The 1153433-nt window shown below is 40.6% G+C and overlaps 2 protein-coding genes across 2 annotated transcripts; one reads left to right on the plus strand and one right to left on the minus strand.

Moving 5' to 3' along the window:
* The first annotated feature begins 69159 nt into the window (after positions 1-69159).
* NR0B1 (nuclear receptor subfamily 0 group B member 1) lies at positions 69160-72060 on the plus strand. Its single transcript, XM_065423749.1, has 2 exons — positions 69160-69721; positions 71795-72060. Exons 1-2 carry the CDS (start codon positions 69160-69162, stop codon positions 72037-72039), a joined length of 807 nt encoding a protein of 268 aa, XP_065279821.1. The 3' UTR covers positions 72040-72060.
* A 197334-nt stretch (positions 72061-269394) lies between these two features.
* On the minus strand, positions 269395-812405 carry IL1RAPL1 (interleukin 1 receptor accessory protein like 1; the record flags this gene model as incomplete). Its single annotated transcript, XM_065423246.1, is given in 11 exon segments — positions 269395-270113; positions 271495-271665; positions 295748-295891; positions 312302-312447; positions 315218-315350; positions 535106-535180; positions 710914-711067; positions 713383-713569; positions 806998-807277; positions 811400-811425; positions 812383-812405. Coding segments are annotated over 11 exon segments (2058 nt in total), but the record flags the coding sequence as incomplete, so codon positions are not given.
* Positions 812406-1153433: the final 341028 nt, after the last annotated feature.

A 1153433-nucleotide genomic window follows, 5' to 3' on the forward strand; every position in this document is an offset into this window, starting at 1 on the left:
AGTGGCATGCCCGGACCTGTGCTGCCAGCGTGCCCCTTCCCCTTGGGGGCAGGCCCACGCCACACCACACAGCCCCCCTGCCCAACCTCCCACTCCGACTCCTTATGGCCAGAGCCCTCCCGGACTCACTATGCCCAGTGCCCTCTCCCAGAACCCCCCTACAAATGCACAGTGCCTTGCACACCACCCCTGCCCAGTGCCCCCCTACCCACAGCCCCACCATAACTGCCCAGCACCCCCCACAGAAGCCCCACTCCCTAGTGCCCCGACACCCAGAGATCTTCCCCGCCCCCTCACAGCCCAGCACTCCTCCAGACTCCTCCAGAGACCCACTCTCCCATGCCCTGTCTCTTGGCCACACTCACCGGCCCTGCTGGGAGGCGACTGTGTCTGCCAGGCTCAGCTGGCAGTGCAGCCAAGGCGGGGCTGATGCCAGGGCCGGGAATCGCTCTGTTCCTTCAGGAGTGGTGCGATCAGGCAGGCCAGGGCCTGCCCTGGCCGGGCTCCCTCAAGACGCACTTGCCTGGAGGCGCCCAGCCAAACCCCCCACCACCACCTGGCTGAGACTGGCTAGGTTTCTGCACCAGTCCCAGGTGGCTCAGCTGTGGGGAGACAGGTGGGGCCCCACAGGTGGCAGGAAGCAGAGACTTCCCAGAGCCGGAGGTGCACTGGGGTCTGGCCGGGGGCTGAGAGGAGCAGGAGGTGGGGCCACGGGACAGAGAGGAGCCCTTGGCCGGTGGGCAGGCCGAGAGGAGCAAGTGGTGGGCGGGGGGAGCCAGCAGGGTCTCGGGGCACAGTGCAAGCGGAGCAAGCTGGGGCCCCTTCTGAGCATGGGCCTGGCTCCATGGCGCCACTGAAAACCCGGCACTGCTTATCATATGTGTGGAAAACAGAGAAAGACTGATTCTAAGGTCAGTAACTGACAATCCCTGCTTTTACTGCTTATACATGTAGAAAGAGACTGATTTTGAGGTCACTAACAGCAGACAAACCCTGATGTAACAGCCATACTAATTTACTATCAGACTGGGAGCGTGAGCTTTGTGTGACCTTGGCAACCACTACACCATATAGTGTTTATTGACATTATATATGTGAGTAACAGGGGTAGGGACAGGTGACTCCTGCTTGCAGTGATATTTTATCTAACAATTCATGTGCAGCTCATTGAAAGATAAGTATAGGCAGCCTCTGTCATGGCAAAATAAAAGAGCTGTTTTTGATTAGGAAACAGACAAGGTAAAACTACTTCATTATTTACTCATTGAAAGAAAATCAATTGCTGGAACATAATCCTATTGACAAAACCTGCACAGCCCCTTGACCTATCAGCAGCATAAACAATTACAACACTAAAATAAATAACCATTCAGACCTTGAAAAGACACACTCAGTGGCCATTTTCCTCTTAGCATTAAAGTGTCACATTGCTATTCAAAATAATCACACAGTTAATGAGTATTGTTTTTGAGTAGTTCACCAAAATAGGACATAGAATTCCAATGTTCTGCCTTTATAAAATTCTCCAGACTAAGGCCATAAAAACTACACACTAGTTTCCATCTCCAATTAATACTATGATAAATACCTGTGCTCGAGTCTAGAGCATACATGGTGTTGACACTTTAGGTGCAACACAGAAGCCTTCCCTTAATACATTGTATTCAGTGTCTAGTTTGTATGAGCCCCAACAAGATGGTGTTGCCCACTTTTCTCAGTTGCCAGGGAGAAAAAGGGCCACAACTCTGTGTCGTTCATTATGGCACAATAACTTTGGTTATTATCCTGTCAGTGGACTGCATCCTTGCAAAACAGGGCTGTGTGAAATATTTGATGCTAAACTATCAACACTGCCTGCTTTTTTTAATCTATATGGAGCTTCCACAAACATGTAATATTTAAATACGTTTGGGATCCATTGTATTACATGAATGATTTATGTATGCAGTGGTGTTGTAGCTGTGTTGGTCCCAGGATATTAGAGAGACAAGATGGGTGAGGTAATGTCTCTTATTGGACCAACTTCTTTTAAGAAGAAGCCAAGGGGTTTGGAGTGTGGGAGGGGGCTCTGGGCTGAGGCAGGGGGTTGGAGTATGGGAGGGGAAACCACCTCTGGGCTGGGGCTGTATGTTTCCAGGGTGCGGCCATAGATGAGGGGTTCAGTGTGTGGGAGGGGGCTCTGGGCTGGGGCAGAGGTGCAGGAGGGGGTTCAGGGTTCAAGTCCCGGGAGGAAGCTTGGGTGCGGCAGTGGCGTATTATCGCCTAGGCCAACAAGGCCTAGGCCTAGGGCAGCAAATTTGTGGGGGCGGCAAATTTGCTCGCTCCCTCCCTGGCCCCGCCCCAACTCCGCCCCTTCCCCAAATCCCCGGCCCGCCTCCTCCCCCGGGCGCGCCGCGCTTCCCTCCTTCCACCTCCCTCCCAGGTTTGCTGCGCGAAAGTGCTGGGAGGGAGGGAGGAGAAGCGAGTAGCGGTGCGCTCAGAGGCGGAGTGGAGGTGAGCTGGGGCCGGCAGGCATGGGGAGTAACCCTTGGGGGGGTGGAGGGGCTCCCCGCCCCAGCTCACCTCCGCTCCACCGCCGCCATCCCCTGAGCACGCCGCAACTCCCCTTCTCCCCCCTCTCTCCCAGGCTTGCCGCGGGGGAGCGGAGGTGAGCTGGCGCAGGGGGGGGTGGCAATTTTTTCAGGGCCTAGGGGCGGCAAATTTGTTAATCCGCCACTGGGGTGCGGGAGGGGGTTCTGGGCTGGGGCAGAGGGTTGGAGTGTGGGAGAGGGTGTGGGGAGCGGGCTCCAGGTGGCGCTTATCTCAGGGGCTCCACAGAAGCGGTGACATGTCCCTCAGCTCCTAGGCATAGGGGCAGCCAGGCGACTTTGCATGGTGCGTGCTGCCTTCGCCTGCAGGCACTGCCCCTGCAGCTTCCATTGGCTACAGTTCCTGGCCAATGGGAGCTGCGGAAATGGCATTTGGGGAAGGGGCAGCGCGTGCAGCCCCCCTGGCTGCCCCTGCACCTAGGAGCCAGAGGGACATGTTACTGCTTCCAGGGAGCTGCTTGGAGCTGGGTAGGCAGCCTGCCAGCCCCGCCAACCGGACTTTTAATGGCCCAGTCAGCAGTGCTGACTGGAGCCGCCAGGGTCCAACTTCTGGCAATTACAGCTGTTCATAGCTGTTGAAGAGAAAACAAAGCTCAGATGTTGGCCTGTTTAGGCAGTCTGACTTGCAGGGAACAGTGTAGGCAGGGAACTGTGCAGCCCGGTCAAGAGGTGCAGAGAGACATGGATCTCCACCCAGGAGAGGTGACAGCTAAGGAGTGCTGAGCTTAGAGTTGGTGCCTTTGTTGGACCATGGAGGAGGAATACAGGTGCAGTTCCCTGAAGTGTGACAGATGAGAAGGAGGAAGCTTCAAGAGATTTAGATCTTAACTTTAGCTCCTTAAATTGTATTGATTTATTTAAAACACACAAAAATAAAAATTCCCGCCTAACATTCATCTTGTTAGTTCTGTTTCTCTGCTCCTTGGGGTCCAGGGTCTATAACACCACTGCCCTTACTAGTGCCCACTGCTGGCTCCCGAATGCCCATTGTACACACTTGCATCTTATTTTACTGGTGCCCACAACACAATTGTGCTTTGCTTAACATCTCCTCCTCCTCTTGCTTTGTCGATGGGTGTCCCTGATAATCACTCCTTTGGTATGCTTCTAAAGACAGGCACTTAAGATACTGTTCTGGCATCAATTCTTCATATAAACATACTTGTTTTATTTAGGAAACTTTTCTAAAACAACAAATGGGAAACTTTATCCATAACTTCTATTCTTGATTTGTGGGTAAGGTTACTATTACCAGTTCAGATGATAAAAAAAATCTTCCCAGTACCCCCCTTTAGGAACCACCCCATGCATACACTCCATCCATCTACATAGTAGTTTCTATCCTGAAACAAGAGCCAGACCAGACATGAGAGAAATTCTGAAAAGTCTGTATAGAATTGTTCTGAGAGGGACACACACTAATTTGTTCTCCGCTTCCCCAAACTGAAGAGGAACCAGGGCAGTTGTATTTGCTCACACAAGTCCTTCCAATTCCTTTCCCCACCAATAATTTAAGAGCAAGATTTATTCTGAGAGAAGCATACACTGAACAAAACTAATGTAGTGGGAGAATACCCAAGTGCTATTTTCCCATTATTTAAAAAAAACAAAAACAAATTTAAGGAGGTAAAAAGGTGTGTTTTCTTATACAACTCCTCCCAGGGCCCTCCCCACCCCCAATGGTACCTAATGCACTAATCCCCCTCACCAGTGTCCTCCTCACCAACCATGGTCTCAGGGTCTTTCACCAGGCTGCAGCTGGTTTCCTTTGTGAGACTCAGGGTAGGTTCCTGGGTAAACCAGTGTCTGTTGGATGAATGAAAACCTTTTCACATTCTCTGTGGAGAGATGTGTGCCTGTTGGAGACTATAGCACCTGCTGTACTAAAGAGACTCTCCAAGTACATGCTTGATGGTGGACAAGATGAGTGAATGACAGTCAGTTGATACAATGCTGGCCACATATCCTTCCTCAGTTGCCAATAATGAAGATGGTCTGATTCATTGGGCACTAGCAGCATATCTTGTAAATATCCCTTCATCCGCTCTGTTGCAGTAGCAGCACACTCCTCTTCCTCAAGGTGGGAAGAGGCAATGTGGACCAGGTTGCTTCAAAATGACCTTTTGCTCTCTCCCTCAGCACCCATGGTGCGACTCCCCTTCTGCTGCACCCTCCTCTACTGTTGTGTTGCCTCCTGGTAGTAAGTAAGCTGCTGCCCATGTTCTGGAGGGCCAGACTTCAATGGCCATGTTGCTCAGTCTTTTTTTTTTTTTTTTAAGGGATATGCTTCCCTGGGCGTCCCTCTTGCCTGAGAGAAAGGAAGTCAAGATGCTTTTAAATCTGGGGTCTACGTGTGACACCATCAAGTAGTGCTCCTTGTCCCTGATGGCTTGGACATGGGGATTTCCCTGAAGGAAGGCTCTTCATGTGTGTCAGTTCTCTCTCCAGCAGACACTGCAAGGGAATTATTTGGCTGATCCTTGAATCATCCATGCTGACCACTATGGGGCCTCATCAGAATGCTATAGGATGTCGATTAGCTTCTTCATCATCAGCCACTGGGAAGATGACAAGTGGAGGCTGGCATTTGTCTGTCCTGCATCTGTGGGCCCATGGAAGATTGCTTACACTGTGTCTCTCTGCTCATACAGATGTTCCAGCATGTAAAAGGTGGAGTTCCATACATGGCTCTAGGCTCATTGCAATCGTATTTTTACCCCCTTTGAATACACTTCGCTATGGTCTGTTGAAAATCGCTGTTGGACTTAGCTGATGATATCATTGAAAGCATTGGTGGCATCAGCCTCGCCTCAATAGTAGACCCAGTAGCTGTTTGCTTTTCTCCTAAGCTGACCTGTTGTGACACATGCACTCTGTGATCATGTTCCCTGTGTTTCAGCATCCCTGATGTCCACACCCTTCTGGAGCCATGGCCCAGCCATGGTCCAGCGGAAATGGAGGCAGTGACATTTTCCCCCACCGGGGAGCTATGACTAACAACCAAATCCTTTCCAGGATTGAGGTAGCCCTGAGGAAAGGAACATTTTCTGCTCTAGAGGAGCTGCCTGCCTTGGAAAAAGTGGATTCTGCTGACTGCTCCTCCTCATGAGAATGTGGCTTCCTTCCCTTCCAGTGGTTCATGGTGTAGAGCTTCCACCATAGCTTTGCCACTGAACCATCCCAAACCTCGAGAGCTTTTCCCACCACAACTTGCTCCGTAGAAGAATGCTGCTTCTGAGCAGCCTCATGCTGGGGTGTGCCAGTTCCGCTAACACAGCTCTCCAACAGGGGCTGTCAGAGGAATGACGCAGCAATGATGCTTGCAGTGGGAGCAGCATCAGGAAAAAAAACTCTTTTTTTTTTTTTTGGTTTGGGAACCAGACAACTGCTGCTGCCTGCAAGTCTGACCAGAAGTCCTCCTTCCACTTCCACGCTTTCTCTTCACCTTTCAGAACAGGGGGTGGGGCAGACTTTGTAACAGGGAGGTGCTGAGGTAATATCTTTAACACTCCCCCTTTTCCTGCAGCTCACTTTAACTCTTTGCTGAAGCTCAGGCCAGAGGTCTGTCTTTTAAGGACATTTCTGAAAGCATTACACAGAGATAAACCTCAGGACTATTGTATGTAAAAACCCTGTATGTAATAACAGTTCCCAGTCAGCTTCAAAAAATGTATCATACAGTTTCTCAGCAAACAAACATTCAGAATGAACAAAAACATTGTAAATAGTATTTGGAATATTTATAAATAACTTCTTAAACAAAAGCTATTAGGTAATAAATCTACTGGTGGTTTTTATACTGACTTTCCCATTTTGTTGCTGTTACCTATATTTAAATGGAAGGTTTCAGTATAACATCTACACCTCTGTATTTTAGCACACACACAAACACATTCCCTGATTATCTTCTTTCACAGATGATCTCGCAGTCTCCATAATGTAACATAATATGTAGGGTGGATTTTTCGGAGCTTGACAAGAATGGCAAGATCTCAGTTCTTTTGCAAAGACTTCAGACTCCTGTCAGCAAACAAACAGTCTAAGGATCTCCACAGCTAGCTGTATTCCAGTCCTTGGGTTAATAGTTGACTGGTTTTACTCAGTTCTTGAAACAGAAGTCTGTAGCCTTTATCCAAAGTGGTACAGGTACTGGGATCAGCATACAAAATATTCATTCCTGCATTTCTATAAGGCTGTCACTCTATAGGGCATTATCTCCCCACAAGCCCATCTAAATCAGGCAGGAATGTACAAATCTTCACTTCACTGAGCCTACTCCATTCTCTCTAACTGAGATGGAATCCGAGTTTAAAGCTGTTATCCTATAGCTAAAGTAAGTTCCATAGGCTCTGTAGCCTCTAAAAGTAACTACAGAGTATGTCTCCCCTAGTTCATCCTCTTCGTCCATAAAATACACCACGGTAGACCAAGTATTATCCTAATGGAGGGCATCCTAATGGAGGGCGTAAGTAAATTGGAATAACACTGACAAGTATCTGAAGTGGTACAGGTATTGGGACCAGACCACACAGCAGACACATCTCTTGGTCCTTCATATATCAGCCACTGAATCTACAGGGCTACCTTCCCCCATTGCTCTCTGATTGGCTCAGCTCTTAGACGGTGATTGGTTGTGACCTGCCAGGTGGATTACCCATAATGAAGCCTTCCTGAACAGCTTCAGAAACAGCTGCTGAGCATGTTCCAGTAACTGCCATACTTTACTTCTGGATGTGTCTGGGCCTTTCCGGCTGAGTCACCCTCTCTCACCTCCTGCATGTCTGTGGAGACACAGAGTGCTCCAAACTAACATCCATGTGTCATCCCCCATTGCGTCTCTCCCTTTTTTTTGGGTTTAAAAAATCAAAGGCTGCAGCACAAAGCACATTGGTTACCCAGGAGCTATGGTGATCAGAGATAGATGCACAGAGTACCTGCTACTGGGAATCTCTGTTCCATTACAGCAAAATTCACCATCATTCAACCTTGATTTCAGTGATTGAGCCCAGCTACCAATAGAGATCCACTGCTCGCACCATTATGTCATGTGGATAAACTGAACAAGTGCCCTTTCAACCAATGAAAGAACACAGGGCAACGCGTGGACAAGGCAATCACACTACATTACATTGAAATGGAATTTTCCCCACATCTAGTCATAACGAAATGAGAAAGTCAACATGAAGTGAAATGATAAAGTCGAAATGAAACATGCAGGAATTTTTTCTGTCAAAATTTCATCAGAACGATATGTTCCTGCAAAACAATTCAATTTTGACAAAACAGTGTATTCTGGTAGAAAGCTATTCCATCAAAAATATTTTGACCAGCTCTACTGACTAGTTAGTTTGTAGGCTTGTACTCTTTACTACCTGGAAAGAGTTTGCTGCAGAAGGATTTTGCACAGGGAAGGAGCTACAGAGGAAGAGTGACAAGAATTTTAGATCTGCATATTCTTATTTTGTAGGGAAAAACACAAAAGGAGCAAAAATGGATTAAAACGCTTCTAGTGGGCCAGCAAATTTGGCAAACAAGGGCTGAGGAATGGGCTTCTCCTGTGTCTGTTGTAACAGTTGCAAAAGCTGCAGCAAGGGAGGTGAATTATCAAACTGCAAAATTTCAAATCATGTGTAAGTCACTAGCGCTTCCAAGTCTAGGACACAGAGGCTCCTTCTGTTGATTTTCCTTCCCTTCCTTAATCCTAGAATTTCCATAGAAAACCTATGGTAAGAGAACATTATGGTTTCACGGCTTAAGCATTTAGAAGTTAGAAATGACAACGTTAAGGCTGCACCTGCACCTTTAGCTCTTTGTGAGTATGAATAAATGGGAGTTGGGGCCATTCAATTGCTTTGGTGATGTGCTATAGAATTCACAGGATTAGGCTCAAGGGGCAGATATTGGATAAATGACAGAATTAGATTCAGACTTGCATCACCACTACTGATTTCACACGTGAACTTCCCAAATAGATGGAAGATCTAAAATGGCAACAGACTCCAATATGTGAAGATAAGGACAAGTTGCCCTTATGGATGCATAAGAAGAAACCTCTCAGGCATATAGTGTAGTGTGTTCCAGTGAGTTGAACTTGCTGCTTGAGAAAACTGTAGCCAGATCAAATTTTTCCTGGCCTTGACAGAATGTACCAATTAACTAGGTGTTTATCTGTTTCCACAACCAAATTAGGGTTGTAAGGGCATACTATCATCTCTGCTGCTGTTCTCTGCAGCGTCCTTGTCTGGCAACACATTGTGGTGGTTCTGGCTGCACTCCCTCTCCTAGTGGAAAATATTAAATATTAGGGAATCATTCATGTATTTGAACAATCCCGGCTTTTCCATGATGAAAATGGGGTGTATTTATTCACACCTTCACAGCCAAAACTCGATTATCTGAAAATCACATTTGTCCAAAGGTGGTCATATTCCCCTCATGTATGTTAATTTGCTTTGTAAATCCCCTCAGTGGTCTAAGCTGTCATTTATCGAGTGTCCCTGTTCCATTTAGATAATTGAGTTTTGACTGTTCTTAATTAAACTAATCAACATACGATATAGAAAACAAGATCCAACAATCTGCAAGAGATTGGCTCACCTTTTTACTACACCTCAAATAACTAACAAGTAGTTGACCACAGCAGTTTCTACACATTTCTAGTAGAGATGGGCCCAAATCAAGATCCTGAATCTGTTCACCCCTAAACTTTGAGGATGAAAGAGTCAAAGAATCCTAACTCATATACAGATCAAAATTTCACACATAGACCCTGCCTCTGTAATGGGCAGCACCACAGCCCAGGTCCAAACAGCCTCAAACCTCGAGTAGTTACAAATCCAGATCTCAACTCAAGTGACTCAGGCCATGCTTAAATTCTACAATTTTATCTCTTTTTTTGCCCACTCCCCTTCTGCCCTTGCACTTTGCCCAAGCCTGACTCACTCCTTTGTACTTTTATTCTTTCAGTCATCTCTGGGCCTTCTTTCATGAGAGTTCCCCACAAACACAATCTAGATCTGGGAGACCAGCATGGTTATTTTCTTCACCACCATCACCAGTCACAAAAGGTTCTGCAGACCAAATTCTGCCTTCAGTGACAACTATGCTTTCAGTGGGGTCAAAAAAGTATTAATTATGGGCCTCTGAACTGGGGTTTAGTGAATAATCCCCTTAGGATCTGTACTGGGACTTGCACTGTTCAATATATTCATAAATGATGGAAAATGGCATACACAGTGAGGTGGCAAAGTTTGCAGAGGATACAAAATTACTCAAGATAGTTAAGTCCAAAGCTGACTGTGAAGAGTTACCAAGGGAATCTCACAAAACTGGGTGACTGGGCAATACAATGGCAGATGAAATTCAGTGTTGGTAAGTGCAAAATAATGCACATTGGGAAAAATAATCCCAACAATACATACACAATGATGGGTTCAAAATTATCTGTTATCACTCAAGAAAGAGATCTTGGAGTCATTGTTCTCTGAAAATACCTGCTCACTGTGCAGTAGCAATCAAAAAAGCTAACAGAATGTTAGGAACTATTAGAAAAGGGACAGAAAATATCATAATGCCTCTATATAAATCCAGGTCCACATCTTGAATACTGAATGCAGTTCTGGTGGCCCCACCTCAGACAGGATACAGTGGAACAGGTTCAGAGAAGGGCAACAAAGATGACCAAGGGTATGGAACAGATTCCATACAAGGAGAGATTTAAAAAAATGGACTATTCAGTTTAGAAAAGAGATGACTAAAGGGGGGATATGATAGAGGTCTGTACAATCATGAATGGTGTGGAGAAAGCGAATAGGGAATTGTTATTTTCCACTTCACATAACACAAGAACCAGGGGTCACCCATTAAAATTACTAGGCAGCAGGTTTAAAACAAACATAAGTAAGTACTTTTTCAAACAATGAACTGTTAACCTGTGGAACTCATTGCCAGGGATGCTATGAAGGCCAAAATTATTAGTGGGTTCAAAAAAGAATTAGCTAAGTTCATGGAGGATAGGTCCATCAATGACTATTAGCCAAGATGGTCAGGGATGCACTCCGATGCTCTGGGTGTCCCTAAACCCCTAACTGCCAGAAGCTGGGACTGGACGACAGGGGACAGATCACTCAAAAAATGCCCTGTTCTTTTCATTCCCTCTGAAGTATCTGGAACCAGCCACTGTCGGAAGAAAAGATACGGGACTTGATGGACCATTTGTGTCACTCAGTATGGCCATTCTTATGGACTTATGCTGATGGTATAAAAGAAATAATAGAATCTAGCTCCTACTGTTTTTCAGGTATGCTGATTCTGTAATGCTAACACAAGCCAAAAATCATACAAACGTACTGTTGTCACTAAGGTAAGCAGATATGACTGAATACACATGGAGCAGAACTGTTGAGTAAAATGGTGACTTTTTCATGTACAGTACGCTCGAGAATGGAGGTTGTTTTAACTCTGAACAAAATGTTCTTTCTAAAATTTACAATTGAATATTAACTTAATACAGCTTTGAAACTTTACTATGCAGAAAAAAATGCTGCTTTTATCATCTTAATTTAAATGAAACAAGCACAGAAACAGTTTCCTTTCCTTGTCAAATTTTTTTAAACTTTCCCTTTATTTATTTTTTTTACATTTAACACAGTACTGTCCTGTATTTGCTTTTCTTAGTGTTTCTCCTGCTGCCTGATTGGGTACTATCAGTTCCAAATGAGGTGTGTGGTTGACTGGTCAGTTTGTAACTCTGGTGTTCATAATTCTGAGGTTCTACTATAGTCATTTTTTCAAAGCAAATTGCACCTTGAATCACACTTCTTCCAAAAAGGCCTATAAACTAGTTCTATCCCTAAAAAAAAAAAAAAAAATTCTTAAGGGAAAATGTTCATACTTTGATCACCCACTGTGTTTTCTTTAGTTTGTAGCTCTTTGAAGGAAGGATACTTGTCTCTTCTATTCTGTACAGCACCAAACATACTCTTGGCATTCTAACATTAAATAATAGTAAGAGCTCCTACAAAGCAATTTGCAAATACACCTCTACCTCGATATAACGCTGTCCTCGGGAGCCAAAAAATCTTACCGTGTTATAGGTGAAACCGCGTTATATTGAACTTGCTTTGATCCACCAGAGTGCGCAGCCCCGCCCCCCCAGAGCACTGCTTTACCACGTTATAGCCGAATTTGTGTTATATCCGGTCGCGTTATATCGGGGTAGAGGTGTATTTCAATCCAATATATCCCTATCATGTATCTGGAAAACATTAGCAATGCCAGTGATGACATATCAGAGGGACCAATAACATCGTTTGTCTAACTTAAAGGTAAAAGAAAATCTAACGAGGTATATAGCAGCAAATTTAATAACATGTACATATATATTATATATAACATTAATCTATTATGAGATAGGAGTAGGTCCCTAGTTTTTATCTTGAATGTTAAAATGAGAAAGTTAATTAAACCAAAAAGGCATTCTAAGATCAACAACTCAGTCCTTCATAATTAATGTATCTTTTTCTTAATAAATTAAAGTTACATGATTCAGTATCAAAGTTCCACTTAGGAACTCACCACAGAATCTGTTAATTTTGAACTCTAGGCACATTTTCATTCCATTTGCTTAATGTTAAAGTTTTAGAGAAGTGACTGTACTTACAAATGGTATTCATGGGCAAAATCATTAAAGTGGACAAAACAAAACACCACTGAACCCTAAATGCGCAGTCTTCTCCCATCACCTCTCTTTTTGTTGCCTTTCATTATACGTTATTGATAGTTTTTGCCCCAAATCAACAGCTCATCAGCAGTTATTTCAACTCCATCCACTGTATGTCAAAGCTACAAGACATGATGCTCTAGTACACCTCAGGTGTGGAGATAAAGCAAGCTCAAAATGCTGAGGTTTACACTTTCTGTATGGAGTAGGGATCTGCCAAGACGTTTGGGTTTTATCCCAAACGGAAAATACTTTTGCATTTTTAAGTCTACATATCTCCTTAACTGCTATCATGAGGGACTGCTCAGAGTTGATGGCCATATTTAGATCCTTCAGAGCTATGAAACTCCTTCACCAGCATGGTTTTATTATGGTGACCATACTGTTAACACAGTCTGAAGGCATCTGAGTCAGCTCAGTAACATCTAATTCTGCTGTCTGATCAAATTGAGCTTTTACTTTTTCACTCATTGCTAATCAGTCTTTATGTGATGCACATATTTTGGGTGGCACACAGATAACTCTATCAATATGTTATATACACCTTTAATGCATCCCAGTCACTCAAACATCACTACAGATTGCACTCACGATGTTACAGAAGTAACATCAAGTCACTGCCAATTAAAAACATGAGGAGAAATAAACAGAAGCTGCAGGTGTTGGATCCACCTTAGCAGCCAAACAACAGAAGGAACTATTTTGAGAACAAAGAGTGGCCGTAAGTTAAGAAAGGCACTGAGGTTTAGTGATAGGAGTTGTTGGCAGGTGTCCAATAAGAGGCAGAATATACCTCATTGCACTTGATAGGTTCAGATCATTTACTCTAACCTCCTCCCCCGATTCTGGGTGTGTTTTACTAATTGGGTGTATGAGTGTATGGTTTCAAGTATCGGGGGGTAGCCGTGTTAGTCTGTATCTACAAGAACAACAAGGAGTCTGGTGGCACCTTAAAGACTAACAGATTTATTTGGGCATAAGCTTTCGTGGGTAAAAACCTCACTTCTTCAGATGCATCTGAAGAAGTGAGGTTTTTACCCACGAGAGTGTATGGTTGTTGCTTTTAGTTGGAATTTTTGAAAAGCAAATCAAACAAAACTTAAACATAGGGAAGATGTAACAGTAGCCACTGCAGTTAGAGGATACCAAGCCCTGCCATGTGGTAGGACTATAGTTTACTTAAAAAAAACAACAACATACCAAAAGCCGGTGTTTGTTTTATCTTCCTCTGTAGCAATGAGGTTGTTTTGCAAGCCTTAGTAATAAGGAGTTAAAATGGTTGAAACTAAAGATTTGGGTAAGTAGCAGTTATTTTAAAAGCAGCCTGCACGAGTGATATTTTACAATAAAAAGAACATAGGGTTTCACACAATAACTTTTTAAATAATTAAGAGAAAACTGGATCAATGTCCAGGATTAAATGGTACAACAGTACAAAGTTAATATTTAATTCTCCATGAAGATAATCTGTTTTTTATTCAGATCTGTACATCTAAGAGATAAGTACTAAAGACAACGTGCAAATACAATGATGTTTTACTTCTTTTTCATTGCTAAAGATGTTATTGTGTGCAGATGTTTCCATAAACATAAATAGTGCTTAATGCATTTAATACCCCAAGAAACAATGCTTTGTATTACAGGAGTGTATCTGATAACCATTTTGTAGCAGCATTCTCAGTATGCCTAATAAAACATTGGAATGGTTCTAAAATTTGGGAGACATTTGAGGCACTACGATTCCCCTTCATTAACACACGATTAATTGACAGACCAAAATCTATAATATGTAATGGCAAATCTACACCACTAATCCTCAGCTGAATAGCCTAAGCAATTGTGTGGACCTTGATAACCAAGGTAACATTTTAACACTTTTCCATTTTGTACATCTATGATTTTCTCCCTTTCTTTGTTTGTACTCATTACACTTTTTCTGATACAAAGAAAACCTGGTCTCTAGCCTTATGTTCGAAGATATAGAAAACACTTCAACATTTATTTAAATGTTGGTTATCTTTATAGAGATTAGATAGATGAAAGAGGTGGTAAATGGAAATACAGGCGTCATCATTAGGAACACACAATAGGGCACATTTAATTCACAAGTGTGAATTATTGTAATTTTCACAGGTATCTTTCAGTGAGGCACCACCATTTTTGATAAACAATGCCATTTTTTGGGCAGAGGAACATAATATTTCTACTGTCCTGGGTTTCCCTTCAGATTTTGTTATTGTGAAGTCATTTCAGTGAAGAGCGTTTTTAGTGAAAAGATCACTTGACTGTTCAGTTTCTAATGTTTCCTGTATCCATGAAACATAAAGGGCAAATTTTGTCTAATTAATTATTTGCTCTGAATAGTATTTCCCAAGTTCTATTAAGTGCCCTCATGTTCCTCCTCCAAATCTTTTCTTATAACTCATTTCTTTTGAGTTAATTTCTAATCTCCTTTCTGGCTCTAACTCTTCCTGCTCTTAAAGCTTAACATGACCCAAAACAAACCCAACAAAGTTGGAAATAAGATATATATGAAACAAACTGAACAAATCACATGTCTTTTCTGTTGAATCCCTTTCTTTGCTGGCATGTGTTACATTACAATATAGGTAATTAGGGCTGTAAGAACATCACAACTGACAGGGATCAGACCAATGGACCCCATCATACATCATCCTTGGTCAGAGTGGCCATTGACAGCTGCTTCAGAGGAAGATGCTAGAAACCCCAAAGTATGCAGTTGTAGACTCCTTAGGGCAGTGACCTGTCTTTTTATATTTTGGTAAGGGTCATACACACATACGGTGCCATATAAATAATCAATCAGCAACAATTTACTTATTTTAAAATATAAAGCATCTTCACTTTGAACAACTGTTCTAGTGTAAAAACCATAGCAGAACTGCTTATATATTAAATTTCTGGACCTTTGCCCCTCTCTCATCACATCATATAGTATGACAACTGCGCAAGACATAAGCAGGGTCTGTATGGTACATTTGAAACAGTTGCACTGATGATTAAGTATCGTATACTGCAGTCCAGACATATTGCTGAAACACTGTCTGGTTGTGGTAATTAAGAGCTGCAACATATTTCTTCTCATCTTACATGCCCCAGTCATCCCCCTACTATTCTTAGTGTAAGCAGTGACATGTCCAACGACTCTTACAAAAGTTGGCACAAGAGGATGAACTTTGAGGAAAATAGAAATAAAAAGCTCTCTCAAAGTATCTCGTTAGAGCAACAACTGGAGCAGTCAAGCAGAACTTTACAAGCCTCAGCCAGGAGATGCACAAACTAATTAGAACAAAAATGAGTGTATTTTATGCGTGGCCCACTGCATGTGCATGGACATAAAACTTAATGGTGACTTATACGTAATAAGCATTTATTTGCCACGTTCCTATTATTGGAGTGTAAATTTCTTGGCTGGTGAGTGGATTTTATTTTAATGCTATTCTACTGCAGATGAAGATTAAAGAAACAGCTACCATTTTCTAAATGCAGTGAGAGCATAACACCTTACATAACCAGGCTCTAGCACACTCAAGGCTTTGGAGATGAAGATTTGAAATTAATCGAGTTCATGGGAGGCAGCATGGTCTAATGGCTAGGACACTGGACTAGGAGTCAAGCAACCTGGGCTGTAATTCCTGGCTATGTTGGTGACCTTGGGCAGGTGGCTTCTCATTTCTGTGCCTCTGTTCCTCCTCCCACATTTTATCATGTCTATTTAGATGTAAACTCTTCAGGGCAGGGTTGGATCTCCCCATGTTTTAGCATAGTGACCAGCATAACTGGGCTCCAATCTCAGTTGAGGCCTATAAGTGCTAGCAATAAAATGAAAAAAATAACATGAATAATAATAATAGACAGTTAAGACTACGGCTCATCAATGTACTATGATCTTTGATGCACATTTAGGAGGTATGCTGCTTGGTGATGAACCAGCTTCAGCTTTCATGTGGCTTTTTTCCTTCAGTATGTTTACAAATTCTTCTCTAGAGAAGTAGATGGCAGGAATAGGGGAAAGGGTACGCCCCAGAGCAAGGTTCCAGAACTAGAACACCAGAGCTTACATGTCTTCCATGGCTGCCTATCTGGACGTGCGAGGGAGTTTGTTGAACCACTGCAGTTTCTGCATTTACACATGTGGAATTTGCCCGCCATTTACTGATGCTATAAAAACAGGCTGGTTTGGAAGCAAAGAAGAGAAACTAGAGCAGTTTTACAATTGACTGTGGATAAGAGTGTCTAAACAATTCTATCTATTTGAAAATGTCCTTGGTGTTTTTCCTTAAGGTTCTCTGGGGGAAAGAAAAGGAAAATCCTAATAGATCATTCTTTTAGTAATAGAGATAGCAATATTACTGAAATCAGACAGCTGTTGTAAATCAAGTAAAATCTGCCTTCTGTTTATTGTACAAAAAACCCCAGAGGATAACCCCCATTTTCATGTTCTCACACATTTTCTGGGAAAAGGGCTTCTTATGCCTGTTCTTTAAGAAATGAACAAAAATAAGGTTAGTAGAAAATAGTCAGTTTACTGTTAGGTTTTGTTGAAACAGTATGGAGATTTTCTTGCTTTTTTCAACCTATGATACCATCAAGTGCCACAGGCGATATGTAAAACACACACACTATGGTCCTTGTGTGTCACTGGCCACATCACTCAACTTCTGCACCTAATATTTCCCCAGCAATTAAATGGGTGTAATACAGTGGTTCTCAACCTGCAGACAGCTTGTGGCCTAATCAGCATACAGCTGCGGACCATGTGACATCTTCAGGGCCATACAGATAGCATATATATATTGTGTGGATGCAGCCCTCATAACACATAGAGAGCTGCATATGTGGCCCACAATGGTAAATAGGTTGAGAACCGCTGGCCTGTAATTTCTTCAAGCAGAAGAGTAGCAAGACAATTAGTTTACCTCAGGGATCGGCAACCTTTGGCACGTGGCCGTCCCAGGCCAATGGGGGTTGCGGGAAGCGTCGTGGGCCGAAGGATGTGCTGGCTGCTGCTTCCCACTGCCCCCATTGGCCTGGAATGGCGAACCATGGCCAGTGGGAGCTGTGATTGGCCGAACCTGCGGACGCGGCAGGTAAACAAACCGGCCCGGCCCGCCAGGGGGCTTACTCTGGCGGGCCACGTGCCAAAGGTTGCCAATCCCTGGTTTACCTGTAGAGGACTGAATTCCTTGAATGAAAGATACATGCCATGGGGTGGCCAAACACCACATTGTAGCAAGGTCTGTACTGAGGACAGGAGCTGAAGCTGGCCCTGCCTGTGCAACATCAGCCAGCAAACCAAGCCTGGAGAGAGGGTGCTGTGGGAGAGGGGATAAGGAAGGGAGCAGGCTTCAGGGCTGACAGAGAGATTTTGCATCTGATGTTGAGAGGACCTAAGGGATGAGCTGAGCTAAGCAAAGCAACCCTGAAGTCAGGGCTGGCTCCAGCTTTTCTGCCGCCCCAAGCGGCAAAAAAAAAAAAAAAAAAAGACGAGCAGGAATGAGGGACTCGCCGCCGAATTGCCGCCAAAGACCCAGATGTGCCGCCCCGATACCGGACGGAGTGCCGCCCCTTTGAATTGGCCGCCCCAAGCACCTGCTTCCTACGCTAGTGCCTGGAGCCGGCCTTGCCTGAAGTAGGGTCTCTAGGACCAGCCAACGCTGGGGAGATGTGTAGCACTGTTGTCTAGCTATTCACTGTCAATGAAGAAAAATTTCAGAAAGGAGGTGAATTTTGACTCAACAAAGGGGATGTGGGTTACTCACAGTATTATAGATTTGTTGAATATTATAACATTTGTTACAGAGTCTCATACCATTTTTGTTGGGTTTATTTTGTAAAAGTGAAAAATATTAATAATCCCAATACACAGATTTCCCAGCATCAAACTATCAGAGTGGAAAGTGTTCTTTTTTTCATTTTAGAAGACACATTAACAGATGGAGAAAGCAACTGTCTGGAAAACTGAGCAGTCACAGGAGATAAGAAATTAGCTAATATAGAATTTGAAAGACATATACCACAGAGGTCACCAAGAGAATCCATCAGAGAGTGGGTCAGTAGCACAACAGTCCATGCTGGGAGTGGGGTGGAGATGGAGCACCAGAAGGAGGGCTCTGGGGCAGAGTCACAATCCTTTCTTGAGCTCCATGGTACATGGAGGAAGTACACCAAGTTACATCATTCAGTGTAGCCTGGTCACCTCCATGTTACTGGCCACAGACTTTCTTTTATTAAGCCCACTCTGGTGTAATTTCTACCTCCCAAGAGCAGGGAAGGGATGCTATTTTGTCTTCTCTTTTTGTGGAAGACACAATGAGAGAAGACTCCTTGTACCCTTCCCCAATGCCCTAATCCTAGGGCCAGCCATAGTCTGGCTCTTACTGAATACACATTTCATGGGGAAGTTCTGAGTCACTCTATTTATAACAAGAATCTCTGGACTTTCTTTTAGAGAAATGGCTGAAGTGAAAGAAAATTCTTCCCAACTATCAAAGAAAGAGGAGGAAGGTAAAAGACTAAAGCTGTAACTTAGCTAAGGGGTGGGCATGTGTGGGGACAGCTTGGGCATGGGCTGAGAGAAGAAAACAAAGTCCGGTATAAGATGCATGAGCTGGACACAAATACTATGAAATTCTGTATAACCAAATAAACAATTCAAGGGCCAGATTCTGCCTCCCTGAGCTGTTATTCAGTGTGAGTCACTCCACGGATTTCAGAAGGACAATTTGCAGAGTAGGCAACTAATCATGAAAGAGGTGGCAAACTGTAGCATTGAGAAGAGAAGGGTGTGACAGCCTGTACCCCAGGTGACACCCTACCCCATGTTCACCACTTTTATATGGTTATGATCTATTTTGTACAAAGCATGCCTTGTGAGGTATCATGTGAAAACTCAATCTACTGAACATTGTTGTCCTGTCAAAATGAGTGTAATAACATTGTATATGGAGCTATGAGATTTTACTATGATTGTTGCTGAAATATGCTGTAGTTTTTGGTGATGCCCTGAGCCCATTTTCTCAAAGACAAAGGCACACTGGCATACCAGCTAGGTGCTAAAAGGCCATTATTTGTTTAATTGGAGATTCATCAGCAGGGAAGTTGTAAACAAGACATTTACAGTTCACCTGAAGGACAGTTGGCAGCTCATGTACACCATGGGACTTATACTCTGACCCCATGACTCAGCAAAGACTTTTCTAGAACAAAAGGTCAGATATAAGAAGGGAAAAATGCCTCTAGACACCTCTCCTCCCCCATCTCTACTCAGCACAGGAAGACCACTTGAAAGACCTCATTTAACTATGGTGAAGAGGTCTTGATCTGGAGGTTTTTCCAGCCAGTGCAGACTGTTGAGAAAACCCTTTTTGCTTTTAAACTTATTAGCCTTAGTAAAGTTTAGGAATTAGTTTGTGTGTTTATCTTTTTATTTCTTTTGTAATCAACTCTGACTTTTATGCCTTATCACTTGTAGATCACTTAAAATCTATCTTTCTCTAGTTAATAAACTTGTTTTACTGTTTTATCTAAACCAGTGTATTTGGATTGAAGTGTTTGGGAAGCCTTCACTTGAGACAACAAGGCTGGTGCATATTAATTACACTTTGTTGGCATGACAGACTAATTTATAGGCTTTTACCATCCAGTGGACTACTGAACAGTACAAGATGCACATTTCTGGAGGGGCAAAGTTGGGACTGAGGGATATGTGGGTGTTGCCCTGTATCTGTTTATGGAAGGCTGGGCATAGCATTCATGTACTCCGTTGGGAGTCACTTTGCATGCTGGTCCTATTGGGAACCAGGAAGTGGGCGGGCAGAGCCTGCCCACTGCTTAAGGACCCCCCCCCCAAGCCTAAGGGGAGGATCCACAGGGCCTGGAAACCAAATAATTCTGGAGGACAACTAATGAGATAACAGGGACGGGAGTGAGGTTAAAGGGTCAAACAAAGGGAACCTGACAGGGACACCGAGCAGAGAACCCTGGACAGCGCCCACTGCTCCTCAAAGGCATCAAGGGAGCCAGCGGACGCCGCCCAGAGGAACTCTGCCCGGATGCATGAGCGGATGGAGGATCGGAAATAGGCCCCACAGTCACAGGAGACCTCATTGGCCAACCTCCTCTCCCTGGTTTTATAGATGGCCGTTTTAGCCAGGGCCAGGAGGAGGTTGACCAGGAGGTCCCGTGGCTTTGTGGGGCCACTGATGGGGAGTTCATATATAAGGAGGTGAGGAAAAAAGTGCAGCCAGAAGCATAACAAAATATTTGTGAGGAGCCGGAATAGGGGCTGCAACCTGGTGCACTCCAAGTAAACGTGCGCCAGGGTCTCCCTCATGCCGCAGAAGGGGCAGGTGTCCGTGAGGGAAGTGACCGCGCCAAGTACACGCCAGTGCTCACGGCCCCATGAAGGAGCCACCAACTAATATCCCTGGCGGGCCTCGGGACCAGGGTGGAGTAGAGGCTGGCCCACCGGGGCTTCTCACCCTCTAGGAGTGGCAGGAGGTCCTGCCACTTTGTGTCTGGGTGGGACGCGAGGATGAGGAAGTGAAGGGTGTAGAGCACGAGCATGTATAGATGTTTCCTTGGCGCGGTCTGGAAACGAACCGTCTGCAAGTTGTGCAGCCGGCTCACGGTGAAGGGGTGGGGGGGCCGGTTCGGTCTGCGGGGCAGGGGCCTGATGAAAAGGTCAGGAGGGCCTGGGCTGGAGGATGGGCGGGGCGTGCCCTCTCACAGGACCTGGTCGAGGTAGGCCTGAGCAGCAGGCGGCAAAGTGGCCCTCACCTCCTGAAGTACGTGCCGGGGAGTACGAGGTCTGGAGAGCCCCATGCGCTGAGCAAGCGTCAGGGGATCCAGACAGTCTCCCTGGTCATAGTCCAGGAGGTCTCCGACTCTGGTGACTTCTGCCAGGACCAACCTCTGGCACACCGCGGGGGACTCCGCCACCTGCACACGGAGCTGGGGGTTGTGTAGCAGGGGTTCCGCGAGGAGATCTGCTCCCTCGGTGGCTGCCACGGACCTGGTCACTGAGAACAGCTTCCAGGTCCAGAGGAGGTCCTCGTAAAAGACCGGCAGCCCGGAGAGGTCCCGTGGAAGACCTCTCGGATGGAGATAAAGGAGCTGCCGGTCGTATCTGAGCCCTCAGAAGTGGCACAGGAAGGCATGTGCCAGTACTATCCACGCCAGACTACCTGCACCATAAAGGTGCCTCTGCAGGGCCTGGAGGTGGAAGACATGGACCCGAGTGTGTAGACACTTCAGGCCCTGCCCTCCCTCCTCCAGGGGAAGGTGGAGGACCCCTGCAGAGACCCAGTGCAGTCCTGGCCAAAAGAACTCCAGAATCACCGTCCGGAGGTGGTCCAAGAAGCCCGGGGCCGGGACCAGGGTGTTGAGTCGGTACCAGAGCATGGACAGGACTAGTTGACTGAGCACCAGTGCCCTCCCTCGGAGGGAGAGGCACCGGAGTAGTCCTATCCATTTCCCGAGCTGCTCCGTCACCCTGCCCGTTAAACCGTACCAGTTTTCCGGTGGAGACGGATGCGTGGCAGAAAGGTAAACACCGAGATAGAGCAGCGGACCTGCACTCCACCAGATGGCCTGAAACGCGGGTGGGAGGGAGCTCGCCTGCCACCCGTCCCCAACCACCAGGCCAGAGCTCTTAACTCAGTTGACCCGGGCAGAGGAGGCTGTCGAGTAGACGGCCTGGCAAGCCTCCACCCGCGCCAAGTTGCCCAGGTCCTGGACCATGAGGAGCACATCGTCGGCATATGCCAAAAGGACCAGCCGCAGCTCCGGCTCTTGCAGCACCAACCCCGTCAACCTCCTGCGGAGGAGACAGAGGAAGGGCTCAATCACCAGAGTGTACAGCTGGCCCGAGAGGGGGCACCCCTGCCGTACTCCTCGCCCGAAGCTGTTCGGTTCGGTCAGGGTCCAGTTGAGCCTGACCAGACACTCTGCGGAAGCATACAGCACCTGGAGAAAACCCACAAACTGGGGTCCGAAGCCAAATGCTCGCAGAGTGCTCAGGAGATACCCTGTCGATCCAGGGACAGGAGGGCGAATGACAGACCATCCCTACACCCGAGCTCCAAGAGGTCCCGGACCAGATACAGATTGTCGAATATGGTGCGGCCTGGGATGGTGTAGGTCTGGTCTGAGTGGACCACATCTGCCAGCACGGACCCTAGCCGCAGCGAGATGGCCTTGGCTATGATTTTGTAGTCCGTGCTGAGGAGCGAGACAGGACGCCAATTCCGTAAGTCGCGGAGGTCCCCCTTCTTCGGCAATAAGGTGAGCACGGCTTGCCTGCACGAAAGAGGGAGGACCCCGCTCTGCAAGGACTCGGCCCAGACGGTGACTAGGTCTGGGCCGAGGACGTCCCAGAACACGCAGTAGAACTCCACGGTCAGCCCGTCCATGCCCGGAGATTTATTGGTGGTCATGTGGCGGAGGGCTTCCGAGAACTCAGCCAGAGTGAGAGGCAGTTCTAGACGATCTCGGTCGCCCGCGCTGACCGTCGGGAGTCCGTCCCAGAGAACTCTGCAAGCGTTAGGATCAGTCGGATCCGGGGAGAAAAGGTCTGCGTAGAAGGCCCTGGCCCTCCCGCACATCGCCGCCGCTATGTCTCCTTAGCTCGCCAGCCTCAAATGCCTTTTACACTGCTTTGCTAGTGAACAGCAAACCTCTCCAGGCTCAGATCACTCACAGCCAACAGCATGCAGATCTGAGCCTGGAGAGTTTTGCTGTTCACTAGCAAAGCAGTGTAAAAGGCTGGTGAGCTCAGGGCCGCCCAGAGGTTCAGGGGGCCTGGGGTCTTCAGCGGTGGGGGGCCCCCGCCGCCGAATTGCCACCAAAGACCCGGAGCGGAAGAAGCTCCGAGAGTTTTCCGGGGCCCCCAGAGCAAGTGAAGGACCCCGCTCCAGGGGCCCCGAAAAACTCTCGTGGGGGCCCCTGCGGGGCCAGGGGCCTGGGGCAAATTGCCCCACTTGCCCCCCCCCTCTGGGCAGCCCTGGGCAAGCTAAGGGGACATAGCAGTTCAGGTTGCACCCTGGGGAATGTCACAAAGGGAAATACGGCGATTTCAGAGAGGGAGAATCCTGAAGGCTGATGAATAGTTAGGTGGAAAGTAACATGATTGCAAACTGAAAACCAAGCTCAAGGCAAAGATCTTAAAAGAATAACAGAGAGCTTGGATGAGGTAGGCAGAGTACAGGAGCAGCAGGAACAAGCTCCGGTCTTTGAGGTTATGAAGGAACTAGAGAAGAGAATTATTTTGACTTGACTGTAATGCCTGGTAAGCTCTAGTACTGAAACATTGCAAGATTAGTTGCAGAGAAAACTTTAGGGTTCTCAGAAGCATCTCTGCTCTGCTCCCACTCAGAATCCCAAGTGGCATACAGAGAACCACACCGGTTTGTGTTCAGAACCCTCTGTAGCTGCAAAAGTAGTGGGGGCAGGCCTTGCCCTTATGTGGATAAGCCTTTGTGAGTAGCGAAAATGCACTGTCCATGAATCATATTTAATACAACAGCCCTGCAAAAGAACTGGAACCGGTCAGATACAGAAATGTATCTATCACCAGCTACAAATCAATACTGCTAAGTACCAAGGAGAAGAGGATCCAATGAAAAGGAGTGAGAATGAACAAGGAACAATGCTATTCTATTAAGTTAAATCCCCTTACTTTAAAACCAGAGATAATACCATGATTAGAGATAAGGATGAACATGGAATATTCACTATTTATGGTCTACAGACCGCAGAACAATAGAACCATAGGAACAAGAGATGGAAATAACTGTTAGGTTATCTAGTCTATCCCTTGGCAATACAGGATCATTTGCTATGCTACATTTTCTAGTGCTTGGTCCAACCTACTTTTAAATGTCTGAAAGTAATGGGTAACAGTGGGCCCAATCCTGCAAACAAAAGCCCCATTGTAGCCTTTTGCTTTATGATTTTCTTGCTATGCCCACATGGCCCCACTAATATAAGCCAGATGAGGGAGAGGCAAGCGGCCCTTCCCTGTCCATGGGCTGAGCCCACAAAAAAAGGCTGAAAGAAGAGGTGAAGCCAGGGAGCAGGATATGAGCTGAGGGTATGTCTACACTGCAATCAGAGGTATAACTGCAGCAATTGTTCTTGCATAAAATGGTCTCAGCCTTGCCCTTAAATGTGAAGTAGGCCCTGTTACACACCACCAAGCTGTTCTCCTCCCATATAATATTTTCCATAGTTTTATAAATCTGTGCAAAATATAAGTGCAGTCCAATACTGAGATGGAATCCAGTCAGGTATCCAGGTGTTCTGGGTTCTATTCTGAATGCTTATGGATCAATGTCCTAACAGATAAAGCACAAGATGGGGTATTAGTTGGTACCTGCTACAGACCATCAAATCACACTTGGGAACAGGTTGACTGGCTTTTTATGCTCCTATCTATAATGTGTAGAGGAAAAAAAGCTACATGATCATGGGGACTGCAGCTTGAGTGACATATGCTGGAGGTCTCATGCTGCCAGTACTAAAATATCCTTGGAATTTCTAATTATTATAGATGACAATTTCATAACTCAGAAAGTGTTGCATCAAACACTGGGCAATTCCACTTTAGACTTAGTCTTGCAGATAAAGAGAAATGATCACAGAACTAAAAATTAATGGTAGCTGAGGTACAGGTGGTCATGGCTGGATCGTGTTCATAATATGCAAACAGAATAAGGTCCAAACCAGTAATATATATACTTGGTGCTTTAAAAAGGCCAGTTTCACACAGCTGAAAACATTTGAGCCAAATCAGATGGGAGGAAGAATTTAACCAGAAAAATGCAAATGATAATTGGGAACTGTTTAAGTAAACTTTAGATGCCCAAAAAGCCAAAATCCCACAACTGAGGAAGAAGGCTCCATTGGTTAGAAAACTGACTTAGGCCTGGTCTACACTAGGCTTTTATGTCGAATTTAGCGCCGTTACATCGAATTAACCCTGCACCCATCCACACCACGAAGCTATTTAGTTCGACATAGAGCTCTCTTAAATTCGACTTCTGTACTCCTCCCAAACGAGAGGAGTAGCGCTAAATTCGAAATGGCCATATCGAATTAGGCTAGGTGTGGATGGAAATCGACGGTAATAGCTCCAGGAGCTATCCCACAGTGCACCACTCTGTTGACGCTCTGGACAGCAGTCCGAGCTCGGATGCTCTGATCAGCCACACAGGAAAAGCCCCGGGAAAATTTGAATTCCTTTTCCTGTCTGGGCAGTTTGAATCTCATTCCCAGTTTGGACAGCGTGGCGAGCTCAGCAGCACTGGCAACGATGCAGAGCTCTCCAGCAGAGATGGCCGTGCAATCCCAGAATAGAAAGAGGGCCCCAGCATGGACTGATCGGGAAGTCTTGGATCTCATCGCTGTGTGGGGCGATGAGTCCGTGCTTTCAGAGCTGCGCTCCAAAAGAAGGAATGCAAAGATCTACGAGAAGATCTCTAAAGCCATGGCAGAGAGAGGATACAGCCGGGATGCAACGCAGTGCCGCGTGAAAATCAAGGAGCTGAGACAAGGCTACCAAAAAACCAAAGAGGCAAACGGACGCTCCGGATCCCATCCCCACACATCCCGTTTCTACGAGGCACTGCATTCCATCCTAGGTGCGGCCGCCACCACTACCCCACCACTGACCGTGGACTCTGAGGATGGGATATTGTCCGCGGCAGGTTCCTCGTCGGACATGTTAGCGGACGGGGAAGATGAAGAAGGAGATGAGGAGGACGAGGCAGTTGACAGCGCTGGCACCGCTGATTTCCCCGTCAGCCAGGAGCTCTTCATCACCCTTACCGAGATCCCCTACCAACCGTCCCCATCCCTTACCCCGGAGACAGAATCAGGGGAAGGATCAAGCAGTAAGTGCTTTAAATATCTAAACATTTATTTTTACAAGAACTGAAATATTTATAATATTAACAATGGCTGTTTCCTAAAGTGCTTAAACATGTAAACAATTATCTGCAAAAAAACTGGAATATTTACAATAGTAACAAAGGGTTTTTCATGATTTGTCTGCCTTAGGCTCTTCACAATTTAGTCCCAAGTATTTAAATTTTTTTTTACAATGTCCGGTAAGTCATGATTATGCTGCCCAAGACGCTCCACTCTTTAGTCCCAGTGCACCAACGCGAAAATCCAGTCAATATGGCCGGGGATGGAGGCGAAATCCTCATAGGAGAACTCCTCGTAGGTCTCATGAAGGTACATTTCCAGCCTGTTCATCAGGTTCCTGGGTAGGGCGATCTTATTGGGCCCTCCGTGGTAGGACACGTTACCGCGCCACGACACCATCAGATACTCTGGTATCATTGCCCTGCAGAGCATGGCGGCAAACGGCCCTGGTTTCTGAAGGCTTTCTCGAAGCATCCTTTCCCTCTGGGACTCCGAGATCCTCAGCAGGGTGATGTCGCTCATGACGCCCTGCTTTGAATTAGGGAGGGGAATGTTAGTATTGGGACTGCTTTACAGCCACGCGGTGGAGGGAGAGGGGCAGCATACAGGGATCTTTCCCTGGGACAGCCGCGAGGGGGTGGGACAGGGGCATAGTTCATGCTGTCCTGATTGCTGGCAGCAGAGACTGGCATTGCTTTCAATGTGAAAGGAGGCCAGTGCTACTAGTACAGTTTTAAGCAGCCAGAAGTCTACGGCTTACCATGATTGCACGCTACAGAAGTTCAGGTGTCCTGCCACGCTTCTCAGATAACTGCAAGACCACTGCAGGACCCCAGGCACTGAAGGCGAGGGCCGAAAATTCGACCTTGTCCTGAGTGCGCATGTGAGAGGTGCAGTGCATGGTCTTGTTCACAGAGAAAGACTAGGTTCTTTGTACACAACTTCATTTATCTGTCTCAGGAATTCACTCCATTTTTCCCATTCACACAGACACATCTGCGACTGTCTCCCAACCCAGCCTGTCAGCACACTCCCAGAGGCTAGCGCAGATTAGGAGGAGGAAGAAGAAGACGCGGGAGGACATGTTCTCAGAACTAATGAGCTGCTCCCGAGCCCAGGCAGCCCAGCAGACACAGTGGAGGGAGAACTTGTCACAAATGCACCGAGCAGTCATGGAACGGGAGGAGAGGTGGCGTCAGGAGGACCAGCAGGCTACTGAAAAGCTGCTTGGACTAATGAGGGAGCAAACGGACACGCTCCGGCGCCTTGTGGATGTTCTGCAAGACCGGAGGCAGGAGGACAGAGCCCCGCTGCAGTCTATCTCTAACCGCCCTCCCCCGCCACCAAGTCCCACACCCCCCTCACCCAAAGTACAAAGAAGGAGGGGCGGCAAGGGCCGTTAAAACTTTCAGTCAACCCCTGAAGACTGCTCTAGCACTAGAAGGCTCTCATTCCCCAAAATTTTAAAAGTCCTTTCCTACACACCTCACAGAAGCCCCCGTGCAAGTTTCAACCCCCACGTTTCATGTCTGGTTCATAATAAAATATTCGTTTCTGTTAATTACTGTTTCCATGATTTTATTTTGGAGGAGAGTCTGTCTGAACGAGGGGAAGGGGCATGGTAATTGGACAGGACAGTCACCTTTACCAGGGTACAGAGGCGGGGTCAGGTCCAGCATCAGGACACATACCCAGTGCTATGACTAGTGACCCTGGTCAACCTGGGAGGTGGTTTTCATGTTCTGGGGGGGGGGTTGCTCTGTGACTTTGTGGCGGCGGAGGGCAGTTACAGATCTAATGCATCACAGAGCCGCGCAGCAGGGGAGCTGTAACCCTCCTCCCCCTGCCAGACAGTCACATAGCCGACACATACACGCTGTCCCGCCCAGGAGGGCTGGCAGGCTCTGTTGAAACAACCAGTCCACCACTGCGGAACCTGTCATTCCTGGAGTTTAGAAGCATCATTTGCATCACAACACTAAACCGCACCCCGCCACAGTCTGCGTCCCAGGTTTAAAACATTCCCGCGAAAACAGTAATAAAGACAACGGTGTTCATTAACAAAACAAAACAGATTTTATTTTTTGGGAAGGGGGTGAAGGGGGTATGTAACTGGAGAGGATAGTCAACGGTAACTGGGTAAAGAAACGGTGGCAAGTTCAGGTTCTGAGTCCACAAACTTAAAATTCACTGGTGACCCTGCTCAGTCTGGAAACTGTCTTTCAAAGCCTCCCGGATGCACAGTGCGTCCCGCTGGGTTCTTCTAATCTCCCGGCTGTCTGGCTGGGAGTAATCAGCAGCCAGGCGATTTGCCTCAACCTCCCACCCCGCCATAAAGGTCTCCCCCTTGCTCTCACAGAGATTGTGGAGCACACAGCAAGCTGCAATAACAATGGGGATATTGGTTTCGCTGAGATCACAGCGAGTCAGTAAGCTTCTCCATCTCCCCTTGAGACGGCCAAAAGCACACTCCACCACCATTCTGCACTTGCTGAGCCGGTAGTTGAAGAGTTCTTTTTCTGTGTCCAGGGCGCCAGTATAGGGCTTCATGAGCCAGGGCATTAGCGGGTATGCTGGGTCCCCGAGGATCACTGTAGGCATCTCCACATCCCCAAGAGTTATTTTGTGGTCCGGGAAGTAAATACCTTCCTGCAGCCGTCTAAACAGACCAGAGTTCCTGAACACGCGAGCGTCATGAACCTTGCCCGGCCATCCAACGTTGATGTTAGTAAAATGTCCCTTATGGTCCACCAGTGCTTGCAGCACCATTGAAAAGTAGCCCTTTCGGTTGATGTACTGGCTGGCCTGGTGGTCCGGTCCCAGGATAGGGATGTGAGTCCCATCTATAGCCCCACCGCAGTTTGGGAATCCCATCGCGGCGAAGCCATCTATGATGGCCTGCGCGTTTCCCAGGGTCACTACCTTTGACAGCAGTACCTTCACGATTGCCTTGGCTACTTGCATGACAACAACCCCAACGGTAGATTTGCCCACGCCAAACTGGTTCGCGACTGACCGGTAGCTGTCCGGCGTTGCAAGCTTCCAGAGGGCTATGGCCACTCGCTTCTGGACAGTCAGGGCTGCTCGCATCCGGGTGTCCTTGCGCTTCAGGGCAGGGGACAGCAACTCACAAAGTTCGAGGAAAGTCCCCTTCCGCATGCGAAAGTTTCGCAGCCACTGGGATTCATCCCAGACCTGAAGCACTATGCGGTCCCACCAGTCCGTGCTTGTTTCACGGGCCCAGAATCGCCGTTCCACAGTATCCACAAGACCCATTGCCACCATGATGTCCTCGGCACTGGGTGTCGTGGTTTCAGACAGGCGTGTGCTACTCTCGGAGTTCAGGTCCTCACCGCGGTGCCGTAGCCTCCTCGCCTGATTTCTCTCTATCTGCCTCAGTGAAAGGTCGATGATGAGCTGCGATGCGTTGACGACGGCCACAACTGCAGCGATGGTCGCAGCGGGATCCATGCTCGCAGTGCTGTGGCGTCCGCGCTGTCACTGACCAGAAAAGTGCGCAAACTGATTTCCCGCCGGCGCTTTCAGGGAGGGAGGGAGGGCTGTAGTGACGGACGGATGAGGACAGTTACCCAAAAGCACCCTCGACAAATTTTTTTACCCAGAAGGCAATGGCGGCTCGACCCAGAATTCCAATGGGCAGCGGGGACTGCGGGAACTGTGGGATAGCTGCCCACAGTGCACTGCTTCCAATGTTGACGCTTGCCCTGTTAGTGTGGACTGACAAAGTCGAATTACTGTCCTTAGTGTGGACACACACGTTCGACTTTGTAATATCGATTCCACATATTCGATTTAACTAAAATCGAACTACTCTCATAGTGTAGACATACCCTTAGAGACAAAGTGAAGGCAGCGATAAAAAATAAAATAATTATATATAACAAATGGAAGAAAGGGGAAGTTTATAGTAATTAATGTAAACTAGAAGATAGAAATTGTAGAAAATTTATACGGGAAGCAAAGGGACAGAAGGATAATTCTATGACAAGTAGTGTTAAGCACAATAAATAGGAGTTTAATTATATTAGGAACTAAAAGAATCCTAACCATAGTACTGATCCATTACTAGATGGAAATGGTAGAATTATAAATAATAAATAACATATAGAAGTGTTCAATAAATATTTCTGTTCTATATTTGGGATAAAAACAGATGATGTATTCATATCATGGTGATGATGATGATGATGAAATACTTTCCACTCCAACAGTAACCAAGGATGATGTTAAACAGCAGGTACTAAGTTAGACATTTATGAATCAGCAGGTCAAAATAACTTGCACCCAACGGTTTTAACAGATCTGGTTGAGGAGCTCACTGGACCATTAATGTTGACTTTCACTAAGTCTTGGAACTCTGGGGAAGTTCTAGAAGACTGGAAGAAATCTAATGTTGTGCCAATATTTAAAGGGGATAAATGGAATGACCTGGGAAATTATAGGCCTGCCAGTCTGATGTTGATTCCAAGATAAATAATAGAGCTGCTATTATGGGTCTTGATTAATAAGGAATTAAAGGAGAGTAATATAATTAATGCCAATTAACATGGGCTTATGGAAACTAGATCCTATCAGAATAACTTGATATCTTTTTTTGATGAGATTACAAGTTTGGTTGATAGTACTGTTGATGTAATATAGCTAGACTTCTATAAGGCATTTGACTTGGTATCATGAGACATTTTGATTAAAAACTAGAATGACATAAAATTAATATGACAGATTAAATGGATTAAAAACTGGCTAACAGGTCTCAATATGTAATTGTAAACAGGAATCATCACTGAGTGGGTGTGGGGTCCTGGAGGGATCAGTTCTTGGCCCTATGCTATTTAACATTTTTATCAATGATCTGGAAGAAAACAAAATCACCACTGATAAAGTTTGAAGATGACACAAAAATTGGGGAAGTGGTAAATAATGAAGAGGACGGGTCACTGATACAGAGTGATCTGGATTGCTTGGTAAATTCGGTGCAAGCAAACAATGTGTATTTTAATATGGCTAAATGTAAATGTACATGTCTAGGAACAGAGACTGTAGGCCATACTACATTATAACAGGATAGTGGACTCTATCCTGGGAAGCAGTGACTCAGAAAAAATTTTCAGGCATCACAGAATCATAGAAACGTAGGAATGGAAGGGACTTCGAGAGGTCAAGCCCAGCCACTTGTGCTGAGGCAGGCCCAAGTAAACCTAGACCATCCCAGAGAGGTATTTGTCCAACCTGTTCTTAAAAAGCTCCAATGATGGGGATTCCACAACCTCCCTTGGAAGTCTATTCCAGACCTTAACTACCCTTATAGTTAGAAAGGTTTTCCTAATATTGATTATTCCTTAATCTCTCTTGCTGCAGATTAAGCCCATTACTTTTTGTCCTACTTTCAGTGGACATGGAGAACAACTGTTCACAGTCCTCTTTATAATAGCCCTTAACATATCTGAAGACTGTTATCAGGTCCCCCCTCAGTCTTCTTTCCTCATAGCTGAACATACCCCATTTTGTTTAACCTTTCCTCAAAGGTCATGTTTTCTAAACCTGTTATCATTTTTGTTGCACTCCTCTGAACTCTCTCCAATTTCTCCACATTTTTCCTCAAGTGTGCTACCCAGAATTGGACACGATACTCCAGCTGAGGCTTCACCAGCACCAAGGAGAGTGTAACACTAACCTCCCTTGTCTTACATACCAAACTTCTGTTAATACAACCCAGAATATTAGCTTTTTTTTTTTGCAACTGCATCACGTTGTTGATTTATGTTCAATTTGTGAACCACTGTAACCTCCGGATCCTTTTCAGCAGTACTTCCACCTAGCCAGTTATTTCCCATTTTGTAGTTGTGCCTTTCCTTATTAAGTACCTTGTGCAAGTACATTGCACTTGTCTCTATTGCATTTCACCTTATTGATTTCAGACTTTCTTGGTTTCCTCCTCTGTAAATGGGCACAACACTTACCTACCTCATGAAAGAATTGGAAGTTTTAATTTATAAATATACATAAAGTGTTTTCAAATGCTTAGATGGAAAGGCACTATGTGACTGCAAGGTATTTATGATTATTGTGTCCTTCTGCAGAATTTGAAGCCAATGGAGCTATGCCTATTTACATCAGTTGAAAAACTGGCTCAATGTTTCTAAAAATTATGTTTAAATCTATTTAATCCACAACGATTAATGAGTAGAACCAAAAGCAAATACCATTTTCTGGTACCAAGGTGATGGGGCAATATGGTTAGATTGAAAAAAAATGCAGGCTTTCTGCTTTTCAGAACTGTGAATTTTTTCAGTAAATAGAGGGAGAAACACCCTCTTTACTTTTATTTATTCTCTCTGAACCCAAACAAAATGAGCTAGACAGAAAATTCAGTTGATCATAGCTTCTTAAAACAGCTCAGTGATACCACAACTTGTCTGGAGCACCCTGCAGGTTATGAATCTATTTCCCATCACTCTTGCTGCCCTCATGTCTTTATCGTTCCTAAAAATGACTCACATTCTGCCTTTTTTCCTGCTCAATTTCTGATTCAGTGAATTGATTCGCAGCTCTCATTTTTGAATGAAAGGATTTAAGACCATCCCCAGACTAGTAATTTGAACATCAGTGTACAGGTGAAAGCCACCTACCAGTTCAGTTTTTTAAAATGCTACTCCCATAACCACTGGGAACTGGAATTGTATTTTGATGAAACAAATGTAGAATGCATTGCACAAAGACAATTCCTGCAGCGAGAGCTTTGAGAAGATCTGTGGACTCCAGAGCAAATCAAGTGAATGGGAGTGACTATGTTGCCCACTGAAGCATGAGATCTTTTCAGAAAACAGGCACCTTTTTCAGCAGTCACCATGTCATGAACTTTTCAGACCATTAGCCATGCTATGAACATGCAAGAGCTACTTCAGAAGTACTTGCATTGTTCCAGCAATATACTGACTCACTACTTGGCAAAAGGTAGGAGTCAGAGGAATCTATATTGCAAGATGCAAGGGAAATAATTATGAGACACTGTATAAATATTATGTCACTCCCCAACAAGTGTCTATGAAATACTAGGGAATAGCTACAATGCAAACAAAAATTAAAGGTTAGCTTGCTTGTTGAGTCACACCATTTAAAGCTGGAACAATTTCAAAAGTCCCCAGTGCTCTCAGTAATAACTCTTAATTCTCATCACCAGGAGAAAGAGAACAAGATGCTAAGGTCATCTGGCAACACAGGTAATAAATCTCATAAAATTGGAACATGCCTCTACCAGTTTACTGAATAAGCCAACAAAACAGGTTATTATAGGGACTCCCATTTAAGGCTGAATTATGAGCAGACAATTGACTATAAATTAAATATATTGCATACAATTTTGTGAATAAATTGAGTGTGTGTGCTCCTTTCCGTGTGTAGCATAAAAAAATCGTCTCTTTTGCACAATTCAGGGAGAAAGAAAAAAACACAACCCCCCTCTCCTCCACACGACTTCTATATTCAAAGCAATTGTATGTACTAGGGAAAAGTGGACATATTTCTAGGTTTGGGCCATACAGATTCCCCCCTTCTAAGGGTAATGAATCCCAGCAGTAGGGCTATGCACCATCATGAAAGAACCTGAGTGGCTACCACACATTAAGTCTTCCGCTCAGGCTAGCAGGGACTTCATGCTGTAGTAAGAGCATGGTTATCCCCAGTGGGGAGAGGAGAGGGAAGACTTTGTGTCACTCTGGAGTCAGTTAAGGGCTAGCATAACCACTCCACAGGAATAACATCCAGCCCTTCTTAGTCAGGACACAGGGCCTTAATGTTTGGGTAGGAGAAAGCATAAGGGGGTAAAAAAAGGGCACATCTTTAGTGCAGATAGCGGGACTCGTTGGGAGGAAAAAATGTGTGTTAAAATATGTTTCAGTTGGAGACTAGATGAATCAGGTGATTGCTACCGGGATAGAGACTTGGAGCAGAAAACAGGAAAATCTGGACCAGCTCCAAAGTGCACAATAGTCCATTACAAGGATATAATTTTGTCACGGAGGTCACGGATTCCATGACTTTAATGGACCTTCATGAGTTCTTCAGCTTCAACCTTGGCTACAAGAGCAGCCCCCACTGCAGGAGCAGCAGCCAGGGCTGGGTCAGTCCCTGGGCCAGGGCAGCTGCCGGTGGCTGGAGTGGCGGCTGGAGCAGCCACTGGCGGTCAGCCCTCAGCAGCGGGACTCTCAGATTGTTAGTCCCACTCCCCCTCGGGTATTTTTAGTAAAAGTCAGGGATAAGTCACAGGCTTCCGTGAATTTTTGTTGGTTGCCTACAACCTGTCAATCACTTTTACTAAAAATACCCATGACAAAATCTTAACCTTAGTCATTTCCATCCAGAGGCCATTTGGTAAAATATTTCACTGTGAGAAATAACAGTGATTGGGACTTTAGTGAGTGATCCATGGAATAGATAATATAGCCTAGGATAATAGGCAACCCCCCCCCCCCATTTCCATCTTCTTCTCTCCCTCTCAGCCTGCCCTGTTTTTATCCCTCCCCCAGCATACACACCAGGGTCTGTGCAGAGAGAGCTCTGCCACGTTGGCATAGTAGTGACATGGGTGCTGCAGAGGGTTTTTCCATGCACAGATCAAGGGGGAAATGATGTAGCCCACTCTGATTGTTTTTTAAACTCATCTTACATGTTCCTCCTAGACCTGTTAAATTGGATTGTTTCATTGAGCAACATTGCTTGACTGAACAGTCTTATGGCTCCCTGGAGGTTGATATGCCACATCCCTGACATTCACGTTCAGCCTTACTTTGGGGAAATAAACAGCCGTGCTCCTTCTTCATTAGCTTTTTTCCTGACTAAGTTAAACATGGACATTTTCTTCTGATTTTCCAAAAGGACACATACAGTATGACGTGTGCTTCAAACCATGTTTCAAACTTTCATCTTTTAGGATCTCTGAATGTTAGTTTCCATCCTGTCACATGGTGTCCTTGATCCTTTTCTTATTTCTAGAATAGTCCCAGGTTTCTTCATAAGAGAGCGTTCAGAGGTACATTTATACCTTTCATTGCCTTTGTCCTTGTGTATTTCTGTCTCCAGGTAACTGGCTGTAATTATGCCACAGAGAACTATGGGTATGTCTACACAGCAAAGAAATATCTGTGGCTGGCCTGTGCCACCCGACTTGGGCTTGTGGGGCTCGGGCTGCGGGGCTGTTTCACTGCTGTGTAGCTTTCTGGGCTCATATTGGAGCCCAAGCTTTGGGATCCTCCCACCTCACAAGGTCTGAGATCCCAGACTCCACCCTGAGCCTGGAAGTCTACACAGCAATGAAACAGTCCTGGCAGCCTGAGCCCAAGTCAGCTGGCATGGGCCAGCCACTGGTTTTAATTTGCTATACAGACAGATCCTATAAGGCCAGAGCACTTTGGACTGGGATGCATATGTGGATCTCCCTTTCCCCATGCATAAAATCAGCCCATCCCCATCTTTCCTGTCCCCTACCCCACAGGCAACCCTCTATGGCTTAAGAGAGCTACATGTGAGGAAGAAAATAGGATGATGATGTGTATGAAATTCATCATTTCTAACAGCACTGAAAAATTAATGGAGCCTGAAGGGAGGGTCGGGCAGCCAGGGTGGATGGACCTGGCTGTAGGGGGCAAATGCAGATTCTGGGGCCCAAAGCCCCTAGTGGCTTCGCAAGAGGGAAGAGGGCACACCCTGTTTTTTTGATGGAACAATGGGTGAAAATTCATATGTGGATCTCTACATGGAAGTTTTACTGTAAGGAGATCAGGCACGCCATCAGCAATGCAGCACAGTAAACCAAATGCCATTCTGTTAAGACAGTATAAATGCAGAGCAATTCCCCTGAAGTTAATTTGAACCATTTGAGTTGAGAGTGGCAGTTGGACCTATAAATTAGCCAACATGACTTATGCCTTTGTAATTATTCAGTATTATCAAGAAACTCAAGTTTCTCAATGCTCTGTTGATGGTGAAATTGCTCTAGTGTCTATTTCTTTTGATTCTAGAAAGACAAGTTCTCAGTTTGCCCTCGGTTGTTCAGAGAAGTCAACACATGCTCAATATGACTTAAGATGTTTTACAATCAAGCTGTAACTTACTGCCACTGTGGTCCAGTGGATAAAGTATTGGACTGGCAGTCAGGAGACCAGGGATGAAAACCTGGCTCTATTGAGGTCCAGGAGAGTTTTGCATTGACTTCAAGGGGGCCAGAATTTCACCCTTGGTTTCTATTTCCAATTCTGCAACAGTTTGGCTGTGTGACATTGAGCAAGTGACTTCACTTCTGTTCCCCCTCCATGCCTTTGTCTCTCTTTTGTCAATTTAGATTGTAAGCAATTCAGTGCAGGAACTGTCTCTTACTCTTGGCTGTAGAGTACCTAAGCACAATGGAACCCCAATCTTAGTTGAAGTCTTAGTTGCCATCATCGTACCAATAATAAAAAGTGGACAGTGTCATTGATGTAATCCATGAGCAGTCTATATTCTCATTGGGCCCAATTGTGCAATCCTTGTGCACAGCGATGAATACTTACTCACACAAGAAGTCTTACTAAAGAGAATCTTCTTGACAGCTGTAGACAACAGTATACATTTAATATAGAAAACTGCAGTATACAGAGACAGTATTACACTGAAAACCACAGTGTATTGAAACAGAGTACCTGTAAATCAGACAAAGCAAAATAATTTAGAATGAGTTCTCCATTCTCTCTCTCGATATTATAGCACAAATATCAGGATTATCCACTGTTCTATTTCTGTACTAGAAACCTAGTAAGTTACGACCCCTAGGCACAACAGCGTGATTCAGGAAGACAAACGCTCAGAAAACTCTGGCTTTTTAGTTCTCAATTCTCAAACTTTAAAAATGATCTCAAACACAATTTTGTCACATTTAAGCTCTTGTTTTATGATGGTGTAATTATTTCAGTCATTATCAGTGACATTGTAATGGCTGTCAATAGAAACATAAGAGAGAATAACATAATGAACACTCATGGATGTATATACATTACTTGAAATACTTTAAATATTCAGGTAGCATTTGCATTGACCCTGCAATGATTTTATTGAAGCTGTTACAATGCCAGCTGTATCAACCATGCAAATGTGAAGTCTTGACTATATTAGAGCAACAGCACTGGAGATTCTAAACATTATGAAAAATAGCCAGGGACAATATTCTTATAGTTCTGTAACATACTTTCCACATTAGGGTCCAGGAGTGTTTTATATAAACACTATATACTGGGATCACATTTTCATCAGGGAAGCGTAGCCAACCATGGCATCAAACCATTTAACACCCAGATAATTTGAGAACGGGTTTCTTTTCACCTTTGCATTCCACCAATTCTATGCCAGTTATGCCAGTGCAATTCTATTAGTACTGACATAGTTACACTGCCTTAACATGGTGGGGAATCGGACCCTACATTCCTTTTGACAATCAAACAGTCAAAACCAAAAAACTCAGCCTGAATCCTCACTAAAATTAGCTTTTTATCTTTTTTTCTTTCTCATTCTCTCTTGAATTTTGTGCTTCTCTTTTTCCTCCTTCAATCATTCCACCAGTTTATTCTGCTAGTTTTTCCTTCTCTCACACAGCACTCTTGTTTCTGAACTTCTCTCTCTGTCTTGTACTCCAGTAGCTGCCCATTTTGTGAGTGGTGGTGGTTTTCTAGTAACCTCCATTTTCCCCTTCTTCAAAGGGCATTATATGGCCACAGAACCTGTCTGTTGCTCCCTCAAGATCTCATTAACTCTGTTCTTTCATTCACCTAGAGAAAGTTGCTAGACAATGCCCCAAGGACAGACAGGGTTTATCTACACTGCAGTAAAAGCACTGCATGGCATGGCTTGGGTCAGCTGACTTGGGCTCATGGGGCTTGGGCTGTGGGGCTATAAATTGCCATGTACATATTTGGGCTTGGGGTGAAACCCAGGCTTTGGGACCCCACAAGGGGAGAAGGTCCCAGAGCCCAGGGTCCAGCGAGAGCCTGATAATCTACACTGCATTTTTACAGCCCCACAGCCTGAACCTGAGTCAGCTGACACAGGCCATCTGTGGGTGTTCTTATTGCAGTGTAGACATACCCACAGAGTGCTCTATATCTGTACATCTAGCTCCTACTTCTCCCCAGGTGTGAGAGACCAGCCTTAGTTTGGAATTCTGATACCACTAGACCATCACGCTAATTCCTTCTTCTTTTTGTGTGTCTTTCCACTGTGCATCTTTCCTTGCTTCTTGTTCCCAACCCTGTGGAAGCCCTTCTGTGGGAACTCCACAAGGATCTGCCTCCACTGGTGGAACTGGGACACGAGGACAGATGCTGTCAATAGTACCACAACTCTCCAGTCCTATAGGGAATCCCAATGTAAGTTAAAGCTGACTGAGACCACCTTTAACTTCCATTTCAACCCACTGCAACGTGAATTCCTCTTCCCCCACGAGGAGAGATTTACAAGGCAGCAACATTCAGTAAGGCCATAATAGCAAAGCTCTTTCAAGAGCTGGGTTGCTATGGGAGTCGGGGGGAAGACTATCCAGAGGACAAGATCTCCGGAGATTCTCTGGAATCCATAGGTGTAAGTGTCAGAACCCTTTTCAGATTCTGCAGAAGACAAAGGGAAAAACTACACCCCACTAATGGAAGAAGTCACAGAAAACGCTGTTATTTTAGACTCAGTTTCCCACCCTCAACAGAGGAATTACCAGTGTAAAGGACGACTCATCCCTAGCAAAATTATTGTTAATAATAATACCTGAAATTAATTCAAAGCAAACAGCCATGTATACTCCTGGAACATCTCTCACGTGATTGCTAGATGCTTTAGGTATTGTGGACTACAAGCAGCTAAGTGCTCACTTCTCAGAGTTTTCACCAGAGTGCGTTTTTGAAGCACTACAGTTCTGAGATTAAAAGTTCAAGGAAATGATATGATCTGCAGTATTAAAAGTGTAGAAAGAAGAGTTGTCCTTCAGAAGAATAAAAGATTTGAACTCAAAGACCTTTTGTATGGAAGAAATAGACACTGGAGTGGTCACTCAATAATGACCTTTTAGGGTTTATTTTTCCTCTCAGAATAAATGTTATTTTGCAATTGGTATATGTAATATACATTAAGCACAAGTGGATGGTGCACAAAATAAATGGTGAGGACCATTATTTATTTGATTTATTTCCTCGGAGGAGAACTCTCTCCCTTCGTTCTTGAAAGATAACCATGTTTTCAAAGCAAAAACCTGGAATTACCTATCAAGATGGTGACAGGATGTGGGGGAAAATTTTACTGTAATCAGGGAGATGCATGCAGGATGGTTTGGACAGCTGGGGAAGGGAGAGAAAAAATGCCTTCTGCTCCCTCTTCCCACTGCAACCCAGCTGATCCCTCCCTTTCCTGCGCTTTTCACAAATTCATAGATTCATAGATTCTAGGACTGGAAGGGACCTCGAGAGGTCATCGAGTCCAGTCCCCTGCCCGCATGGCAGGACCAAATACTGTCTAGACCATCCCTGATAGACATTTATCTAATCTACTCTTAAATATCTCCAGAGATGGAGATTCCACAACCTCCCTAGGCAATTTATTCCAGTGTTTAACCACCCTGACAGTTAGGAACTTCTTCCTAATGTCCAACATAGATCTCCCTTGCTGCAGTTTAAGCCCATTGCTTCTTGTTCTATCCTTAGAGGCTAAGGTGAACAAGTTTTCTCCCTCCTCCTTATGACACCCTTTTAGATACCTGAAAACTGCTATCATGTCCTCTCTCAGTCTTCTCTTTTCCAAACTAAACAAACCCAATTCTTTCAGCCTTCCTTCATAGGTCATGTTCTCAAGACCTTTAATCATTCTTGTTGCTCTTCTCTGGACCCTTTCCAATTTCTCCACATCTGTCTTGAAATGCGGTGCCCAGAACTGGACACAATACTCCAGCTAAGGCCTAACCAGAGCAGAGTAGAGCGGAAGAATGACTTCTCGTGTCTTGCTCACAACACACCTGTTAATACATCCCAGAATCATGTTTGCTTTTTTTGCAACAGCATCACACTGTTGACTCATATTTAGCTTGTGGTCCACTATAACCCCTAGATCCCTTTCTGGCGTACTCCTTCCTAGACAGTCTCTTCCCATTCTGTATGTGTGAAACTGATTTTTTCTTCCCAAGTGGAGCACTTTGCATTTGTCTTTGTTAAACTTCATCCTGTTTAACTCAGACCAATTCTCCAATTTGTCCAGATCATTTTGAATTATGACCCTGTCCTCCAAAGCAGTTGCAATCCCTCCCAGTTTGGTATCATCCGCAAACTTAATAAGCGTACTTTCTATGCCAATATCTAAGTCGTTAATGAAGATATTGAACAGAGCCGGTCCCAAAACAGACCCCTGCGGAACCCCACTCGTTATGCCTTTCCAGCAGGATTGGGAACCATTAATAACAACTCTCTGAGTACGGTTATCCAGCCAGTTATGCACCCACCTTATAGTAGCCCCATTTAAATTGTATTTGCCTAGTTTATCGATAAGAATATCATGTGAGACCGTATCAAATGCCTTACTAAAGTCTAGGTATACCACATCCACAGCTTCTCCCTTATCCACAAGACTCGTTATCCTATCAAAGAAAGCTATCAGATTGGTTTGACATGATTTGTTCTTTACAAATCCATGCTGGCTGTTCCCTATCACCTTACCACCTTCCAAGTGTTTGCAGATGATTTCCTTAATTACTTGCTCCATTATCTTCCCTGGCACAGAAGTTAAACTAACTGGTCTGTAGTTTCCTGGGTTGTTTTTATTTCCCTTTTTATAGATGGGCACTATATTTGCCCCTTTCCAGTCTTCTGGAATCTCTCCCGTCTCCCATGATTTTCCAAAGATAATAGCTAGAGGCTCAGATACCTCCTCTATTAGCTCCTTGAGTATTCTAGGATGCATTTAATCAGAAAGTAACATTAGAACACACTACAGAAAAGGGAGTTTGGAGGGAAAAATATTTATGACTGCGCACTGTTCTGCTTTCTCTGGACCCCATCCATTCACTCTATTTTCTGCCCCACTTTTTTTCTTAATAAGGACTCTCTCATGCTCCAAGCCCTACTATATTTCTTGCTTTTTTCTTTCTGCTTCTTTATTCTCTTCTCATCGTCTTGGTGTTCTACTTTACTCAGCTTTCTGTATTTATCTTTTCTCAATCTCTCTCATTACGATTCCTCATTTTTTACTTTACTTGTTCCTCTTATTTATTCTTGGGGGCGTTGTGCATCACTACATGTGCGCAGAATTCATGGCCCCCACAGATTTATTTGCTTTCCCGCAGAAAAATGACTTCTGACAGGGAAGCAAAGGGAAGCCACAAGAGCAATCATACACCCCTCCCCGCCAGTGCAGGCAGGTCAGTTTGGACACCTGGAGCATATGACTGCATATATTTGTTGACTAATAACCAGAAGTAAGGGTCAATACTAGCTACATTATTATTAGACAGAGGGGGTTTGGGGATTTCCTCCAGTGATCCCCACTCCCATTCTTTATCCATTGTATTGTAGTTTAAATAAATTACCAAAATAATTGAAACCAGTGTGATAATATTGCATTATTTTAACAAATAAAATATGCAGAATTTTGCAGTATTTTAAAATATTGTGCGCAGAATTTTTAATTTTTTGGTGCAGAATTCCCCCACGAGTATCTCATACACATGCTTTCACCTTAAATCTACAGGCACTTTCTTCCACGTTCTCACTGTCCTATATCTTCTAATCCTCACTATCCATATTCCTTTCTTCTTATCCACCTTCTCACAGCTACCTGTAACTCTCTCATCCTCCCTCTTTGATGCAACACCCCCCCAGCAGGAGCTCATATACTGTGGTAAAGGATGCAGTAAAGAGAGATAACTCCTACTTACCTCAACCCCCGATACCTATGTTTCTTCACGTAGCTATTATAGCGGAACCAACGAATCCTTAATATTAACCAAATGTAAAGGGGATAGATATCAAGACAGCCCATAATACTAGTGGAGAGTTATATACAGCAACAGAAGAGAAAAAATTAGTTTGCTTTAGCTCAGTATATTAAATGAAACAAGACAAAAGAATATAGACATTAAAAGATGTAGTATATTTGCCATCTTTTAATTATAAATAAAACATGATTTAAAATATTATGGCTTTCTCTCATGGAAGCTCTCTAATTTCTAAAATAAATTGCTTTATTGCTGTTCATGTAAGAACACAATTAGCCTCTTTCTGTCTAATCAGGGTTAAATCAATAGCCTCTGGCACCCATATTGATTAGCTGAACATGAAATCGAACATGATTCTTGGTTTTTTAAAGGGAGATTTATAGTATTGTTTTGAGAGCTAATGTACTCATATTTGTAGTGATTAAAGTATATTCTGTAAAGTGTGTGACAGATTGTCCAAGATATTACAGGATATTGTCCAACTCTATGGAATTAAGATAAACTTTATTGAATTACGTTTAATACCTTTGGGATCCATTGTATTAAAAATGCAATTGTTTACATTTTATTGTAGAATGGTATATAACTTTTCTAGAGTCTTGACTAATATAAATGTTAAGAACTTCAAAGGACTTTTTGGGACAATGCATGTAAAGTGGATTTCTTCAGAAATACCTCCTGGTGAGGGGAATGAAAATGACCCACTTGGACTCCATCCATTTGAAGCTATGCCCAGAGGAGAGGAACTAATTATCTGCTAATTACCTGCTCTTTTTGTGGGGTTTTGAAGAAATGATTGAGTGAGAGCCCATGTTAGGGGTGGGGTGATCTCGGATAAGCTTATTGGCATGCATGTAAAGGTTCTTTTATTGTCTTTAATATATTTTCTCTGTAGTGCTTTTACTTTGTGCAAGCCTATTTTATTCTTAGACATGCTGTGATAATTTATAACTGGTGGCAGTCACTCTGTTATTAATCTCTGAAGAGATGTTAAGAGAAGCTTGCTTAGGCAGCCTGTCTTCAGCAGGGAACTGTTCAGCCTGGAGATACCTCTGTCAGTAGGTGGAGAGATGCGTGTCTACACTCAAGAGAGGTGACCACTAGGGGAGACGGAAGCCTGAGAGTGGGTGCCCTTGCTGTACCATAGAGCAGGAGTACAGGCCCAGTAGCCCTGATCAAAGTGAACCAAGAAAAATCAGGCCTAGCAGTTCAATTTTATACACGTGAAACAATAGCAGAGTTGGGCTTTGTCAAGTTATTTTTGCCTATTAATAAATATGGGTATATTACCAAAACAACGTAGTTGTTCATGCCATTTCAGTCACAAAGAGCTTAAATATATTTCTTTTCTTTTCTTCTTTCCTGTACATGAATTAAACACACACACACACACACACACACCAGGTCTGACATAAATTTTTTTCTAGCATACCTATGTCAGTTAGGAGGATGAAAAAAATCACACCCCTAATCAACATAGCTATGCTGGCAAAAGACAAAGTATAGATGCAGTTTTATCGGTATTGCTTATTGTTTTTGGGGAACTAGGGTAAGCTATATTGGCAAAAGAATGGTATAAGCTGTCTTCCCACTGGAACTTTGGCTGGCATAGCTATGTTGGGTAGGGATGTGATCTTTTTCACAGTCCTAATGGATATAGCTATAACAGCAAAACTTCTAAGTGTAGATCATGCCTCAGTATGTGCATGTCTTTTCTAGTGCAGACAGGGCTGAATGAGAGGTACAGTAAGATTAGATACCCCATACACATGTTCTTCGAAAAGATAGATAACTAATATCTAGGGGGGAGGGATAGCTCAGTGGTTTGAGCATTGGCCTGCTAAACCCAGGGTTGTGAGTTTAATCCTTGAGGGGGCCATTTAGGGAACTGGGGTAAAAATCTGTCTGGGGATTGGTCCTGCTTTGAGCAGGGGGTTGGACTAGATGACCTCCTGAGGTCCCTTCCAACCCTGATATTCTATGATTCTAATACAAGATTTTCTAACAAAAAATGTGACAATGAATCGACTGACCCTTTCACACAAAAGAAAGAAAGCAACATTATAGAAATGCAGTGGTTTACTGAATTGTACTGTAGAACTATACATTTAATGCTACTGGAGCTCTGGTTTCACCTTTATCAACTCTCTGCTAGATACATAATATAATAACTCTTTATGTGTGTTCACAGATACTGCTCAGTTAAACTAGTTGCACACCACTTATTGTGTGGGGAAAGAGAGAACATTTGACTAGGCAGAGATAGACACAGACAGACACAGACACTACTCTCTAGGGCTCTGTCCATGTTAAAGAAATTTGCACTTGTATAAGTACATTAATATAGCGACACCACTGCAAACCCCAAATAGAAGCAACTTGCTTGTAGCAGAGTAGCAGAGTCCACTAACCGTGGACTCTGGCAAGCCCTGTTTTACATGTCTACGGTAGGAGTTTGCACTGGTGTAGCTACATCAGTTTAGTTTCACTGTTGCAAATTTCTCTACTCTAACAGTATAGCCAACCTCAGGCATTCCAAAGTCATGAGGCCTGTGCCAAAATATCATGAGCAAGCAACTGCTTCTGCATGGATCTGGATAGAAATATTAAATAGGCAGCTAAACTGTGAAACAATCAGCCTTTGGGAGGTTCACAGAATGAAGATTACTAATGCATTTATTTTATTTTTCTAAGTCCAATGGTAGGACTCTCACTGCTCCTCACATTGCTTAACACATGCTAAACAGTGGGAGGCACTAAGCAAATAAATTGAAGCTGCTGGGGCCTCTCAGTTACTCCTGGCACATTTTAGCAGCTGGGGGTAATAGAAAGGAGAGGAAAGAGAGGAGATATCACTTCAAATAGCAGACTTATGATAATCTGTTGTTGTATTGTACTGCTAATACATGTGGTGATGATATCTCATGATGATGCAATAACATGGAGTAAACATTGCAATGCAATGTCTGGGTTAAATTCAGAGCAGGCAGTGCATGGAGCATCCCCAAATATTTTGGAGGATACATGTGCTAATCAGGGTCCAGACACCCCTGGGGGAGAACACAGCATCAGAACCCCAAAGAATAAGCAATTGAATCACTGATTGTATACAGTATTACTGTACTATAAAAGTGTATCGAGTAAGATCTTTTATGAAAGCTGGTGATACTTTGGTCATTAATATCACTGTGTGATGTATTTACGAGTGGTGTACAAGGAGTTATGTATGTACGCTGGAAATACGTTCTTAAAATATATTGTGGAGAGAACTAGTAAATAAGTTTGTACTAGACAAAGGAATATGAATTTCCTAATCTGCCTGGGTTATGCTTTGTAAACCAGAGACAATGTCTGAGGTAAACACCAGGTATCAGGAGGATGAGAAGACAGCATGATATCAGCTTCCTGGAGCACAAGCAGCAGGGGAGAAAAACTTTATCTGGGGATACACTTCAAAATAATATATTCCAGAGATTTACTGGACTATAAAAAGAAGGGGAGAGAACCCCTTAGTTACCCATCTCATTGGGAACAAAGGGGACAGCAACCTCTGAGACTATGAAAGTTGGATCCTCCTATCAGGAAGGGCTGAAGATGCTGTTAGTTTGATGTAAGTGAGAAAGTTGTTGAGGCAACGACATAGCTTGCTAGAATTAAGTTTTTAGGCACCAAAAAGCATTATGACTTAAATCTCTGTTCTTTATTGATAAATGTATTTCTGGTTTTTGCTGTTATAGTGAATTAAAGTGTCAGTCCTCAGCGAAATCAAGTGTGCACTATATCTTTGAAGGCAGTGAACTTAATAATTTCTGTGATTGTCTAGTGAGAGGGACTGGGCACTGCAGAGTGATGTCTCTGGGAACTCAGGTTCACTGGTTGTTACCTGCAAGGCAAGGTTAAGACTGTCAGAGTCTTGAGGAGTTTGTTGGTGAGGTGGACAGACTGGTGTGGCCAGGGAGCTGACACAGTTTAAGTTCCAGCAAAGCTCTCTCTTGCTGAGGCAGAGGGGTAACTCAGGCCTGGTCTACACTAGGAGGTTATGTCGAATTTAGCAGCGTTAAATCGAATTAACCGTTCACCCGTCCACACAACGAAGCTATTTAGTTCGACATAGAGGTCTCTTTAAATCGATTTCTGTACTCCTCCCTGACGAGGGGAGTAGCACTAAATTCGACATGGCCATGTCGAATTAGGGTAGGTGTGGATGGAATTCGACGCTAATAGCTCCGGGAGCTATCCCACAGTGCACCACTCTGTTGACGCTCTGGATAGCAGTCTGAGCTCGGATGCTCTGACCAGCCACACAGGAAATGCCCCGGGAAAATTTGAATTCCTTTTCCTGTCTGGCCAGTTTGAATCTCATTTCCTGTTTGGACATCGTGGCGAGCTCAGCAGCACTGGCAACGATGCAGAGCTCTCCAGCAAAGGTGACCATGCAATCGCAGAATAGAAAGAGGGCCCCAGCATGGACTGATCGGGAAGTCTTGGATCTGATCGCTGTGTGGGGCGATGAGTCCGTGCTTTCGGAGCTGCGCTCCAAGAAACGGAATGCGAAGATCTACGAGAAGATCTCAAAAGCCATGACGGAGAGAGGATACAGCCGGGATGCAACGCAGGGCCGCGTGAAAATCAAGGACCTGAGACAAGGCTACCAGAAGACCAAAGCGGCAAACGGATGCTCCAGATCCCAGCCCCAGACATGCCGTTTCTACGAGGCACTGCATTCCATCCTACGTGCGGCCGCCACCACTACCCCACCACTGACCGTGGACTCTGAGGATGGGATATTGTCGACGGCCGCTTCCTCGGAGATGTTCGCGGACGGGGAAGATGAGGAAGAAGATAAGGAGGATGAGGCAGTCGACAGCGCATACAACGCTGATTTCCCCGACAGCCAGGATCTCTTCATCACCCTCACAGAGATCCCTTACCAACCCTCCCAAGGCGTTAACCCTGACCCTGAATCAGGGGAAGGATCAGTCGGTAAGTGTTTTAAACATGTAAACATTTATTTTGATCAGAACAGGAATGGAATATTAACAATGGGTTTTTCATGATTACTTTGCCCTAGGCACTCTACTTTTTAGTCCTTGCCAGTGCAGCTACTGGAAAATTCTGTCAATATGTCCAGGGATAGAGCAGAAATCCTCCTGGGACATCTCCACGAAGCTCTCCTGGAGGTAATTTGAAAGCCTTTGCATTAGGTTCCTGGGGAGAGCGGCCTTATTGCGTCCTCCATGGTAGGAAACTTTTCCGCGCCAGGCTAGCAGCAACAACTCCGGGATCAGTGCCTCGCACAGCATGGCCGCATACGGCCCTGGTTTTTGCTGGCATTCACGCAGCATGCGGTCTTTCTCTGTGTCCGAAATCCTCATCAGAGTGATATCACTCATGGTGACCTGCTTTAAATTAGGGGAATGTTAGTATTGGGACTGATTGCCTGTTCCTTTACATAACTGTAACCGGCAGTTTACAGCCACGTGGTGGAGGCGGGACAGGAGCAGCATACAGGGATCTTTCCCGGGGACAGCCGCGAGGGGGGTGGGACAGGGGCAGAGTTCATGCTGGCCGGATTGCCGGCAGCAGGAACTGGCCAACGCTAGGGGCATTGCTTTGAACGTGAAAGGAGGGCACTGCTATAAATTAAGCTTTCAGCAGCCAAAAGTCTACGGCTTACCATGTCTGCCTGCTACCCGAATTCCGCTGTCCTGCCCCGCTTGTGTAATCTGTACTCCAAGACCCCAGGCACTGAATGGGAAGGCCGAAAATTCGACCTTGTCCTGAGTGCGCATGTGATAGGTGCTGTGCATGGTCTTGTTCACAGAGAAAGACTATGTTCATTGTTCACAAAAATGTATCTTTGTGAGGAATTCACTCCCTTTTTCCCATCCCACAGCGGCGAGTGTCTCCCGACCTACCCCGGCATCCCCCTCCCAGAGGCTGGCGCAGATTAGGCGCCGAAAGAGAAGGACACGGGACGAGATGTTCTCCGAACTTAAGGGCTGCTCCCGAGCCGAGGCGGCACAGCAGACCCAGTGGAGGGACAACAAGTCGCAATACCAGCGATCACACAACGAACGGGAGGACAGGTGGCGGCAGGAAGACCAGCAGGTGACTCAAACGCTGCTTGGACTAATGAGGGAGCAAACGGACACGCTCCGGCGCCTTGTAGATGTTCTGCAGGACCGGAGGCAGGAGGACAGAGCCCCGCTGCAGTCTATCTCTAACCGCCCTCCCCCGCCACAAAGTCCCATCCCTCCCTCACCCAAAGTCCCAAGAAGGAGGGGCGGCAGGGGCTGTGAAAACAGTCACTCCACCCCTGCAGACTGCTCAAGTACCAGACGGCTCTCACTCCCAAAGTTTTCATAAGTCCTTTTCTTCACTCCAAAAGCACCTCACCCAAGCCCCCGTCCCAGTGTCATCCCCTAACTGTGTAGTTGTTAATAAAAAATACGTTTCTGTTAATTACTGTTTCCGTCAGGTTCTTTTAGAGGAGAGTGTGTTTGAAGGGGGGAAAGGGGGTTGGTAATTGGAGAGGACAGTCACCTTTACCAGGGTACAGACACGGGGGCAGGTTCAGCAGCAGGTCACACACACATTGCAGTCACTAGGCACCCTGGTCAGTCTGGGAGGTGGTTTTCATGTTCTGTGTGGGGGGGCTATGTGAGTTTGTGGCGGGGGAGGGCGGTTACAGATCTTATGCAGCGGTCCTTAGCCTGGATGACAGAGCCACGCAGCAGGGGATCTGTAACCGTCCTCCCCCGCCACAAAGTCACATAGCCCCCACACACAGAGTCACGAAAAGGAGGGGTGGCAGGCTCCGTTGAAACAACCAGTCCACCACTGCGGACCGCTCTAGGAGCAGGAGCCTGTCATTCCTCGAGTTTAGAAGCGTCCTTTCCATCACTACACCCACTCCCCACCACAGTCTGCGTCCCAGTTTCAACCCTTTACCACGAAACCCTTAATAAAGAAAACGGTGTTAATGAACAAAGTTCCATTTATTTTATTTTTAAAGGTGTGTTGGAAGGGGGGCAACGGGGTGAACGGGGTATGTAACTGGAGAGGATAGTCAACATTAAGTGGGTAAAGAAACGGGGGCAGGTTCAGCTTCTCTTTAAACAAACTTAATAGTCACAGGTTACCCTGCTCACTGTGGAACCTAGCTTTCAAAGCCTCCCGGATGCACAGCGCGTCCCGCTGGGCTCTTCTAATCGCCCGGCTGTCTGGCTGGGCGTAATCAGCAGCCAGGCGATGTGCCTCAACCTCCCACCCCGCCATAATGGTCTCCCCCTTGCTCTCACAGAGACTGTGGAGCACACAGCAAGCTGCAATAACAATGGGGATATTGGTTTCGCTGAGATCAGAGCGAGTCAGTAAGCTTCTCCATCTCCCCTTGAGACGTCCAAAAGCACACTCCACCACCATTCTGCACTTACTCAGCCGGTAGTTGACAAGTTCTTTTTCACTGTCCAGGGCGCCTGTATAGGGCTTCATGAGCCAGGGCATTAGTGGGTAGGCTGGGTCCCCGAGGATCACTATAGGCATCTCCACATCCCCAACAGTTATTTTGTGGTCCGGGAAGTAAATACCTTTCTGCAGCCGTCTAAACAGACCAGAGTTCCTGAAAACACGAGCGTCATGAACCTTGCCCGGCCATCCGACGTTGATGTTGGTAAAACGTCCCCTATGGTCCACCAGTGCTTGCAGCACCATTGAAAAGTAGCCCTTTCTGTTAATGTACTGGCTGGCCTGGTGCTCCGGTCCCAGGATAGGGATCCGAGTTCCATCTATAGCCCCACCGCAGTTTGGGAATCCCATCGCGGCGAAGCCATCTATGATGACCTGCACATTTCCCAAGGTCACTACCTTTGAGAGCAGTAGCTCAACGATTGCGTTGGCTACTTGCATCACAGCAACCCCCACGGTAGTTTTGCCCACGCCAAAGTGGTTCGCGACTGACCGGTAGCTGTCTGGCGTTGCAAGCTTCCAGAGGGCTATGGCCACTCGCTTCAGGACAGTCAGGGCTGCTCGCATCCGGGTGTCCTTGCGCTTCAGGACAGGGGACAGCAACTCACAAATTTCCAGGAAAGTCCCCTTACGCATGCGAAAATTTTGCAGCCACTGTGATTCATCCCAGACCTGCAGCACTATGCGGTCCCACCAGTCCGTGCTTGTTTCCCGGGCCCAGAATCGCCGTTCCACAGCATCAACATGACCCATTGCCACCATGATGTCCACGGCACGGGGTCCCGTGCTTTGCGAGAGGTCTGTGCCACTCTCAGACTTAATGTCCTGGCCGCGCTGCCGTAGCCTCCTCGCCCGATTTCTCAGCATCTTCCTCTGAAAAAGGTGGATGATAAGGTGCGAGGTGTTGACAACGGCCATAACTGCAGCGATGATCGCAGCGGGCTCCATGCTCGCGGTGCTGTGGCGTCCGCGCTGTCACTCACCAGAAAAGTGCGCGAACTGATTCCCCGCCGGCGCTTTCAGGGAGGGAGGGCGGGAGTGACAGTTGAATGATGACAGTTACCCAAAACCACCCTCGACACATTTTTTCCCCCAGCAGGCATTGGGGGCTCGACCCAGAATTCCAGTGGGCAGCGGGGACTGCGGGGACTGTAGGATAGCTGCCCACAGTGCACCGCTTCCAATGTCGACGCTTGCCCCGTTAGTGTGGACTCACAAAGTCAAATTACTGTTCTTAGTGTGGATACACACATTTGACTTTGTAATATCGGTTCCACTAATTCGATTTAAGTAAAATCGAACTACTCTCGTAGTGTAGACATACCCATAGTGGCTTACAGTTCTGAGTGTCCTGAGGAGGGGAATCACAGTGCAAAAAATGGCTTAACAACTGGTGAGGCGTAAGAGGAATTATGCTAAAAATGGTGTAAGGGACTAGCAGAGAGGCAGAGGAAGGCATTTGAGAAAAGGAGCATTGCTAACTCAGGCACATCCAGAGCTGGTACCAGAAGGTGTTACCAAGTGAAGAGGTGATGCAACTAGAATGAGACAGAGATTGGCAATTAAATGATCTGAGGCATAGAAAGTCTCCCATATGAACAGAGACTGAAAACAAGATTAGGATTATTAAACGTGGAGAGAAGATGAATTAGAGAGGATATGATAGAGCAGGGATTGGCAACCTTTGGCACGCGGCTCACCAGGGTAAGCACCCTGGCAGGCCAGGCTGGTTTGTTTACCTGCCGCGTCCCCAGGTTCGGTCGATCGCGGCTCCCACTGGCTGTGGTTCGCCGCTCCAGGCCAATGGGTGCGGTGGGAAGCAGCGGCCAGCACATCCCTCGGCCTGCGCCGCTTCCCGCCGCCCTCATTGGCCTGGAGCGGCAAACTGCGGCCAGTGGGAGCCGTGATCAGCCGAACCTGCGGACGCGGCAGATAAACAAACCGGCCTGGCCTGCCAGGGGGCTTACCCTGGCAAGCCGCGTACCAAAGGTTGCTGATCCCTGTGATAGAGGTATATATAATAGTGAAAGATAAAGAAAAGGTCAGTCATATGCTCTATTTACACCTTCTCATAATACAAAAGTAAGGGGACACTGGGACAGTCAGTGAAAATGAAATGTATCAAATTTAAAACTGTTAAAAGAACTCCCTGCCACATACACACTGTATAATTAATCCCTAGAACTCACTGACAAAAGATAACATTTAGGCCAAGAAGACTAGCCAGTATAGAGTTGATGAGAATATCCACACTAACCCTGGAAAGGAAAAATATAGGATATAAAGCATCATCCAATAATTATAATACCAAGCTCTTACATAGCGCTTTTCATCAATAGATCTTAAAGCACTTTACAAAAGGAGGTCAGTATCATTATCCCCTTTTTACAAATGGGGAAGGCACAGAGAGGTGACGTGACTTGATAAAGGTCACTAGTAAGAGCCAGGAATACAACCCAGGTCTCCTAAATCATAGTCCAGTGTGAATCTATACATCATTTATGAATTTGTCAAACTCATTTACAGAGAAAGATAAATATTTCACCTGCTTTTTACCTATCTCAAACATATATATGTGAAGTAATGAGAAACGTAATCAGTTACTTTAGTAGAAGGACAGCACTTTTAAATATTGAAGTGCAGTGAAATAAGCCTGAATTCATAAGTGTTGAGGGATTTGGGCATTTCTAAAGCCCATATATAGACTTACATATAAAATACATATGAACTCCCAACTCCAGTTGACTGTAAATGGCCTATTTGTACTTTATTCCAGGATATTATTCACAAATACAAAAAATGTAAACAACACGTCAGTCTCTAATGATTAGCTAGAATTATACCTGTGTCTTGATAGAGAAATTTGATCTTAAGAGTCCATATACTGAATACAGTGTCGCATTGACATTAGAAAGTGGTCTATTTATTGTGACATTCTCTTTGTCACAACCTTGAGCTATAAAGTGAAAAGGCTTAACTTACCTTGTTTTTTGTCTACCATTCATCTGTTTTTCAGTATCCACAATGTTCTCATCATATCAAATAAATGTAATAAGTTCAGAAACTGAACGGAACAAATTAAATGAATAAGTTTAGAAAATGAAAGTTATTTTACACTCATATTTTATAAATGTAAGCCTTCTATCAAGTGTCATTAATAGTGGTAAGGACCAACCTCAAATGATGTTAAAATAATTGCAATGATTGGCTCAAGATCCAACTTATCAACCTTGTCAACTCCCAGGTTTTAGGGTTTATATTCTAAATCTCTTGGTTACCTTTACAAGCATTTCCTACCCACTGGTGAGCACTCAGGAGTCCTTGAATATGAAACCACAAATATTTTTTATTTGGGAGCACAAGATAAACATATATTTAGGTTAAAAAAGTGAAATTTGCAAAACTCATACAGCATCTGAGGGGTATGGCCAACCTCACAATCTCAGTTAAATGCCCTGCTTTTGGGGACCCTGTGACGGCAGCTCCTCCAGTCCTGATCCTGCCAAGGTCTGGTTCCAAAAAATCAGCTCCACTGCAGAAACAACCTGCAGGTCTTTGGTCAGAGACTCCACCAGTGGATGAGACCCCAGCAGACCTAGCCAACGCCTGACATGCGTCCTTCCCCAACGACCCTGGGTTAGGAGGGCACATCAATTTGTGCCAAGGCTTGCTGGGGCTCAGCCCTGACACCACTTTTCATACTGGCTGCACCCCAGCACCTCTTCTGTCAGTGATGTGCAAGGTGCGACCTCGCATGTACTGTATGCTATTGCTTGAGCCACAGATGCCGACTTTCTGATTTCCCCTGGGGTGCTCAATCCCTGCTCTGCCCCAGGCCCCAATCTACCCCTTCCCCCCCCCACCACCCTCCCCCTGCCTCTTCTCACACCATTCCGCCCTCTCCCCCGAGTGTGCCCTGCCCTCGCTTCACCTCTTTCTGCCCCTTCTCCTCCCCCTCCCCTCAGCGCCTCCTGCCCGCCACTGAGCAGCTGGCAGCTGGGAGGGAAAGGAGCTGAGGGAGGCGCTGTGGGGGAGGGGGAGAAGCTAATTGTCAGGGCCTGCTGGTGGGTGCTGAGCACCCACTATTTTTTTTTCTGTGGGTGTGTGATGTTACTGACACAAACTGTGACTGTATAGACCATTGTTGCAACCAAGGTCATATAGTGGCACCAAATCTTGTACAGGGGAGGTCAAGTGAGGCGTCTATAAGGAGGTTATAATTGTGCTGTCTGTATGCATGTATCATTTTTGTGTTTAGAGTTATAAGTTATAAGAGTCTATACTGTCTGTATTTCAAACTTGTGCTATGCTTCTGGGTGACACCCCAGACAATGTGGCTTCAGCACTGCCTAGCCTGCTTGATGGCCCATTAAGGACCATCAGCTATACAACTGACCCATTGAGAGAAGGCAAATATACCTTGTGACTCAGGAAGGCATGCAGGGACATGCCTATGGACAAAACTCTAAGGTTCCATGCCATGTGCTGGGTGGCTTGTGGTTGGAACAAAGAAAGCACAAGCCACATGGCAAGAGACTATAAAAGGCAGCTGCATCTCCTCCATCTTGTCTTCAATCCTGCTTCTTGCCTCTGGAGGAACTTTGCTACAAACTGAAGCTCTGAATAAAGAACTGAATGACCCATCCAAGCTGTGGATGTACTCCAGAGACTTAATTTGAACATGCAGTTTATTCCATCACTACTACAAGCCTACAAGAACTTTGCCATTGCTGTATGTAATTGATTCCATTTAACTAATTCTAGCTCTCATCTATATATCTTTCTTTTTATGAATAAACCTTTAAATTCTAAAGGATTGGCAACAGCGTAATTTGTGGGTAAGATCTAACTTGTATATTGACCTGGGTCTGGGGCTTGGTCCTTTGGGATCGAGAGAACCTTTTTTCTTTTACTGGGGTATTGGTTTTCATAACCATTCATCCCCATAACGAGTGGCACTGGTGGTGATACTAGAAACTGGAGTGTCTAAGGGAATTGCTTGTATGACTTATGGTTAGCCCAGACGTGGGCAAACTACGGCCCGAGGGCCACAACCGGCCCGCAGGACCGTCCTGCCCAGCCCCTGAGCTACCGGCCGGGGAGCCTAGTCCCCGGCCCCTCCCCCGCTGTCCCCCTTCCCTGCAGCCACGCCACCGCATGGGTAGCACTCTGGCCAGCCGCTCCCGCTGGGCAGCGTGGGGAGTGCAGCTGGCTCTGGCCAAGTGCCGCGGCTGCGAGCTCCTGCTGCTTGTAAGGGGTCAGGGAGCAGGGGGGTCGGGTAAGGGAGCTAGGTTCCTGGGGAGCCTGTCAGGGGGCGGGGATGTGGATAGGGGTCGGGAGGGCAGTCAGGGGACAGGGAGCGGGGGGGGGGTTGGATAAGGGGGTGGGATCCCAGGGGGCAGTTAGTGGTGGGGGTCCCAGGAGGGGGTGGTCAGGGGATGAGGAGCAGAGGGTGGCTGGATAGGGGGTGGGAGTCCCGGGGAGGGCTGTCAGGGGGTAGGGGTGTGGATAGGGGTCGGGGCAGTCAGGGGACAAGGGGCGGGGGGGTTGGATGGGTTGGGGTTGTGAGGGGGGCCGTCAGGGGGCGGGAAGTGGGAGGGGGTGAATAGGGGGCAGGGCCAGGCTGTTTGGGGAGGCACAGCCTTCCCTACCCGGCCCTCCATACAGTTGTGCAACCCCGATGTGGCCCTCGGGCCAAAAAGTTTGCCCACCCCTGGGTTAGCCAGTGAGGTGAGACCGAAGTCCTCTCTCTTTGGCTGGTTTGGTGTGCCTTAGAGGTGGAGAACCACCAGCCTGGGGCTGTGACTGCCCTGCTCTAAGCAATTTGTCCTGAACTGATACTCTCAGTTGTGTCCCACCAGAGGCAGCACCGTTACAGGGTGCTCCAGCGCCTCTAAACTATGCACTGATCAGAAGGCAGATCAGGGGAGTGGCTGGAAAGTGCCACTGGTGAGTGCTCTTTTGAGGACTGTTCCAGCTGGCATAATTTATGGACCAGGGCAAAGAATCAGGAAGCTGTAACTGGTTCTCAGTTTCTCCTTTTTCTCTTTTCTGCTAGACTGCCCTGGGTTGGCTGTGCAGGGTCAAAGGATACATTCTACATTAGCCACTTCCTTAGGTCAGACAGAACCAGCCAAGCTCCTAATCTGCATTTCCTGAGCATCCCACAGCCGGGCAGGAAAATAGAGCAGCCAGAGTTACTCTCACCTCCCTCCGTAAACAGGTGGGCAGCAGAGTTGCTGCTAAGCCATTGCAGAAAGGAAGGGAGAGCAGTTGCTTAGTGCACCGCTGGCTCGTACCAGAGCTGCCTATGGGGCTGGGAGGCATGCAAAGGAAGATGGCACTTCCTACCTCCTTCCTATAGCAATGGGACTGACTCAAACATGCTTCAGTTTAAAAGTTGCAGGATGTGGCCCAAGAAACACACTTTCAGCTCATAATTAACTACAAATTTTCTTTTTAATATCCTTGAGGACCTGGGGCTGCAGGTTGGTGTCACGTGACCAGGACATGGGCAGTCTGCCTAGTGGCTAGTGTCAGTAGCCAGGAATCAGAGCCCAGAGTGAGAACTGAAGTCAGAGGCAGAATGCCAGAGCCGGAGGCTATGGTCAGAACTGGAGTCAGAGGACAGATACCAGAGCCAAGGATCAGAGCTGAAGAAGTCAGAAGTCAGGAATTGGAAGACTGGGTTACCTGGAATAAGGAGAGGCAGGGGCAAGGCTGGAGCTAAGCAGGTGCTATCACAGCCATACATGAATGCTTTGAGCAGCCGCTGAACTGTTCCTGCTGCTGGGCTTAAGAACCGGTGTGCTGACTCTTCCAAGCAGCCTACTACAAGCCAGCTGCACTTGTTGGGTTGCCTGGAGACCAGCTCTGCCACAAGCCCTGCTTCCAGCAGGGCCATGAAGGGCAATCAGGGTAGGGGAGTCACCAGGCATTAAAAATTTTATTACAATCGAAAGCAAAAGAAAATTGCACTCTCCATACACTGTTACCTTTCAAGGTCAAGTATTTTCTTTCAATCTCTCAAAATATACACACCAATAAATTAGATAGGCTTATTAATGCTGTTATTGATACATTTTTACTCTTACATTTCCTATAAAAGTAAGTGGATTGTGAAAATTTTTGACTTTGACTACAGGATTGCCAACGTGAAAAGGATGAGAAACACTCATATAGACACACACAACAGCCTTATGGGGTAAGACGGAAAGAGATCTGTGAGGAAAACAAATAGTCATGCAGCTAAATCCCTATTCACTGCTTTAACTGTTCATTCCTAGCAGTTCAGAAAAACACATGCACAGTCTTACAGATTATGACCTAATCCACTGAGAAAAGTAATGAGGGCCGAGGTACCAGGCTCAATGATTACTGTTAAGAAAGAGTCATGAGAATCTTTAACTTACACCTGGGCAACCAACCAGATTGGGCCTAAATTTAACATCTCATCTGAAGGATGAAAACTAGTGTATACTTCAGTGTTGCTCAGCACAGTATTTCTGTGGGCAGTGGCGGTGCGCAGCAGCTCTCAGGATCTGGCCCCTAACAGAGCAGTATTTCCCTGCTACTAGATATGCTGTGACAGCATTAAATATGAATGCCAGTCCTTTTCTGAAATGGAACTTTCTGCATTCTGGACAAGAAACAAGAGTGCTAGCCAATGAGCTGTATAGACACTGAAGAGTAACATGAAGACACTGAAGAGTAACATGAAAGCACAAGACTGCCAAGAATGCAGCATATCACCTTTATATTCAAGGCTGCTATAAGAGTTCAAACATTTTTAATGTGTTTGTATAAGTCTATTTATGTTTAGACAATATGGTATTCATTCACACGCAGGTAACATTAGATTTTTTTGGCAGAAACACTTATTCTAAAAGATAGGTGCTGAAATGTTCTGTAAAGGAAAAACCTGCATTGGCTTTGAAAACTTAGTATTAAAGACAAACGTATAATACAAAAGAAAGGCTGGATGAAGGTTGAAGAGTAAAGAATGTGTACATTTTATACTAAATATCAGTATGAGTTACTGATTAGATCTGTATAGTAACTCCTCACTTAAAGTCGTCCCGGTTAACGTTGTTTTGTTGTTACGTTGCTGACCAATTAGGGAACATGCTCGTTTAAAGTTGGGCGATGCTGCCTTATGATGTTGTTAGGCAGCCACCTGCTTTGTCTACTGCTTGCAGAAAGAGCAGCCTGTTGGAGCTAGCTGGTGGGGGCTTGGAACCAGGGTGGACCGGCAGCCCCCCTATCAGCTCCCCGTTCCCCTAAGTTCCCTGTGCAGCAGCCGCCCAGCAGGCTATCAATTGCCAGGCAATTCAGCTATCCCTCCCCCCACTGCCATGTGCTGCTCTTGCCCTCTGCCTTAGAGCTGCTCCCGGGAGTCTCCTGCTTGCTGTGCGGGGGTGGGGAGGGGTGCTAATGTCAGGGTGTCCTCCCCCCCGCACTCCTTTACCCCATCTACAGAGCAGGGAGGGGACACGACAGGGCTCAGTATGGAAGGAGCTTGAGGGCAGCAGCTGCAGTCTCAACTTGCTGATCTACTTAAAAATGCAATGTACTTAGAGTGCGGTCAGCGTTCTTAAAAAGGCAATGCGTGTCTTTCTCTCACACACAGGGTGTGTGTCTCTGTCTCTCTCTGCCATGCTGTCTCCCCTCCCTCCATTTATGCTGCCTTGTAGCATGTGAGGCTACATTAACAACGTGTTAACCCTTGAGGGCTCAGCCGAGTGCTAGTTCATCATTTAGCAGTAAGGCATTCCCTGGGAAATATTCCTCCCTCTTCCACCTCCGCCACCTCAACTAAGCTTCACAATCATCATTGCTGTGTACAGTATTAAATTGTTTAAAACTTATGCTGTGTGTGTGTATATATATATATATGTTGTTAGGCAGAACATATATAAAATATAGTCTTTTGTCTGGCGAAATTTTTTTCCCTGGAACCTAACCCCCGCTATTTACATTAATTCTTCTGGGGAAATTGGATTAGCTTAACATTGTTTCGCGTAAAGTAGCATTTTTCAGGAACATAACTACAACGTTAAGCGAGGAGTTACTGTACTACTAAATATTCCGTGCTCAGAAGCGTGCTAGATGCTTTACAGAGGAAACATAATATGAAGGTTTTAGGTAGCTTGCTATCTAGAATTAGACATATCATGATGAGTGGAGGGAAAATAAGGAGTGGATGAGAATTTAGCTCCTCAGCAGGTATGTGTAACTTAGTGTAGATTCCCTTAGACACTGGTAGAGGTTTAAGTATTCACAATGGGCTCTAAGTTCATGTCAAGGGCAGCTGGGGTCTAGGGTGAGTCTACATTTAAAAATGTTGCCAGTACATCTGTATTGGAAAACCCTTCCACTGTAGATGCAGCTTACACTGGCGAAAAAAGTGCTTTTGCTGGTATACTTTATACCAGTTCAGAGAGCGAAATAGGATACACCGGCAAACGCACTTTTATGCTAGTAAAACTGCATCTACACTCGGGCTTTTGCTGGCATAGAAATATTGCAACCAATATAGCTATACTGGCAAAATTTGCAAGTGTAGACCAGCATAATGTACACATCACCTCTGAATGTGGTCCTTTTAATCTGAAGCCTACCTTGTACCTTAAATGCACAGCCCTGAGCAAGGGATAATACGTAAGCTGCACTGCCTCGGGACAGGAAGGATGCTGCAGTGGTTAGGACTCTAGCCTAGGGTTTAGGGGACCAAATTCCTATTCTACCACAGACTTCCTGTGTCATCATGGGAAAGTCACTTAGCCTCTCTGTAACCTCAGTTGCCCAGCTGTAAAATGGGGATAAATAGCACTTCCCAACTTCACAGGGCTGTTGTGAAGATAAATTCATTAAAAATTGTGAGGCACTCGTGTACAGCAGTAATGGGGGGCATAAGTACCTGAAATGGAATAGAACAGAACTGTGCCTCAGAGACACCGCTCAGAGATAATTCTTTCCCTGCTGCCCCCTTGCTTCCGAGGATTGGGGAGAGAATTTGCTGCTGTGTTATACCTGCAGTCAAGGCTCAGCCAGCCCCATTCCTCATCCATCTCTTCTGAGGGACCAAACTCTATATAATCTTGCAGATTTTTAAGGGAGGCTCTTACTCTACCTTAAACCTCTGATTGTGCGTGTAGTCCAAATCACAATCTAGAACTAAATAAGTAAGATTATGGGAATCCAAGGACCTGGTCCTACAAATACTTACACATATACTTAACTGTAGTCACGTGAGGAGTCCCACTGAAACCAATGAAACTATTAATGTGAGTAAAGTTAAGCACATGTATAAGTACAGGATTGGGGGTCTAAATTAACAGAACTTAAAGAAATCAGAAGAAAATATAAGTTACACCAATTTAGATCCACCCCACTATTTTCTAAGACTTGATTAGATTCACCTCTGATTTTGGCTCAAAGAATCACAAATAGAAGAGGAGAAAAAAATATATGATAACTACATTGGAAAAAACTCTAGAGAATATATCTAAGGGCTTGTCTATACTTACCGCACTGGTTTGGCGGCAGGCAATCGAACTTCTGGGTTCGATTTATCGCATCTTGTCTAGACGCGATAATTCGAACCCAGAAGTGTTCGCCGTCGACTCCGGTAATCCTGCTCGGCGCGAGGAGTACGCGGAGTCGACGGGGGAGCCTGCCTGCCGCGTCTGGACCGCGGTAAGTTCGAACTAAGGTACGTCGACTTCAGCTACGTTATTCACGTAGCTGAAGTTGCGTACCTTAGTTCGAATTGGGGGGTTAGTGTAGACCAGGCCTTAGAGAACAATTGATTCTGGCAAAGGGAATGGACTAGCTCAGGGGCTCTCAAACTCGATTGCATCGTGACCCGCTTCTGACAACAAAAATTACTACATGACCCCAGGTGGTGGGACAAAAGCCTTAGCCCACCTGAGCCCCACCGATCCGGGTGTGGGGGCCAAAGCCTGAGCCCCACCACTTTCGGGCGGGGAGGGGGAGGGGGGCAAAAGGGGTCCTGTAACCTAAGCCCTGCCACCCAGGGCTGAAGCTCTCAGGCTTCGGCCCTGGGCGGTGGGGCTTGGGCTTCAGTCCTGGGCCCCAGCAAGTCTAAGCCAGCCTTGGCGACCCCATTAAAATGGGATCACAACCCACTTTGGGGTCCCAACCCACAGTTTAAGAACCGCTGGACTAGATAACCAGAGAGGCATTTTTCATATCTAACTTCTGTGATATGATAAAAATTAAGAAGGACAAAATTAATTACATTGTTACAAATTTGCCTTTTTTGGGTGCCTGTTGTAGAGGGTCAAATATGAAATTCTTATATCTAGTGAAGTTTTCCCTCATAGTCTTTCCACTGCAGTAAAACAACATGCCTGGCCATAAAGTGTGCAATCATTTATTCTCTGAGGCATGTAGTAATACATGGCCACTATTATAAGCAAATAAATAGGTCATGGACCAGGTCTTTGGAAAACTGGATAAGGACTCTTGAGTCAACAATGATCTGAAATGCTGGGCAGGTGCAAAATATATGATGTCTTGGGGATGTCAAAAATTTTAACAACTACAGAGTTACAGATCGATTCTATAGGGGCTTCTGGATAACCTAAATTTTGGATAATATGCATTTGGAAAATTGGTGTTTACTCATAATAAATAACTTGTCCTTATACAGTACTGCACGCAAAACATAGAACCTCTTAAGCCCAAGATATTTATAGACAAAGGGATGTTTGCCCACAACTATACCCATTAATGTCCATTAAGTTGAAGAAGAATCATGGGTGTAACTGAAGGCTGAGTCTTACCCAAGGCTTATATTTTGTTCAGAAACACAAAGCATGCACTTATATTTCCTTAACAATTTATTCCTTTTATTTGAAAACAGGAAGTATTTTCAAGAAGCTCATTCCCAGTTTAGACCGCTCTTTAGATCAAATCAGTTACTGAGACAACAGGTGGAGAGCACCGCTTACAACAAGCAACTCCCTTTCAATCCATTCCAAGGCTCTTCTAGTCAATAGAACAATAGCTCACAAAGTTTCCTTCTTGTGCAGCACAGATAATGAACTCTTTATTAAATGGATTACAATAGTCCCTATAGCACATAATTAATTGAAATTAGTCTGATTGAGAAAGCACAATTACTTATGGCTCATTCAGAAAGAGAAGAAAATCAGGTTTATACAGAATATTCATCTTCCCTAAGGTGCTCATTAGGTCTCCCCCCCGCCCCCCACAGATTTCTGTAATGATTATTTCCTCATTACACTGATCCCCATTGGAATCAAAAGCATTGATCTTTGGAAAGTGGGGGTTAAAGTGAATACTTGTGTTCACTGGTGATATAGTTCATACTATAATCTTAGAAATGTAGGACTGGAAAAGACCTTGATAAGTCATCTGCACTGAGGCAGGATTAATACATTACTAGACCATCTCTGACAGGTGTTTGTCTAACCTGTCCTTAAAAAACCTCTGATGACTGAGATTCCACAACTTCCCTAGGTAATTTGTCCCAGTGCTTAACCACCCTTACATTTAGGAAGTTTTTCCAAATGCCTAACCTAAATCTCCCTGGCTGCAATTTAAATCCAATACTTCTTGTCCATTACGTCTTCTCCAATTTGTCCACATCTTTCCCAAGTGTGATGCTCAGAACTTGACATAGTACTCCAGCTGAGGCCTTATCAGTGCTGAGTGGAAGAATTACTTCTCGTGTCTTGCTCACAAGTACTCCTTGTTGACAAATCCCAGAATGATGTTCACTTTTTTTTGCAACAGTGTTACAATGTTGACTCATATTTAGTTAGTGACCGTCTACTCTCCCCATCTGCAGTACTCTTTCCTAGGCAGTAATTTCTCATTTTGTATTTGTGCAATTGATTATTACATAAGAACGGTCCTACTGGGTCAGACCAAAGGTCCATCTAGCCCAGTATCCTGTCTTCGACAGTGGCCAGTGCCAGGTGCCCCAGAGGGAATGAACAGAACAGGTAATCATCAAGTGATCCATCCCCTATTGCTCATTCCCAGCTTCTGGCAAACAGAGCTAGGGACACAATTCCTGCCCAGCCTGGCTAATAGTCATTGATGGACCTATCCTTCATGAATTTATCTAGTTCTTTTTTGAACCCTATTATGGTCTTGGCCTTCACAACATCCTCTGGCAAGGAGTTCCACAGGTTGACTGTGCATTGTGTGAAGAAATACTTCCTTTTATTTGTTTTAAACTTGCTGCCTATTAATTTCATTTGGTGACCCCTAGTTCTTGTGTTATGAGAAGTAGTAAACAACACTTCCTTATCTACTTTCTCTACACCAGTCATTATTTTATAGACCTCAATCATATCTCCCTTTAGCAGTCTCTTTTCCAAGCCGAAAAGTCCCAGTCATATCAATCTCTCCTCAGACGGAAGCCGTTCCCTACCCCTAATCATTTTTGTTGCCCTTTTCTGATCCTTTTCCAATTCCAATATATCTTTTTTTGAGCTGGGGTGACCACATCTGCACACAGTATTCAAGATGTGGGTGTACCATGGATTTATATAGAGGCAACATATTTTCTTTCCTATTATCTAGCCCTTTCTTAATTATTCCCAGCATTCTGTTCGCTTTTTTGACTGCTGCTGCACATTGAGTGGATGTTTTCAGAGAACTATCCACAATGACTCCAAGATCTCTTTCTTAAGTGGTAACAGCTAATTTAGACCCCATCATTTTATATGTATAGTTGGGATTATGCTTTCCAATGTGCATTACTTTGCATTTATCAACACTAAATTTAATCTGCCATTTTGTTGCCCAGTCACCCAGTTTTGAGAGATCCTTTTGTAGCTCTTCGCAGTCTGCCTGGGTCTTAACTATCTTTAGTAATTTTGTATCATCTGCAAATTTTGCCACCTCACTGTTTACCCCTTTTTCCAGATAATTTATGAATATGTTGAATAGGACTGGTCCCAGAACAGACCCCTGGGGGACACCACCACGTATCTCTCTCCATTCTGAAAACTGACCATTTATACCCTTTGTTTCCTATCTTTTAACCAGTTACCAATCCATGAGAGCACCTTCCCTCTTTATCTCGTGGCATCTTATTTTGTGTAAGAGCGTTTGGTGAGTGACCTTGTCAAAGGCTTTCTGAAAATCTAAATACACTATATCCACTGGATCCCCTTGGTCCACATGCTTGTTGACCCCTTCAAAGAATTCTACTAGATTGGTGATGCATGATTTCCCTTTACTAAAACCATGTTGACTCTTCCTCAACAAATTATGTTCATCTATGTGTCTGACAATATTGTTCTTTATTATAGTTTCTACCAGTTTTCCTGATACTGAACTCAGGTTTACAGGCCTGTAATTGCCGGGATTACCTCTGGAGCCCTTTTAAAAATTGGCGTCACATTAGCTATCCTCCAGTCATCTGGTACAGAAGCTGATTTAAATGTTAGGTTACAGATTACAGTGAGTATTTCTGCAATTTTGCATTTGAGTTCCTTCAGAACTCTTGGGTGAATACAATCTGGTCCTGGTGACTTATTGCTGTTTAATTTATCAATTTGTTCCAAAACCTCCTCTAATGATACCTCAATCTGGGACAGTTCCTTAGATTTGTCACCTAAAAAGAATGGCTCGGGTTTGGGAATCTCCCTCACATCCTCAGCAATGAAGACTAATGCAAAGAATTCATTTAGTTTCTCTGCAATGGCCTTATCATCCTTCAGTGCTCCTTTAGCACCTCGATTGTCCAGTGGCCCCACTGGTTGTTTAGCAGGCTTCCTGCTTCTGATGTACTTAAAAAAAATTGCTATTACTTTTTGAGTCTTTGGCTAACTATTTTCAAATTCTTTTTTGGCCTTTCTAATTGTATTTTTACACTTTATTTGCCAGTGTTTTTGCTCCTTTCTATTTTCTAGGATTTAACTTCCACTTTTTAAAGGATGCTTTTTTGCCTCTGTCAGGGTATACACCCCCAAATCTGAACTCTGGGGAACGGATGTGGGGACCCGTATGAAAGACCCCCTAAACTTGTCTTTTACCAGCTTAGGTTAAAACTCTTCCAAGGAACAGTCTTCTGCCTTGGACAGATAGTGCTGCCACCACCAAGTGATTTTCACAAATATTCAGGGAAGGGTCACTTGGAATCCCTATCCCCCCCAAGCCTCTTCACCCCCTTTCCTGGGAAGGCTTGAGAATAAAATACCAACCAATTGCCTTATCAATGTGAGCACTGACCAACTCCTTGTCTAAGGACTTTGGAATCAAAGGATTCTTTTAAAAAAAAAGATAAATTTTATTAAAAAAGAAACAAACACATCTGAAAACTCAGGCTTTAGGGATTAAACACAAAAAATAACTTTATTGACGTTCAGTTTAAAGGTTACAATTAAAACAAAAGCACCTGGGGTTAGCACAGAGGAATCCACAAACCAAAACAACCAAAAAGGTTCCAAATCGCATCTGTCTTAACTTTTCCTGTGCTACTTACACATCTGGGGTTCCAAATGAAGAGTTTCTAGGTATGATGCTGATGATTTTCCATACCTGGCTTAAAGCTTACAGCTTGTTGCTGCCTTCCCCTCTCTCCAGCCCAAGAGACAAAGAAAAAAACCCCACACTCAGCAGTTTTTCCAATTTGAAAGGGTACAGCCACCCTATTGGTTCCCCTGGTCAGGTGCCAACTCAGGTTAAGTTTCTCTTTACCCTTTACAGGTAAGGCAACTAGGGTACAGCTGCTAAGGAGGATTCTATGGCTACTGACTGGCTGGGTGTCCATAAAAGGGAACTAACCCTCCCCCATTTATCACAGCCTCTCATTGCTTCTTTTACTTTGTTGTTTAGCCACGGTGGCTCTTTTTGGGTTCTCTATGTTTTTTAATTTGGGGTATATATTTAAGTTGAGCCTCTATTATGGTGTCTTTAAAAAGTTTCCACACAGCTTGCAGAGATTTCACTTTTGGCATTGTACCCTTTTAATTTGTTTAACTAACCTCCTCATTTTTGTGTAGTTCCCCTTTCTGAAATTAAATGTTACAGTGTTGGGCCGCTGTGATGTTTTTCCTGCCACAGGGATATTAAATTTAATTATATTATGGGCACTATTACCAAGCGTTTCAGCTATATTCACCTCTTGAACCAGATCCTGTGCTCCACTTAGGACTAAATCAAGAATTGCCTCTCCTATGGTGCATTCCAGGACCAGCTGCTCCAAGAAGCAGTCATTTAAGGTGTCAAGAAACTTTATCTCTGTATCCCAACCTGAGGTGATATGTACGCAGTCAATATGAGGATAAGTGAAATCCCCCATTATTATTATTGAGTTTTTTATTTTAATAGCCTCTCTAATCTCCCTGACCATTTCACAGTCACTATCACCAGCCTGGTCAGGTGGTTGGAAATATATCCCTACTGCCATATTCTTATTATTAGAGCATGGAATTTCTATCCATAGAGATTCTATGGTATAGTCTGATTCACTTATGATTTTTACTTCATTTGATTCTATGCTTTCTTTCACATATAGTACCACTCCCCCACCAGCACGACCTGTTCTGTCCTTCTGATATATTTTGTATCCTGGTATTACTGTATCCCATTGATTATCCTCATGCCACCAAGTTTCTGTGATGCCTATTATATCAATATCCTCATTTAATACGAGGCACTCTAGTTCACCCATCTTATTATTTAGACTTCTAGCATTGGTATATAAGCACTTTAAAAACTTGTCTTTTAGCTGTCTGCCGTTACACAATGTAATTGAATGAGAATCTTTTTTATTTGACTGTTTCTGATCAGATCCTGGCGTATTTTATCATTTTCCATTCTCTTGTTTTCACTAGGACATAGAGATTCTCTATTAATAGATCCTCCCCTAAGGGATGTCCGAACCATGTGCTCCTCCGCAACTGTCGGCTTTCCCCCAGCCCTTAGTTTAAAAACTGCTCTACAACCTTTTTAATTTTAAGTACCAGCAATCTGGTTCCATTTTGGTTTAGGTGGAGCCCATCTTTCCTGTATAGGCTCCCCCTTTCCCCAAAGTTTCCACAGTTCCTAATAAATCTAAACCCCTCCTCCCTACACTATCGTCTCAACCATGCATTGAGACTCCACAGTTCTGCCTAACTGGCCCTGTGCGTGGAACTGGGAGCATCCCAGAGAATCTCTTTCATAAGTGCAGTACTTTACATTTGTCTCTGTTGACTTTCATCCTATTTGTTTCAGACCATTTCTCCAGTTTGTCAAGATCATTGTGAATTCTATTCCTGTCCTCCAAAGTGCTTGCAACCCCTCTCAGCTTGGTACCGGCTGCAAACTTTACAAGTATACTTTCTAGGCCACTATCCAAATCATGTATGACAATAGTGAATAGAATCAGACTCAGGACAGATCCCTGTGGGAACCCACTCTATATGCCCTTCCAGCTTGATTGTAGTTGAGTAGGCTTTCCTGAGCAGTTGTTCACCCACCTTAAAGTAGGTTTGTCTAGGCTGTATTTCCCTAGTTTATCAGAAGGTCATCTGAGACTGCTAAGTCGAGATATATGCAGGGGTTCTCAAACTGGGGGTCGGGACCCCTCAGGGGGTCGCGAGGTTATTACATGAGGGGTCGTGAGCTGTCAGCCTCCACCCCAAACCCCGCTTTGCATCCAGCATTTATAATGGTGTTAAATATATTAAAAAGTGTTTTTAATTTATAAGGGGGGGTCACCAGTACAAAAGTTTAAGAACCACTGATCTACAGCTTCCCCACAATCCGCAAGGCTTGTTACCCTGTCAAACGAGGATATTAGGTTGGTTTGACATGATTGATTCTTGACAAATCCATGCTGACTGTTAGTTATAACCTTATTGTCTAGGCGCTTACAAATTGATTGATGATTTGCTCCATTATCATTCTGGGTACTGAAGTTAAGCTGAGTGGTCTACAGTTGGGGATCTCTCCTGTCCTCCACAAGTTCTCAAAAATAAGTGCTATTGGCTCAGAGATCTCTTCAGCCAGTATATCCTTTAAGTATTCTAGGATGTATTATGTCAGGCCCTGCTGACTTGAAGATATGTAAATTGTCTAAATAATTCTCAATTTGTGCTTTCGCTATTTTAGCCTCAGATCCTAGCCCATTTACACCGATGTTCATTATGTTAGTCGCCTGATCACTGCAAACCTTTCTGGTGAAAATTGAAACAAAAAAGGCATTGAACAGAGTTAATAATATGGCAGAAGGTGAGTTTGTGGAAGACATAATTGTTTAAGATGACAGGTGGTACGCAAACAACACAATAGGAAGATGAAATAGGTATATAAAATACATAAGTCCAGATTTACCCAAACCTGGTGAAAGGTAGTGAAAATTCAATTTCCTGTACCAAGCTGATCCACCTTTTTGTGATAGTGGGGGGACGCAACCCGCTACCCTTCCCTTCCTCAAGGTTTCTACTGGGGGATAGCATCTTTAGGAGCTCAGCTGGCAGAGACTACTGAGCCTATGCAGCCACTTCCCAGCCCTGTTGTCCTCTGTACCCCATAGTTGCACCTGTTTACCCCCTTCTTCAAGGAAGCCGGCCTAGAGCCGGAGGTTAATTTAGCACTGAGAATGTAAAAAATGACGACCGTCTGGCATAAACAGAGGCATTTCCATCATATAATTCCCAGTTGGTGCCAGTGTAACACCCTATATTTATGTGCCCCATGGCCCCCCTCCTTTGGGAATTCCCCCCAGCCTTGCCTTTCCCTTGGGGAATTCCCACCCCTGCCTGCCCCATACCATTCCCCCGGGGAAGAGCCCCGCGGGCCCCTCCTGCAGAGAGATTGGGGAAAACTCTGCGGGGACTCTCGGGTGCGAGACTGCCTGTCTGCCAACACGTGGCCGCAGGGCTCAGGTTCCGCGCGGCGCTGGAGTCAAAGGTCCCTTCCCCAAACTTGCGGATTTAACAAGCGCTCTGCGGGCAGAGGCAGGCGGCACCGTCCAGCGCTCCCGGGGAGAGGCTCGTGGCAGCTCAGCCCCCTCGCCCCACTTCAGAGAGCGCCGCCGGAAAGGGGAGGCGGGAGGAGCGGGTGTAAAATGTTGCGTCTCTCCCCCGCCACACACCTGAAAGCGATCCGCGAGTAGGGCCGGAGAATATAGCCCTGAAGCCAGGGGCGACCTGGAGCCGGCAGCTCGCAGGCTCCCTCTAGCCACCGCAGTTGCAGCAGAGGAGGCGAGCGAGAGCAGCAGCAGTAGCAGGAGGAGGATTTTCTCTCTCTCTCTCTCTCTCTCTCTCTTTCAGCTAGTAATGAGCGTCTGCCCCCTGGCACGGCTGAGCCACAGCGCGGCTGCACACACGCGCACACGGTATAAATAAGTTAAGGGACAAGCAGTGGGAGCTCCCCGTCTGGCTCAGCCCAGCAGGCAGGAGGGGAACCTCCCCCCCGGCGCCATGGCGTGCGTGGCCGGCTGCCGCTGCTGCACGGAGCGCCGGAGGCAGAGCAGCATCCTCTACAACATCCTGAAGAGCGAGGAGCAGAAGGAGGCAGCGCGGCAGCCGCCGCCGCCGCAGGAGCCTCCGGGGCCGGGCTGCTCGTGCGGCTCGAGGCGGCGCGTGGCCCTGCGCAGCCCGCAGGTGGCGGGCAAGGCGGCCTCGGCCGTGCTGGTGAAGACCCTGCGCTTCGTCAAGAGCGTGCCCTGCTTCCAGGAGCTGCCGCTGGACGAGCAGCTGGTGCTGGTGCGCAGCTGCTGGGCTCCCCTGCTGGTGCTGGGGCTGGCCCAGGAGCGGGTGCACTTCGAGACGGTGGAGACCGCGGAGCCCAGCATGCTGCAGCGGATATTAACCGACCGGCGGCAGGAGCAGCAAGGGCAGCAGCACCCCCAGAGCAGCAGCCCGCAGCTGCCCTCGGCCGGCGAGATCCAGGCCATCAAAGGCTTCCTGGCCAAGTGCTGGAGCCTGGACATCAGCACCAAGGAGTACGCCTACCTCAAGGGGACTGTGCTCTTCAACCCGGGTGAGTAACCAGGGGTGCCGCCGCCGCCTTGGGGAAGGGGATTCCCCTCCGCTGCAGCTCCTGCGCATCCCCCCATTTGATTCCTTGCCTAGTGGGGTAGAGAAGAGAGCGGGACTGGAGGGAGTTTGACTGAAGAAGCTGACAGGATTTTAGTCAAGAGGAAACTTTTGAAAGGTGGAGCTTTTTTTTCCCCCCCTTGTTGAAGGGGGCTTTGCATTACATGCATTCCGTGGAAGGAAAGGGAGGAGGGTAGACTTGCTGCCTGGCCAAGTTTGCCCAGGATTGGTTCTTTTTGAAGGAAGCTGTCCAGGGCTGTCCCATTTTATGGGCTCAGATCAGCCTGGGGTCCTGGTTTTTTCCCTACCTCAGAGGTGGCAATGCTAGAAGAGTGGCAGACTATCTTTTTCCCTTACTGGTCCAACCTCCCAACAATTAGAAAACTTAGGCCTGGGCTACACTAGAAAATTAGTTTGGTTTAACTACATCACTCTAGGGTGTGAGAAATCCACACCTCTGAGCAGCATAGACCATAAACCAACCTAAGTCCCTGTGATTCTTCTGTAGACCTAGCTATGGCATCTCAGGGAGGTGAATTAACTAGAGCAAGAGGGGAACCCCTCCTACGAGCAAAGGTAGTGTCTATATTGAAGCAGCTGTGCTGCTTTAGCATTTTAAGTGTAGACAAGCCCTTTGCATGCTTGGGGAGAGAGGGGAAGAATAGGTGGTGGGGGTGTGGGGTCCTGTTCAGGTAGAGAGCGTTTTGTCCAGTTTAATTAGAGTCTGAAAGCCACTGGTACTAAATGACCTGTCTCTTGAGGTGGGAAGTGTAAATTTATTTCTCTTTCATCCTAGTAGAAAATCTCTCCGCTTTCCTGTTCATCCAGGCATTTGATAGGGGTCTTTCCAGTTACAATTCAGAGTGCTTTTTATTTTGTGTTAAATAATTGCCTCTGAGGATTACACCATCTTCCCACTTTCTTTGTTACAAAAAATTAATCTATGGAGGTTGGTTAGTGATAGTAACAGACAATAGTCACTGTATTTTTCTTTCTGAACTTGCAACTTTGCAAATTCAACTGCTGCACCACAAGCCATGCAGTAAGCATTATGGTTTGGTTTCTTAAAATAACCGCAGTTATGAATTACCACCTGATTAAGAAATAATGGATCAAAGTGTGCTTGATTGGTAAGGTTTTCAAAGAATAAAAAATTAACAAATCTCAAGATTTAGAAACAGAATCTGGTTTGATTAAATGAGGAAAGCTTGTATATATGTATGCATAGTTTGTTTAAAAACTCAGTCAGATATGTTAGCAGTTGATTTTTAGTTTTAAAAACCTACCTGAAATATAATAGCTTGTTGTGCTTAGATAGTAGATAATGTTTTCACCCCTCAGCTCACAGAGAGCTGAGAAGCTTGTCAAACTTAGACCAAGAGGAAAGGTACTGAACTTGCAAACAACTCCACTCCCCTATTTTGTTTAGTTAGAAAGCAAACATCCTATCACATCTTGGAGTTAACTTGCTTATCTGCAATCTGACGCTTGTTCCAATGTAGCTGTCAGCAGGACACATTAATATGAATAGAGCATTTCCTAGTGGTCAACAAGTTATTAGCAAACTTGTTCCTTTTATTATCTTTACTATTTACATGGTATATTTAGCACCTTGAAGATCGTTACTGGTAACAGTCCATACTGGTTGTCCATATTTTATCACCTACAAATTTTACATTTTTAAAAAACATGAATATTGGAAAATATTGTTGCAATCTAAATTTGTTGTTGCATAACTAAGAGCAGCACTGCATGTCCAGAACAGCAACGTGGTGAGATTTTGGATTGCACTGTTAAAATCTGGGCCAATCTACGTGCATGTTGGATATAATATCTCTAGCTGAATCGTTTTCATGCAGAAAGGTAATTACATTTGGTTTGTTCCTCATCTAAGAAACTTAATATTGATGTTTGAGTTACCAATTAGCTGGCATGCTGCAGGATGGCCAACTTCCATGAGTTGTTTTATAGATAAAAACTTTGTAAATGGACATTTAGTTTCCTGTTTTTCTTTCAGATCTGCCAGGGCTGCAGTGTGTACAGTATATCCAGGGACTGCAGAGGGAAGCACAGCAAGCTCTAAATGAACACGTCAGACTGATTCATCGAGGGGACCAGGCCAGATTTGCCAAGCTGAATGTTGTTCTTTCCTTGCTGAGATCCATTAATGCTAACGTAATTGCTGAACTATTCTTTAGGCCCATCATTGGAACGGTGAACATGGATGACATGCTGCTGGAGATGCTTTGTGCAAAGTTATAAAGGCATGTATACAAATAAATCCATTACTAAGGAATTCCTAGAGCAGAATAGTGTAAAGTACTGTAAATAAACTAACTTATTCTTTTTACATAGATAGTATTTTTGTATTCAGTAATAAAATATTCAAGTTCTGACATTTCATTTTTATTAAACTTATTGTTTTCAGAATAGGATGTACAGCCATGAAAATAGATGCCTTTTAAACCATTAATGAAGAGGTTTTAGTTTCCAAAGTGAGATGAATATTCTGTCTTTGAATAAAGGTCACACTGATCTGTGTTATGTTTTCAAAATGAGCAAACCCCACTTTTCCCCAAAGCATTGTTTTACATTTTAACACATTTATTTGGAAAGCCAAAAATAGGATAAAAGAGCCAAATTACTTTGCACATTTCAGTCCATTAAATAAGATACCTTAGTCACAGCGATCTTTATCGTTGAACTATGGGACTTAGCCATAACCGCTGAAGTCAGTAAAGTCTTTCTGTTGACTCTATCAGGCTTTGGATCAGGTCTGTATTGAATAGTTAAGGGAACCATTTACCTACGGGCTTGTGTACATTGGGAAATTGACCAGAATAGCTATTGCATAATAAATTATTCTGCAATAGTTATTCTGGAATAGCTTTATTGTGTGGACACTATATTGTGAAATAAAGTCACTTTATTCTGGAATAATTAGTATGCTTCCAAAACAGAGTAATTATTCTGGAAAAAAATTCATTACCATAAAAATTACTCCACAATATCTATTCCAGTCAATTTTCCCGTATAGACAAGCCTTTAGATAATATGTTGCAAACATTTCAAAATTGATTAAGAGTAATTCAGATACTTCCAAAGCCTGTGGCAAAACATTTAAATTTAACATATGTTGGACTCTGGGAAAAAGAACTATGGCCTGGTCTACGCCGGTGGTGGGGGGGTTCCGATCTAAAAGTTACGCAACTTCAGCTACATGAATAACGTAGCTGAAGTAGACGTACTTAGATCTACTTACCATAGTGTCTTCACCGCGGTGAGTTGACTGCTTTCGCTCCCCCGTCGCCTCTCGCCAAGCTGGAGTACAGGAGTCGATGGGAGAGCGCTTGGGGATTGATTTATTGCGTCTAGACTAGATGCGATAAATTGATCCCCGCTGGATCGATCGCTGCCCGCCAATCCGGCTGGTAGTGAAGACAAACCCTCAGTCTTCTAAACACAGCAAACTCTTTACAAAGTCCCAAGAACTATTGGTAGACCACAGTTGATTTGTTTCCCCCCCTAGGCATTTGCTATAAAAACTAGAATTCAATGGGCCAAATTCTGACCTTGGTTCCACCTGTGGAAACATAAAATTACTCCACTGAAAGTATGGAGTTACTCTGGATTTACATCACTGTTACTGCAATCAGAATCTGGTCCACTTTGCTTAGTAACCTATACATGTCTCACTTAGGTTTTAAATTCATTTTCCTTATTTGTTTGTCTTAGCCTATTGACTGTGCCCTCAACATTCTTTTTGTTCCTTCTCTGCTAGTTTGTTTATATTATCAAGGACAAATCAAAGTCAGAAAATGAAAAAAAGACTTGTTAAATCATGTAGTCCACCTTTCTGCTAATGTGAATAGTTCCCTATAGCAAATCATTCCCGTTCTCTGATCTCACCCAGTCCCAGCGCTCTGCAGCAAAAGTTTAAAAGGCATATAACATTAAGGCCCCATTCCACACTAGGACAATAACCCACTGCTGCCAATGGCTGGCTGCAATAAGTTCTCCTAGCCATTGAAAATGGTTTAGTTTTAATGTAGATGAGGGAGTGAGGAAACAAAAGAAAAACATTTTCAACAGGGAAAGGATGATGATGATCAAAGACCATGTTGAAGGCAGTTTTGGCCAATCTATATTATTAGCTAGGCACTTCCAATTCCTGCCGAAGAGGAGAGCTGGCATGGGCGGAGGAAACATGTTGGTGACAGTCATTATTGGCAATGGATCATTTTCCTAGGTATAATGTTAGTTTTCTTACAGATTTTTTTTTTGCGCTAAATACCATTTTACCAGCAATATTTAATGACAAAGCTAACTATAATGAGGGGGTTACAATTTAAAAACTAATGCTCAAAATGTATTTCTTACAAAACTGAATTAAAAAGAGAGGAGGTGGGGGAGGTAATATCTTCATTTGGACCAACTTCTGTTAGTGAAAGCAAGCTTTCAAGCTATGCAGACCTGAAGAAACGTTCTGTGTAGCTCAAAAGCTTGTCTCTTTCACCAACAGAAGTTGGTCCAATAGAAGATATTACCTCACCCGCCTTGTTTCTCTAATATCCTGGGACCAACACAGCTAACAAAAAGGTAAATTAAAACATCTCATGAAATCCTTTTTTTTTTTTTTTCACCTTTAAGTGGTTTAGGTTGGGGCTGACATTGCTTCTGTTACTATGGGCTTTCTATTTATTAAAAGGAATTCTTTCAACAAAAATAATGGTCTTGTTGGTGATTAGCCCTTATACAGCCATTCAAGGAAGATCCCATCCTATACCCACTTAGAGCTGGCTATCTAAGGGGTGGCCGTTAGAGCTGGTTGTATTAAAAAGGGCCTTTCTGGATTGGTTTAAAATTTTCTGTTTTTCTAACAAAATTGGGAAAGAAAAACATTTGTTGTTTTTCCTTCTCCTCCCCTTGCCAATTCTCTCCTGCTTTTCCAGTAGCAAGTGGGGGGAAAAAAAGGAAAAAAATTGAGCTGAACTGCTTCAATCTAAACAAAGCCAATCACTGATGGAACTGAAACTTTATGTAATAACCTCTCCTAATGCCATGCGTTTTGTAAAACCTCTTAAAACATGATAAGGGTGTTCCTAGCTCTCATGAAAGTTATGTTGGGGGTGGGGGGCCAGCTCACAGAGTCTTCGTTAACCCCAACCTCGGTACACCCTATGCAAAGGCCAGGGATAATCACAGCCCCTGTGCCCAGGGAAAGGCAGGAACTTTTCTCTGCATTCCCCTACTTGGGCACAAATTGTCCCAAAGATGGTAGGGGGGAAAAGTGTAGTCAAGGCCCCATATCCCAACCAGTAGAGTTGGCCAGGAGGGGCAGTCTGCATCATAGGCGCTGACTCTGTGACTGGAGCACTCACCAGGAAAAACAAAAACAAACAAAAAAAAAGTGGGTGCTCAGCACTCACCCAGCCACAGCTGTTTTGCAGCTCAGGGAGGGGCTTATGAGAGGGCAGAGAGCAGTGGCCTCAGGGAGGGGGTGGAGCAGGAGTGGGAAGAGGCAGAGAGGGACTTTGGGGGAGGGGTGGAGTGGGGGCGGGGCCTTGTGCCAGAGCTTGGATGGAGCACCCCCCGGGGAAAAGTAAAACTCAACGCCTATGGTCTGCATCCAAATGGATTATTATTTGTAGTACTAGTATTACTGGAGTGCCAATGATCTCCAATCATGGACCAGGACCCCATTGTGCTAGGTGCTGTACAAACACAGAACAAAAAGTTCCTCCCTGAAAGAGTGAAAGCACAGCTTGCATGCTACATAGCTTTGGCAGGGACTGTGTCTCCTGAGAGACAATCTCCTCTGGAGCTTCCTCAGGAGAGAGGTCACTCTGCACCACTTAGTCCTGGCCTGTGTCTTAAAGGAACAGTCAGGTTCTTAAATTCGTAAGATAAACTGACAGCTATATATACCAACAACAAATCTGTAAAATAGTTTTATGAACTTAGAATAATTGGCTGAGTTTTCAAAGGCCTAATGCTCAAGTTGCTGGAATTTCTCGCTGTGTCTGTTTGTATGTTCCATGGTAACCTTTGAATGCTGTATCTGATCAATTCGAAAAAATATCAGGGAACATTCTAGGCATCAGTGGGAAGAACCCTATAAATTTTGGGGAGGAATCAGGAAATGAGAGGCACAGGTTGCCCTTTCCTCTGGTTAGCAGATCCACAGTTTGAAGTGCCTCTGCCATTGTCTATAGATCAAAGAACTGTCTGAAGGCAGCCATTAACACCTTTCAGCATAACAATACCCTTAGCTCATCTCTGCTCATCTTCTCAATAGAGTTTAACCTGTTGACACCCTGAATGACATCTTCCAGACAGAGAACAGTAAGGGTTGGGGGAAATGGGGAGTGCAAGCAGCCCCTAGCATGGGGGAATGGGGCACACAGAATCCCTGGCAGGAAGGCGATTGGGGGACCCTGGTAGAGCGATGGGGGAGATTGAGGACACACACAGCCTCCAGCTTGGGGGGCAAAAGGGAGAATAGAGGGCAGAGCCCCTGGGAGGGAGGGATGAGGGAATGGGGGTACACATAGAAACCTTGGTATGGGGGGAGGGGAGCACAGAATCCCTGGCAGAGGGAAGATTAGGGGACTCTGGTATGGAAGGCAATAGGGGTGCACACGGAGCCCCTGCCATAGTGAAGGGAGAAAGGGAGTCCCTGATATAGGGGAGGCAGAAATGAAAGGCACATAGAACTCCTGTTGGAAGGGGCAGATTGCGGGACCCTGGTATGGGGAGGAAGGAGGTGAGGGAGGAACACAGAGCCCCTGCCATGGGGGTAGAAAATGGGGAACCCTGGCATATGGTAGAGAGGGAAGGAAGGTGCACAGCCCCTGGAATGGGACGGAGTGGGGAAGGGGAGACACACAGCCACTAGCATGAGAGAGTGAGTGGGAGTTGTAGGCAGTCCCTGAATCAGAGGGGGATGGGAGAATGGCATACAGGGACTTTGGGAAGGTGGTGGGGAGGAAATGGAGGAATGCAAGGAGATCCTGGTGGGTGCAATGTGCTCTGTAGAAGCTGTGAAGTGTGCGACCCTTGAGTTGGTTTCCAAGGAAGCCCTATAATCCAACACCTTAGAAAATTGCATGAGAGATATGGCAATTTTTTTTCCTTCACAAATTCAGGTCTTTTTAAAAAATGCTCTATTAAATCACTTCGCTTCTTGCACAAAGAGCTTCTGTTTCCTCGCGAAGGACCAAGACCAGTCACTTAGACAGGTATCAAAGGAACAAATTCTGTCCCCAGTGCACAAGCCTATGGCAAGTAACCAGGCTGTGTGCTAAGGAAGAATTTTGACAGACCTGAACACTCTATGGACACTTCCGTGTAGTGTGCCCTCTTCACAGGGACAGTGGGGAGGGAACAGAGAAGCATGTGACTAGAGGCACCACATAGTAGCAAATCCATAAGACATGAGGCATGATGGTAGAACTGCTGACCAGCAGGTGGTGATTGAGTGGAAAAGCCCACCAGAATGCTTCCCATTTAAGGGCTATGGAACTTAAACATCCTGAGCTCAAAATCACTTCATTTTACAGAATACAGGGTGGGCATGAGCACAGCTGTTCACTCTTGAGAACAGGCATGCTAGCTATTATGTTCTGCTCTAGCTGCAAGTGGCAGAGACCACCTATTGGCAGCCTAGAGGGAATTAGAATAGCTGGGTCTCATGGTCACAGGGAAATGTTTCCTGTCACTTTTTGGGGTGGGGGAGGTGGAGGGGGGGAGAAGAGACATTTTTGTACCACATACTGACGTGACTTTCTGTAGAAAGGGCTGGGTCAGCAATCATACCAGGTTTCCTAACGCAGCACACTACTTCCGACTGAGCCTCTTCTGTGAGAATACAATGAATGAGCCGTCTCATAACAGCATCCTGCACTCATTAGACAGACATGTACCTTACAGTAAGAATGAAGCAACTCTGGTGCATCCAGAAGCAATATTATAGAAACACCTGTCCAGGGCAGAGTCTAAGCCAAGTAAAAGGGCTATACCGTTAGATGTGTTGGAGATGAGCCTACTAAACAACTTCACAAACTATATTTCAATGTCCACATAAGTGGAGCATAGTTAATGTATTGTGTTTTTTTTTTTTTTTTTTTTTTGACAAAAAAAATGGTCGGTGTTTTTTTGGGAGAAGCTAGGCTCCCAAAAGAACGGCCTTTTTTATTTATTTATTTATTTTAATTATTCATGTTGTCTTGTTGACTTCATTGGGGCTATATATGTCAGATCCACAGGATTGAGCTCACAACATGTATCTAAACAGTGTTCAGACATTTTGATAAAAACAGTTTCAATGCCAACACACCATTCTAGTGCTAAACAATGTGGCAAAACATTGTGGGATTTTGGGGGAAACATCATCTTCTGTGCATTACAAGGATACAGTCTTGTCCTTGGATATGCTTGTACTGCTCTGAAGAGCAGCTCTAGGGGAAAAAAACAAAAAAAACCCCCCCACAACAGGCTTAATTATCTGGAGTGTTAGAATAATTGGAGTCGGGATACCTTTTCTAGAATTCTCCCAAAGGAACCAATATAGAAGATATTAGTTAACATTCTAATATACATATTGACATTATTCCCAGGCACATTTAAATGAATCCATTATTCTCTCCCTAACATTGGTGCCCTGAGCACTGCTCTCCTCATAAGCACATTTTCCCAGAACGTACATATTTCACAGACATTTCAAACTGAAAGCAGCTTTTCCACAAATTTCATTTAGCAATCCTCATGGTGACAGTCCCTGCTAGATAAAGTCACAGCTGTGCATTTTGCCCAGTAATAGCTATTGCCACCTACATCAACCTAGACACCCAGCATTTCTAGCCAGGAGTGCAATGCTAGCAATAGTGAGTTTTTCATCACAAAGTGCCAGTCAGCAGGGGTTACTCGTGGGAGATACCCTTTCCTCTGAAGAGATTTGAGAAAGTAAAAAGAAAAAGAAACCTCATATTTTCAGTGAACCTGGTTAAGAATGTTTCTTAGAGATAAGAATTAAATGGTATTTATTCTTAATCCTCTGTTTTCTAGTTTAATGTATAACCTTTGTTCAGGTAATCTTTCTAATAGTTCATTTAAAACTTTTTTTTTGCATCAGTTTGCTCTTACAAATAAACTATGGACACACAACACCAACTGAGCAATATCTATTTTGCACCCGAAGAAGAGGCCATGCAAATAAAGTGTGTATTTTCTGAAATGAGTGTGTGTAGCGCATTGAATCTGTTATAAGTTCTCTTCATTTTTGTCTGTTTATAGACAGAAGTACTTCCTCCAGTGGACATTCTAGCATTATAGTAAACATTAAAAAACGTTCAGAAAGCCATTCAGTTATTTAGCAGTCTTTCACCAAGAAAAACAAAAATATAATAATTGAGAGATGCAAATAAATATTATAACAAGCCCTTTTAAAATTTGGAGAGGCATTGTTAGATCAGTGAAGTACATACTGCCTCCAACTTTGTTACATGATCAAAATCAAGCACTCTGCATTTATGATGCACACAAGATAGATTCAAAGAGTCAAAACCTCTAGAGCCACTCTAAATTGTAGATTAACTTTGACTTAAATGTCTTTAAACAAACTAGACTAATGTGGACATGAGGCTATAAGCTGGACCGTATGAACAAATACTTAACACCACAAAATAAGTAAAGGGCCAAATTTACTGCTGGTATAAGTGCATTTCTGTTAAAGTCAATAGAATTGTAGCTGCTTATGCCAGCAATGGATGTGATCCAGAATCTTTTATACATACACACCATGGTATAGACTTGTGTGTGTGTGTATACACACATGTGTGTGTGTGTGTGTACACACATACACACACACACACACACACACGTACACAAGATAAAACAGCAAATTATAACATAGCAGCATAATATAGATTTTTAACAAGTTAACCCTGGAATTAGTGTAATAGTAATAACAAAACCCAATAAGATTAGTTGTATGGTTTGTGAGGTTGGAGGCTCTCTGCTGGAGAAGGAAAACTACTCCAGAAAGAGAACAAGCTAGCCAACACAATGCTGAGTCCATTCAGGCCTGCAAAAGGCACAGGAGCCCAAGCAGCCACATGCCTTGCTGGTGACAGAGAGGAACCTAGACAATCAATTATATATGTACATAAACCCACAATGGAGGTTTTTAAGAACAGGTTGGACAAATGCCCATCAGGGATGCTCTTGATTTGCTTGGTCCTGCCTCAACACAAGGGGGATGGACTAGATGACCTCTTGTCCCTTCCAGCCCTAGATTTCTATGATTCAGTGATTACTAACAGGAGCAACAAGGAGTCTGGTGGCACCTTAAAGACTAACAGATTTATCTGGGCATAAGCTTTCGTGGGTAAAACCACGAAAGCTTATGCCCAAATAAATCTGTTAGTCTTTAAGGTGCCACCAGACTCCTTGTTGTTTTTGTAGATACAGACTAAAACGGCTACCCCCTGATACTTAACAGGAGCAGCCAGCTTATCTCAGTATACTAAACTAATACAGCTGACCTCATACCCTTTATTAGACATATATGCAATGGAAGCTGTTAAAAAGCAATAAAAGGCATCACTAAAATGAGATTCAGTGTTGCTAAACCACTCTGAGTAGAGACAGATATTCAGATGGGAAACTTTTACTCTTAGGGGAGACTGATGACAGCTTTCATCCCAGGATCAGGCCCACAATTCCATTTCTCCATTTAGCCTTAATGTTTTTCAGACCACAACTCTCACACAATTATCTTCAATAGGTTTATATATGTATAATTAAGTGGAACTTTGTTAACAATTTTGTTGATGATACATAAGGAGGAAGACTTCAACCTAGTCCACTCCCTCTTAGTTGTATTGGTTTTTCAGGATTATTAGGAGTAAAAACTTCTTTCTTTCTCAGAAAGCAGAATGAGCAATATGACTGAATACCCTTAGGGAGCAAATCTGTTCAGTAAGAAAATGCCATTTTTACCTTGAACAGAGCCCCACACTTTCATAACCAATCTTTGCAGAGTAGAACTGCACTTCCAAATTTAAAACACAACATTACAGGCCAGATCTTTATCAGAGATTAATGGTTACCATTGGTATCAATGGAGCTATGCCAACTTACAGCCTCTGGAGGTTTTGTCCTTTTTTTCTATCACTAGGATAAATTCAATTTTAATAATTTTGTTCCTCTATCACTTTCTCTAGCATCAACTACATCCAATTTTATCTTAAAAAAGAAAACAATGGAAAACAGAGTAAAAGTAGAGATGATGGGAGCTACAGTAATTCTGCCTCTGGAAAGGTACCCAAGCCTGAAATGAGAACGAGAACAAATTTGTGGAAGAATTCATTTTTCTCTTCTTGACAAGCTGGTAGTAGTTTTCTTGAAAAAGGGGAAGCCACTAAATAGTCTTATCTTGGCCACCATTTTTATTTCTTCAGAAGAACACCATTTGATATAGCCCAATTTTAAGACTGAAGTTTGATTGTAAAATATTTGCTGGGAAAAACTAACAAATAAGACATTTATGAGGAACAGAGCAGTGGTTAACAATATGCATATTAATGATCACTCTAAATGCATACCCAGAGCCACAGTGAAATGAATGCAGTGAAAGCTTTCAATGGAGTGGAATGGACGTTCCCAGCAGTGTTGTTCACAATATTTGTATTAAGCCTCAACTATGTTAGTTTAACCCGTTTTTTATACACACACCCATTGACCTAAAAACACTTGCCTACTTCAAATTACAAAGCAGTACACATGGAGTATGCTTCAGCTCTTCCTTGCATTATTTTTTTATATCTAGATCCCTTCACCCAGTGTAGAAAAGGTTCACAAATAAATGGCACTACATATTCTATTTCTCTAGAGGCTGATCATGCCATCCTCACACACAGAAAACGCTCACCGATTCTAGAAAAAGGTAATGATGTTTATCACTGTCCAAGTAGGGACTCATGCTGATTGGAAAATCTCAATCTATTCTATTGTCCCTGTTGGCCACCAAACCTCAATTAAATAAGGTAAAAATTAAGCACAGAAAAACCCAAATGACTTTGGATTTACCAGAGATAGCCCTGCCAGAGCAAGTGCACCACAACATGTAAAATACCTAGGAGTGACTGTACCTAGGAGCGACTGTACCTAGGAGCGACTGTACCTAGGAATTTGTACCTAGGAAATAAAACATATGGCTGTGATTATAAATACTTATGGCAAATAAACTTAGATTTGATGAGGTGGAATGGTATGACTGGGAAGAGCAAATGGTGAAATAATTAACATACTGTGTCACAGGCTGTTTCTTTTCCAAGCTTCTCCTTGCATTTTGTATCATCCTGTCTCAAGAAAAAAATAAATAAAGAAAGAAAGAAAAAACAGTCTCCAGGTGTTCCTTTAGTGTGTGATGATATGAGGGAAATTAATGCTTAAATAAACACAACTGTTGACATGACAATTTTTTTAAACATAGCTATTTAAAAATGAAGGTGAAAAATACAAAGAAATGAAGTAATGCTGCAGAGGTGTGAAAGTCTATTGTAGGTTATGAATTACAGTATGTGTACATACTGTTTTTTCGTTGATATAACTTTTATAATCCATGTATCCCATTGGATCCATTTTTTCCTTAAATAGCTCAAGTTTATCTTTTACAAGCAATAAGACAATTTCATTTCTCTTAATACTTTTATTCTGGTCAACTACATTCCTCTAGGCAGACGTTGCTTTTGCAGCCATAGTGCAATGAACTGTGCTTATTGACTGCAGTCACAAACATTCTAAACAGCTGTATTTGTTTAATTTGGCAAATCAGAACATTTCCCCTAATACCACTGTAGTAGAATTTGTTGGGAGGAGAAATCCTCAAAGGCATTTTTGACACTTGAAAAATATAAAAACCAGACCAGAAAAACAATTAAGAATACCGTTTAGGGAAGATGCGTGAACTATTGAGTGTGGGCAAGATGACTGAATAGGTATTTTCAATGTCTAATTGCTATGATTCTATGAAGTGTATTATGTAAGCAATTCATTACAATATCAGCAAGTACCATTGTCTCTTTATGTATGAACTTCTTTTAATGGCTGATTTTAATGTAGCTTTTACAACTCCTTTAAAAAAAGGAGAATGCCAAGCACCTTTCTACCATATCAGTTCAAGTGGAATTAGTATTCAGAGAAGAACATTAAAGCAGCTAGTCTCTTTTGTTTGCAACATGCACAACAAAGAATGCCTTACATCAGAAGTTAAACACTATCATTACTGCAGACCTTTTACTTCACAAATAGCATGATATTTTATATATTAGGAATATTGCAAGATTAAGCACAGCACCAAGAGAGATAAAAGCAGACAATGATGGATGTTTTAGAGGCTGGCAGAATCTGCAACACAGCAGGTCTCTTCTCCCCACATCTACCCTGCAATACTTTGTCAAAGGCAGCTCCCATATGTGGTGAAGAGACCCTGGGCGTTTCAAGTCTTGGAAACGCACAGTGATGCCATCACAAGTTCATCACACTCGCGTAATAAAAAGCATTCTGAACATTTTTTTGTCATGAGATCTCTGAAAAATAGAGATTGCTGCTTGTGTTTTTCCAGAGGCCCCCACAGCGCCTTCTTACAGGGATCCTGGGCCTTACTGTAATCTCAGCCCTGCCTCCAATAACAGACTGCCATTTCCTCTGCAGAATAATTAATATCATTAAGATACTTAAGTTGCAGAACCACTATCTGTGGTACATAACATACCGCTTAAATTAGCCTCTGTACTAGATGATTGGAAGGTAGATAACATAACGTCTATGTTTAAAAAAGCTTCAGAGTGATCCTAGCAATTACACGCTGGTAAGTCTAACTTCAGTACAAGGCAAACTGGTTGAAACTATAGTAAAGAACAGAATTCTCAGACACATATATGAATACAGTTTGTTGGGGAAGAGTCAACATACCTTTTGTAAAAGGAAATCCTGCCTCACCAATCTATTTGAATTCCTTGAGAGAGTCAACAAACATGTGGACAAGGTTGATCCAGTGTACTTGGACTTTCAGATAGCCTTTGACAAGGTCCCTCATCGAAAGCTCTTAAGCAAAGTAAGCAGTCATGGGATAAGAGGGAAGGTCCTCTCATGTATCAGTAACTGATTAAAAGACAGGAAACAAAGGATAGGAATAAAAGGTCAGTTTTCACAATGAAGAGAGGTAAATAGCGGGGTCCCCTAAGGATCTACATTGAGACCTGTGCTGTTCAATATATTCATAATTATCTGGAAAAGGGGGTGAACAGTGAGGTGGCAACATTTGCAGATGTGATACAAAATTACCCAAAAAAGTTAAAGTCCAAACCTGACTGCAAAGAGTTACAAAGTGGGTGACTGGGCATAAAAGTGGGTGACTGGGCAACAAAATGGTAGATGAACTTCAATGTTGATGAGTGCAAAGTAATGCACATGGGAAAAAATAATCCCAACTTGGATTTGTCAAGAACAAATCATGTCAAACCAACTGAATAGCTTTCTTTGACAGGTTAAGAAGCCTTGTGGATGGGGGGGAAGTAGTAGATGTAGTATATCTTGACATTAGTAAGGCTTTTGATACTATCTCTCATGACCTTCTCAAACAAACTAGGGAAATATAGCCTAGATAGAGCTACTATAAGGTGGGTGCATAACTGGTTGGAAAACCATTCCCAGAGAGTAGTTATCAATGGTTCACTGTCAAACTGGAAGGGCATAACGAGTGGGGTCCCTCAGGGATCGGTTCTGGGTCTGGTTCTGTTCAATATCTTCATCAATGAGTTAGATAATGGCATAGAGAGTACACTTAGAAACTTATAAAGTTTGCAGATCATAAAAACCTGGGAGGGATTGCAAGTGCTTTGGAGGATAGAATTAAAATTCAAAATGATCTGAACAAACTGGAGAAATGGTCTGAAGTAAATAGGATGAAATTCAATAAGGACAAATGCAAAGTACTCCACGTAGGAAGGAACAATAATTTGCACACATACAAAATGAGAAAGACTGCCTGGGAAGGAGTATAGCAGAAAGGGATCTGGGGGTTATAGTGGATCACAAGCTAAATATGAGTCAATGTTGTATTAGCAGAAGTGTTGTAAGCAAGACATGAGACGTAATTCTTCCACTCTACTCAGCTCAGGTTAGGCCTCAATTGGAGTATTGTGTCCAGTTCTGGGTGCCACATTTCAGGAAAGATGTGGACAAACTGGAGAAATTCCAGGGAAGAGCAACAAAAATGATTAAAGATCTAGAAAACATGTCCTATAAGGGAAGATTGAAAAAAAAATGGGTTTGTTTAGTCTGGAGAAGAGAAGACATGATAACAGTTTTCAAATACATACAAGGTTGTGGGATAAAATTGTTTTCCTTAACCTCTGAGGGTAAGATGAGAAGCAATGGGCTTAAATTGCAGCAAGGGAGGTTTAGGTTGGACATTAGGAAAAACTTCCTAACTGTCAGAGTGGTTAAGCACTGGAATAAACTGCCTAGGGAGGTTGTGGAATCTCCATCACTGGAGGGTTAGACAAACAACCTGTCAAGGATGGTCTAGATAATACTCAGTCCTGCATGAGCGCAGGGGACTGGACTAGATGACCTACTGAGGTCTCTTCCAGTCCTACAATTCTATGATTCTTTATATACAAAAGGAGCATTTCTAAATTAGCTGTTACACTCAAGAATGAGATCTTAGAGTCATTGTGGATAGTTCTCTGAATACATCTGCTCAGTATACAACAGCATTCAAAAAACTAACAATATTAGGAACCTTTAGGAAAAGGATAGATAATAAGACATACTCTGTTTAAAACTGTGGTATGCCCACACTTGAATACTGCGTGCAGCTCTGATCACCCCATCTCAAAAAAAGATATAATAGAATTGGAAAAGATGCAGAGAAAGGCAAAAAAGTGATTAGGTGTATGGAACAGCTTGCATACAATGAGAAATTAAAAGGACTGGGACTGTTCATCTTAGAAAAGAGACAACTAAAGGGGGATATGATAGAGGTATATAAAGTCATGAATGGTGTGGAAAAAGTGAATAGGGAAGTGCTATTTACCCCTTTACACAGCACAAGAACTAGGGGTCACCTGATGAAACTAATAGGCAGCAGGTTAAAAAAAATAAAAGGAAGTACTTCTTCACACAATCAACTTATGGAACTCATTGTCAGGGGATGTTGTGAAAGCCAAAAGTATAAGTGGGTTCAAAAAAGAATCAGATAAGTTCATGGAGGATAACTCTATCAATGGCTATTAGCCAAGATGGTCAGTGATGGAATCCCATGCTCCAGGTGTCCCTAAACCTCCAACTGCTAGAAGCATCTGCCATTGGCCACTGAGAAAGACAGACTATTGGGCTAGATGGACCATTGGTCTGATCCAGAATGGATGTTCTTATGCTTAAATTAAATTAATGGAGATATCCCATCTCCTAGAACTGGAAGGGACCTTGAAAGGTCATCGAGTCCAGCCCCCTGCCTTCACTAGCAGGACCAAGTACTGATTTTGCCCCAGTTCCCTAAGTGGCCCCCTCAAGGATTGAACTCACAACCCTGGGTTTAGCAGACCAATGCTCAAACCACTGAGCTATCCCTCCCCCCTAAAAATGAGAATTGCCAATATGGTCAGCTAACATAGAATCATAGAATACCAGGGTTGGAAGGGACCTCAGGAGGTCATCTAGTCTAACCCCCTGCTCAAAGCAGGACCAATCCCCAGACAGATTTTTGCCCCAGATCCTTAAATGGCCCCCTCAAGGATTGAACTCACAACCCTGGGTTTAGCTAAGTCAACATTAAAAATAAGGTCATTCTATGTCTGGGACAAAGGAAAGGTACTATGAAATACCATGAACTGATGAAAAATAAAGTTCTAGGGTCTGATTCTGATCACACTTACATAAGTGTAAACAAGGTGTTCTTCCCCTGCCCACAGCCATGCCCACTGATGTTAAGGGAGTTACACTAATCAACATGGCAATGAAAGAGGAATGGGAACCATGCCGATACTATCAGAAGCCCTCTTTTCAATGTATTTTTCAATAATGTGCTTATTTCTCTCTTGAGCATTAAACAGCCACTTTAGTTTTTAAAACACGTACAGATGCTTTAGGAATCTACACAGTGAACATTAAAATCTCTTAACTTCATAACACTGCTTTCTAGAATCAACAGTTTCATTAGCTGTTAGATTCTGTGCCATCTTTCAATTTTCATAGGCATTTTTCTGTTGAGCTCTCCTTAAGCCAGTTCTTTTCTGTTCAATGTAAAAACCAGCTCCCTCTAAAATATTTTGTGTATGAATATTGGTGTGATGCTATTTTGTATTTTCCCTGTGCAAAAAGCCCCCACTGTGTTACTTACATTATCTTTGTGCAATTGCAGCATATATATACAATTACTCTGATTGTGCATGCAAATCAGATAGTTTCAAAAGCAAATATTCGTTTATACACATAGCTGTCCATTTATACATGAAATTATAGTGACTGCATATACACTTCTGAAAGTCAGGAACAAAATCCATTTTTGTCTATGAATACTGTACTTGGGACAGTCTCCTCACATAGAAAACAAAGGTTTAGAATATCTTTCATGAGCTAACTAATATGTAAGTGCCAGGATAGGTTAAGATGGAACTAGTATTGTAATACAAATTTTCCTTACTGCATCCTAGAATCCCTCTCCACAATGATCATGATATCACATTGACTAATTGTTATGGATGATGTATAACGATCATATGAATAGTGACTCTGGTGGGCTGGCTCAGGATCTTATGATCATTATATTGACCAGTGGACTATTCTGGACAGACATCACTATCTTTGTTGTGAGGTCAGAGTATATTTCTCCCATCAGGACAAAGGACTACCCTCTGACCTAATGGAATGCTTAGCTTTCAAGAGGTTGAAGAAAGAATATTGCCTTGCCAACAGACATTTTATTGGTGATTTGGTACTTTATAATGATTTGTAGTCCTTGCCCAATGATACAAAAGCACCTATAATGCCCTCTACATCAAGGTTCATCTCCATGTGTCACCATGGTATTCATATGATCGGTGAGTGATGAATTATGAAGGAAGAGCAGCAGAGCATCAATGGTGGAAGTCTTGCTCTGAATTAGATTGACTACAGCATATGTCATGAAATCTTATGTCATGTCTGAATAGAAGGCAAAGAAAGATTTTGTGTGTTCATCATAGGGTTCATGCAATGCCAGAACAGAACAGTTCAAAAAGGCTAACAACTGGGTTCATTCAGTTTTAGTCTTGTCACAACGTAGAATGTTTCTTGTTCTGGAGTTTTCAAATTATTTTGCAGATAAGATATCTCAGATCTGAAGTGATGTCTGCTTCCAGGATAATGGGACAAATTCAGATTCTTTCTTGCCTGGGTTTCAGCTTGTGAAATGAGCGCACAAGCTATGCTCTGCAGGTCAGATCAATTTCCCTACTGCCTGTGGACAGCCAATGGGGAAGAACTGGAGCCATTATAGGAGATGATTGTTACCCTCTTGAAAGGAAGCAAGATGACAGTATCTTTTAAAGAAGCATTTGTTAGACCCTTGATTAAGGAGCCTCTCTCACCACAGATAATCTTTCCAATTATCACCCCATCTATACATTTTGGGGGTAGACTGGGACAACTCAAACAACATCTGCTTAAAAATTAATTGTGTGTGTTCATAAATCTCTGATACATAAAGCATGAGTCTTACCTCTTCCGTGCTATTTGGTATGGTTATTGTTAGCTATTGGGATTACATATTATGCAATTTGTCTTATCCGAATGCGGTGTCTAGTAGAAAATTAACTGTGGTTTAACTGCAATCATAACTGCATGACCACAATCTAATTCCAGAATGAAAAGGGTGGACCAGCAATACAGACTGACTACCAATATAGGGCTAGAGATTTAGCTGGTTTAAATCAGCACAGCTCCATTGATTTCAATAATTTTAAAAAGGCAGGAGAAAAATGGATTTCAATGGAGCTTTATCAGTTCTTTTTCATAGGTTCATAAATTCCAAGGCCAGAAGGAACCATTGTGATCACCTAGCCTGACCTCCTGTATAACACAGGCCATAGAATTTCCCCCAAATAATTCCTATAGCATGTGTTTTAGAAAAACATCCAATCTCGATTTACAAACTGTTAGTGATGGAGAATCCACCACATCCTCACCACGATCATCAAGCACGCACAGTCAACTGAGGACTATTGCACCAGTCAGAGGTGGCCACAGTTGTGGCATCACACCAGTCATTGTGTAGTGAAGTTCCCAAACCTGGCTCAATCCTGTGAATCCCTGAATCTCTGGGGCAGCCCCACAGGTTGCACCAGATCAGGTCAGCGTGTATACCTCTTCACTCGTCAATACAGAGTTTGAGAGCACAGTATACTGGAGTCTTTTTGTCCATCCTGGCAACATGGCCAAAGACCATGCAACGCCACTTTTGAATATAATGAGTGATTGAAGGAAGGCCAGGTCTCCGTGAGACTGACATTTTGCACAAAGTGAAACCACTTCATGCTCAGGAATTGGCGCTGACAGCAGATATGAATTGCCTCTAGCCATTCCAAGTCTGCCTGTACGAGAATTCACCATGACCCTTAGTAAATTGTTCCAAGAGTTAATTACACTGTTAAAAATGTACACCTTATTGTCAGTCTTCGTCAGGACCTCAGGATCTGACCCATAAATGTGACTGATAGATTTTTGTACAGGAGTCACAGCACATCAATAGCACTCCATTCTCCAGGACATTCCAGAGTACATTACATTCACTTTTCAGCTTTAGTGCAATGTTGCAGCATGACATCACTCAATAAAATTCTCCTTGATATCTGAAGAGCTTAACACAATCTCCCCAAAGTGGCAAATGTGTTACCAATGGATCTAATATTCCAGATTGCAAGGTAATGTTAAACCCAATTACCAAGGCATGCTGTTAGCACCTGAAAACAGGATTTTTTTTATTATGCCGCAGAGCAGCCCATCCTAATTCCCCTTCACATCGTTGTCTAGTGGGTTCCACAGCAGCTTCAGAGAATGGTGCAGTTTAGGTCACATTGTAATCTTTGGCATTCACCTTCACAGCATGCTGAAAATGGTTACAATTATCACGCAGCCCTGACTCTTTATAGCTGAGGTCATAGTCAGTTTAGAAATAAACTCTAAATAAACTCTGTTTTATCTGTAAATCTGGCTTGACCTGAATTTCAGTAGCCTGGACAATTTGTAGTTATCATACACACATACGTCACACCAATCTGAAAGCCACATCCTTTTAGATTACTCCTAGCAAATGTTTAATAAGGAAGCTCTGGCATTGTGCCATTACCGCTAACTTACAAATAGCAACAGCTATTCTATAGCAACAACATTAAGCAGTGCTAACTTATCCAACTGGAAAATTCCAGGGGAAAATCAAGCAGGAAGAATATATTATAATTGCTTGCACTGGAATCTAGTCAAAACATTAGGGCTACCACTCTTCCTACTAAAAATCATACCATGGAATTTTCAATTGGCAAAGAACTGGATTTCACCGCTCATCTTTAAGGTAAGCCCTCTAGCAGCACACAGTGTCCCCTACCACAGTGTAAGGGTATTCGTTCAGTAGTGGCCCAAAGGAAAGAGTGCTACCTCATGCGTCACACCAGCACCAAATGCTGGGATGACACCTGGACGTTTCTGAGGCCTTTCACCCAAGCAGCCCTATCCCTGTGCAGCTTGAAAGCTCTGCTGTGGTCACAGCTCAAGGCTGCCGGCCAGATCTGAAATGTGCAATATAGTTGACATTTTCTTTAATTCTACTATTACTTAAAACAGGCCAAGGGCAAGGGGCAAACCAGATAGCTTGTAATGAACTGTAGCTGAGTTAACCAGTTCAAGTGTGCGCCAATTCTTTAATGTTATGAAACGTATCTGTCATGCAAGGGGTCAATGAAAAGCTCATGACTTACTGGTTATTAATATCATTGTTAATGTAGGTGCAAACAACTGATGCAAAGTTAAGGACATAAACTGAAATTATAATTTTTAAAATGTGTTTGCCAGCCAGCCAGCCAACCAGAAGTTACTCCACCCTAGACAGAGGAATGTAGTTTTTCCCCCTGGGAGAAACTGACAAAGTACTTTGAAAGACAATGAGAATGTATTTACATATTGCATAAATAGACCCATCAAGCTAACAAGGGGTGGAGGCAAACCTTACACTATCACAGTGTGGTGGAGATTGACAATCACATATTTAATGTTCATGCAATTACACTGGAGGGGGCATGATCTAACTAATTTGCATTTTAGCAGACAACTCCAGCAAGAAACTTCCTTCATCAGGAGACTTCTTGTCACCTTTTTGACAGCTTGAATGAACTTTATCTAGGGGTAACCCTTAGAAGAACTCATTTCAAAGGGTCACTGGACTATAAAGGAGAAGGGCAAAGAAACCTCAAGTTATCTAACTTTCACCTAAGAGAACAAAGGGTCCGGCTCTTTGACTTTGAGGGATAGATCCTGATCCAAGAACTGGGACAGCCATCTTGATGGAAACATTACATGAGAATTTTACCTCTAGCTTGTTAAGTTTTTGTTACTAGGAACTGTTTTATTTCTTTTTCTCTTGTAACAATGTCTGACTTTAATCCTTATACTTGCACTCACTTAAAACTTCTCTCTTTGGAATGAAATATGCTTATTTTTATGTTTAATTTAGACCAATCCAGAGCTGTGTATGAACTGAACTGTTTAGTAACTCCAGTTAAAGTAACAAACTGTTTGATATTGACTCTTTAGAGGAGCAATGAACCTTAACATTTCTCTGATTGTTCAGAGACAGGACTGGACATTTCAGAACAAACATTTTTGGGAAATTTGGGGCTGGAGAGAGTGTGGCACCAGCTTACTAGTTGTTAAGCAAGGCTGGGGGAGACCAATGGAAGTCGGTGATATTGCAGGCAGGCTCCAAAGCACTGGACCAGGGATGCCCAATACATAGAGTGGGTGCTTGTTGCTGACTGTAGGAGTCCCACGCAGAGAACTACTGTAGCAAAGCTTTAGGGTGCTTAAGGGTTACAGGGTAAGAGGTGACTACTCTTCATCTGTCTGGATTGCACCCCAGAACTTAACACTTACAAACATATAGAACTGATGGAATTCTTTCAGTCACTTACTCTGGAGGTAACCATGTCCTGGTGAATTGTAGCTGACAGACTCATTGCTATAATGATTCTGGAAATATTACTGTGCTCTAAATGCATGAGTTCTTCACAAGAAGCACATTACAGTCAAAATTTCTTCACTTTTACACCTGCCATTATTTAAATGGCTGAATGCAATTCCATTGAACATGGCACATTATTACAACGGAATGTTTACCACAAAAAAAGCAAATAGAAGAGGACAAAAGAAAAACATAGGAAAATAAATTTATAGAGCGAGACACTCTGGAGTCTCTCTTCTAACATCATATTAACAATCTCTTTCTAGTCAGCAGAAAGAGATTGTATGTTATTAAGAAAGGCAGAATACATGGAGTTACTTTCTGTAATGCACAAGTAAATACCAATGGTTGCCACCAATGGTGGCCATGTAAAAGTCAATACCAGAACTCCCATTGAGCTCAGTATACCCAGGATATCACCCCAGCTGTTAAATGTTTGGTAAAGAATTCCAAGTAAGATACACAGAAATAACTCTAGCTGAAACAAGATCAACACCTTTCCTTGAGCAAGCTGAGATATGAGAAGCAATATATTGCAAGTCCAGCCACTAGATGCGGATGGAGTTCTGTTCAGGATGTCTCTAGGTTCTGCATGGTCCCATGTAAAGTAAACTATACAGGAGGTCTCCGTCCAACAACTGGGGGTGTAAGGTCTGTTCTGCAGCTACCTAGGTAATACTGGGCTCAGACTACACTGCCACAATTGTCTTCTCTAACGTCTGGCTACGAGTTGCCAAATATTCCTCTTTAGATAGAGCCAGTTGGAAAAATCTTTGATAAAATCATATTCTGTCAGAATAAGCAGTTCCATCATAATCAAAATGCTTCATGAAATCATCTTGCATTTGCCGGAATTCATTTTAGAAACAAACTGGAAAAAAATTGGCCAATGCTGAAACATCCATTTTCGGCTTTTTTGGAACAAGACACTTAGATTTTATTTTGAATTTTGTATTTTATTCTATAAATAATATAATACAAAATAAAAAAGTCAAAATAAAAAAAGTCTAAATGAAACATTTCAATTGACCTATAACTTTTTTTACCTTTCCTTTGAGAATTTCTAATTTTTTTTTTAGAGTTTGTTCAATGCAGAATAAAGCCAGTTTTTTAAAAATCTCAAAATCTTTTGCAAAACAGTTTTGTCCTCAGTGCAGTACTACCTTTAGACATTTTGCTCCACTGACAACAGATAAGGGTTCTTCTCTTCATATTTGGTAGGAGGGAAAACAGCAGAACAAAGATAATGGATTCCAAGAAGGCTGACTTTAGCAGACTCAGGGAGTTGGTAGGTAACATCCCATGGAAAGCAAGTCTCAGGGAAAACAATTTGAGAATGCTGGCAGTTCTTTAGAGACATTAGAAAGGACACAAGAGTAAACTATCCCACTGCTTAGGAAAGATAGGAAGTATGGAAAGAGACCACTCTGGCTTAACCAGGAGATCTTCAGTGATCTGAAACTCAAAAACGAGTCCTACAAAAAGTGGAAACTAGGTCAAATTAGGAAAGATGAATATAAAAAACAACACAAGCACGTAGGGAGAACATTAGAAAGGCCAAGGAACAAAATGAGATTAAAGTAGCTAGAGACAAAAAGGGTAACAAGAAAACTTTCTACAACTACATTAGACACAAGAGGAAGACTAAGGACAGGGTAGGCCCATTACTCAATGAGGGGGGAAAGACAACAGAAAATGTGGAAATGGCAGAAGTGCTGAATTACTTTTTTGTTTCAGTTTTCACCAAAAAGGTTAGTAGCGAGCAGACGTCTAACAGTGAATGTCAGTGAAAATGAGGTAGAATCAAAGGCTAAAATAGGGAAAGAACAAGTTAAAAATTACTTAGATAAGTTAGATGTCATCCAGTCAGCAGAGCCTGATGAAACACATCCTAGAATACTCAAGGAGCTGACTGAGGAGATATCTGAGCCATTAGCGATTATCTTCAAAAACTCATGGGAGATGGGAGAGATTCCAGAGGAGTGGAAAAGGGCAAATATAGTGCCAATCTATAAAAAGGGAAATAAGGACAACCTGGGGAATTACAGACAGACAGCTTACCTTCAGAACCCAGAAAGATAATGGAGCAAATAATCAAGCAATTAATTTGCAAACACCTAGAAAATAATAAGGTAATAAGTAATAGTCAGCATGGACTTGCCAAGAACAAATCATGTCAAACCAACCAAATAACCTTTTTTAACAGGGTAAGAAGCCTTGTGAATGGGAAGAAGAGATAGATGTGGTATATTTTGACTTTAGTAAGGCTTTTCATACTGCATGCAGGGCTGGCTTTAGGACCTGCAGGGCCCGGTTTGAATACCCAGCGGCGGTCCGGGTCTTCGGCGGCGGGGGGGTCCGCTCCGCGTCTTCTGCCGCACTGAAGGACCCCCTGCCGCCGAAATGCTGCCGAAGACCCGGAGCGGACCCCCAGCCGAAGACCCGGAGCGGACCGCCGCCAGGTGAGTAAAAAAAATTAAAAAGGCGCCTAAGGCGCAGGGCCCTCTTAGGCACGGGCGCGGGGCCCGATTCTGGGGAATCGGCCTAAAGCTGGCCCTGCTTGCATGACCTTCTCATAAACAAACTAGGAAATATAGCTTAGATAGAGCTAATATAAGGTGGGTGCATAACTGGTTGGAAAACCATTCCCAGAGAGTAGTTATCAGTAGTTCACAGTCAACCTGACAGGCATATTGAGTGGGGTCCCACAGTGATCAGTCCTTGGTCCAGTTCCATTCAGTATCTTCATACATGATTTAGATAATGGCATGGAAAGGGCACTTATAAAGTTTGCGGATGATACCAAGCTGGGAGGGATTGCAAGTGCTTTGGAGGATAGGATTAACATTCAAAATTACCTGGACAAACTGGAGGAATCATCTGAAGTAAATGGGATGTAATTCAATAAGGACAAATTCAAAGTACCCCACTTATGAAAAAACAAGCATTTGCACCCATACAAAATGGGAAACGACTGCCTAGGAAGGAGTACTGCAAAAAGGGACCTGGGGGTTATACTGGATCATAAGCTAAATATGAGACAACCGTGTAACACTGTTTTTAAAAAAAGTAAAGATCATTCTGGGATGTATTAACAGGAGTGTTGTAAGCAAGACATGAGAAGTAATTCTTCCGCTCTACACAGCTCTGATAAGGCCTCAACTAGAGTATTGTGTCCAGTTCTGAGTGCCACATTTCAGGAAAGATGTGGAAAAATTGGAGCAAGGCCAGAGAAGAGCAACAAAAATGATGAAAGGTCTAGAAAACATGACTTATGAGGGGAAAATTGAAAAAATTGGGCTTGTTTAGTCTGGAGAAGAGAAGACCAAGGAGGGACAATGATAACAGTTTTCAAGTACATAAAAGGTTGTTAAAAAGGAGGTAGATGAAAACTTGTCGTCCTCAACCTCTGAGGACAGGACAAGAAGCAATGGGCTTAAATTGCAGCAAGGGAGGTTTAGGTTGGACATTAGGAAAAACTTCCTAACTGTCAGGGTAGTTAAGCACTGGAAGAAAATGCCTAGGGAAGTTGTGGAATCTCTGTCATTGGAGGTTTTAAATAACAGGTTAGATGAACACCAGTCAGGAATGGTCTAGGTATTACTTAGTCCTGCCTGGAGTGCAGGGGACTGGACTAGATGACGTACTGAGGTCTGTTCTAGTCCTACACTTCTATGATTCTATGTTTGGACCAACCTTTCCCTTTGATATTATTTTCTAATTAATAAATCTTGAGTCAGCCAAGAAATTATGTTGGTCTCTTGGGCATTCAGATTCTTTTAAGAGGCTTCTCCCTCCCATATTGTACCCTTCTTCCTTACCACCACTGGATAGGGAAGTTATGTAATTTTAAACCTGGGACTAAAAAGCTTCCCATGGTACAGTACTAATATTTAAATAATAATAACAACTCTTGTACTATCCCTGCATACTGTAGCTCACCACAATGGCTTCTATTTAATTGCTCAGGGGATTTATACAATGCAATGTTAGTTAAATCACACTTTACCAAGTAGCTAACAGCAATACTTGCTGTCCAAAAATTATGTGGCTCTATAGTAAACTGCTACATACACCTTTTCCTATGTTTTGCTCGTCCTATGCTTTCAAATTAAGAAGGACCCCAATAATATGACTGTGTACAGTGTAAGAATCTAACCATTTCTTGAGATTTTGGTACTGCTACATTTCCATTTTCAGTATTTAAAGCCCTCTTAGGAAATTCTGGGACCAAGAAAAAGATTACTAGGATAGAAATCAGAAAAATCAAAGTGTATACATTTAGGAAAACATTGGCTGCTCTGGTCCAGACAATATCAAATGCAAACAACACAATGTGCCAAGCTCCATATTGTGATATACAGCATCTGGCACCAAGTTTCCTGTCAGATCCATGCTCTTCACGTGTAGTGAATTCTCTCAAAATTTTTTACTGCACTAAGTAGTGCTATAAGACTGATCTCTTCATTTTTAATTGATAAATAGCAAAATAAAGCTACTAATGCTGTATATATAGAAAATTACTTCACCATTGCTAATTAGTCAGTAGTCTTTTCCCAAAAGGGGATTAAAAATCTCACTTTTCAATTTTTTTGTACTGTAAGAATGTTCTCACTTGAAATGAACTCAAGATGACTACAAAGGGGCAGCTCAGTAAACATCTTGTTTTTGTATTATTCCTCCCACCCCCACAACTTACATTCCTGAAAATTGTTCCAGTGTTCAGAACAGTACTCTAATGTTCCTGAGTTATAAATACCTGCAATTTAACATTGAAAGACAACTTTACAATAGGCTAACTTCCGTCACTCAACAAAGCACTTTTAAGGAAGAATTTTCGCTTAGGAAGAAGTGAATAAGAGTAGGTGGAAGAATTTTAACAGAAAGCGTCATTATCAGTAGTATCAGGAATGTATGTGGCCTTTTCTGAGAATCTATAACAAACTGCACTAAACAACATGAAATGTAGACAGCACATTTTTCATATGTAGAAGGACATAGGTAAAAGCTTTGTGTTGTGGAGACACTTTCTCCTTGCACACTCAGATTTAATTCACAACATCTAGCATTCAGTTAAAATTGATCTGAAGGATCTGAAGTGTCCCCTAACACTTTATTCTTGGGATCCCATTTCCCCCCACCCCTCATTTCCTTTTTGGATGGTGACATGGTCCTGACTTATTCTCAGGGGAGGACAGACCTATCTGGATGCCGACACTTCTCTCTGATTGATCACCTGGGTGGATGCTTGTGCAATGAGCTTACTTCCAACCCCAGAGTTAACTAAGCTCCACACCACTCCAGAGGCCAAGCCTGTTAACTTTCATTTGCCTGAGTTCCCTTAAACTAGAAAGCCTGTTGCAAGTTGCCCCCACCCTCCCAAATCTGGGTCTCCGCGAGGCCATCAAGCCAGACAACTGTGGTGGAGAATTTTTAGGAGAAAATGGTGAAAACAAACAGCACAGAACACAGAAAGTGATTCATTTGAGATATATTTTAACCCAGAAAGGGATTTCTACAGCACTAAGACACTAGATGTCAGACCAGAAGGTATGCTAGCTTGTATCAAATATTTGATAGCTGAACTATTTAAGCTTTGCTGTGACAAAATGCTATATTATTACCTGAACAGATATATTTCATGCATTAGCAATAAAAAGCGCTATAACTGTAAGATCCACAAACTGCTAAACAGCTTTGTTTAAATTATGCATGCAAACTTTATGGAACAGCCTATCAACCGATCATCTGCCATTTGATGCATATTAATTTTATGCTCTACTGCTTCAGCTGCTATTTCATCAGGATGTTTACTGCTATTTAAGGCTTATTACTTCACAGGGAAAGAAATATTGTCATTATACACACGCATATATATTTATACAGGGCCCAGCACATGTATCAAGATTAAATACAATAAGATACTGACTACAGTGTAAAAACTTTGGGAATGTGAAGCTAACCTTACTGGTGCATTATTTTTCTCTTTGAGGTTTTTTAGTATTTTAAATAATAAAAATAGAGAAAGGCCAATATAACTTGGGATATTAATACTGATTTGTGTTTTTTTTTTTTTTAAATGAGGATGTAAATTGATTCTTAGGAAAACTAAGGATTCATAGCACTGACTTGAGCCAGGCAAACTGGTGACAGACACTAACTCTTACCACTCACAGGTCCAGGGATAGCCTTCTATAATTTGCTGGACCTCAACCAAGAAGTAAAGTTGGTTATGTGGAATTCATAATTATAGGCATCTGATAGAAATTATTAAAAACCCACACAGCTCTAACATGGTGTCCTCCATTCAGGGATCTGGAAATACTTTATAAACAGAATCTTTGTCCTGTAATCCAGGACTCTATCTAGGCTAAAATATTTATGGCCTTCTGAGCCATGGATACTGGCTCTGCAACAGGCCACCATGTTGAAGAAACAGGCCATCCAGCTGCATAAGTAATATGTACATACATATGCAGTTGCTTGGGGAAGGAGAGCTTACGTACATAAGCTCTATGCCTCCTGCACACCACAAGCTGTGTTCTGCCTCAGTTCTAACCCCATAAAGAAGAGCAGCATGCAGGAGTTATGCGAGTTCTAGGGATGCCTTACACCCAGATGACTGTAGAGACAGGAGACAATGTTGTAGGAAAAAACAAACAAAAAAAGATAGATGGCAGTGAGTGGAGGAGTACCTGATTGCTAGGAAGGAGTGGGGTTCTCTGTAATCACTGGAAAGAAGGATGCTCCTACTTTTCTTCCACCCCACTTTGCTTTTGGGACTATCCCAATTGAAAAGAGGAAAGAAACTCTCTGAACCTTTTTTAATATCCATTTTTGGGGATGAGGGAGGAACAGCTGAGAAACTCTTTGGCTCAATAGGTCCCCTCTGTTACCTTCCTCCCTGAGCTAGTTACACCATTTAAACCTCACCTCAAGAGAAGAACCCAATTAGCTGAGTACCGCTACAGCTTATGCAGTCTAAGGCTTGCAGAGCCACTGTGAGCCAAGAACACCACAGGCAAATTTGGTCTGAATGGCACAGCCATTGGGACCAATGGAAAATGATTATTTCAGTGCATGTCCAGGCTAGGGGTCCTTGAAAAAGTAGTAAGACAAATCCCTTCAAATTCTGTCTAGTTAAGATAATTCTGCAGAAGACATGCACATAGCACACACCTGTTCCACTTATCAGACATTCACTTAGAATATTAAGTATATTCTATGAAATAGGAGAAGATATGTTTACTGTTATCAAAAGCCATGGAGGAAATTAGTAACACCTCATTAAACATATCAACCAGCGCAGAATCATCACCCCAAGAGAAAGTTCTTGTCTAGTACCTTTGCTGGGATATTAATCCAATAAGAGTGTGGCACCTGCTCAAGCAGCATAATCAGTCACAAGGGAGCTTAACTTTTGATTTCATTTCCGTGTGTGGTATTTCATTACCACCTTTCTCTCCCACTTCATCAGAATACACAATTTCAATGGGAATACTTCTTTTTCCTTCCAGCTTTGCAAATATTAATCGATGTTCATCAGTGACAGTCTTAAAAGTAAGGGGGGGGGCGGCTTTGGGACAGAAGGAGAAAACAGAGATATGTTAAGCTTTTATTAAAACTTGTATTTTCTACTTTAGGAATGAAAAACAATTTAGTTTGTTAAAAAAAGGGATGTGAATTTTTTGAATTAGAAGAAAGAGGTAGCCTCTGTATGTGGAGAACTGCTCAGAAAAGGATTGTATTTTTTATGTAAACAATAAAAATACCATTGAGAAAGACAAGAGATGGAAAAGGCAACTCTAGTGGATTGGACAGGAGAATTGAATCAAGAGTGCCTCAGTTCCAGTCCCAGGTCTGACAGCAACTTGCTGTATAACTACAGGTCTGTCTCATCTTACGCGGGGGTTCCGTTCCGCGGTTAGCGCGTAAAGCGAAAACCGTGTATAGCCAAAATTCCATTGAGTTCAATGGCGGGCAAAATCCCCTGCGCTACAGGTATAGTATTAAAATTGTTATTTTTCTCTCTTTTTTTTGTTTTGTTTTGTTTTTGCCGACCGCGTAAAGTTGAAATTGCGCATGTTAAATGCGCATAAGATGCAACAGACCTGTATGGGAAAAGTAATCTAATCTCTCTGTCTGTTTCCTTCATCTATAAAACAGGAATAATATTTACTTACCTCATACATTCCTAACGTGCTCCATTTGCTACAATATGCTCTCTTATACAGCACTTTAAAAATCAGCACCTATATAATTCCCAAACACTAATTTCAAGACTGAACACTAGGAGCATTGCCTCTTTGCTATTTTTGTACAGTATCTGGCCCAGTGGGCTCCTGTGGTGGGGTGACTGCCCCACACAGAGAGAGGAAGGGGTTAAAAGCAGTACCAGGGAGGCTGCGCAGAACCCACTAATCAGGAAAGGGCGGACTGAGCCTACCAATAGGGGGAAGGCTTGCTGGAGCAGCCGATCAGGGCTGGTGAGGGCCATATTGTGATGCTCTGTACCTCGGGGAACACCCTGCACCCCCATGTTCATCCTTATAATGTGATTGTGTGGTATCCAATGCAAAGTTTGTCATGTCAGGTGTCTTCAAAGGGTCATGATGCACCGAGCATTGTTGTTATAGTAATGTTATAGGTTGTAATTTCATGTATATAGTTATGAGGCTGAAAATGTGTCCTTATGACTTAAAACAAGCCCAGGCAAAAACTCTCCAGGAGAAAAGAGGCAGTCCATACCTCATCAGGGCATGTATGGGACAAATCCAGCCCGGTCTCACAGGAACAAAAGATGCTGGCCTAGGCAGCAACAAAGGATCTGTTGGACTCTCGTGTGAGTCACCCCCCTTCCCTCGATCAGTTTGGGACTACGATGAGGTAATGCTCACCTGACTCTGAAGGGGGCGGGGCAAAGCCAAGAGGGAAGAAAGAACAAACATGATAAAAGGGAGAGACATTTGCCATGCTCTCTCTCTCCTCCACCTCCATCTACAGACACCACACCAAGCGACTGAAGTACTGATCAAAGGGGAGAGCCTGGCTGAAGAGCAACCAGCCAGCCTGTGGTGAGAAGCATCTAAGTTTGTAAGGGTACTGAAAGCTTAGAATGCATTTTGCTTTTATTTCATTTGACCAAATCTGACTTCTTGTGCTTTGACTTATAATCACATAAAATCCATCTTTTGTAGTTAATACATGTGTTTGTTTATTCTACGTGAAGCAGTGTGTTTGGTTTGGAGCATGTCAGAGACTCCCCTTGGGATAACAAGCCTGGTACATATCTTTCTTTGTTAAATTGACAAACTCTCATAAGCTTGCAGTGTCCAGCGGACATAACTGGACACTGCAAGACGGAGGTTCCTAGGGTTGTGTCTGGAACCAGAGATATTGGCTAGTGTAATTTGGTTGCACAATCCAAGCAGCACCTGGCCAAAAGTGGTCGCTCACGTAGCTGGGAGCAGCTTACATGCTAGAGGCTGTGCGTGAACAGCCCAGAAGTGGGGGTTCTCACAGCAGAGCAGGGTAAGGCTGGCTCCCAGAGTCAAGGATTGGAGTGACCTAGCAGATCACCGGTTCATATAACACCAGGGGAACATCACCCTAGACAAATTAGAGGATTGGGCCAAAAAAAACCTGATGAGGTTCAACAAGGATAAGTGCAGAGTCCTGCACTTAGGACGGAAGAATCCCATGCACTGCTACAGACTAGGGACCGAATGGCTAGGTAGCAGTTCTGCAGAAAAGGACCTAGGGGTCACAGTGGACGAGAAGCTGGATATGAGTCAACAGTGTGCTCTTGTTGCCAAGAAGGCTAACGGCATTTTGGGCTGTATAAGTAGGGGCATTGCCAGCAGATCGAGGAACGTGATTGTTCCCCTTTATTCGACATTGGTGAGGCCTCATCTGGAATACTGTGTCCAATTTTGGGCCCCACACTACAAGAAGGATGTGGAAAAATTGGAAAGAGTCCAGCGGAGGGCAACAAAAATGATTAGGGGTCTGGAGCACATGACTTATGAGGAGAGGCTGAGGGAACTGGGATTGTTTAGTCTCCAGAAGAGAAGAATGAGGGGGGATTTGATAGCAGCCTTCAACTACCTGAAGGGAGGTTCCAAAGAGGATGGAGTTCAGCTGTTCTCAGTGGTGGCAGATGACAGAACAAGGAGCAATGGTCTCAAGTTGCAGTGGGGGAGGTCCAGGTTGGATATTAGGAAACACTATTTCACTAGGAGGGTGGTGAAGCACTGGAATGCGTTACCTAGGGAGGTGGTGGAGTCTCCTTCCTTGGAGGTTTTTAAGGCCCGGCTTGACAAAGCCCTGGCTGGGATGATTTAGTTGGGAATTGGTCCTGCTTTGAGCAGGGGGTTGGACTAGATGACCTCTTGAGGTCCCTTCCAACCCTGATATTCTATGATTCTATGATCACACATATCTAAAGGGCTGCTCAGCAGCGCAAAGGGAAGTCTCTCCCTGAAAGGCAAGGGAGGAGGACTGACTGCCTGAAGAAGTGCCCTAGATAAAGCAGTGCTGGGCAGGGGCAGCACACTTGCTAATGAGGAGAGTGGCTGGTATCCAGACTGCAGTTTGCCCCTGAGGCGAGGGGCTGGACCTTGGACTGCAGTTGGCTGCTGAGGCAAGGCGGGACTAAGGACTGCTGATACTAGAATGGGGGCACAGCCGGAGGACCGTGACCAGAAGAGGATGCCGCAGTCTGGGGAGCGATGCAGGTCCCAGAGTGGTGGAGACAGCAAAGCGGGAGTGACACACCACCGGAGGAGGGCGCCCTGTCGAAGGACTTGAGCTATTTCCAGAACCACCAGCAGGAGGTGCTATGGTGATGAGTCTTGCACCGCTACAGCTCCTGAATCCCGATGGGGCCTACTTTAATATAGCTAATAATTAGCAGTAATAGTAAGGAGTGGGCGCACAAACTGAGACCATTGAGCTCTCTGTTGTAGTCTTCAAAGTGTTGCACAATTTGTCCCTTACCTCTTTTTCCTGCTAATTTCGTTTAGTTCCTCCCACCTCCCTGCTCAAGTTACGTGACTAAACATTCTTCTCTCACTCAACCCTGCATCTTTCTCCCTGTGTCCCTTACACCCTTCTTGTCCCAGTCTGCAAAACAGATGATGACTATTAAAACAACAGAACAAGCAAACACTGTTGAATCAGCAATGCAGAAGCTAAACATTATTACAAAATCACTTGCTTTCTGTTGCATACCATCCTTTGTAGTCCATTTAGAATGTAAGCTCTTTGGAGCAGGGACCATGTCATCATTTATCTGTGAAATTCCCTGCGCACATCTGACTTAATTATAAATAAAACAACATAAGGACTATGACAAAAATGAAAAGAAATACAGATAGCTGAGCAATGGACTCTTGGGACCAATAAGGAGATTGCATCATTTACATATTATGCTTACACTATATTTTATACATGACTGTTACAAACAATAGAAAGGCATGCAACACAGAAATAAAGAGCTAAGATCATGTACAGAGGCAGTAAAATTATCAGAAGTCATGGCAATCTAAATATAGTAATAGTGATGAAAACCTCATGAGGAGGCACCCAAGGGTTCTGAATTAACTCAAATATGAAATTGCAGAACTACTAACTGTAGAATGTAACCTATGCTGAAACAAGCCCGTGTACCAAATGACTGGAAAGTAACTATGTAAAGCTTTTTAAAAAAGGCTCCACAGGTGATCCTGGCAATTACAGTTTGGTGAGCCTAACTTCAACACAGGCAGATTAGTAGAAACTACAGTAAAGAACAAAATAATCACGCGCAGATTAACATGAGTTGTTGTTTCATAAACAGAACACCAATGGCTCAACAATCTATTAGAATTCTGTGAGGGAGTCAACAACCATGTGGACAAGGGTGATCCACTGGCTATAGTGTACTTGGACTTTCAGACAGTCTTTGACATGGTCCCTCACCAAAGGCTATTAAGGAAATTAAGTAGACATGGGAGAAAAGGGAAGGTCTGCTCACAGATCAGAAACAGGTTAAAAGATAGGAAACAAAGGGTAGGACTAAATGATCAATTTTCACAATGGAGAGACGTAAACAGTGGGGACCCCCAACAATCTGTGCCAGGACCTGTGTTGTTCAACATATTCATTAATAATCTGGAAAAGGGAATGAACAATGAGGTGGCAAAGTTTGCAGATGACACAAAATTATTCAAGATAGTTAAGGCCAAAGCTGACTGTGAAGATTTACAGGGGAATCTTACAAAACTGGGTGACTAAATGGAAGGTGAAATTCAATAGTGGTAAATGCAAAGTAATACACATTGGAAAAAAATAATCCCAACTATACATATACAATGTCAGGTTCCAAATTAGCTGTTACCCTCAAGAAAGCCATCTTGGAGTCATCATGGGTAGTTCTTTCAAAACTTCAGCTCAGTGGGCAGCAGCAGTCAAGAAGGGATTGATCCTTCAGTGTGCCCACATCTTGAATACTGTGTCCAGTTTTGGTCACCCATCTCAGAAAGGACATAGTGGAACTGGAAAAGCTACAGAAAAGGGCAACAAAGATGATGAAGGGTATGGAATGGCTTCCGTATGAGGAGAGACTAGAAAGATTAGGGCTGTTCATCCTAGAAAAGAGATGACTAAGGGGGGATATGACAGAGGTCTATAAAATCGTGACTTCTGTGACCCCTTTCCCACAATACAAAAACCAGGGGTCACCCCATAAAATTAATAGGCAGTGGATTTAATACAAATAAGAGGAAGTACATTTTCACACAATGCACAATTAACCTGTGGAACTCATTGCCATTGGATGTTGTGATGGCCAAACGCTAAACCAAGTTCAAAAAAGAACTAGATAAGTTCCTGGAGGATAGGTCCATCAATGCTTTTAGCCAAAATGGTCAGGGATGCAACCCCATGCTTGGGGCATCCCTGAATCCCCAGAAGCTGAGAGGGGAAACCCGGGGTGGATCACTTCAGCTATCCTGTTCTGTACTCTTCACCAGAAGCTCTCGTACTGGCCATTGTCAGAGACAGAATACTGGGCTAGATGAGCCATGGGTCTGACCCAGTTTGGCCATTCTTATGGAGTCTTTTCCCCCCCACAAAATCAGTAGAAGGTTTAGGCTTTTAATTTTATTTGCAATACTGGGTTATTTTTACCCTTTCTGTGCTCCCCATGCATAGCAAGCCTGACAGATTCTTATTATTTTATTCTGTGGAAGAGCAGAGCAGGAGAATGTTCCATAGCATAATAACTATGCCACTAAAATGAGAACAAAATCCTCCGCTCTGCTTCCTTTGGAAAACCACAGTCTCACATTTTATACTCACGTTGTTGAAATATGTAATGTGTTACATATAAAAAGAAATACCTTATACAGATGTGTGCCTATGAAACACAATACTATGCTGTTTAAGCTTACTAGTGCAGTGGAATAATAGAATTTTATATCACATTGAACTATATAATTCTAGTACATTTGCAAGGACATTTTTCAAGGGCCTCTCCCATTCTGGACACGCTGCTGAGGATTTGGGCATCCAAGCAGCAAAGGGAACAAAGTGGGGTTGTTTTTTGAAACAGTCATTTTGATACTATATCCCAAGCTGTCTGGGAGGTCACCTTGACACCTGGCTACTGGCGTTTTCAAAACCTCACTGCTATCTGATGGCATGCTCTCAAGGCACTGCTGAATGTCAGTTTCACCCCTCATCCAAAGTTACTCAAGACACAACCACAGTTCTCCCATCAGCCACCTGTCGCTTGCTGAAACAGTACACTGTCCTGAGTTGATAAAAAAAAAAAACAAACCCTCACATAAGTATGGATCAGGAGATGACTTGTTTTAAAGAATGATATTAAAACAAACAGTTTTTCCCTCATTTAGTGCTCAGATGTTGCAGAAGGTTGAACAAGAAGCTGGGAAGAAGCAGTTTTTATGTAACAGAGTCAGCATTTTCAAAAACTTGGGCCACTGAAACTGCCGTTGCAACCCCATCTAATGACTCAAGTGGGAGCTGGGATCCCAGATGATTTCCAAAGGCAATTTTTGGCCATGCTCAAACTGCCTGTGCATCCAATGGAATTTTGAGCATTGCCCATGGAATTTTCCTGGTGACTTAGGGTGAAGCAGAAATGCACCCTAGGTATACATTAGCATAACTTTTGCTTTGCCTATGCTATTCAGGCCTCAATGTCCAGTAATAAGCAGTCTATTTTTAGACACCACTGGAGACCCAGCCCCCTGATTCCCAATCTTCATCTTGCCCCTTCGAGGACTCAAGCCTGTGGGCTCTCAGATAACTTGGGCACAACCAAACACCAGCTTTGAAAAGCCCTTACATAGCCACTTCTTTTTGAGCCTCTATGTGGATGCTTGAATTGCTGTCTGTGCCTTCCCAAGCTTTTGAAAATCTTGGAGAATGTTACTTAGAAAAATACTAGAACAAAACAATACTCATCATACTAATATAATGCAATATTTGTTAAGCATCAGCAGAGTGCTTTTGACTCTATACAAGCACATATAAGTCCTTATGCTACAAGCTGTGAGTTCCTCCTGCGCAACTGTGTCTTAAGTTCCTGTGGCCTTGAGTCTAATGTTTTTTAAATGAAACTTGAACATGCACATATTCCAGTATCAGTACAGCTCTTCACACAGTGGTGTGCAATCTTGTCAAGAGTGAGGGGAAAAAAGATGAAAACATAATAAAAACTTTAAAAAACCAACAAAAACAACCAAACACACACTTACCAGCCAAAAGAAAAGAGAAGTGCAATTTGCAGCAATCACCTTCAAAATGGCTTCCTTATGGCTGCAGCCCCTTTTGTCTCCCAGATTTAAAGGGCCCCCAACCAGAAAAGCAAGCTGAGACAGACTCTATAAAAGGGTGAACACACATAGGAGAATTCAGTGGTAACCAGGTAGTGGTAAAGGAAGTCATTCTTAGCAAAAGGCTTGAATATCTTTCTAAGGATCATTTTCCAGATACAAATATTCTAAGATGTGATGAGTTGGAGCATTTTAGATAACTATGTAATTTGTTTCCCTTTTGTATTATGTTTCTATAATAAAAATCCAGATCCTTTTGAACAGCAGCTGCTGCTTGTATTTAGCATTTAATACCACTGCATCACGTCTTTCTCCAAGTGTATGGAACCCCATGTGCATAAATCTTTCTCCACCACCCAAAACATAGATTCTTCCTACTCTGTAATATAGAGCCATGATTTACCCCAGAACTGTTGAGATCTCCACACAAAATTTATAAATATTTCTAGTCTGAACATGACAAATGGCTCCATGACTCAAAAAACTGGTCTGAAGCTTTTGGAGGCAGGCTTTCACAGCTTGCCATTTATTGACTGTAGTGCAATACCACAGTTGGTAAAAGGATGTTCAGGTTATAGCCTCATGCACAGACCACTAATAGAGTCTGTGGTTTGACAGTCTTAATTAATGGTGAATGCACACTGCTGGACAACTCCAAATCTCATTGTCATAGTATGACCCTGGAAAGACCAGAAAACACTAACTAAGTGGATTCATGGTTAGAATTCAATGACTACCAATAGCTTATATTTTATATACCATAAAATAATAAAGGGAATTTGTCATATTGATTCTGCTAGAATCATAACACTCCTTTTTTTTTAAAATCTTGTATTATTTTACCACCTAAGGCTGTGATCATGGGGGCCTAAATAGGTGAGCCTCAGCATCTGAGTAGGTACTGAAGTAAACTGGTGATGAATAATAACCTCTATGCTTACTGATCTTGTCATATAGCAGGCTGATGTTTTTCACCAGTGATATTGGGCACAGTTATATTTTGCACATGAGAATAAGGACTGGAACCTATCTGCCACTATCTGAACTGTCAAAAGCCTCTTGTTTCTGAAAAACTGGATAACGTGTCACTCCTTACTCTTTTCTTGGCCTTGTTTCATTGTTATTGGACTATCAATAGGCACACAATTGCAGACTGCAGTGTAATAGTCTAGCCTTTCCCCACTGGTCTGCTGGAATGACTCCATACACTGGGTGATTTCCCATCATACTGGTAACAACAAAAAGTCCATTTTCCCAACAGGCTTTCAGTTTTGTAGGGTCATGAGAATTTGACAAATTCCTGACAGGTACCAATCCCCTGGAGAAAGCGCTGTACTACACACTTTGCAATGAAAGTAAGCTTTGTACCTGACAGCTGTGTGATGGGTTATGCCCCTCAGTAAGCCACCTGATGTGCTGAGATACCACTGAGTCTACCTGTTCTGCCAGCATGGGCCCCCTTTAACCTGTCTTGCTGAGCCAGGCTATTAAAGCCTCCTCTAACACACACACAGGGCTACACCCAGCTGCAGATCAGCTCTGGGAAGACTCATCTTAAGGGACTAACCCTTTCCCCTTCACTTCAGTTTTTGTTTCCAGGTCTTTTTCAGGGTTTCTTTGGGTGGGGAGGCAGAGGAGACCCCTGATGATGTCACTCCCCTGCCTTATATAGCTCTTGTGTAAGGCACGAACCCTTTGTCTTCTAGTGGAAAACCACTGGCATTCCAAAAGGGGAGGGGTATCCAGCACCAGGTGACTCGGACCCATGCCTCTGCACTGCTGTGGCAGCCATTGCTCATAGGCTGTCTCCAGCATCCACAGGAAGACTAAGCTCTTTCAAGGTCCATTGTTTCTGCTAATGGCCCATTAGCCCTGTCTGGCTCCCATTGTTGTACCTGAAGGGCTGGTTGGGGGTGACACCCAAAGTAACACATTTGGAATACAGATACATAGTTAATATTCCTAACTTCAGATACAGGTATACAAAGTGGATAATCACATTCAGTAAATCATAACTTTTCCAATGATATCTCACATGAGCCATCTTGCATAAAAACAACGAGGAGTCCGGTGTCACCTAACAAATTTATTTGGGCATAAGTTTGCATAAAGTACATCTGTTTATGTCATACTCATATCATAAGCATATTTTCATAAGGAATATGGACTATAATGTCACAAGCTGTTTTACCATTTTGGTGTAGTTGCGTTCTACTTTTGGCTTCACCCCCCACAAGACAAAAGAGGAAAATAGAGGCCAACGATATTAACAGTGCATATTTATTCTTGCCAAAAATCCATAATTCACAGCCTGGAAAGCCACCCCTAAAATCTGGAATGTAGTAATCTGAAAAAATAAAAAAAGATTGTGTTACATTTTTGTTGTCCCTTTGCTTGCTGCCCTCTCAGATCCCTTTCCGTATTCACTTTTTTCTTTTGTCTTTCACTTTCATTATTTTCTTTTGTGTCCTTTCCATTGTTTGTTTTCCCTCCTTTCTCTGTATTCTCTCCCCCCTTATCATAATTTTCTCTTCTCTGCTCTCTAACGCTTCTCTCCTCCCCAGGTGCTCCCCTATTTTTTCTCTCACCTCTCCATCCCCCTTACAAGCCACAGATCACCTATAGTGTATATAGTTATAGGGAGATGCTACTATTCTCTTTCCAAGTGCTCCACCTTTCCAAGTAAGGCTACTCCCTCATTGTCTGTTGGTGGCACTGCTGAGTCAGTACAGAGGCAGAACATTACAGCATCTCTATGCTCTTTCTGACGCATGAAGATTCTGTATTTGCTTTTTCTTTGTTTATCATGTCTCTTAATTTGAAATAAAAGCCACTAACAGTAAGCCTGTGTGTATGGAAAACATGGTGTTCCCTGCATCCTACTCTCCCTTGACTGACCTTCTCATTTGAATCACTCCAGGTGCCCTGAAGTGAAGCAGGGAATTGAGCCAGTGGGCTCATCTGCCAGGTGAATGCCCCAACCACTAGGCTATGGGGCATTGTAGGATGGGTCTTTCTCTCTCACTCTCTTTCCTGCTGGAACTGTTCCACTTGGTATAACTAATCAATATTAATTGGTTCAGAAAAAGAGTGAGAATAACAGCTCAGTAACTAGGGCATCTGCTAGAAAACCCATGTTCAAGTCCCTGCCCCACAATGCGGGGGAGGGAGGTAATTCAAACCCAGGTCTTCCACTGTCTGAGTGAAGGCTCTAATCTCTGGGGGTCAAGTTAATAAGAGGGACAACTTCTCTTTCTTTGGGAGAAAGGGCTTAGGTGCCTCGCTCCAGATGGTCACTTAGCTCACCTATGACTAAAGACCAGTCCAGGCATATTGAAGCTGGTTTTAAGGCTGCCAAATATGTCTTTTTGAAAAGCACCATAGTTATTTAATAAACTCTGTATATTTCATTGATGTCAGTACAGCAAGGGTGAAATGCTGGAGCCACTGAAGTCAGTGGGAAGTTTGCTATGGACTTCAACAGAGCGAGGATTTGACCTCAAATGAAGTCCCTCAGTGTTTCAGGAATACTTTTATATCATTTGCTTAATAAGTGCCTCTACCCATCTTGCCAAGATTTGAAGTCCCAAACTTCTGACTAATTTGGGGATTAAGGCCAGAAAGGGGGATACAAATAAAATAATAGTAAATGTAATGATGGGGTGAGAGTTATTTCTGGACAATAAGTAATGTTTTACAATGCGGGGTTTCTGCCATATAATATTGTAATAACACCAGGTATGTAGTGGATAAAGGTACATTTGGCTGTAAAGTGAGAGGCTAGTGAAGAGGTATGCAACAACCATATGTACCAAGGTTAAGCTTTTAAATGTTCAAATATGCATGAGAATAACTCAGCAGCAGCAGCATGGATGAATAGACAATATGTGAACAGAATATAGATTATATTCTTGCAAAGACAATCTTTGAGGAATGATCCTGATAAACACATGCAGATTAAAAGCAATGACAAAGTGAACAAAAAGAGAATACAGACTTAAAAAAAAAATTCACAGATGCAGTTTTTTCTGAAGATTTAACAAAACAGAAACCCATAATTTTTGCTATCTTGAAAGATGATGTAGAAATTACCAGCCCATAGATTCTGCTCCTTGTTCCCACAAAGCATCAGACCACACTGCTTCTTTGGGGCCAGCCCCACGCAAGTATGAGGGACAGGTTGTGTGCAACACAGCTCAAGGGGAGTGAGGGCAGAAGGTGTTTTTATGACATGTTTCAGCACTTTTATTCTTGACTGCTGCAGGAGCCAAAATGGCCCCTGGTATAAATCAGCCCCATAGGCTGCTCTAATTTATGCAGGGTTGCCTATGGGCCTCAGAGCAGCCTAGAATGCACTATGCTACCTCTGCCCTGCTCCCATCCTGGCCACCAGGAATCTGCTAATGGACATTGTGTGTGTGTGGGACAGAGGGTTTGGGGGGGCCCCCTCTTCTGTTGACTCTACACAGCTCCTGTACTAGAGGAATTCTCCTCCAGTGTCAGAAACTGTGATGGGGATGGTTAGGCCTAATGGTTGGAGCTGGAGCAGTCATGCCTAAGAGTTGGAGTCAGATTCAGTAGGCCAGAGCAGAGCTGGAGCAGGACTAGGAACAGGGCTGGAGCAGAACCAAAGCAAGCGCAAGGCTGGAGCTTGCTAAGGTTCATGGAGTCTGTTGCTACTGTCAGGCAGGAGCAAGTTCCAAGCCCTGCAATGACATCAAGCAGACTGAGCTGCTTTTTCTCCTGTGAGGCTTATATACCTGGTCTGGGAGTCACAAGACCAGTTTCTGCCTGGTGGATTGTCTGGAGCCTAGCACAGGAGTGACTCATCATCTTACACCCAGTCACTTGTGACCTCTAATTGCTGCTGAGGCTGGAACAGAAGCAGAATCAACCTCAACATTTCCATAGTTTCTTTAAGGCATATTCAACAGAAGCATCTTCCAGTCTGGCAGAAAGCATGAAAAAGTGTAACTGTGATTGGTGTTACCGTGACTGGAAAATGGAGCAGAGGGTAAGCAAACTGAACGTTTTCATGTTCTTCATGAATTCCATATAACTTTGATCTCTACTGCCTTAAGGCTCATTCATGCAGTCTTTACACACTCCCACATGCCCCTAAATGTAAGGGATAGTTTGCTTTTTAAAAGAGTCTAAGATTGGGCTAGTTAAGGGAAAGAAAAAAAAAATAGGCTGAGGCCTGTGTGTGCCAGGGGATTCACCTACAGGATTTTGTTCCTGTCCATGTGTGCTTTATGTTACTCTTAAATTTGATTTAAAAAAAATATTTTTACACCTGGCCACTTGATGCAGCATCTCACCTCATTTAGTAACGCCCATTAATTGGAGGTCGAGGGCTGTGTGTTCAGGAAGGGTGCTATCTCCTCTGTGAGAGCCAGGACTGTAAACCTACATTGAAGAGAAGGGTGGTGGTTAAATTGTTGAAAACCCTTTCTATAAAACAGCATGTATCGTCCCAGAGGCCCTTCAAATACTCTTATATACAGCACTGGAAATCTACTGATGCATCTGTCAACCTGAATGGAATGAGGGTCTATTCACTGATCCTATGTGGGTCTATGTTTGAGAAATTTGCACAAGTGTTACATTGGTACAAACTCCTTATGCAGACACGCTGAGCTAATGTAAAACTGAGTTTACACCAGTAATTTTCTGGATTTAGTAGTACTGGTTATAAACACATCTACATTAGGGATTTACATTTGTAGGTGCATTGATTTACTTGCATCAGTGCAAATTTTTCTAATGTAGACAGGGCCATTGAGTCCTCCTGGTTTAACAAATATGGTAGAGCTTGGGCACACTTGATCATGAACTCTTGGTGATGAGCTTTACCTCAATCAAGTACAGTAGACCATTAATTCCTTTCTTTGTCTTCCCACACATAAACCACCTAGTATTTCTTGGATTCTGGGTACATGTGTCTTTCAGATTTCATTCTCTATAATGAATACTCATGTCTGGGATGGTTATTATGATTTGTTTCATAACAACTGTAGATTACATGAAGAGGGTCAGAAGCAGCAGCAAGAACAGCAGAGATGCTCCCTATCAAAATTAATGCATAATGCATCCCTCAGAAAGCAGCAGTATTTTCAGTGTATTGTCTTCAGACTCGGGCATATGGACTTGTAAATCGAAGCAACGTGCTGCAAACAGTGAGGCATAGCTTCCTTATTAATTATCGCTTCCGAACCAGGTGGGTATCCTTCATAAATTCAGTGCAGGATTTGTTTGAGATTAGCGTGATCTTAAAATCACTAGCAGGAACAAAGCCATTAGGATGGCAGGGTTTATATACTATTGCACTTGTCTGTAGAAATAACGATTCTGTGCTAGGACTGTGTGATCTAATGATCATGTTGAGACAAACGTGAAAGTTATCAGTGGTGGTGATAATGAGAAGAAGGAGTACATGTTACAGACAGAGGAAGAGTTAAAATATTACTGTTGAGAAAGAACAGGCTTAGGCTAACCCTTGCTCTAGGGTGACAGTCTGTCCTGCTGATGACAAATTGGGGTGGGAAGGATATACATGGTACTTTAGATTGAGGGAAAGCAGGTTAACCTGGCAGGCCCTCCTGAAAATATCTAGGGAGGGGAACAGGAATGCATGACCTCAAGAAGGGATTAAGTAGCCCCCAAAAACATTAAGAGGACTTTTTCATACACCAGCTACTAGGTCCTTATCCTTCAGAAGACAGTGAAAGATAGAGACCTGGTTCATGGCTTCAGACTGGACCCATGAACATCCCATGCGTTTTCTACGAGAGTTCCATGCACTTTAGCTATTTTCACAATAACTTTTGCAGTTCATTCCACTCTGAAAGTCAAAAGTCAGATTTGATAGTTAAGAACCCATGTGATCGAAGTCAGAGAAAATATTCAAACAAGCCATTGTGAAATGAAATTACTGAGAGCCAATAACTCACAGACACTGGTGATGGACTGCACACCTGCTGTCTGGGCTGAATATTCAAAGATCCTGACTTTATAAGAGTAAATACATTTGTAAACAAAATGTGCTCCTGTGAGTAACAGATGTATTGTTAATAAGCAACTGACAACAGGAAGACTGATCATAGAGTCATCCCTAGCATTCACTCCACTTTCTATTAAGATTCCAAAGCTGATTATGCAATTCCCAACCCTCGTCATATTTGGGGGAAATATACACAACCAACTAGAGGGACTCTTTGATGAGCTTTGAAAATTGGGCCTTCAGAAATATAGGGAGATGGACTCAGATCCAGAATGTTCCTTCTCACTCTACAGCTGTGTGAAACTCAAAATCCACTCTCCCTTACTTTCTCGTATATTGATATGAGCAGGGATTGTGTCCTGCAAGGTATGTCCCCCACCTCTGATGTCACCCATCTGTCTGCTAGATGGTCTGCTCTCCCATCTTTTGTCTGTAGCGGTGTGGAATCTACCAAGGTGAACCTGTTCTCGCAGACCAAAGAATCCAGCTAAAGGAGAGCAGTCTCCCTGTCTGTCCTCCTATTCATTTTAGTGTTGGCCCTACCTATGCCAGCTGTACAGGCCTGTCTGTAATTCAGGGGCCTAGTGCATCAGAGAACGTACTGCAGCAGAGACTCTGCTAGTAAGCATTTCAAAGTAGCAGCCGTGTTAGTCTGTATCCGCAAAAAGAACAGGAGTACTTGTGGCACCTTAGAGATGACCCAACCATTCCCAGTGGGAGAACACTTCAACCTCTCTGATCGCTCAGTGACAGACTTGAAGGTGTCAGTTTTGCAACAAAAAAACTTCAAAAACAGACTCCAAAGAGAGACTGCTGAACTCGAATTAATATGCAAGTTAGACACAATTAACTTAGGCCTAAACAGAGACTGGGAATGGTTGGGTCATTACACTAATTGAATTTTTTCCCCCCATGTTAAGTTCTCCTCAACCTTCTATGGGTCATCTCGATTATCACTTCAAAGTTTTTTCTTCTGCTGCTACTGATAGCTCATCTCAATTGATTGGCCTCTTACAATTGGTATGCGTACTTCCACCTTTTCATGTTCTCTGTATGTATAAATATCTTCTGTCTGTGTGTTCCACTCGATGCATCTGAAGAAGTGAGCTGCAGCCCACGAAAACTTATGCTGAAATAAATTTGTTAGTCTCTAAGGTGCCACAAGTACTCCTGTTCTTTTTGCTAGTAAGCATGTAGGTTTTGTTTTGCATGTTTTATGCAAATGTTAATTTTCCTTTTACCTGTGACCCCTGTTTCTCTGGAAGCCCTGTACAGCCCTCAGAGATTTTTAGAATCACCCTGCAGACAAAATATTATTACTGCATCTTTAAAATAAACAACTCCGTCTCCCTACCCACACACAAGCACAGGATGTGGGGCACACTACAAAAAAGTGACCATGGCTAGAAGAAGCTCTGAATAGCACAGAATGTATTTGTAATGTCACCAAGAGATATTCGGAGCAATACTGCAGGATTCTTTTGTTTAGAGGAATGATTTAAGTTAAATAATAGTACAGTTACAGAAGATTATCCCCATATCTGATATTCTTCACTGATACAGTAATGTGTCCTGTAGATGGTGCTGTTCCCTCATTATTTTCACTTTCCACTGAGACATGACACTCACATGTGATGTTCCCAGAAAAAATAATCTCTGTAATATGTGTACTTTGTGCATCCTGAACTGCAAACAGAAAGAGGCGATCTCGTTCAATGTGAAATTAAAAGTGAAACTGTGTTAAACTTTTAAAAATGGGACCAGGGCTGTACCACATTGCTCATGCTGTTTTAATGGAGTATCTCATCTTGGTTGAGTGGAAAAAGAACCCAATGCCCCCAATTTGCAGTAGAATTCCTTTCCTTCTGAAAAAAACAAAACAAAACAAAAAAATAATTCACAGAAGCCCAGTTTTAAGACATCCATCCTTTTTTACTAAAGTATAATCCTGGCAGACACATAAGAGAATTTGAGTGTTAACTTTTTTTTTAAAAGGACATTAAAATAACATTTAAATGAGTGAGAGAATGGCTGAATTAATGAAGCAATAACTTAGCAAACAGACAAAGTAATGTAAACAGATGTGTCCTACTTCAAACAGCAGCTCATGTTTGATCAGCCTTTCACTGGAGATGTAGAGCTGGCAAGTACTCTGGGTATTGGACAAGGAGGATTTTTCCATCTGTGTTCTCTGCCATGTGACATCGCAGTGAATGAGGCCAGATAAAGTTTAGCACAAGATTAAAAGGAGAGGAGCCTGATACTGCAGTAGTATAGTGTTTGTTTGGCCTCATAATATTTCTTATAAACAGAGCTGGCAGTGACATTTATAGTTAAGATTGCCTACCATTTTCCATTATAAGCCCCTTTTTTCAGTTGCTTTTTCACTTTGCCAAACTTTAACTGTTCAGGTTGAAGTTTTCTATGCTTGCCCTGTGCCTCAGGCTGTTAAAGGTAAAGTTTTTTCCAAACCATTTTTGGACATCTCTAAAACCTTCATCCTTTGGAGAATGGACTTGCAGTCTGGCAGAGGGATAGTCCTGAGGTCACAGAGGTGTCCTTCACTTCGTTATGCATATTTACCCAGATTTGAACAAATTATATGCTTCTGAAAACTGCCTTTGCACATGTTCAGTAGGGTTTATTAGAGACTTGCAGTGAAACTCTACCAATATTCCATCTGCACTGAGCATGCCCCCAACCCTTCAGAGCTTCTTACAGGTCCACTGTATTAGCACAACCCTTAATGGTGCACATGCTAGGCAGCAGCTACAAAACAGGAGAAGGTGTGCTGGACAGGAGCCAGGTGGCAACCAGGAGGTCCATTCTCCACATTTCGAAGGACTGATGTTAATTTTGTGGATTTCAAAGTTTTATTATTGAGCAATGCCTCATACATTAAGAAGCTGGCAAGCATCATGGTCCCCATTTTACAAGTGAGATAACCAAGAAGGAGCACAAGATCACCTCTAGCAGAGTGAGTAATGTAATCCAAATCTTTCCTGTGTAGTTCCCAAGCCTCATCCCACTTTTCCACACAGCCTTTCAGAGTGAATGTGCCAGATCTATATGCTGTCTGACCTATACCACACTCCCAACCAGAACAAGAACTAGAATCCAATACTCCTAATTCACAACATTTCCCTGCTGTCTAGCAAATTGTTTTGTATGCCACTGGCAAACTGTGTCACAACCCCTCTAGTGACTGGACCACACAAAATATAAACAGCACCACTGCTATTACTTTCTCCTTTAGCTCAAGTGGTAACATTATGGACTAGGGTTGCAAAGATTAGGACTCAGACACTGCTGATTACACATATGAGGAATCAGTAAACATCCCCATCATGGAATATCTGCTTTTTAGTTTGCTTAAAAAAAAAAAGGAAAATTATTAAAAAAAAACAAAAACGGTGGTAAGTAAACATTTAAGGTTGAAAATTCAAGTGCTCAAAAGTTAGGAAATACCCATTCAAACTTAATTTGGCTGCTTATTTTATATGAATTATGATAGTCTTTAACAACAGGATCACATACCATTTGCTTTACAGATAAGGGGATCAACAGCAAGTGGGGTGGAGAATTTCAGAAAGGGAAATGATTTTCTTATGTATTTAAGGGTACATCTACACTGCAAAAAAACAAACAAACAAACAAACAAACAAACAAACAAACAAAAACCCTGTGGCAGCAAGTCTCAGAGCCCAGATCAATTGACTAAGGTTCATAGGACTTGCACTGCAGGGCCACAAATAAGAGTGTAGAGGGTCCTGTTTTGGTTTGAGCCCAGGCTCTGAGACCCACCCCCTTTGCTGTGTTTCAGACTCAGTGCTCCAGCCCAAGCAGGAACATCTACAATGCTATTTTTAGCCCCATACTGCAAGCCCCTCAAGGCTCTGAGTCTTGCTACTGTAGGCTTTTTTTTTTGGATTGTGGATGTACCCTAAATCACTGGATTGGGCCCCAGGATAGCTGAGTGCTATTCCAGACTCTGAGACAGACTTCCTATAAGATGCTGGGCAGGGCTTCAGCTTTATGCATATGTACAAAGTGGCCGAATTAAGGTTGAACACAGGCAACTTTAATGATGGTATTTCCTGATGTTTGAGTGCTTGATTTCGCAACCGTAACATTCCTTTAATGTAGCTTTTGGTATTAAGTTAATAATATGTTAACATTATTAATAACAATAGCCCCAAACTGCCTCTGAACTTCATAGGCATTATTCTCCAATCTTTTATGAGAGTTTTATGCTGGTATGACCCCATTTAATTGAATGGCACCCCACCAGCGTCAAGGAATGGAGGATCAAGCCCTGTATCTCTATAATGGGTGGCACCAGATCTGTCCAGAATCCCTACTCTAACATATTGTGGTGGTCAGCAAATATCTAGTTTTAGTGAGCTAGACAACAGACATAGCATCAGTTAGAGTCTGAGAACCTGATTCTGATCTCATGCGTAAGACAATACTACTTACCCTCCAGTTTTTACATAAAGACTATTATCCTACAGCTAGAGCATATATGTTCTGTGTGAAAAATAGGTGGAATTAATGTGAGCCCAAACAATTCACATTTTTCGTTTAGTCTAACCTAGCCTGTGTGTGTGTGTGTGTGTGTGTGTGTGTGTGTGTGTGTTGGGGGAAGGGGAGAGGGGGAATGGGAACGTCAGCTATGAAAAATATGAAACATGAAGTGAATTAACTTGGTGACACTTACCCATATATTTTCAAAATACTGTCAAGATTTTAGCTGCACAACTGGTATTTAAGACAATGGGAAAGATGCAGCTGAAATTGAATGTGCTTTGACAAATTTACCTTCTGGACGAAAGCACATATCTATAGTGTTGGTTGGAGGCAGGATGAGTGATTGTGATGAAAAAACTACACAAGTTTGCTTTTAGAGTTAGGCCTTGCTCCTCTGCCATTCTCACTGTTGCTTCCTCATCCTGAATAAAATCTATGATGGCTTCATACTCTTTTCCTGCTTCCTTTCCTAGCACAGAATTTCCAATTGCTTCCTAATCCAACTTCTCTGCCTTATGCACAGAATCCCAATGGCTTCCCCACTCCCTGATGTCCCCTAGTCTACACAGAGTACCTGAGGAGTGTCTTTCCTCTCTGCACCCTTTTGTTACTTTCTTCCCCTTCACACACCTTTGTTCTGCTTTTCCCACAGCTACTCCCTCCCCATTTTTCTTTCCCTCCCCTATACATGCTTCCTGATGTCTTTAGCATCTCCTCTTCCCACTTCTTCCCCTGAACAATATCACCATTGTCTCTGACATTTCTCCTTGCCTTCTCTATAAAGACTTACCAGGAAGAAAGAGGCGTTGTTTTGCAATCCAACGCAACTGTGAGCCTTGCTGATTTGAAGTAAAATAAACTAAAAGTGATTTTAAGTGACTCCTCTTTTGTTCTATTGTCTATACAGAGTTCATTGTTTTAAGAGTTACTTTTGAAAGAAAAATATTAATATTCTATACATGAAATGCTCAGAAAAAATGTGCCTCATGCATAGAACAGTGGCAGACTAATACAGATGAAATTATTTCTGTTATACATATTGAGGTATTCTGTATGGATTTTACAATGAAAATGTTCTTTTTTTCCCCTTTGCTCTCTTCTGGCTCATTCTAAACTCTCTGCTCTAAAGTTTTCTTGACCGCCCCCACCTACCTCTCTCTCTAATTCACTCAAACCTTACCCCTGCATGTGGTAGATGAGCACTTTTTTTTGTAATACTGACAGCTTTTTCTGCAACTAGCTCTGTGGTCTTCAGTAGCATTTACCCCTGGGCACACTGGCTTTTAACGGGCTTATTTGTTAAAAAGCCAAATGAAATGCTCTTTGATGCTCCCAACTGAGCTTTTTTAAAAAGAAGTGAAAGCCAAATGTCGGCATTGTCGAAAGGCAAGCACGATGGATAACCAAAACTGATAGAGAATAAGATTGTTAAACAAAGTAGGGGCTAGGATCTTCAGAACAACAATGGTATCAAATCTAGATCACTAGTAAAAATGAGATATACAGCATATTTTTTTAAGTAACACTTGTATGTATGGAATATTTTAAAGGCAAATAATAACAGACATAAATATTGTCTAAGCACATAAGTTTACTGTGTTTTATTATACACAAGAAAAACTGCATTCAAATATTATACAGAATTGTTTTAAATCAAATTACTGTCTGAAGGAATATAGGATTTGCCCTCCTGGATTGACCATTTATTTATCGATCCTTATATATGTGGCATTAGCTAATATCTGAATTCAGAGGAAAGCAAAACATTTCCATAATCCATCCAGTCAGCTATACAATGCCTAGAAGTAGTCATATTGTTATTTGTACTTTTATTTCTGTATTATCAACAAATTAGTTTCCTTGCTGTACCTTTGATAATATCAGTGCAAATAGTTGCACATACTGTTTCTCTGAGACAGCCTGAGCCTGAGAAGTACCTAAGGCATGATTAATTAGCCAAGTGAAAGAAACTACCCAGCTGACAAAAGTATTCATTGGACCAAATGACCTTTGATGTCTCAGTGCTTGAGGCCAGAGAATTTGGCATGAGATAATCTGGAATGCTAAGCGGGATCTACAACTACTAAAATATGAATATTTTGAAGAGAGGTTATGTCTTCACTGCAGGAAACAGTGTGCTTATACATCAGGGTAGCTAATTTCAAGATAGCTACCTTGATGTCAAATCCTAGATGAGACAAGCTGTAGATTTTACCTCAATAGCTCATCTAGAGAAACCTCAGATGGGGGCTTTAGTATTAACTCCTAGAATTTTACACTGAATTAGCTATGTCCTTGGGGGCGGGGGGGGGGAGGGGGGAGGGGGAAGAGAGGAAAGCCCTTTTGCAATGAAAACAAAGCCAGGGTCTCTTTGGTATGGTCACTATATCTCTCAGGACCTGGAAAAAGGTGTAATCCTGGTGATGGTCAATCTCAGCGTGTGGAGGTGGGCCGTGACAGTGATGCTGGTTGGTGATGCCCCCACTGAATCAAGCTGCCAAGTTCTGCCAGAAATAAAAAGGCAAAGAGGGGCAGTAGCTGTGTCACATCAAAAAGTGTCCTTTCAAAACAAAACCCAGTGCCAACAACCCAGACATGGACACTTCCCCTCATTTTAAAAAAGAGGCAGGTCTAAATTATTATTCATATTGTTATTATTTGTATTACCATAGCACCCAGGAGTGTGAGTCATGGCCCAGGACTCCATTGTGCTAGGTGTTGTACGAACACGGAACAAAACAGTCCCCTGTCCCTAAAGTTGCTCAAGAGCATTTCCTATGAATGCAATCACTAAAAATCAAAGAATTCCACCAATAGAAGGATTTAAATCCTGCTTTAAGGGAAGATTTAAATGCATAGCTGCTATTGAAACCCCCCATAATACTTAAGGTACGTCCACACTGCTCCACAGTTTAGAATGCGGATGTGTGCAGAGCAGTGCACACCAAAGTGCTGTGCTGTAACTCCCCTGTGTGGTTGCTGTGGATGTGAACTACAAGGTTCCCAGTTTGCATTAACACAGTCCTGTTTGAAGAGCACTACATTAATGGAAACGAGGAACCTTTTAGTTCATGCTCATAGAGTCCACATGGAGGAGCTACAGCGCAGCACTATCCTCACCCCTGTAACCCAAACTATGCGATAGCTGTAGCCCTCAGACTGTAGATTCTTTGAGGCAGGAATCATCTTTTTATGTGTGTACAGAGCCTAGCACGAAGGGGTCCTGATCCCTGAATGGAGTCGCTAGGTACTAACACAATGCAAATCAAATCAAATAATAACAATAATACATAAATATATGGTGTATGTAGTGACAGACAGTCTGACCTCGTGGATTGGATGCTCAGGAGATCTGGGTTCTATTTCTGGCACTGCTACTGTTATACTGGGTGACCTGTTCATGCCTCAGTTTCCCCATCTGTAAAATGAAGATAATGACACTGACCTCCTTGGTAAAGTGCTTGATCGACTGATTACATGTGCTGTATAAGAGCTAAGTATTATTATTAATGTGAGAATTACCTCATTTTGGACACTTTAAAAAAAAATGGATAGATTACAAAATGCCACAGGCCCAATTCTCCTCTGCCACCTGTGTAAATCAGAAGTAACTCCACTGAAGTTAAAATAGAGCCCAAAGCTCACTGAAAAAAGTTGGAGTCTTTCCATTTACTTCAATGGGTTTTGGATCAGGATCTAAGTGAGAAAAGAATCAGGACCTATTTTTTTTTCTTTAAAGACTATAACAAGTACCAGCCTTACATTGTGGTGGTGAGGGGTATATAATCATTATAATGTCTCTGCATGAGAGTCCCCTCCCACCATTAGACACGCAGGAGATAGACCTGCTTGGTCTTTATTTGTTTTACTTTCCTCAAGGTATGCATGAATGTAGAATTAAGGCCAGTAGCCTCTGAAGATGACTGCAAGCTCTGTAATTACAATTCAGGAAATTGAGCCTGTTAGCATGGAGCAAAGAGCAACAACTCCTAGCTTGCTTCTCCAAGAGACCCACAAATCTTTAAGACTGAAGATATAAATGTTGCGTAGGAGGTTTCCACATAAACAAAATATATATCGCCTCTAAAATCATAACTACCACTGCAGGCCTACCAATCAAATGACAGTGACTCTTCTGGGTTTTCCATAAATCATGGCTTGAGAGATTGTAACTTAGTTTAGTATTAGTAAATAGCATTTTAGTTAAAGGGATTTTCAAAAAGGGAAATAGAGCAATTAAAAATAGTTCACCTAACGCCGAAAGACACTAAACTCCCACCCCTTGCACATGCCCAGACACTCGAGAAACTAACCTTGTTTGAATGACATGTATATCTCTTTCCTGCTGGTAATGGCATAATGACTGTCCTGATGTTTTGAAAAAGGCAATAGATCTCAGTTTGTACGAAGGTGGGCTTCTCAAGATTACCACTGCTTCATCTGTGCTGTGAAAACTTGCATCACTGCTGAAATAGCAACAGTGTCAACTATAAAAAGCTATCTTCATTTTCCAAGCAATGCCTTCCCAAGGTCACAATGCTTTTACATTGTATAGTAGGCCCTGGTTTCTTAGAGTACCACTGACATTCTTTAAAACTGAGATTCAGTTTCACTCTCACCATTTCGCTTATTTTAATTATATCACTGAATCCCTATTAAAAAAACCCTATTGCTCGGATTCTTTTCTACATTTTATTTTAACCCTTGAAGAATTCTGTCACAAAGTTTGATGCTTTGTGAGTTAACAAGCATTACCTTGGACACTCTACCTAATAAATAGCTCAATTGCTACTTTGTGAGCAACTGAAAGAACAGATGGATATTTAGGATATGAAGAATTCCACTTTGCTAGTATTATTCCAGACAGACACATCTAATGAATGAGAACACAAAGGCATGCAGCAGCTGTCAGTTGAATACGTGCCATAGTGCAAAGCACTGCTATAAATGAATTTGAAAGATTTATGCACTTCTATTTCTATCTTGATATTCTCTGAGTGTATTTTATTTGGAGGATAATGTAGGGGGAGATGGAATACGGGCTGGAAGAAAATTAGATCCCAAATAACATCACAGATTAAAGTAAAACTGCTCATGAATTATCATCCTGCATAACTGAGCTACCATAAACTCCATACTGGACAATGGTCCATTATATTCTACTCCACTCTGATGGTGATGCCATATTAAAAAAAAGCAGGTGGGACTCTTTAGTTCATTGCAGCTGCACACATGTTCAGTAGTTAATGCATCTTTGAAAGTCCCCCTCAATCAGTTGTCATGCCTGAGAGGTTATTCAGTGACGGTCCACTGCTGCTTGTTTTGAAAGCCCATACTGGCATGTACATATATTCATTACACATACTATACATTGTGAGGTAGCAGGGCACATGCCCCTATATGAATCATGCATCAAGATTAAATAAATGGGCTTTGAATGGTGCACAGGACTATGATATAGTAAATTTATTTCACTTTGAATTCACAGTTGTCTGAGTGTGGCGGTCCCCAATGGTTGAGCCTCCACTGTTCAATTTCTATAATAAGCTTTGTTATTCAAGATGTCACTGCTAAGGCATACTTCGATGAAATTTAAGTCTACTTTGAATGACTCTTTACGTGGTGGTAAATCAGATAACTAATACACACATTTGGATCCCATTTTATTCCCAGACTCATTGATATAATAGCTTTAGAAAGGTTATCTACAGTTATCTTGTCTATCAGCTGGCAGGACCGGATTGCTCTCAACATCAAACCAATATATGTTTTATCTAGTCTATTCTCGAGCTCTTCTAGAGGTAGTAACTCAGTGACCTCTCTTGGCAAATCATTCTGTTGTCTAATTGACCCTGATTTTGGAATTTTTACCCCATATGTCTAATCTGAATGAAATTTCCTTCTTTAACTTTCAGGCCATTGCTCATTATATCATCCTTAACCACCTTAAATAATTCCTCCCCATCTTTTATGTTACTACTTCAAGTATTTAAACATGGTTATCATGTCTGCTCTTTGTCATCTTTTCTCTAAGCTGTACATATTCAGTTCCTTTAATCTCACTTCAGAGGTCATGCCCACTAATCCTTTTATCACTTTAGTCACCTTTATTTGTATTTTCTCTAATTTATCAATGTCTTTTTTTATAATTAGGAGGCCAAAATTGTACACGGTCACTCAAACACTGTTGGGGGGTGAAGGGTAGGGATGGGAGGACAATGTGGGTATGGCTTCACAGTTTATAGCTGCTATTCTATTTGATGAAAGTACTATAAAGACTTATCAGTCTACTCCTTAACTAATTAGTGACTTTAATGAGCACTGAACCTTCAAGTGCAATGCTAGGGATCAATTAAAACATCTGTGGCAACATAATTAACTCAAAATAATGAATCAGAGAAATTCCTTGAAAAATGACACCTTCTTAAAAAGGTACGGTAAGTATATCATTTAACATGAAACCTATGTTTAGTATTCTGGTAGAATCCTTATAAGCATGATTTTATCTAATATGACAAGGCTAAATTTGTAGATGTTCTGAGCAACACAAATGACTGTAGAAGGAGCAGAATGTTTCTGAATTAAGAAAGACCTCCATGACAGTCAGTACACAGAGGGCAGATTCACAGCTGGCATATGACCATACATAGAGGTCAATGAGGGAATGGCATTCATTTATGCCAACAGTGACTGAGGCTGTAAGGTCTTAAAATTGAAAAGGAGCTACTGACATTTAATTCTTATGTTAGGGAAGGTCTTAATTTAAAGAAAAATGGCCCCCCAAGGCAAAATTGTGCTAATTGCCTCTTGCTTATGACCTTGACATTGACCTCAGGTATACCATTCCTAAGTCCAATTTTTCATTGTAAAACTTGTATTTGTGGTTAAAAATGTCTCCAGACTTAAACATAAAAGGGCAGGATACTGTACTGTATTCAGCTTACTTTGGGCATAGCAGAGAGGGAGCTCTCAGGTAGTCAGTTATCCTCCTTCATTCTTTGTCCTTTTGCCTGAGCAGTGTAGAGTAGGCTGGAGGCTGCTTTTTAAAAAATATTATTTATATAGCATAGGAGCCTACTGGACCAGGGGGCTGTACAAACACATAACAAAAAGGAGAGTCCGTGCCCCCAAAAGGTTACAATCTAAGTACAAGACAAGAGACAACATATGGATACAGAGAGACAGACGGGGTAATGGAAATGGCATAGGGCTGCCACAGTGTCTTCTACACTACCCACCCTACTAGCCACCAGTACAGGGGCATGATGGGGAGAATGGGGGCAAGCCTGGGGCACCACAGAGTCCAGCTGCCAGACAGCCCTTGGGGGCCATTGTCTGCTTCTGTAAAATGGAACAGACTTCAGGCTGCTACTCTGTGTTATGCTGGGGTCTAATATCTAGTGGTCCTGGGACTAAGGGAGCACAAAGGTGACTGAACTCTGCCTTTGCCTCAAAGTGGTCCTGCAATGAGCTCAGCTCAGTCAGATGAGAGATTCTGGTCCATAGTTCAGAGCTCCCAAATGCTGTATTTACAGTAAACGTAAAGAGCATTGGCCAAATTCTTTTTGACTTCATAGGAGTTACAGCGATGGTTGTAAAGGAGGACTTGGGTCATTTGACTTTTAACGAAGGCTTTCTCTTTACAGTGTTTATAATGCAGGGATGACTGGAAACGTAAATACACACATAACCCAAGCACAGAAGTCCTTATTGCCAATACTACTTTATAGTCTCCAGCTTCTAGTCCAGGCTGGATGTGACACGAAAGACTCCTGTCTCTGACTCAGTACAACATTTAATTCTTTAGTATTGAAATACTTTCCACACTCCCCTTCACCTTTTCTTTTTGCTGAAGTCACAATACCTGTACTAAGTTTTTGACATCACATTAACTTCCATGGAAACAAACCAGCATTAGAGAAACACGGGAATATGACTTCATTGTAGGATTAAGCAAAAAAACACTCCCAAGAACCCCAAACCCCAAAACCTAGGGAAAAAGCTCTTATACAACCATAAAGAGGGTGTCTGAAATAATCATGGAGTTAATACAGAAAATAACTGGCAATTTAGTGTTTTTATAGTAAAAATGCTCTTTTTCCCCCCCAAGTTTGTTGAAGTATGAAAGTCCTTCTTTAAAAGAGAGTCTATATGCCCCATTAATGATAGCTTGGATTACGGCAGTGCATTTGGTTTGAGTTCATATTTAAAAGAAACCATTTGCTCCTACTGAAGCAAGGCCCTCAGCCGATGTGAACCTCCTATGCTGCTGAAGTTAGCTGGCTTGACCTGACATATTTTCAGAGAGTACTGAAAACAAGAGAGGAGCAGGTGAGATAGGAGAGTCGGATCAAGGATGATTGTGTTGAGGGTCTAGTAGAAAGGCAAAGGGGTTATTTCATGTAATTGAATAGCATTGTAACATACAGGCAGCTTACAATAGTCATAGAAAACATAGTTGTGGCAAATGACACAGCAACAAATATTACTCTCTATTTGAAAACAACCACAATTCAGGCTAGAGTCAGAGCTCAGTGAACAGTTTTCTAGAGTTTGGAATTCTTGTGAGAGCATCTGATAAGTCAGGACTTGTCTACATATGGAGTTTTCTGGAATAGCTATTGTGCCTCAAATTTGCAACCTACTTTTAATACAAAATAATTTTCGAGTGCAGACAAGAACTCACATGCACTAGGAGTCTGATTCTTCTCTCATATACATCAGTTTTACAATGAAGTATTTTCATGAAGTTCAGTGGAGATACTCCTGATTTAGACTCACATAACTTAGATCTGAATCATGCCCTAAGTCACAAACAATTTATCATTTGCCTAATAATCAAAGCGAGTGCTTCCAATTAGTCTTTATTTCAAAGAGTAAAACTTTTTAAAAAACCTAGAAAGCCCATCAAAATTCTGCAAAAATCCTGACTGGAATTTTCAACTGTTCTAAGGTCAAGTTCCAATATTGCTGCTGAAATGAAAGGTAATGTTTGGAACACGATCACTGTGTCATAATCTTGTTTCAAACACAATTTGTGTGTGTCAAGCCTGGGGCTGAACTGATATGCGTCATGGAGCAACGGAGAGGTGCATTAAGCACCAGAAATACTGAAAAGAGCCTTTCTCGTCATCTCCTCTGCTAAAATGTGGTGTACTCCGGACACTTTGATCATGCAGGCCATACACAAGAAAAGCTTCCTTTGATGGATTCTCTTTTCCACAAACACATGAAACCCCAATTCATGTAACTACAGTTATGCGTATATATCCAGGGAGAATAGAACTTAATTTATAAAAGAGAAGGAAAAGCCCAGTAGTTATTTCTTCCTCTGATTGATTCCTTTTTTTAATTGTGAACACTATGATAGCACTGTAGAGCTCCTGCTTTCACTTTTATTAAGGTCAGCTTGGCACACAAAGAACTTTTTTCAAACTTGAATTTGATCTTGCTCATGCCGAGCCAGTTTTCCAAAGATCTGCCATTTGTGCACTGAGGGTGGCATTCTCCCCTGTGCTGAGCGGCCAGTGCAAGGTTTATGAATTCTGTGAGCACCTTTGAAGGTTTGAGCTGGACGTAATGTAGGCTCGTTGTGGTAGGCCTGGCACCAAACAGCCCCTTTGTGGCGGGGGGGGGACACGGGGTGTCGGAACCTCGCCACTCTCAAGTTCATGTGCCGGTCTCTCTGTGGACGACCAGTTGCGGCCTAATGGCCTTCTTCCGCACAATCACCCCTTGGTCGGGGTAGTGGGCCTAGCGGCTAGAGTCCGGGTAACTCAGCCCAAACGTCTGGGCGGGGTGGCCCAATGGCCAGGGTCCATATAAATTGCTCCCTGCGTTGGAGCAGTGTGGCCTAATGGCCAGAGTCCATACAATCCCCGTGGTGTGGGGGGATAGTGGTAGGGGGACCCAGGCCCGCCCTCTCCACCAGGTCCTGACCCAGGGCCCTGGTAGTGGCAAGTTCCCCTTGCCACCAGCTCGGTGGGGATCCGTCCGCAACATGCCAAGCATCTGTGCAGCTCTAACGCCATTGGCCTCTAAAGTTCCCCTGGGTCACTTCCTACCATAAACGCCAGTTCTCTGCTTCGGGGGGTCCTCCAATCTGTTCCCCTCCTGTGACGTACTCCGTCTGGGCATCAGGGTGCGTCGCGGCTTGGCTGGCCTCCGGATCCTGATGCGCAGGCTGTCCCTCCTCGAGAGCTGGCAGCGTGCCTCCTTCCCCTCCGGTGGTCAGCCCAGACTGAGCAGCTCTGCAGGCTTTTATACCTGTTCTCCAGTTGGCGCATGCCAGCAGAGCTTCCAGGGCGTGGCTTCCTCTGCTAGGAAGGAAGGGTTAACCCCTGCGGTACCAGTGTGGGGCCACTCTACCCCGTCACACTCACCTATTGGAGGTACCTCTGAACCCTTTCAGAGGTATCCTGGTTAAACAGACCTCTGTGTTCTTTAAACTGCAAATCTCATGATACAATGGTGGGCGCTTGGTAGGATGGGACTGAGCTTCCGGGATAAGAGGCTGCTGCAAGGGGTCAGCAGCACCCATTTTATGGGCAGGAAGCTGGAACAGAGAGCTGCTGCTTCCCTTTGGGTCTGGGCCAAGGAGAAGCTGTGACACAGTCCTGTGGGTGAGTTGCTAGGATTGAAGACACACGACTAGGGTTAAGACTACACAACAGTTGCACACTTGTTGGTGCTGAGCCCTAGCACTCGGACTCCTCCACAGCGAGGCACGAGGGCGGAAGCTGGAGGCTGTCAGTTGGGCAGAAGATCTGAATTTGGCCTACAGACAATTAAGGAAAAGAGTGAGTTACCCCTCGGCTCTTGTTTTCCAATATAACAACTGTTACTGCCAGCTAGCACTGTGCACACTAAGCTGCTCACAGTACAAAATTGCCTCACTCCTTGTGTCACCTGGACTGCCTTTGGTGGACTTACAGAGTGCTGGCCTGAACTCCTGTTCACCCAGCACGCCAATGCAAAAGAGCGCCCAGGATTATAAGCTTAAGGGAGAGCGTGCACTCAGGGATGGGACGGACCTGTGTATAAAGTCAAGAGTGTCTGTTAGGTTTATATATTTCTTACTATATGTTCCATTCTATGCATCTGATGAAGTGGGCTGTAGCCCACGAAAGCTTATGCTCAAATAAATTTGTTAGTCTCTAAGGTGCCACAAGTACTCCTGTTCTTTTTGTTAGGTTTATGTTGCAACTTGCTATTCAAAGCGGCAGCCATTCCCTGAGCTATTGAAGCGCCCCCTACTGATGTGGTATAGATATAACAACTTAATCTATTTAATCTGTTACATTTTTTATTATATGTTGTTAGGATAACTTTTAAGTAAAATTGTATTGGTTTTATTTCGGGTGTTTATTGCCTGCATAAGATTCATTATTTACATCTTTGTTCCGGGAGGCGACTGAGGCACACCCACAAATGTATACAGTGCCTGTCTTGGTGGAGGCACCACCAACTATAAATATACATAGGAGTAAGATAACTACTGCAGGGGGTGACTAGAGGATTCCACCTAATTCCCCATCTCAGCTGGGCCCCCCATGATCTCTGTTATCCTTAATGATGCAAGATTCCCAGGCAACAGGGGAGAGTTGCCTGCTCCCGAGTAACCCAGAGGAAAGGTGGGTTACATTAATTATTGCCCAGGCTGTGTGCTGGCCCTCTGCACACAGAGGAATTTCATCCAGACTCAACAATCTCAGCCACCAAAAAACTTATCAGATAGTTATGGGTTTGGTCACTCTCAGAGAGGCCACATTGGAAGTGGCATCTTACAAACATTGATGCATGTATTTATTTATTTGTAATTGGATACAGTAAAAGTAAGTAGTCCTATTAAGTAACTAAATGACAATTTTTGAGGTTATAATAATCCTTGATGAAAGCCTTGGCACTCGGAATATCCTTATATATAAAGCAACTTGTTCAATTTAGCTTTTCATTACTTCTGATGCAGAAGGGCTCATAACACACTCGAACTGTGGTAATTCCAACAGAGCAAATGGAATTGGATGAAAACGGCGTGAAATTCCATTTAATTATATTTATGCCTGTTCTTCCTATGTTTGAGGAGTTTAGATGTTTGCCTTTTAAATTAGAACAGTGAGTTCTGTGGGAGATGATCAAATTTGGTAATATTTAATTTTAACTAAAGGAAGGTTTTCTAAGTCACTTAGTTATTGAGAATGATACAATACGAAAGATCACTCCATCTTGGGCTCCCCTCTCCACCTCACCTAAAAACAAAACACTGTGACAGCAGAACCAAATAGAACCACACTACAGCAGACAAGGATGTGTTGCTATTTCCATTCTAAATGTCTGCATTTTCATGACAATCTCCTGATCTAGCAGGACTCAAAAATCACAGTGCAAACTGAGGATCTCTTGTTTTCCTGAGTAGTCCATAGACTTAAAAACAGTAAGAAAATACTGTGATCATACATTTAATTATTGTGGTAGGTGCTGTACAAACATATAACAAGAGACAGTCCCTGTCCCAAGGAGCTTACAATCTAAATAGACAAGACAGACAAAGAGAACATTATTATCCCCATTTTACAGATTCAGAACTGAGGTGCAGAAAGGTGAAGTGCCTAGCTCCAGGGCACACGTGAACCTAGATCTCGCAGTCACAGGAACCTTTTGGTTCAAGCCTGCGGCATCCACAGGAAGAAGTTACAGTCCAGCACTTTGGTGCGCACTGCTATGCACACCCAGGGCCAGCCCCAAGCAAAAAAATTTTCCCGTGCCCCCTGGCCCCGCCCCAACTCCGCCCCTTCCCCACCCCATTCCAACCCCTTCCCCAAATCCCCGGCCCCGCCTCCTCCCCCGGGCATGCCGCATTTCCCCTCCTACTCCTCCCTTCCAGGCTTGTCTGGGAGGGAGGGGGGAGAAGCGGAGCGACGGTGCGCTCGTGGGAGGAGGCGAAGGTGAGCTGGGGGGAGCAGTTCCTCTGCCCCCCCCGGGTTACTTCCTGCGGCCCTCCCCGCGCCCCCCACCGCTGCAGCTCACCTCCGCTCCACCTGCTCCCCTGAGCGCGCCGCTGCCACAAAACAGCTGATTCGCGTGGCAAGCCTGGGAGGGAGGGAGGGGGGAGAAGCGAAGCGGAGCGGCGGCGGTGCGCTCAGGGGAGCAGGTGGAGCGGAGGGGAGCTGCGGCGGTAGGGGGCGGTTTCTCTGCTTCCTCCCTCAAGGGTTACTTCCTGCGGCCCTCCCCGCACCCCCCACCACCGCAGCTCACCTCCGCTCAGGGCCGGCTCCCGGCTTTTTGCCCCCCAAGCGGAGGAAAAAAAAAAAAAAAAGGAGCCGGAGTGCCGCCCCTTGGAAAGTGCCGCTCCAAGCTGGTGCCTAGAGCCGGCCCTGTGCACACCCCCAAATTGTGGGGCCTTGTAGCCATGTCCTTAGTTATGTTTGATCATTCTGATTCATATAAACTATGGGGAGTTGTTTAGGTTTTGTATTTTTCGGGGGTTGGTGGTGGGTATTTGTTGCATTCTTAGCCAACTGGATCTCACACTGTCTCCCTCTGTGCTCTTGGCAAGTTATCTTTGGACTTTTTAAAAATAAATATTTTGTGTTTTATTTTACTGCTTTTTAAAACTGCATCAGTTGGCATCTTTTATGAGGGTAGCTCCATTGGTTAACAGCCATTACTGCACAATTAGGTTTGATATCTTATCAGAGGTTGGGAACACAGTAACAGCAAACTTAAAAGGGCAGATTTGAAAACAATGAGCAAAATGGTTAACATGAGGCTGAAGGGCAAAGTAATAAAATTTTAAAACCATCAACTCAGCCTGGAGGCCATTTAAAATCATTGTAGTAGAGGCACAGATGGTGCGCTTACCTCTGAGCAAGGAAACAAAAAAAGGGGGAATGAAACTGGTATGGCCAAATGGAGGATTACATAACTTGATGAGTGCTTAAAATGCAACCTTTCAAAAGTGAAAACCCTGTGCTAACAGCATAAAGAGACTGGAACATGAATTATGACAGGTACAGTAATAATGTGCCAAAAGGGAAAGAAACATTCCAAACAACAAATAGCAAAATATACAAAGTAAGTGATGAAGGATGTAGAGGGAGATCTTCAAAGCATGGAGGGGAGGTAAGGTATATGTCCACACTACAAACACCCTGCCCCCTCAAACCTTCAGCAGTTAGTCTCAGAGCCTGGGTCAGCTGATTCGGACTCATGCGAGGGGGCTAAAATAGCAAGGTAGACATTCCTGCTTGGGCTGGAGCCCTGTCTCCGAGCCCAACCCTCTTGCCAGGTTTCAGAGCCCTGCAGTTTTTGCTTTTTCCTATGTTGTGTGAGCATCGGGATGAAACTAAAGTGTAATAAATTAAGATACGAAAGTTAATATTTCATTGGAGGAGGCCACTGAATCAACTGCTGTGTCTGGATTTTACTTTTAAAAGCAATGTAATTTCATGGTCACTAGCAATGTTGCTAGCTATAAAAGTTAAAACAAGATTAACTGGTTCAGAGTCACCTAGGGTTACCATATTTCCACAATCAAAAAAGAGGACACTGGGGGGGGGGGGAGCCCCGCTCTAGCCCCACCCCGCCCCCATCCACTCCCTCCCACTTCCCACCCCCTGACTGCCCCCCTCAGAACCCTCATCCCCCCCTGCTTCTTGTCCCCTGACTGCCCCCTCCTGAGAACCCCCCACCCTAACTGCCCCCCTAAGACCCTACCTGTCCCCTGACTGCCCCAACCCTTATGGGTGGCAGGTTTGTAGAAATTTTGGTGGTGCCCAGAACCCCGCCCCCCCCAACTCCACCCCCCCACCTGCCTAAGGCTCTGGGAGGGGGGTTGGGTGGGAGGAGGAGGTCTGGGGTGCAGGTCCTGGGCTGGGGATTAGGGTGCAGGAGCAGTGCAGGGTGCAGGCTCTGGGATGGAGTTTGGGTGCTGGGTGCAGGCTCCGGTCTGGGGCAGGGGGTGGGTGTGCAGGAGGGGGTGAGGGGTGCAGGCTCTGGGATGGAGTTTGGGGGTGGGAGGGGGTGCAGGCTTTGGGAGGGAGTTTGAGGGCAGGAGGGTGTGTGTGGGAAGGGGAGGGGGTTTGGGAGGGAGTTTGGGGATAGGAGGGGGTGCAGGGGTGAGGGCTGTGGGTCTGAGGATGAGGGGTTCATGATGCAGGAGGGGACTCAGGGATGGAGCAGAGGATTAGGGTGCGGGGGGCTGAGGGTTGGGGCTGAGGATGAAGGATAATATATCAGAGGGATAAATACCAGGGAGGGAGAGGAATTATTTCAGCTCAGTACTAATGTGGACACGAGAACAAATGGATATAAACTGGCCGTCGGGAAGTTTAGGCTTGAAATTAGACGACGGTTTCTAACCGTCAGAGGGATGAAGTTCTGGAACAGCCTTCCGAGGGAAACAGTGGGGGCGAAAGACCTCTCTGGCTTTAAGATTAAGCTTGATAAGTTTATGGAGGGGATGGTTTGATGGGATAACGTGATTTTAGTCAATAGGTCAATAACATGCCATCGCTGGTAATTAGTATCAATGGTCAATGTGGGTCTGGCTGGAGAATCTTGCCCGCATGCTCGGGGTTCTGCTGATCGCCATATTTGGGGTCGGGAAGGAATTTTCCTCCAGGGTAGATTGGCAGAGGCCCTGGAGGTTTTTCGCCTTCCTCCGCAGCATGGGGCAGGGGTCGCTTGCTGGAGGATTCTCTGCGACTTGAAGTCTTTAAATCATGATTTGGGGACTTCAACAGCTGAGTCAAGGGAGAGAATTATTCTAGGAGTGGGTGGGTCAGCTTTTGTGGCCTGCATCATGCGAGAGGTCAGACTAGATGATCATAATGGTCCCTTCTGACCTTAAAGTCTATGAGTCTATGAGTCTATGGGTTCATGATGCAGGAGCGGGCTCAGGGCTGGGGCAGAGGATTAGGGTGCGGGGGGATGACAGCTCTGGCTGAGGATGAGGGGTTTGGGGCGTTGGAGAGGCTCAGGGCTAGAGTGGAAGGGCAGGGTAAGGGCAGCCTGCCTTCCATGAGTGGGTGGGGGGCACTAGGACCCTGGGGCAGCAGACAGCAGTTGCTGCCGGGAGCAGGGCTCCGCATAGGAATGTGCTACTCTGGCAGCACAAGCAGGCATGGGAGAGGCGCGCACTGCTTTCTTTCGGGCAGGGACGGGGGGAACCCGCGGGGGGGGGGGGGGGGATGGATGCGTGGGGTGGCAGGTGGAGGCCAGGGCCAGCTCCAGGCAGGGCCAGGGGAGAGACCCAGCTCCAAATATTGCTGGAGCAGGGCCCCCCGGCCCTGGATATTGCTCGAGCTCGGGCACCACAAAAGAATATAACCCGCCGCCCCCCCACCCCATATTCACACCCCCACCCCCAGAACTCCCGACCCATCCAACCCTCCCCCTGCTCCCTGACTGCCCCCCGGGACTCCCCTCACCATGCCCATGCCGGTCAGATGCTGGCTCCTCCACGTGGAGGCAAAACATGCCTCCCCCACAGAGTGCTGAGGCAGCAGGGGGGGGAGCAGGGGAGGGGCTCTGACTGCTGGAGGCCAATGGGAGTGGCTCAATAAGGCCCAGCTGCCCAATCAGCTACGCCGCACTCTGCATGGAAGGGAGGGAGGGAGCGGAGGGGAGGGGGGAAAATCCCGGACCTTTTAACCTTGTTACCAATTCCTCCCGGACGGCTATTTAAAGACGAAAAAGCCAGACATGTCCGGGGAAATACGGACGGATGGTAACCCTAGAGTCACCCAGGTTTTATGCCACCAGAAAGTCCCCAACAGAGGATGAAGTTGTGTCAGCCATCACTTCCGTTCTTCCTGGTATGATCAACGCTGGGTGGGAATAGACTGCTCAAAATGTAGGTGGCACTGGCTGGACATGGGATGTGAACACAGAGTGTCACTTCCCCACACAGCAGCTTCTGGCAGCAGAGATTCAAAGGATTCCCTAACACCTCCAGTCAGAACTCCAAACCACCTTCTTGGGTTGAATCATATCCAGGGACTGGCAGTGGGAGGCCCATTTGACTGAATCTGGCCCATCAACTATTAAGCTAATGATTGTGGAAATGAAGAAAGAATTCCCCAACCCCGCCCTTTTGCACAACTGGATAGATGCATTATGGGTTGTGTTCCTTGCTTTCATCTGACACATCAAGGTTTGGCCTTTGCCAGTGGTCAGATACTCAGTCTATGGCAATTCCTAGTTTTCTTTTCCATTTCCCAGTTTAGTGCAACTCTAACTACCATTTTAACTTCTTTTTTTAAGTTCCCTCCTCACCAGTTTGGTACTTCCCTTCCCTGATCTCTGTTTGCAGACCCAATTTAGAAAATGTTAAACACCAGAAATCTCACACTTTCTGTCCTCCAGATGGCAGATTCAGTACTCTTTGACCTAAGAGTGATTTCTTAGTCACCTGGCACTGTAGATGAGCTCAGCATGAGGGAGCATCAGGTACTAGGGGAGAAGCAAAAAAAAGGTGAGATTAATTCTATTTCATGTTTTTCTAAATGTTATGCTGATAGTAACTGACCCATGTTCTTGTAGATTATACACTTTGGATCCACAACTGGATTATTACCTCATAAAAATTACCTCATTAGCCCTTAAATATCAAGTATTCTAAAAGTAATGGTCTAAATGTATGTACATGATAAACAGTACTGTTGGGCCAATACAAAAGGAACTGGTTTGGAGATGTCATGTTTTCTGGTAAACTTGCATATTTCCAGCAGATAATATTTTTCTATTTGATTTCTCATTTTTGCTATATTTTAAAATAATCTATCAATATTAGAAGAATGACTGAAGTGCCCATAAACAAGCATATTCATGTTAAAACTGAATCTTTACCCAAGAGTTATAACGTAAAAACGGCCATACTGGGTCAGACCAAAGGTCCATCAAGCCCAGTATCCTGTCCTCTGACAGTGGCCAATGGCAGGTGCCCCAAAGGGAATGAACAGACAGGTTATCATCAAGTGATCCATGCCCTGTCACCCAATCCCAGCTTCTGGCAAACAGAGGCTAGGGACACCATTCCTGCCCATCCTGGCTAATAGCCATTGATGGACCTATCTTCCATTAATCTATCTAGCTCTTTTTTGATCCCCGTTATAATATTGGCCTTCACAACACCCTCTGGCAAGGAGTTCCAGAGGTTGACAGTGCATTGCGTGGAAAAAATACTTTCTTGTGTTTGTTTTAAACCTGCTACCTTAATTTCGTTTGGTGGCCCCTTGTTCTTGTATTATGAGAAGGAGTAAATAACACTTCCTTATTTACTTTCTCTATACCACTCAAGATTTTATAGACCTCTATCATATCCCCCCTTAGTCGCCTCTTTTCCAAGCTGAAAAGTCCCAGTCTTATTAATCTCTCCTCATATGGAAGCCATTCTATACTCCTAATCATTTTTGTTGCCCTTTTCTGAACCTTTTCCAATTCCAATATATCTTTTTTGAGATGGGGCGACCACATCTGCAAGCAGTATTCAAAGTGTGGGCATACTGTGGATTTATATAGAGGCAATATGATATTTTCTTCTATCAACCACCTGCTTTCCCCATAAACTAAATGGGAGAAGGTCCTTACCAGATCCTGTCTAGATTAGAGAGGAGTCCCAGTATGGAAGAGGTTGAGAACCTAGGCAACTACTGGTAAAATTCCTGCTGTGGGGAAGCCCTACGAGGGTCTGTATGCTGTGTACCAGAATAAATAGCTTGTCTTCATATGGGGCCCAGTCATGGTTCCCAATCCATGAGTAGAGGATCTGTGTAAATCTCATGCCTCCCATATGATAAGGTGACATAGCCACCTCCACAGTGTCAGTTCCACTTTCACCCTGACTCTGTGGAGGGCTTGCTGCATGTCAGGGGAAAGATGTGGAACCCTTCTTCCATGTGTTGTCAGCAACAAGGGCCAGGTTCCAATAGATAGGGGCACCTCTTAAAACTAACACACACCAGCAGCTCAAGCCCCCACCCAGAACTTCAGGACTGCTAAATAACTTTCCTGCATACTCTTAATAGGCAATCCTTCCCCACTCACAAGCACTGAATCAATGTATGAAACAAGGAAAACTTTATCAGGGGAAAGGGAACACAACGCAAACTTGGGAAAACAAACTCACAATATATCTAAATGAATGATAAGTAAAACAGAGCTTTTGTCAGTAGACTTAACTCAGCTCCCCATTTGTTGGTGTGAATGTCCAATATGTCCCCCTGCTCCATCCTCATGGTCTACGTGTGAGTGGGTAGTGTAGTTCCAGAGAACTGAGATGTGTTCAGGCAGGCCTTCCTCACCAGAATTTGGCAAAAAGTTCTCTCTGCACTGCACCCTGTCAAAGACCCACTTCTTTGTCATCTGCTACAGAAGAGTCCTCCTAATAGATCAGGAAAGGAGAACTAGTAGTACATTAGAACCTTAAGCAGAGATCTTGCCACCAGGGGTACACTCCTTCCCACCCTTTTACTCTCTCTCAGCATCACTATCCAACCAATTCTGAGTTTGTGTTTGGCTATGGTGACTCCCAAAGTGTTGCTCAAGGAATTCTGGGTAGAGAGCTTATTGTAGTTCTTCCCTTTGTTCACCAACAGATGACAGCAGAGAGCTCTTTACCCTCTAAAATTTCAGTCTTCAGAGCTTACACATGCAAGATCAGGGGTGCTGGGCAAACAAGATTAAGAGTGTACAGGCTTGGGGTAGGAAGAGGGAGTCTCTAACAGAATGGGTCCAACAGAGAGCCCATGTGGGGTGAAAGCAAGAATAGCCCTATGTTCCCCCGGATCCATGAAGTCTGAGATTGGATCCAAATCTCATTCTGCAGTGGACGAACCCTGCCTCATGGTGGAATGCTGGGATACTCTGGGAAGAGAACCTCAGAAAGATTTCCTCCCCCTTACACGTGTTATTCTCAAGAAGGAGTGATCAAGCCCATATATTTGAAGGCAAATGATCATACAAACCACAAAAATATGTAAAGAAAGTAACAAATACTCTCATGCTGGGAAGCTTTTGGCTATTTAAAGTCAAGGAATGGTATTTTGGGGAGGAAGGAGAAGGTTTCACTGGCTCTCCTCTAAAAATCATTATCCACTATGCAGATTCCTGCAACAGCTGGATACAAAGAAGTAGCTTAGGTTCAGCATTTCCTTTCATTTGTGATTTACATGAGGGTTTTTTTAGCTGAAGTTTTAGGAGGGTTCTGCCACCTGCATGCCTCTGAATTTTTAAGGTGTTCTTTGCAGCTGAAGAGGTTTGTTTTCCATAATGTCACTAATTGCTTAACTGCTTCTCAAACATTTATGCAGTTCTATGGAAAAACATAATAGATCCCCATAGGTTTTCTGGGTTCACTTTGATCGTGCAATGTTGATTACTTGTTTTATTTTTAATAAAGCTGGCTAAACATTGATCCGCAGTCATTAGTACTGTTATCTAAACTGCTAAAACATAAATTCAATGCAACTACAATATCAGCTGCAAGATAATGTATCTTGTTACCTTATAGTAAGCAATGCGGATTAATTCAGACACCCATATTATAAATAAATCTAAATATTCAGGCTTGTCTTTTTTTAAAGGGGATTTCATGACCCAAATGAGGTTTGCATACTATAGATGTAATAGCATGACATATTACAGTGCAAGAGGCCATATTACAGACATATACAATATCTTTGAGACTATTGTATGAACTATATACATATTATCAGTAGTTGTATGAGCCAGGGATTGTATTCTTACTCCAGGGGGGAGAGTTGTCAAGCATCCTCCAGGAAGTAAAATCAGCAGGAAATGATTACTACAGACCTTGGGGCAGGTACACAACTCAAGAGCAGGAGGCGGGGTTTGCATATACTGGCTCAGACCAGGTTCCAGAGGCCCAGGAGACAAAGAAAGAGTGTGGTATAAAGGGTGAGCCAGTTCTGGCAGAGGGCTTCTCTTTCTAATTCAACAAACTGACATGAACTTTCAACCCAGGGCAAACCCTGCTGGAAGGGTTTGAAGGATGTGGAAATTTACCAGATTCCCCATGTGGAAGATGCAGGGCCGGCTCTAGGATTTTTGCCGCCCAAAGCGAAAACAATTTTGGACGCCCCCCGCCCCCCGTTTTTTAATTACCCCACCCCCAACCCCGCCTCAACTCCGCCCCTTCCCTACCTCCTCCCCCCAGGCTCTCAAGCCTAGGAGGGAGGGGGAGAAGCGGCGCCCGCGCCGCGGGCACTCGGAGTCTCCCCCTCCCTCCCAGGTTTGAGAGCCTGGGAGGTAGGGGGAGACTCCGAGTGGCAGCGGCGCGCAAAACGGCTGTTTTGCGCGCCGCGGCCGCTCGGGATCTCCCCCTCCCTCCCAGGTTTGAGAGCCTGCGAGGGAGGGGGAGACTCCGAGTGGCCGCGGCGCGGGCGCCGCTTCTCCCCCTCCCTTCCAGGCTCTCAAGCCTGTGAGGGAGGGGGAGCAGCGGCACGCGAAACGGCTGTTTTGCGCGCCGCGGCCGCTCGGGATCTCCTCCTCCCTCCCAGGTTTGAGAGCCTGGGAGGGAGGGCGAGTAGCGGCGCGTGAGCGGCAGCAGCAGCGGAGGTGAGCTAGGGCGGCCGGGGCACATTTTTAGGGGCGGCATTCTGGCGCCGGCCATGCCGCCCCTAAAAATGTGCCGCCCCAAGCACCAGCTTGTTTTGCTGGTGCCTAGAGCCGGCCCTGGGAAGATGCGTGACTCCTGGTAAGCTCAGCATGCGTTCAAGGTTTTGTTTTGTTTTATTCTATGTTTTCTCTTTAAAGCTTCTGTCCTTAAATAAATGTACTTTGCTCTGGGAAGGCTGGTCAACCATTGGTGTTCACTAGCCCCTTGAGAGAGAGCAAAACAAAACAAAACAACAGGTTCTGGTCCAAAGACAGACCGGCTGGGATAAACACAATGAAGCCCAGAAGGATTGTAAAACTAAATCCGCAGTCTAGAGTGAGAGGGAGGCCGATTCCCTCCTCATAGAGAAGTGATGGCTGGAAGCCTAAAACCTAATAGGACATGGACTGGGGCAGATTGTAACTTTTGTGAACTTTTAACAACAGTTAGGCAATTGATCTTGCAAAAAGGATCAGCTATGCAGGGACCCAGGAAGGCCAGATAATTTGTTTGTAGCGATGAATTTAAATAAAGGATATTGCCATGAAACAAAAGGGAAAATGACAAGCATGTGACTTTAGAATTTTGAGCCTTTCTCACATGTTAGGGGAAGGCTGGAGAAGGGAGGGCCGTGCAGCCCTGAAGCAAATCAGTTGACAACACAATAAATACATCCATTTTCTCTTCTCAAAATAAAATGTTAACATCCATTTCTGGTGTGAGTTCCTTGCAGAGTTTGATTCTTCTGAACAAGAATGATTTTAGGGTTTTCATGAAGCTGGGCTAAGTGTTTAAGAGAGACTAATGATTTTGAGTGATTCAGTTTTTTGGGTGACCAACCTGAGAGACCCTAAAGGGGCCTGCTTTTCACAAAGTGCTGAACCCTGCCTACTGAACATCAGATCCTGTTAAGGTGTCACTAGTGGGGCACCCAAAAATGGAGTCACCCCAAATCACTTGTCACTGCTGAAAATGTAGGCCATAAGTAAGGCTACGATTTAGTCATGGAGATGGTGGAAGTCACAGAATCCGTGACTTCAGCCTGCGGTGGTCGGGAGCTGCAGGGTCCCCTGCCACCCACGGGAGCAGGGAGCTATAGGGTACCCCCACCACCTCTGGTGGCCTAGGGAGCTCCAAGCCACTGCAGGCGGTGGAGGTACTCTTCCGCTACCTGCCACTGAGGGCAGTGGGAAACTGCTTCAGCTCCTGGCCCTGTGGGCAACGGAGGAACTCCACAGCTCCCGGCTGCCATGGGTGGCGGGGGAACCACCGAGCTCCCAGCTGCTGCGGGCCCCTGGAGCTGTGGACAGCGCAGCTCCCAGCTGCTGCGGGTGGCGGGGGCACCCCACAGGAGCCCCACAGTTCCCAGCCCTATGCAGCTGCCCCCTGGGTGGGGACCCTCTGATCCCCATTTTGTCAGTGATTTTTAGTAAAAGTCACCGACAGGTCATGGTTTCTGTGAATTTTTCTTTATTGCCCGTGACCTGTCGGTGACTTTTCCTAAAAATATCTGTGACAAAATCTTAGCCTTAGCCATAAGTGACAGCGGGAGAAAGTAAATATGGGTTCAAGAAGGTTATAAGCATCTCCTATCTTTACTATGTTCGTAAGTAAATCTAAAGAGGCACAAGCCTGGACATCTTCGTTCAAATTTCTTTACAGGACATATTCAGGGTATGTAACATATAGCATCAGAAATGCAAATAGACTTCTCAGTTTAAATTCTAAATGCGAGATAAACGCCCCCCTCCCTAGCCCACAGCCTCAGAGGTGGGAATGCTTTGTCTGGGCCAGCAGATAAAAGAAAACATTTGGCTTTAAGGATTGCACATACTCCCTCCTGGACTTGAGGTGAAGGTGACTCTGGGGCTGATAGATTGGACAGAAGGGGGCAGCATTAGCCCGCCTATTGGGTCCTTTATATGCCCTTTTCCCAGCTGGGAAAAAAGTCCCCCCATGATCAGAGCAGGATAGGTTTTGGGGCTTGCCTGTGGGCATCATATTAGCACCTTTTGGAGGCTGAGAAGGGATTTCCCCCCCTCACCACTAGACTGGCCAGGGTGGGTGTGACATTACCGAGGGTACAATCTGGACTGCTGAACAGCTGCCTGGGGTGCCTTTTACACTGCTTTCCTGTCAGAACATCCACTCCTGGCCTACTCACACAGCCTTCAGCAGGCAAATTCATTCCCAGCTGAACACATGAGCACTCTGACCAGTCACTCATGAATTACCTACAGGGCAACACCCACAAATTCTTAGTTCCAGCCTTGTTCCCCAGAAATGCGTGTCTTATACTAGCCTGCACACTAGTGAGCAATGCAAGCTCATAGAAAGTCTGTCATTTCATCAAAGGAAAATTATATATGCACCAGCCCTGTTATCCTAAATAGAGTTTTCCATACACTTAATCCAAACACACTGGTTAAGATAAAACAATAAGCTAAGCATATTAACTACAGAAAGATAGATTTTAAGTGATTACAAGTGACGATGCATAAAAGTCAAGATTGGTTACAAAAAGAAAATAAAGAGAGTAAAACATTAATACCTAACTTAACATACTAAGTGAAGTTAAAAGTAAAAGGTTTTGTTTCACCATATGCTTTGCTAAATTTCACAGACTGGGTCTCCTTTCAGCCTGGGACCCCTCCTCCTTAGTTCAGTTTTTTGAGAGCCATTGATGTCATGAGCATAGAGGGAGGAGGAGAAGAGGTGAAGTCAAGTGTTTTCCTCACTCTTTATAATTAAAGAAACATCCTTGCTGAGTCATGTTGACATGCAGTCCGTTGTGGATGTGAGGTTTGAATCGTCTCTGTGATTAAATGAAAATTTCTTGTTTACACCTTCCCCTCTGCGGGAGGACAGCCGGTTAAGTAGGTGATAGCCCTTTAACACCTGTCTGGGATGCTAGTGTGTCTTTGTCTCTGAAAAAGTAGTTTGTGGGTGTGACCCAGAAATTTTTACAACATAATTCAGTAACAATCATACAGTAGAATCTTATAACTTCGCATAGTGTCACTACACATATTTTAACAGGATAATGATATTCAGCAGATTATGACTTTCCAAATGATATCTCACAAGGCATACTTTGTACAAAATTTATCATTTTGTAAAAGTGGTGACCATAATAGTATAGACTGTCACAGGGGGTTGAGATTTTTCAACTTCCTCTCAGCAGTCCAGTGTGCCGGTGGGTAGATTAGGTTATAAAATTCAATGTGTCCCAAATTTGTAAATGTCTAGTCAGGGGTGCTGGAATAATTTTTATGGGGGGGGGGGCGGAGTGTTGATGATGTAAACCATGTATTTGGTGTTTGTTATTACTACTTCAAGCCAAGGGGTGCGGTAGCACCCCTAATTCCAGCACCACTGTGTGCAGTGCAGGTAACTGAAACCAGAACTGGAAGTGGACTAGGAGAAGGCCTCTCTTCAAGAAGGTGTGATTTTGGTTGGGGCTCCTAATGTCTGATACAGCAAGGAGACAACCCCATTTCCTCAGCCCCTTAACCCTAGTACAAAAAGGAGGGCAGTGGGGTGCCAGCAATGGTAATGGGATCATGTAAATGGGGTGAGGGGCTGATGGGAGCCCTCCACTAAATGGTACAGGTTACAAAGGAAGGATGATGTGAACTGCACAAGTAATTGCTCAATAGTTCCCAGATGTGTTACTTAATAATGTTGTGGCCTAGTTAGACTGCATCCCTGGTGTCTTGACTATCTTCCTGTGGCGTCTGGGACAATAGGGCTCTCAAGGCTCACCCTAGCCTTCCAACACAGAGCCTCCACAATGAGCGCCGCTTTGACAGTGGATAAATGGGTAGTGATCCTGCTTGGGAAGCATGCAACTCTGGACTGCACTCAGTCAATAAGCAATCAGCTCCGTGTTGGCAAATCTACAGTGCGGGTCACCATCATCCAGGTGTATGAGGCCATTCCGAGTATCCTACTGCACAGGACTGTGACTCTGGGCAGTGGGTAAGAAATAGATGGATTAATGGAAATGGGTTCCCGAACTGTGGTGGGTCAATAGACGGGAAAAATATCCTGATTCTGTGCCTGCCTCTGTCTTCCCCCTCCCCCAATTTGCTTCTGAGTACATAAACAGAAAGGGGTACTTTTCCAGGGGTAAGCAAGCATTAGTGGATCATTGTGGATGTTTCACTGATATTAGAGTTGGGTGGTTAGGGAAAGAGCATGAGGCTTGTATCTTTAGAGATACAGGACTTTTGGGAAAGTTGCAAGCCGAAGGAAAGATTTAATGATCATCTGATCATCAGGTGCAGGATGACTGCAAAGTGTGCATTTGGCAGATTTAAGGGCCACTGGAGCTATCTTCCGATGAGACTGACTGTTGACAAGTCAAATATCCCTATTGTTATTGCTGCATGAGGCCAAGGGGAAAATGTTACTGGGGGGGTGGAGGGGGCGGCATGCGGAGGCAGAGTGGAAAGACTGTCTGCTGATTTTGAGCAGCCTGACACAGCGATAATTACCAGAGGCAAACTGAGGTACTGTGCAGCTGAGGGAGACCTTAAGGCTATGAATTTTTTGACTCTATGAGCACTTATCGATCTGGTGTTTACATTTCTGTACCGCAAGACAAAGAAAATAAATCAGAGAACTTAAAAAACAGAACTGCATTGTGCGGTAATAAACAACGAACAAACTACTAAAAAAGAAAGTGCAAGATGCTGGCTGCTCTGGGCTGCCTCACAGGTCAGTGTACGCATACTCACAACATAGTCTACTTGTTGCACACGAGGGGTTGAGTGGAAAGGATACTGTTGCAGGAAATTCTGTTGTATATGGTCCTGGCCGTTGGCAGAACGAGCTGTCCATGCAGCATAATGGCTGCTGGGGTGTAGGCCTTTGGATGCTGTGTTCCACAGTACTTTGTTTATTTGTTTCCACAGTACATCTCAGTTTATTGTCTGAATTCCTGCATGGTGTCTTGGTGCACCTCCCAAAACACCTCTTGCTCTTTTTGCCTTTCCTCCAGCATGCATTCCTTCCATTCCCTGGTCTCACAGGCTCCGAACTGAGAACTCTTAAGACACTCAGAGAAAATGTCCTTCCTTGGCCATTTCTTTTTCGTCCTCCTCATGGTCAGTCTTTCAGCACTTGGGCAGGGTGTGGTTCTCAAGGATACCCCAGTCAAGGTCTGGTCATCAATAGCCAGCCAGCCAGCCATTGCTAGATTTATGAGGCTTGCAGACATGAAGAGATAAGTGGCACAACTCCTGAAAATGTTTTCCATAAAGTTATGCATCAAAATACAAACAGGGCCACACTTGCTACCACTTGCTTCAGGGCTGTGTAACAGTAGAGAGCATGGTTAATCTAGAAGGGTATTTTTCAAATCCTCTAGCTGTGTGTGTGTGTGTGGGGACTGAAGTTCGTGGGTGACTGATAAGTCTAGGACAGTGTAGTAAACACGGCTGAGGACAAACAGGATGAATGGGTCAAGACAAACTGGAAGCTCCAAGAGTAAAGAAGAGTGGTGGTCACTGGCTAGTTCCCTGAACCAGTCCAAGCCAAGCCCCCTGAGCCAGCAACTTACCATTTCTTCCTCTTCACTGACTCTAAGCATAGGTGCAAGTAACTTGTTCTGAATTTGGACTTTCGACCTACCTGGAAAAACAAAATATTGTGTTAGGGGTTAGAAGACTTGCATTCAGTAAGTTTACAATGATATTTCTGCAAAATCCTGCAGTATAAATGCCCAGTTATTGGATTGTTTGCAAGCAGTCTTTTGTATTTTTAATGTATTTAATTTGAATGCTCAGGTGTTGGCTGGCGTGTATTTCTTTTTTGGTTTTGAATATACAGGATTGTATTTGCATTGTTTTTATTGTGTTAGTTCCCATCCCCCTTTGAATGCATCAAAGGCTTCTGCTAAAGTATATATTCGGGAATGCTTTTTGGTTGGTTACAGTTTTCTTACTGTCACTTTTTGACCAATACTGCCAATGCATGCTCTTAAAATAAACCAGCCATTAAAATAATAATTCCTTTGTTCCCTGCCTGCCCAGGGTCTGCCATCATTTTGTACGGGGGTGGGGAGACAGAGAAGGAAAGGATGAAGTTTGAGGGGCTGTGAAGAAAGGAAAATGAAAGCTACGCATAAATGGGGGCTAGAAAGTAAACCTACCTGAGTCCCCATCCTCTCTTCAGTGATTCCCTCTGGAGCAGCTGGGGTGGGTTCAACTGGGTCTTGAAGAGCTCCTGGCTCTCCATAGGCTCTGCATCCTCCACGTCTCCTCCCTCAACAAGCTTGTTGTCTGTGTTCAGTTCTGGGGTGTCTTCCTTTGGATACTGTGACATGTCTGCTTTAATTCGCAGGTTGGTAGAAGGGTCCCTGCTTAGTCTGGCATCTAGTGCCACATACTTCTAGCAGCCGCTCTGGAGGACACCCCCAGATTGTTTGTTGGCCTCCTTTGCCCTGTGGTAAGACTACTGCAGTCCTTTCCCCTTTGCCCAGCACTGGAATGCCTCCCTGTCATACCCAGCTTCAGTATCACCTCTGCAATGTCCCTGTTGGAGAAAAACACAGTTCTCACTCTTTTGGTTGGGTACAGCAAAGTCAGATACTTTATTTTCTCAAGCAATTGCATAGAGGGAGAGAGTGCACTAGGACACAGGGTCTCCCCCTCCTAGGCAGGTCTCTCTACAGATAAACAATTACAGCAAGCATTTATACCTTTTGTTACAGACAATAATAAGCAACAGCTGCATTTTGTTTATACATAGGTCATCCTGATATCTTATTTTTCTCACTTATTTAGACTCTAGTCTACATTCCATATTATCTACACAAGGTCGCAACAACTTCTCACACAGTTCTTTCCCACTTGCCTCACACAATCCTCTCTTCTATAAATCTCGCGTTATTAGGGTTACAGTTAGCCTGACTCTTGCTAACAAAGACTGTTTGCATTTGAAATTCCCTTCCAATCCCTGTCAGGCCACATCCCTTTTAACCTTTTTATTCCTGTGAGACTTCTGCAGATGGGCTTGCGCTGCTCCTTCCCCCACATCCTGAGGAAATCCAGGACTTCTTTCCTGGACTGGGCACCAGTAGGCGATTTGCCTGAGGTTCTCATAGCTGCAGCTTTACCTGGAGCCATACCTATGTGTTCGCAAAGATGTGCTCCTAAAGGTAGGCTATCAGGAAGACAAGAGAGGCATTTTCAAAACACATTGAAGATTTTAAAGGTGGGGTGGGCATCCGGTCACTGTGACCCCTGGGTATCAGAGTTCAAAAATTCAACCATAGCAGTCACTGCCGTGGGGAGAGCAGCATTGTGGGATTGTTGCTGGGGGACTGATTGAACCAGTACAGGTAATTCAGCATCCACATAGGCAGAAGAGTGCTGGGAGAGGACTTAACGCCACTCAGGGAGCTGGTTTAACTTCACTGACAGGAGTTCAGGGTTTTGTACGTAGAAATCAAAATTGAGTGTGGACACATGCAAGGTTGTGCTGACAGAAGGCAAGTCATACTGGTAAAACTTTGTAGCATAGACCGGTCCTTACTGTTTACATTTTATTTTATTTATTTATTTTTGCAAGCTCAGGAATTCTTGGGATCCAGCCTGGTCTCAGTTTGCCTTCCAGATAGCATTCCCCAGTCTGCATTCCCCATGTCAGGGAAATTTGTCTCAAATCTCTACCCTCTATTGGTACCATGTCTCAATGCTTTTTTTGTTAGAAGACCATGGTGTGAAGTCTCCTTTTGCCACAGACTGGTTTCTCCCAGTCAGTGAGCCAGGCCATCTAAGGATATGTCTTCATTGCACAGTTGGCCCAGGCTCTTATCTGGGTTTTAACCCACCCACTCATCCACACAGAAAAAACCTTTGACCTGCTTTTGGGGGGTGTTTTAAGCCTGGCATGGCTAGGGAAGTGGGGGTTGGCATGTTGGAGCCTAAATTCTGCTTTAATTCAGGCTGGAACACATCCACTTTTCAATTAAAACACAAGCACTCATAGTCCTTCAACACCAGGGGAGGGAAAAATACATTTCTGTCCAGCCCGCTATGACTAACATTACTGTCTGGCCTCCTCTGCCCCCTCGCAATCTCCGAGTCTGGGCCGCTAAAAGTCCCACGGCACAGCGGGGCACTCAGGAAGGCTGCCTGCCTGCCGTGGCCTGACGCTGCTTCCGGAAGCGGACAGCTGCTGCTGGCATGTCTCTGAGTGCCCATGGCGGGGGGGGGGAGGTGGCTCCGCGCGCTGCCCCTGCCCCCAGCACTGTCCTCACAGCTCCCATTGGCCAGAAACCAGCCAATGGGAGCCGCGGGGGCAGTGCTTGCGGGCGTGAGCAGTGCACAGAGACCTGCTGCCCCCCTCCCCCGAAGAGGCACGCAGAGACATGCCAGCAGCAGCCGGCCACAGCCGCTTCCAGGAGCGGCGTGGGGCCACAGCATGCAGGCAGCCTGCCTCAGCCCTGCTGCGCCACCAGCTGGGAGCTACCTGTGGTAAGCACCTCCCAGCCAGAGCCTGCACCTCGCACCCCTTTCCGCACCTCAACCCCCTGCCCCAGGTCAGAACCCCCTCCTGCACCCAAACTCCCTCCCAGATCCCACTCCCTATACCCCCTCCTGCACCCCAACACTCTGCACCATCCCAGAGCTCACCTCCTGCACCCAAACTCCCTCCCAGACCCTGCACCCCCTCCATTAATATAGTAGAAATGTGTGGCCCGTAACAATTTACCAAAATTCGTGGAGTGGCCCCTCTGCAAAAATTATTGCCCACCCCTCTCCAACGCCCTTCTGACAATTCCCCCCGAAGGACAGAAATTTCTCCCATAACTGACTGGGAAGGAATCCTAGAACATCACAGCACAAAATACCATGGGACATGCCCACAACTACACACACAGACATGTGTAGAAACTGTGAGGACACAAGAATTCAGATACGGCTCTGTTGGGAGAATGCTTATGCCCAGGCTAGATTAAACCAGATGCAAATTACCTGGATTAACTGTGAAGTGAAAACATATCCTCGGAATAAGACCCTGGGATGGTTGTTCCATTGTCTGAAAGACAAGATGGGGGAGGTAATATCTTTTATTGGACCAACTTCTGTTAGTGTGAGAGGGAGTAGCTTTAGAGGCACACAGAGCTCTTCTTCAAGTCTGTATAAACTCAAAAGCTTGTCTCTTTCATCAACAGAAGTTGGTCCAATAAAGGACATTACCTCTCCCATCTCGGCTCTCTAATTTCCTGAGACCAACATGGGTACAACAATACTGCAAACTCCACTGTCTGTTAGTTAGACCCATTCAGCCTTAACATATTGCAATCACAAACCTTGTGTCTGTGGAGAGTGTGTTGAAACCGTGTTCTTGCTCTGACATTTCAACATACTGCCTCAGAAACCCTATACATAGAAAACATATTTTGGAGTCAGGACCACCATTCATCACCAAGCACCCACAAATATATGATAAAAACTAGGGCTGTCAAGCGATTAAAAAAATTAATCGTGATTAATCTTGCAATTAATCGCACTGTTAATAATAGAATACCATTTATTTAAATATTTTTGGATATTTTCTACATTTTCAAATACATTGATTTCAATTACAACACAGAATACAAAGTGTACAGTGCTCACTTTATATTTATTTTTATTACAAATATTTGCACTGTAAAAAAGAAAAAATAAATAGTATTTTTCAGTTCACCTAATACAAGTATTGTAGTGAAATCTCTTTTCATGAAAGTTGAACTTACAAATGTAGAATTATGTCCAAAAAATAACTGCATTCAAAAATAAAACAATGTAAAACTTTAGAGCCTACAAGTCCACTCAGTCCTACTTCAGCCAATCGCTCACACAACCAAGTTTGTTTACATTTGCAGGAGATAATGCTGCCCACAGGTAAAACAGAGCAGGAGACATACAATTCTCCCCCAAGAAGTTCAGTCATAAATTTAATTAATGCATTATTTTTTTAATGAGCGTGATCGGCATGGAAGCATGTTCTCATTTTCAGGTGATACTGTAAATAAGAAGCAGGCAGCATTATCTTTCGTATGTGTAAACAAACTTGTTTGTCTTTGTGATTGGCTGAAAAAAGAAGTAGGACTGAGTGGACTTGTGGGCTCTAAAGTTTTACACTGTTTTGTTTTTGAGTGCAGTTATGTAACAAAAAAAATCTACATTTGTAAGTTGCATTTTCACGATAGAGGTTGCATTTCAGTATTGTATGAAGTGAATTGAAAAATACTATTTCTTTTGTTTATCATTTTTACAGTGCAAATATTTGTAATAAAATAATAATATAAAGTGAGCACTATACACTTTGTATTCTGTGTTGTAAATTGAAATCAAATATTTGAAAATGTAGAAAAACATCCAAAATATTTAATCAATTTCAATTGGTAGTCTATTGTTTAACAGTGCGATTAAAACTGCAATTAATCACAGTTAATGTTTTAATTCACGATTAATTTTTGTGAGTTAATCGCATGATATAACTGAGATTAATTGACAGCCCTAATAAAAACAAAAGAGAGAAGGGGCTGGATTGAGGATTGCTAGAAAGTCAAACCCAAATATGTTCAAACCAAAATACAACATGCATATCAGATTATCCAAACAAAATGCAGCTTCCAAACTGTCTTCTTCATCTCCATATCAAATGAAATGAATTGAATCACTTCACAATAGCATGTAAATCAAAACCCAAATAAAATCTTGCAATTGCTGACCGTCTGATTGCAGACAACAATATATCTGACTGTGACAAACTATTTAATGCTGCTGTGACAAGCTATTTAATGATGCTGCCCATGCTAACAATGCACAAGAATTAGAGAAGTCATATGTAAGACAAGCATTTGCTGATATGTTTATAGCCCTAAATGCTCTTATTGTCATTTTCGGACTTGACACTGGAATCTATCCAAAGTAGACCTTGACTATTTCGGACACAAATTAAATCCAGCTAAGAACTAGACTCTATGAGCAGAGTGTCAAGCTTGATCAGACCACTGGTGTTTCGAGTGCAGTATCCTGCTTCTGGCAATGACTGCTGACTGATGCTTCAGGAGAACTCAAAATAAAAAATAAAAACCCATAATTCACTTGGTTATTTGTGCAGTGCTGTATATGGATTGAAAATTCCTGCCTGACCCCTGCAGGAACAACTGATGCCCGATACATTAGATCTGATTATCCAGGACGGTAATCATGCTTAACTACAAATGTTATTAGTCATAACATTTTTAAAACCAGCTATAGCACATGACACCTGGAGTTCTTCCAGCGGTGAATTCCACAAGCTCTGTGAAGAAATATTTACTTTAGTTCATCTTACGTTTATCTACCATTAATTTCATTGAGTGACTTGCATTATGGGCACAGAATAAAAGACATAACATCATGAACTGCTATATCATTGTCAAGCCATGCCATCAGCCTAGATGAACCCCTTTGGCTAGGGGATCTAACTCCTAGAGACAAGGCAGAATGTAGATTCAGTTTAAATGGTCTTCTGAATTTGTGGACAACGTATAGTCCTGAAACTGAAATTCCCTTGACTAGTCCCTAATCTACATGATGTTTGAATTTATGCCTCCAAAAAAACCCAGTTAACAGGTTTTACTAAAGAGCTGTAATTAAAGATGGGAACTAAACTAGGCTCAGATAAATTGAATTCTATAAAAGGGACCTGAAGCTGTCATCAAGGCACACAGTACTAGAATCCTACCTTTGTATTGTTACCTACCTGTGCAGGTTTGCACTGCAGCTATGCAAAACATTCACAATGAAACCCCAAACTGAGAAATTCACTTGCTTTTCAGAACTGATTAAAAATTCAAACATCAGAATAGGTAAGATTTGTTCGCATTCACAAACTTTTTAAATGAATATGGGTCCGTTCTCAAGCAGACCACGTCAGCTTATGGTTTTGTGTCAAAATCTTGGAATATTTGCCATTTCACATCATTTTGACCTGAAACTGGGTGAAATTTGGCTGCTGCTTGCTTTGCACTCCCTGAAAGTCAAGGTGAAACTCAGGAGATGTGAACCCAGGTGGAAAAAAATGTACATATGAGCCGTTAAGATGGAGTTTCACCCAACTTTAGTTTGTACCACACTTTTCTAAAATTAATTTGCTAGTTAGTAAAGGAAGAAAATAATCTCATTAGGAGGAAGTAACACATACACTGCCTTCCAGAGTATGAACAATCTCATTAGGGTTCAGTTTATACTGCATTATTCCAGTTTTACATCCAAGTAAATCTATTGGAATAAAGAGGGTTACACCAGATAGTATAGAGCTGGAATAATTCAATGGTGAATCAAGCCCAATGTCTCTTTCTTTTGACCCACATATAAAACTGACCATGAAAGGAGATGCAACCAATCTAGACTTTATGAAGCACCTCTAAAATACTCATTTCCCATCCTTAAAAAGAGATTGCAATTCTATTTCAAATCAGACTTGCTTGGGTTAGGAAAGCCTGACAGATATGTAATATTTTCCTATTAATAAGAACAAATTGCTACCAAAAAAGAAATAAATCAGATGGGTAATAAATTAAGGTGCTTTCTTAAGATAATGCAGAACAGGAAATGAACCTAAAGGTTGTTTAAAAAATATAAAAAAGTTCTCTCTGAATCTATTTACAAGAGAGGCTGTTTACTATTGCTTCTTAGGATGGTCAGTTCACACAGTGGAACTGGGCAAGTGGTTTCCAAGAAAATTGGGATGCAGAAAATGTTCCATCCCAGAAACAAAAAACATCTGAGCGCATCTATATGATCTGTGAGATGAAGGTTAAGAGGAACCTAGATCCCCAAGTGGCGCACACATCTCCAGATGGAAACTCTGTCAACTACCTGGAATAAGTCAGAGCTACAGTCCTGCATGGTACTGGAAGCCCCCAAATTCCATGTCCTCTGTGACCTCAGCCTTCACATAGACAATCTCATTGACAGAGTAGTACTTGATCTCAAGGCCTACATGGAAACCATGAGATTCTCCCAGGCAGTCTCTGGATCTACACATGCAGGCACATGTTAGATCCTAACTTCAGTTTAGAACTGGATATTAGAGAGGTCACAAACATATCACTCTCCTGGTCTGATCAACTCCTCATTCAAACAGAGATCAGAGATTTCCTTCCTTCCTTCCTTCCTTCCTTCCTTCCTTCCTTCCTTCCTTCCTTCCTTCCTTCCTTCCTTCCTTCCTTCCTTCTAAGATAGTGAGCAACCAAAGACATTTGAACTCCCTTGGTTTTCAACTTGTCTTAGAGTTTAGCACAACAGTATAATCACCTGTTGCCCCCTACCCTCTATTCCTGGGTCCCAGGCTGTGTACTCCACCCATGCCAACTGAGACAATCACCATAGTTAACACATCTGGCAGATGAAGAGCAGATGCAGAAAGTTAGAATGCAGGTGGTGCAAGAAACATCATGAATCCCTCTACTAGCAGCACAAACCACACTTGCAAGGACTACACTACTTCACCCTCCCTTTCCTGGAGAAAGTAGTAACCACCAAATTCCAACAAGTAACATCAGCCAACATCCTGGATGCCTTACAATCAGGATGAACTTCTGTTGGTGAGTGAGAGAGTAACTTTTGAGCCACACAGAGCTCTTCTTCAGGTCTGTGTAAGCTTGAAAGCTGCAGGCAAAACTTCCTCATGCCCATGGACACAGGTAAGGTCTCCAAGCTCATACTGCTGGACCTCTCTGCAGCCTTTGATACATTAGATAAAAAGTACTACTAATATGCCTACATGACATAGCAGAATTAGATTGCCCAGCATATAGTGGCTACAGTTGTACCTCGCTAACAAAACTCAGATAGTGGTGATGGGTAACTGTTCCTCCTCTCTGAAAGCCCTCACTCACAGGGATTCATGCTATTTCCACTTCAAAATCTACATGAGAGCACTGGGAGAGATGGCGAGATGCTATGGGCTCAACATAGGCGCCAACTTTCTCCGGCGCCAGTGGGTGCCCGCGCCCCCTGCCCCTGGCCCCGCCCTGACTCCACCCTTGCCCCGCCCCTGGCCCCGCCCCCATTCCAACCCCATCCCCAAAGTCCCCACCCTAACTCCGCCCCCTCCCTGTCCCTATCGGATCCCTTCCCCAAATACCTGCCCCGGCCCCGCCTCTTCCTCCAGCGCGCCGCGTTCCCCCTCCTCCCCTCTCCCTCCCTGCCCCGCGATTCAGCTGTTTCAGGGCGCAAGTGCTGGGAGGAAGGGGGGAGAAGCAGGACGCAGCGGTGCACTCATGGAGGAGGAGGAGGCGGAGGTAAGCTGGAGCAGGTGGGGCGGGGCGGGGAGCTGCCGGTGGGTGCTGAACACCCAACAATTTTTTTCTGTGGGTGCTCCAGCCCCGGAGCACCCACGGAGTCGGCGCCTATGGGCTCAGATGCTAACAGCATGCCAATTACACTCAACTCATGGCTGACTCATTCGCAACCACCACCATTACTAAAATGTCAGAATGCCTCCAAGAAATTAGCCCTTGGATGAAGGCTGCTGGCTCAATCTGAACCCAGGCAAGACCAAAGTGATGATGGTTACAAAAGGGAAACACTTCAAGGAACTGGCCAAGATGTTGTCTCCTCCTTCCATTGAAGGCATCAAGCCCCAATTCAAAGTTGTGCAAGGCCCCAGGTTCCTGTCGACTTCTCACTGAGCTTGAATGAACAGGTAAGGTCAGTTTCCAAACATGACTTCTTTCACCTATAGCTTGCTAGGAATATGGTTGCCACCTATCTGGGTTTTACCAAGACAGTTCGTTTTTTGGCTTCTGTGTCCAGGTGCCATTTAGTGTTTCCAGGTGTTCGACTTTTGACTGGAAAGTCTGGTTGAAAAGGGGACCTGGCAACCCTAAATGGCACCTGAATCAAACAACCAGTTACCCAGGATGGGGGGGAGGCTCCGGGTCATAAACCCACAACAGCCCCTGCTCAGCCAGAGCCACCTCCTACCTGTAGGCAAACTCTTTGAGATGATCCAGTGAGTGACAGGGTGATGGGAGGAGAGGAGCAAGCAATGTGGGCGGGACCTGGGGGGAAGAGACACAGAAGGGGGCAGGGCCTTGAGGGAAGAGGCGGAGCAGGGGTGAGGCCTCAGGGGAAGAGGCAGAGCAGGGTTGGGGCCTCAGGGGAAGAGGCAGAGCAGGGGGTGCCTGAGGATCCAGTTACCAGCAATTAGAAAGGTTGTAATCCTAGCTAGGAAACGTCATCCCTTTCCCCTGGCAATGGCCTGGCCACAGTAATCCATGCATATGTCACCTCCAGGCTGGATTACTGTGACTCACTGTACCTGAAGGTGAATGTGAAGATGCTGCACAGGCTCTAGCTGGCATAGAAAGCAACTGTCCACCTTTTCCATGGCCACTGTGAACACATCATGCTTATGCTCCAGTCTCTCAAATTCAGTCAACTTCTGAGCCCAGTTTAAGGCCTTGATCCTAATTTTCAAAGCAATTTAGAGATCAAGCCACAGCAAGATTAAAGACTGAATTTTGATCAATGAACCACAGCTGTGCTCCTCTGGGACAAGGCAGATCACACAAACTCCAGGATGAAGCATGCGAGAGATGGGGACAAAGCTTTCTCTTTCAAGGGGCTCTGGCTATGGAACACTCTTCCAGAGAAGAAAAGGCAAATCCAGAGTCTGATCATCTTTAGTTCATAGTTCAACACCTTCCTCTTTGAGACAGACTTACCACCACCAGCGACTCTCAATTAAAACACCCCCTTCTATTCCGAAACCCCTGCCAACTCACATATGGCAGTTTGTCTGGGGCTGAGGAAAGCCTTTGGGATGATGCCAGAAGTTACGCTGTAGCTTGCTTCTGAAGTTAAAAATGCAGCAGGAGTAGATGACGGGAAGAGAGGGAGATCTGGCTCAGAACAGAAAACAAAGAATACTTATAAAGAGCAACGGCAGTATGTCACCGTTAAGAAAAGTGCTTATGTGTTCTTAATTAGATAATTACAGGAAGGATTTAGAGCAGGTGAAGAGACCCACTGTAGAACTGTAAATTCACTGATAATCACATGATCTAGGACGTAGCCACGGTATAAGTTGTGTTATTAGAATAACATATGGCAAATGAAATATGCAAAAGCAATGAAGACTACATGTCTATTCTAAAAAGAAAGGTGCAAAGGGTAAGGAAGAAGAAGAAGCATGAACTAGAGTGGGAATGTTTCAGACATGATCTACTGCATAAGAGTGTCCAGGGAAAGTTAATTAGGGGATTATGCTGATGCTTCCATTACTTTACATACATATCCGTATTCCTGATGATTGCCTGCCTTTCCATATCCTGTTTCACTGCCTCCATCGAGCACAATACCTAGAGTCAGAGGGGTGCAAATGGCTGTAGCACAGCACACTGTGTCACAATGTAGATGTCAAGTGTAATATCATCCTGTCATTTAAAGACAAATGGCACTAATTTCAGATGGGCTTCGCTGGGCATCTGCTGTTATATGATCTTCAGTTCTTGTGACAGATGAAAGGAGGAGAGTACTTTAGGTACTGCAGGTGCCTCTGGCTGGAGTTTGCCATCAGCCTAAATTATAAATTTCAGTTCCTCTCTCACAGAAGCGACCTGTTAGAAATGTTGCTTTATGCACCCTCTGTGCTACTTTAAGTTTAGTATCCTGCATGCCTTTGATGTGCTGAATCAAAGAAAAAAGGCAAATAGGTTATAGAGACCATAGTGCAATAACTTTAAGAGCACTCATCAGCTAGGGGAAGACAGACAAGCACAGGGGAGTGGGCGGAAATGATACAAAGCTGACTTTGAACTTGGGTGTCCCTCCCAGCCCCCACTGCAGTCAAATGCACTCTCAGCCAGATAGCGAGCAAGGAACTGGATTCTGATGATGATTCAACAGCACAATTATTATACCTGTAAAAACATTTACCAGTAGGTTTAGACATAGTTAAGCATCTCTGTCTAGATGCCCCTGCTGTACGTTACAGATGGGCCATGAGGTGGCTAGGCAAACCCACCACAAACAAACGTGAGAGAATTATAGTAGCCTTGTGCATTCCTTTGGATCTGAGTCACTCTTGACCTTGCTTGGTATTGAGCCAGCCCCAAACTATGCATTAGATAGTCACAACACTTACTTGGCTACACAAGGGAATAAGACTTCCCTATGTCTCTGCTTGGACCTGCTCCAGTTACAGTGGAGAGAGCAGAAGTGACTAGCCTGACCCTCCCTACTATGAACAAAAAGGTAGAGAATGGAAGGAGCCCAGCACCCTACTTTTCCAACTCCTCCACTCACCACCTAGAGTAGCTGGTCATCTGCACAGTGGGAGTAAGTTGTGCTACAAAAGTGGGTGAAGTAGTTTACTTCTCCCCACCCAGAGCAAAGATGAGCAGGGAAGGAATTGTAATGATGCTACTCCAGAGGCAGTGCAGCTCTGGGGGTTCACTAAGGACAGATGATACAGTTACAGTCTAGTCCCACTATGACTTTTTGCAGCTGGACTCAGATGTTCCATTTGCTGGCACACCTGGAAGTGCCCACAGAATTAACTATAGGGTTCTACGGACAATTTTAAATAAATAGCAGACTGGGAACAGAAGCACTGTGGAGATTACCCTTTTGCAGCTCTGTCCCTGTCCATTTGATACAAAATGTCTCTTTGTAAAGCAGCAACTCCTTTGCAAAGTGAATGGCAGGGCTTTCCACCCCCATTGCTCAGGTGTAAATGACTGCACAGGTGCCAGGCAGAGGAGAAGCAGTTCCCACCTGTGCATTATTCCAATACAGCAAAGCCCACTCCCATGGCAATATTGGCCTGTGTAGCTCCTTTAGCTATCCAAGTGAAATGCATGCCTGTGCAGAGGGCTAACACAAGGCCAATGCACCACTTCAGCCCTATTTTGGTGGGAGAGGAGTTCATTTCCTTCAAAATTGACCTTTTTCTAATCTTCACAATGGCTTGATCAGCTTTATTTTAACAAGTCATTTTACCTGTCCCTACTTAGTTCTTTATTTGTTTTTTAAAAGAGGTTTAATCCTCTTTATAAATAATAATAAATAAATTATAATGCAACCAATGAAAATTAGTCAAGCCTAAGGGTTGAACAATCACACACATAAAGGTCAGAAAATTACAATAGTTCATGTTGCTTTCCCGATATTAACTCAGCCACGTTGCTCATCCCAGACTTTTTTACAGTCAAATTTCAGAGAACAAATTCTTATTTGGATCAGAATTTTGGCAATTCGGTATTTGGAAAAGAACTGGCTAGTCTGAAAAACAGTGACTTATCTTATTGTTTATCTCGTATTACTGAGTCATTCGATTATAGACTGAAGTCAGTGGAAAAACACCACTGTAAAACCAGAGAACGGCCCTAGCCTGATTACATGAAGCAGATGTGTAGTTTAGCTCATGTTAGTAGGCCTCACAGAGATCACTCAGAACATTTACTTAAGCATTTGTAGAATCATAACTTAACTGAGGTATCTGATTTAGTTGGTGTTGGTCCTGCTTTGAGCAGGGGATTGGACTAGATGACCTCCTGAGGTCTCTTACAATCGTAATCTTCTATGATTCTATGATCTGGGGCAGAGAGCATCTTTTTGTTCTGTGCTTGTACAGCAGCTAGTGCAATGGTGGCCTGGTCTCTGACTGGGGTACTTGGTACTAACACAATACAAATGAATAATAATTGCTCTGGTGCCTGTTCCTCCTCTGCTTTGCTCAGTTTTCCCACTAAACAGTTTGGGGGCAGGTCAGGAACATACAGGGAAGGTGAAATTCACCCCATGCAAAGGGTGAGAACAAAGCCAATGACCATTTAAGTCTCCATGGGTACATCTACCCAGACCGGGGCAATGAGTCTCCCAGCCTGGGTTGACAGACGCAGATTTGTGGGGCTCACGCTAGTGCTCTAAAAAAAGCTGTGTACACAGCGCTCTGAAGTTGCGGCTTTGGCTCTGACCTGAGTGGGGAGGGAGGGCTTCAGAGCCTGAGCTGCAGCCCACACTGCAGCTTCAAAGCATTGTCTACACGGCTATTTTTAGAGCACGAGCATGAGTCCTGCATGCCCACATCTGTTGACCCAGCCTGGGATGCTGGCAGCTGTGGGCTGTGTAGATGTACCAAATCAGTCCAGAGAATAAAGGTTTGGGTCAATTTCTATTCAAATCAAACCAGGTCACCCATCCCTATTGCCTCTCAAGAGATGAGAGGCTCTTCAGATATGAAATCTTAACTCCCCAGTATGTTTGCATGTCACTGTCTCTATCATGCAGAATATTTTGGTTTTGCAATTGCTGTTACCAGCAGAGATGTAAGTGATCAATAGATTTAGAGGAGGTGCTTGCCAGGGCTTAGATACTCACGGCTCTTGTCATACTAAGACCTTCCTGCCTCATGAAAGTGTTATTATTAGCGCTGCTAACACTGGCAGAGCACTCAAAGACTATTTTAGCCTCTCAAATGGGAAAAAAGGTATTATATCTTGACTGAACAATATGTGTGATCTGATTTATAATGATTCTTTATTCTTTCTTTGCTTTGTGCATTTCTTTAATGAAAGCTAAAATCAAGACAATGAAAGATGTTAGGAAAGATGTTTGGGCTTTTATTTTTTAGTGTCTTTTGAATGCACAGCACACAGCTATCCACTAACCACCTGTGACATTCAGAACGGCAAGAGAAAAATATGATATAAATGCCAGGGGCTTGATCCTGCCCTTAGATAGTGCAGGAGAACATCACTCCTTGTTCTTTAAAATCAGCTTCTAAAGGGACCTGCCCTCAAACTGGGAAAACTAATATCTAGACCCTGTGGCAGCACACATTGCTGCACTACAGGAGGTGTCACTGCACCAGTGAATTGATGCAGGAAATTTTACCTCTACCTGTTATGCTATAAATCGGGTGTTTAGTTTTAGTTTAAACTGATAGAACATGACAATATCCCACTACAGGAGAAATTTAAGAACAGGCTTAACCTGCACCCCCACCATCACCATACTGCAAATATACTAATTAGTGACTGAGCTCAGAAGCTCTTTCACTAGAGGTCATCCCTGGCAGAACTGGGCATCGGGGGGGGGGGGACACATGTTTTATGTTTTTCAAGGAAAACAATTTAAAGCAGAGTGTAAACAGTTTTTATTCCTAAAAATGAACAATAATTTGCATGCCCTCCTCCCCCGAAACTAGAAAGAGAAACATTAAAATCTGCACTCTAACCTAGGTGTAATACACTGTTTAGGGAAATGTCAGAATGCCCTGTTTGCTATTGTTATATAATAATCATTTAGGGAAAGACTGTACACTCTTTGGGGGAGGGAACATCTTTTTGTTCTGTTTGCACAACACCTAGCACAACAGGGTCCTGGTCCGTGACTGTGGCTCCTAAGTGCTATGGTAATACAGATAACAATGATTCCGTCTCACTAATACACGGATGTGCAGTGGGGGAGGTGGCATAAAGGTTAATGGAACAGTCTAGCCCATAACAAAACCACTTCAGAACGAGTGTGGGAAATGAAGGTCACTACTGTCTTGCCCTGTCTGGTGGGGAAGGTTAAAATGACTGTGACTCACCCAATGCTAATTGTCTCCTCTGACACAGTGTGATTCCACTGGAGATTCATTTGGTTTTATTTGTTCAGTTTTCTGAGCTGGAGATTCCAGAATACAGGCCCAATCTTGAGCTGCATTAGAGAAGCTTTGGACTGCTCTGTTGGGGGCAAAACAGCCTCTTCCCAGCTGCTAGAGGGTTCCTTCTGTGTACAGGGACCTTTGGGTGGACAGAGCCAAAGGAGCAGCTCCCATATGCCAGAGGAGATATGGCTGGGACTCCCTTACACACTGACCACCCGTGGCTGCTGTATTTGAGAGATGGAAATAGGGAAGCAGAGAGAAAGAGAGAGAATGAATTAACAGGGCCATGAGAAGGGATAAGTAAAGAGAGACAACACATATTAAAATGCTGAAAGTCAACACAGAGAAGTGGAACACAGGAAAACCAAATAGGAAGGGGACACAGGCTCAGCTGAGAGGTCAGAAGTTTGACAAAGGGATAAATAAAATCAAGTCAAAGTAAGGACTCTGTCAATTTGTTATAAGAATTTTCATTCAAAATCCAGGAGTTAAATGTTTATTTTTTTCCCTCCCCTCTTAAGAGAACAAGGTAGATTTCTGGGATGCTAGAAAGAAAGTTGATTTCAATAATTAAAGAAAAAAAAGTCAGGTTGGAACAAGAGTTTTGGCAGTGTGGATGGAGAAGAATGAGGGATTTTGGAGATATTGATAGCAGTAAGTGGAAGGATTTAGTGACAGTGCTAATAGGAGAGGATTGTGATGTTGTGAAGCTGCGAGGATGGGAGAGTTGCCAACGGTGATGAAGAAGGAGAAAGTTTATGTGTAAGACATATGAATGAACTGATGGCAAAAATATAAAGTGTCAGCAAGGTCTATGGAAGCAGGGGTCTCTAGTGCATGATTTAACTTGCTGAGAGTTGTCTAAATGTTGTGGTAATTAAAGTCTAAAGTGCTGAGTTTTGGTAACATTTTACAGAGCCAATATTCTTGCTGTAATCCCTGGTTAACAAATAAAATTGTGATTTATCTAATAATATCTAGGATTTGGGTGATTAGTAAACAGAGGAGACGGTCATAAATACAATACACTTGAACCTCAGAAAGTTCAGCTTTTATAGTGAAAGCAGCCACTTTACAGTAATCCCAGTAGTACTCAGTACACATTTCATCTAATTCCCCCTCTACCTGGTAACTAATTTTTGTTAGTCCTTAGGTAACTCTTGTTGGTTTCCAACTGTCCGATGTCCTTATCTGGAAGGCTGTCCTGGTGCTGGTCTAGAAAGCCATTCTCTATGTTTGCCATAATAAAATATTTGCTTCTTTTGCCTTTCTTCTAGTTGTAATTGTGACTCTGATTCCCTCCCACCCCCCCAGGTTTGAGTAACTGAGATCTTGTGTTAAGTAAAACTACTGGGTGAGATCATTAACCTGCTCTGGCCACTACCTTATAAAAGAGCTGGAACAGTGCAGAGCAGTGGTTTTCAAAAATGTTAAGCTGAGTACCCCTTTCCAAATAATGTAGTCTACTGCATATCTCTGTCTGATAATATATCTATGAAAATAGGGGGAAAACAAGTCTGTAAGGGATAACACGATATGTTGTCCACTATTACGGGATTGTTCTCATGTACCCCCTGACAAGAACTTCCATACCCTTTGGGGAACATGTATTGCAGTGTGAAAACCACTGTAGAGGGACCCTAAAAGCCTTCATCTGTCTGGAAAGTAGTGCTGGGCAAGTTATTTAAGATCTCTGCCTTGGTTTTCCATTTGAAAACATCTGGATGATAATGTGATGCTGGTAAGCCAAGTGCCAGCTCTGGGCAAGGACTAGGTGTCAGCTGCGAACTGACAAACTCACAGCCAGAAGCCAGATCAGCTCATTTGTGTGTTAGTATAGTTCAAAGTAGATGTTAGAATGTATAAGAATGTGTTTAATGTTTAAACTTTATGAAAAACTGGTAGGCTGTCACATGCACTGTTTTAACCCTGTTATGCCATAACAGCAAACATTTGCATTGTATATACCCCTATAACTAAGTAATCCATCAAAGGAGAAAGAAGTCTTATATAATGCCACTGAATAACTTTAACAGGAAATTGCTAATTCGGACACATGGAAAGCAAATGGTCATTGTGTGTGAGATCAAAGATTTTGTTAAGCGCATTCCTCCCCCAGCTCCATGAAGAACGGACCTGTGTGGCAACAGATGCTGCCAGCTTGGTTTATGTGAGAAGCTATAAATATGGAAACAAGGAAAATTTCTTTGTGGACTGTTTGGGGTCTAACAGGGCAGAATAACCGACAGAGAAGATGGAGATCTCCAGAGTTACTCTGGGTAACCCTAAAAGTCTTTTGGAAAACTGTCAGATTCCTACAGCTCCGCTACCTTTTGAAATTATAGACTGTGACTCAGCTGTACATATATTTTATCTGCTTTAACCTCTCAATAGCTCACTTTTCCTTTTTTCTTAGCTAATAAACCTATAGTTTGCTAAGTATAGGTTTATTAGTTACTGTAGAACTGGCTACCAGCATTGTCTTTGGTGTGAGTTTTAGGATGCAAATTGACCTGGGCAATTGACTGGTCTCTTGGGACTGGGTGTAGTCTGAATATTTTGTGTTTATTGGTATAAATGATCATTTATCACGTAGTCCAGCTTGCCTTGGTTGCAAGGCAGACTGGAGTGTGTAAGGGGACTGTCTGTGACTCTATTATAAGACTATCGTAGTACTTTTGGAGTTCACATTTGGTACTGGGTTGGTGAAATCTCGTTATGGAACATACCATTGGTTTGGGGTGTCTGCTTTGCTTTTGACAGTCTGCCCTGAGGTAGGCACTCACAGTTGTGAGCCACCTTAGACAGCGTGACAGAGAATATTTAGTTGCTTTCCTCAGAGAGGTATTTTGGGAGATGAGTTATTTAATATTTGGCAAAGCATTTTGCTATGTAATTGCTAAGTATGATTATTTAGCTAAAATAAGAATGCTGGTGATCATTTGTAACCATGGGTTTGACTCTGTTTAACACTAGTTTTAATAAATTCACATTGACGATATTTACACCACCATTGGCAGTTTTCAAGTGGTACCAGTGAACATTCTCCAGCATATGCTTGCAGCTCAGTCAGAGAGTCTTCTCATCTCCTAGACCAGGGGTCTCAAACTCAAATGACCACAAGGGCCACATGAGGACTAGTGCATTGGCCCGAGGGCCGCAGCACTGACACCCACCCCTTGCTGCCCCGGCTCCACCCCTTCCATGAGGTCCCGCCCCTGCCCCATCTCTTCTCCCCCTCCCCCGAGCGTGCTCCTCCCCCTCCCTCCTGGAAAGTGCTAAGCATTATACAGAGCATACAGATCACTGCTGCTCCTACAACAAGTCATTTCCAAGCGGCTTTAATAAAATATATACACTCAGTAATGCACCTCACTCAAAGGACAAAACATGCACTTAGTTAGATTTACTTCTGTTAAAGCCCCCTCACTGCACTGGGCTGCACCACCACTCCACCACTGCTCTGCCTCTTCCAGGGGTGGCAGGTTTGTAGAAATTTTGGTGGTGCCCAGAACCTGCCCCCCCAAACTCCACCCCCACCTGCCTAAGGCTCTGGGAGGGAGTTTGGGTGGGGGTGGGGGTCTGGGGTGCAGGCTCTGGGATGGAGTTTGGGTGCTGGGTGCAGGCTCCGGGCTGGGGCAGGGGGTGGGGGTGCAGGCTCTGGGATGGAGTTTGGAGTTAGGAGGGGGTGCAGAGGTGAGGCCGGGGGACACTTGGGGGAGGTGCGTGGGGGCAGCAGGCGGGGCCGGGGGAGAGACCCGGCCCCAAACATTGGGGAGCAGCGAGCAGGGAACTTAGCTGCCACATAAAATAACTCGGGGGGGTGGTGGTGAGGGGAGTTTGGCTGTGACCGGAAGTAACTGGGGGGGGGCACGGGGAGCTTGGCGGGCCGCAGGGAAGAGCTCCGCGGGCCGCATGCGGCCCCCGGGCTGTGTGTTTGAGACCCCTGTCCTAGACTGTCAGACTTCATCTGTCAGCGGCAAAGTAAGGACTCATAATTCTTCCCTGGCAGTAGCAATGTTGGAAGTTATAGCACAGAGAGGATGCAGGCATTTTTACCACCATGTAATGTAACTTCACTGCTCATTTTAGTAAAAACAATTCTCTTAAAGCATCCATATGACATAATTTATAAAGTGAGAAATAAAACCATAATGGCGCTGAGCCACTGCAGGCAATGAGAGCCTTCCCATTGATTTCAATGGACGTTGGATCAGGTCTTCTGAGCATATTGTCCTCAGACCAGATCTTTGTCCCAAAACTGCTGTGGACATCAGTGCAGCTCGACTGTATATGAATAACAAAATCTGGTTCTGTATTGTTTTGCTAGAGATTATTGTGAATAGCAGAATTTGGCTCTGTGCCGAGCTCCAGATTCTGAGCAACCACACAGTTCAAAACTTAGGAATGAAGTCCAAGCCCATCTCAAGTTTAGCACTATTTCTTATTACTAGTACAGGGAAAGGGAAAGGCCTTGTTTTGGCAGTAGTAATACATTACAGTATGCTGACAAAATAGTAGAACTTTAATAACCAAAGATGGGCCGTAGACATCCAGGCTGTCTTGAAATCCAGACCCAGACTTTTCAAAAGTCTGGGTGTTTGAATCCTGTTTTTGTGTGTGTGGCCCATTAGAAAGACATAGGGACCAGTGGCAACATTCAGATCAACTTCAAAGTCCAGGGGTATTCAAATCTTTTCTTCAAATGGAGGCTCATATCTACTGTATGCAAAATGTATCAGCCTGTTATGGTACATTAAATCATTATGATGACCTGACATTGCTATCCGTGAAACTATCTGGTCGAACTCAAGGACCTGATCAAGAATGAGAAAGCAGAGAAGTGTTGATTTTTCAAATGAAAACGTTTTGTTTTAATAATCTTGCTTCTTCCATGTCTCCTTCCCTATTTCTAACTATAAATTCTACAGTATGATGTGACCTGACTTTCCAGCTGTTACATTCATGATACTTTCATAGATTCATAGATTCTAGGACTGGAAGGGACCTCAAGAGGTCATAGAGTCCAGTCCCCTGCCCTCATGGCAGGACCAAATACTGTCTAGACCATCCCTGACAGACATTTATCTAACCTATTCTTAAATATCTCCAGAGATGGAGATTCCACAACTTCCCTAGGCAGTTTATTCCAGTGTTTAACCACCCTGACAGTTAGGAACTTTTTCCTAATGTCCAACCTAAACCTCCCTTGCTGCAGTTTAAGCCCATTGCTCCTTGTTCTATCCTTAGAGGCTAAGGTGAACAAGTTTTCTCCCTTCTCCTGATGACACCCTTTTAGATACCTGAAAACTGCTATCATGTCCCCTCTCAGTCTTCTCTTTTCCAAACTAAACAAACCCAATTCTTTCAGCCTTCCTTCATAGGTCATGTTCTCAAGACTTTTAATCATTCTTGTTGCTCTTCTCTGGACCCTCTCCAATTTCTCCACATCTTTCTTGAAATGCGGTGCCCAGAACTGGACACAATGCTCCAGTTGAGCCATAACCAGCGCAGAGTAGAGCGGAAGAATGACTTCTCGTGTCTTGCTCACAACACATCTGTTAATGCATCCCAGAATCATGTTTACTTTTTTTGCAACAGCATCACACTGTTGACTCATATTTAGCTTATGGTCCACTATAACCCCTAGATCCCTTTCTGCCGTACTCCTTCCTAGACAGTCTCTTCCCATTCTGTATGTGTGAAACTGATTGTTCCTTCCTAAGTGGAGCACTTTGCATTTATCTTTGTTAAACTTCATCCTGTTTACCTCAGACCATTTCTCCAATTTGTCCAGATCATTTTGAATTATGACCCTATCCTCCAAAGGAGTTGTAATCCCTCCCAGTTTGGTATCATCTGCAAACTTAATAAGTGTACTTTCTATGCCAATATCTAAGTCGTTGATGAAGATATTGAACAGAGCAGGTCCCAAAACCGACCCCTGCGGAACCCCACTTGTTATACCTTTCCAGCAGAATTGGGAACCATTAATAACTACTCTCTGAGTACGGTTATCCAGCCAGTTATGCACCCACCTTATAGTAGCCCCATCTATGTTGTATTTGCCTAGTTTATTGATAAGAATATAATGTGAGACCGTATCAAATGCCTTACTAAAGTCTAGGTATACCACATCCACCGCTTCTCCCTTATCCACAAGACTCGTTATCCTATCAAAGAAAGCTAACAGATTGGTTTGACATGATTTGTTCTTTACAAATCCATGCTGGCTATTCCCTATCACCTTACTACCTTCCAAGTGTTTGCGGATGATTTCCTTAATTACATGCTCCATTATCTTCCCTGGCACAGAAGTTAAACTAACTGGTCTGTAGTTTCCTGGGTTGTTTTTATTTCCCTATTTATAGATGGGCACTATGTTTGCCCTTTTCCAGTCTTCTGGAATCTCTCCCGTCTCCCATGATTTTCCAAAGATAAAAGCTAGAGGCTCAGATATCTCCTCTATTAGCTCCTTGAGTATTCTAGGATGCATTTCATCAGGCCCTGGTGACTTGCAGGCATCTAACTTTTCTAAGTGATTTTTTCTTGTTCTTTTTTTATTTTATCTTCTAAACCTACCCCCATCCCATTAGCATTCACTATGTTAGGCATTCCTTCAGACTTCTTGGTGAAGACCGAAACAAAGAAGTCATTAAGCATCTCTGCCATTTCCAAGTTTCCTGTTACTGTTTCTCCCTCATCACTGAGCAGTGGGCCTACCCTGTCCTTGGTCTTCCTCTTGCTTCTAATGTATTGATAAAAAGTCTTCTTGTTGTCCTTCATTCCTGTAGCTAGTCTGAGCTCATTTTTTGCCTTTGCCTTTCTAATCTTGCCCCTGCATTCCTGTGTTGTTTGCCAATATTCATCCTTTGTAATCTGTCCTAGTTTCCATTTTTTGTATGACTCCTTTTTATTTTTTAGATCATGCAAGATCTCGTGATTAAGCCAAGGTGGTCTTTTGCCACATTTTCTATCTTTCCTACCCAGCGGAATAGCTTGCTTTTGGGCCCTTAATAGTGTCCCTTTGAAAAACTGCCAACTCTCCTCAGTTGTTTTTCCCCCTCAGTCTTGATTCCCATGGGACCTTACCTATCAGCTCTCTGAGCTTACCAAAATCCGCCTTCCTGAAATCCATTGTCTCTATTTTGCTGTACTTCCTTCTACCCTTCCTTAGAATTGCAAACTCTATGATTTCATGATCACTTTCACCCAAGCTGCCTTCTACTTTCAAATCCTCAATGAGTTCCTCTCTATTTGTTAAAATCAAATCTAGAACAGCTTCCCCCCTCGTAGCTTTTTCAACCTTCTGAAATAAAAAGTTGTCTGAAATGCAGTCCAAGAACTTATTGGATAGTCTGTGCCGCACTGTGTTATTTTCCCAACAGATATCTGGATAGTTGAAGTCCCCCCATCACCACCAGATCTTGGGCTTTGGATGATTTTGTTAGTTGTTTAAAAAAAGCCTCATCCACCTCTTCCACCTGTTTAGGTGGCCTGTAGTAGACTCCTAGCATGACATCACCCTTGTTTTTTACCCCTTTTAGCCTAACCCAGAGAGACTCAACACTTCCGTCTCCTATGTCCATCTCCACCTCAGTCCAAATGTGTACATTTTTAATATATAAGGCAACACCTCCTCCCTTTTTCCCCTGTCTATCCTTCCTGAGCAAGCTGTACCCATCCACACCAACATTCCAATCATGTGTATTATCCCACCAAGTTTCGGTGATGCCAACAATGTCATAGTTGTATTTATTTATTAGCACTTCCAGTTCTTCCTGCTTATTACCCATACTTTTCGCATTTGTATATAGGCATCTAAGATACTGATTTGATCTTGCCTCCCAGTTTTGCCTTGACCCTCCTTTCTCTCTGCCATTATAGCCCACGCTCCCTCCTATTTCCGACCCATCTCCCAGGTCTCCATGTTCCCCACTTACTTGTGGACTTTGCACACCGGTCCCCATCGAACCTAGTTTAAAGCCCTCCTCACTAGGTTAGCCAGTCTGTGTCCAAATAGGGTCTTTCCCCTCCTCGAAAGGTGAACGCCATCTCTGCCTAGCAGTCCTTCCTCGAATAGCATCCCGTGGTCGAGGAAGCCAAAGCCCTCCTGGTGACACCATCTTCGCAGCCAGGCATTCACCTCCACGATGCACCTGTCTCTGCCCAGGCCCCTACCTTTGACAGGAAGAATTGAAGAGAATACCACCTGCACTCCAAACTCCTTCACCCGTACTCCCAGAGCCCTGTAGTCACTCTTGATCCGCTCAGTGTCACACCTCGCAGTATCATTTGTGCCCACATGGATGAGTAGCATGGGGTAGTAGTCAGAGGGCTGGATAATCCTCGACAATGCCTCCGTAATGTCTCGGATACGGCCCCCGGCAGGCAGCATACCTCCCGAGATGAAATGTCCGGGCGACAGATGGGCGCCTCCGTCCCCCTCAGAAGAGAGTCTCCGACCACCACTACCCTACATTTCCTATTCGCAGTGGTGGCAACAAACCTCCGAGCCTTAGGGGTACAAGGGTTCTCCTCCTTTACTGTAGGGGGTGATTCCTTCTCTTCTGTATCAAGAAGAGAATAACGGTTACCTATTACCATGGCGGGGGGGTTCGGAGCAGGGGTGGTGCACTGCCTGCTGCCAGAAGTAACCAGCTGCCAGTGTCCACCCTGAGCCATCTCCTCCTCCACCAGTGGTGTGTCAGCAGTCCTGTGTACTGGGACAGCTACCTCAGCTGTCTCCACATGGACACTGTCCAGGAATTGCTCGTGGATTCGGATGCTCGTCCACCTAACCACCTCCTCCTGTAGCTCCCCCAGCTGCTGCCTGAGAGATTCCACCAGCAGGCACCTTTCACATTGGATGGTCACCCCCAGCCTGGATATCAGTAAGTAAATTTGCAGAGACTGGATATTGCAAATCACAGTCTCTGCAAAACCACACCAGGATCTGGGTAGAAGCATCCATGCTCAGGCGCTCTGTCTGGCTACAGGCGCAGGTGGAGGAGACAGAAGCAGTGCTGGCACAGGTGTTGCGGGTCTTCCTAACCATCGTAGGCCTCCCTCTGTCAAACTCCCTCTCAAACTCCCCTGTCTGCAGCCCCATGTCCCTTTCGCTCCCCTGGTCGCTCTGCCTTATAATACTTGTCTTATATTTACTTCAGAAGATAAGGAAAATAGCTTTCTACATTGCTTCCTAAGGAATATGAAAAAAAAAAAAAAAAAAAAAAACCCTGAAAAAGGCAGGAGGGTGTATTTATACTTCCATTACACCAGTATAAATCAGGAGTAACTCAAATTAAATCAATGGAACTACACTGGTGTGAAACTAGTGTGAACGAGCTCAGAATCTGGCCCAGAACGATTAATTAACCACACTCCATTTCCAGCCTGTGGCTCAGCTGCACCTCACAAACAGCTCTGCAATGCTGCTGCTGCTGCTGCTGCTCTTGTAGTTTATGCTGTCAGCAGAACTCTCAAGAGTGAAACACAGCCCAGTGATTACACTCATTATATCTATTATCCTAGATCCAACCAGCTCAACACAGGAAAGGAAAAAAGAAAGGATGCTAATTACTCCCTGGTTATGGCTGTTGTGGGGTAACACATTCTCTCTTATGTAAGAACCCTATTAGCAAAACCAACAGAAATTTAAAAAAATAAATTGCTGACCTTTCTCCTCCCAGAAAAATGTGTCGCTTTCAGCATTTTTAAGATCAAAAATAGCAAAAGCAGAGTTTCTCCTTTGTATATCTCTGCTTGCCAGCTCCATTTGTTCACTTATGTGCTTGAATAGTGACTAATGTTGCTTCCAAAAAACCATTTATGGCTTGATCAGCCTCACAGGTCACAGCCCGTTTAGTACTTTTCCAATGGCCCATCATTATTAGTAAGCATGGGTCTGATCTGCAAACCCTTGAAATTACAGGCAATCCTTAGATGAACAGACCTATTGCAGTCAATCAGTTCTCAGAAACAGGCTATTGTCCTCTCCCTCCTCCCCTTTTTGATTCCATTACACTAATCTAACAAAGGAGATTACAGTTGAAGGCCTTGTCCACACACAAAAGTTGTAATACTTTAACTTTCCTGATACAGTAGAGCCTCAGGGCTTTAGCTAGGAGGGGAGCACCGGTTTCAGCCACAGCGCAACACTATGCCTTAAATGGCTTTTTGTGTGTCCATCTCTGTCCTTACATACCAGTCCTGCTCAAGCATATCAGTCAGTGCCAGTGCAGAATTCTCCCAGTCAGCTGGGTGTTTCATGGACCCACGGACTGGCTAGAGCATGAGTGCCCCAGTTACTTGCTGAATGAACTGAACATTCATTGCCAGATTCCTGAATGAGGGGAAATGATTCAACTTTGGAATTTATTCCATCTCTCTCCTTGTGTGCACTCAAGTGGGCATGGGGAGGGCAGATCAGGTGCTGAGATGAGCAGAGCCACCCCTGGGATGAAGTCCTACTCACCCCAAACAGTCCATGCTTGTGAAAGGTGCACATTGTGTTCTGAACAGAGGCTTGGCTGTCTCCTTTGTCCTCCTGGACAGGAACTGGAAGGCACTTAACTCCATTCTTGTTGGAATGATATAAGGGCAGGATATCAGGGCTTAGTCTCTCTCTTGTCTCACCACGGCTTTGTGGAAGAGAGAGATTTCCTTTGCTAGCATAGGGCACAGCAGCCCTTCACAGGAAAGGAGAGGAGTGGCTCCACCTGCATGGAATCCTTACTGTGACTAAGGCTCTCAAAGCACTCTCTTCCCTCTAGAGATGTTTAACAATGAACACTGCCAAACAGAAACGTGCATGCAATATTCATTTCGCAGCCAGGCATGTACCTGGGCTTAACATAGCCAAAGCGCTCTCGATTGCAGGTCACCAGATTCAAAGCACCAGAGGCCAAGGAAGGGCCAGAACAGTTGCTGGCAGCCCTATGGAATCTTGGTAGCTAGAAGCAATATCTGTGGTGAAGGGAGCACCTGTACCACGCATCCTTTTAGCTTACACAGTGGCAGTTGAAGAGCTTGGGGTGGGGGACTGAGGGTTTATCCAGGGCCTGGCCTACACCAGAACCCGAAATTTAGCTGTTCATGGTCTTGCGATAGCTAACAAGTTATCTAGGGTGGCCTTTTACTGAAGGTCTGCGGGTCATCTGGATCCCTATCAGGGATTCATGATCCACAGGATGAGGGATGGTTTGGGCCTGAGCTGCTGGGATACAGAGAGATATTAGGAAGCCAGTGATCTTGCAGGTCCTTCAACAATTAGTTGAGGTTCTTCCTGGGGTCTACCATTTGGGGGTGTAGGGAGGGGGTGAAGGTGGACACTTCAAGGCAGCCTTTCTGTCAGTTTTCTTCAGGGCCTTTCGGCTCAGTGAGGTGTTCCCAACAGCCAAGGGAGACTCTTTGGGGTGGGCTCGCAAACTATAAGACATGCAGTGGAAAGGGACTGTCTACAGGTCAAGATCTGTAATCAAAAACCAATCAAATTGGGGTTGGTGAGGCTGGTGTTCTGGTGCACAGTTCCTGCCAGATGTGGCTCAATGGTCACCAGGTGAGAGTCCCCGGGTCTTGCAGGGTTCCTTCCTCATTGAATTCCGGTTTGTGGGCATGTTTAAGAAGAGGCTGTCATTCTTGGACCCGCCACTGTGAGAATCTGGCTCCACTCATTCTGTATAGGGGCCACAACAGCAGCAGTCTAGTTGGCTCTGGGGTCCATCAGCAGTCCAGGCTATAGGGCGTGGGTGATCCGATCCAGGGTCTATAAGACTTATATGTGATTGCCTGAGGGAAGACCAAGGCAGGTGGTGGGCTGTAAGCACCACAGCTTTTAACCATGTGTGCTTCCTTCGCCATGTCTGTCGCACAGAATGTATCGGAACACAGCTATAACTAGGGATATGGGATTTGAGGGCACAGCATTGTGCACTGGGCTTACAGGAGAGCATGTAGCTCAGGAAGGGGCATGCAGTCGGGCCTCAAGCTGGATGCGATTTTGTCTTTGCACAGCTGATGATACATGTGCTGGGACGAACTCATTCCTCCTTTGCAGGGCTGGTGCCCCATTATCTACCTAGGGGAGAATGACCTGGGAACGCGCTCTGGGCTCCAGCTGATTTGGAAGGCCAAGTGGGATAATGGACTGCTAGTGGACATGTTTGCCAGTGTGGGGATAGTATGGTTGGAGAAACTAGCCCACAGGCTATGGCAGACTGACCTCTGCCTATGAAAAAGGCAGATAGGGCCCACAAGAAGGCCAACTGGAAAGTAACAGCATGGCTGGAGTCCCAAGGTGGCTCAGTTATAAGCCCAGAGTGCAGCTGAGCTTTATCAAGAGGATGGAGTGCATCTCTCTGATATAAGCACCAATCTGTTCCTGGATAATCTCGGTATTGGGTTGGCTGAACTTCTAGATAGCCCATGCAAGATGGGGTGGAGAGAGCCAAGCTGATGCTGGCTCCTCCTTGTGCCAGCTACCCAGCAGGAACTCACTGATTTCAGCTCCAGATCAAAAAGGTAACATAATGGGAATCCTGAGGTGATCCCGTTACAAGATGGAACCATTGTGTCTAACCCCCTGGGACAAATGCGAACCAGGGGCTGGGGTACTGCTCAGGTGGACCGCTGTATCAATACACTTGATGGTGGTGCTGGCTGGGGATCAAGATGCCTTCTCACCTCAAGTCCCAAAAGACGGATGGATGCTAGGTGGTGAATGGAGGAGCCCAGAGACCTTTCTAGTGGGATAATTGGCTCCCACTGTAGTGGGAGCCCCAAGAGTTGGCAAAGGACCAGTGGGGTGTGTGTGGGTGTGCTGGGCTGTCCCTTGACAGGACCCTTGGATCTAATTTGACTAATAAAGTTGTGTCCTGGCTAAAATCCATACTGTGTGCTTGCCTTCTTTTGTATGAAGCACCTTTGTACTTAATTTAATTGTGTCCACCATAAGGGGATTGTACCTGTTAAAGCAGTGCAACTTTTTAGTGTAAAGAAGGCCAAAAATTTATACCTACATGGAAAGGGGAATACACTATACTAGTAAAAGTCATCTTTATACCAAAATAACTATGTCTGCAGTAGGGGTTATACTGATATTACTATATTGGTTTTAAATAGCCACACCCAAAACTGACAGTTACAGCTGTGCAAACAATGTTTAGATCAAGCTGACTATATTCTATATTGTCGCCTCTTTTTTGTTGAGTGATATGTATATCAAAAGAAAAAAAAAATACAGTTTTTGCCTTCTAGTAGCCCTGTGATCAGAGGAGCAAAAAATCTGAGATACATTTTTGTATCCCATTGCCTTCCCAACACTTGCTGCATGTAGTTTTCACATGTGGAGGAAACATTTTTTTTGGAGACTGATCTAAAGAGTAATTTACTAAAAATTGATTTAAAAATCAATCCACATTCTGCTACACTAAATAAATAAGAAACAATTAATGAAACAGTCATTGCTCCTCATTGAAAAGCAAATAAGTAAAAAACCATTTAATTTATTGTTTGAAGAGTGACTAATGAGCCGGTTCCTTTCACATTATTCAAAGTACAAACAAACCAGTTTTCATTATATGATTCAAGTAACAGCAAATGAACTACAGACTAATTTCAGCTCCCCAAATAGTTTAGTTGTATGTATAATATATGTAACAGTGGGCTGATCAAAGGTGCCAAGCACTCATAAATCCCAATAAATCAATGGTAGCTGCAGGCGCTTACCACCTTTCACAATCAGTTTTTCTTAAACCTTTCAAAGGTGGGTCAGGTGGGATGAAGTGGTTAAAAGTCAGGCAGTCAATACTAAACTATTATAAGAGTCTTGCTAGTGAAGGCAGGGGGTTGGACTCAATGACCTTTCAAGGTTCCTTCCAGTTCTATGAGATAGGTATATCTCCATATATTATAAGAGCAAATATACCTTGCCATAAATGTATACTGTCTCACCCCTGCAATCGTGCATTTCTGACACTTGGCAAGAGAATTAACTTACAAAACACTACCCATAGTTCTCTTTACCTTTAATTAAAAAATTAGGTTATGTCTACAAGTGCCAAGCACCACAAGCGTCAGCACTGCAGCTATGCCACTGTAGCACCATAGCATAAACACTTGCTGCAGCAACGGAAGGGGTTTTCCATTGCTGTAGTAAATCCACCCTTCAAGCACTGGTAGCTAGGTAGATGGAAAAATTCTTCTGTCCACTTAGTGACATCTAGACCAGGGCTTAAGTCGGCTTACCTGTGTGTCTCAGGGGAGTACATTTTTCACACCCCTGAGCAACATAGCTAGGTCAACTTAAGTTTTAGGCCTCAGCATCAACTTCAGCTTTTACATGTATATAATTTTCCATAGTGCTTACAGGTAATAGTTTAACTGAAGTGGAACACTATCCTCAGTCCTCCACTGCCCATTCTAAGACCTGGTCTACATGACAACATTAGGTCAACATAAGTTGCCTTGCATCAACCTAAATGTGCACGTATCTACATTTAAATTCATCTTCCATCGATGTAAGTTCCCCGCTCTGGCGATACAGTAACACCACCTCCATGAGCTGCTTTGAGCCATGGTCGATGTACTGAGGTTAATGCAAGGCGAGTTTAGGCATTGCCTTACCTATGTCAACACTAACAGTCCTCCAGCAGCTGTCCCACAGTGCCCGATATTGACTACTCTGATCACAATTGTGAACTCCATTGCTCAGGGGTCACAGAAACCAGAAGTCACTCTTTCCCCACCCCTTTAAAACCCTGCAAATTTTTGAAATGCCTTTTCCTGATTTTCTAGCTTAGCGAGCACCCCTAGCAGCTCTCCATTATTGTGTGCAACTGCCCAGCTGACCATGCCAGGTACACGCTCCGGCCTGGAGTAGACCAGAGATATTGGATTTCCTGGGGCTGCGGGGAGAAGAGGATATGCAGGTACAAATACAGACTATCCATAGAAATGTGCATATCTATGAGCAGATTGCACAGAGGAAGCAGGAGAAGGGGTACAACATGGACCAGCAGCAGTGCCAGGTGAAAGAAAAGCAACTATGGCAGGCATACCAGAAGGCCAGGGAGGCCAACAGTTGATCCAATAGTGAGCCACAAACCTGCTACTTGCCTGCTACTTGTACAAAGAGCTCCATGCCATCATTGGCAGGGACCCCACCAACACCCCACAGTGGATACCTCAGAGGAACTCAAATCTCAGATCTCTGGTGTCAACAGCAGTGCTGAAGAGGAGGAGAATGGGTGACATGCAAGGAGGGGGTGTTCTAGATATGCCATGAGCCAAATCTGTTTGAGACTCCACCTCAGTCCCAGAAGTCGAGTACGGGTGAGCCCGATGCAAGGAAAACATGTACAAGTATTTCCTATTACAATCATTAGCTGGACACAGTTATCAACTTTTCATTAATTTACTCATACTAGAAGAGAGAGCTGTACAACAAAGAGAGGTAGAATTATCTACTTTTCATTCTCATTTCCTTGTCGAGTTAGGCCCGGGTTGAGGGGGGCATAGGGAGCAGTTTGTCCCTTGAATCCTCCTGAGAGATCTCAAGGAAACTTTCATGGAGGTACTCTGCAGTCTTTTCCCAAAGAGTTCTAAAGATGGCAGCCTTATTTCTTCCTCCATGCTAGGATGCTTTCCCACCCCAGTCAGTGATAACATTGGCAGGCACCATTGAAGTAAACGGGCTAGCGGCATGCAGGCCCAGGTGGCTTTGGGACGCCAGCAGCAGCTGTGCGCTCTGTGCCATTGTTACCCTCAGGAGTGAGATATCAGCTAAAAATCACCACCGCCTGGGGAAAATGGTGCCCGCATTCAGAGCTCTTGCTGTGTACTCAGCTTCATGAAACCAAGCAATTCCCTCCTCATTTCCCTCACCCCGGCAGGCCATACTCACCGGGGCTGGTGCTGAGTGGTGCCATGCACAAGCACCGAGAAGAAGAAGTGTCAATAAGCATGTGTGACACTGATCCAGAAAGGGTTAAGCAACCAGCAGGCTAAATGACCCAAATTCAAAATTTAAAGACATATTAAGAAAGTATATAAATGGTAATTAGGGCTATTCCTTATAATTAGCTAACATAGTCATGTTAGATAGACTAGAGCTTTGAAATGTAGACTTGTATTGTTAGAGAATTAGAAAAAGATAGTGCTTGTATTTGTCTGTGTTTACCTATATCTTGTTAGAGGTTAACAATATAATCAGATGATTCCTGTCTGTTACTATATTCTATTGATTCAGAGATCAAAAAGGAATTGTGTAATAATATAATTGTCTTTATTTCTCTTTGAAGTTTGTAGTAAACTACCTATGAAATACTTAAATGGATAATTACCTTATGCTAATCCTTGCAACTAATTACCTGTGTATACATAGGAAATAGAATTTACTTCAAAGCCACAGTGTATATTACCCATTCTGCATCCAATGAATGCCTGCTGTGTTGACTATTGTCAAAAGGCTATCACAGCTTGCCGGAGATCTATAAAAGAACTCTCGGGCCCCATTCCTGTATCTCAGATCTGCTTAAGCTTGGTTAGGGGAATCTTGAGTCACAAGACTGGGTTCTCCAGCTCCAGTCTGGATTACCCTGCTACTTCTCATGGAAGAATTTGTGCAGATTCTGCACATGGACAGTCTACTGGATTATAACCTATGGAACTGATTCTGAAAGAACTTTATGCAACTCACCATCTCTACTATGAAACTGACCTAAAAACTTTATTCATGTCGGTATGTTTAATCACAATCCTCTCTCTTTTCTTTTTAAAAATCTCTTAGTTGAGTTAATAAGAATTGGCTGTAAGCATGTATTTGGATAAGATCTGAAATATTCATTGACCTGGTGGGTAATGTGTCTGATCCCTTGGGATTGGTAGAACTTTATATATGGTAAATAAGATTTTAAATAACCATCATCGTATTTGACTTGGCTGTCTGGGTGGGAGCCAAAGGCTGGGTTGCTTTACAGGAGCTGTGTTTTTGGTTTCTGGGTAACCAGTAAGGAATTGTAGAAGCTGTTTTGTTGCTGTCTCTGTGAATCTAACCATTATAATAACCACCACTTTTGGGGATCGCCTGCCCTATTCTTTGCAGTTTGCCCTGATTGAGCAATCTCAGTGTGGCTCCTCCAAGCGCACAAGTCACAGCGTGCCTTGTTTAAAACTTCAGGGGAGCAAGGGAAAGACATTCTGAACCTTGACTTTCACTTTCCGTTGTTAGTATGCTGACAATGATAGCTTTGTGTGTTTTATCTGGAGCCCGTGCCTTGAGGGGTTCCCCTCCACACACACAGAACTCCTGAGCCAGATGAGAAGAAAGAAGAGGCAGACCATGAGCAGAGGGCCTAGAGGGTGCATATTCCATACTGCATGATGAAGGAAAGAGCAGAAATGAGAGAGGCCCAGAGGCCCAGCAGGAAGAGGAGAGGGAGATGCACCAGGACATAATGTCTCAGGCAGCAAACACAGATGCTGCAGACTGTTGTGGACTTCCACGTTCAATAGTCATGGGCTTGTCTCCCTTTTCCAGATTTGTAGATGTACACAAAGCACCACACACTTCCTAAAAGGCCACAAAACTTCAGAGCCAGGAGAGCAATGATATAGCTAATGATGGTGCCACTGAAATTTATTTAGTTAGATGAGGGAGCGTCTCACACCTCCAAGACATGTATGCAGCATAAAACAACACTGCATGGGTTAGATTTGAAAGGTTTTTCTTTGCAACCATAAGTAGTAGAAACTTAAAACCAAACAGCAGCAGCAAACACCTTAGTTTCTGGAACATGGTTCTGTGCCAGTGAGTGGGGTTCTGGAGCAAATTCCACAGTTGCAGACAGGACTGTCCCTACCCATACGCAAAATACGTAGCTGCATAGGGCACCAGGAAATTTGGGGCACAAAATTTCCTGGTGCCCTGCGCAGCTGCGTGCTGCTCCAGCCCCTGCCCCGCTTCTTCCCCATGGCCCCTGCCCCTGCTCCGCCCCAGCCCTGCCTCTTACCACCCCTGCTCCGCCCCAGACCCGCCCCCACTCCACCCTTTTCCCAAAGCCCCCGCCCTGCTCCGCCTCACCCCAGCCCCGCCTCTTCCCACTCCTGCTCTGCCCCAGCCCCACCCCCACTCGCCTGAGGACTGCAGCAGGGCCGGGCCTTCATGCACCGGCGGTGGGAAGTGCAGCAACCCAGCCCCAACCAAGCTACTTGTTAGTGCTGGGGGGGCGGTTCCCTCCTGCCCTCCAAGGCAGCCCCGCCACCCCCGCGGAGGCCTGGGCCCCCCTCCCCATGGGGGGGGGCTGTGTAGGGCCCCAGAATAGCTAGGGACAGCCCTGGTTGCAGAGTCACTCAGTCCTGATCTCATAGTTATGCACAATTCACAGAATTTGACTTACCATACACACAGCCGTAGTTCTTTAGAGTCACTCAGGAATACCTCTCTTATTTCTCTTTTCTTGACTTCAGTAGGAATCTTGTCTGAATAAGATGTAAACAAGAATTTCAGGATCAGGATTGACAAAAATAAGACAAAAATATAACAACCATAAATAATAATTTATAATGTGAAAGTTCATAGTACATTGAAATGTAGTGTTGCAGATTTGGGGTTTAAGTATGGAAGTCTATACAGTGAGAAAGGTATCGGGAAGTAAACGGTAAATATAATTACTGCCTAAAAATAAAAGATATTAATAGAGCATATAAATGATTGCTGTCATTCCTTTTGTCTCTCAGCTTTCCCCATGCTCCTTATTCACTGCAGCCACTGTTTGTGAGGTTTGGCATCTTTTTGCTCTGTGCTTTAGCTCAAGTATCTTTTCCCCTTTGGCCTCTCACCAGTAGTCAGAAGTTTTACTTGCCTTCTAAGAAAGGACCATAGTGAATCTCCTAGGAAGAGCCAGAAGCTCTTCAGGGAAGTTTGTGTTTTTCTATGGGTGAGATTGTGCAACCTTCCATCACATGGCGTAGTACCTTAGGTCAGGAATAGTCCTACTGAAATCAGTGAGCCTGGAGTACTACACAAAGGGGAGTAAAGATGGCTGAATGTGGCCCTATCTGTTTGTACAGCTTGACCAGATGTCCCGATTTTATAGGGACAGTCCCAATTTTGGGGACTTTTTCTTATATAGGCTCCTATTACCCCCTACCCCGATTTTTCACATTTGCTGTCTGGTCACCCTAGTACAGCTCCAACACAATGGGGCCATAACCATGGGCACTACTGTAGTATAAACAGTAAATAATAAGGATGGCAGAAGCAGGTTAAAGAAAGAATGTTTATTAGACAATTGAGGAAAAAGCAGGAATCATGAGGCACTTGGATAAGTTAGATTTCTGTTTCTCTGTAGTTCTTCTACACCTTGTTTTCGATCTGAACCCTTTGAGGAAACCTTGGGAAGCTTGATAACACCAAAGATAAGGTTTATTCCCCCTTAATTTTTCCAGAGCTCAGATTCTTCCTTTCATTCTCTCCTCTTCCTCCTCTCTCCCCTCCCTGGCGCATCCTCGGAATTATAGTTCCTGGATTCAAAACTACAGGACCACCTAGGAATTAACTTCCAAATACAAAATGGGATAGTCATCTGCACCTAGCTAGATACACCAACACCATGCTAAGTAGCATAAAATATATTTAGGTCTAAGACTGCACCCAGCCTCAACTAAGTAGGTCAATATGTTATGGTTTCAGTTCAGTGAACAAAACACTTACATCCTTAGACTTCTGTCTCTCTCCTGCAGGCAGTCAAATCTCTCTCAGTTTGTCAATGCCCTAGCTTCTCAGACACCCACCTTTGTTGTACTCTCAGTTACCTTTGAAGATCAGGTGTCAATCCCTGCATTGCCATTTTAGCCTTGAAGTCCTCTTTTTATATTACTTCCCAGACAATATCATTTCCTCAATTTCAATATCTCCATGGGAGCTTATCACTCTATTTCCTTTTCTACACATCCTACTTTTGTACATAATTTGAGTGAGCGCCACCATGTCTAGATAAGCTGTTATCTAGTATTTCAAAGGAACTCTGTTTGCATTTGAGAGATGCAGGCCATATCAGTTATTTAATGCTATCAGAAAGTGCACATACAATGGACTACCTTCCCCAAACACTGGTTTATCCCCTGCTGATGAAGGCCTCTTGACATTTATATGGCTGCCCTTGTCCCACAATGACATTCATATTCCTTGTCCAGACTCAGGGAGAATTCTCCCACTCTTCAGGGCATACACGCCCTAAATGAATTGTTAGTGGAATCAAAGAGTCATTCCTACAAATCCTAGTCTCTATTGACTGTCAATTCACTTCATCATGCTAGTCTTGCGTGTCCTGGTGGGAAGAACTTGGTCACAGTGAAGGAGGGACAAAGGGAGTCAGAGTTCAGGTCAGAAGAAGTGGCGAACAAAAACTGAGGTGAGGCCAGTGATTTAGGGCTTGTCTACCCATGGAGTTATCCCAGATTAACCCCATGTGTGAACAATCATATTCTGGCTTCACAGAGTTAATGAGGGATAATTAACTCCAAGTTTAGAAAATAGCATTGCTGCCTGGCTAGATTTTGTACTGCTTTGCCAGACTCAGACTATGACTAGACTGGAATCATAGACTATCGGGGTTGGAAGGGACCTCAGGAGATTATCTAGTCCAACCCCCTGCTCAAAGCAGGGCCAATCCCCAGGTGCCATTCCCTCCTCCCATTTGGGACACATTAGAGTGAGCTACAGTTCATAACCTCATAGTCCGTGCTGCAGCGCCATTTAAGAATAAGGTAAGGAAAATGACAAAACACCATAAAATACATGTATTGTGTGGGTGGGTCTAAAACACGTTAGTAATAATTAGCTATAGTCAGCACTAAGACCCATTTGTTGTGGAGGATGTGTGTGGCCAGTGGCTGTTTTTTGCTGGTGGGGGTCTGGCAGTGACTGGCTTGTCTGCGTCTTGGCAGTGGCAACACTATTGGACAAGCCCTTATTGTTCAGGCTTGGGGGCAGTTTCCATGTTTCCTCTTACTTCTATCCTAGTAGCTTTCCTTCCTGAGTAACCAATCATCCAGCCATACGAATGGAATTGTCTCCCAAGACATGCAATATTTAGCCTATAAACACATTTGTCTTTGATCCTCATGCAAAATATATCCAGATACTATACTAAAGAATTACAAATAAAGGCTATTAATAGCAATTACGTTAAATTTATTATTGGAGATATCCTATTTCCTAGAACAGGAAGGGACCTTGAAAGGTCATCCAATCCAATCCAATCCAATCCAATCCAATCCCCTGCCTTCACTAGCAGGACCAAGAACTGATTTTGCCCCAGATCCCTAAGTGGCCCCCTCAAGGACTGAATTCACAACCCTGGGTTTAGCAGGCCAATGCTCAAACCACTGAGCTATCTCTCCCCCCAATTTTCTTTTGTACAATAACTTAGACTCTCCAAGTAACTGCAAAATAGCTCTATTTAATTAAATGGTAAGAAGAACAAGAAATCCATTTGTAATAGAGAGCTTTAAATACTGTTCCATAAGTGTTGTTCTTAATCACATTGGATTGTATCTTACTCTATGAATAATCCCACTGAAAATACTACACATGTATTAAGTTACTACTCATTATATGTATGGATGGAAGAATAGGCCCTGGACAGTGAAATGAATGTTTTAGTGTAAATGTATAACCACACTCTGTTATACCACTGAGGATCTAATTGTTGGAAGGGCTTGTTTGAGCCTTCAGCCTCAACCCTGAGCAATGGGTGATGTAATTATCTGCCAAAGAAAGGGATGCATATTCAGAGAGTCACAATTCCTTTCCTGCTTCCATCCTGCTCTAAGGGAGTTATGTCAACCCTTCGAAGGGTTCAGTTTACTCTCTCCCTGCACCTTGCCACTACTCTGGTTAATGAGTAGGGGGGAAAGGAGGAAGACTGCTCCCTTCCCATCCCTCTGTAGTGCTTCAGTGTAGATACTAGCTATGCCAACAGTGTGGGTTCCTCTGTTGGCATAGGGAATCCAATTTCCTGAGAGATGGCAGCTAGGTCGATGGAAGAATTATTTTATCAACCTAACACTATCTACACCCAGGTTTAGGGTGGATTTTTCACACTCCGAGAGATGTAGCTATGCTGATGTAAATTCACAGTGTATACCAGATCTCACACCCAAATGCCACAGAGGCCAAGCAAGGCAAATGGAGGGAAAATACTCCTATGCTTGTCTTTCACAAGATGAGGATCGTAAAAAAATATCACCACATTGATATAATCTGGGCGGCCCATTAACATGGCCAACAATATCAGTTCTGTGATTGTTAAAGATTGGTCAGAAAATGGATACAGCTTTTGTTAACTGAGAAATAGTACTTTTCATCTGACCCAACAAAATAATAGATAAAGGTTAACTTGCTAATCGAGAGAAGGCATCTTACTTATTGGACTTCTTAAATTAGGTAGGTATTCTGTCCTACTCTTCTTCCAGTAACTGTGATAAATCTGTGATTGATCCATACTTGCAAGTGCCAGAGTTCAGTGAGATAATGGATACCGAAGAGGGAAAATCATTTCAGGCATATGATTTAAAAGTAATTACAGGACTGAATCAAGGAGGGATTGTTAGTGAACAAGATCCTTCACAAGAAGTAGTAATTTTAGTTCAAACAACAATCCCCATAATTGTGAAATTATATTACTTCAAAGATTGAAAGAGTTTCTACCGTTATAAAATCAGGTTTTAAAATTATGGGACTTGATTCCAAAACAGTGAAGTCTGAGGAAACTTGCCTAGAAGAATATGAAAAATTTCACCAAGCTCTGTTTGTCTAAGGAGAGTTTAGCTGAAATGAGTATATAAAGTGAACAACCACCCGAGATTAAAAATAAAAGCTATACCACAAACAAAATAAAAGGACAAAAAAAAGAGAAATAGTTAGAAATAAGGCTAATAGATTTTGTAGAAAGATTGGCAAATGCACATATAAGAACATGTGTTAAGTACTGGAATGTGAGTAGCCTTCCTAATGACCAGAGTGGGAGTCTGGCTTAGTGATTGGAGCAGAGGTGACCAGGCCTAACAGCCAGAGCCTGAATCAGGAGCCAAGTTACCAAGTCCAGAGAGTGAGCTGGAGCGAAGAGCCAGAGTATCAGCCGGAGCAGGGGCAGAAACCAGGAGCCAAGGTGAGGAAACCAAGAAAAGGATCCAGGAGCAGGAGCAAGCAAGAAACAGACCCAGAAAAACAGCTACAAGTGTGGTATGCTATTGAGGAGCCATTAACCCAGCCCTGCTGCAAGGTTTAAGAATGTACCTGCTGGAGTCTTCAGCCAATCAGGAGGTCAATTTCATTAGCAGAATCTGCTGAAGGCAATGGGGTTCAGCTGTGGGTCCCTGACACCTTGGTAGATGCATTTAGATATTTGGCACAGTGAAACAAGCACTGTTGCATTTATTTCAACATGCGTTGATTTGACTATTTAATCCCATATGAGCACTCTTTGGTGCAGCTATGGATCTATTTAGATTTTGCATGCAAGTAACCAGCCTATCTGAATGTGAAATTGTTAGACTGCATATTCAAATATACTCATATCTGTTTCTCCCATGGAAGAGCTGGAATCTCTAGCACTTGAGTCATTTACAACTTGAGTTGGTAAAGTACTGGAATATATTAGAATATAGGGAGCAATCCTGCACTAGCCAGGGAATGAACTAGTTGACTGAACAGGTTGTTTCCATCACACATTTTTAGGAATCTGTCTGTTAAAAACCTAACAATGGCTACATGACCCTCAATGGGGTTGCTACCAAAAATGCAATTATTAAAGAAGTTTCAGTAAAGAAAAATGTAATAAAGTTGTTTAAGTACTATTTATCATCTTGGTCTGTTTAGCCAGAGGACGAAAATTTAATATAACAAATGAAAGACTTCCATCAGACAAGAGGTACCTCTGAGATGCATGTCTTGGAAAAAAGGTAATTTCCAATTTTATCTTTGGTTTGAGATCTAATGTGGGTTGCATCTAATGATTATTGAAGGCTACAGAAATGGCTTTATTGCACAGAATTTTAATTTATAAACAGGATACTGTAAAGGGTGCCCTGAAGCCTTTTAAAATGAGAATAAACCTGTTTGTTGAAGTTTCATTATTTTATGATTACAGTTGTATATTTGTCACATGACTTCAAAGACTTTTAGGGGTTTTTCTTCTCAACATCCCAGCTAGCCTGAATGAGGCCTAATCTCACAAGCCGGGCCTTAAAAACCTCTAAAGATGGAGATTCCACTACCTCTCTAGGTAACCCATTCCAGTGCTTCACCACCCTCCTAGTGAAATAGTGTTTCCTAATATCCAACCTAGACCTCCCCCACTGCAACTTGAGACCATTGCTCCTTGGTCTGTCATTTGCCACCACTGAGAAATGCCTAGCTCCATCCTCTTTGGAACCCCCCTTCAGATAGTTGAAGGCTGCTATCAAATCCCCCCTCACTCTTCTCTTCTGCAAACTAAACAAGCCCAGTTCCCTCAGCCTCTCCTTGTAGGTCATGTGCCCCAGCCCCCTGATCATTCTCATTGCCCTCCGCTGGACTCTCTCCAATTTGTCTACATCCTTTCTATTGTGGGGGGCCCAAAACTGGATGCAATACTCCAGATGTGGCCTCACCAGTGCCGAATAGAGGGGAATAATCACTTCCCTCATTCTGCTGGCAATGCTCCAACTAATGCAGCCCTTAGCCTTCTGGGCAACAAGGGCACACTGCTGACTCATATCCAGCTTCTCATCCACTGTAATCCCCAGGTCCTTTTCTGCAGAACTGCTGCTTAGCCAGTCGGCCCTTAGCCTGTAGCGGTGCATGGGATTCTTCCGTCCTAAGTGCAGGACTCTGCACTTGTCTTTGTTGAACCTCATCAGATTTTTTTTGGCCTAATCCTCCAATTTGTCTAGGTCACTCAGGACCCTATCCCTACCCTCCAGTGTATCTACCTCTCCCCCCAACTTAGTGTCATCTGCAAACTTGCCGAGAGTGCAATCCATCCCATCACCCAGATCATTAATAAAGATGTTGAACAAAACAGGCCCCAGGACCGACCCCTGGGGCACTCCGCTTGATACCGGCTGCTAACTAGACATTGAGCCGTTGATCACTACCAGTTGAGCCTGACAATCTAGCCAGCTTTCTATCCACCTTATAGTCCATTCATCCAATCCATACATTTTTAACTTGCTGGCACGAATACTGTGGGAGACCATATCAAAAGCTTTGCTAAAGTCAAGAGATATCACATCCACTGCTTTCCCCATATCCATGGAGCCAGTTATCTCATCATAGAAGGCAATCAGGTTGGTCAGGCATGACTTGCCCTTGGTGAATCCATGTTGACTGTTCCTGATCACCTTCCTCTCCTCCAAGTGCTTCAGAATGGTTTCCTTGAGGACCTGCTCCATGATTTTCCCAGGGACTGAGGTGAGGCTGACTGATCTGTAGTTCCCCGGGTTCTCCTTCTTACACATTTATAACTTGACTCATGTGAGTCAAATCATTGAGCTTAATGGAATTACTCACAGAAGCAGAATTACTCACATGCAGAAGTATTTGCAGGGGTAGGTTCTAATATAACTTGTCCATAATTGTTTACTTATGGAAGAAACTTTGCTCAGAGGAGAAGATTCTTCCCAATCCACATCAGTTAGCATTTTGCTTATATTAGAAGCATAAGGGTACGGTATATATTGCTTATACAAGTTTTTATCCTTTCTAACTTAACTGAAAAAGGGAGGAGGCAAGTAAGTGTGTGTGTGTGTGTGTGTGTGTGTGTGTGTCGGGGGAGAAGGATAGAAAGAGGGGGAAAAAACCTGAAAAAAATTAATATTGATTTGAATCAAATTGAATTGAAACAACATTTTTCATTTGAAATCAAAACATCTTTTCATTTCGCTCTGATGGGGAAAAAATCAAATTTGAAAGAATACACCAATTTTCATAAGGTTTGAAAAATGATTTATTCCAACCAAAAAAATGTTTGATCAAAACATTTTGACCAGTTCCAGCTCTAGTTGTTTATATAAAATATCTAATCCTTTAAAGAATCCTGCTAAACCCATGGTTTCAGTCACCACATGACTTTCACAGATTAATGTTGTGTTTAACATAATATTTTCTTTTATCAGTTTTGAATGTCACTTTACAATTTTTTAAGTCAGGGTGAATAAAAGTTCCCGTCTTTACACCATTAATTATTTTGTACATTTTGATCATGTCCTCTCTTATCCAACTCCTCTCCAAGATAAAGAGGCCCAATTTTTTAAATCTGTCTTTGTGAGTTTTTCTATGCCTGTAATCATTCATTCATTCATTCATTCATTCACTGAACCCCCTCTATTTCTGCCATATTATTTCTGTGATGGGATGACCAGAAGTGGAAGCAATATGCCATATGAGGAGATACTATGAATTTATATAATGGCATAATATTTTCATCCCACCCATTATTAATGTATCCAAATGTTTTCTTTGCTTTTTTTTTTTGGTCACCACTGTGAACTGAACAGAGATTTTCACTGAGCTGGCCACAAAGATTCCAAGTCTTTTTGCTGAGTGATTACATAATTTAAAATCCACCAATGTGTATGAGTAATTCAAATTATTCCCTTTAATGTGCACTATCTTGCATTTATCAACACTGAATTTTTCATCTGCCACCATAATGCCCATTTATGTAGATTTGTGAGAGTCATCTCTAGTTCCTTGCAGTCTCCTTTAACCCCCAAATACCTAAACAATGTTTCATCTGCGAATTTTGCCTCCTCACTGTTTGTTCCATTTTCCAGATCATTAACATTATATGTATAACACTGATACTTATATGTATCCTTGAAGCACCCACTGATAATCTTTTGCCATGTAGAAAACTAGCCATTTATTTCTAGTTTGTTTTCTGTCTCTAGTAGTCCATGATAGTAATCAAACTCCCTTAACAGTTTCTCATGAGGGACTTTTTCAAAAGGCTTTTGAATAATTCCTAATGATTCTAAGATGTATGCTGTATTGAACAGAAGTTAAAAAAAATCAGAAGCTAAAAGTAATTTTGAATTAGGTCAGCAAATTCTAAACTAACTAGGTAGCTAGAATAACTCACCAAAGACAACTCCTTTACAAGGTACAGAAGAGCCATGGCTGCTGGAACATAAAAGAGTTTAAGTATTTGAAGCACATATTGACATTGGCATAGGTGCTGAAAATCTTTGACCCATTAATAAAAAACACCAAGCTCTCAGCAGATGTTTTCAAAATGAGGGTTAGGTCGGTATTGTTATAGACATGATTCTAAAAGGCTGCCGATAAGGTGCTCTGTGAGAATCATGACAGCAACAGAGAAAATCAATCTGGAAATTGAAAAAAGACGCTAGGCTTTCTCTGACTGTTCAAAGTTTAAACACCAAACTGACCAGAAACCACTAATTTCAATACATGAGGGGAACTGGAGAGAATCACTGAGAATACAGTGATTATTTCTTCTGACGGTATATAAATAGAGTGACCAGACATCCTGTTTTTAAAGGGACAGTCCCGTTTTTTGGGACTTTTTCTTATATAGGCGCCTATTACCCCCCCACCCCCTGTCCCGTTTTTTCACAGTTGCTATCTGGTAACCCTATATATAAATATGATTTGACCTGTGACAGATCAAACTCCCTGTCCGGATCTTGAGAGACACTGGAGCCACCTGAAAAGAGTCAGCCTCAAACCCATCATTTCTTCTATGCTTCTTGAAAGGATTCAGGAACCAGGCAGGAAGATGGTAAGAACCTGGGAGATCAAGGCAACTGGAGTAGAGTATCCTATATACCTGAACCGCCCAGGGTGTATATATCATACACGGGCTGTCAGAGTCTCCCATGTCTACACTGCTATTTTTAAGCAGTAGTAATATCCCGCTACCTCACCCCTGCTGGACCCTTTCCCCACTGCCTCCCTCCCCTCCGCCAGAGTCTCTTTCTAGAGTCTCTCTCTGCAGTGCATAGCTGCTTGCCACAGTGACAAATGTCTGCCTTTCACTACAGCAAATAGCTACAAGTGTCGTTGTGGCTGTACTCTATGCTGGCATAAAGTGTAGACCTAGCCAAACAGATTGAACAATGTGATGGCAGCAACAGGCATGTTAGTTCCATTTTTGGAGAGGAGATGGGTAAGGAGGGTTAATTAGGAGGGAGATCAGCTAAAGGGAGAGAAAAATGAAGGGAGAGGAGGGGGGACACGTAAGGGGAGAAAAGAATAAGAGAGGGAATTGTGGAATGAGGCTGAGGTGATGAAATAAGGGGGAGGGGGGGAAAGGATTGGAGCAGACAGGCAATCAGCTCAGGGCAGAGGAAGTCCAGTCAAACAACTGTACAAAGTTCTCAGACTGTCTGAAGTTCTCTGCTTTGGCTGCTGCTGCTGCTCCTGCCACCTGGAGTCTCTGGCTGGTTCCTCTCTGCAGTTCCCCCCCCCCCCCACCCGCAGGGTCAAATGGCAGGAGGAGAGGAAGCACCACTTGGATCCCAGTTTCCTCAAGGTGTGTGTGTGTGGGGGGGGGGGGGGGTCTCTCAGGGAGAATACTGGGGGGTACCCCTAGCTGGGCCCCATATTATTCCTCCCCCCATGTGCAGCAGTGGCTGCCTCTGCAGTTCCTGGCTGGAATCCCTAGACTTGCAATTCCGTGGGACAAGAAATACCTTGTTGATGGAACTGGTCAAAAAAAGGGGAAGGTTTTTTCTGTGTGAAAAATGCATCCTTTTTTCAATAAAACATTATAAAAAAGGAAAGTTTTATGATCATCCCTATAGTAGTAGTAGTACCATCCATATTTTCATGTCTGAATATTGATGATGTTATAGTAGAATGTTTGGAAGCCTTCTCCATCAATTGCTAGTTTTAAGCACTCAACAGTTGACTTCCCAGTGATCTGCCACACACCATCTATCCATCTCCTCACTGGTCATCCTCTACTACGATGACCCACCACCATTCCTTCCATGATAATTTTCTCAATGTTATTTCCTCCTTCGTGACCTTCTTAAGGGTATCCCATTTAGATCTCAAGCCTCTAGTTATCACCTTTCTCAGGGCAGAAACCTATATTTCTCCCCCTCCAGACTGGGGATTTAGGCTGCAATTCCTCCTGCAATTCACTGTGATCAACTCAGTAAGTCTGAATTTAGTTCAGCACCTGCCATAAGTCCTGTTCTCTCCCAGACACAATGATAGGGTTGACCAGTGACCAACCAGCCTTTATAAAGCAAAGTATTTATTCATTCATAATGAAAGCATTACAGAGAAAACCTATCTTGAAAACAACAAACAACTTCTATGCATACTTACCACGTAATACCTATCTACTACATAAGAACGGCCATACTGGGTCAGACCAATGGTCCATCTGGCCTAGTATCCTGTTTTCTGACAGTTGCCAATTCCAGATGCTTCAGAGGCAGTGAACAGAACAGGGCAATTATTGAGTGGTCCAGGCCCAGCTTCTAGCAGTCAGAGGTTTAGAGACACTCAAACAAGGGGTTGTGTCCCAGACCATCTTGGCTAACAGCCATTGATGGACCTATCCTCCATGAATTTATCTAATTATTTTTTGAACCCAGTTGTACTTTTGGCTTTACAACATCTCCTGGCAATGAGTTCCACAGGTTGACTGTGAATTATATGAAGAAGTACTTTCTTATGTTTGTCTTAAACCTGCTGCCTATTAATTTCATGCGGGGGAGAGAGCTGGTTCTTGTGTTGTGTGACGGGGAAAATAATACTTTCTTATTTACTTTCTGCACACCATTCATGATTTTATAAACCTTTATCATAATCCCCATTAGTCGTCTTTTCTCTCTCTCCTTGTATGGAAACTGTTCCATACCCCTAAACATTTTTGTTGCCCTTCTCTGAACCTTTTTCAGTTCCACTATATCCTTTCTGAGATAGGGCCACCAGCACTGCACACAATAGTCAAGGTTTGGGCCTGGATTTATATAGTGGCATTGGGATATTTTCTGTCTTATTATCTACCCCTTTCCTAATAGTTTCTAACATTGTTAGCTTTTTTGATTGCCATTGTATATTGAGCAGATGTTTTCAGAGAACTATCCACGACTTGATCTTTCTTGACTGGTAACAGCTAATTTAGACCTCATCATTTTGTATGTTTAGTTGGGATTATGTTTTCCAATGTGCATTACTTTGCATTTATCAACATTGAATTTCATCTTCCCTTTTGTTGTCCAACCATCCAGTTTTGTGAGATCCCTTGGTAACTCTTTGTAGTCAGCTTTGGACTTACCTATCAGTAATTTTGTATCCTCTGCAAACTTTGCCACCTCACTCTTCACCCCCTTTTCCATATAATTTATGAATATATTGAACAGCACTCTTCTCAGTACAGATCCTTGGGGTATTATTCACTAAACCCCAGTTCAGAGAGGTCCATAATGTATACCCTTTGACCCCATTGATGGACAGTTGTCACTGAGGGCAAAAGTTGACCTGCAGAACCTTTTGCAGCTGGCGATGATGTTGAAGAAAATAACCATGCTGGTCTCCCAGATCCAGATTGTGTCTACAGGGAAATCTCATGAAAGAAGGCCCAGAGATGACTGAGAGAAGGAAAGTATAAAGGGAAGGGTTAGGTTTTGAGATGGGAAATGCTGCACATTGACCAAAGGTTTCAAAGTCCTTCACCCTTTCAGCAAGGTCTGTCCCTCTTGGCTACAGTGACATGTCCCTTATTGGATCTGGTGAGAGTACCCCCCCCCCCCGCCCAATATCAGGCTGCACACTTTATACCATTCTCAGTTCTTAGTTTGGTAGTCTTCTTTAACAAGTTTAAAACAAGATATGCAGTTTCCCCTGAGAGAAGGGTGTGTGTGAAGGGGAAGTGAGGCTTCCCCAGACTTATTTACCTATGTAGGGATTTGCATTAAATTATCCCCAGTGATTTTAGTTCCTGACTGGGCATTCATGTTTATGTGACTCCCCCATCACCTCCACTGTGTTGTTTGCCTTGTTTTAGGGGAAAAAATAACCCCTTGACACCTGGTGGGTAACAATACAAGGGGAGAAGGGAAGCCGAGTCACTTTTTTCAGCAAAATAAATCTGATGTTTTCCAGTTCTTCACAATCACATAGGAAAATTTTATCACAGTTGAACATACCACAACTTCAACTGTGATCAAGCACAATAAATTCAAATGTACAAGTCATGGAGTTCCTAGGATTGTAATAATAGGTAACTGACCACAGTTCAAGAATATAAAATTCCTGGATTCTCCTAAAACTTTCAACATAAGACATCTGAACCTAAATATATACAATCAAACAGATGAGCAGGATGTATTAATCCATACGAGGCATAGTTCATAGTGATGAAACTGCTCCAAAAGTCAGTGGGTGCCAGTGACTATCCATATTTAGGACTACTCAGCTACACAGCTGCAATGTGGAAAGTTACCAGCTAAGCTTCTGCATAGTAGACATACTGAATTATCTGACAGAGGCATAATGAAAGGATGAATAATGACTCTGTGATCTTGGCAAAGAGCTTAAACCAATCAAACCAGATAAAAAATTAAGGCAGATGCCCATGACCTTCATCACAATTCAAACAAAAAGACACTGAATTTGGAAAGATGGTCACTGGCCAGAACAAGCTACGGTGCGTAAAGAAATGTTACCTTGTGCATATTCAGTGAGCACATAAAGATCTGCTAAATGAAGCTGAGAACAGGAATGAGGAAGAAAATGGGTAGCTATAGGTGATAAGAATGATGTGAGAGCACATACTCCAGCTCAAAAAGCTTAATAGATTGATCTGATTTTGTACAATATGTGAGAGACTGAATAGATTATATATATATAAAAAATGCCTAAATGCACTTTGATTTACATTAGATCCAGAAAACCATTAAAGCATCCAAAAAAACGGAGACCAGCTGATAAATGTAACAACGTGGAAGATGTTATTAATTTCTGTGGTCATTTGTTGGAATATAGAAAGTACACACGCTAAAAAGGCAAGATGTGCTATATAGTATTGAAGTTAAGCAGGATTTTAACATTTATATAGGATTCTATGCAGTGACTTCCTGTTGATTCATCCAGATTCTCTCACACAAATCCAGACAGGCTTTGTTAAAGTGTAAACACATCAGTGCTACTACAATTTGCTGTTTCTAGTTTTTTTTAACATTTGTATCGCAGCAGTACCTAAAGTCCAATTAGGACAAGGTTGTCTAGTGCTAGCTGCTATACAAACAGAGAAAATGATGATGCCTGGCTCAGAGAGCATACAAGCTAAAAGTGATCTTGAAACCTGCCTGAGTCATTAAAGAAATAGAATATGAAAAACTGTGTCACTTTTTCCAACAGCATTAAGAAAGATCTTCTCCTGCCACTGTCTTCAACAGCATTTGCATAAAAACTCTTCACGCTTGTGAGTATATGCTTAAAATTCTTCTTCCTCCTCATTAAACTGAAAACCTCATGTATTTTCATAAGAGGCCTTTTCACCTGTATTATTTTTCTTCTTTTTAAATGAGGAAATCTCAGCATTGCTTCATTACTTTCTCTAAGCTTTGTTAATTTAAATTCCTACATGTGTCACAAGTTTCTTCTGTTTTCCCCATACAAAGAAAGAACAGGGTACTTTCAAACTAAGACCTTGTCTTCCCACAATTTGGAAGGGTGCAAAGGAATTTCTGTAGGTGTGGCTCGCTGAGTTTCTGCTGTAAGAATTGCTTTAACACTGCTGGGATTTTGCTGCATTAATGATGATGTGCTAGAGTGCTAGAACCTAGGGCTAGGTCTACACTAGGATGGCGGGGTCGATCTAAGATACGCAACTTCAGCTACACGAATAGCGTAGCTGAAGTTGGCGTATCTTAGGTCGATTTACCTGGCCGTGAAGACGGCGGTGAGTCAACAGCTGCCACTCTCCCATCGACTCCGCTACCGCCTCTCGCCGCGGTGGAGTTCCGGAGTCGACGGCAGAGCTATTGGGGATCGATTTTTATCGCATCTACATTAAACGCGATAAATCGATTCCCGATAGATTGATCACTACCTGCCGATCTGGCGGGTAGTGTAGACGTACCTTAGGATAGGCATCTTTCTATTTTTTTAAATCTAATTCAGCTGGAACCCAGTTTTAAAAACTAATTTAGTTAAATGGGTGTAAAACCCTGCCTGGGCACTCTGAATTCAATATAAACCTAGTTTATATCAATTTAGATTCATTTGACTCCTTATCAAGGAATTGACTTGGGGTATGTCTACACTGCAAGTGAAGGTATGTGTGTAGTGTGGATAGGCATACAAACACTAACTTTAATCCAGTTATGTGGATAACACTAGTAGTGTAGATGTGGCTGCATAGGCTTCAGTACAGACTAGCAACTGGAGGACAGGCCCACTGGAGAATCTAGGTACCAACTATGCCTGTGCCATTACTGTTGTTACCCTTGTTAACCATCACACCGGCATTTGCAGTGTAGATATACCCTTCGTTTAACTTGATCATATCAAGTTAGCTTAATATCAGAATAAGCCAGGTTTAAATCCCCTTCCATTGCAACTTTGAATATGATAAAGTCTTACAGATTTACTTCAGTTTGAAGACAGCAGACAAAAAAGAGCAAATATGAAGTGTGAAATCCTGGTCTTGTTGAAGCCCAGGACCCATGAGATGACATTTATTGCACCAAATTACTTTCCCTCTTTGATTTATTGGCTGTCCTGGGGCCTGTCCCAGCAATTGTACAGACATTATCCAGAGCTGTTCCTAAAGAGATAATTTAGCCCTTTGCAAAGAGATTCTAACTGCAGCCTCCTTTAAACTTCTTTGCTTGCTCTTACCTTTTCTTTTTGCCTCTCCAATCTATCTGACTGCTTTAGCATCTGAGATAGTTTGTGAGAGACATAGACCACTCCTTTGCATATTCCATTTTGACTAATCGCTCAACATTAGGATCGCACACACAGTTCCAAAGGTAACCGCATTTGTAACTAAATCTATCAAACCCCTCACAGAAAATCATTAATTTTATTCCATTTCCCTTGCCAGGAATTCATCTTGCACACTTGATGTACAGAATCCCCATTTTGGTACACTAAATAAGATCAAAGGTTACACAGTGTATTCCAGATTCATTTGAAAAAACTAATCAGATCATTATGCTTTAGATGGCTTATCTTCTGGGAGACTTTTCTTTAGTGAACCATTATTTTACACAGTTAAAGATCCATTCAGCTAAAATACAATCAAACTCTTTGGAATTTTACAGCTGGTCCAATTAAAGAGACACACCACCCGAGCAAGTTAGGGCCAACATTTAGATTTTGTAAAAACAAACCTTTACAAAACAGAAAGCCAAAAATATTTTTTCTAAAAAATATGGATTTTTTACATGACAATGAAAGTGGTTATTTTTTAAAAGGAATAACATTTCCCAGTGTTTTAAATCCAGACATTATTGCATCCTGCTAGTGTATGAGAACTAAAAAGGGGAACCAAATTAGAAGCTCATTGTATATATATAAGTGCATTTTACTTCAATGTCTTAGCTGAGTGAAATGCAAGAAAAAACAGAATGTGGGGCCTGATCCAGCTTCCAGATGGAGTCTTTCACTGGAAGCTGAATAAGATCCCTGGTGAAGAGTAAATTGGATTTTTAAAGCTATTTTACTTTTAACAATTGAAGCTGTTAAAGACATTTTTTAAAAAAAGAATCTTAACTTAAGAATGTGTCTAGCCCTTCCAAATCTATCAGATGTAGCTATTGAAAATTTCTGATTACTGTTATAAAAAGCTTCATAAGAACAGAGGAAAAAAGAATACATTCTCAATAAGACAAGCTCATACCATTATTTTATCTCCTTTAAGGAAATAAGTGAGTAAGTTTTCATGTTTATTCATAGCTGCTGCTTTCATTATTTCTTGCTTTATTATGTGTCATGTTCATGCATTATCTAGAAGTGAGAATAAAGCTTTTTTAAAAAGTTCCAATGAAAAACATGGCTACAGAACAAGTGTCAAAGCTTCACCAACCAATAACACTGCTCTACAGCCAAAATGCTTCTGAAATAAACGTAGTCAAACTTTACTAATTCTGGGTCACTGAGAATGAAAATGATGCTTAAAATTGTTGATTGGCTCTAGTTTTCAAGATATGCTATTGGGTCAGTATATACGACCCTTGACTTGGGAATGGCGGAGGATAAGTGAGTTATAAAGGGAAGGGATCTCAATTTAAACCAGAAATGACTAAAATACATCTTTGACTGGATCTATGAATAAATCTATGACTGGGTTTGGACAGTACTTGCTTTTTAGGCAAAACAATGAATGATGCAATCTGAAGCTGGTATTGCGTCATACATGATATGAATTGCATCATGTTATTCCTAGAAGTCATGGATGATGCAATCATAACGAAGCTTACATCACTCTGCTGAACAAATTGCCCTATATCAGCTCTAGAAATCATACAGTGTCATGCTCTCTTATTTGTCAGTGTTTGATTTTGCAAAGGGACACATTTCTGATTAGCCAAAGTGAGCAGAGATGCCTCGTACTTGTGTGAACAGTGCAGATAACTTCTGCTATGTTTGTGGTGAAGTGACTTTTGCATCCCAAAAGCGCAGTATAACCACTATGGTTAAGAAAGCCTATCACCTTTCTTTTGGCTGCAAAATTGGAGATCAGGACAAGAGGTGGGCCCCACACATATGCTGCAACACTTGTGCAACAAATCTTCGCCAGTGGTTGAACAGGAAAAGGAAATCTATGCCTTTTGCAGTGCCAATGATTTGGAGAGAGCCAACAGATCATACCAGCAATTGTTACTTCTGCATGGTGCCTCCAGTTGGGAAAGGTGTGTCAAAGAAGAAAAAGTGGACTGTGCATTATCCAAACATTCCATCAGCTATACGCCCAGTACCCCACGGAGAAGGACTGCCGGTTCCTGATGCACCAGAGTCATTCTCACTTGAGTCAGACGAGGAAGAGGAAGAGGATGAAACTTCTGGTCCTGAACCATCAATGTCACAGGACCCACATTTTCTCCCATCCTCCTCCTCTGAACCACACCTCATAACACAAGGTGAACTGAATGACCTTGTCAGGGATTTGGAACTACCCAAGAGTAAGGCAGAGCTGTTGGGCTCCAGACTACAGCAGTGGAATCTCCTGGCAGGTGATGTTAGGGTTTCCATGTTCCGTGACCGTCAAAAGGATCTTGTCCCATTCTTCTTCATGGAAGGTGATCTTGTAGCCTGCAACAACATCGATGGTGTGATGGCACCCCTCAACATCCTTCACCATCCAGATGAGTGGAGACTGTTCATTGATTCATCGAAGACGAGTCTTAAAGCTGTTTTACTGCGTAATGGCAATGGTTTGCCATCAATTCCAGTTGGTCATGCAGTCCAACCAACTTTTGAGGTGCATAAACTATGACCAACATCAGTGGCAGCTTTGTGGCGATCTGAAGGTTGTTGCTCTCTTGCTTGGTCTGCAGACTGGATACACAAAGTACTGCTGTTTTCTCTGCGAATGGGATAGTCGTGCAAGAGATTCCCACTACATCAAGAAAGATTGGCCACTCCGACAGTCATCGGAGCCTGGGAGGAAAAGTGTTCAGCATCCACCACTTGTTGAATCAAGGAAGATTTTGTTACCACCCTTACACATCAAGCTGGGTCTGATGAAGAACTTTGTCAAGGCCATTGACAAAACACAAGCAGCTTTCAAGTACCTCCGTGGAAAATTTCCAAGGTTAAGTGAAGCTAAGATAAAGGAAGGTGTCTTTGTTGGTGCTCAGATTCGTGAACTTCTTCGAGATGATGCATTTGACCACGCACTGCGTGGCAAGGAAAAGACGGCATGGAAAGCCTTCCAGTTAGTGGCAATAAATTTTCTCGGAAACAACAAGGCAGACAACTACAGGTTGTTGGTGGAAAACCTCCTCAAGGCATACAAAAGCCTTGGTTGCAACATGTCACTAAAGATACATTTTTTGCACTCTCATCTAGATTTTTTTCCACCGAACTGTGGAGCAGTGAGCGACGAGCACGGCGAGCGATTTCACCAGGACATTGCAACAATGGAGAAATGCTATCAGGGCAAATGGAGCCCATCAATGCTTGCAGACTATTGCTGGACAGTGACAAGAGATGCTCCATTTAATGAATACAAGAGATAAGCCAAGAAGCGCCGAGTAGACCCTGAATAGGACTAAACTATGTACAGAATAGTTTTTTGCCTTTTGTTTCATAATAAATTTTATTTATATAACCCTTTTGCTGATTTTTAAAGTGTTACATAAACAGGACAGGTGAAATATTATCATGTAAAGCAACCATAAACACATGAAAAGACCTAGGTTTACAATTGATGATTAAAACTCTACTATCTACACAATATACATAGACATAAAATGTAAAAACTTAAATATCTTAGAAACAGTAGCCAATCAGTTGTTTTAATTGTCATATTTGAATTCAGCACATCAAAATACATAATAAATAGCACATTTTATCTCTGAAGCAGACGACTTCTCAAAAATTGTAGACCAGTGTAATTTGACCGTTCTCCTTCTTCGGTAAATTGTGAACTCTACCTCAATATACTCTATGGACAAAGGTCCTGGTTTGAGGGCTTTTTTTTTGGTTGGCTTTTTGTGTATGTGATTTATATTTTGCAGACTTCAAACATATGTAAGAAAAAATAATGGGTACATTTCAAATTACATTACAGCAGTCTGGTGATTTTTGGAGTAAGAGCTAATACAGCAAGAGAAATGTTACATGTTCCAGGTTCATTAACATCATTGATGATTAGAACAGAGCCTGTAAATGTTTCACTTCACCCCCTCTTAACAGTTATCGGATACATCTTTGTACATTTTCTATAAGACAAAGAAGTTAGGCAATTTAACGAAGCACTTAAGCACATCCTTAACTCTAAGGATGTCACTAATTTTATCCTCATTCAGCAAAGAACTTAAACATGTACTTATCTTTATGCCTATGAGTAATGCTTTGTCAAATCAGGGTTTAATTGAGTTGCCTGTGAGCTTGACTCAGGTTATGATTTTTACAGAGTTAACAGGGTGCACTCTGATGTTATTTTTATTATGCCCACCAAGAGTAATTCCTTTGTAAACTAAATTGTATATAATATGGGAGGTTTGCTGGGGTGACAGGGTGCAGAGGGGCCAGAAATGTAGGCAGCCATGTTTAGTGCAGGCAAGCTGATTGGTTATTACTTACAGAACTTCCTATGAGAGCAAGCACTTGCATTTGCACTTTATGCTGAAATAAAGTACCTGATTATGCAAACTTCTGACTCTGATTGGATCATATTAGTCTTCAGAGTAAGTGAATTTGCATGGTGTATAGTTATTGAGAAATAACCATACAGTGATTATACAATCATAACCACCTCTTCTTTTGCCAGTGAGTCAGAATGCAGGGAATTGTCTTAACCTAGAAATAAATGTACACTTGTCGGGTCAGCTTTGACTAACTAAGAATTTCATTTCAGGGTAATGCAATTTAAATGTAGGAACTTTCTGATCTACACAATTTTTTAAAAAACCTTGGTTTACTTATCTGAAGAGCAAGAGATACATATAGTAGTATCAGATTATTTCATTTAAATAACTGTGGAGAATAAAGGAGAAATCTGTATTATTTTGCATGATTATGGGTAGCTTAGTTTATCTGCTTGATATTATTCTGACTGTACAGAATTAAATCAAAGGAGGTTATTAGGGAGAGCAAACAAGAAACAAAAAGATGATCAGAAAAGACATCATAAGGTAAACAACTTCAAGGGAGTTAAAGGAACAATAGAAGGATCACTATTTGGGAAGATACCTTTCCAGGCAAAAAAACCACATCTGTTTTGGCAAGGCGATAAATCTAGAGATCAAAAGGACCATAAACAGATTAAAGTACACCCTGGAGAAAGAAAGTGGGTGGGAATTAAGTGGGCAACAACTGCTTGAGAAGAGAGACTGACAGATAGAAACTGCAACAGGTCTTGTCTGTCTGTCCCTCCCAGCCCAGAAGAAGGGGTACCTGGGGCTGAGTGGAATTTACTAATACTTGCAAGCAAAAGGATATGGTGTGGGTAAGACCCAGTTTTTTAGGCCTTTTGTTCTTTTAACCCTTTTCTTTGCTTATGTACTGTAGTGTGAACAAACAATATGTTAGTTTTGAAAAAAAGCTGTTTGGAGTCACTTGAATCAGCTGCCATTCACTTCCAGGAATTCTCCTGCAGGGGCCAAGTCCTATTGGATCAGCTAGAGGAGCCCAGTTGGTAACCAAAGATGCTGTGACAGAGATCCAGTCTAGGAATTGTTGAACTGCAGGGTTCCACCCTTCAGAAAGGGGAAGGATGCTGAGCCTAACCTGAGTGGTGCTCGTGACAGGAACTGCAAAGGGGTCTAAAACACTCTAACCATGACATTAATAAAGAGATATTGAATCCAGACAATGCATGATATAGGATACTTTTGTATTTAATTTAGAGGACATACTCATGAAATATAACATCTAAATAACCTGGCTTCGACTCATCTACTACCACTGCCTTCTTGATAATTCTAAAATTATTGGATTAAATTTGATATATAGAATTATCAGCCCTAGGCAATAAACTCTCTCTTTGGATTACTACCACCCAGTGTAGCATAACCACACTTACATCACCCTTTACCTTCTAAGGGGATTCGAGAAGAGGATTTTGTTTTTAATAAATGTTTTATACTTTAATTTTTTCCCCTCCAATCTTTCCTTTCCTCACCTTGTAGGCAGCTAAAGACCAAATTCACTTGCGGATTTGTAGGTTTTCATAATCTGGTCAGGCTCATGTATCACAAGCACTGTATAGGGAAAATAATGTTGTTCTTTTAACTCCCCTTCTAAAACTTTTCCTTTAGCAGGGGAAGCTATGTAAGGCATTTAGGAAATAACACCTTCATTACAAGTGTTAATGTGACATCTTATTAATCCAGAGTTATCATTAGAAATACAAAACCCTTGTTCTAAGATAGTAGTGGTTTTTTTCTCTTTTGATTCAGTTATATTATTATTGTTTCTCTTTTTTTGTAAGGTATAAATTGTGATTGCAATTATTTGGCTTCTCCACAGGTTTTTATGCTTTTGTAAGATTATATTTGTCTCAATAATTAGGTTACTAGCAGAAAGTATATTCTCTTTATTATCAGCAAATACATTTCTGCTGAGTCTTGGGGAGTTTGTTTCCTGCTTACAGATTTTTATTTTTTTACTTCTAAACTTTAACCCAGATCAGAGAGTGATTTAATGACTCAAAAAGGTTAAAAAGTTTGTCGTCGTCTGCTATGTGGAAACCCATTTGAGGTGGTCAAGATGCAATCCTGGGGGTTTCCACAGCCTTGAATGTAGATTCTGTAATACACAAGGTCACCATAATGCTTCTTTTGGGGGATGCTGTAAAATTTTAGTACATGGTCATTAACATAGACTAGCTTTACTGAGAACATTAAAATGATAAGGCCTGTACTTGTACATGTACCATCACTTGTATCACTACTGCATGCCCAGCACTAATATCCCTGCATATGCATGTTAATGTTTGTAAAGCACATGCTCACACAAAGAAGTTGGTCTGAAGCCCCAATGAAAGACAGACTCCACAGTGTCATATATGCATGTATATGAACCCCCTATTTGTATTTTGAAAGCTAAACCTCACTGCGGAAGTATTACTAACTGTGCTGTCACTTGAGAAGTGCAGCAGACAAGTTGCAGGCCTCATGAGACCTTGAATTTTGCTGCGTGGAATTAACAGTTTTCAAGATTTATTTATTTAAATTATCATCACATTGAAATGAAAGACAGGCTAAGTATTATAACCAGTGGAGCTCTGAGTTACATTATTTTTAACTTGTTATTTACCCTCCCTTTAATGGTTCTATAGTCAATGTGGCATTCTTGAAAAATGTCAAATTGACAGCTTGGAGACTGAAGCCCTCTATTTATCCACAGTACAAGCATAGCATGGGCACCAACAGTGCAAATCTCTCTCTATTGCCCCACAGATTATGTGTCAGCCCATTTCTAAAGCTTTTTGAGCAAGAGGGTAGTGAAATCTCCATGCCTATCTGCTTCTTGGAATCTTTTTTTCTAAAAAATGCCAATGAGGGTGCCAATTAGCACCAGTTGTGCTGACTGTTAGATATGCTTTATGGATTCCTGTCCACAGAAACTGCACTGAGGTTTAGGTTTTTTATGTGAATTTTATCCCTGTGAAAGACTCAGTGGTTTATCAGTAGTGAGGATGCAAAGGAAAATGTCCTCCCTCTAAGCTGTCTGTTCTCTGGCTCTGTGTAGTGGCCTCTCCCTAAAAATGTATTGACATTTGCTAGTACACTTCACCTCCTTTGTGCTATCCTGGAAAGGCTGAGGAACCAGTATTTATTGGTGAATCTACTCCATAGAATGTATCTTATATATTTCTGTTGCTTGCTGTGACACTTCCCAGGGACACCTCATGATCACTTGCTCTTAGCTTGAGGAAGTTTTGTCTGTGGCTCAGCTCCCTGACTCCACTAGGCCCTGGCAACACAAGCACCACAGTCCAGATCTCTGCAGGCCTCTCTTGCTCAGGTTAGCAATAAGCATGCACCAACTTCGAATCCTCCAATTGGTCGCTCTGGAGTGCCCAGTCCCTGTTCCACTGAACACTCTCAGAACTCTCAGCTTTGCTACTCCCAACTCCAGATCTCCGCTCTTAACACAGTATTTAGATAAATTTATTCTTCTGTCCACTATAAATGTATCAAAGAATAGAGTGATAGAAAGTAAGAAAATTGGAAACAAATAGTTACATATAAAAAAAATGAGAACATTCTTTTTAGAATTAAACTTAACTCACAAGGCATTCCCCGATGTCCTACAAGGTAGCTTACCAAGTCCTTTCCCCAGTGTCTTCAAATAGGTTGGTGGGGGTCCTGTTTCCTAAGATCAAGCCCGCTGATGGCTTGTCCTCCCACATTGAAGGATGCCAGGGTTTCTCTATACACTCTCAGCTGTATTACACCAGATCTTTGATGCTCACCTGAAAATAGGATTTCCCCAACCCCTGCTGCTTACCTGTCCGTTAATTTATTTTTGAAGTCACCACAAGCTCTTCATTAGCATTTGACTTAGAGTTTGCCTTCTGTTGTATCACATAGAACAAATGAAAGTCCACCAGGGCGATAGGTGTCTCGCACCTTCTGTCTGGAAAAGTTTGTGTCAAGATATGCTACCTTTGAGTGACCTGATTTTAACTACAAGGCCTAGACAACATATATTTCAGCATATATACATAACTCCACTACTATTTTCCATATGTAGATCTCACAATGGATATGATGACCTGTGTGATACAGGCTTTAATTAGAGACCGTACATGACAGAGACCGTATGTGACATTCTTTTGGTGAACCCACGGGATCGCTGTACCCCTATGTACCACTGTACCCTCTGCCAGTTGGCGTCAAGAGATCCTGGCTTCAGATTTGCCATATAATTGTGCTAATGGGAGCTGCGGGAAGTGGCATGGGCTCCCATTGTCCGGGAACGGCGAACTGCGGTCACTGGGAGCTGCGGGCGGCCGTGCAAATGTAAACAAACTGTCTGGCAGACCACCACCGGATGGGCTGCGTGCCACCCGCGGGCCGCAGTTTGCCCACAACTGGTTTATACCATGAGTATTGAGGATTTGTTTGTCTTATTTTTTTCCTGTCTGGCAGAAAGTGGATGTTCTCATTACCTCTAAAAATGCTTAATTTTTTTGTGAATCTTTCTAAGTTATTTATCTCAATGATATCTTGTGACAGTGAGTTCCACAGGCTGACTAAAAAAAACCCCACAGCATACACAATGGATTTATTGTCTTTCATTTCTTTGGTTGTCCTCTTATTCTGGTATTTTAAGAAAAAGAAAATAGTTGAGCTTGAATGCTCAATATATTGTTTCTATGTCTCATGTGTCCTATATCATCTATCTCCTCTACAAAATAAACAGTCTCACTCTTTTCACTCCTTGTGCAGAAGTAATTCCATTCTTTTAGTCATTTTCATTGCTCATCTCTATCCATCCTAACTTCTGCTCTGTATCTTGAGATGGGATGACCAGAACTGAACACTGAAAGTTAAGGGTGTACCAAAAATTGACATAATCTAGGCCAGTGGTTCCCAAACTTGTTCCGCCGCTTGTGCAGGGAAAGCCCCTGGCGGGCCAGGCCGGTTTGTGTACCTGCCGCGCCCGCAGGTTTGGCCGATCGCTGCGATTTTTATTCCCTTCTTTTTATTCCCTTAAATTAGAAACCAGCAAGTAGAGCATTATATAAAATAGTAAGACTCCCCTATTCTAAGCCATTTTTATATGCCCACTTACCATCACATCCTTCAAAATGGGACTTTATACAGTACCATATCTGCCTGCTCTGGTGGTAATCTTACTGATATCTTCATAAAACAACACTGGAATAGTTTGATATATACCTAAGTGAAACTATGTACATATCTAAATCAACATGGATTACTGGAAATCCAGCACCTTCCTATCTGAGGAACCTTTTTTGTTAATGAAAATGTTGACTAGATAATATCACCATCTTAGGATGGAAGTTTTAAAAAGCCTCATTGTTGACCTTACTCTGCTCCCACTGACGTCAACGGCAAAACTCTCATTGACATCTGAAAAAATGCCACCCTTAAGTCTTCAACAATAGTTGAGGGATCTATGGAGCAGGGGTTCTCAACCTGTTTCTTTCTGAGCCCCCCCCCCCATGTTATAAAACTCCACAGCACATCTGTGCCACAACTTTTTTTTTTGCATATCCAGTAGATTAAAAGCTGTATTAAATTGTTAGTTATACATTTACACACACACACATAATATAAAAGAAGGATAATATAGGTAAAAAATATGTTTGCTTTACCTACTCAGTGTGAAACTTGTTGCTCTGTGACGATGTGGGGGTATCTTCAACAAGCACACATTCATGTCATGGTCAATGTTCATCCTGGCTTGGTAGTTTGTTTTCATTGATGTCATGGCTGACCTGCACAGCCCCAGCCCCTACCCCTCCATGGACTGGTTGAACTGCACAGCCCCAGCCCTTCCACCAGCGTTGCAGGGCTCGGGCTTCAGCTTTCTATCCTGGGCCGCAGTGAGTCTAATGCCAGCTCTGCTTGGGGGAACTCCCTGAAACCTGCTCGTGGCTTCCCACGGACCCACAGACCCCCACTTGAGAACCGCTGCTATGGAGGAGAGTGAACCCTGGTATTTTTGCCCCATCTTTGCTGTTCTGTAGAGGATCATATTTTGTTGAAAATGTTTCCACTGTCTTGATCTTTGCTGACAGAATTTCTATCCCTATCCCAGCCCTTTTAGGGGGAAAAGTAAAAGGGAGTCTTTTGTTAAAATTTCAGCTTGCTATTCAGGCACTTGTAGTTGATGTATTCTTCTCCTCTAGAACTAAATAATGCTTTGAATCTGAGCTGGTTGGTTCTTTTCTTTTCCCTTCTTGTTTCAACTTTGTAATTTCCTCTGCCCTTACTTCTTTTAGGAGATTTAAAAGAAGACTTTGAAAACAAATTGAATAAGTACTTTGAAGATGAAACGTGCCATGGAACTGTTAAATTTTATTATGATTAAATTGTGTAACTACAGTGCCTATAACAACATTGTTGCACTGAAGAGTGGTTTATTTTACACAACCAAATGCAATTTATATGTTTTTTGGAGTTAACTCATCTGTGTAGTACAATGGTGTGTCAATTTTTAAGAAGGATTTGCTGAATTCTTATAGGAAAATTGTATTCTCACTGAGCAGATAAAAGCAGGAACTAGCCCTAAGTTCTTTAGTCTTTTATTAAGCCCTTCTAGTGCAGAGTAGCGAATACAATTAGATAAATTTAGCTTTGAAACACTTCCTTGTAGTATAGAGTACTATAGGCTAGAGGGATTCTTTTAAACCTATGCTTTAGTTTCTCCTCTAGATTATTTTTTCCTATAATCAAACCTAAATTCACAGCTGAATTAATAATGATTGCAACTACTTATGCCATGCAAAAAGCTTCTATAGTCAGAGTGGGTTAGTGACTGAGGGTATGTCTACACTACGAAATTAGGTCGAATTTATAGAAGCCGGTTTTATAGAAATCGGTTGTATACAGCCGATTGTGTGTGTCCCCACATAAAATGCTCTGAGTGCATTAAGTCGGCGGACCGCGTCCACAGTACCGAGGCTAGCGTCGACTTCCGGAGCGTTGCACTATGGGTAGCTATCCCACAGTTCCCGCAGTCTCCGCCGCCTATTGGAATTCTGGGTTGAGATCCCAATGCCTGAATGATGCAAAACAGTGTCGCGGGGGGTTCTGGGTACATGTCGTCAGGCCCCTCCCCCTCCATCAGAGCAACAGCAGACAATTGATTCGCGCCTTTTTACCTGGGTTACCTGTGCAGACAACATACCACGGCAAGCATGGAGCCCGCTCAGCTCAGCTCACCGTCACCATATGTCATCTGGGTGCCGGCAGATGTGGTACTGCATTGCTACACAGCAGCAGCTAACTAATTGCCTTTTGGCAGGTGCAGTATGACTGGTAGCCTTCATCAGCGATCTGGGTGCTGGCAGACGTTGGGCTGGCAGACGTGGGGCTGCATTGCTACACAGCAGCAGCCCCTTGCCTTTTGGCAGTAGATGGTGTATTAAGACTGATATCCATCGTCGTCATATTGCAGTTCAATCAGAGGCACCTGGGCAGACATGCTCAGTCCTATTGAACCGTCTTGATGATGATGGCTATCAGTCTTAGTACACTATTTTCTGCCAAGCACCCAGAAGATGCCGAGGGCTATCAGTCATGCTGCACCGTCGGCTGCCAGCTTAAGATGTAAAAAATAGATGGACCAGATTTGTTCTGTATTCATTTGCTTCCCCCTCTCTCCGTGAAATCAATGGCCTGCTAAACCCAGGGTTTTGAGTTCAATCTTTGGGGGGGCCATTCTGTGTGACAGTTGTTTGTGTTTCTCCCTGATGCACAGCCACCTTTGTTGATTTTAATTCCCTGTACCTGTACGCCATGTCGTCACTCGCCCCTCCATCAGATACTAGTTTCGCGCCTTTTTTCAGCCCAGACGCCATAGCACTGGGATCATGGAGCCCGCTCAGATCACCGCGGCAATTATGAGCACTATGAACACCACGCACATTGTCCTGGAGTATATGCAGAGCCAGGACATGCCAAAGCAAAACCAGGACCAGCCGAGGAGGCGATTGCAGCGCGGCGACGAGATTGATGAGGAAATTGACATGGACATAAACCTCTCACAAAGTACAGGCCCCAGCAATGTGCAAATCATGGTGTTACTGGGGCAGGTTCATGCCGTGGAACGCCGATTCTGGGCCCGGGAAACAAGCACAGACTGGTGGGACCGCATTGTGCTGCAGGTGTGGGACGATTCCCAGTGGCTGCGAAACTTTCGCATGCGTAAGGGCACTTTCATGGAACTTTGTGACTTGCTTTCCCCTGCCCTGAAGTGCCAGAATACCAGGATGAGAGCAGCCCTCACAGTTGAGAAGCGAGTGGCGATAGCCCTGTGGAAGCTTGCAACGCCAGACAGCTACCGGTCAGTCAGGAATCAATTTGGAGTGGGCAAATCTACTGTGGGGGCTGCTGTGATCCAAGTTGCCAGGGCAATCAAAGACCTGGTAATATCAAGGGTAGTGACTCTGGGAAACGTGCAGGCCATAGTGGATGGCTTTGCTGCAATGGGATTCCCAAACTGTGGTGGGGCGATAGACGGAACCCATATCCCTATCTTGTCACCGGAGCACCAAGCCACCGAGTACATAAACCGCAAGGGGTACTTTTCAATGCTGCTTCAAGCCCTGGTGGATCACAAGGGACGTTTCACCAACATCAACGTGGGATGGCCGGGAAAGGTACATGATGCTCGCGTATTCAGGCACTCTGGTCTGTTTCGAAAGCTGGAGGAAGGGACTTTCTTCCCGGACCAGAAAATAACCTTTGGGGATGTTGAAATGCCTATCGCGTTCCTTGGGGACCCAGCCTACCCCTTAATGCCATGGCTCATGAAGCCGTACACAGGCAGCCTGGACAGTAGTCAGGACCTGTTCAACTATAGGCTGAGCAAGTGCCAAATGGTGGTGGAATGTGCATTTGGACATTTAAAAGCGCGCTGGTGCAGCTTACTGACTCGCTCAGACCTCAGCGAAAAGAATATCCCCATTGTTATTGCTGCTTGCTGTGCGCTCCACAATATCTGTGAGAGTAAGGGGGAGACATTTATGGTGGGGTGGGAGGTTGAGGCAAATCGTCTGGACGCTGATTACGCGCAGCCAGACACCAGGGCGGTTAGAACTGTGCAGCAGGGCGCGATGCGCATCAGAGAAGCTTTGAAAATGAGTTTTGTGACTGACCAGGCTATGGTGTGAAACTTCTGTTTGTTTCTCCTTGATGAACCCTCCTCCCCCCCCCCACCTGGTTCATTCAACTTCCCTGTAAACCAACCACCCCACCCCACCCTCCCCTCCCCCCTTCGAGCACCGTTTGCAGAGGCAATAAAGTCATTGCTACTTCTCATTCATGCAATCTTTATTAATTCAGCACACAACTAGGGGGATAATTGCCAAGATAGCCCAGGAGGGGTGGGGGAGGAGGGAAGGAAAAGGACACACTGCAGTTTACAACTTTAGCACTTATTGAAGGCCAGCCTTCCCATGCTCAGGCAATCATCTGGGGTGGAGTGACTGGGTGGCTGGAGTCCCCCCCACCGTGTTCTTGGGCGTCTAGGTGAGGAGGCAATGAGACTTGGGGAGGAGGGCTGTTGGTTACACAGGGGCTGTAGCGGCGGTCTCTGCTCCTGCTGCCTTTCCTGCAGCTCAACCATACGCTGGAGCATATCAGTTTGATGCTCCAGCAGCCGGAGCATCGACTCTTGCATTCTGTCTACAAGCTGATGCCACCTATCATTTTGAGCCCGCGATTCAGCCCGCCACCTCTCCTCTCGTTCATATTGTGCTTTTCTGTAGTCAGTCATTGACTGCGTCCACGCATTCTGCTGTGCTCTTTCCGCGTGGGAGGACATCTGGAGCTCCGAGAACATATCATCCCGAGTCCGCCGTTTTCTCCTTCTAATCTTCGCTAGCCTCTGCGAAGGAGAAACATTTGCAACTGGTGGAGGAGAAGGGAGAGGTGGTTAAGAAAAAACACATTTTAGAGAACAATGGGTACACTCTTTCACATTAAATTTTGCTGTTCACATTACACAGCACATGTGCTTTCGTTACAAGGTCGCATTTTCCCTCTTATATTGAGGGCCTGCCGGTTTGGTGTGAGAGATCACTCATGCAGTGCCAGGCAACAGATTTCGGCTTGCAGGCAGCCATGGTAAGGCACACTCTTTTGGCTTTTTTAACCTTCTTAACATGTGGGAATGGTTTCAAACAGTAGCGCCCTCATTTCCCATACCAAGCACCCGTTGGGTTGGCCATTTAAAATGGGTTTGCAATGTAAAAGGAGGGGTTAACATGCAGCACAAACCCAACTAACCCCCCTCCCCTCCACACCCAATTCTCGGGGATGATCACTTCACCCCTCCCCCCCACCGCGTGGCTAACAGCGGGGAACATTTCTGTTCAGCAGAGCAGGAACGGGCACCTCTGAATGTCCCCTTAATAAAATCGCCCCATTTCAACCAGGTGATCGTGAATGATGTCACTCTCCTGAGGAAAACAAAGAGCGATAAGGAATGGATGTTGTCTGCATGCCAGCAAACACCGGGACCATACGCTGCCATGCTTTTTTATGCAATGATTCCAGACTTCGTGCTACTGGCCTGGCATGGTAAAGTGTCCTACCATGGCGGACGGGATAAGGCAGCCCTCCCCAGAAACCTTTTGCAAAGGCTTTGGGAGTACATGAAGGAGAGCTTTCTGGAGATGTCCCTGGAGGATTTCCGCTCCATCCCCATACATGTTAACAGACTTTTCCAGTAGCTGTACTGGCCGCGATTGGCAGGGCAAATTAATCATTAAACATGCTTGCTTTTAAACCATGTGTAATATTTACAAAGGTACACTCACCAGAGGTCCCTTGTGTGCCCTCAGGGTCTGGGAGCACGCCTTGGGTGAGTTCGGGGGTTACTGGTTCCAGGTCCAGGGTGATAAACATATCCTGCCTGTTGGGGAAACCGGTTTCTCCGCTTCCTTGCTGTGAGCTATCTACATTATCTTCATCTTCCTCGTACCCCGAACCCGCTTCCCTGTTGCGTGATTCTCCATTGATGGAGTCAAAGCACACGGTTGGGGTAGTGGTGGCTGCACCCCCTAGCATCGCATGCAGCTCCGTGTAGGAGCGGCATGTTTGCGGCTCTGCCCCGGACCTTCCGTTTGCCTCTCTGGCTTTGTGGTATGCTTGCCTTAGCGCCTTAATTTTCACGCGGCACTGCTGTGCGTCCCTGTTATGGCCTCTGTCCTTCATGGCCTTGGAGACCTTTTCTAATATTTTGCCATTTCGTTTACTGCTACGGAGTTCAGCTAGCACTGATTCATCTCCCCATATGGCGAGCAGATCCCGTACCTCCCGTTCGGTCCATGATGGAGCTCTTTTGCGATCCTGGGACTCCATCACGGTTACCTGTGCTGATGAGCTCTGCGTGGTCACCTGTGCTCTCCACGCTGGGCAAACAGGAAATGAAATTCAAAAGTTCGCGGGGCTTTTCCTGTCTACCTGGCCAGTGCATCTGAGTTGAGAGTGCTGTCCAGAGCGGTCACAATGAAGCACTTTGGGATAGCTCCCGGAGGCCAATAACGTCGAATTCCGTTCACACTACCCCAATTCCGACTCGCTAAGGCCAATTTTATCGCTAATCCCCTCGTCGGAGGTGGAGTAAAGAAACCGGTTTAAAGGGCCCTTTAAGTCGAAAAAAGGGACTTAGCCGTGTGAACGTGTCCAGGCTTAATTCGATTTAACGCTGCTAAATTCGACCTAAACTCGTAGTGTAGACCAGGCCTGAGTGACACCTCCCACCAAGTCAGGTAGTCAGAGTGGTGAATCAACAGTCTCCCATTCATTGACTTCAGTGACCATTGGATCAGGCACCAAGGGTATGTCTGTACTGCAATAACGGGGTATGATTGCAGCTTGGGTAGGTGTCCCAAAGCTAGCTTTAATCTATGTAGCTAGCTAGGATCCTGGAGGAGTGAAGCTGTGACAGTGCATGTTTCGGTGTGGGCTGCACAGCTCTGCCTAGAAGGCTGGTAATTACTGACAGGTCTAGTCCACACTGAAGCTTGCAGTATTGCAGCTTCAGTACTCTCAAGTACCCAAGCTAGCTTAGATATATCTAACCATTGACTTCAGTAGAGACAGGATTTCACCCAATACCTGGAAGAAAAGACTTTTTGACAGCCAGACTGATTGGGCTGCAATATAGTTACCCAAAGAAAAAGTGCTGAAAGCCCCATTAGAACAATTCTGCACAGAGATTAACATGATCACTTAGCAAGTATTTTCGATGTATAACTTCTGAATATACCAGTGTTCATTTTCCCCAGAGGTAACACAATTCATTTATCTGTCTACATGTTAAAGTTGGAGTTAAGTTCTGACACATTCAGCCTCTGAAGATAGTTTAACAAGACATGAATAATCTGAAATGACATGCAGGGAAATTTTGTTTAAACACGGAGGAATCAATAATAGCAGAGATAAATTTAAAGAAGTACTGAGAGCCTGAAGTGTGTTGTATTTGTTTTCAGAGGAGACAAAAGTTACCCTCATGATTATGAAGAATACTTCATAAAAATGTGGCTATTTCATTCCTCTAAAATGTTATTGGCAATAAAATGATCTTGGAAAGTTTTTGTTTTGCCACAAATAGAAACAGCCAGAACTGTTTATTTCTAGATAGTGTATTCTCTAGGGAGTTTTGGATATTAGCCTATGACACTCCAGGAGCAGTAACTGACATGAAGTCCTTGGTCTGGGGACTTGTTCAAATACACTGTTTGTTGTAAAGTAAACTATGTCTGACACTTCTAGGGCCATTATTATTTTTCCTTGCCATATTTCTTAGCTATTAGGTACTGAAACTGAAAAGAGAAATATTTCCTTCATGACATTTTGTGCAGTCATGTGACTGAGCATGGAGAATGTGCTCTAAAACCTTCATCATTCATGAAGGAGTACAGCTATGAAATTATGTGTGTAATTCTATTATTCATCTTAAGTGATATCAGTGATTGCTTTTTGGCTGTCAAAAGTATTCCTCCTGCAATGGTGGTTATCATGAGTGTATGGGACATATGCACCATAATCCCTAATGTGGTAGCTAGGGAGCCCCTAGGATTTCCCAGCAAGCATATGGTTGGGAAAAGAAACACTGATATATAATGTGTGATTGCCAGGATAATGGAGGATCAACCCTAGGATATAACCTAGTGAGGAGGGCTTTAAACTAGGTTCGACGGGGACAGGTGAGCAAAGCCCGCAGGTAAGTGGGGAACATGGAGACCTGGGAGATGGGTCGGAAACGAGAGGGAGTGTGGGCTATATTGGCAGAGAGAAAGGAGGGTCAGGACAAAACTGGGAGGAAAGATCAAACCAGTATCTTAGATGCCTATATACAAATGCAAGAAGTATGGGTAATAAGCAGGAAGAACTGGAAGTGCTAATAAATAAATACAACTATGACATTGTTGGCATCACTGAAACTTGGTGGGATAATACACATGATTGGAATGTTGGTGTGGATGGATACAGCTTGCTCAGGAAGGATAGCCAGGGGAAAAAGGGAGGAGGTGTTGCCTTATATATTAAAAATGTACACACTTGGACTGAGGTAGAGATGGACATAGGAGATGGAAGTGTTGAGAGTCTCTGGGTTAGGCTAAAAGGGGTAAAAAACAAGGGTGATGTCATGCTAGGAGTCTACTACAGGCCACCTAATCAGGTGGGAAGAAGTGGATGAGGCTTTTTTTAAACAACTAACAAAATCATCCAAAGCCCAAGATTTGGTGGTGATGGGGGACTTCAACTATCCGGACATATGTTGGGAAAATAACACAGTGGGGCACAGACTATCCAACAAATTCTTGGACTGCATTGCAGACAACTTTTTATTTCAGAAGGTTGAAAAAGCTACTAGGGGGGAAGCTGTTCTAGACTTGATTTTAACAAATAGGGAGGAACTCGTTGAGAATTTGAAAGTAGAAGGCAGCTTGGGTGAAAGTGATCATAAAATCATAGAGTTTGCAATTCTAAGGTAGGGTAGAAGGGAGAACAGCAAAATAGAGACAATGGATTTCAGGAAGGCAGATTTTGGTAAGCTCAGAGAGCTGATAGGTAAGGTCCCATGGGAATCAAGACTGAGGGGAAAAACAACTGAGGAGAGTTGGCAGTTTTTCAAAGGGACACTATTAAGGGCCCAAAAACAAGCTATTCCGCTGGTTAGGAAAGATAGAAAATGTGGCAAAAGACCACCTTGGCTTAACCACGAGATCTTGCATGATCTAAAAAATAAAAAGGAGTCATATAAAAAATGGAAACTAGGACAGATTACAACGGATGAATACAGGCAAACAACACAGGAATGCAGGGGCAAGATTAGAAAGGCAAAGGCACAAAATGAGCTCAAACTAGCTACGGGAATAAAGGGAAACAAGAAGACTTTTTATCAATACATTAGAAGCAAGAGGAAGACCAAAGACAGGGTAGGCCCACTGCTTAGTGAAGAGGGAGAAACAGTAACAGGAAACTTGGAAATGGCAGAGATGCTTAATGACTTCTTTGTTTCGGTCTTCACCGAGAAGTCTGAAGGAATGCCTAACATAGTGAATGCTAATGGGAAGGGGGTAGGTTTAGCAGATAAAATAAAAAAAGAACAAGTTAAAAATCACTTAGAAAAGTTAGATGCCTGCAAGTCACCAGGGCCTGATGAAATGCATCCTAGAATACTCAAGGAGCTAATAGAGGAGGTATCGGAGCTAATAGAGGAGCTATCTGAGCCTCTAGCTATTATCTTTGGAAAATCATGGGAGACGGGAGAGATTCCAGAAGACTGGAAAAGGGCAAATATAGTGCCCATCTATAAAAAGGGAAATAAAAACAACCCAGGAAACTACAGACCAGTTAGTTTAACTTCTGTGCCAGGGAAGATAATGGAGCAAGTAATTAAGGAAATCATCTGCAAACACTTGGAAGGTGGTAAGGTGATAGGGAACAGCCAGCATGGATTTGTAAAGAACAAATCATGTCAAACCAATCTGATAGCTTTCTTCGATAGGATAACGAGTCTTGTGGATAAGGGAGAAGCTGTGGATGTGGTATACCTAGACTTTAGTAAGGCATTTGATACAGTCTCGCATGATATTGTTATCGATAAACTAGGCAAATACAATTTAGATGGGGCTACTATAAGGTGGGTGCATAACTGGCTGGATAACCGTACTCAGAGAGTTGTTATTAATGGTTCCCAATCCTGCTGGAAAGGCATAACGAGTGGGGTTCCGCAGGGGTCTGTTTTGGGACCGGCTCTGTTCAATATCTTCATTAACGACTTAGATATTGGCATAGAAAGTACGCTTATTAAGTTTGCGGATGATACCAAACTGGGAGGGATTGCAACTGCTTTGGAGGACAGGGTCATAATTCAAAATGATCTGGACAAATTGGAGAAATGGTCTGAGTTAAACAGGATGAAGTTTAACAAAGACAAATGCAAAGTGCTCCACTTAGGAAGAAAAAATCAGTTTCACACATACAGAATGGGAAGAGACTGTCTAGGAAGGAGTACGGCAGAAAGGGATCTAGGGGTTATAGTGGACCACAAGCTAAATATGAGTCAACAGTGTGATGCTGTTGCAAAAAAAGCAAACATGATACTGGGATGTATTAACAGGTGTGTTGTGAGCAAGACACGAGAAGTCATTCTTCGGCTCTACTCTGCTCTGGTTAGGCCTCAGCTGGAGTATTGTGTCCAGTTCTGGGCACCGCATTTCAAGAAAGATGTGGAGAAATTGGAGAGGGTCCAGAGAAGAGCAACAAGAATGATTAAAGGTCTTGAGAACATGACCTATGAAGGAAGGCTGAAAGAATTGGGTTTGTTTAGTTTGGAAAAGAGAAGACTGAGAGGGGACATGATAGCAGTTTTCAGGTATCTAAAAGGGTGTCATAAGGAGGAGGGAGAAAACTTGTTCACCTTAGCCTCTAAGGATAGAACAAGGAGCAATGGGCTTAAACTGCAGCAAGGGAGGTCTAGGTTGGACATTAGGAAAAAGTTCCTAACTGTCAGGGTGGTTAAACACTGGAATAAATTGCCTAGGGAGGTTGTGGAATCTCCATCTCTGGAGATATTTAAGAGTAGGTTAGATAAATGTCTGTCAGGGATGGTCTAGACAGTATTTGGTCCTGCTATGCGGGCAGGGGACTGGACTCGATGACCTCTCGAGGTCCCTTCCAGTCCTAGAATCTATCTATATAAGGGATCTTGGCTATCTATAGGACTTGTATTATGGTCCTCCAGTCCTTGCAGGATGACATATTGAAAAGAGTGCATGAGGGATACCAAGATCTCAGAATGCTGGCAGTGAAGTTGAATGCCAGTGCGGTAACCCAGTATAGGCTAAAAATCTAAACCACAAGGTGAAATCATGTCAGTCTTGCAGAATGACCAGACAGACCCAGAGAACTTCTCATACAAAATTATCCAGCTGGCCTTGGGAAATATTAATTTTAGACCTGGGTAAATAAAAAGAGATCTATTTGGTAGCCCTTAAATATATCTTTTTGGCGCTGTAGACAAGTCAATAGGTCACAAGAAAGGTTAAGCATGAGCCAGATTCTCAGTTTGTACAAATCAGTGTAGCTGTATTGAAGTCACTGATGCTACACTGAGACAGACTAATTGAGAACCTGCCCCCATCTGTTTCATTTTGATATTCTAGAAGAAATGGTCATTGATGACAAGCCCCAGTTTGCCAGTTCTGAATTCCAAGCTTTTGGGATACAGTTTATCACCCACAAAGAAATGGCTAGGTTGAGAGATGCCGTTAAGACAATTGTACAGTTTGAAGATCCAGTATTTGTTCTGGACAAAACCCCATTCAAAGCCAAAACATAACCAGATCTAGACGAATGGTTAAACCTGCATCTATAAAATTCATCTTGATCTATAATTTATCACCAAATATTGTAACTTGTTAAAGCTTATTTATATAGGAACAACAAAGGAAAAGATGTGAGCATTTACCATTTCTTGAAATATAATAGGTAGCAAGCAGGAAGAGGTAAGGGAAGATCTTAGGCTGAAGATCTACAGTCAGAGACACAGAGTAGATTTAGAAGAAAGTGTTTTCTTTACTCTAATAACATTCTTTTTTCAGTGTTAGAAGAAAGTGACTATTTCTTTATCATTGTCCCAGGATGCTAACTTCACATCTCAAAGGCTACTTGCTGTACTTGTTATATGGATGAGAAGGGCTGGTCAAATTTTTCTTCAAAACTGTATTGACAGAAAAGTGGGGTTTTGATTATTATTTTTTTTTTTTTGCACAAAGCCTTTCATCAAAAATGAAACACCTAAACACTGAAAACTTTTGGTTCAGAAATGCTACCACAGTACATAATGGGACCTGTAGTTCAGGTGCCTCGTACCACCATTCTTCTGCACGAACCAGCTGCCCTGGTTGAATTACATCTCCCATGATGCACTGTAGCGGCTCAGCAACAGAGGAGACTGTGAGGCACCAGAGGAGACATAATTAGGGCCCTACCAAATTCATGGTCCATTCTGGTCAATTTCACGGCCAGAGGGTTTAAAAATTGGTCAATTTCACGATTGCAGATGTTTACAACTGAAATTTCATGGTGTTGTAACTGTGAGGGCCCCGACCCAAAATGGGATTATGGTAGAGGGGTGAATTGCAAAGTTGTTGTAGGGGGGTCCCAAGATTTCCACCCTCACTTCTGTGCTGCCTTCCTCCCAGCTTCCTACAGTTAGAAGAGATTCCCGGAGGTGGAGGTGGGTAGGATCTCCTCCATGATGCTGGGAGCACCCCAGCTGGGGGGCTCCTAGCTGCTAGTCCATGCCAGGGACAGATTAAGGCAGGGCTCCCAGCCAATTTGGGGGCCCCTCAGGAAAAATGGGTGCCCTATCCCAGAAAGAAGCTCCAGGGCAGAAGCACCTACCAGGTTACCCCAAGCCCCAGCAGGAGCCGCAGGGGAAGAAGCCCCGAGCCCTGGTGCCCCAGCTGCGCGGGGAGTGGAAGCCCTGAGCCTGGGCTGCCCCAGCTGGAGCAGCAGAGGAAGCTCCCGGCCGGGGCTGCAACGAGCCCTGGCTGCAGCCGTGAAGGGGAAGCCCCCAGGGGAGGAAGCCCTGGGCTCAGCGCCTGGTGCTACGGCAGAAGCCATGGGAGGATGTGGGGGACAGAAATCCGGAGCCCAGTTCCTGGGCTGCTGCAGCGCAGAAGTGAGGCTGTAACACCATAATTTCTGTGCTGCCTCTGGTGGTGGGTCTGATCTCCCCACCAAGAGTGGCTGTGCAGAGGAAGGACAACTCCTGTTCCTCCCCAGCACGGCCAGACTAGCAGCTAGGAGTCCTGGGCTCCCAGCAGCAAGGGAGATCAGATTTCATGGGGGAGGGCTGATTTCACCACATTTTTCACAGCTGTGAAATTGGTAGGGCCCTAGACATAATCCAGCCAAAGAACCCTCTGTGTAGGAAGTTGGGGGCATGACACACCTGAACTATGAATCTTATGAGGCACTGTGGTGGTATTTCCAAACAGAAAAAAAAACTTTCAGGTTTTGATTTTTTTTTTGAACACAGAAAGTCAAGATTTTCTAGGGGGAAAAAAGAAATCCCTCATTTTCTGACTGGCTCTATTACAGAGAACTTCAATTATTAGGGCTATCAGCCTGACATCTGTCTCCAGCCTTGAATTTACATATATAAAATTGATCATAGCAGTAATTTCCGTGATGCTTTTATTCCAATATAAAAAGCAAGGAAAAAAACCCAGTCAGTGTAGTAATTATCCTAAAAAACTATTCTCCTAACTTTTTATAATTGTTTTTATATTATTACAAAGATGAATTCATTTGTTGATTGTCTTACTCCTCTCTGGTCCCCAATCAAAAAACCAAAACAAAACTGTAAAATTATCATCTAATTTCTTTAAAACTTCTCTCTCTGCTGTTTTATATTTTTAAATGTTAAAGAACAGAGAACAATGAAATCAATGAACTAATTATACTAAATACTCTTCCTTTTTGTACAGGATGTGTCAGAACAACCAACATCTTCATCAAATCAATGAACTGATTAGTGTAAAAAGTAAAGACTTCCTTAAAGAGTCTTCTCTCCCTATCACTTTAGCTATCTGAAAGGAAGATATGATTCTTGTGAGATGATCTGACACCTACTTTATATTCCCAGATAAAAACTGCACTAATCTAAAGTTATGGTTGAGAGCATGTATACAAGTCACTTAGGGGTAAATCACATTACACATATTGTAACTGTCCCAAAATCAAGTATTACATCAGATTTAAAGTTAAATTTAAATAAAAGCTAATCTAGGGTGTAGAAATGCACAATTAAGGTGCTCAAACTCTGTCTTGTAGGCATCCCTAATATGAAAGAGGACAACTTTGCTTACCAGTGTAAGCGGGGGAATGGTCCCGCTATTGTGGGGAACTTTCCTGGCTTCTGCACTACCCCGGTGAAGTGGGCTAGCGACAGGATCCGAGTCCTCGCTCCCACTTCCTTTACCCAGAGGCCTCCCTGCCCTTGAGGACTCCCCTTCCACTCTCCTGTCTGGCAGAGTCCTCGTAAACCCCGACAAGGCTGGGCCCAGGATTCCTGGGGGGCTTGACCCCCAACCCTGCTGTGGTCACCTAGGACAGGGGCTAGGGTGTCCCCACTCCGGGGTACTCTCTCTGCACTGGGCACCTCCCTGACCCACTGATCATTTCATACAATTTAAAGCAAATACAAGTTGTTTAATTAACAATTACTTTTAAAAAAGAATAAGGAAAAATGGGAAAGGTTAAAGGAAAACCCATCACCCTGCTCTGTGGCAGGGAACATCACAAGCAGTGTCTCTGGAATGTCAGGGCAGTTCACAGTCTGTTCCTTGTAGGTCCCAGGCCTCCTTCTCAGGCCCTGGCTGTGCTGCAGGGACGCTGTGGGTTGGACACTTGCTCTGGCGGTGGCCACACGCTCTCAGGCTCTAGGTGGCAGGACCCTTCTTCCCAGCGTCGCCCCCGCCCGGTCGGGGTTATGATCCCCCTCCAAGTCTGGCCTGCAAGGCCTCTTGGCTGAGGTATCTCCCTGTGCTGGGCCCACTGCCAGGGTCCCCCTCACTCTCCCCAGCTGCTCACCGCACCCGGCTCCGGACTGCTCCAGCCCCAGCTCCACTCTGCCTCAGCACGGCGGCTGCTGCTGCTCTGCCTCCAGCTCCCTGGGCTGCTTCTCTGGCCTCTCTGGTTCTGGTTGCTACAGCTCTGCCCCCAGGACAGGTCTGCTCTGCAGGCTGCTTCTGTGACTCTGCTCCCAGCTCTGACCTGCTTCCTGGCTGCTTGTCTGGCCCCTCTGGCTCTGGTTGCTACAGCTCTCCTCCCAGGGCAGGTCTGCTCTCTCTGGGCTGTGCTCTGGCTTTGGGGCTGCAGCTCTGCTTCCAGCAACTTAGCTCGGGCCCCTGCTCTCTCCTTAGCTCGGCCCCACTCTGTCTGACCCAGCCAATTCCAGTTCACACGGAGGACGGGACTCCCCTGGCCTCCTGACTCTCTGATTAGCCTGCCCGCCCTGTCAATCAGGCTGATCTGGAGCATTGGCCTCTCCCCATTGTTCCTGGGGACTGTCAGTCTCAGGCTCCTGATTTGCCATCGACCCTTCCCCTTTTAGTGCTGGGAGCTAGCCAGCCAAAACACCCCCACTGAATGTTAGTAAGGGGGCAACAGTCCCCTTACACCAGCATCACTTAGGCCTGGTCCACACTACCCCCCCACTTCGGACTAAGGTACGCAAATTCAGCTACGTTAATAACGTAGCTGAATTCGAAGTACCTTAGTCCGAACTTACCGCGGGTCCAGACGCTGCAGGCAGGCTCCCCCGTCGATGTCGCGTACTCCTCTCGCTGAGCTGGAGTACCGGCGTCGACGGCGAGCACTTCCGGGATCGATCCCAGAAGATCGATCGCTTACATCCGGACCAGGAAGTAAGTATAGACGTACCCTTAGATTCACTCCCATTGAGAAGAGTAAGAGATGACAGCCATTTTGGATGAGGGTTGTGGAATTCTCTGTAGTAAACTACTATTCTCAGCCTTTGCTGAAGAACAACAGCAAATATGACCATTAATCCTGAAAGAAGTTCTCAAAATGTAGCCTATGTTTGATAATTCAATTAGTTTTAATTATATGGGAAGGTGAAAAAGTGCATTAGTCCATTAAGATCATTCAGGAGGGAAAAATGGTCTGACACAGGGTGCTACATTTCTTAAAGGATCTACTTAAAAAGTTAATTAGTTTGAATTAAAAATAACCAATTTGCATGTAAATTCTCAGAAAATTAATTCTGTGTTCCAAGAGTAAGTGCTGTAATTTTGGCATGGAAATACTTTTTTCCATACATAAAGTAGTTGAATCCTTGCTTTAAGTGCAAAATTCAACTCAGTTTTGCATCAGCTTCTACAATGAGTAAAAATGCACTTCTTCAGCTAGAGAGGTTGAGATCCCATTAATTCCTAAAGATAATTAGCAGAGGAAATCACCTATTGTTTTGACAGCCACAAACAAGTATCTAATGATGCTCTAACAGAGGAGTTGGCAACCTCTGGCACGCGGCTCGCCAGGGTAAGCACTACTTCCATGTTTGTACATTGCCTAGAACAATGGCAGTGGTGTAGTCCTGAATGGGTATCTACACTGCCAGTGTGAGCTAACATGCACTGTGTGTGCGCTAGGTCATGCTGTGCAGAGGACACCATTTTGCTCTAAAATGGCATTCTCCATGATGTGCAAATTCATACATGGCGCTACGTGAAGGATGCCATTTTGTTCTCTTTTGTGATCTGGCTCCACTACACCAGTGACCAATGGTTAAGGCCTTTACGTGGCTTCCCAGCACAAATATACATACATAATAATAGTAACAGGAATCTTACTTTAAAACTTAAGATTTTCATTGAAACAAAGGGTACAAACTATGTCCTTTGTACCACACTTCAAAACTCTTTGCCACTATTGTCACAGTTATTACACTTCTATACAAGTGCACTCAAAACCTCTCAAGAGCTTTAAATAGGGATTGATAGAGATCTGTTCTGTCCATACACCCATTTTATTTGACATTTTTATATAAATTGCACAAAGTGGCACCACATGGCTCTCAAATTCTGTGGAGTCAGTATATTGTGCATACTATCTTTTTTTCCTCAAATGTGAAGTTATTTCCTATATAGAAACAATTATAAAATGGTACTGACTGGGGAATATCGCACATAGAAGCTACTAACACCTGCTATTCTCAGCAGGAAGTTTATTCCTGTAATCTGTTACATTGTAAGGAGCAGGGTAGATATAAATGGTCAATTTTCAGAATTGAGAGAAGTAAATAGTGGTGTCCCCCAGGGGTCTGTTCTGGGACCAGTCCTATTCAACATATTCATAAATTATCTGGAAAAAGGGGTAAACAGAGAGGTGGCAAAGTTTGCAGATGATACAAAATTACTAAAGATAGTTAAGACCCAGGCAGACTGCGAAGAGCTACAAAAGGATCTCTCAAAACGGGATGACAGGGCAACAAAATGGCATATGAAATGTAATGTTGATAAATGCAAAGTAATGCACATTGGAAAGCATAATCCCAACTATACATATAAAATGATGGGGTCTAAATTAGCTGTTACCACTCAAGAACGAGATCTTGGAGTCATTGTGGATAGTTCTCTGAAAACATCCACTCAATGTGCAGTGGCAGTCAAAAAAGTGAACAGAATGCTAGGAATAATTAAGATAGGGCTAGATAATAGGACAGAAAATATCATGTTGCCTCTATATGAATCCATGGTATGCCCACATCTTGAATACTGTGTGCAGATGTGGTCGCCCCATCTCAAAAAATATATATTGGAATTGGAAAAGGTTCAGAAAAGGGCAACAAAAATGATTAGGGGTATAGAATGGCTTCCATATGAGGAGAGATTAATAAGACTTGGACTTTTCATCTTGGAAAAGAGATGGCTAAGGGGAGATATGATTGAGGTCTATAAAAGCATGACTGGTGTAGAGAAAGTACATAAGGAAGTGTTGTTTACTACTTCTCATAACACAAGAACTAGGGGTCACCAAATGAAATGAATAGGCAGCAGGTTTAAAACAAATAAAAGGAAGTATTTCTTCACACAATGCACAGTCAGCCTGTGGAACTCCTTGCCAGAGGATGTTATGAAGGCCAAGACCATAACAAGGTTCAAAAATTCATGGAGGATAGGTCCATCAATGGCTATTAACCAGGATGGGTAGGAATGGTGTCCCTAGTCTCTGTTTGTCAGAAGCTGGGAATGAGCAACAGGGGATGGATCACTTGATGATCACCTGTTCTGTTCATTCCCTCTGGGGAACCTCGCACTGGCCACTGTCAGAAGACAGGATACTGGGCTAGATGGACCTTTGGTCTGATCCAGTAGGGCCATTCTTATGTTCTTAAGTAATGCATGGAGATATCAACTTTAATCCTAATCTTTTTAAAAGCACCCATCTGGCACTAGCACAATGTCCAATCACTCTAATTTCATGAGTATACTTTTTTTATTTCATTGCAATCACATTAGCATAAACAGAGCGTGATTGACATTGATGTTTGCCAGCAGTTCATTTTAGAGGAGAGCATTTTCATGTCTGTTTCATAATATCTTTTATTTGGTAAGCACAAGGAGTGGAGTTGTAAGAGAAGATGTGCAGGAAAATGTTAATGAGAATAAGATGAATATTGTATCCAGCTTTTGTTATGTAGACAGGAGAGCCAATTTACCTCTATGTGATCTTCACACCCTGGCAGCGCTAAGAAGTAAGATGAAACAAAACTATTTCCTTCCTGTTTAACTAAAAGAACGTGTCACATTAATCACTAAACATGGGTCTTTCTAAAGGGTACCAGAGTTGTCACAGATAGCTTAGCACTCTAGAATACGGCATTTCCACCCCCTCCCCCATAATACAAAATTATGTCCAGACATTAAAGTACAATCCTAATTAGGTAGTTGATCACATAAATGTACACCTTCTTACTGAAGATTTCTTAACCTTGTCTGTCTTCACTATTATCTTCATACTTTACTGAGTGGGTAGTTTAGAGCTGCACTCTATTCTACAGCAAAGCCTCCAGTGATTTCTGTTAAGTGTTTTTTCTATTTTGAGTCCTGCAGAGCTTATACAGCCATGGGAGAGCAAACTGGACTCTATTCTACCTCCTGCTTCATTGACAAAATTGTCAGCCAGGTACTGATTGCGGAGTTTTTATGACTGATGATGAGGTAAGAAGCTGAAAGATCATAATTTGAGTTGCAGATCCCAGGCTGAGTTTGCAGAGCCAGTACGTAGGAGGAAAAAAAGTCTGATTTAAAGTCCGGGGGGAGAAAAGATACAGAAATCATTGAAATAGCAAATATGAAGCCCAAAAGAGTCACTTTTCTGATTACAACAGCATTTTAATTGAGTTTCCAAATACTTCACACAAACAAAATGCAAAGGAAGGTTTCTAGTTTATTTATGTTTTCCTGAATGTCCTAGAATTCATTGGTGACAGTATATAGAAATGAAATAGAAATTTTTTTCACAGCATGAAAACTGCAGATGTGGAAGGCAAGAAACTTAGTACTAATATAGTATCATTACATTTTCTTGACCCATAAAATCTCTACAATAAATTATTTAGATCTGAAAACTCAGAGATTTTGAAATTGACATCATCCAACAGGCACAATATACTATGAATGAGAGTTTAAATATTCTTATTTAATTAGTAGTGGTTTATTAGGCTGTAGATTTAATTGGCAAATGTTAGTGATTAATCTGAAGAACTGATTGCATAAAATGAACAATAGAGACATTAATACACATCTTAATAAATATGTTCTTTGAGTGAACCTTAAAGTAAAGAGTCTGTTGCATAAAACTGTATCTGGAAATAAAATAGCAAAATGTTCAGAGTGAGTGATAGGTTGTTGTTGAAAAAAACAAAAAAACACAAAATGGAGTCAAAGAAGTGTCAAGTAAGTTTGTGTTGCCTAAACCTGTTGATTAGGGATGAAGTAAAAAAAAAAAAAAAGTTGTCACCACCATTTTTCAAATGAAGTATCCATACATGAACCATTAGACAGTTATGGACATTTATTTTATAGGATAGCATTTGGCAGAAGTGTGGTGCAAGGCTTTCCTGCCATGCTTAATTTGAAATATTCTAAATATTACTAGCTAGGATTAGGATTACCCCACTACCAAATGCTATGAGCCAGTGATTTACCATCGCACCCCTGGGCCTTCTTTTGCCTACTCCAGAAAGAGATTCTGAAAAGACCTCACCTACAAATAAAGAACCAAGTGTTATCACTATCTTCATGGCTGTATCCTGAGAAATTCCTAAAACATGCATTTAATATACCTGCTATTCCATCCCTAGTGCATCAAAATCCATCCCCACCGCCTTTTTATCTTTTGTTTAACAGCCTTACAGTATAAGTCTAACTTTTCAACACTTTGCTCTGACCATTTTGGCAAGCTATAAAACAAACAACCTCAGCACACATGAACGCTCTGTGCTGAGAGGGCCACCTTTGGTTTAAAACAAAACACAGAATTGTCTTCCACAGATGGGCCAGAAAATAAAATGAAGGCAATATAGCCAAATGTTTTCCCAAGTCAAGAGAGGAAAGCTGTGGTGCTGGAATGGGGTAGCTGGTCTTCTGATATTTGCTGTGCCTGTGGTTTCCCAGCAACTAAAATGCTGCCTGTGTTTTCCTGCCTTTTGCTATTCTTGTTTCTCTCCCCTTTGTGTCTGTTTGCCTTAGAATCAAATGTAACAACAAAAGCTGAAGAAATAAAAGCTACCGCCTAAATTAACTCTTTCTCCAGCAAAGACATCTAATATCATCTAAAAACTATCACACAAGGATAATTTTCCTTTAAGAGGCTCTGTACAAATAATGTTGTCTATGTGCTTAGTGGCAGCAGATATCTTGCCCTTCCAGGTTAGCTTCCTGCTGGAGGAAAATTCAATGACAGAGTCTAGTACAGGGGTCGGCAACGTTCGGCACGCGGCTCACCAGGGTAAGCACCCTAGCGGTCCGGGCCAGTTTATTTACCTGCTGACGCATCAGGTTCGGCCGATCGCGGCCTCCACTCGCCGTGGTTCGCCGTCCCGGGCCAATGGGGGCGGCGGGAAAGCGGCTTCCTAATCTTTGCAAGTGCTATCTGAGAAGAGTGTCAATGGGGAGCGGGCTTTGTTGCAGCTTTTGAAGATAGCATCATAGGACTGGAAGGGTCCTGGAGAGGTCATCTAGTCCAGTCCCCTGCACTCATGGCAGGACTAAAGTATTATCTAGACCATCTCTGACAGGTGTTTGTCTAACCTGCTCTTAAAAATCTCCAATGATGGAGATTCCACAGTCTCCCAAGGCAATTTATTCCAGTGCTTAACCACCTTGACAGTTAGGAAGTTTTTCCTAATGTCTAACCTAAATTGCCCTTGCTGCAATTTAAGCCCATTGCTTCTTGTCCTATCCTCAGACGTTAAGGAGAACAATTTTTCTCCCTCCTCCTTGTAACAACCTTTTAAGTTCTTAAAAACTGTTATGTCCCCTGTCAGTCTTCTCTTCTCCAGAAGAAACAAACCCATTTTTTCAATCTTCCCTCATAGGTCATGTTTTCTAGACCTTTAATCATTTTTGTTGCTCTTCTCTGGACTTTCTCCAATTTGTCCACATCTTTCTTGAAATGTGGCATCCAGAACTGGACACAATACGAGCACAGTGTAGAGTAGAAGAATTACTTCTCATGTATTGCTTACAACACTCCTGCTAATACATCCCAGAATGATGTTTGCTTTTTTTGAAATAGCATTACACAGTTGACTCATATTTAGCTTGTGATCCACTATGACCCCCAGATCCCTTTCTGCAGTACTCCTTCCTAGGCAGTCATTTCCCATTTTGTATGTGTGCAACTGATTGTTTCTTCCTAAGTGGAGCACTTTGCATTTGTCCTTATTGAATTTCATCCTATTTACTTCAGGTCATTTGTCCAGATCATTTTGAATTTTAATCCTATTCTCCAAAGCACTTGCAACCCCTCACAGCTTGGTATCATCTGCAAACCTTATAAGTGTACTCTCTATGCTATTATCTAAATCATTGATGAAGATATTGAACAGAACCGGACCCAGACTTGATCCCTTTGGGATCTCATTCAATATGCCCTTCCAGCTTGTCTGTGAACCATTGATAACTACTCTCTGGGGATGGTTTTCCAACCAGTTATGCACCCACCTTATAGTAGCTCCAGCTAAGTTATATTTCTCTACTTTGTTTATGAAAAGATAATGAGAAACAATATCAAAAGCCTTACTAAAGTCAAGATATACCACATCTACTGCTTCCCCCCATCCACAAGGCTTATTACCCTGTCAAAGAAAGCTATTAGGTTGGTTTGACATGATCTGTTCTTGACAAATCCATGCTGAATGTTACTTATCACATTATTATCTTCTAGGTGTTTGCAAATTGATTGGTTAATAATTTGCTCCATTATTTTTATGAGCACTGAAGTAAGTTGATTGGTCTGTAATTCCCCAGGTTGGCCTTACTTCTCTTTTTATTGATTGGCACGATATTTGCCCTTTCCCAGTCCTTTCAAATCTCTCCTGTCTTCCATGATTTTTCAAATATAATTGCTAATGGTTCAGATGTCTCAGTCAGATCCTTGGGTACTCTTGGATGTGCCTGTAATTGCTGAGCCAGGGCACTGATACTGTGCTTTGTGGATGTGGCGGGGAGACAACTCACCGGTGTGGCGCTTCCTGCTGGTCGTCTCAAAAATTAGCTCTTTCCAGCCCAGAGCGCCCTCTGCAGGCCAGTGTCTTGCCTGCTGCTGGCCCCATGTCCCTCCCGGACCTGGGGCCCTTTGCCTTGGAGTTTTGCCCCAGCAGTAACCCCCAATCTGGGTCTCCCCTCCCTGGGGAACCCCCAACCCTCTAAACCCACCTTGCCTCAGTGGCTACTGCCAGTCACCATTTAGCCCCCGCTCCCTGGGGCAGACCGCAGTCTGTAGACCACTCATCATTGGCAAGGGGGGTTGGACCAGCTGCCTCTGCCTATTCCTGGACTGCCCCTCTGCAGCCCTAATACCCTTTTGTGGGCCCTTAACTTGGCCTGCAGCCTGGGGCTTTACTAGGCTGGAGCTCCCCAGCTCCCTCTGCCCTTCCCCAGCACTACTCCACCTCAGGTACCCTTCTCAGCTCCCAGGCAACCCAGTCTTTCTCCCTCTAGGGAGCTAGCAAGAGAGTGTGTCTCTTTCCTTCTGGCCCACTGCCCTCTTATGAGGGCCAGCTGGGCCCCAATTGCACTGGCTACAGCTGTGGCTGCTTTCCCAATCAGCCTAGCTTCTCTCCGCCACAGCCCTCTCCAGGACTGCTTTAACCTCTTCTGGGCCGGAGCGGGGTGACCACCCCGCTACAGTGGACAATAAACCTGGCTGAACCTTTGCCACCAAACTGAGACTGGTCTGCTGGTGCAGCTAACACCAGGGCTCCACAAACAGTGTAGGAGAAATGCACAGACCCACACACAGCATTAACAACACTGATAATAAACCACTGGCATATGTGGTGACATTGGCAAAACTAAATGCGTCTAGTCACAGATGAGTTTTGGAGCTTTCAGATTTCAACTTCACTATAAAATACCATCCTGGGAAAGTGAATATCGATGCAGACTATTTATCCAGGGAACCTTTAAATATGGAAGCATACATCAGAGAATGCCCACGGGAATATGATCCTGAGAGCAATTCAGCAATGGTTCAAGCTGTGAGAGACCAAAATGAGGGTCATGTGGAGTGGATTTCAGTAATTATAGCAAATCTATCTACTCTGCAAGCAAATGAATACAACATATTGATCCTGATAGGAGAAAAAATAATTCCCCATGAGCTAAAAATCAGCTCAAGCAAGTAATCCTGCAAATGGAAGAATTATAGAGCTAAAGAAAAGCAACCACAAACTGAGTCTAGAGGAAAGAAAAAGGGGATCGTACGAAGTTTTATAGTTTCTATATGAGAGAATCCGACTGCATACTGATTCCAATACTATTTTGAGATGCAGATAGCCTACTTGTATTCCTAGGCAGTATAGGAATTGTATATAAAAAATTGCATGGAGAAATGGCTTACTTGGGAACAGAACAAGTAGTAAACCTATCAAGAGACAACTTTTGATCTAAGTTGCAATAGGACAGGGATCGGCAACCTTTGGCCCGCAGCCCACCAGTGTAAGCTCCCTGGCGGGCCAGGCCGGTTTGTTTACTTGCCGGTCCGCAGGTCTGGCCTCAGTCCAAATATTAAGTCAATAGGTATCTTTGGATGTCTCCCATACAAAAGGAAAGAAGCGTAAGAAAATTATCAAGTCACTGACTGTGCAATTTTGGTATACACCACTATGAGATACTCCCTCCAGTTCAATTTCTTGTAGTTTTCTAGAGTTCTGAACATGGAGAGTAAATTTTGGCCAATGGGGGCTACGGGAAGTGGCAGCCAGCACATCCCTCGGCCCCCATTGGCTTGGGACGGCGAACCACGGCCAGTGAGAGCCGCGATCGGCCGAACCAGCGGACATGGCAGGTAAACAAACCTGCCTGGCCCGCCAGGGGGCTTACCCTGGCGGGCCGCATGCCGAAGATTGCCAATCCCTGGAATAGGACATAGCACATCATATTGCAAAATCTGTGCATGCATGAAGCAAAAAAATGCCTATGAACCTGTCATCTCTACAGCACCCCTTGCTATATATTTGCAGTGATTACCTTTAGTTGGAGAGGAGTAAAGGAGGGTCTGAAGACATCTTGTTAATTGTGGATAATTTCACAATTTTTGCCTAAAGCATACCCAAAATAAGTCTGGTAAATCTGATACTGAGAAAATCTGCAGTGATTTTGCAATAAAAATGTAGATTCCCTTCAAAGATGCACCATAACCAAGAAAAGGAATTTGAGAACCAGTTGTTTAAAACACCACCACCACACAAACACAACTGCAGGAATACAACAGTTTAAAACAACTCCTTATCACCCTCAAGTCAATCCAGCAGAACATTTTAACCAAAATTTACTCTCCATGTTCAGAACTCTAGAAAACTACAAGAAATTGAACTGGAGGGAGTATCTCATAGTGGTGTATACCAAAATTGCACAGTCAGTGACTTGATAATTTTCTTACCCTTCTTTCCTTTTGTATGGGAGACACCCAAAGATACCTATTGACTTAATATTTGGACTGAGGCCAGATCAAGACTTACCATGAACATGTTGAGTGCTGGAACATAACAGGCTTCTTTCATCTGCCTACCAGATTGCACAGAAAAAATATATATTTTCCTCTAGTAACTACTATGGACAAGAAAGTCAGAGGACTTGAGTTTCAGCCTGGCAACCGCATATTGGTGAGGAATCTGTTAGAGAGGGGAAGGTCAGGAAATTTTTAAGTATTTTGAAAGGATCAATGTCATATACTCATTAAGAGAAAAGGAGGAGAAGATAGCCACTGTAGGAGGTTAAACCAAAAGATGGAGCAGGATCACTCATGAAGCCTGCTAAAGCCCTGGGACTGCATTATTTCTGAAAAGCAAAGTCAAGAGTCAATGGGAATGATGTTTCCAAAGCAGAGGAAGTGTATTTGCAGAAAAACCTGAAGGAAATGGAGATTGTTTTGGAGGACTCTGAAAGCTCAGGAAGGATGGATTTTGGAATTAGACCACTTTCATCAGTTGACCAGCTGCCCATCCTGTTGGTACAAGACAAGATATTTTACACTGAGAAACAAGGACACCATTGAATCCTGATGTAACACTGACAGACCCCGGTTTGAACCTGGGATCTCTTGAGCTAAATGCATAAGCCTCTACTGCATGAGCTAAAAGCCCTATGGCCCTTTGCTAAGGCTGTAGAGCAGACTCCTTAATCTCTCTCTAAGTGGTCTTGGTGCTGCTAGATGGGACAGAACACCACACCCAGAAGGTGTGTGGGTTACACTGACACACGAGTACAAGTGGGTTACACTGACACAAGCTCCAGTCACACACTGCCATCTCCAGAGAGATTGAGGCCTACTGATCTTGAACTGCATGCTGATGACACTGTTTCAAAACATTTGGAAGCAGACTGAGCTAAGCCAGAGTAATCAGGAGATGAGACTATCTGTAGGAAAGCCTCAAAGATAATCAGTTAGAATGCAATGACCAACGGAGATACTGTCATATGATCGATTGGGGCAGCCAACTTTTACAAGTCTACAGTTTGGTGGACATGGCCAACCACCTGGCTAAGTTGCATTTTAAACAGAAATAGCAATATATGTAATGTAGTAGTAGTTTAATGTTGTTCCAACATTTATTTAACTGGAGAGAGTATGAAGTCGTTAGAATAGATGTTTTAGAAATAGATTCATTGTTTCTATTTAATGATTTTGAACATTTAATATTATATAATATTAAATATTCTCTCTCTCTCTCTCTCTCTCTCTCTCTATATATATATATTTAAAGTTACATAATTTAGAGAAATGTGAGCTGCCCCTTTGAGAATAGGGTGGGCACACAGTGAGTGAGCTACTGCAAAAACTGTTTTCAGAGGGTGTACTGCTGCAAGAGGGAGCTGGCCTGTAGCAGGCACTGAGGAAGTCTCTGTCTGCAAGAAACTCTTAAAAGAAAAGGTTAGAATTCCCAGGATAGATGTTCTCTTTGAAAAACTGAGTCATGTGTTTAAGGGTGTAACACTTGTACAGGCAACCTCAATTTCGGCATTTCCTAACTCTTGAGTGTTGGCTTTGCAATCTTAATAAATATTCTTTTAACATGGTTTGTATGTGTGATCGAAGAATAGCATTTATTGATGCAGAATATTGCAAAGTAAATATTTTTTTGCCAGCTCTGGAAGGGGTCCTCTGTTTACAGACCCTAGTTAGTGTCACAGCAATATTGACAGGAACACTGGGCTAGATTCTGTCCTGCCTAGCTCCCCGTGTGCTCATTTACACCTGGGTAAAGTGAGTGTAAAACTATCATTCTGTCAGGCAGCATTTCATTGTGTAGAGACTTGATCTTACAAGATGCTGAGTATGCTGGACCTGAGCCTGCAAAACCCTTCAGCATGTGCTTAACTTTAGAACATAAGAACATAAGAAAGGCCGTACTGGGTCAGACCAAAGGTCCATCTAGCCCAGTATCTGTCTACTGACAGTGGCCAATGCCAGGTGCCCCAGAGGGAGTGAACCTAACAGGCAATGATCAAGTGATCTCTCTCCTGCCATCCATCTCCATCCTCTGATGAACAGAGGCTAGGGACACCATTCTTACCCATCCTGGCTAATAGCCATTTATGGACTTAGCCACCATGAATTTATCCAGTCCCCTTTTAAACATTGTTATAGTCCTAGCCTTCACAACCTCCTCAGGTAAGGAGTTCCACAAGTTGACTGTGCGCTGCGTGAAGAAGAACTTCCTTTTATTTGTTTTAAACCTGCTGCCTATTAATTTCATTTGGTGACCCCTAGTTCTTGTATTATGGGAATAAGTAAATAACTTTTCCTTATCCACTTTCTCAACATCACTCATGATTTTATATACCTCTATCATGTCCCCCCTTAGTCTTCTCTTTTCCAAACTGAAGAGTCCTAGCCTCTTTAATCTTTCCTCATATGGGACCCTCTCTAAACCCTTAATCATTTTAGTTGCTCTTTTCTGAACCTTTTCTAGTGCTAGAATATCTTTTTTGAGGTGAGGAGACCACATCTGTACACAGTATTCGAGATGTGGGCGTACCATGGATTTATATAAGGGCAATAATATATTCTCAGTCTTATTCTCTATCCCCTTTTTAATGATTCCTAACATCCTGTTTGCTTTTTTGACCGCCTCTGCACACTGCGTGGACATCTTTAGAGAACTATCCACGATGACGCCAAGATCTTTTTCCTGACTCGTTGTAGCTAAATTAGCCCCCATCATGTTGTATGTATAGTTGGGGTTATTTTTTCCAATGTGCATTACTTTACATTTATCCACATTAAATTTCATTTGCCATTTTGCTGCCTAATCACTTAGTTTTGTGAGATCTTTTTGAAGTTCTTCACAATCTGCTTTGGTCTTAACTATCTTGAGTAGTTTAGTATCATCTGCAAACTTTGCCACCTCACTGTTTACCCCTTTCTCCAGATCATTTATGAATAAATTGAATAGGATTGGTCCTAGGACTGACCCTTGGGGAACACCACTAGTTACCCCTCTCCATTCTGAGAATTTACCATTAATTCCTACCCTTTGTTCCCTGTCCTTTAACCAGTTCTCAATCCATGAAAGGACCTTCCCTTTTATCCCATGACAGCTTAATTTACGTAAGAGCCTTTGGTGAGGGACCTTGTCAAAGGCTTTCTGGAAATCTAAGTACACTATGTCCACCGGATCCCCCTTGTCCACATGTTTGTTGACCCCTTCAAAGAACTCTAATAGATTAGTAAGACACGATTTCCCTTTACAGAAACCATGTTGCCTATTGCTCAAGAGTTTATGTTTTTCTATGTGTCTGACAATTTTGTTCTTTACTATTGTTTCAACTAATTTGCCCGGTATCGACGTTAGACTTACCGGTCTGTAATTGCCGGGATCACCTCTAGAGCCCTTTTTAAATATTGGCGTTACATTAGCTAACTTCCAGTCATTGGGTACCGAAGCCGATTTAAAGGACAGGTTACAAACCTTAGTTAATAGTTCCGCAACTTCACATTTGAGTTCTTTCAGAACTCTTGGGTGAATGCCATCTGGTCCCGGTGACTTGTTAATGTTGAGTTTATCAATTAATTCCAAAACCTCCTCTAGTGATACTTCAATCTGTGACAGTTCCTCAGATTTGTCACCTACAAAAGCCAGCTCAGGTTTGGGAATCTCCCTAACATCCTCAGCCGTGAAGACTGAAGCAAAGAATCCATTTAGTTTCTCCGCAATGACTTTATCATCTTTAAGCGCTCCTTTTGTATTTTCATCGTCAAGGGGCCCCACTGGTTGTTTAGCAGGCTTCCTGCTTCTGATGTATTTAAAAAACATTTTGTTATTACCTTTGGAGTTTTTGGCTAGCCGTTCTTCAAACTCCTCTTTGGCTTTTCTTATTACACTCTTGCACTTAAGTTGGCAGTGTTTGTGCTCCTTTCTATTTGCCTCACTAGGATTTGACTTCCACTTTTTAAAGGAAGTCTTTTTATCTCTCACTGCTTCTTTTACATGGTTGTTAAGCCACGGTGGCTCTTTTTTAGTTCTTTTACTGTTTTTCTTAATTTGGGGTATACATTGAAGTTGAGCCTCTATTATGGTGTCTTTAAAAAGGGCCCACACAACTTGCAGGGATTTCACTTTAGTCACTGTACCTTTTAACTTTTGTCTAACTAACCCCCTCATTTTTGTATAGTTCCCCCTTTTGAAATTAAAGGCCACAGTGTTGGGCAGTTGAGGTGTTCTTCCCACCACAGGGATGTTGAATGCTATTGTATTATGGTCACTATTTCCAAGCGGTCCCGCTATAGTTACCTCTTGGACCAGCTCCTACGCTCCACTCAGGATTAAATCTAAACTTTAACTGCAGAAGGCAGAGAAGTCATCAGCATGAGAAAAGATGGATGAATAATTGATTTCTTTTTTGTTTAGCCAGCAAGGCAAAAAAAAAAAAAAAAAAAATCAGAACAAATGAGAGAGACAAAGTATCTATAGCCTGGCAAATAAGGCACTCACAAGTAGGACAAATCCTTCCTCTGAATCAGGCAAAGAAGACTTGAATCCACATCTCCAGGTGAGTGTCTTAATCACTAGGCTACAGAGTAGCTCTCTTTTTGGCACAGTGAATATTTATACAAAATCAAATAGCTTCATCAGGAGAAACAGAGCTGAATATCCTATAGTCTGGTGCTTAGGGCACTTCCCTGTTAGGAACAAGACCTGAGTTCAAATCCTTGAGCCAATGAATATTTAAGTATTTATACACAATGGAATATCAACAGGAAAGACCGAGAGTAACCCAACCCAAATTAGCCTATAGCATGGTAGTTAGATCTCCCACCTTCCAGGTAAGCAGCCTGAGTTCAGATCCCTGTTCCAAAGTTGGGAATCAAACATGAATATGTTGTGTATTTGGTTGTTGTGGTAATAGAATCTTGTGTTGCTATGGCAACTGAGTTAGATTATTTAGGGACAGCCCAGCCCCCTATGGCTGTTGGTTAGTTCTGTGTGTGGCAATAAATGGCTGCTTCAAGGTTTACAGCTCTCTGTGTCTCCAGTGATTTCTTCCTAAAACTGTTGCCTCCAAGGATATAACAAATCTCCCACGTCACAGGCAAGCACTCTAACAACTCATTTATAGGGTATAAATTGGGCATGCACACTCATACTTTCATGAAGCTAGACCTGAAAAAAAAAATCCTAGCCAAATTCACAAATACTTTTAGGTTGACTGAAATTTCATTTTTCTACAAATAAACACTGTGCCCCAATTTTTTTTTGCTGATTTCTAGTTATGAGTAGTATTTGGGACTTGTGTGTGTAGACAAGTTGTATTGCTTCAACCGGTATAGTTAAAGCGATACAACTCCCTCTAGAACAGATGTAGTTAAACTAGTATATCTTATTCTCACTAGGGACTAGGAATAAGCTCTACTGGCATACAATAACTTTATACTAGTTTAACTGTGTATTGCTTTAACTCAGGGATTGGCAACCTTTGGCATGCAGTTCACCAGGGTAAGCACCTTGGCAGGCCGAGCCAGTTTGTTTACCTGCTGCGTCCGATTGAAAAAAAAATGGGTTTGTTTAGTCTAGAGAAGAGAAGACTGAGAGGGGACATGATAACACTTTTCAAGTATATACAAGGTTGTTACAAGGAGAAGGGAGAAAAATGGTCTCCCTAACTTTTGAGGATAGGATAAGAAGCAATGGGCTTAAACTGCAGCAAGGGCAGTTTAGGTTGGACATTAGGAAAAGCTTCCTGTCAGGGTAGTGAAACACTTAAATAAATTGGCTAGGGAGATTGTGGAATCTCCATCATTGGAGATTTTTAAGAGCAGGTTAGATAAACACCTGTCAGGGATGGCCTAGATCAGGGATCGGCAACCTTTGGGAAGCGGCGCGGGCCAAGGGATGTGCTGGCCACCGCTTCCCGCTGCCCCCATTGGCCTGAAGTGGTGAACCACGGCCAGTGGGAGCCGCCATCGGCCAAACCTGCGGACGCGGCAGGTAAACAAACTGTGCTTACCCTGGCGGGCCGCGGGCCAAAGGTTGCCAGTCCCTGCTTTAACTATACTGGAATACCTGTTTGGATTTAAAAAAAAAAAAAAAAAAATCACCCCCAACCAAATTAGATATACCTGTAGAAAACCTGTTTAAACCAAGCCTTAGTAAAAATTAATCTGAGTTAACTTCAGGGGAACTACTCACACACTTAATTTCGACATGTAAGCACATGTAAGCTTTGCTGGATCAGGGCCAGAGTGCTCAGCACTTTGAAGGACTGAGCCGTGAACAACTGCAACAAGATGCAAAGCAGTGGAGAATCAGAGCCATTATCTTTAAAAGTATTAGGTTTGATTATTATTAATTATTATTATTATTATTATTATTATTATAGTATCACAGCTGTATTAGACATTTGACAGACATGGCAAGAGCCATTATAAATTAAAGTTGTCAGCATTTTCCATATAAATCCATTTTACAGAGTAGATAATTAAGCCAATAAAATGCACATTATTTAGACAACTTGACACATGGTATAGTCTCATTCTGAGTGATTTGTCCCCCCCCCCAGCATTCTCCCACAGTTCTTCCTGTGCACCTTAATCACAAAGTGTAAGCTGTTTGCTATCACAGTCCTAAACTTTTCTTGAGCTGTTTTATGAATCTGTGGTGGACCACTTATTATAAGTTGTGGTCTAAAAACAAGGTTTAAATGTAGTCCCTAGAGGTGAAAGACTAGTGCATTAAGACTAGTCCAACTTTAAGGAGACTAGTCCAACTTTAAGGAGAGTTTTTCCATTGGCTCTAGTGTGAGTTGCGTCATGTCTTAACCACCCCCTGTACCCTTAATACTTACCCCCACAGAGTTGAGGTGGTGGTGGGGAATACTTTCATACTACATTTCCTCTCACACCTCTATCCTGCAGTTAATCCAGGAGCCTTTTAACGCTTGTGATTTTTCTGATCTGTTATATTAGTAATTTTTAAATGAATAGGATCCTGCCCCTGTCCCACTTTCAACACTGGTTATCATTGGGCCATCTGATGTTTTGGTTTTTGTTGTTGTTGAGTTTGGGTAAGAAATAGCAGACATAGTGAATTATCACTTTCTGGGGCTTTTGAATAGCTTTTTATTTGTAACATTAAAATGAGGGGAAGATGGTGGAAGTTCAGATTTGAAGTGGATGTAGATAGCTTTATGAAGAAGTTCATCATTTTTCTAAGGAACTAAAAATGAACATATCCAGACATTCAAACTGATATTCCTCAGTTGCATCTTCCATATGTGGACCATGTTGCTTCATTAAGGGCTGGATTGTGAACCCCTTACTCCCAGTGGTGACACTGAAGTCAATGAGACTATTCAAGTAACAATTAATCAGTGATTGAAAGAGTTCACACTGGCTCTCAGTGTCCACACTAATTTTTAAACAGTCACATTTACCTAGAACAGCAGGGCTTCAAATGTAGAATATAGGCAATAGCACCAGTGCTTGAATTGTAGAGGAAAGAGTAAGTGGGCCCTGGTACTATACAGATGTTCCCTTCTTGGGCTAGATTGTTAGTCCTATTGTGGACCATGTACAGCAGTTGGCAAGTAGTCTCTGACTATACTGGAAATTAAATGGCAAAAGAAATAGTTCAGGTTCCCTGATGATAGCTCGTGCCCATCTTGAATGTCAAGCTGAGCAAAACTCAAACTTCTGACAACCAGGAAATACAGGGTTAAGGTAAACACCCACACAACCTTAACTCTGCCCTGCTGGAGCTGGCAATAGCCACTGGAAGTTATCTGCATGCACTCCAGCTACATTCACTGTGTTAGGTATAGCTATACTGGATGATGGAGGAATACACTGAAGCAGCTTGGAAGAGCTGTGATTAAGATTTGAGGAGGGCTGGGTCTCAGTCCCCCTCCCCCATCAAAAGAAAAGAGGAGTATGTGTACCTTGAGGTTTCAGTCTGCATCATTTCAATACAGAATTGTGTAGGCTATGTCAGTAGCAGGGCACTGGGGTCTTCTTGCCATAGGCATTGTCAGTAATGAGGTGGCATATGGGAGCTGGCTGTGGATTTGTTGATGGATAAGGAAAATAATAGGTTTAGGTGGTATCCTATGTGTAAGTGATGGTTAAATTTTCAAGTGTGGTATTCTGTCAGGGTTTGAGCACAGGGCAAGCACAGGTACTGCCTGTCCATTACAGCAACAAGGCAGAGTGTGAGTATGTATGTTAGGGGCACAGTGGGGCATCTTTCAAAGAGGGTGGAGTTAAGGTTGGGTGGACATTTACCTAAACTCTAGTACCTGGTTGTCAGAAGTTTGAGTTTTGGTCAATTTGACAGTCTGAAAGGCTACGGGCTATCATCAGGGAACCCTAACTTTGCATGAAGGATGTTTTTTTGCCATTTAATTTCTTTATATATATTTTTAAACAGAGAAATGTTTGTTAGTCACACAACAGGAGAGAATTTAGGGTTGACAGCTCCTGCATCCCTGAACTCCCAATTCCTTCCCTCATTCCTGATTACAACCTACATTTGCAATCCTCCCCTCCCAGTGAACATTTGCATGTGTAATTTATTTTTTAAAAAGTTTCAGTGCCTCCTGAGTATTCTGCTGTAACCAGATTACATTTATCAATAAGAACAACCACCACCACCACCCAACTTTGACAGAAGTAGACTTTTCCCAGATGTTTACAGGTCCACAGGTTTACAGGTCCAATATCCCTCTCTTGCCAGCAAACATCCACTTAAAAAAAACCAACCAACCAAAAGAGCCCCTTATGGAGACAGATGTTATCAATATACCTCCCAACATTTTTCAGATTTCTGTCCAGGGCGGGGGGACTCAAACTGACACTGGGTGAGTGAAGCTAAAAATGGTGCTTCTTAATCCTTTGAGTTATACTGCCAATGTGGAACTGGGAAGGGTGACAAATCCCACTTACCTCTGTTCGTACATGTATTGGGTGTGAGAATAATCATTAGGCTAGAAAAGCAAAGTATTTTTCAAACATTTTAATTTGATTGCCCCAAAGGGCTGGGTGGTGTCATGCACTCTGTTGGGGTAACCCTCAGGCATTGGAGGCTATGGTGTGATGCTCTGGGTACTGGTTTCATTTCTATATGTGTCAGGGGGGGAAAAGATTGCCAGAATCTCTTAACTTTAAGAAAGGCTGCTTCTCTCCCCCCTCACCTCCAGAGGCTGTATCCTGAGGACCTCTTGGTTAAATGGTCCCAAATTTGGATTACTAGCAGAACTGCACACTCCCCTGAGGCACACCTAATCTTGGATCTGAGGAGCGGTGTAGATTTTGGAGCACTTAGAAGAATCAAGCTTTAGCTGGTCTTACCTTTAAGTATCGCAGAACTGTCACTCGGCTATAATCTGTAGATGCTCCCCAGTGGTGAAGAATCTAGAATTCTACCATATTCTCTCTTCCACCTTCTACTGTTTTATACACCACAAACAATCTTTTGACTGAAATTCCTGCTAAACGTACAAGCCAGCAAACCAAAATGAAAATCAAAACATTGAGTTTTTCCTTTTTCATTGTAAAAGCAAAAGACTGATAAGCATGGTTGTCTCTGACCTATGCTAAAAAAAGTCTGTCATAGTAATTTCCAGATGTAGAGCATAAATTTGAGATAATTGTACTTATGCTTCATTTCTTTTCAAAAATTGGCAATCAAGAACAAGATTAAATTCAATACTTTTCTTCTACTGAACTCCACTCATAAATATACTCTTACACATCCACTGTTTGAGTAAACATGTTTACCTGTGTAAGATTTTAGGGCAAAACTTTCAACAAAAGCATTAGCAGGCTAAGGACTTAGCATTTCTTAGATTCTTTATTGGCACTGTCATGTACGTCATTAATACTAACCATCTTGTCAGTTTCTAAGTTAGCATTCATTTTGTGGTCCATATTCTGTAAGAGTGCTTGAAGATAAAGAACAGTGCTGGGCAGTTGTGCACACACACTGACTACACTGGGAATTTGACAACTGTCCCTGCCTTAGTAGAGCAGATAAGCACATTTCGAGGCTGACATGAAAACTTGCAGATGTTCCCTATTGGCATTGGGTTGCTGTGAGCACTACTAGTGGGATCTCAAGGTGCTAATGATACTCCCTTGCTCTGACTGGCTTTCCATGCATACTCCCAAGCTAGGCAGACAGTTTGCACATGCTCCCTGCTCGGGTACAGTTTACAGGGAACACTGGGAAAACTAAGGGGGGACAAAACACAACCTGGCACTCTTGAATAGGACAGAAGTGAGGTAGCCCCTCCCACTGTAATTCAAGGACTGAATATCATGCTCCTGCGTTTATCGTATTGGAATCTTACCATACAGCAAGAGCGGTCTCAAATTGGGGAACCAGTAATAGGGACACCCAGAAGCAGAGGCCACATTTGAAAATGCTGGCATGGATATCTGTGCCTCAGGCTTAACACTCTATAAAATAGAGGTAGTTATAATACTTGATTCTCTGTTGTGAGGTTTAATTGATTACTGGCTGTAAGACTTTAAGATACTTGAATTGAAGGCGCTCTAGAAGTGCAAAGCATTATTATTCACTGCTTAAAAAACATAGGAAAGGTCATGAAAGATTCTTTTACTGAAGTTGAAAACTTCTTAAGAGTCAGATGACCTTGAAATATAAGCTAGAGGAGCAATATGTTACATACAAAGTCATCTCAGACTTAAAAAAAAATGAAGTTAATGATCTCATCTGTTACCTTCACCATTTATAATCACCTGTGAGCTCCCAAACCAGCCATCCTAGCTGCAGCTCCCTTGAGGCGCTCCCAGAGAAAGTGTTCTCATTAGAGCTACAGCCAGAGCAGGAAACTGTCAGAGTGGATGAGTCGCTTCAGAAGCTTAGGGTGACTGCAAACCAAGATGACAGAACTGAAAATTATTTAAATATATCTTTGCTTCCCACTGGCTCTAAGTATTGCAGCCTAATCTGAAATTTTGCAACACACATTGTAGTTAGCATTGTATGGCCTTTTTAATCTTCAAAACTGTGAGCAAACTATTGTTTCATATTTATAATGTTGGTGTACAGTAAGTATTATCCCTAATGTAGAGAAAGAGAAACTGAGGAACGGAGAAGCTAAGTATCTTTCTCAAGACAACACAGTAAGTCAGTGGCAGATTCAAAGGAGTTTCTCACAGCATCCTCACAGAAACCACTAGACATTGTTGCTTTCTCTAATATCAACAGAGCTGGTTTTAACTATAGTGTGATGAGCTAATTCCATCAGCAATACCACTAGTATTTATTGCCCAGTTTATCCTGCTTTCTGAATCTACTAACAGTGACAATCCCATTAAAATACACAGGAATCCTACCAGAACCTGTAAACTATTCCCAAGCCTTATCTACTAGCTCCAAATACATTTACTCTATTTGTTTGTATGAATTACTATTCTTGTAATACAACTGTAGGTTCATTTTTCCTGTTGAGCAGAAATGTTTCCTTGGTAAAGTCTTTCAAAGCTACAAGGAAGGGAAAACCTCACATGTACCACAGGGAAGAGGTTAACAAGAGGTTACAAGCATGAGTGGTAAGAGCAGTCACCTTAAAGTGAAGGGGGTAAGGAACATAGGGAGTAAATAAATGTATGGCCAACCTTCTCAAAGGTTAGCAATCTCGGTGCATTTTTCATTTTAATACCTACACAACTGCAGCATTTTCTGTACACATAGAGCCAAAGAGTCATTTTAGATTCAGTTAAGTAATATAAACAAGCCCAATAACCTTTCATGCAAGACTCTCCTACTCCCACAGGGAAAAAGTAAATAAATAAAAAAAGAGAGTAGCCAGCACAGTGTAGCAGTGTAAACATAGAACTGGGACCCTGGACCTGAGTTCTATTTCAAGCATTAAGAAGGACTCCCATTAAAGCCTAGAGCAAATCACTTGGGGCCAAATTTTGAAAGGTATTCAGGTACTCAAAGATTCGGTTGGGCACTTAGTGGGAATTTCAAAAGTGCCCAGGTGCATAACTTGCACTGAAATCTTTAGAGGCTTAAATACTTTTACCAAACTGGCCCTTAGACACTAGTTCTGCAACTTGCTCCACACAGGCAACCTCCTTATAGTATTGTAATACAGTCAGTGGGGATTTGCACAGAGCCAGAGATCCACCCACTCAAAATCAGTTGCAGGGCTAGGTCCTTATGCTCTCAGCCTCCCGATCAGTAAAATGAGGTCAGCAGCAACATTTCTTCACCAAAGAGCATTGGTTCAAAAGCCGCGAATGATAAAAAGAATATTTTTTCTTCTGTTGCTGGTGAATGATAGTAAGAATAGGAGCATATTAGCTAGTTGCAATGTATAAGAAACTGTTCTTCACCCTTTTCTCAGGACTAAACGTGCTAAAAGCTTAATATAGCTAATACAAGAAAATATATAACAGTTTCAAAGGCTTTCATTACCTCTGAACATGCAAATAAATACGCATATTTTGAAGACTAAATCATAACTGTAGTTGCTGTATAAAAGAGGCCCTCTTAATCTTAAAATAAAAACAAAAACAGAAAATACAGTTAATAGCAAACAAGCAATACAAATGAACCAACCCCAACATAGAAGGAATATCCTGACAATTTCAACAAGACTTACCTCAACTTCATAGACCTGCCTCCCCAAGGATCCACCTTCATAAATGATATTTTCAGCATAGCTGTGCTCTGAAAAGCAGCTGTGACCATGGTATTATGAAAGTCCAAGACAGATTTCTTGAACAAGCATACTCAATTTACTGGTAAAATTATCATTCTTAGTTTCCTCTCAATTCAACGGACACATCAGAGACAAACATGACTGTTCCCTTCTCCTACCTCTTCCCCTGCAATAAATGTCCCATAGGCCAAATTATACCTTCATTTACACCTTTGCAACCCCATTGTCTTCCAATTATGCCCCCAGTGACAGCTGCATAACCCCATTACCTTCAAATTATGCTGTTAAAGGCACCTATGTAACCCCCACTGATTTCAGCAAAATTGGACAGGTGCCACTGATTAGAATTTAGTCCACAATTGTTTTGATCAGGGGTCGGCAATGTTTGGCACGCGGCTCGCCAGGGTAAGCACCCTGGCGGGCCGGGCCAGTTTTATTTACCTGCTGACGCGGCAGGTTCGTCCGATCGCGGCCCCCACTGGCCACGGTTCGCCGTCCCGGGCCAATGGGGGCGGCGAGAAGCTGCGGCCAGCACATCGCTCGCCCACACCGCTTCCCGCCGCCCCCATTGGCCCGGGACGGCGAACCGCGGCCAGTGGGGGCCGTGATCGGACGAACCTGCCGCGTCAGCAGGTAAATAAAACTGGCCCGGCCCGCCAGGGTGCTTACCCTGGCGAGCCGCGTGCCAAACGTTGCCGACTCCTGGTTTTTTCATAGATTCATAGATTCATAGATTCTAGGACTGGAAGGGACCTCGAGAGGTCATCGAGTCCAGTCCCCTGCCCGCATGGCAGGACCAAATACTATCTAGACCATCCCTGATAGACATTTATCTAACCTACTCTTAAATATCTCCAGAGATGGAGATTCCACAACCTCCCTAGGCAATTTATTCCAGTGTTTAACCACCCTGACAGTTAGGAACTTTTTCCTAATGTCCAACCTAGACCTCCCTTGCTGCAGTTTAAGCCCATTGCTTCTTGTTCTATCCTTAGAGGCTAAGGTGAACAAGTTTTCTCCCTCCTCCTTATGACACCCTTTTAGATACCTGAAAACTGCTATCATGTCCCCTCTCAGTCTTCTCTTTTCCAAACTAAACAAACCCAGTTCTTTCAGCCTTCCTTCATAGGTCATGTTCTCAAGACCTTTAATCATTCTTGTTGCTCTTCTCTGGACCCTTTCCAATTTCTCCACATCTTTCTTGAAATGCGGTGCCCAGAACTGGACACAATACTCCAGCTGAGGCCTAACCAGAGCAGAGTAGAGCGGAAGAATGACTTCTCGTGTCTTGCTCACAACACACCTGTTAATACATCCCAGAATCATGTTTGCTTTTTTTGCAACAGCATCACACTGTTAACTCATATTTAGCTTGTGGTCCACTATAACCCCTAGATCCCTTTCTGCCGTACTCCTTCCTAGACAGTCTCTTCCCATTCTGTATGTGTGAAACTGATTTTTTCTTCCTAAGTGGAGCACTTTGCATTTGTCTTTGTTAAACTTCATCCTGTTTAACTCAGACCATTTCTCCAATTTGTCCAGATCATTTTGAATTATGACCCTGTCCTCCAAAGCAGTTGCAATCCCTCCCAGTTTGGTATCATCCGCAAACTTAATAAGCGTACTTTCTATGCCAATATCTAAGTCGTTAATGAAGATATTGATTATTTCTATGAAGAAATAGACTCCCCAGCACACTCCTACTCAGCTCTGTAGGGCTAACAGGAGTAAAAAGCAGCAGGTCTCAGATCCTTAGAGAGTTTCAATGGGAGTTAGGTGCCTAAATGCTTTTGGGGATCTGTGCCTAAAATCTTATTTTGTCACTTAAGTCAGCAGGTATTACTTTGATTACATGCAAGGAATAGGTTTATTACATTTCAGGGTAAAACTATATTTTAAGAGTTTGATTTAATCAGACAAGAGAAAAAAATTTCCAAAATAGTGGCTGGCACTTCATCCATACGCCTCACTATGATGCTCCCTTCTTGCCCATTTATTTTATTCATACAGTGTCAGGTGATGAGGGCACATGAACAGCCTTCATTGTGAATTTCCAGGGTGAGTTAGACTGCTAGTAATGAAAAAAAAACAAAACCCCATACTTCTGTGTGAAAAGGGGATACCACCCTCACAAAGTAAACATAATTGCATTTCAAATGTGGGTTTGGCATGGCCCAAGCAGAAAATTAGATAATAGAAAAGAGCCAGAAAGTTACAGTGAATTCAGGCAAAGATAAATTGTTTGTGCCTGATTCTATAGTGTGCATGTAAAGAAGAGATAAAGAGGCCCATAAGAATACCTTAAGTGGCATTCCTTGTTGTTGTTTTTTTATCTGCACTAGGGCAATTTTAAACCTAAGTAAATAAGGTACAGTTTATGCTTCCCTAAAAGCAACATGCATCTTCTGAGGCCGTATCTGGAGTGTCATTCCTATCCTCTAACAGGAATAGGGCTGGCAGTAAGGGTGACTCTTCCTGACAGTTCTTAAATTAACTGTGGCCCTGGGATGATGGCAAGTCCTCTTCTCCACACTGCCAAGCCCTAACCAGTTGGAAATCAGGGGACCTGGCTGGCCCTTTCTGAGATGGCAATGGCCATGCTGCTTCTGAATTGAGTAAGGGCTTCAGAGAATATAATGCAAAAACCAGTAATATAAATTCATAGACAGGATCATCTCCCTCAGGATCTTTGTCTAGGGGAAGCCCTCCATGCACAGAGCTCTCTCTTTAGACACAGAAGTAACACCTCCATAACATCATCATCCACATCCTGGACTCTGTGGAGAACCTCCACAGACAGATAAGGGCACGGCGGGCGACTCTTGCAGAGAATCCACCTAAAAGTTACTGCAGCTTCAGGCTGTAACATCTTCTATGTAGTGTGTGCCCATTCTGTGCTTGAAGCTGCCTCCCCTCTCTCTCCCCTTCTGCTGCCCCTCCCAGCTCTTTTAGGGGGAGTTCCATAGGGATCCATCATCAGTTGCTTTTTTATTTTAAATAGAAAAGGAGTCGAAGATGGAGGGTTAGTCTGGTTTTTAAATCTGCTGTCTTTTGTCACATTTAAATCAGATCCTTGCTGTTATTTAAATATTTGTTTAAAATTATTTTCACCCTCCCCCAATTTTAATTAAAAGTTATAAAACACATTTACCCAAGAGATTAGATCAGAGCCATTCCATCCTATTTAAAATCAAGAAAGCCTCTGATAAGTCCTTGAAACCCCTTCTAGTCTGTTACATAAATCTGGATTTTGTCAGTTTTTAAAAATGCTAATTATTTGCCAGAGAGACCAAAACAACTTTTACAAAGCTATGATGTTTTACTGGATAAAAATATAAACAGTTTGTGAGGTTTTAAAAGAGAGTATTATGTACCTAATAGATTGAAACAGCTCCTTACCACATGCTCAGGCCTATTGGGTAAATATGTATTTAGGCTGCTTCCTTTTTTTAAAAACTGCAGTTCATTTGTTCAGAAGCTATGAATACTTCTTCTTGAGCCATTGTAATCTATTGGCTAAGTTCATATTCATTGTTTACTACAAGTAATTTTATTGATTGCTCAAAAGTGTATTTTTTATAAACATAATCAACACAAATCAAAGGACTCACCAGTTAATGTTACATTACATTTCAAGCTCACCTCAATTCCCATGCCATACAACATTTGCTTCATAATACGCAAACATAGTCAGCTACTCAGCTTCACAACTAACTTCCCACATAGGGCCACCCACATTGCACAACTTGAATACCTCTAAATTGCACTCAAACACATCAGCTTAAGTAGGACCTCAGCAGGCAAAAATATCTCACTGGCAGACATACTTTCCTAGTAGAAGGATATAATGTATTGATACTACCTAAAATAATATGAGGTTCTAATTAAGCTTGTGCACTTAAGTGACTCCTACTTTGGAGTTGGTCGACACCAAAAAGTTTAGAGAAGATATCATTCAACAGCTTTATAACCTGAGGATTTGTTTTCAGAAGGCAATTTGTTTTCTCCCTTAGCAGCACAGGATGTGTAGCCAGAAAAGGACACATCCACAGATTTGCCAGTCCATGGCAATGTTCAGTGTATGCCCAAAGAAACTATGCCACTAGGGAGAATTTGTTATGAGGGGTGACTGAGAGGCAACTAGAGGAGGTATCTTCTATAGACCATCTTGTGCATCTTCTTTCATGGAAATTCCTCTTCTAGTGTCTTCTCATATCTTCAGGATCATTCTCTTACCTTGTATAGCTTGGTAATAGGTAGTACTACAGTTTGTTGGGTACAGAGTGATGATTTCCACTGAATGGAATCTGTGTATGGGATCCATTTACCTGCTCTTAAAGGAAGAACCCTGCTTAATGTCCTATTGGAAAGTGAAACGCCTGCAAGACCTATAACTAAATGGTTTGAAGTTACAGATCTTCAGACCACATCGTTTGCCATCACTTCTACACTGTGATTCTATCTAGTCTATTTAGATGTTAATATCACTTAGCACTGCAGTGGTTTGTACTTACCATTTATTAGCCTTTATATATGTTAGGCATAGTGTACACCATGCTAATAGGTGTTATGTGTATGGTATTAATATGATATATACATATGTATGTGCTGGGAAGTTACGTTAACTGAATGTATTATGCTTTTCCTACAATTCTGTTCATCCATATCAAGTATCCCATAACACTTTGCAAAGCTGAAGTCAGCTTTGGCACTCAGGGCTGCCCAGAGGATTCAGGAGGCCTGGGGCAAAGCAATTTTGGGAGCCCCTTCCATAAAAAAAGTTGCAATACTATAGAATACTATATTCTCATGGGGGCCCCTGCGGCCCCGAGGCAAATTGCCCCACTTGCTCTCCCCCACCCACCCCGGGCGGCCCTGGGAAAAATAAACATTTAAAAACCTTCTGCATCTCGGCACAAACCCAGTTTTGAGAAAACTTCTTTTCAAGTCACCTTTACAAGGTATCACTGGTTCTCAGCATCAGCTAGTGCTGAAAGGCACTAAAGCTCATTAAAAGGGTTGGACAAATATTTTCCGTCAAAACTTTTTTTGGCTCGAAAACTAGGGGTTTTTAAAAAGCAGAAAAAAATCACGGACAATGTCTGCTTTCCTTCAAAATTTGTTGTGTTTTTTTTAATTGAAAACCTGAAATTAGTCTGCCAAAACCTGAACATGGTTTGGGGTTTCAGAAGTGTGTGGCCAAATATTTGCTGCTTGCTGTGTTTGATTGTTTAAAGAAACAATAAAAAAATTCTGCTTAAAAAAAAATCCAAAACTTTTGAACCACCTCAGCTTGTGACCAAACGCCTGAGCCCATCCAGTCAGAGATTTTTCCAGGTTTCTGCTACTCTGCTGGCTTCCTTGACTCATATCTGTCTCCATAACTTTGGGGTCATTTCGGTTAGAACATAAGAACATAAGAATGGCCATACTGGGTCAGACCAAAGGTCCATCCAGCCCAGTATCCTGTCTACCAACAGTGGTCAATGCCAAGTGCCCCAGAGGGAGTGAACTTAACAGGTAATGATCAAGTGATCTCTCACCTGCCGTCCATCTCCACCCTCTGACAAACAGAGGGTAGGGACACCATTCCTTACCCATCCTGGCTAATAGCCATTAATGGACTTAACCTCCATGAATTTATCTGTTTCCTAGAGACTGGCTCCATGGGGTCCCTCACAAACTGGAGACGGTTACTGTGGGTTTGTCTTTAGTATAGCTTATGTACATACTCCACGAACTGAGCATTTGAGCTTGTTCCAGAATTTGGGATGAGCCTATGTTGTGAAAACTGAAATGCTCAAAATAGCACATGCATGTGAATGGACACAAGGTGCTAAAATTAAATTAACCCAGGAGTTCTCAAACTGGGGGTCGGGACCCCTCAGGGGGTCACGAGGTTATTACTGGGGGTCACGAGCTGTCAGCCTCCACCTCAAACCCCTCTTTGCCTCCAGCATTTATAATAGTGTTAAATATATAAAAAAGTGTTTTTAATTTATAAGAGGGGGCTTGCACTCAGAGGTTTGCTATGTGAAAGGGGTCACCCAGTACAAAAGTTTGAGAACCACTGAATTAACCCCTCTGGAGCCTCGGGGAATGCAGGGGTGGGGGTCTCCCTTGGTAGGGTTGGGAAGTAGGTAGGTGGTGTATGATATTGCTCTTCTCATGTGATCCTTCCCCCATGGCTCTCGTGGCTCTATCACTGTTAATCTAAAGTGGCTAATTTTAAATGAAGCTACCCTCCCCTGACATGAATCTTCCTATGGCACTGAAATTAAATGTAGACTATAATTTGGCATTTGAGAAGTGAAAGGGATGGTAGCCCTAAGGGAAAAGATAACAGCTTGGCTCATTGTGTTAAAAGGCTGTCTGCAAGCCTCAAACTGCTGAATGAGCTTTAGGGTAGGGAAGGCTGTGCCTCCCCAAACAGCCTGGCCCCGCCCCCTATCTGACCCCCACCCACTTCCTGCCCCCCGACTGTCCCCCTCAGAATCCCCGACCCATCTTGCTCCTTGTCCCCTCACCGTCCCCCCCATCCCCCATCAACCCCCTCGTCCCCTGACTGCCCTGACCCCATCCACCCCCCAGCCGAGTCCTGACAGACCCCCAGAATGCCCACGATCCAACCCCCCGTTCCCCGTCCCCTGACCGCCCGCCCCAGCAGCGGTGTCCAGGGCCGCTCCTGGGTTACCGCCGCCTCTCCCCTCTCTCGGAGCCTCAGAGCGCTGCATCCAGGAGCTGCCCTGGTCCCTGGACAGCGCTGCAGCGGCATGGTTCTGGCGGGACCGGAGCTCGCAGCCCCGCCCCCTTACCACATGGCTCTGACTCAGTGGGAGGAGCTCAGGCCCCGCCACTGCAGCACTGTCCAGGGCCGCTCCTGACACGGTGCGCTGAGGCGCCAGGGGATGGGGGAAGGCAGAGGCGGGGCCGGGGGCTGCTGCGGGGCCCGGGGCCTGGGGCAAATTGCCCCATTTGCCCCCCCCCCCCCCCCGGCGGCCCTGTTGGCATTAGAAAATAGGAAGCCAGTCAAAAACAAGACACATGAGTCGTGTGTACTAGCACAGGTTAGTGTTGGTGTCACTAGGCATAGCTACCAGGTAACTCGGGGGGATGGAAGGCCATAAGTGCCGATGAAACCTCCCTGCTCTGGGTCTAAGTGAACCACAGAACTCCATCTTGTGAACTTTCACCTACTTCCATGCTAATAGCCTATGCTGAAGCAGAATATGTGATGGTCAGCTTTTCTAGCAGACAGCTGCAGTTTTGCTCGCACTAACAGAAACGCTAGTGATAATGCGGCGGAAAGAGGGAAGGAAAAGGCCTACTGCGTAGAGCTTGCAAGGTCAAAGATAAGCATGTGAATGGGAAAGTTTCTAACATGCACAATGTGTACCTGCTGTAACTGCTGTTGGGTAGGGAGGGGTATGAGGGAGAAACCAGAACAAAAGGCTTACTGAACACAGCTTGGAATATAAAAGGGAACACTTGCTTGTATGTGCGGTGCTTGATTTGAGATGTGCCTGTCTCCCTGCACCACTTTGAGATCTCAAATAAACTTTGTTTGCTTCTCCACCCCTGGTGTGTCTATTGGTGCGGCGCACACCGGGCAATGAACCCTGTTTCTCCCTCGGGGCCCATCTGGGCTGGCAACATTAGGATGTATCTCTATGCCCAACTGACTTTAAATGAGCTATCCAAAACAACATTTTAAAAAAAGGTATACCATGGTAGCAGAAAAGCAAAGTAAAAGGCTTATTGGTCATCTTTAGTCTCGGGTGACATATCAAGCACTATCTTACTTGTGCAGACCTGTACTATAACTACAAGTGGTTTGGGGGACATATTCTGGAAGCAAACCTAATGTGTCAGTTGAACAGTGCAGGGCTTCTCAGAGGGGTGAGATGTGTGACTCCTTGTGGTGTATTGCTTTGTTTTAGTTAATAAACTTGGCAAAGCTTGGTCATTTGGTCTCTTGAACATTTTAAATATACAACTGCAAGAATTAGTCAAGCAATTGGTTAACAATACATTCATTCTGTTTTGACAGGGACATTTGATTACACACCCCTGTAAAACTCACCTACCTGTGTGCATTCCACGGTATGGCAAACATTTCCCAATTGAAGCTACTCGCCCCCAGACTCTCTGGATTGATGCTCCTGGTCCCCCTGTTTCAGTTTGACCAGAGAGCAGGTCCTCCTGGCAACTTCCCCTTGTTGTCTTCATGTTCTCAGCATCACAGTTGTTGTTTGTGACTACATTTTTTTTTTTTGCTTAGCAAAATAATACATCTATACAGCTTCTGGTGCAAATAAATGGTACTCTGACTTCTATGAGCATTGTAATTTCCACTCTGGAAATGTTAAGTTTCTCTCTGCTCCAATGGCAGCCATTTTGTCAGTTTGCATAAAATATTCACAAAAATACCTTTGGAATTGTGAATGCAACAGCATAAATGGCATTCAAATATCCTTAAACACTTAGCATATAGGCTTACAAGCAAGTATGAAAATAGGTGATGCTCACAAGCCTTTTCAAGAGCCTATGTTTCAAATGCATGTAAATCATTGAACTCATAAGATGGCAAGCCTGGAACTAAATAATTATATCTTCATTAATTACAGACTTAAATAATCTATGCACACTGCAATGACCTCTGAAACACAACAACGTTGTTTAACAAACAAAACTCCTTGATGGGAAAACTGTACAAAGGGGAGCTACATGCACATGAAATAGTGGGAAATTCCATACGTTTACCAATGTTACCCATGTACTGGCCAAGATTAACATAAAACACAAGGAAATAAATTACAAAATTATGAACGGTGGTGGGGAAGGCTGAGGGATGCTGAAATAAGGTTCTAGTCTCCTAGGTTGCAGGGTCCTGGCCTATGGCATGTGTGTCATGGGGTGCTGAGGATGATAACTGTGCTATGGATGAGTGGTAATGACAGGGAGGGAGGAAGATGGGATGCTTTTATGGTTGTTTAAGAATTGCATTAAAAAAAGGAAGTTGGAGTTGCTTAGAGGGCAGAAATACATAAATACGTTCACTTAGGATGAACATGGCCAAGCCAAATTTCCTTAGGAAAATCAGAAGACAGCCATCCTCAAATGGATGAAAACAGATGTAAGGTGGAGGGCAATCAAGACAATCCTTGTATGCAGTCACATATATGCCTTGCCATGCCACACTAAATATTTGGATATGTTAATTCTGTCACCTGAGCGTTCAGATGTTAGGGCTTCAAAGGGCACACACAGATGTGTGCACAGAGGCTACTTTTTGAATATATGCACACATCCTAGAGCAGCATGGCCTCTCTACACTGCACCACCAATGAATACTATCTCTGTAAATAGCTCACCACTGAAGCATCTGCACTATATGGGGAGAGGTGGTTTGTCCTCTGGCAGGGGCTGGCATACAGGTTCCTATGTAACAATACCCTACTGCTGCCATGGGGCTCATGGCAGGGGGTTACCTACATCTTGCTCTTATGCCCCACTGAGGCCATTAGCAGCTGGTTCTATGCTTGGGATTGGCCTATCACAGGCTGAGGTCAGGCCTGGCTGAACAAAAAGGTCATCTCTATCTCCTTTTTGTACCTTCAGGGAGCAAAAGAATTAAAACAAGAATTCCAAGACATCTGAATATGGTACCTGGCCAGCCTCCAGAGGGTTCAGGGGAAACATCAACAGTTATCCTCCAATATAGGCATGCAAATCTCATTGCCTACACATTAAAGTGTTAGAGCCTATCAACTATGTCCACAAATAATAGTATTCAATGTGTGTGCATTCAGGTGATTGCAGATGCAAAGTTATGTACCACGTGGTGGCTATGTTGAAGCTCTTTTGAACATTTGTCTCTCAGTTTCTAGGTGCAGTGCAGACACCATGAATACTTGGAAGCATTTCATTGCTAGTCATTCAATAGCAACCTCAGGCACTACTGACCTGTTTGTGAAAATTTAGCTCAGCATAACAGAGAGAAAACATGCATTTGAGCAAAGGAATGTTAGCAATCATTGCAACCTGAAGAGAATTTTAGACCGTTGGCCATCTATCTATGTATTGAAGATTAGGTTAGTATTGTGTGAGCTGATGATCATAAATGGAGATGACTGTAAGGAATTCAACCTCCTCTGCATTCTTTGTAGTAGAGTTAGATGCTAATATTTGGAAAGAGAAGCATATATTGCTCTCTAAAGACAGTTCTCTCACTTTTTTCAATTTCTTCTTCTTTTCAGGTATATAGCTCCATTTAGCTGCCAAACTCATCTGGATGTGCCTGATTTTGAAAAGGTTTAACATACAATAATGTAATTTATACATCAGTGTGCATCTCAGATGTGTGTGTCTCTGAAATTCCAAGGGATGGAGTGTAAACATGTCAAAGAAAAATAGAGCCCTTTGTGTTATTTGATCATTTTTATTAATGTCCTTTTTAATAGGAATATTTTCAAAATGAAACTAAAGCTACATAAATATTTGCTGAATGTATACTGGGTCTCATATTTCCTTTGCACTTGACATGCTGTCAGTAGAGTAAACATAACTCATCCAGTGTATAATATGTTTATTGACATCGTTCCTGGGGCAATGGATTGCGTTGGTATCAGTGAAACCATGATCATCTGACCAGAAACTCTTCAGGGTGTTGCTTATGTCACAGATTAAAAAAGCATGAAAAGTAGCTACTTTAGAGACAGCGTTCAGAGAGATCACTCATTGGAATGAACAGGGCAATTTGAGTTCAAGCAGGCCCTTCAGGCTGCAGGCTCCAGCTGCAAAGTTCAGTGGTGACACTGAATCTGTGTGATTCATTATGTGATCATATGATGGTAGAAGTGATCTAATCCAATTGCCATTTTTTTTAGTGGAGAAAAAAATTCTGTGATTCTCATGGACTGGCAGGATCATAGGCGCCGACTCTATGGGTGCTCCGGGGCTGGAGCACCCACGGGGAAAAATTAGTGGGTGCTCTGCAACCACTGGCAGCCAAGGTCCCCGACCCACCCTACCTCACCTCCTCTTCCGCCTCCACCTCCTCCCCTGAGCACACCTTGTCCCCGCTCCTCCACCTACCTCCCAGCGCTTGCTGCCGCCAAACAGCTGGGAACTTTACAAATGTAGGAACTTCCTGGTTAGGGAGTTCTCTAGTTGCTGCTTAAGGCATGTCCTCACACTATCTGGTGTCAGAAGTGAGTGAATTCCTTTCTCTAAAGGAGGAGTAAGGGGAGGAGGAGAGAAAGAGCCCCAGGATGCCAGTGTAGTGGGTAAGTGGGGAAAGTGGAAAATCAGGGAGGAGACCTGTGAAAGCTGCAGCAGGAGAGAGGAAGAGCCCTGTCTCCACATCGCTATAGAACCCATAACACAAATGGTTCTGTTAGAGTAGATTGATTTTGGCAACTCAGACAGTTGGCCTTGCTGGTTCCGTGGATATGTACGATTCTGGATGGCTTCTGCTTTAACAGAGAAAGCATAAAAATACCTCGTAAATTCCCTGATTTTTGCCATGGGTGATGCTGATGATGATAACTATGTGCTCTGCCCCTCACTGATGAGGAAAAAAAAGAAAACTCCAAAGTGAAAGAGGCTTTTGAAGCCCATTTCACAGGCAGACAGAATATTATATACGGAATAGCCCAATTTAATAGGAAGTGCCTGGAACAAGGGGAAACAGCTGAGACTTTTATTACCGTAGTTCATAGTCTTGCTGAACATTGCAAATATGGAATGATTAAAAGAAGAACTAATAAGACAAAATAATTGTTTGCATAAAAGACAATAGCTTCAGTTAGGCCAAGTTCTCATACTAGTAAAAGCTGAAACAAAAGTAGGAATGCAAGAAACCATAGAGAAACAGCAATGTGACTTACATTGGGGGCGGGGAGGAGACTGCATCAGCCCATATTGACATAGTAAATATTTATAACATAAGAACATTACACAGCTAGAGAGTGGGAGACCAAAGAACTTTAATAGGAGGTGAGGTTGGTAAAGCTGTGAAAGATGAAGCAAGACACCAAGCCACAGCTGGCAACAATGATAGGGTTGCCAGCAACACAAGGACTACAGCTAGTAGAGAAACTGACGTGCATGAATGGGGGGTGGGGGGGAAACTATACAGAAGATGTATCCACATGTCTTCACAGGGTTAGGAAAGCTGTCAAGGGGCTACAAAATAAAACTGGTGGCATCAAAGACTCCTTTTTCTTTCACAGCCCCATTCCACATTCCTATATCCTTGTGAGGGAAAGCCAAAGGAGAATTAAAGACAATGGAAGATACAGGGTTTATTTCATAGATAGAAGAGCCAAGTGCAGGGATGGTCCAAGCACCAAAGTACCAAAGCCCAATGGCACAATCCAGATTTGTGTGGAACTTATACAAGTTAATAAAAGCATGTGCAGAGAAAGAGAACATAACATAAGAACATAAGAACGGCTGTACCGGGTCAGACAAAAGGTCCATCTCGCCCAGTATCCTGTCTACCGACAGTGGCCAATGCCAGGTGCCCCAGAGGAAATAAACCTAACAGGTAACGATCGAGTGATCTCTCTCCTGCCATCCATCTCCATCCTCTGACAAACAGAGGCTAGGGACACCATTCCTTACCCATCCTGGCTAATAGCCATTAATGGACTTAACCATCATGAATTTATCCAGTTCTCTTTTAAATGCTGTTATAGTCCTAGCCTTCACAACCTCCTTAGGTAAGGAGTTCCACAAGTTGACTGTGCGCTGTGTGAAGAAGAACTTCCTTGTATTTGTTTTAAACCTGCTGCCTATTAATTTCATTTGGTGACTCCTAGTTCTTGTATTATGGGAATAAGTAAATAACTTTTCCTTATCCACTTTTTCCACATCACTCATGATTTTATATACCTCTAACATATCCCCCCTTAGTCTCCTCTTTTCCAAGATGAAGAGTCCTAGCCTCTTTAATCTCTCCTCATATGGGACCCATTCCAAACCCCTAATCATTTTAGTTGCCCTTTTCTAGTGCCAGTATATCTTTTTTGAGATGAGGAGACCACATCTGTACGCAGTATTCGAGATGTGGGTGTACCATCAATTTATATAAGGGCAATAATATATTCTCAGTCTTATTCTCTATCCCCTTTTTAATGATCCCTAACATCCTGTTTGCACACTGCTTGGACATCTTCAGAGAACTATCCACGATGACTCCAAGATCTTTTTCCTGACTTGTTGTAGCTAAATTAGCCCCCATCATATTGTATGTATAGTTGGGGTTATTTTTTCCAATGTGCATTACTTTACATTTATCCACATTAAATTTCATTTGCCATTTTGTTGCCCAATCACTTAGTTTTGTGAGATCTTTTTGAAGTTCTTCACAGCCTGCTTTGGTCTTAACTATCTTGAGCAGTTTAGTATCATCTGCAAACTTTGCCACCTCACTGTTTACCCCTTTCTCCAGATCATTTATAAATAAGTTGAATAGGATTGGTCCGAGGACTGACCCTTATGGAACACCACTAGTTATCCCTCTCCATTCTGAGAATTTACCATTAATTCCTACCCTTTGTTCCCTGTCTTTTAACCAGTTCTCAATCCATGAAAGGACCTTCCCTTTTATCCCATGACAGCTTAATTTACATAAGAGACATGCTTCCTGTTGTTGACCAGAGATTAGCTCAGTTATCAGAAACCAAAATCTTCTTAAATTTAGATGCTACAGCAGGCTTTTGACAAATCTCCCTTGTTAGAGAGTCTATACCAATGACTACATTTATCACTGTGTTTGGAAGGTATTATTTCAATCATCTTACATTTGGCATATCTTCAGCACCAGAACATGTCCAAAAGAGAATGTCTCAGATTGTGTCAGTTTTGCTTGGCAACCTTTACCATGCAGATGATGTGTTTGGTATATGGCGGAGCTAAAAATGAACACGAGGAGCGACTACATAGAGTTTTGAGACGCTTCCAATAAGCCGGTCTCATTTTGAATGAAAAATGTGAATTTGGTAATGAGCAGATAAAATTGGTAGGACACATAATTAGGAATCAGGGAATTCAGCTTGATTCAGACAAACTGAAGGCATTACAACCCTTATCTGATCCCAAAGATGTTTCTGCTGTAAGAAAATTCCTGGGCATGACAAATCCTTTTAGAAAATTTGTACCAAATTTAGCTCATCCAAAAAACAAAAAACAAACAAAAAAACCCCCAAACCCCACCCTTAAGAGATCTCCTTAATGAGCCCAATATGTTGATCTGGGGTAGCCCACCACAAAACCAATTTAATAAGTAAAAAGAACTGCTGACATCGCCACCTATTTTGGCAAAATATTCAGTAAACTATACAACAGCAGCAGCAGCGGACACATCTTCATATGGCTTAGGAGCAGTGCTCACATGAAAGTAGCTAAAAGGAGACCAAAGACCTGTTGCAGTCATAGCAAGAAGCCTCGGAGAAACCGAGCCATGGCATGTTCAAGTGGAAAAGGAAACTTGGGCCTATGAATGGCTCAGTGCACATTGGTTTGACTTGATTTTTAGCAATGAAACAGGCCACAAACCCCTAGGACATTACTGGGTTCAAACCCACTGGATGACCTTCCACCTAAAATTCAAAGATTTAACTACAATTGATGTGATTTTCTTTCAGTACTGAACACATACCAAGAAAAGCACTCATAGCAGCAGACACGCTATCTAGAGCTGCAGCTGAGCAGTCGCCAATGGAAGAAAAAAATGCTCTAGAGAAAGATGTCAAAGCCTACGTTGAATTTGTTCTAGCAGCAATTCCAGCGCCTGACAGTCATCAGCAAATTAGAGATGAACAACTAAAGGATAAGAATTGTTAAATTGCTCACTGTTGCCAAAGAGAATAAGGTTGAAGAAGTCAACTTCCAACAGACCTCCCCCATATTGGTAGATCCAAAATGACCTTCAGATGGCTGGTGGCCTGCTTCTGAAAAGGCAGTGCATTTTTATCCCTATGGTAGTTCAGAAAGAGAGGCTCTCCAAAATCCATGAGGTACACCAAGGTAAAACAAGTACAGGGTATGAGCACAACAATCTGTATGGTGGCTGGTCTGAGTAGGAAAATTCATACCTTAGTAGAGGGCTGCAAGCTATGTAAGAAGTGTGTGTGTGTGTGTGGGGGGGGGGGGGGGGGACACAATTACCAGAACCATTGCTTTTTACCAAGCTACCCAGCAGACCTTGACAGCAGGTAGCTACTAATTTGTTTTTTCTGGAAAGGACATAGATACATGCCAATATTATTGTAGCTGATTACTTATCCAGATATATTGAGTTGGTTACACTTACCCACACTTTATCGGCACAGAAACTAAAGTCAATATTTGTAAGACATGGAGTTCCTGAAGTCCTCATATCTGATAATGGGCCTCAGCTACTTCTGAAACATTCCTAGAATTTGCACAGGACTTTGATTTTGAAAGCATACTGGTTGCCCACATTAACCCCAGAGCAACAGGGAGATGGAGAGCACTGCAGACTTTAAAAAGACTTCTGCACAAAAAACAAAACAAAAAAATTAGTGGACTTCTATAAAGCACTCCTGGCATATTGTTCATCACTGCTTGTGTCTGGACTATCTCCAGCAGATCTTTTGATGGGAAGACAGCTAAAGATGCCTTTACCTGTGCCAGCAATACAGTTTAAGCCTAAGTGGTCTCTCCTGAAGAAAATTAAAAAACGGGGCGCTGAAATAAAAATTCAGCAACAACAAAACTTCAGTGTTCAGAACACAACAAAAGCACTACCTGAATGGACACTATGGAACAAAGTTTGGCTCTAAAACTCCTTGACATTTGGAACTGTTCGGAATTTGGCAGAAACTCCCAGACTCTACATTGTGGAGACTCCGAAAGGACTTCTCAGGTAGAATCTTCCGTATTTCCCAACACAACGAAGAGAGGATGTAGCCCTTGCTGGTACTCTGTCAGGAAGTGAGCCCCCTACACACACCCAACAGAACTGAGAACATGGTCTGGAAGACTGATCTGACCCCTTCAAAGACTTGATCTTTAGCCTCCTGGTCGGGACTATTTAAATGCAATTGATAAAGGGACATAGTAGCGTAAATAATTATAAGGAATTTGAAGTTTTATTTGAATTGTTGTGTATATACATATTAGTATAAAAGATTAAAACTTAAATGATAAACCAAAGGGAGATGGAGGGGTGCTATTAGCATTTCTCATCCTCCACAGTTACCAGAGAAGTCTAGGATGAGTTGCAGCAGAGATCTTAATAAAGAGGGGGATTTCCAAGTTAGGAAGTATTCTAATTGCAGCTTAAAGCATGGCTCTGTGTTTATGTCCTCACACTACAGTCCAGATTTTCATCTTACAATGGTGAAAATCTGGAGCAACACCACTGAAATCAGTGAAATTACACAGATTTAAAACTGGTGAAAGTGAAAGGAGAAACAAGCCAAAAGTTTCTTACACTTTTAAAAATGGTGGGACATGGAGATTCTAAGGAGTAAAAGTCTGGAGGAGCAAAGGGGGCTGATTCTGTCTCACTTACACTGGCTTTACACTGGTATAACTACATTGAGTTAAGTAGAGTACTCCTGATTTACACCACTGCTAGTGAGAAGAGAACCAAACCCTTTGTGTTTTGTTCTGAGAACCGATGAGTGAATTCCTCCTGATCCAACAACTGAATCATGCTTATGGATCTTAAAATTGTTATCAGTCTTTTAAAACATGTTGGATGGTTGCAAGTTAGTTTTTATTTGTACAATGACAATATTGCCTTAGTTCTACTCCAGTACAGTTCCAATACAATCCAAGATTGTACTCCCACTCCACACACGTGTGCGCATGCACAGAAACGCACACACACACACACTCACAAGGCTATGATCTTGATTCACTACTGTGTTATTCCACTTTTACGCTGTTCAATGATTTCAATTGCGTTACACTGGCATAAACTGGAGTAATGCGGGGTGAAACAAGTATTAGGTTGTTTTTTTTTAAATAAACTCTTCCTCAAAGTGTAAGAGACCCTCTGCTATTTATACTGCACTAGCTACTTGCTTTAATATGAAGAAATCTATAAACCTCCATCAAAAGCAATTTGGAACTGAGTAGCTATAATATTATATATATATTAATCCTGTATGCAAACTACAGACCGAGACTGAAGGGCTAATAATAACCAATTGCACATGAAAGAAAAGCAGATATTAATACTGCTGGTTTTCCCCATTAATAGAATATATCCTGTGTTAAAATAAATGTATATGCAAAAAACTAGACCCTCAGCTCATGTAAACTGGCACAGCTCCACTGATGCATCAGCTGAAAATCTGGCCTAGTATGTCTATAAAATAAAATGACCAAACTGGAATCTTCCTATCTTATCCTAGATTATTATTGGCAATAACTGGATAATTGGTTTTAAAAAAAGTTTGCATACGCAACTTATTCACATAATTTTATTTTTTGTTTTTTTTTGTTTTTTTTTTGTCAGTTCACAAAAGAAGTATTTAAAGTTGTCATAACCTTGCATTTAGCCAGTGAAAGAGCAATCTTGAAAGGAAAACATTTTTACAAACTGGACATATACCCTGTTTATTTTCTCTAAAAGTTGCACGCCATAAAGCAAGTAATTTTCCAGTTTAAAACCTTCTTCAGATATTATTATACAAAAATATTCATATGCAAGTAATAAAGGGTTTTTTTTAAAACATCCAACTTTTTTTTAAATCTAAAGCAAAGTTACACCAAAAGTTTTGTTGTTGTTGTTGTTTTAAATCTAGACAAAGTACACCTTGTGCTTTAACAAACCTACAGCATCATGTGCTCATATACTCTTTACAAGGATTGTAGTGAATAGGCTCATGTCTCATTATTCATTAAATTATGCAAAAAGTATATTCGGTGCAGAACTTGCCTATTTTTGTGGTTTTTGTTTCCTTTAATCTTTGTGTGTGTGCGTGCACGCACGTGTGTGTGGAAAAGTTAAGGCAAGTGCAATCAAAGTTACAAAAATCAATATCTCTATTGCTAACATGTGCAGCATTCATATTTAGTGAGTGATGTCTTTTCTCCCTTAAGAATAAAAATCGATGAAAGTACAAAATGCTAAATATGTTATACTTGTTACAACAAGCTGTGCAGTTTAAAGTATCAAACATGGTAAATTTTTAAAAGGTGTCATATACTGTAGGATAACATAAATATGCTGTTTAAAGTAACATACATTGAAATTGGGTAACATTTCTATCATTTACCTTTTGCTTTTCAGCAGCATGTATAGCATCACTAATAAAAATGCACTCTTATCTATGGCCCCTTTTATATTATTTAACTAAATATGAATATAAGTTACTCTCATTAGGTAAAATATTTAACATTCAGTACACATAATATAGTCTGTTGCATTTCTACTTAACTATAGTGTGTCTACCTTAATTTCAGTGGGTTTGCACAAAGTGTCTAAAGAAAGAGGCAACTTCTGCAGTTTTTATTCACATGTGTACCCCTATGGTAAGCCTTGGAAGGAACATATGTATTGAGCTACAGTTTATATAGCATCAGTGAAAGACACTTGAAAAAGATAGAAATTCTACATCTTTAACAAAAATACATAAAATAGGAAAATCATTTTTACAGGTTTTTGCTTAATCTGCATCTTTGCTGATTGTGGGTGCTGATTACCAACTCTGGGCCTGATTCTGCTCTCCTTTAAACCAGTTGTACGCTGATGTAAGTGCAGTTGAGTTCCTTCTACTTAGGGTTAAATATGTGTGGAAAGATGCTCCCAAAGTCCCACATGGCATCCATCTATTTCTTTCCATTAAACGATTAGAAGACTAACTGATAGGTTTGATGATAAAGTGCTTTATTCGGACTCTCGTCTAGCTGTTAATTTAGTGTAGTGCACTGCACTCTCAAGTACTATTATCACTGCAATTTTTTGTTGCTATATATAATTAATTATATATATACACATCCAGCTCTCATTGACATGACATGATAACTAAAGAAACTAAATCCCGTGGAGAAATCACCTTCAGTCCAAAGACACTAAAGGTGGCACTGAGCTAAGACATTCCTCTACAGAATTTAGTTTAGTTAATTTTTAGTCACAGTTCCATTGCTTTGTTAAAGTGAAGTCTGCCTAATGTCACTCCTACCACTGGCAATTAATGCATGTTTCTTGTTGTAATAAGTCTCTTTGGACATTTTGTCTAGTTATCTATTGAATGATGCATAGTAATGGTCTCTACTTTACCTAAAATTACCTACCTATCGAAATTGTGCACAAAGGCTCCAATCCTGCAAAGATTTATGGATGTGCTTAACTTTGTGCACTGTGAATAGTCCCAATGGGTAAAGTTAATCATGTGCATTAAGCACTCATCTCTGCAGGATTGGGGCCTTAGGATCTGACTCAAAGTTAAGTCAATAGAAAGGTTCATAGTAAATTAACTGTTAAAAAAAAAAAAAAAAGCTGAGACATAGCATCCTATTTGCATATTAGTGTCCAGTATTACCATTTCATACAATCAAACTTCAGGGGGGAAAATGCACTTCAGTGCCACTATAATCATTATATACAATGATGGGCCTCTCGGGGCGATTAAGCAGTGATTCAAGAGGATATGGTCATCCTGTCACCAAACCCTTTAGTATCACTAACAAAGCTTTGTAATAAGTATCTTTCAACATTACAGGAGAGGGAAATAAAACACCTGGTGAATGTTAGGTACCCAGTGTTCTACAGGCAGGTGATGTTTGAAATCATGATCAGATCCTTTGTTTGTTGTATCCAGAGGCTGATTATACAGGTATGTAAGGGCTTAATGTGGCAAAGGGAGGCAGTGGAAACAATTTACTTTTGCTGTGTATTAAAGGTGGAGTGGGGAGCAAATCAAGCAGCCACTTGCACAGGACAACTCCACACAACCTCTGTTCTAGAGACATCACAAGGTATGGCCTTCAAAGGGAACTACAAATAAGGAAAAGTGGGCATGTCACACACCCCTCCCCCACCCCAAAGTGAGCATGACTGGTAAGTCAGTGTACAATAAGTATCTACATGGTCAAAGGTATGTGGAATGGAACCATAAGAATGGTGCTTTGGCCTCCGTTTCCTTCCCAAATCTATCCATACCTAGCCGTGGGCTCACTACAAGTTTGCCTTGGCACCGCAAGACATGCAGAGAATTTTCATGTGAGCAAAGCCATTTTACTTGGACTTAGTCTACTTTTACGGGATCAGGTTGGTACTGTTTTATTTTACAGTACTGTGAATGATTATATGATTGGATACATATCTTTGGAGAAAAAGCAGATGCAAGTGCTTTTCCATTTGTTGAAAGCACTTCTCTTCTTGAGAGTCTATACGTCTTGTAAAGGATTGCATTGTTACATTTTAAATGCTTTTGCTGAGGTAGAAATGGGTTCAGTGATCTAAAATAAGAAGCATGATTTCTTTGTAATTTTTGCAAATTAGAGACAATAAGAAAGCTGTGTGGATGTTTTTCTCTTTACTTTGTATTTACATAATTGTCACCATTTGCTGCTTTCTGGGTTTTAGGAAGACCAGTGTACAACATTCTGATGTGATGCTAAAGTTACATGTATAATACTAATTGTTTTAATTGTCTACTTAAAGTGTCCCTAAGTACATAATTAGAGCAGCAGTGAGATGTTCACCACAGAATTTTAATGCTGGCAAACAATTTCTTCCACGTTTGTAAGTTCATTGCTGTTCACCTGTTAAGCTTGTAATGAAGATTTAAAAAAAATTTTTTTTTAAAAGAACCAAACATACACACACATTCACTGTTGTTTACCTGTCACACATTGTAAAACGAGTTTAAAAAAGGCTCCCAAACAACAGACTACAGCATTGCTGGGAAAATCAATCTATGCTAAGAATTGAAGCTAAAACAATAAGGTAAATCATAAGAACTAGTCACCGCACCATTGTTTTATGCAGGGGTGTGTATGAACCAGAGAAAGATTACACACTGAGGCTTGAAAAGAAAGGGATGTTACCCCAAAAGGGCACTGTTAAGACATTAGGGATGAAGAAAAGGGTGTGAATTGTGAATACAAGTACTTTTACAAATTAAAAAGCTGCTCCTGCAAGTGACATCTACTCACCCAAATAGTCCCACAGGTAAAGAATGTTCATATGAGCCAGGCTTGAAGGATGCACCTCAAGCTTTGTGTTTTATCTTGAGTATTGGAGAGACTGCAAGGTAAATGGAGGGGGCAGGGGGTGGACCGGAAGGAATGAAGGTTAAGATCAGGAGCAGTGAGGTGTGGTTGGAGCACAGGTTGGGAGTTATTTGTCATCACGCTTTTGATGCTTTCATCTTAACTTTGTAACTTGCTGGGCTCAACCACAGTGCTTACCATGTGTACCGAAAAGACTGGGAGAGGCACAATCCGTTTCCAAGTCTCCCTGTTGCGTTGAGGGTAAAGGACCTATACTGAACCTATATCTGACCTGGCATATGTCACTCGATATGCTGGTGCAGATATGCTGGCCCACTTGTTGTGGCGGGTGGAACAAAGGCTCCATCTGGTTTCTACCCTGACACAAGGGAGCAAACACGGACCTTACACCCCTTTAGTCCCTTGAGTTGCTGTGCAAGACAGGTTATGATTTACCCCTCTATCTCAGTTTGCCATCTGTAAAGACACAATTTCCCTAGCCTCCTCTGAATTGGTTGTGGAGATTAATTAGGTAACATTTATAAAGTCCTTTCAAGATGTGTGTGTGATTATTGGGTACTTATTTTTCCTGAAGAATTGACATTTATGCTATTTATATTTGGGGATGGGGAGAAAACTAAGATTTAATTAAAAGAGGAGATAAGGTTTAAAAGCAAATTAAAATTTTATCATTAACATTTATGTTCGCACCTTGTTATATCTGACACCAGTCAGGGAAAAAATGGCATCTGTCAAACTAAAATGAAATGAAAATCTCAGTTTAACAGCTGTAGTGTGGGCCTTTCTATAAACCATGTATTGGATAGGGATTGTGTACTTCATACAACATTCAAAACTAGCTGCCAGAATTCTTGAAATCCATGCAACCTTAACTCAACAGAAACAAAAATGTTCGAATCAAATACTGGTTGGTTTTGTAAAGATGTTATTGAGGATATTGACTATAATATGTGAGCATGCTGTTAAGCCAGTGGTTCTCAAACTGGGGCTGCCGCTTGTGTAGGGAAAGCCTCTGGCTGGCCGGGCCGGTTTGTTTACCTGCTGGGTCCACAGGTTCGGCTGATCGCTGCTCCCACTGGCTGCGGTTCGTGGCTCTAGGCCAATGGGGGCTGCGGGAAGGGGCGCGGGACAAGGGATTTGCTGGCTGCCGCTTCCCGCAGCCCCCATTGGCCTGGAGCGGCGAACCGTGGCCAGTGGGAGCCGCGATTGGCCGAACCTGTGGACCCGGCAGGTAAACAAACTGACCCGGCCTACCAGGGGCTTTCCCTACACAAGCGGCGGTCCCAGTTTGAGAACCACTGTGTTAAGCTTTTGAGTCAAGTTTCTCGTTGTTACAAACAGGATACCTTCCCAGGACCAGACCTTAGCACTATATAAATTATTTAGGCACATTGGGGAGGGGTTTACTTTTTTTTTTACCACATACCAAACTGTTAATATGGCCACATCTTTCCATTTTTTTTTTTACATTTTCTGTTTACTGAGTGCAATATAACTCACTGAAGTCTTGCCTAACCATCTCATAGACACTATTAGTACAGTACAAAGACCAGACTTGATGTCAAACAGAATTAAAAACAAAACTGAAAAGGAAAAATCTTAATGTTCATTTCTATTGGTTTTACTTCCAAAGGCTCTGCAGATTCTGGAACACCAACCAAAGCTCAGTTAGAGAAGCATGATGCTGCCTTGTCCTCTTTTGGTGTATGTCCAGTGTCAATGGGGAACTGTTCAGCAAAATAACATGCCCCAAGAGACAGCATGGTATCAATGCTGAATTCAACCTACAAAACCAGTGATACTACTAAATCATACCTGAAGGGTGAAATGCTCACTCCTCCTTCTCCACTCAGTGACTATTAACAGAGCTAGCGCTGTGGCAAAGATAAAACAGCTAAGGAACTTGAAGCAAGCATTATGCAGGGAGATACCCAGTGTTATGAAACTGCCCATGTTTCTCTAATTCCAGCCAAACAAAGCTCCTGTTCAGTTATGAAGAGGGGTAGAAATGATATTGAGTTGTGTGTAGGGAGGGTAAGAATGAAAATAGTTGCTCCAGATCATGCACTAAGCCTGTTATGGAGGAAGAGTCTTAGTGCCCACAAAATTTGGTCTCCCTATGTACCACAACTATGGATGACTCCCCAACAACTGTGTATGCTGCTGGGTTACTAGCAAATGCAAAACCATTCAGCACTGTGCCAGATATCAGGGCTGTATTTCTGACTCTGTTGATCCATCTGTAGGATGTGGCACATGCCAGTTGCTTTATGTAGGTTGGACTGAGTTGCGGCTGGACTCCATAACAGAGAATGTCCATAACCCAATTAAGAAACAGGCTGATGTTTCCCCCTTCTCCTACCTTGGCTTTTATTCCATTGGCTTTTCTTAGTGTCTGCTTTATTGTAATTCTAATAAAGTTTTTCCGAGGTTTGTAGACATAACAATTTTTTTTTTAAGTTTGAGAAAAAAGGAAGCCTGCTCATCAGGCCTGTTTCCCCAAAAGCTCATTGCTCACTCTATAATGTAAATGTATTATTAATGCATGCAATTCAACTAAAATGTTGTGCATTTTAATCAGATAAGTATAACAGGTTTTCTAAATATGTAGAGTCTGATTATCTGCCATTATGTAATGTCTACTTCATTTTAACAGCTGGGTGCTAACAGAAAATGCAAGAATTTTGCATCTAAGGCTAAAAAATGTGTAACCCGAGCAACAGCCATCTTGAAAGAAAGAATGCCAAAGTGTTTTATGATGTAGACTCCTAGGGTGAAATCCTGGCCCCACTAATGTCAGTGGGAGTTTTCTCACTGACTTCAGTGGGGGGGTCAGAATTTTATCCCATCGTTAGTTGTAAATACAAGTTCTTTTCTGATCCATTTTTCCTGATTCTCCTCTCACTTAAACCAGTTTTTACACTGGTTTAACTTCATCAACTGCAATAGAGTTACACTGATGTAGCTGAGAGCAGAATCAAGCCCAGAGATACTTTATCTTCAAAATAATCAGCTGCATGCTGTGCAGTCCTCCCTTTCAGTAAAGCTGTGTTTGAACCTCTAGAAGGGGGATGTTTATAGTGAGTTTCCATGGGGCGGGGTGATAAAGTCCTTTAGCTTTATATCAAGGAGTAGCCTGATAAGAGAATCTTATAATGATGGAGCACCGTATCTAGATACTTCATGTACATCGACTCCATATACATACCCACAATTAGTGACAGATGAAAACCAGGCATAATACGTTTTGTCCAATCACCACACTACAATTTTCAAAGGTAAAGTGCTTTTTTTTTAATGGCTAACCCTTGCACTTGGCTATTGCATGCACACTTCAGACTGCATTATCAAAAACTAGAACATCTGAACCAAAAAAGGATGGAGCCTAAGCACTAGGGCAAATTATTTTTTTTTCCTTTTTATTTTGCGTTCTAACAGAACTTTTGTCAAACATAGAGCACGTGAACACATGACAGTTTCCTTCACTGTTTCTCACACAGAGCTGTTTATAGTAGAGGAATACCTGGGAGGAATGTTTCTAAAGTCATAGATAGCTTCTCCATGTATTTCTTTTTTCATTTGTTTGTTTGTTTTTGTTTAATAATATGACAAAGCATAATAAGAAAAAACTTTTCTTAAATAGTGTGAATATCAAATAGTATCCATCAATCCCTGAATCATGCTATTCAAAGTGCTTAAATCTACACTAAAAATAGAACAACAAAAAAGTACCCCCAATGTGGCTAAAGAAACACCTACCAATGCCTATAATGTGACTGTCGCCAGGTTGTTACACTCTATATTTATTCCACATCCCAATCTTCATCTTAAAAAATATAAAGGGGAGGGACGAGGGAAAGATTTTACAATATTTTAATTTTTCTGGGTATTGGAGGAATTTAGAATCCAGTCAAATGAAGTTAAATGCCATCAGTTCCTGACAGGCATCTATAATATAAAATAAATAACAATTGTTTTACAATCTGAAAATAATCAAATCTGTAAAGCTGTCTTGAAATTTTATCTGCCCTGGCAGCTTCATTTTCATTTTGTGGATATTTGGCACATGTCCAGGGGGACACAATTGAAATAAAGAACAGATTGTAGAAAAGGACCCGAGCGAATTGTCAGAGAAAAAAACATTTTTCAGCAAATAAAAGTCAGTGCACATCCCCAAGCTCCTTTAACTGGTTATGCAGATTCTGACAATTCTTGACTGTTACAACATAATAGTCGTTCCTCAGACATTGTCAATATTGACTTACCCCCACAAACGCCCACAAACTGCAGGTTACACATTTTTGACCAATCACATCTTACTAATGAGACCAAAATATTAAAACTTGTATTTTTTTGAATATAGTGATAATAAGAATGAACAAATCACACAACATCCATTATATTGGCCAACACCAGTCAGCTGCTATGTAATGAGTTGCTGAAATAATTTAAAAGCTGTTTCCTAGTGTTCATGTTGTATTGTTGATATTAAAAAAAAAAGAAAGGGCCAATCCTCTGCTGATGGTCATTGGAGCACCTCCACTAGTTCCATTTACACCAGCAGAGAATATGGCCCTTTTAAAAGAAAAAAAAAATCTAACTCCATTCTTTAAATTTCCTAAAATGGAAAGTGACTTTTGCATCATTTGAATGTAAATATGGGTAAGATCCTTATTCCATTAGTTCTAGAGATATCTGAACAGTGATTTTTTTTTTAATCTGGGAGCAATGGTACACATGTAATCTGCAATCCTCAAAGATGGAATCATGCATTAAAAACCAAACTAGTTTATTTATTTATTCAATAAACTTAATGGTTTTTAATGCTTCCACGTCCAATTTAAATATTAATATTGTATAAATAAATGTTTATTCTTACAACATTTATGTTCGTTGGTACTCATAATTTCTTTTTTACTACCTGAGTTCTCATTTAAATCACCTTGAAATTAATAAGGTTTTACTTATTGTAACAAGCTAAAACAAAATATAAAAATGTTCAAATGTGAATATATCATTGACAAGTAATTACAGTGATTGGAACATTCAAATACAAGGGGAATCCATACTCAGCTGGAAAGAAATGTTTTGCTCTTACTTTTTAGAAAAATCCATTTTCTATAATACAATGTGACAAACCATAGTTGATATTGTCCTTCTACTCCCCTTTGGTTTGGAAGCCATCATTGTAAATCTCAGCAGGATTTACTGCACTTCAACACCTATTACCTTACTTGTTTGACAATTGCAAATAACCTCATTTGCAGAATTTAAAAGGGGGAAAAGAAAAAGTCAAATGCTTAACAAAAACAAGCAAAAAAAAAAAAAAGCTGTGTACACATTCACACATTCACACTATTCCAGAAGTGATCAAATTAGGGTTGTTGCTTTATATAAATAAAAGGGATACAAATAAACTCATCTGTAAAACAAAAACAAACTCTACTTTCTACACACTCTGTAGTGGTTACTGTGAGGCAATTGATACATATTGGGTATATCTTGTTGTCTGACAAGCATTTACTGAGTTAAATGTTAGATGATCAGACTGTCTGTAGTGTTACCCAGCATGGGACCATCATAAGGGGAGGCGGGAGGAAAAAGTGTTGTCATGGGATAAGTAATGAAATTGGAGCTCAGAATGATTGGCGGGGTCCTCCTAAGAACAAAGGTTCTTCACAACGGTGAAATGCAGCAGGCATGGCCTTCATGTATCAGGCTAGGCAGGCCAACAAAATGGATGGTGCTTCTGATATTAACATAGCTTCGTCCAAGCATTCCCAAGAAATGTTTAAAAAAATTCTAAAACTATACTAATGGAGCAAAAAAGATTTCCTATCTATACAGCAGTCTCTTCATTTAAAAAAACCGTAATATACAAATTCCAATGACGTATAAAACAAAGTCAAAGATGTGAATGGCAGAGACATGGGTAAAACAGGAAGACTGATGCTACAAAGAAACTGCAAAAAACATATGTACAAGACCCTGTTTTTCCTCGTATTTTATAGATTGTAATGCATGTTTAACAGCAGCAGTCGAGGATGTAGTTCCAGGCACCAGACTGCACACTTAGCTCCTACTCCAGGGGGTTGGGGTCCCCCTTTGCATTTCTGTCACCAAATGACACTTGATATACTGGTCTCCCGTGGCAAGAGGGGCAGTATCGCACTGTTTGTGTGAGCCTCATCTGGATTCTGCTCTCTGTTAGTTTTTGTCTGCGGCCGCTGCCCATTGATGAGTGTCATAGGGATGTTGCAGTAGGTATGCTGGTTACCTATTGAGGTAAGAGGCAGGGTGCCAGTAGGAGGTACATCGTATTCATAGCTTCTATAATAGTGTTTCTGGCGCATCTGTGAATGATACGTATTATGAAAGGTGGAGCGCAGATCTGGATGGGCAGTGGCAAGAGCAGTGGAGGTGGCAGCAGCCATTGAAATTGCTGAGACCGTCTGCAGTTCCCCAAAGGGCCCCTGCTCACTGACATCTAAAACCTGCTCGTGTGTGATGGGTTCTATCCTCTTAAAAGGCATTTCGTACTGTAAACGTTTCCAGAATTTAGAATTCAACTTGTTGCATTTTGGTCCATGCCATTTAATGACAGTTAGAAGCTTGATGGTATGTTTGAGGGCCTCGACCTCCTGGTAGTTCATAATTCCCCGGAGTTCACTGCATTCAATCAGTATCACTTTAATTTCTCCAGTGACTAGCATGTTCCGAAGCCTGGTTTCCAGTTCGAAGATGCTCCAGCCTCTCCTTACCACATAATTTGGAGTCATGACGATGATCAGTCGCTTGCTTTGGTCTACACATCTTGCCACATCTTCAATGTAGGCTATAAAAAAAGACAGTTGCTCAAGATCAGTCGAAGCAAGTATCTCACCCAAAAACCTCGGTAGAAACAAATGGGCTAAATTCTCCTGTCCAGGAACAGTTGGCTGAACACTGAAAAGTATTGATTGCATACATTCATTCAATTTCCCCTCCCCCTGACGTGAATGGATTTCTATTCATCAGAATATTTGGGTACTGGCTAATTTTTTGTACAAATACCAACATCTGCACGTGAGCAAGGCTATGTATTATCATCATCATTCTTCTGTTTTAAAAGTCATTCTGTGTGGTAACAGAACAATGACCATGTGATTTAGGGGACCAATCATACACAATAAACTCACAAGTTACTCTTGTGTATATTGCAGGGTTGGACCCTTAGTCTGTCTTTCCCCCCCCCAGGCATCTACAATGTTGCCTCCTGTGAATTAATGCTCAGATTATTGCAGATCTTAACAACAACTTTGCTGCTAATGTGTCTATTTTTTTTCTTTTTAAGATAAAAGATTCATTACTGCCTTTAGTAAAAGTAAATTAGAATAATCCAGTAAGAAGGTGGCAGTTTGAAGGCTATATGGAAGCTATGGAGATGGACTTTACAACTTCTCACTAAAGCAGTAACTAAAATTGGGCAGGACTATGCAAAATAAACATGAACAAGTAGTAAATGAACAAAACTAAGCACTAATTAGCTAATTTTGCTCTCTAGGAAGATCTCCAGTAGCCACACCAAAAACTCATCTGCTGTGAATACTAACAGAATGCCATGGTATATAGCATTCCTTAAAAGAGACACAAATGTATCACTCCACTGTTGTACTAGTTTCAACACAAGTCTATTATCCCCCCTATAAAAAGCTTGATTAGTTTCTGGAATAAGCAAAGGGGGATAATAAACTTGTGTTGAAACTAGTACAACAGTGGAGTGATACATTTGTGTCTCTTTTAAGGAATGAGTCCTTACTCCGATTTTACTCAGTGCACATTCAGGGCCATGGGAATTTGTCCAAGTATGGACTGAATTAAAACAGATTAAGAACATCAGTATTTGATTCATAGATAGAAAGGCTCCACACCAAACCGTATAAAACACTGGTCTTGTCATGCTTTCCTGTCTATGTCTTTCCTGAACACTATCATCTTAACTGAAAATAATACCCAACCAAATACGCAAGTGATATTTTAGGGAAGAACAGAGGCAAGCCAACAAATATTTTAAAAGTGCACCTCGAAAATCAGATAAAATATTTTTTAAAATGATAGAGAAAACTCAGAGATAAGACTCTGAGGATATTATGATAGAAAGCACATTGTTGCAACATATATGTATTTTCTGTTTTCCTCATATAGGAAACACACACAAATGGCTGAATATAACTTACTTCCAGTGGGAATCAAATCTCTATCTGGTATGAACAACTTGTACCCATAATGCTTTTCAAGCATATCTGGTAGGATCTCAAGAGCAAATCGTTCTTCTTCCCCAGTTTCTTGATTCCACTGGTCTGGATCCACTTTGGTATAGGATAGATATGCATCATAATCTTTGTTGTCTAAAGAAAGAAAGAAAGAAAATGAGGTATTTGACTTGATCTTCAGACAATAATATGTTTTCACTAGATAATTTTGTGTCATCAGCAAATGCCATAGATAAACTATCTAGTTTTCACATCCAGATATGGGTCCTCTCATTTATCCTGTTTTGACGCTGATGGAGTTATCCCTAATTTACACAGATGTAAGAGAGCCCATGGTCTTACCCTGAAGGTGATTTGTGCATATATATTTGTATGGATGGCTATAAATGCAATCAGTTCATCTGTTTGTTTTTTGGTGTTATTTGAGCAGAGGGAGATAATTCCACTAAAAAATATAAAATAATGTAAAGCCTTTTCTAGTCTTGAAAAAAGAAAGTAAATATCTATGTTAGTGCAAAATTTGCATATTTAAACACCCAAAAGTCCAGAAATGAAATAGTTAAGGTTAATTAGCATGCACTGCATGTTTGTACGGCAATATCTTAGACTACCTTAATATATGCAATGCCTAACATATATACAGTGGCCAAGAACTCCCAGTCAAGCCGAATTGTCTCAGTGCAAGACTGGAGAAGTTGATGGAGGGCAAAGGTGGCTTTATGCCTTACTGTTGTTTTAACTTAAGTCTGCTGCCTAAAGTAACTGATCTAGCACCCAGGGCCTGCTGATTCTGCCCCACATCATGGGCCCAGAAGTGTTTAGTGTAAATGCTGCTCTATGCCACCCTCAGTTTCCCCTATGCAGGATGAAGGGAGTTAGGGGGGCAGGATGTGACCAAATATGTGCAATATAAACAAATAAAGGGCCCAATGCTGCAAAGATTTAAACACAGACGTAACTTTACTTATATGAGTAGTCTCATTGACTGTACATGAGTAAAGCTACTGACATGGTTAAGTTTTTGCAGCATTGGGCCCCAATGATGCAATTGAAATCATAATTAAAATATTATGAATGTTCTGACTTTTGACTGTTTAAATTTGCACACTTAATGCTGCCTTAACATAGGATTTGTATTTAATATGGTCTTTTTCATTTCAATCTGAGGGGAAAAAATCACCCTTTTGGGAAATTTGCTTGCTGTGCTTACTTGTAAGACTGAATGAAAGAAGCCATCATTAATTTTCATTAGGAGGTCAATAATGGCAAGTGCTCTGGAACCAATTCAGTGGAATAAGAGGTCACATTTTGATTTTTGTTGTGAAGAAAGTAGAGAAAAATCAATGGCAGGAGTAATGAAATGTTAACATCCTTTAATTCTCTAGACAGTATTATGCACCAGCCATAGAGAATATCAATTGCTTGAAAAGGAGGCCTGATTGAATATTCTACTGTGTGCCATAAGTAATGTTATATTCATTCAATGCTGAATTCAGCTATTTACTAACAACAAATCCTTTTCTCACTTTACTCCTTTTTACATTTTAACAGCTCCTGTTTAAAAAAGCATGCAGAATGCAGGACTAGTGCTGCCTGTCTATACAAAATGAATATATGACATTTTACATATTGTTCTGCTCCCTTCTCCCTGTGAACTGTACACTCTATACTCTAATATTTACAGATGATACAAATCATACCACAGCCACACTAGCAACTTTACAAGCATAACATTATATCAGTTCCCCATTATACTGTTTTGTACTTGAGCTGTATTTTCTTCCACATTGGAATCAAATATCAAGGAGGTGTGTTTGTGTGTGTACAACAGACCAGAAGATCTCCCTGAACTATAAACACTTTCTTCCTCGATAATTCCTTCAGTCATGCTTCACTGCAGTATTTGGAATATCAAAATTCATCAAGACAGAAACAAGTCTCATGTCACAAACCAATGGCTTGTGACTTCACTGAATGAATGAAATAGGAGGTAGAGGCTGCTTATAGAGGAGAAAGCATCTGATTACACAGAAATAGGTTGTATATCTTATATTATTCATCAGCAATAAGGTAAAGAGATTATTGGAAAACTACCACAACTAGCAGTATGAAACTTTGGTAATTTTACATTTAAAAAAAAAAGATGTTTGATTGAAAGGTGCTGTAGCATTACAAGTAGCAACAATAATGATACTTGCTTGAGCATGGCCATGGTACTTCAAACTTCCTTGATTGGGTATGTGACTGCATTAATTTCTCTAGGGGATACATTATAAGGAATAATGAGTATTCAGACAAACTGGTTTGAAGGCATCAGGGCATTTCCTATTGAGACAGTTTGTACATTTCTAATCTGAGGGAAAATTGTTCGCATTCTGTCATTGTTTTCTTGCTTAAATGCAACAGTGTAATATTTATTTCAACAACATCTTTCTTCTATACCATAGAGGGTCCAGCTCCAGTGTCTCCACTGACTACAACTAGGGTACAATTTTACAGAGACGTGATCTCTCAGACAACCAGATCACAGGTTAACTAGAACCATGCAGGTTAAAATTAACACCTTGACTTCCTACTATAACAGGGGTTCTCAAACTGGGGGTCAGGACCCCTCAGGGGGTCGCAAGGTCATTACATGGGGGAGGGGGGGTCGCGAGCTGTCAACCTCCACCCCAAACCCTGCTTGCCTCCAGCATTTATAATGGTGTTAAATATATTAAAAACAGTGTTTAATTTATTAGGGGGGTTGCACTCAGAGGCTTGCAATGTGAAAGGGGTCACCAGTAAAAAAGTTTGAGACCCACTGTACTATAAGGTAGAAGGCATCAAGTTCGGGTCATGGAGATACAGAATATCTAGTGAACATGTGTGCAGTATTCTGCATAATGCAAGGAGCAGGCAGCTGCATTCCTAATAAGACTTCATTTAGAATCCAGGGTAGTATATGTTTTCAAGTTTCTGTACTGTAAATTTACATGTAGAATTCAGGAGGTACTGAAGAATTTAAAAAACGTATTAATCTCAGATCTGATTATCTTAAACACAGACTGTCACCTTACACCTTATCATAGCAGTTAAGATGACTGGCTCTTGGAATCTCTCTCTGATGAGGGTCTCTGGCTTTGGAAATTGCTATCCTTAATTTTGTTCTTGCTTTGCTCTTTTCTATAGGCACCTAACTACCATGACAAATGTGCTGTGGATCTTAGTAAAACAGAATTTATTTTTAACTCTTTGTCAGAAAGAGTGACAAACAGAAGCACTTAGATAAACAGGCAACATGATTCCTTTGACTGTTCATTTTATAATTTAGAGAGACAAGGTGTGGGATGCAATATCTTTTATTGGACCAACTTCTGTTGGAGAAAGAGACAACCTTTTGAGCATACACAGAGCTCTTCTTCAGGTCTGGGAAAGGTACTCAGAGCAGGAGCAGCAGAAGTGCCCTAAAAGGAGTGGGGCACAGATGCCTGAACCATGGCCCCACCCCCATGCCATGCCACTGTACTGCCCCTTCTCCCTAAGCCCCCAACCTCACACCACCCCTGCCCCCATACCATGTCCCCGCATCACCTCTTCCTCTGGTCTGCCTGTTCTGGCGTGCCTGACTTAGAGGCCATGTCTACATACAAAATTAAGTCGACCTAACTTACATCAGCATATAGCTACCGCAGTAATTACATCACTTATGTATGTCAACACTTTGCTCCTTGTGTCGGCGGTGTGTGTCGTCACCAAGATAGCTTGTATCTATTGTACTGTTACTGTGGGGCATTATAGGAAGGCTCCTGAAAGCCAGTAACAGTTAACATAAACAACGCAGTGTCTACACTGACACTGCGTCGCCCTAACTACATTGACCTTGACGCTATGCCACTCATGGATGTGGAGTTATTAAGTTGGCATAGCTGGGCAGTTATTTAAGTTAAACATTTATAGAATCATAGACTCATAGGACTGGAAGGGACCTTGAGAGGTCATCTAGTCCAGTCCCCTGTATTCATGACAGGTCTAAGTATTATCTAGACCATCCCTGACAGGTGTTTGTCTAACCTGCTCTTAAAAATCTCCAATGATGGAGATTCCACAATCTCCCTAGCCAATTTATTTCAGTGTTTCACAACCCTGACAGGAAGTTTTTCCTAATGTCCAACCTAAACTGCCCTTGCTGCAGTTTAAGCCCATTGCTTCTTGTCCTAGCCTCAAAAGTTAAGGAGAACATTTTTCTCCCTTCTCCTTGTGACAACCTTTTATATACTTGAAAAGTGTTATCATGTCCCCTCTCAGTCTCCTAGTCTCCAGACTAAAAAACCACATTTTTTTTCAATCTTCCCATATTTTCTAGTCCTTTAATCATTTTTGTTGCTCTTCTCTGGACTTTCTTCAATTTGTCCACATCCTACCTGAAATGTGGCATCCAGAATTGGACACAATACTCCAGTTGAGGCCTTATCAGCATGGAGTAGAGCGGAAGAATTACTTCTCATGTCTTGCTTACAACAATCCTGCTAATACATACCAGAATGATGTTTGCTTTTTTTGAAACAGTGTTACACTGTTGACTCATATATAGATTTTGATCCACTGTGACCCCCAGAACCCTTTCCGCAGTACTCCTTCCTAGGCATTTTGTATGTGTGCAACTGATTGTTCCTTCCTAAGTGGGGTATTTTGCATTTGTCCTTATTGAATTTCATCCTATTTACTTCAGACCATTTCTCCAGTTTGCCCAGATCATTTTGAATTTTAATCCTATCCTCCAAAGCACTTGCAACCCCTACCACCGTGGTATCATCAACAAAGATTATAAGTGTACTCTCTATGCCATTATCTAAATCATTGATGAAGGTATTGAACAGAACTGGACCCAGAACTGATCCCTGCATGACCCCACTCAAAATGCCCTTCCATCTTCACTGTGAACCACTGATAACTACTCTCTGGGAATGGTTTTCCAACCAGTTATGCACCCACTTTATAGTATCTCCATCTAGGTTGTATTTCCCTAGTTTGTTTACGAGAAGGTCATGCAAGACAGTATCAAAAGCCTTACTAACGTCAAGATATACCACATCTACTGCTTCCCCCCATCCACAAAGCTTGCTACCCTGTCCAAGAAAGCTATTAGGTTGATTTGGCATGATTTATTTTTGACAAATCCATTCTGACTGTTACCTATCACCTTATTATCTTCTAAGTGTTTGAAAATTGATTGTTTATTATTTGCTCCATTATCTTTCTGGGTACTGAAGTTAAGATGACTGGTCTGTAATTCCCCAGGTTGACCTTATTTCTCTTTGTATAGATTATCACTATATTTGCCCTTTTCTAATCCTCTGAAATCTTTCCTGTTTTCCATGACTTTTCAGAGATAATTGCTAATGACTCAGATATCTCCTCAGTCAGCTTCTTGAGTATTCTAGGATGTATCAAGTCACTTGAAGACACTTAACTTGTCTAAGTAATTTTGAACTTGGTCTTTCCTTATTCAAGCCTCTGATCCTACCTCATTTTAACTGGCATTCATTATGTTAGATGTCCAAATTGCTACTACTTGCTACTAATCTTTTTGGTGAAAACAGAAGCAAAAAAGTCATTTAGCACTTCTGCCATTTCCATATTCCTCCCCCCCCACCCCACACATACCATTGAGTAACGGGCCTACCCTGTTCTTGGTCTTCATCTTGCTTCTAATGTATTTGTAGAATGTTTTCTTATTACCCTTTATGCCTCTAGCTAGTTCAAACTCATTTTGTGCCTTGGCCTTTCTAATTTTGTCCCTACGTACTTGTGTTATTTGTTTATATTCATCCTTTGTAATTTGACCTAGTTTCCACTTTTTGTAGGACTCTCTTTGGAGTTTCAGATAATTGAAGATCTCCTGGTTAAGCCGGGGTGGTTTCTTGCCATACTTCCTGTCTTTCCTATGCAATAGGATAGTTTGCTCTAGTGTCCTTAATAATGTCTCTTTGAAAAAGTGCTAACTGTCTTGAACTGGTTTTCCCTTTAGACTTGCTGTGCATGGGATCTTACCTACCAACTCCCTGAGTTTGCTAAAGTCTACCTTCTTGAAATCCATTATCTTTATTGTGCTGCTTTCCCTCCTACCATTCCTTAGAATCATGAATGTTACCTTTCATGATCACTTTCACCTAAGCTGCCTTCAACTTTCAAATTCTACTTCCCTAGTTAGATTGACGTAAGCTGCCTTGTGTTGACCTAATTTTGTAGCATAGACCAGGCCAGATTGTCACAATTAAACACAAGGTGGAACAGACTGTTTAGCATAAGGAATTAATACATGTTGCAAGAGACCATTCAAGATGAAGTGGGACATTAACACTTCTGCAGTCGTGGAACAAAGGAGGGATAGTGGGTTACTGAGTGTTGTAATGAGCCATAAATGCAGTGTCTTTATTGAGTTCATGGATTTTTAATATCTAGCAGAGTTATGAATTTAACCTTCCAGGCTCATCTTTTGAAGGTCCTATGCAGGTTTCCTTTGAGGATGAGGACAGAGAGGTCAAAGATGGAGTGATCATTTTGTGAAAAGTGTTTGCTGATCGATGATATGATGTTTTTATCTTTTATCATTTTTCTGTGAGTTCATTGGGGAGCATAATGATTGATTTGTTTCACCCACATAATTGTTATTGCAGCATTTAGTGCACTGGATGCGGTGGATCACATGTTGTGATTGTGTAGGACAACTGGATTACAACTGCCATGTCCCCATCAATAGTCATAGGAAAAAAGAATCATCTCACTGCACACCCAACAGTTAACAAAACCACACTCTTGACCATTACATTGATTGGTCGGGGGTGTGTGGGGGGGAGACTGACTCTGAAATCCCTAACAAATATTACATCCACCGTAATCTCTCTACCTCTCAGCGCACAGCAATACAGTCCCTGAAATACAAATCACCAGACAGTGACCAAACCAGCAGACAAAGCAGGTACCATTGTAGTCCTCAACCATGATGACTACCTCAATGAGGCTCTCTGACAGCATCTATTATAAAGAACTTGGAGAAGACCTCACATTGCAATTCACCCAGGAATTTAAGAGTGTAATCAAATCCTTCCCCAAACAACTCCAAGAGAAACTCTACAAAATCATACCCCACAAACCCACCCCAGGGACCTTCTACATGCTTCCCAAGATACAGAAACAAGGGAATCCAGGCAGACCCATCATATCTGGCCATGACCCTCTTACTGAAGGAATACTGGGACTCATACAAACCATCCTCAAACCACACAAGGCGCCACTTTACTCCAGTACACAACCAACTTCCTCCAGAAACTCTACAACATTAACAACCTTACTCAGAACGTCATCCTTGCCATCATGGATGTCATCTCCCTCTACATTAACATCCCTCACCTGGGTTGCAAATCAGTTCACACAAATTCAGCACATGAAAAAACAGAAACAAAACCAAAAACCCACAGCCAAAAGCAAAACCTAGAGACATGATGACAATACAATCTCCTCTTTCAAATGAGAATTTACTAATTTATCCTCATTAGCATAAGAAGTGCTATTAAAGCTGCCATCAGTGCATCTTCAGAATGAAAATGTGATTGATTGTTGCTTGCACTTTGGCTTTAAGTATAGATTATGCCATTTCAAAGATTTGTTTTTGTGAGGCTTGCATGCATTAGTGATAAACTGAATCACAGTCATTCACTGCCTGCTTCCTCCCACGCTTAGCATGAAAAACACCTGCTAATTACCACACAAAGACAAGGAAGCTGAAGACTTCATCTGAATCTTTTTGTTGGTAGAGATTAAAAGCAAACTCTAAATATCACCTTTATTTGTGAGAGCTCAATTTCCTTTAACTATTTGAAGATTGCTCTTTCTAACTATTTATCAGGGTAGCACACCTTGCACTGTATCAAGTTGGGCTGCACAATCACATTATATTATGTGAAGTGATTCAATCGACACAACCCTACATGACATATGACATCCTAACACAGCCCCATGAATATTTATAAACATGTAGCTGTAGAGGGGGAAATGATTACTACCATAGACATTTTTGTGAGCTGTTTATTACATGACTCATTTGAAACAACTAAAAAAACAAAGCAGGCAGTGAGGCTAGTTTGAACCAGTTTGCCCGCCCCCTATCCCCAGCATAGCTATGCAATTGAGGCCCCAGCTGCAAAGCACAAGTTCAGTGTATAGCTTACTCCATCTTAGCCTCCCTCAACCAACTCTGCCATGCCAACAGGGAATGGGGGGGGGGGGGAAGGGGAGAGAAGGTTTTCATTAGTTCCACACAGAGGGGACCAGTAGGGAATGAGTCCACAAATTCTGCTGTGTGGCAGATGCAATGTACTTGACCACAAAGCTGTTAACATGGAAAAACCAACACTGCTTGGACAAATGTCACAAGTAGCATTGCTAGGTCCAGGGTTTACTTTTAATGAACTTTACAGCTAGTTAGGCTCTTCATCTCTCTCATGTCTCCTGAAATCCTGTAGAGTAATTAATATTGACTGCAGAAACCTCTACTAGATTGAACAGAGCTGATCACATGCAGATTCCTTTGCTGCTAAATGTAGCCTTTAGCAGACGTTCCATTTCTAGATCAATGGGAAACTTGATGGATAACTAATTCTCCTCCTTCCCCAGAGTACATTTCAGCATAGTATAGATTCAGACATAACTAGGATTTCAAGAAAAGAAATAGAAATAAGAGACCAGATTCATCAATGCCATACTGATTCAAAGGCAATTTCATACAGCAAGCTTTGCTATTTTTAATTACCTTGGTTGATAAGAAATTATTTAAATAGGTATCGAGAGATTTTCCCAACGATTTTAGCCATTTCAAAACAATATTAACAAGTTCTAATTTGAGTGAGCTTCATAATTTGTGACTACACCGAATGTATTGCAGGCATGTATTTTCCATCTCCCTCAACATAGTGAAGAGTGCAATTGAAATGTTTGATTGACTGCATGGGCATCCAGAGAATCTAAAAGTCGTCACGAGTCTTTGCAAAATTTAAAAAAGTTTTCTTCCCCTAGCATTTATTGAAGGCTAATAGAAAATAGAAATTCCTCATGTATTTAAATAATGGTGAGTCAGTTTTAGTGTTTATGAAAGGAAGGGACTGTTAGCATTGGGGTAACCATAGTGCAAGCATTTAATGTGAAAAATTCCCTAGATATAGTAGCTCAGCTTTTTGAACAAAGACAATTATGCTAACTTATTTGGTGGCTTTGACACACGCAACATTTGGGATGACGTTGTTTCAATAGTGACTGAGGTTTGGATTTTAACTTTGTTCTCAACTGGTCAATGGCCCTGGTACATCTTACCCCCAACCACACGCATTCAAATAGCAAGTGAACCAATTCTGTAATGAGCTTTAATGTAGTTAATTAATTTGCTACCTTCCAATCAATTCATTAACTCTTTTTGAATTTTAGAAGCCTAAATCTCACGATACATTACTAAATTACACTGTTTCTAGGATATTTTATATGAATACTAATATAAACCTTTTCCCTAAAAAACTGAATTTCTGAAACACAGCTGATATTGCCTGAAAATAGGTAATAATTCAGAGCAGGTGAAAATCTGGTGTAAGAGATCTGAAAGATTAATAAGTGCCACTATTTCAAACATACAAATGTTATCATCTATATTTCTGCTGATTTGCAATTGTCAAAACTCAAATATGGCATTGATAGATACATGAGATAGAATATTATTTTATTAACAAAACCAAACTGAGTAATCTATTATTAATGGTAGATCTTTTGCTGAGCTTTATTCTAATTTCATATTCCTAATGAAATTAGAAAAAAAAAACATGTTTAGATGCACTCTCAGTTGCTCTCATTAACTGTAAAAATTTAAATTAAATTCTACTTCTGAAGATTTACTACTTGTTAAATAAAATATTAGATACATTAGAGTCTTAGAAGATTTATATGAAAACCCAAACACACCTATAAGAGTTTTAGAGTTCTAAAAAGATTATGACATTTAAAAGATAGTGATATTAACTATTCTCTCTATTGCTACAAAATGTTTACCAGTCGAATGCAAAAACTACAAAAGGAATATTACTATAAGGTATCCAAAGAATGAACATGCACTATATACTACCTGAGTGATCTATGAAAGGTCAGCAGACACTAAACACGAGGAAAAATATTGACTGCATTATTTTTTTGGATGAATTCATAGGCTAATGCAATTTGTGAACTGGGAGTCAGCCTTGCAAGGGTGAGGTTTGCTTTGCTTTTCTGGTCACAGGTGGGTAGCGTAGGTTGGGATTTTCTCAGTATCCTCTGTTGAAGCCATTTTTGTAGAAATAATTAAATAGTCTATGGGCAAGAGAAAGAAAGCGTCTCTATAGCCTGCTGCTTACAGTCCTCAACAAGCAGATGGGAGACCCAGGTTCACGTCCTTGTGCCAGTGACTAATTATTTATCCAAAGTGGAACAACTTGAACAGAGAGTCCCACATCAGAACACCCCATAGTCTGGTGCTTAGAGAACTCTCCTAAGAGGTGTCAGAGACCCCCTATTCAAATGCTTTCTCCCCATCAGGGAAACAGTTGAATTGAACCTGGGTTTTTCACATCCCAGCTGAGTGCCCTAACCACTGGGCTAAACCTTATAAGGGAGGCATTACTACCTCTTCCTTTGGCCACTTTGTGAATTCAACCTTGTAAAACTGCCTTGAAACAAAATGTTTCAGGTTGAATGAAATGGTTTGTTCCACCCAAAATAGACTTTTTCAATTTGATGAAATTTGTCAGAATTTTCAAATTCGGTTCAAACCCAACCTCTCCTCCCCCCCCCCCCCGAACTACCAGGAATCTGAAAAATCAGTTATTTAGTGAATTAGAATGAGGAAAAAATGGTTTGGAGACACAGACCCTCAGCCTATGTCTTGAAACAGGCTCCAATTTTCCTTAGGCTTAAAAAAAAAAAAAAAAGGATGGAAGGAGTACAGTCACTCATGTCCCTTCCCTAACATACAGCACTACTAACCTCAAGTTAAACCTGACAGATTGGGTTATGCCAGCTGCGATCTTCAAATCTCTCATATCTTTGAGACTACTCTGGGGTGAAAAGAACGTAATACACCTCTACCTCGATATAACGCTGTCCTCGGGAGCCAAAAGATCTTACCGCGTTATAGGTGAAACTGTGTTATATCGAACTTGCTTTGATCCACCGGAGTGCGCAGCCCCGCCCCCCCGGAGCACTGCTTTACCGCATTATATCTGAATTCATGTTATATCGGGTCGCATTATATCAGGGTACAGGTGTAGATGCTAGGGTGACCTTTTCTATTAGAACACTCCAAAGCATGTAAATAGTTGATAGAGCAGCTGGCTAAGGTCCAGAAGAGACCATATAGTGGAAATACCTACCCACACTTTCTATGCTATATGAAGGGCTTTGCTAACTCATATGCAATTTTTAACATGACAGTGTATACATTTGAACAGTCTTTTATTTCTATTCTATTTCTGGAACAGGTAGCCTATATCTGTCTTCTTCTTACAGTTAATCTTATAAAGAACATTACTATGATAATGTTAATTTTTTTGTGAATTTCAGTTAAAATTATGCCTTAATTGCAATAAAAAAAATTAGGGAGACACTAACAATAGAACCCATTTTTCTTTTAACTAATAAATTTCAGGGATACAAGCTACAAATCCCCATCTGCAGACATAAATTGTGATTTTACTCTTTGAATGACATTTCAAATGCAGCCAAATGCCTAAAACTAAAAAGATTTAAAGTGAGTCAACACTGAGACTATAAATTTTAATTAAGAGGAGAAATCCTCTTTTTGTATAATTCTATCACTAACTCTACTACTAACATTTGGAAGGATTAAAGCTGATTTTTGTGTAGCTGCTTTATTTGATAAAATTTGAAATTGATCTTCAAGAAATAACATTTCTTATTAGCAAACTGTGCCTGCAGTCAATTAGAACTCATATGCACACTTGAGGTTGTTACTGCAGTGTTATTTCATTGGTCCCCAGGGGAGATTCTGTAATTGGGAATGTGTCACTAGCTTCAGCAGCAATCGCAGAGTTGTCATACCTGTATGGCCTAATCATTAACAAAAATACTTTCCAAGATGCCTAGACCATTTGCAAAAATTATATCCCAAGGTATTAGTAGCTAATTCATATTAAAAGATTCTCAAAGGTGTCTTCCTTTTTTTCATAATGCATGGGCTTGTCTACACATGGCGTTGTTCCTGATTACCTCCACATGTTTCAGAATAAGAAGTGCCTTGTTCCTGTTCAGCTTAACTCACAAACCACAGAAGTTATTAACAACTATTGTTGACCTTCTTTTGTCTTGACAAAATCTGATGTGGATGATCCCATGTGAACCTTGCCAGTATTTTGCTGCAGAAATGGGGGTGAAGGAGAAGGTGCTGTAGGGAGGTGGTTTATATAAGTAGTCCCACTTCCAACAGTGATTCCAAGACAGAAACTGCCCTGCCAAGCCTTCTAAGCTGAGCATTGATTTGGCTCCCAGTGCCAAAAGCAATGGAAGCTCTCCTTTCCTTGACTTTCTGAATCAATGCAAAGCCAGGGGCGTTTCTCCAAGTTGAAGCTTGAGTTAGAGAGCTGATGAGGGCAACAGAGTTCTCATTTAGAGCTGTTAAATCCTCCTCTGCAAAGACCCAGTCTGAAAGATGCTGCCAGGAGGCACATCCAGTGAATACTCCACACCAGCGAGAAGACTGAGGCAAGAGTGGAGGGACTGTTATGAGGAGAGAGAGGGCACTCTGACCTCATCATCACCTAGTTCCCGTTCCAGCAAGGATCAAGGAAATGGAGTGAATGCATAACATCTGATAGCAGTTTAGTAAGAGGACTGCCAAGCTTCACTGGTACAGAGTGGCTCATCCTGTGGGATCTCATGGGAGTGCTACAATGTCACACCATCCCTAACTTAGCCAACATTATTACTCTAAAAAACTGAAATTGTTTCCACTGCATCCTGACAACATTCTTAGCCAACCCATAATGACAGAGCCATAACTAGGCAGTTTAGCATTTGGAGTAAGCATTTTCACGCCTCCTACCGGTTCTTTTTAAATCGTTTTTCTACCCCATTTTTCTGCCCCTGTGGCTTTGTGCCCTAGACGGCTGCCCCACTCACCCCACCCATAATGGGTGTTAGGGTTTTGTGAGGATGGCTAGGAGAATAGATGTTTGTGTGGCTTTTATAGTATTAATGTGTTTATTTGTTTATTCAGCCTTTTTCTATTATTTCTTATATTCAGTTCTCCTATCCACCCATTCCTTTAAATAAAGCCACTCAGGGTGGGCTGATCACCTTCTGCGTTTTCACTCTTCAGTTTGTGAGTTTATTGATTCCTTTAGACTGTAAGTACTGCTCCCTCTAACTTAAATTGTTACTCTGAGTTCAGCTGAAAAGTTCGTGGATAGTACTAAAGCCTACCCACTTTGCTCACTAACTGGGGTGTGTGACTAATGGGTCTGGGAGTAGTAAGGATACATGGACCACCTCCTCTACTTGCCTTGGGTGTGGGCCAAGGCACAGGGGGAAAACTCAGGCTTCCACTGGTTCTCTTGTCCCTTTCCTCCCGATGGCCCACAGTTTGGGGGTTGGAGGAGGCAATCTCCCACAGCATCCAGACTCTGAGTCTGTCCTACCTGATCCTGCTGCCTGTGAATGACTGAGCTCATGACAGACCCACATGGATCTGAGAGTAGGAAGGAGGGATCATTTCTGCCCATTGCTGGATGGTAGCCAGTTTTGCTTTGCTTAAGCCCCACCCTTCCCTCTTATTTAGTGAACTGGATCTCTTACTATGCCAGGTACTAAGCCTATTGCCAAATTTTGTTTGGGGGTCTGGAAGAGATTTTTCCCATACAGCACAATGGCTATATGTTGTGGTTTTTTTTTTCACTTTCCATCCAGCATGCCAGAGTGCCAGTTTTTGAATTTACATTACATTTATTGCAACTTTGGCATTTCCATTGTGGTTGGTGGGTTAAAAAAAGGGTCTGATGTAAGGTTTCTGTAACCCAATGTGCATCTTGGGCAGGGGCCCTGACCATGACATTACATGGTGAAAGGGTTTGCTTCCATGTCTAACACAGCATTTGGCTCCCCTCATCTCATCTCTCCTACATCCTGCATGCAGGAGGGGAATAGGTTGGGACTCTGGCTTCCACCCAGTGTCCCTGAGCAGGCGTGGGGGTGTAGCAGGGCATGGTCTCAGACCCACTGTAGGTTTGTACAACCCAAGGCCACTGGAACAGTTCTGATGGGTAGTGTTTCCTCCTTGGTTAATAGTTTAATGAAGTCATGATATCCACATTTAACCATATTCTGGCAAGCATGTCTCACAGTTTCTGTGTCCACATCAGTATTTGGAGACTATTTCTCCAGATGGAGATACCATATGGATTTATTGCAACAGGAATCTGGTATGAAAACATCTGCTTCAGTTGAGAAATGCCTTTCATTCGGTTTAATGAATCTAAGCCTAATAATTAAAGACTTTTGCACAGAGGATGGCACTGTTATCCAGAGGCAAGATTTTCTAGGTGAAATCCTGGCATGCCTATTGACTTCAATGGGGCCAGGATTTCACTCCCTATCAGGAGAGGTGTAATATATATATATATACACACACACACACACACACACACATACACACACACATATACATATACACATACATAAGATACTTTAAATATATGTAATATATACATCTAACATATATTTATATATGTATATATAATTTATATGTAAAGCATCTTCCTTTTGTTTTGTTTCAAGACTTTTGTATATTCAAAGAGAAGAAAGGAGAAAAGTTATGGAATCATCTAGTGTGAAGATTTTGCATTTTTTTCTGTTGATTCGAGTATACCAATTGGTTAAGTTATTACAATTATTTTACTAGTGGGGAAAAAAGGCAATGCTGGAGATCATTCAGTTTCTAAGGTGGCCCTTGAAAAATATAAATATTAAACCTTTTGTGTAAATATTAACTGTTAAACTGGGGAAACTTTTGGGATGGGGGAAGCCTATACAGGAGAGATGGGCTCCACTTAAACCAGAGTGGAACCAGACTGCTGGCACTTAACATTAAAAAGGTTGCAGAACAGTTTTTAAACTAGGAGATGGGGGAAAGCCGACTGCTGCAGAGGAGCATGTGGATCAGACAGAGACTTCTCTTAGAGGAGAGTCTATTGATAGAGATTCTCTAGGTTACAGTCAGGAGCAGAGGATGGAAGAGGATAATGTAAGGGCCAGATCAGACGTGAAACATTCACATAAAAAATCGCACACATCAGAAAAGGGCAGACAAATAAACAGTGACAAGTTTTTAAAGTGCTTGAACACAAATGCTAGAAGTCTAAATAATAAGATAGGTGAACTAGAGTGCCTCGTGATAAAGGAGGATATTGATATAATAGGCATCACAGAAACCTGGTGGACTGAGGACAATCAATGGGACACAATCATTCCGGGGTACAAAATATATCGCAAGGACAGAACAGGTCGTGCAGGGGGCGGAGTAGCACTATATGTGAAAGAAAATGTAGAATCAAATGAAGTAAAAATCTTAAGTGAATCCACATGTTCCATAGAATCTCTATGGATAGTAATTTCATGCTCTAATAAGAATATAACATTAGGGATCTATTATTGACCACCTGACCAGGATAGTGATAGTGATGATGAAATGCTAAGGGAAATTAGAGAGGCTATCAAAATTAAGAACTCAATAATAGTGAGGGATTTCAATTATCCCCATATTGACTGGGAACATGTCACCTCAGGACGAAATGCAGAGACAAAATTTCTCGATACTTTAAATGACTGCTGCATGGAGCAGCTGGTACGGGAACCCACAAGGGGAGAGGCAACTCTCGATTTAGTCCTGACTGGAGCGCAGGAGCTGGTCCAAGAGGTAACTATAACAGGACCACTTGGAAATAGTGACCATAATATAACAACATTTAACATCCCTGTGGTGGGAAGAACATCTCAACAGCCCAACACTGTGGCATTTAATTTCAAAAAGGGGAACTATGCAAAAATGAGGGGGTTAGTTAAACAGAAATTAAAAGGTACAGTGACTAAAGTGAAATCCCTGCAAGCTGCATGGATGCTTTTTAAAGACACCATAATAGAGGCCCTACTTAAATGTATACCCCAAATTAAGAAACACAGTAAAAGAACTAAAAAAGAGCCACTGTGGCTTAACAACCATGTAAAAGAAGCAGTGAGAGATAAAAAGGCATCTTTTAAAAAGTGGAAGTCAAATCCTAATGAGGTAAATAGAAAGGAGCATAAACACGGCCAAATTAAGTGTAAAAATGTAATAAGAAAAGCCAAAGAGGAGTTTGAAGAACGGCTAACCAAAAACTCAAAAAGTAATAACAAAATGTTTTTTAAGTATATCAGAAGCAGGAAGCCTGCTAAACAACCAGTGGGGCCCCTGGATGATCGAGATACAAAAGGAGCACTTAAAGACGACAAAGTCATTGCGAAGAAACTAAACGAATTCTTTGCTTCAGTCTTCACAGCTGAGGATGTTAGGGAGATTCCCAAACCTGAGCTGGCTTTTGTAAGTGACAAATCTGAGGAACTGTCACAGATTGAAGTGTCACTAGAGGAGGTTTTGGAATTAATTGATAAACTTAACATTAACAAGTCACCGGGACCAGATGGCATTCACCCAAGAGTTCTGAAAGAACTCAAATGTGAAGTTGTGGAACTATTAACTAGGGTTTGTAACCTGTCCTTTAAATCAGCTTCTGTACCCAATGACTGGAAGATAGCTAATGTAACACCAATATTTAAAAAGGGCTCTAGAGGTGATCCCGGCAATTACAGACCAGTAAGCCTAACGTCAGTACCGGGCAAATTAGTTGAAACAATAGTAAAGAATAAAATTGTGAGACACCTAGAAGAACATAAATTGTTGGGTAAAAGTCAACATGGTTTCTGTAAAGGGAAATCGTGTCTTACTAATGTATTAGAGTTCTTTGAAGGGGTCAACAAACATGTGGACAAGGGGGATCCAGTGGACATAGTGTACTTAGATTTCCAGAAAGCCTTTGACAAGGTCCCTCACCAAAGACTCTTACATAAATTAAGTTGTCATGGGATAAAAGGGAAGGTCCTTTCATGGACTGAGAACTGGTTAAAAGACAGGGAACAAAGGGTAGGAATAAATGGTAAATTCTCAGAATGGAGAGGGGTAACTAGTGGTGTTCCCCAAGGGTCTGTCCTAGGACCAATCCTATTCAACTTATTCATAAATGATCTGGAGAAAGGGGTAAAAAGTGAGGTGGCAAAGTTTGCAGATGATATTAAACTGCTCAAGATAGTTAAGACCAAAGCAGACTGTGAAGAACTTCAAAAGATCTCACAAAAATAAGTGATTGGGCAACAAAATGGCAAATGAAATTTAATGTGGATAAATGTAAAGTAATGCACATTGGAAAAAAGAACCCCAACTATAAATACAATATGATGGGGGCTAATTTAGCTACAACGAATCAGGAAAAAGATCTTGGAGTCATCGTGGATAGTTCTCTGAAGATGTCTACGCAGTGTGCAGAGGTGTTCAAAAAAGCAAACAGGATGTTAGGAATCATTAAAAAGGGGATAGAGAATAAGACGGAGAATATATTATTGCCCTTATATAAATCGATGGTACGCCCACATCTTGAATACTGTGTACAGATGTGGTCTCCTCATCTCAAAAAGATATACTGGCACTAGAAAAGGTTCAGAGAAGGGCAACTAAAAAGATTAGGGGGTTGGAACGGGTCCCATATGAGGAGAGATTAAAGAGGCTAGGACTTTTCAGCTTGGAAAAGAGGAGACTAAGGGGGGATATGATTGAGATATATAAAATCATGAGTGATGTGGAGAAAGTAGATAAGGAAAAGTTATTTACTTATTCCCATAATACAAGAGCTTGGGGCCACCAAATGAAATTAATGGGCAGCAGGTTTAAAACAAATACAAGGAAGTTCTTCTTCACACAGCGCACAGTCAACTTATGGAACTCCTTGCCTGAGGAGGTTGTGAAGGCTAGGACTATAACAACATTTAAAAGAGAACTGGATACATTCATGGAGGTTAAGTCCATTAACGGCTATTAGCCAGGATGGGTAAGGAATGGTGTCCCTAGCCTCTGTTTGTCAGAGGATGGAGATGGATGGCAGGAGAGAGATCACTCGATCGTTACCTGTTAGGTTCATTTCCTCTGGGGCACCTGGCATTGGCCACTGTCGGTAGACAGGATACTGGGCTAGATGGACCTTTGGTCTGACGCAGTATGGCTGTTCTTATGTTCTTATGTAAACTAGCTTTATAGCTGGATGGAAACTCGTACGAAATCTCTCACCCTGGGATTTGGTATATACAGTGTACTCTAGTGGCACAAGTGATGTCATACCTTGTCAAGGTAGCTTCTACTAGCAGTAGATTGTAATAATAATTATACTTAGCACTTATATAGAACTCTATGTATAAGATTTTTAAAAATACTTAGACTCTTAAATCTACAATTAGGCCGGATTTTCTACGTGGCCTGATTTTCAAAAGTGTTGAGCATGCATATGCTCCCAGTAAGCTCCTTTTTTTGAAACATTTGGCCTGTGTTTTCACAGTGTTATAGAACATTCATTAGTTCTCTTAACACTCCAAAATATAATATGTCTACAATTAGCAGATGGGTAAAATGATACAGACGAGATTTTCTTAGGTTACAGAGCAAATCAGTGATGGTTTCAGGATTAAAAATGGAGGAATTTCTGGTTTCCAAACCCATACTTTCCCCTATATTACATGCTGCCCTCTAGTAATCTTATAGAGCTCTGAAAGTGTAGGGCACAATTTCCTGGTGCAAGTGCTGGAGGAACCAACTAGGGGCAGAGCTCTTCTTGACCTGCTGCTCACAAACAGGGAAGGATCAGTAGGGGAAGCAAAAGTGGGAGGCAGTGACCATGAGATGGTCGAGTTCAGGATCCTGACAAAAGGAAGAAAGGAGAGCAGCAGAATACGGACCCTAGACTTCAGAAAAGCAGACTTTGACACCCTCAGGGAACTGATGGGCAGGATCCCCGGGGAGAATAACATGAGGGGGAAAGGAGTCCAGGAGAGCTGGCTGTATTTTAAAGAATCCTTATTGAGGTTGCAGGAACAAACCATCCCGATGTGTAGAAAGAATAATAAATATGGCAGGTGACCAGCTTGGCTTAACAGAGAAATCCTTGCTGATCTTAAACATAAAAAAGAAGCTTACAAGAAGCGAAAGCTTGGAAAAATGACAAGGGAAGAGTATAAAAATATTGCTCAGGCATGCAGGCGTGAAATCAGGAAGGCCAAATCACACTTGGATTTGCAGCTAACAAGAGATGTTAAGAGTAACAAGAAGGGTTTCTTCAGGTATGTTAGCAACAAGAAGAAAGTCAAGGGAAGTGTGGGTCCCTTACTGAATGAGGAGGGCAACCTAGTGACAGAGGATGTGGAAAAAGCTAATGTACTCAATGCTTTTTTTTGCCTCTGTCTTCACGAACAAGGTCAGCTCCCAAACTGTTGCACTTGGCAGCACAGCATAGGGAGGAGGTGACCAGCCCTCTGTGGAGAAAGAAGTGGTTCAGGACTATTTAGAAAAGCTGGATGATCACAAGTCCATGGGGCCAGATGCGCTGCATCTGAGGGTGCTAAAGGAGTTGGCAGATGTGATTGAAGAGCCATTGGCCATTATCCTTGAAAACTCATGGCGATCAGGGGAGGTCCCAGATGACTGGAAAAAGACTAATGTAGTGCCCATATTTAAAAAAGGGAAGAAGGAGGATCTGGGGAACTACAGGCCAGTCAGTCTCACTTCAGTCCCTGGAAAAATCATGGAGCAGGTCCTCAAGGAATCAATTCTGAAGCACTTAGAGGAGAGGAAAGTGATCAGGAACAGTCAGCATGGATTCACCAAGCGCAAGTCATGCCTGACTAACCTAATTGCCTTCTATGATGAGATAACTGGCTCTGTGGATGAGGAGAAAGCAGTGGACGTGTTATTCCTTGACTTTAGCAAAGCTTTTGATATGGTATCCCACAGTATTCTTGCCGGCAAGTTAAAGAAGTATGGGCTGGATGAATGGACTATAAGGTGGATAGTAAGCTGGCTAGATCATTGTGCTCAATGGGTAGTGATCAATGGTTCCATGTTTAGTTGGCAGCCGGTATCAATCGGAGTGCCCCAAGGGTCGGTGCTGGGGCCGGTTTTGTTCAATATCTTCATTAATGATCTAGAGGATGGTGTGGACTACACCCTCAGCAAGTTTGCAGATGACACTAAACTGGAAGGAGTGGTAGATACACTGGAGGGTAGGGATAGGATACAGGGGGACATACACAAATTAGAGGATTGGGCCACAAGAAATCTGATGAGGACAAGTGCAGAGTCCTGCACTTAGGACGGAAGAATCCCATGCATTGCTACAGACTAGGAACCGAATGGCTTGGCAGCAGTTCTGCAGGAAAGGACCTAGGGGTTACAGTGGATGAGAAGCTGGATATGAGTCGACAGTGTGCCCTTGTTGCTAAGAAGGCTAATGGCATTTTGGGCTGTATAAGTAGGAGCATTGCCAGCAGATCGAGGGACATGATCATTCCCCTCTATTCGACATTGGTGAGGCCTCATCTGGAGTACTGTATCCAGTTTTGGGCCCCACACTACAAGAAGAATGTGGAAAAATTGGAGAGAGTCCAGCGGAGGGCAACAGAAATGATTAGGGGGCTGGAGCACATGACTTATGAGGAGAGGCTGAGGGAACTTGGATTGTTTGGTCTGCAGAAGAGAAGAGTGAGGGGGGATTTGATAGCTGCTTTCAACTACCTGAAAGGGGGTTCCAAAGAGGATGGATCTAGACTGTTCTCAGTGGTACCAGATGACAGAACATGGAGTAATGGTCTCACGTTGCAGTGGGGAGGTTTAGGTTGGATATTAGAAAAAAAAATTCACTAGGAGGGTGGTGAAGCACTGGAATGGGTTACCTAGGGAGGTGGTGGAATCTCCTTCCTTAGAGGTTTTTAAGGTCAGGCTTGACAAAGTCCTGGCTGGGATGATTTAGTTGGGGATTGGTCCTGCTTTGAGCAGGGAGTTGGACTAGATGACCTCCTGAAGTCCCTTCCAAACCTGATATTCTATGATTCTATGAATTTCCATCTGGATAATAGCTAGAAACTGAATATTCTGAGGGCTAGGAGTTGGTCAGGGGGGAGAAGGGAAAGATGGAACTGGCACTTGAAAGACATGTATTGGCACATTGAGGGGGATGCGAAGTACAATGAGAGCTGTTGGTGGTCTAACTCTGGGGGAGAGGCAGGGAACTGGCAATTGGGAACAAAGGTGGCTTGGGTATATGACGACAGTGAAACATGAGGGAGATTTTTTGCTGGAGAGTCAAGAAATAAGGCCTAGTTTCTTGGGTGGGATCACGTGGTATAATCCAAATTTGAAGTTAGAGGGAGGGATCAGCAACTGTGAAGGAACACCTGCAGTAGCTTGATAGAATTTACTGAGGTTAAGTTACATTCACTCTAAGAGTAAAAAGCTTTGCTTTCAAATAGATCTTTCAGTCTACCCACATATTGCACAGGAATCAGATTGCAATGATGAGGAAAAATGAAAGCAGTTTTCTTCCAAGGCTAAGAGAGAAGAGAACATGATGAGCTTTGATATCCTGCAGGACTCACTCTCCAATCAGGAAAGAAACTGAACGTTGCATTTTGAGGGATATCTTCTGCTGAGAAATTGAATTGGATCTAAATTTTGGAGTGTTTGGAATCCTCTATTTATTCAGCACACTGTACAAAAAGAGCCTGTGAATATGTTAATGTTTGCTTATCTAAATGTTATGCTGAGATATGACAGAACATGATGTAAATTATGGATAACATGTGGGTACATGGCTAATGTCCCTCAGAAGATACGGATAGGGAGAATTTTGAAAAATAGCATTTTGTGGAGAGCCTCTGGAAAGTACAGTGAAGCACAATGTCTATTTGTAATAAAAACTACAAAGGACAGGAGCCTACTTCTACAACTTCTTCCTATATAAAGTGTAAAGTATTGGTCCATAAAGCATTTCCTTTATGCCTTCTTACATGTGCAATAATTTTGAGAACTTAAGTGAAACAGACACTTATTGTAAAAAGTCCAGCTGCAGTAACTCCCTCAGTGCAATAGGTTTTTCTTTCTGCTTTTGATGTACTCCACTTTATTCAATACATTATATTTTGTTTGGCATCTCAGAGTAATATTTCATTTAGCATATTACCATAGCTAAGCACATAAAATTTTCTGCTGTATTTATTATCTAAAGAGAGCATCTTCTCTACCCGCTGTAATGGCAGAATCTATTTTACTGAGAACACTGACTTAAATAGACAATTATATTAATTTTTCCCTCTTCAAAAACCTAACTCAGTTTCTTGCTAAGAGTGCTTTGTGGTTACTATTTTTAAATGGGAGATTTGGATCTCAGAATGAAGTTACAAGACTAGTGTGTAATGTTTCTGACCATGTGAGTTTTCAAATTCTAGAAAGCAAGAACTGCAAGCTGGAGAAGGATCCATACAAAGAGAGAGGATAGTTTGCTTTGCTGGTTGGTTCCCAAGGAAAGCAGGTTCTACCAAAAACCTGCGTGATGCTGAACAAGTCACAATCTCTTTACGTCTCAGTTTCCTCATCGTGAGAGTAGAAATACTAATCTATCACACTGGGTTGTTATATGAATTAACACAAAAATGTTGCAAAGCATTTTGTGATCTCTCAGTAGAAGGTGACACATTGATGCAAGATACTGATATATTTGTGTGTGTGTGTGTGTGTGTGTGTGTGTGTGTGTGTGTGTGTGTGTGTGTGTGTGTGTAGCAGGTGAGATTACTTGATTCTAATTTTGTTGTTTGGGCACTATCTTTTTCACATCTTTGCATATTTTTATACTATGGGAGAAGTGGGTCAACTCCTGGGGATCTTAGGTGTAATGTGCACCATCCTATGACATAACATAGGACCCTACAATTTTACTGCCTCTGTTCATCCTCACCGTGACAGATTTGGCTAACATCTCCCATCCCACACACATCACACTATAAAATATAACAGGATATCATCTATCCACACCTTGTATCTTCAATAGTGGTTTTAGTAAATAAGGATATAGTGTACCACACATATGGTAGCAGTCTGAAACAGCAAGAACTCTGATTGAAGGTACAAAGCCTAATTAATCAAAGCCCAGTGTTCAATCTAGTTTGCTATTCAGCTGTGACGCTGATTAGTGTGGTTAGAGACAAATACAACATTTTTCTTCAATGGTAAAAGTAGTAATAATAATATATGGAGATATACCTATCTCATAGAGCTGGGAGGGACCTTGAAAGGTCATCGAGTCCAGCCCCCTGCCTTCACTAGTAGGACCAAGTACTGTTTTTTGCCCCAGATCCCTAAGTGGCCCCCTCAAGGATTGAACTCACAATGTTGGGTTTAGCAGGCCAATACTCAAACCACTGAGCTATCCCTCCCCCAATTAGTGTATAATTCAGATATAGGTCAGTGCAAATAATGCCAATTACTATTGTTTAAACTAGGTGTCTTTGAATCACCACATCTGCAGAAAAAACTAGTTTAATCAACATGAGCCACTCTCTAAACAGTTAAGTAATAAACTGTACTGCGTGTTTTGGAATTTACCCACCAGTCTACGCTCTTGAGTTTATCAAAACGGATCAGCTTAAACAAGGAGCAAATTCAGATTCACTTCAACCTCTTAACATTTTGGGGGAATATAATTAGAGGAGACACTTGCTTATGGGGAAGTGAAGTTGGCTTTCAATATTGATAGAATGTTTGTAATTTACATTTGGTGTTGGGAGTAAAAATCTAAAAGATATAGGTGTCTCCCGGAGATCTGCAGAGCAGCAAATGCAACAGTCAAACAATCATTGCTTCTAATCTGCTGTCTAGGGCTGCATTTTCAATGCAGTGCCTAATGCAGTGAGAGAAACGCCACTGATGGTTGCCGCATTGTTAACACTTCTTGCTCCACAATGAAAATTAATCACTTGAAAAAAGAGCCAGGCAAATTTAGAAAGTAGGAAATATACTGAGAAGCTGCCTTACCTCCATCTAGTTCTTCAGCTCCAAAATGATTCCTGTAGAAGAGCATAATCTCAATCTTGTAACACTTGTAGATAGTCACTAAACAAACAAGCAGCAGCAGAATAGCACCAAGCCCACCAGCAAGCTCAACTGTATACATCAGCTCTGCAAAGAATTATAAAATGTAATAACCACATTCAGCACTGGAGAAAGGTTAACACTGGAGATATTTTGCAGTTTGAAGATAACAGCAGAATACAAATGCAGGATTTTTGCACTTAATTTTCCAGATTATTGATGGGACACTTTGAGAAATGTACAGATAATGCATTTTTTCCTTTATATATATGTAAATACCACATTTTAAATAGGTTATGTGAAAAGTCAGTCAACTATTTTTACTCAGTGTTCTGTGCTGGGTTTAATATATATCTGTATATCACTGTTTTGTTTGCAATAGATATATGATGTCACACCATTCATATTTTAAGCACATATAACTGCTCTCCTTTTGTGGAGCTGAAGGCAGACACAACCCTCTTCCTCCATCTCACACAAAAGATCAGAACACACAGCTATGTTTCATGATGGGTTTCTGTCAATTAGATTAAAGATAACCATTTTACTTTTTCAAAATATAAATAAAAATGCTTGTGGGATATGAAGACAAATCATCCTGGGAACCCCAAAATCCCATTCCTCAGTTATGTGTTAATAACTTTGACACAGTTTCCTCTTAATCTGTAATTCATCTCCCCTCCCCCCACCCCCGTTTCCCCCTAAACAGGAAGGTCTTTTGTTTAGATGTTGCAAATCATCGCAATTTGTCAGTTCAGGCATTCAGATTCAGAGCATGACCGCTCTTCCTTTGTTACATTGGACCACTGGAGATTCACATGATAGATGGAGATCATTGTCATGCAGTTGAATCCCTCAGGATGGAGAATCCAATCAAATGCAGCCATATCTGTCTGACAACAGCAATCTCCTTGGTGATGTCATTTATCAGATAATAACAATAACCTATAGTCATCATTGTCTGTTGTTCCTACTTCCAATAGTTGAATACTCAAGAAAGCAGAATTAACTCTTTTGAGTCCATTTTTTGTTATTATTCTCACTACTTTTCAAATAAGAAATCAGAATGCAAAAAGAAAAAAAAAATAGTGCAAAGCTCCAAAGGTTTTGTTTGTTTGTTATATTAAAATTAGAGAGGAGCAGTAACTTGGTATATCCCAGGAAAACCCATTAATTTTAAATATTTCTAACCTCCAGTTTTGAAGGAGGACTGGGACAGGATTTAGAAATTGAATGGACACATTTTAGCTGATAAAAAGCCTAACTGGAAAAGAATACAAAGTTCCATAAGGAAAACTTTATATAATGCATTACTAAGGGGCACTGTGCCCTATAAACAACATCCTGTCTTCATAACATTTGCCTCCATTTGGGCAGCATGTACTTGGGTTAAGTAATGTAAACTTTCCTGTTATCCAAGTACATCTTTTTGGTTATGCATATGTAATAATACATTATTATACAATTTAATTAACAAAATAAAAGATTAGAGAAAAGTTCCATTTAATTTTACTATGTTTTACCAATAAATGGACACTTATTATTCTGATACACACAACTGTTAAAAAGGTTTCATTGCTCCCCAGAGGACACTACAAGTGTAATACAATGAAATAAAAGTATTTACATTCCATATAATTAGTGTCTAAACTGTGGTAGAAACTCCTTTGTGTTAACATTTTTAAGACCAGTGCTTGTTATTTCATACTTTCAGTACTTTTCTGGTCTGTAGGGAGGAGGCTTACTTAAACAAAATACAGTTTGCATAGGCTAGTAATACAATATTTTAGAAAATAAATGGAGATGGAAATTACACTACGCTGGCTTACAACAGCCTGTTTATCATTTTGCACCACAAGTGATGCAGCTGTTCAGTGGTAACCAGAATATGGGGAATTAATATGCTATGTTGCTAGGTGCAAAATATACCACTTATATGCCTGCTGTTACGATGCATAAAAGGCAAGAAAAACTTTACTATTCAAAAACAAAATGTTCCCCAAAATTAACAATAGAGCGATTAAATAGAAAACACGGTATGTAGTTGTCTTTCCATCATCAATGTGCAAACTAATATGCTATATAAAAAGTAGTACTTTGGTCAATACAGAGTCTGTTTTAAAGTACATTTTCCACTATTGGAATTATAAACATCTCTAGAGCAAGTATAGCATGTATAGTTATTTCCTTTTAATAAAATCAATCTGAATTCATATAGCATTGTCTCATAACCATTGGCAGAGCAACACAGCAACATTCATAAGAGCATTCACTGATCCTAAGGGTATGTCTACACTGCACCTGGAAGCATACCTCCCAGTCCAGGTAAACAGACTGGCACTAGCTTGGTTGCTCAAGTAAGTGTTAAAAATTGCAGTGTGGCCGTTGTGGTAGTGGCACAGGCTAGCCATCCGAGTACCAGCCCGATTGACCCCCTGGGTCCATACAAAGCTTTCCTGTGCCTTGGTTTCCTCATCTGTAAAATGGGGATAATGATACTGACTTCCTTAAAGCACTTTGAGATTGACCGATGAAAAGTGCTGTATAATAGCTGGATATTCTTATGTAGTGACCATTAACACTAGACTGTAAGCAAAGATAGCAAGACGTACTTGTCTTCACACTCCATTGCTTTATTCTATCTTTTGTATTAAATTTTGGGCATGGTTGCTACAGCAAGTGTTACACTGTCTTTGAAGTGTGATGTGCTTTTTCTGCTCAAGTTCAAGTTGCCTGGAGTGGCAGCATTTTAAAAAGGTTCAGTTTCAGCACAATTCCACATCAGAGGGAGAAACAAAAAGTGCAAACCTTTTAAAATCTGTTTAGCCTTTGTATGATGATGTTAAAATTACAAACCTTGCCCTGTTTAAGGGACTGAGACTGAATGGTGAAAATTGTAAAGGAAAATTACCAGGCAGAACCTTAGGGGAACTGGCATTCTGTTAAACGCAACAAATGAACAAGTGGCAAAGAGTTACATTCAAGAGCACAGCAATCATTTAGTTACAGGCAATTAACAATAGTCCTTCAGCAGAACAAGAACGGGTCTACTCTAAGGGAAAACACATTGATTACTGCTGCACTAGTAGATTGGTTTCTGAATAAATTGCTTCAATTTAAAATGAGATTTGCTACAAGCATTTTGACCAATGGCTACATTTTTTCTGTTTATCAGGATGGTTTGGCCAAGCAATCCAGTGAAAGAAACAGCTAATTAAAATAAAGCACATGCCCTCTCTAAACATACGGAATGATATGGGTGGTAATAAATGCACTCATTTTACACTAATCCTACTGTAATTATCAGGTGCACTTCTGGGATGTATCTTTGATCTGCACCTGGCTTTAATTTTTGATAAACCTCCTCAGCAGTGGTGCACAGGTTATTTATTTATTTACCGCATTTGTACAGAGAAATAAATAAAAAAAAAGATATCCCCTGAGCTTCATACCTTAGACTAATTTGGCTTCCTTTGGACACTAGTTGTTATTCTGTATACAATTGAGTTACTAAATACAAATTATGCTTCAGATATTCTGGATATTCTGGATAACTATAAGTGGATGTGAAGGAGTGTACTTCCTGTTTAAGGGACAGGCTGGACCTACAGTTGGGAAAGCCTGGGGTAGTCAAGGAGGCCTGGCCCTACCCTGAGCTAGGCCCAGGCTATATGAAACAGAAAGAGGAAACTAAATAAGGGAAAGGGAAGTAGAAGCCAGGCAGGCTGAAGTGGGTGGTGGTTTCTCTCAAGCTCCAAGAGACCAGCCTAATCAGATTGGGAGACCTGGTGTTGTGGACATTAATTTTGGGAGCTCTGATCCTGGGTCCTGAGGGGAGGACCTAACAAACTGTTTATTGTAATTGCTTCTGTCCTGAAGCCTTATTAAAACGGGGTCATTTTGTTAACGTGTGTTGGCTTCTCCTTTCCTCAGGCAAAGTTATTACCGTGAAACATTGAGATGGGGCACACCTGCAGCTCCACACCAGGCCAAAAGGGGACACATAGGGACTGCCAACACCTTTACAGTGGATATGGGATTTTATAGCTGTGTAACTATACTACTATGTCAGGCCTCAATCTTGAAATGACTTACACAGATTTCTTAACTTTAAGGACTGTGAGTAATCTCATCGAAAGCAGTGGGATTACTCAGACTCTCTCAGATTAAGCATGTACGTAATTCTCTGCAGCATTGGGGCATAAGGTACCTATTTCTGTCTTTTCTATATTCTTACATGATTCTGCTTACCTTGGACAATCAAGCCCCACAGCTTGTATAGGTCAACCTATACCTCTGAAAGTGTGGGTTGAGAATTCTTACATAGCGCTGCACTGACCGAGACCAGGGATCTGGGAGCAAGTTTAGTACTATCGCTAAGGTTTTCCATAGAGGTGCTGTACTGCAGCTCTCTTGGGAATGAGAAGGCCAATAGCCTTACTGATTTATGAAACAAGGTTATAGAATGTCTTGGGTTATATATTTGGTCTCAAAATATATACTGATTAGATCTGAGATTGTGTATAATAGTGGCAGAAAACTTTTTTTTCCGGGGGAGCGGGGAAATCAGAGAGAAGATCAAATGTACGCTTTTGGCTGTATATAAACTATATCTAAAGTAACTGTGAATCACGCTAGGAATTCTTAGAATTGTCCGACAGACAAAGAACATGCAGGCTTCTTAGATGACTACTAGAACATTTTTTTTCTACAATCATTTCTTATTTAAGAAAATAGCTGATGATAATTCCCATTCTGTTGCTCTTTCAGAGTGAAACCTGGAAAAAGCTTTTGCTAGCATATAAACAGATTGTCTTGTATAATATAAGATATACAAGTTTAATACATTAACAAACATAGTGGTTCAGAGTTTTATTATAATGGAGTTTTGTTTCTACTGGGAACTTACATTTTTGCCTAATTGTTGAAGTCATTAGGAACAATTAACAGACATTCTAGTGTAAAAACCTGTTAGTAACATATCTCATATGATGAACTCCCATTTGAAATCTTGGAAGTCTTACAGAATTTCGGTACATTACGGCAGAGGGAACTATTAGACCTGTAGTTTGTTTGCGGAGGTTACAAAAGGAGTTGCTCCTTCTTGTCTCACTGAAGTCTGAATAGTCAATCATCACCATCAGTCTGTGGAATATAGGCCATAATCAAGTCCTAATGACTGAAAATGTTCTTGAGATGAGCAATTTGTCTTACTTAAGCTCCTTAACTCATAAAACAGCATTATAGTGTCATGACAGTGATGCTACCATTAAAACTTTGTCAACAGATCTGCTATGAAAGCTGAGGAACTAAACTCATAGAATACTGAATTTTTCTGGAAAATGGAATTTTAGTACCATTATAAATATGGCAAATGAAATTAAAATAATCAAAGTAAATAGAATGTTTTGAGGTCAGACACAAACCCATAGAAGACAAGTCCTGAGTTAAGCTTGCCTATGCTTCCTCAACATGCGTTATCATCCCTATATACTGCTAGACCTATAATGAACAGGGGTGATCTTCTGTACCATATAAGGCAAACCACCCTAGTACAGTGACTTAGTTGAAACACTGATGGCTTGAAGAATTCCACTGAATATTGCTCTGAATAAGACCAAACAATATTTCTTACCTGGTGTGTGTGTGTGTGTTCTGACTGCACAATGAGACAGTCTTTCTACTCTAGTAAGGGAAGTTACAGCCAATGCCCTATTTGGAGTTTTCGAGCAGGCCTTAAATAGTTTATTGTTGATGATTTCCATGGCTGAAAACAAAGCGGTTAAACACCCTAACCTAACCAATGAAAATGATTTTATATAAAAAAAAAAACCACTAATGGATTACAGGCAACCGAGGAACAGAAGGAATACAAAAAAGCCCTTCCTGGAAGAAACAATATAAGCCCTGCAGAGGCTTTAACTATTTTACTAGGGAACACTAGTCAGGAGAATCAGTAACCACTGATCCTGACCTACATAATGTATGTTCTCATACATGGATATTTGCACTAGTGTAGCCAGACAATAGAAAAGAATTAAAAGGTAAGACATCTGTTCTTCTGTAGTCAGTCTGTCACCAGCACAGAAGATGTTTACTGACAAACAGTACCTCCAAATACAAACAGTAAGCACAGACCTGGGAAATAATTTTTTTAATTTATATTTTATTATTTTTTCCCTGCGAAATAAGTGAAGAACAGAAAAAAAGGGAAGGAAGGGAAAGAAAAGGAAGGAAAGCAACAGGGAGGGGAAAGGAGAATGACATCTGTTTCTATCTGCCAGGAACTAATCACAGGTTTTTAAAAAGTTAGATCAAATCTTTTCAAATTTGTCTGAGGTCACTTTTCTCTGAAACGTTACATGCTCTGTAGCTGCCAGATCAGCCAAGCCAATGAGCCAAGTTTCTATCCTTGGTGGCAGTCTGCTGTTTCATCTAAGCAATAAGAGTCATTTGGTTATAAGCACTGCTCTAGAGAACCAGCTTTCAGTGAGTTGGAGAGCTTCCAAGATGATGGGATATATCCCAAAACACAGTTCTGGGAAGTAATTTTTAAGGAGGTATCCATTATCATATTAATCTCTTGCCTACTTCTAGCCAAAAGGATTGTATCTTGGGACAGTCCCAAAACATATGAGCCAGCTTTGCTCTGGGAGACTCACAATTCCAGCAGCAGTCTATTTTGGCAGGGCCCATGCACTGTAACCTGTGTGGGGACCAGTGTGAATGAAATTATTTTCTGCTCGATCAACCTTAATAGTAGATCGATAGTAGAGTTTTTAATGTTTTGCAAGGCACTTCCCCATTGGCTAGAGTTCAAAGACATACAAAGCTTTGTTCCAGGCAATCTAAATTAGGCAGGGTCTTTTGGGTCAGGAAGTCATAACAGGCTATATAGCTGGTTGGGTGAACCTATGAAACTTTGTTTACACCAACAACAATCCTGCAGCCTCTGGTGCTCCCAGTGCATCAAGACCAAATACGTCTTTCAAGGGATGCTTAAGCTGCAAGTAATGCTATGCAGTTGGATCAGGTAGTTTGTATTCATTGAATCATAGGACTGGAAGGGACCTTAAGAGGTCATCTAGTCCAGTCCTCTGCACTCATGGCAGGACTAAGTATTATCTAGACCATTCCTGACAGGTGTTTGTCTAACCTGCTCTTAAAAATCTCTAATGATGGAGATTCCACAACCTCCCTAGGCAATTTATTCTAGTGCTTAACCACCTTGACAGTTAGGAAGCTTTTCCTAATGTCCATAGGCGCCGACTTCTGCTCGCAACAGTGAGTGCTCGACCCCCCCCCCTCTGTCCCCGGCCCCACCCTGACTCCACCCCTGCCCCACCCCCTCTTGCCCCTGTCCCGCCTCCATTCCAACCCCTTCCCCAAAGTCCCTGCCCCCGCGCACTAAGGGGAGGAGGCAGAGGTGGAGGAGGAGGTGAGGTGAGGTGGGGAGGGGAGCTTGGCTGCCGGTGGGTGCAGAGCACCCATTAATTTTTCCCCGTGGGTGCTCCAGCTCTGGAGCACCCACGGAGTTGGCGCCTATGCTAATGTCCAACCTAAACCTCCCTTGCTGCAGTTTAAGCCCATTGCTTCTTGTCCTATCCTCAGAGATTAAGAAAAACAATTTTTCTCCCTCTTCCTTATAACAAACTTTTATGTACCTGAAAACTATTATTATGTCCCCCCTAATTCTTCTCTTTTCCAGACTAAACAAACTCATTTTTTTCAATCTTCCTTCATAGGTCATGTTTTCTAGACCTTTAATCATTTTTGTCGCTCTTCTCTGGACTCTCTCCAATTTGTCCACATCCTACCTGAAATGTGGCACCCAGAATTGGACACAATACTCCAGTTGAGGCCTTATCAGCGTAGAGTAGAGCAGAAGAATAACTTCTTGTGTCTTGCTTACAACACTCCTGCTAATACATCCCAGAATGATGTTCGCTTTTTTTGCAACAGCGTTACACTGTTGACTCATATTTTGCTTGTGGTCCACTATGACCCCCAGAACCCTTTCCGCAGTACTCCTTCCTAGGCAGTCATTTCCCATTTTGTATGTGTGCAACTGATTGTTCCTTCCTAAGTGGAATACTTTGCATTTGTCCTTACTGAATTTCATCCTATTTACTTCAGACCGTTTCTCCAGTTTGCCCAGATCATTTTGAATTTTAATCCTATCCTCCAAAGCACTTGCAACCACTACCACCATGGTATCATCAACAAAGATTATAAGTGTACTCTCCATGCCATTATCTAAATCAGTGGTTCCCAAACTTGATCCGCTGCTTGTGCAGGGAAAGACCCTGGCGGGTCGGGCTGGTTTGTTTACCTGCCGCGTCCGCAGGTTGGGCCGAATGCGGCTCCCAGTGGCCACGGTTCGCTGCTCCAGGCCAATGGGAGCTGCTGGAAGCAGTGCGGACCGAGGGACGTAATGGCTGCCACTTCCAACAGCTCCCATTGGCCTGGAGCAGCGAACCGCGGCCACTGGGAGCCACGATCGGTGGCCACTGGGAGCCGCGATCAGCCGAACCTGCGGACGTGGCAGGTAAACATACCGGCCCAGCCCGCATGGGGCTTTCCCTGCACAAGTGGCGGAACAAGTTTGGGAACCACTGATCTAAATCATTGATGAAGATATTGAACAGAACCAGACCCAGAACTGATCCCTACGGGACCCCACTCGTTATGTCCTTCCAGCATGACTATAAACCACTGGTAACTACTCCCTGGGAATGGTTTTCCAACCAGTTTTGCACCCTTCTTATAGTAGCTCTATTTGTCCTTGCCGCTGCTGACCAGTCTCTTTGCTTCCCTTATCAATTTTTTACAATTCTACTATTATGATTAATATTCATTACTGTCAACTTCCTCTTTCTTCCATTTGTTATATATTACTTTTATTTTTTTATAGCTGCCTTCACTTCCCCTCTAAACCAGGCCAGTTTTTTAACCACTATGGCCTTCTTCCTCAATTGTGGGATTGTGGGCATCTAGTAAAATCTTCTTAAACAAATCCCAATTATTATTTATATTTTTATGATTAAATTCTTCCTCCCAGCTGATCTGGCTCAGAATTGTTTTTAGCTTTGTGAAATTGGCCCTTTTAAAGCACCAAGTGTGTATAAAATATCAGTGGTCTGGACTTTATTGTATTTGTACATTATAAATGTAATCAAGTCATGATCCCTGCTACCTAAACTACCATTTATTTTTCATTCGGTGATCAGTTCCTCTTTATCTGTCACAACAAGATCTAGTACAGAATCCCCCATGTTGAATGCAACACTTTTTGAGTTAGGGGATTGCGGTCTATGATATTTAAAAATTCCAAGGATATGCATGAGGCCTCTGGCATATGTCATATGGCAATATTGTTGTTGGAGTGCTTGAATGGCAGAAACTGATCCTCTAAGATCAATTGACAGACCCAAATTATCCTTTTATCTATCCACCCTCTCCACATTAATGGCTTCTTGTCAATTGTCAACAATGGGGGTTGCCCCAAGTAGAGCATCAAAGAGAGAGAAGGGATGGAATTTAATTGTTCTAGCCAAAGGGACCCATGTTTTATAGATAATTCTGTAGGTGACATTTTATGATGAAAATGGCAATATGCTGTATCCAGTATTCCTGCCAATGGGAAGGGATGTAACAACTCCTGTTCTACCAGCAGCCAGGGAGGGATCAGCTTTGTTGTGTTCTGGAGCCATAAGGCTGCCTGCCAGTTTGGGAAATAGAAGCCTCCAGATGTGATTGGGAATTGCAATTTACACAAAGCCAGTCTAGACCTCCTCATCTCCTCCCCTGCCCCCCAAAAATATTTTAAAAAATTAACTAATTTTCCTAAAATAAAATGGAAGAATAGTAACTGGGAGATTCTCAGGATATACAGTATCCAGGGAAGCACATTCATTTTGTTAAATTTACCTGAAAGGCTATCGGTAAGGGGTCTGCCCAAATATCTCACGATCTGGGCTAATATGGACTCTAGATTAATTTTGACCAGATTCTCCACTTCAGTGGGGATGAGGATCACTAAACATTTCAGTATGTTTGGGTTACCACCTAAAATTCCAAAAAAAATGTTTTGAGGGCACGGAAGGGAGTTTGGGAACAGTCTATCACAGCAGGACTGGCCTGAGATCTCAGTGACTGAAAACACTGTGTGCCAAAGCCATCATACTACTTCGGCTGTGTTTTGTGGTGATGTGCAATGACTCCCAGGTGGCTGCCTCACACAGCTTCTACATCACTCTGGCCAAAAGGCATCTAAACAAATGACTCTTGATTTTTGCGAAACCCTCACTTATGTGATTTTTAAATACTGTTTTTGGTCTACTTAGGGTGATCCTGGCCTGGAACTTTGTGATCCCAGTTTGCGGCCTTTGTGCAGGATGAAAATTGCCTCTGAGTTTTGAAGGGAAGATAAATCTTAAGGGCCTTTCTAATATCAAAGGGAATAAAGGATTTCCTCCTTGGGCAATGGATGAGACAGATGTCTGGAAGAGCTGTATCCTAATAAAGGTGAAAAGCATTAGTGAGAAAAGTGCTGTAGGGCAAGTCTGATGGAGCATCTGGTGCTGGTGAAAATATAAGAGGAATTTTTAAAAGGCAAGTAATTTACCCATTTGCTGAGCGAAGCTCGCAAGCACAAACCTTGAAGGAATTAAAATCTCTACCCAACAGTGTGAAGTGGTTTGAAGGGAATACAAAATAAGGACAAATACTCTCTTATTCTCTAGGAGGAAGAGAGAATTTTTATCTTCTCCAGGACCTTTTCTATCTTCTCCATAGGGTGGTCCAAGAGGGCCTCCATTTCTCTTATGGTTTGATTTTCAGAGGGGCTGAGCATCTACAGCTTCCAATGACTTTAATCCTGTCATTAGTGGCTAGCTCCCTATGGATGCAATACTCAGAGATACGTCCATGAGAGGTCTCATTCATTAGCCTGGAGGAAATGCAAGGATGTGCCCACATTAAGCTTCTGTTTTCCTTCTGACTTCCTCATGGAGCCCGTTTAATTTTGAGCAACTTCTGCAAGTACCTTACTTTTGCAAATAACCCATTGTCACAACTAAGATTGACTGAGCTGAGTAGAATCAGAGTGGAGCAATGGCTCCTGGGAAAGGAGAAAATGACTAAAATATTTGAATTCATGTCTCTGACCTCCAGATTTTCTCCTTGGAGGTACATATTTTCTCATTCTATGTAAATATCATCTGGTTCTGAGATGCCTGATCATATGGGTTGGCCTTAATGAGCTCTTGTTTTGTTTTCACCACCAAAGACAACCACTGAAATATCTGTGATGACATTCCATTGACTTTCTTTGTGTTCTACAGTGAAGGAGCTCAGAGGAGCCAGCCTACATAAGGAATTAATGAAACTCCCTCCCACACTGCTGCACTCATAGTGACCAGCACTTAGGTGAATGTTCTTGGGAGTGAAGCTAGTTGAAAGGGCACGGCAGTGAACTGAAAATGATTCTGATGGATATAGATTTCAGCGAGCTAGTAGGATTTGGAGATAAAACTGATTGAGATTGAGATTGGCCGATGCTAAATTATCTCTCAGGTCCACTGGTCTCAATTTTTTTTCTCTTATCAACATCAGTATAAAGTCCAGAGTTTGAACAAACAACTGATCCTTTTTAACCGGGAATATCTTATTTGAAATATGCCTGCTTAAGGGTGATGCAACATTACTCTTCTGGCTAAGATAAGACTACCTGTATTTTACCTGGGAGCTTTATGTAATGTTGATCTGTGTTATTTGACATTGAAGGCCAGATGATATGTGAATTGATTTTTCTGACCTATGATGGAAAAGCATTACATACCTTATCCACCTAATTTACTGCCATCCAGGCTAAGGCTGATCTGGAGATATTAGGACAGCAGAATTGCATGACTGAGAGCTGGTAGACTTGATGCATGGCTGTCTCAGTGGATGTCATGTGCAAGTGAGATATTCCCTTCAGGGCTGAAGAAGTGAACTTCATGTACAATATGACTCCTGAATTTACTTTTGGAGTTCAGTACAAGAAAGCTGATCTTTCTGTCGTCATTCTGTTGATCTAGCCAGAGTCCTTTACCATTTGTATTTTCTCAGCAAGAGAACAATGCTCTGTGGATGGATGGATGGATGAACTAGGAGTACGATGTGTAGAAAACATGAGATCCTTTCTCCAGCCTTTAGATATTAGCTGGCCCTTCTCAAGCTTCATCATTATGAAGGCGGGTGGTACTGCTACTACAGAGGTCAGCAGAATATATTATACAGAGCAACAACTACTTTTTCTCTTCTTCAATTTTCCCATTGGAAAAGTCAGTCAAAAATTGATCTTTTCCTTCTGAAAATTCGGATTTTGACAAAACTACATTTTCCAATGGGAAAATCTTTCATTTGAAATGTTTTGACCAGCAGACTAGTTATGACAGGTAAGTAAACAAACAAGCATACTGGTGTGACTGCTACTGTGGAGCAAGACGCAAGAATGCAGTGGGGACAGTGGGCCAAGAAGACATGCATACAAGCTGCAAAAAAGACATTGGCTATGATTTGCTATAATAAAGGGGAAAATAGCAGAGCCCTGTGTTTGCCCCACTGGCAGATGGACCACAGAAAATGTTATGTTAGTTTATATATTTTGCTTCTTAATCATATAAAATAAAAATGTATGACATGGTGAAACATTTGATCACTTTCTCTATGGTGTTTTGTCTGCTAAAATGCACAGCCAAAGTTTTTCCACAAGTTAATGTGCAGTTAAAGGCTATCTTGTAATTCCAAGTTACCATGTAATTAAACATCACTGTGGAAGATTTGCTCTATGACAAAAGACAGTCTCACTTTTCAGGAGATACCATTATTCAAGGATATTCTCTGTCTCTCGTCTTACATTATACCCCTCTACCTCGATATAACGCTGTCCTCGGGAGCCAAAAAAATCTTACCGCGTTATAGGTGAAACCGCGTTATATCGAACTTGCTTTGATCCACCGGAGTGTGCAGCCCCCCCCTCCCCCCGGAGCACTGCTTTACCACGTTATATCCGAATTTGTGTTATATCGGGTCGCGTTATATCGAGGTAGCGGTGTATTACTTATTATATTGGTAAACTGTGGGCCTGTTTCCTTGAATTTAAACCCCACAGAAATATAATACTGCAGTGCGTGATTCACACATTATATATTATAAAACGGTCTACCATTAATTAGCTTGTGCTTGGTTGTCTATCAAAATCCATTTCTGGAGGGTTCCAAAATCTAGTTGAGGATGTACCAGATTTACAAATGATAAATGATAGCCACCACTGATAACTTAACAAAATCAAGAAGCAGTATCCAAGAAGCATAATTCTCTTCTCTTGGATAAAAGGAAAATAACTTGATCTGAACAATGGTGAAGTAAAGAGATTATGTCTAGCAGAAAGCAGAGGAAACCATGTCTCCTATGGTTCTCCTCCCACCCCTTCCTCTACTGATTCTCTTTGTTAACTTGGGCAAAACATTTAGGCCCAGATTTTTCAAGGTATTGAGAGACTGCTGCACTCAGCATTATAATGTCTAACTGATCCTAAATTCCAAAGTGCCTAAATTCCTTCTGAAAATGAGATTTAGGCCCCCAAATCACCTTAAGCATCGTAACGCTGAGTGCAACACTTAAATACCTTGAAAAATCTGGGCTTTAATCTCTCTGTAACTCAGTTTTCCCATGTTAAATGGGTACACTACCATCTTCACAGGGACTCTCATGCTTCACACTTGACTGATGTTTGTAGAGCACTTTGTGGTCCATAGATGATGCTGATATTATGATGAGTAATAATACTTGACTCTTATGTAGTATAGCACTTTATATTTTAAAAACACTGAACAAACACTTTCAAGTATCTTTGTGATGTAGGTAAGTAATATTATCACATTTTGCAAATAGGAAAACTGACACACAGAGGTTAAGTAACTTGATCAAGGGCACACAGTGAATGGCAGAGAGAGAGAGAGTTTTGAGATCCCATCCCTGAGCTCAGTTATTCTTACCGTGATCTATCTAAATGGACTCTGGCTGTATTGCACCCTATTTGCAGAGTAATTTTACCATTTTCAAGGTCTCAGAGCACTTAGTGTTCTTAACCTCATGAGATCAGCCTTCACTGAGTGAAAGTTGTTTAGAATTAAACATCCCTAATGATAATATATTACAGAAAACGTTTATAGTTAGAGTTACCAGAGGGGTAGTTGTTTTAAATCAATGATTACTTTGAGTTGATACAACTGGAAAAGGTCTTTGTTTAACAACAAGGCTTTTCATTTTTACTTTCTTTTTGAACAGTGATATTGCATTGTACATAGAGTTTATGAAGTTTTAATCCATTGTTTATGTATCTAATAAGCATTCCAGATCCAGCATTTTTACTTGTTTAAAAAGCAAGTTGCAAAACAAAAACATGTCAGCAACTAAAACTTAAAAACTTGTAGTACAGCTCTAGATGTCTTTTAATGTTTGGGAAGCAAATTTCCCTAATTTATTGCTAGTTACCGATTGCACCAAATAATCAGAAATTAATAAATACACATTCCTAGCAGAGACTAAATGTGAGTCTAAACAAGGAACCTAAAACAGAATGTTGTCATGGTGATTTACAGAAAACTAAGCAAGCTGTGCAAAGCTTGTCCTTCTAGGAGACCTGAGAGACTAGTTAGAATTTTTATCTGTCACGGTTAATTTCTCATTTTACTGAAACAGTTGTCAAAGTGCAATGTATGTAGAATGCTCATGATAGTACTTTTTGCATTTTACAGACCCACTAGGGTCACTTTTCAAATGAATATTTCAGATTCACAGTTATTTTTTAAAAAGTATGCTATTTCTAACTTTTTGCTCATTGTGATGATGATTTAATTTTCTGAATATTTCTTCATATACATGTCATCACGAGGCTACATGCTATGGTGTGTTTGCTATACTGACAGCTCCATGAAGGGAAACAGGAGGAACAGAGTGAATTTGCAAAGTTTAGGCCATGCATATTGCCAGATTAAAAGGCTGGCAGTGGCAAAGCTCCTACGTGGGTAGGTTCTATGTAGTGTCATAGTCTTACTGCTATTGCTGATACGGAAAAGTAACAGAAAAGGAGATGATAATAAAAAGATCTATTAAATATCAATCAACTATTGTTTTTAAACTCACCAAAACGTTGAAATTATTTATCCTAAAAGATCCACATATTAATTTTACTATTAAATGATAACCTTATGGGATTTTATAGTGTTTATTGAATTGATCTCATGACATGGGTTCAAATACCTCTGAATAGACCCCTGCCTACCTGCTGGTCTATTAATAAACTTCAAAGACGGGCTAGCTGGTTTAGACTAATTTCCCAACTCAATATTTGCAAGAAGAATAGAAGAATATTTGCAAAGCACCTATTGTATAAATGCCAAGCCAAACAGATCGTTTGATTATTTCTACATTCTTACCTCTTATGAGATAAGTGCTATACCTTAGTTCAGTAGAATAACCATAAAGCATTATTGTACTATTATTTTGGAGTGGGTGGGAAAGAAACTTAAGATATTATTATTTATGATAGTTTCCCTTGCTGTCCCATTTTGGATTTACCCAAATTTACCCAAACTAAAGAAGTGACTGCTGCCTTAATGTAAACAGACACCTGAGAAACACAGTAAGAAACTGGCCCTTTAATAAAGGGGTTAAAAATAAGCACAATAAAAAAATTGACATTGGTCCTGATCTTTCATTTCTTATTTCAAGCCAATGGGATTTTGTTGGAGTATGGAGAGCATCAGGCATAGCACGGGTCAAAGTGGAATCCATTTTAGGAGATAAAGTGTGCAAGTGGACTGACAGTCTTGTTTAGCAAGGTGCTTTCTGTCTCATCCTAATGATCTCAGTGGGAGATTACTGTGGCCATTAGTTAGGCTCAGAGCACCTGATATCAGTGGATAGTGAAAACAGTGAGACCTTTAGAAGTTTGTCTCTCAATACTCCCTCTCAGAGACCTTTGGATTAAATACATTAGAACTAAAATCTCTGCAAAATGGGGTGACTCAGAAAAGGCAGTAACTTTCCTAGTGGGATTTTTATGTACATTTTTCAACAGGAATCTATTAACTATAACTTTTGGGCTTATATTTTTTTTACAGAAAATGATTTAAGTTATATTACCCATTTCCTGCCCTACTAAACTTTTATCAGTTTCCACACCTGTGAGCTGTAAAATGTATCTTGTATACAGTCATTATTAAAAAGTGTTATTTTATTATATTTCTTGTGGTGACAACCATAGTTAACAGCGTGCTTCCCTGGTTTATTTCATAGACCTTCACAGATGCAGGGAAGCAAACGATCAGCCTTTGCGTTTCAATATCTTAGGCTGATAAAGCTAAGGGAAGTCTCTGAAGGAAAGTTTACAAATGCAACATCATTACAATGTATAGTAGCTATGTTAAAAAGTCATATATTTACCCCTCTTATGTAGAAGAATGCTGGCATGTCTGCGTCCATTTCCATTTTCAACATAACATGAGTAATTTCCTAGGTCCCCTTCTTCCACCGAGTCGAGAATTAATGAGATGGAAACTTCCTGTTCTCCAAGATGTTCCTTAATAACTCTACAAAAATGAAATAATTCAGACATAAGAGTCTGTTTGTACCATGTCAGAGCATTAGATAATCATGACATAATGTTACTCACAATTCGCAGCACTCTGCATCAAACCATAGCCAAATTTGAAGCCAATCTTAATTAGATTATATTATGCTCTTTTCTTCCTCACGCCTAATGAGGAGGTTTGGCTTTGTAGATGTTAATGAGAGCTGCAGTTAATTGTCTTCCTTAAGCAGCATGATGCACACACTGATAATATATTGAGGGCTGGGAAGGAGACCTTGATGAGAAGTTCACATGCTGCTTAAAAGTAGGATATGATCTCTTGAAATGATGGGATATGGCGTAGGTCTGTAGAGGTTCCAAATGGTTAATTCCAGCTCGAGGGTGCTACTAAAGGTATGGTCCAAGCTTTGTTTTTGTCCAAAGGCAATTTTCTGAGATGCTTTGACATTTCTATAGGAAGCAGCATGGCCATTTTTATAGTAAGAAAAATCATTACTTCATCTTTATTTTATTAAGTAGTTATAAACCAGCAGTGAAAGCTGGAACAGTTAATGTTCCCTCGCCTAATACCATTTCAAGTGGATGTTAAAAGCAAGCACCTACTGAGTAAAAACCTCTTTGGATACTACCTGTATTCCCTTTCTACCCACTGTCCCCTCACTAGTCCCAGCATTGGTTTTAAAAAACCAACCAAGCAAACAGGAAATTGCTTCAAACTCTCATCACCCACACTATTCACACGCCTAAAGAAAATGGAAAACACTCTTCAGGGTCCTCCCTGAACAAACACAGAACCAAGCCAGTTGTGAAGAGGGTTATTACTTATTGAAAATTTTTAAAGCCCTAAGTCTCTGGATGACAGGCTGTAGGAGAGCTTTAAATAAGAAATACAGCATAGCACAATTCTATGTAACCTGGTGTATTGGACTTGAACTCTGTGGAATAAAATTAGAGTACACTCATGTGAGATATTCCTGCCTCCACCTTTCCATCACTTGGGGGAGGTGGAACATGACTCGAATAACCTTGAATGTTTGCATGGCCTTATTGGTTTTGATACACAGTTTCCTCTGTTACTTTAGTTTGTCTGAAGATATTCAAGATGAATTTGAGAATCAGACCAGATTTACAAGGCTATGGAGTAGCAAACCTTTTAGTAAGAAATTAAATTTAAATATGCTAACTTTAGTCTGTCGTAAGTATTCATTGTGGATAATGTACATATCTAAACTGCATATGTAATTCATTAAGAAGTCTTTGCTGTCATTTTATACTAGTAACTATCTATATTTTAAACACACACACACACACACACACACACACACACACACACACACACACACACACACACACACACACACTATTACGTATTCACACACAGAGTACTGGTTTATATACTGTGTGGAAAAAGGTTCTTTTCAGACCCATGTAGATACTTTAGAATCATATTGTACATCAGCGATTCTCAAACTTTAGCAACCCGAGGACCCCCATTTTGATTTACAATTTTTTGCAGACTCCCCAAGCTCCCCGCTCAGCTCCGGGTCCCCCCCACTCCACCTTTTCCCCTCAAGGTCCCATCTCCACCCCATCTCTTCCTGCCCCCACTCCACGCCTGCCCCTCCTCTTCCCCACCTCTTTCCGCCTCCTCCCCCAAGTGTGCCCCATCCCCACTCCTTCCCCTCCCTCCCAGCATTTCCTGCACACCATGGAACAGCTGTTCCCTGGGGTGCAGGAGGCACTAGGAGGGAGGGGGAGGACCTGATCAGCGGGACTGTCGGCCCTGGACATGATTCCACCCCCTCCCTAGAGCACGCCCCATCCCTGCTCCTTTCCCTCCCTCCCAGCACCTCCTGCATGCCTCTCAACAGCTATTCCCTGGCGTGCAGGAGGTGCTGGGAGGGAGAGGGAGGAGTTGATGAGCAGGGCGCACAGACCCCCTGGAGTACCCTCACGGACCCCCAGGGTATCCGCGCTCCATGGACCCCAGTTTGAGAAACGCTGTTGTACATGATTTTCTAGGGTATGTCAACCAGAGCATTCCTAATGAATAGACAATGTCAGATTAAGGCAGCACTTTTAGAAGCAACACAAGAATATGATATTCCTCCCCAGCCGCACAGTACATAAGTATTCAGCAGGTAGAAGTAGACCATATGAAAGAAAACCACGGGCACTGGAAGACAAGCAACGTTCTTGAGGTCTAGTTCTTCTATAATAATTGAATGTAATTCCTTTCACATATAACAGGAACAATAATATTTAGAAACAAAGGCCAGCTTTTGACACTTACAACATTTTATGCTCCATGGCTTTAAAAATGTATTTATTTGTGAACCCTGTTTCTTGACATATTTATTTCCCTTGACATCTTCTCAGTAACCTTTCAGTGTTCAATACTGCAATGTTTTCTGTTACTTGATGAAGCCATTGTATGGATTATAATCTGTTACATCACTGCATTCCTGTGTCATTTATTCTGATTTTATGGTGCTAAAACTGAGATGAGAATCCTGCCAGCGCCTCCACTTTCTCTGTTCCCCCTTTCCAAATGTAATCTACTCCACAGATTCACGCTGGTATAATACCACTGAAGTCAATGGAGTTACACTGACATGAAACAGGTGTAACAGAAGAGATCAGGCCCATAGCCTTTTCATACTCATGTTAGTAATAAAATCTATTCCTTCCTTTTACACAGTACTATTCACTATAAACACAAATACAGTATTAATCTTGATTGAGAGAACAAAAATGTTGCTTTTTACCTAATATCGCTTTCCCAGACCCGATTTTCATCCAAGTCTTCAATAAACTTCTCTCCTTTCATCCAGTAAATTAAAGGACTCACGTCTCCACTGTATCCAAAGAAAGCTCGGCAGGTTAGGTTAGCAGAATTGCCTGTTACAGAGAATTAAAGAGAATATGTTATTTCAAAATTTGAAAAAAATATTTAATTTTTGGATCAGCTGCTAGAAACCTTTGAACTCTTATATCATTGATTTACATATAGTCAGTTGTAGCTTAATTTCCAACCAATGTTTAACACATTCTCTGGAAACAAAAAGAAGAAACAAATTATATAGAAATAGGGCCCAATCTTGCATTCGTTCACCTAGAGTTTGGGTTTACAAAGAATGCAGGATCAAGTCCGTAACAACTTGCTAGTGTGCTGATTTGCCTAACACAAAAATAGACGAAACATCTGGGCTACTGCCATGTTTTTCTATTCAAAATAGGTACAGGTTATGAAAAAAATATATTTTCAGTCAAATCCGTATTTGCTTAAGTTTATAGCAGTTACTATAACAGACCCCCATGGCCTCATTGCTATTTCTACTGCCAAGATACAGTCATTAAAAGCAGAGGTGCTTCTTCCCTGTTACGTTAGCCCTGCAGAGAACTGTCAGTAGGCAATCATTATGTGGAAGCCAAAGGTATGACTCACATTCCCGACCCAAGCCTCTTCACTGAGTTGTGAATGTCAAGTTAATGAATAATATATGCGTGTACTTATTCCATATTTTGTGAGCCATATTTTAAAATATGAACAGAAATCCACACAAGAAAAATGACATGTGCAATGTTACTAATTTAATGTTACTGCAGGAACCTTAATGTGTACAGTTTCTGACTTGGTTTGATTTGATTGTGCAACCTTAACATTGCATTAATTCAGTTTGTTTTAATTTTGCACACAGAAAAAGTGATACTTGACATATACTGTTCATGTGAACGTGACTAATTGATAACGCTGGCTAGAGTTAGACATACTGCACAAAGGTACACTGTTCATTGTCCCCATTCACCTCCGTAAAGGCACCTTGGTCTTAGCCTGTATCAACTCTTCTGAACGATTGTGGGCTCTTTTCCCTGGTAGTGACTATTTATCTAGAATTATGTGGTGGTTTCAGGAGTAAGGGCCTGTTCTTTCTTGCATGAGGAGAGTATTATCGCTGATTCTCTGGGACTGTCCCTAAATCAAGATCACCAAACTTATCTTCAATCTACGTTTTCAATTTTTAGTCTTCAGCCTCTAAAGAGCAGCAGACTAACCACAATGTCTGTAACAGAGTTACAAATAGAGATGAAATCAATGGGCCTACTTGCAGAGTAAGGTATTACTCAACATGAGTTGGTGAAGAGGATCTGGTCCTTAGAGAACACATGAAATGAATCAACATTTGCACAACTTATTTCCATTTGGAAACAACTGCAGGATACTGTTGCAATGCTTTTTGGGGGCATCCAGGATTATGTATCACCTTGTTACCCCACTGAGAGAGATTTGCTGGTATTAAACTGGGTATCAGCTCCCTGTCACTCCAGTCTGTTAGCCACCCAGACAATCTTCTCAGAAGCTTTTCTAACCTGTACTTTAGCTTATAGGTTAACTTTAGGTGCACCCAAATCCCCAGGCCTCCTTGAAGTGCAATCCCCTGTAATATCATAGAATTTCATTGAATATCAGGGTTGGAAGGGACCTCAAGAAGTCATCTAGTCCAACCCCCCGCTCAAAGCAGGACCAATCCCCTGATAGATTTTTGTCCCAGATCCCTAAATGGCCTCCTCAAGGATTGAACTCACAACCCTGGGTTTAGCAGGCCAATGCTCAAACCACTAAGCTATCCCTCCCTCCAGCCTCTGCCACTGGACACTCACAGAAATTGCCAAGTTTGCTGTCTCCAAAGAGACAGTGTATCTGCCAGCCTGCTTTGCTTAATATTACACCACTGATATGAATGTATAGTAAAAAGGGAATAAGTTTGTTAACTAAGAAGGGAGAGTCTCAGATTCAAGTGAGTATTGTGTAAGAATAATGGAAACAGCAATGGTTACAAATAAAATAATAGACTAATTATTTTAACAGGTTAAAACCTGTCTAAGATAAGTTTATCACCTAACGCAACCTCTCAGCATGACCAGCCCCATGGGTCAGGATCCAACCTTTATGATTGCAAAAAGCACGGTCCTTTTTGCTTCCTCACTGGTGGATAACAAAGGGGTTCTCTTCCCTTCTTATAGTCTAGCAACCTTTGAAATGATCCCTTTTGAAGTGTACTTTGAAGCGCACTAGATAAGAGCCTCCTTCCCCATCGCTGGTTCTCCAGGATGCCATCACCATGCTATTTCCACATCCCCCTATTCATTTGTTTTTTCTGTTCACTTTACTAGCAAATGTAACTCCTATTGAACTTGACTCACAATGCTAAGTTTACATTAGAGGTGGGGAGATAACTATGTTCCCTCCTGTCTGAAAGGAAACCTGTTTCTACCTGTGTTTGGTGTTTAAAGCTCAATATCAGTAAGTATCCATAATTCCTCATATAGTAGTTAATTCACAGATTTCACAATGATAGCAATGACCAGGGTGTTACTGGCTTTCATTTGATACCTCACACAACTTTCTTTATAGGTAAATATCATGACAGCAACGTGTTAGTTGTAGTGAGTTTATCAGGCTTGTTAAGAGTTGCTGACAGAATAGTCAACCACCAATGAGCCTCTGTGTCACAACTGTATGATAGCCAAATAGATAATTATTTAATAAGAGTCTTATTTATCGGAATTTATTTGCAGTTTTCAAGGAAAACATCTGGCTTCCACCCCTGCTGACCTATTCACAGACCTACAAGTCATAAAACCTTGCAATCAATGTTTACATTTTTAAAGGCAAGAGTCACTTATTACCTTCTTTTAGCTGTTTGGCAAGTGGATTATCATTGGTCATTCTGTGAAAGCTTACCTTCACTCAGTGCAAGGTAGCAACAGCACGCATCACAGACCACACACTCCTAAGCATACTCAGAGAAATTCCCTGACACATGCTAAAAATGGTATTGCTAAAAATGGCTATCAAGATGGCATGAGTGTCCAAATAGTTGGCACAGGGAAGAGGAGATGGTTAATCTAATAACCAGAAAGCAAGATATGGAATTCCTGAATAATGAAGCAATTTTGGTCATCTCAGGACGACCCCATGGAACACAGCTCTGCAGCAGGCAGGGGGTTCAGATTTTCCAAATCCTGAAATAATTTGAGTGGAATGAGTTGAGAGTTGAATTAGAAGCTCAGCTAACGCGAGTCGAATACAGAGTACAACTTGGTAAGCTTTCAGGCTATATCTTTGTAACTCACAGCAATTCTGAAGCAGGTTTATACAAATGACCTTTTTATTTCTGCAGGATTCCTCAGCTGTCACATTTCTTGTTCCATGTCACTTACCTCGACTTTGTCTAGTTTTCTAGGAAATAGACTTTTGCTTTCTCTAAGAGTACGTTATGTACCTGATTTCAATTTCCAGGAAATACAAGGTAAAATTAGCTGTTGACTATCAGTCCCAACAGAGGGTCAGAGAGGACCAGCTGCCCCAAAATTGTCCTAGCAGAGCTTTGGCAGGAAGTTTCGGCAAGGGGAAGGACAGAGATGGAGTAAAAGTCCAGGATAATCCCTGACAATACAATTATGATAAAAACATTTGTGTGGTAATTGTGAGAAGGGAGTGCCTCCTACTCATTCACATACAGCCACTGGGTTTTTATTGCTCTCAAGTGGTAAGAAGGCACCTCAGTTGTTTGTCTAATCCAAAATAAGTTTCCTTTAGCAGATAACAAGTACCACTATGGCATTACCCAACTTTGTCTTAAAAGTGAGAGGGCTACCTACTGAATCACTGTCACTCCAGCACCTTGGGCTTTTCCTGGAGCTTTCCTACCAAGTACAACCCCAGTCCAATGCTTTTTAGTTTATTAGATCTGATAAGCTCACAGCCTGAGGTAGTTTGGCTGCTGGCCAATTTACTCCTGAAGCATCAAGGTTAGGATCCACAGGGGTGCTGAGCTCCTGCAGCTAGCAGAAACCTGCTGCACTGATTTTTGTATCATTTGGCTCTAAGCCATTTATTAGTGCATATTAAATAAATATCAACCCACAGACATTAAACACGGTATTTTGTTAAGAAAAAAACGTGTTAGAAAAGCAAAAGTTTAAAAGACTGAGGCTTTTCCCTGACTAAATTCGGAGGGATTTCCCCCCCCCCCATGCATAAAATATTTACGTATGCTTTTAGACACAGAATTTAAAGTTCCTATTCAACATGATATATTTTCATATGGAAAATAAATGAGGAAGGATGTACTGTCCCTTAGTAATACTGTGCAGATTACTGCTGTTGAACAAGGGCCATTAATATATCAGGTGTTCAGCTGTAAATTCATCTATTCTTTCTATTACAGCTGAGCTTCAAAATAAACCTACTGGAAAGGTGATTAGCAGATCACTAGGAAGGATTCTTGTGACCAGTTACCACTGCTAAAGACCTTGCTTATTCCTTTGCTATAACAGCTAATTAGAAGGGGTGGGAAGCTGTCAGTTGGACAATTTCACTGAGGGGTCCTTGACTCTCATATAGTCTATTTCCCTCCCTTTGCTCTGCCAGAATCTGAATTTCATAGGGGTGGACATATTATAAAATTGGTGACAGTTGGGGGATGGAATGGGGATCCTGCAACCTCAATGAGGGGGACATCAAGAGGACTGTAAACAATGGTGTAAGGATATATCTCACCCATTGCCCTCCATGGTTGCTCCTTTATCAGATTTAATCATCTTCACGGCATGGTACAGGGCTGTTGGCTTTTTTTCTGTAGGAGTAGGAATTTGGAGAAGGAGGATGGAGAACAATTTGTCTGGAAGGTAGAAAGGTCTTCATGGACTTTTGGCTTTAATAATTGGTATGTTTTAAAAAAATTTTGAGCATAAATGATTATTAGATGAGCATGTTTGCAAATCTAAGTAAATAAACTAACTCTAGAAGATGCTTTCCCTTTAGCAAATGTAGAAAACAACCTCAGAGATGGTAATTCTAGGCCATTCATGGTTACCCTTAAGCAATTACTTTTGTAAATGATAATTTTTTAAAGATTTGAACAACTGTAAAACTGGATTAATAACAGCGCACATCTGACAGTGAGTGGGCATGTTATGGTTACTCTGAATGCTGCCATCTTTAATTTTCTTGTCAATGCAGGATTATTACTGTTTTACAGTCTATCCTTTTAAAGAGTCGAAATCCATGTTTAAATTTATTAACAAGGGTATCCACCTCTCTCTCTCTCTCTCTTATTGCTGCAGCATACTGTGAAATCTCAAGATAATGCTGTCTCCACATGGGTTCTCAGTAATGGTTTTACTCAAAATGCGAGATGAGAATTATTAAAGTGAGACTGCTACCCGAGCAGTAAATAGACTCTAGAAAGGGTGGACAAAAGAGAAAAAAAAAACTGGATTGTTTCACTGGCAAAGAGTGAGGCTGAATGCAGATTAAGTTGAACAAGTGGAACTTTATAAAACCTTATGCATTGCTCTGTCCATGTGGCTGAGTTTCTTCCAGCCTGACGCCCCGCATTCCCTGCTTCTCTGGTGTCCCATCAATAATAGTACATCCAGGGAACATGGGCCCTCTGTCTCCAGTTCAAATAATACTGCTACATGAATATGTTGTGCCTTTCAGTACAAGTCCTTTCTTTATGTTCAAATAAGAATAAAATAAAGAAATTTAAGAGATCACCTACAAAGCAGCAAACATCAACTGTATGTCTGCCTCATCTTTAGTTCTGAAAATGAATATGTTCTTGCTTGCTTTCTGTAAAATTGCACTAAATGCTTCTTCAGCTTCCTGTGATAAAGATGCAGGTCAGCTCTAACCAATTGGGTTCAGTGTGAGGCACTTTGAAATTGATCAAAACCTTTTTCCGATCTAAAATGGGAACAATCCTTGTTATTCAGCACACTTTCTACCAAGCCAGAATGTGAGGAAGACCCTGCAACAAAATGTATTAATTTCAAATTGGCAAATCCCATCAGCAGAGACAACACTTATTTTAAGTACTATATTTCTCCAATTAGCAATGTTTTGGACATTTTCAAGCTGTTGCTAGAGTAGCTCCTCTCCACTAGAGGACACTGTCTGTCTTTTTAACAACAAAACCTTTTGTTTAATCAGAAGAAATTGCCCAGAGTATAAGCTCTAATTAAAAACATCAGCATCCAGAGAACCTGCTAGTTGCAATTAGCAACTAGTGAATGTTTTGTGCTTGAGTAAAATGTCATCTTGTACGGGCAGTTTAAATTACATTTGCACCATTAGTCATACATGTTAGAATACAGTGTGATGGCATTCGCGTTACCCTTTGATTTGATAGACTGAAGGACAACCACTTCGGTAGGAAGCAATGATAATTTGAAGATATCTTCTGAAATTGCAGCTTAACAGAAACCTCAAAGATGTGTTGCACAGCTGATGTGTTAGACAGCCATGCCCAGCATCTAATAATGATGCATCTGAAAAAGTGGGCTTTTCACCCACGAAAACTTATGCCCAAATAAACCTGTTAGTCTTTAAGGTGCCACCGGACTCCTCGTTGTTTTTGTGGGTACAGACTAACACTGCTACTCCTGATACTTAATAATGGTGAGGGGCAAAAGAGTGGAAATTCTAAGTGGTGCTGGAATATTAGTGTCTTGTAATTGTATGATGCAACTGGTACAGCATGATACACTGACGCAAAGGCAAGCTTTATGTTTATTTCTATAGGTACCACTAGTATATCAAATTATAAAAGTTACTCTGTCAAGGTAGACAGGACCAAAATCTCCTTCTTGCTATTTTTCACTCAAATGCACAAATTCAGATCCCTACCCTGTGTGTTTTTAAAAAATATATATGTTTCCCTGACACTGATAAAATTATCAGCCTTCCAAAATGAGGGCTGCAACACCACTACATTCCCAGATGCTAAGCTCGGTGGCAACTCACAACAAACCTAAGCCACACAGTTTGGACCTGTCTGTCTTGACAAAATCTCTTAGAAGCAGAGCAGGCAGGGCGATACTGCACCGATTTCCAAAGAAGTCTCATATTCCAAGCAGGTTGCCGGACAGGTTGTTTTAAGCTCTGTTGTAAACCATGCCAGCATTTACAGACACGGGATTTAATCATATTTTAAATGGTTTATGTTTATTCCTTCAGAGGAGGACTCTCTGTAGAAATGGTAACTCCTTGCTTGCCTAAACCTACTACTATGCTGCTCTGTCTGCAGTTTGCACACATATTTTGTGATCTGCAGCTTCCACCCTTACAAATTGCTAAATATCTTGGTGTTCTCGTCATATGTCAAGTTATATCACACTGCTAAATATTGGCAATTATTATACACTAAGCATAATACTGGGGCCTGGGAATACCTAAATGCCAGTCCTAGTTCTCCAACTGACTTTTGGGAGGTCTTGGGAAGTCACCAGACTATTGTATCTCAGTTTCCTATATCCAGAAAATGGTATAAAAGTATATACTTACCTCTGATGATTCATGAGGTCAACAGACTGAAGATGTAAAGTGTTAGGTATTATGATTAAACACTTTTATGCAAGCCTGGCATAAAGTAGCTGGATGCCTTAACACACTCATGGAACAGTGCATAGCCTAGGATGTTAAACTCTTGATCCACAGCAGATCTCCAACTAATATCAGTGGGTGATTGGGGTAGAATGTGACTTTTAAATATTAACAAAAGTTTTAATTATTATTAATTAAGATTGGTTGGAAAATGACATTTTTCCTATGGAAAAAAATTGTTGCAAAACCAATAACTTTAAACCCCCAACTTTCAGTTTTTTTGTTTTTTTTAAATGAAAATGCAACATTTTTCACAGAAAGCAGAAGCTTTTGGGGGAAAAATAATAATTTTGTTGAAAATACAATTTTCCATGTAAAATAGCTTTGATGGAAAAATGTAGACCACCTCTATATTTATTCAGTACCTTATTGCTACATTCAGCATCATTCAGTGAGCAGATAAGTTAATTGTTAGGACCACTGCTATTTCTCTGCCTTATGTTTTTCTTCCATCCAAATCTTCCTTTCTCAGTTTCTGTTCCTCTTACCTTTGTGTGTCTCCCCCTTTCATCCATCTGGTTTTCCTTCCTTTCAGCACCTCTCAATTTCCTCTATCTTGTGACCTTTGCTTCCACCCTGTCCTTGCTCATCTCATCTACTAAAATAACAAATACTTAATGCTAGCACTTATATTATTACCATATAAACTTCAGTGTTAATATCAGAATTTGGATATACCAACTAGGCCAGACAAAAACACCATATTTGGCATAGAATGATGATCTATATAACTAACTCTTATTCATCTGGTATGTGGTACTACATGTTAATAGCTTGCATTTACTTCATTAGGTGGTGCTAAAACTCTTACGTTTTATTATCTGATGTAATAGAGAAGCTTATAATGGGGTGAGTGAGTGATACAATTATTTTCCATTTAACATTTGTGCTAAAATCTTGATTTTTGATGTTTTCATTGATTATGGGCCTATGAATGTAAGGAAAATACCAAATTCAAACTATGATCATTCTATCAAAGGTCACTGCAAGGTCTTTTTAGATTAAAATTAAATTAAACTAATGGAGATATCCTACCTCCTAGAACTGGAAGGGACCTTGAAAGGTCATCCAGTCCAGCCCCCTGCCTTCACTAGGAGGACCAAGTACTGATTTTGCCCCAGATCCCTAAGTGGCCCCCTCAAGAATTGAACTCACAATCCTAGGTTTAGCAGGCCAATGCTCAAACCACTAAGCTATGCTTCCCTCCCTTTGTTATAGGATTTCTCATGTTGGAAATACCCTTTGGAGAGTCTGTCTTTACATTTGGTTAACTCATTCATTATGGTTAAATATCTCTTTAGAACACAGTCAACAGGAGAGAGGGAAAGGAACCAGGAGCTTCCCTGGTATTTATAGGATTGACTACAGTTGTGAGAAGAGAGGGGTGACTCCTGAAGTGGAAAAGAGATTCAGAGTGTCCAGGGAAAATACCTATGCATTTCTTCAGTGAAGTAGTGCGTTAGCTATGATGTCCCCAATCTGGAGAAATTAAGATCATCAGAGGTCACCAGTCCTATTTCACATATTTTAGCCAATACAATTGTAAAAAGTGAGCTAGTGTGCTGCAGGTGACAATGCTGATTGCCAAATCTACCCAAAGAGTGGACTGCTGTCCGCTGGTACTTAACATGCTGTATAACACCACACAGTTATTTTATTTTACATTTTCCATGCTAGGGTACTCTCAGAATTCTGTATCATCTTTTTTATGATGGCTATAGCAGGCAGCAAGCCAATTTATTCAGAGCAGAGATACATTACACATCACATTTAGAGGATCTCAATAAAAAGTCAATATTTGCCAACAAATACTTACCAAATACTACAGTTATTTCTTATTCTCAGTATAGGAAAACTGCAATATGTCAAATGCTATTGTGAGGTGAGTACTGGCTTTTTGGTGATGGCTACTGTTTGCTTCCTGGTGCTATGAGAGACAGGTTTGCCTGATGTGCTAATCAGAAATGTATAATCACTTATGGTGAGAATTCCAGACTGACTATTTCCAGTGGACTAATGAAAACTTTCATAAAACCATTGCTCCTGTAAACTTAACTCTTTTGCTTAGTCTGCTCGCTACCCATCCTTTTATACAAACAAGTATTAATATGTAAAATGAGGCAAATCAATCAACAAGCCATTACAATACTGGTAGAATTTTTCTAAATAACCCTTCCAACTGACCTAGAAAAAAGCATGATTTTTGATCCAAGAAATCTATGTTAATATCTCCTTAAATGAGATCTCGAATTTGCAAAAGGCTTTGCCCTAACTGAACACCCTATGACCTGCCTGAGCATTAAAACATTAGGTAACATGTAGCTCTTGTGTACACACACAACATTGACAGGTTCCAGCTATAATGTTTCTGACACAACCATCCCTGAGGAGTTTAGGCACCATATACAAATGAATGGTAACAGCTTTATACATCAGCAAGGTAACTGGGTGTTCTTCTCTATTTTAAAACCGTCTTCTCAGTGGAATATTTCCTAGTGGTGGTGTTCCGCAAGGAAATCATTTGAGGGAAAAGTCCCGGGTTAGAGAGATGAGTGTTACACTGAGCCTTGCAGGTGCCAAGGCCAGGACTCGTTCTAAATTCCCCTGGTAGCCTGTTTCATAGCTTGGAGCCCTTCAGAGAGTAAGCTTCCCCCCTGGAGTGAGAGATTCAGAAATGGACTTTCAGCTGTATCATCACTGAAGATGGCAACTGTCACAGCAGACTGCAGAAGGGGAAGTGATCTATGAGATTCTTGGCTCAGAATGCCCATATGTCTCTCATATACGAACACTGTCAAACTAACCTTCATTTCACTGGGGTAAGAAAAGCCCTGAACCAATAATCTTGATTTTCCTAACAGCAGGCCTCTCCACTTGTTGGCTGAATGTCATGATGATGAATTATCTGGTCAGCCAATAGCTTGCCATCCCTCTCTCCTAGCTCTTCTGAAACAGCTGCTGGAGTGGAAGACAACGAATATTACACTGGTAAAGCAAGGGCTGTTAGGGGGAGGAAAGAGCCACTCCTGCAGGAGTTAAAATATGCAGGTGATATAGCATCTAGAGCTGTCTGTGGGGGAAAGAGAGAGGCCAGGAGTGGAGAAGACAACAACAGCAGTAGAAGAGAGGAAGAGGTGGAAGCATGTGTTGGTTACTGAGATGGAACTTGGGGTTCATTTATTATGAAAAACAATCAAGTTGAGTTCAGGGTCTGTCATTCTATCAAGGGGTTTACCATGCCACCAAATCTTTTCAATGGAATTATTGCCCCTTAATTCACAGTTGCCTATAGTTATAGCATTAGCTAGTAGTTATGTACTTACACCTGAGTTCAAACTTTTATTCTGAAACCTCTTTTTTCAGTTGCTCATACTTTTTTCTCTAACAAATTCACCCTCTAATAAAATTTTCCATGTGAGTTCTCTCTCTTTCTCAGCCAAAATGTTAATTTCTGTCATGAAAGGTCTGACATTCTTAGTTGTAGGTTATGACAAAAATACTCTCTCCACCCAGAATATTTACACTCACAACTCAAAAGCATGTATGGGCCTGAATTCCAGCTTTTGCTTGCTTTGTAGCCATATTGACAGTTAAGCGTCTATGTTTGAAGAAAAGGATAACAGTGATTTTTTAAAAATTGGGAGCTTTTTAAATTTGGCCATTTCAGACGTGTTTCTTGTCATTTTCCAGATTAAAAAAACAAACAAACACAAAACATACTGTCTCTGATTCCCCCCGATAATAGAGCTTCTTTGCACCATTCTGGTGGCACAAAGCAGTCAGATAGCAAGTTTAACCAGCACCCTCCAGATTCTCCTTGTGTAAGGAACTCTGCAAGTGGCAAAGTGCAAATATGACAGCACTATAGCACTTCCCCTCCTTGCTTCCAGTGCAAGGGGCTGGGGGCAGGCATGGGTGAATGGAATGTTACTATTTCTGGCAATCCCTGGTTTGGTTCCAGAATGGTTCTCTTCCCCCCTCTCCCCCCCGGGGCCAGAGGCAGCCTGGTGTAGTTTAAAGAAGCCTTGAACGGGCTCTGGATTGGGAAGCTCTTTGTATGTTTCTACGGTCTTCAGTTATGTTTGATTAAACAAACAAAGAGTAATGTAATTAAATTATTCCAGAGTTAGATGTATTTATCTGAAACATACTAGTAGCTAAAACAACTTGGATTTCTGAAAAATGGCTGTGACCAAACAACAGAGCTACAGACCTGGGCTCAGAATCACGGAGCTACTCGGGCACTGTAATGCTGAGTGTTGCAACCCTAGGCACCCTGCCACCCAATAGAATTCTCAGCCCTGAGTTAGGTTCCCACTCCCCCGTACAGTGCACGGGGAGTGTTAGGTGCCTAAGGGATCCTCAGAAGCCAGTAAGCTGAGCGGAGAGCCACCGAAATTAGCCAGGGGTGAAATGCAGAGGAAAGGCTAAGGGTATCTCTACACAACAATTAAATACCCGTGTCTGGCCAGGGTCAGTTGAGACAGCCTCGCGTGGTTTGGGCTGCGGGGCTGTAAAATTGCTGTGTAGATGTTCAACTTTGGCTGAAGCCTAAGATCCCATGAGGGGAGGAGGGTCCCAGAGCCTGGGATCCAGCCTGAGCCCAAACATCTACACAGCAATGTTTAGCCCTGCAGCCCGAGTCTTGCAAGCCCAGTCGCGGCCATGCTGTAGGTCTTTTATTCCAGTGTAGATGTACCCTTAGAGGCCAGGTTCACAAAAGTCCTGAGGCATCTAACTCCCATTGATCTGGGCCTTTAGCACTGGACTGACAGGTACTTCCTTCTGTATGGGATTCTTAGCTGTGAACCCTCACCTGAAGTTAGGTTTATCATGTCTACACAGCAAAAAACAAACAAACAAACAAACAAAAAACACACCACTCACGGCAATGAGTCTCAAAGTATGTCTACACTGCAATTTAAAACCCATGGCTGGCCCATGCCAGCTGACTTGGGCTCGGGCTCAGGGCCTGATTAATTGCAGTGTAGACATTCAGGTTCAGGACCTTCCACCTCACAGAGTCCTAAAGCCTGGGCTCCAGCTCAAGCCCAAACGTCTACACTGCAATTGAACAACCCCTTAGCCCAAGCCCTGTGAGCCCAAGTCAGCTGACATGAGCCAGCTGTGGGTTTTTAATTGCAGTGTAGACATAACCTCCAAGCCTAGGCCTACTCACTCTACTATGCTAAAAACAGCAGTGTAGACATTCGGGCTCAGGCTGGAGTTTGGGCTTTTCTTACCCCAGTGAAAATCTCAGGCAGGGCTTAAATTCTCAGAGATTATTTCCCAGAGCCCTCCATGCCCTACCCCCATTCAGGGCTCTGGGCTTCAGCTGCAGTGCTGGGGATCTCAAGGCTTTACCACTGTGGAGTGGGGGGTGCTGGCTGAGGCTAAGGGCTTTAGCCCCGTTGCGGGGGGGGGGGGGGGGCACTGGGACTCAGGGCTTTAGCCCTGCAGAAGGCGCTGGGGCTCGGGGCTTCCACCCCACGGGAGGTGCCAGGGCTTGGGGCACACCGGGGCTCACTGCTTCTGCCATGTGGGAGGTGCCGCGGCTCCTGCAGGTTTGAAAATATTTACTGGAGCACCACTGTGGACAACTCCAGCTGAATTTAAGCCCTGATCCCCGGTATTAACCATGTTGCACTAAGTAGCTACTGGGATTTAATGGAGACACCCCAATCCACCCTTAACTGCAATGATGGTAATTTTGTAATAAATTATACTAATAATATACTTGCTTCCTTTTTACTCTGATTTCTTTTTTCCTTTGGTGGCTGTAGGAATAATTGATTTAATTTTTTCACCAGAGGAGTGAAAGCTCAGCAAATAAAAACGTAGGAATTTTTTGTTAACCCTAATTTTTGTTCTTCCTGAACAGAATGTAGTGGCCTTATCTTGATCTCTAGTGGATGCTAGTCCACATCACAAAAATCACTCAACATCAATCACTACGATCAGCTGCAGCACCACTAGATTCCTATAGCCTCACTTTTAGATGCGCCTTTGTACTTTTGCTGCACAAGGGTAAATTCAAACGCTATCCTGGAGGATGATTAATAACATATTTTTCTAAAAAACAGTTCACTCTGGGGAGCTGCGGCAGACAGCTTACTTTGTCAGAGCAGTGTTAAACAAGAATATCAACAATCTTTAGGAAGTGACTTACCACGTCAATTTACATACAGGCCATCAGAGTATATAACCTCCTGTGGCTACCTCTGTCCTTGGCTAATCAACTAATTGATTTCTTCTGAGATCATATTTAATTAACAATAGCATAAAAGCTGGTTTGTACTGTGCTATCATATAATACGTGCTCCTTTGGAAAGAGAGATCTACTATATTTGTATACCTCTATCATTCACTATACATATCAACTGCATACGAAATGCTGAAAATTCCAGGCACATCCAGGCGTTTAGCATGTTGTGTGGCTTAACATGCACATGTAGGAGCCTAAAAGTCCAGCTCAATACTTAACGGGCCATTCATTTCCTTACTGTACTTTTCCAGCTTGGACATGCATATCACTGAGCTGGGTATGTCAAAGGGGGTTATTAGACATAGGGGAAATATTTTGAAAAACATAAATTTATGGAGTCAGGCTCCACGCTGTTTAATAATAGTTCTCTCAAAATTGGGACTCTTGGAACCTAGCAAATATTGAATTATTTTCAGCTGACCGATGGGGTAATATAAGAAGTATCTGAAATTGCAACTTATAACAAGTAACAAAATCATTACCTGTCCGCCTTCCTTCAGAAATCTGAATTTTTCAGCCCCTGCCAGGTGTAGCACACAGGATGTACCCATAGTCATGTGACTCCCATGATGCATCATGGGAGATGCAATCCAGCCAGGGAGCCCGGACCATTGGGGTAAAGGGGGCATCAGGCACCTGAACTATTATCCCAATGAGGCAGTATGGCATCACAGGAAAATGCAGTTTACTATTGAACTGATTCAAAACAAAACATTTTAGTTCAGTTCAATTAACCAAAATATTTGTATGCAGGTCAAGCTGATCTGAAACAAAGTATTTTGGTTTGATTTTTCCCTTGGAAAATCCCTTGATTTCTCTGCAGAAAAAATGAAAGATTTGGCAGAAGTGTTTCCTATTGAAATGTCATTTTGACAGAAAATTCCAGACCAGTCTAGTGCTTATGAAAGGTGCCGGATTGACAGTCCTGTGAATGGAATTCTCTTCTTAAACACAAAACAGACATACGACAGAAGTGCCAGCTTTCCCTCACTGCTCAGCAAATGTAGCAACCTCTAAAGATGAGAGGGTAGTTCAGATTCTGTGTCCATTCAGTCCTTGGCTCTTAGCTTAGACTGCCAAAAAGGATGGCAAGTGTGTGATTTGGAGGCATGTCCACTAGAAACTGCACAGATCTTCATGCAGGTCAATCAACAGAAGAGGCAATTGCTAGTTCTTATTTGTTGCATCCTCAGAAATCACTAATGTTGGTTAGCTGATTAATCTTAGATTGGCTAAATCAGGGACTCTCAGGGACCATATTTAATTTTTTTAAAAGTTCATATTAATCAGTGTTGCTAATATTTTGTCATTAACAACCCACTTTTCAGGAGATTGAAAAAATATGGTATATCAAGTAACTTGACTGCATAAAAACTAGATTTGAATACAACTTTATTTCAAACAAACCTGTGTGATTTTTGGTTACTACTCTGATTATACTATTCTGTTTCTGTATTTTTCTGCTTCTTTTAATTGTCTGCATCCTTAAATCTTTCACTTGCTCCCCAAAAGAACAACTAGAAGGGTAAATGTCTAAAATGTTTCTTCTCCTTCACTAAGAGAAGTTGGGAAAGAGAAAAAGTTGAGAGGAAGGTGTTAATCTACAGTCATAATAAATGTCAGCGTGCCCTGTTCTTTTTTACAGCCCAGGGAATTATGCACAGACAATATCAAAATTATGCAAGGAAAAATCAAAATGATGGAAAATTAAATACTTTTTTTTTTTAGAAATTAAATGAAATATAACACTATTTGAACCTTCTTTAGAAATATGTGCAGGTATTTTGTATTTATAGAGACATATAACACATTTTATCATTTTACTATAGTGCTGTATTATTCCTTGAACAACAAAAAAAGGACCCAACAGGTGTGAGTTTAAAAACTTAATGAAGTTGTTAAAGAAGGATTTGTTAAACTGAGATTAGTTTTATAATCTTCAGCAAAATGACCCTTTTTCTGCCGTAAATTAGAAGCTCACATCTTTTCAAAGTCCAAGTGCAAAACAAAAGACAATTAAACAAAAGAATGCTTTGAGTCCTTGAGGTATCTCAAGTGCTGTGCAATGTAACAAAATTATTGTGCAGTTTATTGGGTTCTTCTCTCATACTTCTTATCAAAATATTAGCACGGTAAGTAAAAAATAAAATAAAGCATCAATAAGACTAAACCAATGAATTTTTGTTAACACCAAGTCTTCTTAAATTCCAAGGTTGAAATTCAGTTTGTCTTCTGAAAGAGAACACCTGCGACCACAGAGGACAAGACTGTACAGTGAGTTGCTGCGCTCAGCATCAGCTGTGTTTGTTACAGTATTTATGTATCAGAAAGCGAATGTTTTCAAATTCGGATGACGGTCAGCTGTTAGTGACCAAAACAAGGGGATGTCAATTTCCCCTGACTGTAGAGCGCTCTGGATCGCGTCGGGTGTCACCTTCCTGGTATACAAAGCAAACTCCTTTGCTGAAATGTCACTGAAGCCAGGAATTGAAGCATAATCCTCCTTGATATGAGACATCACAGGAACTGTTCTGGGGTTGAAAATTCTTACGCATTTCAGGAACTTAATTATAGGCTGCCCACGCTCGGTATCACTGATGTACTTCTTCCGCTTTTCAGCTGAATTGTCAAGAGCTGAATAAAAGAGGTGCACCAACTTGCTTCTTTGATCAATTGTTACATTGTTGACATCTTCAGTCCCGAGAAACCTTTGAGTGGTTTCCTCCAAAAACTGAATGTGTGTCTCAAAGGAAAACAGCAAGTCTTCCATTTTCTCAAAAGCAAAGAGAGTATACGGTCTCTGGATTTCAAATGTAGCCATTAGATCAATGATTGGCTTGCATATTTCATTGATAAAACACAACACAATCTTCAGCATTAAACATTGGGTTTCATCTGACAACACTAAGTTCCTGCAACGAATGTGGTGCTGAGTTGCCATGCACACCCATTCCTTCTTCAACAAAGCTATGGTAATATTGAAAGTTTGTTTCATGGTACTGAATAGCAGCAAACCAGCTGTTCCATCTAGTTGCTAGTGGGTCCGGTGCCATTGTCACACTGGGAACTTTTTGCCTGAGGTAATTTTAGGAACTCATCTTCCTGCTCCCTACCATGTAGAACAGTTGTGAGAAAGCTTTTACCGGTGCATTGACATACTTGAGTGGCTTACGAAAACTTTCTCCCACCAGATTTATTATGTGAACAAGGCATGTTACCTTGATGCTATTGGGAAACAGTCGAGACAGTATAGTTTTATAAGCTTTTTTCATATACGCGGAAATATGCATGTCAAAGACAACCGCATTGTTGTAAGCAATTTCGTAACTTTGCACAGTCTGAATGACTGCTTGAGACACAGTACTGTGATTTGTTTTCTGCATGAAGTGCATGTCAGTAAGCTAGGAAAACACCGTCTCAGTACTGTCTTTCACCAGTGGTGCGAGTAAAATGTTAAGTACATAGCGTCCCTCATCGTCAGTCGTTTAATCAAATATAAGTAACACATAGTTATCCTTCACTTTGTCCTTAAGTTTATTTATCTCAGTATTGTAAACATCTGTATGATATGCATCTTGAAGCTGGTAACCTCCTGGAATTGCACCGCCATTCTTGACTCGAGTGTTTAGGAACTGGGGTATGAAAGGATGGTCCATTTTAGATAACAATATATTTGCAACGGCACAAGTTAAGACCTAGTCATGGACAACATCCAAGAGCTCACATTATGGTTGTGTTGAAACATGTTGAAAGTATACACTGCATTTTTTGTGACTCACCCTGCAATGCAGTTTTTCTCTTTAAATGCTTCTGTGATTTGGCCAGATGGTTTACACTTTTCAATTTTTTCTGATGGTCCATTGCACGTTTTGCAAAAGAGTTTTCTGTCACTCTCTTTTTTGCTGGTATATTTGCAATGTGGGACCTTTGTCATGATAGTTTCTGCCAAAATCAATCAATGCTCCCTTGACCCTCAGTGTGATTTGATGCTTTTCACAGTCTTTCTCTGTTAAGGGATATTATGCAATATTATGTGACAATGCGTGGTCATATGTTTTATGTGTAAAATTACACAGGAGCATAATTGTGTAATTCCCCAGGGTGTACTTTTTACTTGGAGCAGGTACCCACTGGAGGCTATCTCCTACTGATCTTCCTACTTTGCTGCCAATCTTTGGCATACTTCCCTCCACCCAACTCCCATGAGTTGAAATTACACATCTGTATGCAGCTGTACTAGAGAATATCTTCAGTGTATGACAATTGTGCATACACCATTAGGAACAAAAAGAATCCTGCTAACATGTACAAGTTTGCTGCTTATTACTTCATTTAAAAAGAGTCAGTACAGTAAAAGGAGTGGTCTGACACTCTGTTTGCTAAAACTGTCATGCTCTGATGCAGCTGCGCCGCTGTAGCACGTCTGGTGAAGATGCTCGATGCTGACGGGAGAGAGCTCTCATTGGTATAATTACTCCACCCCCTGCAAGAGGCAGAAGTTATGTTGCTGGAGAGTGTCTCTTATGCTGGCAGGAGAGCGTTATAGCACTTAGATTGCTGTAACTTGTGTTGCTCAGTGGGGGCGTCTATGTAAGTTAGATCGACTTAAGCAGTAGTGTAGACCTGCCCTGTGATGTTAGCTCAGCTCATCCTCTTCCCCACTGCAGTTTCCTTCTATCACTTGGAAATAAAATTAGCACCAAATAAATTTATTTTCTTGTATTTTAAATCAAGAAAACATATACCTGACTTTGAAGAATTTGGAAAATGATAGGGCTTAAAACGTAAGCAATTTATCTTCTTTAAAGCTTTCAACAAAATCATCATCTCTCTATTCTTCATCTGGTCTATTCAATATCATTTTCATGCTGTAGCATCTGCGGCCATGCCATTGAATGTCCTGAAGGGCTGAGGAATGCTCAGGCCAAAAACTTGAGGTGAGGCAGGTATACTAGCTATCCTCATTATTAGGCTAAGTCAACACTACGAGCTAGGGATTTGATTCCCCAGCTCACAAATACATACTAGAGATAGCTCAGTGAGAGGTTGTGTGAGTATAAATAGTAGTGTCACTGCAGTAGCAAGGACAGCAGCAGTGGTGGCACAGCTTAGCCATGCTGATTATATACCCACCAGTTTGAGGCAGGTTTTACTCAACATGGCTAAGCCATGCAGCTGCTGCCCACTCTACCACAGCTACTCTGCTATTTATACTCATATTAACTCTCATCGAGCTACTGTGTGTAGGTGTCACAAGCTGGGGAATCAGATCCCTAACTCACAGTGTACACCCAGCACTTGTTGGTTTACCCAGCACCCTAGGACTTTAAGTTACTGGTTTTATTTCTGCTAGGTTTTGGAGAGTGGGTGGTTGTGATGCTTTTTAAAAGCAGCTTAAAATAAAATAAAATTTTCATGTAACCCTTATAAGAGGTGAGAATGCAGACAATAAATTATAATAGTGATCTTGTTTTTGACTGTCTCAGAAAGTGAGGGACAAAAATGGTACATGTACAAATATAGATACAGAAAACAACAGGGTTATCAATTCCCAGGTGACTGACAATAATGTTTATGTGAATTCAATGTTCACGAAGTTGTCAGACTAACAAATCTAATTATTAAAGCCAGGCACAATATAGCTTCCTTACACAGCTCTGCAGATCCATCCTGAACTGCAGGCCCATTCCTAACCCAATTCTAGGCCTCTCCTGAGCACAGACTGCCAATCATATTGACTTGTGAAATGGATTTTTAATGTGGACAGACACCCACATGGGACTGGGATAACACTGCCAAACTCATTTCCACGTGTGAAATTCTAGAGCTAGGATTTAAATCCAGGTCCCCGGAATTGGAAAGTGAGCATGTTTACTCTCCGCCCAACCTAAGCCATATAATGGTGTTCTTAGGTCTATGGTGTACATGTACAATTCAGACTTTGTACAGTGAAATTTGTTGACTGGATAATCCGTAAATGCTGTTAGGAAATATCAGGTAATAAATCAGTTATGGACTTTTAGAAAACCTTAGTACAGTGCTTACTCGTCAGTCCTTTGGCATATAAATGGCATCCCTGCAAACATTTGCTATAATTACAAACATTTTAAAATGAGCATTCTTTACAATATAGTCCATAATGACTCTCCCTGGGGACTAATGATTGCATAATTACATATTCTTAATCTGTATTATATGCTCTCAATGGATTTTAAATCCATATTTGTTATCATATGGATGTATCATATGGAGCCTCTACAATGACATTAATGAAAAAAACCCCACCATAAACAACTCCTACCTAGGAAGGAGAGTTGAGCCACCAGTGAGGAGATTTCGAGTCTGAGACCGCTACTCAGTCCCCTTGTTCCAGCAAAGGGGAAACTCAGTCCAAGGCTTCTACGGTTAACAGGCTGATCGCCACTCTCAACTTGGCCTAATCGGTGGGATAGGTCCAGGGAGGGAGCACAAAGAGTAGATAGCACTGAGTAGGGAATCCCCTGAATTGCTGATGGTTTCTGTCAAAATGTTCAGGTAAGGGCATGGTGGGGCCTGTTCAGCTGGCGGGGAAATGGCTTGGAGTGCTGCATTCCCTGCTTTTAGTTGGGCTCTCTGTTTGTGGAGGGCTTGGCTCTCTGCCAGGAATTGTGTCACCCAAGTCTGCAGAACATGGTTCTCTGCTTCATTGGGCAGTGGGATGCCCACTCCATCCATATCCCCACTGGGTCATTGGGCACAGACAGGTTAGGGAGGTCTGTGAAAATCAGAATGGCCGGGGTGTGGGCAGCCAGGGCTACTGAGTGGAGCAGGAGTCAGATGCCAGGAACCAGAGCCAAGGGTCAGAACTGTCATCAGAAGCCAAGAAATGGAGCAGGGCCGGGAACAGGCAGGAGCTAGGTCTGTCATATAGTTGGCTAGGGATCCACCTAGTTGCACAGACAACTTTCTGGTGTCCTCTCCAGGCTTAAGTAGTGCCCCTGGACCAATCAGGGACCACAGGAGCACTTCCAATCAGGCTCTCTGCATGTGGCACATCCTGTGGTGCATGAACCCACAAGGCTCCCAGACAGCCAATGCTGCTGTGCCGGAGCTGTGGGGTGGTGGCATGGATACAGCAGTTGCGCAGGGATGAGCAGGCCCAGGTTATAGATCTATGGAGCCTTACAATTTTGAAGTCTAACTCTATATAGGTTAATGTGTGGTAGAAATTACAGAGTCCAAGGATGGGAGGTGGAAGGGTCACATACTAGCTGGCAGGAGGTGCTCAAGGGAGCTGCCTTTCTGGGGTGAGAGCACAATGAGGCCTCTTGCACATTAACTAGCATAAAGATCCATAAACTCTTGCATAAGCCTTCACTAGAAGGGCTCAGTCCTTGAAGAAATTCATTTTAACATAAAGAGTTGTCCTAATGGTACAAACATCTGTCAGGGATGGGCTAGGTTTACTTGGTCCTGCCACAGTGCAGGAGGCTACTCAACGACCTCTCAGAGTCCCTTCCCACCTTACATTTCAATGATGCTATACAGCATGAAATGAGGAGTTCAAAGGGAGTTCTATCTTCAACTACTGAAATAGGAGCTGTGATATAGTCCTTTAGGACAGAGGGCAAAAATGTGGGGAAGTAGGAGATTTTGAAAGTTCCAACCAGGATTGGGAAAAGCTTCTTAGGTAGATTTAAATCCAAGTAGCCCACAAAAGACTCATCCAAACAAAATGTTTTGGGTTTTTTTTACATTCCTATAACCTAGAAATGACCAAAGTTGGGTTTTAAAAAACTTTTTCTTACAAAAAAATAATCTCTTGAGCTAGAACTTTCTATGCCAAGTACCAGCCTGGAGCTAATTTTTATGGCTGAATCACAACCCTCTGAAAGCAACATTTATACTATGATGAAAATGCTGACAGACTCTCAACTACAGCAGTGCTAATAATAAAGAGAAAGATCATATCTCCCTCCACAGTAGCTAGTGAATGTGTCTGTTCTAACAGGATGCACATTACAAAAGTGATACCAATAATCAGCTTCATTAGTACTTGGAAGACAAGAAACAGCAGCCTTGTGCCTTCTAATGAAAGTATGCACTACAGTTAACTAAGGAGTGAAATGATGGTAGCATACAGATAGGTATGATAAAGCACAACTAGAATAGGTAAACCTGTCCAATTGAAAGTCTTACCCAACTTGCTATCTTTTATGTTCCCAGTATTCCAATCTAATTACACAGACAGTTGTGACTGATATGTTTAATGACCTGTTTTTTACTGGAATGGATTCTGAAAACAATTATATTACAACTTTATTTCATATACCGTACCCCAAAACACTTTACAGAGTTAAATTATAGGGTTCAAGAATTAAATAATAACTAATGAGAGGGAGAAATTAAGAGGCATATGCAAAGTGAGAAAAGCTGTTTCCAGATGAGAGTTAGAGGGTTAGTGAGGCAGAGAGATACAGTATCAGATGGCAGGAACTGCGTGTAGTATTTCAGTGATGACTGAGACAGGTTTTTGGATGATACAACACGGATGCCGCTGTAAGCCAACTTGTCTGTTTGCTCTGTCTCAGTCTCTGAAACTGGTACCTGTCCTTGTGTGGGTGACAGAATCTCAGTCATCAGGAAGTGTGGTAACTTCAAGTATTCTGCTGAAGCTTAACCCTTTATAACAGAAGAGAGAGGCTCTTGCACGAGTGATGTCAATTTTTTTGGTGGGGAGTGAAGGGGAAAGAGTCAGGGAAGGGCAATGCTAGACAAGCAGATAAAATTAGAGCTAGAGACGGCCTGTGAAGTAGAGCGGAGAAAGTCCAATGAAGGTTTCAAGGAAAACAATGTTTTGGAAATGGATTTGAAAATGAACAGGGATCTGATAGAGTAGTTTGAAGAAGAGCATGTTTGTGACTGCATTTCTAGGTGTCTGGAAAGCAGTATTCAGAGTACCTATAGTCCAGAACTCTGGAGCTCGGGGGTGGGCATAGATATGGAAGCTGCAGTAGCCAAGCTGAGGATTTCAGAAAAGGCTGAATTAAGGCAGTTGTGTGCTAGATAACAGGAACATTTCCTCTCTGCTCAAACTAACAGTGACCCCCTCACTGCTTTTGTGAGCCCACAACCACACTTGAATCCCCACCTTTCCACAAGCACCCTCTCTCACGGGCAATGTTCCTTTCTACTATAGCAAAACCTTTCATGGCTTCTGGCATCCTCCATCTCTAGGTACTGCTAGATTCAAATATCCCATGTACTGAAATTTTCCTGGTTAGAGGCAGTCTGGGATGTGTTGTGCACCAGAGAGAGCAGGATCTGGAGCCCAACATGGAACTGAGAGATATACTGGGCCCTTAAAATAGGGAGTAATCAGGAAGGAATAAAGAGAAGAGGCAGGAGACTGGAGTGAGCTGTTTGAAGTCAGTGTGACAGAGAATTTTTTCCCACCTATACAAAAGGATTTGGATAATTTTACTACAGGCAAATGGCTAAGGTTTAGGAATTGGGTTTTGTTTGTTTGTTTGACCACCAACAACAATAATAAGTAATTAATATCTAGCTCATACATGGTGTTTTTCATCCATAGACCTCATGGTACTTTAGAAAAGAGATCAATATCAAGACTGGTTAAAATGAATCTTTCCTAATATGGCTAATATCTTACATATTTGAAAGAAATTTAAGTTTAAGTTTGAAAAGAGCATTTGCTGAAAAAGGCAGAAGAAAAAGGTTGACATGGCATTTTCTCCATAAATTGAGATTGAGTGGAAAAAAATCTGTTTTTTTTTTTTGTTCATTTCAGTGATGTTTCTCATAAAAAAGCTATTGGTTACAGAAATGTCACTTTTATGAATAAAATGCAGTTCAGTGACACAAGGAAGCAGTGACAGCAGAGAATGCAGATGAGCTGCTGTTTATGTAAAGAGCTGCGTAAATCCAAAGTTTTACTGAAAAAGGACAAAACATGTAGACTCAGACCACCCCTTTGACAAGGTGGAGAAAATGAAACATTGAGAGGGATAATCTGAAATGAACAGGCCAAATTATTGTTTTTTGGATATCCAAAAATAAATGCATAATTTCTTGTGCATCGAGGAGAATTTTTACACAGCTTTAGTTATGGCTCATCCATATAGACACTAATATAACAGAGAGAAAGGATGTTCACATGGTTAATACACTGGACTGGGACTTGTGACATTTGGGTTCAATTCCCATCTTTGTTACATACTTCTCCTGTGACTTTGGGGAAATCATTGAATTTGTCTGGGCCTGATTTCCTCATCCACTGGAGATAACACTAATTTTGTTCCCCATCCTTTATTTGTCTTGTCTATTTAGACAGCAAGGTCATTGGGGCAGGAACTGGCTATCACAATGGAACCCTGAGCTTGGTAGAGGCCTCTAGCTGTTAATGTAACAACAACAAATGCTAATAAGTAGTCATCACATTGGTTGTTTAGGTACTTTACATAATCATCTCAGTTTCCTCATCCATTACTCTATAGCGGTTACTTGCCAGTACCGGTGGGCTAAACAGGCAAAAAAAAACCCAACATGAATATTTTTATGAATAAAAGTGCCAAGTTCAGTTCACTCTGGTTCTTGGGGCCATATTGTTTGCAAATTGAGTATTAGGGAAATAATAAATAAAAATGAATGGATAAAAATTGGAAAGAATTGTAAACAACCTGTTAATGGATCCTACGCTAGTGTTTATAAAAATGGAACTAAGAAGAAGTGCACTGGCTAGCAAGCAGTTCTGCAGAAAAGGACCTAGGGGTCACAGTGGACGAGAAGCTGGATATGAGTCAACAGTGTGCCCTTGTTGCCAAGAAGGCTGACGGCATTTTGGGCTGTATAAGTAGGGGTATTGCCAGCAGATCGAGGGACATGATCATTCCCCTCTATTCGACATTGGTGAGGCCTCATCTGGAGTACTGTGTCCAGTTTTGGGCCCCACACTACCAGAAGGATGTGGAAAAATCGGAAAGAGTCCAGCGGAGGGCAACAAAAATGATTAGGGGACTGGAGCACATGACTTATGAGGCGAGGCTGAGGGAACTGGGATTGTTTAGTCTGCAGAAGAGAGGAATGAGGGGGGATTTGATAGCTGCTTTCAACTACCTGAAAGAGGGTTCCAAAGAGGATGGATCTAGACTGTGCTCAGTGGTACCTGATGACAGAACAAGGAGTAATGGTCTCAAGTTGCAGTTGGGGAGGTTTAGGTTGGATATTAGGAAAAACTTTTTCACTAAGAGGGTGGTGAAGCACTGGAATGGGTTACCTAGGGAGGTGGTGGAATCTCTTTCCTTAGAGGTTTTCAAGGTCAGGCTTGACAAAGCCCTGGCTGGGATGATTTAGTTGGGAATTGGTCCTGCTTTGAGCAGGGGGTTGGACTAGATGACCTCTTGAGGTCCCTTCCAACCCTGATATTCTATGATTCTATGATCACCCTGATCATTGTGTTTGTATGCCAGATCCTCTTCTTTCTTGTGTATTTTGCATTGTAGGCCTGAATCTGCAGACACTTATGCACATGCTTAACATCCCGTGATTTCAACGGGACAACTCATATGCTTAAAATTAAGCACACACATAGATGTTTGCAGGATGGAGGTTTTAGATTGTAAATTCCGTGGGGCAGGGAATTGTCTTCCCATAGTGGGTGCACACTTAAAGTTCTATTCCTAGAAATGTTACTGGTTATAGATATATTCCCCATTTTCAATACAAGGAATAACTCGGAAGTGGTTATCTTTAAAATTGGAATAATATTTCTAAGTGCACACCCACATCCTGTTGGATAGAGAGCTTAGCACATTTTGGACACTATTGTCATATTAACAATGATAATAATAGATTCATAGATTCTAGGACTGGAAGGGACCTCGAGAGGTCATCGAGTCAAGTCCCCTGCCCGCATGGCAGGACCAAATACTGTCTAGACCATCCCTGATAGACATTTATCTAACCTACTCTTAAATATCTCCAGAGATGGAGATTCACAACCTCCCTAGGCAATTTATTCCAGTGTTTAACCCCCCTGACAGTTAGGAACTTTTTCCTAATGTCCAACCTAGACCTCCCTTGTTGCAGTTTAAGCCCATTGCTTCTTGTTCTATCCTCAGAGGCTAAGGTGAACAAGTTTTCTCCCTCCTCCTTATGACACCCTTTTAGATACCTGAAAACTGCTATCATGTCCCCTCTCAGTCTTCTCTTTTCCAAACTAAATAAACCCAATTCCTTCAGCCTTCCTTCATAGGTCATGTTCTCAAGACCTTTAATCATTCTTGTTGCTCTTCTCTGGACCCTTTCCAATTTCTCCACATCTTTCTTGAAATGTGATGCCCAGAACTGGACACAATACTCTAGCTGAGGCCTAACCAGAGCAGAGTAGAGCGGAAGAATGACTTCTCTTGTCTTGCTCACAACACACCTGTTAATACATCCCAGAATCATGTTTGCTTTTTTTGCAACAGCATCACACTGTTGACTCATATTTAGCTTGTGGTCCACTATAACCCCAAGATCCCTTTCTGCCGTACTCCTTCCTAGACAGTCTCTTCCCATTCTGTATGTGTGAAACTGATGTTTTCTTCCTAAGTGGAGCACTTTGCATTTGTCTTTGTTAAACTTCATCCTGTTTAACTCAGACCATTTCTCCAATTTGTCCAGATCATTTTGAATTATGACCCTGTCCTCCAAAGCAGTTGCAATCTCTCCCAGTTTGGTATCATCCGCAAACTTAATAAGCATACTTTCTATGCCAATATCTAAGTCGTTAATGAAGATATTGAACAGAGCCGGTCCCAAAACAGACCCCTGCGGAACCCCACTCGTTATGCCTTTCCAGCAGGATTGGGAACCATTAATAACAACTCTCTGAGTATGGTTATCCAGCCAGACTCAGAATAAAAATAATCCTTCTTTATGATCATTTGGAAAGTGTTTTGTGCTTGTATTTTTATAGGTAGTAGGTTATTGTATGCTATGAAGAAACAAGTGTGCTACTAGCTATTGTTCTAATCTGCATGCTGTGATTCCACGGAGCAATTCATTTATTTTGGAGTGAAAGAGATGCAAAATTTTGCTTTCATGATGGAACCTAATTGTGCGTGTGTATACAAAGCAATATGGGTGTGCCTGTGCTTTATGTCTACAAACACACAATATTTATTATTCTAAATGGTACCATTATTTTAGACTCTCGGATTCTGATTTCCTTCCATCAGTTGTTCATGTATAAGAACTAGCTAAGCTTGTTAAAGAACAAAGAGGCCTACCTACCAACGGGCCTACTGAAGTCAATGGAGTTACACAAGATTTGAATGCAGATCAAAATTTGCAGACATAAATATTAAACAGGTTACAAAGGATGGTTGCTGCCTCCTAAGAAATACATAAGAAGGGCTATACTGGGTCAGCCCAGTATCCTGTCTTTCAACAGTGGCCAATGCCAGATGCTTCAAAGGGAATTAACGGAACAGGGCAATTATCAAGTGATCCATCCCCAGTCATCCAGTCCTAGCATCGGGCAGTGAGAGGTTTAGGGTTGCATTCCTGGCCATCTTGGCTAATACAAATGTGAATAGACTGAAACACACACCACAAGTGGTAGAAGCAAATACCTGCGCAGCCCATCTCTAACTAATGTTAATTCTAATTTTTATTAAATGGTACTAGTGTATCCACCATATGTTCACTCGTCTCTTTCCTATGTAAGTAATCAAATACCAAAACATATGAATAAAGATACATGAATCTGAACCACTTTGCTTACTATACCATATCTGGCTCCGTTTTTCTTGCAGATATATTAATATAAATAGTACTTCTATATTGTATTCCAATCAAACATCTTAATGTACTTTATGAATGTTACTAAATTAAATCTCACAACCACCTGGTGATTACTGGTAGCTGACCTTATGCATTATCCTCAATATAATATAACTGTAACATGCTATTGTGAGTGCTGAAATCCTGGCAATATTCAAGGCAAAACTCCCATTAGTCACCTAATGCCTTCTGATATCATGGCACTATGAAGGATTGTGCTATAAACAATGCAGTCTCTTATCAGCTGGCAAAATAATGCCCATCACTACCAAGGCCTAGCCAAACAGAAATAATACTGCAACTGAATTATAGTAGTGCAGCAGCAGCACTATAGTTCAGGTTGCATCACAACTTCTGTTTAAAGGTCAAATATTATATATCCTCTAAAACTGACATGCTTCAGCTAAAACTTGGTGTGTCTCAGGGAAGTAGAGGGTAGGTTTAGTCACCAAATCTTGAGGTAATTAGAGTCGGGGGTCCCAGACATATAAGCCCTGAAAAAAAATAGCCATTTTCCAAAATCTTTCACCTAGCTAGGGATCAAACTACTGATGTGATGTAGGTCTCAAAGTGGCCTCAAGAGATCAATTTATACCCAGGGTAGTGCATGGCACCCACTAAGTCTCTGGGGACCCAAATTGTGAATAGTGTTTAAGAAAACATTCCCTTTTTTGCTATCACAGATGTGCAGTCTGGGAAGATTAAAGTGTTTATGCACCAATAAAGAAAAAAAACTGTGAGAGGGTTTCTATGCAGCCATTTTATGCTTGCCTGGTTTTTTTGAGGGAATGTTCCAAAGTCATTGCCCCAGTGAACACCCCAACACTGATGTTTCTAGTCTAAACCTTTGAGCTCCTGTAGAAAAAGATTTAATAACGTGCTGCAAATTGTCTCTGTTTTAATATTATGTGTTTTTATTTTATAGGGAGGTTTACTGGGAACACAGCAGGACAGTCAACAGCCAGTCTAACCAAATTTTTTGTTATGCTGGGTGGGGCGGAGCCAGAGAGAGAGAGGACTTTTTGGGGGAAAGGTGCGATGGCTGCAGAAGGGGTGGGAAACTGGTGGTACATAAGCCTTGGTTGTTTGAGGAAATCTGTATTTTACTAGTTCATGGGGGAGGGACGAGGTAGCGTACTGCCCAATCTTGCAGTAGAGTAATGTGATGTTTCCAAAGACACATAGTGAGGAGATTTGGAACTGACAGTCTAGGTACCTTGATTACTGAGGGAAAAGAAATATGTGCACTGCCAAGGTTGCCAATGTGTGGATTTTGAACTATTGCTGGATCGCAAGGTTGCAGAAGTTTGTTGGAGAGTAAGGAGTACACCATAACATAGGGTTTGCTGACTACAGACCAATTTGGGTATCAGGTGGCCTGGTTTGGCATCCTGTTTTTCCCACTCTGCAGTGGAAGAGTAAAGGTATGTGTGTTATTGGGGCGTTTGGGGCATTGCTGAAAGAGGGCAGAGGTAAGGTTACAGAGCAGCGGTATCTGTGAATTTCCTGGTTTTCAGAAATTTGAGTTTTGTTCAACTCACCATTCTGCAAGAGGATGACCTATCACCAAGTAGCCTTAACTCTGCATTAACATAGTCTTTTGGCATTGAACATATACTTATTTAAGGTTCCTATTGCTTTGAGGCAGAAGTGTGAGTTCAGTTCAATGTTGCCCCACCATGCAAGGGGTCTTATATTGGAAAGTCATCATGGGATCTTTCTTCATGTCTTAAAGATGAGCAACTGGAGTTTAGGTGGATTAAACCAATGCGATACTGGACCTTTCATCTCCGGAGAGAGAGGCAGGGCCATGAAGCATAGCAATTTTCTGCACTTACAATAATACTGACTAACTTATAGTACTCCTGCCTCACAGTATCAAAGGAAGGTCTCTGCATGAATACTGCATGTCTTCCACCTTTATGCTGGTGCATGATGATCATGATATAGAAGACAATGGCTCAGAGTAACCAGTGTGTGAACGAAAATGAAAGGACCAAATATTACATTATCCAAAATTCAGTAGCTGGAGAGGAATCACTACTTACAAAAACAGAAAAAGAAATAACCATGCCTGCAACAAAAGATTCTATGCTTGGTGTTGGGAGATGAGTATCAAAGGCTTTCTGTCAATGTGAAATGTAGTCATAGGAATACAGGAGTTAGAGATAAGTAAAGACCTTGTAAATAATCAAATCAATTTCTTTGTTAGTTCAGGATATAGTCATCTTCCTTCCCACTCACTTACCAGATATTAAACAGATACTTTATTGGAGCTTAGCCAAAAGGCCAAAAAGAAAATTACATGAGAGATCTAAAGAAAAGCCAAGGCTAATGCTTTTGAATTAAATGCTTCCGAATTAAGATCACGTGTTTTAGTATGCTTTAGAATTCTCTGGAATGTTTTAGTCATAATGATAGAATTAAATATATGTTCTTCATTCATCCTGTGGAGACTATTTGCCCTGATGTAGTGGATACTTATTCTGATTCTGTCCATGGCCATCTAATAAGGCAGCCCCAGTAATGGTTCCCCACTCTTCTCTGCCAGTAATCTCAGTAGTTTGGTTGGATTCTTGTAATAACCTCTTGTGGGTCCCAGGCAACAATTCAGCTTAAGAACAAATTCTTTCTTAATCTTCCTCTGAGCTCACCTAGAATACCCTGGTTTCTATGAGTTAAATAAAAAAATCTGTGCAATACTTGTAAGAAAAGCCTATGATTTTTCACATATAAAAAAGAATATCCAGAGAACATAGCAACATCAGACTTGACCTATTTAGTAATACTTTCTAGCTAATTCTTATCCTCCTAAGAAAAGCAACTTAAATGAACAAAACCCTCATGTATATAAATTGCCTGCAACTATTCAGGGCTGGTGCTAAAAATAAAATGAAAATTGTAATTCTCTGTGTGAGAGACTTAGCTCTGATAGCAGAGAAAGGGATCTCTTTACAAGAGGGGTAGACCAGAGTTGTCTATGGTAGAGGAGAACAGACCTATAGGGCCATTTAGTCCATCACCTGGCATTGCAGGAACATCCCCAGGCAATTCCCTAGAGTATGTATTCATTTCACCTTTGCCATCTTTAAAGCATACAGTAGATAGGAGGACTGAACTATGTCTGTGAACATACAAAGCAGTCAAATTCTTTAAAACTCTTGGTGGCAACCTCTATAATTAAATATCATTCTCCTCTCACCACTCTCTAACGCCTCCGTGTAGAGAAAGCTGGAAAGGTAGGTGGCTAAAAGCCCACACACATTATGTTGAAATCAGTGGGAGAAGTGGGACTCAAGTCCCATGTAACTTTGTAAATTCACAAATGTACTCCCTAAAGCAAAATGTATGAGATTTGTTTCATTACTAACAGGACAATAGCAAAACCTCACTAACAATTACTGTATAGTAGGGTGTCTCAAACTTCATTGCACCGTGACCCCCTTCTGACAACAAAAATTACTACATGACCCCGGGAAGGGGGACCGAAGCCCAAGCCCCACCGTCCAGCGCAGGGAGGCCAAAGCCAAAGCCCCGCCTCCCTGGGGGGCACCAAAGCTTGAGGGCTTCAGCCCTGGGCAGTGGGGCTCAGCCTTTGGCTTCAGCCCTGAGCCCCATCAAGCCCAACACAAGCCTAATTAAAATGGAGTCGTGACCGACTTTGGGGTCCCAAACCACAGTTTGAGAACCGCTGCTGTATAGGAAACATCTCTGCCTGCCTATGTGTATCTGTGTATGCCATAGAATGGAATTGGTGTGGGTACTGAACCATTAACGCACACAGGATATATGTGTTGGACAGACACCAATGGCTACAGATAATATTTTCTGGGACCTGTGCAATGCAGACATTGTCCTGTTTTAATTATCCTGTACGGGTAAGTTTAATTTGCCATCAGGCTGACTCACAATGTGATATATAACTCTGTATGATTAGCACCATCATGATTGGTATCTAAAGCAATCCTAAATGGGCATGAGTCAGCCTGCAAAGGTTCAACTCAATTTTGATAATCTTACAAAATCGGAGTGTGCTTAACTAAAACTCTTTGACCTGGAAATCATACTGAAAATATCACAAGGTCAGGCTTTTTTTGTGAGATTTTCAGTACTTCCTTCTGCTTTTGTCTGGGCAGCATACACCTCAAACAACACCATTTCTCATAGTATTTTAGCCAGGGGAGCCTAGGTCTCAGGCCAGGAGGTTATTCTACAAGTTCAAAACACAGTGGTCATACAAGCATACAGTCATTTAAGGGCTAATATCTCACGAAACACAAAAGCTAGGGAAAAGCAGCTTGCCAATGACATGACAATCCTTGAAATGGTCTATGAATGCTCAGGCCAGGAAAAAAGTCATGCCACCACATGTACATTTAACATACACATTGTTGTGTGTTTATATTAGAGAAGAGCTTGTGGAAAAAGTGCTCCTTGAACTTAGAGGGGCAGGTGGTGCGGAATACTTAATTCCTCTCCAAACTCCAACCTGCCAAATAAGGTTAAACATACTTACCACTATGAGTACATTGAACTAACCAAAAAGATATATCAAAATACTCAGATATGAAACAATCTAAAAGATAATTTAGAAAAAAAATTCTCTTTGATTTTCCCAAATGCTGAGGTACTACAGAGATGATGTAATAACCAGGTGGCATAGGTAAAAGCATACTATTTTCTCACAAATGACAGACAATGCTTAACATTAATCCAACCCACATCCACCTCTGGACATGAAATCTCATCTTCAACCTAATCAAAGTTCTGATTCCCTACAGCATTTAAGCAAGTGCTTTACTTTAAACACATGAATAATCTCCTCCTTACTCAGCAAGGCCCCTAACCAGCTGAAATCAGTTAGACTAGTGACATTTTTCAAGTTAAGCACATGATTCATCAGTACCAAAATAGCTAAACCTGACAAACTAAGTCATTTCCTTTATCCCTATCTCAATATCAGCATAACAATTATTGTAGCAACATAACAAAGAAACAGTGAAAATATGTTTTCACTTCTTTTTCTCTACATGTAACAAATAATAGCTTAATAATTAATAATAGTAACTAACATTTATGGCAGATAGCGCCTTTCTTTCACAGACTGTAGCACCATACAAATAAATTACAAATTACAGCCTGCTTCTGCAGAGTCTTATGTATGTGCTTAATTTTAAGCACTTGAGTAGCCCCACTGAATTAGTCACATTTTTCAAGTTAAGCATGCTTGTATGTTTCACAGCCTGGGCGCCTTAAAGTATCATGTTGTTGTTCTGGTACAAAATGCTGTATAGTTCAATTTATATTAGGACTTGCATTTTCAGTTACTTATAACTTTTGGCAATTTTTCCCATTTCTTCTAAAATTGTACAAGCTTTATCTCACTACAATGCTGACTATGTTTGGAAAGATTGAGCAAAATCAGTTCAACTTCTTTTTGAATTCTGTGTGGGTGAAAAAAGATATCGTATCCATTTAAAGTAACATTGACTTCTTCTTTAAAACAAAAACAAACAAATGTGTGCTTTATAACTGAAAAATAGCTGAACTTTACGAGTTAGACTTTTTCAAGTGGCTTGTCCAAAATGAGGATTGACCAATAGGCTAACGTCAATAAAGATAAAATAAAATGTTATTTTAAAATAGCAGACTGAAAAATAGTTCTTATCAACTTGTAGACCATACAACATTTATACTATCTTTAGAATTAAAATACTATGAAATTGTCACCATTTAAAGTCAACATTTGGCAACAATTACTGTATAGCAGTATTTGAGATACTGTGTTCATTGTAATTATAGGACTATCAAGTACTCTAAATTCATAATATAAGCATTAGATATGTCATCTAGGACTATTTTGTGTTGATCTTTCATTATGGAGATCTGCAACTCTGCAATTACACAGAAAAAGAAATATAGAGATTAGTGTCCTAATAGCCTTATTTGATTTCTCTTAACAATTAATTACAAAAACATACACGAATATGATACATTCAGGTTAATATTTTAAATAGTGAGAAGACAAGGAATGAAAATACTGTCCTCGGATATGTCCACACAACTTCCATTGACTTCAAAGAAAAATTGCACATGTCAATAGAGATTAACACAGGGCATTTATATGCAGTGTGGGTGAGTTAAGGGAATTATGATAATTTTAATTTTTCCATTTCCTAGATTTTGAGTGTTTAAAATTGTAAATTTCTAGTTATATTAATGTACATGTAGCATTTAATACATCCTTTACCAAAATCAGAATCATTACCAGTGACTGATCACTGGGTAACAATCAGTTTGATATAAAATTAATAGACCCATACCTATAGCTATATAAAATTAGTGTGTACACACAAGCACTATACACACACTTCACCATCAGTAACCTCAAGACTTGAAGGCTACAGTCATTAAAAAAAGCACAGGGCAGAAAGTGATGAATACCATTATCCAAACAGGGAATTTCAAGTAAACAGATCCGGCATTAAGGCTAATACTCCTAGCTGTTGTTACATTGTGGAAAAAGCACTGTATTTTTTCATGACCACAACTGGTCATGACTTTGTTTTATGTCTCATCTAAAACAGGAAAGAAATGAGAGTGATGAAATATGGTAGACACTACCAAAACCCTTCTGGGTATATATGCTTGCTAGTTTGATTCAGTTGTGACTGAATACAATCTCTTAATTTAAGAATCACATACAGGATAAATAAGCATACAGTGATCTGTTGATGCTACCCAGCATTGCCCCTTTTGATCCGTAGTCTGATGTCTCTGAGTAACTGAATTCCAACCTCTGGAAAACAGTTTCACAAGAAAGAAAGAATACAAGGAACAGCATAAAGAAATAAGGGAGGTGTCATAACTATAAAGGGAAGGGTGACAGCTCTCCTGTGTACAGTGCTATGGAATCCCTCCTAGCCAGAGACTCCAAATCCTTTTACCTGTAAAGGGTTAAGAAGCTCGGGTAACCTGGCTGACACCTGACCCCAAGGACCAATAAGGGGACAAGATACTTTCAAATCTTGGGGGGGAAAGGCTTTTGTGTGTGTCCTTTGTTTAAGGGGTTGTTCGCTCTTGGGACTGAGAGGGACCAGACATCAATCCAGGTTCTCCCCATCTTTCTAAACAAGTCTCTCTTATTTCAAAATTGTAAGTAAAAGCCAGGCAAGGCGTCTTAGATTTACTTTGTTTTTCTCAACTTGTAAATGTACCTTTTACCAGAGTGTTTATTTTTGTTTGCTGTACTTTGAACCTAAGACAGAAGAGGGGGGTCCTCTGAGCTCTTTAAGTTTGATTACCCTGTAAAGTTATTTTCCATACTGATTTTACAGAGATGATTTTTACCTTTTTCTTTAATTAAAAGCCTTCTTTTTAAGAACCTGATTGATTTCTCCTTGTTTTAAGATCTAAAAGGGGTTTGGATCTGTATTCACCAGGAGTTGGTGAAAGGAAGGAGGGGGGAAGGGTCAATTTCTCCTTATTTAAGATCCAAGGAGTTTGGATCTGTATTCACCAGGGAATTGGTGAAGGTCTCTCAAGGCTACCCAGGAAAGGGAATTAGCTTTGGGATGGTGGCAGCGGACCAGAACTAAGCTGGTAGTTAAGCTTAGAAGTCTTCATGCAGGCCCCTACATTTGTACCCTAAAGTTCAAAGTAGGGATACAGCCTTGACATGGTGGCACAGCGGTGGGATCGTTTTAAACCCAAAAGCCAGTAAGAGATTTTTTTTTTCCTTCTAGCTGCTTGGAGAGCAGAGCTGAAGGTAGATGCATATCTTATCTCTCCTTGCCTGAAGGCAGAGGTGTTAAGTTTTTTTAACAAGGTCCTTTGTTAAGAGAAGTGTTCAAATAAGTAAGCAAACTTTGATCTGGTAAAGGTAATTTACACGCTGAATTGTTTTTTTTTTCTTTTTACATCCTCGGAAGTAGCTAGTTAGAAAGTCTCTGTTAACTCAGCAGCACTCAGCAGGAGCCTAAGCTAAATACATCCCAGTTTCAGTCAACTGCAGAGGGTGAGACCCAGCACAAGAAAACCAGGAAAATGACTACCAAAGAAGAAAAAGCTAAAGAGGAGGCCCACAAGAGAGCTATGGAGCTGAAAGAAAAAGAGATAGAGCCGAGAGACAGAGAAGAGAAAGCCAAAGAGGGGGCCCACAAGAGAGAGATGGAGCTGGAGAAAGCCAAAGAGGGGGCCCACAAGAGAGAGATGGAGCTGAGAGACAGAGAAGAGAAAGCCAAACAGGAGGCCCATGAAAGAGAAGAAAAAGCCAAACAGGAGGCCCATAAAAGAGAGATGGAGCTGAAAGAAAAAGAGATGGAACTGGAAGCAGCAAGGACTAGGCAGGGTGCATCAGACCATCCTAACAACTCCTCTCCAGGTACCACTTCCCATCCCAGGAAATTCCCCACCTACAAGGCAGGCGATGATACTGAGGCCTTCTTAGAAAATTTTGAAAGGGCCTGCCTTGGATACAACATCCCTCCAACCCAGTACATGGTAGAGCTGAGGCCGCAGCTCAGTGGACCCTTAGCAGAGGTGGCGACTGAAATGCCTAAGGAACACATGAACAGTTATGAACTTTTTAAAAACAAGGCCAGAATCAGAATGGGGCTAACACCTGAGCATGGCCATCGGCGGTTCAGAGCCCTAAGGTGGAAACCTGATGTGTCATTTACCCAACATGCCTACCACATTGGGAAAAATTGGGATGCCTGGATATCAGGAGCAAATGTTAAATCTACGGAAGAGTTGCCCTTCCTATTGCAAATGGAGCAGTTTTTAGAGGGTGTTCCTGAGGAAATAGAAAGGTACGTCCTAGATGGGAAGCCCAAAACTGTAACCGAGGCGGGGGAGATTGGAGCCAAATGGGTGGAGGTGACAGAAAAGAAAAAAGCTAGTAGCAGTTGGAGTGAATATCAGAAGGGGCAAGCCGAAACAAAACCTTATCACCGGGGACAACCCAAGGCCCCACCCACATCCCAAGGGAAACCCCAGACGCCTTCTCACCCCACCACACCAGTCTCCATCAACCAACATTGCCCCGGTGATACCTTAGCTGGGCGATGTTTTAAATGTAATGAACTGGGGCATATAAAGGCTCACTGCCCCAAGAACCCCAACCGATTACAGTTCATTACACCCCAATCACACCAAGGAACCCCAGACCCAGATGCCTCTCTCATACCCTCGGAGCGAAGGGAAACCTTGAGAGTGGGCGGAAAGAAGGTTATCGCTTGGAGAGACACTGGGGCACAAGTGTCAACTATTCACCAATCCCTAGTGGACCCCAAACTCATCAACCCGGAGGCTACAGTGACAATTCAACCCTTCGTGTCACAGTCTGTAACCTTGCCTACAGCCAAGTTGCATGTCCAGTACAAGGGCTGGTCAGGAATGTGGACTTTTGCAGTCTATCACAATTATCCCATTCCCATGCTGCTGGGGGAAGACTTGGCCAACCATGTGAAGCTAGCCAAGAGGGTGGGAATAGTCACCTGCAGCCAGGCTAAGCAAGCTTTCACCTCCATCCCTGTTCCTGAGCCGTCCACCAGGGCCCCGTCTGTGTTACCGGAGACCCAAACACAGGTGGTGGAACCGGATCCCCTGCCAACGACTGCAACAGCCGTAGTGGATCCAATCCCAGAAACCCAGCCAAAGCCAGTCCCAGAACTGGAACTGGCAACGCAACCAGCACCAGAACCATTGCCAGCACTGAGTCCAGCGCTTGCAACCCCGTCTACAACTCCAATGCCAGAGGGCACCAGCGAGCCTAAACTGGCGGAAGTAGCAGATAACCCTACCCAAGAGGCTCAGCCAGAGCCTGAGATACCACATAGTGCATCAGCGAACAGCGGTTCACAGTCAATGGAAACAGCCCCAGCCCCTGCATCGCTTCCAGAGGGACCAAGCCTCAGTCCACGGTCCAAGGAGGAACTGATGTCTCCAGCATCAAGGGAACAGTTCCAGGCCGAGCAGGAAGCAGATGACAGCCTTCAAAAAGCTTGGGCGGCGGCGCGGAGCACCCCACCGCCTCTCAGCTCTTCTAACCGATCCCGGTTTGTTGTAGAAAAAGGACTTTTATACAAGGAGACTCTTTCTGGTGGGCACCAGGAAGACTGGCATCCTCAAAGACAGCTGGTAGTTCCCACTAAGTATCGGGTAAAGCTCTTGAGCTTAGCCCATGATCATCCCAGTGGCCATTCTGGGGTGAACAGAACCAAAGACCGGTTGGGGAAGTCCTTCCACTGGGAGGGAATGGGCAAGGACGTTGCAAATTATGTCCGGTCTTGTGAGGTGTGCCAACGAGTGGGAAAGCCCCAAGACCAGGTTAAAGCCCCTCTCCAGCCACTACCCATAATTGAGGTCTCATTTCAGCGAGTAGCTGTGGATATTCTGGGTCCTTTCCCAAAGAAGACACCCAGAGGAAAGCAGTACGTACTGACTTTCATGGATTTTGCTACCCGATGGCCGGAAGCTGTACCCTTAAGCAACACCAAGGCTAAAAGTATGTGCCAGGCATTAGCAGACATTTTTGCCAGGGTAGGTTGGCCCTCCGACATCCTTACAGATTCGGGAACTAATTTCCTGGCAGGGAACATGAAAAACCTGTGGGAAGCTCATGGGGTGAATCACTTGGTTGCCACCCCTCATCACCATCAAACCAATGGTCTGGTGGAGAGGTTTAATGGAACTTTGGGGGCCATGATACGTAAATTCGTAAATGAACACTCCAATAATTGGGACCTAGTGTTGCAGCAGTTGCTTTTTGCCTACAGGGCTGTACCACATCCCAGTTTAGGGTTTTCACCATTTGAACTTGTGTATGGCCGCGAGGTTAAGGGGCCATTACAGTTGGTGAAGCAGCAATGGGAGGGGTTTACGCCTTCTCCAGGAACTAACATTCTAGACTTTGTAAGCAACCTACAAAACACCCTCCGACACTCTTTAGCCCTTGCTAAAGAAAACCTAAAGGATGCTCAGGAAGAGCAAAAGGCCTGGTATGATAAACATTCCAGAGAACGGTCCTTCAAAGTAGAAGACCAAGTCATGGTCTTAAAGGCGCTCCAGGCCCATAAAATGAAAGCGTCGTGGGAAGGACCCTTCACGGTCCAGGAGCGCCTAGGAGCTGTTAACTATCTCATAGCCTCCCCCACCTCCAACATAAAGCCTAAGGTATACCATGTTAATTCTCTTAAGCCCTTTTATTCTAGAGAATTAAACGTTTGCCAGTTTACAGCCCAGGAAACTGATGACGCGGAGTGGCCTGCAGGTGTCTACTATGAAGGAAAAAGGAATGGTGGCGTGGAAGAGGTGAACCTCTCCACGACCCTGGGACGTCTGCAGCGACAGCAGATAAAGGAGCTGTGCACAAGCTTTGCACCGATTTTCTCAGCCACTCCAGGACGGACCGAACAGGCATACCACTCCATTGACACAGGTAATGCTCACCCAATTAGAACCCCACCCTACCGGGAGTCACCTCATGCCCAAGCGGCTATACAAAGGGAGATCCAGGACATGCTACAGATGGGTATAATCCGCCCCTCTAGCAGTGCATGGGCATCTCCAGTGGTTCTAGTTCCCAAACCAGATGGGGAAATACGCTTTTGCGTGGACTACCGTAAGCTAAATGCTGTAACTCGTCCTGACAACTATCCAATGCCACGCACAGATGAGCTATTGGAAAAATTGGGACATGCCCAATTCATCTCTACTTTAGACTTAACCAAGGGGTACTGGCAAGTACCACTAGATGAACCCGCTAAGGAAAGGTCCGCCTTCGTCACCCAGGCAGGGGTGTATGAATTCAATGTACTCCCTTTCGGGTTGCGAAATGCACCCGCCACCTTCCAAAGACTTGTAGATGGTCTCTTAGCGGGATTGGGAGAATCTGCCATTGCCTAGCTCGATGATGTGGCCATTTTTTCTGATTCATGGACAGAACACCTGGAGCACCTGAAAAAAGTCTTCGAGCGCATCCGGCAGGCAGGACTAACTGTTAAGGCTAAAAAGTGTCAAATAGGCCAAAACAGAGTGACATACCTGGGGCACCAGGTGGGTCAAGGAACTATAAATCCCCTACAGGCCAAAGTGGATGCTATCCAAAAGTGGCCGGTTCCAAAGTCAAAGAAATAGGTCCAATCCTTCTTAGGCTTGGCCGGATATTATAGGCGATTTGTACCACACTACAGCCAAATCGCCGCCCCGCTGACTGACCTAACCAGAAAGAAACAGCCAAATGCAGTTCAGTGGACTGATAAGTGTCAAAAGGCCTTTAACCAGCTTAAGGCAACACTCATGTCTGACCCTGTGCTAAGGGCCCCAGACTTTGACAAACCGTTCCTAGTAACCACAGATGCTTCCGAGCGAGGCGTGGGAGCAGTTTTAATGCAGGAAGGACCGGATCAAGAATTCCATCCTGTCGTGTTTCTCAGCAAGAAACTGTCTGAGAGGGAAAGCCACTGGTCAATCAGCGAAAAGGAATGCTACGCCATTGTGTACGCGCTGGAAAAGTTACGCCCATATGTTTGGGGACGGCGTTTCCAACTACAAACAGACCATGCTGCGCTACAGTGGCTTCATACCGCCAAGGGAAATAACAAAAAACTTCTTCGGTGGAGTTTAGCTCTCCAAGATTTTGATTTTGAAATACAACACATTTCGGGAGCTTCTAACCAAGTGGCTGCTGCACTCTCCCGGGAAAGTTTCCCAGAGTTAACTGGTTAACAATTGTTCTTGAAATAAAACATATTGTTAGTTTTTATATAATCAGTAGTATGTCTAAAGGTACATGTGTTTTATTAACTCTGTTTTCTCCTAAAGCTCCAGGAAGAAATCACAGCCAGTGTGGAACCGGACGTCCAACACTATCTGTGATTTGGGGGGCGTGTCATAACTATAAAGGGAAGGGTGACAGCTCTCCTGTGTACAGTGCTATGGAATCCCTCCTAGCCAGAGACTCCAAATCCTTTTACCTGTAAAGGGTTAAGAAGCTCGGGTAACCTGGCTGACACCTGACCCCAAGGACCAATAAGGGGACAAGATACTTTCAAATCTTGGGGGGGGAAAGGCTTTTGTGTGTGTCCTTTGTTTAAGGGGTTGTTCGCTCTTGGGACTGAGAGGGACCAGACATCAATCCAGGTTCTCCCCATCTTTCTAAACAAGTCTCTCTTATTTCAAAATTGTAAGTAAAAGCCAGGCAAGGCGTCTTAGATTTACTTTGTTTTTCTCAACTTGTAAATGTACCTTTTACCAGAGTGTTTATTTTTGTTTGCTGTACTTTGAACCTAAGACAGAAGAGAGGGGTCCTCTGAGCTCTTTAAGTTTGATTACCCTGAAAAGTTATTTTCCATACTGATTTTACAGAGATGATTTTTACCTTTTTCTTTAATTAAAAGCCTTCTTTTTAAGAACCTGATTGATTTCTCCTTGTTTTAAGATCTAAAAGGGGTTTGGATCTGTATTCACCAGGAGTTGGTGAAAGGAAGGAGGGGGGAAGGGTCAATTTCTCCTTATTTAAGATCCAAGGAGTTTGGATCTGTATTCACCAGGGAATTGGTGAAGGTCTCTCAAGGCTACCCAGGAAAGGGAATTAGCTTTGGGATGGTGGCAGCGGACCAGAACTAAGCTGGTAGTTAAGCTTAGAAGTCTTCATGCAGGCCCCTACATTTGTACCCTAAAGTTCAAAGTAGGCATACAGCCTTGACAGGAGGTGTGACTGCATTTCTTACAGAAGATTCTAGGTTATGAAATGACAGTAACTACTGTGGTCAGATATTTTATAGCTCATGAAAATAAATTAAAAATAAATCTGGGATCATTTTGAAGTGTGGAGAGAATTTGTATTCAAGATAAATTCTATGGGGTCAAGTTTTCAACAACCTTCATAAAAAAAATACAATATGCCTCTGTGGACTTACAGTACAATAAATCTGTTATGTAACTCTCTAACCAATCATAGTCAACATTAGGAGGACCTAATAATGATTCAAAACCAATTTACATTACAAGAGCCATCAGAGGTCACTCCAGTAAAGAGGTGAAATTTAATATTCTGCTTTAGCTGGGTGCTCCCTTTTATAGGATTTAAATCACAAAACCTTCATTATTCATAGGCTAGCTCTGGGGTACCGTTTAGAATTAACAGTGGCTACTATCTTGGAATCTGATCTCTTTGACTTACAACACTATAACTGGATGACTGGTAAAATGGAACAACAACCCACAGAGTGTTGAGATAGTGGGCAAGGAAGGGCGAAGCACATTACCTGAGTCAAAGGCAAATGACTAACACATTCAAGGACCTGAAAGTTCGGACTAGGTACTATAGACTATCAAACAAAACACTTAAACAGTTGTGTGAGAATATAGCTTGTTTTACCAATTTGCTCACAGGAGAAAGCAGGTGTAATGTGTCCCTTAACTCGCCTGTGTAGACTACCAACTTCATGACAGCATGGAGGAGAAGGGGAAGCAGCCTTCATGGGGCCATACTTCCTCTCTTGCACAGGTGGTGAGTGGGTAGTGGGTGGAGTCTTGACTTTGCCCCATCCAGTGCACCAGGAAACACAGCTAAACCAGTGTAGAAAGACAAGTAATCTATGCCAGGTAAAGGACTTGCACAGACTATTTCACTATGGAGCAAATTAGGGCACTCAGTCACAATTTGGTCCCCATTCCCTCCTCATCCACTTGTCTGTTATCATGACCGACCCTCTGCTTATGCCCCGTTAAATAGCTGTGTCCTATGTAGAGCTGGTTGGGAATTTTTCAATGAAACAGTTTTATATAAGAAAATGCTGATTAGTTGAAAATAAAACATTTTGCAGGAAAGAATTGGTTTTGATGAATTTTCAATTTCAATTTTTTTTTCCAGATTTTAGATTCATGAACATTTCTGAGATTTTGAATGTTTTGTCCTGATTCTGGGCAAGAACATTTTTTGAAATATCAGAATTTCTCACTGGATAGGAAAACCATATCCTGGCCATCTCTAGCGCCATGTAGCTCCACTGGGCACTTCATTTTAGGTGGATTTCTATTCCTCCTCTAAAAATTCCTTGGCAGAAGGTACTCCTCACGGCTTTGTTTTCATACTAATCCTTTCCACTAACCAAATTCCAGAGGCCATGTCAGCAGAATAGGAAGGATTAATGTACTAGCAGCTGTGGAGAACTTGAGAATTATTTTTTTATGAATTTGGTTACTTTCTGTGGAGTCAGATTAAAAATGGTCATTAGAGAAACCAGACATGAAAAGTACAACAATGGCCTAGATAAGGAGTATCTCAGCAAACACTCAAACACAATAGCCAGGTTTATAGCTGTGAAGAAGCAACTTCAACCCTGGTGACATAGCTGTTTTGCCAAAGCTGAGAAGAGAGAAATCCAAGGGACCACTAAACCATTACTTAGTGACATTAATTTCCCAGATATAGATTGGAGCACAACAGCTATTAGTAATGGTAGAGCCCAGATATTCCTGGAAGTGATGGCTGACAGATTTCTTCACCAAATAGTTACTGAACCAACAAGAGGTGATGCCATTTTAGATTTAGTATTGGTAAGTAATGACCTCATAGAAGAAATAGTTGTACAGGACAGCCTTGATTGATTTTGTCACGGTAAAATGAGACAAAATTCACAGAACACTCATGGTAAAAATGTACAAAATCAGGGTATGGTCATAGCAACAAAAAATGTGTAAGAATTTAATTATAAAGTATTACAGAGTACTGTGGAGGGGTTGACACTGACCCACAGGCTGAGTGGCCTGCTGAGGTGAGTCAGAGGGTGGAGGTAGCACCTCCTCCCTGAGCCCCTCTGTGCAGGGTTGAAGTCTGAGTCCCGCCCTAGGCTGAAGCTAAAGCCCAAGCCCCACCACCCGGGGCTGAAGCATGTAACTTAGCTTCACTAGGCCCCCTGTGGCTTGGGGCCCTGGGCAATTGCCCTGCTTGCCACCCCTTACTGTTGGTCCTGGATAGAATGGTGCATTTCAAGGCATTCTTGCTTTTTTCATGGTTAAATGGTAAAATTTGCAGATTTCGTGATAGTAGTGAGCTCCGCGACATAATTGTATCCACGATCATGAGCTAATTCAGTTTAAACTAAATGGAAGGATAAACAAAAACTAGGGTCCCTGTTTTAAAAAATAAATAAGGGAATTTGTTAGGGAAATGGATTGGACTGAAGAACTGAAGGATCTGAATGTGGAAGAGGCTTGGAATTACTTTAAGTCAAGGCTGAAGAAGCTATCTGATGCCTGCAAACCAAGCAATGCCGGGGGGGGGGGGGGGATATTGTAGGGAACAGTTTCAGACAAAACTGATGAGCAAGCATCCCATATAGATTATTAAGAGAAAGCGGAAAGCCTTCAAAGAATGGAAGATGAGAAGGATCAGCAAGGAAAGCTCTCTCTTGGAAGTCAGGTTTCAGAGTAGCAGCCGTGTTAGTCTGTATCCGCAAAAATAACAGGAGTACTTGTGGCACCTTAGAGACACAAGTACTCCTAAGGTGCCACAAGTACTCCTGTTTTTCTTGGAAGTCAGAAAGTGCTTGGCTTTTCGCAGTTCTCATTTTTCCATTACAGAGTTGGACCATGCAAAGGAAATTAAAATCAATCATAAAAGATTCTATAGCCATATAAAGAAAAAGAAAACAAGAAAAGAAGAAGTGGGACCACTAAACACTGAGGTTGGGGTGGAGATTTAAAGATAATCTAGGTATGGCCCAACACCCTAAACAAATACTTTGCCTCAGTTTTTAAAGAGGATAATGAAAGCTTATGGGTAGTGGCTAATGGAAACAAGGATTTGGAAGTAGAAATTACCACATCTGAGGTGGACGACAAACTCAAACAGTTTAATGAAACTAAAAATATTAAAGGAACAGGCATGTGAAATTGCAAGCCCAATAGCCAGTATTTTTAATGTATCTGTAAAAGTAGGGGGTTCCCCTATGACTGGAGAATTGCTAATATAGTACCTAGTTTTAAAAAGGGGGGGGGGGGGGAATTGATCAGGGAAATGATAGGCCAGATCTCAATTACATGCAATGTCTTGGAACAAATTTTGAAAGAGAAAGTAGTTAAGAACATGGAGGTAAACAGTAATTGGGATAAAATACAACATAGTTTTACAAAAGGTTGATCATGGCAGACCAACCTGATCTATTTTGTTGGAGAAAATAACTGATTTATTAGACAAAGGAAATGCAGTAGATCTAATCTACCTGGATTTCAGTAAGACCTTTGATACAATTCCACAAGGGAAATTATTCGTTAAATTGGAGACGATGGGGATTAATATGAGAACTGAAAGGTGGATAAGGAACTGGTTAAAGGAGAGACAACAATGGGTCTTGCTGAAAGGTGAACTGTCAGGCTGGAGGGAGGGTGTTAGTGGAGTTCCTCAGAGATCAGTATTGGGACCAACCTTATTTAACATTTTCATTAATGACCTTGGCACAAAAAGTGGGAGTATGCTAATAAAATTTGTGGATGACAGAAAGTTCAGAGGTATTGCCAACACAGAGGAGGACTAGAAGATCATACAAGAAGATTTTGATGACCTTGAAAACTGAAGTAATGGAAAAAGAATGAAATTGAATAGTGCAAAGTGCAAGGTGTGCCCTTAGATCTAACAACAAGAATTTTTGCCATATGCCAGGGATGTATCAGTTGGAAGCAATAAAGGAGGAGAAAGATCTGGGTGTGTTGGTTGATCACAAAATGACTATGAGTCATCAATGTGATGTGGCCATGAAAAAGGCTAATGCAATCCTAGGATGCACCAGGCAAGGTATTTCCAGTAGAGATAGCAAAGTGTTATTGCTATTATACAAGGCACTGATGAGACCTCAACTGGAACACTGTGTGTAATTCTGGTCTCCCATGTATAAGAAATATTAATTCAAACTGCAACAGATGCAGAGAAGGGCTACTAGGATGATGAGAGGAATGGAAAACCCACCTTACAAGAGGAGACTCAAGGAGCTTGGCTTGTTTAGCCTAACCAAAAGAAGGCTGAGGGAAGATATGATTGCTCTCTATAAATACATCAGAGGGATAAACACCAGGAAGGAAGAGGAATTTTTTAAGTTAAGTGCCAAGGTTGACATAAGAGCAAATAGATATAAATACCATCAACAAGTTTGAGCTTGAAAGTAGATGAAGGTTTTTAAGTATCAGAGGAGTGAAGTTTGGGAACAGCCTTCCAAGGGGAGCAGCAGGGCCAAAAAAAAACTAACTTGTATCAAGACTGAGCTTGATACATTTATGGAGGGGATGGTATAATGAAACTGCCTACAATGACATGTGGCCTGTCTATGACTGCCAGGAGCAAAACCCCCCAATGGCCGGAGATGGGACACTACATGGGGAGGATTCTGAGTTACTATAGAGAATTCTTTCCCAGATGTCTGGCTGGTGGGTCTTGCCCACATGCTCAGGATTCAACTGGTTGACATATGTACGGTAGGGAAGGAATTTTCTCCCAGGGTCAGATTGGCAGATACCTGGGGGTTTTCACCTTCCTCTGCAGGTTGGGATACAGGTCACTTGCTAGTTTAAACTAGAGTAAATGGTGGATTCTCTGTAATGTGAAGTCTTTAAATCATGATTTGAGGGCATCAGCAACTCAGCCAGATGTTAAGGGTCTATTACAGGAGTGGGTGGGTGAGGTTTTGTGGCCTGCAATGTGGAGGAGGTCAGACTAGCTGATCACTTTGGTTCCTTCTGGACTTAAAGTCTGAGTCTATGAGTCTACTGGACTCTGGGCCTAAAAAGGGGAGAGGATTTGAGTGAGCTAAGTGAGATGGCAGAAGGAGTGTCAGCGAGAGCTGACTGGCTGGCAAGCAAGCATACACAGAGACAGAGAGAACATGCTGTGAGCAGGACAGTCTGTCTCTCCTAGCAAGAAGTGGGGGCTAGCTGGGCTGAGGGGCACTTACAAAAGCCGAGAGACCCAGTCTAAGAGACGTTGGACCACCTGGTTCCACTTGGAATGAGGTACAGGGAGTTAGATGAGGAGGATGCACTTGAAAAGGAGTAAAAGGGATCTAAGGTGCAGCTCAACCTGTAGCCGTAGTACCAACACTTCACTCAGTACAAGGGAAAGGTAGAGATACCCGCAGTTTCATAGTTTCAAACTTCTTTCCTCCTCTGTTGTCTTGCTGTGCTCAGATTGGGAAGTATCAAGTCCATCTTATTTCTGGCTAGAAACTTTCTCAGATAAGTTTCAGTCGTGATAAAGGGAGTTAGGAGAGCTTTGTTCCTTGTGTTGTTTCAGCATGGGGAGGAAAAGGTTTACTGAGAAAAGAGGCAACTGGGGACCAAAAACAAAAAAAAGATGAAGAAATAATTCCTTCTGATTGTCTACCACAGAGTTTTCATCTTCATTATCAAATGGATGAGTGAGTACAATTTGTGTCCATACATGTGCCTGTCCAGCACTTTGGGATATTTTTATTTCTTATAACAGCCACTGCACAACTGAAGAAGCCTTTCTGTAACTGGAAGAAGCAATGGGCACGAGGCAGGAGCTGATACTGAGGAGGCTCAGAAATAGCAGGAGCGAGGAGATCTTGCATGCACAGGAGGTTCAACAGGGCACGGTGCACTGTGGGATACAATTTTTAAGAGTAGTCTTAAAATGCCACTAAAATTTGAACAACTCAGCTCCATAGTAGCCTATTAAAGAGACTAATAAATCCCACTGCTCAGCTGTTGACACCAAAAGAGGAAATGGGACACCTGGTCCCTTGAACTTAAGATCACTTTCTGTATGTGACTCCTTCCAAAAAGAATCTGCTGCTCACGTTGGTTTGGGGAGTGGAGAAGGAAAGTGATGAATTAAGGTAGCAGAACCATGTTGGAAACAAACTGTAAATGAAGAACAAGAGCCTGATTAACGTGAGGAGTTAAATTGCTGTTTTGCTCTGAGAGTGGCATTATGATGTTGCATGTTCACTTACTCCAGATCTAATTTGACAGTTTACAAATAAAAAGATGTTTGTATCTAACTTTCCAGCCATGCAAACTCACCCTGTGCCCCACTATACCAGTTTTACAGAGTCACTTTCAAAACAGAACCACACTTTGAGGAGGTCTGGTGAAGTCACAGTCTGACATTTCAGAAAAGCTCAGGATAAACATCCCAGATGGATAGATACTTATCTGAATCATACCAAGTGTCTGAACCCTCTAGGCTCAACTTTCATTACTTAGCCCCTCTAAAAAATGACATTATGTTTGAAATGTTTACTGGATTTAATAGCAGTCATGCACAATGGGATGGCATTCACTATTTAAAAAAAATCTATCAATCAATCAAACTTCTATGAAGGAGCTAATGGACATCAACAAAAAAAATCTCAGGTGAACTTGGCCGATTGTCCTACTCTTGAAAATTTAGATGAATTTGGTGGACCAGTATGTTCACCATCATTAATATCTAACTAGTTTTAACTTCCTAGTGACAAAATTCAGTCAGGAGATCTTTTTCTTTTCTTTTTTTAAACATCCACTTGCAATTTTTGAATAAGATACACACATGCTGCTTCTTGGAAAAGAAGAAACTAGGCTGCCTTTATATTTTACAGCACAAAGTTGAAATTAAATGTGCTATTTTTCACCAAAATATTGTTTCCCATTACTGCAGAAAAGTGATGGGCCTGAGGGCCTCATGCATTACAAATCTCGTGTGCTTTAAATTGCTAGTAAATCACTTGCGTTTTTGCCTTTAGTAGTTTCTGCCTAGCTCAGCGTTTATTGCTTACAGCTGAATACAGCCACCTAAATCATCCATCAGATTTTTATAACCTACTGTAGCTTTCCATTTCATACACTGAGGAACTGGCACATTTTCATAATGGGAATGGGTGAACACAGTCTTCATGCACTAAATAGTACTATATATGCAGTATGTTACATTATTTTTATAGCAAAGGGGAAACTATCATTATATATTTCCAGACATCTAGATCTGAGAGCATTTGCACTCATTCATACACACGGAGATCTAACTTCTGACTTTTCCTCTGAGCATCTTCCTACCTGTTTACAGGACTGGTTAAATCTTCAATTCTTTCCTGTTTTGTATGTGAGCATGTAGGTGTATTTAGTACTCAAAAAAGGAAGGCAATTTTTTTCTGCTCTACCATTCCATCACAGGGAAGATGAACTTTCACCCATCTGTGACTATGACCTCAGGAACAAAGAAATCCAGAACTAATGTATCTGTAAATGTTTTGCATAACAGGCTATAGTTTTTCCTTGTTTTAACTCCAGCTGTCTAATTACCCCAGACCTGGCTCAATTACTGAATAGAGTATTCTCAGAGGCTGCAATTAACTTGTGGTTAGACTACCTCCTTTTACTGTTATATACGATGTAACACAGTGCTCTCAGTGATACCGTATTCTTAAAGGATGAAGTTCACATCGGAGCATATGGCCTGCACCAGGCCTAAGCACCACTTAACTACCATTTAACATCTCAAAATGGGACATAAAGGGAGAAGAGGCTTTGGGTGAAATCCTGGCTCCATTAAGGCAACGGCAAAACTGCCAGTGACTTCAATGGAGCCAGGATTTCACCCCTTGTGCAGACAAAATAGATCTGAACTAGATATACTGCTGCATGGAATATCAGTGGATCTAGTTTGCTTTCTTAGACTATGTATTTCTTGCCTTTCAAGTTTTTGTTTATATTTATTTTCATGTAATCAGGCAATACAGTGAAAAACATCTAATTTATTATTTAGGTTTTCTTGTGAAATATGCTTACTCTAAACAGGATTGGATTTCAAATTCCCATATTTTATTTTTTTTCCTATACTTCATCTTATCTTTGTATATAAATAATACTCAGAGCCTGAGTTCTGAATTCTAAGATCACGCTTTTCACACAAGCTTTGTGTTGCTATAGGAACAAAGTTGGTTGTAAAATTTTGTAGAAAATGTTGCAAAATCCAGTTTAGAGACTCATCTATCACATTTTTTATGACCTATCTTTCCATACTGTGGTGAACTGCCTTTTTTTTTTTTTTTTTTTCCCCAGGATGGGAAATTTCAATGCATTGCTTAATGAACATCAAGTAACACTTTGTTATTTTAGAACAGTATTTTAGGTTTATGTGGCTTTTTTTTTTTTTTTTTAAACCTTAACTCAGTTGCTTTCCGGGACAGCAGCATCACATTTTGCATGCTCAGTAATGGTTTAGAAAAATACAAACAGAAATTAGAAAGGCCTTATAGCCAAATGCTTAGTGCATCATCTTTTTGTGTGTGGATATAGTGCATATGACTTGGGGCCAAATTCTGTTCTCTTTATGTAGCCCCATTACATTCAGTGGGATTACTTATGTGCATTGGGTACGCAGAATTTGGCCCTGATAGTACCTGAGTTAGGACTTCTATCCTTTCTTATATTGTTTTTAAAGTTTCCCGAGCCTTAGAATATAGCCTTCAGGAGTTTAGAAAGAGCTATGTGGAGGGACTCAATCATAGCAATTTTAAGTTAGGTGGGATGGAATAGGTGTTTTGGTACTCACTAGCAATTCCATACACTGCCCATGACTTACACAGCCTCCCAACTCTCATGGGCAATGTATGTGGCATACTCTGCTGAGAGCCAGATCTCTTCTCTGGCCTGTGAAGGAGAGCAGCTTCCTCTCTGGTACTATTCCTCTCTGCCATTTTTTAAAGGAGGGAGAAATGGAGTCATAGAATCATAGAAGATTAGGGTTGGAAGAGACCTCAGGAGATCATCTAGTTCAACCTCCCTGCTCAAAGCAGGGCCAGCCAGGGCTTTGTCAAGCCGGGTCTTAAAAACCTCTAAGAATGGAGATTCCACCACCTCCCTAGGTAACCCATTCCAGTGCTTCACCACCCTCCTAGTGAAATAGTGTTTCCTAATATCCAACCTAGACCTCCCCCACTGCAACTTGAGACCATTTTTCCTTGTTCTGTCATCTGCCACCACTGAAAACAGCTGAGCTCCATCCTCTTTGGAACCCCTCTTCAGGTAGTTGGAGGCTGCTATCAAATCCCTGCTCACTCTTCTTTTCTGCAGACTAAACAAGCCCAGTTCCCTCAGCCTCTCCTTGTAAGTCATGTGCCCCAGCCCCGTGATCATTTTCGTTTCCCTCCACTGGATTCTCTCCAATTTGTCCACATCCCTTCTGTAGTGGGTGGCCCAAAACTGGACGCAGTACTCCAGATGTGGTCTCACCAGTGCTGAATAGAGAGGAATAATAATTTCCCTCAGTCTGCTGGCAATGCTCCTACTAATGCAGCCCAATATGCTGTTAGCCTTCTTGGCAACGAGGGCACACTGCTGACTCATATCCAGCTTCTCATCCACTGTAATCCCCAGGTCGTTTTCTGCAGAACTGCTGCTTAGCCAGTCGGTCCCCAGCCTGTAGCGGTGAATGGGATTCTCCCGTCCTAAGTGCAGGACTCTGCACTTGTCCTTGTTGAACATCATCAGATTTCTTTTGGCCCAATCCTCCAATTTCTCTAGGTCACTCTGGACCCTATCCATACCCTCCATCATATCTACCTCTCCCCACAGCTTAATGTCATCCGCGAACTTGCTGAGGGTGCAATTCATCCCATCATCCAGATCATTAATAAGGATGTTGAACAAAACCGGCCCCAGGACCAACCCCTGAGGTTATTAGATCTTAAGTAGAGTCTCATTCAGCCTAGCACCATGTCCTTTCACCATTCAGGAAAGAGCAGGTGACCCTTGCCTCCTGCTGGCTATTCAATCCTCTCCACTAGGCAGTGGGTGGAGAGGAGGACAAAGAACTAGCACTGACTCAAAGGTAGTTTAGACTAGATGATCACAATGGTCCCTTCTGGCCATAGAATCTATATACTCCTTAATATCCTGAATACAAAATCCTCCTGAATTCCTTTTTTAGGGACCTACCTGCACTCAACTTTAATTGATATTCCTTCAAACAGGAAGGATAAAATGATGGAGGGAAAAGGCTCCTCTACACATCCATCTGCAGGATAGGAGGGAGAAATGTTCTCAGCTGAATGGTGAATACAAACTGAAACAATAGCTCTGAGACATGTAGCTGCTCCTTTCATTTCAGAGGGTGTTCCAATCCCCCTCCTGACTGCTTTAGAACCTGTGATTGACATGTACTTCTTATACCCAGTAGGTTGCAGGGCTGCTATTAGTAGGTCTGGCTTCTCTATCAGATATAGACTGAGCACAGAGTTACTTCTCACAGAGATACACACTAGATGTGTTCACTATAAGATCCTTCAATGCTCGGCCAGTTATGGCTAACATTAGCTTAAATATGCTATGCAACACACTGTGTCACCTAGTGGCTCAATGATATAATGCAGTTTAGCATTCCATTACATCTCCCCCTTTAAGTTCTACATTCCTATCATTTACATAATTGACACTATCACACTGTATTTAAAGTTCAGTATGGATCATTTTGTTAAGCGTCTCTGAATTGTACTGGTTTTCTAATGACGTGACCCATGTGTATAACAACTTGTTCATCTGGCTATCCATTAGTCTGGTCTATTTGGAATCCTTGAGTCTTCTTTTTGTTCTACATCTGCCATCTGTAGAATTTGCTCTGTTGGTTGTTCTTTCTGAGGAACTTCAGATGGTTTCTGTTGAACTCTTCACTGTCAGTATCAATCACAGATGATCTGGGCACTGAATTATTTTTCTTTACAACAAGTGGAGTTGTTCATCCTTTTTCTCCATCTAATTTGAATGAGCACAGTCACCTGGCAGTTCTCTGAGTGATGCCTGTTGTAAAAGTGTTCATAAGCTTTTTCAGCCTTTTTACGTGATTTGTCTACTCTCTTCATGTCTGATCACTTTTGAGATAGATTCTTTTCCAAAGTTGGAACAGTAGTTCAATAGATGTTGTGCTGGACTATATCAATAGTTGCTATTGTGTTGATCTGTAATTTGGAAGAGCACAAAATGGATCTTCTGCTATAGGGTATTCTTGGCTATCTCTCTCAGCCTCTCCATTCACTTGTGAATAATGTGGGCTGCTAGTAATATGACCGAAATCATATTTTGTTTGGAGTGACAAATTCTGCTGCAGTGAATTGTGGTCTGTGGTCTATGGTCTATCTCTAGAAAACTAGAGATCAAACTGTTGATGTGATATGGGTCAAAATAGTCTCAATCTGATGTGTTTTACCCACTAATTATTTGGGGGACCCAAATTGAAAATTGTATTTTAAAATATGTACAGTTTTACAGTGCACATGTGCCAATACAGAAAAATAGCTAGAGGGTTTCCATCCCTGCCATTTTATATGCTTTAAAGCTTGACTCTTGTAAGTGATCTGAAATCCATATGGTTACTCAGATTGCTTTGAATTTAGTGTGCCTCATGTGGACATTAGTGATCCATTTTGCAAAATTTGACCTAGGGGTTTCCAAGCTACAGCCCCCTCCCAAAAATATTTTTTTCTGCTGCCTTGTACTGTTAAACTGAGAGGAACTAATGACTGGATGAATCACAGTCCTTGTTGAGACTGACTGCTGTGAACTCACCCTTCAATTAACATAACTAAGGATAAATTAATCACAAGCCCTCACCTAAGAAAAAAAGGAGTTTTGGACTGAGTGATTACATTCCGTGCAACTTGGAATTGTCTTCCATGTCTCACAAATTACAGCAAGCTCCAGCCAAACTCTTTGGGGAAAAAATTAGATATGTGAATGCCTGCTAGGAGGGGAGGTGTATTAGGGGCAGAGGAGATGGGGCTGCAGCAAAGGGAGGGGTAATGGGGAAGGGAAAATAAGAATGGATGGGAGAGGAGAGAAGTTGTGCACTTTCGTGAGGCAAGCGTGGAAGTTGGCAGGAGTGGAGGGTAGGACACTGGGAAGGGGGAAGTGAGGGTGAGTGGCAGGAAGCCCGGGGGAGTATAGAGGCAAGCACATCTGTCACCCCACATTCTCCACTCCCATGTGGATGCCCAGATCTGGGAGGCTCTTGCCCCTCTAGGTTCTTTAGCCATATAAATCAAAAGAAAACAAGAAAAGAAGAAGTGGGACCACTATTCACTGAGGATGGGGTGGAGATAAAAGTCTAGGCATGGCCCAACACCTAAACAAATACTTTGCCTCCGTTTTTAATACGTGTAATGAGGAGTTTATGAGTAGTGGCAGGCTGGCTAATGGAAACAAGGATATGGAAGTAGAAATTACCAATCTGAGGTGGAAGTCAAACTCAAACAGTTTAATGAAACCAAATGGGGGAGGAGGGGGTGCTGGATAATCTCCATACAATAATATTGAAGGAATGGGAACATGAAATTTCAAGCCCAATAGCAAGGATTTTTAATGAATCTGTAAATGCAGGGGTTGTACCCTATGACCGGAGAATTGCTAATATACTGCCTATTTTTAAGAAAGGGAAAAAAAGGGATCAGGGAAACTAGTTTGATCTCAGTTGTATGCAAAGTGTTGGAACAAAGAGAAAGTAGTTAAGGACATAGAGGTAAACAGTAATTGCGATAAAATACAAAATGGCTTTACAAAAGGTAGATCATGCCTGATCTCTTTCTCTGAGAAGATAACCAATTTTCTAGACAAAGGACATGCAGTAGATCTAATCTACCTGGTTTTCAGTAAGACATCTAATACAGTTCCACATGGAACTGTAGTTAAATTGGAGAAGATGGGGATTAATATGAGAATTGAAAGATGGGTAAGGAGCTGATTAAAGGGGAGACTACAATGGGTCAAGCTGAAATGTGAACTGTCAGACTGGAGGGAGGTTGTTAGTGAAGTTCCTCAGGGTTTCAGTCTAGGGACCAATCTTATTTAACATTTTCATTAATGACTTTGGCACAAGTGTGACACTTTGGGAGTCTGCTAATAAAATGTATGGATGACACAAAGTTGGGAGGTATTGCCAGAATGGAGTCATACAAGAAGATTTGGATGACTTTGAAAATTGCAGTAAATGAAATGGGATGAAATTTAATAGTGCAAAGTCATGTACTTAGGGACTAACAACAAGAATTTTTGCTAAAGGTGGGGATGTATCAGTTGGAAGCAACAGAAGAGGGGAAAGACCTGGGTGTATTGGTTGATCACAGGATGGCTATGAGCCACCAATATGATGCATCCATGAAAAAGGCTAATGCAATCCTAGGATGCATCAGGTGAGGTATTTCCAATAGAGATAGTGAAATATACCATTATACAAGGCATAGGTGAGACCTCAACTGGAACACTGTGTGCAGTTCTGGTCTCCCATGTTTAAGAAAGATGAATTCAAAATGAAACAGGTGCAGAGAAGGACTATTATGATGATCAAATGAATGGAGAATCTACCTTATGAGAGGAGATTTAAGGAGCTTGGCTTGTTTAGTCTAACCAAATGAAAGCTGAGGGGAGACATGCTTTCTCTCTATAAATACATTGGAGGGATAAGGGAGGGAGAGGAGATATTTAAATAAGTGCCAATGTTGACACTAGAACAAACGGATATAAGCTGGCCATCAAACAAATTTAGACTTGAAATTACATGACGATTTCTAACCATCAGAGGAGTGAAGTTCTAGAATAGCCTTCCAAGGAGGGGGGGGGAACCTGAGCCCCTCTTGCTGCCCCCCTGTGTGAGTGCCAGGATCTGGGGGATCAATGCCCATCTGCAGGGGTTGGACGCCCTCCCTACCACCTTCATGTGAGCTGGATTCTCAGGAGACTTTCCACTGGGGGGAGGGGGGAGTCTGAATCCCCCCCTCCTCATACCCCATTTGAGCCAAGATCGGGGGAAGTCCTGACCTTTTGCGTGGGGAGCTGAGAACAGGTATACTTCATGCATATCATTGTAATGGAATGCTAAACTGCATTATATTGTTCTGCATATTCTAGATGGTGTTATATGTGACAAACTTTATTTAAGCTATCCTTAGCCATACCTGGCAGAACATTAAAGGATCTTATAGTCAACACATCTAGTGTGAATCTCCCTGAGAAGTAAGCACTGTGGTCTATATCTGATACAGAAGCCTGACCTGGTGGTAGGTGACCGTCAACTTACCATGTACAAGAAGCACATGACATGGTGTCAGAAATAAAGTAGTGATGGAGGAGAACAAAAACAGAAGGAAAACAGCAACAAAGGTCGCAGGATCTCATCAATGCACCACTCTTCAATACTCCAGTGAACTTCAGCTTTGACAAACCTTCACAATGGACAGTTAGTAAGCAGTATTTTTCAAGATTTCAAATTGCTACAAAGCTCCACCAGGAAAGGGAGATATTCAGGTATCTCCTTTAATTTATCCTACAGGGAAGCTGCGCCACTGTAGCACTTCAGTGTAGACACTGCCTATGCTGATGGGAGGGGTTCTTCCATTGCTGTAGGTAATCCATCTCCCCTAGAGGCAGTAGCTAGGTCAGTAGAAGAATTCTTCCATTGACCTAGCACTATCTACACAGGGTGTTAGATCAAAATACTTTATTTCCTCCTCTTACCCCCACCCCCATTTTTTTGAAAAACAATTATATTTTTCAGGTCTTATCACTCTGGAATGCCTGACCCCAAATTTAGGTCACTTCTCTCTCCTGAAGCACAGCAAATTTCAAAGGAATCCAACTAAGCATATCATTTTTAGAGGACTTAGGTCAACCTTTAAATAGAATTTGTGATGCAATGTTAACTAAATTGGCACTGCTTCACCACTATAATATATACTTTCTTCACCAATTGTTAAAATAACAATTATAAATCACTGGAACCTCAGTTAGGGATCAGGTTCCCAATTGTGCTAAACACTGTACAGATAAATAAAGATAGTACCTTCCCAAGAGAGCTTACAGTCCAGTTTATCAGAGAGGATGTGGGCCTCAAGTGAAAAAAAAGAGTGTTAGTCTGCATGTTTTTCTCTCTAATTATACCTACATCTATGTATGTGCAATTGAGTGTTTGCAGAGCATATGAGCAGATAGTGCCTCATAATTGCATGTTCTAGGTATGGGAAACATTTTAAACATGTGTGAGTTATATAAAATCATATTCTCTTCAAACACTTACTGCATATAGCAGGGGTTGGCAACGTTTGGCACGCGGCTCGCCAGGGTAAGCACCCTGGCGGGCCAGGCCAGTTTTATTTACCTGCTGACATGGCCCAATGGGGGCGGCGGGAAGCGGCGCGGGTGAGTGATGTGCTGGCCGCGGCTTCTCGCCACCCCCATTGGCCCGGGACGGCGAACCGCGGCCAGTGGGGGCCGCGATCGGACGAACCTGCCGTGTCAGCAGGTAAATAAAACTGGCCCGGCCCGCCAGGGTGCTTACCCTGGCGAGCCGCGTGCCAAACATTGCCGACCCCTGGCATATAGTATGTAAGAAAAAGTATGTCTATTTCTTTATTAGAAAAATTACATTGAAGTTAGCGTCAATATTTAGTTCAAACTGCTTCTGCTTATTAAATTCACAGAGGAAAAGATACAATTGGAAATAAATGCTTAGAGGAAACCAATTTATAGATAAAAAGGTAATTGGGAACAGCAAGGTTTCAGAAACTAACATCTTTGAGCTGAAGTAAGAATGTGTACACAAATACTTATGATTAAAGTTTTAATATTACTGGTGTGTGTTTCAGTTTATTAAAAACCTAAAGGTTTTAGAAACAAATGTGAAAACACAGACTGGTGAATCATGGTGGGTTGCTGTAGGAAAAAACAACAACTCAAAATTGTTCAGAATAATGTCTCATTTTAAGAGCTGTATCTGTTTTACTGTTGCTAAAATAAAATCTACCAATCATCTTGATTTGTTGACTGCACTAGTAACCCCAAATGTTCACATGGAGGAAAAACCTCAATAAGGAGCTGAGTTAAGGGTATTAATGACAGTTGCAGTTTGGAAACTTCTAATTGCTGTTTGGAAAACATCATAATTTATCATAGCCAATCTATCTTTTTTTTTGAGTAGTGGGGATGCTTCTGCAATTCTAGATATATTATTACAACACAAACCAAATTTAGTAGCTCATTTGATTTGTTGTTGTAATTTTTGTAATTCTCAAATTAAACTTTCATTCAAAGGATTTCTGGAAAGGATAAAGAATAAGTGCTTGATCCACAGTTGGTGTAAATTAGTGTAGCTCCACTCTCTTCAATGGAACTACACCAAATGTCACCAACAGAGATTCTCACCCTAAGAGTCAAATTCTGCCCCACAAAGGGATCCATAAAAGAGGTGTAATTTGGCCATAACATGAATAAAAACAGTTCATACTTCAACACCAATCTATTTGTGAAATTCAATTAGTGTTGCTGTTTATACTCATAACATATATTCTGTTTCTGCCTTGTCACTTGTTATCCAATTGCAATATTCAGAGGGCAAATCTTGCAGACCTTATGCAGGCTAAACTCTCATTGACTTAATTGGGTGTTTTGTCTGAGCAAGGCCTACCTTATGTAGCTTCAGATGTCAAACTTTTTGCATATGTGGTCTCTGTTTGGAAGCATTCTCTTCCATCTGGGAATTGTATACCAGATTCCCACAGTATCTTCCACATTCAACTCAACATCTTTATTGCAGTCATTTTAGTTCTGAGATTTGTATATTATATTTTCAGTAGTTCTGGATTGGGTTATTTATTATTTTCTTGATATTATATTGAAAAAAGTCTTTGTGTGTGTGAAAGATGTTTTATAAATCAATAAAAAATATGGGAAGAGAGAGAGAACCAGGTACTTCAGTTATACATGGTAATATTATGAAATGTGTATGGATAACGAGAATAGCGTGTTTTATTCCTGCCTAGGGGAACTGTAAGTGATAATAGCGGTCACTAAAAATAATCAGCTTTTGTTATTATGGCACTTGCTTACACCACTGCAGTTAAAGGTTTATCAGCATTTTCAATATGAATACTGTCTTACACTAAGAAAAACAGAGCCAATGAAACAGAGATAATTATTGATTTCAAATAGCTTAAAACTTCATAGCCTTTAGGATCAGCCATGCGTAGAGTGACCAGACAGCAAATGTGAAAAAAATCAGGACGGGGCTGGGGGGTAATAGGAGCCTATATAAGAAAAAGACCCTAAAATCAGGACATCTGGTCATCCTAGCCATGCGCTGCAGTAGTGCCACCCCAGGAGTAGCCTCAGCCACAATTCCTTCCCTGTACCTCTAGTGCTCTCTGGGGAAGTAAATCACTGCAATTACAAGGGTCAACTTACTTTCGCCCATACACCACCTGACCTCTGCTAGGTAGCATATTGCGGAGGCAGAGTCAAGGCTCCACTCACTTCCCAGCTGTCTCCGCCCACTTGCTTGAGATGGGAAAATGGCCAACCTGTGGATCCTACTCTTCCCCCTCCCCACACACAAACTCTTGGTCCCAGAAAGCTCTGTTTCCCCATGTCAGAAGAGGTGAGGGAGGTTTGCTTCCTTAGAGGTCTGATGATCAAGCAGGGCTAGATTACAACCCAGCCAGAAATTTTGTTGAGGATATTTGTGGATTAGGCCTACTCAGTAATGATCAAATACCCAAAGGTGTGCCAAACCCAAGTAAACCGATATGGTGAATGCGTGCTTCATGGGTGGCAGAATTCACTCACCCACAAATGACTGCCCAAATGACTTACAAGGACTAGATGAGGGGCGGGTGTGGTTGGTAGAGCCACATGATCAAATGAAATTAATAGGCAGCAGGTTTAAAACAAATAAAAGGAAGTTCTTCTTCACACAGCGCACAGTCAACTTGTGGAACTCCTTACCTGAGGAGGTTGTGAAGGCTAGGACTATAACAGCGTTGAAAAGGGAACTGGATAAATTCATGGAGGTTAAGTCCATTAATGGCTATTAGCCAGGATGGGTAAGGAATGGTGTCCCTAGCCTCTGTTTGTCAGAGGGTGGAGATGGATGGCAGGAGAGAGATCACTTGATCATTACCTGTTAGGTTCACTCCCTCTGGGGCACCTGGCATTGGCCACTGTCGGTAGACAGGATACTGGGCTGGATGGACCTTTGGTCTGACCCAGTACGGCCTTTCTTATGTTCTTATGAAGAGCCCATTATTAAATATGTGATCCCCGTGTAGGTGCTTATAGACTGGAGCAAGTCACCCCGGGAGGTGGGAGCTTCTCTTTGCTAAGCTAAATAGATTGAGCTCCTGGGGTCTATCACTCCAGGCCACGCTTTGTAATCCTTTATGTTCTGATGATCATGGGTTCACTAGCTATGCCCCTGCTCATCCACTAAGTATTCCATGCACCGAGGGTATAAAATCCCTGACATGAGCTTGTCATATCCTGTGCCCCGTCACCTTATGTAGCAACACTGGTCCTAATGCTCATTAGTACTTAACACCTGGGAGTGACTGGGGAACTGGATGGAATGAGGGAGAACAGAGGATCCCCTACAAAATGTCTCCAAATTGAGGTTTCCAGAGTTGGTTCTTCACTGTAAGTACTTTTCACCAGTGTTAACAGTTCATATTCTAGCATTTGCATGTTTGGGTCAGCAATCCACATTTTAAAACCTTTCGGCATTATTAATTTGCTCTTAATATAAGAACACAAAGGAGCCATTAAGTTATATTACCTGACTTTAAAAAAAAATCTATTAATAGTTTTGCCTTTCCAATGTACTCTCTTAGATGTGCCACTAGTGAATCAAGTTCAACAGGGCAAAAATCGAACAGCTCTTCTTACCTCCTCCCCTCTTTTTTATGGCTGATAACAACACCATGTTCAATGTCACTCAGCATCACAACTCCCTCCTTCAAACCTTCTTTCCTGCAGTCTCCTTGGAAATCTCTCTACCAGTGCTCCAGGTGCCCAGCCTCCCTCCTATAAAATCCCTCCCACTTTTTATGCAAGACACATAAATGCTAACCTGTATATTGCTGTTACTAAGAAACCAAAAATAAATAACACAAATTAACTAGCAGCATTCTCTGGATCTCTCGGGGCATACAGAACTTACCAACACCACTACAGCTAAAGGTTCATCAGCATTTGTGTCCAACATATGTGTCCGGTCATTGTCTGTCTGTCTGGTAAATCCTTGAGGAATGGGTGATATTTGCTTGTACATCTTGTAAAACACTGAGCACATTGTCAATTCTCGCCAAACAACAACAATAATGATAATAGGTATCAGTCAGACTCTTAGAATGTCCTGGGTTTAGGAAGACATAAAATATAAGAGCATTACAAAAGAAAGTACAACATCTGGAGGATGAGACTGGGCTGCCACAAGACAGGTTGTATAGATATTAAACTGATATTAAATAAAGGATATAAGATTTAGAAAGACGCATTGTTAAAAATAAAAAATCACAGCATGAAGCAAAATATAAAACTCAAAGAGTCAAAAAACCTCTCTAATTATATATCCAAAACAAAAAGTGACAGAAGATTTACTAACAAAATATAATAAATCTTAAAAAGTGACAGATTAAATGATGTTGTATTGGTTAGAGTTTTCTCTCTCTCTCTCTCTCTCCCTCAACAATTCTGAAAAGCTCTTACTATAGGTGAGTATAGCGCTGTTATACAGTTCCCCTTTGGAAAAATATTGGTTTTATATACACACTCTCTCCCTGGTCCTGAGTCTCCATATCTGTCGTCATTTACACCTGTGCAAAGCATTCTGAGTCAGCGGCATTTGGCTCCCATATTATAAAGCACTTCATATGACACAAGGTAGTAAAGAATCTGGCTCTCTTTCTTCTCCCAGTAGTTAACATGATTGATTTGATTGATTCATTATTTTTTCTCACTCCCACAGATACAAAGAAAGCATGTCATTAAAAGCTATGGCTACATAGGCTGATTTTCAGTTCACAACTACTTTTGACGTTAGTGGGACCTATAGGTGCTCACAACATCCAAAAATGAAGCCACTAGTTCCAGGCATCCATAACTAAGGCCCTAGTCCTGCATGGAGCTCCTTGCAGCTGGACTCCAGTGGGGCTCTGAGTGGGTGCAGGGGACCACTGCAGGATGAGAGCCCACGTATTTTCATGTACTCATTAATAAATAAAATAATAATAATAACAATAATAATAGTAATAAAAATATTTCTTCCACCAAGCTTTATGTCTGCCAGGGTTGCATGAACTGACAACAACACATCAGCTATGCTATAGTGATTTACATAAAGGTAAAGGTTTGTGGTGGTATCAGAACTATGAAATGATTTGTTTTCACAGTTTCACTGCTGCTCATTTTAAAAATCTATATAATATATTCATTCAAAGAGGAAATCCCAGGCTGGTACAAGAAACTAGTGTGATCAGAATAAAATAATGTCAGGCTCTCATAATTGGGTGGCAGTGCTTGCTGCCATAGTGGATTCCCATGGATCTGATTCTGATCTCACATCAGTTTTAAACCAGTGTAATTCCATGGACTTTTGTGGAGTTACTCCTGATTTACAGAGGTATACGTGAGATCAGAACCGGACCTTGTCCCATTGAAGTTATTGGGAGTTTAGCCATTAACTTAATGGGGCAACATTTTACCCCAGGTATCTTGGCCAACTTCCCTTCCAATCTCTCTCTCTCCCCCCACCCCAATCTGCCAGGATAGAGCTGTTGAAGTTACATGCTCCTGTCCTTCATAAAAGAGGTTTCTGTTGTGATATGCAATTGATGGTCTGGCCACTTGGTTAAGGAGAGACATGGAGGGGTTCCAGAGGTCTGTCTAGTCTTCTTTGACTGGAATGATAATAGCCATGTCATGAATCAAGGGACTGCAAACACAAAACAAAGAGGAGAAGGTGGTGTTTTAAGAAATCTGCCAGACAAGCAAAATGGCAATAAAAGTCTTTTTCTTCTTTTCTTAGGGGGAAAAAAAAACACACAATATAGACCTGTCTCCCTCTGACAGAATTAGATTAAGAACAAGCTTTTTAATTTTTTTTTCCAATTTATTAAAAATATAACAAAAGCTTTTAAAAAGTCATAATCCATCATTGTTACACAAGATTTGTGGGTTATGCCTTCAGTGACATGAGAACAATGGATTAGGACTTTAAAAAAATCTAATATGTATTGCTATGCAATTATTACCACCTTCCTGGTATTACAAAGAAATAAATGACAGGCAGAAGTTGAGAGAATTTAAGAAGCAGACATTTTATCATTTTTTATCTATACTTTATGATCATGGTATCTCACCTCCTAACATAAAGAAAAGTAATGTTTTTACATTCACTCTTCTGGTTGTGCCAAGGAACTTATGTTAGCAGAGGAAGATAGATGGTTAAGTGAAATAGCCTTATGAAGCTCATGAAGCTGTTAAAGGGCTAAAGAGTGCATTGTGCTCTTTGGGTGTGCTCATCTTCTCTTGACAGTTGAGAGCACTCAGCAATTTACAGGTAATGCTCAATACTATGCACTATCTTGCACCTAGCAGGTTGATCCCTGTGCTCATGCAAAGTCTCATTGAAGACTGCACAGTTGCAGGGGTCCACTTGTGCAGATTCAATTATAGGTTTTAGGCCTACATTTTTCTGCTGAGACTCTTAAAAACCCGTGAACAAACAACAAAACAGACAGCAATAGTTTAAAAATCTCACACAGAGTACAAGAAAAAGGATATAGTCAAATAAATACTACATACATAAGAACATAGTACAAGCAAAAGTCACATAGATAGTACAACTAATTACAATATACTGTATATTGCAAGAGTTGAAATGGACTCTCTATTCAACAGCAGTCCTTGGTTTATGAGAGACACTGAAAATTGAATATTGCAATCTGCTAATGAAAGATATCCACTAGACAGGCTTAATCTTAAGCACCTGAATAGTCTCATGACTTCAATGGAACTATCCATGTGCTCAAAGTTTAGCATCTGCTTAAGTAGTTTGCTGGATTGTGGCCTAAGCTTGGATGGTCCTTGTATTACCACTCTTGGTTTGTTTTCCATTACTTGAATAATAATATTCCATAATAATTCAATGGATGACACCAAAGTAAATATATGTCCAATATCACTTTCAATTTCTTTACCCTTATGGCAACTATCAACACTGTTTTCTCAACCTGATGACCAGTGCATATGTGAGATGAAGAATTTTTGTACTATGTGATTTTTGCGGAGACAAAAGGTAAGCATATGTTTAGGTACTCTGCTAGACTGGGTGATGGTTTCATAATACCCTATATCACCCTTGAGTAAAAAACAGACACAATATTATGTGCAAAAGGTATTTTGTTTTGCAGATTGCAAAGTCCATGAATGGCGTACTTACCTAGTAAAAAGAAATGTGAAATACTCTTAGCAATATTTTAAATGGTCTAGATCACTGTTTCCCAAACTTGGGACGCCGCTTGTATAGGGAAAAGCCCCTGGCGGGCTGGGCCAGTTTGTTTACCTGCCCCGTCCACAGGTCCGGCCGATCGCGGCTCCCACTGGCCGCAGTTCGCTGCTCCAGGCCAATGGGGGCTGCGGGAAGTGGCGGCCAATATGTCCCTCAGCCCGCGCCGCTCCCAGCAGCTCCCATTGGCCTGGAGCAGCGAACTGCGGCCAGTGGGAGCCGCGATCGGCCGGACCTGCGGACGGGGCAGGTAAACAAACTGGCCCAGCCCGCCAGGGGCTTTTCCCTATACAAGCGGCATCCCAAGTTTGGGAAACACTGGTCTTGATAATACTGTCTTGAGTGCAGGGGACTGTACTAGATGACCTCTCAAGGTCCCTTCCAGTTCTATGACTCTATGATTCTATGAAATGCATAAAAATAATCATTACTGGATATGTACTATTTATTATGCAGTAGTTTATTAAATGAGGGAGTCTATCAAGTTGTTGGATTAGTATCTGCTTATTGGAGGTTCTGGTAAAGTGTTCTGCTTTTTAAATTATTTGTTCATTCTTTATTTTCATTCTTCATTTTGGACCTGATCCAGCAAAGCACTTAAGCATATACTTAACTTGAACATATATATGAGTAGTTCCATGACTTCAAACACATTAACTTCAATGGGGATCCCCACTTGTTTAAGGTTAAGCACATGCTTAAGTGCTTTCTTGGAATGGGGCCTCACGGATTGTTACTTCTATATGTGTCTCTGTAAACTATGGTTCTTTTGTTCGCCTCTTTGATCTATGGATATACTCTGTGATCTGTGGATCCCAGTGCAGTTACAGTAAAACAGTCAAATGTGTGGACCTCACACATCTGTTTGTTGTCTTGTCTTATAATGAAAGCTCTTTGGGGCAAGAGCCATCTCTTTATAATGTGTTTATATGTTTCCTAGTATTACTGGGCTGTGACCAAGGCATTGGTGAAATACAAACAAATAATAATAAAGCCAATATTACCAGCCTGTTGGAATTCACTTGTTCTTTGGAAACTTTGTCATTAGTTGTGGTTACTAACCTGTTTCTGGCTTTTTATTTTAGAAATCCAGATACATAATGCTGGATTATTTACAGTTCATTTTTGTTCTGTTTGTGACTCCTGTTCTTTCCCATGTCATCTTCCCAAGATGGGATTTCTCGCATGGGATGAAAATACTTTCCTCTCTAACTCAACACATCACTGTGATGATTTCCACTCATTTAGTGCTACTTAGACTTTGTCATATTGGAACATTGTCTACACCAAACCTTTAAACATGTTATGTGCAAAGAACTTTCAAACAGTGGCTCTGTAAGTAACTCACAGGTTTCAAGTGGGTTTGAAATTTACCTTGTCCTCTCTCATCCTTTCTGTTAATACTATGCACATCTGCTTGAAATTGCTATTTATTTAGGAATCATATTAATTCAGTATGCGTTTACTTTGTGATATGTTTGATTTTGAGTTCCAGTGTAGCAATGGCATAGTTCAAGACAAGTGAAACTTTTTTTTTTTCCATATTGACCTTTTGGGACAAAGACCCAAACACAGACAAACAAATCTGGTCATGAATGTGGGTTCTTTTCTTTTACCCTCTCTGTAGCTTTCTTTGACCTCAGTTTCAAGATGATGCTTTCTGCTATCATTAACTTACAGGATATAAAAAGTGAAGATTCATTGTAGGAGTGCTGGGTAAACTTTAGTCTAAAAAGAGTGATGACTGCTGTTATGCTTTAGACCCAAATTTATTACCGTCTCATACACATCTGGGGCATATCCTCAATTGGTGTAAACTGTCATAGCTCCACGGATTTCAGATATGACAATTTACACCAGCTGAGCATCAGCCTCTTATTGTTCTCATTTATATTACTGCAAATTGTGTACTTAGAAATACTGAATCAGAATGGTGAGGATAGAGAAAATGCTATTTATGCTACATAAATTATTTACAAATGTTTCTAACTTTTAGAAATGTTGTTTCAGGCTCACCACTAAATACATTTACTGTGGCACAAGTTCCTGTGCTCTGGGAGTCACTGACTCAAAAGTATTCACAATCCACAGACATCAGCTCAGGGAGCTTATGAACACAGCAAACTCCTGCCTGTCCCACCACTGATTACTTGAAGATTATGGTTATGGCACTGAACCGGTTGCTTTCTGATAATAAGAGGTGTAAACATTATTGATTCCTACACACTTAAAGTGGCACAGGGCTTCACAAAACCTAAGATTCACATCGTCCTTTAGATGGCTCATTGTGAATCTGATCATATTGTATTTTTGGCCTCAAGAGGCTGAGAAATACAAGTATCACTGGGAAATGGAAAGTAGGTACCTCTAACATGGTGGCAGATGGCAACTTGAGGGTAGGATGGGTGCGTCTCACCCTGCAACATTTGGAGGTGTGGGTCTGCTCTGTGTTGCAGCAGTTGGTATCTTGGGCATTATCCCATAGCTCAAAACATTATCAGCAAGCTCTGAATTTTGATAGTTGCAGCAGTGTTGTACCTCACAGGCAGCAATTTCAAAAATGATATCTTCAACTGGGGTTAACACTTTGACACCATGCAGCCAGTATTATAACATCACACAGGTAAATTGAGATACACATACTAGTCTTAAAATAGTACAGATGTCTGCCACATTCTCCAAAGGCAGGTAATAGGGCCAGCTTGTTTACTTTACATGGCAATATTGGAAATGCTTATTTATTTTCTGGATGGCATCTTTAGCTCACTTAAGTGAGCACTGTGGTTTGGGTATCAAAGATTGTGATTCCTCTTCTCAGTGTGGTTGGCTGACAACTGTGTTATGTATGTCAGGATCCCTACAATGGAGGAATCGCAGAGAAATGCACCAAGAATTATTAAAGGTCTTAACGGTTTGTCATATAAGAATAGATAACAATTTTAATCTGTGTAGGGTGGCTAACAAGAACCAAAGAGTGTTAGGATAATGATGCAGAGAATAAACACAATAAATTGAGGTAACTGGATTAAATTAAGCAGAAGAACATTTAGGCTGAATATCAGAAGATATTCCAAACAATGAAGCCTATTAGTTTCTCAATAACAATAGGAGAAGTCCAATCACTTCAAGTCTTAACATTGATGTGGGGAAAACATAACAGTATGTTCTCTAGGAAATAGCCATGTATTGCAAGGAGGTACCTCTCTATAATTGGATAGGTTTTTTCCATCTCTAAAGTCTATGAATATATGATTAACCTCTGGAGGAGTTCCAAGAAAGAACTGCAGCAAATCCTATGGAATCTGTTCTCACTTGCATATGCAGAGAGTCTTGAGATATTAAATTATATCTGGTGTAAAATAGTTTCACATTGAGTAATCTATATATTGACTTTGCAATTTGTTAGAAAACAACAAATGGTGGTGGATTTAAAGTATAAGCCAATGCTGGAAACTTCATGAACAGTCACATTAAATTATCTTAATTTCCAACAGCCTCCCACCTTCCAACCCACCTGTACATTACAATTTTTGTTGCTCAAGAGGTTACCCAGAACCAAGCACTGGGAATACATTCTCCCTTGAGAAATGTAATTAATTACTATTGTTTCCCCCCAAAGGATTTCACTTTCAGATTATTTATTTTCTAGTGTCACTGATGAGCTGACTGGGAAAATGAAACACTTGAGTTTAATTACCAGTTAAAATTACAGCTTTGCGAGAGGGTACTTCATCTTATACTCTTTTTATAATTGTCTCTTCTTATGATATAATATGTAGCTATATCTGCTGCCTTTCACAATGTTAACAACAATTTACTGCCATCTTTCCAGATGAAATGAGTATAAGATGACTTAAGTGTGGGTTTAGAGAGCTCTAAGCACAGCAGAATCTAGTCTCTCACAGATGCTTTCCACACATGTGAGTCCCAAGACTGGAGAATCATAAAGATAGGAAATGAACAAATACATTAACTGGACTCTTGCAATAATATTAAAATCTTGTATTAACATTAAATTTTTTATGGGTATTTTCAAGACCAGATAGTAAATTTTAGCTTATAAAATAGATGAAAACATGAATCAGTGAACACACACCGGTATGATCAATGGTATAATTTTTTATTAGTATTATTAATTATTATATGTCTTATCATAGCACATAGGAGACCCCCTGTCATGCATCAGAACCCCAATGCGTTAGGTGCTGTGGGAACACCAAACATAAAGACAGCCCATTCTCCAGAGAGTTTACAACAATCTAAGAGCTTGTCTACATGGTGGGTAATCCACACTATATTGTGCATTAATTGGCCCATGAAGACCCTGATAGTGCACACTAAGTTTCCTCAAGTGCTTTAATGACTATGTTTAAGCGCATTACAGGATGTTTAGTGCACACCCTCAGGGTTTACATGGACCAATTAATGCCTTGTGCTTTAGAAATCATACCCCTGCAGTCTGCATTATCCCACTGTGTAAACAAGCAGACCTCTTTCATGACCACTGAATCTAATCATTCAGGATTAGAGCCTCAGTGGAATATCTGACCCTTAGGAGTTTGACTTTTGCTGTGCTGTATGAACATTTTACATCTGGGGACAAATCTTTTTTTTGTAAATAACTGTGAGCCACAAACAGATTAAATTATGAAAATTGTTCTCCATGAGATGCACAGTCTATTTAACCTTGTTTTAATGTGTTCTGGCAGTTCTATTTTTGTCTCTATCAGGAGACTCTCCCCTTTCAACTATTGTAACTATGAAATCAGCCAGGATTAACTATGGGCTATTTTTATTATTTTTTGCTTGTCAGCTGTTGGGAACATATTCAGATTCTCCAGTGCCTACTTATGTCTACCGTTGTAGTCCACAATTACAGGGGGGGGGGGGAATACTTCTGCTTAGGTTTCTACAGAAGAAACAGACACACACTGCTTCTAAGACACCAAATGTTAATGTTGCTTCTCATTTGCTATCAACTTCTTCCTCATTTTCACAGAGATGACCCAAAGCCTGGCTGGAGGGCTAGCAAATGGGCTAAAAGTACCTCATGATTGTTGTGGGTTTTGTATTTATTTATTTGATCTAATAAATATGAAAAAGGAAGTCCTATAGTCAGTTGTAGCAAAAGGGACTTAGATATTTCAGATAGTAAATCTCATTGCCGAGTCACACTCCAGGATTTTCACTGCACTATAGTGTCTACACAGGATGTTACTTCACAGCAAGCTGGTGCATGGTAGATTCACACCCTTGCCTGCCACAGAGTACCTTGCCATGTAACAAGCCCTTCGGCTCCTAAGTTGCTTTGTCACTTTGAAAATGTGAACAAAAGTAATGTGCGGAATTAATGTTTTTAATTCACTCTGAGGATGCTTGAATGTCCATTTTGGACAGTAATGGGCAAGTAAGTACTCTAAGAAACCATATATACCTATAGCAAAAAAACCCAACCCAAACCATACAAATCAGTGCATCTGTATCAATTCCCATTTCTATATGAGTGCATTCGGGACACAACACAAAGTACAGTCCTAAAGGTTAGAAATGTTGAACATATCACACTAGCTGTCACAAAAAATCCTTTAAGTTAAATGTGGCTGAATCCATTCATTCTTTCTGTACTAACAATCGCATATACAACTTTACTTCCCCTGCCCACTGAAATCCACAATGAACACTTTCTTTAATAATAAAACAGGGCTACAGTTTGACAGTTTCCCAGCTCCACACACATTGACTTTCTTTTTTCCCCCTTTTTTTGTCCTCTCTCGGTAGTCCTCTCTCTCTCGTACGTGCGCATATGAGTGTCCCCCCCCCCCCAATACTTAGCTGTGACAAGAGTTCCTGAGTTATGCCTCTGTTTTCATTATGAGGAAGGTCAGAAATGGCCCTACAGGTAGATGATATTAAGAAAGATTGTATAACTAATCATTGGGGCTATTTATTACCTTGGACTTAGTCTTCATTATTAAGTACAACCAGAGACCAGAACAGTTTATTAATAATCTCATACATAATATGGTATCTCAGAGGGCATTAGTGCAAAGAAATAACATCCCTTCAGGTTTAGATTAAAAGCTTTGCTAACCAACTGAGTTTCAAGAATGCATAAGTAACTTTTAACTTACAGTGCAGAAAGGAAAGACTAGGAACAGTTTGCTCTCTACTTCCAATAATACAAGTTGCTTTTTGTTTGACTTGATATTCTATTTCTGTCTCTTTCTAAACATTCATGAAACAAAATGTATTTTCCCCTACTCTAAGAAATAAATGTCTGGACATTTTACGAAACTCTGAAATCCAAGGCAGATCTCCCCCCCACCCCAAATTTCACCCTTGATGTATGGATTTTAACTTAGTGGTAAAATGAAAGAAAAGGAGAGACTGTATTATAGCAGATGTACCAGTATGGCGAAAACCACATTCATTTGATCATTTATAGATGAAGATGCAAAACCTCTCCTGCCCTACAGAGTTAGAAGGTAACATTATCAAGGTGAGAAAGTAATGACAGTGCTAGATCTAGTGTCTGATTCTGCCTCCTTACAGTGCTTGGTACAAAACTTAAATTCTGTTTCTTACTGCAGCAGATAACAAGACACCAGAAACCAAGGCTTGTTCTTCTAAAACAACGTTATGGGCTTTTTCCTTCAGAAAAAGGAGAAGCAGGATGACATTAACTTTTTTGTTATTTATATTGTGATAACACCCAGAGAGCCCATTCAGGATCAGGGCCACACTCATTTTAGTACTATACATAGAGACAGACAGAGTCCCTGCTCCAAAGAGCTATAGTTTAAGTTAAAAAAAAATCATTACATGGTGATTAAATTCAGTAACTTCCCACACTGGCTTCTAAAATATCAGAGCTCTGAACTCCAGGCAACAGATGTTGTGGACAAAATTTAGACCCACAACAGGTTTTCTATTTTTCTTTTCTCTTCTGGAATTTAAACTGCCACCAGCTGCCATGTATTTTTGACCTGACTATCTCCCCATGTGGATCACAAAGAATGCGGTTTTTTCAGCTTGGCTAACCACACTTTAATGTGTGCTTGACACTGAGCAATACCATAATAATTAATAATTAACGCAGGTGAACTGATTCAGTCTCTCTTTCCACAACGCTTCTCTGCATTGCCCTGCAGAGGCAGCTAGCTGTTCTGAGACATGTAATGCCTAGTAACTTTGATAGGCAGTATCCCCAAGCCCATTAAGATGATAAATGTTTTAGAAGAGAAGCTGGCTGATAAGTGAATTACTTCATATATCCTTGTTTACGAAATGGTAGCTTTGTGATTTTGTACATAAGTCACCTATTAAAGAAACAGAACTTCACTTACAAGAAACAACAAACACCTTCTTCTAATCTCAAAACTATAGTTATCAATGGTCACAGGGATTGATGCTCACTCTTTTTTCATTCCTGGTCCTGCACCAGAGATTGGAAGTACTGACAACACTGTTTTCTCATCACACAGTTTCTAGCTGGGCAGATAGTGTGGTAACTAGCATGACCAAATAACCCTATTTATCCTTTGAGAATAAAAATACTTTCTCACTTATATGTCATTCACCTGTTTCTTTAAATAACTTCAGCACTGACTTTCACACTCAAAAGAAAGTCATCTTTGTCCCCCTAAAAATATACTTTCCACTCAGTGATTTTTTTCCACCTCATGCCCAGATGAATTAATAATTGTATGGAGGAATCCAACCACTCCGGTCTGCAATAGTCTCTTCCCCTGCTAGCTCTACCTGCCTCAGAGTGTTCCTTGCCATGGAAAAGCCCGCTACTGCAAAATGCTTTGTGACCTACTTGTCATACAAGAAGTGTGCCATGGAAATCCTTGGAGCTGAGTGTGCCTCTGCTCCACCAAACATTTACCCAAAGGACTATAATTGGTGATTCCAGTTAGGAGCTGGGGTTCTATGGGTGTAAGAACTAGGGAATGGTACTATGAAGGTGCCTAACCTTCTCTTCAGTGTGTCTGGGCTCTGTGAAAATCTGAGGTTCATGATCTGGCCCTAACATTAGAAAGAAAAAATATATTGGCTTTATGTGCTTTAATATGCATTTTAATATGGATAAATGTAAATGTACACACCTAGGAACAAAAAATGTAGAATGTGTCTACAGGATCGGGGACTCCATTGTGGGAAGTAGTGACTCTGAAAAAGATTTGGGGTTGGATAATCAGCTGAATATGAGCTCTCAGTGCGACACCGTGGCCAAAAGGGTGAATGAAACCCTTGGATACAAGGAGGGGAATCTTGAGTAAGAGTAGAGAGGTTATTTTACCTCTGTATTTGGCACTAGTGCTACTGTGGCTGGAATACTGTGTCCAGTTGTGTTGTCCACAGTTCAGGAAAGATGATGACAAATTATAGAGGGTTCAGAGAAGAGGTACAAAAATGATTCACGGGTAAGAAAATATACCTTAAAGTAATAGACCCAAGCAGCTCAATCTATTTAGCTTAACAAAGAGAAGATAAAGGGGTGACTTGATTACAGTTTGTGAAGTATCTATATCAGGAGCAACTATTTAATCTTCAATCTAGCAGAGAAAGGTATAACATGATCTAATGGCTCTAAGTTGAAGCTAGACAAACTCAGACTGAAAGTAAGGCATACATTTTTAACAGTGAGTAATTAACCATTGGGACAGCTTGGCAAGGGCTGTGGTGGATACTCTATCACTGACAATTTTGAAATCAGTATAGGAAGTTTTTTCTAAAAGAGATGCTCTAGGAATTATTGTGTTCTATGGTTTATGTTATACAGGAGGTCAGACTAGATGATTGCAGTGGTCCGTTCTGGTCCTGGAATCTATGAATTCCATGCATATATTGTGTAGCTATTACAAAGTTACATTTGTTTCAACTGGACTTTGAATTTTTTGTTTCCATCTGTATAATATATCCATGAAAAGAGCACAATGTAGCACAAGAGCAAAAGAAGTGACATACAATAAAATAAAGACAAAGGAAAATTTCACCCATTTTACCCAGACAAGAAATAGGTCATCATGAAAACACTGCAACTTTTCATTTTAAACAATTGTCCTCTCTGCATATAGTACCACAATGGCCCACTGTTGAAAAGCAGTGTAGATTTGTGACAATGGCACTGTGAGAGTTCAATATAAGAGTCTGTACACAAGGTATTAATCTACTACAGTAATGGCTGAACAAACGTAAAAAGAAGCTTTAAAACTGTGTGACCTTAAACCCTTAAGAATTAATGTTTTCTTCTGATGATTAGTCCCACATTGAAGCAGGTAGCAAAAACAAGCCTTCACATTGCACTCTCCACAAATGACATCACATTTCAGCAGGATGGCCACCACCTGCATTAACCTGCCAATTGGAACTAAAAACTCTTGAAAAATACACAGGTTGCAGTTTATTCATAAATACAACTTTGACAGCTTTCAGACTTCTGAGCTGGGAAAAATAGGTTACAGCTTTCCTTTAAAGGTCTGCTTTACATCCTGTAGCTTAAAAAAATTAAAAATTTGGTACCTAAACTAAAGTTCCTAAATCTGTAGTTAGACACTTAAATAAATGATTTTCAAAAGTGATGAGTACCCAGTGGTTCCTATTAAAGTCAATGGGAGTTCCTGGGTATCATACAAAGATTTTCAAAAGTGACTAATGATTCTGGATGCCTCAATCTGTGGGTGCCCTACTTGAAACACCCCAAATCACTCCTCACTTTTGAAAATAAGACTTCTTTTATGGGTGCCTAAACAAGGATTGAAGAATTTAAGCACCCATTTTATCAAATATTGGCCTGTATGTGTCTGGGTCCTGCTTAAGAGTTTTGCTCTCTTTGCTAGGCATGACGACAGCTGTTGAGAAAAACTGAAACACTCCAGGTAACAATCCCCTGATTTGAACTCTGTGGGCCTGACAAAGGATGAAGTATTATCAATGGAAAACTACTGTAAATTGCTTCCCTCATTTGTCTGACAGGGCCTGAGTTTGCTGGCATCCAAGGCACATGGCTGGGCCTATCTATTTACATGTGCATTTCCTGAGTAAACTACATATTGTGCCTTAAGTTTATACAACACTTTACAAATGCATTCTGAGATATTTGCACTGCCCCGTAGAGTTACAATATCTGTTAAACAATGGTACAATAGCAGAATATGGGGATAAATAAAAATGATAAGGATGATGGCTGGCAAAAGAAGCCTTTAAGGAGGGATTTGAAAAACGGGAGTGAAGGCAACTGACTGACATGTGAGAACAGGAAGACTGTCTCAGCCCAGGGACTGGGTCATTATAGAAGGCACAAAATCAAGGATAGAAGAAGGAGACCAAGGAAGCAGTAAGCTGATAGGATGCAAGAAAGAATGCACAGATGAAAAAGAAAACAGGGATACAAATGTCAGAGAGATTATGTAGGGCCTAGAGTCAAGGATGAATAGCTTTAACATGATACAAAGGAGACAGGAAGTCAATAAAGGGATTCAGGGAGGCGACTGACATGATCAGAGCAATCGGAAAGGAAGATGACTTTAGCAATTGTACTTTGGACAGATTAGTGGGGTAGTTTGACAGGTAGTGAGGCTAGATAAGTTACGTGACTCAAGGCCAGTGATGCACAGCACATGGATATACATGGATTTCAGCTGTGGAGTTATTAAGGCAACAGTGGATACTAGTGATATTAGACATACAAGTCATATTTTATACATGCTTGAATGGGCTCATATATTAATAAAATGTTAAAATCTTAGTGCCATTCCATCTGCAGCTTACTGCGTGGCATCCTGAAATTACAGCACCAGGCCTTGTTCCAAGAACCTGGAAATAGGCACAATGAGGTAAATTAAGGACAATCTGTCATCTTGAACTTTAAATGATCTTAAGTTAAACTCTTAATGGTATTTTAAATGGGGGAGGAAGAACTGTACCTAATGATACATTACTGTACTTACTTTTCTCCATTCCTAAACTGAGACTTTTGATTAGCAGCCTAACATGAAGTCAACAATAGTAACCTTTTCTGACTGACATTAACTCCCTCACTGATTGAGGGGGGAGGTGGGGAGGAATGTCCATCTCTTCTGCAGATCAGCTTATCTCACCTGCTCTACGTTTCCCACCCACGTACAAACCCTGCTGTTCAGCAAAGAAGGTGAGAAGAAAGGTACGCTCGGTTCAGGAACTGATACATTATTCTTCTATTTTTTGATTCTCTAAAACCTGATTAAAGAGCCTAGGCAAGAGAGATAGTGCTTATCTGCAGGAATTATTGCTGTTTCTTTGTGGTTCTATTTGCTAAATGAGTGAGACAAGTTGGGGCACACTGTCTGAAGTCTCTGATGGCTACCCTGGTTCTTTGCAGTCAAGATAGCTGCACAGTCTTACTCTTACAATAATGGAACCTTCCACAAGGTGGAAAAAAAAATAGAATGAACCAGGGAGGGGAGAGAAGTATCACATAGGACTATCATTTCTGCTCTAAACAGCAAGGCAAATGCTGAACATCAATCAGTGAGATGATTTAATTAAGCTGGATATTATTACACTAAAGAGGTTAGCATATCCATTTTTCTCAGTAAAACTATGTTTAGTTTAGTTACCAAGGCACCTGGTTCAAGGTTATGGGGCATATTTTTTCAAAAGGCACAAGTAGGAGTTAGGTGCCTAGCTGCCCTTTTCATGTTTGAAAACTTCCCCCATATGCTCTGGGAAAAAAGTAATAAAGGAAACAGAATATTGGCCAGCATGATGAAGGGGGACTTTGTAAGAAAACCATTGTCTTTCTGGGACCAATGGCATCATCTTGCCCAAGGAAAAATATAATTAATTTGTTGGTCTTAGCCAAAGGCACTAACACATTTATAAGAAAAGCACAAAACTTATGTTTAAGATTTACCTTTAATGGTAAACATTGCAGTGGATACTCTGCTGTAGGGTCAAACAGAGTGCACACCCTTTACGTACAACTTCACTAGGATGGTATTGGGGATGATGATAATTCTTCTGGCCTCCAAAGTTATCCAAGTATACCACAAATGAAACTCATTACATTTTACTGATTAATCATCACAATAATCCTTGAAGGCAGCTAACACATAACAGAGATCATGTCTCCCACCCTAATAAGGGCAGCCACTTATGGAAAGGAACACAGTATCTGTCTAACACTGCACAGTAATACCACACAAAAGCATGTGATAACTCAGTAAATACTAGCCTATCCATACAGAATAGGGGACTCTATTCTGGGAAGAAGTGACTTGGAAAAAGATTTCGGGTTGTGGTGGATACTCAGCTGAATGTGAGCTCCCAGTGTGATGCTATGTCCAAAACAGTTAATGTGATGCATAAGGGGAATCTTGAGTAGGAGTAGAGAGGTTATTTTACCTCTATATTTGGCATTTGTGCAACTGCTGCTGGAAACCAGATCCAGCTGTAGTGTTCACAGTTCAAGAAGGATATTGATAATTTTGAGAGGGTTCAGGGAAGAGCCACAAGAATGATTAAAGGATTAAAAAAAATACCTTATAGTGATAGACTCAGAGATTTCAAGTTATTTAGTTTAACAAGGAGAAGGTTAAGGGATGAGTTGATTACAGTCTATTAGTACACACCTGGGGAACCAATACTTAACAATGGGGTCTTCAATCTAGCAGGGCAAAATATAACACAATCCAATGGCTGAAAGTTGAAGCTAGACAAATTTAGACTGGAAATAAGGTGTAAATTTTTAACAGTGAAAGTAATTAACCATTGGAACAATTTACCAAGAGCGGTGGTGGATTTTCTATCACTTACAATCTTTAAACCGAGATTAGATGTTCTTCTAAAAGATATGCTGTAAGAATTATTTTTTAGGAAGTTATATGGCCTGTGTTATACAGGATTTCCTACTAGATTATCACAGTGGTCCCTTCTGGCTTTGGAATCTATGAATCTATTAAATAAATCCTTCAGCTGTGACAGCTTTAGTACCAGATCCTCAACTGTGAGTGAGGAGAGCTCAGCTGAGCTGGTGGAGTCAAAAGTGGCTTTAAATCCAACCCGATCTACAAGTCTGGAATTTCCGTGCTAGTCACAGCACCTGGAAGGGATGGCTACATCAGCCAGAGAATCAACATGGTACATAGATGCCCAACTCAGCCCTTTTGCCTTAGCCATAACCCCTAATAAAGCAGCTTTAGATCACTGAAGGGTGTCTCTAAATATTGCAGATCCTTCCAAGGTTGGTTAAGTCGGCTTTGGGGAAATTTTGTGCCAACACTGCAGCTCAGGATGTGGCCCTTAGATTCCTTAGTCCTCAGCTTCACCTACCTCACATTCAGAGGCAAAGGCTGCTCTAACCTGCACTGTCTGGTAATGGACTGTAGCAATTATGAAATGACAAATATCACTGCAGTGCAGCACCCTCCATACCCTACCACCAAGACACAGAACACCCTTTCTTGCTCCCTAGGCATAAGGAGAAATCAGGAGGCTTGGCTAATTATACTCCAGCTAATTACTCAGACCAGGGAATCATCAGCTGCCTATTTAGTGTAGATTTAAGGTCATTTTGCACTACTCTGGTGATGCACAGGTAACTTAGCAGAAAAAAAGATCTGGTCCCTCGTGTTTACCTGTAGCTGTTACATCTTGAGGATTTATCTGTTGAATTACTGCATCCTTACGCACTGCTATTGTACGCCGTTAAGCAGCTGAACTGTTTCATCCTAGAGGCGGCTGTGCACAGCTTTAGAACTCTTATTATTGGTCACTTTGATACTACAGAAAAAAATCTGGTGAATGATGTCATTCTGAATAGGAGCTATTATTGCCTTTATTAACATAGCCCCTCTCATTATTTTGTGTGAGAAATTACTGAGGTAAAACAGCCTGGAGACATATAAATCAAATTCTGTTCTCTGATACCCTGGGTTTACTCCAGTGTAAGTCTGGAGTAATCCACTGAATGAGTGGAATGACTTTGGGGTAACTGAAAATAGAATCTTACCCTTTTTTTCTGGAAAAAACAAAGGGTACATCGATACAGCAGTACCCACCCACCCCCAAAAACCTGGATCAACTGACTTGGACTAGCAGGGCTCATGCTATTGGGCTAAAAATAGCAGTGTAGCTGTTCCTGCTTAGACTGTAGCCCAGTCTCTGAGACCTGGTGAGGGAAGAGGGTTTTGGAGCCCAGGCTACAGCCTGAGCAGGAATGTCTACACTGTTATTGTTAGCCCCATAGCACAAGCCCTGCAAGCCCAAGTCAGTTGACCAGGCCCTGAGACTCGCTGCCATGGGTTTTATTTATGTATGTATTTATTGCAGTGTAGATGTACCCAAAATGTACTCATACTTACAGCAGCATTAATCAGGAGTAACTCCACAGATGTAAAAGCAGTTACAACTGGTGTACAACCAAAGTGGGATCAGAATCTGGTCCCTGGGGTATGCATTTAAGAATAATCCCAGTCAATTTAGGAAAGCACATAGATTTACCATGAGCCCATACCCTGGAGAAAGAATTAGAATCTACGAAATGGCAGCGTCTGTCTTACCCAAACCCATGTCAGGTTTCAAGGTTAAAGCCATATTTGTGTTTTCAGTTTTTCCTCATCATAATTGGTAAGGTTATATCTATGAATATTATAATATCTAATTTGAAAAATTTCAAATAGGTTAAAAGGCAATCCATCATCATCTTTAAAATGTGATGTTAACAGCTTTATAGTTAAATTAGTCTCTGAAAAATAGATAAAGGTTGTCTGTGAAAAAGCACTTTTTTATGACAAAGATAATTGAACCCATAGAGAGGAAAGCATAACCTGAAAATGATTTAGAAAATTCATCATGAAAGTGTGTCATTATACTAATTTAGAAAGAAAATCACTTTTTTATTTACCCATCTGTAATGAATTCATCTCTCTCAGATCAGACAGGCTAAGAGAATGACAAAATGTTAACGATGAGCATGTTCAAAGTTAGGATGTAACCTTGTCACATTCTGCATAAGTCTCTGAGCAGTTCAAAACAGTTTTTCTGATGTGCTTGTAATGTGATATGAAATAATCCTTTGTAAAACCTTTTCTTTTGAAAGATAAGAGAAAAAGATGTTTAGGAAAAGCTGAATTCAATCCATTTGTTAGCACACTTCTTGTTCTTTCTCTCTCTTTTTCAAATATGTATTATGCAGTAAAAAAGTGTTCTAAGAGCTGTGAAAATTCTGCTCCACACCTAATGTGAAATAACCTAAATCAATCCTGAAAAGTAACTCTTGATCAACATGAGATGACATTACATGACAGAAGGGAGATTTGAAGGAGGATATTTCAAGTACTGTTTTTTTTTTCCAGTTCTGAGTATTAGCTAAAGTTCACAATGGCTTAGATTGTTTTCAGTCTGAAATGTTTGAAAGTGATTTGTAGTCAGCACTATTAATCACTGACTATCAAAGCCAATGAGAGCATCTGAGGACTGAACAATAATAAAGTGTAACATCTGAAGTACCAGAGGTTAACTAAGCTGTGTCAAATCCTGGAACATGCAGCACTTTCTAATCAAAGTGAGCATTTAAATACCTGAAGCCACGTAACTGGTTCCTTTTGACTTTATTCAAAATGCCTGTTCATGTAAATTTGGCATTTTCTTCATTTTGACAAAGCTCAAAGCCATGAATACCTGTTTGGAGTCTGTTTTTACACTGATAAGACCTTATATAGCATCCCTGTTTTATCATTAGAAATTTAAATTTTATTTTCAGGACATGTTCAGAATTTAGACAACTAATGGGGCAAAAATATTCAACTTATAAAACATACAATGCCACCACATTACATGTAGAGTCCACCCTGGTCCACCACTGTCACTGAACTTATGGTTTTGTTAGTATTTCCATTTTATTCCCATATTAATTCAGCGATGAAAGAAATTCTGCTACCTGAAAATTTGCATAAAAGAGCTCGTGTCTGGGACATGATTTAAAATACAAGTAAGAGCAGAAATGCACAGTTTTGGGGATGTAGCATTTCCATTTGTATAGTTCAAAGATTCCACTCACTATTACAAAGTGGGAAATTAGGTCTGAAAGTGGGAAATTAGGGCTGTTTCTGTTCTCACATCAGTTTTACGCTAGCATAAATCATTTACTTTAGCTGAGTTCCTCTGAATTTACATCAGCATAAGTGAAGGCAGAAAGAGGCTCACTAGCATTTGTCAGTATGCACATCCATGTACATGTCACAAAAATTGATGGTACATCCCAGCAGCTTAGCAGCAGTTGAAATGTGTTAGGTTAAAGTTCAGAATTGTTATTGTCCACAGGGCCAAAAAGACCCTTCAAGAAAAAAATCACTAAATAAGTATTTACACAACAGACCAGAAAGAGTCAAGTCAAATAAATAAAAAGAACATTAAGAATATATAATTTGGAACTATACCTATTTACATGTTGACACCATGAATCAAATTCACCAGAGATCTGTAATGTCAGCTGCTAAATATTTATTTGTAAAGATAATTTTTTTTTAAATGCCAGTTAAAAAAATCAGAGTAGTTTGCACTACAAAACTTTTGCAAAATTAGCATTAAACATCTAATATTAACTCTTAAAAGGAAGGACGTCCATAGTTAAGCTGTCACCCTGACCTTATTGTGCCTAGGTACTGTTGCTGAGGTCTCTTGATCACAGATGCACTTACATAAAATTTGAGCTGGACAATTATTCTATTTTATGTAGTTTCTTACACTGCATCCATCACAGTGTTATCAGAGCTGAGGCAGAGCTAGCTGTGGTAGGGGAAAAGATTCAGGTTTAACTGAATTTGCTTGGTCTTGTACCTCAAAGTTTAGTCCCTTATTGGGTCCACAACAAATATTTATTTATTTAAAATTAGAGCTGAATTTCTGAATTTCTTTTTTAGATGAAATTTTTCATAAAAACATTTAACAAAACATGTTTCCATTTTCCAACCCTTTCTAATTGCTCTCTGGGTTAGCTGTGCATGAGACACCTCTCATTTCCCTAGGGAAGGAGTTCTCAAACTGGGGGTCGGGACCCCTCAGGTTATTACATGGGGGGTCATGAGTGGTCAGCCTCCAATCCAAACCCTGCTTTGCCTCCAGCATTTATAATGGTGTTAAATATATAAAAATGTGTTTTTAATTGATAAGGGGCGGGTCACACTCAGAGGCTTGCTATATGAAAGGGGTCATCAGTACAAAAGTTTGAGAACCACTGCCCTAGGGTTATGAGGGACATAGTCATCAAATAACGTTATGCAATCCTACTTCAGTTCTATACGCTAGAGAAAATGCAGGATGTTCAGTATAAAATTCCAGGGAATTCACATCATAGACAAGGTTTCTTGAGATAAGAGATCAAAAGTTTCTTGGAACCAGACAATATCAATGTATGTTTCAATGCAACAGGTGTAGTTAGGTATTCCAGCTGCTTGGGCTACAGTTATAAACTGGATAGGAGTTGAAGTTCTTTAACTTTACATACATCTCAGTATTTAATGGCTAAAACAATTTCCTTAAGCTGAATACCAGCACTTTGTAACATTTTAAAAAATTGATAAAACTTAACAGGATTTATTTTGAGCAACCACATACTGACATACTGTCATTTCTAAATGTCAGGGATTTTATGCTCAGTTCATGAAAACAGATCTCATCCTCAGGGATAGTATTACTTTCTATGGCAAATCTTTAAAAGTCTTAAAGAAGGAGAAAAATATCACCCGCCCCAATAACCTAAAATGACTTCTCTCCTTCTACACAATCTTTGATATCTAATAAAGAAGCCATCTGGGCTTTTTCTTGTCTGTTTTCCTTTAAAAACTGAAACTTTTGATGAAAGTATTTTCTTATTTCACAACAGAAGTTTAATGGTCAAACTTGGTACTCCTGATCTCAGCTGTGGATAGGGTGCTCTACATGCTGCTCATGTGTGTGTGTATAAACAGGGGCGGCTCTAGGTTTTTTGCCACCCCAAGCACGGCAGTTAGGCGGCCTTTGGCGGCATGCCTGCGGGCTGTCCGCGGTCATGTGGATTCGGTGGCGTTTCTGCGGGTGATCTGCCGGTCCTGCGGCTTCGGCGTACCCGCCGCCGAATTGCCGCCGAAGCCACGGAACCGGTGGACCTCCCGCAGGCAAGCCGCCAAAGGCGGCCTGACTGCTGCCTTCACAGCGACTGGCAGGCTGCCCCCCACGGCTTGCCACCCCAGGCATGCGCTTGCTGCGCTTGTGCCTGGAGCTGCCCCTGTGTGTTAAGGTGCTGTTTGCACACCCTACTTCAAGATCCAGCCGCCTAGCACTGGTTAGATTACCCTGAAGGCTGCTCTAAACTGTGACAACTACCAATGAGCTCCAGTGGCCATTTATCTGGGACACTGGAACATCTTTGTCCTGCCCATGTCCTTGTGGTTGTTGCTGGTGAACATAGGAAGCATTACAGTGATTCTATAATACCCTAGCATTGTCCTGGAGAGAGGGAATCCAAGCAATACTCAAGTAAGCTGGTTCTAGGGCAGCTGTATATTGTCAAACCTACCATATCATGACCAAGGATCTGGGTCAACATCTTTCAATTTGAGAAGACCAGTATACAATTTAATGTGTACATGAGTTGCATGGACAGTGGGTTTAGGTGTCTAGGTTCACAATAAATATATATTTTTTAAAATACAGTTTCATGCGTAGCAATTGTAAATTGTTTTTCACCCTGGTAGGTAATTAGAGTTTGAAAATACAAAAAGAAACATATAGAAATATCTACTTAGCATACAAAAGATCTTTCCCATCCTATGACATAAGAATGTAACACCTGTCTACTTACTTAGCTCTGAATATACAGACAAGATAAGAAACCACCTGGGGAGATTATTTCAATTAACTCTCTTTACTTGAATACACAATTTTTTTACATTTTATCATAAATAAATGGAAAGATTAGAGAAAAAAAGATCACATTTATATCATGGGTATCTGATTTATTTTTATAATAAAGCATTATGCTTTGAAGATGTTGCACATGATACTTTTAGGCGATGCTAGTTCTAACAGGACAGATGATTGGATATACTGAATATATATCACAGTGGTTTATTAAATTAACTTGTGAGTGAAATTACAGACACACATTTTTTCATTCATTATATAAATGAATGGAAAAGTACACACACTTTTTCTTCTTTTCATCCTGAAGCATTTTTGCAGAAATAGGGAGCAATACAGCATCAACATTCATTGTTATATATGGCTTGTTCCTCCATTAAACCCAGCCTGTACATATTCCTGCACACAATGTCCTGCCATCTAGTAGGTGGTCGGCCTCTAGGTTGGACTGACCTTGGTTGTGTTTGCATTATTTTCTTTGGCATTCTATCATCTGCTTGTTTTCTGTGGTGTCCCCACTATAATATTTTCAGTTGTAGCTAGTCCCATACCCTGATCTCACATCCTACTTTCCTTCTCACTTCTTCATTTGTCTTAAAATCATTTCACTTAACACTTGCCATCTTTTGAAGAATTCTCATCTCGTCTGCTTCCAGCGTTCTGGTATCTGTTTCATTTAATGCGGTTGTGTGCAAATTATAGAGTAATACTGTTAGTACATCGGATTGATACATTTTCATTTTGATACCAAACAATGTTTTTATCAGTCCATAATTTCATCAATTTCAATGCAGCACTTGTGGTTAAGGCACATCTCCTTTTAACCTCATCCTTGATAGAACCATCAGAACTGATCAAGCTACTGACGAACACATAAGGTTCTACTTTTCCCATGACTTCACCCCCACTGCATTTCAACACTTTATCTATTATCCCTTTTCCAAGATCCAACCACATTTTCTTCTTGTCATTTATTACAAGTGTAAGTCAACTACATCAATTTTCTAAGGTAAAGAAGATTATCAGAATTAATTCAAAAGTGCCTGCCAGTTGTATGAGGTCATCTGCATAAACTAGTAGTTTAACTGTAGAGCTCCAAATGTCAGATCCTCTAACTTGTCTGTCATTCTTAATGCCCAGTTTGAGAACATGATGAAAAGCGACAGTGATTCCATGCCTCCTTGTCTTACAAACTTTGACTTGAACCAGCTGCTTAATTTTCACCAATTCTTATGGCACTACAGGAGTCTTCATAAATAACTTCTATAATTGCAATGATCTTATCTGAAACTCCATCTGATTTTTCTACTTTTCATAATGCTCCCCTCCAAACTGAATCAATTGCCTTCATGAAGTTGATGAAAACAGCAAACATTTTTAATCCCAATTCTTGCTTTTCCCCCCCCCCCCCCCCCCCATCAACTGTTGGATGGAACTTCTGCCATGGTCTGAAACCATTCTGTGCCTTGCCTACTACTTCCTCTAAAACCGGCCTTCATCTGTTGACAATTACTTTTATCATGATTTTTCCCCCAGTACTGACAATAAGCATACACCACAATAATTATTCAGATTGTCAGGATTTGGTTTTTCAGGATTGGTACAACTATTGCCTTTAGCCAGTCATTTGGTTGTTCCTCTGTCTCCCGTATCTTCTCGTATATTTTTTCTAATGCTTTGATAGCACTTGCCAGCTTTTAGCATCTTAGTTGTTATATTGTCTCTTCCTGCAGCATTCCTGTTTTTAATTGCTTCACTACTATTTCTATTTTTTCTTCTGATAGTGCGGATATCCATTGCCTTGCAAGCCACCCTCTTCAACTCGCATGTCTAGAATGCTTGCATCAGGAAGAACTGCAGGGATCAGCACTTTGTCAGAATGCTCCTTTCATACTTCCAGCACCTCTTCGGCATTTGCTGTCAGGTCACAGATAGCACTTTTTACCACTTGCACCGTTGGCCTGATTGTGTTTCCATACACCTTAACATTTTTGTACATTGTTTTCATATCTTGTTTTCTTGATGCCTCCTCTAGTTGTTCAGCCTCATCTTTTCAAGGCTTCTGCTTGTCCAGTTCTTTGTGATTTCTTCACCTCTTTGTGCAATGCTTTTATTTCTTCCACTTTTTCAGAAGTCTTGACTTGTTTATAATTTTCTAGTAATGTTCTTGTTTCATTGCGTGTCCAGCTTTTTCTTGTTTGCTATGCCTTCCAGTAACTTCCTACACTATGTTTTGTAATGTGTCCTTAAGTATTTCCTGTCCAGTGAGATTTCTTCAGCACCACAAAATAATGGTCTAAGAGTCACTTTCTATGCATCCCTCACAGAGATATCCTTTAACTTATCAGGTCATATCTGGCTCCAGTTGCACCCATCTTTTTTGGATGCCAACTCTGTCCACAATCTATTCAAGTGACACCATCATAGGACCTAATCACATCAGCCATGCCATCAGGGGCTCATTCACCTGCACATCTACCAATGTGATATATGCCATCATGTGCCAGCAATGCCCCTCTGCCATGTACATTGGCCAAACCGGACAGTCTCTACGCAAAAGAATAAATGGACACAAATCTGACATCAGGAATCATAACATTCAAAAACCAGTAGGAGAACACTTCAACCTCTCTGGTCACTCAGTAACAGACTTAAAGGTGGCAATTTTGCAACAGAAAAGCTTCAAAAACAGACTCCAACGAGAAACTGCTGAACTTGAATTAATATGCAAACTAGATAACATTAACTTTGGCTTGAATAGAGACTGGGAGTGGCTGGGTCATTACACAAATTGAATCTATTTCCCCATGTTAATTATCCTCACACCCTTTTGTCAACTGTCTGAAATGGGCCATCTTGATTATCACTACAAATCTTTGTTTTCTCCTGCTGATAATAGTTCACCATAATTAATTAGCCTCTTAGAGTTGATATGGCAACTTCCACCTTTTCATGTTCTCTGTATGCATATATATCTTCTTACTGTATGTTCCATTCTATGCATCTGATGAAGTGGACTGTAGCCTACAAAAGCTTATGCTCAAATAAATTTGTTAGTCTCTAAGGTGCTGTAGAGGTGCGGACTCACCCCTGCGACGCCTCCTGCTGGTCGTCTCGGGAATTAGCTCTTCCAGCGTCCTGGAGCGCCCTATGCAGGCCAGTGGTCCGCCTGTCCTCCAGCCCCCGTGTCCCTCCCGGACCCCGGTGCCCTTTTATCTGAGGTGCTGCCCCCTGGCAGTACACCCCTCAGTACTAGGGTCTCCCCTCCCCAGGGAACCCCCACCCACTATCCCTACCTCACCTCAGAATAAGGCCACTGCCAGTCACCAACTAGCCCCCGCTCCCTGGGGCTAACTGCAGTATAGGCCACACATCACAGGCAAGGTTGGATTTGGACCTGCTGCTTTGGCCTATCCCTGGGCTGCCCTCTGCAACCCCCAGTACCCCTTGACCTCCTATCAGGCTGCAGCCTGGGGCTTTCCAGGCTGGAGCTCCCCAGCTCCTCCGCCTTTCCCCAGCCCTGCTCCGCTCCACTCCACTCCACTCAGGTACCCTGTCTCTGCTCCCTGCAGCCAGGCCCTTCTCTCTCTGAGTGCAGAGAGAGACTGTTTGGGCTCCTGGCTCCCAGCCTTCTAATACAGGCCAGCTGGGGCCTGATTGGGGCGTGGCCCAGCTGTGGCTACTTCCCCAATCAGCCCAGTAGCTTTTCCCTTTGCCCCAGCCCTCTGCCAGGGCTGTTTTAAACCCCTCAGGCAGGAGCAGGGTAACCACCCCGCTACAGGTGCCACAAGTACTCCTGTTCTTTTTGCAGATACAGACTAACACGGCTGCTACTCTGAAACCTGTTTTCTTGTCAACTTCTATAGCAACCCCATCTCTGTGCTTGACTTGTCCACTTGAATGTCCAGAGTAAAGACTGTCAACTACCCAGTATCCAGCCAATGTGTCTCTTGTATGGCAGCAAGGGACAGACAGACAGACACACACACACACACACTAAAATTTACAGCCTACGTTTTGAAGGTCAGTGTTGTCAAAACAAAAAACAATGAACAATGACAACACAAAATTACATGTAACTGGTGTTAAACAAAAAGAAAAGAAAAGAACTGTGTACAGAAAAATAATGATAGTCTAGGGTTTACAGCAATTCTACTGAACAAGATGTTTCAGAGATGTAGACAGTTAAATCTGTTTTTAATTATTTTGTTTTTTAATTAAGAAGTAAATAACCTTATTAAAAAGAATGCTCCCTCTCCCAGTCAAGTTAGTTTGCTCCGAGAGAGATAATTACTACAGTCTCTGCATGAACCATGGAGCTCATTCCACCAATCAGGAAGCAAAGCAAAGGTTGGCTTTTATGTTTTATATTTGGTATACTTTGACATTGCTGTTAAATTAGTTTTCCGTGGCTTAAAATATTCTTGTTAGCCAGTTGCTGTATGCATTTCATTAACTCAGAGCATAATTGATCTCATGATAAGCCCTAATGAAATGCTGTTTCTTTCAGAAGTAAATTGTCATACTCATGCTGCAATGGATATTGTTTTTGAAAGTCCTTCTAGGAAGGGAGGTGGGAGAGTGTGAGGTCAAGTCAGGGCATGTACATGCTAAAAGTCTTAGATGATGCCCCTAAACTCTAAGCCTTGCCCTATAAGACCCCTCTATCAACAAAGAATTTCTGCCGAGTTTTAACGCCACATGTTTTGGGGGCAGATAGCTTAGAATGGAACTTTATGCTTGTGCCTTCCTTTCTGGTCATATTTCCCCTGCTTATATGAAAGAACAGGTTAGAACTGAGTTCTGATTTTTGAGGACTTTTGCTGCATAAGTCATGGTGTGAAGGAAAGGCACAGGCAAAATGACTGGTAGCCACAAGATATCTGGCATTACAGACGCTCCCCGGGTTACGCAAACCCAATTTACGGAAATCCGGACTTACGGAAAAAGTTCCATAAGTTCCATAAGCTTTTTTTTTTTTTTGCGTAATTGTTGGAGATACATTCCCAACTTAAGCAAAATTCGACTTATGCAAGGTGTTCTGGAACACAATGCTTGCGTAAGTCGGGGAGCTTCTGTATAATAACTCCTTGGTATTGTGACATATGGATCTGCTTGAAAGGAAATAAAAAAAAATCTTTTGTAGTCAATGCAATGATCATCCAGAATTGCAGCTTTGAGCTCAGGGCATGGCAAGAATTGCTACTAAGTTTCCCTCCATGACCTCAGGAGCAAAGTGCCTAAAAGAGAGAGGAAAGGTGGGGAGTGGGCAGATCTGTGGCTCTGTCTTCTACGTACAAAACCAGCAGAACTGTCGGCCACATGGGGTATGTTGCATCCCTCAAAGGGCAGTGGAAGATTACTCTTCGCCCAGATAACCAGAGGAACTCTGGCCAGTCATGTGACTCTGGGGGGAGGGGAGGGGTAAAATTTTACCTGATGCTGCACCTGCAGCACATTGACTCTGCATTGCCACCAATGCAGGGATGTGATTGAATGTCACCGTCTTGCCCTGTGGTATTAAAGAATACTAAAAATATTCTAAACATAACCAATTCTAATTTAGTATGCAAAGAAGTTGTACTACAAGTGAGTCTACTGTTTATGAGGGGACAAGGAATCAACAACGTTGGTCTATAATTGATGGTCTATAAATATTGAACTATAACTACGCACTGAGAAAACACAGTGATGGGAATGGTGTAAGAACTTAAGTAGAAGAGCATGGGATATTTGTTTCAGAAACATCTGTTATATCGTAGAATTGTTATGACAGAAAAATGGAAAATGCAGTACATTTTAAATTAGACTTCAAAATTTAAGCCAAGTAGATTGAGTAAACAATCATTTATTTAATTTTCCTGGGAAGACTCACAGATAGCACATATGTAAAATATTTCCACAATTAGGGCACTCAACACAGTATCCAAATCCATGGTATTCCAAAGCCTTCATGGAAGGAATCATAAATTGTAGTGACAGTAATAGTTTCAGAATTATTTGCTTAGAACCACTGCACATATATCACATCATTAAAGACAAACATCAAAGAACTGTAACAGCTAAATACTGTTCACACAAACTAACATTCCAATACTTACATAGAAACAAAAGGATATTAATCAAAACGCTGATTTTTAAGCTTTGGATGAGTTTAGACATTTTGCTGTCAAGCAACTTAGAAACAGTGTCTGAAAATAGTTAAGTTTCTTTATTCTGGAATGCCCATGAATTTAACAAGGTGTAGCAAAGCGGCCTCTACATTTTAACCAAGACAAGCTTGCGTGGGTATTGTCAGAGCGTCCATCACCTTTTTGATTAGCTGGACTAAAACCAAGGAAGATAAGCACTCTGTTCCCTACAATGATAAGGAGTGTATTTTCCCTCAAGTTCTTAATATTTGTTCTTTCTCACGAATGTCTAAAATCACTGTAATCACAGTGGCCCTAACTGCATTTTGACCTTTTTTGCATCTAACTGGGATCCTATAGTAGCATTCTTCACAGATAGGGGTTTTGTGGAATCCTGCCCAATCCGTATTTCCTATTTCTTCACTAGTGATCCTCAAAATGAAAATATTTTTAGCCCAAGAGAGACAGCTTGTTTGGAGAGTGGGCTTCTCATGGCTGTGATTTCAGTCATCATCTTTGTTTAAGATCCCCATTTGCATCACAAAATTAGTGAGTGTCCAGACCATCTGTTTTAGACCTTGTCTACACAACAGTTTTGTTGACAAAAGGCAGCTTTTGTTGACAAATCAGTGAATGCATATGTAACACCGACAGACCCTGGTCATCAGCGGGCGGTATCGAACCTTGTGCCTCTGGAGCTAAATGCATGGGCTTCTACTGCATGAGCTGAAAGCCAACTGCCTGTTAGCTAAGGCTGTAGAGAAGACTTATTTTATCTCTCTCTTTCTCTCTCTCTAAGTGGGATCAGTGCCACTAGATGGGACAGAACACCACACCTAGAAGGTGTGTGGGTTACACGTACACACTGCAATGCGACTTTTGGTGGCAAAAATGCCCCGTTTTGGTGACAAAATAAAACCACCCCGATGAGAGACATAAGGCTTTTTGCGCATTTTTTTTCTCAACAGAATGCCAGTGTAGACACCACGCTTGATTTTATCTTTTTAATTGGCCTCCAAGAGGTGTCCCACAATGCCCACCCTGACCGCTCTAGTCAGTAGTTTCAACTCCACTGCCCTGAAGTCAGGTATGCGTCCATCTGCTCCTCCTCTTTAGAAGCCCTGGGAATTTTTGAAGTTCCATTTCCTGTTGGCTCAACATGGAGAGGTCTCATTGCATCTTCCCAGGTGACCATGGCGGGTTATCGCAGCAAACGGTCTCCCACTTGGACCACGGGATCTGCTGAGTATATGGGGAGAGGAGGCTGTTCAGTCCCAGCTGCACTTGAGCCATAGGAATTTTGATACCCACAGGCAGATTTCTCAAGACTTGTGCAAAAAGTGCTATGATCAGGACATGCTGAAGTGCAGAGCAAAGATAAAGGAGTTGAGGCAGGCGTATCATAAGGCGAGGCAGGCAAACATTGCTCCGGTGCTGAACCTAAGACCTGCCAGTTCTATAAGGAGCTGGATGCTATCCTTGGTGGTGATCCCCACCTCCGCCACCAAGAGCCCCGTGGATACTTCGGTGGGCCTGGAGGCGGTGGAAAGAGGACCTAACCCAGAGGATTAAGTCATTGATGAAGCGATGGAGTTAAGTATCAGATGGTTAGCCTTGTTAGTCTGAATCTGTAAAAAGCAACAGAGGGTCCTGTGGCACCTTTAAGACTAACAGAAGTATTGCAGCATAAGCTTTCGTGGGTGAATGCCCACTTCATCAGATGCAAGTAATGGAAATTTCCAGAGGCAGGTATAAATCAGTATGGAGATAACGAGGTTAGTTCAATCAGGGAGGGTGAGGTGCTCTGCTAGCAGTTGAGGTGTGAACACCAACGGAGGAGAAACTGCTTCTGTAGTTGGCTAGCCATTCACAGTCTTTGTTTAATCCTGATCTGATGGTGTCAAATTTGCAAATGAACTGGAGCTCAGCAGTTTCTCTTTGGAGTCTGGTCCTGAAGTTTTTTTGATGTAAGATGGCTACCTTTACATCTGCTATTGTGTGGCCAGGGAGGTTGAAGTGTTCTCCTACAGGTTCTTGTATATTGCCATTCCTGATATCTGACTTGTGTCCATTTATCCTCTTGCATAGTGACTGTCCAGTTTGGCCAATGTACATAGCAGAGGGGCATTGCTGGCACATGATGGCATATATAACATTGGTGGACGTGCAGGTGAATGAGCCGGTGCTGTTGTAGCTGATCTGGTTAGGTCCTGTGATGGTGTTGCTGGTGTAGATATGTGGGCAGAGTTGGCATCGAGGTTTGTTGCATGGGTTGGTTCCTGAGTTAGAGTTGTTATGGTGCGGTGCGTGGTTGCTGGTGAGAATATGCTTAAGGTTGGCGGGTTGTCTGTGGTCGAGGACTGGCCTGCCTCCCAAGGTCTGTGAATGGAGTTAGACAATGATGTGGAGCTCCCGGCAGGGTCGCCTGGTGGGCAAGGCAGCCAGGAACTGTTCACTACTCCAGAAGTGTCTAGCCAGTCTTAGCAGTTGCTCTCCAGTGAGCGAGAAGCAGTAGAGGAGACACCTGGTAAGTGGCTGTGGCTTGTGTAGTGCGGAGGTGGGTTCAGGGTGTAGAAATGGACCAGGCTGGCTGTTTCTGGATGCTGAACATTTCCCTGTGAAGCTAATAAGTATGGTGGAACAGGGTGTTGATGCACATCAAGGTCTCATGGGAATCCTCCAGAGAGATCTCTCGGAAAGTTTCCTGGAGGTTCTCGGTAATCCTCTGCTGAAGGTTCCTGGGCAGAGAAGCTTTGTTCCTTCCCCCATTATAGGAAACTTTTCCATGCCATTTGGCAATCGCTTGTGCAGGGACCAAAGCAGCACACAGACGAGTAGCATAGGGACCAGGGCGGAAGCCACAAGAATGTAGTAGATGTACCCTCACTTCCCCGCTTACCCTCAGCAGTGAGATGTCTGCTAGAATGGCTCCTGCCTGTGGAAAAGTGGGGGAGAATTTTAGAATTTTTTCCCTAGTTGGCTGCACCGCAACCCTTGCAGAGTCCTCTCCATGTTTGGGTGTTCATAGCGATGTATGCTTGCCAAGGGTCAGTGAGAAAGTGATTGTTATGTTACTAGAGGTGTATTTTATTGAAATATTTCAATACTGTGCATGAACTTAACAATCATACTTCTGTGCATTGTTCCTTGTGCTTTGGCACAGGTGGCCTTGAGGAACACCCCCCACACACCGTCCGAGCGTCTCCACCAGCTAAGAAAATGCCCAAGATAGAGCAAAGAAGACATGTTCCAGGAGGTACTGCACTTCTCCAATGCCGAGAAAAGGGAGCGCAAGGAGTGGAGGGAAGCCGAAAGGCAGGACAGAAAAGAAAATCAGGAGTTTGTTAAGGATGCTACTGAGCAGATGATTAAAGTAATGGAGGAGCAAACACAGATGCTGAAGTCTTTAATAATGCTGCAGATTGAGCAGATGCATGCCCACCCTCCCCTGCAGCACATTCAGAACTCTTTTCTGTGCCCCTCCAAACTCCGCCCACACAGTCCTTTCTGCTTTCCGGGTCTTCTGGGTTTCCCCTTCATGCCACCTCCTCAGACAACTTTCAAAATGATAGCTGGACCTACACACAGCTCTGAAAGTCTGCCCTTCCCTGATACCTCCTTTCCCACCAAGAGTAGTCTTTGTGTGTGTGTGTGTGTGTGTGTGTATTGTTTCTTGAGCAATACAAGCAAAGTTTTTGAATGATAACTCATCTTTATTTGTTTCCTACAAATTGAGTAGCAGACACTACCAATACATACACAGGCAGTTTACTCATTTGCTTACTGGACTGTACGGCCCCAAATTTAACCATTGCTTCCTAGGAAAACTACATGTAATGTAATATTACAGCACCGACCAGAGAGATATACTGTTCTCATTTTCAAAGTGCTGCCTCAAAGCATCCCTGATTCGAATTGCCCCCTTCTGGGCCACTCTGATAACCCTGATATTTGGCTACAGACAAGCAATCAAAATCAGCAGCCAAGCGGTCTACCTCAACTCTCAACCCCTGAGCAAACCTTTCACCCTTAGCTTCACAGAGATTAAGCAATGTAAAACATGCAGCTATGACCATGGAATATTATCCTCATTAAGGTCTAACCTGCCATAAAGACATCGCCAGCACACCCTTAATGTGCCAAAGGCACATTCAACTGTCATCCGGCACCTACTCAGCCTTGAACTGCTCCTTACTGCTGTCCAGGTTTCCCATGTCAGGTTTCATGAGCCATGGCTGTAAGGGGTATGCCGGTCAGGATCACTATGGATATTTCAACATCCCCCAATGTAATCTTCTGGTCAGGAAAAAAAAGTCCCCTCTTGTAGCTTCCTATACAGGACAGTGTTCCTGAAGACGCGTGCATCATGCATCTTCCTGGACCACCCCACATTAATGTAAATGAAACGCCCATGGTGATCCACAAGTGCCTACAAAACCATGGAGAAGTACCCCTTCCTATTGATATACTCCGTCGCAAGGTGGTCTGGTGCCAAGATTGGAATATACATGCTATCACCCCTCCACAGTCAGGGAAACCCATTTCTGCAAAGCCGTCCACTATTTCACGCTGTAGCAGCGTGGACACCTGCTCCTGCCTGGAAGGGCCTGAGATTGCCCAGGGAGCAGGCAGCGTGAAGGCTGAGCTGATTGGGGGAAATGGCTGCAGCTGGGGCCACGCCCCAATCAGGCCTCAGCTGGCCCTATATAAGAGGCTGGGAGCCAGGAGCTCAGTAGTCTCTCTCTGCCTTCAGAGAGAGAAGGGCCTGGCTGCAGGGAGTTAGACACAGGGTACTTGTAGTGGAGCAGGGCTGGGGACAGGCTGGGGAGCTCCAGCCTGGAAAGCCCCAGGCTGTGGCCTAGTATTAGGCCAAGGGGTACTGGAGATTGCAGAGGGCAGCCCAGGGCTAGGCCAAGGTAGCAGGTCCAACCCCCCCTTGCCAGTGATGAGTGGCCTATACTGCAGTCTGCCCCAGGGAGCGGGGGCTAGTTGGTGACTGGCAGTGGCCTAGTGCTGAGGCAAGGTGGGGTTAGTGGGTGGGGGTTCCCCTGGGAGGGGAGACCCAGATCTGTGGGGTACTGCCAGGGGGCAGCATCCCAGTAATAGGGGCACCAGGTCCTGGGAGGGACACGGGTGCCAGAAGAGGACAGGCGGATCACCGGCCTGCAGAGGGCGCTCCAGAGGCTGGTGAGCTAATTCCCTGGACGACCAGCAGGAGGCGCCTCAGGGGTGAGTCCGGACTCCTACATACGCACATTTCCTAGAAGCACGGTCCTTTGTAGCAGGATGCAATTAATTGCCCTGCACACTTGCATTAACGCAGTGGTCGACTCGTCTGCTCCAAATTGATTTGTGACCGACCGGTAGCAGTCTGGAATCACCAGCTTCCACACAGCAATTGCCACATGCTTCTCTACCAATAGGGCAACTCACGTTCTGGTGTCCTTGCGCCATAGTGCTGGGGCAAGCCAAGGAAGGTGGCTTTCTGTATCCGAAAGTTTTGTAGCCACTGCTTGTCATCCCAGACCTGCATGACGATACGATCCCACCATTCAGTGCTTGTTTCCTAAGCCCCAAAGTGACAGTCCACTGTCTGCAGCTGTTCCGTGAATGCCAAAAGCAATCTAAACTTGCTCCTATCCATATCTCACAGCATGTCAGGCACCTGGGAGTCTTATTCAGTTAGGAACTTTGTGATGTCTTAATGACAGTTATCAGAGCACAGGAGAGCAGTGTGGGATCCATCCCTTCTCACAAAGATGCTGGGGTGCACACCAAACAAGGGCCATTGAAAAATGCCGTGAAAGAAAGCCAGAAGCCCATGAAATGCTGGGACAGAAAACAATCCATTATGGAACATTGAGCCTGGTCCCAAGATGCACTGCAATCCACTCCACCTTCCCACAAGACCTAGCGGCAGAAGGTGTCGAGTTGGACTGTGGGACAGGAACTCTCAGTGCATTGCTCACACTGTCAATGATAGTGCCCCGACCGTGGACGTGCTCTGCTGACAGAGGGAGCGAGTGTGAACATGCATTACTGATTTTTATTATAGCACTTTTTGAGTGTCAATATGACTCTTGTCGACAAAACTCTGTAGTGTAGACAAGGCCTAAGTATCTACATTTAAGATTGCGTATTCCGGAGACCCCACCTCTTTTTCCAATTGAGACAAAGTGTCTTTCTCTTACCCCACTTTACATTTAAAGGGCCTGATTCTCCACTCTGTTACACTAGTTTTACATCAGTGCAATTGCAATTACTTTGGTGGAGTCGCACTTGCATAAAACCAGCATAGCAGAGTGGAGTATCAGGCTCAAGGTTTCATATAAGTCATGTATCTTCAACATGTTCTAGTGTATCTTCAACAGTGGTGGAATGTGGATAGGTCTGTCCTCTCTGCAAGTTGGTCTCCATTCGGCCATGCAGAGTAGCCTATGAGAATCACACTTTCTGCTTTTGTCGTATCGTTTTTATATTCTCACACTCAAACTGATGAACAGGTACAATTTTTGTGGGTGGCTAACTTAAAAAAGAAAGCTTTTTTACAGGAATAGCAAAAGCTCCACTCAGACACTCCTGGCTAGCTGGATGTGAGCTTTTGAAAGCTATCACACCACTGTAAAAGACCTAGTTACCGTCCACTGATAAATTATGGGACAGATTCTGCCCATATTAATTGTACTGGGTGGCAGAGGGAATACTTGTGAAGTTAGGTACAACTCAGAGTGATATGTGTGACAAAACTTGGCCACATGAATACAAATCTAGTAAGTCTGACAGCAACATGTCTAAATTGCTCTTTATTTTGGACTTACTATAGCATTTAGGCTAAAAAGTAAAAATTATTCTTCACAAGCATTGTTGTTGTTTTTTAATTATTTTTATCTATTCACATGTACCAAATATATAACATATAGGGTGCCATTAGTATACCTGAGTATACAGTAATATATTTCTCCCTCCTAAAACACTAAATTAATTTTGCTAACTGTCATGTATCTCTCAATCTATTATTTCCCACTTGATTTTTTTTATGGTTCCTGTATTTAATGTGGTCAATGCTTGTACTTAGCTCCTGTTCTGCTGGGGTGTGAGGCAGAGTTAAAATAAATAGAGAAAGAGATGGGCATTACTTTTTGTTATAAAATGATGTACAGAGAAGTGAGTACAATTCTTTGTTCAGTATTTGATCCCCTGATCATACTCTTAGAACATGACATTATCTGTAGGTCTTGCAGGTCTATTAACAATCCAAATTTTCTCTTCAGTGAACAGTTGGAGCTTTCAACTTAATTTTACATTCATAAAATGGTCTCCAGTTCTTTTTACCTTATTAGTGTCTAATTCTCGCTGTGGTGGGCACTGTTTCAATACAACACAGCAGGTTTCCTCAGAGCAATGATCCACAGACAGTTAGAGAGTACTTTTATCTTAGTGCATGTATTCTGGGGGAAAGAAAAAAAAAAAACATCCAGAATCTCTGGGGAGTCTGAAAAAAGGCAAAAGGCAAGTCTGTGAAACCCTGAGTCATGTTGCTGAGCACTTACTCTCATGAGAAGTCCTACTGACTCCAAAGTAAAAGACTACATGGGCAGAACATGCTCTATGCAACAGCATCCCCTGGCGAAACTATGGAATTTCAGATTAAATTCCAGCAGGAATTAATGCTACCACTCTCAGCATTAACTGGTGCTCCAGACCCAATTGGTCATTCAATAAAAGCATGACTTAGTGAGCTGTACCGTCAAGAATAGTGAGGCCTTAGGATCAACGCAGAGGCTCTATGGTTGACCTGAGATCAGCAAGATATCCCCATGTTTCCCAGGACATCCATGTGGATGGACACCCATGCTCATTACTCAGGGTTTCAAACCTCTCCCCTTATAGGTCATGATGTTGCTGGATGTCCATATCTTTGAAGCCACAGATATTAAATGTATCTCCTAACCCCCCCTCCCCCCACCGCGCACACACACACCTTTTACACTGTTTTTCACAGTAGAGGATGATATAAGACCAATATCAGGACAATAGTCATTGACTGCACCCACCTGTTGCCCATTACAAAGCATATTTTTTACTAAAGGTTTAAGATGTTAGTGTCATTTTGGTCTTTAAAATCTTAGACAAAATGTGTTTTGATCTCAGTTTATAGCCAGCCCCAGTCAAAAGCAGGTTAAGAAAGGCCCAGGACTGAAAAAGCATCTCAAGTCTCAAAATTCCAGATATGGGAAGGAAAACATTAGGATATATACATTACAACTATCCTCTTCAAATATGTACTATATACAAGACTTGACTTCAGCTTTCAGTGTTGCTAATCCCTTCTGGGGCACAAATGTTACTTAAAATTTAAAACAAAAGAGAAAAAAATCTTACTTTGGTAGATTAATGGGGCCCCTGACAACAAAACATATGCTAGCAAGAAATAAAAATGTGATTTATGTTTAGAAGTCCATTTCCAATCACCTCCCAGATCACAGAGTTCACTCTGCATTTTTCAGCTTTGATTCAGAGATGAAACATAGTTATAGCTATAAGAAAGCAAGAAAAGATATAGCAAGGAACAGCACATTAAAGTCAGGAAAGACATGTCTAGTGGGATCTGGAAGAAGGTAAAATTGCTACATTAAAAAAGCAAGGGCAATTGAGAGGGGAAAAAAGCAAGGTGTTTAAAAGCCCATATATGAACCAAGCTACAGTGAAAATTCGGGGGTGGGCAACCTAATGAGACTTGTTCTAGTCTGTGGAATAATTTTCCAAGGAAGAAGGATGCAAATTGTATCACTTAAGGCATTTAAAGTCGACTATATATAAAGTACTCTAGAATATACTGTATGGAAACAATCCTATTGGCAGGAGGATGGCTTGCAGGACCTAATGGTTCTTTCTTTCTATTTCTAATTTATATGACTATGTCATGACTGGGAAGCTATGGAAACAATAGTAATAGCATGATGTATTTCAGTAATAACTATATTAAACTATTCCCCACAAAAATTAAAATCCCTTAAACCTAAAGTACTTTATTTCAGAATAAAGCATAAAGTGTCCTTTAAAAGAAAACCTTACAGATATTGCAGAGATTCACTGTTATAATGTATGTAACATATAATATTGAAATCCATTGGAAACTCTCTGATAGCCTAAAGAATCCAGACTTTACTGTTTTGGTGATACACTTCACTAGGAAAAGGAGCAAGATGCACACATGGGATCTTCATATGCCAAAAACAGGAAAATCAATATAAAAGACAGTGCAAAGGGTCACGAAGTAGTGGCAGTTGCACTGTGGCTCTGGAATCTCAAACAGAAATCCTGAGGGTCAAATGTGGAGCTCAGTCCTAAATTCTATCAATAACCTGAGACACAGTAAGAGAAAAATAAGTAAAACTGAAGAATAAATAGAGAATAAGATTTCCTTGGCACTATCCATAATATCATTCAGTAAATAAAAACAGAGAAAGGGCAAGTTGACCTTCATGATGCTGAAGTAAAGTGGTGTGTTTTTCCTTCTTTCTTTTTTATTACATTGGAGAAATTGTTCAAGAACATTTCATTCTCATCATGAGAATTTCTGTGTAATGTGGCCAAGGTCAAATATAATTGTAATTAACTGAAACATGGAAGATGGACAAGTTAAAGCTTGTAAACATTTTCCAAATACTTATTTTCCAGGGAAAAAATTATCCTTCCATATTTAGTTTTTCTTTCCCATTTTGGACTAGCTCTCTGCTGTTTTTTCACTTGGAGAAAATGGTGATTCAATGCGTGAATTCTCACAAAGACCACACATATTTTGTATGCGCTAAAGTTTGCTGAATATTCACCAGCCGAAGCACAGACCACAAAAGCAAGCTCTCATAAAGATAGGTTTGAAATAACTCAGAAGTTGAATTGCAATGGCTCCATCTACTGGTAGGGAAGAATTAGACAGTCTGGACCAGTAAAGAAGTATAAAAGAGTACTGATGATGACATAAGTCTCATTTTGTAGTAGCACTTTTTAAAAATGAAGATGTATTCATTACATTTTGTCTTATAAACAGAACTAATCTACAGAAGAATGGCCTATGACCAAATAATACGAAAGATATTTCAAAGATACTAACCACAGAGAAGAAAAGCTGTGAAAAATTATGCACCAGGAATATTTTAATACAAACTTGAACTACTGCTTAATTCTAAACAAAATTTGAATGTGCTTAGCCACATACTTTTAGTTAAATATATTTCCCCTTCAATTGGCAAAACCTATATTATAAATCTTCCAGCTATTCCATATTCTTAAAATAATTCTATATTCTTATTTTATTAAATGTTGTATCATATCTGTGCAAAAATTTTAAATATAAGTCTTATATAAAAATACACTGAACTCATCCAAAGTGTACTACTAAGTTTCCATAGATACTCATATCATACTCAGTTCTAACTGTACAAAGCACAAAGGAAAGATAGTGCACCCGAAAGCAAGTCAACTCTTGGGTACTTTTAGCTATATAGTAAATGTAATATTTTGTAATTTTATTGGAACATCTTATGGTGCATCTTTTTCACCAAGATGGTAATCTGTTTTTCTTTTAGAATTTGTTCCATCTAAATCTGAGTGAAAAAGAACAATTCAGTTTTCAGAAGGTTTAAAGTAAGCTGTACTCCTACTTTGTCTGTAAACATCTAGTGCATGGGATGAGCACGGGTTTATGCCACTCCATTTTCAGCATATGACTAAGGATTATATCACTTTTAGGAAACCCTGTGTACTGTCCTGCTACAGTTGGGTTCCCCTTGACTGTTGCCTGGCAGAGTACTACGCATATGTGAGGAAGGTCTAGACTTAAACATTCCAAGTTCCAAGTGATTTGGGGTGCCTCAGTTTTTGGATACCTAGTTTGATATATCTAAAAGGAGTCTGAGTTTTCAAAGAGCAGTTGCTCAGCACTTTCTGGAGATCAGGTCTCTTTAAGGTATCTTAAATTGGGCACCCATAGATTGGGGCACCCAAATTCACTTTTGAACATTTATGCCATAATCTTTCCTGATTCCAAATGGTAGTCTGAGAGTGAACAGTGCTGGTACTGCTGAAACTTTCTCAATTAATAGTGTACAAATGAAACTTCCCTCTCTCCACTTTTCCCCTTTCTGCCTTGGACTGTCTTCTATTTCCCAGTCTCCCATAGGGTTTGCTTGACATAATTCAGGAAATATGTGGAAGGAAGGAAGCCTGTGTTTTTGATCATGTCTGGGTGACACTAATGTCTTTATCTGCAAGAAAGACTACCTAGAAAAGAGGGAGGAAGAGAGGGAACTTATCCCAAGATTAGGCCTCCTGAGAGAAATAACATCTCGACGGAAGCTAGATGGGAAGAAAATGCCAGCCAACAAAACATCTCATCAGCTGCTTTACAGTTTTTCAACCCCAGTCAGAGCACTAGAAGCAATAGGCAACACAGAAGACATGGAAAATACTAGAAGGGAAAGATTATTAGAATCAATTTTTAGAGCAAAAGTTACTGTACATAAGAATCAACAGCTAGAACAACAGAAATAATCATAATTATTATTAGCAGCAGGTTTCACAGCAGCATCAGCTTCCAAAGCAGATGAAACTGGAGAAGTGACAATAGCAAATGGCCTGCAAAAGCACTGGTGACGGGGCGGGGGCGGCGGGGGGGTGTGTGTCTTTCGGGCTGGTTTCCAAATGCTGGATGGTAAAGGACAAAGACACATTCATTGCTAAAGCCCAGAATAAACCTTGAATAATTTACTTTTCAATGATCTTTTAACTTCTAAGTTGCAATATGACAGCATTTCAGACTTTTCAAAATATCAAATTAATATGTACATTTAAGAAAGGGACCTTGGAAAATTACATTATTTTCTGAAGCCACTGCTGATGGAATTTTTATCTTCAAAATGCTCTCATCCCTCACAACAAAAATGACCTGCATGGATTCACATGTTGCTACTGCACTTACACTTCCTTGCTTGCCCTACACCTTGTTAGAGGTGCATTGGTTTAGATTTCTCCTGTTAAGGATGAAGATGGCGCCTCTCACAAGGCAGCATTGCTCTCTTTAGCTACTCTTCAGATTTATTAGCACTGGGTGTTAGACCAAGCCCTATGGTGGAACATGATCATCTGGCCTGTAGCTGGTCCAGAGGAGATAAGGTGAATCCAGAGTCTGACTATCTGTGGGAAATGTTGCAAAATCTTCATCTTTGAACAACCCTTCCCACCCTAAAAATGACAAAATATTGACACCCCCTTCTTCTTCCAACCCCCCCTCAAAAGAAAACAAAACAACCTTCCCCACAAAAAAAAACCCCCAACAAAAACCATCTTTGAAAAGGGAGAAGTGTCAGAGGCTCAATTAACCCCCCTAGGGACTTAGCTGTTGATTGTATGTGGAAGGTGCTCACATACTACAGTGATGGGTGTCACTAGAAAAGTGCTAACAAGCAATACATATTGAAACTATCATATGACTCCACTCCCTTTTTCTCAGGCTAGCATCTTTGTAAAAAGTCTTCAAACATTTGGAGTCCCCATCAGCAGATGCTGCCCTCTTTCTTATGGTGGTTATACTCCGAGGGCCAAATCCTGGCTAAAAAGAACTCCACAGAACAGAGCAGGCCTGAGAGTTGTGACCTGCCCTGTGTGTGCCTCTTACCATAGAAGCAAAGATCTTGGGGTTTTAGGGATTGGCCAGAACAGAACAAGTGATAGAATTGATCAGAGTTTTCTTTGACCCTCACCCCCTCCAGGGAAGGGGCATCCAGAGGCTCCAGTTTCTACTGCTACACACCATGTTCTGAAGTGGCTGTGTAGTTGCTTTGATCCTTGCCTGCAGGTTAGGAATTCATTCATTTCAACCCTTAATGCACTTCTTATGCAAACTACATATGTGGGATGTGCATGGAGGGATAGGATCCCCTCCATAAGAGAAGTATTATTAGGTATTGAATGACAATTTTGTACTATAATCTCATCCTAATATGCACTTATTTATCTATTTTATGCCAGGATGAATTAAATAAACAAACAGCTGCACAATTGCAAGGTTAAGGAAAAATGGAGAGTCAAAAGTAAGCAAATGACTCTGAGGTGATCCCATTATGCTAGCGGGACTTGTGGCTCACTACCAAGTATGATTTTGATCTTACAGACAGACAGGTTAGGTACTTCAGCAATGGCATGCTGCTGAGTAGTTATAGCGATGTATGACACAGAAAGTTCAGTTATGACATTCATCAAGCACATTCAGTACATTAACTATGGAATCAGTTGTTAGAGTATTTCCCAAAAGAAGGGGCAATGGTTAAGTTCATGTGGGTCTTGACATCTTGTCATAATTCTGGGTCCTGAGGGCCATGTAAGTGAAACAACCTCTTCTTTTATAGCAGGCAGAACTGTGCTGAGGCAGGGTCTTGCTCACATTTATGCCTGTGTTCAATCTCACTTATACACAGTAGGACAAAGTAACATCATCAGAGAGTATGATGTGTGGTAACTAGAATTACTGTATGTCAGCAAATTGTAACTACTAGTACTCAGATGATAATGACTTGACCGTTCTTCCCTCTAGGACCGTTTCATGTACAATACAAGTCTTCAGACTTTATCTGCTTTCTAAAAACAGACTGCTTGGCTTTGCTGTTTGATCTGAAATAACAGCAGAAAAATATGGTTCTCTCAACCTGTTTACTTCCTGACACTGGCATATTTTCCAATTTTTTATTCTTTTAATTTTACAATATAATCAAGAATAGAAAATCATATTCCCACAGAGATGAGCATAATCTAAAATTGGCACAGCTAGAGTTTGCAGTGGATGCTAGAAGAGACAGAGATGCCTCATTTGCTTTTTAAAATTGATACATTGAATATAGCACATGTAGGGAAGAATTAACTAACTGTACCAAAATGTTTTTTCTCAGCTGCTTCTCTCTGTTGGAAATCCAACTATCATATTTAAAAAAGAAAGATAATGAAAAAGACTGTAAGCTGAAAAAGGCACCATCTATCTTTAATCATTTCAATCCCAGTTTAATACAAAATATTATAAAGTAGAACATTCTTCCTTATCCCAACTTCATATTAATATATATTCTTTTAAAATTCTATGCTATTATTTTGTTAGCAGATCCTTACAATGAACTGTTGTGATGCACGACAGCATCCGAATTATAGCAAACAAAATGCTGCAACAATTGGAAGAAGAAAGTGAGTGTAAATGTGCAAACAGTCCAATGAAAGAGAATAGGAGGTAAAATATGCTGATGTGTGACAGTACAGCCTGAAAGCCAATTATCAGACACTGAGAAGATCAGACTCATAACCTTAGTAGTAGGATGTTATCTGAGACAACTGAGATCAGCAAGGTGCCACACCAATATCAGCAACCAATATCAGTCAGGGTAATCTCAACCAGTCAAGTACTTACGATGTGCCAATATACCCCTTCTAAAAGTGATACCAAGAGGTGGTTTAGGGTGTCGCTCTAAAGAGAAGCAGACAATATAGGAGTTACACATAGATTGACTAGAAACAGACAGACTCCAGGGTTTGGTTTCCTATTCAGGTTTTGTCCTGGTTTTGCCCTAGTTTCTAGGACTCAGATAATTCAGAATACCATTCATCTCTGCTGATGGATGGACATGTCAAATAAATAAGAATTCCATACAAACAAAGAACAAGAAAACACACTACAATAAAGAATAATACAGTTTCAATTTGGAGAACTCAAAGAAATATTGAAGTTAAAGATGTCTGCAGAACTGTTAGCGCCCTTGTATAATTCACTAATTGATATATGGTCAGAAGCTTGGCCCCATTTTATCTTATTTGCACCACCAGAGTGATAATAAGACAAATGAAATCTAGCTGGATGAGCCATATGAGAATTCAAATTGTCTAAGGCAATCTCCAGGTGGTATAATGTCTACTCTACACCATCCACTCCTGCCCCTCATGCCTGGCATAGGGAACATGCTAGTGGCCAAAGGAAGCTGCGCTCCAGTGATTCTGAACCAGTGGAATGGGCTACAGGGGAGGCTGTTACAGGTTAGATCAACCCTGAGGCCGCTCTGAGGCTTTGTCTTCACTACCCGCCGATCCGGCGGGTAGCAATCGGTTTTTCGGGGATCGACTTACCGCGTCTAGTCAAGACGCGGTAAAATCGATCCCTGATCGCTCTGCCGTCGACTCCGGAAATCCACCTCGGCAGGAGGCGGCAGCGGAGTCGGCGGCAGCGGTCGACTTTCCCGCATCCTCACCGCTAGGTAAGCCGACCTAAAATACGCAACTTCAGCTACGGTATTCACGTAGCTGAAGTTGCGTATCTTAGGTCGGAACCCCGCTGCAGTGTAGACCTAGTCTCACTTGTGCCAGGTGCTGAACTTCCCTCAGGTGGGGTGGAAAGGTGGCAAAAGCTACTTCTGGGACTTCATCTCTCTTTGGGTGCATTAAGGCCTGGCCCTCATGTTTCTTTTCCAGTGGGCCCTGCTTTACTTATGTAAAAGATTTGATGGGGCTCGGTCTATAAGAAAGTCATTCAATGTTTATTTTTATCCTCATTACTGAGCGTGTGGATAGCCCTATGCTTCATACACTATATGTCGTTCAACACCTGCTGTAAATGAGGAGGGGGCCCCCTCACTCCAGCCACATTCATTAATCACTCCTGCCTCACTACCCAACCTTTGCACTGACCGTGTGCTTTTAAGTTCCTTTGCTCTGGCAATATGTGAATATTAATTCAAATATTTTTCAGTAATAATAATAATATTTGACACTTAGGGCCTGATATTGAAAACTCTTGTTTGCATGCATGAGGGTTAGGAGTTACTGCTTCTGGAAACTGTCCTATAAAATGAATGTAAGCTGTCCTCTATATTTAATTTAATTTTCTAATTTTAGTTGGAAGTAAATATTGGGAGTACTATGGAATACCACATTTGCTCAACATAAAGTTATATGCAGGTAGCCTACATTAACTTTGCCTGCAGTACAATGCAAACACTGTGGATTTGTATGAATTGAGCAGAAGTATATTTAATAGTATAATATACAAAATAGACTTCTACTAAGTGATAGGTTGTGCCCAGCCTTGTGTGGGTGCACAAGGTGAATCTACCCACTGGGCACTCATGTATGGGAGCTGCTCTCATCCAGGATCCTCAGCTACTCCAAATGGGAAGCTGGCCACAGAGGAGAGTGTGAGCTGCTGCTTATGAAAGGGCTGGTGCAGTGGCTGCACTCCTTGGGAGTCCTGGGTGGCAAAGGGCGAGACACAGAAGTAAAATATCTCCTGGTGCTCCCATGGTGGGTAGTGTGGCACTACCTTGCCCAACACAAGGCTGTGCCTTCAGGGTGTGATGGATCCTCAATGGGGAAAAATGCACTGACTGAGAATAGGGCAGCAATTTTGCCTGATCAGCTTTACAATACAAGCAGGGGGAGGGGGGGGGGTGATATTTCAGGTTATGAGGCTTACCACTATCTTACTTACCAGTGTTGAAAAAGAATGAGGTTGCAAAGTGCTGCATCCTGAGGACCAGACTCAGCTACTCTTACTTGTGTTGAGTGGTACCTCACGCTACATGTAGCCCCATTGACTGCAATAGGGCAGTATCAATTTTGTATCCTGTTAATGTTTCCATTTTGCAATTCAGGAATAAAGCTTCAATGGTTCAACCTGACAGCATTTTTTTTTTTAAAGTCAAAGTATTAATCTGGTTGGGTTTATGTTGTAGGAATACAATAGATTCCAATGAAGTTACTGGCTTGGGATATATTTTGCATTCCTACAGCAGAAAATCATCTGTCTTCTTTTAAAATGAAATTTTGTGGGCTAGGTAATATATTTTATTGGACCAACTAGCTAGTATCCTGGGACCGACATGGTTACAATAATACAGCATACAATTTTGTGGGTTGTCAGTCAGTATGTGTGTGTGTGTGTGTGTGTGTATATATATATATATATATATATATATATATATATATATATATATATATATATATTTGTTTTTTAAAAATATATATTTAAATAGATGTTTTAAAATTCAATATCAAATTCCATAATTACGTTTAAACAAGCTTCCAATAGTTTCATTTTAACAAATCTTCACAAATATATAGGGCTTTAACACACTGTGAAAATCATCTGAATAGAAATAGTACGGTCTTACATTTAGGGATATTGCCATAGGAGTATATGTAGAAATTGCTAAATCTCTCATAATGCTCAAATTGAGGAAAGTATTTCCCCTTAGTAGAATAAGTAGGGAAGACAAGTCTGAAGCAAAAGAGTTGCCCTTGTAAACTGTTTGCCACCCATGTTCTAGTCACCAAGCAGCATTGAGGTATTAGCTATAATGCTTAGTCACAACAGGGTGAATTAAGGGCCGAGTTTCAGTCTTAACTGAATTTCCCGGCTTTTGGGGATTTATGTTACAAGTCAGCCTCTTAAACATTAATTGAAGTTTGCGTCTGTGTTGAAATGTTTTGTTCCTAGAACATTAGAAATTGTAATTGATTTGCAACACCATTTTACAGCTACTAGCTTCTGGGATAATAAACCCGAGCTTAATCCTCAAGGGTTTCATTTCAATTACTGTCTATTTCACTTAGGGCTAGATTGACCCTTTGCTCAGTGTTCTTTGTGGTTTCCTTCTCCCTAACCAGTGCTCAGGAAAGGAATTGTGCCTCTGAGTCATAATTCTTTCCCAGCTCCCCCCCTGCTTGTGTGGGCGTGTGCATGTGTATACATGTGCGCGGGGCAGGGGGACCACTAATCTACTACTGACACTGAGTAGTAGCAAATTATTAACATCCCCCTCCCCCAATGACAGTTTGGCTGTGCTGGCAAGTGCACTAGGGATGCAGAGCCAAGGCGTCATCCACACCCTGCCCCTCTCCAACTGCTCCCCACCCACCTATATAGTAAATAGAAGTACTGGATATGAAATCTCTTGCTTTCCCCCTCACACTTGCAGAAGAGATATCAGAAGGCCCAATAGGGGGAAGGTTGATGTATTTCCCTTTATACAACGCACAGCTCTATAGGGTCAAACCATGTCCATCTGACTCTTAGAGCTGATCCTCAAATGCAACTGTTCAGCAATTCACATTTTGTATTTTATGGTATGAGAAGGTTTTATGTTTGGATTTTCCCAATGTGACAATCCTAAATTTTCAACCTGTGTATCACGGGGTGTCAGCCAAATCTTATAGGTGACAAGCAGTGGCATTAGCTAGCAAAGAAACTACATTTATTTTGCATGTAAAGAATCGAGTGAAGCTTGTTTCAGTGTTGCAAATACATCGCAAATTTCTCCTACACCCCACCCCCCATTGGTGCTTTTTGCAAGTTTTTGCCGTAGGTGCTCTTTCATCGATTGAAGTAGTTTGATGAGCTGTGTGAAGCTCAATGGTTTTACCTCACAGGAGACTGCGTATTCACCAAATTTTATGTTTATACTTGTTAAGTTTTGCTGTGAGTTTCAGGTTAGAACACGCCCACCAAGGAACAAACTCAATAGGAACTGTCAATTTATATCAGCTTCTGCCCTGAAATTATGCAAAACTCACTAGATTCACAAGCCTCAGGAAAATCTTAGTCCAGGGTTTACAAACTTTAAGGAACATTCTGACAAATCTGAGCTGAGTTTTGAGATTGCAATGAAACCCCAAACCTAATGATAACTTCTGTGTTATTGCAAGTTGTGTAGTTAACATTTTGTACAGTTTCCCTTTTTGCAGAAGAATGCAAAATTTATAACTCAGTTGTTAATTTCTGTAAACATTTCTATGGTGCTCATGGAGAATCCAAAGCTGCAAATGCTCACTAAGTATAGGATTGCCAGGCATCCGGTTTTCAACCAGAATGCCTGGTCGAAAAGGAACCCTGGCGGCTCCGGTCAGCACTGCTAACCGGGCCACTAAAAGACCAGTCTATGGCACAGCAGGGCTAAGGCAAGCTCCCTGCCTGCGCGGCTCCTGGAAGCGGCTGGCATGTCAGGCTCGTAGGCACGGGGCAGCCAGGGAGGCTCCATGCGCTGCCCCTGACCCAAGTGCTAGCTCCGCAGCTCCCATTGACCGGGAACTGCCACCAATAGGAGCTGCGGGGGCAGTGCATGCGGTGCACAGAGCTCCCTGGCCCTTCTGCGTAGGAGCTGGACATGCCGGCCATTTCCAGGAGCTGCCTGAGGGAGTCCACACCCTGAATCCCCTCCTGCACCCCAACCCCCTGCCCCAGATCAGAACCCCCTTCCACATCCTAACTCCCTCCCAGAGCCCACACCCCAACCCCCTACCCCAGCCCGGAGCCCCCTCCTGCAACCCAAACCCCTCATCCCTGGCTCCACCCCAGAACTCACACCCGCAGCTGGAGCCCAAACTCCCCCTCATCCTAACCCCCTGCCCTTTGTGCTATTAGAAAGTTGGCAATCCTAATTAATTATGGTCAATGGAACTACTCACACTAGTAGCCAATAATCTCATTCATACTTTTTTGTAAGATTGGGCCTGAGCTTTAAAAGCAAAGAACTTCACTCCACCCAAAACAAAATTCACATATTACTCTACTAAATAGAAGCATTCACTGCTGTTAATCAGGAACTCCTCCTCCAAGTACGCTGGGATTCTCATTTCTACTCTGATCACAGAACTTCTATTGACAGTGGTCAGGCGGTGTCAGAACTAAATGCAATATTCCAGCTTGCTCTGTAACATGCCTGTAAGTGCGTGAGCCAAAATTGCATTAGCCTTTCATGCAGCCACATCACCTGGCAAATTCATCTAGTTTGCTGCCCACTATTAAGACCCCCAGTATCATTTTCAGGATTACTATTTACCAGATTTCCTTCCATTGATAAAGGGTTTTAGATGATTTCATAGCAGATATACCGGGAATTTGCTTACAATTGTTTGTTATTTTGGGGCCATATTTCTAATTCCTAGGTCCCTTTTTATTATTTCTCTACGCTAACTTATGCTCACTACTCCTCCCATTTTGGTATCATCTATGAATTTCATTCATGTGGGTTTATTCCCTCTTCCACTTTGTTAATGAAGATGTTAATTAAGATGGTACTAAAACCAATCCCTGTGGTAACCCACTACACACTTCCCTTCAGTTCAATACAATGCTATATATCATTATATTTAGTTTATCCACCGTGTGAACAAATAAAATAGGCAGTTGCCCCTTGCTCACAAAGCTGCCCAGTACATGATTTTAGCAGAATATACTTTTAGGGTACATATGCCATACCAAATGTTTCATATTCAATGAAAATATTTTCAGTGTTATGGGTATATAAATATTTATATGCCATTAAAGCAGACCCTTCTGATCATAATTATTTTGTCTGTGTGCACACATCATGGTTTTATTCAACTTGTCTTTAGTAAAAACTACTGGCATCTAATGTCAGGCCTGAAAAGGAAATGACATTTCTGAGAGCACCACAATTAGGCTACATCTACAGTTGCATGTGTCTCTGGGTACTTGTCCGTGTACTGCTAGCACATGTGCCCTGTACCTGCACCCAGTGTGCACATATGCCACGCTGGGCACGGGTACACACTGTGCACAGGCATATACCCACGCCCACAATACCCATTTTTGATACGTGAAAGTAGTGCTATCATTTATGGGGCAATACCCAGAGTCACGTGCATCACAAAAGACACTCTGGGAACTGCATTGCTGTGTGTTGCTGATACTGTACACCATCTTCACATCTTTGGCGACAGCTGCTCCTGATCGTCTCTCTGTCTTCTGCCAAACTGCACTGGAGACATAGAATTGCTACTGCTTGCAGGGGCAATGTTCATGTGGTGCAATACTGGATACAGAATGGAATCAGTCCATAAATATTTGCGACGGAGAAGACGCCTGACCCAGAGGGGGAATGAAATTCTACTGTGGCCCCAAGGAACAGACATGTTGAGTGCCAGGATTGCAACGGTATGCCCATGGGTGGACCATTGCTTCTGGTCTCAGAGAACCAGCATGGTGTGGTGGGGTCACATTGTCTTGGAAACCTGTAGTTCTCTTCTCCAGGAGGTTGTTATTGTGAAGAGTCCTGTAATAATTTTTTTTTTTTGAGAATGAGCTCCATTTCAAAGGGGTGGTGGTGGAGAAGATATATTTATGTACAGAATCTGGGGCTGAATAAGATTAACCATGTGACAGAACAAAATTCTCTAGAAATATACAGATTTTAAAGGACTAGTTCGTGAATGGTAGAATCTCGTCAAAACTAATGCAATAACTTGTTAGGTTCTCTCTGTTAATAATTCAAACATTGTAAAGATGATGATTTATGGTGGCAGGATGCCAAACTATTCCCTCATTTCAGCATACATTTCTCCTCTGTAATGAATACTGATCTGATTATTGTCAGGTCTTGTTGCAGGTGCTCATGCAGTTAACTCCCTAACCAAGCAACAAATTGATAGAGAAAACAACCCATTTACAATAGAAGTCTTGCTTTCCTGTTCATCCTGAATGTATCCTTTTTTTTTTTTATTTAAAGAAAAGACAAGATGATGATTATGGTGATTTAACTTCTCATGTGGCTTTCAGCCAGGGAATTTTATATATAAAAAATTGCATTGCCCCATCAAAGCCATAAATCATTCCAGCTTTCAGTTATGTTTTAGCAATTATATTCTCTGTTTTGGGGAAACTTGTTTGGGAAAATTTAAGATTTCCCAATCATTACCAAAAATGTCAAGAAAAATAATTAACAACAAACAGAAAATAAATTACTTGTTTCCTTTTACCTCATGTCTTCAGGGATAGCGGAATAGTAAGTGAATTAAGTTTTATTGGCTTTATTTTTTCATTTTATCTATGTACAATAAAATCACTCTAAAGAGAATTTTAAATCCATCATTACACATCATAAAAGTGTACTGGGCGAAAAGTCATATTAGGTCATTGAGGGTTTGATTCCACAAAGTATTAAGGACTCTCAGCTGCTCCTGACTTCTTAGGGAGTTGTGGATGATCAGAAGTCTGCCAGATTAAGCTCATAGTTCATACCCCGTCCACTGCAGGGCTCTTGTTTGCATTTTATATTCTAGTCTAATTTTAAATGTCTCAAATGTTTCACCTCATCCCTGCAAGGCAGTTCTACCCTGTAACAAATCTCACTAAGAAGTTTTTCATGATTTTTCTATCTCTAGTTCTTATTTTCTTAATTCCATCCAATTTTATGCATCATATAGCCACGAACATGATGATACCACCTTACTTTTTGGTTTAAATTTTATCCCAAATGTCTCAGTAGTACTTAAAATTTTGTTATTTAATAAGATGAAGGATTATGGGTTAATTTTCACGATAAGCAACTGTTTATTTTTTTAATCAGCATACTTATGCAGCTGCTTGATTAGGAAAACCCACAAAGCACAAGAAGGCTTGAGATGCTGCCAAAAAATAAACATCAATCATAAACAGCTGCTACCTTGAACATGAACCCTCTGCAATATATAAAAGGACTGTGCAAGCATTAGATGATAAAATAATGTAGAACAGGGGTTTCAAACTTCATTGCACCGCTACCCCCTTCTGACAACTAAAATTACTACACGACTCCAGAAGTGGGGAGCGAAGACTGAGCCTGCCCAAGCTCTGCCGCGCCAGGTAGTGGTGGTGGGGGGTCAAAGCCAAACCCCGAGCCCCACTGCTCTGGGCAGATGGGGTGGGGTGGGTGCAAAGCCGAAGCCCTGGGGTTTTGGCTTGGCCCCAGGCAGTCGGGTTTGGGCTTTGGGCAAGTCTAAGCCAGCCCTGGCAACCCCATTAAAACAGGGTTGGGACCCACTTTGGGGTCCCGACCCACAGTTTGAGAACCGCTGATGTAGAACCACAGATATGCAACTTAGAAAACACTTGTTCAGCTATACGATCAGTGTCCATTAAACTACACAATTCCCTGCTACTGGTACAGTCCATGCAAATTACATATCTCCACCTAACTCACCTGAATACCCTGACTTCATACAGTGTACCCTACTGGCAGGAAACAACCAGGATTACCATTTTATTTTATTTTTTATGTAGGATGTTTGAGTCACCGTTACATATTCTGCTGTTACAAAGTACAAAAGGCAATATTGTCATAGGAAAGCAAGGCAAATGCTTTCACTTTTGAGTTTTGGCTTATAAAAATTGTGATACAGATGGAAGCATGTTTTTACATAACAGATTGATGTACTCAGTTCGACTAACAAACAAAGGGTGAACTAAGAGGTAGGAGATTAATATACAGTGAAAACATCTGCACGCTTGGCAACATTTTAAAAATAAAAGATTATTAAAATTAACAGCATCGTTTAAACATATCTGAGCTCATTGTAGCATTCTGCAGAATCCTTATTAGTTATTATTATTATTAGTTGTATTATCTCAGCACCTAAAAGACCTAGTCTTAGACTTCATTTTGCTAGGCACTGTACAAACACAGAACAAACAGTCCCTGCCCCAAAGAGCCTGGGAGTACAAAGAAACAGTTGGGCAGCATTGCTAGACAAGATAGACTGTGGTCTCAGCACACCAGCAGCCTAAGCAATGTCAAATTTTTGTAGGAATCATGGCAAAGGAGCATTTTGAAGGAGGATAATGGGTTAATTTTGTAGATGTTTAAAGGGAAAGCCCCCCAAGCATGAAGGGCAGCATGGAAAAAGCACCAAGATGCTTGTTTGAAAATTTAACAAGTGGGTGATGGAAGCTGGCATCATGGGCTGATTGGAGGCAGGAGTCAACATTTTAATACAGATTAAGAGGTGATAGGTAGGGTGGGGATAGGCCATGAAGGGCTTTGAAAGTGAAGACAAGTAGCTTATAATTGATGTGATAGAGAACTGGCAGCTAATATAGGGATACCAAAAGAGGGGTGACATGGTCAAAGGAATGGGGTAAGAAAATGATCTCTATAGCAGCATTTTGAACGGATGGCAAGATTGTATTTGTCAAGGTCAGAGGGAAGGATGTTGCAGTAATCAAGACAGAAAATAATGAGAGCCTGGCCAAGAGTTTTAGCTGAGAGAGTTGTCTGGATTTATGTGAGTGGTGAATGAGGGGTATGAGCTGTTGTGAGAGGCTGTGTTTGGGGTTATTGTGGGTGCTGGTTGTGTTGTTGTGAGGAAGTTTTTGAAGAACTCTGGCAGTTGGGTCAAATAATCCACCATCTGTGAAGTCTCCCTCATACAACTAATGAAATTGTGGTATGCAAATTAGCTGTAGAATAAGGGTGCTGATTGATGGAGTTACCTCTGATGTCAAAATGGTCTAGGACTCTTGGTATGGCATAGATACATGCCTTGCAGTAGCTGTACAGCCCACAGGTATAGTTTGTAAAGTCAAAACGGTTGAGAACTTTTGAACTTAAAGAAAAGATCAAATATGTCTTTAAAAAACAGTTTAATCTAATTATGGACCACACACACTATAATGCACACATCATAACTGTATTGTTATTGCATAGTGTTTGGTTGGACATATTCCTGGAGGTTTCATCACATGACCATCTTTAATTAAAGATTAATCTTTAATTCCTGGAGACTCCAGGACAATCCTGGAGGGATGGCAACCTTAATTACTACAGAACAACATTAAGGCTGGTTGCGTGCCCTAACTGTGTAATTCCATAATTTAACATGCTTGGATTTCTTTTAAATTTAACCCTAAATCTTAGAAAAAGTTTGTTTTTATCCCAAATTATTGATATGTACTCTCAATCTTAACTCCATCTAAATGTGGATTTTGTCTGGGAATATAATTAGCTAAATCATACTAATGGTAGTTGATAGCAGTCTGTTCTTTGTGCTGACTTGCTTACTGGTGGCACTATCCATCGTGTACCTGCCTTTGGAAATTTTGCTATCATCTGTCAGATGAAACTTTTGACCTCAGATGATTTTGATCTCTCCAAATTGGAGGCCTCGGAATCTAACATGCGCATGAAAAAATTTGAAGGGTTGAAATTCAATAAAAATGACTGACTTTTTCTTGACCTCTAATGCATGTGTGCTTTTTTCAGATTTGGATTTTTTTCTGCACTCAGTTGCCTCTAATTGAGAATAGCAAATCGCAGGAAATATGGGAATCAACTGTATCAATTAATGAGTAGACTGGTTCAGACTTCTGTATATAATCCATCTGTCAGCTGATTGTTCTATAATATCAGAACCCTTTGTCCACCATAGGAAGAAATGTACAGAGGATATGTCAGTGGAGGTACATTGTTTAGAATCTCATGTTGTTGTTAGAATTATTATTTTTCAAAATCTTGCACTAGCAGAGAAAGGGTAGGGCAATGAATGCTCATCCTACTGCAGTTTGAGAAAGGCTCTACCAACGGCAAACGCACATGTGTTTGTTTCTAAAGACACCATCCTTACAGAGAAATTACAATTACGTACGATTTGGTTGCTTAAACAACAGATGGCTGCCATCTTTTACACTTTAATTTTTATCAATATTGTATCGCCATCTGAAAGTATAATTTGTATTGCATCTTGCCTCTTTGTTGATTTGCACAAGGGACCAATCCAGGAAGTAATAATGACTTGAATGTAAAGGCTGATCATTTTGCAGCGGTTTTCTGTGTACAGATAAAGGAAAATTGGTAGTTGGAGGGGTTAGTCTGAGTTATGAGTCTCAATTGGTGACAGATTTGAGTAAATGTGAACTATGTTCACAGGGCGGACCCAGAAAACAGAAGGGTGTGCTGTCTGCCGGGCGCTAAGATACGGGATGTGGACCTGCGGTTGAAAAGGATCCTAAAGGGAGCAGGTAAGAACCCCTTGATCGTCCTTCACGTAGGAACGAATGACACGGCTAGGTTCTCGCTAGAGAGAATCAAGGGAGATTATGCCAGGCTGGGGAAGACGCTTAAGAAAGTTGAGGCTCAGATTATCTTCAGTGGGATTCTGCCTGTTCCTAGAGAAGGACAGCAAAGGGCAGACAGAATTGTGAGGATAAATAGCTGGCTGAGGGAGTGGTGCTATAAGGAGGGCTTTGGGATGTATGGCCACTGGGAGGCGTTCGGGGACAGACAGCTGTTCTCGCGGGATGGACTTCACCTGAGTAGGGAAGGAAATAGACTTCTGGGAGGGAGGCTGGCTCATCTCATCAAAAGGGCTTTAAACTAGGAACTTGGGGGAGACGGTTGGGAGATGTCCAGTTGATCTCCACGCCAGATTCCAACACTGAAAATGAGGGCGAAGAGATAAGCACAGATATAGATAGGGGTAGGGAATTGGACATTAGAAGGAGGGGGCGGATGGACACTAGGGGGTCCGTACCAAAGTGCATAACTAATGGGAGAAAGGATAGACAGCATACGGTAAGATGTTTATACACCAATGCGAGAAGCCTAGGTAACAAAATGGAGGAACTGGAGCTCCTGATCCAAGAAATAAAACCTGATATCGTAGGAATAACCGAAACATGGTGGAACTGTAGTCATGACTGGAGTTCAGGTATCGAAGGGTATGTGCTGTTTAGGAATGACCGGAAAAAAGGTAAAGGTGGGGGTGTGGCACTGTATGTGAATAATGAACTAAAATGTAAAGAAATAATAAGTGATGGAATGGATAAGACAGAGTCTGTCTGGGCAATGATTACACTGGGTAAAAGAACTACTAGAGCCTCCCCTGAGATACTGCTTGGGGTGTGCTATAGACCGCCGGGATCTAGCCTGGATGCGGACAGAGAACTATTTAATGTTTTTAAGGAAGTAAAAACTAATAAGAGCTGTGTGATCATGGGGGACTTTAACTTCCCAGACATAGATTGGGGAACAAATGCTAGTAACAATAATAGGGCTCAGATGTTCCTAGACGTGCTAGCAGATGAATTCCTTCAGCAAGTAGTAGCTGAACCGACGAGGGGGGATGCCATTTTAGATTTGGTGCTGGTGAGTAGTGAGGACCTAGTTGAGGAAATGGTAGTAGGGGACAACCTTGGCTCGAGTGACCATGAGCTAATTCGGTTTAAACTAAATGGAAGGATTAACAGAAATAAAACTGACTAAGGTTTACGATTTCAAAAAGGCCAACTTTAATAAATTAAGGCAACTACTTAGGAAAGTGGATTGGGCTAACATACTTAGAGAGCTAAAGGCAGATGAGGCCTGGGATTATTTCAAGCTGAAGTTGCACGAGCTGTCCGAGGCCTGTATCCCCAGAAAGGGGAAACGGTTAGTAGGCAGGAGAATTAGACCTAGCTGGATGAGCGGGCGTCTCAAAGGGGCGATTAAGAAAAAACAGAAAGCGTACAAAGAATGGAAAAGGGGGCAGATCGACAAGGAAACCTACCTTATTGAGGTCAGAGCATGTAGGGATGCGGTGAGAAAGGCCAAAAGCCGTGTAGAGTTGGACCTCGCGAGGGGAATTAAATCCAATAGTAAGAGGTTTTATAGCCATATAAATAGGAAGAAAACAAAGAAAGAGGAAGTGGGACCGCTGAAGCATGTAAATGGAGTGGAGATTAAGGATAATCTAGGCATGGCACAATATCTAAATGAATATTTTGCGTCGGTGTTTAATAAGGCTAATGAAGGGCTTGGGAATAGAGGGAGCGGGACAGAGGGGAATAAAGGAGGGGCGATTGACATTACAGTATCAGAGGTGGAAGCCAAACTTGACCAGCTAAATGGGACTAAATCGGGCGGACCGGATGATCTCCATCCTAGAATATTGAAGGAGCTGGTGCGAGAAATTGCAAGCCCCTTGGCGATAATTTTTAATGAATCTGTAAACTCGGGGGTGGTACCGATGGACTGGAAAATAGCTAATGTGGTTCCTATTTTTAAGAAGGGGAAAAAAAGTGACCCGGGTAACTACAGACCTGTTAGTTTAACTTCTGTAGTATGCAAGGTTTTGGAAAAAATTTTGAAGGAAAAAGTAGTTAAGGACCTTGAGGTGAATGGCAATTGGGACAAATTACAACATGGGTTTACAAAAGGCAGATCGTGCCAAACCAACTTGATCTCCTTCTTTGAGAAAGTAACAGACCTTCTAGATAAAGGAAATGCGGTGGATCTAATTTACCTCGATTTTAGTAAAGCGTTTGATACTGTGCCGCACGAGGAATTATTGGTTAAATTGGAAAAGATGGGGATCGATATGAAATTCCAGAGGTGGATAATGAACTGGTTAAAGGGGAGACTGCAGCGGGTAGTACTGAAAGGTGAACTGTCGGGTTGGAGGGAGGTCACCAGTGGGGTTCCTCAAGGTTCGGTTTTGGGTCCGATTTTATTCAATCTGTTCGTTACTGACCTCGGAACCGAATGTAGGAGTGGGCTGATAAAGTTTGCGGATGACACAAAGTTGGGAGGTATTGCCAATTCGGAGAAGGATCGGGATATTCTGCAGGGAGACTTGGATGACCTTGTAAATTGGAGTAAAAATAATAGGATGAGATTTAATAGTGAGAAGTGTAAGGTGATGCATTTAGGGATGACTAATAAGAATTTTAGTTATAAGTTAGGGACGCATAGGTTGGAAGTGACGGAGGAGGAGAAGGACCTCGGAGTCCTGGTTGATCGCAGGATGACTGAGTCGGCAATGTGACGTGGCTGTGAAAAAAGCTAATGCGATTTTGGGATGCGTTAGGCGAGGTATTTCTAGTAGGGACAGGGAGGTGCTGCTTCCGTTATACAAGGCGCTGGTGAGACCTCATTTGGAGTACTGTGTGCAGTTCTGGTCTCCTTTGTTTAAAAAGGATGAACTCAAACTGGAACGGGTACAGAGAAGGGCCACTAGGATGATCCGAGGAATGGAAAACCTTTCCTATGAAAGGAGACTCGAGGAGCTCGGTTTGTTTAGCCTAACCAAAAGAAGGCTGAGGGGGGATATGATTGCTCTCTTTAAATATATCAAAGGGATTAATACCAAGGAGGGAGAGGAATTATTTCAGCTCAGTAGTAATGTGGACACGAGAACGAATGGATATAAACTGGCAGTGGGGAAGTTTAGGCTTGAAATTAGAAGAAGGTTTCTAACCGTCAGAGGGGTGAAATTTTGGAACAGCCTTCCGAGGGAAACGGTGGGGGCGAAAGACCTTTCTGACTTCAAGATTAGGCTTGATAAGTTTATGGAGGGAATGGTTTGAAGGGATAACGTGGTTTTAGTCAATTAGGCATTAACGTGCCATCGCGGGTAAAATGAGGGTCCGGCTGTAGAATCTTGCCTGTATGCTCGGGGTACTGCTGATCGCCATATTTGGGGTCGGGAAGGAATTTTCCTCCAGGGTAGATTGGCAGAGGCCCTGGAGATTTTTCGCCTTCCTCCGCAGCATAGGGCAGGGGTCGCAGGATGGAAGATTCTGTTGTGGGTGGGTCAGCTTTTGTGGCCTGCATCATGCGGGAGGTCAGACTAGATGACCATATTGGTCCCTTCTGACCTTAAAGTCTATGAGTCTATGAGTCTATGAGTCTATGAGTCTATGTTCACGAGAAGTTACAGAAATGCCAGTCTCTCTCTTTTGATATTGCAAATTTTTTAAAAGGCAGTCTTGGAGGTTAACAAATCCTAAGCTCTATATGTAAAGTCTTTAACTTAAGAAATGATTGCCATACCAAGAGCTCCTTTGAATCTCTATGTGTAACTTAGTTAGAAAGTTGAAGCAAAACTTTTAAAAGGATGCTGTTGAATCTATAGAACCTAAAGAGAGACCTATAATGGCAATAACCCAAATGTGCCTAAATGCAGCAAAAATATTTTGGTCCCAATTCAGTAGCTATTCCATATATGGAGCTACCATTGAAGCCTGCCAGTTCTGTGCATGCAGCAGCATCAAAACAGGGTGCTGAATTTTTATATGGAAAGAATCTAAAATTTTATCCTGAATAATAAAGGTAACAAGATCCATGTTATCATACTCTGAGGATTCCAGGCTTGCTTCCCCCCGCCCCCCCATCCAGTGCAAAAAATATAAAATGAACTCATGACTTACTCTTTGGCACTTTTTAGAGAAGCCACTAGATACTATCTCCAATATTGGCACATGTGCACAGGATTCATTACAACGTGTAACATAATTAGCTGAGCTTTTTCTGTTAATATGTGTATTTTATGCAGTAGCAAGGAACACCAGAGTGATGGTCTTTAATGCCTCATCTCTCACCATCTAGTCTGCTTATCTGAGGAAGGTACGGCTGCATTTTTTGGAAATGTAGACACTGAGTCCTGCCTATATCAGGTTCCAGTGAGTTCAACAGAACTAAATTTGTTGAATTGGAGGGGTGTATCGGGGATCATGGCCTGTACTCGATGGCAATAGGTCTGTACTTTGGTAAGCATTGTGTATGAAAGCTCTTCCTAGCTGTTCAACTTAAACCTGCATCCCATGTGCCCTTCTAAAGTGAACCATAAAAGGATTCACCCCTTGCACCCAGAAAGAATCTTCAGATTCTTTGGCTTTTCTTTCTCATCTCAGAACAGGGTCTGTAGGTCACATGAAAGGAGGATATGAGAAAAGGAGGGAGGGCTGCAGAGCCAGGCCGGCTCTCTCTCCTGAAGATAGAAATTTGCAAGAAATACTAATTCAGTAAGTTAAGGAAATCAGTAAGTTAAGTGTGGAACTTCATTAATATCCTGAGCACACCGTAGATTCTGTACACTTGGTTAGCTGCAAGGCCTGCTGCTGGTACTTTTCTTCAGATGCCTTTCCATGCAGCTCTGGGAAAATACATTTTGTCTCTCAGAATGTAGCCCCGCAGATACAGCACTGAGGTGTACTTGCCTTGGTAACTATGGACTCAAATCTTACTATGCTGTGCCAATGAACAGTCAACAATGGTCTGAACTCTTACATTGGTACTTGTGCTTGAAATTGTGTGTGAGCTTTTTAATGCCTTTCCCTTCATTGGTTCAGGTTTAAGCATTTTCCTTCTCCGATTTATACTTAAATTTCATTAAAAGAAACTCATGAATCAAATGATCTAAGAGGCTGGAATAAGAAAATCATAAAGAGGTGTCTATTCTTCAACCATTTCTTTTGCACATTGCAGATCTACCAAGTGTTATTCATAAGCAGTTTAAGTTAAAATAAATGTTTGTTATTATATGGCTGGCATCATTCACCTGAAAAATTAATAAAGACAAAGGTAAAAACAATAAGGCTGAGAAAAAAGGGGAAAATATCAGAAGTTCTTGATGGGTATAAGAAAAAAATTGATTTAGGACTTTAAAATGAGCTAAACTTAGAATACAGAAGTTATTAAAATGATTAATAATGACATGCAACTGATATTGTAATTGCCTTACTAATCATAAGGGTATTATGCAAAGTTCTTTAAAATGAACAGCATCATTTGCATGTGTGCTGTTACTAATTAGTTTGATGCTTTGTGCTAGCAGAATGATCACATGCCAGCAGTATATATTTAGCGGATTTGTAACAAGAGGCATTTATTAGTCTTCTAAGTTTGATAATGATGGAAGACTTGGTGACTTCTATCAGCCATTTTGAGCTCTGTGCCCTTCAGTGACTATGATAAAGCACAGCAACACATTTTCCATTGTGCTTCATATACTGTGGTGACAAGAATCATTTGTGTAGTTAGCACAAAATAACCTACAGCACTTTGTGAAAATGACATTAAAAACCAAAAACATTGGAAACACTGACAGCTACAACGTTGTTTAACGTTTCTTACTCAGTTAATAATTTCCTTATCTTCTACTAACTAAAAAGAAAACGTGTGATGCCAATGTACTGTGTTACCTTTAAAGGTCAATATAGACCCACTGGTATGGTTTAAGATAAAGATAACACCACCTGAAGGATGGAGTTGGCTAGGACGTATATGTGAAGAATCTGCTTGGAGCAAGCTACGGCTGGAGAGTTCTTTTGAAAAAACTTAACCCAAAATATACAAACATTGTGCTGACTTTAAGAAGTTCTAAATCTACTTCAACTTTGGCAGAAAGCAGATTAACATCAAATTAAATAGGCATGCTTATTATTACTTTGCATATAGAGTTGTTTATTGTTGCAGCATACAATATTTTAATATCTTTCATCCAGCAAATAGTGCAGAGAACATTATAGCAAGCTCATTCATTTTAATTAGTCATATTATAAATTATGCGCGTGACATCACCCCAGCTGCCTGGCAGCTAGTAAAATGCTGTTTTTGTATTCACATGTAAATAACTGTGGGTGACAATTAAGAAAATGTTGATAAAGGAGCATATGATTACTCTTATTAACATCACACCTTAAAAACAATTGAATGAGTTATACCTGCCTAAAAGGAAAACTGCTTTGAAGCCAAATAACAAAACCTTATTTTCACATGCTTGTTTTATTCCAACTGATTACTATGCATTTAATAAATATACCATACAAACCCGTATGCAAATATACCATACAAAGCAGCAGGGAACAAAGCAGAATATTTTCCCTTTTCTGACAATTATGTGAAATGAGGACAAGTTACTGTAATAAGAATTATAACTAGGCTGTGTTTGATATAGCACTAGATGAGAGGAGTGTTTGGGGAAGGGGAGCATTGTTATTTTTTGTTTTTCTTTCCAAATTTCTGATACACTTCTGGTATACTTCCATTTTTCCCTTCACTAATTCTGATAGGCAACCACACAGGCCTTAATTGCATGTGTGATTGCCATCATGTTCAAACTAAGATCTATATCTATCCACTTGTGTACAAGACACATCCTTCATATATCAATTTTTAATGAAAGATTGAATTTTCTTTGTGTAAATTTTTAGTATTAGTATTAATTTGGAGCTCTGATTGTACCAACCCCTATGCAGTCAGAAAAGTCAACAGAAACCATTTGGACTCAGTTTCCCTGGTGTAACAGCAGTATTGTTCTGTGTGTTCCCTCTGAACCACTCATTCAAAAAAAATCTGTTAGAAGCCCCGTCAAGACCTGGCTTTTTGTCGGTTCCTGATGCACTGTGTGTGTTTGCTTGTCACCCAACTGTAGAGATAAGTTTATGAAAGACTGTGATTTGGAGACACTCCCTCATAAGGGACAGTGTTGTGAGTGTGGGAATTTGGAGATGTGCTCTGGAAGCGGACATTGGGAACACGACGTGGCTCTGTGCAGCACTTCACTACAGAAGTTCTCCAGTTTGTTACATTAAAGTTTCTCATTCACTGGTATGTTATTTAATGAACCCCAAGATTGTTACACCAACCACACCCCAAAATGAGTCCAAATTAGAGAGTAGCAGTGGCCCTGCCTGGGAATCCCCTGAAGACATCCTTTCCCAATTCTGTGCTGACGGTTCCTCCAGTCCTGGCAGACTTACCTCCATGGGTAGTATTGGTTACCATAGATTATAAAGCCAGTGCAATTTAAATTTATTCTGCTCCTAAGTGTTTGCACTATCACAGAAACAAATAGAGGCCCACCAAACACAGGTCTTGACACATAGCATTCACGAATGCATGCTCACTGAATAATCACGAACACCTCTACGAATGTCCTCTGACTTTTTTTTTTAAAGCATGGTTAGAATCTATCACTTTGAACTTTTCTCATCCACTCATATTAAACCACCCTATAATCTTTTACGTATAGCTAAAATCATACAACAAATTGGCCAATAGCCATACAAGCTGGAAAAGGAAAAATTGTGCGAAGCATTTCCAAATGGAGACACTTATATTAGAATTATGTGGTATTCACTGCAAATATTCATAACAGTGACTGCTTTCTGGATACAGACTGATCTCCTATGTGGAAGCCAAGGCTAGTGTCATCACTATATTATTTTTTAAGGCATTTAAAAGCATCACACAGGAAATTACGCGTGGGGTAGAACAGGAATATGGTTTTGTTCCTGTGGTAATCCCAAAACATACATGATGTAAAATTGTATATGATCTGCCAAACGGATGTCTCAAATGCTAACTAGAGTACAGAAATGAACTCCTGGTTAAGATCCCAGAATCAAACAATGATTTTTTGCCAATGTCCAATGCTAAAATGTACAGTAAGTAAAGGGACAGAATGTGGCCAGTGGCAGCACTGTGGGAGGGGGACAATTGGTGAGGAGCAGCCATGTGGCCAGAAGAGTCTTTGGAGGGGTAATGGCCGAACGTGCAGAAGGGGAAATACAGGAAAGGGATCTCCAATACTCTATTTGAGGGTGCAGTGTACCAATTGCCCATGCAGGTCAGGAGACCCCCTTACTTGGGGAAACCGAGCAATGATGCTAGCATAGTGAAGTGACTAAGGTCCCACATCAATTGCAAATGGCTTTTGGACCAGGAATGGAGAAGGCTCTCACTAGTTACTCCTTCCATACCTATACATGGACAACAACATTCTGCTCCAAAAACTTCACATCTCTGTGAATAATTTTTTCTTCATTGGTTGCTCTACACATAGCACTTTACTAAAATCCTGAAGCCTTGAGAGTGGACTTAAATTGTAAAGAATGTAAGCAACTTCCTTATTAATATTAATTTGCCTACTTCTCCCATGGCTAACAAATGGTATAAACAATAGCTCCTAGACATATGCTGTAGCAGTCAGCTATCACACTGACTTTAACGGATATCCAGGAAGCTATTTCTCATGTGCAGTTTCAAACAACATAGAAAAGAAAATCAGAATAAACTGTAGAACTAGATTCTCTGTGGTACACAAATGCAATGTAGTTCTAAAAGTACTCTTTACACATCTTTTCCCAATAGATGATAACTGGAAGGGAATCATCAACAATAGATATAGTCTGCAGCATGGCTTCAGAAAGGAGTTACTAGGTACATTTTGCAAACAATGCACAGGAGAAGAGTGAACAAAATCCATAAAGACTCTCCTGGGTAACGTTTTAAAATATCCCTCACATTACTATGACAGACAAATCTGGGCAGTATAGTTTGTTTTTATTTTAAAGGTTCCTCAGCAACAGAATCTTCTCATTATTTCAGGACTTGGATGTCAGGCTCAGAGTAACAGCACTGAGGTTATTTTTCTCGGTGAGACATAGTCTCTTGTGACAACTTTTTGACAAACTGTGTCAGGATAACAAGGAACGCAGAACTGACACGGGAGGATGATAATGCACCAGGATAGCCTTCTGAATAATTACCTGATCCCAATTAAATTGTGATGGTTTAGAATATCTTAAAAGGCAGGTCAAAATTGGCATTCATTTTCCATCCTTAAAGTCCTACTCACTATGCTGCATAAAGGCCACAAAAGTAATGATTAGACCCTTGTTGCTAAGCTTTATTATTTAGTTTCCCTTCAAGCATTTACTGCGTGGGTCACTCCCAAGCTTTTCTTCTGTTCCAATATATCAGACTCAAGTTGTCATAAACAGATAGTTAAGGGTTAATGCCTCTTTTACCTGTGAAGGGTTAAGAAGTTCACCTAGCCTAGTTGACACCTGACCAGAGGAACCAATGGGAGGACAAGATGGTTCAAAGGGAAGGAGGGAAGTTCCCTTTGTCTGTTGAGTTTCACTTTGGACCGGAGTGGGAAAGCTCCAGAATTCAGCCTCTTATTAAGTAGTGAGTATTAGTGAAGGAAATAAATAGGTTTATGTTTATTTCTTTGTAACCTGTCTTGTGCAATTAGAGGAATAGTCAAATTGGGTATTTGGGGGGTTTTGTGTGTGTGTGTGTGTGTGTAACTAAGGGTTTGCCCTGGGGAGCATCCTCTGTGTTTGGAATCTGTTGTCTGTGAGAGTAGCTGGTATGCTAATCTCTCCCAGAGGGTTTCCTTTTACCTTTCTTTTCTTTAATTAAAAGGCTTTTTCTTAATACCTGATTGATTTTTCCTTGTTTTAAGATCCAAGGGGGTTGGATCTGGGTCCACCAGGGAATTGGTGAAGAGTCTCTCAAGGCTACCCAGGGAAGGGAATTAGTGCTTGGGAGTGGTGGCAGCCAGACCAGATCTAAGCTGTTAATTGAGCTTAGAGCTTCTCATGCAGGTCCCCACATCTATACCCTAAAGTTCAGAGTGGGGAAGGAACCTTGACACAAGTATACATGTCATATAGGCTTTATTTTTAATGTGCAACTTTCCTCAGATGACTTCAATCCTAGTTAATCCTTTGCAGTATTTCTAGAGCTGTTTGTGCTAGTTTTTCTAACAACTTTTGAATCTGGATTGTACACAGTCAAATATACTTTTGATCATAATCAGAATACAGGGGGCACTTTGGGGATGGCTATCCTTTGGTTAAAAAGAAATGCTTTGCTAATTTTGTCTCTGAAGAATTTTTGCACTGGTATTCTATAAGTAATTTTTCAAATAAGCACACTTCATCATGCAAGCATTTTTTATTACTTTTCTGCACAAAGTACATAAATTATTTGTCCTAAAGGACTGCAACTGACAGTAAAGAGACTGTTTCGTTTACTTTAAAGAAAAGGATTAGCATTCAAAATATCATGGGATCTTGGATTCTCTCTCTTTTTAGTGAAAAACAAATGACTTGCATTTGAATATATGCATAACTGCTATGTAATTATTTTGATCAGTGAAAAATAACGAATTCAGATCTACAGGAAATGTAGGCCAGACACGGTCAGTTAATTTGTTTTTTATAATTAACTGTACCTCCTATGGTTCTATCTTCTTCTTGCTCTTCCAAAAAGAAATATTCTTGCATTTAGCATCAGTTATATACTTTCTCATTGAAGTAGAAGAAATAGGTCCTCCTAACAGCAATTCATTTTCAGTGCAAATATCAGAGAATGAGACGGTATCCAGCTATTTAGTACCAGATTGGACTCAGCTCCCAGTAGGCATGCAGTGTCAAATTGGTCAAAGCCAGCAATTCTTACTTCACTTAAGTGATATCTAGCTATAATTTGAATTTGAAATATCAAGGACTCCAGCAGTTAGCATTTATGAATATAAGTGAACAATGCTTACTTCCTTTAAAATAAGCATGCTAACCCAGAGGAGCAAGGAGAGATGACTATTATATTTATAAAAAAACATTGAGGGATAAACAAAAAGCAATTATCAACATTGTTCAGCTATACCGAAAGAAGGACAGGAGACACTTGATATGGATTTAATCAGGCCACAACTTTATTATTAGATGTTTGGGACTACCTGGAAGATAAAAGTGTACAGTGCAGGTAAGCCCTGTTTATTTTGTAATTATCTGGGGGGCTTTTACCAGCTCCCACTCTTTTCCATCTAGGTCCCGCCAGAAAATCCATTGCTGGAACTTACCATCCACCCCCCTCGTAGGAGGGGTAAGGTGGGCTAGAAGAAGGGGGTTGGCTCCAGGGGTGAAAGTAACTTAAGGGACTTACCGGTAAGCAGGGCAGCTGGGGTCCTGAGCAAGAGGGGGTAGAGGGCTCAACCAAAAGGGGCGGGGCCTCGGGTGGAAGGCATTTAAAACCTTTAACCAGCACCTCCCCTTTAAGTCTTTTACCATGCCATTTAGGACATTGAGGGATAAACATAAAGTAATTATCAACATTTGCATAAAATATGTTTTTCACAAGCTTTGGCATCTATTCTTCTTTCAAAGGGGAAAAAATCATTTGCTAAAAATCATCCCTGCATTATTCAAATGTGCTGGGTACCACCAGATCCATTATTGGCAGGGATTGTTAATTCTTCCTTTTGAGAGGGCAGGATGCCAGCTGCCCTTAAAGTGCAATTCTGCTCTGAAAAGTTACTGTGCAAAAACAGCAACCTCTTATTCAACAGACACTACCAAGCGATTTTATATCTTTGTTAGCTTATGTAGTACCTATTACAATAATAATTAGGCACTGTACAATTAAAGCAACAATTACCTGCCTTGACCCACCTTCCATAGAAACTTGTCTAACCCCAAATATCCAATTAAACCAAACTAATTCATAATAACCTTCAGTCAAAATCCTGACTGAATGGAAGGGCCTTGCTGCATGATGTACAGTGTGCCAAATTCAGGCTCTGAGAGGCAGGCAGGGAAGCAGATTCCAAGGGTCTTGTTGGTGGGGTTCACCACAACCCATGCCAGTCACTATCATCAGTTTAATAATTTGCTTGTTAGTTTAAAGTCAGAGGAGAAGCAGTGGCATAGCTAGGAAAGGAAAACTGGGTGGGCTCCGACTTTTGGGTGGGAGGGCGAAGGAGGGCACAAGGGATGGGGGACTGGAGGGGTGGGGGGCCCACCCGCCCGCACCCCCTCCAGCCGACCCTTACCACTCAGCAGGCATCAGATGATGAGCCTGCCCGGGTCACACAGGCTTCAGGGTGTGCTTATGGGGTGGAGGTGGGTCCCCACTGTGGCTCGAGCTCCGCCTGCCCCTCCTGACCCCAGGTCGGTGTCCATCCACACGGCCATGTCCCTCTCCTGCTGGTGCTATGCACTGCTGCCCTGGTCTCCGGCCCCAGTGCTAGCCCTGCCCAGAACTGCCCCCACGAGGCACACCCCCCCAGCTGGAATGACTCATCCCATCCCAGCCTATGGATTCAGGGGACTCTGGCCCCAATTTGGGTGGGTCTGGATGCTAAGTGGGTGGGCCATGGCCCACCCAGGCCCACCAGTGGCTACACTCCTGAGGTGAGGCCAGGGGCAACTACTATTATGAAGCAGGTTTCAGTGGTAGCCGTGTTAGTCTGTATCAGCAAAAAAAAACGAGGAGTCCTTGTGGCACCTTAGAGACTAACAAATTTATTTGGGCATAAGCTTTCATGGGCTAGAATCCACTTGATCAGATGTATGAAGTGAAAAATACAGGAGCAGATATAAATACATGAAAGGATGGGGGTGCTTTACCAAGTGTTAGGTCAGTCTAATGAGATAAATCAATTAACAGCAGGATACCAAGGGAGGAAAAATAACTTTTGAAGTGGTAAGAGAGTGGCCCATTACAGACAGTTGACAAGAATGTGTGAGTAACAGTAGGGAGAAATTAGTATTTGGGAAATTAAGATTAGGTTTTGTAATGACCCAATCACTCCCAGTCTTTATTCAGGCCTAATCTGATGGTATCTAGTTTGCAAATTAATTCCAGTTCTGCAGCTTCGCGTTGGAGTCTGTTTTTGAAGTTTTTTTGTTGAAGAATTGCCACTTTGAGGTCTGTTATTGAGTTAATTTCCCCAATACTAATTTCTCCCTACAAAACTGTGTCTGAGCCATTGAAGTCCTCAAATCATCGTTTAAAGACTTCAAGGTGCAGAGAATTTTCCAGCAAGTGACCCGTGCCCCACGCTGCAGAGGAAGGCCAAAAAACCCCAGGGCTTCTGCCAATCTGCCCTGGAGGAAAATTCCTTCCCGACCCCAAATATGGCGATCAGCTAAACCCTGAGCATGTGGGCAAGACTCAACAGCCAGACACCCAGGAAAGAATTCTCTGTAGTAACTCAGCTCCCACCCCATCGAACATCCCATCACAAGCCATTGGGCATATTTACCCGCTAGTAGTCAAAGACAAATTAATTGCCAAAATTAGGCTATCCCATTATACCATCCCCTCCATAAACTTATCAAGCTTAGTCTTGAAGCCAGATATGTCTTTTGCTCCCACTATTCTCCTTGGAAGGCTGTTCCAGAACTTCACGCCTCTGATGGTTAAAAACCTTCGTCTAATTTCAAGTCTAAACTTCCTAATGTCCAGTTTATATCCATTTGTTCTTGTGTCCACATTGGTACTGAGCTTAAATAATTCCTCTCCCTCCCTGGTATTTATTCCTCTGATATATTTATAGAGAACAATCATATCTCCCCTCAGCCTTCTTTTGGTTAGGCTAAACAAGCCAAGCTCTTTGAGTCTCCTTTCATATGACAGGTTTTCCATTCCTCAGATCATCCTAGTAGCCCTTCTCTGAACCTGTTCCAGTTTGAATTCATCCTTCTTAAACATGGGAGACCAGAACTGCACACACTATTCCAGATGAGGTCTCACCAGTGCCTTGTATAATGCTACTAACACCTCCTTATCTCTACTGGAAATACCTCGCCTGATGCATCCCAAGATCGCATTAGCTTTTTTCACGGCCATATCACATTGGTGGATCATAGTCATCCTGTGATCAACCAATACTCCGAGGTCCTTCTTCTCCTCTGTTACTTCCAATTGATGCCTCCCCAGCTTATAACAATAGTTCTTGTTATTAATCCCTAAATGCATGACCTTGCACTTTTCACTATTAAATTTCATCCTATTACTATTACTCCAGTTTACAAGGTCATCCAGAACTTCCTGTATAATATCCCGGTTCTTCTCTGTATTGGCAATACCTCCCAGCTTTGTGTCATCTGCAAACTTTATTAGCACATTCCCACTTTTTGTGCCAAGGTCAGTAATAAAAAGATTGGTCCCAAAACCAATCCCTGAGGAACTCCACTAGTAACCTCCCTCCAGCCTGACAATTCACCTTTCAGTACGACCGGTTATAGTCTCCCCTTTAACCAGTTCCTTATCCACCTTTCAATTTTCATATTGATCCCCATCTTTTCCAATTTAGCTAATAATTCCCCATGTGGAACCGTATAAACTGCCTTACTGAAATCAAGGTAAATTAGATCCACTGCATTTCCTTTGTCTAAAAAATCTGTTACCTTCTCAAAGAAGGAGATCAGGTTGGTTTGGCACAATCTACCTTTTGTAAAGCCATGGGTTTTTTTGTCCCAATTACCATTGACCTCAATGTCCTTGACTACTTTTTCGTTCAAAATTTTTTCCAAGACCTTGCATACTACAGATGTCAAACTGACAGGCCTGTAGTTGCCCAGATCACATTTTTTCCCTTTCTTAAAGATAGGAACTATGTTAGCAATTCTCCAGTCATACGGTACAACCCCTGAGTTTACAGATTCATTAAAAATTCTTGCTAATGGGCTTGCAATTTCATGTGCCAGTTCCTTTAATATTCTTGGATGAAGATTATCTGGGCCCCCTGATTTCGTCCCATTAAGCTGTTCGAGTTCGGCTTCTACCTCGGATGTGGTAATATCTACCTCCATATCCTCATTCCTATTTGTCATCCTACCATTATCTCTAAGCTCCTCATTAGCCTCATTAAAGACTGAGGCAAAGTATTTGTTTAGATATTGGGCCATTATCCTTAACCTCCACTCCATCCTCAGTGTTTAGCGGTCCCACTTCTTCTTTCTTTGTTTTCTTCTTATTTATATGGCTATAGAACCTTTTACTATTGGTTTTAATTCCCTTTGCAAGGTCCAACTCTACATGGCTTATGGCCTTTCTCACTTTATCCCTACATGTCCTGACCTCAATAAGGTAGCTTTCCTTGCTGATCACTCCCATCTTCCATTCCTTGTAGGCTTTCTGCTTTTTCTTAATCACCTCTCTGAGCTGCTTGCTCATCCAGCTTGGTCTACAACTCCTGCCTATAATTTTTTCCCCTTTCTTGGGATGCAGGCTTCTGATAGTTTCTGCAACTTTGCTTTAAGTAATTCCAGGCTTCCTCCACCTTTAGTCTCTAAGGTGCCACAAGGACTCCTCATTTTTATTATGAAGCAGTTCACTTGGAATGACAAGTGTAGCGAGCTATCATCATCATATTCCCATTACGCCTCTGGCCTTTAGGGCAGTGACGAAGCTCCTCCATTCCTGTCTGTTTCAGGCAAGTCTTTCAATGGTTCCCCAGTTGTACCTCAGGTTTTTCAGCTCAGCTTCCACAGTTCTTCACCATGTTGTTTTCAGGTGGCCTTGTTTTCGCTTGCCTTCAGGTGTCCATCTTATTGCTACTCTGGTGATGGAATCAGTTTTGTTTCACCCTAAATAAAGTTTCGTTTTATAAAAAAGGAACCCATCCTTTTTCAGCATGTCCAAGGCGTGCTGTTGGAATTCTGCTGCAAGAACAGCATGATGTAACATATGAGTGGATACAAAACTTGGCCATTCCCCAAGAAAACATCACAGACTTTCTATCAATCACAATGTAACACACACTTTGCCAGGTTTAAAGTGCCTAGCCTATTTATGGCATAGGCTAATGTATAATCATCTGAGAGACAAGGTGGGTGAGGTAATATCTGTTGGTGAAAGAGAAGCTTTCAAGCCTCACAGAGCTCGTCTTCAGGCCTGTGAAAGGTACTCCCAGCATCACAGCTAAATGCAAGGTGGAACAGATTGTTTAGCAAAGTATTTAGCACATATTCTAAGGGCCCATTCAAGGTGGAGTGGCCCATTAACACCTCTGTAGTCAAAGGACAAAAAGAGTATTTAAATTTAAAAATCATGGACTGAACAAACACACTGGATTTATGGCTTATTGCAACAATATATAACCCACTAACCCCCCTACCCCACTCCTTTACCTCACCCACCTTGTTTTTCAAACATCCTAGGACTGACATGGATACAACTATACTATATAATTTGTCAATTACACTACTACTGTGTGTGTGGCGGGGGGAACAACCCATTTTGACTAAAATCAAATGTGATCTCCTATTCTAGAGAAATACACTTTTCTATCCAAAGCGTTTTCCACAATGTATTATTTACAATCAATCAAGTGAATCTCAGAGAAAAGGGGTTAATTTATCTTTCACGTCACAATATGGACTACTGCATGCATACCAGACCTGCCCTCTGCCCTCTATGGCTTCCAATAGAAAACAGTGTCAAATTCAAGATCTCTGTCCATATGTTCAAAGTGCTTAATGGCCTGAGGCTAACAGATTATTGAAAGCTCCAGGACGAGAACTGCAGAACATTACTCCACTCCAGATGATTTTCTCCAAGGGCTTGTCTCCACTTACCGTGGATCGATGCTGCGGGGGTCAATTTAGCGGGTCTAGTGAAGATCTGCTAAATCGACCACTGATCGCTCTCCTGTCGACTCCGGTACTCCACCGGAACGAGAAGCATAAGGTAAGTCGATGGAAGAAACTCTCCCATCGACCCAGTGCGGTGCAGACACCCATCGACTCCAGCTACATGAATAACGTTATTCACGTAGCTGGATTTGCATAACTTAGGTCGTCTTAACCCCATAATGTAGACTTGCCCTAAGTGTCCTCCATGAACTCTCAGGATCTTATTTTTCCCTCCTTTATTTCTCCTGTAGGCTACCTGATATACTTCAATCTGCGGATTTTCATACAGGTCTCCCTTTAGCGTCCCCTCAGTTGAAATTCTGAGTATGGCAGAAGGCTGACAACCCTCACTCCTCAACAACAAAAGCTTATTTGAACATTTCAGGCTTATTAGACATGAACATTGACCTCCCAAGTGATTGCATAATCTATTGTCCTTTCCCTCTCATACACAACATCATGTTGTCATCTGGTTTTGTTTATCACTGACTTAATTTAAACCCAGAAACAGCAACATTTATTCAGGCAAGCAGTCCCATTGACGTCAAATACCACTCAGTGTGATCAAGGGCCCTTGCCCTTAGACTGTACACATTTGGCAGGAGGGAATTTTTCATTATTTTTATTGTAAAAAGGACCATCCACATTTATAAAAGTAGTACATAAAAATCCCCCACAACAATACAAGTGGTTATTACTGAGTTACGTGAATGACATAACTGTGTCCAGCCTAGATGCAGGGTGGGTTGCCTTTCCAGCACTCAAAGCTGTCTAATACCTTTGAAAAAGACCAGAAACTGAATTTATGGCGGTGCAAACTATGAGCCATGAGCTTGCTAACATATTGAAAGAAAATGGATGTGGTAGTTTCCAAAAAAAAAACCCAGTTTTGTTAGGCGGACTTAACACTGTGGTGTAGGTTTCGATTAATGCATAAAGTGTCAGCACTGTGTGTAATAAAGCCCCCTGATGATATCTATATAGGCTATGATAACCAAATATGTTCAAGTGTAGCTACCTATAGAAAAACCATGGAAGCTCTTTCTTCAGAGTGGACTAGAACTGAGAATATAGGATTGGGAAATAAAACAGAGGTAAGAGAGAAAGGTGAGAAGAACACCAAAAGAAATAAAATAGGGTTATTGCTCCAAAGAGAAGAAAAGTTATAATTTCTCCATTAATTACTGCACTGCTTTTAAAAATAGATACATGAATGTATATAAACTTTTTTCAAGCTGCCACTTCCTTAGAGATGTCGGGTTATATTTAGCTCTGGGGCAAGCAAGGTTGAATTACTCTCCTTATCATTAGGGGCCTAATCCAAAATTTTCATTAAATTCAGTGGGACTTCAAACTTGTCAGTGTAAAGATTGCAGGATCAGCCTTTACATTAAACTAGAAGCTGCCGCTTTGATATGGCTGATAAAGTTATCTTTTCTTACCATGTCAGCATCTGCCCAGTTCTACTACTGTACCTTAAACCATAAAAATCTTGAAATTCTCCTCCAGTTGTCTAGGCATTCAGTGTGATTAGACACTAATCCTAAAGCAGTATGTCTACAGGGCCAGTATGTTAACTTTATTTTTTTAATATTTTAAAAGACAAAATTTTAAATAAATAAGAAATGTCCACTTCCTGTCTTCCTAGCAAGTGAAGATATATTTCTCCATAATTTCATTGAGAGGGGAAAAATGAAGGTCTTTATAAAAAAAAACCCCTACAAATTCAGGAAAATCTGATTTATGGGTATTGCTTTCCTCTACCCAATATACAAAAAATGTATATTTCAGCTATGACTAATGGTGCTATTGTAACCCCCATTTTTTTAGAATAAAAAATTCTGCATTATACCAATCACATATTTTTTCAGTTATTTGTGAATAATATATGGTATTTGGCCAAAGCCTCTATACATTTCACTCTACAAATTGCCCTTTAAACATTAGTGTTCCAGAGTAATTCCAGATATTGCAACTGATATAACCAAGATGGCATTTTTTAGTTACTCTGCACCTAAACTACCAGGGTAGTAAACTCAGTGGGCCACACACTGCAATATGGCTGACCTGCACAGAACAGAGGACAGGAAACAATGAAAAAATATGACTCGGCATTCATCTTTGCTCTCCCCAAGCCTCCCTTGGTTCTGGAATTGCTGGTCTCACTGTGCTGTGTTAGCATAATCTAAAGGCTATTTTAACATATATGGGCTCCGAATGGCAATGAATCATAGCTGAGAAACATTTTGGGGCAGGATCACCTAACCTCTTTTGTCCAGTCATGCCTCTTTTTCCAAGCTAAGCTTGCAGCAAGGAGAGGAAGAGGCTAAAAGTCTCAACGTTGTCTCTACACAACTGGAGGAAAAACTCTTAAATTGGGACGATCCCTTCCTGGGTCCATTGAGGCCAGATCCTGCCAATGGTCTCACCTGAGAATGTGGGAACTGGATTTTTTATTTGAAGGAGAGTTTTGCGAGTTTGGAATTTCTCCTGTTCTGTAATGGAACAAAAAGAAATTCTTATTAACTCACTTTTTAAACAAAAATTGCATTTTGGGTCAATCAAAATGTTTCACTCTGACAAAATGAAAATGTTTCATTCAGACATTAACTTTTTTCCATTCTATATTATAATTTATAATATACAATTTTAAAATATTGAAATTAAAAGACATTTAGAAATAGAAATTTAAAATTTTCCTTTCCACAAAGTATGATGAGGTGACCAAAACTGGATATTTTTCAGCAGAGACCATCCCATCAATTGGTATAATGTTTTTATATTTTGTGTATAATTCCTCTCTCTGTCTTAATACAGCCTAAAAATCTTATTCCCACTTTTAGTGTAACACTTCACATTGAGCTGGCATTTTCATATCCACCTTCTGGCCTAAGGGTAGAATTTTCAAAAGCATCTCAGTCCCATTGAAAGTCAGGGACTTTGGTTCCTAACTCACATAGGTATTGTTGAATATTTTACCTTTGATTTTTTTTTTCCTGAGAGTTTCCATCTATTTCAGGGCCTTTCATCCTGGACTGTCTTCTATCCACCACCATATTGCCAAGTTTCTTGGATGCTACCCATTTCACTTGCACTCTGGCTACTAATCCACCTCCTTTGGGATGAGAGGTAATTTTTAGAGAGGTCATGGGTAGAGCACTGGACTTGAAGTCAGGAGACCTAGGTTCTATTCCCAGCTTTGCTGTGTGATTCTGGACTCTTCCCCTATTTGTAACTCAGTTTCCCCATCTGTAAAGTTGGGATAATGATACTTCTTTTTGTAATGGGCTTTGAGATGTATGGGTAAAAAGCACTATAGAAGAGAACCAGGAGAGTCATTTGTGCTCCAGAGGCTGGGGGAACAAGGATCTGGCTCCACATATAAGCTTATTTCCCCTCCTTCCAAAAGGCCCCCATTAGCACCATGTTTTATTCCATAAAAACATGTGAGCCTACCTGTGTCTCTCTCCCCAGTGCTTCTGAGTCCAGTCTCCCCAGTATGTGATGTCTGTCCCCCCCCCACTTCCAGCAGACCTTTCCTTCCCCCAAATTGGCTGACAGGTGGACTCGGACTCTTTCCATGCACTCCAGGCCATCAGGGAAGAGTTAGTGCAACCTGTAGGAAGGAAACTGGTCTCTTCCCTCTTATTACCTCTGCTGTCTGAATCTGGTGCAGCCTCTATCTATCCCTGACCTAAGTTTAGAACTGGTCACAAAACAAAATATTTTAAAATGTTAAATGCTGTTTGTTTTGAAGTATTTGAAAATAACCGATTTTTCATTTCTCAAAAAATGTTGTGAAATATGTACAAAAACCTTTTCCGTTTTAGGTTTTTCTCCCCCCATTTTCTTCTGTTTTCATTTTTGCCTTGGTAAGTAAAAAAGAAACAAAAAAAGGGGGGGGGGAGGGAAAAGAAAACTCCAAAACAATAAAAATTGAACACTTTATGATTTTCATACATAAAGGGAAAATTCTGGAAAAAAATAAATTTTGCAATGTTCCGTTTTATAAACAATTTGACCGGCCATACTGAGTCTTTGCTGCCCAGCTGTTAGGTGGCTCCACAGGGGAGTTGAGTGCTTAGATTACTGCTACTGCTGCAGAAAGCCGTACTTTAGGGGCTAAATGGCCTTTTCTGTGCTTCTTCATTTTCCCTCTTAATGACTGTGACTACCCCCAGGAAAAACGAGTTTGAGGCCCACATAGAATTCCTGTCTTCACTGTACACACCTGAAGTCTGATTCTTACATCCCATGACCAATCTCTAATTGACATTGGGTCCTTCTTTTGTATAGTTCCTTCCCTCCTTGACACTTCCAAACATGTATCACTGTATCAATACCCCAAATGTGAATTAAATGCAAACTCAGAGAGAGAGCACGCATGTGCACAGATGCACATGCCTTTCAAACCCTCATAGAGGGAAGATGAAAAAAAAAAAAAAGGATAGCGGAAACCTTAACTTCTAAATCGGGTGAAATTTCTGTTGACTCCCAAGGCAGTTTAGCCTGAAATAGGACTGTAGTGTTTAGCCCCATATATTTAAATTTTTGTTATAATATAATAGGAACAATGATAGCTTTGGTGTTTAATGACTTACAAAAGCTATGTACTGCTTCATGTTCTATTACCACAAATCTTATCCTTTAATTAATTCCCTGCCATACAGTTATATGAAAAATGTTTTATGAAGTCTTTCTTAGCTGAAATAGATTATTTGTATGAACATTCTGAGACAATAAAAGAAAAGTCATATATTTTATATCAGAATAATTCATATGATTAAGCTTTGTTGGGTTTCAATAACAGGCTTATTTGACATGACCCCTAATCAGTTTGCATAATTGTTATCTCAGTTAAGTAACTGTACAAAGAATTAAATGTTCAGGTTTGGTGTCCCCCCACTTTTTCCCATGTTACAAGATTTTTTTCCCCCAAGGTGGCAGTTGCCAGGAAACAGTGACTATGACTGGATAAATGAATGTATTTGATTTGAATCCCACAGGTAGAACTAGAAAACAAAATGCCATATGATAACTAAGCTGAGAAGCAGATGGGGGAGTAAATATTTATTTATGAAATTACAATGGAAATATATATAATTGATTGTCTACCCCTTCCCCACCCCATGTATGTTGCTTGTCTTCTTGGGCTCTACCCCTGCCAGCATTTAAGGATGTGTGTAGCTTCACTCATGTGAGTAGTCCCATAGACATTGATGGTAGAACTCACATGGGAAAATTATGCCCATACTTAAGTATTTTCAGGATCAGGGCTCTAGAGTATAAGCTCTTTGGGGCAGGGCACTAGCACAATGAAGCTGCCAAACTATAATATTAGATCATAATAATGTTCCACAAATATTGATACAGAAAGGCTCAAATATGGAACTTCGTTTTATTGTGGAAATCGGTAACTGCTTAAGTTTTTATATGTAAACAAACTTGTAAAATATATCTTAATCAATAAAACTTGTTACACAAGATAACTATACTGGATTCCTGATAAATGACAGATAATTAATTGGGATATCTGCTAGTGAACAGACCCAATGCAATAATTTTTGTATGACTGTGAGAACAGCTACCCATGTAATGGCATACCAAAACAGATGAAGTTCAAATACATCCCACTTATTTTGTTTTTTAAAAAGTAATCAGTGCATGTTATTTCTGACTATGGAAGATGTATGTCCCTCCTGCACCCACTCAAAACACACCTAGATTTTGGTCATAGAGGGAGAAGAAAAATTATTTTTTTATACCAACTGTTGATCACGTATTCGCAGAAGCATGAGGCTTATGTGTTAATTCATTAGCAGATTTTTTTTCTTATCTAATTAAAACATAATAAAGCTATAATAAGCTATCTGTCTTGCTCCTGTCCTGGGGCAGTGCATTTCACAGATTATTTTAGCAAACCAAAATATTTTCAAAATATAAATATGTAATTAATATAAGCACACTATAAATTAGCTGCATTTCAATATTATTGAAAATAATTAATAGTAATACCCTTTGGGGTATTATCTACATTTTACAGAGTAGAAGACTGCAGAGAGATGCAGGTGTCAATTCTGGGCAGCATTTACTGGACCCAAGCAATATGGGATGGGAGTAAAGAGCCCACCCTTTAATTCAGCCTGTATAATCTGAAAAACCTCCAGTGACAGGGATTCCACCATGTCCCTTGGAAGCCTGTTCCAGTATTAGAAAGTTTTTCATAATATCTAACCTAAATCTCCCTTTCAGCAGATTAAACCAACTGCTTTTTGTTTTACCTTGTATGGACACGGAGAACAATTGATAATCCTCCTCTTTATAACAGCCCTTTTCGTATTTGAAGACTATCAGTTTTCTTTTCTCAACACTAAACAGACCCAGCTGTTTTTATCTTTCCTTATGTCCTGCCTTAGCATGGGAGGATGGACTAGATGACCTCTTGAGGTCCCTTCTAGCCCTCCTTTTCTATGATTCTAGAAGGGTTGGCCAGGATCATAGCCCAGGTGCTTGGCAGAGCACAACAGCTGCTATGGAGATTGTTTCCTCATTCCTGATGGGTACTGGGAAAGGTAGGAAGTAGGCAGAGCCATTGATTCTTCCCTACTACATACCAACGAGTAGGGGTGGCTGCTTTGCTGGCAAGGGAAGGGAGTATGAGGTTTATGCACTCTTCCACACACTAAGGAAGTTCAGGAGGCATTCCCCTTTGGTGATATGCATGTCCTCCAAGTAGAGATGTGCCTCGCAAGCACAATCTAGCCTTAAGTGACTTTCCCAAGGTCAAACACCAAGTTGGTGGCAGAACTGGGACTAGACATCATGAATTTTTAAATGACATCCTTGTGCTTGTTCCTCTAAACCACACCACCAGGAATAAGTGCAAACAAAAAAAACTAACTACATAAATCAACAGGTTTGTAGTCTTTACAGTAAGCTCTGCCATGGGGGGCCACCATCAAGGTAGTCACTGGGTAAGCCTAGCAACTTTGACAGTAAAAAGCAACAGAGAGTCCTGTGGCACCTTTAAGACTAACAGATGTATTGAAGCATAAGCTTTCGTGGGTGAATGTCCTCCGACGTGACATGCATCTGACGAAGTGGGCATTCACCCACGAAAGCTTATGCTCCAATACATCTGTTAGTCTTAAAGGTGCCACAGGACTCTCTGTTGCTTTTTACAGATCCAGACTAACACGGCTACCCCTCTGAACTTTGACCGTGTTCTTTTAATATATTTGTTATTCCAAAGCATCAGTGTAAGAGATTGTCATTTTCCATCACATAAGAATGTCAGTTGAGCTCAAGACAACTTTGCAGAGGGTTCTTTTATTTACTTAAAATATGGTGTCAGGATAGATCTGAATTCCATCTCAAGAAAACTCCCATGAGCATCAAGGCATCCTTCAAGCAAACCTTTGCCAAACAGTTCATTTTAACAAAATACAATTGGTGGCTGCTAAGAATCCATTTAGCAGAGATATGAACTGTAGGTTTCATTGGTTCTCTGTGTACTGTTTACAGCTGTGGGCTAAATTGCTTTAAATTGGATATAACTAAAATTAAAAATGGAAAAGGGTAAATTAATAAGCATGTATGTGAGTATACATTACATATATATTATGCACATACACACGCATTGTACAGGTTTATTAATTTACTTTAAAATTATTTTAATTGTATGAAATGTAAAACAATTTAGCCTACGACGGTGAATGATAATACAAAGCTATATAAACACATATATTTAATGAAACAATCAAGATGAGAACGTAACCTTAAGTGACTGCCCAATCTTATTTTTCTCCTCTCCCCCTCATTCTCACACCATTGTTTGCTATCATCAATGCATAATAATAAAAATATTGTATAACAATTTTCATATGTAGCTCTCAAAACACTTTACAAAAGAGTTTGGTATCATTACCCCATTTTACAGATTGGGAAACTGAGCGGTGAAATGGCCTGCCCAGGGTCAACCAGCAGACCAATGGCAGAGCCAAGAATAGAATGCAGGTCTCCTGCATCCCAGTCCAGTGTTCTATCCACTAGATCACACTGCCTCCCACATACTCACATTTCTCTAAATCATGGTCCCTGACCCTGCAATGAGTTTCACATGGAACATAGAGGTCTGCTTGTGTGGAGTACTGGGTCTTTTGTTTGTAAGCTCCTTAGGTCAAGAACCATGGGGGAAATCCTGGCCCACTGAAGTCAATGGGAGTTATGCCATTGACTTCAATGTTTTTTTTTTAACTGTTTGTAAGATGCCTAACATACTGCTTTCTGGCAGCAGTGTATTATTGTAACTAACAATAAGGGGCTATACTAATTCACCAAGGCATATGTTTTTTCCATGGTTTAGCCATGAAATACTCTAGTGACATTATAAATAGCGGTTACCCAGGCAGCTTTATTATGAAGTTCAGTCCAGCTAGCACTGTAGGGTGACCTTTCCTACTCAGGGAAATTTCTGTTTTCTTAGCATATGCCACAATAACAAGCTTGTGAATTCTTTCATTCATTTTTCCATTTACAGCATCCAATTACTGTGGCACAACTGTGTGACACAATTTAATCAATCTGCTTCTGCTGAAAAACCCTGAATGGATTTGACTTTAATAATTTGGTTATGCAGGTGTGCTGAAGTGAAGTAGATGTGGTCATGATGGGAGTGTGGGGGAAGGGCTGAGGGAGAAGGGCTTTCATGTGATTCAGTGCCTTCTTCCATCAGCTAGTCTGAAGGATGCAGATGTCAAAAGCATTCTTAGTCCAAGATGGAAAATCACCTGCTCACTTGCCTCATTCACTTAGATTCAGAGAATAGAATTCATTTCTATATTTATTCCTGTTTATAATTAAAACTAGAACTGTATTTACAAAAGGAGCCAAGACACTAGAATACTTGATGGTGATGATACATTAATTTACCAGTGGTAAGACCCAAGGATATGCTCTGTAGAATTTCTTAGGTATTAATTTAGTATTTTAATTTGATGTTGCTCACAGACATTTGTTGCAATAAAATATGCGTAGAGAGAGCGTTCTGCTTTAGAAGAAACTAAATACAACCTTTAGTTAATTTAATAAAAGAAACAGTGTTTTTTAAATCTCCCTTTTATTTAAAATCACAACGTCTTTGTAGATGGCAAAATGCCCACTGCACCAGAAGGGTCTCTAATTCAGCACCGACAAAACTGTGCGGCTTTGCACTCTTATTGAGCTGGTAGAGGAAAACAACACCAGTTTTCACTCACAGGCAAAATAAAATCTGCTGTTTGGCTGAAATCATCCATTCTTGGTCTTATCAATAAAGAGTGTCCCCCTTAAATGGATGTTCAGACAAATCAAACCTATTAATTATGGAAGGTTGGACAAACTGTACTTTCCTCATTGTGAAAAATGGATAGTTATTTTTATTTTTTTCTTCTTTTAAATATCAGAAAACAGCTGATCTGTAAAATTGTCTCCAGCCAAAAAGTATCAGCAGCAAGTGTGAACTACTTTCCTGTATTCTGTTCTTCCTCAATTTCTAATTGTGACTATTCAAATTATAAAAATTATTAAGCACAAGCATTTTTGTCTCTTTTTTAAAATAAGGAAATTAAATACAAGGAACAGATTAAAGCTTTTCTTTTGTACATGTAAAACAAAGTCAGGACATTCAAAAGTGATACAAATATCTTTCCTGCACACTGTCTGTATTCAGAAGTGCAATCTACACTTATCAACCTAAACAGAAATATATTTAATGAGAAAAACAGGAACATAATTTACTACAGACACTAGGCTAAGCTGTGGCTTTAAACTGCTGATCATGTTGGTGGGTAGTGATAGACAACAGCCGAGGAACCATTCAGCATCAAGGACGCCACAGGAATTTAGACTTAGAATTTTGCTGCAAATTGAACACTGAAGAGGGAGCTCTGACATCCTTTCACAGGATGCAATGGACACTTTGTGCCATGTCACTCACTCAGCTTCTTCCTCTTTGAAAAACAGACTAGACTAACTTCCTCAAAGAGATTCAGCTCAGATACTATGGTGCTGGACAGTGGGATTAACCCTTGTGTACAATAAACCCAGCAGACAGTCGGTGACATATCTGGGCTGGTGCAAACCCCTAGTATGGGCAAGGAAACATGATGTACACTGCAGGAGTTTATGTTGGCTTCAAGCAGAAGTAAACACCACCAGTCATGGATTTCCTTGTCTATCTGTAGGGTTTCAACCTGAGCAGATACAGTGGTGCCTGGACACTGATTGCTGGAAACAGGGCAAAATCCCATTGTCTCGGACATGCCAGAAGAACGAGAAGACGCGGTTTAATTAGGCTGCAAATTTATTAATTTACCGCATCTAGGAACTACCCAGCAGTAACTTGTACAATGAAGGTCATCATTCCTTCCTCACTCAGTTCCACCTCTTTTCCGTCATCCCTCCTCCTAGGCCTTCCAAATCCTGGTCCCAGCTTGCTGCTGGGACCTTATCACCCTTCCCTTGTATCCAAGTTAAAAGGTTAAGAAAAGAGGGTTGCTTCTTGCTGTACCAGACATTAGGAACCCCAACTTCACTCCCAAAGCTTCTTTAGGGGATGTCTTCCCCCCTAAATCCACCTTTAAATCCAATTAATCAGACCACCCATGGACCACCTTCACTGGACACCTGCCACCAGGAGGTTCCAGCAATTAGCTTGACTGCCTCTCTCTACCCCCCAGCTGCATTCCTAGATAGGTAACAAATTCCCTTCCTAACATCAGCCAAATATCAGTTCTTTTGTTCCCATTTAACCAGAGAATCCCACACCACTCCTTGAGGTTGTGGGGTTTGCAACATAGGCAAGGTCTACAATATAAAACCCTAAGATATGACTGATATTGGTTATCAAGATATGACTGTTATGGTCAGATAAATACATTCCTCAAAGAAGAATGTCCTGAAGCAGAAAGATGAAGATTCTTTTCTGACCAGGTCTGGTGTGGTACCATAACTGCAGCTGGTTTGAAGCTGATGAAAAATGCTGATTTGTCAAAACCAAAACTTTTTGTGGGAAGGTGTCAGGTTTGACAAAAGGTCTCCCTGGTCAAAGTTAGAGAGAGAGCTACCACTAATTAGCAGCCTTGTGGTTATAACCTGAGTATGGGTTTCCCTCTCTAGTTTTTCATTTAAAAAGAAAAGTTCTTGGTTTCATCCCTGTGTGGAATGGGAAAACTTTTTGAAATCTCAGAAGGGGACAGGAAAATAGTTTCCCATCCAGCTCTAACCGTAATGGTACTTTTACCTATGTTTAGCTTTTTCTCTTTAAACAAAGTTTTCCATTAGCTTGCAAAATATTTTAATAGATTTCATGAAGGCCAGCTAATGTATCTATTCTCTGTAGGTTTATTAAAAGTCTATATTTGATGACCCATAGTGACTGCAGTAATTCACTTTTTGATAATATGGTCTAGCTTTTGTGTGGAAGAGGAATCCCCTCAATCTTTTTGCAGGAGCTATGTAAAAGAAATAAAATGACAGACCGATTACTGCTTGTGGGCTAGGAGAGAGACTGCAGTTTCTGCTCAGGAGAGGACCAAAGCACAGAGAGATGAACTGATTGTGAGTCAACTACATCCCGGCACACAAAATGTTAGCTACCTACACACAAATTCACAAGGTACTGATCCTAAAATCAGATCCATGAAGGTGGATCCTTTTGCTTGAACTTATGAACCCATACAGCAGGGTGCAGTTCCACTGAAGTCAGTTGGGATTTAAACATGTAGATCCCTGTGTCGAAGCACATCTGATTGTATGCTTGGAAACTAAGCAAGTAAGAATTAGGATATTAAAATGTGAAGTATATCACATCTCATCATTACCCTATTTTCACGATGGAATTTAATGAATGATAGTATGATAGCAGCCTTAATTTTCAGTATCTCAAATACTGTCGGGTCAGTCCAGACCCTTCATCTTATTAAATTAAAGTCTCGTCGACACTAGAAAAGTTTTGCCGATATAGTTATTTGCCTTCTAGTGTGGGCACTGCTTACACCAATTCCCCAACCAAAAGTAAGATATATCAGCAAAAGCACTTTTGTGCTGGTACAATTGCATCTATCCTAGGGCTTTTGCTTATATGAAAAATGTCGTAAAACAATCTCATTCCAAAAGTGATACTATACTGGCAAAGTTTCTAGTGTAGACCAGGTCTTAACTATGTATTAAGTTTACTTCAAATAAGAAAGCAAGGAATTACCTAGAGCAAGTTGCTCTTCAAAGTCCAGTGAAAAAAGATAAATATTTAAGCTTTAACCTGAGATGTAATATTTCTAACGATTCCTCTCTTTTTGAGAACAGAAGAGCAACTTATTTTGTTTAAGTTGCATAATAAAAACAAATACATTTGGCTTTACTAGATTCCCCAACTACAAATTCTCCAGTGAATTCATTGCTAACAATGAATAGGCTGGAATTCTGCAAAAGTCGTAATTAACTTACAAATACAAAAAAGTCTCCTAAATATAATCATGGCTATGGCAATCACATGCACTATAATTATTAAAGGTGACCTGCAAATGAAAATGACATCCACTTCAGCATGGCATGCTCACACTAGCCTAGCTAAAATGGGTATTCAAGCACATTACATAAAAACAGACTGGTTTTTCCATCAGGCTCTGAAACATCTATCTTCACCTATGGTAAACAAGGGCAAATCCTGGGCCTATTCTATATTGCCCTAAGGGTCATGTTAGCACCAAATGGCTGCAGTCCGTGCACTTGTGTGATTGATACAGGGAATGGTTGGCCCTATGCATAATGCAACATGGGGAGCAGAGGGGAGAAGGGGTGGTAAGGAAATCAAACCTCTGAGAGCAGAAAGTATTTAAAAACTCATGCAAATTAGCTTAATGACCGCTCCTCAACACCCTGAGCAGCTTGAAAGGAATGTGGATCCAGGCTCCTGCCCCCAAACTGGGACTGTATGACTGCTTGGTGTATGTGTGTCGGGGTCAGTCCAGCCATAGGGCCGCAGTAACTCCAGCAAGGAGGTGGGGAAGATGGAGATGGGGAAATCATCGTTTACCTTGCAAGGAGGGCTTCCGACAACCCTGGTGACCTCTTTCCCACTTCCTCCCAATGACCTCATTCGATTTATATTTTTCTTGTTCTGAAAACTTGTTTCAGAGCTATCACCTCTCTCTTTGAGTAGCATAGCCCATTCAGTCTCTCCTTGCCTGTTAGAAGAACTGCTTGGAAAATCTTCAACAGAACATGCAGTTTCATTGAAATAGAATTATTTCACAGGAACATGTCGATTTCAATGACATTTTCAATGAAAAAAAAGGCAATGAATCATTTTGGCTCTCATCTTGTTTTGATAAAGTCAAAATGTTTTGTTTGGATAAGGTAAAATATTTCATTTTCTTTCCAATTTATATCATATTTAAATATTAATTTCACATTCTATATTACACTTAATGTTATATAATAAGTTAAAAATGAAATCTAAAACAATAGTTTCTCAACAAAACATTTTACCTGATGAAAATGACACTTTTCACCTTACCAAAAGGTAATGTTTCAATATTATTGAAATGAAGTGATTCAGCATTATGAAACAAAATGTTCTGATGGGCCCAGATGGAAAATTTTGGAATTTTTGTTTCATGGATAATTTTGAAATTTGGGCTTTTCATTCTGATTTAGAAAAACTGTTCTTTCAGAATTTCCTGTGGAAGGGAAATCATGATTACTGACCAGCTCTACCTGTCACTCATCCTCTGAACAACCCACTCTACAGCATAACCCAAAACCTATACATCTAGGTACATATATGGCCTTCATCACCCTAGTGCTTCAGTGCCTCACAAATAATAATGAAACTTTCTTTACAATATCCCTGTGACATGTGGAGGAAGTTTTGTTTTGTCTTTCCCATTTTACAGATAGAGATCTGAGGCATAAAGAGATGGAGAGTGGAGGGATAGCTCAGTGGTTTGAGCATTGGCCTACTAAACCGAGGGTGGTGAGTTCAATCCTTGAGCGGGCCATTTAGGGATCTGGGGCAAAAATCTGTCTGGGGATTGGTCCTGCTTTGAGCAGCGGGTAAGACTAGATGACCTCCTGAGGTCCCTTCACACCCTGATATTCTATGATTTGCCCAAGGTCACGGAGGAAATCTGTGGCAAAGCTGATAACTGAACACAGATCTCTCAGTTCAATTGCTTACTCACATCATCTCCAACAACCCCCATCTCATGTGGTATGGCAGTGAGGCTGGGCAGAGTTGCACAATGCACTGGGAAAGGGTTGAGCTGATGTGATCTGTGAACAGGCTGGAGGAAGGGACAGGAATAGATTTTTTTCCTTGTATAATCCTGCTAGAATTAATTGGATAGGCCAGGCCAGTACAAATGCCTGAAATGAATGAGGTTTTTCCCAGTTCTATATTTTCACACTCATCATGTTATATTTTAAGGGTATGTCTACGCTGGAATAAAAGACCTGCAACAAAGCTGGCCCTGATCAGCTGCCTGGGGCTTGGACTACTGGGCTAAAAAGTTCAGTGTGGACTTACGGGCTCTGCAGGGTCCCAGAGCTCAGGCTCCAGCCCAAGACCAAATGTTTACATAATAATTGTACAGCCCTGCAACCTTAGCAACCAAGAGCCCAAGTCAGCTGACCCTGGCCAGCAGCGGGTGTTTAATTCCTGTGTAGCCATATCCTAACAGCACTGAAGTACATACACGGAGAGAATGAATTTAACATTTTTTTCTTGTAATTACATATTTATAAGAGTAAATTGATATTTTCATCTCAAGTATTATAGCTTGATAAAAAACATCAAATATAAAATAGGTCAGCAAAACCTTCACAAGTTTCTTGGAACTCAAGTGATTTCCAGAATGACTATTTAGATGCAGAAGTGCTTTGTTGATTGCTAAAGGGCAAGAATAAGTTGCAAAATATGCTTAACTGTCTAATTGCTTCTTATGTTTTATGGCAATCCCCCAGGGTGGAAGTACTACACTCTTACAGAACAGAATTTACTCCTGGACAACAAGGAAACAACAGATTGTTCACATGATTATTGCCTCACTAGTAGTAATGGGTGAAGCAAAAAGTTTATTCTGTCATTTGCAGTGTTGTTGTAGCCATGTTGGTCCCAGGATATAAGAGAGATGAAATGGGTGATATAATATCTGTTATTGGACCAACTTCTCCAGATCTGAAGAGGAGCTCTGGGAAGCTCTAATGCTTGTCTCTCTCACCAACAGAAGTTGGTCCAATAAAGGATATTACCTCACTCGCAATGTCTGTTCTATCATTTGACATTTTCACATTTAAATTTAGAAGTATACAATGAAGAGTTGAGCAAGATATGGATTGATTAAAATGAATTGAAAATAATTAATGCAAATAATTATTAATAAATCACAGTAGCATTTTTTCATTCTTCTCAGCACAAAAGTAAATTTTACTTTAAAACGTAACTTGGTCATATTTAAGTTACCAGAATATGAGAATATGATTTTCATGCTTTATGCAATGTGGATGTTCCCTTTTTCATTTGACATGGATAACTTTAAAAAATTGCATTGCTTTAAAATTTCATACTTGGCATGTGCATAGTTCTCATTCAGGAATATGTGCTTTGCTAAAATTGAAAAAGGAATGGTTGAACATGAAGTTAACTGACTGAACAAATATACTTAGTATGCTGTTTTCTCCTACTTATAGAAACATAAAACTATTGGTGATCTTTATGAATATGAACTCCAGCTCAAAAGAATCCCAGTACATGAAGTTATGCCCATTGTAAGACAGTGCTGCATTTACTCCAACGATTAAATGTTGAAAAAGCACCTTTATTTCAATTTGTGATTAATAAAATCATTTGTTAAACAAAGTGCATATACTGATAATTTCTGTAGTACCCTACTGTGATGTCCCAAAGAGAGAATTATGACTTCAGAAGGGGAATAAACTACAGAAACAAATACATTCTTAAGAGAGAAAGAGTCTGCTGTAAGGCCTGGTCCACACTAACCCCCCACTTCGAACTAAGGTACGCAAATTCAGCTACGTTAATAACGTAGCTGAATTCGAAGTACCTTAGTTCGAACTTACCGCGGGTCCAGACACGGCAGGCAGGCTCCCCCATCAATGCCGCGTACTCCTCTCGCCGAGCTGGAGTACCGGCGTCGACGGCGAGCACTTCCGGGATCGATCCGGGATAGATTTATCGCGTCTAGACAAGACGTGATAAATCGATCCCAGAAGATCGATTGCTTACGGCCGGACCAGGAAGTAAGTGTAGACCTGCCCTAAGGATAGTATGGGTGAATGAGAAAAGAGATACAGACAAAAATGTGGTAATCAAAATTGTTTGTAATGTTTTCCTACAATTCTTCAAGAGGTGCCAGCAGATTTTTAAGAATTTTCAAAAGTTGTAGACAAAATGTGTGTGGTCTAGTAAATACCATCCCCTTCATTTCACAGACTATCAATTGTCAAATGTTTTATCAGAAATACAAACATTAAAAGGCTATAATTCCGCTGCAGAGTTGTTTTAGAAATGTGACATTATCACCTGTCTGCTGCTTTTTCTTTAGGTAGCTTGAATTTAATTTTGAATGCCTTTCCATGATACAGCATTCACAAAACAATTTTCCATAAAGTAGCTAGCATTATAACTAAAATGAATGGTTCTTTGCTCTGCAATTATGCAAGTGATGTTTCCATAATTAGTGTAGAAGACTGTAAAGCATTAAACAATGGTGTGAATGAGAACCTACTTAAAGCTCATCATGCTCCCAGAGAAGCTGTTCAGCAACCTGTAAAAAACAGAGGAGTTCCAATTTGAAATGTATGGCTCACTGCTTCTGCTGTCTTTGAAGATAACATTCTTGAGGGTCAACATATTTCCCTGTTATGTCAGAGCTTGCCAGAGCATGGGGATAGCAATTTCATAACTCATAAAGCAGACATCCATCCTATGTGGGATCCATCCTCTCTGGTTCCTCACTTGTTATTAACTATACAGCCTGAATGGAATTTAGGATTTGTACTGGGTCTTTGAAGAATTTCTAAGTATACATGGAAAAGAGTCACAATCCACTTTTGAGATATAGGTATAAAAAAGTTGGATGAAATTAAACCTTTTATTAAATTCACTTCTTTTACAAAATTGGTCTTTTGATACTGTGACATGGAAGTTCTTCCATCACAGCAATGTTTAAAGACGAAAAGTCCCTTGCTGTATTAATATTATCTTTCATTCCTCCTGCTCCCCGCCACCCCTTGGGATTTATTGGACAGAGTCAGAGTTAAAATCTCAACAAAACATAATGGTTATATTCTGAGTGGTGGGTTCTTTTCCTGTGAAGGAGTAACAACTGAGCTATAGAGACCCTTATAAAAATATAACCACAGTGACCACATAACCCCTGAATAAGAAAATTTAGCTTGGAGGACCGTTAAGAAAAAAGTCCAAAAATATTTGAGAGGGATGAAACCAATAAAGTCCTATGCAACTTACTCTAAACATCCATAACATTTACCTGAAAAGGTACCCTTTATATAATTTTCGGAACCATTCTATAGAATTCTATAGCAAGAATATAATTTCCATTAAATTCTATAAAATCTACAGGACTTTTACCTAAGTGGTAAATGCACCTTCCACATAGCGTAAAATGGCTCTTTCTGGATTCCATACTGATCAATGGGATTAACTGGTGTGTTCTTGCTTTATGTATTATTATTATTCATAACATCTGATTGGTTTATACAATGGTGTACAGACAAGACAGAAGACAGTCCCTGCTTTGATAGGTACAGTACACTCTCCTAAACATATTTATCCATTTTATCAAAAAATCAAAGGCAATTAATGGATATCGTTATCATGAAGTTACTGAACTGATTTTGTGGATTTCCTGTGCATAAAAAATTCAAGGTTTAGTTGACAGGCAATCTTTAACACTATGCCTTTCATAAAGACTAACCAGTATTCTAATAAATTACAACTGGATATGCCACAACTCTTTTAATCATAACACAGACACAAGATATTGCCCAAAACAAGATCAATGAATTCTCACTACATCAAACTTTTATTTTCGAAATTTGAACAGATTGTTCCAAAAATCAGAACCATGCCTGGATTTTCCCATCTCAGACTGACACACTGGGTAACCCCTCACAGACAGAAGCATTTTAAAATTATATTGTTGTCTCTGGCATCACACTGTAGCTCAGGCTATAAAGTTTGTACCATGCAAAGTATCCAAAGCTTGTGCTAAGAGATTGAATGATCTCTGGGAAGATGATCTAACTGAATTATTTAAAATCAGCATTTTCCTGCATGTTTACCCTTAAATCCTATATTTAAGCAACCACCGATCTTTTATGGACACCATTTCTAAACCAAAGCAATGGCTAGCCTGTTCCTGAAACTGAAATAAAAGTTGTGAACTTGTAGAAAGGAAAAAGGAAAACAAGTTAGAAAGTAACCAAAATTGCCTCTATTATAAGAAAGGGAACTAAGGTGAGAAGGAAATAAATGCTGTATTCAAGACCCAAGAAATTGCAACAGAAACAAAAATTCAAAGTGAAAAGCTGAATGCTCAAGTAAATGGGAGAATGAGCTGCTGATCCTCAAAGACTGTAGCTCAGCTCCACCAGCAGTTAAGCTCTGTAGCTACCAATCATGGCCCATGAGCAAGTCTGGTAACCCGGCCAATCACAATTTTTGTCCCTATCAAAGTTTCAGCTGTTGCCTGCACACTGATTCAGAACAGAATTGTAAGTATTGCAAAGGGCGGGAGAGGGGAAAGCTGTGTTTAGGGAATAAATAAGTGTCTTATACTGCCTTGCATCTTATGTAGTTACGTTCTCCTAAATGAGTGCAAACTAAGTGTAAACTGTACCAAGTCAGAATTCTACAACTGGTGTGAGTGGAGTATTTTATACCCACTTTGAATAAGTGTAATTGAGTATAATAGGTATGTGGCCATGGAAAATTAGGCACCAAATCTACATTTTCTTTCATTTGATCCTGATTATGAGAGTTAATAGAAAGTGCAATGCATCGCTAAAAGGAGGCATTTGTGGAGAGAACACTGAAACTTCAAGGTTCTAGCTTGATACGTATCGAGCTTTCTACTGTACAAAGAAAACTAAATACCTCCTGGGATGGACAGGCACACCGTGAATCACTTGCAGAAAATTATCAAGGCAGAACATTTGCAGAGAGACTCAGTAGGCAAAGATTGAAAAGGAACCTATGAAGTTAGAGAGTACTGATAATTTTTTTTATTTGATAAGCATGTGAGTCAATTTTTGAACATTATGTTGAACATATTCACATGCTTGAAATTTATTGAATGATTATTGGGGCTGTCAATTAATCGCAGTTAATGCATGTTATTAACTCAAAACAAATGAACACGTTATTTTTTTAACAAGTGTTAATCACACATCTCTGGAGACCGGACTCTGTGGCAACCGGGCAGGGAAGGAGGCACTGGCTGCAACAGCGAGCAGGAGGTGGATGGGGACAAGAGACTCTGTAATATACAGATTCTCGAAATGCCTCCTGATTTCTGGGAGCGGGTCTCATGCCCCCTCCCCATGCGATAATCTATTGATTTGTTTTACAAGGAATATTATATTTTATATTTTACAAGGAAGGAATAAGGGCAGTCACTAGCAGCCACAAGCAGGGCCGGCTCCAGGCACCAGCTTACCAAGCAGGTGCTTGGGGCGGCCACTTCGAAGAGGGGCGGCACGTCCAGCTGTTCAGCGGCAATTCAGCGGACGGTCCCCCACTCCTGCTCGGAGCGAAGGACCTCCCGCTGAATTGCCGCTGCAGATCGCGATCGCGGCTTTTTGTTGTTGTTGGGTTTTTTTTGTTGTTGTTTGGCTGCTTGGGGCGGCCAAAACCCTGGAGCTGGCCCTGGCCACAAGGACGTGAAGCAGGGAAAGGGCACTTCGGAGCTGCCTCCACAGGACCCCATCCCCTGGGTGACTCCAGAGGTCTCCCCCGCCTCATGCTGCACTAATCAATCGTGATCCTATGGGCGACTTGGGAGAGCCAGTTAAACACCTTCCAAGGGGGAGAGAGAGGAACCTGGCCACCTGATTCCTGCACCATCCCCTCCCTGCTGGACAGGGCCGGCCTTTTTGGTGGGCGGGGCGGAGGGGCAACTGCCCAAGGGCCATGCTCAAGGGGGCATCCGCTGCGTGCCTCTGGGGCAGGGGTGCCCATCCTCCTGCCACACACTGCTGCTCCCACCTCCTCCTCCCCCACCCATGGAGCTGCCCCTGGCCAAGCTGCTCCAGACCAATTAAAACAATACAATTAAAACTGTGATTAATCAACTAGTTTGTATCTCATGATTAATCACAATTAATATTTGTAATTGTTTGACAGCCCTAATGATTATGTTTCTTATTAATCTACATGACTGATGTGCTTGTTCAGATTTAAGCAATTATTTACTAAACTTCATAATAGCTATAATTATTTTGGCATGTACAAGACAGAATGTCACTGACACTCTTCCAATACTGAGAGATTTCTATGGTTATGCATATATATTTTTAAAACTAGTCTCATTACTAGGATCCCAATTTTCTCTCTTCAAACCCCACTTTAACACATCATGGATAGCGATATGCGGTTGACATTTATCCTGTAGATTTGTTCTCTCTGAGGATTACCTAACCGTGATCACCATTAAAAAGTCAACATTTGTCAATAACAATGAATTTCCTCAGTTTTCTTAAGTCTCACAAGCTCTCAAATTCCATGCAGTACATATTGTAGATTATGAATACAAAGGTGAACTCCCTTCAATAAGGGAAAGCAACCTATGGATTATTTTAATTAAAGTGTTTTTCCCCCCGATGCATTGTTATCTAGTGATTAGAACAGGGGAAAGATAGCCAGGACTCAGTTCTATTTTCAAGCACTGCAACACTGGGCAAGTAGCTTAACTTCTCTGGGCTTGTTCACCCATCTGTAAAATGGGTATATTAATTCCTACATACTTTACAGGGTGCTGTGAGCCTTTAGTACTTGTGAGGGATCTTGGATGAAAAGTTTTATAACAGTGCAGAATATTTTTATCACCTATAATAATAATAATAATGTTTCAAACATATGCTATATGCCTTGATGGTATTATTTTTTTATATTTTCAAAAGGACTATCAGAAGGTGAAGACACAATCCAACAGTCCTAGGGATTGTACTGAGCATTCAGCAAGAGAAGAGCAATGTCTGATCTCAGGAGAGGGCATGGATAGGATGACTAACAACATCACTGTAGTCAGTCACTCTTATACAAAATATCTGTCAGGACTCTATTAAACAGACATTTGCAGCCTGTGGATGATAACAAGTAAAACATGTTCTGTCCCTCTTCTTGTCTACTATCTCATTTAAGTTAAGAGCAATGTAATTGATATTTGGTATTTTCCACCATGCTCAACCTTGCTTTAGTTTAAGCAAAAATGAGGATCTCTCACAGTATCCTTAAAGCTTTCCACAAAAGGGGTCAATCAGAGATATGCACCTGGGAAAACTGCCCCCAATTTTCAGGTTAAATGTGCAGTTACAGTTTTTCCCCCTGTCCCTCTTTACTCTGTATGGTTTGATTTATGCTGTGCGCCTGGAGCCAAACTCTCTGCCATAGGTTTGACTTTAAAAAGCCTGTCTGTGGGTTGTACACTTATTCTACAAAACATATTCTACTGCAATATATCGCCCTCTCCAGCTGTCACAATTGCCAAATCTTGTGTTTTCCTTTCCTCCTCTCTCAGGTATTCTCTTTTTGCATATTCTGCATGTGATACAATATAATTATGTACAAAGAGCTAACGAATGTAGCACTAATGTCTCAAGGACCATGGATCCTATAAGAAATTGCATCACAGAATTGTATAGGCTGCCTACACAAATCCAGCTGTTGGGTGTTCTTCTCCAGTTAAACTGGCACATCACTTTTCTAGTGCTAGTGAGATCTTAATGGAGAACCTTGAGCATAAGTATCAAAATATAACAACCTGTGTGACCATCAAATAGCTCTGTTAAGTGTATGATGATGAAAAGGCCAGGAGCTTCCATTCCTAGGGTTACGGAACATGCCATCATTAATCCATTATACTATGCTCTATAGCTGGTAATTTACTCACAGGTTTTTCAGTTTACTGAATGAGAGTGAAAGGAGTGTTCCTGTGGTATGGCCAGCATGACTATACACATCTTAAGTATCTGGCACTATATTTGTCTGTGTAACAGAGTCCACTCACCACTTGGGGTCCCCTTGATCCCAGGGGTGGTATAGGATCTCCTCATTGTGCTAGCATCCCGTTGACAGTCGCTGAGGTGGTTTCTCTGTCAGTTAACTCAGCCCTCTGGCCGGGTCACACTCTTTAGTCCACCCTCCTCGGATCCCAGTTGTCTCAACTAAAAGTCTAAAATATCCTTAACAGAAACAAAATCCGTCTTCTCTATCTGGGGCTATTCTTCAGCCAGTCCTCAGTTCACTCTGCTGCCCCCTTGCTGGGTTCAACTATCCTTGTAAAGGGCTTGTACATCCCCTTGTTGGGGCAGGTGAGAGAACCCGGCCCACCCTCAACTCCAGGTTCCAGCCTAGGAACCTGCACTGCACAACTAGGTAGGATCTGCTACCCATACTGCAGTTTTCCCTGGACCACTTCCTACATCGCCTCTTTACTTCCCCGATGGGTCTTCCAGTCTCTCTGCTGTTTTAGTCAGGGTCCCTTCCAGGCCTCCCTACTGGAAGAGCTTTCCTCCCTGCTCTCTCTCTTTACTCAGGGCCCTGCAAGGGCCTCCTTCTTCTCCTCGTGTTTTATGGTGAGTCAACTTGGAATACAAAGATGGAAAAACACCAACTACCAGGCAAATTAAAATTAGGTGCATACCAATCTCGTTAACTGCAGCAATCATCCCCCCCGTTTGTTCGAAATAGGGCACTCCAATAACATTTCTCAGCTTGGTGCAGCCTCTGTCACATATATTAAAACCTTAGTATTTCCTGATAGTATCTAAACCACTTTGTATTCCAAGTTGAATAAAACAAGTATCTGCATTTAGCTCTAACCCTTCCATTTGGGTTTAAACTAGCCTGTCCTATAGAAAATTAAACAATTCTAGCCACAAGACAAAACACCACAAGGACGTAGACACAGAATACAATTTCTATTGTGCCAGTAAATGCATGGTATGTTGGATTACTCTTTAGCTGGCATTAGCTTTCTCTAATTTTCTAAAAGACAAAAACATATTCCTACCCCTTCTGGGGCGATCAGTCATTGTTTAAAATATTTCTTTCTTATACAAATACCCTTGCTGATTGCAGGCAAGACAGAGGAATTACCCCCATATTTTTCTGTGTTTGCATTTGCAAAGTTTGGCCGCCCAGTGCGACCCTGGAGCCGGTGTGGTTTGGGGACGCTGAAGTGCCAAGGACTGACTGCCCGGACCCATGCTTCTCACTGCAAGAAGGCCCCTCCACCTCGAGATGACCCTCCAACTGCTGATCAGCCTGTCCCTCCTTTTGATACTTTCTCCTCCTTCTGGACAGCAGGAGAAAAGGACAAGGTGAAGTGCTGGTAACCTCTCCCTTGTCCACTAACAGAACCACCATACATTCACCATCTGCTGGAGGAACCCAATTATTACAGGGTGACGTGCTGGTAAGGTAACCTCTCCCCTGTATGATGCTGAACCACGACTGTTCCAGGAAAGAAGAAGAAGGTGGTATGTTCGTTCCACTGAAATTGCCAAAGTCCAGGGATTCTTGACTACAAAAGACATTAAGAATTGGCCCTGGTGGAAGAGACGGAGTATCATAACCTGGAAGGGAGGAACTAGTGGGAACCGTGCTTGGGACTCTGGTATTGAGTAGTGGTTTGGGTTTTTCTGGAGACTGGGCTCTGTGCTTTCAGACAAGTACCTTCAGCATGTATAGCCCTCCCTAATTGGCTTTCAGATGATGAATACCAAAGGCGCCTTGCTGCCATGATCACTGCTCCCGCCATTATCCTCACTACCACTACCACCCCTATAACACATCCTAATATAGACAATACTGTATACTCTTATGAAACCCAATGGCCAAGGCCCTTACACCTTAGTGATCCCTATGGGATGGTGCCAATAGTGCAGCAGCAATTTGGAACATTTACAAAGGCCAACCATATGATGAGAAATTAGAACAACTGGAAAAGGCCACAGTTCTCATTATTGGAGCACAGTTAACCCAAGTACAGGCTGGGGTTGGTGAATTACATGTTATTTCTGCCCTTAGCTCAATGACCCAGAAGCTATTGACAGAGATGGTATTGAATATCACTGAGACAGGAAAGGAATTGCAGTGGGATCTGGCATGTTTAGAAAAAGGGATTTTCTGAATGACCAGTTTATGGCCATTTGGAGTGATCTCGAGCATCAGGCATGGCCTACTGCCTTTACAGTGCTTCAGGAATGCCATCTGATTTGTGACCATGGAGACATATTTGGGAGATTTTCTGGGTAGAAGTGCAGACGTTTGTGCTCCTTCCACGCATACGGGGTGGTTGGAGGGTTGTGGGCTTCCACATACCGAATCCTGCCAGCTCCGTGGGGAGGATGCATGTGGGATTGGATAATTCACCGAGACATTTGGGAAATTAAACTACCTGGTATGCCTAATCGATTTATAGTCAGTGCTCCTGGAATAACACCTGACATTTGGATAAGGATAGGGAGTCAATGGACACTCTGGCCATTAGAACCCCCACAACTTCAGTGTGTACGTACACTGAAGCCCGGAGAAGTTGTCACTGTTCATGACAATGTTTGTTGGGATAGTATGGGACAAGGAACTACCCTGACAGGACACCTGCTTTTGTGTATGTTAAGGCCACGACTTTGCAAGACATACTTTTTAATCTCACCACTGCTGCAGGCAATAATATCATTTATTGGCCTGCAGATAGAATTCTACAATCAGCCCTTAGGTTCCAGATACCCTTTAATTGCACTGTCTTAGTACCTGATCGATTCCAAAATTTTCTTTTACTCCTACAGAGGTTCAGAGAATTTCTGAATTACAGGGGCAAATTCATATGCTCCAAAATATATATCAAATTGAAAAGTATGCTTTTCTTACAGCTAGTCTACTTTATGGACTAAGTATGATTGTCATAACTATAAAGGGAAGGGTAACAGCTCTCCTGTGTACAGTACTAAAATCCCTCCTGGCCAGAGACTCCAAAATCCTTTTACCTGTAAAGGGTTAAGAAGCTCGGGTAACCTGGCTGACACCTGACCCAAAGGACCAATAAGGGGACAAGATACTTTCAAATCTTGGGGGGGGGGGGAAGGCTTGTGTGTGTGCTCTTTGTTTTAAGGGGTTGTTCGCTCTTGGGACTGAGAGGGACCAGACATCAACCCAGGTTCTCCCCATCTTTCTAAACAAGTCTCTCATATTTCAAACTTGTAAGTAAAAAAGCCAGGCAAGGCGTCTTAGTTTTACTTTGTTTTCTCAACTTGTAAATGTACCTTTTACTAGAGTGTTTATCTTTGTTTGCTGTACTTTGAACCTAAGACAGAGGGGGGTCCTCTGAGCTCTTTAAGTTTGATTACCCTGTAAAGTTATTTTCCATACTGATTTTACAGAGATGATTTTTACCTTTTTCTTTAATTAAAAGCCTTCTTTTTAAGAACCTGATTGATTTCTCCTTGTTTTAAGATCCAAGGGGGTTTGGATCTGTATTCACCAGGAGTTGGTGAAAGGAAGGAGGGGGGAAGGGTCAAATTCTCCTCGTTTTAAGATCCAAGGGGCTTTGGATCTGTATTCACCAGGGAATTGGTGAGAGGTTTCTAAAAGCTTCCCAGGGTAGGGAATGGTGGCAGCGGACCAGAACTAAGCTGGTAGTTAAGCTTAGAAGTCCTCATGCAGGCCCCTACATTTGTACCCTAAAGTTCAAAGTGGGGATACAGCCTTGACAATTATGTATTGTGTTCTGTGACTAAGGTTGTACAGCAACCCCATTATATTATTACAATGGGAATGTTAATGCTTTTATTGTTGTTGTTTAGTTTAGGGTTAGGTTATTGTTGTTGTAAAGGATGTACTAATAATAGCACCTTCCATGTTCATACTACCCATGCTTTGTTGTTATATTTAATTAAACCCCAGAAGGTTGTACCATGTAAGCTAGAGTCAGAAATACAAGGTTTGATGAAAATGGAGGTTTAAAATTGATAGTTGTGCTAGAAGCACAAAAGGGGGGAGTGTAGAAGTTGGGAAAAGAGCAGACATCTTAGTCTTCCAGGAAGAGCAAGAGTCAAGCTAACTCTAACAGCTAATAACGCGAGACGTCCAAGCAGGGCATGGGCGAGTGGAAAAGAATTGTAAGAGATGCTGTTTTTCGACCTTGTGTTAGATAAGAATAGAATGCAGACTGTAGCAGAAATTGCTGAGAAAAGTAAGATATCAGAAAGGAATATGTATAAACAAAATGCAGTTGTTGATCATTACTGTATGTCACAAAAGGTATAAATGCTTGCCTTAATTGTTTATCTAACAGAGACCTGCCTCAGGAGGAGAACCCCTGCCCGTGAGTACTCTCCCCTTGCAAGTGTTAAAGAAAATAAAGCTGCCTCTGGCATGTTGCACCCAACCTCGGAGTGAGAACTCGTTTTTCTCCCACAAGGCTCACTTTCCGGATATATGACTGACAAATACTGGACACCATAGATTAATTCTTGAATTAAGTCTTTCACCTTTCTCAGTATTCTTAAAGAATTGCAACATTGCCTTTAAAAAACAAAACAAAAAACAGGGCCATATTTTCCTAATGTTCTTACTTGGAGTTGTAACAAAAAAATGGGTACTTTATAGTCTGTATGTTTTTCATATAAATATCCCCCTTTCAATGGCATCTTGCTCCCTGCAGTCTCTTTTTATATAGGAATCACCCGATTCCTCTCAGGAGAGGCCCATCCTGTAATCAGGATTGGCTTAGTCTCCAGCCCACATGGCAAGGCATCCTGTTACAGTGTATGTGTGTAGACTATCCAAATAAGATAAATTCTTAAAAATAACATGAAAAAACGGATGCAGATTTATCAATGCGGGTATTTACCCCATGATGTGAACAGAGACAAATGGTTAATTTTTATCTTTTCCATATTCTGGAAGGAAAAACAAACCACAGAAAAACAACAACACTTTCCTTCGGGTAAAAGTAACCAGATCTCTTTTTTTGCCAAATTGTAGAGCAGTGACAACTGTTTTTCAAGTTGTGAATTTTTAACTTAAGGAAAATGTGGCAATTGTCAGTGATTATGCAACATCTTTGACAAACTTCAAATGTTCTCTCTGCCAGGAAGTGTCTTTTCAGTTTAACCTCAAAATGTCAAAATCTCTCTGATACCTAAGTTTCCCTGGCTCCCCTCTCCCAGTGAAGTCTGTTCATGGTGCAGGAAGAAAAGAAGGGAAAGATTTAACCTACAAAAGAATGTGTCTAAGGATAGATATTCTGAAATTGATTTTAAAAGCAAAGTTATTGTTCTCTTGAGGTTTCTTTTCTGTAATACGTTCAATAGTGACTATGAGATAAAGTACAAGACCAGCTAAACTTTTACACACAACTACACAGACATTTGCTGGAAAAGTAATATATCCAAATACAAAGTGCCCAATAAGTTATTGGAATGTACTGAGGACAATTTCTTATTTCAGAAGGTAGAGGAAGTAATCAGGGGGAGAGCCATAATTAGCTTTGATTGTGGAGAGAAGAATTGGGTTTGAGTCTGAAGGCTGAAGACAATTTGGGTGAAAGTGATCATTTAATGATACAAAACTAAATCTCTTGGTTAATAGATTTTGTCAAGAAATGAAAAACAAAAGCTAAAATTTTTGGTGTTTTGCTCTAATTGCCAGGAGCCCGAATTGTGCACTTCAGTTTCAACGGTTGAATACTGTTGTCAGCTAAGACATCACATTAGTTGGAGACAATTACCTAATTAATTAGTCTTTTTTCTGTGTGGCAATGAATGAAAGTATTCATCTCAACGTTTAGACATGGGGGAAAGCAAGGCTGACAGCCAATGATACCATCTCAGATTATTTTATTCTTATTTATAATGAAGCCAATGTTGCTTCTGGTCTGTTTTTGTTATATAGTTAATTCATGACCACAATAAAATAAAAGGGGAAAAATACAATAAAGAGCTACTTTTTCCATGAGTGATTCCAGAATTCATTCTGCTTAAGATCTTATTTTGAAATGAAACAAAAGTGATGAATGTTTTAAGCACTAAACCAGCTTTCCTACTGCCTAGCTTTATTCTGGAACCTTGGTCTAACACACAATGTGGTGCCATTAACGAACAAACAAGATAGTAAATTCTTTAGTATTAATCTCTTCTCTTCAGTAAAATGTTTGATAGTCCATATATCAGAAAAAAGGGTAATTTTTATGTAGTTGATTTGATTTGGATTTTTCATCTGCAGTGCATAAGCTGCAGGATCTGGTGCAGGCTACCTCTGACATACAGGGACTAGTTTCCTATTGTGGAAAAAAAACCCTGTGGGTTTTCATTGGAACATCATTTGCAATTGAAATTCAGTGAAATCAATTTAGTTAAGCAGATTTACACAAGCTGAGCAGAGCTGAGCAAATTTTTTCAGAGACTTTGTTTATTCACTGAAAAAAAATGCAGTTTTGGGTTGATTCCAACTATTTGTGCCTTTGACATGAATTAACTGAATAGTTTAGGACAATTTTTGTTTCAGAATAGATGAGGACAGGTACCACACACAAAACTGGAGGAGGTAATGGCGGTATCCCTCTAATACCCAATAGTCCAGTCGTTAGGGCACTCACCTGGGATGTGGGAGACCAGGTTCATATCTCTGCTCTAGAGTTTGCCATCTCCCTAGGTGAGTGTGCTAAGCACCAGGCTATAGGGTCATTCTCGTTATCACTGACCCAATGACTATTAAAGTGCTTTATACAAAGTGGTCTAGCTTCAACCAGGGAGGTTTATTTTAGAGTATAAACTTACTCACGCTGTCCCTCCAACCAAGAGTCACAAGCTCAACCTCGAGGCAATCATTCTAAGGGCTGGTGGAGACTGTATTAATGGCAAAATCAATATTCTCCATGACGGAGTGTAAGTGTGTGTGCACAGATGACTAAGGGCGTGTGTGTAGATTTTCTTAACAACTTTGGTGAGAGGCTATAAATATATTCTTGGGCATGTGTCACCGTCACTAGTTAGCTACAAAGTTGTTGCTCCTGATCAAGCGGGAGAACAATTACTCTCTAAGTACATAAAGAGCTACAGAGGTTTGGCATGCAAACAGATAATTATACACAAGAATAATAAATAAAAGGATAGATATGACTTAATCCAGGAGCTTGGTGAATTAGATTTTAATAAACACCAAACCAATATAAATCCTAATATCAACAGCAAAATTAACTCTGCAGGGATTGCATATGTAAAATAAATATATAAATAGTGGATATACGTGTTCTTATTCAAGATGGGCAGATACTGAAATAGCCAGTAAGTGTCTTGCTCATGGCTTCTGAGGAGGGGAGTGGTGTCAATGTTTGAGGAAGTATAATTTTGGATTAGGATTTAAAAGTGACTGGCTCCCACCAACAAGACCATATTTCATGACTTTAGAAAATAAGGAAGAAGGAAAACCTGCATTGGAAGATAGTGTGTTAAAACACATAAATGAATTTAACATAGAATAATTAGCATGAACAAAAAAGCAGCTCATTGTGCAGGGAAAGCAGGAAGATACCAGTAGTGCAGGAATCTCGAGATTTTATTAAATGGAGGACATACAGGACAGATGACATCCATTTCTTATATGTAACATCAGTGTAACCTCTATTTATGAAATGGCAGTTGAAAAAGAAAAGGCAGCACCTGAAATAGAACATGATTAAATATGTTTCTAAATAACCTAGTTCATAGACGGTGAAATCTTGATTGATCATCTGTTGTCAGTCAGTATGAGATAAAAATAACAGGAGGGGGGCACATTCAGAACTGGGAAGCAGGGTTCTTCACTGTACCCCGGCCCCCAATCCTGCTGCCTAACCCTGCCAGTGCCAACCTTACCTCCTGTGCTTCCTATATATATATCTTCTGATGCCCTCGGACTGTGAAAGGGGGAGAAATGGAGAAAGAGAAGGGCTGTCCTCCAGTAACCATACTACAGTTCACAAGAATGGATCCTTAACCTAAGTTACAGGACCAGGAGGACTGTCGGAGTTCAATTCTTCTCCCTTGCATTATGCCCCATACCTCCACAGCCCCATTCCCTCCTGCTCTCTGGCCACAATTCCAATCATTGTTATTTATCCATGTCAACTGGTAAAAGTGGACCAAGATACCAGGTCTGGTATCATATGGAAGTGGGTTGTTTCAGGAGGACATAGGCACAAATTGAGCTATGCAGTGGAATGGGGAAGAAACCTGGCAGTTCTTGGACTCAGGTGGAGTGGAGTGGTGCCAGGGAAATGGAGGAGGAGTGAGAGAGGGGGGCTGTGTGCAGATGTTATGCAACGTCTGCAATTTCATTTGTTGTTATCCACCTATTAGCTGCAGAGATGGTCAGCTACATCAAGTCATTATTATTATTTGTAATTATTTATAGTATAGTTGCACCCGCAGGCCCCCAATTGGATTGTTGCCCTATTGTGCCGGGATCTGTAGATCCACAGAAAAGAGACAATTCCCGTGATAGTCTTAATGATATTCACTATGGCTAAGACAAGAGCATCAGACTTATTTGCATTTGTGACCATACAGTGTTTGTAACAGGGTTTCTGCAAGGTTTTCTCATTTTATGAATTTCCCATGTTTCACCCACCAGAGTGTAGATAACTTCACAATAAATTAACCATTATTAGAAATCAAAAGAGCCAACTTCTTTTTCAAAAGAACAAACTGATCTCTAACAATGGAGTATTCCAAATGTTCTCTCTCTTCTTTTCCTTGCTAAACCCTGCAATGAAATAATTGAAACTTCACGCATAATCAGCAAATTGAGAGGTAATATAAACCCCTTGATGGAAAACAATACATCTTATATGCAAAACTCCCAGCATAAATGCCAGAAATCCTACAAGAATGAGGCATTTTACATTTTTACTATTAATGTGATTTATAAGACAATCATTCTTCTTAATGAAGGCAAAATTGGATTTAAAACTGGAAAGGCACTAAAAAACAAAGAAGCAAACATTACTCTGAGTAAATGTTCTGCTTCTGCAATATTTCTGTCCATGCGTGGTTATGTTTAAGTGTGAATGAAGTACACTTCAAAACTTAAAACCTTCTTCACCAGAGTGAAAAACTGCCTAGTCTGTCTTTAATTAGAATCCTGTCTGTAATAAAAGGATAGTCACTCAAGTCATGACCCTGAATTATAAAAAAAAAAACCCAACAACCAAAAAACATCACTCAGTACAAAGTCTGTAAACCTTTTATTACTCATCCATTAAAGTGTTCCTTAAAAGAAAAAAGGCACATGCCAGATAGGTATTGCTGCTTTTCCTTTAATAACCAGCTCTCATGACCAGAAGACAGAACCCACACAACTGACACAGAGATAAATGAGCTGCAACTAAAAAGATCACTCATTTTCTTAAAGTTGAATTCGCCACGACAAATTTAACAGGAACATTTTTTACTACAGTGAAATCCTGATTATTCATACTTGACTTAAGCTCTAAGAATAATACTCAATTGTTGTTCATTCTCTCATCCATTAATTTATATTTTGAATGGCTTAATTATCTGCATGGCACTTGGCCATGACTCTAAATGCCCAATACAAGGACCGTCAAAGTCAGTGGGAATATTTCCGTTGATTTCAGTGGGTTTTGGATCACATCCTTCCATTCTAAACTCCACAGTACAGGAACCATGTTACTCTACATGTTAGCCCTCTAACTGGCAAGGGTTAGAAAGAAACTTCCCTTGTGGTCAAGTTATTCCATATTTCCCTCTGATTTGCTGTGCTTCACCACTATCCTGCCTCTTGGTGAAAGGCACCCAGTCAGAGCTGCTCCATGTGCTAAGGGGCATCTTCTTCATTTGGAATAGGCAAAGCTCTCTCTCTCACTCCCTCCTCCCGCACATCATAAAGGTCTGGGAGCACTCCTGAAATGCTGAGCCCTATGCTCCCCAGCTGGCTCTGCACCTCTTCTTCTCCAGATCCCAAGGCTATTCCCTCCTGACCCCTCCCACACCTAAGGAGATGAAACTCCTGGCTGATCCCACTCCTCCTCATCCAGGACAAAGAGGGGAGTAATGGAACAAAGCAGCTGGGCAAGAAGCAGAAGGCCAGGTAAGGGGAACATCCGCATCAACATCAGACGAGGTGTGTTTGAGGGCAAGGGGTCCAATCAGTGTTGGAGTCTGTGTTTGGGGTAGATTAATTCATTGGAGGATTCCTGTGTTTGGAGAGACAGCAGAACAAATTACTTTGGGTGTGTGGGGACAGAGCAATTAATTGGGAGATAGAATTAGAGTTCTTGGTGATGGGGTCAGTGAAAGCTTCCAGCGCTTCTCCTTGGTGTAGGGTGCAGGTTTCAACACTACAGGGAATGCATGGCAGCTCCCAACTCATTGGGCTGAAGGCCCATGCACCCACTCTAAGATCCTGCCCAGGCTGGGGATTTGCTACAATTACTCCCGTCAGTGCCCAACCATTGGTATAACTGTACTGGCATAACCTTTCATAGAGACAGGTCCAGCAACTATTAGCATTTCTGGAATTTATATCAGCTTGAAACCATCAGATAAGCTTCATTTGTACAAAGAGCAGCTTTGCCTGCCTATATTAGGGGTTGTAGTGGTATAACTACATCTATTGCAGTTCCCAGGGGAAATTCCTAGTCTAGACAAGGCCTTGTTAAGTGTATGCACATTTAAAATCTAGTTATTTTTTACCTGAATACACTGACATGTATAAGTGAGAGTTAGCCACCCACAGAGTCCCATTTTCCCTGTCTCCAGAGCTTTGTCTCAGCCTTGAGCTCAGTGTGCTATGTACATCATCCACCCCCAGCCAGGAGCAGGGAGCCTGCAGAAAAGTTAATGCAGCCTAAGACTGCCTTAATTTTTCCATGACGGCTCTTCCTTCTCCCCCTGTTGAACCTCCTTTTTGGAAACTGCTGGAAGGAGGAGTTCCTCTCAGTGCAGCTCCAATGCAGAGCAGGGCACCTAGGCCTGATAACTCTGGCCTTCACTGGATCTCAGGAGATCCACTGTAGTTGGAGACCAAACCTCTGATTATTGTGCAGGGACTGAGACAAAAATAGAGGAGAAATGTAGACACACAGAGTAAAAAAAGACTTCCACTCTAAGTATAATATTATACTACGTATAGCTATGAGTTACAACATTATGCATCTGGGATTACAGGGGATTTTATTAACATGTGTGTCACTGAAGTGTGATAGTCATGGCAGTGATGCTCTTTTTGCTAGGGTAAATCATTTAGTAAATCTCATTTTACATAAGCTATTTTCATTCAATTGTATTAAATGCTCAGTAATGGTGTACTTTTTTTTAAGAAAGAATTTTGCACATCTCAGAAATGTGAAGCTTTAAAATTTATTGCCAAACTTACTGTAATGAGTAGCTGTCTGTTTCTTTACGTTAAGAGCCGCTTATTTTCTTTTTAAATTTCAGAGTGCCTGTCTGAAGTAAATGGGTACAGTTTTACTTTATGGATAACAACATAACCAATACTGGAGTGAGATTATGTGCCAGAGGTTCAAATGATATACTTCTATATCTCACAGTGGTCATCTCATTACTTTGTAGAATCAAGGTACTTCAACAAGTGCCCCAAGCCTGCATAATGAAACTGAGTGCTAGATTTTGCAATACTCAGGTTTGGCTGATAGATGAATACGGACACATATAGTGATATAACTCTCAAATGACTCTGTGCTGTGGATGCTAAAGAGCACAAGTTATTTCATCTCAGGCTGACATTCATTTTCAATAAGGACTAGACTGTCACAGCCTTTCAGACTTAGCCTGCTCAGATTATGACTCTTTCTGTGGAACGGAGAGTGGGGAGGGAGGCTATTCATCTGATATTTTCCCTCCTTGAGCAAATGGTCAGAGAGAGCTGAAGAGTGGGAGAAGCTTTGGCTATGCATCCTCACACCTGCCAGATAAAGTACCTGGCCAGGTGCACAGGGGAGTATGTCACTCCATGAGAAAAGGGAGACGTAATTTACTCCCTCTCCAGAGTGGGGGATGGAGAAGCAGAGGAACTGTGACCCGCTCAGAGAGACAGTTCATTCTCTCGTCTGCTCCTGATACACCCTGATCTGTACTCAGGGCAGATTGTAAAATTACAATCTAATCCTAAACATTGTTTTTTCTAGAGTGTGGTAATTGTATGATGTCACTCAGTGTTGAATACACCACATTGTCTATTAAGGGATGCAAATTCATATGACAGAGTGGTCAGGAGATTTGCCCTTTTCGCATGACAGTATCGTAAGAGTTTAGTTTATACATTTCAGCATGTTTTAGATACACGTTGTTTTGCTTAATTGGAACATTGGAATTGCCATAGTGGATTGGATTTATGGCCCATCTAGTTCAATATCCTGTCTCCCACAGTGGCCAGCATGAGATGCCTCAGAAGAAGGAGCAAGAAACCCTACATTAGGCAAATGCGAGATAATCTGCCCCCCACATCAGGTCTTCTGTGAATACTTCTAATTAGAGATTGGCTTAAACACTGAAGCATGAGGTTTAATATCTCTTGCAATAGTTAATGTTAACAGAATTTTGGAACTGTGGATATTCTTGTTATCGGTTTAGCTGTCCAATTCTTCTTGTATTCTGGTGTGAAAAACTGCAATAACTGAGATGTATATAAGTGAAAGGCTGTGCATGTGATCATTTTTAAAGTACTTAAGCCTCCCCATTTTTTATAATTTTAATTTTAAAAATTTGCTCAAGGAAGATACTGGAATGGCATTGCTCAAGACTGAAGATCTTTCTTTATATGTGCAGCTTGGGATTTGCAAACTTCCTCATGTCACCTCCTAAATCAAGCTTTATTTTTTTCCTTTTAAGTGAAAAATGAAAGAGAAAATTGGCTCAGACAGTTACCAATAGCAATGGTGTAGTTAGGATTTTATGTAATTTTTTAAAGGAATTGAGATCCCCCCCTGAAAGAGCCTGGTCATAGATCTCAAATGTGTGCTTTTGTTTTTCTATTTATTTTTAAACACACTTGCAGAACATATACGTACACACAAGTGTGTGTGTGTGTGTGTGTGTGTGTGTGTGTGTGTGTATGTGATATGTATATGAACACAGATTCACCTTTATCAATGTAACCCTTCTGCCAGGTGGAGTTGGCAGCAAAAAGGGCTGGGTTCACTATCTAGAGGTTCCTCTTAACAATAAGAAACAGAATTATTTTGAGCCCCCACCAAGTAATCCGGGAAAAATTAACACCACCCCATGGCACCTCAAAGAGGCATTACTCCCCCTCTCATAAGCACTGAGTCTGTGTAAAACAAAAGAACTTCTAATAAAAGGGAAAGGGAACCAAGCGGTAGTTTAGGAAGACACCACAGCCACATTCAGAAGCATGCATCCATAAGGAAAAACTCAACTCCACAGTGCATTGGGCAATGTCCTTTGCCTCAGTTTCCCACCTTGCAGTGGGAAAGTCTGACAAATGAATGTCCCTTTAACATGTCATCCCCCTTCTCCCTCTGCTGCACTCCATTCACAGTTGGCTGTGCTTGGTTAGTGAAGACCCAGAGTTCAAGGGTGTATTTATAGGGGTTCACCTCCTACCCAGGGCCGGATTAACTTTTTGTGGGCCCGGCGCCAAACATATTTGTGGATCCCCATTGGGGAAATAGGGCATGTGATGGGGGGCGGTTCACAGAGCAAGGGGCCACAGAGCAATGAGGCACAGTGGGAGTGGCCCCACTCAGCCCAGCACAAGGGCACTGTTTACAAACCCAAAACTGCTAGACGCACACTGGCCCACCCAGCCCTGTGCTGCCAGTGTGCCCCTTCCACACTGCCCCCTGCCCAGTGCCCTGCCCTTATGCCAGCGCCCCCTCACCCAGAGACTTCCCCCACAGAACCCTATGCCCAGCACCCCCTGCCCAGAGACCCCTCCTGCTGACCTCCCACCACAACTGCACAGCATCCTGCACACCATACCCCCTGCCCAGCTCCCCCACCCACAGATCCCCTACTGTCCAGCACCCCCTTCACAGCTGTACAGTGCCCCATATTCCTGAGGGAATTCTGCATCAAATTCTGTGCATAATATTTTAAAATTCTGCCTTTTTTATAATAAATAAATGTGGAAGCTCCACCACGGCAGTGGGGAGCACAGGCCACTGGCTGCATGGAGGTGGGAGAATACCCTGCAGCCTCCCCAGCCCCCCCCCCCCCCCCCCGAGACAGGGACTTGGCAGTGAGACTGAACCTGACCCTAACACAGCACAAGGGCCAGGCCTGCCACAGAAACACCCTGGGGCCCTGCCCCTTTTGCACCAGGCACACCAGATGTGGGCAGGGAGGCTCAGCCCGGCAGCAGGATCCAAGTGCAGAGGGACTTAGTGTGGGGGTATCCAGATGGGGGTGAGAGGGTTCTGTGGGGGGGTAAGAGGGGTCTGTGGGGGGCAGTCTGGGTGCAGGCAGCTCAGTGGGGGATCTGGATGCACAGGGAGGTGCCAGGTGCAGGGGCAATGGGAGTCTGCAGGGGGGAACAATTGAAAGTGGTTGGAGCTCAGCGGGGGGAGTCTGGATGCAGGGGAGGTGGGGTTGTTGTACTTAAAGTACTGGCACAGGATCTTTTCAGGGGAATAAGGCAAACACCACATTCATTGGTAATACATGCATCAATCAACACTATCATATGCATATGATCTATATTACACTCATGCACTCAACATACACACACACACACAAACACACTCTGTCTTGTTGTTACCAACTAGTTGCTCCCCTTAACTTCACTGGCCAGGTGAGTTAGATAGGGGAGGGGTGGAGCCGGGCTTCTGCTGATCCGGATCGATGCTCCGATGTTGACAAGACGAGACCCGGGGTCCTCTGCAAGACACCTCACATTTATAGCAGCTTCCCTCTCATGCAAATCTGTACCAGATTCAAAATCTGTGTCAGTTGGTCCTTTGTGCTGCTTCCTTCTGGGTGTTGTCCCACTGCTGTTCAAAGAGGGTGTTTCCAAAAGAAACAAGGAGTCTGGTGGCACCTTAAAGACTAACGGATTTATTTGGGCATAAGCTTTCGTGGGTAAAAACCTCACTTTTCCAAAAGAAGGTGCTTGTTTCTAACCCCCACCCTCCGAGGCCGTCAATATGTCTGCTTTTCTTTAGTGAGCCCATTTAATAAGTTTTATTGTCTTTGGGTCTGGCCTCCATCCCCTCTCCAACTAGCTGTCTGGAGGTGCTTGCCTTCCATGCCTTGCTCATTCACACCTCATTCATTCAACATGGCAATTGATTAAGGGCGGGGGGGGGGGGAGGGGGAAGAAGAGATCTTATTCTGCTCCTAGCAAAAAGATATTTTTCTTCTACTTTAACTATCCTTAGGGGCAATAACATTATACCAAGGCTTAACACAAAGTTTTCTATACGTTTTTCTACATAGGGATCTGATACAAAGTTCCTATATCAAAGGACTTGATACAAAGTTGTATGAAAATAGCTTAATACAGGGTTATATGAAGAGGCATAATACAAAGTCATATGAAAGTTAGAGGTTATATATGGATAGGCTTAATACAAGGTTACATAGAGAGGCATAGTACAAAGTCATATGAAAGTTATGTGAAGATGCTTAATACAGAGCTTATCTACAGGGTTCATTTGGGTGAGGGTCTAGGTGTAGGTGGTTGGGGCTCAGTGGGGAGGGTGTCGGGGGGGCGGCTCATCGGGGTGGTACAGATGCAGGGGAGGTGGGGCTTGTCAGGGTGAGGGTTTGATGGGCCTGCTTAACAGGGAAGCCCTAGCTGCTGCCAAGGGGATCTGCATGATGGGCCCCCATTTCCCCTATCCCGGGAATCGGCAACCTTCAGCACGCGGCCCACCAGGGTAAGCCCCCTGGCGGGCCGGGCCGGTTTGTTTACTTGCCGTGTTCACAGGTTCGGCCGATCGCGGCTCCCACTGGCCGTGGTTTGCTGCTCCAGGCCATTGGGGGGCTGCGAGAAGCCGCAGCCAGCACATCCCTCATCCTGCAGCTCCCCATTGGCCTGGAGCGGCGAACCGCGGCCAGTGGGAGGCGCAATTGGCAGAACCTGCAGATGTGGCAGGTAAACAAACTGGCACGGCCCGACAGGGGGCTTACCCTGGCGGGCCGCATGCCGAAGGTTGCCGATCCCTGCCCTATCCCCTTCTCTTCCCCATCCCATGTCCCTTCCCCACCACTCCATCTCCTCCCCATCCCACCCCCTTCCTTCCCCACTGCCTCTGTCCTCCTGCCCTGCCTGCCCCACCACGGGCACTCACTGTTGTACAAGATGAAGGATGGCTCCCAGCACACAGAAGGGAGCTCAACCAGCACTAGGACCCAGAAGGTAGTGTCCAGGTGCAAAGTCCTGGGAGCTGAGCAGCACCTTCTTTTTTCAGCCTGGCAGTGCAGCTCTGCAGTCAGGGTAGGTATGCTCGTTCCACCCCCCCTCCCGTCTCTTCTCTGCCTCCTCTCCCCAGGTGAGCATGCTGCGGCCAGCCCTCCTGCGGGCAAAGAGCTGATCGAAACAGCTGATCGGTGGCAGGGAGGGGGAGGGCGGGAATAGAGCAAGCTGTGAGAGGAGGCAGGGGAGGGGGAGTTTGGCTGCCCTACTGCAGCAGGAGCCTCAGTGCCAGGAGCACCAAGCTTCTGCCCCCTGCAGGAGAGAGCGGGGGGCGGAGAAGAGTGGCCCTGGCCGGGACCCCCCTGGAGTGTGGGCCCGGTGCCATGGCACCAGTGGCACCATGGCAAATCCACTACTGCTCCTACCTCATAAAGGGGTGTGGGATCAAGCAGCTGTTTGCAGCTGCCTCTGCTGCTTTTCTCTGCTGCTGCTGGCCAGTACAACCTCTGCATTCTCTTTCCTTTCACCATTGTCCCAACACCAGCTCTAAGTTGTAGCCCCTAGAGCTGCTTATCAGTGATTTCAGCTCTGGTAGTCACTGAACAGAAACAATGACTCTCCATGGAGTCCAATTAGCTCTGTCTTTAAACACTGGAGAAGGGAAGGTCAAATGATATCTAGGACTCTTTGGGTAGAGTCCACACCACCAGGTAGGAAAACCTGTCCCCATCCCCTCTCTCCTTTACTGAGATTTGGCATCCCTCCCCTGCTTAGTGAGTGAGGTTCAGTTTAGGGTGATCAGGGCAGGCTGAGTACAGTTCTGCTGCCTTTTACTTGTACAATAAGAACAACATTTCACTACCCCTGCTCTCAATATACTAACATGATTTGTAACCCAACACCAGCCAAAAGTGATCATTTTAGCAAAGCAGATCCATCATGTTGTGCACCGAGGCAGAGTAGGCATGTCAAGACAAACACAGTCTGCTCCTGAAGTCTTTTCCCCCAGCTCCATGCTAGATGTTAGGGGAGAGCTCATTCAGATCCTGCTTGCATAAACACACACTTTGTTTTTTTGCAAATGTGTTCATTATTCTAACACTATATGCCTAACTGTATTTCAGCCTACAGGTTATTCACAAATTGTTTATTTCAACATCAAAGCAAATTCATAGTTTTTATCTGAAGAAATTTTGACACTTTTTTTCTTCAGTATTTACTCAGCTCTACTTGGAGCTTTAAGAAAATCTACAGGTAAATAACACACACAAAACTGAACCTTCTGAGTAATCCACTTCTCTCGAGATTCTGTAACCATTGTTTTGCCTTCCACGGATTGTGGAGGAACATCTCCCTGCAAAGATTTCTCTTGTCCTTTCTAAATTAAGTACTTTGCAGAATATACTGACCACAGGTTTACAAAGTCTGTTGGCACTGGGTATGCAAAGATTTATGCTCAGATTCCATACCTGTGAGTAATTTGGCTACTAAAATTACAGAGTAAGCCATTCTTTGAGGTAGACAAAAATAATCTAATTTTGGATTTATATAGTGCTTTTCATCTAAGGATTTCTAAGTGCTTTACAAACAATTATTTCTCAAAAGCACCCTATGATATAGATAAGAAGTAATTCTCATGTTGACAGACTGATGGTGAAGTACAAGGAATAAACAAGGCAATACTTGTCAGCAAGCAACGGTCTCAGCACTCCAGCAGACTGACCATTGTCAAGGTTTTTTTTAGGCATCATGGCAAAGGAGATTTTAAAGAAGGGATCTGAAGGAAGATAATGAGGTAGCATTGCAGATATTTATGGGGAGGTCCTATTCAAGCATGAAGGACAGCAGGGGAGAAAACACAAAGATGTTAAATTTTCAAACAATCAAGTGGGTAATAGAGACTGGTGTCATGGGCTGACTAGAGTGGAAATTGACATTTCAATAGTGATGTTAGACGGTGTGGGGATAGGTCACAAAGGGCTTTGAAAGTGAAGAAAAGCATCATATGTTTGGTAAACCAGAGAAGAGAGCTAGTGCTATGATTCAAACGGAGGGTTCACTTGGTCAAAGTAAGACTAGAAGAATGATCTTTGCGGCAGCATTCTGGAGAGAGATAAGCAGGGTGAGATTGATAAATATAGACAGGCTATTCAGGTACCACTAAATACCTCCAAGGACATGGTTAACTTAACCTTCCCAATAATTAAAATATATACCTTCAAACTGCAATGCCTAAAATAAGACCAGAAAATGACTGCCTGAGAATGGATCCAAAATGTTTCATCAATACGTAACACTCACTGCAATTACATGAAGGAGAATCATCACAAGAAGTGATAAAAGGAAAAAGGATCATTAACTGTACTTCAGAATTTTTTTTCTCTATTAGATTTCCAAACCCATATTAAGTTAATCAAATGTTATTGTTTTTGGCAGAATGATTGAGCATGTTACATAATATGCGGGCCTGGTAGCACTGCCTGTTATAAACGTTGCCTGACACTTCCCATTATAAGACTCTTTTTAGTTACTTATAACTTTGCCAACTGACATTTGGGCTGATATTTTCCATTCTTGGTATTTCCTCAGCCTTTTTTTTTTTTTTTTTTTTTTTTTAATTTTCAGCCAAAACAGTTATGCAGTTTCTGAGAATGAGGCTGAGAACAAATATGTTGTTCAAAGTTAAAAAATTCTGCCAAACTTTTATTTGAAATGCTCTAGTGCCCCTGCCCCGTGCTTTGGATTAGGGGCTTAAAATTTGGAAGGAGAGTGACTTTTGTGTGAAGGATGGGCAAAGAGACTGGTATTGGGTGTAGGGAGGGCAAGAGACGGGAAGTTAGGGAGAGACTGGGACTCAAATAACAAGCCTAAAGAGGGAGATTAGGACGGGCTGGGCAAGTAGACATTGGACTATGGTGAGAAGCCTGAGGAGCAGAAACTAGGACTGGGGCAAGGAGCCAGGAGCAGATAAGAGATAGGACTATGAGAGGGACAGGTTGCCCATTTGAACACCCTCCATCAAGATCCTGGAACAGAATGCAAGATTCCTGAGCCTCACCCTTCCTCTGCTGTCAGCAAATATCTGTGAAACCCACTGGCAAAGTGTGTCTCTCTCATTCCTATCAAGTGCTGGTCCACACAGAGGCTCACAGCCTACCACTGTGATCAGTTACTCTACTAGCTCAAGTAGCAGAGCCTAAGTAGTGGTTATAAAGGCTCTGTCATAGGGTGGACTGTGCCTGGATGCCTTCCTGCAGCAGACCATGGTATGACTGGGGCACCTGCTTCAGTTACCACTTCACTCTTTCCTAGAAATAGTCCAAAATAGCTTTCCCAAAACCTATAGCTCTTGCATGATTTATTACAAAAGAAAACCCTGTGCACATAATAGAAGTCCCCCAACCATAATCCAGAATTTCCCAGAACAGTCCAAACAGTACACTCAACCTTCAAATCCCAACAGACCATCAACACCCCAGGTACAGCCCTAGTGTCTCTCACCACACACCAACTGTCCAGTACATCTCCAGCATCTCTCACCAGGCTCATTTATCAGGTATGGCTCTGTCATCTGTCACCATGCCTCACTGCCAGCCTTCAGCCCTCTCCAGCAGGCATCTCTCACAGCTGCTCTCAGCCTTCAGCCCTCTCTGGCCAGGGCTCTCAGGTCAGCCTGTCTACTGGTCTCCAAGCCCTCAGTCCTTTTTCACCTCCTGACTCTGGCTCATGAGGGTCAGCAGACTAGCCCTTCCATTGGCTTCCTATTCACAGGAAAGGTCTGCTGAGCTTTTTGCTGCTTTCCCTGGATACCTAATCCAGCCTCCTGATCTCTGGCAGTTCCTACCTGGCAATCTTCTAACTAAACCCATCTGTTGTCAGGCTCTCCCATTTACATGACCCAGGTGCCCTCTCTTAAAACCCAATTAGGGGGCAGCTGAGGAGTCACAAGTGCACTGGACTCCACTCCTTCCTAAAAGGGGCAATCACGCTGTGACAGGCTCCAAGCTTGCTGATGACCAACGTGGATGTCAGAAATGCCACATGATGATATTTCTGTTTTTTTCAGTTTTTTTTTTCTGGTTTGCTCCTTTATAAAAACTAGGACATTGCACACAAAATGGTACTTTAAAAAGAACATTATTGAAGTTGAAAAGTCAAGCACTCAAAAGTTAGGAAATGCCAGTATTAAGGTTGTCTGTGAGTGATGTTTTATAAATATGACAGACTAGATTTTCAGATGGGTACATTGAGGCAAAGAGGTTATGTAACTTGCCTAAAGTCATACTGTAAGTTAGTGGCACTGCTATGAACTGAATTTAAGAGTCTTGACTACCATGCACTCACTGTTGTGGAAGCAGTTTGCCAAACAAAGGCCTGATTGACACTGAAAAGTAGTGTCAGTCTAGCTATGTCAGTCAAGGGTGTGAAAAAAAAATCTGACCAGTATAACTATGCCAACATACCACTCCCTCCCAGTGTAGATGCAACAATGTTGCTGGAAGATGGCTTCTGTTGACACAGCTAAAAACCTTTGGAGGCTACATCTACACTATGGGACTATGACAACCCAGCCATGCCAGTATAGTCTCTAATGTAGACATAACTAAAGAAATTAAGAAATTGCCAAGTGACACAAACAAAAACAAATGATTTCTACTTCTCAATACTTTAAATATTTCCTGTGCAACATCATAGTAAAAATATGAATTGGATATGTTAATGATATTAATGGCAGTGTCGGTTTTTCATTTCATGCTACAGAATAAGGATGAAGTGTGTGGTTTAGAAATTTAATCTCAGGCATCTTGCAATACTGTGTTGAAATGAAATTGGTGCCCATTATGTCCAGGCAGTAAAAGTAGAGTTAAAGTAATCTTTCTGGTGAAACATATAGGAACAAGATACAATCTCCCATAACCCGGACAAAGCCTTTCAAAGCATAAAATTTTTTAACAAAACTTTTGAAAAACAAGAGAATTTTCTTTACTGACATGGCTATGGATGCAGTTTCCTGGCCAGAGTCAGAGAAATTGGAATGGGTGGTGGCCAACTGGTGGTTTTGTGATGTGAACACATATTTCACTAGGTACTAAAGTAAGACTAACTCATTTCAATATAGGCCACCAGAGATTTGTCAAATGGCTTCTCAAACTTTTATATACCCAATACAAGTAATCTCTAAGTATAAAATATCTATTACAAAGAAAAATGAACCAGCCAGCCAGCTAGCTGTAACAAGTTGGAATGTAAATTCCACTGCTCTTAAAAATAGTTGTTGTTTGAGTTTTATGGGACAAATTGGTGAGACTCACATTTGAGGCAATTTAGAATATTCATTTTTAAATCTCTATTAGAGGTGACGGAAATAAAGGAAGAGATCTAATACCCTCTGTGTCCTATCACAAAATTGCTTGCTCTAGTTAGAGAAGATCAGTTTCCTCCTCTCACCCCTTTCACTCTTCTCATTCAAATTCTTAGTTTATGGATAACAGGGGGAAATGGTTTTTGAGCTCAGGGAAATCATCTTTGGAGGATGGAAGAATGTTTGAGGAACTTGAAAGCATAATGCAGTGCAACAAGAAATTGACTATGCATCTTCAAGGAAGTATGATAGAGCAAGTATTCCAGGTGCTTTGATTGATAAAATTGTATCATGACCAGCAGGCTTCATTTTATCATGAAGCCATTAACAGGGGAAGGGCTGGTTAGATGCAATGAGTACTGGATTTACAGAGGAAGATTATGTACAAAATGATAAAGGAAGCAATCCTTCACCCATAAAGCTAACCCATAAGTAACTGACCTATATAGAATAATTTAATCAGTTATATTTTACCAAAAAATATTTATTCTAAAGGGAAGTGACTTTTAGTTTATATCCATTTATGTATACACCAAAACATGCTTAAGAGCAACATGTGGGGGCTCACGTTCACAATGTTGTCTGTGCCAATATCTTTAACTAGCAGAACATAGAAGATGAAAAATATTCTGTCAGCGTCATAAGCTTTATCAATTTTAAATCAAAGAAAAAAATACCTCTTACACAATTATAATTAAGTGTTTGCAGTAGAATTCTTCAAGTAAAGTTGAAGGGAATATACAATTTATCATTTTCACGGTCATTTATATTCTTACTTACACTGACATTCATACATCATTTAGACTTGTAATGGATACTAAAATAAGATAAATCAAGATAAAACATGGTTAATTTAACATTTTCATGCTGTTGAGAATATTTAAAAGGACACCCCCCTTCCCCAAATAGCTAGAAATTTGATAGCCTTCACTTAATTTTGCTTGTCTTTTTGAGTCTGTGTTAATTTCTAGGAAACACATCACATATCCTCTTCATTCACATTATGCTTCTATGACAAAGTCAGTGAACATGAAAAATGTGTGTGCTTTTTGCATTTAGTTGCACTTGTAAATCTTGTGTAATGGCATGGCACCCACCTCTCACGAATGCCCCTTCTGGTCAGGTGTGTCTGAGGTCTTTAAATAGTCCCAGCCCTGGTATCAGGCCATACCCCCAGGCTTCCTTTCCTGGAGGCAATATTTTCATCCTCTTTGGTCTGTTCTGGCCCCAGCTCTTCATCTGGGTCTCTTAACAGTTCAGATCCCCCTCTGGGAGCTATTCTCTGTCCAATTGTAGGCCGCTTCCCCAGTGGCACATGTGTGGGGGTGGGGCAGGCCAACCCACTACTCTGGGTTCCAGCCCAGGGCCCTCAGAATAGCAGCCATGTGCCACTGTATCCCTTTAACTAAAACACTTTCAGTTCCCTAGGCCACTTCCCCATGACCCCAGTCTTTGACAAAGCTTCCCCTTTACATCAGGGCTCATCTAATTTCAGGCCCAACAGCCAGCCAGGAGCTCTTTTTCTCGCTGTCCTGGTTCCTACCAGCACTGAATTGTCCCTGATGCTGCTGTTCCCTTTGGCCAGCCAGGGGCACCATCAGCATGGAACTGACGGTCTCTGGCACTGCAGCTCCTTTTATATGGCTCTCCTGGGCCCTGATTGGCTGTTCCCTTCAGCCTCTCTGATTGACTGCTTCCCCTGAAGCCACTCTAGGCTGCTTGGAGAACGCTTCTACTGCTCCTTTCCTGGGACAGGTGTGGCAGGACACTGAGGCCTCCACCAAGGGACCTCTGGGCCTAGTCCACCCTGGATTTCTTTTACTTCAATAGACCATGAATGTTTAGAAATGCTTTCTTGGTTTTTCTACACTTAAACTGATAGGCAGAAAACTTTAACAGACTGGAAGATTTTACCATTTTAATTACAAAATGTTTGGTTCTGAATAAAAACATCTCCAAAGAGAATTCTTATGTATTGTGTTTTCTCTTTTGATTGCATTATCATTTGTCTTTCAGCTTTAGAGGGCCTGGCTATTTTGGCTAAAAAAAAATCCAGCATTCCTAGATTCTTTATTATAATAGTTGAATTTGATAATTTAGAGATCAAACGGGTCTATTATTTCCTCAATGTACATTAAAGCTCCTGTAAACATAAACTGAAATTGTGCATATATAAAGGGGAGATGAGACTCTTAAATTTGGAGTTCTAAAGCAAATTTAAAGATATATAGACATCACCTTCCATCAATGTTAATGAGAGTCATATATGAAGAATAGAAAATAGAAAATCATTGAGGCTGAAACTATAGAAATACATATAAAAGTCTAGAAAATAAAATTTAATGAGAGTATTCTTTGCAGGGGATTTGGGGAGGGATGATATCCACTTCCCTCAATCCCCCTGCTCCCCTCCGCCCATCAAATAAAGAGGCAGGCTGAAAGGTGTATATGCTAGAATAGTTGATGCTGCCCATCTATATTCCTGGCTAGTAGCCTTTTCTTTAGCCCACCTTAAAATTCATTTCTACTCAACCTATTTGAAGTGGCTTCCAAGCACTTCCCTAGTAAACAGGGAATGCTGCCCTCCCCTCCCCCCATGTCTGCCCTCCCCTTCAAAAGGGTATCTCATAACTTTCCTGGTATGGAGGGCCTTGGGTGGGGCTCTCTGAAAAGAGGTGAATTTTACCCAGAGCACATAGCTCTCATTGATGTAAGAGGGTATGAGCCTTAAAGACTGTGTATACGTGACTATATTCTGCTGTCATTCCTGTGTCAGTCAGGTCTCGTCGTGATTGTAATGCTACTGTGTTGATACACATACTTCAATTTGTTGCTTTGTCACTATACAGGGCCAAATCTTGTTCCCTAGTTTTATAGCAAGGGGTCTATTTGTTCTGCATCACCAAAGCTGACTTTGAACTCCCTGGGCCTTGCGAAGAAGCGAGTGACGTGGCTGTGTGGCCTTTCTGCAGAAGGGGTGTGTGAGGGGCTTATGATGGGTGGCAGATGCATTCAAGGGTGCACCATGGCCAACATTTCTTATTGGCCCGCCACACAAGCTGTACATGGACACATAACTGAATAGCCACTCAGAAGATGAAGGACAAGGAATCCAAAATCCCTGTGCTGCAGAGTAATGTAGCACACTCTGCATCAGTCTGTGGGAGAGATGAGTAAAAAGAGGTGGGTCTGGGAAATGGTGGAGGCCTGACCCACGGACCAACCCCCTCCCCCCCCCATTAGTGGGGCCCAGTGCAATAAAACCATATAAGTCATCAGCTAAGCCCCACACAAGAAGCATCAGGAATAAAACTCAGGACGTTTGGTTACCAAAGTTTAGGCTACTACCAGCTGAGCATAAACAGTTCTCCCTTTCTGGCAGTAGTAATAGGTCTCTTATCTTCCCTGTGGGTCAGCCACTAATGGACGACACACTAAACCAGTACATTACAAAAAGCAGGCAGATATGTTATTAGAGTCTGTGGGTTCTATTAACTGTGCTGATGCTCCCTGTCCCAACACCAGGTTTGTGGGAGAAAAGTCCATGCTCCATAAAGTCTTGTGAGAAAGTTTGTTTACTCATGCATTAAGCAAGAGAAATCACTTCAATAATAAGGATTTGGCTTATAGCTTGTAAAGGGCTCTGGGAACCATTGAACTGGCCTGCATAGATGCGTTATACTAAATCACAATGCAATTTATTATCAATGCAAAATGACTTAGAGGTGCAGTGTACAATATGTCTAAATATCATAAAGCCTAACTGTACAATCCATATTATTCTTAATCATTTCAGGCCAGTCACTATAATATTTTGGTCACTCTTTGCAAAGTATAAAGGAAAATCCTGTATACGCAAATGTTTTTGGCCTGTAACGAAAGAACATTTCTGAAGTCTGTTTTGATTATGTTATCTTTGTAAGCAGCATGCAGGGAATTTTTCTCTGCTATTCAGTCCCATGTTGCAGGGCAAGACTTCCATCTATTAAATAGTTAAATGATATACTCGCTACCTAGCAACGATACGCACTGAAGTATTCAGCAATAAACACTAATTTGGTCTTGTCTGCTTGTCCAGATATGCCCTCTAATCTTATTGTTTGCATTTGGTGTACATTTATTCTTATTCTAACTGTTATTTAGCCTGCCCCCACTGAAAGTTAGCAATTCCATTTGTAGACAACATAGTAAATATGGTCTCAAGAAGTTTGTTTTAGTCTTGCTAGCCTTGTCGCCTGTCTAACTTACAGATTTGTCAAATCTCTCTACCACCTCTGCAGGAAACAGAGAAATGATGATTGAAACATTCTAGCTACCTTTTTTTGTTCTGCCAGGGGGAAAAAAATCTTTAGCATTCTCCGATGTTCAAGTAGCTATTCGATGATCTTATGTTCTCTGAAACATAGCAACATCACATTACAAAAGATTCCAACAGACACTGATCTTGTTTCTTCACTATCTAGCTCTTATAGCTTTAGGTCAAAGTGAATTCCGGAGTAGCTTAAACTGTCTTTCACATATATGTCTTTCAAACTATGAGCCCATATTTTCAAATCTTACATGGGACTGGATTCTAATACCCTTATTCATAGTCTCCTAAGTATCTTAGTATCAAAAATAGTATCTTAATTCTTTACTAGTTACATTGAAAACAATGGGACTATATGAAAATGTTTACTGTTTAATGAATGTGGTCCATAAGTAGTCCTACTAATTCAATCTTTGTTAAATTGATCTTCTTTTATTGAATGCCTCTACATCCTAAGACTGTTTATACTGCAGATGAAAGTATTAAAAGCAATGATTTTTATGTTGTTCTTTTTTTTAATTCAAAGAAAAAATACTATTTTTCTGAATTTAAATACATGTATGTAAAATTATGATGACTAATACATCAAGATTCTAACAATTTTCACACAAATTGTGAATCTAAACTATCTGTGTGCTTCTTTGAAAATATGTTCACTCTCTGTATGACATACTGACTTTTCTGAAATATTTAGATATGTACATTAGGCCTGGTCTACACACAATTTTTGTACTGATTTAATATTTTATACTTATATGGTTAAAGCTGTACAATGGACATAGTTACACTGGTAGAAAGATGCTTATACTGACATAGTTTATTTCCATAAATTTAGAAGATCTTCATATAAGTATGGCACCTTAACACTGGAATAATTTATTCCATACTAGGGGATTCTACCATTTTAAATATATCACTTTCTAAACCAATATAGTTAAAGAGGTACAAAAACAAGTCCTGATATATATGCTGAGGGAGAGTGATATATGACAGCATGATGTGGTATAAACATTTTATCGCATGAGTGGCTGCATAATTTAAGTGTGGTGAATATACCACACAAATAAACACAGAATAAGCACAAATTATGTACAGAAAATTTTCCTATTTTACAGATACAAACTTCATGGTTGAACCTTGTACTGAATGAAGTGGGCATTCACCCACGAAAGCTTATGCTCCAATACTTCTGTTAGTCTTAAAGGTGCCACAGGACCCTCTGTTGCTTTTTACAGATTCAGACTAACACGGCTACCCCTCTGATACTTGTACTGAATATAATTTATGTGTGATTCAATCCTTATAGCTGAATAGTAAAACAATATCAAACAGTGATTCATTCCTCTGCCCTGGTATTGCTTTGCTGAGATATGAAAATGTCTGAGATAGGCAGTCAGATAACAAAGGTTTTAAGCAATGTGTTTTGTTACATTACACTGGTCTACAATTTTTGAGAAGTCGTCTGCTTCAGAGATAAAATGTGCTATTTATTATGTATTTTGATGTGCTGAATTCAAATATGACAATTAAAACAACGGATTGGCTACTGTTTCTAAGATATTTAAGTTTTTACATTTTATGTCTATGTATATTGTGTAGATAGTAGAGTTTTAATCAAAAATTGTAAACCTAGGTCTTTTCATTTGTTTATGGTTGCTTTACATGATAATATTTCACCTGTCCTGTTTATGTAACACTTTAAAAATCAGCAAAAGGGTTATATAAATAAAATTTATTATGAAACAAAAGGCAAAAAACTATTCTGTACATAGTTTAGTCCTATTCAGTGTCTACTCGGCGCTTCTTGGCTTGTCTCTTGTATTCATTAAATGGAGCATCTCTTGTCACTGTCCAGCAATAGTCTGCAAGCATTGATGGGCTCCATTTGCCCTGATAGCGTTTCTCCATTGTTGCAATGTCCTGGTGAAATCGCTTACCGTGCTCGTCGCTCACTGCTCCGCAGTTCGGTGGAAAAAAATCTAGATGAGAGTGAAAAAATGTACCTTTAGTGACATGTTGCAACCAAGGCTTTTGTATGCCTTGAGGAGGTTTTCCACCAACAACCTGTAGTTGTCTGCCTTGTTGTTTCCGAGAAAATTTATTGCCACTAACTGGAAGGATTTCCATGCCGTCTTTTCCTTGCCACTCAGTGCATGGTCAAATGCATCATCTCGAAGAAGTTCACGAATCTGAGGACCAACAAAGACACCTTCCTTTATCTTAGCTTCACTTAACCTTGGAAATTTTCCACGGAGGTACTTGAAAGCTGCTTGTGTTTTGTCAATGGCCTTGACAAAGTTCTTCATCAGACCCAGCTTGATGTGTAAGGGTGATAACAAGTGATTCAACAAGTGGTGGATGCTGAACACTTTTCCTCCCAGGCTCCAATGACTGTCGGAGTGGCCAATCTTTCTTGATGTAGTGGAAATCTCTTGCACGACTATCCCATTCGCAGAGAAAACAGCAGTACTTTGTGTATCCAGTCTGCAGACCAAGCAAGAGAGCAACAACCTTCAAATCGCCACAAAGCTGCCACTGATGTTGGTCATAGTTTATGCACCTCAAAAGTTGTTTCATGTTGTCATAGGTTTCCTTCATATGGACTGCATGACCAACTGGAATTGATGGCAAAACATTGCCATTATGCAGTAAAATAGCTTTAAGACTCGTCTTCGATGAATCAATGAACAGTCTCCACTCATCTGGATCGTGAACGATGTTGAGGGCTGCCATCACACCATCGATGTTGTTGCAGGCTACAAGATCACCTTCCATGAAGAAGAATGGGACAAGATCCTTTTGACGGTCACGGAACATGGAAACCCTAACATCACCTGCCAGGAGATTCCACTGCTGTAGTCTGGAGCCCAACAGCTCTGCCTTACTCTTGGCTATTTCCAAATCCCTGACAAGGTCATTCAGTTCACCTTGTGTTATGAGGTGTGGTTCAGAGGAGGAGGATGGGAGAAAATGTGGGTCCTGGGACACTGATGGGTCAGGACCAGAAGTTTCATCCTCTTTCTCGTCTGACTCAAGTGAGAATGATTCTGGTGCATCAGGAAATGGCAGTCCTTCTCCGTGTGGTACTGGGCGTATAGCTGATGGAATGTTTGGATAATGCACAGTCCACTTTTTCTTCTTTGACACACCTTTCCCAACTGGAGGCACCATGCAGAAGTAACAATTGCTGGTATGATCTGTTGGCTCTCTCCAAATCATTGGCACTGCAAAAGGCATAGATTTCCTTTTCCTGTTCAACCACTGGCGAAGATTTGTTGCACAAGTGTTGCAGCATATGTGTGGGGCCCACCTCTTGTCCTGATCTCCAATTTTGCAGCCAAAATAAAGGTGATAGGCTTTCTTAACCATGGTGGTTATACTTCGCTTTTGTGATGCAAAAGTCACTTCACCACAAACATAGCAGAAGTTATCTGCACTGTTCACACAAGTACGAGGCATCTCTGATCACTTTGGCTAAACAGAAATGTGTCCCTTTGCAAAATCAAACACTGACAAATAAGAGAGCATGACACTGTATGATTTCTAGAGCTGATATAGGGCAATTTGTTCAGCAGAGTGATGTAAGCTTCGTTATGATTGCATCCTCCATGACTTCTAGGAATAACATGATGCAATTCATATCATGTATGACGCAATACTAGCTTCAGATTTCATCATTCATTGTTTTGCCTAAAAAGCAAGTACTGTCCAAACCCAGTCATAGATTTATTCATAGATCCAGTCAAAGATGTATTTTAGTCATTTCTGGTTTAAATTGAGATCCCTTCCCTTTATAACTCACTTATCCTCCGCCATTCCCAAGTCAAGGGTCGTGTATACTGACCCAATAGCATATCTTGAAAATTAGAGCCAATCAACAATTTTAAGCATCATTTTCGTTCTCAGTGACCCAGAATTAGTAAAGTTTGACTACATTTATTTCAGAAGCATTTTGGCTGTAGAGCAGTGTATCAATCCTTTTCTGATTATATTCTACAATACAATTTTTAGGCTCTTTACCAGTATCATTAACACTTAAGTCAATATTGTTTATGGTTATTCTACTTCAGGGGTGAAAGTAAAGCCAAAGACTTACTGGTACGGGGACCGGCTCCGGCCCCCGGAAGGGGCGGGGCCTCGGCTGGAAGGGGTGGGGCTGGGGGGGTCAGCATCCCCCAGCCAGCCCTTCCATGCTGCCTGGTCCACGCCGCCCGGGGCTCCAGTTGCAATTTAAAGGGCCCGGAGCCCCAGGGCAGTTGATCCTTTTCCCCCCTCTCCCCCCCCATTGGCAGCCGGAGGGGTGGGGGGGACAAAAGGGACAACGACATTCGGCAGCGCTTTAAGCAGGATCCTTTGCTGCAGCAGCGCTTTAATGTCGCTGCCCCTTTTGCGCCCCCCTGTTGGCGGCCCTGCCGATAGGGACCCAGCACAGCCGCCGATGGGGGGCAGAAAAGGGGCAGCGCTTAAGTTTCAGCTGGGTATGGGCCGATACTGGTGGCCACTTTTTACCGATACGCAGTACCGGCCTGTACCACCTTACTTTCATCCCTGTTCTACCTAGAATAAAGCATCCATTCATAATGTTCACAACTTGGTAGTTGCTTTTTGGTTTTCTAGTTCTACCAAACCATTCCTCAACCCCTACACAGATGGCCCAGTGAACCTGGTCCACCATTGCATACCCTAAGTGCCACCTGCTTCCCAAGACAGAAGGAGCATCAGTAATTCCCTGTCCTCCCAAAAAGAGTTCCATGTTTCTCCCCCTGCCACAGGGATTCCAGCCCTACATGGAGGAAAAGGGGAAGTTTCTTACCCATGCTGTGCCCCCAGAGGGTGGGAGTGGATTGCCTAGTAAGGATGGTTGAAAATGATCCTTCAAACCTGTTTTTCAGTTGAAAATTGAGTTTTTGACTAAACAATTTTGGGTGCATGCACACACACGCATGCATGAAGTGTTTGCTTTTCACAGAAAATTAAAATTTTTGTTTGAAAAATCAAATGACCAAATCTCAAATATCAGCCAAAAAATTTCTCCTCAATGGGCCAGGCTCTCCAGCTGCACTACATCTCCCATAATGCAACTGTCTCCCATCACCATGAGGGGAGACCTTATTGCATCTTGGGAGATGTAGTGTAACCAGGGAGCCAAACCTACATAGAATAATAGGCGGATGAGGCACCCAAATGGCAACTCCTAGGAAGCACTATGGCAGCATTTCCAAATTGAAATATTTTTACTTTAGGCCAAAATATTTCAGTTTGCACCAAAAAGTTTTCTGTGGAAAAATAATTCCAACCATCTCTAATGCTGAGACCATGTCCAGAGTTCAAAGGGGTGAGGATGCCTGGCTTCTATTATTAATATTATATCTGCCATATTATGTTATTTTTGCCCAGATAAATGTAAATGTAACTGTAGAGTCCTGCACCTATAGACCAGTATTCAGAAGATTGCTCTCAAGACAAGTATCATAACAAGATTGGATATTGATGAGAACAATCAGATAGCGCTGCCAATTTTATGGTAGCATGTCTAAGCAAACAACAGTAATAAATTAGAATAGTAAAACCTTCCAAGGAGCACACAGAAATTCCCTGAAATTCTTTCTGCTAAGGAGAAATAGATATTGATGAGTGAGTTTTCTAATTCAGTTTTTTTCTTTCATAACAAAGAAAGAAGCATTAATATTGCATTCAAGTTCATGGATTTAAAATTAATTTTTCATTTATCTTCATACAGAGAGAGCACAGAAATAACTTACCCAAAAGGAATACACCTCAGGAAAATAACTGTTACATAATTGGCGAATATATTGTAAAGCTACATTGGATTTGTTTTGATTTATAGTTGTGGCACACGTTGTTTATTTCTAAGGTGGCATTTATACTTATTACACCAGAAAATCTGTCATTGTACTATTGTCAAGGCTGTATCCCCACTTTGAACTTTAGGGTACAAGTGTGGGGGCCTGCATGAGGACTTCTAAGCTTAACTACCAGCTTAGATCTGGTCCGCTGCCACCATTCCCTTCCCTGGGAAGCTTTGAGAAACCTTTCACCAATTCCCTGGTGAATACAGATCCAAACCCTTTGGATCTTAAAACAAGGAGAAATTGACCCTTCCCCCCTCCTTCCTTTCACCAACTCCTGGTGAATACAGATCCAACTCCCTTGGATCTAAAAACAAGGAAAAATCAATCAGGTTCTTAAAAAGAAGGCTTTTAATTAAAGAAAAAGGTAAAAATCATCTCTGTAAAATCAGTATGGAAAATAACTTTACAGGGTAATCAAACTTAAAGAGCTCAGAGGACCCTCCCTCTAGTCTCAGGTTCAAAGTACAGCAAACAAAGATAAACACTCTAGTAAAAGGTACATTTACAAGTTGAGAAAACAAAGTAAAACTAAGACGCCTTGCCTGGCTTTTTACTTACAAGTTTGAAATATGAGAGACTTGTTTAGAAAGATGGGGAGAACCTGGATTGATGTCTGGTCCCTCTCAGTCCCAAGAGCGAACAACCCCTTAAACAAAGAGCACAAACAAAAGCCTTTCCCCCCCCCCCCCAAGATTTGAAAGTATCTTGTCCCCTTATTGGTCCTTTGGGTCAGGTGTCAGCCAGGTTACCCGAGCTTCTTAACCCTTTACAGGTAAAAGGATTTTGGAGTCTCTGGCCAGGAGGGATTTTATAGTACTGTACACAGGAGAGCTGTTACCCTTCCCTTTATAGTTATGACAACTATATTGTGAATTTGGAAGTTATTTTGAAAAGTCAAAATTTAACAGATCTGAATAATGCTGAACAAAGATTTTCTGTTGTCTTTAGGTGTGATTATTTATTTATTTATTTATTTCACTGGCATTATCAGAGAGCAAGATTGCCAGTGTGGAGAAATTTTTAAATTCTTTTTCTTTTAGTTACATCTATTTTCACTTGTGTGTACTTGCACAAGCTAGGAATCTTCCACTCTCTTGTTTCAGGAGATGTTTAAGTGGACAGAAGGTGGGAAATGAATAATGTTATCCAGAAACAGCAGTACTTTTTTGGCACCCACAGACAAAAACAGGGAGGAAGTGTTTCATTTCCAGAACATCTGATTTAAAGTAAAATCTGTTATGTCCCCATGCATTCATCATAATTTTCTGCCAGCTTGAAAAAAGAAATGCTCAGTGGACTGTGCAAGGACACAGCATTGTATATTGATTATATAAATCTGAAAATGAAATGTGCTTTTTGACATTTAAGGAAAAACAAACACTTTATTTTAATTTCCATCTGGAAAGAAATGAAAACGTGGAATAACACTAATATAGGTGATAAAATGTACCTACAAAATGTTCTTGGTATTTTACAATAACTTTTCTACCCAATTTAAAAGAGCACAAGAGCTGCCATGTAAATAAGCCGAACTACACATCATTTCTAATTAATAGCCCAGGACTGTAGTGAATTCCCAAATGAAACATTTAGTTAAAATGGAATAAGGTTGAGCAGTAATTTAAAGTTAAAAATATATACTTTACAAGAATGCTATTGTAATTAGAAACAAACTACTTTAGGAACCCAGGAAATTCAGAGCTAAGATTAAATGTATAAGAAACTCACATATATTAAATAATGGAGGTACCCAAACAACCTTAACTCTGTCCCTGGAGTAATGCCATGAGACAGCAGGGGAGAACCCTCTGAGACATATCTATCCATCATCACAGTTTATCTCATGAATGACTAGAATTGTACAGTGGCTGTGCAATTTCCAGTCCTCACTCAGCTAGCAGAAGGCACCCAATGAGACAGGAATCTTCAACAGTGAGTAGGAACTGAGTTTGTGTTTTGAAAATACAAGGTCCGTAACTTGGCACTCCCATCGGTGCGGGCATTCAGACTCTTGTATTTTCAAAACTTCTTTTCAATATCCTGATGTTCTTCCTAGCTCCTGGCATGTATTTTATTTTTAAAGATTCTACTCCCTCTCCTCTCACATGCTCTTCCAGACACTTCATTAATCCTTTCATGTGGCACCTGTGATATAATGGGTCAATATGGCAACTGCACTAACTTGTGAATATCTAGAAAAAGTACAAAGTAGCTATATACTGTACGATATACGGCAGTGTTATTACTGCCACTTTCACGGTCCATACTGAAAAGTTGTAAACGAGGGATGTGATGCAAATCAGATGCCACTTACCACAAATGACTATATTTTTGAGGAAAACCCCTTCTGTATCGGAGCCTGTATTCTTCACTCGTTCACACCTGACAGACATCCAGGGCCAGATCTAGGGTTGCCAACTTTCTACTTGCACAAAACCGAACACCCTTGCCCGGCCCCTGCCCTGCCCCTCCTCAGAGGCGCCACCTCTTCTCAGAGGCCCCACCCTGGCTCACTCCATCCCCCCTCCCTCTGTCGCTCGCTCTCCCCACCCTCACTCACTCACTCATTTTCACCGGGCTGGCTCAGGGGATCGGGATGCGGGAGGGGGTGAGGGCTCCGGTTCTGGGTGCGGGCTCTGGGGTAGGGCTGGGAATGAGGAGTTTGGGGAGCAGGAGGGTACTCCAGGCTGGGATCGAGGGGTTTGGATAGCGGGAGTGGGATCAGGGCTGGGGCAGGGGGTTGGAGTGCAGGAGGGGATAAGGGGTGCAGGCTCTGGGCAGCGCTTACCTCAGGAAGCTCCCGGAAGCTGCGCATGTCCCCCCTCCAACTCCTACATGAAGGCACAGCTCTGCACACTGCCCTGTCTGCAGGCACCACCCTCGTATCTACAATTGGCTGCAGTTCCTGGCCAATGGGAGCTGCAGAGCTGTCGCTTGGGGCAGGGGCAGCGCACGGAGGCCCCAGGATGCCCCTATGCCTAGGAGCTGGAGAGGGGACATGCCATTGCTTCCGGGAGCCACGCCGAGCCACAGCAAGCAGGGAGCCTGCCTTAGCCCCATTGCACTGCCGACCGGACTTTTAACGACCCAGTCAGCGGTGTTGACCAGAGCCGCCAGGGTCCCTTTTTGACTAGGCAAACTGGAAACCTGGCATCCCTGGAAAACTGTCATAACTCCACTGAAGTCGATGGAGCAATGTAATTCACACCAGCTGAGGATCTGCTCCTGAGACTACAATGTGCCTGGATAAGCAGTTATACAAACTGTGGTAACATCTTATCCCGTCTTGATGTCTGGGTCTTGGTAAAGGGGTAGACAGGTGTCTTCACCTGAGAAATTGGAAGAAACTAGACACTGAGGACACTATCATATTCTTGCAGTCATACAGATCATGATGAAAAAAAAGAAGAGACCAAATGAACAAATCAGATTCCTTAACGTCCTAGATTCCACCTGGGAGTGCCTTTACCATGTGATGCACCATCTGCAAGACTTGCTCTGGAGCTATTTAAAAGAGTGATTTCTGATTACTTCAATTTCAAGCCACTGCAAGTTTCTCTAAGGGCTCTAGCAAATTTATAAGCAGTGACAAATGTTACTGACAAATTTGCCTCTAGTTTAATGGAGAAATTATCCCATCTCACCACAGAAGACTGGGTTAAGATAGATAAGAGTCAGAATTAACCAATACCTCAGTGAGTGAGTTCTGAATGAGGGACTCTTCCATCCCCATTCTGAGAACAATGACTCTGATCACAGACACTATACTCACATTATTTAAACGCTTGAGAGCCTGCGTGCACACATACAAATAAAGATGTGGTTCTGTATTTTGCGAACCTCTCTTGCAAAGAGGAGGGGGCAGAGGGATATGTTAGTTCTCTTGCCTTGAAGTCAGATGGATATGTTTCTATATGACCTGTGAGTGCTGGGCAGGATGTGTCTCATTGGAATGAAAATTAAAAACGATGGACACAGCCGTTGTCTGCTAGCCCCCGTGACTGGTCATGGCAATAATCATAATCTCTCACGAGTGATCTATGAATATGGTTTAGTTAAAGATATGACCCTTAAAATCCCTCCTAAATGCGGCTTCCACTGACATGTCCCATCTTTCCTCCCTCCATTTGCCTAGACAGCAAGACTGATTAAGAACAAAGGATCCTTGTTTTTGCCCCCTGGCTATAAGAAATACACAGGTTTCTAAAAGGAATGAGTTTCCCAGGAGAGACACCTTAAAGGAGCTTTCTTGAGCTGAAAAGCATGAGTCTGCAGTACTAGGCAAAAAACAATATATTCACTAGATACATATAAGTCTGCTTTCTGGGACTCATCCTGTGTGGCTGTAAATTACCAGGCTTTGGTTAGGCCTGCAGCCAGGGCATTAGAGAATGTAGCTAGGGTGACCAGACAGCAAGGGTGAAAAATCTGGACGGGGGTGGGGGGTAATCGGCACCTACATAAGACACAGTCCCAAATATCGGGACTGTCCATATAAAATCAGGACATCTGGTCACCCTAAATGTAGCTGGGTGGTGGAGGTATAGACGAGAGGGGCACGGTGGGCCCTCAGTGACCATCTTCCATTGGGAATTTTAAAATCTCATATGCTAATTTACTGGTCACTCAGAGCTCCATGTAAATCCCCACCAAGATATCAACATATCCTAATGATTTAGTATCAGAGGGGTAGCCGTCTTAGTCTGGATCTGTAAAACGCAACAGAGAGTCCTGTGGCACCTTTAAGACATCTGTTAGTCTTAAAGGTGCCACAGGACTCTCTGTTGCTTTCTAATGATTTAGGGCATGCTCTGAGGCTCACTGCTGCAAAGGGGGAACTATGAATGAGTCTTCGAGAGTAGCAGTGAGAAGCAGCAGTACTGGAGCACACAGAAGTAATGGCAGAAGTGACAGGAAGGGGAAGGAGGAGGGAACTAAAAGAAAAAATAAAACATCTCCAGTGTTTAAATAAGCACAACATGAGATCTATGGTGGAGGATCCCACACTCTTCCTGCCACAGAGTGACTTGGGTGAGTGCTGTACAGGGCCGGCTCCAGGCACCAGTCTGGCAAGCAGGTGCTTGGGGCGGCCGCTCCAGAGACGGGTGGCACGTCCAGCTATTCAGCGGCAATTCGGCGGACGGTCCCTCACTCCCGCTCGGAGCGAAGGACCTCCCGCCGAATTGCTGCCGCAGATTGCGATCGCGGCTTTTTTTTTCTTTTTCTTTTGGGGCTGCTTGGGGCGGCCAAAACCCTGGAGCCGGCCCTGGTGCTGTAGCTGGGCATGGCAGGGCAAGAGACGATATTAAAGAAAGCTGAGTAGATTATTAGCTATGATGCTGGGATCTAATGTATACACACACATGCACACAGACACAAATATTAAACACTTATTCTGAAAAAAGTCAATATCTACAATATACTTGTTACTTTTCACTTTATGAGTTAAAAGACTAACATGAGTACTTTCAACCAGTAGAAATAGCCATCTTATGTGAAAAAATACCAAGACAGAGCAGTGGGGTTAAGCACATAATTATGATCTGCTGTCTTGTTAGACTGACACAATATCCTACACACAGCAGTGTCTACTATGGGAATGCTTCGGGGGCCAGCTTGGGATTCTTGCTTCCTAGACCATGATGACTGGCAATATTGTAGATCGGTTCCTGTGTTCTCTTACAGAGAATGGGAATGTCATGGAGTAGGGAGGGACTGTTTTCAAGATGATGGTCCATGCAGCAGTACTGCTGTCAGCCGCAGATCTTTACATTCCTATGTCTAGCTTAAGGTATACAAACTTCAAGAAAATCTGCCTGCCCTGAATTCAGGTAAGGGTCAGACTAGAGCGACTGGTGCCTTAAATCAGGCTGCACCATATACGGTTGAGAGGAATATTTTGCTAAGGAATCAAAAAGTTTAGGATTTCACTTAACTTTAAAGAAAAGATGCCAACAGAAATATGTTCTTTGTCACACTGATAGGCAGAGAAGTTATTTGTATCCCTGACATACAAACCATAGGAAGCAAGCATCCTGGAACACGTTCTGTGTGTTGTTAAAATGAACAGGATTTCAGCAGTGCACGTGGGGAAGCATTGTTTTAAATGCAAAGGGACAGAAGTGAACAGTCATTTTTTTCATGGGAGGCAGCATGCCCACAGCGTACGTGCTTCTGTGACCCTCTCTTCTACATTTAGTGCTCTGCATAGCTTCTTGTCCCCAGTGTTCCCAGAGCCAGCCGTATAGGTGGAAATTCTAATTCCTTTTGACTCCTTTTGCACTCTTTGCCTGAAGAAGCAGAGTACAGCACGCTGCTTTGTTTAGGCTTGAATACAAAAGGTGAAATCCGCAACTCTTTTTTGCTTGCAGCTCCTGCTGCATATATTCATTCCTCACTCTTTAAAAATCAGACAACGAGATCACAACAAGCATAACATGTGCACAAAGGGCTTGATATTTACCCTACACAACAGAGAAAGAACTATATGTGCCAAGACTTTAAAAATGCAGAGATTGTTATAAATATTTAATTGAACCTTATTTCCTAATTGTATTTTTAAAAGAACTTCCATCTGAGGACATTACCCGATTACCTGGTTGCATTGAACTAGCTGAAGCTTCCCATTGTGCATCTGTACACCATGCTTCTCTGATGTAGTCACTTATCTCTGTTAAAGGCCTTTTTCTGGCAACATAGTGATTAATAAAAAAGAGGTAGGTAGTTAAATATTTAGCTTTCATGTCACTACAACCTTGACAGAGACCTGTAACAACCACACAGACTACAAAGCCGTTTGAAATGTTACATTTATAAAATGATTTTCTGAACATTCCCAGCAATTAAAAAATTAAAAAGATCAATTGATTTATATACTGTGAATGCACTGGTGAGTGTAGAGAACTTATTGATTATTTCAAATTATCCAGCTATATATAAATCTGTATGACAGGGAGCTAAATCCTTTACCAATAAATACACTATGTACCACAGTACTTTATTTTTAACTCTTAAAGTGACAAAGAAAAATTCTGCAGAATCATAGAAGTAAATGATCTTCTGGCATCTTTTTTTTCTGAATCAACTTTTTTAAAGTGATGTATTTATTTTTTATTAAAAGGGTGTGAAAGATGCTATATTTCCCATCCTACAGACAGACATCCTTTATTTAGCCAAACAAAACATTCTTTTGCTTCATCTTACTGCCCTGCCAGTATGCCTCAGTATGGTCCTGAAAGGGTCTTCTCTATAGATAAAATAATAGTTTATTTTATATTCCCACTCAAACCCTTTGTCTTTCTTCACAAATGCCAACATGGATGTCAGCTGTGGTAGTAGTTTTATGATGCGGCCTTATGTAAAAACTTTTGGCCATTGTCTTTTCAGTTGAATTCATATTAGTGACCTAGAGGCAAAAAGGCTCCATAGCCTATTTATTAACTTTAAATAAAATGACAGTCCTTGAAAATGCCAGGGTTTATACTAATACATCTCTGCTGAAATGAGGATTAACATGAAACCCTTACTTTATAATTCTTAAATATCAGGTAGTAAATTGCATCTGATGTTAACTTAAAAGCACCACTCTCTCCAAAAATACAATAAATTCCTACCCTGAATTGATATTAACTCATACCTCTCTGGGAAGCCTATGGGGTAATTCAAGGAAAACACCATTCAGCTAACCCAGTAGACTAACACAGAGAGAAATCTCTCAGATGCTGATATTTACGGCACAGATTCCTCATGTTCACTATACTGTATATAAGTGTACAGTTGCTAAAGGGCAAACATGCAATAGCTATAGATGCTGCAGAGTTTCACTGGAAAGAAGCTAAATCATGCTTCACGGTAGGTTTTAGTCAGGAGCAGCCACACTCACAAATCTTACATGATAGCAATAAGCTTAAATCTGACAATGGATGGTTAAGATAAAAGTATATGGAAATGCCAAAGCTGCAAAGGCCAAATGAAAAGTACCCTATTAATAATCCTCAAAAGACAGAGCTCTTGTTGACCAATTTGTTTTCAGGAATTAGAGTAGTTTTTCAGTACCTCAGACTTACAGATACTTACATTATTAAGATCAGTTTAAGACTCCAGTATAAACATTACTCTGCTGAATAACTAAAAACAGGTATGGTCGTAGTATAATTAGGAAATCAATACACATTTCCTGCTCCAGTGCAGAGTCAGGATTCATTTATTAGTAGAATTATATTAACATTCTGCAAATCAGAATAAAAGAACCACAATTCACCAATATTGAAAGAGGATTACTAGGAGATTGCATGCTTCATAGCTTCTGTAGGACAAGCTCATTGCATATACCAGGGCTCCTTGTATCCCTACATTCCTCTTGGCCACAAGCTCCCTGCGTGGCACCCTCTTATTCCCCTATATTTCAGGAACTCCCTGCAACTTCCTGTACTCCCTCCCTCATGCCAGACACTCTATGTGCCCCACCCCATTCCTGCTCTACCACATGCCAGAGGCTCTGTTGTTTCCTTACTCCCTTATCATTGTCTCTCCTTCCCCACCATGTGAGAGGTGTCCCCACCCACTTACCGCTGTCTCTCACTGACTCCCCTATGCCAGGGGACTTGTGTTCTCTTTCCCGCATGCCCACCATATTGGGGGCTCTGTGTGACTCCCCCACCCCTTTCTCCATGCCAGAGGCTTTCTGTGATATTACTCCCCAATGCCCGGAGTTCTGTTGAATCCCATATTCCCCTATCTCCATGCCATTTCGTCCATAATTCTTCCCCTCCTCATACCAGGGGCTCTTTGTGTCCCCCCCTTTCTCCATGCCTCCCATACCAGTCTATGTAACCCCCACATAAACTTTTCCCCTCATGCTGGGGGCTTTGTATGCCCCCATGCCCACACAACCCTCCATGCCAGGGACTTTGTTTGTACCCTCAATTATTCCTCCAGCAGATGCCAGGGGCCCTGAGTACAGCCCTTCTGCCCCAATCCCCCTCTACTCCATGTTAGAGTCCCCCATGTCACCTACCACAGCAGTAGGGTATCGTGTATCCCTCTTTATCCCTTTGCAGTTTTTCAATTTTCACCAAAATCAACCACTGATGCATAAACAATTTGGAACTGATTGGATGTGGTTGTGACAGGCTGTGCCCCTTTTACAAGACTATGAAATATTTTGTACAAATCATGCCTTGTGAGGTATCATTTGAAAACTCATAATTTGCTGATCATTATTGTCCTGGTACAATATATGTACCAACATTATATGTAAAGTTATAAATTCTATTGTATGACATGATTGAGACATGTTCCAAGTTTAGAAAAGCAGTCACAAACCAGCTGCTCAGAGACAAAAGGTAAGCTGATGCCTCAGCCAGGCGTCAACAGAATCAAATGGACCATTACATGGTAAAGTGGCCATTCTTTGGCAGGAAAAAGGGTGTGAGTGAGAAATTTGCATCTTGGCAAATAAACAGCTGGAGGTTCCTGTCTCCACAGACTTTCTGTCTCCTGAACCCCAGCTGGAGATGATTCTCGAAGAAGAGGAAAAAGTATAATTATGGGGATCAGATGCCCCAAGTTATTCCTCCCTTTCTCTCTACCCATAGTAGCCACATCATCTGAAGAAAAAACAGTTTTGGACTGAGGGAGAGATCCTATCTGAAAGAAATTCAGCCAGTAAGACTGCTGAAGCATATAGTAAAAGAGAGACCAGACCCTTTGCTTTGAATTCACTTAGCTTGTTGAGTTAGGTATGAATTGTGCTTTACTTTTATTTTCTTGTAACCAAATTCTGACTTTTATGCCTCATTATTTGTAATCACTTAAATCTATTTTTTGTAGTTAATAAACTTGTTTTATTGTTTTATCTAAACTAGTGTTCTTGGACTGATGTTTTTGGGAACCTCCATTTGAGATAACAGGATTTGTGCATATCATTTTCTATTAATAAAATGACTGACCTTACATGAGCTTGTGTTGTCCTGGAATGTGCTGGGCAGTACAAGACACATTTCTGGGGGAAGGTCTGGGCCAGTGACTATGCTGATGTTGCCCTGCAGAGTAATTCAAGAGTGGCTGGCCATAGCACTCATACAATATAGCTGGGAGTAATTTACAAGATGGAGGTTCTGTGAGAGCAGACCAGGAGCAGTTGTTCTCACAGCAAGGCAGTGTAAAAGGCTCCCCCAGGTTGAAGAATTGAAGGGACACAGCTGTCCATCAGTCCAGATTGTACCCGGGGTAATGTTACAGAGGTACTTAAATGTTAGCATGTTACATATAAAAAGACAGACAGACAAAGAAATGCCATCAAGTTGAATGTACAGCTTTGCTTTACTCAGCCAAAAATTACTACACATATCCTTTCTGTTGTTACGGAGCTAGTTGCTTTGTCAGAAGTCTCTGACACTATATCAAGCATCTCTGGTTTTGGAAGTAATTCTCAAAAAATTATCTTTATTATCATATAAGAACATAACATAAGAACATAAGAAAGGCCGTACCGGGTCAGACCAAAGGCCCATCTAGCCCAGTATCCTGTCTACTGACAGTGGCCAATGCCAGGTGCCCCAGAGGGAGTGAACCTAACAGGCAATGATCAAGTGATCTCTCTCCTCAAGTGATCATTTGAACAGGATACCCACAAAGGAAATTTATTGGAAATAAACATAGTGTTTGCCATGACAATCAACGTTTGATAACAGAGCTCCATAAGGAATACAAAAATCCTTGGTGGGGGGGGGGGGATATTCCACAGATATGGGATAGGGCAGGAGGACTAGAGTATGTGACAGGCCCCTTCCTGCTACATTAGTCATTTCTACACTATGTACTAAATTCTTCCCATACTTCTATAAACTGCAAATGGTGGAGGGAAGATGTGATGCTCCTAGCTCATTAAGTCACAGGAAGTACCCTACTGGCAAAAAGCGGCATGGCTGAGGATGGCACAGTTCATTGAAGATATCCAATCTGAAACGTCTAAGGGTAGGTTTACAATGGAGCTGGAGTAATTTCCAGCTGAAGTGGATATTCCTGTGCTAATTCTGATCGAACTAGTGCACTAAACATAGAATTGTAACCATGACGGCACAAATGGTGGGACTGGCTAGGCGTGCCTGAATACAATCTTGTCTGAGACCCCTGTGTATATACCCAGGATTGGGCACATCTCTTGGATTTAGATCTGAATTTCCCCAAATTCTTGAGTATTTTGATCTGGAATTTTGATAAAGGCCAATCTCCAATTTTATTTTATTCTATTTTAATTTAATTTTATTTTTCAAAAAGCCCTCTGCCCACTTGCTATAAGATATAAAGGTGCAGAAGAGGAATGTTCACTTTATGAATAAGACACCATACTTTTTTTTAAAATTAATTTAGTGCCATGTGGCTGGCTGACTAAATTTTCTATGGAGTCAGCTTGACAGAATTATAAATAAAGTAATCTGGCCCTGCTACTTGTGTCTATATGAATTCCTATCAACATATGCAACAGCTGAATGCCAGATTGCATTATCTTCTACTATCTTGTAATATATATAAATAAGTTTTCATCACCACGGAAATTTCCAATCTGGTGAATATTTACATAGTATTATCTGACTTTTGCGCTTCAAACGTACAAGGGCTTGAATTCAGACTAATAGGAAAACTATTCAAGTCAGCCTTATCACATCAGATTTTCTCCTGCAGTCTTGCTCTTATCAGACTTTACAACATGCTTATTTTTGACTGGGCAAATTATATCCTAGCACTAATGCTTATGGCTATATATACCTAGTGTCTTTCTTCTGAGGATCTCAGAGTGTTTGGCAACCATTAAAGAAACCACACAGTACAGTAAGGTATAGTAGATAAGATTGTCATTAGCCCCACTTTACGGATGGCCAAAGTGAGACAAAGAAAGTTTAATAACTCAATTCTGTGCAAGTTCATAAAACAAGAAGAGAAGAAACCATAAAGACCCTTCTGCCCACCCCTTGTGCGTCCACACTGAGTCTGGGTGCAACAACAATCCTTGAGGTCTCCAGACTGACCTTCCTAGAGTGGGTAGAAAAGGTTGGTGTGATGGGACGCACTCACCCCACACTCGAAAGGGTTAACCCTACATTGTGGGCTGAGGAAGCCACATCCCCTTCACCCTACTGGGCATGCTCCAGGTGTACCAGTATAAAAGAGAACAGCTTGGCTCAGTTGCGGGAGGACTGCTGTGGAGGAAGGAGATGTGCCGCCTGCTTCAGGCAATGCTCAGTGGAAGCCCAGGACCATAGGAGCTGAGGACGCTGCAGCCCAGGCAGATGGCAAGGCAACCCCAGAGGCCTCGCAGAGTTCAGAGGTGCCGGAGAAAGAGCAGACCGGAGAACCTAGAGGTAACAGGGACGCCCAGACCACAGCAGCAAGGACGGCAGGAAGCAGCCCAGGGGAATCAGACAGTGGACTGGTGAATGAGCCGAAACCTTTCAGTCAAAGCCTTTCCCCGCTGACTAAGTGGCCTGCACTATGGCCACCAACACGACCCTGGGCTGCGGTCTGATAGAGAGGGAGGGCCCAGACTTCCCCGCTGGGGGGTGCAACCCCTCCCCCGTGCCCAGCAGTGGCCGCTAGACCTTACTGCCCTGTTGACAAGGGCAAATTTTTTGACTCTGGCTGCGAGGCCTTACTGCCCTGTGGACAGGGGCAAATGTAGTGACTTGGGCTGCCCTGCGAGAAGGGGTGGATTTCCTGACTCTGGCCATCAGACCTTACTGCTCTGCAAGGAGGGGCTAGATTATTGACTTGGACCACTAGGCCTTACTGCCCTGCGAAAAGGGGCGGATTGACTGACACTAGCCCCTAGACCTTACTGCCCAGTCAACAAGGGTGAATTTATGGACTCTGGCCACTAGGCCATACCGCCCTGCTGATAAGGGTGAGCGTATGGACTCAGACTGAGAGGGACGTAGACGTAAGATACATATGCCCCCCAACCATTCCCTATCAGAGGCGGGCGCACTCGCCCTGCACAGGACGGGGTTTCCCCCAACCCTGTCACAGTTGGCTTCTCCTCTCTCTTCGGTAGGGACTACATGTTCCACTATCTCTTAGAGTGGTGCAGTGGCTGCATTGCTTCATCCAGGATTCCTGCAAGCATTGGATGAAATCGTTGCCTCAGGGAAGTCAATGGAAGTTTTCCTATTGACTTCAAAATGGCCATGAATTCATCCATTTTGTCTAACTATGACGTGTGTGCTAATGCAACAAGTAAGCCTTAAGTATTTTTCCCAATTAAAAAATCTTATCCAGAGGAGAAACCTGATCTGATTTTAACAGTACTGGGGAACTTACCCTGACCTAGATTATAGATCTTCAACTCACTTCTGTGACAAATTTGGAGCTGTCCTGTGATAATTTATAAATACTGCATGTTGGCCTGGTTATTTGGGTGCTTATCAATATATTGGTCTAATTCAACAGGAGTCTGTCTGGAAAAAATGGCAGTAAACTATGAGTTGTTAAGGAACAATGCCAGAACTATTAGTTTTGATGATTTTCTCCAGCTGTCCAAGCTACCTACAGAACTGGTTTTGACTAGAAAAGAAAAAGGTCTGAACACAGAAGGACAAAAGAATGCTGGTAGGAGTCAAAAGGTTCCTCACTCAGAGAGATTGTGGTTGTTTGTGGGAAGCAAGTTGGGACACTGGACCCTGTTGTGGGTGTCTGAAGTACATAGGTTATCATGGTAAGTCTTTAGGTAAAATAGACACGTGTAGACTTTTGTTTCAAAATGCTATTTTTCCTAGTGTTTTATTCCTGCTGTTAAAATAAACAAGATTTTGGTTTGAAGAAGGCTGTTTGATCTCTATATACCTCTGGTCATGGACTCCTGAAGGGAAGAACTGAAGGTGCCAAACCCAGCTGGACTTGCAGGATAAGAATGGTGGATACACAGGGCACTGTAGCTTGGGGCTCAGTCACAGTGTGAGAATTGCAAAATTCTACCAGGAGACAGGAAAAGGCATGAAGCCTAACACCTGATGAGATGCATTCATACACCACAGAGGGGCAGCTAGCCCTGTAACCATGTAAACTAAGACATTTAAAAATCAAATTTTCCAAAATTTAGGCTGTTTGTTTACTTTTTACTTGAAGAGTAAAATTGGACTAGCAATAACCACTTCTGCATCTAGTCAGACTTTAATGACTCTCCCTTTCTGATAGACATACACACCCAAGGCTGTAATGTCTGTGTTGCAAACACTGCAGGGAATTATTTTTTAGATGTCTTTCTTTTAATTCCTGTGAAACAAAATACAGAAACATTGATTATGGTCTCCTGTTTTTTATATTTTTGGGCAAATTTAACATAAGTACTGTCCCTTTAGGCACAAAAGCCAAATAAATATTATATAAACATTTAACTGCATGAAATTTTCTTTGATGACAAGCATATACTATGACCTGTGCTTTGTGGGTTTGATTAACATATTAACAGCTTCCCCTCACAGAGAGAGTTCATTAGTCACAAGGATTTACCTGCATGTAAATGCTCCAGGAAAATCTAATAAGAAAATGCAACAGAATTTCCTGTATGATGCTATATGATGATAATACAAGGAGGCGTATCTAAGGCCTTTGTGCTAATGGTGGTGGAGGGAATGTATTTCAATGTGGTTTTTTTGGCATGCCGCTATTTACATGCCACTATTTACAGTGTTCTCCCAAGCCATTTTAAATATCATTTTCAAGCACTTTCCTGGTAGCTGTTATTCTTGTTATCTTCACCTTCCTGCCCATGTTAAAAGCTTCTGGAAGCCAGCCCCGTTACTCTTCTTTTTTCCTCCCATGTACCCTGCTACAAGAGGTTTCATTGGTAATTTTCTTAAAACTCATACACAACACACGCACCTATTGCACTTATCAACAGATTTCCACAAACCATGAAAACTGGTGATAGGCACAAGAAAAGTGCACAGTAGTAGCAATGGACTAACCAATGACATACTAAATATTAAAACCTGTAAATCATGAGCATAGTGCATAGGGGAAGCACTCAGCCCCTACAAGAGACTGACTGCCCCGATGCTCTTTTAATCTATCCTAACTGATACTCTGCCTCTAGCCACATAAGAAGCTTAAGGAGAACTGGGTTTGTGAGGAAAGGTGGATGAAAAAGCTGCCTATATGAATGGCTAGTCTCAGAATAGGAACAGTGGGCATGTACAAATGCTGGATTGCAAGAGCCAAAAACTATAGGGAAAAACGCAAACTACTGAACTACTAAAATGACTAATTTAGAAGCATTTCAGTGTGATGTTTCCTTAAAAGACAGTCATATCAAACCAGAAAATTATATTCAATCCTGAAATTATATAGGTAGATTGATGCTCTTGAGATGTGCTGTCCAAATAAAATGGGTCTATGAGGCTTACTCCAGCACAATGAATCAAAGTCAGCATATATTTTTATATAACACAGCAATAACTCAACAGGAGGAACAATCCTTTTTCTAAGATTGGTTTTCTCATGTCACTCAGATGAGCAAGTAAAAGGATTCCTGTATCTCATCAAGGCTACAGCAGAGGGCTCTGTTTGTGAAGATCTACATATTGTCTCTAAAAATAAAATTCCTGACACTAAATGGTTAAAAGAATGAAAACCTACAAATAAAAATATCTGCTGAAATTAAAACCATCTCAGAAATTTTATGAACCCCTACAATTATCACTAAAAAAAATCAGCCTTTTAAAAGTATTTGCTAGTTGTTTTCAATTGCACTGATTATGTATATTTATATAGAAAAGAAAGAACCATATCCCAGTAAGTTATATATTAATATAAATAAGTACAAAAAAGTTGAAATGTGTGCAACTAATAAACAAAATTAACTGAAAATCTAATTACAATGTTGATAAGACTAAAACTTCTTTCTTCATTATTGTTACAATTTTTTCCTATCTCTCAAATTTTCTTCATTGGATAATTAGTTAATTAACTAGCTGCCCAATAAATTGTTTCATTTCAAACAAAAACAAAATAATTAACAATAGAAATTAGCTTTTTATCTATGTGGTCTGTTCTGTATTAACAAATCATGATAAATAACATACTCATCTCAATTTACATCAGTATTTTAATGAACAAATCAATTCCAAAATATGAAAATGTGAAAACTCTAGGTGAGTTCTACAGTATATAACCTTCACTGGGGTTTGTAATAACAAAATGCATTCTGTCACGTATATCTATTTATATATAAAATATCAGAATATTTCCATGCATTTAATATTCTAGGTTAGCACAGAGCTACTATGCACTATGTCACTGGACACCTAATTTACAAGTTATTAGCTTTTTAAGTACATTTTGAGGTGAACGTCTGGTACTTTTGAAAATACTGAACATATAGCACTTATTAAAATCAGACAAGCAGCATTTACACTTTTCTACATAGCTCTGCCAATGCATTACAGCTCCCATATTGTAGATCTGCCACATTCTTGAGCAAATTGACTAAAATGGCTTGTTGCTGTGGCAGGCCAAAAGCCATGGAATTTATAAAAACAGGAAAGAAAGCTTCCCCTGAAAGCGGTGCTGTTTCAGTCTGCCATACAACGCACTACAAAGAAACTAAAGTCTTTTTAGAAACTGGTTCAGACCCTCTTTAGATGGATCTGCCTAAAAACCATTTCAAAATCAAAATATAGAAAATCAGGTTTCTGTTCATAGGAGAGTCCCAGTAGCACAGCCTGCTTCCTTCCAGGTGTCCCTTCATCTGAGAAAAGTGTAGGGTTTATATATTCCCTTATTTCTTAGGCTGCCTTGCTCCACATTCCCCTGTAGCCTTAGAACTCAAAGAGAACTACCCTGAGAACGAAGCAACTAATCAGACAAGAGAGGGGACTTTCAATTCCTCATGCAACTCCCATATAATCATTCAGCCATATGGGTTTTCTTCCCAAGCAACAACTTGCCTCCCACTTTCTCTCCCTTAGTGACTGTGTCTCCTTTTCCATAGGTATATTTTAAGAGGCAGAATCTGGAACAGGAATCGTCTGGCCCCGGAGGATTACCTCACAAATCTTAAAGTGACAGTACATTGTGTTACAGCTTTATAATGTGTCCATCTACTAGAGACTAGAATAACGTCCCTATACTCATGGACTCCAACAAATTCCAAAGCTTGCTAAAAGACAACAGCACCCCACCCACGTGACGAGGAGTTGGGGACCTAGTGAAACATTACCATTCTACACTGGCCATGGCCACTGATATGCTGACCCCCCAAAAGGTCCTTTCTCCCCATTGTTCACACAAATCTCCTTGGTTGTCTGACACCCTGTGCTGGATGAAGGGAGGGATGGAAACCCAAGTACCAATGGTGGAAAACAAGTTGATTCAGGCAAAATGAAACATAATGAATTCCTCAAAGCCTTTGCTGAGGCTGTATTGCAAGCTAAGAAAATCTTCCTATTGGGCTACAATGAGGCTGCCAAATCCCACCCCAGGAGTTATCCTGGGTAAACCACTTCATTAATTCTGAATACCTTCAACATGCATCAGATCTGAGAACCAAGCACTATGAAGAACTATCATACACATTCAGGAAGGTGTTTCAAACAGCATGGGTCCACTCTGCCTATACTCTCTAACCAACAGCCAACCTGCATTCACAGAGTTCAGTACTTTCACTCCTAAAGAAGTTCTGGAAATCCTAAAGGAGTCTCAACCCAAGATTTGTGACTCTGACCCTTCCCTTGGTGACTTGTGAAACAGAGTCACAAACAACTGGTGCCACTCCTGACAATAGGCAATGCATCATTCAAAGAAGGAATGTTCCCTTCCTCCTATCACTCAGTAGTCTGACCAATACTGAAGAAACCCATCCTGGATACTTCAGTCCTAGCCAACTACAGCCCAGTGTCAAACCTCCCATTCCTGAACAAGTTCACAGAGAAACTCACAAAAGACCAACTACAAGCTTATCTAACTGGAACTCACATTCTAGATTCAGCACAATCTGGATTCAGGTCAGGACATGGAAATGAAACTGCCTGGCATTGATAGATGATCTTCTTCTGTCAATGGACAGTGGACGGATATCCACTCTCACCCTTCTGGACTTCTCTACAGAATTCAACACTGTTGCATGAGATTCTGCTGTATTGCCTGAGCGAGGTGACTGGGATCCAGGGTATGCATTAACATGGTCTGAGTTCTTGCTGGAGGGACCAATGAGCAGTGGTGGGAAACTGCACCTCCACCACTAGACCTCTCAGTTGTGGATTTCCACAAGGATCAATCTCTCTCTCTGGTCCTTTTCAGTATGTACCTGCAGCCACCATGTGAGCTAATCGGACAATGTGGATGAAAATGCCAGCAGTATGCTGATGATACACAGCTCTATCTACACCACACACGACCACATCACTACCACCAAAGATGGCCTTGGATGAGATCACTGCAAGGATGCGGAACAGTTGGCTGAAACTGAATCAGAACAAGACAGAGGTGATGTTGGTAGGAAAAGAAATGAATTTTGAAGAGTTTACAGCTATGGTGCAGTCTCTGTTGGTTGAAGATAGCACAATCGGTTCATTTAGCCCCTAGTCTAGCAGTACTCTCAGATTCCTCATTGACACTGAGCTCTCACATAGCAACATGCATGAGTAACACTTTCTTCCATCACCTTTTGGCTAGAAAACTCTGCCCCATTCTAGCAGACAAAGACCTGACCTTGGTTATTCATGCTCTTGTCATCTCGTAACTGGATTACAGCAATGCAGTATTCCTGGGCATGAATCCTTCATCACTTAGAAAACTCCAATTAGTTCAGTATGCTGCAGCGGATCTTCTGAGCAACACAGGTTACTACAAACATAAGAAACCTGTCCTCTGCTCTCTACTGAGATGGTCAAGTTCAGTATCCTGACAAAAGGAAGAAAGGAGAGAAGCAGAATATGGACTCTGGACTTCAGAAAAGCAGACTTTGACTCTCTCGGGGAACTGATGGGTAGGATCCCCTGGGAGCCTAATGTGATGGGGAAAGGAGTCCAGGAGAGCCGGCTGTATTTTAAAGAAGCCTAATTGAGGGCACAGGAACAAACTGTCCTGATGTGCAGAAAGAATAGCAAATATGGCAGGTGACCAGCTTGGCTTAACAGAGAAATCTTCAGTGAGCTTAAACACAAAAAGGAAGCTTACAAGAAGTGGAAACTTGGACAGATTACTGGTGAGGAGTATAAAAATTTTGCTCGAGCATGCAGGGGTGTAATCAGAAAGGCCAAAGCACAATCAGAGATGCAGCTAGCAAGGGATGTGAAGGGTAACAAGAAGGGTTTCTACAGGTATTGTAGCAAGAAGGAGAAGGTCAGGGAAAGTGTGGGACCTGTACTGAATGGGGGAGACAACCTAGTAACAGATGAGGTGGAAAAAGCTGAAGTATTCAATGCTTTTTTTGCCTCAGTCTTCACAGACAAGGTCAGTGCCAATACTGCTGCACTGGGCAGCACAGTATGGGGAGAGGTGAGCAGCCTTCAGTGGTGAAAGAACAGGTTAAGGACTATTTAGAAAATCTGGACATGCACAAGTCCATGGGGCCGGATGCAATGCATCCAATGGTGTTGAGGGAGTTGGCTGATGTGATTGCAGAGCCATTGGCCATTATCTTTGAAAACTTGTGGCTATTGGGGGAGGTCCTGGGCGACTGGAAAAAGGCAAATATAGTGGCCATCTTTAAAAAAGGGAAGAAGGAGAATCCGGGGAACTATAGACCGGTCAGCCTCACCTCAGTCCCCGGAAAAAATCATGGACCTCAAGAATCAGGTCCTCAAGAAATCCATTTTGAAGCATTTGGAGGAGAAGAAGGTGATCAGGAACAGTCAACATGGATTCACCAAGGGCAAGTCATATCTGACCAACCTGATTGCCTTCTATGATGAGATAACTGACTCTGTGGATATGGGGGAAGTGGTGGATGTGATATACTTTGACTTTAGCAAAGCTTTTGATACAGTCTCCCACAGTATTCTTGCAAGCAAGTTAAAGAAGTATGGATTGGATGAATGGACTATAAGGTGGATAGAAAGCTGGCTAGATGGTTGGGCTCAATGGGTAGTGATCAATGGCTTGATGTCTAGTTGGCTGCCGGTATCAAGCGGAGTACCCCAGGGGTCGGTTTGGGGGCCGGTTTTGTTCAACATCTTCATTAATGATCTGGATGATGGGATGGATTGCACCCTCAGCAAGTTTGTGGATGACACAAAGCTGAGAGGAGAGGTAGATATGCTGGAGGGTAGGGATAGGGTCCAGCATGACCTGGACAAATTGGAGGGTTGGGCCGAAAGAAATCTGATCAGGTTCAACAAGGAAAAGTGCAAAGTCCTGCACTTAGGATGGAAGAACTCCAGGCACGGCTACAGGCTGGGGACTGACTGGCTAAGCGGCAGTTCAGCAGAAAAGGACCTGGGGATTACAGTGGATGAGAAGCTGGATATCAGTCAACAGTGTGCCCTTGTTGCCAAGAAGGCTAACGGCATACTGGGCTGCATTGCCAGCAGATCGAGGGAAGTGATTATTCCCCTCTGTTCGGCACTGGTGAGGCCACATCCAGAGTATTGCATCCGGTGTTGGATTACAGAAAGGATGTGGACAAATTGGAGAGAGTCCAGTGGTTGGCAACAAAAATGATTAGGGGGCTGGGGCACATGACGTACGAGGAGAGGCTGAGGGGACTGGGGTTATTTAGTCTGCAGAAGAGAAGAGTGAGGGGGGAGGGATAGCTCAGTGGTTTGAGCATTGGCCTGCTAAACCCAGGGTTGTGAGCTCAATCCTTGAGGAGGCCATTTAGGGATCTGGGGCAAAAATCTGTCTGGGGATTGGTCCTGCTTTGAGCATGGGGTTGGACTAGATGACCTCCTGAGGTCCCTTTTAACCCTGACATTCTATGATTCCATGATACCTAAGGGGGGGGTTCCAAAGAGGATGGAGCTCGGCTGTTCTCAGTGGTGGTAGATGACAGAACAAGGAGCAATGGTCTCAAGTTGCAATGGGGGAGGTCTAGGTTGGATATTAGGAAAAAAATATTTCCCTAGGAGGGTGGTGAAGCACTGGAATGGGTTACCTAGGGAGGTAGTGGAGTCTCCATCCTTAGAGGTTTTTAAGGCCCGGTTTGAAAAGTCCTGTCTGGGTTGTTTAGTTGGGGTTTGTCCTGCTTTGAGCAGGGAATTGGACTAGATTACCTCCTCAGGTCTCTTCCAACCCTAATATTCTATAATTCTATACTCTGGCTTCCATTAGAATTACAAATCAGGTTCAAGGTCTCAGTCCTTATCTTCAAAGCATTCCATGACCTGGGCCCTGGATATCTGAGAGTATGTCTACACAAACTGCGGCAGTGAGCCTCCCAGCCTGGGTTGACAGGCTCAGACTAGCAAGACTTACACTAGTGCTCTAAAACAGCTGTGTACAGAGCGCTTTGAAGTTGCAGTTCAGGCTGGAATTCAGTCTCTGAAGCCTAGGGTGGCTTCAGAACCCAAACTCCAGCCCAAGCTGCAATGTCAAAGCACTGTCTACACAGCTATTTTTAGAGTGCTAGAATCATACCCGTTAGCCCTAATCTGTCAACCCAGGCTGGGAGGCTCATTGCCACAGGATGTGTAGACATCATGTAAAAGGCCATCTAAAGCTCCATGATGAAGACTGTGGTCAACAATTAACGCTCCTCTGGCACAATGGAACTCTCAACAATAAGAGTAAAGCTTGTATGTGCAGGGGACACATCTCTCTCTGGGGAAAGTCCGAGACTGTGGAATGAAGGTCCCCAGGAACTAAGGACCATCACAAAGCTCACCACCTTCCATTCCATTTCTTTGACCTTGCCTTCTCTTACGTAAACACACAGCAACAGCTATATTTGTATTAAAAAAATAAAAGATGCTACCAAAACAAGACACTCCACTGCACATGCTCCTCCCCCTGGAGAGAGGATGAGAGAATAAACTACACATGACAGATATGTAGTCACATTGCTTCATGCACTATTAGAAGGTGCTCAGATATCACAGTGATGAGCACAGTATGAAAACCTGAACAGAATAGAATAGAATACTCATTGTACCCTGAGCTAGACTTTGAACTGTCATCTTTAGTAGCTGATGCATTACCACATGTATCAATGTACCACTGGTGCATAAATTATTTGAAGTTTACTCTGGGCAGCCAACTGACACCTATTCCAGGTACATTTCATTTCCTTCAGTATAATCTAAAACAATTTTAGTCTTGGGCCCTGATCCTGCAAACACTTTCACACATGAGTAACTTTTTTTCAGCAGAGTAGAGTTACTTGTGTGTGTAAGTGTTCGCCAAGTCAGACACTCAAGAAAGCATTGGGAGACTGAAAATTATACATTGGCTATAGAATCAAGGATAAAAGATCAATATTGTAACATTCGCCATCACCCATGAAGCAAAATAGATTGTGGTTGCTCCATTTGTAAATTCACTCCTATTTATTAGTATAGCACTTCTACATTATGTGATGTAATGCCTTCTGGGGATAGAGGTCCTCTAATTGTGACTTTACTGGGATGAAATGCAGCGGTTGAAGGAAACCAGGAAAAGGCAGAATTACAAAACCCCTCTGCTTAAATAGTTTAAATTATAACGGATTTATAAGTATCTTTAGTATCAATTCCTAAAGGAATCATAAAATTAGTGCTGAGAAGTTGGTTCTTCTATCATTTTTAATGAGGAGAAATGCACTATGCATACTTTAAAGAGCCCCATGGAAAAAAAATCAAACCTGATGCATTATTCAAAAATACAAACATTTTTTAATTCAAATGAAGCATCTAGAAAAAGATGTGAAAGGACTAAACCATTTGATTTTTCAGTTCCCATATGCCACATATTTGGCCACAATGTTAGGTGGGGTTAGTTGCATTTTTTGGGGTCTTTCTATACATTTTTCAGAATTATTTTTAATTTGGCTTAATTAAAGCATAGTTTTGAGTATTTGCTGTAGGGAGTATGAATTTCTTGCATAGTGAACTGCCGCTTGATATATATTCCCTGCTAAGTAAGACTTTTTCCAGTTCTCCTTTATACAAACATTTTCAAAGATTTTACAGATTAGTTACTCTAATGAGTGTGCAACAATTTCTGCATACAGTGTGTTGCTATTTAAACAAACTAATTGATACACTTATATTCCGAAAAAGTGAAATAAACACTAGGAACCAGTGCAGACGTCCCACACAAGGTTCTATGAATATGGAAGTCCTGAATTAAGGGTCAAATCCTGGTCTCATTGATTTCTCTCCTCCTCCCTCATCTCCACAGTACTGGAGTGTTTCCTTTGAGCTCAATGGGATTAGGATTTCACCTTAGTGGCTTATGTTGCATTTAGGTTCTTGTATGTGCAGTCTGCATTGATGAGAATTTTAAGCAATGACACTCAGGTCACATCTATTTTTTCCTGTATGAAACCATGAAAAAAAATGGAACTCTTCGTCTAATTTCATCATCACACCTCAGAGAAAAGGGGGGGAAATAAAGAGGAAAAACAGTGAAGTCTTTAAAAAAAATCTTTTTGCTTTGAACAGTCTAAGGCATTACTGAATAGATTCAAGCTACAAAACACTCCCATGAAAACAGATATTCAGATTCAAGATCTGGACTTGAGCTACTGTAAAGATAAGGCAATTTGGATTCTGCTCTCCTCAGGCCTAGCCCATACTTCAGGGGTCCTGAAAGCCACAGCTTTGGTTCAGACTCATCTAACATAACATAGGTAATGGATGATTATTTTAAAACATTATTTTTACATTCACAACTACAATCAGCACTACTGCAATGATATAATAAAGCTACTCTACATGTCATAGAATGAACAATGGTCAAGATCTCTCCCTGAATCAAGTAGCATTATGTAAAGTCAAGTGAAATAAATGTACCTTTTTGGCTTGGAAGTACCTAAAATACTGAAAAGCAGATAACCAAAACTGGATAATTGGTGAACTGGGCACTCACAGTGTTAAGTATCTGTACTATAAATACTTTAAATTTTCATAAAGTATTATAAAAGCAAAGAAACAAAGCACAAATCCTATGAAACTATAAAACTCGTGTTCATAATATGAAATGTTTTATGTACGCTAGCAAATTTAAATAATTTTAAGTAAACAAAGCTTTTAAAAATATCAATATTATAGTTTGCCCAGCTACCAAAATTTATCCTGTAGAAGAAAACTATAAATGGATACCTCAGGAACATTTTAATTACATTTAACTCTAAACAAACTTTTCATCAAAATAGCAATGTTCAAAAATGTGAAAACCAGCCAGGTACTAAATAATTAGCACCGTTCAAAATTCCCATAGCTGCAGATGGATTTTCCAACATGAAACCCCTTTGTATATATAGCAACCCTAATAGTAGTACAAAGCACCTAATAGATACAAAAGCATGTTCAACTACAGAATCTTGTAGTTTGTAAAATCACTCCAAATTTGAACTTCACAAACAGATGCTAATCTCAACTCTCCAGAGCAGGCAAGTGGTTATTGTTGTACAATTGGAGAGCAGACTGCTCCTAAGGGAAAAAGCAAGAATTACTTGTACTTTCACTGATAGCCAAAAGAAGCTATTTAGGTCAGTTTTACATGTGGAGATTAATGCTGTTCACAGGAGACCTTTTAACTCCAGTGCAGGATATTACAGACTAAATTAATAGTGACTAGTCATTAATCAGAAATATTTGGGACACAAAACTTAACTTTGATTTTTAGATTTCTTGGTTAACACATTCCTTTGAGGTTTTACACAGTATTTTTATGCAACGTTATTAATGATTATTATTATTATTGTAATTTTACCAGGTAATGCCTCTAGAGGTTTCGACACTATACATTTGTCCTAATGAAGTGCCTGGATATAATTCGGAAACACTCATTGTAGCTTCAAGCCAAAAACAAAGGCAAAATGATTGCAGAACAATCATGTTCCTGATGTTTGGAATTTACAAGATTATGGGCTTTATGAGTACCATTTTAAAGGATGTCAATCATGTACAGTATGTGCCTACTTCTAAATTGCATTACATATTATATGGCATTCTATATTTTATTAGGGTTTTGCTTTTGATCATTTGCTATATGCTGCAGTCTCCAACCAAAAAAATCTTGCAAAAGGTTTGCTGCATCAGATTGTATTTTATTATGCTGATAAGAGATTGCAGAGTTTTGGATTATGCAAGTAAGCTTCAGATAAGAATCCAAACTTCTGGATCTTAACCAAACCAAACTCAAATTTGAAACCTTTTGAGGTTCAATCACTAATAGCAGAAATCACAGGCTTCTCTACCCTTCTCTCCATTCAAAATTGTGTGGAAATTTACCTTTATTATTGATCTTTATGAAGATTAGGGTGTTGATCTTGATAAGAAATCATTTAGCAGCCTGAAGTAGGAAGTTGCAGTACATTCAGTCTGCACTATTTATGACTAACAAAGGATGAAATTTACACCAATGGAGAGAGCTTGCTCAGACCCCTATGAACCACATATTAAAGCCTGAAAAGAAGGATTAACTGGTAGAGAGGGCCTTGTGCCAACACTTTGCAGGAGAATATGGGTCTATGGGTATGTATCACCCATGATGAATAAAAAAAATAGTTTATTCCTCCCAGCAGGTTAAGATTCCCAGATAAAACACTTTAATAAAGTGAGGTTAATGTTGGAAAGACCAGATCAGTATGAATACATTTATAGAAACTCAAACATTAGAAAGTATAAGGAGTACTTGTGGCACCTTAGAGACTAACAAATTTATTTGAGCATAAGCTTCCGTGGGCTAAAACCCACTTCATCGGATGCATGCAGTGGAAAATACAGTAGGAAGATATATATATCTATACACAGAGAACATGAACAAATGGGTGTTGCCATACTAACTATAACAAGAGTAATCAATTAAGGTGGGCTATTATCAGCAGGAGAAAAAAATGTTTGGAGTGATAATGAGGATGGCCCATTTCCAACAGTTGACAAGAAGGTGTGAGTAACAGCAAGGGGGAAAATAGCATGGGGAAACAGTTTTTACTTTGTGTAATGACCCATCCACTCCCAGTCTTTATTCAAGCCTAATTTAATGGTGTCCAGTTTGCAAATTAATTCCAATTCTGCAGTCTCTCGTGGTATAGTGAAGCATACCTTTTTAGGGTATAACTAGAATTAGGTGGTTGAGGGACTGGGGAAGGATAGTTTAGCTAACGTGTTCACTAACTAACTCTGACCTACCTGTTAGTATATAGGCTTGTTTGTTAGTATGAGATAGAATTTTGGGTTTGATCTTTTGATAGTCTTATTTCTTATGCTAATATGTGTGAACAAAGACAATGTGTGTGTTGCTTCTGCCTAGTCAGATGGGTTTGTTAGTACAATGGGAACAGATAAAGGATAGAGCAGTTAAATTGTTACAGGGCATGGTGGGAGTATCTGAGTGTGACAAAGTGGGAATGTTCTTAATGTTTTCTTTCATTACTGGGTGGGTGCGTGTGATGCAGTAGGGAGTGGGGAGTATTGACCTGGGTAGGTTGCAGGGGAGTTTTACTGGGAATGTCTTCATTGGGGATAGGAGACTTTCCTTGAGGGAAGATACCTGAGCATGTAACATGAGAACCCAGGAGGGGGGTTGGAGATCAGGTGACCTCCTGGCCCGGGAAAGAGACAAAGGGAGAGGAGGGGCTGGAGAGTTCAGTTTTGGAGCTGGCTGGGAGAATGGAAGGGAGGTCAGACAGACCTCCTGGCCTCCCCTGGCCCTCCAGAAGACCTGACTAAGGGGTCCTGTTTATGCCTACAAGCTCTGGTTTGGACTGTGTTTCTGTCGTCTAATAAATCTTCTGTTCTACTGTCTGGCTGAGAGTCACGGTGAATCGCAGGAAGCCGGGGGTGCAGGGCCTTGTCTCCCCCAAACTCCGTGACACTGAGCACACATTAAGTTTGTCTCAATCTCTATCTCAAGGCAAGGTCAAGCAATCAGTCAGGCGGGGCAAGGGGGGATTGGGGCAGGGACGGTATAAAACACTAAAAGACCAAAGGAATGCCTGTCCCTGACTTTAGCACAACCTTACTCCTCACCCCTCCCATGGGATATGAAAGGGGTGGGACTGTGGGCGTGCATTGCAGGTATATTTGGGCCTGCTAAGGAGGAGGAGGTGGGAAATGAAAGTGGGGAGGGGGGTATGGGGAACTGGGACACAGGCAAGGCTCTGTGGCCTCAGAGCTGGGAAGGGGGACATGGGGTAAATGCTCTGCAGCATCAGATCTGGGAACGAAACACGGGGAAACAGACTCTGCCGGCATGTAGAGCTATGGATATGCTTGTTTGGAACTAACCCCAATAAACATCGCATTGCCTGCACTTCGGACTTCTGGTCTTCTGCTTTCTGTCTGCGTGACAAAAACCAGGGAGGGGGTGAAGGGAAAGCCCTTTAACACTACCTTTGATCTTTGTCTTAATGTAGATGCAGGTTACCATCTATTACCTCTATTTAGCTGGTTGAGATTTACCTTAGTTTATGCTGCAACTTGACTAGTTATCTCAAGAGTAAAGATGTTTGAGTCTACAAATACCATGTGAAATACTCTTAACTCCTAATTCTGTACTCCTGTACAGATCCTTAGTGATTCCAATCTCCCATATTCATTTTTGTGCCTTTTCAACTATTTTGTTAAAGGTGTTTATGCTGTGTCAAGGATATTTCATGAGATCTTTAAGAAGATCAAACCCTATGGCTCACACTTTGAATGGCCACTGCATTTCTATGAAGGTGGAGTATCAAAAATGGTAATACAGAAATTGAAAATTAGAAGTTTTGTCTTTCCTGTGGCTGTATTTGACAATAAAAAAGTTGGAGTTAGCACAACCACTGTGCAATAAAGAGTAAATTATTGTAGTTTTTGTAATTACTTATTAAATTAAATACTATTTTAAGGTGGGGAAAAGGTATTTCTGAGATTCTGATTTTCTCAGGGTATAAGATAGTTTGGGTACCTTCAACATTCATTTCCATATTTCCAAACTGTCTCCCACTTTCTGTTTTTACTATAGTAATTTGTTCTAAAACTAACTCTGATGAACAGTACATAAATATGCTAAACCTGCTATTATTCTAAATAATAAAAATATACATATTTTAATAATATATATTAATAATAATAATCAGAAATAAAAGGCTGATTGCTGGTGCTTCCTGTTCACAGGTACCCAGTGCAAGTAATCATGCAACAAAGTGAACTGTTTCCCTGATGAAACAAAATTGGAAGTGGGTTAGGAGAAGGCATCTTCTAAAAGAGGTGGGGAATGGGACTGTGGCTTCTAAAGTTTGTACAGTGTGGAGATAATACTCTCTTCCCCTACCTGGTGGAACAGATAGAAGAGATGACCTTTTCCAGATGAGTTATTGCCAGATAGTTTCCAGATGTGTTATTAATAAAGTTGTGAGCTAGTTAAATCATATTCCTGATGTCTTGCCTTTCTTTCTGGGGTGTCCAGGCCAAAGGTAGCTGGTAATACATGCTCAATGTACCTGAGAGGAGTTAGGGTTGCCTGGTGTCTGGTTTTCGACCGTAACACCTGGTTGAAAAGGGATCCTGGCCACTCCGGTCAGCACTGCTGACCAGACTGTTAAAAGTCCGGTTGGCAGCGCAGTGGGGCTAAGGCAGGCTCCCTGCCTCCCATGACTCTGCACAGCTCCAGGAAGCAGTGACATGTTCCCCCTCCAGCTCCTACTCATAGCGTTATCCAGGGGGCTCCGCATGCTGGCCCCACCCAAAGCGCTGACTCTGCAACTCCCATTGGTCGGGAACCACAGCCAATGGGAGCTGAAGGGCAGCACCTGCAGATGGGGTAGCACCCCAGCCTCCTGCCCCAGCCCAGATCCCCCTCCCGCACTCTGAATCCATCAGCCCCAACCCAGAGCCCCCTCCTGTATCTCCAAATCCCTCATCCCCATCCCCACACCAGAGCCCCTCCTGTGCCCTGAACCCATCATTTCTGGCCCCACCCCAGAATGTGCTCTCCCAGCCCAGAGCCCATCCCCCGTCCCACACTACAACTCCAAGTCCCCTCCCATACTCTGAACCCCTCGGCTCCACCCCCAATCCCAGATCCCCCTCCTGCACCTCAAAGCCCTCATCCCTGGGCCTACCCCAGAGCCCGCACCCCCAGGCAGAGCCTCTCACATCCCAACCCACTGCCTCAGCCCGGAGACCCCTCCCGCACCCTGAACTCCTCATTTCTGGCCCCACCCCAGAGCCCAGACCCCCAGCCGGAGCCCTCACCCCCTCCCACACCCCAACCCCCTGAGCCAGCCTGGTGAAAATGAGCAAGTGAGTGAGGGTGAGGAGAGTGAGTGACAGAGGGAGGGGGGATGGAGTGAGTGGGGGCAAGGCCTCAGAGAAGGGGCGTGGCCTCAGGGGAGGGGCGGAGCAGGGGCGGGGCAAGGGTGTTCGGTTTTGTGTGAGTAGAAAGTTGGCAACCCTAAGAGGAGTTCATGCTAACAGCAGAGAGTGCTGTTAGCATTGAACCACTATGAAAATAAGCACCTTTAAAAATTGCTTCAGTTTTAATAATGCTAGGTGTTATATAATAAAAGGTAACTTTTAAATATATATTTAAATGATGATGATTTTTTTCCCCTTTAACAGCATTATGTCATGTCATTCAGGTGCATTGCATGAACATTGTTTTCATTCATTTTAATTGAGTACTAGAACAGAGGCATACAAAATGCTAGTTAATTCTTTTTATTTATGTATTTATTTATATAATTTCTGATTAGACTAGTTAAGAAGTACTTTTCTCATTAACAAGATCAATTTCTGTGGAAGATTTAATAAAATACATTGTGATATAGATGGACCATTAATCTCCTTCCACTGAAGCTTGACCTTTGTGAATTCTTTATCTCTCTCTTTTAGAAACAATATGTTAGAAACAGTGTTAGAATTTTTTCTGTGTTTTAAAAGAAAAGAAAAAGAGCCCCAATTCATCATACAGTAATTAATTCAGTTTTATAGAAAAAAAATACTTTGCAGACCAACAGGGGAGAACAAACTGTTGGGCTATAGAAGTAATTTTTACTGATGGACTAATCAAAAGATTAGTTCAGATAAGGAAGAAAAATGTGGCTTCTTACTCAAACAGTTATCTGAAACGTTTTGGTCGTTCAGAGAGTGCTGGAAATCATGCAAGAACAGGTTCTTTCATCAATATTTTTTTGACTATTTCCTGCTTTCAATTTGTCTGAAAATACTACAAGTATAGCATTTTTTTCTGCAGAATTTTGGCAATTGAACTTACAGTTCTGGGTAAGACCACCAAATGGATAATGTGGGAGAGAAAGAAATCACAACAAAACAAGGAAAAAATAACTTTTTCTGTCCTTTTTCTCTTTCAGTTAATTTTTTATTCAAAATTGTGGCCGATGTTTCAATCTATTTTTATGAGCTGCTTTGCCAATCCTTAACAAATTGTCTACTGTGAACACATTTGTTCTGTAATGTTCCAGAGGAGAGCACTATATTCAGAATAAAACCAGGCATTACAGGGACACCTGTTTATTTAAAGAATAAGAGAGAAAATGACAAGACAATTATTTTAAAATGTCAACTAAAATTGCAAGCTATTATTGACAGAGGAACAGGTTAAACTTGGGATCTGAGTCTTATAGTAGACTTTCAATTTAGCATGCCTGAATTATTTGGGATAGAAATCAGTGTATGACAACATTTAAAGTCATCTGGAATGTTAAAAATATCCACTGTAATCTGAAATTCTAGGTTTTTGTTTGTATAACAGATAATTTCAGTGAATTCAGTTCTGATCTGACGGGAGTGTTTGGGAAATCAGTTCTGATTTCTTAGAGGTGTGTGGGATTTTATTTGGGGGTGAGGGTGTCGTCTAAGAATTTTAATTAAATAATGCAGTCTCAAAAGCTTAATATGATTTTAATAGACGAATTAATGTTCACTTTCCTGTTATTCTAAAACACAATAATAATGATACAAAATAATCTATTTAAAAAGCACCTCTCCCACTCAGAAGTGCTCAGGGTGCCAAACAATAATCATAAAAGCTATTTCCCATTAACCAATAAAAAGAACATGCCAAATTCCATAAAATTACAAATAATGTGGGTAAACAAAAAACAAAACAATAGAACAGCAACCGTGATAGTAATTTAAAAAGTGAAGAGAGAAGAAATGAAACAGATTTCAGGAGGAATGGAGTTCCACACCATAGCGGCTACCACAACCAAAGCGCCATTTCAGGGGCAATGGCAGAATCCCTTAAGCACGAGGTGGTATGTGAATACAAAAACCCAACAGGTGAGGGCTCAAGGAGGAGGTCTTGAATACAGCCAGGGCCAGTCCCATTCAGAACTTTTAAAAACCAAATTAAAGGCTAATTTAAACTGAATTCACCATTTATATGCAACCAATGTAAAGAACGCAAAAGCGAGCTGAATATAATCATGGTAGCTCAAATCCATGAGGAATTGTGCAGCTGCATTCTCAACAAGGTGCAAGTAGAAGATCAGTCGTGCTGATTAATCCAGCATAGCAGGAATTACAAATGTCTGACTCATATAAATTGGAAGAAGGAATATTTTCACATGGCCAGCCTAAAAAATAATGTTTTTGCTCCCCAACCTTTACAGTTGCCTCTAAAAACATCTCACCCATCTTTTTCTTTAAGTGAAAGAAAACCAACCACTATCTAGGCTTCTCCTAAGACAGCCTGTAGCTCTACAATATTCATTTCAACTGGGTTTCTCAGCATGGGAAGAGACTATGACATTCAGACTTGAATGTCAGCTGTTTCAATCTCTCTGTGATACCGGAGTCAAATGGATAAGTGACAGAATTTTTAAGGCCGGAATCCTGCCAATGCGTAATGTATTTACTTAATTTTAAACATGTGAATCGTCTCCCTGAAGTCAATGAGACTAGTCATGTGATTTAAGTCAAACAATGCTAAACTTTAGTAGGATAAGGACCTTCAGTTTAAAGATAGTTATTCAACACAGTTTCAATCTCACCATTGCACCCTTACGGCATTCACATGCTTTTTGTATAGATACTTAAGTAATTAATTAATATAGTTCCTGTAGGCTGGTTAGACAAGACAAGCCATTATCACTTCAGATTAATTTATGGTCAGTCCTTCCAATTTGTATGTGAAATTGACATTTTCAAGTTAATCCTTTCACTTTCATCCACAACTATTTAGTCTTTTGAAAAATGCCTTTTCCATAACCAGGCACTTCACAAATTATTCATTCTATTTCTTAGAACTTTGAGAAATCAAAGATATGATTAATCCTAAAAATCAGAGACAAAAAGCCAATAGCTAGCAATTAATATACACTCTTTTTGAATTAATCTCATCAATATGGTACATTTAGCAAAGAGAGTGACAAAAAGCAAAAAAAGATAAATCATTCCCCCCCCCCCCCCGATGATATTTCTGAAAGCAACATTAGTCAGGAAAGCAGTTTTGCAGAGTTATTTTGGACTATACTCCCCTGGCTTTTCATGGGACTGAGAGAAGAACTATCCACAATATCATATACTCATGGGTAGTTATGTGACATTATGCATGAAAGCAATGCCTCCAGAAATCAATACTTCAAGGAATTGCATTACAACTGCAGGGGTGCATGTGCATGTATTTCAACACCTTAAAGTCCCTTAACCAACTATTCCCAATCTCACCATTTTTACATTTATTAAAACGAAGGGGCACTAAATACTGCTAGTGTCAGGCATAGCATGGACAAGCACAGTACACAACTCTCTGCCAATGAACTTCAGTCCTAATTTGCAAGACTTCTACTTCTCCTATTTTAGATATCTCTCCTCAACAGTATCTCCTTAACATTATTCAGTGCTGCTTTTTTTTTTTTTTTTTTTTGTCAACAAAATGTCTGCTACTTATCCAGGCTAAACCACCAAACTCAATTCCATTTGTTTCCATAGATGAAATGCTAGAACATCCGTCAACCCATTCGACAATTTGTTTGCCTTTAGACATCGCACAGAAACTGCATGTTACATCCCAACACCCACACTGGTCAGACTGAGAAAAGGAGAAAGATGCTCATTCCACTGATGAATTCCTCTACATTGTCCCGGGTAAGATAGTTTTTTCCAAACCCTCTTAAATAGTGGTATATTACAATAACCGGACACTTTTATATTAACTTCTCACTTTTATATTAACTTCTCACTGTCTGTTGGCTGATTTGTGGGCATCACAAGTATTTATAATTACAAAATGTCATTGTGGATTTATAGTTAAACCCCAAAGCAAAAGAAGTCTTGCAGAGGAATTTGGATTAAAGTGCAATAAACTCTGCATTTATAACCTTACACTGAATCTTAATTACTCACTGAATCATAAATATGTATATTAGATAAAAGTTGTAAAAGTAAAAGTACATATATATGATTTAATATGATGTGACTCAGAGATCAATATTAGGATGATACACCAAACTCAACTAACATTGTCCATACATTGAGAATCTTGTAATACACATTTTGTAAGTGTTCATTAACCAATGTATAATAATAAATAATAATAATATTCTTATGGCAATTGTGCAACACACTTTTTATTGAACCCAGGCGTAGTGGTGGCAAAACACTAATGTTCTTTCATGTCTTTCAGGGTAAACTTTAATATCATCATCAACCATTAACACAAAGGATGACATCAGCACAATTTACTGAACAGCATGACATGATTGCTACTTACCTAACTGGGTCTCCTGAATCATCAGCTTACTTTCCAAAGGGTGCAAAAGCTTTGGTGGTTTATCTGTTAGTGGTGCTGGGGGGGAAAAAGCATACATATATAATTATTCTGAATATTACATATTATACAATAGTGTTTGATTTTTAACTATGCCAGCTAAGATATCCCTTAATTTGTGTGCATTTTTAATTAAATAATGTACATCCAAATGTTATGATGGGTACATTGTTTTCTAACTGTAAAATAAATACATCATTAACAAATAGCATTTTTCATACTCAAGGTACTATTTAGAACTTGTCATAAATTTTTCTGACCAAAAATATTTATCTTTGTCAAACTTTTCACAAACATTTATCGACATCATAGAAATTTTCTGTTTTTCAGAAAAAATCCATGACAATTTTATAGATGTTTAATAATTATTTTAATGAAAATTGTGTATGAGAACGTATTTGTTTACTGAAACCACAATTTTCAGTAAGCAAAGATGTTCAATAATGATTTCCAACACAATTTTGACAAAAATTTCAATTAGAACATTAATAAAAAGATCAATGACACTTTTAAGCAAAGTCAGAAAATGGGTCAGTTCTTGAAATCTGTGAAATGGAAATAGTTTACAAGTCTCAAGACTTCCCACAAAAGTGTTCTTTCATTTTTAGTCTCCCCTAATACTACCTTAGAGCAGTTAGACTTACATTTAGGCATTTTCAAGATATGCAGTAAGGTCTGATTCTGTAAGTTTCTATAAATCTCTTCCAAGGTGCTATATGAGCAAAGTCAGTGAGAGCTGATGGGTTTTGGCACCTGGTACAAAGGTGCTTATCAACTTGCAGGATCGATCCCTAACATACTATCTTCATGTACATTATTTTCTTTTGAAAGAGCAAAGCTCAAATGTCAAATCATGCAGCTAAACTGGTGGTCATGTTATTCAAATTCTTCATCTACAGCTTAAATGACAGAATCCACATTATTATTATTGTAAATACGTCTTGCCTTTACTGATCTCTGACCAACAGAAACATGAGTTAAAAATAGAAAAATAGCAAGTGATTTTTTCCCCCAATATCAGCAATATATGTCCATAGAAAAGCCTTACTTTCACTTTTGTAGTCATCCAGAAATTCTATGTTCCTTTACTTTTTAACTGTAATTTGTATTAGCGTCTTTAATAGATATTATGGGCTGTCATTGATTTGAAGTACATTTGACACGACTCTATAATCTTCGTTCTATCCAATTTGTCAAAAACACCACTCCTGCCCCCACATCAAGTTGGCACTACGCACATGGATGCGTGTGTTTATCCTACTAAATCTGCTCACCTTGTCAGCTGAACTATGGCAGCAGTATTTTAGATAATCATTTAGCAACTTTGCCTTCATTATGCTTTTTTGAGCTCTCTGATTGAAATATCCATGTCCCCTGAAATCCACCATACCAATTTCAACTCTGCAGCAAGTACAGAATGGATCAGTTAAGGGAGGCTGAACTCAAATGTTTCTCTCCCTTCCCCTCCCGCTCCCATTTCTCTGTCAGGAGCACAAGCCAGGCCAGTTGGATATCTGGACTACTAACCCAGGCATCACTGTTTAGGCATTGGATCAAAGTCTTTATCTTTAAAAAATCAAAAGAACTGAAGCTGATTCACAAGCTCACTATTGTTCCTTCCAACAACAGTACTACTTTTCACAAGTGGATTTTGCACTCACAGGGTTAGACCTCTGAGGCAGCCCACAGTTGTGAAAAGGTTTTAGGCACTTTACTGGAATTCAAGTTACTTTTGTATTTGTTGAATCTGAATATATTTCTTGACTCTCTCTCTCTCTCTCGTGGAAGGGGGGTAAAGTGGTAGGAGAAGGGAATTAAGTTTCTGGGATATGAGTTTTCTTAACTAGTAATATTGATTTAAACTGCAAAGATAGTCATTCACATTTAACATCTCTTTAAAGACTCACAAGTCTGTCACCTTTCAGAGAGTGTCCACTCTGTCATTTAAATGTAGATTGGCCATTCGGTCACTCTCAACTCAATGCCCATTTATCAGATAATGTTTCTTGAGCCATTGTTGTTCTCAATCTCTTTTAATACTCTTCAAAGCAAACAAAGTTCTCTCATACCAACCTAATTTCCTAGTGTAGCAATAACTACTCTGCTCAGGGGTGTGAAAAATGTACACCCTGATTGTCACAGTTAAATTGACTTAACCCTGATGTAGACAGAGCTAGATTTATGGGAGAATTCTCCTTTTGACCTAGCTATTGCCTCTCAGGGAGTACCTACATTGACAGAAAAAGCCCTCCCGTTGTCATAGGTAACCTCTTCACTGAAGCAGCACCACTGCAGAGCTTTAAGTGTAGACAAACCCATAGTAACTGGTAGAGTTAATCTGAGTTCAAAAGGCATGTGAGTTAGAGAACAACAGATCCCATTTCTTTTTTCTATTTTTTTAAATGACGTGCTACATTACTTCCCTGAGGCCTTGGACCTAAGGTGGCAGCTGTCTGTAAATATCCATAGCTATAGATGATCATTTTTAGCTAACCAGGGATTAGGGGTGTTAATCTCATAAAACCCTGTCATTGTGTCCAGTGTCATTTATCTAAACCATCAGGCTTGCTTACAGCAGCTCTAGGGTTATGAGAGAAGATGCTGTTTTAATATATATGTTTTAATATATATGTTTTAATATTTATTTAACTTCTATTTAATAATTGTGGCCATTGCTGTTACAAATAAACCATAGATGATAACTCTGCTGTATGGCCATTTTAAGGTGATAAATTCAGCAGCCAAAGTTTGTGGCCAGTCAAGTTTGAAACTCATCATATAATGGGGTAACCACAATGCAATGCACTCTACTGCCTCAATTTTGGGTCAAGTTCCAATCTCTTCATGTTACTCCACATGGACATTCCCTATGGCCTAGGGAACCCTATACTACTCAAAACTGAAGCCTCCAGCATGCTGGAGATATGAGGGGGTTTACGCCTGGAGCACTCTGCCTTTCAGTTATTCTTGGCTGCAGAGCAGCCAATAGTGGCTGTAGGAAACCACTACAAATTAGAACAGGAAAGGCAAGAAAGTGAAATTTGAGCAACTTTGTATACTTTATTTTAAAATGTGATCAGCCAGATTTTTCAAGATAGATTGTGCTCTGCCAGTCCTTAATTTCAGTATGCATTAAGTATGCATAATTCTCTGGAAATCGTGTTCCAAAAGGTAAACATGCTTTTCTGGCAATATTTTCCCATGGATTAAGATAGCGGTTAGAAGACTGAGGTAGTCTCTAACAATTTTTGCAATCCTTGGTGAGTTTAAAAGCTCTGTAATGGAGCTATGTGTATCTTAGAAGTTACATTCTCTCTTACTCCAGCCCAGCAATACTACCGTTTACCTAGGGAAAAAGCCCTTCGGATGGATTCTTAACTGGATGGACAGACTATCCATGAGGCCAAAACATTTGAACAAGTTCTATTGTACATCATTTTCTGGCAGGTAAACTGATACAGAGATGTCAGATAATTAACCTGATGTCACAAAACAATACAATTTGCATAAATCCTGATGCCCAGTCCTCTAACCAAACAACATTTTCTCCCATGCAAACTTCACAAACCAAGTGAAACTCACAAAACCTATATTTTTGACTGGTTTCTTAAGCAGATTAAGCACCTTATTTTCTAATTTATAAAGTTTGCTTCCAAACAATATCCATCAACTGCTATAAGTTTTTGCAGCATATCACTGAATCTTAATAAAATATAAAACACAAAGCATTTTTTCTGTATCAGTTTTAAAAATAAGACCATTTTTTTCTTTTCTCCCTTTATATTTAATAGATATCCCAAGAGTTATGATAAAGTCAAGAGAGATGACACCACTAATTAATGACCTTTAGCAGTAGCTGTAACGTAAAGAAATGCTTTGAATTACAATTAAATTAGAACATACACCAGGAAATTTACTTGGACAGCCCTTTTCTACATGCCTTGAATTGGTATTACAAAGTTTGTTATTTTATGGTAAAAAATCAGTGGCCAAACAGGACTTCACAGTTGTCAATTGTTATCAACGTGCCGCACACCATGGTCCCTTGAAACATCTTGGGGACCAAATTCAGATTCCTCCTTCCCCAAAAGCACAGACTACCCCTATCAACTGAACTAACAGAGAATCTCCATTATCCTTACAGGAATGATTGCACACGGCTAAGCAGTAAGGGCTGTGGTAGTCATTCACACATAGCTTGCAATCGTGTGTTTGAATTAAAGATTTCTCCTAGCTCAGCTTCTCACTTTGCCACATCAGGCAGGCTCATTTGTCTTTTGTTCATGATTTCACAGTCCATTTTGGGGGTAATGACTCTGGTGTCACAGATACAATATTAGGACATCACTGCAGGACTGAATAGGAGGAAGGAAGGAAGGAAGCCATAAGCTTAAGGGGAACTATTCCCACACTTTGAATTCTAAGGTAATGCATCTCCCCTCTTCTTGAAACCCTCACCTCCCTCTCTGTGTCCTCCCCTCTCTTGAAACAAACCCATGCTACCTCTCTCCATGCCCCTAAAGCACACATGATATGGCCCTACCCAAGCAGGCAGAGAGTCTCATGTTCCCCAACCACATTGCCTACTTTATAGCTAGCCTTTTCAACATGGAGTTCTTGCTCAACAGGCAGTAAAGCCCTGCTCTCTGCTGTTTCCTGGCATGAGACAGGAAAAACAATCTAGGAGCATGGAAGGAGTGGGGCAAGGCACACCTAGCACGATAGGAGAAGAGGGTTTTGTTCAGTAGAGAGGAAGCAATGGATGCAGTCTCCAGATCCAGATGCTCCTCCTTATTATAGTGTCTGCTACAGAGAGAAGGCCAAGTCTGATGCTCTAGGAAGTGACCAGTCCTGGGGGTATAAAATACCTCAGGACTTACTGCTATCCTAAAGGTTACATACAAATACCTTTCATAAGTAGCAAGCATGGTAAAGAAAAGTAAGAGAAAGAAATGAAACTTTAACAGGTTAATATCTGAAAGTCATTTCTTTCAAAATTGTGCACAGTATGAAAGTACCTGTTAAAGTAAAATATTATGAACAATGCACAGGTCTCACCACTGATAAGCCATCACTTATCAAAAGTTACTACACACAACAATAGCCAAGATATTGCAGTTTATTCCTATGATAAGTACAGGAAGGAGGGGTGGGGGAGAACAGCAGCATCTCAGATATTACTGTGTAGTAACTTGCAAAATGTTCATTTACAAAAAAATGTTGACTGCTGTAAAAAAGGTAATGTAGTAATACATTTTCTCTCAATTATAGGAAACTGCAGGAATGTTAATGACATGGGGACCAATCCTACAAATACTCGGGTATGTGCTTAAAACTACTCATGTGAGTAATACTATTTAAGTCAGTGGGACTACTCATCTGAGAACAATGAAGCATGTGTGTGTTTGCAGGATAGAAACTAAGTTTAAATCATGCAATGCAATGCAAATTCTCCTTTCGGTTATAAATGCACAACCCCCCTAAATCAAAGGGAAACACCGATATAACAGAACAGACTTTGGCTTACTGTGTCTGTTTTCTTATATCCTTCAGAAAAAGAAAATATTTAATCATTGCTTGAGACCAAATCTTAATTTGGATTCCATTTCTCAGTTACAACTGGATTGGTTTTCATGTAGATTCATAGATTCTAAGGTTGGAAGGGACCACTGTGACCATTTAGGAAGACATCTTGAATAGCATAGGCCACTGAACTTCCCCAAAATAATTCTGAGAGCATATCTTTTAGGAAAACATCCAATCCTGATTTTAAAATGGTCTCTGATGGACACTCCACCATAACTTGGTAAATTGTTCCAATAGTTAATTACTCTCACCATTAAAAAATTGCACCGTACTTCCAAGTCTGAATTTGTCTAGCTTCAACTTCCATCTATTGGATCATGCTATACCTTTCTCTGCTAGACTGAAGAGCCTATTATTAAATATTTGTTTTCCCTGTAGGTAATTATAGACTGTAATGGAGTCACCCGTTAACTTTCTCTTTGTTAAACTAAATAGATTGAGCTTCTTGACTCTATCACTATAAGACATGTTTTCTAATCCTTTAATCATCCCCGTGAACCCTCTCTTAATTTTCAACATCGTTCTTGAAATGTGGGCACTAGAACTGGACACAGTGTTCCAGCAGCGGTCGTACATGTAAAATAGAGGTAAAATAACAACTCTACTCCTACTCAAGATTCCCCTGTTGATGTATCCCAGGATTGCATTAGCTCTTTTGGCCACAGAATCACACTGAGAGCTCATGTTCAGCTACATCTCCCCTTCCTTTCAAAGTTCCTGCTTCCCTGGATACAGTCTCCCATCCTGTAAATATGACCTACATTCTTTGTTCCCAGATATATAATTTATCTTTAGCCATATTAAACACATATTGTTTGCTTGCACCCAGTTTACCATGAGACCCAGAACCCACTGAATCAGTCCTCTTCTTTATTTCCCACTTCCCCAATTTTTGTGTCATCTGCGAACTTTATCAGTGATGATTTTATGTTTTCTTCCAGGTCATTAATAAAGATATTAAATAGCATAGGGCCAAGAATCAATCCCTGCAGGAACCCACTGCAAACAGACCATTCAATGGCTATTCCCGGTTTACAGTTACTTTTTGAGACCTTCCAATTAGCCAGTTTTTAATCTATTTAATGTGTACCATATTAATTATATATCACTCTAGTTTCTTAAACAAAATGGCGTGCAGTACCAAGTCAAATGCCATACACAAGTCTAAGTATATTAAGTTAACACTATTACCTTTGTCATCCAAACTTGTAATATCAAAAAAGACATCAAATGATGTTAACAGTATCTATTTTCCAGAAATGCATGTTGAATTACATTAATTACATTGCTGTCCTTTCATTCATTATTAATCAAGTCCCATATCAGACACTCCATTATCCTGCCTGAGATCAAGGTCAGGCTGACAGGCCTATAATTACCACATCACCACGTTTACCCTTTTTTAAAAAATGACACAAAAGCTTTCTTCCAGTTTTCTGGAATGTCCCCAGGGCTCTAAGACCTATTGAAAATCAGCATTAATGGTCCAATGAGCATCTCAGTCAGCGCTTTTAAAGCATTTGGATACAAGTTATCTGGACCTGCTGATTTTAAAGAAGTCTGTCTTTAGTAACTTCTGTTTAGCATCCTCCACAGATACTAGTGGAATGCAAAGAGTATTATCACCACCATAGGATGAGGCTGCATCATCTTTTTTCTCCCAAATACAGAACAGAAAAGAATATTGAACACTTCTTCCTTTTCTGCATTATTATTGATTATTCTATCATTTCCATCTGGCAAAGAACTAATACCATGGCCAGGATTATTTTTGTTAAAATATATTTTAAAAACTCCTTATCATCTGCAACTCTGCCAGCCATAAATTTCTACTAGTATCACTTGGCTTCCCTTATCAATTTTCTACAATTTTTATTTTCTGATTTATATTCAGTCCTATCAACTTTCCCTTTCTTATATATATTATTTTATACAGCTGCCTTAACTTTTCCTCTAAACCTTTTTTTTTTTTTTTTTTTTTTTTTTTACCAGCATAGCCTTCTTCCTCAATTGTGTGATTCTGGCTTTTGGGGCATCTAGTGTTCCTAAATGATTCGTAATAATTATTCACATTTTTCTGATTTAATTCTTCTCCCAGCTGATTTGGCTCATAACTGTTTTCAGCATTGTGAACTGGTCTAGCCTTTGTTCTGTTTGTACATTGTAAATGTGATCAAGTTATGATCACTTGTTCCTAAATTAACTTTAATTTTAAGTTCTGTGATCAGTTCATCTTCATCTGTCCAGACAAAGTCTAATATAGAATTAGATGAAACACTTTTTGAGTTAGGAAACTGTTTAGAAATTTGAAGGATGTTTTAGTACTGACAGCATGAGAACTCCAGCATGTGTTTCTCAAATTGAAGTCCCCCATGATCACAGATGTTTTCTTTTTCCCTACACATTGTAGATAGGTGCGTAAGCACGTGTGCATCCTTTTCCCTAGTGCAATTTGGTGGTCTGTAGCAGACAGCAACTAGTACCCCATCCTGTGCTTTATCTGTTAGGGCATGGATCTATAAACAATCAAGATCATATTCTTCAAGGTTATCCATGACTCAGAAACAAGTAATAACATTTTTGACAGAGTGCCACTCCCCATCTTTTGCCCACTCATTCCTTCCTAATTAGGTTATTATAATTGATTTTAAATATTCCAATTGTCTGAAACATACCACCAGTTTCAGCTATAGCAACTAGATCAAATTTATGTTCATAAATGAGCAATTCCAATTCCTATTCCTCTTGTTTGTTACCCAGGCTTCTAACATTAGTGTATAGGAAATTCAAAATTTTCTTCTCTTCTTCTCCTTTGTTTTTTTGTTTTGTTCTTCAACATCTTGATTTTGTGCTGAGTGCTCATATCTTCCTTCTTTTAACCCTTTCCTTTTGCTATTATTTTAACCCCCTCCAAACTACTCTAGCCAGCCTGTCCCCAGAAAGATTGGTCCATCTTCTATAATTTCAATGGCATCCACCTCAGTAGCAAGGGACCAAAGTTACACAAAACAAAAGCCCTGCATCCTACACCATGTACCTAATCGAATCACTTCCAGAATCTTCTGCCTTCTGTCTTCCTTTGCTTGTGGGATAGGAAGAATCTCAGGGAAAATTGTTTGGATATTATTATTCTTCAGTATGCTTCTGAGCTCTGTGAAGTCATCTGATATCCTGTCAATAATGCTGATGCGAACTGTCACCAATGGATCTTCGCCCATAGACTTCAGAAGCCTATCCAGGCTTAGAGTGGCATCTTGTATTCTGGCTCTGGGAAGGAAACACACTATCCTGTTATCCTCCTGTCCCTTTCAGAATGTTCTTTCAATTCTTCTGAATATTGAATCTCCAACAAGGATCATCTGTCTACCTTGGACAGCTGGAGAACTCTTTGTGGGTAAGCTTGATTTTCTTACAGGTTGATCCAAGCTGCCATCCACGTGTGTGTCCTGTAAATCTCTCTCTTCCCTTAGATCTGCTGGATCTTGAGAGGTATCTTCCATAGTTTCTACACTGAGGACCTGGTATCAATTTGAAACTTCTAGTGGTATGGAATTCCTGGTGATTCTCTTGTCGCTGGTGACTACAGTCTCTCCTCAACTATCTCCAATCATGTAGAATGCCACTGTGACCTCCTGCCCCTAGTGGTTAGGAATCACCTTCTCTCTGACTTCCTCTCTCTCCCATTTCTTTGTGGCCAGCTCCATTCTTCCTTGAACCTGGGGTACTGGTGTTTCCTGAACCTGGTTGTCTAGGAACTCCTTAATTTCTGATTCTTAGTTGTGTATCAGCTTGCCCATCCAATCCAAGAATCTTTTCCCTCCAGCACAGGCACTAATGTACATTTCATGTACAGGAAGTCCCTTCTGTCTTCAGGCAGGAAAGAGAACATGTCACATCTGATGCAGGTCACCACCACCACTATTCCATTGCTGTCCATCTTGATATCAAACTTAGTGCTGAACTTAGAAGGAAAGCCTCTTAAGCTCGCTTTCCAAACTCCCATGTTAACTGCCTGTGTTCATAGTTCTTGAGTGTGCCTAACAAATGACTTTTTAATACCAAGTCTTCTCTGCTTAGCTTAGCTCAGCTCAGCTCTGCTGCTTACCACCAGGGAGCGATTAGCTAATCAGAGACTTCAAACAGCTGGGTTGATTGACGGTCCAAGAACTATAACTTTGCAGCCTTTAGCAAGGGACTGATCAAAGGTCCAAGGGCTATATAAGAGTGGCAAGAGCTGCATAAGAGCAACATTTATAATTGAACAAACCTGAAATGGACAGCCCAACAACCTACTAATAATATTCTGCAACACTGCCTGGTGAAGACTGGTTCTATTATTGAATCCAGCATTTCACAGATAGGTCAGCTGCATGCAGGGACATCTTAGAGGTGGCATGTTAAGCTGCAATAAAACGATTGGTAATGGGGACTAATGTGATTTAGTTATCTCTGTGGCTGATTTAAGATTTGCTAACATGTTCTGAAAAAGGTCTGATACACCATGTATTTAGAAAGATTCTGTCTCTGCCTTTAATGTCCATATTTCTCATCACCTCCTTCCTTTAAAAAATAATTACTAGAGATATTTGAGTGAAAACAGGATTATTGTTTCTTAACAGTTCATCTGCTCCTGCTGCTTCTTTCCCACCTGAAGTCATAATCCTCTCTTTGTGACATCAAAAATCGCTTCTGCAATAACAATTCTCATGTTGCAAATGGAAGGTAAGGAAGCAGCAGCAGGAGTAGATGAACCATTAAGAAACAAAGATTCTGTTATCATGCAAATGTCTGTAGCAATAAAAATCTGGAAAGAGAAATACAAAATGTAGGACAAGGATGCAGGAATATTTCTAAACAGTGGTTCACAAAGTTTTAAGTAAATGTGGCCCCTGATGACCAAGGACAGATAGGGTACTGGGGGAGAGGAGCACATTTCCAACCAAATGTTGGGTTTTTCATTATCGGCTCAACTCTAACTGAAGCTGACATGACATCCCTACAAATTCAGGGAAGCTGCACATATTGCTTCTTTTTCCTATTAGCCTTCTTGAACATATACAGCAATTCTCTGTGGCCCTCAAGAGAAAGGCTCAAATAATCAAAATGCTGCCATCACAAACTATAATAAAGTCTTGAAATAAAATAAAATAAAACATAGGACTCCTAGCATATGTAGTTAAAATAGAACAATGAAATATCAACCCAACATCTTGACAGGATCACTCTGCCCGTGTGACAGATTTACATTTAGATCTTAAAAAAGAAAAAGTATTTTATCTCAAAAGACTTTTAGTTGCAGGACAAGATCAAAAGTGAGAGCACAATTCTACTCTGAGATCCACATGGCTGATCTCACCTTCAATATTTGATTTTCCTACATACAAAGAACTCCAAAAGCAGGAACAGCAGGATGGTGGTTTTGGAATCTGCCATGTAGCTCTGAGAAAAGATTTTTGCTCTAAAGAATTTCCTGTTCTGCTGTATTCTATTATATTCTAGTTCCTATACTGCTCCTATTACCCTGGTATCAGAGAGCCTATTAACTAACTGAGTGAGAAATGTCGAGAACTGATGGCAGATTGCCACAGGCACTTCCTTAAAATGTGTGTGTGTGCACACACCCATCCACACACATGGGGTGCCATAAAGCTTAAATGGTGGCACTATTGTAATAATAATAATAAAAACATTGCTATGGATGAAATACCAGTGCTGTAAGGCAAATACTCCAGTCCAGTAAACTACAATATCTACCTCGGAATATGACTAATCTCTCTGATAGACTGTAAAACAGCAATGTGCAAGTTGTAAACAAGCAAGAAAGAAATTTCTCCTTAAATAGGAATGTTTTAACAGTTTCTATATGTTTAAAACAGTTAATGATATGTTTAATAGCAATGTAACTTAAAGGGCCTGGCTCAGAAGTGGCGATGAATAAAGGATGTTGATTCAAATTGGGATTCACTGATACAGAATTGGACAGGTATAAATACTTGGCATAATGAGTGGGCTGGCCAAAGTGATCTTTCAGATGTTTTTACCACCTCCATCACTGTGCACAAAAGAGACGACAAAGGGGGATATGATAGAGGTCTATGAAATCATGACTGGTGTGGAGAAAGTAAATAAGGAAGTGTTATTTACTCCTCATAACACAAGAACTAGGGGTCACCAAATGAAATTAATAGGCAGCAGGTTTAAAATAAACAAAATGAAGTATTTCTTCACACAGTGCACAGTCAACCTGTGGAACTTTTTGCCAGAGGATGTTGTGAAGACTATAAGAAAGTTCAAAAAAAGAACTAGGTAAATTCATGGAGGATAGGTCTATCAATGGCTATTAGCCAGGATGGGCAGGGATGGTGTCCCTAGCCTCTGTTTAGAAGCTAGGAATGGATGCCAGGAGAGAGATCACTTGATGACTACCTGTTCTGTTCATTCCCTTTGAAGCACCTGGTAATGGCCACTGTCGGAAGACAGGATACTGGGCTAGATGGACCTTCGGTCTGACCCAGTATGGCCGTTCTTATGTGCATATAAGATCCAGATCCTCAAAAGGTAGTGAGACTTGCAACCTTATCTAAACCTTATAAGTGGCTTTTACACGGACTTGAATTGTCTCTCTTTCTCTTGCAAAGCACTCGTAATATTTTTTTCCTATCTTTCTATTTTCATTCTTCTCTCACACATAACAATAACGATGGAAGTAGTGGTTTAAATACAAAGGAAAAAAAGGAAATGTTGTTTTGTGGAGGTTATGCCCTGAGGCTCAACCTCAGCTCATAGAAGGGAGTCAGCCCTGGGCTGGCTGCTGAAAAGGCTCTTTCTAGCTCTCACTTGTCTTCTTCTATCTCATACAATTTTCATGATATCTTAGGGATGGATATGCACTGAAATTCCTGTGCACAAACATGGCACAATATAAATTATAGGTACTTTTTTACATCTTCCCAAGCTGGTTTCTGAAAGTGTGACTCAAGAATTGACCAAAGTTGGACTGTGGCACTGCTAGTGGATATATGGAACAATAAAAGAATGGAAAGACAAGAAAGCAATGCAAAAAACCCCAAACAAGACACAAAACAAAACAAAGAAACCCCACATCTTAATTGAGGAAGGGAAGGCAACAATATATCCTGAAGTTCTTTGTTTAGGAGAACATCTGTCTAGTGATATTCAACCATATCAGGTGAAATTATGGTACTGCCTTGCCTAATACATCCTGGGCATTCCAGTTACTGTGGAGGAGGTAACTTTAGGGCCCAATTCTGCTGTTCTTACGTTTGGAAAACTCCTACTCACTTCCGTGGGATTTGTTCTGGGTAAGGATTGCAGGGTATGCCCTAAGAACAACATTCAAAGTACACAGGATTAGAGCCAGTGTCACCATCCCTTGTTTCTCGTGCTGTTTGGACTTTTTGCCTGATATAATGACATAATTGTGTTGTGGCATCTCTCTACTAGATCTTCTCCCATCAAGCATTTTCTAAGTATGAGCATGCGATTCACATGTCAATTAAAAATGCATTATACCTTATATATTCATGTACATCTTCGCAGAGTATAAAGGGTCATAAAATGCTACCATTCTCTTACTACTTTGTACGGATGTATGTGACTACACAAGGTGCAAGACCAGCATGCTGATGATGGCTGTTCTTTCTGGTCCAACTACTGAGTGGCCACTTTGCTTATCTGTCTGTTGTAAGTTCTTATCCACATTGTTTGGGAATGAAACTCTTGGCTATTTCTGCTTTTTAACTGAGTCTACTGACTATCTCAGTCTTTATCACTGTGTAGGAACAACAGGTGCAAACGGAAGGAAAAAATGATTGTTCAATTTTCTTTGCTATAGCATGACTGCTGCACAAAGGAGAAAGGAAGAAAATTTATTTTGTGGTATTGTGTAACTCTGCTAGCCCATATAAAGGAGTTCTGGAGGATTGTATGTGGCCCAAGAGCTCTACTTTGGCCACTTTTTATGCACATATATTTTCAGTAAATAACTGTAGATTTTTTTTTGTCTTCTCTTGTGTCCATTTATTATGTCATGAACATCAGAACATAGGAATGGCCATACTGGGCCAGACCAATAATCCACCTAGCACAGGGATCGGCAACCTTTGGCACATGGAATGCCAGGGTAAGCCCCTTGGTGGGCCGGGCCGGTTTGTTTACCTACTGCATCTGTAGGTTCGGCCGATTGCGGCTCCCATTGGCCACGGTTCGCCGCTCCAGGCCAATGGGGGCTGCGAGAAGCGGCGCGGGCTGAGGGAGGGCAATTATCAAGTGATCCACCCCTGTCATCCAGTCTCATTTTCTGGCAGAGGTTTAGGAACACCCAGAGCAGGGTTTGAGTCCCTGACCATCTTGGCTAACAGCCATTGAGGGACCTATCCTTCATGAACTTATCTAATTCTTTTTTTAATTCAGTTATACTTTTGGCCTTCACAACATTCCCTGGCAACAAGTTCTGCATCATCATATATTCTGTATTTACCATCCCTGGGACTGCTTTGTCCACCCAGTACTTCCATATTATTCTTTAAATTTTCTCTATTTTAAAATACTGAACACAGTTATCACAGAGTTAAGCTCTCCCTAATTAAACAAAACTTCATACTATTTTCTTTGCAACATTAAAATAATGACTATTCAACTATCCATTTTTGATGACTCCCAAGCAGTCCTTTCTGCATAATCTTCAGGTAATTATACAGGTATCTGAGCTCTCTTGTTCAGTTTCACTTCTTCCATTACCAGTATGTTCTCTAGTCTTTCGTCTTTCCTTTTTCTATCATCCTGTTCTTGGGTTTCACTAATAAGCGATGGTCACATAAACATCACCCTATACCGGAAACCTACTGACCGCTATACTTACCTACATGCCTCCAGCTTTCATCCAGACCACACCACATGATCCATTTTCTACAGCCAAGCTCTAAGATACAACCACATTTGCTCCAACCCCTCAGACAGAGACAAACACCTACAAGATCTCGATCAAGCATTCTTACAATACCAACCCGCTGAAGTGAAGAAACAGATTGACAGAGCCAGAAGAGTACCGAGAAGTCACCTACTACAGGACAGGCCCAACAAAGAAAGTAACAGAACGCCACTAGCTGTCACCTTCAGCCCCCAACTAAAACCTCTCCAGCGCATCATCAAGGATCTACAACCTATCCTGAAGGATGATTCCTCACTCTCACCGATCTTGGGAGATAGGCCAGTCCTCGCTTACAGACAACCACCAAACCTGAAACCAGCAACCACACACCACACAACAAAAACACTAACCCAGGAACCTATCCTTGCAACAAAGCCCGTTGCCAACTCTGTCCACATATCTATTCAGGGGACACCATCATAGAACCTAATCACATCAGCCACACTATCAGAAGCTCGTTCACCTGCACATCTACCAATGTGATATATGTCATCATGTGCCAGCAATGCCCCTCTGCCATGTACATTGGCCAAACCGGACAGTCTCTACGCAAAAGAATAAATGGACACAAATCAGACATCAAGAATTATAACATTCAAAACCAGCCGGAGAACACTTCAGCCTCCCTGGTCACTCAATTACAGAGCTCAAAGTTGCAATACTCCAACAACAAAAAAACCTTCAAAAACAGACTCCAACGAGAAACTGCAGAATTGGAATTAATTTGCAAACTGGACACCATTAAATTAGGCTTGAATAAAGACTGGGAGTGGATGGGTCATTACACAAAGTAAAAACTATTTCCCCATGCTAATTTTCCCCCTACTGTTACTCACGCCTTCTTGTCAACTGTTGGAAATGGGCCATCCTGATTATCACTATAAAAGTTTTTTTTCTCTTGCTGATTATAGCCCACCTTAACTGATTACTCTCGTTATAGTTAGTATGGCAACACCCATTTTTTCATGTCCTCTGTGTATATATATCTTCCTACTGTATTTTCCACTGCATGCATCTGATGAAGTGGGTTTTAGCCCACGAAAGTTTATGCTCAAATAAATTTGTTAGTCTCTAAGGTACCACAAGTACTCCTCATTCTTTTTGCTGATACAGACTAACCCGGCTACCACTCTGAAACATATTACCTTGGTAATAGTTTCTCTTCAGTCCCCATAGAACTTTTCTATTTTTACCTGGTTGTATGGCATCAAAGTCTATCATATTGCATTGCTTTAAAAGCAATTACCAAGAAATAATAATCCCCAAAAGGAAAAATGTGCCTAGGAGCAATAGGACCTGGCACCCCTTAAATAAAACTTGCTATACACATCAAATTAATATGGTGAATGCTGTTATATTACTTCTGATATTAGTGCGTATCCAGTGTGTTACTTGGCAACAAACTGAGATCAGACATTGTAAGCATTTGTTCTGCAAAAATGCTACCAGAACTGGTGGTTACACAACTGTAAATTAATTCCCAATTGCACAGGAAACCTCTTGTATTTATAAACAAAACAGTACATTTATATGATAAAAAAAACAAAAGGCCAAGCCATAAACACTGAAATTTCTATTGAAAATAATCCTGTTTAAAATGGACCTAGATTACAATTAAAAAAAAACCTACTTCAGAGTAAACACATATTGATAAAAAAAACAACAACATCTGGTAGAAAACTAAAGAATAAACTGCATTGTTTCTCTTTTTGGTTCTGCATTCAGGAGCTAAATCACATTTCATCCCAACCAATTAAAGTTTTGTTAGGGACAATTTTCTGACTCCATTCTTCATAGTATATACATCATTTTAAAGGCAAGTTTTATTTTGTGAAACAAGGAAAGAGAGAGAGAGAGAGAGAGTGTGTGTGTGTGTGTGTTTGTTTCAATTTGGCAGCCATAACATCTGACGGTAGGATCTCATCATAACTCTCTACCTCAGTAGAGTTTGACCTGATCAGTACACAAATGGGAGACTTTCAAAGAAAATCTTGGTGCTGCAAGAAGTGGAATAGGTAGGTTTATTCCCTCTAAGTATTTGCAGGTCCATTATCTCCACATTAAATTAGGGGACATTGTCCTAATGGAAATGCCATCTTACAGATCTCTCATAACAATTAGGTCAGGAATTTTGCACTTTTTCTTTTTATGGAAATGCAGTTTCTGTAAAAATCAAAATTTTCCATGGGAAAATTCAATTTTCTCAACATAAAAACCTTTTGTTTCAGGTCAGCTTGATATTAATCTATGTCCACTGAAGCATCAGTGGTGCCTCAAGGGTGTTGTAGTTTGAGTACCTTACTCTTCTTTATGGGCTTGGGTCCCTGACTAGACTCCATCTCCAATGATGCACCGTGATCTTCCCTCTGGCTGAACCACCCTGATACATCATGAGAGTCCCATGGCCATCGTGCATAATGAGAGATGTCTGGCTAGGAAGCTGGGCTATAAAAGAGAAATGGGGCACGAGGCATCTGAACTATAACTCAGATGGGGCAACAGGACAGGTCAGGCAGATGTAGTTCAATGTCAAACCAAGCTGAAATAAAACATTTTGATTTAGTTTAACAAACAAAATGAAAAGTTGTGCAACAGGAATATATAAATATTTCATTTAGATCAAATATATGAAAATAAAATGTTCAACATTTCCAAATTTATTTTTTGTAACTTTCCATTACACCTCCTCACACACACACACACACACACACACACACACACACCCATACAAGAGAGAGAGTTTAGAATAGTTTGTACTGATTCAGGACAAAAGCAAAAGTCAAAATATCAAAAATTTTCACTGGATGGAATACCAATTTTCAGTCAGCTGTATTCAAGACCAAAAGATTCTGTAGAACATCTTGGAAAATTGGGCCAAACTCCAATCTTAGTAATTATGGGTAAAATTTTCAAAATCATCTAAGTTATCTTGGAAACCAGGTTCAATTTTCAAAAATGATTTAGGCATGTAGGGTAACATTTTCAAAAACATCAAAGTGATTTAGAAGGTTAAGTCCTGTTTTCAAAAGTGATCTTGGTACATAGGTGTAGAGCCGGGCAAATAATTGTTTTTTTGGTTCAACCACTAAGCCCAAAAACCCCCAGAAAAATATTTGGTTTTGTTCCAGAAAGGTTCAGAATTAGTCAATGTAGCAGAAAAGTGTCTAAAGTGTGAAAGAATGCATGGACATGGACACCAACACACAGTTTTTTAAAGCTGTCCCTAAAAACTTTCCACCTGAAACCAATCGGGTCAAATTTATGAACAGTTTTTGGTTGCCCAAATCTGCATTTTTCAGCGTATAAACTAGCTATATATATATAAAATGCCCAGCTCTAATTAGAAGCCTAAGGCTCGGATTTTTAAAGGTATTTCGGCATTGCTGCATCCAGCATTGCACCTCCTAACCGATTTTGAAGCCTAAACCTCATTTTCAAAAGGGATATAGAGATTTAGGCTCCTAAATCAGTGAGGTATTGCAACACAGAGCCACAATATCTAAATACCTTTAAAAATCTGGGCCTAAATCTTAAATCTAAATCTCATGCTTCAAAATGCCTAGATCATTTAGAAAATGGGACATAGACACTTTTGAAAATTTTACTCTTAGGGCAAGATTTACAAAGGTATTCAGGGAAAGATAGATACATAGGCACCTTTGAAAATCTAAGATATCTAACTCCCATTGCAAGTCATTTTTGATTAGATCAGTCACTGAAAAAACAAAACCCACTTTTTTTGGTTTTCAGTTTTCAATGGAGAACTCAAACATTTCTGTGGAAACCAGACACTTTCCATGAAAAATGTTGTTTAGTCAAAAAACTTATTTTTTTGGTCAAGAACAGTTTAGGTGGAAAAATTTAGACCAAAATTCTTACCTGTGGATAAGAAATCGGTGACACAAATCTGTGTATAAAGTCTACGTCTGTACCAGGGGTTGGCAACGTTGGCACGCGGCTCGCCAGGGTAAGCACCCTGGTGGGCCGGGCCAGTTTTATTTACCTGCTGACGCGGCAGGTTCGGCCGATCGTGGCCCCCACTGGCCGCGGTTCGCCGTCCCGGGCCAATGGGGGCGGCGGGAAGCCGTGGCCAGCACATCGCTCGCCCGCGCCGCTTCTTGCCGCCCCCATTGGCCCGGGACGGTGAACCGCGGCCAGTGGGGGCCGCGATCGGCCGAACCTGCCGCGTCAGCAGGTAAATAAAACTGGCCCGGCCTGCCAAGGTGCTTACCCTGGCGAGCCGCATGCCAACGTTGCCGACCCCTAGTCTATACTCTAGTCCTGACACAGAGGACTGACTGTTTCTCTCACCAGTTCAAATGTGCATGACCTGCCTCTTTGTTCTAGTAGTTTTGGAGGAGGATGATTAAACTTTTCAATATTATTCAGATGGCAAAAAAAGAAAACCTATTGAATCTTATGGAATGATAGCAGTCTAATAAAACCTGCTTCTTGTAAATACTAAACAAATGCTGTAGCAGAAGTTATTCTTATTAGGAAAAAAATACAGCATTACATATGTTGCAGCTTTTATACATATTGAATGTGATTGTTATTGAGGAAGTTGGAAAAATTGTATCTCCGGCAGCTGTGAAGTTTGTTCCCAGCAAATATTTCAGTTTGATAAGCTTCTATGCCCAGTGTTGGTAGAACAAGTAAATTGTCAGACAGCAAATAACTGTGGGAAGTGTCTATTTGATTATGACAACGAAAGCTCTATTTGGGCAGACAAAGATGCAAATAAATGTTATTATACGGGGTAGCAACCACCTCTTCGCTAATGCATGGATCTACCTAGAAGTGATTGGCCCAGTGGAGGCCTCTGCATTTGATGATCTTAAATAGTCAGAAATAAAATAGGCCTCTCTGATTAGTTATTGTTTAGGCAGCACTGCTAAAGTAACCTCAGGGCACAGCACTGCACAAGACAAAACAACCCAGGAGGAAGGGAGCCTCTGTGCTGGACAGTTATCCTCTTCCTCCTTCCAAAGTAAAAAAAAAAAAAAACAATTGCTCTAAACAATTGTGACTTTTGGCATTGTGTGTGTGTGTGTGTGTGTGAGAGAGAGAGAAAAATGGGCATATTTTAGAGTTTAGTGATGAATGTATGTGCTCACCTCTAATAATACTTATAATAATAAATATTATTATGCATTTCCATTAACAGCCTTAAACTATGAGGGGCCAGATTTTTTAAGGTATTTAGGTGCCTAATGGGATTTTAAAAAGTGCCTAGGTACCTAATTCCTATTAAAATCAAGGGGAGATATGTGCCTATCTGTATCTTTGGAACTTAAATACCTTTAAAAATCTGGTCCTAGATGCTTTCCTAAGAGAAAAGAAGGAACCATCACAGCCCAGGGGAGATCACAGTATAAAGACAGAGTGTAGGGGGAAGGGTTACAAGATAATATAAGGTTAAGTTTTAAGAAAAGCTTTTTCCCCCATTACCCTTCCCCAAAATAGGATATATAAATTAGTCCGATTATTCTCCATACTTGTCAATATAATTTATCTAGTTTCCCTGAAGGCATCACATGGGAGCTCTCTCACTTCTACATTATAATACTATCAAACTCAATTTGGCATAGTTTTCAGTATCATGGGTAATATCCGCTTGGACTTCAGAAGCTACAATAGGGCCTTCTTATAATTCGCTCATGAATATGCAACTGTGCAAGGACACTTACAGTAACTGTGTCAGACCAATGCCAAAGGCATGTGGCAGTGCTGTGTTTCAACTCAAACTCAGAAACAATAAAGAATAATAGTTAGTACATTCCTGTAAATTGAGTTATGCTAAATTAAATTCTCTGTACACGTGTCTAACAGAAAGCACCATGATAACTATATAGATTTGATCATCAAGCAGCAAACAATAAGGTGCAATGTGACAAAAAATAGTATCTCAGTTAGCATAGTTAGAAAGCTTAATACAGTGTAGTACCTCAAAGCAAGTCTAAATAATAACTGAGCAGACCAACCACAGTCTGACATATTTCCAGTGGTGGAAATTGTAGCAATAGAGAAACAACAACAACAAATCAGGAAACTCAAACTTGAGAATCACTTGTTTGTTAATCAAATATGCCATTTTCAAAGTCTGTATGTCAGAGAGAAAAATAATCATTTTTTTGTTTTACTTTAAATAAGCAACAGAGGAGAAACAACTGCAACGCTCATATTTTCACTGGAATTAGTGACTACATAAGTTCCAAATGCTTATAGCATATTTAAAGTGTTCACTATTATCATTCCTTTTTGGTATTTACTGTACTAGAACAGAACAAAAGGAATTTACTAAATTCATGTGGGAGTCAAATGCAAATCTATATGTACATAGTTATTCTGCCTATGTATTCCAAAAGCATTCATCAATACGCTATAAATTAAGCATTATTCAACTACACTCCCTTCTTCTGATATCCTTTTCAGAGTTATGTTTTATTTATCACAGCAACAAAACAAAGAAACAGACAATAAAAAATAGTATAAAACAGAAATACTATCCTGTATTTCAGCTCTGGTGAACAACTAGCCTTCAAAAGTGGGGAAGTTTCAAGCAATCAAAAAATTACTAAGCAGGAAATCAGAACAATTTAGGATACTGAAGAACTCTGGATCTGTGCCACAATTATTTACTACCAGAACAGCCACTGTTGAAGCAGGGGGGTTGGGGAAGGAGATCACAGTGAACAGGAAAGAAATATATATATTCCTTGGGGTTTTTTTTGTTTTGTTTTAATCTCTCTCCTGTACTCTTCTGGTTTGATTCTCATGTGCCATAACAACTAACATATTCTGATGCCTGTGAATCACATGCACCTGCGCAGAAATTACCCAGAGAAATCCCAGATCAGATTATTTCTGAGGATTTAGGCCAGCCTAGGACACCTTGTGTCACTAGGTGCGGCTTCCAGTGCCATATTAGAAAATCTCTCTCTCAATTCAACATCCCGCCCCTCCTTTCTATCCACTGCAGCAGACCCTTGCTGGGGAAGCAATAATTTAGTCCTAAACATTTAACAAGAAGATATTACATATTTACTAAGTGACTGGATTAGTGCAGTGGAAGAAACCTTAACCTTTGGAATTGCCTGGCTTTTTGTACTTGTTTTATCAAACAGTGTTCTATTAATGGCATTTTTGTATTTAATTTCTTTGGTTATGTTTGGGGGGCGGGGAGGGAAATAAGTCAGGCCAAGTCTATTCTGCTTGTAGAGTTTGTAATTCTCTGAATGGAACCTATCCATCTTGCAGAGTTTGTCTTTATGAAGAAATCCTGTGAATTGATTAAAACATTTATTTTAGCTTTCCTAATACATATGCGCGAAACCGCCAATTAGAAAAACATTCATAACTTTAAAAATTCTGAACTAATTTCTACAAATCTCCGTTTTTGGGGGAGTGGGCTGGGGTGGAGGGATGAAGGGTAATTTTTCTTGAGTGCTATCAAACCGGTCAGTTTCAAGTTTCCAGTTTCAGCTATTTCTGATTCTAAAAACACTTCTGATTAAAATGTGGGGTAAGCAGTAAGATTGTTTTTTTGTTCCATGATCATATAACTCAGAAATAACCAATTTCCCTGAAGTTTCCCCAAGACATTCATTTTATGGTTGAGACTAGGCATGGCAAATTTAACTCCAAGTAGAATTTGGGCTCCCTCCTCTCGGCTACTAAAGGAGTCCAATGACTCCTTTTCTGACTTCCATCCCAATGTCTCCTATTCCCACCATTCCAATATTTCAGCATTCTGTGCACTGCCTTTTAAACTCCATTTACTATTCCTAAAACCCAGGTAGAAAAATAAGAATGTCAGTCCGAACCGTTTTTTCACAAATTCATCACAGCACATCTAGAATGTGTGGGCATATTAGACATTTTTTTCCAGGAATGTGCACTGCTATACAAAATACAAAAATGAGAACACAATCTTCAAGAGAACCTGAGAGACCTTCCAGTTCAAAATATATTTACGAGATTCCTTATTATTAACTATTTTCTTTAATAAATTAAGGTGTTTATTTTGTTTTTTATAGTTCATAACTGCTCATGAACATTTTCTCAGGATTGAAGTTTTGCCATAAAAGAACTCATCCTGTCCAAGGTAAATTGTTTTGCAAACCTTTTCTGAAATATTCTTTTGCCCACTTAACCTTTTAGAGAGAAAATAGACAATTTCTCATGCTAAAGAAAAGCTGAAAAATTGCATCATTTTTTTAAAAAGCTGACATCTACACGGCTGCTTTTATGTGATAGCCAAATTATTAACAGTTGAACATTGGCTACTGTGTTCAGGATCATTTAGAATATGTTTTAGTTCTGATCTCAATAATGACTTCTTACAATTAATTAACAATTTTAGGAAGTGTCATGGGAAACAGTCACAGAAAAATTCAGATCAATCACAGGCTATCAAGTAATTTGCATGCATTTTACAATTTCACTTGTGATGTATGTACCGTAGGAGTTATTAGCAGACTTGTGATTATCAATTTTGCTAAGGTTTATTAAATACTAGTTTCTTTAGTTTGCAGATATTCTTTAGTTGTCCTGTCTTTAGCTGTACTCATGTTATTGCAAATTTTTTTCCTGCTTATATTTATTGTTTACATTGGAAAAATAGGAATAAAAAATTAAAGATAGCTATAGAGTACACAAGAGACCACAACAACTGAAATGGATAAACACACCTTTGTATATTTCTCTAAAGCAGGGCAGACCAAAAAGACTAAAGACCATATCCCTTTTGCATCCAAAGAAAAGAGGAGAGACAAAAAGAAATAAAGTAGACAAGGACAGAAAGAAGTATAGTAACAGAAAGAGACATAGTAGATGAGACGAAAGAGGAGAGAGGTGGTACAACAGCAAAGACTGCCCCAAATTCCTGTTCTTCCTACCCTCAGTTGAAAATCCCCACAAAAACTCCCCCCCCCCCAACATACACCCCCCTCTTACATGTTTCGGTCATTTTACTGTAAAATATTTTCCTCTTTTCAGAACTTCTGTCTCTATCTTAGGGCAGGTCTACACTTAAAATGGTGCATGAGCACAGTTGCACCAACACAGCTGCTCTGCTGTAGTGCTTTAATAAAGACGCTCTATGTGAATGGGAGAGAGCGCTCTTGTTGGAGTAGTTAATTCACCTCCCAGAGAGGTGGTAGCTATGTTGACAGGAAAAGCTCTCCTGTCAACATAGCGTTGTCTACATGAGGAGTTAGGTCGGTATAACCACATCACTCAGGGGTGTGGATTTTTCACACCCATGAGCATTGTAGTTATATTGATATAGATCTGTAGTGTAGAACAGACCTTAGGCTTGGTATACACTAGGAACTTATGTTGGTATAACAATGTCACTCAGGGATGTGAAAAAATCAACCTAACCCACAGTGCAGACAGTACTATGTCAGCAGGAGAGCTTCTCTTGTCAACATAGTTATCACCTCTTGCATTGTCATTACAGTAGCATATCTGCATTGGTGCATCTGCACTGATAAAGAATTTTAGGTGTAGACCTGCCCTCAGTTACCCCTGCAGAATCCTACTGAAGTCACAGAAGTAACTGCATAGCCAGTGCACAACCAGGTTATGGCTTAAGGAAATACACATCAAATAGACGGTATTCTAGATATTGGCCAGTTTTACTACTTTGGCTCTACTGTTACTAGCAATGTAGCTCTTGATGCTGAGCTTACTAGTAGAATTGACAAAGCAGCCAGGAACTTCGGTCTTTTGCAAGACAGAGCCTGGACCAATAACAAGTTTTCAACTAAAGTGAAAATCCATATTTATGAGTGTTTTATCTACTCTTCTACATGGATCCGAAACATGGATGACTTATGCCAAACATACAAAAAGACTAAAGAGTTTGCATATCAGATGCATAAAATTCTTTGAATAAGATGGCAAGAAATGGTGACAAACATAGCAGTGTTAAATTGGGCTAGTATGTCATTCATGGAATGTTGATTAGTAAGAAAAGACTCAGGTGGCTTGGACTTGTCAAGCAAATGCCAGATTACAAGATCTCAAAGACTGTGCTGTACTCTGAAGCTTGCAAAGGGTCTAGAAAGAGAGGCAGACCACTACACAGATTGCAGGATGCTTGTAAAGATGATTTAGTATCCTTGGGAATCTCTGTGGATGATTGAAAAGGGAGTGCAGAACGCCACTCTGGATGGCGGAGTCAGCTTGTAGATGGAGCAAGGCATTGCAAGGCGGACTGGATCAAGCTCTGTGATGACCGCCGTCAGAGGAGGAAAGAATCTGCTGCTCAGATGCAGAGCATTGCTACTATATGGGTGCGTCCTACCTGTGTATGGGACTGTCACTCATGCATCGGACTCAACAGCCATCAAAGAACTCATCAGCGCATCCACCATGCTTTGTAAAGAGCGACGGTGCCACTGATTGACACATCAAATTCAAAACAAAAACAAAATGGATAATGCAAAAGTAGCCATTTCACTGACACAATGAATCAAGAAAAATCCGGAAGGCACAAATTTGCACAAAGTCGAAAAAACCTGGTTGAAAATTTTTACCAAAAATATATATTTCTTACAGCTCTGGTTTGGAGATGCATTCAGAGTAAGGACAATACTTTATGAATCTTAACTATGAAATTCTGGGTTTCTTTTGTGGGTTTTAGTCAAACACTTAACATTAGTAAATGCAGTTTTCGGTGTGATTTAATTAGCTATAATCATACTGAACTATTTAAAGTGGATACCCATGATGCATGACATGTCTTTTCAACTAGGTGTACAATTATTGTGGAAATGAATGTAATAGTAGCATCCACTAGCCCCAGGCAATTACAATTACAAGAAGTGCTTGTTTAGTTAAAGGTCACAATCTCGTGTCTTGAATTTGCCTGTAATACTCCTGTCATTGTACAAGTTCTAACAATGAAGGCATATTTTTAACAACCATGATCTAAGAATTTACCTTAAGAACTAAACTTAAAAACAAAATGTATAATTTCCATGTACTTTGGAACACTTTAGTGCTTATTTTTATATTATATGTATAGAAACAAATGAAAATTTTAGATTAAGCATTTACATCTGTTCTTATTTGTATAATCAAACATTTTATACCGTTACCTTCGGATGTTGCATTGTGCCAATTTTCGGAAACCCTAATGATAAGGTAATGACAATTTTTAGTACCCTTTGAATTGCTAAGATTTTTCAAATGACCCTTCAAAAATTACATTCATCCTTAAATTCCTCCCCACTGTCTCTTGATTCACTCACTTACATTTTGCTGGAGGCTACTAGCATGGCGCCTTTGCCTCTCGAGGAAAAGCTTGGGAAGTGGTTTTCAGTACAGTTCAAGTCAAATCAATCAAGCACTCTTGCCCTTCCACCATCCACCCACTGTGTATTAGTGACCCGGTTCCTGAAGCCAGATTTTTTTTCCAGAAACTAGCTTTCCAGTTTGCACTGTAACACATTATAGCTGCACTGATGTAACATAATTAGTCACTTTTACATTTACTGCCAGTAAGTTGTCAAACAGCATTTGGTACTTTAAAAAAAGTGCAGAATTGTAAGGGCATCATAAAACAATTAGAAGATCACACAGATAATGATTTTTAGTTACCATAGGAACTCCTTGATGAACATGGAAACTGAGTTAGTTCTCCGAAAACACGCAGTACATGGCAATGCTTTATGTAGAGTTTGTGGATTTTGTAGTGGAAAAAACACTTCCTATATACAGATAACCCCTTTTGCACACAAAATACCTACATGTGTTCAAGAATGATTGACATGGGTCCTTCAGTAAATATTATGTCAAATGTTTGATAAACTCTAGAGACAGATCAGTGTGAAAAGATTGCATGCAACTTTCCATCAACTTACACAATAAATGTTTAATAAATTAATGAGTTTGGAGCTGGTCTCTGACCAACTGTCATTTCAATTCCTTCTTTGACTGTTGATGTGATGAAATTCCACAAGCCTCTTAAACATAGAAAAAAAAAAAAAAACACCACCAAAAACCAAAACCAAACACCAATATGCTTTACAGATGAGAAGAAAGTCATTTTAGAATAGTTTGGCCAAACTATGTAACAAAATATACAATTATTATAGTGTAATTACTATGATGTCCTGTTTTACTTCTGAATTTTGAATAAATTGCCCAAGTGAGGCGTTCAGACTTCAGGTAAAACTTGTGAAGTGCTGCAGGGTTAAAATGCTGAGACATGACTAATAAATTGGAAGTGAATGGCACCTTGCTTGTTGTTTATGGATGTAGGAGAAGTAGAATGCACAGTGTTATGTTTAACCACAATACTGTATCAGATGTCAGTGTCAACATTTGAAATAGTACTGTAACTTTACTATTCTCATGGACAAATAAAAAGAAGAGGAGGAGGAAGCAGGTAAGTAGACTAGAGGACTTACAGAGTGAACAAAATCTCCATACTGCCAAACTCCTTCACTGGAACAGCCATACTGGATCAGACCAGTGGTCCATCTAGTCCAGTGGTGAGCAACCTGTGGCCCACGGGCCACATGAGGCCCATCAGGGTAATCTGATTGTGGGCCGCCAGACATTTTGTGGACATTAACCCAGTGGCTGCGATTCGCTGTTCCCCACCAATGGGAGCTGCGGGAAGCAGCGGCCAGCACGTCCCTGCGGCCCGCCACTTCCTGCAGAGCCCATTGGTCGAGAATGGCAAACCACAGCCACTGGGAGCTGCAGGGGACTATGCCTGCGGATGGTCAACGTCAGCAAAATGTCTCGCAGCCTGCAATCAGATTACCTTGATGGGCCGCACGCAGCCTGTGGGCCGCAGGTTGCCCACCACTTATCTAGTTGAACATCCTCTTCGATAGTGGCCAGTGCCAGCTGCTTCAGATGAAGAAACCCTGCAGTAGGTAGTTCTCTCAGGGAGTTTCCTTCTGGCCCCTGATAGTTACAAATTGGTTTATAACCCAAAGCTTGAAAGTTTCTATCTATTCTATACTATTATAACTAGGTGTTCTTGCTACCCATATAAATGTCTAATCATTTTCTGAATCCCGGTGAGCTTCTGACCTCAACAATGTCTTGTGGCCATGAGTTTCACAAGCAAGTTGTGCTTTGTACAGAAAAAAAAAGCATTTACCAGTTCTGAATTTGCTATCTTTGAATTTCATTAACTTTCAATTATTCTTCCATTATGAGAAGTGAACAAAAGTTCATGGTTTACCTTCTCTATACTCAAGTATCAAAGGGGTAGCCGTGTTAGTCTGGATCTGTAAAAGCAGCAAAGAGTCCTGTGGCACCTTATAGACTAACAGACGTATTGGAGCATGAGCTTTCGTGGGTGAATACCCACTTCTTCAGATCTATATTTCCAAATTTTCCATGCTCACATTCAAATATTTGAACGTCACTGACCTCAATAGTCACAAAAAGTGCATTTTTATATTAAGTGCTTGAATCTTCACCAAAAGCAATTTTAAAATTGTGTAACTAATCTGGGTTAGGCAACAATGAGATTTGTGAATCTGATACATTCCCAATTTGTGATTAATCTGATGAGAAACAATTACTCAGGGAACAAATTTGTGAATAACAAATAAATATGAAAAAGACAAACATGTTATCTGATAATTTGTTCTTCTCCTATTATCTAGGTTAGCCATTCCAACGTTAGACTGCTTTCTTCTCTGTTGCTAGAGGAGGCAGGAGACGTACTGTCAATTAAGAGTTTTGGCTTGCTCCTCTTCTAGGAAAAATAAACACTTTTTTATTGCTTCCAAAGGTGAAACATACTGTGGAGAATGCTACATATCAGTATTAAAACTTTGATAATTTTCCCCAAGTTACTCACCTAAGCGTAGGAGACAGAAATGTCAAATGTAAATATAAACATTGAACAGTTAAGTTAAGTGGCAGAATGATGAATCTGGATGCCCAGAAAAGAAAGCTCAGGTAACACATTTCCCTTTGCTATTCAAGCTCACTATATCAATATTGAGATATTTATAGCAGTGAAAGCACTAGAGATGGCTCCCATAATTATGTACACAATAGACAGATTGCATTAATACTACTGTAGCTTCAGTTCATGTTACACCCTTCTGTCAAAGTTGATACCTGCAGGGGCTTGTATAGCCAATTTGTAGTAGCACGGAAATGTATTTAATGAACCATCTAGCCACTTTGCCAATTTCTTTGTATGATGAAGGGGACTTTTCAGTCCCTGAAAAGACAACTGCCCTTCTCTGATTTGCAGGGGTGATTTTGGATGGTAGAAGCGTTTTTTGTAGGCTTCTTTGAAACAACATTTTTTTCAGCTAAACCTTTGTTATTTTGTTTACCATGAATGCCAGATGATATAAAATGAATAGGGATGGAGCTCATGAATGAGAAAGATACACTGATAAGACACATTTTGATTGCTTTGTGGACATGCAATATTTGGCATTGTTTTTCTCTCAAATGTACTGGCTTAAGGGAGAACACGAGGAGAAATTATATATGAAAGGGAGAGGTCACTTTGGTATAAATGACCACCTTGCACCTTCACACCTGTCCTTGTTATATTTTCTGTTGTCCACAGGCTGGGGGCGGGTCCTTTAGCCATGGGCAGGCTTGCACATGCTCACCTCCTTGGAACCCAAAGGACCTTTAAGGTGGGGGGTGGTGTTTGGCTGGCTGGCTGGCTGAATGAAGGGAACAGTGCTGGAATGTGGGTGGGGGAGATGAAAACTGTTGCAAAAGGGGACAGCGTGGTTGGTGACTCATCACCTAGGAATGCAAGGTTTAAAAGGGGCAGCCCTGCACCTGAAGCTCCCTTTTACACAGAGCAGTCTGAAGCAGGACCCATCCTCGCTCACCTTTATGTGGTAAAAGACCAGGTTTGGTCAAGACCTGCTGTGGGCATTGCACTAGCCATCCCTTTTTCAGGGTGGGCTGGGAAGGAATTTATCCCTTACCACCATATTGGCTTGGATGCAGTTGGGGTTTTTTCGCCTTCTGCACAGTGGGTTCAGGGCTCTGTTCATACATGGCATGATGGGCAGTAGGCCATATGTCGCAACTCATTATTTAAGTGTAGGTCAGATGTCCAGCACAGGTACTTCATAGGAAAGGTATACAGTGACCGGATAAATGGCTTGGAAAAGACCTTGAAAAGAGGTGTTCAGTAAAGGAATGAACGGGAGGCAGTTGGGGACTCCTATGATTGGTACGGCAGGGAGCCAACCCCCCATTCTTATAGCCCACCTTAACCCTCCTGTGAGGGGGGTAGATGGTAAGGTCCCAGCAATAAATTTGCTGGAGGGATTTGGATGGAAAAGAGGGTAAAAGCCGCCCAGGTAATTACGGAATAAACATGGGGTTACCTGCACTGTACACTTTTATATGCCGGATAGTCCCAGACATCCAATAATAAAGTTGCGGCCTAATTAAACCCATGTCAAATGTCTCCTGTCCTTCTTTCGGTATAACCAGACAATGCTGGAAGCACCACTTTGTTGCAATGGAAGGTGCAGTACTGAGAATCCACAGACAGTGCTTCCAACTCAGATACCCTGTCGGCTGAGATAATGACTACTAGAAAGGACACTTTAAAGGAGAGGATGAATATAAAGATGGTTGCCTGGGACTAAAAGGTCTTATTAAGAGTTCCAGAACTAAATTATGTTTCCATTGTACAACCATGGATTTTGAGAGCTAATAACGGAAGCTGTTTGATGTGAAGGTAAGAGGAAGCTCTTCAAAATGTGTTCAGCTTGATAACAAATAAAACTGGAAGTATATTTGTGAAATGTGTTTAGTTTAAGAACAAACAATAACCCATCTTGTGAACAACTTTTTGATTACCTTGATTTCGTCAGACTGGTAACATGAGCTGAGTTTATTCCCAACTGCAGAATATTCCAAATTGGGGGATGACTTTGTGGAAGACAGAACTATTCCAATCACTTTCTGAGTACAGCTTTTCTTTCAAAAGAGGCTCTTGGACAACATAGCTAGAGCACTAGAAATTGCCATGGAATTCCTCACAGAATATACTTCTTGAGCAACACCCTTTTTGCTCAATGTGCTCCCAAATCTGAACTCTCATTTAAAATGTTTCTAGATAACCTGGAAAATGTGAACCAGATCATGTGAACAGATGCAATGAGGTACTCCTGACTTTAGAGATAGCCCGAAACAATAACTGCTGGAAGTATTAACTGCCCCCATTTATTTTACTGGATGAACTCAGACACTCAAAGAAGACAATTTCACGACCACCATTGTTAACTATTTCACTGTTGGCAATTTTAGCAGAAACATCCATCTACTAATTCTCACACCACCATCCCTAACAGGCTGATCGGGTGCCAATGTCTCAAAGGGCCCACTACCCAGCTGCCAGTGAAGAACTGATTTAATTAATGCTAACACATTGTGCCTCAGTGTCCCCCTCTAGTGTATAGTACACACATACATATTTGAGTCTGCTACTGCTTACTGGACCTGGTTCTTTTGCTCAGGTAGTAGAAGCTCATGCCTTCAGATCCAGAAGCCGGCTACTTGTAACAGTGTCCCAGGCTGAGTGAACTGCAGGGACCGAACCTGACACTTCTGGATCTAAAACCATGAGCTTCTACTGCTTGAGATAAAGCAGAGCATTGATTCAGACACATTAGCAGACACAAACCTCTCTAAGCCATCTAGTTATTAGAGGGAGACACAGGGTCACACTGTATTAGCATGGTTTTCACACTTCCCTGGCTGGGGAAGCTTGCTCAAAGTTTCAGAGAACTAAAGCAGTTCAAATCCCCATACATGCTGTGACAGATATTTCAACAATATGCACTGTCTTGGGGGGGGGGGAACATATCGTATTAGGGATATGAACAGTTTATGTATCACTGAGGGCCAGGGATTGTTTGCAACTCAAAGGGGGAGGGTTGCTTTTCATTTCTCCAGGAAATAAAAACAGCGACAGTGATTAAGGTGAATCACTCAGGCTGTAAACACCTCCAGAGCAGTACAACACCCTGGGGAGGCTTGCATATACTGGTTCAAACTGAGGTTTCCAGAAACCAGTGGACAAAGAAGCATAGCAAGACTGCATTTTAACTGACTATGGGCCTTTTTAAACCCGATCCAGCTAATGGACAGGACCTTCTGTGTAAGGAGAGCCCCGACCCTTGTGGAAGAGTTGGACAGACTGGCCTACCAGTGCCCCCATAAAACTGATGGGTGATCTCTGGTAAGCTTTTAGCAGCTGTATAAGAACTTGTATTTTTTACAATGCTTTAAATTTAAGAATAAATGTGAGTATGTAGAAAGAGCTATGTGGTAACTTGTAACTGCTGGCAATACACTGGTAATAACTTTCAGAGAAAAAGCAATGGACAGGCGCTGGCCATAAGGCATATTGGCTTGCTAGGGATATCACAGTACAAGGCAGGGAGCTGCGCAGCCTTAAAACTTTGGTCAGGTGGGAGAGCAGTCTCTGCTAAAGAGGGGATGGCTGGGAGTCAGAAAACTTATGAGGGGAAATACACATGCAGTTACCCTGAAACTTTGACACAGGCCACCAATTGTTATAATGCACCTAGATGGGTGATTGAATCTGTGACCTCTGGACCTAAGAGCAAGAGACTCTTCCGCATCTGAGCCAATAGACATGATCCTTTATCTCAGAGGTAGTAGAGGCTCTGACTCAGAAGTTATGAGTTCAATCCCTGTGGACATCATAGGTTTGTCATTATATTTAGGTCTCTGCACTTTGATGAAAGGTCCTGCAAGCCAGAATGGTACAGACAAAGAAAGAAGAGGCTGTTTAGGCCCTCTGTGGAGGAACTCAACTGCTGGTGGAATGACTTGAATGATTAACAGACTGGCATCTTCTTGAGACATGGCAATAATCATAGGCACTTTAGAGAGATTTTAGGGGATTCCTTTCACAGCCATTTTAATTCATTTTGCCATTCTCATTCTCATTATTGAATTTTCCAACACTGAAGGAATAGAAGAGATGTACTTATCTTTCTCTGAAGCAAGTGGAAAGTACCTTATTGTTTCATTTTTCTTCTGATCCAATTTATCCTCCAAGAATTCCATTGGACTAGATTTGAGGTCCAGAATATTGATAACCTTGCAGAGTTTATGCCATAGTGATTTGCAGGCTGTTTCCCCATGGCATATGAAGTACTTACACAGCACTTATAGGGTCTCTCCTGTGCCTTAGAAGTTTGTGTGGCATAGTATCTTCTACTGGTATATGTACGCATATGAAAATGTCAGTCATGCTTCTAAGCACCTCATCTTTAAATGCTTAACAAGAGGCACCTGAATAGCTATGTTTCTTGTTAAATATTTTAAATGGTCAGTTCTTAAGGCAGAAGATAGATTTCTAATCACCAGTCACACTGTATTAAACTTTTAAAACGTTAAACAGATGAGGTGAGTAGTTAAAACTTGATTAGACATACTTCAATCATTAAGCCCTTATCAGAAAGCAGGAGAGCATTATACTGTCATTCATTCATCAACAGGTTGGAGCTGGATACAATAGCATATACCTTAAATACAATTTGCTTGATTGCTTTCACATTTGCTGCAATATATTACACATGGATTTCATTCATTTAATTGCATAATTAGATGCCAGCAGCCTTTGATGTTTGCCATAGATAGTAAATTATTAAAACTATAACAGAGAAATCCTTGTTTTTGAACAATGTCTCTAAAACAGCTATCCCAAATGAAGCAGTACAGCTGAAAGATAACTATGACATCTTTATCAAGTTTATTTTACAGGTTGAACCTCTGTGGTTGTAACGCTGTTGTATTCCATAAAAAGTCTATATTAAACTCCACTAAAAATCATTGCCATGGAAACAAAAAAGTTAAGACTTTCATATCAACATAGCTATTTTCTTAACTTAAATCTAGGGGAAAAAACTATTTTAAAAAAATTAAAAAACTATTTTTAAAACAAAGTTAACTAAATTAGCTGTTCTATGCAAGCTTAACTAAGAGTTATTTGCACCGACTTCAGACTTTGCAATAAATGTAGGAAATTAATGTTATCTTTCACTCTTATAGACAGGTATTTTTCTAATTAGTTTAAGGGTGCCTTCCAGTATATTTTATAGCTGATTAAAATAGCCTAATATCTTCATACAATATGTGTAAGTACTCAAGTGGCTGCACTACCTGTCAGCAAATTAGGTCTTCAGCCATTTTATTCTCAGGCTATTGTAAAATTATTTAGGCATGCAATGGCAAATTAAAGGAGGTGAAGATGTATAGTAAAACTGTAGGGGCTTGTTCGCCCCCTAACCACCATTGCTGGTAATGAGTATGACTCCTGGGAGAAGAGGCCCCAGAATTTCAAACCAATTGATATGCAAGTAGATAGGGTTTGTGGTCAGTATGAGCATGCAAATCAACTCTTCAAAGACATTTTAGGGGAGCAATGGTCATTCCCATTGAGGCAATTCTAGACCAGTGAGACCCACGGCTATCATCAGTAAAAAAATAGGTTGGCCACAACTTAATAAAACACAGCAGCAACATCTTGATTCATAGTGTACAGTTTCAAAACCTCTTCTATAATTTGGCCTAAGAGGAAGCACATTGGCAAGGTTCACAGAGCAAATGAATACACAGGACTCTATTAACCAGTCTATTTCTGATCCTGAAGGAGCTAATTTAGAAAAAAATGTAAAACTAGAAGAATATTCTCGGTCTTTCATAAGCAGATTTGATGAGTCAAACACAAAGGAACTCCACTTAGCCGGTGTGTATATACATTTACATATATAGAAAAAGCCCACACACTTTACAACCTTTTCATGATATCTACTTTTTTGAGATCAGCAATTTATCAAGATGATTCAACAGAGAACCAGCCATATATTTAGTTCTTTAGTTGTGCAGCTGTAATAGCACACCTTGAATACAGCATGGAAGATGTTGACCTAATTTATACATTCTAGAACCTAAAGAAAACTTGCTCAGCCTCAAAACATGAATGTCAGGCTCTGACAACTTATTGTTAAAGAATAGAACTGTCATTTCAAATGTCACACTTTGAGTATATAAATTATATTCACCTTATCAAATCATCTACCGTAAACTGTATTATGATTATGGATAAGTGAACTGAATCAGATACAATAAGAAGTGCCCCAGTAAATTTCCAAATAGCATTCTAATTGAAATTTTGGAGATGGAAAGAAGTCTGGTTACTTTGGATACTTGTTATTTTCCTCTAAACTCTGGATTCTAGCCTAACCAGAAGTTGGAAGAGTTTAAAATTACAGGAAAAAGCCTGTTCTTCCAGGATTTCTATATCAATTTTGCAGATGCAGGAGGTGTAGAAAACCATCAGATAAGCACTCACGCCAAGATTTTTAAAGGTATTTAGGCATTGTGACATTCAACGTTGCAGCGCCCAGTTGATTTAGAAGTGTAAACATTTTCAAAAGGTATTAAGGCATTTGGGGGCCAAAATCCAATTGACAGTAAATGGGATTTAGGTTCTTAAATACCTAAATCACTTTTGAAAATGAGACAAGCATCACAGTGCTGAGTGCCACAATGCCTAACTACCTTAAGATCTAAATGGTTTGGATGTGTAATAAAACATTATACATTTCTGAGATGTTTAAAGGCTGATAAGCTGAAATCATGTGTTTATTCATGATAAACATAGTTAGATGTTCTTGTACACATACATCTTAAAACTACGCAAATTGCCTTGGAGAGAGCAGTCACTGTAAACACAAACCCGCTAACTCGACCCCCAGTGGATCAATTGCCACAGCATCGATCCACAGTAAGTGGAGACAAGCCCTGCGTGGTTCCCACAAATGTAGATCAACCCTGTTCATCTCTCCCAGCTACCAAATAATGGTTATCATAGGGGCTTAGCCCCACAGGTGCATATCTGAAAAAGATTTTCCAAGAGTAAGTGCAAAGCTCATCTGTAGGAACAGCAGACTTCTCTCTCCACTTCTCACCCCTCCAAAAAGCCAGAATAAAAGAAATGAGAGGTAACCCTGAAGACTAGCCCCTTCTTCAAAGCACTCAAATGAAAGGCCCAGTCCCACACTCATAGAATTTAACGTTATGCTTGTGAAACAATTAACATCATGCACGCAGGATTGGGGCTGAGGTGAATGAAAATGTAGCAAGTGGATGAAGCAGACAAATGCAGTGGGTGGGAGGGAAACAAAATAACTGTAAAATGTAAGTTATTATTATACTATTTTGTATTTTTTTTTATTTCTAGGATTTTCTTAAGAGTAGAAGTCACACAATTTTGAAGATATGAGAATATTTTTTTTTCTGAAAGCGTTTCAGATGACTACCAATGGAACACAAACAGCCCTCATTTGTAAGCCATAACACTTAATAAGGTGTGCATTCATATGCCAACAAATGCACATCTCGGATGTGCTGAGAAGCAAAGCGTAGCAGAGTGGGTCACACATTAGCTTTGTGAATTCTTGCATTTGTTCCGAGCATTAATTAGCTAATGATTTTGAAGTGTTTTGAAAGTTAAAGTGCCATAAGAGAACTACTTACCATTACAAGTATTAAATTAATTATACTTTTATAAATCAGTGTGAAATACACATGTATATAATTTAAAAAGTAGGTCTTCAAAAAAAAAAGTATATTTCTTTGGAACAGTCTAATTGTGACTTAGAAATCAGATGTGTAGACTGACACTGCAAATCAATAAACACAGTAGAACCTCAGAGTTACGAACACCTCGGGACTGGAGGTTGTTTGTAATTCTGAAATATTCGTAACTCTGAACAAAACATTATGTTTTTCTTTCAAATGTTTACAACTGAACATTGACCTAATACAGCTTTGAAACTTTATTATGCAGAAGAAAAATGCTGCTTTTCCTTTATTTATTTTTTTAGTAGTTTATGTTTAACACAGTACTGTACTGTATTTGCTTTTTTGCTGTTGTTTTTTGTTTCAGCTACTGCCTGATTATGTATGTCCGGTTCCAAATGAGGTGTGTGGTTGACTGGTCAGTTCGTAACTCTGGTGTTCAGAACTCTGAGGTTCTACTGTAATACCAACTCTGATTTAACAAGGAAGCATCCTCTGGGTCTCCCATTGTATTTAGTTTAGTCAGTCTACTGAGCTAGAAATAGGGCAGGGATGATGTTCTCTTCTCTGTCCTGTACAGCACAAAGCTCATCACCAGCACTTAAATGAAATATGAAAATTACGCCCAAGAAAGAGGACAGGATACATATTCAGGCCCATATGATAAGTATAACTCATACTACACCTAATGAAGGATAAGACAACTGTGCAGCATGGGGAATTTAAAGTGGTATTATGTCTCTGCCCAGAAACAGATGTCTGATTTATACCTCTAAGCTTCCTGAAAAGCATGAATATTAATACAGCACTATATTACAGGCACCACTGGTGTGTTTATCATTCCTAAACCAACGGGACTTTCCTACATGCTGCCATCTTTTATCTTAGCAAAATATCACTGCTATTAAGCTCCTAAAACTGTAAGCTATCTTGGGTCACATGACATAAATAGGTCTTAAATGAGTAAAATTACTCATGTGCATAGGTCTTGGAAGGACCAGGCCATTTGCTTTTACTGCATCATGTAGGCTACTGTCATAATTAGACTTGGGAAAACCAGGCTATCCAACAGGACTGTATGTGTATATGTACAGTGGCCATCATCCAGATGTCACTATTTATTTGAGACTGCAATTAGCACCAGAGTCCAAACTGAAGAAAATACACCCCGGTATCTGGTGACATCACTGTCACAACGGGGTTCTGATGGTCAAGCCAGCTACTGCTGGAGGTGCTGGGGAAAAAGTCTTTCTGCTCCTAAAGAGCTAGTTCCACATGAGGGAGCTTCTGGTTTACCTCCCCAAAGCCTATGTTGTTAAGGGAGGGAGTCTCTTTACAGACTGCCCTGGAAAATGAATCTGTATCCCACTCTGGACCTCACCTCCCCACACTGTTGTTTCTCCCCAAGTTCCTTGCCTCCTTCTGAGGGGAAGATTTTCTGCTGCTGGGATTGTTTTTACTTCAACAGTTCCTGCTCTGCCTCCTCTCAGCCAAGTCGCTTTGCCGGGAGGTGGGGAGTGTTTGTAGATCCTGGGTCCCCTGAAATCTGAATTTGCATTGGACAGGTTCATCTTACAATATTTTAACTGTATTTTTAGCCCAGCGAGGGGAGTGGAGAAAAATCTCCTGAAGCAGAACCAGCTGGATAATAGAATGTGCTCAGGCAAGGAGCCTGTGGAAGAGGGCTAGGGGGAGTGGAGTTCGTACACTGGGAGCCAAGGAAGAGGCTGAGGCAAAATCCCAATATGGGGCAAGGTAGGAAGTGGTCCAGAAAGGTAAAAGGGTCCCTGGAGGGAGGTGAGGGAAGGCCTGGGTTTCCCTACCAGCCCATCAAGGAAGGTGGATTAGAACCCTCCCAGCAAGGGATAAGGATCACTGAGCACCCCGCTACCACTACTAATAGTGAGCATGGACTTGGTCTGAGGGTCCAACATGAACCTGAAGGACTATTAGTTGTTGGACTATTTGCTTACCCTGGAAGAACTGGGCCTCGCTGGTGGTCTGAATCAGGGCCGGTGCAACCCATTAAGTGACCTAGGCGGTCGCCTAGGGCGCTTGCATTTGGGGGCGGCATTTCGGGTCCTTCGGCAGCGACCGCGGCGGCCGGATCTTTGGCCACCCCGGTCATCGTCGGCATTTAGGCAGAGGGAGCTGGGGCAGGAGGGCGCGGGGAGGGCCGCCTGCAGCAAGTAAGGGGGGGGGCACACAGGGGACACTCTCCCCGCCCCAGCTCACCTCTGCTCCGCCTTCTCCCCTGAGCACGCTGCCCCGCTCTGTTTTTCTCCCTCCCAGGCTTGTGGCACCAAACAGCTGATTGGCGCCACAAGCCTGGGAGGCAGGAGAAGTGGAGCGGCGATGGTGTGCTCGGGGAGGAGGTGCAGCAGAGGTGAGCTGGGGCTGGGAGCTGCCGCACGGCTCCCCGGGCCGGGGGGAGCTGCTGCGGGGGGGGCACCTCAGGGCAGAGGGGGGAAGCTGCTGCAGGGGGAGGTGCCTCAGGGCGGAGGGGGGATGGGGAGCTGCCGTGGGGGGAGCGCCTTAGGGCAGAGGGTGGGCAGAGAGCTGCCACAGGGCTCGGGGCGGGGGGGCGCAAGGTGGAAGTTTCGCCTAGGGCGCGAAACATCCTTGCACCCGCCCCGGTCTGAATGCAAGAATAAGCAGACCACCACAAGGCCGGCACAGCTGTTAGCAGGGGGCGTTAAAAGAGGACAGCCTCCTATGCCACACCAGCTATCAGAAGGCACACTAGATGGTAACTCACATTCGCAAGTGAGTTTTTGTTCCCCCTCATCTCTATTAACTTACCTAGCCCATCTACTTGATAGTGCAAGTCAATACATTTCCAGTGCTTCAGCCAGTTTGATTTTAACTGCCTTAAGCAGTTCACCACATATACTGAATAAGATATAAGGGGATAATTCTTTCATGTTGGAAATCATTGATACACAATACATCCATCAACTTCTCATCTTTAGTCATATCTTATCTTAAAGGATTTCAGTGTGCTACACACGGAACTCACAAAGAGGATTATTTGATCTGACTTCCACTGACACCAAACATCAGAAATGGCCTTGTCTAACAGTAGCAAATGTGACATAAGGGTCCAAAAGACAGCATTTTTTTCTTGGGCCTATTATATGTGCTGGAGAAGAAATGTGTTTAAGATTGTGGAAGAAATTGAAGTATTGTTTCCTCAGTGAGCTGGTTTGGAAAAATGGTCTCAAACAGTAGAATGGAAAGGGGAAAGAGAACCAGGAGTCCTAACTGGGAAGAGTGATTTATCAACTGGGACGAGTTTCAGTTAGCAGAGTGGAATGCAAAAACAATTTACAGTCTGTGGGAGAGCTGACACAAGGGTAGGAATGACCAGCGACAACTAGCATGGATGGAGAGAAAAATAACAGCAAGGCTACGTAGGAAGGACGGAAAGAAAGAAAAAGAATGAGGTGGAGAGGTACTAGATTCAACCTATCAAGGGGAAGAAATAAGTAGTAACTATATCTTAAGGCATATGAGTGTGTCAGTGAGTGAGAGACAACCTAAAAAGGAAAAAGTAACAATGTCTTTATTACTGTGGGGTGGGGGCTTAACGGGTACATTACTAAAATACCACCTCCAGTGCTATATAGGCACATACCTAGGTCCTGATTATTTCTACCCTACTTTTTCTGATGCCATGGAGGTGGGTGGTTCCTTTTGCTGAGGAACATACTTCAAAAGAATCAGATTTGGGTGGATAAACAAAAAATAACAAACAAACAAAATTGCTCAAACATACTTCTTGAACCTGAAAAACTGGGCCCCAAATCTTGCCAGAACAGGTTCTACCACAAGATGAGCAGAACATTTTGCTTCCTGCCAGGCTGGAAACACTACAATAGCAGTATTTCAGCATTTCCTACAATATTTCAGCATTTTTCTTTCAGTCCCAATTTGCTTACCTATCTAAATATTAGTCATTGGTTGTTTAGGGATCTTCATTAGCTGTCTTGGCACGTTAAGGCACTTGGTGAAATTATGAGGGTGAAGTAGTAACACAGTTTTAGCTTTGCTGCTTTTTCCTTGTGAAAAAGGAATATTGGTGCTATGGGAATCCCACAACCCCCATTACCATTTTTGTTTATTGTGGTTTACAGGAACAGCAGTTTGTGTTATGAATCACATTTTTCCATTTGCTGAATGGCTATAACATGTTAGTTATAACTTCTAGATTTGACTGTCTATCACACTGAATGCTCAATAACGCATACAAAGTAGCTTCAAAATGCAGCCCTCATCCGAGGGAGGCCTTCTAGAAAATAAAGTTGTATTTTTTAAAAATGTATTTCTAGCTCTTTGAAGCAAAGAAGCTCTAAACAGATCTCCTACCGTTTTTCCTATTAACTTAGATTGGAGCTATTGGTACCAGCTGTGAACTAATAGGTCTGGGAGACATATGACAGATCTTTCCCAAGTTCAGTGGTAGTGCAGGTATTTCAGCGATACAGGAGCCCCGTTGACAATACATTAACAGTGGCTATTTTAAAGCAAATATGGGTTTACAAGCTTGATATGAGATTATCCATTTTTTCTGCTATACTATTTATATTGTTAGAAGAAAATGTATCTGGCACAAAGGTAATGGCAACAACCCTTTCATTCACTGAATACATTCATTTCTGACTCCATGGAATTTCTGTTAAAAATCTTGTTGGACAGTGCTTGTGGTATAATATATGGGATCGCTGTATTCATCAAATATGCAGTACCCCAACATTTGAGTAATTTAAGATAAATTTAATTTAAATTTAGAATGGTCATATCACTTATGAATTAAGTGGGGAGAACAAGCCCACACTGGCATAACGATAGCAAGATGACACTCTAGGTCTTTTTCATTTTTAACTTCTATGTTAAACAATGGGGGAAACAATACTACAGAGAAGTGCCAGACTGAAGGACAAGACTGTAAAAATGACACATCGTGTCACTGTCATCACAAAGCTGAGCCCTGTATAAACCCTTACAGTAGTACAGCTACTCACCAAGAGTGGGAAGTTACTAATTCCAACAAACAAAAAACAATCAACCAAATAACCCCAGCAACTCCTTAATAGCCAACAACTTGAAAAGAGTTGGCTGGAAACACAAGTGTATGAAATTACGCCAAGCACATGATCTGAATATTTCCTGTAGATTCCAGTTGCATTCCTTGCTGTATTTATAACACTGGCCTACAATTTTTGAGAAGTCGTCTGCTTCAGAGATAAAATGTGCTATTTATTATGTATTTTGATGTGCTGAATTCAAATATGACAATTAAAACAACTGATTGGCTACTGTTTCTAAGATATTTAAGTTTTTACATTTTATGTCTATGTATATTGTGTAGATAGTAGAGTTTTAATCATAAATTGTAAACCTAGGTCTTTTCATGTGTTTATGGTTGCTTTAAATGATAATATTTCACCTGTCCTGTTTATGTAACACTTTAAAAATCAGCAAAAGGGTTATATAGATAAAATTTATTATGAAACAAAAGGCAAAAAACTATTCTGTACATAGTTTAGTCCTATTCAGTGTCTACTCGGCGCTTCTTGGCTTGTCTCTTGTATTCATTAAATGGAGCATCTCTTGTCACTGTCCAGCAATAGTCTGCAAGCATTGATGGGCTCCATTTGCCCTGATAGCATTTCTCCATTGTTGCAATGTCCTGGTGAAATCGCTCGTCGTGCTCGTCGCTCACTGCTCCGCAGTTCGGTGGAAAAAAATCTAGATGAGAGTGCAAAAAATGTATCTTTAGTGACACGTTGCAACCAAGGCTTTTGTATGCCTTGAGGAGGTTTTCCACCAACAACCTGTAGTTGTCTGCCTTGTTGTTTCTGAGAAAATTTATTGCCACTAACTGGAAGGCTTTCCATGCCGTCTTTTCCTTGCTACGCAGTGCATGGTCAAATGCATCATCTCGAAGAAGTTCACGAATCTGAGGACCAACAAAGACACCTTCCTTTATCTTAGCTTCACTTAACCTTGGAAATTTTCCACGGAGGTACTTGAAAGCTGCTTGTGTTTTGTCAATGGCCTTGACAAAGTTCTTCATCAGACCCAGCTTGATGTGTAAGGGTGGTAACAAAATCTTCCTTGATTCAACAAGTGGTGGATGCTGAACACTTTTCCTCCCAGGCTCCAATGACTGTCGGAGTGGCCAATCTTTCTTGATGTAGTGGGAATCTCTTGCACCACTATCCCATTCGAAGAGAAAACAGCAGTACTTTGTGTATCCAGTCTGCAGACCAAGCAAGAGAGCAACAACCTTCAAATCGCCACAAAGCTGCCACTGATGTTGGTCATAGTTTATGCACCTCAAAAGTTGTTTCATGTTGTCATAGGTTTCCTTCATATGGACTGCATGACCAACTGGAATTGATGGCAAAACATTGCCATTATGCAGTAAAACAGCTTTAAGACTCGTCTTCGATGAATCAATGAACAGTCTCCACTCATCTGGATCATGAACGATGTTGAGGGCTGCCATCACACCATCGATGTTGTTGCAGGCTATAAGATCACCTTCCATGAAGAAGAATGGGACAAGATCCTTTTGACGGTCACGGAACATGGAAACCCTAACATCACCTGCCAGGAGATTCCACTGCTGTAGTCTGGAGCCCAACAGCTCTGCCTTACTCTTGGGTAGTTCCAAATCCCTGACAAGGTCATTCAGTTCACCTTGTGTTATGAGGTGTGGTTCAGAGGAGGAGGATGGGAGAAAATGTGGGTCCTGTGACATTGATGGGTCAGGACCAGAAGTTTCATCCTCTTCCTCGTCTGACTCAAGTGAGAATGATTCTGGTGCATCAGGAACCGGCAGTCCTTCTCCGTGGGGTACTGGGCGTATAGCTGATGGAATGTTTGGATAATGCACAGTCCACTTTTTCTTCTTTGACACACCTTTCCCAACTGGAGGCACCATGCAGAAGTAACAATTGCTGGTATGATCTGTTGGCTCTCTCCAAATCATTGGCACTGCAAAAGGCATAGATTTCCTTTTCCTGTTCAACCACTGGCGAAGATTTGTTGCACAAGTGTTGCAGCATATGTGTGGGGCCCACCTCTTGTCCTGATCTCCAATTTTGCAGCCAAAATAAAGGTGATAGGCATTCTTAACCATAGTGGTTATACTGCGCTTTTGTGATGCAAAAGTCACTTCACCACAAACATAGCAGAAGTTATCTGCACTGTTCACACAAGTACGAGGCATCTCTGATCACTTTGGCTAAACAGAAATGTGTCCCTTTGCAAAATCAAACACTGACAAATAAGAGAGCATGACACTGTTTGATTTCTAGAGCTGATATAGGGCAATTTGTTCAGCAGAGTGATGTAAGCTTCGTTATGATTGCATCATCCATGACTTCTAGGAATAACATGATGCAATTCATATCATGTATGACGCAATACCAGCTTCAGATTGCATCATTCATTGTTTTGCCTAAAAAGCAAGTACTGTCCAAACCCAGTCATAGATTTATTCATAGATCCAGTCAAAGATGTATTTTAGTCATTTCTGGTTTAAATTGAGATCCCTTCCCTTTATAACTCACTTATCCTCCGCCATTCCCAAGTCAAGGGTCGTATATACTGACCCAATAGCATATCTTGAAAACTAGAGCCAATCAACAATTTTAAGCATCATTTTCGTTCTCAGTGACCCAGAATTAGTAAAGTTTGACTACATTTATTTCAGAAGCATTTTGGCTGTAGAGCAGTGAATTGGACCTCGAATATTTGTTACCTGTAGGTGTCTTTCTCTGTGTTGTGTGTAATATCAATAAAGAGGGATTGTGAACTAGTACTTTCATGGAATGTTATGAGCAAAATTAAGGTCTCTCCAAAGTGCACAACATATTTAAATAGTTACTGAAATTCTAAATCTGGAGTCTCTCTATGCTCTTCTTAATGCTCTTGAAAAAAAAAACACTTGAATTTCACAAGACAGTCAGTACAGGACACATTTTTCAAAAGCTGACTTGAAATTAGAACTGCAATTTTGCCTACATGGTCATTTGAGCATACTGTCATGCATAAAAATCCAAATTTGCAAATGCAATGAGCATTTTCAAGAGAGCTAGTCAGGATTTTTTCAACAAAATATTTATATTGAAACAGATTTTTTTTTTTCCAGGAAAGGGTTGGTTGTGCGAAAACTTTTGTTGGGAAGGTTTCTCATGTCCAGGAGGGAATTTCTTATCAAAATGAGAGAGAGAGACCACCTACCCTACAATAGCCAACTGATAAGGATATTCATCTGGGATGTGGAAGGCAAGTTGAAGCCCCTGCTCTGCCTGATAACCACTTGCCTATTCGGGGATCTCTTTTTTTTTTCTTCTCCACCTCCCCCCCAACCCCAACCCATGAAACACCTCAAACGGTCATTCTGACATGAAATGGAAAGTTTGTGAAATCACAATTTTTTTTCAGGATTTTTCCCCTATCCGCTCTAATTTGCAAGTCATGCAGGCACCTACCAACTTCACGGTGCATGCTTAATTTTTTGGGGGGCAGGGGATGGCATAAAACTGCAAACATGTATTAAGAGGTTGGCTTGAGGCCTCTGAAAAAGAAGCCATATATAATCCAAAAAAGGGACAAGTGAATGGGGGCACATCCAAGAAAAGGATACTCATTACCCTAATAATTTCAAATATATCTCAGATTTCTTGGATTTTCAAAGGAGCCTAAGGGAGTTAGGCACCCAACTCAAATTTTATTTTGAACATCCTAGCTGTTGTTCTTAATTTCAATTAGAACAAATTTACCTGGATGTGGCTTTAACTGTTTGCAACAAATCCGTAATGTAGAGAGAAGAGAACTTGATTAATGACAACAGAGAGTGGAGATCAGGTATCTTTTCATTTTAACAACATGCCCCAGTTCTGGGACCGGCTCTGTTCAATATCTTCATTAACGACTTAGATATTGGCATAGAAAGTACGCTTATTAAGTTTGCGGATGATACCAAACTGGGAAGGATTGCAACTGCTTTGGAGGACAGGGTCATAATTCAAAATGATCTGGACAAATTGGAGAAATGGTCTGAGTTAAACAGGATGAAGTTTAACAAAGACAAATGCAAAGTGCTCCACTTAGGAAGAAAAAATCAGTTTCACACATACAGAATGGGAAGAGACTGTGTAGGAAGGAGTACGGCAGAAAGGGATCTTGGGGTTATAGTGGACCACAAGCTAAATATGAGTCAACAGTGTGATGCTGTTGCAAAAAAAGCAAACATGATTCTGGGATGTATTAACAGGTGTGTTGTGAGCAAGACACGAGAAGTCATTCTTCCGCTCTACTCTGCTCTGGTTAGGCCTCAGCTGGAGTATTGTGTCCAGTTCTGGGCACCGCATTTCAAGAAAGATGTGGAGAAATTGGAAAGGGTCCAGAGAAGAGCAACAAGAATGATTAAAGGTCTTGAGAACATGACCTATGAAGGAAGGCTGAAAGAATTGGGTTTGTTTAGTTTGGAAAAGAGAAGACTGAAAGGGGACATGATAGCAGTTTTCAGGTATCTAAAAGGGTGTCATAAGGAGGAGGGAGAAAACTTGTTCACCTTAGCCTCTAAGGATAGAACAAGAAGCAATGGGCTTAAACTGCAGCAAGGGAGGTCTAGGTTGGACATTAGGAAAAAGTTCCTAACTGTCAGGGTGGTTAAACACTGGAATAAATTGCCTAGGGAGGTTGTGGAATCTCCATCTCTGGAGATATTTAAGAGTAGGTTAGATAAATGTCTATCAGGGATGGTCTAGACAGTATTTGGTCCTGCCATGCGGGCAGGGGACTGGACTCGATGACCTCTCAAGGTCCCTTCCAGTCCTAGAATCTATGAATCTATGAATCTATGAACTTGTGAAGAAGCATTAGTTCATACGAAAAAAAACCTTTTTTTTCAGTAATGTTTCAACTGAAAGTCTTGCCCACCAAACTAATGTGTATCTTAAGATACTGCTCTCCCTGAACAGGAGTAATGGAAATAAAATTTGGAAAATACGGCTTTTTGTTGCTTTTTAAAGCTTTTCATTTAATAAAGTGTTATTGATATAAATTAACCTCACTGCTCAGTATTTGTATTACAGCTTTCTTGAAATGGCATATGTTAGTGCTTTGATAAAGGGAAAGAAAGGATATTTAGTTTCACTAGAACTTCTCTAAGTACCAAAGTAGCCTTTACTGAAATAATATTTTGCAACTACTGGTAGTGATATAGATTTCTTTTAGCAATTCAGACTAACTTGCTTCAAATGTCTGTTGCAGTCCTGCAAGAACAGTGGACTAGGAAGTCAATTTTCCACCCTGACTTGAGGGATGGTAAACACTATCGTAAAAGATGTGCTGAATTATGGCACATGTCCTTTCTGTATTGATATCAGCAGGTCCTGTGCTCAGACCCTGGTCCAAAATCCATTGAAATCATTGAGAAACTTTATCAAACATTAAAATAGTTCAGGGTAATCTGTTAAAAGGAAAAGGACAGAACAAAAGATTGATTCTAAGGCTAAGCCACACAATGAAGTCACAACAAAATAAAATCCAATCCTGAACTCTGTTTTCAAGTAGTGCTAGATGCCTAAATCATGGTGAGGATAGTCTTGTGTGTAAGGTGGAAGCCTGCACAAACCTGTTATATTGAGAAGAGGCATGACACTGGAGTTTCCAGAACTACCATGGGATGTTTAGCTATCATGTAGATAAACTGGTTAGATATTAGAATCATAGAATCATAGAATATCAGGGTCGGAAGGGACCTCAGGAGGTCATCTAGTCCAACCCCCTGCTCAAAGCAGGACCAATTCCCAACTAAATCATCCCAGCCAGGGCTTTGTCAAGCCTGACCTTAAAAACCTCTAAGGAAGGAGATTCCACCACCTCCCTAGGTAACCCATTCCAGTGCTTCACCACCCTCCTAGTGAAAAAGTTTTTCCTAATATCCAACCTAAACCTCCCCAACTGCAACTTGAGACCATTACTCCTTGTTCTGTCATCAGGTACCACTGAGAACGGTCTAGATCCATCCTCTTTGGAACCCCCTTTCAGGTAGTTGAAAGCAGCTATCAAATCCCCCCTCATTCTTCTCTTCTGCAGACTAAACAATCCCAGTTCCCTCAGCCTCTCCTCATAAGTCATGTGCTCCAGCCCCCTAATCATTTTTGTTGCCCTCCGCTGGACTCTTTCCAATTTTTCCACATCCTTCTTGTAGTGTGGGGCCCAAAACTGGACATAGTACTCCAGATGAGGCCTCACCAATGTCGAATAGACGGGAATGATCACGTCCCTCGATCTGCTGGCAATGCCCCTACTTATACAGCCCAAAATGCCGTTAGCCTTCTTGGCAACAAGGGCACACTGCCGACTCATATCCAGCTTCTTGTCCACTGTAACCCCTAGGTTACCTTGGTTTAAAGGCTCAAATGATGGTTTATTTAAATTACTGGGGCACTTCCCTTTCTTTCAATCACAATTCTAGTTACAAATCATGCCAAATAAAATGCTAAACCAAGTCTAGTATCAGAGGGGTAGCCGTGTTAGTCTGAATCTGTAAAAAGCAACAGAGGGTCCTGTGGCACCTTTAAGACTAACAGAAGTATTGGGAGCATAAGCTTTCGTGGGTAAGAACCTCACTTCTTCAGATGCAAGTAATGGAAATCTCCAGAGGCAGGTATAAATCAGTGTGGAGATAACGAGGTTAGTTCAATCAGGGAGGGTGAGGTGCTCTGCTAGCAGTAGAGGTGTGAACACCAAGGGAGGAGAAACTGCTTCTGTAGTTGGATAGCCATTCACAGTCTTTGTTTAATCCTGATCTGATGGTGTCAAATTTGCAAATGAACTGGAGCTCAGCAGTTTCTCTTTGGAGTCTGGTCCTGAAGTTTTTTTGCTGTAAGATGGCTACCTTAACATCTGCTATTGTGTGGCCAGGGAGGTTAAAGTGTTCTCCTACAGGTTTTTGTATATTGCCATTCCTGATATCTGACTTGTGTCCATTTATCCTCTTGCGTAGTGACTGTCCAGTTTGGCCAATGTACATAGCAGAGGGGCATTGCTGGCACATGATGGCATATATAACATTGGTGGACGTGCAGGTGAATGAGAACGATGTTGTGGAAAAACAACATCGCTTGCCTCATAACCTAAGTCGTGCAGAACGCAATGCCATCCACAGCCTCAGAAACCACCCTGACATTATCATCAAAGAGGCTGATAAAGGAGGTGCTGTTGTCATCATGAACAGGTCTGACTACCAGAAGGAGGCCGCCAGACAACTCTCCAATACCAAATTCTACAGGCCACTTTCCTCAGATCCCACTGAGGAATACACTAAGAAACTGCACCATCTACTCAGGACACTCCCTACACTAACACAGGAACAAATCAACATACCCTTAGAGCCCCGACCGGGGTTATTCTATCTACTACCCAAGATCCACAAACCTGGAAATCCTGGACGCCCCATCATCTCGGGCATTGGCACTCTCACTGAAGGACTGTCTGGATATGTGGACTCCCTACTCAGACCCTACGCCACCAGCACTCCCAGCTATCTCCGTGACACCACAGATTTCCTGAGAAAACTACAATGCATTGGTGACCTCCCAGAAAACACCATCCTAGCCACCATGGATGTAGAGGCTCTCTACACAAACATCCCACACACAGATGGAATACAAGCTGTCAGGAACAGTATCCCTGATGATGACACAGCACAACTTATTGCCGAGCTCTGTGACTTTATCCTCACGCACAATTATTTCAAATTTGGTGACAATATATACCTCCAGACCAGTGGCACCGCTATGGGCACCCGCATGGCCCCACAATATGCCAACATCTTTATGGCTGACCTGGAACAACGCTTCCTCAGCTCTCGTCCACTCACGCCCCTTCTCTACCTACGCTACATTGATGACATCTTCATCATCTGGACCCATGGGAAGGAGACCCTGGAAGAATTCCACCATGATTTCAACAGCTTCCACCCCACCATCAACCTCAGCCTGGACCAATCTACACGGGAGGTCCACTTCCTGGACACCACAGTACAAATAAGCAATGGCCCCGTTAACACCACCCTATACCGAAAACCCACCGACCGCTATGCCTACCTTCATGCCTCCAGCTTCCACCCCGGACACACCACACGATCCATCGTTTACAGCCAAGCACTGAGGTACAACCGCATCTGCTCCAACCCCTCAGACAGAGACCAACACCTACAAGATCTTCACCAAGCATTCTCAAAACTACGATACCCACACAAGGAAATAAAGGAACAAATCAACAGAGCCAGACGTGTACCCAGAAGCCTCCTGCTACAAGACAGGCCCAAAAAAGAAACCAACAGAACTCCACTGGCCATCACTTACAGCCCTCAGCTTAAACCTCTCCAACGCATCATCAGTGATCTACAACCCATCCTGGACAATGACCCCTCACTTTCACAGACCTTGGGAGGCAGGCCTGTCCTCGCCCACAGACAACCTGCCAACCTTAAGCATATTCTCACCAGCAACCACGCACCGCACCATAACAACTCTAACTCAGGAACCAACCCATGCAACAAACCTCGATGCCAACTCTGCCCACATATCTACACCAGCAGCACTATCACAGGACCTAACCAGATCAGCTACAACATCACCGGCTCATTCACCTGCACGTCCACCAATGTTATATATGCCATCATGTGCCAGCAATGCCCCTCTGCTATGTACATTGGCCAAACTGGACAGTCACTACGCAAGAGGATAAATGGACACAAGTCAGATATCAGGAATGGCAATATACAAAAACCTGTAGGAGAACACTTTAACCTCCCTGGCCACACAATAGCAGATGTTAAGGTAGCCATCTTACAGCAAAAAAACTTCAGGACCAGACTCCAAAGAGAAACTGCTGAGCTCCAGTTCATTTGCAAATTTGACACCATCAGATCAGGATTAAACAAAGACTGTGAATGGCTATCCAACTACAGAAGCAGTTTCTCCTCCCTTGGTGTTCAAACCTCTACTGCTAGCAGAGCACCTCACCCTCCCTGATTGAACTAACCTCGTTATCTCCACACTGATTTATACCTGCCTCTGGAGATTTCCATTACTTGCATCTGAAGAAGTGAGGTTCTTACTCACGAAAGCTTATGCTCCCAATACTTCTGTTAGTCTTAAAGGTGCCACAGGACCCTCTGTTGCTTTAAACCAAGTCTAGTCCACTTTACAACCTTCAAGAAAAGATAAAATTAACAAAGATGCCTTCGTACATTTGACTTGCATCACTCTCTTCACTCACTGTAATTATATGAAATATGAAAGCAATAAAGCCAACAACTCCTATTCTACAGAGCTTTTTCTATTATCATAACTATTTACGGAATCTTTCAATTAGCTTTACTACCAGCCATGAGGACAGCATCTCTTCTGGCCTCTTAGAAAATATATCCGTCTAATTTCCCAAATTATTGGATCTCTTTAATGGACTTTCATAATTAGCACCATTTTACTAAAATGAATGAATTACTTTTACAATTTTGTTAGATCTCCTTTGATATTTTCATGCTTTGCATCACTCATTACAGCCTACTCATCTAAAAACATAGCAACTAGTTGATGTGGCTTTCTCTAGTATAATGTTGCTGATAAGCAGTGAGCCTGCAGGAAGAATATAAAGTTCATGGATGGTAATTCTTTATGTCAAGGTAATAAAGAAATGTATCTATTTCAGCTGGTCTGAGTGGCCCATCATGCCATTTTATAGACAAGCAGCTGGCAAAGGCACAGTTCCTGGGAGCCTGCAGGATTGATAGTCAGACCAGTAAACCAGAAGTGTCACTGTATACACTGTAAGTGTATAAAAATGAAATTGAGAGGAAACAGGAAATTTGAATGAAAAATAAATAAACAAATCATTTGACACCCCCCCCCCCCTTTTTTTTTTTTTACAAAAACTATCAAAACCCTACAACTACCTCTCCACCTTTTTGACCAGCTCTGTCCCACCCACTAACAGACGAGCTTGCTATCATCAGTTGAAATGAACTGGAATATATCCAGTTCCTCTGGCTGCTCTTATTGCACTTACTGTTACCACAAAAAATTATTAAAATTAGCCTTAAGGTAGTCCAAAAGGTAGGGAAGTGTTGTGTTTGTTCACCACCACACTTCTGGAGGCCATCACAGTACTATACAAATTGTATTTTAATACACAATAGTGTCTTTCACAAATTCTTCACAAAACAACACATTATGGTAGCGTCCACAAAGCTGGAAGTAACTCAGATACCTCAACACCTGATATATTTAAATGTAAATTCATGCCCAGCTAGGGTGACCAGACAGCAAATGTGAAAAACCGGGACAGGGGATGGGGGGTAATAGGGGCCTATATAAGAAAAAGGCCCCAAAATCGGGACTGTCCCTATAAAATCAGGACATCTGGTCACCCTATGCCCAGCCTCCTAAGGGTGTCTTGCCTGCAGCAAAGTCTGGAAATTTGGTCCTACTCTAATACTGGATGACAGGCATGCGGGGTGGGTGGTGGGAGGGGAGGAAAGCAGCTAGTTCCGGATGTAGAATAGTGCTGCCAAAAAGGGTTTATAAGGCTTTCCCTTGGATATGAGGGAACTGATAGGTACCCACTGCCCCCTTCCACCAAACCCATTGGGCATGCTAGGGACATGTGCACAGCCCTACATGCAGGGTGCCAATTGCCCACAGGGAGTGGGCGGGAGGAAGAGGAGTGAAATAGGAATATCCCATACTTTCCCCTACTGTCCTAGACAAAGTTTCCCAATACTGAGGCTTTGGTGAGTGGGTGACATTTGAAATTTCATGGAAAATGGCACTCATGAGATTACCAGTCCAATTTTGTAGATGTATTACATCTGGGTAGTTCAGATAAGCATTCCAAATAGTGGATGCTTTTCTGAACTAAATCTCTCTTACATGTTGAAGAATAGTATAATTATCTAAACACAGGGTACAGAATTTGCAACTTTTTTCACAGACTAGAGAGAAGAAAAGAAGTACATATTTAAGAACGGGTTATATTCAAAACAATTTTGCCGCCACTGCAACAGATAAAAAGCAAATGAAAACAGCCAATTCAGAACCGGTTCAGCACTAATTTCTTTGGACAAACAAACTGTTATGGGTAACCTCATGTGATAGGGTATCCACCCCACACCAAAGTGGAAGGCTGCAGGGAAGTAAGCTGCAGTCACTCCCTGAGTGGAAAGAGTTGGAAGCTGGCAAACCCAGGGAGAGTGGGAGCCACTGATGTAGAAAGAAGCCCAGGGAAACAGCAGCAAGGGTTAGGACTGCAGAGAGATGGTGGCTGCTTGTTATGGGCTAGAACCCAGTGTAGAGGGTGGGCCTGGGTTCCCTTACCTGTCACTGGGGAGTAGCAAAGGGCGTTGGAGACACCAGCCAGACAGCAGGTTTGGAAAGACTGAGTTCTTCAGAAGGGGAGGACTTTAGTGACCTGGCCTGAGGGCGGAGCCACAAAGAGGAGACTGCAGATCCAGGAGTGAGTGGGGCTGCAGAGCAAGAGAGGTCGGGGAGAGTGCAAGCTGGCAGAACTCGATGACCTCTCAAGGTCCCTTCCAGTCCTAGGACTAATCCCCAGGACGGCCAGCAGGAGGCACTGCAAATGGTGAGTGTGCCCCATGACACCTCAAAAAAAAAAAAACCATTACCAAAAACAAAAAACAAACCAACCAAAAATTAGTCTCTTTAAGCATAACTCTGCAAGAAACAGAACAAAGCGGTCAGCCCATAAAGCATACCACTGTGACAAAATATGAAGAAGCCATTTTCATCAAACCAACAAAACTACTCAGCAAAATTTGGTGTGTTTTTTGTTTTGTTTTTTAAAATAGAAGAATCTGTAATATATTTAACAAATAGAGTATAGAACTTTTCATTTATTATTGTAACTATCAACAGATCACTTTTCAGATTTCTTCACACTATGGCTAAAACCTTACTAACAGTAGTGCTGAGGCATAGTTATCGCTAGCAGGATTTAAGAGCTGATGGTTGTTGGAGTCAGCAGGAGTCTTTCCATTGACTATCATGGACTTGGGTTCAGGCCCTAACAGAGTTTCCCTGACAGTTTATTTAAGTACTATTTTATAACTCTATCGTGAGCTTTTATCAGAGTTTTAGAAAACAGCTATAAGAAGTGGGGGAAATGTCCACCAGGGACAGGAAAGCCATGTTAGAACCTTGTCATGACTAGAGCTTGGCAAAAAAATTTGGACAAATCATTTAGTTGAAGAAAAATGAAGTGTTGGTCAACCAGAAACTATTCACCAATAGTTTTGGCCATTCAGAAAATGGCCAGAGGAGGACAAACAGGCGGTAGGGCTGCCATGTCCATCTTTCCAGACCACCTAACCAGAAGAAGAGGTGGATGAAGCTTTTTTAAAACTACTAACAAAATCAATCAAAGCACAGGACTTGGTGGTGATGGGAGACTTCAATTACCCAGACCTCTGTTTGGAAAATAACACGGCACAGATTATTCAACAAATTCTTGGAATGTATTGGAGACAATCTTTTTTTCAGACATTGCAGAAAGTTATTAGGGGAGAGACTGTTCTAGATTTGATTTTTACAAATAGAGAGGAACTGGTTGACAATTTGAAAGTGGAAGGCAGCTTAAGTGAAAGTGATTGTGAAATTGTAGAGTTAATGATTCTAAGGAATGGTAGGTGGGAAAATAGCACAATAAAGATAATGGATTTCAAGAAGGCAGACTTTAGAAAACTCAGGAGTTGGTAGGTTAGATCCCATGGGAAGGAAGTCTAAGAGGAAAAACAGTTCTAGAGTTGGCAGTTTTTCAAAGAGAAATTATTAAGGGCACAAGAGCAAACTATCCACTGAGTAGGAAAGATGGGAAGTATGGCAAGGAATCACCCTGGCTTAACCAGGAGATCTTCAATAATCGAAAACTCAAAAACAGAGTCCTACAAAAAGTGGAAACTGATTACAGAGGATGAATATAAACAAATAACACAAGTATGCGGGGACAAAATTAGAAAGGCCAAGGCACAAAATGAGATTAAACTAACTAGAGACATAAAGGATAACAAGTAAACATTCTACAAATACATTAGAAACAAGAGGAAGAGCAAAGACAGGGTAGGCCCGCTACTCAATGGGGGTGGGGGGAGGAACAATAACCAAAAATGTGAAAACGGCAGAAGTGTGAAATGACGTTTTTGTTTCAGTTTTCACCAAAAAGATTAGTAGCGATTGGACATCTAACATATTGAATGCCAGTGAAAATGAGTTAGGATCAAGGCTAAAATAAGAAAAGAACAAATTAAAAAATACATAGACTAGTTAGATGTCTTCAAGTCACCAGGGCCTGATGAAATACATTCTAGAATACTCAGAGGAGGTATCTGAGCCATTACTGATTATCTTTGAAAAGTCATGGGAGACAGCAGAGATTCCAAAGAACTGGAAAAGGGCACATCTATAAAATGGGAAATAAGGACAACCCAGGGAATTACAGACCAGTCAGCTTAACCTCAGTACCCGGAAAGATAACAGAGCAAATAATTAACCAATCAATTTGCAAACACCTAGAGGATAAGGTGATAAGTAACCATCAGTATGGATTTGACAAGAACAAATTATGTCAAACCAACCTAATAGGTTTCTTTGACAGGGTAACAAGCCTTGTGGATATAGGGGAAGCAGTTGATGTGGTATATATTGACTTTCATAAGGCTTTTGATACTGTCTCGCATGACCTTCTCATAAACAAACTAGGGAGCTACAACCTAGATGGAGCTATTATATGGTGGGTGCATAACTGGTTGGAAAACCATTTTCAGAGAGTAGTTATCAGTGGTTCACAGTCAAGATGGAAGAGCATATCAAGTGGAGTCCCATAGGGATCAGTTCTGGTTCCAATTCTGTTCAATAGCTTCATCAATGATTTAGATAATGGCATAGAGCGTACACTTATAAAGTTTGTGGATGATACCAAGCTGGGAGGGGTTGCAAGTTCTTTGTAGAATAGGATTAAAATTTAAAGTGATCTGGACAAACTGGAGAAATGGTCTGAAGTAAATAAGATGAAATTCAATATGCACAAATGCAAATTACTCCACATAGGAAGGAACAATCAGTTGCACACATACAAAATGGGAAATGACTGCCTATGTCGGAGTACTGCAGAAAGGCATCTGGGGGTCACAGTGAATCACAAGCTAAATATGAGTCAACGGTGTAACACTATTGCAAAAAAAGCAAACATCATTCTTGAGTGTTGTAAGCAAGACACAAGAAGCAATTCTTCCACTCTACTCCACATTGATTAGGCCTCAACTGGAGTACTGTGTCCAGTTCTGGGCGCCACATTTCAGGAAAGATGTGGACAAATTGGAGAAGGTCCAAAGAAGAGCAACAAAAATTATTAAAGGTCTAGAAAACATGAACTATGAGGGAAGATTGAAAAAAAACGGGTTTGTTTAGTCTGGAGAAAAGAAGATTAAGAGGGGACATGAAACAATTTTCAAGTACATAAAAGATTCTTACAGGAGGAGGGATAAAACTTGTTCTCAACCTATGAGGATAGGACAAGAAGCAATGGGCTTAAATTGCAGCAAGGGCTATTTAGGTTGGACATTTGGATAAAAATTCCTGTCAGGGTACTTAAGCACTGGAATAAACTGCCTATGGAGGTTGTGGAATCTCCATCATGGGAGGTTTTTAAGAGACGGTTACACAAACACCTGCCAGGGATGTCCCCCATGAGTGCAGGAGACTGGACTAGATTGACCTCTCAAGGTCCCTTCCAGTCCTATGATTCTATAAAACAGACTTTTCCGATCCACAGACAATTCCAAAGATTTTTTTTGAACTGTCACTGAGCTGAAAAATCAGTTATTCAGGAAACTCTATTAATGACATGATTATTAATGGCACATTTTTGCCATATGACAAATAAATCTTTATTTCTACGAGTACAGTGTTTAAGGGGAAAGCCAAAGAAATTCTACTTCTCTAAACTCAATGATTTCATATATTTGTTCCATTATCTGTGTATATTGTGACGGGTTGGATCACAGAAACCCCCTTGGGAGCTGCCACCTGATGTACCAAGACTATCCCTGCTCCTGTTTTCCCTGCCAGCTCAGGACTCCAGCACCCTGTCTTGCTGAGCCAGACACTCCCGTCTGCTCCAACACAGACCCAGGGTCTGAATAACTTGCCCCAAAGCTGCAAGTTTACCTGAAAACAGCTCACAGAAGTATGCTTGTCTTTAGCACTCAGATGCCCAACTCCCAATGGGGTCTAAACCCAAATAAATCCGTTTTACCCTGTATAAAGCTTATACAGGGTAAACTCATAAATTGTTCGCTCTCTATAACACTGATAGAGAGATATGCACAGTTGTTTGCTCCCCCAGGTATTAACACATACTCTGAGTTAATTAATAAGGAAAAAATGATTTTATTAAATGCAGATAATAGGATTTAAGTGGTTCCAAGTAGTAACAGACAGAACAAAGTAAGTCACCAAGCAAAATAAAATAAAATGCGCAAATCTATGTTTAATCAAACTGAACACAGATAATCTCACCCTCAGAGATGCTTCAGTACGTTTTTTCTCAGACTGGACACCTTCCAGGCCTGGGGACAATTCTTTCCCCTGGTACAGCTCTTGTTCCAGCTCAGGTGATAGCTAGGGGATTCTTCATGATGGCTCCTCCCCCCCTCTGTTCTCTTCCACCCCTTTATATATCTTTTGCATAAGGCGGGAACCCTTTGTCCCTCTGGGTTTCCACCCCCCCTCACTGGAAAAGCACCAGGTTAAAGATGGATTCCAGGTCAGGTGACATGATCACATGTCACTGCAAGACTTCATTGCCCACTTGCCAGCACACACATATACAGGAAGACTCACAGGTAAACACAGCCATCTGCGGATAATGGTCCTTGTTAATGGGAGTCATCAAGATTCCAAACCATCATTAATGGCCCACACTTTACATAATTACAATAGGCCCTCAGAGTTATATTTTATATTTCTAGTTTTAGATACAAGAGTGGTACATTTATACAAATCGGATGATCACACTCAGTAGATTATAAACTTTGTAATGATACCTTGCAAGAGACCTTTTGCATGAAGCATATCCCAGTTACGTTATATTCACTTATTACCATATTTTTCTAAAACTATCCCAGTTACATTATATTCACTTATTATCATGTTTTTATAAAACCATATAGACTGCACAACGTCACATATATATTTATTTGGTTTGAATGATCAGTCGCTAAATCTATTCTAAGTGTAAGCCCCAGAGCTAGAAGGCTTAAAAGAAAAAGAAGCTCTCTGCTCCCCCCAAGGGGAAAAACCAGCTGTGACAGCCTTAATTTACATTTTATAATTTCACCCATTACACATATGTGTAGTGTTTCATGTTATAGAGTTTGGAGTTTGTGTTCTGTTTTAGTAAATCAGTGTTTCCCAAATTCGGGACGCCGCTTGTGTAGGGAAAGCCCCTGGCGGGCCGGGCCGGGTTGTTTACCTGCCGCATCTGCAGGTCCGGCCGATCGCGGCTCCCACTGGCCGCGGTTCGCTGCTGCAGGCCAATGGAAGCTATGGGAAGTGGTGCGGGCCAAGGGACGTACTGGCCGCTGCTTCCATCAGCCCCCATTGGCCTGGAGCAGCAAACTGCAGCCAGTGGGAGCCGCGATCGGCCGGACCTGCAGATGCGGCAGGTAAACAACCCGGCCTGGCCCGCCAGGGGCTTTCCCTAAACAAGCGGCATCCCAAGTTTGGGAAACACTGTTGTAAATGATATTAAATATTTGGAGAAATATTAAGAGGGAAAAACTGTGAAACAAATAGCCTGAGAAAAGTAGATCACTCTGTGGTGACCGGTAACAGACTGATTCAGTAGTGAAACTCTGTTGGAGTCACTTGGACAAATGAATTTCCCTTTTAACTGCAGGCCAAAAGTGACCATGCTCCTGCAGCAGCAGCAGCTATGTATGGAAAGTGCATTTAAGGAAATGGAACATTAGGATGAACCAGGCACATCAACAAGAGCACTGGAAAAACATGTGCCCCAGCTGCATGCACTGAGTATTCTCTCTGGCAAATGGTGTTGAAATAATCTTTTAACCCCCTTTCCACTCTGTCATCAGCACAGCTCTGCATGCCATTTCTCTCCAATTACAAATAATCACTTTGAGCCTTGCTGACTCTTTTACAGCTTTGCTTTAAGTTCTTTGCTTGTCTCCATGCCAACAAAAATGAATGAGTCTGTCTAGGACTGTTGCCATAGTGGCAGCAGAGAAACCCCAAATGCATCATGGAGCACTGGAGCCATGTTAGAAAGCAATCACATTGGTGTGACTTTGTATGTACTGTGTAATTAAGAGTTATTTAGCTTACATAAAGGGGGGGAAAAGTTCTATTTTCATTTTCTCTTGGAAATTGATTGTGCTAGAACACCGCACACAGAAGCTAAACAATAGAATCTAACAATGGCAGTTCTCTCTAGCTCTTATCTTCTTGCCACTTCCCTGTCAGCGCTTACAGATCTCTGCAGATGAATAGAGAATCACAGAGACAAATTCATGCCATAGTGAAAATGGTGAATGAAGGGCTCCCTGCCCCTGCCCAATGTCCCCACAATCATCCCTCCCAATTTACAACCACATTTAGACCATTTGCCAATGGTGCAAATATAATGAAGGTGAATTTTTCCTACATTATAAACAGTTTTATTTCGTAAGCTCTGTAGCAGGGACAGTGTCTTTGTTTTCTGTTTGTACAATGCGGCACTCATAGGCACTGCCGCAATTGAAATAATAAATGTGAATAATGACAAAATAGTATACAGTACATACAGTAAGCAAGAACAAAATAAATATCTGCAAATGATAATTTTGGGGCTGTTTGAATCCTATTGCCACTACTAATTCTGGGTCTGGCAGGGATGAGAGAACACAACTCACTTTATCTCACTTAAGGAGACTCTCTCTTATCAGTTGGGAATACTCATGTTCTTTTTCTCTCTTGTTGATCACCTTAACACTTTAAATAGCCTCAGGTGAGGAGCTGTCTCAGATCTTCATGCTTCAAAGCTGAATTTTTATTTTTTTCTTCCCATGAACACTGTTATCACAGGAGTGATAATGTTTATTAAACATATATTTTTTAAAAGAAATGGATATCAAGGTGTAATTAAAAGTATTCTTTTTTGTCTTTTTTAGAGAATGCTGTCTTGGAGTCTCAAAAGGAGAAAATTAGTTGTCTTTTGTTATTGTTATTTAAGATATGGAGCAAGTGAAAATATTTTCTCTTACATTTAAATGTACTCATTGTAGGCCCTGATCTAAAGCTATTTAAGAGCAATGGATAGACTCCCACTGATTCCAGTCAGCTATCGTTCAGGGTCATAGGCTCTTACCTTGCAAACTTTCACATCTATGCATAGTCCCAATGAACTCAATTGAATCATGTGCATGAGTGTTTGTCGGATCAGGGCCAGAGAGTCAGATCCTCAGCTGTGCAGGAGCAGTTGTGCCAACACAAATTACAAACAGAGCCAGGCAAAGAAATTGGCAAATAGTAAATTCACCAAAAAAATGATTTTTGAGGGCATTGAAATTATTTGTGAATTTGGTTTGAATTGAGAAAATAATGTTGGCCAATACACCTCTCCGTCCCCTCCTCCCCCCAGAAAACAAAACATTCAAAATATTGAAATGGTTCATCTAAAAAAATGTCAACATGAATTGTTTCACCATTTTCCCTTTGAATTGACATTTTCAAAACAAAATGTAGATTTGGAAAAATTGCTTAAAATCAACATTTCATTCCCAAAATGTCATTTCGAATCTCCATTTAAAATGTTTTGTTTGCTCTAAATGTGCCCCGTTCTCCATTTCTTAAAGAGCATCCCCTCCCACAGCTTTCATTTCAGTGAATGAAACTGAGAAAAAAAAATCAGTTTTTGTTCAAAACAACCCCCTTTTTCCCCACCAAGTTCAGCCACCAAACCAAAAAAATCAGTTATTCACAGTACTCCACTTGTAAATCTGACCGAATGTGGCAGCCTTAAACCAGTCCCAACCACCAGCCACTTAGGCCAGGTGTAAGTCTACTTTGCACCCAGTAGCATGTGATTTCTAAGCTATATCAAGTATTTTCTGTATTCAGCAATGTATTATTTATTACAGAATTATTATGAAAATATCTGAAAATTAAATTTTGTTGAAAAGTTTTGCATTTAAAAAAAATTGGTTGTATCAGTAAGTGACTCTTATATTGAAGTATGTGAATATTTGTGTGTTTGAAGGGACAAGGTCAAGCATAGATGGCTAAGTAAGGTTGGTGATAATAAATGATCAAGGTTAACCTGGCAGCAGGGAACTGACTGCATACATACACTGTATCACTGGCAGACTTGCTAATATTTTTTTTCTTAAATTGTTGAATTTTGTAATTAAACTTTTTTGTGTGTGAGAGAAAAGGAGAGAGCTACAGCACCACCAACACAAAATCTACGTACAAAGCTTAACTCCCATTTTAAAAAGATTTTGCCTGGGACTGATTTTAAATTTTAGTATTAATATTAATCTAACCTTCTGCGTTTAATGAATACATTAGATATATATCATCCCCGGGTAGGCAATTACGGAAGCCATTAATATGGTGCGGGTATTATATCTAAGAAGTCAAGACATTCCATATAGTAACAGCAGTTCCTTTATTCTAAATGTACTTACTTTGGGCAATTGTATCTCTTGGCCTGTGTGCCCCGTGTGGACTACTCAGACCTTAGTTCTTGGATGTGCAGAGATAAATGGATGTTGGGTACTCCCTCTTGAGAACAGGTGGTTGGTGAACGGTAGGGAATGAATTGATGTCTGAAATCTAAAGAACTATATGCCCTTCTGTGATGCATGGCTAGAAAGGGTTAAACAGCTTGCAGACTGAATGACCCAAAGCCCACCTTTAAAGTCATGTCAGAGAGGTATGTGAATGATAATTAGGGTCATTCATGCTGAATAGGCTAGAACTTTGAAATGCAAACCTATATTGTTAGAAGTAATACTAATTGTGTGTATCTTAGATGCTACCCATAAACAGACACTTCCTGTCTGTCACTATAACTATTGATTCAGAGATCAAAAGGGAATATTAACATTTGGGTGAATCTTGGGTAAAATAATGTCATTTCTATATGTCTCTTTGAAGTTTGTAATAGACTGCCTCGTGGATAAATTGCCCTATGTTAATTTGTGTAACTTATTACTGGTGGTGTTTAGAAAGCAAAAAGGTTACATCAAAAGCCTATTGTTTAACCAGGACTGTGTGGTCAAGTGGATGCTAGAACACTGTATAAAAAGACCCTTGAGTCCTGATTCTGTCATCTCAGATCTGCTTAAGCTTCATCAGGGAAGTTTGAGTCGCAAGACTGAGGTCCCAGTTATGCTGGTGTTTTGCCGACAGACCTTGGTCATCGGTGAGCGGGATCAAACCGAGGACCTCTGGAGTTTAGTGCATGAGCTAAAAGCTAACTGGCTCTTAGCTAAGGCTGTACAGCAGACTTATTTAACTCTCTTTAAGTGGTCTTGGTGCCACTAGATGGGACATAGCACCACACCCAGAAGGCATGTAGGTTACACTGGTTTGCCCTGAATATGATATTTGGAGATTGGATTATGACCTATGAACTGAATTCTAAAGGAACTCTTTGCAACTACAAATCTCACCATCTCTGCTATGTTTCAGAGTAGTAGCCGTGTTAGTCTGTATCCGCAAAAAAAACAGGAGTTCTTGTGGCACCTTAGAGACTAACAAATTTATTTGAGCATAAGCTTTTGTGGGCTACAGCCCACTTCATTGGATGCATAGAATGGAATATATAGTAAGAAGATACACACACACACATACAGAGAACATGAAAAGGTGAAAGTTGCCATACCAACTATAAGAAGCTAATTAATTAAGATGAGCAGGAGAAAAAAAAAACTTTTGTAGTGATAATCAAGCTGGCCCATTTCACACAGTTGACAAAAAGGTGTGAGGATACTTAACACGGGGAAAACAGACTACAACATGAAAGGATATTAGGACTCGTTAGACTGACCTCACACTTGATAAAGGCAACTCCCATACTTTCATGTATTTATACCTGCTCCTGTATTTTCCACTTCATGTATCTGATGAAGTGGGTTCTAGCCCACGAAAGCTTATGCCCAAATAAATTTGTTAGTCTCTAAGGTGCCACAGGGACTCCTCATCATTGTTTTTTTGTTTTTTTTAAGGGAACTGTGTTGTTTGGACTTGAATAACCAGTAAGGTAATAAAGAAGCTGTTTTATGCTGGCTTGGTAAATCTAAGTATTGGAATATCCACCAGCTTTATGGGGTTTGGGCTGCCCCATTCTTTGCAGTTCACCCTAATTGAGTGACCATAGCTGTCCCCCACTGGGACACTAGGGTCACACCCTCCCTCTTCTTCTGCAGCACAGAAAGGAGCAGGAAAGGCCAAAAATTAGAGAAAGGAGAGCAAAAGCAGCCTGTTCCTGGCCACAGAGCCTTTGTAAACTCCTAACCACTATTAACATACGTTCAGAGGCCCTAAAGACAGGGCTGGCTCCAGGCACCAGCCGAGCAAGCTCGTGCTTGGGGCGGCAGATTCTACAGGGCGGCATTCCGCCCAATCCTAGGGCGGCACTGCCACTTTTGTTGTTGTTGTTCGCCGATCCAGTCACCCTGTAGGGGGCAGCGGCGCGGAGGAGGGGAGCGCCCTGCTGGGAGCCACCTGTGCGCTCCGTCTGCCCCAGTCAATGCCAGGTATGTAGCAAGCCCAGCAGGGCAGCCCACGTCCTTCCCTCCCCGCCGACTGGAGCGGCGCAAAGCCCTCCCGGCAGGCGGCACGGCGGTCGGGGCCACGTGGCGAGCGCCCCGCTGAAGCCCTGGCCGCCCCCCTTCTCTCTCTCCCCCTACTCCTGCTCCCTCTCCCTACCCCCCACTAGCTGGGGCATGTCTGCAGTGCAGGGAGTCCCCCTGCACCCGCGCTCCGACGGCCCCGCAGATTTTTTTTTTCCTGCTTTGCCACTCCGGCCGCGCCACAGGTTTTTTTTTCCTGCTTTGCCGTTCCGGCTGTGCCGATTTTTTTTTTTTTGCTTTGCCGTTCTGGCCACCCCGATTTTTTTTTTTTTTTTTTGCTTGGGGCGGTAGAAAAGCCAGAGCCAGCCCTGCCTAAAGAGGAGGCTTATCAGAAGGGAGAGGGGATAAAACAGCTGCCTGGGATGGTAAAAAGTATTTAAATTTCCATGCACTTTAGTACAGGTTTGGCCAAAATTAACTCTCCCAGAGGGGTTAGGAATGTGAAGCCATGAGGAAGGAGTTAGTGTGTGGGCGGTATGGTAGAGTGAAAGGCAGCCAAGCACTCTTATGTGCTATGCTCATCTGAAGAGAAAGAGGGGTCTGGAGCAACCACCTGCATGCCAGATTTCTCATAACATGTGAGGTTGGAGGCAGAGATACTTTAAATCCTCAGTTTCTGCTGAGTTTGACAGCCATGTTTCCCACCCCTGCTGCAAACTTCTCCGCATGGGATCCTTGAATGAAGAATTCCACAGAGTTAAGTCTAGAGCTTTAAACAAGGAAGTTTATTGGGAAAGTTATTGTCTAAATCTCTGAAAATGATAAATGATAATGTGTTTATACAATGTTTACCAGCAGGGCAAAACAAACAAAATGCTATAATTTTTGTCTGACATGCAAAAAAACAGCCTGTCAGTGTGATTTTTAAAAAAAATATTTTATATATAAAATATATGGAATATGTGGCCCCAAACCTACAACACCTACGCACATGAATAAAATTACTCACCTCCATAAAATTACTCAAGTACATTGGGACAACATGTCCATAAAGCTACTTGTGCAAAAGTACTTGAAGGATGTCAGCTTATACTTATATTGTATATACAATATGTATGTTTGAAATTATGGGTCAGACCTTTGGATCATATATGTTTTAGCATAGCTCTGATAAATACAAAGGAGTTATACTAGCTGAAGAGCTGCCATCGTTTTATGTATGTATACATAAATATTACAGCAGATCCTCAGCTGGTATAGCTCTAACGTGTAGGCAATATACAATAACCATATAATTATTACTAGACAAGAGTAGTTCTAGATTACATTAAACTAATTTTTAAAGACATATTATATTTTCATTGTTCCCCCCTCATGTAATCACTATAGGGCAGAGTTAAGGCTGCTTATGTGGCCTAGTTGTGCATTCCCATACCTTAACATTCTTGAATTTCTTTTATATTTAACCTGAACTCTGAACTTCTATAATTTGCAATGCTTGGTTTTAGGATAATTACAACATCCCAGTACTGAATGTGTTTTACCTTTAAGTTATTGATAGATACTCAAAGTAAATTCTATCATAACATTTTTTCTTGAAATATAATATATATATTCCATATTTTTATATGTAAGCAGTATAACATGCAACAGAGTGTGCATTCATTCCCCAATTAATAAGGGATTTTTAACAAGTTGCTATGACATTCATCAATTATTTTAAAATCATTTAGATAGCTGTAAAATTTTTCTAATTGCTTTATTTTTAGCAATCAATACTGATGCATTTATAGCTGTTACCTATATAAAAAGTGTCACCTTATTAAATACTAATAAAATGAATGTCCTTCCAACTGGGAAATAAACTGCCAAGAATAGCCAGAATAATATCCTATTCTAATACCAGTGATGACAGACACCACTTATTTTACTATCCCAAAAACTCATCGGCTTCAGAAGTCCCAGATTCTCTCCATACTGGCACTTCACTATTCACAGTTGCTTCCTGCTCACACTGATCACTGCAAAGAGCTACATTGAAACAGACACACCAAGATATGCATCTCAACATGAAGTATAAAAATTGAAAAGTGAAATAAAAGCCTCACTGAGGAATTTTAAAAACCAGAAAACCCTTTAAGGAGGCTGAATCAATATGAGACATGAAATTTGTAATCCAAAGAATTTTGCTGAGAGTAATCTAGATTGTGATGAGTACAGCAGAACGGTAAAGAAAAATTCTCTTTCAGTTTGAATGGTGTATCTAGAATGCACAGGTAAAGCAACTAAGAAGATTGATTTCCATTTGTTTGGGATGAACTAACACAATTTGACACCAACAATAAGGCAATAGCAACAGGTCTCACACAGAATCTTTGAAAAATGCAATCAGAAACAATTGCAGGTTCAGATGCATTGGTAAGCAATAAGGTCATGTGGAGGCAGACTTAAATGACAATTTATAACCTTTGTTTATTTAGATTCATTGCTCCTTTGGTAACTGTTAGCAGTACTGCTGATACCCTCTTCCATGTCTCAAGCCACTGGAGGGTAAGATCATCATGTACTTTTTATCCACTCTAGCAAGCCAGATGTTCAATCTCACTGGAAGTCTGTGAGCTATGTGGCTCCTATATCATTCATGGTCAGTCAGTCCCAATGGCAACTGGGAAGGAGAAAAGAACACTGTTCCTCTGATAGAAGAAAATATTAGAGCTAATAATATTTTAAAAGAGAGAAACTTTAAAAGTTTGAAAAATATGTAATCAGGGAAGGCTAGGCAGCTTTGGAAATGATAACTCACACTTGCATGTTTGGGGCAGGATACTTTCATTCAGCTCCTCCAGAAATATAGTAGATCACAGGAATACCCAAGTAGGTATTAAATGAGTATTATGCAAAGTTTGGCAAGGCACTATCCATTTATAAACCTGATAGGCCATGAAGAAAAAAATAATATATGATACATCTTCAATTGTCAGCTCCTCTTAACTTTGGATGTGTGTGTTTGCATATAGATACCTTGATGATGACCTGAAAGAATCAAATTGGAGAGCACCAAAAAAAAAAAAAAAAAAAAAAATCACTAATTATTTATGAAATTTTTGTCCAAAACAATTAAACCAAATTACAACTGTTTCCTTTAATCAAGGAGTCCTTTATTTGGGTGGGGGGAAAAAAGAAAAAAGAAAAGAAAAGCCACACAGCCACAAGAGCAAAGCTTTAAATAAAACAATCAGTTTACAAGCAGACTTGATTTCTGCATTCAATCAAATAAGACTTTATTCCTAATATAGGTTTTAAAGTAGAAGCTTTGCTGACCAATTACACATTCACATGGCATATGTTTATTTGTTTCATTTCTATTCATGAGGGCAGTGATTGGAAGCAATTACATACAACAGTTTTCCAAAATGAAAAGCCACACTATGAAAGGAGCAGATCACCCACTGCCTTTAAATAAACATGGCATTTTTATGTATCTGGATGTATATTGGCAGTGTTACTGTACCTTAGGTTACAAAGTGTAGAACTCAGTTCCATGCATATACTGTAGTTCTTGTTCTGGCTGAAAACTGCAAATGTTCTCACGGCCATCATTAAAAACATACAGGAAAGGAAGGGATAGATACTATGAGGCTTAGTACCCTTCTCTCAGGTTCACTTCCAGAAGACCGTGTTCCAATAGCTCCCCAGAGGATTTGGAAGGGGGAGTGCTTTTTGATATGGTATCTATCTCCCTTCCCTTCTCTTGTGCTTTTAAAAATGGCCAGTGAGTAAAAAGCTGAAACCCAACAGCGAGGGAAGAGATGATACGGACATTTGCCCACAGAGGCAGCAACAATCTAGATAAAAGGAATATAGAAAAATTGTGGCAGTGCCAGCCTTCCAGCAGGGAAAAGCCATACATTTTCTTGTCATGCTTAGGCAGGTTTTAAGAGACCAAGTCCTACCGAATCCCAATAAAACTAAGACCATACAGACATCCCTTGCTCCTTCCTTTCAAAACACACAAGGCTGAGTAAGAACTGAGGGCTTATGTCAGAAACCATTCCCCCCAAAAAATCAAAGGGGGTCACATTAACAACATTTCATGCAGACTCCTGGCCAGATGGGAAAGGACAGTATTTCACATGCGCTGCTGGATACACCAACATTTCTAAAAGGAAATTGTGGAATAGGAGTGCTATGGGGTCAGTGACAGCACAGTAGCTAAAAAGGCTACTGTACAGTTTTGCCTATTCTGTGTGGGAGTAGTGTGGATGTAGTGTGGCTATATCGTGTTTAACCTGAAAGGGAAGGACAATAGATTTTAATAGTGACGACTGAGTGTGTAACTTAGTAATAATGAATAGGGAGGAGAGAGATTTGCAGGATGGGGGTGTGTGTTGGGGGGCACTGGGCAGATGAGGACAGGGATCTTGTTCCATGAGAGGGGACAGCCTGATGGAAAGGATACATCTGATGATGGGACAAGAGTAAGGAAGGAATAAGGCGAGAGCACTAGGAAAAGCATAGGGAGTGTGAAGGAACATAGGTCAGGACAGTATCTAAAATTGTGAGCAGGGGAGCCAAGCCAAAGAGGACTCATGGAGCGGTGGAATCAGATGTTGATAATTGTGTGGGACAAGAGGAACAAAATGAGATCTATACCAAAGCTAGAGTAAAAGGAGAAAGGGAAACTGGGGTAAATATAAATAATGATAGGCTCAAGTTATACAGTTCAGATTTGAATCCAATTTTTTATAAAAAACTAAGTTTGGATTTAGGTTTATTTGGGTGGCCTAACACTTTTGGCTATAAACTATCCTTGAGACCTGTTTGAGAAGCTTTAACCTCTCCTTTGCAGCAGGCCATTGATATTAAGCAGGGATAATACCTTGGGTCTAAAGGCACGGCTTTCACTTGTTCCATGAAATTCCATTGAAGTTTGATTGAGGTATATACTGTTAGAAATCACCATATCCCTTCTCCCACTTGTGTTCCTCAGAAAAGTTTTGGCAGCCTTCCATAATAATAACTGTATGTGAACATTCCAAAGAGCCTGGCCTATGCAGTCACCAAATCACAAAGCAGCAGCACTCGGTGGGCTGAGAACCCACTGTTGGATCTGGCCCAGAACCTCAGAGGTACATGCCCTGCCTCTTGGGGTACCACATACTGCAGAACCTCCCTCAGATCCTGGGAAGAAGGAGGTAGCTGTGCTTCAAAGCTACACCCTTTAAACCCTGATGATGATGACAGGGGGATTGTTACAGTTATACATAATGTTTTACTTTTATATTTTTCATTTTAAAACAATGTAGGTAATATCATTAAAACATTATATAGGTTGCAAAATCAAGCACTCAAAAGTTAGGAAATACCAGCTTTGTGGTTGCTTGTGCAACCTTAGTTCTGCCCCCTTTCTGTGTATGCATTACTATCCCGTTTTAATTAAATGATCACATTCTTTTTTCCATAGGACTCCTGACTCATTCAGTGCCTAGGATGCAATTCACGAGGGAGAAAAATTAATGTTTCACAGATATTCCATAACTTTTGAGTGATTGAATTTTCAATCTAAATAATTTTATTTTAATATAGATGTTCTAGTGTGATTTTGTTTGTTTGTTTTTATGTAGTAAAGATTTTCAATTTATCAATACTCCTAATTTGGATTTAGACTGAGTCCCACTCCTCCAAATGTATGTTCAGTGTCTGGGTTTCAGGCCCCTCTCCAGACATCAGCGTTGTATATTTCCCCTTGCCTTTCATTTGTGCAGCTGGAATAATGTAGTTCAAATAAAACATACCCTGGAGTTTTAAATCTCTTACCCCGGCTCTTTGCGGGCAGCAGCCTAAATCGCTAAATTTACACATCAGTACAATATATTCTCGATCTCTTTTCTCAAGAGAGACATAAGACTGAAGTGGCATGGAAACAGAATTACCTCTCAGTAATATGTGGAACATGTGTGTGTCTTGTTGAAGACTGTGATCACAGAGGGCACTGTGTAAAGGAGTAGACCCTTAACCTAATTCAAAATACAATATGCAGCAACACAATGTTTTTGCAGACTGTGGACTTAACCTTTTGTAATCCAATCTTAAAATATTGCAAAAACGTCTTAATTGTGACAAACCTCTCAACCACAATTGATTTTCATTCATTAAATTGTAGTGCATGTATTCAGAAGAAAGAAAGGAAGGAATAAATTAAAGTCAAGAACTACAGTTGACTAGGGTGGAATCAGTGACAGTCAAGTAGTAACTAAAATTTGTTTAATTTCTCCACCTTTGATTTTACACTAACTGAGCATCTGCTGTCCACAAATGTTAAAATAATAATCTTTTTAAATGCATAGTAGTGAGTACATCCTTCTAAAGAATGATTGCTGGGAGACATACTGAAGCAAAGTCGAAATTAAGAGAACTGTACATAGAAAGAGTTCAAACACATTAAGATTTCTCAATAAGTAAAGTGAACAGAAATGTCACCAAAGGATTTTCTCATTATGAATAAGTGGAATCTTTCCAAGACATAAATCTCACAGTACTTGACATCAGCTGTAATTTTTCAAGTTCCAGTCTAATTTATCTTTTGTTAATTATACATCCCTCTGGTAGGGTAAATAACAACCATTAAATTGTTCTACAAGATAGTGACATTGCTGTGTCCTCAATGCAAACTCACAATGCCTTCAGACACTTGCATTTGAAAGATCTTGCTGAGAAGTTAGTTAAATGCCCACACATAACCATGGTAACAATGAACATGTTGATCAAGCTAACAGGTTCAAAATTAGAAATCTGTCTTTAGCAGACACTTCTAGCCCTAAATAAATAGCTTGATATTTTTATAGGAATAAGTTAATTAAGAAAAGGTTAATATTCAAATCAGAACCTAATTTGCATATATGTTATATATAGATACATCAAAATGCAATTGTGTAAGTTGTTAAGATATAATTGCAGACTTTATCTTCTGTTGCAGTGGAATAGATCATAAAATGCAAAATGGAAAGAAAGTGTCTAAAATTATGTTTACAACTTAGAACTTAATGCTTTCAGGCATTAACTTTAAGAGACTTAATTGAGTTATTTTTCCTAACAGTTTTTCTACAGTTTGGATAGAGAAATCTGTGGCTTGCCTATCCTGTGCTTCTCTGCTGTTTCATTAGCTTTTCATACAAATGGCCCCGTCTCACTAGCATTGTTGTTTACCTCACCTCATGACATGCTGTATTGTTTACAAGGACATAATAAACATTTTATGTAGAGTAAGGCTACTAATGGAATGCTAGTACTGTATTTACAATAAGCCATGAAAGTGCTACACAATTCTTAATATAATTGCTACAATGCTGCACTTCATTACTTCAGTAAGTAGTTTCCCAAGGCATTAGTCTGCGGATTTGAGATTCCAAAAATTTCTTTACTCTGGTTTTGGACTAGTAAAATAACAATGGACTTTACTTCTTTTACTCTCCAAAGGGATCAAATCTCAGGATAGTAAGAATTCATAGCACATAAACCGCATAAGCATGATTTTGGGTTATTGGTTGCCTATACAGCTCTCTCAGACACTCGCTCCAAGGCATACAAGTGACCAAGAGAAAATATTTAAAGAGATTCATGCTTATACTGTAATTTTCAAATACATAAATTTTCTGTTGATGTTAAATGAAATGAAGGCAGCATTGTGAAACAAATACATTCTAATCATTTTGCTGTACAATTAAAACATGTTTTATACTGTACCTGCCATTTGTTGATTCACAGTATGAAGTAAAAACAACAAGGAGCCTGGTGGCACCTTAAAGACTAACAGATTTATTTGGGCATAAGCTTTCGTGGGTAAAAACCTTCACTTCTTCAGTTGCATCTGAAGAAGTGAGGTTTTTACCCACGAAAGCTTATGCCCAAATAAATCTGTTAGTCTTTAAGGTGCCACCAGACTCCTTGTTGTTTTTGTAGATACAGACTAACACGGCTACCCCCTGATACTTGATAGTATAAAGTAAGCCATTATAACACAATTCTGTTAGAGTAATGGTCAGAATTCCAGGGTATCATTTTTTCTGTATTTACATATAGAATGAGGAAATATTTTATCTTCAAAATCTTTGTAGTTTTTCAGGAAAACATAAGACAGAGTATATATAGCCACTTAAATTGTTTTCATGCTCAAAGGGACCATCAAAATTAAGATGAGCTTGGTAACAAGACTGTTAGGTTTGGCTCTACTAAAGAGCCTGAAACCAAAGATTACTGCGGGTTTGTCCACAGAGTGTGGTATTGCATATTACGGGGCTGTGATTCAAAGCTCCCTAATATGCTGCCTGCCAGCCAGCCCATGTAGACCCTGCTAGTGCACTCTAAAAGTTCCCTAGTGTGCTTTAATGTAGTACTGTTTGAAAGTAAATCAACTCAGGGCTGAGCATCTTTCCTGACCAACCTTGCTTCTAACCTTCTTTTAGCAGGGAGCTTTAGAGAAGGTTGTGGTGGGAAAACTTCAGTACTATATGTAGTTATGAGATTTTCTTGACTGGCCACCTTGGTTTGTGGTTCTCTCATGATGAACAAAGGTCTGTCATTCATGTCAGAGGTTTTTCATATATTCATCATGGAATACTGTTATGACATGACTGTGGATCTTAGCAAGGGTAGGTAGAACAGCTCCATTCTTTCTCTGCTAGTGATCCCAGATGGTAATAGTAGGTTACTTGCTCATCTGCCCAAATGACTCCCATGTGCACAGCCTCCAGGCTATATCCTGTCACTCTTCCAATCAAAGTGTATTTGACGTTGCTAGAGTAAATAAGGAGAGGGTTTTAACTGCAGTGTTGTCAATGTGCTGATCACTCAGCTTTATGTATAAAGTTAATTATACTCAGTTGGTTTGATCTCTTTGCCTTCCCACTGTCTGGGCATGAATTCAGCTTGCATTAGAAACCAGCTGCTTGAAAATGAATCTGGAGAAGACTGAGATGACGCTAGGTGGCTGTTGAAAGCCAAAGAGTGTGTTTTTGGCCCTTGTTTTCAGGGAGTTTGACTACCTTTGGTAGACGAGTTAACAATTTGGGGATCATGCTAGATAGATCCTTGGATACTTCTGGCAGAAGTAGCCAGATGGTTTTTCTTCCAGCTTTGCTTGGTGAGGAGGTTGTGGAATTTCTCTTAGATGTGGAAAATGGCCACGAGGGCTGGTTGAACATTTTATCATTTTGGACACTTTATACTTTTTGTTGTGGACATGGAAACAATGAGACATGTATACTATGGTGTGCTTAAATATTGAGATCACTTTATTAAAGCTATGAACCAATGGAGAACCACATCAGGGCCATCCCAATGTGAAAGACAACTGGGTGCCAAAAGCCCTGGGATTTCAAACCTGGGGTAGTTATGAAGGCAGCGCCCCTCAACGCTCTGAGGCCTGCCCAGAGACCGTAAGTAGAAGGCAGTATCTCAACCCATTCCCCTCCTCTAAGTTGATGAGAGGTAAGATGAGGGAAATCACATGCCGCAAGACGTGGCAGCACAGGGAATGTGGGGAGTTGAACAAGAAAGAAGCAACATCCTCCCCTTCTCTCACACTACACACACTACAGGCCATTGGGAGGGGAGAGCCAGAAGACACACAGCATTGCCCCAGCCACTCCAAATTCAGATCTCCTCTTCTCCCCTACTTGGGAGAGGAAGGAAGTGAGGCTGTCTCCATTGCTTCTGTACCCATCAGAGACACACCCTGTTAAGCCAGATAAGCATTTTCAACCAAAACATGAACTGGACTTCCAAGAAAACAACAAGAACAACAAAATTATGGAAAGTGTCTCCATAGAATACTAAAGATATGAAAACTTGAATTTTTGGCACCAAATTGGTTTTTGGCTGAAATTTTCAGTTTTCAGAAGTTTTGGGCCACAGAAATCTCAGTGTATTTTATTCTCTTAAATTTTGCTTGTGGAATCTGTATCAGGGCTGTGCAGAGAAGCCAATACACTAAAATTTCAAAGAGAACCCATCCGTAATTTTCTATATACAGAACCCTAGATTTACCTGTGCAAATGAAAAGAATATTTTCTCAAATCAGTTATGCAGAAATTAAAGTGAGAGTTGGATGTCTAGCTTCCTTAAATCCCAGCCTAGATGTCTAACCAGTTTGCCTGCACAAATCTGTTTGTACATTCAAAATGTTTTGCACAGGAGAATGTGAGTGGAACCTTAAAGGCCAGATTGAGAACCATTTACAATTTTTGCCCAAGAAGCACTCAATTTGTTTGATTAAAAATGTCGGTAGGAATTATAGTAATAAAAATAGTAGAAATAAAAATAAATAAATTATTCTTTTACCCATCCAGTGGGGAGGTCGGAGTGGGGAGAAGGAGGAAACACCTTCACAGGGCCAGTCCACCCTGGTAGAGCATAAAAGCCACAACTCCCTCCCAACATATACATTTTAAATCTCAAAACATGTGTGCAGCCACACACTGGTGGTGGCAAGATCTTGTGCCATCCTTCCATAAAATCTTAACGTTCTTTGGTATAGTAAAGACATGCATGTATTGTTCTAAACAAACAGGAATTATGACCCTTCTGACCAAAAGGGTGGACAATCTCACATCACTCTCAAGTTCATTAACATCTATTTCATGAAGTCTTGTGCTGTTCTGGTCTGCTTGGGAGAGAGAGCCACAAGTTCCACTGGACATGGTGCACACTAACCCAACAATGGAATGGAGCAGCTAGAATTTACACACTCAATTAAAAACCAAGGTCCTGTTGCTTCTGGTGCTTACACAGACTTCACACTGGATTTCAGTGCAATGTTACTCAGAAGAGGTTGGCAGCAGGAGTGCTGGAACAATTTTTATAGTGGGGGGTGCTGCTGATGGAAACCATGGAAACCATGTATTTGGTTGTTATTACTACCTCAAGCCTGGCCGGGCGGCAGCACCACTGTTTGACAGCACAGCCAGGGCAGTAAAAGATGAAATGGAAAGTTGAATATTTAAGGTCTTTATATCATCCCCATTACCATATTATCTGAGTGTTTCATGATCTGTAATGTAGTTATCTTCACAACAGTGATGAAGTAAGGAATTAATATTGTTTCCATTTTACCAATGGGTAACTGTGGCACAGAGAAACTAACTGCCCAAAGTCATACAGGAAGTATGTGGCACAGGAGGAACTGAACCCAGGGCTCCCAAGTCCTATGCTAGTGCCCTAATCACTGGACAATTCTTCCTTAAGAGCTCTAAAACTTGAACTCCCATGGCTTTTGTATTAGTCACGTACGGGCTTTGAGTCTAAATCCATTAAAGTCAATGGAAAGTATCTCAAACTTCAATAGGTTTTGGATTAGGCCTTGCACATTTGTTCACATTTTTTCCATGAACATGTGAGGAAATCAACAATGCTCTATTTATTTAAGCCTGTTCTGGGCCAGAATATAATATACAGCACGACTTTCGATCTTAAATAGAAACCTGAAGCATACAATCCTTGGACATGACTGACATCTTGATCATGGTAGGGGAAAAGGGAAGAAAACAAACATGTACCATAGTGTGATTGGTTTGTACTTCAACTGACCTTATTGACCATATGTCAGAAAAAAATCAGTAACTGGAGATGTTCTGACAAAACATTTTTGAACAAAGTGCTCGTTGAATAACGTTTTTTCTATCAAATGCCAATGAACAATTTAAGAAGCCACACAAACTTGGCACTAACTGGAGATAGTGAAGATGCTGTTTGAATAAGAACTAAAATAAATCGCAAATGGAGTTTAAGAAAAAGGGATTTTAAAAATATGTATCTATTGGGAAAATCAACTGCTGTTATCCTTAGAAATTCCCTCTTCTCTTTTCCCACCACCAAATCTGGTCAAGAGTGGCAACACGGAGAGCTGTTCACCTTCCCCCAGCTACAAGGTTATGTGCACACACTCCCTATGCAGTGTATGAAGCTGCTGTAAAGGAAAGGTGAGTGGGGATGTAAAGAGACATGAGGCACCAGAATGAAATGATAGAGGAAAAGAAATCTGACTGTTATATTTAGTTAGGATTAAACTCTGGCATGTGGTAATTGCAGAGGAGATGTCAGAGCCTACTTATACAGTTTTGGTACAGAGATTATAAGTGAGAGTTTATGGGTAATTCCTGGGCCCCTTCCTGTAGCAAGCATGTGGGGTAAGATGGGAAAGTGATGATGACTCATAGGAAGTGTATAAAACAAAATAATTTATTAGCAGGAAAACACACCAACAAAGCCATAACTAACATCTACCTAAAAATCCCCTCTCTATAGGACTTCATATCTGGAGGATATTAATTATTGCCTAATCTCAATCATCCCACCTAATTAGAGCATCTATTTGAAGTGAACGTGGGGTATCTGCTGCTATTGCTTTAAACAGTGGAATGCTTATACTGCCTTAGTTCCTGCTGACTGAGTATTACTGCACCTGAGACTCCTTAAATTAGTCACAGCTGGGGTGACTGGAGCCTAATGAAAGGCGATTGTCAAGAAGTGGCTGGCAGAGTCAGTCTCTCCTCTAGTTTAAACTAGAGCAAACAAGTGCTGTTACTCCTTCAGGCTTTCATGAGTTGTGAAATAAACTAAATGCTTTCTACTTTCATTGCAAGACATTGGTTTCTCCTCCTAACTTTAGTTCAGCAGCAGCCACACGGGTACATATATTTTATATAACATCTATATTCACTTTTATACATGCATGCACACACACCCCATTTTAAAAAAAACAAAGAAAATTCCCGGAGTAAAGAAGAAACCAGAAAGACACATCTCCAGGGGATTGGAGATGGCAAAAAATAGGATTCCATCAAGAAAACTAAGATCTTGCATCTCCATGCGTACAAGCACACTCTTGCTCTTGCATAGGGTCCCATGCACTTTGGCTCCATGCAAGCACTGAGATCTTCCTACATATGTACAGTTATAGGACCATGGCATAAAAACATAGAACCCCCCATTTATTGAACAGATATCCCCTATCTACAATAGCATTCTAATATACAAATGTGAGTTGTGTGTGAAATGAACTCCTTCCTGCTTTGTAAATAAATGCTTAACTAAATCTATAAATAATTTTAACGGAGTAATACACATACGCTTTACTTTAAATTCCCTATGGGTTAGAGAATCTTAGGCACATGATGTACTATATTAATTTAAGAATTAGATTTACTAAGACATTTATTAAACAGTATATGAACACTGAAATGTGTGGGGAAAAGTTCTCAGTAATGTAAAACATCCGAAGATAAAAGGATTAAATTAACACACATGAAAAATTAATCAGTATTATACGTTTCAGAGTAAGATTTCCATGGCTGATATAGACTGTTTATTAGCGCTCATATGGCCTTGTCTGCTCAGGAAGAGTAGGATATTTTTCTTTCTCTGGTCACACGGTAGCGAAACAACAGAAATCATTGCAAAAGGCCAATCTTACCTTCCCATCCCCAAAAACCCACCTTTTGGACCCAGAAATCCTCATTCTGGGCACTAATGAGATGTTCCTTTCTGCCTGTCACCCAGTAGAATGCCACTGATGTTGGCCTCAGTCTTTTGTTTCTGGTACCTGATGCCTCCCAGCCCTACTCTGCCTATGGAGTGAACAGCAGCAGTTATCCATTAGATTTTTAGTTTGTGTGTGGCAGGGTTGCAGTTGCTGTCACCACCAGTGCTCCTCTCTTCTTTAAACATTTCAGCAGTGGGGTCCAGCCTTTCGACAAGCAGATGATCTGGTGGTCCCTTCTGGCCTTAAATGCTATGATTCTATGTTTCAATTTTGACCAGTTTTTATTACAACTTCTTTTAACCTATAATTAGCTTAACTTTTGAAAAACAATGTTTATAATTGGAAAAAAAAACAGATGTTCTTGGTTTTGAAATAAAATATTTAGACAATTTTGAATTTTCTTCAAGGGCTTTTTTCTTTTTCTTTTTAAGTCTATTTAACCTTTCTCTTGAAAAGTTCTGGTTTAGTTTAATCAGCATTTTCTAACAGAAAAATGTTTTGTTGAAAAATCCCCAACCAACACTATATTGTTGTCTATTTGCATTCAGAATTCAATTCACAATATTTTTCTTGCATCAAAGATGCTAACACTATGCTTAGCCAGGTGGCTACCAGAGGTTGAGAATTAATTGTTTTATGCATATGTTATGAGAATTAATGACTAGAGAAGAAAAAAAAAGTACAATGGCAAAGCACTAATATGGAAGACTTCTAATACCGATTAGAAGAGTACAAAATTTAACATCATATGTATCTTACTCCATATTTATTGTTAGAAAGGCATGATGATTTCATTGTATATATGCATTTCAAAAGCCCAAAACACAGCTCTCCATTGATCCAGAAAGACAAGCTAATTATAAATCTAGGTTCTGCACAAAAAGAGAAAGGATTTCATTTTCTCTCCTTTTGTTACCCCATACTTGATAAAATAATGGAATATTTCCATTTTCATATAAAGCTTTTCAACAGAACAATCCCCTAGATAAACAACTTACCGTCTTCATTATTAACTAAAAATTCCAATAGATATCTTCCAGGACTGTTACATACTATTCATTTTAAAGCAGTTTTCATCTATGAAGTGAATTATTGGAAATAAAAACTCTGTAATGACATTTTTGAAACCTCTTAAGAGCCACGGCAAACATATTATTGCATTCATGGCATGTAAAATTTAATTCTCATTGGACTTCAACTGTGGCTTCATCTGCATAGTAATAACCTTTTCTTTTCACCACTGCAGCTCCTCACCAAGGTTTTTAACTGGTTTGCTTTTAAAAATACTGCCTTTAGATGGTTGCTTGCAGATTAAAAAGGATTTTGTCTAAAAAGTGCAAAATAAATGTACTCATGAAAACAGTGGTAAACTTCTCAGATGGAAGAAAAGGGCCAGAAAGAAGAGAGAGAAATGTCCTGCAATCATATGAACATCTTTTGTTTGGTTGGGTTTTTTAAGCCTTTTTTATTAAGACTGCTAAGTTGTTTTCCTCAGGAAACTGAACTCCGCCAAAAATGGAAAATTTGGGGGTAAAACCAAGTATCTTCCTCACTCATTTATTTTTTTGAATATCTCTGGAAACCTGTTTATGGGTTCAAAGCATCATAACACCTGATCTTCTCTTAGTACTCCGACTATCCAGAATCTAAATGTGTTAACTCATCCAGATCTCACATATACCTCAAATTTATATATTTATTTAGATTTATAAAACTTCCTGTAAGTGCCCATTCCATAAATTAAACTAATTGTACAGAAGATAATACGACTGCTCACCCCACGTTGACACATTAAAAATAGCCACCAGTTAATAAGAGGACCACAAAATAAAACCATATGGCTAATTGGCTCCCTGAGGCATTTAAAAAAAACCCGGGGGAGGGGAGGAACCCACACAAATACATCTAATGGTGAATTCAAGAGAGACAACTATAAATGCAAGACCATGTGTACACTCTCAATAAAATATAATGACTGCCAATCAGAATGTAGTCTAGAGAAAAACCTTGCTAACTGAAAAACTGCTTCTTCCATAGTTGAACTGGCTGATTCGGTCCATTGGCGTGCAGATGCATTTTACTAAATAAATAAATGGACAGATGAATGGGATGGAAAATTCACCCACCACCAGAAGAAAATGACCAAAGCTCACTTCGTATGCAGTATAGGTAAGTGGTCCTGAACAGAATAAAACTTGTGAGGACTTTGATAACCATGACATGACCACCAGGCAGCATTCACATTTTGGATGAATATTATGATGAACAACATAGAAATTTGCTCAGTTTAAGAACAGCCAAACCGTGTATGACAGATTTGGACACTAATAGCACCTGCTGATTTAAATCATTAACAGACGTATATAGAGATAAACATTACAGTAAGGCAGAGGATGTGTGTTTACATGTTTATATATAAACCCTAGCCACTTCCCAAACAGTGTTAAAGTACTTGTTTCAATGCTGTGGTTCTAGAACATTAAAATCCCTCAAAACTGTTTGTACAACTGAGACCCCTGTTGTAGAACTATGAGAAGTTTCTTTAAATATGGAATTATTCAACCTTCATTCCTTCTTGTTTTTGGACATCTCAATGTCAAAACATATCCTGGTGCTAAACAATGGTGTACAGTGAATTTTTGTCTTGATCTCTTCTTGAAAACAAAGACAGCACATTAAAACTTAATTTCCTGATGCTCAGTGTTTACATTTCTATTAATTTTTGTGCACTTGTAAATTCTTCCCCCACAAGGATACCATTGGTCTGCATCACTGTCACATTGTAGGCATATTGCCAGCATGTTCAGTCCTGGGAATTCCACCCCAGGAAAGGGTTGGGGGGGGGGGAGGATTTCTAGTACTGCTGAATCAGAGTAAAGGCTACTTTCTTTTCCCCAAAAACCTGTTTCTGGCTTTAAAGGGTGTGCTGGAACTCTATTTTTCCTGTAACAATTCATGTGGCAAAAATGTTCTGAATATTGAAAAATAAAGTTATGGAAGTTATCACTCCCTAGGTAGATGGATTACTTTCTCTATGTGGTAGCAGGACAAATATATTTCTAAAATTAAATATCAGGTTTTCAAGAAAATGGAGTTTATAGGAGTGAGGAGTGAGTGGTGGGGGAAGAGGGGCAAAATCCATTCTCCAAGCAGGGGCCAGGCACTGGACTGCACCATCATTTCTCTCTGGATGATATTCTAGCCTCCATTTTCTACTTGTGCCAGGTTTTAGGACCATTAGATTTGCATAGCTGGATATTCCTTTGGCCCCTTTTTAATGTCCATTGCCTCCTTTCATGTCCGTCTACATGGAGCAGGCACAAGACAATGCTATTGTAGCTGCTGTGCCCTACATCTCCTCCGAAGCCGACACAGATAACGCTAACCATCCATAGTTCAATTTCACTCACTTCACTACTGAGTAAACAAAATCCTACTTTTATATATATATAAGTTACTATTCTTGAGAAGAGCCAAAGTAGCAGCCCTGGCACCTTGAATTCTCCCTTTGGATCCACAGACCTGTCTGCAGTACAGGTACAGCTTGGGTTGTAGTAGTGTTGGCTTCCCCTCTCTGCCTTCCCAATAAGTCTCAAAACCACCATGGAGGAACTATCTCTAGGGATGAGAAGATAGGCATAGAGTGTAAACTGTCAGTCTTTGGCCTCTCTTGGCACTAATGATAGGATTGGCTAACTAGTGCCCGTGATGGCAGTGATTTTCGTGATATGGATATTTGGCCCACTGGGAATGTCAATGAGACCACCAAACTCATTTCACATAGCCCAACAAATCCCTGGATGAGATTTTTCAAATTAACTAGTCGTTTTGGGTGCCCAACTTAAAATACCATAGCGGCTCCTAATTTTCAGAAAGTGCTAAACCATTGGTTCCCAAACTTTTCGGCATCATGCCCCTTCTTAATTTTTGAGAAACCCTCATGCCCCCAACCTCTCCTTTACCATCATCCAACCCCCCTTTTAACAAATTCAATTCATAATTTAAAATTAAAAATAAACACAGTTATTCTTGGCACAAAAATTTAATAAAATGTAATTTAAAATAAGAAATAGCATAAACAAAACAAATTTAATGTGAAAGATGATGCTGCATTTTCTTCACGAGTTGGGAAATCCTAGGTTTGAAAGATGAAAGTGCGCAATGCAAATCATTTTCGATATCGAGTCGATTCCTTTGTTTCGTTTTTATTATGATTAAACTTGAATAGCTTTTTTCACAGAGGTATGTTGATGAAAACGAAAGAATAATATGTAGTGCTTCTTCTCCAACCTCCGGGTAAATTGGGAAATATTTTATCCAAAATTCCTCCAGGCTTAAGTTTTCGAAAATATCTTTCACACTTGAATCATATTTCATTTCAAGTGCTTGTTCTTGCAATACTTCTGGCAATAAATTGACATCAATGTTGAACAGATTACATGCTAATTTATGAACAGGGTTGCTAGAAAAGTTGTCTTGAAAATAGTGGATGAATTTGTCAGCAAGGCAGTCCAGATGAAACACAATTTTGTTCTTCGCATCCTCTTTACAAAGCTCTTGGAAACCTTCATTTTCAGTGAGTGATGAAAATGTTGGAAAAGACAAAAAGTTAGGCATCTGAGCTTGCGTTTGACGTTTCCAAAGCTTGATTTTTTCTGTAAACGCTTTGATGGCATCGTGGTGCACTATAATGTTTGCAGTGTTGTTTTCTTGCAGTTTCAAATTGAGATTGTTCAAAGATTCAAAAATGTCCATGAGGTATGCCAGTGGAAGTTGAAAAGTTTGGTCCATAAACACAAGATAAAACTCTTCTTTTTTCTGTTGCTTGAGGAAAATTTCCACTTCGTATTTCAGTTTGAATAATCTCGAAAGCATGTTCCCTTTGGAAAGCCATCGTATCTCCTTGTGAAACAAAATAATTTTATGATCTGCTCCGAAATCCGCACAAAGAGCTGCAAAAAGTCTCGTATTTAAAGTGCCGTTCTTCACAAAATTGACAACTTCCATGGCCAAATTCAATGAGTCACGTAGGTCATCTGGAAGGGTTTTACCAGCCAATGCTTGTCTGTGTATGACGCAGTGAGTCATGGTTACGGCTGGATTTTTTTCCTTCACCAATGTCACAAATCCAGAGCGAGAGCAAAGCATCACTGGAGCACCGTCTGTGCATACACCAACCAGTTTTTCCAATGAAAGTCCATTTTCTTCAAAAAAGTCAGAAAACATTTTCATAACATCAGAAGCCTTTGATATGGTCATCAATTCCTTCGAAAAAAGCAGTTCTTCTTTCACAGTTCCATAGTTAATGAATCGAACATAGACGAGCAACTGACAGCATTGTGCTACATCAGTGGTATCATTGCACTGAACTGCAAAAAAAGGAAAAGCTTTCACTGCCTCCACAACTTGAAGTTTTAGATCTTTCGCCATGTCATTGATGCGACATTTCACGGAATTGTCGGAAAATTTCCAATATTTTTTTCTTGCTTTCGGCACCAAGCACAATATCAGCTGCTTTCAACAAGCAAGGCTTCACAAGAGTTTCTCCTATTATGTGCGCTTTCTTGGCTTTAGCGATGAGCAATGACAGTTCATAAGATGCTTCTACCACTTTGGCCAACGCTTGATGAAAAGCTCCAGTAATGTCCAACTTCAAGCGTTTTAAATTTTGAAGTTTAGCAGCAAAAATATCTTTTGGTTTGTCTTTCAAAGTGCTGTGGTTCTTTGTCAAGTGTCGCTCAAGATGACTAGGTCTCAAGGCATCATTTCTGAGAACTGTGTGGCATACTACTCATTGAGGATGATCAATCCCGTTTTTTTCCATGACGGTGAAACCATAGTTAATGTAGCCTTCATCGTACTTCCTTTTCTTAATCGCAGCCATAATATACTAATAAAAAAACTATACAAATAATTTTCCTGATTCGTGAATAATAATGGATGCAAGATAATTTGAGTTATCGCTCACATTTATTTACTCCTACTATTATGTACGGATGCATGATGCCCTATATATACACCCCACCACCAGTCCGGCAAGTAGCCAGTCTCGCGCAGTGAGTGGTGAAGGTACCCACTCCCATGTTAGAACAGTCTCGCAAGCGAGCTAAGAAGTTTAAAAAAGTTCCATCGCTCTCTACAGCGTTCTTTGGCCTCCCCACCAACTGAAACGGCACTCCTACACGTCGAAAGGCAAAAAATATAAAAAATATTCGCATTTCGTGGTATGAAATTTGAAAACATTGCAGTTATATACTTTTATTTATAGTTGTATTTTTATTATAATTGTACTTTATGTTATACCTTTATTCTTGTCTACTTATATTCATAATCAAAACCAAGAAGATTATTAATACTTTATTGTAGTTAAATAATATAGGCCTGTAATTGGACAATTTTATGAATAGTTATTATTATGTATACAGAATATGTATAATTTATTGTCTGTTGGTCTATTAAATAAATTAAAAAAATTACACTCATAAAAAAAATTCGTTATGAAAATTTCACCACCTCGCGCCCCCCTTGGAATTTCTTCATCCCCCCCCGGGGGCGCGCCCCCCAGTTTGGGATCTGATGCTCTAAACATTCACCCTAAGGTGTTTTTAAGTGGGCACCCAAACAATTGAGGCACCTATAATTATTAATCATTTTTTAAAACTCTTGACCGTTGTTTCTAATGAATCTTGGCTTAAGATGTACGCTGACAAATTTCCATTGGCAGTGCTTGGAGTCAAAAAAAGCTGATAGAATGATGAAATCAGTGTTCCAGCAAAAAGAAGAAAATCCTTAAAATAGTTGCTATTTCATCACTTTGGGTCTGAAGGACAAGTAAGCCAAACTACTACAGGTCAATGCCAAACAACTACAGGTTGTTCTTTAAAAAAAATGCATAAGTTTACATTAGCAGCTACAATATAAGAGATTAAAGGAAAGGAAAATAATTCTTTGCACATTACTTTGAAAGCAATGTAAATGAGTATGGGCTCAATTCTGACACCATTAATCACTTTGAGCTTTATCTTACTCTGGTTTCAATAGGACTACTTGTGAAATAAGATACAAGTCATCTTAAGAATGGTAGAATCTGGCACTAAATAAGCATTTACTATTAATCATCAATTCAAACCTGTAGATTACTTTCTTGATGTGTATTTACATGTCTGACTCTGATGCATATGCAAATCTCATTATGCATCAAGATGCAAATATATCTCCAAACAATGGGGAAAATGGGGTGAGTTCTTTAAAAATAGAAAGAACACATTCTGTCAGCCATATTACACTCAATGAATTCCATAGATCTTAGCATGGATGATCTTCCACATGACATATACTGTATGCTGATATGACAGCACAGGGTAGCAGATAAGAATGAAGCGTACTCAATTGTGCTTGTTTCTTTCTTAACCTTTCAAGATAGTTTTCTTTTTTTCTGAATTTTTGGAGTGGTTGTTTTATTACTTTTTGTTAGAAAGCCCCAGATCCCTGGTTAACATTTGATCCCCATCTCTTAGTATGTCAAGTAGAGGAAAACTCTGGACAAATAGAGTCAGAATTTAAGGCCAGAAGGGACTACCGGGTTATTTAGTCTGACCCCCTGTATATCACAGGCCACCAACACCTACACACTAAATCCAACTAATCACACAACTTTACTAAACTAGTATTTTAACATGTCCATAAAATAACTCTGTGTATGTGCGTGCGCATAGAAGACATTATGAACTATAATACAATATAGCTATTCATTCCACAATAAAGAACTAAAGCGAGGGTTAGCTAAGCACTTACATTGGCTGCTGGTGGTAGAAAGACTTTTCACTTAGCATCTAGTCTCCCAGAGAATGAAAGAGGAAGGTATTTTTGAGTATACTATAAATGAGACAAAATGAAGACACTGTAAATGGATTTTGGGTTTTATCTTAGTTTAACATTCTATCCTGCTCTCTCCTCTGACCCAGCTTCACAGTATTATTTTTTGTGAATAAAATAATGTCAAGTTGAGGAAGAATATTATTGTACAACAAGGGTCTTAATCAAGGGATTTCAGTGAATTGGAACTAAGTTGGTTAAACAGATATTATGGAATACGAAATTACAGTAAGGGCAGAATGAAAAAAGGAATATCAGTCTTTTCACTGCACTGGTTTTGTTGATTTTGATTGAGGTAATACCAAATGTAGTGTTTTTCTGTAATAATAATTCTTATACCCTTCGAGTAGACATTTGGAAAGGTCAGAGTGTATTCATACAACAGTACAGTAATCTGCTATTGATACAAAACCTGAGAATACGATTTGACATGAAGCTTTCTCAAGAGTATACCATTCACAATTACGAAACTGTTTAGGACAACATAACCTATTTGAAGAGTCTTGAGACACATCTTCATTGAAGCCTAATACTTCCAAAATTGAGTGGAAAAGGGGCCATGAACAATACTATACAGTAGGGATTGCATTTGTTTAAAAACATGAGAATCACGAATAAAGGCACATGGGAGAGAGAATGTAATTACCCTTTATGAGTTAAGTTAAAAAAGCTAGACTCAAGAGAAGTTACTTTTAGACAGCATAGAGACTGCTTATTATGTTCTTTATTCACTGGAAAAATACATCATTCAAGTCCCTCATGTGGTGTGTCATGCTGAAAACGTACAGACAAGGCCTCGCGTGTTATGCAGCAAACTGGAACTAAAGTCTGTAATAAGGTCCTTGGATTCTGTACTACTCTGATATGCCAGTCTGGAAATTCTACTGTCATTGCATTTAAGTTAAAATGAAGATTTTGAAATAAATTAAATATGAAAATTAGTAATTCAATGAAGAGGCTTAAGCCCCATCTTATTTATTTTTTTACTGAATTCAGTTGATATTACAATTTTCAATTGATATATTAAATTCACTGTAGACACATTCTGTTTTCGTTATGCTGCCAGTTTTTTGCATGATAAAGATGATGTCGGGGGAAGCGGGAGGTTTTGGCTGGCTAGGAAACAGTTTGTCTTTTTGGGAGCCCTCCCCCTTGGGAGGTATGGGAGGCAGTTTGGGCAATGCGGAAGACGAACATTAGCTCTATGATTCTGTTATATTGATAAGCAGCAAAACAGTGTGCAATGTTGACATTTGAGATATCACCTATAGGTTTCAGAGTAAGCGATTCATTGAGATAAATAGAGGAAAGTCACAGGTCTCAGATGCACATCTCAGCTTGTGCTTGGCTAATGTTTTCAAATTCACAAGCAGGAGGGCTATACTTTTGTGTTAAATTAAAAGTAGAGCACACTTCTGTGACAAGGGATTGGATTCCACAGCAAATTTGGTTGCAACAGAATCATGAAGACTTGAAAACTGGTACTTCCTGAAGACAGCCTAGTGACATTGAGCAAGCTATGTTCAAATGCCAAGCCCAGCTGTGAGGTGCAGGGGTGGAAAACATTCTTCTTTAATCAAAGTAAAAGTCAAAAGTATCAACAAAATGTTAACATCTGGAGTCGGGCACACTAAAGTGAGTTCTTCAAAGACAACCATCCTAGCACAAGTAGTCCTTTCCCAGAACCTCATGTTTCCTCATCAAGGCCTAGATAGTCTTTCCCATTCAGTCGGCTTCCGAACATTTTGTTAATTCATCATGGAGGGGAAAAACATGCACAGCTGGGTCCCTGGCTTTTTTTTTTTTAACCAGGGAAACCATGTACCAGTTTCGCTGCTCATTGAGCAGATGAACATACTGTAGCTTGAGTTTTCCTCCCCCTCAGTGAAGCCCTGTATCTCATCTCTTACATGCAGTTTCTTCCAGATCTCTAGCAAGGAGGCCAATGAGCCCTCTGAAACCTGTTTCCTCTCCAACAACAGGGGTTCCATAACCTGTCTCAAAAGCCTAGTCCAGTGTTTACTCTCTTTATAATTAGTATGTTTTTCCTAATATCTATCCCAGATTGGCCTTGCTGAAGATTAAGCCAGTTACTTCTTGTCCTACGCTCATTGAACATAGAGAACAATGGACCACTGTCCCTTTTATAACATCCCTTAATATATTTGAAGATCACTTTCCCCTTCACAGTCTTCTTTTTTCAAAACTATATATGGCCAGGTTTTTTTTAACCTTTCCTCATAGGTCAGGTTTTCTAAATGATTTATCATTTGTGTTGCTCTCCTCTGGACTCTCTCCAATTTGTTAAAAAAACACCTCCCCAAAAGACAAAAGTTTTGCTGATGACAAGAGCCAGTGTGAACAGCTCTTTGTCGGCAGGAGCGCTCTCTTGCCGACAAAGCTAACATCGCTCGTTGGGGGTGGAAGTTTTTTGTTGGCAGGAGAGATGACAAACAGCAGCTACATGCACACCTTTAGCGGCACAGCTGTAGCTGTCGCTAAAAGCTGCGTAGTGTAGACTTAGACTAGATAACGCAGACAGAATGTGAGATGAAAAAGCAGAGGATGGAAACCAAACAGCTTGTATTAAACTCCCTCTAGTGGAACAATAAGAGCAATTTAACACCACGGGGCCATATAGATTCACCTAGCCTATCTCGGCATAATCACTGATTCCTTGGTAGTAAGGAAAGGGAAGCATAGTACTTTGCACTTGTCTTTATCAAATTTCATATTTTTGATTTCAGACCAATTCTCCAATTTGTTAAGATCCTTTTGAATTCTAATCCTGTCCTCCAAAGTGCTAACAACCCGTCCCAGCTTGGTGTCATCCACAGATTTTTGAAGCACACTTGCCACTCCATTATCAAAATCATTAAGGAAAATATTGACTAGTACTGAACTCAGGACAGACCCCTGTGGGACCCACTAAAAACACACCTCTGTTTGACAGAGAACCACTGAAACCACTCCTTGAGTATGGACTTTCAATCAGTTGTGCACCCTGTCAGTAATCAGGATGTGTGTAGTCATGCCAGTGGTTAGACCAGGAGTCAGGCCTACTTGTTAGAGCAGGAGTCTGTAGTCAGAAATCAGAGCCAAGGTTCAGCACTGGAGTCAGAAATCAGGTGCTAGAGGTAAGGGTCAGAGACAAAGTCAGCAATGAGGAATTGGAGCCGTGGATCAGGACCAGGTTACCTGGAGTGAGGCAAGACTGGGGACCAAGAAAAGAGCAGTGCTGTGTCCAAGGCAGGAACGAGGCTGGAAACAATGAGGCACAGAAACCATCACAGCCATGGTTTGAGTAGCCACTGAACTACTGTTGTTGTGGGACTTGCGGAAGAGCCAGTCTGCTGAGTCTTCCTGCCAATCAGGCAGCCTAGTACACAGCAGATGCGCTCATTAAGTTGCCTGGAGGCAGGCTCTGCTGCAGGCCCTGTTTCCTGGCAAACCCCATTTATAGTAATTCCACCTAGACCAAATTTCCCTAGTTTGCTTATGACTCTCATGTGGGACTGTGTCAAAAGCCTTACTAAAATCAAGATATAGCACATCTACTGCTTCCCCCCCATCCATTAGGCAGTAATGCTCTCAAAGAAGGAAATTACATTGGTTTGGCATGATTCGTGTTGACAAATCCGTGTTGGCTATTACTTATATCCCTTGTTTTGCCTATCCACAAGATCTTACTTCCTTTTCCCCTGTAAAAAACTGTGCACTTCAAAAAATTTAGGATAGTGGTTTTATCAGGTAGTCTATGCCACCAAATTGATTATTGTGATATTTAGTTATCTGTTTGCGTGTTTCCATGCAGGCTTATGCATACAATGTCATATGTGTCCATACAGAGGTTATCTTTGGTATTCAGAGCTTTCATTGAATACACAACAGTGCTATAAATACAGATTAATTACCTTCTGATATTCCACGATTGATGGACCATTTGTTTCAGGGATTAGCTATCATAATGTGTTAAAAAAAATATTCTAAAGTTTCTACTGGAACATGTGACTCAGCTGCTTTAATATGCACGTTTTGCTGAAACAGCACAATTAATTATCTTCAGAAAAGTGCACAATTTAAAGAGCAGAATCTGCTTTTGATCACCACTTTGAAAGCTTCATTAGCACATTTTTATTCAGAGCTGCAGCTGCTTCTCTTTAGTGGTTGAAAGTAATCAAACTGTAAACTCATACTTCTGAAGACTATAAAGCAGCATCAAAGTATCAATATATTTTTGCTGTAGGTTTAAGGCACACTCTGTGGAATAGAGTGTATAATTTTCCTTATAATATACACACTGTTCACAGGAATGACAGTTAATTAACAAGTCACACACAAAAGTAAATATTTGTAGTGATTACAAAATAAGAATTGCTTATTCAGAAGCATAAAAAAAACCTGCCAGGAAAATAACAGAAGTTACCACGTACATGACAGAAAGGCCCTGTAAATGAGGCAAATGACTCACTTTAAATTATGTTTTTATCTTCATTTGAATCACTAATGTGTACCCTATGATAGATTGCAATTTATCATCTAAAACCTACTCTAATTGTTAGTTATCATCTCTTGGCTGGTTTGAGCTACCTGCATAATTGTGACTTGGAAAAACAAATACAGTGGTCAAACAGAATGTGAATTGCAAGGCAATCTAAGTACCTATATGGCTCCCATCACCATGTAACTATGTACAATATGGTGGCAAAAATGCCAATGTGATCTTGGAGTGCACAAAAGTAGCAGTACGTCACAGACCGGAAAGAAGATTGTCCTTTATGAGGCACTGGTGAGACCAAATAAAGTTGATTCAATTGTAAATACTACACTGCATAAAACAAAATTGATAAACACTGGAGGAAATTCATAGTAAAGCATCATGCCAAAGTCCCTGACCTGCTGAAAAGAGGGTTATTGCAGCTCTTAAAGAGTGAGAAAAGACGCAGGAGTCCAGGAGTAAAGGAAGAAGGGCAATCTTAGGCCATGTGGATCATTCTTGCTACCACGGTTATATAGTTGCAACAAATCTTGTACAACGTATGTCAAGTAAGGTGTCTATGGAAAGGTTATCATTTGCTGAATATGATTATGCTCTTTGTATGCATGTATCATTTTTGTATTTGCAGTTATGAGTATCGGCTCTACACCTGGATTTCAAATGTTTTCTCCTGGGTAGCACCCACAAAATATTTAGCCAGCACATTGTGAAGGAACTATTCAAGTTGAATGGCCTATTAAGGAACCCTTAACTCACAATGGACCATGAGAGACACCCATCTACACTTAATGGACTTTTCTGTGAACGTTCCATCTGGAGTATAGGCAATGGCTTTTGCTGTGACTAAGCAAAATCATGCATTGACATGTGACTTGCCCATGTGACCCCAAACACCGTCTTGCTACCTGTCATTTTCCATAGTAAGAACAATGGGTTTCCCTTCACATGAGAGAAGCTATAAAAGGTGCTGAAAACATCTCCATTTTGCCTCTTTCCTGTTCAAACCTCTGGACTATGCACTTATACTAATGGGACCATTCTAACCAAAGGACTGAGGACCTTCCAATAATTTGGAAGCAATCAGAGACTTAATAAGCCAGCAGTTTATTCCATCACTGCTACAAGCCTGATCCAACAACTTTACATGTATTTAATGTATTTGATTCCTTTAACTAATTTTAATTCTCATCTTTCTTTCTTTTTATAAATAAACCTTTAGGTTTTAGATACTAAAGGATTGGCAACAGCGTGATTATTGGGTAAGATCTAAGTTATATATTGACGTGGATGTGTGACTGGTCCTTTGCGATCAGAAGAACCTTTTGTTTGATGATATTGGTTTTAAATATCTTTAAGTCTGAAGAGTGCTTGTGAATCCACCATGTTTAAGGCTGATGATTGCAAAATTGCAAAATTGCAAAACATCAGCAGAATTCTGTATTGTCAGTAATTTTAGCTGAGCTGAGCTGATAGCAGCTAGCCATGTAAAATAGTGTAGTGCGTTAATAAATAGCAAAACTGTTGCATTTATTTGAGAGTCTGATTTCTTTCTGGTCCTTGCCTTTCCCACTCCAAAATTAAATGATTACCTGTGTATAAGAAGTAAGACCGGTATACATCTTCACCATTCACGTAGCCATGTGACTTGTGGGACTACTCACATTCTTAAAGCTAAGTCTATGCTTAAGTGATTTTATGGATCAAGGCCTCAGTCCCTCCAGGTTATACTGGGAGTTGAATGATGAAAAAACATTAAGAGAACTGAATATGTAATATCATGACTTGGCCAAATGATGGCATGGGGGAATGAGGAATGATGTTGTTATGTATTAATCCCTGAGGGATGTAATCCTCAGAAAGAGAGCAGGGATTTTTTTGGCTAGCCCAAAACTCAATCCGAAATAATGGGATGTAACTAAGCAAAGAGAAATTTAGGTTCAGTATCAGGGAAAGATTTATAAACAGTGAAATGTATACCATACCACTAGTGCAAGTTTGCTTTGGAGATCGGTGTGGCATGCACACATGCATATGTATCTATCTCGCGTATGTGCGTGCACATGTGTAATGCCATAAGTTTTATTTTTGCCAGTCTCAGTAACGTCTAAACTTTTTTTTTTTTTTGCTCAAATTTCAAAAATGTGCTAGCTGGTAGAGACCAGTCCAGAATATTTCAGGCTGAAAGGTGAACATTTGAGGATTTTATAATAAGCAACTGAAAATGGAAATAGGCTATTTTACTACTGTTAAGTGCTGTATCTATAACAGTTTTTCTAACTTAGTAGCACTTTCTTGCAAGCACTTACTCAAGTGAGTTGTCCTTATTCACAACAATAGTTCAACCAACCTCTGTGGAATTGATCAAAAGAGTAAAGATTACTTGAGTAAAAGTTCACAGCTCTTCAGCTAGTGAGGGGGGTCTATTAATAAAATAGATGCATCAATAGTGAAAGAAAGTCTTCCCTACTAGTCCCCGCAAACCTATTTTCAAACTGTTAGTATGTGGTTCTGTTCCACCCAACTGTCACAGGGTGTGCCTACCTTGTAGTACCCCCTCTGCTGACCTAGTGTAGTGCTGCAGGCATGTCCTGCCTCAGTTTCTCTTCTCTCAAGGCCTCTGACTCCACACAGTCCAAAGGGGTATAAGACAAAATTCCCTCTTCAGGGCTCGTGGTATACAGGAGTGTCCCTCCCTTAGGACAGCTTCTCTCCCTGCAACTGAGCCCTGATGGTCTTATATCAGGCCCAGTGCTCATTATCCAATCAACTGCCTAGATGGGATCCTTAAATTAACTCATCATGGGTGGCCTGGACCCGCATTCCTCTTACAAGGGCCAGTAGCCCAGTGATGCTGCCTAATACAAGACAATTTTTTCTTCAGATGCTATTAAAATAAGCCATATACTTAAAAAAAGTGATTTGGAAGAAACATTTTATTATTCCCACATTCTAGTAGAGCAGCAACACTGAGGGACCACCACAGACACAGTAGATAGGTCCTCCCAAAATCCTTCATCTCATTCTGTCACTCAGGCAGTACTCCCATTTCTTTAACATGCAGAAATCTGCACACGGAGCACAACAAGTTCACATATGATCTGCTGATGTGCTGATGTAAAATAACAGCAAGAGGTACTCTTAACTGCTATTCCTTTGAGAAAATTATAAGTAATGAATGGGGAGCTATTTAATTAAAAATGAACTCTTCGTGGTTATGCATGATTAAATTTGCAGGCCAATAAAGATTAACATTTAGCATTTGCTTGTTTTAATGATGCTCCAAGGGTCTATAGAACTGTTTAAGAACAACAGCTATTCCTGTGACTAAGAGTTAACACTGTTACAGTGACAAATCTGGATTTACTTTTGCTCAGAGGAGAGTCTGTAAGATAAAGTATTGAGGGCATTCAAAATACAAAACACCACTTTGATAAAGTACCTTTTTAAAAATCAAAATATTTTTCAAAGATGGTTTTGGCCCTTCATTTTCCATGACATTTCCCTTTGATTAAATAATTACAAAATAATTGTGCCAGATTTTCAACAGGACAATTTTACCATATGTGTTTAGTCTGGGTTTACATGTGGAAATCCCAACTTGTCAGATGAATTGGGGAAATGTGCATGCGATAGTTATGTTATGGAAAATTTGGCCCATTATCTTATTATTTAATCTGAGACTTATTACACTGAAATTTTATGCATGTTTAGAGCTAAAACGTTGAGTAACCTGATGTGACACAAAATAGATTAAAGGGGAAAGAACAACTATGTACTTAAGTATTTATACCTTGACCTAATAGCAGGCTTACTAAGTGAGCAGGCTTGTAATTTAGAAACAAAGATAAAGACTTAAATATATTCACAAAGAAACCCCCATTAGAACTATTCATGTGTGTATGTCAAAGTCTCTGTATTTCTGAGCAGAAAGAAGTTTAGAATTACCTTATCCCATTGTTGTAGCATTCCAATTTCAAGGCTTTTTTGTTTAATTTCCAGTATTTTGCAGTGCAGCTTACCATAGTTTTAAAACTCAAAAATGACTTAAGGAATTTCTCCCAAATTTACCTTAAAAAACCATGAACAAAACAAAAACAAACACACACACACATTGTCTATGTCCACATTTGAAAGTGCCAGCCAAAAAGACGAAAACAACAGCAAATGAAAACAGAATTCTAAGGGAGAAGAGTATGCAACCAAAACTAATGTGTTTTCACTGTGAGTGCTGTACAATTATAATTTTAACACAATATTTAAATATTCAATTAGATTAATTCACATTTTAACAGATAAAGTTGCAACTTCAGGTAACTTCAATGAAAGCTTTTTTAATCTAGAAATGAGACATTTCGTTTGATTAAAATAATATACGCACATTCTCACATAAAACTAGAACCAGAATGAGCCTGAAACTTATTTTCAAGGTTTAAAGAAACTGAATTAATTTTCTCCCTCAATCTCTGCACTTCCTGGTTTCTGGAATAATTTGAGAAAATCTGTTCCTGGCTGAAACTCAGAAGCATTGGAAGTGTTGTAGGGAACATAAAGTCTGGAAAGTCAAATGTGAAAGTATAATTAATAAGGCCAAAAAAGAATTTAAAGAACAACTAGCAAAAGATAAAAAACTAACTTTTTTTTTTAAGTACATCAGAAGCAGGAAGCCTGCCAAACAATCAGTGAGGCCACTGTGGAGAAGCTAAACAAATAAGGAAGCATTATTTACCCCTTCAGCTAACACAAAGACCAGGGGTCACCCTTTGAAATTAATAAGCAGCAAGTTTAAACAAACATGAGGAAGTACTTCGTCATACTACACACAGTTAACCTGTGGAACTTATTGCCAGGGTATGTTGTGAAAGCCAAAATTATTATTGAGTTAAAAAAAGAATTAGATTAATTCATGGAGAATAGGTCCATCGATGGCTATTAGCCAAGATGGTCAGGGACACAACCCCATGCTCTGGGTGTCCATAAATCTCTGACCACCGAAGCTGGGACTGAACGACAGCCATTGCTCACTTGATAATTGCCCTGTTCTATTCATTTCCTCAGAAGCATCTGGCACTAGTCACTGTCGGAAGACAGGATAGGATAGATCAGTGGTTCTCAACCCACAGCCCAATCAGCACACAGCTGCGGCCCATGTGACATCCTCAGGGCCACACAGGTAGCATATATATATATAGTGTGTGGATGCAGCCCACATAACACGTAGAGAGCTGCATATATGGCTCACAATGAGAACCACAATGAGATGGACTATTATTCTGACACAGTGTAGCCATTCATATGTTTTTAAGCTTGATCTTATCAGATTTCCATATCTTTTGGTCATTTATCTGAACTTACTTTCAAACCTTGTAAGTTTTGCCCATCACTAACAACAACTGTCTGTGACAGAAATATCAGTTAATTCCTCACCATGGTTTATGGAAAAGAAAACCAGTACATATATTCTCTCTTCTTATCTCAGGTTAAGTCTGAATGGCAATCAGCTCTCCAAAAGACATATATTTTTCCCTCAATGTGATGAAATCTCTCAAGAAATACTAATGCTGATAAGCCATCACATCACTAAATAGATTCAGAAAGATTGTCAAATAGCGAGGACATTTTTGGAGACTAGAGAACTGAAGGGGTATACATGTCACTCAGCAACTCAGATAGGAAAATTTCAGAGGCTGCATACAGCTGTATGCTCAACAGTGCTGTGTGGTCTCTGACTACCTTTGCAAGATTCTACCCCCTAAGGTGATGAGGAAGTTCAAACAGAAATTATTTTTCATAAAGCTACAGATATCAACCAAACCTTTACTTTCTGTCACATCTTAGATAGTAAATAGGCTTTACCATGGGTGTACAGCATTCATCTTAAGAAGTTATTTCACTTAGATGTCTGAAGCTGAATTTAGACATAGCTTTAGGTACTAAATGTTATGCTTACCAGAATATTTTCCATAATTTAATTTTGTAAATCTTTCTACCCATTTCCTACTGCTTTAAGTTATATAAGTATGTAGGTTACAGACTTAGTGGGGCTCACTTTCTAGATGGATCCTACCAGGGTTCTACATTTTACTTACCAGTATTTCTCATGGCTTTTATATTATAGACAGACTCTATATGCAGCATGAAAGACAGAATCATTTGAATTGGAACGGGCTTCTCATCAGTCATCTAGTTCATCCCTCTGCATCATGGCAGGATAGATTTCATTATTCCTGATAGATGACTGTCAAGTCTGGCTTTGAATATCTTCAATGATAGGGATTGTACATACTTAACCTCCCTTGGCAGCCTGATTTATTGGCAAACTATTCTTATAGTTATGAAGTTATTCTTATCATTTAACCAAAATTTGCCTCCTGCAGCTCAGTATTATAGCTGATGATTTGAGATGAATAGAGACTGAAAATGCAAACAGTATATAAAATTATTCATGTGCTGAATTTTAGCATGCAACCTGATTAACCCAACGTATAACTCTGGAAAAAAGTTAATAAGTCTATAAATGCAGCAGGTATTGTACATGAGATAGACTGTAAAATAAAAACAAAATTGGGGTTCTCTGATGATCTCATTCAACCTCTGTGTCAACAATGAAAGACAGCCAGTATGGCAAGATGAGAGGTTCATCTTCACAGTTGTGCTTCTGTATGAGAGAGATATGGTAGTAGCTCCATAGTTAAGGTGGACAGATAATTTCTAATCTATGTAGTATGGATAGGCTTGGAAGGATTAGATTTTTAATCAGTAAATGTCAAATGTCAATTTTATAGTACACACAAACTGATAAAAAGTATTTCCATCAATGATAACTGTAATTTACAGTAGGCAAAGTAAGAGAACTTAGAGTTTGATTTAAGGCTACTTACTTCATCTATTTTGAAATATGATGTTGCCAATGTGTTTTAACAGTTATAAAGCTTTAGCTTTTTGAATCTCAGTGTCTATTGTCATTAATTATGGTCTGTCCACCCATTGTTTCCTGCAACTGTGAAAATTTAAATTGATTAAAAAAAATGCTTAGCTGCTATAATTCTATGCAACTGTGAATATTTAAATAATAAAAATGCTTAAAAACAAACATTGATAGTCATCGAAATATGAAAAAAATGAAATCTGCCAAGCCTAAATATGTACACGCCAGATCCTCAGCCTGTGTAAGCTGGCACACTTCTACTGAAGTCAATTGAGCTATTCCAATTTACCAGCTGCGGAGCTCGCACTCCTACCCAATAATACAATGCTAAGGGCTGGTCTACACTAGAAAGTTAGGTCAACCTAGCTCAGTCCTTGAGAAACATAGTTAAGCCAACCTAAGCCCTAGCATAGACAGTGCTAGGTCAACAGAACTGTTCTGTCACCCTAGCTACTGCCTCTCGGGAGGGGCATGTGCAAGAATAAAATCTGACAGATTTTGGAGGGGCTCCAAGGAGCTCACTCTCCCCACCACGGTCTGGGGCCTGAGGTGTTCTGTGCCCCTGCTTGCCTCCTCCCATGTGAACACCCCTGCCTCTCAGGGAGGTGATTTACTACAGTAGGAAGAACCCCTTCCATTGCTATGGTGTCTACACTACAGCACTGCAGCTGTAGCGTTTCTAGTGTAGCTGTACCCTGACTCTGGCATTGAGAACAGCAGCTTGATCAGATGTGAATTTTAAAATTAAAGACTTCCACATATTTAATCCAAAGGCGGCCCACACCTATATTTTTGCCTGCAGACGTGTGATGTGTTAACCACTAAGTATAGAAATAGATATGTATGAGAAAGATCCTGATGAGTCTGAACATTTTAGCTCTATGTGCCCTACAGTTATCGTTCATTTACATTCATTTGTTAGCCATTCCCCTTAGATGCTTGTCCAGCAAGGCACTTAAGTCCATGCTTAAATATAAGCATATAAATAGTAAAAATACAAATTCTGCATTTTACTTACTTATTCATCATTACTAGAGATATGACAGTAATTGAAAATGTTATAACAAAGTTGCTAAGTTATAAAAAAATTAAAAATACATCATATTTAACGTGCTCATATGTCTCCACAGAGTTGGCTTAGTGACTCCGTATTTAAGTCACTTAACTGTAACATTAGACAACCTTTTGTGTTAAAGCAGAAGTCCCTTTCAGATGTCATGGGTATCCATTGTTTAAAGCACAGATCCTAGGTGCTTTTGAGTAACATCTACTCTCCCGTGTGACAGACGAGCATGTCCTTGAAAAATAACTGTATCCCAAACTCATTAAAGTTAACAGAAAAGTCTTGTCTACATTATGCAATTTGCCTGTTGCTAACAATAGGTGTCAACAACAGGTACAGTTGAACTGGTGCTGAGGGTTTTGTTGCAAATGTAGCCAAGTACAAACAGTGCCTGCCATCATTTCAGTTACCATGGGAAAAACCTGCTAGAACTCTACGAGTCTAAAACCTTGTCTTTAAGGACAGGATTTTGAACAGTACTTTAGAAATTCGGAAAACATTTTCTCTATTTCCTAATGCACCGATAATCGGTAAGTGTTAGCTTATAATATTATTTCCTTATTGCAATTATGGCAGAACAGTGTCAGACTGCCATGATTTACTTTTTAATGATTTATGTAATTTGTGTCTATTTTCAAATATTGATCTCTGTGAAGGAACAGCAGCACTGGGGCCTTCCCTACAGTAACTTCAGCACGGATGGATAGGCCACTAACCCTCCTCCACACTTTTCTTCATTGGCTGATCTGATGGTGACTCAGCACTGGTGTATGTGGAGGAAGGGTGGTGGGGAAGCAAAGATGAAACTTAAAAGGAATTCAGTTATTCGGTATCCAGGGCAATTCAGCCTTCTCTTTGCTCCCAGCTTGTTTCCCTTTACCCCACTAATCCCATATGCGTTGTTTACCTCTTCCTTGGCTGCCAACTTATATACCACTCACACCTCAAAATGCTTTTCCTATATGTTCCTCTCAGGGTGATTGGACAGGTGCATGCACAAAGCTTACTTTGGAGTAAGGGATATAAAAGCCAGCTGGCAGATGCTGGAATTGGAAATGCTGAATAGGAGAGGAGGGCATTTGGCACTCAGGAAAGGAAGAGAATTACACAATTAATACATACCCACATGACTGCGCATAGATATTAAACTTGGGCCAGTATTTTGTATGTACAGAACAGGAGCTGTGCAGTTAACAAAGGGCAAGTAAAGTGAGAGTCTAATGTGCTGCAAGTTACTGCTAAAACATAAGCTACAGCAAAAACTTAAAGGGATCCTGAAAATTTATGTAATTTGCTCTATTGCGTAAAACCAACAAAAAGGCGGGAGAAGATAGGTCCCATATTATTTAGTGCTCTAAACAATACAAATAAGATCTAGATTCTCATTTGCTGAGCAATAGGCAACCAATACAGCTGTGGAGCATAGTCACTCTTGTGGGTGGAAGCACTTGAGTAGTCAGACACCAGCCCTCCACCATAGCTGTAATTTGCAAATGGTTTTCAAGTATGGTATCAAATAAAGTGCATTATCTAGAGTCCGATGAGTATTCCACTGTTAAATCTAAGAACACCTGCGCTTTATAACATCTTAAAGGGGATTCAGATAATCAAAAATCAGTTTAAAGAACTACTTTATGAGAGCATTAACTTCTTAATTCTAAATTCAGAGGAAACACTGCAGATTTTGCAACTATATCTATGGCTGTACAACAGGAAAACACTGTCATATACCATACACAGAAATTACAAATAAACCAGTATTTGAACCATGCATTTGGAATGGAGTTGTAGTATTTTGTTACAGATGCTACTTCCTCATACCCAATGACTAGGGGGGAATTCCAAGCTCACTGGCAGCCAGTAGCTATGTTGGTTTAATTGGAAATTCATGAAAACATGATTGTTGAAAGTACAACCAATAACTGCTACAGTTTCAGCTGACAGGTTCAGTTACACTAAGTGCCCCTCCTGTCATTTGCATGAAGAGAAAGGAGAGCAACTACATTTCAAGCACAATAGCAAATGTCAAGGTCACAATGTAAAAAAAAAAAAAAAAGATTCAGTTCAACTTTGATTAATTTTAATAGAGGTCTTACAGAAGAGAGAGAAATGGCTAAAAAGATAATTTATACACATTTAAATATGGACATATGGCTAAGTATGACTACTGTATCCACTAGTGGGGATATCACTGCCTGTCACTATTTTCATTTTACAATTTATCTCACTCCAGTTTTTGGGAGGTGTATAACATCTATTATTTCAGTTCACCCTCAGTTTGTCATACAGGGTCTCAGAAATGTAGTTCTGAAGCCCTTTTTGGCCTAATCACTTTTGCTACAGGGCTTTAATACTGCTAAAATACTGGAGATATAAAAACAGTTTCCCAAGGAAAATGCAACATTACTTGCAACATTTAAAACTAGACTGCACAAAGCACTAGAAAAGACAACTGGGGTTTGATCCAAAGCCCATTGAAGTTAATGGAAAGACTCCATGCCCCTTTGGAACAATCTTGCACCGGCTGCAAGAAGGATATACTGTGTCCTTCTGAGTGTGTTCTCTAACTACAATAACTCCATTTAATCTTTAACCTGAAATAGCCAGAAATGTAATAAGAAAAGTCACCTTTGTTAAGTTTACAGTATTTCCAGGTCTCAACCAGCATTTTTGTCGTAATATTTCTTGCCCAGAATTTGCGGAGATGTGTGAAAGTTAAAATAAAGTCATAAAACCTTTTCAACCTCTAAAAGGGTACGGACTTAGTTTATGTACTCTTCTAACCAGTGTCTCAGACTCTAAGTGTATTCCCTTCTGAGCTCAGGAAAAGTTAACTGAAAACATAATTCTCTGAGTAAATCCACTTACTCTGTAAACCCAGATATAAAGCTAACCTAGACATCCTGCTAATCTAGAAACTCCTGGACACTAAGGGCTTCCCAAAGAACACGACAGACACGCTGTCTGGCACAGTTATTAATTCCTGAAGGCTCATTGTCCTGGGCAATTCAGCATCCATCTAGACAATGTTATTAGCTCCTTTGCTTTAGTGAATATCTGAAAACCATATCTGGCCATCAGAAAGCCTTATCTGAGAATAGAACTGGTCAGAAATAAACCGTTTTATCAGATAATGCTGGTTTGTTGAATCTATCATTTCTCATGAAAGTGGGTTGGATTCTATGAATTTTCACCAAATTACAGACAAGGTTCCAACAGAAAACTGCCTGATTCCCTGCCTGTTCACCTGGTGGCCGGCTGGTAAGTTCTACTATTTGGACTGGGGACAGGAACCCCAAGCTTCCAGAGTCCACAGCTCTGTGGGGACCCAGGTTTCTAGGATCCTCGGCTCAAGGGCAGCCCTACTGTACAGATCGACTCAGGACCCTGCTTTTCCGAGGCCCACAACTCTGGGGCAGACTGGATTAGGAACCCCAGGGCTTCCTGATTCCTTCCCCAGGCTGTCCACTTGGAAATTGCAGGCCCTGGGAGCCCTGGCAGCTGCCAAGTAAAACTGACATTCAGTTTCACTCAGCAACTGCTGGTCTCAGGGAGCAAATTTCATTTCAGAAACTCTACGTATTACATTTCTGAAACTAAGATTTCCAGCTTTCGAAAACTGTCAAAGAAACTTGGTTTCTTTCTAACTGATAACAAAAACAAGCTTCAAAATGTCAATAATTTCCCACAAATCTGAAATCCTGATTTTCAGCCAGCTCCGCTTGAAAATAAGAGGCAGGATCTAATGGTTTGAACATAGAATTAAGAAGGTGGAATTCCTTAATTCGAATTCTGGTTCAGACATCAACTCCTTTTTTTAGCTTTGAGTAATTCTCTTAACTCTTAAGTTAAGCACTTCTAACCTTCAAAGTGTTTTATATAAATTTAGGCAGACAGATTAAGTATCATTATTATTAAGTAGAAATTGAGAAAAATCTTGGAGACTCAGACAAATGATAACTGTAGTTGAGATTTTTTTATTAGACAGAGATAACTGTACAAATTAAATGGCCCACACTACATATGAAATGTTCTTTGCACTGTTCATGTACTTATCTCATTGTGTTATTTAAAGAAGGATGATAAAAAACTGCTACCTGTGTATTCTCATGAATACAAGCATCAAAATACTGTTCAAACAAATCTGGGGGTATTTTTAGTTTATTTTTTAGTTATACAATTAATTCCCATAATATGCTTCAGTAAACTTAATACTAGCCAGTCTAATGTACAAGGTCTAATAATGTAAACTGCTTACGTTAATACAAAGGTTGGATGTTGATAGAGTAATTATCTCTCACAATCAATTTCAGTTCTTGTTTTCTTTGAGATAAGCAATAAAACTGCTAATAACTTCAGCATCCTGATAGATTTTCAAAGAAAAAGAAAGGATCAGGGAAATCTAACAAAACAGGTAATCACTTGTCCATTAACTGCTGTGATTTTTTTTCCCTTTCAGCAACATTTGGCACTGAAAACATTGGGGAAAATATATATGGAAATCTATTATATTATATTTCCTAACTTGAATATATATGGCCTTATATAGAAAGGCAAATATTTCTTAATGTAATTTGGGGGGGGAAAGCTGCCAGATATCCAGATGTGTACACTCCAAAAGAGTGTTGCTGGGAAATGTCCAAATCTCACATGAGTACTCTAGTCAAATATTGGAGAATGCCTTCAATTTTTTTTTCCCGAAGGAGACTAGAAAACACTCATTGTCAGTGTTAATTTTATTATGTATACTTTCTTGCAGGTACTACATAGTATAGGCAGAAATACAAGACAGATCCCCACCGGCAGGGATTTAAAAACTAATATTTCATATGACACATCAAGGGATGAACCAAAAAAATAGATATGGGCTTAGGGAAAGCATAGCTGGGCAAACAGTAAGACTATGCAGTTACTCAGTATAGGTTAGTGTACATTACGATGTTTTGAAGGCACCCTGAAAGAAATGAGTCTTAGAGATTTGAATAAGGTAAAAACAATGAAGAGTCCTTGTGGCACCTTAGAGACTAACAAATTTATTTGGGCATAAGCTTTTGTGGGCTAGAGCCCACTTCATCAGATGCATGAAATGAAAAATACAGGAGCAGGTATAAATACATGAAAGGATGGGGGTTGCTTTACTAAGTGTGAGGTCAGTGGTATCCTGCTGTTAATTGATTTATCTTGTTAGACTGACTTCACACTTAGTGAAGCAACCCCCATCCTTTCATGTATTTATACCTGCTCCTGTATTTTTCACTTCATGCATCTGATGAAGTGGGCTCTAGCCCACAAAAGCTTATGCCCAAATAAATGTGTTAGTCTCTAAGGTGCCACAAGGACTCTTTGTTGGTTTTGCTGATACAGACTAATATGGCTACCATTCTGAAACTTGAATAAGGTAGTTATCTTGCAGATCAGTTTAGGAAAGGAATTGCACATGTAGGGGGTGATATGGAAGAAAGCATGGAGATGCTTTTGGGATAAACAGGCAGATGGGAAATCAAGACTGGTGACAATGGTGGAATTCAGACAAGAGGGTGGGCAATGTTACAGAAAAAAGTTGGTTATGTGGTGGTGAGGACACAGTTATGTAGAGCCTTGAAAGCCACAATAATAAAAAGGTTTAACTTGATAAGTTTGAGAAGAGGAGCCAGGAGAGGGAGGTGCAAGAGCATGTTCAGATTAACAGGTGAAGACTGTGGCTTTAGAAGCCATGGGGGTTTCGTGGTGAGAAGTGAATGAGATGTGGGTGTCAGGGAGGTCAGAGAGGAGGTTACACTAATCAAGATGGACGATGATGAGAACATGAATTAGAGATTTATCTGTATGACAGAAAGAATATTTACAGTTCAAAGCTGATGTATAGAAAGAAGTGGCAGGATTTCCTTCTTGTTTTCCCACCATTACTGGTTATAAAGATTCTATAGTTGAAATTAGAGCCTGGGTATGATAGCACTTAGTTCATAGCTAGCTGGGGTTCAAATCTACCTCACACTAGCCCGCTTTTGCACTGAGCAGTCATGTGGACCCCAAGGAGGTGCACTACAAGTTGCCTAGTGCACTTTAATCTACTCCTATTTCAAAGCCGGGTAGATTAAAGTACACTAGGTACACAAAGTACTTTTGATGCATGCCAGCAGGGTTCACATGGACACTCAATGCATGGCAGGCCAGCATAGGTTAGTTCACCAAAAGCAGGTGTGTAAAGCTAAGTGTTCAGATAGAGATGTCCTTAGCTAACAATTCTGTTGATGTACAAGTTAAAGAAAATTGAGCTTATAGCTAGGTTGTGACAGCAAGAATAAAAGGTAGAAAAATTATTTTATCACTTTGAAACCATTGCAAGTGACAAGCATGGTATGAAGTGATGGACAAAAAGAAAAAAACAGTTATCTTGTAAAAGAAAGAAAGATGTATTTTCTTTAAACAGTCCTTTTTCTAACTGTAGCCACAATTTAGATTTTTCCCTATAGGTTCCCAGTGAAAGTATCTCACTAAAAGAGAAAAGATAAATTTATTTATTAATAAATCTATGTATACCGTCTCTCTGATAATTGGTGATATACTCTATCAGTTTAACAGATTTTTATTCTGTTTAAAATGTAGGCTCAGATTTTCATTAAGGCTTTGATCTAGCTTTTAATATTGATTTCACAATTTCTGCACCCATGTTTTTCCAATGCAATAACTTGCATTAGCATGTGGAATCTGTATTTGCATATACAAATTGGGTTCATATGTACTCAATGTGCAAATACAGTGTGCACGTGTCAATTCAAATTTCGGCATGTGAAAAGTTTGTCATATTTCAGAGGTCACTCTTGAAAACTGTTCTAAAATATTCACATTATTAGCAATTCAACAAGTATAATTTGGTTATCGTGAAGTCTAATCACATAAGCACTTAATTATTTGAAAGTCATTACAAAAGCTTACAAGTTGTGCATGGTGAAACTCTATTCAGTTCTCAAAACTATGATAGCTCCTTGCTCCGCTCCCAAATGCAGCTGAGCCCCTTAGTAAACTGGCTGTGCAACATCTGTTGAAGGTCACTGGGTTCAAACATGAGGAGATAGGACATGTCTAAGACAGACAGGACCTAACCATAAAGGGCTTTATTGATCAACTTAACCAGAAATGAACTGCAAAATGTGTGCAACATGCTCCCCCTGAGAAATACCACTAAGTCTGCACCAGCTGAAGCTTCCAAAGGGTTTTTCAGACGAGCTACAGAGAAATCCAATCTGGAGGTGACAAAGACAATTATAACAATACCAAAATCCACACCCAAAATAAAGGTCACAGCCACCTAGCCAAGCACACATGGACAGCAGCAACTGTAGCTACCACAGCTCTCTGGGTATAGAAGAAGCCAAGGATCCAACCTGGGAAAACTTCAGCCATATAAGTCCCTCTCAGCAGAGGTGACATCCAGCTCCTCTGTCATTTCTTTTTGTTGTTATTTCCTTCAGCTTCACCTCTGGGTCACACTTCAGGTAACTAGAGCTGGTACAAGCCCCAATCTAGTTTACTTAGACTTTAGTGTTTTGAGCAGGGACTGTCTTTTTGTTGTGTTTGTTTATAATGGGACTCCAGTCTCTGATTCGGATCTCTAAACACTACTGCATACAAATATTAAATAATAATAGCCACCCACCATGAAAGCTGGACCACACTACGTGTGTCTAATGAAACGGAAACAAAGAGCGAAGTGCCATCAACATATTGAGGGCACTGCAATATAAGCTGCCATATTCCCTAGCGATTGTTACCTTTTGCTAAAAATGGTACTGTATTGTACCTGTTAATTCAGCATATATTCACTCAATGAGTATACTGTCAATGTATATATATATTTCTTTCTTTCAAAAAAGATCTTTTTTCTTTGTCATATATTGGATAACATAGTCAATGACTATTTAAACAATGAAATACAACCATCATTTAACAAGAAATGATCCTGGACCTTATAAAGATAAATGTCTAAAATAAATGAGCATACTGCTAAATACAGCTTTATAGCACATCAAGATCAATGCAATAATTAATGTTCTTAATTTACCATTTTTGTCATCTAGTCAGATTGCAGTGACATACAGCTTTTGTTCAGAAGAAAATTAACTATCACATACATTATTTTTTTAATACAGAGAATAATGCAACCAAATTGAAATAGAACAAAAGACTATAAATAGATGCCAAAAGAAAACTTTGTTTATGAATAATTAACAGCTATATGAATTTTATCTGGAGACTGTCATTCCAAAAAGAGGGAAGAAATCTCCACAACAGATATGAAGGAAATGTATGTTGAAAATCTTCCCTCAAAATACCCTGTTAATTACGGGGTATTGTTGTGCATATTAATGAGCTTCAGCAGCTACTCTTCACTCAAAGTTCTCATTATAATTTAAGAACGAACTACTTTTAATCAAACAAGTGTAAGCGTACTAGATGCTGGGGAGAGTGATTTTATTTGGCTATGTCATGCCTCAAGCTAGAAACATGCAAGCATCTAGGAGCTGATATTCTATTGCATAACCTTATTGAACAGGGGGGAAAAGGAATGTAATAAGAAAATATAAACAGTACAGCCTTCAAAGATAAAGCCCATCACAATGTAGTCTACAGAATATTGATCTATGGGAGCAGTTTTATTTATTATTTTATTAAACCTGGATTCTTTGTATCTTTCCTGTGCATTGCAATAGGGCAGTAGACTCACAGCAAAACAGTAAGCAATTCTGTTAGAAAAGCCAAGATGGATAAAGCTATAAGCCTGTTTTTTCCTCCCTTCCTCCCACTGAGACCATTTTAATGTGGTTCCTAAATCTTCGCTCCATCTCATCTAAATTCTTTAGGTTAATCCATCAGAAGCAGTTTATTCTGAAACTGATAGCATATTCCACCTTGGATTTAGGTGTCTCTAATAGTCTATTTCAACTGAAAGGCAGGAATGAGAAATACTGGTTTATAAAAAGGTTATATTCTGAAAAGACATCAGTACAATACTTCATAAGCTATACACTCAAGACATGTATTTATATCACTATCACACAAACTGCATTAGTTACTGTTTGCCTATGAAAACAAATGGAATTCTCTGAATAGATATAAACAAACCTAATAGCCTGTCACACTTAAGTATAGGAGAAGTCATGGCCTGGGGGAAAAAAGGCAAGAACAACAAATTTATAGTAAAAAAAAAAATCCCAAAGATCATTATCTGTATTATTTTAATGAAAAGTAGTTTTTGTTGTTGTTTTGCCTCACAGTAGCCATGTTTGTGTTCTACAATAAAAAACGTGCTCAGATAAATTAATTTTACATGGGCATTGTCAAGTATACATCTTACCACGTTAAGATGATACCTCTGAGTCATTTAAGCATCCTTAGCACACTTAGATGTAAATCAAACATTCAGACTTAAGTAGGAAAGCACAGTTTCTATGTTGCCTGTCTTCTTCCATAATTTGATTCAAAAACTTGACTGGTGGGAGTCAATATGCTGAACAGTAGAAACAAATAGATGCTTGAAGACAATGAATAACACTCTCTCACAGCCTATTGAAACTAGGTGTTTGGGATTACTTTTCAAACCTTCAAAAATGTCATTAGCTCAGCTGTGATCACTGTTTGAAATAAGCTAATCAAAGTTTAACCAAGTGAGATTGTGTAATTTCTGTAATATTAACCAGATTTTATTTTTAATCTTGATTATATGTGGTAAAACATGTACTGTACATGCTAATATAAAATGATTTTATATCATTGAAGTAGTAGGTCTGTTTAGGAACTTGCATGTTACCAGCAAAGCATGCAAGCAGACGGCTCCCCACCCCCACATTATATTAGCATCAATCTAAAGGAAAAATAAATTCACATTCTAAAACAATGTGTCTTCTACAGTTCGTGGTGTTCTCATACTAACACTAAGGCTATATACATACTCTGTATGAGTCTATTATAATATTTTACACTCTATCTTTGGCCTATATATACACCAGTGGGGAAAATTCTCTGTGTATATGGCCTCTAGTGTCTGAGGAGCCTATGCACTCTATTAAATCATTACTTTACTCTTTAAAAACATAGAAGGATAATGTTTATCAGCAGGCCTCCCCTTTTCTGTTACTTCTATAATTAATGGCCAGGCATTTTTAGAGCCACCCTACAAAAACAAATTCACATGTTCATGCAGAGGAGAACACAAAGGAAAGTAATTTTAGTTAATATGGCATGATTTTGCTCTAAATATTGGGACAAAAACAGTTTTGAAAAAGGATAAAACTTAACCCGACAGCTTCTTTTTTAAAACTTTATGCTCCTTGTTATTCCACATGATAATGGACCAAATTACCACCCTTTAGACTAGCACACATGTGTTTCAATATTGTAGAGCTAGATTTTAGCTTTGGGTACCACTCTGAGCAAAGGAAGATGCAAATGCTACACACCCTCAAGAGTAGTTTCAGAATATACTCTGACACCAGGATACACCTCTCTTCCATGGCACAATTCCCTGCACTTTGCTCTGAAGGGAGGAATGGGGATTAGTAAATTGCTAGTGATCTATACCCAAACAAATTACAACCCCGACACGGTGTGCTGGTTGGTCTTTAGTAGTGAATAGGAACAGCTATATTAATTATGCTTACCACACCCCACCCTCGGGCCGCCAACAATTATTCCTGCCAAGGAATCAACATGGAGATTTCTGCGCACTTGCTTTCATATGCATTAAACAAGTGACCCATACTCTCACCCATAGGCTTCAGCTAAAAAAGGCCCTTCTATGGCTCCTGCTGAGAAGGGTTTTGTCAGAAGCCAGAATCAGAGTATTCAACTTTCCCCCTAAATTATCACTGCTGAATGCAGGTTTTCCTGCAGGTCACAATGCATCAAATTTGCATCAACATGTGGATTGCCTGAGTCCAAAAAAGTAAATAAGTATGTAGAAAAGAGCACTTGCCACCAATCTCTCTTTTGAACACGGTCATTTAAAAATAGGAAAATAGGATTCCTATAATGGAACTGACCTGCTGTCCATCTTCTCTTGTATTTTGTTTCCAACAATGACCATTGTCCAATTAATCAAAGGAAAGTCAAATCCCCCATCCCAATTTACCAATAATCGACACAGCTGGGTTATACTAGACCACATGGGAACATTTCTGATGCCAGATAATGTTCTGGTTATGACCAAAGTCATGAAGATTAGACAGTATAAAGATTTCAGCGGTTATCAGTGTACAGTAGGAACACAACAACAAATACTGTGCAAGTTACCTTACTGGAAATATTTTATTCTAAAAGTATTTCTTATTAACGCATATATAGGCCTTTAAAGGCTTCACAGAAGTGATGCCATCCACATTTTATATATATGAGATAGTATCTGAAATTAGTGTAGTCAATTCTGAAAATACTGAAAGCTTAATTAAATAAATGTATAGAGCATGTTGCCCTAAGTGACAAGAGAAACTGCAAAAGCAAAGTTACTTTTTACTGCACGTATAGCATAAAAGAAGATTGCTATATTCTATTTTTAGATGACATCTGCAAAGACTCCAAGATATGTTGGAACAGAGGAGATGTGTCCCTCAGCCAGTTAAGGGTTTCATAACCTTAATGTACAATTTTATTTAAAAAAGAAAAATCTTTGGGCAATGGCTACTTCGTTATACATTTGTTTTTCATGTCACCCTCTGCCTCCTCCTTTCAAAAGTGAATCAAAAGGTTGGGAATACATTGCAAGGCTCTTCTTGAAGGATATGAGAAATAGACCAGTGAATCACAGCAGAGCCTGTCCTTTAAACATGATGTATGGAGGACAACCTAAGCAGGTTCAGTGGAGTTCCTTGACTGGAAGGAGTCAAGTAAAACACTTTGGAGAGAGCAGAAACAACTGAGTGTGTAATGCAACTACTGGAGATTTTCTTTTTTTTAAAGAATCAAGGTTAGCCTTTTTGCCTGCAAGTCTTAGCACCTCCTGCAGCTCTTCTAAAGCCAGTTGTTGCAAAGTCTGAAACCCTTAGCTTGCAAACACACAAACTGTAAAAATACAGGTAGAAATTAAACTTAAGGTTGAGAAGAACCAAATATCCTATAAATAAGGGTATCTCACTGAAAATTCTCATAATTGCAACCTGAATTTATAAAAATTATTATCCCCTTTGTTTTTAGGAAAACATTCACATAGATATATACTTAATCTGAAAAGAAATCACTGAAGATACACAAAATATTCTACAGAAATGATTCTAGACAAGACATCCTCCTCCTCGCCGTAAGTATGAATCTTTAGAATTGCTAAGATCAGAAGCAACATCAAAGTCTGTATTCATAATTTGAGTAGTTCATGAACTACATAGTGTTATCTGTTTGACAAAACACCTGTGTGGCAGTTAGGCCTGGTAGAGAATTGAAATGTATTATTCTTGAATCTGCACAATGTCTGGAAACCAAAGGGAATTCATGTGGCCTCACACTGTTTAACAGGTATATTTAAAAAGAAACTCTGAAATGACAAATAGCTTTCTAAGATTCAACATCCGTCACAGATAATCACCACCCTGCACTTTAAGCAGGGCTGGCCAGTAGAAGAAGGCAATGCTTTCTGGATTGGGGGAAGAGGGGAGCCATTAAACTGCTGGAAGAGCAGTCAACATGGTGGATGACTCACCACCTAGGAATGAGGGGTTTAAAAAGGTCAGTCTGGGCCTGGCCCCTCCCCTCATCACTCGGAGCAGGCTGGGCAGCAGAATCTGGTGTATGGCTTGCTGCAGGACCATGTGGAACCCAACATGTGAAGCAGCATGACTCCGGGAGAAGGGTGAGCTCGGGAAAACAGGGGGCTGTTACCCCCTGGCCCCAGAGACAGGGAAGGGCAGGCAGAGGCAAATTACACAGAAAGGGGACAGTGGAAAGGGGATTGCCCCAGGTACTTCCATCCACAGGCAGGCTGGGAGCTGCAAGGGGGGAGGGTGAATTTGCAAGCAACACTAGGCAGCATCTGAAACAATCATCAACCTGCCTGGGGAGAGGGGGGAATGAGGCAAGGAAATTTAATTGTTTCATGTACTAGCCATGCTGCAAGTGGATGTATGAGGCTGCAATTCTTTCTGGCTCAGGTTGCTTCTCAGGTGCCTGTAGCTTCGCTGGAAAGGGGACAAGCAGAGGCAGCAGCTGCAGCGCAGGGCAGTCCCAGTGGAGACCAAGGGCTGGAAGGGGACACAAGGCAGACAGTATTGCAGCAGGGGTAAAGGGGGGGGTCACAAGTATGGGGGCTGCTAATGCCCGGGGGATGGGAGGAGGGAGGTTAATAACCCAAGGCATAACCCAGGGCAGCCTCATGGACTGAGGAAGGGAAATGACTGAAGGGAAGCATCCACACATGCAGGTTGGTAGACTGTGTGCATTAATGGGGTAGTCAGAGCTGTGAAGCAAATGGTCAGTGAAGTTGTTTCTGAGGTTTTCTCCACAGCATTACAGTGCTTCCAAAGGGCACAAGTTCACCTAGAACCAGGATGTTCTCTTCCACCAAACACAAGGGACGGCGGTAATGCTGATCCCAGGGGTGAGTGTGATCTGAACCACACCGAGGTTGGGGACATGGGTGGCAGAGGTGGTATCCGGCCTTCCAGCCTGGCAAGGGGTGGCAGTTGCAGGGGCCACTGCCAGGTGCAGGGACCGTGCTCAACCAGTCACTCAGTGACCAGGGCCGGCTTTAAGCCGATTCGGCCGATTCCCCCGAATGAGGCCCCGCGCCTAAGAAGGCCCCGCAATGTCCGGGGCTGCCGGCAAAGCGGAAAAAAAAAAAAGCGCAAGCCTGGGAGGGAGGGGGGAGGAGGAGGAATGTGGCGTGCTTGGGGAAGCCGCGGGGCCAGGGCGGGGATTTGGGGAGGGATCCAATGGGGCAGTGAGGGGGCGGGGCTGGGGCGGGGGCAGGGCTGGGGGCAGGGATTTGGGGAGGGATCCAATGGGGCAGGGAGGGGGAGGGGCTGGGGCCGGGGCCAGGGCGGGGATTTGGGGAGGGATCCAATGGGGCAGGGAGGGGGCAGAGTCGGGCGTGGCCGGGGCAGAGTTCGGGCGGGGAGGGGCACGAGACAATTCGCGTCCCGGCATGGGGCCCTGCACCTGCTAAAGCCAGCCCTGTCAGTAACTTCACCTGAGGGGGACAGGAATTAGCTTTTTGGGGTAGTAAATACTCTGGGCCCAGGAGTTGGAGGTCCAGAAGCCGCACCTTCAGTGTGGGCACTGATGGTATTACACAGCTGCTGCAAGCTAATTTGCATTTACTACAGCAGCTTCAGGCAGCTAGGTGTGCTGGGTCTGCACGGGGTCACAGGGCAAGCCCAGCATGGGCTCAAGTTTGGGCAGCAGGACAGGGGCAGGCCCCCGGCAAGGGTAGCGAAGCCCATGTTGGAAACAAAGCCTCTGGGCACATGGGGACTCATCAGCCTTCAGGGCATGTAACCTCATGGGACAGAGTAGAGACTCCCGGGGGGGTCTCTGGGGGAGCAGGGCTCTGCGGAGCTCCCTCCATGCAGTCCTGAGTACGGTTATGCCAGGGTGGCTGACCTGATGGGAGTTCACCTACTCAGTACAACTAAATATAAAATCCTGAGAGGCGAATACGTGGATATATTATCCCTAGTGCACAGGGAGGTGTTGACAGACAGTAAACATGGGCAAGGCAAGCAAAATAATGAACTGCCCAAGAGGTCAAGGGTGCCTAGAACATGAGAAAATTGAGAGACTGCCTTCCTCATATATGCGGTGTTATAGTACAGGCCTACCCACAGAGGAGCCCTACCTTTGTTAAGTATACAGATATAATTAGGTGGCCACACCATATGTTTGGGGGCATGTCCTGGTTTAATTATAATTAGCAGTTTTAATTAAGGGCAGCAAAACAAACTGGGATAAGGTGGCATCACACACTGTGGTTGCTGTGGATGACACCAAGGGCGCCAGGGGTTTGTTCAGACTGCAACAAGTTCGGGAGGGGCCCCAAGCATGTAACAGTATTTGCTGGGCACTTAATGACGGTGGTTGTTTTTGCAAACCCTGTAGATACAGGCATGTTTGCAAGACGACTACTGCCGGCAATTATATTTCGACAAGGCTATGCCCATGGGCTGTTCAGTATTCTGTGCAGCTTTTCAGAAATTCAGTACTATATTGCACTGGGCATTGGTGTGGTCAGCGGGACTAAACCAAGTAGTGCATTATTTGGATTTTTTTGTTGTTGTTCACCTGGGGCACCTGAACTTTGTTTGCAGGGTTGTTGCCCCGTTTTGTGCCCGGCGGGCAGCGGCAATGGCTGGCATAGCCAAGCCACATCATTACATACCAGTCACTAGACATATGAAGGCGCATGTGAGGGTGTAGAAAAGTTTTCTGAGTCGATTTAATGGGGTATCATTGTGGAGGGAGCAATGGTTATTACAAAGGGCGTTAAAATCCAGTCAGATGCGACAGGGGGTGCAGGTTTTGGGGTGTTATCAAGGCATATGGCGTACACAAAAAGGCCTGCCACCTGGACACAAATCGGGGTTGTGCGTGACATGATCTTCTTGAAATTTTTCCCCATTTTAGTTGTGGTGGTCATTTGGGGATCAGAGCTGGCTAATCATAGAATATCAGGGTTGGAAGGGACCTCAGGAGGTCATCTAGTCCAACCCCCTGCTCAAAGCAGGACCAATTCCCAACTAAATCATCCCAGCCAGGGATTTATCAAGCCTGACCTTAAAAACCTCTTAAAAACCTCTAATATAAGGGTGTGCTTCTGGTGCGACAACATGGCAGGTTATCAATTGCCAAACTTCCAGATCACACATGGTTGTGAAGTTGGTAAGGGTATTTGTTCTACAATGCTTAATCTTCAACATCTGTTTTTCTTCCAAGCACGTGCTGGGCATGGATAATGGCATAGCAGATGCCTTATCTCGTTTCCAGTTTGACAGATTCCGTGAGCTTACACTAGGGGCTAGCCGTGAACCTGAGCACATGCCGCGGGCTCTCTGGAACCTCAGAATGTGATGTGGTCGGTGGAATGGAGATTTTTGGCTCCAGCTTACAAGTTATTTATTTCATTTTCTTTTAAGGAGTCTTGTCAATTCAAGGATCCAGAGAATGGGTTGCCTATGCGGCCCTCCGTGGAGGGCAGTTGGTTGTTGCAGTACCGGGTCAAGGACAATGCAGCTGCTGGTGCCCCTTAATGATCACACATGGGACAATGGGTCCTTTATCCCCAGTAGGGCTGCTAGGCAAAAGACCATTTAGAGATGTCTGGGAACCTGGCTGGATGTGGGGAGGAGGCAGCCTAGCTAATGGCTGGCGCCTCCTTGTGGCAGATGTTCAGTGTAGGTACTCCAATAAATTAAGGCACAAAAGAACTGAAAAATGGCTTGGAAAAGGAATTAAGGAGAGGTGCTTGATAATTGAGCAAGCCGGAGGCAGTTGGGGACTCCTATGATTGGTACAGCAGGGAGCCAACCCCCCCGTCATTATAGTCTACCTTAACCTCTCCTATGAGGGGGGGTGGTCGGTAAGGTCCCAGCCAGAGAATTGCTGGAGGTACCTGGCCCCAGCAAGAAAATTGCTGGAGGGACCTGGATGAAAAAGGCGGGAGTTGGTAAGGTCCCAGCAGTGAATCTGCTGGAGGGACATAAATTTTACACCTGCATTGTACACATTTTATCTGCCGGGTTAGTCGCAGACATCTGTCTAATAATAAAGTTTCAGCCTGATTAAACCCATATCTAATGTCTCCTGTCATTCTTTCGGCATAGCCAGACAACATCCTAATGCAGAATTATTATATACTATACTAATCTAAAATACTGTAAATTACATAGCTCACATACAGCACCATGCATCTAAAAGGCACAGCTTTCTTATTTGCAATGGCAAGTTTGCAAGTTGCAGCAAAAAAATATATTTTCTTCATTTCCACTTGACAAAATGAAGAAAAGATTATCTAGTTTATTTACCCCCTACGTACAATTTCTTCTGTGAAAAGAATTTAATGAAAGTTTTAAAAGACTTTTCTTCAACTGAACTGAAGAATTCCAATAATAATCCACCTACTAAATATTGTAATTTGTCAAGATTTGGTTCCTGGTGCATGGAGCATACCTGTCAAATAACACCAAAAGTGATAGCTGTCATGTTGTTTGTCCTAGCTTTTTCATAGTTGTATTGCTTATCTCCAGACAACAGCAAATCAATCAATTAATAAAAGATAGGTGAAGGGGGGAAAATGATAGATTTAAAAAGAGCGGTGCATGTCATCTTTATCTACTTTTCTTTATGAAAAATGTCTAATAAAATATATCTTCACAGTTTGTAAAGTGTTGAGATAGCAAGTGGATTTTGACAACAATAACTTGTTATAGAAATATTTTCTTCAACATCACTCCAGAAAGTATCTATGACACGGATTCACCAGAATCAGTGATGTTGGCCTGATGTTTAGGTCAGGGAAAACATTCCAGTAATTAGTTGTCCTCTGGGGTGCTTTTCACAGGATAAGCATTGCCATTGTTTTTAATCTGTGCTGTTGGGTTTGGGTTCAATGAAGGGCACATCAGAGGATCAACAATCATTGTAACAAAACAAGTGTTGTGCTTGACCTGAAAGGTAGGCCAATACTACTAAGTCTGTCTGGTGAATGGCAAATCAGTGTCAGACCTTTACGCTGGTGACTGAAAATATTTAAGATGAACAAGCATACACTTATTTCCACACTTCATCAGCATAACAGTGGCTCCAGCCATTCCTATCCAGCACATCTTACAGAGTGTGAATAGAAAACTACTCCTTCTCTTGGAAGGCCCTAACTTGCAGGACACTACAGGGATCCATATTATTCCCACTTTTCAATATCTACATAACATCCCTGGGAAAGATAGAGAGAAACCACAGGCTCAGCCGTCAACAATATGTTAACAATCTCAATTGTGTAGCTCATTTACCACCAATGATCCACCATCATTGCCATTAAGATGGCACAGCATCTACAAGAAATTCAGATTGAAGGCAAAAAATCAAAGTAATGATGGGTGAAAGTTGGAAATGCTTTGAAGAATGAGCCAAGACAATGCTCCCACTTTCCATAGAAGGCATATAAAACCCCCATTCATCAAAGTGGCAAGAACTGTGTAAACATGATTCTTTCACCTCCAGCTCACTAGAAAACTTCACTCCTTCTTCCCAGAAAGGGGTCTGGTCAGAGTGATCTATACTTTGACTTCAGGCTAGATTACTAAAATTTACTGTATCTGAAGCTGGATGTGAACCAGCTGGTACAGAATGCAGCTGCCCTCATTCTTTGTGGGGTAGGCCACCATGAGCACGCTATGTCCCATGCTGAAGTCCATTCTTTTGCTCTCAGGCAATTTCAGAAAACAATTTAACTCCTTGTTCTTAATCCTCAAAACACATAATACATCAAGCCACAGCTACATTAAGGACTGAATTTCAGCCTATGGACCACCAACACAGTTGTGCTCCTCTGGTACAATGAAGATTATAAAACCCAAATCAAATCATGCTGGAGCTGGGTGCAAAGCATTTTCATTCAAGTGGATCTGGCTATGAAATGAAATTCCACAGTGACTTGAGCAAATGCAGACTCGTACCATCTTTAGGAAACACGTTAAAAAATAGAAGCCTTTCAAATGTAGCAAAAAATTGCACTTGCAACACTGATGTGCCCATCCACCTCGACCCCTAAAAAAAATAACTCTAGAAACATGAAAACAAGTCAGTCAACCAACTAACCAAAAAACATTATCGCAAACTGATTTTTTACCCAAAGAGGAAGAAGGAGCCACAGTATCCATGAAATCCAGTAGGGACTCTGCTACTGCTATTGATTTTACAGAGAAAGCACTCCGATATTATGATGACTGATCACATAGTAAATATAGATAAAGCTAGGGTATATATTAATATACATGTGCACATGTACATATACATGGATACATATGTATTATATAGACATATTTTACATCAAACACAGTCATTGCCATTAAAGATGGGCCCAAATGAAAACCTGAAACTGAATACCCCCAAGATCTGGGAAATTTTGGATCTTGATCTAAATGTTGTGGTCCGATACATCAGTTTTTAGTATATATGATTTCATATAAGTGGAGATATTTATACTAAAAGCTTCAAACTATTTTGTGAGGAGAAGGAGGGAGAATAATCTTTTGACATTAACTGGGAGAAAGATGGGAGTCACTGGTCCTATTCCTGGTCAGAGGTGGACTGGCACAGGGTTAAGTAAGAGGCTTCCCCAAATGCACATTTGCTGTTCCTACACAAATGGAAAATAAATTAGAAAGTTATGTTATTGTCTAGAAAATTTATGGACATCTGGAGTAATAGGAGTAGTCTACAATCCACATTATTGCATATTTATAGAGTCATGTAAAGGCCATAGAAACCTTCTAAACTGAGCATCCAGTGTTTCCAGTGGTTAGAGAATGTGCTGATTTATAATAAATTAAATACTTTTAATATGTTAGCAAAGAATGAAGTAACTGATTTTTTAAACAAAATTTACTATTGACGCAAAAGGCAGGTTAGGTTAAAAACAAAATTAATTTAGCCATATAACAGTCCAATGAAACCCAGGTCACAAATGGAAAAACATCGTTCAAATTGGAGTTTTCATAAGCTGTTTTTGACTCCTACTGCACAAAGATTACAGAATTTAGAATTAAACTGTCTTTCTGCTAAATCTGTAGATCACATCAGACTATCACAGAGATTAATAGGAAGACCATTCAGGTATTTGTACTAGGAGTATAAAATGTATTAGATAACCTAAACTCTTCCACAGTTATAAAAACCATCACCTAACCAGTACATTTTTTCCCTGTAATTAAAGCAATAAATCCGAATAAAATCACATTGTATCACATTTACCATAGCATTTTCACAGATTTCTAAAAAAAAGTAATACAATGCAATGGCATTTTGGCCCTTTCATAGAAACATAGGACTGGAAAGGGCCTCAAGAACTAATCAAGTCCAGCTCCCTATGCTGAGACAGGACCATGCAAACTTAGTCCAACCCCAACAGTTATTTCCGTAACACCTGTTTGTCTTTGTTTTGTACATGTCTAAATAAACAAACAACAAATAATTAATCAGGTTTGTGAATTACTGTATTGATGGGAAAATTAAAAGAGTGGAAAATGTAGAAGAATGGATAACAGGGTTGTGACAGGGTGAATCTAGCCTTCGCAGGTTCCTACTACACCCTTCCCCAACAAGCAGTAATGTGGGAGAAATCAAGCAGCAAAGGTGAGTCTTCCAGGCCTGCCTAGAGAGGCCATTCTGGAGCAGCTATCTTGGAAACTACAGATACCCGGTCCTCCAATGCCTAGAAGGGCTAGTGACAGCCAATCAGATCCCAGCAGGCTCAGCCAAAAGTGGCTGCAGGGCCATAGCAGGGCAGTAACTGGCTGGAACCAGAGGAGCAGGGAAGGTGACTCCTCTCTGGAGAAAGGTGCCTGTAGATTAGCCAGAGTTTATCTCTGGCTAGATTTACAGAGCTGGATTTGCAGGGAGCCAAGGACCTGAGAGCCTGGGCCCTGAGCTAAGGGTAAAGATAAAGAGGCCAGATGGAAAGAGGCCCAGGAAAGTCGCAGCAATAAATTGAAATGAGCAATATGTGGCTGTTGTGAATAGGGTTCCTGGGTTGCAACCCTGAGGAGTGGGTGGGCCCAGATTCCACAACTGGCCACAAAGCAAAGTGACATAAATCCCCAAAAAGTGGGGACAGACCTAACCTAAGCCTCAAGAGTGGCACAGGGCTTGTTTGGGAGCCTTATTGAAGGGTTGAATTTAAAGAACTTGGTGAGTGACTTTATTTTGTTAGACTCTTGTTACCCCGGAAGTGGTTCACTTTGACTTTGTGACCCAGCCAGAGGGCCAAGTTACTGAAGACCCACCAAATGAGGTCAACAACCTATAGGGCAGGAAAAGGACTACAGTCTACACCCAGCTGTAAAGAGGTGCCCAAGAGAGCAGAATCCCCTTTACAATGATGTGGCGGAACCAGTAGGTAAGCTTCTGATTGTTTAGCAGAAATAAAGTCAAACAAAGTGACAAAAGGAAAGGCAAGCTTCTATTGGAAAAGAACCCCCGGCCCATACTGGATTTCAATAGTAATGATAATCTCAGTACTCATACTATTGCTCCAAGATAGTGAGAGTGGATCGATTTCTAAACCAATAGCCACACTTACCCCTCCACACAAACTAAATTACTGTTTTCAGGCTCTTTCCCTACAAGTACGCATTACTGTGTTAACTCGCTGTCTTTCCATGGCAACTCTTTGCAAGCATCCCTTTTAAGTCAAATACTCTGTATTTGCTTGTCAGACAATAGAGTTGGTCAAAGAGTATTTGTCAAATAAGTTATTCAACAATTTTTTTGTTTTACAATATTTAATCAGCCTGTCAAATACTATTTGTCAAATTATTAGATGAGTAACTGCGATATGGTAATATTTGTAAAATAATTTATTCAACTTTTTAAAAATATTTGTGTAGTCTAGCCCAGTAGTTCTCAAATTGTGGGTCAGGAACCCAAAGTGGGTCACGACCCCATTTTAATGGGGTTGCCAGGGCTGGCGTTAGACATGCTGTGGCCTGAAGCCAAAGCATGAGCCCCATCAACCGGTGCCGAGGGCTTCAGCCCTGGGTGACAGGGCTCAGGTTACATGCCTCCCACCTGGGGCTGAAGCCCTTGGGCTTGGCCCCCCCTGCCCAGGGTGGTGGGGCTCGGTCTTAGGCTTTCAGCGGGCTTGGGCAGTCTCAGGTTTCGGTCCCCCTTGCTGGGGTCATGTCAGAAGGGGGTCACAGTGCAGTGAAGTTTTGAGAATCCCTGGTCTAGCCATTATTCACCTATCCTATAGTGTGAAAGTGGACAATTATGGTACATGTGCTTGCAAGGAACAAAAGTATGGTGAAAGGGAAATCACCACACACACAAACCTCTGAACTTATAGTTCTACCTAGTGCACAAAAATAATGTAATCATTTTTGCTAATTTTTTAGTCTGGAATTCACCGCATGCAGAGGGACACCACGACTTAAAAAACGTGGAGTGAGGGTTCCCTCTCTGACAGATAGTTCCAAACTCATGACTTGCCTAGGCTGTCCTCCTACAGCCTTTGGGGAGTCAGGAATTCACCCAGACCCACTCCAACACCTCGATCAGTAAACAGATCAAGCACCCCTCCAACATCAGCCCCCCAGTCACTGATCGGGGCTTCCTTCCCTTTGCGCTCTGATTGATTCTTGCATGTACTGCAAGCTCAAAGGGGTCAGGCTTAGGTTGCTTCCTAGACCTCTCCCAGTCCCCGAGCTCAGATTTTTTTTTTTTTTTTTTTTTTTTGCCATGCAGACATGCCTTAAGCCAGGGTAGAGGACTCTGGCTTAAATGGCACACAAGTGGCACATAGGTCTCATGCAGACCCTGTCAATTTAGCCTTTGTCAACATAATAAAATGCATTGTAATAATTTCATGTTCATAAATACAGCCAGTCAGAATTTCTGTCAGTCAAAATTTTGACTCATAATATTGCAAAAAACACTCTCTATTTTCTGACCAATTTTAAAGCTGGTTAAAATTTTCTGCTGACATTACATTTTGTTTTATAGGAAGTACCATTAATACTGATGCAGTTTAATGGTGACTGTCAACATTTTCAATCTTCAGCTACCTTTTACAGGGGTCAGATGTAATAGTCATAAAAGTCTGCCACACAGTAGAATGTGGCATACAAGGTCTCAGTCTGGTAGTGATATTTTTTTTTCTCTAGGACTTTAAAACAAGAAATAAAATTGATGAGTGATTACAGAAGTCTTTTGCATCGCTATGATGAAATGGCTTGCTATACTAAATTTGGTATATTGTCTCTTAATAACTATGGTAAGACATGAAGAAAGTTTAGAAATGTGGTTTACTCTACACATATATTAACTCTCTTCCCCAACAAAATAAATTTTCATGAGGATATTTTGGAAGTTGATCTTCAAGATGGCAGTTGATGTACAAGGTATGTACAATTTAGAATTAACAATATAACTTTTGTTTAGAATTAACAAAATAACCGTTATCATGTATCTGCTTTAGATAACCACATTGGAAAGACATGTGTAGCAACCTCTTTACAGCTTGAGAAAGCTGAAACAACTGTTAACCTTAATATAATTTTTAATATATTTCCATTACTATGTACTAGAATTTAGATAGAAGTTGACTGAAAGATTCTATCCTACATTGGTTTAACTCACTAATAGGAATCCTTTGTTTTGAACATGTGCAAAATATTACAGTTCTCAATACTATTAGACAAGAAAAATCTCTTCAATCCTACAATATTACATGGATTCAGGAAATTAAATATAAGTTTTTGTTGTTTTAGCTTTTTCAAACTGTATAGAAGTGCTTATCTTCTGTAATATTGTATAGCCATACAATATTGTAAGACTGAACAGGAGTTTCTTGCCTGTATGTATATTTTATAAACTTTATGTACCTTTCTAGATGGAGGAATATGGATAGATGAAAGGGAGATGCTACAATATTATAATTTACAAGTAGATCTAGACTGGATTTTGTTGTTAAAATGAGAGACACACAGTTACTTCTTCAAGTTATTCTAAAATAGAACCTAACTTTTACTTTATAGGTTACCTAGTCTTATGATGATAGACACTATAGAAAACTCTAGGATGGGTAATTTTAAGAATTATGCTTTGATTATTGAAATGTCAAAAAAAGTAAGAACAATGAACAGAAAATACTTGTTATCTACTAGATACCTATAGAATCATGGTTTATCTTAATGAATGAAAATAAAAACAATGTGCATATGTTTTGTTGGTCTACACACTAATGAGATCAAGACCCATTTTTATTAATATGTATAGCAATCAGAAATATGTTGTACAAAAATATGTATTTTGTTATACCGCTGAGTTACTACAACATCATCTTTTGAATTGGGACACATCCAGGACCTCACTGATGTTAGTTCTTAAATACAATTTTTTTTGAGAAATGTATTATGTTTTAAATGGGAAAAAAATCAGCATTTACTGAACAGGAATAGGAACAACATATCTACAAATTCTGTTAATCTACTTTGTTCCAGTATCCAGGAATATTATACAGTATCTTTTTCTTAGTGCTGCTATTGCTGATATATTTTCTTGTACCAGCTCCTCATTTTTGTGCATACTGTAGCATTTGATCTGCCTCTTGTTTGACAATCAAAACAGGAATTAGAAGGGGAATTACCAATTACCCAACATTTGTCCCACCTTAAGACATAATATATAGGATAGAACTCTCCTCTGGATGCTGAATATACATTTTTACTTTAGATAAACTAAACATTTGAGTTGGTTTACTCTTTTAAACCAATAGTCACTAACTAAGCATAAGCCTGTGGCATTTTTCATATGAAGCCACAGAAGATGTGTAGTATCAGACACCCATTCCAGCAGTTTAAAGTCAGCACTTTACACTGCCATGCAAGAGACCGAGGTTTAGGTCTTTGTCCTGCACAGCAAACACTGAGACTTTATACTGAGCCTCTGGTTTGGAAGGGAACTATACATTACCCAAGTAAGTCTGGAACTGCAGGGTTGAGATGATAGATTACATGAAGTCATGGGAAAATAAGGGATCCTAGGCCCTGGCAGAGATACAGTAGTTTCAGAGAAGATGAAAGGTGTGCACTGACACCGCTCCAACCCTGCAGTGGTCTTGCAACTCATCCCTCTGGCCAGGTCACATAGAGTCTATATTGCACACATTTTTCAGCAGTGTGTAGAATACATATAGGTGTAGCCCACTAGAATGGGTATAAATAGTAGTTTAGCTGGTGAGCCAGGGCTTGAGAGTAGAATAAAGATACATCTGAAGAGTGTGGGTATATTTCCAAGGATTTAGCCTACCACAGCCCTCTACTAACCCAAACAGTGTCTCAGTCTACCCTGCTATTTTTAGCTGAGTAGTGTCCTGCTGCCTCTCTGATGCTGGAACTTTTCCATGCCACAGGACAAAAACTCTAGCAGCAAGGAGACAGCCATTTCCTCTATGCCAGAGCCTTTCACTGACATGTAGCTACACACTGCAGTGTGGACTCGGGTTGCTTTTCACTTAGGCACGTAGCTACACATACCCTGCACACCACTGTCAGTGGTGTGCAGTATAGCCATAGCCATAGCTTCCCACCCCTTCTGGGCTAAACCAATAGTTAACAAAACCCAGTCTGTTCACTGTGCACTGGGCCTTTGGTCAGTGTCTGAAATCACTAGTCCTTACCTGGTATCATGGGGTTTTAGTAGTCCTTACCACTTATTGTGGATTTCAGCTCTACCTTCCTCAGTGGGCCAGTAGGTAAACCCAGGCCTTCCTTCTCCAGTGGGTTCTAATAAACCCTCTAATAAGCAGTCAAGGCCTGACTACACACACCCATGGTTGCCTCCCTGGACCACTTCCTACTTTGCCTTCTTGGGCCTTTGCCCAGCCTCTTTCTGGGCTCACGGCATATCAGCTCTGCTCTCTTTGCCTCCTTCATAACACTTTCTGCTATCCAACTGGTTCTGCTGCTGCGGCTGGTTTTCTACTCCCTTGTCAGGGCAATCTGTGTCTCAACAGGAGTCCTCCTGCTCCCTGCAGCTCCTCCACCAGTGTAGAAAATCCTGAGAGGGCTCACTTCCTGCAACTTTCCTTCCCAATTGCCATGGGCTGCCTACTGCAGGTGTACCTTCTGTCAGAGAGGTGCTGACTGCCAGCAGCCCAGCCCAGCTCCCCGACTCCACCCAGGCTTCTCTTGCTGAAAGGGAGCTGCAGATCGCCTCTTCTTCCTGGTCAGCCCCTACCTGAGCCAGGTTCAGCCCTTTTAACTCTTTCCTTGACATAATGAAGGTGTAGCTGAGTGAAGCAAATTGAGCTCAATGACTCTCATTAACCCCACAGTGCGGTTGGTACACCCTATCACAACAAACCATCAGATAATGACTTTCAGTCTCTATTGGTGATCTGTAGGAGAAAGACTGTATATCCCATTATCAATTATCTGACAATCTTTCGCCCTTAAGTATTACTTTGTATGAATGACCAAAAGTGTAAATCTTTTTTGCACACTGCTGGCAGAAGCTTTGGGTTGTTATTTATACATTGATGCAATTAATGCTGAAAGAGTCCTCATATATCAATACATTTTAAAATTTCTTTACTAAACAAAAAAGGTTAACATTAATTGACAAATGACCATCATTTGATAAAATTATTAGCGATTTGTTCACTTCAGTTAAGGGGAGCATACAGTTTGTGGAATAATCATTTAGTCATCTGCTGATTTCTAAACATTTCAGTTCGGTTTCTACTATCTATTTAATGTCAAACGTCTGTCCCGGCATGTTTAGTAATTCAATGACACAATGTTTGAAAAATGGGTAAAGTGTAAACAGTCTGAGTCAGACAAAGTCATTTGATCACCCTTCATTTCAGATTGGTTGTTAACATACATTTCTGAACCCACTGTGCAAAACATTGTACAGCTCATAATGCTTCATCTCAGAAACCAACCAAATTAGCTTCACTTCTTTTTAAAAGAATTACACAAATGGTGCATATATATCACAATATTTATCCATTCATTTAGATTTATAACATGAAAAAAGAGTTTTATCTTAGGTGCCTGTGATAGAATATTAGAAAATGCAATAAAGATTTTTTTTTTTTAAAAGAGACATGTGTCTACACTACTCCACTCTTCCAAACCAAAAAATACCTAGAGAGCTCAAATCAAGCAATACCCTACCACAACATATCTACTAATACAAACCTTTACCATGCTTCTCCCACTGCAAAATCCTCGGTAATGAGATGGGTCTTGCAGGATGACCTGAGCATCAACAAATTAAGGTTATTTTGGATCCAGATTGCAACATTGAGGACCCTTCTCAGAAAATACCTTGCTGACTCCTTCTCTTTTATGCCAGGGGGGCTCTGGCTCAAGTACTTCCACTGACCTCAAAGTAGAAGTATGATGTTGTCTCAAACAAGTAGGTACCTGGCCATTGATGGTTTTATCAAAATTCTACCTGGAAATCAATAGGCAGCCAGTGCAGATCCTGGAACACTATGTAAAGTCAGTAGTGTGACTCACTAAGCAGGCTTCAGTTTCCAGGTTAATTTAAGGTGTAGCCCAATGTAGAAAGGACTTCAGCAATCTAATATTGAGAGCACAAAAAGGGCCCCTACATCCTGAAGTTATTTCAGGGTCCTCCAAAATATTGTGTTTGGGAAGGGAAAAAACCCTAATCATAACTTTGTCTAATAAACCAGTGTTGACTGATTTTTAATCTGGCCAGGAAATCAGCCTAGATTTGCCTCCCTATCCTGCATCTGTCATCGGGTTGTTAGCCCCCCCCCCCCCGCAAAAAAAACTTACAAGGATAAGGTAAACATAAAATAATAGCTTTATTTATAAAACGTTAAGGACTTGCAAGCTATAACTATAGAGGACCAAATACAAACACAGCTGCAGCTGTAATAACCAGGGGTTTAATGCCTTGACCCAGAACTATATACAGGACAGGTAATCTATTTTGTCTGTACCTGAATTGTAAGCTTCTTGGGGCAGGGAGTCATCCCCCCACTTCCCTGTTTAAAGCACCAAGTACACTTTTAGAGACTGATAATCATAAAGTTAATAAGTAATGAACTCTGCACAAGAAATGTCAAAGCCTTTCTTTCTTCTAGGTCTAGAGTTTTTCACTCCCCCATCCTCCATCCCTTTTGACTTGCTATCACAGGTCAACATTTTCCCTGGATAAATATAGCCACTACAGAGGTAGCATATGCATTCTTCAAAAAATTCTGCCATCTGGAATGTCTCAAATTTACTTCTAGTTCATCAGGGGCTAGATCCCAAAACTGAAATCAATGGAGTTTTGACAATTAACATCAGCTGATGATCTGGCCCTAGATCTTTATTTTTCAGAAAATATTTCTCCTCTTATGAAGTGTCATTTTTGGAAAAAAAAAAAAAAGCTGAACTCTTATGCATCCATTTATAAAAATCATTCAAAGTACAGCAACATTAACGTTCATTATTTAAGCTGGTTCAAAAGTAGTAAAAAAGCCAAATCGAGTCTAGGCACAGTTTTCATGGAGAAAATTCTGCATATTAAATAAGAGTGCATTTCTGAGATTTATTCCTAAGGTTACATTTTTAAATAAACCCTTTATCTGAATAACACTGATGTTTTTACCTAAGAGTTAATGGGGCACGTATATTTTGACAAAACACCAAAGGATAGACTAAAGTTTGGTGTGCAAGAAATAGAAGATATATTTTGTTCTTGTCATTTTTAATGGGAGGTCAAATGAACAGTATGTCAAAGTTCATATTATGCATAGGGCTGAGGAACACAGAATAGGCTCCTCAATTTATTCCACTGGACACTCTATAAAATTACATACATATTTCAATAGATATTCAGAGAGATTGTCAACATTTTAATAAAAAAGATATATGATAGTTTATGATTTAAAGAGTTTTAGTTCACAGAGAACATTAATGGTATTAAATTCATTGGTACTTTCCTATCATCTTTAAGCAGAAGGATTATAGCAAAAGAAATAATTTTTTCCATTCCTTATCTACAGGCTCACAGGGAGAGGACTATGGCAGACCTAATTATATTCACAATGAACTCACAGAAGAGTGGTGCAGAGGTGAAATTTTCATTAAAACAATTACTCATATCTCCATATGCTAATTCATATACAGATACTACTAAACTGTAGAGTAGGGAGTTTCTAAAATATGTATCAACTGCATTTGAGTGCTAATGAGCATTCTGAATACTTGTCATGAGAAGGCATGTATTAGGAGTCTTGGTAACTCTCAATGACAGAGGAAGAGGCACACACAGATAGTCAACCTCCAAATTAAATTCAAAGCATGACATTTTTACCCATTAGCCATAGGTAAGTAGAAACAATGTGACATAAAATGTCACAAGCAAGGTACTCCAGGTTGAATACATAGGCCATTACCTTTTTAATGATATGGTAGGCAGTGGTGCAGCATGAGATGATATTGCTCATCCTATATAACCATGCCACATGGAGAATTTTCAAAAAGTCATTTGCATAAAAGGGAAAAAACATGATATAAAACTAAAGCTATATGAGAAACTACATGAGAAAAGCGTTAAGTCTATTTTTTAAAAAAAAGAATAAGGAAGAAGACTCTACAATTGATAAATATTTAACTTCTGAAAATGTATAAGACTTACCAATGTGTTTGGTTTTTTTTTTTTTTTTGTTAAATAACTGGCAGGTGAAAAAATGACAATACTTTATCCATAATTCTTGAGGAAAATTTAGTGAGAGCTAATATTTCAAGGCAGTCTATCAATTTTTATCATATTTGAAGTTCAGCTCTAGTATTTATCTTCTCATTGACATGACCAGCACATTACAAATTTTAGCATCTCTCTTCAAATCTAATCATCTTCTTTTCAGCCTGGTTGATATTGTAAAATGTGCTGCAAGCTTCTTCTTTTTTTTTTTTAATAAATTCCAATGAGTCAGTGTATGTTTTTCTTACAGAGTGCTTTATACTAGTCAACAGAATATAAGGAATATGTTTATTTTTGTAAATATTATTAAAATATGTTGACTTTTAAAAAAAATGTTTGTTGTAAGATACCAAAAAACTGAAGGCAAATCCATGTCTTTATCCACTATCCATTAACTGAAAATCTGCTTATGAAATACTAGAACTGAAGATGGAAGGCAGTGCATGAACAATTTTAAACAAATATGGACAATATCAGCTATAATTAACTATATGATTAGATACAACAATTGTGGGCATGATAGTAATGTATAAGTGAGATGTATTAAATAGAGAAAACAACTGATAGGGCTTTTGCAAAAAAAATTTTTTAAGGTTTTCATTATTGTCAAAACCAAACAAAAAACCTAGCGTGTTCATGGGGTAGATTTGAGAGGGGGAGAAAAGGGGCACCATATCTCTTGTTCTAATTGTTCTTTATAGCAGATAGTATTGTTATTAGCTTTTGTTTCTTGTACTGCTACATACTTATTACATTTCTGGGCAGTGATCAGCTCTGGTTGTTGATTAATTCACTAGCTTTTTTTTTTTTTTTTTTTTAACTAGACCATTAAACTTCTTTATTAGTACTTTAGTACCTGATGCTACAAAACACTTATGCACATGTTTAACTTTAAAGCCACTAAAAAGCCAGCGGGACCAGTCACATGCTTAGAATTACACTTGTGTGAGTATTGACAGGAATAGGCTATTTCAGCACCTTGCAGGACTGAGTTTTAAGGAGGATTAGCACATTCTCATCCCTGCCAGAAATATATCTGTATTACCTAAATAATTTGTGTTATGAGAGGATAAAACAGATATTAAAATGTCAGTAATAAAACTTAGATTGATTTGCATTCCATTTCTACTATATTTCCTTAATTTTGTCTTGTAACAGATAAGCAAAAAAAGGAGTTGTCTGAAAGCTGTAATATACATGTAACTTGGACGTCCAAATTTCCTTAATATAGTGGCCACTGACGTGTAAAAAAATCAACTTCATTAGCACTCAAATGTTACTGTGACCAACGAGATCAAACTGATGATTAACAACAACCTCCCCCCCCCCACCATTTCACAACACAACTAATATATACTTTCACATCATGTAACCTAAGTGGAAACATGCAGTGTTTTTCACTCCTGTTGAATATTAGCTGCTTGCTCTGAATCCTATCACCTTCCCACTTTGAGGGCCACAAGGTCTGACCTTGGCCCATGATCCCAAGGACCATCACCAAAATCCCAAGTCTTTAACCTCTGAGGAACTGTTCATTTTATTATTTTTAACCGCACTGGAAACCAGCCACAGCCAATGACTAGCTGGGTTGCATGCTCCCAGTCACAACTCCTGACCAATCCTTTCCCAGACATTCCATTACCATAGGTCAGAGCCTCCATCTGACAAACTTGTTACATCATCCTTGAAAAATTAAGCCAATCGTAACAGATGTATCACTGAACAACCTGTCTCCAGGAACATCCTGGTGACCTCTCTATTCACTTTCTTCCAACCCTTGTCCATGCTGGCTGGGTCCGCGGCTTCCCACCAAACCCAAGTTGGGAGCATTTCTGACCATACTAACCTAACCTCTGTCCATGACTGCCTAATCAAGTGGCATCTGGATTCTATTCCTTAAATTGAGTTCCATGCAGCCCCTGAGATCATTATTCCCAAGCTGAAAAGCCAGGATTGGGAAGCAGATCTCCATTGTTCATCAGTGAGTGAAGTGTCATGATCTGATCTCACTGTGTGTCTCTTCTGCTGAGCCACTGGATGCAAACAGCTTGGACCCTGAAGCTCAACTGAGATCCGCCTGCCATCCTGGCTGCCCTTTTGTGGGCCCAATGCACTATCATGTGCCCGCAAATCCAAATATTGGGTACACTCTGAATGCCCCCTGAAAAAAAAGTGCATTGGGGCAGTTACATTTTACTGTTTATAGCCTCTTTCCCTGCGCCCTAACTTAGGTGACCAGGCCCTCAGAGTCTGAGGGTATGTTTACACTGCAATTAGATATCCACGGCTGGCCCCTACCAACTGACTTGGGCTTGCAGGACACTGGTTAAGGGGCTGTTTGATAGTGGTGTAGATGTTCTGGCTTGGGCTGCAGCCTGAGTTCTGGGAACCTCACAGGCCTGGTCTCCAACACAAGTCCAAACGTTTACACTTCGATTAAACAGCCTCTTAGCCTGAGACAGAGTCATCTGGGATGGGCCAGTTGCAGGTTTTTAATTGCAGAGTAGACATACCCTGAGGGGCAACCAAGTGCTTAACTAGTCCCACAGCTGTCATGAATCAAGGTTCCAGAGTGGTTGTGGCATCACCTGTAGATCCCTGCTGGTCAATGGGGCTAGTTTCCAGAATCTGTCATCCTGAAATTGAGATAGAGTATTATCAACATTATCCACTCCTGGGATTCAGATCTCTATATAAGATATTGGGTGAAGGAAGAGAGGGGGGTGGTTCCAAGTGGAACAGGGTGGGGCAGGACACAATGCAAGCAGGATTCCAAACCTGGCGTTTCCTCTCAGCCTCTTACACCATATCTTTTTTTGCCACAGCAGACCCTCTTTGTGGCCTCACTATAAACTAGAAATAAGACAGTACTCCACTTCTATCCACTTGGGGATGACTAATTTACTGCAGATAAATGTTACTGCTCATAAGTGATAAAATACTTTAATTAAAAGTTGAAATTCTGCTTCAATGGAGTCCAGCTACCCCTCCCCCACCTCAAAAACAATATTGCACTTTAACAACAAACTCTACATTAAAAAAGCAACCCTACCTATTTTGAATAATTAAGTGATCTAACTATTTTCCTGCTGCTGTAACCCTTCGTCATTCATTGTCTGGCTATGCCAAAAGAAGGACAGGAGACATATTGACATGGGTTTAATCAGGCCCCAACTTTATTATTAGATGTCTGGGACTACTGACAGATAACAGTGTACAGTGCAGGTAACCCCATGTTTATTTTATTCCATAATTACCCGTCTTTTACCAGCTCCCTCTCTTTTTCCATCTAGGTCCCTCCAGCAAATCCTTACCATCCACCCCCCACCTCGTATGAGGGTTAAGGTGGGCTCTAAGAATGTACCCGTTGGCTCCCTGACATACCAATCACAGGAGTCCCAACCGCCCCCCTTCATTCCTTTAATGAACACCTCTTTTTAAATCTTTTTCCAAGCCATTTATCTGATCACTGTATACCTTTCCTATGGAGTACCTGCACTGAACATCTGCCCTACACTTAAATAATGAATTGCGACATATGGCCTACCACCCGTCATGCCATGCGTGAACAAAGCCCTTCCTGAAACCCACTGTGGGAAAGGCAAAAACCCCCCAACTGCACCCAAGCCAATATGGTGGTAAGGGAAAAATTCCTTCCCAGCCCCCCTAAAAAAGGGGCGGCTACCATAATGCCCAGAGCAGGTGATGATCAAACCTGGTATTTTACCACCTAAAAGGGAGGGTGGGTCCTGCTTCAGCGTTGGTCCATGTAAAAGGGAAGGGTTCAGGTGCTGAGCTGCTCTTTTTAAACCCTGCATTCCAAAAGAATGAGTCAGCGACCATGCTGACCTCTTTTGTGCAGCAGTCTTCATCTCCCCCCACCCGCCATAAAGCACTGTTCCCTTCACTCGGCCAGCCAGCCAAACAACCCCCCCACACACACTTAAAGGTGCAGGGGGGTCATTATCATTCTACCTGATTTACTCGATCCAACCAATCTTAATTTTGCCAACTTGTTTTGTTCTGGAATAGAAATATGCAGTTGGAGGCACACTGTTGATTTTGTATAGTGTTTATTATAAAGTTATGATGTACATAAGACTTCTCAGGAGAAGAGGCCTTACAAAGATATTGAGTCCCTGGATAGAATAAACTATGCTAGAGTTCTGTATGTTTTCTTGGAAGTTTATGCACTTGTTGGTGCACTAGAAGAACATATTCTGAATAACTGATCTTTTTAGTGTTGAGTGTCCTGATCTTAGAAGTTTACTTAGAAGTTGTAAGTTGATAAATAATAGTACCCTAGATGATGGGTAAAATTTTCAAAAGCATTTATGTGACTTATGAGCATGAGTACCATTGTGTTTCAGAGTCACATCAATTTCCGTGTCATTAGAAATAGGATTATATTTATTTGGGCAGGGAAGAAGGGTGGTGCAATTGACCAAACAGAAAAAAAAAAATGTTTAGAGAAATAGTTTTGAAGTATTCTGAAACTTTTTTAAAAATATTGCCAAGAAAAAGAGTAATTCAAGAAATCAGTGAAAAGTTTCCTTTGCGTCATTTTTATATCTGTAAAACAACTGCACAGAAAATTAATATCTGTTAGATATGTACAATAAATGTTACAAATTAGTTGATAAATAAATTAGATTTAGCATATTGAGCTTGTCTTTCACTCCCAGGCAGGCTGGGGCAGAGAGCACTTTGGAGGAAACATCTGGTGTTGCCCTCAGTAAATCACTTTGACCTACATATGAGAAAGGAATTATAAGATGCAATGCTGCTGAATTGGAGCAAGGCTTTGCTTTTTATGCCTTTCCTAGTGTTACCAAGGGTGTGACAAAAGATTTAAAAAAAAAAAAACAGGCTACAGAAGGATTGCCGACTCCAGCCATCATCAGCATGAAAGAGAGTTGCTGCAGCCCAAATATAAATATGTGGTATTTAATGGAAGAAAATAGAGGAATCCCAAAGGAAACCCTCTCAGGTAAATGGAGGTATTGGCAAATGGCAACAGAAAACACATTACAAAGCATAGCCATAACATTTCTGTCAAATCCCCTCTCTCTCTCTCTGTATTAGAAAGTAATATATGTGGCTAGTTCAAACACATCTACAGAGGTATTTGAGACTGACTGGAATGGAAAAGATTCACAAGTAGCCCATACAAGCTCTGGAAAGACTTCACCACCTTTGTGTTCTGTGACTGAACTGGGACTGTCAGCACCAGCTCCAGATCTTGCTAGGGTCTGCGTCTCCCCAATGGGGACAACAACAACGAGAATTATTAAGGTATTTTCTATAAACAGGAGAAATAATTATAAGGTATCCATTCTGCTGTGGATTCCAGATAAGAATCTGAGAAGGATCACAGGGTTACAACTTGAGACTATATAATGAAAATGGTTTCAGTGAGAATTCACTTTATATTTTTGTTAAAATACTTTTAACACAAATGGATGGATGTGTGTCTTTGCTGCCAAATGAGATATTAGACTAACAGGCAATTTAGTCTCTAAAAGACTCTTCGAATTCCATTTGACACTATTACTTATTTGGCCATTTTTTGATTAGCAAGTCATTCCACTTCTTCACAAAGGTTAGCGAGGCTGTAGGATATATTTAGGATGATAAACTAATCACCTCATAGAAATAATATTAAAAATACTCTTACTGTAATATTAGTATGGTATTTGCAATTTGTAAAGCATTACAGTTCAGGTTTGTTTTATTTAATAAATGGGAGAAGGAAAACCATAGTTCTTAAGTTTATGTAGCAACAGTAATAAAATATTATATTCATTACAGAGGTTTGAGACTATAAATAGCATCCGTCAAATTCCCCATCTTTGTCCTTCAAATTAGATTATGCCCTTACACCACCAATATCCCCTCAAAAAAAAATCCCCAAATGTCACTTTGCAGCATTCAACCCGTTAGCAAGTTTCTACATTCTGAAAATATGTTCATTTCTTCTGGGCATGCTCACCAGAAGCTGTTTCTGTGGCGTGGTCAAAAGTGTTCTATACCCATTTTACCTAATAAGTAATATTGGGATCATACAGAATATTTTTGTTTCATATGCTATTCACAGAGTCAGACCCTCAGCTATCGTCAAGGAGCATACAGCAAAAGTTGTGTGCACACATATACATGCCTATGAAGGTGACCCAGTTGGAAGGTCTAGTCTTCCTGTGCTGTTTTTGAATCACCTGCAGGGTATTGTAATATACACCGGCTACTAATGTCTCCCATAGGATAAACCATGCATTCTAGCCATGTTTCGTGTGCTGGCAGCAGGGATGGGGTATGGTGGGGTAGGAGCCTTTACTTCATCAGAGAATTGTCATACACAGAGGTGACCTTCCTGGGACCAGCTATGCTAGCTATGGGACCAGATACTCACAACAATGCAATGTTAAGTGGCCACATTCACCAGACACTCCAGCTAATAATATCTAGTTTCTTATTCAACTGTTTTATTAGAGAGTAAAGTCAAAGAAAATGCATCAAATCTGCCCTCTCTTACAACTGAATTTTTATAATTTCATGAGGAAAAAAATAACTCACATACCGAGCTACTGATTTCAACATTTACAAGTTTAAAACAAACAAGCAAACAAACAAATCCCCACAACTCCTGCCTCCCACCAAACCAACCATTGCTATGAATTCTGCTTCAGGAGATTTAACAGATTGCCAGTAACTGTAAAGACATTAGGGAGTCTCATACTTATGAGCCCGGGACCAAACATTCATGCTGGGACCTAAACTCATAATTTTTGCAATCTGGTTTATCCCAGGCAGGGATATACACTGTATTTTTTCCTAGAAGGCAGCTGTGAAGGAGCAAACAGCTGAGAATTTGAAATAAGAGTTCAGTTGTTAACCACAAAATTGATGCTGTCTAAAGAAAATCTAAAATGTGTGTAACTGCAGCGACAAATAGCAGTTTGCAGAATAATGACCAAAATCCAGCATTGTGGTATCTGCCATCTAACTTCCACATCTACATTGTTTTGCTACAGAAAAACTGATTATTGTATATTAACTAATCACAATAAAGAAACAATGAAATAGTATTTGCATAAAAAGATAGCACATCATAGTAGTCCCAATCTCCACCTAAACAATTTAAAACATGACAGGGTGGAAGGAAGAGTGCACAATGAATACCCCTTGCAAATGATACACTTTATTTCTCTGTGTCTCATTTCCGCTGCCTCTTTTTAGGGTGGTAAATTATCTGTCTGAAATCATTATGACTGACAAGAGAAAAGAAATGGAGATGAACTCAAATTTTGTTCTTTACACCACCTTTTATTGTGGAATATATATTACAGCATTTAAGAGACCTACACATTTAACATTCCTTTTGTAGAGGAATTTCAATGTCGTAAGAAGATTACAGTGTTGCTAGCTAGGAAACACCTAGAGATGAACTGTCATAGTTTGCAAGGCTGTTGAGTGGAAGTCTTTAAGAAAATATGTAGTGTCCAGTTCTGAGTGCGTCTTTTGCACTTCATTTCAGTGGAATTAATCAGAAAACCTAGTCAGAGAAATTTGTTATGAGAATGTGCATAAAATATGCCTTGTTTATTAACTCATAACATACTTGTTATTGTTGCTACTACTACATAGAATAGGTTTATTTGAAGTCCTAAAGTCCTTCACTGTGTGAACTCCAAGATGACAGGTATATTACCTTAGTAGACCTATCTGTGCACCAGTGTTTAAATCTGAACCATATCATAATATAAATGCTGTTGCGTGTTCACTTGATGACTGTAAGGTATTTATTACTGGATCGGACTGAATCTTCCTTGATTAGTGTAGTCATTTTTGTAACTTTGCTGTCAGGCTTAATTGTTGTGCACCTTTTGGTTTCTCTGTTTATATTTTCTTTGGATAGTAGTCTTATGAGACAAAATGCTGAAATACTGATGATGTTTCAATATCTTTATGAGTGATATCAAGGGTATGAAAAAAAAAACAAGAAGGAAATTCATAAAATGGAGACCCTTATTCCAATTCTATAACAATCCATCTACTGCTAATTCCATCCTTGTTTGGTAAGAACTTGACATGCTTGACTGTTGTTGCTCAGTACAAAATACTCTTTTCAGTTTCCTGTATTTGGTGGTCTCTAGCCTGAAAATTTTTTTTTTTTTTTCTGAAGGCTCCATTTCCCCATCTGTCTGACTAGGCAAACTAATCAAACAGAGGCTCTCTGATCACTCTGTTTGTGACTAACTCTACTGAACTATCTGTGTTTGTATGTGTTCTCTATCTTGTCTGGTTTGGTCCTCCTGAAATGCTTCAAGGTACCCTTATCCCTCTGAGGTGTTTCTAGGTGTCTCCATTATTTTACTGATCTTTCAGAGACTAATATCTAGATGTATTTACTTCTGTGCCTTTAAGGTGAGGAGGAATCTGTGCAGAAACTATAAACAGAGCCATGTCCTGATGTCAGTATGTCACAAAATCAATTCTAATGAGCACTTCAGCTTTCTTACAGCCTGATCCAAAGCTCACTGCAGTATGTGTCTTTCCACTGATTTCAACACTGTGGATCAGGGCCCCCATGATTGGGTGTATAAACCCTGCAGTGGATCTGAAGGGGTTAAGGAGCTACTCTGGGCCCAGGTGGCCCTGGCTTGCCCCACCTGCAAGTATGCTCCTGCTGGAGGTGGAACTTAAATGGGAGCCAGGCAGCTCAGAAGGGGTCTGACAGGGCAGGGAGAGAGTCCTATCCTGAGAACTCCTGGGACGGGTGCTACAGAAGCCTTTTCCCAAAGAGAGAGAGCCTGCCTGCAGGGCCAAGATGGGATAAAGGGTCAATTATTCTACTTTTCTTTTACTACTTGGAAGCAAACTATAAGACTTTGGCGAGAGAATGGGTGGAAGGAAGTGGCTGAGGGAGACAGCCTTAAGGCACTCGGGGGGGGGGGGGGGGGGGGAGACATTGGTGCCTTTTACAGGTCCCTGCGCCAGAGCCTGGTGGAGTAGGAGGGCCTGGGCTTCCCTATCAACCCCCCTCATTACAAAGGTCACAAAACCCTCATATACAGACTCTCCCTTGGGGAAGGAAGGAAACAGTGAAGACCTCTAGAACCTCACTGCTGGGGCTGGACACCTGCAGGAGTAAATAGATACCCCTGATGGTGTCCTTCCCCCACCCAATTCTGAGTGTGGGGGACCCCGTATCTTCCTTGGGATTTCATCACTCCAGGGAAAGAGAAGACTGACTGGTGAACTAACAGGAGGGTCGAGTCAACACCCACCAAAAGACAGACCATCATAGGCATGACTGTGACCCAGGGGAAATATTGGAGATTGAGTGAGCAGAGGACTAGCCCCCTAATCACTAGGCTATGCCACCAGTGAACACCTCCCATCACACTTCCCTTGAGGCTGCTTGATTGGATAAGATTTTAAGTTATGTCTCTTTTGCATTCTATCTGGAAAAAGAAATACTTTCCCACTGAGACACTTTGACAGAATCATTTTGGATTTTCACCAAAGTAACTCAAACCAGAATCAGGCCCTGCATTTATGACTACCCACGGATGTAAAAATCTTTGTGAATGGCTTACCTGGCTCTTTTCTATGCTAATTACAAATCTTAATGTGTCCCACTAACTTAATATTTATAACACTGCTAGCCTTCAAGATTCCCTGCTCTGAGCTTTTAGGATGTCTAATAGGAATGGGTACATATTTATGCCTGCCTCTTTCACCACACACTTGATTACTGTGGAAATAGAATGCTTAAAATACTCTTGGGGAGATGGTCAGCTCAACTCTTCTAATGATAATGCTCGTGTTGGTGGAAAACTGGCAGGAATTTTATGAGAACGTCAATATGCTTCTAAAAGCTCCTGATCTTTCACAACATAAACAGTAAATATCCCGAACCCTGCAACTGTGAGGCTGTATGTTGGGGATTATTCCACACACAGATCTGGGATTATATTACAAATGAAACATTTCAAGCATTTTGATTTCTGTTTGATGGTGTGTCATTCTGTGCTCCTGAAAATTTAATTTTATATACTTCTACACTTTTCCTTCAAATTACCCAGTTTTAATAGTAGTACAAATTAGATTTGCCTGAGGAAACACTTTTTACTTATCATAATAAATTGCATCATCACAATTTTTTTTTCTGTAATAGAAAAAACAAATCAAAATTTATTAAGAAAGAGTACAAAAAGCCCTTAAACTGTTAACTCAGTCATAGAAAGACCAGTTAAATCAATATAGATATAAAATTACTAAAATAGTTATGTATTGGGGGTAGCCGTGTTAGTTTGTATCCACAAAAACAACAAGGAGAACACTTCAATCTCCCTGGACATTCTATAACAGATTTAAAAGTAGCCATACTTGAACAAAAAAACCTTCAGAAACAGACTTCAAAGAGAAACTACAGAACTAAAATTCACTTGCAAATTTAACACCATTAATTTGGGCTTGAATAGGGACTGGGAGTGGCTGGCTCACTACAAAAGCAACTTTCCCTCTCCTGGTATTGACACCTCCTCATCAATTATTGGGAGTGGACTACACCCACCCTGATTGAATTGGCCCTGTTAACACTGGTTCTCCACTTGGAAGGTAACTCCCTTCTCTTCATGTGTCAGTATAATAATGCCTGGATTTGTAATTTTCACTCCATGCATCTGAAGAAGTAGGTTATTTTACCCACAAAAGCTTATGCCCATATAAATCTGTTAGTCTTTAAAGTGCCACCAGACTCCTTGTTGTTAAAATAGTTATAAATCAATTAGCAAACATGGGAGAGACACATCTTATCAAATTTGATCACATGAAAAGGTAATGATTTCCCCAAGATAACTTCCTTTGGATCATATTATCCTTAAAAATAGAAAATACTTTTTGAAATTAATCACTGCTATATATGAATGTTGGTTTACAAACAAATTCCTACCATTTACCTCAGCAGACACAAAATCTTCTGAAAGGTTCTGGAATTATGTCGCAGAAGCCTGTGGCTGACAGAACTTCAATCATTCTCCCATGATGAGGAATGATTCAATGCTGAGAAAAATTCTAGAGGATGTGGTTACTGGATGTTAAAAGGGTTACACAGCTGAGAAACTAATGGTATTTTTTTTTTTTTTTTTTTGCATACTGCATCTTTAAATTTCAAATTATTTTCTGTGTGGAGAGTTTAGCAGCCACTTCATTTTCATAAGAGGCCACAAACACACACTAAGACTTTATTTTCACTCTTTCTTGTTTCGTAAATAAAAAAAAAAAAATCAAGTATTTCTGAAAGTGTAAATCTTTGTTTTGTTCATTATATCTGGGAAACATAATGGGTAAGCATTGTTATGTTCTTTTAAAACGTTTGAGATCTTTAGAAAAGATGGGCATAAAGCAGAGATTACTAATCATTGTTTTACATATATTTAGTTCACCCCTCGTCATACAAATGCTATGTCATTTTAGATGCAAGGTCTTTGCTCAATATGTCTGCATATATTAACAGTAACATATTATATAGCTGCTACAGCAAGTCAAAATATCACCACTTGTTTATCCAACATAATGCTACTATCACTTAACATTTGAGACCCAACATGCACTCAGAAAATAGCTGTTGGGATTCCTGTCTGCTTACAAACTGACAGAGATGAAGACGGTAAGACAAAAAAGACTTAGTGTTTATTAAAACATTGTGTGTCAATGTAACAACTGAGCTAGGGAAAAAATCACAGACTGTGACCATCCCCCAGGGTGGACTCTGGACTGTGGAACCACTGTGACCCCTTTAACTTTCCTGCCCAGGCTGTGTCCTACACTGCTATGCTAGTGAACAGCAAACCCCTTCAGGCTTTGTTCTCACACAGCCATCAGCAGGTAGAGGCACACCCAGTTAAGTTGCATGATTGCTCTCTCAAGCCACTCCTGAACTGTAAACAGGGAAACACCAGCAAATCCCCCCCTCTCAGCCCCAGCCTTGCACCCCAGAAATGTGTGTCTTACACTGCTCAAGACTTTCTTAAGCAATGCAAGCACATTAATTAGTTCAATGCTCCGTCAAAGGGTAGTGGACATGCATTAACTTTTGTAACCTGAGTAGATTCCCCAAACTTTAATCAAAAACACACTGGCTTAGATAAAACATTAGAGTAAGTTTATTAACTAAAGAAAGATACGTTTTAAGTGATTTATAAGGGATATAAACATATTGATTACAAAAAGAAATAGATATAATTAGTCTAATTCCTAATCTTTATCATGTAAATCACATTTGAAGTAATAAGGTTTCTCTTACCCAAAAACCTACAGAATCTGTGCTAACTGGAAAAGCTTTTCCAGGTAGGACCACTCCTCCCAGGAGGAGAGGTGAAATGGTTATGTCATTGCCCCTTATTTTATACTCTCCTCCAGGTGCTGTGTCATGGAGGTTAGGATATACTATTTCTTTTGTTTATCTTTTTTTACAGTGCAAGTATTTGTAATAAAAATAACAATATAAAGTGAGCACTGTACACTTTATATTCTGTGTTGTAATTGAAATCAGTATATTTGAAAATGTAGAAAAACATCTAAAACATTTATAATAAATCCAAACTGGTATTCTATTATTGTTTAACAGTGCAATTAAAACTGTGATTAACATTGACTTTTTAAAAATCTAGTTAATTTGTTTTGCATTAATCAATTCTAACTGCAATTAATTGATAGCCCTAATAATAAGTTAATAATTCTATCACTACTAGTTATCTAACTTTACATTTCAATTCTGAATTAACATCAGGAAACTGATGGACAGATAGATGGCTAAGATGATAGGCATACAAAATGAAATCCTAGCTTGCATGTTACAAATATTATGCACCATTACAAATGTCCTTTCCTTTGGTACTAGAGCTGTCATTCCTGTATATGCCACATAAAAGAAAAAAATTCTAATAGAGAAATGTGTTTAATACTTGCTGTACATAAACATGTAGAGATTTAAGATTGTATTATTTGCAAGGGTTGTGATTTTAGTTACTATTTAAAAATAAATCCTTGAGTTTGGGGAATTTAAACAGTAATTTAAAAGGATTCTAAGCTTTCTGTTTTATTAAAAAAAACAGTGCTACTGTATTTTATTGTATCATCGCTGGCTGTCTCATAGTTACATGGCCTGTATCAGAAATGGGATTTGAAACAAGAGCTTTCTCAATTAAAATCAAATTTCTCTCCAATATCTCCAAGTCCTGTAAATTATACATAGCTTTTTTTTTTCTTATTACAAATTATCCAATTATACTAATTTTAAATTTTGAAGGTGCCTACACTTTTTCAAACATGTTATTTAAAAGATTTTACAAATGTAAATATTAAAGATTATCAAACTTCTTTCCCGCCTCAGAATAGCAATAATCCTCTCTCTTTTTGAGCTCTACTGACCACACTGATTAACCTTGGCATCTGGTATGCATCTTTCACTTGAGCTTAAGAAATAAAAACCAGTGTAAACTCAAATTGATGCCAGCTATTGGCAATAGAGCTTGTGATAGCAGGGACTGCCGCTTAATTAGATCCTGGTTGTTCTTCATAATTCCCGTAGATGGGATGCAGCTAATGAATGCAAATGCTATCAATCAAGTCAGATATATGTAGTTTAACATATTAGTCGTTGGTCCTGCATACGGATTGGTGCAGGTGAATCCATTGTTCGACATAGACCCCTCTGCCTCCACTGGGGCTCCAGGTAAAAGTATGGAGCTTCTGATGTACATAAGCAACTCATGAATATAAGAAAATAAGTGAGCTCTGGACCTCTCCATTCTCCATTTCAATTTCTAAGGACTCATCTGTTCCTCTGGCTTAATCCTTACCTCAAGTCAAAATAAGTGATGGACAACCCCCCAAGGATCCTGATATTTAGTTTGGGCATGCAATGTAAGTTCAGATGCTCAGAGAATGGCATATAACAATATAAAACTTCAATGAGGCTCTGCATGATCACAGTTGTTTGCCCACACATTATACTTTGCCGGATTGGGATCTAAGTGTTTGTTTTAAAGGAATTTTGAACACACAAAAATAATACTATTACTGCTACTAATATACTACAGTGGTCACCGTTCAAAAGTCATCATTTATTAATAGTTTCCACACCGTAATCTCTCAGTAATTTCCTATTCTCAGTATGAGGGGAAATTGTTACAGCTCTGATACCACTATGTGGTAACCACAGGAACCTACTGCCAAATTATTTGCTCACTGTGATGTTGTTATTTTTATGGCAGAATTTTTATGTATGTGCATATTTTTATATGCTTCTTTGAGAGCTGTACCCATGCGAGGCATCAAGATGTAAAATGTCCCTTCTGTTGCTTTAAAGTCACATTGCCTCGCTGCATGTTTAACTATGTTTATACCTTAAACAAAATAATCTTAAACTACAAATAAAGGAATTGAATAATCTGATAAATGATCCAGTAATCTGGGGTTTTATCCATGTCATGTTATCTTTAAGCATTCATTTATTGCTATATGCAGCTCAGCCTAGTCATGTAGTATGATACCCAGTCCATACTGAGGAGTTATTGCATTTCTGAATAGCCTATGTGGCAGCCTCATTGCTTTCTACAGAGTTTTCTTGGCACTTGATCGGTAATAACTGCCCCCCCATTTCATATTTTTCCAATGGTTTAATCTCTCTAATTGATAACATTAATGTTTATCAGGCTAAAAAGATCCTTAATTTGTCAACCTTAACCCTCATTTAACAACAACAACAACAAAATAGTGAAAATGTCTCTTCTACATAGACAATTTCTTTCTGGTTCATCTTTCCCAAATCATTACATATATATTGGTAATATTTCTGGTTTCATCAGGGAGCAAAAAATAGAAATACTTTTGAAACAAGAAAAAGGCTCTCAAAAGAACACCCGTGGCCTAACTTCATGTACTTAACTTCTCTAGACCCCTAGATTTTTTTTCCTTATCTTACAAGTATTTCTAGACTATATCTACCAGATAAAGGTTGCATTCTTTTAAGAGGATAGATCTGTGCCATTTTAGAGACATTCTGTTTTACCACATCCTTTCCATTAATTACTTCTTATCCTTTCCACACCTCTATACATTTACCTCAACTTATTTTTAACAGTTTAAAAAGTGACCTCTCTTTTTGAAGGCAATAGAAAATATTGCTCCACCTTTATTATGATAAATAGCTGACAGACAGGGCTGGCTCCAGCGTTTTTGCCGCCCCAAGCGGCGGGGAAAAAAAAGAAAAGCCGCAATCGGCAGCACTTCGTCGGTAGCTCTCCCGCCGCTGCTTCACTCTTCAGCGGCAATTTGGCGGCAGGTCCTTCCCTCCGAGAGGGACGGAGGGACCCACACCTGCTTGCTGCACTGGTGCCTGGAGCCAGCCCTGCTGACAGAGGAAGACAATGCTACATATACTCCGTGGTTCACAAAGGCCCAGATGAGAGACAGAGCAAGTTGCTTTTGCACTGCAGACATCATACTATGGGTAAAATCAGGGTTCCACTGAAGACAGTGGCAACTTCCAATGACCTTAATAGGACTAAAATTTCCCCCAGTTGAGTATTTTGTCAATGCAAAATCTCTGTCATATGCATAGTACAATAGTATCCATTATTACAAGATTCTACAAATGTATATCTAGGGCAGGGGTCGGCAACCTTTCAGAAGTGGTGTGCCAAGTCTTCATTTATTCACTCTAATTTAAGGTTTTGCGTGCCAGTAATACGTTTTAACATTTTTAGAAGGTCTCTTTCTATAAGTCTATAATATATAACTAAACTATTGTTGTATGTAAAGTAAATAAGGTTTTTAAAATGTTTAAGAAGCTTCATTTAAAAATTAAATTAAAATGCAGAGCCCCCCGGACCGGTGGCCAGGACCCGGGCAGTGTGAGTGCCACTGAAAATCAGCTCGCGTGCCGCCTTCAGCACCCATGCCATCGGGTATTATTTTAAAACGGTGACCATATAATGAAACACTAAAATCATAATCCATATCAAAAAGAGCATGGAATGTACAACCTTAATTTCATCATTTCTTAAATTTGTAATAAATATATAAACCACAGAATGAACTAGTGCAATAAAGGTAACAAATAAATTTCTAGGAAGTCTATAATATAGTCCCCAAAACTGTATTTCTGCATGTATAGTAATAAAACAAAAAACAAAACAAAACTGGAAGATCAAGACTGTTTGTGCAGCTTAAAAAGAAATGGGAGGATTTGGAATTCTAAATCAGAACATCAAAGACAACCCAGAATGTAGTGTTAATTCAACAAGGGCTGTTTTCTAGAAGTCAGTCAGCCTAACTGTTAAAAAGTCTTAAGTTAGCCTTCACAGGCACAAATAACTGAGTGTGCATTCTGTAGCCCCTACAGTGTAACTGCTGTTTGTAGGCACAATAAAGGTAGATCACTAACTGATCTCATAATTATTTCTAGGATGAAAATCTAAGCCATTTCTCAATATCTGACCCAGTATTATATGATCAGGAAAAAACAGAAGTAGTGCTGGGTATCTCAGCTAGTACCAGCTTGTGGAATGAGATTGGGATGGTAACACAAATGGTAAATCTAAAATACGCTGAGGTTCACTAGTGCCTGGCAAGTTAGTGCCCATAGAAGGCAGTATTGGGTGAAGGTAGGCCGCTTTTTTCATGCTTTGTCATGTCATTACAAAGTCTTCTCTCCTTCCCTTTTGGTTTACTGGTTGCATGGGTAGCATAAGGTTCAACTCTTTACACATGTAGGCAGTTGTGTTTTGTATTTCTGGATCTCATGTGTTTTTACAGTTGTCTGTTTATTCAAATACTTTTGGGACAGTTAACCAATTGCATAGGCTGTGCCCCATGGAAACAATCCACTCACTCTGAGAACAGGAATTGTGTTTCACTTCATAATGACTTGCTTCACAGGATCACAATTTGGGGTAGTTTGTTCTGGCAGCAGTGTTTGGATTCTCTTTCACTTGGTAAGAATTAATGGGGATAAGAAGGGAATCTTCCAGCCTTACTTCCAGCTGCATTTTTCTGTGGATTTCTAAGGATGCCTGAGCTCTTGCAGCAAGGTTCAAAGTTTCCTTGTGCAGTAGCTTGCTTGGCTATCTCCTGGAATTGTGCTAGCAAACAAAGGCCTTCATTGATTAGACCTTGAACAGTTATGTTGTTCTAGCTTCTGACTTCCCTTAGCCTTTCACTTTGGCCAGGAGAGGATGTCATTAGGAGTTACCTTGGTTTTTAAAGTATCAGAGGGGTAGCCGTGTTAGTCTGAATCTGTAAAAAGCAACAGAGGGTCCTGTGGCACCTTTAAGACTAACAGAAGTATTGGGAGCATAAGCTTTCGTGGGTAAGAACCTCACTTCTTCAGATGCAAGTAATGGAAATCACTATGGATTTATGGATTTCCATTACTTGCATCTGAAGAAGTGAGGTTCTTACCCACGAAAGCTTATGCTCCCAATACTTCTGTTAGTCTTAAAGGTGCCACAGGACCCCCTGTTGCTTTTTAAAGTTATAATAAAGATAACATAAAATTAACCAATTTTTTTTTGGGGGGGGGGGGTTAAAGTGTTGTTTTATAAAGGGTTAGAAAAATCAACTTCATTACCTAAACATCCATAAAGTAGTGCTCCTTCACATAGTACTCCTTTTTATAAGGATCTGACCCCCTATCTTACAACTTCAAAACACCAGGCATCTGGTGTTTTATAAAATAATATCTGATGCAGGCAGCCAAGAACATCAAGCAGCCACAAGTGTCCTGATCATACCAACCAAGTTGCTCAAATACAAAGAACTAAGACTGAGTATTCCTCCAGGCCAATGTCAAGTGTTAGAATATGGACATTGTCAGCATCTCAAATAGACTGGTGCCAAATGGGACAACTGGCCCAAAGAAAGTCTCTCATGGGGACATGGTCTGAGAGCCATCTACCTCCTTTCTGAGCCAAGAAACCATTAAAAAAAATATCTTGCTATAACATGCCAAAATCTCCCCCCCCCCCTTAGAATAGCTACCTAATAAGGCAGGCTAAAAATAGAAGTTTAAATATGGAAATCAACATGTTTAGTTTTAAATGAAATTATCTCTTGTGAATGGCATCACAGTATCAGCACAGGGAACTGAAGTCCTTTAGTTCTCTACAATTCATACAGCAAAAGAGTAAGCTTCTCTCTACTCTTCTGCTAATGTACTTCAGGGATCATTTTTAAGGTGAGACTGGTAACTCAGTATCCATAGCTATTCAGTTCTCATTTTCTCCTCTGAGATTACCAGCAAGGGTACCAATTAGTGCTAACTGTAATAGTGCTTTTTATGATCTGGATATTTATCAGACAGGAATTAGAAAGAGACCAGACAGTTAATTTATAAAGACCAAACAGTCAACAGAGATTAGTGTCTTTTGGTCATGATCAACCCAAATCATCTTTGAACAGATGAGCTAAGGTGAAGAGTTCGGTCTTCTATTAATCAAAGGCTCTGTCTCCTATTAAGCGTTTGAGTCCCCATGTGCCCCCAGGACACAGGGCAATGTCAGAAACTAAAGACTTTTCTTAAAAGGGGGAGGTGAGACATTTTAGATACAAGTTTAGAAATCTCCTGCAAGTTGCTGCTATCGTAATACTACAGCAGTGCCAGTCACTCACTGCTTCTAACATTGGAACCACATCCAACATAATTGGGGTAAGGACCAGACATTTGTGCAGAAGAGGATATACTACCTATCTCAGAAGAGTGGCTAACAAAAAATAGCCCTCAAAGGGTATTCACAACACAGGCAGCAATGTTGCACCACACTGAAGAAATATTTAGCTCAACATGTGATATAATTGTGCAGATATTATTTTATGCAACACTCTTGTTACAGATTTTAATCACCAGGATGCATCCAGGATTTATAACATTACTGTAGTTCTGTGGACCTTAGTGCTGCAATGTGCTCTGAACTCACTTACACGTGCCTTAATTCTGAATTTCCTTGATTTGGTGGGTATAAGTCCTCAGTTAGCATGTTCTTTTCACATACTGTTGTGCTTTTGTGTTCCATTGATCAAGGCACATATATATTATGTTTCATAAAAAGAACTGAAAGCATTCTATTTAATTTCTCTCACCATATAAAAAGGGGAAATAAATCTCCCAGGAAGAAAACAAGCCACTAGTAAGCAAACATTAAACAGCTGACTGATAATATAAGAGATCACTTTTTCACAGGTGATCTATGAAAACAGATTAAAAATACTCTTAGCACTTATCTAGTTTTCTTGCTGAGACTTTATATGGATGGGTTTTGAAGCTTAACATGAATTCAACATCTAACTGAATAGAATACTAGGCATATGGCATCCGATTTCTAAGGGCACTATTCAGGTAGGTAGTCATTAAACACTGTGATTTATAAAAGCAAAACCCCCACTTACGTTTGACAGAGCAAATCAAAGGCTTTACTCATTTCATGAAGCTTAGGGGGACTTTTTGACAGAGTTGTGACAAAACATTTCTTTAATAAAACCACATCAAACATCTAATGAAAGCTTTTCCAGTGTAAATAAAAGTACTCACGTTACAAAATGTGTACTCTTTTTCTTAAGTCTTTCTAAGGTGATGTGCAGGTTCTCTTAACCATAGGGATATCAATATCATATGCTTTCAGCTTTGCATGCTTTTCTTTAATGGCCCTTATTTAAAAACAAAACAAAACCACCTTGCCATATTAAACAGTAATGGTCCAAAGTTGTATATGTTACAATAGCAGCTTGGTACTTTCCCATCCTTCCTTCCTTTTTAAAAAAACAAAACAAAACCAAAATATTTTGACAATGATTTACAGGTATATTTTCAAACAGAAGAATAGATAATGTTCTTGTATTTATAGGGCTTAGGTGACAGAGTGAGTTTAGAAAGCAAAGTTGATGATATCAAATGCTATTACGTAAATGTAGAGAATTTGAACATTAGAAAAATGTTAGTATCTCATATTTTGTAGCTAGAATTCATTTCTTGCTCCTCACAACATTAGTACTTGATGGTGGTGAAAAGCACATTTCTTGAGGTTCCTCCTTGAAGTACTGCTTTGGCTAGGAGGTACTTTTAGAATCAGAATTTTGCAGGACTGGAAAATGGCAATATCACATTCTTGTATTTCAGAGAAAACTATTACAGAATGGTAGTTTGCTTGCTTGGATAGTGTATGATTTAGAAAAATCTGAAATACATATGCATCTCATTCTGTGAGCAAATATCTCTTCTATAGATAGCAGCCAACATTTATATGGTGTCTTTCATCTTGTAGACTGCAGACTGCACATATTCCCAGACAAAAAGAAAATGTTTGGTGTGTACAACTAAAAGCAGCATATTTCTGCCTACAGCTGTTAAGTTTACTTCAGGAAATTTCAATGATATTTGCCATTCTGGTACTTCATCCAGCTAGTGAAGGTAAATGTTCACATTATGTTTTAATGTCATTAATTTTATTAGAAGAAAAGTTATGGTTGAGATTACATTGTCATTTGAAACATCATTTTGTATTGTGGGGGTTTCCCCTGGAAATAGAACTACTGTTCTGGATTGGAGGATCCCTATTTCCAAACCTTATCAGGAGTAGCAATATGAAGTATATTCAGCGAAGGTTCGAGCTCACACATTCCACATAGTGGAATGATAGATGTAGGGTTTGAGTCCGCTAGTTCAGGACTCTTTAGCACTTTTTCTTTGAAGCTGGCATCGTATTGTCCAGAAGCAATGCCTTCATGTTTAAAAAGTCAGTCTCTAGCCCTTTTGGATGTGGAGAAAACCTTGAAAATGTGAAGCTCCTGTAATTATTGCAGTGTGGAATACCAGAATCTGCAGAGAGCCTGAAACAACAGCTCTGAGAGGTTTATATCTATCTATCGATCTATCCAAAAATGGCCAACTCAGATGTTCACTGATGACAAAGTAAATGTCAACATTATGAACTATTTGACTGCTATTAAAATATGCAAAAAAGTAGGACTGCAGATTTGCACCAATATATTGTGAGTGACAATATGCCATTTTGATGCCACAAGTGGATGATATTTGGAAGAGGTATATGAAGGGTAATATGCAAGATGATGAAGTCTCTAATCAATAGGAGGAACTGGCTAAGGTGCATTTGTGCTCCTTTATGTAAATCAAGGATAGCTCCCTGTTGAATCAGTTAGTTCTTCACATAATTTTGGTCTATTGTGCCAAACATGCCTGTCCCAAAAAAGTTCCTTTGTATCAGTCCTTAATCATAGAATACTGGGGATGGAAGGAACCTCAGGACGTCATCTAGTCCAACCCCCTGCTCAAAGCAGGACCAATCCCCAACTAAATAATCCCAGCCAGGGCTTTGTCAAACCTGCCCTTAAAAACCTCTAAGGAAGGAGATTCCACCACCTCCCTAGGTAACCCATTCCAATGTTTTACCACCCTCCTAGTGAAAAGGTTTTTCCTAATATCCAACCTAAACCTCCCCCACAGCAACTTGAGACCATTACTCCTTGTTCTGTCATCTGATACCACTGAGAACAGTCTAGATCCATCCTCTTTGGAACCCCCTTTCAGGTAGTTGAAAGCAGCTATCAAATCCCCCCTCATTCTTCTCTTCTGGAGACTAAACAATCCCAGTTCCCTCAGCCTCTTCTCATAAGTCATGTGCTCCAGCCACCTAATCATTTCTGTTGCCCTCCGCTGGACTCTTTCCAATTTTTTCACATCCTCTTGTAGTGTGGGGCCCAAAACTGGACACAGTACTCCAGATGAGGGCTCCCCAATGTTGAATAGAGGGGAATGATCACGTCCCTCGATCTGCTGGCAATGCCCCTACTTATACAGCCCCAAATGCTGTTAGCCTTCTTGGCAACAAGGGCACACTGTCGACTCAAATCCAGCTTCTCATCCACTATAACCCCTACGTCCTTTTCTACAGAACTGCTGCCTAGCCATTCGGTCCCTAGTCTGTAGCAGTGCATGGGATTCTTCCGTCCTAAGTGCAGGACTCTGCACTTGTCCTTGTTGAACCTCATCAGATTTCTTTTGCCCCAATCCTCTAATTTGTCTAGGTCCCTCTGTATCCTATCCCTACCCTCCAGTGTATCTACCACTCCTCCCAGTTTAGTGTCATCTGCAAACTTGCTGAGGGTGCAGTCCACGCCATCCTCCAGATCATTAATGAAGATATTGAACAAAACCGGCCCCAGGACCAACCCTTGGGGCACTTTGCTTGATACTGGCTGCCAACTAGACATGGAGCCATTGATCACTACCCGTTGAGCCCAACGATCTAGCCAGCTTTCCATCCACCTTGTAGTCCATTCATCCAGCCCATATTTCTTTAACTTGCTGGCAAGAATACTGTGGGACACCGTATCAAAAGCTTTGCTAAAGTCAAGGAATAACACATCCACCGCTTTCCCCTCATCCACAGAGCCAGTTATCTTGTCATAGAAGGCAATTAGGTTAGTCAGGCATGACTTGTGCTTGGTGAATCCATGCTGACTGTTCCTGATCACTTTCCTCTCCTCTAAGTGCTTCAGAATTGATTCCTTGAGGACCTGCTCCGTGATTTTTCCCGGGAATGAGGTGAGGCTGACTGGCCTGTAATTAATCAGATGCATTAACCAAAACTGCTTTTGGTTTCAGTTGTGACTTATACTTGTAATAAAATTGATAAAGTGCAGGCATTGGGTGAACTTTTGGAGCTATATATTCATCAATCTATTGTAATAAGTTCTCAGCTCACATAACTATTCAAGTATTTAAATGTCTCTACCTTTGTCTCCAACCCAGATTAGCAGATAACAGCATTTTTCCTCCTCATCTCTGGATTTTAGGTGACCTTTAAAAGATGCTCTGAATGCTATTCAAATTTCTTACTCAGGAAGGTTCATGATGTGTGGCTGAATTCCAGCACATTACACAATATTGGCCAGTTGTCCTTTTGCCTGGCTATGCCGAAAGAAGGACAGGAGGGTTAAGGTGGGCTATAAGAATGGGGGGTTGGCTCCCTGACTTACCAATCATAGGAGTCCCCAACCACCCCCTGTTTATTCCTTTAATTAACACCTCTTTTAAAGTCCTTTTCCAAGCCATTTATCCAGTCACTGTATACCTTTCCTATGGAGTACCTGCACTGGACATCGGCCCTACACTTAAATAATGAGTTGTGACATATGGCCTACCAGACGTCATGCCATGCGTGAACAGAGCCCTTCCTGAACCCGCTGTGAGGAAGGCGAAAACCCCCCAACTGCACCCAAGCCAATATGGTGGTAAGGGAAAAATTCCATCCCAGCCCCTCTAAAAAAGGGGCGGCTAGTGTAATGCTCACAACATTTGTTGACGAAACCTGGTATTTTACCACCTAAAAGGGAGGGAGGGAGGGTCTTGCCTCAGCCTTGGTCTGTGTAAAAAGGAAGGATCCCGGCACTGCGCTGCTCCTTTTCAAACCCCGCATTCCCAGGGGATGAGTCAGCAACCACTCTGCTCCCTTTACAGCAGTTTTCATCTCCCCCCAGCCATAAAGCACTGTTCCCTTCACTCGGCCAGACCAACCAAAACCCACCCTGCTTAAAGGTGCAGGGCGGTCATTCTTGGGCTGCTTCTGGTACCAGGTGATGTTTTTATTTGCTTGCATGTATATAACCTATATGCAGCAGCATAAAAATTATTCCAATCAGATCGACTCAGGTAGTAGACACATTTCACTAGTGATATACACAGGTTCTAAAAAGAACGAAATCACAACTAATTCAATATTTTTCCCCAGGGTGTCACTATATATTCAATTAAACAGAACTTTTGAAGTGAAATCAAAGTTTTACACAATGTAAGGGAAGTTGGGCATTGCAACAATCTTAACTATAGCCATAATAATACTGTATCTTCTCAAGCTTTCACTTCTTTAATTATTGCTTACAGCAGCTGATTCTGCTGGTTTTCCATAAACTCTGTTCCATCTTCTATAAATCAGTTACACCCAAGTAAAAGGAGCCTAAGCATATTCATTTCACTTACTATGTTTGCTTTAATAGAATATCAACAATTTTTTTCAGTCTCATGGAACTCCATGACACTGTTTATCGTATAAATCCAATGAAAGATTTTATTAGCTATGGCTGCTGTTGCCACTTACATTGGCATATGTATGCATATTTTCTTTAAACACTTTTCTGCCTTTGGGTTTGTTCATCTTGTCCTTTAGCATCTGGCAGGTAAAAAGTGGTGCAGATTCTCATTGAAACAAACCAGAAGAAGAGGTCTGTTTAAGCTCCCACCAAACAAAGTTGGCCCAGTGAAAGATATTACCTCACCCATCTTGTCCCCCAAACAAACCTGTAGTCAGTGTTCCTGTAAATAATTACTGCCTTCCTCATTCAGCTTTTTTGTTTGTTTTTCATCTGATATCAGCTCTGAACATATGCATGGAGGTGTCCTGCTTTATCTTAGACAAAAATTCTGACACTGTATTGCCCAGCAGCTCCAAACACCTGCTGATTTCCTGCACTGGGTAGAAGATGAGATCTTCCGCACACTTCTTTGTATTTGAATGTGACTCCATACAAAACTCTTTCTCAAACAAGGTGTCTGTGTCTGAAATGGAGTTTCTGCTCATTTGACCATGGAGTCCTGCTAAGCTCCAACTCTCACTAGAGGAAAATGATAGAAAATTATCTCGTGTTAGGAGAAAAGGGTGTGGCATTACCACAAGCACTCAGGCTGCCCCCTTCTCTCACACAACAGCTTTCTAGCAGTGTGTTCTACTTTATGCATATACCGGTACTGAGTGCTAATTTTCCTCACTCCCATAGAGCAAGCCTGATGTGGCCTGTTGACTACACATTTATTGGTCCAAGGATCTACACCACTCCTTACTTGGTATCATTTAAAGGGCAAGGTAAATTATCCAAATATAGTTAGAAAATGCACTTTTAAAATCTAAAAGTACTTTATTAACTTTTTTTTGGCAATATATATGTATTCCCTCTAGGACACACAAGTCCTCGGTCAGGGGATATCTGCCTGCTAGAAATGAAGACAAATATTTCAGGGTTTACTTGAAAGTTGGACTCACAGAAAACTATCAATACTAAAATCTTGATTAAAAAGTTTTACATCTAAGGCATATTATAAAAGTTTCATTTCAAAATATTGCTGTGTCAAAAAAGGCAGAGGCGAAAACCCACAGTATGCTCAGATACATCTGATATTACTGAATAATGTTCATTTGTATTGTCCTAACATAAAAAATGGTAAGGGTTTAAATATTCTGGACCGGTGCTTCAATCTTTTTTTTTCTTAAACAGTACTGTACTTTCAATTAAAATTCCTATAGTACAGTATACAACATATAAAACTCAAAAGATAGTCATAGAATCTGCCATGTGGCTAGCCTTATGAATGTATTTTGTTAACCAAAAATGATAAGACCTAATTAAATATACAAATATACAATTTATTTCAGAACCTTAAAGGTAATACCTAACCAGTATATAAGGAATGAATAGCTTGATATCCAAAACCAAATATAAACTGTAGCATTCCCTGCTCCTCCCACCAAAAAAGTAAAAAGGGAAGTGAAATGGAAGTGGACAACTTCTGTAACAACAGTGTTTCTGTGTTTCTAATTATCTGATAAGGATACAGTTAATATTCTCTGAAATCCACAAATGCATCAGTCATACTCCTATATAATAGCATAACAAAATGTAGTTTTCTAGTGCCTTCAATAGCATATCTGCAGCATAGCCATCTCATAATAAACTGTCTTATAGGCCTCAAAATGCTTCTTTCACTAGTCTTGTGGCTCCACATTCAGATATTACAATGTGTATAGCCTGACTTATACATCTTTCATTCAGTGCAAAATCATTTCTATACACATGGATTTCTCAATGTCCTTTTTACAAATTATGTCAATGCTGCTATATTTCCTTTTAGAGTGGCCAGAATGTGGAGGAGAGGACAGTAAACTAGCCACTAGCCATGAGGGCTGTGAATTGCAGGAGCATGAATAATCCTAAATAGCTCACTATTCAGGTAAATTAAAATATTTCACTTTTTGTATTTGAGGCTTTTTTATTTCTTCAGCCCTTCCAAAGGAGCCATTTTATGAAGCTGAAACACCATACTGTATAATTCAGGGCACTTTCATCATACAGGAATCAAACTATCATTTTTTATTACACTGACCATATAAATGGCTTATTGGCACACAAAAATATTGCTCCAGTGGAAACACCACAAATACTTGTGTCATAACTATAAAGGGAAGGGTAACAGCTCTCCTGTGTACAGTACTATAAAATCCCTCCTGGCCAGAGACTCCAAAATCCTTTTACCTGTAAAGGGTTAAGAAGCTCGGGTAACCTGGCTGACACCTGACCCAGAGGACCAATGAGGGGACAAGATACTTTCAAATCTTGGTGGGGGGAAGGCTTTTGTTTGTGCTCTTTGTTTAGGGGGTTGTTCGCTCTTGGGACTGAGAGGGACCAGACATTAATCCAGGTTCTCCACATCTTTCTAAACAAGTCTCTCCTATTTCAAACTTGTAAGTAAATAGCCAGGCAAGGCGTCTTAGTTTTACTTTGTTTTCTCAACTTGTAAATGTACCTTTTACTAGAGTGTTTATCTTTGTTTGCTGTACTTTGAACCTAAGACTAGAGGGGAGTCCTCTGAGCTCTTTAAGTTTGATTACCCTGTAAAGTTATTTTCCATACTGATTTTACAGAGATGATTTTTACCTTTTTCTTTAATTAAAAGCCTTCTTTTTAAGAACCTGATTGATCTTTCCTTGTTTTAGATCCAAGGGGGTTGGATCTGTATTCACCAGGAGTTGGTGGGAGAAAGGAGGGGGATGGTCAATTTCTCCTTGTTTTAAGATCCAAGGGGTTTGGATCTGTATTCACCAGGAGTTGGTGGGAGAAAGGAGGGGGATGGTTAATTTCTCCTTGTCTTAAAATCCAAGGGGTTTGGATCTGTATTCACCAGGGAATTGGTGAAAGGTTTCTCAAGGCTTCCCAGGGAGCTTTGGGAATGGTGGCAGCGGACCAGATCTAAGCTGGTAGTTAAGCTTAGAAGTCTTCATGCAGGCCCCCACAGTTGTACCCTAAAGTTCAAAGTGGGGATACAGCCTTGACAACTTGTATCTAGAGATGAGCCAAAACTGAAAGCTCAAGTCTGAACCAATTCCAGGAGGCGGAGAAACCCTGGGGATCCAAACCTGTCCCTTATAGTTTTGGTTCTGGATTGGTCCCACCATAGGACAGGGCCTATTTTTCTTCTCAAGTGGATAAAATTATCAGAATAATATTATCATCATCCATTGTTTACATCACAGTATTGTCTAAAGTCCCGTTGCACTGGATACTACATAAACACAAGCCTGGACACCTTACCATCTCTCAGCTGATTTCATGAGATGTTATCTGTGTTGGAGAGAACGCTTGTGAGAATAAATCTGAACCTGAAACATAGCTCATATTCAGCTGCTGAATCAAAATATCTAATTTCTCCTTTAACATCACACACAAGTAGAAAACACCTACATCCTTACTAGCCAGAGCTCATGTAGCGTCCAAAATACATGTATATAACTTCTCTTTCAAACTGAATTCTTTTCTGCAATAATTTACTTACTAAAAAATTCTCCCTTCTACTTGTGAAATTCTCTTAGAATATATAAGCCTTGATTCATCATTTCTGTATTGACTCAATACTGCTTTTTCAATCAAGTTAATGCAAGTTTCCTGTCCATTGGTAATGTGACTCACTCAGTTTAGTAGGTGAACAGGGGAAGCTGGTGTAATTAAAAAAAAATAAAAAAAATCTTTGACTGGCTATCCAAACATTCAGAAATTAAGAAGAGTCCTTTATTTGGTTTACCAGGGCCAACAAGGTTTATTTATGTATTTATTATTTTTGCAATACAAGGTGATTTTTTTTCAAAACGAATATTAAAAAAAAATCCAGACAAACTTTGCCACAAATGAACAGCATGGAAAGTAGCCAAAATATACATAAGTTTAAAGAAAATATTTTTTTTTCTGAAATTGTATTTTAAGTAACCCAGAAGTCTGTCAATTTAAATGTACAGATAGCACTTTCCCTCAAGCTACATAAACTACAGTGTAAAGTAAGGGAAATAAGTTTCAGTAGTTTATGGTTTCCATTCACCCCTCAATAGATATATATCTTTCTGAGCAGAACTTATAAATCACTGTCCTGTCTGCTTTGTGTGCACATCAAAGATCCTATGACACTACTGGAGGTGCTCAGATACCACAGTGATGAGGGCAGTATAAGAACCTGTATAGAGCAGAATGGAATAGAATTTGGTATGGGAGAGATGATCTGTGGACTACAATATTAAATAAAAGGAATGTGATGGGTTAAAGTACATGTATAAAAGCATTTTAAAATTACATTGGCATTTCTCAAGGCAGCATAACTTCTCCAGCTACCTTTCTCCCTCAATCTTTTGAACCCATCTTTATGAGCAAAATTGAACCAGGTGGGCCTGATTCATATCATAGGATGTGCACATATATTTTATATGCACGTGACAGCAGGAGAGAGAGAATGAGAAATCATTCTTGTGACATCCAGTGCAATTGGCCTTACTCCAAACCTTTCTCTGTCTTAATGCTGATTACCACTTTTTTCTTCCAAGTTAATTGTCAGCCCTGAAATATCATCAAAATAGATAATGGGATATTTAGGACAACCACAGTCTGGCAGCAATGGTTTTGTTTTGCTTCTTCCTGCAGGTATCAGAAAGGGCAGTACCCTGCGAAACCCAATTTGTTGGTAAAAACCGGGCTTCAAAATACATTGGCAACCCATACGGTAATGAGCCTATTTCTATGCAAATAATCTTATTGCTATTCATTTTTGCCCTTTCTCATGAGCCACCTTTTGAATTCTGAAAGATAGTTCAGGAATTCTGAAAAAAACAAGTATTTTGGAAAAACAAAAACAACAATCCCTCCCCACCCCCCGAGCATCAGAAATGCCAACAAGGGTGTGTCTTTGAGGGGGCAGGAGCATTGGAAACATCAATAGGGAGCAACTGACACCGTGTTCTACATCCCTCCCCCTCCTTTCCTTTCTCTTCTTCCTCCTTCCCCTTTGCTTTCAGTGCATGGGGGCAGCTCCTTCTCTCTTCCTCCTGTCATCCCCACCCCCTTTTCTTCCTTGTGCTGCAGGGCATGGAGGGGGAAGCAATCATATGCTGCATCTGGCCTCAGGCTCTGAGAACTGATCTATCCTTTGCTGCTACCATTGGGTGCTGGGGCATGGTGGTGGGGCCAGGAGATTGGCTCCTAGCACTTCTTCTCTGATCTACTTGCTGGATCTCCGATGATGCCAGGGATTCAGGGTTTTTTCCCCACATGGTTAAATTGGCAAACTGCTCTGTGGATTTTTTCATCTTCCACACAGTATCCAGCTGGTCCAGTTTGGGGTGTTTAAATTACAATTGTCATAACTTTGGCAGGTTACAATCTGGTTTGTGGGTTAGAAAGGATCTGATGTGAGGTCCTGTAACTCAGTCCGTTGCTTGGGCATTGATTCTGAGCATGGCAATACATGATGAGGAGGTTTTCGCTATGTCGTGTGAAGCTTGTGGCTTACCTCTTCTAGACTCTGACTTCCAGAAAGGGTCCCTGGGCAGGTTGGAGAGTGTAGAGGGGGCATGTCCTTAACAACACTCAATTTTATAATCCACCTGGGCTATTAGAGCCAGTTGAAATCTACCATGGAACAGCCCTACCAGATAATTTGGGTTGGTTACCCCAGTTACATAGTACTTTTAAATGAAGTTGAAGCTTTTACGTTTATCCACACAATAGTGTCTGTTTTATTGTTTCTGTTGTCAACATTGATGAACCACAACTCACTACTCAAGGTTACTTTGCCTTGACTCCCATCTACATTCCATCCTATTGTCAATATCCTTGTTACAAGAAAGCACTTTTTTTTAAAGCTACTAGAGATGATGTAGCCACATACACAATAGTGAATGCAAAAGCTGCCAATGACCAAAGGGAAACTTCACTTCTTTTATTGTAGATTATCCCTTTCTAACAAAATGCAGGAAGTATATGGGTTCACCTAGTGCTACAAATAAAGTATAATGCAGTTTTGCTGCCAAAATAAAACAAAATAGTTATAGAAAATGTTTTAAATAACTTAATAAAACATGTCATGTGCCTGTCAATAGTTGTACCATAAGATAGTAGAAATGCTATTACAAATCTATTGTTTATCTTAGAGATCATTATATAATAATGAAACATTGCATAAGATGTTCCAGTACTCACAAAGACATAAAACCTGTGAACTACAAATGTGAATCTGAGAGACTAGCATGCAGCAGGTCACACTCAATGAACTTCTACTGGTCTTCTGTAGCTTGCGCAAACCTATTCTAAGAAATATAGACATCTATCTGTGAAGTTGTTGACTTCCATCTATATGAAGGATTGTGTGCGTGTACTTTCTTCCAGTGTCTGTGCAGAAATCCCATGAACTTATTTAACAAGAGGGGGAGGGGAATGAGAAGAGAGAGATATTTTGAAGATGATGAAATTGACAGACATTCATATACTTCAGCTCTCTTTTTTCCATCTTTTATAAAGGCAAAAGAATATGACGGAAATCCATTGATTTCTATCACTCCTCAATCTTGTTTCCATGAATTCATATCTCATATTTTAAAATTAATGCAGTTCTGGATCTGAATTAAGTACACCAAAGTGAGGGGAAAAACTGTACAAAAGGAATGAAAAATGTCATTGCTGATTCCAATTTCTTTCCCATATTCAAACAATTACCATATGTTATCAACTTCCCAACAGAAGAACAAAATAATATGGCAATATTATTTTCCTATGCTAAACCCTTACTAAGATAAGTGAAAAAAACATACAAAATGATGATATAATTTTAATTCTTTCATTCCCACTTCTTTTCATATACACTTCCATTTTAAATATAAACTTCGGAGAAAAACTGTACTAGCATGAGTATATTTGTAGAAGAAGAAGAAAAAAGTAATACATAAATAAATAGGAAATTCTTAGAGAAAACATACTTTAAACTATTAACACATTTTGGTACATATACAACCCTATATAAATGCTCAATAATATTTTATATTGGTTGGAATATACTTTGGGAATACTGACAAAAGGACCATATGGTATTGTGCTCTTAGGCCTCAATTCAGGAAAGCATCTCTATTCAGGACAGTACTTAAGCACACATTTAATTATCGCAAAGAAAGCTGGACTTTATGTAGCTAATGTCACAGTTTCAGGGCAACTGCACCCGTATTGCCCCCCCCCCTCCATGGTCCACTCCAGGAGTTCCCAGTCAGGTCTCAGGTCTCCAGTTATCACCTGTGTCTGAACAGGGATCCTAGTCTAACCAGTTGGTTCTAAGGCTGCACATACAATCATACACTGTGATATCCCCAACAAGCCAGTCTGCCTAAAGGCCAGCACCTGTTATTTGCTCCCACTCCTCACGGGCTACTCTAGCAGTTACAATGTACAGCACAGCTCTTTCTAAGCAAGCACATTTACTCTTAAGGTAAAAGCATTTCAGAGAAAACATATAAAACAGTAAACAGATTTAAACACACACTAAACATATCAGGAGTCACCCATCAATCTTCAGGGGCCCTAATAGGCTAAAGTCTTTTCAGCAAATTCTGCAAGTGTTGGGGGCCCCCTTTGGACATAAGGTGCTGTCAGTTTGCTGGATCAGAAAGAAGGCCCTGTGTCAGTTCAAGCGCATCCTTTTATACTGGAAGCCCTTTCTTTGTCTCCAAGTCTCTGGAAAATCCAGCTTGAAACATGTTATGCAAACCACTCCAGGGGTGGTACTCTCTAGCATTGTTTAGTCTCAGTGACTCACCTTAATCATCCCACTCCTCCTACCCCAATTTTTAGTTCCTGTAGGAGCTGTGATAACCCTCATCCCATGGAATAGAACACATATAGAAACCATTAATAGAGTTAATACAATACAGACCTCAAAAGATATTGCATGTGATTGCAATAGCTGTCAGAACTAATTTCCCCCCTGTGGCTTTGTCTACAGATCATTACACACAGACTTCGTTAAGTATACTGCTCTACAGATGCAAATAGGCTATACATCTCTCCATCAGATGGAGTTTGATTCTTAGACATCTTTGTTCTGATCCTGAACGAAAAAAGTCAATGGGTGCTCTGACACTGGCTTTAATGAACATAGGACCAAGCCCTTCGCCAAGTCAGTCATACTGTATAGCAGGGGTTCTCAAACTGGGAGTCAGGACCCCTCAGGGGGTCACGAGATTATTACATGGGGGGTCACGAGCTGTCAGCCTCCACCCCAAACCCCGCTTTGCCTCCAGCATTTATAATGGTGTTAAATATATAAACAAGTGTTTTTAATTTATAAGGGGGGCTGCACTCAGAGGCTTGCTGTATGAAAGGGGTCACCAGTACAAAAGTCTGAGAACCACTGGTGTATAAGATCATGAAGAACATTTGCTTCAGCCAGATATGATATCCCACTGTGCATTTTACTTGGGGTGCATTTCCCCATTCATGTTTTTAAAGGATAAAAAAAGGATGCCGCATTCAATATGTATAGTCACTGTAAGGCTATTATCCTCTTCACTGCCCTACAACTTGAAATTGGTATTTTAGAAATGTCTATTTTAAAAAAATCATTATACATTACTTTGGGATTTTCCTAAGGAAATACATGAGAACAAGTAATAACTAAAAACCTAAAGTGATTATGTAGCTTCCAATTTTCAAGGTTTACCAGTGGTGGGTTGTTGTTGGGTTTTCTGGCCTATTTTCACTTGTTTTGACGTAATATACGTTAAGATCTTTCATAACGTATAAATCCAAATACACACAGGTGAAATCTTTGCCTCATTGAAGTCAATGGCAAAACAACTATGGACTTCAAATTAGTCAGGATTTCACGCAAAATCCTGACTCTGAAACAAAGCCAAAGGTGACTTATTTTCAAACTCATGCTGATACACAAGTTATCATTCCCCTTAGTAATAAATTAATTAAACATTAAGAAAGTTAATTGACACTTTGGGACATATGCACAGAAAAAAAAACTTGATTGCTGCTCAAATTATTTCTATTTTACAAACCTTATGGTGCTCCCTTTACATGTATTAAAAGACCATCACTCCATCAGATCTGTGGCTTTTTGGTAGAGATGGATGAATACTTCAAAAATGTTTGCACAATAATTTATTTAAGTAAATCTCTTTCAGTAACAAGTAAGGCCATATCTCCAAAACTAGATCTTACCAATGAATTCTGGATTAGAACACAACTTTTTTTAAAACAATATTCCTTCCTTCATTTGAGAATAATCCTCAAGCAGCTTATAATTTATTTTTAATGTATTTGTCATCTGAACTACTTGCTAAATAACGTTTATGATTAATTCTTTTTGTGTAGGTTGTTTGTGAGCAATTCACGGTCAGAATTTGATTAGAGCTAGTCAAAATATTCTAATTATTTGCTTGAAATATGATGTTTTTGTAAATGTCCCTTACTGTAAATATTTCTTTAGAATATTAAAGGGAAGTTAACATAAAATGGGCACAAACACAACTATAGTTATTTTTAATTCAAAAGAATATTTGTGGAACATTTTGATGTACTCATCACAACGGTATGGGTTATAGAACCAGGTATGAGCTATAAACCACAAATGTTTTGTGTAACATTATCTTTAAGCACATGTGTCAGTCCCTGCCTATTCAACATAGCACATACTTTAGTGTTTTGCTGAATCAAGATCTTAGAGAGCTGGGAGAAAAGTGTATTCAAAATCATTATTTTATTTGGGCTGAGTTTCCTTCAGGTAGAAGTCTCTTCTCATTTGGGTTAGGACCATATACCTACTTTTTCAAATTGAAATTTTGTCTTAAATGTGTGTGTGTTTAGCATTTGACTTGTTCCCAACAATCCCTGAATGTACAGGGATTAAGAAATTCCTTCCTGAATATGTTCGCTAGAGTATATCTGATTTAGTTGATGAGATATGCCATGGAGGAGGAATTTATTAGATAACAGAAATAAGTCTCCATTTTGTTTCTTCGTCTAATTAGTGTGATTGTACCCAAAAGAGATGAGCAGAAGGACAAGCATTTTGGAACTTTGGGCAAATAAAAGAGTCGAGGTTTGGGTTTTATGTGTGCATAATTAAATGCAGAAACTCATTTTCCAGTCACAGTCACCAAGAAGACAGAAACCAGAATCTCTGAATACACCATGTACTATATATATATATATATATATATATATTCAAAGTCCCTCCATGCTCATTTAACCCCTGAACATAGTATCTGTGGACAGAATTTAGTGTTATGCTATTATTACAATTAGTGATGGGCAATCTTCAAATGGTTCAGAGATTTCAATAAACATCCAAATGGTTGTTGATCATTAGAACCAGATGGTATTTACACCCCAAGAATTTTGAAGCAATACACATATGGAATTGCAGAACTACTAACTGTAGTATGCAACCTGCTGCTTAAATAAGTCTTTGTACCAGATGACTAGAGGGTAGATAAAATCATGCTGATTTTTAGAAAAGTCTTCGGAGGCAATCCTCATGAGCTTATCTTTAGCAAATTGGTTGAAGCTATATTAAAGAACAAAATTATCAGACAAACATGATATGTTGGGGAAAAGTCAACATGGCTTTGATAAAGGGAAATAATGTCTCACCAGTCAATTAGAATGTTTTGAGGGAGTCAACAAGCAAGGGTGATTCAGTGGATATAATATACTTAGACTTGCAGAAAGCTTTTGACAAATTCTCTCACCAAAGACTCTTAAGCAAAGTAAGCTGTCATGGCATAAGAGGGAATGTCCTGTCATGCATCAGTAACTGGTTATAAGATAGGAAACACAGGGTAGGAATAAATGTTCAGTTTTTACAATGGAGAGAGTTAAATAGTGGTGTCCCCAAAGGATCTGTACTGGGGCCAGTGCTGTTCAACATATTCATAAATTATCTGGAAAAGGATGTGAAAAGTGAGGTGAAAAAATTTGCAGGTGATTCAAAATTACTCAAGCTAATTAAGTCTAAAGCTGATTGTGAAGAGTTGCAAAGGGATCACTAAACTGGGTGACTGGACAACAAAAGGGAAAATGAATTTCAATGTTGATAAATACAAAGAAAAGCACACTGGAAAAAAATAATGTCAACTATACATACAAAATGATGGGATCTAAATTAGTTGTTACCACTCAAGAAAGAGATCTTGGAGTCATTGTGGATAGTTCTCTGAAAACATCCACTCAGTGTGCAGCGGCATTCAAAAAGCTAACAGAATGTTAGAAACCATTAGGAAAGGGGTAGACGATAAAACAGAAAATATCATAATGCCACAATTTAAATCCAGGGTGTGCCAACACTTGGAATACTGTGTGGAGTTATCGTCCCCCCCATCTCAAAAAAGATATATTAGAATTGGAAAAAATACAGAGAAAGGCAACAAACATGATTAGGGACATTGAACAGTTTCCATATGATGAGAGATTAAAAAGACGGGGACTGTTCAGCTTAAAAAAGAGATAACTAAGGGGGGATTTGATAGAGGTCTATAAAGTCATGAATGGTATGGAGAAAGTGAATAAGGAAGTATTATTTACCCTTCACATAATACAAGAACTAGGTGTCACCCTCTGAAATTAATAGGCAGCAAATTTAAAAGAGACATAGGGAAACATTTCTTCACACAACATACAGCCAACCTGTGGAACTCATTGCCAAAGAATGATTTAAAAAAAAAGATAAGTTTGTGGAGGATAGCTAGATGCACAGATGCAACCCCATGCTCCTGGTGTCCCTAAACCTCCAATTGCCAGAAACAAGGGCCATTATACTGGTCTGACCCAGTATGGTGGTTCTTATCTAAAACTTATTCAAACCTCTTGAGTGCGATTAATTGGTTGCAAGTCTCAACGTCCTGCTACTGATAGGACAGGAAAATCACATTGATTGCCCTTTTTCTGGTTGTGGTGTATGGTTTGTGTGTGTTTGGTTCCCCCTTCAAAGCCCCACCCCCTGGGACTGCTTCTGACACCAGACAGAACTGTGAAGTGCAAAGATGTGCACAAGTAACTCTTTAATCTGGTTGACCAAACAATTTTAAATATCAAAAGTTCAGTTCAATTCTGGTTGAGTTTGGGGTGTAAATTTGGATCTCTTCTCATTTTAGCCCAACTGTTTCACCAATCCCAATTTCAACATTTAATAATAGGAGATTTTCAAGCAGGAATATTATTTTAAAGGATTTCATTAAAAAAAAAAAAAAAAAAACCCTGCACATGACAATAATTTACTCTTGACAATATGTATGTTGGAAATATGGAATCGGATTTTTAATTTCAACATTTGATTGTTATCTGTGGTCTTATGTACAAATACTTATTTTCATACCATAAAATGCCAGAAGCTTTGAAAGGAAACTACCCTCTTTCCCCAAAAAAGACCCAATAAATTTTAAGAGGGGAAAAACAAAGGTACTGATAATGAACTCTACTATTGTTTTAATACAGCCCAACATAAAGTGTGTCCTAAGCTTTCAGACCTTATGTACAGTTAATGTGTTTGCATGCTGACAGAATCTAGTTCCACAAAAAGGCTCAAATACTGTGCTGTGCAGCTGTGTTATATGCACACAATCACCTGAATACTTTAAATACCTTATTTATTGTTTATTAAAATTAAGTCACACATTACTCCATTGGGAGTATTCTGTACTCTGTACAGTTCAATTATCTACAGTTTTCTAAGAAGGGGAGGAGAAATGATAAATGATACTATAGGACAATGTTGCATTAGCATACTCAAAGGAAACATAAAAATAAAATAAAGTCTTCTGATTCCATAGGAATAATTCAAAACATTAACATCAAATACCATTTAACTACATTTTAAAAGGTTGCTTAATAAGCACCTTGGGTGTCTTAAGAATGGGTTTATTTAATTTTTGAAATATCTTATCAGTTTGTGGGTTATTGGCTCAGTACATCTTTAGTATTCTTCAACACCACCATAGCTACTATATTTTATATATACACTAGTTTCTCCCAATTTGTGGAATAAATCTGACCTTACTGACTTTATTGTTATACCAATAAATAGCACAACAACATCTAATTAGAGATCTTATGTTTTAAAGTTTCAGTTTGAGTCATGCGCAGATATAAACTGACTCAGACAAATATGACTCTTCAATGGCATCCAGAAACAGCATTTCTCTAAATAGTTTGAAAGTAATGCTGAAAAACCTTTTGGGCACACATGTATTTGTGCCTCTCGGCTTTAACTTGACATAGAAAATGCTTATGAACATAGCCATCATTTTGCCAACCATCAAGTTTATGGACAAAAATAAAAATAATGGTAGCACAAATGAGGGTCTGTTTACGTAGAAATACACTGCATGTCTGCTCTGTGGTAGTATTTCCAAAAAATCAATTTCCTCATCTTTGGGTCAAATAAAGAAATACAACTAAATCTGCTACTGACATTTTATTAGCACTTTGCAAATAACAAATCCCTTTAACTTTCATCCACATCATAATGTCAATACTATTGGTAGTGAATAAGACACTTTGTTTAAGAAAAGAGAGTTCACCCCATGAAAAATCAATTATGTGGCTCCGCTGGACCTGAAAGTGTAACTGTTATAACTCAGATATATTTGTTCACTACATTGAGCGACATTCATTAACACTGTTTCAGGTTTGCAGGTCCCTTGAATGTAGTGGTACACTGCAGATAAGGATAGCACAAATCTGCTTTTTTGGCTCTTCAACTAACTGGAGTATTCTGGGTTCAAAAATGTCCTAATAAAATGAAGCTATCATAGGTTTTGTTCCATTTTAATACTGTTCACAAAAAAACCTATACACCCAACCACTTATTCTCCCCAGAAAATGCCCTATCATTGAGAGTGGGTGCCCCGGGGCTATGTGAAAGGAAGTGGAGAGTAGGAATCAAAGACTCAGTAAGACCATCGATCAAGATTAGGGTGGCAATAGTGATGGGAATGACACGTAAGCAGAAATCAAGACTTGGAATAGATCTAAACCTGGAGGAGAGTGGGACCAGATAATCGAAGAAGAGGAGGCATTATAGACAAGGAAGAGAACACAATGTAGAATTAATAAGACTCTAAAAAGACTCAGCTTATAATAGGAATAGCAAATCATTAATTGCATCACAGAGGTAAAGAGGCCAGAAGGTCATCATCAGCCAAACCAAATCATCCTTCTTTGCAAATTTGCCAAAGGTGTTTTTAATACACATTTTCTACATATAACCAATAACATGCATTTCATTACATTTGATCTTGTTTTTTTTTCAGTAAGGTACATAGATCCCTGCGTGTAGTTTTCTGCATATGAATCTGGGGTGTATATGCTGCTACAGCCTTATACGAGTACATTAACTGAACTTTTATAGAGAACCTTTTTCATCAAATCTGTGCAGAATGTTCTGATTATTATTTCTCAAATGCATATAGGGTTTTAATTTAGCCCCTGGTTTTAGGCACACAGAAATGATTGCTCTATAAAGAAGATCACTAATTTCTAATTACTCTTTAGCCAGGAATTTGTTATACCTAGAAGGATTTAGTGCATTACCAGAAGTGTTGGGATGATTTTATGAGCATCCTGCTTTCATAATAACTCTATTGTTTGCTTTAGATTTTATTACTCTTTTCATAGAATAATAATTGTACAGTAAATAGAATCTCTCTCTCAATGTATTGTAGAGCTGAATTAAATGCATGATGATTGTGCATCAGGTTAATTAACAAAAGGAATAACCATCAACCCTGATGATCAGCTGGTGCGTCAGTCCGGGACTGAATGGTTAGTACCTGCCATTAAATGCAGAAACTGAACATATTTAGTCTTTTCTCCAGTTCCAAAAGCTGGCGGGGGGGGGGGGGGGGAGGGGAGTAATCTACTCTTCAATATTTATTTTTTGGTACTTAATACCTATATGAAATAAAGAACCGTCTCAATTAATATAAATAAATGAAAGAGTTATATAATCAAGACTGATTATAAGCTAAAGTCACTGAAACAGGTTTTTTGCATTTCAGGAACTAAAACAAAACAAATGAACAAGCAAAACCTAAATTCACAACATTTCTGAAAAAAAATGAACCATAGATTTTCCGTCATTCAACTGAAATATAGATCAGTACAAACTGAACATCCCTTCTTTCCCCACAAAAAATATCCCATAAATAGCTGTTTAAAAATCTCCTAAATTACGTATGGCCCAAATCTGACCAACTCTAACACTAGGGAATATCACTGCATTGTAAATATTTTTTGTTTAAAATTTTATGTTTAAGACTAATCTATCACCAATTTAAAAAACAAAATAAAACAAAAAACCCACTACATCCCAGCAATGTTTTTCTTGTGCTGAGAAGATAAAGTCTGTCAGACAGCCAAGAGAGCAGAAGTTAACCAACAAACCCTATCACTAGATCAGCAATGATATAGGCTGTGATGCTGATGTGATAACCAGAAGCAGAAAAAGCTTTTTGCTTTTAGTCCATAACAAATCAGAAAAAGAAGAAGTTGTTTTTATCAGATAGAAAAGAACAAACTGGTAGGGAAAGGCATTTAAAATAGTTGTGAGCAAATTAAAGACCACTAAAGGGCATCTTTATGTTTCAGGTGTTTCTTTGGCTTTTCTGTGTGAGCATGCTTAGAGGACTGAGCCTAAAATCACATTGATTTAAATGGAAGGTCTGCCTGCATCGGGACTGTGGGTTTGAGCCAACAGTGTGCTAAGGACTGGGACTCCCTGACTATTTCAAAATACAATATACTTTAAAAAATTGCATGTACAGTGAATAAGCAAATACATTATTTTAGACTGAAAAACTTGTGATTCACCAGTTCACTCATTTGCAACATGTCAGTTCTTGGTCTTGATGAGACTAAATGGTGACCCAGAATATGGTAATAATTGCAGGTGCTGGTCAGTTATATATGGAAATACTTTTATCTATAAAAGCAAATTATCAGCATTTGGTAACAGGGATGAACCATAGGTCAGGATTACAGATTTCAAATCTGTTGGTGTTTCTAAAGCCAGTGGATGGAATCCTGGCTCTGTTGAAGTCAATGGCAACCCCCACCATGGAATTCAATGGGGATTTCACCCAGCATCATTATTCTTTCAATGAATGGAAATGTTCAGACCTAAGCGTAACAGTGTATAGATTTAAGGCTCAACCAAGCATATACTTATACAAATGAGTGACTTGAGTCACATGAATAGGCCCTATGAAGTCAATGGGACTATGAATGTGAGTGAAATTACTCGCACGCATAAAGTGTTTGCAGGATATGGTCATTATATTGCATATGAAGCAAGGACTAAAATATGCCTGCAGCATACTGAGGTTAGTTTACATGTTTCCCGTGCTGAAGTTTTGGCTTTGTCTTGCAGTCAATTAGCAAATAGAAGTGTACAGGAATTTAAAGTTTGAGCTGTAGGCCATTGTACTGTAGCTGAAAGAATAGGTTCACAAAGATGGTGATTTTGCACATTTGAAAAAAGCCATGGAGAATTTAATTTTTTTTTTTTTTTTTTTTTTTTTTGCTGGTGTTGCTGAAATACGCCATGAGATATTTTGCAGCATTGAAAGTCAAAGTGTACTTGGTTTGCTGTGATGTGCTTTTCTTGAGACAGATCTTAACGAGAGCCAAATCCCTTTGAGAGATGCCTGGGAAAAGCTGATAAAAACTGAGGGCCACATACTGACACCCTTACTTGTGTACCTTACCCTATTGATTTCAATGGGACTACTCCTCAAGAATAAGGCACTACTTTATGTAACAGAAATTGACCCTGAAAAAAGACTTGATGATTAAGGCCCAGGTGATTAGCTCTGATATCATTTGCAAAGGTACTAGTACTTCTTACTCTTAACTGAATTCAAAAAAATGCATTGATGTAATGCTAAAAATCACAAAAGGCCAGGCTGGAATTGCATATGTTAATGTTTAACAGCAAGGCTGATAGGGCTCGATTGCATATCTTGTATGTTTTATGGTATACATTTTACAGGAGAGACTTGATCTTGCAAAGGGATCCACTGCATAGCCCCTTATGCCCAGGTTGATTCCCTTTGACTTCAATGGGACTCCATGCTAGCAAGACGGATCTGCACTTGCAGATACCTTTGTGGGATGGGCACAATGAGGTATAATATTAAATTAAACATTTCAAGAATAAATCAGGATCAGAAAGTGTTTATGGCCCATGTTGTGTTCCTTGGCCCAAGTTAACCATAATATCTAATTTTGGACTGTTGCTAGGAATTAAAAACATGCATTTATTTTTTAAAATTCCAATTAATAAATAATTTGGGTGATGCTATTCAATTGGAAGGTATAAATGTTCACAAAAACTCTAATATATAGCAGGTTTTCCTTTATAGATAAACCTATTACACAAAACCCAGCAAAACCAAGTGTTTTGTTTAAGTGAATATTTCTGTTTGTGATATCCTATAAGAATAAAAAAATATCTAATTTATAATTTTCAATTTAGATAACACTTTCTAAAATAGATGTCACTGGAAGAAGGAAATTGATTCAGATTGCTTAGACAGTAGCACATTTCTGATAGGAGATAGAGATCTTTTCACCAGCACTAAAGAAAAATCAAAGGGAAAGGAAAAGAAATATGGCTTCTCAGGAAAGGTATTATCTGACATAAATTTACTTTATACTACTCCAAAGGGTACATAAAGTAAATTAACAATTATTCTCAGTAAGGAACAGGCACTAAGTAGTGACTGAAGATGTGAACCTTCTACCAATACATTTTAAAAAATGCAAAACTAGTGCTATTAAATAGAGATTTTCTTGTTTAACCACTATTTTCAGCACTAAATACACTAGGTATTTTAAAAGTTCCTCTAGAGCAAATTCTCAGTCTGGTTTGAAAAAAATATATATATATTTGTATTTAAACTCCCAAATCAGAAATTGCACCACAGCCTTTGCTTCCACTTCTGCTTTGAGATGGGCTTTAACTTTGATGTTAATATACAAGGTATTCAGAGCAGCAGCAGTGAAAGCACAGTTCACATTACTAGGTTGGGACTTTGATAGTGATTCCCCATCAGAAGTCTGCTTGGTGTGGGAGAGAAACAAGGGCTGCAGTGCATAGAAGAAGAGTAGAAGGACATAGGGCTCACTACCTGCTGTCTGCTGGGAAGATGTGTGTCTAGGCAGAAACACGGAGGTAATGAAGCTGAGCCACTATTACGCCATAATTTTTAAAACAACAACAAAAAAACCCACCACCACCACTCTTAGGAGGATTTGTCCCTAAGCAGCTCTGGAGGCTGCTGCTCCATTTCCCACATTACTTGTGTCAGCTCACAACACACAGGCCCCATTCATCCATCAAAACTTTTGTGAAGATGTTCCACCTTCCACAAATCAAGGGAACACATAATTGGAACTACAACTATTCACCAGCTGAAAGGAAGGAAGGAGGAGCCTAGAGAAGTCAGATGTAAAAGGACTGCTCTAAGGCTGCAGCTGTTCCAACTTCCTGGACATAAATAACCAGCTGTTCAAAAAAGCATGTTGGCAAAGGCTCCTACAAGATGGTGACCCGAGAAATTCAGTGGTGACCAGACAACCACAGAGAGAGCAGCTTCTAGGGAAACAGTTGAATTCCCAACTTTCTGAGGGCCCGTGTGGAAGACATCATGAAGTCTCCAGGTTGGAGCCAGGGTGTGTATGAAATAGTTACGTCCTTTGCTTTCCCTTAATATTGTGTTACGAACATTAAAAAAAAAAACAGCTGCTTCTTTTCCCTAATGCTTAGCACCAGTGCATCACACATCCTGTATCACAGCTGATATAATATAAAAGTATGCTCTCTGTTGTGTTGTATTGTATCATACCAAAGTATCATGCTCAGTAATACTCAGTATTCCATGTGAAGTGGATGGTACAGGTAGAAGAAACAGGATAGCGGTGTTCTCTTCAAGGCTCTGCCACAGACTTCTGAGTGACATAAAGCAAGTCCCTTAAATCCCTCCATACCTCATATTAGTGAGGATAATAATACTTCCCTACCTCATGGAAACATAATGCTTATTTCATTAATGATCACATGATGCACAGAAACTATAGTGGTAAGCACCAGAGAAATATGTATAACTAACATAGAGAAGTGCTTTCAAAGTCATATAGGAAAAGAGGATTTAATTTCTTTTCACTATAAATATGATTTACAGCATCTGTCCTTCATTTATGATCTACAGCATCTGTCTTTCATTTATGTGAAAGTGTATACTTCTGTGATATCTAGTATGGAAGGTAAAGTTGACATAATAAGCGTAATAATAGAAAGTGATCTTTTAAAGCTCTTACAAGTTAACTACAACTGTACCTAGTCTTACTTATTATGTTTTCAAGTCATCACACTTTATCTTCTCCATTTACATTTATGGCTAATATTTCTTTTACTAGGAGAGCAATGCTCCCCTGCCTTAATACTGTCATTTATTACCAGTCAAGAAGCTTTCAAGAAAATCTACATTTTTACTATGCTTTCAATATATTGCACACTCATACACACACACACAGGGCCGGATTAACCTTTTGTGTGCCTAGCGCCAAACATATTTGTGGACCCCCATGGAGGCAATGGAGCATGGCGTGGGGAGGTCAGTCCCCAGAGCAAGGGGCCAGCCAGGGGCAATGGGGCATGGCATGGCAGGTGTGGCCCCGCTCTGTCCAGCCAAGTGCAAGGGCACTATTTACAAACTGGCAGTTGCCAGACTCACAGTGGCCTGCCCGGCCCTGTGCTGCCAGCGTGTCCCTTCCCCTCGGGGGAGGGCCCATGCTGCGCCACACAGCCCCCACCCCCGGACTCCCTATAGCCAGAGCCCCCCCCCCCGGACCCCTCCACAAATGCACAGCACCCTGCACAACACCACCCCTGCCCAGTGCCCACCTGCCCACAACCCCACCACAACTGCCCAGCACCCCCCACAGAACCCTCACTCCCTAGTGCCGCAACACACACATCTTCCCCGCTCCCTCACAGCCCAGCACCCCCCCAGACCCCTAAGAGACCCACTCCCTGTGTCATAAATATAAAGGGAAGGGTAACAACCTTTATGTATGCAGGAACATAAAATCCCTCCTGGCCAGAGGTACAGAATCACTTACCTGTAAGGGGTTAATCAGTTCAATTAACCTAGTTGGCACCTGATTAGAAGGACCAATGGGGAAAGAAGATACTTTCAAATCTTGGGGGGGGGGAGAGGTTTTGTTTGTGCTCTCTTTGTTTGTTCCCTCTCGGGACAGAGAAAGACACCAAGCAGGTAAACCGGCTCCTAAAAAGATACCTGAAAGGATACATCTAAAATTACAGAAATTGTAAGTAAAGGCAAGAAAATGCATTAGGTTATCTTTTGTTTTAGCTTGTGAATTTTCCCTATGCTAAGAGGTAGTTTATTCCTGATACCCTGCCTCCCGGCCACACTCACCGGCCCAGGCTGAGCTGGCAGCACAGTCAGGGCTGGTCCCACGGTGGGGAATCGCTCCAGCCCCTTGGGAGTGGTGCGATCAGCCAGGCCAGGGCCTGCCCCGGCCGGGCTCCCTGATGACCCACTTGCCTGGAGAGGCCCAGCCAAGCACCCTCCACCCCTGTTGTCCCCCCGCCCCAAAACCAGCTGAGACCTGAGACTGGCCAGGCTTCTGCACGTCCCAGGTAGCTCAGTTCTGGGGAGACAGGCGGGGCCCCACAGGTGGTGGGAAGCAGAGACTGCCTGGAGCCAGAGGTGCACTGGGGTCCGGCCAGGGGGCAGAGAGAAGCAGGGGGGTGGGGACGGGGATGGAGAGGAGCCCTCAGCCAGCTGGCGGGCAGGCTGAGAGGAGCAAGCGGTGGGCGGGGGGAGCCAGCGGGGTCTCGGGGCACAGTGCAAACGGAGCAGGCTGGGGCCCCTTCTGAGCATGGGCCCGGCTCCATGGCGCCACTGGTGCCATTGTAAACCTGCCACTGCACACACAGAGTGCCTTGATATCATATTTCCTCTTCAAGTCTATCTATTTTAGGAACTTACACGGCCCCTATTATTGTAGTATCTAAGGCCCAGATCCTCCAAGGTATTTAGGTGCATAAGGCACCTAAATACTTTGGAGTATCTGGGCCTTAATGCCTCGCAATTTTTAATGTATTTATCCTCCTGACACTCTTGTAAGGTAGGGAAATGATAATATTCCCATTTTACAGATGGTAAATAAGGTACAGAGAGGCTAAGTGATTTTCCCAAGGTGACTTGGGAAGTCTGTGGCAGAGCAGGAAGTAGGTCCTCCAAGTTCTAGGTTAGTGCCCTAACTATTGGATCATCTTTCCTATCCCATAATAGTGTACAGAATACTGAACTTACTAGATACAGGAAAGATCAGTTATGACATAGACATTTCATTTTAAACTGTTGTTCTTATTAAGTAACTTTATCTGCATAAAACTAGATTTCCAATAGCCCTATAATGTGAAAGATGGATTTCAGTGTAAATTGTTCACAGCTGACCTATTCATTCTAAAGTGATCTAGTTGCCAAAGCCTTTTTTTTTACCCTGTCATTCTGATCTGGGCTGTGGACACCCAAAATGGAATGAAAATTTTATGTAAATAAATTTGGCAGAAACTTCCTGCAATTATGTTTCTCCACCCACTGCCTGATTCACCTGGCTATTACATGAGAAAAAACAAAAACCAAAAAATTGTGTGTGCGTGTGTTTTGTTTTAATCCACTTCTGCGTTTGATTGAAAACAGCCATCCTGTCGCCAGCCAGATGACCATCCCTTTTTTGTAGCATTCACTATTTTACTTGATGATAGGAAAAGGTATTAATATAAAGGCCTAGATCTTTATCCTCAGCCTCAATGGAATTATAATGATTTATTCCAGTTGAGCATCTGGCTCATGGATTTCACATAGCACATTCTACACTGGATGGAAATACAATACACCCCAGGAGAGTTCTTCCCACCACACAGAGAGGCAGGATGCCTAAAAGACAATATTTATTAAACATGAATACATACAAACACACAAACACCAGAAAATAACCACACATTCTCTGCATCAGAATATGGAAAAACAGGCAGAGGAATAGTTGTAGATTATGGAGAGTCACTAGTTTCCAGCTAGATGTGCTAACCTTACATAATAAGCCTGATTTGAAAATACGAACTGTAAAACTAAAGCAATCTGCATGGGTTAAAGATATCTGGAACGTTTGGGACAAGTTAGGCAAAGCATCTGGTAAACATGGGGCAGGGGGTTTGTCTCAGAAGCACTACTCTCATTGCTTTCACTTTCTGAACACCTCCATAATTTTGGATTTGGCTAGTTGTAAGTCACAAATGGCTTGGCATAGTAACTTTATATGTGTTAGGACTGGTTCTTCTGACTAGTTTCTGGGGGAGGTAGATTTGTTAATGGAACTAGCTGTCAGTCGTAGTTTCCATATACATTACAAACTTCAGGAGTTTATAAATGATGCAGGGTGATAAAGGGGGGAAGAATAGGCAAGGATGAAAGGAGGAAGAGTGAGAGGATAAAAGGGACAGATCAGTGAAGAAAAGGGACCCATCTATCAGTCTAGAAGTCGGCCCACACATATATTCACTTGATATGCCCTACCGCTATATAATTCTCTTCCCCTATGGTGGGGGAGTGCTTTTAGCTAGTTCATTTATAGCTAATTTAGTAAAAGGTGTCAACTTTTTGTTTTTAATCAGGATGGGACATTTATTCTCTGACTCCTGAATTCAAGTCTAAACTATTTTTAAACCCAACAGAAATAATCTCACATAAATTGCAATGTATGTCACTTGGAAAATAAACTCTTTTTCATCAGTACATAAACAGAACATAAGACATATTTAATGTCAGCATGTCTTCCTACCAAACACAGATCACAAGTCAAATAATAATATAACATGGTTACTGACCATAGCCTCTGGCATGTATTAAAAAAAGAAAACTGATGATAATACCAGTGTATCTATTTCTTTAGCTTAGTCACATAAAATATAAAGACAACATGTAGAACTACAGTAATACCAAAATAAATAAACTTGCTAAGATGCTCTGCAACAAATTGGTTCTTACATCTTCCCTGGTTGTCAGATACAAAAATATCACAGTTCTCCTCTCTTGATCTCATTCATTTTTAAACACTTCAAAAGTAAGCCAAGTCTCTTCTTGAGTGGTCACACTTTAATTTAATATTAAGTATAGAGCTTTTCCCCAGCAACTACAGAACTGACTAATGTATATTCTTTATCACAGATTATGTGAGTGCATGTCTTCATAGTGCTTTTATTTTTTTTTCCTTTTGTGGTAGCTGTAGTTTTAGTCTGCTTCAAACAACACTGCACACCAAATTTGCCAATAAGATATATTTTTTCAGTGGAAGCACCATTCCAAAGTGATTGAGAGAATACCGGAGGGCTGAAAGATTATGTACTACTCAAGTAAATACATCATACGTTGAGAAGATAATTGGCAGCCTTATTTTGGAGTAAATTAACTACAGCACTACTCTATCTCTGCTCTCCTTCATGAGAGTCAAACAGGGTATATTGATATTTACTGTTAGCATAATCACTAGAGTAATTGCCTGCTTCTAGTCACTAAATAAATCAATTTCATATACAAGAAAAAATATGAAGAGAAACTGGATATTGTGCTTAAAGAAAACATGATTGATTGTCTGAATTTCTCTCAAATCAACACATGGTATGATTTCCAGATATATAATGACTAATCTAATAAGTGGAAATTACAAATCATGAGGTTTATGTTTAGCTTCTCATATTTGGGTGGAAGTGGTGCAAGATGGACAATACTGAGATTCATTAGCACATAAGAAAACAAATTTCCAATAAACTCAGAAATGTTTCCACAATTTCTGATCGAGGCATACTATAAACACAGTAATTAACTGCCAGATGCGATAGACATTTATATTGGACTTAGCAGAGAAACAAAGAGAACCTGACGTGGATATTCCTGCTCTAAGATTCTTTTTTTATATGTTTTGTTTCCTACTCCAAACACACTGCCACTAGCTTCTTTTTTTTTGGTGTTGCTGAGACAACTAAGAATCTATTTCACCTTCAATCCACAGGGAAAACCTAAACTTTGCCTGCTATTAAGGAATGTTGCATTGGAAATGACATGAAGTGCACTGCAATCTGAAGACCCAAGATATAGCACCTATATCATCTCCCAATATTACCAGATAATTCTAGAAATCAATTCAATATAATTTTTCCTTGGATAGCGCTGTGCCATATTCTTTCTAAATTAGGACTGGCCCTTGTGATGCTGAGGTTTGGAGAGGAGGGAACAGCTGAAAAATGATTGGACTAACCCTTATGCAGCGAGGTTGTTTTCTGTAATGGAGTACGTTGCTATTACAATATGTGTGGGATCAAACAATGATGTAACTTGTGTAGGAACATTGAAGGTTTTAATGTAAATGACATTAAAAGCATCTTTTCCCCTGTCACCAATGTTATGTTTCAGAAGATATAGCCATTATAGGATTTTTTTTTAATTAGAACTAGAGCTAGATGGATATGGAATACATGGAGTGAAATTCTGGCCTTAATGAAATCAGTGTGAGTTTGCCATTAACTTCAATGGGATCAGGATTTCACCGTTGGTATTCGAAGGTGTGCACAATATGATTGATCTGCTGGATGGTTGTGCAGGTGGGCCTGATGGAGAAGAGTCATGGTTGTATTCCTGTGGAAGGTCCTCTTAGAATGATGCCGCTCTAACATAGCAACGTCAGTTCTAGAAGTGTTGCCTTCAAAAGGCAGAATTCCACAAACAAATATAGTGGGCTCCATCATGTTATTTTCTGCCATAAATAGCGTAGGCTACCTATCCTACCAAAACACTGAACACCCTCCCCATTTCCCATTCAGAAACCTGAGCTGCCTACAGGTCTCTAAAACAGGCCCAAACCTAGACCTCATTCAGAATGCTGTGCACACTAATTGGAACTTTGTAAGATTGTGTGGGCACATCACCTAGGCAAGGGTAAACAACAATCATCAAAACTTTTGTCTCTAGCTAAGTAGTTGCAATGTATATCACAAATGACCTAAAACAGAAAAAAGGCAATGTCTTTCTTTACAATATCAGAAAAAGATATTAGGATCCTATAATTACCTGTAACTGTTAATTCTGTAGTTCTTCTGACAACGAAGATTCCATATTTTAACTCACAAGTATAATTTCCAATGTCATCTTCTCTAACCTCCCGGATGATGAGAGTGTCCTTTTTGAACACAATACTCGGTCTCCATGTTTTTGCCTTGCATTCCTGTTCAAAGACAATATAATACACCCATGACTGAAGTCCTTGTATTTAAATGTGGTGATTATTGACAACATTGCCCAAGTCAAAGAGCCTAGGAAATGGCTTAGATAATTACTTATGATATCTCACATACACTGAATCGCCCAAATATTCTACTTCATTGAGTCACATGAGAGCTGTCTGGATGCCAGAAAGGCAGGGAATTTATTCCCTTAATGATAATGCTCTGAAGTAATATTGTTAAACAGTTCCTATTCTTCCTATCTAATTAATATTGTCTCTGGGACTATTACATATACAGAAAACTTCTATCATCATTATGTTAATGACAGCTAGAGGACATGGAAAGTCATTGTAAAGCAATAATTAATCAAAAAGGAGGGAAGCAGGAGCGAATGAGAAAACAAGGAAGGAGCAAGTCGCATCTCCGTACCTGAAATCATCTTAGAATTTGCTTTGAAAGGTTTTACTTATCAATGATCTTACTATTGACTCAATGAGATAACACAATGTCTAATTTGTACTATTTATATATACAAAATATAATGTGTCCCAATTTTAATTGCTACTGATAAAATTCTATATGTTTCATTCTTGCTGAAATACATTCTTATTTTGTTGTTTAATAAGTGGGCCCATCCGCAAGATTGAAATTTGTTTTGGTCTAAGAGTTGTGTATGTGTTGGCACTTTTTACTGGTTCCCTCTCATATTGTTATTTTTTTTCTCTTTTTTTTAAATTGCCTTATTAGATTTCAAATAATTAAAGTAAAACATGATATAGCTGCACGCTTTTGGATATTTTTCAGGGTTTTCCAAACTTCTTCATCTTTCTAAGAAATAAGTTACAGGCCAATGGACTAATGTCTTTGAGACTTTTGATGTAACAGTACAAAATAATCTGCTCATTTTGCCCAGCATAGCAGCTTGCTGTGCATATAGTATACAGGCTAGTTTTGTAAATGTCATTTGGACTATTTGTTAGAATAGAAATATGTCCATGCACATGATAACCCACAATGGTCTTTTATGAATCTTTGCAACCTACCAAGGGAAAATAGTTTTTAACATTTTAAATCCTTAGATATGTATTCTATTACATATTTTAAATCTTAGATAGCATATGTCAGATGAAGCTACTAGTTGGGCTACATAATTATTACCCTACATTTTCAGAGGCAGTGGCTCAGCCAGAATCCTCCTAGATCATAATTCTTTATAATCACTGGACAATACAATTTACAAGTACTCATAGTGAGGCTAGGTACATCTGTGTGTTTTTAGAATGAGAAAGCATAGTGAAATACGTTTCAACTGGAAAATGACAGTTAATTATTCCTGTATACACAAACTTATTTCAGGTTTACCTATGAGATCAGAACTACTTTGGTTTATCCAGGAACTAGGATACATTAAAAAATAGACCCTACAAGGTGCAAAGTGCTGAGCATCCTCAGTTCCAACTGTAGTCAATGTGGGCCGCATTAAACAAGTACCTCGCAGAACCAGGGCCTAAATAACTCTTCAGAAAAGCAAATTAATGCACAATGTTGAAATAAAGTTATCAATAAACCATAGAGAAATATGGATACTTTAAGTGAAAGCTAATTTTCTATCTGGGACATCATCGTTTCCCTTTTCTTCCCATAATTGTGCAAACAATGGGCAGATCACAAGCCTTAAACATGAGTTTTTATTCTTGGAGAGATTTGAAGTTTTAATGTTTTCAATAACATGGGATTCTTGTTGAATTGTATGAGGTACAATTTAAATTGTGCATGCAGGTAAAAAATGTGCACAGCTTCTTCTTGAAATAATGTTTTCACTTCATATCTTTCTGAGTGAATTTCATGTTTGGAAATTGAGGGTTCTACTAGCACAAGCTTGAATCTGGCATAGTGCAGACAATTGCTGTGTCTGCTTCCCCACCCAGCCTTACCAATGGGTATCATACCAGACCACCCTGGTAACATTTTTTCTTTTCCAGTTTTGGACTTTTCAGTTGAAAGAGGACCACCAATTATTTGGTTGTTTTGTGATACAGCTAGATGGGAATAGGAAGATAGCAAATAAGGAGTTTTCAATGTTACCTAAGAAAGCATTTGAATCCTTGTCTCTACAACTAAAAAGCTAGTATATTAAAACACTTTACCATCTAGTTCTTTTTTCATCCTATCCCCCCTTGTCTTATTATTAATGTATCTTAAATCCATCCAAGCTGTATATCACGTCCAGATAAAATGCTGAGATTATTGAAAATGCAGCAGAACTTGACATAATATTTTGCTGAAGGCAACAGAAGTCTTCTGTATTCCTTACCTTATACCACAGGATTTCAGGCTCTCTATATAGAATTAAAAAATCCTCTATGTCAGGGCATGAGATTTCCTTGCTTTTGCTAAGTTCAGCTTTTTCAAAGTACTTCATCTTTGAATTGTAGCAGAGTCCAGTGTCATTTTCACCCACTGTCAGTGAGATGGATACTTTCATACAGTAAGTAGAGTTTCTGTAATATAACACAAATAAAAATAATGGGTCCAGTGTGAAAAATAAATTCCAGTCACATAATTGTTTTTGATGCAGTTATAGTCATTGTAGGTAAGAGAGAGAGAAATCAAACTATTCTTGCTTTATGTATTTTGTATGTAGTCCTTAGTTATTCAGAATAGGCTCTTCTCTTTCCAATCCCCACCTCAACCACTAGATTTTAATGTAATAACAATAACTGGCCTGAATCCATGAATGAACCCTTTCCTTTCCTCTGAATTCCCGTCCCTCCATCATTATAGTCCATCCATACTGTTTATTGGCGGGCAACTTCCTCCTAAGTAAAGGCCAAGAAAAGCTTCATGCACTAACCAGCAAAGCACCATAATCATCCTTCTGCCAAACTCTATTACAACAGCTCTCTGAGGTGAACAATTCAGTTTACTGCACAGCAGCCTACTGTCAAATTGGAACTTTTGGCATCACACCATGAACTGGCGTGTTAGCCTCCCCATTCATCAAATGTAAGCAGGTTTTCAAGTGAAGCAGTAATTAAAAATATAGTTTTAAACATCATTTGATTAAAAACCAGCCTTGTGGCCTTTCACCCCATAGAAAACAGTTTAATCTCAGTGTATTTTAAACTAGAGGACTACCAGTTTGTTTACCTTAGCCTCTCATCCCCATATTCCCAGGACAAAATGTTACCCCTGCATTATCCTCAGCTTTCATTAGCTTGGGCTCTGTCCTGCAACTTATTACTTTCCTTTGGTGGCCATATGTTGATATGCCAGACACCCAGAGACTGGGGAACATTGTTCTGCTTTCCTCATTTCACTATGTACTTTAATTAGTCTCAAAGACAAAATGACTTGAAAGGATTTATTTTTTCATTTTGGTTTTCCAGATGGGCAGGATGAGAATGTCTAAGGTTGAGTACTCTCTAGCAGTACACTGTGACAGTGCAAGCATCTTCCCCTACTGTTCTTTAAATGCATTTGACCCCTACTCTGCTGAAAGTGGCTCCTGCAGAGAGCACTAAGACATTTTTCCTTTACTTATTTTCACTCTCAGACTCTGTGAGATGACTACTGATTTACAAGAGTCTAGTGTATATCTAGCATTGCAGACTCTCAAAGATAGCTGCATTTTCAGATTGCCTTTAGATGTCTTAATACCTGTTTACTCTTTCTGTTGATCAGGAAATGATTAAAAGGCTAAAAGTAAGGAAAATAGCATACAAAGAGCACCACAGCCTCATTTCTAGAAGAAAATGTAAACCTCAAAGGCACTATTTATTAATTACTAATAAGAATATCATTTCTGGAAGCGCAGTAATTCTGTCAATGACCTCAATCATGCATGTCTTTTCTGGGCAGGAAAGGCAACAAATATAAAATATCTTCCCCAGAGTGGAGTCAGCTTGTACTCCCAACCTTGGAGCTATCTGATGCTTCCCGTGTATACTTGTGATTGGAGTTGGTAAAACTACTGTATCCATAGCAAACAATTTAATTATTGAATACAGATCATTCCTAAGTCACACATTTTCCTAAGTTGTGACCTAAGTCTGCCGATATTGGTATTTTTTTTTCTTTTCTATGATTGGATGACCTAACCTTTGTCAGAAGAAGGGGGCCAAAGCAATTCACCAGGGGCATGGATTTTCTCACTGTGGGAGTATGCTACTGGGAGACAGGTATAAGGAGATAAGCAGGCATGGGGAATTTAATTAGTACATTTTAAATTTTCTTCTTTCTACATGTCTCCATAAGGGAGTATTATGTTGCATATATCACCCCATGATTTGAAAATTCCTTCCTAACAGAGGCAGAAGGGAAAATCACTTAACCTGTAATTCTGCTTCTCTAAAGAAACCAGCTAGGCAGGAATCTCACTCTTGGTTCACATCTCTCTGGAACACATCACCCTGTCTAAGAGTTATTTTTTCCTTCCTGCCTAATCAAAAGCCCTGTCCTGCTGAGCATATGCCAACATCAGGTACCGCAACGGCACCGGAACAATCCAGCTGGTTCCCTTCTAACTCCGGTCAGCACAGGAAATGGTGTCTCTAAGCTTTAACCAATGCAACTGCCCTAGCCAGTTAGGGTCTGGGTACTCTTTCTAGTGTATGTTCGCAATAACTTGGTTTGCTACAGATCACACTTTTTTCATTATTTTCTCTGCCATTTCTTCCCTAAGGTTCCTTTTGAGGCAAGTTTGAGGTTTCATCCTCCCAACTAGTCATTTCCTTGGCTCCCAGCAGAAAGCACCATTGGGATTCTCATGTCAGCTAAAGTCTGGACTTTCAAACTCCTTTCATGATATTCTGGGCAGAAAATGCAATGCAGACCTCTACATTTTATGATCCTGTTTAGGATGTATCCTAGTCTGGGTGTATCTGTGGTTTGAGGAGAGATGTGGCACCTCAGTGACTCACAGTTTAGTGCATAAGCACTTCAGATGAAACTGAGTCCATCTGCTCAGATAGCGGATAGGGTTCCAAAGTGCTGATGCTCTCAGTTATGAAGTGCCAAGCCCAGAGTCTAAGGTGCTGACATGTCCAGGCTGGGATACTTAGACAACTGGATTCTATGATGTAGGGTCCCTCAAAAGCACTTTCTACTGGGAGCTCAAAGCAGCATAAAAGGAGCATAAAGCTTTAGCTTCCTTCACATGACGTCTCCCTATATGTTTTTTCCTCCGTGAGCCTGAATAGTAACAGGACTGAGAAGGAGGTTCATATGGCACTCTGCGAGGAGCTCAGGTTGCATCCAGGCCGGTCTGTCTGTAAGGAACCGTAGAGAAAACAGAACAAAATAAAATGATGTGAGCCAAAGAAGGTTACTAGACTCAGAGAACCAGAGAAAGATGAAAAAATCAGTCAGTCCCTAATGGCCTGAAACAGTTAGATCTGCAAGGCAACAACTCCAGTGGGGAGGTGGTTTGTTGGCTGACGGCAGCTGGCCTAGAAGTAGGTAGAGCCCATGAGCTAAGAAAATGTGTATCGCGTAGCAGAGCCTTCAAGTTAGCCTACAAGTGGCTCAGAGGGTCAAGAATCTTAGAACTAGGGGAGTTTCCTATATGACTCTCACTGGAGGCACTAGAGCAAACAGAAGCCTGTACCACTGGTAACTTTAGAGAAATTTCATATTCCACTGGAGACCAGATTGTATTGTTTGAATAGAACAGTTATTGTATTTACTTTTGTTTTTCATTCTTCACAAGGTAACTACATTTTGTGCAACTTCTGTATTCACTTGAGCTGACAGGAGGATTGAACCCTGGACCTTCAGCAATAAAAGAATGAGTTTCTACTGTTTCAGCTAAAGCACTAAATTCTGTAATGCAAACCAGTCACATCACTGTTCCCCTCTGGTGTTATCTGGAAAGTTTTGCCTGGGCTTGTTTTAAGCCATGAGGACACATTTTCAGCCTCATAATTATATACATGAAAATACAACCTAGAACATTACTATTATTATAACAACAATGCTCAGTGCATCGTGAGCCTTCTGAAGACACCCGACATGACAAACTTTGCATTGGATACCACACAATCATTTTATAAGGATGAACATGGGGGTGCTGTGTGTTCCCCCCGAGATACAGAGCGTCACAATCACATTTGTGGCCCAGCCACCAGACAGGGATGAAAACCGACACTGGGCTGGAGTGGGTTACACATATAACTGCACAGTCCTATTTGCAAAGGCTGCATATCTTTATCTTTCTCATTTGTCTCCATGGCGAGTCTCTGGCAAGGGGCTTAGGGAACTATGTTAACTGTCATATTCTGTATATAACAATATTTTATAAAGCCTTTTTGGGGCAGAAACTATATCTAGTTCTATATTTGTACAGCTCATAGCCCAGCAAGACGAATATGCTGATCAGGTCATCTGTCTGCGACTGTTAAATAAATGTTAAAGAAAAATATCTAGCAAGTATATTGATTCATTTTCCCAGGCTGTATTTTCTGCCATCTATAACTATTCAGTAGAATTACAGTGTTCAGTCCTAGTTGCAAAGGGAGCAGACACACACCCTTGTCCAACTCACTGCAATAGCACTAGACTTCTGGCCACAGATTTTGGGAACACTGTCAATGACTGCGTTAATCTTTCCACCCCATATTCCACTCCAGTTTTAACTGCATTTCTGTGGCACTCTTTCCTGTGCCTTTGCTGCCTTACTACGTCATCCTTTTTCCATCGGTGGTGTTTAATTTCCTTAGATATACACCCAGCAGTGTGCAGAGAGAACACAAAATACCAAAGGCTTGTTCATACAGGCCACGGCCACGAAAGGATTTCCACACACCATCCACTCATTCTCTATCATTTAGAGCCCTTAACATCTTGACTGTTAATTGCTGCCTGATTCATCTAAACGCTTCTTGGTCGGAATATGTATAGCACATTGCATGTGCTACATTACCTCTAGATTTTGACCCTGAAGTGAGTGTGATAGGGAAGGAAAGGGACATGGAGATGGGGTAGAGGAGGCGGGGAGGAGGACATGAGGGCTGTATATGAGCTCTGAATGGGGACCTGGGAGAACAGGTAAGTGTGCATGTGTGGGTGAAGGGAGGAACATGGGATACTGGAAGGCAGGAGGGAACACTGGGAAAAGTTGTTTAAGATAGGAGGTGTCTGGATGGGAATAAGCAGAGTAGAGAAAAGCTGTGCTTTTATGAACCCTGGGTACAGTCATAGTTCAAACTCCATCTCCTGAGAATAGCACAGCACCCACCACCATGTCCTCACCATTTCTGCTTTGTTTGGGATTTTGGATGTGGTGGTGTTTTATTTTTTGCTATTCTGCTCCTCTGCTAAAACCTCTCTCCTTCCCTTCCAGATCCCAAGCTCTCAAGGTGCATTCCCGATGATTGTACATTCATACCTAGTGTGACTAGGCAGATATATACAAATTCACACAAGTAGTTGTAATTTTCTCTTTCCACAACCACCTAACAATTTCACTTGTGTGTATGTTCACAGAAAGCAAATACATGAGATAATGAATAGTGTTAGACAGAATTTGCAATATGTTTGTGAATAACTTTCTCCACTATTTGCCCATTTTTACCCATGACATCTATAAGTCATATTTCATATCATAATATCTGGATGCACAACATGGATAGAAGCGTAATGCTTTTCAGGTCACAATATTTCTCTTATATCTGAAGCAGATGTACAGGTTTAGATTTTAGCTTTCACCAGCATGATTCCAGTATTTGGAAGTGAGGAGCATGTCATAAGACTTTTTAGTAGACTGCTCTGTTGTCATATCATGTGATTGTTTTGTGGCGATCTAACACTCGGAAATGCAATCTAGATGGAGCTACTATAAGGTGGGTGCAAAACTGGTTGGAAAACCATTGCCAGAGAGAAGTTATCAGTGGTTCACAGTCATGCTGAAAGGACATAACAAGTGGGGGTCCCGCAGGAATCAGTTCTGGGTCTGGTTCTGTTCAATATCTTCATCAATGATTTAGATAATGGCATAGAGAGTACACTTATAAAGTTTGCAAATGATACCAAGCTGGGAGGGGTTGCAAGTGCTTTGGAGGATAGGATTAAAATTCAAAATGATCTGGACAAACTGGAGAAATGATCTGAAGTAAATAGGATGAAATTCAATAAGGACAAATGCAAAGTACTCCATTTAGGAAAGAACAATCAGTTGCACACATACAAAATGGGAAATGACTGCCTCGGAAGGAGGACTGCAGAAAGGAATCTGAGGGTCATAGTGGACAACAAGCTAAATATGAGTCAACAGTGTAACGCAGTTGCAAAAAAGCAAACACCATTCGGGGACGTATTAGCAAGAGTGTTGTAAGCAAGACACGAGAAGTAATTCTTCCACTTTACTCTATGCTGATTAGGCCTCAACTGGAGTATTGTGTCCAGTTCTGGGCACCACATTTCAGGAAAGATGTGGATAAATTGGAGAAAGTCCAGAGAAGAGCAACAAAAATGACTAAAGGTCTAGAAAACATGACCTATGAGGGAAGATTGAAAAAAAATGGGTTTGTTTAGTCTGGAAAAGAGAAAACAGAGGGAACATGATAACTGTTTTCAAGTACATAAAAGGTTGTTACAAGGAGGAGGGAGAAAAATTGTTTTTCTTAACCTCCGAGGATAGGCCAAGAAGCAATGGGCTTAAATTGCAGCAAGGGAGGTTTAGGTTGGACATTAGCAAAAACTTCCTCTTAGGGTGGTTAAGCACTGGAATAAATTGCCTAGGGAGGTTGTGGAATTTCCATCACTGGAGATTTCTAAGAGCAGGTTAGACAGACAGCTTTCAGGAATGGTCTGGATAATATTTAGTCCTTCCATGAGTGCAGGGGACTGGACTAGATGACCTCTCAAGGTTCCTTCCAGTCCTATGATTGTCTCACAAAGCCTCTGTAACTCTGCCCATTAAAAAAAGAAACAAGATAAATAAATACTGCAATGACTGAATGGGCAGCCTCTGTCATATTCCCAAGTGGTGTATGGACAAAACCCTGGGAGTGACATTGATCTAGGTAATTAAATTCAGTAACTTAAAGTGAACTGTCAAATGTGCCTTGTTTTCTGACAATATGATTGATATAATTTCCAGCATGCGGTTTAGAACAGATAAGCACATTCAGGGCACAGGTTGCGTCCTTCTTTAGTAGAAAGTGCTTGGCATATTGTGGACATTGCAAGAAATAAGAAATAATAATATTATTTAATTTAACAGAAAATCATAACAGCATAGATAGAATATGAAATATCACAGAATAAAGGGAAACTTCTCAAGACTGCTAGGCCTAAACATTTAAACTACCTTGTCAATATTTATAGTTGACAGTCTCTGAAGGATTCAAACCAGGATATTTTTTTCTTAACAGACATTTGCAATATAGCACTCCAAAACATCACTGACACTATGCTTTTTTTACTGTCATCTGCATACACTTTTTTCCCCCCAGTGTGACATTATATCTAGGGCGGGGAATACACAAACACAAAGTTCACTAATATTTGTGTGAAGTTTTAAAATAAGTTGACTGACTGCATTTGAAGCCCTTTTGGGGCAGACCCTCAGCTAATGTAAATAGTCATAGTTTCCCTGATTTCAATGGAGTTACAACAATTTACACCATCTGAGGGGCTGTCCCCTAGTGTTTACTTTCTGTGACTAGTCTAACTAATGATTTTATTGGCTGGAATGTTTACCATAACCTAAACATTTAAGCAAGTATTTCCAGAAAGCAAAGACTTATACTCACCCAGTCATAAAATGATGTGTCCAATGAAAGCATTTTTGAAATGCTGACATTCAAAGAATGAACGGTTTATTACAAATCATCCAACCTCTAATATGGTGCCCTTTGCTTTGATTTTTGTTTTTAAGGTGCTTGCTACAAAAAGTAGTAAAACATTAAAAAATGGGGTAATATGGTAAAGCACTGTTCTCTAAGAATTTTCAACAAGTGTTAATAACATATAAAATTCTCAGTGTCCCCTAAAGCAGTTTAAGGAATCATCTAGAGTTACTGGTTTCAGCTCAGTGACTGTATTGTTCATACTATGATGTTAGTATAGGATAGAGTAAAATCTATCATCTACTTACTTGTCCTTATTTTAGTATTAGAGTACTCCCCCAGAATTTAAAATAGAAACAAAAAAGCACGTTTTATTCCATCAAAGCAAAAAGAAATCGATTGATTTGATCTGCCTTCCTTAGACCATGTTTTCTTCCTTCACTTGTTTCTGTGTGTGAAAATAATAGTGATTTATGTGGGCAATGAGGTGCAAAGGCATATTTTAATACTAGAAGACATGGCTCTCTGCCAGTTTTGCACCACCAAAATTAATGGAGTTGCCTCAGCATAAAACTGGAGAAACAGGCCAAGAGTGTCTATTAGCAACAGTCAAGGAGTGGTTGCAGAACTACTAACTGTGGTATGTAACCTATCACTTAAATCAGCTTCTGTGCCAGATAACTGGAGAATAGCTAATGTGACACCAATTTTTAAAAAAGGCTTCAGAGGCAATCCTGGCAATTACAGGATGGTAAGCCTAACTTCAGTATCAGGCAAATTGGTTGAAACTATAGTAAAGAACTGAATTATCAGACTCCTAGATGCACATGATTTGTTGGGGAAGAGTCAACACGGCTTTTGTGAAGGGCAATCATGCTGCACCAATGTATTAGAGTTCTTTGAGGGGGGGGTCAACAAATATCTGGTCAAGGATGATCCAGTAGCTATAATGTATTTGGACCTTCAGAAAGCCTTTGACAAGGTTCCTCACTAAAGGGTCTTAAATAAAGTAAGCTCTCATGGGATAAGAGGGAAGATCCTCTCATGCAGCCTCTCACTGGTTAAAAGATAGGAAACAAAGGATAGGAATAAATGGTCAGTTTTCAGAATGGAGAGAGGTAAATAGTGATGTCCCCAGGGGTCTGTACTGGGACCAGTACTGTTCAAAATATTCATAAATGGATCTGGAAAAAGGGGGAAACAGTGAGGTGTCAAAGTTTGGAGATGATACAAAATTACTCAAGGTAGTAAATCCAAAGCAGACAGTGAAGAATTACAAAGCAATCTGACAAAACTGGGTGACTGGGCATCAAAATAGCACATGAAATTCATTGTTGATAAATGCAAAGGAATACATATTGGAAAACCTAATCCCAACAATATATGCCAAATGATGGGGTCTAAATTAGCTGTTACCACTCAAGAAAGAGATCTTGCAGTCATTGTGGATAATTTTCTGAAAACATCTGCTCACTGTGCAGTGGCAGTCAAAAAAGCTAACAGAATGTTTGGAATCATTAGGAAAGGGATAGCTAACAAGACCGTAAATATCATAATGCTACTATATAAATCCATGGTACGCCCACATCATGAATATTCTGTGCAGTTCTGGTCGTCCCTTCTCAAAAAAGATGTATTAGAAATTAAAAAGGTACAGAGAAGGTCAACAAAATGATTAAGGGTATGGAACAGCTTCCCTATGAGGAAAGATTAAAAGGACTGGGTCTGTTCAGCTAAGAAAAGAGATGACTAAGGGGGGAGATGATAGAGATCTATAAATCATGAATGGTATGGAGAAAGTGAATAGAGAAGTGTTATTTACTCCTTCACATAATATAAGAACCAGGAGTCACCTACTGAAATTAATGGGCAGCAGGTTGAAAACAAACAAAAGGAAGTACTTCTTCACACAATATACAAGAAGCCGATGGAACTCATAGCCAGGGGATGTTGTGAATGACAAAACTATAATTGTGTTCAAAAAAGAACTAGAAACATTCATGGAGGATAGGTCCATCAATGATTATTAGCCAAGATGTTGGGCTAAATGGACCCATTGGTTTGACCCACTATGGCCATTCTTATGTTCTTATAGTTGTAGTACTTTGCTAATGCTTCTATTCCTTGGCTTCTTGGTTAGGTAGTTTTTTTCTATAAGTAAGCACTGGAATTTGGTAGGGCCTTACAGCTTTTTAGAGCAAACTATGGTGATGGTTTCTTTTTGACATGTAGTATAGGAAGTTCTTCTGTTTGTCTTGAGAAGAAACTGGTCAAACCAGGATTAATGGGTGGGAGTTCTTGTGCCTTTTATGTCAATACCTATCCTGAGGGTATAGTCCAGGCAACATGTGTGGGTCTCTGCCAGTGGTAAACATAACATGGAGAGTTTGGATAGGAAGCTTGGGATGGTCAGCTCAAAGAAGCTGTCTGCATTGCTATTGAAATTTCCCAAGATTATGAGTGTTGTGTGGATCATCACTATGTCAGAAACTGTTGCCACTATTAGCTTGTCTAGGAAGCCTTGGATGTCTTTAGACAAACATATTAGCAGGGTGCCCAAGTTAGGCTTATCTCTCAGCTCAATCAAAGGATTGTAGTACAAGTAATACTACTTTTAATTCGAGTTGGCTGGAATTTTTCCAAAGCAAAATATTTTGCCAAATCTATTACATTCTCAACAAAACTTTCATTGAAAAGGCAGTTTTCCATTTGAAACCTGTCAGCGTTCCAGGATCCACAGGTCCAGCAGGGAGCTCATCAGTTGATCCAGAGTCCTGGCTGGAGTTGGGACTCTCATGGCTGGAGCCAGGACTCTGGGGATGCCAGGCTCCATGTCAGGAAGACTCCCAACTAGAGCTAGTGCTCTGCGGGCTGGCAGGGTTTCCATTCTACAGCAGCAGCACTGGGAGTCCCAGCTGGAGGTGGGATTCTGAGGGCTGGGAGGATCTGCGGCAGGGAGTCTGCCAGGACTCTAAGGGCTGGGTCACCACCCTGCTGTGGTTAAACTGACAAGAGTGTCACTTTCACATCATTTCTTTTGGGAATACCATGTTTCAGTGTTTCCAAAACAAAAATGGGTTTGTGTGTGTGGGGAGGGGGGGGGGAAATATTCAGTTCATGGGAAATTTGATTTAGATTTGCTTTCATTCCAATGCAGAACAAAAATCAAATTGCAAAATTCCAAAATATCTTGTGACGTGAAACCCCCAAGTTTCAACCATCTCTACTTTTAATCCCTGATTTTTCCAACTAGAGGTTGGATTGGAAACACACAAGGAGCCTGGAGATGTATCTAATTGGCATAAAGTGGAATCTAGTTAGAATACTGCATGCTAGGTCCCAAAACCTTCATGAATAGATACAGACCATATTGTAAATAGATACAGACCTCTTAAATACAAAATCATCAAGATATTTAGAGGAGTGAGAACTTTAAGTGAAAGATAGTAAAGCTCAGGAGTCAGCTTGTGTTTCTTTATTAATTTAAGACCAGCTTACCTCTGTCTTTTTGACATTTTAATTTCCTTGTGTTTCTCTTACAGTTTTGACTATATGAAGCCACGATACTAACATCTTTAAGGCACTATAAAAAGACACTACCCATTAGTATGATAGATAAGCTGTAACAATGACACGTACCTTCTGTAGCAAGAAATTGAGACTGAAAACCAACAATAATAATAAATAAAACAAAGCACTTGGAGTCTCTTTTTAAACAAATCTAGTGTATTTATTTCCACCACAGCAGAGATGCCTATGTACCAAGTAGAAGCAAAAGGAAAAAGAAGGTGTTACCCTCTATGGACATAAATTATGTCACAGGATTGTGGCATTTAATCAAACAAGTTGTCAATTAACAGTACTGTTGGGAAAAAAAAAAGTGGACTGAGTGTTAGGCTATAAAGAAACATTGCCGACTACTGCATTTTTTAAATAGTTATTAGTGGAGATCTATGCAAATGTTCCATGAAATAGTGGAAATACAACAGTAAACATGGTTTACCAGGTTGGTTTAACTAACCTATGTTTTAACTCATGAGCTAAATAGGTAAACCCCCCAGGACAACAATAAATGGAGAGCAACATCGCCTGATCAAAAGAGAGAGAGAGAAATGCATAGAGGATAGTTTCATAAAATGTTTCAATTTTGTTTTGCTTTTATTTGGTTATGTGCTGTATTCTGGCCCACTGAATATCTCTGTGATCGGTTGGACATTGTGCCTAGAACGTTCTTGCTTAAATTTAAAATTTTGCACTTATACCCTAGGCAACCTACTCTGGTTGAATATGAGGACATGTATATTACTTGCTAACTTTAGAAGAGGTTGGAGGCAACATTTTTAGCATTGTAATAGGTCAAATAAAAGGATGAAATCATCTCAGGAATTTCCAAACACTGAAGTGTTAAGAGATTACATAAAGATTCTGTATTTGGCCTAAATCCAGATGATTTGATGACTCAGGAATATCTAGCCTGCTTACATGAATCTTATCAACTTCCACAACCATACTTCTGGAAATAATGTCACAACATGGGTGAACAGTAGCTCGCTGTTGCTATTCCACTCCCAGAAATACAACCTTTAGAGACAAAGTTTTCAAAAATGATGTGAAAGTTAATTTTCCCTCCCTCAACGTTCTCACAGGGAAAGTGGATGTTTTCTAGAAGTCACAGACATCTGAGTGGGGAACTTCTAGGCATTACCCACATCTGGGTGGATTTGATAGGATATTTCAATTCTTGACCATCTCTATTTTTACTATTAAGATCAATTGTTATTATACAAACTGTAAAGTGGCACCAGGCAAAATCCATCCAGAAATGTTGTTAAGTCTACACAATGCAGAAATACAGCAAAAGACTTCCTGAGGGAAGAGTAAGAGATATAAGTAGTGTATTTCCCACTATTTTATTCAACGTTGTGTATAACATTGCTATAACACATAGTATTTAATAAATGAAGGACCATTATAAGCAATTTTCCTCCTGTTAATTGATGCCTCTAATACATGTAATTTCGGGGGCGGGGGAAAGTGAGGGTTTGTGGCCACAAAATTGGTAGAAATCTTTTTCAATATTTTACCATTACTAATATAGCAGAGGTTCAACCAAGCTATTAACTTTTTATGTTTAGAAACAGAAGAAAGAGCAATTAATATGAATTAACCTTATTTCATTACAGACACATATGGATAATGAAGATGATCATCTAAAATGTTTTCAGTTGCTAATAATACATGAATACCAGGTTTTGTTCCAATGCTTATCACTAACTAGGATTACTTATTGGATGCTGTGAAAGGCTAACACTTACATCTAAAGCATTAAGAGCACTGTTCATTTAAATTCAGCTAAATACAATGGTAGTGTTATTAATATTAACAAAACAATGCTACTAATTGTCATCTACCTGTAATTAAAATAAATAGCTAACACTGCCAGCATTTGAAACCCTTATGGAACTAACTATTAAGCTTAATACAGAAGACAGGAGGTATATAACATCTATTGATCTACAGATTTATACTGTAGCAGTCTGGAGCCTAAGAGGCAGAGAGATCCAGAAAATCAAGGATCTTTTTATGAAACATTTCTCTTTTCCATTAACCTCTACAGAAACAAGGAGTCCGGTAGCACCTTAAAGACTAACAGATTTATTTGGGCATAAGCTTTTGTGGGTAAAAAACCCACTTCTTCGGATGCACCTGGTGGGTTTTTTACCCACAAAAGCTTATGCCCAAATAAATCGGTTAGTCTTTAAGGTGCCACCGGACTCCTTGTTGTTTTTGTGGATACAGACTAACACGGCAACCCCCGATACCTGATCTTAAACTCTAGACACCTTACCTTGTTAGCAGCCAAAGCAGTCATAATTCAGCCTTAAGGGGCTTGCTTAGGAAAAATGTCAGTGGGTAACCTGTAGAGTATAAGCCTCTCAACTGATTATTATTTTTATAATGGCCTTACAGATTTTTATTTCTTCCTTTGTCCCCCTAACATAATGATGGAACCTAATTGGTGTGCTGGTCAGCTTTGTTCCTCATCTTAACTTCTGAAGATGGCCCAAGTCAGAGTCTACTGTAGAGAAATGCAGAATCCACTTAGATTATGTTCTAGTGCCTCAGGTGCAGCTGTTGTTCTTTTTATTAAATAAATATTAAAGTACTGAAAGTATATACAATGCAGTAATGAGAAAGAACAGGCAACAGTACTTTAAGACAAAAAATGCATCTAAAATTCCATTGCTTTTGAAACAGGTAAGTGGAGGAGGAGGAGGAAGGGGGAAGAGAGAGAAAAAGCACACACACTGAGTACATGTGAATGAGAAGGGAATGTGAAAGAGAATGTGTGTGCGTGCCCTCTTGTTATAGAACACAGAAAGCTCCGATCTGATGGCTCTGAAGTAGGGAGGCCAGAGGGGTTGAAGGAAATACTGCTTTTCTCTTCTGTGAGCACCATGTCGTGGCTATGCCCTATTTCCATAACAGTGTGCACAAGTCCCACAAGATATTTGTTTTAATTAGCACATTCATATTAATCACATCAGAAGTACTGAGCTATTTCATTGTATGCTTCATTTCTCCTCTCCTAAAAAAAATAGGTACACATAGTGTAATCCTGAACTCCCCCTTGTCCTCATTAGTATCACCTGAAGAGGATGTCAGGTTTATACAATGTAGTCCCTCACTGATTGTAATATATAAATCTTTCGCCTTTTACTGATAGGCAAGGAGCACCTATGCCTTGCTCCAACTTCTACTCTTAAAGTGCTTGTGTTTAAAGAAGCTACTGATTTTGAATTTTTATTGATGCTGTGATACAAAAAATTGCCTTTAGAAAGCAGACATTTTTCCTTTATAGCACTCAAAAATAATCTTTAAGGCTTCCCTTGTGAGTAAATCAGTAAGATGTTTTTTTCATGTATTACACAGCGCTCTCTTGCTCTCGGACTCATTAAAAGTCTGAGTCAACCTCATTCTTTTTGAAGGCACTAGATTCAAGACCATATTGGTATGTTCCCACATTTTCATAAAATTTCAATTCCTCAAAAAAAGAGAAATGCTAAAGTATTCTTTGAAAACACACCACATTGGGAAGATCTTGAAATGGCAATTACCCCAGGGCTCAAATGGATAAAATAAAGTGGAATTCCATCATTTCTCCACAAAACTTAAGCAGAAGTTAGGGTTTAGTAATAAAAAATTCAAAGCAAATTTCCCAGTACACGCAATTTTTGTAACCTCTCGTATGGGTTCACTGGGGACTCAAATACACATAAAACTGAATCTGTTGGAGCATGTGTATGAGATTGGAGGTAACATGCACACAAATATTATTATTGTACATAGACATTACATATTGTGCGGAAAGATACTATTACTGAAAGCAATGTGCCATTTAAAAAAGGGATTTTAATGGAAAGCTGCTTTTGGGAATTACACTTACACCTGGGACATTTGCAAAAGCACCACAGCTAACTTTAACTACAGCATCAGTCAAGAAGCTAAGACACTATGCACAGTCTGCATGGTGAGTCAAAGTATGGAATTACAGCCACTTGTAACTGGCCTGAATTTCACCCCAGTATGTTCATAGTGCCCAAATGTGTAAAATACAGAGTTCAGTAATTTGACAATGTTTGTGTCAGTCACAAGAACATTTCACCGAAGGTCCTTGTGATAGAGAAATCACCACAGAAGAAAAGCTGGCTCAGGGAGGCAGAAAAAGGTTAAACTAGAAAGGTATCCTAATACCACCAAATCCCTTCCCTAAGGAAGTTCCACATGGATTCCTCAGATAGAGGAGGAGGAGAAACCCAGTGGTAGGATGCACAATGTGGAGTTGGTTCCCTCCATCCTTCTACCAACTACACCACAGAGATAGAAACATTAACTCTTTAATACCTTAGGATAAAACGCCTCTTTAAAGACAACCTCCTCTGGACTCAGGAGAAGATATCAGTGCCTGCTTTCTGCTGGGAGAGACCTTCTTGATCCACTTGAGTGAGATCAAAGGACTGCAAATTTAAAACCTCACTTAAAATCATAGAATACCAGGGTTGGAAGGGACCTCAGGAGGTCATCTAGTCCAACCCCCTGCTCAAAGCAGGACCAATCCCCAGACAGATTTTTGCCCCGGATCCCTAAATGGCCCCCTCAAGGATTGAACTCACAACCCTGGGTTTAGCAGGCCAAGGCTCAAACCACTGAGCTATCCCTCCCCCCACATCACATGCTGGCAGAAATGTAGTCCTGCAGTCTCAAACATCAATACCAGTTTCTGGGGAGTTTATTATTTCTCTTCCACTTTCCCATTATGGGTGGATGGTGCTCGTATCACCTTGCTTTCCTAGTAACCAGGAGGGAGCTAAAGCAGGAATACTGTTTTAATGGTTTAAATAGAAAGGAAACAGACAGGAGAGTAAACGTGAATTGGCGGAGGATCTGACTGAAGCCAGATGGCCATAAAAATGGTCTCTATTGCCTGGGCAAAGCAGTTCAAGCCAGAGTGCCTATGCAAAAATGGGTTCTTATGAAGGAGTATTTACTACCTGGTTTGTTACATACAGAGGTACTGGAACAACTGTACAACTGGGACATCCCATACAGTGAGTCAATCCACTTTTTATATAACTTAAATGAAAAACACTAATTTTGGAAATAAAGTAGTTTGCTGAGTGGCCTCTCTCTCTCCTTCCAGTCCACATGCTGAAGCAATATGAGTACAAACAATAGTTCCCAACCTACATCTGAACTGTGAAAGTTTCTGTACCTTTGTGTCATATGCTAAACTAGCTTCTTTTGTTAAACAGTTGGTACAATACATCAAGCAAATTACCAATTGTTATATAATCAGTGAAGAAGGGGATACATTAATATTTTGACCTAACTGGAACAATTTGTTCTTCTCTGCATAGGGTGATACTTTTTGGTCTCTCATGTTCCATTACAGTATCTCTTAGAGTTGTCAATGGAGGACAGTATTTATTTTGAATATTCTGGGGACAAAAATATGGATATAAAGAAGATGCCTATGGAATCCTTCCCATACCTCTTTCTGAAACATAAAATTGGAGGAGAGTGAGCATATTAGGCCTCCTCCCAATATTTCAAAAGAAAAAAAAAATCAAGCATTTCTGCATAGGCCACCTCAGGTTCTATGTAGTATCCAGATGCCATCACTCTAAACCCCAAGAAGTTTGTGATTGCCCTCACAGCTGCTCTGAGACCACTTTAAAATGAATATATAACCTATCCTTAGTGATGCTTATGACCACCTATTGTTTGATACATTCAACACATTTTTAGACACTCATTTTCCTAGACTGATTTGGTAATTCACAGGCCTGTTATTCTCTTCCTTTGGAAGTAGGACTAGAGAGGGGGAAATCAATCACTCTTGGATGGTACGAAGCCCTACAAATCAAATTAAAAACTGTTCTGCATTTCCTGTGTACATCTAGGACTGGAAGTGGAAATACCAGAGTCCTGTGAAAACACTTGTTTTGTGGTAGTCCCTTCCCTACTGGCAAATTAGAAACTACTGGGGGGATGGGGAAGGCAGGGAAATAAATAACCCTGATCTAATGAGGTTTAAACTCTGAGTTTTTATAATAATGGAAAAATCCTGAAGTTCTTAATAGAGATTTTACACAAGTAAAATACATATAAGAATTACAGCATTTGACTCAATAAATAATAAATGATATTTTATAATTTTTGTGTGTCTTCCATCCAAGGATCTAAAAGTGCCTCCCAATAGTTAATACATTTAACCTCACAACATTCTCTTTGAGATGTTATTTTATCTCCATTTTACTTATTGGGGAACAGGAAAGTTAAGTGAATGTTAATACATTTAACCTCACAACATTCTCTTTGAGATGTTATTTTATCTCCATTTTACTTATTGGGGAACAGGAAAGTTAAGTGAATGTCCCAAGATGCCATTCTTCTTACATGAACATTCTAAATGATATATTACAGATGTGCCTGAAGAGGCTGTAAATTTTAAAATACGTCAGAGCTAGGAATAGAGAATTGTTGAAAAAGAAATTCCAGCTAAAATAGGATACCAACACAAGCAAATTACTGCTTTCCATATTTTGTGGTATGGCCCAATCAGAATGTGACATGTTTGAGAAGTCAGACTGGGGCATTTTATTGCAGTGTAGATATACTGTAACTACATGCATATGAAACTGCATTCTTTGTCTCTCCCTCTGCAAACGGGTCAGAGATGTAAAATAAATAGGCTGTAGGATCTTCAGCTGCCCCCATGAGCAGAGCAGCATGAGTGTGAGGTACAGAAGGGTGCTGGAAACCATGATGACATCTTTTCATTCCTTAGCTTGGTTATCAACACCTTGCTGCTGTTTATAATTCTCAGAAGGTTGACTCATCCAGTGTGTCTGGAAATGAAAATCCAAATCCATGTAGATTGTGAACAGCAGTAATAAGAATGGAGAAGGCATACCTAAGTGGACAGGTTCAAGTGATTTTACCTAACTGGGGCTGTGCAAAACATGTCTATTTCTTGAGCTTTGACAACATACCAGTGGGTTAGCTTTTCACATTCTAATCTAATGAGACATCCTAAAATACACCCTGTGGTAAATACAGAAAAATTCATATGGTTACTTCCTAGGCACGGTGTTATTAAGCATTGGCTTAAAGCCTAGTCACAAGATTGTATAATAAAAATAAGTGAATAAAGAAACTACTCTACCAAAAAGCACTTAAAATCTCAGTGAGTGTGAAGCTTAATCTAGTTTATCCTTTACTTGCCAGCCTACTACTCCAGTTAATGTACTTCAGTCAGAAATCCCTTGACAAACCTGAGACTGAAAGCATAGTAAGAGCTTGTACATTTTATATTCATTAAACATTTTGATATATTTTTATTTATTGTATTCCCCTTCTGCTTTGTTTTAAATGTTTGGACACTAAAAACAATTTAGACTATATGCCTCTTTTTTTTTTTAATCTCTTGCCATATTTATTTAGCTAAAAGCATCCTATTCCTGACACTGCCCTGATCAGTCTAAAAATTACAGTGTAATACCAGCAGAGGAGATACTACTTTTTGGTCCTTTCTGCCATCTCTGATGGCATTTTATATAAAAATTAAAGGTCTTCTGGAAAAAAAATTTTTAAGAGAGTAGAGAATAACATTAGTGGCCTGGCCAACATTCATTATTCTTAGGTATCCAGTTTGTAGAATAATGGCAGAATAAAGACCCCAGAAACCCTCTACTTCAAGACCTTTTCCACAGGGTTAGCTTTATTTAAATAACAGAAGGTACAACTAGAGCTGGGTGAATAATTCAGTTCACTGGCAGTTCCAAAAAAAAAAAAAAAATTAAAAACATTTTTGGTTAACCCCACACCAAATATGTTCAACATTTCCTTTTGCTTTTGAGTATTTTTCATTATTTTTTTTAAATAATAAAAATAGAGAATTTCAAATCAAAAAGTCCATAAATCAAAAAGTTGAAATGTTTCATTTTGGAATTTGGGTTTTTTTCCCCATCAAAACAATTTGCCAAAATTAACACAAATTTTCATAAATGTTAGGTTGACTCAAACCTGCATTTTTCACCAAAGGTTTCAGTTGAAAGATTTTGCCCAGCTCTAGAAATAACCTAGGCCCAATAAACTCAAAATACAAATTATCTGAAGCTTTCCCAGCTTCTACTGTTTAGTAGACCTTCCTGGATACTATTCACAGTCCTCAAACTCACTTCTTCCATAGCTTCTTAGCTCTCCCTACTTGAGTCTTCTTCCAAGCCAGCTCTGCTTCCCATAGTCGTCTGCCTCTCAGGCCTTCTGCTGGACTAGTGTGGAACACCAACTCCCAGGTCTTTCCTGGCACCTGAGTCTCTCCCTCATAAAGGTCAGCTGCCTGTATTTATAGCAGGCACCATTTGTAACCTGCAGTCATGTGACTCCCCCCCCCCCAGGGTATATCTACACTACAATAAAATGCCCCTGGCATGGCTGTAGTTAGGCCCTGGTCAGCTGACTCAGGCTAACAGTGCTTAGTTTGTGAGGCTATAAAATTGCTGTGTAGGTTTTCGGGCTCAGGCTGGAATCCAGGCTCTGAGACCCTCCCCCTTTCCAGGGTCTCAGATCCCTGGCTCTAATCTGAGCCCTAAAGTCTACATTGCTATTTTTAGAAGGATATGTCTGTCTTTATTTCTCCTCTTCTTCTTCTTCTTTTTTTTTTTAAGGGGTTGTTTGTTTATTTTTAAATCAGGCGTATGGTGAGAAATTAGCTTCCACCACAGTTCTGGAGCAACTACCACTACTCCATAATATCAAAGTTATCTGTGTAACTTCTCTCTTTTTTAGTCTTTCTGGAAGAGACAAATAACTATAATATATTTCTGTTTCCAATTACTGAAAGAGAAAGGGGCAACACGATAACACTGAGAGCTTAACTGATGATGCAGATTGTAGTATGCCAATTAAATATGTAGGGAGGGCTTGGCTGAGCTGGATTTAAATAAAGGGTTGTTGATGCCATATTCAAAGTTTTAGGGGGGAAATGGATACAACACTCTTTCTGAATTATAAGCATTTTTTGTTGGTCAGACTTCATGAATGAAATCCTAACCACGTTGAAATCAATGGCAAAACTCCCATTGACTTCAGTAGGGCTAGGTTCATCCTACATATGTGCATGATTAGTGGTAGATATGTCATTCTCTCATTGTTATTATGAAACCATATGCATGAAAATAACATTTGATTCTCACAAATTCATCTACTCCTACTTTTAAGACCCACATTAAGTTATAATCCTCCTTTGGTTGCACCATACAAATTTCCACAGTAGCCCAATTGTGATGTCTCATAATAATAATGAAACAGCAGTTGGAACAGTTGAATTCTTAAACAAAGATCATATTCCCATGCAAATATACTTAGACATAAAGGACAAGAGGACAGAAATATGGAATGCTGAGTATATGTTATTTTGTATGTGTATATAATTTGCATACATATATATATGAAGTATTTGCAGACTTGTTTCTAAATAAAATATTTTGTCTGGTTTTTAACTGAGAATTGTGGATGAGTGTTGGAAAGGAGATCCATAGCCACAAAGGGGTTGCATGCATAACTGATTCAGGTTTAGGAATAAAGAACAGAACTCAAAAGTATTTTCAGATATATGTATTGTAAAAGGAAGCCTCTGTTTTAACGTGTGAGATATTTTATACAGAAAAATATTATCCTGAGAATGATTCAGCATGACAGCAATCAGACAGAGAGCTAAGCAATCCAATCTATTCCTATGGAAAGAAAATAGTTTTAAAACCAAAGTAATCTTCACATGATAATAAATGCTCACAGAAAAACAGAGCATGAAATACATTTTCCTGTTTTGATATGTGTTCTTTTTCTTCTGTAAATATTTCTGAATGAATAATAATGATTGCTCTGCTACACTTTAAAGTTGGGCAGGAGGGAAAACAGAAGTTCATTTTATTTTGCTGTTCCTTTTTACAACTGAGGGTTGCAACTAGTTTCAACCATGGGAAGAGGAAGAGGAACATAAATATTGGATTCTTCCTGGTTCCTGCAGGTTCTCCCTGCAAAAGACCCAGATAAGCCAAACTACTTGGTGGTGACTTATTTCCTGAAGATGCTACTTTTGGAAGGTGAGCCTTCTGAGACAAACATACTTCTTGCATGAGTAATTCTACTGTAATTTGTGGCAGAAGGGCCATTTCCCAAGTTCATACTATTAGCTGATACTGTATCATGAGCAGCAAAATATCCACCACCTATATCATTGTACTCAAAATTTTCCGGAGATTGTTAGAACCACCTGTAGAATTCAGAATATTGAGTAATAACATGTGCTAACTAGGGAGAGCCAGAGTCATTAAAAAACTTCACCTGGCTTCACACCACAGTGTCCTGCTTGAGGCTATACAAACCCATTAAAAATCCATTTTCCAAACAGCTTACTTTTTCAGAAATTTGGCCCAAAGTTACCACAAAATAACTCATTGCTTTACCCATAGAAACTATGTAGTAATGATTATCTTCCTTGCCAGTCACCTTCACTCTTTTAAGCTGCTGAGCTCTTCTTAAGGCAGAAACTCCTCATCCTGATCTCCAAAAGCCAGTGCAGAGTCACTTTTAATTACATTTCATTGCTAAAGTTTCCTTCTCAGCAGGGTCCAGGCTTTTGGCAGTTCAGCTCACATTACTATTTTCTACCTTGACTCCTGTGAGTGACTCCAGGCTTCATCTCATGCCTCATCAATGCTCTGCCTGGAACATCGTTCCTGACCCTGTGAATCCTGCAGCCACACCCTCCTCCTCTAAACCCCTCATAAAAAATGACCTCTCTTTCCATTAGTCGTCTCTCTCTGATTCTCTCAAGCAACATTGCTCAAGGCTGCTATAAAATAAAAAAGGAAGAGTAGAAAAGCAGGATGGAAGAGAGGAAATGAGGGAAACAATACAGGTTAAGGAGTACTGGAAGATAAAAGTGGAACCAGCAAGGGAAAAATAAAAGAGGCAAGAACAGATATCCTTAACACTTCTCCAGAGCTATGGCAGGGAGCTAGGGAGTCAGTGGATTTATTAAGAGCAAAGAATGGAGTTTCTTGTTCAAAAAGCTTCACTGAGGACTCATCTTTTTTTTCTGATGGAGTACTCTCTGTAAAGATCTGTCCTAGTCATAGACCTGGGTTTCTACTTAATTCAGAGATGTCTTCATGATGATTAATATACATGTAAATATTTTATCTTCCAAGAGATTCTGAGTCTGGCCAGGTGCTGCAGAGACTAATGGATTGTTGCTGGGTTTTTTTAAAACAAGCCAGATAATTTATTGTATTCCAGAATGTCTAGCATTAGTGCCTAGCTTAGTGACAAGGTGGGTGAGGGGATAATATTTTATTGGACCAACTTATAACTTTTAATCCATTGATTAAGGCACTCGTGTGGGATGCTGGAGACACTCCTGACTCGGAGGTGAGTGCCCTAACTATCAGATTATTGGAATTCTGGGTCTTTCTCAGTCTCTGCTATTGAAGCTGTTCCACTTTGTATAAATAATTTTTTGAAGGAATGACTTGAACTTGTGTCTCCACCATCCCAGGCAAGTCTCTAAGCATTAGGCTATAAAGCCATTCTTCCTTTCTGGCCCAATGACTATTGAAGTATTTTATACAAAATGGAACAGCTTCAACAGAACAGATTGAGAGAATATCACAGAATACCTTATAGCCCAGGGCACTCACTTTGGAGGAGTTACCCAAGTCCCTGCTCCAGAATAGGAATCTGAACCTTTGTCTCCAACATCCCCAGTGAATACCCTAATCACTGAGCTAAACATTAGAAAGGAGGTACCCTCCAAAAAAAATCCGGCATTTTTTGGCATATAAACTATTACTTGGAAATAATTTCACCTTGTTCTAGTTATGTGTCTTGGTATATATTTGTGTAGCATACTGCAGATGGTTATATTTGTCCTCTACTGTATTGACACATATAACAGTGCTGATTCTGGCTACCAAATCAATTTGTGATTTTATGCCATACCAGACACAAGTGTGTCTTTTCAAAGGTCATCAGACTGCTTGCCACAGGAAGAACTGCCTTTTATGGATTCTTTGTGGCTCGTATGTAGATCATCAGTTCCATCCACTGTGTTGGGTGGAGCAGCCTACAGCACATGCTCCTTAGACTACACTGCACACTTGCTGTGCTACTGGCACCCTTCATCACTGGAGTGGATTTTCTTCCATTGGCTACTGTACAATTTTACACTACATGTTGTGCTGAGTTGCTAGAGTTTGGTCTACAGAACTAATAATCTAGTATATTTGGCAAAGTTGAAAGGTGTTAGTGGGACTAGTAACCTCAAAATACAGGTCATCCCACATCTGTTCAGCACCTGTTATTGGGGAGGCGGTACAGACTACTCTATAATTAAAGGGACTAACTCTTTCCATTATACACAGGGCCCTACCAAATTCACGGTTCACTTGGGTCAATTTCATGGCCACAGGGTCTTAAAATTGGTCAATTTCAGATGTCTACATCTGAAATTTCATGGTGTTGTAACTGTGGGGGGTCCTGATCCAAAAGGGGATCATGGGCGGGGGTCCCAAAGCTGTTGTAGGGGGGTTGCAGGATTGCCATACTCACTTCTGTCCTGCCTTCCGAGCCCAACTCGGAAGGCAACAGCTACCGAGTTTCCTGCAGCTGGAGGAGGCTCCCATCTCCCCAGTGCTGCTGGGAGCGCCCCAGCCGGGGGCTCCTAGCTGCTAGTCAGGGTCAGTGGTGGAGTAACGTATGGGCCAATTTGAAAAATGGGTGCCTCGGCCCTGGCAAGAGCTGCGAGGGGCAGCAGCCCTGAGCTCGGGCACCCAGAGCCCCAGCTGGAGCCATGGGGAAAGGGGAAGCCTGGAGCTCGGGCAGGAGCTGCAGGGAGCGAAAGTCCCAACTCCCGACTTGAGCCATGGGGGGTGATAGCCCCCAGCCCAGTTGCCCTGAGCTCTTAGCAGGAGCTGCAGGGGGTGCAAGGAGCCCCAGGGGCAGCAGCAGCCCTGAAGCTCGGGCATCCCAAGCCTGGGGGGGGGGAGGGGCAGCCCCGAGCTGGGGCAGGAGCTAGCAGGGGGTGGCAGCGGGTGGAAGCCCTGGTGCTAGGGTGCCCTGAGCCCGTGAAGGAGCCTCAGGGGGAGGGCAGAAGCTCCGGAACTAGGATGCCCTGAGCCACAGGAGAAGCCACGGGAAGCAGCAGGCACAAGCCTGGGTGCCCCAAACCCCAGCCAGAGCCGTGGGGGGCGGCAGCCCGCAGCACAGCTCTGGGGTTGCTGCAGTGCAGAAATGAAGGTGGTACCACCTTCACTTCTGCGCTGCCTGTGGAGGTGGGTCTGATCTCCCCCATAACAGCCATGCAGGGGAAAGACAAATCCTGTTCCTCTCCAGCCCGACTGATTTCGGGGAGATCAGATTTTACAGGGAAGGGCTTTTTCCGTGGTCCGTCACCTGTTTTTCACAGCTGTTAAATTGGTAGGGCCCTAATTATAAAAAAACGTCTTGCGGCTTCTTTTTTTTTTTTTTTTTTTTTTTTGAGGAGGGGTGCTCTAGGACTTCTATTGTTTGCAGAAGGCCTTTGAAATATGGCAAAGAGGAAGCCCTCTGCTAGAGAAGTGCCTTTTCTTTGTAACATGAAATTCTAATCAGGTTTTGCAAACAGTTGCAAATCACTATTCCATTCTTTTGATTGCACACCTCTGGAAAATTTTGGCACTGGGAATGCCCAGGGTCACAAAGAGGTTGGGGGGGTGGGACTGGGATAAAATCAGCAACTGAATCCCATCATCCTTCTCCCCACCTGGGAATTGAAGCGCCAGGTTGGGTGCTGTGCAGAGCGAGCTGACCTCACATTCACCCTGCAGAGGGTGGCCCCAGCTCCCCAGGGTTGCAGCACTACTTGGTTTTGATGCAACCATCCCTCCTTTGACGGAGGGGAGACTGGTTAATACCTGAGTGGCACTACAACCCCACATGCCAGGTCACCACAACACCCATTCAAATTCCATGGGATATGGGGCCCTCTAAAATGGGGCAGGGGGCAGCTGGGGCAAACTGTCCCTTTTGTCCCCCTGGCAACTCTGGGAATGTCTGGGAAATGTTGAAGCAGCTGGTGTAGTAGTAGGGAAAGCAAGGGTAGGCTACAGCTGACCAACCCTGGGACCCAATACAGGGTCCCCTCTGGGATAACAGCCTTCTCTTGGTGTAAAATAACATAGTGCTGTAGTCAGGTAGTAGCAGTCTGAACTGTACAGGTGGATATTAAGAGATCAAACCCTGATGATGTGGGGGTGTAGTACTGTGTGCTTGCTATGGTTTCATATAACCAAATTTTATTTTTACCTTAAAAACACACAGAAAATTACATTAAAATACTAAGTTAAAAGAACATTATTGCAAAGTCAACCACTCAAGAGTTAGGAAATCCCAGATTTATAGTTGTTCACAAAACCTTAATTCTGCCCATAGTGCATATGCTTTCTGTTACAATCTTTAATTATACGATCACATATTTTTTTGCACCCCTGCCTCATTTAATACACAGGATAGACACTAAAAGAGGCAAAATTAAGGTGTCATGGGAAATCTTAAATCTAGCATTTCCTAATTTTTGCATACTTGACATGTCAACCTAAGTAAAGTTATTTTAATACATGCAATATATATTTTTAATTGACAAACCTCACTGAAACCTTGTACACCAAGCTTCACCCTGAAGCAATTTTTACAATAAAGTTATATAAAAAAAGAGAAAATAAGGGATTATGATGGAAAGTGTAACAGACCTCTGGCTGTGGCACCCCTGTAACACCATTCTTTTATCACTTGCCCTCATTCCAGTTTTAATAAGCTCTCTTATCTTTTTATGATCACTCCATAGAAATTAAACAGCAATGCAAATGCCATCCCCATTTTTATAATACTGACTCTTACAAAACTGCATTAAATTCAGCAAATGATATATTTTTTAAATTATCAATATATCTGTCATTTTGTCCATAAAATCTACACAGTGTCAGCATAATAAGAGTGTTCCGTACTGTATTTATGTGTTTGTATATTTCATAAGCAAGGGAAGATTATTTGTTCCACCACAAGTTCAGATGAAGAAATGGATTTTGAAAGCTCAAATTGTTTGAATACTGTAAGAACAGAATTAATGAATATTTGTTTGAGTTTCAAATGGATATTCCATTTTTAATTTTACTCAATTTTAGTCAAACATTTAGCCAAATGGGATTTTATTCATACAAATATTTTGGAATGATTTTTTCTCATCTGAATACCCATACCCTTCTGCAAAAAAGGATATTTTTGAATGAAGAGGCATATTGATGTTCATTATTCCATAATCTCTTCTTAAAACATTTCAGACATCCAATCATGGAACAGAAAAAACACCATATGACTTATAGTGGATAACCAACTACACATAATATATAATGAATTGCAAATTGTCCAAATGAACTGCATATTAACAACCATTAATAGATAATTATTCATCCAGAATAGTTGGTGAAAACATAGGTATAACAAATACATTGGTACAGATCTGTTCATCCATCTCCATCTCAGGTACTTATATGCCTCCTATTACCATAGCATCTGAGCGCCTCACAATTTTAAATGTATTATACCAACACCTCTGGAAGGTAGGAAAGTGCTATTATCTCCATTTTATAGAGAGGGAACTGAGACAGAGAAACCAAGTAACTTTCCCATGGTGACAGAAGAATGCTGGACCTTTCTTTTTCAGGTTCGATTCACAATTAGCAAATAGAGATAAAGCTGTATTCCTGATTTATTTTTAGCCAGTTAACTTGATCAGCCCTCATGAGAATCTCATTTTTACCCATTTGTTCAGATTTTATAGCTGTTTTTTCATAGTGATACATAATAGGACAGTGAGATCAGTGGGAAAACTGCAAGGACAAAACAAGACCAGCAGTAGTCTGAGAAACAGCAACTCTGATTCTGTACGCCAACAGCAATTTTAAGGCCAAATGCAGATTGGAACAAGCAGGCATAGAATCATAGAATATCAGGGTTGGAAGGGACCTCAGGAGGTCATGTAGTCCAAACCCCTGCTCAAAGCAGGACCAATCCCCAGACAGATTTTTGCCCCAGATCCCTAAATGGCCCCCTCAAGGATTGAGCTCACAACCCTGGGTTTAGCAGGCCAATGCTCAAACCACTGAGCTATCCCTCCCCCAACTACAGAGGAAATAATTAAAGTCACCATTGGTACTCAAAGCCACTTTTAACATTAAAGGTGTGCAAAGCACAGATTACTTTTACTGCTGCATATTCTCCAAAGGTAGGTTATTAGTCCTAATGTCCTCCTCAGATATTAAAAAACAACAACAATTCTGTTTTAGCAAACCTATTATAAATTGTAATCTTTGGAGAACATATAAATGGAGTAATACAGGTATTTTGCATGATTCTCTATAGCTTTAATAAGAGAGAGAGAGAACATCAATAGCTAGCTATTGTAGTAGGTTAGTGCACTACATATCTAAATTATGCGTTAGGAGGATACACAAGAAAATGAGTTTGGTGGTCTCATGCTAGTCCCCAGACATGCACATTAAAAGAAAATACAAGTGTAGAATTGAGCATGACTGCAAGGCTTTGCTCAGAAAATTCCCAGACTGCAATAACAGGGGAACAATCGGTATTGACGGTTGTGATCAAGGTGCACTAGCATTGAGTGTTCAGTAGGGAGAGTGCTTGTAGAGTATGAGCCCACTATGCCTGGCTTAAGCCAAGACTAGTTCCTTCCAACTATTCAAGTCAGTATTTTTTTTAAAAAAAACCCTAACATCTGCAATTTTCCCTTTAATATAATTAAGTTTTTTTGTCATTCATTGTTGTAATCAGTCTCCACTTCCTAAACAATCATATTCTTCTCTGCTGGGCCTACACTCACTTTTTTTTTATTACACTGGGCCAAGAGCAAAAACATTTTGAACGCAATGCCTGTCTATCATGTAAAAAGGCTGTATAGAAAGAAAAAAAATGAATCAGGTTTTAAATAGTACCTGTCATCTTTATAGAGCACTTTGAGTAACCGTGCAGACAAAGCCAAATTGCCAGTATGCACCAAACAATAGCTCACACATAGCCTCAGAAAAAAGGACTTGCTTTATTGATAGACAGAATATTGGTTGTATATCAGTATCTCTTCAACTTCCACCTGGGCAACTAGCAAAAAGAGGCAGACGAGAATTTTGTTCAATGTCTCAGTCAAAAGACATCACTTCTAACAATAGCACAGTACTCCTTAGTACTGCAGTGCAGTATCAGGATTTAAACACATTTTTCTCCTCTACAAAACATCCATTTCATTCCAACTGAGAAATATGTAGGACTAATTCAAAACAAGGAGAATCTGCACTGTTCTGTGGTGGTACTAGCACTGCCCACCTCTGAGGAGATAGCTGCATTTCACTGAAAGCAAGTAATCCCTGTGCAGCGCATATAGTCTGACATGAGCATTAGGATCCTTCAGGATTAAGAGGGCTGAACAGGACATATTCTTAAATATAGAAACAAAAGCCAAATGGTTCAAAAGTGACTAGTTGTTTTGGGAGCCCAACCAACTGAGACACCTTAAAGGGCCTTGGCTTTCAGGAGGCTGGTACTAGCACTTTCTGAAAATCAGTTCCCTTTAAAGTGTTTTAAGTTAGATACCCCCACATTGATTTACACAAAATCACCAGTTAATTTTTTTGGAAATCTTGACCAAAATATTTTCTCTGTATGTACAATTTACAAATGTATATCTTTCTTTGATATTTTTAAATAGGGTTGCCAATTTTGGTGGGACATATTCCTGGAGGTTTCATCACATGACAATCTTTAATTAAAGATTAATATTTAAATCCTGGGGACTCCAGAATAATCCTGGAGGGTTGGCAACCCTATTTTTAAACCCAGTCTCACATATGACTTCACATTCAGGATATATTGCATTTTAAATGGTGCATGCTGCTCTTTATGTATCGGAATTTATTGCTGTGGTTTGTTATTTGTAGTGTCCAAAAGCTCCAGTCAAGATCAATGTCTCATGGTGTTTGGTGCTGTGTACAAACACATAGGAATACACAATCACTGATGTGAAGAGCTTATGTCCTAAAAAAGGTAAGAAGCCTCAGCCCTAGCAAAGGATGGCAGAAAGGAATACAGCACACAAAAAAGTGATCAGGATGATGATGATGCTCAACCTGGCTTGTTAATTCCATTTCTTCTTTTCTAAAATTGTAATTTATTTTAACTTGTTTTGTTTGTATTGCAGAAAAGCAAGAGGAAGTGACTAAATAGGAAGAAAGGAGTGGGTTACAGGAAGTGGAAATGGAAGGGAAGAAAAAGATAGGAAGATCAGACTGACAGGAGCATGGAGGATAGAAAGAATCAGACTGGCAGTGGAGAAATGCCGTGCAGTCGGATGCATGCCTGTCTGTTGTGGGCTTTAGCATGATATAGTTCAAATCATTCCTGATTTGAACTAAACAGAAGTTTTCCCACTGACTTCAGCAGACTTGTGTCTGGGTGTATGGGCCAAGAGTGTAAAAAGCTATCAGAGAAATTAGATGGTTTATTGAAGACAAAGTGCATGGTATCTTCAATTCTCTGAGACTACTGTTCAATGTTGTTTCTGAGATTCCTGTTCTGAAGCTTTCAATAGTCTGCCACTAAATTGAATCAACACATTTTGCTACAACAGAGAGAGAACCACTTTCATAGAATATTGTGTTGGGGAACATGATTGCTGAGGAATCTATTTACCTAACTAAAATATTTATAGGGTGCCAATCCACATAAATATTGTACCTAGACACAATCTCCCCCTCTTTAAAACACATTTGTCAGAAGAGCCAGGGACAGAGCTTCTATAGCAAAACTTCAGCAGATATTTAGAAACATTCTGGAGCATAAACATTCCCAAGCTTTGGAAAATGTACAATCATTTAAGAATTCTGAAATTATGTGACTATTTTCACCAATTAAAACTGCCTTTTGCTGTTACAACAAAAATGTCATGCTCTTCTCCATTGCCGCACACACGTTGCAGGAAGTCATGGGAAATATAACATGATTTGATTTCACATTTTATGTAAAGTTTGCACAGACTTGTTTGTTATAAATGGCTCCCACAGTATTTCACCTAATCCAGAATCACTTCTGTTGACTTCTGTGTTTCAACCAGCTTGACTCCAGGAAGAGAGGCAGCCTAGAATGGGAGTCCTTTAAAATCAATTTCAGGCTTTAAGGGTAGATGTTAAATCAGTTTATAAAGTCAGTCAGTAAAAAAGAAGCCATATAGCTTCTATTTCAGACAGGTAGGCACATGATCTATTTGGAACAGGTGGCAGACAATTTCTACGAGGAGACTTGGGAACACATTTCCCAGAAATTGTGAACAGTTTTTAAAGTAAAAATTAAGTTGGTGCCATGTGAGACACAGATGAAGAGCAGGTTTTCTTTTTTAATAGCATAGCTAGATTCTGAAATTAAGCTCAAGATGTCGGGAAGAGCCAGCACAGATGTCAAAAGATAGTGCATGCCCTTGAAATAAACACACATTTTAAGCCTCATTCCATGCCAAGACTGGGAAAATGCTGTGCCTAGAGAATTCCTTCTTTCCAGCGAAATGGAACAAGACAGGTTTAAGAGGAAAAATTACCCACTTTTTGAGACTTATTTCCTGTGTCAACTTTGAGAAAACAGCTGCTACTCAAATTGCCTACATATGGGGCTCACTAAGACAAAATGTGCTTCTTCAGACATAGGACCTATTATTGTACATTACCTTGTGATGTATTTTGATGTTATAGGGAATTTTTATTTATTTCTTCAATTTGCTTTTTTTTAAAAAGCCTATTCCAGGCTCCAGGCACTTTTAGAGATGTTTAAAATATAGAAAACTAAGACTTAACAGTCACCCAAAACACTGATTTGCCGATCTAAATTAACCCCCAACTCTCAGATATATAAATCATCCCAAAATAATAATCTACCTTATCCAATCAACCAATATCTCCCACCATCCTCCTCATTCGAAGTCCAGCAAAACAGAAGAGCTTTATAGCATATCTTGAATGATTACAAATTAGGTTCCGTCAGAACAAGTGAGTTTCAGAGGTACGGTCCTTCAATGAAAACACCCTGTAATCAGCTCTATCCCTTTCAGATATTGAATTTGCAGTTCAACTTGCAGTTCAAGCACTTCCACTCTTTGTAGCTGCAGCAACACTGTAGGTAGCCAGTATACTGTCAGGTAGCCAAGACCTAAAGCATTTAGGACATTATAGATCCAAAAACAACATGTTAAATTCTGCCAAGAATTCAATTAGAAACCAGTGCAGACTATGGAGCAGAAATGTAATGTGTTCTCTGTGGGAAAGAAATGCTTAATGCGAGGACCACCACAGAAGGAAAATGTGGACTACTTGATAAAGCATTGGCCTACAACTCATGAAAGCTGGTTTCTATTCCCACCTCTCTTTGGCCTCTCTGGCACCCCTCTGTGCCTCAGTTTCCCCATCTATAAAATGGGGATAATAATACTTACCGCCTTTGTGAAATGTTATATACAAGCTTGGTATTATTACTATATATGGGTGTAAGAAGGGATGACTCGCTGCTGGCAGCCCCCTCCTGGGTGAGTATAGCATAGCAGTTCTTTTCTCTCTAGTGCCCCCTGCCAGTCATTACTCTGGTCCTATAGTGGTCTGCCTTTTTTTGCAATTCGGCCCTCTGGCCAGGTCACATTTTAGCCCCACCCCTTCTGGGGTAATAGAAAGTCCAATCACAGTGCATACATCTGTTCCTTAGCCCCAACTCTCCTTATGCCCTTCTGTCAGTCTTTTAATTGTCCATAGCCTCTTATGCCAGGGATCTTCATGTCTCCCCGCAGAGGCTGGGAGAGGAATCCAGGCCCTCCCTCTGTACTGGTTCCAGTCAATGGACCCCAGTATAAGCAGCCAAAATCTGCTCTGTCAGGCACTTTGCCACAGACTCCCTGGACTCCTTCCTACCATTAGCCTTTCTTTAGGCCTTTTCTTCAGCCCCTCCCTGGGCTCTTTGTAATGCACAATGCCTCCCAGGGCTTCTCTGCGGAGGTCTGGTTCCTCTGAAGCGGTCCTGGTCAGCCACAGGCGCATGCTTCCAGGTATCTTTCTTTTCTAGTGCCAAGAGAGTGATCGAAGAGTTCTTTTTCCCTCTTCCCTTCCCTGCAGCCTCTCAAACTCCAGTTCAAATGCCTGTAACAGGGTAGAAGACCCCTTACCTGAAATCAGGTCCACGTCTCTTGTCCCAATCCAGGTGTGTCTTAGTTTGGCATAGTGCCCCTAGGAGTTATAAATGAGAGAGCCAGAGGAAGCCAAGTGTTTAGATATGATAGGGAGAGAGAGCGAGAGAGCGCACACACACAAGTGTTCACAGCCACACTCAGAAGAAGAACACAGCTGGGTTTAGAGCTTCAGGGAGGAGATGCCTCTGAAGGAAGGAGCGGTGTGAGTCTAGGTCTAGTAAGCACTAGAACTAGATCAGGATGGTGAAAGCAGAAGACAGTCAGGGGGTCATCTACAAACGTCACTAGGCCAGAGAACTTTGACTAAAGAGGACTGAAGCTGAAAGCAGTAGAGGAAGATGCCTGATGGCTCTCAGAGCTGGACAGCTGAAACCAGAGAGGGAATGATGAAGGGCTGAGTTTGCTGATGTCTTTGGGCAAGACCTAGAATCAAACTGAGGAGGAAACAGGCAGGAGAAAGAGTGGGGTGAAAAGTGGTAAGAAATGCTGGTGCTGTAATGGAGAGCCAGAGTGTGGCAAAAGATGCTAGAGCAGTACTTGCCATATTGATGGACTACTGGGACTTGAAAGAGTGAATGTATTGCTTGGGAATTCTGAGTTATGGTTGTGGGTCTCTGGAAGAAAGGTAAAACTGAGGTGTGTGCTATGGTTGTACAACAGCCTCCCACAGGACGGCACCCCAGGTGGGGCCACCCTTTTACAAATGGTGGAGAATGTAGACAGATGATCGGGCCCCTGGGGAGAGAGGAGCTGCAAGTGCTGGAAAGAGGGAAATCGAGTGAAAGGGTCGCTTGCAGGGCACTCTGAAGCCATGAGTAGTGCTCTGGAGATGGCTGCACTATGACAATGGCCCATAGGCTTTACCATCACTTTATCTAGCTTTCTTCAGGCTCAGAAGACTCTGGTTATGGCTCCAGACCTCCCAGGCTTCTCTCAGCCTTTAACCCAAGAAAGGAAACTGCCGGGCACCTGTCTCCTGGGTCTCCTCCCTGGTTTGTTTCTATACTGCCATGTGTGCCTTGCTTTATAAAGACGCAGCTCCTTCCCAAGTGGGTTTGATCACTTTTTATAACAAACACCCCTCCAGAATACCATCCAGTGGCCTAAGTGGGCTCAGCCCCCTGTTAAGCTGTGGTTAGCCAGCCTAGGGGTGTGTATACCTCATCACGCATCTCCAGAAGTTTCCAAAATATCTTACAGAGCACAGCTGGTGGTTACAATAGGATGTTTAACTAAAAGTGAGGTGCACATCTAAAAGGAAAGGGTTCACTCCCCATTTTGCCAAGTGCAGATGCAAAAAGAAGCTTAGCCACAGTTGCTACTAGAACAACCTGACCTCTGAATTGTGAACATGAGTAACTATCGCATTGTGGTGAAAGCATAAGTAAGGAGCACAGAAAGCGTGTTTTTAAAATAGTACAGGCAAGATGCAAAATTATTTCCTTACTAGCAAAATATAATTGTGTTAGAAATCCTGACTAACTTATTCTTTACCTGAAATGTGAGAGTTGATCCATCAGTTTTTAGGGTGTTTGAATAGATTTCTATGTAAGTACATTCTACAAGCAAATCAAATTCTATGAGGAAATTTGTTCACATACTGATAATCTTAAGTATACAGGAGAGTGTTTTTTTTCTTTAATATGACTAGTTTTTCGAAAACCTTCATTAATGTCAATACAATGTAAATCATTATATAAATTATGTTCAAATTCCATATGTTGCTATGCATTATGCAGTGTTTTAATACAGAATAATTAAAATATTTTATAGAGTCAGCTGTGCTAACAAGGACAAATGTACCATTCACATTCATTTCAGGTGGGCAAGTGCTAACCCACGTCAAGTCTGATGCTACCATTAAACTCTAACATTTTTAAATATAATGTTTACAGTTGATTATGCTACAAAATGGAATCTTTTTCTTTTAGATCACATAGATTAAAAACAGTTACTTATAACGTATATGCCACAGCTTCAGACTAAATGCACCTGTATTTCCCCCTCCATGGTCCTTTGAGGGCACCCACTTAAGGTTTCCAGCTCCCAGACATCACTTCTTTTGGGTAGAGTTCTGCATCTGTCCCACTCCTGACTGCGGTTTTAAAGGCTGCACAACTCCCTGCCTTACACTGTGATATTCCTAGTGTAGTGGGGCAGTTGCCCCACTTTGGCAGAGGAGGGATTAAAGCAGGCTGGAGGGAGCCTATGCAGAACCTGGCCAATCAGAGAAGGGCAAAAAGGCAGCCAATCAGGACCAGGCTGGGACCTATATAAAGGCTACAAAGCAGCGGAGATGACAGTCTCTTCCTGACAAGCAAGGGAGAAGGACACCCTGTAGACCGGGGTGAAAGTAAGTCCAGTGACTTACCAGTACGCTGGGGCCAGCTCTGGCCCCTGGAAGGGGCGGGGCCTAGGGTGGAAGGGGCGTGGCTGAGGGAGTCAGAGCCAGCCCCAGCCTACCCTGTAAGGTTAGTGTCCCCCACCCCACCGGGGTAGCAGCAGCAGCCCGGGGCTCCAGGGGCTATTTTAAAGACCCGGGTGCTCCCCTGCTTCTACCGCCCCAGCCCTGTAAATAGCCACGGGAGGCCTGGGGAAGCAGCGGGGCTCCCGTGGCTATTTAAAGGACCGGGGCGGCAGAGACAGCTGGAGCCCCGGGCCCTTTAAATAGCCCCTGGAGCCCCCTGCTACCCCTGGGCTCCGGGGGCTATTTAAAGGGCCCAGAGCTCCCCTGCTTCTACCGCCCCGGCCCTTTAAATAGCCGCCGGAGCCCTGGAGTAGTGGCGGTGGGGCTCCGGAGGCTATTTAAAGGGCCAGGGAGGTAGAAGCAGCGGGAGCCCCGGACTTTTTAAATATCCCCCAGAGCCCCGCAGCCCTACGCCAGGGCTCCAGCAGTGGGGCTCTGGTGGCAATTTAAAGGGCTTGGGGCTCCAGCCCCTGCTGGGAGCCCCAGGCCCTTTAAATTGCCCCCTGGGGAAGCCGGGCTGCCCCCGTACGGCAAACCGGCTCTTGCCAGTACGCCATACTGGGGTGTACCGGTTTACTTTCATCTCTGCTATAGACAGAGCACCTAGGCTAGACCAGTGCTGGGCAAGCTCAGGGGAGCAGAGAGCAAGCTCTGGCCTGTTACCTGCCAGGCAGTGGCCCCTGATGAAAAGGGCCAAGAAGGGGCACGGGCCAAGGGGAAGTGGCCCAGGGTGCACGGGGGAAGAGGGGATTGAAGGAGGGCAGTGAGAGGCTGCCACTAAAGGGTCCCTGGGTTAGGACCCAGAGTAGCGGGAGGGCCTGGGTCCTCCCCTTCCCCCTTACACCACACCTTACCATGGAGGAGCATGGCTGATGGACAGTGCCATGTCCCTGAGGCAAGGGACTAGACTTTGGGGCGACAGGTGGCCACGAAGGCAGGTGCAGACTGAGGACTGCTGATACCCCCAGAAGTGGGGGAGAATAGAGCAGGGGCACAGCTGGAGGGCTGTGTCTAAAAGAGGATGCCGCAAGCCAGGGAGCAACATGGGTCCCAGACCGTGCAGCCGAACAGACAACAGGCAAGACACCACCTGCAGAGGGCACACCACAGCTGAATGAGCTAATTCCCAGAGCAAGCCAGTAGCAGGTGCAGTGGTGGTGAGTCTGTGCTCCATTACACCTAGCAAGCCAGTCTTCCTAAAGGCCAGAACCTGTGCTTTGCTTTCTCTCTGAGGGCTATGACTGTCGGATTGCTAGCAATTACAAGTTATCAGAGAGCTATTTCTAAACAAGCTATTTATTCTTAAGGTAAAAGCATTTGAGAGAGAACATATAAAAATGACAAAATTTCTTATGTATATGCAAAAACCTTACCAGAGATCTCCCATCAGTCTTATGGGGCCCTGGTAGACAAAACCCTTCTGCAAAGGTTGATGGCCCTATCCATTTGCTGGCTCAGCCTGGATCAGTTTAAATGCAGCCATTTTATACCTAAAGCCATTTCTTTGTCTTCCTAATCTCTGGAAACCCAGTATGAAACAGAATATGCAAAGTTCCCCAGGGGATAGTACCTCTCTGGAAGTGTTTACAACATGAATGCTTCACCTTAATACCCCAACACATACACTATTTTAGTTCCTGAAGGAGCTGTGGTAACCCTCCCCAATGGGTGTAGAACACAATCATACATACAACCCCTAGCCCACAGTGATACATAATACTATATGTTTCCCCAAAGATACTGTATGTTGCTGTAAATATAAATAGACTAATTAAAAAACAACCCATAATCCTCTTTTGTTTGGTCTATGCCATAAGATAATTACCAATGATGGGGTTATGCATCCTCACCTTTAGCCTGGAAGAATAGCAGATATTGTGGATAATTATCTTATGGTAGGTAACACATAGGTAGTCAAATTGTAAAAGTGACAGCAGTATGAATATCTAAAAGGCATATTACACTAATCTGCACAAGACACTAGCACTTCCCATAACTTTGTTATGCCTACTATAGTTATTATAACTCAAGTGAGACTCGATCAGACACCTCAGAACTTTATGTTGTCTACAATGTACTATCAACCAGCTTGTTTTCGTATTTTGCAGGCTACCAGGACAAGGTGAAGGCTTTTTAACACTTCTAAAAGAAGCACTTGAAAATGGCTACCACACAGGCATAGTAACTTTGTTCATAAAATGCCAAATATACATATTTGAATAACTTCATGATGGATATATAAAGTAGACTGAGATTTTACAATAAACCATAATGGCTCAGAACAGAATACACATTTTAAAAATGTATTAATGTATAATTTACATGATACATTGCACCATTATGGTTTATGGAGTAAATAATAAAACATTACAATTTGTCTTTATATTCATTTCCATACCAACTTAATAGTCATTGTGAAACAGATCATTGGACCATCTAAACCAGAATCATGTATCTCAAAGTAGCCAATGCTGGAATGTGTGAAACCCTTAAAATGTCCTTTCATATAACACTGTAGGAGAGTTGGTATCCTATCCAATCTAGTGATTAGATAATTCCCACATGAATGTCCAGGGGTAGGTCTTAATTATTTTTTAATTCTAGCAAAGTGCACTTACAGATGCTATTTTTATTGGTATAACACACTAGTTTTCTAAATGATCTGGGAAACTTACAATGTTTCAATAGCAGCAAGTTCTACAGATATTCTTCCCCACTGCACTCTGTAACACATTTTTTCTCTTTCTTTAATTTATTCTCTTATCACAATCAGGGCAATATATATTTCTATGCTATTAAACATTAAGGTCCACTTCCACAAATGGATGTAGGTGCCTACATCAAGATTAAAGCACCACCTGATCCAAAAAATTTCCCTCAGCTGCCACCTAAACCAGTAGGCACTTAAACTCACTCCTAAAGTTTCACTGTAAAAGTCCCCAAGGCAACTAAGAGTCTGCCTCTGGGCATGAACGCTGCTGCATCAGACAAATGTCTGGGTGCTTATCTCATGCCTAAGCGGCAGAATAATCCTCAAACCAGGTGAAGATACACGTTGCCTCAGCTATCTCACCTGTGGGGCCAGATCCAGTAGGTTTGCTCTGTGTATGCCTCACTCCCCACAAAATAGAGGAGGCCTCCTTTATAGCTTTTAGCCCAGGGGTTAGGGCACTGGTGCAAGATGTGGATGTTTCAGTTCCCCCTGTCTGATAAGGAGAAAGGATTTGAACAGGGGTCTCCCACTTCTCAAGCAAATGCCCTAACCACTGTGCAATGAGAATATTCTGATGTGGGTGGGTCTCTCAATCTCTTCTGTTGAAGCTGTTCTACTTTGTACACATACTTAAATAATTGAATACACATTGGGCCAGAGAGAGTTAGTCTCTGTAGTCCAATGTCACTGAGAAGTGGAAAACCCCTGTTTTCCCACATAAGACAGAGGAAGCTATTGTAACAGGGTCTCCCCACATCCTGTGTGAGTGCCATAACCACTGGGCTAAAGGTTGCAAGGGAGGCTTTTCCCCTCTCCCTCACCTCTTGGCAATGTTTTGTGGAGCAAAGCATGCACCGCCGTCTTTCCTGCAAGAAATGGTTTAGGCACCTGACTCCAGGAGAGGGTTCCTCGTTGTGGATCCCAAGCACAGATAGGTGCCCTCCTCCAGCCCAGTGGAGCTTAGGCACATAGCATCCTAAGAGGTGCAAGACTTAGGCACACCACTCTCTTTGGCATCTACTATTGGCTAGCTTAGGCAACTCCCCAACTAACATGCTGACTTTTGTGGGATCCCATTCTCAGGTGCCTATCTCTCCCCATGCATTGTATAGAAGCCTAGGGTCAGAATTCAAGGTTTGTGGAGTCCACTGGGTAAGCTAGACATGTAAAAGTTAGGTGCTGAAACAATTAGCATTGCAGCACTGAAGTCCTTTTGTGGACCTGGGCCTAAGGTTGCAATTTTTTTTTAACAAAAAATAAGAAATACAAAAATGGAGGTTCCTCTAACACATTAGACATTGCACATGCAGTATAAAATGTTTTCTATATGTTAAATATATAGATTAATATGTGTTTGTGTAGCTAAATCCACTCTGCATATGTACTTTAATATTTTTTTAACTAAATTCTATTTTAACAGTTGTAGTAATATCATGAAGACACCTTGTTTTCCTTTTTTTTTAATTAAATGAGAAAATACTGTTCTGAGCAATAATTCTAGCATTTAAATGGCCCTAATTTGGCTTTGAATTTCTCCCTTCACGAACCTGATTGTCATGGGAGAGAAGTTAGTTGTTGCCACCTCTACTGTTGCTCTGTTTTGAACAGATGCAGTTTTCTGCAATGTTGCTTTAGGGAAGCTGCTGTATAACTGTTTACTGTATAAAGTGAGACCACTATATTTTCCCAACAAACACACTTATTTTAAAATCAATTCTGAAGAATATTCCAGAATGCAACAAAAATGGCAGAACCCCTAAAATTAGTTGCAAAATCCACAATTCTCTCCTCGAACATTTACAATTACTGTAATGTAAAATTGCGCCAGCAGTATCCTGAAAATAATAACTTCTGTCTATTATGATAGGTGGGGAAAATATAATTGTAATATTACAATGGAGGCAGAGCTTCATCAGGCTCAGAAAAACTTACCAACTAAACAGACATCAGTAGGCTATCTTTGAACATGTCCCAAAGCAATTTTTCAATTACTTCTAACCTTTTCATGTTAATCCCCTGCTTTCTGCCCACATCTAATAAAGGCTTAAGGAGACTGTAGCTATAGGCTGTGGATAACTTTAATTTGGAAAAGCTGTAATACTAGTACAGTTTCAGACTACTACTGTTATCCTCCCATCTTTGTAAGTCTTTACTTTATGGCTTTAGCATGACCACACACTTTTTACATTTGGAAAACATACAGCTTGTGGGAGTACTATGAAAAACAAATGACACATATTGCTGGTTTTATACATGTCAGGGCAACATTCTATCACACTAACCTTTGATATTTTCATGTATAATTTCACTTCAAGGTCATGAAAGAACATGGGATTTTAGGCAATCACTGAATGACTAGCAGTAAGGCATTCTTGTTTTTGTGGTCACTGATGAGATGAAACTGTTTGTTATGGTTGATAATGTAGATCAGAGTTCCTGTGGTTCTGAGTGCACTGTTACAATAAGAGTTTATATTGTTTTAGTGGCCTTAGCTATGCACTTCCATACGTTGAGATACTTGAGTTTCTTTTAAGTTCAACCACAACTACTGATTACTGTGCAAAATATACTCCCTATACATCCACCACAGTATGCTACTTTCTCCCCAAAAGCCTTCAGACAGAATGAAGTACAAAATATTCAGGCCATTTTGGACTAAGTCAGGAAAGTGAAGTCAAATGTCTCAGGTTCCTCATTAAAAAAAAAAAAAAAAAAAGTTCCCTGCCAGCAGCTCTTTTTCTATTATACTGAGAAGGACCGAGTTTAAACATCTCTGCTGATCACAGCTGTTGCCTTATGGCACAGGCATAGAGGCAGTCTCTCAGATAAGCAAGTCCCAGATCATTTAGAGCTGTACAAGTCAATACCAAAACCTTAAACTCCAACATGAATTCTACAGGCAGCAAGTGCAAAGCACAGAACATTGCTATCACAGGCTCAAGACAAGAAACTCCACTTAATAACTGAGCTGCCACCCTTTCCACTAGTTTCAGTTTCTAAGATAATTTAAGAAGGTAGCTGAATCATGGAACTAGAGTCAGAGGATCCATGTTCCATGTTCCTTTAAGGGAACTGTTATTGACAGGACACCAGTGGAACCAGAAACATGGGGAGCTAGGCTGGAATCAATTCAGTCACATGGACATTTCAGTCCTCATGATTTAATAAAGTTTCACTTGCTCAACTTAATGTGCATTCAACTTCACATTTTGTGAATGAAACAGCAGCCCCGTGTAAAGTTAGTTCATTGCAGTTGTTTAACCTTGAGGGTAGAGGGGCAGGAAAAATGGCATCAAGGTAATGTCTGCAACTTACTGGTCATGCATGGGGAACAGTCTTGGAGATCTGCAGAGAGACAAGGTGGGTGAGGTAATATCTTTTATTGGACCAACATCTGTTGGTGAGAGAGACAAGCTTTCAAGTCACACAGAGCTCTTTCTCATGTCTCTCTCACCAACAGACGTTGGTCCAATAGAAGATATTACCTCACCCACCTTGTCTCTCTAATATCCTCGGATTGATATGGGTATAACTACACTGCATTCATGCAGATCTTCAGACTGTCTGGCTTCTGATTTTATTATGGGTGCAATTCAAGTTCTTGAGATGGATCGATATAACCCTATGGCTAAGATTTTCAACAAAACCATACCTAGGCACCTAAATAAAAGTAGCCTGATTTTCAGAGGTGCTGAACACCCCAACTTCTTTTCTCCTCAGGTTCTTACACAGCCCTTATCACCATAGTACCTTAATGGCTTTCAGAAGTGCATTAAATTGGTGTGGCTAACATCTTTCATGTATGGTTTGTTCTTTCCCCAGGGAGAAGATGGTATGTGCAGTCTAACATTATGTTTTGTTTGGGATTTTTTCAATGGAAGCAGGAGATATTGAGCATCTTTGAAAATCAGATCTATTTTATTTAGGTGCCTAAGTATGAAATGAGGTGTCTGGCTTTAGGTGTCTAAGGCCCTGATCCTACAAACACTTAGTTTAGTTAGTGGGACAACATACATGCCTAATGTTAAGCAGATGTTAAAGTCTTTGCAAGATTTGGTCCTTAGTCTGAAAACTGTGGCCTACATATTTTTCATGCTGGCTACCTTAAGAGACAATGCCTTCCACTGACCACCATTTGAAAGGAAGCAGGGTCTCTTTGGAGCAGTCTAGGGCCTGGTCTACACTACGAGTTTAGGTCGACTTTAGCAGCGTTAAATCGAATTAAGCCTGGACACGTCCACACGACGAAGCCCTTTTTTTCGACTTAAAGGGCCCTTTAAACCCGTTTCTTTACTCCACCTCCGACGAGGGGATTAGCGATAAAATCGGCCTTTGCAGGTCGGATTTGGGGTAGTGTGGACGGAATTCGACGTTATTGGCCTCCGGGAGCTATCCCACAGTGCTTCATTGTGACCGCTCTGGACAGCACTCTCAACTCAGATGCACTGACCAGGTAGACAGGAAAAGCCCCGCAAACTTTTAAATTTCATTTCCTGTTTGCCCAGCGTGGAGAGCACAGGTGACCACGCAGAGCTCATCAGCACAGGTAACCATGATGGAGTCCCAGGATCGCAAAAGAGCTCTGTCATGGACCGAACGGGAGGTACGGGATCTGCTCGTCATATGGGGAGACAAATCAGTGCTAGCTGAACTCCGTAGCAGTAAACGAAATGGCAAAATATTAGAAAAGGTCTCAAAGGCCATGAAGGACAGAGGCCATAAGAGGGACGCACAGCAGTGCCGCGTGAAAATTAAGGAGCTAAGGCAAGCCTACCACAAAGCCAGAGAGGCAAACAGAAGGTCCGGGGCAGAGCCGCAAACATGCCGCTTCTACGTGGAGCTGCATGCGATGATAGGGGGTGCAGCCACCACTACCCCAACCGTGTGCTTTGACTCCGTCAATGGAGAAACACGCAACAGGGAAGCGGGTTCGGGGTATGAGGAAGATGATGATGAAGACAATGAAGAGAGCTCACAGCAAGGAAGCGGAGAAACCGGTTTCCCCAACAGCCAGGATATGTTTATCACCCTGGACCTGGAACCAGTAACCCCTGAACTCACCCAAGGCGTGCTCCCAGACCCTGAGGGCACACAAGGGACCTCTGGTGAGTGTACCTTTGTAAATATTACACATGGTTTAAAAGCAAGCGTGTTTAATGATTAATGATTAATTTGCCCTGGCAATCACAGCAAGTAAAGCTACTGGAAAAGTCTGTTAACGTGTATGGGGATGGAGCGGAAATCCTCCAGGGACATCTCCAGAAAGCTCTCCTTCATGTACTCCCAAAGCCTTTGCAAAAGGTTTCTGGGGAGGGCTGCCTTATCCCGTCCGCCATGGTAGGACACTTTACCACGCCAGGCCAGTAGCACGTAGTCTGGAATCATTGCATAACAAAGCATGGCAGCGTATGGTCCCGGTGTTTGCTGGCATGCAGACAACATCCATTCCTTATCTCTCTTTGTTATCCTCAGGAGAGTGAGATCATTCACGGTCACCTGGTTGAAATGGGGTGATTTTATTAAGGGGACATTCGGAGGTGCCCGTTCCTGCTCAGCTGAACAGAAATGTTCCCTGCTGTTAGCCACGCGGTGGGGGGGAGGGGTGAAGTGATCATCCCAGATAATTGGGTGTGTGTGTGTGGGGGGGGGGGGGGGAGTTGGGTTTGTGCTGAATGTTAACCCGGAAACCGCAGCCCCTCCTTTTACATTGCAAACCCATTTTAAATGGCCAACCCAATGGGTCCTTGGTATGGGAAATGAGGGCACTGCTGTTTGAAACTATTCCCACATGTTATGAAGGTTAAAAAAGCCGAAAGACTGTGGCTTACCATAGCTGCCTGCAAGCCGAATTCTGTTGCCTGGCACTGCGTGAGTGATCTCTCACACCAAACTGGCAGGCCCTCAATATAAGAGGAAAAATGCGACCTTGTAACGAAAGCACATGTGCTGTGTAATGTGAACAGCAAAATTTAACGTGAAAGAGTGTACCCACTGTTCTCCAAAATGTGTCTTTTTTAACCACCTCTCCCTTCTCTTCCACCAGCTGCAAATGTTTCTCCTTCACAGAGGCTAGCGAAGATTAGAAGGAGAAAATGGAGGACTCGGGATGATATGTTCACAGAGCTCCAGATGTCCTCCCACGCTGAAAGAGCACAGCAGAATGCGTGGAGGCAGTCAATGTCAGAGTGCAAAAAAGCACAATATGAACGAGAGGAGAGGTGGTGGGCTGAATCGCGGGCTGAACAGAGCAAGTGGCGGGCTGAAGATGATAGGTGGCGTCAGCTTGCTGACAGAAGGCAAGAGTCGATGCTCCAGCTGCTGGAGCATCAAACTGATATGCTCCAGCATATGGTTGAGCTGCAGGAAAGGCAGCAGGAGCAGAGACCGCCGCTAAAGCCCCTGTGTAACCAACAGCCCTCCTCCCCAAGTCCCATTGCCTCCTCACCCAGACGCCCAAGAACGCGGTGGGGGGGCCTCCGGCCACCCAGTCACTCCACCACAGATGATTGCCCGTGCATCGGAAGGCTGGCCTTCAATAAGTGTTAAAGTTTTAAAGTTTTAAACTGCAGTGTGTCCTTTACCTTCCCTCCTCCCCCACCCATCCCGGGCTACCTTGGCAATTATCCCCCTAGTTGTGTAATGAATTAATAAAGAATGCATGAATGAGAAGTAACAATGACTTTATTGCCTCTGCAAGCGGTGCTCGAAGGGGGGGAGGGGAGGGTGGGGTGGTTGGTTTACAGGGAAGTAGAGTGAACCGGGGTGGGGGCGGAGTGTTCATCAAGGAGAAACAAACAGAAGTTTCACACCGTAGCCTGGCAAGTCACAAAACTCATTTTCAAAGCTTCTTTGATGCGCACCGCGCCCTGCTGTACTCTTCTAACCGCCCTGGTGTCTGGCTGCGCGTAATCAGCGGCCAGGCGATTTGCCTCAACCTCCCACCCCGCCATAAATGTCTCCCCCTTACTCTCACAGATATTGTGGAGCGCACAGCAAGCAGCAATAACAATGGGGATATTGGTTTTGCTGAGGTCTATCCGAATCAGTAAGCTGCGCCAGCGCGCTTTTAAACGTCCAAATGCACATTCCACCACCATTCGGCACTTGCTCAGCCTATAGTTGAACAGGTCCTGACTACTGTCCAGGCTGCCTGTGTATGGCTTCATGAGCCATGGCATTAAGGGGTAGGCTGGGTCCCCAAGGATAACGATAGGCATTTCAACATCCCCAAAGGTTATTTTCTGGTCCGGGAAGAAAGTCCCTTCATCCAGCTTTCGAAACAGACCAGAGTGCCTGAAGACGCGAGCATCATGTACCTTTCCCGGCCATCCCACATTGGTGTTGGTGAAACACCCCTTGTGATCCACCCGGGCTTGCAGCAGCATTGAAAAGTACCCCTTGCGGATTATGTACTTGGTGGCTTGGTGCTCCGGTGACAAGATAGGGATATGGGTTCCGTCTATGGCCCCACCACAGTTTGGGAATCCCATTGCAGCAAAGCCATCCACTATGACCTGCACGTTTCCCAGAGTCACTACCCTTGATATCACCAGGTCTTTGATTGCCCTGGCAACTTGGATCACAGCAGCCCCCACAGTAGATTTGCCCACTCTAAATTGATTCCTGACTGACTGGTAGCTGTCTGGTGTTGCAAGCTTCCACAGGGCTATTGCCACTCGCTTCTCAACTGTGAGGGCTGCTCTCATCCTGGTATTCTGGCGCTTCAGGGCAGGGGAAAGCAAGTCACAAAGTTCCATGAAAGTGCCCTTACGCATACGAAAGTTTCGCAGCCACTGGGAATCGTCCCACACCTGCAACACGATGCGGTCCCACCAGTCTGTGCTTGTTTCCCGGGCCCAGAATCGGCGTTCAACGCCATAAACCTGCCCCAGTAACACCATGATTTGCACATTGCTGGGGCCTGTACTTTGTGAGAGGTCTATGTTCATATCAGTTTCCTCATCACTCTCGTCACCGCGCTGCAATCGCCTCCTTGGCTGGTCCTGGTTTTGCTTTGCATATACTCCAGGACAATGCGCGTGGTGTTCATAGTGCTCATAATTGCCGCGGAGATCTGAGCGGGCTCCATGATCCCAGTGCTATGGCGTCTGGTCTGAAAAAAGGCGCGAAACTAGTGTCTGACGGAGGGAGGGAGGGAGGGGCGACTGATGACATGGCGTACAGGTACAGGGAATTAAAATCAACAAAGGTGGCTGTGCATCAGAGAGAAACACAAACAACTGTCACACAGAATGGCCCCCCCAAAGATTGAACTCAAAACCCTGGGTTTAGCAGGCCGTTGATTTCACGGAGGGAGGGGGAAGCAAATGAATACAGAACAAATCTGGTCCATCTATTTTTTACATCTTAAGCTGGCAGCAGACGATGCAGCATGACTGATAGCCATCGGCATCTTCTGGGTGCTTGGCAGAAAATGATGTACTATGACTGATAGCCATGGAAAGTTTGGTTCAGTATTTCTTAGAGGAATCTGCTGAAGAACTTTCCCGGGTGCCTCTGATTGAACTCACTGAGGAGTACGACGACGACGGATACCAGTCGTAATACACCATCCACTGCCAAAAGGCAAGGAGCTGCTGCTGTGTAGCAATGCAGCCCCACGTCTGCCAGCACCCAGATAGCCGATGACGGCTACCAGTTATACTGCACCGTCTACTGGCAAAAGGCAATTAGCTGCTGCTGTGTAGCAATGCAGTACCACGTCTGCCAGCACCCAGATGACATATGGTGACGGTGAGCTGAGCTGAGCTGAGCGGGCTCCATGCTTGCCGTGGTATGTTGTCTGCACAGGTAACCCAGGTAACCCAGGTAAAAAGGCGCGAATCAATTGTCTGCCGTTGCTCTGACGGAGGGGGAGGGGCCTGACGACATGTACCCAGAACCCCCCGCGACACTGTTTTTGCATCATCAGGCATTGGGATCTCAACCCAGAATTCCAATGGGCGGCGGAGACTGCGGGAACTGTGGGATAGCTACCCACAGTGCAACGCTCCGGAAGTCGACGCTAGCCTCGGTACTGTGGACACGGTCCACCTACTTAATGCACTTAGAGCATTTTCTGTGGGGACACACACAATCGACTGTATAAAACCGATATCTATAAAACCGGCTTCTATAAATTCGACCTAATTTCGTAGTGTAGACATAGTGTAGAATTAGAGACTCTGGAATCTGTTTCCCATGTAGATGCAACACAGCAATATTTGTTCACCTTCAGGGCACAATGAGCTACTCACTTTACTCAGGCTTTTAAAGAGGATGGGGACGAGTTTAATTCAGTTGACATTTGTCAATATGTTTGTGTAGCACTGATGTTTTTAATTGGTCTAAATGTACCCAGAGGTTTGACAATAGGGACTTTTTTATAAATCAATAAATACACAGAACAGTTTATAAATCAATATAAACAGAACTTAAATATATATTTTAAAGATATAATAAAACATATATAGATTAGGGTTTTTAACTGACAGGTAATAAAATTGTCCTTTGTGTGGGGAAAGTGACTGATGGCGTGGAAGAGTGGGAAACAAATACAGCCTTATAAAGCTGTAAAAGCTAGTAATTTATATTTTACAGTCCCAAACAGCCACAATCCAAACATTACAGAGAATGTCAAAGGCTTTAAAACATATGTATATAAATGTTAACTTGTATGTTACTGGAAAGATATCTTCAAAGGAACTCAGATATGTTAGTTGTCCATATCATATTTTTTACCCAATATTTGTGTATGGACTGAGGAAGATTAATCAAAATACAGTTGAGAGATTAAGAAATATCACTCCAGTGGAGAAGTGTTAGTCACCTTCTCATCCTCACCATCTCCCAAATGTATTCACCAAAGGGTGTCAAGCATTCAATTAAGCACCTTACGTGACCATGCCAGACACAAAGTAGAAGCCACAATCGTTTTTCAGTCCACGGCACTTGGAAATTAAAAGTCATAAGCAGTCTGCTAAATACAATAAATCTCCCATTGACTTACTGGGCCTTGGATCAGGCTCAGTGAATTTATACAAAATTGTTTTCAGTGTTGAATGTAGAAATAAAATAAACACATATAACAACAACAACAAAAAATAAACCCTCAATGTTCCTGCAGTTTAAAGGAGAGGATATAGTAATCAGAACCGGGGACTGATATGCACGAGTGGAGATGTGCGAACCCCAGCAGTTCCACTTCACAGTAGAATTGGTGAACTGCTTCAGTGGGAATAGTTTGCATAGTTTTATGACATCTAGTTTCACCTGGAATTCAAAACACTAATGCCAAACCAAGATAAAACTGGCAAGTGTAATAAGATTCATCTCCAAAACAGTAAGACTAATCAATGTCATTATTACACAAAAATGGAAGAAAAACAGTGGTTAACATTGATGCTTTCTGGCAAATCTTTCAGTGAATGCTTTCTTTTTTCTGACTTGTATCCTGCAAATAGCTAAAAGATTTAGAAAAAAAAAATGCAAATACTGGCCAGTTCTTCTGTTGGATCCTGAAACAAGCAAGCTAAAAGTACTTTTGCATTTCATTTGAAGGTGTAACAGAGTTGTAGAAGGAGTCCTATCTGCCTCTTCAAATGATTTGCTGAATAACACCAGGGAAATTATTTAATGTTTCTGTGTCTCAGTTTCCCAAGTGTAAAATGAGGACATCAATACTAGCATATTTCATTCCATAGGCGCTGATTTTATGTTTCCTGGTGGGTGCTCTACCCCCTCTTTGTCCCGAAGCCCCGCCCTCACTTCGCCTCATCCTGCCCCTGCTCCACCCACTCCCCCGAGGCTCCATCCTCGCTCCACCCCCTCCCATGAGGCCCCCTGCCTGCTCGCCGCTCACAGCTCTCCACCCTCCCACAAGCACCTCCTGCCAGCCGCCAAACAGCTAATCAGTTGGCAGCCCTGTCAAACAGCTGTGGCTGATGGGTGCTGAGCACCCCCTATTTTTTTTTTCATGGGTGCTTGAGTCCCAGAGCAGCCATAGAGTAGGCACCTATGCTTCATATATATATGAATTAATGCTTGTCAAGAACTTACAGAGTCACATGTGAAAGATACTGCAAATGCAGATATTATTAGCGGTGATTATTATTATTAACCCAAACTATTCATTCCTCATTTGCCATTAAACCTTTTAATAGTAATAAGTGTTAGGAAAGATCTTCTACTATTACCAAGATTTTGTTAATAGCAGCAATTTGCATGTTATTACAGGTACGATGAACACCATCTCATATTTGCATATTATTACAAGTACCATGCATACCATGTCATATTTAAACTATTAATAACTTTTTTAGCCGAGCCAATTGGTGTTTTGACCTGAAGGCCTACATTTCCAAGAGTCTTTAGATATCATGTTCTTCATTTTATGGGTGCTCAACTTAAGACACTTTATACGGGACTGATTTTCAGAAAGTGCTGAGCACCTTTCCCTCTGCACATCATGCCCCTTTAAGGCTGAGCACCCAAAAATTAAAGCATGCCAATTAATTAGTCACTTTTAAAAATTTAGACCTTCCAAGCATTATGTACCATGTTTCTCCTAGCTAACATCAAACATCAGTACCAGAAGAATTTTTGGCCATCTGTTGAATTTTATTTGAGTATTTTTCTCCTTTCTTGGGTAATGTAATATACTAAGATTTATAAACTAGCCATTTGCAGTTTGACAAGGGAGAATAAATGTTGTAATTAATTAAAATCCTAATAAACATTTTGCAATACAAACTGAATGTACTTAAGAAAATAACATCCATTCTGGGCCAAAGTTCACAGTACCCTAAGTGAAGGCAGACTTTAGCTCATTGTGTGCATTAGAGCTTGTGTTTAAATACAGCTTTCCATGAAATAGCGCTGAAAGGAAACATCTTCTGTAACCTTTGTTGAGATATGATCATGAAAGATGAAAACAAAGCAAAACAATTCTTAAAAAAATCTCCCACAACACTTCATAGTAACCTCTGTTATGAAGAGTCAGTTGAAGTTTAAAATGTCAAGTGAAATTTACCCTAGAGAACCTATTCACCAGGGAATTAAAAATTAACTAAAGCCTCTAAACCTTATCTAGCAGTGCAAACAAGCCAGAACATTACCAAGGTTACCATTCATTTATTGCATATATATTATAGATTTTCTATATACAGTTTCCCAAAATCATATAAAGTAATCACATGCTGTACGCAGTCCCATAAGTCTGTACATAACATTAAAAGGAAAGATTCCCATTGTGTGCATTTAAATTCTCACTCTCCTTCCCTAGAAGCAAAACAAAAACAGCTACATCAATTCCTTGTTCTTCATGAGGTAGCCATTCAATGCTGGGTTAAACCTTCCTATTTGTTAAAGTATATTCAGTATTAAATTTGAAACTTAAGTTTATGTTGCATAATTAGGGTCAGATTGTCATTGTTCATTGCCTTTTTTGTGGGTACATTATTAAGTAATGGAGTTCTAATAGACAATGCATTGCTCTTCTATATGTTGAGAATGAACTCCTTTTCTCTAACTCATGATATCATAAAAACAAAATTTAGAATGACTCCTCCTCTGCTAACAATGAGTGCAGTCTTAATAAAAGCAAATGACTAGTATTAATTTTAAAATTCAAATTCAGCTGATAAAAATATTGCCAACATCAAATCATAAAGATGCCATTTTTCTCCAACCCAGAAAAAATTACTATAAGTAACCTGGATAAAACAAAGATTGCCAATGTAGTTAGACATATGAGTTGCCAAAAGCAGGTTAGAACTAGATACCTTAGCAGCAGCATGTATATTCCTATATAATTTTAACTTACACAAATGCACTTTAGGAAAGGGCAGGTTACAACACATTTTACAGTGGTAAATCAATGGAATTTGGGGAAAACAAAAAAACCTATGGAGAAGCAAGTTAATTATCAACATTCTTTCAAATGTTTACCTAGAAAAGCTTTCCACAAATAAAATAGGATTAGCTTTCTTTAAATGGAAGTGTGACATCGGTTCAGTACCTCAAAAACATTTGGTTGTGCTACTAAATCTGTACATATGAAAGAAAAAGTATCTCATAGTAGTCAGGATAAACTGGTATAGGCATAAATTGTTCAAAAAACTGAATATTATTAGAACATAATTTCAACCAAAACCAAATTCATTTGTCCTAAAAAGATGCAAATTGAACATTCACTTGAATACAGAACGAGCATAAAATTAAGTTTTAACTAGATGTAAAGGGGGAGAGCTTCACCACTTCACTGGCCCTCTTCTCTGGGTCAAAGAGCCAGAGTAACATAAATGGGCTGTATAAAATGTCCGCATAGGATTTCCCTAGTGCAAGTACTACAGAAAACAATACGAATTTTCTTTCAAGCCCCTGCATAGAGGACTTACCGGGGGCAGGTGGCGTGTGCCAGTCATGTGGCCATAGAATGCAGCATTGGGGATATTCTGGGTAATGTTGAAGCTCGTAGGGCAGCCTGGGGAGACTGCTGGAATTTAGAGAGGCCTCCAGGGCATAGGTGCTGGAATTGGGGTGCTGGGGGTGCTGCCGCATCCCCTGGCTTGAAGTGGTTTCCATCATACAGGGTTTACAATTTGGTTTGATGGCTCTCAGCCCCCAAACAAATTGTTCCAGCGCCCCTGCTCCAGGGTGGACTAAATTATGATGAGGACTTCTCCAGTCCCCGAAATATCGCAGGATTGGGAGGATGCAAAGGTAACTTAAAGCCATTTTAGTTCCCTGTCATTCTAAGCTACAAATTCTATGCTGAGCCTCTTAAAGTACAGCATGAAATCTCACTCCAAATCTCTAAATTCTGGCTGCTGAGAGCAAATCACCCTGGAACTCTGCTCAGTACACTGCCTCATCATAGGATACTGGGTCCAGTTCACAAAGTCTCAGTCCTTATCTTCAAAGCCCTCCACAGAACTAGCCCTAGATATTTTAGAGAAGGCCTCTTTCTTTGTGACAAAGATCTCACTTGCAACTCTGTTCCCCTCAGGACCTATGAAGCTGCCAACCTCAAGCTTGAAGGTTGTGAGAGCAGTATACAGGACTTTCTTTGCAATAGTGAAGACTTTTGGACTTCATTTCCACAGGACTGCTGAATGAGCACACATTTCAATACCTTCAGGATAAAGCTTCTTTGAGTGAAAAGCAAAACTCATTTGATTTAACTTTTCCAGCTATGCAACTAAAAGCAGCATAAAAAAAATGAGGAAGTGGATGAAAACTATATAAGATGAAGAAGTAAAAAAAAAAAAAAAAAAGAGGAAAGGAGGGGGGAGAAGAGTGAGGAAAAAGGAGGAGGAAATGCAACCTAAAAGAAAAAAAAATTACCCGACTGCAATTGGAGAAGCCAGGAAGAAAACTAGGCCACATGCCATTTGTGGATTTATTTTTAACTTCCTAGAAGGCGCTCTGCAACTATGGTGATTGCCCCATTTTAAAAACTGGGATTGATTGATAAAGATGTGTTCTTTAACCGGAGAGCACATGACTTAACAGCAGATCCTGTCATTCAACATTTGTAACACTGAAGGACAGTAGATGATTCTTTACCTCCAAGAAGAGTCATTAAATTAGATCAGAGAATAAAGTCACAGAGAAGTCAGTGATCTCAATAACAACCATTTTGTGGAAAACAAATTAGTGATGGTAAGGAAGGGAATTCATGATCAAAGTGTCTAAAGGTGAAGACTTAAAGTCATGTCTTTGAGGACATAGGGTAAAGAGCCTGAGCTTGTGTGCACAGTGAGAAGCCATGACTGATCAAGCAGATGGTCCCAAGCTAAATACACTGATTAACACATTAGTGGACAACTTATTCTTAGACAGAGCCAGCAGAGTAAGGGGGCACTGCTCATTTTGCTCTGCACCCTCAAGAAGTCCCTTCAAATACCAAAACTGTCACAGGTCTTATTCCCTTCCAATCAGGAAAGGAGACATGAGAGCCCTTAGGCCTTTGGGTCCCAACTTCTTAGCATGAGGAGGGGAAAGATGTAAAGGAAAAAAATCTACACAACTCCTTAAATGCCAACATTTCTGGGGAACGGAGAGAAGAATGCCAGCCTCCATAAAACAGTGAGGGAAAGCTAGACTGGAAATGAAGAACTTCCACACGCACTTTTCTCCTGGTCTCTTAAATCTCTGACCTTAGATTGGAGGAGGAGGCAGAGAAAGGATCCGCATCAGAGTCCCAGTATCAATTTCATTCTGTCTTCATTTTAAAAATCCTAACACTGTAATAACAAGACTCCCACACAGACTTGACACACATTATTTTGTTCCCAAAGGATCAAAGTTATGCATCCTGCATCCCACCTTTGATACAGCCAACTGCTGAGACTCTCTCCTTTACCCTTCACATGTTTTTTTTCTTTTCTTTTCTGTCCATATCAGGTGATTCCAGGTCGTTCCACACCTCACTTCAACAGTACTACCATCACAAGGGGGACAAGGTTTCTAGCATCAAAATAGGCCCACTATAGGAATCCATGCACATTCCTAGAGATCCCAAGCTCGTGTGCCAAAAATATCTGTATGGACATTGTGGCTCCAGTGGAGACTTGGACTGGGCTAGTCAAGCTCAAGCCTACGTGGGTGGGTGGGGTTAAGCTCGGGTGGCTAACCCGAGTTTCTTCTGGAGCCGCAATGTCCACACAGCTGTTTTTAGAGTGCTAGCTCAAGCCCCATTAGTATGAGTCTGTCAGTGTGGGTTGGGAGGCTCATCCCATCTTCAGTGTAGACATACTCAAAGATGCTTACGAATCCATAAACAATTCATTTCAATTTCCATGTTTCATTAGTTAACAACATGCAACATTTTTAGCTATGGATACTAACAGCTTGTAAATCTGCACTGGAAAACACAATTATTGCAATGAATATTTAACCTCTTTAAAAAACATGAAAAAGCCAACACTTCATCATTTTATTCCAGCCAGATACGCGAGTCATTAACAGAGAACAAGAAGAAATAAGAATTGTCGTTTCAATACTATAATATTGTTCCTGTGCTAAAACAAGTCTTATTTTGTGAGCAACTTTTATGTAATGTTGATGCTTTTCATAGTATATTGATTGATTTATAACATGAGGCCACCCAAGAGGCTCTCCACAGATGTACAAAGGATTAAAGATGACAGAGACACAGACACTTGACAATATGAAATGAAAATTCTGATCCCAAAATATATGCCTCTCTCTCTCAAGCAAAACCTAAAGGGCATGAGAAATCTTACATTTGCCCTAAAGGTTAACAGACTTGCATCTTGATAGAACAATAGGGAAAGCAAATGCCAGGTCTAAGGGCCATCCACAGGCACAAGATGTTCAAGGACTGTTGCACCATTGCTGTAAAACTGGTGCAGATGTGAACAATTTCCCCATGTTCTTAAACTCTTGCTCTTTGGCATAGGTTTTGATGGCAACAGCACAAGTTAGTTTTTGGACAAATCACATAACGTAAAAATACTTGAAAGAACTGATACTGTAATCTGGTAAAAAGAAATGTATTGGGTTTGAGGAGAATAGCAGTAACTATCACTGGAAGGATACAATATTTCTATTGGTTTGGGACAAAATTGAACAACTGAAAGAACAATATTAATCCTCAGGTTCTAGTAGCAGCCCTCAAAATCAGTCTATTTTTTTTCTTTTTACCTTTTTTGAATCATTTGAGTAATTGAAAATGAGACTGATATCAACTGATCAAACACGCAGTGCTCACAGTTAAATATATATTTAGTTTGATATGGACAAAAAGTTTGACAAGTAAGTACTAAGGATTTGTAGTAATTACTTTATGTATTTGCCCTAAGTACCCCCATTAACTATGCCAGGCAATTTCAATGCAAATCTTTGGAGACACTTATTTTTTATGCCTTTATAATGCTGTTTTCATGGGAGATTATGATGACAAAACAATTAAAGTTCAAGTCTTAGGAGACACAGCGGCAATGCTAATACAATGTAATTTAGGACAGTTCAGTTCAAATGCAGCAGCTGGTTGTCAGTGAGGTCTTGTGGTTTAACCAGTTTTGCTACTGGGTTAATAGAGGCACTTGCTTGAAATCATCCAGTCAGAGGCTCAGTCAGAATTAGAACCCAGGACTATCCTGGTCTGTGCCTTTCATTTGTCCAATAGGGGAAAAAAGAAAAGAAAATAATATGCAACAGATTTAAAGACGTTATTAAAACCCTACCAATGGAAATCAGTATACTGAAATAAAAAAAATAACTATTGGTCACAAAAATTATATTGTACACTTGTTAGATAAACTCACCACAGCAAGGCAGGCACCATACAGATCCCTTGCATTTAAAAAGAAGCACTGCTTCTTCATCTGCCAACTGTTAGGAGATCAATGCGAAATATATCCTAAAGCAGGGGTCGGCAACGTTGGCATGCGGCTCGCCAGGGTAAGCACCCTGGCGGGCCGGGCCAGTTTTATTTACCTGCTGACGCGGCAGGTTCGGCCGATCGCGGCCCCCACTGGCCGCGGTTCTCCGTCCCGGGCCAATGGGGGCGGCGATAAGCGGCACGGGCGAGCGATGTGCTGGCCGTGGCTTCCCTAAACATTATCAAAATTAATAATTTTGATTAATTTTGTTGAATAAGTAGAAGACACCTTCGTTTAAACCCAGAATTAATCAGGGAAACAACTACCTTGTAGTATATCATAAAGGGATCTCCTAAACCCCTCAAATTGAGTTAGGAGGAGAGTGCTAACTGGACCTAATGTTGAAGGATCTGGAGAGTGGTCAGTGGCAGAAAACCAGAGGCTTTATCCATGATGTTTATCAGCATCTCCCCCAATATATATGTGTTTAAATATTTTTATACAACAGGAGAAAATGACAAATGCCTCCAATAAAGCCCATTATTTTCCAGTATACTATGTGTATACAACAGGAGATGGATGACAAACACTCTGCCAAATCCTCAGATTTGCAGAAGTATTTAAAAAAAAAACAACCCAAAATACCCCACAGAGGTTGATGATAAATATGACAAACAATTAATTCTATTTTCAAAATTCAGGAACCAAATGCTGGAATAACAGGATGACGTTGCACAGATTGGAAGTATAGATGACCTAAAACACAAAGAGTTGAGCTGTTGGTGAACAGATTCTTTTCTTGAAGTCCTTACTAAAGGCTTGAAAATTAGTTTACCGAGAGAAAATTCCCAAGGTGAAAAGTTGAACTCCATATATCAATCAGTACTTTGAGAGGAATTATGAGTATTAAGGCGTAAATGAGAAAAATATAGATTCATCAAAGAAAATCGTGGCTGGGAAACTGGAGGAAAGCATTGCAAAGTCTTTTACAAAGTAGGGAGGATATCATCTTTCTTTAAAATAAAAAGATATAGTTACCCACTGCAAGTGTCAACGGGACAAGAAAATAAGAAACAAAAAATATTAAAGTGAAAACTAAAGACAGACAACTTCATAAGTAAAGGAAACAACCATGTCATTTATTTCAGTCTATGATAAAAGCCTGACAGCCCATTCTAGGCAACTCTGACTTTCTGATTTCCCTTGAGTGACAGGCAATGCTTGCTAATGTGTTATGTATATTATCAGTTCATTGTACGCTTACACATATGCCCTTCAACACTTATTTCTTGCAGTAGCTTTTATTCCATTTTAAGAAAAAAAAAAATCCAACTTTGTGTGAACAATGATATAACATCCATGAAAACCCATCAATCCCTGTATAATTCTGAAGCTCATGACTGAAATTGTACAACGTCATTCTTCCTTTGACAATCCATTAACATGCTTCAGAAGAAAGTTCCAAGAAAAAAATGCCTTTCAATATTCTTTAGGGATTTCCTATTTTCATTTCTTCAGTGCTAAAACACCCTACAGTGCTAGAATCCTTAAATAATGCTCTCGCTTTGAAAGCGTACTCTATAAATTACAGTTAATTAACACTTAAAGGTAAAAGAGGAATACTGGCAATTATATTATGCAACATTTTAAGCAAGAACTACTTTCTTATCCTTTAGAAATCAATAATTAATTCACTAATCAATAATTAATTCACTAATGAGGCAAAGAAAAAGTAATAAAGATATAACCACAGTCTTCCACTACTGAATTTGCTGTATTAATAGATAATAGAACTAGTCAGGAATATTCTGTTGAAATGATTTTTCAATAAAAGATTCAGTTTCTGCAAAATTAAAATTCTGATTTCCGAATGGAATATTTTATTTTGGGTTGGTTTGACCTGAATTAAACCAAAACATTTCATTTTTGAGTCAACTCAAAATTAAACTGCATCTGCCTAAGATGTCATGGTCCCTCATGAGTTGTAGTGCAGGTGATGAATGCCCCCATTCTCTCCTATGAGTTGGGTTTCTTGGACAGTCAGCATCTCCCATGAGGCACTATAGCCTCCCCTCTGTCCATGGGGTTAGTGTATCATTGGCGTTATATGACTGTGGTGCATTGTGGGACATGTGGTCCAACCAGAGAGACTGGCCCATAGGGAAGCATAATGGCATGAGGTGCCCAATCTACAACTCTTATGAGGCATCAGAGCACCTGAATCAGATGCAATTAAATATCAAACAGGCATGAAAGTAGGCATTTTGATTCAGCTGAACACACTGAAATGAAACGTTTTAATTCTGGAATGGTAAAACGTTTAATTTTGAACAAAAAATGTCAAAATGTTAAGAATTTTTTGAGGAACAAATTGTTATATGAAATATTACTCTATTGACTTGATTCAGGACAAATCCTGTGGGACAGAAATTCCGATTTTCACTCAGTTCTAATACAAAGAGCTGAGAATACATAGAATACATCTATATTTTCTATATATGATCCCTCTCTTTCTGTGTCTGATACAGATACATACACAAATTCCACGAATACAAATTATATTAGAGAGTGCTAAGGTTGCCCATAAATACTCTAAAGTTAGGATAAGTGAATTATGATTCTGAGTGTGCTAACCTGAATTTGTGTATTACATTCTGAAAACTTTAATAATGTGTCCACACTTTAAATAATATGATACAATTTCCCCCAAATATTCATAATATTGTTTGACACTCAATTTCTTACAGATTAAAAAACTGTTCATTATTGGGTACCTACATGCCAAAATGTAAAGTTAAGCCATTTTGGAAAAAGCAATAGACCGATATTTTTGCACTGGAAAATATTTTTTGTATTTTAATGTCTTTGATAACTCAAATGTCTGAATGTTTTTTGCCGAACATAAAACAATTTATTTCCCCCCTTCTTCCCTACTTTTTTGTCTTCTCTTTGGGGTGTTTGTCTGTTTGTGTTTGGAAGAGATCAACTATGACAAATTTAAGCCCAAAAAGTGAATGTTCCAGAAAAGTGAAAATGGGTCTAAAAATGGTGACGTTTTATGATAATTGTTTTTCATCTTTAATAGATGGTCTACCCCCACACAGCATCTTCATGCATTTGAAGATTCCAGGCAGACTCTTTTTACTTTGACTTGATGCAACTCTCTCTTTTTTCCATAAGGAAGATATGGAATTTTCTAGCATCTGGGAATACATCTTCCAAGACTTTTCTTGTCTGCACATTCTTCCATAGTTTTCTATGTAGATCTTGATACTTGTGATTGGAATGAAACTTTATACTCTATACAGACTCCTACCTATTAACCTTTTATAAGGTCCCAATTGTATTTCAATATGCATTCTCATATCTGGTCTTGAGTAGCTAGACAAGAAATATCAGCTTTACAGAGCTTACATTGAAGTTTGGCTGAGTTACTGTCACTTATTAGAAGACTTGTCTCTTTCCCTCCCACCCTTACCTTACTCATTCTGTCTTTGTAGTGATATAAAAGAGAGCTCTTCTGACAAATAAGAAGAAAATAGCTGACTTTAAATATTGACTGACCTACCAAGTCAGCTCACAGAGCTAGCAGTGCAGGTTTATTTGCATGACCATAGGGGTAATCAGGTAACTATCCAAATTCATCATAATTTCTGAGGACAAAACAGTTTCAAATAACTTCAAAAGAGTGGAATCATACAAATTGATTCTAGATTAAGTATTAATCATATATTTATTCATGATTCTGAATCTTGTTGCTTGAAACTGGCTTCAATGGTAGAGGTCCTTACTTTGAAATGACCCGTTGTATGAAACATCCTAGTAGTTCAGTCTTAACTGTAAAATGAATCAAGTGTTACAATAGTCTGAGGGCTTGCCTACATGGTGTGTTAGCGCACACCAGCTGGGGTTTAAATTGTAGGGAGCACCAGTGTGCTAACTGTCTGTGTGCATGCTGGTGGTGTGCACTGAAAGTTTCCCAGTGTAGATTCACCAACTTAAAACTAAAGTAGCATTGTTGTGAATCCAGTCCAAAGAGTTTTGTCTATATGACTAAAACAAAAGATACCTGATTCTTTAAGCATCACCATAAGAACATTACAGATTTCAAATCTCCAGCATGCTTTAAGATTTGATTTTAAGACTACTGCAACTACTGTTTAAGATATTTGTAGGATTTTCCATTATTCAGGGTGTATTAGAAAGGTGAGACTCTCAGTTTTAGGCAGGTCACATTTAGGGTCTGTGAAATGGTTCATTAACCATTTCTTTAGAAACATTTTGCGCTTGACAAGTCAAAGGAAATATGGCTAACAGTCAATTTTCAACATGTAGAGTTCAGAGGGCATTCTATGTTTATGTCTTTGGGGGAACCACATGAAGTTGGAAAAGTTTTATAAATATCACCTTATGTACTCAGATCCAGAGCTATCTGATTTACAGCAGCTGGGAACTGGCACATTACATTTAGAAAGAAAGGAAACAAGATAAATATTTTTTTTTTTGGTGAGAAAATAGTCACATAGGGAATACAAGCAGTATTGACGACCCCAAGAATACAAATAACATATGTCAGGCCCATAAAATTATGAGTTTTGCTTAAAAATCATGTGACTAACAACATACATAAATATATTTGGGGTTCATTTATTTACTTCTTGATTTTGAGCCTTTAGGGAGCTCTCAGGTCAGTCACATTCACAAGCTTTTCTCTGCAACCAGGACGGCTAGAAATTTACTGTTTTTTAAAAAAAGCTAAAAGTTTCATATCCATTTCACTTGACACCGGGAGCTGGGATTTTAAGAAAAAAATATTGTGAAGCTCATGTTAATATCCTGAGAATTGGCAACACTGCGTAAGGCTACTGTTTACTGTAATAGTTCTACTTATCTTCTCAAAGTTCTGATGCTTTGAGAATGGGAAAATAGCATCAGGATTGACTGATTGTTAGGAATTTGTTCATAAGGTTAGCTTTATTATTGTCATCACATACAGTATTAAGTTATTTATAATACACATAATTTGGAAAACAATGGAAACACTATCCTGTCACAGGGTAGGATTTTGTTTTAAGATGATGTCACTCATGGTAGGAAGCATTACGTTGGCTGAGTGTGTCATGACTGCATATACTGCTGAAGAAAAGTAGAAACTCAGAATTCCCCCCCCCCCCCCCCCCGTGACCCTAACAGTATCCCAGTGAGGCTCAATTGTATCTGGTAGTGAGTTTCAGCTGGCCTGACCAGGTGCATGTACCCCAACTCATTAATGCCATAACTTGTATCTAAATGGTGTCATGTCAGATATCAGCTGAAAACTACTGATCATTAAAATTATTGTATGGTGTCTGTATGGAGAAAAAAATTGAAAATTACAAATATATTGGGAATTATGTTCTTAAAGGGCCTCTGCCAGGCAGGGCTAAAATTACCCCAGACTAGACAAAGGAATGGTGAAAGGTATTTCTAAGGCCTTGGCTACACTTGCGAGTTACAGCGCTGTAAATCCTCCCTCAGCGCTGTAACTCACTCCCTGTCCACACTGGCAGGGCACTTATAGCGCTGTATCTCCCTGGGTACACCGCTGCAGGTACTCCACCTCCATGAGAAGCATAAGAGATACAGCGGAGTGGCTACAACTCACGGGTGTGAGTGTAAACGCTTGCAGCGCTGTATTAATCACCTTGTCAATTGGCCAATCCTCTCCATTGCTGTGACCGGCTGCAGGAATGCGGAAGTGCCGGTTTCAAAGCTCGTACCACAGAGAAAAAGCAAACAGTTTGCTGTTTGCTTTGAGTGAGTGAATGAATGAGCAGGGGGCCGGGAGTTTGGAACTTGCAAAATAGAGAGCTAACATGCTCCAAAAAGCACTCTCTCTCCCCCCCCACTCCCTGTCACACCCCACCCCACACCATTTTGAAAAGCACGTTACAGCCACATGAATGCTGGGATAGCTGCCCATAATGCACCGCTCCCAACACAGCTGCAAATGTTGCAAGTGTGGCCACGCCACTGCGCTGGCAGCTGTCAGTGTGGACAGACTGCAGCGCTTTTCCCTACTCAGCTGTACGAAGACAGGTTTACCTCACAGCACTGTACAGCTGCAAGTGTAGCCAAGGCCTAAGGTACATTGAGAAACAATGGGAATGCAATTTACATAGAAGGTAACACAGGACCATCAAGCCAACAAGAGGAGGAGATAACCACTCAGCATCACAGCAGGGGGAGCAGATTGCAGGAAACAGATCAATTTGCATTTTAGAAAACACCAGCAGGGGGAGAACGTAGCATGAAACTTTGTTCACCAGGAGATTCCATGTTACCATCCTCACAGCTTGAATGAACTTTACTTTGGGTGGTGGGGGGGGGGCAGTAACCTTCAGAATAATTCATTTCAAAGATTCTGTGGACTATAAAAAGAGGGGCAGAGACCCCCAAGCTATCTTTCACCCAAGAAGAAAAAGGAACCAAGCATTTTGGACTTCGTGGGAGATCCTGACCAGAGAGGTGGTCAGCCATCTTGCCACAAGGCAAAGAGATAAGGAAACTAACTTGAATAATGATTGTAACTTTTTTGTTGAGGCTTAGCCTCTAGAAAGCATTTTTCTCCTTTATTTGCTTGTAACCATTTCTAAATCTGTCCTTCATACTTGAACTCACTTAAAATCCTATGTTCTTTTGATAATAAACGTGTTTTACTTTTATCTAAACCACCCAGTGCTGTGTTTGAACTGAAATGATAGTTAACTCTAGTTAAAGTGATAAGCTGTGAATTTTGTGATAAACTTTGAATTAGAGGAGCAAACAAACCCCATTATTCCTCTGAATGGTTCAGGAAAGGCTACACATTGCAGATCACATGGTTCTGGGAAAATTCAGGACTAGGTGGTGTTGGGGTCATCTTGCCAGATATAAACACAGGCGGTGTATGCCAAATGCAACAAACAGGCTGCTGGAATCAGAATTGCTGTGTCAGAGCTGCTAAACTCACACCTGCTCAGTGTGTGCTTGTCTACTGGTCGTCAGTGCCCAGGCTGTGAATTTAAGGGTTACAGGTCAGGAAGTGACACAACCCATTACTGGTCTGGATTGCACCCCAGAACGTGACACCCTCCTATGCACAAATATATTCTTAGAAAACTTTGTTATTTGATAAGTTGCCCCAGACTTTCTTCTGATTTGTCCAAACACAACAATGATTTTTGCTTACAAGTTTTTACATTTGAAATGTCCTCCGAAAAGTTTTACTATAAGTGAATTAAACTGCTTAGTCTGAAACACAGACTGAAGATCAGAGATGTGAGAAGATCAGAGAATATGTCAGAAGACTTAAGATCAGAGACTAATGAGGCACAAGCGGCATAATTACTACATGATTATTATGGTACTGTAAATCTTACACTGTAGTTCTCCTCATGTTTATTTAATTGTGATGTGGGACTATCAGTACAAAGCAGATAATCAAGTTGTTTCTTGAAAATTGAATACTCCCGTTTCACTTAAAATATTACTTTAGCTATATTACAATAGCAGATTGTATGAATTATGTATGAGATAGGACTGAAATTATGATGCCAAATCAAGATCCATGGGAAACTATGACAGCACCTGGATGTGATGGGCCACTGATCTACTGCACAATTTTGGACAAGTCATTTCATGTGTGTCTGTGGCAGGGAGCCAGCTGCAGCAGTGTCAGTCTCCTAGTAACACACAGGACACAGCTGTTCCTGGCAGGGGCCGTATGATGGATTGCACTTCCCAGTTGGTAGAGGGGTGAAGCTAGCTACTACTGGAGCCAGCAGCAGCCAGAGCTTGTGGGTTGCTGAATGTGTTCCACACCCATAGCTGTGTTTGGGCCTCCTCTCTGCCCCTGTTCCTGCTGCAGCTCCAGTCCAGCCTGCTCTTGTGCCCATTTCAATTCCTGTCCTTCTCCATCCTTGACACCCTGTCTCTGACTCCTGGCTCCATTTCCTGACTATGTCTCTGGCTCACCTACTGGCTCTGGCTTGTGAACCCTGGCTTTGACCTTCAGTTTTGCTTTCGACTTCACCTAGGGTTGCCAACTTTCTAATCACCGAAAACGAACACCCTTTCCCCACCCCTGCTACGCCCCCAGTCACTCCATTCCCCCCTCCCTCCATTGCTCGCTCACTCCCACCCTCCCTCCCTCACTCATTTTCACCAGGCTGGGGCAGGGGTTTGGGGTGCGGGATCTGGGGTGGGGATGGGGATGAGGGAGTTGGGGTGCAGGAGGGGGCTCCAGGATGGGGGGGTGGGGCCGAGGAGTTCTATGTGTGCCCTCGGCTGAGGCAGGAGATTGGGATGTGGGAGGGGGTACAGGATCTGGGCTAGGGATGTGGGCTCTGGTGTGGGGCCAGAAATGAGGGGTTCAATTTTAATGGCAGTCAGCAGCTGCCAGGGTCCCTTTTTGACCAGGCGTTCCGGTCAAAAACCAGACACCTGGCAACCCTAACTACACCTCCAAGCATCGCATGGTGCTGATTCTTGACTCCAGCTCAGCTCTGATCTAACCTTAAGGCCTGCCCACTACCATGGCTCTGACCATTAGGTCTCACTGTCCACGTCCCAGTTGTGATCCTGACAGTTTGCCTCTGTTCCCCTTCCAATCATCATTTTTCTTGGGTAGTACAGTGTTCGCTAGGCTGTTGGCCATCAGGACAGTCTCCCACTCCGTGACAGATTCTCAGCTAATGTAAAAGGTCATTGCTCCATTGACTTCAATGGAGTTATTAAGAGAATTTTCACCAGCTGTCCTCTGCCCTTCTGTGTTTGTACAGTTCTTAGCCCAATGGAGCTTTAAGTGCTACTGTAAGAGAAATAAATAATAATAATTTGAACTTTTCACCACATCGCATAGTCTTGTTTCAGTGTTGTCTGGTTTACATCTGCGTGTAGGGAAGGAAATTGTGTGAATTATAGTGAGTTGAGTTCTACTCGATGCTAGGGCATACACTGCTATTTAATTTTATTTTTGTTCTTATACTTGTAACACTGGTGCCTAGAGCCTTGGATAGGTGCCCATTTTTATTCTTTTATCATCCAGATAAATAAATTCATTAATACTTATGGCAGGATTGTCAGTTTCAGTCAGAAGCTGCAGTTAATCAAGAACTTGAAAATGTGCAGATTTGTTGTAAACATTCCATAGTCACAGCTGGTGGATTTACATTAACTAGTAGCCTATAGTGATTTTAGGTTTTTTGTCACCATAAATCCACGCATTACTACCTTACTTCTGCATTGCTGCTGACGGCGGCGCTGCCTTCAGATCTGGGCAGCTAGAGAGCGGCGGCTGCTGACTGGGAGCCCAGCTATGAAGGCAGAGCTGGACCCTCGGTCAGCAGCCGCCACTCTCTGGCTGCCCAGCTCTGAAGGCAGCAGCACAGAAGTAAGCGTGGCAATACCATACCATGCCATCCTTACTCTGCGCTGCTGCTGGTGGGGCGCTGCCTTCAGAGGCAGTGCAGAAGTAAGGGTGTATAGTGTAGGTTAAAAGCACACAAAAGACCAAATTTCACCAGGGGAGACCAAATTTCATAGTCTGTGATGTGTTTTTCTTGGCCGTGAATTTAGAAGGGCCCTAGGTATGTGTAGCTGTATGCTGAAGACTGAATCGATACTGTGGTGTCTATCTGCACATGGCAGTGAATGCCTCTGGCAGATGGAGGCAGCGGAGAGTTGTTGGAGCATTTTCCAATTGCCTCCCCACTCCCAGAGCCTTTCTCCACTACTAGAGTCTTTCACTGAGGCAGGGAAAGACTCCAGCAGCTTCCTACAGCAAAGAAAGGCCCCAGCAATGGGGAGCTGCCATGGGGAAAAACTCTAGCAGCAGGATACCACACTGCTTAAAATACCATTGTAGATGTGGGAGGCACTGTTGGGTGTATAGAGAGCCGTGTAAGGTATATACTATAAGGTTCTATCTTGTCTTTATTCTACTCACCTATGAAGTGCCTTAATATTTAACTCTATTTACACCTGTGCTGGGGTGTGTGTGCAATGTATGTACTCTACACTCTGACATAAGTAGAGACGTAGCCTTGATATATGGTATGGTAGAAGAATCTTACTTTTTTAATATTTTAAGCTATGCATTTTTATCTTATTGTATTCTGAAGCCTTGGCATTTGTTTTGGTTTCTACACTAATATGATAAAGGGATAACGGTCATGGTGAAAAGGTATACTAAGCAATAAATAGCACTGGCAGTTGATTAAATACCGGAGCAAAGCTGAGGCATTTAATCAGTGCATAAGCTTTTTATTGCCTGGACATTCCAATATCAAGAGAGCTATTGCTATTAGAACGAAAATAAAACACAACTGTTTCAGGCAATGCATTCTTACAAAAAGAAGCCACAATATCTTTCCTGAAGAGGTTTAGTACTGGTGTGATGGTGACATGACTCATAATCGCTAATATTTTCCAGTGTTGGGTTTAAAAAGTGAAAAGAAAAGTATTTTACATGTGGAATGTCAATAGAATAGCTTTGGGTCAAGAATAGATCGTTGTGGGGCCCCAGTATGAACAACCCTGTGGATGATGGTTCCCCTTTTACAATTATTTCTTGTGATCTAACTGGTTTTCAATCCTTTAAATCTATTTAAAGCAGTAGTTGTGTGTGCACAGAATTTAGGCCAGTGGTTCTCAACCCATTTACCATTGTGGGCCACATATGCAGCTCTCTATATGTTATGTGGGTCGCATCCACACTGCATGTACCTGTATGGCTCTGAGGATGTCACATGCGCTGCATCTGTGTGCTGATTCACCCACAAGCGGCTGCAGGTTGAGAACCACTAATCTAGATGCTACCATAATATAAATGACAACAATTCACCCTTCTCTTGGGTAATTCTACAAACTGAGTATTATTGAAATATACAGTCCACTGGGTATCATCTGTATTTAAATTAACTCTATTCATTAAATGTTTTCTTCTATTAAACTATATCATCATTAAGTAAAAATCTGTTTCAAGCTTTGGGTGAACAATAGATAATTTTGGAAAAAAACTGATTTTCAGATAAATGGGATATCACAGCCTACAACACTCTGAAGTCTTTAGTGGAGGGGTAAAAAATGAGGGATTTTTGTTTGGAATAATGGGGTTTTAGAAGGGAAGACTCTCCACTGTCGTGGCCCTGTGTGGCTGGGCATGGCAGCTCATTCCTCATCTAGTGCCTCCTGCTTACAGCCACTCTGGCCTCCAGTGGTCTCTCTTCTCATGACTCTGACCACTAGCTGAGTCACTTTAAAGTTTCTCCCCTTCTGGGGCATCAGCATCCCAAACAGTGTCCCCATGAAACACTGGTGACTGATGTTTTCCACACCTACAGAGCTCTTCTAACATTTAACTCTTCTGTCACAGTAGTGGCCACAGGGTTTCTCCCTGGATTCCTTTAATCAAACTCAAAAGCAAACCACAACAAAAGCAACTTCTGCCCCCTTCTTCGAGCTTACACTTTTAATCCATCCTGGGTGCTCTCCATTCTTCTATACCCCTTCTTTGAGTTTACACTTTTAATCCATCCTGGGTGCTCTCCATTCGTCTATAAAATGCTGACTCTTAAGAGTTACCTCTCTGGAACCTTGCTTCTACTCTGGATCCTCCAATCTCATCTACCCCCAAGGCCATCTACCTGTGGTTGGCCTTCTCTCAGGACCACTCCAGATGTCTCCTTCACTTCTGCTGTCCTTTCCCACCAGGGCGTAAATTCTTTCCTGAAGCTCTTCCTCAGTTGATCACCTTCCTGGGTTTTCTTTCCTGGAGGTCCAGGTCCTGCCCTTTTGTCAGAATTCAAACCCTCCACCCCAGGGTCTTCTCTGTATAATTCCCAATTCGACCTTCTATTACTCAGATTGAGACGGCAGAGTTCTTCCCACTCTCCCTGCAGTCCCCTTCTGCTCCAGACTTCCTTTCTTTATAGTAATCACCCTGCTCCTTCTCCAGTGGTGCTTCATCTTTAATTAATAGCCTATAAGATCCATATTAACCCTTTCAAAGCCAGGATATTATATATACCCCATTAAAAGGGTTTAAATTTATTATCATGTACAGTTAAATGCACTGCATTATCTCTGATCTTAATGTATTCACAATGGGACAAAGTAAATCATCAAAGTCTATTGTCAGCAAGAAATTACTGAATATTTATGGTTATTTTGTTTCTATGGTGAATATAAAAAGACCTTTAAGGCAAGGTTAAAGGATACATATGTTATATTTATGGTTTACTTATAGCCTAATACAAAATCATTAAGGCTAAAATCAATATAAGCAATAAAACAGGGATCTTAAAGCAGCCTATTCTCACTCCTCTGTAGCAGATTTACACATTCCAAGTACTGAGTTAGGGTATACCTGTAGTTTGATTCCACTTTAGTGTGGCTTTAAGATTTTCCAACTTCTTACCAGGTGATACTCAGACCCCTGTGGTTTGGAATTAACATCATCAAAAAATAGAATTGAGAGTGTTCTAGGCAACTTTCTGAAGGTTTCATATAGAATTCTTGATTAAACCTATATATCACTAACAAGTAGCTGACCAGCTTAACCCTAGTCTTGTTTATCTATAGCCTTGTTTTTAATGACCTTCCTCTATATTACTTGTTCCAGAAAGTGCAAGAACAGCAGTGTTAGTGACTGGGAAACTCTGAGGGTGGAGGTTTCAGGGGGTAGAACCTACTTATCTTGGTGTGTGCAGAAAATAGGGAGATATACTGCCTCCTCCCTTGGGGCAATGTGTGCCTGCAGGGGTGCATGTATGGAGCTTCTCCAAGCAAAGTGACTCTGATTATGACAACACTTGCAAAAGCCATGCAGCAATGAGTGAAGATATTTTTCTTCCCATGCCCACACAAGTGCACACAGATAACTTGTGTACTTGCATAAGGTACTAATTCATATGAAGGCAAAGAAGCAAACATGCATGTTAAACAAACCATTAAGAGTATATCCTTTCTTTGCTACCAAATCTGGTTCTGCTTCCTCTAATATTGCAGATATTAATGCTAAACTTTGATACTACATATACCTTCCTGAACCTGTACATTCTCTAATGAATGAATATGTAACTACTGTATAATACATACCTGTAACTTATTTTGTGATCTTTAGAATTTTTAAGAGCATTTCAATCTATATGCCTAGTCTGTTTGCTTTATTTTGCTTTCTGCCAGGTAACTAAATATGTGGATGACAATAAATATATTACCTGAATTGCACTATTTTAATAGGGTCACAATATTGTCAATATGGAAATATTTTGGCATATTCTGTTAATGATTGCATATCAAAGCTCCTAAGTTTCCTCTACACTGAAAAGATACCTTGTTAACTTAGTTAAATTTTAATAATTCTCCAAAAAATTTAAAAGTGCAAATGAAAAAAAAAACAAAACAAAACAAAAAAAACACCCTCTCCAACCTTTAGTCACTGGTATGCACTGCCAGTAAAGTGCAAGATAGATTGGATACTCTGAATTTGACTTCTTTGCTCACTAGCTTTGTTGCAATATAAACATCACTCTAAACACATGCAAAACATGAAAAATACTGATGTATGAATTCCCATAAGTTTCACTGCATTTCTAGGCATCTGGAAGCAGATTTCCCCCCTCTGTGCTGTGAACAAATCCAGTCATTGCTGTAGGGTTTTTTTATATATACGACAAATAATAGAAGTTGTTGTCCTAGTAACACTGAGTCTATTCCATTTAAAAAGAAAATAACCTCCAAGATGCAAAGCAAGTAAAATAAATGGTAGCATTTAAATATCCAGATTCAACTTTTATTTACTGTAATATATCTAGCTGCAAAACTGGCCTAACATGCAGATATTTGACTTCTTCATGGAAGCCAATAAAAACTCACCAAAATAGGAAGTCAGTCGCACATTAGACTTGATTGAATTACTAGGATAGAATTACTCTTACAGATGTTGTCATTAAAAGAAAGAATCCACAGTCATTACCACACTGTTGCAATTAAATTTTACAGCAGTATTTCCTGTGGTAAAAAGTAATTACCCTGGTTTAATAAAGGTTGATTTTTGAGTGGCAACAACTATAACTGCATGAACTGCAAGTAGTTCCCCCTCCCCCCCTTAAAACTAATGTTCTAAAGGAGAAGTTAAATTGGAGGTCCAAAAAAATAAATGTCGACTTCCCAAGAAGTGAAGAGAAGTGAAAAGTAGCTTTCACTGGATTTAGTTAATGTTAAGGTGACATATGCAATGTTAGCTCTGCCCTCTTTTGCAAATACATTATGCTATGAGCTTCCTGCAGATCCCTACCTCATTCATTGCAAACTTTCAACTATTTTTTTTCCCCATTATTCACGGACATTCATGTCTGCCACAGCTGCAGGTCAGCTAGGAAGCACGTGGTACTAGATTTTCCCAGGGCCAGGATTCCAGTTGTCCCACACAGAAAGCATGTTCCAGGATCCTTGCTCTAGCTTTTATGTTTGCCAAGTTCTATGAGATCCTTTTGATAGAAGAAAGTACTACAGACTAACTGTGACTTTTTAAAATGTAGCTAGAAGGGATCTGACCCACTAGAACTGCAAACTACATTGTAAAGGATAAAAATGTGTATTTTGACACTATTCTTTGGAAACATTCAGTCTTTTACTACCAAATTTAGCAAGCAGCACAAAACTATCCCTGAATACTGTAGAAGTTACATTTTCAAAGTCTGTCAAGCCAACACTTCTATAGAAATGTAATTTGCAGACTGAATATAAACTTATTATTTTAGATATAAGCTAATGGAGAAAGAAGAATTTCCTAGAGTTTCTGTCCAAGCTGTTGTGATTTTATTTTTCCTTTGCCAATTTTTTTTCACACCCAGCAAACACCCATGAGACATGATTAAAAGTTGGAGGCTTTATCCAGTAAGGAATAGGAAAAAGTTTACAACAACCCCCTAAACAAATTGTATATTATTAAATATAAAGTTATTTTATTGCCCTAATTTAAAAAATCGTTTTCCTTTTGGTGAACAATCTGGGTGTTTAACAAAGGCCTCTCTTTTTACGCATGCCCTGTGGACAACTAGCCCTGGCTATGAGGTTATTACTGAGTCTCCTGTGGATTTAGACCCATGGCTGGAAATTAAAGACCCTGTCCTGAACACGTATCCCTCTCCATTTAAAAAAACTACTCCTCATAGAAAATGGAGCAATGTTTCAAGAGCGAGGGGCAATGTTTCTTGCCAGACAGCTGATCTGATATAACAGTTTTCTGAAAAATGAATTGGTAACAGACCTAAATTTTAGAGGGCATTCCCTAGGCTCATGAAGCAATCTACACTGCATTTTGGCTTCAAGATTTGAAAGTCAAACAGAAAAAAACAATTTATGCTGATTTGCAATTTAAATGTTCACAAATGAACTGGAGTGTTTACTGCTGATTTACACTGTAACATTATTGTAGATATCACCCTTATTGCAGGTGATTCTTTTCTCATTCCCACTGAGGTATGAATCAATGGCAACACAGCTGCCAGCAGAATAAGGAACTGTCTCCCTCAAAACATGAAAGAAAAAAAAAACTACTTTGAAAGCCACTGTTCTGAGAAAGGCTAGTATATCATGTTGCAGCCGGCATTCTGCAATTTGGAAATCAAGCACATCCTCACATCCTTTACTTACCTAGGGATTATTATTCTATTGATTCCCACACGGTGGCCTAGGAGAATGATGGAACAACTCAGAATGCTGGAGATCTCCTTGTGTGACCCATTAATTACCACAGCTCACAGAGGAGTCTTAAAAAGGAGAAGGATTAAATACTTCACCATTACAAATTATGAGACTTAAGCAGTTTGTTAATAGTCTTTACAATTCTCCTTTAACCTCCAATACTACTCACCATGAGGCAAAATGTAAAATGAGTATGAAATGAGACAAGAAGTCAAAGCCAGCGTATATGTTATATCAAACAAAAGCAAACACCCCCTTTCCACCTTAACACACAAATACTACACATACAATTTTATATGGGTATATTTATATTACATACAAAACCAGAATGTTAAAGTTGGAAAATCAAGCATTTCAAAGTCAGGAAATGCCAGAATTAAAGTTGCCTGTGCAACCTTAGTTTGACGCTGTTGTGCGGATGCATTATGACTAGGCTTAGAAGGATGACATTTTCATTTGTATATGTCGGTAAACGTCGATTTCACCATATACACACAAAGTGACAAAAAATACTTCCATTGGCAATAATTGAAACTTACTGAAAGGCAAAGTAAGAAAAATGCTGCTTGAGAATTTATTAGAGTTTAATTTAAGGATATTTACTTTGTATATTTTGACATGATATTGACAATTTGTGTTTTAACAGTAATAAATCTTTAACTTTTTGAATCCCAGTGTCTACTGTCATTAAATAATTATTGTCTCACTCCTCCTATGGACAGACCTCTTCATAATTGTGTGCAGCTGTGAAAATTTAAATTGATAAATATAGGGAAAAATGCTTAAAATAAACATTGATATCTGTTGCAATTATATAAAAATCACGTTCTGCCAAACCTAATTATGATACCGTATTTAATTACATGATCACCCCACAGGGCCTGCAGTGCTCATTGAATGGGTAGCTGTTGAATCTTTCTTTTTGCCCTCAACATTCAGTGTGTGGCCCCAGGCCTTAGTTATTGCATACTATCCACATCCTGCAGTGAATGCAAAACTTTTAGTTTTCTCATGAGCTATTGTATGCTGCTCTTATTATAGTATCTGAGGGCTTCAGAAATGTTCATCTTTCAAGCTGAAATGTTTCAGGCCTTGTCTCTTTCTGAAGATGATTTTCCTTTTTTAAGGTTTGTGCCAAAATGGTTCACCATATATATACACAAAGGGATTAGTGCTATGTTTTCACCGCAGAGTTAACACAGGTTATCTATACTCGAGTTAACTCTCAATTTAGTCTAGCTCAAGTGAGAGCAGCCACACTTTGAAATAACCCTCACTCTGCACAGGGTGATTGTGTTAGCAGATGCAGAGTTGTGTTAACTTAAATTGTAGCCTATATCCTGTAATGGGACAGCCAACTTGAGCTAAAAGCAACACCACAGTCAAGGTATGTGTGACTGGAACTTAATTTAGGTGCAATATTCAAGTTAACCCAGCAGGGAAGACAAGCCCTGTGATTGCTTTGTCTCCACAAGAGAGGTAGAGATATTTAATTTTATTGTGGAGTCACCAGCACAATTATTGCTACAGTGGCGGGTGTGGGAAGTTGAGGCTGCCTAGAAATTTGAAAGACTGGAAATTCATTTTTGAGAAGTTCTGCTACATTGTTCCACAAGACTGAAGTAAAATTTTTGCCACCACAAGCAGCCTGCTGAATTAGATGCAGGAACATCCATCCAATGTTGTTCCATCCCTTCCATCCATGGTCGTCAAAACTTGGTCCTGTATTGCCAAGAGACTTTTGAATTTTTCTTGACTTTACGCCAAAAAGGCCTTACAGTGGACTTACTTCCTGGGACATGTTATCTTGATAAGTTTGAGTTATCTCTTTAAATGTTTAAATGCTAGTGCAAGAGTGAGAGAAAACATACTACTATAAATGCAAACCACAACTGCTTGAACATACCTCCGATCCTGGGTTGGCAGGCATTTATAAGCTTTTGTTAATAATGCACACATGCAGCAGTGTGTTTTACAATAAATCTCTGTTAAAATGTTTTTCCCCATTTGGAATCCATCTTGAATCCCCATGCAGATGTGAGAAGAGGTGTGGGGGAGATAGAGAGGGGAATGCTGGTTGTCTGCCCAGCAGGGAACATAGACACACCATTACTGGATGCCGGATGGGAAGGATGGTGATTTTCCATGCACAGCGGGGATTGGAAGGTGTGACAATAGCTGCAGCATACTATGTGGATGTCAGAGGGGGAGGAAAAAATGGGAGAAAGTTGTCATGCCCTGAAGGGAACATACAAGCAGCATTAAAAGAGGTGGGGGTGATAGTACCTGTATCCTAAAAGGAACCTACAAGTGGCATTTCTTAAATCCATCTTCCATCAGACAACAGATTGGTCTTACATACACAACGGACCCTTTATCCTATATCCTTCCAAATATAACTAAAATGGTAAATCAAGTCCTTGCCTGGCTGAGGAGATCCTTTCTCAGCTTCCTCCCTGTTCCATTCCTCCACAGTCTGTTCCTCTACCTCCTTCTCGGAGTCTTGGGTTTGAGCAGTGTGGCTGTGGTCCCCCGTTGACAGCTTTGGCTCCTCCACATTTAAGAATGCTGTGCCTGATGATGGCCCTGCATTTGGTCGTCATCAGGTTCTCTGTGGTCAGTCATCCACAAACTTCTCCAGGGTGTAAACAGGCTCCATTCTTGGAGTATTGGAGAGCACCTGGACAAACTGCTCGTGCAGTAGCTCCTGAGGCTTTTACTAGACTAGAAGTTGTGGTCCTTTGCCTGGCGGTACAGTATCTCTAGATATTTGATCTTGTCCCAAGACTGGCGGCAGTACTGTAGATCCCTTCCTCAGACAGATTTGGATTATGTACTGTTATAACACTGCTGTTTTGGGGTCTTGGATCCAAAATCTTAAGTCCTATTGGAATCACACCAGAATGAAATAAAATGCTTGGTGTCATCCACAGGCCAGCTCGCCTCATGCTGGGGAAGAAGTTTCTACTCAGTCACCATTGACTGAACTAAAGTGCAGAATCAGAGCTAGAACCTCATAGAAGGAGGGGTCCAAACATTCAAGTGGGTATTTATATGCTATGGAGATAACTTCTGGTCATGAGATGGGGAGGATAGACACAAGAAATATATCCGAGCAGCAATTTGGGGAAGACATTGGGAAACTCCTAGCACTCAAGTGGACTGTAGCCGAGTCCCTGCTGAATTACTAACTTGAGCATCAGCGACAGTCAAGCATCACTCAAGCTCAAAGCACCACTTACCACAAGCTAGATTGTGTGCAGATGCAAGTAGGGTTGAGGGAAATACTAGAGTTATACCTCTAGCTAATGCTGCAGTGAAGACATGGCCTTCGTTATCTAATTAACAGTTGTTCAGCTAAAACAACAAAGCTTAACTTAGGAAACCTCAAGAGACTCCTGCTAAGCCATCATACATTATATTATGCCATCTCTGAAGAACATCTTAAATTGAACCTTTGTACCTTATCTTTTAATATATTTCCCTTATACTTGAGAGGTGGAAGCTGTTGTTTGAGAAAAGTAGTTTATATATCCTTCTATTATTTATTCTTTTCATTCATTGGAGCAATCAAAAAACCTTATTCTATATGTCCCAAATCATTCTTAATATAGTGTCCAGGGAAATACTCAGTACAAGGAAGTTTCTGTTTTAAATGTCACACACACTCAACAGTTCCATAGCATACTCCCAAGCAAAAGGAATAAATAGTCCGTTGGGGGGTTTGCCTGCCAGAGACAAATGCAATCCACATTTAACAGAGATCATACAAAAAGAATTGCCCAAAGTCTCCTTATATTTTTGTCAGACCTCTCAACTAGCTTGTGCTAATGTAGTATGCAAGGTGTGACTATCAGCAAATTGTCAGAACTAAAAAAAATATTTTTGTTTGAAACTTAATATGATGTGGAATTCATTATACTACATGGGAGAACACTTTCTCTAACCTACTTTCATGTTTCTGAACATTACATACTAAAAACATTAAAAGAACGTCTGAATATCAGTCCTCACAGTTTCAAATTTGGTACTTGGAAAATGAGGAACACACAATTAGTGACCACTTGTGAAAAGTTTGAAATAAGTGACTTGCCCAGCATCTATAGGAACTCTGTTGCAGACACAGGGATAGAGTCCAAATCCTCAGGGCAACATTCAACTATCTTAACAATGAGACTGTGCCTTTTCCCTTTCTGCAAACCTCTGCCTCATTCAGCACACACCTTCCCACTTCTGCAACAAATAAACAGCCTGTGTTACTATACAACCCAGATTCATTCCCAGAGCATGGTCCATCCTTCACAATGAATGAGGAATAAATAGTAGGTGATCATGTAATTAAAGATTGAATGATAATGCATAAACACAAGTGGGCCAAATTAGGTTTGTACAGACAACCTTGCCCTCAGGTCATCTTCTCTTTAGGCTCTGAAGGCAAGTACATCTCCAAGTACTCCTTGGATAGATCCAACCTCAGTTTTGCACTGTTGCCCCAAACCATAATAATAACTTATCAACTTGCAGTACTGGGTAAACATCAGTGTGGAAATAGCATTGGCTTTCCTTTCTCTGTAGTGGCGATGTCTGAGCAGTTGTGATTTAAAGTGTGTCAAATCTTGTAAATCACCAGGAAACATTACTGAAAATTTCTTTACACTCACAGATTTCAGACAATCATCCCGACCGGATATATTTATTCCAATGTAGACATGCTTCAAAATTAGTCATTCTACAATTAAAGCAGAGCTGGCCAAATAATTCATTGTGAAATATGTTCATTGCAAATCTTGACATTTTTCATCAAAGAATTATTAGTGATTTTTTTTTATTCTACCACCAGCTGTAACTAAAGTCAGCAATGATCTCCCTAAATCAATGGCTTTAGAACACTGTAATAAAATCACATTTTACTGCTCCTCTTCAACCACATCAGACTTAACCTTCCTGTTACTGACTTGAGAGTCCTGCATGACTGCCTCTCCCTATTTATCTTGCCTCATGAAGTTCCAAGTCCTCCCGTATCTCTTTTACTCTGCCAGTGATGCTACCCCATTTTCCCATTTGTCACCTTATTACACCAATACAGTTTCTTCAGCCATATTACCCCTTATAAATGAAAGGTCCTTTCTGGGCTCATCTGCCAGTCCCCTAACACTCTCCACATTCAAGTCCGTCCTGAAGATTTATCTCTGTCACCATGCTGATAAGAAACTTGCTAACTGAAGTTGTCAGGCATGAGGAGTAACTTGGGTATAATTTCCATGTTCCTTCCTTCCTTCCTTCCATCCACCCACCAATATATACATAGAGAACAATGTTGGTATTCATTAACAAGTATATCTATATAACTCCGTATCTGTTGCTTTTGTTCCTCCTATTCACTGTCTGGATCGTGAGAACTTTGCATCAAAGTTCATATCTTCTTCTGTGCTTGAAAGTGCTCAGGTACACTGTGGGTTATTATTAGCCAAAGACCTTTGATTTAGCCAGGCATAAATTACTCCTCCAAATAACTCCCAGCAAGTGTATCAAATGTAGTAGTGTCTGTCAGCTGGATTGCAGGACAGGTCATTGACTGTTTTGGTGGCCTAGGGAAGTCATTTAACCTTTTTGTGCTTCACTTTAATTGCCTACCTCACAGGGGTATTGAAATGTCTAATGTAATCACTTTGAAGATGAAAAAGTATTATTTATGTGCTAAATATTATCATTATTATTATCACCAGAGCAATCATACATAGCCTTTCCATTAGTAGCATTAAAGGACATTGCCTTGTGGATCTATATTCAGGACTCTGTTTTTGCTAATACTCTTCCAGCTCAATATGTTTTCTGATCTGTAATTATGGGAAGAAATGGGATAAACTAATAGTTACATTAAAAGAGGAATCAGGATTGTGTAATTTTAAGAACCCTAGTAACAATGAAAAGAATTGAAACTTAGAAGCCTCATCAATACAAACCACTGGAACATTATTTATGGTCAGAATTAGAATCAGAATTTTTTTGGTGGAGCCTTGAAGTTTGAAGGAAAAAAATATATATTAAAAATATTCTTTCCAGTGATGTTATTCTGATTGCCTGAAACTGACATTCTACAGGACAATGCATTTAATCCTCACCTTTGTTGGCACATCTCATTTTGGCAGAGTATCGTATTGTTCTTTAAACAGTACAAATTGCCAATAAGTTGAACAGTCTTGTCAAATCCTAAGCATTCAAAAATTATGTCAGGCCTCAAAAATGAAGATATTTAAAAAAAAAATATTAATTGGGAAGCTTCTTCCCCCCCCCCACCCACGCACACTCTTTTTTTTTTTTTTTAATATAGCTTTTAGCGTTCAGTCGGGTCACATACTCTAGCTTTTCTCTGCAACCACTAGGGCTAAACATTCCTTTCTATTTTAAAAACAAATTCTGAGATTCTACTATATTTCTGATATAGCCACTGGACTCTAGGAAATGGGGATTTAAGAAAAAAATAAAATATCTCAAGACTCACAAAAAATGAACAGAATTGGCAACACTTGAGTAAAGTTTTCAACTTCCAATTATTTATTTTTTCTCACCATCTTAGGGTCTGTCTCATTTCCTCAGCTATTGTTTGTTATCTTTTTTGTCACCTTCTGTTTCTCAGTGTTTTGTTTTTTGATAATTTCTGATTGTCAGGATTTCATCTAGCCTCTGTCTAACTGTCCCTTAAACAATTTGTTCTTGATTTCTTTTCTTTGCTCCTTTCTCCTTATTTGTAAATTATCTCTGTGTCTTTGATTTATATGTGCTTCATTTTCTCTTGTTTGCCTTTCCTCAAACAGATCTTTGATATCTGTAATATCCTTCCCATTGGAATTTGCTTTGCCTGTTTGGTCTCATAAAGCCTGAATCTGTAGACCTTCAGGGCACAGTTCCCCTCCTATCTCAGTAGCAGACTCAGAATATGAGAATTGTTTTTTTGGCTAGAGCAGGAAGAAGGAGGCAAAGGTGGGAGAAAGTGGAGCAGGGGCCTTAAGCTACAGGAGTCTTCACAGGCTGGGGGAGCTCCCTCCCCCAACTCCCCTGTGTTGTGAACAGTGATGGTAGGACACAGCCTATTCCCTCTCATTTCCCCCTTCCCCTTTTGGAAATCACTGTCTGCAATTGGGCTTTCTCTCACGGGGGAAGGAGGGAGAGAAGCAGGGCTTGGAGCAGCAGAAAGGACCCTCCTTATGGCAGCATCAAGGAAGCCCTGCAGAAAGGTTGGACTGGCCTACATCGATGCTATTTTTTGTGGGTAGCGTGAATAAATTGTACCAGGGTTGGGTGAGTAATGGTACTGGAGTAGAGATTGGTGCCTCAATTAATTACACTAGGGTTGACCTGAATTGTCTTGGTGTGTAGGGGCTGAGTTAATTGCAGGAGAAACCAGTGGATGGTCTGAATTAATTTTCCTGGAGGCAACCTTGAGAAATATCTCCCTTCCCTCCCCAGGTCCCTTCACCATCGTGCCTCAAGAGAAGCTGAGGCAGGGACATTCTCTTCAGCTTCCCCACCCCATATCCCCAATCAACCTGGGCAGAGACCTTTTCTCCAACTTTAATCTCATCTGTAATAGTGTGCTGCTCTTTCTCATGATTTCATTGAGAGTCACTCGATACTTGTTTTTTTTTGTCAAAACTCTATTTACTTCCCTTCTTTTTTAAAAAAAGGAAGTTTCTAACTCTCATGTTTGTGAAGAAACTTTGAAAATGTGAACCTTAAATACTAAAAACCATAAGATAAATAGAAAAGTAAAAATGAATTATTTAAAAAAATATATAAATATTAAGCAAATCTCATGAATTTGACTTATGATCTTTGAATACTTGGAGTTGGCAAGAATATATAACACTGATTTAATGAGTTCACACTATTTAGTTATGAAACAACTTTTCAAACATATTTTATCCTTAAAAAATATAATCTGTCAATTATGCCAAAACATACAACAAAATGCAGGTGTTCTACATTTTGGTTGATTGGCACACAATTGGATGGTTTATGTCACACACTGTCAGGTTGGAAATCTTGAAGGTATGCTTAATGTATGTGCTTAACTTTAAACACAATCAATTGGTCTGCTCATTTGTGTAAAATTAAGTAAGTGTTTTCAGGATCAAGGCCTAATCTGAAACAAGACATAGAAAGTGAACATAAACAATTTGTAAGAGGATGGCAAAATTATGAGTAAAATTATCTCTGAAGGTAATAGAAAATCAAAGTAATTATTTTACTTTTCTTTCTATCTCTCACTTTTTTTTTTTTTTGGTTGCTTTCTACTTGCACTCAAGAACTTGTCAAAGTTTACATTTTCATTGCATTGTCTCCCAAATGTGCAGGTGACAACATTTATCCCTCCACCATGTAAATGTCCTGACAGGTAACTTGCAAGTATTTGCTTGTCTCATCATAACTATTCAGTATTTCCCAATCCCAGTTGATGTACAATTCCTGTTTTTTTTAATAATGACAATAGTACCTAGCTGTTATATAGCACTTGTGATCTGTAGTTCTCAGAGCACTTTACAAAGGAGGTCTACCATATTCCCATTTTACAGATGGGAAAACTGAGGCACAGGGAGGGACATAACTTGCCCAAGGTCACCCAGCAGGCCAGTGGCTGAGCTGGGAATTGAACCCAGGTATCCTGAATCCCAGTCCAGTGCCCAGTCCAGCTTTTAGTCACAGGAAAACTTCAAGATTCACCATAAAAGTGAATTTAGAAATAGAAAGGAGTAAGCATGATGTTACTATTCCAAATATTCTCCAGGTTTACAAAATGGTCAAAATTGAAAATATACTACATAGCAAAATAGTTAGTATAGTTTACTGGTTTAATAATAGAAATATATGTACATGCGTGTAATCTCCTTTAAAAATCCTTGCCTAAATAAAATGACAGAAAATAAAAAGGTAAAGGTGAATTATTACCTTATGCTGCTAATTTTATCTTTTTATTAAAAATGACAAACTGCAGTAAAATTTTCAACTTTAATTTTAAATGTACAAACTTTTATAGTTTGCTACTGCAGTCACATTATTTTCTCATCTGCTTTGCAATATGTAAGCAGCATGTTTGAAATCTCATAACTAACCTTTACTGAGTCAGCCTCATATCAATTCTTGCATAAGGTGTTTATCCACCACTTGAATTTGCACATTCTGAAGGTCTCTGTTCAAAAGGTAGGTCTCAGACTGATCATTAAAGAGCAAATCTGGTTGCCCTTATTTTAAAAAGTCTACTAAAGACATCAATACTAAGTATCTGGATTTAACTTAATTAATTTTGTTTTCTATCTGATGTGGGGACATATGATAGGACATCTTTGTTTTGCATTATTTTATATAACATGTGATCCCTTCTCCCCAGATAGATTAATTGCAGTTTACAGTAGATGGAGCTGGTTGAAAAAATGTCAATTAAATGTTTCTCTGATTGAAATGAGTCATTTTGCAAAAAAAAAAAAAAAAATGTTTTGCTGAAACATATTGGCTTAGATGAAAACTACATCAGGAAGGTTTCTCAGGTCCAACTTGGAATTTTTGGTCAAAATTTTTGGTCTTAGCAAGTATGAAAAATCAAGTCACCCTATATGGTCTTGAACCTGCATCTCCCAGACGACTGCCTTAATCACAGGGCTACTGGCTATTGGAGGGGAAAAGGAAGGCAGGAGAGGGAAGGCATCTGTCCATCTGTCTCTTTCCTGTTTATTAGTGAAAAATCGTCAAAAGTCATTTTTATTCTGTGTTGGGACAAAAAACTCATTCTGGAACTGTAATAATTTTCAATTAAACAGAATTGTAGTTTCCTATCCATCCCTAACAGTTGAGTCTGAAATAGTCCAATACTTCTTTCCTTTAATAAGTGGTCAACTCCATTTCTTACTAGAAATAAAGTCAGCTACTGTAACTTACAGAGGATACACATTTTTTTCCTGAAGATTCCAGTTTTACAAGATCAGCCATCACAAACAGACCATATTAGGAAACTGAGCTGAATTTTGTATAAAATAACTTCCCCCATGTCAGTGGGGAAATGAATTTTTTAATTATTGGAGCAAAGAAGAAATGTGACAATGAATACAAAGGAGGTAAAGCCTGCACTACTAGAAAGAATATTAAAATCCTAATGTACTAGCAAGACACTGACATAATTTGCAGGATAATCTCTATTTTATTCCATTGATTCCCTTAAGAAATTATTATCTCAGTATTAAAATAATTAACAGTAAAAGAAAACTGGTATCAGATAAAGAACTCTTGCAAGAATTTCTTTCTTGGGCCCCTGACTATGGGAATCTGTTTCTTCAACTCCACTAAAACTGGCTCTACAGTGGCTTTTGCCTGGTGACTGTCACTTTAAATTCATCTCTCTTCTCCTCCAATATTACATCCATTCCCAAATCCTGCAGATTAATTACTACTGAAAATATTACTTTCTTCTCTACCCCATCCCAATATTTCATTTATTCTTTGGTGATCTTTCACTTCTATCTGCTTCTCAGCTTCCTCTTCTCCAGTTTATTAAGACATTACTGCTAAAATTATCTTCTGCCATTACAAAGAACTTATCACTCCCCTATCAAATCTCTTCTGTGATATTCCTTTTCACACAAAATTTCCATTCTCAAACATCTGCACAACTCAAATCCTGCTTCTATCTCAGTTCTTATTTCCTTCTATTTTTCCTCACTTCTTTCTATCCATCCACACCATCATCCTAACTGCTCTTTTTGTATCTTTGTTTACAGTGTGCCAAACTGCAAGCTCTTTGAGGAAGTCTTTTAATTTGTTTGTATAGTACCCATCACTAGGAGACCCTGACCCTAACTGGGGCCTCGGGACTTGACTGCAATATGCCATAACAACATTAAACTTAAATAATGTAAGCACCTGAACTTGCTCTCTGAGTTAGGTGCCCAATTTGCATGTACATATCAGGCTCTTATTTTTTCAAAATTTAGCTTCTAATATTTTGGTAGAAAGGGTGGATTTTTAGAGAAATGCCTGAAAATATTACATTCAAAATTAGTATATCGGGAAGAGCCAGTCAATAAGGTAGGCTCCCTGGCATCAACTTTAAAAGTGTAGGATGGTTTTCAGTTAGAAACATTATATTATATAGAACTGCACAGGGAACTAAAAGATTACCTTCTGAAGAGACAAACATTAAGAAATCTCAGTTAATACTAACTTCTACAAAAGAGAAACAAATAAAAATTATATAGTAACTTTGACATTTGTGTAAGCTACTTTAAACAAAATTAACATAAACAAGATCAGAAAATAAAACATATGTATAAGTAATAAATGTTGAAAATCATTTAGGTGAAATATTTATAATTCTGTATGTATCTAATTATCTGGGGAAAAATCCTTCTCAGAGTCAAGTGGAGATATTTAGAAATCAGTACTAACATTAAAAGAATGCCAGGTATTGTGGCATTGTAAATCTCACTTGTAAAAGCTTTTATGTTACTTATGATGATTTAGGAATGGTGTCTGCAGTTTATGAAAAAATGAATCCTATTTCTTTTAGACTCAACTTTCCTCCCACCCCAAAAGCAGAGGTGTCTTTGCCTTCCTTGTATTTTATTCAATATTTCTGACAATGGAAATTACAACACCTATATGTCTATATGTACAATGTGATTGTCAGGAACCAGTGCACAGAGGGGTTGCTATCCAAGAAGTCTTCACAGGGGGAGTGGACTAAGACATTACAGGATTTGAACTGCACCCTAAATGATAATTTAAAAGAATGCTTCCCTGAAAGTGGTGAGTTTTGGTTTGGTCTGTTTTTTTTAGTATATAATTGTTGCGTTATTTTGGCTTAAAATTACAGGGTTTTTTTAGATAAATGAATTGTACACGTCAGTAATATTGTAAACTTCATATGTATATCCTTAAATTACAACAGTATATGAAGATACATCACAAGCATAATTTAGCTCTTCGCAGTAATCGCAAGTGTATACTAGGACTGTAATTACTTAAGTTAGTTAAGTTGAAATAGCCTTCATTGGTTATGTCATTCATGACAGCCTCTTCCAAAAGTTAATGGTAAGCCAGAGAAGAGCAATGCTGATAATCTTTAAAATGAATATGAAGATTCAAATCCAGCTACTGGATAAATCTGATGTTATATAAACTAATGATGGTTATGTCTACACTACAATAAAAGATCCACAGCATAGCCACAGCTGGCCTGGGTCAGCTGACTCAGGTTCGTGGGCTTGGGCTGCAAGGCTATAGAACTACAGTATAGACCTTTGGGACCCCATGAGTGGTGAGAGTCGAGCTGGTCTCAGAGTTCAGGCTCCAGCCTGATCCTAAAGTCTACCCTGCTATTGTGAGCCTTTCAGCCAGAGCCTGGTGAACCCAAGTCAGCTGACCCAGGCTCTGAGACATGGAGCTGTGGGTTTTTATCTCAGTGTAGACATACCCAATGAAACTTTGCTATGAGTTAAAGAAATAGGATTACCTTTTCATAAATTGATGGTAGTCTCAATTGGTTGTTCATATCATGGCTAGGGAAAGAATGAAATAAGAGGCTAATACACATTCATTTATACCATTTTCATTTCTACTATTTGGAGTTGTTTTTAAAAGCAAAATGTTGTTGACAAAGTCAATATATTTCTTTATTTAAAATACCCTCGTGTGGAGCAAAAGTAGAATCAATTTCTACAATTAAACTAAGTGGCAGAGAAGTTACATTATTTCTTTTATGCAACTATATTGTAGAATTCCCATATTCTAGTCTTTATAAAAGCAAAAAAGTTTCAACTAAGTTATGTGCTGCAGGGGTTAAAAGTGTAGCTAGATAGCAATGAAAATTACCTTACATGTTGTGAAAAGTCAGAAGCACCGTCATGTTAACACATCGGCAGAATATCAGTGACTATATTATAGAGCATAGGAAGACCCTGACCCTGAGGCCACTGCCCTTACTGATATGTCATAGCAGGATTAATGCAACTCAGATGTGTATTTCCACAACAAAATGATGTGCATTGCTCAATGGCTGGAATTTGAATGCTAGACAAATTCAGACTGAAAATAAGGAGCAAAATGTTAACAGTAAAGGTAGTTAACCATTTGAAACAACTTACCAAGGATTGTGGTGGATTCTCCATCACTGACAATATTTAAATCCAGATGGGACATTTTTCTAAAAGATACGTTGTAGTTCAAACAGGAATTAATTAATGGAAATTCTAGGGCCTCTAAGGTCAGACTAGATGATCACTGTGGTCCTTTCTGGCTTTATAATATATGAATAATTAATAATCTACCTTTTTACCACCCATCTACAGTCTTGAATCTTTAAGTTCTTCCTATTGTGGATCTGCCCCAAAATAAAAATTGCACTTGGTGGTTACCAAAAAGCTTCAAGTTCAGGTTATGATAAGTACACAAATCTGGATGTCTGTTCTAACTGTTTAGGCCTCTAGATCTGGCAAAAGTGGGCTGAAAATTTCATGAGAATAAGATCACTTCTCACTTCCTGCTTTCATTCAGAAGTAGAACCTCCCCTTATCTGAATATTTCAGAACCCCCAAAATGTTAGGTTTAAATTTGATCCTGGTAATGGTTGAAGATTCTAGATTGTGGGACAAGTTGGTTAATTTGTCTGAATCTATTTGCCCATCCCAACTAGAAACGTATTTATCTGGGCAGTTGTTATTCCCAATCTGAACCTGAAATTCAAAATTGAATCTGGACCTTCAAAGCAACTCAAATTATTATACAAACTATAGGGTTATACCTAGTAGACTTTTGGGTATGCATTAACTCAGGTGAAGGCAGGTCACAAATATTCTTATTAACTGACACATTTGTAAACTGCTTCAGTGTCTTTACGATGCATTGGGTCAACCTTAAAAAGGCTCTTGCTAGCAATTACTTCATGGAGCTATTTTGCTTAGCCTTGTCATAACCAAATCTGTCTTGTATACCTGAACAAGAATTGCAATGTTTGACATGTATGTTACATAAGAACGGCCCTACTGGGTCAGACTAAAGGTCCATCTAGCCCAGTATCCTGTCTTCCGACAGTGGCCAGTGCCAGGTGCCCCAGAGGGAATGAACAGAACAGGTAATCATCAAGTGATCCACCCCTGTCGTTCATTCCCAGCTTCTGTCAAACAGAGGCTAGGACTCCATTCCTGCCCATCCTGGCTAATAGCCATGGATGGACCTATCCTCCATGAATTTATGATTGGTGTTGGTCCTGCTTTGAGCAGGGGATTGGACTAGATGACCTCCTGAGGTCTCTTCCAACTCTAATATTCTATGATTCTATGATCTAGTTCTTTTTTGAACCCTGTTATGGTCTTGGCCTTCACAACAACCTCTGGCAAGGAGTTCCACAGGTTGACTGTGCACTGTGTGAAGAAATACTTCCTTTAGTTTGTTTTAAACCTGCTGCCTATTAATTTCATTTGGTGACCCCTAGTTCTTGTGTTATGAGAAGTAGTAAACAACACTTCCTTATCTACTTTCTCTACATCAGTCATGATTTTATAGACCTCAATCATATCTCCCCTTAGCCGTCTCTTTTCCAATATGAAAACTCCCAGTCTTATTCATCTCTCCTCATATATAAGCCATTCCATACCCTTAATAATTTTTGTTGCCCTTTTCTAAACCTTTTCCAATTCCAATACATCTTTTTTGAGATGGGGTGCCCACATCTGCACACAGTATTCAAGATGTGGGCGTACCGTGGATTTATATAGAGGCAACATGATATTTTCTGTCCTATTAACTATCCCTTTCTTAATTATTCCCAGCATTCTGTTTGCTTTTTTGACTGCTGCTGCACTTTGAGTTGATGTTTTCAGAGAACTATCCACAATAACTCCACGATCTTTTTTGAGTTGTAACAGCTAATGTAGACCTCATCACTTTATATGTATAATTGGGATTATGCTTTCCAATGTGCATTACTTTGCATTTATCAACATTAAATTTCACGGGCCATTTTAGTCTTTAAGGTGCCACAGGACTCTTTGTTGCTTTTTACAGATCCAGACTAACACGGCTACCCCTCTGATACCATGGGCCATTTTGCTGCCCAGTCACCCGGTTTTGAGAGATCCTTTTGTAGCTCTTCACAGTCTGCCTGGGTCTTAACTATCTTTAGTAATTTTGTATCATCTGCAAATTTTGCCACTTCACTGTTTACCCCTTTTTCCAGATCATTTATGAATATGTTGAATAGGACTGGTCCCAGAACAGACCCCTGGGGGACACCACTATTTACCTCTCTCCATTCTGAAAACTGACCATTTATACCTACCCTTTGTTTCCTATCTTTTAATCAGTTACTAATCCATGAGAGCACCTTCCCTCTTATCCCGTGGCAGCTTACTTTGCGTAAGAGCCTTCGGTGAGGCACCTTGTCAAAGGCTTTCTGAAAATCTAAGTACACTATATCCACTGGATCCCCTTGGTCCACATGCTTGTTGACCCCCTCAAAAAATTATAGTAAATTGCTGAGGCATGATTTCCCTTTACTAAAACCATGTCGACTCTTCCTCAATAAATTATGTTCATCTATATGTCTGACAATATTGTTCTTTATTATAGTTTGGCCCAGTTTGCCCGCTACTGAAGTCAGGCTTACAGGCCTGTAATTGCTGGGATCACCTCTGGAGCCCTTTTTAAAAATTGGTGTCACATTAGCTATCCTCCAGTCATTTGGTACAGAAGCTGATTTAAATGATAGGTTACAGACTACAGTTAGTAGTTCTGCAATTTCACATTTGAGTTCCTTCAGAACTCTTGGGTGAATACCATCTGGTCTTCGTGACTTATTGCTGTTTAATTTATCAATTTGTTTCAAAACTCCTGTAATGACACCTCAATCTGGGACAGTTCCTCAGATCTGTCACCTAAAAACAATGGCTCTCCTTCACATCCTCAGCCGTTAAGACCGATGCAAAGAATTCATGTAGTTTCTCTGCAATGGCCTTATCGTCCTTGAGTGCTCCGTTAGCACCTCGATCATCCAGTGGCCCCACTGGTTGTTTAGCAGGCTTCCTGCTTCTGATGTACTTAAAAAAAAAATTGCTATTACTTTTTGAGTCTTTGGCTAACTGTTCCTCAAATTCTTTTTGGGCCTTCCTAATTGCATTTTTACACTTCATTTGCCAGTGTTTATGCTCCTTTCAATTTTCCTCACTAGGATTTAACTTCCACTTTTTAAAGGATGCCTTTTTGCCTCTCACTGTTTCTTTAACTTTGTTGTTTAGCCACGGTGGCTCTTTTTTTGGTTCTCTTACTAGGTATTTTAATTTGATGTATACATTTAAGCTGAGCCTCTGTTATGGTGTCTTTAAAAAGTTTCCACACAGCTTGCAGAGATTTCACTTTTGGCACTGTACCCTTTAAATTCTGTTTAACTAACCTCCTCATTTTTGTGTAGTTCCCCTTTCTGAAATTAAATGCTATAGTCTTAGGCTGCTGTGGTGTTTTTCCTGCCACAGGGATATTAAATTTTATTATATTATGATCACTATTACCAAGCGATCCAGCTATCTTCACCTCTTCTACCAGATCCTGTGCTCCACTTCAGACTAAATCAAGAATTGCCTTTCCTCTGGTGGGCTCCAGGACCAACTGCTCCACAAAGCAGTCATTTAAGGTGTCAAGAAACTTTCTTTCTGTATCCCATCCTGAGGTGACATGTACCCAGTCAATATGAGGATAATTGAAATCCCCCATTATTATTGAGTTTTTTTTTTTTATTTTAATAGCCTCTCTAATCTCCATGAGCATTTCACAGTCACTATCACCATCCTGGTCAGGTGGTCGGTAATATATCAGGTGGTCGGTAATATCCAGGAGGTGTTTATTTAAACAAGCCACAAAAATTCTTTTTCTCAATGTTCACAATTGTCCAAGAAAATACTATCTTTGAGCACAGCAACAAAAAAACAAATTATATAAGAAAGCTTGCTTTAACATAACTAGGGCCATACAATAAAACAGAGGGACTCTAGTAGTACACGTGGTTTAGGTTCCAAAGCTCAAATGCTCAGGATTTATGAGATCCTATAAAAATTATAAGATATTTGCATAAGAGGATACTGAGGCCTGGCCTACACTACAGAGTTAGGTTGACATAAGGTAGCTTACGTCAACCTAACTCTGTCAGTGTCTACATTACAATGATGCCCTGGCCGATGTAAGTCACCCACGACATCAACTTAAAAACTCCACCTCACTGAGAGGCATAGCACTTAGGTCGATATAGTTAGGGCAACACAATGTCCGTGTAGACACTGCATTACTTACATCACCAGTTGGCTGTCAGATATAGATTAAAGCTCAGGAAAAACTTCTTAGCTGTAAGAACAGTAGGACAATGGAACAGACTGCCTTGGGAGGTTGTGGAAGCTCCTTCACTGGAGATTTTCAAAAGGAGGCTGGATAGCCATCTGTCTTGGATGGTTTAGACACAAATCCTGCATCTTGGCAGGGGGTTAGACTAGATGACCTTTGTGGTCCCTTCTAATTTTATGGTTCTATGATTCTATGATTATGACCAGGGCAGCATTTTTAGTATAATTTTTTTGAGCTTTCAAGGTCAGCAAGCTAGTACCTGGGTCCTGTAGGGACTCTACTGGAAGGGTGTGGAACTGTGGAATATACATTGTCAGGGGCAAGCAGTTATATTAAACTTGTGAAAGTCAAAGATGGATCAAGAAGGCTTTGGCATATCCATTATCCTACGGGAGGGTGGCAAGCCTGGCCTAAGCCCGGGGGAGGCTTTGAGCGCATACATGGCAATAAGACTGGGAAGGGATGGGCCCCTCTTTATGCAGTGACGGGAGTCCCCTCACAACATATCCGTTTGTTATGGTGTTGAGACAGGGACTAACGAGGCTGAGGTTTCCAGCCCATGAATTTGGTTCCCATGCATTCAGGTTTGGGAAGATAACAGCAGTGACACAGCCAGGTATGGGAGCTGGGGCAATTCAAGCAATTGGATGTTCGCATTTGAAAGCATATAGAATGTATGCGAGACCCCAGTGGAGAGTCGGCATAAATTTTTTGTTGTGTTCTTATTCCAGATGTGGGAAGATGGGCCATGCAGATGGTGGTGTGGATCTGTGGGCACAGTATTGTTCACTGGGTGCATAAGCGGACATTCAGGTTGCCTGAGGGTTCACAGCTGGGGCTCAGTGATGATGCAATCCTGAGCTGGCACAGAACAAGGGGCATGTTACAGGACCAGTTAATGTCACTTCTATACACTGTGGGGGCTCATCAGTAGGCACCATATATAATAGCGGTGTACCTTGGAGAAAATGATTTAGGGATTTGTAAATGGGTAGCCTTAATGCTCAGAGTTAAGAGGGACTTGAGGCAGATCCTGGAACTTTTTCCAGGAGTAAAAACTGTGTGGTGAAACGTCCTTCAATGCAGGGTGTGGCAGAGAGCTGTGAAGCCCCCTCCCACCCACAGTTTGATAAAACTAGGAGGTATATCAGTAGGGACATGGCCAAATTCATGGGGATCATAAGGGAGGTTGGTAATTTTGCATCCTGACATAGCACATGGGGCAACAGAATTATTCAGGGATAATGGAATTCACCTGTCAGACTTGGGCACAGACACATTTTTGGCTGATATAAAAGGGGGCAGTGAGAGATGTCTGGGAACCCTGCTGGGTATGTGGGGGAGGCAGTCAAGATAATTGCTGGTGCCTCCTTGTGGTGGATGTCCAGTGCAGGTACTCTGAAGGGAGGGGATACAGAGATCACATGGATGGTTTGGTAAAGCATTTAAAGAAGGTGTTTGTTAAAGGAGCAGAATAGGGAGATGTTCAGGGCACCTATGACTGGCACGGCAGGGAGCCAAACACCCCCTCCTCTATAGCCCACACCTTAATCCTCATTTGGGCTGTCTGGGGACCAAGATAGAAGGGGCGGGGGGCTGACGGAAGTCCCCAAGTAGATATTGAAATGATTATGGAGTTACCTGCACTGTACTCTTTAATCTGCCGGGTACTTCCAGACATCTAATAATAATGTTGTGGCATAATTAAGCCATACCCAGTGTCTCCTGTCCTCCTTCTGGTATAGCCAGACAACAAGGAAAATAATGTAAACGGGTATCATAGTCACAAGTTGTTGCAAGAAGAGGGATGCAGAGTTTGAAAAGAGAATACTGAGTATTGATTGCTATCACAGAAATAATATAAGTTGTAATTCAAGCACAAACTCTTACAAGTACGTACACAGCATAATGACAATGTATAAAGTTCTTGTCTGTCTACACAAAAGACTATTTTTTCTTAGCAGCTGTATGTTAATGAGTCACCATGCAGTAATAATGAACAAAAAGTTGATCATCTAGAGAGACAGACTTGATCCTGGAACTGAAAAGGCAAGTTTTTTTTATAAAAAATCTGAGAATTCTTTAGAAATATATTCATTCAACAATAGTGCAATCTAGCAAACACAATAGATAACAGTGTGATGGAATATCCACTGTAAGCCTTTATTTTCTACAACTTTCAACTTCCTCAGGGTTGCAACGCAGAATACATGTCACAGCACATGAAAGTACTTTTGTATATAAGATAAAATCTGTTTACTTTTTTTACATGTATAAGGCTGCTACAAAATAATGGGTGGTATGCATCATTACTCTATAGGTCTAGCAGTCTTCTCAATGCTACTAATGTGATAGTGATCAAAGAAGATAGCCACAGGGACAGCAAGCCTTCTCCTCCACTTCCAGCCCAATCTGGTGACCTCTCCATCTTGCCTCCAGGAAGCATTAACTTGGTGGAAGGTATCTATAGCCTGCATGTTTGAAGCAGATTAATTGAATATAGCAAAAGGTATTGCAAAATGTTGATGATGCTGTGCATGTTTCTTATGGCTGGCAGCATTTACTGAAGGGCAAAGGTGAGGGCTAGAATGGGAAGTTGGAGAGGGTTGATGTTGCAAGCATAGGAGAGGGGAGCGAGAGGATGTGGGTGTGTGCATGCACACACGCACACAAGCACCAATCTTTAGCTCCTGAAGTGAAGGGAAGGGAAGGGAAGGGAAGGGAGTCAGACTGGCAAAGAACTGCCCTCAACAAAGTGGGAGGAGGCATTCCACTTGGGATCAGATTATTCGCTTCTGCTAGCACATCCTTTTGGGAGGCTGCCCAAACCATGTATCTAAACATTTATATATAGTACTTCACTTATCACCATATCTCTATACTCACAATTCAGTATCCCAGTTGCTCTATTTTTTCTGCAAGCTGAGAAATTTATTTTCCTCACTGTTTACATAAGGATCAGGGGTACAGAACTGGGATAGGATACCAGCAGAGGAGAGGAGAGCAGTTGCAAAGGGCAAAGCAAATGGTAAACCCTGGGCCACTCCACCCCTTCTTCCTATGTCTGGGATTTGAGGAAAGCTGTATGTAGTTTTTCTAAAGCTCACCTTCCTTACTTGCCTGTTTATCTGTTCTTCATGCTCTGATAGCCCCTACGTGCATTTCTGATGGCCCAGGGACTTGTCAACCATCAGTTTCTGTTCTTTACTTCTGTTGCTCTTAACAACAAGAGGCAACCTCCTTCCAGAGGTCATGAGAAAATTCTTTCCAGTGATTCCCTCCCTTCCTCCCCAGCAATTTAGCTCCTCTTCTACTCTGTGATAGGACTTTATTCACTAATGGATCATTGAGCCTTTGTCCCCCAAGACATATGGCAAGTAGAGGACCACAAATGTCAGAGCAAGAATGGATGTGGTAAGAGGGAAACTCTTAAGACTATTTGTGACATGCAGTTGGGAGTAGGAGCCTACTAACACCATTTATGTGATTCAAGTACTGCCAAAGCAATATATCGGATGGAGAGAGAGGACAAGCTGCATTCCGACTTACATATTAGTTCTCATGGAGGAGTAAGTGTGCAAGGAATTTGAAGTCAAAGTCAAGATCTCTTCCTGAGTTATGAATACTCCTTAAATAAGAACTCATTTGCTATCGTCAGAAATGTGATTTCTCTACCACCGTCATTTTTGAGCTTTAGAACTCAAAGAGTTGGGTTATTTGCTTTAAACTTTTCAAAAAGGTTCACTTGTAGCACAGTGTTTTTTCTTGCTCCATACAGTACTCAAAACAGTGCAAGTAGTCACACTATGGTCATGAGTGTATCACTATGCGTCCCCTTTGCCTTAACTGAGCTGCTCAGTACAGCCCTAAAGTAAGCTTAGCATCATTGTGGAATTGTTTTAGAGACCCTTTGAACAAGAACAAAGAATCTCAAAACACACACACACACACACACACACACACACATCATTACTGCATATTCCAATGTCTATCTTGGCAAAAATTACATACAAGCCTACATATGCCTCTCCAGATTCTACAGCTCACTCTGCCTCCTGGCACCACCTACAGGACAGCAGCGCAGAATGTTCTAGTAGTTTCAGTGGTGATGGCAGTAACAGAGCTGTCATGATGGTGTGGTTTTTCCTAGCTATTTCAACAGTGATAGCTTTGGAAGAGCTGCTAGAACCTTATTGAATTTTTCTGCACTGCTTCACCTCAAAATCTCAGATATTTTTTGTAAACGTATGTTGTTAAGACCATTAGTTCATAACGTGAGAATTTAGGAGAGGAGGCATTCACTTAGTAATTCACTGTTTTGTGTTTTATTGTTTTGCTTCACATTACATTCTCTAATAAGGTCACTGAAGTACTGTATATATTAACTTTTGGGGTCCAACTTTACAAACTCTTATTGTTGGGTATAGAGCATATTATCATAATAAGGCCCACTGATTTTAAATGCTAATAGGCTTTATACCTGACAATAAAAGATTTCAGGATTTGGGCAAAAAGGCCATATTTATCTGCCCTCTATCCACACACACAGAACTCCTGTTGATATCCAGCAGTTTGTGGGTGTTTCAAGAGTAGCATTTCATCCCAAGTAAATTATATGAAGTTCTTAACCATCATAAACAAAATCTGTTTAAAAAGGTGCATTAATTCAGGCTACCAGGATACAAAAATAATAGTTTTCTAGGAGTTTTAATGTTCATCACATACAGTGGCTCATGATAAAAAACAAGCCTTTACCTATAATTACCACAGTGTTATGTGAAAATAACTGTGCTTCCCCTCTGCAAGCAGGGTTTTTTAATTTGCATCATTTTAATTTATCTGTAAAATTAATTCTATATTGAAAAGATAAGTGGGTGGCCAGATGGTCTCTATTTTCTCTGTGGGCTGGAAACAATACATCAGTATGACCTATCAGAAATGCAGAAAGAAGTGGAACATTCATCTCCAAAATAAGAAATAGAACTATGCTTGATTTTGTGATAATGGGGTTTAATACTACACGGTGCTGAGCACCTTTGGAAGGTACCCAGCATCCTAAGCTCCCAATGCAGGACTGAGCCAGTGACAGTTATAGAAGGGTGCATATACTGTAAACTTTTTAATGAGTTTGCTTTGATTGCATTTAAACCCATTTTTAATTCACTTTATGAAAATATTCTAGTTAATTAGTTATTGGCAAAACATTTTGCAAAAATCAGTCTGTACAAAGGTAATATTGGAGAAAACGTGTAGAAAATAAATTCTGAATTTGTAAACAAACAATCACACTAGAAACCTCATTCTCATAGTTATGCACATCCAAGCAGGGAACTGTAACATGACTGATATGTCCAATAAAAACTAATCAATATGCTTCACATTTTGAATATAAATCTATAAACTAAAATTATAAATTATACAGCAAATAATTTTGACTATTGAATACTTTCAAGAAAAACCTAAGTTACTCATGAAACATTCACAATCAGGGGGAAAAAAGACCAAAATCACTGAAAACATTATGTGCTGTGGATGGTAGCATAAAGGTTCAGTATTAGGAACAATAATTCTACTGTGTTTCACTGTATTCAAGCATAAATTTTGTTTTAAAAGTACCTTATAACACATGCGTAAAGACCGCTGTCTTGCACCACTGTTGGCCGAAACCAAATAGAATCCTCTTCTTTACTCATTCTAGTTCCATCAAAAGCTATAGGTTCCTCAAAATCTCCAGGTCCAGAGCTTTTGTACCACATCAAACTAAGGCCAGCACTTTGTGCTAGAGAGTAATTTGCTCTGATATAGCCATAAAATAATGCACATTTTATACGAACAGGCTCTCCCACTAGAACTTGATACTTCTTGTAATCCACCGACCAGTCAGTGCATCCATCAGCTAAAAGAAAAGAAAAAGAGAAATAAATGTGTGTGTATATACAGACTGTATATATAAACTGTATATATAAACAGAGGCTTCAGCCAACTAAATACAGTAGCAGCCTAATAGCAGAGCTGCAGTTTAAAGTTACACAGCTGGGGTAAAAACACTCTATCTTACACCATTCCCATTGAAACATCTAGCAGCACTATTAATTTTTAAGTACCATGCAAAACTTGCCTTTTTTTTTTTTTTTTGCTATTAACACCATTTTTCTACTATGTAGAAAAGAGTTATCAGATGAACTTAAGGTAAATCTTGATAATTCCTATGATTTATATGCAATTATTGTTTTTCTCTACTGTGTAACTTTAAAGTGAATTATTATAAAATATTGAAATTAAATTAGTGTAACATGGTGGCCATCTGCCACAGAAGGTGTCATAATCAGTGAATTGTATTAATCAAATTGCTTCAAGGTAACAATGTAAATGAAAGAAGGGAATTATTCAGTCTCAGATGATGTTAGGACAAGGAGCAGTGGCCTGAAGCTAAGAAAGGAAAAGTTTAAGTTAGATCTTAGGGGAAAAAAAGTTCTTAACAGTATTGGTGATTGTGCAGCAGGACAGAATATTAGAAAAAAATGATTCAAGACATCCTCACTTGATAAATGAAGGAACAGGTTAGATAAAATGTTACTAGGAAATCCTGAGCTTTCAGTGCTACAAAATGCTGGGGATGAGATAGTATGACCTGTGTTTGGTATTTTACTGTTCCTGCTACCAGTAATTCTGTACTTCAGTTTTCATAAAATGCTAAGCACAGACTAAATTCTCAGTCAAGGTTAATGCTATTCAATCATAACTGCAACATAGATGAACAAAGTAACTCTTCAGGACAGGATCTATCAATTAGACTTGCTCAAAAAAGAGGGGGTTTTGGTTTGTTTTTATTTTCATGGGAAATGTTGACTTTCTACCAAAAAAACCTCTCAAACTTTATAAAAAATCGTATTCCAATAAAAAATCAAAAAACTTTCAAGGTGAACAGACACTTGCAAATAACTGTGTACTCAAAAACCCAATTTTTGTCACAAAAACCTTTTGTCAGAAAATGTACAACTAGCCTTACTATCTATTGCTATGTATTTGTACAATGCCAGATTCTTTTTTTTTTTTAATTGGGGAGAAAAGCCTTTTAAAAAAATCATTTTTAAGAGTCCACAGATAAGGAATATAATATACATATTTTTTATAAATGTAAAGGAGTATATATTACATATAGTCAAACGTTATGATGACATGAATATATAAAGTATGACATAGTAGTATAACTGCTGCCCAACTTTGTCAATACAGTACAGGACAATATTAGAATCAGGGTGTGTAAGGAATGGCCATCCATATAGTGAAATATTCCATATTGTTCGTGGATTAATTAGTTTCCTTATTTAATTTTGGGGGAGGCCAGAGGGTTTTCCATTTTCAATAACCCAAAGTGTCCATCCCTCCCCCCCCCGCCAAAAAAAATCACCCCTGCCAGAGGCCTAGATCAGGCAAGATTCAGTATTGCAGAAGAGATGAGTTTGCGATACAATACACACATGTATTTTTTTAAAGTCCCATATCTTGGAAATCTGCAGGGGTTGGAATGGGAGCTTTATACAATTTAGACGGGGCATATGCCCAGTTTTCCAGCAGGGCCCCAGCGTTCTTAACAGTATTGGTGATTTTAGAATGAATTTCCATCTCTGATAGTTCCAGTCTTTACCTTACTGAGCACCATCAATCTGTCGGCTTGGAAACCCAGAAATAATCAGTAAATTAAAATGCATCTTTAAGCAGTGTTAACTCCATTATATAAGTTATTAGGTAACAGCTTCCTCATGTTAGTTCATTATCAGATTGTAATTTTGACCTTTACTATTTAATTTAGTTTGTATGCTTTTGGTTTATAATGCCACTTTATTAGCCTTGGTTTCTCTCTCAGGACCTTCAATTTTAGTGACACCAGATCCCTTGAACATGATGAATCCATGGAAACATACTATGGAAGAATACCTATTCCACTACATATTTTTGTTTGTGTTGAATGGAGGATCAGCTATGCAGAACACTTAACCTTGATTTATTTCAGTTTAGAATTCCCCATGGAAAAAATACCAAGACAATATATGTATTTGTGTCACTTGCAATCTAGTTTAGTGAACTTAGTCAAATGTGTTGGAAGGCATAATACACTCATGTGCAAAAAGAAGAGTTAACTATTACATGAATGAATGCTTTTAAAATTCAAGAGATGTAGTATTAAAGGAGTATTAAAAATAAATTGGCTGTACAAATATTCTACTTGCAATGAAGCTCAGTGAAACTATTACTGCATATATAAAAATGATGATATTTCTATGACAACAAACAAAACCTGAAAATCTTAAATGCAGACAGTTTTTCTGTATTTTGCTCTATCGCTGTTTGCTGTAAAGCACAAATATTATTTAAGTATTTATTACTTACACTGTAATATAACTACAGATTTATATTTGGTAGTTTTACTGTAATTTTGGAAATAATAGATGGTACTAAATGCACCATGACCAGAGCATGTTACACCAATTTTCTGAAAAGTGTACTAACTTCCTGTTAGTTTCTGGATTTGATTCAGCTTCTTGGTGTTGATCTCAAGTTTTACGTGGCTTGAGTTCTGGCTACTTGAGAAAATAGCTCTTTATATATGTCACAACAACTGGGATTAGCTAGGATGCTTCTTCTGATTGTACCTAGATTTGAACATCTGGCAGTTAGGAGTCAAAGCTCCCAGCTTTGAGACTTATTTCCCCCACTGATCTGAAATAGCCTGTCTGTTGAAATTCAGGGCACAATGTAAAACCCAGCCATTCCATTGGGCTCTGAGAGTATAGCCCAATTCCACTTTGCCAGTTGAGGTGAGCAAAACTTGAAAATAAATCCTTAGAATTTCAGTGGAAATTTACAGTTAAAAATCCAAAACCAATCACACACTCCTATGTTTTGGATCTTGGATAGATTCAAAAAGAAAATGGGGAATACCTTCCAGTTTGAATGTAGTCAAAATCAACTCACAGCTCTTCTCAAAATGTCTGCACTATCTGAGTCTAATTCCAATCTTAGTCCTAGCCCTGACTGAGCCTCAAGTCAAATCCCAGATGACTGGGTCCTGAAGAAAAGGCACGGGGCCTACAGGAATCTTAGGTTCTGCTCCTCTCTCTGCCACAGACTTGGACAAGTCTTTTAATCTACCTGTTCCTCAGTTCCAACATGTAAAATGGGATAATGATAGTTACCATTCTTTGTAAAAAGAGCTTTGAGATCTCTTGATCTATACATGCTAAGATTCATTGCCAAGTTTACCAATAAACCAGATTAGAAATCAGATCACCACCTCATGAGATTATTTCTGTTTACAGTAAACTTAATGCTACCAGAATATGCCATATTCTAAGGAGAGGAGCATTACTGAAAAATGCCTTGCCATTTCAGAATTTTTTTAAGCGGACAAAAAATGCTAAAATTTTAATTCCCTTCAAAAACAGGCACCTTAGTGCCTGGGTGATATCACCAGTTTATCATTTTCTCTCTTTCTTGCCTTGTTTTACTGGAAAATGCAATAACAAATTTGGACGCTGATTTGTCTATAAGATTTTGTGCTGTACGGCTGTATAGTCCCACTTTGTACAAAGACTCAAGAAGAGATCCTAACTGAGTGAAGTTTAAGCTTGAAGAGATAGCTTATTGCCTGCAAAGCAATATTCAAAATGTAGCATTTTTCAAAGTTTCCTGATGGATTAACCATAATTCCCATCAACAAAAAAACAAAACAAAATGAAACTCTTCCTCATATTTTGAGTTGATAACAGGTTCACCACTAGAGGCAATATGTCAGAGTTTTGTTGTCGAACAGCATCATAAAGTTAGTGGTTGTAGAAACACATGCATATAATGTACTGACACCAGGGGATCAGTATTTTTACAGCCAACAAAAACACCTAGATTTTTCTTTAAAAAGCAACAGAGAGTCCTGTGGCACCTTTAAGACTAACAGATGTATTGGAGCATAAGCTTTCGTGGGTGACTCTCTGTTGCTTTTTACAGATCAGACTAACACGGCTACCCCTCTGATACTAGATTTTTCTTATGCAGATTGATCCTTTCTGAAATCAATGAATTATTTATATTTAATCTTCCTCTACTGAAAAATGCTCTGACTTGTCACTGGACAGTTAAAGAACATAAGACAATTTTAGGACTTGTCTTTTGAGAAAAGCAACTGGAATAGCTCCCAATATGGACACGTTTATTCTGAAATAATAATGTCTACACACAAACTATTCCAGCATAGCTATCGTGCTTTAAATTCATACCATACCTTAATCCAAAATAACTGTGAAGCATAGACAAGCCCTTAGGTTTCCAAAAATGTTGTGTATATATCTATAGACACATATAAATGCATCACGTCAAAGTGTAGTTTCTGAATTTACATACTTGTGATACATAGAGACTGATTACCTGCGTGGTAATCTAAAGTGGTTGTCAAAAGTTTATTATTAGAATATAATCCCCGAGAAAACTATAGGCCAGTTCAGAGACAAAAAATGAACAAACAAAACACACACTTGGATAAATTTAAATATAGCCACTACTATTCTCAACACAGGTAAAAGTAGTAAGAGAACCCCACTAATATTGTCATGTCCCCTCATACACTCCACCTTTTTCCTATCAAAAGTTCATATTAAAAAGATGTTTGGTTGTTTTAATAGAGTTAAACTATAAGTAAATAATTTCCCAAACACATTAACAACCCAGAAAAATATGCATAATGGAATCAGAATTCACCCCATTGTAAAATTCAGTTGGTTACTGATGATGCATTAAGGTACAGAGCTGTAGAATCATGGTCAACACTAAGCTTAAGGAAATATATTTGTCCCTTTTTCATCTGTGCTTTTAATGTGTGTGAGTGCTTTTAATGAAGTCATGCTTTTAATGAAGTCGTGCCTGACTAACCTAATTGCCTTCTATGATGAGATAACTGGCTCTGTGGATGAGGGGAAAGCAGTGGATGTGTTATTCCTTGACTTTAGCAAAGCTTTTGATACGGTCTCCCACAGTATTCTTGCTGCCAAGTTAAAGAAGTATGGACTGGATTAATGGACTGTAAGGTGGATAGAAAGCTGGCTAGATCGTCGGGCTCAACGGGTAGTGATCAATGGCTCCATGTCTAGTTGGCAGCCAGTTTCAAGCGGAGTGCCCCAAGGGTCTGTCCTGGGGCCGGTTTTGTTTAATATCTTTATTAATGATCTGGAGGATGGTGTGGACTGCACTCTCAGCAAGTTTGCCGATGACACTAAACTAGGAGGTGTGGTAGATACACTAGAGGGTAGGGATCGGATACAGAGGGACCTAGACAAATTAGAGGATTGGGCCAAAAGAAACCTGATGAGGTTCAACAAGGACAAGTGCAGAGTCCTGCACTTAGGACGGAAGAATCCCATGCACAGCTACAGACTAGGGACCGAATGGCTTGGTAGCAGTTCTGCAGAAAAGGACCTAGGGGTCACAGTGGATGAGAAGCTGGATATGAGTCAACAGTGTGCTCTTGTTGCCAAGAAGGCTAACGGCATTTTGGGCTGTATAAGTAGGGGCGTTGCCAGCAGATCGAGGGATGTGATCGTTCCCCTTTATTCGACATTGGTGAGGCCTCATCTGGAGTACTGTGTCCAGTTTTGGGCCCCACACTACAAGAAGGATGTGGGAAAATTGGAAAGAGTCCAGCGGAGGGCAACAAAAATGATTAGGGGACTGGAGCGCATGACTTATGAGGAGAGGCTGAGGGAACTGGGATTGTTTAGTCTCCAGAAGAGAAGAATGAGGGGGGATTTGATAGCAGCCTTCAACTACCTGAAGGGGGGTTCCAAAGAGGATGGAACTCGGCTGTTCTCAATGGTGGCAGATGACAGAACAAGGAGCAATGGTCTCAAGTTGCAGTGTGGGAGGTCTAGGTTGGATATTAGGAAACACTATTTCACTAGGAGGGTGGTGAAGCACTGGAATGCGTTCCTAGGGAGGTGGTGGAGTCTCCTTCCTTGGAGGTTTTTAAGGCCCAGCTTGACAAAGCCCTGGCTGGGATGATTTAGTTGGGAATTGGTCCTGCTTTGAGCAGGGGGTTGGACTAGATGATCTCCTGAGGTCCCTTCCAACCCTGATATTCTATGATTCTATGAGTGTGTGTGTGTGTGTGTGTGAGAGAGAGAGAGAGAGAGAGAGAGAGAGAGAGAGAGAGAGAGAGAGAGAGAGAGAGAGCTGTTCTGATTTTGTTCTTTCTTACACCAATTTTACACCAGTTTAACTCTACCAACACTTCTATTCAAGTCAGTTGTAGCTGCATTAAGCTCATTTCAGCTGGGAGGGACTGTAAATATGTTAAACATAAGATGTGGGATACCCCACTCTGCTCAAGTGCAATACCAATAGGTCCATGAAAAGGTGAAAATGGGTTTCTGACAGAAGGTTTAAAGCACTCATGCCAGGATGGAATTGTCTATCTGTTATTCCATTAGGGATATATATATATTTTTTTTTACTGGTACTGATAGTGATATTTTAGCAGGCAATCATCTATCTGTATTTGAGATATCATAGTGATAGGGTAATACAATAGATAAAGAAATATACACAGAGAAATAGACAAATATACTTAACAGATACTTAAAAAGGGGACTTGCTAAAATGCACAGCAAGAAAGATCTAATGAAGTACACTTACCATGACTAAGACCAGCTGGAGGCATTTAAACAGATTAGAAAATCTGGCTAACAAAACAAAAAAAAGTTTTTCTTCTCCACTGAGAATTTGTACATATTTAGTTAAAGTAAAATAATTCTAGGTATATGAGGGTGAGATTCTTCTATACAATTCACATGAGGTGACATAGGGTTGCCAATTTTGGTTGGATGTATTCCTGGAGATTTCAGCACATAACATATTCTTTAATTAAAGATTGATCTTTAATTCCTGGAGACTGCAGGCCAATCCTAGAGGGTTGGCAACCCTAGGTGACACCTTACATGAAGAATACTCTCACTGAAATCCATGGGAATTAATGTCCCGTTGCACAAATAACTGCAGCACATAGGGATGTATTTTCAAAGGCACATGCCTAACTCCCATTGAAAAACTCAGTTGGAGTGAGGCACCCAACTGACATTTCTGTTTGAAAAAATATCCCATATTTAATAACTTCACTGGGATTTACTAAAGCACACACTTAAGTGCCTTCCTAAATAGGGATGGACTAAAGCAGATGCTTAAAGTTAAGCCGGTGCTTACATGCTTTGCTGAATCCCCTCCAAAGACACTACTCAGAAGAGTGATGCAGCATGCAGAATGCTATTTGTGCCACTGAGATATGTTCTCAATTTTGGCCCACTTCTGCTTTGATCATATGCTTTTCTCTTCTTTATCTTTCAATACACTTTGTAAAATCAGATCCAGTGTTACCCTTCTTTGTATATGACAACAACGATCACAGCATCACACAATCAGTACATACATTCATGCTGGCAGAAAACAATTATGACAAATAAATATGTACTGAGAATTTTCTCAAGCTTGAGCCTTTCTCTGTCTATATTTCTATTATGACTCCATCAAGCAATCACATATTTATTTTATAAATTGAAAAATACTTGAATAATTCAACAGCCTTGAAATTTCAGTGCTGCATTCAACTGAGTGGCTGTACTCCCTGATCTCCATTTTAATATGCTGCCAGTTATTGCTACTCATAATAGCACAATACAGGGACCATTCACTCAGTTATTTCCTCGAATGGCTTCAGAGTATGAAGTAAACCACACACTACATCACTGTCCTTATAATGAGATCGTTCTGGTGGATAAACAAACTCCCTGCAGGCCCTACCTACTGATAGAACCCAGTGAACCAAATATTTAACACTTCTAAGAGCATCCTCCCTGCCATTTTTCAAGATTGTATGCATCATTTTCAAGGGAAAATGTGATGCAGAGAAGTAGAAAATTGAGCTACTGACTTGTGGGTCCATTGCCACAACCTGGCATAGCAACAAAACCTCAATTCAATTTCTGGTTCTTGTGAAGTAATAGAGGTGCCCACGTTTCCAGTATGATTTCGGAAATCTAAATTCCTGTTATATACTACCAATTTAGGTATGCCATTATGTGAAAACTACACTTTCAAAGAGAAAGTTTCTAACAATAACCCACACTTCCTAAAACTGCATCTGCATTGTTTTTAAAAAGATGTGTATTAAAAAAGATGTCCCCCACCCCGATTTTTTTTTAACACATTGGGATTCTTTAACATGAAATCCATAAACTTTTAGGAATTCATGCTGGAACACTTTCACATTTAAAGCACATTATCTAATCAGCATTGTTATCACATAGCCAATTTTGGAAAGGTAAAACTAGCAGTATCCTGAGGCATCTCCTGTACCTTTTTCAGGTTGTTTCCTTTAGTTATTTCAATTAGAAAAAACAAACATTAAAAAAGGGAGGTGGAGGGAATGCTCTCAAAAGAATAGTGCTTGAACACAGTGTGCTCAACAAAATGCTTGAACCGATTAGCCATCCACCCACTTCATCTAGTGTCTGTGTTCTGATTATATTACAAATTCTGGATTGTGCTATTTTTTCTTACAGTATCATTCTAATTGATGGTAACAATAATAATCTCCTTCCCAAATGCAGGAAAATAGGGCTCAAAAATGTTACACACATTGATAGGTTTAGAATGAGAAAGGAATGTGATCAAGCTATTTTTTTTTTAAATAGATCATTGTGTTGTCATGCTTTATTTTTTTTAAAAAGTTTCAATATGAAATTGGAAACATGAAAAGAGTGATGTATCATTGATGCTAATAATTTAAAATGACAGTCATGTACATTTTATATATGATTTATTTCCTTTTGGATTAACATTGTTATCATAGCTTTGCCCATTAGTAGGCTTAGCACTTTCATTCCAAGTTCCTATTTTCATTTTGCTTCTATCTCAAAAATTACATTTTGGGTTGAAATTTCTCATGCTTTAGTTTCATTCCAAAAGTGTGTGTTGTTTATATTTTTAAGAGAGGTACGTAAAAGTTATTTTAGATATTTTCAGTTGTTAAGGAATGCTTCAGTTACATTTTCCCACACAATACCCCATTTTTCAGTCAGTTGAGTGTTTAAAACATTAGCTTTGGCCCTTTAAGAGAACTAATGAGTGCATTTGCTATATGTAGGGGAAAGACAGGTGAAGAAATAAACCTGGTTATGAAAGAAAATTGTGAGTGTTTGCAAACAGTTAATTTAAAATGCTTCATTCATTATTTTCCTTGACTCCCAAGTGAGGGACTAGAATGATCACAAGTGTGGATAGTTGATTGATTCAACTAGAACAGGAGAGAGGTGAAAAGACCTCTATGCCTAACATGTTTATAATATATGCTCTACTCACTGATAGAACATGATAGAACAAACTAGATAAGTGATGAAAGCTATATCAGTCATCAGAGGGAAAACGGCAGCATGCTAGAGTGCATAGGGTCTGAATACACTCCTCCCCTCAAACAGGTTTCTCCGTACCCAGAACTCCAACCCTACTCTGTGACACAGGCCAATAGTGTCTCTTCTTTGACATCCTTCCATAAGGTTCACTGTGATGCTCAGCAGTAAAGAGTCAATATTAATATATTTTAAGGAAAGAATTTCCTTGTCATTACCTCCACTGGCCTCCTACTTTGTGTAGTTGCATGTGCCTGTCTTGTTGGAATTGTATGTCTTCAGGTCGGGGACTGTCTGCATTTGGTATCCTATCACTGGTACTTAACAAATAATAAAGAACAAAACCCAACAGTTTCTGAGCTTTTTTTTTTTTACTTTAAAATCTGACATTTGGCTCTCACTAGGAATTTGGATCCATGCCTACTGGAGAGTGACTAGGGGTAGCGATTTAAAGGGCCCGGGGCTCCGCTGCGGTAGCGGCAACTGGAGCCCCAGGCCCTTTTAATGGCCCCCGAGCCCTGGGGCTCCCAGCTGCCTCTGCAGCTGGTAGCTCTGGCAGTGATTTAAAGGCCCTGGGGCTCCCAGCCGCCCCTACCACAGCTGAAGCTAAATCAGGATGTAAAGGGCCCAGGGCTCTAAAGGCCCTGCCTCTTCTGGTTTAGGCCAAGCCCCTTCCGGTTGAGTCCCCGTCCCCTGCTCAGGACTCCAGCATACCGGTAAGTCCTTTAAGTTACTTTCACCCCGGGCAGGGAGATGGGTGAAAAAACATTTCACGTGCCCTTCTGGAGAGTTAACATAAAAGCTGTGCTCAACACACCTGGGAGATTAATCCTCCAGATAGATCACTTTAATGACTTCAAAGAAGTGAGTCAGAGAGATATAAGCCACAGAATTATTGCTGATATGAAATACATTTATGTCAGAGGATGATGTTTATTCAACTAATAAAGTCAAAGTGCAAAAAGTTGGTAGTTCTAAAACTGTTCAATAATGTCATTAATATGTATATAGACATGCAGAGTGATTGTCTACAGTGGGGGTGGCCAACCTGAGCCTGAGAAGGAACCAGAATTTACCAATGTACATTGCCAAAGAGCCACAGTAATATGTCATCAGCATCCCATCAGCTCCTGCCCCCCACTCCAAGCGCCTCCCGCCCACTGGCAGCCCCTCCAATCAGTGCCTCCCCCTCCCTCCCCACACCTCCTGATCAGCTATTTCATGGCGTGCCGGGAGGCTCGGGGGGAGGGGGAGAAGCGAGGGCATGGTAGGCTCAGAGAAGGGGGTAGGAAGGGATGGGAGTGGGGGCAGGGCCTGTGGCAGAGCCAGGGATTGAGCAGTGAGCACCCCCCGGCACATTGGAAAATTGGCGCCTGTAGCTCCAGCCCCAGAGTCGGTGCCTATACAAGGAGCCGCATATTAAGTTCTGATGAGATGCATGTGGCTCCAGAGCCACAGGTTGGCCACCCCGGTCTACAGTAACATACAACATTGTATTAAATACACATTTATATTTCATAATTTATTTCCACTGTTACTGTATGAATGATAGCACTACTTGGTAAATACGTGAAAATATTAGTTTTACTAAAGTGTCAATCAAATCTTCAGTGGTACTATTTGTAAGCTCTCATTAAACTTGCATTAATTACACAAAACTCCCTTTGACTTAACTGGGCTCATCTAATTATGGATAATAAGATTTGTCTCTGTTATATTTCACAGTGAGCCCTGCTGTACTCTAAATAAATAATTTTTTTGAATTCATGATATGTGTGAGGCAGGCATCTCAATCCACAACTATAGCTATTGGTATGTCTGTAACTATAGAGTCTCTACACATTTTCATATTTCATAGTATAGACAAATGCTATTGCAATACATACTGAAAAAGGTTATGAAAAAATATGTAACTCGTGGGACAAAGTATTATGTGACTTTGCCAGAGCAAATATTCAAATGCTCTTAAGTGGTAACTGTGAAATGAGTGCATGTCTCTACTTTATTTGATTAACTGTGTGTGTGTTTGTACACATTGGGGCCTAGAAAGTAATTAAAGTTTTAATGGATAGAAACATGATGTCAATATTTGCATCAACATATTAATGTGAAATTTACAATGTTGTTATAAATTAGTTTTGAAAGGATTTGTGGTAATTATTAGTGTTATTTTATGCTCTCTACAAACATCTGAAAAGTAATACTTGAGACAAGAACCCACTTCAGTTCCTACTACAGCCATGCTAGAGTGAGCTGCAGGGGCAGAAGCACTTCATAAGGCTGAGCATGGTAGCTAGGCAGCTAAGGTTCCATAGCAAGTAGTGCACAGGTGCTAGGAAAACCCAGTGATTTCATAGCTACCACATTAAGCCTGGTGGTGAGTCATAAATGTCACGGCTACTACTGCTCTGTCTAGCAAATAAGTGAAGCTGGAGTGGGAGTGTTTCCCCTGCTTCTGATCTGCCTAGATACAGAGAGGGTCAGACTAGGATCTCAGTTACACCAGCATAAATCTGGAGCAAGCAATTAAAGATTGATGAGGACACAGCAGCCAAATGAGGACAGACACATGCATGGAATGAAGTAGCAGGCTGCAACTTTTATTAAACTTTAACACAGGGAAGGGGCGCAACCTGCCCATCACTCTTACTCTCTTATACCTGATATTTAATTGGTTCCAGTGTGGGGTTTATAGGGCTCTCTAACATATAACCTGTTAACTGGCACCAGGCCATAATGTGAGTGGCTCTCCTCAGCCTACCTCCCCAAGAATCAGCTCTCTCTGAGTCCCAGCACCATCTCTCCTGCAGGGGGGACAGAAGGTGCAGCAGGATGGGGACCTCAGCCCGCAAGGGCCTCAAATTCTGACTTTCCCCACAAAGGCCACAAGGTTTCACCCTATCACATGAGCCCAAGGCCCATGACCAAAATCCCAGGTCTTTTACCTCTGGGAACTGTTCATTTCGTTCTCTTAATCACATTGGAAACTGGCTGCAAGTGGCTGTGAATGAACACCACCATCCCAGTACTTCAATTAGGTACAAAGCACATTCCTACTTTACCCACTGTAGCTTGAAGGTGCTGCGAGGAAGACAAAAAAACCTCCCCGGTCCTCCACCAATTGGCCCATGGAAGAAAAGTTTCCTTCCTAATCCCTTAAACTGGTAATATATGCTGCAGGTCTAGCCTGTCTGGTTGGGTTCGCATTGCTAGTTCAGGTGGGCTGCTGGAAAAGAGCCAGCAGAGGCTCCACGTGGCCCTCGCACTGGGCTAAATCCTGGGAATGGAGAATGGTGGCCTTGAGCACCCCTCTCTCCCAGCTAGTCAATGGGTTCCAAAGACTCCTAGTGGGAGGAGCTACATATTGTCCTTTGGCAAGTGTCTTCCTCCCTTGCTACTGGAACTGTCTTCCTTTCACCACTGGCCCCTCAAGTTAACCCACCCGTTGATGAGGGTAGGTGGCATTTAGGAAAAACTACCCATCTCTTCAACATGAGAAATGCCCAATTTTCTTTACCTGTAAAAAATATTTAAAAATACCTTGTGATGAGCTGCACTAGCTAACAACAACAAAAACACCTATATCTGGAGATGCTGCACTTTGAGAGCCATTTTATCAACATCAGCTACATAATACTGGGGGGAAATCCTGGCCCCATTGACACCAAATAGAGTTTTGCCATTGACTTCAATGGGGTCAGAATTTCTCCCCAACATTTACATAGAGACGACTGGCTGGCACTATAGAGCTGTGGTTTCTTCTCACCTAACACTAATATGGCTACTTTCAGTCTCAGCCTTGCTGCCTGACAGTTGCCAGGAAACCAACACAATACTTGTATTATTAAGGATTAACTATTCTGGTGCTTAAAGTGTGTATTACAAATAACAATAATAGTAATGTCCAAATCACACAAGGGGGGGGGGCTTTTTTTTTCATTTACTATGGTGACATCTATCAGAATGTAAAAGTTTCAGTGTGAATCTGTCAGCAGCAAAAGCAATTAATGGTATTTGTTTACCCACAGACACCAATCCAGAAACATTACTGCAGCAATTAGAGGATATGTACTAATGTCAAAATAAAAGAACAAGCCATTGCCAATCCAAAATTTGTTATATTGAGTGGATCTCCTTTTATGTGCAATGACTGTTAATTTAATGAATGCTGAATGCATCATGTAAGAAAAACAGAAAAGAAAAATAAACTATTTAAACTATGTTTTAGTGCCAACAGTTACAAAACCACAGATTGACTATGTTTACAAAAAAGGCTTCTCTCTGTGTATGGTATGCAGGGATAATTGAGTGTTTCTTAACAAATTTTTAAAGACAGATCAGCTTTGTTTGTGCACTAATCACACAGCAATTCATTTCTAATTGAAGAGGTATTATGCTGTAATTGTTTATTAATATATGTTCCCTTCTTGCAGATGCCGCCAGCCAGAAAAGAAGGCTATTTATTTCCAATAGAAACTTCTTAAAAACTCTAGCAAGGAAAAATAATACACACCTGAAATTTGAAGTGAAAAATATATCAACAACCATGTATCTACAAGGTAAGTATTATGAAAAGTCATTGTACTTCTCTTTGTACATTTCTTGACTTTAAAGAATTCATCTTCCCATAACATCTAGATTCCCTTCCTTTTTTTGCCCTGATAACCATATTAAGTCTGGGAACCAAAGCTTATGAAAGACATACTAAATCTGTGAAGCTTTGCTCCCAATATCAATTCACATGCCACTTGGCATTCCTTCCGATCCTACGTTCTTTATGTTTGATAAGCTTTCTCAAGTAACCTACAAAGAGATAGAGGCCATTGGGATAATATAGTGGATTGATACTGTAATCTCATTAGTCAAAAGAAATGAGAAACACTGTTACTTTAGTGGAAATATATGAGAAGAAAGGCTTTCTTTTTTTTTACCAAAGCTTACTTTAAAGTTTAGCGGGCATACTTAGCTTAAAGTGGAGTGTACTGCAATCTAGGCTAGGATTTTTGAAGGCACCTAAGTGAGTTAGGTGCCCAAATCACATTGAAATTCAGAGGGAGTTAGGGTCATAACTTTGAAAACCATAGCTCTAGTCTTCTGCTGATTGATAAATCAATGCAATTAGCTCCCCCTAAAAACAAATCAAAACACATTAGTGTAAATTAGTTACCACAATAAAGAAATGCAGTTTATTGTTGAACTGTCTTGAAACAAAATGTTTTGGGTCAGTTCAACAAACCAAAAAGATTCACTCCCGGTTTGGAGATGAAGATACTGCTGGACTCCAAATTGGATGCATATCAGCACTGGGGATTGCTATATCATGAGGAATATCTTTCTCTCCTGCTGTTTATTTTACTGTATAGCAGTGTGATGCCATTCAATTTTGTGTGAGCCACAATACTTCATCAGTCAGTATTGTACTGAATGTGTAACAATATCTATTATTGGGAAACGAGGCAATAGACGTGTCCAGCATTATGCTGTGTATCATATTTTGACACTCGGCGTCAATTTTAATTCACTGCATATGCCTCGGTGATACCAAAAGCAATTGTGTCTGTATATTTGATTATATTATACAATGGGGCTGAATTTTTATTTAATTTTATATTGAAGTGTGATTCTTTACCATTAATTTTAGAACAAATTGTCATTTTCTGAGAAATATCACATCTTCCAACACCACATCAATGTTGCAGTAACAACGGTGACAAAAACCAGACACTAATAATGATCGCACTTCTAAAGAAAGAGTCCTGCAGTCTCCAAGTAAAGCTCTTCCAGTTGTCCAAGGAATGGACATTTTTATAAAGGGTGTGAATGAAGTTAGAGCTGGTGGTAGCACAACCTTATATCCTAGGTTTCCTTATGACAGTTTTAGTGAGTGATGCTTCACTCTATTTGATCTCTATGCAGCTTTTATTATACCTCAAATGCACAGAGGTAAAGAAAATGCTGGTATATATTGTAACTTCACAGAGATGAAACAGTTTTTGATCTGTGATTATTTAAAATTTCCTTAGAGGTTGCTCAATTCAATGTGTAATCCCTCTTCTATCCAGCTCCTTTCCCTCCCCACCACACAGTTTATTTATTAAAGGTGGGTGTTGCTGCAGTTTGGGTAAAGAGCTGATGAAACTCTGAAGTCTCATATTGTAAACTGGAAGCCTGCCAGCTCAAGGGTCACTGGAGTCAGAGTCTGATGCTAACAACACAGGAAATCTAATTTGGAATTTACAAATGGAAGCTTGGATCTCAAGTGTTTGCTCGTGTCTATGGAAAAATGTTATTATGACATTCGGTGTCAGCATGGTGCCTGTGGTGTTCCATTGTCAAGCAAAGCTTTGTTTTCCATCCCAGATTCCATTAGTCTTCAGAGAGGCACATAAATGACAACATTTATAATGTTCTGAGTAGCAGGGTTGGGTTAAGCAGAAAAATAACTTTTTTTAAACTCGCCTTTATTTCCCCCTGTTGGCTTCTATAAGACAAAAAGAATTGTGATTGCTAAGTATTTATATTACAGTAATGCCCAAAGGCCCACACAGGATCAGGGCCTAACCATGCTATGAGTTGTACAAATACACAGGAAGACAATGATCCCCGGCCTGAGGAGTTTACAGTCTATTTATGTGACCAGCAGGGAAGAAACTGAATGCCACCCCAGATTTATTGATTTTTTTTCCTATTGCTGTGTGGATGGCCTAGAAATGCTGATTATGTGCTCTTGAGTTTTTAAATGAGAATTTCTGAGTGCACTGTTATTGTTTTTATAATTTGTATTATTGTAGTGCTTAGGAGCTCTAGTCACACACAGACACACACTGTGCTAGGCTCTGCACAAATACAGAAGAAAAAGAAGGTTCCTGTCCCTGACAGCTTACACTCTACGTATAAGACAAAAGACCACAGATAGTTACAGATAGATGGGGGAGTACAAGAAAACAATGAGAATATTGGTCAGAATGATAGGCACTGGTCTCATCTCACCAGCAGCCTAACTGATGTTTTCTGTAGAAAACTAGAGTTGTAAGGAGGGTTTTGGAGGAGGATAATGAGGTGCCTTTGTGGATGATTATAGTGAGCTCCTCCAAAGTGTGAAGGGCAGCATGGGAGAAGGCATGAAGGTGTTCACTCGAAAGTATAACATGGGCAATGGAGGCTGGCATCATGGTCCAGAGTCAGGAGTCGACATCACAATACTTAATCAGAAATAATATTTCGGGTGGGGATAGGCCATGAAGGACTCGGGGCTAGGAAAATGACTTTTGCAGCACCGTGGATATAAGAAGGGCAAAACTGTTTTTGTCAAAGCCAGAGAAAAGTAGGTTGCAGTAATCAAGATGTGAGATGATGAGAACCTGAACGCGAGTTTTACCTGTGGAGCTGTACAGGGAAGGCTGTATTTAGAGATGTTATGCAGAAAGAATTGGCAAGTTTTAAATATAGCCCGGATATAAGAACCTAGAATGAGGTCCGAGTCAAAGATGATGCCCCAGTTTATTGGCCTGAGTGTTAGGCAGGATGGAGGTGTTGTCCATAGTGGTCAAGAAAGGAGGTAGAGGGACAAATTTTGGGGGAGAAGATTACAAAGCTCTGTTTTAGCCATGTTAAGCTTGAGCTGATGACTAGACATCAGTGAGAGGATGTCAGAGAGATAGTCTAAATTTTTAGTTTGGACAGAAGGCGACAGGTCTGGAGCATAGAGGTCGCTCTGTGAGCTATCAGCATAGAGGTGGTAGTGGTATTTGTGTTTGTGGATCAGATTACCCAGAGATAAAGTGTAGCGGCAGAAGATGAGGACACAAACTGGAGGAACCCTCACAGAAAGCTGAAGGGGGAATGAAGAGTGTGTTATGACACTCGGAGGGCCAGGCATGCTAGCTGTTAGTTCACCTAACTTTTGCGTCTCTGTCAGGGATGGTAGAGGTGCTTGGTTCCTGACCTAGGCTAGGAGCATTTGGTCTTATTAAAATCCAAGGTCTTCTTATAAGTCTGCGCAAAATTATCTTCCCAGCATAGGCGCTGACTTACTCAGATCCTGGGGGGTGCTCGATCCTCACTGCACCTCAGGCCCCACTTCTAGCCCTTCCTCCAAGCCCTCCTTCCCACCTTTGCTCTGCCCTGGACCCACCCCCACCCCATCCCGCCTCTTCCCACCCTGTCTGGGCCTTTGCCCTTAAGTGGGTCAGGATAGGGGGGGTCTGGGCCCTCTATCTACATTGGGTTCAAATCCAGGGCCCTGTGGGAAGTGAAACTGGCAGGGTCCTTCCTGAAAAGAGTCTAATTCTAAGTCTGTTATCAAAGGGGGTGCTGGTTGGGGAAGGCTCTGCCTGTGGGACTTCTCTGCTCTGTGATCCCCTCTCAGCCTTCTGTCTGGCTCCTTAGAGGAGGGGTCCTCTCTCCTGCACTCTTTGTCTGGGCTCCTTTTAACTCGCTCCTCCAGCTGGTGCATGCTTGGCAGACCTGGAGGGGTGGGACCACCTGGGTCCGGAATTACCTTTTAACCCTTCCTGGCCCAGGGTGGGGATTGAATAAGTCATCACAAAGAAGAATATCTGAAGGAGCGCTAGAGAGGTAGGAGGAGGCACAGGAAAGGACCAGATTGCAAGAAGAGCACAGTTAATGTTGTCAAAAGTCACATGTCTGTCTTTTGATTGCAAGGTTTTATACTGCTACCCATGTCCGTAGTATCTGAGCAACGTCACATAAAATCAGTAGAAGAGTGAAGTTCTTCCTGGATTTCCTGAAGTCTCTGACACACCTTCATTTTCTGGGTATACAAAGTCTGCTTGGCTTACAAACTCTGCACTACTGTTATTGTGTTGTGTGTCTATGTATGAGAGAGAGAGAGAGAGAGAGAGAGAGTGTGTGTGTGTAACTTTCAGGTCTTATTTTGCTTGTTTTTGGTGGAGAGAGGGGTTGGGAGAGGCAGGTACAAAAAGTGTCAGTGCTATGAATGCCATCATTGTTTTCGTGAAAAGGAGAGAGGCTAGAGAAGGGCCCACACTGCTCAATTCAGATCCAGATATGGATTTATAACACTTCAAATGTTGGGCGTGTGACATAATGGAATTTTGGCTGGATACAATCACGACCTCTGATACTTCTGGGGGTTCAGGTGGATAACTGGGAAGCATAGACAATGACTCCATGGGTGCACCCATGGAAAAAAGAAAAAGTGAGTGCTCAGCACCCATTGGCAGCCCTGCAAAATTGGCTCCTCCCTCTCCCTCCCAGCGCCTCTGGCCTGCCGCGATCAGCTGTTCCACAACATGCAGGAGGCACTGGGAGAGGGGAGGAGAAGGGGAGGACTGGGGGCAGGAAAAGGTGGGAAGGGTGTGAAAAGAGGCAGGGTGGAAAGAGGCGGGATGGGGTGGGAGTGGGGCCGGGGCAGAGGCGGGAAGAAGGGCTTGGAGGAAGGGCTAGAAGTGGGGCCTGAGGTGCAGTGGGGATCGAGCACCCCCCAGGATCTGAGTAAGTCAGCGCCTATGCTGGGAAGATAATTTTGCGCAGACTTATAATAAGACCTTGGATTTGATCTTTGATTCAATATGAAAATAATTTTATCATTTTTAATATATCAATGTCTTGAGTGGGCACCTCCACTAAGGATGGGCTCAATTGTGGCCTACTTTGCTGGTGGTGTGGAGCTACACTGCACTGGCAGGGCAGCAGAATGCCTCCTATAGATCCCTGGTGAGTAAAAGGAAACATGGTCATAGCTACACCTGCTTATAAGGTGCATCATAGTGCCATATAACGTGGGTCCCCTGTTACCAGGTGATGCAGAGGGAGGAGGGACAATGGTTCCACAACCTCTCTGATCCTGCATTTCCATCTTAAGAAGTAGTTTGTCCTTCTGAGTCCATGCTTTCCTAAGCAGAGGAGCTTTCATGATATTGACCAGAGATTCCCCCCCTCCCCCTTCTATACTGTTTTTTCTTAGTATTTTGCACTGAATGCCATTCCTTATCCATGCTTGTAATAATAAATTAGTACCACTACAGGAGCAAAGAACAGGTATTCCTCTGGTGTATTCTTTTTGCACCTAGTCTAAGCACTATCAGGGTAGAAAAGAAATCCATTTCTCATTTGACACCTTAGGCTTTTAACCTGGGTCTGCAAACAGGTGGAATAATAATATTTACTAAACTCTCCTGGTTTATTGCAGTTTTCTTAATGTCCATGGAAACTTCTGCGATAATATTTTTTTCCTGACTACCATTTTGTACACTGCTGTACTGCAATGTGTATGTAAACTCAGCTCTTATAAGGGTTACTGACAGTGTTATTATCACCCTTTCATGGAAGGCTCAGTCTTTTATGGGAATAACATACTGAATAAACCCATTTACCCATTTTTGAGTCACTTAACCACAGCAAATAAAGTCTTCCACAAACATCAAAAGGATTCTATTAAAAAACGCAGATTGATCTGATGCTTTAAATTAAGCATTCTGTTAGAGGTTCCATTCCTCTCAGCTACCTTTTAAGTGTGATGTTGGAAAAGCTTCACTAAAGGATTAATTTTGTTTATAAAAACTCACAGCAGGCTGTCCAATGTTACAAGCAGCATTTTACAATAATGAAAATAGAGCATGAGACAGCTTTTGTGTGACAACTGTAAATCAGTAATTTAATATTGCACTAACCATAAAGACTAGGCAGTGGAAAAAAAGTATTCCCTGTATGTATGTTGTATGTGTGAAAGCTCACTGTATGGCATATTATTTTACACGTATAACAGAGCAAATACATTGGATGAGGCACAGAAGTATTCATCCCATGATTTTCACATCCCCCTTCCCCCTCTCCCACCAAGCCCAGGAGTTTTCTTGTTTTCAGATTTTTATTAATGGCAGCGGAGAAAAGAAAGGCTTTTCTTTTTCTTTTTCTTTTTCTTTTTAAATTGCAGGGATTGAAAGTTCAAAATTTAATTACAAAACCTGCATGATTATATATGTTCTCTAGATGACATGACATTTTGTATTATGGAGGTATTGTTAGCAACACCATAGTTAAGACTGCATTGAGAGTTGCACTTAAAGCAGGATTAAAATCCCTCTATTTCACACTTAATTGATTGAATTTAGTTTCTAGATATAACACAACAACTTTTCAGAGCAGAGCTGAATTTTCTATTCTATTTTTATATAACATTTACTTTTTTTCTCTAAACAGAGGAAAGTGTGATTTAAAAATGATCCTTTTATGATTTCCCCCTTTGTTCCCCTAAGAATCAGTGAGTTATGGGTTCTTTGTACCCAAAGAGTGACAGTGACCCAAACTTCAATCCTCACACATACATACACAGTCCCACCTCAGATAGGCCACTTATCAAAATGTTCCATTATTCCACTGCTTAACCATACCATAATTTAGCTCCACAAGGAAAAGTGTTGGAATTACCCAGACCCAACAGCTGCTTTCCTTGCTCTCCTACTGTTCTTTTTCGCTATGTCCGACAAACACTCTCATCCCTCCTAACTAGAGCTAGTCAGAGAAACTTTGATGAAACCACATTCCATTGGAATATGCAGTTCCAACAAAATCAAAGCCCTCTGCAAAACTGGGTTGATTTTGCCAGAATTTCATTTTAAACCAAAACTGGGGAAGAAAAGTTCAAAACAGAACAACCACCTTATACATACAACCTCATCTCCAACCTTATACTTTTAACACTAGATAAACTGATAAAACATAACACATTATACCACTGCACATGTCTACAGCAAATAAATCTTAACTTAGCTGAAGTTGCATATTGTGCATGCAGAGTACCTTCTGCGTGGATATGAAGTTTGCAGTTTAGAAAGTTGCATGCATATGTGGCTAACCTAGTTATAAAGTACAGATTGCACGTGAATTCTGGCAAGAGGAGGAGGGAGACATGCAACTTGCTGGTACCTGCTGGTGGCAGGTGCCCAATGCAGATGCTTAGTCAATAGTGAGTTGGTTTCCTTGATAAATCAGAATTGGAAGCAGATTAGAAGCCAAGAAGCTGGTAATTGGCCTGGAGCTCCTAATTAGTGCTACAGTAAGGAAACAATCCACTCTTCCCCACCACCTTAACCCTGAGAGGAGGGAGGGATGTGGAGGTTTCAACAATGGTGCTAGGACCAGGTTAACGGGGATGGTGGTGGTTGGGGGCTGGCAGCAGCCCTCCATCAAGTGGAATGGTCTACAATAGAAAGGATGACCTGCTCTGTACAAGTAATTGCCAGATAGTTCCCAGATGTGCTACATAATGAAGTTGCAGCCTAATTATATCATATTCTGGTGTCTTGTCTTTCTTTCTGAAGTGTCTGGGACAAGGGCTGCTGAGCTTGTAAGGTGAAAAATGTTAGGGAAGCCTCTTTGCAAGATTTGCAGTCTGATAAATTCCCCACCCTGATACACTTCAGCATCTGTGCAGGTCATAAGGTTTTCTTGCAATGCAAGATCTCTTAAGGGACAAGGCATTTTGATGTCCTCCAGCCAAAGAGTCCCAGGGTGAGGGAATTAAAATGCACTATTTTCAATTTGTAGCAGCTCATCTAAGAACTGAACAGTGAAGCTTCACTTTGTTCCTCCCTATCCTATGTTTTTATATTACAAATAAAAAGCCTTGGATGTTTCATACAAAAAAAAAAATCATTTGCCTTTTTGGAGAGGTTGAGCACCCAAATCTTCATTTTACTTCAAAGGGAGTTGCAGGTGCTCAGCACCTCGGGGGGGGGGGGGGGGGGACTTGCACAAACACAGTTGAATCAAGCAGCTGTTCAGAATTAAATGTATGTTCACAGTGTTTTACAGTATTCAGCCACCTCTACTCAAAACTCATGAAATGCCAGTGTTAAAGTTGCAAATGCAACCTTAATTCTTCCCCTTTTCTGTCCTGGATTTCTGAAAGCTTTTAATTCTATGATCACACTTTACTTTTGAAGTAATATAATATAAAGTTATACAATTTGCTACAACCTGAGATACACATTCTATGTGGTATGTTCTGCACTCAGTTAAAGGGTCCACTCATTCTCACCTGCCACACATTATATTTATAAAGAAATGGAATCAAGTTTTCAGACGTGACTAGTGATTTTGGGTGCCCAAATTGAGATCCTTATATGCCCATGAAATAGTCAGAGGGTGGATGCTCTGTACTTTCTGAAAAATCAGGCTCAAGTTTGTCTCTCAAGTTTGGAACATGGATACTGAAAGACCCAGAATCACTAGTCCCTTTGGTAAATTTAGACCACATTGTAAAAGTGTGATATTATGGTTATTTCAATCCAGATTACCTAATTCTCATATCACAAACAGAGGATTCTATCTGCTGGAGAGAAAAAGCAGAATGAGCAGCTTCAGAATTAAGGATACTAAATATCTATAGAAATGAACGATTGACAAAACATTAAAAGGGATAAGATCAACATTTCACAGAATAATCTTTTTCAAAGTTTTCCATGAGTTGTCAATAGAAGCATAATTTTAAATTTAAATTATGTAAAAATGCAATTTTTCTACTACTCATAGATAATTTGTGATGTTATAATGTTCATTCATCTAAATCAAGGAGCCAGACATAAGAAGGAGTGGAGAAGGAAGAGAACAAACACGATTTAAACCACTACATGAAGCAAAATTACCTTAAACAAAAATTCACACTGTGTACATGAGTGCAGAAATGAAAATGAAGGTTCCACAACTAAAAAATAAAAAGCATTCATTTAAACTACGAAGCAAAGCATACTATGACAGATTTCCCTTGGGTACAGCCTCTTACATTATACCCAATATAACACAGCCAATTATTGTGCAGCACCATCTGTTTCCTCAGACCTGCGTCTAGCAGGTTGGAAAGGCTGTTTTACCTCCTTTCTGGATCTGTTAAATTTATCTCAGACGCAGGGGAGAAAGAGCATGTAAACTGCTGTTGCAGGAAAAATGGACATATCCTGATGATTACAAAATAATAGGCAATACCCAATGATCAGATTAATGATTTCCTTCCATGGATCAGGTTTCCAGCTATAAAATAACTAATACTAATAAACCTACTCATAAGCACATTAGTAGCACACAGATGATCTTTTATTAATGAAACCTAGTATTTTATCCTTTGAATATAAATTCTGAAACTTGGAATATTGTAACTTTTCAAAAAGAACCTAGAAAACATCAACATTAATAATAACCATTATAGGCCAATCCCGCCATTGGATCCTTACAGAAGGGCATTGCATGTTTATGGAAAACAGCCTTCATCAAATTTATTAAATTGATAACATTTAATGGAAAAGTATTTTCAGTCACCCCATGATAATGCAGGATTGTACATGATAGCATATTCTTGAGTACTTTGTCCAGTCTAATTATAAATGACTCAAGTGATGGAGCTTTCACCACTGCCTTTGGGAAACTATTTCACCATTTCTCAAAATAGTTAGGGCATTTTCCTTTGCTTAATTTCCTTCCGTTACTCCTACTTACGATTCAGAACTAGAAACTATGGCTGCTATTTGAAAGAACTTGAGACCACTCAAAGAGAGTGTCAAATTGATTATACCCTATATAGAAGATTATGTTCCAATTAGGTCATTATGATATATTATTAAAATTTTGTAGCAATTGGAAAAGTACAGAACACAGAGACTGTGCAACAGTGGATCCCAAAATAACAATTTAGAATAATAAAAAGAGAGACACTTACAGAAACAAGGCAAGGAAAATATTGTGGGCAATGAGTTTTCAATATGGTACATGGGAAAGTCAGATGACTCAGATGTAACTGTAAAAGTGATATAATTGGAATGCCCAGTTCTCTGTAGAAAGCACAGAAAATGAACATGCATCTACCCTTAATATTATTGCCCATTTAGCTGAATGATAGCTCAAACTTAGGCTTTGCAGGGTGCTTTCTGTTTCAATGAGAAACTACTGACCAAGTCAGTGCATTTTTTAAGATCTTGTCTACACTGGCGGCAGCATGTAGGGTACAGGCATGACACATGTACCTACATACTGCAGTGAAAGCCAGGTGGCATCCATCCTGTGGTATACAGCTACACCCAGAGGTGAAAGGCTCTGACAGAGGGGAAGCAGCAGACTATTACACTGCTAAAAACAGCAGTGTAGATGAGGGAGAAACTGCTGGGTATATAGATAGCCTTGAAGGTTATATACCGTAGGTTCTGGTACGTCTGCCCCCTCTCATAGCAGCTATGTATAGAGGTTTAGGGAATCGGGTTTCAGGTTTTTCCTGCTGTGGGCAGGAGACAGTATGGGGGTGGGATTTTGCTTCATCCCACCCCCCATCTCCGTGTCTCTCTGGGACACGGAGATGGGGAGCAATCAAGCCTTGGACAGGTAGATGGAGGCCTGTTATTTGGCCCAGGGTGAGCCAAGGGCTGTGGGAGCCTGGGGTAGTGTGTTTGATTATCAAAGGCAGCCTATCAAGCTTGTGGAAGGGGGCACTCCAGGTGAAGCACTCCCCCAGGCAAGTGAGCTGGCTGCGTTTGATGGTGGGACAATCAGCAGGGATTTGGTACCAGTAATCAGGTATTGATACAAGTATTGTGTCTGAAATTGTTTCCACAGCATTACAGGCCATACCAAGTGTAATGGATTGCCCAGATCCAGGACATTCCACTCAGGTGATTGCAATAGAGGAGGGAGACGCTGAGGCTGGGGTGAATTAAATCAACAATGGATAAAGGTTCCTGATTGCATTTTCAGACCCACACACTTCTGGGAGCTGGCAGCAGGAGCCAGCCGGGAACCCAGGCAGAAGCCACCAGCGCTATGGAACCCTGGCGTAGAACGGTTGTCGGTGTGGTGCGGAGATCAGTTGCTCCACGCACATGGCAGGGCTGTGAGAGAAGTTTTAATGGTTTCACACAATTTCAGGATCAGGAAGGCCGGTCAGCAATATGGCCCATTACAACAGGTGCTGTGGTACATGCTGTCATTGGCAACCCATCAACTGCTGTCCTCCACAATCTCAAATCATCTTTCTGCCATTACATTCGGCAATAGGCTAAATGGTTATCCTGATCCTTGCAGTGGTTTTTTAGTTTGAATGTTTTTGGCAGGTTGGTCACATACCAGTGGCTCCAGGGAGGATTCCCGTCGTCCCATCACAGTTTTCATGCTCAGGGATCTCATGCAGATCCTTGGCACCATATGTCAGAGTGGATGGGAGGCGGACTTGTTCAGGGCAGCACTCCTGATAGCATTTTTTGGTGCTTTCAGGATCAGCGAGCTAGTACCTGAGTCCATTAGGGACTGTACAGAAAGGGCTTTGGAACTGCATGATATACAATGGCATGTGCATTCAGTGATATTACACTTGCGAAGATCAAAGATGGATCAAGTCGGCCGGGGTGGAATTTGTTATCCTCCAGGAGGGTGGTGAGCCTGTGGTCTGCCTCGTTCAGGCTTTGAAGGTCTACATGGTGATATGACGAAATGGGGAAGGCCCCCTTTTTATGCACAGTGACGGGAGTCCCTCACAGCATATCAATTTGTTACCGTGTTGAGACAGGGGCAGACGAGGTTGGGGCTGCCAGCCCATGAATTTGGTTCCCACTCATTCAGAATTGGGGCAGCAATGGCAGCAGCCTAGCTAGGTATGAGAGCAGAGGCTATTCAAGCAATCGGGCATTGGCATCCGGATGTGTACCAAACGTATGTAAGACCTCAGGGAGTAAATCAGCCTTAATTTGTTGTAATCTCATTACGGATGTTGGACAATCAGCCCTGCAGATGGTGGTGCGGCTCTGCAGGCACAGTATTGGTTTTTGGGCACATAGGCATGCTTCCAAGTTGCCCGAGGGTTCGCAGCTGGGCTTCAGTGGTGAAGCAGAACTCAGTTGGCATGCAAAGAGGGGCATGTAATGGGATCAGCTGATACCGCTGTTGTATGCTGTGCGGGCCAGTCAGTGGCCACCCCAGATATAATTGTGGTACACCTTGGGGGAAATGATTTGGGAATGCTTAAAGGCAGGGAACTAATGCTCAGAGCAAAGAGGGACTGATCCTTGAAATTTTCCCAGGAGTTAACATTGTATGGTCAGACATGCTTCAGCACAGGGTCTGGCTGGGAGCTATGAGCCCTCTCCCCTCCTCCCCCCCCCCCCAGGGTGGACAAGGCAAGGAGGTATGTGAACAGGGAATGTGGCCAAATTCCTTGGGACCCTAGGAGAGGCAGTAATTTCACATACTGGCATAGTACATGGGGCACCAGAGTTGTTTCAGGATGATGGGGTTCACCTGTCAGACTTAGGCACTGTCATGTTTTTAACTGATATAAAAGAGGGTATGAGGAGATGTCTGGGAACCCGACTTGGTTTGGGGAGGAGGCAGCCAAGTTAATGGCTGGATGGGGGGGGGGGGGAATGGAGGGTAAGATCTCGGATTTGCTGGAGGGACTTGGATGGAAAAAGAGGAGGAGCTGGTAAAAGCTCCCCGGGTAATTATGGAATGAACATGAGGTTACCTGCACTGTACACTTGTATCTGCCAGGTAGTCCCAGACAGCTAATAATAAAGTTGCGGCCTGATGAAACCCATGTCAAACATCTCCTGTCCTTCTTTCAGTATAGCCAGACAATATTCACATCTCCTTTTTCACTAAACAAAACAGACAACTCTCTTTTTGCAGAAGCCTTAGGCCAGGCACACTTACTATATCCCAGGAAATAGATCTCTTGTCTCTGTTTCTTTCTAAGGATGCACACGGACTCACAGCAAAACAAAGACTCTCCTGCCAGGGCTGGCTCTAGGTTTTTTGCTGCCCCAAGCAAAAAAATTTTTGGCCGCTCCCCCACCCCACCCCTGGGCTCTCACCCCCACCCCACCCGCACCCCTTGCGCCCCACCCCTGGGCTCTCTCTTCCCCCCCACCCGCACCCCCTGCCGCCCCAGCCCTGGGCTCTCTCTTCTCCCCCACCCGCACCCCCTGCCACCCCAGCCCTGGGCTCCCCCCCACCAGTGCTGACTCCGCCCGCTCCCCCCTCGCCTCCAGCCGGTCTGGCGCTGGTAGGGTTGGGGTAAGCAGCGGGGCTCCCGGGCCGCGCCTCAGCCCAGGGTCCCTCCAGCTGGGGCTCCTGCCTCCAGGACCAGCAGGGACCCAGAAGGGCAGAGCCAGGGGACCGCCCCAGCAGGGGGCTGAGGAGCCAGGGCAGGGTAGCCCCAGAGGGAGCGGAGCCCCGGAGAGCGGGACGCGGGCCCTGCACAGCAGTGCCCCGCCCTCTATGGCCCCGCTGCTGCTCCTGGCCGCCCTGCCGCAGTCCCTGGGTGGCTTGGGCCGCTTCGCCCAGCCCTGGCTGCAGCGCTGGGGGGCGGCCGCCCTGCGGCACCTGCAGGTGGCTCCGTGCGCCCTGAGGGGCGGCCCCCAGCCTGAGTGTCCCCCACTAGGAACCTGCCCGGCCCTGCCATAAGGTGCGGGCACTGCTCCCCCGCGGCGCGAACCGCAGTGGCCCCCAGGGTGACGCGTTGCTGCTGCCAGGGCTGGTTCTAGGCTTTCGCCGCCTAAAGCAAAAAAAGAAGGGGGAAAAAAAAAAAGACGGCCAGAATGCTGCCCTTGAAAATGTGCCGCCCCAAGCACTTGCTTGGTTTGCTGGTGCCTAGAGACGGCCCTGTCTCCTGCAGATTCCCACTCAACAGTTTTGTCCCAGGTCTCAGCCCCTGAGATTGAAATCCCCATTAGTCCCCTGGGCTCATGATGATCTTGCTAGATTGCTCCAGGCATCCACCCCTCTGCTTTGTCTGCAGCTGTTTTTTGCTACACAAACCAGTTTCACTTGGGTGCTTTATTATACCTATTTTCTTTAGCAAGGTCTGTAATTGCCTTTGCTTTCAGTACCCCAATGACTGTCCATTAACACCTCCTTCATAACAGAATTTCAATAAGTTTGTGGAATAATTTATTCCTTTTGCCATCCCCCTAATGTAAACAATCCCTTTCTACCATGATCACAGCAGGGCCAGAATCAGGATTTTGAAGAAATTTTGTGAAGAAACTCTTTGGAGCCCTTCTGAAGCTCATTGACTCATTTCATGTTAAATAGGGAAAGATGATCTTGGTGTCACAATCAGTCTCCAGAGGAGGGAGAAGATGACCCCCAACTTTTGTGCTGCAGTCCTTGCATAACTGCCAATGTTTAAAACTGTTTTTAAGGGTCAATTCTCCTAATGAACAAGGGCAAGTTGTGTCATTCGTAACTGAGGCAGCACTATTCCTCCCTGACGCTACTTGGTCATGAGTTCCTCTCGTCCCACAAGGGAAGAATGTTGTGACTTTTGACCATGGGTTTCAGTCTCCAAAGGCCAACTCTAAGCTCTGTATGTCATACTTACAGGATTGGAGACTCTATCACTGGGAAGGAGTGACTATGAAAAAAAAAATTGGATTGTTTTAGAAAATCAGCTGACCATGAGCTCCCAAAGCGATGTTGTGGTCAAAAGGACTAATGCAATCCTTGGATGCATCAACAGGGAAATCTCAAATAGGAGTACAGAGGTTATTTTACCTCTGTATTTGGCACTAGTGTGACCGCTCCTGGAATACTGCATCCTGTTTTGGTGCCCATAATTCAAGAAGGATGTTGACAATTTGGAGATGGTTTAAAGAGCCATGTGAATGATTAAACAATTAGAAAACACACCTTATAATGATAGACTCAAGGAGTTCAATCTATTTATCTTCACAAAGAGAAAGTAAAGGGGTAACTTGATTTCAATCTGTAAGTACCTGCAAGGGGAACATATATTTGCTAATGGGCTCTTCAGTCTATCAGAGAAAGGTATAACATGACCCAAAGGCTGGAAGTTGAAGCTAGACAAATTCATACTGGAAATAAGGTGTAGATTTTTAAAATGAGGGTAATCGACCACTGGAGTAATTTACCAATGGTCATGGTGGATTGTCCATCACTGACCTATTTTTTTAAAAAAAGATTGGATATTTTTCTAATACATACACACACAGAATTATTTTGGGGGGAGTTCTATGGCCTGTTTTATATAGGAGGTCCAAATAGATCAACAATAGACCAACACAACTTTCATCACTAATGATTAATGTATGTTATGAAGGCTATTCCTGAAACTAAAAGGGGACAAACAACCACTACTGTTTTTCCTAAATGAAAGCAGAGATTAGCCTTGACACAAAAACTTGTATGGTAATGGAGACACACTCACCCTTCCAGTATGATTTAGAAGAAATCAGAGTACAGACAACCAAATAAAGGGCTATGCATGTGGCATTTCATATTTGTCAGTTTGTCTAAAACAGCTCAAAATTCAGACAAAAAAGATAGACAAATCAGATCCATTTTATCCACCGAGAAACAAATTAACATCAATACAGAAACCAATGCTGTACTGCACTCTTTGTCCTTCTTTTTAACTCCCACTCCAATTTCATTCCATTTTAAATTCCTATTCAATTGTATTTTTCTGAATAGTGAACCACTCAGGGAATGCAACTCTGACCTGTATGTCTGTATATTTTCTAGTTAGTGGAAGAAATATATATATTTTCAGGGAGGTGTTCTAGCCAAGACAAATACAACATAAAACTAAGTGATTCTCATTATTAAGCCTACTTTGTCAGATATGGGATTTCAGAGTCCCTGAATTCAGTAATAATCTGTTATAGGAGATAAGGCAAACAAGTGCTAATTAAACTTTTGGACAACAGCCAAGCTATCGTTGCTGAAACAAACAAGAAAGGCAATGGTATGATTTTAAATATATTCCGTTTAAATATATATTGCTTCTTTTTTTTACTTTGCCAGACCTTTTAGGTTTTAGTGACATGATCAAAAGAGTTAAAAAACACAATGATACTTAATGATAAGGCATAGAGTCATAGAATTTCAGGCCAAAAAGGACCACAAGATCATCTAGTCTGACCTCTTGTATATCACAGGCCACCAATACCAGCCAGGACATGCACACTAAACCCAATAACCAAAATTAGAACAAAGTGCTACAGCCCACAGTAGATAAAACTATTATGTGCCACTGGCAGAGAAAAGAGGAACCAAGGTGGACCAGTGCCAGAGGCCACCACAATGGCAGGAAAATGACTAAGTGTTTGGAACATGTTTAGAGATTGTTTATGAAGAACTAGAATTTAGTTTAGTAGTACTGCTCAGGTTAGAATATAAATTGCTACACAACGAGGAGGCAATTTCTAGAAATAACTAAGGGACCTCAGTGATGCCATTACATTACTCTTTAGCGGTAAACTGCCAGAAAAGGATATTTATATGTACCCTTTGCTACTGATCAATGTAATGAAATTAGCTATTGAGAAGTTCTGCTCTGAGTGACACCTGCTACCCGTAGTAGTAAGCATCCTATAAATCATGGTTAAAAGTAAATGAAGTAGACTATAATAAATGAGGATAGAGACTGTGTAGTTAATCAGTTAGTGAAAACGCTGCATAACATGAATATATTCATTAGAAAATGGCTACATCACTGGAAGATCTTTGACATATGAGTTTTGCTACCCACATTCTATCTACCTGAGTGGAGAGATTATAATTTGGTGATTGGATGAGTTCTTTGGCATAAAGAGTGCTGTCTCTGAATAAAGTGGTACAGAAAGTAGTTTATTGTTCTGAATATCCAGTCAGGGACTGATTCTAACACTTTTGTTCCAAGTAATCTTTTTTGTTCCAAGGAGCTATGGTCTCTTTAGGCCCACTGAAGACAGATCTGGATACTTTATCAGCCCATGCAACAGGTGGAGTACAGTGAGAAATATTTGCATTCCTCTTAGTAGAAAATTCATCCAAAACTACCACTTCACACACACATAGTACATTAAATTATCTGTGTAAGTAACTTGTTTAAAATGAATAACTTCCAAGTAAATTCCACACCAGTAGTATTCATCAATGCACTTCACTCTGCAAACAGTGGGATATTAAGACAACTTACATGAATAATTAAAGAAAGCACAAAGGTAGGAAGAGAACAAGAGGGGGGGGGGGAAATCAGAACTATTACCAGTTCATTCATGCAAAACCTAAAACATTATCTGAAAAGCCAGGTATTCAGATCCGGATTTGATCATCAAAGAAGTGATTAATATGGACAGCTATACTGACTCAGTATAGTTAAACTGCTGCTACCATTGATACCAAAGATGACAGTCTTGAAGCAGTACCACAGTACTCCAATTTATTAAACAATGGATTATTCTTTGGACGGAGTGTAAAAGTTTCTTTTCTCCTTGGACAATCTTGTCTTGTTTACTAGAAAAAATGAATTCTTCATTTGTCTTTGATTTCTTCTTTGACCTTCTAACAGGTACCAAAGCAGTGATACAGACCAATATCATACTTATATCAAGTCATAACTAGCAGCAGAGGCTTTAACTATCCAAAAATATCACAATATTATTTATTCTTTAACTCTTTCTAAAATTGATACTTTGACCAAATGTCATCATAGTTTTCTGAATTTATTTATGGAGAAAAATATTAAATTTTATAATTCATATTTTGATTAGTAAAGAACTTCATGCTGTCTAGTTTTCTAGCTAACAGAAGTAAAATCTCTGCCTTTTATTGCACCACAATTGATTGCCACATGATCTGTATTGTCCACAACAACTTAAAAAGATGCCAGTTACCAATGCAAATGCTGTTAATGGACAGATAAACTTAGAAATAAAATATGCTACATGAAACCATTTTGATCTTAGTAATTGCCTTAATTTTTGATCCTTTCTTTTTTTGGTCTACTATGTAAGTGTTGTCCTTAAATATTAATGATGATGTTATCATGAGATAACACAGTACACAGAGTATAGAGAGCCCTCAAGGAATCAACCAAATGAATACAGGATAATGAATCCCAGGAAGAGTTGCTGGAACTATAAATCTTTCATTTAATTGCAATGGAGATTCCTCCTATATCACTGAAGTTTCACAAGTTTTTTCTCAGGTTGCCGTTATAGTAACATCTGGTAACATTTCCCTTCATGATATCTCAGCACAAAACGCTTGAAAAATTCCAATTGGATCAAAATGTGTGAGAGTTACCAAAGTACTGTTTGGAAAACTATCAACATCTTTAAAGTGTTTTTAAATAGAAAATAACATTTACCTTCCTCGTGGTATTTTGGAACATAAGCATTGCTATACTAGATGAGATCCATGATCCATCTAGCCCAGTATCCGGTCTCTGACAGAGTCCAGCTTCAGAGGAATAAAAATAATAAAAAAAACCAAGAGAAACCTCACAGAAAACAGATTTGCTGTAATCTGCATCCCTGTGAAGGTTTTATCCAATCCCTGATAGTCAGAGATTGTTTTTAACCCAGAGACATAACAGTTATCCCTCTCGATACTCTTTGTTATTATTAACTATTATAACTGTGGATATTTTGAACAAAGGTTAAATTAATGAAGTCAGGCTTCCAGGATAGTTTAGTGTCTAGTAGCAATTATTTTTGCTGCCAACTGGGGTCCTGGATAGATTCAGTTTCTGGAACTTGCCATCTACGATGGACTAGGGGTGTTAGGGAATCAGTTTCTCAGACCCTAAGAGAAGTGTCTTGTGTTGTTCAACAGAAGGCACTAAGGGTAACAATTTTTAAAATGACTAAATGACTTAGGCATTTAACAGCCTAAATCCCACTGAGGTGGAGACAGCAGCAAAATGAGGACAGACATGCATGGAATTGAGCGGCAGGCTGCAAGTTTTATTAAACTTTTAGCACAGCGGAGGGACATTACCCCGCCCATCATCCATACTCCCCTATGCCAGACATTTAATTGGTTCCAGTGCAGTGGTTACAGGGATCCTTCCCATATAACCCATTAACTAGTGCCAGGGTTACAGGGCTCCTTTCCATATAATCCATAACTCAGCTCTCTCTGATTCCTAGCACCCTCCTCCCCGCAAGGAGGACAGAGGGTGCAGCAGGGTGGTGACACTGGACTGTGAGGGTCAGAAAGTCTCAACATATCATTTGACCTCTAGACTCATCACCAAAATCCCAGGTCTTTCTGGGAATGAACAACACCAGCCCAGTACCTCAGTGAGATACTAAGCACATTAAGCCATGTTGGCCCATGGAAGAAAAAAATCCTTCCTGACTCCCTAAACAGGTGATAGCCCACAGCATCTGTCAGGTCGGGTTGCCAATCCTAGTTCAGGTGGGCTGCTGGAACAGAGTTGACAGACAGTACACATGGCCCCTGCACTAGGCTAAATCCTGGGAGCTGGGGAATGCTGGCCAGTTGGCACCCCTCTCCCCCAGGTGGCCAATGGGTGCCAGAGAGTTGCAGGGGGTGGAGCTATTTATTGTTCCTTGGCAAATGTCTCCCTCCCTTGCCACTGGGACTGTACCTCTTTCACCGCTGCCCACCTCAGTTTCCCGCACCCGTTTATGCGGGTGGACGGCATTTGACATAGGCTTCTCAGTGACTTTTGAAAATGGAACTTAGGCATCTACATCACTTAGGAGCTTTGAAAATGTTTATCCTAAGTCTCATTAAGGAACAGTATTTATGAGTTCCAGTCGGAATTCTGCCCAGTCCTCCTCATGAGACAAAAACTAGGGCTGTTACAGTGGGTCTTCTCCACTGCATTGCAGTAGTAATTTTCACCCATAAAGTGAGTGAAAAACAATATCACTTATGAAAATGAATGGAAGATTTGGCATCATTTAACACCTAGTTTGAGCATGTCATTTAGGACTGATCAAAAAAGTATGACAAAAATGAAATTTCAGTGAAAATGGGAACAAAAATTGTCAAATTCCACTCACCACCAATTTCCCAACCAACTCTCATGTAAATAGATACACAAAGTGCAGGGTATTTGAGCATCAGGTCAGGTCAATATAAAGAGAGAAAAAAGGGAATATGGATTCCACGATTAATTCTGACAGTCTTTTGTGCTAACTTTTAATAGCATCTTGGCAATGTACTCTCTTATTAGGGTACCAGTTTTTGGCATTTGGTCAGAGGACTAAAGAATAATAATAAAGAGTCAGATCTTTAGTAGTACTGGCTTCCAAATTTTGACTTCAATCTTAGCAAAAGTAACAGTAGCAGAGTAAAAAGTAATATACTGTTTTCTGCTCCTTCATTCCCAAAAACATTTTGCTTCTGCAACCTATAATTGCTATGAAGTAATACATATTTTGATTTCATTATTCCGTAACTGAATATGTATCTGCTTAATAAAATTCTTAATAATTAGAACATCGCAGCATAACTGGTATTCTGTTCCAAAAGGGAAAAAGAAGTTAATGTATAGAGCTGTCAGCATTTATGAGCTACATATTGAATGTAGTAGTACATTATTGCATTGCTGGATTGGTTCACCACTCGTTTTGAAACAATAATTGCAAAAATTACCTTGATTCCAAGTTACAGCGACTATTAATTACTTTTCTTCTTTCCCATATCAATATATTGAGTAGAATATCACAGCACTCACTTCTTTTACTCTGAAAATGATCTTTACCTCAACATTTCTCATTTGTATATAGGACTATAATACGGACATACTTACCCACATGACAAAGGCATTCACACCAGAAGATCATAGTGTGACGTTGTGCAGTCTACATGGTTTTATAAAAACATGATAATAAGTGAATATAATGTAACTGGGATAGTTTTATAAAACTATCCCAGTTACATTATATTCACTTATTATCATGTTTTTATAAAACCATGTGACGGGTTGGATCACAGAAACCCCCTTGGGAGCTGCCACCCAATGTGCAAAGACTACCCCTGCTTCTGTTTTCCCTGCCAGCTCAGGATTCCAGCACCCTGTCTTGCTGAGCCAGCCACTCCAGTCTGCTCTAACAAAGACTCAGGGTCTGAATCACTTGTCCCAAAGCTGCAAGTTTACCCAAAGACAGCTCACAGGAGTGTGCTTGTCTTTAGCACTCAGATGCCCAACTCCCAATGGGGTCTAAACCCAGATAAATCCGTTTTACCCTGCATAAAGCTTATGCAGAGTAAACTCATAAATTGTTCGCCCTCTATAACACTGATAGAGAGATATGCACAGTTGTTTGCTCCCCAAGGTATTAATACATACTCTGAGTAAATTACTAAATAAAAAGTGATTTTATTAAATACAGACAGTAGGATTTAAGTGGTTCCAAGTAGTAACAGACAGAACAAAGTAAGTCACAAGCAAAATAAAATAAAATGCGCAAATCTATGCCTAATCAAACTGAATACAGATAATCTCACCCTCAGAGATGCTTCAGTAAGTTTTTCTCAGACTGGACACCTTCCAGGCCTGGGCACAATTCTTTCCCCTGGTACAGCTCTTGTTGCAGCTCACGTGATAGCTAGGGGATTCTTCATGATGGCTCCTCCCCCTCTCTGTTCTCTTCCACCCCTTTATATATCTTTTGCATAAGGCGGGAACCCTTTGTCCCTCTGGGTTTCCACCCCCTCCCCTCACTGGAAAAGCACCAGGTTAAAGATGGATTCCAGTTCAGGTGACATGATCACATGTCACTGCAAGACTTCATTACTCACTTGCCAGCACACACATATACAGGGTGACTCACAGGTAAACAGCCATCTGCAGACAATGGGAGTCATCAAGATTCCAAACCATCATTAATGGCCCACACTTTACATAATTACAATAGGCCCTCAGAGTTACATTTTATATTTCTAGTTTTAGATACAAGAGTGGTACATTTCTACAAAAAGGATGATCACACTCAGTAGATTATGAGCTTTGTAATGATACCTTACAAGAGACCTTTTGCACAAAGCATATCCCATTTGCATTATAGTCACTTATTATCAAATTTTTTATAAAACTATCCCAGTTACATTATATTCACTTATTATCATGTTTTTATAAAACCATGTAGACTGCACAACGTCACACATAGGTTTACTTTTCAGCAAGGACCTGGCAATTAGTGCACTAGTGGTGGTGAGTGAACTCAGTAGCATTTTACAGGTGAGATTTCTTAACCATATAGTATTGCCAACCTCAAGCATTCAAAAATCATGACTCAAGCACCCAAACTAATACGATTGGCTTGAATTTTGACATTAAAAAAAGGCAGGGGAGTTTTTATTTGTCTGTTTTTTTAATCTTACAGGTACACACAAGTAACAATTTCAAGCTTTTCTTGGCAACCATAAGAGCTAAAAAGTTTTTTTTTTTTTTTAATGAAAGCTTAACCGCTTACATATTCACATATTTCCATGAGCTTTGGCTTCAAGAAAATCACCAACTATCATGAGAGTATGCAACAACTGGGTGCATTGTTGATTTGCAGGCAGAAGTTAAGACTAGAGCTAAGTAAATATTTTTTTTTTACTTGGTGACTGAACCAAAACCACCTGGTTTACTTCCAACAAATATTGATTTTTTTCTTGCCCCCCCCCCCCCATAATCATTTGGCTTGAATGAAACATTTCAAACATTGATTCAAAAAGATATTTTCAAAATGAAATGTCAATTTGAAACTATGTTTCATTTTGAAACAAGCTATCAAGATGGGGTTTTTTTGAAAATGTGAAAATGAACGCTTTCAAATTTTTCAGAAAAAAAATCCTCTTTTTTTTGTATTTAGCTGAAACTATTGGCCGAATTCCACTCAAATTCACAAATAGTTTCACAGCCACCCCAAAACTGCATTTTTTGGCAAATTTACTATTAGAACAAAAAACATCACCTAGCTCTATTAAAAATCCCATACACCACTGTATAAAAGAGCCTTTTTCCAGTCAATAATCTTTTTTCCTAATAAAAGTAGTTGTAGTGTCAAAGGCCATAAACCTGATCCTGAGCTATTGAAATCAATGGTAATTTTGCCACTGACTTCAAAAGAACTGGATCCAGACATCTGTGAATTAGTGCTGAGTAGCTAATGGATGCCGCCCTATCTCCCTGAACAGTTACTGCAGTGCCAGTTATTCATTAGTTATCATAGACTCCATCTGTGTAAATGCAAAGCTTTCCATTGATTAGCATGGCACCCATTTTCCAGATTTTTTTTTTAGGAAGTCACTGGATTTCCAATAATGTCCAATAATGATCAAAGACACTGGTTAACCAGAAAAATGACAACTACATTATTTACAGTCTTTACAAGAATATGTCTGTATGTAAATTCTGTACATGTGCAGTATTAACATCTTAGATCAAATGATGCACAAGAGTGAGTGAAAAATCAAGACTTAAATGCTCTCTCATCTGACAGAGACTGAGTGTGATGGGTACAGTTGAGGTGAGATTAATATAAAGAATAAAATTAAAAAAAAAACAGAATTGTATTACATATACCTTATTATGCCATCTATGATCTGTGGATTAATACCTCATCCCCACAAAACCAGCACTGTTAATTCTTTAGCACCAATAACTTATTATTCAAAAGCAGCATAAAAGAGCTAAAATTTGGGACATTTACCCAATTTTTAAATAAGAACAATAAAATAAATTTCTAATTAACAATGCAGATAAACAAGCTTTAATCTATGTTCAAGCCTCCTATTTTCACATGAGTGATTAGCTCAATTTTCATAAATTTCAGAAGACAAGCTGTCAAAAAATGCTTTCCCTCCCATTTATTTGCTAAAACTACTACCTCTCTCCTACTATATTATCCAAAGCCACTAAACAAAATATTTAGCGTGCTCTTTTAGAAATTGTTGTATGCCAGAGATTTGTATAATGTGCATGGATATATCTATCTATCTATCTATAAAAGTGACATTCATACAAAGTTCTAAGAAGACATGAAACAGTCAGTTTTGTATATCCCAGCCCACTGCCCCCGGAATTTGATAGAATAAACTTTTTACATATTCTAGTCCCCAGGACACATTAACAGATCATTGATAGGGAAAAGGTGAATAAATATTTTTTATTTTTTTATAATCAAGGTCTAATAAGGCATGTATGTAAACTACTTCCATCTATCACTTGTCATCTCTTTTCAAGTCATTTTTTTTCCTCCAAGTCACAATTTTTGACTGCTAAAGAATGATTAGCACAGGAAGAATTCCATACCAGGTTTAAATATATTGTATTGGTTGTTGATAATCGGTATTCCTAAAGACCCACTTTTTTAGCTTGGTGTGTCCAATTCCACAACTGATGTCTATTTTCTTCTCCCTCCCTCCTCTCACCCAGTATATCAGATGTGTCTCAAAAATGTCTCAGTTGAATCAAAGTTTGTTTAAAAAACTTTGCACCTCATCATATTACATATCTAATCTGGTTCTCATTGCCGAAGGGCTTCTCTAGCCTGATCCCAAAGGGCTCTGAACCCTGACAAGGGAGGACAGGTTTGAAGATGCACAATAGAGATGTAGCTATCACTGAGATGGTACCACAATCCTTTGATAATTCTTCTGTGTGCCACTACTTACCACAAAATGAGCCAGGGTCAGGACTTTGTCCTTAGACATTAAAGCTTTGATCTCCAAAACCATTAAACATGAGTATCACCAATGCATTTAACAGGACCTGTGATAAATGAAGGGGAGGGGGGGGAAACTCCCTTTATGGACACACAACCAGCCAGTTAGCTATAAAATTCCTCTTAGTAGCTGTTCTCTGCTTGCTTTACCTGTAAAGGGTTAACAAGCCACAGGTAAAAGGAAAGGAGTGGGCACCTGACCAAAAGAGCCAATGGGAGGGCTAGAACTTTTTAAAATGGGGAAAATACTTCCCTTTGTCTGTGTGTTGTGGTTCTCTGGGAAAGAGGGGAACAGGGAGCAGTTATGCTGTGAGAACCTTTAAGCCAGGTATGAAAAACCATCAGATCATACCTAAAGATTGCTTATCTGAATCCCAGAAATATAAGTAAATTAGGGAATGTCTAGGAAGACACGATTAGGGTTATTGGCTTGTGGACTCCTCTGTGCTAACCCCAAATGCTTTTTGTTTTGCTTGTAACCTTTAAACTGGACCTCAAGAAGATTATTCTTGATGTTTAAATTTTGTAAGTGGGTATTTTTAAATCTAGCAAAAGTCTAAGTTCCAAATGTATTTTCTTTCTTTTTGTTTTTAATAAAATTTACTTTTTTTAACAACAGGATTGGATTTTGGGTGTCCTAAAACATTTGTGCACATGTTGTTAAATTAGCTGGTGGCAACAGCTGATTTTCTTTGTTTTTCTTTCTCAGCTTTTCCCTAGAGCAGTGGTGAAAGGGCTTGAGGGTACCCCACAGGAAGGAATTCCCAAGTGCGCCTTTCTGGTTTCAAAGGGTATTTTTTGCATTTGGGTGGTGGCAGCATCTACCCATCCAAGTCAGAGAGAAACTATAACCTTGGGAGTTTAATACAAGCCTGGAGTGGCCAGTATTAATTTTTAAAATCCCAGTGGGCCCCCACCTTCTGCACTCGAAGTGCCAGAGGGGGGAATCAGCCTTGACAGGGCCGTTCACATACTTAAAGTTAAACATATGCATGCGCATTTGTAGAATTGGTATTTAGTGTAGATTATATTCAACTTCCCCCTCCCATTCCATTTTTTTTTTGAAGCAACATATTGCTAGGACATCTTGGAGATGTGCTGGTACCAGCATCCTCCATCTGGAATGCAACAGCAGTCTCGTGAATGGTAGCTGGGATTTAAGTTCTAAGGGCAGAGACTATCTGTCTTGTTGTAGTACCTCTACTTTGTCTCTTGCTTGTCTCATGAGTAATAAACATGTCATAGTTTAGTGAAGAAATCACAATAATCCTTCCCCTTTTTTACTAAAAAGTCCCATTTTCAGAAACTCTTACCAGGGTCAGAATTACCAAGCCACAATGGCACAATACACAATAGTTTCCAGCAGTAGCTATTTATGATTCAAAAGATTCATTAGATGTATATTATACAGATATTAATAGGTTTTCCAAATTTTAGCTCAACCCTTCCCCACCACTCCCACCCCAAAAGAAGGAGGCAGTGTTAAAACTGTGAAATTAAGCACACAGAAGTCCTGGGATTCAAAAACTGAAAGCTTTCACCCCAATACTAACTCTGCCAAATGAGTCTTTTGGGCAGGGGACTCTCTTTTTGTTCTGTGTTTATACAGCACCTATCACAATGGGATCCTGCTGCACGATTGCGGCTCCTCGCACTCAATACAAATAAATAATAATAATAGCAGCACATATTTACCAATCTCTATCTCTGTATCCTCTGTTAAATTTAAACCATGTATTACTTTTAAGGACATTTAATCTACACAGTAATTAAAATACACAAGGTATGCACGAAGGCTAAAGCTAACTTTGTGGCAAAAAAAATTCAATTTTTGAAATTTTTTGAATTTTGAAGGCTTGATTTATCCAATTCATCGGTACATTAATGACGGCTTTTGTAAGATGTTATATTATGGAAGCATCAGTAGAGACACCACAGTTAAGACTGCATTGAGATTTGCACTTAAAGCAGGATTAAAATTCTTCTATTTCATACTTCAGTGATTGAAATTAGTCTCCAAATGTAATGCAATAACTCTTCAGAAGATAACTGCATATTCCATAATACTTATTTGCTAAAATATTAACTAATTTGTAGAGGGACTATTTCAAAATGATTCTTTTCTGAATATTTTCTGAGACCCTGACTGGTTTTATCCCACTGTAACTCAACAACAACCATCAGGACAAATTCCAAACTTCATACACCTATATGTACAATCTCAGATCATCTCAGATACAGGACACATTTCAATCTTAAACTCAACCACAAGAAGAGTTATTACCAATACTCCTTGTTAATTTGTTAAGCTTCATAAAGGTGACCTAATGGAACTAACCAGATCTTTCCATTCTATATAACTTCCACCTTCCATTAGTAGCACTACTGTCTGGTCTTCCCTCATAGTTCTTCACTTCAGTTCTTCTTAATTCCTTTTCGTACTACAACAACGTTGAAGTGCATTTCCTGCCATCATAATAACTGCAAATCAAGTAAATCCAACATTTATCCTTCAGACCTCTTCTAAAACTACTGTGTCTGGAAATCTACATAAATCAGCTAATTAATGGTCGCTAGATTGAGGGGTAGAAGGAGAACTGGTACTTTTTTGTATTTAAAATAATAAAAGTAAAGTTATATTATAAAGGTATATTTTATGCTATCCCTCTGCTCCCACACTTCATATGGCATTTGTCCTCTTGGACTGTAAACTGTTCAAGATAAGAACATATGTATTTGTACAGCACCTAGAACAAATGTGGTCCAATATCGATTGAAGGTTCTGCAAACTAGTATAATATTAAAAAGTAATAACAACTAACATCCAGATCAACCTCAAGTCACATCTCACACCAACCAAACATCTCAGTACGCAAACACTCTCAAAGATCCCTCTCCTAAACAACAGACTCTCAATTCCAACCTATATCCAACCACAGTATGTAAATCCGGTACCTTACACCCATAATCAGAGTTCAGCAAGATTAAGAGAAAGTGTGTGTGTGTGTGTGTGTGTGTGTGTGTGTGTGTGTGTGTGTGTGTGTGTGTTCACGCAGTGGTAAAGTCTATAAACTATTATTTGTAAATGAAAGAAAGAGCGAAGGTTGTGCATTTGAATAGGAATATGAAGAACTGGATGTGGTGATTGTTGTTGATTAGCTTCCACATATCCTATTTTGTCATTTAAAGGGCTGATAAAAATCAGTAATTTAAAACTAAAAAAATATTCACACATACCACAGTCTAAATGCTCTTCATAAAAACTTTGCTAATTTTACCAAATTATTGTCAAACACACTTTAATCTATGGTTTTAGTGTTTCTGTACCAAGAATTCAATCTATGCTTGAAAGGACTAGTTGTTTGCAAGCCAAATCTAATTTGTGCCATCTTTCCATTAGCAAGGCCTAGAATGTTTGCCAACACTATCTTAACTGCATATTCAATAAGCTTCTTCCTGCCAGACTGACAGGATCCTACCTGGTAGGGTTACCAGTGGTTTATTAAATATGCAGACATTCAAAATGAGGTGATACTGTGTTTGACAGTTTCTGCAAACTGACATTTTCATTTGCTTGGTTTCTTGTAACAACCCATCATGCAGATATATTACTTGCTGAAACCTCATAAAAATACAGTTTCTCCTTGGGCTGCAAGCATGAATTTATAATCAAGCTTACACACCAGCCCCTTTCTGTTTAGCAGAAAGAATGTTTCCATAGAGTAAAAACAGACTCTTGTCACTACACAATACCATATGTGTGAACAGCAAAGCAGGCAAGCAAGCAAACAAAAAACAAAACCAAAGCAAGCAAGCAAACACTTTGCCTTTAATATCGCTTTTTTATCATATAATTAAAGTTTTGTCCTGCATGGGTAGTTTTTACATCAGAAATGTGAGGTTCCAACTTGCTAGTCTTGCCTAGAGCTAGAGGATCAAGAATCAATTAACTAGGGGCAAGGAAGCACAGTTCCTTCAGTCCTTCTACCCCCACCAGGTATGTCATATCACTCACTCCTCCCTGACCTCAAGCGCCTGCTACTTCCATATTCTTCCTATTTTATTGCAACCACTCCTCACCTCAGTCTGTGAAGCTGTGCTAAGGACAAGAGGGTGCCACATAAAATCGCATTTGTTTGTGCATCGCTAAGACTGCTTCTTTTGGAAAAATGTTGAAGACAGACTATCAAATGAGGTTAACATTTCAGCAGCAGCACTCAAAGGCCTCCACTGTGGGAGAGAGGACTGAGTCTCATTTAGTGAGAACTTCAGCTTAGGTTTCAGCTTTCTGTGATGTCACACTCCCAGTCATCCAAACACTGCCAAAGTCCGTCAGGAGAAGTCAGGCAAATCAGGAACTGTTTAACTGTGCTTCCTTTGATTTCACTTGGTTGGTTTTAACCTATAAATCCCTAAAGGGTGTGCAACCTGGAGAGATGGCCTCTTTCCCTGTTATGTACTGCCACAAGCTATAGCCGTAGAGCTGTTGGAGCTGGAGCTCCCTCAATATAAATGAGATGGAACTGATGACATGGCATTGTTAGTGAGAAGTCCTCTATCTGGAGTTTGCTGCCCCCTGGTATCTGCCAGACCCCATATTTGTTAACCTCCCAGACATGCTGCAAAGCCCAATATCAAGACCATTGATGAAGGTTAATATTTCAGACCAATCCTTCATTTGTTTATATTGTGATTTTTAATTTATGGGCTAGGCATCTGGAGCACTGGCTGGACATCTACAATTATGTAATTTGAATAAGTAAATAGATACAATTTATAATGTCTCAGTTCTTCTTCTTTGGGGGGAAAACATTGAGAAGGTTGTGGCAGGAACAACTTCATCAGCATTGAGTCTTTAAGCCTGGGCTTAGACTATGGTTTGTCATATTGGTTGACTATATCTTCCTGCTTAGTTGAAGATCAGATTCCACTTTGATTGTGGATGTGTCAACTTCTTCCACACTGTTGTCCGTGTGGTGTTGACTCATCTGTGGTTCCAAGCAAAAAGTAGACAGAATTCGTCTTGAGAGGCTCTGTTCTTTTCTTCCCAAGACATCCACAGAGTAGTATGAGGTAGTTCTTCCCTTGTGTTCTACCATGCAATTTATCATAGATTTCTTTTCTATTCTGTCACCCATTCTGTTCAAAGTGTACATCTGTTTCCCTTGGGCAAATAGGATACCACCTTCGCTCCAAGGTATACATTATATGAACATCCTGGACAATTGACTGAAATAACCAACTTGCACAGACCAAAAAGCTATCAAACAGTAAGCCACCCAGAGTCTCATTAGAGACAAAAGCCTTTCACCTGAGTTGTCCAGTCCCCCAAACTGAAATAAATGCCACTGATTTTGCACAAAATAGAAATAAATTCAGTATGAATTCAGTTTAGATCATCTCTTCAGCATTTAACTGTTTGTTTTTGTTTTTTGCTGTGCAGGCAGGCATTTGTTCAGCCTAAAACAAATGATTCTGCTGGAAATCATCTCACCCTGCACAGAGACAGCATAATTTTCATCTTTTTCAAGTAATAGTCAGGGCTATTTTGCTTTCAGAAAATAATTATCTGCACAACAAATCAATCTCCTATGTATATGTTATAGGCTGATTAGTAAAGTATGATTTTCTGGAAGCACACAAGTCCAAGGAAACCAAAATACATTAATTGACTTTTTCCTACTATGCATAAAATGTAAGCCTTACAACCTCAAGATGGAGACTTTTGTTAGGGCTGGTGGGAAAAAGGATAGTAGCTTCTTTAAGGGTCCCCCCACTTGGGAGTTGGGAGGAGCTAATACTCGGGGAAAGGAGAAACCATCACCTGAGCTGGTGAGCAGGCATGTCGGTCTCAGGTAAGCCACTGGCCTTGCACATCTGGGGGAGGGTATATAAACCCTGCCCCCCCCAGACCATGACCACTTTTATCCCCAGTCAGCAGTTCCCATCCTCCCACTCTGGGGATTAACACAGGATTGGGTGTTGTGGTCTACAGGGGGTCCGTTCCGTGCAGCTGAAGGTGGATTTAGGGGGAAGATGTCCCCTAAGAAGCTGAGAAATGGGGTTGGGGCTCCTAACATCTGGTACAGTGAGGAGTTCCAGCCCCTTAACCCCGGTTCAAGGGGAGGCATTGAGGTTCTAGGAACAAGTCGGGACCAGCTGGGGAGGGTACTGGGGGTTGGGGTGTGATAGCAGCCCTCCACCAGGTGGCAATGATTATGAAGAAAGGATGATGTGCATCTTGAGTTAGTGCCAATTAGTACCCAGACAAATAATAAAGTTGCAGCCTAATTAAACCCTCCCTTGCATCTTGTCTGTCTTTCCTTGTTTCTGGGATAATGTGTATCATGTAAAAGCTTCTGCCTTATTCTGTAGCCAGAGATTTTTCATTTGACATGATTAGTGCAAGTGGAGGACAGAGAATTGTAATCTTATTTTGGAGTTTGATATAAACAAGGTCACTGTGTAAATCCGAACATATCAACTTCTGTTCTGAGGGGAAAAAATAAGTCTTAGTGTGATACTATAAAGTTAATTGGGCCACTGGGAAAAGCTATCTCAGGTAAATGGCTACACTAGATGTTTCTTTACTACCATGTATAGATTTTCTTCTCCTTTGAATGCATCAGTTTGGGTTACATATTCTCTTGGAGACTCACATTTAAATAATGCATAAAGTTTCTCTTCTTTTATACAATATCAATACAACATGCAAGAGTTCAGCAAGATGTTCTTGCCGGGAAATGAATATCTGGCTCAGCTGTACAAGACTCAGATGACAAACAGTGATGTTTTCCCCAGAAGAGTGCTAATCAGCACAGGCTGTGTTTTATGCACTGTACAGGACGCTGCTCTTATTGCTGCTGCACCACTCTCACATAATATTGGAACTTGATTATACTGGATATTTAAGCTCTCATGTAACGTCTGCGTACATACAATCATGCAAGAAGTTTAAAGCTTTAAAACATTTTTATGTCTAACTGTAAAGGTATAGAGCCACCGCACCTTCAGTATTGCAAAGTATTAACATTGGATTGTATCAAAATTTCAGGACAGGAAATAACATTCCCTTTGAGAAGGTAGAGACAATAGCAAAGAATATATCTTCCACAAATCAGCAGCAATTAGACAGTTGCTCTCCCTCCCAACCATAAACACTAGTCCTTACTGAAAATTCAACTTGGAATTTTTGAAAGGCTTTAAAATCCAATCAATATTCTGGTTTGTATGGAGTAAACCACATCTGAAACTGTTACCCTCAAATGCTCACTTTGCTGTCCAGGGTGAGGATTCAAAGGGGCTGGCTGGAAAAAGGCTCTCCTGACGGAGCCAGGCATTGGATCATCTACCCCACTGCCTCCATGGAGCGCTTGGCCTCTGCCTTTCCCTCTTTAGTCTTGAGATTCAGTTTGGTATAGCCTCAGTGTCTTGCATAGCTTGAGACTCCCTCACATAACTCAGGTGAGGAAGGGGACAGAGACTCTGGCTATCCAGGCAAGTCCCTTAGCTGGAGGTTTAAGGATGAGTGGAACTGAGGTCTTATTGATTTCTGTTATGTCTAAGGTCAGTGTGGCCATCTTGAATTTGGCACTGTAACCCCCTGCTGGGTAATGGTGGATTACTTTTTCCTCAGATCAAGTAAATGGTTAATGAATTAAGTTGCAGCCACCACATTTAACCCACATTTCTGAGCCTCATTACATTCATAGTGAGATCAATGCACATTTATATCATCTGTTTTAAAATGTTAGTAAACATGTGCAGAACCTATATTATGCAAAGCCATTGTTACAGTTGTGCTGTGCTTGAATTTTGGGATGTCATCATGCCGTATCCCTGCTTTTTAAGTTGGAGGATACTATCTTTTTCACTTGCTTATATGGAGCACCGGCTACCACTCTTTAAGGGATGTGGCTCTAAACAGTTGATTATAAAGTGACCTCACACTAAATAAAAATATGAGGTTGAGTGAGAAAATGGCATCTTTGACTCATCCAAGGGTGCAAACTGGAAGTTGTGAAATCAAAGGATGATCTTTGCAACCAGTATCTGCAGTATTTAGGCACAGCTGAGTGAATTAGGGCACAGAGCCCTCTTAACTTTGATTTCCTTTGCTTCTGTCACCATCATAATGTTTTATTTAAACTTAGTTTTAGTATGTTAGAAAATGAATGGCAGCTTAGACGCACACTGCACCATGAACAGAGGCAATATGTAAAACAGACATTGTCAAAAATATGCCCCATTAGTATCTGTTTCCTTACCCTCCCAAAATAGAAAACAGGGGATACATTTGCTTAAGATAAATTATTTCTGTGGAAGAAGTGATCAAGATGATGACTTTGTGACTGACTTTCAGAAGCCATATATACATAAGGAGAAGCTGGGGGTGGGGCGAAACAGTGTGGCAGAAAAAAGAAAGGCAGTACAATAGAGTAGTCTCCACAGAATAAAATATCTGCATATTTTCTATAGAAAAACAAGGACATCTTGTGAAACAAAGTATCTGTGAAAGACAGTAAATAGTCCCAGTTCCAAGGGCTTCCATGAAGCATATATGCTAAATTAAAAGTAAGTGCTAAATTAAAAGTAAGGAGTTGCAAAGATATCCTGGACATAAAATATAGTGATTAAGCACTAATTCAGACATTTCCAGGACACCTGTTTATTAGGGTTTCTTTTTCCGGAAGGGGGTGAGGATGGACTAGGGGGCACTGCCGGAGGGCAGTGTCCTGAAGAGACCGCTGCCGAGTGGGGAGTAACGCGGGTCCAGACACCAGCGAGGAACAGATGACGGACGGGACACCACCAGCAGAGGGCGCTCCCCATGGACTGAGCTAATTCCTAGAACAACCAGTGGGAGGCGCTGCGGTGATGAGTCCCCACCTTGTCACACTGTGGAAAGCACTTAGCACATTGTTGGCTCTAACACCAACAAATTATTAACAATAACTCAAACCTCCATGTTTAGGTTTACTCCAAAGATATAACACTATTATCAGAGTTTGAAGGAGTACAACCACGCTTTAACAATCACAATTTCTAAGAAAGTTAATTGGAAATAAGAATGCCTAGGTTTACACCTTCTTCAGAAGCCTTTCCAGGCTCAAGATACATCTAGAAAAAGCCACTAAACAAGGGTGGGCAAACTTTTTGGCCTGAGGGCCACATCGGCGTTGCAAAACTGTATGGAGGGCTGGGTTGGGAAGGCTGTGCCTCCCCAAACAGCCTGGCCTCTGCCCCCTCCCACTTCGCACCCCCCGACTGCTTCATTAATTAACAATTCAGAGATATTAAAATAAACTCTATTTAATAAAGATACATTTTAGTGGAAACAAACATAAAACCTTACTACTTATTATAAATATACCATCATAACAATGTATTACAATAATTAAACCAAACTTAATCCCTTTCCACACCCTCTTTGATTAATGGGAACAATGCAGCTGGTCACCCTTTTTTACAATGGCATCAAAGTCCGGTGTCATTCTTGTTGTGGAAATCCGCAATACCGAGCTGAGATGCTGATCAGTTAACTTGAATCTGTAGCGAGATTTGTTGTAATTCAGCAGGGAAAATGTTTGTTCGCACATGTAGGTGGAGCCAAACAAAACTAGGATTTTCTGTGCCACTTTGCGGATATTTGGGAACTTTGTTTCACTCAAGGAGGCATAAAACTCATCCAGTTTTTCTGAATTATACTTTTCCCTCAAGGTGGAATCGCACTGGAGAGCAATGAGCTCCAGTTGTCATTCTTGTGGGGCTTTCTTGTAGTCAAATGACAGTGGGCATGACACCAGCTCCAGTGTCTTCTCTATTTTCTCAAAGTCAGATAATTGACGAGAAAATTCTCCATTCAAGTCGCTCAAAATTTTGCTGTACTTTTCTCTCTGCTCTGGTGACACTTCCAAGTATTTCAGTGTTGGAAAGTGAGTGAACACTTTGTCCTTAATTTGTTTTGAAAACAAGACTAACTTGGCTTTGAAACCTGTCACAGTAGAACACAATTTGTGTACAAACACATTCTTTCCTTGCAGGTTTACATTAAGTTCATTTAAGTGTGCCAAGATATCCACACCAAAAGTGAGGTTGCACACCCAGTTTGAATTCTTTAATTCAGGGAAATCATTTTCTTTCCCCTGCATCTCCAGAAAAGTGCTAATTTCATCTCTAAGCTCCCACACTCACTGCAATACCTTTCCTAGGCTGAGCCAGCGGACATTTGTATGATAAAGTAAGTCCTGGTGTTTGGTGTCAGTGTCTTCAAGAAGGGAAATTAATTGTCAATGATTAAGTCCCCTCACTGTTATGTAGTTCACTATTTTCACTACTGTGCGAACAACATGATCCATGTCCAGGACATTTTTGCAGAGGGCCTCCTGATGTATAATACAATGCAGAAAAATCACCTCTTTATCAGGGTCGTCTTCTTTTACTTTGTCCTGAATTCTTTTTAAAAGTCCTACGTTTTTCCATGTTAAATTTGGTGATTCATCCGTGGTTACATTTGCCAGTTTACTTCAGGGGAGCTTCAGATGTTCAACTCCTCAGACACCCTCTCGTATAAATCCGATCCCTTAGTTGTGCCTTTCATTGATTCCATTGATAAAAATTCCTCTGTGATTTCAAATTTGTCAATTCCTCTGACAAAAATCAGTAACTGTGCTGTGTCCTCAATGTCAGTGCTGTCATCGAGAGCTAATGAAAATAATGTAAAGCCCTGCGCTTCCTTGTTCAACTCAGAAGCCAAATGTTCATCAATCACTTCTACACAACGAGTAACAGTTCTTCGTGACAAACTAATGTTCTCAAATTTGTTTTGGTATTCCGGGCACAGCATGCCAGAAACATCAACCATGCATTCTTTCAAAAACTCCCCTTCAGCAAAAGGCTTATTTTGTTTAGCGATTTTAAACACCAGAACGTAACTTGCCTTTGTAATGACTTCATGAATTGCAGATTGTCGCACATAAATATTTTGCTGAGTTTTTAAGTTTGTGGCGAGTTCCTCAGCTTTTCTTGCCCTTTCCTCAGTTGTTAAATTGCTGCCATAATTAGGATGTTTCGTTGAAAAATGGTGATTCAAGTTGTACTCCTTGAACACCGCGATGCTCTCCTGACAAAACAGGCATACAGTCTTTGAGTTCACGTTTGTGAAAAAATATTTTGTATTCCATTCTTTGTTGAAAACCCGACACTCATTGTCCACTTTTCTTTCTTTTTTTTTGTTTTTTTGGTTTTTTTGGCAGCATTCATTTTTGAGAGGGAAAAGAAAATCCTAATGGCTACCCTTATTTCAAAATGCTGTTTTACAAGGTGTCATGCACTGTGAAAAAACTGGACCCTCTCTCTAGCCTGGATTTGTTGGGTGTCAGCACCCCTGACAATTTTGAGCCATGCCACTCTATCCCAGAATCCATGTGGACAAGAAGAGGCAGGTGTAAACTCACCTGTAACTTTATGCCCCAGCATTCCCCCAAAAATGTTCTTACTGTTGTACTTTGAGTTCTGTTTGCACAGTTGTGTTCATTAAAAGTTTGTATATAATAAGGGATGTTACCTCGGTGTGGCGAGAGGACTCATGAGGGGTGGCACGTGGGGGGCTTCATGGGGTGGTACTAGGGACTTCTACGGGCCCTGCTGGCAGTGTGACACCAAGGCAGCTGTGCCACGTGCAGAGGAACCCAGACGGGAGCAGCTGTGGCACTGGGCGGTTTCCCTCCACTCGAGGCTCTCGAGGGTGGGGCCATAGGAAACCATAAGGGGATTTGGCACACTGATGCGTAGGGGTGGTGGGGTCATACCTGTGCAATGTGGCATTTTGCATGCTGAATCTTCCTCAAAGATGGTGCTCAAAATGAACTGCTCATCACTGAGGAGTGCTAGGCAGAGCGCGGCAAGCCCCTGGTCACGCTCCATCGGAGCCCCAGGTGAAGAACAGCAAACCCCCTGGTCCTGCTCTCTGGGCAGGAGCGCCAGGTGGAGCATGGCAAGCCCATGGCCCCACCCCCCCAGCCAGAGCGCAGCAAGCCCCTGATCCCACTCTCCCTGCCAGAGCGCGACAAACCTGCTGGTCCCGCTCCCCCGGCCGGAGTGTTGGGCAGAGCGCGGCAAGCCCCCCGGCCTCACTCTCCCTGCTGGAGCACCGGGCAGAACGTGGCAAGCCCCCGGCTTGCGGGCCGGATAAAAATGGCCTGCCGGCCATAGTTTGCCCACCCCTGCACTAGAACCTACTGCTAGATTTTTGAAAGATCCAGAATGGTATAAGTATTCTGAATTGACTTGTTTAGGTTGTACACTGGAATTTGATAGGTACATTTTCATAAGGATAGCCCTATTATTGCACTTGCACTCAAGCTGTGGATGGAAACCTGAGTACTTAAATCTCCTATTAGCTGAATGAGAGTGAAAGTCAGGTAATAAGAAACATCAGTATTCTGATTTTTGCCCAGAATTAATTTTATGGGTAAAAAAAATGCAGGGCAAAAGGAAAGCAGGTTCTCAGCCTGACAAAAAATGTCCTCTTCTAAGAAGTATAGTGTAACCTCCATTCATCTGATGATAAAAACTTCCATCCCGTTTGCTATATTTTATCAAAATGCTAAATCCTGGAAGTTGTGAAGTCTGAAGTCACACACCTCAGAAAATAGCTGTACTTTAATACTTTGATGGAGTACAATTCCCCAAATCTCGCAACCCAAGGATAAAAGGTAATGTTATAATAAATTTTGTGTGCAACCAGTAAAGGGCTCAGTGGATTCTGTGATCATTTTTCTCTTTATATAAGTATAATATAGAATTGGAAAAGTATTTTGACGAGGATGTATGTGGCATGTAGCCTCGTTACAAACTGGTATTTACCTTTAAATGTTATTTTCTAAATAAATAGGCATATCCTAGTCTTTCAACCTATCATTTATTTTGCTTTGGGTGTCTGATCACTCATGCTCTATCTACCAGTTTACTTTGTGCTAAGCAACTCCATCTGATATCTTCCTTTTCTCTTAAATTTCAGTGGAAATATGAAATAATCAGATACAGCGACTTTGTTCTTCAGTGCACTCATACATAAACACTGGCAATATTCTAAACACTATATTGTGCCCTTCCCAGCACTATAGATAAGACACCTAAATTAATTCTTAAGAAAAAAAGAAATGAGTTCTTATGCAAAGATTGGGTTTCAGCAAAAAGGCTCCACCCAATCTAGGCTCATGGGCTGCAAAGAAATCAGCTTCAATCATCCTCTCACAAGTAGCCCCACCTTCTGCTAACCAGTTGAGAACTACTGTAGCAGGATAGATCTAAACTCAATCTAAACTCTTGAACCTACCATAATCTATTTCAGAGGTAGACAACCTATGGCACATGTGCCAAAGGCGGCATGCGAGCTGATTTTCAGTGGTACTCACACTGCCCAGGTCCTGGCCACCAGTCCAGGAGGCTCTGCATTTTAATTTAATTTTAAATGAAGCTTCTTAAACATTTTAAAAACCTTATTTACTTTACATACAATAATAGTTTAGTTATATATTCTAGACTTGTAGAAAGAGACCTTCTAAAAACATTAAAATGTATTACTGGCACGTGAAACCTTAAATTAGAGTGAATAAATGAAGACTCGGCACACCACTTCTGAAAGGTTGCCAACCCCTGTTACACGATAAATAATTGGGTGGGCTTTCAGATCAGTGGAGATAATTAGCAGTGATCAACATTTTGGGGGCAAGAACAAAACTTCCTTTACTGCACCAAACTGCAACCATATGCTGTGTGTCTCGAAATAACCCAAATTAACCCAAACTCTAAGGGAAAAAAATAATCATGGAGGTGCTTAGTGTATGGCAAGACTGGAATGGTGTGTCATGTGGCAATAATGAAGAGCCACAGATTTGTTTTCTTCCACCACTGAATACAAGAAGCTTTATTTGACTGTGGACAACTGTATCATCTTGAGAGCTATCATCTGTCTCTCTGCTTCATTGTAGAGCTTCTCCTAGAATATTGCTCAGATTGCTCAACCCTGTCCTGATTTAAAGGAACAGTACACATCCTAATATAATGCTACATATATGTAGTGACTGAGTCACTGGATGCATCTTCATTTATCCAATAATGTCAGGCACAGGTGTGGCCAGGTCACTAGACATCTTCCAGGTGAATTTATTCATGAGAAAATAATATTATCGCAGACCTCGAGGCCACCATGCTCTAAGCAGAATAAGCCTTAAATTACAGCAATGCAGAACTGTTAATACACAGAGATCTAATTAGCTTAAACAGAGTGAATGCTTTCTGGCATTCTTGGGCTGCTGAAACAAAACAAGGCAAACAAGTTGTCATAACTATAAAGGGAAGGGTAACAGCTCTCCTGTGTACAGTACTATAAAATCCCTCCTGGCCAGAGACTCCAAAATCCTTTGACCTGTAAAGGGTTAAGAAGCTCAGGTAACCTGGCTGACACCTGACCCAAAGGACCAATAAGGAGACAAGATACTTTCAAATCTGGGGGGGGGGGGAAGGTTTTTGTTTGTGCTCTTTGTTTTGGGGGTTGTTCGCTCTTGGGACTGAGAGGGACCAGACATCAATCCAGGTTCTCCCCATCTTTCTAAACAAGTCTCTCATATTTCAAACTTGTAAGTAAACAGCCAGGCAAGGCGTGTTAGTTTTCCTTTGTTTTCTCAACTTGTAAATGTACCTTTTACTAGAGTGTTTATCTCTGTTTGCTGTACTTTGAACCTGAGGCTAGAGGGGAATCCTCTGAGCTCTTTAAGTTTGATTACCCTGTAAAGTTATTTTCCATACTGATTTTACAGAGATGATTTTTACCTTTTTCTTTAATTAAAAGCCTTCTTTTTAAGAACCTGATTGATTTTTCCTTGTTTTTAGATCCAAGGGGTTTGGATCTGTATTCACCAGGGAATTGGTGAATGTCTCTCAAGGCTACCCAGGGAAGGGAATTAGCTTTGGGATGGTGGCAGCGGACCAGATCTAAGCTGGTAGTTAAGCTTAGAAGTTTTCATGCAGGCCCCCACATTTGTACCCTAAAGTTCAAAGTGGGGAAGCAGCCTTGACACAAGTGAAAGTCCTCAGCTCTAGTGATTTATGAAGATAATTACTTAAGAGCCATGAATCAGATTTTCAAAAGATGGTAAGTGAGTTAAGCACTCAAATCCCACTGGGTTGGGAGCGCAACTCCCTGAGGTTCCTCTGAAAATCTCATCCCGCAACTCAAAGTGTGCCACACAAATCTTCTTTGGGTCAAAAATAGAGTGAGAAAGAAATAGAGGGAAACTTCTGTCTACTTTACACTTGAAAAATATGAGCACTTACAAGGGGGTGAAAGAAGAATACTGTATTAAAAATGTGCCCCCCATCCTTGAGGTATTTTACTCTAGAGAAAAGGCCAGTGAGACTGAAGTAGTATTTTAATCAGAGCCTTCTCCAAAACCCAAAGAGGACTCCTGTTTTATGAACCATGGAGTGAATCTTTCCAGAGTTAGGGAAAATCACATGCTGGAATAGGAGATATAGTAGAGTGAGAAGATTCTTCAGAAGCTTAAATACTATAATTGGTGAAGGAAGTCAGGGGCAATGGATTGCCTTGTCTGCTTTGCCTTTTCACACAGAGCAGGCAATGAAGGAAAGAGGGGAAAGAAAGAGACACCCTGACCAGGCAATTCAGAAGACATCTGGTGCAGAACTTCAGGAGGCTTAGAGTGAGGCTAACAGATCTAGAAAGATATCCCCATCTTGTGCACTTGGACTGAAACTTGGGGGTATCAAATGGGATTTCCAGATAAACTAGCCATTGTGAAGGGAAAAAACTTGCCCTAGGTGAGTTGAAATGAAACAAGTTTATGATGAATCACAGCTGTCTGTACACACTAGCAAATGTAGGATTAACGGGTTCTGTAGAACAACCATAAAATCCCATTATGTTTTTCTTAAATCTGTGGAAGCCAAGAACTCATCCAGTTCAATCTCCCCTGTGATAGATCAGATTTTCTCCACCTTGAAATGTTGAAAAGTAGCAAAACATTTGAGGATCATCAAATCACTCTCTAGAAAAAAGGCCTCTGTCCTTTATGATACTGTGTATAAGGGTACGTCTACACTACCCGCCGGATCGACGGGTAGTGATTGATCTATCGGGGATCAATGTATCGCATCTCGTCTAGATGTGATAAATCGATCCCCAAACGTGCTCCCCGTTGACTCCGGAACTCCACCAGGGCAAGAGGCGGAAGCGGAGTCGACGGGGGAGCGGCGGCCATCGATCTAAGATACGTCGACTTCAGCTACGCTATTCTCGTAGCTGAAGTTGGGTATCTTAGATCGATTCCCCCCCCCCCCCAGTGTAGACCAGGCCTTAGAAAGCACATCCATAAATACTCTTGCTCGAGAACCAGGACTACAACTTTGATGTCTGTGAATTTAGCCTTAGTCTGCACTAGAGATGCTTCGTCTTTATAGCTATCTCAGCAAAGCCTCCTAGCGTAGACGAAGTTTACACTGGCCAAAGAGTACTTTAGCCAGAATAGTTTACACCAGTTCCCTGAACTAAATAAACTATACCAGCAAGAACTCTTTTTTCCCTTTTATAACCGCATCTACACTAGAGCTTTTGCCAATATAAAAATATCCGAAAACAATCACACCTTTAATCAATATTGCTATACCATCAAAAGTTTCAAGGACAGACTTGGCCTTTGTCTCACTGCCTCCCTGTTCCATGGGTAGGATGAAATAAATCTGTAGCTTGAAGGGAGAGAGTAGAATTCTGTCAAGTGTTCTGAGGAGATAACTGACCAGTTTGTTTGTCAAGAAGACCTTTTCACCTGGAAAGTTTTTAAATCTGCCCCAAAGGGAAGAGCAGAGAGATGTGTACTAATATAAAAATGTCTCCTTATCTGGTGTTGAGTTCTCCAGGAACTCTGATTTTCCTGTAAGCTCTGGCAATATAAGGACATTTGAATCAAGATCTGAAAGGTGATTTCTTTACACATCTATGGACACTCAAGTGATCCCAGTAAGAGTAATAAATGTATAGAAAATGTCATGTTAAGGGGTGTGGCAACATGACAATGATTTAGACTGAAAGTTATAATGGCAGGTTCAGACCAAAATCTCTCTCCTCTCAGGAGAAAAGAGGACAATATCATAATAGACAAAGAAATATTATGGAGGAATTTTGAGGGTTAGCAAAGATTCTAAGTCTCCCTTGTACTCTTGAATTCATAGGGAACTTCTTGCTCCTGCATCTGTAACTAAGAATTTAATGCCTGTGAACAGAGAGCAGCCATGATATTTGAAATGTATTCATTCATTAAAAAAAAAAAAAAAAAAGACATCACTTGCTGTCTCTCTTCCACGGTGGTGAAGTATGCTAGAAGCCTTGGTCTTTTTGTGGTCTGGAAGAAGAGGCCAGAAATGACTAGAAAGGAGCTCACTGGGGAAAGGAAGAAGTATTAACAGCTGGGGTCTGAAGGATGTGAAGAATTTCTTCCACCAATGCCTCCTCTGCCCCAACCTCACACATGCATCTGAAGATCTGATTAGGTGCCTGATTAGATAGGGATTAACTTTAATAGATCTCAGGAACTCTTGGGCTTCTATTTTGCCTGCAACTGTGTCTTGTTTCTGCCAGAGTTTGACCTTTAACGTTGACCAAAGAATTCTCCCAGTGTTGGCTCTGTAAGGAAGCCCTTGGTGGACCTCACTAACCACGTAGGGCATAATCCCTTTTCCAAATATGAAGCACTTCCACCCTTGCCTTTTCTCCACAGATGCCATAAGAAATACAGCAGCAATCTTGTTAGATGCATCTGAATACTCTAAAAGTAGAGCAAAGAAGACATAGAGGGGATGCTGGGTGCAGAAATTACTCTAACTGGGTCATGTAGGAAGGTAAAGCAAGCTTATGACTGAAGAAGACACAAAACAGTTTTTAAGTTTTCAAATGTCCTTGAAGTAAATCTCCTTTTATTTTATTTCTGTATTATATTCCATCAGTCTAACTATACAACACTTGTTTAAAACTACATTAAGTTCTCAAAATAGCCATTTATTTTTCTATTTTGACAAAATCCTTATATTTTGCTTTTGACATATATTTTATGGAAACAAACAAGAAAAAAGCAATTTCAAGAGTCAATCATCCTAGGCTGTACAATGTTATTTAAATAGGTCATTCTGTTGGAAACAGAAATTGTACTCTTATAATGCAGTTGCCAATTATGTCACATTGGTATTGTGTTGTCTTGGACCATTATATTCGATATTTTTGTTAGTTCAGTGACAGAGTGGTCACCATTAAAAAACTTCAGTTTTGCCTTTGTATGAAGATAACTACTTTGATATTCACTGTATTTCCTATGCTTACAATAGACCAAGGACTACAATACATATTGAAATACTATAGCAATATCAGTTACTTGCAAAGACAATGGTAGACATTCTAATTTGATCAAAATAGATTTCCTCCATACATTCCAGCTTTTCTTGGTCTTTCGGTGATTCTATTTTTTGAAGAAAATATAGACCATGAACATATTTTAATAAAGTATTTATCCACAGTTAGATAATGGCAAATGATGGCAAATTGAAGGCAAATACAAACACACACAAACAATTTTCAGGTAAATAGCAAGTGCTTTGCTAATAAGCTTTTGAGTTATTTAAAAATGACCCCTTATTGATATTTTTATGGTAAGTCCAAGCAACTTTTTTTCATATCCCCCTACCATGTAAACTAAGCTTTTAATCTTGTTTTCTACTCCAAAATCTAAGATGTAGGCTAATATTAATACAATATATATTCTATTTAAGAATAAATAGTCATAAATGTTTCTATTTATATCACGAGTGGCAAGGCACCTCTTCTCTCTCGCCAGCCTTAACGTTTCTCCCCTCTGGCGATGGTGGGCCCGGGGTAATCAGTCTCACTCAGACAGGGTTTGCCTTCCCCCTTTGGAGCTCCCTTGGCTGTGTCATCAGGGTAGGCCCGAGGGGGGAAAAGAGCCTACATGTGCTCCTTCCCCCCTCAAAAAAGGGAAATAGTCCCAGAGATCCATAAGTCCATAGACATTCTAGGGCTAACATATCTGCTTTCCATTACCCTCTTGCAGCCATCCGGCCTGACTTTATCACAAATGTTAACGAGAGTGTATTTTTAAGACAAATATGGTTGTCAAACAGGTGACCTTGAATTTAAGCTTCCTTCAAAAAATGAACAATTTATAGATATTCTCTTGCAATCTGATTCATGCAGGTGGATCTTTATGTCCCACAGAATGTTTTGAAGTTAATAGGCTTCTACATAGGTGCAGGGGTTCTCAGAATTTAAGATCTAGAATACTGCTTTTAAACACAAACCAACTTGGCAAGTGACCGATGTAATTTAAATTAGAGTAGTTACAAGGGACTTTTTTTTTTTTTTTAAATCAACCCATGTATCACCTACGCATTGTCTGCATACTGCCAGAGATACAAATGCCACAGTGTGAGAACTGCAGTACTATGCTATCCACAGTGGATATCCCACTGACAAATGATTTAAATATAGTCTGATTATTGCCCTTAGTTGTAACTAAACTTGGCATTATTGAACATAATGTTGAGTTCAGAATTTCTCAGTGAGAAAAAATAATGCTGGGCACTTTTAGGATCACTGTTTTTTCGACGTAGGTTTGGCTGTTTGTGCTTCAATTGCCCAGTTTGAAAGTATTATTGCAGAGAATCTATTCAAATTAAACTGCCATTGCACACCTATATAATTGGGAAAAAATGCCCAATTGAATTATAACACTAGGCTTCAGACTCAACATCCCACTTAAATTGTTTCAGGTAAGATAGCTCTACATTGCACATTTTTTAAAAGTACCTTAATAGCGAAAGTTCCTTTTTAAAGAAAAAAGGAATACTTGGATTCTTCAGAATGTGAATCTTTCTCTGTCATGAGGACCTAGATAAATACTTTCAGGTTTTTACAATAATCACTACTAGAGGCAACAACATTTAGAATTCTGTTGTGACTAACAAGTCTTCATAGCCACTTTAGGAAATGTAAAATGCAAAATTTTTGCTGGTAAAATCCAAGGAGAGTCTTCCAACCCACCCCAGTGAAGCAAATGGGTTAATGCTTCAATAATATCTTTGTACAAGAAGGCAGCCCCCTTTACTTTAAGATCTGATTTTCTTCTCAGTTACACTGATTACATCAGGGATCGGCAACCTTTGGCACGTGGCCCGCCAGGGTAAGCCCCCTGGCGGGCCGGGACAGTTTGTTTGCCTGCCGCATCTGCAGATTCAGCCGATTGTGGCTCCCACTGGCCGCGGTTTGCCATCCCAGGCCAATGGGGGAGGCGGGAAGTGGTGGCCAGCACATCCCTCGGCCTGTTCCGCTTCCCGCCGCCCCCACTGGCTTGGAGCGGCAAACTGCGGCCAGTGGGAGCCGCGATCGGCCGAACCTGCGGACGCAGCAGGTAAACAAACCAGCCCGCCAGGGTGCTTACCCTGGCGGGCCGTGTGCCAAAGGTGGCTGATCCCTGGATTAGACACTAATGTAATTCTATTGACTTCAATCAAGTCAGTCCAAATTTAACCCAATCTAAGAGAGAAGAGGCTAAGCTCCTACCTATCTGGTAATGGAAAGGCACTAGTTCCTTCATAGTTGAGATTTAGGCTGCCTTCCCATTTTATTAGACAAGGTGAGTGAGGTAATACCTTTTATTGAACCAGTTTCTGTTAGTGAAAGAAGCTTCTGAGCTTACACAAAGATCTTCTTCAGATACTGAGAGTTGAAAAAGAGCTCTGTGTAAGCTCAGAGGCTAGCTCATCAACAGAAGTTGGCCCACTAAAAGATATGACCTCACCCACCTTGTCTCTCTAATATCTTAGGCAAAACATGGCTTCAACACTGCTTCCCATTTTCTGTCTCTCAGTATTTCTACACCGCTCGGGTAGCTGTACACTCACAATCTTTGATTGAGCTAGCACACTAAAAATATCAGAGTAGCAGTGGAGGCGTGGGTGTTGGCATGCCTCTAGGTAAGTATTTGGGTGGCTATACTGTGCTGCCATGGCTACACTGTTACTTTTATCATGCTAGCTTGATCAAAGCTAGTGTGTGGATGTCTACCCAAGTTGGAAATTACATCTCTAGCTGCGATGTAGATGTACCCTCATTAGGATTCTGACTCCAAACTTTACCATAACCAAACTAATCCACCTGGAAATTTCATATGCCAGATCTTAACGTAAGTGAAGGTTTTTTTGTCCTGCATGGTTTGGCAAAAATTGGACAACTCATTTGGATAAAATGAACTCAGAGGATTCAAAAATAAAGGGCTTTCCCTTTTGAAATATTTCCCATACCTATAATTGGCTCTTCAGAATTACAAAATGGCTTGGCCAAAAAAAGGTATATTTGTTTTGTCTTCTTGTGCTTTTTTTCTTTCAACTAATTTTGAAATCTGGATAGAATTAATTATATAACTAGTTGGAAATTTTTGATTAAAACAAAACAAAAATGCATTTTCCCACCAAAAATGTTTTCTTACTGACTGTAATTTTTCTTCTCACGTTGTCCATGTGCCCAATAAAGGCTGCATGGTAGATGTACGTGTTTAAAGCATACTTCAGACTGAAGCACAGTTAACATGAAGAACAATGTTATAAGTTGATCATGCTTATTTAGTTACTCATAAAAAAAACTGTTTGGGTGAAATAAAAGTAGTGGTAGTTGATAGCTTATAGGTGAAGTCAAGGAAGCACTTGAAAACTGGCTAAGATCTGGTTAATAGCTAAGAAATATTCATTATCATTCTGCTGGAACAATAGCCAACTGTGGTGAGACCAGAGAGAGGGTAATTTATTTTAATAAAGTCGGGGAAGGTTTTTTCTCTCTTTCTTTTCTTCTTCAAGCTATTGTAACCCTATCACAGAGCAATGATACTTTAGATAACTTTCAAATTTAAATTCGAGTTTCCAGAAGAAATGTTTGCTGTATTTGATTTTCATCCACCTTTTATTTATGGTACCTTCACTGAGCTGTATGAAATGCACTGTCAGGAAGATTAGTTTTATTTAGTATCAGTAGATCTTCTGAGAAGAATGTGAATTATTAAGAGGCTGAGGAAAATGCTGATCACGCAAGTCTCTCAGTTTTACCTGCCGCAATGTGCTCTCCAAATTCACAATCTAGTTTTTCCTTCCAATAGGCTCACAATAAAAATCTCCTTCTGACCTTCTGATCTTAAATCCTTTTAACTATTTTTTTTTCTGAATTATGTTTATTGTAATAGCACCACACACAACAAAGTACATTATTATTATAGTATCACTCATCACTAACAGATATTGGATGATATCTCAATACTATCACAGTACAATAAGGAGGGGCAAGGGAGTTCTAACCTACATACACCTCTAAAAAAAGTTTGCTTGTTTGTTTTTTTAAATTAACCTACACCTTCCATCAAAGGACCAGAACAATTTGTGAATGTTCATGTATTTGGATGCAACATCTTATTTCTTCTCATTTAATACATAATTTAGGCCCTATCAATGAAGTTTGTAAATATGAGTACTAGTTATATGCTAGAATTTCCACTCTGAAAATATTTGTGCAGCTGTGTAATACTCAAGGCGAGCTACTGCATATTTCAACCACAATTAAACTGAGATCTGACATTTACAATTTTCATGTAGCTGCAATGAGCTCCCAGCTCCCCACTGCAACAGGCACTAGGCCTCTCTGCTTGCTAATGAGAAGCACACTTTGTTTCTACTGAGAGCTACGAGTGAACAAAGGAAAAACCCTCAGATTGTTCAGAGAAGTTATTTGGTTGTTTTAATCCTCTCAAGTGTCGCTTTAGGGCAGTAGTAGGGTTAAATGCCTGTGACGATTGGGGGTAGAACAGGAGATTTCAAAATGGAAAGAGAATATCTATGCACAATTTATAATCTGGTCTTTAGGGAATTATCACAATATGTTCTCAACAGTATATCAAATGTACTTACAAAAATTGATGCCAGCAAGATCCAACAAAGGGTATTTTAAATATGTAGGCAATTTGAAACATGAGTTTAAAATAGACTCTCAAGGATGGTAGCTCCAGTGACTTATACATACCTCTAATGGATGAAGGTTAAAATGACAAAGAGAAGACGACTCAGCTTTTTAATTATATATCTCCTCCCATTTTAAACCTCCTTTTAATGTGGTCCCCCATTACTGTCATGCAGGCTCTGTTTAGGAGGACTAAAGGAAACTCCATCTATCAGTACACATCAATGTTACTTTTTGAATATTGTGGCATGGGATGCTAGAGAATGACACTAGAGGGATTAGAGAAGGATGCCCAGTACTGAAAATGCAGCCATCAGATCCCCTCCACTCATGCCAGGCATAAGTCTGAAATATCAAGGTTTCTCCTCTCCCTTGTTAAATTTGCAACAAGTGACATTAATGGGCTCAACAGATAGAAGCCTCATTCAGGCCTCCTTGCCAGAGGATGTGTGATTGGGATAAAAGCTCTTGCAAAGAATGAGATTTAAAATGGTAGTAATTTTAACAAGATAAGCATACTAGGGGTCCTACTCTCTTGTCTGTTTCATTCATTACTAATCTACCAGGACAGACCTGACTCATCTTCTGTACAATGGTATGTTTATTAATTTTGTAGAAAAGATCAAATAGTTTGAGTTTAATATCTTGCTCCCATGTTTTCATTTTAGTGGTATTAGCAATTCTATAAATCCTACAACAAAGAGTTATTCATGGGGTGCTCATTTATAGTGTATTTACTCAGAATGCTCCTTTAATTAATGTCAAGTTCACAGAGATATTTAGGTTGAATTCATAAAATAAAACCCTATTATTTGGATATGCTTCTTTTATACAGAATTCTCTCCCCCCCCCCCACCGCATTTTTGCAAACAAGGAATATGATGGATCTCCCACCCTTCTCAAGCCATATCCTTGGTCTCTGCTTAGTCCCCTTGCACTAACAGAATGGCACAGGAACCTTAATTACCCTCAGAAGAGCTGCTGAGAATTCCTAAATTGTGGGGAAATCCTGGGCTCCTCCTCTTCCCCACAGTGCCAGGGGTGTGTTGGGTATAATAAACCACATTGTGGGGTACACTGGAACAGTTCTGTAGCCTAGGATTAGGTGGTGTCTGCCCCCCACTGCAACTCAGCTGAGCCAAGTGTGAGCCCAAGACAGACTGAGGACTGTGCCTTTATTGTGATCAACTTGTGCAAGTTCCTCCACTGTGCTGTAACAACACACTTCTACCAGCAGGGGTTTCCCAGAAGCAGCAATGGTAAGAAGAGCCCCTGTTAGAATGGCTCCATGCTTCCAAAGGAACTGGAGAGGGCAGGAGGCAGGGGACAATCTGGGGTACAGGGTCCTCCCAAATGATTTTCTCTGAGTTTCAGATGATTCCCCCAAGATCTGCACAGATCTCAAGAAATCCACCGATTTTGAGAGTTGAACCCAATAACACTTCTTATGAGGGGAAACCTCACCTCCTTCTTCCTCACTAACAAGGACAGTGAATACTAAAACTGATCAGAAAATGTCCGTCGCACCCACCCCCATGGAAAAAATGACTTTTCAGTGAAAAATTGAAAGCTGGTTATATTTGTCCAAAAAATGATTTTTTTTTATTCAGAAAGGCCACCATGGTGTTCCACGGGAGTTGTATGTCAGATGCCCACATTCTCCTCTGTAGAGTGGGTTTCCTGGCCATACTACAGCTTACATTTTGCACCTACATCTTTCCTCTTGTCCCTAGCCACAATGCATCATGGGAAATGTAGTCCAGCAAGGAAACCCAACATATAGAGGAAAGGGGACATGAGGTACAACTTCAATTACAACTACAACTTCCACAGGGAACCATGGTGATATTTCCAAATGAATATCTTTCAATTTTGGCTGAAATATTTAAGGTTGTAGCTGCCAAGCAAAATCTTTTCAGTTTGTGGGTATTTGCTTTTGCTATGAAAAGTTGAATTCCCCCCTACCCCCCCAAGAGATTTTGTTTAGTCAAACCCCTAATTTTCCATAAACAAATACTTTCACTAGTAATTTTGTGACCAGTCCTAGTGTGTCCACATTATACATATTAGGATGAAACTCAGGGAGTTTAAAAGTATATTATATAAATTATTCCCATACAGGTGGACACGAAGCACAGAATTAGAAAAGTTTGACTAAAGCAGGGATCGGCAACCTTTGGCACGTGACTTGCCAGGATAAGCCCCCTGACGGGACAGGACGGTTTGTTTGCCTGCCGTGTCTGCAGGTTCGGCCGATCACGGCTCCCCCTGGCCGCGGTTCGCTGTCCCAGGTGAATGGGGGCTGTGGGAAGCGGCGGCCAGCACATCCCTCGGCCTGCACCGCTTCCCGCCGCCCCCGTTGGCCTGGAGTGGTGAACTACAGCCAATGGGAGCCGCGATCAGCCAAACCTGTGGATGCGGCAGGTAAACAAACCGGCCTGGCCCACCAAGGGGCTTACCCTGGCGAGCCGCGTGCCAAAGCTGCCGATCCCTGGACTAAAGCATCACACACCAGTTTGGTTTCACAAACACGGCTTTTTAGGCAAGTGAGGAAGAGGGTGTGTAGGCTGTCAGCATGCTGACAGAGGGAGATGCTGTGACCTCAGATTAGGCTGCAGAAGGCAGTCTGTTTAACTCAGCCAGCAATGTGCTTAACTGGGCTGAGGAGTACTGTTACAAACTGGCAAGGAAAGATTAAAGTGGAGATGAGGCCCACGCAGATAGGCCTTTTGTAGTTTTAACCCTTGGGTCTGCATGCCATGTACCTTTGGGTGAAGGAATAACAATCCATTGTTTTCAGAAATCTGTTTCTGTGTTATTGCAATCTTATTGTGTCAGTGGCTCTGGGAGGAAAAGGACTTACAAGGCCCAAACCTGGTGTTGACAGTCAGGTGGTAAACAGTCAGGGGGCCTGCAGCCCAGAGATCCAGTCTTAAAGTGGTAGGATTGCATGATTCCAGACTGAGGTATACTCGAGATGACCAAATGAAGACTAAAGTACAGCACCCCCTGTAACCATGACCCTGGCCTTGTATTATATGCTCTTTGAAGAACTGTATGTTGTTCTTTATGGTGTTTATGCTATAAACTAATTCCTAAGTATCATTGACTCATGTTCCTAAACATACCGAGTTAAAAAATTTTACACACAGAGAAGAAACTACAATTTCCACATCAGGTACAAGATACCTCACCTTGCGTGCTACTGCTTATTTATTAGATATAATGTAACTACGCAGGCTATAACCATTTTGCACCAAGAAACATTATTTATAAAGAGAGATTTCTGAATAATTTGTTCTGCATGCTACAGCTGTGGATATATGAAGGCAACAAACATTTAAGTCCTAGGCCCTCTGTGTTTGCTAACATGGTGCAGAAATAAGCTGTCATATTTAATCACAGACATTAGCATGGAAGATGTGCTGGTAAAGCTGAATGTTAAGAAACAATGCTAGTAGCCAGATGGGGTCAGGTTGACATACATTTTTAAGTCTGATTTACAGAGCATATGATTTATGTCTGTTCTGATTAAATCAATAAGGACAAATATTGTTTATCAAACCTGACAGAAAACAGCAGAACAGGTTTCACTATGCAATGCTATTTACTGATGCACAATATAGTCTGATAGTGTGGTTTAACTAGGGCTGTTTCACACAATGCTTTTTTTTAAAAAACCTGGAAGTGGATTGGAGATTTCTTTAAATGCAAATGGTAAAAAAAAAAAAAAAAAAAAAAAAATTACCCAATTATGGCTTGACCTTGTGTTCACTAAATCAATGGGAAAACTCCCATTGACTCCAGTGGTTCAGGATAAGGCATTTAGTGACAATGTTAAGTTCCTATGTAAGAGGATTTAAAACAGATGAGCTTCAACTAAGACTTCAAGAGAATTCACTCTGTTTTCCTTTTCGTTTTTGTCTGTCTTGCATTGTTCCTGGCCTCTTCAGTTTTCATGTTGAGATTTTATGCTCACCCTCGGTAGTTTAGAAATTTCTAAATTATTGTGACCGGGGGGGTTAATTTTAAATTTATGTGGCTCACAAGTTCCACTCATTATGAAGCTTCAGGCAATCATTTCATTGACTGAGGTCTGCTTTCATTGTTCTGACTTGCTTTCAGTTAAACTTAATGCACCTAAAAAATTCCATTTAAATACAAATTGTTTAAAATAGATTTTTTAAACAACAGCATGTTTCATAGCTGATTTCTTAAAACAGTTATTTGTGTTTCCAGAGGGAGTTTTGATTTCTGCCTAATTCCACAATTGTAAATTAAGATTAAAAATGGAATATATTTTCTAAAGGGATTTTGGAGAATCAGATCTCTAATAAAAATTCTTCCCTCTTTATAAGTTGTTAATATTTCTGTGAGAAATGTTCCTACTCTGTTAAAAATTAAAAGGGAAAAATAATCTATTTAAGAAAATCCGTGAGTTCAGCTGCAACTCTTAGCTAAAATGAAATATTTTTCAAGTGGCATATTGGGAAAGAACATGCAAATTAGAACATTTGTATCACTTTAAGTAATTAGAAACATGAAACATAGAAAGGTCTATGAACAGTAGGTCTACAAATGGCAGGTAGTTCAGCAAGGACCCTGAGGCGGGCTAATTTAACATTTTTAAAAAAAGCAGGAATGGCCTGAGTATAAAGCCAATATACAAAGAATTACACCAAACAACTCCAGAAGTGGTTGGGTCTAAAGCAGTGTTTCTGAAACTGGGGTCGCCACTTGTGTAGGGAAAGCCCCTGGCGGGCCGGGCCGGTTTGTTTACCTGCCCCGTCCGCAGGTCCAGCCGATCGTGGCTCCCACTGGCCGCGGTTCACTGCTCCAGGCCAATGGGACCTGCAGGAAGCAGCGGCCAGTAAGTTCCTCAGCCCGCGCCGCTTCCAGCAGCCCCCATTGGCCTGGAGCAGCGAACCGCGGCCAGTGGGAGCCGCGATCAGCTGGACCTGCGGACGGGGCAGGTAAACAAACCGGCCCGGCCCGCCAGGGGCTTTCCCTACACAAGTTTGAGAAACACTGGTCTAGAGACTTCCCACACACATCCTGGGCTGGCTGGGCACGAATTAATCTGGTGTAATTTACAACACACTGGCAATAGCTCCAATTGAATATTAGAGCATCCAGGGATGGTCAAGGTATAGCGATGCCTAAGGGCATCCATATATAGGCCTTGTTTCAGGAAAGTATTCTTGACCACTTAAACAAGCACAGGCCTTAAGTGTTTAAAACTAAGCACGTGTTTAATTTATTTCCTAAGGCACCTAAATAAGTGGCCTGATTTTTAAAGATGCTGAGCCCCCAGTAGTTTCTCAATGGAGCCCTGCTTGGCTGAAAAGATGCTTCTGGACAGAGCAGAATCGGAGCCCACGTGTGTAGATATATGTAATTCAATTAGCAGACAGCAGTAATTAATTTGGAAGAAAAGTAAAATGTCGATGTTAGGGTCAAGTATATTGTAAAACAAAATGTTGCAAGGGGGAGATCAGCCAATTTATCCCCCTGAGCCATGTTCTTTACTCAGTAAAAACAGCTGAGCAAGTAAGGGAGAACAGCAGTTGATGCTGATGAAGTATGTTGGTGTGAAGAGCCAAGGAAGCAGAAGAGAGTCAATAAGCATCTAAGAATTCAGCTTTCTGTGAACACATAGAACAAGCAAGTAGCTAAACATATCCAAAATACCATTAGTATGTGAAGCCACAGTCACTTCAGTGAGCATGGCTAACATGGAGAGCTGCTCCTTCCTCATAGTGGAATGCTCCATTGGGGCTTCAGTTTAATACTGTATGTACTCATGACTACACTACAGTCACTACTATATTATAAAGTATTGTCCTAAATATTTATAACTGAACTTGTTTAACACTTGTTAAAATAAATGATGCTATGCACTTGTTGTGAGGCAATGTCCTTGATTTTTTATCAGGTTTCATTTATTCATTAATTCACCCCATTTGGAAGTCTGCACTGTCTCCCCCCATCATTAACACATTATAGAAAGGCTCTAATATACTCTGAACAGCCTTTGTTTATTTATAGATAAAACAAGTTTTAAAAGTTTTAATTCATGCATAATCTATTATTTTAGGCCTATTTAAAAATATATTTTTTTTCATCATACAAGTCAGATGGAGAATTCCACTTCTCTTTATTAAATGGTAAGAAATGTCTTGGCAGGTGACTCTTAATTATTTTGCATTAATTAACAGTTACATCACTAATGCAAAATACTGTATCCTGAAAAAGCATGTTCAGCATATCAGAAAGCACAGTTATGACAATATGATCAATCATAGCCCACTTTTTATTCTGGCAAGTAATGGACACACAAATAAATGGACACCTATTTTATTTTTACCTGTCTGGCTGACATATCAATAGCAAAGAATACAAAGGAAATTAAATTTAGTCTTGGCAAAAACAATATCTCTCGCCTGAAAAAGAAAGGATGTTTCTTCTATTTTTGAAAAAATTCAAAATGTGACTCCCAGATTCCATCTCCCAGAGATTAGACATTTTACAGAAAAATATTATTTGTATATAGATGTTCTATTTAATTTCCAAGGACAACTGAGTAAAACAATTGTGAAGTCACTGTAAAAGACAGACTCTGCATCAAGTCTTTTCTTCTAATATGTAATATGTAATTTCTATGCATAATATATAAAATCACCTCTTTGGGGGAGGGTTAGAAAGAGGCATGGAAATAAGAATATTGCCTTAAACTTCTCATCAATCATGTGAGTAAACACAAACTCATAGAATCTGAAAATAATACATTACAATCAGGGAAAGCTGGCTGGTATGGCGCAACACAGCTAATGGTGTACGGGGAAGTCACTATAGGATATCTGTTCATAAGATTGATTGAGATCACAGAATTGATACTGCGTTTTTGGGGAACTACTGGCTGATCATCACTGCATGTGTATCAACCTACCAATGTAGGCCAGTGGCAGCTACTCCCAAAATACCTGGTGGAGTTCCAGGTAGTTCTCTCTCCTCCCCCTCCTGAGTTGACCATATTTTCAAAGTGAAAAACTGAAACTCTGAAGTCAGGAGGTCACAGGAACATATTTTGTTGAGTGATAAGGGAGGTTGGTAGGGAAATGGGAAGAAAAAGTATGCCTCTTCCCTCGCTTAGTCCTCAAACCCTTTCTGTGATAAAAAAGCATAGCTATGTTACAATGACGAGCATGGTGGAAGAACACAATGGGATTTCCCCCACTTACTTTGCCTTTTTTACTCACCAGAAATTCAAAGTTTTCATTAAACAAACAAAAGCTTGTATTCCCTGCTTTGTGCATCATATGTACTGCAGGGCCAGAAGTCCCCAAGTGTAGATAATTATACTGCAGCCACAAGGAACTGGAGCAGCTCAAGCCCCCTGTGGCTGCAGAGTCTCCGGTGGCAGCAGATAGTGCTGCACTATATACTACATCAACCTCACCACGCAATTGAGACATTATTGGTGGGATTAGCCCAATTAGCCTCTTCTGACTAGCAGCCCTTGACATAACTATTTATATGACTCTCATTACTCTAGTGCCTGAGCACCTAGAATAGCTTTCAGCTGACCTATAAAACAAGCTTTAAGAGCATTTTTCACTGGGTGCCATAATCTCCATTACTGCTTGTGTAAATGATCATAACAAATATTTTATCTGGTAAAGTTAGCCTCCAACTGCTCTGAGAATATGCAGAAGATGATAATTTTCTCAAATGTATTATTTATTCATTTTTATTTGATTAATAGTTTTTCAATTGTTTATTCTATGGGCTGATTGTAAGGATCTGGCATCCACGCTGTGTTGCTTAGTTTTGATTGGTCAGGCAAATTGCATGGTATTTTTCTTTTTCCCTGATTGGATGAGCATGGAAGAACTCCTGATACAAATATCTGCATGTGCAAATTTAAAATTTGATTTCCACAACCACTCAGGTATACAATCTGAAATTTATTCTCTGAAATTTTTTGCAAATAAAACTTGATTACCCTATTACTTGCAAACAAAGGGGCACAAGCAAGGCTGAAGTGAATTCTTTAAGCATGTTTAAATAATAATTGCAGGGAACATTTTGCATTGTTTGTCCAGCTCAGCTGCTCATCCCTCAAATCAAAGGTTAGCTGTTACAAGACCAGCTAGACACAAGGAAGAAAATGGGATAAGTGAAAAACTACCAATTCCTCCTAAAGTCCAAAGATGGCTTGTGTCTCACTAGCAATGGAAGTGTATATACTGCTGAATGTGCACTGAAAGGTATGTGACTGCCATATAAAACAGTGGTACTCAGCCTTTTCCATACTGAGATTCCCCCCTATTCCCTTACTAGGAATCCCTTCTCCCATCTAGCCGGGATACATTCTCCTCTCCTTCCTCCACTTAGCAATACAAGAAGGACAGAGTGCTAATGAGTCCTCTATAGATTATGAATTTCAGGTTGAGAACCCATAACCAAATACATATTATGCACTTTCTGACTGAATTTTTCATTCTTGTCATCAGTGTTAGTACTGTTTATTAAACATTTAATTGTTTTTTTTTAATAAAGGAAATATTTATGGAAATACTAGGCAAACTCTACAACATATTGTAAAATATACTATTCATTAAATTAATAAATGATGTTTGCATAGTATTGTCTGAACGTATTCAGCATATTTACATTTTTGTGTATCTTTTGCCCTTCTGCACATTTACAATAATTATTATATAAATATTAACTGAACAGATTTTTTTGCTTATGGTGCGCAATTTCAGCAGTGTTTGTTATACAGCGCTGCAATACCGATGTTGAAATATATGCTTTATTACAAATTACCTGCTTTCAGAATGTAATCAGAAAAATAGAAATCCATATCATTAGAACAACAAAAAGAAGCAGATATAACACCTTCAGTTTTGTGGAGGTTTCGTCACATGCTCAGCAAATATTTTATTGAATTTTAAAATTAGAGATTTACAAAACTAAATATATCTATCCCTCCCTCCCTCCCATGTAAGAAAGCAATAAATTATGGAGACACTTCTGGAAGTTATAACATGTAGATGGAGCGCTGCTCTTGCATGGAGCCATATTGACTTCTATGCAGGCACAGCATTCCACCCATGTACCGTCAACTGCAAATTCAAGGTCTACCTTATCTATTCTTTCGAAACATCATGTGTGAAATCCTATGCCCATTGAAAGCAATGACAAATCTCCCATTGACTTCAACAGGGCCAGGATTTCAACCCAAATATGGATACTATTTGGGTCAAATAGCTGTTTGGAATTTTCATAGCCTCAACATCGTTCTGTGTTGAGAGCATCCTGATCCAAAACAGCTGCATGAATAGCGTTAAAGTAAAATGCTCTACAGTCTGATAAGAGAAACTAAAATTAGCACAATGCTCTTTGACATCTGAAAGCAGAGAATTGTCTTCTAATGGCCTTACTGCACACTGGTAAGGGGCGAAAAATCCCTTATTCATACCAAAATAGCTCAATTTTTATTCACTATAACTTCTCTACACCCATTCCCTCAATGCTGCTGCTGTGAGAACATGGAAAATCTTAGCAAACTGCCTCCTCTGAGGAAACATGTCATACCTTTGAACCCCATCAATTACTCTGTCTCTGCTACTGTCAATGATGAGAGCATGAGTTCTTAAACAGAATTGATTTTCATTACATTATTTATTGTCTTTTTTTAATATTACTCTTTCTGCCTTCCCAGAAGCAGTAGAGTGTGCTTTTGGCTTCCACTGTGGTAGGAAAAACAGTCCTTAAAATGCAAGCAGAAATAGTGCTGATTGATCTTCCCTCCAGTATCTGTGAGGTTAATGAAAAATGGCGTTAGGGCACATGACAGTCATGAAACCAGAGTAATGAAGTGTTACAAAAATTCTCTTTTTGGAAACAGGAGTTGTGTGTTCATCCAGCAATATTTGTTATGATAGCACCTGCAAGCATGACTTCAGCCAGAGCCCCCTTAGCATTTTCTTATTTTCCAGGATTGATAAGCTTTCTGTAAAAGTTGACCCTAAGCCAAAATTTGTCATTAAATACTAGAAGATTAATTTTATGTTATTAATTTAATTGCATAAAATTAAATACAATGAGTCTCTTTTAAGTTAGTGGAAGTGAGGAATTGTTGTCGTTTTTCTTTCTATCTTTCAGTACCTAATGAATTAATCATTGGATCTCCTTGTTAGTTTTCTATAGGATTCAGAAAAACACTCACTGAAGGTAAAATACCAACTCTGCAGCCACCTTGTTTAATGTGAAGCTGATAAGAAGAAAATAAAATGCTGGCACTAAGTGTATTGGTGTTTTCATTGGTTGACTTGAGGACATGAGTGGAAAAGACAATTTGCTTCACAATCTGCATGAATGTGGGTGAGTTCTGAAACTGCTGACAATATATGGGAGCATTGGATCACCTTTGGGAAGGAAACTAGCACCGGAAGAAAGGCAGAGGAAATTAGTACTTCAACAGTATCCAGCACAATGCACATATGTGCAATCTCAAAAAAAAAAAAAAAAAAAAAGTTACATCTTGTATGAATCACTTGTGCAAGTTCTAGGAGATGATAGCTGAAAGGCTCTTTCAAGATTTCAGACAAAGAGGTCATTGTGTGTTTCTCGTATGTGACGATAGGTATGTCCATTGTACTTTGCTTAGCACACATCATAACAATAAGTGAATTTAATAAATGGCACCACTTTCATTCAAAAGTTCAGAAAAACCAAATTCCAAGCAAAAATGCCTTCTCATGTTCACACATTATGATAAGAAAAATATTCAGTCTCTCAAAATTTAATGAAACACCAAAATGCCACAGGTCCAAAATCTCCTGAGAAGTAATAACTAAAGCATTTTATCTCATATTCAGAGGTAAAAATTGGGCTCTTAAAATTGTCACTATTCACTAGAAATATAATGTTACTTAGAAATACTCTATAATGGTACTGTTGAAAACCATGTTACAGAAATAATTCTATAAAACAGACTGGCTTTTTAGCTCACAAATTAACAATGTATATACAGCAATATTGTCCAAAGGCATTCTGTCAAGGTACTCAAAGTGTCTATGGTCAGAGACTCTACCATACTCTTTGCATGGGAAAACTAAGTGAACATTGTTCCAGCTTATTGACAAAATATTCACAGAAGTGGACATTTAAATAAAACGCTAAAAACCACAAGCAGTAGTTTGCTGCTGATTCATAAGACAGAAATGAGACATTCACCAATATGGACAATCAATAGTCTAGTATTCACTTCTCTTAGTGGTGAGCCACATACATTTTCAGTAAGCCCAATTTTGATGAATCATCAATCCAATATGGAGTGCTGACCATGGTACGACTAAGGCCTACTCTACATTAAAAGAGTACACCACCAGTTTAACTAAATCAATTTAGTTAAACGGGTGTACTTTTTTAGTATAGGCAAGGACTAAATGAAAATAAATTTACTCTTATTGTAGGTATACCAGACACTATTATTAATTTAAAAAGTAAAAAATAAATAGCACTCTTTTCTTCACCTCTCATAGGGTTGCTGGGTGTCCGGTTTTCAACCAGAATGCCTGGTCGAAAAGGGACCCTGGTGGCTCTGGTCAGCACCGCTGACTGGGTCGTTAAAAGTCCCATTGGTGGTGCTGCAGGGCAAAGGCAGGCTCCCTACCTGTTCTGGAACTGCACTATGCCCCAGAAGTGGCCAGCAGGTCTGTCTCCTAGGCAGGGTGGGAGGGGCACTGGGCTCCGCACACTGCCCCCCACCCTGAGCACCAGCTACACACTCCCATTGGCCGGGAACCACAGCCAATGGGAGCTGGCAGGGGTGGTGCCTGTGGGTGAGAGCAGTGTGTGGCGCCTCCTGGCTCCCCCGCCTAGGAGCTGGACCTGCTGCTGGTCACTTCCGGGGTGCAGCGCAGAGCCAGGACAGGCAGGGACTAGACTGCTTAGACCCACTGCACCACTGACCGGGAGCTGCCTGAGGTAAACCCGTGCCCCAACCCTGAGCCCCAAACCCAGCCCTGAGGCCCCCCAAACCCATACCCCCTTCCTGCATCCCAAACCCCTCATCCCCGCCTCTGCCCCAGAGCCCATACCCCCTCCTCAACCCACAGCCCCCTCCCACACTCCGAATCCCTCAGCTCCACCCTCCAGCCTGGAGCTCCCTCCTGCACCCCAAACTCTTCATCCCCTCCCCAGCATGAAGCCCACATCCCCTCCCACACCCCAACTCTCTGCCCCATCCCAGAGCCCCCTGCTGCACCCTGAACCCCTCATTTCTGGCCCCACCTCAGAGCCCGCACCCCCCAGTTAGAACCCTCATCCCCTCCTGCACCCCAAACCTCTGCCCCAGCCCAGTGAAAGTGAGTGAGGGTGGGGAGAGTGAGCCACCGAGGGAGAGGAAATGTAGTGAGTGAGGGGCAGGGCCTTGGGGGAAGGGGCGGGGCTAGGGCATTCAGTTTTGTGCGATTAGAAAGTTGACAAACCTACCAGGCAACTTTGTTATCAGAATAACACTGGAGAGGGCTTTTATGATAGACCTTATTCATTTAAATGAATATCTTACTTAAAGAAAACCTCACAAGAATCCTTTAGTAATTTTTAATAAACACTAAAACATGTCTCCCATCTGCAGTATAACTCAAAACTTGTTTTAATTCTCCAAAAGGCCTAAACTTTCTCTAAAGATGAAATATGTGAACAGCTAAGTAACAGCTAATTACTCCATTTCCTCCTTCAAATGAATAATATTTTCCAAAATAATCCAAAGGCCAATATCACAAATAACCAGAAATGAGATGGGATAAATAATGTATCTACCCTACATCTTAACTTCATAACTACATGAAAAATACATGGCTATGGCTTTTAATTTGTTGCCGTGAAGGGGGAAGAGTAGCTTTTGTGCTGCTGCTACTCACCCTCCCATGCAGGTAAGTAGAAACTGGGCAGAACATTGACTCTGTCCTCTCCTGCTCTCCACTACACAAATCAGAACAGCTGAACCAGCACAGCAAGAGAACTAATCTGCTGCTGGTCTAGAGCAATAGTCAATTACTTCCTCAGTGGAACAAAATGGGAAGCCCAACAGGAAATTGTCACAATTCCCTTCTTGGCCCAGGCCAGGTACAGATACATGCTGACCCCTATTATGAGTTGAGAATAAACACTCATTCTAGTCCTAAGAAAGATATAGGCACACAGTAACTGGAAGGTCATTCTTTTATTAAACAATATGAAAGTGAGCACAAAGGTCTTGGAAAAGCTGTAGTAACTTTAAAAAATAATCTATATTATAAAAATGACTGAATTAACAACCATGCAAGAGTGAAATGTTTCAGGGAGAAAATAGAAACAAATTCTTCCATTAGCTGTTCACAAGATATTTTCAAGAAAGTGTGTCATTAGCGTTAGAGCTGCGCAGAAGCCAAAATTTCCTTCCCGGGGAACATGTTGCATTTCCAAAAATGTTGCATTTGGAATCACATTTCCAATTCCTTCCACAGGGGAAGGAAATTAAAAAAAAAATACATTTTGGAAGAACTGAAACTGTACTTTTCAAACAAATCTGGACTGAATGGGAAGCCAAGCCTACAAACTGTGTAGCCCTCTAACCAAGCAGGTGAGCAGTCCAGGGAGCCAGCTCACCAAGGAGCCAGTTGCCCTGCTCTGATGTAGCCCAGAGAGGAGAGGAACTGAGCTGCCTGCAGATCCAGCTGCCTGGAAAGCTACATGCCCCTGGCTGCCTGGCAGCCCACGAGGCAGGCTGCTAGTTACTTCAGTGATCCCAGGGAGCTTAGAATCCCAATAGCCTGCCAGGCAGGCAGTAAATGGAGCCAGCCAGCCAAGGAGCTGGGCTGCTCAGGATGCCAAGTAGCCAAGTAGCTGGGGAGCAAGCCAGCAGTGGAGTGGGCCTCCTGACTACCTGGAAAAAGAACGAGGAGTACTTGTGGCACCTTAGAGACTAACAAATTTGTTAGTCTCTAAGGTGCCACAAGTACTCCTCGTTCTTTTTGCTGATACAGACTAACACGGCTACCACTCTGAAACCTGACTCCCTGGGTAGCCTATGCAGCCTGAGCAGCTTGGCAGCCCCAAAGGCAGGCAACCAGAGATCTTAGTGAGCCTGGCAGCTCACCGGGCAGGCTGCCAGGGGATGGGGAAGACAGAGGAACCTTGAAGCCAGGTAGGCGGTGAACCCACCAAGCTTGGCCAGCCAGGGAGCCTACTCTCCAGCTAGTGGGCCGGTGGAAGGCCTGATGGCCAGCCTGCCTGTCTTCATGTTTTCCATCAAAAATTTTGACAGAATCAACACATTCCTGTGGAACCTTTCAATTCTGCTGACTTACATTTCCTAACAGAAAACTTGTTTCACGGGAAATTTTTTTGACCAGTTCTAGTTAGAGTACATCAAAATATGCTTAAATTTCTATGCACAATTAGTTGATTCTCACCAACCCCTGAAACTGCGTCTCCTCTGGATCCATGCTTCCAGCAATACATTCTAGCTTTTATTTGGATGTACACACATAGATTTACATGGCCCCCAACTCTGCAGTATCTGAGCAACTCTCAAGAGGAATAATTAACAATCTGTCTCAGTCTTCCTGCTTCCCCAGCTTGTAGGAGAATTAGTTTGATTATTCCATAAGTTGTTTTTTGTTTATTATTGTGTATGAATGGGTGTGAAGGAATTGTTGGAGAAAAGCTAAACTGAAGACATGAGTTTTGCAGTGTGTTCTTAAAAAGGCAAGGTCCACAGCAAGGCAAGGTCCACGGTCATTCTCGTCTAATTGTAGCTCCTGTGAAAATTGTGTGCACTGTGTTCATGAGCCTCTATATAGGCAAGTCAAGGAGACAGAAGCTCTTTCTCAAATTGATGGGGGCTTATCTGGGGATTTGACTATCAGGAGAAAGACCTTGAATTGGATTCTGTATTTGATAGTGCAGAGATCATGACACTGAGGCATGTGTTCTCTGTTACCTGCATGGCTTAACAGACAGTTTACTACACTTTGCACCAGTTAGTCAGGTGTGATAAGAAGAGCCAAATGTAAATGGCAATGGATATTTTTTGTGACCATGGCTATTTAAGTATCCATTAATACTAAGAAGTCAAAAAAGACACAGTCTGAAGAGAATTAAATAGAATAGGAATGTGTGGGTATAATTTGCCCTGATGAATATGTATTGTTTATTTTCACGAGAAAGAAAGAAATTACCTTAACTTTCAGATCCAAAGCAGAAACTGTGCTTAGGAAAAAATAATGTTACTTTTGTATTTCATAAATTTGATCTGAAAACACCTGATACACAAATGTAAAAGCCAACAATGATGTTGTTACAGAGCCACTTTTTAGATTAAAGCCATACCTTGATTGCACTACAGTTACCAAGGCTACAAACCCTTTGCTCTGTGAAGTATTTATTATAAATGAACAAAAATCCAAATTCATTAAACATTAAATTGACAAAACAATTTTCATCCATTTTTAAAAGAGAAAAAGTAGCATTAAAAATAAACCAGCGCTTAACAAGGAAAGAAAGAAAAGAAAACCCTCTTATAATTTACAAAAGACAGCCAGAAATGCAATTATTTCTGATCATTGTTTGAGCTTTCTAATCTCATGACTTCACTGTGCCTGTCTCTCAAAAACCCTATCAGGCTCTCATGTAAACATTAATAACAATGTTTGCTTTAAAAGACAAAGCTATACGTTGCCTTTAATATATTTGGTTACAATGTATTTTTTTTAAATTTCTAAATAAATGCTAAAAGTATATAATATGAGAAAATGAAACTAGAATTGACCTAAACAGCTAATTTGGAATCATTGCTGTCTAGTATGTGAAGAAATCTATTTAGTAGCAAAATACCTCTAGACTTGCGAATGACACAAATCCAAAAGGACACAGACTGTTGCTCCATAGGAGATCAATCAGTTTAGTAGAAATATCTGTAGCAGGAATCAATACTACAGATGGATATGCCACAAATATTAAGCGGTGGCAGATAAATAGGGGTCTCATGCAATGAGTTAACTCCCCACCACCCCCACCACCACCCAGCCTCAGAACACTAATTTCCTTGACTATCAACATTTAACCCCAAATCTCGTAGTTAGGACAAGTTGTGCTCAACATAGTACAGGGTAATGAGGGGGGTAGTAAACAGTCACTTTGCTGTCCCAAATGACTTCCCAAATGAGTAGTTGTAGTTCATCAACATTCCAGCCATGCCCCCTACACCTAAGGCTGGGAGAGAGGTGGTGTGGAGTTGCTAAAAGGGGAAAGGAGCCAATTGCATTCATTTGCCTGCTAATTGAGAATGAAAGCCTCAGTTTTCAGTCTCACTGCAAGCAAAGGTTCTGATCCTGCAAATGCAATGTCTGGGAGCAGTCCAATTGAAATCAGTTGGACTACATATGTGAGCAAATTTACTCATAAATGTAAGGGTTTGCAAGATTACACCCAAACTTCTTTCAAAGTATACAATAATTGGACACACAACCCCAAATAACTCCTACATAACCAAAACCAAATAACCTCTCTGTGTGAAAGTATCTGAAATTTTTGTAATTATTAAAAGTTAACCTGCAGTATGATAGCATGAACAGTGGAGTGTGAATTGGTGTTCCCCCTCTGTTGGATACCTTCCTACTCTGTTGAATTTTCTGCATACTTTTAAAATATGTCTCATTACGATGCATCACTACCTGTATGTAATTTGCTATAGACCCAATTTCCCCTCTACTTCCTTATATAGAAATTGGAGAGACTTATGGTTTCCCCCCTTACCTTGTTTCAGTTTAAAGAGGACACACAAGCTTTATCTATGAATATTATAGTATTAATAAACTATATGTGTAGACTGAGAGAATACTTTATATAGTATGTTATGTTCTTTAAGAACATCACTTTACTGCACATCTTTCAGGAGTTTAAGCTTAGTGCAGAATATTTGGGGGTGGGCAGCTGCTATCCGGTTTATACATATATTCATAGGAATTCAGTAGTCCCATAATAGCTATGTTCCGAAACCTGAGCGGCGGCAAAGGAAAATAACACCCTGAATTATTGTGCTTAATACTATAAACTTTATGGAAATGGAATCTATAATAGAATCTAACTACAGTCCAAGTCAGCAGATTTAATGCAAACTGAACTGACAATAAATTTGTCTGATAAAGAATGAAAATTAAAATTGCAATCTTGGCAATAGTTGCATATAATTTGCATATCCATTATTCATTTCCTTAGCATGTTGTTGGACTAAGTGCCTAATGGCAATGGCAAAAATTCTTATATATTCTCTCTCACAAACACACATGCAGAGCTACCTAATTATTGCAGAACTCCATAAAATCTTCACAATGCACAAAAATGTGTCATTCAGAGCAATGATCAATTTGATAAATAACTCTTTATAAGAAAAAGGACATCTATGTTGTAATGTTATAAATGAATAGATTCTGAAAATGCTATATTATGCACACAGAAAAAAGGTTGTATTTTTTTTTTAAGAATGAAGTTATCAAATTGGTTATGTTCTATGTTTCTTCAGTCCACACCATATCGTGTTTTCATAATATCCTAGCTAATGCTCCAAGATATAGATCTATATGCAATTATAAATTGTGGCAGCTGGCAGTTGTCAGAGAGAAACAGATAATCCTGGTTCCTTTCTACAACACCGTGAAAATCACTCTGTGACATAAGACATTCCAAATGGAAAAGCATACAACTCCCCTATTTATAGATATTTCAAGACAACAGAACTAGCCAAGGAAATTCTTCTACATATTCCATCATTTTTAATACATTTATTATTTTTTTCCAATCTTTAAAAGTTCTCTTCTGCTCAAAATGAGGTTTCCCCTCCCTCCCTTTTCCAACAGGATGTGGCTGTGTAATGCCTGCTTCACATACAATTAAAAAAAATGTTAGTAATGCCTGTGGGTAAATTGTTTTCATTAAGCAATTACATAATCCAAATTCTGGCATGACATAACCTCACAGTCATGCTGTGAACTGTAGCCATTTTAAGCTGGGATCTCTTCAGATCTCATAGTTACATAACGATGGAGCTTAGCCAATACTTTGATGAGAGTGGTCATTTTTCTCTTTCCAAAACTGAACATAAACCTGGTGTTACTGAATACTGTGCTATTGAGGATGTTGGATGAAACCCTGCCCCCCCCTTGATGTCAGTAGGAGTTTCAGATGACACATTACATTGAGATCCTGATCACTTGGGGTCATAAAAGACCTCTGTACACTTCTTTTACTGCAAAGCACATCAGGGTAGCTGCAGAAAATTCTGCTTCTCCAGTGCATGATTTTACTTTTTGCTTTCAAATATTTCTGTGCACAGGGTTTATTTTATTAATATAGTGTCATAGTCACAGGCCACTGCACATAATACAATATATACACATTTTAAATTGACACTCGTCCAAAAAACACAAACAAATTTTAAAACACAAAATAAAAACCACAAGATTAGCTGAGACTAATAGGACGACAATCCATTTAACGAAAACATTGTCAATACATAGCAAATATTCTAATTTCTGAGCAGATATGATAAAAGGCATCTGGGCCAGGAATAGAGATAACCATTTATTTCTCGGGTGGGAGAACAAGTGACAAGATAATAAGTAGTGTTGTAAGTCTTTAACCTGGCCAGACCTGCATGGACAAAAATGATTTAAGTTTTTCAATACCAGCATATATCCCTCCCAAACTGGCCACTTGCATGGTTTGGAAACAGAGACCTGTGAAGGTCCCCTTTAAAATACAGTTGAAAATATCTAAATATTTCTCATAATGATGGATAATCTTAAAATGAGAAAGCCAAGGAAACATATTTGTTGTATGAACAGCTGCCATATCCAGTTGTTTGCAGATCTCTTCTGTTCTGAGCTTAATTAATGTTGTCATACTTTTTTGGATAGTCTTAACCAAGTCAAGCTCCTACAAGAACCAAAGAATGGAGGGCAGTGAACTTGTAAAAGCCAAAGGAACTTCAGAGTATGTATCTTGTTGAGCTGATCCTCCAGATGTAAACTTGGAAGGCACTGTTGATTCATATGCCGAATACAGAGCCAATAATTAATATAAAGGCATTAGGCTTTGGTCAAAATAGCACATTTCGCTACCTCTGGCCTCAGTAAAACACTTGGGGTGTAATTTGGGAGGCTGAGCATTCTGCTTAAAATTGTGTGCCATGCCAACCCTAACTAACTAAGATTGGTGCAGAAATTTGGGACTGCAATATGTAGTATTTAGGCACACACTTCAGTTGTGAAAACTCTAAGAGCTGGTGTGATTAGATTGACCCTGTAGACTTGAGTGGAACACAACACTGCTTTCATAGAATTTAAGGCTTTCTTCTTTACCTTCTCTGTGTGTTTATCTCACATGCCAATATAAGTAAAACATATCTAAATGGGGGGAAATCCTGACCTGTTACCCTTAATGACCATCAATCATCCATGTATACGTCCAAAGACAATTACTTCAGTTTTTTGACAGTTTATGGGCAGGTACTCCCACTAGCATAAGCAGCTCAAGTCCTTTAACATATGCTTCAAATCCAGGGAAGTTTGGGACAGCAGAACCATGTAAAGAAGGACTAACACGAATCTGTTCCTAATTTGGGGAGGGAAATATTGCATCCTTCCTAAAGTCATCACAACCTCATTAGTATAAAAATAAAAAAGGAACTCTGATGGACACCTTTTGTGGTGGATACAGGGTCAGTTAGCTCACCTGGACTACTGTAAAGGGGTATCAAGATGTAAAGGAGCCTAAGTTCTATGCCGGCCCTCTCAAGTTTCTTCCAGAGATGTCCTTTGTCAATAGAATCAAGAGCCAATCTCACGTCGACAAAATCAGCACAAAATTTTCCCAGCTTGAAGGAACAATATTTATATATCAAATGAGATCGGACAAAGTAGTTATCAATGGTAGAGCAGCCATTCCAGAAACCAGCTTATTACTCAGGAAATAAATTACAATTCTCTGCACAGTCCTCTTATCTGGTGTGATTTTTTTAAAAAAATCACATTTAAGAGACTAATTGGGAGATAATTCTCAGGATAATTTCTGTCATTTTTTATAAAGTGAAACAATAATACACTTGGCCGTACTAAAAAGTTTTGCTAACACATGGACCCACCAAAAACTTCTGCTGGAAATGTACACAGAGATAAAGATTCATATACCTTTATCTCTATAATACTGGATTTCACATTTTATCAGAGTACTACAATGACAGTGGAAGTGCATTATTCATAGATTCTAAGATAAGAGAGCTTTGTGATAATCTAGTCTAATCTCTTTTATTACACAGGAGACAGGACTTTCCTGGAATATTTCCTGTTTGATTGAGAACATATCTTTTAGAAAAAACATCTAATATTGATTTTAAAATTTCCAGTGATAGAGAATCCATCACAGTGGTTGATAAGTTGTTCCAATGGTTAATTACCCTCACTGTTAAGAAATTGTTTCTTCTTTCTAGTCTAAATTTGTCTAACTTCAACTTCCAGTCATTGGATATTATTATACTTTTGTTTGCTGGACTGAATAGTTCTCTAGCATCAATTATCAACTTTCTATTCCCGATATAGGTGATCTTAACCTTCTTTTGATGAGATGAATAGATTGAATTCCTTGACTCTCTAGGAATATTTTCTAATTATATAATCATTCTTGTGACTGAACCCCCTCCAATTTTTCAACATTCCTCTTCAATTGTGGGTACCAGGACTGGACACAATATTCTAGTAGCAGGCACACCTGTGCCAAACATAGAGGTAATATAACTTCTCTACTCCTATCTGATATTCCCCTGTTCATACATCCAAGGGTTGCATTAGCCTTTTTGGTCACAGCATCATACTGGGAGCTCATGTTCTGCTGATTATCTACCATGGCCCCCAAGTCATTTTCAGAGTAACTGTTTTCCAGGATAGAGTCCCCCTACTCCTGTAACTGCAGCCTGCATTTTCTGTTCCTAGATGTATGACTTTACATTTGGCCATTTTGAAATACATATTGTTTGCTAACACCCAGTTTACCAAGCTAACTTATTTGCCAAACCAAGCCACCACTTTGGCAGTGAGCTACCAATCCAAACACTCTAGTATGTCTATTGAATGTATCTGTTATATCTATGCACATATACCCTCTATTCTTTTGTGTGTCCAATCTGAAAAAAGTGGACAGAAAAAATATTCATAGTTTAAGCACAGAGGTGAGAAGCAAATAAGACAAAAATGTTAAACATATGTAAAGAAAGAAAAGCTTATGTTGAATAGTATTTTACTCCATTGGACTACTTACAGTAAAAGGTAAGTATATCATGAGTAAGAATATCAGAATTTGGCATATAATGTTCATTACCCTTAAATATAATTTATTTCAATGTGAACTATTATCTTTGTGATTGGTAAAGATTTTCCTCTGTTGAAAAGCTACTGAAGCTATTTCCTAGGTATGGAATGTAATTTTTTTTAATAGAAAATATTAGCGTTTATTGAAGAGAAATTAAGACTAGTATGCACAGGTATCCTATGTCATATTTTATGTTGAAAGTTTGAGTAAGGAAAACATATCCAATTGAAGTCCCAGAAATATACATTACTTTTCAAAAATCCTTATAAGGTATGCATAATGTGTAGGATTTGTGTATTTTCTATGAATATCTGAGGAAATGTAATGGCATCAGCATCTACTAGCATCCTGGCAAGGCATAGGTTGTTGAATATTTTTTCCCATTATAATTGATGAAATGCTTAAACCTAGGGGTATAAATTTCATGCTATATGGCCAATGCCTTTCATTTACCTTCTGCCACTGCTAAAGCTTCCTGAGATGACATTTATCCAGAGAACAGCTCTGAAAGTAGGATGAATAAGATGTGCTCCAGAGGTAAATTTGAAATTCAATATATGATAATACTATAACAAATGACGTGTGAAGCAGAAGAAATAAGCCAAATACATTATGCAGTAGGACAGATCAGCAAAAGGATGTATATGAGACTCCAAAATGACATTATCCTATGTTTAGCAATATACTTGTGGTATTTGTTTTGTGGAATTTTCCATGGTGCTCTACGTCGCCGGAACTGAGATCTTTTGTTTCATCCCCACTATGTTGTAGTTAGGCTATCGTGATAGATGCTGAATAGTTTGGATAGAACAAATATTGGCACATGTGGTACATTCCACTGTTTATTCTTCTCTGTAATTGCACTGGCCACAAGACTACTATGATAGCTTTGAATGGGGATAGATGACATAGTATGACCAGAAAGACCTCTGTATTCAGTATAACATATAAATAACTATCCGAGATCAGATCAATCATCCATTTACTCAAATGTCCAGTCTCAGATAGTAGCCAGTACCAGATGTTTCACAGGAAGGTAACAATAACACCCTGTACTGGTCAATTATGGAGTAACTTGCCATAGGATAAGTTGATTCTTAACCGTCGCTGGTTAGTAGATGGCTTACACCATGAATTAGGTTTATGTTCCGTCTATTATTTTTAAACCCATCTGTAGTGAGGCGTGGCTCCCCTCCGCCTCCGGCAGGGTAGAGCTGCTTCCATCCCCAGCGTGGGCGGAGCTTCCGGGTCCGGGGCCCGCCCCTCCGAGGTCACGGCCCCGACCCGGAAGTATAAAAGCCCGCCACCAAAGCTCAGTAGGAGCCAGCCGGCCGGAGAGAGCAGACGTCCCGGACCAAGCTCCCGCCTGGGAGACACCGGCAGACCGCGAACCGCCTGCTAACGCCCCGCGCCGGTCTAGCCTCCCTCTCGCCCGGTACCCCGAGGAGGACTGGCCCAGCCTGCCCCGGACCCGTTACACTGAGGAAGACTGGCCCAGCCTGCCCCGGACCCGGTCACCCGAGGAGGACTGGCCCAGCCTGCCCCGGACCAGCGGCCCCGAGGAGGAGTCAAGTCTGCCCCGTGCCAGCTATCCCGGGGAGGAGCTACCGAACCAGCCCCCCAGCCCCGCCACCGAGGAGCCGATGCTGGTGGACTGGCCTGAACCCAGCCCCACGGACGAGGTAGGCCCTGAGGGGGATCTTGGAAGTAGCCCGGGGGTAGCCGACCCCGGTCAGGCTGCAGAGGCCTGTGAGCCGATGTCAGTGTCTTTCGGTCAGGATACCCCACTGACCGGCAGCGAGAGTCATCGCTGCTAGGGCCCCGGGCTGGGACGCAGTGAAGTGGGTGGGCCTGCGTCCCCCCCTGCCACCCCTACACACGGGTGGCAGGCTTCCCCCTCACCCAACCTGGGCCCCCTTTGCCTACTTGCCTGCTCAGCCCCTGCTCCAAAGGGGCTTGAGCTATGACTGTTTGTGCCCCGCCCTGCTACAGAGCGCCTGGGCTCCTTGAACTGCTGTTTGCCTAGCCCCTGCTACAGAGGGCCTAGGCTCCTTTAACTACTGTTTACCCAGCCCCTGCTACAGAGGGCCTGGGCTCCTTGAACTGCTGTTTGCCTAGCCCCTGCTACAGAGGGCCTAGGCTCCTTTAACTACTGTTTGCCCAGCCCCTGCTACCGAGGGCCTGGGCTCCGTGAACTGCTGTTTGCCTAGCCCCTGCTACCGAGGGCCTAGGCTCCTTTAACTACTGTTTGCCCGGCCCCTGCTACAGAGGGCCTGGGCTCTTGTACTGTTGTATTATCCAGCCCCTGCTCCCGAGGGCCTGGACTCCATAACTGTTGTTTTTCCTCAGCCCCCACACCAGAGGGCCTGAGCCCTGAGCTAACCGGCTGTTGATTTCGGCCGCAGTGAGTCGGCGTGGCTCCCCTCCGCCTCCGGCAGGGTAGAGCCCCGACTCACTCTATTACACCATCTAATGTAACTGTGGATGGTCTCATCATCCATATAAATATCCAATCCTGTTTTGAACCCTTCTATAAGAAGTTGGCTTCTCTGATATCTTGTGGCAGTGAGCTTTGCCGGACAATTACGCATCATTAATCTAAGTTTAAAACTGTGATGTTTATAGTATTTTGGACATATTGGACAGTTAAAAAGTTAGCATTTCTGGGGAAAGCAATGGATGATTAGCTGAAAGCTATTTTGGATGTTTAATGCTTTTAAAAAACATACAGAACAGAATTTTATATTAATAGAAGAGCAGAGCAAAAAATATTGTACATATTTAGCCTCTTCTTCAGCTCATGGAATGACTAAGTAGTTTGTGATTTCCTTGAATTTACCCAAATTTTCTTTGTCCTGTAACTCTATGGCTTAACTACAGAAATTGCTGTTAATATAGTATTTAATATTCACATCCCTATTCATGATGGGTGAATGGAAGATGTATGGTTTTGTTTCCCACTTGGAGGAGCAAAATGCTTCTACTCAGCAGGAGGGACTAAAGCAGACAATCTCAAAGTAGGCTTTGAATCTCTAATGGTAAGTAGCAGTTTAGGGAGCGAAAGCAAATAAACAGGGGTTAAAGTACTTAAAAATAAATTAAACTTTATCCTTACAGGGACATAAAGGTCTTGTCTAAGACATTATTTCTATAAAAAAATAGACTGTCAGCTTTATTGACTAAGTGCAGAGTTTAAATTCACTTTCCTCTCCTCCTCACAGTTATATAAAGTAACTGCATGAAGCCCTCAGATACAGGGGCATTTACTATAAAGTTATTTTGGCATGATGAGCTGCAACCTTTGGATATCAGCATGGATCTCTTTGTCTTGCACAATACATTCAGGACTTGTGTACACTTGAGCCTTAATTCAGATTATGTTAGGATGTGAATTTAAAATGCAATAGCTATTTCTGAAAAACTCCATGCATAGACAGCCCCTTAGGTTTGAGGATACCAGCTAAGCAATTTGCTGGCAAAAATCTATAGGCATCTGGAGGCATCTAGTCTTTTAAAGAGGGTTAGATATATTGGATGAAATTTAGGCCACCATGGGGTGAGGGCTTATAGACTCACAAATACAATGTAACTGGGAGGCCAGGGTATTTAGTTTTCACATTGGTTAGAATTGAGCCACTCATTTAGAGACTATTGGTGGTTTGGCTGCAGGAGTTCTAAATTTGTCAGTTCAAGATATGGGCAGCTTTTGCATTAGGGTGCATAAGGAATCATTCTGGTCAGGGCCGGCTCTAGGCACCAGCAAAACAAGCTGGTGCTTGGGGCAGCACATTTTTAGGGGCGGCATGGCCGGCGCCAGAATGCCGCCCCTGAAAATGTGCCCCGGCCGCCCTAGCTCACCTCCGCTGCTGCTGCCGCTTGAGAGACTGAGAGGGAGGGGGAGACTCCGAGTGGCCGCTGCGCGGGCGCCGCTTCTCCCCCTCCCTCCTAGGCATGAGAGCCTGGGGGGATGAGGCAGGGCTGGGGATTTGGGGAAGGGGCGGAGTTGAGGCGGGACCGGGGGTGGGGTAATTAAAAAACGGGGGGGGGGGGGGGGTGGCCAAAATTGTTTTTGCTTTGGTCGGCAAAAATCCTAGAGCCGGCCCTGATTCTGGTGGCTGTTTGGGTGTTCCACTCTGGAGTGTCGAGTGGTGCAGTATAACAGAACAGTGAATTGGGACATAGCAATTGTGCATGCAGAGCTTTCACTTTCATTTTTGCTGCCATCTTGTGGCTGCACCAAATAAATACCAAAAGGAGGACCCTGTTAATTCTCTGAAGAAGGGAATAAGAGCATGTATCTCCTCAAAAGTTAGCTTTCAACGATCCTTTGTCCTTTGGCACTGGTTACTTGTGTACTGTAGGTTAAAGTTTTGGCTGATTTTACCGTTTTACTTTTAACTGGGAAATGTTTTCCTTCTTCTCTTTTGATTGCAATGGGACATTTGTTTCTGTTATATCCCTAAAATAATGGTTAATGCCATTACAATTATAAAGCTCACATAGAATGAATATGTGTGAATAAAACTCAAAAGCTTTTAAAACCTAGAAGCCATGAAGTTCTATAAAACATTAAATTATGCATTTCAGAATTCCCCTTGTATTGTTTGTTTTCTTTTGTCTGATACATAATGCCCTAACTCACACCAGTCAGGCCAACTGAAAAAAGGAAATCTCTAATGGTAGATAAGGTGTGTGTTCTGCAGTATTTTAATCTGTTAATGGTGGGTTTTTGGATAAATACTATGCATTACATTTTATATGCTGTATGAACACACACACAAATAAATGCCATGGTCTGAAGCTTTTTCATCTTTCAAGAAACACTATATGGATCCCACTATTTCCTCTCCTGTTCCTGACTGCTTTAGAACACACAGCTACTGCAGGCTATCAGTTCCATGATTACCACACAAAGAGTTAATGTAGAGAGAGGCTAAAGGTATAAAGTTCTTATTCAAGTACCATTACATGAAAATAATATGTCAATATATATTACTGGCTCAGAAGCATCTTCAGACTATTTACAGGGATGTCAATAGTGCACATTCGTAGCATCTTTGGATACAAAGTATGTTGGAATAAATCAGATTCTCTTCTCAGCCCCCATACACTCTTTTATTTCTTTCCCTAACCTTCACAATGCTTCCTTACAGCACACAGTATGTGGTTGTTCTTTGTGTTCCTACCCTATATAAACTGTAGCTCTCAATTCCAAATATGTTATAAATAATATGAAAGAAAACACCTCAAAAAGACCTATTCTGGCTTTTACTCTGCAGGACAGACTTGCTTCTGTAGAAAGAATGTTGTCCCTCATACATTTGTACAGCTTTATCACCTTATTCCTCTCCCTTCAATCTTATAGAAACAATAAAAATGAAAACAAAACAAAACAGAAAAATACACAACACAGAAACAAACCACCAATGCTCCAAAATTTAGTTCTTTTATTTGTAAAGTCCTTAGAATCAGCATGCCTCAACTCAACCACCTTGAAATGAGTAGGTAACTATGATGTTTAATTAACATATGACATTTCTATTAAGACAGAGATTCTTTGGCTTGCCAGATACTTCTGTCCTTTGCCCTCTGGGTGTGTCAGCTAAAAGATGACTCTTTACCTAACAATGCCCAGTAATTATAACTGAGCTGTGAAAAGTTTAAGAGAGAGGTAACAGAGAATAAGTGGTCATGAAGATCATAGGCTTCATATTTGTAGTATTGGGCATGTTTGAAGAGGATTAGTAAAATGATAGTCCTCTTCCAGCGGATAGGTGAGAAGGTAAGAGGCAGAAGCATCTGACAAAAGCCATAGAATCTTTGTCTTAGCAGAAGTTCAATATGGTAATTGAGCATGTTATCAAAATTTAGGACTCCATTTTCCTAAGGTTGCTGAAGTTAAAGCATGCTGATTCTAAGGACTTTTTCTTCCAAAATAAAAGAGCGAAGATGCTTTTGAATTTCCTCGTAGAAGAAAAAAAGAAAAATTAGAAAGATAACGTGATGAAGGTGTTCACTATGAGAAGCAATACTCTTCTTATACAGTCATATCTACCCCATCAATGTAAAGTCAAAGGAGATTATTCTGAGGTGATGTTTTAAAGTTACAATTCCTGATATTAGCCCTGAAAATATCACTTAAGTATATAGTGAACTTGTAACTACAGCTGTCTATTTTTTTCAATTGACACATTTTATGAAAAATAGCACTTTTTTAAAGAAACCTAAAACTTTTGCCAAAAAAAAAATGATGTTTTGAAATTTTCTGGGTTTTCATCAAAACAAAAATTTTGATTTTTTGTTCTTTTTTCCCCATAATCCCTATTTTTCATATATTATTTTCTATTGCTTATTGAATATAATGAATGATGTCTAGGTATTTATTTAAAAAAAATTAAAAAAATGCCAGCCTAACTTTTTTTCCCCTCAAATTTCCTCAGTGTTGGAAAAAGTTAAAGTAAAATAAATAAATAAATAAATAAATAAATAAATAAAAGGAAAAATGAATCTCTGTAACTCTGCTACTCTAGCATTTCAAAAATTGGAAAATTTTTGAAAAGAAACATGGCATGAGAGATACAGATTATTTTTTTCTTTTTTGGCACTCTGTAACTTTTCCCAAGTTGAGAAAGTTTTGAAAAGTTAAAGAATTGCAAAAGGGAAAGTGAAATGAAGAAAAAGTGAAAAATTAAAAAGTGGGTTGGGTGGGGGAGAACCAAACGCTGGAAATTGTTTTTTGGGAGTCAGTGGCAGAAAAAATAGGGGAAGGGGGAGATGAAGAAAAAGATTGAGAGAAAGAGGGGGGGGGGGGAATTAAGTATTTAAAAAAAAAGCAAAAAGTGGAAATTACTTTTATTTCAAACCCAGTGAAACAGAAGTGACTTCATCTTATTTTTTTCCCAAAATTGTCTTTCCACTTTCTTTAAACTTTGAATATAATGAAACAGTTCCTTAGTTGATTAGTCTTAAAGCAGAACTCAAAATGGCCAAAAAATAAAAATAAAAAATAAAAAATCACATGCGCTGGATCTGTACAACAATAAATAAGTTTAGTTCTTATTTTTTTTCATGATTTCAGAAAATTTTATATCTTTGATGTTATAAACACTGGTAAATACGAGACTGTACTTCACACTTCTTTATTCCCTGGGCAGTCTCTTAATATGTGACATGTCTCTGTCTCACCATTTCCTCCCCCCCGCCCACACACACCATTAGCTCTTCAGATTGGACAGCTTCGAAATTTACAAAAGACCTAGCACAAAACAAAATTTATATTCTCAGTATCATCTGGGAACATTACATAGAGAAACATTTCCAAAACCACCTACAGGAGAACATAGGCAAAATGTTTTAGGGCTGTGAATTCGCCATCCATCATTCAGTCTTCTTATTAGATTACTTTTAAAAGCCCTTTGGACAACTATCAAAACTACCAGGATTAACAGTGACCTATCACAGCTATGTTAATAATATAAACCCAGTCTAAGCACTTTCTATTATATATCACTCTCCGAATAGCTTCAAAACTTACAACAAGTTACCCAAGAAATCAATATTATTACTAATGACAGGTTTCAGAGTAGCAGCCGTGTTAGTCTGTATCCGTAAAAAGAACAGGAGTACTTGTGGCACCTTAGAGACTAACAAATTTATTAGAGCATAAGCTTTCGTGGGCTACAACCCACTTCTTCGGATGCATATAGAGTGAAACATATATTGAGGAGATATATATACACACATACAGAGAGCATGAACAGGTGGGAGTTGTCTTACCAACTCTGAGAGGCCAATTAAGTAAGAGAAAAAAACTTTTGAAGTGATAATCAAGATAGCTCAGTACAGACAGTTTGATAAGAAGTGTGAGAATACTTACAAGGGGAGATAGATTCAATGTTTGTAATGGCTCAGCCATTCACAGTCCTTATTCAATCCTGAGTTGATTGTGTCTAGTTTGCATATCAATTCCAGCTCAGCAGTCTCTCTTTGGAGTCTGTTTTTGAAGTTTTTCTGTTACTAAAGCTTCTCTAAACGTATTGGTCTCTTTAGTCGTGTTAAAATTGGGCCTTCTTCAGACTGCTACAGACTCGCCATTTCAAAGGTATGTAAATCTGTGTGTGTATACACACACAAACTGTTGCAAAGGACATTTTCCTTAATCCAAAAGAAACTTCTAAATTGAGCACTAGCTTCATCCCATGAACACTATGGCTCAAAGAAGGAAATCTATGCTTTTAAGTACTATTTGTTAAATAAATATTGTGAAATTTGTTGAATATATTTTACATAAGGAGGTAGAGCTGGTTAATATTTAGGTTTTTGACTTATCCATTCATGCTATTTGACAACCTGCTTTATTTTACATACTGTGTCCCCAATCAAAAGCACTTAATGCATGCAATTTTTAGCACAATTAGTCCCATTTAAGTCTGAATGTACTGATGTTTCTTCAGTATTTGTTTTTTTCTTGCTCTATGTTTTATATATTACTAAGTATTTTTTTAAAAGAATAAACAGTATGCTGGACATATGTGAAGGTAAAACAATAAGAACATCTATCCTTTCCTTGTTTGAATAACTTCTCTATGCACAGATTTTTTTGATATTAAAAATGTGTAAATGAAGTGACTTGGAAAAACAAGCCCATTGTTTGTGATAGAAGACAATACATTGTAGTCTACAATATTTCAGTTGGTACTTTTTAGCTGAATTTAATCTTTGTACAGTTCTACATATTAAGTGCCTCACACAGAACACAAAGAATCAACGGTGGCCACCTGAGGTTTATGATAAATATCTAATGAGAGAAGCAATCAGGATAAATCATGATGAGTGACCAAGTTATTTATGTTGGCTTCTGTCGACATTCATAAGCCAAGGGCAGCTATGGTTTACTATATTTTATGCCACAAAAAGTGTTGTAAAGAAAAGCATGACTTTTTATTATTATTAAATAGAATCAAGGGTATCGGTCATAAATGAGCTCTCATGGCAAACAGACCCTTTAGTAATGTAAAAATCCTAAGCATTAGACAGAGCAGCTTCTGTAGGTTTCTTTCCAAAGGGAAAACTCTCCCCTCACCCCAGTTTGTGAAGCAAAAGTAAATACATTATGTGGGTTAGAGGACAGCTTAAAAAAAAAACGTAAAATAAGCATTTTAACACACACAGTTCACTACTTGAAAGTGAAGCACATGATTGAGTGTTTTGCTGAATTAGATCCTTAATGAAAAGGATGTTGCACAGCTGTTGGGGGGAAAAGGGAAAATTTCAGTTTAGGAAATGGGGGCAAAACCCTACTTTTACAAATAGTGCCATGAGATGTTTAACACATACATACATCCAAGAGACACTTATTACCTAAACCACATACAAATAAATATCACATAAGGAAGAGGTCAGTGCAATCTGTTGAGATTTGAATTTATGGTCCAGAAAAGGAGTGAAATCCTGGGAGTTTTGCCACTGACTTCAGTGGGGCCAGGTTTTCACTGTTTGTGTTCCAAACCTTATTTATTTCACGTTATGCTCAGGTACATGCTGGAACACTGTAGTATCCAATTGCTTCCCAAACATTAATGAGTTTATTCTCAACCACCCTCCTCCAGTGAGGTAGTGAAATATTATTCTCATTTTACAGATCTGGAACTAAAGCACAGAGAGATTAAGGTTAAACACACACACATACGTGCGCATACACACAGAGTCCACTAGTTAGCCCTGATTTTCAGAGGCACTGCACTGAGTTCAGCTGGAGTTGTGGATGTTCTGCACTCTGAAAATCAGGCCCAAAATGTCTCAAGTTGGGCACCTAAAATGTGCGTTACTCATTAGACACTTTCAAAGGGGTTAATCTAAGAAACTTGCTCAAGGTCACACAGGAAGTCTGTGGCTGAAATCAGATCTCCTTACTCTCAATTCCAGCACGTGAGCTGCAAGGTCATCCCTCTCTTCATAGACTACTAAATTAACTCCTCCAGCAAAACAACAGAATAAAACATTGCCACAGGATAATGGTCTCCAGAGCCATCTAAGAGCTGTTTCCAAAGTGCAGTCACATGTGGCACATGCTCCTCCAGCACCTGCACTACTGGGACTAGGAGCAGTAGCAATCAAGTGCATATTCATTTTACAAAGAAGAAGATGGAATAGATGAGAATAGCAAGAACTTCATCAAGAGTAGGAATCTCTTGTGGGATGGAAAGCGGGAGAGAAAAGAATGAAGAAAGGGGTGTGCCATAGGGGATTTTCATACTTAGTAAAAAACAAGCTATGATTAACTTTCTACTGGTTGATAAATCTGAGTATAGTGCCATCACTGTTGTTATGACTGTGCTGTTACTTTTCTATTATCTCAATTGGTTGACACAGACGGAAACATTTTGCCTGATGATGCAGTAAAATTACAATTATTCACTGTCCTGTTATTGACCTGCTGTGCTCTGACTGGATGAGACATAGATTGGGTTAAATTTATCCCAACTGCAACACAGGAATGAGTATAGCCCACTGTGTACATCAACTTGTAAGAGAACAGATGACTAATGAAAAGTAGTTCTTAAAATCATTCTGCAGATGTAAAGTGCAGGTGTAGTAAGAAATGTGACAGTAGCAATGGTACATTGAATTAGGGAAAACATATCCAACAGTTATTAGAATGTCCCATGTAACCCCAACTGAATTCAGTGGAAAGATTCAGTGAGGTGGAATGGGCCCTGATGCCCAAATTTTTAAAAGTGTTTAGCGCTCACAATGACGGTCTGATTTTCAATAGAGTGCACTCTTGGAAACAAACAAATTAAGCCAAAATAATTTACAGGGGCCATATTTTCAAACAAAGCTAAGCATGCAGCAGCTTTTATTGAAAACAGTGACAGTGGCGAGCACTTTTGAAAATTGGAACATTTCTTTAGGTTCCTAGACCAGAATGATGGGGTGCTGAGGTTTTTTTGTTTGTTTGTTTGTTTGTTTTTAAAGCTGTCCCTAGCTAGTTAGTACATATTCTCTTTCATATAGGATCAAATCCTTCCCCAGCACCTATTCCAAGATAACAGATTCAGGACAGAGGAGTTCTGCACAGTGATAGTTTCATTGGAGCTACTCCCATTCCTCCCTCTCACAGAATCCCACTGTATAGAGAGTTATCAGAAGCTCCCCAAACGCTGCCCAAAGCAGCAGAACCATTATTCCCTACAGCATCTGAGCACTTTGGAAGAGGAGGCAGAATTTACCATATTATATCCTATAATGCTAACCCACAAAACTATTTGAGCAGTAATGCTAATAAGAGGTTATTTTAAAACCCTCAATGGTATGCAATAACAATTCAAATAGCAGCTCCTTAATAAGTTTTATCACTTTAAGTAATATATATGAGAGTTTATAAAACAGACGAGTTACAAGGTTAACTTTGATTTTATTAGAAATCAATAAAGAACACGTACTTGACCAGTTGCATGAAAATAAACATATGACAGGAGGCATGTAATGTTATTGATCAAGGAGTCTGTGCTTAAAATGAGTATTTTTCTTCCTTACTACCTTTTAATATGATTGTAAGTGCTTCTGTTTACATTGGAACTTAAATATGCAACAGGAAAGTTCATTTTCATAATACTTCTTACTATGAATTTTAGTCAGTTATGTTAGTAATGATATTTTTTAAAATTCTAATAAAATTATGTATTAGTTCATAAAAAATAAAATGCCATATAAATTCTTGATGGCTAATCCTCATATGTCAATTTATATGATACTGTTGCAGTTGATATGGAATATTGCTTCATTTTCAAAAGAGATTTTAGGGTTGTGTTGTTTCTTTTCACAGTAGTGTGTATTTGGAATTTAATTTGAGCTTTTCCAAAATACATCCTTTTATATTTTTTTCTAGCTAGCCACCAACTGATCTGTAATTAAACAATCATACAAGGGATTTTTTTTTTAACCTCTCTGACTTCACTGGGTGCTATGTCTGTGTTTGAGAGAATTACTGCTTAAGCTTGCAGCTTTTTTAAAAGTCTCCTTACTTACAGCTAAGACATCTGAGCATCAAACCTGTCACCCCAAATCATTCTCTGCCTTAGTGACTGGAAATATCACCAAACACGAAACAATATGCTCAATATAGTCAAAAAGGGGGGTTACAGAATCCTTTTGAAGAGGTTACTGATAATGCCCTTAAAGTGTATTATTTATTATTTGTGTGTACGAGAGAAACTTTTCCATTATTTCACCTGTTGCTATAGCTAAGCATGTGGCAGAACTAAGCAGGATTTGGCATCATAGGCCAGCCAGTGGGGTCACTTGCCTCAGTAGCTATTTGTTCACCACGGGAAGCAAAGAAAGCTTTGCAAAATGTTCTCTCTCTTGCAGAAATTAGCCTCTCGTTATCCAAGAAGGGCAACTTCTGTCAATCTGATGAAGATCATGGAAATGTAATACAACAAACTGGGACACAAACTCTGCAGCTGGATCTATGCAGAAAGATCCCTGGTGCCTGGCATGGAACATCATTGTTTTCTCCCAGGATTGCAAGATCTGGACCCAGGCTACACAACATAGGAACAGAAGAGTAGCAGAAACATGTGATCATGAATTTAATTCTCAAGCATCTCTTGCATCAAAAACCAAAACAAGAATACCTCATATACTCCCCCAACAGAAGCATGAGATAGTATTTTAAAGGAGAATATGGTATGCAAGTATGTTTCACACACTCAGAGCTCTAAACTATAGTGACTTTCTTAGGCAAGTCTGAAATGGAAAACTATTTTATAGTCATCTATTTATCGTTTACATTAAGAATAGATATTCATGGACTTTTTCAGACAATAGTAAAGTTCTCAACTCTGCTTCCAGAATTAAAATCATTTTAGTGAAAGATTTTTAAGGAAGAATAATGAACCAACAACATGTAATTCTGTTCAGTCAATGTTTTGTAGAGTAAAAAGGGAGGTAGATCTTTTGCAAATACTCTACTCTTGGATTTTGCAAAGGTAGATACACTCTTGGAATTGTAGTAAATAGAGCGGTTATTACTAAGATGAATACATTGCCATGAAAAGATTGCTTCTTTTCATGGAAAGATTTTAAAAGCCATTACTTCTGCTCAGCAATCTAGATAAAATGTATCTTAGGGAAGGATTTAATTTTAGAAGTTGCTACATTTGGAATGCTGGCTAACCAGGTGCCAGCCCATGCCAAGGCCCTTAGGCCTCACTGAACACTGACAAATGCATAGCTGGAAACCTGTCTGGCTCACCTGTGTGTTGGCATTGTTAAAATAGATGTTAAGTTTATAAGAATGTGTTTAGTGTGTAGATTTTCTGAAATGTTTGTAGGATGCTGCATGTATTGATCTCACTTATAACATCTGTATCACATGGTATACATGTTATATTGAATGTTTGCATTGTAAACCTCTGTAATTGTGCAACTCTCCAAACATGAAATAAGCATTAATGAATGTAAAGATACTTGGCCCGGTTTAGCTCTAGAGGACATACCATAGCAGTTTCTATTACCTTGTGGAACCTAAGACTGTAACTCATTTATGTGTGTATGTTTGCCTGCTTTAACCTGGTAAATAACTCTTATTTTCTTTTTCTTCATTAACAAATCTTTAGTTAGTCTATTATAGGATTGACTACAAGCATTGTCTGGTGTGACGCCTAAAATGCAATTGATCTGGGGTAAGTGACTGGTCCATTGGGACTGGAAGTAACCCAAATATTATTGTATTTTTTGGTGTAAGGGACCATCTATCACAAACCCAAGTTTGCCTGGGGGGCAAGATAGACCAGAGTACCCAAGGGGACAGTCTGTGACTCCATGGGTAGGCTGCTCTAGTGCTTGAGGAGTTCACACTTGTTACTTGGTTGGCAAAATGTAAGTCTAAAACTCACAACCAATGTGGGGTTTTTGTCCTGCTTCTTAACTGACTGTCCTGAGGTTAAAACAATGAGGAGTCCTTGTGGCACCTTAGATACTAATTTATTTGGGCATAAGCTTTCGTGGGCTAGAACCCACTTCATCAGATGCATAGAGTGGAAAATATAGGAGCAGGTATAAATACATGAAAAGATGGGAGTTGCCTTACCAAGTGTGAGGTCAGTCTAATAAGACAATTCAATTAACAGTAGTTAATTAACTCCCAGTCTTTATGCAGGCCTCATTTGATGGTGTCCAGTTTGCAAATTAATTCCAGTTCTGCAGTTTCACGTTGGACTCTGTTTTTGAAGTTTTTTTGTTGAAGAATTGCCACTTTGGGGTCTGTTACTGAATGACCAGGGAGATTGAAGTGTTCTCCTACTGGTTTTTGAATGTTATAATTCCTGATGTCAGATTTATGTCCATTTATTCTTTTGCGTAGAGACTGTCCGGTTTGGCCAATGTACATGGCAAAGGGGCATTGCTGGCACATGATGGCACATTGGTAGATGTTCAGGTGAACGAGCCCCTGATGGTGTGGCTGATGTGGTTAGGTCCTATGACGGTGTCCCTGGAATAGATGTGTGGACAGAGCTGGCACAGGGGTTTGTTGCAGGGTTTGGTTCCTGGGTTGGTGTTTTTGTTGTGTGGTGTGTAGTTGTTGGTGAGTATTTGCTTCAGGTTGGGGGGCTGTCTGTAAGCGAGGACTGGCCTGTCTCCCAAGATCTGTGAGAGTGAGGGATCGTCCTTCAGGATAGGTTGTAGATCCTTGATGATGCACTGGAGAGGTTTTAGTTGGGGGCTGCAGGTGCTCTGGGGGGGAAGGGGTGGCCCAGGATCCCCACTGCTGCTGCTGCTGGGGGAGGAGGGTTGGCAGGCTCCCTGGAAGCGGCAACATGTCCCTCTTCTCCTAGGCGGAGGGGCCGAGGTCTCCGTGCACTGCCCCCACCCCATGCACTGGCTCCGGAGTTCCCATTGGCTGGAAACCCATTGGCCAAAAACCTGCGGGCCGAGGCAGCATGCAGAGCCTCCTGACCCCTCTGCCTAGGAGACGAGGGATATGTTGCCGCTTCAGAGCCCTCTCACCTCCTCCTGTGCCCCAACCCCCTGCCCTAAGCTCCCTCCCACATCCAATCTCCTGCTGCTGTTGGGGGAGGGGGGGTGCGGTGGCCCAAGACTACCACAGCAATGACCAGTGCGGCTGGCCCAGGGGCTGCCCAAGCTGCTTAGGCAGTGCCCGGGCCAGCCACACCAGCTGCTGCAGAAGTCCCAGAGGTCCCAGAAAGTCCCGGAATCCATGACCTCTGTGACAGACTCGCAACCGTATTTATGAGTGATCCTGCTGCCTCCTCAAACAAATCTTTTCCTGCTCTCTCTGGAATGTTTGTTATTTTCTAACAAACTCACCATTATCCATGTTTACTTCTTCTATCACTTCCTTAACTACATCCACTTTTCTGAAACCTGGGTCTTCCACATAGACACTGCCTGCAGAGCTGTACCCTCTCATGACACCATTTCCTTTTCTCAAATCCCAGATCCTTAGAGAACCATCTAGAACAGGTGCTTTGGTTTTGAGTGCTTACTCTTTAACTTTTGCCATTTTCAGCCCTAACTATTCCCACTCCTTTAAACACCATTTCATCAGATTTGTCTATTATAAATATAGCTCTTATGTAACCACCTTCTCTACACTTTCCCTTCCACCTTAATTGTTCTCTCTCTCTCTCTCATTTTCATCTTTCAATCACCCACCCTCACTCTCAATGACGAGAGTTTTGAAGTTGACATCCCATGTGAATCCTTATCCTCCTCATTTCCCAATGTAATCAGTAAACTGAGCTGGCTTTGGAATAGCTCTTGTGCTGGACTGCCTTAAATAAATTGGCCTAATTAAGAAAAAATATAGCAAAGAACTTTATCACTTGCTGAAGTGTCCATAAGATGCTCTAGCACTGAGATGAGCTCACCTTAGCCCACCCAACCAATTCATAATGTTTTAGGAGTTTAACAGCTAGGCCCCAGCTAGCTGATTCCCATCCACTTAATCCCTTTTTGAAAGCACTTTAGCTGACATTTTGCTTCATTTTAAGATTTTATGGCATCTAGTTTGGTTTAAGACTAACGGTGTCACAGATTCAATGTGACTGTGCCTGTATTCCTCCTTTCTGGTCCACTCCAGGAGTGTCCAGTCACCTTTTAGTTCTCCAGCTGTCACCAGCCTCTGGAAAGGTATCCATATCTGACTCTTTCTGGACTGGGTTTTTTAAGACTGAACAGCCCCCTGCCATACACTGTGATATCCCCAGCAAGGCAGTCTGAGGACAATGACTGTGTTTTACCAGTGATCACACAGCTCTTTCCAGAAGAGCATATTTATTTTAAGGACAAAAAAGCAGAGAGAGAAAATATAAAAAAATGAAAGTTCCTACATGCTAACCAAACAAACCTGGTCTCATCCATCAGTCTTATAGGGTCCTAGAAAGCCAAAGTCTTTCCAATCTTTCAGCAATAGTTGTGGTCCCCCTAGGATCCAAGATCCTGTCTGTTTGTTGAATCAAAAGGAAGACTCCAAGTCTCCCCAAACTCAAATTTATATTCTGAGTTCTTTCTTTGTTATGCTTTTCCTCTAGGATTGCACTGAAACAACATATGAAAACCACCTAGTCACTGGTACTTCTCTGGATCTGTTTATAATCTCAGGACTATTTTTAGTTCCCAGAGGTGCTGCAGTAACCACCCCTCCTCTCTGCCATGGAGTTGCATATAATCCCTGGCCCATAATTATAATAAAACATTAATAAATTTGTCCCCAAAGATACTTCATGTGCTTGCAATATCTGTCACAAACAGGTCCTTATATACTGCAATGTATTTATCTGAGTTAATCCCAGGTAGTTGAAGGCTTTGGTGGTCTTAAGGCGTGGGTGTTTTCCAACAAGTGACTTTCTAAAAATGATAGTGTGGGGTTTCCCATCCACTGGGATTTCAGTGACTTACTTCCTTTCAAATAGGTTCAATTTATAAGTTAAACAAATCAAAACTATAGTTGCTTTTTTTAACTATTAGCTTTGAAATCCAGGTTGGGACTTCAAATTAAGATATTTATGGTTCATTGCCATTAAAAAAAGATTATACATGCTAAATTCTGTCCTCGCTTACACATGAATAACTCATTGTTCAAATGATGCCCTCATTCATATCTGTTCAACACAATCATCTTCAGTGAGGTTGCACAGAGACAACCTGCAAAGAGAACTGCATTAACAATATTTTTCATCATTACTGAGCTGGGGGGGAAATCCATTTTGTTCTCCCTAACCTGAAGTAGACCTATCGGGCTGACAGTGCAGTAACAAGTAGTAATTAAAAAAAAAAAAAGAAGTTGTTTCACTATGTAAGCAGATGTGAGGGAATATATGCAATGAGCAGATCTTCTATGAAGGGGCTATTTTTACATAATCACTTTTCAGAATAGAACCACACATCAAATTGGTTGAAGATGGTGCAACACAATTAAGCTACTTTAATTCAGTTAAACATTTCACTCAGTTAAACCATTTTAAATCCTTAAAAAGGCATATAAATTGCTTTAGGCGTTTGATGCAAGTCAAAATGTGGTTCTACTCTGAGAAAGTGACTATTTATGTTTTGCTCGTTCCTATTTAATAGAAATGAAATGTGTGCATACAGATTCATATTATACCTGCTCACATAACAGACTAAACTATTTGTACTTTATTTTATAATATTTTTAATTTTTACTCCTCACAGACCAGCATAGTTCATTCAAATATGGGATTATCAGCTTTATTCTTTTTAGATTTATGGATATCAATAGATGATTTAATAATTCATCTTCTATTCTACATAGGTTCTTATACCACGTTCCTCCCAGTAAGATCTTCCAATGGTAAAGCAAAATTCAGACAATTACATTTGTACAGGGTCATTGAAACCAAAGGGCAAACTGGGAGCATAATCTGAAGACAATGGTGCTCTACAGATGAAATTGAGGGTATAATTTGGCTTGGTTATTTATTCCTGGTACTGACTGTCATATTTTTCCATATGAAAAGAGCAATCAAATACTTTCACTCTGAATGACTTATTTGAAACTAAGCCAAACAATGAGAGAACAAAAATAAACCATCCGCTAGAGAAAACACTGTCTCTCTCCTCTGTGAAAACCTTGCTCTGAACACAAAATGGCTGCCTGCCTCTGTAGACAACAGAATCCTAAGAAACCAGACACAGGACAAAACACTGATAACCAATTATTTGAAAGCTAAGAACAAATACAGCTTGACTGTCAGTTCCTACACTGCTTTTCAGGAATGGCAACTAGAAACTTCCTAATTTTGCTCGTAAACTTGAACAACTTTGTTCTAGAAGTCACTGAGATGCAACAGATATGGAATCCCACAATACAATTTAGCATTCACACATTTTAGAGAAGAATTACCAATGAGCAGTGAATGGTGTCTTAGTGCTGAAGTCAGCAGCATTCTAAACTGCTTTAGTATTAAGGGTTCCTAAAAAAATTCCAGAGAACTTATGTGAAAAATCTGTTTCCAAAATTCTAATATGACAAAAATACCAAATAGATTTTCTCGATATTTTTCTCCCTCTACAACCCAGGATAGATCTGCTCAAATAATACAGAAGTGATTTGCAAATATTTGCTTTAATAAAAATCATAGTGCTTTGCACTCGTATTCTATTCATCTGTATTGTCCCAGTTATGATTGTGACTTTAATGACACCTCTTTATACATTTCAGGCACACCCAGATTTTTTTTCTATGAAAAATGAAGTGTCAAATGGCTCCTTATGCACAAAACAACTTTATAACTTGAGCTGAATGAACACCTTGTGGACAAGTTCTCCTCTAATGTTTCATACTTTTGTAACTTTTAAAATACTTCTTCACTCTCACAGAAAACAAGGCACTGCATAATTAGAGGGAAGCCAAAAAACAAAAAACAAAACCAAACAAAAAAAAGCACATCTGTCATCAGGATTCTTTGTCAGTTGACATCCAAGATTCACTATGCTAACGTCTGTATAACTTCTGTAATGTTGCCTGATCCATTAAGTGTGTGTTTGCTATATTGATTAATAAGAAAAGTCAATTCACACTCTAGTTCAACAGAGTTCTGCCTCATGACCAGCCCCAGAAATATTAGATTTATTATTTGTGTGTACGAGAGAAACAATTACACTTAGGAACAGTGTTCTTCCCTTGTAATATTTTTATTATCACAGTTAGCAAAAGCATAAACAGTCCAAACCAGCAAAGTAGATGTAATACAGAATGGTCAAAATGTCCAGTGTCTGAGCATCCATATACTCACACCATCCCTTGACCATCATCATCATCATAACCAGCCATAATCATTCTGGTCTCTCCCCAGGTACACAGGCTGGGATACAGCTTTTCTAAGGTGTTATGCTGATGCCCACTATGCCTAATGCATACTCAGCAGGGATTTCAGCCCCTTTTCCTTATCTGTATAGCCTTCCTCCCACAGGTTACTAGGCCTTTTACCTTAAACTTATTAGCATATACTTCAATTAGTTGCCATGGCATTCTTGTGGTGAACATCTGCTGATGTTCCCAACATAAACTATCTAAAGCTGGTATAAATTGCCTGTCAGCAATTTAGCAACACCTACTATGTTGTGACATCTTGTGATATAGAGTTGTTTGTGTGTTAGTTGTCAAGTTATTAGGCTTTGGGCCTTAGTGAGTTGGCTAGGCTAGGCTATTGTCTTTTCAGGCTTGAGACCTGTAAGCTTTTGCATTACTGCCTTAATCCATACCTGAATCTTACCTACTTATACCTATAGGCTACAGTTTTGTTCCTTTCTCTGTCACTGAGACCATCCTGCAGTAATACCTCTCTCTCTCTCTGTGTCTGTCTGTCTAGTAATGAGTACAACACTCAGCACTATGAAATATGGGGAAAGGAGGCTAATGATCTATTAGAGATACAATCCTCTGGATGTACCAGAATATGGGTTACTCTTTTGTGGTACCAAAGGCACTTTTGGAATAGAGTAGGAGCTCAACCTAATTGCCCTACTTACATTTCTTTCTCAGCAGGTTCTAATGTCCAAGGTTGTGTGATAATTATTCTGAATCCATAATGGTTGTACTAAAGTACCAGTTTTTAGTTAGTTTCTTTGCCAAATTCTTTGGGATCTCTTATAGTTATGAACATTTTTTTTATTAACCACATTCTATCTATTGTTGTCTGTATTATTATAGTGCATTTCTTAAATACTTTCCAGTTATCGTGCACTGGCAATGCCAGAGATTCATAAATGATTTCTGACAGTGACATAATAATGATGAAGAACAAAAAGCCTGGGTTTGTTTTTTAGTTGATTGAAAGGCAGATGTTTAGGGTGATTGGCATAGCACGTACAATGCCAAGTTTTACTGAAAGTTTAAAAGGGAAGGAAGGGTTCTTGTCAGACAAAAATGACCTTGAAAGCTGCCAACTCAACCAGACATTGTAAGCAAGGTATAATTTTCCTTTACTTTTTCACCTGAGTGCCTTTTGGAGACTGCATGTCACAGTTTTAGAAAAGTTAAACCCTAAGTTGTGTCTAGTTTTTTTGCTTTGGCCAGTGTTCTCAAAATGTAGCAAAATATATACTTTTAACTTCTTTTATGAGTGTTCCCAGAGACATCATGACAGTCACTACCTCTGTGGCCTCACTTAGGACTGTCAAAATAATTAAGGAGAAATGCCAGGTATTTAGTATAAATTAATTACTAATAATTGAGGACCAGATCCTGGTACCCTTATTCTCATTGAGTAGCTTCTTAGTCCTCAAACGGTTCCTCTTATTTCAATAGAACTGGTTTCAATGGAGTAAGCTACTATTCCATATGAATAAAGGGTATCAGAATGTGCGCCTGATTGTGCTAAAAATCAGGCGCAGAAATGCTGATTAAGAAAACATGAGACATATTATTTAACTGGTTAAAATAATTACATAATGTACTGATAGTCTACTCAAACTCACCTATCATTCTACAACTCCTTTCAAGAAAAGTGTTGCCCCACATCATAAATTAGTGTTATACTGGCCTAAAATGTAGTCTTTTAGTGTAGCTATTTTTTTCTTTTTAATGCCTATTGAACATGTGTAGTGTCTGCTCTTAAAAAGTTGACACTTTGGCCTTAATAGATAAATATTGCTACCTCAGATTTTGCCTGTATATGTGTGTGTGTGTGTGTGTGTGTGTGTGTGTGTGTGTAATATAACAGGCAACACAGTACTGTAGACATGGAGCTATTATTTAGTTGTCTACAAACATCATCCTGCTACTTCTTGTGCACAAATAAACTGCTGCCTCTATGCAAGACTCCACTGAGTCACTGGGGTTCCACAGGGACACAGCTGTCTGGCTGCAAGCAATAAATTGCTGGATTGAAGATCTGTATCATTTTTTTCAGACTGATCAGTGGTGAAGCAGGATTGCTGTAGACTACTGGCCGCATGGATTCCCTACTCCCAACCCTGACACAACCTTTATCGTCCTTAGGTCACTCCCAAATACCTTGAAAACATGGTGGTTTAAAACACAGACCAGTCCTACAATCTGTGACACCAGGTCTGAGAAACTTTCTATTGCCTTTGAAAAAAACAACAGGACAAAGTTTTGCTCCTAAAATTAATTTCCAAAAGGCTTCAAAATCAAAATTAAAATGTCACTTAACTGTATTTTCCATTTCTTTTAAACACTATGGTATAATAAATGATTACTGTATTTTTTGGTTTGAATGTCTTGGAGATAAATTATTTGTCCAGATTCCTCAATATGCTCCAGCTGCTTTTGCACCATTCCGGTGACATGAACCAGTTGGAATATTCTGCTGAATTGAATGAATATTTTTTTTCTCCTCAATCTGTAAACAAGTGTCATATTCTCTAAATTAAGTTATCTATTAATATTCTGGATAAACACCATTGTTTACTATGTATTACAGCTACAGTAAGGGATTAAAATAAGCAACACCTCAATTAATAGGAAGGTTGAGGACTAGACTCTTAATCATAATCCTGATTTTAGAAAGAGCAATTACTAAACATCCATAGCTTAGTTTGTCTAAAATGTGTGCCATCTGTCCCTTGCATGGGTACTAAACAATGCAAACTAATGGCTTTAACATCACTCCCGTACAACATGTGCTTCCTTTTACATACAAAAATGGAATACTTTAATCAGAAAATCAGATTATTTACTGTCCAGTATCTGCAACATTATTTTCTGGCTCTGGTTCCATGACAATAATCCCTTCAGAAAATTAGCTAATAAAGAAACGTTTCTCCAGGCCATTAAATAATCTCTTTACTATGTTATGGATGATAAATGAGAAGTTTTGTTTTAGACACTTGTCAGGAAAGCATTTATTCATACGTTATCCAAGGGAAGAGTACTTTTAAAATGACAGTACAAACTGTCCATAACTTTGTTTTAGGGTATGTCTACACTACGAAATTAGGTTGAATTTATAGAAGCCGGTTTTATAGAAATCGGTTGTATACAGCCGATTGTGTGTGTCCCCACATAAAATGCTCTAAGTGCATTAAGTCGGCGGACCGCGTCCACAGTACCGAGGCTAGCGTCGACTTCCGGAGCGTTGCACTGTGGGTAGCTATCCCACAGTTCCCGCAGTCTCCGCCGCCCATTGGAATTCTGGGTTGAGATCCCAATGCCTGAATGATGCAAAACAGTGTCGCGGGGGGTTCTGGGTACATGTCGTCAGGCACCTCCCCCTCCATCAGAGCAACGGCAGACAATCGATTCGTGCCTTTTTACCTGGGTTACCTATGCAGACAACATACCACGCCAAGCATGGAGCCCGCCCAGCTCAGCTCACCGTCACCATATGTCCTCTGGGTGCCAGCAGACATGGTACTGCATTGCTACACAGCAGCAGCTAATTGCCTTTTGGCAGTAGATGGTGCAGTATGACTGGTAGCCTTCATCGGCGATCTGGGTGCTGGCAGACGTGGGGCTGGCAGACGTGGGGCTGCATTGCACAGAGCAGCAGCCCCTTGCCTTTTGGTAGAAGATGGTATATTACGACTGGTATCCATCGTCATCGTACTGCAGTGGCTGTCAATCATGGGCACCTGGGCAGACATGCTCAGTCCTATCGAACTGTCTTGATGATGATGGCTATCAGTCGTAGTATGCTATTTTCTGCCAAGCACCCAGTATTTTCTGCCAAGCACCCAGAAGATGCCGAGGGCTATCAGTCATGCTGCACCATTGTCTGCCAGCTTAAGATGTAAAAAATAGATTTGTTCTGTATTCATTTGCTTCCCCCTCCCTCCGTGAAATCAACAGCCTGCTAAACCCAGGCTTTTGAGTTCAATCTTTGGGGGGGGGGGGCATTCTGTGTGACAGTTGTTTGTGTTTCTCCCTGATGCACAGCCACCTGTGTTGATTTTAATTCCCTGTACCTGTACGCCATGTCGTCACTTGCCCCTCTCTCCCTCCCTCCGTCCATCAGATACTAGTTTCGCGCCTTTTTTCAGACCAGACGCCATAGCTAGCACTGGGATCATGGAGCCCGCTCAGATTACCGCGGCAATTATGAGCACTATGAACACCACGCGCATTGTCCTGGAGTATATGCAGAGCCAGGACATGCCAAAGCAAAACCAGCACCAGCCGAGGAGGCGATTGCAGTGCGGCGACGAGAGTGATGAGGAAATTGACATGGACATAGACCTCTCACAAGGCACAGGCCCCAGCAATGTGGAAATCATGGTGTTACTGGGGCAGGTTCATGCCGTGGAACGCCGATTCTGGGCCCGGGAAACAAGCACAGACTGGTGGGACCGCATCGTGCTGCAGGTGTGGGACAATTCCCAGTGGCTGCGAAACTTTCGCATGCGTAAGGGCACTTTCATGGAACTTTGTGACTTGCTTTCCACTGCCCTGAAGCACCAGAATACCAGGATGAGAACAGCCCTCACAGTTGAGAAGCGAGTGGCGATAGCCCTGTGGAAGCTTGCAACGCCAGACAGCTACCGGTCAGTCGGGAATCAATTTGGAGTGGGCAAATCTACTGTGGGGGCTGCTGTGATCCAAGTTGCCAGGGCAATGAAAGACCTGGTAATATCAAGGGTAGTGACTCTGGGAAACGTGCAGGCCATAGTGGATGGCTTTGCTGCAATGGGATTCCCAAACTGTGGTAGGGCCATAGACGGAACCCATATCCCTATCTTAGCACCGGAGCACCAAGCCACCGAGTACATAAACCGCAAGGGGTACTTTTCAATGCTGCTGCAAGCCCTGGTGGATCACAAGGGACGTTTCACCAAGATCAACGTGGGATGGCCGGGAAAGGTACATGATGCTCGCGTCTTCAGGCACTCTGGTCTGTTTCGAAAGCTGGAGGAAGGGACTTTCTTCCCGGACCAGAAAATAACTGTTGGGGATGTTGAAATGCCTATCGTGATCCTTGGGGACCCAGCCTACCCCTTAATGTCATGGCTCATGAAGCCGTACACAGGCAGTCTGGACAGGAGTCAGGACCTGTTCAACTACAGGCTGAGCAAGTGCAGAATGGTGGTGGAATGTGCATTTGGACGTTTAAAAGCGCGCTGGCGCAGCTTACTGACTCGCTCAGACCTCAGCGAAAAGCATAGCCCCATTGTTATTGCTGCTTGCTGTGCGCTCCACAATATCTGTGAGAGTAAGGGGGAGACATTTATGGCGGGGTGGGAGGTTGAGGCAAATCGCCTGGCCGCTGATTACACGCAGCCAGACACCAGGGCGGTTAGAAGAGCACAGCAGGGCGTGGTGCGCATCAGAGAAGCTTTGAAAACGAGTTTTGTGACTGGCCAGGCCACGGTGTGAAACTTCTGTTTGTTTCTCCTTGATGAACCCTCCGCCCCGCCCCCACCCGGTTCACTCTACTTCCCTGTAAACCAACCACCCCACCCTCCCCTCCCCCCTTCGAGCACTGCTTGCAGAGGCAATAAAGTCATTGTTACTTCACATTCATGCATTCTTTATTAATTCATCACACAACTAGGGGGATAATTGCAAAGGTAGCCCGGGATGGGTGGGAGAGGAGGGAAGGAAAAGGACACACTGCAGTTTTAAACTTTAACTCTTATTGAAGGCCAGCCTTCTGATGCTCGGGCAATCATCTGGGGTGGAGTGGCTGGGTGGCGGGAGGCCCCCCCCCACTGTGTTCTTGGGCATCTGGGTGAGGAGGCTATGGAACTTGGGGAGGAAGTCTGTTGGTTACACAGGGGCTGTAGCGGCGGTCTCTGCTCCTACTGTCTTTCCTGCAGCTCAACCATACGCTGGAGCATATCAGTTTGATGCTCCAGCAGCCGGAGCATCGACTCTTGCCTTCTGTCTGCAAGCTGACGCCACCTATCATCTTCAGCCCGCCACTTGCTCTGTTCATCCCGCGATTCAGCCCGCCACCTCTCCTCTCGTTCATACTGTGCTTTTCTGTAGTCTGACATTGACTGCCTCCACGCATTCTGCTGTGCTCTCTCAGCGTGGGAGGACATCTGGAGCTCCGTGAACATATCATCCCGCGTCCTCCGTTTTCTCCTTCTAATCTTCACTAGCCTCTGTGAAGGAGAAACATTCGCAGCTGGTGGAGGAGAAGGGAGAGGTGGTTAAAAAAGACACATTTTAGAGAACAATGGGTACACTCTTTCACGTTAAATTTTGCTGTTCACATTACAAAGCACATGTGCTTTCGTTACAAGGTCGCATTTTTCCTCTTATATTGAGGGCCTGCCGGTTTGGTGTGAGAGATCACTCACGCAGTGCCAGGCTACAGATTTCGGCTTGCAGGCAGCCATGGTAAGCCACAGTCTTTTGGCTTTTTTAACCTTCTTAACATGTGGGAATGGTTTCAAACAGCAGCGCCCTCATTTCCCATATCAAGCACCCATTGGGTTGGCCATTTAAAATGGGTTTGCAATGTAAAAGGAGGGGCTGCGGTTTCCGGGTTAACATGCAGCACAAACCCAACTAACCCCCCTCCCCCTCCACACCCAATTCTCGGGGATGATCACTTCACCCCTCCCCCCCCCACCACGTGGCTAACAGCGGGGAACATTTCTGTTCAGCAGAGCAGGAAGGGGCACCTCTGAATAAAATGTCCCCTTAATAAAATCGCCCCATTTCAACCAGGTGACCGTGAATGATCTCACTCTCCTGAGGATAACAAAGAGAGATAAGGAATGGATGTTGTCTGCATGCCAGCAAACACCGGGACCATACGCTGCCATGCTTTGTTATGCAATGATTCCAGACTACGTGCTACTGGCCTGGCGTGGTAAAGTGTCCTACCATGGCGGACGGGATAAGGCAGCCCTGCCCAGAAACCTTTTGCAAAGGCTTTGGGAGTACATGAAGGAGAGGTTTCTGGAGATGTCCCTGGAGGATTTCTGCTCCATCCCCATACACGTTAACAGACTTTTCCAGTAGCTGTACTGGCCGCGATTGCCAGGGCAAATTAATCATTAATCATTAAACACACTTGCTTTTAAACCATGTGTAATATTTACAAAGGTACACTCACCAGAGGTCCCCTGTGTGCCCTCAGGGTCTGGGAGCACGTCTTGGGTGAGTTCGGGGGTTACTGGTTCCAGGTCCAGGGTGATAAACATATTCTGGCTGTTGGGGAAACCGGTTTCTCCGCTTCCTTGCTGCTGTGAGCTATCTACATTATCTTCATCCTCATCTTCATCGTACCCCGAACCCGCTTCCCTGTGTGTTTCTCCAGTGACGGAGTCATAGCACACGGTTGGGGTAGTGGTGGCTGCACCCCCTAGAATGGCATGCAGCTCCGCGTAGAAGCGGCATGTTTGCGGCTCTGCCCCGAACCTTCTGTTTGCTTCTCTGGCTTTGTGGTAGGCTTGCCATAGCTCCTTAATTTTCACGCAGCACTGCTGTGCGTCCCTCTTATGGCCTCTGTCCTTCATGGGCTTGGAGACCTTTTCTAATATTTTGCCATTTCGTTTACTGCTACGGAGTTCAGCTAGCACTGATTCATCTCCCCATATGGTGAGCAGATCCCATACCTCCCGTTAGGTCCATGCTGGAGCTCTTTTGCGATCCTGGGACTCCATCACGGTTACCTGTACTGATGAGCTCTGCGTGGTCACCTGTGCTCTCCACGCTGAGCATACAGGAAATGAAATTCAAACGTTCACGGGGCTTTTCCTGTCTACCTGGTCAGTGCATCTGAGTTGAGAGTGCTGTCCAGAGCGGTCACAATGAAGCACTGTGGGATAGCTCCCGGAGGCCAATAACGTCGAATTCCGTCCACACTACCACAAATCCGACCCGCTAAGGCCGATTTTATCGCTAATCCCCTCGTCGGAGGTGGAGTAAAGAAACCAGTTTAAAGGGCCCTTTAAGTCGAAAGAAAGGGCTTCGTCGTGTGGACGTGTCCAGGCTTAATTCGATTTAACCCTGCTAAAGTTGACCTAAACTCGTAGTGTAGACCAGGCCTTTGTTGAGCTTGCTTTTACCCTGAGAATGGACAAAAGACAGCAGCACATACTTTGTGCCAGGTGAACACAGGGCCGGCTTTAGCAAGAGCAGGGCCCGATTCCTGGGGGCGGGGCTTGCTGCAAGCCCCGCCCCCAGGAATCGAGCCGCGCTCCAGCCGGGGTTGCCGAGCTTGGGTCTGACCCGGCGCCGCGCCGCGGGGGCTGGGCCGGACCCGAGCCGCGCCGCGGGGGCCGCAGGAGCCGGGCCAGACCCGAGCCGCGCCGCGGGAGCCGCGCCGGACCCGAGCCGCGCCGCGGGAGCCGCGCCGCGGGGGCTGGGCCGGGGAGGGGGCGGAGCGTTCAGGGGAGGGGAGGAGGGGGAAGTGAGCTGGGGGCGGGGTGGAGAGCTGCAGCGCGGGGCCCTCTTGGCGTGGGGCCCAATTCAGCTGAATCGGCTGAATCGGCCTAAAGCCGGACCTGGGTGAACATGTGACCTCACCTTTTGTAAACTATGGGTCAAATTCAGTCCACATTTTAATCATAGTGAAGGCTCCTTTTGACATTGGTGGTGCAGAATTGTTCCCCAAAAGATCATATATTTTCTGTATATCGCTGAATGTTTCTGCATCACCTGCCCCACCTGTACATTGTAGAGGTTGGAGCACGGGGCAGAAATGAGAGAACAATTCTCTTCCCTTCCCTCCCTCCCAACAAGCAAACAACATGATTTGATTTGACAAGCATATCCTCAGCTATGCTGCATGTAAAGAATGTATTTTTAATTATAAAAAATGAAAAATATATATTTTTTTAAAGCTCCCAAAATAGGAAGACTACATGGCTAGCACACAAACAGAATACCAATCCTTCCTTATCCTGTAGGCCCCTATCAACAAACATTTTATTGCTACTCCATTTCCAACATAGCTTTTCACTCATCGTTTTAACTGGATTGTGTGGAGCAAAATGAGTGTCAAAGAAACATCACAGTAAGACAGGACACGAATTCTAACTAACTTGTTTTAAAATAAGGGATGGCCAGGCTGTTGCAACATGGAGTGGCTGAAGGTTTGTCTTTTGAGCAATGTAGGTAATTGAAGACTGGTCACCCATCTGATAACAGCCCACTTAATTAAGTCTTTCCCATCAAAATACACAAATATTATAAATATTGAAGTTAGTCCATTTTTCACTATTACTCCAAAATCAAGCTCAATCAGAAGAGAAGTCTAATGATAACTCCCCACTGTTCCCAACAAGCTCTGAGGCATGAAGGGTTTTGTTATTATTGTTCCTTTTCTTCCCAACCATCATTTTCTTACTTGTGACAGGACAGTCTGGACAGAGGATTAGAGCTTTATTTCAGCATTTACCATCCCTCCCCTTCTTATCTGTTATTGCTCTCTCTTCTATCTACTGCGACAAGCAAGGAAATTTGAACCCTTAGTGTTACAGCTTGAGCTGCACCTATTACAGCAAGTCACCAATTTAACCCTCACTAAACAATAAAGACATTTTACCTGCTTCTGGCTACTTTTTTGTCAGGAGCTTTGGTGGAGTGGGACAAATAATCCAAAATGGAGGGCAGAGATTTTATAAGGTCATGTCTTCCCACCAGGAAGGGTTATACTAATTAAGGGCACAACTGGGATCTATACATACACCATTAACCCTGATTGCAGCCAGTCTAGATGGCTCTGGAGAAGGGAAATCCAATACCAATCAGGCTGCTTCTTTTTGGTTGGTGAAGGCTTTTTGGTTTTTTTTAAGTAGTCTGGTCATGTATGCAAAGCTATCATGAGCTGCAGGCACTCTGGATCTCTGAAAATCTGATCACTTTTATTTAGGTGGCTAAAGATAGATGTTAAGGATTTAGCAATTCCAGTGCTGAGTGTTGCAATGCCTAATTTTACACAGCTTGAAAATCACTGGAATCCACAAAGCCTCAGTTAGGCACCTAGGCTCCCCTATGCAATACAGGAGGAGAGATAGGCACCTTAGAAAGGGATTTACAAAGAAGCCAGCACTCTAGGCAAGGAGCTTCCTAAGTTAGCCAGTGGGAGATGCTAATGAGAGCAGTGTGTCTTAAACCCTGCCCGTCACATAGAGTCTGGGCTGCAAGAAGGCACTTATCTCTGCTTGCGATGCTCACTGGGGAGCCCCTCTCCTAGAGTCAGGCGTTTCTTGTAAGAATGATTTAGGCATCTGACTTATTCCACACAAAATAGCCCAGGGGAGAAGCCCTCCCTTATATAATGTTTAGCCTGGTGATTAGATTACTCACTTAGGACACCAGAGATGCAGGTTTAATTCCTTCCTCTGCCTGATAAGAAGAAGCAATTTGAACAGGGCTCTCTCATATCTCAGAAGAGTTACCTAACCACTGGACTATGGGACTCTTTTGAGCTCTCTAATTGAAGCCATTGCACTTTGTATTAAACAATTGGACTAGAGAGAGAATGACTCTGTAGTTCAATGGGAAGGGCATGATCCTGCTCCTCCTCAAAGAGATGAAGTAATTGAACAGGAGCTCCTACATCCTGTGTGAGCACCCTAACTACAGGTAATAAGGGAAGCTTCCTCTCCAACCAGCCATTTTGTGTAGAGTTAAGTGTGCTTAGCACATTCCCCCCAGATTGGATCCCACAGGAAATATAGGTGGGAGAACACCTATTTCCTTGTGATTTGAGGATTGCACTGGTGCTTAAGTGTGAGATACATGTCTGGGCACCTCTCTGATGCATCACTGTGCATGCCCAGAGGCAGAAACATAGGCACCTAGAGGACTTTTACAATGACAATTTAGATATCTCGTGAGTTTAGCTGTCTCCAGGATTAGGCAGCAGCCAAGCAGGAGTTTTGTGGATCACTGTGTTATCTGAAGCTGGCACTTTAGAACCTAAAGCTAGGCTTTAGGCACCTAAGTTCCTTGGTGGATTTGGCCTTAAGTGCTTAAGTTTTGATACCCAGATTTGGAAATTCTGGCCATAATTAAGCTGTATGCAGTATGTGTTTCTTTTTAATATTTTCTCATGTGCCTGTTTCTCAGTTTAATACAATATGAGTTTTAAGGCAAGGATTCTTCAGACCAGTGAAACATGGCATGCTTACCAATTGCTACATTTTATTGGAGGGATAATTCCTGGATTTTGAGCGAATAGTTTTTTCTTCTCCACTCCTCCCGCACCACCAGTGTCCCTCTAGAAACCCTTCCTATTCCAATGGGTTTAAAAGTTAAAAGGGGTATTCTTACTTTTACTCTCTCTATATGTCCCCAGCTAGAGCTTTCAAATATTGGCAAGTATGTCCTGGGGTATTGCAAATATCTAAAATTTCCTGATTTTTTATCAATAAGGGGGAAAAATCTGGAGAGGTGATCCTCATTATTTGTGAGAAATAAACACACCTTTCCTCTGACAATCAATACACCATAGATTTATTTTACTGTTACCCTCATATCAGCGGATGACCATAAGTAGTTCAAAAGTGCAGAAAAATAAGAATAGTGCCAAGTGAAGGAAAATGTGTGTAGTGCTCAGCCCTCTCCCACAAACAAAACAATTACAAATCTATTTCATTTCAGGCGGGGGGGAGGGGAGGGAGCAGCACTGAAAGTATCTAAATGGTAGGAATTAAATCATGTGTCTTGTTTCAATAAAAGTGCATATTACCATGGCAAAGTCTGAGGCTATAGAGATGTTTTTGCATAACTCCTGCCATATGTAATATTTTAGTCATGTTTGCCCTCAGAAGACACTGCTGTGCTATTTCCCTTACCTTCTTTCTTAGTGAAGAAGGCTTTAAACTAGTTTCAAAGGGGCCAGGTGACAAAAGCCCACAGGTAAGCATAAAAAGGGGAACTTAACAAAGGGCTAGAACGTGTGTGGGGAACATGGAAATTTACAATAGTGTCATAGGAGCAACAAGAGGGAAATCAATGAGGGAATCTGCTCAACACCATACACAAATGCAAGGAGTATAGGGAAAAACAGGAAGAAATAGAAGTATTAATACATAAGTTAAATTATGACAATTGGAGTCTTGGTGGAATAAGTCTCATGAATGGAATGTTGGTATAGAGGGGCAGAGCTTGTTCAGGAAGGATGGGCATGATAAAAAGTGTTGCATTATACATCAAGATTATGTACACTTGTTCTGAGGTCTAGAAGGAGGTGAGAGGCAGGCCAGTTGAAAGTCTGTAGGTAAAGAGAAAAGGGGTAAAAAAAAAACATGACATCACAAAATTTCCAAGGTCTTGGAAACTTTTTGTTTCAGAATGTGGAGGAAGTAAGCAGAGGTACAGCCATTCTAGACTTGATTCTGACCTAAAGGGAGGAATTGGCAGCAAATCTAAAGATGGAAGGCAATTTGAGTGACAGTGACCATAAAATGGTAGATTTCATGATTCTAAGAAAAGGAAAGAGTGAGAACAGCAGAATAAGTACAGTGGTTTTCAAAAAAGCAGATTTTAACAAACTCAGAGAACTGGCAGATAAGGTCCCATGGGAAGAAAATCTAAGGGAAAAAGGCATTCATGAGATATGGCAGTTTCTCAAGGAGAGAATATTAATGGCACAACTGAAAACTGTCCCGATGAGAAGGAAAGATAGGAAGAATAGTAATAGGACATTTATAGATCCATCAGGAGCTCTTTAATTATCTGAAAACCCAAAAGGAATCTTACAAAAAGTGGGAACATGAACAAATTGCTAACACAGGGTACAAAAGAATAGCACATAGAGACAAAATCAGAAAGGCAAAGGCATAAAATGAGCATTGAACATAAAGGGCAATAATAATAGCTTCTTTAAATAGATTAGGAGCAAGAGAAAGATGAAGGAAAGTGTAGGTCATCTACTTAGTGGAGAAGGAGAGCTAAAAGCTGATGACGTCAAGAAAGATGAGGTGTTTAATGCCTATTTTGCTTCAGTCTTCACTAAGAAGGTTAGTGGAGACTGGAACAGGGCAAACATAGTATCTATTTTTAAAAGAGGGAACAAAGAGGACCCAGGGAATTATAGACCAGTCAGCCAAACTTCAATACCTAGAAAGATGCTGGAACAAATAATTAAACAATCAATTTGTAAGCACCTAGAGGATAATAGGGTTGGTTAGAAGAAATAGCCAGCATGGATTTGTCAAAAACAAATAATGACAAATCAACCTAATTTCCTTCTTTGACATGGTTATTGGCCTAGTGTATAGGGGGAACAAATAGACATGCTAGGTCTTGATTTTAGTAAGGCTTTTGACACAGTCCCACAAGACATTATCATAAGCAAACTAGTGAAATGTGGTCTAGATAAAATTACTGTAGGGTGGGTGCACAACTGGTTGAAAAACCATATTCAAAGAATAGTTATCAATGGTTCCCTGTCAAACTAAGAGGGCATATCTAGTGGAGTCTTGCAGCGGTCAGTTCTGGGCCCAGAATTATTCAATATTTACATTAATGACTTGGATAATGGAAATTTGTAGACGACATGAAAGTGGGAGGTATGGTAAGCACTTTAGAGGACAACATTAGCATTCAAAAGGAGAATTGGTCTGAATTCAACAAGATGAAATTCAGTAAAGATAAGTGCGGAGTACTATACTTAGGAAGGAAAAATCAAATGAAAACTATGAAATGGCTAGGAGGTGGTACAGCTGAAGAGGTTCTGGGGGTTATAGCAGATCACAAATTGAATATGAGTCAACAGTATGATACAGTTGCATTTTGGGGTCTATTAACAGGAGTGTTGCTTGTAAGTCATGGGAGGTACTTATCCTGCTCTACTCAGCACTGCTCTACTCAGTTGGAGTACTTGTCCAGTTGTGGGCATCACAATTTAGGAAAGATGTGAACAAATTGGAAGGAGTCCACAGGACAGCAACACAAATGATAAACAGTTTAGAAAACCTGACCTATGAGGAAAGGTTAAAAAACCTGGCCATGTTTAGTCTTGAGGAAAAAAAAAAAGAGGGGAACCTGATAGTCTTCAAATATGTTAATGGCTGTTAAAAAGAGAAGTGTGTGCGGGGGGGGGGATGCCAATTGTTCTCCATGTCCACTGAAGGAAAGACAAGAAGTAATGGGCTTAATCTGCAGCAAGGGAAATTTAGGTTAGATATTAGGAAAAACTGTCTGACTATAAGGGTAGTTAAGCTCTGGAATCAGCTGCTAAGTGAGGCTGTGGAATCCCCATCACTGGAGATTTTTAAGAACGGGTTAGACAAATGTCTGTCAGGATGATCTACAATACATTTACTTGGTCCTTCCCTAGCACAGGGGTTGCTCTTGACTCCTCGAGATCCCTTCCAGCCATACATTTCTATGATTCTTTTATTTTGTAGACCAACCCACGGTGCAACAAGACTATTCCGTTTTGTTTTTTTAAAGAGAAACCTTCGGGTTTTATGCAAGATTAATGAAATTCCACATTCTAGAGAAAAGGTTTAAAAAAATAAAACAAAAACTACCCAACAACTTTGGTGAAGAGATCTGAGATGCATTTTTCATCCCCTTCAATATGTCTAGGTCCTTGGTGCTCATGATGGGATTATCTAGTAACCACCAAGAAAGAGACATTGTTCTGCTTTTGCTCTGCTTAATAAGGATCTATTTAACGAACGCCAATATGAGATTAAGAACTGCTGTAAATGAGGGCCAGAGGGAGGGAGTGAAAAGCATTGAGCAGAAAATGTGTGGGTATTTGTTTTAATACACTAGAGCCAATTCTCAGCATGGAGCCTGCAAAGGCATTGCTTGTTGAAACACTGCTGAGATAGATACAGCACTTCAGACCAAGTCAGCTCCAGGAAAACAAAAACAATTATTTATTTGCCATGAGAGGTTATTGTGCACTTTCATTATTAAAATCTGAACAGTAAAAATAGAGTACAAGTAGTGATAAGAAAACTCACAATGTGTTATCAATTATAGGAGGCACAAACTTATGGTTGATACCTGTGCCCTAAAATCAACAAAGAATGAGTTTTTTCTAATATGTGGTTCCTCCCCAAAACACACACACACACACACACAAAACACTACCTTCTTTTTTCCTTCTGTAGATTGTGGTGCCTACATTTTTTTTCAGTTCAGTATGTGTCATTTTGTGCAGAACCTGAGCAGGACCAGATTTAGGCATAGACTCTGTGCATAAGTCCCCAGCTCCTGGAGTCATGTGATTACATCCATCTTGGCTTTCAAGGGACAGTGGAATAATAACCATTAAAATAAATTTCTAGCCCTCATGGTTTCAAAGAAAATATGAAAAAAACTTTAAAGCATAACTCACATGTAACCAATGCAGAACACATCTTCCTGAGTCTGCAGGCAGCCTGATACAAATGGCTCTGAAAAATATATATCCTTCTCTGTACATCTCCAAGACACACTGCTCTGGGAGACTAATGCCATCCCAACAGAGGACGGTGCATAGCTATTGAAGAAGAGTGAGATGGACCTGGATCATTCACCCAAGCAGATACATCCCAGCAACTGAGGTAAGTAGTGTGGGCTCTCCATGCTCCTTAAGAGAGGAGGGGCCCCTCGTGCCACTTCCAAGGAAAGAAGGCGTCTCTCCATCACAATGCCTGACTCTCTGGGCAGGTAGGATATCCCCTGATACTGCTACTCTAAGTGGGGGATGGGGTCATCAGGGCAGAGTCTGTTGTTGTGTCTAGGGCCCCAGTTTGCTTTAATCTGGCCCTGAATTTATGCCCGTACAGTGTAACATAAAAGATACTGTTTACTTTAAAAACAGACAAGCATTATAGATACATATGCACTATATAACATACAGCTTTGAGAATAGTGCTTGATTTTTTTTTCTCCATTGCATGTGTGTGAAATGTTATTGTTTGCGATTCATACATTGATTTTCGTTAAGCCTACGAGTAAAACATTATAGGATGAATTCTCAAAAGTAGACTAACTGTTCAATTTTGCTGGTGTGAATAATTTGTGCACGCAATCAGCATCGCACATAAACATCAGCAACTCAGTTTGCACCAATAAGCTTTATACATGCAAATCATTACAGATATAAGTTTGGAGGCCAGCTCGGAAGCCCATTTTACCATATATAATTTAAATTGTCCGTTTCTCTTTATGAGCCAAATCATGTCAACTTCTCCAGAGTACGGCACGACCAAAATACCACACAAAATGCACAATTTTATCTCCCAGTGATTTCTCTGATCTCTTTGCAAAGTCCTTTTACTGAGACTTTGTATGAGGCAGTAGAATTTTACCCTAAGCTGTTAGAAATCTAAAATTTTAACGGAGGTTTGAATTTTTAAAGGTACATTCATGTAATAGATGTGCCCCAGCTTACTTTTCATACTTTGGAGGCATTTCCTTTTTACTTTGTACTTTGGAGGTATTTCCTTTTTAGTGTCTCCATGCATACTTACTATGTTTGCAAACAGTAATCTGCTTATCATGCCTGTATTTATCTGCAGACACAGAACATGCAGAATTAACAATAAAGAAAACTATGACAGATTGATAAGGATAAACAGTATTTGACAATTCAATGGCAAAAGTCAATGGACGTCAGTTTATATGCCAGACACCACATACGTGTACACTGGAGCTGAAGGGAAAAAAAACATATGGACACACGGCAGATAAATTAGGCCTGCCAACATCTACAAAGACAGCAAATTAGAGGGGATTTTTCCACACAGCCAAATGCCAGTCTTTCAGTGCAATCCCATCTGAATTGAAACCAATCACACAGAAATCCATGATGTGATTAAAAACAAACATATTTAAATATGATACTTCATAGAAAACAGAGCCCTCAGACAAAAAAGTCCTCATTAACAATACCCTAATGAATGGATAATTGAATCTACTTCAGCACAGAGAACCTGCTATCTCTCTCCCTTTCTTTTCCCCATGATCAGCTGGAGCAGAATAATACCTGGCTGAATGTACAGCCTTCCTTTTCTAGGCAAGGAAAAATGTATACTACCTGACAGAACACCAGCTTCCCTAATGCCAACCTTCAATTTAATTATAAAAGGAGAAGGGATGCTGAAAAGACTGATGTGTCAGTAACCATCAAGATCATTAAATCCAATCCCTAAGAACAAAATGTTGAGTCATTTTCAGAAGCCCATAAATGGAATGGCTCCCGGCCTCTATCAAACTCATTTTGAATAAGTGCCAAGCCTAGCTCTGCTTATCAAGTACAGCAATCTGCTTGCATAAAAATTAAAGATGCAGAAAAGTGTTTGCGCCTCTGGTGAAGAAAAAGGCTGCAGAGCTGTAGCTTGTGAGCTGACTGTCATTATGCAGGTAGTCTCAATCTTCATACCAGGCTTGAATGAACTCATTAGGTTGTGCAGCTCCCAAGTGCACAGCATTTTGATTTCTAGATCCACTGACAAATCCACATAGACCCTCCAAAATCCAAATGAAGAAAATAAAGTACTTTAAAATGGTGTTACTCCTGATTTATATGAGAAAACTTCTTACACCATGGTAAGAACTTATACAAAGAGCAGCCAAAGGAAACCATTTGCAATGCACAACAAGTTTCATTGACAAAACTCTGGAACTATGCTACATATTCTTGAGCACAATCTACTGGCACCTTATCTGTTAACTATTTACACACACACACACACTCACCCTCATTTACAGAGAATTGTAGAAGCATCAGACCTACATCATCTAGTAAAATGTTAAGAATTGTGTTTTTGTTTAAAAAATAGACTATGGCAGTATATGTTCTAAATGTTGTGCTCAAATGTTGGCACAAATAATAATATTTGTATCTTTGCAGGTAATGCAAAATGAGGATACTAATCCATATATACTAATCTCATAAAAATGAAGGGAAAGTCGATACATTTTTGTCACCAATAAGATCTGTAAATGGTGTGTGTTCATCTGTAAATGGCATGTGATAATATACTGATCCAGCATCTCTAGACAACTGACACCTACAACTAAGAAAATTACAGTTTCTACAATCTTATAAATAGCTGTAGAATTCTGTGTAATCACCCTTATTAACTGCTAAAATGTGGCTAGAAGATTGAATTACATAGCAATTCTTAACAAATCTCAAAATGTGAGATAGCATGGGGTATTCTTGCTAAGACAATTGCTATGACATTATGAAATTGTATATAATTTGACAAATATTCCATTTTTGATCTTTATGACAAATATTAACATTCTGAAGCTAGCTTCAGCAAAAAATCTCACCGTCTACTTTTTAAACTTTTGAAACAACTTTCTTACTGAACACACAATATTGACACAACAATAATCTAAGAAGCTACCTTTACAAGTATGGAAGGATTTATCTAAGACATGATATACTATCAGTTCTAGAACTTATAGAGTATGTTTAAAGAGATTTCTGGCTCATGCTCAAAATGAAAACATCGTAATATGCAAATCATTTATTTTCTTAAAAAAGAAATGAAGATGTGATTAGAACTACATGCTTCATTCATACATAAAACACTTTCAATCCTGCCTACAACTCTACTTGCCTTTCCTTCTACACCCCCACCCATCCCCTGTCCTTTTTTCATCGTACTCCTGAAGCCAGGAAAGCCTGATCAATATTTGGCAGGTCCTCTCCCTCCTCTCCTTCATATCACTTTTTCCTTCTGTAAAACCCACTAATTCTATGAAACATACTAGCAATAACATCCCCACAGTATTTTCTGGTTGTTCACAGTACATCTAGGCTGTAAACACTTTGGTGTAAGGATTTTGTTTTGCATTGTTTTCTTTAGCATATTATACTTATTTTAAGTGCCATGTAAAATTACAGTGGTAGATATCTACATATGTAATTCATCCAAAATATAGTAAATTATCCAGTTATTTCTGTTTAGAAGCTGTTTTTCAAATATCTAAATATTGTATTTACTTTTTCAAATTTGCATACTAAGTATTGTTTCATATTCATGGTTATTTTACTTTGCAATATTTCGGTATGTTAAACAAAAATATGAAACACTATAGTACAGGAATTTGGAGATACGTACCAAATTGTTCCATAAGTGCTATATGAAAAAGAACTGGGAGGACACGTGACTAAACATCCTACTATAAATTTTGAAATTTCCCTTTCAAACTCTTTTACAGGCAATGTCTGTTTGGTAATACAAATAGGGCCCTGCTCTATGAACTATAACAATAATAATAACGATAGTAGCCGGAGCCCTCTGACACCATTCACTAGGGTTCTGAGAGTCAGAGATGGGAACACAAGGGACTAGTAAGGCCAATGGGAAGGCTTCTGCATGGGATGATGTGGACAAGCAGTTTGCTGGGCCAAGAATGAGTCAGGGCTGCTCAGTCCCTCAGTGAGAGGGGACAGCAGGACTCAGAGACAAAGAAACTAGGTTTAGTTTCAGTTTTGAATTCAGGAGATGAAAGATAAGCAGAACATCTTAGGGCATCTGTGATTAATTCCCACTCCCCAAAAAGAGAGTCTTCCAACTGCTGTAGTATCTAGTGCCTGGGTCAGGCAGTCCCAATCCTGCAGAAACCAGGGTCCAAAGTGGAAGAGATCTGACCTGGCACTATGTATTGAGAACCAGCTGAGACCTCCACAGCACTGCAGACCAGGGAGACAGAAAAGGCCCCGTCCCATCTAGGGGCAAAGATAGGCTTTTTTATTTATTTATTTATTTAAGCTACTCATCATTCACAGTGCTGCAGTATTCACTTCCAGCCACCTTCCTGGGAAGTTTCTGAGTGTTGGGAGGTGGGAAATTTGCTGATGTGTTAGCATTCATAATTACCCCTACCCCTTTCCTTCTCCAGATCCTATTTTCTTGCTCCTGTTATTTCCTTGCTGGGGTTTGTATTGATTTACTTCACTGTTTCTTGAGTATGCCTTGCAGCAGTGGTAGCATTATTTATTTTCTCAAGTGACAGCACTCTTGTGTTTCTGGCACAGTGAGGAGTCACTAGATGTCACAAAAAAGAACCCAGGATCCAATCAATGTAAGGAGAGGGGAGAACCCACTCCAACTAGCAAACACCAAGGAGGAGGCTTGATACACACCTCTGGGAAGGGGCTACGTCAATATAATAGATGCCTTGTGATAAAGGAGGATATAGATATAATAGGCATCACAGAAACCTGGTGGACTGAGAGCAATCAATGGGACACAATCATTCCGGGGTACAAAATATATCGGAAGGACAGAACAGGCCGTGCAGGGGGAGGAGTGGCACTATATGTTAAAGAAAGTGTAGATTCAAATGAAGTAAAAATCTTAAGCGAATCCACAGGTTCCATAGAGTCTCTATGGATAGAAATTTCATGCTCTAGTAAAAATATAACATTAGGGATCTATTATCGACCACCTGACCAGGACAGTAATAGTGATGATGAAATGCTAAGGGAAATTAGAGAGGCTATCAAAATTAAGAACCCAATAATAGTGGGGGATTTCAATTATCCCCATATTGACTGGGAACATTTCACTTCAGGACGAAATGCAGAGATAAAATTTCTCGATACTTTAAATGACTGCTTCATGGAGCAGCTGGTACGGGAACCCACAAGGGGAGAGGTGACTCTAGATTTAATCCTGAGTGGAGCGCAGGAGCTGGTCCAAGAGGTAACTATAGCGGGACCACTTGGAAATAGTGACCATAATACAATAGCATTCAACATCCCTGTGGTGGGAAGAACACCTCAACTGTCCAACACTGTGGCCTTTAATTTCAAAAGGGGGAACTATACAAAAATGAGGGGGTTAGTTAGACAAAAGTTAAAAGGTTCAGTGACTAAAGTGAAATCCCTGCAAGTTGCGTGGGCCCTTTTTAAAGACACCATAATAGAGGCTCAACTTCAATGTATACCCCAAATTAAGAAAAACAGTAAAAGAACTAAAAAAGAGCCACCGTGGCTTAACAACCATGTAAAAGAAGCAGTGAGAGATAAAAAGACTTCCTTTAAAAAGTGGAAGTCAAATCCTAGTGAGGCAAATAGAAAGGAGCACAAACACTGCCAACTTAAGTGCAAGAGTGTAATAAGAAAAGCCAAAGAGGAGTTTGAAGAACGGCTAGCCAAAAACTCCAAAGGTAATAACAAAATGTTTTTTAAGTACATCAGAAGCAGGAAGCCTGCTAAACAACCAGTGGGGCCCCTTGACGATGAAAATACAAAAGGAGCGCTTAAAGATGATAAAGTCATTGCGGAGAAACTAAATGGATTCTTTGCTTCAGTCTTCACGGCTGAGGATGTTAGGGAGATTCCCAAACCTGAGCTGGCTTTTGTAGGTGACAAATCTGAGGAACTGTCACAGATTGAAGTATCACTAGAGGAGGTTTTGGAGTTAATTGATAAACTCAACATTAACAAGTCACCGGGACCAGATGGCATTCACCCAAGAGTTCTGAAAGAACTCAAATGTGAAGTTGCGGAACTATTAACTAAGGTTTGTAACCTGTCCTTTAAATCGGCTTCGGTACCCAATGACTGGAAGTTAGCTAATGTAACGCCAATATTTAAAAAGGGCTCTAGGGGTGATCCCGGCAATTACAGACCGGTAAGTCTAACGTCGGTACCGGGCAAATTAGTTGAAACAATAGTAAAGAACAAAATTGTCAGACACATAGAAAAACATAAACTCTTGAGCAATAGTCAACATGGTTTCTGTAAAGGGAAATCGTGTCTTACTAATCTATTAGAGTTCTTTGAAGGGGTCAACAAACATGTGGACGAGGGGGATCCGGTGGACATAGTGTACTTAGATTTCCAGAAAGCCTTTGACAAGGTCCCTCACCAAAGGCTCTTACGTAAATTAAGCTGTCATGGGATAAAAGGGAAGGTCCTTTCATGGATTGAGAACTGGTTAAAGGACAGGGAACAAAGGGTAGGAATTAATGGTAAATTCTCAGAATGGAGAGGGGTAACTAGTGGTGTTCCCCAAGGGTCAGTCCTAGGACCTATCCTATTCAATTTATTCATAAATGATCTGGAGAAAGGGGTAAACAGTGAGGTGGCAAAGTTTGCAGATGATACTAAACTACTCAAGATAGTTAAGACCAAAGCAGATTGTGAAGAACTTCAAAAAGATCTCACAAAACTAAGTGATTGGGCAACAAAATGGCAAATGAAATTTAATGTGGATAAATGTAAAGTAATGCACATTGGAAAAAATAACCCCAACTATACATACAACATGATGGGGGCTAATTTAGCTACAACGAGTCAGGAAAAAGATCTTGGCGTCATCGTGGATAGTTCTCTAAAGATGTCCACGCAGTGTGCAGAGGCGGTCAAAAAAGCAAACAGGATGTTAGGAATCATTAAAAAGGGGATAGAGAATAAGACTGAGAATATATTATTGCCCTTATATAAATCCATGGTTCGCCCACATCTCGAATACTGTGTACAGATGTGGTCTCCTCACCTCAAAAAAGATATTCTAGCACTAGAAAAGGTTCAGAAAAGAGCAACTAAAATGATTAAGGGTTTAGAGAGGGTCCCATATGAGGAAAGATTAAAGAGGCTAGGACTCTTCAGTTTGGAAAAGAGAAGACTAAGGGGGGACATGATAGAGGTATATAAAATCATGAGTGATGTTGAGAAAGTGGATAAGGAAAAGTTATTTACTTATTCCCATAATACAAGAACTAGGGGTCACCAAAAGAAATTAATAGGCAGCAGGTTTAAAACAAATAAAAGGAAGTTCTTCTTCACGCAGCGCACAGTCAACTTGTGGAACTCCTTACCTGAGGAGGTTGTGAAGGCTAGGACTATAACAATGTTTAAAAGGGGACTGGATAAATTCATGGTGGCTAGGTCCATAAATGGCTATTAGCCAGGATGGGTAAGAATGGTGTCCCTAGCCTCTGTTCGTCAGAGGATGGAGATGGATGGCAGGAGAGAGATCACTTGATCATTGCCTGTTAGGTTCACTCCCTCTGGGGCACCTGGCATTGGCCACTGTCGGTAGACAGATACTGGGCTAGATGGACCTTTGGTCTGACCCAGTACGGCCTTTCTTATGTTCTTATGTTCTTATGTTCACAGCATTTAGGCCAGAAGGGGCTGTTAGATCATTTAATCTGACCTTTGTGTATCACAGGTCATTAAATTTCACCAATTTACCCCTATATTGAGCCCAATAACTTGTGTTGAAGAAGGCATAATTTGTTTTTTGGATAAAGCATATCTTCCAGTAAGGCACCAATCTTGGTTTGAAGACATCAAGAACATAAGAGGAAAAGAAAAGAAGATTGGCTGTACAAGGTCAGACCAATGGTCCATCTAGCCAAGTATCCTGTCTTCCAACAGTGGCCAGTCCCAGGTGCTTCAGAGAGAATAAACAGACCAGGGGACTCATCCAGTGATCCATCCCTTGTCACCCAGTCCCAGCATCTGGCAGACAGAGGTTTAGGGACACCCAGAGCATGGGGTTGAATCCCTGACCATCTTGGCTAATAGATACATTCATGGAGGAGACATCCATCAATGGCTAATTCTTTTTGGAACCAGGTTATAGTTTTTTGCCTTCACAACGTCCCCTGACAATGAGTTCCGCAAGTTGACTACGCATTATGTGAAGAAACTGTGTGAAGAGATGGAGAATCCACCAGTGTCTTTAATAGTTTGTTCCAATGGTTAATTACATCTCTGTTAAAAATGGGTGCCATATTTTTAATACAAATTTATATGATTTCAGCTTCCAACTTTGACAAGGTCCTTCACCAAAGGCTCTTACACAGAGTAAGCTGCCACGGGATAAGAGGGAAGGTGCTCTCATGGATTGGTAATTGGTTAAAAGATAGGAAACAAAGGGTAGGTATAAATGGTCAGATTTCAGAATGGAGAGAGGTAAATAGTGGTGTCCCCCAGGGGTCTGTTCTGGGACCAGTCCTATTCAACATATTCATAAATGATCTGGAAAAAGGGGTAAACAGTGAGGTGGCAAAATTTGCAGATGATACAAAATTACTAAAGATAGTTAAGACCCAGGCAGACTGCAAAGAGCTACAAAAGGATCTCTCAAGACTGGGTGACTGGGCAACAAAATGGGAGATGACATTTAATGTTGATAAATGCAAAGTAATGCACATTGGAAAGCATAATCCCAACTATACATATAAAATGATGGGGTCTAAATTAACTGTTACCACTCAAGAAAGAGATCTTGGAGTCATTGTGGATAGTTCTCTGAAAACATCCACTCAACATGCAGTGACACTCAAAAAAGCAAAAAGAATGCTAGAAATAATTAAGAAAGGGATAGATAATAGGACAGAAAATATCATGTTGCCTCTATATAAGTCCATGGTATGCCCACATCTTGAATGCTGTGTGCAGATGTGGTTGCCCCATCTCAAAAAATATATATTGGAATTGGAAAAGGTCCAGAAAAGGGCAATAAACATGATTAGGGGTATGGAACGGCTTCAGTATGAGGAGAGATTAATAAGATTAGGACTTTTCATTTTGGAAAAGAGACGGCTAAGGGGAGATATGATTGAGGTCTATAAAATCATCACTGGTGTAGAGAAAGTAGATCAGGAAGTGTTGTTTACTACTTCTCAAAACAAAAGAACTAGGGGTCACCAAATGAAATTAATTCGCAGCAGGTTTAAAACAAATAAAAGGAAGTATTTCTTCACACAACGCACAGTCAACCTGTGGAACTCCTTGCCAGAGGCTGTTGTGCAGGCCAAGACCATAACAGGGGTGAAAAAAGAACGAACCATGGAGGAGAGGTCCATCAATGGCTATTAGCAAGGATGGGCAGGAATGGTGTCCCTAGCCTATGTTTCCCAAAAGCTGGGAATGAGCGACAGGTGATGGATCACTTGCCGATTACCTGTTCTGTTCATTCCTTCTGGGGCACCTGGCACTGGCCACTATCAGAAGACAGGGTACTGGGCTGGATAGACCTATGGTCTGACCCAGTAGGACCATTCTTATGTTCTTATGATTCTTGCTATGCCTTTCTCTACTAGTTTAAAAGCCCTTTGATACCCTGTATTTTCTCCCTGTGAAGGTACTCATACACTGATCATGTCATGGCTCTCAATCTTCCTTTTGATAAGCCAAACAGATTGAGCTCTTTAAAGATCTTCAATCTAAGGCTATTTCTCCCATCCCTCACATTATTTTTGTGGTTTTTTTTCTGCACTCTCTCCTATTTTTCAACATACCTTTTAAAATGTGAACACCAGAAGCAGAGACCGTATTCCAGTACTAGTCTCACAAATGTCATATACAGAGGTAAAAATCACCTGCCTATTTCTATTCACTACATCCCTGTTTATACATCCAAGGAGTACACTAGCCGTTTTTTGCTACAGCATTGCAGTGGGAATTTATATTGAATTGCTTATCCACAGGCCCTTCATTTTTGCTTTTTATTTTGATTAACATTTCCTGGAATTTATCCGTTTTACAAATTTAAAAAGAAAAATTGTGAAAAAATGGAGAAAAATAAAAGTATTGAAAGTAAAAGCAGTTTAATGTGTGGTTTACTTCATGGACTGCACATTACTAGTATGTACACATATGCATGTACACATGTGGGTGTGTATCTTCCTCTACATTGCTCTACTTAAACAGACATTTACATATAAACTAATTTATTATTACCACAAGAAACATATTTGATTTACTCAACAATAAGTATTTGCATGTACATGAGTGGTCCAAAATTCATGTGAAAACCCCCCAAATAATAGCTTTTGCAAAACACTGGGATTTTTTTAGTAAAACAAAATTAAACTGAAAACCACAAAGGCTGAAAACAAAGGACCTTACTTATTCACAATGACCTCTAAATGCTATTACATAATCTATAGTGAAATCCTGGCCCCTGAATTGTGAATTCAATGGCAATTTAGCCATTAACCTCAATGGGATTGTACAGGAGTCAAATGGTTAAGGAGTAAAGTGATTAACGCCCTGATCCTACAAAGAGTTATGCACATGCTTAACTTCATCCACTGCAAAAAGTGAATGGGACTATGCACTGCATAAAGTTAAACACATCAGTAAATATATAGTGCAGGATCAGTAAACCGCTTCATTTTCAGTTTAAACCTATTTTTACCTAAAAAATCCTGGGTTTTCAAAAAGTATTATTCTTTTTTTTTCTGATTTTCACCCTACTTTTGTATCCTTCACATATATAACAAATAATTTGTTTTATTAGGAAAATACAATACATTGCATGAGATATATGTATTATGATATGTATATGCAATGCTGCCTGTTGAAGTAAGGCTGTGTATTAGTCTAGAAGATACACACAATAAACAAACAGGTACGTATGCAGGCTCTGAAGTGCGTGTACATCTGCACATACTGATAAATCTTACGCCCATCATGTACATATGTCAAGCTATCAGCAGATAACAGGTTAAAGATCTGAAACACTAAAATGGGAAGAAAATGAAAATCTATCAGAATACGTTTCAGAACACAAGGAAGAAAAGGATGACGTTGAGTGTATGTGCTCCAAATGTTATGGCCCTGTTATTAAATGTAAATATTTATAGGCTAATAGTTCTAAGTCTACAACATTAAACTGTTTATTGACATGAAAAGTTTTACCTGGGATTAGAGAGATATTGTTTTTTTTTAATTTTAGCAGTGTCATTGTGTTCTGAGTTCTGTTTTAGTACTGCAGCAAACCACACTGAATTCCATTCATCAAAGCATTAATCTCCTGAATACATTTTTCCTCTGTCCTTCTGTCCACCAAAATAAACCCTGATATTTATCCAGAAAAAATTATCAACAGTTCTTTGCACTGATTTTTTACCTGCTTTTGTTGTAGTAATAAACACCAATAACTTCCCAGGAAAAAATAAATAAAATAAACACCGAAAACAGAGGGCCCTAAGGATCAGGAATTTAGGATGGATCAGGATACCTTCATCACTAGCCATTTAAAATTATGCCTTAAATGGTATATGAATTCCAGTGAATAATATTGAGTTCAAGTATTAAAAGATTTTCTAAAGCTAGTCAAAAAATTTCTAATAAAATATTTTCCATATGAAAATGTGGTTTAGTAAAAATCAAAATTTCCTGTAAAGAAAATGTCAATTTCAATTATATGTTTTGATTATATGATTAGGAAAATCAAAATGAAAAAGTTATTGAAATTGTCATTTTGAAATTAGATGTGAGAATAAACATTTTAACTTTCTTTTTTTTAAAAAAGCAACAACACTTTTTGACCATTTCCAGTTGAAAAAAGTAAAACCAACCAACCACTAACAAAAAAAGTGGAAAAAAAATGTTTTATTCACTTGTTTTCTCACTTTTTATATGTTTTCCAACTTTTCCTAGTAGAAAAAAAAGGGGGATTTAAAAAAAAAAAAAGAAGGAAGAAAACGGAGGGGAAATTCTGCAAATCCCCAGTCCACAACGGACAACTGTAAATTAAGCACACGATAAAGGCTCATTTGAATCTCATTCAAATCTCATTTGAATAAGAGTTCATGTACAGCAAACGCTTTTATTGTGCCCCGTGTTATAACCAAATAAATGACCAACAAAATAATTTTCAGCTTTGACACAACAGTAAACAAAAAGATGTGTCATGCTGGAATCTAGATTGCCACATCTACTATACCCTCATATGCCATATGAAAAAAATAACATGAAGTCACTAGCAATCAGAGAAACTAATGAATAGTTTGAAAGGTCACTACTACTCTATTGAATAAGCTGATATACAGTGATGCCTGATGGGGTGACAGTTTAAGGGCACCAGGATTTTTAGTGGGGATAGCCCCACCAATTGAATAGTGTTGATTTTGTTACAGCTCCATTTAAAAACAAACAGGGGTTCTCAACCTATGAACTAAACTCAAGGGGGGGGGAGGGAGATTTAATCAGAGATCACAACCATCCTCATTTTTCTCCTTTTCTTAGACTTTCAATACAAAAAATTCAAAACAATTATGTTCCTATCACTTATGGTTGCAGAGAGAACCTCAGAAACATGAAGCAAACAACCAATGGAGTGATGTGTTAGGCATGCTAGTGATAATGTAAGATTCAGGCCTATATTTTCACCTGAGATAGAATTTTAGGTCTTCTTTGTCTGTTTGATTCTTGATACACATATTCTTACTAATATGTGTGAACAATGGACAAAGACACTGTGTATGTTGCTTCTGCCTAGCCAGGTGGGTTTGTTAGTATAATGGGAACAGATAAGAATAGTTAAAGTGTTACTGGGCATGGTGGGAGTATAATATACGAGCACACACTTTAAGACAGCATCAACTCCTATCTCAAGGCAAGGTCAAGCAACATGTTGGGAGGGGCAAGGGGTGATTGGGTGGAAGGTATAAAACACTAAAAGCCCAAAGAAATGCCTGTCCCTGACCATAGTACAACATCACTACTTACCCCTCCCATGGGATACAAAAGAGGTGGCACAAAGACTCCAGACTCACGCACCCGCCCCAAATGGAACATGACCACAAATTGTAAGGGGTGGGACCAAGGGCGTGCATTTCAGGTATAATTATGCCTGCTAAGGAAGGGAGAGAATAGGACACTGGGAAACCAGGCTCTGCAGTGTCAGAGTTATGGACATGGTTGGTGAAAACTAACCCCAATAAACATCACATTGCCTGCACCTTGGACTTCTGGTCTTCTGCCTTCTGTCTGTGTGACAAGAACCAGGGGAGAAGGTTAAGGGAAAGCCCTCTAACATGATGCCTGCCTGAGTTTTCAGAGAGAGTGAAACAATAGCTCTAAGAGATATCAAATTATGTTATCCATGTTAATAAAGCCATGTCGAATATACAGTGTGTGGGCATATGATTTGTTATTTTTCCAATATGCTGTGGAATTTAGCATTCCTCGCCAAATAATTTGTCATTTTGCTGCAGCCAGGTACCAAACTGTTTTATCTCCCTGCCCTGCTGGGACTTGCCTCTCTGGCTTTCTTCATGAAGAGCCATGACCACTCTGCCCATCATATTGCTAAATGGGCAGGGGGAGGTGGAGGGAGACTATTGGGGCAATTTCAATATGGGAAAGATGCTCCTGTTATGCAAAAGACTGAGACTTTTTAAAAATAATGATAAATTCCCCCAAACAGATAGGTGCTTTTTTGAAACTGACTAGGTAGTCCCTGACCCTGGTCATATGACCTGGTCACGGCTCCAAAACCAAACACACTAGTCACACAAGAGGGGACAATTCTATTTACCACTAAGTTAAGCAACATCTCATTGTAGGATCAATGATGCAAAATAAGCTTAATGTCACAAGTTGAATCACTGACTATTTTATGGATAAAATTCTTAGCACCAGTGTCAACATTATTGTGGATGTTCTCCTCTCCCTGAACAAAATTGCTTTGTAAAAACTCCCTAAGAACTCCCTTATACTCCAAAGATGAACCACTGCTAATTTATCTGCAGTACACATGGCATGTTCTCTGTTTTGCTTTGTGAAAGGGCTCCATTAGAGACAGTCTACTGCATAAGTAAGAAATATTTTCTCTGCTCCACACATTTTTGTCCTTACTTTTACATTCTCTGTCTTTAATTAAATATGTCATAGACTTATGAACCCAACAAAGTGGGAATATTAAAATAAAACAAAATAGTGAGTTTGTTTGCCCTGTGATTTTCCCTGAGCTTACCCCAGTCTATTAAAAATTCAACAGCATTGTTATTTGTCTTTTGCCATATGGCCTTTCTCACCATTTCAGCAGGGGGAATCTCTCTCCGGATTTTCAAGACTGTGTAATGTGCACTCTTCGAACTGATGCAAAAATGAGGTTGACTTCCTGTTTTAAGTACCAAAACTCAATAAATGCTTCAAAGTGTGTCAAAATAAGAGACTGGGGTGGTTCTAAATTAAGAAAGTCAAAAGTGGGGAAATTCCCACAAAACACCAGACATTTGGAGTGGGGGCAGGGTTCAATCTTAGAGTAGGAGAGACTTGTACAGAAAGGTGAAAAGTAGGGCTTCTAGTTGAAGAAGGAAGCAAGAATAGGTGTTTCTCAGTCAAAGATGGGGAGGGATTTACTGGAATAATTTTGTAATCTGCATATTAGAGATCCAGGTTCCAAAACAGGATTCTGACTGAACAGTATAATATGTGTGCCAAGTAGTACCAATAGCCAAGTAGTACCAATAACTACCCTACTCTAATATATTTCATTACTTAATTTGCTCACTTCATTCTTAATTCATTTTATTGTACTTAGAAGTAGGTATTGGGTAAGGGTCTTAGGACAGTGCATAACTGCAATACCTAGGCTAGAATACTACAATATTTATGCACGTTGGGATGAATTATGCAATGACATTGTGCTCTTGACATTCTTGCTGTTGTCCAAATCAAAAGATCTTGTTTTAACATTGGTTTGCATTTATTTTACTTTCAAGTATCTTCTTTTCAATCTACATGGAGAGTTAGATGAAGTCTGAGTCTGCCTGGAGGGAAAACAGTTTGTACTTTACTATCTAGTATTACTATCTATTTCTTGCTTGGGTGTTTGGGACCAGTTTGAAGAAAGCCTTCTTTTGACATCTAGTGTATTAGGATAGGGTTGGAGAAATATTCTCCACATCTGTAACTGCCTTAAAGTGGAATGATCCAGTATTTTGTTTGTCTTTTGCTTGATGCTCTGGCCTATTTTTTCTGTTATCCGTGGCTACTGTATTCTTCTGACCCATTTTCCTGTGCAAAGTTAAAAATTATATTTAAATCACTCTAGATATGAACTGGCCTGTAACTGACTCCACACATGAATTTGTTTCTGTTTGTCATCAGGATCGGGAGGCAGAAGAGATCATCATTGAGGTTATACATTTGTAACGGAAATGGGAATATGTCCTTTTGTAGGGTCTTTCGTAGTTAGAATATCTTCTGGCAGTTTGAAAGCACACTAATTTATTCTTTGCAAAGATCTAACAAGATAAAACTAGTTGCTGCAATAAACATGGTTTAATGCTGCTGTTTGAATAGCTCAGAAAATGCTACCTGCTGCCCGATATACAATGCTGCTCCATATATGTGATTCCAGTAATGTATCATTGCCCAAAAGTGAATGAGTTAAAAAAATACAGCTATCACTAGGGAAACGTCTTCATTTTAAATTGCTTTGATTGTATAACACATTCCTAGTATATCTCAAACTGAACTAGATGACAGATAAATGTCATTTTTTGCTGAGTCAGCCCCAGTCTCGCTAGCGATCTATTTGGATAAGTTAATTTCTTGCTCTATTTGATTTTACTCTGCTTTGGCAAATGAAACAATGAAAAGATCTCATCTATCTCCCTTAATCCTTTCTTTATGAAATATGCGTATTTTGAGACTTTGATATATCTAATATCGATATGACCTTACCTCTCAGGCATGTTCAGATATGTAATGAACTTTAAACCAGGAGGAAAATGACATTTTTAATACTTTGCTGTTGGCAGATGACTTCAAGAACGAAGTGTGCAAAAGCAAGAGCAACTAGTCTGATCTGATCTTCATCTGCACACAGAAACTGCTTCTCCCTCCAGAAATTGAATGCTTCAGGTAAATGTTTCCCCAACTTCTAAAATGCAACTTACCTTCCCCAAGTTGCAGAGGACCAGAAATTATAGTATCCCAATGATTTACTCTCACTGTTTTATAGAAATCATTATAATTCTCCCAAAGCCAGACATTTCAGCCAGTCTGTGTAACAGCACCATTTGATTAGGAACAATCCTGCTGATTTGGGATGTTACAGATTCACTAGGCTTCCAGACTGTCCTCTAACCTGTCCCCACCCCAGCCTTGTTCAGGGCTGCTTCAGCCTTGTTCATATGCTATTCTGACCTTACTTCAGCCCTGTTCCTGACATGCCCCAGCCCTGCACCATCCTCCTGTCCCCCAGATCCTTGACTCCAAACTGGCTCCGACTCTTAGCCTGCACCAAGACTCTGACTACCATCATGATTTGGCTTGTCTAAAAACTTTGACCCCAGTTCTGACCCACGGCCTGTCCCCAGACCCCACTTTCAACACTGCCCTCTGCCCAGTCCAGATTTTATATCCAGTTTTGACCCTTCGTATCTGTTTTTGACCACTGCTCCAACCACCAGACATGACTACCCTGAATCCAGATCCTGACCCTTATTATAGGGATAATGAACTTAATCCCTTTTAATTTCCCAAATTTAACTCCCAGCACCTTTCATAACAAGCTATATCACTGAAATTAACTTATTACATAACCACAGGTTGAATCAGAACCACTCCTTAAAGTAAATCCAGTACAAACCTCAGGAGATCAGATATCCTTGTACCCAAATGGTGAATTACCTTGTGGTTCTCATGATTATCACCCACTCACCCACCTAATGAAAGAACTCCCTACCTACAAATTGTCTACCTAGAATAAATATGTCCTCTTCTGGAGGAACTTCTCTCAATGATATAAGCCTCCTCTTCTATCATGAAGTATGTGTCTGCATTAACAGAAATCATCCTTCCTTGGCCTCCGGCCATATTTTTTTCCTTTTTCCATAACAGGGGCTTCCTGGACTGAATAAAAAGAAGAAGCCAGTTCTTAGATAAGTAGGTTCCCCTAAGTCATCTAGGACATTAAATACATCCACCAATTTATCTCTAACTTCCAATTTACTTTAACACATACAGTAGTGCTGTTAGTTTTCCCTTTTGTCTAGCAAGTTTTTTATTTTCAGATACCCAACTCAATGTCTACAACTCACACCAAATTATTTTTTAATAATTCTCACTTTGTTTCACTCCTTCTGGCAACTTAGTTTTAGCTTGTGTGGGGCAGTAGGGTGGGAAGGGCTGTTGGCAGGGGGAAGAAGATTACTCTGATAATTTATGCCTGAAGAGAAGAGTACCACATATCAATCTGAAAAATCGTGGGGATTGTTTTTTCCACATTCTGATTCCTTTTTGACAACTCTGTTTCCATCAAAGTTTGGCTTCTTTTTGTTTCTTTACAGAGAACATTTTTACCATCTTCCTTTAAAAAGACTGATAAGATCAAAAGGGTCAAATTCCAATGAAAAATGGGTCAACATTCAATTCCATTTTCTGAGGGGAGCTAAGATCACCATCATAAGTTTCTCTTTTATGTACACATCTTATTTGCCTTCTTTCACTCTCCTCTATCTGCCCCTTAATGTCAAAAGGATGATGTTCTCCTATCTCTCTCATTAATCATCTTTGACATTCAGTTAAGAGCTTTATCCATGGCAATCTTTTTGTAGTGTTCTCTAGTTTGTCTTCACTTCCCCAAAGAAAAGGGAAACGGTGTCTTTAACACTGTGATCCAAAGATATAGTGTGGTACACTCTTTTGATCCCTAAATGTGTTTTCTGTGAGGGTCTTCATTATATTTCATCTTGCCAACCCACACTGTCCAAGTGTGACCAGATTACAACAAAGCAATCTTCAGAATGATGGACAGAAGAAGTGTTCACCTTGCAGTGGCATGAAAATGGCTGATATTGTGATGATGATGATGGTCATCCTCTCTTCAAATTAATTTCAAACAATTCCATTACACTTCAAATTGCTCTTGCACATAACATTCTTTTTTTCCCCTAGCAGTCTAGTGAATTGGGTAAACTAGTTGAAAGAAGAAACTTTATTGCACACCACCTGCATGGCTGTTTAAAAAAGGTCTCAAGATAGAAGAGAGAATCCCCATAAGATACCACTGAGCAAACTTCAGATATAACATAGGTTACTTAATTCTTCTAAAATTCTGAATGGCTCTGCTTAGTTTAAAGTTCTCTCTAATCACTGGTGGGGTTACCTCTCTATGAGCAGGTTACTCTGCCTGTGAAATGTCTTAAAATACTGCACTGGAATATGTTTTCTTAGATTAAGGAATAATGTATAAGTGTATGAACAAAAAGAGGTGTTCAAATGTTTTTTTCCCCTTGTGTCCAGAATTACAGTGGAAATAATCAAGGGATTCCAGAGAGAGGGGAAAAAATCTGGTAATACTCTGTGAAATTCAACAGCAAAAGCTAGTTTTTTGTTAATTGATATAGTATGTTTGCTTAACATTGCTGATTACAGTTATGCAAATATTGCATTTTGTAAATATTCATTTGATTTTCTTTACCAACTCATCTTGATTAGGTTTGCAGACCTTTGTGTTCCCATGCTATGATATTCTAGTAAACAAGTTTGCTAGTAGGAATATTTGCTGAAGCAATAACATGTCACTGAATTTTGCAGAATATTGATGGAAAACAAAATTTTATATTCTTATTGGCAAGTACTCATACCAAAAATAGGCTTCTAAGAGCTATACTTTCCTAACCAGGGAAATGGATCATAGCATGTGATCGAAACACAGTTTCTCAAAACAGCTTGAATTTCTATTTTTGACTGACAAAGAAGGGAAGTAATTCTCACAGCAAAAAAGTTCAGTCACAGATATGTTCAGATAAAATATTTTTCAAATAATGTTGGTCAAACAAATTTCTGAAAATTATGATCTGTTTTCTGAGAACAGAAAAAAAGGCTAAATTTGGCAGTGTGTGTTTTCAATAATTTGACCAGCTCTACTGAACCACTAGTCTTTCATCAATTGTCAGAAAAAAAGACTGATGAGTGAAGATATGGGACATATCTACAATACTGGATGAGGACTGGAATAAAGTCAAAACACAATATTTTAAAAACAAGAAATATTGGATAATGAGACAGTGCTCAAAATTTGAGAATGTTCTCTCCTGCTCAAAACCATTGCCCCATTGCATTCTCAGTGGTTTGAGCATTGGCCTGCTAAACCCAGGGTTGTGAGTTCAATCCTTGAGGGGGCCACTTGGGGATCTGGGGCAAAATCAATACTTGGTCCTGCTAGTGAAGGCAGGGGGCTGGACTCGATGACCTTTCAAGGTCCCTTCCAGTTCTAGGAGATGGGATATCTCCATTAATTATTATAATTATTATTATTATTATCTGAGTTGCAACTCATAGCTTAGTTTGAAGATCTTTATAAATGAAACATGGGGGGATAGGTCTGAGCTTTGAGAAAGCCTTAGTTTTGTTTAGTCCTCTCATTAGATAGGAGGTAACATTTTCAAAACCATCTGACTCCCATTTTCAAAATAGACTCAAAAGAGTTTAAATGAAAATCAGTGGAATTTAGGCTCCTAACTGCCTAAGTCACTTTTCAAAATGGGTCTGGAGTGCTTATTTTACCCATTGTCTACATATATTGTTTTTGACATGTATTTAACAAGGCTCTAACATGTTTTTAAGTTTCTTGTTGAAGGAAAGAATATCTTTCTTTGGATTACTATTGTTTTTTAGTCTGGTCATCTCCGAAAAACACAGATGAGATTATTAAAGCTTTATGTGGCGGTTAAAAGACTTTGGGGAAGTTTAAAAATATCTATTTTTTCTAAAGCATTATTTTACCTCTTATATATCACTACCCACAGGCACCATCACTCCTTGTGAATCAAATAACCAACATTTATAACATTTTGCTTTGTAACAGTTTTTATCCAGCTTCATTTGTATTTCAAGAGTGGGATTTTCCCATATGTGTGTGTGTGTGTGCCGACATCAATTGTCGGCAACCATCAATCCAGTGTTGCATTTTGACATATTCCGTTCACATTGGTTATATAAACACACTGCTTGGATGAAGTAAAATGCAATTAAATAAAATGCACAATGTGCATAACTAAGTGAAAAGTAGAGCTGTTTGAAGAGTCTGGTGATTGAATTTGTCAGCAAATATCTCTGTTTTCTTGAATCATTTATTCACTAAATATTTTTTCAGCATTATTTGAAGGTCTAGTGTTAACCTGTTGGAGGCATATTGGACATGTGAAATGTAAAAGTGAATAAGGATATTGCTGCATCAGCCAGGCTTATTGGAAGATGGAAGACCTTTTTCATTCCTCTTGTGAAAGACATTTTATATCTACTGCACGTTAACATCAAGTGAATGTTCTGGAAAACATAATCCATACTAAAACTAACTGAAGTAAGGAGCACCAGCAGTGACTCATTCCATGATGATGTAAGTCATAACCTTTCACAAAGCACAAGCCCACATCAGTCCTAAACAATATTGTCAGTTATTCTTATCACCCAAGGCACCAAATTAATATGACTAACTACATAGTAACTTAAGAGACCCTTATGGTACAATCAGGGCCGGCTCCAGCATTTCTGCCGCCCGAAGCAAAAAAAAAAAAAAAAAAAAAGCTGCGACCGGCGGCGGCAATTGGGGGAAGGTCCCAGTTCGGCGGTAGGTCCTTCGCTCCTAGATGGAGTGAGGGACCTGCCACCCCCGAATTGCCACACGTGCCGCCCCTCTTCCTTGGCCGCCTCAAGCACCTGCTTGTTAAGCTGGTGCCTGGAGCCGGCCCTGGGTACAATGTGCATTTATACACACACACACACTTAAATGCACGTTGTACCATAAGAGTCTCTTAAGTATATGTATATAGCATATGGACTGTAACTCATACTATTACTACTGCCAATTTCCACAAAAATTACACTAGAACAGCAAAGACAACTATAATATATCCTCTCCATGGAAAAAAAGGAACACTATTTCATATAAAATTCTTTCTCATTATGGACCTATCAAAATGTCATTAAACTACTGCAATGGGAAGCAGCACAGCCAGGCAGCATTACGGAAGGAATCCTTATGGAGCATGCTTATTAAACAAGAAAATAATGTTGAATACTGAATTGGAATCTAAAATTCATCTTACACTGAAGATTTGCATAAGGCATCACAGAATAGATGCACCCATAACTCAGCAACTGAACCATTTCTGAAGTGTTTTTGGCTTCCCGATTTAACTAAAGTGGTGTCAGTTACTAAAATGGGAGAGGTATTTCAGAACTAAGCATCACTTTAGAAATATGCAGCCATTTCAAAACGTAGTGACCCCTGGCATATTAAATCATGAACATTTTGACCTTTGATCCATGAAATAATGCAGCTTTTGTGTAATGCTGTTGGGCAGCGTCTGCCTAAAACTATGTGCACTAGGACAAAAATTACAGATTAGAAAGAGGAAGACTTTTAAAATATGAATGGTCAGTTATAGGGTATACTGAACACTAACAGGGGAAAAGAGTACACATCACTTAATGAAAAAAATGATAAATATTTCAGTATCCAGAATACAGTTATTTACTAAAAATATGAATAAAATGTTTACCCTGTCTAAAAAATATAGTGCTGTTGATAATGTTCAGCTCAAGGCTGACATGAGCTGCTGAGAGATGAAAAGGTAGAATTCCAAGTTCAATTTTACATTAACCCATTGTGTGTCCAAGCAACTGCAAACGCAGGGGCTACATTTATTACATAATGGAAACCCTGCTTGTGTGGGGTTAAATTATACCTTTATAAAGGCAGAATAAATTAGGGAAAGGAAGGAAGGAAAAGCACTGTCTTTGCAGGGGCACATGGAGGCAACATGCACTGGGATCACAGGCAAGTGGCAGGAGGTGTTCCTTGCTACACATATTTAAAAGGTGTAGCAACTTCTCCTCCCCTACAGCTACCCAAGTGCTATCTAGTAAAGATAAGTGGTGGGAGGAAGTTGGTGCCATTCTCATGATCTTGCCTGGCCTGGAAGCACTACCTGTTTCAGTTCTCCAACGAGCACTAGTTCCCTGGGCATGCATCCATACACAATGTGGATTGGAGCACTAGGAACAAAATTATGGCTACTTGCTGTGTAGGCATTTTAGGAAGAAAGGGAAGGATTCCTTGTACACACTTCCTATTTTACCACATCCACATGGGACAGGAACAACTTCCCCATTTATTCCTGACTGATTGGCAATTTTTTGATGAAACTTTTTTCATCAGAAAATGGTCAGTTGTTGAAACTGAAAAGATTAGCGGAACTGTGCTGGGTTTTGATAAAATGCTTATTGCGAAGTTTCTCAGCTGCAGGATGGAATTTCTGGTCATCTCCCTTTAGAACTCAGTGCTTTTGAATTATTCTCCTTGTTGCCTAAGTCATGAAACTACAAATTTCTTAGCAAACTGCTGTTAGAATTAACTTAACTACAACAGACTATAAAAGGAAACGCCATGAGGCAAATCACCTCGCTCTCCATCCTGTGGTGAGTTAAGCACCAAGAAGGCTGGGGTGGGAGGAGTAAAGAAATAAAGCTGAAAGGTCCAGCATGTTTATGTTGTCATGATATATTAGGGGAAACAGTACAGAAAGACTATAACATTTGGAAACTCCAGAATTACATGTACAGAAAGTAGATTGTGCAGGAAAGATTTAAAGGAAAACAGACTGCAGCCTTTTCATCTGGTAAAAAAGTTAACTGTCAGGCTAGCTAAGACCATGGAAGTTGCTTGAGGGAGGTTGCAATTGTTATTGCAACTTAGGGTGACCAGATGTCCCAATTTTATAGGGACAGTCCCGATATTTGGGGGTTTTTCTTACATAGACTCCTATTACCCCCCACCCCAGTCCCGATTTTTCACACTTGCTATCTGGTCACCGTATTGCAGCTATTTAAGTATTAGTCATGGTTGTAGTAGGTTTGTTTGTTTGTTGGAAGGGAGAGATGGACCCTTTAAAGGTTTCTGCTCACCACTGCCTGATGCCACAAGGTTGTTTCCAATGGATTTGTCAACTGGTAATTTGCAAAATAAGTAGATGGAGTGATGCAGTATGGTATGTGACACTATAGCATAGGAAGCTCATATAAAATAATCAAATTAATCAAACTAATAATAAAATAATCAAATCAGCCAGAAATGAACTCATTTTGGAGGACTTAAACACCTCTGTTACTTTAAATATTTCAGATAGGGTCTAGGATTGGCATGAATGTTAACAGATCACGTATGGTCACAGACCATACAATAAAAAATACTATACCATTTCCTTTGGAATCTCACCAGACTGGGATAAGGGAGACTATGTGTTGGCATTGTCAGACTATGTAAAATATCCTGCTGCCTATACTGTGGGCATGCTTCATGAATAAAGCATATGGGGAGGTGAAATCAGAATTCAACCCATTAATTTAAATGGGAGTTAGTCACCTAGGCATTCTGAAAATCCTACTATGCTCCTATCTGCATCTTTAAGGCACCTGAATGATACCTTTAAATATCTGGCCCTCTTCGACTACCAAGAACTCTGGCTTTTGTGCACTTCAATAGTGGCTACAGAACTTGAGAGCTGGAAGGCCTGCCTACAGAGGACTTGCCTTGTTAACTCTGTGAACTTTGCCTTGGAAAAGGTTGTGCACAATATGAAAATACGAGGTCTTTATTCCTTGGCTTGTATATACAATGATTTATTATTACACCCTGTACCCTCCGTATCACACTTCCACATCACGTTTTTTTATAACTATATACACCACCTCTCCTTCACTCCTGTCTGTCTTCCTCTTTTCCAATTTTTCCACTGTCAGTTTTCTTTCTTTTTTCCCCCTTTCCTGAAAACCACAGCCTTTTCTTCTTCGGATTGATTGTACAGTTTGATATCTATCTAAAATGTAATAATCTATAACCAAATATGTTAAACACTTGAAAGATTAGATTATCAAAAAAATCCTTCATTCAAAGACAAAAGAAAGCTTGTGGCTTGTACCTGACTTTAAAAAAACCTCTCTGAAATATCACATTTCAATAAATGTAATGCCTTTTGCATACATTATTCATAGGAATACAGAAGTGTTATTAAGATGCACATATCCTTTGTGTTTGCTAAACAGACAACCAGTCTGGGTTACATAAAAGGCTTTTTGAATCTGCTAATGCTCTGCTCCCTGAGGATCCTAAAACAATAAAATATCTAATGATTTATGGACCAAAAGAGCTTGAAGAATGTCCACAGAATATAGAGAAGAATGAACTCTGGCAAAGAAGGTTGACAAAGATGTATGAAATCAAGGCATTTTTCTTCCTGGTAGACAAAGTACAACATTTTTTCTTGTAAATAGGAATTTCATCATATCTCTGGTCAACTTGGTGATATCACCCCAACCTTGATAAAAAGTTTACAATATTCCTGAAAAATAAGCACAGAAAACTAAATCAAGGATTCTTCATGGATGCAGATTGTATTCTAAGGCTATGAAATATTGTTTGAGAAGTATATTCGTATTTTCTTTTCTATCTGCATTTAGCTGAAACAGAATGATCTAGAGACGTATGCAAAACATGCATGTTAACCTTAAAAATGTCACAGAGATTTCAACTACTAAGGCTAGAATAAAATAATAGCTTGCAATATACTTTAACATATGTTTTAGAAAACCAATATGGAAAAAATAAAAATCAACCTTAAACTTTACCCACATAGGATCTGATCCAACACAGCAGTTAAACACATGAATAGCCCAACTGAAGTTAACTCACACCCACATAATTAATGTTGTCCATGTTCTTAAGTACTTTACTGGATTTGGACTTAGCTTAATTAAAGCTGAATACTTATCCAAACCTGAAAAAAGCCGCTACCCCAGGATCTCAAAATCTCTTGAACTTTATTATTAAAATTGAAAAGCCCAGCAAACGTGACGTCCTTTCAGCTAGACCCCAAAGTGAGTTGGATTGCAAGGTCATAATCTGGGCCTTTCATTAGCAGCCTCTACGGGAGAGGGAGTTGATGCAAAAAAAGGGAGCCTGGAGAAAGGTGTGTGGGAAATAGATTCCCACAACTCTTGCCACTGAAGTCAGCAGGGTCAGGATTATTTCCTATGTATCATACTATCCCCCTAGGCACAGGATCACATCTGGGATGGTGCAGAGTTGTCCTGCCTCTAGGAGAGTTCTGACATAGTCCCTTTCCACCCAGCTATTTAGATGGTTCAGCCTGTTCCCCCTGATCAATCCATCCTGTGTGTGCCAGTGGTGGCACAACCTTAGCCAACCTTCCCTCTTTGAAGTGGCTTCCATTTTTTGGGGTGCTATGAGACAGCAGTCATTGTGAGCCCCACATATCATAGACTACTACTGTGTAAGGCAACACAAAGCTTCCTTGCAACATTTCCTGTCTCCACATATACCTGTGTTACAGGCCTGCCACAATCTAGGCCTCGGTATCTTAATAAGAGAACACCAATTTCAAAAGATCAACAGTTATCAAAGTTTCGGGAAGATTTACGGTACGCTTTCTTCATCAACTCTCTCATTTACATCAATGAGGTCAGGAACAAAGTCCCTCTATTTTTTAAAAGTAATATAAAATTTACACACAGAGACTCTCTCTCTCTCTCTCTCTCACACACACACACACACACACACACACACACGGCTGTGGAAGCACTTAAGACAAGTGTCTCGGTGGGTTAATGTACTTGTTGCTCATCTCCTGAGTTCAAATACTACTGTAAATTAGGTCACAAGTATTTGATGGTTGTTTCCTATTACCCATTTTTTGCACATCACAAAATTAGCATGTTTGGCCATCTTTGCTTAACAGAGACAGAAAGGGATTGGAACAGAAAGGGTAACTCAGAGTGGAGATGACGAGCATAAGCAAAAGTGTGTGGGGAAGTTTGAACATCTGTCTGCTTGATGCTTGGTCATACATGGCCACACAGGGTGTATAGAGGTACCGTATGCATATGGCTTCACAGGACTTACCTAGACCCCAACTCCATGCATGAAAGAGAGCAGGGCTGAGGACCCAATACAGGCCCCTCATGAGGAAGTGATGGGGAAAGGCAGAGCTAAGTCATAGTTCCACCCCTCACTTCTCCACTGGCTATGTCTGGCAATGGTCCAATACAGCATACTTCCCTCCTCCCCATGTCACACAAACAGGTGCTATGGAGATTATAGCTCTGAGACAGTCCTCTTTCTGAAGCTTCCCTGGCACAGAGCAGCTTTGCACCAGCCCTTGCCGAGTGCCATGAACTCTCAAGCTAGCCCTAAAAAAATAAGAACTTGTGATTTTCCTGGTAATTAGTTTTGATTCAGTTGCAGGTTTAGGCTGATTTACTGGGATGTTTCCTGGGAGGCTCCAGGACTTGCAGTCCCTGTAAGACTGCTCCAACCAGTGGGAGATTAATTACACACCCATTGGACCTACAGATCTGAGCCCAGGGACCAATATATTGTAGATACATAAATCCACTGAAGGCTGGAAGAGAGGTGAGTGTCACTGGAAAAAAGTGAAAGCAGAAAGTGAAAGGTGGGGATTCATGCTGAGGAAGCTGTGCTCTATTCAGACTCTTGAATTAGAAATTAACAGGCTAACTGGTTATGCATTATGGGGCATGAACTGAAACCTATTCAAACACCAGAAGCAGCACTAAATTCAAAACACAAAGCTAAAAGAGGCATGAGGAGAATGGTTGAGTTCACAGTGGGAGTCTTGAGTCCAAACACTGAGGCAGCTGGGTCCACTAAAGAATTACAACATGAACTGGTGAAGATACTTGCCTTCAGATGACAGGGTTGGATGGGAAAGACCATTCCCATCCTGCCCAGATCTTGGAGGAGATAGTGAGTAGAAGCAGCATGAGCTCCATTGCCATTACACCTCTCAGAGGCCCTGGTCTGTTTTCCCTAAAGTCCTTTGTCTCTTCTTTCCTATGATATTCAGATACCAGTTATCTTTGAGACAAGATACTATATGTATGACTTTCCAAGTACTGATCTTTATTTGTTCAGTAATAAACCTACAATTGAAGCACACAAAAACAAAGTACTATAATTTATTGTACTTGCTTGTTTTCAATACTATTTCTTACGCATGTATGAATGAAATCTTTATTTCTATATACTTCATTGCAAATATACCCAATGGGAATCAAATAAACAAACAACAAGAATAGTTCTATATTGCAGATTTTGTTTTATATAGTTTGTGAGGTTACAAATATCTTCATGTGCATTTTTTTTTCTTAATCAGTCTTAGCAGCTGCATAATAGGAGATAGCTATTCTTTTCCTTTGGGGAGGGAGACAGAACAAGGTGACCTACAAAGGGCATTTATCCCAAAGCGGTTCAACTATACAAACAAAAATCAATAGTTTAACCAACATCATTTGTTATCTTAGGACACTTAGAAGTTGTTTTTGGTAATCTGGAATAGTGTCAATAAAAAAAATCATTTATAAACTTTTGCATATTAAATATGTAGTGAGGATTGATACAATTTATAGAGGATAAATAAAACATGCATGTTATTCCTTTGCCAGAGTAAAGCACGAAACATATCCTAACATGAGAATTTATGTGTAAAAGTGTAAAAGTAACCTCTTGGATTTCCCACAAGAATTTGTAAGCAAAAGCCAGAGGTCAACTTCCAGGGTAAATTTGATTTGAGTGTTAAATGTAAGAAGGATTAATATTAGAAAATATAATGTCAATACAATATTTTGGTTCATAGAGGAAAATAAGGATTAAAGCACAGGTTTCCAAGGAAAAGTGTTTGTTTGGAGTACAAAAATCAACATATATAAGAATGGAACAGCATTTCTAAAGCTATGGGATAGACAAAGCCAACTATGCATTTTTTAAATAACTTGATGAAATGTACTTAGATGCTGGCCATTTATAATCTTTCATAATAAAATAAAATAATAATTAATAATAACCTGTATTTTCATCTCATAGGAGATTTCTAAGTACTTTAGAATAAGTAATGTTTACACCAAATACATATAGACAAGATCATCTGATTTACTCTCAGATATTTGCTTATGCATTCGAATTATCAGGTCAGGTGAGCTTTATTTTTATTTTATTTATTTATTTATTGTTATATGTTTGGACAGCCAGAGTCATTACTTTGGATGAATTGTTCAATATCAGCCACAAATACCCAGTATGGGAATAAGTCCATAGATCTCTTTTCTATGCCCATCCCAAAAAGGAGTTTAAATGACCTTTTAAAGGAGAATATTCAAAGTTACCTTCAATTATGTTGTTTAAAAAAGCACTACACTACAATATACACTACTTTAAAAAAGTAAGAGCAGTTTGATACAGACTATGGCTTTGCTCTCTTCCAGAGCACATCCATATACCTACATGCCCTTCCAAGCAGACAGGAAATGTAGGTGGAGGAGGAAAGAGACCACCTTCCCTTTCAGCAGCCAGAATGGGGTGGGAAACCAGTGTCCTATAGTGTTGAGTAAGGTCACAAAGCAGCACAAAATAATTACTAAATGATGTTACTTCTGAGATTGCATTGCAATATTTGTGTCATGGAATTGCATCAATACATGATGACACTGAGTTACAAAGACACGAAACCACAATATGAGCATGACAGCTTAATGCCACTGGGCAATTATTTTGTGGCTTTCTGTAACTCTATTCACTGGGAAAGTGGCTCTCCAGTTGTCCAAGGCTGAGTGCTGCTGCTTTATATAGTACGTGTTTAAAAAAACTATAATTGAGAGGCTATCCAGTAATTCCATCAATCTGCAGCCTTCTCTGCCCCTATCCTGCATCTACTGTCAAAACAAAAATAGATAAAAATATTTCTGCTGTAAATCACTTTTCTCTGTACTAACTGCAGGAAAAAAATAAACTCATTCCTTGAAGAAAAGTGCAGATTTAGTTACTTATCCTGCAATTTCCCATCACTCCGTAAAACTTATAGACATTTAGTAAGCCATCAGCTGTCGTCTCACCTACCTCATTATTTGTAAAGGATGTTGAAATATGTTTCAGTAATGAGCATGTCTTTACAGAGTGGTAATTCATAAACAGTTGCATACATTCAAGTGATATCACTAATATCACTCTTGCATCATGCACTAAAGTGTGATTGATTTTTTTTCAATATAATACCAAGCAGCATTAAAAAGCCTACATGCATAAAATTAAATATATGTTATGAGTTAAAATTTTCTGTACAATGGTTTTTGTTTCTCAATATGAAATCTCTTCTAATGTCTCTTTGGAAAGAAAGTGCATAGTAACATAGAAATACAGGAATTGCTATCAGACCAGTCTAGTTCAATCCTGGTGCAAAAAGTGGCCAGTACCAGCTATTTCAGAGGAAGCATCTGTACATTAGGCATTTCTGGGATAATCTACACCTAGGACATTTTCCTCCTAAATTCCCAATAGAGAGACTTGTTTTTGCCCTGCAGCTGGAGCGCTGACATCTTCTCAAAGCACCTGTGTAGTTTTTTAAAATATTTACATTATATCTGTAGACATTCTTATTAGCAGTATTAATGGTTAATCTTTTTTTAAAAATGTCTGCTATGATATATTTTGGCAAAAAGTTCCACAGGCAAATAGTACATTGTGTGTGGGGAAAAATCCTTTTGTCAATTTTGAGTTTTCCACTTTTTATCTGAATTAAATATCTATCTTTTCCTTGCACTATGAGAAAGGGTAAAGAAAATTTCCCAGTGCCCCTTTTAGATATCATTCTTTTTTTTTTTTTGGTATACTTTTCTCACACCCTGTGCCTAAGGTAAACTGTCACAATCTTCTCAGGCTTCCTTCACATGAGTTTTTCCTCCCCCCAATCACTCTCATCACATGCCTCTGAAACCTTATTATATCTGCTATATCCTTTCTGAGATGAGGTGACTAACACTTATCACAGTATTCCAGGTGAGGACATACCATTAATTCTTACACTGGCAGGATAATATTTTCCATATTATTCATCATCATATTTGTGCATGCTTCCTGTACAGGAAGCCACTGCCAGGTTAATTTTTCTGCAGCATGCTGAAGTTACTTCTCTTCTCCCCAATGTTTATTAGGTGGCATGGAGAGAGTCTTTGTGCAGCTCGCTCACCCATTATGCAATTTCCAAATTTATCATTTCAAATGGAGGACAGGCAATTGATATGAATTTTGAATTTGGAAGAAATTGCACATTAAACAATAATTAACTTAAATGGCAATGTAATAATTGAAAGACACCATTATAATGCCAGGTTATGTGCATAGTGATGTCTGAAATACTACGGTAAATAGCTTAGAGGCAAATGAAATATTAACTCCTGGTTTGATAGTATACATTTTAAGAGAATTGATACATTATCTTGACACTATAACTCAGCATCTCAGAATTCAGACTGGAAAATTTATATAAACTCAATGTTCTGTTAAATTCACTAATTTAATACATTAAGTTTGTAGCTCTTAACTCAAATCACCAATGATTTCATAAATCAAAGTCCTTCCAACATTTCTATGGACTACACTGGGACTTTAGGCACAGCTCTGAGCAAGAGATGGTGAGGAAGTTATACTACTGCAGTAGGCATTCTAAATCAGAGGCACACTGCCTCCCCTGCTTACTCCTTGCTGTAGGAGATATTCCTTAGCTGCTGGTTTAGGCCAGCAGTAAATTATGACAACCCTTGCTCATTCTCAGCTGTGTTGGACAACGATAAGAGAGAATGAAACCATGGCTCAGCACCAGTTCACAGCTTCACCTTGGGAGAGAGTACATGGGAATGGAGCACCCACTTACTCTTATGTGCCCATACCCCAATCAGGAATGTAAGGGAATTTCTTACTCCCTTGCTAAGACATGTAGTACAAGTCATAGTCCAGCTCTAAATATGGTCCAGAGGTTAGTGATTGAGCCGGAGTCAGAAACCTGCATCCTAATCCTAACTCTGTCAATTACTTGCTATGTAACCTTTTGCACATCTCTCACTTTCCTAATATGTAAAACAGGAATAACATCAAATTTATCTCAGAAAGGCATACTGAGTAACTCAATGATTTCTGAAGAGTTTTGAGAACCTGAGACCAAAGACACTTAGATGTTGAATACTATTATAATTACAAAATAATTATAGGTAATAATATTACTTTTTTATATTATAATTGGTACATACCCTGGTGGAAACAGAAATGTGCCTTTTGAGCAACTGTCCTAATTACTGGAGATTCATAGGAATGCATAGTGCTGGGAGATTTTTGATTTGCTATTAAAATAGGCCTACGTGATGTATAAAAATAGGTTCTTTCTAGGTATGCACACAGTAATACAATAAAAATAAAGGAAGCATAATAAATAAAACATGAATGAATTTTAAAAACTGTGCTAAAATATGTTTTATTTCATAATACAGTAAATACAGCAGGGAAAAACTGAAGTAAAACAAAAGGCTCACAAAATAGGACACCTGTGACAGCATATATTAAGTCACGCCTGTGAACAACAATGAATAGACTTTAGAGCTAGACCAACTGTTGTTTCATTAAATCAGGACAACTGCCCCATTTATCCATTGCTTTCCACAGACATACCCATTTTGCTGTTACTTTATCCTCCTACCTTCCTTTTGTCTGTTTCTTCCATGTGTGGTATCTTGATGCTGAGCTTTCTGGGACTGCCACAGAGTCTAGCACAATGAGGCCCTGATCCTTCACTGGAGTCTATAAGGTACTGAAACTAAAGCAGCACCAGGGCTGCAGCATTGGTGTGGTTACAGATTTACATTACTTAAATGTTTTCTGCTATAGAACTGAGGCACTGAACGGTATCATTCACTAGCCTAAATAGTGGAGTAAGACTACATCTTGCTTCTGATTCATTGATGGCATTGACCTTCACTGCCCCCCCACCAATCCTTGAATTCTATAGGAATTATGGCCACATGGCTAGAAATTGGGTGTCAAAAAAAAAAAAAAGAGAGAGAAGAAGTCAGAAAGCAACAGAGGATCCTGTGGCACCTTTGAGACTAACAGAAGTATTGGAGCGTGTTAGTCTCAAAGGTGCCACAGGACCCTCTGTTGCTTTTTACAGATTCAGACTAACATGGCTACCCCTCTGATACTTAAGAAGTCAGAAACTCATTCTTATGTTCAAATTTTGAGATGAGAGTCATGTGCAGTAAGTCTAAAACCTCAGAGGTACAGTCCAATTATGAAGAATAAAATATAATTTGATTTAATACAGTGTCTTTCAGACTTAAGATATCCCAAAGCACTTGTCAAAGCAATGTGTTAGATACCTCACTACTTGTGTCTGTGTAGGCAAACAGCAACAGCTCTACACTGAGCATTTTCACACACACATATGGACAGTAGAAATGATGCTTTGATAGCATAACTGTTAAATAGGACCTGTGGCTTTCCTTCAATACATGCCACAATACTTTACATTTCTACCTGGACAGCCAGTATACATCAAGGGATGCATTTCTCTTTCAAGGATGGCACTCTCAGAATACCACTCTGGTGTTAGTGCTGGGTATGGGCCAACGTTCCAATAGAGCTGGCTGAACCAACGACTTTCCATTAGTTAATGGTAGCAGAACAAGGAGAAGTTATATAATGGGTCTGGAAAATATTTTTATTACACTACAGTGAATATGTAGTAAAGTGGTCATCATGGGGTTAACTGAGCTATCCCATTTATTATGGGATGGAGACATAATCCACCCTTCCTTACTTCCTTCTTAGTCAGTGGGAGTTTCCACTCCCCCTTGCACACCCCTTGTAATGCAGCTAAATAGAACAGCAAGTTCCCAGCCTGCAAGCCTGTGAAGAGACTTATTTTTTATTGCACTGAGCAGTCCTTTTGCAAAAGAACGCTACTTAGTTTTGTATTAACATTTGCTAAGATAGTAAAGAAATCAAAGCAATCATTTAAGACTTACTTATACAATACGTACCCACAAGTGGCAGTCTCCCATGCCATAGTTTGAGCTCCTGTTATACTCTGTATCACTGAAGGACAAACCCAATCTCAGCCCAATAACACTGCAATTGCACTGCTAGTGTTTCTCATCTTACTGTGGGAATCTATTTTTTCACAATTGGCTGCTGCTGCCCCTTTCATTAACTAGAATGGAAGATATCTGCATTCTTTAATACAGGGTAAACCTCACAGCTAAGAGCATTTTAGGAGCTTGTCATTTATTTTTAAAATGGAGCTTGCTTCATTTTAGGACACATTCCATCTTTTGAAATTTAAGTTTAGATCTGTAAAATAATGTCTAATCATATTTGCATTGCTTTGTCCATAAATAAGGTGACATTTTCTTTCTTCCACATAAACAGTGATTCTCAATAATGTGTCACAGAAGGTAGTGCTGCCACTACCCACCCTAAGGTGCAAATAAATATACCACCCACAGGTCTCTGGGTTAAAGGCCTCCAAACACAGCTATGTTAAAGAATTAAGTTAATCTGAAAAGGAAGCTACTCACTAAACTGTTACCACGAATATTAAAACCACACAATCAACCTAGGTTCAAGTAGCCTACAACAACATCCAAGGACAGTATTCCAAACAACTTCCTTCCTGCCTTATCTGTGTGTGTGTGTGTGTGAGAGTAAGAAATAGGGACCCTGTAATATTGTAGATATTTTTTGTTATGCTTATTGCCACATAGTGGCTAATGTGAGACTAGCTATTTACTGTTAGAAGCCCCAATGCTATAGTGAGTATTATTCAGGGTGCTGGAAGTGTATGAGGAAGTTTGTTGTAGTTGGAGGCTGATTAGTTTTCTGTGTGAACCTGTACTGGAAGAAAACATCTCTTTTTTCAGTTCTAATCTGTTTTGAGTCTTCATATACTACAGCCCTCTAGTGCTGACGTCTCATATTTATTTCCAGTTATGAGGCCTGTCTCTTTCTCAACACCACCACCACCACCAATGAAGTAACCAACATCGTTTTCAGCTCTTTCCTCCATTTCATACTGGAAACCCAGTCACAAATTTGAAATACTGGGTTAGGGCACTTACTTTCACATAGCAGTAGGGTCATAATCAAAAAAGCTGTAAAAATAAATACTTATCCAAAGATAGGGTGACCAGATAGCAAGTGTGAAAATTCAGGACAGGGGGTGGGGGGCAATAGGTGCCTATATAAGACAAAGCCCCAAATATCAGGACTACCCTGAAAATCGGAACATCTGATCATCCTATCAAAGATATGTGGCCAATAAGCCTCATGATGCTTAAATAGTTTTCCTGTCAGCACTGGGGAAACATTTTGATCTGAGGGCAAAATGATAAACAGCTAGAACGAGTGAATAATTTTGTCCTTCTGGGATATCCTTGCAAAGGTAAAAGGAGGAGAAACACACATGCACACTGTGGTCACTGGCCAAGTAAGTTTGCCAAAGGGAAAATCCTTTCCCAAAAACATATATGGTGATTTGCAACTAATCAAAGACCAGCACAACAAAGGTCACTGCATATCCAAAGTGTGTCACCTAAAACTGACTTATTAACTTGGATCTTTATCTTGGATTCTAGGAATCAAGATGTCATTCTAAAAGGTATCCTGTAGTTCTACTACACATTGTTGGATAGATGCAGGGATCACTGGGTGAAATTCTATGGCCTGTGTTATGCTGGAGGTCAGACTAGGTTTGTAAGGCCTGGTCTACGATGGAGTGGGGTGGGGGGGTCAATCTAAGTTATGCAACTTCAGCTACATGAATAATGTAGCTGAAGTGGACGTACTTAGATCTACTTACTGCAGTGTCTTCACTGTGGTAAGTCGACAACTGACGCTCCCCCGTTGACTCCGCTTCTCGCTCCGGTGGAGTACCGGAGTCAATGGAGAGTGCTTGGCGGTCGACTTATCGTGTCTAGACATGATAAATCAACCCCCGCTGGATCGATCGCTGCCCATCGATTCAGCAGGTAATGTAGACCTGGTTGCAAGAGTTCTCAATGTCTGAAGAAGGAAGTAAGAATTACTCCCAGCTTCCCACTGCAAGATGTTTACCTTCCCTCTTTACAACACAAGACTTGCAAGAACACCAAACACTAGACAGCTTCATATGTGACAATTGCCAGACAATCATTTAAAAGAAGAGGAGGATGGGGATTCTAGTGCCAGCCAACTGGGGGCAGATGAATGGAGAAAAGCCAGAAGTGTTTCATACTGATACAGGAATAATTGATACATTAAATATTCCTTGATATTGAATTGATTATGAAAATATGGTGAGAAAATGATGAAATTGAGCAATCTTGTAAGGCTTGCTTATGCCATATTATATGCTAATAAACCTGACCCAAAATCTGACTTGCCGTGCTATGAAGCAGTGTTATACTTTCATTGCTGAAGATAGTTTTAAAAAAAAAGAACCCGCATCTCAACCCAATAATACTGCAGTTCCTCCTGGCTTGCCTGAAGTGTATAATAGAGATTAACTAGATCCTCCAAAAGCTACACGTAATAACTACATTTCATTATGAAGAATCTAGTGAACTCGCTAGTTGCATTTTTCCTATTCTCACTATTATCTAATATGTGCAACTGGTTGATTGTTTCTAATCTGATATTTTAAATAGTATATGAATTATTCAGAGGTTTATGCAGCGGTTGAAGTATTGCAAAAGTATAAATGCAACACTTTGCTGGTATACGTGGTGACTCAGTAATTATTTTTCGTGAATAACTTTTAATTTACATTCATGTATGATTGATGTGATAGGACATGCAGGGAATACAACAGATAGTTTAATCAACAACATGGCCCTCATGAATAATTTCGATGGTGAAAGTTCTACTAAATTTCATGTCACTTTTCTCATTCTAAAAATGAGAATTCAGTTCCTGTTCACTGGCTGATGTGGAATTTATCATCTACACTCATTACAAAATAACTTAAAACTTATGGAGGATGGACAGTAATGTAAATGGAAAATGGACTGTTACACTAGCTGATGCTCCTTTTTTCTTTTCTTTTCTTTTCTTTTCTTTTCTTTTCTTTTCTTTTCTTTTCTTGTTTTGTTTATCATTGCTAACTATGGGCCTGGTTCTAAGTCTTCTACGAATTCATCAGGCTTTCAATCAGACCCTACTATCTGTTTGTATATCTAACAGTATGGAGGATGATTGCTTCAACTAGAAATATATTCCAAATGATGGCCCCTCCTGCATGGGCATAAAGGGCACTAAACACAGCATCATCACCATGGTTTTACTACATAGGATGTGTCAGTGTAGCAGAGATCATGAGATTATGCAGCAGATTCTGCACCTTTCATGCACTGTGGACATTTTCTTCACCGTGCCTCTTTCCATGGCATGGCGGATGGGCTTGATTTGAGGAGGCAGTAGCAGCAACAGCCACATTCCCAAATCCCTAGACTGGAGTGCCTGTGCAGCTGCTGTGCTAGGGCACCAGATTGGAAATATAGGAAAGCCAGTCCTCCCGCCACACCACACCCATGCACAAGGTCCCTTTACTTCTGTTGTGTACAGGAGTGTATATGCTTTGAAAAGTAAGTAAGATGATACAGTTAGGTCCCTGGCCCAAGATTCTTATTTAAACCATCCAGAGGGCATTATGGCAGCTCTTATTTTCATGGAGTGAAGAAGAGAGAGGCAAAATATTTCTCCCAATATAAATGTTGTTATGTAGCAATGTCGTATTATTATGTAATCATGAAAAATAAAAATAAAGTTAACCCCCCCCAAACCCTGAAATATATATTTAGAACTGAACTTTGAATAATCATCCCTAAATTATCAGGAAAAAACCCCACATGCAATGACATGTCTAATTTGCACACATAATGACCACTTTTGTGCTTACAGTCATGATAGTTATGCATACATGTTAGGTGCACAAATGTTTACACATTTCTATAAGAATAGTTCTTGCTTATATTTGTCCTATTAATCTTTTACAGACAATGTTTGATAATTTAGGCACAACCAACTAGTGAAACATGTCATCTATTTTATGAGTTACATGAGCTTCTAATTAGGTTTAAAATTGCATTTTAGTGAGGATAACTTTTTAAATTGGGAAACTGAATGATAGGCTGTATAGGAGTTATTTCTTCTCACCAAAGGCCAGAAGAAAAGTGTCACACTAGCTATGTCATATTGTTGCCTTATCTGGAAACAATTATGTTGTGGTTCTTCTGAAGTAAGAAAAATTAGAAAATCCACCCTATTTCTTGCAGTGGCTGGTGGACACTTTCCATAATCTCTGGCATAATCTGTCATATGATTACCCGCCTTTTTTGTTGCAGCAAAGCAATTTATAGTATTTTCACACTATTGAGTATTAAAGGGTAAATAATAAGTAGTTTATTATTAATATCAGACTTGAAAAGATATGCATTAAAACAGTTAATCAAAGTTGGTTTAGGACTAGACTGTAACTTGGGCTAGATTCTCAGAAATAGTTCAGTTCCTGTTTAGGTGCCTCCATGAATAAGCCAGATTTTCAAAGAAGCTTTGTTGCTCTCAATGAGAGCTTCTGAATGCTGAGAACTTTGGAAAATCTGGCCCTTTCATATAGGTGCCTCAGAGATACTGGAATAAATTTGCAAACTGGATAACATCAGATTAGGCCTGACTAAAGACTGGGAGTGGTTGGGTGATTACAAAACCAAAACTTAATTTCCCCAATACTAATTTCTCCCTACTGTTACTCACACCTTCTTGTCAACTGTCTGTAATGGGCCACTCTCTTACCACTTGAAAAGTTATTTTTTCCCCCTTGGTATCCTGCTGTTAATTGATTTATCTCTTAGACTGACCTCACACTTGGTAAAGCAACCCCCATCCTTTCATGTATTTATACCTGCTCCTGTATTTTTCACTTCATGCATCTGAACCCTATCTGATTAAGTGGGTTCTAGCCCACTAAAGCTTATGCCCAAATAAATTTGTTAGTCTCTAAGGTGTCACAAGGACTCCTCTTCTCCCCCCTCCCCCCCGAGAGACCTGTGCTCTTTTGAATAGCTGGCCCCAGTTGTAGAAGCAGAACACTTTTGCAACTATGACTCATGGACTACATGGCTGTACAAGAAAGTAAGCATCAACCCTATTATTTTGTGTGGATTGCCCAAGCATTGGACCAAGGCACACAAAAAAGGCAGGTGCTTAGAACAATTCAGCTGAACCAGCATGGAAGGTATTATTTGCTGCTGGTATAGGCCAAGAGAAAAGTATGACACTCCCTACCCAAAGCTAAGAGAAAACACTGAAAGAATTGTGCTTGAGGGGGTGTCACAGAGGGATGATGACTCCTGGAGCTACCCCTGGGTTCTTGGTTAGGAGTATGCCTAATGGCACAATCTAGCCCTGTCTGTCAGAGTGTATTCTTTACAGAGGGAGCATAACATATGTTTAAAAATTTAAGCATAGATTTTAAGGAACACAATAAATTCACATTCACTGGTTTGTCAGTGCAGTGGAATATTACACTATAATTTATTACTAAGGGTTTTCAGTGGGTGATATGCTACTAGAGAATGAAGGATAACTGAATAGATAATCTACAATACAAACTGAATAATCATAATGGCAATTTTTGATAAGGACAGTGATCCAAATTAAAAGGCCAAATTCTGCCCGTAGTTACTTATTCACAGCTGCTAGTGATGTCCATTGTAGTTAGGGAAGAATTTGTCCCTGTATAAGAAAGAACACTGGATTATTCTCCACTTTCAAAAATAAAAAGTTTCCAGAATCCCAGACCTTCCACATGCAAGGAAAACAATGGTATAATCATTTTAATCAATATGAGCCACCTTTGTTGAGTGGTATCTTACTTGGCAAGTACTCACATTGGTTCAATGGTACTGCTTGCAGAATAAGGATGATTCAGTGTCACTATAGATAGTAATTTCTGGGTTTTAGTAACTAGATATTATCAAACTATAGCATATATGTTTTCCAAAATATAAAATGGAAAGTGTATATTCATATATACTCTAATATACTCAATTTTTGAATTAGATATTGAAAAACATTCTTTAAAAAACTATTTAAATGACATTTGTTTTAGATAACTATAGAATTTGCATGACTTTTAAAGCATAGACTATTGGAAACAAAAACTGTTTTATAGAAAAGTACCCCACAATGCCTCCACAATGTCTTCTGATGAAAAAAATATTACATCTTAGAAATTCTGATGAGTACAACATGCTATAGAACTATGAGGTCACATATAGTTTCTTTGCAACCATGAAGACTAGAAATTTACTTTTTGTTAACTGCTTTATTGAAGATGTCACAGTCACTTGACTACAGGATCTGAAGCTTAATTTGAGAGATTCATGATAAAATCCTGAGAGTTGGTAACAGTGGTAATGTAACCCCTTTTGATTCTAATTGTCTGTGTAATGTTAATAGCCTCAAGTTGCCTTATTTTAACTACAGATTGTTATCCTGTGTCTTGTTTCAAATGTGACTGATATTCATTTGGGCTGATATTTTTTACTCTGAAATTTGGTTTTGTCGTTTCCAATGAATTGTCTGCACTCTGCCAGTTCCAAATTGCATAAGAATTTGGAGTCAGGCAATTGTGGTTCTGTTCCCACCGATTTCTTGGTCAAATCTGTCTGTAATTCAGTTTCCAAATTTGCAAACAGGGGATACTACTACTTCCCTAACTCTCAATAGTGTTTTGAGTCTTAATGCTCTTCAAAATCCTTTGAAGGAAGAAGATACAAAAATTCAAAGTAGTAGAATTATTACAAGTTCATCTGGGTCTGACTCTCAGTTTTTATGGTAGATTTGTTTACTTAAAAGAAAAATGATGCACATTTAGCCAAGACTAGGGTGACCAGATAGCAACTGTGAAAAAACGGGACAGGGGGTGGGGGGTAATAGTCGCATATAAAAGAAAAAGTCCCCCAAAAAGGGACTGTCCCTTTAAAAACAGGACAGATGGTCACCCTAGACAGGACAAGTATCTAGGATAATATTGAAAGGACTAAATATTTTCTCTTTGTACTTGTATGTAGAAACATATTTTCATATTGTATTTTGAAATCAATCAGTCTTTGAGTCTTCCACTCTTGACGAGTTAATAAACTGATCTGTAAAACAAATTGTTTCATCTATATTTTAAAAATATATTTGTGGTAAGTAAGAATGGCTGATACTGAAGTGATTTCCAAGCCACCCCATACACCCAAAGCTCCCACAAATTGTGATTCAGTCTTAATATGACTACCAAAATAGGTAAACAATTAACTAGATAATTATCCAGGCTAATGTAGTTGAGAAGCAATAAAAATCACAAGAGGCAAAGAAGAACAAACAAAAAGAAATTCTGCACATTATCATGGTAATGATATTTCCGCAATTGAAACTCACTGAGTGGATTGATCCTGGTTGCTAGAATTAAGCAACACTGAACTGTCAAGAATGGGGCAGTCCATCATACACACAATGCTAATTTTATGTAGCTCCATCTCCTTCTGTGCTTTCAGGCATGTTGTCACACATGGGTAATGAAATCTAAATATTTTGCAACTTGTTGTCAATCATAAAGTGAAATAAAATAAATGTTATAAAGAGTGTCAGAGAAAGTTTATATCATCAGTTACTTCTACAGTCTTCTAGCACTGATGAATAATGGCCTGTAAAGCAATGGGGGGGGGGGAGGGTAGAAACCATCTACATTTGGAGATTTGATTGCTAATAGAATTTTATGCAGTGTCTCACAGTCCACAGTTCACATATTTAAATTTCACATATTCCATTTTACAACAAAACATAACAAACCTGTGATAATCTCTAATCAGCCACCTAGAATGAGTTATCAGCATTGTCACTGAGTTATCATTAATTCAGCAGGACAACCTACAAATGTGAGGTGTGGGGTTTTTTTTATATCCATGGTGTGGGTTCAAAAAGCATTTATGTAAAAGTACAAATTGATCATGCACAAATTTGGGAAAGCCCCCTATATGGACACTGAAAAGCATGCACTTTTCAGTTTGAATTGAGTTTCTGCCATTCACTGTGTGACATTGAGCAACTTGTCTGTGACTCACTTTCCCCTGTTGAAAAAATGGGATAACATTACTGACTAGTCTACTGAACCAGCATGCTGGGACTACTAGTTAACATTTGTAATGCCCTTTGAAAGTTTACAGTGTTTGAGAATAGTTATTGTAGATAGAGCGAAAAGCAGGGGATTTTCAAAGGCACAAAAGGGAGTTTTGGTATTCAACTGAAAGTCAATGGGAGTTGGGTGCCTAACTCCCTTCTGTGAAAATCTCCCCATAATCATTAATTTACAAAACTCTTACCTGCTGACAAAGAGAGTTAATGTGGGAAAGCGCGGTGGTCTACTTTGTCTGTCTTTTTTTTTTTTTTTTTTTAAACATGGTTTCAAATAAATAATGTTCAAAACCAGGAGGTGTGGTTTTCTATCAGATTGTGATATTTGGGAGAAATGGGCAAACATTAAAATTAACTATATTAATTAGGGTATAAATGTAAACATTATAAAATATAAGATCATCATTTACTGTAGCAAACAAGAAGTGTTCTCATCTATGATCTCAGGGCATCCATCTATGCAAATGCCAGTATTCTTTTTCTGTTCTATATAGAAATTACCAGGGCCATATCAAACTGGCTAACACTTGGTTCAAAAGATAGTGTATACTTCTTAGGTTTGTCTTTTTAAATTTGATAAAGTAAAAATCTACATCAGAAAACAGCTGTACCTTAGCTAGTCACATGACTTACGCTTGTTAGATGCAATGAACAGTTTGAGGAAGCAAGGAGAAAGTTTGGTATGAAAACCTATGTGTTGGGAAAAGAGTTGATGCCAATCTGTTGAACAACAGTGGAAAATCAGTTTAACATCCAACTTGGCACTAAGCCATTTAGAGACGTCAACAAATATATTTATCTTGCTAGTGAGATTACCTGGAATAACTGCAATGTTGAGATACAGAGAACAATTACTCTGGACAAAGTTGCTTTTGGAGATCTAAAACTCATCTAAACACAAGCACTTTGAAGTGTACAGTGAGTAAACACATGTAGGATAGGCTTCTTAAATATTTTGTGGTATGCACGGAAAAACTCATGCTGTAGTCCAAAAATGAACACCAGCTGCTGACAATGGAGATGGATGCTAAATACTATATATACAGATAATCACCTCGAGAGGTCATCTAGTCCAGTCCCCTGCACTCAAGGCAGGACTAAGTATTATGTAGACCATTCCTGACAGGTGTTTGTCTAACCTGCTCTTAAAAATCTCCAATGATGGAGATTCCACAACTTCCCTAGGCAATTTATTCCGGTGCTTAACCACCCTGACAATTAGGAAGTCTTTCCTAATGTCTAACCTAAACCTCCCTTGTTGCAATTTAAATCCATTGCTTTTTGTTCTATCCTCAGAGATTAAGAAGAACAATTTTTCTCCCTCCTCCTTATAACAACCTTTTATGTACTTGAAAACTTGATTGCATGTCCCCTCTCAGTCTTCTCTTTTCCAGACGAAACGATAAATAATAGAAGTGTACTGTATGTCAATACCTGAGCATTCAAGTTTGGACAATATGTCATGCACCCAAGGGAATTTACTGATTCAGTTCTTGCAGGATTTTGGCAAAGCAAGTATTCTCACATTTGGCATGGTTCAAGTCAGTTCCTTGTTTTCATATTTCATTGTACTTTGACATCATCCAGCGCAAAGGGAAGTCTGGAGCATAACAACATGATGCTGTGGAAATTTAAATGTAGCAAACATCAGCAGGTTGGTGGGCATCTCTGTCCCTTCTGCTACTATTGTCTTTGAAAATATAGGGCCAGAGTCTGTCCTAACATTAATTTCAGTGTGAGTTGTGTGGAAGTATCTGAAAGCAGACTTTTGCTCAGACAGCCTAGTTTAACATTGGTTTGTTTTCTTCAGACTCTCATTTCTATGATGCACTGTATGCAGTAAATCAGTATACGTTAGTTAAAGCATAACACTAAATTGTGTCTGAATGAATGTAGTATATTAAGATAGTGTTTTGCTGAAGGATTTTAATAGCCTTTACAAAACAAGAGTAGATTTTTTTAAAATGAACATATTGCCACTTGATGTAAATGCACCCACGGGTAAAAGATTGAAAAAATATTCACACTGTAGGTTGAAATATGTGAATAAAGTAAAAAGAATAGAAAATGAGAGGCTCACAGAAAAAGAGACAAAGATGGTGGAAAAATAGCGCTCTTCAGGTTTACTTTGACAGAGTGCTAGCGGTTTATCTCCTTTTATCCAATGTGTTTAGTGCATATGTTTTCACAACTGCCAGCTGATAAACTGTGGGGTTTTGTTCTGTTCTGTTCTGTTCTGTTCCAATAGTCTAGCCAATTTAGCAGTCCCAGCAAGAAAACAAAATTCCTTTGGAGAATGACAGGAGCTGTCAAAATGAATAAAAACAGCTACATGTTTCTTCTGATCATGAACTTGTGGAGAAGCAAACAAACAAAATAATAATGAAAAGTCCACCTTCCTAGTGGACTCTTATCTCATGCTGGTTACACTGCTCTACAGCCAAAATGCTTCTGAAATAAATGTAGTCAAACTTTACTAATTCTGGGTCACTGAGAACGAAAATAATGCTTAAAATTGTTGATTGGCTCTAGTTTTCAAGATATACGACCCTTGACTTGGGAATGGCGGAGGATAAGTGAGTTATCAAGGGAAGGGATCTCAATTTAAACCAGAAATGACTAAAATACATCTTTGACTGGATCTATGAATAAATCTATGACTGGGTTTGGACAGTACTTGCTTTTTAGGCAAAACAATGAATGATGCAATCTGAAGCTGGTATTGCGTCATACATGATATGAATTGCATCATGTTATTCCTAGAAGTCATAGATGATGCAATCATAACGAAGCTTACATCACTCTGCTGAACAAATTGCCCTATATCAACTCTAGAAATCATACAGTGTCATGCTCACTTATTTGTCAGTGTTTGATTTTGCAAAGGGACACATTTCTGTTTAGCCAAAGTGAGCAGAGATGCCTCGTACTTGTGTGAACAGTGCAGATAACTTCTGCTATGTTTGTGGTGAAGTGACTTTTGCATCACAAAAGCGAAGTATAACCACTATGGTTAAGAAAGCCTATTACCTTTATTTTGGCTGCAAAATTGGAGATCAGGACAAGAGGTGGGCCCCACACATATGCTGCAACACTTGTGCAACAAGCCAGTGGTTGAACAGGAAAAGGAAATCTATGCCTTTTGCAGTGCCAATGATTTGGAGAGAGCCAACAGATCATACCAGCAATTGTTACTTCTGCATGGTGCCTCCAGTTGGGAAAGGTGTGTCAAAGAAGAAAAAGTGGACTGTGCATTATCCAAACATTCCATCAGCTATACGCCCAGTACCCCACGGAGAAGGACTGCCGGTTCCTGATGCACCAGAATCATTCTCACTTGAGTCAGACGAGGAAGAGGATGAAACTTCTGGTCCTGACCCATCAATGTCACAGGACCCACATTTTCTCCCATCCTCCTCCTCTGAACCACACCTCATAACACAAGGTGAACTGAATGACCTTGTCAGGGATTTGGAACTACCCAAGAGTAAGGCAGAGCTGTTGGGCTCCAGACTACAGCAGTGGAATCTCCTGGCAGGTGATGTTAGGGTTTCCATGTTCCGTGACCGTCAAAAGGATCTTGTCCCATTCTTCTTCATGGAAGGTGATCTTGTAGCCTGCAACAACATCGATGGTGTGATGGCAGCCCTCAACATCGTTCACGATCCAGATGAGTGGAGACTGTTCATTGATTCATCGAAGACGAGTCTTAAAGCTGTTTTACTGCATAATGGCAATGTTTTGCCATCAATTCCAGTTGGTCATGCAGTCCATATCAAGGAAACCTATGACAACATGAAACAACTTTTGAGGTGCATAAACTATGACCAACATCAGTGGCAGCTTTGTGGCGATTTGAAGGTTGTTGCTCTCTTGCTTGGTCTGCAGACTGGATACACAAAGTACTGCTGTTTTCTCTGCAAATGGGATAGTCGTGCAAGAGATTCCCACTACATCAAGAAAGATTGGCCACTCCGACAGTCATTGGAGCCTGGGAGGAAAAGTGTTCAGCATCCACCACTTGTTGAATCAAGGAAGATTTTGTTACCACCCTTACACATCAAGCTGGCTCTGATGAAGAACTTTGTCAAGGCCATTGACAAAACACAAGCAGCTTTCAAGTACCTCCGTGGAAAATTTCCAAGGTTAAGTGAAGCTAAGATAAAGGAAGGTGTCTTTGTTGGTCCTCAGATTCGTGAACTTCTTCGAGATGATGCATTTGACCAAGCACTGCGTGGCAAGGAAAAGACGGCATGGAAAGCCTTCCAGTTAGTGGCAATAAATTTTCTCGGAAACAACAAGGCAGGTTGTTGGTGGAAAACCTCCTCAAGGCATACAAAAGCCTTGGTTGCAACATGTCACTAAAGATACATTTTTTGCACTCTCATCTAGATTTTTTTCCACCGAACTGCGGAGCAGTGAGCGACGAGCACGGCGAGCGATTTCACCAGGACATTGCAACAATGGAGAAATGCTATCAGGGCAAATGGAGCCCATCAATGCTTGCAGACTATTGCTGGACAGTGACAAGAGATGCTCCATTTAATGAATACAAGAGACAAGCCAAGAAGCGCCGAATAGACACTGAATAGGACTAAACTATGTACATAATAGTTTTTTGCCTTTTGTTTCATAATAAATTTTATTTATATAACCCTTTTGCTGATTTTTAAAGTGTTACATAAACAGGACAGGTGAAATATTATCATGTAAAGCAACCATAAACACATGAAAATACCTAGGTTTACAATTTATGATTAAAACTCTACTATCTACACAATATACATAGACATAAAATGTAAAAACTTAAATATCTTAGAAACAGTAGCCAATTAGTTGTTTTAATTGTCATATTTGAATTCAGCACATCAAAACACATAATAAATAGCACATTTTATCTCTGAAGCAGACGACTTCTCAAAAATTGTAGACCAGTGTTATAGTACTTCAGAATTTACATTTGAACTAAGTGACCCATTGTGGCTCATGTGAAGTATCTCTTCAGGCTGCAGCATCCTAGGGACGGATTCTCCAGAGAAATACATTATGTGTTTCTCCTCCTCCCCACCATAGTCGCTAGAATTTTATTTACAATGTGATCATTCCTTGTTATCACAACTCCAAAATCAAATAAATGATCATCCTGGAAATAATTATTTACTATTAAAAGACAAGCAATTTATAAATATCATATTTTGGGATTCTTTCCATATATGCAGGCTTTCAACAGAAACTGAAAAATCAGTAATTACCCCTGAAAGTCTTCATTATCTCATTTCAAACTGTAACTGATAGCTTAAAGAGTTTTAGTGATTCCAGCTGGAGAGAAAATGAAAACTATACTGGGTAAAAATTATTCCCGGATAGAAGGGCAGTACAAGTCCCATACTCCACTCAGGTCTTTAAAGTATGGGCTATCTTTTCAAATGGGAAGAGATCCAGGCTCTGTTTTTTTGGGAGCAAGCTAGAAGTCTTCTCCTGCAATGTGCTGACTCAATGCCTTCTGAAAGGTGCTTGAGCACTCTCCTGTCGAGCACCTTGCTGGTTTGTGCCCTACAGCCACACATTCTGGTTCCATTTCTTGGCACCCACAAAATGGATTGCAGGCACAACTCTCAATGAGTGCACTTGTAGTTAACTCAGTTGCACCCACAGATGCGAAGTCAGAGGAGCTAGTACTCAGATTTGCATCTGCAGTTCAACTGCAGGAGTTTATTTTGCAGGCACAATTTCCATCTACAAAACTTGGCCATCATCTGGCCCTAAATAAAAGCACTTCAGAAGAGGATACTGAATATTGAAACCTAGCAGGATTTAAATTAAATTGAGGTTGAAGGCTTAGCTGTGGGTACAGTAGCTCTTAGAGATTTAGAAAACAAACAGCATGTTATCAGAGCACTGTACGTGTCACCCATTCGTTTTATTCACTTGTACCCTCAGACAGAAGGGAAGGGTTAAGTGGAATGTTTAGAAAATAAGGCATAATGTTTTGGTTTTGATTAATAACTATAGACAAGGCCAGGGCAAAAAAGAGAAAGAAAGCCTACAGTAAATAAAGGTCTTTTGGGGAGATGAGAAGACAAGACAATTGACCATAAGGCTGAAGAAGTGTTTCATTTTTCCACAGATTAATGTATCAAGTTTGTGGAATATACACTGCAGTGTTCTTTATAATTTTCCCTATGTTTTAATACTGGCAAACATGTTTGACAAGTCGAAGAATGAATGCACATCAGAAAATTGTATTAAACTGCATGAAAGTCATAAGATTCTAGCCAGCTATGCATTACAATGATACTGATATGCATTACAATGATACCAAGCTGATTTGGTACCTTTGGAAGAATAGACAGACTACTAAAATGTATCTAAACCACCTTGACAATGCATAAACCTAATCCAGGTCTTTATGGCATTTAAGCACAATGGTCTCGGAGGACCTGCTGCATAAAAAACAGCTTATCAATGTTTAACAGACCTCAGTACAATGTTGAATATAGGATTACAGACAAACAGAAACAGATATCACGGAATCCTAAGGGTTCCTGACCACCACCAGCTAAATTTGTCTATAATTTTTATTATCTGGAATAAAACAAATATGAAACATGTATTATTTTCTCTCCCACATTTCTTTCCTAAAAAACAAATAATAAAACAAAAACCAATAAAAAAAAACCCAGCAAGTTTCTCTATTAAGGAAAATCGGTATTATATTTTATTAATTTTAATAACATGGTTGGCAGGTAAGGCAGGACATATTTCTTTATTTTAAAAAAACCATCAGTATTAAGTAGTGCCACTGTTCAGGCTTACTTTAAAATATTGTAACCAAAATTTTCTTAAACAGAGGAGTTTTTAATATAGTTGTATAGTACAATGCTCACGATGAAGTCTTTGAAAGCTAAACAGTTGCTTGGAAGAAAATGTAGAACTAAATGGCAAATTCTATTAAAAGCCTAATGAAACCTGGTCCGGCTCAGAAACATAAGTCAGGTTTCTCTTCGACAGTTTTCAGCTTAAATTCCTTTACAGCCTGTTCTAGATTCAGAACTCTATTCTGTCCTTAATTAAAACTTATCTTGACCTTTTTTTGCTTGTATTTTGATTGACAAAAGCAATGTGACATGGGTCTTTGATTAAAATTATATTAAGCCTGTATTTATTTTCCTAGATTTGGATATGCACATGTCAAAATATTTACCTGGTGAGGAAGAGGTGCATATATGCCTGAAAGAAGATGAGAGGAAAAAGGCAAAGGCAGAGGAAGAAACCCAATTAGTTACAGCAAATTTATTTCTGTTACCAAACTAAAGATTGTCTAAGTGGGTGACTTAAAACAACAAACATGATTTTTACATATTTATTTATTTAAGGTGCCACGAAGTTTGGCTAATTTTCTGTCCCATTATATTTCAATTTCTTATCATTGGACTTTTCATTTCAGTCTTGAAGCAAAAATGCTACATTACTGTGAACAGCTGCTCGAGAGTATTTCAGTCCTGACCTGACACAGGGAATACTGTGAATCATATGAATCCTCATGCATTTTTTAGCCCAATTTTGAAAACTCAAGAGATCTGGATAGTTCAGATAAGGTTATCCAAGTATCCAAACTTTGGGGGTGATCATCTGAACTGAATTGCCAAACTTTTTGAGGTTTACTAGTTGCTGTCCCAAAATATCTTCAAAACTTCAAAATATTTGGTGCATAATTTATCCAAAGCAACTTCAAACTTCTGTGAGCAGCACTTACTCAGCAAATCACTGTATAGTAAGTCTCACTGATCTTGACAGCATTACATGAGCCATATTAATATTTTGATGTGGTTGAATTGTTCAGAAAGAGCTCTCTAGTGCATTAGGCACAAGTATAGTTACATCTTTTCCTTCCAAGTACTTTTTCCTTTTAAATTAAGGCATGAAAGTTACCAAGGTCATTTCTAAATAAGCTTCAGCTTTTCATTAAAAATATGTTCCTATATTCTGTTTTGCAGAACTTAAAACAGAACCGTATACTAAAGTCAAAATAAGTGTTCACTCTATAAATGCAAACAAACATGTTTATTGAGCAAACAAAACAAAAACTCCCATGTCATTTACCATCAGTTTTTGTCCTTCTGCCCATATATGATGAGGATAGTGAGTGCCATATAAATACTTAGATGAATGCACAGACTGACATTGGCAGTGTCATTAACACATAACATTAACACTCAATACCTGAAAACCTATATTTAAACAAATTGTTTTAAAAAGTAAATAATGTCCCCTTCATTTGATCCCTTCTTGGTTGATTCATTCGCCTTTAGTTGCCAGTGGATAAAAGAATTAATTGATATAATTTATTTGGACATTACTAAAGTCTTTGACAAAAGTCCTCACAAGAGGCTATTATGGAAAATTCAGTAATCAGGAGATTAGAGGTGAACTTCTGTAATTGGTCAAAAATTAGATAATAAACAGAAAAAAGGGAGTAAGAATAAATAGTTTTGATAATTGCAAAAGATCAACAGTGATTCCATATTGAGATTGGTGTTTAATATGTATTACTGATCTAGGAAAATGGCTAATAGTGAAGTAACAAATTTGTAGGTGACACCAAACTATTTCAGTTATTCAGATCTAGAGATGGCTGTGAGGAACTTCGGTGGGACAGAGGAATGGGCAGCAACATAGCAAGTGAAATTCATTGTTGACCAACACAAGGCAATGCTCATTGGAGAGGAATAAACTTAACTGCTCAGACATATTTCTGGGTTATAAATTAACTGGAACTGCTCAAGAACAAATCTTGGTCCTTGTGACTAGCTCAGTGAAATCAGATGAAATGTATAGTTGTGGCATATTAAAAAAAAAAGGTAGGATTAGACCTGTTCAGCAATTTTCTGATTAAATTATTTTGATCAGAAGATACCAATTGATAGAACCCAAACGTTTTTGCTGGAAAGCGTCAGTTTCAATGAAACTTTAGCTGGGAATGGTTTCTCATGTCCAAGATGGAATTTCTGGTCAAAATCAGAGCACTCTTAAAATAGCCAAATAGCTTCATGGTTAGGGCACTTAGTTGGGATGTGGGAGATGCAAATTCAAGTACCTACTCTGCATGATTTGGAACAGATCCTTGAAGCTAGGTCTCCCGCCAGGCTTTTGGCTATTCTGGGTTGGATCCATCTCTCCTATTTGAGCTGTTTGACTCTCTCTCTAGCCAACATTCATTGAGCTAGAGCTAGATTGACTTTATAGCCTACGGGGTAGGGCATCCCCCTGGTATGTGGAAGACACAGATTCAAGTCCATCGGATAGTTTACTATTTATAAATATTATTTATCCAACAGGAGATACTGAGAGCACTTTATAGCAGCACAGTCCAAAGCCTGGGGGTGGGTTCTCACCTAGAAAGCAGGAGACCAAACTTTAAGTCTCTGTCCCAAATAAGGCAGAATGGGGACTAAACACCGGGTTACTCTTGTCTCTCACTCTGTATTTTTTGTGAATTTTTTTGAAAAGTCTCAATGTGGAATAGGAAACTTTTTGTAATCTTGAAAATTTTTGCTCAGCTCTAGGTAGGGGATGCATAAAGAATGGGACAGAATATAATATTGAAAATATTATAATGCAATTACATAAATCAATGGTATTTCCTCAAATGGAATATGATACTCTTGTCAAGATATAGCAAAAACAGGAATGATCCAGTAACAGGTGATATGAATGAGGAGGCATGGGAAAACTTGTGTGAAAAGGAACAAACAATTGTGACTGTTTAGTTTAGAGAAAAGATTAATCAGAAGGTGCATAATGGAAGAATCCAATCTAGTGAAGCTATAATATAAGTCATTACTCCTATTTACCCTCTCTCATAATACAAGAAAATGTGTCTATTCACTGAAATAAAAAGACAATTTAAAATTGAAGAAAATATATATTTACTTCCACAACATGTAATTAACCTGAGGAACTTGTTACCACAAGAGATCATTGAGGCCAACGGCTTAGTATGAAAGAAAAAACTATACATTTTATGGATATTAACATAATCCACAGTTACAGATTTTTTTTTTTTTAAGGGAGGGATATAAACTCATCCTTTAGATTACAGGACAACCACTAAAGGTAAAATTTTCAAAAGTGCCTTAGGATATGTCTACACTGAGGCTGGGTGTGGGCTTACCAGCCCTGTTAGACACATACACACTTGCTCTGCTCTAGCTACTGTACTAAAAATAGCAGCGTAGCACAAGCAGTGTCAGACTAGCTACTGGAATATGTACCCAGGAGATCTAGATAGATTTATACTCAGGCAGCTAGTCTGAGATGCCACCCTTGCTACCCCCTGCTATACTGCAATGTTTAACATGCTAGCTCAAGTGGAGCTAGCACATCTGCCTACCTGACCTGGGAAGCAGGCTGCCAGCTGCAGTGTAGCTGTACTCTAAGTGACATAGGAGCCTAAGGCTACATCTACACTACAGGGGGGGGTCGATTTAAGATACGCAAATTCAGCTACGCGAATAGCGTAGCTGAATTCGACGTATCGCAGCCGACTTACCCCGCTGTGAGGACGGCGGCAAAATCGACCTCCGCGGCTTCCCGTCGACGGCTCTTACTCCCACCTTCGCTGGTGGAGTAAGAGCGTCGATTCGGGGATCGATTGTCGCGTCCTGACGGGACGCGATAAATCGATCCCCGAGAGGTCGATTTCTACCCGCCGATTCAGGCGGGTAGTGTAGACCAGGCCTAAGTCTCATTTTCAAAATGGACTTAGACATTTTGGGGGCAGATCTTAAAAGGGGTTTAGGAACTTACAATGCAGAGAAGGGCCTAGTCATATTTTCAAAGCATCTACGTGATCTGCATCTTTAGATGTCTAAAAACCTTGAAACAGGTTTGAAGATGACTCTATTGACTCTCTCTTAGACTTAGGTTCCTAAGTAACTAAATCACTATTGAAAATGGGATTTAGATTTCTAAATCACAAAGACACATATGAAAATTTTATTCTAAGTGACAGAGAAATAGGAAGAAATTTCTCCTATGGACAGACCATTCCATAATTTTCCAGTAGGTAATTTCTTGCACCTGCCTGTGAAGAATTGTGAAAGTTACTAGTGACCCCCCTTAACAGTTAGCAGTCGTTATGTCAGCCAACGGCCATTAGGGGGAAAGCAGACACCTCAAATACACAGTAGCCTGAACTTTTCAACCGTCTTCCCTCTCAACGCCTTAAGGTAGTTGGAGCTGGTCCCAAGCCGGTTTTCATTGACCAGATAGCAAAAGCATGGGTCTAACAACCACCAATCAAGTGTTAACACTGCAAGGACCTTTGTTTGAATGTGTATAAAGGATCTGTAAAATGTGTGCAAAACAGAGTTTTTGTACTAAGGTGCAAAGCTCTCCTTTCTTCTGCAGAATAAAGCAACTCTTCCTTATCCCTGTCTGGCTGTTATTAACTCTCAGGTAGGTGGACCCGATATTTCGGTAACAGAATGACCCCTTAGAGCCAAGATATCAGCCCCTGGTCTTATCTGGTATTTCAGCATCTATATTTTTCATAGAAACTGGAATAAATACAATAAGTGCCCGGTGATTTAGATCTTTTAAAACCTCTGTTAAATACCTACCTCCAATATTTGTGGTTTCTTGCGGTTCCATACAGGAACTGAAATGGATCACTTAATGTGGATTTATCAGGAGCCATCAAAAACTAAAGGCATTGCAGAAGTATCACTCATTGCAAGACTGGGTATAGGAAAATAGAGGAGGCCATAAACTGACTAAACCACTACTAACTGCAGGATAAGCAGGATAGAAAGATGGGTGATGCACCATTATATAATCAAAGAAAGAAAGTTGCATGCCCATACCTGAAATTATTTTCCATTTATAATGAACCTTATGGGGAGTCAAAGTGTGGTTACAAATTTTGCTTGAAGACTGAGCATAATACTCTGTAGGGACCCAGCATATCCAGCTGAACTCCTGAAGAATTAATTGCTAGTTGATTTAATCAAAGTTAATATTGCCTTGTTGTTTTCTTAATTACAGAGGTCATAAATCTGACTTTGCACTAAGAAAAAGCAGGATACAATCCTTAATGTTTGAATGATGCCACTGCAATACCAAGGATTAACTGGAGAGCAGAAAGACCAAAAAATCTGAGGAAAATGATCGAAGAAACACATATCAAAGTAAATAAGAACTGCCAGCGGTGGGCACTAACTAAGGGAAATATACAAGGAAGAATGTGTATCTGTAGCACAGATTCTAAACTGTGGAGAAACAGCTCATTTCATGACAAACTGCTCAACAGAAGATCCAGGATGTATAACTGTAGAACAACAATCGTTTTTGTTTCAGACAGGAGAACAAGGGATTTGCAGACATTCTGGGAAAATAAGAAATAAAATGGAAAGCTCAAAGATCCTTTCCACACCTACAGCTTGCCTTCCTCATGTCAGTGATGTTAGAAAAGAAAAATGAAGAAATATGCTGGCACACACAGCAGACCAGACATCATGGAGCTTATTACACCATCCATTTTTTTTAACCGTGAAAGTAAACTACCATTATACAACAAAGTCTGGAAATATGGTTAAACTAGTTCTGGTTGGAAATTGCTATTTTCTGCAGACATTGCCAGTTTTTCAACCAACATTCCCTGCCTAAGAGACCCCCGGCATGTGGTTTTCTCTCTTCATCAAAAAGCTGGGCAATTTTGTCTAACAAAATATTTGGGGGGGGGGGAGAGACCCTCTCTGGAAAAATAAAAATAAAAAATATATATTTTCCATTGAAAAATGTTGGACAGAGAAATTTTGGCCAGCTCTGGTTACAAAAAAGGATCTAATAACTTGCCCCTAAGACAGACCCCCACAGAGAATACAAGGCCCTTGAGGAGAATGTAGGAAGTAGCTCAGGGAAGAAGCAAGAAGTCTGAGCAGACAGACCCTAACCACTTCTACAATGGTCCCTAGGGAAGCCAGGGTAGAAGGAGAGGCTGGGTTCTACTACAGCCTCATCAAGAAGACTAGCAGGAAAACACCAGACACTGGATCAATCATCGAGAAGGGCTATTGACTGTTGACCCAAGCAGTTGACCTGTTGTGAGGTCCTGGGACTACTAGGAGAAAATCCTGGTTTACCTCAAAGGGGAGAGCCCAAAGATGACCCAGAGAGAGGGCCAAGTCACAAGACAGTAGCAGGACTACTGAGGAAAAATCCTGCAATGCTGCAGTCATCCACATGGTGGCACAGTGGCTGGTGATTGAATTTGTGACCGGTTATTTGGTGCTTTTCTTAAAGATCCAACTCCTGGAGTCATGAGAAACTCAGATTTTAAAGGTAAGTTTTTAACCCTCATTCTTGCAGGAAAGAGCTTGAAAGTGTGAACACTAAAGGCTCAAAAAACAGAAGGCAAATATAAACCCTGTACAATGTATTATTTTAAAGTACTCATTTTAAGCCATTATCAGAGGTGGGAGTGTGACTTATGAATTTTGCATGCTTGAGGTTGGCAATGCTGTACCTGTTTCTGAGAAAGGAGCAATTTCTCAACAATGTCAGATGTGGACAAGAAGACTCATAAATATCTTGGATGGACTTGAAACCAGAAGTCTAAAATGTCACAGATCCGTCTATTAAATCATGGTTTGGGCATGAAAAACAGTGCACAGATGGGTTGTATGGTAAAGCTTAAGACCACCATGTTTCAAATTACTCGCAGGTGATCTGGTAGTTCATATCCCCAAACTAGAACATACTTAACTTGTCTAGCATTTGGAAATAGGTGTCATACATGTGGCAAGGAAAAACTTGATGTCTAGCTCAGGTGACAGAATTCAAAACCCAGAAGGAAAAAGGACAAGTCATCCATTATGGATGAGGCAAACACATTGACAAGTTGTGAGAACTTCAGGTTAATCAGGACATGAGGATTCCCACTAGAATGAAGCTGGTCATGCAGTGTAGTTGTAGTCATGTTGGTCCTGATATTAGAGATACTAGGGGAATAAGGTTCTCTCTCTCACCAAAAGAAGTAGGTCCAATAAAAGATATGACCTCACCCACCTTGTCTCTCTAATGAAGCTGGTCACACATTTATCTGATTGGAGGACAGCTCACAGCTTGTCAGAACTGTGATGCTCCGCAACAGAACTGAAATGAGTATGTAGAGGCATTCATTACCCAGAAGCAAAAAAAAAAAAAAATTGACACAGACCACCTGCTGACAGAACATCAGCAGAAATGTCAGAAGCTTCAATTTGCAGAAGAAAAAACAGCACATTGTCACCAAGACAAACAGATACTACAAAACATTTAGCTTCTAGAAGGTTTCATAAAGAACTGGGGGCCTTGAAATCTGTGAACTCTATGCAAAAGAAAGCTCAATCTATTTTAGGTATTTACACAGTGCTAGTCACCAAGGCACTTAGGCTGGATACTTTTCTCTGTATATGCTCTATTGGCAGATGCATTTTGAATATGTACATTTGGAAGAAGAGTGCATAAAGAGTGAGATAGAGAAGAATAAACTGGAAACCAAAGTGAAAAAGCTAGAAGTCAGCAATAAGGTAGAATCCACACTTCAGACTGCTGAAGACTGAAAAGAAAGTGTTTGAAAGAAGATCTCACTCATTTACCGGGGAGAGTGGGGGCGTAGGGGGAGAGGGAAATTGGGATTTCCTGAATAGGAGAATTATTTAAAAAATAGTATTCAACTATGCAAGTTACCAAAGTGCCAGAGAAGATCCCATAATAAATGTAGACAAAGAAAAATAAAGTAGTTTTTGGAGGAACTCTGAATGTGTACTGCAGTACAAAGGAAAGAAGAATCAAGAAGAGGAATATATCCTGCTTTCCATCCAGGAACAGTACAAAAAACAGCCAAGCAAACATAGAAGAAAAAGTTGTACAAAACTAGAGTTATGTGGGAAATGGTTTTCCCGTCCCATGAAAATTTTCAGGATATCAAACATGTTTCTTCATTTTGAAATGTTTTGTTTTTAATTTTTATTTTATTTTTATTTTTAAAGTTTTTTCTTATTCTAAATAACTTAAATTTGAAACAAAGTTGTTTCAGTCTAGGAAACTAGAATTATTTATTTTGAAAGTGTCAACACATTTTTCAAAATTATGTTAAAAACTTTGTCAAAACCAACCTTTCACCAACTAAATGTTTTGGTTTTGATGAACCAACTTGTTCTGATAAACATTTTGTTAGATAATTCTCTAACAGCTCTGTACAAAACCACCACAATTCCAGGAAAGCTACTGATGGAAAATGCCTCAGGATCATCACAGGCAACTAAACCCTTTTAGAAAGCAATCCTTCACTCACATGCATATTAAAGTGGACAAAAAACCTCCAGCATATATCCACAGCAAGACAACTAGGGGAGGTATTCAGGACGGGGAGCAGAGCCTCGTGTGATGTAAATCAGTGAGAGTCAAGGGGATCTTGCCACTTTACACCAGCCGGGGATCTAACCCAGTAATGCTGTCATACATTTGAGAAAAAAGGACTAGATTAGCCCATAGGGGAAGCGTAAAGATGTGTCCCTTTAAACTCACCATCCTGTAAGAATCCCAGCACCACCAACAGTCAAATCTAGTGCAAGAGCTATTTATTAGAGTCTGTAGTAGTTTGGTCATCTGTACTAAGAAAATCAGGTTAAACCTGTATCTGTGTATCACAGGATTTTCTTTCAGCAAGACAGCATTTTTGTTCTTTCTGTCACAGGGTGTTAAGGAATCTCTTCCTGACTTCAATGGGGATTGGTTCCTTAAAGGTCCGACACCCCCTTCTGCAACTTATTCTCATAGCCCGCCACCTCTCTCTCTCTCTCTGATTCAGGGTCCTCTTTCTTTATGGCTTAGCCCTCCAGACAGTTCACTCAAGTCATCCCCTACCAGAGCATCAAAGTCTCTCTATACAAGATAGGAGTCTTCTCTCCACTGCCCAGAGTGTGTCACTTCCCCAGCAGCTGGTAGGGAAACCCAGGCCCTCCCTCAAACCTTAGATTTCAGCAACTAGCAACGGTGGTCTGCTTTCTCCATACCCTGTTTCTATTTTCCTGGACTCCTACCTACATCATCTGGCTCCACTCTCTGGGTCTATCAGCCCAAACTCCCTCCTCAAAGAGAGTAACTGCAGACTATTTAACTCTGTAGCCCCAAACACACCTCCCTTCTCACAGATAGTGACTGAATATTACTTCCCGGCAGTCCCTCTCTGCTGCCAACCTCCTGGCTTTATACCAGCCCCGCCTGTTCCTTTTCAGCTGGGCTTCATCATCAGTCAGCCTTAAAATCCTTGGCTCTCCCCCAGGTGCAGTCTATCAGGTTAATTAATCTAATTTAACCTGCTTCGCCTTGTGTGGGGTGAACACCCCATCATACCTTCCTCTGACATTTGTTCCTCACTTGAGCTCTGCTGCATACTCTGCTCTAGTCACGGAAGCAGCCTTGTAGCACTGGCTTTTTTGCATAAGTTGCACTCAGGCTGCAATATTCTGAACTTATACACGTGTAAGCACAATTTGGATGTATTTCTTCAGACAGTGCAATTTTACACCCTTTTTGGCACTGTCACTGTGCACAGTGGATGGGGATAAGAGGGGCAACGAGAGAATCCTTGATGATTAGGCTACTTCCCCCCCCCCCGATAGTGCACACACATGATAATTTATTCAGATAAATATTAATATTTTCCATCTTTTCAGTACTTTTTAAACAGGGGGCTGTGCCCCTACCACTTTTGAGAACCTGGACTCATCAGGTGCACAACTAGGGTGGGGGAAGAGGGCCCAGCACTTTTTCATCCCCTGACCCTGACCACTCCTGGGTGGTGTAATGGCAGAGCCCCTTCCCTGCTGGAATGATGGAAAGGTGGCTGAGTCACATTTGAACAAGCAGCATAGGGACCTAGCACATGAGTCTCAATGCCACTCTATTTGGTCTCTGTTGGTTGCTTCCTCCCCCCACACACACACTTTTGCAGTCTTTCCAGCACCCATGGGTGCCATATTCCATTTTTCTGTGCCTCCCTTGGGAACCACCTGAAGCTTTGAACATTAATAACACAGAGATGAAACCAGTGAAACTGTGTTAGATAGAAATGTAGCCTTAAAATAAATATTCAAGATGTTCTAAAATCAGATGAATAATGTACTTTGTGAGCATCTTGAATCCTAATGGGAAAAAAAACAATAGCACTTTTTATAATTTATTAACTGAACACTGATGTACTGTTGGCCACTGTGCATATGATAAGGGATGACACAGATCCTGTCATTAAGAGAAGCTCTTGCTGAGACTTCAGCAGAGTTACATAAAATGGTATGGCAAAAACAGCAAGAACTTCTACCCAAATCCAAAGCCAAACTTTTGATACATTTAACACATTTTTATCTCATTTTCATATGCTTCCTAATTGAGCTCTGTTCTGGAAGTAGCTCTTACACATTCAGTTTCTCTTCCCTGAATGGAAGTAAAAAGTATGTGACTTGCCATACAGTAAATAAGTATAGTTCACTCAAGAATTGTCCCCAGTTCACTGCTCCAACTATCTCCTGTGGGCAAATGCATCCCTATAATCACACCTTACACACCACAAAATATGATTTGTGAGGTATCATTTCAAAACTAAGAACCTGCTGGTCAATAATAACATGGTGAAAGCTGTGTAGAAACATTTATATTTAAAGTTACGAACATAACCTGAAATTATGACTGAAATGAGTTTACCCGACAAGTCTGGGGAGTGGGTAAACCAGTTTCTAGAAGACAAAGGATAAGCTCTAGCTAGGTGTCATCAAAGTTGATTGGCAATCACTCTCAAGTGGCCATTCTTTGGCAGTGAAGCGGGACAGGGACAGATCAATTTTCATTTTAATAAACAATACACACATACACACACACTCACCCCTACAATGACAAAGGAAGCAGCCTTTAGACTTTGGGAGTGGTTCTAATTTGAGAATTTGGTCAGCTTGTTACTCGGAGTATTTGGTAAAAATGTAACCTTGAACTTGAGAATTTGGTCAGCTTTTTGCTGGGAATATTTGGTAAAAATGTAACCTTGAACCAAGTCTAGTCTGTTAAGTTTTAGTGACTAGAAAGCATTTATCTTTATTTCTCTTGTAACCATTTCTGATTTTAATGACTTATACTTGCACTCACTTAAAATCTATCTCTGCAGATAAATAAACTTGTTTTATTCTTTACATCAAAATTAATCCAGTGTTGTGTTTAAACCGAATTGTTTGGTAACACAAATTAAAGTAGAGCTTTAATTTCTCAGAGATACCTTCCCCATACTTTAGTTCTCTAGATTCAGAGGAACTTTCAGCCTTTTATCAATGCAGTCCTGAAACTAAAGTGACCCATCTGGACTTCTGCTTGCATGAGTCTGATTTTTGGCTGTATAGCATGTCACATGTTTTTTAATCAATAACATTTGTTGTTATATATTGACCCCTTAAAGGGGAAATGGATCTACAATATCTGAACTATCCAGGAAAGGACTGGACAGTGCAGAACATAAGTTTTGGGGAGAAATTCCAGACTGGCAGTGTGTTGAGGTCACCCTGCAAGTAGCAACCCAGGCTAGTGGAAGCCAGAGTGTGATTGGAGAGTGGCTGGCAGGCTGCAGCTATACACAGACACTCAAGTTTGTTACCTGCATGCTGGAAGGCTCTTTGTGAGTAGCCCAGGTGGGAGCTACAGCACGACAGCATTGTGAGTCACCCAAGTTTACAGGGGAAGTGGTAACACAACCCCTCATTGGTCTGAATTGCACCCCAGATTGTGATATCCTCTTCCCTTGTTCTTTTTTTGGAGGGGGGGGTTACTTTAAAATAATCTTTTTTCAGTAGCTTGACTCAAACAGCAATATTCCATAGCAAAACTGTATTTCCAAACAAATCAACATAACATAGCCTTAACTCTCTCCTAATCTGGCTGTTCTCAGAGCTACCTTCCCCATCATTTAGTTCTCCAGATTCAGAGGAACTGTTAGCCTTTTATCAGTGCGGTCCTGAAAGTAAAGTGACCCATCAGATCTTCCGCTTGCATGAGTCTGATTTCTGGCTGTATAGCATGCCACATGTTTTGTAATCAATAACACTTGTTGTTATGCAAGCTAAACTACAAGGAACTTCCTAGTACAGGGGTAAACATTCAAGTGTGAAGGGGACAGAGCTTACTCAGGAGCTGAACTAAGACTGTGGAACAAACTCCCACAGGAACAAAGGATGATCAGAAACCTCACCACTTTTGTCTCCAATTACAAGGTGAACTTCTTTGACCTGCCTTCTCTAACATAAACACAGAGCAGCATGTACATCTGAAGAAGAAACCAACAAAAACTAAGAGAAAAACCTGCCAAAACTACTGTGCTACACTACCCACACAGGTCCCCATGAGGAAAGGATGATGGTGAGAATAAACCAGGTATGACAGATGTCAGTCACATTGCTCTGAGCACTACTGGAAGCTGAGCGTTGTAGTTGAGAATAACTAGATGAAGAAGAATTTTATCATTCAGAAGATCAGCGGGCTCAGCCTCTCCAGACCCCAGGCACAACTTCCACAGAAGTTAGGCCCTCTCTCTAGCATGAGAACAGAGGTTTGGATAGAAGCACAGAAATACATTTGGGGAATCTACTCATCAAGTGAAAAGCAAAATAAAACTGTGGACAATTTAATTCAGAAAAGAAAAGGATCTGCCACATAAAGCAAAGAGTTCAGTTTAAAATTAATGAAGATGTGGAAAGGACTTTGTAAACACTGAGCCCTGTTTACAGTAATTACTGTTATTTTTTTATAAATGAAAGAATTGGAGGAAAATAAATTGTAATTAATTAGTAATTAAGAGAACCTCAGTTGTTAAGGAAATAAAAATAGTATAAGTTGTGAAGCAGCCTCAGAACAACTGTCGCCTCAATATAAGACTCAGACAAGAAAAGATAGTTAAACTAACAATTGTAAAGTATTTCTTTTATTTGGACCTCATGTTGAAATTGACATTGACTTTCAGTAAAATTTTTATTAATGAAATATAATATCTGAATACTTGCAGAGTTATATTAAAGGTAGGAGAGAAGTATGAATATAAAGTATAAAATGACTTGAGACAGCAATTTGATTGGCTTTTTGATGTGCCTTGATGCATATTATGCTGAATGAAATTGTCTTCAACACTCAGAGGACAGGAATATTGTACAATTACTGAAACGTGACCATACGATTCTGTGCATTCTCATAGGAATTACCACGATGGAGCAAATGAGGGAACCAACTAGTCGAGTATCCTATCTCTGACACTGGCAAGAAACAGATACTTCAGAGGAAGAAACAAGGTGCCATATAGTGGATAATTGTGGACTAACCTGCCTAGAGAGGGCATGTCATCTTAGCCCTGTCATTTAGTGGCTGACTTATTCCCAGAAGCATGACAGTTTATGTCTTGAACCATGAAAGATGTAAACCCTCTTGCTTCAAATCATAAACCAACCATTATCTGACAGGTTTTAAAAGAAACTTGCTCCACAGATAAGCTTTTCCATAACAGCTTGCTATCTGGTTTCCTTGATCTTTCTCTGAAACCTACCATACTTACCAACATCAAAGAAAGAATACTCGACTAGACAGACCACAGGTCTGGGGTACTCTGGGATTGCAGTTTCTGTATTTCTGTGTGATGTAGAGAATTATGTGGTTATGCTCCAGTAAATATACAGCATCCTTGCAACAAGGAGGCCAACTATGGTGATGGTTCATATTTTGTGGATGCATGTCAACAAGGGACTGACTAAGACTGCCATTCCACTGACCTGTGTTTAGAATTTTCAAACTGTTTACCGGAAACAAAGATGTCACCTCAGCTGCTAACTCCATCTAGTGGAGGCCAAAAACAGAAAGGAAAGTTTTCAGTCCAACATAACACTAAATTAAAAGTCTCTCCTCAAGTTATTGTTATATTGAAATTCTTTAAAAAAAAGCCCTTTCAATTAAAGAGAATTTATTTTTTTTAAATGGGTTGTCAAACTGATGGAAGAAAACTGTTTATAAAACAAAATATATATAATTTGGCTCTTCCTTCCCAATCTTAATTCAGGGTTCTTCCCCCTACTTTCTATTTCTTATTACCTGTTAACAGACTACAGTATCACACTTCTCTTCCCTCCTTATTTTCTTAAGATGATTTATTTCCTCTAATCTCAGTTTATTTTCTTATACAAAGCATAATAATATTATTAATAATACTTAGCATTTGTAATACTTTTCTGGATAGTTTTCTATTCTCTTCTATGGGACATTTCCCTAGCAAATATGAGGCAAAGCCAAGACAAATAGTAGGGGAAATTGTAAAGTTAAGGGAATAAATGCAAAGAAAAACAATTACATTAAAAATAATATGATTTTTTCCTGTTGAATGAGCACTAGTGGTACAATGAATATAGATTCATACATATGTGCTCCTTTAATGTCAACATATTTCAGAGAAAATGCCAGTATTGACAGTCATTGAGTCAACAGCAGATCCCCTCCTACACACAAACTAAAGAATACAGTATTTTCAGGAGATAGAAATATTAGTCACTGTTACTGTTTCTCTTAATCAGTTTCAATCACTATTTATTCACTTCTCTAACCACGACAAATACATATGTAACAAATTGGGGTTCTCTGTGCCACTTCTGAGTTATGGATTTTATGAAATTGTATCCTGAAATTACTGTTTTTTGGAAAACCTATATGTATGTGGATCCGCCATGAGTTAGCATAGGTTTGTGTCATGTCTCTGCCAGGCAAGAGACAATGGTGAGTGATCAGCACTCAGCGATAGTCTACTCAAAGTAAAACACCTTGGGACATAGAGCAAATTAAATCTGGGAGAAGATACTTCCCCCTTTTGTACGAAATGGGTGGGGAGGGTAGAATTGGGAGAAAGGGAAAGTTACCAGGAGGAGAACAAAAGAACCAGGTAACCCCAACAGGAATCTATAAAGGGATTTACATTGGGTAACTGGAGAGAGCCATTTTGCACCAGATTAAAATAAGGGAGGCTGCTGCAGGGACAAAGTGTGGGAGGACCCTGACTGACTGGCAGAACACAGACGATCTCCCAAGGATTCCCAAAGGAAGGGTGAGCTAGTAAGGGACATTGTGTTTAGGATGTTTAATTGTTTTGTATGATCTGTATCCTCCTGTGCACCACACGATCAAATATAAAAAAGCATACAGTTGTTAGATTATACAAAGTGTGTGTGTTGTCTGCTTCACAGCTTCTGTGTGCTCCTCAGGGTTAAACTGTAAACCAGAAGCTTCACACCTTGGGTGGAATTCTGAGGGCGAGGTGTGTTTAAGTACTGGAGAATCCAAAGGGTAAGTGCTGACCCCAGGTGGCTGGTCAGTGAGTTCCAACATGAGGTTCTGCACCCTGAGTGTGTTCAGACTCCATGAGTTTGAAACACTCCAGGGATCCAGACCACATGGCTTGGATTCGGTTCACAGAAGTCCAATTGGGTGGCCCGGAAAGGCTGCTCACTAGGATTTGTGACAACATAAAATTAAGAATTGTGTTTATTACTTCTATTAATTAGATGTCCAAATGGGAACAACAGCTCATGTATAGGTACCACATCTTCATTAGAAATATTTAATGTATTTGCTGTAGTTACTTTGTCCTGGATGAGGCAGCTCCAGCTACTAAAGTGAGAGCCATATTATGCATTCAACATTTCAGTTATGTATTTTTATAGTATATTCAATTTCTTCTTAAATCAGTTATTGAACTGAGATTCTGAAAAAAAGAAACTATAGAAATACATAAATCTTAGAGGAATTTTGGAATCTATTACAAACTTTACAATGCCCTGAAACAAAGTATTTTTCCTTCTGGCAAAATACTGTTGACCCAAACCAATGCCCCTTGATGTCAATGTGAGTCTTTCAATGTACCTCTTTGGGCATTAGATCAGTCCCACACTCCAATAAGGCAGCTAGTGGAGGTGGTTTATTTATTTCCTGTTCTGTCGTATAGCAATGTCAACTGCAGGGCAGTAATTTAAAAGGTACGTGTACATTTTTCTGGATCAAAAGTGTTCATTTAAAAGCTGTAGAAAACCTATTTGTTTCATTGGCTTTTCACTTGAAAGCAGAAATTTCACTACAAGTTTTTCTCCTTTCTAATAGGAGCTATTGATATGGTCCATTGTTCCCTTGTGAAAAGAGTCCAATTTGAAAATTATAATACCACATAGCTTTAGACATACATTACAAAACCAGGGATGGAGTAGGTTTACTTGGTCCTGCCTCAGTGTAGGGCAGAGGTGGGCAAACTACGGCCCACGGGCTACGTCCGGCCTGTGGGACCCTCCTGCCTGGCCCCTGAGCTTCTGGCCCGGGAGGCTCAGCCCCGGCCCCTCCCCTGCTGTTCCCCCTCCCCTTCAGCCTCAGCTTGCTCCGCCACCAGCGCAATGCTCTGGGCAGCGGGGCCGCAAGGTCCTGGGGCAGCGCAGCTGCAGAGCCCAGGCCTGACCCGGTGCTCTGTGCTGCGCAGTGGTGTGGCTGGCTCCAGCGGGGCAGCATGGCTGCCTGTCCTGGTGCTCTGGGCAGTGCGGCAGCTACCGGTGCTCCAGGCAGCGCAGTAAGGGGGAAGGGAGCAGGGGGGGTTGGATAGAGGGCAGTGGAGTTGGGGTGGTGATCGGGGGCGGGGGTGTGAATGGGGGCAGGGATTCCTAGGGGGCAGTCAGGAAAGAGAGGGGCGGTGGGTGGGGAGGCAGGGGACAGTCAGGGGCAGAGGTTCCAGGGGTGGTCAGGGGACAGGGAGAAGGGGTGTTGGATGGGGCAGGTGTCCCGGGGAGGGGGGGGCGGCAGTCAGGAATGATAGGAGGGGTTGGATGGGATGGCGGGGGGGCAGTCAGGGGCAGGGGTTCCGGGGGTGGTCAGGGGACAGGGAGAAGGGGTGGTTGGATGGGGCAGGGGTCCCTGAGGGGGCCATCAGCAATAAGAGCAGGGGTTGGATGGGGCGGCAGGGGGCAGTCAGGGGCAGGGGTTCTGGGGGCAGTCAGGGGACAGGGAACAGGGGGGTTGGATGGGGCAGGAGTCCCAGGGGGGAGGTCAGGGGGTGAGAAGCAGGAAGAGTTGGACAGGGGGCGGGGCCAGGCCATGGATGGCTGTTTGGGGAGGCACAGCCTCCGCTAACCGGCCCTGCATACAATTTTGGAAACCCGATGCAGCCCTCAGGCCAAAAAGTTTGCCCACCCCTGGTGTAGGAACTTGATTTGATCACCTTTCCAGGTTCCATCCAGTCTACATTTCTATGAATATATTGCTTTTCTTTTGTTTCTATATTTTGTGTTTTAATGTGAATGCAGTGCTTATAAAAGTTGCTGGACTGACAGCTCTGGAGACTTAAGTCCTTTCCAAGATACAGAAGTGGCAGTGCAGAACAGGTATTCTTGCCAATATGTTTTAAACTGGACCTGGAGAAACCACCTACCCACCCCCAGAAGTGACAGACTAACTCAATGTCCATATTTTTCCTCTGCTGAGAAAGCCAACTAGAAGGCCAATTGTGATTTTAGCTTTCATTATGCAGATGAATGTCCACAAGGAATGGTCTAAGGCTGCTAAGTCATTTTACAGGGTTAGTTTTGAACAGGTAATTTAAATATCCTCCCTTTTGCATCACTTATAACCCGAACTATTCAGGTTCTCAACAGAATAACTTGAGAAATAAAACACTATTTAAATATTAAAGCCATCCAATCTGTTTATGGCAAATTCTGAGGTTTAGGTTTACCTTCTATTTTCTGAAACAGTTTCGCCTTCTCGATGTGTTATTAAAAAAAGCACAGACATACACAGTGCATTTGAACATTTTCCCTTACCTAGTGTATAATTAACTATCTTAGCTAAAAAATTACTCAAGTGCATCTAAGCCTGGCATTCAGAACTCATCTGATATTGACAGAAGTGACCAGATCAACATCTTAAACACATTAAAGAGAAAATCTAACTCACCATCAAATATTCTAAAGCACAAATTAAACTTATCAGTATTAAGATGGTGTCAGGATCACACACACACACAAACATTCACACATAACAGAACAGGAACTGAGATATGATTGTGTGTACAACAAAGTGTTTGATGCATCTTGCTGGAGACCCTGCCACCCTGTTGCATGCTGCCTAAAGAAGGTGTCCTTTTGGGAGGAAGACAGAAGAAGTTTAGACCTCCAAAAGCTGCCTAGAGAGGCCACCCAGTCTCAGCTGCTGGTGAAACCTGAGAGAATTGTTTCTCCAGTAGTTAGAGGGGCTAGGCAATCAATCAGGGGCAATCAGACAACATTAAAAAGAGCTGGCTGCTTCTGGGGTACAGTTCTGGGTAGAGATGAGAGAAAGGATTATTACTGTCTTAACCCAAAAGCCCAGTCATGTCAGGAGTCTACCTCTAACTGCTCCTTTTGGTTGTGCTAGATGTGGAACTTAAAGCCAAGGTGGCCATCTTGAGTTGGACACCGAATGACTGCTGTAATATCAAAGGGAACTTGTGTTGCGAGATGCTCCACTGATGACAGACTTGTGACATGAGGTAAAAGGAAAAATATTTCCCATTTTATCTTTTATTCATACAATACCAAAAATAGACAAAACCACCATGATTAAATATACATACATATATAACATGTAACAATTTGTGACTTGAATTCTACTTCATTCAAAGTAGAGTTTAATTATACAGTAACTCCTCACTTAAAGTCGTCCCGGTTAATGTTGTTTCGTTGTTACATTGCTGATCAATTAGGGAACATGCTCGTTTAAAGTTGTGCAGTGCTCCCTTCTAACTTCATTTGGCAGCTGCCTGCTTTGTCCACTGCTTGCAGGAAGAGCAGCCCGTTGCAGGTAGCTGGTGGGGGCTTGGAACCAGGGTGGGCCGACAGCCCCACTATCAGCTCCCCACTCCCCTAAGTTCCCTGTGCAACAGCTGCCCAGCAGGCTAGCAATTGCAGCTGTCCCTCCCCCCCCACTGCCATGTGCTGCTCCTGCCCTCTGCCTTGGAGCTGCTCCCTGCTTGCTGTGCGGGGGGTGCCCTGCTCCTGCACCCTGCTTACCCCATCTTCCATAGAGCAGGGGGACACACACGACAGGGCTCAGGACAGAGGGAGCTTGCTGGCAGCAGCACCCGAGGTCTCAGCAAGCTGATCTAATTAACAAGGCAGTGTACTTAAAGGGGAAATGCGCATCTCTCTCTGTCTCTGTCTGCGATGCTCTCTCCCCTCCCTCCATTCCTGCTGCCTTGTAGACTGTGAGAGTTAACCCTTGAGGGCTCAGCTAATTGCTAGTTCATCATTTAGCAGTAAGGCATTCCCTGGAAAATATCCCACCTTCCTACTCCTCCACCTCAACCAAGCTTCACAATAATCATCACTGTGCACCAGTATTAAATTGTTTGTTTAAAACTTATACTCTGTGTGTGTGTGTGTGTATATATATATATATATATATAATATAGTCTTTTGTCTGGTGAAAAAAATTCCCTGGAACCTAACCCCCCCTTTACATTAATTCTTATGGGGAAATTGGATTCGCTTAACATCGTTTTGCTTAAAGTTGCATTTTTCAGGAACATAACTACAACGTTAAGTGAGGAGTTACTGTATATGAGTTCACAGTAAACAGGTTTCAGTGCGTGTATGAACACACAATATTTCAATATATACTTTTAAGTAGAGCTCAAATCTCAGATTGTTTCAGTGTACATACAAATTGCAGTTTTGCTTAAGAACAGATTTATGCTTATAGTGTTCTATGAAAATATGACTTCATTATTATAGGAATCCTCCACATGTAAAAACATGCTGATGGCTGAGTTCTGATATGAATTAACTGGTTGGGAAATATGCCACATATGAGCTATAAATAGGCTGGCAGAACTCAATTTTTATTTTTGGTATAATTTCAATATAAATGTTTATTTTTAAGTTTCTTTCCTCTTTTCATCCAATTAAACTTTCACAGTGGTGCAAAATTGTGGGTTTTAAGCATTTTTTTGTATTTTTTTTAAACTTTCACAATTACAGGAAATTATGGGCAGGGTCAGACAAAAAGAGGTGGTCAGACAATAATTATTTAATGACAGATGCTGAAATGCAAAAAGCTAAAGCTTTACAACAGTTAAAACAAATTGTCAATGTCACATGTCAAAGAATATAAATATCCAATAATCAAGCTCTGATAACTTTTTTTTGCCTATCTGTGAAATTTCTATTATTATTGATGGAATTTGTTTTTGCCAGTTTGTGTGTGTAAGGTGAAATCAATGTTTACCAATATTTACCAATAAAAATGTAATCCCAGCCTATTAATAACTCTTCTTTAACACATGAAGATAAGTGACACATCAAGCCCTCTGCAAGGTCTAACATATTCTCTCTCTCTCTCTTCCTCCCATTCACCAGCCTCAGAATAATTTTATTAAAATGCTGGTAACTTTTTAGAAAATATTTAGGTTTTATATCATGATCAGTGGAACTGGAGTGTGAGCTCCCATGTTCCCTGGAGGGACTGTTATTGACAGACCAGGGAAACAGGAAATGTGGGGAGTTAGTCTGAAACAACTCAGCCACATGGGCAGAGAAGTTTATAGAGCTTAATAAAGTTACACTTGTACAACATTACCTGTATTCAGCATCATTCTTTACAAATTATTATTCTTTTAAGTTAGTGATGTGAAGCCAAGGAATTTTGATGCCACCATCTTGAATGTTATAGTAATACTGGATAGAAGAGATTTCTGCCCCTCCTCCATGACAGGATATTTTTAATATAATTATTTGTTAAGAATTGTTTTTATATAGAATAAAAACAATCAGGATATTCCCAGGTTTAGAAAAAGACCTAATATTTATTATACTAATTTAATGTCTTGATTTTGAATGCTCACTATGGACTAATTTAAGTGCATACAGCTGTACTTCCAGCATGAATGCCTGTAAGAAATGTCATCCGACAGCCTATGATTAACATTTAATTAAAACCTGTTTTATATTCCTCTTCTACTCTGCCTTTTTCACCTTTCCCATTTCCAGATGTTCAGCACTGGCTGTGATTGGCCATGGTCAGTGCCACTCCTTGAAAGCCAATAGATGGTGCTCTTGCACTTAGCAGCTCTGTCTTAAAATGTTAACCATGCTTCCTCTACCATGCAAAGGGAGCCTTTGTGATTACTTAAGTCTCCTATGGGCAGATAAAGATGAAGACACTTTAAAGAAGGTTTCCTGTGTAAGTTTTCAGCACTCTGCTTATAAAATGTAGCCTTGCTTTGTTCTGTTACTTCAGAAGATGTACCGATTTCTTGCAACTTTTTTGCAATGATAGAGCATCAGTGCTCCCTCTCTTGCTCTCTATTTCTCTCTCTTTAATGTAAGCAAACCTGAAGCAGTATAATCTCAGTTGGCTGATGGAGTTTTTGGTTTTGGCCACGGAATGCATATCAAGAATGGGGGGGTGGAATGATTGCTTTTAGACCCATCAAGCACCTTTTCCTCCAGTCATGCCAGCCACAGGGAAGATGGTGGTGTACCGGGCTCTATGCTATTAGAATATCTCTCCACCCAAAAGTGACACTCCTATGGCCAGCTATGTTAGTTCTAGGACTGTTTAAAGCAATCCCAATACAGCTGAGTATCCAGTCCTATATGCAATCCCTATACATAGGACCTAAAGGAAAATTGTACTTTTGTTTAGTTTAGGCAATATCTTCCCCTTAGGGCCTTTCTCATTTAATTGAACTATACTTACAGGGGAACAGAGGTAAGATGGTTGCTGGTGGTCAATCTGATAATGATGATAAGCAACTTCTCTGTTATTCAAATGCAAAATCTGAAAGAGCTATTAGTGTCTATGTTGCAGGTAATCTAGATCTAAATTCACAAATATCTGGTCTCTTAGATAAAGAGCCATTCATGTAAGAAGTTGTTTTATTCTGATGTAACATCCGGTGATGATTGTAGCTGCACTAGCACTGTTGACATGCAAGGGTTAACCAGAGGTGTTGATTAAAAAATCATCTTTAAATAGTGACTGACAAAAGCCAAGAAGTTCAAAATATCAAGCATAACACACTTTCCATTATTAAGTGTGTCACCCACGTATAAAACAACATAATCCCTACTCCTAAGTGTTTGCAATCTAACAAGAAATATGATCTAATAATGAATTCTGTCCTTCATTCAGTTTTAATTGTAACTTGGATTTTTGTTTAGAGGATAAATTTGTATTAAGGACACTGAACATTGCTTAAATCTCAAAGCAAGCCCTCCTTTTAAAAATCTTGGTCAATGTTAAATGAGCTGAAACTGTATTTATTCAGTGTTGTTGACTGGCTGCTGTTTCATAGACTGAATCTTCTGTATTGATTGTTTGCATTGTATTGAAGTAGGCTGGCATAAGATTTTATGATTGCTGTCCCCCTGGGACATGCATAGAAACAAGACTTGTATCTCATCACAAGGCTAATAATGTGAGAAAAAATACTTTTAAATAGATAAATGCACAGCTGAAGCGTCAACTTGAGACTTAGCTTTGAATCGCCTCATTTTTTTCAGTCCAGCACAATTTTAAACATAGGAATTGTTGGTGCTTAATGTTTATAAGACACAAGATCTGCTGTTACTAGAGTGACCTGCCTAATAAAAGCCACGGTGGGTGAGGTAATATCTTTTCTTGGACCAAATTGTGGTGAGAGAAACAAGCTTTCGAGCTCACACAGAGCTCTTCATCAGGTCTGGGAAATGTACTCAGAATGCTGCAGATAAATACAAGATGGAACAGATTTAACTCGAAAGCTTGTCTCTCTTACCACCACAATTTGGTCCAAGAAAAGATATTACCTCATCCACCTTGTTCCTCTAATATATTGAGACCAACATGTCTACAACAAGACCGCGTACAAAAATAAGCCAGTGATTAGTATATTATGCCGGAGAAGATTAAACACCTCTTCTCCAATTCCTCACTCCCAACGTGACATGAACATTCAGATTACAATTGTCACTTTCAAAATTCAATCCTTGGCTCAGAGAGAGAACTGTAGTAAACATATTTGTATATGCTATTAGAAAGCAAACGGTAGCCTACCATGATGTAATTCTGCATTTCAACCCTCAATACTAAAATTATTTTTTTATTATTAATAATGGTAGCTGTAGGAATACATGCACAGAAGCAGTCAGTATGGTGATAACAAGAAAGAAACGATGGGTGTTGGTTTTGAAACAACTGGAAGACTTGCTTATTCAGAAATGCTCAAAAATAACTAATAAGAGATAATCACTTAAATATGTGTAACCCACACACCTCCTGGGTGTGGTGTTCTGTCCCATCTAGTGGCACCGAGACCACTTAACGAGAGAGAGAAAATGAGTTGGCTTTTAGCTCATGCAGTACAGGCTCATGCACTAAGCTCCAGAGATCCCGAGTTCGAGCCTGCCTGCCGACAACTGGGGTCTGTCGGCGTTACAAGCGAGGGCTCATCCAGGATTTCAACTGGGAAGTCTCTGAAGCTCTGGATGCACTTCCTCAGCTAGGGGAAGTATGTAACCCACACACCTGCTGGATGTGTTGTTCTGTCCCATCTAGTGGCACCGAGACCACTTAGAGAGAGAGATAAACGAGTCTGCTCTACAGCCTTAGCTAACAGCTAGTTGGCTTTTAGCTCATGCACTAAGCTCCAGAGGTCCCTGGTTCGATCCTGCTTTAATGTTTAGAATGCATACATCCAAACAGCAGGATAATATTTCTGGGATAGGAAAGTGTCCATTCTTTCCATTCAGGTCTTAAATTTAGATTTATTAAAAATACCAGTATAAAAAGTACAAAATGTAAGGCACCTTTTTGCTCCCTTGTGCCAGGTATGTCCCCTAGGGGCCAGGAAGTGGTCGGAGTCTTGACTTGGTCCCGTCCCCTCCCCCGCAGCACATTGGGAAGTTTAGTCATACTAGAGATAGAGCTACCCTGGTTTACTCCCTCACTGCAGTGGGAACCTCTTTAATCTCATGACAGAACATATAGTCATAATCTAATCCATAATGAGGATTAAGCAACCACAGGTAAATTGTAATCAGAAAATAACTAGCTGGAGCAGTGAGTTATTCACTCTCATCTGGAGATTCACACCTATGGAAATATCCTGTCAATTTAGTATGATACCTTCATAAGGGTTCTACAGAAATGTTGGAGCATTCTATAGAAATTATTAAACTACTTATTTTAATAGAGAATTATATCCTTTCTATAGATTTTTGATGCAGCCATGAAAAAAGGCAAATGTAATCCTAGAATGTATCAGGTGAGATGTTTCCGGTACAGACAAAGAAATATTAATACCATTGTATTAGTCACTGATACGACCTCACTGAGAATACTATGTATAATTCTGGTCACTCATGTTCAAGAAAGCTGAATTCAAACTTGGGCATGTTCAGAGAAGGACTACTAGGATGATCAGGGGAATTGAGAACCTATTTTATGAAATGATACTAAAAGAGCTTGGCTTGCTCAGCCTAGCAAAATGAATGCTGAAAGGGGATGTGATTGCTCTCTACAGATATTTCAGAGGTAAATAACAGTAGGAAGGTAGCAGAACTATTTAAGCTAAAAGACAATGTTGGCAAAAGAACAAATGTGTATAAACTGACTCTGAACAATTTGTGCTGGAAATTAGAAGGTTTCTAAGCAGTGAGGAGTGAGGTTCTGGATCTTTCTAATGGGAGCCTAGGTAACAAACAAGAGGAATTGGGATTGCTCATTTATGAGCATAGATTTGATTGAGTTGGTATTACTGAAACCTGGCTAGATGAGCCCCATGGTTGGAATGTTAAAACAATGGTTACAATGGGCTGTGGGGGGTGCCACTTTATATTAAAAATGGCATAATCTGTTTCCGAGTCACCAATAACTGAGAAGAAAATGAGCTTCAATGCTTATGGATCTATGTCCTAACAGATAAAGCCCAAGATGGGGTAATACTTGGTGTCTTCAACAGACCACCATATCACACTACACAATGACAGGTTACTTATGCAACTATCTATAATGTGTAGGAAAAAAGGCTGTGACCACAGGGGACTTCAATTTGAGTGACATGTGCTGGAGGTCTCATGCTGCCAGCACTAAAACATCCTTGACATTTCTAAATATTATAGATGACAATTTCCTAACTCAAAAAGTGTCACATCCAACATGGGGGAATTCTATATTAGAACTCGTCTTGACAGATACAGACAAACTGATCACAGAATTTAAAATTAAATGTAACTTAGTTACAAGTGATCATGACTTGATCACATTTAATATGTAAAAACAGAATAAAATCCATACCAGTGATATATATATATATAATTTTAAAGCACTATCTATCTATCTATCTATCTATCTATCTATCTATCTATCTATCTATCTAGATTTATAGATTTATAGATAGATAGTGCTTTAAAAGGACCAGTTTCTCAAAGCTGAAAACAATTATGAGCCAGATCAGTTGGGAGGAAGTATGTAAGCAGAAAAATGTGAATGATGTTTGGGAATTGCTTAAGAACACTTTAGATACCAGAAAAACCAAACTCCCACAATCGACGAAGGCAGTCATATTGGTTTTAAAAAAAACCTGGTTTAGAGGGGAAGTGAATGAAGCTATAACATATAAAATAATAATAGTATACAACATATGGAAGAAAGGAGAAGTTGATACTAAGAAATACAAATCAGAAGCTAGGAAATACAGAAAATTGAGGGAAGCAAAGGGACACAAAGAGAAATCTATAGCTATCAGAGTTAAGGAAATAAAAAAGTTTAATTATATTAGGAACAAAAAGAATCCTAACAAGGTCCATTACTAGGTGGAAATTATCAAAAATAATGCAGAAAAGGCAGAAGTTTTCAACTAATATATTTTTTTTTATTTAGGAAAACATAACTCAAGGATCGGCAACCTTTGGCACACGGCCCACCAGGGTAAGCCCCCTGGCGGGCCGGGCCGGGCCGGTTTGTTTACCTGCCGATTGCGGCTCCCACTGACCGCGGTTCGCCGTCCCAGGCCAATAAGGGCTGCGGGAAGTGGTGCGGGCCGAGGGATGTGCTGGCCACCATTTCCTGCAGCCCCTATTGGCCTGGAGCGGCGAACCGCGGCCAGTGGGAGCCACGATCCGCCAAACCTGTGGACACGGCAGGTAAACAAAGCCCCGCCATGGGGCTTTCCCTGGCGGGCCTGCTGGCCAAAGGGTGCCGATCCCTGACATAGAAGATGTAGTCATTCCATTCCACTACTATTTCAGGAGGATGTTAAACAGCAGCTACTAAATTTAGACATTTTAAAATTATCTGGTGTTGATATCTTGCAGCTAAGAGTTTTAAAAGAGCTGGTTCACAGAAGAGCCACAAGAATAATTCAAGGATAAGAAAAACAACCTTATAGCTATAGAATCAAGAAGCTTGATTTATTTAGCCTAGCAAAGTGAAAGTTAAGGGGTGACTTGATTACAGTCTGTAAGTATCTACATGGAGAACAAATATTTAATAATGGAGTCTTCAATCTAACAGAAAAAGGTGTAGCATGGTCTAATGGCTGGAAGTTGAAGCTAGACAAATTCTGGTGTAGATTTTTTAACAGTGAGTGTAATTAACTATTGGAACAATTTACCCATGTCAACACTGACAACTTTTAAATCAGGATTGGATGTTTTTATAAACAATATACTCTAGGACAGGGGTCTCAAAGTCCCAGCCCACAGGCCATCTGCAGCCCGAGAACCTCCCCACTTCGGCCCACGGAGGAGAGACTCATGCAGCCACGCTGCTGGCAATGTTTGCTGCATATGCCGCTCCCTGCAGCTCCTATTGGATGGGGGAGAGGGATAGAGATACCATCACTAGTTGCCGGGCAGAGTCAGCCATGGAGGCAGCATCATTAGTTGCCGGAATTAGCCATGGAGGCAGCATCACTTTTTTCCACAATAAATATAAACAAGTCAAAATACCAAACACGGCTATCTGATGCACACCTTGATGCAATCTTGAAGGTTTCAACTGCTCAGTCACTGAGGCCAAACATCAACAAACTGATAGGACTGAAGTAGGTGTCTGGCAAATATTAAAAACTCTATGGGAGGTGAAAAATTGTATAAAGTTGTATGACAGTTTTATTATTTCTGAGAAACTTGAAATAAGAAACATTTTCTTTTCTGAACACCATCTTCAGTGACATTATTGGCCCACTGGGAGGATTTGAGGACTGGCACTGGCCCTAAGGTAAATTGAGTTTGAGACCCCTGCTCTAGGAATTAGTTTGGAGAAGTTCTATGGGCTATGTAATACAGGAGGTCAAATTAGATCATCAGAGCGGTCCCTTCTGGCTTTGGAATCTAAGAATTATTGCAGTAGTGAGAGCAAGAAAGTGAACTGGTTTTGAGATAAGGTCAGGATAACAGTACGTAACTTGTTTATATGAGGGTATAAAAATGTATCTCAGAGGGAGTATCTTGGCCAGCCTCGGGGGCAGTGGAAAGTCCCGCCACTGACTAAGCTGCGTCCATTGTCACGGGCATACATATCTTAGTATCCTTGTAAAGTCTGCAAGGTGCTATTACCGTGCTTCGGCAACAATAAACCTGGCGGGTGCCTTCGTACCTTAAAGAATCTTGTGGTCATTGGGCCGTTCGCTCAAGGTCTTCTGTGCCAAACTGTCTGCGCAAAGCTGAAACAGCACACAAGGAAACACACACACACACACACACACACACACACACACACACACACACACACGCAGCCAAACATCTGTCCACACCCTCCTTTTGGTGCATTTGAAAATAACTGAGCCTTTGAGTAGTAACTTCCTCTTAAATAGTCTAATTGAAATCAACGGGACCATTAACCAAGAAATGCACTGCTCAATGTGAGTAAGGATATTAGAATCTTTCCTTTAAAAAAATAAGTAGTTGAAAAAATTTGCCCTGCAAGAAACACTAATTCCACAATTTCAAAATTTAGTTGAACTATACCAGAAACGACAGGGCCAAATCTGAAACCATCTCTTTCATTGTTATTGTTGTTGAAGTTTTTTTCGGAGACAGAAAAATTATAAATCCTTATTGATCTTCAGTCATTTCAGGCATAGTTCTCATGATTAATTTAAAACATATTAAAGTGACTGAAAACTAATACCATCATTTCGAAAAGGTGAAACAGGGAAAATTCAAATTCATTTAGTAATACAAAAATAGTTACAAGTTCTCACTTTGTTAGCACAGAAATTCTTTTGCTTCACTAACTGAGAAATACTTCAAGTATGACTTGCAGCTGTCCCCTGAGATACCATTTCCCTGCAGCATTCAATATTTTAAGGGCCAGAGAACAAGACCAAACGCATTTCAAAGCAATTTCGGTATAAAAATATTCCATGATCCTTTCTTGGCTTAAAGAATGAGATTTGGGGGTTGTTATTTCTGCTTCATTAGCAAAGCCATCATAGTACTTCAGTGAATTGTGATAGTCCAGCATTAGCAAAGAAAATTGAAACACCTTAAGGCCATTAGGTTTCAATGTAAAATGGCCTGTTACTTCTTCCTAAATTTAAAGTTTTGTGAAAGAAAAGCAGTACATTTCTCCTCGCTCTTATAAATGATCATCAGAGGGCTAAAATAGTAGGGTCACTTGTCTTTTTGTTTCTTTATTTGAAAGGCCCTAAAAATACAGAATGGTGAAAAAAGACAAGTTTTTTTCATTTAATTAATTTCATATTTTTGATTCTGGTAGCAAAGACAGGAACAATTCAAATCTTAAATTATCTTGAATGCTCTCCTCAGAGATCTTTAAAAAAAATCTAGTAGTGCAGTTGTTTCACACATATACTTAAGATGCATTTGGGGTTCCCTCCAATAGATTAAAGAAAATGCCTGGAGGCTGTGTTCTGAAGACATTTCCTTAACTTACAATTTAAGGGTCATATAATTGCTCCCAGTCTAAGTTTGAAAGAGATCTCAATAGAAGTTCTGCCTGATGACTGAATAAAGAATACAGATTTAATTTGTAGCAGAGTGCGCAAATTTTGCCTGCACAAATTTTTTTGCATGTCAAGTAATATGCTGACACTATATCTGACCCTGGCAACCCAGGAAATATAGTACCCAGGAAATATCAAGAGAATTTATTTAGTTGTGATTTCTAGTCCAATAAGCATTTAAACTTTTGGAGGTATATTACAAACTTTTGGTGTCTGGCCATGAATAATTTAGATCCATTTGAACGATAGAAGTTCTCAATCTACACCAGAGATTCTCAGCCTTTGATCAGCCACCACACCAAAACCACCACCTTTTTCTTTCATAACCTCTTGTCCCAGAATCCTTAGTACTCAGTATCCCGAAATTCTTTGCACGCTTTTAGCCAACCTCCCACCAAAGTGCTACAGTAAAACAGAACAGCAAGGTTTTAATTTCATTGTATTTATTCCCTCTACACTTTTACATATGTGGGGAATTCAACAATTTCAGATCACATCTGTGATTCCCTCCTCTGTCCTCTGTTTCTTCTCCATATTTCCACCCAATCTTCTTTGGCCTTTCCCCTTTAATTTCTCCCATTTTCCTTACATTTCCCCCTCTCCTCACCTTTTTGTTCGGTCCCTCCTTCATCTCTCCCCTGCTCCCCTCTCAATGTTCCCTCACTTTGGGTATGTAATCTCTGTAGTTGTAAACTCTTCCTCTATGGCCAAAAGCTGTCTCTCTGATAAATAGCTTCCTCCAGAATCACTGAGGTAATAGATCACAGGGCTAGAAGGAGGAAAATATATCAATTTTCAAATAAAAAAAATCCTTAAACAAAAGCGCAACATAAATTTATAGTTATAACTTTATAGTTCCCTTGTTGATGCTTAGAAAATGGTCTTTTGAGGAGGCCCCAGAGCAAACCCACACACTTACTTGGGCCCATCCCTTCACCACTTTCTTTCTGTTCCCTCTTCTGCCAGTTCCTTTTTTGCTTTCTGCTTTACTGCTGATGCTGCTACTGGTAAACTCCTTCTGGCAGAACTTGGCAAGGACATGTACCATGAAGAAATCAGTGAAACTGAGTATACAAGGACTGCTGTCAAATGCACAAAGTAAACAAAATAACAATTTTAAAAGAAACATTTAAATCATTAATCCCTTTCAGTTAGAGCAATCTTAGGGTTCACTTTTACAGAAAATACTGATAGAAGTATGATTCCAAGTTGATGGATCCCTTTCAACTTTGAAAACAAAGAAACACAAATATATTTAGTTAATGACAAACATTTCTGAAAGCTATAAGCATCATTATTGTCGAAAGGTTACATCTGTGTTTGTTGTTTGTCCCCTTACCGTTTCAGCATATCTCCAAAATGTTGCTCTTCCTTTCCTATTTTTGTGGCTCTTTTTCTTTTATCTTTATACTCGGAAGTTACCAGTTTGCGCTTGTCCTAAATATTAGTACTTTACAACTTTGCCCCTTATCTGTGAACTTAAATTACAAGCATCAGGCAAAAGGGTTGATCTTTGTGCTACTATAAGCTGCTACTCCTGCCACTGTGCTCCATCAAGTGTTACATTGCTTTTCACAACCTGCTCATGGCTAGTGTACAAAAAAATGGTTGACTGGTTAGGAAAACAATTTTACTGTTGTTTTGAATCCAATTATATTGCCAGTGTGGAAGAATCAAGAGTTCCTGGGTCCAATCACTGCTTTTTGATTGTAAACATGTATCAGGATGAAATGATTATTCAAGACATAACTTTATGTTAGACTTTTATTAAATGCAGGTAAAAAAAAATCAAAAATGTTCTCATAATGACCTGAAAAATCAGAGACTGTAATGAAATGTGTAGTCATGCCCCAATTTCAGTGCTCCCATGCTGAAGTCAGCATATAATATCTCATACAGTGGAGAATGCTGAGATGCCAACCTGTCAAAGACTAAATCAGGGATTATCTTGTGATGGCTTCTATCCTTTTGAACAAGACTCCCTTTGGCAGTTTGCCAAGCAGTTGCTTTGGTGCATATTTTATTGTCTTTTGGGACACAGACAGGCATCATGAACTGCCAACTGCTTGTGAGACTTTTAGGATTGCAATTCTTCTTTCTTTTCTTGCATATTAACTTTCTCTATTATTTCCTTACATGATAAATGCAATGTGTGCTCTTTCCTTTCTTGTTTTTGTAACTGCTATAAGTAATACTGAGTAAAAAGTTAAATCTTTATTTCTTTTGACTTTGTACACCACAAACAGTACTTTTGTAATGCTTAACACTGCTGATGCAGAGTCTCGTCTATACTACACCAGAAACTAATACATGCTGTCAGGGGCACCTTATGGTACAAATATATAGTCTCTGGAGTATGATGGAAGAGATCCAAAAAGTGAAGCAGAGTTGTTGTTCTTTCACTTCCACTGCAAATGGGAAATTCCTAATATACTGTAAGAGATGTGTCCACACCCAAGCCTCCCCATGGTATTTGTTATTCATGTTTTCCAGAGTATAATTTCCCTGCAGTGGTAAGAACTTTACCTCTTTTATAGAGGAACAGTACAATAACTTCCAGCAGCACGAGATGATCAGTGCAATTTTCTTTGCTTATTAGGTGCACAGATTTTTCAAACACATACTGATCCAGCTGACAGTCTTCTATCAAAAATGTAATCACTTGAGTTATAGTATTCTTTTACTTGATTTGTAATGGATTGCCAGTGAATCCCATGTTTGCCTTTCTTTAATAGCCAAAGACTTCATTCAAGTGTGTTAGGGAGTAAATTGTATGCAACTTATCCCTATGAATCATTCAGCAGATGGAAAGCCAATGGATTTAACAATATATTGATTAAAATGGATCTCTGATGGAAAAGATCTAAAATAAGACACCAGAGGAACACACCAGTTCTTCACATGTCCTGATATCTCAGCAAGACTTCTGCTTCCACTACAGTTTGTTTTGTTTTGTTTGAGAGTCCCCAGCACGATTAGCAGATAGTAATAGTACAACTGGCTAATCAGAAAATAATTCTGATGGATAATAGCCCAATATATCTGTGTATACTGTTAAAAATAAAGCAAAGATTTCAGAAACTGGTTGCATCTTACAGGTTCATTTCCCTCTCACCTCAAAACATAGTGTCTTTGACAATTATTGTCATGAATTATTTGATTAGAATCCCATTCTGCTAGGCACTGTCTAAACACAGAACAAGAAGAGGTCTCATGCCCAGATGGGTTTACTGCCTAAGTAACTATTCCAATGTGGAACAATATATTTATTGGTCTATAGGAGCAACACAGGAGGAGAGGGAAAACGACAGAAACCTCACCTTTCAAATAATATTGATGGTGGGTAAGAAAATGGACAAAAAACCCAACACTCCTCCTTAGTTCAGTATGCTGCACTTATCTGTAGAAAATGCAGAGAGCTCAGGACATTGTATAACATGCACTGTATTGCAGTGCCTCGTCACAAACAAGCAACTGTAAGTTAAGGATGCAGCGCAAGTGGTGGACTTGTTATCAATAAACATGTTTCCACATGTTTTTTTGTTTAAAGTTTAAAGTCCTAATTATGGAATTGCTGAAGGTACATTGGGCTAGGTGGGGTGTCTGACACTTTATACTTTAGAGCAAAACCCTGGAATTCCCATATTCACCGTGGTGATATGATTATGATATGTTTTATCCAAAGTATGCCCTGTGCGGTATCATTTTAAAAGTCTTGACTTCTTGAACATTAATATCCTGTTGGATTGTATGTACTATCATTATATGTGAGGTTATGAAGTTTTGCTGTATATGTTACTGAAATATGTTGTGAGGTTGGGAACACCCACAACAGCCTTTCAAGTACAACAATGGAGTAGACAGACAGCATTAAAGGCTCATCAACACCCATCAAGAAAAGAAGCCAGTATCCTAGAGACTTCTCAGAGGAAACACGTACACCATGTGGGTGGACTAACCACGTCCAAGCAAAGATCTTTCCAGCAAGCTGGAAGAAAATATAAAAGAGAGGAAGTGACATGATCACTTGGCTTCTCTCTCCCCCTCCTCTCAACTCAACACCTGAAAGAAACGTCTGGAGGTCAAAGCCTTTGAATGCGGGAAAGGGGTCCCAGCCTAGCAGTCTGTGTATTGAGGAACTGAAACCTGTTTATACCATCTGTCAGGGTGAGCGACTGCTTGATTCAAATCCTGTTTAGTTTGTAGAACTTAGACTGTGAATTTATTTTTTATTTCTTAGGTAAACAACTTTGATCTCTACGCTTGCTACTTATAATCACTTAAAATCTATCTTTCTGTAGTTAATAAATCTGTTTTATATTTTACCTAAAACAGTGTGTTTTGGTTGAAGTGCTTGGGAAATCTCAGCTCAGTTTACAAAGGCTAGTGTGTGTCCATTCCACACTGAGGGAGTGGCGAATTTAATGAACTTACATTGGTCAGGCTTCTGACCAGTGCAACACGTAAAAATTCTGGGAATGCAAGGCTAGGGAGATGAGGGGAATTGGCTGGAGTCTCCCCTTTGATGGTTCATCAGTGTCTGGGAGAGATCATTCATGTAACTGGGTTGTGTGTGTCTGTGTAAGTGCAGAACCTGCCAGAGGTATGTGGCTTGACATAGCATCACAGGCACCCCAGGTTGGAGGGACAGAGGGCTCTGCAGTCCCACAGTCCAGGTTGCACCCCAGGGATCCCGTCACAGGGGGATAAACACCAGCAAATGGGGATGCTTATCCAAACCTTTGGCTTCTGTTCCCAGCTCTATCAATAAACTTGCTGAATGCTCTTGAGCAAAGCACTTAATCTCTCTGGACCAGCTGTGGATTTGGCCCAGAATGTTTCCTCACCTGTAGAATGATCATAACAACGTCTGCTCCCCTCTTTAAAGCACTCTGAGATCAACAAAGGAAAATGCTATAGAAGCACTAGTTGTTATTATATTTTTTATGTTTTGAGGTAAATTTTCAAAAGCACCTAAGTGATTTAGGATCGAAGGACCGAAGGACCAGATTTTCTGAGGACTTTAGTTGTCTAAAGGTGCAGATAAATGCTTAGAGCGATTTTTCACCTAAACACTAAGATTTCAATGGGAATTAGACACCTACCCTGCTTTTCAAAATCCCTCCAGGAACATTTTCCATCATATTTCGGTGCCTAAAGATACAGATAGGCACCTACTGGATTTACAAAAGAAATTAAGTGAGCTAGGTGCCTAACTTCCATTAACTTGCAAAGAAACTTGGGCATTCACATTTTACTCAGTCTTCTACATGCATTCCTTTTTAAGATAAGCAAATTTTACGGATAAAATTCACACATATATTGCTATCAATATGGGGCAAAATGCTAACAATCTTCACTCAGGAAAAACTCCTATTGACATCATTGGGAAGATAGCCTGAAACTGACTTGCCAGAGTTGGTCTAGAACTTGAAATTTTATTTTATTTGTGGAAAAAATACACTTTGTAGACTATATGGATTCTCTTAGGTCATCCTTGCTTGTAAGGGAAAGGCTTTTTTAATGCAAGAGTTGTCTTGAAAATGATTGATTCATGGTGGAGCCCTTACAGACCACAGTGGATTGAAATTCCCATAATTATAGATGTATATAACTGACCACAATAGCTCCAAGGAGCTGTTACAATTAATTGTGTCAATTCTCTTAAATATTTTTTTCATTTTTCATTACACTTTTTAAAATTAATCAGCAGGCCCTATCACTGTGGGTTCAACCAATGGATAATAAATCAAAGTCCATTATCACATAGAAGTTACAATGAAGGAGACTGTGGCTACTAGTCCCTTCAGTTCCTTATGGATTTGCAGTACAACAATGTGGCATTTATTCCATATTGTGTTTTGGAGACACATTGTGCATGCTTGCAAAACATTCAGATGAAAGACATGGTATAGAACTAGTTTTTTAAAAAATAATTTGTGTGAATCATAGGATTCCACATACACTATTGACATGTGCAGATTTTCAGAGATGCTGAGGACCAATAGTTTCCACTGACTCCAATTCCTCTGGAAATAGGGTGACCAGACAGCAAGTATGAAAAATCGGGAAGGGGGTGGGGGGTAGTAGGTGCCTATATAGCATTAGGCCCCAAATATCAGGACTGTCCCTATAAAATCGGGACATCTGGTCACCCTATCTGGAAATTAGGCCAATACCACCCAGCAATACTAATATCAAAGTGTCATGGATCTAGGATTAGCTCCCCCCCACCCCCAAAAGGGTTTGTTTTTGGTGGCTCTAATTTGAGAGTACATTTGCAGTGTCTTAAACTGTTATTCCACATATCATCCATCTTTATGAAACCTTCCTTACACAAACTGTAATATTTCATGACACAATGCAAATTTTAAATGTTCCTTTTGTGCTTAGTGTACTATAAGTCATTATGAAAAAACAAATGTCTCAGAACAATCCAATTTCTTCTTCTCTCTACAATGAAAATACAGTTGAATGGAAATATACTTGTATCTTAAGGAAAATTATAACTGTCATTCTTCCAATAAGTCCTTGATACTTTTTTTTATTTTATTTCTACAGATTTAGAGATGCTTAAATAATACCTTTGTTATAACAATTTACAACCTCATAAATTGAAGCTACGGGATGTCTACAAGGTTGTATGTGGTACCTCTAGTTATTGCAAGTGTGTGAATATTCATATTTCCAAGGTATCTTTTTGCATCTTATTTGAATTGGTTTACTCCTGTATCAACTTTCTTAAATAAATGCTGTGAAAACAACCTCTAATAATGTCCTCTGTAAAATGATTGGTGTAGTAGAGTTTGCTTAGATTCTAAAAGCAAATATTTGAAAAAATCACTTCTCAAATATTTCTATTAATCTCCAGATTTTGATATTTTTATCTGCTATTAGAATAAAGACATTATGCTCTTCTTAAAACAAGTCTGTCATTATGAGTCATGTCAAATTAAGGCTCTTCTATTCTCAGCAGGATGTTCACCAGAGATTTGTACTCTGGCAAGCAAGACATTCTAGACTTTCCTAATAATCCAGGCTTTGCCTTTTCATTCAACTCTCATAACAATGCATTTGCAAAAAGTTAGGAAGTGAGCCACAGTAATACATTTCAAGATGCCATGGATCCAGTGGAAGCACCACAAGACACAGAATCTACTCATTTTGGGTGAGAAACATTCTCTGCTGTTGTACGTTAGTTCTGAGCACATCACTTTTCTGCTTTGCCTACCAGTTTCAAATGTCACTTGCCTCCTTAGCTTGGATGGGAAGGCAAGATAGGGTCTCAGTGAAGAATAGCATTAAAATGCTATTTCATACCACAAAAAGACAGAAGTATGCAGAAAATGCCAAATCAACAGGAATATAACATAGAGGTGATCAAATTGAAATTCTCTGCAAAGAGCCAATAAAATCAATGGAATTGCTACCTTTTACCCCAGTAGAGAATGTGGTCCATCTCGTTTTATAGCTAGGAGATACATTTTAGGGTTGCTGGCAATTTGCTATGGGTTAGAGAATGAAGATCAAGTCTTCATGAGCTGAAGAGATGGGGGAGGGGAAGAAAAAGAATAATCAGTAAGGTCCAAATAAAAGGAAAAATAGCCACTGGAAGCTCGTGCAGCAGAAGAATGAGATGCATTGCAAGTTGTAGAAGACTAGGGAACAAGTAAGCCTCCCAAAGAGACACATGCACTTACCCCATTGTTTATGTTCATAAAAGAGGCAGAGCTTGCATATTATCCAAAGGTTCTTTGATATGAAAGTAAGAAAAGCCCTAGGCAAATTTACTATGCAAGACTGGTTCTTACAGATCAGATAATAAAAGTTGATATTGACCCTGTCAGCATTACAGCTGGGGTGACACTTTGTCAAGGATGAAATGATCTTGAGCAATTTTTGTTAAGGCATTAGGGAAGATTGCTCCCTGATGTAACTCCAGTGAATTCAGTGGAGCTACACCAGTGACGGATTTATATTATTAAGGTAAATACACCTTCCTTCAAAAACAATAATGAAGGTTATTTTGCTCCATCATTTTATCGTTGTCTTAAAAATGTAGCCAGTGTTAGCAACTTCTCAGTCTCCACTCTTCTTTAAGTCTCAGGTGTCTTTCTCTTCAATTCCAAGGTCACTGTGCATTGTGCTGCACCAGGTTTATTTCAACACTTCCCCCCACTCCCCCCCAAAGCCGTTTTAGAGCCTCCAGGGTCATCCAGAGAACGCTAGCCTTTAGTGATCTTCTGCACCAAAAGTTCTGTATGTTGGAGATTTAAATTGATTTTCCTACGCTTAGCATGTCAAAATCTTGAGAGTGCTTTGTGCACCATCACCTGAGAGTGTGGCAGTGACATTCACAATATAAAATGTAAAGGCAGCATCTTTTAAGTCACCAAAGTGACTCTGAAACATTCCACTTATGCTCATGTCCAAGCAAAAGGAAGGATTTTTACTGTGGGTAGACAACTGCTAGCCAATACAGACACCTTTTAAAGGACTTTTTTACATGCTCACAGTTTAAAAATGAAGAGTGACAGAATTTCCCTGTCTTTCATTTGTACTTGTTAATATAACAAGTTCATATCAGCAGTGCGCTGTCTCAAGATGGTACAATTATTCACACAAGATTGCTGCCTTTTACTAAACAGCTGAATCTAAGACTTCTCTACCATTCAAGCTTTACTGTGAAGGTTTGGAGGTAATGAATCTACAAAATGTTTGTGTAAAGTTATAACCTGGAGGACAGACTTTGTGTGTGTGTGTGTAAAATATGTATTATCGGAGGAGTGGTAGTGACCCTATATTTTGTTTGTCTAATCCTTTCTATTAAAAAATAAATAAGCGATCCTGTACCTCTGTGGTATGCAACATGACTGAAATTTTGTAGAGGGTTGACCCTCATGTTTAGAGCAGAACCTTTTGCAGACCCCATAGATAACCATTCATATTTGACAAAATTCCATGCTGTAAAAATTGTCATTGTCTGTGGGGGGAAATATAGCATGTGATCATGTAACTAAAGACTGTATTATAATGACTATGCATGGCAGAGGAGGGTGAATTATGGTTGCACAAGCATTTCCTAACTTTGAAGTGCTTGACTTGGTGACTTTAATAATGTGTGGGTTTTCTTTTGTTTGTTTGTTTTGGGGGGTTTTCAGGATATTGTCTCTCTCCAAGTACTTAATTTCTCTTCCCAATTGAGGTCTATGAGTGCACTTTTGATCTAATTAGTAGAACAGAGCACAGAGTTTCAGCTGCTAGGATAGGACATTGTCTCCGGTCAAAGAACCAACTCAGCAAGACAGAGTAGAAGTGGGAGTGGGAGAGACTACAGGCCAAAATCCACCAGCTACTCAACTTAAGAGAAGCAGAGCAGACAAACTCTGTGGATGGACAGTTGTCAAACAATACATACAGAGGGAACCCCAGGCAGAGACTGCTGGTAGGAATCTACTTTGTTCTGCGGTGGGAGCATGCTCCCCTCACTGATTCCTTTCCCTCTCTTCTCCAAATAAAGTTGCAGGGAATAAGAGAGAAGATGGATGAGGAGAGAAAGCTGCTCCTAGTGGGCAAAGGACACAGCTTCTGCCAGAAATTCTAGCCTGAGGTAGCTGAGATTAAAAGCTCTTATGTTGAACCTTCTGTGGCTTGTAAGAAGCAGCAGGCAGGCTTGGCACTGGTTATCCCATCTTGGCTTGCTCTCTTCTACTTCTTAGACCTACTGCAGTAGAGGGTTTTCATTCCCAATTAGCAGAAAGGCTATGGTTTTTCCATCTACTGTCCCATTTATCCAAATGGACTCTGAAGAGGAAGAGAAGTGACATTGCTTTTACATGAGACCAGAGGTGAAAGTAAGCCGGAACGCCCTGGTACGGCATACCAGCAAGAGCCGGGGCGGCCCGGCTTCCCCAGGGGGCAATTTAAAGGGCCTGTGGCTCCCAGCAGGGTGGGCTGGGGCTGGCTCTGACTCCCTTAGCCTTGCCCCTTCTGCCCTAGGCCCTGCCCCTTCCGGGGGCCAGAGCTGGCCCCAGTGTACCAGTAAGTCACTGGACTTACTTTCACCCCTGCATGAGACAGTGTCTCAGTCTAGCATATGGGACACTATCTGTTCTGGTTTGTTAGTGACAGCATCAAAGTAGTGCCCTCAGTCTGACTTTAATAAAGGAGTGAAGAAAGAATCTGGGGGAAGCTGAAAGTTGAAGATAGACAAATTCTGGTGTAGATTTTTTAACAGTGAGAGTAATTAACTATTGGGACAATTTACCCATGTCATCACTAACAATCAAGATTGGATGTTTTTCTAAACAATATGCTCTAAGAATTACAAATTTTAAACTATACATTAAATTTTGTTTCTTCCCAAAAACCACGCCATGCTTAAGTTGCATGGTTGGGAGTATAATCATTCTTCATCAGAATAGTTCTTGCACATTGCCAGTTGGTGATGAAGGGAAGAGAATGTTAATCCAGTTCTTATTGAACCTGGATTTTTTTTTAAAACATGTTAAATAGCTATTTTGAGGATGTCAGACACATGGTTTTTAGTTCCATGCAATCAGTCAGAGTGAGACTGAGGGAAGAGGTGTTGGAAAGATGACATAAGCTTTTCCATCTCAAGCTGCTCTCAGATGAAAATGGTCCCATGGCCTTGTTGAGATTCCTGCTGAATAACTTGGCAGAATGAGGAGCCAAGATCTGTGGCAGCTCATATATACTTGTGAAAGGCATATTCAATTTAACTCTGGGAAATTTCATTGTCTATATTTGGCACAAATTCTAAATGGAGGAGATGAGTAATTATGCTAAAGTTTAAAATTAAATGTCCTGATGGTTTGATCTCTTGAAATATTTTTGCTTTTCACACAACTTATATTGCTCAAACCTTGGTTTGATTAAGATGTTTGAACCATTGGTGCAAATATAGCAAATCCGTTCCAACAGAATAAAAGTTTATTTTTAACCTGCCTATTAAAACAGAGTTCTGAAGTTATCTGATGGTAAAATTGCTTTTTGCCTATTTTCCCCACAATCTGCTTATTTTATAATATTAACTGCCCTGATTTTTTTACCACAGAGATACAGTTGCATACTGGTGCCTCGAACCCTTCCAGAATGTTGACTACCAGCTATACTAATTTCTCTGAAACCAGGAAATGAAGAATTTGAGTAATGAGAACTTAAAACTCTGAAAACCATAAAATATAAAGTTAAGGTATATGCCACCTGTGCAAGGCAAGCATAGCTCTGTCCTCTGAGTATTGCCCCAGTATTATTATTTTCTGTCAGTATTATTATCGGCATATCATGCTATGCACTGTGCAAATACAGAACAAAACAATCCTTACTCCTAGGGGTTTACAATCAAAGAGAAAACAGATGGCTACAGACAGAGAAGTAAAAGCCAACAATGAGACACTATTAGTCAGCATCATAAGTAGTGGTCAGCATGTCAATAACACACATACTAGCACCCTAACCTTACAGATTATATAAAATTCTTCAGGGCAGAGCATGTGAGTACTGTAGAACAAGATCTAATACATTCCCTTTGCTAAAACAAAGCTCAGGTCTAGGTCCGGTGTAGGAAACAGGAGCGACGTATGCTTGGTGTACACTCATGGTAAGCCTATTCCAAATGAACCACCCCACACTTGCTAAATGATATCACGCCTTCATCCTTGCCAGAGAATTCCTTCTGAGACATTGTCTTAATCTACTACTAACTAATCCCTGGAGACCATTGCCATGGGTGGGAGGGCGGGCAGGGAGAGGGGCTCAACCTTATCTATGGTGGGGATCCCCTATAATTATTACTATAATAATAATTCATTGTATGTTTCTGTTAATGGTCAAATGTGCCACATATAGATGTACAAGGAACAGCAAAGCAATTCATTTCATTCACAGATGCTGAATACATACATCTTTCATGGAGTGAGGAGAAGAGAGCTGCACTTTCACATCTTTTTTAGATCCCACTTTATGAACATTGTTTTAGTAGTCAATAAAAACTGAACAGGACTCCTTCTGAAACTCATTGGTGTTAATGCTGAATCTGTCAGTGAGTGAAGTAGCTGCAGAGCAACATGAGGTGCTGAGGGAGCTATTTCTACAATTTTCCTATCACCTGTCAGCCGGAGTTTGAAGGGTGTATCAGAATCTTGAACCTGGTTCCCCTGCAGACTATTAGTAGCTCGTGCCATTGCTGCAGCGGTCAGTGCTTATGTGCAATGTCCATACTTCGTAAAACAAATAAATGAATACATCTTTTGGTGTCTTCTCAGCCAAAAATACCTGTGTTTTCCTCATCTAGCAGCTTATAGAATCTTTTTCAATTCCTTTTAAAACTGTAGGTATCATGCACTTGTATTTCTCATTTTTGTTTATGCATGATTTTATACTTATTTCCAATCCATTGAGAACAGAATCTGTTGTATTACAAAGTTACCTAGCACCAGAAAGACCATAGGCCCATTATACCCGGAACTTTTTCATGTGTGCTTGCCTGATCCTGATATAACTATTTTGTGGTTCATACTGTTTTTCAATATGTTTCCTTGTTTTGTCTGGGATTTTACAGCTTACATCATATATTTGCACATAGTTATACACAAAGACACATTTTGGCATTCAAGTGGCTCCCAGTTAGTTAATTTTTCAGATAACTAATAAGCTGGCACCAAACATTTGCAGGCAGGAAGAATTTTACACCTGTCTTTTAAACTGTGCACTTCAATATTTAGAGGTATATTTTCCAAAGGCCAACATCCCTCTTAAAGGTACAAGTGTCAACTACGAAATGTGAAAATCACTTTTTTGCAGGCACAAAAAAAATTGAGACCAGGCCTCAACCCTGCTGAAAATATATCGGATCAACATACTGAGAACAACCATTAGATAAATACGATTTCTTACAGATCCAGTAAAACCTGGACAGCTCCAAACAGGCTTCTCAAAGGATTTACCTCCCTCCAAAGTGACCTATCAGTTAGGCCCCTGGAACTTTTCTAGGCTACCTTAGGGATTATGGAGATCTCTAAGGTCTTCCTAAAGTCCTTTTCAAATAGAGCTCGGTAGAAAACTGTTTATCCATCCTGTGAGACTTTTCAAGATTTCAACATTTTTCCTCTTCTGAGTGGGACAAAAAGTCAAAATGTTTTACATGAACCAATCATCCAAACATTTTTTTTCTTTAGATTGGGTCAACTGAAAGGTTTTGTTTCAGTTTTAACCTTTAATTATTTGAAAGCATAAATGTACTATTTTAAAACAAAGTCATTTAAAATAAAAAAAACAAACTCTCCCCCCCCCCCCCCCCCCAAAAATGCTTTGAATTGGGAGATTTATCAAAATTGACCCTTTCCCACTACCAGTTTTGGTTTCAACAAATCAGCATTTTCTGACCAAAAACATTTAACTGTTAAGCTCCCAGCCAGCTCTATTTCTAAATTCTCTCTGCTCTCTCCCTTGGCCTAATCCAGACTCAGTGAGTTTTTTCCTGTTATATGATAACATTAAACTCTAACTGGTCAAACCAGTCAAATAAGAAAGACACTGCTCATGTTATTGAGAGGACCAGATGGCTCTGAGGATTGGTATAGGAATATAAAGCTTTTCACCTCCACATCACGGATATATATGAATCTTGCTCAGGTTGATAGTGACTAAAAGACCATCTCAAAAAAGCCATAAGATAGTAAAAACTAAGTCTAGAAGATTTGTGATATATCCTGACTTGGCATTTATTAATGCATGGAAAATCTTCCCACATGAAGAGAGAGTGAAAAGATAGAAACTGTTACTTCAGAGAGGAGATGTATACTTTGATCATGTCCCTTCTTATCTAAGAAATTAATAGTATAAAGAAGGTAGATCAGTAACTTCATATCCTCCCTCATGACACAAGAGAAAGGGGAAATTCAATGGAATTTAAGGTGGTAAATTCAAAACTGATAAAAGGAAATACTTTTTCATATAATGCAATTAGCTTTTGAAACTAATTGAGACTAAGAGCTTAGCAGGATTCAAAAAAGTGCTAGATATTTATATGGCTAATAAGAAGATCCATAGCCATACACATTTACAAAGTAAAGAAGAGTTTTGAAAGAAATACCTCTCTCAAGAATTGGCATATAAACCAGACTGTAATTGGGGGTTGAGAAGAAATTTTCATGAGGGCAATTTATCCCACAACTGCCTACTGGAGGGGTTCTTATTCTGAAGGAAGTGGTATTGGACAATCTCTGAGAAACAGGATACTGGGCTAGAGAGACCACTGGTAGAAACCAGTATGTCAATTCCTATGTTCCTAATGTTGTTTGCAATCATAGCAGTGAGGCTAAGAACTGAATGAGGCATGGAAAATAACTGGCCTCTTTAACCACCCCAAGAGATGACTTCCCAAAGGTCAGGCATGTTGAGGAACATTGGCAGGGCAACACTCTTCTGCTGTCAAGTCTGTACACCTGTTCTGTGGACAGTCAGAAGGAATCAATCTCTTGGGCAGCTATCAGTCTGGAAACTTTCATGAACATTATATTCATTTGCATTTAAAACTGCAAAGAAAAGAGCTTAGGAAAAACAGAAGCTCCCACAGTGTGGGTCTTTTTGTTTTGTTTTTTTTGTTCTTGGAGAATTGTTTTGCATACGGCCAGTCAAGGTGAGAAAGAGACTCTTTGGGAGCTATTTCAAAAGTATAACAGAACTTATAAAATACTTTCTTCTTCATTTGGTTGTCTTAGGGTTAATGATAGTGGCAATTGTATATGTGTTTTAAGGGCAAAAGAGATGACTTATTTCCTTAGGACTTAAAACACATAGGTTTATTTCTTTAACACTGTTTTTCCAGCAGCTCCACTGTACAGTTTTAGCAAAACTTTCCTTCCCCAATCAAAGCCCCAGAGACAGCCTTTACACTTTCCATCTCAACATTTACAGGCTGAGTGCTTTTGCTAACCATTTCATCCTCCAAAACATCTAGTCTCTCATCAAGTTTTGTTCATCTTGATGCAGGCTTGCATCAATTTTTACCCACAGCTTGTTCTCCAGGGATTTAATAGCTGACAACATAGTTCTCAAGAAGATGTTGGGGTAAAATGCATTACAGGAGAAAAAAATTACGTTATGAATAGCAAAGTTTCAGGAGATGAGACAGTGTCTTGTATTGAGTGTGTAGTCTCCCTTTTATACGGATTTACTTTTAAAGTCTTTATCCCAAGCTCTAGGTGCTTGTAAAAAATATCACAGTACATTAATCTACCCAACCCTCTCTTAAACCAATCCTATTTCTTCTAATAAACCACACATCAAATCCATTTATTACAAAAAAATGACCTCTGTAATACTCTCTTGAATCAGGGAAAGCCTGGACAGTGTTACACCATTACCTAAAGGAAATAAGATCTGGGTTCTGTTAAAACAAAATAGACACAAAATAGACACAAGCTAGAAATTCTAGAATCCAAAACCACAAGCTCCCAAACCTATTATTGTCTCTTCCATTTTAAAACAGCGAGGTGATACCTCACACACTTCTGATTGCAATTATAGTTGTATCCCAACCTATTTATGGTCTTTTTGGTCAAAATTGAAAAAAAGGATCTACCACAACTACCACACTGCAAACATGAGTAATTCATTCTGGTGCCACTCCCTCAACTATGTCACAATTGTATAATTCCATCCTATAAATGTGTATGGTATTGTACTATCAGCCAGAAAAACAGTGAATCAATAACTTTTTATTGCACAGCTTGGACTGGCTTATTCCAATTAGCCAGAATTTGGCAATTTTCTGTCACAGTTATTTTATAAAAAATGCAGCTTCTGCAAAATCAATTTTTCCCAGGAAAAAAGTTGTAATTTTGCTGATTTTTTAAATTTATTTTTTGCATTTTTTCTCTTTCTATGGGCTGGGCCACTGGGCTTTCCTGGAAAATCAATTTTGTTATTGTTCTTTGTGGCCTGGGCTCTGTGGCCAGACTACATGTCCCATGATGCATCATGGTCTCTCTTCTGGTTGAACCACCATGGTGCACCATGGGAGTCCCATAACCATCATGATTATGGCTACGATTTGGTCACGGAGGTCGCAGAAGTCATGGAATCTGTGACTTCCAGCTACCTCTGTGACATCACCCTGTGGTGGTTGGGAGCTGCAGGGTACACCACCATGTTGTTCAGACTGGAGAGACTGCTTCCCTTAATAACCTATATACCTGCCTTGGGATCACCAGGGTGGGAGCTTTCCTCTGGACTGGCTGAACTCTGAAGCTAACTGATGACTCATTTCTCTCAAGCAGGCTCAGAGGTAACTCAGGGATGAGTCATCACAGGAAGTAGTAGGATATGTGGTGCCATAAACTACCATGGAGACAGGCAGGCCCAGCACTTTTTCTCTTTTTTGCCATCCCCTTCCCAGTGTAAAAGGATCTGAATAATAAATTTTAATATAATGGATACAGGAAATTCTCTCTCCTTAATGAAAGTTCCAACTGTGCAATGTTGTCAGTTGATTCAGGGCTGTGACACCACCAAACCACCCAAATGTCTGATCAGAACATGGCTTTGGGCAATCAGTGTCTCCAGCAGACTCTAATATGACACAAAGCAGCTTCCTCTTATTCCAATCATGCCCTCTTCTATTTTTCAATCGCTTTGATTAAAATAAGCAGTTGATCTTTTTATCCTTGTGGTTATCAGAGTGCACACAGTATCACAGCTTGCACGGCACATGATAGCTGTTATAGTATAATGCCAGTGACAATATCTGAGTAACAACCTTTAGTATAGTCATCTTTAATTATCACTTGGGTCTTTTTGTTATTTGTTTTCCTCTTATTCTGGATCTTGGCTCTTGTGATAATTAAATTAAATTAAATAATATCTTTCTGTAGTCAGTGACTACATGCTGCTTTAAGTAATACAAATTGAGCAAAATTAAATGTGGAATCTATATTATTTTAATATCAATATTTTCTCTGTACAGGTGTTGATCAAATTAAACAGAGGATGAAATGAACAAGTAATTGAATTAGGTGAAAATCACAATATACAGTAAAACTTTATGCTTTATAATGAGGGTTTTTATTTTTGGGAGAGAAATGTTGTAATGACACTGCTTCTATCTTTTCCATTTTAAAAACAAAGGGAATAGGATGAGACTTGAAGGAAGAAGAAAGAGTGCAGGTGGAAGACAATACTTCAATTCAGCAAAACCCATGAACATGTACTTAAGTCCATTTCTATTCAGTAAAGCACTTACTTTTGTTGAACAGGGATGGACATCATGTGCTAGCTATTTTCTTAGCTACTGTTTCATTGCTGTTGACATAAATAGGATTAAAATAATAGCTATTAGCAGTAATTTCAATCAACCTCACATTCTAGATTCCTGTATGGTGAAGATTCTGGTCAATACCCAAACCTTCAATCCAGAATGGACTTAGGGGTTAAAGAAAGAAGGGATCTTTACCTGGTAACCATACATTTGTTTTTGCTCAGGTTGGATCTTTAACTTTTTATTATTGACCTCTGTTTTCCAGACATTAACGTACCTTTGCAGAAGTATGGGCTTTTTAAACAAGAAAAGCCAACTGCTGGGATGTGTGAATACCCCTGTCCAAATGTGCAGATACCCATCCCTTTCTATTTAAGGAAGCATGGGAACAAATGGTTTGATTCCTGTGTTTGGGAAGAGACCTGGCAGTTCCTGCAACAGCCAGTCTCCTAGCACCTTCAAGAACTTGCTTCTAAAAGATATCCTATTCGCATATTCAGCACATCCTTCTCTTACCCATTTTTCAGCCACTTTCAGGATTATGGCAATAGAACTTCATAAGTACCAGCCTTGTTCAGTAGACCAGGAAGTGCACATTTGCCAGCTGTGACTGGACACATGTTTTAAGAGACAATATTATTCCCTGGAAAACTTAAGAAAAATCCACATTTGTTTAAATCCCACACTACACATCAGATTTGGTTTGTGAATGTAGTCAAATTTCTTTATGAATTGTGAGTAACAGCCATAGTCTGACTTTCATGTGAAACCTTGGATTTGCTTATTAACAGCTGTAATACTTAAGAAGCATTTCCTTGCAGGTATAAAACCACACTCATTTACGATAATAAAATAAGTCATGAAGGTTGCTGAGAACAGCTGAGAAGCAATATTATCAAGGAATCAATCACATCTTTGTTTTTCCCTTTCTGCTAGAGACAAAATGAGAATGCAATAAAATCCACAACACAAGGAAAATTAAGATGTGTTTGGTAAACTAATTAGTCCTCCAGCTCTGCAAATGTAGGTACATAAACAATTACTTTATACAGCAAATGATGAGAGTTTGGATAGCCTCAGTATAATCCTCACTGGCTACAAAATGGTATAAATCTCACAACTCCCACCCATTCACTGCTATCCATAGTCTGGCCAGAGAGCAGGAATTGTGAGGCTAGCAATGATTTACACAGATAGGGCCTGTGTGCTAAGAAAATGACTAAAGAAGGGCAGGGGTGTTTTTTTTTCTCTAGCAAACAGTTTATTCTCCCAATAACTAACTAACTAACTAATTTTTTTTTAAGTAGTTTTGGTCAACCTGAAACTATTTGAAAATTTGACACAATAGTTTCAGCCAAGGAAACCTTCTTTTTCAGAGTAAGTTGCTCACTTCCTCCAAATCAGGCAGAAATAAGATTTGAATTTACACCTCCCCACCCCCAAGTGAGTGCTTTAATCACTCTATCTCTGGCACAGTGAATATCTATTACTAAAAAGTGAAACAGCTTAAATAGGGGAGATGTAGAACCCTCTACTGCAAAATAGCCGGTAGTCTGGTGATTACAGTACTCATCAGAAGGAGGGGAGACCTGAGTTCAAGTCCCTGCTCCAGACTAGGTATTCAAACCTGAGTCTCCTGCATCCTAGTAAGTGCCCTTCCCACTGGCCCAGAGATCAGGACCACATGGAAATATGTTATAGAGATGAAACCAATGAGGTTCCTTAGAAATGCAATAGATCTCTATACAAGTTTCCCCAAAAACCTATATGGACAGATGTTCAAATAGTATAAACTGGTGCAGCTTCATTGAGTCAATGGTCCTATGTCAGTTTATGTATAAGAACTTAAGAGCATGATATCCTCCTTTCTGTAGATATTTTGGAAATACAGAATTGTAGATTAGGGACATAATTTCATGTTAACAGTGGAGGGTGTTTCAAAACCCATAGAAATGTTATAATTTGCTATTAAATTCCACAGAACTCTTTCATAATGAGGGACTGTCTAGAGCACATCAATACTCTTGTTTGGATAGACCCCCCACCATGTCTCTGTGATCCTTGGGTATGCAGCCCCCTTCTTATAAATAGCTTCCCTTCTATAGATTTTCTACCAACAGGTGGGTTGGGGATGATCCTAGGTGAAGGAGCTGGGGAGGGGACCAATGGAGAAGCATTGCAAGTAGTAGCTGCCACATCAGGAATTGACAGGTGGGACCGGGAGATTGTGGGTAGGTCAGAAAACTGACAATGGCCCACACCTTTGGACGAGGGAAGGGGGAGAATGTAAGAGGGTCATTTTTTGAGGGGGGGGGAGCCGGAGGGCAGAGAGATAAAGATGGATGTATACATCTTCAATTCCTCAAAGTAAACAGAATACTGCTCCAATGTGCTCAACTGACTGAATGCTTCTATTTTTCTTTTCCAAGAAGTTTAAGGATATGTGACTATGCTATCAATCCCCAAACCTCTTTCTCTGTATATTGCTTTATGTTGCCTGGTTATACTAATAAGTGATGTATTCCATCAATCTCCCGCTAAACAAGAAACTTCAGTTTAGCCCACCTATCAGGGAAAGAATCTGTGATAAAATGTTTATTAGTAGTGCTGGTACAAACACTTGCAATAATTAATCAGGCTCTACAGTGTGTGGGTGTTGGTGGCCTGTAATATATAGAAGGTCAGATTAAATTCTGGATTTAAATTTTATGATTAAATTATATGCAGAATGCAAGGGTGACATCCTGGCCTCATTCAAGCCAATGAGCAAATGAGCACTTTGCCCTTGATTTCAGTGGAGCCAGGATTTCACACCCTATGTAATGACACTACATTTTTCCACAGATGTCATAGATTCCATTATTTTCTTGGCATCTGAGAAAATGTTTGACACTGGGCATTGACAGATTAGGGAACGGTAGGGTATGTAAACATTATCAGCAGTGGTTTCATAGGAAGCAATACAAATCCATCCATTTGATTTGCTGCTTTTTCAAATATTATTGTATTCTGTAGAATATGCTTTCATTTTCTTAAAAGGGGAATATAGCTCCAGTCCTTTTGGTTGAGGATGGAAGTGCATTCATTTGTATGGTGTATCTTACTAAAGCTGGTGTCAAACAGAAAAAAAATACTGATAGCATGAACAAAGGAAAGAAAGATATCTAGTCTTAAAGGGATGTTACTTTCAAATTTCACTTGAGGCTATTTAGATGATTTTTTTTTTTTGAGGAAATTCAGACCACAAATATCCAAACTATAGCAGTTGTTTAAAACAAAGTGTATTACACTACAGTAGAGTATTATTATTAGTTATTTTTTATTACCATAGGTCTTAGGAGCCCCAATCATGGGCCAAGTCCCCATTTTGCTAGGCGCTGTACAAGCAGAACAAAAAGGATGGTTGTTTGGCTAGGACTCTAAGAAATCAAGTAAAAAATAAATCCCACTCTATCCACCCCAGCCATGTTTCTTCCTTAACACAAATAAAAAGGAAAACAAATTCCACAGATTTGGCTGAAATTAGAATTACTTTTACTGAAAGGCATCATTGTACATTTTCTGTTTTCCTTTACCCAGTGTTTTATACTGAAGTAAAGAGCATGGTGTAGTATTGCTTTAAAAAAACAGCTTCAAAAAGGATAATTACATCTCTCTTCAGGACAGGTGGATAACTAAAATGCATTGTCGTTATTGAAGAATTTGTTTGTGTATCGGCAAATCTTATTTTGAGAGGAAGAGAAGGGTTATTTTTCTAATATTCAATATTGTACTACTTCACACTGCCAAAATAAGATTGTTCAGGTGGATGCAGGGTAAGACAAGAACTGATAAACTATGTAATGAAATGGTATGAACCATGATGTAGGTAACTCCCCTCATGGAAAAGCTGAGGGAGTATCAGTTGAGATGATTGATCATGGGAGAGAACGGGATGTGGGATCTGTTTGTCAGAGAGTGAAAGATCTAGTAGTCACATGACAAAAGACCATGAGAAAGACCCAGACAAAAATGGTTTTACATGCTGAAGGAGGACAATGAGAAAGTCAGTATCAGCCTGTAAGATGCACTCAACAGAAATGCTTGGAGATGAAAAACAAGAGTGGCCAACCCCAACTTTGCACAAGGCAAAGGTGAAAAAGAAGATTAAGAGATAGATTCAATATTGTATGTGTGTATATATATATATTTATAATACATTCACCTTTATAAGATCATATATATGCATACGCATTATGTAAGCCAAACTGGAAAAAGGTAGACACTAATGAGCACACATTGTTAAAGAATTGACCTATTGTACTGTCAGTACAACTCAACAAATCTGGTTTCCAAGAAGATACACTGCTCCAAAACCTATCAGATCACCTTTCAGTCAAAAAGTACAGAACTTTGCAAATCACACTGAGTACATTCTATTAACTAAGAAAATGGGGCAATCAATATGTCTGATTTAGATTAAGTAAAACACAACTAAAATAGAATTTGAAAAACACTAATTGAGGTTAATGTTGGCTGTGGCCTGAAAGACAGACCTGCAAGATACAATTCCATGCTATTCAGATGATAAGCATTCATATGTGTGGGGATGTAAAGTTCCATGAGAGGGTAGGGGTCACGATGGGACACTTGCCTGGCAATAAATCATGGCCTTATGTAAGGCCCCCTGGTGGTTATATAAGATGAGGCCTTATGTAAGGCCCCCTGGTGGTTATATAAGATGAGGCCTTATGTAAGGCCCCCTGGTGGTTATATAAGATGAGGCCTTATGTAAGGAACAATTGAACCAATCGGTGTGGGGCTATACATGTGATAAACACATGATTCTCCTTCTTGTCCAATCGGTAGATGTGTAATTATAGCCTAATTGTGTTATGTAATGTTAAGAAAGACTATAAAAGAAAGCTTGTAATAAACAGAGTTGGAGTCAGCTTGAGTCAGCTTGCAACCACATTGGTCGTGTGCTTTATCCGCTCCCCACACATATGTGGAAAAGTGTAAAGAAAAGATGTTTATGGTGATGCTGCATTTATAATTACTGACAGTATATCTTTAAGTACATGTTAGGAAATAATGGTTTAATAAGATAAAGGCTTTTCAACAAAACTTCTATGGCAACATGCAGGAACAGTACATTTCTTTCACTGTCAAGGAACTTTCCCATCTGTCTAACTGATCCAAAACAATCTGACATGTACAAAAAGTTCAACCATATGCGATACTGAATGTGATATTGTAAATAAAAAAGTCACTTTAAAAATGAGCTAGACATTTAAAAATTGACAAGTTGCACAAAACACAATGGGTCAGAGCTGTGTGTCCAGCTGAGCAGTTCTCAGTTCAGGACTCAAGAGTGTTGGGAGAAAGGTGACTGTACACCTTTTTTTGCATTATTCTGATCCCTGGAGTAGTTCGGCCCTCAAAGTAAGACAAGTCAGCCTCAGGGTTACTCTAAATTATGCTGGCTGGTAATGGTGGCTCAGGAACTGTTACCCTGCCCTAAGATCACCAAAGCCCACAGCATGCTTCAGCAATGCTTCCCATTCTAACCAGGGGCTCCCCCATACCAGAGGAATCCTTAACTACCCTGGTAGGGAAGGTTTTTGACTCTTTGTGCCATCACAATCTGTCTATATACAATTTTGGCCTATTTAGTAATAACTTGATGTCCTTTCTCCAATTCAGAGCTCTAATGTATGTCCATGAAGTTGGATGAATAGAAGAGCAGAAGAATAAGCTACCCCTTATGTGTCATGTTTAACAACACTAATTAAATGGCCAAACCTTTTCTAACTAGCCTTTAAAAATAAATAGCTATTGCATCATTAGTTTAACCGGTTTTTTTTTAGTAACTTAGCTTTGCTGCACACAAGCCATATTTTGAATCAGATTGCATTTATCCTGGTCATCATCAAAAGAAGATTATTAAGTCTGCTCCAGATATAATAAAAACTGTATTCTGTTTTACTTAAAAATATTTGCCAATTAGTTTAACATACTCAATTGCAGCATCAAAAGTGTTTAGCCATTTCTAAGTGTCTTGGAAGTAGAGTTTGATGATTCTCAGTGGCCATTTTCCTAAATCAATAAGATTACAAAGTTGTAAACCTAGTTGTACAAGAATAGTTCTATTTGAATTTTCCAGGAAGTTGTATATGTAGTTTTAATTAAGGGTGTGGGTTTGGGTGGGTATTTCTCTTAGGTGTCCATATGATTTTACACAGTAAAATATTTTAAGCAATATATAGTACATGTTAAATTTCAGAATTTGTGTTTATGTGTGAGCTGCTATTGTTAGTCAATAACATGATTTCTAAATCTGTCCCCTTTTCTAACTGGCATGTTAGATACAATTACTGAGAATAATGCTATCTTAAGAACTCAGAATACAGTGTGAAGCTGAACCAGCACCTGAAAACTAAATGGAAAAGTGGATCCAATCAGATTATCAATATGAAAATAGACCTTAACTATGCCACCTCTAGAAATATTAAGTTATTTCAAGGTAATGGCAAGCTAAATAATTAAAACTCTGACCTTTTCCAATGTTCACACCACTGAATGTGAAACCTCTCACATTACATTTTACTGTGTTTCTCATGGATTAGGTCATACGGTTTGAAAGCCTAGAGCTAAAAAAATGTACATCCTTTTATCTGCTGGGGTCAGTAGGTATATATGTGTGGAAGGGAAGGAATACTGTATCAGAGCCTAAATAGAAATGTGGAGCTAGGTTTTTTTAATTTGTTTTTGTTTTTTATTTTGGGTCACGAAAGTTGACCGATTTTAGTTTTTCCCCAAAAATGAATGAAAAACCACAAAGTTTCATCAAACTTTTCCCCTGCCCCAAATTATTTTAATCTTTTTTTTTTAAAAATCCCAAACTAACTCAGAATCTAACCCTTCAGTAACTATTTAATATGCATGTATAACCCCGACCTGGTCTTGGTGGGTGGGATTGAACCTAGGACTTCTGGAGCTAAATGCATTAGTCTCTATTGCATGATCTAAAAGCCACATGGCTGTTAGCTAAGGCTGTAGCAGACTCATTAATCTTGAAGTGATCTTGGTGTCACTGGATGGGGACATAGCACCACACCCAAAAGATGGTTGGTTTACACATGCACAGTGAAAAGGAGAAAGACAGGAACATAAGAACAGCCATACTGAGTGAGACCAAATGTCCATCTAACCCAGTATCCTATCTTCTGACAGTGGCCAATGCCAGATGTCCTAGAGGGAATAAACATAACAGGTAATCATCAGGTGATCCATCCCCTGTCGTCCATTCTCAGCTTCTGGCAAAGAGAGACTAGGGACACCATCCCTGCCCACCCTGGCTAAAAGCCATTGTTGGACCTATCGCCCATAAGTTATCTAGTTCTTTTTTGAATCCTCTTATGGTCTTGGCCTTCACAATATCCTCTGGCAAGGAGTTCTGCGGGTCACCTGTGTTTTGTGTAAAAAAAACAAAACACTTCCTTTTATTTGTTTTAAACCTGCTGCCTATTCATTTCATTTGGTGACCCCTAGTTCTTGTGTTATGAGAAGGAGTAAATAACACTTCCTTATTTACTTTCTCTACACCAGTCATGATTTTATAGACCTCTATCATATTTCCCCACTCCACCCTCCACCCCCGGTCATCTATTTTCCAAGCTGAAAAGGAAAGGAAAGATTCACTTTCAAACTTCCAAGGGAATATTAAATAACAGTAAGAATTTAAAAAGTATCTTGAGAAAGAACTCCCCCTTTTAAAATATCACTGCTGAGGATAAAAGTAACTCCGCTAAGAAAGAACAGCCCGAAACTTTGTCTGAATTAAAATTAACTTTTTTGCCACTAAACACAACATTTTCAGAAAAAAATCCATGTGATCAAAAAGTCTCCGTAGGGTAAAAGAAATCCTTTCCCAACAGGATGCAGACATTTTTTTCCTCGATGGTTCTACTGAGAAGAAACAGGTTCCTGCCTGATGCACTAATGACAACTACTACTGAATAAAAGAGGTCTGCATTCCTGACAAGTTCCTGTAGTCCTGTAGTCAATAACTAGTCAAATCCTCATTCTAAAACTAAAATAAAAAATATGAATTTATTTCCATCCAACACCCCTACATGCTAATTTGCACTCAAGTTATTTTCACCAGAAGGGAGGGTTTGATGGAAGAAATACCAGTTGCCTTTGCCATCTCTGGACTGTGTCACGGGGACACCTTGGACAAGTCAATTAATGTCCCTGTTCCTCATTTACTCCATCTGTAAAATAGGAATACAGATTATTTCTATACTTTTGTAAAATGTGAGGTCTATGGATGAAAAGTTCTCAGTATTATTTTCATTATCATCTTCTGCAATGAAATGCTATCCATAGTAGTAATTTCCAAAGTAGATGGTGCCATTACTGGTCCATTAGCAGCTCTCGGGTTTGAATTCAACTACTATCTGCACAATTTCAAAATATAACATATGATGCCTGTATCAGATGTTCTTAAAATATAAATGTTATGCATGGTTGCTAAGGTTAGCTTCTGTTTCAAAAAATGCCTAATAGCTTATTTGCTTTGAAGAAAACATGAAAATCTATTCTAGTTCTATTAAGTTAAATTCCAAAACAGTGAACAGCTGAGTCTTTTCACATCTTTATTTGGCATGAGTATATTTGCCAGTTTTAACTGTTTCCCATGTAAAGAACACAGGAAAGCAATTCTATGGGTAATTTACTGGAGTTTAAAAGATGGAGAATCATTTGTTTAATCTCCACTCCACCCTACCTTTTCTTTTTAGAAATTTTGACTATTTCTTCAATAAACACTAGTCTGAAAAATGCAACTTTAATTATAGCAGCCATACACAATCATTGCCTCGTATTACTGATTATCACAAATGTTGATTTTTACTGTGAAATGCTGTGTTATACTGATGTAGCTCCATTTGATTTAAAGAGATGAAACAGATACATGGTGACATACTGCAAACTTTTATAGTAAATGCAAAAGAGAAGGATGCAGAATTGTCCAATTCCTGTGTGCAACCACAAAGAGTTCGTTTTTGAGACAAAGTGTGGTGTGTCTCAGTGTGTTTCTAAGGACGGGAGAAGTCCAGTAGACTTATTGTAGACTTGCTAGCATTGTGAATCCCCATTTGCCTAGAGAAGGATGCAGTTAAATATGTTTTGATGAAAGTTTATTTTTAAAGAGATCAGTAAGATCTGCTTCTTTAGAGAACGGAAGTGCTAATCCTTTTGTAAACAATGATTCAAACTTGATATTTTTAATATAATTTTAAATTGAAATACACTTTGTTTTGTTATGGTGCCCTTACATTGTATCATCATTTTTATAGAAGCAAGACATTGATGAAAGACAACGCACTATGGAACGAAATATCCTTTGCAGGTCATGCTTTCATGCAGTCCTTTGCAGGTCACTGCTTTTACACCAGTTTATTAGAAATGTGTCAGTGAGGGGCCTGAATTAGCAGCACTTTCACCTCTGGGCCAAGAAGACATGAGGACTTGGGCTTATGCCCATTGATAGGACAATAACATGCAGGAAAAGTTCTTTTATTTTCAGATGTCCTTTAGATGAGATATTAAACTGAGTTCTCTTGAAGCTGTCCTGATGGAAGTTAGAAGCATGATCCAAAATTTTCAAACTTGCATGTCTAAGGTGAAACAGCTATATCCAGATGGCTTTAGGTACCAAACTTTTCCAAGCTACATTTGAAAATATTGTGGATGGTGCTTTGCCCTGATGTGTTGGCCAACCATAACAGAAGAGATTTTAATATCCAGTTATGTTTGTGTTATATTGCTGAAGCACAGAATGGCTGTCCAATTTGCCTGCAGTCATTACAGAAATACTATCTAATGCTTTTCAATGTCCGAAGTATAATAAATGCAATACAAATCATATTTTGTTCTATATATATATATTTGTTCTATAAATAACATGCTCACACTTAATAACATATTTTGTTATTAAGGATTCCTAAAGTGCTTAAAAATCTAGACTATCCATAGGAATCCCTTCATACACTACTGAAATGCAGAGTGGCTGCTGGTCAACAGTTCACAGCAACATCCCACTTCCTTGCTTATACTGTAGTGAGGAAAATGTTGTATCCATCTGAGATTACAAGGAGAATTAGGAAGATAGAAGATAGTCACTCAGGAGATCTGGGGAATAAAACTCCTAATCTTGTGAAAAGTGCAACAGGATATTTAGTGACTTCAAATGGTTAATGACTCGGTTTTACGTCTCATCCAAACAGAAACACCTACAACATCACAGTGTCCCCTAAATAGTTCTGTAGTGACTCAAGACGAAGAGCATACCTATTTAATCTAGACCAAACCTAAGTATTCATAGCTGAGCACCTATCCAATCTGAATCCAGCTGCCTCTGCTTCGGTTGTGAGCACTTGTAGGATGGGTTGGTCACACACTATGATCTATCCTGATTCATGTTTGAAATAGCTTTAGAAGGAAGCATAGCGTTTACAGAACTACAGGTAATACTGTGAAACAGATCAAACAAAACATGTCTGCTCATAGGCATTCTCCTGTGCATAAACATACTTACTGAGTTTTAGCAATTATATTTAGAAGAAACCCAGATACAGGGATTCCAAATTTCCAAAGAAACTAGTCTCTAAGAAAAACAAACCTCTCAGGTCAGATTGCATCTAACAAACACTAATCACTTTTTGTATGTGGATAAATCTCATTAAGCGTCCTGCTTTCTTTAACAGTTTTATTTGTCTACAGCATCAAAATGACTAACGGTCACAGAAAAAAAAAACTTTAAACAAGGAAACACTGAAAATAAATAAAATACACAAATAAAAATGAGCAGTATAAATGTGAGATATTGGTCAAGTTAAATTTCATAAGTTAAACTGCTCCTCTTAAATGGTAAATGTCAGAAGTTTGACCATATTCACTGTATGTGAGAAAATATATTTGATGGTATTTTGATATGATGTGTTCTCCACTCCATTTCTGTTACATCAAAGATGCTGTATTTGCTGTCCCAGGTGCTATCATTTTCCTATTTGATCCACACCAGTCAATTCAGTTACTGGTGTTTAAATGATAGTTTACAGCAATATGTCCCAACAATAAAAGCTATAGTGAGACAGGCAGCTGGGCATATCCTGATAGCATGGATGACTTTTTATAATCAATGCCATAGAAATGCATATTTATTAATTTTTAGCTGCAAAATCTGAGTCAGGTACTTCATTTCATAGGTATTTTCTTTGGCAGCCCATTTTCTGTGCTGCATTTGAAAAGAATTTGTAACATGGTTATATGCAACAGCTTGGGAGTACAAAACAGTATTTTTTTCTTGAGTAATATTCTTTACCATATTTTAAACTATCAAAAGAGAAAAAAAAATCCCAAAGGGCAGCATTTGACAACATTAAACAACTTCTTGAGTTAGTTGTTTTGTAGAATGGCTTTGCCTACCAGATCAATATTCTGAAGTGAAGTATGGTTCCCTGCTGACTTGACTTTTGCCTTCACCTTCTTCCTCTAACCATCAGCCCCATGGCACACAGTACGCATTGTTCACTACTTCTGCAATAAAGTAGCTAGGTCAACATTATTCTACTTGACATTAATGAACAATCATAGACAGACTCTAACTATTTGCAAACAGGGATAAAATGTTAATAGTATGTCCTTATTGTGTTTTACAACACACCACCGTTGCACGTTATGTTTAATTTGATGGTATAGAATTGTGTATCAAATATGTGTAGCAAGGTGCAAAAAAAGGAGGGGCACATGAATAACTTACACTTTTTACCCATTGTACTTTTAGTATCTTTATTTTTTTCTTATTTTCATAGGACATAAAATACATGTATCATTTGTGAAATACTTAGATACCCTATTTATACAGTTGTTTTTAGACTAAATACTATAATTACAATGGCTTATTTTTATTATATTGTATTATATTCTAGGAAGGACTGGTAGCATCACTTAAGGTAAATCAACACTTCCCATTCAGAAAATCACAGAAATGTATGGCGGGAAGGGACCTTGAGAAGTCGCCTAGTCTAATGCTCTGCGTGGAGGCAGATCAAGTATACCAAGACAATCCCTGACATGTGCTTGTCTAACTTGTTCTTAAAAACCTCCAATGACAGGGATTCCCTTGGAAGATTATTGCAGAGCTTAACTATCCTTATAGTTGGAAAGATTTTCCTAATGTTTAACTGAAATCTCCCTTGCTGCAGATTAAGCCCATCTCTTCTTGTGCTACCTTCAGTGGATATGGCTCTTTGTAACAGCTAGAGTGAACAGATAGCAAGTGTGAAAAATCAGGACAGGGTGGGGGGTGTATAGGTGCCTGTATAGGAAAAAGCCACAAAAATCAGGACTGTCCCTATAAAATCGGGACATCTGGTCACCCTAGTAACAGCTCTTAACATATTTGAAACTGTTCACACTTAACTGTTATCTAGTTCCCCACCCCATTGTCTTTTCTCAAGATTAACATGCATAGTGCTTTTTTAAAATCATTCTTCAGAGGCCTGGTTTTCTAAATCTTTTATAAGTTTTGTTGCTCTTCTCTCAACTCTCTCCAGTTATTCCCTATTGTGCATTTGATTTTTCCTTCCAAAGTGAAGTATGTTGCACTTGCCTTTACTGAATGTCATCTTGTTGAATTCAGACCAATTCTCCAATTTATGAAGGTCTTTTTGAAGTCTAATCATGTCCACCAATAGGTTTGCAACACTTCCCAGTTTCATGTTATCTACAGATTTTGTAAATGTACACTGCACTCCTTTATTCCAGTCATTAATGAAATATTGACTAGTACTAGGCCCAGGACCAAGCTCTGCAGTACCTCACTAGATATGCCTTCCCAATTTGACAAATACAGTCTTTCAACCAGTTGTGCACCCACCTAATAGCAATTTCATCTAGACCACATTTTTCGAATTTGCTTATGAGACTATCATGTAGGACAAAAGGCTTAAAAAAAAATCAAGATATAGCATGTCTACAGCTTCCCCTTATCCACCAGGCCAGTAACCCTGTCAAACAAGGAAATTAGATTGGTTTAGCATGATTTGTTCTTGTTCTGACAAATCCACGCTGGCTATTACTTATTACCCTATTATCCTCTAGAAGCTTACAAACTGATTATTTAATAATTTGTTCCAGTATCTTTCTGGGTATTGAAGTTAGGCTGACTGATCTATAATTCCCCAGGTCTGGTTTGTTCCCCTTTTAAAAATAGGTACTATGTTTGCCCTTCTTGAGTCCTCTGGGACCTCACCCGTCCTCCATGAGTTCTCAAAGATAATTGCTAGCAGTTCTGAGATTGCTTTAGCTAGTTCCTTAGGTACTCCAGGGTGAATTTCATCAGGCCCCGCTGACTTGAACACATCTAAATTACCTAAATATTCTTTAACCAGTTCTTAGCCTATTTTGGCTTGTGTTCCTTTCCACTAATTGTTCATATTTTAAGACAGTTTCAATTGCTTTTAAAATTGTCAAAATTTAACCATTTTAGCAGAAGTTTTCCATTCTGGGTGCCTGCCTTGGGCTGATATTTTTGGTGGGTTTTTTTGGGAGGCAGGAGGCAGCCAAAATGGTTCAATAGTTTCTGAGAACCAGACTAAGGATAATGCATTGTTTTGCCCACGTTAAAAAAATTCTTGAGACCATTTCTCTGAAATGTTCTTTTGCCGCCATGCTTTGGAGTATGGATTTGAAATTTGGTAGGGGTTGCCTTTTGTTTCATGGATGTGCCTTTTGCCATTCCCGTGAAATAGGGCCAATTTATAATCATGGAACAAGGGGGGAAGACAGATTGTATGAAGAACCCATAGAGGAGACTAGTAACCATTATGAGCATGAGCATTATGAATGAGGATGTTGACAGTGTTATGTGAAGAAGACTTCTTTATGTTTGTTTTAAACCAGCTGCCTGTTAATTTAATTGGGTGACTCCTAGTTTCTGTGTTATGTGAAGGGGTAAATAACACATCTCTATATTCTCCATACCATTCATGATTTTATAAACCTCTATCATATCCCCCCTTAATTGTCTCTTTTCTAACAGGGACAGTCCCAGTCCTTAATTTCTCCCCATTTGGAACCTGCCCCATACTCCGAATCACTTTTTGGCCTTATCTTTACCTTTTCCAATTCTAATGCATCTTTTTTTTTTAAGATGGGGTGAACAGAACTGTATGCAGTATTCAAGATGTGGGTGTCTCATGGATTTATGTATTGGCATTATGACATTTTCTATTTTATGTGTCCCTTTCCTAATAGTTCCTAACATTCTGTTAGCCTTTTTGACTGCCACTGCATATTGAGCAGATGTTTTCAGAGAACTATCTATGACGACAACTCCTTCATGAGGGCTTGTATATTGTATATTGTTCCATTGCTAATTAGCTAAAGGGGCACCACCTGGTGCACCTGAATGCTCTCAGGTATAGCTCAGAAGGTCATCATGAGCCAATTATGCCCTAACTCTTCTAAGGGTCATTGGCCTCATGACAGGTTGTTAAAGGCACAGAAATTAAAACAAACAAACAAACAAAAACCCAACAACAATATAGAAGGGGTGTGTTTAGAACTCATGAGGTTTCTGACTCATAACTCAGGACACCTACCCTAGAATTAAGAGTATTTTGTTGTAATAAAGCAGGAACAGTAATATCAATTTTATTTGCTGCCTCCTTTCTAGAAGTTGCTATATGTATATTCTTCAGAATTTTGCAGGGAGATGTGCTGAGGGAGAATTCTCAGCAAAAATGGCAGTCTGGCTGCTGCAGGGAAGTGTAGGGGTTCTGGGGAGCATGGTCAATAAAGACAGAATGTGCTTATTTTGAGCAGCAAGCTCTACTGAGCATGATGTGGAATGTTATTGTTGATTTTTGATATCTTATAACTCGGGACATCTCAACAGATTTTTTATGAGACCAGCAAAAGGTGTAGCTCTGACTCAGGACTATCTCCCTGCCAAATTATATTTTGACTGCTGCTAAACATGACAGCACTGGAATTCTAAACAAACAAACAAAAACCACATGGAATAATGTCCTAATGGTAACTGCAGTCAACCTTAATATAGCTCTCCCCATAATAACAATTTAAAAGATAATTGAGTAGAGGCAGCATTCTCTAATACAGGTTTGAGCAGGGGACAAGGAATAAAGAATCCTGAGGCAAAATTCTGGCTCCATAGAACTCAAGGGCAAAACTCACACTGATTTCAATAAGGTCAGTGCTTTACCCCTAGTTTCTAGAGCTGGCTGAATTATTTTGTTGAAAAAAATTCTACCCCAAAAAAAAAAAAAAAGACTTTTTCTCTTCACAAATTGCTTGCAACCTGATCCTTATTTTGATGAATGCATCTATCCTTCACAGGTATTGTCTTAAAAATGTAAGAAAACAAATTTCAGCCTCTCAGCCCTCTGTGAGCTTTTTATTTGATATTCTTTAATCTTGCGGTGTGACTGGGCAACTCGATCACATGATTTTTTCCTATTTCCTGACTGAATGACTAATAACTTCTTTAAACAGAAGAATGACTAAAAATGAATCATCTACTCTGAATTTTCAGATGAATAATTTTTATGCTGAAATTTGTGAATTTTTGGGGGAATTACAAATGTTTTAGTGAATAAACTTGTTTCTCTGAATGCTTGAATAATGAGTAATATGACCTATAGTTTAACTGTGAAGTGAACTTGCAATTTATATTGACAAACTATTTACAAATTACTATTGGGTCTACTGCTTTTTATTTGGATCTCTATGACAGATTGGCTGGGAGATCTTGGGTGAGTTTTTTCTTTTTATGTTTACTGATTGTAAAAAGGATACTATACTTTCCCACTTCACAGGCCTGTCACAGGTATGATTAATGAGTGTTTGTAAAGCACCCTGAGATATCTCAATGTATCTCAAAGAGTTTTCAATGAAAATGGGTATTTTCAACACATTTTTATGAAAAATGTCAATATAAAAAAAATCTTTAATTCTATATATTTTTATTGAAACTGAATTTTTTTATCAAAACTAGGTGTTCAATAATCTGTTCTGAAACATTTTTGATAAGAAATTTGAAAACAAAATTCTGAAAAATGGGCCCATTTTGAAGGACTTTGAAACAAACAAAAAAATCAAACATTTAAAAGTTTTGGGCAACTAGTTTTTCATTTTTCAGCCAGCTGTATTTATTACTATATGCATCTTATCATTTGAAAATTACAGTCTATTAAAAGGTAAAGAAGGCTGAGGCACATTTTAGAGCTTGCAGAAATTGCAAATTATTTTCTATATACAGTACTTGGAAAGGTTGCCTTTGTCTAAGCTCTTGTATCCAAACACTTGATCAAAGGAAACTAAATGTTAAGTAATAAACCGTAATTAGATATCCAGACTGGTAACAATAATGAATGCAAAAATAAAACAAATTATAATATAATCACCAAAGCAAGGCACACTGTAAATGAAAGAATTGTGTTAAAGATGCTGAATTGGGAACATTAGCAAAGGTTGAGAGAGCATAATTTAAAAGAAAAAAAAAAAATAAAGACGGCCACTTTGCAAATATAATCTCCCTGATACCATTAACAATATCTACTATGACTTTGCAAGTGAGATCCAAGGGAACTGATTTCCACATTCAAGATCAGGCAATCATATTTCTCCCTGATGGGCAGTGAGGTGAATCAGAGCAGCAATGTACCAGTCATTCTGGCATATCTGAAATTCAGGCTCACACAAAGTTTTAAGTGGGCATCATATGGAATACAAATGTTTGTGAGTCTATAGGTTGCTGGGGGTTTAACATCAATTCTTGAGTCTAGAGATAATGGAGCAATTCTTTTTAATCTGAAATAAGTCTGATTCACTGGCCTGGTTCTGCTCAATGTAGATTTTTATGTTTTGTTTCAATCAAATTTTATCTGACAAAAGATACCCGAATAGTTATATAATAAACACAATATAATAGTACTTTACAGATTGAATCCTGAAGCAGAACTGTCTCAGTCACACAGTGATTTTATTATTATTATTATTCCATTTCTTATGGTCAGGAAATACAAAAGTACTTTAACTGAATCTACTGGGAAATGTATACCCCTTTCTCTTTGAATGAGCATAACTAACTAACACTCTTCTAGAAGAGGTCTGAGAATTGTGGCAAGGCCTTACAGTGCCAGGGCAGAATGATAGAAAATAAGGGATACATTTTGTTGATTAAAATATTAACATTAAATTATGTATAGTGAATGAGTTTGGGTAGGATAATATTTATGCCAAGGGTTTGGCCTAGCCTTTGTTGGCCTGAGTGTTGGCTTGTCTATTTCTCTTATGTAGGCATGCTTAAATAATGGTCACAGCTGACAGAATAAAGGTGATGTTTTGTTCATGGAATGTATTGTGTTGGAAGATGTAAATGAGAGGAAGTTAATCAGTATAGTAAAACACACAAAACATCATACTAAAAAAGTCCCTACACTAGGGAAAAAACAGAAATATGATGACATGAAGACATGACAACATAAAAATAATGTAGACAGGAAAAGTTATGAAAACTGAAGCTTGTGCATACGTAGTGTATAGGTTACACAGGACACAATGCTTGACTTTGTTTGGAAGAAAGCTAATGAATATGTAATACGAAAAGGTAATGATCCCAATGAACAAGTCAGAGAAATAATGGGCCAGTAACTAAAGGAATGAGACTGAAGGAGAATGCCAGACCAAAAGAGAGATTGCTATCATGAAGTTCAGGAGAGCTTTTCGGAATTGGGAAATTTCCCTGGAATTGGGACCCTAACTGTTCCTTCTATCTGTTTATTGTATGTCATAAATATATGATCAGAAACTATAAGTGACAACGATTCTGTCTGTAAATTTATAAATAAAGAGAAAAATGAATTAAGCCTAAATTGGGTGGATGTGTGCCTCAGTTTCCCACCTTACATGTATTTATGAGATGAATTGGTAAACATATCTCATGTGTGAAAAGTGAAAGAGTATTTCAGATCTCTAGTATAGCCAAATTCTTTAGGATATCAGGATGGATGAGCAATTACCTTCACAATTTCAACCCAATTTTAGCCTTATTCCATTGCTATGTTACTTCATTTTGACTCACTGAAGCAGACAGAAAGAGAGCATCAACCTTACTCACTACACAGAGGACAGTTCGTGTAGTTTTAAATTAAGAAAAGTGACCAAACATATTAGCCATATACATTACACAACAGTGACTGTCATCATAATATATACAGGAAACCTGTAACTTTTTTTTGTAGTTGGCAATTACCAGACATAATGAACATTTATAAAATTCTAAGAAAGGTTATCCTTTGGGCTAGCCGGATTTGTCACAAGCATGTGACAAATAGTTAGTGCTTTATTGCTTCAGGCTTATTGCCTGCTTTAGCCAAACTCTTTGCTCTGTAAAGTGATATTCAGTTAATACCTGAAGCCCAAGTTAGAAACCTGGGTTGACAATTGAAACATCATCTGTTAAGATCACTTGGGTTGCAGTTACACAGTGAAGCTGATTTTAGCTCAAATTTGGATGCCTGTACTTGAAAAGTAAATTGGCCTATAGCTGGCACATTCCTCCAAGCATTTATCTTCCTGTGAGACCAGAAATTATATTAACTCTTCACAATGGACTAGAGTGCAGCGAGTGTTGGAAGACTCTGACTAGGTTCTGAGCCATTTGGAGCTTGAGGGCCATAACATATTCAGTCAGGCCCCATTGCTTTGCCACTCTTTAGTTTGTGGGTTGCCTGATTTACTTTTCATTCCAATATACTGTGATCCAGCCCTCCAGCTTTATACTCCTGGGATAAACAGAGCTTTAACTTTAAAATACCTTTTTTTGGGGTAGAGGTGGGGGATGGAGTTGAGAGTGTAACTTACAACTTGAACTTATACAACCACTAATAACATTGAAGAATTCTATCTACAAATTGTTCTAAGTTAGTCAAAAAAATGTCCACTATTACTCCCTTAGGCCCCAGTCCAGAAAAGCACTTCAGCATGTGAAATATCCCAATGAAGTCAATGAAACTACCCATGCACTTAAAATTAAGTGTTTTGCTGGACGGAGCATTAATGCAGACAATCAATTTACTTCATATTTGTTTTTTCCATTGTCACTTCAACAGTCTCCATGACTTTCTTTTAGGACTAGTGGAAAAATGTCATCCAAAGCTCATTTACAATGAAAACTTAGAATTTTGACTAAACAAAAATTTTGATGGAAAGTATCCATTTTCATTGAAAAATTGATTTTTAATCGGACAATTGAAAAATAAACGTTATAGTTTTCAGTATATTTTATCTGAAAATTTTAAACTTTTAGAAACATAAAATTGAATATATATATTTGAGTTTTTGGCTGTTCAGCAAAGAGTTTTAATAATTTTCCATCCAAAACCCCACTTTCTGACAAGTTCTATTTTGCTTGTTAAGATAACTGCACGCAGTATTTTTGTACCTTCTCAGGAACTCCACCAATCTTGACTAACTGTTGGAGGTCCTTTTTAAATCAGGCTGGTTCAATTATGTCCATATTCCAAACTCTCAATATGTTTTCCCATCTTAAGAACTTTCACTTTCTCAAGATTTCTTCATATTTTTGCACAGTATCTTATTAACCGTACATTTCATAATTCAGGGGTTGTCTAGCTAATAGCTATATACAGCCATAAAACAGTGTCAAACACACAGCTAACCAGAGAGACTAATATACTATTTATTTTCTACTGCTCTGCAACAAAGGCACAAACAAATCAAGCTCTATGCATCCTTGAGAAGTTTAAAAAATATATTTCTTAAAGCAGATTCTGCAGTTGACCCTAGGTCACAATATAATGTAAGGCTATTATAGTTTTATGGTGCAATATCTTGCACCATAAAAGAACTAGGGCTAGAAAAATATGATGATTGAAAGAGAGGACTCCCAGATTTCTAGCTTTGTTGGATTAGACACTTACTTTAAAACCATGCTTTGTTACCCCCATACTGGAATTTCAGATTGATTTTTTCACAGTCAATATCTCAAGATCTGTTGGCAGAAACCAATATTCTAATACACTCCTCTTGCTCCCTTGCACAGATCATGAATAGCAGTGTAGAGAGGAGAGCAGCTATTGTATGCTACTATATTGCTTGCACCAGATAACTGCACATGGGCACCTCTCCCCAAACCAGCCCCACTCCACCACACAGACACCTTGGTGGTTAAGGGGAATGTTTTGGGATGGGTATATGTCCGTTACTTGCAAACAAGCAGCAATGTGTATCCATTCCCACTGAAACTGATGAGAGAAAAGAAGCAGGAGACCAGAGTTGTGAGAAGGTAAATTTTTGTGCAGTGATGTCTCAGCTGTTTTCAGGCCTTCTGGGACCATAGATAGAGAAATGAGTTCCTGGGCAAAGCCAGGAGTGACACTTTGGCTTTGTCTACACTTTTCATTCCCATCTCGTGTAGATATACTTGTGCTACCTCTGAGTTAGCATGCTAAAAATAGTGGTGTAACCACAATAGCATTGGTAGTGGAGAGCGATGGCATGAGCTATCCATCCTGAGTACAAACCTGCCTGGACCCCATGAATACATACTCAGGAAGCTAATCCAAGTTGCTGCTTCCTGCTGTCCATGCTACTACTATTTTTAGTATGCTAGCTTGATGAGAAGTAGCACAAGCATGTCTATACGAGCGGGGAATCAAATCCCTAGCTCTAAGTTTAGGTGTAACTCTTGGTTATTTGCACTGCTGAGGTTAGGGAAGAAGTGGAGATCATAAACGCACAGAGACAACAAGAAGTAACACACTCTGGCACACTCTTTTAAAAACAGTATAGTGAGCACTTTAATCTGTGTGTATCCAGAACTTGGATACGCTTTTGTCAGGTTTCATTGTCAAACTGTTCATGTGGGCTCACACAAGACTTATGAAAATAAACATCTGAATGTGTAGAAAAGTCCACATTCACGGGTTCCACTCTGTATGTGAAAGTGCTTCTTTGAAAATCTGACCCTTGATCACCATATCTGGTGGTCAATGAGATACTGAATTTAGCAGCCATGTGGAAACTACTGATGGTGGATGACTAGTGGACTAACGACTAGTTAGTGGATTAACACAAATGCTTTCATGACTAGTAAACTTCTGCAATCACCAGCTAACGATCAGACAAGTCAATTTGAAGGCAAAATAGTCAATCCCTGGTTGTTTTAAATACTTTATCTCCCTGTTTTTTCTCAAATACTTGAATTCTATGTTCCATTAGCAAAACCATGTATGCTCAATTACTGATCATAAAGGTGTCCTTCAAGGAAGCATTTATCATTTCTGTGAACAGATACATACCTCCTTCTGGGTGTATTCTTGCATTACATTCAATGTACTGTATAATACATTACCTTAGTGCAACATGACAAAATATTAACTGGAAAAAAGAATGTATTTCCCAAGATAAATTCTGAAAATCATAAATGCAACAGAGTATGATTTAACTTAGTAGCCACTAACAAACTGGCTACCAATTAATGTTAGGTCTTCCATCATTGGGTCCACATTAAATATTTCCCTGGAGTAATCTTTTCATCAGCAAAATCTATCTTTGACCTCCTCCTGATCTTCAAATAATTTTCTTGGCATGAATGTTGAGAATGTATACTTTCTAATCTCAAAATTGTCAAAAGATACACAGATGCAGTTTCATTTATGCCACTGAAGGTAATTCTGGACTAGCTGTACAAAATATTGAAAGCCATATGATTTCAAGACAAATCAAAGTATAAAGGAATAATCTACTGCCTTTTTGACAGGGACACAAACAATGAGCAGTATACAGTCACATTCTGCCTACAAATGTAACATCTGTAGCAAACATATGGAGCTGCCATGGAAGAAAAGCTGCTAGGTTTGTGGAGAGAGACCCTAATCAAAGTGATTGATGCTGAATGTGATGCAGAAATTCAGCAGATCTCCTTTTTGAAGGAAGATACTCAGGAGATAAATACAAAAAGCTGTAATAAATGGGACAGGCTGCAACACCTGTAATACCCTAAGGATAAATGTTAATATACTTTTGAGATATGTTAGCCATGAATCATTTCCCCTAGTATCATATATAGAAAATATAAAGTAAATGAAATATTCTTGCTAAAGTAGCGTTACCACATATTCACCCAAAGAGGCATATATTATATTATATTATAATGTCTATAGTTATACATTAGGAAGTTAGATTGTTTTACACTAGCTTTTTATCTTGTTGTGGTAGCAAGGAATTGTTTTATCAGTTGCCTGTTGTATAAAGAAGTTGAAATACAATCATTTAACAGGAATCAAAACTAGGACTTAATCTAATACATTAAATATTAAAGACCAGATTCTGCTACTCTGAAAAATACCTATGTGTGGGAGGAGTCACACTGAAGTCAAGGAACAAGGTATTACTTAATATGTGTAACCATGGGAAAATCTGACCCTAAATGTTATAACAAGCTATAAAATTTTAAAAAAAACCAAATATACTTGGAATGATTATTACAAATGCTAGAGAAAGCAAACAAATATTAACCTTGGAATTTTCTTTAGCTCCACTTTGGGATAAATTAAAGGTATACATCATGTGTAAAAATAGTATCATCATCAATAGGAATGCACTCTGTGATGAGCCAGGTCGGTAAGTGATATGCAAGTCTCCCCTCAGGCCTGATTAGAAATGCCACTGCTATTCCAGTCATTTCACCTCTTGAGCAGAAATTGTATGTTGTATCAAATGGTCTGGCATATGTGTTTCATATGGTTAAATGTTCAATATGGGCAAATGCAGGACTACAAATTATGTATCACTTGCGACCTAAGCAAAATTTAAACATCAGGGTGAAGTCTTGGCCTCATCAAAGGAATAGAAATTTTGCCATTGACTGCAATGGGACCAGGATTTTACCCCTAGAGATTAGAGTTGGGGATAGGAGAAAGAAGACTTGAGGTTCTATTAATGGTTTGACCAATCACTTTATACATATCTGTGGGCAGTCACTTCACCTCTCACTTTCCTTAACTACAAAATGGGAATAATGATACTTTCCTACCTTCAGAGAAGAGCCATGCAAGGTATTAATTATTATTTTATTAATGAATTGGTAGTGTACTCTATTAGGCTACTAAACCAAAAGTCTGAGACAGCACTCCTCACTCAGGTAATACTCCCCTTTACCTTAACAATGAGATTTGCCTGAATAAATTTTGCACATTGGCAATGAGTGAGGTGACTGGTTTTCTTCCAGCAATTGTTTTTTTTTCTTTTTTCTTTTTCTTTACTCCTTTATCATTATATCAAGCTCTAAGGGGCTGTGGGCCCCTTCCTGAAACTTAGTGGGTTTTTTGGTTGGCCCTCTCCAATACCAAAGAAAGGGGAAAGGCTAAAGAGAAATCAGGATCTTGAGACTGACAGTCCCCAGGGTCAATGGGGAGAGGCCAATGTTCGAAGTCAGCTTGATTAACAGGGCAGGCCAGCCAATGAGGGAGTCAGGAACCCGGGGACCCATCCTCTGTGTGAGCTGGAGTTGCCTAAACCAGAGCTGGGCAGAACTAAGGGGAGAGCAGCAGCAGCCCCTGCTAAACTGGGGGGAGGGATAGCTCAGTGGTTTGAGCATTGGCCTGCTAAACCCAGGGTTGTGAGTTCAATCCTTGAGGGGGCCATTTAGGGATCTAGGGCAAAAATCTGTCTGGGGATTGGTCCTGCTTTGAGCAGGGGGTTGGACTAGATGACCTTCTGAGGTCCCTTCCAACCCTGATATTCTATGATTCTCTATGATTCTGTGAACTGGAGGCAGAGCAGAAGCAGCCACAACTGGATGGCCCAGAAGGCAGAACTGGGCTGGAGCCAGAGCAGCAGAGCTGAGCCAGAGTAGGAAGAACTGGGAGTTGGAGCAGCCTGTAGCTGGGGAGCTGGAGTAGCAAAGACCAGCCACACCGACCGGGAGCCTGGGCTGTGCTACAGCAGAGATCTGCGGGGCCAGAGCCAGGATCAGAGACCAGGATCAGCTGTGCCACAAGTAATACTGGAGCTGAGAGCACCGAGTGGCTGAGAAGAGAGAGTTGGAGACCCTGGGCAGAGAGGGCCCAGCGCAGGGAGACGTTGCCAGAGAAGAGAGCCTGGAAGGCTGGACTGGAGGTGAGGGACGTGAGCCCAACAGGAGGGCCAATACTGGGGAGAAGTGTCCCTGCCACCTAGAACCTGAGGGTGTGTGGCCACCGCCAGAGCAGGTGTCTTCCCCACAGTATCACCACAGCTCAGACAAGTCCTTGGAGGGACACCTGGGATGAGTGAAGAATAAGCTGTGAACTTTGCTTAAATTGCAGAGACTGTTGCTTATGGTGTCCCCATGCCCACAGGGTGAGATTTCTTGTTGCCTTTAACTTTTTCCATAATTTTTCTTATTTTTCTTAAGGTTTCTCTTTAATAAATTGTATTTCATTTGAACTTAATGTAGTGGTCAGAGAAGTGGCCGGTCTGGAAACAGTACCCAACAGTGGGGGCACTCTGTCCTCTGTCCTAAGTGACCACAACAAGACGAGGATTAAGTGTCCCAGGAATCCTGGGCCCAGCCTTGTCAGGGTTATGAGGACTCTGCCACAAAGGAGAGTGGAAGGGGAGTCCTCAAGGTCAAGTTTAGGCATTCAGGCAAAGGGAGTTGGAGCGAGGACTCAGAGCCTTTCGCTATCTGATTCCACTGGGGTAGTGCAGAAGTCAGGAAAATTCCGCACAAGAGCGGGACCATTCCCCCGCGTACACAGCCAAATAAGCAGGAATGTATTTCTTTTGGGGTGTATAATCAACCACATGGGATCTATGAAAGGTCATTTCCAAAGACTTTGGACAACTTATACTTCAGACTTTGCTACAGTTTTAGTTTCAATCATATATAAAATAGCCATAAGCTGTTACTCGATAATTACCTAATTTTCACAAAAAACAAAATGAGTTAGTGTAAATGTTTAAATAATGTGACAAATGCGTATTCAATTCATATAAAACCAAACAGATGAACTGTGGTTCCAAGAAAGTAATGTTCTATGTACCACCAAATCCTTGGAGGCTGCCAGTTTGCATGCATATTTATTGTTCTATTAATAATAATGGCTTATAGGTGTAAAAAAATTGTTATAAACTACTAGAAAATGGCTAAGCATTGCTAAGGATTTTATACTGTAAGCACTGGGGATATATAATTGACATTATGCTACAAAAAATGAAAATATTAAAGCTATTATTCTGAGTTAAGCCAGAAAATGTCTGCTACAGTTCAAATAAGAAAAAATATATTACCAGTAAATATAAATTAAGGTAAAAATGAATTAGGCATTAGAGTTTCATGGTAAGTTCCCTTGCTATCACAGACTAGAAAAATCTGTTTTTCCTCCTTCTTTTATCTTTTTTCCAATCCTTGCTCTGTTTTACTAGAAATGTTATGTAAACTAGTCTCTCTTAAACAAAAAACAAACAAAAAAAACCCTTTAATGATATTTGTTACCTCATGCAAATGAAGTGAGCTGTAAAATATTACAAGCACATAAGTACAAATCCATGATGCTAATTTGGAAGCTATTAGAGATTTATTTTTTAATATAAAACAGAACAAAACAGTTTTAATGGGTTATTCAGAGTAAATAATTAAGTACATACACATTCAAATAATAAATAAAATCCACAATAAAAAGCATATTTGCAGACCAAAATAAACTGGTAATAAATCTTATAACCAAAGGACTACTAATGTTATCATTTCAGTGCTATTCAATCTAGAGTATTGTACCTGAAACTCTCAAACTCAACAATTAAGTATTTCAATTATCATGGTTATTAAAGAATGGATCTACAGTAAACATTCTCTTAATTTAATGCTGCTAAAATTTCCCTGCAGCCTGTATAATTTCCTTGTACTGTGGATTTTCTGTTTTAACTACCTTTCTGATTCTAACATAGATCATACTAGTGGTGGCTGACCCAGGGCCGGCTCCAGGCACCAGCTTAACAAGCAGGTGCTTGGGGCGGCCAAGGGAGAGGGGCGGCACCTGCGGCAATTCGGGGGCGGCAAGTCCCTCACTCCCTCTAGGAGCGAAGGGCCTGCCGCTGAAGTGCCGCCGCCGATCGTGGCTTTCCCCCCCCTCCCCCAATTCCCATTTAAATTGTTGTACTGGTAAAAATGAGTAACCATGTAAAACTGGCACCTTCCTATATAGCACATCCACTCCTCCTTCTGTATAGTCGGAGTCATATCTGCTGAATTAACTGATCTTGCAAATGCTGAGTGCTGTCAAATCCTGAAGTGAATGAGATTTGATGGTGCTCAACACCTTTATAGTATATTTTATTCAGGTTCTTATAATGTGCCTATCATCATAGTATCTGAATGGCTGGAGTTTTTAAATAGCTGTGTACTCCTGTATAGCAATACAGAGCAAATAAGGAGTGTCTCAGAGACTGAACTGGGTTTATTTTTATACTTGCAGTACTCATGTATCATCAAGAAAATTATGGAATAAGACTCTGATCCTGAAAATACTGAACTCTTCTTACTGTTACGCAGGTGTATGTGTTTGTAGGATTGGAAACCTAGCTAGATCAAAGGTAGCCTGGGTACGTCTACAGGTGCTGCACTCATACTCCCCAACTGCAGTGTGGACATACCGGTACTCTAAATTCTAACTGCAGAATCTCCACTACTGCAGATGATTTTCTTCTCCCAGACTGAATTTCCATGCAAGCAGTTAGAACTCCTTCCCACCCCACTAACTTTTTGTTTTTTTTTGCTTGTTCTCTGAGCTAATTTGATACAGAATGAATGAAAGACCAAACAAATATGGAACTCCATATAGCCATTTCTACTGTCACCTTTCACAGTATAACCATGCTGATACATGTATTGAAAGCAACTGTTTAATTTCACAAACTTGTTAATCACATACCAGTCTCATTGCTGTTGAGACATATTTGCTTTCAAAGGGTGCATGCTGGGGGAGTAGCAAAGGGTTTATTTTTTCTTACCAGATTTTTACTCAATGCTCTAAGCAGTTACCTTATAATAAGTATTTTAACACGTCTTACATTTAAAAGAGAAAACTGATAGCTTGCCTACGTCCTGAACCTTTAAAATTTGTGATAAAAGATATCCATGGCAGTGCCAATATTTTTGCTTTCGCTCAGCAGGAACCTGTTTACAGATATGACTACAAAAGGTGTACATTTGCAGGGATTTTTCTTTTCCTGTAATACTTATCTTAACATAATTAAATATTTTGTTTAGGCCTCAATATGGAATTCCTATGTATGCTCAGGCTGTGTACCTAACTTGCTGCACATAAAGGGCTGGATTCTGCTTGTCCTTACTTGAACATACAGGAAGAGGAAAAAGATCAAGGAGTTTCCCCTTTGTCCCTCCTGTGGCCATGTGAGGTCTGGTCAGAATTGCAGCCCCAGTACAGGTCATGTGAGCACTGGGATGAAACAGAGATGTTTTGATTAGCTCACAAACATTTCACAAAGAAAAGAGGCAATAGTCAGCTAACACATTAAACATATTATTTTGATTTGTTCTGCACCTAAAACAGAGTGCCCCACCCCTGTCAAAAAATATACAGCATGGACTTTAATTACTCCCAGAACCTAATGCTCTGGTAGAAGCAAAGCTATAACTAAATTTACTCCACCCTGATCTGCCTCCTGCAACTGAGGTCCTTACAGATTCCTCCCTCTCACCTCCCCCACTTTCTATACTAGTGTGTCTCTGGTGTTTCTGATGGGCTGTAACATGGAATTATGCCTTGGGGAGAGAAGCTGCCTCTAGGATGAGTACATTTCAGGCCCTTTATAATTATGCATTAGAAATTATTTGTTGATTTCTACTGTAAATAGCTTCCTTTCTCAAGAAATCCTCTTCTGGCCAACACAAAGAGTGGTGTTGATGGTCTCTTCAGGAAAACAGGAGCAGCCCATCTCAGCTGGAAAGGTTACTATGATGCAGGGTCTTTATGGATAGCAGTGGGAGGAAATTCACAGGAAAATCTAAGGAGAACTCACCCAACAAAATAAAGGATGAAGATGATTGTAAGAGCTATACTAGCTACTAAGATTTATAATAATATAGCACAATTTCCATGTCATAGTTTAGGGCAACTGCACCTGCATTTCCCCTCCATGGTCCCTCAAGGCCATCCACTCTAGACTCCCAGCTCCTCATCCAGCTCCTCTCTTGAGTGGAGACCCATAGCTATCTTCCCCCGACCACAGTTTTTCCATGCTGCACAGTTCCCTGCTTATACTGTGATATTCCCAGCAAGCCAGACTGCCTAAACAGGCCACCATCTGAGCTTTGGTTTTTCTTTGAAGCTTTATAATCAGTGTGATTGCCAGCAGTTATAAGTTACCACATAGCTCTTTCTATGCAAGCACATTTATTCTTATGGTAAAAGCATTACAGAGAAAAGATATGAAATATAATAAGTTTCCATATGAATGCTAAAGGCTTACCAGAGATCCACCATAGGGTCTCAATAGGCCTCAAAGTCCTTCCAACCCCTCCAAGGAACAACTGGGGCTTCCCTTGGACAGAAGTTCCTGTCTGTTTGCTGGATCAGAACAAAGGCCTGAGGCAGTTTAACCTCAGGGTATTTATCCCAAAGTCCTTTCTTTGCCTCTTTGTCTCTGGAGAATATAGTTTCAGCTGATATATTTGAGACATATTCTACATCAGAGTGACATTTAGATACTTTATAAGCACGATGTTAGAGGCTAGAGCAGAAAGGTGTAGATATTATATTGGAAAGAATGGGCAAAAGTAAAGGAACTTTCATTGAAGGAGTTAAACTTTATAGTCATTTAACATTTAACCACTCAGTAGCCACCTAGTGGTAGCTCACAACTGCCTCCCCTCAGATGTTTTAAAAAGGTATATAATGAAGTGTCCTCCAATACCTTCCTCCCCATACTTCAAGTCTAAATCTATTTGACAGGAACAAGGAAGACCAGCAGTTGATCTGCTCAGAAGCACAGTTAAAGACAATAAATTAGCTCTCTGCTGAAGCACAGAAACATAAACATGCACAGTCAGATCTTGTAAAACAACAAGCGCTTGCAAGAAACAAACATGCTGATAGTAGCATGAGTTAAAGGAGGTGGCAGGAAACCTCGCTATAAATTGACTGCTTAACATAACATCTGAAGATGCTGACACATATAACTAAATAATGTCTGGTAAATCTGCAAACTGATGACTAAGCAGATGCCAGACAACTTTGGAAAGGAAGATGTATCCTTCATTTGCCTAAGATGCAGAGATAAATATAACAGAGTGAGATTTAATGCTCCTAGATGAAGAAGCACCTGCTTATTTATAAGCCTCACAATCCTCAATAGCTTTTACTCAGGATGAAGTAGTTACTGCAACAGTATTGTTAACAGTGAGCATAGTAGGCAACCTGAATTTTTTGTGTTCCAAGTAAAACATATGTACTATTGTCTAGAACAGGGGTCGGCAACGTTCGGCACGTGGCTCGCCAGGGTAAGCACCCTAGCGGGCTGGGCCAGTTTATTTACCTGCTGACGCAGCAGGTTCGGCCGATCGCGGCCCCCACTCGCTGCGGTTCGCCGTCCCGGGCCAATGGGGGCGGCGGGAAGCGGTGTGGGCGAGCGATGTGCTGGCCGCGGCTTCCTGCCGCCCCCATTGGCCCGGGATGGTGAACTGCGGCCAGTGGGGGCCGCGATCGGCCAACCTGCCGCGTCAGCAGGTAAATAAACTGGCCCCGCCTGCTAGGGTTCTTACCCTGGCGAGCCGCGTACCGAACGTTGTCGACCCCTGGTCTAGAACAATACAGTCAACTTTTTTTTTCTTTTCAAATTGGGCCTGATTCCTGTATGCAGATAATATTAATCATTTATCTCTACATATCAACACCATTTTCACCTTCACACTATCTCAGGATCTTTAATAATTACACAAATCCAATGAGTCTTCTAAATCAAGGCTGATCTCTGGTTGTCTAACTCCTACTGCTGACTTGGAAGCTAGGATTTTTGTTTGTGTGGGTGTTTATTTTATTGTGGGAAAGCCAAGGCAAAGTAATGAGTTTTACACGTTGGGCAAGATCCACAAAGGGATTTAAGTGCCTAACTGCGACTTTCAAAGTCAAAGTCCAAAACTTAGATCCTCAAAATAGTTTATTGACTGAACAATGCAGTTGGGTTGGCCAAAGCTATTTGCCTATTTGACACAAATTTGATAAATTTGTCCAAAACTTTTTTTTCTGGGGGGGAGGTGGGATTTGGATATTATTTATGAAGGAGGAGGTGGGCATAGTGGTACTCTCCTTACAGTTATTGGGCCAGGAAAAGTGTGTGAGAATGACTCTATAGTCCAGTGGTTAGGGCACCCAACCTGGGATGTGGGAGTCCCTGTTCCAGGGACTATTTAAGCATTTATACACAGTAGAAAAGCTTCAACAGGAGAAACAGAGAACCCCACCCCAGAATATCCCATAGCCCAGTGGGCTTCCACATCCTGAATAACTGCTCTAACCCTTAGGCTAAAAGTTATAAGGAGGGGGCTCCTCCTCCTCATTTTTTTTTAAAGGGCTTAGGGGCCTAACTCCATGAGAGGATTGATGGCTGTGAATTCCTCTGGCCAGGATTTAGGAACCTAAGTCCCTTTGTGGGGTGGGGCTTAGGTGTCTCCCCGCTCAGTTTGCTGGCTTTTGTAAATCTCATTCTTATGTGCCTAATTCTTTCCATGGATTATACAGAGAGCCTGGGCGCTTAGCTCAGGGCTGTGGATTCCACTGGGTGGCACAGTGCCTAAAAGGTTCACTTTGCAATGCTGACTCTAAGGACATGTCTACACTACAGCCCTATGTCGACCTAATATGGGTTGACTTACAGCCACCGCAGTAATTATTGTATAGAGGGAATGGGGTGGGAGCAGCCACCCAGGCTTCTTGCCTCTCTGAGTGGGGTGCCTCCGGATAGCAGCCTGGCTGGGAGTGGGGGACCAGGGTTAGTTGGGCTTTAGCTGCCCGGCTTTCTTGTCGACCAGGGGCAGCCAGGCTCTAGCTGTCCAGCTTTCTTGTTAATTTCACAGCTCCAGCTCCATGCTGAAGTCATGACATTGATAAGATAGCCAACAGCCAATGTAAGTAACGCACTGTCAACACAGACTGTGTTGCCCTGACTACACCAACATAAGCACTACGCCTCTTGTGGAGTATTATGTCAGTGTAATAGGGTACCTACATCGATGGGACAAGACTGTAGTGAGTACACCGACATAATTAGGTCGACATAAACTACCTTACGTCGACCTAACTGTGTAGTATAAACCAGCCTTCAATCCCTTTTGTGGATCTATCCCTTTGCCTCAAAGTCCGCAAAATCTGTGTTCATATTGTTTTGAAGAGGTAAGTTCCACAGCCACAGGCCACTCTTGGACGCAGAGATGATCCATACCTGCCGATAGTGGGGGGCGCAGACTGAGGGTAGTGGCTTCAGCAGATGTTACTGAGTATGCTTAGTCCATGTAAGCACACTCGGTACAAGTCAAGCAGCAACCCCGCGTGCCCCCCATGCATCACTTCTGCTTGGAAGTCTGTTCTATGATAGCTTGGGTTGAGCTCATTGATTTGCAGATCAGGCTCTAATTAAGGTCCCCAATTTAACCTCTTCCTAGATTCATAGGCTCCAAAACCAGCAGGGACCATTGTGATTATCTAGTTAGACCTCCTGTATAATACAAGCTATAGAACTTCCCCAAAATAAGCAAATCCGGAGCAAATCCAAAGACATGTTTTCCATCCTCCTACTCTGATCTTTCAACACTTTTAACCACTTCAGTCTTTTTAACTCATCCCTTCCCTTCCTGAGCTTTTAAGATTGTGCGCCGGATTAGTCTCCTACTTCTAGGACCAATATCTCAGTGACTTCCTTGACAACTTCACTTCTGCTATACTACCAGCATCCCGCAGACGCCTCTCTTTGGCCTGCCCTCTTCTCCTTCTATATCTTATTCTTGGATGTCCTCAGCTATACTAATGCTCTCAGTTATGCCCTGACCTTCCACCCTCTCTTCAGACTCTGCCACTGTCTTTCAGACATCAATTAATCATTAATTATTAATGAATCTCCCATTGATCATTTAAAATCAACAGGGAAAAAAGTGAGAACTTTTACTCCCTCTGAAGTCCTCCCTTCCTAGCTCTATCCTGGCTGTGATCTGCATACTTCTCTCCAAATGACTTCATGTAAATATTTATTTGAGACTACTTGAACACAGAGTAGTTTACAGTGGTATCCTCAGTGTGTGCGTGTGGGGGGAATTCTGAAAATACAGTTTGTTCAATTATAAAGACCTTTGGAGTCTCAGGTTAGTCCAGCTGATATACTGATAACTATAGTTATTAGGTCCCTATCAATATTCCAAAGCTTGCATTTGTTATGTCATTGTTAATTACCCTGGCAGATATGTTTAAGAGATGGTAGGATACTGAACCTTTACAAGTAGATTAAGTGTATGTCTGACATTTCTAAATCCTTGTCCTTTTTTTTTCCTTCCCCCACCCCTGCCATCAGAGATGATGGTCAGACTTTCAAGATATTTGAACAGAGAATTGGATCCTCTTGTCACTCCCTCTTCAAATCTTAATGCTCTAACAGTTTTCCCCCCTTTGTCTCAGCAACTTTCTATGACATTTTCTTGTCCTAAATGCTTATCTGTCTGTTTAGTAGGATGTTCTGTTGTACATGTGTAAGGGTTCAATATAGGAGTTAGCATATGTTTGTCTTGCATGTCTGCTGTACGCCCTATAGTATAGTTTTGGCTTCAGTGAGCTAGAATGCTGATGTATTATGCAAGATACACATCACTGCACTATCTTTGACTATGGAGAAGAACTGCATCCTTCTCATACATAGATTTATGAATATGTTTTATGTATGCTTCTTTTGTGCAGTTTTAAAAATAAATACATTTAGAAAAGTTGTTAGAGTATACAGTGGTTAAAAATGACAGCAATGTTTTTCTTTTCCCCCTCCCCTCTGCCCCTATACTGACCCTATTATTTAGTTCCCGACTGGACGTTCATCAAGTTAATTTTATATATTTTAACCCATGGTTCCCTCATCTTCCCCCAGCTCTGCAGAGAAGATGACACATTCAGAAAAATAGAGACAAGGTGGGTGATGATTTTATTGGGCCAATTTCTGTTGATGAGAGAGAGAAACATTTGAGTTACTCAAACCTCTTCTTCTGAAAGTTTGTCTCTCTCACCAACAGAAGTTGGTCCAATGAAAGATATTACCTCACCCACCTTCTCTCTCTCTCCTGCCCTGGGACTGACATGGATACACTGCATACAACATTCAGAAAAGTAATTCCTGATATCAAAGAGGCTTCTGTGATAGTGGAGTCTGCTGGTAGCTGGAAATAGTCTATATGGAATAAGGTGTGAGGCAATCATCACTAGCTATTTGACTTCCATATTCTATCCATTTCTCCCAGCCCTTGTCTTTTTTATATATTTAAGTCAGAGCCCATGTACCTCTTATACATCTTGGGCACTACCTGCGAACCATACATACATACTACTGCTGAATCTATAGTTATTACTACCACTACTTCTCCTAATAATGATGATGTTGCCTTCATTTTAAAGTAGCTTTACAGTATATCCAGGATATTGATCTCATTGGGGCAACTTTTGCAAGTCATTAAAAATCCCATTGCAGTGGTAATTACATACACATATCACAGGAAGAATGAACCCATTTGTTAGATTACTTCTCAATTTAGACTGTCATATATTGTAATGTACAGTGCATTGTACATAATAAATTTTCCAACTGGACTCCCTCTCGCTCACTAATGGGTCAAATCTACAGAAAGTTAGAAAAGTTTGGAATTGGATCTGAATTTGTACCACTAAGTTTGGATTCAGGATATTGTGTGACATATTACAGCAATATGAAGTTCTGATCTAAACTTCTGATTTAGGCTTCTCTTCAATATGAATATGAATCTCAAATTGCTACAGTGAAACATGAAAACTAACAGTTCTCACCTTGGCAAGAAGAAATTATAGAGGTGGGATTTTGGGTATCTGTCAAAGTTTTTGCAATGTAGATTCAAAATATATAGGTCTCAGAAATGTTGAGAAAACTACATGAAATTTTACCAGAAAGTTCAATATAAACAGATTTTCTGACCATACATTACTCTTCTCTTGTTTTCGTTTTTCTGCCACTGCCACACTGAATTTGTAGAAAAAACTGACGTAAAGAAAATGCAACCCTGTAGGTCCGCCTGTATACGTGAGTTTGCAAACCAGAAGCCACAGATTAATTTTGAAACAGAGTGATCATTAACCCAAGAAATGAGGGTTAATCCTGTTCCCATTGAAATGAATGAAAATTTTCTTCACTGGGAGCAGAGTTAGCCCTGAGTTTGACTAATATCTAGTAACTACAAGATAAGACTTTCTATGGAGTACTATCTCAGAGTTATTAGGTATTGTTGTCTTTTTTATATATGAAATTAGCTACACCGAGATTTGCAACCTGACTTGTGTAAACAAATATGAAGATAATTACTTAATTGAGATAATTAATTAACTTATTTGTCATTACAGATTTTGTACAAATGAGACTTTTCATTTATGACAGTTTTTGACAATGTGCAATCTGTATTGCAACAGTATAGAGATCATTAGTACTCATTTTTAGCCACAAATATAAGTCATACTACTGAATATATCAAAACCTTTAAAGCCTATTAATTAGTAACACTGGCAGTTGTGTGATATCTTATTGTCATTCATCAAACAGCTTTATTTTGGTTTGAAAGGATATAACTAAAGGGCTTCCCCTCCCCCCTCCCCCCCATCATTCTTCATTTGCAACCTCACACAGAGACAAACCCACACATAATATGGTCTCATTGACTGAATGAGTGTATCTGAAACAAACAAATTATGTTCGTAAGATAATGTTTTATCACTTTGTGACAGCAAAATGGCCATTTTTTTAAACCCAGTATTGGAAGATGATGTATAGAACAGGAGCAAAAACAAGTGACTTGTGTTGCAATAGCATTATAAATCTTAAATTTCTTTTTATGCAATATTTTAAGTGTGATTAATATCGGCAGGTAAAATCAAATCACAAATTCAGGTTTGCAATGAAACAGATGCTTAAATTAATAAACAGAGATATTCCTCTTTATTTCCACCAGAAAGATCTCCCAGGAGTTTTCTTCACTTTGTATATTCAGTAATTTATTACAGCACTTTTTAAAACCCCTACATTCAAAGCACAGCAAGAATCTGGAGCCAGCCAAATGGCCCAGTAGTTGTACTATATTTTACCAAATAAGGATCTAAACCTGATTGCAAATATTGTCCCTCCTTCGCTCCTTGGTTAGCATAGCTTAAGAGCTCTAACAATCTGTGGTAACACACAGAGACCCAAGGTTTTCAGTTAACTCACATGGTACATGTGAATTAATGTGATAGAACTCACAACCTTCATCTCTAAAGGAACTTTCAAGGCAATCTCCATTAGCTGTCAGTGGTAGTCCGGTTTATTCATTATATGTGTGAACAGTACAACCAGTCCCTGATCCTTCATCACACTACAAATAATCAGATGATCCTCCTTTCAAACCCACCAACAGCAGAGAAAATAATTTCAGACTGATAAACACTTGACTAGGGCTGACATTCCATTCAACACAGAGCACATATATACATATAAAATTGCACACATATCCATATACAATCTGTATACTGTATAGACATATAGAAAGCAATATTATCTAGTGGATTGAGCATGGGATTGGTAGCCAGGAAGTCTAAAGTCCTAATCTTGACTGCTATTGTCTCACTGCTTGGCTTTGGGCAAGACACTCAACCTTCCTGTGCCTCAGTTCCTCATCTGTAACACAAACATATTGATGCTAATCTACACAGTTTATATGACATTGGGATTAATGTAGTATTTGCAGGATGTTCTGAAGAGTAAAAGTGCTCTTTAGAATGTGAATTGCAGAGAGTATGAGCATCAAGACATTAAAAAAAAACATAGGGTGAGTAGGGGTGAGGGCAATCAAATACTTTACCAAATAGGAGCGATGTGCAGTGTTTGGGGGGAGGGGAGGAGTGGAAACAGTTTGAGAAATGCCATGCATTCTATAAAGTGGGGAGAGGACTGGGGGAAGGTTACCACCTTCAAGTGTTGACCATAAAAGTCTAAATATTATAGCAGGTTTTTTTAAAAAGTTAATCTTACAAAAAACAACCAACTGGCAGAAAAAATAAGCGGTCCCTTAATTTAGAATTGATTTTCTTTGCTTACTGGACAAGCGAACACTATAATACAAAGTTCTCTTCCTGTTTTGTAGCTATGTAGGGGCTCCAGGGGAAACATTGGCAATGTGTTTCATAAGTCTTCTTGTAGTTAATAAAATAGCCAATGCCAATGTGGTAATCCCAAGATCCTATTGGACACTGTGCTAGAGTTCTAAAGTCCAAGATGTTGACTGAGAAAATAGGGTGTGTCGCTAGTAGAGGATTTCTGTTATGAGATAAGCAGGAAAAAATAATGTTCATTTTAATGGTTAAAACTGTCTAGTGCTTAGCTGTGTCTAAATGGTTCTGGATTTATACTGATTAAAATCTAGATTAAAAATACATCAATGTGTCTGGAAAGCAATTTTATATCTTTAAGTATTGTGTCTGCAATGAAAATATTTTGTTCCCGCAAATCCAAAAAAATCCCAAAGATTTTCAAGTGACGGTCAAAGGCTGAAAAAGAAGAATGCTCTTCCAAGAAACTCAACTCCTTATTGTATTAATCATATTTACAAATGATACTGCATTGCATTTTACAGGGGGTTAACATTTTCTCATTAGGAAAATTAATTAAATATAGCCTTATAGTGCACTCCATATAGACCAGTTCATTTTAAAGAATCTAAACTTGCTTCTCTTAAGAAAGGTAGAAATCACAAATATGTCCAAATATCAGCAAATTTGTTTCACATTTTTGTACTGCTATTTAATCTAGCTGCTAGGTTCTAGCAAACGCAAGCATTAAGTATTTTGAATACATATGCAGCACATGAGAAAACACAGCATTGTATATAAACTACTGAGCCTTACTACAGAACTTCTATTAGCACTAATTTTATAATGAGTAACTTTGACATGCCAGGGATCCTCCCTTGTCTCATGAGGGGGGGATAGCTCAGTGGTTTGAGCATTGGCCTGCTAAACCCAGGGTTGTCAGTTCAATCCTTGAGGGGGCCATTTAGGGAACTGGGGTAAAAAGCTGTCTGGGGATTGGTCCTGCTTTGAGCAGGGGGTTGGACTAGATGACCTCCAGAGGTCCCTTCCAATCCTGATATTCTATGATTCTATGAGGGACAATGATGATTTCCACAAGATTGTATTTATTAACAAAGTTTCAGGGAACCAAATGAGACTGTCTCCAAGCTTATGGGAAGAAATAATTCCAGCATTATCCACTAAGTGTCAAATCCTGGCCATCTTCACCCTCAGCAAACTGGACCTGAAAGCCAATGAAACTAGAGCTATTCCACTGTGCAGGAATAAAGGGAAGAGGCAGGATACAGGAAGTACCCTGCACACGTGCATGACAGAGCTGTGCTCTGCAGGACTCCATGTGAGAGAGCGCACAGGGAGATTTGGGGGAGGGGGCAGATCATTCTGTGGCAGAAGCAGAGTCACAGCTGATGGATCTATTACTTAAGGTTCACCCGCACTAGAGCTGGAAAGCGTGAAGATATAGACGCTAGTTCTGATTGAGGTAGTGCAGTGAAGCCCCAGGCTATCTGCCCCAAGTTCTTACCAAGGATTTCAGCTGGGACTGTACTTGGGGCAGCTACCCTGTCCTGCCACCTGTGCAGCTGCAGATACACTGCTATTTTTTATCATTCCAGTTTGATCAGAGAACGGGAAATTACACCCTCAGCTCCAGTGCAGACATACCCTGAGTAGACCCCCATCCCCTTATTACCCTCTGGACACTCCCTGTTTATTAGCGTTTAAAAGAGGACTGGATAAATTCATGGTGGTTAAGTCCATACATGGCTATTAGCCAGGCTGGGTAAGGAATGGTGTCCCTAGCCTCTGTCTGTCAGAGGGTGGAGATGGATGGCAGGAGAGAGATCACTTGATCATTGCCTGTTAGGTCCACGCCCTCTGGGGTACCTGGCATTGGCCACTGTTGGTAGACAGGATACTGGGCTAGATGGACCTTTGGTCTGACCCAGTACGGCTGTTCTTATGTTATGTTCTTATGTTATTCAGGAGAACATTTAATCTAGCATATGAATCATGTCACTATATTTTCCAGTAATTCCTGCTTGTGGATGGGACTAGATTTTATAGTGGACTGTTGTTTCCTTCTGTGACCACTAGTTCATCTCTTTCAACATCTCTCATTCTCTTGCTTGTTGCCCTGTCATCTACTCCTCCTGTAGCATGTCACTCATTAACCTCTCTGAATTTTCTGTTTACACTGTTCTCTCACCTGTCTCTCATAGATTCCATGGGCTTTCCCCTCTTTTCCCTTACTCTGAAGCGTTTCAGTCTCTTTTCCAACTACTTTGTCTGTTCTAGTCCTATTAATCCCCAGCCTTGGCTCCCCTCTTGTCTTAATTATCTCACCCCCCTCTCGCTCTCATTAGGTTGAATGCCTCTGGAGGGATCCTGATACTATGCAGGTTTCCTTCACTATAAACACTTTCTTCAGTCATGTGGTCTTTCCTGCCTATCTCCTTGTTAAGCTAACCTACTCCTCCCTTTCCACTCCCAGGTCTCCAATACCCACCAACTCTTCTCTCTTTTTAATTCTCTATTCAAACCCTGATCTTCCCTCTATACTCAGGAGCTTAGAAACTGCTTTAAAATTAAAAGTGATGGCAATTCTTTCTCATCTGTTTCTGCCCTTTCCTTCTATCCCTTTTACTGCCGTTTCCTCTTCAAATAGCCCTTGAATTTGCCCTTAGCCCTCTCCTTTTCTTCCTTGGATGAGCTCATCCACACCTATACTTTCAGTTACCACCTTAATACTAATGACACAAAATAAGTGTTTGCCAAAAATCTCTCCCGCTGTGCTGACATTTTTATAACTGCCTATGTCTCCAATAGCTCCTTAGGGATACTCTTTAGTTCCTCAAACTTAGTAGGTCTAAAATTAACCTGTCATGTCTTTTCTCTTCTCTCGTTACAAATGACAACACTCCCATTTTCCAGGCTTCTCAAGATTGCAACCATGTGACTCTCTTCAATCTCAAAATCTCTATTCTCACCAAATCCTATCACTTCTCCACGTACATCATCTCCAAAATATGTCCTTTCCTCTGGGTTCCCGCTGTTAAAATGGCTTCTGCCTGCATCTCAGTACTTGTCTTTTACTACCCCACATATTATGCTCTGTCAGCTTAATCTATGCCTAGTCTCATTTCCTACTCAAGTCTCCATAGTGTATTCTTGTGGCTTCCTATATCTAGAACAGCCTCCCTCCTCCAGTGTGTCAATGAATCTTTGTCACTTCTTCAAACCCCTCTTACTAATCCACTTCATATGTATATAAATTAGAAGTACTGCAACATCCAGTCCCCCTGCTCTCTTATCTCTCCCTCACAATCCTTTAATTTACCCCACATTATAGCAAATCTCCACAATAAGTAGCCATTTTATTAAAAACCTTTAGAACTATGAGGACATGAGCCCTGGTTAAATGCTCATCTGCTGATTCTAAGTTATATCCCCTTTCCCCTCATTTGTCTGTATTAGTCTGTTTAGATTGCAAACTCTTCATGGCAGGGACCTGTCTTCTTATATATCTGTAAGGAACCACACACAACAGTGATGTAAAAATACTTTAAATAATAATAATAATAAAACACCATGGGACATATTCTCTGCTGGTATAAGTCCACTAGAACAAGACCTTTGCCCCCATGCCCTTGATATTTTTCCATCTGCTTTCTTGACCTTACTAGCAACTGGCTTCTTTTCTGGGTGCACAAATCTGCACTTTTCAGATACAGATTTCAAGGTGATTATCCTTAAAAGTTTATACAATTACCAGTATTGAAAGCTGTTTAAAGTATCCCGAAGGTACCGAATGTCTCCTCCAAGAGTACCAAGTACCCCAGATACCACTGAAATCTATGGGTCTCAAAAGATCTTGTACAGTTATATAGAACACATATGTCTAAGAGACTTTTTGGTATCCATAGTCACAAAAATATGCAGAACGTTTTCAGCTACTGTACTGCTCTAAGATGCCAAATTAGATGCAGTGTACTTAAGCATCACCTGGCACATCTGAATTTTACAATACATTTTTTAAAAAAATCACTAGAAGTGTCAATAGTCTGAAAAGCTGTATCATAATTTAATCTGGGGCATACCTGAAGAAAAATCCTCTGAAACAATTATTTCACTGTTTTCAATCCAACACTTAATTTGAAATTAGTTCCGGCAAGACTAAATTACAGAGTATTTACATCATCTCTCTGCCTGATAACTAAAACTAATTAAAAAATCTGTAAATTCAAAGCACCTTGTAAATTGTCAATAAGGCATCAGATACTTCCCTTAATATAGTTTACACACTTTAGTAATTTCATTTACTGCTTTGTTGTTTTTGTGGGGGAAGGAAAAGAATAGCAAAAGCATAAGTGATAAAATCCATAGTAAGATGCTGACTTCATTAATCAAAAAATGGCAACTTTTTTTTAAATGACTTTGAGGGCAAATAAATACTTATTATCCTAACAACCTCTACATTCGTCTACTATTTTAGTACTACCAGAAAATAATATCTCACAGTGGCCTCACACTATTAATTCATTATTATTTGGCATGAATTTCAGAAAGTTGGAATTATTATAACAAATTGGATTTTATACTTCTTGTTAGTAAACTAAATAAAGTTCTGCAAATTTACTTTTTCTAGTTGCAAGTTCTAAATTAATATTATATCACCATAGTGGCACTCAACGCCTCCACAAACCATATCTATTTTAAGAATAAGTAGGCACGATATTGGAATGTACAAATCGGAACTGTTTGATGATGATTACATTTTGACAGCAAACATTTTCAATCCGTTTTGAAAATAAAAACTTTATTTGTAATTTAGATTCTTGTCTATAAGAACCAGCCATCTGGATTGATGACTGCTGTTCATGTCTTCTTGAGCTGACATAAAGGGATCCCTTGAAAGATGAATTTTTAGAAGTGAATGCACCTTGTAGCAAGGCACTTTCTCCTTCATAAAGAACAATCAGCTGAAAATAAACTGACTAAGCCCAGTGAACACTTATTTTGAAAATTATACACATACTCATATATGAAGCTGAAACTTAAGTTCTCTACTGACAAATATTGACATGTTTCTTTGATGAATCTTAGGGTTAGAGTCTGTCCCAAGATGCGTCTGTGTGGCTCCCACTGAAATCAATGAAAGCTGTGTGTGCATCTGAAAGTGGAAGTGGACCTTCATGATTGATGAGTGAAAAGGTTTGAAGATGCTAAACATACATATTAGAAAGTTTCTGGTTCCACTTCAAACAAACCTAGACGGACAGTCCCGGGTGGGATAAAAGCAAGAATGAATAAACATAATCCTGTTCAACCACACTAACTACCCACATCAGAAAGAGAGAGTTGACATCTGAACAACTTTTGGTGAAAGGAGTGCCACCTGCCTTATCATTAGATTTATAAGTGTAAAGATCTTTATGCAAGCCAGGATGAGTATACCTCCCTCTGGTATGAAGCAGGGTGTTGTTTTATCAATTTCATAATTTCAGCACCACCTGAGACACATCGAAATTGTAAGCCTAAAACTATTTTTGATCTTATTTTGACTTCCAAAAAAAAAAAAAAATTACAGCTAAACCTATGATTTTTTTTAAATATGAATCCCTACTAAACATCCACAGAAAACCAATCCCTCTTCTTCCAGGAAAAAGGGGGGGGGGGATTAAACTAGCATTTACCTCTTTATTAGTGTTAGCTAAAGACTAGAGTGGACATTTGAAAGTCAAATGCAGACTGGGAAAAGAGATGTTGGCTTTTTCACTGGGAGCTGTATCAGCTCCTTAAGGCCCTGATCCTGTAACTCACCACATATGGGTGCCCCCTTCAGTGGGGCTCTGTGGGGGTACAAGGGGGTATCCATGGAGAAAGTGAGGTGGAGACCTGGGTCCTAATACTTTTCCTTCACATGAATGCAACTAAGTTATTTATAGGATAGACCATCATTCTGGATAATTAAGGGCGAGGAGAAGAAACCCAATTGTAAATAGGGGCCATTCTGAGGAAGCTATGAAATAGTGCTATTCTATGTGACCTATTACCATCTTGTTGTAAAACATGAGGGGAAAGGTCAGTGTGTAGCACACACAAATGTTAAACACCATACATGAAATCCTGACTCAACTGATGTCAATGAAAAAACTCCCACTGACTTCAACTAGGCAAGGATTTCTCCCTATTAAACAAAGGTACAATCAGAAGGATGCAAATTTATTGTCTTGGTTGTATAAGCTCCTCCATCACCATCAAGATTCCCAGCTAAAATAATTACCAAGTAAAAGCAGAAAATGTGGCTGTGAAAGTAGTTCTCAAGCCATTTAATGCACAGAATTTTTAGTTGTTCTTATTGCTAAAATATGCTAGATTACACACATCTGGGGTTTGTACATTCAACATACCACATATTTCAAGTGCTATATAAATAATAAGGTATCTATATTTTCAGTTAATTTTCATAAAAGACAACAGGGTTTTGCCTTCTATATTTGGTGCTTTGAAGCCTCATTATGATAAACAAATTAATCAGATGGCATATTTATTGGCTTCCAAATAATCATTTCTGTGGAGTTGTGTGTCTTGCTATGATACCTGCTTATTTGGAAGCGGTAGCTTTGAAGCAGGTAGATTTCATAGTTGCTATAGAGGCCTGTTCCTAGTCCTAAATTCAACAGAGGTTTTGCGGTCAACTTCCATGCAAGCAGCATCAGAGCTCAAAGGCTTGATCCTGTTCTATTCTAGACAATGGCAGTTTTTTTATTGACTTGAATGGAAGCAGGATCAAGCCCTAAATGAGCACACTATTGAAATGGATTTTACTAACATGCTGGCATTTTAAAATGTTTTGCATACAAACAGATCATTAATATAGAAACACAACAGAGTGCAATGTAGTCATTTACATCACCACCTTCCTAAAAATGATATGCATGTTTCAAAACTTCATAGGTGATTTGTACTCAAAATACACAACATCAGCTCTAAATAGCCTCACCTTTTCTTGCATAATGTATCCTGTTCTAATTCCTAAAAATAAAGCTAGTGGCTCAAAGGCACTAAACGAAGCCTCCCACCACAAAAGTTTTTTTATTTGTGCAGAAAAAAATTAAGAGCTGGATGCTCTATTTCTTTCCATTTGCAGATGCATAAAGCAGTCACTTTAGAAAATGAACACTTTGTTAAATTTATAGCTGGTGTGTTTTCATTTAGCTTAATCTCTGCTGGCGCAGCATAAACATACTATGTTTACACTGCACCTACTGCAAAGCACACCCAGCAAATTTTCCCTTGGCTGACAAAAGGAAAGAGAAAAGCCTTCCTTTTCGAATGAACTGCATTCTAGAGACCATAATAACATATTTGCATAATTTTACATAATCAGAAATATCATAAAAAGTAAAATGAATAACGCAATAAAGTTTTTGTTTCAATTAACAGCTGGGCACCTGAACACAGGATAGCTTATTCCTAGCATTTGCTGATTGATGACAATTTTACTGTTAAAAAACAACAAGGAGTCCGGTGGCACGTTTTTGTTGTTTTGTGGATACAGAATAACACGTCTACCCTCTGAATTTTACTGTTGATATTGACAGGGTCATAATGCATTTTGACAAAATGATTAAACAGACAGATCGCACTATTATTTTGGTATAAAGAAAGCTAAAACCTTACATCAGCTGGAACCTTTGGAAACCCCTTTCGCAGTGCTCTGTTGCAACTTTATGAAATTATCTTGATGAACTGATTATAATAACTAGATGCTGGATGCCATTTGTTTCTGTAAAAGAACATCACTCTTTCAGCTTCCACATGTGAAGAATGATTATGTTCTAAATAGTTATAATAAATAGGTATTTATTATTGCTGAAAAACCTTCATAATTTGGATAATCCTTTGAGTATCAGAATAATCATTTTGGCAACATGCTGCTACTGCTGCTGTTAAAACACTGATCAGAAAAAAAAACACACATTTAAGAACAGTGTTAATGTTTGGATAAAAGACTAAAAGTTAAGCAGAGGCTGGTATGGCATCCTCAACTCACTGTTGTATGGGGACAAAAGTTTCAACAGATGTTAAGGATGGAGTCAATTTTAACAAAGTTTTCCTGACCATTGTCAGTGTGTCTCACACAATGTTATGCATAAGGATCCTGCAAATTGTTCCACAAAGAAACCCCAGGGATGTCATAGATTGCCACAGTCCAATGGTAGGAAGAAGTTTGTAGGGGGGCCCTAGTCTGTATTTAATTTATCCTATCTTCTCCTTATACCCTAGAGGCATCTTCCTCATCCATGACTAAGGCTATGGAGATCTGTAGAGACTGCAATATAGAAGTATGAGTTGGGCAAGAGATTTGCAGTATAGATCAGAGAAGCTAATGTTGTCCTGAAACTGGGAATAGCCTTTATCTTTGCTTATTAATGTGCTTGCAAATCATATAATTCATTTATTAACAACAGGTAACAGTTTTAAAAAACTATATTTTGTAACTTCTAAACATTCTTTCTCCTCACTATGTTGCTGTTCCTGGTTCATTGTGCTAGGGTAGGATTGGATTTTATTATTTAAATCTACTTATCTATATAAATCAGTGGTAATGTCAAAACCCAAAAGAAAAGAGAAGAATTTAATGTCACGGACAACTTCTAAACAGTAATCATTGTATTTGCAACTATATTGCAACTGTTTACAGTAAAGCTGCATCTGTCTAGACAACATAAAATATCATGGGTAATTAATTTATTTTACACAGCTGGTCACTGTGTTTGTTTGTCTCTATGCTTACTGATGAAGTTCAAGGTATGTAATTAAGTTAAGCAAATCTTCTTCCTCATCAACAGATTCACTCAAGGGGTCTCTCTCTCTCTCTTTAAAATAAGTAAATAAAAAAATTTAAAAAAACTAACTAAACGTTTGCATCTACAAAATTTCAACACTAGCAACAAACCTCTCAGGTATGTGTCTCCACTACTGTTCAAGGTTACAAGAAGTTTAAAAACAAATATATGAAGATATCGTGCCCAGACAGCAGAGTTTTATTTAGGGAGGAAAATCATTTTAATCTCTTCTGTTATCTGACAGACCTGGAAAGGTAGGAATCTTATTGTGCTTATATTTTAAGCTATTTTCACTCTTACTAGAAAGTAACCTTTTCTTTACCCAACAATGATAAAGACTAAAATCAGTACTGAGCCATTTTATATGCCACAAAACCTTTCTCTGAGGCAACAGTAGCCACTGAGCAGTTTTGGCTGTATTTTCAAAGGATGAATTTCTATTTGAAGATAAAATTTGTACTTATGGTGATTCTTTTTTAAGTAGGATATGATAGGTTTTATCAATTCATAGGTTATAAAGTCACAAGGGACCATTGTGATCATCTAGTCCAGTGTTTCCCAAACTTGTGATGCCGCTTGTTTAGGGAAAGCCCCTGGTGGGCCGGGCTGGTTTGTTTACCTGCCGCGTCCGCAGGTCCAGCCGATCACAGCTCCCACTGGCCGCAGTTCGCTGCTCCAGGCCAATGGGGGCGGCGGGAAGTGGCGCCCAGTACGTCCCTCGGCCCGCACCACTTCCAGCAGCCCCCATTGGCCTGGGGGGCGAACCGCGGCCAGTGGGAGCCGCGATTGGCCGGACCTGCAGACGGGGCAGGTAAACAAACCGGCCCAGTCCGTCAGGGGCTTTCCCTGCACAAGTGGCGTCCCAAGTTTGGGAAACACTGATCTAGTCAGACCTGAATAATACAGGCCATAGGACTTCCCTGCATTAATACCTCTTTCAACTAGTTCATATCCGATAGAAAAAATATCCAATTGTGATTTTTAAATTTTCCAGTGATAGAGAATCCACCACAATCCTTGGGAAGTTGTTCCCATGATTATACCCTCAGTGTTAAATATATGCACCTTATTTCTAGTCTGAATTTATCTAGCTTTAACTTTCAGCCATCAGAGCTTGTTATACCTTTGCCAGATATTTTAAGAGCTCTCTATTATCAGTTGTCTGTTCCCATGTATGTACTTCTAGATTGTGATCTAGTCACCCCTTAACCTTCTCTTTGTTTATCTAAACAGATTGAGCTCCTTGAGTTTTTCATTATAAGACATGTTTTCTAATCATTTGATCATTCTTGTGGCCATTTAAACCTGCTCCAATTTACCAATATGCTTTTTGAATTGTGGATACCAGCAATGTATTCCAGTAGGGATCATACCAGTGTCATAAAGAGTTTATAGGTCCAAGGATTGTATTACCCTTCTGACCACAGCCCCACACTGGGATGTTATGTTCAGCTGATTATCCACCATAATTATCAAGTCTTTTTTAAGAATCGCTCTTCCCAGGATGGAGTCCCCATCCATTAAGTATGGCCTACATACTTTATATTTGCCGGTATTAAAACACTTACTGTTTGTTTGCATCCAGCTAACCAAGCAATCCAGATCACTGGGTGTTAGTGACCTGTTCTCTTCATTATTTACCACTTCCCCAATTGTTGTGTCATCTGCAAACTTTATTAAGTTATGATTTCATGTTTTCTTCGAGATGATTGTTAAAAATGCATGGGATAAAGTCCAATCCCGAAATCTTTCAGGAAAAAAAAAATGCCCTGCCTAGTCTACAAGATCTTCGCCTATGATGATTGCTAGGAGACCCAAAATTGAGACATTATGGTTTCTATTAACATTCACATGATTTTTTTTCATTCTTTCCTATAGATGTAGTTTCTCTAATAATTAATGAGTTGAATTTTCAGCCTTATTAACTTCAATATGAAAGTACTTTCCGTTAATTAGGTGATTATCCATACCAAATACCCACTGTACCTAATTCTATTTTTAGAAATATCCTCATGTCTTGATTCCATTAGGGAAGAACAGGTTTTCTTTTAATAGCTAGATTATTGTTAGATTATTATGCTTAGATAGTCAGAACAATTTTGTTCTGAACAGAATGTGTGACAAATATCCACCTGAGTAGATTTTCATGTGTACTTTCCAATAACAGCATAAAAATAGGAGAAGCAGATGCTTATCTTGAATTGTTTGCCTCTGCATCATTCTTTACCACAGACTTCATTGAAGTCATAAAACTGCTCTACTGTGTTTTGTTCAGGTGACACACTGAGTATGTTCTAAAATGGATGCCCAGGAGGCCTTTTGTTTCTTGTAAGAAGGAATCAGTTACAATTTCCCACCTTGTTAGGATCCTCAGATCTTTGGGGATTGGAGTTTGAACAAAAATATGGTCACATGGGACTATTCAGGATGTGCATCCCATAGAAGAATGTATTCCTGGGGGAAAGAAGAGGCAACTGCTTAAGGCTAAACGGGAGAAACAAGAACAGCTCCAGGGGAAAATGAGGAAGACTGAAGAGCTTTTGGTTTAGCATACTCCGCTATTTCCTTTTCTTAACTTGCCAATCCTCCATTGACAGCCCACAAGTTTCTATTGATCTAAGCCTGGGATAGCTTCTCCCAATATGTCTCCAGCTGACAAAATTGATGGATCTGGGTTCAGCTGTCTTTTTTTATTGAAAATAAATAAATAAAGCCTGACCTCATTCTTGAACATTTCTTTTTTAGGTTAAAAAATACAATAGAAAAAACACACAAATTTCTCTTATAAATATATTTTAAAACTTTTATCCAGGTCTACAGTAGGAGTTCTTTGCAGATATAGCTATACCAGTATACTATACTGGCAAAGTGCGCCTACTGTGATGCAGCTTATATTGTAAAACCATGCTTTTGGTGGTATAGCTTATTCCAACACAGCTATGCTGGCAGAAATTCATCATGTAGACATGGCCTTATAATAGTCCTATGGGAGATTACTTTAAATATAAGGGGTTCCAAAGGGTAACATCGTCCAAATGTGAAACATAACATCCTTCCACTAATTTTTATTCTAATAAAATACTGCAGTTGAGCAGCATTAAGTACTAGTCATTGGCACCTTAGAAGTACTCAAAATAGATAACTTGCACCAAAAATGTTTTCAATTGATTTTACCTCTTTGCATTCATGGACTATCCACAAGTGAATCACAATTTATTTGACTTGGTCTGTACTTTCAGTTTATTATTCTTAAAAAATATATACTCTATGGAAAGATCACAAATACCCTAAATTAAACCTTAGCTGATTACTTGTGATTATTCATGTACATTACATGACATTTCTATTCACTAATAGAACAGTTATAGAGTATACAAGTACTTCTGGCTTTAATTCTTGGTGGTATAAATTTAAAGTTTGGTTTTAGTGAACACTCAGGCAAGCAACTTTGAAATTTACTTCCTATAAACATTTAAAGCTTGCCTATTGAATATTCACAGATTGAACAAAAAAAGGGTGTGAGATAGTTGAAATAGATCATTTAAGAACATTAGGGAATGCTTAAACCAAAATGAACAGGAGTACTTGTGGCACCTTAGAGACTAACAAATTTATTAGAGCATAAGCTTTTGTGGGCTACAGCCCACTTCTTCGGATGCATATAGAGTGAAACATATATTGAGGAGATATATATACACACATACAGAGAGCATGAACAGGTGGGAGTTGTCTTACCAAGTCTGAGAGGCCAATTAAGTAAGAGAAAAAAACTTTTGAAGTGATAATCAAGATAGCTCAGTACAGACAGTTTGATAAGAAGTGTGAGAATACTTACAAGGGGAGATAGATTCAATGTTTGTAACGGCTCAGCCATTCCCAGTCCTTATTCAATCCTGAGTTGATTGTGTCTAGTTTGTCAACTCAGGATTGAATAAGGACTGGGAATGGCTGAGCCATTACAAACAGTGAATCTATCTCCCCTTGTAAGTATTCTCACACTTCTTATCAAACTGTCTGTACTGAGCTATCTTGATTATCACTTCAAAAGTTTTTTTCTCTTACTTAATTGGCCTCTCATAGTTGGTAAGACAACTCCCACCTGTTCATGCTCTCTGTATATATATATATATATATATATATATATATATATATATATATATATATATATATGTTCCATTATATGCATCCAAAGAAGTGGGCTGTAGCCCACGAAAGCTTATGCTCTAATAAATTTGTTAGTCTCTAAGGTGCCACAAGTACTCCTGTTCTTTTTGCGGATACAGACTAACACGGGTGCTACTCTTAAACCAAAATGTCAGTATTAAAAAAAAAATCCTGAAGCAAGTAACATTTCTAACCAGACTGCTGAAGTAAGCAATATTGCATATGTTATGTCTGATCGTGATTTCCTTTCTCATGTAAATTTCCCACTGAAGCCTGAATAAGGAGCTCAGAAAATTCACTTTCCATCAGAAAGAAATATGAATAATGAGAATATCTGTGGTTCAGTTTAGGTCTGGTGTAAACAAGTGCCACCCCAATAGAATTGCATCCATTCCCATAAGATCTGAATCCAATATTATTATTTGTATTGTGGCAGTGCCAGGGAGCACGTGTCCTGGACAAGAATTCCATAGTACTAATGCTGTACAGACACATAACAAGTTCAGGCCATAGTCTGTATTTCTAATTGTTTTAGTGATTAATAGATCACAAAGACAACACTCTATATTCCTAATATTCTGCTGTAGATCTTATATTTTTGTTATCATGATTTTAACTTGACTGCATATATATATATATATATATATATAAAATTTTCAATGTTGCCTCTTCAAATCTTTATTTAAATAACAATATACTTATATATCATACAAAAATATATTTTTAGAGAGAATAGAAACAGTGAGAGAGCAAGAGCGAGAGTAGCAACTTTTGAGGTGTTACTCAAATAGGATTTTATTTCCAAATGTGGTAAAATAATTCTGTCAGGCTGAGACTTAGACAACTAAGCTGCAGCCTGGAAAGAATTTGTAAACCTGAGCTGTAAAACCCTGATTTTTTTCTTTTTTTTAATAATGGAATTGTCCACATAGACTTACCTAAAGTGGTTGGAATAGAGCTACTATAAATAATGTTGTCCAATAATAAAGAAAAGGTGTGGCTAGTGTGGCCTCAAAATAAATAAATCTGTACATTCTCTTGCCAGAGTTAACAGTCACCAAGGGCCTAGTCTGTCTGAAGGACACATTCTCAGTGGCAAGATAACAAGATAATAAATTACTTTACTGATGTATAATTGCTTATAAATCTAGTAGTACTAGCAGCCTGACTATACTGTATTTTACCAGCAGATTAGCTGATTGTTTATTTCATATTAAATTTGGGAGACAAGACGCCACAGGGAATATGTCCTGTCACCCATAACCATTCATCTTCAAGTCCATGAAATCTATAGGGTGAAGTGACCAGAAGTCTCTCTCTATCTGTTTAGGCCCCAATTCATCAAATCAATTAAACACACGCTTAAGTCCATACATAACACTGGTCTACAGTTTTTGAGAAGTCGTCTGCTTCAGAGATAAAATGTGCTATTTATTATGTATTTTGATGTGCTGAATTCAAATATGACAATTAAAACAACTGATTGGCTACTGTTTCTAAGATATTTAAGTTTTTACATTTTATGTCTATGTATATTGTGTAGATAGTAGAGTTTTAATCATAAATTGTAAACCTAGGTCTTTTCATGTGTTTATGGTTGCTTTACATGATAATATTTCACCTGTCCTGTTTATGTAACACTTTAAAAATCAGCAAAAGGGTTATATAAATAAAATTTATTATGAAACAAAAGGCAAAAAACTATTCTGTACATAGTTTAGTCTTATTCAGTGTCTACTCGGCGCTTCTTGGCTTGTCTCTTGTATTCATTCAATGGAGCATCTCTTGTCACTGTCCAGCAATAGTCTGCAAGCATTGATGGGCTCCATTTGCTCTGATAGCGTTTCTCCATTGTTGCAATGTCCTGGTGAAATCGCTCGCCGTGCTCGTCGCTCACTGCTCCACAGTTCGGTGGACAAAAATCTAGATGAGAGTGCAAAAAATGTATCTTTAGTGACATGTTGCAACCAAGGCTTTTGTATGCCTTGAGGAGGTTTTCCACCAACAACCTGTAGTTGTCTGCCTTGTTGTTTCCGAGAAAATTTATTGCCACTAACTGGAAGGCTTTCTATGCCGTCTTTTCCTTGCCACGCAGTGCATGGTCAAATGCATCATCTCGAAGAAGTTCACGAATCTGAGGACCAACAAAGACACCTTCCTTTATCTTAGCTTCACTTAACCTTGGAAATTTTCCACGGAGGTACTTGAAAGCTGCTTGTGTTTTGTCAATGGCCTTGACAAAGTTCTTCATCAGACCCACCCTGATGTGTAAGGGTGGTAACAAAATCTTCCTTGATTCAACAAGTGGTGGATGCTGAACACTTTTCCTCCCAGGCTCAATGACTGTCGGAGTGGCCAATCTTTCTTGATGTAGTGGGAATCTCTTGCACGACTATCCCATTTGCAGAGAAAACAGCAGTACTTTGTGTATCCAGTCTGCAGACCAAGCAAGAGAGCAACAACCTTCAAATCGCCACAAAGCTGCCACTGATGTTGGTCATAGTTTATGCACCTCAAAAGTTGTTTCATGTTGTCATAGGTTTCCTTGATATGGACTGCATGACCAACTGGAATTGATGGCAAAACATTGCCATTATGCAGTAAAACAGCTTTAAGACTCGTCTTCGATGAATCAATGAACAGTCTCCACTCATCTGGATCGTGAACGATGTTGAGGGCTGCCATCACACCATCGATGTTGTTGCAGGCTACAAGATCACCTTCCATGAAGAAGAATGGGACAAGATTCTTTTGACGGTCACGGAACATGGAAACCCTAACATCACCTGCCAGGAGATTCCACTGCTGTAGTCTGGAGCCCAACAGCTCTGCCTTACTCTTGGGTAGTTCCAAATCCCTGACAAGGTCATTCAGTTCACCTTGTGTTATGAGGTGTGGTTCAGAGGAGGGGGATGGGAGAAAATGTGGGTCCTGTGACATTGATGGTTCAGGACCAGAAGTTTCATCCTCTTCCTCTTCCTCGTCTGACTCAAGTGAGAATGATTCTGGTGCATCAGGAACCGGCAGTCCTTCTCTGTGGGGTACTGGGCATATAGCTGATGGAATGTTTGGATAATGCACAGTCCACTTTTTCTTCTTTGACACACCTTTCCCAACTGGAGGCACCGTGCAGAAGTAACAATTGCTGGTATGATCTGTTGGCTCTCTCCAAATCATTGGCACTGCAAAAGGCATAGATTTCCTTTTCCTGTTCAACCACTGGCAAAGATTTGTTGCACAAGTGTTGCAGCATATGTGTGGGGCCCACCTCTTGTCCTGATCTCCAATTTTGCAGCCAAAAGAAAGGTGATAGGCTTTCTTAACCATAGTGGTTATACTGCGCTTTTGTGATGCAAAAGTCACTTCACCACAAACATAGCAGAAGTTATCTGCACTGTTCACACAAGTACGAGGCATCTCTGCTCACTTTGGCTAAACAGAAATGTGTCCCTTTGCAAAATCAAACACTGACAAATAAGTGAGCATGACACTGTATGATTTCTAGAGCTGATATAGGGCAATTTGTTCAGCAGAGTGATGTAAGCTTCGTTATGATTGCATCATCCATGACTTCTAGGAATAACATGATGCAATTCATATCATGTATGACGCAATACCAGCTTCAGATTGCATCATTCATTGTTTTGCCTAAAAAGCAAGTACTGTCCAAACCCAGTCATAGATTTATTCATAGATCCAGTCAAAGATGTATTTTAGTCATTTCTGGTTTAAATTGAGATCCCTTCCCTTTATAACTCACTTATCCTCCGCCATTCCCAAGTCAAGGGTCGTATATACTGACCCAATAGCATATCTTGAAAACTAGAACCAATCAACAATTTTAAGCATCATTTTCGTTCTCAGTGACCCAGAATTAGTTAAGTTTGACTACATTTATTTCAGAAGCATTTTGGCTGTAGAGCAGTGTAATCAACCAAGCAATTAATCAACTGGTTAACATTAAACATGTGGTTAATATTAAACCTGTGCTTAATTACTTTGCTGTATTGGGCCGTAGTACTTAGACCAGATGAATTTGTGGTTTTAGTCCAGTTGAAAGTGGTCAGCTACGTACATTAATGATTGCTAGCACAATTGTTACCCATGTGCATGGCTTTAGCAGAAAGCCAAGGCACTGAATGGGTACAGAAAGAAGTGATCTCATCTGAAAAAAATGGGGTGCATTGACAAACTGCTGCTGTATTTGTTGTATGGTTAAACGAGAGGACTGCAGTATTCCGGATGTCACTGAATGGACTTAAAAGTAAGAATAATTGTACACCTCTACCCCGATATAACGCGACCCGATATAACTTGAATTCGGTTATAACGCAGTAAAGCAGCACTCCGGGGGGCGTGGGGTGGGGAAGCTGCGCACTCCGGTGGATCAAAGCAAGTTTGATATAATGCGGTTTCACCTATAACACGGTAAGATTTTTTGGCTCCCGAGGACAGCGTTATATCGAGGTAGATGTGTAATTAATTTTTAAAAGATTGACAGCACCAGCCTGGTTGGAAGCAGCAAATGCAGCAGTGATAGAGAGAAAAAGTTTGCAATTATTGCAAGGCTACAGCTCTGCAAGTATAGCTAATTGTTACATATCCTGACTTCAGAAGTTATATGCTGTAGGAAATACAATATGATCCATTAGACGCTAATGTTAGAAAACTTTTAAATAGGCTAATATTAAAGTGGTTAAAGAACACATTGCCTTTGGAAGTTAATCAGGTAAATGCCACTTATTTCAAATATAAGTACTTCCTTTTAAACTAACAGTGTATTCACCAAGGAGGCATTGCATAGCTCTTTGTACAGTATTAATCAAAAGTACCTATTTGGAGGCAAGATTATTATTAATAGCTAAATTTACACTTTTTTAAACCTATTTTTTTAGCTCGAGGATAAAACCTTTCAAGACCTCATTCAGGTCAAGCAGTGACAAACTGGCACATCCATTTCCTCGCCTGACTGAGTATTAGAGCTTGTTGTTATGACTATTGATGTTCTGACCTTTTTCTAGGTTATATGTCAATCATATCTTATTCCCATAAATATCCTCACAGTACTATGAAGCTCATTGGAACAACTATTACTAATTCATAAAAGTGAGGTTTCTTTAGTCAACTTGGAAATGATAGGCATTATTAACAACTGTATCTGGCTACTACATATACTTAAATATTAAGCATTGTGTAATAAGCATTTACGTGCTTCATCATTAGACGTTAGTCACTAGATTATAGTTCTCAGTTGTGTTAGATGCAGAATGTGAGAATACTTACAAGTGACAAGGCAGCATAGTACCTTGTAGCTATAAGTCTAGAGTTAGAGTTTGCCAGAAAACCAGAATTTTTCCTCAGAAAAAACCCTCTTTTGAAATTCTCCCACTGTGAAATTCCAGTTTTCCCACAGGATATTTTGAAAATGTCACTTCCCCCCACTTTCCTTCAGTTTCCCAAGATTTTCCAGTAGGGAAAGAGTAATAAATTGTACGAAATGTGGAAAACCCCACTTTTCCACACTTTGTTACTAGTTTCCCACTTAGAAAAAGTTGGGAAACTAAGAAAGCGTAGGAAAGTGGGGAAACACTTTTCAAAATTATTGAAGATAGTTAAGTCCAAAGATGACTGCGAAGAGTTACAAAGTGATCTCGCAAAACTGGGTTATTTGGCAACAAAATGGTAAATAAAATTAATTGTTGATAAATGCAAAGTAGCACACACTGGAAATTATAATTCCAACTATATATACAAAATGTTTGGGTCTAAATTAGCTGTCACCACTCAAGAAAGAGATCTTGGAGTCATCATGGATAATTCTCTGAAAACGATCTGCTCATTGTGCAGCAACAGTCAAAAAAGCTAACAGAATGTTAGGAAACATTAGGAAATGGATAGATAATAAAACAGAAAAATATCATAATGCCACTCTATAAATCCATGGTATGTCCACATCTTAAATGTGCATGCAGTTCTGGTCACCCCATCTGAAAAAAGATACATCTTCTTCTTCCATATGGAAATAGCAATATTTAAAAGTTAATAGAAAGTTCTGAAATCAAATTGAGGTCTCCAGGAAATAAAAAATGCACCTTTACTCTACCTCCTGGAAATGAAAAAATGGGACACTTGTTCACAATATGTTCAATGGTTTGGAGGTCTTCGCTTTTGCTCTGTGTCGAATCCTCAATTCTCCATTTTGCATAAGGTGCGCACATCTTCCATATGATGTCCTGATGCAGTTAATTATCATCCAGTCTCTTTGGTAGAGCAAGAAAACAGGCAGTTTGGTGGTGGGAATGTCTATGAGATACTTGTTATTTACATCAGAACCTGCCCATTAACTCTGCTAGGTATCTTCTGGGTTGAAGTTGGATGACAGATGAGCTTCTCCAGCTGCCCAGAATGGGTGGCAGGACTTAAGGTGGATGAAGAAGGCTGTCATGGAACAGAACCTTTCAGTTAGCGAGAGCTTTCTTGTACTCACACAACATAGCCATCTCTTCCTGTACGGTTGGAGGAAGGATGTTTGCTAGGACTGAAAACCAAGGCATTGGTGTGGACTTCAGGGTTCCAGTTATAAGTCTCATAGCTTCATTTAGATGGGTATCAACAAGGTCTGCGTGCAACCTTCTTCCCCAAATAGGTGCACAGTACTCAGCCCTGGGGTAAACTAAAGCCAGATTTGCCATTTGTAGCATTTTATCATCATAACCCCAGCTAGAACCTTCTAGCTTTTGCATGATATTAATGCAACTCTTCATTTTATGGCCAACCTCCTCCAGATGTTGTTGACAGGTAAGGCTGAGATTGAGAGTGACTCCTAGTGTGGATTAGGATATGGGGCGATTGCCTTGCTGCAGAAATTTATGTTCAGCATCCTCTTAGCTTGAGAATTGTTGACAAAACCATTTTGATGGATTGGATTTAACTGTTTTCCATCCACTTCAGATCAGCATTAGGGGGGCCTTCCGCTGCCTTGAGTGTTGCAGGCTGTGTCATTAGTGCCAGGTCATCGGCAAAAATGAACTTGCAGAATATCCTTTTGAGCATATCACTTATAGAGATGGACATGGAACGTTCTGTCTGAGAGCACTGACAATGAGTTGAAATGTCTGGCCACACTGAAGCAGGTTGGATAGCTTCAGCTGTAGACCCTTATGCCAGACGGTTCCATAGGCTGATGACAAGTTGATAAAATCTGCAGCTGTTTCTAGGTTCTGCTGGAAGCTGGCCTCAATATGTGTAGTCAGTGCAAGCACTTGGTCACAGCAGCTTCACCCTGTCCTGAAATCTGCCTGTTCCAGAGGGATTGCAACTCCAGCATAGGGGTCAGCCTCAGCATGATGACTCACTCCAGGAATTTCTATGTTGTATAGAGGAGAGATATAGGACAATAGCTTTTAGGGTCATTCAGCTGCTTTCCAGATTTTAAAATAGCAATGAACTTTGATTGTCTCCAAACTGTTGGGAGGTTACTGGTGGTGATGTCTTTTGTGAATAATGCTGCCATCCAATTGGGCTCCCTCAGCCCAAGATACTTAAAGTCTGGAAGGATGCCATCAATGCCAGCTGCTTTTCCTACTTTAGTAACAGAGAGGGTGGCATCAGTCTTGGCTCCTGTGAAGAGTTAACAGAAACTTGATGAACGGACACTTTGTATGCAAGATTGTTTGGGAGCTGTTTTCATCTCTCTTTTCTTTTGTCAGCTTTTAGTTTCTTAGCAGAAGACTGGCAATGCTGTTAGTGATCACTTGTGGTGTTTATATATGTGCCACTCCACCTAGGTACCGCAGAAGGTCCCATGCTTTGCGAATTCAGGCAAACCATTGTTGTTGTATTGTAGGGTCCAATGATTCCAGGAGAGCAGTGGCTAAGACCTGCTCACCAGTAAGTAGCTTTGTACTTCCTTAGGAGCTGGGCTTCAGCATAGCATAAAAAGTCCCTGTAACTGTAAGAGAAGTTTTTCTTTTCAGCTTTAATAATAGTTGAAGTTTTTTGGATTTGGGAATATGCTACTGATCATTATTTTAATGGTGGCGGTGTAGCCCATTTCAGGTTCCAATGTGAAACTGGTATGCTGATACATTGGAATTAGAAAAAGTACAGAGAAGGGCAACAACAATGATTAGGAGTATGGAAAGTCTTCCATTAGAGAATAGATTAAAAAGACTGGGACAGTTCATCTTAGAAGAGAAACAACTAAGGGGCGATATGATAGAGGCCTACAAAATCATGAATGTTGTCAAGAAAGTGAATAGGAAAATGTTCTTCACCCCTTCACATAACACAGGAACGAGGGGTCACCCAATGAAATTAATAGACAGCAGGTTTAAAACAAACAAAAAAGGAAGTGCTTCTTCACGCAGCACACAGTCAACTTGTGGAACTCATTGTCACAGGATATTGTGAAAGCCAAAATTATAATTGGGTTAAAAAATAGATAAGTTCATGGAGAATAGGTCCATCAATGGCTATTAGCCAAGTTGGTCAGGGACACAGCCCCATGCTCCAGGCGTCTCCAAACCTCTGATTGGAAGACAGGTTATTTATCACTCAATAATTGCTCTGTTCTGTTCCTTCCCTTTGAAGTATCTGGCACCAGCCATTGTCAGAAGACAGGTTATTGAGCTGCATTCCCGGTATGACCATTCTTATGCTCTTATGAGTTGGAAACACAACAACTTGCCTGGCTGCTTGAGGGGACTCCCCTCACTCTCCACTGCCTCCCCTACATGGAGGAGCTGTCCTTCTATCCCCTCCATTTCCCATCTCCATCCTTATCCTCTGCACCCCCTCAGGCTCCCTCCTGCCACCCCACATTGCCCTGCATCCCATTCTCCTGCAACCTTACATCTTCCACCTGCTCCTCCTCACTCTCTTCAGTCACCTTTCACAGTGTCTTTGCTGCTCCTCATAATGCCTGTGTCCTGTCTAGCCCCCTGAACCATAGAGTGGCAGCCATTTTGCTTGTGGGAAAAAAGAGTGAGAGGTGGCAAGCAATTTCATTGAGGGTAGCTCACTTTCACATGCAGATAGACTGAAGGGAAATGGCAGCCATATTGTTGGCTTCAGGTCCATTGTCGGTAATAGGAGATGGTGGTCATCTTGAAAAATAGAAAATTTACGAGTTGGCAGACTTTCATCTTGTGTTCCCAAGACAAGTAAACCGCTCCCCATACAAAACAAATCACAGTAAGAATTGGCAATGCTGTAACAGCAGTAATAAATAATGAAGAATCCGGGTTTAGACTCTTCATGCATTTATTTTATCTCATTAACACTACTGGGTTTTATCATAATGTGTGGGGTAAAGTCTCACTAACATACAGTATGTACTTGTAAAGCATATCTATAATTATCACAGTTAATAATTTAACACAGCTGGTAAACATTTGGTTTAATCAACATGCAGGGTAAACTCTCCTCATTTCTCCCAGATAATTGTTAGTTGCTCTACATTTTCAGATTGTCTCTTTCCCCACAGACAGTTTTTGTGTGGGTGAAATATTAGTTATCCCCACCATTCTCTGTGCTGCAGTTATGATAATACAGAGTGTATAGAGATAGTGTAATATCCTAAATATTTTAATTGTATAAATCAGAATGTATTTGCCTGAGTCTGACTCTAAGAGAAAAATAGAAGCAAAATCATTAAAGTACTTCTCCATTGCTACATATCTCTGAAATTGATAAACAGCAATGGCAATTCCACATTGGTACTGTGGCCGGGAGGTTAATGTACATGGCATGTTTTACAGATTGTGTTATAGTGGGAGAAAGCCGTCAGAATATGGGAGAAAATGAATAATGTACAAAACATTTTCTGTGAATTTAAGCTGAAATCAAGAAGCCAAGTTAAGGTCAGAACTGGAGTCAGGATTGGGAACACGAAGATGAAGGGTAAGCTGAAGTCACGGTCAAAAACCCAAGCGAAAGGTGGAAGCCTCAGTCAGAATCAGGGCAGGGATGCAAGGACTAGACGGAAGTGAATTAGACTGAAGTGGGGAAATATCAAGGCTGGAGCAGGGAGTGAGAGTAGGGCAAGTGCAGCTGTGGGCACGGTACATATTGAGCAGCCAGGGGGCTGTTGCCACTGCAAGGCTCAAGCAGTGATTAATTTGTAATGAAAGAGGTGTCAGGGCTGAAGCAATTTTTTTTACATTCATAACTGATGAAACAAGCCCATACATGCTTGGGCTATGAACTGCCAAGCCTAGAAGTGCTGGGACTCAGCCCTGACAAGCTCTGGCACAAATTAAGCAACGGGCTCACGTAGCAGACTGTTGGTTCCCCTGCCCAGTCAGGAAACATGACCATTTGGAGAAGGCTCATTGGGCCCAGCTGAGCTTCCTATGTTGCCTAGTGACCAGACTGGGAGTCTACTGGGCACCTGACAGTGGGGATGGGAAGTTTTGTGTTTATAAGTTGTGGCTCTGTCGGCCTGGGGCAACAGAACAGGATTTTCGTTGTATAGGAAATACATCACTTCTACAGTCTTAGAAGCCCCAGAAAACAGAATAGAATTTACTCTGGATAGATGAAGATAGCTAATTTTCAAAGATTCAAATGCTGGAGAACAAACCTCTCTCTGCTAAAAGAACGAGGAGTACTTGTGGCACCTTAGAGACTAACAAATTTATTTGAGCATAAGGTTTCGTGGGCTAAAACCCACTTCATCGGATGCTTGCTAGAATCACTTTTAAAAGTTCACATGCTCAGTTCCATTTGCCATCAGATATGGGATATGAAGGAACCCCAAATGCTGCCAGTAAATTTGTTTATAGGAGTGGATATCAAATATTTAATTTTATTTTTTTTTAACTTTACAGTGAAACCAATGAAGGGACTTTTGTGATCCCCAAACAAAAAGAGCAGCTGTTTTATGTATCTTTAAAAACGAAGGGGAAAGAGAAATCAGTCAGATTTTCTCAAATGCTTATAGCTCTACTTAAAATTCACTAAAAGGATGTTCAAACATCTTTCTAAGTATTAAATACATGGGCCGTGAGCTCATTTTGCAAAGTTACCAAGGTAATAAAAATGGTAATTCAAAAGGAAATTATCTTATATTAGTATAAAATTCAGCTCTTCCAGTACTGCACAGTCACCTTATCATTACTATTATACAGCCAATGACATAAGAGTTTTATGCCGTGTGATTACACAACAGTGTAGTCCATTTTTATTACTAACAGTTTGTAATAGAAGCTCAAACACAATATTATAGAATTACTTTTTCTAATGTATACAATACAGATTTTACTTCTAAGAATATTTTTCAGTAACAATAAAAAGGGTTTCCTCACCTGGTAATAGGAAAATGTATCTATTGCTTCAGTCACTGAGAATTGGATATAGTAATGACTGATAAGAGAATCTGATCACACAAACTCACTATTGCTATAAAAATATACTGCAACCAATATTTTATCAGATGAATTTAATAAGCATATCTGAATTTTCTGGAACAAATTTTATTCAAGGTTATGAATTTTTGCAAGTATTTTTGTTTGTTTGTTTTAAATGTAACTTTATGGCTTGATTACCAGTTGTCCTTCAATTATTCACTATTTGCTTCTTGAACTGTGTTGTTTTTCTTCAATTGATCAGTGCAACTGATATTTGTTTATTTTCCTGACAGAATGAGTGCATGTGAAGTTCTAGCATGAATGCTTGTAAATATAAACTTAAACACGGTTGTCCACAAATATTTCTGTATGTGACTGAAATTTATCTTCTGCAAACATTTATAGTAGTATTATTATATTACAATAGTGCCGAGAGGCCTTAACTGAGATGGGAATCCTATCATGTTAAGCATTATCTCCTATTAAGGGACAGTGCCTACCTTAAAGAACTTCCAGTCCAAATAGATAAAGGGGGGACATAAAGAAATCGAGTGCTTTTCCCACGAATACAGAGCAGGTCAGTGGTAGAAGTGAGAATTGAACCCAGATATCCCCAGTCCGAGTCACTTGCTTTTGCCACTACACCCCGATACACCTCATTCATATGTATGTTTGAAAAAAGCAAATACAAAGTAGGTGTGTAAATAGCCAAAGCAAATATTACCTTTTAAAACAAATTATTATTAAATATTAATTAATGATTACTATTATTATTATTATTTGAAACAGGCCAAGCTAGTTCATTCTGGAACAGCTATTGAATGTTGAAAGGCATCTACTGCCACAGAAAGCACCTACCTTGACTTTTTAGACAATTTATAGTATTCCATAGTATGCTTTCTACTATATGTAGTAGAAAGCATACTATGGAATACTATAAATTGTCTATATGTAGGGCTCTCAAGTGATTAAATACTATAAATACTATATGTAGGGCTCTCAAGTGATTAAAAAAATTAATCGTGATTAATTGCATGATTAAAAAATTAATCGTGATTAATCACACTGTTAATAATATAATACCATTTATTTAAATATTTTTGCATGTTTTCTATTATCAGATATATTGATTTCAATTATAACAAGATACAAAGTGTACAATGCTCACTTTATTATTTATTACAAATATTTGAACTCTAAAAAAACAAAAGAAATTGCATTTTTCAATTCACCCAATACAAGTACTGTAGTGCAATCTCTTTATCATGAAAGTTAACTTTAAAATGTAGAATTACGTACACAAAACTGCATTCAAAAATAAAACAATGTAAAACTTTAGAGCCTACATGTCCACTCAGCCCTACTTCCTGTTCAGCTGATTGCTCAGACAAACACGTTTGTTTACATTTGCAGGAGATAATGCTGCCCGCTTCTTGTTTACAATGGAACCTGAAAGTAAGAACAGGCATTCACATGGCACTATTGTAGCCAGCATTGCAAGATATTTACATGCCAGAAATTCATATGTCCCTTCATGCTTCAACCACCATTCCAGAGGACATGCGTCCATGTTGATGATGGGTTGTGCTTGATTACAGTCCAAAGCAGTGCGGACCAACACATGTTCATTTTCATTATCTAAGTCAGATGCCACCAGCATAAGGTTGATTTTCTACTTTGGTGGTTTGGGTTCTGTACTTTCCACATCAGAGTGTTGCTCTTTTAAGACTTCTGAAAGCATGCTCCACACCTCTTCCCTCTCAGATTTTGGACGGCACTTCACATTCTTAAACGTTGGGTCGAAGGCTGTAGCTATCTTTAGAAATCTCACATTGGTACTTTCCTGGCATTTTGTCAGATCTGCATCAAAAGTGTTCTTAAAACGAACAACATGTGCTGAGTTATTATCCAAGACTACTATAACATGAAATATATGGCAGAGTGTAGTAAAACAGAGCTGGAGAAATACAATTCTCCCCCCAAGGAGTTCAGTCACAAATGTAATTAACACCGGTTTTTTAAACGAGCGTTATCAACATGTCCTCTGGAATGGTGGCTGAAGCATGAAGGGGCATACAAATGTTTAGCATATCTGGCAATGCCGGCTACAAAAGTCCCATGCAAATGCTTGTTCTCACTTTCTGGTGACATTTTAAAGAAGAAGTGGGCAGCATTATCTCCTGTAAATGTAAACAAACTTGTTTGTCTTAGTGATTGGCTGAACAAGAAGTAGGATTGAGTGGACTTGTAGGCACTGAAGTTTTGCATTGTTTTGTTTTTGAGTGCAGTTATGTAACAAAAAAAATCTACATTAGTAAGTTGCATGATAAAAAGATTGTACTACAGTACTTGTATGAGGTGAATTGAAAAATACTATTTCTTTTGTTTATCATTTTTACAGTGCAAATATTTGTAAGCAAAAATAATAATATAATGTGTGCAGTGTACACTTTGTATTCTGTGTTGTAATTTAAATCAATATTTTTGAAAATGTTGAAAAAACATCCAAAAATATGTAATAAATTTCAATTGGTAGTCTATTGTTTAACAGTGCGATTAAAATGTGATTAATCGTGATTAATTTTTTTAATCATGATTAATTTTTTGAGTTAATCACGCGAGCTAACTGTGATTAATTGACAGCCCTAACTATATGCATTAAATGTTACTTATGTAACATTATGAAGTGTAATTGTAACTGTGTCAGTCCTAGGATATTAGAGATAATTTATTGGACCAACTTCTATTGGTGAGAGAGATAAGCTGACTCAGTTTCCTGACTGAGATAGGCTATAAAGGCTGTTGAACCCAGAGTAAAAATTAGGGAAACCCCTTAGAGGCTGCTCTGACCTGTGCTGAACTGGCCCCTGGCAACTCCAGAACTAGGAAGGCATAATACAGGGATCGGCAACCTTCGGCCCGCGGCCCGCCAGGGTAAGCCCTCTGGCGGGCCGGTTTGTTTACCTGCCACATCCGCAGGTTCAGCTGATTGCGGGTCCCACTGGCCAAATCACTCACCCCACGTCGCTTCCCACATCCCCCATTGGCCTGGAGCGGTGAACCGCGGCCAGTGGGAGCCGCAATCGGCCAAACCTGCAGATGCAGCAGGTAAACAAAATGGCCCGGCCTGCCAGGGGGCTTACCCTGGCAGGCCGTGTGCCAAAGGTTGCCAATCCCTGGCATAATACTTCCTCCACTTTGTTCCTGGGCCATGTTAAACACCTCCACAGAGTTGAATGATTGAAAAGGGAACACAATGAGGCAGAAGCTACAGTAACTATGAAATTTGTTCCTGATTACGCAGTGCCACTCCCCACCCAAGCATTAATCAACCAAGGTACTACAGGGAAACTAAGGGGGAGGGTGGAGGTAGTGGAAAAGCACCACCTAGAATTTTAAAGCATTGATGTCAGAATCAAGAGCACTTTTCTGTTTGTAACAAGTTAGTAGTATGGCAAAAATAAAATGTTTACAAGTTACATTTATTAATCAAATAAATTTCTGCCAGAAAAGAAAAGCCTCCCACAAACATTTCCTATCAGCAGGATATCTTCTTTCTCCACCTTTTCTTGTCACTCAAGATCAGCATTTTCAAGAGCTGCCTGCTGCTTAACTTAACTGCTTAGCTTAATGGGCAGCAGACACAGGGGATTACTGCACATAGATGGAGCTACAGTAATTATTCACTCATCTTGGGAGAGATGCTTCACTCCCTGCCACAGATCAACACCTAGCTCCTCCCCTCTTATGTTGTGCCTACCGAGTGGGAAGCAAGCACTTTTCTTGTGGAAAGAGAAATCACAGAACTTTACTAATTATGTGGGCACATGAATCAGTCTGATATTGCTCAGGGTTTGGGAATGATCTGAGTGAAACAGAGAATGTTCAGAGCATTAACGCAATCATTACATAGTAGAATGGGAATCTCCTTTGAAGAAGGGTGAATAGTGCAGTAGAGAAGAGTCCATGTGTTGAACTGGCAGGCAACAGAGAAGATCTTTCTCTCCCCTCCTCCAGCTCAGGGCCGGCTCCAGGCACCAGCTAAAGAAGCAGGTGCTTGGGGCGACCAATACCACAGGGCAGCACTCTGGCCGCTATTGGGGCGGCACGTCCGTGTCTTCGGCGGCAATTCGGTGGGGGGTCCCTCAATCCCTCTCGGATTTTTTTTTTTTTTTTTTTTTGTCGCTTGGGGTGGCAGAAAACCTGCAGCCGGCCCTGCTAAGTTCTCAAGGAACTTAGCATCAGCTCCAGTTTTTCTCAGCCACCATGCTAGTACCCCTTGCCCTCTTCAATCAAGTTCTTGTTGTCTTCCAGCCAGCCATCACTAGAGCTGGGTGATTTTTTTTTTAAAAATCTTTCCTAAAATTTTCTTAGGAAAAAAAATGCAGATTCAGCTAAATGTTTTGCAAATTCCTTTCACCAAACTGTTCATTACAACCCCTCCCCAAATAAAAACACGTTGACATTTTTTGTTTTGAAATTTCCTTTAATTTTACTATCAAATAAATTCAAGAAAGTTTTTCAAAAAGCTCTAAATCAAAATTAAACCTTTTGTAACTTTAATTGACTAAAATTAAAAAAAAATACCAAAAGTATTTTTTTTTCAATTTTTCAAGAAGAGTCAACATGGCTTTTCTAAAGGGAAATTATGCCTCACCAGTCTATTAGAATTCTGTGAGGGGGCCAACAAACAGGTGGACAAGGGTTATCCAGTGGATATATTATACTTAGACTTTCAGAAAGCTTTTGCCTAGGTCCCTCACCAAAGGCTCTCAAGCAAAGTAAGCTGTCATGGGATAAGTGGAAAGGTCCTCTCTTGGATCAGTACTGGTTAAGAGATAGAAAACAAAGGGAAGGGATAAATGGTCAGTTTTCACAATGAAGAGATGTAAATACCTGGGTCCCCAAAGATCTGCACTGGGACTTGTGCTGTTCAGTATATTCATAAATGATCTGGAAAAGGGGGTAAACAGTGAGGTGGCAAAATTTGAAGAAAATACAAAATTATTGAAGATAGTTACATCCAAAGCTGACTGCAAAGAGCTACAAAGGGATCTCACAAAACTGGGTGACTGGGCAACAAAATGGCAAATGAAATTCAATGTTACTAAATGCAAAGTGAAGGCCAAAACTATAATAGAATTCAAAAAAGAACTAGATTAGTTCATGGAGGATAGGCCCATCAATGGCCAAGACAATCAGGAATGCAATCCCATGATCTGGGTGTCAAACCTCTGACTGCCAGAAGTTGGGACTGGACCACAGGAGATGGATCACTCGATAATTGCTCTGTTATGTTCAATCCCTCGGAAGCGATTATCAACTAGGATAGTCAGAGATGCAATCCCAATCAGTTATTCATTCAGCTCTAAATACAAGCCCTCATCTCTGCTGCTCAGTCTCCCTATTTAGTGATATTCCCTTCTGCAAACAGTAAAGCTAAGGGCCTAGATCATGCAACAGCTCAAACTACTCCCTTATAACCTGGAAAGAACAGCTGAATTTTCCTGCTTTGCCTTCTCTAGTCCTGTCTGATCACCACAAATTTGTACCTTTTAGCCTCCTCAGTGTTTTATTTTCTAGGGCTATTGGATGTAAACCGTTAGTTCCTGTTGCCTTCAGTCAGAAGTCCTTCCATATTACCCCTACCCTTTTCACCTGTGTGTGCCAGTGGGCCACCAGAGACTTGAGTATAAAATTAATTCTTCCTGTCTGCATTTTGTGTTACCAGGAATCTTGGAGTGAAGAGCAACATTAGTCACCGTTTACTGTAGCCTATAATAGAATGCTGACCCTTAAAAACTTGCCAGGTCCCCCCGAGATAAATAGAAAAAAGATTACCTCCATGTCTGTTGTATTCCCTTGTTCTGCCCTAAACTGACTACTGGAAATACACTGAATATTGCAAGCACTCAAATAAGTAAATATTTGCATTTAGATAAGCTAAGGCAACCAGCAAATTTTTAAGGGCCATCCACATAGTTAGGCATAAAAGTGTGAGCTCAGGAGAAGATAGTATTAAGAAAAGCAAAGAAAGCTATTTTAACACTTTTGGTCATTGAAGTTCATTCCCTAGTTCACAGTTTGTTAAACGAATGCTTGGAATAGCACATGCTTTGTCTTCCACACTGTAAATCTTAACAGTGCAGCATACTCTATGTTCCTCACACAACATAAAAGATACATCATTGCCATTAACCTTCCCCATAGCTGCTGATAAAGTAAAACAGGCCCATTCTTTATACAGTAACAGTAATGTATCTGTTCAGATAAATATTCCTCTTGCTGCAATAAAGTCTAGTATTTTACAACTGCATCTCATCTTTGCAAACTATAAAGTAGCAATTAAAATTGAATATGATCAGAATGCTAAGCAATGTTTTCAAGGCAAGTAGCATGAAAGAGCTTTTTTGAAACTTCTTTCAGTGCGGTGGTTTTCAACCTGTGGTCCGCAAAAGGCTGTTGTTACCACAGAACAGTGGTTTTCAACCTGTAATCCTCAGACCAATGGGAGTCCACAGACTATGTCTAAGATTTCCAAAGGGGTCCATACCTCCATCTCAAATTTTTTAGGGGCCGGCAAGTGAAAAAAGATTGAAAACCTGTGCTTTAGTGAAAACTAAATTAACTGTTTGTCCTTTTGTTGTTCCAACATATAAATGAACCACTCATGTGGTATGTACATATATAGTAAATGGATGATTAATGAACTTGTGAAGGCCTGGAAGTTCACTGTGATTAAATGCCCAACAGTTTGTTAAAATGTATCTGAACTTGTTTAGCCAGGTGGGTAAAACTACAAGATTGAGTTTACATGATTTTCAGTACTTGAAATTTAACAGTTAGAGAACAGGAGATTGGGAGTAAGAAGTTCTGGATACTATTCTTTAGTTCTACACTACTGTACATTGGGCAAGTTACTAAACCGAATTCTGTATCTCAGTTTAGCTATGTGTGAATGTATACAATGCATTGTCTCCCACAGCAATGTTCTGAGTTTTAATACCTCGCTTCGGGAGAGGGATCAATGAGGCAGAATCTTATGCTCACATAGGCTGTGGCTACACTGCACATCACTAGTGGCAGCATGTAAAGTATGTGTAACTACATACTGCAGTGAAAAGCAGTCTGCATCATACTGCAGTGTGTAGCTATATGTGTCAGTGAACAGCTCTGGCAAGGGGGGAGGCAGCGGGGAAAGACTCCAGCAGCAGGGAGCTGCCAGAGCCTTTCCCCGCTGCTTCCCCCCTGCCAGAGCCTTTCCTTCATGCCATAGTCTTTCCCGGCCACAGGGAAAGGTTCTGGCACAGAGAGGCAGCGGGACACTGCACTGTTAAACACAGCAGTGTAGACATTGAGGCACTGCTTGGGCATGTAGAGAACCATGTAGGGTTTATACTCTAGGGTTCAGGTATGACTTTACTCGCCTAAGAAGTGCATCATGGTCTAAACTGCTATTTATGCCCATGCCCATGTGTGCAGTGTATGCATTCTACTCACCACTTTAAGGAGTGTACAGTGTCAACATATGCTTGGAATCCCAATGATTTCTGTGGGACTCCATATGAGAATAGGGTTTGCTCATATGGATTCTTTTGCAGGACTGACACCAATGTTTCCATCTACATTTTGTTCACCTTTTTTGATGTTTTCTTCAAAGCTATATTAGCTATAGTAGCTAGAGGCTTACTTTTAAAAAAATGAAAGCTGAAAAATTCTGGAGAACAAGACAGTTGCTTCAGAAAGGTGTTGGTATGGCACATGAGGTGCACTAGCATTTTTCAGGCTTGTTTAACATAAATACACGTTAGTCTTGTGGAACTGCTAGAGAAATAACTACTCACGGGTACTTTATTCATTTGTCTGGTACAATGTTATGAGTGATATTTATTTATATACCACTAATTGCACAGATCAACAAGCTTTTCAGACAAATAATGATCACAAATAATCAATACATAATAACAATTCTAAAAATAAGTATATAAAAATAAGGTCCAATGCTTCAAGCAATTCTGTATGTGTGAATGCATGTACCATGGGGCCATGTATCAGGAGGGCTCCACTTGGCTGCATGGGTTTCCTCCCTCCCCTCCTCCCCAACACACAAGGCAGCATGTAGGATCAGGATCTAAATCTTCAACTGTGTTTCAAAACTAACCCAAGAGACTAATGCATGAAAGTTATTGGGTAAAGAATCCACCCTAACAAGCGCTAAGTGTACAGAGGTGTGATGCTTGGATAATACAAATGGAAGGGATAGGGGAGTACAGTAAAAGGGGCATGGTCAACAGTCAGTCTGAAATATTCTATATTTAAAAAGGATTATAAAGTTGTTCATGGTACTGCACCTGGCCTGGAGTCCCACTGCCAATTTGTGTGCTTTTACAACCAACTTTTCCTACTTCTTAAGTCACACAAACAACAGGTGAACCTGATTAACATGAAAGAGATTATACATAGATTGGTGTCAAATGCACCAGGTAAGAAACTGAAGAAAAGAAGAGGAAAATATTTCTCACCATTCTAATCTCTTTACATTACAGTAATCTTATGATACTTGTCACAGAAGCAGGTTAAAAAACAACAACAACAACAACACCTTAATATATTTTCCTTAATGTTAGATACTAAAAAAATCGGGGTAAATATTTACAAATTTGCATTGCACTTTAATTATCAGTCTCCTATTTTTTTATGGCTATACAACATTTAAATATGCACTTCAGTGTGCCTTCTTCAAACTCCTCAATCTCATATTATGCCCCTTGCTAAAGTATTTGTTACATGACATGTGACTATGCTTTACTGCATATCAGAGAGTTGACTAAAGCCTCATATGCATAGTCAGACTCAGAAGTTTAGCTAAAGTAGCTTGTACAATTGATTTTTAAATTGTTTATTGTTGGACTGGCATTCATTTTGATAAGCTGACTCTGAGATGTTAATGCAGTATGGACTTGGATCAATATGAAGCTGAAAAGGACAGTTTTTATTCAGGCATATGCACAAATGTGCTTTATATACAACAGAGTTTTAGGACACGATACAAAATCCATTGAAGTCAATAGGGAGATTTCCATGCATCTCAGTGGGTTTTGGATAAAGCATCTGAAAATGAGACTTCATAGTTTCCTGCTTATTTATACTAGTTTTGTCTGCAGATTTTGCCTTTGCAGTGCTGCTACAGGTGCCAAATTTCTTTTTATTTTGCTCACAATAGTAATTTTGCATTTTTACTGACAACAAATATGACTCACCGTACTGGCTTTATAATCTTAATGGTAAAAATATATTTCACTGCATGAGTGCCAAATGTCTCTGAGTCTGTTTTAGACCAAGGGAGTTCATCTTTACAAGCTATCTTTCTGTTGCTGTCTTTCTGGCCTTAGGTAAATGTTTCCCTGGCTACCACACAATTTCATTTTGGAAACTGTGCATGTCCACATGTTAAATGGAAAATGAATTAAGAGTTTGTGGCTCTCAGTCCTGCTTTCAAGCCACTAGACTTTTCTTGTGACTCCAGAAAATAACAGGAAATTCAGAGTTTCCATTTTAGTTCTAATACTGTCTCCCTGTGAAAATCACTCAATTTCTGTGGCTTAGTTTTTTCATGCTGTATTTTTTTTAATAAGGTGTTAATAATTTTTTCTTTCCCACCTTCCAGGAATTTTATAGGGATTGCAACGACTAGCATACGGGAAGCACATTGGAGATGAAAATTGAGAAGCATTATTGTAACAGTGTTCAAAAACTTAGACCACGTTTACATGACTGATTAATCCTAATTACAGCTATCGGTGACCAGTAACACATGAGTTGTGCAACCTAATAGAGAATAGACAAGAAACTCAGTGATTTACACCAATGCACTTTACTTCTGATTCCCTCTCTCTCTTACACACACACAGACAGACACACACACACACACAGAGACACACACACACACTTGCATTGCAGACAACAGTCCTGCATTCAAGGGAATGCAGGGACTGTTTAATTGTTGCTCATAGGGAGTGCATGGTCCCCAATGGGGAGATTGAGAAATGGGCAGAGCAAAAGTTGTATAAAGAGTTAGTTGTCCGAGGGGTTAATGCGCTCCATCTCTTAAAAAGGTGTAGCAGTGTGCACAGTGCCGGCTCCAGCTATTTGCCACCCCAAGCGATGAAAAAAAAAAGAAGAAGAAGAAGAAGAAGAAGAACCCGATTGAGCTGCCGCCGAAGCGCCGCTGAAGAGGAAGACAGCGAGTGAAGGACCCGCTGCCGATGTGCCGCCGATCCGGACATGCCGCCCCGACAACAGACGCACTGCCGCCCCTTTCCCCTTTCAATTGGCCGCCCCAGGCACCTGCTTCCTTCACTGGTGCCTGGAGCCGGCCCTGAGTGTGCATGCTTACCCATGTAATACAGAGCTCTGGGAGGCATTCTACCTCCTTTTGGTTCCCGTGTGTTGATGCAGCTCTGCATTGCTAACTCAGAACTATGCCTCACAGTTGTGATTGAACCCTTAAAACAAAACTGCAGCATTAACAGATTTTTACACTATATATCTATCCTCCTCACCAGTTCATTTTTTAAAATTCACAATATTCAGCATTTTCCTGGGTGAAGTATATCCAACAAAGTCTTTTCAAGCAAATTAAGTTCAAAAATGGTGTCCAAGGAATAAAACAAACTGTTGTCATAAATTCTGGGGTGTATTTTCATCTCAGTTCACAGGCACATATACTTGTTAATCCCAGCACATTGAGATAAAATGTGCCCCAAAGAATTGAAAAGCATCATTAATTGTGAAAGTTTTCAAAATTATTATCTTGTTTTGCCAAAGAAAAGAAAAAAAAAAAGCTTCCTCAAGCATTAAAATACTTTGAGGTGCATTGTTTTATGTAATTACCATAAAAACCCTGGACATCTGATTGATAAAAGCAGCTGTTTAAAAAGATGACAGCTGCTACAATCAGAGAGAGAGAGAGAGAAGAAAAGGTAATTGTGGGCATTGAAATTGAAAATAAGATAAAGTCATTTTTACGTTTAGTACAGCAATTTTAGTGAACACTAGCAGCACACTGAAAGCCTTTAGTTGAAGATGTACAATTTCCTTTAAGCCATCAAGAAAAACTTATGAAGTATGGTTGCTACCTGCATCATAGTTTTACCCCTTTTTCCCATTCTTACACACAGAATAGCACAAATAAACCTGTTACATCTGATTCTTCAGATCCGAATTAGTAATCACTGATTCAGTACCTGCTTCATTGCAGCTTTTCTAAACAGACAATTTAGCACGGATCAAAGCAAAACACTGATCATGAAATGGATGCATCAAAATAATTCATTAACAAGACCCTCCTCTATACAGCCATGTCACTTGCACTTAGCAGCAGCACAAGAAAATAACATGTAACACTTAATATTACATATTGATTATTGCAATTTTAAGACCAGTGTCACTTCAAAACTTCACACTCATATACAATATGATCCCATAAGAAAGACATACCCCAGATGATCAGGCCCTATACAGTCCTAAATAAAATAGGTGAAAACATTCCAATAACATGACACTGCGACTTGAGAGTGTCCCACAACTACACAGTCTATAAAGTAGTACTATTAGTAGAGCTGGTTGAAAAATGATACGTATTTTTGTTAATGGGTTTGAATTTGTTTAGTTTCGTTTTTCAATATTCACAAAACAAGATATTTTCCAATTTTCTGACAAAAACAAAACCACCAACCGATACAGCATTTCAATGACAAAATGGAAAGATGAAAAAAAATAAGGATGCGGAGGAAAAGTGAGAAAGGGTGGGGAGGAAAAATCCCAAACCAAAAACTAAAACTTATTTTGATTATCAGTTCCTGTTGAAAAAAAAAAAATTTGGAAAAATTAAAATAATAAAAAAAAATCTGCCAAAATTGACATTCTTTAAAAAAGGCCATTTTTTTTTCTTGAAAACAAGTTTCAAACAATTTTTTTTTGACAGGCCCTAAGTTTTAGTGTGGCTTTGGTTGCTTTATTGGGTATTTTGAATGATGTTCTGGGCCACCAGCCCCGATTCATAGTTTCTGACAATGGCAAAATCAGTTGGAGAGGGTACAGAATTGAGGAGAATACAAATCTGTCTATTTGACAGGACAATTCAGAATGTTGTTGGGACAGAGACATGTAGACATGTCTAGAAATATCAAGACTATAAATAAGATACACATTCTCTTTTACAGTGAGGGTAATTAACCACTAGAAAAACTTACCTAGGGATTCATAAATTTTGAGGCCAGAAGGGACGTTGTAGTCCTCTAGTCTGACCACCTGCATAACACAGGCCATAGAACTTCCTGAATTAATTCTCATTTGAATTAGAGCACAGCTTGTACATGTGGCAGATTTTCCATCACTTGAAATCTTTAAAGAAAGATTGAAGTCTTTGTAAAAGATATACTCTAATTGAGCTAGACATTATGAGCTTGATACAGTAACAATTCATTGAAATTCTATGGCCTGTTTTATATAGCAGGTTATCCTAAGAATAAAGGGATCCTACCCCACTGAATTGTGTTGTGATTAGACTGAACAAAAAGGGAGAGGCCAAAGGACTAAGCAGAAAACGAGAGCTGACCAAGATATTGGTCACAGGTGTACATGTGAGATCCCCAGATATCAAAGGGTAGCATGCTTCAGAAGGCCATCGTTGCTCCGTTTATTTTGGAAAGACATTATTTAAAGGAAGTTTCATTTAGATTAATTCCCACCCCCCACCCCCCCATTTTAATAACTATGTAAGAATAAGGGGCCATACTGAGTTACTATAGTTAGGACCACATTCTTCCCTATTTTTTCAGCAGCCTTCAGGAATTAGCATATGAAGTTTAAGGGTCTGATCCTGCAATTATTACCATGATAATCCCATTGAAACTCAAACCCAGCAATTTATCCATAAGACACTATGGCTTGTGTGAACGATGAACTACCAGCCCTCATTTTGAATTTCATGGATTTCGTTCAGTTAAAGTCAAGCCACTACTAAGTGATTTTATTTATTTATTTATTTTATATTTACTTTTGATGGTTTTATTTTGATATTTTGTTTGATGGACGTTTATAAAATGCATGTGACTTATCAAAGAGACTGGAACACCTACGTTAAGCCTATTTCTAAGTCCTGGGTAAACAGGAAATGACAGGTTCTTTTAGAAACACTGTAATTCTGCACTAGACATCTCTGAGATAAATATGTGTCGTAAATAAGGTTATAAAAGTGTGTGGGAAATATTTACTCAATCCTTGCAGCGTAGCCAATTTTTAAAGCATAATGTATTAGTCACATTTTATTTTACTTCCTTCTTAAAGGCATGAACAAAACTAAGGAAAGCCTTCCATACCAAATCCGTAACAGCACAAAACAGGATAACTTCTGGTTTTGATTCTTCAATTTGAAGCTGAACAATTATACAAAAAAACAAACCAAACCAAAACAAAACAAAAAAATTCTCTGGCTGATACAAGATGCAAAATCTGTATTTAAAGTTACTAAAAGAACCTGGTTATTTACCTGTACAGCAACAGTTGTTCTTCAAGATGTGTTGTGCACATGTGCATTCTACTGTAGGTATATGTGCCCCCAAAATCATTTTAGTCACAGACTTTTACCAGCAGTACCATCAGATGGCTCACGGGCCCCATCCTCCCTCATGCTCAGAGCTGAGGACATAAAAGTGGCTTGGCTGCCACTTCCCTCTTTATTCCTTACACCACCATCTATGTAATACCTGAAGTATGGGGAAGGTGGGAGGAACATGGAATGTATATGTGCACAACACATCTCAAAGAACAACAATTACTTTTTAGGTAAGAATCCATTTTTTCTCCTTTGAGTGACTGTACATATGTACATTCTACTGTAGGTGACTTAGTAGCAGTTTCTTTACAGGCATTGGGACACTGGATTGTTTGAAGGGAAACTGAAACACTGACTTGCTGAAGATGGTGTCATCTTGAGAAGCCTGAATAATAATGACTGTTGTGTTGTGTGAAGAAATACTTCCTTTTATTTGTTTTAAACCTGCTGCCTATTAATTTCATTTGGTGACCCCTAGTTCTGGTGTTATGAGAAGTAGTAAACAACACTTCCTTATCTACTTTCTCTATACCAGTCATGATTTTATAGACCTCAATCATATCTCCCCTTAGCCGTCTCTTTTCCAAGCTGAAAAGTCCCAGTCTTATTAATCTCTCCTCATATGGAAGCCGTTTCATACTCCTAATCATTTTTGCCCTTTTCTGCCCTTTTCTGAACCTTTTCCAATTCCAATATATATGTTTTTTGAGATGGGGCGACCACATCTGCACACAGTATTCAAGATGTGGGTGTACCATGGATTTATACAGAGGCAACATGATATTTTCTGCATGTGTGGTTTTGGTGGAATCCTTACTGCTGCTCACCAAAATAGTCTGAATATCTCAGTAGCATAGTCTCTCCTGATTGCTCAACCAGAAATCATTGAGATGGTGAGGTGGAGTGATTCCAGGTAGGGATTCAGTGACTTGCCTTGGTTTTGAGACAAAAGATTCTGGGTGACCAAATGGATAGATGGCATAGGTCTGTGAAACAACATGGTCATGGACAGGCAGGTGCTTCAAGGATTAAGGTTGCCTTGTCTCTTTTTTGCTTCCTGATCACTCTCAGAATCTGACAGACTAGAGGGAATGCATACAGCAGATAGATTGACCATGGGAGAAAAAACAGGCATCTGTCATGGAACCCAGGCTGCAACCCACCCTGGAGCAGAATCCTTGTCAAAGGTTTCTGAAAGTCCAAGTTCTTTCCACTCAATCACCCTGACTACATATTTGTTGACACCCTCAAAGAATTTTAGTAGATTAGTGAGGCATGATTTCCCTTTACAAAAGCTGTGTTGACTCTTCCACAACATATTGTGTTCACCTAGCTTTCTGATAATTCTGTTCTTTACTAAGGATTCAATCAGTTTGTCTGGTACTTAGCTAACTGGCCCTAATTGCCAAGATAGCCTCTGGAGCCTTTTTTTTTAGTAGTGTTTCATTAGCTATCCTCCAGTCATCTGGTACAGAGGCTGATTTAAACAATAGGTTACATATTGTCAAATTATCAGGCATTGTTGTCAAAATATACCATTATTAACTGGTCAGAAATTTCAGCATTTGTGTACAAATTGCCCAAAGAATAAAAAGAGCAGTCCCTGGCCATAGTCTCTGAAGGATGGGACATCTAGGGGTTCCTTCCTTGCCTCATCCTCTTCCGTGGGCTCCAACAACGAAGGAGACTGAGGGATTGTAGGAGGATTTTCCTTAGAAGTTCCCAATATAGGATAAGGTGGTCTAGATGTTCTTGGAGCAGTCCAAGACATCTAATGAGGACAAGAAGGATAATCCAATTTTTGTACTGCCCATGGTGGTGGGTACCATACAGACTCCTCTTTGTAAGAATGCTTATCTTACTCCCTGGTCTGAGTGTCTCTAGAACATGACCTGTAAGTGGACCTAAAAGACCTTGAATTAGATATAGGTCTATAGTGGTCAGAGCCGGAAGGTGAGGACATATAGCTCTCCTTAGTGAATGGAGAAGCTGCTCAAGTTGGTTTTAGCTGAAGTCTTGGTACAGGCAACACTCAGTGGTGTCCTATAGGCATCAAGATGGATGACAACAGAGCTGGTGGAAGAAACTGAGATGGTTGGAAGGCAGAAGAATGGGTCAATACTGACAGTGCCGGGGTGCAGCCATTGAGAGCAGCATGGAAGATGCAGGTGGGACTGATAGTACCATGATGGAAAAGACATTGAATGTGCCAACATGGTTGAAGCTAATATAATTGGTGCTGGATGATGTAGTAAAGAAGAGTCTGGTAGGGGAGACACAAAAGGTGCAAGGAAGGCCTGTAGTAATTGACAGCACTAAATTAGGGGCAAGTGTTCTGTTGCCAATGCTGGTGGTGCCCAAAGGCAATGGTGCCAGGAATAAGGATTTTCTGAGTAATATGTAAAGACAGTGGTCTTGATGCCCCCGGTGGAGCCAGAGTTCACAGCGTCGGTGTTTGCAACCAGACCTCGACTTGGCACCAAAGGACTTTTTTGAAGCTTTCCTGTGGGGCAAAGTCTGAGACTTGGACTGTCTGTCTTTCTCAGAGGACGTAGATATTTTAGGACTCTTTGAAGAGGCAACAGGAGAATATGAGTGGTGTTTCTTACACAATTTGAGCTTAGAAGCTAGGGCAGCCAGAGGGGTACCACAGATGAGTTGTCCATCCCCTCATGGTCAGGGTCAAACTCTGACGAGGGACATATTGCCTGCTCCATAAAATACACTATAGGCAGAAATGTCTCTGCTTTTTTTCTCCTCATTGTAAAGAACGTACAAATAGGAAATCTGTTCCTCGTATGCCCCTTCACTAAGCAAATTAAGCAGGTTTTTTTATGTCTATCCATAACAGGGATCACAGCACTGCATGTGGCACATTGTTGGACTCCTGAATATTTCTTCAAATATCTAAATGAGAGAACTAACTATTTAAATGAGCTAAACTATGGTAACTCTAAACTAACTAACTGTATATAACTAGAGAAAATCTCTTTTTAAAGGCTTGCTAATTGAAGCTGAAGAGTGACAGGAAAGTTTCAACTATCACCACGGGCAGTAAGAAGGGACTAAGGGGAGGCAGATGCCTCCCCACATTTATGTCTTCCACTCTGAACTTGAGGGAATGAGGAGTGCTGCCTACTGGTAATGCTGGCAAAAGTTTCCCACTCATGTGCATTGGGCACACATATACTTACAGTGGAATGTATATATGAACAATCACTCAAAGGAGAAGGTGTATTTGCAAAAAAATAAGAAATATATATTCCTGAGACATACCTGTATTCTAGAAATAATATTTAGCTTATATGGCCAAATTGGGCTCTGAGGTACATGTGCAACACCAGTGGAGTTGCATGGATATTGTTAAGATACACATATATGACCTCAGAATGGCTTTACATTTGAATTCGATAACCATTCACAGATATGCTAGGCAAATCACAAAAAATGTGGAGGTTATGTTCATATAAGCTTCCAACTACTCAACTACATACTTATTTCTCTAGCCTTTCAACATTTCTTCTTACATTGCATCTCAAAGAGGATTGTTATCCTTTTCTCTCTCTTATGCCAGTATCTAGAAATGCCCTAAATTCCCAATATGCTTCTTGGCCTTCTCAATGCACCCCTATAGGCTTGTCTCATCCTAGACACAAATCCAACAGACACATGATTTCCCCCTTGCCTCAGCCAATTTAGTACTTCATATTTCATTCACTGTTTATGATTCTCTCAGAAACAGCTCAGAGTACATTCTATGCTTCCTACAGAAACAGCTACACAGAGCATTAGATGTGAAGGAAGAAACCAGCAAGGGACTTGTAAAAAGGGACCAGAGATCTGTGAGGCTGTGTGCATGTATGTGGTCAGTCAGCTCTTCATAAAACAGCAGGCTTTTAAGGGCAACTTCTGGCAATACAGCTGGCTGGAGGATGACAATTCTATTCCGTACCAACTTCTGAGGTTTTGAACATTTGGTGTTGTTCTGTGTTGAACATTTTTGCAAAAATGGAATTGTGTCAAAATATCCATTTTTGGATCAAAAACTAAGTGGGATAGGGGATTGTCCTTGTCTGTCCATCCTTACACTGGTGTTTAGGCCACTGGCCTTGGATATGAGAGATCAAGGTTCAAATCCCTGCCCTGCCTGATTCAGAGCAGTTTTTCATCCCAGATCACTCTGAATCAGGCACAGCAGGGACCTGAATTTGTGTCTTCCACATGCCACCCCAGTGCCCTAACCATCAGGCTACAGAGTGTGAGAAAGTCAGAGTGTTTCTGTGTCTCTATTTCTTTTAATCAAAAATGTTCCAACCAGCTCTACCTATCATCCCATTCCTCACTAAAAAGATTTAGAAGGACTATGCTCTCCTCATCATTGTGGAAAGAAGATCAAAGATTGCATAGGAGAAGGAGGGGAGAGTTCATATTGGTTGAGAGGAGAAGTAGGAACTTTTCCAAATTTATGAAAGGCTCAGGGGTTCCTCATGGAGAGCAGAATGAGGTTCAGGACAGTTCTCTCTATATATAGATGTAGGAGAACTGTGTATATCTATAATAACTATAATACTCATAATAACTGAGGCCTGGTTTGAAAGATATTTCATGAACATACTGAAGGTTCATCACTGGAGAGGCACCACTGTGTTACTTCAGTTTTATGCAACTGTTTTCAAGGGACTTACACTATTTTAAAACTCCGGTGAGAGTTATGCAACTGGCTAGTTAGAGCTAGCTTTGAATTTTATATCAATTTGAGAATCTAATTCTCCTTTCACTTACATAGTTTTACATTGGAGTTTTACAGTGGTTTTAACTCCACTGTCTGCAGGGCATCTCCAAACGCTTGTCTCACATGCCAGTTGGATTAGGTGGTGGAGGAGGAGAAGGGTGGGTGAGCAAGTGCTAAGATGCTACCTCAGAGCGAGGCCTCCCTGCTGAGAATCTCTTTAAGAGCTAGGTGGGCCTTGGCCTGATAGGGCCTGGATTTGGTCCACAGAAAGGAAAATAGAAAAGTAACAGGTAGTTCATCTAATACTCTGCCATCACAGGCTTATTCCTTAAAATATATTCTCAGTTTTAAAATATATCTCCCAGTGCACATTTAAATAACCCAGAAAATGAGGATTCCCACCCATTCCTATGGGAGACTGTTCAAGTCTTACAGATTTCTTCTTCAGAACAAAAATTCCTGATGTTTAGCTTATTTTTGCTTTTCTCCATCCAATTACTTCTTCCTCAGGCAATTCTCACCCCACTTATTAGTGCTATACCTTTCAAATATCTGAGTTATATGTCCAAGCTACATGTATAGCTGTTAGCTTGTAGGTATATTTTTCTACAGGATAAAAGTCCCATCTTGTAGTGTGGACCTTTGTTTTATCTTATGAAGTATTTAAGATTCATATAGAAAAAGACAATATAATTTAAGGATGAAGTTTAACAAACACTAAAGATCAAAGTGAACAATGCTGCAGGAGGTTGAAATATCTTCTCTTAGTATGATTTTGAAATATTTATCTTCTTTTCTTTCTAAATCATTACAAACTCTCTCTCCTGATAAAAGTCTGATTCTAGGTATATTGATCACTGGTGACAACAACTAGTGGTTTTGTTTTTGTTTTTTTTCTGTTTTCTCCTCTTTTGTTTGTGTTAGCTGTTGAAAAATGTGTGTGTTTGCCAAAGTTTGCACTCTCAGTGGTACAATAAAAATATGTTGCTATAGGTGTTACAGGACCTCTGCTCTCAAAGTGGCCATAATGAATTATTCTTCCAAGAGGAATTGTAATTCTGAAAGATGATGTGTGCGTAAAGTAGACACTTTTCATGAAGGAGGACAGTATAGGCCAAATCAGTAACCTAAGGATGTGTAGGGAGTACAAGTGATTTCATAAGGAAGGAGAATAATCCTTCATGAAAACACAGCGTTTTGTCTAGCTTATACATCAAAACTCAAGAAGCTGCCTGGGAAGGCTCTAGCTTATGTTTGGGGGTTGGAAGAGGGCATTAGATGTAATTTGCATTATTATAGGCAAACCTAGGATTGGGGTCATATGTCCAAAAATAATAATTCAAATAAAGAGGATAAATGAGCAGAGTCCTATTTTCCCCACCAATTTAAAAGAGTAACCAGAACAAAGGGGCAGGGATTGAAGGTGGGGAGAGAGAGAGATGACACTATCATTGCAAAAGAAAAAAAAGTCACATTTTACAATTTGTAACCCACAAGGAACAAATAAAGCAGTGTACAATTATGATAGTACTGTAAAACTGTACATACAGTATTGCACTGAATTATGTCAGTAGCATTTAGTTTCAATCCATTAGAAGTATAAAGCAGAATGTTAATAAGAACATATATAGATATAGAAAATAATCCAGAAATTTGAATTTTATCACCCCAGAAAGCAGAAAATGCTTCAAGGAACAAATTTCTATTTGATTTGTGAGTAATGGGAGCATTTGCATTCTATTTACTGTTATTGTGTTCTTTTATCACTTTTATTGTTATGCTGCAGTATAGCCCTTTGAAGGTCTGCCAAACCACTGCGGCTTGCTCAAATGCAGGGTGGAATTTTAATTAAGCTTAGCAAAATATTCGTAGAATTGCTGAGCCTGATTACTCCTGTTGTCCTGATATACATACAGAGGGCATTCTGCTTACTTGTTGTAGTAACGGACAAAGGCAATTAATAGATTTTTGTAAAATTATAAAACACAAAAAACAGTTTGTCATCAACTCTGTACACCCAGAATCCTAGCCTCTCTGCTTTTATTTAACACAATCACAGAGAGGTTATGTGTGTGTGTGTGTGTGTGTGTGTGTGTGTGTGGTTATTAAGTGTCCATTCGTTGATTTAAGAGTAATCAATAAGATGTTACATTTCATTTTATAGAACTAAGGTATCTCCCATCAAAACATATTTTTTTTCTGGTGAAGTGGGGTTTCCCTTGTCCCACTAATATGACACTTAATTTCAGAGTAAGTGGAGTTTCACCATAATAGTAGAGGGTCTAGCTGGTCTCTTTTTACTTTCATCACAGAAGTTGTGTCAGGGCCTCCTACCACCCTATGCAGCTATAGGAGGCCCTACATAAGTCCACATCTTCAATCTGTGGTGGGAGACACTATAACAAATTGAAGAACCAAAGATTCCTCCTTCTCCCTCCCCTAGGAGTTAGTGGCCACCTTACTTCTCTGCTGTGCAAGAGCTGGGCTATCCTTAGGTACAGTGGTTATAGTTGAGCCATAGGTATTTTTTTGTTTTGCCTGGTCTATCACTCCCCCACTTATTTCTGTAGGTTTGGAAAGAAAAGAAGACAGAGATAGTTATCCATCCATTCTTAAAACACAAGATTGGTATGAACAGACTATAAAGGAAAGACAGGTGATTAGGAGACATGGAATATGAGAAGGGGGAAGATTTTTAGTACTGAATGCAGTAAGGTGCTCTTAGTACACTTATATCTATGGTCACCACTGAGTAAAAACAAGCTGATAATTCCACTGAAAGGAAGCACTTACCAGCTGGTAGGTGATAATTAACTAAGTAACCAACCAACCAGGAGGTATTTATGAAGCACTATCACTAATCTTAGGGTGATACAAAACAAAACTGAAGATATGGTCCCTTCCTCAAGGAGCCTTCTGTTCATAAGTGAGACAGTTGGAACACTACAGATATAGACCAGGTGACAGCAGAATGTCAAATAGAGGTGCTCAAAAAAACAAAACACTTAAGCTTGGATTTAGAGATCTCCAAAGTTTAGAGGTGTTTAGAGCCTGGGATTTTGTTTTCACAAATGAATTGTTATACTGGATCTGATTAATAGTCTACTTAGTCTGAAATACTGTCTCCAACTGTGGCTAATAACAAAGCCTTCATGGTAATGTGCAATGCCCTCCATCCCCCGAGAGGAATATATTATAGATCTATCAACCTTATTTTTTCCCCATCTGTATAATTTAGAATGTGTTTGAACAATGATATATCTTGAAACGGAAATTGTATTTTAGGTTTAGGTTTGCTTAATGAACATATTTCCCTTGAAGGACTCTTGTCAGCTTCTTAGCTTTTTTTTTGTCTGGAGGAAGGGTGAGATAGTGACAAATGCTTACCATTGGCAGTGGGATAATTCCATTACATAAATCTATTTATAGTAATTTTAAACACACATCTCAATAAACTATTTGCTAATGGATTAGTACACAAAAATAATTATCCTAACTTTCGACCAAAATAGAAGGTCTATTTGTTCCCTTCTAAACTTACTTCAGTACAGCTCCATAAATACTAGATGCAAAGCACGTCAAAGTCACTTGAAACACTTTCACTTATTTCAATAGGCTTTATATCAGGTTCTAAATAAGTAAGCATAGGTCACTCAGAATTAAGCAATAGCATAACTAGGAAATTGAGCGTCCCTTCTTTAATTATTAGACTTTACTGGCCCTGGGAAAGGTAAAGGAACATGGTGGCTACCAGCAAGAAATAATGGAAAGAGAGAAGGTAGTAAGCACCAAAACATTGAAGACTGCATTTAAGAGATTTTGATTGTTTTAGCTAAAGTAATCGGAGGAGGAGGAGGAGAAGAAAGAAAAAGTGGGAATGGAGTGAGTGCCAGGATGATAAAAAAAAAAGTTTTCCTCCCCCCCTTCTCTCTAAAAAGCATCTGAAAGGTTGATAATTAGGAGTATGTGGCAGGGGAGGTAGCTGCTGATGGAGTTTGATCTGTGAATCAGTTTACAATTGCTAAGTCAGAATTTTTTAATATTTATTGTTGTGGCTGATTCAAGGTTTAGAGAATCCAAAATACAATAGCATTCATAAGAGTATTTAAAAATCCTGTACACTGACTTCATCTCATCCAAATATCAAAAGCCTGAACAACTGGAGAATGTGGTTTTATATCAACGTGTTAATGGGTTGGACCCTAGCTCAAGTGGGTCTATTATTAACCAGGTTAAAAAGGAACAAATATAGCTTGTAAGTTTTAGGGAGGAATTCACCAGTGAACTCTTGCAATCACTTTGCATGGAATATATATTTTTAAATGGAGGATTTGCTCTCAATAAAAATAACCAAGATAAAAAAAAAATCTTTCACAACTACTTAATCCACCCACAGAGACTAGTGATATGACAAAGATTTGAATGAATTATATAGCAAATTTCCAACTATATCAGTTAAATTCTGTATTCTTCTTTTAATGGAAGAAAGTTGGGGAGGGATATTTAAGCTTATTTCTTGTGATTGCACTGCCATATACAATGGGGGAGGGGTACTACACAGTTTAAATACCCCACCATCACCATGGTCCTGGCTACTGCTCCTGGTATAAATTTTATAAGGGTCACTCACATCCCTAGGCTAGTGTGTTAATCTGGGGGGGAGTGTTTATTGTTCAAAGGGCTGATGAACTTTATAAAATAATTATCATATTTTGAACCCTTAATGCATTATTTACAGGAGCTTCCCTTTGAGAGCTTTATCACTGTTAATATTGGGAGATATACCTATCTCATAGAACTGGAAGGGACCCTGAAGGGTCATTGAGTCCAGCCCCCTGCCTTCACTAGCAGGACCAAGTACTGATTTTGCCCCAGATCCCTTAGTGGCCCCCCTCAAGCATTGAACTCACAACCCTGGGTTTAGCAGGCCAATGCTCAAACCACTGAGCTCTCCCTCCCCCCTAAATACACACATTTATCATTGTGGCACTGCCTAGCCTCAGTGACATCAATGCAAGTTTATAAATAGAGAACAATTATGATTTTTTACTTTATCTAGATTTATATTTATTTAATCTAACTAGAACAGGGATTGACAACCTTTGGCATACGGCCCGCCCGGGTAAGCTCCCGGGCGGGCCAGGCCGGTTTGTTTATCTGCCGCATCTGCAGGTTAGGCCGATCGCAGCTCCCACTGGCCACGGTTCGCTGCTCCAGGCCAATGGGGGCTGCGGGAAGTGGCGTGGGCCGCGTGCCGAAAGTTGCCGATCTCTGAACTAGAAGTTCTCAAACTGTGGGTCGGGACCCCAAAGTGGGTCACAACCCTGTTTTAATGGGGTTGCCAGGGCTAGTGTTAGACTTGCTGGGGCCTGGGGCTGAAGCCAAACCCCAAACCCCACCAACTGGGGTGGTGGGGCTTGGTCAGGCTCAGGCTTCGGTCCCCCCTCCTGGGGTAATATAGTAATTTTTTTGTCAGAAGCGGGTCATGGTGCAATGAAGCTTGAGAACCCCATCAATATTACATTATATTATTCAGTAGATCGAGACAGTGAGTCAGGGACATACAATGATCTAAGAAACTGATATTCAATCACAGCAAAGATAACATTTGCCACCTACATTTGAAACACTCCTAATATTGTTCAAGCTTGTTTTATTTCCAGGAATGGCCTGAAGATTGACATTAGTCATCCGAAGTGCACCTAGAACAGTGCCAGAACTACACAACACACCTAGGGAATGCTTTATATAGAGAATGTGTTTGATACACAGCTTCAGATGGCTTCTACTACAGGAATGTTTGAAATGGTTTTTCTATGAACACAAATATGTATTTTTCAGGAAATATTGTCAATTCCTTCAAAAAGCACCAACAACCTCAACACCCAAGAGAGAGTAATGCATGTTTACTATACAGATTATTTTTCTGTCCCTTTTTCTCTCTGGGCCAACATTTTTGTTTTCCTTCAGCATTACTGCTTGTTCACTGACTGCTCTAAAGGACCAAATGGCTGCTGCTAAAAGAAAGGAAAAAGATATTTCCCATAAAGAAAATAATTCTATTACCATAGAAAGGACCATTGTCCCAGCTCAATTGTGTTCTTTCATGAACAAAAAATCTTAGGCATGGTGGAATATTCTGCATCCAAACGCTAAACACAACATCAAAATTAGTTTTTTAAAAAGCAGTGCTAACTACAACTGGCACATAACAGGGCACTTAAAAAGTAAATAATATTAGAGAAAAACTAAATGTTCTTTTTGCTACTCCTCTTGTAATAACAAGTTTTGTGACTGCTGCTCTATGCTTCTGTGATGATGTGTGCATTTTATCTCCTGTACCTGGAGGTTCTTCGAGATGTGTGGTCCCTATTCATATTCTGCTGTGGGATAAGCATGTGCACCATGTGCCCAGAGTAGGAGAATTTTGAAAGTAGTGTCCAATGGTCCATGCATGCACCCTGGATCACCTCGTGGTTCTGCAGCGGTGAAAAGGAGCAGGATGGACCTTTTGAGTTCCTTCACCACGAATCAGAAAGATTTGAAGCAAAGGGGAAGGAGGGTGGGTGATGGAATACAGATAGGGACTCCACATCTTGAAGAACCTCCAGTTACAGATAAGTAAGTTCTTCTTATTATTCTTCAAGTGATGGTCCCTATTGTATTCCACTGTGGGTGACTGACAAGCAGTACCTATGTAGGAGGTTGGTGCTAGGATGAGGTGAGTAGAGTGGAGTGGAGGACCACCGTCCCAAAGGAAGCATCACCAGCCGAGTCCTGTACCAGGGAGTAATGTTTTGAAAATGTGTAGATGGAACTTTATGTGGCAGTTTTACAGATGCCTAGCAGAGGTATGTCCTGAAGAGACACCATGGTTGTTGCTTCCATTCTAGTGGAGTGAGATCTCACCCTTGTAGTGGGAGGGAGATTCAAGAGCTGATAGCAGAGTAGAATGAAGCCAGATATCCATTTAGAAATTCTCTGGGTGGAGATGGCATGACTCTCTCTGCTGTCACAATAAATGGTCTCAGGGACTTCCTGATTGGTCTTATTCTCTGCAGGTAAAATACCTAAGCTTGTTGCACATTGAGGGAGTGGAGTCTATATTCTTCTGAAGATGCATGTGGTTTTGGGAAGAATACAGGTAAGTGAATGGATTGATTAATTCTTAAACTAAGTGAAGGATAAATTTGAGGTGTAGGTGTAAAGAAACTTTATCTTTGTTGAACACAGGGAATAGAGGGGCTGCCATCATTGCTTGAAGTTCATGACCTTTCTTGCTGAAGTGATGCCTACAAGGAAGGCAACCTTCATGGAGAGGAGGGACATGGAGCAAGTAGCTAAAGGCTTAAATGTGGTTCTTGTTAGTACCGAGAGAACAAGATTCAGGTGCTACTGATGTATGATCTGTTGAGGAGATGGGAAGGTTCCTATGAGACATTTCCAGAATTGGTTGGTGTGTCCAAAAATGGAGTAGCCCTCAGTAGGTGGATGGAATCCACTGATCACTGCTAAGTAAACTCACAGGAAGCTGTGGGAGAGAACTATGTCTTTAAAGACAGGATATAGTCTAGGATGAGGAGAATGTCCATAGCTTCTGGTATAACATCTTCTCACTGTGTCCAGGAGGAGAAGCATTTCCATTTAGCCAGATAAGATTTTCAGTAGAGTCCTTTGTGCCACACAGCTGAGGAGCATACATATTCAAGGGACAATGCTCATCCAAATACCATGCCCTGAGGAGGAGCAGCTGTGGATTGGGGTGTTTGATCTTGCCATTGCACTAGGTCATGAGCTTGGGAAATCTTGGGATGGTAATCAGTGGGCAAGATGACATGACAGGAGGTTGGGGAACCAGAAGTGTCTGTGCCAAAAGGGGGTGATCAGGATGACTGGCACCCTGTCTCATAGGTTATTGTGCAGCACTTGTGGTAGGAAAACTTACTGCTTGACGTTCTAGGATATTGATGTGCATTCTGGACAATCGAGATGTCCATGCCCCTTCTGTCATGCATTTGTTCATATGGGCTCCCCAGCCTCGTACAGATGCAATGGTAATGATAGTTTTGTCCAAAGAACAGTGGAGAAAGGGGAATCCCATACATACATGGTGAGGATTTGTCCAGCATAGGAGGAAAGACTGTACCTTGGCAGGTACTGTGAGCAGAAGGTTCATGGAATGACAGCTTGGTGAGTATACTGACTGTAGTCATGCTCAAAGACAACAAAGGTAGAGTCTTGCTAAGGGAGTGACATAAGTGCAGGAGGCCATGTGGCCAAGTAGGGACAGGCATGTCTTGGTCATTACCCAAGGGCTGCTTGTGATACAAGCTATGATCTCGTTTTCACAGTCTGGAACCTGTCTGTGGGCAAGTATGCCCTTGCAGTGATAAAGTTCAAGGTTGCCTGGATGAAGTCCAACGACATTGTGGTGGTGAGAACAGACTTTTGAATGTTTACACTGACTCCCAGTGAGAAGAGGAGGCAAAGAATTATCGAGGTTGATGTGTAAGCCTCTTGACAGGATCAGATGGACTCTAAAGGGTTGTACTGGTCTCAGGACCCCAATATGGCCAGTGGGAGGGATTGATAGGTGGTTGTGGAGGTCCCTGTGGCATGGGGTACCAATGGCTCTGGGCCAGTTGTGGTGGTCATTGCTCCCAGGGTCGTGAGGGCCTCCTGGGAAATGGATAAGAGCAGTACAGGAGAGGCAGTTCTTCCGGTGGTTCCAAATCCCTTGAAAAAGAAAAGAGTGATTTGGGTTCCAGTGGGGCTACCTTTGGTGCTATTGTTTGTGAGGGCAGGGCCAATAAGCTTCAAATGACAGGTGGGTCTCTCAGAGGACATATGTGTTCCTTGGAGCAAATGGTCCTGATGCAGGGGGGAGATTCTGAATCCGGGAGAGTGAAAATGTCCTGTGTGCAGCCATGGATTTGGATCTCCAAATTGTAAGAGGTGCTCTCTCTCTCCCGGCTGTCAGTGCCAGGGCTGAAGATGGTATCTGGTGCGTGTCAGTCTTTTCCAGTGCTGGAGGGTCCTGGGTCTTGTGACGAGCAGTAGCAAGGGAACACAGTCTGGAGCCGAAGGAGCCCAATGTTTCTGGGCTTTCTTCTTGTGCCTACGGGACTTAGGATGAACTAAGTCTGCGAAGGGGTGAACTGGTGAATGGGACCTCCAATTTTTTTTACATGAATTTAGAGGAAAACTTAGCACTCCCATGCTTATGAGAGTGCTTCCTAACCACACCATGGGACCTGTGAGAATAGATTCTCTAGCACCAGAGTTGGACTTTGCAGCAGGAGGTGCACTCCTTACTGATTCAGGCCAATGTAAGGCTATGGGGGTTACCCGGCCTATATTCAATTGGGGTCTCATGGCCATCTCCATGAGATACCTGTACAGGAAAAGTGCCTGTCCTTCTTGAGTCTAGCTGAGGAAAGAATGGTAAATATTGCACTGAGCTGTGATGTGTGCTTCTCCCAGGCAGTAGAGGCAGTGTTGATTGTTGTTGCTGATTGAGAAGGATCATGGCCAGGAGGTGCAGAGTTGAAACCCAGAATACTGGGCATAGTCCAGTACTGAACAGGGTATGGGTGTGTCTGTGGGGGTGCCCCCAATCTGATTCTACTCTAAGACTATTAAAAACTGCTAAAATTACTAAATTTATAGGTTATTAAGAACTAATAAAATAAAACTATTTACAACGTTTTATTTAAAATGTCAGAGATGAGAACACTGAAGGTTTCAACCTGGACCAGGAAGCAATAAGAAGTAACTACAAAAGTGGTTGGTCTGCCTTGCCTTTTATCACCTTGGTCAGAAGCACGAGGCAAGCCAGAGTGCATGCTCAGATCAACAGACACTACTTTCAAAATTCTCTGACTCCAGGCACATGCGTAACCCACAGTGGAATAGAATAGGGACCATCACTCAAAGAACAACATCACTTACTTTGTACAGATGAAGGCTGGAGTGTATTAGTGCATGTAACCCACTGGTGAATGTGTGTTACACATTCTCTACATACCTGATCTCCAGAGGATATGAATGTGTTACAATCCCAAATAAGAAGCTTTGGTGGTTCCCTGGTTCAGCCTTTGGTGCATTGGCCAAAATGGCAGCCATCACACTAGTAGCTGCCTAAGAGTTTGCTGGTGGCAACACAGTTTGTCATAGGCAGTGGCATGAGTTGAGTTGTCTGGGCAATCAGCTTGGGGTAAGACACCAAAAAGGGGGTGGGAAGAGGAATGATTGTTCTATTTGTACCACCTTACAGAGCATGGCCAGCATACTCAATGGGGTAGGGAGGAGAAAGGGAAGGAGGGGACAAACTGTTTCATCCTAGCACTCGAACAGTTTCCACGCCCTCAGAGGCATGGAGAAGCCCTGGCACAAATTGTGGCTCCCTGAAGCACTATCTCCCCACTGCTCCTCCTGGGACAGGGGGAGTCTGTACTACACCCTAAGTTGAATGCCACAATCTAGTCCCCAGTTACATCAATGAGAAGAGAAGGGATATAGCTCAATATCAGTAGACTTCTCAAGAAACTCCAGACATTGAAATATCGACAAAGAACATTTGCAAAATCAATGGAGCCTGAAGAGATGAAAGAGGGATAGAAAGTGTCTATAGTCACACATAGAGGGTTAATTTAAAAGCCACATTAACTGAATCTTTATTAAAAGGGATTTTAATATATGATTTCCTACTTTAGTACACTAACCTTTGCCATTTATTCTGAAAGAGAAAGACCTTAAATGTTGTAGAAGTTGGGTGTCTTTTTAAACCACCTTTTTGTAAAGTCACAGAGGAAAGTAAAAGTAAAAGTGGTATTAAATAAACACCGAAGATCAAGTTTCTCATAAGAAAAGTCATAGCACTTTTATTAACTGAATGGGCACTCAGCCCATTCTGATGGGGCTTAGGCTAGGGGAAATGCTTAGTTCACCCAAAGCATGCTCAACCCTTAAAACCATTAGCATATCACATAACAATTCCCATATAGAATCGGTTGACATTATTTCAAACCAATTTATTTGTGAAAACTATCTCAAACTTTTGTTTTTCTTCAAGGTTTTTGCAGTTTATTTCAATAAAAAAATGTACAAAATAAAGGTATGAAAAAAAGCATTTATTAAAACCTTGCTGCAGGAATGATTTTGATATAAAATGCAAATTAACAATATCATGAACTATTTCATCAAAAAGAAAAAGTGGGTGAAATTTTACCCTGCAAAATTAAATCTTTCAAAAGTTAGGGGAATTCCCTCCCTCCCCATTTTCAACCAGCTCTAATTCCATATTACATATATGATAGTTATGTAATAATATAATGAAAGCCAAATGAAATAGAAGCCATAGCTTCAAACGAAAGATTTACAGTATATATACCATAGTACAGTGGTTCCCAAACTTGTTCTGCCGCTTGTGCAGGGAAAGCCCCTGGCGGTCCGGGCCGGTTTGTGTACTTGCTGTGTCTGCAGGTTCGGCCGATCGCGGCTCCCAGTGGCCGCGGTTCACCCCTCCAGGCCAATGGGAGCTGCTGGAAGCGGCGCGGGCCAAGGGACGTACTGGCCACTGCTTCCAGCAGCTCCCATTGGCCTGGAGCAGCGAACCGTGGCCACTGGGAGCTGCGATCGGCTGAACCCACGGATGCGGCAGGTAAACAAACCGGCCTGGCCCGCCAGGGTCTTTCCCTGCACAAGCGGTGGAACAAGTTTGGGAACCACTGACTTAGAGGAAACAGCATCTCCATATAGGATAAGTGAAACCTGTGTCACTATCAGGATAAGACTTGAACAACATGCAGTGAAGCCATATTCATCTTATCTTTCACAATGCTAAACATCCCCAAAGAATGATGTGAAGTGATTCCATCACAATGGGAAGCTTATACTGGACATTTTAATATTAGTTATTAAATTGGAACAAACCAACTAGCCAACCATAACTATAAAATCATCTGGATATGAATATGGATGAAAAACTGTAATTTATCCCAGCATTAAGTTCTCTTACTGATAAATATAGAATGAAATACGTATGATTTTTAAGGACCTTCATATTAAACGTTGCATTCTGCTGCTGCTAAAATCAGTGACAACAATACTTGCTGATGTTAATGTGATTAACAGAGATTTGGATTCTGATCTCACTTGGACATGTTTTTGTGCAGTGGTTCCCAAAGCTGGTCCGCCGCTTGTTCAGGGAAAGCCCCTGGCGGGCCAGGCCAGTTTGTTTACCTGCCACGTCTGCAGGTTCGGCCGATCGCGGTTCCCACTGGCCGCGGTTTGCCGCTCCAGGCCAATGGGGGCTGCGGGAAGTGGCGCAGGCCGAAGAATGTGCTGGCTGCCGCTTCCCGCCGCCCCCATTGGCCTGGAGTGGCGAACCGCGGCGAGTGGGAGCTGCAATTGGCCGAACCTGTGGATGCGGCAGGTAAACAAATCGGCCTGGCCCGCCAGGGGCTTTCCCTGAACAAGCGGCAGACCGGCTTTGAGAACCACTGTTTTGGTGTGCTCTAACTCCACAGACTTCCTTAGAGTTACTTCTGATTTACACCAGCACAGGTGAAAGGAGAACCAAGCTCATAGGACCAAATCAGTGGTAAAACTCCCATGGAGTTCAACTGGACTCAGATTTTTTTTGTCCCTCTATCTCAAGGGAATCATTATGTTTCCATTAATTCCATTTGAGATAATGGTGAACCTTTATTAGCAACAGAAGTGAAATTTTGCTCTAGCCTAAAATATTAGAATTTTCATTAAAAATTCAGTGGTTGCAGAAAACATTTTAAACCCCCACAAAAGTAGCAGTTTAATGCAGCTCGAAACATCAAACATAGAATATACAACAAGCCAAACCTCTCCCCATTGTTCTAAACTAAAATAGATATTGGAAACAAGGATCTCAACTAAATTTCACTAATCTGAATTTCAACCATTTCACCTGATTGTGATTTCCCTAACCTCCTCCAACAAATCGTGTAGCTGTCAGCTACAATGTATGATATCAAACAATATATGTTCACTAACAATTAAAACTCTACAGCTTCTGAAATACAATAGCCATTCCTCTTCTTGCTGTAGAAAAATAATACAATATCTCAAATACTGGTAATTGATGGTAAATGTTGACATTTTAATAGCAACCACTGTACCAGGTAATACTAAAGACCAATGGATGAGGTATTACTGCCATTCTGTAGCTATAAATACTGAGATAAGGTGGGTGAGGTAATATCTTTTATTGGAATAACTTCTGTTGATGAAAGAGACAAGCTTTTGAGCTACACAGAGCTCTTCTTCAGGTCTATAAATATCTACAAATGGCATTCCTGTGAGAAATTTAACATCTTCCCTATTTACTTTACTTTTTCATAGAGGGAAGGAAAAAGAAGCGAAAAGTGACTACAACACCTACCCAACTTGTTATTTTCAAAATAAAACTTCATGGGGAGATTCGATTTAGAATTTCGGCAGCTGGTCAGAATATTATTAGCTGTTCAATCTGTGAAAATTTCAGTAAGATGTTCACAGTCAGGGTAAAAGACTTTTTAGATAATGTTAAACTGGCTTTTGGAACAATACCTTGGACTGCTATCATATCGTTTTCACAAAGACACAGCCTTATATGTCCAGCTCTCTATGCATTGCAAATGGAAAACAACGTCTGTGTTAAAAAGTGCAAGCTACAATGCATGCTAATCTCAATTTTGCTCCTGGTTAATAATATTAAAGAAAATAAAACATTTTGGAAATTACTGTCTTTCCGTTTGATTTAGGCTCCTAGATGCCTGAGTGCCTTTTGAAAGGGGAGCTTAAACTCCTAAATCACTTGGGTGTTTTGAAAACTTTACCCACCATGTACAGTGTATTATACAAATAGTGTAAATAACAACACACTACTGGCTCCATTTTTTTGGCTTTTCATCAGCCACTAATCCCAGTTTTAAATGTCATTTGGAGCTCCTCAAGGCTCCTTCTTTCACATCTCAGCAGTCAGCTGATACTGTTTTCTAGAAACAGATTCATGTTTTTTCTTTAAAATAAACAGTAATATGTATTGCATTCAATTTCATGGCACAGAGAACATTTAAGATGCTATCTCATACCTGAAAACATCCCACTAGTGCACACATATACACAGTATAGTTCCCCCCACTAGCAGGTTTATGTAATATGCATTTAAGGGACTGCTACAATGTAGATTGAGGTCAATGGGAATCTATTGACTTCCCTGGATCAGCTTCTAAATTGGCAATTTAGAGACTCACTGTGGCTAATTATACATTTCCACAAGAAAATGAAGACTGCACTTCTAGAGGTGGATTGTTTGGCCAGTTCGTCTATGCTCATTTGAAAATCTGTGACCTGTCTCAAAAAGGCAGACTTTAATCTAGAGTCAAACGTAAAGATACCACTGAAAAAATAGACCCCAAATATGTACTGGGGGGTTGAGGGGAAAGATATAGAGACAATGATTACTGTCCTTGATCTTGTAAAGGCCTGATTATACCATCCTACTCTGCACATAACTCTTACTGAATTCAGCATGAGTCCTACTGATAAATGAAAAATGTTGGATGATGCTATATCCACAGGCTATGAAACTGAGAGAGAACATTTCATGTTATACCTGTACAGTGACTCATTATGTTTTGGGGTCATTCTTAGAAACTATAGGCCAAAATCAAGACGGTCAGGTACCCTTCGAAAATCAATTTAATTAACACCATGACATGAGCCCTAAGAATCACAAGTCTTATCCAAAGCCCACTGAAGTCAATGAAGTTTCCCATTGACTTCACTGAGCCTTAGAACAGACCCTAAATATAGGATGTTGTTGGCAGGGACTGCAGGACTGGGAGAGGGGGACAGGATTCTCAGGCCAAAAGATAGAACTGAAATAAGGAAGAAAACTGAGTGCAGTTAAACAATTTGCCTATGAAAAAGTGTTTAGAATGTTTATATTATTACAGCTGTTTGTGAATTCAAGGGTGAAAAAAAGTGTTAATTGTTTATGAACTTGTGGAAAATAATCAGTATGGTGACTGCAACATTGCTACTATAGTCGATCACTAAAGCTGCTTAAAACTGTTGAGCTGCTTAAATCATTATTGTGGATTAGGGACAATAGGGGAAAAAAGGTCATAACATTCATAAATATGCCATTAATATTTACAAAAATGGTTTTTATGTTGAATAAAATTGAAATATTGTGGCACATAAATTATTATTTACATTAAAGAGAAAGGAAAAATAATGGAATGTTATTTCTAACATTTTCTTGTTTGTTTTACTAAAAAATAATCACTATGGGCTAGACTCACAAGAAACAAACCAAGAAAAAACACTTCAGGGCTTGTTTACAGGAAGAACTAATTCATGGTGTGAATTTACCCCTCCCTGCCTTCCATGCACTAATTGTCTGTGTGGACCCTGCTGATGCACACTAACAGATCTCAAAGGGACTAGATCAAAGTGTATTAACACACTGTTCACAACCCATCTTGCCACGAACTAAAAGTTTGTGTAGACAAGCCCTTTGGCATTGTGAAACCAGTGTGACCCTGCCTAACTTTTAAATGCCAGATGGGATTCACAAAGCCTGAGTTAGGTACCTAGGCTCCCTATGCAATGAATGAAGAGAAATAGGCACCTCAGAATGAGATTCACCCAAGCCAGCATGGTACGCAGCTCCCTGCCTAAGAGATCCAGTGGGTGTGAGCTAAGCCCCACCCCTCTCTCAGAGATAGACATCTCCCTCTGCTTGAGATTCTCAGCTGCAATCCCCTCCTACTTCTGCTCCTCTTCCCCTTGTCTTTAGGCAGCTAGGCCATTTTAGTGAGAAGGAAGACCTCCCTCATAACTTTTAGTCCATAGTCGGATACTCACCTGGGATGTGGGAGACCCCTAGTTCAACTCCCTCTTCCATTTGAGAGGAAGATGGGATTTGAACTGGGAACTGCCACCTCTCAGATGACTGCCCTACCTATTATACTATAGGATATTAAATGGCAAAAACAAACAAACAAAAAACTTTTATTAACACAAAGCTCTTGTCCTTCCAGAATGTAGAGTTCAGCAAAACTCAAACTTCAGAAAACTTGGAAATACAGAATTAAGGTATATGTCTATGTAACTTTGACTCTGCCCCCCAGACCTGGCACTAGCCACTGGTAATTATCCAAATGCAGCTGTATTCACTGTGTGATTTGGAGCCTTACTGAACGGTTTGAATGTGGGCATTGGTAGAGGTGTGTTTCTGAGCTGGGCAGAAGGGATTAGTTGGAGGAGCATCGCAGAGCTGCAATTGTTATATGAGGCGATTGGGGTTTATGCCCACCCCATGTGTGGCACTAAAGGAAAGGGGAGCATATCTACCCAGAGGAGCTAGTCTGCATCATTTTATTGCAAACTTGTGTAGCTTATCTCAGTACAAAAGCATGGGGAGGCAGTCTTGAATTGTCATAATAAGATAGACCATGAGCAGGGCCAGTTCCAGGCACCAGCATTCCAAGCAGGTGCTTGGGGCAGCAATCTGCAAGGGGCGGCAGTCCGTTTGTTTTTGCCGCCCCGAGCAGCGCGCCAAATTGCCGCTGCGGAGGGCGGGGGCAGTCCGTGTGCCGTTAGGGCAGCACGTGGGTTTCTGTGGTGGCGGCAATTAGGCGGCAGCTTCTATGTTCAGCTGCCCGCGGCGGCAATTCGGCGGCTTCTGTCTTCCAGCTGAAGACAGAAGCTGCCGCCGAACTGCCGCTGCCGCGGAAATGCATGTGCTGCCCTAACAGCACATGGACTGCCCCCACCATCCACGGCGGCAATTTGGCGCGCTGCTTGGGGCAGCAAAAACAGTACAGCCAGCCCTGGCTATGAGAGCAGTTTGTGGATTTACTGATGGGTAAGGGAAAGTGCAGGTTGAGATGGTATCTCTCGGCAAATGTGAAGGGGTTGTTAAATTTCACAAGTTTGGAATTCCGCAGGTTCACGTTGCATTTTCACTGTGCAGGAAAGGAGCTGAATGTGGTATGTGTGTTATGGGTGTTCTAGGACATTGTTTAAAGACGGCAGAGTTTAGGTTATGCGAGTGTGTACATTTAGCACAGTATTTCCTGGTTTGTAGAATGCTGTGTTGTGCTGAACTTGATGTTCTGGAAAGACACAAGCATTCACTGGGAAACTGGAGCCTGCATCCTGAACCTCCTCCCGCATCCCAACCCCCTTCCCTAGCCCTGAGCCTGCTCCTGAACTCCAAACCCCTTGGCCCCAGCCCGGAGCCCCCTCCCACACCCAAAACCCCTCATTTCTGGCACCACCCTGGAGCCTAGGGGAAGCCCCGAGCCTTTGAGCACCCCCGGGACTGTGTGTGGCCCGCGACTGATTTTTCTGTGGGTCAGTGGCCCCTGATCGAAAAAAGGTTTCCCACCCCTGAGTTAGAGGAAGAGAGCATATAAGAAACTTCTGCATTTGTAATGAAGCAGAAGGATCAGAAGGACTGTAGGAAGGAAGGTGAGCTGAAGGGAGGGGAAAAGTCATGTTGCATTTTGTCAATTTTCTCTTGAAAGAATCAGCAAGATCCTGTGTAGAGAGAGAAGTGAAAGAAGGAGGAGGGAAGTGTTTGAGAAGTCAGTCAAAATGACAAGGTAGCTGGGATTGTGGGTGTGAGATTCAATTAAGCTGGAGAAGTAGGGTTGCTAAGCTATGAAGGTGGCAGAACTGAAAGAGAAAAGAGCCCATTTGTAATGGAGCAAGTCAGCCCGGCCACAGGTTTTCTGGCAGAGACACTGCAGTGCATTAGCTGGAGTGGAGGAAGAGGATGCTGGAAATAAGCAGGGAAGACCTTTCAAAGAGAAAGAGGGACAAAAGAGTCAAGGATGGAGGAGAGTGAAGTATGGAGGGAATTAACAGCTATATCAATGGAACAAAGGCAAGAGGGGGCTGGGAAGAGTGGCATGATTGCAGATGAGAAGCCACCAATGCTGGTAGACTGGACGTCATGGAAAGTCCAAGTGACTGGGTGTGGGGGAGGAGCAGATAGGTGATGCTGAAAGAGATCAGGTGACGATTGGAGAGGGGGAATTCAGCAATAGAGAGATCAGAGAGCAGATCCTGGTGAAGATCAAGTCAATTGAATGGCCCATTTGGTGAATGGGAGAGCTGAACCAATGGAACAGGTCAAATGAAGAGGGAAAGGCAAGGAAAAATGCATCCAAGGAGTTGGATGGGTCATGAACAGTGAAGCTGAAGTCACTGAGAATGAGTGTAACGAATAATCATGGAGCTTCAACAATTATACCTGATATGTGTCGTATCATACCTGAACAAATTCCAAACCATTTGTTTAAAATATATGATACAATAATCTGGGGAGTTTTATTTATGGGAAAAAAATTCCTCATATCTATACTGATTTGTTTCATAGTGGTTTCTGGGTCAAAACCAGAGCTAATGTAAATTGCTGTAGCTCCACTGATTTCAGTAGAGATCTTGCAATTTCCATTAGCCAAAGATCTTGCCTATTATTATTTATTTATAATACTTGAGCATCTAGAATGTATTTGGTGCTTTTCATACATACAGTGCAGAATAAGCAATCTCTGCTTTTATGTGTTCACAAGCTAAGAGATGAGTGACACATGAAAAAAGGGAGAAAGACAGAGAAATATAACCTAAAACATCTGGGGTGAAACTCTGGCCCCAGTGAAAACAATGGAGTTTTCCCATTGACTTTAGTACAGCCATGATAAATGTACCTGTCTAACTCTGTCTTTTGATAATATACATCTCTGTCACTCATAAATATAGCAAAAATCTACATTAAAATATAAGGTTGCAAATCAAGCACTCAAAAGTTACGAAATGCCAGAATTAAGGTTGTCTGTGCCACCTTAATTTGCCTTGCATTATGATACAGTCTTTAATTACATGATCACATGCTATTTTTTCCACAAGATCCCAGTCTCCTTCAGTGCACGGGATGGATGATGCTCCCTTAATGAGCAGCTATTCAGTATCTTATCTCCTCGTTGTTCAGTGGATAGCGCCAAGCCTTATGAATTTCCTTATGGGATTTTATGTGATGCTCCTTTTTATAGTATAGGAATTATTCACAAACATCCATGAATTTATGAACATTATTATTCAAATTCTACAGCAGGGTAACTGAGGAGCAGAGAGATTGAGGCAAAGATAGTAGTAGTAATTTTGGGTGCCCAATTTGACACTTAGAGCATGATTTTTCAGTGATATTAGTGTTTTATAGAATTTTATATGTTCAAAGCACAACTCTCATTGACTGCATATTAGACCCAAGAGTCTCAAGTCAGGAACTCAGAAAATGAGGAATACATAGTGACCACCTATGTAACATTTGGTTTAAGTTACTTGTCCAGCATCACATAGAAATGCTGTGGCAGAAGCAGAGATAGAATCCAGTTCTCCAGGAGAGCATGAAACTGACTTAACCGTGAGACCATCCATTCTCTTCCTGCAACCCCTGCATCATTCTCTATACACTTTCCAACTTCTAGAAAAAATGAAGTAGGAGCCCTGCAGACAATGGGGACAGCAAAAGGCAAATCATTGACACAAAGGCTTCTCCCTTGTCAAATTAAAAGTCTCTGCTTCAAAGTATGGGAGCACTAGAGCTTTTAAAAGAAAGGGCTGTCTGAATTTTTTAACATGGAAAAACAAGTTATTTTTCCCTAACCTTTTCTCAGAAATTGTTGAACCATTTCTGGTCAAATGTTCACAAAAAGACGGCTTGAGGCAAACACTAGGCAGGGAAAATTTCAGCCCAAACACTTAAAGTTTGTCAAACAGGGTATTGTAATGGGAAGTATTAGACAACCTTAATAATACATGGTGTTACCAGCCTCACTTGTCATATATATTTAAATCCTCAGCATTGAACTGCTAGTTATTCTGCTGGTCAGTCTGGGAATTAAGTAAAATGAAGAGTTATAAATCCTGGTTTTGTATCAAATACCATTCACAAGAGACAAGGTGGGTGAGGTAATATATTTTATTAGACCAACTTTCATTGGTGAAAGAGACAAGCTTTTGAGCTCCTATAAAAGATAGGTCCAATAAAAGATATGACCTCACCCATCTTGTCTCCCTAATATCCTGGGACGTATATATGGATACAACAACACTGCAATTCACAGAAGAGTCAGTTCCAAACTTCTTGGCCATTTCCTCTCTACACATTACTTTTACATTCACAAAATCTACCTATGTATCTGTTTTAATTATATTTAATGAGTATTGGGTTCAATAACCACTAATTTAAGGACTCTTGTGAGATTTGATTCCAGAAATTAGCTTTGCATAAAGACACAATGTTGGGATTTATTTCCTTGTTTTAATTTAAAAAGAAAACAAATCAGACAATGTAAAGCTTAACTGTTGCACAAGCTTGGCACTTAAAATTCTACCTTCCTTATAGTGGTTTTTCAGCCTATTCAGAACCGCGGGGCCAATGGCACTGATTTATTAAGTAACTTCTTGTAAAGAAACACACTCCCAACCATTAGGACAGGCAGATTTTCAGGTGGCCATAAGAGTAGTTGAGATGTAAAATAACATGGACAACTGTGATAAATGAAGGTGGGGGGGCGGGGAAGTGATAGCTCCCTTGGGGTGATGGACACCCAGCCAACCACTTAGCTACAAAGTCCCTCTTGGTGCCTGCTTGCTTTACCTGTAAAGGGTTAAAAAGTCCCCCAGGTAAACACCTGACCAAAAGAGCCAATGGGAAAGCTAGAACTTTTTAAAATGGGAAAAAACCTTTCCATTTGTCTCTGGGCTGAAGAGACGGGGGCAGCTGGAATGTTGTGTAAAGTTTGACCAGGTCTGGAAATTCATCGTCCATACCTAGAAGAATTCATTGGCACAGGGAACGTTTAGATAGATGCGATTAGGGTTATTTCTTTTATTTTCTGTAAGGCTTGTGGATTCCCCTGTACTAATCCCAGATGCTTTTGTTTGCTTGTAACCTTTAAGCTGAACCCCCAAGAAAGCTATTTTGGGTGCTGAATTTTTGGAATTGCTCTTTTAAAATCTAGCAAAAGCTAGATGTATTTTCTTTCTTTTGTTTTAATAAAATTTACCTTTTTTAAGAACCTGATTGGTTTTTGTGTCTTAAAAGGTCTGTGCATATGTTTTTCAATTAGCTGGTGGCAACAGCTGGGTTTCCCTTTGTTTTCTTCTCGGCTTCCCCAAGGGAGAGGTGGAAAAGCCAAGGGGCCTCAGGGAAAACTTACCAAGTGAGTTTTTCCAGGATTTACAAGAGGCAGTTTTTCACTTGGGTGGTGGCAGCATTTACTAAGCCAAGGTCAGAGAAAAGCTGTAACGTTGGGGGTTTAATACAAGCCTGGAGTGGCCAGTATTAATTTTTAAAATCCTTGCGGGCCCCCACTTTCTGCACTTGAAGTGCCAGAATGGGGAATCAGTCTTGACAACAACTATGTCAAGTTTCTTTCTAAAATAGTATCACTGAGCCATAGAGTAAATATAAACTATAGCATATTCTTTTCTAATTGTTTCGTAGCTGCTTTGTGTTCAGTCTCTTACTCTACAGTAGAGTAAGTTTTGTCTGTACTTGCTTGGTGGAAAACTAGACAAAAGCAATTTCTATAGGTTGCTAACATGACATCATCAGTAAGCTGTACATTTTAAAGGAAGAGTTAGACAATATTGTTAGTTCATTATTTGCAAGTTGCACAATTTAATATGGTTATTTTTTAAGGAACAGTCACTGTTAACAGCTCGCTACATGGTGGCCTCTGGGATTTCAAATTCTATTGAAATTAACAATGCTTAAAGCAACAGTGACTTAGTGACCTTATCTGCCCTCATTTCAGGTTATCCAGTGTATAGGAAGGCTGTGGGCTTGATACTCCACTTGTTCTGTTCCATGCTCAGGAGTAAAGAGGGGTGGCTGCACGGAGCCAGTTACAACTCTTGGACTCATGCCTGCCTGGATCCATTGTGCCCCCTTCCTGAAGACCTGTCATGTCCCCTCTTTGTCCTAGGCTAACTGTACATCAATGAAGAGTTCTCCTACATAAGGGAAGTTCTCCTCTGATCTTCTGTGTATCTAGCTCAGGGTTTTATTCTGTCACCCATGACCAGAAGTATCTGAATGCCTTCCATATAAAATCAGTAGCAATGACAAAGACACTCGTGGACTTCATGGAGTCTTTGGCTCTTCTATTTAAAGACCTACACAATGCACAGTGTCCTTGGTGTACCAGAGAATCCAGCCTTGTGTGTTTTGGAGTGATTGGTTTTCCACATGGCAGTGGTAGAGTGCACTATTATGTATTGTCTCTGGTTTTGGATTTCACTACAGCAATACATATGCTTTACTACTTGGAAAATATTACGTCAAGGGACCCACAAGCCCTCTTTGTGATACTAAAAGGAATTTGATCAACAAAAAATGATCTATGTTTAGTAGAGCTGGTCAAAACACTATTTGTAATCATTTGTTCAAATTTCATAACACTGTGAATGGGTTTTTATTTGCATAGCTCTTTGGGGAATGACTGTTCTAAGTACAAACATCTGTGATTGCATGGGAACAAGGGAATTTATGCATGAACATGAGCGTTCATCATTCACACTTTACCTTTCTTCTGTTTAAAAAAATTCAAACTACTGTTTGGGCTGCAGAAACATCACCATGCGGTGAACATGACCATGCATACTCCATGATCAAACAGCTGAACTGAAGATTTTGCAACAATTGTTCCTCCAAAGTATCTGGTGCATAGTTCTGGTTTAGAGCAATGAATATATTTGCAAAAATCAGGATCCATTTCTGAACAATTCAAAAACAGAAAAAATAATGAGTATTTACAGTGACTAATTCTACAAGTGCTGTTAATGAAAAGCTTGGACTTGACTCTCACTGCTACAGTGTGAAAAAACAAAAGAGAAATCCCATTAGAATTATTTTAAGTACAAGGCTAGCTACACTGGTGCACTTTTGTTCCAATCTGACAATGGATTCAACAAATTAGGGTTTATTTCCCAGAGCAACATAAACTTGTTTTACTGCCTTCAACCATTCACAGGGAAACATCAGTATTGCAACACTAGAAATAATTGAGTTATACAATGAAACAGGAGGGAGAATTGACTATTTCGATCAGATTTGTCGTTTGTCAAACTGCAACCCTTTCTGGGGCATTGTGCAATGTGAATCTTCTGTGGGCTGCTCGGCACGGCAGGACTCAATACCTTTGTCTTTTTTAGCATTCCTGTAGTCTGAGCAGGAAGAAAACCAGCAATACAGTGAGTGTCTCTCTTGTCAATCTAGTCTCTGATCCGATTAATCATAGAATGGAGTATTGTTTATGATGTAAAATTGGACATGCTCTATATGTGTACTGATTGGAGAAATATTGGAGGAAAGTGCATGATAGAGTTCTAGCATGGAGAACTGACAAGCAGGAAATACATACTAGAACTCAGGCTTTTTGATGACTAATGGTAGATTTTTTCATGGGAGAAAGTATCCTTTTTCATGGCAAATTTCCATTGACAATTTGTAAAAAGCAACAGAGGGTCATATGGCACCTTTAAGACTAACAGAAGTATTGGGAGCATAAGCTTTCGTGGGTAAGAACCTCACTTCTTCAGATGCCATTGACAATTTAAATTCATAAACATATATTTGAATAGTCAGTATCAACAAACAATGGTTTATAAGGTGCTAGAAGTGTCCACCAAAAGTAAATTAATATTTTCTTTTTATTAACTCCAAATGAGCTGATTTCTAATATTTTCATCCTGTAGATTCCAAATAAGCAATTCTCATAATGAGGTGAAAAAAATCACAGAAAGTTGAAAATGTTCACACTGGGTCCAGTGTCATAGCAGGTGTCATAGCTAAGGTGAAGTCAATACCTTTTCCAGTTTACACCACCTGATGATCTGGCTCAGAGATTTATTTATTTTTTTCATGGAAAACAGTCATCTTCAGAGTTTCCATGATGTCCGAGACAACCGTGAAAACAATTCAGCCTTAATTATTACAACAAGAGCTGAGTGGCCTATGGAATGTGCATGCCATTGCCAAGCATGCAGTAGGCACAGAAATATCATGGATTGCCTCTAAGTTTTTAAACAGCTTTTCAGAAAACTTTTTTTGTACATTGTAATTCAGTATTCACTAATATGCTATACCATTTCCCATAATGTTCACTTAGCCAAGCTAAATTAATTTTATTTCATGTGGCCCCATCAGAAGTATTTTAAAACAAGGGTAAAAGTTTAGGGTTAAACACTCAACAATTCACCCAACAGAACTCTGAATATCTGACTGTGATGGGGTGTACCTACCCTGCACTGGACAAGTAGTTAAACCTACACTGTGGGCTGAGGAAGCCACGTCCCCTTACTCCTGCTGGGCATTCTCCAACTGAAACCACAGTATAAAAGGGAGCAGCCCAGCTTAGTCTGGGCGAACTGCTGAGGAGAGATAATGTGCATTACAGGCTCCTGCCTGGGAGCTGTGAGAGTCCCAGACCGCTAAGGCCAGGCTTGCCAAGACCCAGGCGAATACACGGCTAGCCATGGAAGCCCGTGAGGAGAAGGAGCCACTGAGAGCTTCACCTGCCAACTAACCCAGAGGAACAGAGGGCCTGTGGACTGTGGAACTGATAGGCAGGGTAGGACGTGGCCCAGGGGAACCAGACATTGGTCTGGTTGTGAAATTGGGGACTGAGTCAGTGTGTTTCGAAGGATCCCCGCTGTCCCAATGGGGGATACACTTGCCACTGATAGATCCCTGGGCAGGGACCTGGTAGAGTAGGGATCCTCCTATCCTCACCACCAGCCCACCCCCTGCCTAGCCACCAGGCCGTACTGCCCTGCTCAGGAGGGCAATCCTATGGACTTCAGCCCCTAGAACCACACTGCCCTGCATGGGACGATGGCAGTCCCATTGGCTCTCACCATCAGCAGGGGCGGCTCTAGGCACCAGCAAAGCAAGCAGGTGCTTGGGGCAGCCCATTTGCAGGGGCGGCAGGGATCCAGCATGGGAGCTGAGAACCAACAGGGGGCCCTGGGAGCTGTAGTTCCTTGGTTAGCTCCCTGCCTATAGAGCCAGCCCTGGAGCAGGGAAAGAACTACATTTCCCAGCATTCCCTTGGCCACTACCAACAGGAAAGACGGGGAGGGAGTGAGGAAGCTGAGACCTCATGCTGCAACCTGCTGTGAATGGAGAGCTGCGCTGTGAGTAGGGATACCATATTTTAACATTCAAAAAATAGGACACTCCACGGGGAGGGAGGGTAGCCCCACCCTGCCACCATCCACTCCCTCCAACTACCCCCCACAGAAACCCCAACCCATCCAACCCCCCCTGCACCTGTCCCCTGATCACCCCCTCCCAGGACCCCTGCCCCTAACTGCCCCCCAGGATCCCACCCCCTATCTAAGCGCCGCTGCTGCTTGTCCCCTGATTGCCCCCTCCCGAGACCCCTGCCCCTAACTGCCCCTTGGGACCCCACCCCTTATCTAAGCCTCCCTTCTCCTTGTCCCCAACTGCCCTCTCCTGAGACCCCCCCCCCAACTTCCGCCCTAGGACCCCACCCCCTACCTGTCCCCTGACAAACCCCCGGGACTCCCATGCCTATCCAACCGCTCCCTGTCCCCTGACTTCCCCCCCAACCCCTGACCCATCTAACCCCCCCTTCTCCCTGTCCCTGACTGCCCCCCCGAACCTCCGCCCCATCCAACCCCCCAGCCCCCTTACCGTGCCACTCACACCAGTGTGTCTGGCTCCGCGCAGTGCCAGACACACTGCTGCATACATGCTGCCGTGCTCCCCTGCGGAGCCACAGCCCCCCCAGCACCTGCCTTCCAGATTTGAACACCTCAAAATTCAGGAGTGCTCAAGCTCAATTTGGGCAGCCGTTACTTCATTTCTCCCAAATCAAATATACTGATCCACTGTAACTTGCTGTAGAAAAAGTAGGATAAAATTGAGCAAGAAATGCTTCCCAGTGGTTATTAGGACTGGAATTGCTATTTTCAACAGCCATTTCCTTTTTTGTTTGTTTGTTTGTTTGTTTGTTTGTTTGTTTGTTTAAAAGGAAGACAGTGATATTGCATTGGCAAATTCCCCATAGAAAGAAAGAGTGGAACAAAAGAATAATAAAGGCACCTCAACTTTTCCTCATTTATGTAGGACAGTCTTATAATATGCATCCAGATATCCTCCAATCACACAAGCTGAAAATTGTTCCACTTTACTGCAGTTCTGTAACCATATGGGAACCAATCCTGTCTGTGTTCTGTGCACATCTAACATTCCTGCTGAATGACCTGCCGTGGGAGCGAGTTACCAGTGACCCAAGGCTGCGGCGGAAGGAGGGTGCAGGTGGGGGGGGGGGGAGAGAGCCCAGGACTGGGGCGGCAGGAGGTGTGTGTGGGGGGCAATGGTGGGGGGGAATGAGGGATCCCAGAGCTGGGGCGGCAGGGGGTGTGGGTTGGGGGGGAGAGCCCAGGGCTGGGGCAGCAGGAGGGTGCGGCGAGGAGCCCAGGGCTGGGACGGGGGGGCAGCCAAAATTTTTTTTGCTTGGGGTGGCAAACAACCTAGAGCCGGCCCTGACCATCAGGCTATATTGCCCTAAGAGGAGGACCGTCTGATTGCACTTGGCTGCAAGGCCATAATGCCTTCTAGGAGTGACAGGGTGTACCTACCCCGTGATGCTGACATTTGTCATTTTTTGTTTGTTTTTGTCTTCAAATGCTCTATAAGTGTTTTTAGCCTTTTACTCTAACACAGCACCTTCCCTTCTCTTCGAAGGTGTGCCAAAAATTCATGTGGAGGCAGTCATTTCAAAATGTCTAGAGATCAGGAGCCACAAACATGCCTGTCTCTCCCTTTTTGCTTCATAGAGGTGCTCTGGATTTTTCAGCAATTGGTAGAAACTTGATAAAATTAATTGACTCAATCATGAAAAGAATAGGTGGGTGGTGAGTTCTCCTATAATTTTGATTAACCCAAATGCACAAAATAAAACCTACTATAAAGCTTGGAGGTATCTGATTAGTCAAGGATAGTTGTAATGTAAAGTTTTAACAAGGTCAGTTGATATTTTTTTCCTCATACAAAAGCAATTTGGCACATAAGAGTGCAATCTAATTGCTATTTGGCTTATGATGTGCTCCTTGCTATAGATAAACACCCTCATATTTAGATTGCACTATTTCCATATATAACCACCTATTTAGAAAACAAACCCTCCTGAATATTATACATCAGATTATTATATGGTGTAAATTGGCACATATCCACTGAAGGTCCAATCAAGTTACACTGGTGTAGAAGTCAGTCTCATCTGGCATACATTTTGATATTGTCATAATGTTGCTGGAAGTGTTTATTTTTAAAAAAAATTTAAGAGTAGCTAAACTGTGCACAATCACACTGCAAGAAAACAAAAGGATGTACGTTAACCCGATGTTCTGCCTAGGCAGAGCCTAACCAATAAACCACTGCTGAAGTAAATATCAGATGATGACTCTCGCTACAAAGTTACCACTTTGATCCTGCCTAATACATCAAGACTGTACCTCTGTGGCTGCCCTCATTTCCCCAGTATATTCTCACTGAAGTGCTAATGTTACAAAGCACTTTACATGTTGCGGTAGCAGACTTCAGGAGCAAAAAGGGTTAAGTTTACATAAAAGCTAAAGGTTGCAAAAGTCACAGTTGTACAGCAGTTTTATTGAGGACTCATCCCAAAGATGTGGAGATTCTCATTTAGCTCAAGATATTGAGGCCTGTATTTTTATTCTGTGATGTTTGTGTTTCACTTTGTGGATGTCTGGTCCTACAGTTCAGGAAGGACATAGGAAAGCTATATGAAATACAAAGAATGGCAACCAAAAAGGAAAAATAGGATTAGAGGTTAAGAGTTATGAGGAAAGACTGAACAAGCTAAATGTATATACTGTAGTCTGGGAAGGAAGAAGACTACTCCAGGGGATGAACTCTTACCTTCAAGATAACAATATAAATGAAGGGGGAAATATATTCACTTTAGAAATGGTGAAATGGCCCAAGGAAGGATAAGTTTAGGCTCAGCGTTAGAAAAAGTTAATAAGAGCAAGTGGGCTGTAGAGAACATGAAGTGGTTAAGACACCATCACTAGGAGATATTCACACATGGATTAGATATGATAGTGAAAATGAAGTAGCGAGAAGCCCTGAAATAAGAAAGAGGTCAGGTTAGGTAACTCCAGAAATCGTTTCTGGTTCTAGAATCCATAGGCTGACTCCTGAATGGGTCTAGCAAATGCCAAGCCGATGCAGCAACCATGGGGAATGATCAGCATGTTTATGGATTAGGCTACAGTAACTCCTCGCTTAACGTTGTAGTTCTGTTCCTGAAAAATGCTACTTTAAGCGAAACGATGTTAAGCAAATTCAATTTCCCCATAAGAATTAATCTAAATGGGGGGGAGGGTTAGATACCAGGGAAAAAATTTTCGCCAGACAAAAGACATTATATACATATACAGTATAAGTTTTAAATAATTTTAAACAAACTATTTAATACTGTACTCACCAATGATGATTGTGAAGCTTGGTTGAGCCAGGGCATAGTGGGGTCGGGGCACGGGGGCTTGCCCCACTCCGCTTGTCTGGCGCTCCTGTCAGGGAGTGGGGTCGGGGGCTTGCCTGCTCCCCGGCTGGAATGCCGGGCGGGCAGAGTGGGATAAGCCCCCGCGCCCTGACCCCGCTCCCTGGCTGGAACGCCGGGTGGATGGGTGGAGTGGGGCGAGCCAAACAACTTTATAACGGAATGTTGCGCGACTTTAAACGAGCATGTTCTCTAATAGATCAGCAACCTAATAACGAAACAATGTTAACCGGGACAACTTTAAGTGAGGAGTTACTGTATCTCTATTAGTCTCTGTGTTGGTCTCTTTTCTGAAACAATCAGGAAAGAATAGAATTATAAAAAATATAATACTTTACAAACATCTCAAAATACTTTACACACATTATTTAAGCTTCACAATATCTGAGTGGTGCACTAATATACACATTTTAGATTTTACCCTAAGTCACTTATTTGTAGTCTAAACATTTTGGAAGATTTTGTTTTTTCTAAAGCCTATTTAAATGCTGATTAAAAATGTAAATCAACCCCATCTTCCCCCATAAATATGTTTATAATATTATTTGAAATGTCAACAGGTTTTTTATACCATAACCTGATGTTATAAACTACACCTTTAATTTTCAAGGTAGTAATTTTTGTCCATATTTATAAAACAAGACTGACAGGGAAATGAAGCAATATAAAATATAATATAATATAATATAATATAATATAATATAATATAATATAATATAATATAATATAATATATCATTGATGTTCCTGTTCGTGTTTTGCATGTTTGTCATTTCTGAAGATGTTCTTGAATGGTACATTTTAAGCATAGCTCAGTTCTGAAAAGTGTTTCTAAAAAAGTGTCATTGGCCAGTTACATGGTTATTGACTGTGAATGACTTCATATCCAATTTTGTTAATTTGCAAGTAAGATACATCTGTGAGTATTACCCCTCTCCACCCCCACCCCCACCCCCAACTCTGCAAATAATGTGAGAGCTGACAAATGGTCAGGATTCTCTCCTTCTCATTAAGATTGAAGATCTTGCCAAACAAATATGTCCTTAGTAGCATCTATGCAACCTTGTTATCCCAGGAGTATACCCTCACCTGTGCAATCGCATGCTGAGGGCCTGCAGGAGACTGACTTTCTAATCCCAGGTTACGTTTACAGGACTGGAAGTTTAAAAAAAAAAGTCTTTACTTTTAAATTGAGCAAAGTGGTTCTCGAGACGTTGAGAAGCAACAAAAACTGAGCCCCACTATGCCATTTTTGCAGGGTCACTTGTCAAACTAGAACCATAATTTAATTTAAAAATAGGACTGAAGTGCACAAAAAAATCTAGAAACCTTCACACTTCTCCCCTGCCCCGAGGTGTATAATTACTCATCTTGTGCAAATACTCCTCTAAAGAAATTATGAACATTCATTCAAAAAATATATGAATTTGCTTCTAAGCATTCTGCATACATGCATACTGGCAAATTTTAGCTTGAGAAAAATTCACAGAAAGTGTTGGGAGACTCTTGTGAATATTCACAGACTGCTCCTTTAGGAAATGTATGCAACATTATTTTTCAAACTCATTGTGGTATTTGGAAGTCATCCAGTCAAAGAATAGGAAATACTACAGGCTAGATAGTAACATTACAATCTGCCTTTGGTGAAGAGTGACACATAGCTGCACTACCCGAGGAGCAGACCAGAGAATGAATTGTGACTCTGAGTCACAATTTCTTCCCTGCTTCCCCGCAGCCTACTTCCTAGGCATCTATGACAGAGTAGCAATTCATGCTGGTAAATACGTATGAGAAAAGTGCCAGGGAGTTGCCCATCCATTTGCAGGGAGCAGTTTTGAGCAAGCAGCCCATTCACTCTCCGTGACCTAAGTCACAATATCAGCAGGACCTAGCAGAGAAATAAGGGGTAACTTGATTTCCCCTTATGACTCTGCATGGCCAATTAACAACCTAGTCCTACAGTTCAGGAGTGAATACTTGGCTTATGGGCAATCAAGAAACTGAAAGACATTCAGATCAGACAAACATACTAGTTTTGAAAAACAAACAAGTTAATGATGCTTGCAGTTTGATTACAGGGAAAAGGGAAAAAGGACTAGATTAAATTAATAAACGCTGTTCGGGAATTTTTCAACTTTTTTTGTTTTTGAAGGAAAATGCCATTTAATTGAAACCAAAAATATTCACAGGAAAAAAGATTGGTTTTGATTAATTTTCCATTTAAAAAAAAAGAGGAGTTTCAAAATTGTCAGTGTCCCATTTTTTTGTTTTTTAAATGAAATGGTTCCATTTTGGGGAAATCCAAATGACTTTTTGTTTAGAAATGTAAGTTAATTGATAGTAAAGACTGTAAGAAAAAAAAGAAGGTCCAAATTGAAAAACTATTTTGAGTGAGTGCATTTTTTATTTTATTTATGTTTTTGGTTTGTTCTGAAATTTTGATATTCATTTTTTGTGTGTGTCATTGTGTGGAAAAAATGGGATTTTTAATTCTCATAGGATGGAGAAACCTCTCCATGCCCAGCTCTGTTAAATTGTTTGCTGTGAATTCCTCATCCAGATGTCATTACCTGTGCACTTCAGAGGTATGTTGATAATATTGCTTTTCAAATAATAAGGTAGAAGGAAATTATTGAGCTAGAGATTAAACTAATATAAGTTTCTATTATGTTGTTTACATTTTATTTTGAAAAAAATCATACAATATAAGAGCTGTTCAAACTCTGAGCTCTATTGACTCTTCTGGCAAAGACACATATTTGCTAACATAGCAATAGAAATATACATCCATAGGCATCAATTTTGTTTTTGGTTCTCACATTTTAAAAATGTCTAAGACTACATAAAAATTGCAGTGGGCAGAAGTGAAAACATTCCCTTCCAGTTCTACAAGCATTCTCTTCTTTAACTGTAGGGAATTACTCTGAAAACTGTAATATTACTAAAATCAAACTTTTTAACTTATCTGTAAGGCTAGCTGGAAAACAATTCCACTTTGTGAAAAAAGTTTTGGAGTTTGTTTTCATTTGGATGTGGAGGAGGGAGGGAAGAGAGCCACAGAGACCAACTCCAAATAGCCAACAGGTTAGGGCATTCATTCAGGATGTGGGATGCATAGGTTCAAATTCCAGTTCTATATCAAGCAGAGCCAAGACTTGAAGCTACATTATTGTAAATTCTGGGGTGGGTTTCTCTCTCTCTTGTTCTGATCTGTAATCCCATCCTGAGCTAGAGATTTCCTAACAAAATTTTCAGTGAAATGATAAATTTCTGAAAAACATTTTGGTTTAGACAAAATGATATTTTATTCCTACCTCGGAAGGATGAGATATGCCCAATGTTGTTTAAGGCCTGCAGCTCTTGAAGTCTCTCTGCTTTGATATGCACACAGTAGGTAAGTGCCATCTTTCAGGGATAAGTTAAGGATATTTTGTGTGTGTGTTTGTAAGCATTCTCTGGATTCACATTTTATTTTGGGGTGAGATTTGGCTTTTTTCCAGGCTTTTCTCCTGGGATCTAACTGAATATATTGCCTGTTTAAAAACAGCATATTCTCTTTAAGATTCTTAAAGTATATAAAATTTGAGGCCTTTCATCATGAATGCTTAGAAATTAATATTACTCTATATCCCAGAAGCAGCATAATCTAAAAAAAAAAACAGTGTTGAGAATTCTTGAATTCTACTCTTAACTGTGCCACCAATCTGCTCTTTAGCCATGGAAAAAACTGATTGTGCCTAAATTTCCCCATCTTGGATTATAACTAACACCCAAGTATTGTGTGGATTTGTATTTGAGGTTTGCACAGCACTTTGAGCATGATAAGTGTATTGTATATGGTGAGTCTCTTACCTTTTTTTATGCACAATGAAGACTGGTCAATTTGGAATTGAATCAGATAACTCTATTACTGGTCCTTTCAAGAGATTTTAAGGTAGTTTTTTTGGTAGTAACAAAACTATGATATTAGCCTAAGACAAATGGTATTTGCTTTAAATGATATCACTTGTTGTATTAGTTTTTTTCCATTTCTCAAGCAGCCATGGAATCAACTGCATCATTGCTAATCTGAAATGTTCAAAAAGTCCCAAGTCAGGCCACCCAAAGAAGATTAGATTAAAAAACATGATGTGTTAAGAAAATCAATGCTGGGTTCCAGTGAGAGCTCCTGGAAGAGGAGGAGTTTTCATCTGACAGCTGGAGGAGAGCCTTTGGGAAGGAAAGGGGTTATCTATTGAAATAATGGTATGAGAAGAATGAGAAGCAGTACAAGGTGGGCTAATCTCCTCTCTGCACCAGAGTAGCAAGACCCTGGTACCAGGTAGGGTGCAGTCTTGAGGGGGCGGGTATGTGATGAGGGTATTTACCCCACACATGCTGGGAGAGGGTTAATATAATCTGGAGAGGCCAATTACTCTGCCTGCTGGCACCAAGATGGTTGGCCAGGTCTAATTAGAAATAAAGCACAGCTTGGGGAGAGCAGTTCTTGTTTCCATAAAAAAGATCATCTGACTGGAGGAAAAACACCAGGAGGTGGCGGCTTTTGGAATCCCCTTTTGTTTAGAAGCTGCATGAAGGAAGGCTGAGAAAGGGGAGAAGACCAGACACAGGCCTGCCTGAGTGTTTGAGTAAGGGGAGGAGTGGACTAGCCTCTGGACTGTGAGGTGGATTGAGTCACAGAAGAACAATTTAAGATAGCAGAGGCAATCTATGATTTGGGGAGGGGAGGGGGGGAGGCTGCCAGCTGAACTGAAGGTTTGGGTTTTTTGTATGTTACTTTAGGACTTTGGTAAAGGATGCTGTGGCTCCAGGAGGGGCAGGATGCTATACGGTGCTCTGGCTGGATGGCCAGAGTCGGACAACATGGGGGAGGGGGTAGGAACTGAAGTAAGGGCAATGCCTCAGTCAGCCAGGAGGAGGTGCATTTGGGGCAGCAACTTGCCACAGGTGCCCGTTGGTGCTCCTGATTGTGCTATAATTTTTTGACACAAACTATTTTGAAGAATGCAGACATTACTTATGTGCCACATAAAAGTAGGATCATAACAACTTTTGTGTTTAAAATGAGTCTGAGTGGGCAATTCTACATTTAATCTATTGTGTTAAGAGATCTCCCTGAAATGGCTTTTACCTTCCAGAACATATCATAAACTAGACGATTATTTTGATTGAATTAAACTTCTCTGAGTAAGGCAGAACACCAACAACACTACTGTAATCCTGTATGTCATCTGCTGAATTGTAATTTGATTTTCTTTAACCATTCATGGATCAGAGTAGCTGTACATGCTACATGTTGTATTTCATTATTCCTTCAAAAAATAAAGCTTATTTGGCATTCCATTTGAACAGGCTGTGTATGTTGCTGCTGTAATACTGGCTAATACTAACTAAAGCTATATTTAAAGGCACTTGTGAAGTTGGCTTTGACATTTTATATAAGAGTAGATGAGATATGAGATCAACTGTAACATATTGATAAGATATACTTGAGATGCTGGGATGCAACTGTTTAGTTCTGCTAATGTTCTTGGAAGACCAAATCCTTAACCCCTGCTTTTTGGGCTAATCTGTTATAATGGAGCAGTTGTAATCCTGGTTTAACTAGCCGAGGGGGCATTCCCCCAGACCAGCAGAATCCTTCAATAGCTCAAAGCAACCTCCAGGGTCTAGTGTAGTGGTATGGTCTCGAGTCAAAAGGAGGTCCTCTCCACACACTGATGATTGTCAGATGCCAGAACAATCCTTTTAGGCCATAGTCAGCTAGATGTATGTTATGGTAGCCCTAATTCATGTCAGGGATGGCTTTGTCCCATGACACGGGATGTAAAACCATGCATACTCTTATGGCATGGAAGAAAGTTTCAGAAATAGCCCAGAATCATAGCCTACGAATGAGTGGTCAGGAACATTAATACCATCAGCAGGATGAGTAACTGTTAAGTCTGTAGAGAAGGAAGAGCAGCAGAGATGGGACAAACCTTTAAAAATAGATATGTAAATGTTTATAGTCTATAAGTAGCATGCAAAGTAAAACTAAAATAGAAAGGACTGTTCAGAAAGCAAGTGCACAGTGTATAAAATCTTCCATTTCATCTAGTGTAACCCTGGTAACAGCCCTTGTAATGTGGGTGAAAGTGTCTTCAACTCAGGAACATTGTCCCCAATTTTGGATTCCCATTGGACTGCAGTGACTGTTGAACATATTGAATTGCTGACCTGCTGAACAACTGATACCAAACTATCCGCTTTTAAAACGATTCTGGTTCCACACTATAAATACATTAAATACTCGGGATTGTTTATGTCTTTATTATAGATGCAAGTGTATCATTCAGGTCCCTTAAGTTGAAGCTCTCAGAAGTTGAAGCTTCATGGGAAAAGAAATACTTACATTCACATAGATGAAACATCATTTGTTATTTAAACTCATTATGCACTGTCTACAAGTAAGAAAACTGAGTACATTTTAATGTCATTTTAACATCTGCATGTATAATGGACACCGAACACATTGAAAGGAAAACACATACTATGGTTTTCTTTAGAGTCTTTTAAACTGATAAAGAAGCTTGCAGGGGACATTTGTTTGTCAAAAGATTTCTTTTTTGTTCTGTTGGGTGACAAACAGTTATGTTAATATTTCCCCCTTTAATTTAAAATTCACCTTACAAGTTCAAGGTTTAATGTTTTCATGTTTCTGTTCACTGCATATCTGTGTAATGTATCCATATCTCTAACAGAAGTTATTGTAAGGTAGTTCATGAGTGCCCAGAAGCAGTAAGTTTACTTTTTGTGGGTGACCACATGCCTAACCATTAATTTTCTTTAGGGACTTTCTTCTGTCTTTATTTCTAGTTTATCCTGTGCTGAGTCCAATGTAAATTAGATCTTTCCAAGGGTATCAAAACTAAAACACATAGAAGAGAGGGGGGAAAACCCCCCAAGATGCCTGCATCCCCCACCACCCACCCCAAACAAGTAAGACTTTCATGTGCCAAGACTTATTTGTGCCCAAGTAAACAATAAGATTTTAGATACATTAGTCTCACCCATTATATATATCTTACCTTAAACTTCTGAGTCTATGAAGGAAGCAAGAATCTGCTGTGAGTATACTGAATTCAGAGCCATATTCACTTTTTTTAGTTCCTTTATCTACTAAATCTACTCTTGTCCACCATGATCACAAGCTGAGGATTTTGGAAAGGATTATTAAAATGATTCTGTTGAGCCTAAACTTGGCTTTCCCTAAACATCCACCAATCCATCACGTCCTGTACTGAGTCCTATGTAATGAGCAGTATTACAAAACACTTATCTTAAAGAGATGTTCATGTTAAAATAGAACTGGTCAAAAGGCGTTGACAAAAATGATATTTTCTGGTAGAAATCTTTATCAGAGAACATCTTTTTTTTAAAAACAAAAGAGAACTTGCCAAAAAAAAAAAATCTAGGTAGCTTTCTATGAAAATGTTTGTTGAGTTAAACTCATTTTCCATCAAACAAAGCTGATGGAAAACATTCAAATGTTCATAGCTTTCAACAAGAATCTCTCTGATACCTCCATGGCCACTAAGCACTCTCCTTTGCTTGAATTATTCTTTATTTCTAGAAAGCATAATTTCCATGAGTGTCTGGGTCATGACCTGTTAGCCAGAACATGGATGTACAAATACCACTGTGAAAAGTAAATATGTGCCTGTTCTGGAGCAAAACCTAAAGAAAATGTACTTCGGCACTGAAATATGAAAACAGATTAATCAGAAAAAGAATCTAATTCTGGACTTCTAAACCATAAGTGTAACTGAAGCTAGATCTTTAAAATCTGAGCCAAATGCTTTTAACACCACTAACATATCTAATCAGTATGCCATTCTTATAAATTTCAAAGTTTCTGATTGTCATCTAAGAAGAAAATATCTCATCCAAACATGTGGTATAAATAAAACAAACACTATTTCATGTTAAAGTGTGTTATGAACATCTGACTCTACACAGCAGGTAAAAGACTGAATGCACTGATGTTAGGGTTTGCAGCTAACCATGAGAAAATTCTGTCAAGGTGAGGTTTGCACATATCAGTTGTGTGAGTGGAACTGAATGAATAATTGATTACTCAGTTTAGAGCCCGAACTGAAAAATAGGGATGGGGAGAGGGGGTGGTTTCAGGTTGACCTAAAACAGACTTTGTTTTTTCTGGACAAAATGAAAAGCTGAAAAAAATCATTTCAGCTCACATAAAATGTTTAACTCTTCTGGGGTGGGTTTCTACTTTTTTTTAAATCTATCTAAACAAAATGTCATTTCAGAACATTAAAATGTTTAATTTCAAAAAAAGGCTAAATGAAATGTTTTGATTTTTTTTTTAACTCCCACCACTATTTTTAGCCAAAATAATTCACTGAATTAAACTTCACAAATAGTCTTGGCTGACCTGAAACTGCATTTTTTTTTTAATGAAAATTATTTGTCCAAAAAATTTCACCCAGCCCTACTCTGGTTTTTTAAGAATGCTCGAATTAAAACACAATTAGAAACCAAGGGAGTTCAGAATTAAGACTTCACTTAATAACCAGCTTAACAACGTACTTTCGCAGTGACATCGTATTGCATAATAATTTTACAGTTCAATGAAATCTGTGGGTGGGTGTCACAGCATGTCTGGCCTTACTAGAATGAAGTAGATCCAGCTTCCCTATGTCAGACAAATGCTCCCACATGGTAAATTAAGATAGAAGGGCAGCACCTGAGGCCTACAAAGGATGAGGGGGTGTCCCAGTGAGTCAGAACAGAACATTGGAAAAGGGCAGATGAGAGCTGCCAGAGACTAGGGGACTGGAGGAGTCCTGAAAAGAAGCATAAGAGGGTTCCTGGGTGAAGACTGAAGGCAGGGGAGCAGAAACAGGGGTTTGCTGGCTGGGGTCTCCAAGCCAAGGGCTGGAGAAGGCAGAAAGCAGGAGGAGGAGCAGAGAGAGTTGGCTGCTGGCTCTAAGTCAGAAAGCTGGAGCCAAAGGCCAGAGAGAGCTGATGGCAGGGGAGCAGTGGAGGAGCTTACCTGCTGACATCTCCAGGGCCAGAGAGCTGGACCCAAAGTACCCATGAGAGGTCCAGAAGAAGTGAGGGGTGCACCCTGATAAGGATGTTCCTAGCAGAGAAGCTCTGGGAGTTTCTGCTGGGAAAATTAGGGTTGCAGTCTGGTCAGAAGAGCTGGGCTGGCTGTTCTGGCACAAAGACAGGAGAAGACTGGTAAAATCAGGGCATGATGGGGGATGCCAGAATTATATGGGATGTATTGCCTAGCTCCTGTTGGAACTTAGGTGCATGGAACTTTCTTTTGTAACAGATTAACCCCACAATGGCTATTTGCATTCAGATTCTTTGGACCAATTATGGGGACTCTGAAGGAGGGAAAATGAGACATGCCATAGCCTGCCTTTCACTCCTTTTTTTTGGTCTTAGTACTACCACTCCTTTGAGAAGGTTTATTACAACAACATGGTTCAACTAGTCCATAACAAAAAGTCCCAGACATGTAGCCCATTTCCCCCCTTCACCCCCACAAGCAGTCATTTAAACACTCAAGACATATAGTTCCTTGTAGCCCCACATATCACACACCAGCACCTTTGACTACACCTGGATTATCTGTCAGTTGTCCCACATCCTTGTACCGTTACAGGCACACTAGTCCTTCTGCCTGGAGTGTAACTCTGCTCTTCCCAAGGGGAACTCTGTCAGCCTCTCTCCTGGGGCCAACCTTCCCCAAAGAGCATCCCCCCCGGCCCTCCTATGTTTCCTCTGGGTGAAACTCTCTGGTCATACAGATGTCAACAGGTAAACCGCTCCACTACTCCCCTGTCAGTGCTCTCCTGCCTTCAGTCTTCTCCCAGGAATGGGGGTTCTGCTTCCTTCTGGGACTCTCTAATCTCCTGGTCTCTGGCACCTCTCACATGCCTTTTCTGACTGCTCTGACTCAGTGGGACTCCCCCTGATCCTTTACAGCCCCCGGGTGCAGCCCTGCCCTCTTTACTGGCCAAATGGGAATGCCTGCTCTGCTACTGGGGAGCTAGACCTACTTAATTCTACTGGGGCCAGCCAGCCTGGGATGGTGGGATTTTCAGAAGTTTCTAAGGGAGTTAGTCACCTAGCTCCCATTTAAAGTCAGTTGCAGAGGGATACCTACCTCCCTTAAGGGCTTCAGAAAACTTAGTGTTCAATCAGACATATTTACATGAGAGAAATCAGTTAGCACAGTCATGGTGAAATTGTTGACTTGATTTATAGACTGACTCTTCTGGGTTTGGAAAGTTATCTGAAGTTATCTGTGTAAATACCAGTCTAATAAAAGTCTACAGCCGGTGAATGCAGGCTTCTGTAATTTTTAATGTGTAACGAGTAGATGTATACATTAGCCATACATTAAATGCACAAATCCTGTGGTATTTAAAAAAAATAGCTTTAAACAAGGTATGATCCTTTAAGAAAATATTTGACTGTGTGCCAGTTAATTCAGAATACACAATGCTTTCTGCATTTAAACTTCTTACTCTTGAACAGGGAGCAGGGTTCTTGTCTGCTTTAAATTCGAAAGTAATTTTTCCCACAATGTACACAGAGTCAGAATGTATAAACCTGCTACTTTGGGAAGTGAATCTGCAATGCAATACATCTTGTAGTAAGTTTAGTACAGCTTCCCTATCAGCAGCCCAATTCCTGGTGTAGCATTGCAACCTTTTCACTTGTACTTTCTTAGGACCCTTCATATAAAGGAATGATGTAGTCACACATGCATCCCACATCTGCGCTTTTGACTGTCTCAGCTGGGGCAGCATAAGCTAGTGGTGGTTATTATTGACTCTGCAGCTTGTTGTGGGTTTAAATCTGAATTTCCTGGGTGCCAAATGAGCATCCTAAAAGATTGTGTGTGGGATGGGGATGGGTTAGCTTAGCCACTGAAGGCTCACTGGGGGTTCTCCCCACAACATATCTACCGAAGGCCCTTTGTTTCCTCCCCCACCTCCATCCATACCGACTACCCCAACTCCCCGGATATCCTCAAGTCTGCAGAAGCAGGACTGACATCCTACAAATCTTGGGAGGTCTGCAGGGAATGGGGATCAGGGAGAGCAGTAGGCTTGAAGGTATTCCCACTATATTGCTCCTCTGTCTTCCTGCAGAATACGTAACAAGTGAAGAAATCCTCCCCCTCATCTAAATCCTGTTGCTCCTTGGTCTTATGTCTAGCACTACTGATGGTAAGCTATAGCATGTGGTCTTTGAGGTCTATTTACCATAATTCAAAAACATTATTAATATTTAAAGTTAGGATTCAACAAGCTGAACTTTGGAGCCATGCACTGTGTCTCATTTAGGGGAATCCATTGAACCAGTTTTTCCTCTGGTCTTTTTTCCATTGACCTCAAACCTAAGTTACCAATGTAGGGAACATCATTTTTCCTCCCTTGATTTTTAGTGTTGAGGGCAAAATCTAGAGTTGCAATCTTAGCTATAGAGTGGCCACAACTAGTTTAAAACAAAGTCAAACTGTTGCTTATATTCAGAGAATTACAAACAGACCAAACCATCTATGCTAGCTTGAACTGTTAAGTAAAAGTACTTTCATATTATAACAACAGACCATGTTTACCAAGTGATAAATTTTGAGAATTCAGAAATGATGAACTCAGAAATGATAAACAGTGGCTAACACAAGAAAACCAAGAAAAACAAATTAAGCCTGGAGAAAGCAAAATATTCCACAATAGTCTATGTAACCTTTGTTAAGTTTCCTGAGAGCATTATTGAACACAGCTAATTTTTTAACATGACCTTTGCTGTTTAGCAAACACTTTATGTGATAATGAGCAGAAATTATTAAGCATTATGGAATTCAAAATATGCCACTGAATTTCTACCTATTAAAAAAAAAGTGTACATTTTTAAACAGTGTGCATTCTCCTTGTTGCCTGTGTTGTTTCAGTAAAGGTTACTCCATAGACTAAAATATACAAAATCGGGTTTAATGGAGTGGTTATGGTTTTACTATAATGTCTTTAACAGTAAACTCTTATAAAAAACATATGAAAGTTGCTGGAAATTTCAATCTCCCTCCTTTTTCTTTGTCATTATTTTAATTAAGAAGCTGTCTTCCAGTGACTAGGGTGATCAATGAAATATAGTACATTTGATTTTGAAGGACTTTTAGATTGAGTTTCCAAATCATGTCAGATTCCTATAGGAATGCATGAAGTTCATTTCTGAGCTGCACACTGTTAGTTTAATCTCCTGAGGATTGTAATACTTTGGTCTAATTTGGGTTGTTGGCTTGTTGTGGGGATAACTGAGTTTAGTAACTTGTGATATACAGGTGGTTAGACTGCATGTGATCTTACAGTCTTTTTTGGCCCTAAACTCTATGCTTACACATAGCAATTTTGTGCTATGAACAGTAATCTGAGCCCTTGTTTACACTATCGAGGTAAGTCGATCTAAGTTATGCAACCTACATTGTGCGTGACTAACGTAGCTGGAGTCAATGTAGCTTCAGTCAATTTACTTTGGTGACTACACCACGCTGCATAGACAGGAGACGCTCTCCTGTCTTCTTAACTTACTCTTCTCATGCCAGTGAAGTAGCGGAGTCAACAGGAGAGCGATCTGTGGTCAATTTAGCGAGTCTTCACTAGACCCACTAAATCGACCCCCGGTGCATCAATCACAGCAGCATCGATCCCTGGGAAGTGTCGATATGACCTGAGATTTCTTCCTTCTCTATTACTAAATGACAACATTCAATGTGAAATTAGAAATACAGAAAAGGTTTAGTATTAGTAGCAAGTACACGACAAGTGAAGTTTTCAAAAGTGTTCAGTATTGGCCCTGTTGTTTCCTTTGACGTCAGTAATAAATTTTCCAATTTCAGACAGATGAGAATTAGGACACACTCAGTGATTTTGAGACTTCCACCTTAAAAGGCAGAATACTGTACACAATTTGCTATGCTGCTGAATGAGATATCAATATATCAGATTCATCCCCAGGGTAACTCTTCTAAAGTAACCATTGGACCTATTGATCTTAAAGGAATTAAGAGATTTGTATTAAGTGTTTTACACACCTTTTAAATGTAGATTTAGCTACATGCAACACTGTTGGGTATAAAAAGACATTTGTGTGCACATAGCTGGCATTTGTGCCTCTCTCCAGTGCAAACACACACTTCAGCACTAAAATTTGGGTGACCAAATATCCCAAAGGACATCTTGCAGAACTAGCCCGAGCTGTTCGTTCAAGCCCCCCTCCGCATGTGGGGGTGGCCCAAGCTGCGCACCTTTGCCCTGCATCCCTTCTCTGCAGGAGTCTGGGGTAGCTGCTTGCCCAAGCCCTGCCTGCCCCTGGCTTCCCCCCGTGCACGGCTGGCATCGCTGCTTGCCCCCCGCACATTTCTCTACACCCCACTCTTCTGTCAAAAGTGGGCATTTGTCCTGTTTGCTCTTGCCAAATGATGATCAAGTTGGCAAAACCAAATGGGACAAATGCCCACTTTTGACAAAAAATGTCAGGACAGTCGAGAAAAGGCTTAAAAAAGGGACTGTCCCGGCCAAAAAGGGATGTATGGTCACCCTAACTAAAATGCAGTTGTAAAGAGCTGTGTACAAATTGTGTGCAAGCACACAATGGAGGCCCATGGAAATTATAGCTTGCTCTGTTCATAGCACCTTATAACGTTTTTGTATTTTTGAACTTAGGTCATATGCCATAGAGTACTGAAGGGATAAAGGAAAAATTATTGTACCCGTTCTTCAGAGGTGTTAGTTTCACCAGTCTGGATTAGTTTCACACATCTTGATCAGACAAACATTCTCAGTGGGTGTGAGACTGGGGGGAGACTTTCAAAGGCAGAAATGGCAGATAGGCCTCCCTCTCCAGTTGAAGTTTTGGGCCTATCTGCCATTTGTGTCTGAAAATCCCCATGCAAAACCATTGTACCTGGGTTTTGTGCAGAGACCAATATATGGTTAGTATCAGTATTTACTAGAGTTGATAGAAATCTTTTCGCGGAACTTTTTTTGTGTGTGGCCAAAATAGCCATTTTTGAAATTTTATCAGTTTTCAATGGAAAAACTGGAAATCACTTTTGTTTTCAGTATAATCTCACTAAATTCAGTTTTCAGTTCAAAATTACAGGGGGGACGGGGGGCTAGAAACATTTTTGGTTTTTTAGCAAAAGCTGTTTTCAGAAACTGAACATTTCAATTTTTGGTTTCAGATTTACATTAAAAGATTGGGGAAAAAGAGGAAATTAAAAATAAATTCAGCAAAAAACCTAACAACTTTTTATCATATTTAATATTTACCTCAGCGCCTGTTTCAGATATTTATCAGGTTTAAATGGAAAGAACTCAGTGCACTACTCTGTAGTCTCAAAAAATTAAAATACACTAAACTGCCTTCAAGGCTGACAAGTATTAAGCAAGGAATCAATGCTAATTTATACCAGCTGTCCCCAAAAAGTTCACATATTTACATGCGAATCAGACTACGCAGCATTAGACTTCATACCAGAAAAAGGACAAATAATTAGTATGCTTTCACTGGATAATGATCTCTTTACAATAAGCCCAAACTGCATCTGATTGTGCATCTCCATAAAGATAACAAGTGCTTGATCCAACAGTTCTAACTTGAGCCCATTTCTGTGTGGAGGTCATTTGACCTGAGTTTATGCTGGAGGTCAGTCAAGATAGTCATAATGGTCCCCTACTGGCGTTATAAACGATGAATGATTAACATCTTGACAAGTCCTTTTTGCAAATAATTAATGTTACCATGACATTTCCATTACTACAGAAAAAGTACAGCAAGAATACCACAATAATAATTGGAGAAAGCTTCTATTGTTGCATCCCTTCAGGATCTGTTTCACTGTAATTCTGTGACTGAGTACTGGCATCAAGGTGAATACTATGGAACAGGCACTCCCTATAGGTTTGCTACTGTCCTGTTGATTTATCCAAATTAAAAGCTGTACTTAAAGTATACATGTGCTGTAGTGACTGTCATTTGCTTTTAACTCAGGACAGATCTAATTGAACTTGTTCTGAAATAAGTTCTTTAAAATAAGATAATAAAAAAATCTTAACATATGTGCTATGTCATTTCACGTTATATCGTATGTTATATATGCAGGCTGATGGTACCTAGCATAACCTTAACCGCTCCTTTATTTTGCACCACAAGTTCAAAGGAAGGCTGTTTACTTGTAGATATAAGATGCTACTGATAGAAGTATCCTCATTACCACAGGCCAGGGGTATCCCATATCTGAATAGCCAACAATAGTTAAAATGTCTTAGGGTTTATATAAAGTATTTGGTAAAAAAAACATCTATTTTTAAATATCACCACCTGGCTTTGAAATCTTTTTGGCCATTTGGTAACTTTCAGGACCTATCCCAGATTCTATCTTTCACTTAGCATGAATTTCCTTTTCCAATTCTGCTAAAGTTTCTGATGATACCACTATTTTGGCCTTTTAAAACAGAGGGGTGAAATCCTAGCCCACTAAAAGCAATGGCAAAACTCCCATTGACTTCAACAGGAACAGTATTTCATCAGAGATATTCAGAACTCAGTTAGACTGAGATTTAACACATAGCAGCAGTTATGGATGTCTCACTGACCCACTGTAAAGGCAGCTACTGATGAGAATCTATTTGCAGTGATTCCCTTCTATAATATTTAGAGAAAATTCAAGTAAATTACAAGCCAGACTATGTCGCACTTGTACGCATAGAGTAGTACCATAGTTCATGAGTAGTCTCATCAAAACATGTATGGGACTAGTCACAGTGTAAAGCATTACTCACAGTAGGCAAAAGTAGCAAAATCTAGCCCTTAGTTAGAATGAACTAGGAGGAAAACTTATGAAATGTACCAAGCCTGATTCTTCATTGTTTTGCATTTTATGTTGCAATTGACTAGTGAAAACTGAATGAAGAGCATAAATTACTAGCATTCTGAGCTGTTGTAGTGTTTTTACACCTACTTTGCACAGTTGTTAATGATTACAAGAGACACAAAGCAGTGGAGAACAAAGCTCAGCATGTTAAACTACTTAAAGAAACTATGAAATCCAGTCAAATGAGCTTTGAAATTAAAGGACCAAATTCTACTCAACGTTCCCCCCCCCCCCCCTGCCCCAAATATGCCTTCTTTCTTCTTGTTGTTAAACTACAGTATAATTTACCGTGTCTCATTTTACTTTTATGGAAACTGTTGCTCCTCCTGCTTTCTTTTTTTTTTCCAGTGGAGATGAGGAAATTTTAATAAGAGGGGTTTATCTGGATGTAATTTTCTTTGCATTTGGGGGGGTATTCATCTTTTTTCCTTCACTTTCATGGTGAAACACATTCAGAATCAGATATGACCTTTTATGATTAATTAATAAATGTTCTGGTAATGTAAAGGCCAAATTCAGCTCTCATGTCAATTCATACAAAACCCCTTCAAGTCCGGGGTGCAGGGAATATTTTGATCACCATTACAATGGTGGGAATCTGGAATAACTCAATTGAAATCCATGTGGAGGGGCAAAAAAAGATCATGGTGGTACTCAGGTCCCAAATGGAACTATTCTGCATATACACTGGTGAAGTCAAGACCGGAATTTGGCCTACCTTTGTCACTGAGGGCAGTATTCAATAGAGCTGGTCAGAAAATCTCAATTGAAACAATTTTCCATCAGAAAATGTTTGAATAAAACCAATTTTTTCATGAGCATCCGTTTAAATTTTAAAAAAGGCTTTTAAAAAGTTGGAATTTTTTTGAAAAACACTAATGTTCCAGTTTGACACTGAATTAAATAAGATTTTGATTTTTCATTTTTTTTTGTTAAAGAAAACAGAAAGGATTGAAGTTGCAAGAATGTTTCAATTGGCCTGAAACAAACAAAAATAAACACTTAAAGTGGAATTTCAATTTTGTTTTTGTCCCAATTTGTGACAAAAAAAATTAAATCTGGGAACTTTTCATGGGACAGAAAAATCTGATTTCTAACTGATACTAATTTATTTAGCTCACTGTCATGATCTGAAACAGCTATTGGAGGGAGACTGAAGACCTTCCGCGGGTGTAAATCAGTTTAGCTTCAAGGGTCTGAGCAGTACCAGTATATTTTAGAGCCACATATATCCCATCCCAGTTGGAGGAAGAGTTACATTGATGAAGGGTCTCTGAGAGAAACTTATGGGGGATCCAAGGGTAGCACATTCTACCCTCTGCCCATCAAAAAACAAATTTATTTTTAATAACTTCTAGGGAAGTTGTATTAAAAAAGCACACATTTTTGGCGTTCAACTTTATTGTGTACAACTGCCGAAACTCTGTATTTTAACCAGTTTTTTTATTAAATAAATGGTCTGACTTTAAAGTTAACTGCAACCATTTATGAGGTGGTTAATTAGGCCTTTAATTTTAGAAAGTAAATATCCACTCATTATTTCACTATTACATTTTAATATTAAAGTAACGTAGTGGTGAATCAGGCCCTATCAGTAAAGAAAAATAGTAGCCTAATTCTTTCTTTGTTCCTGGTCAAATCTAATGTTTACAACACCACTCACTAGTACTTTAACTTAAAAATCACTCTTAACTACCACATGCATATTGAGTATTATTTAAATATTTTAAATTGGCATTGGTGCCAATAGTGTATCATTACATTCCTTCCTATAGATTAACTTGATACTGAATATACATTTCACCAAAGCTCTACAATGACTAATTATTATTTCCTAAATAAGTAATGACATGAACTGAGTCAATGATATACAATTTAACAACTTCCTATTGTATGGTAGGAGCCATAATCTGAATTTTGGAACTATTAATTTGTTTACTTGAAAAAAATATATATTATTAATCATTTATAGTACTACATGTAATGTAAAACGATAGCAAAATACTTTTAAAAAAAAATCTTACCTGTAAGGTTTGTAAAGGTTGTGAAATAAACTAACAAACATATGTAAATGTAAGGTTAACACTGAAGCTCCAAACCAAATTCTGCTCTAAACTAAAATGCAGTAAATCCCGAAAAATATTTTAAATCAGCAGTTTCTTTGGATTGACACTGATGTAAATGGAAGTGAGGTTTTTACCCACCAAAGCTTATACCCAAATAAATCTGTTAGTCTTTAAGGTGCCACCAGACTCCTTGTTGTTTTTGTAGATACAGACTAACACGGCTACCCCCTGTTACTTGACAACCTGGAGTTGCAATTTTAGGGCTTAATTTTGACCTTAGAGCTATGTGTTTGGTTCCTAGGTCAAAATTTTCCCATGAACTTTGAATTTGTTGTGGGGTGGGGTTAGTGGTGGGGATGTATGCACTTGTGGTTGTTTTTTGCTAAGCTTGTGCTACCACATTACCTTTACTTGGATGCATGAAACCTACTTCTGCTCTCAGTTAATCTGCGGTAACTTTGAGATAACTACTGGAGTCAATAGTTACACATATTTATATAGAGATAATGCAGAACAAAATATGGCATTTAAAAGAGATTTTAATGATTCTGAGAACAAATAAAATGTATCAAATAAATTTTGGTTCAAAGTAAAGCAACAGTTTTGAAACATTTCCTTGAATTGGGGGATCCCAATCAAAGAAAATAAATTCTTTTCCTATTTTCTCATTATGGGAAGATTTCTCAAAGTTGATAGCTTAGCAAGAAAAGTATGAATTTTCTATATTAATAATCAAACAGTCATTGATCCTCATCTATTGATGCTTTTTTCTGTCCCACATACTTTTCTTTTTTTTACATTTTGCAGATCTTCAACTTCAACTTCCACTCTACTGTATCTTCCCACATACTATAGGATACTCTATCATAGTTCAAGTTCTTGTATGTACATATATATCTATCTATCTATTTATATACATATCTATACACTCACACACACACAGTCACCCAAAATACAGCATTTAAAATCAAACAATTCCCCTACTTTAATAAAAATAATAAAATAGTTATTTAGGACTCAGCCATGCAAGGTGGTGAGCACAATGGCCCCATTCCAGGAGAACACTAACTTCAAATATGTGAACGGTTCCATTTTGTTGAAAGTTAAATACATGCTTAAGTGTCCTGCTGGATCACGTCCAAAGTGCTCAGCACCTAACAGGAATCAGCCCTCAATACCCATTCCACCTAATTATCTTATTGGTGTTATTGGCCTCAGTGGAGGAACACTCAATGCCTCCTGTATCACTTCAACTCCAGACTAAAGGGGGACTGAAACAGGGCTTTGAGCAGGCCCTTCACAATTAGATGTATTTCACCCCCTGCATTTCACCTGACCATTAATTATTTTTATCAATGAACAATGAAATATGACAATACAGTGACATCTTAATTACATTTTAGACTTTTAGATTAGCTATTTTATTATGCAAAGTGTTTTAGTTAAGTTGTGTTTGATATAAATTTATAGATCATTAGCTAACTAATTATATCTCATGTGAAACATGGTAATTAAATTCCCATTAATGACAGTTAATTTGATGTTATTTTAAAAGTGAATTTTATTCTACTCGATTTTAATACAGGGATTGGGTGCACTTTAGCTTAATTACGGCTGTGTAAATTTAAACTGTTAGTCAGAAGAAGTGCTCACATAGCATCTTTTCCCTTTTTTAAGCATTTCTTATTCTAATATTGGTTAGTTAAGGTTGTGGTTGCCTAAGCAATGAATAAATCAAGGGCCTCACTTTCCAGCTCAGTCACTCTTTTAATCTTTATTATAAGAAATATTCAATTTTCACTCTTTTAAAGAAAAAATATCATATAAGTAGAATAATGCTGTGGCATTTACATTTGTGTCAGTTTACTTGGCAGACTTCCATGCTGGAGTAGTGCTAAAGAGAAATCACAAGGTGAATGGCACTGTAGGCACTGGTAATAAACTGTGGATATAATAAAAGAACAGGAGTACTTGTGGCACCTTAGAGACTAACAAATGTATTAGAGCATAAGCTTTCGTGGGCTACAACCCACTTCTTCGGATGCATATAGAGTGAAACATATATTGAGGAGATATATATACACACATACAGAGAGCATGAACAGGTGGGAGTTGTCTTACCAACTCTGAGAGGCCAATTAAGTAAGAGAAAAAAAACTTGTGAAGTGATAATCAAGATAGCTCAGTACAGACAGTTTGATAAGAAGCAAGTGTGAAAATACTTACAAGGGGAGATAGATTCAATGTTTGTAATGGCTCAGCCATTCCCAATCTTTATTTAATCCTGAGTTGATTGTGTCTAGTTTGCATATCAATTCCAGCTCAGCAGTCTCTCCTTGGAGTCTGTTTTTGAAGTTTTTCTGTTTTAAGACAGCCACCTGCAGGTCTGTCATAGAATGGCCAGACAGGTTAAAGTGTTCTCCCACTGGTTTTTGAGTATTATGATTCCTGATGTCAGATTTGTGTCCATTAATTCTTTTGCGTAGAGACTGTCCGGTTTGGCCAATGTACATGGCAGAGGGGCATTGCTGGCACATGATGGCATATATCACATTGGTAGATGTGCAGGTGAACGAGCCCCTGATGGTATGGCTGATGTGATTAGGCCCTATGATGATGTCACTTGAATAGATATGTGGACAGAGTTGGCATCGGGCTTTGTTACAAGGATAGGTTCCTGGGTCAGTGTTTTTGTTCAGTGATGTGTGGTTGCTGGTGAGTATTTGCTTCAGGTTGGGGGGTTGTCTGTAAGCGAGGACAGGTCTGTCTCCCAAGATCTGTGAGAGTGAGGGATCATCTTTCAGGATAGGTTGTAGATCTCTGATGATGCGCTGGAGAGGTTTTAGTTGGGGGCTGAAGGTGACAGCTAGTGGTGTTCTGTTATTTTCTTTGTTGGGCCTGTCTTGTAGGAGGTGACTTCTGGGTACTCGTCTGGCTCTGTCAATCTGTTGCTTGCTAGTGAGTGTTAACAAATATTTAAGGCCTGATTTTGCCACTGTGCTGCTGGGCAATGCCTTACTCTGTGCATTTATATAAATTAAAGATCCGAAGCCAGATTCTCCCTCCTTTACTCGGCTGGAGTGTGTCTTACTATAGGACTACTTGCTAAATCAGGTCCTAACACTGCAAAACTGTGCAGTCTGGCACCTGTGCAGAGTCCTATGAAATCAACAGGCTGTGCCCAGCTGTGGAGGTCCACGCTCTCCGTTCTCTTTGCAGGGTCGGCACCTAAGGCACTAACCAGTGTGAGTAAAGGAAGGAGAATCTGACTTCATTACTTCAGCTAATAATGCATCCATGCAGATATACAAACACTGATACCCATGTTCAAAAAAATGTGTTGTAGTCTAATTATTAGGTTCCTCACAGGTGAATGTCAATCATTCACGTTAAAACACTAGTTACAGAAGCCTGTGAGGGTGCAGATATTAACCTATGCCTATGAAAACAATGCTAGAATTTCATAATATAAATATGTACTATCAAATAGTTTAGTAGCATGTGAATGCTTAATAATAAAAGGTCTGCATGTAAACATTGAGAAGCAAAATATGAATAGTACTTATATTCTAGATTAATCAAGTCTTCCTCTTGGAGCAGGACTCAAGAGTATAATTAAGTGTTTAGTAATCATAACAGGATACCCAATAATTAGATTAACACAAATTCCTTTTACCATGTTTCTTAATCAAGCCATTTTGACTGATTTTTCCATTATTCAAATGTACTTCATGTACTGATATGGATCATCTCAATCCAGCCATCCAAACAGTTTTGTTGTTTTTTAAAAAGTGATCTCTATCAAGGACACCTGGCTGTGAAACAATCTTTCAGAGGAGATCAGGTGAATCCAGAGTCTGATCATCTTTAGGAAACTGCAAAATTTTCCTCTGAGGCTGACTTTTCCCTGTAAGTGACTCTCCAAATATCCCTTTCCATTTCCAAATCCTGACCAGCCTCTTACCCCTGAAAACAAAACACTACCAAGTAGTTTTTTGTAACACTTCTCCTTTTCACGGTAGAGACCCCCATGAAATCTGTAGGGACTTCGCTATTGCTACTGATTTTATGTGAAAAGCACTCCGATATTACAAGAATAGGCAGCAACCTAAAACCATAGGATAGGATAGATATATACATAGATAAAGAAAATGGAACCTCATTTTCCATTTTTAAGACCGTGAGGTGGCTTGAAAGGGAGAGAGAGCACTCAAACCCATTAATAAAAAGTAAAATGTATTAGTTCAAACATTCAGCTCTGTAGGAACAATTTAAGAAAGAATAGAAATATACGTAAGGAAAACACAATGTAATTGTATAAAACTATCAGTGTTTTATGATGGAGCATATTACATCATAGGAAATACATGTTTTGTAATATCTTTATATGGGATGAACCAAGCACCAACATCAGTGGTAAGTAGTTAAGAGTGTATTGTTTCCCTTCTCAGAAAATGGATTTCTATACAATTTTAACACTTGTATAACAATCATAAGAAGCTTCAGAGATTAATATTTTTTCTGATGATTATGTTAGCATGAGACCCTTACTTAAAACAATCTCTTGCATGTATTTTCCTATGGCCAGTGTAACAAATGACTATTACTTAAAAATCTTTCCCCCACAAACACACAAGTTTGTTCATTGTGACAAGTGCTTCTGGCCTTTCAAATATTCAGGCTGATGGATTATAATTTTTCTTTGATAAAAGCATTCAGGCTCTTTCTTTTAGAGTTGTCAGCTTGAAGCTGTACAGAGTATTAAATAAGCTACAACATAGTAGTGCACAGCCATGTTTAAATCTTATAGGCATAGTTAGAGTAGCGGGGTCCTTCCTATACAAAGCACTTGGCCATGACAGCTGAAACTGCAAGACATTTTATACCACTGCAGCATGGTAAATATTATACTGAAACCTTTATAAACTAGAACAGATTTAATTTTCTTGAAACCAACTGGACAACATTGTTGTGACTTAGTTAATTTTGCCTCAGCCTTATGGGCTTGTTACCCCGGCAACTAAAGCTTCCCATCCACTGTAGCAGTAATAACTCTTTCTAACATATGGAACCATTGGTCAAGCATAAATGCTTATGCTTAGCATATAACAGCTCCTAATGACATAATAACTTCAAGCTCTATTTGGGAGCAAGAAAATTTAGGCTTAGAGTATTAACTAAAGTTAGGCTGTTTGAGATTATAGCAGATAATGCAAAATTAATCCTATTGTGGCTACTGAAGCAATATATATATTTTCCCCCAAAAGCTTGAAAATCCATTTACCAACAGTCATGCCATTAATCAGATTCATGGCCACATTTTACAGGTGGTTCTTAGCAATATACATGAGGGAACTATGAAACCATGATTAAAATACATGCACTTTAAAACACTTCAGATATTTATATTTCTACTGAAGTGTGCTAGCTGCTTCTATGGGATATAGATTTTCAAGAGATCTGGAAGGCCAGATGCTGATACCATACTGTGTTGAGCTAGATATGGACAGTAGGACTGAGCTCAGGGGTATTTATCTCCAATACAGTGCCAGGCCCTCAGCTGCTGTAAATTGGAATAGCTTCCTTGACTTCAGTAAAGAAGTAGTGATTTACACAGCTGAGGAGCTGATCCATAATTCTCGACCCCCTTAATTGTCATATACTACAATCAGGATTTGGTGGAGACTGTGAATGAACACCAAGAAAGGAGGAGGAAGAGGGTAGGCAAACCTACTGAATAAGGCCTTATCCTCCACTTTGCTCCACACTGCTAGTAGAATCTAGCCAGAGAGCTGGTATATGCATCCCTGGATGAATCAGCCTAGTGCAAGATAGTCTGGCTATATCAAAAGAAGGACAGGAGACATTTGACATGGGTTTAACCAGGCTGCAACTTTATTATTAGATGCCTGGGACTACCTGGCAGATAAAATTGTACAGTTCAAGTAACCCCATGTTTTTCTGTAATTACCGGGGGGGCTTTTACCAGCTCCTCCTCTTGTTCAATCCAAGTTCCTCCAGCAAATTTATTGCCGGGACTTTACTATACCTAGTGGGGCTCCCACTAGCTCCTTCTTTTTTTTCATCTAGGTCCCTCCAGCAAATTTATTGCCAGGATCTTCCCATACCCGGGGGCTTCCACCAGCTCCCCCTCTTTTTCATCCAAGTCCCTCAGCAAATTCATTGCCGGGACCTTACCATCTGCCCCCACCCCACTCGCAGGAAGGTTAAGGTGGGCTATAATAATGGGGGTTGGCTCCCTGCTGTACCAATGATAGGAGTCCCCAACCGCCCCCCCCCCATTTATTCCTTTAATGAACACCTCTTTTTAAGTAATTTTCCAAGTCATTTATCTGGTCACTGTATACCTTTCCTATGGAGTACCTGCACTGGACATCCGCCACAAGGAGGCACCAGCAATTAGCTTGGCTGCTCCACACAGAAAAGGTCATGTAGTTTGGCCAAAACCAGACACAAGGATCTGGCCCACAATGTAAGCTCCCCACAGACCAGGACCCACCAATTCAAATTGGCACCAGACCTTGCCAGAACAACAGATGCAAAACCTGCAGATATGTCTCCTCTGCTGATCAACAACCCCCACAACACACCTTTCAAGGTTCATGGGTCCTACACATGCCTGTCACAACATGCGGTGTACCTCATCCCGTGCACTAAATGCCTCAATAACAACTATGTGAGTGAAACAGACAATCACTGGGCTCTTGAATAAACTCACGCAGCAAAAATGATAAAAGACAAAAATACCCTATCACTTGCTGGTGATAGGATCCAATCTGATTTATCAGTCCTGATCCTCAAAGGAAACCTGCACAACACTTTCAAAAGAGAAATTAAGGAGCTTAAATTCATAACTTTGCTAGACACTAAAAATCATGGATTGAATAGAGACACACAATTTATGGCTTACTACAACCCACAAACATCTCCGGGCCCTTTTTCCCTGTGACTGAAAGGGTGTTAATAGGGCACTTCACCTTGAATGGTCCCTTGAACAATGTGTTAACCACTTATGCTAAACAATCTGTTCCACCTTGTACTTAACTGTGACAATCTGAGTACCTTTCCCAGTCCTGAAGAGCTCTGCCTAAACTAGAAATCTTGTGCCTCTCACCTCCAGAAAAAAGAACAGGAGTACTTGTGGCACCTTAGAGACTAACAAATTTAATTCAATGAGGCTGTAGCCCACGAAAGCTTATGCTCTAATAAATTTGTTAGTCTCTAAGGTGCCACAAGTACTCCTGTTCTTTTTGCGGATACA

The sequence above is a fragment of the Emys orbicularis genome, chromosome 1, assembly GCF_028017835.1.
Source record: "Emys orbicularis isolate rEmyOrb1 chromosome 1, rEmyOrb1.hap1, whole genome shotgun sequence".
Lineage (NCBI taxonomy): Eukaryota > Metazoa > Chordata > Testudines > Emydidae > Emys > Emys orbicularis.

Bases quoted from the DNA above. Each gene is read 5' to 3' on its own strand.
- NR0B1 (XM_065423749.1), top strand. From the start codon at position 69,160: ATGGCGTGCGTGGCCGGCTGCCGCTGCTGCACGGAGCGCCGGAGGCAG. The intron at 69,722-71,794 runs GTGAGTAACCAG...TTTTTCTTTCAG, and splicing joins GACTGTGCTCTTCAACCCGG to ATCTGCCAGGGCTGCAGTGT.